This window comes from Balaenoptera musculus, chromosome 18 (genome assembly GCF_009873245.2).
Source record: "Balaenoptera musculus isolate JJ_BM4_2016_0621 chromosome 18, mBalMus1.pri.v3, whole genome shotgun sequence".
Classification (NCBI taxonomy): domain Eukaryota; kingdom Metazoa; phylum Chordata; class Mammalia; order Artiodactyla; family Balaenopteridae; genus Balaenoptera; species Balaenoptera musculus.
Genome location: NC_045802.1, coordinates 75,772,279 through 76,925,711, shown reverse-complemented (window position 1 = coordinate 76,925,711; position 1,153,433 = coordinate 75,772,279). Strand labels below are relative to the sequence as shown.

General features: G+C 42.0%; 2 protein-coding genes, 1 non-coding gene and 2 pseudogenes across 3 annotated transcripts; 3 read left to right on the top strand and 2 right to left on the bottom strand.

The window, feature by feature from the left end:
* Nucleotides 1-166,668: 166,668 nt before the first annotated feature.
* On the top strand, nt 166,669-167,504 carry LOC118884074 (annotated as a pseudogene).
* A 32,925-nt stretch (nt 167,505-200,429) lies between these two features.
* On the top strand, nt 200,430-229,754 carry IRS2 (insulin receptor substrate 2). The gene is made up of 2 exons (XM_036831134.1): nt 200,430-204,614; nt 228,275-229,754. Exons 1-2 carry the CDS (start codon nt 200,570-200,572, stop codon nt 228,277-228,279), a joined length of 4,050 nt encoding a protein of 1,349 aa, XP_036687029.1. The 5' UTR covers nt 200,430-200,569; the 3' UTR covers nt 228,280-229,754.
* A 267,903-nt stretch (nt 229,755-497,657) lies between these two features.
* On the top strand, nt 497,658-497,776 carry LOC118884453 (annotated as a pseudogene).
* Nucleotides 497,777-609,140: 111,364 nt separating this feature from the next.
* On the bottom strand, nt 609,141-1,152,692 carry MYO16 (myosin XVI). The gene is made up of 35 exons (XM_036831092.1): nt 1,152,662-1,152,692; nt 1,022,173-1,022,436; nt 982,927-982,997; nt 972,501-972,644; nt 931,826-931,934; nt 925,397-925,521; nt 917,853-917,978; nt 906,414-906,489; nt 903,143-903,296; nt 885,635-885,785; nt 879,443-879,553; nt 876,271-876,336; nt 869,763-869,890; nt 864,885-864,990; nt 859,124-859,241; nt 848,357-848,504; nt 813,146-813,257; nt 809,957-810,074; nt 809,143-809,214; nt 806,500-806,641; nt 786,178-786,250; nt 768,678-768,830; nt 766,940-767,140; nt 747,290-747,365; nt 742,520-742,695; nt 739,733-739,813; nt 739,255-739,460; nt 704,250-704,352; nt 686,483-686,579; nt 681,605-681,851; nt 679,402-679,673; nt 666,624-667,571; nt 643,759-643,917; nt 630,477-630,562; nt 609,141-610,432 (listed from the first exon to the last, which is right to left on the bottom strand). Exons 2-35 carry the CDS (start codon nt 1,022,396-1,022,398, stop codon nt 610,205-610,207), a joined length of 5,409 nt encoding a protein of 1,802 aa, XP_036686987.1. The 5' UTR covers nt 1,022,399-1,022,436; nt 1,152,662-1,152,692; the 3' UTR covers nt 609,141-610,204.
* LOC118884463 lies at nt 897,378-897,484 on the bottom strand. Its single transcript, XR_005017296.1, has one exon. It is a non-coding gene; the product is annotated as a U6 spliceosomal RNA (small nuclear RNA).
* Nucleotides 1,152,693-1,153,433: the final 741 nt, after the last annotated feature.

The following is a 1,153,433-nucleotide window of genomic DNA, read 5'->3' as shown; positions in this document are numbered from 1 at the left end:
AGTAATATCTTCAAATTATGCCAGTTCACAATGAAATAGATGTGATGCTAAGGACAAACTGTTACAAGACCTCAGAATGGAATTAGCATTTTATCAGATTATTCAATACACCGACATGAATGCAATAAGGTACCAAATTGTTTGATGAAAGAGCTCTTGTCAATTTGTGTAAGATGCCTACAGAAAATGTCAAAATCGGTCTTCATTAATGAGGCATTCTTGTTTTTGTTTTGTTTTCAATGTAGAGGAGACAACTGTGGCCCATCAGGTTATAAGAGCCTATTTGCAGCAAATGCAGGTTGACGTCAGTAACACGGTTTGCCAGACCCAGAACGGCCCAGGAAATTTGGAAATTCTAATGGGGCTGTCACATTAGAAAGCTCACCAGTGCAAGGAGGAGGACCCAAAGCTCTCTATGACATCAGCAGGTTCGCCGAGTACCTGACCAGAACACAGTTTAGTGACCCAAATGCTCAACGCTTGATGACACTTAATTGTTGGATGGCTGTGAAATGCACCGTGATTTCTAAAAGCAGAGTTGCATTCACTGAGCAGTTTCAAATGCCTCGTGAGTAAGCATATTTTTGCAAAGAAACAAAAACTCCACTCCAGGTGATGAGTGTTTTTGATGGCAGAGATTACACTGTAGTTGTACGGCTTCTGCATTTACAACTGATTCTTCCTAAAGTCTATTTTAAAACATTCTGTGCTCTAATCATGATTCCTGTTGATATAAATATGCCTTGGCAGTAGAAATGGCATTCTGATAGCACGTTCGCATTGGTATATCTTGGGCATTTTCATTCTGTGGAACTTCAGAATTATGGCAAGTAATTGCCTTGTAGTAACCGTAAGAGAATTCCACCCTGACCTCTGGACAGGTCATGAACTTGACCATTACCTGGGAAACGAGGAGGGCTTTCTTCATGTGTCCATTTTTCATGTCATAAGTCTTTTCAAGGAAAGGAGAGGCTGGATTTGAAAGATACTTCTCAGAGACAACAGGCAGATTTTACAGACTTATTAGAAATGTTTATTTTAGGAGAGAGAGGGGTCTGGCTTGACAGCAAGTTTTTTGTGTCTGGTATGTTGCTGTATGATGGTGATATTATTAGCCAAGACTGAGAATACAAAAGCTAGAATAAATTTTTGAGTGAGGAGTAGAGAAAAAGTCCCATTTGGACCTATAGCGTCAGACCCTGAAAGATGTCAGGGTACATGTATAGCAAAGGGACATGTGACGTTTCAGTGTGGAGATCCAGGGAGCACATGGGCTGAAGATCAAGTGCCATCGCCATGTCAACAGTAGTTGAAACATAGTGGATGGAATCACCAAGGGAAATGAATGCCCAAGACTGAGTAGGACCAAGTGATGTCTTCTTGAAACCATTGGGCCAGTCATTGGTGAAAGAGCCTGAAGAGAGAGAAGGAGAAGAAGCACAATATGAAAGTGACAGAAGGGCTTGTGCCATGGAAGTCAGGAGGCCGAGGTTTCAAGAAGTGGGATCGTGCCTGGGAATGCTGAGAGGGTTGCTGGCCAGTGTGAAATCCTGCAGCAGCAACGCACCAATGCAGGCTCTTGGATTCTGCAAGAAGGGAGCCACGGGTTTCCTTCCTGGCTCTTGTCAATTTAAAGTTCTCTGAACAGGCACTACTCCTAACCCTTCCTGTTAAAAATAGAGCAATTGTGGGATTAGATATGTTCCTCCCAGAGTATAGATCATTGACAATTTGACAGTTTCCTTGATAATGAAAGAAAACACGTGCTCATTTTAGACTGGCGAGGGGGGACATAAGTAGAAATTTTATAGTGGCTGCACTAGGCAGAATAATGCCCCCCCTAGATGTCTACACCTGAAACCTTGGAACCTGTGAGCACGTTACCCTGCGTGGCAAAGGGACCCTGCAGGTGTGACTAACATCAGGATCTGAGATGGGGAGATCATTCTGGATTAGCTGGGTGGACACAAAGTGATCACAGGATTCCTTAAAATCTGAGAACCTTTCCCACGGGCAGAGAACCAGAGAGATGGCGAGTGAGAGGGATTTGGCTGCTGTGAAAAGAGGATGGGGCAGAAGCCAAGGACTGTGGTGGCTTCTAGAAACTGGATAAGGCCAGGAAGCAGGTTTTCCTCTAGAGCTTCCAGAAGGAACACAGTCCTGCCTTGATTTTAGCCCAGGAAGACCCACCTTCAACTTCTGAGTTCCAGAACTGTAACATAATAAATTTGTATTGTCTAACAAATTACCACGTTTGTTACAACAGCAGTACAAATCTACTAAGGGGCTTTTTAAACACACAGTGTGCTGACATTTGTAGTCTGAAAGTTTATGTTTGAATACATATGTGAAGAAGTTGTGTATATTCTTAAGCTTGGAAGGCCCTGTTGAATCACACATAGCTGTCTATATACAACACAAAATATGGTCTCAGAGATGGAAAAAAAGAGAAATCATTGCTCAAAAGGAGGAGTTCTTATTTTTCCCAAGCAAACCTAGCACTCTGCTCCCAAGGAGAGGAAAACAGAACCTGCCCTAATTTCGGGCCACCTGTGTCACAGTCTGATCATGTGACACTGAAAGTATTCCGGTTCCGGAGCTAAAAATAGATGGATGACACTGTGTTCTATTAATGAGTACATGGTCTTATCAGAAGACTCTGGGCTTTGATCTGGAGTTCAATGGCTTAAAGTCTTTATAATTAGTCTTTCTTGGGAACTCTGGACTGACTTTCTTAGTCTTTATTTTCTTCCTGTCGAATGATCAGTATGTACCGTTTATTGTGCACATATGGTTGTTGTTTCTTGAAAAGAAACATTTTTTTTTTCTCAAAAGTCTTCAGTGGGGTCATTCTTGTCCCTGTCTTATTTCAAACACTAACCATTGCGATCACTGCCCGCAAGGAACTAGACCAGATTGTTTTCTTCACGGGGGTCAGATCAATTTTCTCCTTCCCAGACAGTTCCCATTCACAGGAGGGTTACAGCCCATAGTTCACGTTCAGGTCTGTTGTTTGGACTTGGGAACAAATTTCCCCAGACAAACAAGATAGTAAAAGATGATTTGGCCCCAAGGCTGTTTTTTCAAGTGTATTTGAATGGTCCCAATATGAGTGCTAGGATAGAGGGTATTCCGTGCAGGAGGAGAGAGATGGGTGAGGTGAACCTTTCTCCTATTTCTGGACAAGTATGCAGCCAACATGTTGAAAAGGCAAGTTCATTTTCTTCCTCCGCTTAAATCCCATTTGCCACTGTTTTGCCCCCATAGGAAATCCAGACTCTCAAGCCTTTTGCTGTGACATAAGACCCAGGCTTTCCGACAGCCCCTCTTCAGGGTTCCCTGAGGGACGTTCTCCAAATCAACAGCTCTTTCAGGAGGAGTCCCTCAGGACTGCCGTCTTCCCTGACTCCCTGATTTCCCAGCTGCTATGGTCTGAGTGAGTCTCCCCCCAGATTCATAGGTTGAAAATCTAACGCCCAGGGTCATGGTGTTAGGAGATGGGGGGGCCTTTGGGAGGGGATTGGGTCATGAGGGTTCAGCCCTCATGAAGGGATTTGAATCCTTAGAAGAGAGACCCCAGGGACCTCCCTGCCCTTCCGCCATACGGGGGCCCAGAAGGCAGAGGTCTGTAACCCAGAAGAGGCCCTCCCAGACCCCAACCATGCCGGCACCCTGATCTAAGATTTCCAGCCTCCAGAACTGCGAGAAATATATCTCTGTTGTTTATAAGCCCCCCAGCCTGGGAATACTCTAGGGAGTTTGATTGGATGGAGCTTGTGTGGTTCCCCAAACTGATCTCCTTGTTAGTGAGCCTAGTGTGCTTTACAGGAGACAGACAGCCCGTGCTGGTTACACACCAGCTCAGGGCCCCCGAGTCCCGGCCATGCGCTCCCCTCATCACGGGCTACTGTGTTCTACTCCATGGCTCTGTGGACCTGGCCACAGCTGACCATTTCACGGATGGAGACCTGTGCCAGTGAGGCCCTCGGTGGCCTGGCGTATACGCAGGAGAGAAGCCCGATGGGGATGACAGTAGAACAGTGTAGGCGGTGGACGGCAGCCCTGCTGTATGTCTTCTATCCCGGAATGAATGATTAAGAGTATCTTTTTCACACTCAGAAGTGTCCCCATCCAGACCAAGGTCAGCCCGCCTGCACTGCCCCGTGTCTGGCTGGACCCTGAGCTTTGACGCTCAGCCGGGCAGAGGGAGGAATCAGCCTTGGAAGGGGCCCCAGTGGGGGGGCTGGAGAAGCTGAAGGACCACGGGGAGTGTCTCCAGCAGGAACCCCCTGGGTCCTCTTCTCCAGGGTGGTCTCCAGGGAGATGAATCTGCTCATGGATTCAACCAGTGTTTATTGAATCTGTCATATGTGGCAGACAGACCCTGCCGAAGCAGGAGACCCTGCCGAAGCAGGGGACCCTGCGGCAAGTGGACGAGGTGAGGTCTAATGACCAGTGTGGCGGGCGGTCTGGGAGGAGGGTCAGGGAAGGGGGTCCTTCCCCTGCACCAGTGGAGTTGGGAAAGGCTTTCCAGGAAAGTGCACCTGCAGCGAGCCCAGAATGGGGTGGAGAGAGCAAATCACGTGGAAGAAAAGGGGTGGAGCGGAGGGGCCGGATGCCTGGCCTGGAGGCGAGAGAGGTGAGGAAAGGGGAAGGGCACGCGTGGCTACTGGGTCACCGGGGGCACCCAAGGTACGGTCCCCAGACCAGCGCATCGGCACCCCGGGGACTTGTAAGAAATGCAGATTCTCAGGCCCCGCCCCTACCTCCTGAAGCAGAGACTCCAGGGCGGGGCTGTGTGAGCCGTGTCACAGCCAGGCTCCAGGGGACTCAGATGCCCGCTCACGTTCCAGGCCCGGCTGCAGCCTCTCAGGGCCAGTGCAGCTCCCGCGGGAGCCCCGGCTCTGGGGGAGCCGAGCACCTCCTTGGGCTTCCTCCCAGGGAACCCCCTGCCGCCTGGGAAGGCCACCTCTCGCCCCACCCCAACCCCGGGCACACCTGAAACACTCCCTGGCTCTGGGGCCTCTCGTGAGGATACTCATGGCCTTGGATTCGGGAACCTCAGATTTTTCTACCCTCTCTGGGACATCTCCCATCTACACTTGGCTGGATGACAGTGAGAACTCATCTTTATAGGCTCGTAGCCTGAGTAGAAGGGAAGGAAGAAAAGAATGTGGTCCCACTTGATCTGCACGACCATCTCTTCCAAGATGCTGGCCTCTTGACCCTTGTCTCTGACTTTCCACTGGGAAGAGGAACCACAAGATACATGGAAAAGAATATATATATATTCATATATATCTGAATCACGTAGCTGCACACCAGAAACTAATACAACATTGTAAATTAACTATACTTCAATAAAAAAATAAACAAATGTGGAGGATGTAATATGCAATGTTTCCCATACTTACTTGATCTCCAAGCACTTTTTATTGGGGAGCATCTCAAAGTTTGGGGGGGCCACACTTCCGGAGCACAGGAGTAGAGGCAGGAAGTTGCATGGTTGGGGGGTAGGGGCTGCCACCTGGATGAAAGTAACTGTTCATGGTCCTGAACCTTTGCTGTGGGTGACTACAGGGTCGGCTCTTATGAAACGTGGATACTGAAGGCTCCTGCAGATCCTTTCAGAAGGGAAGAGGTGCTGGAAGAGGACGGAGGGATAGGCAATGAGGAGTAGCCAAGTCCACTGGGCAGGCAAAGCCCCAAGAGTTTGCAGGAAGAGAGAAAGAAAGGTTTACCTTGCACCACTGTGTTAGCAGAGTTTCAGTTACTAAGAAAGCAATCACCAAGGACCACGATCAAAGCTTGAAGGACTAAAGCAGTGGAAGAGATTAACACGGGCGGTGGTCGAGATAGACCAAGTGACCATGTGAATAGATAAGCTTGCTCTGCACTCAGAGTTGCTGAGTGATAAGAAAAGTGCTCTTGGCTTTTAGGAGTATTTTTTTAACGGTGTGAAAAATTTGCCAATTTAATGTAGCAGGAAGCATCTTTCCTTATCGTAAAAATTGAACAATATTTTTCCACGCTGTGGGGAATTGTGAAAGGATTGTCACATCTCCTCTCTCCTGGGCTCCAGACCAGGAAGCACCCATGCTGCCAGCCCCAACTTCACGTGGAATCGGAGGTGTTTTGGCTTCGGTGACCCGTTTCTTTGACATGGGGCACGCTCGATGGTCTTTCCTTTCTGATCTGTGTCTTCCCAGGCAAACACAATTTCAAATGTCAAAGCAATTACGCTCAATTTCACACTCTGTACCTCTGCCAAATAGAAAAACATATTTTCATTTTCCCAAATCACTGGAGAAAAAAATAAGTCCCCAAGTCCTTTTTAAGCCCATAATTAAAACTACTTTATGAGATATCTGCAACTTTAAAAAGAAGTGTTACTCCTGTATCCTACTGCTTGTTAACGATGTTCTCATCCTGGGGGCAGGAGTCGGGGAGGTAAAGAGGGCCATTTCAGAGTCCCTTTTCTGGAGATGTTTCTCCCTTGGGATAGGACAGTGGGCATTTTAATGAGCTCCACACGGAACATTCTCTGGGCTCTTCGATCTCCAGTAAAACTTTGCAAGCCAGTCATAGCTGATGGGTACTGCCAAAATAATGTTTCATATTTTTAATTGCCTAAATAATTTATAATTGATTTCTTATAAGAGGTGAGTTGAGTCATCAGTGGAGATACTTTTCCTATCTTCCATTTCCTCTGCTTTAAACTCTATTTTGAAAAGAAGAAATGGAAAAGTGGACAAATGGAGGGAAGATAAATAAATTAATGAACTAATCCAAGTTTGGAAGTAGGGGGTGGATTGCGGAGTGAGCTCCGGCTACAAGCAGGAAACGCAAGAGAAGACAGCTATCTGAAGGAGATGCTGCTCTCCTATTCCTATGAAGAACCAGAGCCACCACTTGAACGCTTCGTATTTCTTAAGAAGTGCAGTGTCATGGGCTAGCTAGCTTAGGAACAGACCTTCACGTCTAGGAGCAATGAACTAGCTTCTCATCACAGAAATCGACAAGACAGCTGCTCAACTTGTCTGGATATACTTTGCACAGGAGAAAATTCGGCTTTGCCTTCTAACCTGGCTTTGGATAAAAGATGTGCATTTGACAAAATGAAAGAAATGTGACGAGTATGCAATTTTTTAAAAGGGGGAATGGTAATGTCAAATTTAAGGTAAGGTGGTAAAATAAATTCTTGGTTATTTATTGTCAGTTAATAACTGACAGACACCTTTTCGCAGTAGTAGAGAGCTCTAACGTAAATTGGTAAGTAAAGCTTTGCTGATGTGGCAGAACACAGCACGTTAGAGAAATACTACACTTTAGCTTTATAGCGTAGTTAAGTAGTTAAATCCCATTTAACAAGGGATTCTCCTAAAATTATCATGTCAAATGGGCTCTTTCACCCTATATCTTTTCCAAGCCAAGTCACTTCTCTAAATTTAGAATGTTAAAATATATCAGTATACAAGGACTATCTTACTGTTTGAGTTTAGTTTTTCTAATTTTTAAGTAAGTTAGTTTCTTATTGTAAAATAATGTATGCATGCTTGTGGGCAAAATTCCAAGTGTTCCTGAACGCCACAAAATAAAAGTGAAATTTCCCCTTTCTGTAACCCCTGTGGACATTTTTTGGTGCATCCTTCCAGAAATTTTTACTCAAATGTCATTAAACTATGCATTCTCTTCTGCAATTTGCCTCCCCCCGCCCCATTTAATGTCACTTAGACTGTTCACCATGTCTCATCCTTTTAAAAGACTGAGTGATATTCTTTGGGAGGATATTCTGTAATAAATCTAACAGACATATATTCATGAGCACTTAGCCTGTTTCAAATTGTTTCCCCAGTTTCAAAGAACGCCGCAGGAACATCGTGGAGTGTGGATACACGTACTTGTTCGCATAGCTGATGTAGTTTTGGAAGTAGAATTGCTAGGACAAAGGGATGTGCGTTTTCTGTAGTTGAGCGCTGCTGTGAATTGCCCAACAGAGGGACTGCAGCCAGTTCTTCCAAAGTATTAAGGTGTTTGTTTATTTCCAGCTTTACTGAAGATTTCGTTTATCAAGCTATTTATTTTTTCAATCTGGTAGATTGAAATTATAGATTGAAATTCAATTATAGATTGAAATTCCTCTCATTGCAATTTAAAGTTCCTTTATGATGTTGGGAAACTTTACATATTTTATTGTCAGTCTATATTTTTAACTTTACCTATTTTTGTATAAAGTGGTTTAAGTCTTCTCTTTGTTGATTTGTAAGAAGTATTTGTGTAGGAAGGAAATTAAGCCTTGGTATGTTTTCTATGTTACAAATTTATTTTTCCAAAATGGTATTTTTAATTTGTTTATGGGATTTTTAAACATACATTAGTTTAAATTTGGGGGTTTTCGTTCTTTTATTTTTTGGTGTTTGTGTAAACTTACAATGTACTAATCATTTCTTTCCTGACTTGTGGGAGATACTATATATATATATATTTTTTTTCACACACACACACTGTATTTTATTTTTACAAGAGATAAATAGACTGACACCAAGCATTGTACATGGATGACCACAACAAAAGCAACAATGATTGCAATTACCAAACATGAAACACACTCATACTATGTCATAATATTGACATTCAGTCCAGTAATCCTCCACTGTAACAGCTCCTTTACTTTGCAGTGAAAATTGATTTGTATATTCTTTGCCTCTGAGTCCTTGTGGGATTTTTTTTTTTTTAAATTCAGACAGAAAGTCACAAAAATTATACTCATCCTCATCAGTTCACTCAGTCCCATGTAATGAATTTTTTTTTTATCTTGATCTTTTGTTAGCACTTTTATGAGTTCATCAGTTTTTCATTAGAGTTCTGAAAATGCTTATTCATTCAGTTCAGCAGTACAGTCAGTTACCAGAAACCTGTACTTGTCAGAGTCTTTTCCATGAATTTCTTGAAGATGAAACCCTTTTATAGGAACATATTTGCAAAAGCATCAGAGTACACCCAGAACTGTCTGTAAATGACAAAAGACTTAAAAATGACCACGGTTAAAGATTTGATGAAAGTTCATAATAATGCAGTTGACAAGAAAATTAGTTATTTCTGAGATATACATTTTAAAGTAATAACTAGGATTATTACTTATAACATTATACCAGAACATATAAGATTTTTAGAAATTTCATGCAATGTCTGAAACATTTATATTAACATATTTCCATACATATTTCCATACAAATACAAATATAAGATTTTTAGAAATTTCATGTAATGTCTGAAACATTTATATTAACATATTTCCATACAAATAACCCAATGAAGGTTTAGTATTAGTTGTTTTGTTTGTTTTTTTATACTGCAGGTTCTTATTAGGCATCAATTTTATACACATCAGTGTATACATGTCAATCCCAATCGCCTAATTCAGCACACCACCATCCCCACCTCACCGCAGTTTTCCCCCCTTGGTGTCCATATGTCCATTCTCTACATCTGTGTCTCAACTTCTGCCCTGCAAACTGGCTCATCTGAACCATTTTTCTAGGTTCCACATACATGCATTAATATACGATATTTGTTTTTCTCTTTCTGAATTACTTCACTCTGTATGACAGTCTCTAGATCCATCCACGTCTCAACAAATGACTCAATTTCGTTCCTTTTTATGGCTGAGTAATATTCCATTGTATATATGTACCACACCTTCTTTATCCATTCGTCTGTTGATGGGCATTTAGGTTGCTTCCATGACCTGGCTATTGTAAATAGTGCTGCAATGAACATTCGGGTGCATGTGTCTTTTTGAATTACGGTTTTCTCTGGGTATATGCCCAGTAGTGGGATTGCTGGGTCATATGGTAATTCTATTTTTAGTTTTTTAAGGAACCTCCATATTGTTCTCCATAGTGGCTGTATCAATTTACATTCCCACCAACAGTGCAAGAGGGTTCCCTTTTCTCCACACCCTCTCCAGCATTTGTTGTTTGTAGATTTTCTGATGATGCCCATTCTAACAGGAGTGAGGTGATACCTCATTGTTGTTTTGATTTGCATTTCTCTAATAATTAGTGATGTTGAGCATCTTTTCATGTGCTTCGTGGCCGTCTGTATGTCTTCTTTGGAGAAATGTCTATTTAGGTCTTCTGCCCATTTTTGTATTGGGGTGTTTGTTTCTTTGATATTGAGCTGAATGAGCTGTTTATATATTTTGGAGATTAATCCTTTGTCCATTGATTCATTTGCAAATATTTTCTCCCATTCTGAGGGTTGTCTTTTTGTCTTGTTTATGGTTTCCTTTGCTGTGCAAAAGCTTTGAAGTTTCATTAGGTCCCACTTGTTTATTTTTGTTTTTATTTCCATTACTCTAGGAGGTGGATCAAAAAAGATCTTGCTGTGATTTATGTCAAAGAGTGTTCTTCCTATGTTTTCCTCTAAGAGTTTTATAGTGTCCAGTCTTATATTTAGGTCTCTAATCCATTTTGAGTTTATTTTTGTGTATGGTGTTAGGGAGTATTCTAATTTCATTCTTTTACATGTAGCTGTCCAGTTTTCCCAGCACCACTTATTGAAGAGACTGTCTTTTCTCCATTGTATATCTTTGCCTCCTTTGTCATAGATTAGTTGACCATAGGTGCGTGGGTTAATCTCTGGGCTTTCTATCTTGTTCCATTGATCTATGTTTCTGTTTTTGTGCCAGTACCATATTGTCCTGATTACTGTAGCTTTGTAGTATAGTCTGAAGTCTGGGAGTCTGATTCCTCCAGCTCCATTTTTTTGCCTCAAGACTGCTTTGGCTATTCGGGGTCTTTTGTGTCTCCATACAAATTTTAAGATGATTTGTTCTAGCTCCGTAAAAAATGCCATTGGTAATTTGATAGGGATTGCATTGAATCTGTAGATTGCTTTGGGTAGTATACTCATTTTCACAATGTTGATTCTTCCAATCCAAGAACATGGTATATCTCTCCATCTGTTGGTATCATCTTTAATTTCTTTCATCAGTGTCTTATAGTTTTCTGCATACAGGTCTTTTGTCTCCCTAGGTAGGTTTATTCCTAGGTATTTTATTCTTTTTGTTGCAATGGTAAATGGGAGTGTTTCCATAATTTCTCTTTCAGATTTTTCATCATTAGTGTATAGGAATGCAAGAGATTTCTGTGCATTAATTTTGTATCCTGCAACTTTACTATAATCATTAATTAGCTCTAGCAGTTTTCTGGTGGCAGTTTTAGGATTCTCTATGTATAGTATCATGTCATCTGCAAACGGTGACAGTTTTACTTCTTCCTTTCCAATTTGTATTCCTTTTATTTCTTTTTCTTCTCTGATTGCCGTGGCTAGGACTTCCAGAACTATGTTGAATAATAGTGGTGAGAGTGGACATCCTTGTCTCGTTCCCGATCTTAGAGGAAATGCTTTCAGTTTTTCACCATTGAGAATGATGTTTGCAGTGGGTTTGTCATATATGGCCTTTATTATGTTGAGGTAGGTTCCCTCTATGCCCACTTTCTGGAGAGTTTTTATCAGAAATGGGTGTTGAATTTTGTCAAAAGCTTTTTCTGCATCTATTGAGATGATCATATGGTTTTTATTCTTCAATTTGTTAATATGGTGTATCACATTGATTGATTTGCGTATATTGAAGAATCCTTGCATCCCTGGGATAAATCCCACTTGATCGTGGTGTATGACCCTTTTAATGTGTTGTTGGATTCTGTTTGCTAGTATTTTGTTGAGGATTTTTGCATCTATATTCATCAGTGATATTGGTCTGTAATTTTCTTTTTTTGTAGTATCTTTGTCTGGTTTTGGTATCAGGGTGATGGTGGCCTCATAGAATGAGTTTGGGAGTGTTCCTTCCTCTGCAATTTTTTGGAAGAGTTTGAGAAGGATGGGTGTTAGCTCTTCTCTAAATGTTTGCTAGAATTCACCTGTGAAGCCATCTGGTCCTGGACTTTTGTTTGTTGGAAGATTTTTAATCACAGTTTCAATTTCATTACTTGTGATTGGTCTGTTCATATTTTCTGTTTCTTCCTGATTAAGTCTTGGAAGGTTATACCTTTCTAAGAATTTGTCCATTTCTTCCAGGTTGTCCATTTTATTGGCATAGGGTTGCTTGTAGTAGTCTCTTAGGATGCTTTGTATTTCTGCGGTGTCTGTTGTAACTTCTCCTTTTTCATTTCTGATTTTATTGATTTGAGTCCTCTCCCTCTTTTTCTTGATGAGTCTGGCTAATGGCTTATCAATTTTGTTTATCTTCTCAAAGAACCACCTTTTAGTTTTATTGATCTTTGCTATTGTTTTCTTTGTTTCTATTTCATTTATTTCTGCTCTGATCTTTATGATTTCTTTCCTTCTGCTAACTTTGGGTTTTGTTTGTTCTTCTTTCTCTAGTTTCTTTAGGTGTAAGATTAGATTGTTTACTTGAGATTTTTCTTGTTTCTTTAGGTAGGCTTGTATAGCTATAAACTTCCCTCTTAGAACCGCTTTTGCTGCATCCCATAGGTTTTGGGTCGTCGTGTTTTCATTGTCATTTGTCTCTAGGTATTTTTTTATTTCCTCTTTGATTTCTTCAGTGATCTCTTGGTTATTTAGTAACGTATTGTTTAGCCTCCATGTGTTTGTCTGTTTTACGTTTTTTTCCCTGTAATTCATTTCTAATCTCATAGCGTTGTGGTCAGAAAAGATGCTTGATATGATTTCAATTTTCTTAAATTTACTGAGGCTTGATTTGTGACCCAAGATGTGATCTATCCTGGAGAATGTTCCGTGCGCACTTGAGAAGAACGTGTAATCTGCTGTTTTTGGATGGAATGTCCTATATATATCAATTAAATCTATCTGGTCTATTGTGTCATTTAAAGCTTCTGTTTCCTTATTTATTTTCATTTTGGATGATCTGTCCATTGGTGTAAGTGAAGTGTTAAAGTCCCCCACTATTACTGTGTTACTGTCGATTTCCTCTTTTATAGCTGTTAGCAGTTGCCTTATGTATTGAGGTGCTCCTGTGTTGGGTGCATATATATTTATAATTGTTATATCTTCTTCATGGATTGATCCCTGGATCATTATGTAGTGTCCTTCCTTGTCTCTTTTAACATTCTTTATTTTAAAGTCTATTTTATCTGATATGAGTATAGCTACTCCAGCTTTCTTTTGATTTCCATTTGCATGGAATATCTTTTTCCATCCCCTCACTTTCAGTCTGTATGTGTCCCTAGGTCTAAAGTGGGTCTCTTGTAGACAGCATATATATGGGTCTTGTTTTTGTATCCATTCAGCCAGTCTATGTCTTTTGGTTGGAGCATTTAATCCATTCACGTTTAAGGTAATTATCGATATGTATGTTCCTATGACCATTTTCTTAATTGTTTTGGGTTTGTTTTTGTAGGTCCTTTTCTTTTCTTGTGTTTTCCACTTAGAGAAGTTCCTTTAGCATTTGTTGTAGAGCTGGTTTGGTGGTGCTGAATTCTCTTAGCTTTTGCTTGTCTGTAAAGCTTTTGATTTCTCCATCAAATCTAAATGAGATCCTTGCCGGGTAGAGTAATCTTGGTTGTAGATTCTTCCCTTTCATCACTTTAAGTATATCATGCCACTCCCTTCTGGCTTGCAGAGTTTCTGCTGAGAAATCAGCTGTTAACCTTATGGGAGTTCCCTTGTATGTTATTTGTCGTTTTTCCCTTGCTGCTTTCAATAATTTTTCTTTGTCTTTAATTTTTGCCAGTTTGATTACTATGTGTCTCGGCGTGTTTCTCCTTGGGTTTATTCTGTATGGGACTCTCTGCGCTTCCTGGACTTGGGTGGCTATTTCCTTTCCCATGTTAGGGAAGTTTTCGACTCTAATCTCTTCACATATTTTCTCTGGTCCTTTCTCTCTCTCTTCTCCTTCTGGGACCCCTATAATGCGAATGTTGTTGCGTTTAATGTTGTCCCAGAGGTCTCTTAGGCTGTCTTCATTTCTTTTCATTCTTTTTTCTTTAGTCTGTTCCGCAGCAGTGAATTCCACCATTCTGTCTTCCAGGTCACTTATCCGTTCTTCTGCCTCAGTTATTCTGCTATTGATTCCTTCTAGTGTAGTTTTCATTTCAGTTATTGTATTGGTCATCTCTGTTTGTTTGTTCTTTAATTCTTCTAGGTCTTTGTTAATCATTTCTTGCATCTTCTCAATCTTTGCCTCCATTCTTATTCCGAGGTCCTGGATCATCTTCACTATCATTATTCTGAATTCTTTTTCTGGAAGGTTGCCTATCTCCACTTCATTAGTTGTTTTTCTGGGGTTTTTTCTTGTTCCTTCATCTGGTACATAGCCCTCTGCCTTTTCATCTTCTCTATCTTTCTGTAACTGTGGTTTTTGGTTCACAGGCTGCAGGATTGTAGTTTTTCTTGCTTCTGTTGTCTGCCCTCTGGTGGTTGAGGCTATCTAAGAGGCTTGATGGGATGCTCTGGTGGTGGGTAAAGCTGACTGTTGCTGTGGCGGTCAGAGCTCAGTAAAACCTTAATCCACTTGACTGTTGATGGGTGGGGCTGGGTTCCCTCCCTGTTGCTGTGGCGGTCAGAGCTCAGTAAAACCTTAATCCACTTGACTGTTGATGGGTGGGGCTGGGTTCCCTCCCTGTTGGTTGTTTTGCCTGAGGCAATCCAATACTGGAGCCTACCCGTGCTCTTTGGTGGGGTTAATGGCAGACTCTGGGAGGGCTCACGCCAAGGAGAACTTCCTGGAACCTCTGCTGCCAGTGTCCTTATCCCCACGGTGAAACAGAGCCACCACTCGCCTCTGCAGGAGACCCCCCAACACCAGCAGGTAGGTCTGGTTCAGTCTCCCCCAGGGTCACTGCTCCTTCCCCTGGGTCCCGATGCACACATTACTTTGTGTGTGCCCTCCAAGAGTGGGGTCTCTGTTTCCCCCAGTCCTGTCAAAGTCCTGCAATCAATTCTCACTAGGCTTCAAAGTCTGATTCTCTAGGAATTCCTCCTCCCGTGGCCGGACCCCCAGTTTGGGAAGCCTGACGTGGGGCTCAGAACCTTCACTCCAGTGGGTGGACTTCTGTGGTATAAGTGTTCGCCAGTCTGTGAGCCACCCACCCAGCAGTTATGGGATTTGATTTTACTCTGATTGCGCCCCTCCTACCGTCTCACTGTGGCTTCTCCTCTGTCCTTGGACGTGGGGTATCCTCCTTGGTGAAGTCCAGGGGCTTCCTGTCAATGATTGTCCAGCAGCCAGTTGTGATTCTGGTGCTCTCGCAAGAGGGAGAGAGAGCACGTCCTTCTACTCCGCCATCTTGGTTAATCCTCTGGTTTTCACTATATTTTTAAAGCTAGTTTAATTCTGTTCTCCCACCTCTTTTTTCCCTGTTATATTGGTCATATTTTGTTACTTGCAAAAAAAGACCCCCAACAAGCACATTGCTCATTTTTTTCTTTTTCTTTTTCCTTTCCCCATGGGTAGTTTAAGGAGTGCAATGGCCCTGTTGTGAGTGGTGGGGTGTGGTTGACGTGGGCTTTCCGCTTGCTAAGGACGTCATTACCGTGGTGGGATCCTCCAATTAATACTATCGCAGACCAGAGAGGCTGGGCAGTGTAGTTAGGGGCTGGAGGAAGGTTGCAACTCAGGGACCCAGTGAGATCCCTCAATTTCAGGTTGGCTTCTTGTTTACAGCTCACATATAATTTCACATTTTTATGTATTCTTTCTAGGTGAATAGTGATACTGTATCAACCTTAAAAATAGTTACAGTGAGGAAGAGATTCTCATTCTTGCTGTGCTGCGGTCCCAGTCTCCCTGTCATCAGAAGGCAGCAAAACAGCAGTTTTGTTTTTGATGATGTTTCCCAGGAGACTGGCGTGGGGGGGTGGGTGTCAACTGCAACTCTGGTTATTTGGTTCTGTGCCCCTTTAGATGACTGAAATTCTTCCCTTCCTCCCTTGCTTTTTTAGATGAATTTAGACGCAGGAATAAGCCTTGTTTGACACCAAATCAAGACAAGCATAAGAAGCTTTGGATGAAATGTTGTTACGGAAAAAGTGGTGGGCAGTCCTGAACGTGACTTTCCAGGCAGTAACTGGGCCTATAAACACCAGACAAAGACCTGCATCTTGTCAATTTCAAAAGTGGAAGCTTGTTTTAATTCGAGTTCCTTTGATGACCAGCAAGGTTAAGTGCTTTTTTATATGTTAATGGCCTTTTGTATTTCTTGCCGGGAAACTTAAAGCCAGTCCCTTTAAAACTTGTTTATATGGACTGTTGCCTAGGCAATGCTCTACCCTCTGCCTGATGGGTGCTGCAGCATGCATCCTTTGGGCACAGGAGAGAAAGAGCTGGTTGCAGACTCAGAAGGCATGGGCTCAGGTCCCTACGACACGGTTACATCTGTATGATGTTGGGGACATCTTCACGGATACGACAGCTGTCATGACACACACCAGGGTTACGTTCTCGCAGGTTTTGTCTAGGAACAAAGGCAGTCGCAGACTTGGAAGTGTTGTTGAACTTTTAAAGCATGTATTGATGCTACAAAAAACCTGTAGCCAGAAAACATTATCCATTTCCCCCTGTTGAGAATAATGATCATGTCGAATAGGCAGAATGCCTTGCAAGATCTTTTCTATTCTCTTGCAGACTCAGAATCCAAGTGTCTATTCCTGAACCAGCCTCTATGCTGACCTAGACCCCACTTTATCTAAAGGAAGCGTCTTAGGACTTTACCCTGAGTCCTAGCGTTTTCTCATGATGAAGCTTAAGATTTCCCCATGCCCGTGAGGAATCTTCCTAAATGGATATTCTCTGAGTTCTCTTAGTTTGCAGGCCTCACAATTTTAGCAAATGCTATCAATTGCATGAAAACTGACTTTTGTTTCCTGGTATTTCCTAAGATGGTCCTTGGATTTATTTTATTAGGTGCCACCCCTCTTTGCTACTTCTGTAGGTTGTAAGATTACTGTGATGGTTAATTTTATGTATCAATTTGGCTAGGGGATAGTAGTCAGTTATTTGATCAAGCACTAACCTAGGGATTGCTGTGAAGGTCTGTTGTAGATGTGCTGTACGGCTACAGTCCGCTGACTTTTAGCAAAGGAGCTCGGCCTCCATAATGTGGGGGGGCCTCATCTCAACAGTTAAAGGCCCTCAGGGCAAAAACCAAGGTTTCCCCAGGAGAAGAAATTCTGCCTCTGTACTGTAGCATTAACTCCTGCCTGCTGGCTGTGCTGTGAATTTCAGATCCCAGCTTCCCACAGTCACATGAGCAATTCCTTAAACTCTCTCTGTCACCTATCATCTATCTATCTATCTATCTATCTACCTACCTACCTACCTACCTATCATCTATTTATCTATCTCTATCTACTTATCTATCTATCTATCTACCCACCTATCATCTACCTATTTATCTATCTCTATCTATCTATCATCTATCTATCTATCTATCTATCTATCTATCTATCTATCTATCTATCTATCTATCTATCTATCTATCTATCTACCTACCTACCTACCTACCTACCTACATATCATCTATTTATCTATCTCTATCTACCTATCTATCTATCTATCTACCTACCTATCATCTACCTATTTATCTATCTCTATCTGTCTACCTATCTATCTATCTATCTATCATCTATGTATCTATCTATGTATCTAATCTATCTACCGTCTATCTCTCAGGTCCTGTTTTCCTGGAGAAGCTGAATGACACAGACACGGACGAGGATCAGTGGCTACAGGCACCCGAAGTCTGGCCCAGGCGTGAGGGTTCTGGAACGGCTTCCAGTGTTGATTCTAGAACATGTTTGGTATTTCTTGCTCATATTGACTAGCAGACTGACCTGTTTAGGAGAAGTACCCTAACTGCATAATTCCTCACTGTTGAAAATCTCAGAGAACAAAGAGCCACCAGTATATTAACCACTCTTGAATGTAAATTAAAGCTGATATTGGAAGAGAAAAATGGCCTGAATATACAGGAGGGACAAGTACTACAGCTCACAACTCTAACAAATTCCTTCTGTGCTAAATTCTAGTGATCCAGGGTCTAGTTTTCCAGCCCAGAATTTCAGCACGGAGGGACACTTGCATGAACCACTTGATTCTATCACTGCCGCATAAATGATAATTTGCTCCGTGGTCAATACCTTCTTGCAAACCATTGGCTGAGTTTCCCAGTGGAAGAGAGGGTTGTGCAGAGGTAACGGTCTTTGCAACGTCTATTACTTGATTACCAGATGATGTTGAGCACTTTTAATATACTTATTGGTCATCCCTGAATTGTTCAAGCTTTTTGCCCATTTTTATTAATTTTTGTTTGTTGTTTGTCTTTTTATCATTGAGTTTTAGAATTCTTTATTCTAGATACAAGTCCTTGGTCAAGTATATTTACTACCAATATTTTCTCCTACTATGCAGCCTGCCTGATCATTTTCTTAAGTGTGTTTGCAAATCCACTAAAATGACTCTTTTTAAAAAAAATCCCTGAGGGCTTCCCTGGTGGCGCAGTGGTTGAGAATCTGCCTGCCAATGCAGGGGACATGGGTTCGAGCCCTGGTCTGGGAAGATCCCACATGCCACGGAGCAACTAGGCCCGTGAGCCACAACTACTGAGCGTGCACGTCTGGAGCCTGTGCTCCGCAACAAGAGAGGCCGCGATACTGAGAGACCCGCGCACCGCGATGAAGAGTGGCCCCCGCTTGCCGCAACTAGAGAAAGCCCTCGCACAGAAACAAAGACCCAACACAGCCAAAAAAAAAAAATCCCTGAAAACAAATAATATTGGTAAGGATGTGGAGCAAGAGGAACCTGGTGTTTCACTCTCCCCCGACTAGACCATACTGCTTTGAAAGTACAGGGCATGTCTTATTCCTATTGGCAAGCCCAGCATGTCATTAAAAAAACTTTCTCAATAATCGTTGAGTAAGAGAAGGTGAGGCCCTGCAGGGCGTTGCTGGAACCTCGGGTGAGAATCACAGAAGATTTACTCCTTATTATTTAACATGAGTTGTTCTAACATAGCTTCATGGAGAGGATCGAAGGTTCACGTTTATTGATGCGCAGATGGGTTTGCTGGGAGAGGAGTGGCCACTTCAGGGCCATAGACTGGAGTTTAGCAGGAAGGTGATCACAGGTGTGCAGAAGGAGAGGGGAGGCCATCATCTCGGCTCAGGTCGGGAGCAGGGGACCAGATTTCACCAGGAGCCATGGAGGCACATTGATATTGACAGTTCTCTGTTTCCAGCAGAACTTTTTGGAGGCCCAATTTTTTTAATCTTTTGTGGTCTTGTGTACTTCTGTCTACATGGTTGTTTCTAAAGCTTGTATTTATAGACTCGTGTGTGTGTGTGTTATTTTTAAACCTCTTACAAGACCACAAGTCTAAAGCACTCCAACAGTTTTCAAAACTAAACTGCTTTGCATGATTGCTGTGGAGAGCCTGTAGAAACGACCCTTGATTGAATCCCTGAATCCTTTAGGTTGTTCTGGCAAACAGTCGATAATCAATGTCCCTTGCATTGGGTAAATCCCGTGAAGTTGCAAATATACTTAGCTGTCATCAAGGTCCAAGAGTGGGGGACTTTTCCTTTGAAAGAACAAAAGTAAGTTTTGTACTGAGAAATCCAAGCTCTTCCCTCTGCGACTGGAATTCAGTGGGTGCCCGGGTGAGACAGATCCAGGTGCTGGGCGGGGATCGGCTGCCTCTGGGGAAGGATGGCAGTGAAGGAAGGGCTGGTAGAAGAGAAGGTGGGAAAACCTGAGGGAAAACTGGGCAGTTCTCAATGTGTCCTTGCGCTACCATCCTTGTGGGCCTCTAGTACGTTTCTAGGAAGTTTGCACTAATTCCGAGTGTGACTGTTTTCCGGAAACACGGCTGACCCTCCTCTTCCTCCCCATACATCCTCCGCAGTTCCGGGAAACAGGAGGGATGGGGAGGGGGGTTAGCGCAGGGGCACAGAGGCAGGTCTTCTCTTGCCATCTGTGCGGCTTTCAGGGCTGCAGATTATGTTTAAATCTTTTCTTGTGCTTAAATTTATTGACTCCTCCAAAGGGGCCATAAATAAAAAGTACCCTGCGTCGGTATGGCAAGATTCTGAAGAGTCATTTATGGATTCCTAGAAAGTAGAGGTGAAAACTGTGCACGGAACGACAGCCCGTAAATGTAAAAGTAACACAGACCGGTGCTCTCGGAGGGTTGAAGGAGAAGCATCAGGACGGCACGGAGATTGGTCAAGGGGCTGAGGGTCCTCTGACAGCTCCCTCGGCCTGTGAGGCCACTCTGCTCTCCAGCGGCTCTCATGCGGGTTCCCAGCGACATGGACTAAAAAACCTCAATGCGGCTCCCTGATCCTGAAACTCACGATCACGAAGGCCCTCTTCACCAAGAAAACCAGTGATTGTTAATCCTTCCTACAATCACATTTTCGGGTTGGGAGACGCAGGCTGGAATGCCTTGGGAATACTTGCCGAGTGTCCCTGCAGAGCTGGTCAGGTTTCAGATGTCTGTTTGCCCTCTTTCCTTGGGGGACCCAAAAACTCCTGGAGAAACTGAGCGTGGTATTTGGTATAAGTGACAAATAAATCGCCTCTTCAATTACTGTAAATCCCAGGCAGTGATATGAGGCTGGTGATGACGACTGTTCAGCCCAAAACTCTGGGAAAGCAGTGGCCCTGCCACCCGGTGGCTACACGACTTAGTGTGGCCTCAAATGTCACGTTCTTTCAACATCCTGTTAATCTGCAAAGGGATGGAGGAGGCTAGTCTGTGTTTCTAGGCACTCCTTTGTCTGAATGTCCCCTCAAAGTCATAGAGGTCCAGCTGAGAATTTTTTTTTTTAAGTTTTATTTATTGATTGATTGCTTGATTACTATGTTGGGTCTTTGTTTCTGTGCGAGGGCTTTCTCTAGTTGTGGCGAGCGGGGGCCACTCTTCATCGCGGTGCACGGGTCTCTCAGTATCGCGGCCTCTCTTGTTGCGGAGCACAGGCTCCAGACGCGCAGGCTCAGTAATTGTGGCTCATGGGCCCAGCTGCTCTGCGGCATGTGGGATCCTCCCAGACCAGGGCTCGAACCCGTGTCCCCTGCATTAGCAGGCAGATTCTCAACCACTGCGCCACCAGGGAAGCCCCCAGCTGAGAATTTTAAGTAAATCTGTTTTCGGTTAGATTTCATCCAATATCAACAGTTTTATTTAGTTCTTTTTTAAAATTGAAGTATAGTTGATTGATAATGTTAAATTCCCTAGTGGTAGCGAACGCTGTTGGAGAGTTTTCTCCTGGGAGGGATGGAAGTGGAGAGATGAGGAGGGTGATTGGTTGGATGAAAACACAAGGGCAATTTCAGAATCCTCTTCTCAGCTGCGTTTGATGGTAACTCTTGCTTCTGCACCAACTGGGCCACCAGTTTAGTTAGAGGTGAGAACTGAAGAATCCTTAGATGTCTGTGATTGGCTTCTAAGAAGTCCCTAGACTGTTACATCTGTCACTGCATTTTCTGAAGACTAGACATCTTTAAAGGAACTGCTCCATTAGATTGAACAACAAGGATTGACCAGGAGGGATGGGAGCATAGGACACAGAGAAAGTTTTAGTGTTATTTTTCTTAAGCAGACAAAAGGAAAACGTGTGTGATCACCATGCTTAGAAATAGATTTGTTTTAAAAAATTCGTGTTAAGTAAAAATGAATGAGATAGCTCTATTTCTGTTTTTTAGGCAAGGAGTCCTAAGATATTTTTCCCTCAGGAAGGAAGTGCAATTCATTCTTCCTAAAGATCACTTCCCAGTGCTGGTCAGCAGAACGGGAGACATACAATTTTGCTCCCAATCTACTGGTGCCCAGGGGCAAGTTTGGAGGCCGAGCCTGAGCTTTCATGTACGTATGTTTTCTACTATTCGTCACAGATCTACTTCGGGGGGATTTTGTGACCATTTACAATTCATAGAAGACGTCTCTAGCAGCCCGTGTCTCCTCTGTAGCTAATGGGACTTGTCACCCTTTGGAAGTTGAAGCTGTGTGTGTGTGTGTGTGTGTGCGTGTGTGTGTTTTCAAGGGCAATGGGCTGGCTATTCCAGAACATTCCTGAGGAGCTGAGCTACTGGGAGAAGAGGCCGGGCCTCGCACTGATATCGGGGCGGCAGGGCCCTTCAGGCTCCAACCGTCCCAAGTGCAACGTTTGGGAGGCTCACACGGCCGCCGTGCTCTCTTGACCAGGCTGAGGAACGCGGAGGCCGCTTCTCCTTTAAGGGGTGAACAGCCCCACGCGCTAAGGAGAAACGTTTCTGGAGATGCTGTGAACCTAGGGGGATGGATTCAACCAGCAGCCTCAACCTGACCTACTGCCACGCCCCGGGCACCGGCCTCGTGGAGAACGTGGTCTCCATCCCTGTGGAAGCAGAGGTGCCGTCCAGCAGCCCAGGGCCGGGGGCAGGTGAGCTTCCCAGGGCCACCGAGTCTGGGCCCAGCTCTGTCCCCTGCTGGCAACCCCTGCAGCCCTCCCTCTGTACACAGCAGACGTGGAGGACTCAGTGCAGCCCCAGGGGCACTGAGTGAGGGACCCACAGGGAGCAGGAGGGCGGTTCCTCTGCCAGTCTGGGAAGCAGAGTCTGAAGGGTCTTTTCCAGGCTGAGCTGGGTGGCAGATGAAAGCTTTCTTTGGCAGGGAGGGGCTTTAAGATCCCAGATCTCTTCCCTTGGGCTGGAGAGCTCTGGGGAGATGTTACATCCTCAATCTTCGGGCTGCCCCGTGTACGGCAGGAAGTCACCCACCACTCTGGGTGTCCTGCTGTCCGAGAAGCGGTTCCCGGGTCAGGTGGGAGAGTTGGACTGCTCATGTTCAACTCCTGTCTCTAGAACTCAGCATGGGGATAGTAAAACTCCTGATTCACGGCTTGATCGTGAAGGTTCAGGGAGTTATTTCAGGTGAAATTGCAGGACACTGGACTTGACACACAGCAAGCTCGTCACGAAAGCTGGACCCGGGGGGACCGAGGCCGAGGATGGCAAGACGGCGATTCGGGGCTTCTCCATACGCATCCTGCCTCAGCCTCAAAATCTGCACAAGATGGGGCCGGTCACAGCCCCTCCTGGACCCTTAGCCCTCTTTTAAAAAAAAATAGTAGTAGGATTGAGCTAATAGAACAGAAATGTTCTAGGAAGGAGTGACTTTCCATGATTCTATAAACAAGAATATTAAGGAAAGGGTGGATTCTGCTTCTCAGCACTGATCCCTCCCTGCACTGCCCCATTGAGACGTCTGTAGATTTGAAGAACTTTTCAACAAGGACACGGGAGACACACATGTATCTGTATTTACGTACATGAGTAGCTACCAGTGGTGTAGAGTTTGAATTTTTAAAAAACTCTGAAATCTTGCGAAACTCTAGAACTGTAGAGGATTTTGGATGTCATTAGGTTGTCTCCCTTTTTCTCAAACTTAGAAAAGCAGCAGCAAGTCGCCAGAAGATGTCTGCTCGCTGAGCTAGCCTTTGTTCTATTTGGGGAAGTTTGCAGCTCTTTTGTTGAACAGAAGGCGGGTCAGCTTATTTTGTTAACTCGGCTTGAAAATTTTTAGATGGCCCTTGACTCACCCAGTGTCTCAAGGAAGGAGCATCGTGGTGGGGTCGGTGGTGGAGTTGCCCTTTTCCTAATTTTAAATCTAGAGAATGTGTTTGTCCACAGCAAGCCTCCGCTGGCCCTGAGTCATCTAGCGAGGGCCCAGAATGATGGTGGAGAATTATCACCCCGGGGAGTGTGTGTGTGCTTGTGTGTGAGTGTGTGTGTGCACGTGGGCTAGGGATGGATTTGGAGCCGTTTTAGGTGAAAGAGAAATGCTGTCCAGCTTTACCAGCTTAGCTATTTGAATTTCCCTTTCTCATCAAACAAGGTACACTTCCTGCCAACTTCATTTCAGGCAAGTATATTCCAGGAGGGGAGTTGGGTGTACTCCGGCTCCATTTGCCCCCTCGGAAAGTTCTCCCTTCTATTATTTTTAAGTTTATTATTATTTCCTTTAACTAAGATATGACTTTCTTTAAAAAAAGAGATTTATTTTATTTTATTTTTTTAACATCTTTACTGGAGTATAATTGCTTTACGATGTGTTAGTTTCTGCTGTATAACAGAGTGAATCAGCTATACGTATACATATATCCGCATATCCCCTCCCTCTTACGTCTCCCTCCCACCCTCCCTATCCCACCCCTCTAGGTGGTCACAAAACACTGAGCTGATCTCCCTGTGCTATGCAGCTGCTTCCCACTAGCTATCTATTTTACATTTGGGAGTGTATATATGTCCATGCCACTCTCTCACTTCGGCCCAGCTTACCCTTCCCCCTCCCCATGTCCTCAAGTCCATTCTCTACGTCTAGGTCTTTATTCCTGTCCTGCCCCTAGGTTCATCAGAACCATTTTTTTTTTTAGATTCCATATATATGTGTTAGCATATGGTATTTGTTTTTCTCTTTATGTCTTACTTCACTCTGTATGACAGACTCTAGGTCCATCCACCTCACTACAAATAACTCAATTTCATTTCTTTTTATGGCTGAGTAATATTCCATTGTATGTATGTGCCACATCTTCTTTATCCATTCATCTGTCGATGGACACTTAGGTTGCTTCCATGTCCTGGCTATTGTAAATAGTGTTGCAATAAACATTGTGGTACATGTCTCTTTTTGAATTATGGTTTTCTCAGGGTATATGCCCAGTAGTGGGATTGCTGGGTCATATGGTAGGTCTATTTTTAGTATTTTAAGGAACCTCCATACTGTTCTCCATAGTGGCTGTATCAATTTACATTCCCACCAACAGTGCAAGAAGGTTCCCTTTTCTCCACACCCTCTCCAGCATTTACTGTTTGTAGATTTTTTGATGATGGCCATTCTGAGCGGTGTGAGATGATACCTTTGTAGTTTTGATTTGCATTTCTCTAATGATTAGTGATGTTGAGCATCCTTTCACGTGTTTGTTGGCAATCTGTATATCTTCTTGGGAGAAATGTCTATTTAGGTCTTCTGTCCATTTTTGGATTGGGTTGTTTGGTTTTTTTTGATATTGAGCTGCATGAGAAAAAAGTGATTTAGAACAGTGTGCGTGCGTATGAGGTTAGAGGTGCTTTAAAAACCCATCTGTCGGTTTTATTTACGTGTTATTTAGAAAAACCATTCTGGGTCTACTCTGAAAAAAGTCTCCAGATGGATGTTGCAGTTGTCCTTAGGTAACAGTTCTCATCTCATGTTCTTCAGGTCACTCTGACCAGGACGTTATCATTTTCACTCTGTTACCTGAATAGTCCGCTTGCCTGGAAACTTCTTGGGGCTCCAGGAGTCCAGGAAACAGAGGCCAAGAACACACTGTGGTCAGACTCCAGAGGCCAGAGCTGGGGAGGGCTTGCCTCCTCGGGCGGGTCTTGGAATCTGCTGTGTGCGGGTCAGCGGGAGGAGACCTGGAAGGAAACCTCGTCTTGGTTGGCACAATTTCAATTCCCGGCAGGAATTAGATCCGCCGTCTGTCACTCTCCTCGTGGAGCTATAAGTCATGCTCCCAGGCTCCCAGGCTCTCTCTCCATTGCAGAGCTGGGGCCCTCTTGGCCTCGCCTCTCTTCTTGCTCTCGTGTGAATGCCTGCTTCCGAGGAAGACTCTGGGCATCCCTCAGGCACTGCTGTTAGTTTTTTGAGTTTTTGCATCTGATCAATTTCCTCCCCCTCTGTTTCCACCATGTCCCACTGAGTGGATATTCTAGCGTAAACATGGACATTCCCTTCCAAAGCAGCACACTTTGGAGAAAGCCAACATGCCAAACCAGACGGATGCCAGGACAACAGCACGACGACCCGAGATATAGGGTTGCCTTATCTTTAGAGCCTTGGAAATTGTGCTTTAAGTCGAATTTAATGACGAGACAGTTAATTGACCAACATGAATTCCCCCTGCATAGAATCAGAGATTTAGATTGAAACTGAGCGAGGTAAATAAAACTGTTTATCTGAAGGCTCTCTCTACTCAAGATCCTTTGAACTTTATAAAACGTGGTAAATATTTGCACTTGACTTTGTAAGAATAAAGCTTGATGAGAGAAGGGTTTGAAGTGAAATTCTGCCACTGTTTATGCAATATTTGATTTAAATTCAATTCCTAGAAACCTCAGATGAATGTGCTTCACGTATCAAAGTACTGAGTTTAATTTATTGTGGCTTGAAATACGCAACTAGCTTACGTGTGAATGAATATATATACGGAGAAAAAAAATCTGTCCCCTTAAGAGCAAAGGACACCATTTATCAAATTTCTTGGCATGTGGAATATTAATAGCGCCAAGTGCCAATGTCAAACTGTTTGACTTGAAATCACAAAACCGGAGTATCTTGCTATTTTTAGAAAAGGTTCTAACTTCTTTTAATCTTGAATACCAGCAGTTCTCAGACTCTAGCTGTTTATTTTTCCTTTCCTTTCTTTTTATTTCTTTCTAAACAATCTCTTTTTCTTGACATAACGTGACACTTAGCAAGCTAAGTTCTCTTTATCCACGTATAATGAATAAAGAAAGTGAATAATTATCCAGAGAATATTTTTGGATTTAGACTTTCCTTGGGGGAAGCAATAAATCGAGTATGTATTTGTGTTTTATTTTGTTTAACCTCAAAATAGATTTGCAACAATGAATGGTAGGTGAATACATTCCGGGTCAGGGAAACATGGTGGAGGGCTGTTCTTGAGAAGTTAGATTTGTTGGGAATTGCTAGATTTGTTGGTGGGGAGGCTCCCTGCCGCCTGCCATGTGAAGCTTGGGTCTTGGCAAGGTCCCCCGTCATGCTGGCACTGGCCTTGAGGGGCGTCCCGTCCTGTTCCCTGCTGCTTCAATATGTTGAAAGATGTTTTAAGTGTCCTCCGAGACAGGCTGCCATTCATTCCAACACTGATCATATTCTCTAAAAGTGGTGAGTTAGATTTTAATGTTGGCACGGTTCCATTTTGGAATTTTGATATCTAGTGCTGGGTTATTGGAATTTTCTACCTCAGTTTACTTATTGTCTGTCTTTTGGGGGGAAAAGGATATGAAGTGAGTAGGTTTCTATTGCAAGAAGGGCTTTTCCCTTTCTTGATGACATCACCCGAAGGCCAACCTTTGGCTTTAGAAAACAAGCCATAAACTGTCCATGAAGTAATTAAAATTCTCCCTTCTTCTCATTTCATGTACATTTTTGCAGGAGATTGTCATCAATAATTTTGAAATATCATTTTAGGCGTTTTACCTTTCAGACTCTGAATCTGCATGATTTTATCCAGGCAATTTTTAGTTTTGAGGTAGATTTACCCCAGGGACACACTTTTGCAATAGGATTTAATGATTGGCAATGACGAGCAATAGAGAAAACAGCAGGTTCATGTCTTTTCCCTTTCTTTTCTTTAATTTCTGGTGAAGGGAAAAAAAATGCACCCCTCCATCAAACCTGCCCCTCTTGCTTCTTCCTTCCCCCAACCCCCACCACGCACCCTGCCTTCCCTTGGGACCTCGACTGTGAGATGGGTTTGGTTTCCACACAAAGGAAGATATATTACTTTAATGTCTTTATGATTTAGTTGCATGTAATCGTACTTGGGGCGCCAGGCAGTGTATTCTCTCCTGTCCGGAGGTACTGTAATCTCCTCTGAAGCAAAAGGAAATGTACGTGTCTGGGGAACAAAGCAGCCATCATCATCTTCTTACATCTTATCTTTCTGAGTTAAAAGTTTGGCATCCGTGATAAAATAAGATCAAACAGGGCTTCCCTGGTGGCGCAGTGGGTAAGAATCCACCTGCCAATACAGGGGACAAGGGTTCAATCCCTGGTCCAGGAAGATCCCACATGCCTTAGAGCAACCAAGCCTGTCCGCCACAACTACTGAGCCTGCGCTCTGGAGCCCGTGAGCCACAACTACTGAGCCCACGTGCTGCAACTACTGAAGCCCGCACGCCTAGAGCCCATGCTCCACAACAAGAGAAGCCACTGCAATAAGAAGCCAGCGCACCGCAATGAAGAGTAGCCCCTGCTCGCCGCAACTAGAGAAAGCTCGCACGCAGCAATGAAGACCCAACGCAGCCAAAAGTAACATAAATAAAATAAATTAATTTATATATAAAAAAATGAAACACTCAGGACAAGAGACACTGAACCCCAAGAATGTAGGAAGCACAGACGTGCTTACTTAGACGTTGGACAAACTAGTGTAGTTGTCTCCTTGAACTATAATTTTTGATTCATTTGAGATTAAAAAACACACGGGCAGGTGGGGGGGAGCAGTGGAGGCTGAGGTCGTTCAGTGGCCCTTCTGAAGACCATTCTCCTGGCAGGTCTCATGCCTCGCCCCTTGTGTTGCAGGCGTAATAAGTAAGCTTGCGTGGTTGCCCACAGCTCCAGCTGGTAATAGAAGTTTTGCAAAGTTGTCGATTTTCTGGCAAATATGTTGTTGATAATTTAACGTAAACGGGTAAGCTGGTTTTATCTTTATGCTTGAGGTGATGGAAGGCTCTGGGTCTAGACGGGTCGTGGATAGACATGCGTGCGCATGTGATAAATTGTACAGAACCAAGTACACACACGAACAAGTAAAGTTGGGGAAATATGAGTAAGATCAGTGGATCATGTCAATGTCAATATCCTGGCTGTGATTTTGTGCTATAGTTTTGAAAGATGTTACCAGTGGGGGAAGGGTACGGGGCTCTGTCCCCATTATTTGTAACAACTGCAAGCGAATCTACAGTTATTTCAATAACATTTTTGATTAAAAAAACCAAGTTAGCCTGATCTCCTGAATACAGTTTCCAAATATATAAATGTTAGCCCAGCAATGGGGGACAATATCATGGCATCAAACAGAAAAGTGAAAACAGTGCCCTTGATTATTTTAACTGTGGATAATGTTTTCCAGACTGTTCCACCAATAGGCATAAAAATTGATTAACACACCCCAGTTAGGCTGAAAGTTGGTATCCCATGGACGTCCTGGGACAGACAAAGGAAGAGATTTGAAATTTTAGAACTGTGCCACTGAGGCCATTTCATTTTTGTCTCTCTGACTATAAACGTAATTCTATTTATGTTTAGAAAATTGGAAAAATAAAATAAGGCACAAAGAAGGGAAAAAAAGCTATAACTCCTAGGCTCAGAGGTACAGATCTGATACCCGCCCCGTGGACACCAATAGAGCCTCAGGCTGGGGTCCATGCTGGTCAGCCAGGTATCCTTTCTAACAGCCAAGCCCTACTTGATGAAGCCGGCTATGAAATACTCTGAAAATCACTCACGGGTTGTAGTATTTGAATTAAGCACGTATTTGATGGTTAGGCAAGTTGCTTTGAAGTTTTCACTACGACAAACCATGCTGTGATAGAAATCTTTTTGCATAATACCTTTTCTGAATTTTGGGTTATTTCCTTAGCATAGATTCCCAGAAGTAGAATTCACGAGTGCAGATGTATGACTTTTTCAGGCTGTTCATATATATTGCCAAACTGCATTGCAAGAGGGCTTCAATCTTCAGATATTCACAACTCTATGCATTCCCAACAGAAGGCAATCTCTCTCTCTTAACTTTTCTGATGTTACGGATAAAAGTCAGTACTCATCTCTATATTTTAATGTGCAGTGAGGGCAAACATTTTCCTACATGTTTGTCACCCATGTGTATTTTTCCTCTTTTGTGAATTGCTTGCTTACATACTTGGTCTGCTTAATGGGACAGGGACCAAATTGTGCAACCTTGATAGTAGTTGTCATGAATATAGAACTACTCATGGTTTTCTTTGTTGAACATTTCAGGACTTTGTAGTAGCTTAAACATGTAAGATGTTCTGGGCCATTCGTTATTTTTTCACAATGCTTAATTCTTATCCTTATTGCTACTTCCATTTTGAGATGAGAATCCAGTGCAAAGGAGGGTGAAGGATGATTTGAAGACCAAAGTATTGGAATGAGGGAACAGAGATGTGTATAACGTTATCCAAACTGGAGCTTCAACCTACTAATTGGAGGAAAAGTGTTGAAGAGAATAAACATTACCTTTTGAATCTCCCAGGCTCATCTCCCTGTATCCCGCTTAGTTCTAACACCCTGGGGTCCCCAGGCTCTACTCTCTCACCTCCGGCTTTGGAAGTAAGTTCTTCGATACGGTGTTACCACTAAGATGTGGGATTTTAAAGCATAACTCTTTCTTTTTTAAAGAAATTTTGCATGTTAATAGATTCATATCCTTCAGATAAATTGTAGAAACACTGAATGTCAACTCTGAGGCAGCAGCCAGGAAACAAAGCAGGATTTTGAGGTTGTTCCCCTATTCCTGAGTCAACTATCAAGTCCTGTCACTTTTTAAAATGACTTTTAAATATAATGATTGGACTCAAGTGAGGAATAATGCCCTGAGAACCGAAGGAAGATTCTACACATTGAAGCTTCAACTATGGACACATTAATGTACTGTGGCTCACCAAATACCAGGAAAAAGAAACTTTTTAACCAGATTTATCTACGTCTGAATCATGTCTCTATTTTGGGGCCAAAAATAAATTGAACAAATGTTTATTTTTTCCATATAAATAGGGACATTTGGAAAACTGTGGTTTTAACTCTGGATTCATAAAAGTTTATGGTTCACTCATGATTGCGTTTGGGCCTCAGCTTCGAAGACTGCCCAAGCATTTTCCCTGGCACATCCAGAAAGTACAATGGATGAACTTCCACCAGTTGGAAGGAATAGTGGAAAATATGTTACGTACGATTTCTAAAAAGATGATCTTTCTACTTTGATTTTCCCCATGGAGTAAACTGATGGAAAGAACGATGTCTTTTGCTTCCTGGCTTCTTCCTGAATGTCCTTCAAGTCTGCACAGAGGTGTCACTTCCTCTGCAGGGCCCTTCCCAGCCCCTGGGATGCCAAGGTTGGCTATGGCTATGCCAAGGATCAGGGCACCCTGGCTGTCTGGACGGCAGCTTGCAGGAACCAGTGTGGTGTAGGTTTGGGGGTGCATGTCTGTTGCTCCACCTGCTGTCTCCCCACTGTCTCCAGGGCTGTGTCTTCTTCTCTGATCCATCCCTGGAGCTCTGAACTCTGCTTGCATCCACAAGATAAATATTTCACCAGTGAAGAAGTGAGTGAACAAAGGGTCCTCCTTCCCCTCTAGTGCTGGTATCTGGCTGCCGGGGCCCCAACCCCAGCAAAACCCTGCTCAGCCTCGCTGGGAAAGCAGTGCCTGAGGCCAGACCTTCCCAGTCAGAGGGTCCAGCTCACTCCAGTGATGCGGTGCCCCTTGTCATCTTTCTCACCCAGAACACGTCCTGCTTCCTCTGGGGGAGCCCACCTGTTAACACTGCATGCCTGCCTCCACCCAACGGAAACTTTTATTTTAAAAATTTGTATTTTGGGTAGGGGAATACTTTCCATTTTTTGTCTAGCAGGACAAATCCTGGAGTGCGTCACAAGGAGGGTTGGGTGGGAAGAACTCTCAGTCCCTTTGTCTCACTCAACACCATGTTTCTATCATAGAGGATGTGTCAGGTGTGATGTTTTCACTTACATCATCATCCTTATTTTTCTAGAGGACCACCCCCTAGTGCAAAGAGATCCATGCTTATTGTAGCAACAACACACACACTCTTCCAGGTGAAATCTGTTTGTTTGGACACTTGGAGTGTCTTTGTGGTGATCAAGCAATACTTCCAATGGTGAGTTTTCTAGCCAATGATATAAATGTACAACTGGTTGTTTTTCTTCATTGTTTAAGCCATATTCTTTCTGAATCCTCAATAGCTAGCACGGTTTTCTTGTCATTCCTGAGTGATATTGGGCAACTACTTCTTGCATAAAGAGGCACGAAGGTGATTTTTTTTTTTTTTTTGTTGGTGTGGAGGACCGGTGGAATCAGTATCCACAGAATATCCATTTAGCCTGTGAAGCGGAGGTGAATTTTTCTTTTCCTCATTCGGAGACCATGGAGACTGTAAAAATGAAGTTTTGCTATTTCTCTCTGGACAGTATCAAAAGGTATTAAATCCACTGGCTTTGCCTTAGAAGTAGGGATGGGACTGTCATATAGCCATGCTAGAGATTCTTCCAGCACAAGACACTTTTTGTTTGATTGTTAATTGATTTATTTAACAGCAGCATTTCAATTGTCTTTGCCTTTCACATAAACCTTATTCCAGGAAGTCAAGGAGTTATTGGGATATGCAGATTGATGTAGGCCTCCTGAGATGAAAAGCTGTAGAGACATTTCTGGACTCTTCACGCCTTCCTGGATTTTCATTTCCACCTGGTCTAACTTGGCTTCAGCCTTAGTTACTTCCTTCTAGAGCAAGTGTGATGGTGATGAGTTCTCCCAGCTTTTGTTTGCTTGAAAATGTCTTATTTTTGAAAAATATTTTCATTGACATATAGTTCCAGGTTGACACTTTTTTCTTCCGTACTTTATATTGTCATCCTATTGATTTTTGGCCTCTGTCTGGTTTTTCCTGATGAGACGTCTGTCATCAGTACATCACTGTGTCCCTGTAGACAACGTGTCTCTCCTCTCTGGCTGACTTTAAGATTGTCTTTTATCTTCAGCCCTGTGGTTATGTACCCAAGTGTGATTTTTTTTCCTACTAAATTTTTAAAAATGTTGGCCATTATTTTTTCAAATAGTTTTTTACCCCAATCTCTCTCTCGTCTTCTTCTTGATTCTAGTTCCATGTATGTTACACTGTGTGATATTGTCCCAGAGGCCACTAAGACTCTTGTTTGGTTACAAAACATATTTCTCCTGGTTTCAGAATGGATAATTTCTATTAATTTTTCTTCAAGTTTACTTATTTTTCTTCTGCAGTATCTGATCTGTTGTTTAGTGCATCAGCGGATTTTTCATTTCAAATATTGTGTTTTCAGTTCTAGAATTTGCAGTTTTACAGCTTCCGTTTCTCTGATGAGATTCTCCAAAGTTCTGTTATTATAATCATATTTTCCTTTAAGTTTTTGAACACCCTTACGATCGTTATTTTAAAGTCCTTCTCTCTGAGTCATCTCAGGGGTCTGTTTACACTGACTTCTTTCTCTGTTTATTATAAGTCAGATGTGACTGTTTCTTTCCAGGTCTAGAAACTTTGGATTGGATGACAGAAATCGTGGCTAGTCCCTTGCAGGGAACCTGGATGGTGTTTGCCATTTACACTATTTTTATTTAATTCTCATACTCACCCTCTGAGGTCACTATAATTGTTCCAGTTTACGGATGAGCAAACTGAAGCTTGACAAGGAGCTGCCCGATAGCACGCGGCTGAGTGGTGAAGCTGCCACTCAACGTGAGAATTTCTGCTCTGTACTGTCAGCTCCATTTGCCCAATTACAGGTGCTTTGGTCAGGCCATTCTTGGTTATGCCCTGCCAGAATTTCTGTGTGTGTTGAGCTTCTGCTTTCTCTGAGAGGCCCCGGGCCTGTGTGGTCCTCTGCTGTCCAGCAAGAACGGGCAGGATGCAGACCCCATTCCCCACTGTTTCTGAAAACCGCTTGCAGCACAATCAGCCTTGTCAAGCCTTTCCCTGCTCTGCCATATAAGGCTGCCAGCTTTCCAGGGCAGTTCAATAATCCCCAGGGTCTTGCTGCAGGGGCAGCGATTAGCAGAGGTGTTTACATGTCTGAAAATGTACCAGGCTATAAATAGAAGCTATTTTCCCAGCCTCCTGCGATCCTGGGCTTGTTCTTTCCTTTCATTTTCTTCTCCATTTGTCAGCTTTAATAAAGAGGAAAAAGAGTAAAAGGGGGAAAATAACCCACTCACGACACAATGTCAGATAGACAGAAAGAGCATTCACTTAGCTTCTCAGAAATCTGTGGCAAAGCTCCTGGATTGCAGAAAAGGAAGCTGACTGCAAACAAAACACAGCTCTTCTGAGAAACCCAGTGAGAAATGAATCCAGTACTGTGAGGAAGCAAGTCCCTGGCATCAGTGGTGGGTGCCCCCGACAGTCCTGAGCTGTTTCTCGTAGATTCTGGAGCCAGCACCCAACACACCTTCGTGGCTTCCTAGATCTGCTCTGTTCCTTGGCGTCCTAGAGTCTTGGTTGAGGAGACTGTCTTTGTGCAGACTGGGACCCGGGAGCTGCAAACACTGTGGGGTTTTGCTCTCTCTTTTCTGTGCAAGTTTTCCTGGGGGGGGGTGCATGGAGGCCGTGGATGAGTGGATGTGGAATCCATTCCCGATGGGGAGCAATGCACCAGAGACCCCCAGGGCATGGGACCCGCAACGTGGGGCAGAGCACTCAACACTAATAACCGCTTACATTTCCTGTAGCCCAGAGCCAGGTGCTAAGATAAGAGCTTGCCAGGCATTATGTCCTTTTTCCTGACAACAAACCCATGAAAAAGAACTAGTACTTTATCAATTTTATACATGAAGAAATTGAAGCAAGAGGAATTAAGTAACTTTAAGGTCACACACCAGGAAACATCATAGCCAGGTTTCCAAGGTAGATAGCGTGTAGGCCACGCTTAACTGCCCTGCACTGTCATCTTCCATTGCTCGTCCTCAGGGCTGACCTTCTCCAAAGGGACACTGGAAAAAGCCAGGGCTAAGAAAGCCTATGGTGAGAGCTCTAGAGGCCTGGTCCTCAGCAGTTTCCAAAATGCATCATTGCTTAGAAAGGAACAAAGGGCTGAGAATCCAGAAAGAAAACATAAATACTGATTTTAAAGTCATTTGTGGATGTACCTAAATGCCCTTGTGTTCACAGCCTCTCTCTCTCCACCCAACAGTTGGAGGGCTGCTGATGAGTGAGGAAAACTAAAAGAAATAAAAGAGGAAATATTTGAATCTGGTTTCCAAGGTCACCTGTACTGGTTAGGCTTAAGGGCCCGTCTCCCTCCCTCTCTCCCTGGGGCCCCTGAGGCTCCTCAATCCTTCCATCTGTTTACACACACATCCACACATGATGCCTCGTCAGAGGGTCTTCCCTGTCTCAGACTGCTGGGTGGGAGTGGAATGCAGACCTCCAGCATTCTAGAACCTTCCTCCACTGCCCCCCACCGCCTCCACTCCCAAGGGCTGGGGCCAACACTGTTTGGATCTCAGCTTTCTTCAAGCAGCTCCTACTTCCAAAACCCACACCTGAGTGAAAGTGTGGGTCTTTGGGTGCTTCCCAACTGACCGAGAGGCACAGAGTTATTACTGACACCTCTTAGACCAGGGGGGCAGTTGGGGGGGGCACAGAGCACAAAGGGGAGGGGCAATGCGCATAACAGAGAAGAACAAATGTAAGCTACTTGCTCGCTCAATTTCCTTGCCACAAGTGTTTACCCTACATGCAAGTGCTCCATCAATCCAGAAGAATGTATCAGGTTAAGGTCCAGCCTTACAGCCCCACTTACCTCCAATGATCATGTTTCTGTTTCCTCTGCCTCTTGTTTCTTCTTGCTCTGAGCACACAATGGTCTCTCAGCTCTAAGTCCTGCTTCCTCGAAACAACCTTCATCCTGTGTCTGGGGAGTTTTTAAATAACGCAAATATCATTCCCTCACTTCCACTTAAAATATTTCAATGTCTCCTCCTTGTCTACAGGATGAAGTCCAGACCCCCTGCCTGCTCTTTGAACCCTGGCTCCCTTGCCAACTCAAGTCCCCCATCATCCTGATTTGCATCTGATGTTCTCCCCATCATTTTGTGTCTTTACAGAAGCTCTTCCTTCGTGTCTTTCCCTTTGATGTTCAGCGAGTGAATGTCTGCTCGTCCTTCAAAACCCAGCTGAGCACCAGCTCCTCCAAGAAGGTTTTCCTTACTTCCTCAGAGGGAGTTTATTGCTTCATCTTTTGTGGCTGGGATTCGTCCTAGTTCTTCTCATGGCACTTATTACACAACATTGCAGTAATGCATGTACATCTCTGCTTCTATTTACTATAAACTCCTTGAGGGCAGAAGTCATCTGTTCATTCATATTTATTTCCCTGGTGCCTGGCACAAGTGTGGAAACCTCCAAATTCTCAATGGATTGTGTGTTGTGTTACTGGTGGCTTCTCGAATGGGGGCGTGCCAGAGATGGTGGGGGAGGAAAGACCTTTCTTCCCAGAGTTGGACAAACAGAAGGAATGAGAAGGAAGGGATTATCTTTCTCATCCCAAGATTTCTTTTTAGAAGAAAATTGTCCTTTAACATCTTCAGTAAATAAAGTCATCAGGAAAGAACGATTTTAAAAAATCTCTGACTGGGTTCTAGTGTGAGACTGAAGTGACAGCCAGAAAGGAAAACTGGCCTGGGAAAGCAGAAAATAATAAGAGTTGGCAGACATTGGACATCAGGTGTATGTCCAATTGGTAATACGAGCTGTACAGACACCATCCCACTCAATGCTTGTTCCCTAAAGACAGTTATTACTCCTCACCATCACTATCTTCATCATCATCATCACCAACATCACCATCATCATCATGACCTTCCTCATCACCATCATCACCACGACCAGCGCCACCACCACCACCATCAGCTTCTTCATCACCATCACCATCATCACCACCATCATCACCATCATCACCACGACCAGCGTCACCACCACCACTATCAGCTTCTTCATCACCATCACCATCATCACCACCATCATCGCCATCATCATCATCTCCATTATCATCATCATCATAATTAAAGGGGTTAATGGTCTGAATTGCTTGATCACCACCATAGGTGCCATATTCATTAAATTCTCTAAAGGCATAAATAAAAATATGATGCAAAGAAAATCCCCAAATGAATGCTCAGAGAAAAGGCTGTCTGTCCGCTGTGTGCAAAGCATTTTAGACAAATGCAAAAGAAAAGAATGACACAGTGTGTCATTTGGGGAGAAATTGAGAGTTGAGTGCACTCATTTGACTGGAACAAAAGCTCAGGACCCGCAAATAGTGTGGGACCTAAAATGCCAAGCTTAGGCTCAAATTCTACCCTGTTTCAATACCTATTGATCCCTGGTGGTCCAGTGGTTAGGATCTGGCTCCTGCAATAGCTATTGAAGATGATATAATCAAAGTCATATTTTTAAAGAATTGGTATCAACCAATAGGACACCATGGGATTGAGGACATTTTGGGGACAGGCATAGCGATGGTGTCAGTATGGTGTCAATCAGGAAGCAAGGGGGATACAGTGAGAAGAGCCCAAGGCATGGAATCCAGGTGGCCTCCTCCCCTCTCACAGTGAGACTGTGGCCAAGGCTCTCCAACTTCCCCAGGCTTTGGTTTCTAATCTACAACGTTAGGGTATTGGGTTGCAGCCTTAGCAACCCCTACGGACCTTCCAAATTAGCAGTCTGTATTTTTGTGATTCCAGAGATAGGGGTCCATTGAAAGATGAAGGAGGACTCAGCAGTGATTTGGAGATGCTGAGCCCCAGCGAATGAGGAGATGGAGATCGTGTCTGATGGAAGCAGAGGAGTTCTGTAGGGGACCCATATGCAATTGTTCTAAAGCCATGGCACTGTAGGAAATCAAATAAGCAGTTCTGAAATGGCAAACATTGGGCTGGCCTCACTTCCAAAGGCTTCTTAGAGGTAGATCCTTAACTGAACTTGGAAGGAAAGGAGGAGGAGGATTCATTGGTGAAACAATGGAGGAATAAAGCAATCCAGATGGCCTTACATCTGTGCATGAGGCTCTCGCCTACTTGTGTTTTCGCTTGTTCGTCTGTCTCCAGGGGGCTGCCTCCAATGAAGGGGGAGCGGTACTAGAGAAAGGAAATGAAAGAAAATAATGAGGAAGGGGGCTGCTTCTGAGGCTGGGGACGGGGAGGTTGGGGGATTGCTGCAGTAATTCCTATGTGAGACGGCAAGAGCCTGGCTGAGAAGGGGGAGGAAGAAACAGATCCAAGAGCCACAAGTTGTCGCATCCAGGTCAGGAGATGCGTGTTCATGCTGTGGTCGCTCAGTGTGTGTGATGCTGGGCGCAGGGCAGGGGTTGGGTCCAAGCTGATGATGTTGAGACGTCGTTAGAGCTTTCAGCCCCTTCCTTTGTATACGAGAGTAGTGGCTGATGCTGAGAAAGTGCTTAGTGGCCAGTATGATGACTGCCACATAGATAATGATGTGGCACCAGCCCAGAAACCACCACACATGGTGCTCAACGTAACCACAATCCCCTGGGGTTCCTGCATCTCCTGGGCCCCATCCATAATTGATGGAATATCTGAGCAGTTGGGGGTTTTGTTTGTTTATTTGTTTTGTTTGGGATATTTGCCCAAATCGCCTGACTTATGCACTGTGAATATAAGTAAGAGAAATAATGTAATTTGACTCTCTGAGTTGAGCTGCATTATCTTGTCACCATCTACACAATAGAAGTGATCCTTTATGTTTTCCCTAAACTTTGCTACAAGACTCCTTTGACAATACTGGACTAAAGTCCTGGGGAAAGATCACCAACTTCTAATTTTCAAGGATCTAAAAGAACTTTTGCTGACATTGGCTAATGAATCAGCCCTGGACATTGAGAAGGTAAGGGGGAAAGCCACAGGGTTATGTCATTTTCTTCGGAAGGAAAAAAGCTCCTGGTCACGTGCTAGATAATGCAAACATTTCAAGGTAGGGATGTGAGCAGAGCAGAGGCATTTGGAACCTCAGGAATGAGACAGTAGAAAAGTGCGGTGTTTTTGCTCCTTGTCTCTAAATTTTCAGGTAAATTCTTCTCTGAAGAAGGATTATAAGCAGCACATGACCACCAGCAGCTCAGACTCGGCCCAGAGGCTTTGGGAGAGCCGTCCCTCTAGAGCCAGCGTCCAGCGTTTCCAGTTAAGATGGATGAATTCACTTAGGACGGGTCACCAACTTTAGCTACCTACACCCTGTGTTTTAAGCCTGGCATGCTTTCACTCAGCACAGAGATTTCTGGCAGTTATGTGCCTCTACTCAAACTTAATAATTGTCTTCATATTTTCTTCTAATAATTCTTGCAAGTGAAAACCGCAGATGGATCTTAACTTTAAAAATAACGTCTTTCTGAGTGAAGTAAGTCAGACACGGACAAATATCATATGGTATCACTTATATGTGGAATCTTAAAAAAAGGGTACAAATGAACTTATTTACAAAACAGAAGTAGAGTCACCGAGGTAGAAAACAAACTTATGGTTACCAGGGGATAAGGGGAAGGGAGGGATAAATTGGGAGATTGAGTTTGACATATATACACTACTATATATAAAGTAGATAACTAATAAGAACCTGCCATATAGCACAGGGAACTCCACTCAATACTCTGTAATGACCTATATGGGAAAAGAATCTAAAGAAAAAGAGTGGATATATGTATATGTATAACTGATTCACTGTGCTGTACACCTGAAACTAACACAACATTTGTAAATCAACTATACTCCAATAAAAATTTAAAAAATAGAAATAATAAGAAGGAGAGTGAATAGAATACAAAATAACAGATTCACAGAGGAAGAAAAGATGCTTGAATTCATCAGTAAGCAAAGAAATTGAAATGAAAGGACAACGAAGTATGTTTATTCCCATGGAATTGGGTTGGGGTGAATGACGTACAATGGAGGTCGTGGCTAATGGGCACTCATGCACAGCTGGTCAGTGTTAATATTCATAAAAACTTTCTGGGAAGCAAACTCTTAGTAAGAACCTAAAGTCTACATAAAAGTTGCATACCCTGACACCTGGCAATTCCATTTTGAAGATTTTATACTTAGCAACTCTGTTCCATCAAATAGAAACTTATTTTTGTCCTCCCTCTCTATTTTTTTTTTTTTTTTTTTTGCTGCACCACTCAGCATGTGGAACTTCCATGACCAAGAATTGAACCTGTGCCCCCTGCATTGGAAGCACAGAGTCTTAACCACTGGACTACCACGGAAGTCCAGAAACTTATTTTTGTCCTATAACATGAAATTTGGAGGTAAGCAGCCCAGGGCTAGGCTTCTGGTGCCATGATGCTATCAGGGTCCTGTCTTCTTCCTCTTTTCACAGAACCCTCCTTAGTGGGTGGTTTTCAGGTCTGGTCAAAAAAGGCTGCCTATCTCCACTCATTGCATCTGCTTCCCAGGCAAGAAAATAGGAGTGGATAAAGCAAATTCAAAAGACCATGAAGATGATGGGAGCCACATCTACACCCCTTCAAAGGGCTATCCCAGAAGTTACCACTCAGCACATTCTGCTCACACTGTATAGACTATACTTTGTCATATGGAAGAAGAAATAAATAGCCAGGGATATTTCCACATCAACAAAATCAGAATCATATTAGCAAAGAAGGAGGAAAAAAATAGATGTTGAGTGGACAAGTAATAGTATGTTTGAAAAGAATTACTGAAGACTGCATATACATTTTATATATACATTATATAACATATAATGATATATATAACATCTATCATGTAGATAGATAGATAGATAGATAGATTAATAGATAGATGATAGATGGATGGATGAAATAGGAAGCAACCAAAAGATCTAAAATTAAGAGTTTGGCTCAGAGAAATGTAACAAATCCATACAATGGAATACTATGCAATCACTAAACAACAGGCCAGAGAAGGATATTTCAACCTTGGCAAAACTTCATGAGGCATTGCTAAATGAAAACTGGACTTGACACAGTATTTATGGAAAGATATCATCGAGGGAGGGAAAAGTTGACATGTGCATGTGAACACAGAAAATGTACCAAAATGTTGATGGTGATTATAATGGTGGGGTATGGAATTATGAGTAAAGTGTCTTTTTGCGTTTTTATGAGTTTTCCAAGGTTTCTGCACTGAACAGATACTACTTCTGTAATCTATAAATAAAAAGTTATAAAAAAAAAAATGGATGAGTTTAATTTTTCCTGATGGAGTCCCAAGGAAATGAGTCGCTTCATGGACTTGAGCCAAAGCAACAGAAAACTGGTTTCTGCATTCGGATAGTTTATACTCCAGGAGTTCAGGACTTATTTGTGGTAAGCAATAGCATGGCTTCCTGCCAGATGTTCTCAACCAACCACATTGGCTCTCAGGGCAGGTCAACAGATGAAAATTAACGTGCTCTGGTCTGTTTTTCATTTAGCTTTACTTTCATAATTACATTAATTTTTAAAACACTTGTTTAAAATTTTAAAAAAGTACTATGCATTGATCTTAAATTTCATTGTTCCCCAAGAAATGGCAGTGGCTTTTTTTTTTTTTTGGTAACTTTTCATTTGGAAATTTTTCGATTTTTCAATTGTAATTAAAACTGCAAAAAAGTTGCATTTCTTGGGGGAAAATCCTCTTTACTAAAATGAGCAAGCTCTTGATTCCTGTGCAGAGAATACAGCACAGAGTGTGCTGTAAGTGTGATGTATGCGTCTATGTTTACATGACGCATATCCTAATAAGGGCGTCCTATAGCCCCATGGCCAGCTGGAGTCATTCTGTTTAAATTGTTTCAAGTGCTACTGACGTCACGTTGAAAGGGACCACCTCACGCGGGGTCTAACAGGTGCTGCTGAGCCTGTGTTCACTCACTGTCAGACGCAGCCCTCCCAGTGAGCAGACAGCCTTGGGACCAAAACAAGAGGTCCTGTTCTCCATCCCGAGTGCCTGGGCCAGTTCCCCCAGTAAATAGAACAGCAGGTTGAAATCTCACGCTGGGAAACCCAAGTTTTCTGCTTAGTTTTTTCAATGTGGAATATTTCTATATCCTAGGTTTAGGAAGCAAGGTAAAAGGGCGAATCTTTCTCAGTAAAATGCCTGTAAACTATGCGGGGCTATTTTCATATTTTATTTTTCAACGACAGCATATATCTCCCTATTTCATTTCCCATTGTCTTCCTGGGACACAGAAGAGAAAGTGACTATATGACATATGGGAAGAAAGGGGTTGGTTGAGGCCCAAATAAGACAGCCCTTTGTATCCAGACAGCCTTTCATTAGCTGAGAGAGGCATGAAACAGAGGCAGAAAAATCTTATTTCAAGGGAGACTGGGATAGAACACTGGCTTTGGAGTTCAAGATGCATTCATTCATTCAGTAAACGACTATTCAGCAGTTCCAGCATGCCAAACACAGTCCCAGGATTTGGGGATACAAACAAGCTAAAGCCAGGCTCCCAGCCATCCCCAACATGTGGAGCTCAGATGTAGCAGGAGAAGCAGAAACAAAATAAGATGATTTCACATTAACAAGTGTGAGGAGGAAGGGCAGGCTCTGGTGCAGAGGAGAGAGACGTTGGACCATGCGGTGAGCATAGCTGCTGCAGGCAGGCTGGGCAGGGATGATCTCTGTGAGAAAGTGACCTTTAGGCTGAGAAGTTTACGACCAGGCGTGTCCAGGCATGGAAAGATCTGGAGGAGGAACTCCCCAGGCAGAGGGAAGAACAAAGTGAAGGGTATGAGGGGAGGAAGAGACTGACCTGCTCGAAGGACGGAAAGAGTATGAGATAATTTGTAGGCACCTTTTGGCAACAATAGATGAGATTCAGAGAAAATAATAAAAGGAGACCCTGAAGTATTGGCCTGGAGGAAAGGGTGTTGGAAGGGAAGATCCAAGTCCACTGTGTCCTTGGTAGGTTCTGGAATAAAAGTGCACTGAAATAGTCCACAAAATAACTATTTTAACAGTAAGTATAATTTACAAGCTAGTTATTAAAGAATTGACACAGCACTTTTACACATTATTTTACTAAATAAATTCAAACCCTTGATCATTCATTCATCTAGTAATCCAAAAAAAGTATTATTTTATTTTGTTGGGTCAAATTTGCCAAAGTCATGAAGCAGGTTCCCATCTCACTCAGGTGCCTGACCGCTGAGTAGAGCTGCCCTTCCGCAGGCCGTTGTTGTACAGGTGTGTGCTCAGCCCAACTTGTTAGCTCTTTCAACATGTGTTACTGCTACTCCGAGTTTTCAAAACCTATCTGCTGATAGTGGATGAACAGCCTTTTAACTTTTCTCAAGCCTTCTAGATTTATCTCCTAAGTTTGTTGTGAAGATAAATGAGATCATAGGTGGGGCCACCTATGCTCACTTTTATCTTCTTTAATCCTCCATGAGATTCTGGCACTGAGTGAATGAAAACAGGGTACTACTTCCAAAAAGTTGCAGATTCTCCATTGGAGTGTAGCCCTGATGGGAAACCACACAGCTTCAACTTGTTATTAATATCATGTCTGAAGAGTGAACATTGCCAAGGGCAGACCTCAAAGGGGCCAAAAGATGGTGCCCCTTGGGGGCTACCCATAGGGCTGGCTATTGCTCCATCAAGAATCAAGAAATGCAATATCCCTTCAGGCACTATTCATGTGTTTGTGATTGTCATCTTCCGTTCAGCTCTCCTAAACATCCAAGTAGACAAGAAACAATCCTCTTACTTGAATACAGTGATGAAAATGAGGATTAGGTTTTATTTGAGTCCATCAACAGAAGAATGGATAAAGAAGATGTGGTACATGTATACAATGGAATATTACTCAGCCATAAAAAGGAACAAAATCGAGTCATTTGTAGAAACGTGGATGGACCTACCAAGTGGGTACCAAGTGGGAAGGGGGTGGGTGGGATGAATTGGGAGACAGGGATTGACATATATACACTATTGATACTATGTATAAAATAGATAACTAAAGAGAACCTACTGTATAGCACAGGGAACTCTACTCAGTGTTCTGTGGTGACCTAAATGGGAAGGAAATCCAAATAAGAGGGGCTATATGTGTACGTATAGCTGATTCACTTTGCCATACAGTAGAAATTAACACAACATTGTAAAGCAACTATACTTCAATAAAATTTTTTAAAAAATAAGTGAAAGGAGGGAGTAAGTACTCTTACTCAGTGCCGAGCCCTACAGAAAGTTATTTATGGGAAGGAAAAACCTCAAGAAGACACTTGGGGGAAAAGGGATAATACTGTCTAACCAGGGGAAGGAAAGTTGTAACAAGATTAGGTTTCTCCCTCTTTAAAATTCTCTGTTTTACACAGATGGAATGCTTTATGTTGTAAATAAAGCTATATTCAATCCCTCAAACATGTGTCCCCAGGCCATTATTGTGGGGTCATGTTTTTCATGGATTCTACTGAGATGTGTTCATTTTGCACCAAAAATATAAAATAGAGGGAGAGAATTTCATGGCCTCCAAACATCAGAATTGGTTACTGTGTGGAGAATAAAGGGGGCTGAGCCAAAGTTTTCAGGTCATGACCAAGAACCTGGGAGGAGGATATAGTGACAACTTGCTCTTGACTTGCCCAATCACTTCAACCCTAGGAGGGATTTTAAACACTTCCTGCACTATCATCATTTAGTGACTTATACTGTGGATTAAAATTATCTTTCCCCAGCTTCTCCCTACTCTTTAGGGGCCACCATGGACTAGAGGCTCAGGAGAAACCATCTACAGAGCGAGTGTTGTTGATGGAGATGAAGGTACTTTCATCCCCAGGGGCAGTCAGCGCCTCTGAATGTGCTTCGGATATGCCTGGAACAATGTGGTCTATTGGTGGAACCGCTTGCAGAGAGAGAGAAAGAGATGACTGCTGCTTTAGCCTGCAGTTTCCTGGAGAACTCCAATGCCAGCCCATCAACAAGGATAACAGTGTTTAAAACTATTGGCTATTAGTCTTAGAGAAGCGAGCTTCTTCATGATCCCCAAACACCTGGTGTATACGTTACAACTCAGTGCTCCTGTGACCTTTTGATATATTTTGATTGTTATTCATGGCTTCTTGGTGTTAACTGCCTTTTTATTTTCAATGTCAGGGGAATGTTATGGCCCTCATCATGTTTGTGAGTTTCCAGTCTTTACTGATCAGAGGAGATTGGCCCAAACCACCCCTATCCTAGGCAAGTACACGCCCTCCAAATCACTCCTATCACATATCCTCTTTTAAGCTGGTACTGTAACACATTTAATTGGTTTTATTCCCATTACTAAATGTTGTGAAAATACCAGTGTTTCATTTTTAAAGCAAATAAACATTACCAGCTACCTCATGAGGACTACCCTCCAAATGATATCCCTCAGAGTAAAAGATTTTTTTAACAATATTTTATTTCACTACCTCCCTCATGTATTAATATCTTATTACTTAGAAAAAAACCCTGCTCCTTCTAATGTCTCTTCAAATGGCTTGTTTCCTGAACATGGAGAATAAAATTAGGACAGTCTGTCTTCACAATATTTTCTGGACCAAAGCAATTCAAGATGAATACAAGCTTTTGAAGAGAGTAAACCATTGTACATCAATTCCATTTCCATTGATTTAAGTATGGGTGCTCGTTATGAGGAAGAACGCAGTTATTTCAACCTTGGAATCTTTTGCAAAACAGATCAGCATCAAGTGTGTAAAATAACATCCATTGTGAATAGAGATTGAGAAAAAGTACCTATTTCTTTTTACTTGAAGGATTGGACCAGACTCTCCTTTTGACGGTCCTGTGTGGGCTCCCAGTGAACCGGGGTCACGATGCCTTCTTACCACTTGCCTGCTGCCTTGTTAAACAATGTGGTTTTTGCTGTTGTGGAAAAGGTTCCTGAGTGATTTCAAAGGCATATCCTCCCACTTGCGGTGGGAGCTGCACACTCTTTCTTTTCACTCATAGGCAACCTGCTCGGAGGCTCCTAAAAATGCTTCTGTGAGGATGGTGGTGTCTGGCTGCCTTACAGAGAGATGCTCTCCATCGTAGGTGTGTAGCCAGAGGCCCTATCCTCATGCCTGGACATCTGTGGCCTCAGAGCAAGAGCTGAATGAGTGTGTTGTTACTCTCGTTTTGATGGATGAACTCAATAAATCAGGGTAGTTTAAGCATTCTTAAGGGATAGCAGGAAAAGGCTTAGGAAAAATGGAAATAAATGAGTACTTTTCAAAGGCAAGAGATTTATAGCTCTGGACATACCAGAAATCATATCAGGAAAACATTCCAAATCCTTTAGTGAACCTGGCCCTCTTCCAATGGGCATGCCCTCGGCCAGGCCAGTGTCGGTCCTTTGGTGAGCAGCTCATACTGACTGTGTTCTTAGTTTTCACGATTGAGGTGGGTGGAAGCCCTTCCCAAAACATGGAAATGAACAGAACAGAATTCCTGTAAGCATTATGAATTCGCTTTGTGAGGATCGGTGACTGTCACCAGACAGTCTCCATCAACAAGGAGTGGAAAATGGTGGTTCCAGATTCTATGATGTAGATCTTTGAAGCTCAAAAACTTCTTTCCAATATTCCTACTTCCTAAAAAAGTGAAACTCGCCCTGTGAGCCTGTCTTAATGATATGACCGTTGTAGCTCAACACCAATTATGTCCTCATATTATAAGACTGACAAATTTATCTTTAAAATGTCCCAAGTTCATATGATGATGTAGCTACAAGATTTTTTTTAATCAAAAAAGAATCCATCAGCTTTCCCTTCAGTAATTCGTAAGCTGATTTTCATGGCTCTGTCTTCATAGTGACTGATAAAGTGCTACCATGTTTAAGATCCCTCGATTTTATGTCCATCCCAAGGTCCACATATATTCATTCTTTTCTTTCTCCACTAAGGTGATGTGTCTATGGATAATGACCTATTTAAACAAGGGTACCAGAATGTAAAAAGAGTAAAGACCTCTAGTTGGAACCAGAGGCATATTTTCTTGATCCTTAGGACAAATATTAGTCAAGTGGTAGAATGTGAGCTGATGGCAGTGGCAGAAATGAGTGATGGCCAAAGGCATCCATGTTAAGAAGCAGCTTTATCTCCACTTCATCTCAAGCCCTATCACTCTGAACAACATTCCAATTCCAGAAGTCCTCAGAGGTCACTCTGGTACTGGGTTGACATCTAAATAATAAAGTGGAGATAAAACACGATAACTTAACAATGGAAATAACTGGCACGTAGCTTTTTGATCTATAGCACTTAAGGAGAGGCTGAAATACAAATTCTCATGAGGCCATGGAGAAATTCCCAATTAGATGATGTTGACGGATGGGCTGTATATATGGTGCATATACCTTCTCGGGATTTCTAGAGCTTTATTTCCTTATTCGAGGGCTAGGACAAGCTACTTCTTCTATTATCAGAGAATATAAGTGACTAAGCCCAGCACCAGATTCTTACTAAGAAAGATTTCTATCAGTTGTTTATAAAGTTGAATACAGACAAACCTGATTGATCATGGGATTTTACGACGGATCATTAACTGAGTGTGCAAAAGATTCTGAAGCAATGCCTCTTCTCAGCACATAGGAATGAAATGCATTTTAAAAATTCAAAATATTACCTGTATCAGGCATAAAGAGAAGCAGCAAATCAGTCTGAAATTCCATGAGTAATGAGCCCTGGAATAAGAATATGCTTTTAAAACAGACTGCTTAGAAGAACAAAATGTTACAGGATAATGTAACCCTGGTAATTTTTCATTGGAACTTTCCACCCACGACTTCTGAAAGGAAAAAGTACTCTTGAGTCTGTGCTACCCAATGTGCTTTTACTCTTTCCTTAATAGTAGCTGGCATATTAGCTGTTGAGCAGAACGTCCTGGGACTTCTCACTATGCCTTCATTATTCCTTTTTTATTCTGTGAAGTGGCATTCCTTGTTAGTTCTGAAGTGGAAAATGCAGGTATTATAACTCACCATATTCGTTCAGAAGAAGTAAAACTGAAAAGAAATTAAACTATTTTTTTTTCTATGTCTGAAAAGATTTGCTAGAATAATTCAACTCTCAACTCCTCTATCATATGTAATTGGGATAATTTTATAACCAGTTATTAATATAATAGAAAAACTTAAATTAATGTGATAAAATTTGATGTCATCTGTTTTGAACTGTTAGAATTGTTATTAGAAATTTAGAATAAATTGAGAATTCATTAAAAGAATTCTTAACCACTAGGCTATGTTCCCCTTATTTATCTACTGTTTGGAAGGACCCACGGTCCTATACCACCGAACCCTAATAATGCTTGTTGAATAAAGAGAGAAGGCATTGAGAACCACACTGGTGTGACCTCACTGAATTTCAAGCACAGAGATTATGGTGAACTCACCAAGAAGAGAGCAGAGAAGGCAGCATGGACTTTCTTAGGACACTGTCTCTGTGGAGTTCCAGAATAACAATGCCTTCAAGCTTGTATCTTACGAAGTTGAATAACTCATCTTGTGGATGACAGGGGCCCCCCTCTTTCTCTACTCTTCATTCCTAGCTTACTAATAGGAGAAAAGCAAACAACAGAAAAGCAGCTGGTATGATATTTAAACTTTTGCCTGCTCCATTTTTTGTAGGAAGTCAAAATTCATGACAAAATCAAATATTTGGATCAGTTCAGTATTTAGATGACTATCACTCATTACTCCTTTCCTCTGAGGGCTACAGGCAAGTCTTGTTGGCAATACCAATAAAGATAATAATCCTATGAAAGGTAATCCTGAAAATCAGCAGATTGGTTCTCCCTTGCTTAGCTATGCATCCAGGTATTTTAAAAGTAAAACATGGTAGAATCATCTTCAAATCAAGGCCTTGCCTCTTACTGACTGTAACTGAGCAAACTACTGATACTTTACTTACCTGAACTTTAGTTAATTCATCTGTACGACTGACATAACTCCTGCTTTGTAGTGCAACGTGAAGCGCCTGGAGTCCCTGGAAGTTAGTAGATACTCAACAAATTGGACTTAATATCATATGGGTCCAAATAGATGGACCAAATACTCAGACAGGTTTCCTCCAAAAATGTCACTGCTATCTATCTGTTCTCCACATTCATTTGCTAATTCCTAAATTCTCTGATACACTGTGTACTCCTTATCACTATAAACTCAATAGTAGTTTAATTTTAGAAATTTTAGAAAAAGTGGAAATAAATTAAGAGTTTCTATGAAAATCATAACAACCATTGATCTAATCATGGGGTCACGTTCCCATCAAACTCCTTCCTATCTCTTCTCCCAAACCCTTGTATAAAAGGGGCAACTATTCAACAGGTGTTCCAACAGTGCTAATTTTCAAATACCTCTCATTGTGTGAATCCCACACTCACAGGAATCTTGCGTTAAACCATTTGTTTTATGCTTAATCCCATTAACACATGCAGTTCATGTGTTACCAGAGCCTTCATGTATTTAATAATAATTATTTGGTCCATGCATGTTATTTTATTTTATTTTATTTTATTTTATTTTATTTATTTATTTATTTTTCGAGGTTAACAGCTTTTATTTTATTTTATTTTTTTTAAACATCTTTATTGAAGTATAATTGCCTTACAATAGTGTGTTAGCTTCTGCTTTATAACAAAGTGAATCAGTTATACATATACAATATGTTCCCATTTCTCTTCCCTCTTGCATCTCCCTCCCTCCCACCCTCCCCATCCCACCCCTCTAGGTGGTCACAAAGCACCGAGCTGATCTCCCTGTGCTATGCGGCTGCTTCACACTAGCTATCTATTTTACATTTGGTAGTGTATATATGTCCATGACACTCTCTTACCCTGTCACATCTCACCCCACCCCCTCCCCATATCCTCAAGTCCATTCTCTAGTAGGTCTGTGTCTTTATTCCCGTCTTGCCACTAGGTTCTTCATGGCCTTTTTTATTTTTTCCTTAGATTCCGTATATATGTGTTAGCATACTGTATTTGTTTTTCTCTTTCTGACTTACTTCACTCTGTATGACAGACTCTAACTCCATCCACCTCATTACAAATACCTCCATTTCATTTCTTTTTATGGCTGAGTAATATTCCATTGTATATATGTGCCACATCTTCTTTATCCATTCATCTGTCGATGGACATTTAGGTTGCTTCCAGGTCCTGGCTATTGTAAATAGAGCTGCAATGAACATTGTGGTACATGACACTTTTTGACCTATGGTTTTCTCAGGGTATATGCCCAGTAGTGGGATTGCTGGGTCGTATGGTAGTTCTATTTGTAGTTTTTTAAGGAACCTCCATACTGTTCTCCATAGTGGCTGTATCAATTTACATTCCCACCAAGAGTGCAAGAGGGTTCCCTTTCCTCCACACCCTCTCCAGCATTTATTGTTTCTAGATTTTTTGATGATGGCCATTCTGACCGGTGTGAGATGATATCTCATTGTAGTTTTGATTTGCATTTCTCTAATGATTAATGATGTTGAGCATTCTTTCATGTGTCTGTAGGCCATCTGTATATCTTCTTTGGAGAAATGTCTATTTAGGTCTTCTGCCCATTTTTGGATTGGGTTGTTCGTTTTTTTGTTATTGAGCTGCATGAGCTGCTTGTAAATCTTGGAGATTAATCCTTTGTCAGTTGCTTCATTTGCAAATATTTTCTCCCATTCTGATGGTTGTCTTTTGGTCTTGTTTATGGTTTCCTTTGCTGTGCAAAAGCTTTTAAGTTTCATTAGGTCCCATTTGTTTATTTGTGTTCTTATTTCCATTTCTCTGGGAGCTGGGTCAAAAAGAATCTTGCTGTGATGTATGTCATAGAGTGTTCTGCCTATGTTTTCCTCTAAGAGTTTGATAGTGTCTGGCCTTACACTTAGGTCTTTAATCCATTTGGAGTTTATTTTTGTGCATGGTGTCAGGGAGTGTTCTAATTTCATACTTTTACATGTACCTGTCCAATTTTCCCAGCACCACTTATTGAAGAGGCTGTCTTTTCTCCACTGTATATGCTTGCCTCCTTTATCAAAGATAACATGCATGTTATTTTAAAATTCAAGCGGCATAATCGTTATGCATGACTTGAAAGCAAAATCATTGCCTGAATATAAGACGTTTAGGAGTACTTGCAGCTACAGGCACTAAGCCCCCTTGTGGAGTAGACACAGTCGAGATATTTTACAGTGATTTGAGGTTCACCCAAACTCATATCCATGGACCCCATGAATCTAACTGAGACTTGGTGCTGGGAGTCTTCAGGGTTTTGAGAAGAGTGGGAGGTGGAGTTTGAATGGGATATCCATTCTGTCTTACCCAGATGGCATTGGAAAACGGATGGAAGGAGACAGAAAGTGGGAAGCATGGTGGACGGCATGCAGCCATGCTTTGGAAAAGGCTTGAGTCTGCTTGTCTGGACTGTGCGTGTGACACAGTCAGGGGCACAAAGACATGGGTTTGCTCAAAAACGAGGAAAAGCATGTCATCCCCTTGGCTAGACCAGACATAATCCTTAACCCTGAGTCTTTCTGGCAGAGAGAAAGTCTCCTTCAGGTGCTGCCAGCGTGGAGCCGTTGAGTCAGCCCATGTTATGGAGCGTGTCCAAGGTGATTACAATAGAAACCATTATGGCTGGGGTTGGCCATGCTGTTCTCATTTTTAGGGTCTATTAGTTGTTCCATTATACAACCCAATTTACTTCAGACATTTCAACTGCTTTTTAACTAAAGCTTGGTAAAAATTTTCCTGGTAGTAAAAACTCCCTTGTGTTTTAAAGTGACTCTTAGTGCTAGGGGGGTTGAATGGGAGAAAGTTAGGGGGCGGTGTAGGGCACAGGATTTCCTTTGACATTTAAGTGACGGTAGCTGACAGTCTGTTTTGTACTCTTCAGTGGATCTTAAGATATTTTCATATGAGTGTGTAAGATTTATTTGTGTCAGCAAGTTACCCAGTGGGCCAGCATATAACACCAAAATCCAAATCTCAAAGGATGTTCTCATGTTCTCTTGAAGATACGGTGCTTTCTTATATTAATAGATCAACTCGTAGGTCAAATCAGCTTATTAAGTTGCAGCATAAATCTGAATGGTTGACCTATTTATCAGGGCAGGACAGATAACCATCCAAATGATGAAGCCAGAAATTCTCTTTTGGGCGATGGCTGGATTGTTTTGACCATATATGTTAGCTAAAATCATAGGGAAGGGTTAGAAACCTTGGGCCAGCCAGGGTCCAGTTTAGCTGATTGTTCTCTCTACAGAGTGTCCCACCTTATAGGACATCTCCCCCTCTTCCCCGCATCAGACACAGCCTCACTGCAGCCCACCTCTGTCAGAGACCCAGACCAGGGCGAGGGGAGTGAGCTGTGCAGGAGTGAGATTTCAGGAGGTGCTCGCTCACCTCAGGTCTGGTTCCGAGCCCAGCCAACTGATGCTCACGCTGTGTCTGGCTGTGACTTCATGCCACATTCACGACCACCAGGACTGTATTTTGTCACTGGCACTGTCTTAAGCAGCCACTCTTCCTGGAACCGTCCTATTTTCACACTTAATCCTACAGAAGCCATGAAGTGGCTCTTATTACCCTTGACATTCAGATGAAGCTCAGAGGGGTTGAGAAAATTGCTCTAAGTTTCACAGCAGATGCTGAGGGACCCGGGGCTTGAATCTGGCATGAGGTCAGCCTCTTCGTGTCCTGGTTCTGATGGCTGGTGCTCTGGGACAGAGGCTCTTCCTGTCACCCTTTTCCCACGCCCATTCCTAGGCCTGGGGTCTCATATTCCTTTGTCACAAATGCCGTCTGTGAGTTCCGTGGCGATGCACCCCACTCTCTGACAAGCGATCCTGCTTTCAGCTACCTGATGGAGCTTCCAAGATCGCTTACTCTTGGTCTGGTGGTTGAAGGTGGGTGCCTCTGGACTCCTGGTTTCACCACTTAATGGCTTGTAACCTGAAGAAGCTACTTAACTACTCTGCACCTTGCTTTTCTCATGTGCAAAGTGGAGATCCTGTGCCTCAGAGGCTGTTGGGATGATTCAATGAGGTGTGATCTGGAAGTCCCTTAGAACAGCACCTGACCATTGGCAGTGTTCAGTCAATTATTATGATGCTTTCTAAGGTTGGAGATTTCCCTTCCTCTTGGAAGACTTCCAAGGTGCCAGTTGCCAGAGCTTACTGTCTGCAGGACCACTTTCTGGACTATACTTCTCTGGCACATAGAGGTGGGCTTGTTTCCGGGTCCCCCCCTAAACTCTGTAAGCCACTGCAATGAGCAGGGCCCTACCTTGACTCAGTAGATAGGCTGCCTTCACTAGAAGTTGGCTGAGGTACAGTACAAGAGACACAGTGATGGGAGAGGGCTTGAAATACGCCCGCAAGCAGAATGACCTGGTCACAGTCTTACAGGCTGTGAGCCAGAGCTGCCTTAACCTCAAACTCCCTCCGAGTGGGAACCTGCACCATTTGTTCATCCCCAAGGCTGAGAAGCACAGCTGCCATTGGTGAAAGACATTACTGGCCCTGGAGATAGTGAGAAGCATAGATTTTGGCTTAGAGAGATTGAGATTGAGAGAGAGAGAGAGAGGAGAGAGAGAGAGAGAGAGTTGACAGAATTGGCTCACATCGGTGTGGGTCTGGCAGATGCACAATCTGCAAGGTGGGCTGCAGGCTGGAGACCCAGGGAAGAGCCGATGCTGCAGTTCATGTCTGAAGGTCTGCCTGCTGGCAAAAGTCCCTCTTTGGGGATATCAGTTTCTTTTTAAGGCCTTTAACAGCCGGAGGCCCACCCACATTTTTTTTTTTCAATTTTTATTTATTTATTTTTATTTATGGCTGTGTTGGGTCTTCGTTTCTGTGCGAGGGCTTTCTCTAGTTGTGGCGAGCGGGGGCCACTCTTCATCGCAGTGCGCGGGCCTCTCACTGTCGCGGCCTCTCTTGTTGCGGAGCACAGGCTCCAGACGTGCAGGCTCAGTAGTTGTGGCTCACGGGCCTAGTTGCTCTGCGGCACGTGGGATCTTCCCAGACCAGGGCTCGAACCCGTGTCCCCTGCATTGGCAGGCGGATTCTTAACCACTGTGCCACCAGGGAAGCCCTACATGTTAATCTTATGTAAAAAATACTTTCACAGTAATATCCAGACTTCTTTGGCCAAATACCTGGGTACCAAGACTTGGCAAAGTTGATATGTAAAATTGATCATCACACTGGTCCTTTGAAATGGACTGGATGTTGCACACACTTTCATCCTTCACCTGGGACCACTGTGCCCTCACATTCCTGATATGAGTTATCTCAGGCCAAAATCACTGTCTAGTCTTACGCTGTCATGGCAATTAAGAAAGTATCCTCTTTTGGTGACCATGGGGCTTTTCAGGTGGGCAGGTAACATGCTCATGAAAATGGCAGATGTATCTTTGTAGAATATTCTCCAGATATGGGGTGAGTCCTTCTGTGACTCTTATCAACAGTAGAATCACACACACGCACACACACACACATGCACACGCATGCACACACCAATGCTGCTTCTGGTATTCAAACACAGAACGTTCGGATTAGGAAACTTTGTTCTGGAGGGAAAATGAGAGGAATTTTTGAGTTACACCCCTGGAACCTCACTTCTCTGTGGCAGATACATAAAGAAGGGACAGTTTGCTATTGTTGGCTCTCTGATTGAGGACACTCGAAGATGGCGTTATGTAGGGGACTGACATTCTGCATTTTGCCGCACAGTTACAAGAGAACACTAGCTTATTAATAACATAATGAATTATTATGATGCCAGAGAACACTTTGGTGCTTATGATACGCTTCTGAGATTCTATGGATGTTGGAAGGAACAAAAATATTATGCTTTAGTGCTCCAAGTTGTACATGCAGTACACATTGTAATTGTTTGGGAAACTGCTCTGTCGTACTTTTAGGGGAATGACATCAATGGACAAACATTATTTTTTATGCCAAGTAGGTAGTAAAATGGTGCAGAGGCTGAGCGATCTGAGCGAGCAGCGAACTGAACCGCCTGGACCTCCTTGTTGTCATTTCTGAGTACTTCATTTTCCCTCGTGGGACTTGCAGCTATTTTGAAAGAATGTGGATGTAGAAGTCACAGCTTACAAATGCAAACTTCGGCTCTGAAATCAAAAACTTTCTGTCACGCCTGAGAGAAAGGAAAACTTAAAGGGGTTTAAACTCTGCTGAATGAGACCTGTGACTCTGGGAGGACGGTTGTTTTTCTGCGAAGTCCAGGCGTTGCTTTTTTCAAGGTTCCCATCCTGGGAGCTGGGTCTGGGGCCTCCAGCGCGGAACCCCTCTGCGTCACGGAACCCCTCTGCGTGGGGTGACAGCCCTTGGTCCACACTGTCCAAGGCTCTCTCTGAAGTGGCACCTCCCCAGCTCCCTGGCTCCACCCCTGGGCTCCAAGTCTGGCCTCATGCTGCCCCCAGGCGTACCCCTCCCTCCAGGGATTCTCCCAGAATCCCTTGCCTCTCGAGTCTACATTTCAGATGTTCCCATGCTCTTTGCCTGTAAGACCCTCACTCTTTTATCATTTTGGACCAACTTCTCCACTTTTTTTTTTCTTCGAACCCGTATCCCCTGCACTGGCAGGCGGATTCTTTTTTTTTTTTTTTAATTAATTAATTAATTTATTTTTGGCTGTGTTGGGTCTTTGTTTCCGTGCAAGGGCTTTCTCTAGTTGTGGCGAGCGGGGGCCACTCTTCATCGCAGTGCGCGGGCCTCTCACTGTCGCGGCCTCTCTTGTTGCGGAGCACAGGCTCCAGACGCGCAGGCTCAGTAGTTGTGGCTCACGGGCCTAGTTGCTCCGCGGCACTGTGGGATCTTCCCAGACCAGGGCTCGAAACCCGTGTCCCTGCATTGGCAGGCAAGATTCTCAACCACTGCGCCACCAGGGAAGCCCCTAACTTCTCCACTTTTACTCTAGAATTTATACTGCTTCTCTTCCCCAGCAGCCATCTCTTCTACTAAAACATTGAGGAGTTTGATGTTCGCACACATGCTTGACAACTTGCTCTAGGACCCGACTGATCTCAAAGGCTTCAGATCCCTCTAACCGTTGGCAGTCAAGAGGACAGTATAGCTGTCTTCTCCCGTATCCCAAAACAGCAACAGAAGCCAGGGCTGAGGACCCCTTGAGGGCTTATCTGACTAATTACCATGGAATGTTCTGTGAAAAGGGCAGCAATGTGTGTTTCTCTTGTAGCAGTTCATAGCACACACATAGGCTGACTCATATTTGGGGAATTTGGGAAGAATAGCATATTTTTATAACAACACTGAAACCAAAGTCATTTAGATTCTCCCCTATGTGATGTTCCTTTCTTTAGTTATTGGGTAATTTCAGCGGATGTAGGGCGTTAGTCAACATCCTCTCTTTAGGGGAAACAGATATTTTTAAGATCCAGAGGGTTAAGCTAAGCTTGGGGGGAGAAAGGGAGCTGAAGTGTAGATTGGAAAAATAAATGAGCCTTCTTCTCTCAGTGTGTATGGACAAAGAGAGAAGGCAGGTTTTGTGTGAACCTCAACACACTTCCAACCGATTGCAATGGAATACAGACTGGAGTTAGGAGCAACCCTGCCAGAATCGCTTTGGCTCTTATTAGTTTTAGTACGTGATAGTTGAATGTCCAACTGCTAGCACCCTGCATCTCCTTTGCCTCAGGGCTTTTTCTAGCTGCTAAACTCTGCTCTGTCCACAGTAGGTCAAGAAGCACTGGGGCACACTCACTCCTGGTTCAGCCTTAAATCAATGACTGTCCGGAGCTGGAGTATATATACCTCCACTCTCTCACCCCTAGGATGGGACAACCCGTCTACACTGGTTCCCAGCTTCAGAAGGTACTCGAATCAATGTATCAGGGCTGTGATCCCTGTTCTGTCACTGACAGTGAACTTGGCGAGACAGTGCATACACCGAGCTTCCTCGTCTGCCAAGTAATTATACTCCAGCCGAGCTACCCCACAGCAGCAGTGTAATGCATCTCTGCCGATCCTAAGTCTAGAGGACCCACTCTGCCATCATCGCTTCCATGTGCTGCTGCCGCTATGGGGACGCATTGTACCAAAATAAACGCCTGCCCTTGCTGCATGGCAAGTGTTCAGAGGAAGGAAAGCAGTGGGGGCCTTTGTGGCATCATTGTTTTTTAAACAAAATAAAATTCCATTTGACTTTTTGATGAAAATAAATCCATTTTATGTCACTTGGGTCCTACTGCTGCCTGCATGGGCTCTCCTGTGTCCAAATTTGCTCTTCTTCTTCCACTTACAGGTGGTTCCCTTCCTTTTCCTTCCTCGATTCATACTGCTATCTTCCAACTCCTTGAGAGCCACGGGGCTCTGCACACAGTTGACTGAAATGAGCTGAGTGCCCTGCTTGTTACCCCCATCGCAGGAAGACCTGATGGGACCCTGACCTTCATCTCAGGTGAACAGCTGACTGGGTATCAGGCTGGAGAGAGCCCTGGGCTCCATGCTCTTTGGAAACTGAGTGCCTGGGGCAGCCCTGAGGGGTCTTGCTGGGTACCTAGAACTCCTGGGCGTCCTCTCCTCTCCTGCAAATCTCCTCCTCCAACAATAGCACCTTTTCTGAACAGCATTTCCTCTCAGCTCCTCCCAGCCGACTTTCCTTCAGGGACAAGCTTTAGGAATATGTGCCAGTGCGTGTGTGTGTCCCCAGCTTCACACCGTTTGCAGACACAGAATGGCCCCATATACTTACGATTCAGTCCAACAGCCTCCTGTCAAATGATTCAAACTCTCCCAACATTCAATGGGAGGTTGCAGGCCAATTTGCCCTGTTGCTTCTCACCTCCGCAGTACAGTAGCCTGAATGCTTGGACTGGGTTCCTCCCCTGCAGTACACTGGAGAAAATCTTTGAGAAATCAGAGCTCTCCACCCCAGTCCGTCCCTGACTATCAATTTCAGTCAGAAGCCACTGAAGCCAGTCACTGTGATGGCAGGCCCTCCGATCAGATTCCCTCTGCTGTTGGATTGCTGTAACATCCTTTGACTAACATGTCAGTTATCCATTCACAGCCTCTGGAGGTGGCGAACAGGGATTCTCACCCACGACTAATGGTGAGAGTAGCCTAACAAGCTGTGGAAAGTGACAGCGCCTGGCCAGCCGAAGCTCTTGTGACTTCCTCTTGCAAAGTGGTGTTGATTCACTTCTTCCACAGTCACCAGGAATTAGTGTAATTGGACTCACGTATTTGCAAACTTTGCATCCGTTTTTCCTTGCAGAGATTGGTGAATATACCAAAGAATCCTTTTAAAATATATTTGGGGGAGAGAAAGAGAATAAATGTGATGAAATTTGGGCTGCACTGAAGAGTTCAGGACCTGATCAATGTTGCTCTAAAACACCTCGAATTAGTATTTACTTACTGCAGATGGAAGATGTCTGCACTTCTTACTAAGAACAGGGTTGAAGTTTAGTGTTTTCCACAGATCTCATCTGAAAAAGGATCAGGAGAGGAACAAACATTTTCCCTTCCTGCTGTCATCTTTGGATATGCTCACTGCTTCCCAAACAGCTAGATGGAGCTCTTTCCTCTTTGATTAACCGGAAGCCATTTTGGGAAATGGTCAAGTAGGAGGACTATCTGTCCTGGAATTACTCAGGGAACGTATCTTCCTGGAGACAGGGCCACTGATGGGAGAAGACGGGGTGGAAGGAAGGTGGACCGGCGTTATCTAATAGGTGATTTGTCGGGAAGAAGCTCTCGGCAGGCTAGTGCACAAAAATGATGCAGGATGGAAAACCACCCCAGTGTGTGACATGGCCAATTGCATTACTCAAGGTGATGGCTTGAGCGGGTATCTTGGAGTGAGTCGAGCAGAGTGGGCATGGTATTTGCTTGATAAACCCTGGGGCGAGTCATTCCACCAAGCGGACTTTTCTCTAAGTGGTTAAGTAAACCTTGCATGCTTTTCCCCCCAAGGGTATTTTGGCATTCAGGGAAAAAAAGACTGTTGGAAACTTTAGACTCGGATAGGAGATGGCAAACACAAACTTTGCTGTTTGTTTTTAAAGAGAGAAGCACAGATTTCAATCTTGTCTCCACTCAGCCATAAGATTCTTGGAGACTAACATATCCCAACATTCTGTAAACTGACTTAATGTTGTGTCTTAGGCAGTAAATACATTTTGTTTTGGGGTATGATGGACAGAGGCTTTCGTGTTAAGAAAAAGCTCATATTGAAGTTCAAACATGGTGTGATGAAGTGGGATAAACGTTTCCAACATTTTATTATAACATTTTCAAACATGCAGCAAACTTGAAAGAGTTTAGTTAACACTTGTATAGACACTGCCTAGATTCTACCATTAACATTAGACTATACTTGCTTTGTCATTTATCTACTGTCTATCATCTATCTATCTCACCTCTATTCATTAAATCAATTTAGATTTAGTACACTTCCCCCTACATGCGTCAACATATGTATCATTAAGTAGAGTTCAATATTATTAACTGATTTTTCTTTTTATGTTAAAATTTACAGTAATTGACATGCACAAGTTTTAAGTGTACACATGCCAAGTTTTGGGACATCATTACACCTATGTTAACCATGTGGCATGAGAAACTTCCCCAAACCAGGGATCGAATCCATGGTCCCTGCCATGGAAAGGCGGAGTCTTAACCACTGGACTGCCAGGGCAGTCCCTGTGTTACCTAACCTTTATCAAGCCATAGAACATTACCCCAGAAGTTCTCTCATGCTTCTTTCCAAGTTAATTCCAACCTTCCTCACTCCCAGAGGGCAACTATTACTCTGATTTTTTTTTTTCAAGTGAGAGAATTTGGTGGACACATATTTCTCTTTTGGCAAACAGATACAAAAAAAACCCATATTAAATATACCATAGAATACCATTTGTAAGTGTATCTACTGCCTATGTTTTAGGAAAAAATAGAAAAATAAACTTTGGCAAAGAATGGCAAAGACCCCTGCCCCACAGTAACCTTAAGGGATTTGACATTCACCCCCCTATGAGTTCCACTAAGGCAGGCACCCCAAGGTGTTCTCCTGGAGCTCCAGGAGTATAATGGAAGCTTAAGTTGCTGTGATTGTTTTAAATAAGAGCTTTAAAATACCTATACAATATAAAGTTTTCTATTTTCCTATCCAAGTCATTCAACAGACCTATACCTTTTATAAACACGATTTTGCATTTATAACCAAAGTGACTTTTCTCCCAAAGTACAAGGTTTTGAAGGAAGGTGCTTCAAAGGATGATGGCATTCCCCCCACCTCTGTGTACAACAGCCATCTTACAGTTTTGAAGTTTTCCAAATTAGCTGAAAGTGATATGTTTGACCAGCTCAGAAGTCCATTCATAACTTCCTTTTTTATGTGAATCAAAAGAGCCTGAGCTCAATGGCAAGGGATCCTAGGATGTGGACAAGAAAAGGTGGGGGACAAGCTTCAGTGACATGTCGGGGAAGCATGGAGAATTAGTCCCAGTTCCCTGGGTGGGTTTGAGAAAAAAATGCTTGGTGTTATGAATGTAGTACTATGCAAGGCATTTCTAGAGTAATTAGACCCTAACATTTGACTCTGAAGCATAAAAGAGAGAATATGAAGTCATTTTGTACCCTAAGGCCTCTAACAAGTTTCACGTAAAAATTAGAGACCCAGAAAAAAATCTCTTTTCTTCTTCAGTTTGTACATGACCCTCCAGGAACAAGCTCCAAAGTTGTGAGACAGGCATCGTGACAAGGACGTCTCCTCTGTCCAGCCAGATGCCACTAGTGCCAGCTCCTCAGATGAAGGGTTTCGCAGGAAAAGGAGCCATAGGCCACCAGTCCGGGTAATGACCTCATTTGTTAAAAGCAGTATATCCATTTTTTATTCTGCCTTGTAGACAAAGAAATAAATAAGTAATTTATTGTAAACAATTTCCAGTTGGATTTTTCCAGATCTGGAAGAGTTTTTCTCTGGTTCCGGTCAGTTATCCCCTTATTTGTAGATTTCTGAATGCCTGCACAGTTTTGAAGGTTCAATGACCAGGATAGACTTCATTGCACGGTCATTTCCACCGATGCCAGAGCTGAGGCTGGGAGATACGTCTGTCCCTGGGTATCTTCCCTTGAGTTAGCAGGCCTGCCTGCCCTTCTTGCTGGACTGGCATTCTCCAGTGGATTCTGTTTGCTCCCAGGTCTGTCTCCTTCGGTATCCTGATTTGTTTTCATTCTCAGATAAGCTCCCCTCCCCTGGACCAGAGGATCACCTTTCTCTGTAGAGTGCCTTAAGTCGCAGCGAGGACTAGACACTTTCTTTCTAAGCTTTCTCCTGGGAAGCCTCTCACAGAGCAAGGACATCTCTCCCTGCAGACACAAATGATGCATCTCATCGTATAATACAGAAAAGCTCCTTTACATCCATGCTATTCATTAGGAATTTTCTCCCTGCATCTGATTTTGACCTCTAAGAGAAGTATATAATTACCCTGAAATAATATGGATTAAGAGAATTGTCAATAATATTAATAACCACTGAGAAATTGCTTTCCTGTTTGTCTTATCCCTACCCAGGTGGGCGGGTTGCATATTTACAGAAGATAACCACGCTAGAGAAAAGTAAATTAGGAGCGAGACCAACTCCTACTGAATTAACTAACTTTAACAAATACTATTGAATGTCATCCATATCCCAAGACCTGAATGGGTGCTGAAAAAAGTAAAGAAATAAGACCTCTTCTCTACCTCTCAAACTAATGGGAGAGCAAGATAAATAAAGAACTTTCCTTAAAATCGGCCAAAGTGATTGATAAATAGATTTAAAAGCCAAGTGCTGTGGACCAGGATTTTAAATGTGTGGGCGGCGTCTCATTTGGACTGAGGTGTTATCGGAAATGGTGACACAAAGATATTGAGGGCAGCTGGACCCAGACCTTGAAGAACAGGTAGAGGTTTGCTGAAGAGTGAAGAAAAGTTTCCAGGGCATTCCTGCAAAAGGAAACAATAGATTGCCGAAAATGGGAAGTAAGGGATAACAGCATATACTTGGAAACATGTTGGAGGACAGGAGAATAGATGGTTTGGAATCAGACGGTCCTAAATTCTGTCCGTGGTCTGCCAATTATGAGAGGGTTGTCACCTAACCATCTGAGGTTTGGTTCCTTAAGTGGGAGCGGAGTAATCCTAATATTGATACTTCACAGGGCTGGGAGGATGAAATGAACCAGGGGATCGAGGCACATGGTGAATGTGTGTCATTGGGGTGGGAGATAGCTTACAGGACGGGAGGGCTGTAGGGGAGTTCATCTGTCGTGGTAGGTCAGAGCCCGATGGAGAAGGACCTTCTGTCTTAGCCTAAGGAGAGTGGGGACTTGGGGATAAGCCATGGGGAGGCTTCAGCATTTTCTTAATCAATTAGGGGAAATTGACTAATGTGATCTGTGTTTTAAGTAGTTAACACCATTTGCCACATGGAAGATGGCCCAGTGACAGAGGAGACTGAAAAATAGGGAGAGCATTGGGGCAGCTCTCGCAATTATCTGTGTAAGAAAAGTCAGAAACCCTAAATTTAAAATTTTTTCCATACAAACCTGGTGCACGCATAGTGGAGAAATTTGGAAATTAGAAAAAAGAAAAGGGGGGAAAATATCAGCCATGGTCCTGCCACCTACAGGCAAATAGAGTCATAAATACCTTGGTGTACTCTGTGCAAGGCTATTTTTGTATAAGTTTTGTTTGCTCTACATAATTCTGCTCATACTAAATCCTGCTTACAAAACCCTCCAACACTTATCATGTGCACGGTTCTACATTCGTATACACTTCTCTTAATCCTCATTTTAAAGATTAGTTATTATGAATCTGTAATGAACATTTTGTGCCATTAAATGTTTTCCATATTTAACAGCTTTCTCGTAGGATGGATTCCAAGAAGTGGGATTAACTGATGAAACTATACTTACACTTGAGATGTTTGGGGAAATTTGCATGCTTTCATAGATATAAAAAGGATCCATATATTAATTGATAAGTAGTAAACAATTATTATTATTTTAAAATGTTTCTTAGTTTTAAGAAATGACATTACTTTTTTGTTCTAATTTGAATTTCTTTGGAAAGATTTTTCTTGTACCCTCTCTTGAATATTTCTTATATTATTTGAGTAATACTAGGTAGTGATGATATGTCAAGCAGTATAGTATTAAGACCTAGAGTACTGGGATCTTCCAGTTCATGCGTTATGCCTCTTACCCATCCAGGGACTCTGTCTCCACATTGCAAAATAAGGACTCCTGTATCCATTCTCACAAGGACTGTGTTATAGACTCCTGACGGTCTGCTCCCCAGTATTTGCTGCAACATGATTTCTTTCTGCCCATATTTCACCAAGCCTGGATCTTCTGATAAATTTCATAGAAAGAACATCAGTCACTGTCTTGAGATTTAAATTTCAGGTGCAGTACCAACAAGTGAGCTAGACCATGGCTGGTTAGATTACAGATGCTGCCTGTGGTCCCTCCCAAAGCTGCACTTTGGAGGGCTTTTTAATAGAATCATCACCTTCATGGGTGGGATTTCCAATGAAACCCACTGAAGAAACCCTCGCTTGCCTGAAAATAAATATGACAGTGAAATTATACTGAAATACGCAGAACATGTCATACACCGACTCTCAAATTCTCCAGCCACCTTTGAAAGCAAAAAAGTGGCTCCAAAAGCAGCCGCGGTCTTGCTCACAGAGTGAATCTCGGTCAGTATTGGTTGAAGGAGTGAAGGGCAAACTTCTTTAAGTCACCCATTGCTATTTGAAAGAGGACTTGCAATTTTTATTTAACCATGCTGATAGTTTTACGAGAAAAAGAGGCAAATTAAGACAATGTTACTCAGCTTGTCGAATGTAAAGAAAGGTGTGTGTTTTCAAACCAGTATAAATGCCAATAGTTAGTCGACGAAAGTGACCAGAAAGAGCAAGCTTGGAGAGAGCTCCTTCAGAGTCATGGGAAATTCACAGAATCCCCCCGCCACTTGTTAATCTGTTCTAGTAAGCCATCACCTTCTATTTGGTGGGTTCCCTCTCTCCTTGTGGTGTTCTTAGCAATGCCACAAACCAGGTGCTGGCACCAAAGCTGATGGACTTTGAATGGCTGAAAAGAGGAAGAAAACAGTTATTAAAGCAAACCAAAGTTTATAGTTTTCCCATCTTAAGGGTTTCGGAGCCCCAGCTGTTCCGGGTTGGAGTCTCCATCTGTATTTGCTCCATGAGTTGGGGAGAGAGTCAATGGAACGTGTTCCGTGACTGGTGAGCTAGGCCCCTCTGCAGAAGCTAGTAGGGCTTTCGCCTTGGGATCCTTCGGCCCATGGTGATGGGTGGAGGGAGGGAGAGAAGCAGGAGATGGACGGGTTGCTCTGAAATGGAAAACATCTTTCACACTGGGCCGCCTCGCCCACCCTGTGGGTGAAAAGATCCAGAGTGTGTCCTAGCATAGTCGCCTGAGAAGTGCTTCCAACTTGAGGTCAGACCTTCAAAATTACATGGGGTGGGGAGTATGTCTGTGGACGAAACAGCTTTGTCCTGGGATTGAGGTGACAGTTCTAAGACGCTTGTGACTTCCGCAGGATGGGGCAGTAACGCCACAAGCCTGAGGTGCTATAATATTTCAGAGAAAATGAAGGAAGGAGTTTCACAAGGTCAGAGAATCGGGCTAATCTGGAGTTTGCTCAATGGATGTTTTTTGTTTGTTTGTTTTTGTTCTTAAAGTTAATAAATTATTTTATGTTAAGTTAAACAGTTTTTTTTCTTCAAGCAATACATGTTCATGGTAAAAAAAAAAAAAAAAATACAGATAAGCGGAAATGCCCACACCTGGATTTTATCCCAATAGCTGGAGACGCACACTGCAGCTACTTCTTCTTCTTTCTTCCTTTCTTCCTTCCTTCTTCCTTCCTCCTTCCTTCCTTCTTTTCTTCCTTAAGTACTCTCCTTCCTTCATTCCTTCCTCATTTCTTTCTTTCTTCTTTATTTCTTTCTTTCTTTCTTTCTTTCTTTCTTTCTTCTTTCTTTCTTTCTTTCTTTCTTCCTTCCTTCCTTTCTTTCTTTCTTTCTCTCTTCCTTCTTCGTTCCTTCCTTCTCTCTCTCTTTTCTTTCGTCTCTCTCTCTCTCTCTCTCTATTAAACTGTTTTGAAGTCTATTCATATACACTGTAATCAACTTTATTATTTGCTTTTGCACTGAAAAATATAACTTCAAATGTGTTCATGGCTTTTATATTTTCTACATGTAATTTTTTAGTGGCTGTGGAGCCGTCCGTGGTACAGATATCAATAATTTAATTATGCCACAACTGCTGGGCATTCATGGTTACAACTCCAGGATTATAAACAGAACTTGAAAAAACACATTTAAAAACTCTGTGACCATTAGTCTCTGTTCACATTTTTAAGTCAAATTTCTGAGATACAGGGGAATTGCTGAGTTTTTAGCATGCCTACTTTTAATGTGTTAACATCTAACACTCTCCTAAATGTTAGAAGATCAGCTTCAATTTCTCTTTAAAATAACATTTTCTTTCTGAATAAATATTTCAGTTGCTTTTCAATCAGAAAATTGCTTTCCTAACTTTGTCTATAGGATAAGATCACTCACATAATTCTTAGAAATGGTAGCAAACAACCACAAAGGTAAGTTAAGAAAAAGAAGAAACTAAGAAAAGATAAAAAAGCAAACTAAGGCTTATGGGCCAGGTCGATAACCCCCAGGGGGCATGAAGACCCTCACTTACCCCAAAACGACTACTTTTCCACCCAGAGTGCTGACCACTTTTATATCTTCCTGTTAGTCCTTATTATATTTGGGGCCTATAATTCAGTTACTTGTATACTTTCATAACTAGATCACAAGTTCCCAGATGACACATCATGGCCATTTTCATCTTTATTTTGCCTATAGATTGAAGGCACTGAAATACTTGCTGAATGGATAAATGCTTTATTATCTTATTCACTCTACTTCTCAAAATGTGAGTTTCAGTGTTTGCCAAAGAGGTACACATATAAGTTGACATCCTTGGATATTCCTGGGCTGGATAGGCAACACGCGTGGGCAGGAAACGTAAACCACTTGCACAAACAAAGGGACATATATGAATCTCATCAAAGGAAACCCAAGTCTTTTTATACTGAGGTTCAATTAGTCCTCAATTCAACTGAGGTGCTGAGGAAGTGAACACAGTATCCTCTTCTTTCTCAGTTGAGTTTTAGGTTAATTTGTCATTTGAACTGTATTTACAGAAGTGCCTTCTGTCCTTTCTGTTACTTTTTGGAGCCTATTTAGGGTATTCGGAGGCTTGTGACAAACATTTCTTCTTATTGTCCTGCTTGTTTGTCTGTGGTTCAAGTATAGAGTTTGTTTCTTTCTAATGATTATAAATACTTGAGCAGAAATACGTAGAAAGAATAACCAGAGTCTGGGATCTTGCCCACTTCCCCTAAATTGGGATGTTGTCCTCTTATGAACTGAGTGGTACAAATTGTAAAACACATGGGAAAGTATCAATATTTCTTAAATAACATATTATGGGTGCGCTCCAACATGAATGTTATCTATGAGAATTTGTTCTGAAAAAATATGGTATTCTGTGCCAGATGAAGTTGACTTAGACCACTGAATGCATAAAATTGGATTTGAAATCAGGTCTGTCGTAGCACAAGCCCTTATTTAAGGAAATTGTCAGAATGAAGTTCAAAAATCGCGTGGTTAAATGATTTTTATGATTTTAAAAAAAAACCATGTTGAAGTTTTGACAAGCTTTTGGCCTATTCCCACGATTCTCCATCTGGGCACTCATAATGATTTCTTACTTCGTGTAGCATTTGCTCTCAGACATCATTCCCTTACACAGAGCCCTGTGGGTTGAGAGGAATAGAAAAGCACGTTGTGTGTGTGGTTTTTCCGGTTTTTTTTTGCTGTCAAAAGCATTGTGAGAGCAAGTGTGCAGTCTCCCTAGGTGTGTAATTAAAGAGGTCAGTAACATTAAAACATGTTTCTCCACACGCTGTTTACATATCTTTATCTGTATAGACTGACGCAGTTTCTTTCTCTGTGTCCTGTTTGGGACCGTGGTATTGTTTCGTTCATAGAATATTCGGGTTTATTGAACACCTTTTATTGACTGCTTAATGGTGTTAGCTACTGTGGAAGGGCTATAATACACAATTTTATTTAATCTTTATAACGACCCTCTGAGGCAGGCTTAGAAGAATTCTTATCAGAAGGGGAAATAGAGGCCCAGAAAAAGTTAAGTGACAGGTGTGAGATTTTGGTTCATTTGCCTCACTTCTTAAGTCACAGTTTCTTTCATTTGTGAAACCAGGGTAATGGCAGTGACTCTTGGGGAAGTTGGTGTGTCATGTAAGCGGGGTCGTGGATGGAGGCACGGGCAGAGGCACCAGCAGACGTCATGGGCTAAGTTTTTAGCCTTTATTTGTAGTAGAGTAATCCTGATTTTTCTCAAAGAACCACGTGTGTAACTCAGATTCTGCTGAGCACATCTAACCTCCTGGGACTGACCAAGAGGAAAGTTCACACCTGTCACCAGCTCAACGGCCCTGCCTTTTGTTTGATCAAATACTGTTTAAAATATAAGTGGAATTGTATTTGACTAGCTTTTTGAAATATAATTACATTGTAATTTTGGCACCAGATTTATGTATTGTAATTTAGTTATTGAAGTGTGTGTGTGTGTGTTGTGTGTGTGTGTGTGTGTATGCACACATACTGATTTATTAGCTTTGGGTTGGAGCTTAGGGATGTAGAGCTTGAAAAAGGCTCCCCAAGTGATTTCTGAAATACACATCTGATTCCGAATCGCTCCTTTACCAAATGGATCTAAATTAAAGAGTATTGAATAAAGACACAAATCAGTCTTACCTACTGGATCATTGTGGTTTCACACTCTGATTTCAGGAGCTTGTGGTCCCGGCACGGAAAGTGGTAATCCCAGCAATCCTGGGAATATCTTAAAGCATAACAACATCTCATCTGGTGGGAAATGATTTAGGGGCAGCTTTACTGGAAGGCAGAGCAGAATCGAACGATTTTCAGGTATAAAGTTGATGTCTGACTCAGGTCCAGCCTGGTCTTCTTTTGATCAAGGATGACTGCACACATCGTTAATCAGGGTTTCCCTTAGCATCCTGTGATCTTTCTCTATCGGACAGAGCCACACCCCCCTTCCTTCCGCCTGTGAATTGCCCTACCTTTTCGTTACACACTGTCAGAAATTAGCGATTCGCCAAGCACTCCCTCCTCACTCTGGTGCATAAGTGCTAAGTGTGAGTTTAGATTGACTGAGAATTTTCACTACCTTTTAGCAGGGCATGAAGTGCTTTAGCAATGTTAATATTTAAGCTCTGCAATTCTGTAGACTGTGCTAAAAGGGAAAAATAGTAACATAGCCTGAATGTCTTCCAGAGTTCAGCGTTTCCTCACTTCAGGTCCACGCCAAGGTTTGTGAGCCTGAAATGCAGATAGGTAGGCCAAAACAAGATGAATCGGTGAATATCGAATATAAAAGTAGCATCCATTAGAAGTCTGAAGCGATAACTAACTGTGAGGTTTTCGGACCCACAGATAAATGGTGGGAGAGGAGTTTAATCTTGAACATTCTATGAGTTGGGGAACTTGGACCCATATTGAGAGAAGCTCCTCCGTGATTTCAAATTCCCCTAGGATGGTCACCACCAGGGAACATCTTCATTATCTTGCAGGCTTGAGACCTATCATGCCATCTCAGGCCGTAAGACATCCAATTTGGGATTGAGATAACCACATCTTCTGTTGAATATACCAAATGTCTGAGACGGATGGGCAGCTCCAGGGTTACCCAGTCCCAGAAGTCTGCATGGACCACTGATGCAGGGTACCATGAAATGAGCTTTGGATGTGACATTTAACTTCTCTTGAATGCCAGTAGAAATCGGGACATGGCTACCCCAGCCAGCCATTTCACCAAAAATGTCCAGGAAATACTCAATATCATTTGGAATAGAGACTGGGCATAATTTCCTCACAATGACAGACCATGCTTTTTTACCTGCTGAAAATTATAGTTCTGGGGGCTGGAAGTATGAGCCTGGGGGGCTAGCATCGTCAGAGAACAAGCTCTCTGGGGTCTTTCCTTATAAGGGCACTAATCCCATCAAGAGAACCCCCCCCCCTTTTAACCTTATATAATTACCTCCCAGAGACTCTGTCTCCAAATACCATCACATTGGGCTTTAGGGCTTCAGTGTAAGGATTTTGAGGACATAATTCAGGCCACAGCAGTGGCTCACCTGGCATCCAGGAGTGTCTCTGCCCCAGCGAAGCAAATGCTCAGGTCTTACTTCTGCTAGCTGGTGCCAGTCTCTCCTCAGATTGCAGGTTAGTTGTTTGCCCTGTAACCCTGGCTCTCTGATAGGCTCAAGAGAAGTCCAGACTTTTCCATTTGCCATGTTCTCTCTCCCTGTGAGGCTGAGACCAACACTTGTTCCAACTTCCCACATCTTTGAGTTGAAACTGGATGCCCTCCCACATGTACCTTAAATTTCTGACTGTTTTAGTTTTTGGTATTCTCAATCTGCTCCACAAACTCAGACTTCCAATTCTCTATCCCAGCAAAGAAAGCAAATAAAACAGTTTTAAAAAGTTAAAAAGCAAATCGAAAGGAAGGAAACCAAATGTCAAAAGATCTGGTATAAAGAAAAAGAAGCTACGACATCTATAGTATAACATAAACTACTTTTTGCAAAGAAGTTCAAAACAATTTCTATTTACTGTCATCTTTGTTTGCATGAACAAAGAATATGCTCCACGTAGAAGTGAACGGACGTGAATTAACCTAAGTTCCCTGTCACAGAGAAACCGCCATTGACTCAGTCAAGCTTTCCCTGAAATGAGATAATTTAGCAAATGTTTTACCGTGAAATTCTGTGCAAAATAATTTTATTACCCTGCATTGGATGCTCATACTATGTACCTGAATAGGATGACAGTTTTATACGATATCGTATCATAAGATGTGCTGAAATTAGCCCCTGCTCTCCATTAACTGCCTTCTCACTCAACCCCTTACCATTTTATCCTGTGGCTGAAATGTTAGGTCTGCATTTTCAAGGTTTTGCAGAACAGCTTCTGACATTTTGCATTTACTGAATTTTGCAAAACTGGTTTAGAAAAATAAAATAAAAAAGTCAAAAAGAACCTTGAAGATTGAGATAGGCCCATTCTAGAATGGCACAGAAGCATGTCACTGAAACAGAGGCATGAGTGGCTGCAGAGCGGCGGCTGGAGGGCCCTGTCTGGTGGTGGTCCAGGCCGAGCCTTCCAAGCTGCCGAGGAGAAACCCAGGCGCCTGGCCCTCCACGGCTTCGTGGTTAATAGAGCGACTCAGGCATTTTGCCTGGTTAGCTATCCAGGCCTGTCCTGATAGCTGCTCCTTTTTAGAAAGAAGTATTTTCTGCTTATATTCTCCACACATCATTCCCAGAATTGTTCCTGTGAGAATGCCCATAAATCTCTCTAAGATTTTTTACATGCTCAAAAGAAATTGGGTCCCATTTTCCATCTTAATGACAATGGGACTAGAATCAGAAGAGATTCTAGGTTGCAAAGTCACTTCCTTAGAGCAAAAGAGTTTATGCCAGGTAAGGATAAAATTATGCTAAGTTACTTTATAAGAGTCCTTACTGTCAGACATTGGATTGTGTTCCCTCCAAATTCATATGTGGAAGCCCTAACCCCCAGGGCCTCAGAAGGTGCCCTTATTTGGAAAGTGGGGCTTGCTGCAGACGTAATTACTAGTTAAGAAGGGGTCCTCCTGGAGCAGGACGGGCCCCTAATCCAATGTGATGCCGTCCTTACAAAAAGGGGAAATTTGGACCCAGACACGCATAGGGAGAGCATTGTCTGAAGATGGGGGCAGAGATGGCGTGATGTTTCTAGAAGCCAAGGAACCACCAGACGCTGGGGGAGAGGCCCGGCAGGTCTTCCTTCGTGGCCTCAGAAGCAACCCACCTGCGGACACCTTGCTCTCGGCCTCCGGCCTCCAGACTCTGAGACTATACATTTTTGTTGTTTAAAAACAGCCCAGTCTGTTGTTTGTTAGGGCCACCCTGGCAAACTAATATGCCTGCATACTTTCTTGGGGTTGAAGTTGTAATTTATAGAATTTATAAAGGGACTAAAGAAGGCCAATGTCTTGTGGGTTTAGAAATATGTATGGCACTAAGTCAATCAAATCCTACTGACGGCTATACTTAAGTCTTGGGTGCCTTTTACAACTTTGGCCTAATTTCTGCTCGGCCCCCAGCCAGTGGATGTTTGCTAATTTGCACAGCTGAACTAAGTTGAAATGGGATGCTGCCTGCATATTTCCACCCCAGAAGGTAGACACCAGCCAGGACAGGACATACACCAAACAATCCCGTACTCCAAGGCCCTGATGTCGAGGAATAAAATCTCAAGGACTCAGAGTTGCACAGCCTTGTTTTTTTATTGACAGAGCACAGGAGATCCTAGCTTCTACACTACAAGTATCATCTTCGTTCATTTCCCAGTTTTTAGAACTCAGGATACCCTACGAGATTTAGGGCATCCTGCCCCCCTGCACCATGCATGATCCTGGAAGTGGGGGCATTTTCATCACAACCCTAAAATTATCATCTTAATTCATTTCCTGCTATGTGTATCTGTAGAATTTTTATTTAGATTCAGTTCATCCCTCTCACCCCCCATCTCTCTAAAACCCCGGGGAAAGAAAAACAAAGCACATTTCACTTTTGCTAAAAATATTATCTGGAAGGAGATACCATGAAGACACTTGCAAATCGAGAAAGATTTCCTTCGGGTTCTGTGCTGTTTTCCCCGACTCCGACGTCCCTGAGAGGGATTTGGTTTGTTTATTTGCCTGATGGTTTTTGTAACCTTCATGCTCCTGGGAACATCCAAGATTTAAGCATCTTAGAGGTTTCATGCCTTTCACCTGTTTGGACCACATTCTTTGCCCTGAGACACCGCGCTCTCTGCAGCTCGTGGTTCTAGGGCTGAACTCATGACAGCATCAGTCCTGGTGGACTTAGAAGGGCTGACCATCGAGAAATAGCCGTGCAGTCAGCCTCCGCGTGTGTGTGTTTTGTGTGCATGTGCACGTGTGTGCGTGTTGTTGCAAAAGTCTGAGCTGTCTCTATTGCTTCCTCTGAAATTACATATCAGAGGTCTTCGCTCATTTGCTGATAAAAAGAAAGGACCAAAGCGATAGATAGAAATTTTCGAGTGAAGTTGAAGAGAGAGATGACTTTAGGGTCACAGTCTGCCTGACACATGAGAAATTGGGATGGGGAGACGGGGTGGGGGGCTCTGGGCACCCTGGGAGGAAAAGGGGGTGCTGTGTGCTGGGGATGGTGAGTTAACAGTGTCCTGAACTGGCCCATTTTTGCTGCCAGGCCTCCAGGCTCGGACCACAGACGTGGCCCTGAGCCCTGCTGGTTCCTTGCTCAGTGATGGACGTGAAGACAGAAGATGAGTCCCAGGTCCCCATCCTGCTCGACTTTGGACAAGGTCACTGTTGGCCTTGGATGGGTCACTTCTCAACTCGTGCGGCTTTGGTTTCCTATTTTATAAAATAAATCTTGGTGGTTCTTCAACTTTTTAGAAAACCATGGAAACTGTTTTTCAAATAAAATTAGAACTAAAAAACCTAATTTGTAAAAGCAGAATAAAACGGATGTGCTCCCTGCTGCTGGCACCCCTTGATCTCCCTCCTGGCCCCCTCCGGACCCTTACCCATCACAGCCCCTGGGGCAGCTCCTCCCATTACTTCTGGGAAGCAGGGAAAGGCTTGAAAAGCACTGCTCTACGGGACTTTACACTCAAAAGGCCCTGCAGGAAACACTTTGAGAAAGCAAAGCACCGCCTTCTAGATTCCCCCATGCGGGGCACCGTGACACGCTGCCCAAGCCCCGCCAGCGATGTGGGCTGCCCCAGCTGTAGGGGTGCCAGTGGCAGACGGCCTGGGGTGTCACCCTCCCGGGTGGTGGGTGGCCCACAGCCATCCGATGACCAATGGCAACAGGGTTAGGAGGCCTGGCTGTGTCCACTCCAGTCTGTGTTGGGGTCAGCTGCCAGGGACCCACCTCTTTCTCAAATTCTGAATTTTTTTCTTGGATATCGGCTTTTGCTGAGAAAATAAATGGATTTTTTGTAAAAGAAAAACAGGATTTTCCTTATACATATAAGATGCTGTCTAGGAGCCTGAGATTTCCTCTGTCTGTTCCTGTGACGATGGCTTGGCCTCTGGGACGGCGTGGGGCTGGGTTGTTTTCCTGGCAGAGAAGAAAATGCTGGAAGAAGCTCAGGCTGGGAGGTGGAGGGCTCCAAGGCCCACCTCTCCACCCTGCGTCACCTCCCAAAGAGTGACTTCTGAGACTAATATGTGTCATAGACTCCTCTTGGGGGGGCAAAGCTTCCAGAAGCAAGAGAATAATGTATTTAACCAGCACGTCATTGAACGGCCTCAACGCTGCTTCTCCTGCTGCTGTTAAGAGTGGATCCTGCCACACTGACGGGAGGGGCGGAGAGGGAAGGACGCACCCCCCCCCCATCCCCAGGGCACTCAGGCAGGAAGGAGGTTGCACCTGCTTGATTGCACCTGCTTGGACACTTTGACCAAGAGCTTCAGTTGTTCAGCCCACAGTCAAAAGTCCTGGGGTGACATCAAGCCTTCTGTCCACCTGTTACTATTGCTATTGTGAGCTGAGGGGCCATTAAGGTGTAAAACTCTGCAGAAAAGTACTTACGCTGTTGAATCACACCCATCAGATAAAAAGAGGGTCACACATCACGTATGCGTGGGTCTGCTGGGCCCGCCAGAGCAAAGTACCACAGACCGAGGGACTGGTACAACGGAAGTGCGTTTGCTCACAGTTTTGGTGGAGGACGTCCCAGATGAAGCTGTCAGCCCCTTGAGGGCCTCTCTCCCTGGATGGTGGAGGTTCCTCTTCTGCAGTGTCCTCACAAGGCCATCCCTCTGTGTGTGCCTGTGTCCTGATCTCTTCTTGCTTTTATTATTGGAGTATAGTTGAGTTACAATGTTGTGTTAGTTTCAGGTGTACAGCACAGTGATTCAGTTATATATGTATCTATTCTTTTTCAGAATCTTTTCCCTTATAGGTTATCACAAAACACTGAGTAGAGTTCCCTGTGCTATACAGTAAGACCTTGAGGATTATCTATCTTGTATATAGTAGTGTGTACATGTTAATCCCAACCTCCTAGCTTATCCCTCCCTCCCTTTCCTCTTCGGTAATCACAAGTTTGTTTACGATGTCTGCAGGTCTATTTCTGTTTTGTAAATAGGTTCACTTGCATCTTTTTTTAGATTCTATATATAAGCGATATCACATGATATTTGTCTCTGTCTGGCGTACTTCGCTTAGTATGATCATCTCTAGGTCCATCCATGTTTCTGCAAACAGCTCAACATCAAAAAAAAAAAAAAAAAAAAAACACAATCAAAAATAGGCAGAAGATCTAAACAGACATTTCTCCAAAGAAGACACACAGATGGCCAACAGGCACATGAAAAAAATGTTCAACATCGTTAATTATTAGAGAAATGCAAATCAAAACTACAATGGGGTATCACTTCACTCTGGTCAGAATGGCCATCATCAAAAAGTCTACAAATAATAAATGCTGGAGAGGGTGTGGAGACAAGGGAACCCTCTTACACTGTTGGTGGGAATGTAAATTGGTGCAGCCAGTATGGCGAACAGTATGGAGGGTCCTTAAAAAACTAAAAATAGAGCTACCATATGATCCAGCAGTCCCACTCATGGGCATGTATCTGGAGAAAACTCTTAATTAAAAAAGATACATTCACCCTAATGTTCATAGCAGCACTATTTACAATAGCCAAGACATGGAAGCAACCAAAATGTCCACTGACAGATGAATGGATAAAGAAGATGTGATATGTATATACAATGGAATATTACTCAGCCATAAAAAGACTTATCTCTTCTTATCAGGACACCAGTCACACTGGATCAGAGGCACCCTAACCGCCTCATTGTACCTGAATTGCCTCTTTAAAGGCTCTATCTCTAAATATGGTCAAATTCTGAGGTACTTGGGGCTCTGAATTCAATATATGAATTTAAACAGGACACAATTCAACCCATGAAAGTCCACCAGAGTAAGAGGCTAATAACCAAAACAGAGAGTGGGGACCCAAGGGGAAGCCCGGCTGTCACAGGGGCTGGGATGATTCTCCAAAGCCACCTTGAGGCATCAGGAGTCTCCGCCAGGAAGGGAGGTGGGTCACGTTGCTCCCTTTGCTCCCTTTGCTTCTTAAACTGAAAGATGCTGCTGGCTTGTGTGGATTCACAGACATGGCACATGCGTTCATATGTACAGACCAGCCTGTGGCCCGTGAAGCGCAGCGGCTCAGGTGTGTCCCCTTGCGGTGGGGACAACCGAGGAGTGATATTCATTCCTGGGCAGACATTGGTGTTGGAGGAACACTGACGGGTCAGCTGTGCCCGTGGCCGTGAGCTGTCTCATTGGGCCGTAGAGGGAGACCAGGTTGCTGGAAATCAACGCTGCTCAAGGCTTTTAGAGAGAGAGAAGAGGAAGCGTTGGATTTCAGTGAAGACACTGTTTGGAGGCTCAGCAAAAACTCTGAATCAGATTCTCAGGCCGGAGGAGAGACTGTCCAGGAAAACCTGGGGACAGACCCTGGGGAACCACTGAAAGCAATGTAAGGGCTTTGCCGAGGGCAGCTGAAGCCAAAACGGTGAACTGGGGGCTCGGAGATCATAGAGTTCTGTTTCCCTGGAAACCTGGAGGACATCAAGGAGCAAAAGTGACCCTAAGGCTGGGACTGAAGGTGGACACAGCAGCCTGGATGGGGCTGAATGTCCTTGAGGAGTCCTGTGCGCTTGACACCTGCGCCAGCACGGGCATCTGGGAGGTGGCGGCCTGGGCTTTACCTGGTGTGGTTCCCACTCCTGCGTGGCTGCTTCGTGTTTCCCTGGAGGAAGGCATAGTATGAGGGTTCTGGAAGAAAAAGAGAGGGAGACTATAGCAGCAGAAGGACCCTGAACTTGCCAAAGACAATGTCAAGGCCCCAGCACGAGACTGTCCACATCACTCTAGGAGCCGTGCTCAGTGCTGGGCTTCTTGAAGGGAAGCTGGTAACACTCGGGTAGTATCGCAGAGGGCACAGTCTAGAAAGTGCTTTTCTGACCCAAGGTCAGAAGAGTCATCCTGAGGTGGGATGTGGCTCTCAGCACTGGACAGGGTGGTGGGGCAGGGGCGTGGAGGCAAACGGGGTGGAAACTCCCCATTTAAGCTAAAACCCTGGCATATCAGGGAGGATGCGGTGCGTGCTGTATTTATATTTGGAAAGCAAAACATGTACATACTGTTTTCATAATGCAAAAATAGAAAGCAAAGCGCAATAAAATCTTTGTTTTATCTATGGTGCAATTTATCATGCTTCGCATACGTACTCAGAGTTTTCTCTTTTAAAGAAGAGTACTTTTTTATTCAAAAATAATGCTGATTTCTTTTCCTTCAACGAAGGAAAAGAAAGGTGGGGGACACAAATTCGTAATATTTTTAAAAGCGGAGCATGCATTTTAAAAGTTGCAAAAACACTCATGGAGAAGTTTTCAGTTTTCTCTTCCAGGGTTCCCTCATTGGCCCAATTCATTAATCAATGACTTGGATGGAAATATTTAATAACAATGACGAATATGCATAGCATTTCACGGGTTATAAGGCACACTTCCTCCACATAAAGCAGGCTTATTTACTGTGTGAATAGCACAAAACTTGTGAGGGGGGTTGAACCAGCACCCCCAAAGATCTTGATATGTTGAAATGTGGAGCAATTCTAGAATTGCAGAGAATTCGATTGTGATAAGTGCATTTGCTAGCAAAAATCCCAGTTGCATTTCAGGTATGGGAAAATCATGGCTTAACTAAAGTTATGTGAAAAAGAATTTAGAGGTTTTAGCAGACACAATACTAAGTATGTTAGTGCTGTGGTGGGGTTGCCGAAAGAACTCCAGTGGCATTAATAAAGGTATTAACTCTAGACCAAGGAGGTGCTCATCTTAATATTGACCAGAGAGGTTGTGTCTAGAGATAAGAGGTGGTATACACACCATGGGATTTAAGAGTGTGGGTTCCAGAGTCTGTTTGCCTGGGTTCAAATCCCTCCTCTACTCCTTCCTGGTGATGCGAGGATCTTGAGTAGGTTATTCAAGCTCCCCGTGCCTCAGTTTCCCCTCCATCAAATGGGGATGAGAGCAGCAACTACCTTTTGAGATGCTTTGAGGATAAATGGCACAACCTTAGTCTGCTCAGGCCGCCATGACAAATGCCACAGATTGGGTGGCTGGAACCACAGAAGGCTGACAGTCCCCGATCAAAGTGCTGGTCAGTTTCATTCCTGGTGAGACCCTCGCTTCCTGGCGTGGAGACAAACAGCCACCTTCTCACCTGGCAGAGAGCTGGTGTCTCTTCTTGTAAGGACACTAACCCTATTGGATCAGGGCCCCACCCTTATGACCTCATTTAACATTAACCTCCTCCTAAGGTCCCATCTCCAAATACAGTCAACTTGGAGGGTAGGGCTTCCACATATGAGGGACCATCATTCAGTCCAGAGCAGGGATCATAGGCTCAAAGCAAATCTGAAACCTTTAGAATAGAATCTCACACATGGTCTATACCCATCAAATGAAAGTTACTATTATCTTGATTTTGTTATTTGAATCCGGGCACTACTTTAATGGGGGCATAAACAAACTCGATTAGGACCCATTTCACATGAGGAATGTTCAAAGGATGTGAAATATTTAACTAAAAAGATAAGACTTTGGGGAGATTGCTAGCTGTCTTCAAATATTCATGGGCTGTCAGACTGATGAGCTGTGAGGTTTGTCCCAGCTGACTGCAAGTGTTATAGGGGGAAATTACAGAAAGACATGTAGGCTCAGGGCAAGGAACGCTTTTGGAGGAGCTGTCTGCAGTTCAGTGTCAAATGATACTTTTTTTTTTTTGGAGAGGACAATTTAGTGATCAGAATCTAAAGTCCTAAGAACCAGCAATTGCCTTTTTTATCCAGCAATTTTATTTGGAGAACTTTTTTGACAGGAGATAGTCAAGTGTACGAATGTGTACACAAAAATTATTCCACCATTATTTGTGATAGCAAAATCTTAGAAGCAGCCCAACTTACCCCAAATAGGGGATTGCGTAAATGAACCAGTGTACGCCTAGAAAAGAGAACATTATGCAAGAATGTAAAGTGATTGTATGTTCCTAGATATATTTTGAAAAGTGAGGAAAGTATTTAAAATAATTCTATGTTCCTCAAGGTGTTCATGAAGAGTTGATAAGTGAGAAGGGCAGGACCCAGAAGAGGATGTTGAGAGTAATCTAATTTTTAGAAAGTTAAAAAAAAAGAAGATGGTAACATGGATGTATAAGTAGGCACGTGTACTGTGGGAAGATAACCAGGAGACAAGATAATGGGACTGGGGTGCTGTGTCTTTTCCTTTTCTGCATCGTCTAGTTTTTCTTTAGATGTTTTTCATGGACGACTTATGTAAAAGTAAATGTATACTTTAAAATGAAGATGGCACCTGAGGATCCAAGGATCTGATACATTTTTAGAAGTTAAATGATGACCTGATTTCAGGGGAATTATGATCCGGTTTTGTAGTGAGAAGGGACAGGAGCAGCAGCAGCTGTGTTGTGCAGCAGAGGCAGCCTTGTCCCCCAGGTCGCTCCTTGTGCTGGCAACAACTGCAGTTGCCATGGCTCCCCATCCTCTGAGGATCCTTGACTTTAAAGTTATTACTTGTGGTTAGGATATCTTGGGTCAGTAGTCCCCCTTCTGCACTGTCTAATAGAGCAGCTACTAGCCACATGAGGCTATTTAAATTAAATTTTAAATGAAATAAAGTGAAATGTTTAGTTTTTCAGCTGCACTAGCCACATCTCCAGTGTTCCTTGGCCACGTGCAGCTGGGGGTTACCATGTCGGGCAGCGCATGTAGAATGTTTCCATCATGGCAGAAGGCTCTGTTGGACGGGTTGCCTTCCGCCAACACAGGAGGTGGGATACATTGCTGAAAGAGCAGGGCTTGTTGGCAGACTGGCTTGGCTTTGAGACCCAGCTCTGCCACTTACTGGGGGACTAGACATCAAGCTCACTGAGGATAGTTTCACCCTAGTGCTTGCATGGAGAGGCCACTCTATCAATATTTGTTTATAAATAAATGGAAACTGTATGTAAAGATCCGGTACCTGGTAGTACTCCCTTAAGGTGGCCATTATGTGGTGGGTGTATTTGAAGGAGCAGGGAGGCCCCAGCATCCTTCTTTTCCCAGTATAGATTAGGTAATTGATTATGAAACTTTCCAGCACGCTCTAATACATATCTTGAGGATAAGTTTACTCACTAGACACAGACATTCATGATGTTGCTAAATGCATGCTGCCACGAGCAATTTGAAAAGAACCCATCTATCAATGAGCATGAGAAGTATTCTAACAGGGAAGTCAAATTATCTAATCCCTTTCTGTATTACACGAATGATCGATTCTGTCTGCTTAGTAGGGCGAGCTGGGTATGCGTGTCTACCAAGTGAGTACTCATCGCCAATGGCTTGTCACATCTTCAGAATCCCGACTCTTCAGCAGGTATGCACGGTGTCAGAGAGAAGAGCACGTGATTAGCTGAAATAAGATGCTGGATGTCCCAGGATCTGCCTGGGAAACTTGTAGGTTTCCTGGCAGCACAGCAGTGGACAGATTCAATCACTCCATCCTTTTGCTGCTCCTCTTCGCATCTGGCACATCTCTTGTTTCAGGTTTGAATCTCTCATTTGAATTCTGCTGGGGCTACTTGTTTCGTCCAGATATACCCCTGCTTCATCTGTGTATCTGTCACCCCTTCCCATATCCATTTTAATGATCCCATATCTGCCACGTTTTTTTGGCACCAGGGTTCTTTGTAACGGGGCCCGGAGAATATTCCGTTTCTCCTGCTTAAATCTGTTAGATTTTTTTTCTGGGCCTATTGGGTTTTTAAAATTTCTTCCTGTTTATTACTTTTCTCGTCAGTGACATTGCTATGACTCGAGTTGCTCTCGTATGTGTGCGCGTGCGTACGTGCCTTTAATTACTTGCCAATGAACATACGGGAGGATGAAAGAGATCATCGGGAAAAGCATGGCCGACGTTCCAGAACCTGTTTTCAGTCCAAGGCCTTACTTCCTGATTTCAGTCTCAGACCTGCCATGTCGAAACATAGCGTTCCCATTTGGGTTGCCTGTTTAGAGCAGCTCTGGAAAATAGCCATTGGGTTGTGGGTAACGCTCGTCAAAACTGCCGGGCAAAAGAAGGTCGCTGAATCCATCCTTTCTTCATGGCCTCTGGCCACCAGCATCGTTCACGGGGCTGCTCTGCCAGCCACCCGGAGAGACGCTGTCCTGGCCTCACCTCCCCAGATAAATTGAACTGAATCCTTTGTCTCCGTGACAGTGCGTTCCTTCTTCCTCCGTCACACGTCACATCTAAGCATCTTAATGTATATTTTCTCCAAGGGGACAGATGTCTTGCCACAGCTAAATTGTTCACTTTTTTAGATGGTACATAGCGTGTTGCCGATCCCGGGTCGTTCGGAGAGTGTGTTTGTTTGGAGGTCGTTTGCAGGCCGTGTCTCCAGTCATGCTTACTGGGAAACCATCACCCTGCCCACCTGTCAGAGGTAGAATTTGCTCTCCCTTCATCATCATTCTAGAGTATTAATGAAAAAAGACAGAAGAGAAAGTTTCTATGTAAATGTTGGCCTTATAGTTTCTTATGGGCAAAGCGTATTTTATTATTTTCAACTTCAAACATTTGTCTGATCCAGAAATGTGCCCCTGCAATTATTTTTGTTGTCATATGATTAATCACCCACACATAATATTTATTGATATTCATTTATAATGTTAATGTTTATTCATCAGTCATGAGGCCCCTCTGAAAGCTGGTGATGGATCTGAACTGCCAGATGCTCTGGTTTCCACGTGGCCGTTACTGTCTGGGCTGGACGCTGCCTGTTTGCTGAGATTTTATTTCAAGAGCGTGTTCTATACAGATGCCTCGGTCCTTCAAGAATCTAAGTCTTACTTTTCAGCATTAGGTTTCTTTTCACTTTGAATGAAATAAAAAAGAAAGACTATTTCTAACTGACCCTTTGGAAATCGCAGTGCTCCATGGCTGAAGTGTTGGAATGCATGGTTTGGGGGGAGCTCTGGGGAGATGATATTTGAGGCTGTGGAAATGGAACAACGATCTTCGTCAACTTGCAGACTATCCACTCTGCTTTTATCTGCATCGTAATCGTTAAAACGTTCAAATTCCCTAGAGTCCTAGATGAGTGTAGAACAAAGAGGTAGAATAGATCATTGCTGTTCAAAATGACAAGAATAGACAAACAAAACAACATAATCTGAAGCTGTCAGGTCAATGGCATTCTATGGAAATGACCTCCTATGAGTTGGAATGGCCACCAGTGAGACCTGGGGGTGAAGAAGACAAAGAACTGAAGGATCCTTAACTCCAGGCTGGGTCCTCCATCTCCCACATCCTGGCTTTGTGAGAACTTATGCCCAGGCCTCCTCTAAGGCTGCTGTTCCTCATCTGAAAAGTGGGGATAAAAAATCTGCCCTCCTCAAAGGGCTGATGGTAGGATTAAATGACACTGTTCAGATAGAGCGTAGACCCCCAGTTATTATTAATATTATTATTAGTGTAAATTCTCCCAAGAATGAATCACATAATACCACTCTCCTCTTAGACTGGTCATACCTACAGTTATATTCCAAAGCCTCCAATGAAATAAGATCCCTATACTAAAGCTGTTTCCTTAGAATTGCCACTCCAATTCTGCTTTAAAATGCATCAGTTTCTGGATGTCCCTTTCTGTAGGGCAGTGGTTCTCAACCGGAGACGTCTTCACCCTTCCCTCCCCAGGGACACTTGGCAATGTCTGGAGACATTTTGCTGTCACATTGGAGGCAAGGGGATTCCTGACACCTAGTAGGCGGTGTCCAGGGAGGCTGCTAAACATCCCACAATGCACAGGGCAGCCCCCATGACGACTATTATCTGACCTAATATGTCAGCGGTTCCAGGGTTGAGAAACCCTGTTGTAGGGCAATCTGCATCCAAGAACCGTTTTCTTCTTGTCCTTCCCCCTTGACATAACTAAAAGCATACATGGGTTATCCTGGAAATTTTGTCCTTTTGTAATCTGAAAACAAACAAACAAAATTGCATCTTGAATATCTAAATCACACAAACAGACACGGTCTTTCAAACTTTTAACTTAGGACTTTAAAAATATATTGATTATTAGGGCTTCCTGGGGGCGCAGTGGTTGAGAGTCCGTCTGCCAATGCAGGGGACACGGGTTCGAGCCCTGATCTGGGAGATCCCACATGCGTGGAAGCAGCAGGCCCGTGAGCCACAACTACTGAGCCTGCGCGTCTGGAGCCTGTGCTCCGCAACAAGAGAGGCCGCGATAGTGAGAGGCCCGCGCACCGCGATGAAGAGTGGGCCCCGCTTGCCACAACTAGAGAAAGCCCACATGCAGCAACGAAGACCCAACGCAGCCAAACATAAATTAATTAAATAAAATTAAAAAAAAATATATTGATTTTAAAATCGTGCACCAGGGAAAGTCATTCCTTTTCATTACTTTATTGAGAAACACAAACAAGAACTTTAAGCCCAGAATGCTGTGTGGATTAACTGTGTAGTAATAAGTTCAGTTCCTTCAGATAATCAGTGGTTCATTTTCTAAGTATCCAAAATAATTTCAAATCAAAGCGTTCTAAAAAAAGGGAGTGTCACACAATGAAGAAAACAATAAGGAAATACATGTATTTCAGAGCCAGTGAAGTAGAAACTGTCATTTCTAATTTTCCCCCCATGCATATATATTTAAAAATCTACAGCCCTTTCCTTAATTTTTCAGAGGTCATATTCCCAATGTGTAAATACAGGGCTTGACCCAGACGACCTCTGAGGTCCTTCAGCACTGAAATCCTGGGATTACATAATATTTCACCACCCTGGAAATGGCACAGATTTGTACAGGCATCACCAACCTCACTTTATTCTTGATTTTCCTCCCTAAAACAAAGTGTTTTCCCCTCTTGACTGGTTATGTCTTTCCCCTTGATCTCTGCTAGACTCTGCTGTCTTTAATACATCCAGGAATCAAGATGTTTTAATGCACTTCCTTCAAAACGGGCTGCTTTCATCTCTGATCAAATACAGGATGACATGGACGGGGGACGTGCATTTCTCAGCTGGTTGGCACTGCTGCAGAACGACTCTTAGAATTTTATAGCTCTGTGATGTGAAAATGTCAGACGTGTCAGCGGGGCCAGTATAAGCCCTTGGATTTGTGTTCTGATGGTTCCTCCAATGCTCAGGAAAGCTGGTGATGGGTCATGGAGACCCATCCTGGGCTCCTGGGCACAGAAGAGGGACATTAGCTCTTTGTCGGATGCTGCATTAGCTCTCGAAACTGGAGACTATCTAGAGAACAAGCGTCAGTAAATTTTAAAATGCACCCTCCTGTCTGGAATTGTTTTCTCGAGTAGCACAAGGGACCCCGAAATCTCAGCCTGGGTGTGGGTTCTGCTACCGCCCAGCTCTTCTGGCTGCTTCCTTCTTCAGTGCTGGGACGTGGATCCCAAAGTCAGTGGTAATTGACGTGAAATCACCAGCGCAGTGGATCTCTTGGTTTATGAGCACGACCTGTTTTGTGCTTACATACATTTCGGTCGTATTTTCAGAATATTAATTAGACATTTCAGCTTGGCCTTGTTCCCTTTAAAAAGAGTAGTTTTAGTGCCCTCATTTGAAAGTCATACCAAATACTTACACTTCACTTCACGTTCAGCTTCTGGTCACTTCCTTTTTCACGCCACAGCTCTCTATAGAGGAGAAATGGGCTGTGTTCCCACGGAGGGGGGTCCCTGCTGGTCCCTCCCTCACCATGTGGCACCCTGGCTGAGACTCTGCTGCCCCGCCTCACCCTGCCGCTCCCTCTCCCCATCACCCCCTCTAATGTGCATCTTCCTCCTCTGTGGTCCCCCCCCCCCCCACCGAGTTTCAGATCCAGTATAGAGGAGAACTTCTGCCCAGGGTAGGAATCCCTGCACCCCCCCCCCTGCCAACACGATGTTCCCCAAGCTTCATCATGTGTCCTAAGTGCCCACTTAGCACTCAGTGTAGACAAAGAACACATCAGACTAATTGAATCCATGTGCCAAATCTGTTGGCTGTGATAACTCGGAGTCTCACCTTCTTTCTGATTGAAGAGGCCCGATAGCTACATTATAAGATCCATTTGCAGCCAGACACCTCTTCGTATTTTTGTCTGAATCCATGTATCGTGTCTCTCTTGTAGCCATTGTAAGCTGCAGTCAGCGATACCATTTGCAAGGTGCTTTTATGGGAGATATTAATTATATCGAGGGTGTCTGGTGTTAAGGGGAAACAACGCCAATGAGAAAATGAAAACAAACAAATAAATAATCCCGGTGGGAGTGATCGTCTCATGTGGAGGAAACACCTTCAGTGACCCAGAAAAGCTGATCAGTGAAAGAAAACCTGATGGCAGAGGAAAATTTACTACTAATCCACACGTGGGACGTTTGGAGGGACCACACTGGAAAAGATGGAGCTAGAAATCTACACATTGATAAGAAAGGATGATGGTCACTTCAGAATAAGACTCTAAGGGATGGGGAGTGCCTGTGCGTCCCTACGCTTATTGAGGAAACAGCAGAGATGGTGCAGTCGAAGCTCTGCTCTTTCAATTATTGAACTCTACTTCCCATCAGCTTCAAAGGAGACTACGTCTCCCTTCATTCCCAGACAGTCATCTGTTTGTGTCAATTTGTTCTATTTTAATCCAGGATGAAAAACTGACTGTTGGAGCCCAGTCTCGCCAGATCTTTACCGGCAAATGGGGGAAGGAAGTGTGTGTCGATTTCCTGGCTATTTCAGACAACACCTTTTTCTTGCTCCTAAATGATTTGGGCAGTTTGGAGCAGAGGAACTTTTTATCTTCTCTTCTGAATCATCCAGATAAGGGCCCCAGCTGCCTGTCTTCCTGGCCACGGGGACCTGGTCTTCCAGTGGGTGATACGGAACATAGATGACTGCAAAGCACCACTTCGCCCTTGAAGAGCTCAGACTAGAGGTAGGATCTATGTGATTTTACTTGAAAACATGTTTCTTTAAAGCTGGGAGGAGAAAGCCAATTTCATTTCTGTCCATCTTTTAGGGTCTGGTCTCTGTAATTCTCTTCCCTCCTCTCTCTAGTCCTATAATGAGGGTTACCCCGTGGGGGTGATGGGATTCTATGGTCTGCAGCACCCCCAGAACCGCAACACACAAGCCTCCATCCAGCACTTAGCTGGGAGAGTGATGAAGTATTTCATTTTTCCTTCATAATATTCTCTTGCCTATTTTTGAGGATAGACTGAGTTTAGAGGATTTGCGACACTCAGTTCTCTTAAAGCCAGCGTGGAGAGAGAGCAAAGGAAAGTGACAGAAGGTGAGGAAATACCCTCTATTTCGTCACTGCTCCGATGCTGGGATGGGCTGCTAGAACCACTGTGTGTGTGAAGGTGATGTTACCCAAGGCTATTTTTCACCTTTGAAAGTATTTTATACTGTCCTTAGGCACCCAGATTTCTTGCAGTATTACTGAAGCCTCTGGTTATCAAATGGATGCCTACAGACATTCTTTACTTTTAGGGCATGAGAGCCGTCAGTAAGGTTTCATTCAAGAAGGGCAATATTTGGAAATTATCTTCTGCAGACATCAGTAGGATATTGTATGTGGAATTAAACTTAGTGTGATGGACACTTACCCTCTGTGGAATGTAGGGAAGAGTGAATTTTTGAAGCATTGGAAGCACTTGTGTCTTACATATTCAGAGCAGATGATAAATGGAACTCAGTATAGTGTATTGATATATTGCCCTTTTCTGCATTGATCAGGGTTGAGTTACCATCTTAAACATTAAAAAAACTTTATTACTTGTGCTTGTATGTAAGGAATGGTGATATTAAAAAAAGAAAAAAAGTACATATTTTACTGAGTTCCATTGTGTTAAGCCGAAAATAAAGCTACCATATTTCCTTTCCGTGTTGTTAAATATGGTGCCCACTTTTTTTTTTTAGCCATTCAGTGAAAAGTGTTTTGAGAAGCTGGGCTTTCATTCTTTGGTGCTGCTACATTGACTGGAAATGGGAAATATCAGTATTTGCTCTTCTTGTTTAGAAATTAGTCTATTGCCGCTTTGGAGTCTAGTGAACTACGAAGCTTGTATTGAAAACAAAGCCAAAGTGTCAAAGTAGATAATTGGAAATAAAGGAGACCAAGGACATTTTTGTTTCATGAAGAATTTTCTCAGGGCTGACTTCCAAGACTGTGACTTTTCAAATATGCTCATGGATGATGAAGAAGAAGCAGAATTCTATAATGTTCAAGAAGGTTAAATGTGGTCCATGGAACTTCAGCTCAAAATAAAAGCAAACATTTTTAACCACACACACTGTCCTACAAGTGACAGACTTCCTTGAGAGATGGTGGTGCCCACCTTTTAAAGGGCTTGCTGAGTGGAAAGTGGACGGTGGAAAGAATGATGATTCGAGCAGAGGCCCAGTGGGTGGGTGCAGCGCTGATGAGATGGAAAGAACGGAGGCAATTGTTTCAAGGGCAATTATTCCTCTTCAAACGGTTGTTCCTTCCTTCTCCAACCCTGGACTGTGCGTCTGGAGTTGGGATTGGGTGAGGGGCCCGAGGGAGGGATCTGGGTTGTGATTAGACAGAGGCACTCTGTGCTCTGACACCAAAAGCATCACGTATTCATCATCACACCAGTCGAATTCCCTCCTTAGCGTATGGAGTTAGCTTCCTGGGGTTGCCATAACAAAGGACCACAAACTGGAAAGCTTAAAAAGTCCGAATTGTATTCTCTCACGGTTCCGGAGGCCAGAAGTCCAAGATCAAGGTGTTGGCAGAGCTGAGCTCCCTCTAGACTCTGGGTCGGGTCCTTCTTCACCTCTTGCAGCTGCTGAGGTAGCCGGCCATCCTTGGTGTTTCTAGGCTTGTAAGTGCATCACCCCAACCTCTGCCTCTGTCTGCATGTGGCCTGCTCTCTTTCTGTGTTTCTGTGTTCTTTTCGTAAGGACACCAGTCTTATTGAATTGGGACCCACCCTGCTCCAGTACAACTTCTTAACCGATTACATCTGCAACGACCTTATTTCCAAATGAGGTCACTTTCCCAGGCACTGGTGGTTAGAACTTCAACCTGTGTTTTGAGGGGACAAGATTCAACCCACTATGAGTAACTTTGTGTAAAGACAAACCAAGGTGATCACAGAAACACTGTCCCCTTTGACTTGGGTATTTGAAGCACACACACAGAACATCCAGGCCCTGGGATGGAGAAGAGCCTGGCAGTGAGGACTGAGCATCTATGGGGACCAAGTGGTGAGACGGATCTGAGAGGCACCATGGCATTTGTGTCCACGGAGGGCCATTTGGAACATGCGACCAGAGTGAAGAGACTGTGACATGTTTTGTGGTTTTCTCTGTGCTGTGACTTTTCCTTCCCCAGGAGAAATGAGGACTCATCTCTTCGAGGTGCCAGGAAGACTGGAAGGATGGGATGGAAATTCTCCTCTCTTCCCCACCCCTTTCTGCACTACTCCCCAGGACTGGACTGCAAATCCAGGAAAAAAGCATCACATGAAACAGAGCCCTATGGGATGGAAGTATTTTGTTGTATTGATACCTCCTAACATTTAATGAGACTTTTTAAAGATGTAGACTCTTCTAACTTTTTACTATTACAAAGAAAATACTATAATAAATGGCCATATACATACATTACTTTGGATTGTGTGAGTATATTTGTAGGAAAAATTTCTGAAAGAGTTGCAGGGAATATGCTTTTATAATTTTGGTAAATATTAGACCAGGATTGTCCTTGTTCACACTGCCACTGGTGATGCACAAGAGTAGCTCTTTGTCTCAGCATGGGGTGACATCAAAGCTTTACATCTTTGCTAATCTTATAGGCAAAAAACTATGGTTTCTCAACGTGAATTTAATACGTTTTTCTTTTTATGCACAGAGTTTGTTTTTCGACCACTTTAAGAACAATCACTCTTTTTCTGTAAACTCTCTGTTCATATCTTTTTTCCCATTTCTCTGTGTGCTCTTGATCTTATTGATTTGTGAGAGCTTTTTATATATTTATGAAATTACCCCTTAATGATACAAATAGTAAACATTTATTTCAAAAGTGTCATTTGTCCTTAAATTTCATATGTAGTTCAGTGGAGTATCTATGTATATACAAATTTAAAAAAATTGTAGTAGGTTCAATTAATCAACTGTTTCATTTTATGTTTGAGTCATGGTTTAGGTAGATCTTCCCACTCAAAAGTTATAGAAAAAAAAATCTTCCATTGTTCTATTCTAATTATTTTTTGATTGATATTTTGGTTTTGTCTTCTGTTATTTTGGAATTTATCTTTTTTTTATAGTTGTGATGGTTAATTTTATGTGTCAACTTGGGTAGGTGAGAATACCCAGTCATTCAATCCAACACTAGTCTAGGTGTTTCTGTGAAGGTCTTTTGTAGGTGTGGTTAATGTCTACCATCACAGATTAAAGGAGAGGAGATTCCTTTTCATCATGTGGGTGGGCCTCATCCCATCAGTTGAAAGCCTTAAAAGCAAACACAGAGGTTTCCCAGAGAAGAAAAAATTCTGTTCAAGACTGTAGCATTTACTCCTGTCTGGGCTTCCTGGTTGTCAATCTGCCCAGCAGATTATGGTCATATGCCTGGAGATGTATCTATATATCTGGACACAGCTTCACTGGGTCTTTGCTCAGACTCTCACAACCCCCCAAGCTGAAATCAAGGTATCGGACGGGCTGCAGTCTCCTGTGAGGTAAAGGGGCCTCTCCCAAGCTAATTAGTTGTTGGCAGAATTCAGTTCTAGGCAGCTGTAGGACAGAGACCCTCAGCTCCTAGCAACACTCACAATTCCTTGCGTGACCTCTCAGGACATGAGTACCTACCGTGCAGCTAAGCAAGGAGAGTCCCTGGCCCCCATGCACTGGAGGATGGCACCCGACAAACATGGTGGGATCACAGAGTGATGGCCCATCGCTCTGCACAGCTCCATAAAGTCAGAACCATGTCACAGGCACTCCCCACACTCAGGGGAGGGAGTGATACAAGGGTGTGAACCAGAAGGCAGGGTCACTAGCATCACCATGGGTATGCACACCACAGTCCCTCAAAATCCTTATGATTATGTGAAGAGAAAGCAATGTTTCCTCTCTCTACCCTGAGGCTGTGCATTTAACCATGAAGCTCCACTCCTACTTTTGCCCATTCGGGAACTAATAACAGGGAAGTGATTGGATAACTGAAGGCTTTTAATTTCAGTCTGATGTTGGTATCACAGTCATTTAAATGTTACCTCGAGTTGTAGCAACTTTGTCTCACTTTTTTCATTGTAAGCTTCTGGCAAATAAAAAATAGGTTTAGTTGAGCTGGTTCTTGTACAACTCATGACACAGGACATGTGGACAGTTAATCATCCATGATAACATTGATGAGGAATTCATCTATTTAGAGAGATGCACAGAAGGTTTCAATGATAGAGGATTAACTTTCAGAATCATTGAAATTTCTTCTTCTCCACTCAAAACACCTGCCATTTTGGATTTAAATTATATGGTTGGAAGAGGAAAATAGGATTGCATTTCAGATATGTGTGCAGCAAAGGAAAGGGGGGGGGGCCGAAGCAAGAGGTGGGAGACGACCAGGAGTAGGAAGAGGAGAACAGAGACTGAAGCCAAGTCCCCCTAAAACTGAGTTCCTCTGCTGAGATTATGATGAACCTCTCTACCCCAAACTTTACTCCCTTTCTTTTCCTGAACCAGGTCCCCTCAAGATTGAGGAGCGTCAAAGAAAAAGGGGGATTGAAACTGTATATACACTGCTGTGTCCCTATCCTTTGAAGTAAAAGGCTTTGGCTTTATTTATTTATTTATTTATTTATTTATTTATTTATTAAAGGTTTTAGCTTTAGTCTCTCAGGCCTTCCTTGGGTCTCAGAAGGCTGGCTCAAGAGTTAATGATACAAATGAACTTAGTTACAAAACAGAAACAGACTCACAGACTTTGAAAACAAAGTTATGGTTACCAAAGGGGAAACATGGGGCGGGGGGAGGGATAAATTAGGAGTTTGGGATTATCATACACACAGTATTATATATAAAATGAATAATCCACAAGGACCTGCTATATAGCACAGGGAACTCTACTCAATATTCTGCAATAACCTATATGGGAAAAGAATCTGAAAAAGAATGGGTATATGTATATGCATAACTGAATCACTTAGCTGTACACCTGAAACTAACACAACATTGTAAATCAACTATATTCCAATATGAAATAAAAATTAAATTAAAAAAAGAGTTAATGATGGAAAATGTGAAGATGTAGAAACAAAGAATAGCTGTTGGGCGGGGAAACTGGTAACAATTTAGACTATAAATCTGCCACATGGCAGAATTGCTGTACTCCCCATTCTCTGAAAGATAGAGATAAAGGCCTGACAACACATTCCTAAGTTGTTTGTACAGGAATCAGACTCCCACCAGATGAAAATTGCTGACCACAAGCACCTAGATCCTAGACTAGTTGAAACCAGAAGGTTGATGATACTTGAAACGTCACCTTGATGCCAACCAATCCGAGAATTGTGCATGAGCTGATGAGGCACCCTGCAGCCCCCTCCCTCACACAGCCTTTAAAACCCCCTCCCTGAAAGCCATTGGGGAGTTTGTGTCTTTTGAGTATGAGCTGCCCATTCTCCTTGCTTGGCACCTGCAATAAAGGCTGTACTTTTCTTCACCACAACCCGGTGTCAGTAGATTGGCTTTACTGCACATGGATGAGTGGACCCAAGTTTGGTTTGGTAACAGGACCTGAGGTGCTGAGCTCCACTGGGGCCACAGGGTGGGGCCCACCCGAGGCAGCTGTGTTTACACAGCGTGCTGACAGCAGAAGAGTCAAGTTTTGAGCCTTGGAAGAGTTTAGAACTGAAACATCACTGTGAACATCACAGGCATGTGGATGACAGTGAACTTCTGCAAGGGTCTACGATTGTCTGCAGAAGGCATAGACGAGGTGGGAAGCAGTTTGCCCCGGTGGGTGCTCAGGAGAACCCCAAAGGGGAAGGGACCTGCAGAGAGGAATCCCAGAAGGAGCAGAAGAACATTCAGGGAAGGATGAGGAAAAGGTGGTCTGAAGGAGACTGGGTTCTCCAGTGGAAGGGAATCTCAAGTACCCAGGATTGAAGGCGGTGGACACCACCAGACAGATAAGGGTGGAAAACCAGCCCTTGGATTTGGGACTAGTGAAGTCATTGGTCATTGGGCTTCCAATGATGTGCAGCAAATTCCAGGGTTCTGAAGAGGGAAGAGAAGTGGGCGAGTGGGAAGAAAACACGGAGTTTTCATGCATGTGGCTGGTGGAGAAGGCGAGATGGCTATAGATAAAGCATAGATGCCAAGTCCATGGCTTTCCTTTGTTCCTCTTATTTTATTTTGTTTTTTAGGATGAGAGCAGCTCATAGATTGGGGAAAAAAGAGAGAAAAAAAGAACAATTGATGCTAAAGGGGAGAGATGGGAAAGGTGATGAACCAACATCTCTGAGGACACAGGAGACTGAAATTGTTGCCTTGCACCTGAGAAGGGTCGCAGCTTCTGAGAGAAAAGAGGGGGAGGGGAGTGACTGGGAAGAAGGGGTCTGATGAGGAGGGGGAACAAAGGGGGAGATTGAGGGAGGGAGGAAGGAAAGAAGGAAGGAAGGGGATGCCACAAAATTTTGTGGGCAGCATGAGGACGTTGTAACACCCACCCCCAGATTGCCCCCCTTTTCCTCATCAGACTAGAAGATGAATCAGGGTCTGGTTGGAATTTGCCAGGTTGAGTGAACGTTTTCAGCAATCATTTCGGCAGACAGGGAACTGAGCAGCCAGGAGTAAAGGGATTATTAAATATGGTTAGGGTCAAGGTGAGGTTGGAGACCAGCAATCATTAATGGCCCCAACCTGCTCATTTTCTGAGTTTTTCTCCAGGGAGAGGCTTGTCTCTAACCTGAGCTCAAGGTTTGCTGGTCAGATGTTGCAGAGGGCGTCAAGGGCAACAGACGTTGTTGGGAGGCAGAAAGAAAACTGGAAGATAAGTCCAAGGGCAGGTGCCATGTGAGTGGGACATGACGCCGGGGGTCCTGCAGTGTACAATTTCAGAGTGAGAGCCTTTTCCGGGATGACACACGTGATGTGACAGTGTTGTGTCTGACTCTCTGCCACCATCCACCAGGAAGCCTTCCCTGATACAAGGGTCAGAGAGCTCTCATCTCTCACTCTTCTGAGTTGGTCACCACTTTGTTCTCCTCTTAAGCACACCTTCCTGCGCTAAGTGTGTTAGATTACAGAAAGGCCCTCAGTTCTCCACCCCTCCCTATTTCCAAGATTTTTGCCAATTCACCTTGCAGACCCCTCCCACTCTTACTCTCAGTTGACCGTGTGACTTCCCTTGGCCAATAGGATGCCAGCAGCCACTGACATTCAGCTGAGTCCTGAAAAGCCTTTGAACAGCTGGAGCTGCCCTGGCCCTGGCTGCCGTTCCCTGGCCCGAGAACATGTCCGAGCTGGCTTTCCAGGGAAGTCAAAGCATGTGGAGCAGAGATGAGTGACCATCATCTTCCTGGCTGAGGCTGCCCTAGGCCAGTCAATGTCCAGCTGACCCCCAGACGTGTGGTAAGTACAGCCAAGGTCAGAAGAACGCTCTAGACTGACCCCACGTGAGCCATGAGTGTGCCCAGCACAGACCAGCCCAGACAAGCCTGGATCCGTTGAACCCCACAGAAGCGTGAGCAAAATAAACATCTATTTTATAGTTCACCGTTTTTGTGGTTGTTTTGTTACTGGACATTGTTGGTAGATAACTGATAACTGCTACACTAGTGGGTTAACTCTCTCGATATGGTAGAAACTCATCAAGGGCAGGGCTGTGTGCCCTACACACGGGACAAACGTTGAAAAATAAATGAATATGTTCAGGTAACATCTGAGAGCACAGGAACACACCGCCTTGCTCTATAGCCCCATTCAGCCTAATCAGATCGGTGTTACACAGTCTGAAATCCTGATTTATAAATTAGTTAATTAAGTTAGTTCTCGCTGACCACCAAAGTAGCAAACGTAGAATTTAATAAAGCAACTTTGGATACTGAATTGCCCAGAATCGAAGGTGGAAATTGTCTGCTTAATGGTGAGTCAATACCCCCTTTTGTTACAGGAGTTCCAAGGGTTTGAAGATAAATCTCAATTTGATTAAAGGCTTATTTTTCCATGAAACCAAGAGAGTAAGGCATAGAAAGAGGATAGAATTTTCAAAACACAACATGCATGCTTCATGTTACAAACGCATATGTATTTCTGTTCAGCATTACAGAAGTATTCTTGTGTTTGCCAAATTTGCTACATGCCTCTCTATTTGAAATGCCAGAGAAAGGTGGTTTTAATAAAGGTTTTCTAATGTAAAAGAACAAGCAGTAATAACATCCTGTTTGAAATCTCTGGGAAAAAAAGTTTCTTTTTGAAATGTTTTTTCAGGAATTGTTTTCAAGAAACCAGAAGAGGAAAGATCAGTGTCAGGGCCCTGAAATTGGTCCTCCGTAGAATTTCATAGCTCTCCCTTTCATCTCACTGATTGATGATATTATTAGGGCTCAGAATTACTCTATAATCAAATGAAATATCCAGAAAGCTAAGAGCAAAGGGAAGCCTTTGAATGTGGTCACAAAGGGAAGTCAGTTTTCCATTCCTGTCATCAATTAAAGTAGCGAAAGTGTACATATGAAATCTATATGCGTACGTGTGGAGTTGGTGAAATAGCCTTGGTACCACGAGAAGAAGGTGGATGGCTCTTTCTTGTAGGAGGACAAGTAATCCTTTAAGTGAAAACAGTTACATAACAGCAAAGAAATGTGACGCTGACCTGTTTGCTCTGAGGGAGGCAGCCCTGGCATGCGGTTAGCCATGACCTAAGTGACACATCATAACACTCTGGGTGTCTCAGGCTGTGCGTCAGCCCAGGAATTCATCTGTACCTGTATTTTGATGCCAGTCAAGGGGGTTGAAGCAGCTGAATTTTATTTTTTATTTGCTTCTGGATGCTGTTGGTTTTCCTTCACGTTGACCTGGATGGGCTGTAATTGTATCTGCTCTGTAGACCTACTTTCCTAGGCGAACACTGTGCTGCAGTCAGCTGTTGGTTCCTAGAAAGGAATTCAGGTATAAACAGGACTGTCTTCTGCCAGGTGTGCGAGGTACTAACAACGAGGCTGTGTGTGAGTCCTGGGAGGGGGGGACAGACAGAGAGAGAAAAACCCTCGGCCTTAACCGACTCCACTGAGAGAGGCCTTCCTTTGCAGGCAGAGGCCGGCAATCTCGGATGGCAATCGGGCGCTTGTTTGGTAGCTTGTGGAATTGTGACACAGTGGGACAGGCCCCAGGGGCACATCTCCAAACGGGGGTCTGTGCTGCCACCACCTCGGGTTACGAGAGAAATTGCTTTCCTCCAGAGTCTGCACACAGCCTCCCCCTAATTTCTCTTCTTCCACTGACGCCTCGCCATCCCCCAGAGCAGTGGACGAGGCAATAACAAAATCCACCTCCTACTGGGCACGTACTTCATTCTTTCAACACTTGTTCTAAGGAATTTCTATCAGGCCCATTTGAAAGATAAGATAACTGAGGCTTCGGGAGGTGGCCTCTCGCCCAGGTTACACAGTGAGGATGACCACCTTCCAGGTTGGCCTGGATCCAAAGTTATGAGATGTCCAGATGGTCAGTTGTAGGCGTCAACTTGGCTCGGCCGTGGTGCCCAGTTGTTTGGTCAAACACTATTCTAGATGTTACCCTGAGATGCTTTGTGGATGTGGCTGACATCTCTGATAAGTTAACTTGAGGAAAACAGATTACCCTCCACTGTGTAGGTGGGCCGCGTCTAATCAGCTGAAGGCCTTAAGAGCAAACACTGAGGTTTCCCAAAGAAGAAGGAATTGGTAAATAATATAGCTCCCAGCATAGATAGATACAGAAGTAGATATTTTCACGTGTGTGTATATATGTATATATGTGTATATATATGTATATATGTATATATATATGTATATGTATTGCATATATTGGTTTTGTCTCTTTGGAGACCCTAACACGGGCATCCATCCCTCCTTATGTCCCACACGTACTACATCCAGGCTTTTCCACATTGTGACTGTAAAATGAGAAACTGGCAGAGTACAAACTATATGACATCGGGAGGCTGTAAATTCTGGGGTTCATGACATAGCACTGTATCTCATTAGTCCCCTTAACCCTGTAAGAGTTAAACAGTAGCTCTAGCCCCAGCCACCAGGGTGTCTCTCCCATGCAAGGCCTTTTACTGACGTTTATGCCCCATGACCATCATCCAGCCTAATTAACCCACCTCTTAACACAGCCGGACCTGGGCTGAGTCTCTCTACTTGGATCCTTGTGTGATTGGATATTCTTCTAGGTGATGCCTTGACTCTCAGCCATTGTATCAAACGGATTCTCCAGAGAAACAGAATTGATAGGAGAAATATAGATATAGATGTAGCTATCGCCAGAGCTAGAGATGATATATAGATGTAGATAGAGATACATAGATATAGACATGCAGATAGATACAGACACATAGACAGACATATATGGATACAGATAGATATAGCTAGAGATTTATTTTAAGGAATCGGCTTGCTTGATTGCGAGGGCCAGTGAGCTCGAAATCCACGGGGCAAACAGCAGGTTCCAAACTCGAGCAGGAATTGATTCTGTATCTTGAAGCAGAATTCCTTCTTTTTGGGGCAACCTCAGTGTTTGCTCTTAGGGCCTTCAGCCGATTGGGTGATGCCCACCAGCATTATCTGCTGATAATGTGGATGTTAACAAAGTCAGTTGATTGTAGATGTTCACTGCATCTGCAAAGTATCTCTGCAGCAACACCTGGTGGAGTGTTTGATGAAATAGCGGAGAACCGGAGCCTGGCCAGGGCGACACAGGAGACTGACATCACAGCACGGACTTAGGATCCCGGCCACTGGGCACTCTTGGGGCTCCTTTCTGGGGAAACTCTGAGGAATCTGCCCCATTGTGCAGGGCCACTTAGGCCCTTACTAAGTTGCCTGGATTCAGCTGACTGTCTCTAGGGGGACCGCGTAACTTACTGCCCAAACTGGAATGCTCTGAGAATCAGAAAGTTGCTCTTGACCATTCCACCAGGACTAATTTAGGCCGTGTGGTCCTGCCTGCACATCTTCCTCAGCACAGCCTACGTGAGCCCTTGTAGCTCCTCCTCCAGAGCTTACTCTTAAGGCTATTATGACATTTTACATCACACCCTGTACACACTTCACGATCGCACCTCCATCCACTCTGCTACGAACTCTGAGATTTCCTAGTCTATCCTACTCCATTGAGAAAAGTCTTGCTGGCCCACTAACTTGATATCGTGATCCAGTAACGCACTGCAGATGGCAGTTTCAAAGTCTTGCTACAGTGCAGTGTTTACCCCCAGCCCCGGCTGCATTGTCCCGGCATCTCTGACCCTAAGCATAGCCTCCTGTCTTGTCCTTTTCCCCTTCTGATGAACAGGGACACACACATTCATTCCCAGATTCCTATCCTGCGTCCCCCCCCCCCGTCCATTAGACCTCACTGCCCAAGACTGGTCTGTGTCAGGGTCTCCCACGAAGTGGCACATACCCAAGGATTCTTAAATCCAAAATCATTCTTTTTTTTTTTTTAATAAAGAAGATTTCAAAAGTGACATAGTTGTAGAAAATTTGGAAAATACAGACCTGGCCCTGATTCTTGCGCCTTTATCCACACCTGCTGCTGTTGGAACTTGAAGGGTGCTCTATGGGGAGGATGTTCTGTCCACCCCTTTGCACTGGGTTTAACCATGTGACTTGCTTCGGCCAATGGGGAGTTAGAAGATGCAATGCCAGCAGCGGCCTGAGAGGGCCTTTGGGCTGGTGCCTGGTCTTTCTCTTCTCAGCCATCACCATCAGAAGCCACCAGGCAGCTTACTGGCCCAGCAGGGGGAAGAGGAGGGGTGTGGGCAGAACTCCAGGTGACTATACAGCTCTGAACCCCGCAGCTGGCTGAGCCCCAGACCCAGGGAGCCCTGCCAAGGTCAAAGGAAACATCTCCCCTAAACACCCCAGCATGGACCGCAAATTAAATAAAGGCTTAGGTTTAAGCCACTGAGTTTTGGGGAGGCTTGTTACACAGCATTATTGTGGCAATAGGTGACTGTTTCAAGAGAAAAGGCTGTATATCCACATTTTAAATGAGCCCCCAGACAATCCTAATGTGAGTGGTTTGTGGGCTAAAATCTGATTAAGTCTAAGTGCTGATACACTATGAGGATAGTAGCCTTTTGATCCCATGTTCCTAAAGATATTTTTCCTTTTTCCTTTTCTTTAAACCAAGAAAGGATATTGTAATTTTTTCTGATGCCTTTTTTGGGGCATTTTGTAGATGATCACATGGTTTTTTTAAAAAAATCTGTTAATGGGATCTATTGTATTAAAATATCTTTGTGCTTCTTGAATAATTTTACTTGATCATGAACTATTATCATTTTAATATAAACTTGGTCTGAAATTGCTAGTATTTTCTTTATAATTTTAATAAGCCTATTCATAGCCTGTCATTTTCTTTTTTGTGCCACTTTTGTCAGGTTTGGGGATCAGAATTGTGCTGGCTTTGTGAATTGAACTGGAAGTTTCCTGTAATTTCCTCTGCGCTGGAGCAGTTTACATAGCATGATAATTATCTGTTCCTTGAAAGTTGGAAAGAGTTTAGCCCCAAAAATATGGGCTTGGCACCTTTTTTTGGGAGTAATGTTTTGATAATCCTTCAATTTTCTTCTGTGATCATTATACATTTAGATGGTATATTTCATCTTCAGAAGGTTTTGGAAAATTACAGTTCCCTAAAAAAGCCATCTATTTCTGCAAGATTTCCAAATATGTTATCATAGAATTAACCATCTTAATTACAACAGGGTTAACCATATTATTAATTTAATCTTCTATCTAGCTAGTTCCTCATTCTTTATTTTGTGTATGTGTATTTTCTCATTTTTCTAGAAGAGATTGCCAGATGTTTGGCGTTTTAATTAGCTTTTTCCCCCCTCATAGTATAAGCTCTTTGTATGTGTATATCAAATCTGGTTTTATTCTATCTTTGCCACAATTTTCTTTTTTAAAAATTACTTCCTTCCTCCTACTTTGTTTTTCTTATATTAACTTCCTGGACTGAATGCTTTCTTTTATTTTCATTTCTCCTTGTTTAATAATAAAAGCTTTTATGGATATAAATCTGTCTTTGAACACAACTTAATTTTATATCCCTGTGGTCAGAGTATTTGGCATGCACAATTTCTGCCCTTTGAAATTCAGCAAGGTTTTATATGTGGTCTCATGCATACTCAGTTTTTGTAAATATTCTGTACAACCCCTAAAAAGAATATGTTTTTCTATAGGGAACAAAATTAGAAATGTACTATTTCACTTACATTTACAATGACATCACTCAGGCACTCTAAAGATTGATTTTATTTTCTCATTCTTGATCTGTTCAAGACTGAAGAAGTTTTCTGATAGTAAAAATATTTACTTTATTGAGTAAAAATACATTAAAAAAAATTTATACACAGGCAAACTTTTGAAAACTTCCCTCCATCTTTTCTTTCTCCATTCCCTCCATCCCTTCACCAAAAACAAAATAAAATAACTACCATAGGAGTCAGCATTTTTACTTTCTGTATATCCCTTCAGAATTTATTTATGGAAATCAAGGAAATGCAAATATACATCCTTATTTGTTTCACATTTATGCTGAAATCTTTTAAAGCAAACCACAGACATCATGACACAACACCATAAAATACTTTAGAATCCATCTCAAAAATTAAGAAATCTTCCTATATAGTCAATATAGCATTACCCCAACTAAAAATTAGTAATAATTTTTAATATCTTCTAGTACTGAGCACATAAGCAAATTTTCCGAATTTGTTCTGTCCACATCGGCATGTTTGCTTTACTTCCGGTTATTTCATCTTGAGAGTCTTTTGTTTTTCCAGCGTTTTAGAGTATTTTTTGAAGTATTCAGAAAAGTGAAAAGAGATGCTATCAGTTACTGTAGACACGAACCAGGAAGGCCCAGGGAAATGGGGACATGTTTGCACAACTAAATCTAATAGTGGCAAATATGGTCTCTCTCTCTCCCTCTTTACAATGACTTCATTTATATTGATTAAAGCAGTGTTTTCCAAATAGTTTCAGTGCCTGTGATTCTGGATGCTCTCATTGTTTCACGTTTGGCCAGCGGTCACCCTTCGGCCCGGCTCCTGCATCCTCAGCAACCCTCCCTTAATCCTTGAGCTCTTTCTTGATCTCTGGTGTGACAGTGTCAGAGGATGGTTGCGTTGCGGGCCCCAGTCCTGGGAGCAGCCCTGGTGGCTTTTATTTGGGAATATGTCTTAGACACCAGGATCTCCGGGCCCGGGTGTTCACTGTCCCTAGAAGTCAGTGCTTCTAGGCTCTTTCAGTGAACTGTTTAAACGGTATTGGAATGGCCTGCATGTGAAAGTTTAGGTAACATTCCCCTGCAAACCATACAGACTTGATTTTTTAGGGATGGAATTTGTCTTTGTTTCTTCTGTGGATCTTGCTCTGTTTGGACTTCTCAGCAAATTATCCAACTTAAAAAATTTTTAGAAATATGTTTGCATAGAGTGGGGACTTCCCTGGTTGTCCAGTGGTTGAGACTTCACCTTCCAATGCAGGGGGTGCAGGTTCGATCCCTGGTTGGGGAGCTAAGATCCCACATGCCTCGCGGCCAAAAAAACGAAAACAGAAAACAGAAGCAATATTGTAACAAATTCAATAAAGACTTTAAAAAAAATAACCCACATCAAAAAATCTTAAAAATATATATATTTGTATAGATTGACAAATAGTTTCTTTTGATTAAAATAAGTTCTCTGTTTAAGGATTTCCTTCTCAGTCATTTTTAATTTTGTATTTATGCTTTCATCACCTCTTCTTCCTTTTCCTCCCTTGGCTGGGCTAGACTCAGGTTCATCAACATCACTGAAATTACAGGGAACTGCTTTTGTTTTTTTCACTTGTCCTACCCTTATTCTATTGTATACTTTTATGTGGGTTCCTTCAATATATTTTAACCTTTTGTTAACTCCTTGACTTGGATGCTTAATTTGTTTATTTTACTGTTTTATTTCTGTTGATGTAATTTTTGAGATGATAACGTTTCTTACTTTGGTGGCATGTCAGAGATTGTTGTGTATTTTTCTTTGCATGCAACAAAATTCTTTTTTCACGTACAGTTTTATGAGTTCTGACAAGCGCATGGAGTCTTGTACCCCCAACGGCACATCCATCCCCCAATCCCTTTGTGCAGCTCTTCACACTCACTCACACCCTTACCCAACCCCCGACTGGCAGTAACTGACTTGTTTTCCATCCCTGTAGTTTTGCTTTCTCCAGAGTGTCATACAAATGGAAACTTACAACATGTAGCCTCTTGCTGCTAGCTTCTTTCACTTAGCAAAGTGAATTTAAGGTTTGTTCATATTGTTAGAAGCATGGGAGAGTTCATTGTTTTATGCTGAGCAGCCTTCCTTTGTATGCATGTACCACTGTTTGTTTAACCACTTATCCTTTGAAGAATATCTACATTGTTTCCACTTGTGAATAAAGCTGCTATATATATTTGTGTGCCAGATTTTACACACACATAAATTTAAAAAAAAATGCTTTCTGAGTTATCTTATAGATCATAATGTTCACCTGATTAAAGTGTACAAGTCAATGGTTTTTAGTGTACCTACAGAGTTGCAGCATTTCTTTTATATGTTGCTGCACTTAATTTGTTAATATTTTGCTGAAGATTTTTATACTGATGTTCATGAGGGATATTGGTCTGTGATTTTCTTTTCTTATTATGCCTTTGATCCTTTTGGTGTCAGAATAAAGCTTGCCTCATAAAATGAGCTAAGGGGTGTTCTTTTCTATTTTCCAGAGGGATTGTGTAGAATTTGCATTATTTCATTTTTAAATATTTGGTAGAATTCATTGTTGAAACTATCTTGGCCCAGGATATTCTTTACCAGAAGGTTTTGACTATACATCTAATTTCTGTAATAGACATAAGACACACTATGTTATCTATTTCTTCTTGGAGTGAGTTTTTGTAATCTTTAAAGGAGTTGGTCTATGTCATGTAACTTGTGACATTTATGGACAGAGTTGTTTATAGTGCTCCCTTATTATCTACCTAAAGTCTGTAGGGTCTGTAGTAATATAATCTCTTTCTTTTCTGATATTGATAATGTGTCTTCTCTCTGTTACCTTGATCAGTCTGTCCAGAGGCTTGTCAATTTAATTGATCTTTTCAAAAATGCCGTCTTTTGTTTTCAATGATTTTTCTCTATTTTTATGGTTTTTATTTCAATGATTTCTGCTCCTTGTTTTATTATTTTTTTCCTTCTGCTAGCTTTGAGTTTAATTTTCTCTTCTTTTTCTTATTTCTTAAGGTAGCAGCAAAGATAGTTGTTTTGGGATATTTTCTAATATAAACATTTCATGCTACGTATTTCTTTCTAAGCTATAATTTAGCTGCATCCCACAAATTTTCATATATTGCATTTTCCTTTATATTTTTTCCAAAATGTTTTCTAATTTCTCTTGAGACTTCCTCCATAACCAAGGGTCTAAAAATATGATGCTAAATTTCCTAATATTTGGACATTTTTGAAGTATCTTTCTGTTACTGATTTATAGTTACATATGGCCAGAGAAATTACTTTGTATAAATTAAATGTTTTAATTTTGTTAAGGTTTGTTTTATGTCCCAGAATATGGCCTATTTTGATGAACTTCCTATGTGCATTTGAAATGAATTTTCATTTTGTTTGTTAAATGGAGAGTCTATGATGTCAGTGAGGTAAAGTTGTTCAGTGATGCTCTTCGGGTTTTTAAGTTCTTTGCTGATTTTCTATCTTCTTGTTTGATCAATCACTACAAAGAGGAGTGTTGACATCTCAAAGGACAATAGTGGATTTGTCCATTTATTTTCAGGTTTTGCATCATATCATCCAGAGCTTTGCTGTTAGATGCATACCCATTTAGGGTTATTATTTCTTTTTGATTTATTGACCTTTTATAATTTTGAAATATCTATGTTTATCCTCAGTAATTTTCGTTGTTCTGAAGTCCACTTTTTCTGGTATTACTATAGCCATTTCGGTTTTTTTGATTAATGTTTACTTGGTATATTATTTTACTATCTTTTCACTTCTAATTTATCTATATCATTATAGTTGAGGCAGGTTTCTTGTGAATAGCATATCATTAGTGTTTTTTAAAAAATTCAATCTGTCAATTTCTTTTAATTGGCACTATTGTAGGCCATTTATATTTAATGTAATTATTGAAATGGCTAGATTTAGGTGTCCGGTTTTATTGCTCATATTGTTCCAGATTTGACATCTGGGAATTTTCGAATAGGCTACTGTGTTTCTGACACATCTCCATCATTTTGGGGGCACTTCCTTAGTTTCTGCCAGAACCACAAGATGTTCCAGGCTTGTCTTATACTTTCCTTGCCCAACCATGGAACAGCTCTTTATTTAAAGAGCTCTTGTTATCACCAGAAAATGATATTTAGGAACCAAGATATGGGTGCTGACTGTGCTCATTGTTACTTTAGTTCATTAATTGTTTCTAGGCCTTCTTCATGGACAGATCAAAAATATATATATATGTATACAAATGTACCTATATACATCTATACCTATTTCAATATCTATCTATCTGTGTGTGTGTGTGTGTTTTATTCATTAGTTCATGCCTTTGATTCCAATTCAACATGCTGGGGTTATTTTAGCATCGCCTCCAGTTCATTTGTAACTTATTATTCTAACAGTGAGAGTCCTGGTTGTCATTACCTGAGTATATTTACTTAGTTTTTCAGTCTTGGAACACACAAAAACTAGTTTCAGAATTTCTATCTCACACTCTTGTGAAAAACAAATTTACTAACTAGAGTATATTTATATACTGTTCTATTTGCCTCAATCTTAAAGTCCCTCACATTTTAATTAATATATATTATTTATTAAATTAAATATATATATTAATATATTAACACTGCTTATAGCCAATTCTCTGGTGTTTGTCAGTCATCCATCTACTATGGATCTGCTCCATTGAGGTGTGCTTTCTTATTACTGCAGCCCAGTCTTCTTAATTGGGAGAAGAATTTATTTTGGATAATATGAAATAGACCTTTGCTAGAAATAATGAACTAACATGGTTCAAGTTCCAGAAGGCATTGCTCCAGTGGCCCTTCCAAACTCAGCACCTTTCTCTGCCAGCTTCATGTTCATCATGGAAAGTGCTATCCAAAGACCATTTTGCCGAACTGGAAGCAATTGAATAAATATAGATGTAGTGAGAGGGAAGGGATCAAAATGGTCCTAGGCACCTTAGAAAGAAGTTCTTTGTAACGGAGAAGTTCTTCCCTACTAGGTATGCGAGGGAGGGAGGGAAAGAGTAGGAATTGCTTCATTTCCTTGTGCATGATCAACTTATTATAAGTATGTCCTCATTTAACTTTGGATTATTAGAAATTACACCTTTGGTCTGGCAGAACTTGATATTTCTGTATCCCATTTCTTTTGAAATCTTTTGTTGTTTGTTTCTTTGTATTTAAGAGAATCTGAAGACATTTGAGGACCGTTTGTCCTAAACATAGCTTTGGTCATAATATTCATGGAGCCATTTTGTTTTTAGAGAGCCACCATCTTCCTCTGATGCTAGAAAGTTCCAGTTTGGTTTCTAATTTGTACTCTTCTGAATAGTCTAGAATATATACAACCTTACAGTTTCAATCTCTTTTTGGAGGAGGAAGATTATTTTGCTACTGCATTTTAGGGAATTTTAGAGCTACACCAGTTAACATGGAAGTGGGGCTGGCTTACGTTATTGGAGTCACCTACCAGTTATTACTGGTGTTGTTAAATTTAAGGTACTAATTGAATATCTAAGAATAAGGGCTTTTAACACTCCCATAAGCATTTAATACTGAAAACTTTGTGTCATTTGTTTTATGGGTGCTTTCCATGAAATTAGAATATATTTCTACTCAGTTTCATAACTTCAATATCCCGATATTAGCCATAGATGTGTTTAAGTGAAATAGACATTAGCCTGCCTTTCAATTTAACCTTCTCTTTTAAGACAAAAACAGAACCGAATGCAGATGACGTTATTAATTTAGCTTAAGAGATGGTGACTATATGGAGTAGGATTTAAACAAACATCAATGCAAATTTGATGAACTTTAGTGATTACTTTTAATGACTTTTATTCTAACCTGAAATTTGTTTCTCAACTTGAGAAGAGTAAATTTTTCTAATGTGTTATTTTAATATGTCCTCAGAACCTTTTATTAGGAAAATTTTCAAGCATTCAGAAACCCTGCAAGAATTTTACAGTGAACACGTGTGTACCCAATACCAAGACGCAACCATTAACATTTTACTGTACCTTATCTCACGTCTATTGAGCTATCTATTCATCGATATTTTTTAAAAATTATTTATTTTATTTATTTATTTTTGTCTGTGTTGGGTCTTCTTTGCTGCACGCGGGCTTTCTCTAGTTGCGGTGAGTGGGGGCTCCTCTTCATTGCGGAGCACGGGCTTCTCATTGCAGTGGCTTCTCCTGTTGTGGAGCACAAGCTCTAGGGTGCACGGGCTTCAGTAGTTGTGGCATGTGGGCTCAGTAGTTGTGGCTCACGGGCTCTAGAGTGCAGGCTCAGTAGTTGTGGTGCACAGGCTTAGCTGCTCCACGGCATGTGGGATCTTCCCAGACCAGGGCTTGAACCCATGTCCCCTGCATTGGCAAGAGGATTCTTAACCACTGCGCCACCAGGGAAGTCCCTCATTGATATTTTTTTAATGAATTCTTAACTTGAAGTCAGACTCAATATTGAATGATCCTTGGCTTTCAGGTAAACTTGAGGTCAGTATCCCTTGAATCACATTTGCCCTCAGCTTCCAACCTGAGCCAGGTGGCTGACCCAGCCTTGCTCATTCCGCATCACAGCGCAGCAGCACTGGACCTGGGACAGCCACGAACAGAGAGAAGTCTTCACCATGGGAGCCAGAGGTGACGAGGTCCTGCGGTGGAACCGGCGTGGGGCAGTGGCCAACAATATTGCTGGCGCTTATTCAAGCAGCACCTCAGAAGCTGCCCAGATGCCTGACAGCTGCGACTCACCCACACCACAGCTCACCCCCTTACACCCCAAGAGTCTGCGAGGGCCACGTCAGCTCTGTGTTGTGGCTCTGCAACAGGGTGGGGGTGGTGGAGGCCCGGGGGAAAGGGACTTGCACCCAAGGCTGCATCTGAGCAGAGCCACAGACGCTTGCACAGACAGCATATTGGAGGAAGCTTGGACCTCTGTCTGCAGTTGACATGAGCCAAGAGCCCACATGGACCCCACTGCTTCGGCACACTCCCCTCTGGGGCAAGGGTCCCACCCAGTGCGGGGAGAAGGGAAAACACACACTTAAAGAGAACAGAGCCAGCGTGAGCCTGGCCCTCAGGGCTTCTGCTTCAGCAACTTGGGATCAGACGCCACTCCCAATATGGCGGTGATGGCCACTGAGCAGAGGGGAAGCCCCGGATCACACCTGGCTCCAGTTCTAGCCCCTCCACCTCCAGCCCCACCTCCTACCAGAGTGAGAGCTGCCAGCCCACCCTGAGGAAGGACATGACTTATGCTCACATCAGATCCAGCTCTCCCCCCAAAGGCTCCGGGCACATGTGGTCTGTGTAGGGACATCTCCACATAAGGACACTCCTTCGAGACTGCAACAGGTAACTGTTTCACCTACAGTCATAGAGACAGAGAAAGTTAAGCAAAATGAGAAGGCAGAGGAACTGCTCTCAATTGAAAGAGCAAGAGAAAACCCTTAAAAATATAAATAATGAAACAGAAAAAAACGATTACCTGATAAAGAAGTCAAGGCATTGGTAATAAAATGTTAAGTGAATTAGGGAAAAGAATAGACGTACAGAGTGAAAATTTTAACAAGGAGGTAGAAGATATGAAAAAGACCTAATCAGAATGGAAGAATTCAAGAGCGGGGCACAAGAACATGACGGCCTAGCGAGCTTCTCAGAAGTTCCACTCCAGGCGGCAGTGTCAGTGGACTGTTCCTCCAGGTTGTCCTGTCACTGCTGTCACCAGAAGGATGATCAGAAATCCTTCTCGGGTGACCTGGAAAACAAGAAAATGAGGGAAATTTACAGGGTGTGTTTGATCGTGGCAAGCTGAAAAGGCACACTCTTTTTGACATTTCAATGGAGAGAATTCGCATTGACTTCACAGTGGTAATTATTTCTCTCCTAAGAAGTTGGACGCATCGATGCTCTCAGATTACACTGCTGCAAATGTCAGGCTGAAGCCTGTAATTCTTTCCTCAGTCCGTTTTCCTGGTACCTGGATGAGACTGATCAGCCTTTTTAATTCCTGGGATTTCCCTTCGGTTTCCTTTAAAAATAGAAATATCACAGGCTACACATTACTCACTTTCCAGTTGTCCTTTTGAGAGGCTCTGACGCCTAGATCTGAGATCGCTGTTTGGGTTGTTAAGAGTCAGTAGAAACTAACTTCTAGTATGAGTGGCCTGAGCACACAGTCGGGGAACTTGTTTCCTGGGTACAAATATGCCGGTGAGAGGAGATTGGCCTTGAGGTTTGTGTTAACCTTCCCCTCGTAACCACACAACAACGTTCTCGCTTCCTGTTTCCTTCCAGGCCACCAGAGAACCTTTCAGCTGCCCAGATCCTGATTACCTTATGATTAGGACCCAAAGCATGTTATCTGGTTTTCTAATCCTTCCAGATAATTTCCTAGATATTGAAACAATTTTGAATTAAAGTGAGAGCATTATTCATTGATATCTTGGTCCGACGATGCCCCATGGCGTCGTTTTTTCCATTAATGGGACAGATCAAGCTTCCAATTCCTAGCAATGGGCCCCTGACTGTGCAAAGTGACTTAAGGATGTTAAGACTGTCCCTGTTCCAAGAAGTATCTCCTCTGTTCACCTAAGACTCTTCCCTAGAGGTGTGTTTCTTTGAGTTACAGAGGCCTTTATTCACTATCATGTAATAACCTATAATGGAAAAGAATCTGAAAAAGAATAGATATACATATGTGTGTGTACATATATATATATAAAGCTGAATCACTTTGCTATGCACCTGAAACATTGTAAATCAACTATACTTCGATTTTTTTAAATGCACATTTAATAAGAAGGCTAGGTCCGTCACCTGCAGTGGTTAACAGTTTTTCAGATGTTAGTTGGATGTCCTCTGAAAACCAGCTCGCCATGCTGGGGGTGGGCCGTGTGGGTGGGAGAGCCCCTGCCAGGGTCAGGCAGACAAACCTGAACACTGAATGGAAAAGGGATTTGGCATCGGTGCCATCAAGGGTCTGTCACCTGAAATGTCACATGCTACAGGCATACAAATCTAATATCTGAAGCCCATAGGGAAAACAAGTATGTCTTTATCAAAGTCCACAGCAGGGTGCATTGTATGACACACATGGCACATCTGGAAGCATCTCAGATTCTTTTCTCCAAGCCCCCTTCCTCACGGCGCCCTTAGGATGAGCCCAGCTCACTAGGGGATAGGAAAACACGTGACTTCACCTTTCTCATCTTTTCCCCCCACTGAATATTATGCTAATTAGCTAACTGACTACTCTCATTAAGCACACTGTGTACCAGCCCCTATACCAAATCTTCTTCTTTAAATCAACCTGAGGGCACGAAGCAAACTTAAATTGATTCATCTCATTCGTGTTTATCACATCATGTCACACGAAAATTCTGGCAAAATGTGAAAATAATGGGTCTATGATCTTGGTGCATCTGAATGTGATTGGCTTGGGAAAAATAGCTCAAAGTAACTTATGCTTAAAAAGTAGGATAGCATGTCTGCTCATTAAATGTGCATTCTTTCCATTTGAAATATATAAAGCATGAATTATTGCCCTCAAAAGAAAATAAGTGAGAGATCATTTCGTTCCTGCTGACTCAGGGCTGGTTTTAGAAAGGGGGTCAGGACAATAATCTCAGAAAGGGTGGGCTCCTTTGATGTGACTCTGAGGGGGTGGGGTGGTGTCACTGCCCCATACAGAGATGGGTGTCTCATCCTATCAGGGTGGGGGCCCAGGTCCCCTCTCAGGCACATCTCCTGTCCCTAAGGGCTGTTGGTGTGGCAGCTCCCTTGAGAAGCTTTGTTGAGAGATGCTGGTTGGTTCAGTAACTGAACCTAAGTGACCTCTGCTTGGAGCATCTTTCGCCACCCTCTGTTCACTCTCTCTGTAAACCAGGCTTCTACGTACATGTAGCAACAGTTGTCTCTCAGCATCTAATCCAGGGCTTCGTATAGAGAACTTTTCTCTCCTTGGCACTGACTAGCTGGCGGAACAACGCAGCACGGCCACCGACAATTGTGTTTCTCTTCCCCGCCCTGTGTCATGGTCCTTATGTAGGAGACAAACTATTGAAAGTGTAGGCAAATAATTTCTTACACAATTGACTTGTATTTTAAGTACAAGTGAGGAACTCACATTTTAAAGGAGGATCATGGGGGAAGCCCTTGGAATTCAGATTTGCTTTTCTCTGGTTTTATGATAAGAAGTTTAATATATTTAATTCAGTGACTTCGGGGTATAACTGACAGACAGCTCTTTCTTCTTACATATTATGCAAATATAATATTAATTACAAGTCGAGACTTGGGATGTGTGGGGGGATGAGATAGGAAGCAGATTAACACAACTCCCAAATTTGCCCCTGGAGCCTGGCCGGGAGAAAGACCAGCACCTTAGCTTGGTGATTCCCAAGTTCCCTAACACAGCGATACAAATACTGCCCGAGTGAGGTCCAGTTCTTCCACGAACTAGGTGATGAGCAAAACGGGAGGCATCTTGAGTGGTAGAGAAGCTTATGCTTAACGCTTCTTTGGAGGGACCTGCACACGTGGGCAGTGGAGTTGGTGGGAACCGCTCCGGTTTGTGTCACAGGTGTTGGTGGCACTGGCCCTGAGAAGTTGGACGTGACCGCATTGATGTTCTCAATCCATATCAGGAATGCAAATTCTATTCCTTCTGGGGTGTTTTAAAGATCACACTTCTAAATCAAAAAGCCATCTGCACCAGTGCCTTTGGAATAATTGGGTTGGTTTAGAATCCATTTATGAACATTGGAGCCATGACGCGGCCATCACGGCCAATGTTATGATATGATGTTCACGGAGAATCGTCCCTCGGCTGGGACTCAGCCCAGCTTCCTGGGTGTCACCAGCTCTAAAACACATGGAGATGTGGGCTTCTGACTGCTTCAGATCATAAATATGCTAATTGTGAACATCAAGTGACCACAGAACACGTATCTAAAAAAGATATACGGGCATATAAAAATAAAACTAATGGCACCATCAATACTAGCAGAATGTGTTAAAATTGAGGTTAGCACACGGTGTCCAAGGCGGCTGAGGGAACAGAGACTCTGAAGAGCCTGATTTGTGATTCTGAGCCTGAGTGGCAAGGGTGCACTTTGGGAAAATGCAGACGCAGACGTTGGCACCACCGGGAGGGTGTCCCTGCCAGCTGGGATGCCGGGTCAGCTGCAGGGTGGTGAAAGCAGCGGCTTTGGGGATGCTGTGTGGGGTGACTCCAGGGGAAGATGAGGTTAGCTCAGCTCCTGGTGGCCCAGGGGGAGGATTCCTTCTTGGCAAGCCTTGGGGAGCTGCTGGGCAGAGCCAAGCCTGGACTTTGGATGTCCCAGCGAGCTCCTCTGAAGGGGCCGGGCCCTCAGAGGAGGCAGCCCTGAGCGGTTGGCTATGCCCGATTTCTCCTCCATATGCACTGCTTTGGGGAGTGGAGACACGTTTTCCCTGGGACTTTTTATTATATTTGCATTTTCCATTACAAAATAAAATATCTTTTAAAGAAGGGCCTCTGAACAGAGGAACGACCACTGAGCAGAGATGTCGAAAGCCACAAAGGTTCCTGATTGTAATCAGTGCACAGAACATAGGTTAAAACATAGATCTACAGTGTTACAGTCATTTGTTTGTGCAATGTTTTTATATAGAATGATTTCCCTGAAAATTGGTGTATGAAACAGAAATTAAAGAGACGACACCCAAAAGATCTCAAGCCCTTAAGAGGAAATCGGGTGTCCAGAAAACCTACTCTGCCCACGTGCACAAAGCACCAGTTCAGCACGTGCATCTGCAGCATGGCTGGTTAGCTGTCTCGGACGCAGAAAGGCACATCGTTGGGGTGACTCGGGGCGGACGTGGGATGCTTACAGAACCGGGTGGAGATGGCCTTCTCCAGTTGCTTTTGTCCCACTGGCCCTGGCGGAACTTGAGCCACAAGGCCATCAGGGACCTGCATTGCTAGCAAGGTCCCACCCCTGTCGCGCCGGGCAACCCTTTCACAGGTTCCTGATTTGTTTCTCAGCATTTGAGCCTGCGATGTCTGTTCCTCCTTCCTCTCACTTCACGGCAGCTTCCCAGCTGCTAGAGGCTCCCTCTCCATCTCACTCTTTGGTCTCCCTCCTAACTTGCTGTGAGCTGATGTGGCTTCAGATCCTGCTACTGACGGCTTTATTCTCATGTCACTTTCATGTCCAACCTCCCAAGGGGGGTGGTTCTGACTGGCCCGGTCCATCTTCCCAGGCCAGACACCCTCACAGGTGGCTGATCAGCCTTGCTCACCCACGGACTCCTTCCTTGGTTCCACAGGGGTGGTGACTGCAGTGGTGTCCACAGAGAGGGCAGGCGCATTCGCTGGAGGGACCAGCACGACAGGACAAGAGAGGGCTCAGTGAGCAGGGAGAGTGAGCCTGCTGGGGTCTCCACAGGAAGCTGCCCCAAGGAGGTGAGTTTTGAAGACAGAAAAGATCAAGGGTCTGTTCCAACTGTACTTCAATTAAAAAAAAAAAGTAGATGAAAAAACAAAACAAAAACAACAAAAAAGATCAAGGAGTCCACAGAACGCATTTCCAGGTGAGATGAGAAGGGGTGGGTTATGCAAGGGCAACTTGAGATGAATTTGACCAGAGGACATTGGCATTTGGAAAGGCTTCCTCACCTGATCAAGTTCGAGGTTTCATTGCTTGTGCTCAATTTCAGAAATGACGCACCCAGGCCCAGCTGGTAGGTTGCATCTGAACCAGGGTGCCAAGCTGAGGGGCAGGTGCCCAGAGCTGTTGACCCAGAGGGGCTGTCTCCTCTGCTTTGGGGAAAGTGCCGTATGGATTTGCTGCACGCAGCTCCATAAACAAAATTGACCATATCCCATCGTCCCGTCTTACCAAGGAAACCAACCTTTGCATGTAACTCCTGAACTTTCCAGAATTTCTCCCCACTCCCACACGCCAAGTAACTAAAATCCACTTGAAGGCAAGCTCCCTTCTGTGCTTGTTTATCCCCTCTGAGCAAGGAACCAAAAAAACAAAAACAAAAACAAAAAAACACAAGTTGACAAAAGCATGGAGAAGTCAAATATTTTAATGGTATCCATGTTTTTTGAATCATTGAGAGTCAGGCCCTCTCCTTCCACAGTCTGCAAAATATTTTGGAATGACCTCAAATTTCACGGAAGGAAAGCCCTTATAGCTTCCTCATGAGGGCGTGAATTCTTTAAGGGTGGTTGCTCTGTCTTTCTTCCTCTGGGATCCCCAGAGCTTATTCTAAGCTACACCCTGCACACGGCAGAAACGTGATGAACACAGAAGGGTTCTCCTACAGAACACGCAGGGTTTCTCTGCGTGATGGTGTAGTGTACTGATACCCTTCCAGGGTAAGAGCACTGCTCATCCTGATCGTGGGACCTGGGATATGGCTGAAGTTTGGGACCCAAGGTTGTCTCGTCTTTGCGAGAGTGAAGCCCACTGCAGATTTGGGAACCAGTATTTATACTGCAAACTGCAGCTACTGTTTCTGGAGCTGGTGATAAAAGCAGAACATCTGACCCTAGAATCAGGACTCCTGGGGTCACCCCAAGCAAGAAAGCACGGGGCTCAGATGATCAGACAACACAAGTCTTCTGGTTCTTTTGAGAAAGACATTATCAGTTATCATGTTTATCACTGCTATTATTTGTATGTATCAATATGCTATTGGCTGAGTGTAGGAAAATCTGGCCATATTTACCAGTTTTATATAAGGAAGTATCAAAGTCAAAAGCAAGTAGTGGGCGGTGGTGCCCACAGACCTGCCTCGTGGAGCCTGCAGAGGACATTCCAGGGTGTCTGCTTCTCTGGGTTCCATGTTTTGCTCTGAGCCTGAGGAAGACTGCTCTGACCTCAGGGCCTGGAAAGGCATTTTTGGACTTACTGCCTCACCCCAGACTTTCTTGGTGAGACATTCTTTGATCCCCAAGGCAGATGGAGCTGCTCTTTCTCCACGTGTGTCTAGAACCCTGTTCACTGCATAGAGTAGTTCCCTAGGGCTGCTCTAGCAAAGCACCACAGACTGGGGGGCTTAGACAACAGAACTTATTAGCCATGGAGGCTGGGAGGCTGGAGACCAAGGTGTCTGCTGGGCTGGTTCTTAGGCTGTGAGGGAAGGAACCACTCCAGGCCTCTCCCCTGGGCCATCTTCTCCCTGTCTTTTCACACCGTCTTCCTTTCTGTGTGTCTCCGTGTCCAAATTTCCCTTTGCTAAGGACACCAATTACATTGGGCTAGAGCCCACCCTAATAACCTCTTTTCAATTTGATTTCCTCTGTAAAGACCCTATCTCCAAATAAGGTCACATTCCAGTGCTGGAGGTTAGGACTTCAAATGAACTTGGAAGGAACACAATTCAGTAACTCTCCACTCTGAACACCTTATATTTTATATACCGTTCTTTGCTCCTCTCCCCTCAGTAGACCATGAACTCAAAGGCAGAGCCTGGGATCTGGTCTCTGTGTCTTCAGCACTGTGGTTGGAATCTTTAAAGCACTCAGAAAATATGTTTAAGTGAATGAATCAATAAAAAGTAGGTGCTCTGATGACTGTTGTTGAATGAATGAGCTGTTAGCAAATTTATGCTAAGGTGCAATTGACTGATATGAAATCCTTTCCGAAAGCGGGTTTTGTTTGGGTGAGGAGCTGTTGCTCAGGGGAGAGCAAGGCCTGTGGGCTTCTGACAAAGGGGGAAAGGAAGCAATTGATAGCAGCAAAGACCAGGACAGAAAGGGGGTCCCAGGACAAGAAATGCTGATTTTCTATTTTTCCTGGGGCCCGCCCTGCATTTGGGACTTTTAAGAATTTAAAATCTTAATCTTATTACAAAAAATAAAATAAAATAAAATCTGACCTTGTATTGTAAGTAGGAAGTGATTTGGTAACCAGGTTAGATTCCCTTGGTCAAGGCAAGGTTAGAAGCACCGTTTTCTTTTTTCCTGATTCGTTCATTCAGTCATGTTCTCTAAACACTAGGCTATTAATGGCCCAGCAAAGATTTTGGGATGACACCCACTGTCCCTATTACCTTTTCAGCTGGCTTGTCAAAATTTCATCTTTTTTCTATCTAATAGTCATAAAGGACTATTGCATCCATGAGTGGATGAGGCTGCACAGAAAAGAGGAAAAGACATTTTAAGGAAAATTCTTAACTCGAAAGTTAAAAGACTTCAGAGCAAGCACACATATGCTAATGACATGCAAATTACACACAAATCATATGCAAATCTATCTCTCATCTATCCAACTCTCTTTCTGCTTTGATGTGGCCCTTGGGAAGCATCCTCCTGGAGATCATTAATCCAAAGGGTTGATTTAACAGCTTTCTCATTCTTTAACCTTTTGTTATCTAATTGCCTTCATTAGCTGGGATAATGCATAAACACATCCTAGAATTTCATAAATAAGAGGCCATAATTTCCACAGTGGGATTTTTATTTGGTGAGTAGAAAAAAAAAAAATATATATATATATAAAATATATACAACCCCCCCCCACACACATACACATACACACACACAAAAGCTCCATTTTGAAAGATGTAATAGAAATTAGAATGCAAATAGAAGATATATTTATAATAGTTATCCCTTTCAAATTAATTACATGGATGGAAATGCCATCTTTATGGCATCCTTAAGAATTGTCCTTTGAAATTTATTACTCTATGTCTTGGTAAAGCAAAGCAATCACATTTAGGTACCAAATATGTCTGATGAAAGCTGTCCCGATAGAGAGTGAAATCATACTAACTCTCTTATGGGAGTTGCTGGATGTCAGGCAAGTTGTCCATAAATATTCCCTAAGTATTTCTCAATGGTGGCCAAGACCAGGAATATGAGAATATGGAAAAGTACTCAGTGGCAGATTTTCTTCCTCACTCCCTGGTCATGGTCTGGCCACATGATGTAGACAGCAAAGGGTAGCAGAGTGGTGGACTCTGCTTAGAAACTTGATATCCTCAAAGGTCTTATTAACGTTGAATTGCATCTAAAGGAGATGAAGGGGAAAGTTTTACGATGAAGCAACACTCACATTTGTGGGCGTATCTGCAAATACTGTACTTTCCTTTGCGCGTTATTTATCAACGTATTTTCTCACGTACAGATTTACCTAAAAACTCAACATCTTATCTCATGAGAAGAAAAGAGAATATCCCCAAAGCAGTAGTGCCCTTTCAAAGTGGAGCTGCCATCCCAGGCACTGGACTGATCTGTAGACAGACAGAGGTAACCGGGCATAAACAAACAAATCCCAAACTTACCTATTTTGCTTAGGCTCATACAATGCAGATTCAAACCCAAGACAATTTAGCTCCAGAGTCTAAGCTTTTAATCACTAGGTTAGGCTGCCTTGTTTTTTAGTAGGCTCACATGATTCTCTAAAAACTTCTGTAATTTGCTAGTCAAATGTAAGAGTGACTCCAAGGATTAGGTACTGGAGGAGGTCCAAAGCAAATTAGTTACCTTCCGATTTGGGAGGAAAACATACATCCAAAAGTGCATTAAGAAATAGAAAAAAATTTGTGCTTATAATCTCAGGGTAGGAAGTGATGGACTAATCTGGTTATCATCTGAGCTGTAGGGGAGTTGAGTTCTGTTCTGCTGGAGATATGAGTGTGCATTACAGATGAAGTGCAGGCCAATTATTCCCAGGGACCAGACTGAAGATTTCAGCTGAAGCAGAACGGAAAATGCCTGAGGTTTTGAAAACTGTAGCCAGGGAAGAAGATAAGGTGGAAGGCAGCCAGACAAAAATCAAAGAGGTCCACAACAGCCTCTCCCGCGAAGCAACCTGTGATCTGCGATGCTGCTGAAAGCACAGGATCCGGAAGGGAAACGAGACAGTTGTCAGTGGGTGGGTCTGCAGCTAGTTTTCAAAATGGGTACGTGCTCCTTCTCGGAGAAGAGCTTTCGGGGCAGTCATGAAAATCCTTTTTGTCAAGCCCACCTTGATTACCTACAGTGCCCTGGGTGGGGGGGAGATGGGGCTTCTTCTAACTCAGAGGGGGGCTTCAAAACCCCTTAATCTGTCATTCGGCACCTTCTCCAGCCTGCCTTCCTCTTTTTCCTCTGCCTGCCTTTCAGTTCTACCTCATGCTCAAATACGTACATAATTTTTATTACGTATTCTCTAGCAGCTATCAGTCTTCCTAGGAGGACTCAGTTTTAGCCAGTTGTGAGTCTAGGTAAGCAGGAATTGTCACAGAAAGAGCTGTTAATTTCAAGCATAACAAGTGTGGTCCAGAAAGATGGGCTGGAATTGGTTGACAACCTAGAATCTGGCTGAGTGCCCTGGAATACAGAAGATGGGGTGTTTTATGGGGACTTTAGACTAACCTCCTTTCATCAGCAACACACTGATGGTTACTACTGAGTTTGTGGTTAACTAAGATTCTTAGCTGCAAACCCCTGTGTGGTTACAGCTCATATCTATTCAGGGGGTCAGAACTTTTCACTTCCAGGAAGGAATCTGTGGCTGTCCTTAAGGGAAGATGCTGTATCGTTTTTCGTCACCAGAATACGGCACCTGCTACTATCTGACGCTTCAGATGTGTTCAATCAATGTTGAGTGATCAATCAATGAGTTCACTGTATTCTCCAGTTAATTTCTTTCTGTGGTTTGGTGCACCCCTCCACCTTTAACTTTCCTTTAAAAAAACTTTGTACTTTGGAAGAGTTTTGGATTTACAGAAAAGTTGCACAGACAATACAGAGTTCCCCTATATCCCTGACCCCATTCCCTTCATCGTAAACATCTTATGTTGCCCTGGTCTGTTAGTCAAGCTAAGAAACTGACACCAGTGCATTTAGTATTAACTAAACTCTAAGTTTTATTTGGACAGCACCTGTTTTTCCATTAATGTTCTTTCTGTCCCAGGATCCCATCAAGGGGACCCCACTGCATTTAGTTCTCATGTTTCCCCTGTCTCGTCTGACCTGTGACAGTCTTCATCTTTCCTTGATTGTCATGACCTTCACAGTTTGGGGGGTACTGGCCAGGTGTCCTGTAGAATTTCCCAAATCTGTGGTTGCACTATGTTTCTTGCACGATTAGACTGGCGTTTGGGGGTTTAAAATATCCTTTTTAAGACATGCAATTCATTTAGCTTTTTCTGGCTTTGTGTTCTTTGCAGATAATAGTTGAGCCTTTTTTCTATGTCATCATCTAAGTTGCCAATAAAGCTAGGTAAGTGTGGTTAAGGACAAGCATCTCTACCAGCTGAAACCCCATTTTATGAATGAGGTGGGTTTTGATATACTTCCTTACTAGTGTCTGGCTATTGCAGTTTTCCTTTTAATGGTCCATCCTGAAGTTGTTTTGTTTTGTTTTTTACTGGGATAGGTATCAAATTTACCTTCTTGGACATTCTCCTGTCTTTGCAGACGTGTAATGCGGTTGTGCCCATGAGATCGTATGTACACGACGTTGGGTTGGCGCACATGCGTTAACACATGTTAAGTCACATATCTGAGTTACTGAATCAGTACATGGTGAAAACTCTGTTGATAGAGTTTGTCAGGATTTCAGCCAGGCATGTAACAAGGTGTCTCACATGCTATGGACAAAACAGAGGGACACAGACCATCAGAGCAGAATGAGGCGACTTTGCTTCTGGTGGAGTGACCATCCCCGAGTGTTGGTTAATGAGCTGGGATGACCCGGGGGATTCTCTAGGAGGGCTTTGCAAGGGGGTTCCATTCTGAACTACACTAGTAGCCACAACTTGTAAAAATGCAAAAGGTGGGTAAGAAAAGGAGTGCATGACCCAAATCTGGCAGATTTTCCAGATTTACCTATCTAACTCCTTAGGTGAAAGTCATAACACATCAAAATGATCTTGACTACAGAAGTTTTCTAGGCCAAACTAACTAGAAAGAATAATGTAAACTTACATACCAATATCCAATTTTTCATGAGTGTTTTAGTTTTCTGTGGCTCTCATAACAAAATAACGCAAGCTCAGTGGCTTAAAGGGCAGAAATGTATTGTCCCCCAGTTCTCAAAGACAGAGAGCTGAGATCAGCCGGGCTAGTTCCGCCAGAGAGCCCCGAGGGAGAATCTGTCCCATGCTCTCTCCCAGCTCCTGGTGGTTTGCTGGCGGGCTTTGGTATTTGTTGGTGTGTAGAAGCATCACCCTATCTCTGCTTCCATCTTCCCTGTGTGGTGTCTGTGTCCAAGTTTCCCTTTTTATAAGGATACAGTCACATTGGATTAGATACCCATTCTACTCCACCATGATGTCATCTTAACTACGTACATCTGTTATAGGCAAATAAGGTCACATTCTGAGGTCCTGGGGGTTAGGATTTCAATATATGACTTTTGAGGGCACACAATTCAACCCATAACAAAAATTAGTGGTTTATAGCAAAACTTGGTGGCTTAAATCACACAAGATTTATTGTGCTCACAAATCGCGTAGGTCTGGAGGTCACACAGAGCCCAGTGGGAATGGTTTGTCTCTGCTCCATGATGTCCGGGGTCTCATCTGGGAAGACTCCTGGTGACGCCCTGGCTGGAAATCATCTAAAGGCTTGAAGGCTCACACGTCTGGTGCCTGGGCTGGGATGCCTCAAAGACTAGGACTGCAGACCTAAGCACCTCCCTGAGACCTCCCATGCGGTTGGGCTCCCACCCAACATGGCTGCCTCCAGGTCATCAAACTCCCACCTGCCAGCTCCAGGCTCCCCAGGTGAGAGCTCCAGTGAGTAACGCAGAAGGTGTGTTGCCTTTCATGGTCCAGCACTGGAAGTTACAGAGCATTACTTCCTCATACTCCTGGCATAAAACCATTGCAGGCTACCAGATTCACGGGAAGAGGAATTCAATTATACTTGTTGATGGGGGAGTGGCAGAGTCATATTGTGGAAAGACAGGTGGAACAGGAGTTACTGAGGGGGCATTTGGGGGAAGTACAGTCGACCACAAACAGTCCTCCTCCCCACAGAGTTAGGGCTGGTTGGTTGTGAGGTAATCTTATATGGCCTGCCTTTTGGGATTTCTTTCTTTCTTTTTCCCTTCCTCCCTTCCTCCCTTCCTTCCTTCCTTGGTTTCTTCCTTCCTTCCTTCCTGTTTCTCTCTCTCTCTTTGTCTCTTTCTTTCTTTCTCTCTGTTTTTCCTTTTTATCTGAATTCCTTTGGTGTATTCCCCATTCTTTCTTGATTCAATTTTTCCATAGGGAAAAAAAAATCTATTTAAAAATTCATCCTATGACATACAAGAATACTGATTCAAAGTTTCTGTTCTGTGGGACCCAGAATAAATCATACCAGACCCTGGTGAGACTTACAAAAAAGGTTTCGAAAGTAAGAGAAAGCCAAAGCAAAAGGAAAGTCCTGGCGTACATGCAACAATTCAGTGTCTGTGCTCAAAGCAAACCACTGCAAATAGCTTTTTGTTTCAAAGAAGATTGCACAAATCCTCATGTAAAAATCAGTACATAGTGTTTTCATCTCAGGGAGAGAAGATACAGGGCATATTATCTGTTAGAGTAGAAACTGAAGACAAGACTTTTCTGTCTTGAGATTGTGAGGCTAGCATTAAGCAACAATAATTCAAATTCTTCCCAGGCCTCAAAGAGCCCTGGCTCACTCTCACCATCTTGACACCACGGGAAATTCCAGGTATGCTTTTCATCATCAACGAAACAGGGTTATAGCTTTTCCAAGCTGTTCATGACAGGCTTTCATCCTCTCATCCCTGCCTTCTCAGTTCATATGTGGTGAGAATGGCTGTTCATATTCTCCTGCTGATTGCCCGTGGTGGCTGCTAGAAACTTGCTTCCAGAAAGTTCACCTTCTTCCAGGACAGTTAGCTCTCTGATGGCTCAGGAATGTCCTCTCCCCACTGACCCGAACCCACCTCATCCTACATGCAGAAGGGTGACCTGGTCATCATTATGGGTTCGGTTGAGAATGGTCTCTCGGATGTGTCCTCCGCAGCCCCATCCTCCGTCAGAACCCAGGCCCCACACAGCCCCAGAGAGGGATGCACACACATGCCGCTGTGACAGACGCTACTGGCCAGTCCACCGTCACAGCCTCTGTGACATGTAGGGTGTTCCTGCTGCAGTTAGAATCGACGTTTAGATAAAAACACATCCATTGCTTCCTTGGGGCTTGTTTCTCTGTCTTCTTGAATTAAAGGTTAAGTTTACTTCTATTTCTTTAATTCTTAATAATGAAAATACTTTAGGGTGAGATGTTTGCCTCTCAGGGCAGCTACTTAGTGGTCTCAATGTTTTATTATAAAACAATAGTTACCAGATGATCCAGCAATCCCACTCCTGGGCACGTATCCAGAAAACAGGAAAACTCTAATTTGAAAAGATACATGTACCCCAATGCTCATAACAGCTCTATTCACAATAGCCAGGACATGGAGGCAACCTAAGTGTCCATCGACAGATGAATGGATAAAGAAGATATGGAACATATACGCAATGGAATGCTACTCAGTGTTTTAATAATTCTTCTGAGGCTTGTTTCTGTTATTTCCCCCCATTTTTCCCACTACAAGCATCACTCTTGCATGTATCTCTCACTGGGATCACACTGGGGAGTTTCTTCAAGGAGGGCACGTAGATGTGACATAGAGAAACTATTGGAAATGCACATTTCTAACTTCAACAAACGTTGCCCAATTGCCCTCAAGGTAGCAATTCACACTCAGAGGTTGGAGTTTTAACTGTAATCTTTTATTAATCATATCTGGTTTGCAAATGTTCAGAGTATATGGCTTATGTTGTGGAATCCTACAGAAACAAAAAATATTATTGTATTACCTTTTATTTGAATCTAACAGATCTTCAAGTTTTTATTTTCTTTTTTTTAAATTGAAGTATAGTTGATTTACAATGCTGTGTTAGTTTTAGGTGTACAGCAAAGTGATTCAGATATATATATATATATATATATTCTTTTTCAGATTGTTTTCCCTTATAGATTATTACAGGACATCGAGTATAGTTCCCTGTGCTATACAGTAGGTTCTTGTTGTTTATCTACTCTATATACAGTAGTGTGTGTACATTAATTCCAACCTCCTAACTTATCCCTCCTCCCAGATCTTATTTTAAGTTTTTGATACCCTATTTTTGATACATAAAGGTTCATAGTTCTTTTTATTTTCCATTTGGGTTATCCCCTTTATCAACATTTCATAATGTCAGTCTCATTTAATTTTTTTCTTGTATACCCTAAAATTGTGTTAAATTATACCATTGCTCGGCTTTTTTGTTTGTATTTGCTTAATTTTTGGCCCGTTGTTTTATTTCTCCCATCTTCAGTATTACGTGGTATATTATACACTCTCTTGTCTTCTAATGTGTCACTTGGCTTTTAAGAAATCAAAGAGTAATTTGATATTTGGTTCTCTTAAGATAACTTGTTTATGGCCTGCATGCTTGTGGCAATTTTCCTTATGATTGCAATAAAAATTCAATATTTCCAGATGTTTGTTTCCCTTAATTTTTCTTTGTGTGCTTCAATCTGTATTTCCTGTATTTTCATCAATTACATTTCCACTCTCTACTCTGCATAAAAGCGGTGTCTGTTATTCTTCATTGTGTCACCCTTTTCTTCTGCATTCTGGAAGAGATCTTCAAGCTTGCCGCACATTTCGGATTTATTCCTGCAATATCAATTCCCACTACTTACTCTTCCCTATGCCAATTTACTTGCTTTATTGCACTTCTCGAATTATTTAATTTTTAAATTTTCTCACCCATGTCCCCTTTGTTGCAAGTTTCATGGACTTTTCCTTTGGCTTCCTGGAGACCTTAGTTGAATCCCATTAAGGTTGTTAAACAATCTAGAAAGCATTGTTCTGGGTGTTAAGTCAATTTTCAGAGGTGTTTCCTGACCCTGACAGTTTAGGGGATGACTTCACATCCCTCACCTGTGGGGTTATTCCCACGCTTTCCATGTGCGTGCATATGTGTATATATTCATCCTGAAGAGAGATCAGTCAGACCCAACACTGGCCAAACGGCAGGTGGACCTTGTGCCAGCACCCAGCGTCCCGGTGCCCCGTGTAGTGAGAGATGGGAGTTGATGCAGACAGCCTGGAGCTCTCTATCGATGTCGGCCGAGCTTCCATGTGGTCTGCATAGAGCATCTACTCAGCACCGCAGTTAGTCCTTGGATACCCTGAACCAACAGAACGCACACAGGTCTCTCCAGGCTTGGCCACCAAGGCTCTTTTCCTCCTTCAGAAATACCATCTCATCGGAAATGCTCTGTCCAGAATTTCCTGTGTCTCCCTGACCTCTGTGTTCCTTCATTTTTCTTATTTTTATGCAGACATGTTAAGAGTGTGAAAAATGGTGATTTTGGTGTTGTTTTGGTGTCAAGGGAGCTGTACTGGACAGTCAAGGTCAAAACAACCCCCATTTATAGCAGAGGCTTGACTGCCAGCTTTCCTGGTCCTCGAGTGGGGAGCAGGGAGTTGAGGGGGAGAAATGTCTGCTTATTGCTGCCTGTCTGGCAGTCTGCTCTGTTTGAGGCAGGAAAGAGAAAATGTGTAAGATGCTTATTTCAGTGTCTCGGATTAGTGCCCTGTGGATAAACTTTTCTTTCTAAAATATGTGTAATAAGTGTGGTTATGCTTTGCCATCTTTTGCTTTGCCTTGGAGGGCTGTTTCAGAGGCTACTGGCTAGAATTCATGCTCGATAACATGCATCCTAGTAGATTTTCTGGGAATCCCATTTCTCTATTATAAATGATTTTCATTAGCTATACACTTAAACATTGTTGGGTGTCGAATAGTTATCAAACGGCATCAATTCCATTGAACAGTGAACTCATCAGGGAATCACTAACTCGTGGTTGGTCCTCAATTATGTGGGTGGGCTGACTGAATTTAAGGAAGGAAGGAAGGAAGGGGGGGAGAGAAGGAGGGAGAGATGAAGGAAGGAGGTGGGGAGGGGAGCCAGGGAGGAAGGTCTGAGTTCCTGATTCCAAAATCTGCGAGATAATTAGAAACATGCATGAAATGAAATAGAGCATTTTCTACCTGCAGATCAATGGAAGTAAAAGTCCTAATTAAAGGGAAAATGCAACATTCAAATAAGCAAAGTACATTTTGTTTTATGTGCATATAATGCTAATATTTTATAGTTAAAAGCCATAGCCAGAATACAAATTCTATCCGGACAGTTTTGTTGATATTTTTGTTATAAATTTAGAAGCATAGGATATACTAGGCTTTTTATAAACGTCACAGCTTTTAAGTCACTGTAAAGCTGGCAAAAATCCATAGTTCTTCCGTATTTCAGTAATAATTCCCAGGCTGTTCCTTTGTGTATTTCCTTCTCTTGCCAAGTGCCTCCACCAAACAATTCATTTATTTCTCATTAACTTCAGCCCTTCTCTGAGTTACTTCATCCATAGCCTTAAAAGAATGCAGTTAGCCTTGCCAAGTATTTTTGCATGTTTCTGCTTTACTTATAGTTTATCTACTTGTTTCTGTAGTCTTTGATTCCAGACTTATTAACTGACACAAGAAAGAATGCGTTGGAACCTTCACCTACTTACTGTTAATAGATGTTCTCTGAATAGTGTCTCTTTGGAGAGTCGTCCTGTCCTTACAGAATTTTCCTCCGACAGGTCATTGAGAAGTCTTCCTGACATTGAAATTTATTTGCGATTTTCCCTTCAGGAAAATTGTCTCCCCAGGTAAATCATGCCTTTGTGCCAATGAATCAAACCGTCTGGAGCACGGTTATCTGTGATTCAGTTACATTTGATTTTTGTGAAAGCGGCTCAGTTTTACCATAAGCCTGCCATGCTCTCAAATTCCCATCAACATGGAGAATTTCCAAAGATGATGTCTCGGTAGGAAATCCTGTGACTTTTCACAAGGTACACGCTGAAAATCAGTATTTTCTGTCTGCAAAATAATAATAATAATAATAATAATAATAATAATAATAATAATAATAATAATTACCTTTAAACTTAACAATGTGTAAATTTTTTGTCAGAATTTCTGCTCACAGAGGAATGTGACCTGATAGTTTCTTATGTCAACCTGAGGATCTGAGTAAGTCATGGCCCCAAGAGTGTTTGGAAGACATAGGTCTAAATACCATCCTAATTAACATTGTTAGACAAAGATTAATCAGTTTGCCACGGATTCACAGGGCACCTGGAACATGATTGTTCATTATAAAGAAAAAAAACCACATTCCACCACACTTAGATGAAATGCTAATTCTGGAGTTTGTTAAGACCTGACAAAGCCTAAACAAGCTAATAATATTTTGAGAAAGATTTTAATACCATGTTGATGAATAAGACCAACGGGAAAGCATTTTCAATTATGCATGACACACTCTTGTCCTTTGTACTATAAATAAGAGAGTCAGGGTCAGTCACTCACATTGTTGCAGGCTGGGATTATTTACCGTCTGAGGTCACTAAAGCTTATTCTGGATCACAGGTTAATGACCCAACGTTTTTTTCTAGAAGGAATGAACTGTGTGTGAATGTGTGTGTTAATTATGTCAGTTGCTAATTCAGTTCCTCTGTTCACTACGTCTGGGTCTATTTTGAGCAAATGATATCAATGAAGTTGATAGAACAGGCACACGGCATAGCCCATGATGCCTGCACGTGAGTGGCCACTTGGGGTTTTCTATACCGAGCAAAGAAGTTTGGCTTTAGTAATGAGAAATGCATAATGACAAAAGGTAAGAGAAAGGAACCCACATATTAGGCACCAATAACCTAGAAAGAGGCAAAGGAAGGGTGCTGTGAGAGAAAAGCCATAGGGGATTACTAAATTCAGAAAAATATGGCGCTATCGTAGAAGGTCACAAAAAGTAAGTCAGCTCTAATTTAATGTTAAGTTCTATTTGAGCCTAAGGATAGATAGTCCCTCTGCCTGGAGATGGAAAAATGTAACAAAGGGGAATTGTCAATGCTGGGATTCCCCTATAAAGCCTTTCCCATTCTTAAGAATTATTAAGGAACATGAAAACTTTCAGAATGGTGTAATGGCTGGTGACATGACATTCTTGTAAACTTCCCTTCTTTCCAAATTATTTGCAAGGCAAAATGTACTTCCTCGGATGGAGCAATCTCCTGAAATGTTGGCACATTGAAATTGAGGTTCACCTTGAACATCAACTTGATTGTCTGAAGTGTCATAAACTTTACTGGCATTATTTCATCATTTAAACCTTCCAGCAACAGACAAATCCCATTATTTTCTCTATGAAAAGTGCTACCCCTTGAAAAAAGTGCCAGGTCCAGTTTCACTGCTGAGTCCCTTCCAAACTTCAAGGATAGAGTCAGTGCTATTTAAACCATTACAGAGCTTTAAAAAGACTTCTTTTTTATAAGTTCAACAAAACTACAGTATCAAAATGTGATGAAAATACCGCCTGGTACACACACACACACACACACATATACACACACAACTCAGACTAATCTAAGTGCATACATTTATGTGGATACAAAAAAATCCCTACTTAAAACAATAGCAAATAGAATTAAGGAGCATGTAAAATATGATTCTCCATGACCAAGTGTGATAAGCCAGGGATACAAAGAAAGCTTTCAATTAAAATAGATATAATATATACGTGGGGGGGATAAAGAAGAGTTTATTATTAGGGAAATTCTCTCCAAGACTTGAGCATTTAATTACTCGGCAAGGACCCTGAAGGTGGAGGTAATGTTACAAGTTTAACTCTTGAAATCTTTTTTTTTTTTTTAATGTAGTTTTGTATGCTTAGTGAAAGAAGCCAGTCACAAAAAATTTATTTTTATGTCCACTTATTTCAGAATAATGTATAACACAATGTTTCAATCTCAATATTAAGAAGATAAGCAGAGACACCTTACAAAAGAAGATGTACAGATGGCCAACAGGCACATGAAAAGATGCTCAACATTGCTAGTTATCAGGGAAATGCAAATTAAAACCACCGTGAGATACCAACACACACACACCCATTAGGATGTCTGAAATCCTAGTTTCCTCACCTCTGTTTGCAATCTTTTCCTCCATTTATCCCAGATAACCACCAATCTTGTTTCTGTCACTAGAGAATAGCTTACCTTTGATAGAATTTTGTACAAATGTCCACTACTTAATCCTTCATGTCTGGTTTCTCTTACTCAGCAAAATGATTTTGAGGTTTATCTGCATTGTTGCATACATCCCTAGTTTATTCCTTTTTATTGGTGAGTAGTATCTCGTTGTATGGTTATATCAAAACCTGTTCATCTTGCTGATGGGCATTTGGGATGTTTCCTGTTCAGGTGTAATGCAAATAAAATTGCTGTGAACATTTGTGTACAAGTATTTGTGGGGCGTATGTTTTTATTTCTGTTGGGTAAACATCTAGGAATGGAATAGCTGGGTTACACGATAGATGTATATTTTTACGTCTAAAGAAAGTGTTAAAGAGTTTTCCAAAGTGTTGGATTGAATTGAAGTCAACTGAAATGCTTTCCACGAAACAACACTCCATCTCTCTTGAACTCACCCCATAAGACTTTTATCCCCAATACCCTGTTTAAAAATTTCTTGCAGTCAGATGGATGCTTTACAGTATAAATTGGGTCACATCGCTCCCCTGCTCAGCAACCTGCCATGGCTTTCCATGAATGTGGAACCACATGGACTCTGAACCCTACCTGAGGAACAGGGTCCCACGAGAGCTGGGCCAGGCTGCCCCCTGGACCTCCCATCTCCTCCGTGCCCGAGACCCACCTTGCTCCACCCTGGCTCTGTTTCTGCTTCTGGAATAAGCCAAGCTCGTCCAGCTTCTGGGAATTTGCACCTAGCCCTCTCCTTTCCTGGAATGCTCTTTATTCAAGCATCTCATGAAGCACCGTTTTTGTTCTCTCCAATATCTGATGTCTTCAATAGAAACTTCTCTAAACATCTTATCTCCATGACGACGCAGTCTCACTCTGTCTCTCCTCACTTCTCTTTCCTTCAAGGCACTCTGTCCACATGAAAGGACCCACGTGTAGCTGACTGGTCCATCTCTCACTAGGACATAGACGTGCAGGGCTGGGGACTTCCTCTGTCAGATGGTCTAGGGGATGCTGCCTTTACAAATCACCGGAGAATCAGTGTCGGACACCATGAACTTATGTTTGGGGCTCACGGTGAGTCCACTGCGGGCCTGGGTGGTTTCAGAGCCACAGGCTGTGTGCTTGGAGACCTCACTCAGGCTGAGAGGTGCCCTACCGTCTCCTGGCTACACCATCTAGGACACATGGGCAAGGCACTGCAGGAAATCAAGTGGAGAATTACGCACTAGATCTTAAATACCTCCCCAGAACTGACACCAGCTACTTGTGTCCCTACTCTACTTTCACAACGCCACATAGCCACACCCAACTCTGAGGCTGTGTGGGCCTGAGGAGCAGGGGGAATGAGGGGGAGGGGGCAGCGGATGTGCCCACCACTGCCTTTCTACTCTTTCGACCAAGAGCACCTAGAACTTGGCCACCAGGGCATGGCTTACAGTTGATCCTCGGTAGATGCTTATTCAATAAGATGAAATACGTCCAGATCTTGGTTTTTCTTGCCAGGGAGGCACAGTCCTAAGAAAACCCAAAAGAGCTCTGTGTCATCAGCCCTACCTCCCTCCTTCTGGTACCTTTTATTAGACAAGAGTCTCTTGTACTTCACTTTCTCTCCCATTAGAAATGATGTGTTTGGTAAGGCACTGACACAGATGTGTGAATTAACTTACTATATCATCCTGCCACGAAGAATTGCTATTACACACGGTGGTTCCAGTCTGGGAAGGATATTATTTTCTAAAGGATATCTTTCTGGTGCTTTCCAACTACAAGACAGCAGTGACCACCTACTTCTAAAAGGATTGTTTTCTCTGATACTTTCTATCTTGTTAGTTCTCATCACTAATTGTGTTACCTACTGATATTGTGCAATTTATCCTCAGCCCAACATGATGGACTAAAGTTAGCAAAAAAGCAACCCTGTCTTTGAGTGTTCCTTCATTTTTGTTGGTATCGAGGTCTTGTCTGTGCATAGAATGATGTACTCAGCGTGTTGGAGCTCTGAGGAATCGTCCATCTTGACTTCGAGAGGAGCAAAGCAGAAGCCTGGGAGGTTGGAGGAGTTACCCAGTTACACAGCTAGTTAAGGGAGGATTAGGCATGAGAACTTGAAGTCCCCACTTCCAGCCAAGAGCCAAACTGTACAAGAAAAAAAAAAATTTATGTTTACTAAGGAGTTGGTTCTTTAAAAATTCTTGAAGGTGAGAATTAAAACATGGTTCAAAAGGATACATGCGCCCCAATGTTTACAATAGCCAAGTGCTGTTTACAATAGCCAAGACAGGGAAGGAACCTAAGTGTCCATCACCAGATGGTTGGATAAAGAAGATGTAGTACTTATATACCATGGAATATTACTCAGCCATTAAAAAGAATGAAATAATGCCATTTGCAGCAACATGGATGGACCTAGAGATTATCATACTAAGTGAAGTAAGTCAGACAAAGAAAGACAAATATCATATGATATCACTTATATGTGGAGTCTAAAAAAATGATATACACAAACTTATTTACAAAACAGAAACAGACACAGAGACTTAGAAAATGAACTTATGGTTACCAGGGGGGAAGGGTGGTGGGAGGGATAAATCAGGAGCTTGGGATTAACATACATACACTATTATATATAAGATAAATAACCAACAAGGACCTACTGTACAGCACAGGGAACTCACTCAGTACTCTGTAATAACCTAAATGGGAAAAGAATTTGAAAAAGTATAGATACATGTATATGTATAACTGAATCACTTTGCTGTACACCCAAAACTAACACAACATTGTTAACCAACTCTACTCCAATACAAAATAAAAATTAAAAAAAAAATCTATCTTACTTTGAATATGTCAGTAGGAACGCACTATCTTCTCATCAGAAAGAACTTACTATTTAATTCCCAGTGTGCCCTTAGATCATTATTATTGAGTCTGGATTTATAAAACACAAACAAACAAGCCCTTGAGGTTTCCATGAAATTTCATCCTGTATTTCTGGGAAATGACACGGAAATCCTTCATCATTGAGAGGAACTAAGTGAGATATAAATTCAACTTTTTCTAGCAATTGTGTGTAATCTATAGATGTCAAACCCTCAGAATTGATGTCATATTTACTCTGTAGGAAAATTAAATTTTTACTAGCTCTTCTTGAGCAGAAATCCTGGAGCCTATGTATTTTGGAACAATTAGAGAAAGAACTGAAAAATGAGAGGGGAAATCTTTTTTTTTCCCCCCAAAGACCATTAAAATCTCGATGGTGCTGTCTGCTTAAGCAACACATTCCAGACGAAGGGAACGGGGTGTAAAGGTTAAGGGCACAGACTCTGGAACCAGACTGTACATGCCAATCCCACTGCCTCTTACTAGCTGTGAGGCCTTTACCAGCAGTGCTGTGTCTGTGTAAACTAGGGATGCTAAAAATAATAGTACCTGCCTTATAGGATTGTTGGGAGGTTGGATGAAATGCTACAGAAGCATGAGTTATTTTGACTTGCTCTGTGTTGATCTGCGTCACTCACCTCTTTTTTTAATATATATATATATTTTTTATTGAAGTATAGTTGATTTACGTTTCAGGGGTACAGCAAAGTGATCCAGTTACATGTACATAAACATATCTATTCTTTTTCAAATTTTTTTCCATTGTAGTTCATTATAAGATATTGAATATAGTTCCCCGTGTATACAGTAGGTCCTGTTGGTTATTTTAATATAATACTGTGTATCTCTTAATCCTAAACTCCTAATTTATCCCTCCTGCCCAGCTGACACCAGCAGTGGTGCTGTTGTCATATCCTCGTTCTCTGATGGAACAGAAGGGCCATCCTCCCAATAAATACTGTTGGGCATCCACAGCCACCGTTGCACAGAGGGATCTCAGATTTGAAGGTAATGCACATAATTACCTGACTAATATTAACTAATTACAGAGGTCGTGGGGGTCACCCCAAGCCTAAATTAGCAAAATTCAGGTGGTGTCTCTTGTGGTTCCTTGAACGCCCTGGCCACCCATAGGGTCACACAGGACAAAGGCTTTGGAGACGTCTTCGACTCCTCCCCCTCCCAACCCGACATCCAATAGTCCAGTTGATATGATACACGTGCACCTGCCCAGGTGCTCTGGCTCTCGGAGAGCTCAGGGAAGGCCTTGTCCCTGCTGGGTTCGCCAAGGCCTGGAGTTTGGAAAAGATCCCCAGGTGGTTCCGACATACTCTGGTTTAGGAGCTGCTGGTATTACTAGGTAGCTATTGTTGATGTAATGTAATCATCATGATGACATGCATTATGATATATAATAATATATTTTAATGTATCATAAAATGCATTTAATATACATGATATAATTTAGCCGTGTCTAGAGAGCTAGGAAGAGTTTAACACAGATTTTTCTTGGGAATATAAATTTATGAAGGTAATTATGTGATTTTTATGAGTCTGGATTAATTATCAGATTATCTCTATTCTCTCTGAGAGAAGGATCCAGGCTGCATAAACCACACGGAGAGAAGGATCAAGGCTGAGTAAACCACACTGAGGGAAGGAAAGGGTCAGAGAGCCGATGGCCCAGGGGACCTCTGGATGGCTGTCCCCTTGGGGCAGCGTTGGACTCATCTCCTAGGACTCAGTGGTCCTCCGCGTCTGGGAACAGGGGAACTGGCTGAACTGAGGGGGAACATGGGACCCCAGGATGTCCCTTCCATCCTACTTACCCCTCAGTCCTGTAAAACGAGGTGGCACCGGTGTTGATGTCATATCTTCATCAAGCAACACCTGAAACTCTTTGCTCAAGTGACTAAAACACTTGGTTTATACCAAAGGGTGAGCAAGGCACGATGTAGCTCCTCCCAGCTGAGCTGTGACCAGGCTTAACTTCACGTCCTGGAAAATGTGACTTCCCTTTCTTTCCTATCATCCCCTTAGTATGCACTTTATGTCTTTTTATGAACAGAAAGTTTTCCACATTTTTTTTGGTCATCAAGCTAGTTTTTTGAGTTGAGTCACTTTCATTAGAAAAGAACTCACACTATGTACTCTTCTTTAATAGGGGAGAATATGAATAACTATAATTGTAAGAAGGAACACTTGTTTTGTTTACACAACTGTATTTTCCAGACAGAAAACGTCGTCATGTATAGAATCAATTGAATTACTTAGCTACAGTTTTCGCATTGTCTATATTTGATATATTTGTTACACATTTGTCAACCACATTACGTAGGTTGGCAAGAAAGCTGTCGCTATTTTGAAATTCTAACCATGGTAATTGTAAAATCACAGAGAAACTGATGAGCATTCAACCACGAGTTGATAAAATGTTTGTGTTGAAAAATAGATATGCAAAAAAGTGAGATGGTGGCATCATTAAACCCACAGCTAAACTTCTGATAGTATTGGGAGGAAAAGTCACATTTTCATGCGTTTTGTCTAATGAGACACACAGGTGGGCGAGGACAGGTCCAGACAGGTCCGTGCTCCACAAAGCATGGCCCACAGGAGGGACCGTAAGTCCTCTTGTGCATGTGGACAGGTCCCCGCCTCTTGCTTCCCAAGACCCTGATAAGTAGGAGGATGTGTAGGCTGAGATCCTTTAAAAAAAAAGAAACTAACTAAATATCTATTTGGAACAACATGAACTGGAAATAGTGTTGGGAGAGCACACTCTATAAATAGCACCTCTATTCTGGCTCCCATCACATCCTATCTGTGACATTTGAGAGCCTCTTAAGGGACAGAGCGCTGCCTTGGCCGCCTTGGACGGGTTCTTATCCACACGCAAGGCTGACAGGAGCGTCTGGGGCAGCCCAGTGGTGCCTCCATAAATACCAGCATCATGGAGTAAGGCCACCCTTCCCTTTCCGAACTTTCTCCCCATAAACTCCTCTCGCGGTGCAGACACAATCCTCAGCCCAGTCTCTCCCGTGTTCCCACGGTAACCTCTGTGCCCCTTCATTACAACATCAAACTCACGGTGTTAAAATTGTCCCTTTATCTGCATCCTTTGAGGGTGGGAACTTGGTCTTGCTTCTCCCGATGCTGCTGGATCTGACCGTGGTACCTGGTGCACGAGGAGTGGGTAACCTGTGTCTCTTTCCACGCCCTGCTTCTCAGCGCGAGACCCACGATGCATTGGCATCACCAGGAAACACAGAGGTAGAACCTCAAGCCCCACTTGGACCTGCAGGCTCGGTCCGCATCCAGCCAGATCCCCAGGGATGTGTGTCCATGCTCAGGTTTGAGATGTGTTCCTCCTAAAGCCATGGAGAGGTGATGGGGTTCTACCAGTTTCAGGACAGTCTTTGCTTCCTAAACAAATTTTACATAATGAGAGTCCCAGAGAGAAGTGGGGAACTCACGCCACTCCGATTCCTACATTTGAGGCCACCTAACCATGAGTTCAGACATCAGGACCCCTGATGTTCAGGTGGCTATTCCTGGAACATCACTGAACTTTTTTGTTTCAAAAAAAGAACACTATAGTCTGAATACCACTTGCATGTTTGTCCCATTTTCAGCGGAATATTGCACCCCGAGAATGAAAGACAAAAACTGAGTGTCATGAAATACAGCCTATTCCTTCCTCTAAAGATAAAGCAAAATAAAACAACACTCTTATCTTAGCTTCCAAACGAATTTTACCTGAAACTTAACCCATTTGCTGATCTGTGATCTGCTGAGTTGTTTGTATTCTGCATCATTCTACCCTGGAACTGGGTTGCCTTACACACACACGCACACACACACACACACACACACATTAAAGTAAAAATGAAGGATTATGCCATTTTGAGCTGAGCTTGACCATGGGTGATCTCCCTTTATACGGTATCACTTTAGAATTATTCACTAATTCTGCTGCATCTGTTTTTTAAATTTGAGCTGGGTTTAAAGTTAACCTCTAGGGACCTGAGCTGTGTGTCTGTGATCTGTTTTCCCTGGAGGGGCTCCCATCCTGGGACCAGGCAGGTCTTGTTGGCCTCCTGGTGTGGAATTCTCTGTGCGCCCTTGCTGTGTCTAAATGCCACACCTGGAACCTTCGGGCTGAGCTTTCCTCTCCCCCAGCCCTTCCCTTAGAGAGGAGAGGTCACTTGGGTTGAACTGTGGACCCAGCTCCTCAGCCTTGTGGTCCTGGATCGTTCTAAAGCACAAGCTGTGTCCAGCAAGTGGACCCACGTGGAATCGGTCTGCTCCCCTCCAGGTATGGCCCCCTGGGCCCTCCTGCTACATCTGCCCAAGGAGGACCTTGCCGGGGTGACATGTGGAGCAGCTGATGACACTCTGGTCCATTGTCCATGGAAGCAACACCAAGAGAAAGAGCTGCAGTGCTTTTGAAACAGCAACAGGTGTGAGATCCTGGCTGGGCCAGTTTGGCCTCTGGTGACTGAGCCCCTGGGCTCCCCTCAGCCTCTGCTGCAGTCTGCACGGCATCTCCACCACAGGAAGTGCTGAATGCATGTCTTTTGGGATTAAAATTCTCTGAAATAGTTCATTTGGGGAGGTGGCATTTTAACCTTATGCCTGGCATACTTAATTGCTTCATTGACCTTGAGCTACAGTGCATAAACAGTTTTTACGTAAAATAATATTTTGAGCCTTGACTTCAAAGGTGAGTGCAAGTGAAGAGGAGATCCTTGTTTAATTAAGAACAAGACCAGAAAGAACAGACCTTAAAGCACTGGAAACACTGATGCAAAGATTTTTTTTTTTTTTTTCTGAGAATCAGCACTTTAAAATAGAAGGAAGGTGATTTATTTGAATTTTATTGAATTCAAAAATTGAATTTTATTTAAAATTGAATTTTATTTAAATATACCTAAAGGTACATGCTTAGTAAGCATGGCAGCTGCCTTTGGCCGAGATGGGCAGACGCTACGTGTGTGTCTCTGCTAAGCCTGCCAGCTGCCCTTGGTCAGGGACCCAGCACACCCGTCACTCTTTCTTGGGGAGAATAATGTGAAAGAGCCACTGGTCCGACTTCACTCATTTTGAGTCGTATTTTCAACCTCCAAACGTCCGTACAGTGAGATGTTGATGCGCTTCCATTGAGAGGTGGGTCCCAGTGTCCCTTCCCTATGTTTGTGTTACCTCAAGCAGTAGAATCGGTGAAAGTGAGGCTGCACCTCTTCTAAGGCTGGGTAAGAAGAGGCAATATGGCCCGTTCCCCTCCTCACCCCCTCTCTGTGTGATTGCCCTGGAAATCCAGCCATCATGTTGTGAGGAAGCCCAGACCACCTGGGGAGTCCAGGTGTGGGTACTCCAGACACCTGCCCCAGCATCCACTACCTTCCCCATGAACTTGAGTCCTCTGATGATTCCGGCCCCTTGTGCTGGAGTGTCCGGATGAGCTCCAGACTTCATGGGGCAGAGGTGTGCCAGCTCCAGTGTGCCCTGCCTGAACTCTGGGGATAATAAATGATTATTGCTGTATTAAATCACGACATTTGGAGCAACTTCTTATGCAGTGATAGATGACTAAAACAGGTTTTAAAAATCCCTTCCTGCAGTATGCAAATTACAAGAAAATATAATTGGTGTGTAATTAAATGGGGAATACATACAATTTACTAGTGGGTGAATGGCATGGCCTTAATTACGGTCACAGAGATTAGAAAAAACTATGGAATGGTTATCTGCACACCAGTTTTGTTATTTAGCTAATACCAGTTCTAAAAATATATATATATTTAAACAATTATCAAAATTTAACATAATTTTGGGGAGCATTTGTATCATTGATAATTTTGTTACATGTAAAATAAAAGTGCATATATATCCATGTGAAATATACGTGTTAACCAGGTTATTGCCAACCAGATAATGAACTAATATAATAATATACATGTGTTATAAATAATAACATAATGTCACATTCATTGTAAAATTTGACTCATAGAGATTTCTAACATACATGTAAATTTAAGCCACACATTATAGTCAATAATTGATTTCTAACATGCCCAGTTCAGATTAACTTTGCAAAAAAGTCGACCAAAATGCAGGGCTATTTATTGAGGAATCATTCTGAGATTCCATGGATCCGAGGTCTCACATACTTCTTGTATTCACAATTACTTTTTCAGGGAAATCTAATCCTCAAAATTAAATTTTATTTAGTCTTATAGGCAAAGTATTTCTACTTCTTCTAAAATGATCCCGTGAATGAAACGTGTAAGCATCAATCAGAATACATTTCAAGACCCAAGTATGACTGTGCTACTGATTTCTTGCATCAAAATCTCCCACCCTGCTTGCCTCACCTACATGACACAGGGCTTATTCAGCTACCACGTGGATAACAACCTCTAGCCCACACTTAGGTTTAGATTTTGAAAAATTAGAATGCATGCCCTGGTTGCTCTTAAAGATTCTGTTTGGAACATTTCAATATATCCTTTCTTAGCCTGGAATGAAAATAGCAAAGTAGCCATGGCGTCTGCTCGACCAGCATCAGAGTCAGAAGGCAGGACGGTGCTCCTGCTGTCCCAGGCTGACCAACCCCACTCAGAGACGCCGAGATGGGCTTCCCTGAGGTCAGGCGATGGGTCACCCGGCGCCCAAAGAGGACTATTCGCCTGTCATCAGTCAGCTGGGCAACTTGTGTCTGGCCCCCTGAATCTCACAGACCTTCCTTTTACACCTGGGAAATAAAAAGCGATGGCATTAATGAGAAAACGTATTCCTAACTAGAAAAAGACCTGTTGACCCTCTGCCAGTCCTTAAACGCTTGGGGTGGAGAGGGGACCAGAAACTCACAGAGGGCCCAGCCTGCCCTAAGTCCCAGCTCCCATATGGGCACATCCACTCTGTACCCCATCTCCCGAGGCAGGCACCCCAGAGTCCCCTTGCCCTGGGGAACAGTGGGGCAGGCACTGTGGCTGGAGCAGTGAGAGTCTGTGAGCTCAAAAATGACAAAACAGCTCTTAAATAGTGACACTGTGATTGGAGACCCAATTGTTCATTTTCTGCTGGCAAATCCTGGGGCGTGTCCCAAAGTGGAAACAGCCGTCCTAATCTGCATGGTCCTCCCCTCCTTCCTTCCTCCCCTCCTTCCTCTCCCTCCCTGTTTCCTTCTCCTTTGCTTCCGTTTCTCTTTTTTCTTCTCTTTTTAGACAAAGTACTCTGTGTCTCCATTAAATCCATTCCAAAAGTGTTATTTTGAAGAGTCCTATGCATTAATTCAGCCCCGGGTTCTAACTAGGGCAGACAGTCCTATGTCTTTTACTCGTGTGAACACAAACCCATCTCTCATGCTTGGACACCTGTCCAAACCCTGCCAGAAACCTGGGACAGTCAGGCCTGTTGTGGTTTTCTCTTATCGGTGAATTAGTATCCAAAAGGACCGGTATGGTCGGCTCTTAAGTTTCTTGGATTTTTGAGATGTTTTTCATACCAGTTAAAAAGATTATTTTATCAGTGACCTTTGTAGACTAACTCTGTAGTAAACAGGAAAATATTCAGCCACTGTGAATTATGTAATACTTTGAAATTGTCTAGACAGTCTTAGAAGGACAGCAGATGGAGCAAATTCTTAGAAATGGAAGCAATTCAGCAACAGAGTTCTCCACCAAGATGATCTCCATCCCTCTCCTCTTACAATCTTTCCGTCCGTCTCCTCTGCCTTTTTGCTCCTCAATCCTTTGGCCCCAAGACACAGAAGGATTTATTTGGAGTTAGTTGGGTCTACCCTTTCTGCTGATTAAGTAACAGGGTGTAATGTCAGCTATGGGCCCATCCGTCATATTTCTTCAGTCTCCTTGCTGCCCGGAACAATTTTAATAGGTGAAGAGTCAAGGGTTTTCCATGGCTAGGAGAATCCCTAACTGCCGAAGGTACGGCTGTGGGGCTTTATCTACGTGGGGGAGAGATCTGAAAGGAAGGATGACAGATAGATCCTTTTGGATCATATTGTTGTTTAAACACAAGCCTCAGCTTCAAGTGCTTTACTCCTCCCGGGACAGAAAACGGTGTGTTTATAAGTCTGTCTTAACTTACAGCCTACTTACATGGTGCGAGGGAGATGAGAAGATAAGAAAAAGACCCAATAATCTGGTCATCACTTACTGAGAAATCAGGTGACTGTCTGATGAAGAATAAATGTGAAACTATTGTCAGAAGAACTTTCTTCCTGAATGAAAACAAAATAAATCAGAGCTCTGTGTCAAGGTCCGTTAGAGGCTACAAGAAAATCTAAAATGGGGCTGCGACCTATGCAAAGCTTACAGATTCACTTGGGAGCAAAGTGACATGCAGATGATGACGGTAACTAGACCATGTATCATCGGGTCCCCTCAAAGGACCCCAGTGACAGGCTGATGGAAAAGATCAAGTTCCCGTTGTCTCGGGGACTCAGATATGGGTGGAGAGGCTGATGGCAGTGAGCTGGCCCTGGACGGAGGTGAGCCCCAGACAAATAGGGGAAGGGCACATCCCTGAAGATGGGGAATGGCACTGAGCAGGGCAGAGCTGGCATGGAGAGGAAGCAGCGGGAGGCTAGGCTGGGTCTGGAGTCCACGCAGAGCCCGGAAAGGTGTCCGGAGCATCACTGAGGTCCCGAGAGCGCCACACAGCCATCAGGTGTGTGTGCCCTGCAGGACACCTGCCCTGGCAGCTCTCTCGTACACCAGCTCACCAGGGTGGGAGCCGGGCCACGTCCCCTTCCTGTCCTGTTCCATAGAGGCCTGGAGGGCAGTGTCTTCACTGCCCCCCACACACAGCAGATCAGGAGACAGAGATTTGTGTGCAAATAGTTTATGTGGAAACACGACAGAAGAGGGGGGTCAGCCAACAAAGAATGGATCAGCCAAGGACGTGAAGGCACTTCCCCCCGTGGCCACCGCGAGGCATGGATCAGAGACACAGAGATGGTGACCCCGGGCAGGCCGGCTGGCCTGATCACACACCCACCCCGAGTGCTGGCTCCTCCGTGGTCAGGCTCTCCCAGGGCGTGAGGCCTTTGGGAGGTGGATGCTGGTAGCAGGTCTTCTAGTGGGAAGGCTTCACTCCAGCCATGCCCCCCAGCTCGGTGTCTGGCGTGTGATGGATGACGAAGGTGTGGGCTGAACTTTCCCCCCCCCCACCCCCGATGAAAACAGAACAAAGCAAAGTCACATCACCATTTCTATAGAGCTTCCTTTTGGACTTATTTTTTAGTGACCTTGGATCCCTGGGGCCTCTGACCTATTGCCACCTTCGGGCACCACGGATTATCTGAGCCTGGGGTCAGGGGTTGGAGGTGGGCCCCTCCCTGTGTGCCACCACCCCTCCACCCGGGGGTGTCTGAGTTGGGGCAGGGTGCAGGGGGAGGGCCAGGGCTGCCCTGTTAGGACTTTTCAATGCTCCCCACGAAGACAATAAGAGCAGACTTATACCTAAAGACACTCGGAGAAGAAGGTTAGGGAGAGAATTGGCGGACATTACTGGAAAACTGAGTCTTTGAGTACCACTTTTTTTGGAACTGTAACAACTTATTACTTCCAGGGAAGGTTACCTTTGGCCTCCGCCTGCTCTCTCCACTGGGAAAAAAATCGATGATTTCTGGTAACATACCAGGATGGGTGTTGACAAACCATGAGAAATGGAGTGTCCCTAAACAGAGACCTGCTTCCCCCATTTCTGTGTCCCCTTTAGAAGGATGCGGTGATTCAATTAGTGGATTCAATTAAAATGGACCGAGAACCCCAGACACCGCAGGATCAGGTGTCTTGTACTTTCCAGCCTGCTCACCTTTCATTGACTGGAAATAACCTCCTTCGGGCTGTTGCAACAGAAACCTTAGCAGGGTCTTCATGGGATGATTTGAAAGAACAAGCATGACCAGCTTTTCCCATAAGACTTAAAAAATACCATCCCCTCAGCAGTGCCCGCCCTGATCTGTTGAGCACCCCTCCCTCACTTTGAATCCCCTCTTGCCTTGTGATCACAGAGGGGCCGAGCAGAGCATGTCACATTTAGAGACAAGTCAGCTGGTCACTAGGAAATCAAGTCACCAGATGTCCACTCACCTCTGCGGAGGTCACGAGTGCTGCGCGAATCTTCCGGTGAGAAAAGACTTTTATGTGGAACCGAAGCAGAGACAAAAGAGGATGAAGGGGTCGTGGGACGAGTTACCATTCTCTCTGGTTACCATTTAGGCAGATGTGTGTGTCAGGGACGTGACAGCGTTCACCTAGGAAGGCTTCTAATTGACATATTCAACTAAGAGGGAACAAATTTACACTGCTGAGCTCAGAATAAAAATGAAGAGAAAATATGCATACATGTTTCTGATGTCCTGTATTTAGCCAGTTCTAAATATAACTGCAAGGAATAAAACTGCAAAGTGTTTTATCATTTAAAATGTATATCAAAGAATGAAATTTTGCCATTTGCGACAAGATGGATGGAACTGGAGGGTATTATACTTAGCAAAATAAGTCAGACTGAGGAAGGCAGATGTATGTTTTCACTTATATGTGGGATCTAATAATAACCAAATAAATATAACAAAACAGAAACAGACAAATACACAGAACAAACTAGTGGTTACCAGTAGGGAGCAGGGTGAGGAGAGGGGCAAAATAGGTGAAGGGGATTAAGAGGTACAGACTACTAGGTATAAAATAAATGTTACGAGAATATAACGTACAGCACAGGGAACATAGTCAATATTTTATAATCACTTTGTATGGAGTGTAATTTATAAAAATATCGAATTACTGTGTTGTACACGCGAAACTAATATAATCATGTATGTCAACTAGACTTCAATAAGTAAAAATGTATGTCACATACAGGATTGCTGCCTTCATGTTTTACAGTACTAACCAGCAAAACCACCTGGTAGGTTGTTTTCACTTCTTTCCCACCTCTATGGAAATAGGAAGAATGTGGATTCACCTCTTCTTCCTGACGCCTGAGGCCGAGGGCGCATGTGCCATCACGGTATGGCGATCAACAGTATCTGCTTTGTTTAGAAAGAACCTTTGAATTTGAGTTACAAAATTTTTTTTTTATTGGAGTGTAATTGCTTTATAATGTTGTGTTAGTTTCTGCTGTACAATGAAGTGAATCAGCTATATGTACACGTCTATCCCCTCCCTCTTGAAGCTCCCTCCCCCCCATCCCACCCATCTAGGTCATCACAGAGCACCGAGAGGTGAGCTCCCTGTGCTATACAGCAGGTTCCCACTAGCTATCTATTCTACACATGGTAGTGTATTTATGTCAAACCTAATTTCCCAATTCATCCCACCTTCCCCTTCCCCCGCTGTGTCCACACGTCTGTTCTCTGTGTCTGCGTTTCTATTCCTGACCTGCAGCTTTTGCACAGCAAAGGAAACCATAAACAAGATGAAAAGACAACCCTCAGAATGGGAGAAAATATTTGCAAACGAAGCAACGGACAAAGGATTAATCTCCAAAATTTACAAGCAGCTCATGCAGCTCAATATCAAAAACACAAACAGCCCAATGAAAAAATGGGCAGAAGACCTAAATAGACACTTCTCCAAAGAAGACATACAGATGGCCAAGAGGCATCTAAAAAGATGCTCAACATCACTAATTATTAGAGAAATGCAAATCAAAACTTCAGTGAGGTATCGCCTCACACCAGTCAGTACGGCCATCATCAAAAAATCCCAAAATAGTAAATGCTGGAAAGGGTGTGGAGAAAAGGGAACCCTCCTGCACTGTTGGTGGGAATGTAAATTGATAAAACCACTATGGAGAATGGTATGGAGGTTCCTTAAAAAAGTAAAAATAGAACTACCATACGACCCAGCAATCCCACTGCTGGGCATATACCAGGAGAAAACCATAATTCAAAAAGTCACATGTACCCCAATGTTCACTGCAGCACTATTTACAATAGCCAGGACATGGTAGCAACCTAAGTGCCCATCGACAGATGAATGGATGAGCTACAAAATTTTCAAAGAGCCCTCTCTCCTGCCGCCCTCTAAGCTGTGTCACACACGTGCAGCAGCTGCGGTGCCCGGGCTTCATTCTAGCCTTTATCCAGGGCTCACAGGTGCTGAGAAGACAGGACAGGGGAACACAGTTGGTGCTCCAGAGGCCTGGGGTCCGCCAGAGGGGACCAGCGGCTTCCCGGGACCCCCTCCTCCAACCTTGCCTGGTCAGGCCCTGCTTCACTCGTAGGACCCATTTGAGGCTTCCTTTCTTCTTGGAAGCCCTTCCTTCCTGGCTCCCCTGAGTGGCGGCTGGGTCCTTCTCCTCACTGTTCTCAGGACACGCACATCTCAAGTTGTGTTCTTGTACTTGCCCTTGATCTCTCTGAACTCCTATCCCACCTTCACAAGTGGGAGCTGTCCTGTCCCAGGCCTGGCCACAGAGCAGAAAACCCAGATGTACTTTATGACAGAATGGAGGAAATTGGTGCATATAATCCATGGTGACAAGCTGTGAGGGGGTGTGCGTGCATCAGAGGGGTCCAGGGCCAAAGCATCACACAGAGTTCTGTGGATGAATAAGAGTTTGCCCAACAAAGAGCAGGGAACAGCCTCACAGGCAGAGAACCAATGCAGGCAGAGGCGCCAGCTGTGAAACAGTGTCCCTGGGACTCGAGAACAGGTCCCCACGGTGTGCTGGACGGCCCCCGGGAGAGAGGGGAAGGTGAGGCCAGAGGGCAGACGGGTAGGTGGCAAGGGCATCCCAGAGATAACTGGGGGCGATGGGAGGAGTCCTAGTTCTAAGGCCATCACTGACGGGTGGAGAGACTGTCAAATTACATGACCCAATGGTTCTAACATGAGTGTCACGTAGTAGCTCCACCCAGACTCTGCTGGAGAAACTCTCTAAACCAACTTTCCTAGGTCCGGGCCCCAAAGTTCTGTCCTGGAGGTTTGGGTGGGCTTCCTGTCTTTTCAACAAAGGCCAACACGGCAGTTAGAGCACACAGGCGCTGTTGTGAGAATTTGTGCTGAGTGGGGTAGGAGAGTTGACTGGGAGTGTGGGATTAGCAGATGCAAACTATTATAAATAGGATGGATAAACAACAAGGTCCTACTGTAGAGCACAGGGAACTGTATTCAGTATCCTGGAATAAACCATCATGGAAAAGAATATGAAAAAGAATACATGAATATGTATAACTGACTCACTTTGCTGCACAGCAGAAATTAACACAACAGTGTAAATCAACTCTACCTCAATAAAATAAATTTAAAGAAAAGAATCTGTGCCAATATTAACTTGTGTAACTGTCGTAATAACCCCGTGAGGGGGTTCCGTGTGATCTGGTGTAGGACTGAGGAGATGCGGCCCAGAGGTGAAGTGCCAGCTCTGGCACCAACCCTGGGGCATCTTGACGTTGTGCTGACCAGTAGCCGGGTTTGGAGAGAGAAAGGGTTCCCTGTCCCTTCCTCCCGGACAACCATCTTCTGGGGTGGCTGCACCCCGGGGCGAGGGACACAGATGAGAAGACCAGTGCGTCCCCCGAGAGATGCCGGCACTGTCTCCACGACAGATGGATGCTATTGCTGTATCATTTTTATTAATAATCGTAGCTACACGACTGACGGTTATCATTCCATCCTTCACGTGAGGGCTTCCTCGGTAAAGAGTCCGCACCTTTATACTCAGTCCGCCCCCCCCCCCCCCCCCCGCTTCCTTTGACACTCTGGTCAATTCCTCTCAGATTCCGGGTCTGTTTCTAGTCTGGTTTCTGCAGTTTCTCAGAGCTTCGCGTTTATCCTCTGGGAGCCCAGGAAGGGCCTGCTGGGGCTGGGGGAGAAGGGCGGCGCCTTTGTGAGCGCAGCCCCTCCTCCCTCCCGGGCCGGGCCCCAGCATCTGCTCTCCTTTGTATGCGAGCCGCACCCGAGGATGCCCGGCTGCCTTTTGTCTGGGCCGCGGGCCGCCCTCGTTGCCTGGCAACAAGCGGGTGCCTGCAACTCGAGAAACCACTCTCTCTTCTCTTCCCGTCATGGGTGTGCTCAGCCAGAAAGATGACAGCGCGACTCCGGAGTCCACGTCCTCTCCTCCCGGCTGGTCCTCGCCTCCTGGACCGGGTTCTGCAGATGGTTTCCTCACAGCTGATGCCTGATTATGTTTCAAGGGACTGTTCTGTGTTGTTCCCAGTAACACGGCCTTTCTCTCTCCGTTGGGAAGGAGGCTGCTGGGTCTGTGTCTGCCTCCGGGCAGGAGGAGAGAGTTTTGGAAGGAATGGTGTTTTCCTCGGCCTCTCGGTAACCAGGCGGCCAGGCCAGGTGTCTGCTCCGTGTCCTGCCGTGAACCTGCCTGGCAGATGCGAACGCTGTTAGCCCGGCCCTCGTTCTGCGTCTCCGGTGCAGCTCCTCCAGGCTGGGATTTTCTTAGAAATGATGATGGCAGCTAGTTCTTTTCCTCGTCCGTCTTAGACAGACAGTCACAGAACAGCCAATCCAGCTGGTTGACATGAATCAGCATGAAGTCATTACCCCGTTGCTCCCATCTTATTGTTTTTTTTGTTTGTTTTTTTTTAACGTTTCGAGGCAATCAAGGTACTTTGAAGCCGGATGACCTAAGGTCAACTTCTCTCTCAGAATTTTATGAGCCATGTGATCTTGGGGAAGTAATAACAGTAAAATCCTTCTAATAACTAAGCTGCGTGTGTCGAGCCCTTTCTCCGTGCCAAGAACTGTGCTAAGCGCGGAGCAGGAATTGTCACATTTGCATCTCACGGCCACCCCGGGCAGGTGAGTCACTCACCTTATCTGCCCAATGTGGTTTCAATGGAGGATAATTAAGCTGCCTTACTAAACCCAGAGATGGTCCTGGGCATCAAAACAAGTGGCCTCCATGGGAGGACTTTGCTCCCTGCAACCCTGCAAAGCAGCACAGAGACGCGCAATGCTGCTGCCCTGGCTTCTGTCTGAACACAGTCCTGACTTGAGGTTCGTAGTTCAGGCTCGCAGGGGTGTTTTGTCCAGAGCAGGGCAAAGTCAGTACTGCTCATCTCAGCACAGGCTCCTTAGCGGGGGTACCAGCAGCCCCTGTGACCGTGAGCATGGCAGCCAGTCAGGGGCAAGAGCTTCGTTCTTACCACCCACGACCCCTGCATCCAGATGAGCAGCAGACTCGAAATTCCATTGCCTACAACTCTCGTAGCATTAATTCTAACAATGTTTGCTTAATTTTTAATAAAAGTTGACATTTCTCTGTATAAGTAAGTCTGAAACAGCAAACGAATCTAGTGGTAATTACTCCCAGTGACACCGTTTCCTCCACTGTGTAATTTTTGGTTAAGGACCAACAATTCTGCTTAAAAAGGATGTTGGACCACTTTCCATGTTTTAGTCATACATCTGGAGATCAATTATTGTGGCTTCATTTTTTTTATTGTCCCAGGTTATGTGTTAAATACAAAATATATAGGTACTTTGAACTGAACTATAAAAATTTGCCACTAGGTATTGGAATAAAATTGTATTTTCCAAGAACAAGCTTTGATCAAAAGGCAGGATGTTATTAAAGGACTGCAAATATTTTATGGCCCTTCTTATATGCTTGCTGGAGTGTGTGTGTCTGTGTGTATGTGTGTAGACACAAATAGTGTTATTGGTTGAATTATGTTTCCCCCAAATTCATATTTTGAAATCCTAACCCCCAGTACCTCAGAATGTGACTTATTTCGAAATAGGGTCTTTGCAGATGTAGTCAAATTAAGATGAGGTCATTAGGGTGTGCTTGAGTTCAATCTGACTATGACTTATGAAAAGGGGAAATTTGGACACAGAAGCACGTACACTGAGAATGTCATGTGAAGATGAAGGCAGGGACCAGGGTGATGTGTCTACAAGCCAAGGACTGTCAAAGATCAACCGCCAGCCACCAGAAACTTGGGGAGAGGAACAGATTTTCTCTCACAGCCTCAGAGGGAACCAACCCCGCCCACACCTAGATCTCAGACTTCTGGCCTCCAGACTGTGAGACAATAAGTTTCTATTGTTTAGGCACCTCAGTCTGTGTATTTTGTTATGGCAGCTCCAGCAAACCAATATAAATTTATAGATGATGGATGGATGGATGGCTAGATAGATGATTGACAGATAGATGATAATTAGATGATAGCTTTAGCAAGCTGCTTTGTATCCACAATCCTTTTCTTGTCTGTTTATATATATCTATATACATTTTTATTGAAGTGAAATATACATTCAGACCAGTGCACATATAGTAAGTGTACAAACTGGTAACTTTCTTAAAGTGGACACACCTGTGAATCACCATCCAGAATAAGAAACAGAACATGACTGGCACCCCAAGAGGCCCCTCTCCCAGCCTCAACTCACCACCTCCCCAAAGGTACTGCTACCCTTATTTCTATCAACACAGATTAGTTTGTTGATCTTGAAATTTATAAACATAGAATTATATAACATGTACTATTGTTTATCGGACATTTTTCCTTAGTACTATGTTATGCAATTCGTCCATTCTGTTGGGTGTAGCGACATTTCATTTGTTTTCATTGCTAGACAGTATTCCCTTGTACGAATACATCACAATTTATTTGTCATTTTACTACTGAAGGTCATAATATTTGTTTGCAGTTTGGGACTACCACAAATAATATTGCTGGAAATATTTTCGTTTAAGACTTTGGTGCACATTTGTATGCATTTTGGGTGAACATCTGCTAAGGAGTAGAAATGCTGAATTGTAAAGTGTGCATATGTCGAGTTGTAGAAAATACTACCATTTTCTATGAGAGTTTCAGTTCTGTGGGCTCACCAACACTCATTGCAAATGTTTTCTTTCTTTCTCTCCCTTTTTCCTTCTTCTTGCTTGCTTTCTTCTTTTCTCTCACTCTCCGTCTCTACTTCTTTCCTTGTCTTTTTTCTTTTCTATTTTTCATGACTGTTGCAATTCTGGTGAATATGTACTGTTACTTAATTTTATTTTCATTTCCCTGCTGAGTTTGAGCATCTTCTCATATTCTCATATGCTTATTGGCTACTTGGATAGACTCTTCTGTGAAGTACCATTTCAAGTCCAGCCTTCTTTTTTTTTTTATAGTATTCTTTTTTTTTTCTTATAGATAAGCAGGAATTCTTCATTTATTCTGACAACTCTCTTGTTAGATATATGTATTGCAAAATCTTCGGTGGTGACTTTGGAGTTTGCATTTCCAAGTTCTTACTAGTATATTTTCATGAACAGACGTTCTTAATTTTAATGAAGGAGAGTTTATCTTTTCCCCCCTTTCTGGGTAGCACATTTTCATTCTATTTTTTAAAATTTTGCCTACTCCAAGGTCATAAAGATACTTTACATTTTATGTTTACATCTACAACCCACCTGGAATTTATTTTGTGTATATTATGAGGTACGAGTCACAATGTATTTGTAAAACATGGACACTCCATTAATTCTGTAGCATTTATTGAAAAGATCATCCTTTCCCCACTATATTACTGTGTCACCTTAAACTTATACGAGGTGAATGCATATGAACGGACCTTTTTCCAGGTTTTCTTTTAGTTTACCTGTTTATCCTTGTGACAGTAGTACACTATTTCAAAAACTGTGTAATAAAAGCCTTGATGTCTTCTAGGACAAGTTTTCCAATTTTATTATTCTTTTTTGAGATTATCTTGGATATTCACATTTTTGAAACAATTGATGGTATTTTGATTGAGATTGTGTTGAGTCTATAGATCAAATCACTGATGACTTTCAGTCTCTCCTTCCATGAACATAGTATATCCTTTTACTTATTTAGGTATTCTTTGATTTATTTCTATAAAATTTTCAGCTTAATTACTTTTGTTAGATTAATTCCTAGTTGCTGTCTTTTTGATGTTATTATATTTTATATGATATCCTATTTGTTTATTGCTGGTATATAGAAATAAAATAGATTTTTGTATGTGAACTCATCAGTGAAATTGCTAAATTGGCAAATTCATTTTAGTAGCTAGTCTGTGGACCCTTTTGGATTTTCTGTATGTATTATCATGTTGTCTGTGAATAAATACATTTCTATTTCTTCTTTTCAAATCCTCATACATTTTCTTTCCTTAAAACGTTGGCTAGGAACTCAAAAAGAACTATTCAGTAGAAGTGGTGATGGCAGGCATGCTTTCTCATTACTAATCTTGGGGAGAAATATTTCAGTACATTACAATGAAAAAAGATGTTTTATATAGGTTATGCTGTAGATCACCTTTATCAGATGAAAGAAATTTCTTTTTATTCCTAGTGATTTTAAATACATGCATGTTGAATTTTATCAAATAATTTATTTGTGTCTGTTAGAATGATCTGCTTTTTCTTAATACAGGGAATTACAATGATCAATTCTGGAATCTTAAATCAACCTTGTGTTCCAAGAATAAATCTCAGCTTGGTTTGATGGATTACATATGTCATATATTGACTGACTTAGTTTTCTAGTATTTTGTTCAGGGTTTTTGCATCTATATGAAAGTGATAGCTTATAGTTTTCTTTTTTTGTAATGCCCTCATCAAATTTGTCATTATGATTATGCTGATTTCATAAAAAGTTGAGAAGTACTCCCTATATCTCTATGACCTGAAATAGTCTGTATAAGGTTAGTGTTTTTTCTTCCTTAAAAGTTTGGAAATTTTTACCAGTGAAGCCATGTGGCCTGGATATCTGTATGGGGGTGGGGAATAAAGGTTTTTAATTAATAAATTTATTTGTAAGATATAGGGCTCCTCAAATTTTCTATTTATTTTTGTCTTCATTTTGGTAAGCTGCGTTCTTTTAGGAATTTACCCTTTTTATATAAAATTTCAAATTTACTGGTGTAAGGGTTATATATAATATCCCTTACTATCTTTTCAATGTCTGTAAAGTCTATTGTGATTTTCCTTTTTTAGTGATATTCTTAATTCTGGTAGTATTTGTCTTCTCTCTTTCTCTCTCTCATTCTATAAATCTTGTCAGGAACGTAACAATTTTACTACTCCTACAAGAAAACCATTTTTGACTTATCTGTCATCTCTATTGTATATCTGGGTTTTATTCATTAATTTCTACTCTTATCTCTATTATTTCTATTCCCTTTGTGTTTAATGGGTTTGGGTTTTCAAACTCCTTGATCATTTACAGGGATTATTTAATATTTAGCCTTTCTTCTTTTGTAATATATAACTTTGAGGTTATAAATTTCCTTCTAAGTACAGTTTTCACTTCACCTCACAAGTTTTATTATGTTGTATTTTTATTTTCATTATGATTTAGTAAAAAATATTTTCTAACTCCCTTTGAGACTGCTTGTTTAACTCATAGATTTTCTTTAAGTGTATTACTTAATTCCCAGTATTCGGCAGTTCCTGGCTATATTTTTTTTATTAATTTCTAGGTTGTTTCCAATGTGGCCGCATAACACAATCTTTACCATTTCAATGTTTTGAAATTTTTTGAGACATGTTTTATGGCCAAGCATATTTTCAGTTTCAGTAAGTGTTTATGGACTCTTACAAAAAAATCGTATCCCTCTTTTGTTGGTTGGTGACTGCTAATTTAATTTTGGGTGCAACTAAGAACACTTGTGGTCCTTGATTCACTCCATTGGCTTCCTGGAGAAGAAGGAAAAGAACTTTCAAGTTCTGAACACTTATGTAGCCATCAGCAAAAAGACAAGCTCTATTAGTGGGACATGTTATCAGTCAAGCCAAATGACAGCCTATCTGTGAACAGTAAATTTGCTGTTCATCTGATGCCCTCAAATCCCTGGGGGGTCTAGAATGGAGGTAAACCTGCTCTTCTTTGTAGAGGAGTGCAGAAGTGTTTTAGGTACTGTAAAGGTGTACTCTCTTTTCTGTGGTCCTAAGTCCTCCCATTCATCCTTTCTCTCTCTCCCAGTGCCTTCACTCTCTTCAGTCAGGCTCTCATTGGTCCTTCGCAGAAAGGACTGCCAAGCTCAATGCCAACAGACTCTTAACTGGTCTTGTTGCCTCTAATCTCACCTCTGCAAATATGATTGTTTGTAAAGTCCAATCACCCACGTCACTCCTTCAAGTGGCTTCATAGGACCTACATAATAAAGTCCAAACATGTTACCGTGACATCTGAGGCCCTGTGACCAAGCCCTAGCCTTGTATCCTGCCTCATCACCCCATACATTGTGTGCACAGCCACCAAATGTTTAGCATAGCCCCTCACTGTCATGATTTTATGCTGGGCCATCAGCGTGGAACACTTGCCCCTCCTCACCAAACACTATTTATTCTTTTTGTTTCAGCTCCTTCTTAGCATCTTCTCTGAAAACTTTCCTAAAGCCCTTCATGGTCCCAGAGTTTGTCCCTTCTCTGAGATCCTAACCTATTTCTCCATTTCTCTTCTGTGCATAGTGTCCTGTGTCCTTCCCTGCCTGACTCACTGGAATGCCAGCTCCTGAAATATGCAACCCTTGTTGAAAGCATTTTTCGGTCACCTCGTCAGTATTTTACATGGATCCCTGCAGACATGCTCAATAAATGAATGTGGAATGGAATTCCCTAGAGCCTGTTATTGCCCATAGTAACTTGTAAAGTATGTGTACTTCTTAGAACCAGTTTTTCAAGTGAAATGAGTCATCTGAAGGTCAGACTATATCAGTGTGATATTCTGTAAGGAAGTCTAAAGCAGGAAGCATTAAGAAAGCAGTAGCTCAGAGTTGGGGATAAACAAGATTAAGTAGAAAGGGAAGTATGGGTCGCCTTCCAACTTAGAAAACTAGAATTTCCACTTTCTGCATATTAAAAATAAATCTACTATCTGAAATCAAAGGATGTGGTCAGTGAGTGTTCCCTCCCCCCACCCCTTGGAGAGCTTTGCCTCTTGACGGTCAGTGTTTCAGAGTCTGCCTCTATAATCCCGAGTTCAAATATATCAGCTGCAGCTTGAGATGCTTGAAATGGGACTTGTTGAATTGGCTGAGAAATATAACCAAGAAGGAGTTTAGATGGTTCTCCCGATTATATTTCACGTCCTTACCCCTTTTGGGAAAGAAGGGGAGAAAACTATTCTATGACATACCATAATGCAGTGGGCTTCTCATCAATGCAACACCCAGGCTGGAAACCTTGACGCAAGTGTCTGATCTACACTTCTTTCATTTGCTTCTTTCTCTGCCAACAACTGCTATTATTTCTTCCCCCAAAATTGACCACAGGTCAGACATTTCCTTTCCATCACATCCCCTCTAACCAGCTCTTGCCTCCATTGTTTCCTGCTGATTCTCAGGCCATTTCTCCTCTTGCAATCACCTTGCATGTGTCTACAGTTATCTTCCTTAATCAAGGTGTAATCAGGGCACTCTGTTCCGAAGGGATCATAATGGATCCATACCACCTGGACAACCATATTTCATTTCCTCTGCCTCACTGTCAAGTCCATCCATTACTTGGGCTCACCTTATTATCCAATCCCGTCTCCTTCTTCTTTCCAAAATGTAAAATCTAGTTCAGAGGTCGTATGACATGATGGCTAAAAGTATGAACTTGGCTCCATCACTTACAGGTTGTGACATGGAAATAACCTCTACGTGCCTCAGTTTCCTCACAGGTAAAGGGGGTGTAACCGTATCACCTTACAAACTTATGGTGAAAATCAAGTGATTGTATATATAAAATGTGTCAAATGGTAACACACCTAGTCAAAGCTATAAATATGAAGTAGATGATGCTTACTGCAATGAAGTGCATCTACTTACTTTTATCAGCCCTGTGTTTGCTCTTTTCTCTCTGTTTCCACAGAATTATCTGAACTCTGTAGCCTTTCAAGACTGTGACCACATCCCAGGTCACTCACAAAGATTAAGTTGTCCTCTTCACTACACTCTTCCATCTTGTTAGATCGGTTCTTCACAGACCAACATGCTACCAGATTCTTTTGTGAAGGGTCATTTTATGTGTCAACTCGACTGGAGGTGGGGTGCCCGGATTATGGTTCTTTCTGGGTGGGTCTGAGGAGCACATTTCTAGATGAGATTAGCATTTGAATTGGTGACTCAGTAAAGCAGCTTGTCCTCCCCTAGTTGGAGCAGAGGGGTCATCATCCAATCCATTGAGGGCCTCAATAGAACAAAAGGTGCAGGACGGAGGAATTTGCTCCCTTTCTTGCCTGCCCGCCTGTGTGTGCTGGGGGATATCCGTCTCCAGCCCTCAGACTGGGATTCCTGCTCCCCTGGTTCTCAAGCCTTTTGACCTGGACTGAATTACACCTGGGGTCTCCTGGGGTCTCCAGCTTGCAGATGGCAGACGGTGGGACTTCTCAACTGCCACAATTACATGGCCAATTCCTCACAATAAATCTCTATCTATTATCTATCTATCTATCTCTCTATCTATCTATCTATCATCTATCTATCCATCCACCCATCCTGCTGGCTCCTCTGGAGAACCCTGACTAATAAGGCTTTAAGTAGGTTATGTTGATCTTCCCTAGCTAAATTTTAATTTTAATTTATTCATTTATTAATCCATTTTCTCAACAAATATTTATTGACATCATGTTACTAGCTTTACAACCTTCTGTTCAATAAATGCATCCTTGGTTTACCTGTGATTTGTACCTTTATATCATGATAATAAGCTCACAGTCTAGAGGAGACTTATTATTTTAGGATTATGTCATCAGTGCTTACATTTAATTACATCCTGGAAATGTCTGCATTTGCATTTTTTCACTTCTGGTAAAATTTCCTGTAGGTATTTCTTTATATATATATTACATAAGTAATAAGTATATGTAATATACTTATAGAAAAATTCCACTCATATATGAATTGCATATATCTTTCTCTCTATATATATCTATATCTCATATATTTCAGGCTACCCCACATATTCTTACCTGTGAAAAATGTTGATTGCTTAATACTTTAGAGTTTTCACTCTACAATAGGGGTTTGTCTTCAAAGAAGCTTTGGAAATGACGCAAACCGGAAGCCCCTCTGTGAGATTTACAATGAAAATGGGTATATCAAAGGCTCTAAGCAAGTCTTCAGTAAAGAAATGATTAATTTTGTTTAATTCAGCATTTTCACACTTACATGGCTCTACACGATTTTTCCTAAGAAATGCTGTGCTAGGAGTTATTACAACTAAATTTTTATCTTCCAACAAGGAGTTATCGTGTGATTTTGTGGAACTGAATGTACCCACAATAGATCTGAAAAGATCAAATATTAAATAAATCACTATGTTGCCATGGCAATTATACTATTTGTGTAAATGGATGTATGTATATATGAAAGTTAATTATTGATTAAGCTTATTATCTAAATTCCTAATATTCTGTTTATTCATTACCTAGCTGATAGAAGTTAAAAACCACAATGGCATGTTAAGACACATTCCTATAATATTCAAGTTTAGCTTTTTTATTATCTGTCTTTTCCTGAAGATATTAGGAGCCTATCTGATTTGGCTATAACTGAATTTGAATAGTTAATATCCAGCCCAAATTATCCATCATTCCCCTGTTTTAGTGCTGCTTTTATTTCACTTTGAATTCTCATGGTAAGTAAAGTGTCCATTCCTTAGTTTTTAGCCAATCAAAAGAATGTATAGGCTTTTACCATAAATTAGTATACTAAAATGGCTTTTCAGACGTGTGGACATTTGGAAAGACCAATTTTTTTCCTTAGGAAATAATACATCCTTTTGTGGTAGACAGAGTAATGGGCCCCAAAGATGTCTCCATCTGTCTCCAGAAGATGGTCATAAGTTATGCTGCAGATGTAATAAAGTTGCAGATCAGCTGACCTTGAGATGGGGACAGTCATGGATCACCCAGGTGGGCCCAGTGTGATCATGAGGGATTCAGGGTCAGAGAGATGCCCTGTGAGCCAGGCTCCACTGGCCGTTGCTGGCCTTGGGGATGACAGGGGCCACAAGCCGACGAGAGCAGCCCTGCCAGCATCTTGATTTTAGCCCAGTGAGACCCATCTTGGACTTCTCACCTGCAGAGCACTAAGATAAGAAATGTAAATTTACCACCAGGTGTGCAGTCAGAAACTAACATGACCCCCGGTTGGCTTGTGGGAAGGGAAGTTGAAGGAAGCCATTCTCCTGAAAGTTAGGGTTGGTTCAGGCTAGTTAGAGGGAGAAAAAAACTACCTTGGTCCATGAGGCAGACACAGGGCTTGATCTAGGTCTTTAGCCCTACAGACCCCTCCCCACCAGCTCACGGGTGATCCAGGGATCCCTCCCCATGGGCTCTGGCCCCGGTTCCCAGCGTCAGACTGGGAGGTGGGGAGGAACCAGCTTCAGTGGAGACTCAGGTGGCCCCCGAAGCCCCCAGCTCCTCATCCTGCTCAGAAGCCCCTCCCTGCTGTAGCTAAGAGGCCGCCCACCTGTGTTTGTGAGCTCACCTCTGCCTTTCACCGGTAAACTAACTGGGCTGTAAGTTGGCCGCTACTCCTGCTGGGAACCTCTTAGGAAGCTCGGCCCATTTCTCTGAGCCTCCCTGTTCCCACAGCCCGTCTCAGGATGCGAGCCTGGGGCCAGCCTTCCGTCCTTCTGCAGATCCCACCTGATACCAAACACCTGACCGGGGAACCCTGGGTCTGCCGGTTCTGGCTGTGCATCCTGCCCGGCACTGCCCGCTAACTTCAGGGCCAGGACGTGTGGTCCAGCCCGACGCCCCCCAGGCTCATCCGTTCAGACTCCCAGCTCTCCCTCACCCCACAAGCCTAACTCCAAACCTACCACCTCGAGATCCAAATGGCTTTTTCTCTGCCAGAAAGCGTGACCCTCACACTCTGACCTCTTTCACTGCCAGAAAGGTCACCTCCCAGCTGATCTCCACACACCCATCTCTCCCTCACTCCCCCGAAGACCCTGTCACAACTGTGCTCTGGATTTTCTTACCCTCATTCCGCCTCTACCAGTCACGTGTTCTGGGACTTTGCTGGGTCTCTTGATTTTTCTTTTTAAAGAGGATAATTTTTCCTTTTTTTTAAACTATTTTTTATTGTGGTAAAATATATATAACATGAAATTTTAACCATGTTGACTATACAGTTCAGTGGCATGATGTACACTCACATTGCTGTGCAACCATCCATTTCCGGGACCCTTTTTATCTTGTAAAACCGAACCTCTGTCCCTTTAAACTGTAACTCCCTACTCACCCCTCCCCCAGCCCCTGGCAACCACCCTTCTACTTTCTGTCTCTATGAATATGAGGACTCTGGGGACCTCACCTAAGTGGAATCATACAGTATTTGTTCTTTTGTGTCTGCCTTACTTGATTTAGCATAAGGTTTTCAAGGTCCATGTTGTAGCATCTCAGAACTTCATTCCTTTTTATGACTGAATAATATTTCACTGTATGGTTGGACCACATTTTGTTTATCTGTTTACCTGCTGATGGACACTTGTGCTGCTTCCATCTTATGCTCAGGGTGAGTAAGGCTGCTACAAACATGGGTGGACGGGGATCTCCTTGAGTCCCTGCTTTCACCTCCTTTGGGACATCCCTCTGATGGGGGAACTGGATAGTATGGTAATTCTCTGTTTCACTTTCTGGGGAGCAGCCGGACTGTTTGCCGCAGTGGCTGGACCATTTACATTCCCACGAGAAATGTCTGAAGGCTCCAATTTCTCTGCATCATCGTCAACACCTGTATGTTCTGTTTTCCTGATGGTGTTCATCCTTGTGGGCTGGTCTCTGGGTCTTTAATCACTTCCTCTTCCCTGGCAGCTTTCCTTCTAGTGGCAAACATGCAGGCTTGCCCTTGGTCTTAGAGCAAACCTTCCTTGGACAAGACTTCACATCCACGCACCCCGTTCCCTGCTTTCAACCTCACATTCTCAAGTCATTGGCCTTTAGTTTGTTGTTTAATCCAACCGCACATGCTTCTCAAACCCTCTGCTCTAGTGGAACTTCCTTCTGGCTCCTTTTCTCAACCCCCAGCCAGTGCACGTCTCTGGGTCCCTGCTGCTCAGGGGCTGGTGGCAGAAGCATCACGGGGAGCCTGTGAGAAATGTAGACTCAGCCCCCAGACGTGTAGGATCAGACCTGCATTTGTGCAGATCCCAGGTCGTGTTCTGTGCCCATCCAAGTCTGAACAGATGGCTCCCACCGACACCCATCCTCTTCTCCGGGCGTCTCCAGCGCTGGCCCTCCGCACCCACGTCTGCCTCCCTGGACGTTGGTTCTCGTGTCTTTGCTTGTTTACTTCCTCGCCCCTCCCTGTACTTTGATCCCCCAGGGCTCTCTTCTCAGACCCCTTCTTTTGAAACTCAACCCATTCTTCTAGCATGTCCTCATTTGTCCACGTGGCTCCCGTGGTCACTTACACATCCTTGAACCTGGACTGTGTGTAGCTCAGAGCTCTCCCTTGAACTCCAGGCTGTAACTGTATCTGCCAAGTGGAGCTTGGCCTCCCAGCCCCGCCGGGCACACAGCCCCCAGCCCAGCAGAATCCAGCTCAGCCCCAGGGTCCGCTCTGCTTTTGAAGGAGGTATCATCATCTCCTCAATCACCCTCAGGTCAACTCTGATTCCTACTCGTTTCCTCATTCCTGTTAGTAACCAAAGCCTGTCAATTCTATTTAATAGCCAGATGGTGTCAGAACTACCCAGTGAGCCCCCAGACCTCCTCCCTCTCTGAGAGCCACATTGCATCATTTCAGACTGTTCCCCCTGTGACCCACTCTCCCTCCCTCTGAGGTACCAGTGCAGTGCAGGTCCTCGTCTGCTGTCACCTCTGCAGTGGCCTTAACTGGATTCTTGTCCCTAGTCTCAGTCCACTGTGACCTGTTTTCTTTCAAAAAATACACAGTCCTATAATTCCCTTAATTAAAAAAATGCAACGCCTCCCTATTCCCTATAGACCAAGGTCCAAATTTCTACGAAAGACTTTCATATTCCTTCCCAATCTGTTTAAAGCCTATCATTCTTCTTAACCTCATCCCCCTGGTCTACGTTCTATATCAGTGACTCCCAACCCTGGCTGTAATTAGAATCACCCGCGGAGATTTAAGACACCAGAGCATCAATGCCCAAGACCTGCCATGCATCAGAGACTCAGGGAATGAGGTCCCCGCCCTGGTGGTATGAAAAGTAGAATAGGAGTAGACAAGAGCCCTTGAACTTCAAGGGCACACCACTTGCCATGGTCTCTATCAGGTGGCACCTTAAGTCCCTACCCTAGCAAAGAACCATCTCTATTTGTGGGGAAACTGTAAGTGAGAGAACATTCTTTCCCTTGCAAAAGCAGCCCTTCCTGTAATATCCATAATGGATTGCACTTTCATTCCAACTTAGCAAAGATGAAAGTGAATGTAAGAAGTTCAGTAAAATATGATCTTCTAGGAATTAAGACTTGCCAGGGGATGCATTAACTTAATTGGTCTCTATTGATAGAATGAAGGCAAGTAACAGAGTGGCCTCCATATGTATCATAAAAGGATATTTGTTGTCTAGATTTAAGAGAAAATCATAAAGTGATGCGTGTGTATTCGTGTGTGTGCATGTGCATGTGTGTGCAAGCATGAGCATACTCGTGTGTGTGTGCGTGTGAATGTATGGGTGCAGTTGTATGGCTGTGTGGTCTTAAATGCTCTCTTGCATACTTACTTTGTCTCTGAAGCCTGACTTCACTGATTTTTCAGCTAGGCACTTTACAAATCCTCAGTGTGAGTGAGACTTCACTGATATTCTGAATAGTGATGAAAACCATTTAAAAAATCCCAAACAAGTTAAGAGGAAGAAAATGTTTTGCACCATATTTAAGCAGCTCTTTAATTTGCCAAGATGCCATATTGAATTTTTTTTAAATTAATTAATTAATTAATTTATTTTTGGCTGTGTTGGGTCTTCGTTTCTGTGCGAGGGCTTTCTCCAGTTGCGGCAAGCGGGGGCCACTCTTCATCGCGGTGCGCGGGCCTCTCACTGTCGCGGCCTCTCTTGTTGCGGAGCACAGGCTCCAGACGCGCAGGCTCAGCAATTGTGGCTCACGGGCCTAGTTGCTCCGCGGCATGTGGGATCCTCCCAGACCAGGGCTCGAACCCGTTACCCCGGCAATGGCAGGCAGATTCTCAACCACTGCACGGGGAATCCCCCGCCATATTGAATTTTTCAACGTATTCTCTACATAGTTTTAGGATTTGACTCTTTCAAATAATAAAATATATTATATTGGGTATTATTGTTTTGATAGATTACCATTTCCCCCAATACACTAGCAGCTGGCTGAAAAATATTTCTTAGCCTTTTATTCCAAAGCTATGCTATTTCAAAACTTTTAAAAACGATTCTTTTGGAAGAGGTGGTGGCGTTTCTGAGTCATCTTGAATTTCCATCTACTGTCCAGTAAACACTCACAGTACGACTAGGACAGCACAACAGACATGACAGGAAGAGCATCTGCAACAAAACTAGGTGACAAGACCCCCCCATGGCCTTCAGAATGCCAAAGGGGGACCCATGACAGCCACAAGACTTGAGGGGAGTCATAACTGGCTTTGCAGGAGGCGGGGCGAGGCAGCAGGCAGCCCATGGATGTGGGGACAGCACAGCAAACAGAGCCTGCGACTCACTGGAAAGCACGGGAGTCAGTTTCCAGCTGTGGAAACAGGAGAAGCTTTGCAAACTCTGACTTGTGGGTGAGTGCAAGGGTCCCCCCTCAAAATGACCAGCCAGGCTCCCTTCCAGGACAGACTCCAACGTACAGAAGCTGCTGGAGATACAGTCAGAAGTGAACAGGACAGAGCCAGTCGGGGAGGGGGCGATGGGGCTAGGGAGCACAGCCAGGAAGTCTCTGCAGGGACCAGCCACACCCTGATCCCCTGATCGTTCGTGAAAACCACTGAAGGGGGCGCTCGAGAGCCAGGAAGCTAGAAAAGATCCTCGAACCCCTCTCCTCCCTCCTGAAAACAGAAGAACTCACCTCCGGTGAAAATGAGCCACAGAAAAGGATCCCAGGATAATTCCACACAATGTTATCCTCAGACGCAGCAGAGTAAGGAAGAGAATGACATTCCTACAGCCAACGCCTGCAAGACACACCCATCCACAAAACCTGCGAGAAACAAAACCCATGATACTTCAACATGAACCGAATCAGGTGACGGAAATAACAGAAGACAGTAAAGAATGACATAACTCAGAATTAGTGCATCTTGGGAAGGTGGTGCCAGTAGGAAGGGATGAAGAGAAAAAATCATTTTAGAAAGGAGATCTAAATTAGGAGAAATAGTGCCTTCATAGAAGGTGAAAAGAAGGGAATGTTTTAAAATCCAAAAGAAGGAATTCAAGAAAAAGTGGGAAAATTTAGACCATAGGCAAAGAAGTTTGAGAGTAAGTATAACAGAATTTCCTAAAGAAGAAAACAATGACATAAAGGGTAAAAACTAAACTTTAATCACTCTTCCCTGCAATAAAAAGGAAAGCCTAAACTACATACTGAAATGGGACCCTGCATTCCTGGGCGGGGTGAACCGCCCTGGGCAGGGCAGGTGGGTTATGTGAAAGGAAGCCTGACTCTGCATGTGTTTGGTTTCTGTGTATGAGAACAATGTTAGGATTCGGAAACGCCAATGTGGAGAAGAAACCAGTGAAGAGAACGAAAATTTCAAAACTCTTTAGTTAGTATTGAAATGTAGAGGTATAGTATTACTGTGGTTTCTGTACTTGGGAAAACTCACTTTCTGTAGGTAATGAATTTATCCAGACACTCCATGCAGAAAAGGAATCACTGCAGTAAGTGGATATTGTCCACTGAGCATATGGTCGCCCCAAAAGTGTTACCCAAAGACCCATCCGGGGAGGAAACGCACCAGCAAAGTAAGATGAGCTTCGCTCTCACGGCTGTAAATTAAGACGCTCCGAGGGCAACCCCTGAGGAGGGGTAAGGTCATTTTCCCCCTTAATTAAAAGAAAACAAAACTGTGTGGGCTGAAGCCTTGACTTACACAATTGACATGTACTTCCTGTTTGGAAATGTCATTGGATTCAGGGAATCAATAACGTTCACACCTGCCTTCCTTTCCTGGGACAGCTATTTTGATATTCTCGTAATGAACTTCTATCATTTCATGGCCACGGCCACATTCACTCTGGCACTTGTGATGTTCCCTTAACCTTTAAAAATAAGAAGTTAATAGGACCATGGGACCCAATAGGATGAAGAATTGCAAATTGTCTTCAGACATGAAAAACAAAGAAAGAGGATGTCTGAAAAGTTCATTCTAGGCATCTCTAAAAACTGCTAAATGCTCTGGCACCAAAGCTGGTCACTTAGTCAGCTCTTTCTGTGTAAAACTAAACAATAAATGTATTGGTAAGGATAACTTGATAGATTCTCTTAAAAGCAATGAAAGTTGATAGAAAAAATAGTTTTCCATCTTTTAGATCAGAAAATAGACAAGTTTGAACTATTTGATGAAGGTTTTAAGTATGGAATTCCCCAAGAAAGGGACTTAACAAAGGAAATAAATGTTTTCTTATCCTGGAAATAAAAAGGGGAAGAAATAAACAAGAGTTATTTATTTTATTACCTAGTAAGTAAGCAAAGTTTAAAGTCCTATGGGTGATTTTCCAGAAAGGGTGTTATAATAATAAGAGGATTTCCAGAGAGGGTGTTACGAAGAAACCAAATGAGCAAATATTTGGGGCAGATGGTGTGTAAAGCACTCCCATGCCTTGGAACTCCACAGAACATAGTAGTTTCTTCAGAAATAATAAAATGTGCTGCACTAAAGTTGCATACGTGCATAAACCTTTGGTCAAACATCAGCTGACCCAGGATCTCCCTGCTCAGGAATGTGCAGCTGCCCAGGGAAGATGGGTGGACAGAGGGTGAACCGGAGGCAGGGACAGGGCAGGTGAGCTTGCCCAGCGGATCCAAGGTGATCGGAGGGCCTGCCTCTTCCTACGGTTCCCACGGGGTGTCCTGAGCCCCACCTGCCAGCCTGCTCTCCACCCTGGGCTTCCCTTGCCCTGTCTTGGGTTTCACGGCCATCAGTCACCCGGGGTGGGCACCCAGCCACCAGTGCTTTCTCTCGGGCACCACACATAATTCACATCCTTCCCAAATATGGGAAAGGCTGGATTCTTTCCGAAGCACGGGATGGGGGACCACACTCAGGCTAGAATTTGCACGTGTTTTGAGATCTGTTTTGTTTTCCTGTGAGTTATCTGAGTAACACTCACTAAAAGCCTTGCATTCAAACGGCTTTTACAGAACAAAGTATTGCATAGTTTGAAATGAAAACCTGACAGGAGATGGCCAGTGGCTCAGTGTTGGCAGGTCAGGCAGGGAAGCTTGGTATCATCCAGCAGGCGTCTGGCCGGGGTGCCTTGCCCAGGACTCAGGCCGGACACCTCGGTGCTGGAGATTCCGTCAAGGACTCAGTGTGTCTGCCTAACTTTAGGTCTAGCAGAGTTGGGGAGATGAGTGGTGAATGAAGCACATCGAATGACTTGTACCCTGGAGCATTTTTGCAGAATGCAATGCAGCAGTTGGAGGCCGTGTTCCAGGCCGTCTTGTGAGAGGGCAGTGGGGACCTGGCCTACGGCTCTATTTTTAATAAGTGAGGTCACGGAGTATTTATATGTACCCTTGGGGCAGCCCTACCACCAAAACAGGGACGTACAAGCTTACACTTTAGTGACCCCGCTGTTCACCAACTTCCAGTTTCATTACATTTAAGCATTTTACTACTTTGGTACAAGGCAGTAGAGAAGAGAAACAAAAGAAAAAAACCTAATGGATGAAGAAAGCATTTTCTTTTTACCTCCCTCCAAATTGTCATTTTCTTCATTTCAAAAGAGAAGACAGGTCAACAGACTTTGTCCATTCAGTCAGTGGAATATTATTTGGTGATTGATTAAGAGAAATGAGCTATCAATCCACAAACTGGCATGCTGGCATGGAGGGATTTTTTTTTTTCTTTTTTTGCCCAGAGTTCTCACGTTTACTTCTTTTTTAAAAAAAAAAAAATTTATTGAAGTATAGTTGATTTACAACATCATGTAAGTTTCAGGTGTACAGCACAGCAATTCAGTTTCATATATATATGAATATATATATATATTCTTTTTCAGATTCTTTTCTCTTATAAGTTATTACATAATATTGAGTATAGTTCCCTGTGTTATACAGCAGGTCCTTGTTGGTTATCTATTTCATATATAGTAGTGTGTATATGTTAATTCCGTGGAGGAATCTTAAATGCATGGTACTAAGTGAAAGAAGCCAGTCTGAAAAGGCTACACACTGTATGATTCCAACTACATGACATCCTGGAAGAGGCAAAACTATGGAGACAGTAAAAGATGAGTGGCCCCCAGGGGTTTGGTTGGAAGAGGGATGAATGTGTGGAGTACAGACTTCTAGGGCAGTGAAACTGTCCTGCATGATACTATACGGTGGATACATATCACTGTACATTTGTCTAAACCCATAGGATGTACAACACAATGAGTGAACCCTAATGTAAACTAGGGACTTTAGTTAATAATAAAGTATCAGCATTGGCTCGTCCATTGTCACAAATGGACCACATCAATGCAAGATATTATTAACAGGGCAAACTGCCCCGGGTGTGAGTGGTTAGTTATGGGAACTCTGTATTTTCCAGTCAATTTTTCTATAAATCTAAAACTGTACTAAAAATACAGTCTATTTATGTTTTTTCTTAAAGTGAAGACATACACTGGAATTTCTTAGCATCTCTGCAGTGTGTTCTACAGGGAAGCTTGAGGCCACGTGCTTCTTCCCCTTCACTTTCTCGGCGTGTCCCTGCCTCGCTGCCCTAAAAAACCTCTCCAGGGAGACAGGAGTGTAGAGAAGTGGATGCCAATTCTGTTCCCATGACTCCTCTCTTGGCCCTCTGTCCACAAGGAATCTGAGTGCCAGGTTGGCACCCAAGCACACTTCGGAAGCTTCAAGCCCCGACTCCACTAGGAGTTCAGTGACTGGAGTGAAAAACCAACAGTTTCTGCCCAATTCCCAATGTCGAGTGGAGCAGGGGCTGTTTATCTTTTCCTCGAGATGACTCGTCCCAGGATGAGAGCGAATCACAGGCGTTTGTTAACAGTGTTTCCCGCGTTCTCCGTGGCCGTGGGGTCCTGCCGAGGGGTGCCTGGGCTGTGCCCCTCAGCCAGCGCCCCAGCGGGCGGAGCCTAGGGCTGGCACTGACCGGTCCCTAGGCCACGGGCCGTCCTCTAGGGGCCAAACTCTGTACCAGGCAGGGGACGGACGTAGTGGGGAACAGACCTACCCCCGAGAGACTTGGCAGAAAGGATGAGTCCAGCAACATGGCAAGTGCTACGCAGGAAAAGCGTTCTGCCAGAGGGGTGTCTAGGGCCACGCCTGAAGGATAGGCACGAACGAGCCAGACCCAGGGGAGGGGGAGGGGAGGGAAGCTCTCCCCGCTCCGGACAATGCCCGGCCGGCCCGCAGACGCCCTCCTGCAGCCCTCAGGATGCCAGGTGGCTCTCTCCCAGTGCACCCGTTCTCCAGCTCAGCTTGGACGTCCCAGCAGCATCCGGGGGGGCAGCGGGCGAGGACCCTGCTTCACACTCTGGTAGTACTTATGTCACTCCAGGGATCTTCCATGGATTATTCTTCAAGGGACCATTTCCAAAGCCCTTTGGGGCAGTTACGTTGCAGAGTAGGCCTGTGGACCAGTATAACTATTCACAATAACATCTAACAGTTCTAACTCATCTCATCACATAGTATCATAGCCAGGAGGGATCTCTGAAAGCCTTCATCCTTTCTAAAGGAACGGAAGCCCTGAGGGCTAAGTCTGGTTAGGGCTTTCCCTACTCCACACAGCTATTTCTTGGAAGCAAGGCGAGAAGAACAGCGGAATCTTGGGGAGCTGTCACCTCATTTGGGTGCCTCCGACCTAAGCAATGTTGTATTTATCACATCAAGGGCACAAATCCTCTGTTCTGAGATAAACCCGCAGATTGCCATGTACATACACGACCCCGACGGTTCTCAGGATCCGCCCCCATTCCTGCATTCCTGAGTTACCTGGCAAGGAGCACAGGTGCGGAGACTTTGCGGGGTGCGTGACATCCCCTCATGTCCCAGAAGAGAGCCTCCAGATCAGTGGTCCCCACTGCAGCCCTAGATATGTAGTCAGTGGCTTTGCCACGTGGCTGGAGTGGAAACAAAGCTGAGAAAGAGTACGTGTCATCGATGCTGGGGGTGAGTTGATGGTTGACAACATCTCCAAGCAAAAGTGTCTGTAGAGGGCAGGTCTAAACAGCGTCTCCAAGACAAAAAAACCACCACCAACACCAACAAAAAAAATACCCTGTCGTATTAAAATACAAGCTTTCCAATTTCAAACTTTTCAATCAGTTTCAAAATTGTGAAGAAGAGAAGCTCTATTTTGCTGTGTGTTTGCGTGTGCCGGTCTTGGTGTCACTGAGGTAATATTCTGTCTGTAAACTGCGTGGGCTCTTGTTGCTGAAGGTGTTTTACCTGTGCTGGTTCTATAGCAACATTCAGAAAGAAATCCCACAGCGTGGGGAGCTGCAGGGCTGGCGTCTCACACGCCTGTGACTCCCGGGGCCCGCAGGGGCCCCGGCCAGTCGCGCCTCTCAAGTTACAGCTGCAGAGTGGCTGTAGCTCTGACGTCACCACCCAGATCAGCAGGGACTTTTCTCAGAGTAAAGAGTGAAGCGAATGGAACATGCAATTGTTCCAAGTGAGAAGGGTTTAGACCAGATTTGCAAACAGGTGTGTGTGCAACCCAGATCGGCCCTCAGGTGTCAGCTGAGTCCCATTCTCCGCCTCCGTGAGCCCTTCCTGAATGGTGACTGTGAACGTTTTGGGGGAGGCCGGGGGCCAAGAGGATGGCTGAGCCGCAGGGAAGGTGGCAAGGGGATCCTGACCGTGACTCAGGATTGGTGCTGTCCTCCGTCCTCCTCTGGGACGCAGGTGGGTGCTGGCCATCCTTCTGCTTGTTCAGCTGTGCAGCTCATTCTGTGCATTGGTTCAGATCATGCCTCTGGGAGAACACCCCTACCCCGAAAGCCCCCTGCGAGCCCCAAACCCTTCATCCAGGATGACGATGTCACCCGGGGTCTGTCTCCTGCCTGTCCCACCACACCTGCGTCCTGGAGAGCAGAGGTCAGCCCTGCAACTCTGTGTCCCCAAGCCCGGCAAGGTGCCTGCCACACCCCAGCTATTCATCAAGCATGGATAAACCACAAGGTCCTGCTGTGTAGCACAGAAAACTATATTCAATATCCTGTGATAATGGAAAAGAATATTAAAAAAAGAATGTATATATATCTACAACAAATCACTTTGCTGTACAGCAGAAAGTAACACAACATTGTTTTTTTCTATTTTTTTTTTTATTGGAGTAAAATTGCTTTACAACGTTGTGTTAGTTTCTGCTGTACAATGAAGTGAATCAGCTATATGTATACCTATATCCCCTCCCTCTGGAACCTCCCTACCACCCTCCCCCCCATCTAGGTCTAGAAAAATGGTACAGATGAACCTATTTGTAGGGCAGGAATAGAGACATAGACGTAGAGAATGGATGTGTGGACACAGGGGGGAAGGGGAGGGTGGGACGAATTGGGAGATTAGGTTTGACATAAATACACTACCCTGTGTAAAATAGAAAGCTAGTGGGGACCTGCTGTATAGCACAGGGAGCTCAGCTCGGTGCTCTGTGAACACTACATTGTAAATCAACTATACTTCAATTTAAAAAAAAAGTATTTGAGATGAACAAGAGCCTGGGAGTCATTCAGCAGGATGGGAATGCTGACTGCCAGCTTGTGGCCCCCATCCCTGCTCTCACCACCCCCCACCCCAGCTAAGCACCAATTCCTGGACCACAGGAAGTAGACCTCCCACATCATGGTGGCTTTCTTGTCTCCACGCTTAGGCTAATCATGCCTGCACACTCTTCCTGTTTTCTCTGAAATGGCTCTTGTCTTCCATAATTATATATATTTTAAAGTACTTCCTGTGCCTTTGTTCTATTGGTTTGCTTAATATAAAAAGAGGCTGCCTTTTTTAGATTGAGTTATATATTAGCCTATTGTACTATCAAGTTATGTAACAGATATTATTTGAAACTTAACAGAAATATTGCATGTCATCCCTGCCCCAGATTTCATGATATGTCAAAGACTGGTTGCTCAGGTTAATTGATCCACAGTATAGTTAATCCATTCAAGACAAGGGCACTAATTTTTCCTTTGATTGCTCATGGTTTCATGAAAATGTCTTTTATTTTAGTGTCTGCCCTTCCAAACACGGATATGTTATGCTACAGCCACTAAGGGAAGATATTGTAGAAGAATATTTAATGGCAATAGAAAAAGCTGGCCTTACATCAAATATTAAATAAGAAAGTGTGTTAGAATCTCTATTACATTATGATCCCAAATGTGAAAAAAATTGGTAATCATCTCTGGTTGGTAGACATATGGATGATTTTCATTTTCTTCTGTATGTTTCTCTGGATTGGGGAGTTTTCTGTGATGGACAGAAATTTCCTTGTAACAAGGGGGAGAAACGTTTTAAAACTCTTTGGCATTTTGGAAACTTAAGCTCTTCATTTCCTTGACTATCTAGAGAATGAGGAGCCCTTAATTCACAGAAAGACCAGAAGATTCCTGCTACTCTCCAGGGGTATTGGAAATCTCCACTGCAACTCTGGGTTTATGGCAGGTGGGAGGTCATCAGTATTAAAGGTTGCAAAGCTGGATTTGGGAAGGACAAATGCATTCTAAACTAATAAGTCATCAACAAGCAGGAGAAGCCATATACATTGTCAACCCATGGGCCCAGAAGGGGTGTCATTTGGGGAACTCATGTATTCGGGTACATCTAGGAGATCAGCCCTCCAGGAACAATCACTGGGTCTTATCATGGAATAGCATGCCTTCTGCGGTGACCCTATGTAACAGCACCTAGGGTTGCCCAAGGAAGGGCAGCACCAAACGATACAGCTGATCAGTGGAACAGGATGACGCAAGACTGAAGTCAGACAGACTTGTCCCATCACATCTGCCAGCTCGAGATGCTTTTAGAAATAACATTTTCTAAAAGGAAAAAAGAACATTTCCATGTGTCTACTCCATAAACCGGGCATTTTACATACAGCTTTCTGTTTAATGTCTGTAAAATAAATCACATCTTCATTATACAGATGAGAACACTGAGACCCAGGGAGGTAATAGCCCAAGAGCCAGGAAGCGGCAAGAGTTACAACCCACACCTGGGTCTCCAGATCCCATCCAACCCCACGCTTCCCCACCATCTGTCGCCCCAACAGCAACGAGATAAGTCGGCCGCACCCCCTTGAACGAGCCCGTGTCTCCCAGCTTCAGTTTCTGCCTATAACATGAGGTGACTGAGTTAAGTGGATTTTGAGGTCTCTTTAGCCCTTGCATTTTATGCTTCTTGAATGATTTTACTCATATACTAGAGTGACAGCTTAACACAGTTTTTAATGAAACGCTACATTCCTTTTGGCATTAACTCCACATGGTCCCATGAGCAAAGCACAGCAAAGTAAAGACCGGTTATAGGTTCAGATGATAGAGGATTCCGGAAAGGCCAGGATTAGAATTGCATTTCCAGAGGCCTGTGCTCCCCTCCCTGAACAAGACCAAAATGTTGGTGAAATTGAAACACTGCCCGTAGTTTGAAAATGAGTTTCTGAGGAGTACATTTAATTATGCATTTATAGCGCGCTCTCTCTCCCCTTCCAAGTTTCACACGATATGTACCGTTTGGGATACACACGTTAACTTTTCATCATGTTGGAATTCTAATTTCCTCAAAGTCTTTGAAACAAGATGCCAAAATGGCAAATGGAATTCCTTCCATCTTTACTTCAATACTAAACTATGATTGAAATAAACGTGTCCGAGTCGAAAGACGGGCGGCGCCGGGGGAGGCGGGGCGCCGGGGGAGGCGGGGCGCCGGGGGAGGCGGGGCGCCGGGGGAGGCGGGGCGCCGGGGGAGGCGGGGCGCCGGAAACATGCGTCTCCGGCTCTAGGGGGAGCCCCAGCTGGGTCCTCTCCCGGCGCCCCTTGGCTCCTCGCCTCTCTGCGGTCTGCACCCCCCCCACCCCGCCTCCTCCAGAACCCCGACCCCCCAGGAGAGCCATGCGGGGCGGGAGCGAGTGCTGCTTTCGCTTTCCCTTCCCCGGGCCCAGTCCTGACTCCGCGGGCCGCGCTAGACCCCCGCCCCGGCCATGGCCACGCTCAGGGTCCTGCCCCAAGCCCAAGCCAAGGTGGCTGTGTTCCGTGAAGACCTATGTACTAAGACAGAGAACCCCCTCGGGAGCTATTTCCCCAAGAAGATTTCTGAGTTGGATGCATTTTTAAAGGAGCCAGGTCTCAGTGAAGCCAACCTGAGCAATCTGAAGGCCCCCTGGACATCCCAGGGCCTGGTCCAGTCAAGGAGAAAGAGAAGTAGCAGGGGAAGAAACAGCAGGAGAAGGAAGGCAAGGATGAAAAGAAGAAAGAGGAAGATGAAGACAGAGGTCCTCTTTGTGGCCCAGTGAACTGCAATGAGAAGATCGTGGTCCTCCTGCAGCGCCTGAAGCCTGAGATCAAGGATGTCGCTGAGAAGCTCAGCCTGGTCACCACCTGGCTGCAGCTGCAGATGCCTCGGATTGAGGATGGGAACAGTTTTGGAGTGGCTGTCCAGGAGAAGGTGTTTGAGCTGACGACCACCCTTCACAGCAAGCCGGAAGGCTTCCACACTCAAATCTCCAAATATTTCTCTGAGTGCTCTGATGCCATGACCAAAGCAGCTAAGCAGCCCCACGTGGGTGATTATCGGTGACGGGTGCACCAGCTGGATGACGCAGAGTACTGGGATATCCGGCTGATGGTTATGGAGATCCACAAGGCTAATACTGTGTTCTACGACATCATCCTGAAGAACTTCGAGAAGCTCAAGAAGCCCAGGGGAGAAACAAAGGGAATGATCTATTGGCCTCCTCTCATATTCTGTGATGGGTCCAGCAGAGACCTTCCTGATTTTACAGGGGACTCCAGACTTTTCCCACCTTCTGTCTGTTGAGATTTCTCCCTCACCTTGCCTCCCAGGCACAATAAATATAGTCATACCATTGCGCAACAACAACAACAAAAAAAAGAAAGAAACGTGTCCAAGCACATAAGAACAAATATTTTCAGTACCTTGTAAGTGTCTGAGTTTGTAAGGTGACTGCAAACCAAAGCCGGTTAACAAACGCAGCACTTCAGACAATGAGCCAAGGGAGCTGTGGCGGGTCTTTTATTGTTCAGGTTACACTTGGACTCAGGTTTGTCTGCTTGTAATCATTAACATCTAGAAAGAAGAGTACTTTTTTTTTTTAAACATCTTTATTGGAGTATAATTGCTTTACAATGGTGTGTTAGTTTCTGCTTTATAACAAAGTGAATCAGCTATACGTATACATCTATCCCCATATCCCCTCCCTCTTGTGTCTCCCTCCCACCCCTCTAGGTGGTCACAAAGCACTGAGCTGATCTCCCTGTGCTATGCAGCTGCTTCCCACTAGCTAGCTATTTTACATTTGGTAGTGTATATATGTCCATGCCACTCTCTCACTTCGTCCCAGCTTACCCTTCCCCCTCCCTGTGTCCTCAAGTCCATTCTCTACGTTTGCATCTTTATTCCTGTCCTGCCCCTAAGAAGAGTACATTTGAATGCAAAAAATGTTAGAATTTCACGTGTTTTTTATCCAATGGTCAAAGTGGGAAATTAAGTCCATAATTTTTTATTAATGTTTTTATGTCCGTGAAGGCATACAACTTAACTAATGGCTGAGAATTGTTGAGACAAAGAGGTTATCTGGATAAAGACTATGAAGACGTGTATTTAGACTTCCTTTGTGTTCAAAGGTGTGCACGGCGTCCCTGGTGGCTGAAGTCTCTGATGGCAGCTGGTGACCAGATGATTCGGCCAGAGGACCAAGGAGGCCTCAGCGTCTGAGCTCAGAAGGGGGCAGGCGGTTCTGCTGTCAGGCAGCCATTGGGTTTTTACTGGTTCTGACACGGATTTGGAGTCATGTGACCACAGACATGTTACTTACATTCTGAGTCTCTGCCTCTGCGAAGGCGGATGAGGAGCTCTGCTTCTTTGTGAGATGGTGGTGAGGATGGCAGGAGACTGTGCAGGTGGCAGCCCAGGTGACGGGCCAACTCAGGGCCGGGTACAGGCCGGGTATCCATTGAAAGCCGGCATCCATGAGGAGGAAGAGGAGCGTGGATGGGGTTCCCTCTCCCGCGGAGTCGAGGAGGGGCTGGGGAGGGCCGCCTTACACGGAAGGCCACGCTGCTCAGCGGGAGGCCTGGGGTGGGCATCAGCCACCACGACGCTTCTTCCCTCCTGGGATTGGCTAACAACATGGCCTTTTCTCTCTCTTTTTCAAGCATCAGTCATTGGACGGCTCTTGCCAACCTCACCTCGAAAGTAACTCTCACTTGCATTTTCTCTTGGGGGCTGTTCTTGGTTCTTGTGTTTGCAGGAACCCCAAATTCATGGACATGTATCTCCATCTGCCGCTGGTCCCAGGTGCCATCTCTGCGTTGGTCTGCACAGGGGTCGCATGTGGGCTGGCAAAGCTTGACAGCGAGAGTGGCCTGGCGCTGTGGTTAGCGCAGACCTTGTGACCTGAGGGAGCTGAGAAGCTGGTTGACCAGAAAGCCCTGCAGGAGAACAGGGCAGTGGGTAGACCTTGGGGAGCAGCATGCTCTGATGACAAGCTAGTGGGCCTGGTGAGTCTCACGGCCACTGTCACCGAATTGCAATGTCATCGCTTTTCTCCCAAATTTGGTCACAGTCTTCCCTGATTGGATGGTTAATCTTTGATAGACAGCAAGCAACTCTGAATAATCTTGTCATTTATAAATACGAAATAACACCATAGACTACCAAAGATGCTCTTTATCATTTTGGGGAGGAAAAAAGATAAATATAACTTTTAAAAATATTCTTTAATAGCCTCAGAGGGGAACAGAGTGCAAGGCCCACCATCCGTAGAAGAGTTTTGTCATCAGCTTAGAAAGTGGATGGAAAGAATTTTGGTAAAGATATACAATCTTACAATGTTAATGAGGCAGGTTTGCAAAATTCCACTTTTAAACAGATGTTCATTAATCTGTAGGCAGCCATAAAATAAGAATTTATGAGTTTAAAAAGTTAATTATTTTAGAGCATCCAAAGCTGTCACCCTTAACCTATTTCTTTCTGTGGACCAGCAAAAGCACACATAGACAATTTGTTTTCCTGACCATTTGGACCATAATTTTACTTTCAGTGAAAGACCATGTCCGAATTAAAGGCTTACCCGGCAAAAATAAAGCTTTCCTATATATACTTTTTAAGGATGGTTCCTTTACTGATTTTCCTGGCTATTAATACTTCCCCATTGATTTAGGCCATGGGTGAGGGTGTTATTTAGAATCTGAAATATTACACAAGAGTTTCAAAGGAAATATAATTATATGATCCATTATCCAGGGAGTGGGCCAGAGTTTTAATCTCATAACATCAAAGATATAATTTTTAATATTATGGATGCCTGGGATTCTGTTAAACTATAACATTCAGAGGCTTGTTTCTGTTGCATCAACAAATGAGGAAATGAAGCTGCAAGAGGAGTTGCTAGTTGCTTCACCTGAGATTTTTTTTTAAAATAAAGAGACAGACGACGGTGTGTACAGTGCTGTTGGGTGAACAGGCACAGACGGAACAGAGCGAGAGCTCCGTCCTGGAGGAGGGGAGCCGTGGAGGGCGCGTGACGTCACCCGAGAATCTGTTCATTTTACAGAAAGACAGCTATGTCTCCTTATCCATCAACCATGGTGTCTCCTCATTCCACTCTGGGCCAACGGGGGGGATTTTTCCAAAAAATCAAGTCTTGGATACTTCCTGACTGTTTGTTCAAGCATTTCATATTTTGTCTCCAGTGATTTGAAGCTCAATGTTTATGGAGGGAGCTTTACCTTCCTTGTGAGAGGGAGCTGGAATGCTGCTCAGAGCAGAGTCTGTGGTCTGGGGGAAGGGGGCAGGGCCAGACCGTTGTCTTTGGCTGGAATCCTGTTCCCTCCCCCCCCCCCCCCCCCCAGAAATCAGAAACAGCACGTGGGAGAGACCGAGTGATGAGCAGCTGCAATATCTACTGGGAAAATCTTTAAGATCCTAGAGAACCTCAATATTCCAGCTGTGAGCCCTAGCTGAGGGCAAAGTAGATTCACAGGATCATAAAGAGATCGTCTGATCTGTTGGTTTTCAAAATATTTCTCATCAACATGTCCTATTCTTAAACAAAGTCATAGGCAGGTCTCTAATACCACAAAATAAATAGTAAGATAAAGGAGAAGCTGCTCTAGTGAGGGCAGGGGTCGGGGGGGGGGGGGGGGGGAGCGCAGAGTCGTTTGTTCTAGATGGTTCTAGGTGGTTCTAGATCAAAACAGAAACCCTCAAGAACAAGGGAACTGATGAGCCTTATGTGGCTGTTAGCAACTCAGCTCAATGGACGCAGAAGTGCTACCAGAACTTAGTTCCTTGGAAAAACACAGTGGGGTGATGTTCTTTCCAGCACAGAGTGTGCCAACAAGAAATACGTATTTCAGTAAGAGGTATATTGTTTAAGAAGCAGAGAGATTTACATTTCAGTTTAGAAAAATTTCCATTAAGTGGTCTAATGAATACACCAGGTGTTAAAGGTGTATTCACCTTTACTTATCTAGACAACTTATTCTCATGAGGGGAAACTTCATTTAGTGGTGCTGGACAAACAGGTGGTTTAGTACATATGTAGATAACAATACAAGTAATTTGGTCTTGTGTTTTACGTTAGCATGCACACCTTTCGGGGCCTGGGGACCCAAAACAACTACATGCATCATTAACCAATCTCCTCCCCTCCAGCACCGTCACCTGCCTCTCCTGGTGGTACCCTGGAATCTTCTCTTAATCAAGGTACTATTATCCATGTCAACACTCTTCCAACCATTTCTCTCAGGGTAACACTGTCTGACTGTGTCGATCAAAAAGACCCTGTTGTAGGCTCTTCTCTTTCTCTTATAGTGTAAGTATGCAGGACGTGTTTAGTCATGGGGCTGTGGCTTATCAGAAGCAGGTGCCGTGCCGTATGAAAACTATTGTATCCACGAAGACGAGCAGTTTCTGGGCCCCCTTCTTGCCTCTACCCTCCACCTCTGTTCCTGCCACAGTCCTTTGTGTGACAGAAAGGAGCAGCAGTGGGAGATCTGTCTAGTGAGGGAATAGTCCTATACAGAAATCTACACAGGTGATGACATGGCACCTAGCACATTGCAGCAACGTACATTTCCTGGTTTGGATATTGCAGTGTGGTTATGTGATATCTAACCATAGAGGAAACTGGCCTGTGGGTATCAGAGGCCTCTCGGCATAATTTTTGTAACCCCTTGTTAACCTACAATTAAAGTACAGTAAGTCCCCTACACACAAACCTTCAAGTTGTGAACTTTCAAAGATGCGAACTTGCGTTCGCATGTCCAATCACGTAAGTTAGTTCACGTGTATGGCGTACGTTGTCACGTCCGTGCATCCTCTACAAGTGGTTGTGCTTTTGTGTACTGTACTGTACAGTACTGTAGAGAGTACAGTAGTACAATATCTTTATTTCTAGCCGAGGCTGTCCGGAAGCAAGCGTAAAAGTAGTGGTGATGTAGCTGGTACTGCTACCAGCCCCTGGATGCCAGCTCTTGGACTGTACTACTGTACTTTTCAAGGTACTGTACTGTAAGATGAAAAATGGTTTCTTTATTTTTAGTGTTTTTTTTATGTATTGCTTGTGTGAAGAGTATTATAAACCTATTACAGTACAGTACTCTAGAGCCGATTGTGTTAGGTACCTAGGCTAACTTTACTGGACTTACGAATGCGCTCTTGGAACGGAACCCGTTCATATGTAGGGGACTTCCTGTACAAAGAAGGAGCCCCAGAATCTCTTTCCTAGTTGGTATTTGCCCCTTCTCCCCATCTTTCTGGGTATCCCACCTCCACGACCCCGGCTGGCTGGCAGCAGTCGCCCAAGCTCTGGGGGAACGAGATGAGGGAAGAGCACGGAGCCTGAGAAAAGCTGAGAGGTCCCCACTCCTTCTCCTCCTCTGCTGGGTCCCAGATCCATGCACATCAGCCCTAGGACCAGGATGCCTATAATTTTAAGGCATCTTTTGCTGTTTTGCATTCAGTAACGGCATCCACAGCTCTGTGTGACAGATCTCTTGAGATGGATATTTTTCTTTTTTAACCAAGATTACTTTCGAGAACAAACTCACAGTTTTTCGACTTTTATTAAAGTACATGGCTTTCTAGGTACTTTTCAGTGTCTCACGCAAATCCCTGTTGTGATAACAGAGCTAATGAGAGGACGCTCTCGGGGCTCCTGCGGGGCTGAGGGCGGGAGTCTGGAACTCCTCCTCTGTCCCTTTGATTGGAGGTGTAGGAAATCTAGGTACTTTTCCCCACTGGCACTAAAGTCCTGTGTAAAATGAGTAATATCACAGGATACCGGGAAAACCCAACAAGAAATGTTCAAGTATTTTCCCAAATATTCCTTTGAAAACCTTTTATGCACCATTGTCACATTTATTATAAGACATACGCCTGTGGCATAAAATGTATACACGGAGCTTTTCCCTCTGAGATACACAAATCGTAAATCTGAGCAATGGAACAGGATTAAAGCATCTTCAATTGTGCAGTGAAGATGTTGCATTTTTGACATGGTGGCATAGCCACCGTTAATTTCTTTTTTAAAAAAATTTATTTTACTAAAGTATAGTTGATATACAATGTTGTGTTACTTTCTACTGTACAGCAAATTGTTATACATATATATATCGTGTGTATATATATATATATTTATACCTTTTTTCATATTCTTTTCCATTATGTTTTATCACAGGGTATTGAATATAGTTCCCTGTGCTCTGCAGTAGCACCTTGTTGTTTATCCATTCTATACGTAATAGTTTGCATCTACTAATCCCAAACTCCCAATCCATTCTTCCTCTACCTGGGAAGAATGGATTGGGAGTTTCTTCCCCAACCCGGGTGGGGCAACCCCTTGGCCACCACAAATCTATTCTCTATGTCTGTGAGTCTGTTTCTGTTTCGTAGATAAATTCACTTGTGCTATATTGTGCCACTGCTAATTTCTAACTGTGTCATTGTTGTAATGATCGTCAGATCTGTTCTTAAAAAGGTTCAGTTGTTAAAAATTTTTTCGGAAAACAGTATTTAATAATTCGCAAACACTGACTGCAAATGAAGCATATGTAAAATTTTCTCAGGGCTTTGAGTGAATTATTATTAAAGAAGTGAAAGCAAAGGGAAATAGCTAATCCCGGTCTTTGAAGTCCGTTTGGAACTTAATTGACCATTAGGCCACCAACTATCTTGGCAGACCACCATTCAATAAAGAGGGACTCAGCCTTACATTAGGGATGAGAGCAGAGCAATTTATCAAAAGCTACACACCATTTACATTGCTTTCCGTGGAGATTTCTTGGGGAAAGTGCAGAGCACACAGTTTTAAGTAATTTATGAGCTTTTTAGTAGTGTTATAGCAATTGACTTCTGACAATAATGAAACTGTTGACAAGTATGTGTGAGATTTGTTTGACTTGGGCCGTGATTGTACCTCATCTCCTGCCTTAGAAGCTCAGGCTGCAATGAATGAAGTCACGGGGGGGAAATTTTTTGAAAAAAATAAGTAATGCTGATAAACATAAACATCTCCAGTGTTTAACCAGACTAAAACAATAATACTGCCTTATATCCAAACAAAATCAATTTGTAAAATTGCATAGCTCTTCTGACAAGTCTCATTTGATCCATAGGGACCCAACTGTCAAAATATCAATTTAGCAATTAATTTTCAGGCTTGAAAAAGTATTACTCTCACATTAGCCCTATGATATGCTTATAACCAAGAAATATGATCAAAACCATTTTTTCAAGTTTTGATCTGAAAACGGACATAACCCTGGTCCCACTGGTGGGCTCTCCATGGTAAGGATACTGGATAGATTCCCACCAGCTTCTCTGTTTCAAGAGGTTGAACAAAATACCAGAAAAGGCTTCCCTGGTGGCGCAGTGGTTGAGAGTCTGCCTGCCAATGCAGGGGACACGGGTTCGAGCCCTGGTCTGGGAAGATCCCACATGCCGCGGATCAACTAGGCCCGTGAGCCACAACTACTGAGCTTGCGCGTCTGGAGCCTGTGCCCCGCAACAAGTGAGGCCGCGATAGTGAGAGGCCCGCGCACCACGATGAAGAGTGGCCCCCGCTTGCCGCAACTAGAGAAAGCCCTCGCACTGAAACGAAGACCCAACACAGCCAAAAATAAATAAATAAATAAATAAATAATTCTCCTAGATCTTGTTCACCTCCCAGTTTAAAAAAAAAAAAAAAAAACTAAAAAAAGAAAAAAAAAATACCAGAAAAGAGGGATTCTGACTTCTCTTTTGATGAGCTCCATGGCCTTGAGTATAGCATTCAGCCTGTCTGGACTGCGGGTCCCAGTTCATGATTCTAGACTGTCACGTAGAATTGTGATTTTCAAGCTTTGTGCACATGAGGACCATTTGTGTAACATTAACAACTATACAGACCACCATACAAATAGTAGGTTTACCTTCATTCTCCACCGATGAAAAGAAGAAAATATATGTATATATATTTATTTAATTTCCTCAGTCTATAAAATCATAAGAGCTATTACTCTTAGCTAGTAAGCATTGTGCTAATTATGTACTTGACATTATAAGTGAACATTATTAGTATACTGATTTTACAAGTGAGGCACTGAGGCCTTGAGAGATTAATTAACTTGCTCAAGGTCACAGAGCTGGAAAGATGTGGAGTATCGAACCCTCTCAAATTACCCCAGACCCTAAACGCCCATGTTCCAGATCTCGTGTTGGGTACCGCGGTAGGGGGGGGGGGGGGAATGACGATAGGTTTCGTCGTTCTATTATGATGCTCGAGTCTAAGGAAATTCTTCCTAACCAGTCCCCAGAGCGTCAGTTGAGAAGACCACACCTGCTTATTTATTTCACAAGCGTTGATTTACTCTGTTAGAAGCAATGATGGATCTGGATCTACACACAAAGCAGTGAATAAATAATTAGCTGTGTTGGCGACCCTGTCATTGGCTAATAATGGGCTCGTACTTGATTCCCTATGACTGTAGGACATCCCAGGTAAGAAATGTAGGAGGCAACGTACTTTTTTTTGGAGAAGCTGACTTCAGATGAATAAACAAAATGATGACTTGAAATGTCTTTTCATGGACGCTACTGTATTATTTATCAAATGGTGTAAACGCCTACCTTTAAGGAGGTTTCCAAGGCAAACAACGTGTGAGTCTTGTTAAGTGCCCTAATATTTAACAAGAAATTCCCTGCCTAGATTTTCAGGTATGGCCCTATTGTCTGTGAGGATACTCACTGTTACATAATTCAGCACCTCTGAAATAATTTTGAATGTCTCTGCTAGAAGAACCTTATTTTCCACTGTAAACATTGGGCAGATATAAGACCCTGATTTTGAACTTATACCAAAGGGACACCAACTGACCTCTGATAATGTTTGTGTCATAGATCCAGCTCTGTTCCCTCCATCCAAATCAAACCTCTTAAGCAACTTGGTGCTTGATTAATCCCACGTGTGATTCAGGAAGACTGTTTTAACTATAGGACTCACTTGGGGCTCAGGGTGAGGGCATCCCCACAATTTCACACACAAGTGAATCAAGTACACATATTTGATTTTGTTGTTATGTTAGGTTGGCAGTTTTTCTAATCAAGCAGGTTCTTTCTAAGGCTGCACTCCATAGGGTGTATTCATAGGGTGTTCTAGATTGAAATGTACATTCACACACATTATCATCACGGTGAATAATGCTAAATCGTTCCAAATTAGAATATCTTAATGTATTTATATAAATCTCGTTATGAAAGTTATTTGCATATGGAACGTTATTTAAAAGAAATTGTCATTCCTAATTATTTTTTAACCACATCCTTTATTTATTAACTTGAATCTTTACTTCAAATAGTCTGCAAGAGACAACATTCCCAACAGGAATCCACTGATGCTGGAGCTATTTTCATGTGAAACCATTTTGCAGATGCCAACTGTTCTCCTTTTTCCAAATTCTATTCGCTATTTGAAGTTTGACCAACAATATTTATATTATATTTGTATTATTAAATGAGCTGCAGAAATTTTCTTAACAATGTTTTGAATAAATAGGAATATTGTCCCAATGATACTTAGACTGAAAAATAAATAAACGCTTCAAGAAAGTATTTTGAGATGCAGGAATATTTGATGCATTTTCAGTAAGTACCAACAACAGGACACGCTGTGTTGACTTCACTAACTGAAGTGACAACTACAACAATAAACCCTCCACCTTATGTGTTGTTTCTAGTCACAAAAAAGCATACTTTAAAAAAAATTTGTTTATTGACTTATAGTTGCTGTACAATATTATATAAGGTACAGGTATATAATATAGTGATTCACAATTTTTAAAGGTTCTACTCCATTTATAGTTATTATAAAATAGTCCGTGAGTTGTACAATATGTCTTTGTAGCTTATTTTATACATAATAGTTTGTACCTCTTACTCGCCTACCCGTTTGTCCCTCCCCTTTCCCTACAAAAAGAGTACTTTGGAAACTTTTCAATAGCCCCCCAGTTTTCGTACAAATCTTCTTAACAAAATCTATCAACTCTTTTGCTTTTGACCAAAATAATATATTCCAGCTTGGCCTCTCAACATTTGTTTTATATTAATTTTTTTACTGGCATATTTAGTTGCTATGCCTAATTTGTGGCTCATTACATCATTTTGAACAAAAATCGAAACCAGTCATTTTTTTTTCCAAGGGGGTGTATGCTCCAAAATATTTGACAGACTCTAAAAAAAATGTTTGGGAGGAATCGTCATGCACGCTGATAAATTACACAGTTAAGGAAGACTCACCAGGTTCCAGGCAATTAGTACATTAGTGAGCACCCCAGATGTGGACTTTATACTCTAATAGTGGGAAATGCAGTACAATCAGTAGAAATAATAAATAAACATAGTCTTTGCATGTTACAAATGGACCTTTGTTATGAAAAATAAAGTAGAAGAGGGGAGAGAGACTTAAGGTGACACATGGGCAAAGCCTTGAAGGAGACGGGGGATGGGAGGACATCCAGGGCCAACTCCAGGCACCACGTGCTGGAGGTCCTCGCCTTCCGTTGGAAAGAACTTGACTTTTTCCTCCCAGAATGAAACAGGGAGCCAAGTATCAACTGAGAGAAAGCCCTCTGTGCAGAGGGAACAGAAAAGCACAGCCTTTACATGGTGGGTTAAATTGTGTCCCCCAAAGAGATGTCAAAGCCCTAACCCCCAGTACCTATGAATGGGACCTTAGTTGGAAATAGAATCTTTGCAGATGTGATCAGGTGAAGATGAAGTCATCAGGGTGTGATCAGTGACCATTCGAGAAGAGACACACCTGCAGGGAAAAGGCCATGGGAAGCAGAGGCAGAGATTGGACCACTGCATCTTCACCCCAGGATCAAAGGCCACCCCCAGCAGCTGGAAGAGGCAAGGAAGGTCCTCCCCTTGAGCCTTCGGAGGGGGCTTGGTCCTGCCAACACCTTGATTTCAGACTTCCAGCCTTCGAAGTGCGAGAGAGGATACATTTCTGTTGTTTTAAGTCCCCCAGTGCGTAGTATCTTGTCACAACAGCTCTGGGAAGCTCACACATCAGCTGAGAGTGCGGATGGGGCAGGAGGGGGCGGAGTCTGAGGAGGGAGGACCAGGGGCAGGGAGAGTGGAAAGAGTGCTGGATCTGGAGATGCAGGGGCTGCTCAGCATCCTGGGTTCATTTGATGCTTGTGTTTGTGAGTTTCCCAGACGACCCATCAGTGGGTTCCGTTTTCTCTCACAGAGAGAGAATTGCGTTAGGTACAGGTGGGCTTATTACAGCGGGTGAGAGGCATGGCAGCAGAGGGTATTTGCCAGGGAGTGACATAAATAAGTTGACCTTGGAATTGAGGTTGGGTATCTATCGAGGGAAGCGAGGGCTTGAGGGCCAGCTGAGAAATCATGCAGAAGTGGGGAAAGCACTGAATTCTGGCTCCCACTAAAGTTGGTTTTCATTTTCCAGTTGCTGGAGTAGTTAATTCATATATAATTTCTGTCCAATGAATTGACAAACTGAAATAATACAGCCCTAAGGTTGTATTGCTTACAAAATCAGGGCTCTGGGTTTAAACATGGTTGAAGAACGTAATTTTTTAGAACAGGAAGGAGCCTCAGCAAGCATCTAACCAGACACCCACATGTTTTTAGATGGGAAATATTTAGGGTAAGTGCTCTGCCCGTAATTACATAGCTATTAAATCGTAGAAGCAGGAGAAGAATTGAGGTGGTTAGTCGGTCTTAGTGCTGCGACCACAACTACAACTTACTTGACATAAATGTCCATCAACTCTGGCAGGCTGGAAACGACTTTGAAATACATTTTTTTAATGAGTCTGTTAATGTGTCTATTAATGGTTATTTAGAACAGTTTGCTTTACGGAACGCATTTTAAGAATCAAACAATATTAGAATAAAAAGTAACTGTATTATTATATCTGTTCTATTTTAACTTACTTGCTTTTCCCACTAAATTACACCATTTTTTAAAAAACCCTACAATTATTTTTGTGTCTTTTAGCAACCTAAGCAAATGCAGTCACCTGGCGATTACTTGGAGGGGTGACGGGTATCGGGAAAAGGAACTGTAGCCTGGGTAGCAATTTGCATTAAAATGTATGCTAGATGCTGGGTGAGAATTTACAGATGATGCATTCCCTCGTATTCCCTTGGTTGTCATACATTGAAAGAAAATATTAGTCATATGTGGGAAAATCTGCACTACTGGCCACTCGAATGCACGCTTTTGTGTTTCAGTAAAGCTCCTTGGATGGAGTGGGGTGTAATTTCCAGCATGACTGACTGTGTCTGTTATTGGCCTTCAGTCCACTGCTTTCTCAGCAATTTATGTGTTTTGAAAATGTTCATGCAACCTCAGTACTTTCTTTTCCTTCCACTCAGCACCTCAAACTACAGACACCAAGGAACAAAGACTAGAGAGGAGGTGGAACCTCATTTCTGCTCCACTAAGGATGCCAGCCAAGTGGAGGCTGAAACGTAGAAGTCCTTCCATCACTTCTGAAGGAGAGTCAAGAGCCCTTTGTGGTCTGTTCTCCCACGATTGCTCCTGGGCTACCTCTGCTGTTCCTGAACTCTCCACTTCCTTATTCTATCGGCCCCAACACTTCTCTTTCCACTGAGAACATTCCCTCGCCCATCCCACGTGACTCCAGCTAGAGGGTTAACTCTGAGACCTCCGTCTCCAACCACAAAATGGGCACCTGGCTGAGCCTGGTGACCCTGGTGTCCCATTTGCCCTTCGCAGTGATGGGTTCAAGGCGTAGAGGCAACTCCCAGGTAGGACAAGTCTGAGTCCTTCTGTGACAACTGATACTAGACGCTGGGAGAGAGGGGTTCTTTCTGCCTTCAGAGCACTAGCTGTAAAGAAATGGCCATCTTTCCAACCATGGGGAGAGAGTCTGCTTGCTGGTGGGGACAACGGAGTCAACAAGGAAAATTAAATATTAGAAATAAGTCGAGAAGGGAGAGGGGAGGGAGAGACAGAGAGAGAGAGGTCAGGTTATATTATACCATCTAAACTTTAAGCTCCAGGTCTAAACGTGCATTCCATCCAGATTGCGTACTGTAGGTCAGTAAGCCTTTTGTCATTAAGTCAGTGCAACCAGTGGGCACCAGGAACTTCAAACACCTTCTACATCTTTTCCTCTTTCTGCCTCCAAAAATACTCAAGCCAGTCCCATGACTTTTCTGTCACCCTCAGTCATCGGCACCCTCATTTTCTCAGACATTACAAATGCCACTCCCATACAAATCAAAACCGTACTCTTTCTTCCTGGTCAAAGAGCTCTTCTTTCCAGCTCAGGGATTCCCTGAAATGCAGGGACCAGCCATGAGAGAGAAAAGCTAGCATTTGTCCTTCAATTCTTGGTGTCATGACTTTCCCCTTGGTACGATGACTTCTGCAGAAGGGAAGGGAGAGCGTCCTGCTTGAACAGTGTCATGGTCTGAGTGTTTAATCCTCATTTGCAAATGTCTAGATGTTGGGCGTTTCTATATTCTGGAGTCAGGAGCCCCACCCTGACCCTGTCTTTTCCCCGCCATCTTCTTGGGAGAAGTCTTTGAGCTGGGCTCCATCCAGCTCGGTGACATTTCCTGGTCCCCAGCTGGTCCCTGGGAAAACCTGGCACTCTTGCCCCTCTCCACTCCCCATTTCGGGAAGAGCTTGTTTCTCCCCCTGCTGCCTGGCTTTTTGTCTTGTCACTGGGGGCTACTTCAGCCTTCCTGCTTCTCCAAGTAAGATTAGGTCAACAGTCTCTTCCTTCAAATATGCCCACCAATTCCAGGGGTGCCTGTCAGCCCCCTGGGGGCTCCTGGAGATGCACTTCTTGATCACTTCTTGATCCAGTGCAGGTCTTGTGAGGTTCTAGAGGCTGTCTCCTCTTCTTGAAAGTACATCCTTGTTGCTCAAAGATTCTCCTGGGCTTGCCTCAGTTGACTCGGGAGCACCAATGCCATAAAATCCAAACTAGACCAACAAGTCCCGTCAAGGAGAGCAAGCTCGGCCATCAGTCTCCTTGAATCTCTCCTCTTCTTTCACCTTGGCTGGCAGTGGGTGATGGGCGAAGGATCTCAGAAGGACCTTCTGCAGGTGCTGTGGCTTTTCCCATTAATAATGAGGACAATCCTGTCCCACTGTCCTGAACCTCTGAGGCACGAGGAGAGTTTAATGTAGTATCCCACAACAGCGATTTCAACTTAGGTTGACTTTATTGCAAGCAAAGGAGTCCTGACCTGCACACCTCCTATTTCTCATTCATTCTTGAGGCCTTGGGGTCTCCTGTTTATAGAAACTCGCTTCTCCCCTGGAAGGCCCCTATAAATGTCAGGTTTATTACTGCTGTTTCAATTCCCTGTCATCCAGCTGGCATCCCCTAGGAAATCCCCTCTGCTTATATAGAGGTCCCAAATATTCTCTTTCTCACTCCTTGGCAACAAGTGTTGGATGAAGGCATAAATAGACAAGTCAGTATAGAGATCGATGCACTGCCATCATCCTGATGTGTCAGGTCAGTAACTTTCCATGTGAAAGTTCATGACCAATGTTCGCTACTGCCAATAGTCAGACCGTTTTCCACCCCTACACCGAACAATGTGCATCTGTCTCTGTAGAGACATGTTCAACCTAGAGAGGTAAACCCTACCAATTGCTATAAAAGACAATGAAGACTCTCAAAGAAAGGGCAGTGAGCTGCCATCAGCTTGCAAACAACGAGAAGGCAACAGGTGCACCGCCTGGGCAAGCCCGTGGAACATGGGTACCACGATGCACGAAACGAAGGCGGGGCTTAGTCAACTGCTAAAAGCCAGTGAATTTGTTACAGCAACCAGGTCAATAGGCTGAACGATGCCAGCCTCCCCAGAAGCCCTGGCTGTGTCCTCATTCCCATCATGGGCTCTCACCCCTTCCAAATCACCACTCTCCTGGTTTTGACACTAATCGCTCCTTTACACTTCTTTATTGCTGTACTTAAACTTGATTAAGTTTTAAGTCCACACATCAACTCCCACCAACCAATTCTTTTTCTTACTGTTCATCTGTTGAAGAATGTGGACCATTTGTCCTGTTGTGTTTCCCAAGGACCAGATCTTGCTGATTTCCATATATCATGAACAAACCACACAGCAATAATTACATAAAGCTTTACTGATCTAAAAGTATTATATTTGCCACCAAAAATGATTCTTTGTGTATTTTTGTTCTAAAAATCATAATGATGCCACAATTTAGATGTACTGCCTACTTTTACAATTAAATATTAAATCCTTTTGGGAGATCATGATACACAAGAGGGAGGAGATATGGGGATATATGTATATGTATAGCTGATTCACTTTGTTATAAAGCAGAAACTAACACACCATTGTAAAGCAATTATACTCCAATAAAGATGTTAAAAAATGCATTTATTTCAGGAATAGCTTTTGCAAAGATGTAATTGATAACATTAAAAATCATAATATGAGTTTTCCATACTTACCTGTAAAGTACAGAAGTGCATTGTTGAGATGTTAAGGCATTTCGGGACAAAGGACACTTCCATGTTTCCTTAGCTTAGAGCTTGCATCTTTGCTTAGAAGACTCTTTCATCCTTTTGACAAAAGAAAGGTCCCCTACTCCCTAGGGCCAGTTATCCTGTACCCGCTCTGTGTGGCTGGATTCAGAGGTTCGTTCAGATCTGGGTTCAATTCCTTTGGCAAGACCACACTGGGATGTATCCTCAGAAGGTACTTTATGTCTGTTTCTTTGCCCTTTTCAATGCCTCGATCCATAGATTCACTGGAGATTGGTAAATAGTTGCATTCAAATTTTATCATTTGGTTTTCATTTATTAGCTAGAATAAGTTTATAAGAAGAGCTTTCCCCTCATCTAATCTTTAGTTAAACGTCTATAGTTGATGGAGGACAAGCATAAAAAGTGCTTAATCCTTTCTTTTTATTTACTGGGGTTTCAAAATAATGGGCTCATTATTCATGCCTCTCAAGAAGTGACCAATTTGGTTTTGTAAAATATCATTATAATCACAAGGATTTAAGCCAGTGTAATATATATGTCAATCTTTGCCATTTCTACCCTTATTAAAACTCAAATTGTACCCTTTTGACCAGGGGGAAATTTGTCAAGCTGGCTCCCAAGTTCTTTTGAAATAAGCCTAGTAGTCTTTTATTGCTTAGTAATTATCTGGAATTACAACGTGTTTTAGGCTAATTGTAGTAGTTTCTTAGGGCTCCGTAGCAAAGTACCATAAACTGATTGTATAAAGCAACAGAAAGGTATTCTTCCAGTTCTGGAGACCAGAAGTCTGAAATCGAGGTATTAGTAGGGACGTGCTCTTAACGAAAGCACTAGGGGAAATCTGTTCCACACCTTCCTCTTGGTTTCTGTTGCTGGCGATCCTTGCTCTTCTGGCTTGTAGCAGACCTGACACTCCAGTCTCTGCCTCTGTCGTCAGGTGGTTTCTCCCTGTGTGTCTTCACACCATCCTCCCTCTGCATGTGTCCGTCTCTGTGTCTCTTCTCTTCTCTAAGGACACAAGGCCTATTGGATTAGCCCACCTATTCCACCATCACCTAGGCTGTGTTATAAAAGGGAGATACACATGTTCATCTGCTCTCACTCTCCATTGTCTGAGGGTTGCCGCGTGGGATGCTAATGTCCCGGGACTTTCATGGAGCGTAAGCCTGAGTGCTGAGAAGACATTTCCTTGTGTCTTTAGTATCACAAAAGCCCAAGGAAAGAGCAAGAGAGGAGCGGCATGCATTTGAGTTGAGGTGCCGCCAGCATGAGGCAAGCTGCAGCCTCACTGAACTGCCAGCCAACACTGGGGCCAGAATCAGAGAGGAGCCTGGAAGGATGGGAGGCTTTGCACAGGTGCATCCGAAACAGGGGCCTGGCCTGGGCTCAGCATCAATCCAGAAGTAGGTGGTGCAGAATTGGTGAGGCAGCTCTGCCATCGTCAACACACGTCTTTTACCTCTGGGTCCAAAGTGGTTCCAGAAGTGCAGAAGCTAAGGAGTACATGCCCACTCCCTGGGAGGACACATCCAGAATATATCACCCATCATGTCCCAGCAGCTGGAACTCCGTGAGTCACGCACATCGGGCTCCAGAGGAGAGGGGGAAGCTCTTAGCGTGCTCAGCTGGTGGTCTTGTGCTTCCCCAAGCTCTCCATGAAAGGAAGCAGAACGGGAGAACGCACATCCCGACGCAGATGTCAGGACCTACTCTGGAAGGAAGTCTGGGAAGGAACGAGGGCAGCAAACAGGAGCAACCCAGCAGCCGGCAGAGACGCCTCGTGGAGGGCTTGGGAAGGGCAGCCGGAACAGTCATGCTAAGGCAGGGACCACCCACGGGAGTGCCAAGGTGTCAACGCTGCTGGGTTCCCTTTCTTTTCTTTAGCTGATGTGGTTTCAGTGCAAAGGAGCTGGTGTCCTTGCTTTTCTCCGTTCAGCCCAACTTTCCGTCTGGTTGAGTCCCCTCCTCCCCTCTTGGCCAGAACTCCTTTGGGGCTCTACCTGGATCTCATGGTAACTTTTTCCAATTCTGCCAAATTGTCGGAGGAAAAATACATAACAACAGTTCCAAAGATTTACAGACAAAGAACAATAGCTTACAAACATTTATACCTGGGCCAAGTTTTCATAAATTTGCAGCCAGTTACTTCCAGGAACCCTCTTAGCGTCACGCTGGAAGCACCACGCTGAGCCCAGGGCTCGGGGCCAGGGCACATTCGGGGATGCATTGTGGGATTGTTCACGTCCAGGTTTGCATTTGGACTCAAGACACCAGACAGGCTTCCCTGGAGCGCCTCTCGCCAGGGGCTGCTTGGACATATCCAAACAGCAAACGGCCTGTGGATCGGAGGTTCTGAGAGGCTGGCTAAGTTCCGGGGTCCCCTGGGGCTTCTGCGTGTCACTCTGCTGGCTGAAGGGTGTACAGGTCACTCTCTGCAACTCGGAGCATTCTTCAAACCAAACTCAGTTCCTTAAAGAATCTGAGGGCTAGAGGTGGTCTCAGGCTGGCCGGCCACGGTTCCTTTCCTTACCGTCTCCCTCCTGATCTTCCTCACCCAAAGCTTCTCCACCAGGAAGGAGGAGCGGGGGAGCCCGGGACCCTAACCTGGGTTCGTGGTAGGTAAGCAAAGCTCAATCGCTCAATCGCTGTACCGTTACTATTACGGCTGTTTCCTATCCTGAGGGCAGGACCCATGGGGCTGCTTCACCATCCCTCCTGACACACAGCTCAGTGCACCGCGCACAGCAGGTCCCCAGTGACCTTTCTGCTTAGCTAATGGTGGGAATGTGAAAAAGTAAGTTACTGGTAACGCTCCTCGCTCCTCACCAGCTGGCCGTGTGGGTGCTGAGCCCACCTGCGGCCTTGGGCATCACACAGCTTCGGGGGGGAGGGGGTGGGGTGGCGTGGCCCGCAGAGCTCGGCTGCCAGCCCTGAATCTCAGCTCTGCCCCTCACTAGCCACGTGATTTTAGGTTAAGCACCACTCTGTGCCTCAGTTTCATCATCTGTAAAATGGGAATAATGACACCTGCAGTATTTAGGACCATTCTTGCTGTATCTTCTATTTCCCTGACTCCGTTTTGTGTCCTTTCTCTTTGGGTCCTCAGTAGCCAGGGCTCCTGTGTGCAGAAACATAACAAATGCTCAGTGAACCGAACGGACCGCGGTCTGCGTCTGCTGTCAGCATCTGCTGCGTCTGCAGCCCCTCGGGGATAGTGACCATCAGACAGTGGTGGCGATACTCACAGGCCGTATCTGGCTCTTCCAAACGCTCTGAGCTTGGCAGCCCGTGGGCAACGAGTGCAAGTGGCTGAAGGGACCAGGTAATTGCAGTGAGGAAATGGAATGGTACGTAGCCATAAAAAAAAATCATGTTTTAAGAAATTGGTGGCATTTAAACATTTTAAAGCAGTGTGGTTTCCATTGTGCATAATAACGTATCTGCATATAAAAAGACGGCCAGAATGTCCTTAAAGTGTTAACAATGGCTGTCTCAGGGTGCACGCTTATGGCTCATTTTAATTCTCCTCTATTCACTTCTCTATAGTCAAAAATTCTTCTACGCTAAGCAATTATTCCTTCAATAATCAGAATATAGATGTAGCATTTTACACGGCAACTGAAATCGTTGCCAACCTCTTCAAACCCATGTTACGACACTGAGGGTAGATGGGTGGCACGTGAAACCGTGCGTGTGCTGTGGGAAATCAACGGGGAAGAGGGATGTATGTTTGTTATGCAATAATTATGTGGTTGAAGGTTAAAAGTCTCTTTGGGCAATCAAATTAGAGCATTCCCTCAGACACTGTTAATGCAGGATCGTGGATGGTAATGCCTTCTGTTCGAGTGCATCCCAGGTGATTCAAGGTCAGGGCCCAGCACCTCCAGCACAAACCCCTAAGAGAAGCTTGTCAGTTTATCAGAAATTTTTTTTCTTTTGATCTGGTGGGATTAGGGCACTACCTGGTTCTCTTCTCCTTAATTTGGGAATGTCAGCATTTTGCATTTTAGCCTTGCCTTCCCTTTTTTCTTAATTTTCTCTATCCATTTCTGCTCTCCTTCTGTTTCTTGTTTTTGAAATAAGAACATCTTTTGGAAGAAAGATTATGCTTTGGTTTGTTTGTTTATTGCAGTAGGATAACCATGGCGTTACTTGAACCCTCTCAGTAGAGGTGAAATGCTTTTCTTTAATCACGGAGGATTCTTTTAGGTGAAATTCACATAACAAAAAATAACTATGTTAAAATACATAATTCAGTGACATTTAGTACTTTCTCAAGGGAGATTTTTTTGAAACAAAATTAAAGACTTTATTATTTAGAGCAGTTTTAGGTTTACGACAAAATTGAGAGGAAGGTTTAGAGATTTTCTCCTGCCCCCCTCCACCCATTCACAGCCTTCCTCATTATCACCTCACTCACCAGAATGATGCATTTTTCACCACCAATGAACATATATTGACAGATCATAATCACCCAAAGTCCATAGATTACCTTAGGTTAACTCTGGGTGCTCTCTATTCTATGGGCTTGGATAAAGATGTAATGACACAGAACAATCATTACATCATACAGAGTGTTTATTTTCACTGACCTAAAAACCCTCTCTCCTCTGCTTACTCATCTCTCCCCTTCCCCCAGAAACCACTGATTTATTTATTTTTATTGTCTCCATAGTTTTGCCTTTTCCAGGATGTCATAGAGTTGGAATCATACAGTAAATAGCTTTTTCAGATTGCCTTTCTTCACTCAGTAACATGCATCTAATGTGCTTTTATATCTTTCATGACTTGATAGCTCAGTTTTTAAAAGAACCGGTGAGTATACCACAGTTTGTTTATCCATTTACCTATGACTGTGAATCTTGGTTGCTTCCAGTTTTGGCAGTTAGGACTAAAGCTGCTGTAGCCATTTGTGTTCACATTTTATATGGACATGAGTTTTCAACTGCTTTGAAAAAATACCAGGAAGCATGATTCCTGGATTGCATGGTAAGATTATGTTTCGTTTTGTAAGACGTTGCCAAACCACCTTCCAACCAGCCCGGTTTTCCTCCCTCATCTCCCAAACTCCTCCGTAGGTGCTTTCAAGTTTCCGTTTGGCTCTAAACCTGAGTCTGTCTTATCTGAACCCTCCTTCCATCCTGAGGACGCCCGCTGCCCTGTGCTCCCCGAGGATGCTGCTTTTTCTCCACCTCAGCTTCCCTCGGAGTGCTGTGTCCTGCTTGGTCCCCACTGCTCCTGCCAGGACAGCACTTTCAACCCATAATGGAAGTACTTCCCTTGTTCAATTTCATCCTCAGGGACCCTGCTCATCTTTCATGCCTTCTCTGGGCTTCCTTCCAACCTCCTCATCTCCACAAACACCCCCCATGAGGAAACTGCTCCTGTCCAGATCCACAGCGGCTTCCGAGTCAGCAGACCCACCTCCCTGGGTCACCCAGCATCCTTATCCTGCAAGGCTCTCCTCCGCTCACACTTGTGGTTCCTCGCCTGCTGTTTTCTCCTGCTTCAAAGGCTGCTTCTTCTGAGCGTGCTCTGAGGGCTCCTCTTCCTGTCATTGACTTTGAAATGTGACAGTGTCCTGGGTGCTCTTCCTGCTCTCATCTCTCTCACGACGATTTTAGCCCGTCCCACAGATTTAAATGCCACTCTATGCCTGTGACTCCCAAACGGATAGCTCCGGTCCAAACTTCTGTGACGGTCTACCCAGCATCTTCCCTTGGATCCTGATGGGAGGTCCAAACCCCCCGGCATCTCAAGTCAACCTCCGTCCCCAGCCCTCTCTCCATGGCCAGTCTCCACACCGCAGGAAAGGACGCTACCAAACACCAAGTTCCCATACAAGACGTTCCAGGAGCCATTCTTTGTTGTTGTTGTTGTTTTAATTTGATTTTTATTTTATATTAGAGTACAGTTGATTTACAAAGTTGTGTTAGTTTCAGGGGTACAGCAAAGTGATTCAGCTATACAGGTACGTATATCCATTCTTCTTCAGATTCTTTTCCCATATAGGTTATTGCAGAATATTGAGTAGAGCTCTCTGTGCTATACAGTAGGTCCTTGTTGATTATCTATTTTATATAGAGTAGAGTGTATTTGTTAATCTCAAACCTCTGATATATCCCTCCCCCCACCTTTCCCATTTGGTAACCATTAAGTTTGTTTTCGAAGTCTGTTTCTGTTTTGTAAGTAAGTTCATTTGTATCTTTTTTTTTTTTTTAGATTCTACATATAAGTGATATCATATGATATTTGTCTGTCTTTGTCTGTCTTATTCACTTTGCATGATCATCTCCAGGTCCATCCATGTTGCTGCAAATGGCACTACTTCGTTCTTTTTTATGACTGCGTAATATTCCATTGTATACATGTGCTGCATCTTCTTTATCCACTCCTCTGTTGATGGACACTTAGGTTGCTGCCATGCCCTGACTATTGTAAATAGTGCTACAGTGAACATTGGGGCACATGTATCCTTTCGAATTAGAGTTTTCTCTGAATATATGCCCAGGAGTGGGATTGCCGGATTATACGGTAGCTCTACCGTTAGCTTTTTGAGGACCCTCCATGCTATTCTCCATAGCAGCTGCACCAGTTTGCATTCTCGCCAGCAGTGCAGGAGGGTCCCTTCTCTCAGGAGCTATTCTTGCTCCTTCCCTTCCTCCCTCACAGACATACCATCAGCAAGGTCTACCGAGCCACTAACCATTAAAATACATTACTTTTACACCTTTGAATATTTAACAGATTCTTGTGTTATATTTTCTCTCCTTATACTGCATCTTCAGATATTATGGTCCGTATGAATAAAGCTGCCTCATTTATGCCTCAGTTGCAGAGTATTGCATCCATACATGATTTGACCAGTTCCAAATTGTTGGCATTCAACTTGCTTCCAAATTTTTGCTATTCCAGACAAGACTGGAATGAAGGTCTTCCAATACATATTATCTCACACATGCATATCAGGTTCTAGTCTCAGCAATAATGCAATAAATACTCTTGTAAAGCAATCATTTCCAAAATGTACAAGTGATTCTCAGAAGTGAAATTGTCATTCAAGGAGTGTGGGCATTTGTCGCTTTGATAGATTCGGTCAAATTGCCTTGCATGGATGCTGCTTCAGTCTATACCGCCAGCAGCCTTGTATGGGAACCTTTCCTGGCATTCTGGCAAACACACTGTGTTATCAAACTTCTCGATTGGTGCCAATCTGATAGGTGAACGATTGTACCACTCTGTGGTTTTAATTTGCATTTATCTTATTATGAGAAAGGTTAAGCCAGCTTTTATTGGATTAAGACTTTCTTGCATTTATTTTCATCATTGTGAGCTTTGTGTTCAGATCTTTCATCCATTTTTATATTGTGTTTGTGGTCTCTTTATTATTGCCTTACAGGAGACTTGAAGGTATGAAATAAACACAAAATTAGCACTTCATCTGTGATATTGGCTGTGATTTCTTCCCAGTTTGCTGTCTGTACTTTGATTTTGTTTTTACTGTATTTTCCTCCTCAGAATTCTGTTTCAGAAAGTTAAATTTATCAATATTTCTTTCCTTTTCTCCTAAGTTTTATGGTTTCATGTTTTAAGATGCAGATCTTTGACTCACCTGACATTTTAGTGGAAGGAGACAGGGATGCAACTGTAACGTGTCTTCAGATATATTTTCCGGTTATGCCAACATCATTTATCAAATAGTCTATCTTCTCCAGAAACGAAATAAAATGCCAACTTGAGAATACACCAACTTCCCCTGTGAAGCTGGATGCATTTCTGTACTGAATGCCTCCTGCCCTTGGCTTTGGCTATGTACATACAGGCTCTCTGTCCCCCCAGACGGAGCCCCCCAAAAGGCAGGATCTCAGGCTGAGATTTCATTGTGCTTTCCTTATGAGCTGAGCACTTAGCCTGTCACTGTGACATGCTCACTGGCAGAGGACGTGGGCTTCTGGGGTCAGAGACTTGTGCCACAGAAAAGAGCAAGACCTGCTTCTGTCCCTCACACCCTCCCCAAGCAACATGGGGGTGATATGGAGAGTCCCTGCAGCGGGGGCTAGGCTGTCACAGCTGGTTCACTGGGCTTAGGAAATCCACCTCTTTTGTAGCAGGAAATAAGCAAGCCTGCTCTTTGTCCTGGAGGAAGCCATCTATCACCTTATCTCTTAGGGTGACTGCTGCAAATGCAGTCCCTGGAAATGGCTTGAGTAAAGGGGAGCCAGGGACCTGCACATCTCACTTACCCAGCAAAAGGTATGGGGACCAGAGACACCTGTGGAAGGCTGTCCCTCCCGACAGGCACAGCTGGGGGGCTGCTGTGGGTTTGCATTTTGGTGCCAACAGGACCACACAGACTTTAGCTCAAAGTAGATGCTTAAGACATTGATACATTTGATAGAATCAAATATTTTATTGGGTTAGTATGAGCTTATCATCAGATAACGTAACTGCGAACCATCTATTAGTATTCCCCACGAAACAGAGAGTTCCTCCTACTGTAGACCTTCAGGATTGGTTGTCTAAAATATTAGCTTTAAAAAAATTTAACCTAAAAATAGTCTAAATACAATTACTAATGTTTGGCTAGTTAAAACTAATTTCCATGAAATGAAAGTCAGAGACTTTTTTTTTTTTTTTTAAAACAATTTTCATTCCCTGCGGAGTTTTCAGCTTGGGAAGCAAGCACAGGGTTTAAGCACACTTAATCTCTTTTAAATGGATGTGCCTTGTTTGTAAAATGGGCACTTTGTTATTATCACTAAAATGTTTTAATTATGCATGGTTATGTTGGAAATTGTAGTCCAATCACGACTGGGAACAGTATCCAGAAAGCAAACTTGGGAAGACAACACGGGTTTTCCCCTCCTATAGAAATTAGCTGGAGATTGCAAACAGCACTGAGAAGAGAGTAAAGTGAACTTGCTTAAGAATCTAAAGGGGAAAAAAAACAAAAAGAAAAAGAACCAGTGGGAAACAGCAGTGAGACACAGTAGCAAACAGCTTAATTACAGTTAGGAAACATTTTGAAATGAATGACAGGAACTTCAATACCATTAAAAATGGGGTTGTTACTCTAACTGAACATGGAATGAGGACAGATGAGCCTCGGACATGCTCCTGTGAGACCAGGTGGAAGGTCTTTGATGGCTCAGGATCACCTGCCAATCGATTTAAATGTGAACTGCTCAACACCTCACGTCAAGAAAATAAAATAAAATAAAAAGCCATTTAAAACAGAGATTAATGTTAAAGTTGCCTCAATTTACCTTTTACTTGTTCTCATGTATCCTCTTTCTTTCTTCTAATTGCAAACAGAATTTTAACCAGAAGATAGTTCCATGTAACCAAGATGAAGTTCAGCTTTTGTTTTCTTATTATATCTTCATATCACCTTTTCCTGGAATTTTCCTAAATGTTATCTAATGTGATATGAGATACTTCGTGAAACTTCCTGGGCTTAAAGATGAAAATCACTTTCTCTACCATATATTATTAATTAGAAGAGGTTAAAATAGCAACATTAGGAACCAAAATACAGCATTAAGAAAATTAAGAAAAATGCCAGATGACGGTTGTAATAACATATAACAATTTTTGTTTCCGAATTATATGTGACAATATTGTAACGAAAGACATTTCTCAAATGTAAATCATTTATTATTTAGATAGAAAACCAAAGGGGCAAAAACCTATGTTCTAGATAATTCCTAAAATGTTTGATGCTTTAACGAATACTTAACATATGTTTAATAATTTGATATTTCCTGATTTTCATATTTTAAATTGAGAAAGATATAAATTCACCTGCATAATAAAGGATAATCTTACTTTTCTATCATTCTATAACTGAAAAATAATGTAACTTTAAACAATGTTGCTCATTGACAATCTGCATATTAACTTCCTTTTAAACTGATACCATGAGGGATACAGTTACCATTTTGAAACTGGAATCCACTTTTAGTGTGTAGAAGTTTTAAAATCAGGGACACACTTGCCAAAATAAAAACAGAATAACAAAGTCTCAAAATACCAATATATTTCATTTTCTGTGTGCTGTTTAACAGCAGTGAAAAATATGGCTTTTTAATCCTTACTACTAACTACCTAAAAAGACATTCTTATAGTATCAAATGTCATTTCAAGAAATTTTCAATATGTAATTCTAATTTTTTTCTCTCTTCTAGCAAGACGATAGGCTGACTTTTTAACGAAGAACTAGCAAACGTGAAAATGCAGGCTGATGTGTGCACTCCCAGCAGGGATTCTTAGAACGTGTTTATCTGAACTGAAATCTCCGTTTAACATTTAACAGTCAGCGGGGAATGGCGATAGTGGCATCTGCTTTAATTTCACAAGTTGTTGCTCTAATTATTTTCTTGTGAACCTCAGGAATCCCTCTTGCCTCAAGTTACTTCAGTTTAGTTAATATCATTTGTGTTCTAAGTGTGTTAAACAAGGCAAAAAGTATCATACACATATAAATAGCACATCATTCTTAAACATTGTATGTGGGCTCATAGTTCAGGTTACTAAAGGTAACCCAGAACAGGAATTAAAGACCTAGCTCGATACTCACTTGTGTCAGAATCATATGTTTATAATATTGGCATTATGGGAGAATGATGTTTTTTATTATATTACATTGATACCTATTATAATAATATATTAATATGTTATTAATTATTATAATATAGCTATAACTATAATAATTATAATAATATATTAATAATATAATAATATATATTACATTATTTGATTTGATACTCACAGAGTGGTGGGAATCAAATGCTGTAACATGTAAATACACTGATAAACCACTCTAATTAGTTGTTATTATTATTATTATTGCTATTGGGTTTTTTTTTTTTCCCTTTCATCCAGGATAAAGGTACCTGAAGAACAAATCTGGGGACTTCCCTGGTGGCGCAGTGGTTAAGAATCCACTTGCCACTTCAGGGGACACGGGTTCGATCCCCGGTCCAGGAAGATCCCACATGCCGCCGAGCAACTAAGCCCATGCGCCACCACTACTGAGCCTGTGCTCTAGAGCCCACGTGCCACAACTACTGAGCCCGTGTGCCAGAACTACCGAAGCCAGTGCACCTAGAGCCCATGCTCTGCAACAAGAGAAGCCACCGCAATGAGACGCCCGCGCACAGCAACGAAGAGTAGCCCCTGCTCACCGCAACTAGAGAAAGCCCGCACACAGCAATGAAGACCCAACGTAGACAAAAAAAAAAAAGAACAAATTTGGTAGCAAATAAATCCCATCTTCTGATCCCTTCACCTTATTTGGGTAACTTAGCTCAAATACCATCACTAACTTGACTATCTCTGTCATTGGCATTGCCTAAAAACTGAGACTAGAGCAATTATGAAAGATGGTATAATTTATACATTTAGCTTTGATAAATAAGCCATGAGTTCATAAGTTCAAATTAATCAAAAAGATAGCCACGGTTGATACTTCACTGCCATTTGTCATTTATAGCTTTTAAAATGTTGTTATTTATAGTTTTTAAAATATATTTTCTTTCCTCCATACTTTTTCAAATTTTACTTTTCACTATCTCTCAAGATGACTTTGGCTTATTCTAAAAAAAAAAAAAAAAAAAAAATTGAGACTGATAGGTCAGTTTAGTGGAGAAAAACAACCAAAAGTTTGTATCCCTATTGTAACCCTTAGGTTTGCTCCAGGAAATGTTCCAGAATAATCTTGTTTAGATTCTTGTTTTTAAATTGTTGGCTAAGTAGTTTTCTAAAATCTTAAATGGACATTGGTATACATTTTTTATACAATAGCTGTTCTTGGTAACTAAAGATGCAAATTGAGATTTAAAGAATATTAGAAAATGTGACCATGCTAGCTTGCTACCCAATCCAAAAAAAAAAAAATTCTTAAATTTACTAATATACTCATCCCCATTTGTCATCTGACCTTGCCCTTAGTTCACTTGTTGATGTTTCTTTGTTTTATCTCAAATAGTTTCTATTGATTTATTTAAAGATTTGTGCAGAGCAAGTGTAGGTGAGGTTGCAACCAGCTTTCTACAAAAGCAGGCACCACTCTGGCTGTGACAACTCGCTTGGGAGCTGGTCCTGCCTTGGGAAGAAGCGTTGCCAGTTGGTGGCAGCATTCACAAGAGCGGGTCACATTTCCTCTCTTATCTTTAGGTTGGATTTCAAAACAACTCTAGAAAACAGACTGAAAGGCAAGCCTAGAAACAGCACGTGAACGACTGCAGAAAAGTGGAAGGTTTCTGACTACAGCCCAAAACACCAGAGCATTTGGCGAAAAGCGGGGCAGCCGTGTCCTATTTGTGTCCTGAGCAGTTTGCAAAAACAGGGCGAAAGCTTGTTCCCAGAACTAACAGTGGGATCAATGAACTTGGGTTGATCTTTCCCCTTCCTTAACATTTGCGCTCTGTTCAAGGGCACTCCCAGCGGGCCTCACTGCTCATCCCCCCTCCCTTCCCAGAAAATATAGCTGTGTCATTTTAAAGCCCCCCCCCCTTTTTTTTTAATGTCATCTGCTCATGAACTACACATTGAGAAGCAGACACTTTTGTTCTGCTCTGACAGGAAAAAACAAACAAACACAATAAACAACATTTTTACTCTGCAGCCAGAACATTGCAAAGCATCAATTTAGTCAAGCAAAATGTGAGTATATTGTATTTCAGGGCCAAGAATTCCAAGGGAGAGGGATGTTTTAAGAAGGAACAGGTTTTTTGTTTGTTTGTTTTTTTAATGATTCAGTAATTTTATATAGCCATTAATGTGAAATTTTTATTTCAATCACGGAAAGTCTTTAGGGAAAAAAAAAGTTCTGTTTGGTTTTGTTTTTAATTTAGAAATACATTCTCGAAATTTAAACACAACAAAATTCAGGGGTTAATGAATAAGAATTTTAAGTCACTGACAGCAGTCACTATGTAATTGGTTGTTTATGTGTTAATATTTCTTCAACACAATTCTATTTAAAATGAAAATGTTTTTAATATTGGATTAGCTATCCTGGTGCCTACTACATAAATGAGCATTTTTCTAAACAGTATTAATTCAATTCATACACTTTTCAGAATAATTCTTAAGTGTTAGTTTGCTCTAGCATATATGTGCATGAGAAATCATTTATTTTAGAAAATCCCTCTTCCCCAAATGAATATTTAAGGAAAGGACTATTTAAAATATATCAGGATTTTTAATGAGCGAAAGAGATACTGAAGTGGAAAGCCTTTACAACTTCCGAGAAACCAATACAATCTATGAACAAATCCTGCTTTTTCAAACATTTGCAAAGCCACCTGTTGACAGTGAATGATCCAAACAGCAGTTACATTACTTCATGTAAATCATTCTGTTGCACAGCACTGGAATGTTACAAAATTCTTGTGAAATTTCAGTTGAAACATATTAGCAAATATATTTGTGAGAGAAAAAAACTAGCTGCTGAAGTGTAGGAAGTCCCCATATGAATCTTAGATGAGGAAAAGTCTGCCCTCAGGGTTCATTCATCACAGAAAGGGAAATGTATTAAATGAGCAACTGTCATACATTATTTAACACAGCAAAACTGATGAAATGTTGCCACTCTTTTTAAAGGCTACAATGTAAACCTCTGATGTTAAAATCTCTATTCCTAAAATACATTTTTAAATTTATTTATTTATTTATTTTTACACTGTATATCTTAATTTTTTCTTTTTAACATCTTTATTGGAGTATAATTGCTTTACAATGGTGTGTTAGTTCCTGCTTTATAACAAAGTGAATCGGCTGTACATATACATATATCCCCATATCCCCTCCCTCTTGCGTCTCCCTCCCACCCTCCCTATCCCACCCCTCTAGGTGGTCACATAGCACCGAGCTGATCTCCCTGTGCTATGTGGTTAAAATACATTTTAAAACTGGTCATATAATATTCCACTTAGTGATCTGCTTACTCAGTTAGATAAGAGTTCATCCAGACCGAAAATACTGTCAAACAGCTACAGGGTTAAGAATTTAAAAAACCAAAAAAACAAAAAAAACCCTCTCATGTTATCTACTTTTCTCCTGCTACAGATGCTTCCTTATATGAAACAGAGAAGAAAATTAATGATGGTCAGTATTATTGTTACTGTTATTTGTGTTACGGATTTATGATACGTTTTTAATGTCTACACTTTTGTGAAATTGACTACTTTATGAAAGGTAATTAAATTATTCCAGAAAGGACTTTTGGTTTTAGTAAAAGAATCCTTGTGTAAGATTCTATGTTAAAAAACAAAACAAAACAACAAAACCAACCAAACAAAAATCCCTCCTTGTTTAAAGATATGGCCATTTTGTTATCCATGAAAGGAAAGAGAATTTCCGATGAAAGCTTTCGGACCATGAGAAAAAATTTCATCCAGGCTCTTGCTGGCAACAGGCCACACAGCAGCACCCAGCCCTGCGTGGAGAGCAGGTTGGCAGATGTTATTAGCTGACTTTTGCTGGAAAAGTATGGGAGAGCAGTTGGAAAATCACAAGGTGTCACACAAGCTTTAAATAAATAAATAGCTTATATGGCAATGGAAAGGGAGAAACACAACCAGTTCCTTCGTTGAGGAAGAAGACTGGGATTCTTCTAATTACAGAGTTCCTTTCTGCTGGTTTCATGGACTGACTTCTTAATGAGAATGGAAACTGTGCTCCCACACTTGTAGTGAGAGGTTCTAGGACTTCAGAATGACAAGTAGTTTTGCTGTAGCTTTGTGATCTTACAGTATGAGAACGCCACTGAGAGAGGAGGTCATTCTTCACCCTGCCTTGTCTGCCCCTAATCAGTGACTGAGGCAGTACTACATGGGGAAAGTGTCAACTGCCAAAGGAGAGCTTCTGACACCTTTACTTGAAACTGGCATTGAACATCGGAATCGCTCTAAGGGGAAAAAACAAACAAATCCAAGATGGACTTGTTAACATCTGAAGGGCACAGCAAAGAAGTATTCAATGAATATTTGAAAACTTAATTTTGTATGAAAAGTCAAAATCAAAAAGAAAAGGTACTTTCTCAGAAGAAATTATTATGGCATGATGCTGAAAACAGGTTGCCCCACAATCATACTATGCCCGTTAGGGTTACTGAACATACAGGCGGTGCTGCTTGCTGTAAATCATCACAAAGCCAATAAAATTGGGCCACATTTTCTTCAAGCTCCCAGATAAGAACCCCTTCATCTCTCTCTCTTTTTTTGTTTTTTTTTTTTGAGTTCCTAAGAGTTTTATTTTTCAGAGGGTCAAGGAAGAAGAAAACATGAATGGATATTAACTACTTAACTGATCGCTAGGCAACATGTTACCATAAAAGGGGCAGCAAGATCTAAAAAGAATAAAAAACCGAAGCATAATGTCCATAAGGGTGGTGCCCCCAACACATACACAATCATACACACACACACACACACACACACAAATGTATCTACACACCCATGCCCACACATAGAAATACACATGCACACTTAAAAGGGCACTCCCAGAGGTATTACTTTTTAAAGCATGGTTTAAAATGATGGATCAACTTTACATACAGCTCTTTGAGGCAAATTCTATGATGATTTTTGTGTCATTGATTATTCTTATGTTTGTTACTCATCAATAATCATAAAGTGTATACACAACAAACAAAACTACTAAGATCTTTCTGTAAGTAGGGATCTCTTGGCCCATAAAATTAACTAGCAGAATTTTTAGGTCACAGTTTTACAAACATGTTAAAAATTATATCACCCTTTCAAATATTACAATCTTGTTATTTTTCTTAAATTTAAGACTTTATTACATTTAAAATAAAGACTTTTATAAAGTACAGAGGACATTCAAAGGCAAACTTCCAGGACTTAATAAAAAAATAACCAAGATTATTGTTCCAAATCATTTCGTGAAGACACACAATTGAAAAAACCAAAAAACGAAAAAACAAAGACAAGGGCTTGCTTTTAGCCTTCTTGGTTTCTGCAGGATCCGGAGCCTGCTCTGATCTGAACTCGGGGACTCCCACCCTCACCAGTAGCCCTCACTGTCATTTAGGAGACGCGATTGTATGGTGGGTCCTTATTTGTGATCGACTTGGAAAGTCACAGAAGGCACACAGATGTAAAAATTCGAAGCATCCATGGGCGCCTTCCACGCGGCGGCCGCTGCCGGCTAAGGGCGCGCGGGTCTGGAACCGCCCACTCCCGCGCCTCCGCGCGTGGGGCGGAGGGTCTGGCAGGAGGAGGGCACCCGCCGCGGGGACCCGGCTCCCAGGGCGGTGTGCTCGCTGGAGCGCGCCCTCTTCCCGGCACTCAGGAAACTGCAGTTCTCTACGCCTGCTCGTCCTCCTTCTCTTTCTCCTATTACATCCAACAGACGATTTCAACTTCCCGAGATCCTGACAAGTGAATGGCGCTGATGACGCCCCGGAAAGAGCCCACGACCCGGTGCGAGGGAAGGGCGCCCCTGAGCGGGTGGGACCCCGGGAGCACCCCGGTTCTCCTTCCAGGAAGGGGCACGAAATTGCTATGGATCCAGAGCTCACTGGTGCCTAACGTGATGCTCGTAAACAAGCCGCGGGCCGGGCACCCGGGAACCACCCAGGCGCAAACCCGCCCAGCCGGGCGGGCGCGCGTCCACCCCAAGCCGGGGCGCCGGATCCGCAAGCCAAAGTGTGTGCTGGGGGGAGGGGGGTTCCGAGAGGGCGGCCAAGTTCACTGCCCCTATCTTGGCCCCCGCTAGTGGGGCGGCGGCGAGGCGATGCGGGGCCCGAGTGCGGTGCCACCGTCCCCTCCCACGCACCGAACCCCGGCGGGCGGTGTCGGCCCTTGATCTCCGCCGGCCCCCGGCCCCTGCAGTCCCAATTCCTCCCCCCCCCACCCCGCCCACCCCAGTCCCCTCCCCGGCGGAAGCTCCCAGCCCAATTAATTGAGTCAAAGGCGGGAGGGCAGGGCCCTCCGCGCGGCGGCTGCCGGCCCCCGCCCCTCCCGCGCGCCCCTTTTCCCGCCCTGGGTGGCATCTCCTCCGCCGGCATCCACAACGAGCCTCTGATTAATGAGGCCCGGGCCGGCCCCCACCCGACCCGGCCCTGGCCTCCGCGGGAGGGGGAGGGGACGGCGGGAAACGCGGCCCCGGGAGAAAGGGGGGCGGGGCGGGCCGCGCGGCCCGCCCCGCCCCCCCCGCGCCCTGAGCCTATTGGCCGCGCCAGCCGTCTGTCGGGGAGCACGGCGCCAATGCGGGCGGCGGGGCGGGGCGGGCCGCGCCGTGTGTGCCTGCGTAACGCCGAGTCACATGTTGTTTTGCTCTTCTTAGTTCAGTCACTCGGTGCGCGATGTGTTACTCACTGTGCGGCGGGGACCGCGACGAGCCCGGGTCGCCGTTGGCAGCACCAGCAGCAGCAGCCCCGGCGGCGGCGGCGGCGCGGACCCCGAGTACCGGGGCACACCCCGGCACCCCGGAGCGCGGCGCGGCGGCGGGACCCTTGCGGCCGGGCGCGCCTTAGGCTCGGCCCCGCGGCTCGGGGACCCCCGACTCTCGGCCCAGCCCGCGAGCCCCCAGGCGCCGCCCGAGAGCCCGGGAGGCAGCGGCCGCCGCCGCCGCCCGCGCCGGGCATCCTCTGGGGCCCCGGATCGCGGAGGGCGCTGCGCCACCGCGCGGTGCCGGCCCCCCGCCCTCCCCGCGGCGGGCCTCCCCGAACCTTCTCCACCTCCTGGGCCCGAGGGACGCGGGCTCCGGCGGGCGAGCAGGGGGGAGGGAGCCGCCCGCGCCCCCTCCGCTCCCCCCGGCCCCTCCACGCCGGGCCGGGCGGCGCGGCCTGAAGCGCCGGTGATGGCGAGCCCGCCGATGCACGGGCGCCCCAGGCCGGCGGGCGGCGACGGCCCCAACCTCAACCTCAACCACAATAACAACAACAACAACAGCGGCGTGCGCAAGTGCGGCTACCTGCGCAAGCAGAAGCACGGCCACAAGCGCTTCTTCGTGCTGCGCGGACCCGGCGCGGGCGGCGACGAGGCGGCGGCGGCGACAGCGGGCGGGGGGCCGGCGCCGCAGCCGCCGCGGCTCGAGTACTACGAGAGCGAGAAGAAGTGGCGGAGCAAAGCGGGCGCCCCGAAGCGGGTCATCGCGCTCGACTGCTGCCTGAACATCAACAAGCGCGCCGACGCCAAGCACAAGTACCTGATCGCCCTCTACACCAAGGACGAGTACTTTGCAGTGGCGGCCGAGAACGAGCAGGAGCAGGAGGGCTGGTACCGCGCGCTCACCGACCTGGTCAGCGAGGGCCGAGCGAGCGCCGGCGACGCGCCCCCCGCCGCCGCCGCCGCCCCCTCCGCGTCCTGCAGCGCCTCCCTGCCCGGCGCCCTGGGCGGCTCGGCCGGCGCCGCCGCCGCCGCCGCGGCCGATGACAGCTACGGGCTGGTGGCGCCTGCCACGGCCGCCTACCGTGAGGTGTGGCAGGTGAACCTGAAGCCCAAGGGCCTGGGCCAGAGCAAGAACCTGACGGGCGTGTACCGCCTGTGCCTGTCGGCGCGCACCATCGGCTTCGTGAAGCTCAACTGCGAGCAGCCGTCGGTGACGCTGCAGCTCATGAACATCCGCCGCTGCGGCCACTCGGACAGCTTCTTCTTCATCGAGGTGGGCCGCTCGGCCGTCACGGGCCCCGGTGAGCTGTGGATGCAGGCAGACGACTCGGTGGTGGCGCAGAACATCCACGAGACCATCCTGGAGGCCATGAAGGCGCTCAAGGAGCTCTTCGAGTTCCGGCCGCGCAGCAAGAGCCAGTCGTCCGGCTCGTCGGCCACGCACCCCATCAGCGTCCCCGGCGCGCGTCGCCACCACCACCTGGTCAATCTGCCCCCCAGCCAGACGGGCCTGGTGCGCCGCTCGCGCACCGACAGCTTGGCCGCCACACCGCCGGCCGCCAAGTGCAGCTCGTGCCGGGTGCGCACGGCCAGCGAGGGCGACGGCGGCGTGGCGGCGGGGGCCGGGGCGGCGGGCGGCAGGCCGGTGTCGGTGGCGGGGAGCCCCCTGAGCCCGGGGCCGGTGCGCGCGCCCCTGAGCCGCTCGCACACCCTGAGCGGCGGCTGCGGCGGCCGCGCTAGCAAGGTGACGCTGGCGCCGGCAGGGGGCGCCCTGCAGCACAGCCGCTCCATGTCCATGCCCGTGGCGCACTCGCCCCCGGCGGCCGCCACCAGCCCCGGCAGCCTGTCGTCCAGCAGCGGGCACGGCTCGGGCTCCTACCCGCCGCCCCCGGGCCCGCACCCGCACATGCAGCACCCCCTGCACCCCCAGCGACCCTCCAGCGGCAGCGCCTCGGCCTCGGGCTCCCCCAGCGACCCTGGTTTCATGTCCCTGGACGAGTACGGCTCGAGCCCTGGGGACCTGAGAGCCTTCTGCAGTCTCAGGAGCAACACGCCCGAGTCCATCGCCGAGACGCCCCCGGCCAGGGACGGCAGCGCGGGCGAGCTGTACGGGTACATGACCATGGACCGGCCCCTGAGCCACTGCGGCCGACCCTACCGCAGAGTCTCCGGGGACGGGGCCCAGGACTTGGACAGGGGCCTGAGGAAGAGGACCTACTCCCTGACCACGCCTGCCCGGCAGCGGCCAGTGCCCCAGCCCTCCTCGGCGTCCCTGGATGAGTGCACCCTGATGCGGGCCACCTTCTCCGGCAGCTCAGGCCGCCTCTGCCCGTCGTGCCCCGCGTCCTCCCCCAAAGTGGCCTACCACCCCTACCCCGAGGACTACGGCGACATCGAGATCGGGTCGCACAGGAGCTCCAGCAGTAACCTGGGCACGGACGACGGCTACATGCCCATGACCCCCGGCGTGGCCCTCACGGGCGGCGGCGGCGGGAGCTGCAAGAGCGACGACTACATGCCCATGAGCCCCACCAGCGTGTCCGCCCCGAAGCAGATCCTGCAGCCGCGCGCCGCCGCCGCGGCCTTGCCCCCCGCGGGAGCCGCGGGGCCCACGCCCGCGTCGGCCGCCGGCAGGGCCTTCCCGGGGAGCGGGGGCGGCTACAAGACCAGCTCCCCGGCCGAGAGCTCCCCCGAGGACAGCGGCTACATGCGCATGTGGTGCGGCGGCTCCAAGCTGGCGGTGGAGAGCGCCGCCGACGGCAGGCTGCTTCCAAACGGGGACTACCTCAACATGTCCCCCGGCGACGCGGGCGCCTCGGGCACCCCGCCCGACTTCTTCTCGGCCGCCCTGCACGGCGGCGGCGGCGGCGGCGGGGAGATGCTCCGGGGCGTCCCCGGCTACTGCTACAGCTCCCTGCCCCGCTCCTACAAGGCCCCCTACGCCTGCAACGGGGACGGCGACCAGTACGTGCTCATGAGCTCCCCCGTGGGGCGCATCCTGGAGGAGGAGCGGCTGGAGTCGACGGCCGGCCCGGGGTCCACGCAGCCAGCCGGCGCCTTCGCGGCCGGGGCCGGAGGCGGCGGCGGCCACCCGCAGCCACCCCACGCGGCGGTGCCTTCGCCCGCGAGGCCCGGCGGCGGTGGCAGCGGCCGCCCGGAGGGCTTCCTGGGCCAGCGCTGCCGGGCCGCGCGGCCCACGCGCCTGTCCCTGGAGGGGCTGCAGACCCTGCCGCGCATGCACGAGTACCCGCTGCCGCCCGAGCCCAAGAGCCCGGGCGAGTACATCAACATCGACTTCGGCGAGGCGGGCGCGCGCCTGTCGCCGCCCGCGCCCCCGCTGCTGGCCTCGGCCGCCTCGTCGTCGTCGCTGCTGTCCGCCGGCAGCCCGGCCTCGTCGCTGGGCTCGGGCACCCCGGGCACCAGCGGCGACAGCCGGCAGCGCTCCCCGCTCTCCGACTACATGAACCTCGACTTCAGCTCGCCCAAGTCACCCCAGCCGGGCGGCCAGGCCGGGGACCCCGTGGGCTCCCTGGACGCCCTCCTGTCCCCCGAGGCCTCCGCGTACCCGCCGCTGCCCCCGCGCCCCGCCGCCCCCTCCTCGGCCCTGCAGCCGCCGCCGCCGCCGCCGCCCCCGCCCGGAGAGCTGTACCGCCTGCCTCCGGCACCGCCCTCCCAGGGCCCTGGCGCGGCCTCCTCTCCGTCCTCGGGGGCGGGCGACAGCGGCGACTACACCGAGATGGCCTTCGGCGTGGCTGCCACGCCGCCGCAACCGATCGCCGCGCCCCCGAAGCCCGACGGGGCCCGCGTGAGCAGCCTCGTGTCCGGCCTGAAGAGGCTGAGCCTCATGGACCAGGTGTCGGGGGTCGAGGCCTTCCTGCAGGCTAGCCAGCCCCCAGACCCGCACCGCGGCGCCAAGGTCATCCGCGCGGACCCGCAAGGGGGCCGCCGCCGCCACAGCTCGGAGACCTTCTCCTCGACCACCACTGTGACCCCCGTGTCCCCGTCCTTCGCCCACAACCCCAAGCGCCACAACTCGGCCTCGGTGGAGAATGTGTCTCTCAGGAAAAGTGGCGAAGGGGGCGGCGGCAGCGTCCTGGGTGGCGGCGACGAGCCCCCCACGTCCCCCCGCCAGTTGCCGCCGCCGCTCCCCCCGCAGGCGCGGCCCTGGACGCCGAGCCAGCCCGGGGGTTTGGTCGGCTGCCCCGGGGGCAGTGGCTCGCCGATGCGCCGGGAGACCTCTGCCGGCTTCCAGAACGGCCTCAACTACATCGCCATCGACGTGAGGGACGAGCCGGGGCTGTTGCCGCCCCCGCAGCCGCCGCAGCATCCTCAGATGGGAGACAAGAGCGCCTGGGGCCGGACCCGGAGCCTCGGGGGTCTCATCGGCGCGGTAGGGGCCGGCAGCACCGGCGGCGTGTGTGTGGGGCCCGGCCCTGGCGCCCTGCCCTCCGCCAGCACCTACGCCAGCCTCGACTTCTTGACGCATCACCTGAAAGAGGCGACGGTCGTGAAAGGTGAGGCCCCTGCGGCTGGTGGAAGAAGGGTGGGCACGCGAGGGCATCCGTGGCTAAAGCCTCTTCCCTTCTTTGGCACCTCGACCTAAATGCCCGAGTACGGGCGCAGGTTTCCTGTTCTGTTTCACTTTTGGCCCGATGTCAGCTCTCGAACCCCAGAGACCTTGCCAAGAGCACTCAGGTCATCTTTGAGTTGAATGTGAATCTTCGGACTTGGGAGACTTTTGATTTGTTTTCTTGGGCCCAGCCTCCCCGTCTTCCCATGAACACACCTGGCGGGTCCCCCCAGTTCAGCCACCCCCGGGGAGGGGAGGCGGCAGAGGGGGTCTTCTCCATCTGAGAGGTGGGAAACTTCTGCCGGGAGGGGACCTGAAGTTCCAGCAGCTCCCAGGCCGCAGCCCTCACCTTTCTCTTTGTTTTCCTGGAGCCGGGCCCGGCTGGCTCTTGCCGAGCCTCAGAGCTTATAAAAAACAGGCCCAAAAGTTGTTTAGGAAACGAACATCCATTTTGGTGACTGCTGCAGGGAACAGCGAACCAGTTAAAGTTTACACGCAGCCTGTAGGAGCTTTTCCACCAGAGACGTTCCTCTTCTCCGAACGGGCTGCGATGGTAACGCTGCTTAAACACAGCTCAGAAGCAGTGGTTCTCCAACTGGGGCCCACCTGGGAGTCACGTGGAGAGCTTGCTGAGACCCGGACGGCCGGGCTAGGTGAATCCCCGAGATTCCAGTGCCGTGGGTCTGGGGTGTGGCTCCCAGTGTGCTTTCCTAAGAAGCCCCCAGGTTGTGCTGGTGCTGCCGGTTTGGGGACCATGGCCGGGAGCACCTGCCCCAGTTAGACCGCCTGAGTGTGCTTGAGAAATGGCCTATGGGGGCAGCCCAGGCGCAGTGACGTGAAGGGACCAGTGGGCGGGGCCCAGGCCCCCAGGATTTTTCGGCCGCCCAGGTGATGTGAATCTGGGCTTCAGAGGAGACAGTGAAAGATGGCCATGCTGGTCTTCTCGGGAACCATTGGATGGCATGGTGTCCAGAATTGTCCTTTGCAGTCTCATCACAGATCCAAAAGGAGAGAGGTGTGCTTGCCTTGCACCTGCAGGGGCGTCCTGACTGTCTCAGAGGTCCTGACTGTCTCAAACTTTGAATGATGAGGTGGAGGAGAGGTGGAGGAGAGGTGGAGTGGGGGGGCCCGGTGGGTTCAAGAGAGTTTCTTCTTTAATTTTGTAGCCGCTTCTGTGCAGGGTTGTCAGGAAGATAGAGGCTTTGTGGGAACCGCAAAGCACAGAGCAGTGAACACGGCTTAGATGCTGGCCTGAGGTCAGCAGTCTGCAAGGGTTACAGGGTGACGATTGAGGTAGCTTGGGGATCCGTACACCTTTTTTTCTAAAAGTAAACAGAGCCCTCTAATGCCATCTAAATCCAGCATGTGTTTTCTAGTATCCGTGGGATTTAAAGTTATAGTTGTAGAGTGGATACCCCGGAATTCCAATATAACAGAGGAAACGCTACCTGCTTTTTTATTAAAATTGTGGAACACAAGATAAAAAGAGTCACGGAGAACTCTCAGGAGTGTGGTGCTTCAGCATCTGATGAAGCCCACTGGAAGTTGTCAGGACGTGTCCCATAAACGATGGCGCTCAGCGGAAGGTCACTTTGCTTGGAGTTAACTTGAGCCCTACAGGTGCATCTGAAAAATTGCTCGTGTGTCTGGGACTTGAAGGATGATTAGCTGCCGTCCAAGATGCAGACCAGATAAACACACCAGCGTAACTAGACTTGAGTGGAGGAGAAATCCGTACGCACAGGAATGGGTATAGGCCATCGTGAACACGAAAGTACATTTTGCTGAAATCTGATTCTAATCAGAAAAACAGCCTGAGAACACAACACCTCTTACTGCTGCTGGTGGAGTAGGCGGGAAAAACCTGGACTGGATTGAGGAGGGCCCTGGGAGGGGTTTCTTGCAGTCACGGGGCGAATGAGCTGGAGTGTGCACCTCCAGGCCTGGAAGGATTCAAGGCCTTTCCGATAAAGTAGATACTTTGAGAAACGTGATTCACGTCTAATATAATGCCCTTTTCAGATGAGGGAAAATGTTAAACCGCAAGAGATAAGTTTATGAGAGGCCTGATTTGGCCTGTTTTGTTTCAGATTTCCCACCAGTATAAAATTCCTTACAACCTATAGGATTCAGGATTCTGAAATCAAAACAGCAGTTTGTATGTTCGGCGGTGGCTGAACAAGATGAGAGATGGCTTTGGATTGCTGGTTGTCCAGAGTCTCTGTGGGCGTTAACGTAAACACTCTCTTAAGAAGGAAAAAAGACTATTTTTAAGCAAAATGGATAACTACAATTGACCCATTGTGCCCAAACCACATTTTGTTTTTGAAAAAAGGACTACATGCTAAATGGATTTCTAGTAAACTAATTTGAGCACAGAGAACCTTAGGCTAGGGAAGACGAGCATCTCATCTTAATTAACGGGGAAACTAAATTGCGTTTTGTGGAGCCAGAAAGGGACCGTCGAGAAACCCAGAATGAACATCCACTTTTACTGAACTCACGTTTACGTGTAGACATTTGTTTGTGATGCTCATAAATAAAAAGTTCACAGGAGATAAGTGTTCTTTGAGAGCATGATTTATGGAAGGAAGACTTGCAAAGCATTTCTTTGAAGATAAAATGGAAAATGAACTTCCTGAGTCATTGGGTTTGCTGCCCTGACTCTCGGAAGTGGCCGTGTTTCCACATCCAGCTCCTTGGGTGCCGCGTGGAAAAACTTCAGGAGTTACGCTGAAGTGGGACCATTCGGGGTCCCTTGGGGGTAGCGTTTGGTACTTGGAGAAGTGGTGACAAAGAGGTAAGGTTCCAGCAGTGTTTGATGGTTGTTTCCAATAGCATTGGGGATGGCGGTGGGGTTTCAACGGTGGAGCCAATTAAAAAGTTAGTACGCCTTAGATTGACACAGATGTGTGTGTATGTATTTGTAGGTCCTGCAGAGCAGATGCAAATTTAGCTCTAAACTATGCATCTTACTTGGGAGCAGGGAGAAGGTTACCTACCCTGTGTTTTGTGGGTGTGTATGGGAAAAAACATAACCAATCTTCAGAGTATTGTTTGGGAACTGAAAGTATGCTACTGAACTTACTGTGCTTTAACACCGCTTTTTAAAATGAGCTTTATATATTTGGTTGTTAGGGTTATAGATCGGTGTATACCATAAACTGTGTTATTTTACTATTCTTCTTTGGTGGGGTTTTTGTTCTAAAATTGGTTTATGTGTAGGTTCAAGGCAGATTAGATAAGAATTACCCCAAAAGCATCTGTATTTAAATTTGTTCCATAAAAGGACTGTTTATTCACCTCCCACAGTGAAAGAATCAAGGGATGAGAGAGCAACGCAATTGTTTCTGAAGGGACAACACAGTCACAATTCATGTTTAAAAGTATTGTCTGTTGAAGTCTTAAAGCAAGGGACTTGAATATTTTTAGAACTCCAAGGAGATGACTTGACAAACCACACACGCTTTATTTTTCCTGTCGTGCATGCTTTTCCGCTTTGGTTGGCTAGCTCTTGGCATAATAAGGTAATCCGTGCCCTGTTCCCACCCCGTTCCCAGGAACAGACAACTAAGGTGCTAATGAAAACACACACAGGCTTTCCTGAATGAAAGTCACATGACTTGTTCTAGTTCCTTTATTGAAAGAGAAACCTTTACCAAAATAGTACTTCGGAGAAGGAAGCAGGGTGTGTGGAACACTAACCCAGGAATCAGGAAACCAGGTGTCTAGTTGCTGTTCTTCGTGAGTCAATGTGCGAGAGAGGAAAGCCATTTAATCCCTCTTTCTCACTTTCTCTGTCTGCAGAATGGGGTCCTTACAACCCTCTCCTCCTGTGCTCAGGGCCCCTGGGAGGCCCAGGAGGTTGTCAACATCCGGAGCGGTTCAGCTCCTCTAAAGAAACGTGTTAATAAATCCAGCCATGCTACTGATGTTTCCTACCTTGAAACCATGAGCGTGTACAGGAAAGACACTTCTGTAAACGGGTGTTCTTAAATTAAAAACAAAACCCAGGATGCTCATAGTTGTCTGAACGTGGAGCCGGTACCTTCCTAAGAAATTCAGGCCTTTTCTGTTTCAGTGGCTGGTTTTACTCCAGTCTCCAAGAACCATTGTTTTTTCCCCTCTTTGTTTCACTTGAGATTTTTCTTTTCATAGATAATTATCAATTGTCATGAAGTAGTGTTTTAAATTACATAGTAAAACAACAATTAAGGAAAAGAGCATTCTGATCCTGAAACTGTATCAGGACCGTACTTTCTAATGACCTTTTACCACGTGGTTATAAGAGATAGTGTCAAGATGAAAATGTGTAACCGGAATATAGGCTTTTTAAAATTGACAGTGTTGCTTTTAATATGGGATGCCTTATGAGAAAAACGGAACCCTTAAACTTTTAGTTGCTGAATTGGCCATTGTTTGGCCTGGGGCTTCACTCTTCAGGGTTGATTTAATGAGGGTGATCACTCCTGCCCTGTTTGGATTTGTCTGGTTGTCAAACTGGGTAGGAAAACCTCCAGCGTTTGATTCTTTTGTTCTTCCACAGGCCCACTAACCCCCAGAAGAGGCATTTTCATAGGTAATTAATGCTTTATTTTCTTTAGAACTCTTAGTATTAAAATGAATCTCGTTCTGAAAAGAACTTGCGAAAGTTTCAGGACCAGCACAGGGATAATGGGTTTTCTGTTAAAATTCCCACTAATGCGTTTTCTGTAGAAGCTGAGTCCCAGGAGCCGGTTAACTTTTGGTATCAGATTTGGCAAGTGGAGAGGGTTTTTTGTTTTGTTTTTTTGGGTAGCACAGAATCAGGTGTTCCCATTTCACCTCAGAAACTTAAGGGAAAATGTACCTTGACTCCTTTATCTGCTTTGCCAAGTACACCAAGTTGGGGAAGCTCGGAGGGGAGGGGACCTCCGTGCCCTTCCCCACAGCCCGGTCTTCACTTGGGGCGCCTGTAATAGGTGAATTCTCTGCAGACTTTATCTACTGCAGACATGAGCAGAATGCATGTTTCCGTACAAGTTGGGCAAGGCCTTTGAATGCTGGCATTCTCATCCGCCAAACGGAATTTTCTGAACCTCCAAGATCAGCGGTTATAAACATGTTATCGATCAGGTGGTAGGTTTTGTGAGAATAGCCACATTTCAATGGGAAGATTCTTTCTGTGTTAATTTCATTAGTTTGAACGTATTCTTCAAGGTGGCAGAGATTATTCTGAATCACTCAAGGTCGATTGTTGTAGACAGAGTTCAGTGGTAGATTTTTTCTGAAGAGAACTGGTGAAGTCATCACTCAAGACCGAGGAAATGCTGAGGCTGATAATTGCTCCTGATTATTCCATTTCTTTCTAGATGGCTGCAGAGACTTACATTAACTGTGCACTGAAATAACGGGCACAGAAGAAAGTGTGAATAGGGAGAGCTGGAGTCTATGTTGGACACTAGCATTTTGCTCTGTGGGTGCGAATAATACAAGATACTTCTGTGCTTGGCCGTCTCATTTAATTGAAATTCATTGCATCAGAACTGAATTCATTGCATTCTGCTGAAATGGAATTGGGTTAAGACTTACAGGCTGCACTTTTACAAATGATACAATGGTTAAGTTGGCGGCCCAGGATGTCTTTTCTATTGGACTAGGAAATATTAAATTTGTATCAAGTTGCTTTTACCTGTCCAGAGACTTTGTAAAAGTTGATCAGGCAAAAGTGTCTTCAGACTTGGCCCAGTTTTCTTATGCCATACGTGATATTTATGTCCAGAGACGAGATTTGCGTAGGTGCTTTTACTGAAATTTGGAATATTTGGTCAAATATTGTGATCCATAATATACCTTGAAGATGAATGATTACATGTACAGCATTTTGTAAATACTGGGCTTTTTAGTATCAATTTTAAAGAGTACCAAATTTGGGGGAAATAAATAATTACTATTTTGGGGTGATGTGTGTGTGTGTGTGTACATGTGTGTAGTTTCATAATATCTCATCCACTTGTGCTCCAAGAGGCTGGATGTGGATATTATGTTCATAATTGAAGCTCCAATACTGAATAATAATGTGTTCTCTGATCGTGTTAAAACTTCATAACCTTAAGTATAACTATAGTTTTACTGTTACTTTAATCTATCCATATGGTATTCTTAGTACAACTGCTTGAGTGAGTTATTAGGGTATAGTACTAAATTCCAATCTTTCCAACGTGAAAAAAATAGGTGTTATGATAGAGTTCGTTATATTAGTGATTTTAATGATTACCTTAAAATCCATATGTATAGATCAAGAATGACTTACACTTTTGCATAGAATCAGTGCATAATCTTTAATGGTTATGAATGCAACATAGTGCTTTCTCTATGCAAATTCAAAAGTAGTTACTTAAATCCACCCATCTTTTGCCTCCAAATTATAAGTGTAACTAACAATCCCCACAACTTGGTGGACATGAATGATTTTGAAAGAATGCTACTAAAGTTGATGAGATGATGGAAACGTAACCATTATTCTGATCAATATTGAAAGATAATTGCATGCCCCTCTCCCCTTTCAATCAAAAGAAGTGTTTAAAATCCAAAAAGTATTTTTTTTTTTCACTTTATAGCGTTAAGACATTTTCATACATAAAGTCTCACGTAATACTCCAAAAGCCCTGTGTCATAGGAGGGCCGCCTGGATCTCCATTTTTGGAACGAGGAACGTGCAGCTTAGAGGGTCCCAGTGACTTACCCGGGAATCCCTGAGACAGAAAAGGGTAGTGGTGGGTTGAACCACATGAAGATGCTGTTTTACCAGTGCTCTTTATTTTATATCCCATTTTATCCAAGTCCTACACACTGTCTACTTTGGAAGCTCATATACAATAGTGACCTTGGGATTTTACTGTAGATCGGCCTTAGGCAGCTTTCAAGTTAACAGTTGGGTTTTTATTTCACTTGGTGGCAGTTACTTAATTTCCCTCTCTTTTCTTCCACGCGTTATTCATTCAGAGTAAGATGGGGAGAGCTAAGCAGGAAGACTGGACAATAAAGGAAAGCTCCCTCATTTTTTAAAAATTTATTTTATTTTATTTTTAAATTTTTATTGTACAGTTGATTTACAAGGTTATGTTAGTTTCAGAAAGCTCCCTCTTTTTTTGTTTCTGTTTTTTTTGATATGGACCATTTTTAAAGTCTTCATTGAATTTGTTACAGTATTGCTTCTGTTTTATGTGTTGGTTTTTTGGCCCCGCCGCGAGGCATGTGGGATCTTAGCTCCCTGATCAGGAATCGTACCCGCACCCCCTGCATTGGAAGGCAAAATCTTAACCACTGGACCACCAGGGAAGTCCCCCTCATTTTTCAAACTGGTTTCCACACCTGCCAGTTTGAAGAGTTCAGGATTCGACGTGGTTTTCAAAGCTCTCGTGATGTTGGTGAATTTTAGAGCTGAATCAAAATGTTGGTTGGTTGTCTCTTCTGGGGGTTCCCAGGCTCTCTTCCTGGACTTCCAGTGGTCTGCAGAGTTGGAAAACTTATATTCCTCCAGCTGTCTTTGTTTTAGTAAAGCAAACTGTATATTGTACTTGATAAGATACCACCCCCTGCAACACCAAATACTTGAAAACTCTCTCCACACAGAGTGGTGACGGAAAAAAAAATACAAGGTCGTTTTGAGGGAGAGGAGTTGAGAACCATCCTTCTAATGTAACTCATTTTAAGGTTGTGAAAACAGAGGCTGAGGGAGGTCGGGCGTCTTTTCCAAGGTCACTGATTTAATTAGTGGGTAGAGATGTTTGTAAATATTATCAGGAAAGAATAGGGTTTGCTCTGTCTCTGTGGGCCTTTGTGTGGAGGTGAATACCTTTCTCCTAGGATATGGCCTGTTCCCTCTAGAATGATTTATTGTTTGTAGAAGTGCTATTTGTCTTTTTATTTTGGAGCCTTGCAGGAAATTGCTTCATGCATATACTACAAGGTATGCTGGTGGACAGAACTAGAGAAAAGCAGACACTTGAATAAGGAAGAATGCTGTAAGTTAGAGAAATAGGCTACTGATGCCCATGTGGGCAGTGTTTTCCGATGTGGCAGAAGGGTGAAGCCCTGGCAAGCATTAAAGATCATATGCTTACTTGTGTTAAAAAACAAAAACAAAAACAGAGAAGAGGAAGAAAGAAAGTTCTTGGGATAATTCAAATAGAAAGGCCTCTATGATCTGGGAAAAGGTAAGTCCTTTTTCTTTATCAGTGGGTCATCCTGGGCCACTGATCTGACATCTAATGGGGCTGTGTTTTCAGTCATTCCTTGAGGGGTCCTTAAGATGCATTTCTTCTCTAAGTGAAATATCCTATACTCGTCATTATGAATAAGGCCATTAGCAGTTTCCTAAGAAACTGTTTCATGATGAGTCATCACTCTATTTGATCATGAGTCTATTTGAAAACGAACAATTTTAGAATTTGCCTAAGGACCCATGAATAATCAGTGGTTGCTAGGTGGTGATCTTCTGGGGAGTGGATTATCTCACCAGTGCCCTTCTTGTTTTTAAGATCTTTTATTTTTTCCCGAGAAAAAACTTGTAACTTCATTGTTATGGGATGAGAAATGGTTTTTCAGAAGACACTGCCTTCCTAAGATGTGATTCTAACCCCCCTTTGAAAAGCATAAAAGAAGACATAAACAAACATAACAGTTCACACAACAGCTATCCATGTTTGAAAAAACGTGGTCGGGAAATCTATAGCCTTGTGCTATGGGGAATGGTTCAGGGCTGTGTTTACACGAGCTGCCAGCCTCTCCAGCATCCGCAGAGAGAGCACTTCCTTCCTAGCAGACGGCGGCCTCAGGGCCACACGCCTGCCATGAGAAGCCACGCGCGCCAGTAATCCACCCGGCATCGCTGTCGGCCAGCGGCGCAGGATAACAAAACGGGAATGCTTGTCCCCCTATCAGGAATGAATGGAGTGACGAAACTGCTTCTCAGGATAAGAAGAAAGCAAAGTTCAGAGGACCCTGTCTTGGGGCGTTGGCTCTGTGGAGCACTTACCCAGTTAGGTGGAAAGCGTCGGAAATAAAGATGCTGATATGCTATATGGGGAGTGTTTGTAAATAAACCCAGTAGTCTTTCCCTGGATGAGGTCTGGATCCCTTCTGTGAAAACTTGTCTTCCTCGGAGGACCTGGGACGGACCTCTGGCTGCCCGGCCCCGTGCTGGTGATGGAAAGCAACTGAAAATAGAGGCTGAGGTCAGTGACCGTCTGATGCCCGTGGATCCCCAGGTCTGTCGTAGAAGCCGCCCCAACCCATCATGTGAGTGACGCAGCTGTTTTCTGCCCTGCCAGGCCCAGCTCAGGCCCCCTGTGGTCCCCTGCTTCTTTCTTCCTGTAGGGCTTCCGGAGCCCGAGGTGGGTGGGTGAATGGATGGATGGCTAGATGGATGGATGGAGGGAATTGTGAGGTGGGGGAGAAGTTTTGGAAACAGGCCAGGACGTTCTTACTAGGTTTAAAAACTGTGCATATAGTACTTTAGAAACTCCAGGCAGTAAGCAGGATTAAACAGGGCACAGACTAGAGGCTGTTGTGCACATTGATTTTGTTTGAAAATCAGAGATGCACGTACAGCCAGAGCTCCTGAGCTACTCGGGCAACAAGAATTCCTAGAAGGGGAAAGTGGTCAGTTTCTTATACCACAGCCTGGATGCATGTTTTTAAAAGAGAATTTGCTACTGTGATTTGTGGTGGTGTCCTGCTTGTGTTTTATTCTTATACGATGCGGGTAATTTAAAAAGTGTTTTCCAGCATGAAAGGGACCTAAAATAATACTTTTGGTAATTATGCAAATGAAACAAAACACATGCATGAGCTACTCATAAGCTCTTCCAGTTATATTTAGATCAAATTTTTTAAACAAATACTTTATCAAATAAGTTTGGTGACACTAATACAAAGAACTCTTCTTACTTCACCAATTAGACTTTTAAGAAACGCACAGTTCAGCTGAAAATATTTAGGTGCGTTTTCGCAAAATATCTTAGTTGCGAAACTGCAAAATCTGTATTTCTTCTTTCTCTAGAATATTATAAAGCCAGGAGTGGACATTTATCTCAGTCAGTTTCAGAAAACTCACTTTAACTGGTTGAATAAACAAAAAAAATTTAAACTTTTAATAATGAACGGTGAGGAAATATTCGATATGAAATATTGACCCACTTCTATAAATACAAACATTCATGAATTTTGCAACATTCTTTTGATTTTATTTATTTTGACAAATTTTTGAAATAAACATTTTCTTTTCAAGTTGAAAGTTTACAGTACCTTCCAAATATTGATAGAATGACATCTTGGTGCTGAGGGTCATAATCAAAATTGTAAAGATGCGGTAGCACGGACAGGTCTTAATTCCGTTGTTTTTTTTTAAAGTATTTATTTATTTATTTATTTATGGCTGTGTTGGGTCTTCGTTTCTGCGCGAGGGCTTTCTCTAGTTGCGGCGAGCGGGGGCCACTCTTCATCGCGGTGCGCGGGCCTCTCACTGTCGCGGCCTCTCTTGTTGCGGAGCACAGGCTCCAGACGCGCAGGCTCAGTAGTTGTGGCTCACGGGCCTAGTTGCTCCGCGGCATGTGGGATCTTCCCAGACCAGGGTTCGAGCCTGTGTCCCCTGCATTGGCAGGCAGACTCTCAACCACTGCGCCACCAGGGAAGCCCAATTCTGTTTTACTTCTTACTGTTATTTGCAGTTTAGCTTGTGGGTAGTGCTGGTTTATGAGTAGACTTAGTTCTCAATGAAATAAGCACTGCAGTAAAATACCCAAGTTTCCCCGGCGTGGAGCGTTTAACTCAGTTCCTAGAATAACTCTGGGTGATAAGCATGCATCTTCACGAGTCGGGAGTCCGTGCTGTTCGGCTGGAATGTTCAGAATTCATCTTTGAATTTATTCTTGAGCCGTTCTTGGCCAAAGACACAGGAGAGGCTGTCCCTGCTGGGACCGCAGGTGTCCTTGCTGGAAAAGTCTGGTGGAGCCACTCAAACGTGCAGTGCCCCCAGCCCCCCCCCCAGACACTTGGTGTCCATCCAATGAAGTGGAATTTCCACATCCGTTTTCTTCTCTGAGAAACCACAGGTTTGATCTTGCTGGGCCCTGGCTGCGAGCTGTCAGCCTCTCTGAGCTCTGGGTAGCCTCGCCTCAGAACTCCCAGTATTTCTCTGTGTGCGCTGTCTTTGCTGTTAGGCTTCGGATTCCAGAAACTTCAGTAGGTAAGTGGACTCCCTTTCCCGTTCCTTCTGAGTCTTCCCCGCTCACCCGCAGCTCTTGCTGAAGAAGAGTGCTCACCTGTGGTCTGTGCGATGGGAAGCTTCCCGAGAACTCAGCCCTGCTCTCCTCACCTTTCCCTGCGCATCTGTAGCTGCAAAGCTGAGGAAACTCACGCGTAAGATGTGTTCAGGGCTACTGCCCGTCTGTGAGAAGTCAGCATTTTGATTTTAGTTAGTTTTTCCCTCATAAATGATCCACAGACATGTCATGTGATCACAGTTCTATTTATAGTGTAGGCTTCAAAACTGCTTAATTTTCAGACGTCCTACTAATTTCCAAGTAGAGCTCTGTTTTCTTAAGACACCCCTGAAACCACGTGCAGGCAGCTCTGAGCCTTTTTAAAAAGTGTGTGTTTTATCTGTTTTTCCCCGAAAAAGCCAACAAAGAAATGACAGGAACTTGTCTTAAGGGCTCCTTGGGAGGATAGAAAGGTGACCTGTGGGGCAGGAGACACAGAGGCAGGAAAGGTTAGATCTTCCTTCAGCTTTCAGATTTAACCAAATGGTTACGTTTTCTTATCTTTTCATTACAGAGATGCTAATTGTAACATGTTGCATACTTGAAAACTATTTCACCCATTTGAAAAATATTACAGTGCAGGCTAGAAAGAAAGAGGTTTGGCTTCCAAGCTAAAAAAACAAACAACCCAAAACCAAAAGTACCGAATCTTCAAGCCTACCTTTGAAACCAAGGAAATAAATGTAATGTTGACATGTGTTCGGAGCATGAAGTAGTGTAGGTGGTAACAAGTGCTCCTGAAAACAAAGCAGGGAAGAGAGAGGGAGAAGGTGGAGAGGAAGCAAGTCCTGTAGGTATTTAGGGGGAGAGTCCATATGAGCAAAGGGAATGACTTAACTGTGCAAAGGCCCTGGGGCAGAAAGTTGCTGGTGTGTCCCAGGATCAGAAGGAGACCCGTGTAGCTGACCAAGAGGGAGCAGGGAGAGAGTAGTAGGTGATGAGAAGGAACTAACAATGAACCGTGACGTGTAGAGCCCGGTCAGCCACTGTAAAGACTTTGTTCATGTTCAACAGCGAAGACGGAAAATACAGTTTCTTTGGAACAGCATGTGCAGTGTTTAAAAACTTTTCATATCATTTCGCCATAGCATCTTTTTTCACTTAGTGTGGTATATGTCAACTCCTGACTTTCTTTCTCAAAAATATTATATAAAAGGTGAAAAGACCTAAAAGTTTCTGGGGGGAAGGAAGATGCTGAGATGTCATTGCACTGGGGAAGGCAGAGGGAAATTGTCACAAGATAAACAGTGCCATCAAAGCACAAGTGTTTAGTCGTGGAATTACATGCTCAGTTACACAGACGTATTTGTAAAGCACCTTATAACATGTTTAGGTGGTGTTTCATCCTCAGAACCTCCAAGGAGGGAACGTTCTTGCTCTTACCCGTATTTTTTAAAGGAACCACCCGAGGGTGAAGGGGTCTAGCAGTGGACCTCAGGGGAGCTTCTGCCGGGCTGTAGGGAACGCTGCTCTGGTCCGCTCGCTGCCGCCTGGTGCTGTGTCTTCTCAGCACCCCCAGTGGCTTCCTTTGAAAAACTGGGTCAGTTACTCCCAACTCCCCCTCCCCAGGGCATCCATCTGCACTGTGTGCTTGCCCGTAAGGAGCCCAAAATTCAGGCTCTGCAACAAATTGATTTCCTTCTTCAGCTGATTGGGAAACTAAAATGATAGAAAAGTCATTATTCCATGTATTTCATGGAGATTGGGCCTCAACGTGAAAGCACCGATGGGGGTGAGCTTGGAGTTAAGGGGTGTAAGACGTCCAGAAAAGCTAGTACCGCGTGTGGTATAAAGACCCTCCCCTCCTTCTAGCCTGTCTGTGGAGAAACCGCACCCTTAGTACGTGGATTTTGTGGCTATTTGTAGCTTATGTCACTTTAAGGACTTGACATGGGTTTAGGTCTACCTTTAGAACGTAGGCTCGGTTTTACTTAATTTTTCTGAGATACGTAAAGAAGGGATGGCCTGCGTGAAGTGTCTTAAGGAAGCTCATCCATTCGAACAAGAGAAAAATGACGATCTCATCCTAATTATTTATTTCGACTGTATTAGTAGTTATTCCTTCCCGTAGGGGCTGCTATTACTTTGTCCAGACGGGAAGTGTGAAATTTGCATTTTCTCTGTCCAGTGTATATTTTAGGAAACACGCTTATGCTCGTGGGTCTCTTAAAGTCATTCTTCAGAATTTGATGTGCAAGGAATCAGGGCAGGAAGGGGCGGATGGCGGGAGGCTGTGTGTTCGCGTTGGGGGGAGGTTTGTGACCAACACCCAAGGTCTCAGCGGGGACACACGGGCCGGGGCGCTGTGCTTCCCCCTCTGTGTCTGCCACCCTCGCCCTACAAGCAGATTGCTAGCGTAGACTTGTAAATAACTTGATTCACGCGTCGTCTTGTCAGATCTGTGCAAAATGTGTGAAGTATGGGCAAGTCAAATAAGGATCCAATTCAAGCTTATCTCCAAAGAATGACAATGGCTAAATATTAGTATTTCTTTATGTGAGCATATTGAAACAACCAATTTTTTTTTTACACATTCCAAATCTTTTTATTATAAGTAATAAAATCATAGAAATACTGTACACTCATACTTTAGAATTAGACTTGATTTCTTTCACTTGAGTTTTACAATTGTTTCCCTCAAGTTTTTGGTTGTTGAAAGAGAATAAAATCAATGACAAAAATACTAGTGAATAGCACTTGCCCTCTCCTGCCCAAAAAAACCCCCCACATAATCCAAAAAATACTAATACTGTCAAATAAGGATCCAATTCAAGCTTATCTCCAAAGAATGACAATGGCTAAATATTAATATTTCTTTATGTGAGCATATTGAAACAACCAGTTTGTAAATACAGTAAAAGTTACAATGAATGGGCTAGTTTACTCTGCTTCTTTACTCGCTGTTTAGGTCACTTTGAAGCCTACGCCCCATTCATGGTCAGTTCGATACAACGAGTAGATTTTGCAAAATGGCCAGCTGCCCTCTAAGGAGAATGGAGAAAATAAGTTATTTTATGTTAATTCATATAGACCGAGTGTCCCAAAATCATAAAGCTGCTAAATGTGAAAAGGCGGAAATGATCTCTCCGGACAGGACATCCCCATCTGCGTGGTGCTCCTCTGGAGGGGAGGGGCCTGTGTGTGTGATGTATTGGGCGTCATTGTGGTCTATCAAGTGGTCATCTGCTCAGTCTGGAGTTGGTGTTTTTGATTCCTAAAGAGGTGGTTGGGAAGGCATGTCTTCTTTAAATCCATTCTTAAAAGTCGTAGAGAAACCCTGCCCAGCTTTTGGAGCCTGGGAAGGTTTTCGTGTCAATCAGTAAGAAATGCCGTCTTTACACCCAGTGGATCGTTTCCCACCTTTCCAAGCCTTCAGCAGGTTGGGAAGCTGCCTTTATGTCGCTGGGTATTGTGGTCCTGCCCTCTGCCTTCTCCCTGGAGAAGAGGGAGGATGAGACGGGTTTGTGACCAGGGGTGTCCCAGCAGCGTCCCCCTGTGTGTCACCGTCTGGACGGGACTCGGTGCCCTCCAGCCCCGGGCATGAAGGCTTCCCACCTGGGGGCAGCGGCAGGCACCTCCCTGCTCCGTGTCTGACAGCTGGTGGCCCTGGGCCCTCCAGGAGGGGCTGGGGGCCAAAGTTTCCAACCACAGGCTTCTGCGGATCTCCTGACGGCACTTTGAAAGTCCCGGGTCCGAGGCCCCTGGTGTGCGGGGTCCCTCCCAGCAAATGAGCAAGTAGAATGTCTAGGTTAGGCTCTGACAAGTCTGCACAAGTTCTCTTCAGCAGGTGTCCCCAGCTGAGGCTCAAGTTGTGAAGGACATTAAAAACGTTTCAGCATTTGGGCTCGTGAACGAGGGTGCAAGGCGGCTTCACCTGGCTGGCCCGGGCACTGCCTGCCGGGGAAGCTGGGGGTGGTCTGCAGCCTGGGGCACCGGGGCCTGGGTCCCCCTGGCCCCGCTTCCCTGGGAAGGCGTGGCTGTCGGCTGCTGCTGTCTTACCTTATTTTTTAGCAAATGCACTTGATAAAGATGGTCTGTAACTTCGCACGTTCCACTTTTCATTCCTGAAATTTCAATCAGGGGCACTCCATTTGGATGTAAATCGTTCTCATCGGCCACAGAGGAGTTTACAGAGGAATTTAAATGTCTCTCTGCATTTTGGGGCACGGCCGCGTGTGACCCCCGAGAGAATAGAGGTCCTGTGCCCCGTGGCCCCGCCTAGTTGGGGCCCCACCGGCTTCCGGCATCTTGCTCGCGGGCCGTGCATGCGGGGAGGGATGTGTGCATTCTTCGGTGATGCAGAGACACACGCGGCCCGTGCACGAGGCGTGCAGAAAGCCCCCAGGCAGGGTGCTCTGGGCAGTGTCTGAGAACTGTTAGCTTTAAATGGCTCTGAGTTACCCCCCCCCCAAAAAACAATTCTGCTTCTGTTCTGCTTCTAGCCAATGAAAACAAGTTTATTCATTTTTTTCCGAGAGCTCTTCGCCCTCGTGTTTGTGCATTCGTGGTTTGTTTACTTACTGCTTGAAGTTGCAATTGCTGGTGATGTCATTCATGGGTGTAGGTTTGAATGGAGGAGAAGCCGTGATGGCAGATGGGTGTGCTCAGAGATTCCCAGTGCGCAGGGCTGCCCGGCCTAGGGCTTTGTCATTCACAGCACAGCGTGTGGTTACACGTGTACATCATTTAAAGGTGTGGGAAGAAGGCAGAAGGATCGACCCCAAGGTGCACATCCTGCCAGCAGCACGTGCTTACTGTTTGTGGAAAAAACAATTTGTGTGTGTGTATATATATATTTTCTGTTTGTACTACTGAGTTATATGTTGTATGCATAAAATCTCTTTTGGTAGTTTCCCCATGCCCAGGGAGAAATCTAGGGCAGAAGAATAATGTCCCCATTTTCCTAACAGGGAACATCCTGGTGGGTGCTGCCTGCTGGGCCTGGCGACCCCGACTCTGGTGAGGCCAGCGGCTCTCCACACTCGCATGTCCTTGAGCCGTGGGGACGGTTGCCCTGAGTCCTTCCTGAGCTCCCAGGAAGGCTCCTGAGGTGGCCGGTGGTAGGAAAGGGTGTCCACCTGTGCCGGGGCAAAGGACGCGGCCCTCGGCCTCCTCTTTGCTGGGAGGTCCTGCATCTCAATGTAAAGGCCAGGTGCCCATCTGCACAAGGTTGTGTTCTTCCCCCCGAGCCAGGACGCTGGCATCCGTATTAGGGAGGTGGCATCCATGGGAGAGAATTTACTCAGTCTGGAGGTTGAGGCTGCTCAGGCCCTGTGGGTCTGTGCCCAGCAAGGCAGCTCAGGTCACTGGCTGGGCTGGCGGTGGGTCCAATATGTTTCCCCCCTTTTTTTCTAATCCTTTCTTTTTTCTTTTTTTTCTGTAATAACAGACAAGCACTTCACAAATCCCATTTTCAATACATTTCCAAATTATTGCATTATCATTATGTATAAACCAGAGTAAATTTCAGATTCCTGGAGGAACCTTTTTAACTATACTCATAAGTACGTTTCCTATTAGTGATATTCTAGAGGTGATTTGAGTTATAGTTGGCATAATTTCAGACTTCCAGAAAATGCTTATTTCAGTTTCAATAATAAAAACAAAAAAGGTATCAAATTATAAAACGAAGAAAACCCAGTAGCAACTCTTAAGTATTTAAATATTCGAAGGAAAGTATGGTTCATTTGAAATGATACATAACAGGATATTTGGGGATGGATATATTTTGAACAAACTATTATTCTACATTCCCTTAAATTTATAGCAAAACTATAATATTTAGGCTTGAGAACCTCAGATAGACACAATATAAACATTTTTATAGTGTACAAAAATATACACCTGAGGGAGAATTACACCGTTCATAGGATATTTGCAATTTTAATGCAAGTTCCATCACTTGGTCCAAATATTGTTTCAGAGGGTAGGAACATAATGCTTATAGTCACATTCTCAAATGACTCAAGCAAGAGGAGAGATTTGGGCCCTTTCTGAATTGCAGATCTAATGTATATAACTTTATTTATGTTCAAGTTGAAGGAGTAGAACTATAGGATATATTTAGTAATAATCAGATTTATTCGGTACTGTGGTATTATGCGTGGAATATCAAATGGAAGAGTAAGGAAAACTAATTCCTAAAGTGTGTGCTAGCTTCATAAATGATTTTATGACTTGCTTCCTCCTTCTCAGTAGGGTCTGTAACAGGATAGCAGGCTTTTAAGTCAATGGGATTGCATCTCTGAAGCACGTAAGCCTGCCGATAATTTTCAGAGGGGGTATCAATTAGTGTCCAGGTGTAACACGCAGATGGAAATATATGTTGTAACTTTCACAAATTTACCCTTCTTTCCCCTCCTTGTCTTCCTCGTGTCCTGGGACACAATGTCTCTGTCACCATCACTCAGCTCCACTGTTAAAGTGAGACACAGCCGTGTCCAAATGAGTGAACGTGGCTGTGTTCCAATAAAACTTTATTTCCAGAAACAGGCAAGGACCCGATTTGGCCGTACTTTGCTGACCTTTCTCTTAGAAGGCCACTCTCGTGTGAGATGACAAAGGTTTTCTTTTCTCCTGGGCCTCAGACAGTCCTAAAGTTCCGTGCTCCTGTAGAAGATTTTATTCTGCTTTTCTGCCTATGAGAAATGGCATAAACCACATGGGTTTTTATTTCTGGTTAGCTCATCAGAGCTTCGTGAAGGACCTAACAGGCATGTGCTGTATGCTGGGGACTGAGGTGGTCCAGCCCCTTGACCAGCAGGAGAGATAGGTGCACGAAGCAGAAACGCACAGTTTGCAGGGTTCGGTGTCTTTGGGGAGTTTATAAACAGCTGATGGTACCGTGTAAAGGTTTAAACTCCAGGACCCAAATGGAAGTTCCAGACTTCCTCTCACTCCTTCCCGAGTCCTCCCGTCTTTTATTTGCAAAAATGGGGGCTGCATTGTCGGCCCCCAGTGCAGCAGTGAGGAAAGTTCTGGGAGAAGTTAAGGATCGTCCTTTCCTGCTGATCGGCTCCAAAGCAGCGGGCAAGTCACCGAGGCTCCCTCATCTGGTTTTTAGTTAGAAAAGGTCTAACGTTTCATAATTTAAGAGAAGCGTCCACCAGTAATTTAGGGACATTTTTGCCTCTCGGGTGTTTGCGTTAGGGCATGGTAATATTTCTCCGATGATGCTAGAAAACTCTTCCATAAAAGGGTAGCTTATAGGATCCACACACCAGGCTTTTCAATAACAAACAGAAAAGGAATGAATACTTAAGTATTACGACATAAAGTTGGTGTAGGCTATTCACTATAAAGTTTATGCTGGTTGTTGTGGGCGAAACTTGGACAATGGGGGGAAATTTGAAGTGCGGTAACAGTCTAGGACACCTGATTGCTCTAGTCTTTGGTGATTAAGACAAGGTCTTATGTGAAGGATTAAACAAGAGCTAAAGAAGGAGAGATGCCTTTCATTAACCCCAGCCTCACCTGAAAACTTGGTTGTCTCATCCTGTTTCACGTTGTGTCATTAACATCAGGTTGCAACTTGATGCTGGGAAATGTCTTTAATAACAAGCATTCAGGATGAAATGATTTTAATTGTCAGTGGAAATGATGAGCTCAACTCCAAGAAGCTTCTAAATCTTTCACAAGTCGGGTTGGTGAAGTCACTTACTGAGCCCGTTTGTCCTGGGGACCCTGTGCTTCCATATTTTCCTTTTAAGTTATTTTTTTTTTCCACTTGCAAAGTTCAAGTAACCGTTTTTCTTAGAATCCCTGGCTTGTTTGTTATCACACCCAACCTTACTTTTTTTTTTTTGTATATTCTAAGAGTGTTTTTGCTTCTAGTAAAGTGAGGAGATACTGAATTATCAGGTTGACTTTTCTAGGAATTTCTCATGTAACAGAAAAGTTTATTTTCTCCCGTCATTCTGTGTTTTAACATAAAAAGTCTCAATGGACCTGAAGGACATGTTTGGGCTCGCCAGAGGGTTTATTTTTTTTTTCAATCATAGTTGCTACTAGCAATATAAGTTTTAATCTTAAGAAGTATAATGTTTCATTTTTGTCATGCAAATAAGTGTCTGCACTGCTTCTCATTCAGATCTGCCTGAAAATATTAAGTCATTTGTACCTGCTACATGGGTTTGCTGTCTGTTTTGTCCATTGCTGCTCACCAAAGGCCCATGAGACGAGGCCCCGTTTCCTCCTGCTGTGCCATGGAGCCCCACGTGACTCTGTCTACATCCAAACCCAAATAATCATAAGAAATCATTAAAAAAAAGAGCCGTGAGTCAGAACATGCTCCCAGAATGCTGCTTGAGTTTATTTGCCAGAGCACATTTACCGGATTTATTTCTAAAACCTTCTTGACCCGATGCTCCCTGCATTTTCCACTGAAGTGTTTGCAATCTTGGAGGCCAGCTCGGCGGTGGTGTGATGTGGCCGTGTTCTGGCGTCCGAGCCTTCCGTGGCTAGGGAGCTTCCCCACTGGTCTCAAGGACAGAGTTTTTCAGTGATTGTTTTCTTTTTCTTTCTTTCCTTTCTTTTTTGGTAAAATAGAGCAAATTGGAGGTGGGGCCTTTGCTGACAACACCCGTGCTCATTTGCATTCTGATTGGTCTTTTAAATGGAAGAGAAAGGGCGGAATTAGCGCTGGTCCCCAGGGAGTTACGATAACTGCATAAGGGACTGTATCCCTCATATGAACGTCATTTGTCATATGTCACAGAGCGAAAAGGAAAAGGATAGCTGCGCTGCATGACGTGCCATATGGAACAACTTCGATCTTTGTGCTGAAAGTTTTTTTTCTTTTTTTAATCAAGTAACTCTAGATTGATGCTTTCCATGAATGAGTTTCTTTACGAAGCAATGTCTAAGCTACAGACAGTACAGTGTGTAATTATACCACAAATGCAATGTGTATCAATAAATTTAAATTATTTTTGAAGCATTTCGTCTAGGAACAGACTCAGAACTGGTGTATGTTACTCTGTAACTGTGTTCACCAGCAACACGTGTTTCTGGCCTTTATTTCTTCTTTGTGTCGCCCCTGTACCCTCACAGTTCAGAGAATGTCTCCCATCTTAATGATATTCACTGTGGAGGAATTGTGAAATTAATCATTGGTTCTTTGCCTCTAGTAGAATTAACATAGGTCATAAAATAAATAAAATTTTGCTGGAATCTCGTCGTTACGAAGCATACATATTTAACAGTTGAGGGTGATGGGCTAGTAGTGTTGGAAGATTTTTTTTTTCTAGTTGGCTGAACCAGACTAATTTTCAGGGGGAGGGGTAATTTAACTTACTTTAAAAGTAACTAAATAAAAGGCAAAAGGGGGCTCACATTCCTAGGCCCCCGCTCCTGCCTCCATCCCCTTCTTCCCGGGATGCGGGATGCAGGATGGAGTGACAGCAGTGAGAGGCGGTTCATGGCTGGCCTGGCCTCAGAGAGCCTGCTTGCTTGGCGCCCTTGAGCCCTGTATCCAGGCACCTTCCCCGAGTGCTCCCCTCCTGATGACGCTAGGTCAGGATTCTTGCTGGGGTGCGTGCAGGAGGATCTCCCCGTGAGCTGGGGGTGAACCCCAGAGGTTTCAGTGGCAGGTGACTTGGGTGGCATGGACTGAAGTTCCCGGGGCCGTGCGGAGGCGCTCTGCCTTGAGGCGTCCGTGCAAGGCCACTGTTATCTGACCCAGTAGGAGACAGATTGCATCCATGTTGGGTCGATGTGTTGGCTCCAGGGCACATCTATACACTTAGATATGTGTTTGAAGCACTGCACAGCTCTCGCCCAGACGTCTGTCTCTGAGCTGGTGGCCGTCCTCTTTCTGGTCTCCTTGGCCTAAGGCTGCTCACGTCCTTCCCACGTGCCGTGAACGAATCCCTCTCCCTGTGATGGCACCTGTGTGTGTGAGTGTGCGTGCACGCGCGTGTGTGGTCAGCCTCCCTCCCCAGTCATCCGTGGCTCTCCCTGGCCACGTGTGGGACCACATCCCTGGCCCCTCCCATCTGTGGAAGCCTGGGGCTGCCCGGCCCACAGCTCAGCATCTTAGGGAACCACGTTCCTTACTGTCCCCACATCGAGTTGCATCACTGGGTGGCCGACAGCCTGACTCTCTCTTGTGCCCTTGGAAGAGCTTTCTTCTCCCTTTGCTGGTAACTGCAGTCGGGCATCCTTCACAAGCAGGTGTTTGCAGAGGGCAGCGCACCTTTGAAAGAGTTGCTTCCTTCCCTGCCCAGAAAACAGCGGTCATGTGACTCCCATTCTCTTCCTCCTCATTCTCCCATGTGCCTCACAGAGGCCCTGCACCGGAGCAGAATTGGAAATAATGTTGAAAGGTCATTGTGTGAATAAATGCATGAATTATTTCCTTGCTTCTTAGCAGCTCTTTCCTTTCATAATGCTAATGCTTAGAAATTAAGGTTTTGACAATTGTGTTGTTTGTACTTCAAAAAAATGAAGTTACACGTTCAACTTGATTAGAGCTCATGACGGTCTAACGATAGTTATTTCATAGCAATAAAGCATCCTTAAAAACAGAGCAAAAATGTCCATGGCCCTATGAGTTTGCAGTAAAGGAATGTAAGTTTTTCAGCAATAATTAACTCTGTGTGTTTGAGTTTGAGGGATTAAAGAATTTACTTGCTTAGCTGTTTTCAAGGTAATGGGGTTTTAGCGTTAACAGGAGACAATTAGGTACATTTAGCTAATCGTTAGTGTAAAAATACAATGAACTCTGAATAGAAACCTTCTGAAAGTGGACCCACAGGGTAGTACTACCTCTAGTGGGGCCGTCAGATTCTTCTCATAGTCAGGGCCTGAGTGACAAAATGCAGACTCATTTAGGGTGAGAGTCAGGTGCAGGTGGATTTTAGCAAATGCCTGTATTTAAGGGACACGAACCTTCAGGCTCTCACCGGAGTCTCTTAGGACCAGAAATCACAATAATGAATAAAATAGCTGTAGACACATCTTCCCTTCGGAGGAACTTTGGGACCCTGTTCTCCATTAAGTTTCATGTGCTGAACAGTTTACTTGTTAAATTTCTTAAAGGACGTAAGCTTTTTTAAAAATAATAAAGTGGCACTGCCTCAAAATGTCACATTGTAGGGAACTTTGGAGAAAGTCATGAAAAGCTACAGCGTTTATGTTGTGTGTAGACAGCACGTGTCTACACAGGCTCTTGTTTGGGTACTGCCTGGCAGGTGCTCACGCTTGGCTGTGGGATACTGGAAATTTCTCTCTTGCTGGGATTAGTCCTCTGAACTCAAGATGAACAGAAAAGAAGTAGACACGCAAAAAAAAGCAAATCCAGGAGTGTGGTGAGAGCCGAGCACAGAATTCCTGAGTGATTTTAGAGGAATATTCAGAGGTGCAGGTTAAGGAACTACAGCTGCAAAGGAAGACACTGTGGTGTTTACGGTGGGGCGTGACCCACCGGGCACACATGTGACCGAGTAGTCACCAGCATGGGGAGTGATGAACAACTTGGCATTTTTGTTTAAAAGCCAAGAGGCTTAAAAGGAAAAAAAAGGCAGTGTGCTGTGAAATGTCAGGCTCTCCAGTTGGTGTGTCCTCTAGAGGGACAAACACATCCAGTAAAAATATGCTGAAAACACTGGGCGCTGGGAAAAAGTTAAGGAGGTTTGATCTTTCAGCCCAGAAGGAGGGGAGCAGTTGAAGCTGTTGAGGGTCCTGCTGGCTCCGCCCAAGGGCAGAGGGAGGGGGTGTGTAACGGGGGCTTATTTTTGAATCTTGGGTCGTTTTAGCAACAGGATAGAGTACCCAGTGAGAAGGGTTTTCCGAGGGCAGAAGTGTGAACGTATTCCTTCTCCCACTTTCTTACCATGACCCCCATTTGCATTATCCGTGTAGCTGAGAACACACGGTGACACGTGGCGTGGTTTTCATCCTCTCCGCAGCCCTGTGAGGAAGGCAGTGGTTTCTCCGCCCTCTGTCCACACGCAGAACTGAGACCTGGGCATTTAAGGGGCCGTTGCCAGGTCGCTCAGCCTCTCTCCCAAGGGTAGAATCGTGAATGGTTTGCTTGCATTGAAAATGTGAACCTCACTTTACGGATCTCACAACTCACTGTAAACCCAGTCGCCCTGCTTCTGGGGAAACCGAAGGGGAGTTTACCCATTGCACTTGTCTCTGGAAAACGGAATGAGTAAAAGTTTGCTTCCCAAAGTGGATCATTGCCTGAAAGTGACACAGATGGTAAAGGTGGGTTAAGAGGGACCTTGTCTCCCGCAATAGGATGGCTGTGTGTGCCCAGCAGTCCCGCTGACTTCTTTCCTTCCTCTTTCAGAGTGAAGATCTGTCTGGCTTTATCCCCGTGACGACACACATCAGAGAAAAACATGAAAAGAAGATGCTCCGCATTTTTTTTAAATCTGAAGCTGCTCACAATTTCCTTTTGAATCTGAGCGATTACCGTGTGTGGACGCATCTGGATTAGACGTGGAACCACCTCTATCCCTCGTTCCCACAGGGGGGCATTCATCCTTGTGCTGGTTGTGTTGTGTTTTGTTTTTCGACAAAATTAGCGGAAGGAGTGATTCACAAGAAAATTGGACGTTTTCATCGGCCTTTTCCGTTGTGGCCAGTGTCTTAATTTCTCCTTAACTTTCATTTTGGCAAAGCAGATATATCCCTCAGCATGCTAGGAGATTCTACCAATTCGCATTAAAGTGGTAAAATCTGGTATTTACTGGCATCCTCTCAAAACTACCACCGTCCTACCTCAGTTCCAGGTGAAGCCAGATCGGCGTGGTCAGGGGCCGGCAGGACCCCTGGGTACCTCTGCCCTGGGTCCCCAGCGTGGTCACCTGCCTTATCAAACAGGCCCGGTACACAGCTGCTTGCCAGATTCCAACCCAGGTACCTGCGTGTTTACTCACAGACAGAGCCCAGTGTGGGACTGACGTTTCCCAACGGAGATGAAATTTGAGATTGGACTTTGAAGATGGATGGATAAATAATAATTATTATATGTAACTGAAGCAACCTACTTTGGAAAACCATCAACTGTATTGGGGGATGAGGGGTGGGAGGGGCAGGGTCTGGGAAGGGGGTGAGTATCTCTTTTTACCTTTAACAGACTTGTTTAATCTTCTCTCTGTAGATGTTTATGTAGGTACTTCAAATTGCAAACGCCTTTGATCCTATGTACAAGCTCAAACGTCTCTGCTATCCTTAATCTTGAGCTTGCATTTCTCTAACCAAAAATTCACATAGGCATGCTAGCGGTTCAAGACTGGTCAAGGGTTTGGCAGATTTCTTTTAAAATGTATTATCTTTACTATGATGATATCGTGTCTGGCAACGAGGCTGCCCTGAACAACAACACCACACACACACACACAGACACAAAAAAAAAAAAAAAAGGGAAAGGAACTGATAAAAGAGGCATTCTGGCCCCTGTGTTATTAATAGACAAAGAAGAAGAAAAACAATCTTACAGTACATGTCACTTGTGAAAAAAATTCCCGACAAGGCTACCCCTATTTTACATGTTTTCAGTGTGCTGAAAATATCAGGGTGGTGGCAGTTATCGCGGGTGTCAGGGAAAACTGCTGCCCTTGACCTGCAGGATGTCACGTCATCTCTCTGCTGCCTTGACACCTTGGGGGAGCTCTAGAGTCTCCCTCCTGTGGCTGGGTCCCCAGTGCCTCTTTGAGAGTCCTGTAGATGTTACACGAATTCATTGGAGATACGAGTTGGGTTTTTTTTTTTTTGTGGGGGGGGGGGGAGAAAAATATATATAAATATATAGATAGATATCACTATAGAATAATGCATTCATAAAATGAGGCTTTTCTAGAGGAAGACCAAAAAATTCAATGTCTTAAACATATATTTAATCGCAATGCAAAAGTCTTTCTCCTGCCATGCTGACCTTTTAGAACAGAGGATTGTACCGCAAGACAAAGTTGAATGTAAAGTGATCGCCCTGAGCATTTTCCAAGTTTCATTTTTCTAGAGAATCACACAGCACAACAGTGCATAAACTATACAATGTTAGTTTGATGGTCATTTTCAGTGTGTAATATAGAGAGACTTTATTAAAATGTATAAAATGTCCTAAAGTTTTGGTTTAGTTTTGGGACTCGGGATGGATGGAGTTGCTATGGAAACCACCCCCCACCCCCCGTAGATAGGACTGAACATGGGCGCTGCTGATTGCAGTGTCTGACTCGTATTTAAGTAGCTCCCCATCCTTCGCGTGGTCCTGCCACCCTTCCCATGGTTCATGTTCCTCCTGCAACTTTAAACAAGCGAAGTAAAAAGTTGATAATATACTAAATTTTCTTCTATCCTGTACATTTCAAAAAAAAAAAAAGGCATATGCAATATTTACATTTTTAATTTAGTTTACAGAATGGAACCAAAATGTATAAATGTTATGTTTGTTAAAACTTCACAATGTATATTGGGTCTTTGTACATTTTGCCTGACTTACCTTAAATTTAAAATATTTTTTGCTATATAAACTTTAACAGTTATTAAACAGTGTTTTCTTTTGGGGTACGTATTGTTTCTGGAGATCAAGATGTTAAATATATTTCTTGCTATTGTGATATGACAAAAGACTGACCTTCTCTTGCTGTCTTCCACTGTCCTTGCTGTATATAAGGGCCTATATGGCACTGCTGGAAACCAGACTCAATGGAACTAGACTAGTGCATTGTATTTAGTCTGTAATGATCATGGATGCTCTCCTTAATAGCCATATGCAATACAATAAAATACATTATTTATGAAATGAAGAAAGCCTGGAGAATGCTTTTTCCTGTGTGGATAATGAATTTGACATCAAGCCACTCTTCTGGTGTTTGTAGTCATTAAGTAAATAATTTGGTTCTTTAAAAACGCTTTGTGACTGTGTGACCTCTTCATTTAATATCTGTATTCTGGAAACCAGAAAATACCCCACACATCACAACATTTATGAAAAGTCGATGTGTTAATAAAAAAAAGAATATTTTATTCACTTCACCAAACGTAGAATCATTGCCTGTGTGCTGGATGCTGTTCTCAGTGCTGTACAGGTACTCATTCCTTCATCGTCCCTCACACCCTTCGGTGGTGGCAATCACCCCATTTTGTAGATGAGGAGACTGAGGCACAAAATGGTTAAAGGACCTGCCGGAGGGCACAGAGCTCATTAGCAGCAGAACCAGGACTCGGACGCAGAAGCACAGCCCCGGAACCTGTGCCCGTGTGCTTGCTGCCATCCTGCTCCCGAGACACAGGCATGGGACAGATAACATCCAGAGCACGTGGCAGTCAAGTCAGCAGAGCCAAGAGGTGCAATTCAGGAGGTGGAAGATACGAAAATGGTGTCTGTTGGTTCTCATCAAGGACGGTTTCACCTCCTTGTTAGAAATCGTTTTTCTGTACCTCCGCTTTACCTGGGCATTATAGTAATGCAATAACATGGGTGTCGTCTCTTTTGAACAAATAAAATCAGAGCGATGGGGAAGGTGGTTTTTAAATGATGGAGTTTAAGTCACAAGACTGGCGTGCATTGTGTGGCATCTGGGAACTTGTCGGTGACGTGCGGCCCGTGGGTGCCCAGACTGATTGTTCCTGGGCGCTCCTGTTAGGCACCGGGAAGAAGGCATGATCTGCAGGGTTTAAAATCTCTGAAATCTGCTATTTTAGTGACGAGAGGGCTGTCATTCTAAGGGAGTCGTACAAGGCAGGAATTGGCGAGTGTATTTACCCAGAAAAGTTGATTGTAAATAAAGAAGTGAGTTATTTCAAAGTCCTGTAGATGCTGGAACTATTCACCAGAAACCAATTTATAAACTTGGAGGAGAATGCTAGTTTCCAGGGCATCCCGCACTGAAGGCTCAAGGCCCCCCCTGCACTATTTTGGGAGAGTTTGATTCTGACCCATTAGTGGTCAGCTTGGAAGATGTACATTGGCTCCTGGTGATCTCGTGATGCTGTTACCATCTTCAAGGGTCCGGCAGGATCATAGCTAGTCCCTCTTGAAGCCCCTGAGTCCCAGGGTAAAGATCACTTGGCAAGTTTGCAGGCTACTTGGGCAGGCGGTTCATTCCCTTTTGTGTGTCCAACCCTGAGCTCTACCAGTATTTGACTTATTTGTCATTTCCACTCTTCAGTGCCGCCTGTTGAAAGACAAAGGGGGTCGTTGCTTCTTTAGATCTTGGTGATGCCGTTTCCATTGCCCTACATTTAAGATAGTGCACGTGATTGGTCAGGGTGATCCAGAATTGCCAGGCTGTGTATTTTCTTCATCCACTGATACCATTGTTGTTAGCACATGATTGTGATCTTGGCTGGTATGACCATCAGTGATGTCTGCTGTACATGTCCACGCTGTCCAAAAAAAGGAAAACACACAAGAGGCACGGTCCTTGTCCTCACACGGAATGAACACTTCCGGGTGTGCTGAGGAGTGGAGATTGGCACCTCCCAGTACAATAATCGAAGGCAAGGTTTTAATAAAGTTGCCGTCTCTCTCGCAGTGTTTTTACAGGCCACCTACCTTCACCACCCAGCGAGGCCAGAGGATGCCCAGAAGTGGTCACGCCCACAGCGACTTTGCAAGATTAGAGATTCGGTTTATAACTGTGTCCTGCGGGGTGTGCAGAAACAGGTTTTCCCCTAAAAAAGCGAGAGAGGCCAGTTAATTTGCGAGGGCACCGGACGACAAACCCCAGGGAAGGGTCTGTCTTTGCAAAGTTCTTTTATCCTTGCGGATGTGGTCATGCCCCTCTCAGACTCCTTGGGAGGGAGGAAGGGCAGCCCTGGGCTAAGACCCAGCCGGGCCCTCCCTGCAGGACCCCGTGGTAACAGAACCCTCTCGTGAACGAGCTCCTCTCCCGCCAGAAGCACCTGCTGGCAGAGTTCGGGAGATGCCGCCTGGCCGTTTCCCTCCATCCTCTTCCCATCAGGGAGCTGAGCCCTGGTGGAGTTTATCCCAAACACCAAAGCCAGCCTGGGCTCTTCCTCTTCCTCTGGACCGTGGCCCTCCCTGGGAAAGGAGGGAGGAGAAGCGACGACCCCCCACCCCCACCCCCCCCCAACCCCCCACCCCCACCCAGCAGCCCTCCTGCTGCCCATTCCCAGCCCTAACGAGGCCCCAGCAGCCGCCAAGCTTTCCAGGATCTGCTGGAGATGTCAGCTCCTCCCTGGCAGGCAGCCACGGTTTTGTTTACTGCTCTCAAAGCAAACCCGCGCTCCTTCCTCCCGTCCCGTCTATTTTTTGAAAACACTCAGCTCTTGGCTCACAGACATCGCTTCCGGCTTTCATCTGCTGGGCCCGGACCAAGGACGTCCGACCAGTGGCCAGAGCAGCCCTCCAAGGGCAGGACCACGGGTCCTGCAAAACCACAGAGGCCCGGTCATCCTCTTCTTCTCGCTCCCCTCCGCGTTACTTACTAAGCTGACTTCTGAAGATGCACGTGAAGGGGAGTGTATCCAACTTGGGCCACGGGATGTAGAGTTGAGAACACATCTGTCTCCAGCTCAGCCATGCCCTCAGCCAGACGGCAGCCCCCCGGGGTGGTCCTCCAGTGCTTGCCTAAATTCTGGAGTCGCGCTGCTAACGGCCCCTTTCTGGCCTCCTCCAAAGGGTAACTGAACACGGCAGGAAGCTTTTCATCACATACTTTTCTAGTAGGAAGCAAAGCTGTTCCGTTGCAAGGACAGCGAGTAAACCCCTCGCTCCACTTAACCTTCCTCTGCACACAGATTCCCATCAGCCAAAGGGATGTTGCTTCCCTTCCACTAAACGTTTTCTCCTGACTACCTGGAGGCATTCAGGCGTGGCTGAAAATATGCTCAATCCCGGAGTAAATATCTACACCTGAGGGCAGTGAACAGCCGTGCAAGACAGCTGGGCAGGGCACCGGTGCTCACAGTAACCTGAGCTATTTACCTGGTGACTCGGGAGGGATGCAGGGGCCAGGTGGCCGGCTTGTTGCAAAGGATGCCGGGGTGCTGATGGCCTAAGTTCTCTGGAAAGAGGGTTTCACACGTCCTCATTCTTTCTGGACTTCACGGTTTCATTACCCTGCTCGCTAAGCTCGTATCTTGGGGAAGAAAATAAGACTTTTCACTACATTCCTTTGCATTCAAGATCTGGTAGGAAGGTGAAACTTTTAGTGATGGAAAGGCACCAAAATGAACATGTAAGGAAATTGAAAATATAGGTTGAACTGGTTTTTGTGTCATTTTCTAGAAAATAACTTCTCATCTTTATTTGTTGCTGTAGACGGAATGTGTGTGTCTCTTCCAGATTCCTTTGTTGAAACCTACGTCCCTGGGTGATGGTGTTGGGAAGCGGGGCCTTTGGGAGGTGAGGGGGTCATGGGTGGGATTAGGGCCCTTATGAAAGAGGCCTGAGGTGGCCCCCTTCCACCACCTGGGTACAATGAGGAGTCTGGAACCCAGAAGAGGCCCTCACCAGACCCTGCCCAGGCTGGCACGTGGATCTCGGAATGCCGGCTTCCAGAACCGTGAGCAATAGATTTCTCCTGTGTTTAAGCTGCTCAGTGTACGGTAATTTTGTTACAGTAGCCCAAACGGACTGAGGCTTCTGTAAAGTACCCACCCACCTAGGATGTGAAAATGCCTAAAATGATGATATACAATCCAATGTCAAAGCCAGGAGACGGCAAAGAATGATGTGCTTGCTTTTCTTAGTCTCTGGCACTTGGACACCGCAGGGAGCTGTCTAGGGGCCCAGGATAGGGACCAAAGCCTGGGTCCGAGTCTCGCTCGGCATTGGACGAATGGCTTGGAGCCCTTCGGCAGTCATGGGTAGAGGGGAGACCTCCCAGCCCTGCTGTGCCCTCAGCATGGTGAACAAGCATGAAGGCTCTCCAGAGAATGAGTGAAGCCTCGTGTCAGGAGGTGTTAAAGCCACATGGGCCACTCCTGTGACACCAGCCATCTGCCCTGCTTTGCTTTGTTTTTTTAAAATTTTTCTTTTATACTGGAGTATACTTGATTAACAATGTTGTGTTAGTTTCAGGTGTACAGCAAAGTGATTCAGTTATACATATACATGTGTCTATCCTTTTTCAAATTCTTTTCCCATTTAGGTTATTACAGAGTGTTGAGCAGAGTTCCCTGTGTTATACAGTAGGTCCTTGTTGGTTATCTATTTTAAATAATCCCACTTTGCTTTGATTTATATAATCAGTGGATAAGGATAGAATCCTCTATAGGAAAACTAGGATCCCATGATTTCCTTCATAATGTGATGCCTATAAATCCACTCCCAGGACACACAGCTATCCTTTGCTAATCATGTCTTTTTTGCTGCTACAGATGTTTCCCAGACAAACCACGTGTCCACCAGTTACCGCCCGTGGCACGTGCTTCTTCTGGAACCTCGTCTGTGACTCCTTCCCCTGGGCTTTCTTCCGTAGTATCATTGCTCTGTGGTCCAGGGCTGCTCTTAGCCAAGGGCCCTCCTGCAGTTTGAGGATGGAATCCCCACTTGCTTTTGACAGAGGGAAACACTGACCAGTAGATTGAGCATAAAAAGCCGAGGATCCTCTTGTACTGAAGTCTTTGTTGAGTTATTCAAGAAACGACTTCTCCAGACCTAAACAGAGGATCTGGAGTGAATATGGAATCAGCTGTCCTGGAAAAATCTGAGGCTAAAATAAGTACCATTTGATAAAATAATTGAACAACATTCTTGGGTTTGATGTCCCAAGGCGTGGTGTTAGGTAGTCGACAGAGAAACTGGTTCCTTATATTACAGGATAATCTATTTCATATCGTGTAATACACCACCGTAGCCACAAAACTTTTGAGCGAAGCTAGGTTAAATAAATTTAAAATGATAAAACATATTACGTGACTTAATGTTACAGTGTCTTCAATCATTTTCTCTTTTCTTATCACTTATAAAAGAAACACAATTAACAGAGAATGAAAAGGCGGTGGGATCAACTAGGATTCAGGGAAAAAAATTCTTCTGTGTGACACTGAGCCAACTCTCCTGCCTCTCTGGGCCTCATTTTCCTTACACGTGAATTATCTCAAAGGGGATTGAATTAGATTCATTCAGCAAATACCTCTACTAATCACCTACCTTGTGTCAGGCACAGGTCTTTCATAAAAGTTCATTAATTTTTTAATAAGTGACAAGCACGAAAATAAATCATATAAGAAACTCTGAAGATCCTTCCCCCAATTCCCTAAACGACATTCTACATGATAGACCATCGTATCAAGTGGCAACTTATTCGGCCTTATCAGGAGTTGAAAATGACCCATTGCCAAGACTTCACACTCCGAAGTTCCCTGCCTGACGACAGACACCACCATAGCACCATTTTTCTTTGTCCCCTTCCTCTTCCCCAAGCTTCCTGCATAGATTTACTGCAAAAATGCTCCCACGTGTGTCCCTCTCCGGCCCCACCCTGCATCTCCCCCCTGAGATGTGACCCCCGTCTCATCAGGAAAAGGATTCTGTTTCTCCACTCCTGCGTCAGGCCGGCTGTGACCTGCTGTGTCCAGGAGGATGCTGGCACAAGTGACAGGGACAGAACCTGGTCGTCCTCAAGGCTGGCAACTTCCGCTTGCCCCCCTGGAGCCTGGGGCTCGCCGTGGTGTTGGCTGACGGGGGACCACACACAGCAGATACCCGTCAGGATGGTTGTCCCAAAGCTTTCTGAGAGCCCAGGCTAGACGAGAAGTCACCCAGCTGACTCAACGACTCCCAACCCGCCCTTCGGAGCAAAGGGGAAGGTCTGTCTGCCACTGGGCTTCCCTGCTTGTTCGGTGACAGGAAGGTCTCCTCTTGAACTTGCCCCCCTTCCCCCCGTGCCGTCCATGGTTACGACACTGCCCCTCACTTTTTTCTATGTCCCCAGCCCATCCTCCCTGCCACCCTGTGGTCTCAGGTGCACGTTTATCCTGAAGAAGGTGGGCAAGCATAAATAGAGTCAGGAGATCAGCCCAGAAAGGCCTGACAGATTTCACCTCCCTGGCCCCAGAGGACCCTATGGTCAGGGCCTTCCCGACCTCGGGCCACGAGGACACCCCACATCAAATCTGCACTTTCTCATCCCAGTTCGGGTCTGTAATTGACAGCTCCCCGCCCCTCCCGCTCTCCAGGATGCTGGCTGCCTGGGTTCCTCCCTCCCCTTCCCCATCCAGCCACGCCCAGGGGTCCTGGTTCTGCATGGGGCGGGGGACGACGGAGTGTCTACCACGCAAAGCCCCCCTCCCTCCTCCTCCTTCAAATCCTCCCCCCGCGTCACAGCCCCTCCCTCCCCTCCTTCTGCCTCATCCTCCTCAGTCAACTGTACAACCAGCACTTGATCCGATCCTGCAGGACATGGACATGGACGTCATTCCTGTTTGAGTCTCTCTCTGTCTAATCGGGGTGGGCGGGCTGGTGCCAGACAGGCTTGTGAGAAAGTCAGTGACCCCCCCCCCCCTTGGGCCTCATATGAAGAACAAAGGCCAGCAGACACCAGTCGCTGAGCCCCCAGTTCTGCTTTGAAGAGTTGAGGAAGGCGTTCGAGAGAGAAACTGTCAGTTATAGCTTGGAAGGAAGGCACGGAGACAGTCTCCATTTTTTCCAGGTACAGAAGGGACGACCCGCAGTGGCTCCGGCACCCCCTGCCAGCAGGTGACACGGGTGCTGACAGCCTCCCGGCCACCAGAGCCGTCAGTCACGGCTCCACCGAGCGGCCTCCCTTGTCCCAGCCGAGTGATGAAGTCACAGCCCCTTTTCTGCGGGGCTGTCGTGGGCCAGACCCTGTGGTCTCATTTCATCCTCAGAGCAACTCCCCTTGGAACACGAGGGGATGCTGGCGGGGGGGGGCCTCGCGTACTGTGACCTCAGGAGCGTGGGCCCAGGGCTGACGCGGAGTCTTTCTGGTTCCACGCCTTCGCACGGCGGCGCCCACCCTCCCCCCGGGGCTCTGGTCCCCGAGCTGTCCTCCTCCTCCTCCTCCTCCTCCAGCCCTTCCTGCGTCCTCTGCCCTCTGACCCTCCTCAGCCCCAGCTTGCCTTCCGTAACCTCCCGGCTCTGCGTTTCCTTCCTCCGCGACCTCCGTCTTGGTGTCCGCTCCCATCTCTCAGCCCCAGGAGCCGCGATCTCGCGTCGACAGTGGCCTGCAGGACGCCTTCGTCCGCTTTCCCTGATGACGTCTTCAATCCAGCAGGTCCAAAAATGGATCATGGTCTTCCCCGAAAACCAGTTCCACGTCCTGGCCATTTCCTCTGAGTCAGCGAGGCTGAAACTTACCTCTGACAGCCCCCTGGGCCCTCCCCACATCCAGCCAGCTTCTGTTGTCCGGGCCTCACTCAGCTCCACCCCTTTTTCGCCGTCCCCGCGGACAGGACGCTGCTTCTTGGGCCCGCTTCTCCGGACTCCCCGTTCCAGCCTGACTCCCGTCCAGCCCACCTCTGCGGCGTCAGCGATTCATCGTTCTGATGCTCAGCTCAGATTACATCACTGCTCAGCGCACAAGACCTCGACAGATCCCTCTTGTTACCCAGCAAGGTCTAAACTCTGGTCTTCAGGATTCCGGGCCCTTACGACTCAGCCCCATCGCCAGCGACTCATCCGGGCATCCCCGGTGCCGAGTGGTCCAGGGGCGGCGGGGAGGAATCAGGGACCCTCCCTACACATTTACGCCCCCCTGTCTTTGTGGATGCTGCTTCCTTCTGTCCCCTAAGTCGGCCTGGTAAAAGCGTACCCATGCTCGAAGGCCTTTCTCCACTGTTGCCTCCTCCCGGAAGACTTCCCTGATTCCCTCAAACATACGACGGACCCATAGCACGAGGGTGGAGGTGGCGGCTCACGTTTGCCCCTGAATTGGGGTACCTGGTCACCCCTCTACTAAAGTGTACGTTCTTCGAGGGTAGGGATGGACGAATGTCCAGCCCACCCTGAACCTGGACTTTCACGGATGTAAATGTTTAGAAAACTGACTCCAAATAAGAGTATGGTGGTAACTGTGGTTTTATAACTCAGAGATGGTCCTTTTAGAGATGTGAACATACTCCAGAGGAGTGGACGGGGGAGGTAAGCTCCGCGGGCGCTGAGGAGCGACCAGCTTGATGGGAGATTAACTCTAGCAAGGGGCTGGCCTCTCCCTGGTCAAGGTGTTTGCACCAGTGCTGCTGGATCTCAAAGAATGTCAAAGTTTGGGTCTTCAAAATCATTTGTGGACTTGTGGGTTGGTGTGAAAAGGCCGTTCTGTAGGGAGCTACCTTTGGATTTTGATGAATGACTTTTGCGGCCAGCTCAGCTCAGCCAGCTACGCTCTGCTCTCTATATTTTGGCAGGTCTGTTCTTGAATGATAGGATTATGTGTAACTCGGACAAACATATCGTTAAGTGTGTATCACTTCTTTTCTGTGGACTCTCGGATTAAATAAATCTATTCATAGAAGAATCCTAGCTGTATCTTTAGAAGATCTAACCAATTGGTATTGGCATTTTGAGAAACCCTCTCCCTGAATTCTTTCATTCATTGAAAATTATGTTAAACCCCATAATATGCACAGTCATTTTTTTAAGATGTGGAGACATGACGAGGAATAAAATAACAATCTGAGTCGTGGCGGGGTGTGAGGGGGCGGGTGGCGGGGTGTGAGGGGGCGGTGGCGGGGGTGTGAGGGGGCGGGTGGCGGGGGTGTGAGGGGGCGGGTAGTGGAGTCCAGCTTTCCCTCCCTGAGGCCAAGGTATCTTAATGGAAAAGGACATCATCCCCCAAACCCACATTTCTTGCCCCATCAGCAGCAAATACAAAGATTTCCTTACTCCAGTGAGTTACATGTTTCACACTCTTATGCTATGTTTAAGGTTTGAAATCCTGACTTGGCGTCAGAAAGGCAAACACACAAACAAGGCGACTCAAGGAGATTTGTTTTAGTTCACACTTCCTCTCCCTCCGACTTCCTTGTACTTTTGCCCCATCTCTCTCTCTCTCCACCTTTCTCTCCATCTCTCTCCTCACTCTCTCTCTCTCTCCCTCTCTCCTGCTCCAGTTTCCAGCTCTCTCTCCTCCTGCAGACGTTCCAATCATGCAGACTTGACCTAATGCTGCCTGGGACCCCCTGACCCAACTCTTCCCCCACCGACACCTCTCCACGTGGTCCTCAGAAGAGCCCACTCCCCGACCTGGACCCTGGTTTCCTCCCGGACTGGCCCCCCGCCCCCCCCGCTTCGCTCCCGCTGCCTTTCAGTTCATTCTTTATTAGGAAGCACTGTGACCCTGTTAAGAAAATAGGTCAGATGTGTCCCCACTTGACTCGGGGGAAAAGTCTCACTGTGTCCTGAAAACCTTCCTGGCTCTGTTCCCGGCTCCACTGCCCCAGGCCGCCCCACACCGCATCTCCCCAAGTCACCAGGCAGGGTGTGGTACCCAGCGATTCGCCCCACTGCTCACCTCGGAGGGCAGCTCCCTGGCCTCCAGGACCTCCTGCTCCGGCCCGGTCCTCCGTCTGAGGGACGTGCTGAGCTGTGTCCTTCACGGTCCCTCTGGTCCTCAGCCGCCCTGAGTCCCAGCTGCCCCAGTGCAGCTCACTCTCCAAGCTCCCTGCTCAGCTCCTACTTCCCCGCTGGGCTTCCTGGAGTTGCCTCCCAGATAAAGGAATTGAACCCACATCCTTGCGGGGGCTGGTTATTTTCTCAGTCAGTACTTCCCTGGCTACTATTTAAAATGAAAACGCCAGCGTTGCCTCAATACGTCCTATCCGCTGTCCCATCTGTTGCTTTTCCACGCTTGTCCCTCTGTCGTTCCATTTACTGACCTTGTGTGTTGTCCGTCTTTCCTGCCAGAAGGTAAGTGACCCGGGCGGTGAGGTCTGCTTGGCCCACTCCTGCTAGCCAGACCCTAGAAGAAGAGTACCCTCCACACAGTAGGCATTCAATAAATCCTTTGTGAATCTTCTGTCCTGACAAAGTGGGACATTTTAAACCGGTGTAACGTTACAGGCTCTTGGAGCTGGAAGAAGCCTCAGATGGGCTTGAGCCCTACTTCTCAGTACGGAAATCCTGGGATGAACTTCCCAACTGGTAATCCATCACTTCCGTCCCCTTGAGTTATTCTTGGGATGGGGACTTGCAACTTCGCACCGCTGTTCCTCTGCTAGAGATCCCCTGCTCCATTCCACAGACGTTTCTAAGAGAACCCTGAGGCCCAGACGGACCTTATGCAGGAAGGAGGCTGGTCCCCCTGCAGCTCCAGGGGAGCTGTCTTCTCGTTGCTGGGTGGTTCGGGGTCCCGGATGGCATGTGAGGGAGGCTTAGGGCTCATGGAAGGGTTTCCCCAGCACCGCTGAGAACCTTCTGGAAGCAGCTCACTCAGTGAATGTAGGTAAGTCCTCAGGCAATCAGCCCAGGACTCCAAGAGGTGCCAGCCCGGGACGGAGCTAATGCGGGATGAACAAGCAGAAGAATGGAGACCTGAGGCTGATGGCAGGCGAGGGGGAAACACAGGACTCCTGGCCCCTCCAGGCCTGAAGCAGGCCCTGCCTCTGGACTGATGGTCAGAGGAGCCGCTATATTTCCTTCTTAATTAAACTAGTTTGGTACAGGACTTCCGCCACCCTAACTGATGCCCTCTCATTATGCAGGGGCGGGGCTGGAGGTGAGCGCGTGGTATACACTGTAGACACACTTCCAAGGAATAAGTCAACGGTGGTGGAGTTTCTGCTGCTACAGCTCACGCTTGGTGTGGAGGTCACCTTTCCATGGCACCCCTAAACCCTCATTACAATGAATCCTGACCTTCATTGATCTCTTTTGAATTTTATAAATGAACGTTAAGTAGGGAAATAGAGAGAGTAGCTTTATTTTATTTTCAGTAAATTAACTGGATTTCCTTATTTATACTGCTATCTACTTCCACGTGTTACATACATTTTGGAATAATCTTCTCTTTGGTATAGAAACTGAGTTGCCTTTTACAGATGACCAAGTAGCCCTACATTTTGCATTGTTGAGTTTAAATCACCTGACGCTTGATTTTATAGGGAACAAAGTTCTCTAAAATCACAAAGAAATACGTCAACTTAACATAATCCAAGAAGTTCATGGATACAGTCCAAATTATAATTCAGAACTGAAAAGGATGTATTAGGCTGAACTATCCAAAACCTAAGGCAGTACTATGGTGACAGATATATGAACCACATGTATCTAACTAGAAAATCCTGGCATTATTGTATATCTGAAGCAGCATTATGAATCTTCAATTAAAAAAAAATGATATTCAAAGATGCACATCGGGACACAGAGGCTGAGATTGGAGCAGGCGGATGGAAGCTGAGCTCTGTGGAACAATTTTGCAAACTGAGGGCTCAGGTTTCCGTGGTTTTAAACCTTAAGCCACTGTGATTCCCTCAAAATACATGATCTAAAACAAGTCAGCTTATTCTTAAAATATGAGTTGTTTGCACGTTTTTCCAAACACTGCTGGAATAGGAAACAAGAAAAAGAAAGGAATAGGCTCGTGAATAGGCAGTGTTTTTCCAAACACTGCTGGAATAGGAAACAAGAAAAAGAAAGGAATAGGCTCGTGAATAGGCAGTGTTTTTCCAAACACTGCTGGAATAGGAAACAAGAAAAAGAAAGGAATAGGCTCGTGAAAAGAAAAGAAAGGAATGGCTGGCGGGGAGGAAAGAGATGGAGGCCCTTCCAGCAATTTCTCCTGCAGCCCAGCTCTCTTAAATTGCACTGCACAGTCATCTTTGGGGGAAGTGACGGGTGATTTTTTAAAGGCCACATTGGAGTGTGTGTTCTCTAGCACAGTACCAGCCAGGGAGGACAGGGTCCGGTGCAGACTCGGGAGAGATTTAATCCTGGAACCCTGCACGACGGCGCCTGGGGCCAGGGCGGAGCCGGAGGAATGAAGGGCCTTTGCAGAACCCAGCCAGCCTGCAGGCATTCCAGATCTGGGGAAAACACTTTAATTAATATGTAAAACAGCAGTGGGAAGAAAAGCCAGGTTAATTTCCAAACCACATCACTCTGGGCAGCATTCTGGTTGTGCAACCCGGGGAACCTTACAGGGCCTGCTGTTAAAGGCACAGAGGTGCTTTTGTGAGTCTGTGAGCCGCTTCTGAGGTGCTCAGAGCCCTTTGATCTGCTCCCCACCGTGGCATTCCTCTTCTTATGCTTAACAGCATTGCCTTTGACTGGCAGGCTGTTGTTTTTAATCTGCAATGCACCCTCCCCTTGGTGAGGCCATCAGAGGGCCTCCCAGTGGCTATGGGCAATTGTTTGGGACCAGCCTGAAAGCAGCGTTGATGGGGGGGAGAGCGGTTGCCTTTCTTTCTCTTTCCTGCTGCTTCCTTTTCGCTGCTGCTGGCTACCTTTGGAACGTGTGAAGCAGGTCGTCTTTCTGGGCTCAGGAAACCCTACTTGCCTGGGGTGAGACTGTAGCTTCTTTCCTGGGCTGAGGTCTCCAACCCCGGGCAGAGTGTATCACATCCCACTGTGCTGAGCGTCACGTGGTCCCTCCAAGGTGAGGTGCGTGAAGAAGCAGAGCAGACTTCCTGGGTTGAACTGAAACAGCTTCCTTCCGTGCTGGACCGATTAACCCAATTAAAGAACACGTGCAAAGCACGGAGCTGATCTGCCTGTGCTATGCGGCTGCTTCCCACTGGCTACCTGTTTTACGTTTGGTAGTGTATATAAGTCCATGCCACTCTCTCACTTCGTCCCAGCTTACCCTTCCCCCTCCCCGTGTCCTCAAGTCCATTCTCTACGTCTGCGTCTGTCTTTATTCCTGTCCTGCCCCTAGATTCATCAGAACCATTTTTTTTCTTTAGATTCCATATATATGTGTTAGCATACGGTATTTGTTTTTCTGTTTCTGACTGACTTCACTCTATATGACAGTCTCTAGATCCATCCACATCTCTACAGATGACCCACTTTCATTCCTTTTTATGGCTGAGTAATATTCCATTGTATACATGTGCCACATCTAGAGGGGTGGGATAGGGAGGGTGGGGGGAGATGTGGGAGGGAAGGGATATGGGGATATATGTATACGAATAGCAGTAATTAAATGTTTACAGCATTGTAAAGCAATTATACTCCAATAAAGATGTTTAAAAATAAATAAATAAATAAAGACATCAAAAAACGCACAAAAGGACATGTGCAGCTAAGACTTGCCGACCTGTGAACGCACGTGCCCTCTGACTCTGCCCTCTCCCTGGCGTGTCTGCAGGCTGCCCTCCTCCTAGGCTCCCTGGAGAGAAGCCACAAGTGTTAAGAGTGACGCCCTATTCCTACCTCTCATTACCCAGTAAAACACCCAGTCCTGCCCAATGGACAGCATGCATCTCCAAAATTAGACAAGGATGTCTTCTTGGGTCGCGGACATCTTTAAGAATGAAAACTCTCCCCAGGAAGAAAGGCAGACTTGCACACGTATGCAAAATCTGCCCACATTTTTACGTTTTTTCACATGCCCCCTTCTAACCCAGTTGCGCCGTCTCCTGCAGATTCTGCCCCGCTGTCCCATTTCCTCTGTTACTGCTGCCACTGGCGCTCCGCCCGTCACCTGCCTCTCGCCTGGATTGCTACTCTCACCCCCCAGAGTTGGCACTGGTTTCTTTTCCATCCGCGATGCTGGCAGGTGTCTTGCCGTGTGCCCCGGGGCTTCCCGATGGCCTTCACGATAAAGCCCAAGCACCAGCTTGGCCTCCCAGTCCCAGGAGTTCCTCCCTTGCTCTGGGGATGCCAAATGCCCCGGGTTTTCCTGCACTTGGTCATTCTGCCCTCCTGCTTCTCCTTCTGCTACATCCTGTTGCCTCTTTGTGAGTCGCCTTCTCCAACTGGGCAGCTCCTATTTGTCTAAGGCGCAGGCCCTTCTCACTCCCTCTGGGAATTCCATGCTCCGATGGACTCGTGAGCCTCCCAGGGGCACCCCGGGTCGACCTCTGTGCTCTACAGGGTTCAGCATTGTCACTACCTCCTTACCTTGACCTTGGGCTTCTGCAGTCACAGTTTCTGTCGTCTGTGTCCTCATCTCTAAACCTCCCAGGGCAGGGGCAGCCCCGGATTTCTACAGGGAGGACCTGTGGGGAGGTGGCGATCTGAGGAGGGCACTTGTTGTGAAGCTGAATTTCATGGCAAATGCTATTTTGTAACTTATATCCGGTATTTATTTGAGGGGGTTTGAGGGCTTGGAGATTACACAGGGCAGGAGCTAAGGCCCCAAACCCTACCCTGCAACTGTTACCAGATTGGTTGACCAGACCCATGCTGGGGTCCTAGCCCGGGTGGAGACCCCCTGTCTCGGTTGGGGAGGTTCTTTTTCCGATCAGATTCACGCAGCCAATAACAAAACTGATGCTGAGACTGGAACAGCACCAGGTTTATTCAGTGGCCAAAGGATGGGGAAGTGGGAACCTAGTTTGCAAATCAACTTCTCAACGCAGTTCGGGTGGAGACACCAAATATATAAGAAGGTCGAGGTAAAAGGGAGGGATTTGGAGAAGAGTGGGAGGAATACATGAGTTATCTGGAAACAGGGTTGTGGGTTGCCCAGAATTGATGCAACCCTCCTTTTCAGTCCTTGTTTTGGCTTTTCCGGTTGTTGTCATGGCAACTGGCAATTGCGAGGAGCCGGTGGGTGTGTCATTTAGCTAATGCGTCGCAATGAGCCTGTAATGGGGCTCAAGGTCCACTGGAAGTCGAATCTTCTGCCATCTTGGGTCACGGTGGTTTGAACCAGTTCTTGTTTTTTTCTCTGTAGCTTCCTCCTGAAACTTGGGTAACAGTAATTGTTTTCTATTCAAGGGCGGGGCAGGGGTATGATTCTGGGGCGACAGCCTTGGTCACACGACTCTCGCCTTGGGAGTTGCTATGTCTCTGTGCACGGTCACATTGCCTGGCGTGGAAGGTGCTCGTTGAACATTTGTTGGATGAATAGATGGGTGACTCTGGAGGGACAGAGTGCAGACCTATGGGTGGAAAGCACGGAACCCAGGAGCCAGAAGGTGGGGGTTCCAGCCCAGCTCTGCCCGAGAGCCTCTCTCTCTCTCTCTCTCTCACACCTCTGCAGCCCTGAGCCTCCCCGCTTTTACAGGAGGGTTGCCTCATAGGGTACCTCACACCTCCTCACTTTTCCATTGCTTCGTACTCACTCCTCCACTCAGTGTATAAGCATGCAGCGACCCATCCTCCTAGAACACGCCCCCCTCCAGGCTCCACGCCAGCCACCTGACGTCCACACCCTGTATCCCGGGGTGTACACCCCACCCCCAGGACAACCGCCTGCAGCATCTACTCATTCCTTTTCCAGCTTAGTTTCCCTCCCGTCTCCATCCCCTGCTGAAACAACTCACCCGTCTTCTCCATGGGCAGATCCAAAGGACGCTCCTAAGCCCGCAGCCCTGGACCCCTGGGAGGAGTTTTCAACCACTGGCCACATCCTGCTTCTCTAGGAACACCCTATGCAGTGGGCCACTGCCCATGAGAACTGTCCCCTCATCCACTGTTCTCCTTACTCTGATCTCCTGTGATATCTTTTTCGGCCATTCTTTCTCCATGCATTTAGCAAAGGTGAGGATGCATGTCATGTCCAAGTCTTCAAATTTTTCTTCAAAGAGTTCATCGTCTGTCATTTTTCTCTTCTTTACTAGAGTTTTGCGTTGTTTTCATTGTGGTGTTCTCCAGTGGCCACATCTATGCTTCCAGCCCCCTCCTTTCTCTGTGGCCTGGACTCCTTATGGCTAACTGCTTCCTGTGTAAATGACGGCCACTCAGATTCCATATCCCCAGCAGTGCTTTCCACTGTTCAGCACTCACGGCGTCAAATACGACTTCTGTCTGTGGAGCTTCAAATTTCCTCTTTCTTGTAAGCATCAGGGAGATACTAACAAACACAAAACAAAACTAAAACACCCCCCAAGGCACCTCTGTAGTGAAAAGCTTCTCATTAGAAAATAATTGTTTCCTTGCGATGTACAGAAAGACTTTAACTTTTTCATGAAAATAATTCAAAACTATCTTGGTTTTGTTTCTTTCATTTTAATCAAAGTCTAGGCAAAGAAAGGGCATTTATTAGCTCAGGAAAGTAAAGACTCCATGGTTGACCTAGAGCCGTGGTTTTCTAGGGGAACTTGCATCAGCCTCACCTGGAGGACCCCACCTCCAGACTTCCCAATTCACTGAGTCTGGGGTGGCTGAAATTTGCACTTGCAACAAGGTCCAAAGGGATGTTACTGCTGCTGCCCTGGGTGTCCCACTCTGAGAACCGTTGGCCCAGAGATCCCGTCACTGCTGGATCCCAGGGATGAAATTCCTAGGAGTCTATTTCCTCTCCTCACCTCTCCATGTTGTATTCCAACTTCTGGGTTGAAGTCCTGACACAGTAAGCTCCCGGCGGTCCCAGGCCTACATTCCCTTCAGAGTTAGCAATTTCAAGAAGAGATTTTCCCAACATCGTACAAAGTTTCCTCCAGATGATTCTAGTTCTGTATGGGTTGCATGCTCAGTCCCAGACCAGTCACTGGGGGACCCTGTGGGGTAGCCTGATTCTGCAGAATCCGCCCTATGTGCCAGCTCTCCTGCCCACCCGCATTCAGAATCCTAGTGAAAGGAAGGACGTTAGGGTGGACAAAATGTATGTATCGATGTGTATTGAGCTGGGCAAGGTACTCAGTCTCACAGAGCCTCACTTCACTTATCCAGCTAACTGATTCAATAATACTACGTTCCAGGATCACTGCGGGGGTTATCACCTGCTTAAAATAGCCAGCACATTGCCTGCCACATAAAATATGTGGAATAAAAGATAGTTAGTTATTAAGGGGCGATTGCTTCGTCCTGGACCCCTACCTCTCCCAGTAAAGGTGACTCCTTAGATGTCTGGGAACTGACAGAGCGCAGCCCCACTGAGGATAACCTCCCCCATCATTCGTCCTCACTCATCTCTTGCTCCTTGACCGGTGACCGCAGCCCTCCATCCATTCATGTGAGGGCTGAGGGTCTCCACTGGAAAATGAGGCATATGTTTGAGAAGCACTCACCTAATTAGCACCCGTCAAGATCTGCTTCCATTTGGTCAGAGATGCTGGGGCCCAAAGGGGCTCCTTCCTGCTGCTAAAGTTCATTTTTGTGTGGCTTTGCTATTTCTTCCTTGTTGAAGTTTTTCTCCAAGACTTCGGATATTCACAGGTCTGCAAGAAGGCTGTGAGGTTGAATTTTCCCTCCTGTTGGCGCTGATAATGTCAGCTCTGTACCTCTTTCTTGCAGGTCCCTCCTCTGAGCTTTCACACGGAGAGCATCTCTGTGCGGCTTATATGAGGGTAATTAGGGTACTCCCTTGTTTGGGAGGCCTTTGCTTCTTGGTGTGGACTTCCTTCTATCACAGCAGCCTGAAGGATCATAATAATAATAACTTGTTTGCTGAGCACTTCTGTGCCGGCCTTGAAGCCTCACAGAGCCTGTGAGGTTGATATCCCATTTTACAGACGAGGAAGCCAAGGCTTTGTGAGATAAATGTCTCACTGGAGGCACAGCCATCGGGTCCCTCCAGACCTGGGCTGTGTTTCGCCCTCGCGGAACAGGGAATGTTCAGTTGATGTTGTTGTTCTCAATTGGATCACATATAAATTCTCTCTCCCTCCAATATTCAGTGAGGTTCCTGGCAGTCACTGAAGGCTCATGGCCTAATTGTTGCCATGGGTGATTTTCTCAAATCGCTGCTCTGGGCCCAGGGCCATCGCACCGATTTACCATGCTGAAGAGATGCCTTTGTTAGTACAGAGGCAACCTCAGGTAATCCACCCTTTGATCCACCTCTGAGGCTAAGCACCAAATTAATTTTAGGAGTTGCATAAGGAAGGGCTGACCTTTCTGTTTTCTCTGGGAGTGGCAGCCAGTGGTGAGCTTGTGGGGCGGGCAGCTCTGCCTTTGTCCCTGCCCTCACCCCAGACTGGAGCCGTTTTGGGGTGGGTCGAGGGTACTGCACCAATGTCATGGGCAAGTGCCAAGGACTTAGAATGGCCGGAAGCTTAAAATACTGGGCTTCAAATCCCAAGGAGTCCTACTGTCCTGTCCTATATATCAGAAAATTTAACATCCCACTTCCTTTCTTGGCAGATAGATTTATGTACTTGAGTTACATTTTAATGGTTTAAGAAAGTTAAAAATAATCAATTTGGGGGTCCCTACATGGTTTTTTTTTTTTTTAATTTATTTTTTATTCATATTTATTTTTGTCTGTGTTGGGTCTTCGTTTCTGTGCGAGGGCTTTCTCTAGTTGCGGCAAGTGGGGGCCAATCTTCATTGCTGTGCGCGGGCCTTTCACTATCGTGGCCTCTCTTGTTGCGGAGCACAGGCTCCAGACGCGCAGGCTCAGTAGTTGTGGCTCACGGGCCTAGCCGCTCCGCGGCATGTGGGATCTTCCCAGACCAGGGCTCGAACCCGTGTGCCCTGCATTAGCAGGCAGATTCTCAACCACTGCGCCACCAGGGAAGCCCCCCTACATGGTTTTATACACTTCTTGCAATTCTGCTTTTGTCTGATGTCAGGCTCGGAACCAAGTGAATGAATGAATGAGTGGATGAATGAAGGCTCTGAACCTAAAGAAATCAAACACTTGAGAATAGAAATGATGATAAATGTGTAATTGAATTTCTATTTAAGGTCAGTTAGAGCTTCTTAAAGGTTTGGGGCTAATTGGAAAACATTCACAATTTATGGAGAAAATAAATCACACATTTTGGTGTATCTGACACCACACATTACCTATCTGAGAAGATTTTAAATTGCTCTTCTGAAAAGGGAACCCTCCTACACTGCTGGTGGGAATGTAAATTGGTGCAGTCACTATGGAGAACAGTATGGAGGTTCCTTAAAACACTAAAAATAGAGCTACCATATGATCCAGCAATCCCCCTCCTGGGCATATATCTGGAGAAAAACATGGTTTGAAAGGTTAGACGCACCCCAATGTTCATATCAGCACTATTCACAATAGCCAAGACATGGAAGCAACCTAAATGCCCATCGACAGATGAATGGATAAAGAAGATGTGGTACATATATACAATGGAATATTATTCAGCCATAAAAAGGAATGAAGTAATGCCATTTGTGGCAACATGGATGGACCTGGAGATTATCGTACTAAGTGAAGTAAGTCAGACAGAGAAAGACAAATATCATGTGATATCACTTATATGTAGAATCTAAAAAAATGATACAAGTGAATTTTATTTACAAAACAGAAACAGACTCACGGACATATAAAACAAAACTTACAGTTACCAAAGGGGAAGAGGTGGAGGGATAAATTAGAAATTTGGGATTAACGGATACACACTACTATATAAAAAATAGATAAACAACAAGGACCTACTGTATAGCACAGGGAACCATATTCAATATCTTGTAATAAACCATAATGGAAAAGAATATATACATATGTATATATACACACATATATGTATTTATATATATATATATAAATCACTGTGCTGTACACCAGAAACTAACACAACATTGTAAGTCAACTATACTTCGATTAATAAAATAAATAAAGAAACTTGAGAGTACAAATTTAGAGAATAAAATAAAATGGCTCTACTGTAACCTAGATCTGTCCTCTCTGTGACTGGGAGATTCAGGGCTCTACCTGGACCCGCATGAGTTATACTGGCGCTCACGTTGTTTCGCTGGACTACCTTTCTAACCAGCTTGTCTTTCCTTTTCCCCTGTTTTTTCTTTTTCTTTTTTGGGAAGAATTACCTGAGGAGGGTGATGCCCAGCACATCTGACTGAGAGTTGAATTTAAGGGAGCCTGGAGGTGACACCTTCAGATTGAATTTTGCCTGTTAATGGAAGTCCATATACATCAAGGCTCACACAGCTCTTCTATGAAAAAAATATTATACCTGGAGGCAGGAGGATGTGCTGTATTTTACTACCTTCATTAATCTGCAAGTTTGCTGTTCAAGGCAGAGGCTGCCCATCATGGTAGAGGGGAGACGTTCTGCCATTTTCACAGATCAAGAAAATGTTTTTTTCTTTTGTAAAAGAGCATCTCTTTGCTCTGATAAATGCCTCACTGCACTTGTTTGAGGATTTACAAAATTACTTAGTCATATCCAGCTTCAGGTCTTGGCTAAGTCCTTGAACCCTATCTTCAGGTGATGATCACCCAGCACCCAGTATCACCTTTTACTGATTACCTTTTACTCAGATCAGACGCGGTATTATTACAAAGACCCCTGTGTGGTCAACAGAGTAAAGACTGGATCCGCAGACATGGCCCCAGACCGGTCGCTGTGAACAAAGGGATGATGGGAAAATCTAAGCTGAAGTCCAGGTACTTGGGCAAGACAGTTACCGTGAACTCTGGAAAATTCGATACCTTAAATATTTTGGTATGGTCCAGTCAAACAGCGTTTGTGACCTAGTCTGACAGTTATTCAGGATGTGCAGTAGGGTGATTTTTCTTATAAACCATCTTATCAACCAAGCAGATTCTTCCATGGGGCGATCTGCTCTGTTCTGCAGCCCTCAGCAGTTTTTCCTTAGAACTGAAAAAAATAATCCTGCTCTGGAAAAAATTCAATGTACTTCTCTCACAGAGACATAGATTTACTATGTCACAGAACAGATGCCGTAGAAATCTCTAAATTGATCACACTGATCAGATCTCCATTTGACTGAGAGATCTTAGGGTAAATAAAGCGTGGCTCCAAGGAGGAGCCGTCAGATTACTTCGGTTATTGTTTTAATAACAAATTCAGCAATCTGAGAAAGTAGAATAAGAAAAACCCACGGCACACTGAAATAGATTTCAGGAATCTTGCCTGTAGTGATGTCTCGTTGAGACTGTTTTCCTGGTGTTTTTGAAACTGTGGTTCTCTACTGGCAGTTTCGAAAATAAAAGCTTTGAATTTGGCTCCATTTGGGGTTCAGCAAATTAGCGCAGTTTGTTCTGGTTTGTGTTTGAGGTTCTGTTTGGTGCAAGTCCCAGGGTGGATGCCATGGTTGTGAACAGGGCCCACTTCATCTGAGCACGTAAATAACAGGAGAGGCTTGATGGGCAGCACACAGCTGTAAGTACCCCACCGCATCTGCATTCGCGTCCGTGACTCTGCGTTCCCACCTCGAGGGGAGAGCGGGCTTCTCTCTCTAGATATTCAGGCTGAGCCTAAGGAGAGAGAGTGAGGGTGTCAGTTAGGGGATAATTCCAGCCGTCCAGATGCTTGACCTCCACCCCCAGCCCGGCACACCTGCCGAGGGGTCAGACACACACCTGTCAGTGCTTGTGTTTGCCATTGGGACGACGCGGAGGTTTCTAAAGGGGAGGGCACCGATTAGCATCACCGAATGCCTCTCTCCTGCCAGGCAGCGCGCTCAGCCCTTCTTCCACCCACGTGAACTTTGCAGTTACACCAGCTCTGCTGGAGGTCATATTGTCTGCATTTTCACGTTTGAGGAAAATCAGACTCAGAGGGGACTCAGATCTGAAAGTCCTACGGCAGTCAGTGACGAAGTTCATTCAAATGCTTTTAGGCTCCCAAGTGGTTCAGCTTTCGTTCTTGTGGCCTCCGTAAATACAGGTAGATGGTAGCGCGTAAATTGTAAACTTCAGCATTTTTACAGGCCAAACATCTGTGAAAACCACAGTAGTATGATTATAAAAATCTGATGTAAATCAAATATTTTAATATGGTACAACCAAAGCCAGCCACCTGTCTTATCTGAACATAGCCTTTGATTGGCCAAGCAAGGTTTTTGTTGAATATGATCGTAGCTAGTAAACCTGCTATTTTTTGGAAGTACTTGCCCTCATCCTTGCTGCAAGAATGGCCTTTTCTGAATAAAAAGATAGATGATGGAGCCACAGTCGAGTTTTTCGTTCACCAGAAGTGGGCCGACCCATGGGAGTAGGGAAGGCTGTTCATGTAGTAGAGAAGAACCTTTGTGCTCTATTGTGAGCTCATCACTAAGGAGATGCTGCTTATAAGCTTAATTCCTACATACTGGCCCATCTCTGGGAACTGTGCCTCCCAGCTTATGAGCGTTAGGCTAAGATACCTTTGTTTAGCTCACAGGAGACATCCTGACCAGGCCCACCTGTGAATGGCTGCAGGAAGGAAGCAATTAACATATCCCCTCCTAAGTCTGACCAGAACCAGGACTTTTACCCCTGACCCTTTTCGTATAAAAGAAGCCTGAATTCTAACTCAGGGAAGATGGGTCTTTGGGACAGTAGTCCACCATCTTCTCAGTCTGCTGGCTTTCTGAATAAAGTCACTCTTCCTTGTCCCAACAGCTGGTCTCTTGACCTACTGGCCTGTCACGCGGAGAGCAGTACAACAGGAGGTGGGTAAGACACATCACTGTTCATCCAATCAAGTAAACCCTAAGTTCAGGCAGGGACTCCATTACAGTCTATGTACAGATTTATATGAATCTCTATTTTCATTTGCTGTGGGTTAGTTAAATCAAGCAGACAGAATATGCTGCCAAAACAGAATATGAGTCAAACAAATAAATGAAGTATTTACAGCAGCTGTGATTATTACTTTTAGTATAGAGTAAAACTCTTGCAGTGTGGTTTGCGCTAGCGATTTTTTGGTTGTTTTTTTTCATTTTTTTTTTTAAACGAAGGGACAATATTTTTATTTTGTTTTTTGTATTTCGTGGTTTATACTCCTAGGTTTTCCTACTAAGTTTACTCACAATTCTAACTCACCTTCCTTGGCTATGTCTTCCTATATCGTTACAGTCACCCTTCAAATGAACAAAATGGTCCCTTTGAACCATGGAATAGGTGAACGACCTTTTGGAATAAATACACACTCTTGCAACGCAGCCAGAAAAATCAAACAAATTGCAGCCAAATAAAAAGTGATTGGTTCAATGGAGGTACACCTGTCAAATCGAGGCTGCCAGCTGGGAAATTCTTACGCATTCTCCTAAGCGGCTGTTGTATAAAGTATTGAGGCTGTGTGCATCTGTAAGCAGCCATCACTCTGATATTTAAAGAGCTTTGTTCTTTTCTTTTTCCTTCCTGGAATGGAGACACAAGAGACCAGGGTTTACATATTGAAAACGAGAAACCAAATCAAACAGTGGCTTATTCTTTAAAGTAAGCAGAGCGAAGGCTTTCCACGGTAGATGTAACCAAGAGCTGCCTCTCTGCAGACAGAGGGGGGGTTAGGAAAACAAAAATCTCTTCCACTGAAATAATTATCTTGAATTAACTGAACTGCTTTTAATGTTTTTCGTTTGCACAGAATTTTAAAGGTAAATTATGCTGACAAATACTGATGAGAAAATGGGAAAGACTGGTTTATAGATTGGGGGTGGGGCTCTGAAAGACCTCCCCTCTCACTTTGCCTTCATGGACCCTACGTCTCCTTCAAAGCCCTGCTGGGACCCCTCCTCTTCAGGGAACCCCCTGAGCCCCCTGATCCTTTCCAACGTCTGACATCCACAAGGTCAGCAATCAGTGTATCCACGTGGTCACTTGGTTTAGCCTTTTCTCTTTAGCTGATGACTTGGGGACAAGGCAGGCTCCATTCAGGGTTCAGAGTTGAAAACTGAAATTTGATTAACTCTCCCTTTATGCGTATCGTCCCCGGCACACCGTCTGCGCTGCAGGCAGCAGGACAGCTTCGTGTCTGTCTCTGCCCTCCCAGCCTCCGGTGGATGTGGAAAGGAGGCCACGTGATTGCACTCTGGCTTTAAAAGTTTCTTCAGATATTGGAACAAAATCAGACATTGTCTCCAACAGGTGGTAAAATTCGATCCTTCAGCCAACCAGCTGAGGGTGACTGAGCTGTCTGCAGAATCGCCCCAGAGCCATGCCTGCTGCCAGTTTGCAGAGGACTTGACCTCTGCTCTGGGTTCTGTGTGTCCAGACGCCAGGGCTGGTCAGGGTCTGGGAGCGGATACGTTGCTGTTGTTTGGCTTCTCAGGTCTGACCCTGGTGCAGCCGTTCCGTGTCCTAACAAGGTCCAAGCTCTTCCAAAGAGGATCCGTTGTCCACAGTAGACAGTGTCGCAATGGGAGCCGGATGTTTCCTGATGAGATCACTGGATCTTCAAAACCCCATGACCGGTCCTTTATCAAAGTCCTTGAACAGAATACGATCAAGGAGTTCAAGACCCGTTGTTAGCCCAGGTATTGCCAATTCAGCTATTCATCCTAAAGACAAATTCTTGTTTTGGATTCCATCTACATTTATTATAAATATTGCACAAAGCACTAATTTTCTCCTTCTCCAAAAGCAATGGGATCTCTCTTTTACTAGTCTTTATGAAGTTCTGAGAACTGTTAAATACTCCAATCCCATTGTGTGTGTGAGACCAACTGTGAATTCTAAGTGTAGAACTAAACTCTAACTATAGGCTCAGTGTTTTACCCTGGTGATTAGCTCAGGGGCAGGGCATCTCCATTAAGTGGGGGCTGTGAGGCTGGACCACAGTATTCAGAAATAGATGTGGTATGAAGAATGACTACTAGTGTGTGAGTATAGATAGATAGTGTGTGAATGTGATACAGGGCATGTATGTGGTGTATATGCATAGTGATGTCTATATTATATAAGTACATATGTGTGTATGTGTACACACACACACACACACACACACACACACACACACACACACACCCTAAATACATATTTCAGTCCTTTTGGATATGCTTTCTATTTTTTTGCAAAATGCATATTTTATCATCCCAAGAAAATATTTGTCTCATAAAAGTGTACTGACATATTTAGGTTGGTAATTCAAACATGATTTTCCTTGAAAACAAAGCACGACCTGTGTTCAGTTTCACAGGGTTCTTTGAATCCTTTCCATACCCTTGAGAATTATACTTTAAGGAATTTCATCTTTTTGCCCCTTCTGTAATTCACCATCAACTGTGAATCAAGTTCCAAGAACAAATGAGGCTGTTTTGTCAAATCAGTAGGAGACTGATAATACCTTTTTGGGGGGCTTTTTTACTTTCTCTTCTTCCGAAGTTCTGCCCTTCTAGCACCTTTCATATTAATCAGTCAGATTCCCTGTGTCTGTTTATCTGTTTATCTGAGTTTGCTGTCACCCGGAAGAAGGCATATTTTGTTGGAAGTAGGAGTAGCCCACAGGCTACTTACAATCATATTTACAATCAGCCTGTTGAATTAGGTATTTAGATTTAGATTTTGTGTGTGTGTCCCATTGATTTTTATTTTTTTAAAATAAATTTATTTATTTATTTATTTTTGGCTGAGTTGGGTCTTCGTTGCTGCGCGTGGGCTTTCCCTAGTTGTGGCAAGCAGGGGCTACTCTTCGTTGCAGTGCGCGGGCTTCTCATTGCGGTGGCTTCTCTTGTTGCGGAGCACGGGCTCTAGGCGCACGGGCTTCAGTAGTTGTGGCACACAGGCTCAGTAGTTGTGGCTCGCGGGCTCTAGAGCGCAGGCTCAGTAGTTGTAGCGCACGGGCTTAGTTTCTCTGCGGCATGTGGGATCTTCCTGGACCAGGGCTCGAACCCGTGTCCCCTGCATCGGCAGGTGGATCCTTAGCCACTGCGCCACCAGGGAAGTCCCCCATTGCTTTTCATAAAGGACATTCTTATTTCTCATTTTTAAGTTATAATTCAACTCCAGTTGGCTAATAGGTATATATTAAATAATATTTTGACTTCTGAGGAAAATGAGTTTGGCCTTTGAAATAAAGCAATTTTCTCTTATACTAAAATCAAACAAACAAACCAATCCTCTAAGTATAACCCAAAATCCACTGAGTCTCTTATGCACCGAAGGCTATGTTGCCCCCATGCTCTCAACCTGGTGACAATGTAACCTAAGTCAAACAGGCCCGTGTCCTCTGAGTCACCCCTCAGGGTGGTTTCGTGGAAATTCTGAGGGCACTGTGCTCGGAGGGCTTTCCCGCCCCTGCTGCGGTGAGGAGAGCCCGGGCACCTCCTCTGGGATTTCCACTGCTGAGCCCTGGGCTTCCTGGGGCCATCCCGAAGGGTCCAGAATTGTGGAGCTTCACATAATTGCAGGAAGGAAAAAAAAAACCTAACACGTTTGTGTGCGTATGATGGTGTGATGTGTAGGTTCTGAGCCAGGTGCTTTTACAGTTACCCGTAGATTCAACTTTGTGGACCCTCAGGTACTGAGAGGTGAAGTACAGAGCTGGGAAGTGGGAGAGGGGGAAGGGAGCCCGACTCAGCATCAAGCCTCCTTTTTTCTTCTTTTAATAAGAATTATTTTTTTTAATACATTTTTATTTTTTGGCCGCACCATGGCATGCAGGATCTTAGTTCCCTGATCAGGAATCGAACCCGTGCCCCCTGCAGTGGAAGCGTGGAGTCGTAACCACTGGACTGCCAGGGAAGTCCTCAAGCCTGCTTTGCTGCAACTTTCTTTCTGACCTTGGTTCCTCTGAGACAGACGTCTTTGCTTTGTCCTCCTATTGCCGTGGCCTTGGAACTGCAGGTTCTTTATGGGGCATTTTATTCGTGTCTGCGACTCATTCCCTCAGATGCTGGGATCTCTGTTAGTCCTGTTGGTTATAAATCCTTAATGGTACTTACATCCTGCCCACAATTCACCCACTTATTCGTTCGTTCATTTACCCAGTCACCTCCTTCTCAGTCAGCTATTACAAGATAGTGGGTAAGAATTCTCAAAGACATCATGTACTTCCCTGGAATGAACGACCTCTGCTCCAAAAATGATCATGATAATTACAGTAAAAATATCAATTATCATTATTGTTATTTATAGCAACAGTGTTATGGGTTGAACTGTGTCCCCTCCAAAGTCGTATTTTGAAGTCCTCATCTCAGAAGGCGACTGTATTTGGAGATTGGATCTTTAACAAGAAAATCAAGGTAAAAGGAGGTCCAGGATGGACCCTAATCCAATATGACTGGTGGCCTTAGAAAAATGGGAAATCTGGACACAGAGACAGACATGCACAGAGGGAAGATGATGTGAGAAGACACGGGAAGAAGACAGCTGCCTGCAAGCCGAGGAGAGAGCCCTGGAGCAGACCCTCCCTCACGGCCTCAGAAGGAACCCACCCTGCCGACACCTCGATCTTGGACTTCCAGCCTCCAGACTGTGAGAGAATCCATTTCTGTTGTCTATGGTACTTTGTTATGGCAGCCCTGGCAATGGAATAAAAACAGCACTAACTATTAGTTATTATTATGTGTATTATATATCTATTATATATATGCCATGTACTGCATGCCTTTAAGGTGTAGAGCAAAATGCTTTCAATGCATCGTCACATATAAACCTCCCAGTGATCTTTATGCTTCCATAAAGATGGAAGATTTAGAGATGATGAAACTCGCCCAAGACCACCCAGCTTGGAGGTGGGACACGAGGGTGGAAACCACACCTCGTGCTCCAGGGCCGCTACCCTCAGCCTGGCTGCGTGAAGTCCTTCCGATTGGCTGGATCTGAGCCCGAGGCATCCCCACCGTGCATGGCTCTTCTGTCTGAAATGTCAACATCCTTGTCAAAACAACGACGATTTTTTCAAATCAGTCTAATGTTCAGGGGGCATTAAACTAAGTAGGGTTCTTCATTCCTAGTCTCCAAACAGCAGGAGAATCTGTTAGAACGAAGAAGGCCATCGCATCCGTAGGCCATCACCTCGGAGCTGACGAGCAGACAGGGTTGTTGATATCTCTGGCGACAGAGGGTTTGGGTCCTGAACAAAGCCAGTGGCTGCCACGTAGGATATACTTTTAAGGACTAGGTCACTGTTTACGACACACAAGTGACTGTTGCCTGGGAAGCAGCCTGGCTTCCCGTCCGTCGTGTGGACCTGGGGCGGCAGGCGGCCTATCTCTGAGGGTTCGTGTGGAGATGGAGGGTTTCAGGCTCCCTTCTGCCTGCACCCCTCACCCAGGAAGCTGAAGAAGACCTTCTCCTCTTGACAGGCCTAGAAATGGCCGTGGGGGCAGAAGGAGAGTGAGGCTTTGGAAATCAGACGCTGTAGATTGGGCGTCGTCCATTCTGACCAGGCTGTGTTAGCCACGTTCCTTTCAAATACATCCGTTTGGGGTTGAACCGTGGCCTTTGTAACTGGGTTTCTCCGACGTACCTTTTCAGATTGTTCAATATTTATTGCTTTCTCTAAGATTTACTGATCTTACACACACAGGTTCTCATACAAAGATTCAGGGAAATCAGAGTAGATGTATAGTATTTATACGGCTAACTAATAGAACGTTCCCCTAAAATTGTTTAAAGTCCAAAATCTAATAGCAAGAAGCTACCTCATTTTTGGTTGCCTCAATCAAATCAGATCAGTTGAATCACTGTTCCTGTCGGTTCTGTGGAATTCTTGTACTAACCAGGGGCTGTGTTGGTCCTCATTACACATTTCCCCATCTGACGTGATATTTTGAATTTTTTACATAATGAGAAGTTGAGCCCTCCTCCCCTTTTTTCTAAAATATGCTGGTTTTACCAATTGGTCTACATTTAAATAATTATTCTTCCTTAGCAGTTAAGAGCCTAAACTGAGGACCTTCGGCAGAGAGAGGATGTGGACGGGACTGAGGTGCTTTAAGGGATGTAACACATGTCACCCACCTAACCGGTGACAGGTGCTCTAACCATGAACCCCAGTTGCTCCCTCACTGGACTTGGCTCACATGGAATCAGACAATTCCGGGTCAGAAAGGAACCATCTCGCCGTGGCCAAATGTCACATTCTACAGGGAGAAACCCATGAGACAGACATTGTCACTTGTCCAAGGTCACACACCTAGTAATTGACAACACTGAGATTATAAGCCAAGTCTCCTGATCATTAGTTGAATGTTTCTCAGCACGATTCCACTGTTACTAGTTATTTCGTAAATCAGACCCAGTTTGCACATGGCCACATGATACTGTCCTGAAAGGCGATGGCAGTATTCCCTCCCCTGTCTTTTCAAACCCACTGTCTGGTGCACAAAAGGAGCTCAGCTACATCTGCCACGTTAAAGCTTAAAGAACAAACCTGTTTTCCCTTCACGCTCACTTTCAAATGATTCTGATGTTCATCTAAGGATACTAATAGTTTTGACCCTTCCGTTGCTCACGAATATGGTCACCTGAGTGTGAAAATAAGGAAAATGAATGAAAACTCACGTCTGTTTTGCTGCTTATTGTTAGTGATGGTGAAAAGTTTCGTGGCAACAGAGACACAAATGGATGTGAAAGTGGAGTTAGGAGGCGACTTTTGGTTTCTTCTCTGTGCTGTACACACTGCCCATTATCACACCTGGAGAAATGGAGCTAATAGTCACAAAATATGTATTTACAAAGCCCGTGCTCAGCAACTTCTGGTAACACTTAAGGCCATTAGGGTCTACCGATGCAGTTACAGACCCAGTGAGGTCAATTGAACTTTGAAGAGCTCGCTCAGTGCTATTGCTTCTAGGAAGTCTATAGGAAGAAGTGTGAAAAAAACACAACAGATTATTTTCTCCGCGTGGTATGGTTCCAAGGAAGCATTGCGACAAGCTTCTGCTGTAAATTGATCAATACAAGCAGATATTTGAAGGTAATGTATAAGTACTCTAGCCAGGGTTCTAAGAAAAATTAAAAATAGATTATTTTTAGACATGGGATGTAATGTACAGCGTGGTGACTATAGTTAACAGTACTGAATTACGTATTTGAAAGTTGCTAAAAAAGTAAATATATATTTTTAAAAATTAATTAATTTATTTTATTTACTGATTTTTGGCTGCGTTGGGTCTTCGTTGCTGCATGGGCTTTTTCTAGTTGTGGCGATCAGGGGCTCCTCTTCATTGTGGTGCGCGGGCTTCACATTGCGGCGGCTTCTCTTGTAGTGGAGCACGGGCTCTAGGTCCACGGGCTCAGTAGTTGTGGCTCGTGGGCTCTAGAGCGCAGGCTCAGTAGTTATGGCACACGGGCTTAGCTGCTCTGCGGCATGTGGGATCTTCCCGGACCAGGGCTCAAACCCATGTCCCCTGCATTGGCAGGAGGATTCTTAACCACTGCGCCACCAGGGAAGCCCAAGAGTAAGTATTTCTAAAAATTTAGTTTATTGAAGTATAGTCGATTTACAATGTTGTGTTAATTTCTGCTTACAGCAAAGTGATTCAGTTATAAATACATATACTTATATATGTGTATACATATACATATTCTTTTTCATATTCCTTTCCATTATGGTTTATTACAGGATACTGAGTATAGTTCCCTGTGCTATACAGTAGGACCTTGTTGTTTATCCATCTTATATAATGAGTTTGCATCTGCTAATCCCAAACTCCCAATCCATCCCTCCCCCACTGCCTCTCCCTTGGCATCCACGAGTCTGTTCTCTATGTCTGTGAGTCTGTTTTGTAGATAGGTTCGTTTGTGTCATATTTTAGATTCCACATGTAAGTGACATCACATGGTATTTGTCTTTCTCTGACTTCATTCGCTCAGTATAACAATCTCTAGGTCCATCCATGTTGCTGCCAATGGCATTATTTCATTCTGCTAAAAGAGTAAATCTTAAAAGTACATCTGAAAAAGGAAAAAAAGAATAGATTCCTAAAGCAGAAATTTATTTTTCTAATCCTTCAGCAACATAGTTTTTGGTAGAGTATCTTAGTTGCATCGCTAGAAGAATCTGATGAGTTTTCAGGTTATAGATTTATCAGTACTTACTATTCTATTGACTATGTCTTTACCTTAAAGTACATTTATAGTTTTTCTAAAGTCTGATCTCAAGTGTACAAACACCCCTCAGGGATCGTCTAAATATGTTTGAAGTAAAAAGTCAATGCTTTTCAATTGTACTAAGGGTTTATTTCATTTGCCTTCCTGCCTGCCCCACTCAGGGAATTCGAATTGCTTCCAAGATAACCTGGGAGATTGTGCCGAAATAGCTTACATAGCAACACGTGAGCCATCGTTTATCTTTTTGGTGGAAGGACAGCACTCAGAGGTTAGGAGTCTGGTTTGTAGACCAGAACGCTCTTGAGTAGGAGAATTTGTCTGGTTATCAACTAAGCTTTCTTCCCCCCTTTGTCTCTGGCCTTCCCTCCACTCCCAGGCACTTTGCCTAAATCCCATTCTTTCTCTCTGTGGGCTGTCGCTAATCTCTCCAAAAGTGTCAGCTGATAATTTAAGGTGTGACCACTCCCAGGAGTATTGCATTTCAAAAGAGTCCTCCAAGATAGAAAATACTTCAATTAAAGGAACAGGGAAAAGGGAGGACCCTTGTTATTTTTTAACTTACTTGTAAGTTGAGTTCCAGGCCATTTAACTCCATCTTTACCTGGAACCCCCTCTGAGGGCCTTTCTGCACGTAATTCCCTCCATCCCCGAGAGCCCAGGACTCTGAGAGGCACTTCCTGCCTTTCAAGCTTCACCTCACAATAATTTCAGCCTAAAATCCAGTTTACTCACCTTGTCTCAGCTACAGATTGTGGCTGAGTGTGGTTCATTTCATCCCGAGTAGAAACATGAAAACTCTTCTGTTGTTAAAGGATGCCTCAGTGGCCTGTGAAGAAAGAATTGGTATTTCCAGGACCCTGTACCTGCTATAACTATTCACGCTTTATAAACATAGTAATATAGTTTAGGCTTTGCGTTTAAAATGCAATTACAAATTCGATTACCTACTTTCCCAGATATCTGAACACACTGAAATATGAAGCATCCAGTGTGCCAGGGTTTACTCACTAAGGTTTTTTGCTGCTCAAGTCTGTATGAACAATTCATCTACTGTATATAACTATGTGTGTTAAGATGTATATAGGCTGTGCCTATACTTTCAACTTATTCTCATGTAATGAGATTGATAACAATGATTTCTATGCTCAAGTGCAAACGTTTCTTCTTTTAAAAAATTTTTATTGAAGTATAGTTGATTTACAGTGTTGTGTTAATTTCTGCTGTACAGCAAAGTGATTCAGTTATACATATATATTCTTTTTCATATTCTTTTCTTTTATAGTTGATCACAGGATATTGAATATAGTTCCTTGTGCTATCCAGTAGGACCTTGTTTATCCATCCTATATATGCTAGTAAGAGCAGACATTTCTGGAGTTCTTTCTATGCCCAGCCAACCCTTGACATTGGTTATACAACCAGGAATGTATACATAGAACTTTAGGTTCTGACGGTTTCTCTTATCACATTTCAATCTTTCTCCATTTTTCTCCTTCAAAAATAGCAAATGATAAAATGAAGACAGACAATCGTGCTCACAATTTAGGGAGGTAAGTTCAGTTTTAGATTCTTTTAGCCCTTAGGGTTACAACTGTCTACTTTTGGTTTGGATTGGTCAAGGATTATAGCCAATAAGATGAGAATATACCTTCTAAAGGGGCTTAGTCCTGTATGTTTAACATTCACACACATAGGTACTACAGACCTTCAGGCACAGATGGTCAACTTTATGGACCGCACTAGTAGTGAAGGGGTTCATGGCAGCTGGCTTTCCCAAGCTGCTCCTGCTTATGGGTTGCGGTGAGCTGTGCCCATGTGGAAAGGTCTATTTTGGTATCCAAGCAAAAACAAAATCAGGAGTCTCGATTGATAAACTTTGGTGAGTGCTTCCTAGTCATTGAGTTTTCAAATACTCACATTGCTAGAAATCCTTTTAATCTCTTCTGAATAATAACGCTGTTTTTAAGTTTGGGGTTAAAAAATGGCTTTGTCCCTGAAACAACGTGGCAGCTGTCTGTTCAGCAGGCAGTTGTACAATAGGATAGAAAGTCCTACAGCTCTGTTTCCTCTTCTAGGGTGATAACTTCCCAAATTACCTACACTCTGTGCATCCAGACCTCTGCAGCCACCTGCTAGGAAACCATTCTAAAGATACCCTGTTCACCCTGTTTTCAGTTTTCATTGTTTCCTTCAGAATGTTGCTCAATAAGCCAATTTGGCATGAAATATTTATTTGTTAATGGATATTACTTTTTCACCCTTATTTAAAAAACATTTTCTAATGAGAAATTTTTTTTAATGGGCAGAAATAGAGAGCAAGGTATAAGGAGTGGCCATATATTTATCACCTAGTTTCAGCAGTTATAAACTCACGACCAATCTTGCTTCACGTATTTCCCTCCACCCAGGGTTAGAGTAGAAAAATGAAGTGCTTGAAAGAGGAGAGAATTAATGAATTAATCATCTTAGTGAGCAGTTATTGTGTGTGTGTGTTTCTCTGTGTGTGTGTGTGTGTGTGTGTGTGAGAGAGAGAGAGAGAAGGAGAGAGCAAGAGATTTGTAGGATTAGGGCTTTCTTAGTTCTTCCTCTTAAATGTATTTTAATATATAATATAGCTTGTGAACCCTTATAATATTAGTATGGTAAGGTTGACTCCAGAAAATTTTACACCTATATTTTAATGTTAAACTTAATGACTTAATGTGTATATTTGAAAGACATCAGATGCCCATGTGCCAACTGGAAAAATACAGTCAACTTTCTGGAAGTTCATATATCTAGATAGCTGTCTTTGTGTGGATAAAACATCTAGCTTATGTTTAAGACTGAATGAGGCCAAAATGGGTTCTGGTCCTGGATGAACAGAGAACCTAGGGTCTGCTCCCTGCAGGGTGACCTTAGGCCAGTCACTAAATCAATTGCTGTGGGCTACACTTTCCTATTCTTTCATTTTTAAATTAAATTTGTATTGAGTGATTACTTTCTGCCAGGCACCGTGGGGATACAGGGAAAATAAATCAGCCTTCTAGACACAAGGGGCTTCAATCTAGAGGAGCGGGAGTGGCGGCTGGATATTCTCTAAAGCCATTTCCAACTCTGATAGTATGTTTTTAGTGATTTATTTTATGTTAATATTGTTTCCCAAAGCATCCAGTATTCCCTGTTACCTACAGGATCATGCTTTCAGTCTAACATTTGAGAATGACCACATTCTGACCCCAATCTGCCTTTCTAACTTACATTTCCCCTTCTCCCTTACTGAAGTCATTCTCTCCAGTTACAATGATTTCTATTATTATTGTCACCCTGACATTGGATCACCAAGGAGTCCCCTCTGCTTCCTGGGCCCTCACTGCTTCCCTCTGAGCACCCAATTTCCACCTGTTCTCCAAGAGCAAGCACAATTCTCACCTCCTCTGTAGACCCCCACACCCCAATTCTCGTGCTTTCCCAGGAACTGCAGCCCCTTCCTATTCAGTGCAGATGCCCATCTTCCGGTGTCCTCTCTCCCAGAGACTCCCTGGCCTGATTCCCATGGCAACCACTACTTTGATCCTTCTCACCTCCCTTTCCCACCAAGAAGCTGGTGGATAGGAAGTAAGTTTGTGGCCAGGAAGTAGCTTGTGAACAGGAAGTGAGTTTGTGGGCAGGAAGTTTGCCCCACTGGTCTCTGAATCCCAAGCCTAACCAACACAATGCTTGGTCCCAGGTGCACGATCAGTAAATGATTGATGGTGGATAAAAGTCCGTCTCTTTTCCTGTCTTGTAATATTATTTTACCTGAGCGTGCATTTGGGGAAGATTGTGGAAAAGCTTTAATTCCTCCATGGCTCCCCAGGTGTGATTTACAGAGAAGATCTTCAATTAACAGGGTTCCATTTTCAATTTATGAAACAGTTATATTTTCAGGTCTTTTTCAAGAGCTAATAATTTTTAAAAATTACTTAATCAATTGCTAAAGATTTTATGAATCACAGCAAAGGTATTCTTTGATAATTCTTAATTACATACAATTCCAAATGCTTAGATATTTGGAAACACCTGGGTGTCCTTAGTAGGTATACAAAATTTGTTTAATGATGTTTTCACAATCTCAGTGGAGAAACATTTCTCAAAAAATTAAATAAAATTATTTTCTTTTAATTCTGCTTCAACTGAAATAAAATCTTAAAACCTTCCAATGATTGTAATCCCTGGGTTCAGAACCCCTGAAAGGCATTTGAAACTGTTTCATGGATCCTGTTTTGTCTGAGCCTTAAACAGTGAGGTAGGAGGTTTCCAAGCTTAAGTATTCTCTCACAGTTAGCGATGAGGAAATTAGGTTTAACACCCATCTTTGTAGAGCTGCGTAGAGAGCAATAAACAAGCCACAGTCTGGTTCTTGTTGGCCAAGCTGTTAACCACGTAAACTGAAAGCTTGAAAGACATCTGGAATATACATAACGAACAAGATGAAGCAAATATGACAACCAGGAAAAGACAGGGATTCTTGAAATTGTGACTTTGCTGCATGCTGCCCATCAGAGTGGTCTAGAGCTGTGACTGGTTCCGACTCCCTGGGGTCGAATCCCACCTGCCCTTCATTGCTGCTCTGGTCTCGGCATGTTGCCTGACCTCTGGGGCTTCGGCCTCCTCCTCTGTGAAATGGGGCTGGCGTGAAGATTGATGTGCTTCAAAATCCACGAAGCTGTTACATCAGTCCTGGCACATGTGCTTGTTTTTATTATTGCACAAATGAATTTTATAATAAGATAGGAACGGCATGAAGTATCTTGCTGGTCTGTGTCTTGTTCTTTATTTAGTTCATCCATTTATCCACAGATAAAATAAACCATTTTAATAGCTACTTCTCATTCGTGTGCTCATACGTATTACTTGAGTGCATGTTCTGTGAGAAGCAGCGTGCTACGTGCTACATATCTATGTAAGGCCTGGAGAGCAAGTCTCCCTGCCTGGGCCCCGTAGGCTGCAGGAGGCCCACATGCTGTTTTCACGGAGCCATCCCGAGGGCCCCAGCAATGCAGGGCACATTTCAGGGAGCTTTCTTTCTCTTCACTGGCCTGGCCAGCACTCACCTGCTGTGACATTCACCAGGCTGGCCGTGCTCCTTGGGAAGCAAGGGAAGTAAGAAGATGCTCCCGGTCCTGCCCCCAAGGCCCCCAGGCTAAGAAGGGGCACCAAGGACCACTAGCACCACTCCTGTTATCTCCGCTCTTAGGGGATCTTGTACCTATGGATGCTCTGCTCCAAGCCCTCGTCCCATGAAGCATGAAGCATTCACACAGCCATTCTGAAATAAGCCTTGACTTTGTATCCGAAGTTTTGTATCATGACTCCCGCCTGCAAGCATTCCCACCCTTTTCTTTAATGACTGGATCCTGCTTTCTCTTTGGAACCGCAGCACTGTTTCTGTGAGTTCCCCCAAGAAGCAGTCTGCCCCACCCTCAACTGCTGGCCTCCCAGCCCCCGGGATCCCTGAGACTTTCCACGCTGGCTGCAGAGTTATTTCCTCCTGTGACAAGTTGCGTGTCGCTTTGCATCAGGTTGCATCAGATGATGTCAGAACGTGGAAAAAAAACAAAGTGTCCTCCCCCGGGACCTGGGTACTCAAAACAACAGACTTGGTGGAGATTTTGATGGGAGAACGTCTACCTCGGCTTTAAACCGTCATCCTTTACACCCATCATCTTTATCATATTTGTTTTTTTCTCATGGGCATTAAAAACATGTTCTTTGTTCTTAAGTGTTTTCTGAGGCTTAAAACTCATTTTGTTTATAGAATAACATTCAAGGTTCAGTACACGACTTGATTTTGTGTTCATGCTTTTCCAAGGACAGATGATTAAAATACCATCCGCAGTACGGGGGGAACCTTGTGGAAAACCTCACCCCAGAACTAATATCCTACTGATGACTGTCCTGATTTGTTTAAGAAAATCACTTATTGTGGAATACATTCTGGGGATCAGATGCTTTGAAATAATAATTTATATACAAAAAATGTCTGTGGTTTTGTTTGTTTTTTTAAACAAAGGCAGCAATAGGACTTGAATTGTACTTATCAATACTTTTTTTTAAATCATGGGTTCTCCTGCTGGTCCTCTTTGGTTACATTTCAGAAAAGAGCCTTTGACTCACATTGATACTTCTTCGCTCGTGAGATCCTGGTCAACATTCCAAGGTAAGATTTTGGAGGGTAAGGAAATCCGGGGGAACCGGCTAAGGTCTTTGCTCAGAGCACGAGGTTCAGCTGTGCGGCCCTTTGGAGGGTCTGGGGACCTGCCCGCTGCAGATGTGGGGTTACGTCTATGGGAGTCTTTAGTGTGACAAACGCCTCTGAGCAGCAGAAACAAACACACAAAAGAGCGGGAAAATAATTCACATGCCATGATCTGTCCCTCTAACTCACAGTTCTGCGGTAAGGGTAAATAAGAATTAGTCCAGTTTCCTTCCCCACTCATAATTTCTTCAGGGATGGCAAAACCACGCCATCCTGAAACCTTGGGGCTGTGGTCACCTGTGTGACTCTAGCTCACTCCCACAGGCCCACCTATTTGAGGGGCATCCCCAGTACGGAAGACCAGGAATGAGTGGGATTGGGGATTCAATCAAATGCTCTGTTCTCCCAAGATAATCTAGAGTTTTCCACCATGTTTGGGGACATTTTTTTCAACTGCATTTCAGACCCGGGGGTAGCTGGTGCCATTGCTGATGGGAAAGTCATGGAGGGCAAGGAGAATAATCGTGTGGCTAGTGACCCTCGTCTTGTGCGCTTTGGTTCTGAGCATGTCCGGGAATTTAACTCCCCATTAGGAGTGGTGCCGGCTAGAGAAATAAGGTTTAGGGCAGGGAGTCTAGATGCGCAAACGATTGATCCAGGCTTCACGGTTCTTGACTTCTTCTGTCTGTGCACGATGGGTGAATCCACTTAGGTCATAGAACAAACCCTGCCGAGGGTCAGATGTGTCATTTCCGTGTTCCGGGCCAGAGCTAAGTCATGCTTGCCCCACTCTGTCCACTCCTGGCTTCCCTCTCCGGCCCCATCTGAACGTGGGGACCTGATCCTGCCCTGCCCAAAGCTCTGGCATCTTCCTGCTTGGCTCTTTCCACCCTCGGCATTCACCAGCCACACGGATTTGCTTCACTTCTTGAGCACACCATGCTCCTGCAGCCCCCATTTAAAAAAAAAATTTTCAAAAGTAATCTGTACTCCTTCTTAAAAAAAAAAAAAAAGGAGAGAAAGAAAGTATCAAATGTTGAAGATAAAAAGCCAATGTATTCTCCCAAATCCCACTTGTGTGCTCTGTGTCCTTTTAAATGTTTATCTCTATCTACCTATCTATCTATCATCTATCCATCTATATATCTATCTATCTATCCATCTATCTACCTATCTATCTGTCATCTATCTATCATCTATCTATCTATCTATCATCTTCATCATCATCATCTCTATCTGTCCAGTCTATATGTGCATGTGTGTGTATTTAGCTTCAATAGGATAAGATTGTCCATTTGTTCTGCAACTTGTTTCTTTCACACAGTACATGTCCCTCCATGGCAGCACATCGTATTATAATTACGCAGCTTTATCCTCTTCATAACAAGGTGGTGGAACCTGTCGCAAAGGCAATGTAATCCATGTCACTCAGTCCAACCACTTGAAGAAGAGTGAGCCGAGGCCAAGGTCTTCTGGATTCCTTTAAAGTTCCCTGTGAGTTTTCGTAACTTCCCATAGCTGTCAATGGTTCATTCATACCACATGGCCCTCTTCTATTTTTTGTTGTGGGAGCTTTTAGAATGTTCCTTTTATCTTTGGTGTTCTTATATTTTATCAGAATGTGGATGTATTTCTTCTTCATCCTGTTCTGGCCTTGGTGGACCATTATCTAAGAAACTTCAGCCCTGGAAATGATGCTTCAATTATTTCTCTTATTGTTTCTTTCTTTCTCACGTTTCTGTCTCTAAGTCTCTATTAGTTTGACCCTCCTGGATATATCTTGCAAGACTGTTAAGTTTTCATTTATTCATTTGTCTCTTTATTTTTGCTTCTGGATCTGAGAGATTGCTTTGACTGTATCTGCTGACTGTCTGGTCTGCACAGTGGAGAAGGGCCCTGGTCTAGATAACCAGCTTGGTGTTTCCATCCATTTTTATTTTGCTGATCCTACGATCCTACTTTTAGTTCCAGGGTCTCTTCCTTTTCTGTGGGTGCTGTTCTCTTCTTCTCGTCTTCTTTTGCCCCTCCCCCTTCCTTCTCCTAATTGCAGCCAATTCTAATTTTATGGGTGCAACTTCCTCTCTAACCTTTCAAGATCAAATTGGATTTCTTTCATTATTATTATTATTTCTGTTTTCTCTCCAGTGAGCTGTTTTATTTGTTCATCATTATTGTTATCTTCCGTGCTGGTGTTTTCCTTCTGTCTCGTGGCCCTCGGTTTGCTGAATTTTTATGAATGGAGGCCTGGGCTGGTTCATGTGGGCGGTGATTGTGGGTTTCCTCTGCAGCCTGAACATCTGTTTCCTGAGCAGGCATTTTCCGTGACTGGCTAATTTCAGGCCCCATATAAGTGGGTGAGGCACCAACAGTAGGAAAAACAAGTGGGCATGCTGGGGCCCTCCCCTTCCCGGGCCAAGTGCCAAACCAGGGCATTGATAACAGAGCATAGAGATTTCCCTGCTTCCTCCGTTCTTGGCCCCTTCGTGTCTCAGTGATTTTTCATAGCAACACCTAAGCCAAAAGCGGGTCCTAACTGCTCTTTGTATAAGTAGTTAGGTTCAAGCAACTTATTAACTACTTGTGTCCTAACAACTTTGTAGCTGTTTAAAAGATGAAAACAGATGCACACTGCTGTATATAAAATAGATATACAACAAGGACCTACTGTATGGCACAGGGAACTATATTCAATATCTTGTAAGGACTAATAACAGAAAAAGAATCTGAGAAAGAATAGATATATATATATATGTATATATATAACTGAATCACTTTGCTGTACACCTGAAACATTGTAAATCAACTATACTTCAATTTAAAAAAAAGAAAACAAAACCCCTCAAATACAAGTAAATTAAAAGAGGAAACAGTATTTCTCTGCCATACCGAAAGAACCCCCATACTTAGCGGTGGGCTGGATGTGCCTGACGGAATGGCACCGCCTCTCAAGCCCTGGGGTCGGATCGGACACCTCACCCTCCATTTTCTGGTCCACCTTGATTTTGTCATCCACTTGCTTTTCGTTATTTCAGCGGCTGTTGAAAAACTTCGCTTTTAAAAGATATGACATCATGGGAAAGAATGCTCATTATTGCCTTTTCTAAGAAAGAATCGAGTGGCTTCATACGACTCCAAATGTCTATAGCTTCAGTTCTAGACTAGTTACCCATTCGCCACGTGTTTGGATGCAATGTTCTTCTTTCTTTCAACCTTGCTAAGCAAAATCCAATTCTTAAGAAATCTATAAATCAGGGAGCAAACTTGGCATGTCGGCAATGTATGGTTGTTTTATTTCACTTACTGAGATTTATCTGGGAAGAACGGAGTGCGCTGAGAATCTGAGGCTCTAATGTGTGACATTTAACCTTTCTGGATAGAATAATTTCAGTTGTATAATAGATCAGTTGTAAGGTTTGAAACACATATAAGGTTTTTTTTTTTTAAAGCTATGTGGTAGTGTTCAACCTATTGGAAGGCCTGCGTAAGTTATCCCAGTTTGTAGGAAATCTCATACACTTCAGAGTGTCTCTATACCCTGGTGGGGTAGCAAGTGGCAAGTATTTTGGGAAAGAAAATGGAAAAGTCAAGCCTGCGGCAAAATAGAATTTCCGTCATAATTATCTGAGAAATCTATCTAGGAGCCAAATTTGGGGCTTTTATGGGTAGTTTAAAAGTGCTGTTTGTGTTCTACGGAATGGGGAGCGGAAGGCAAATGAAATATCCAGGCAGGTTGGTGATTATTCACATAAAAAAACAGAAAAATGGAATCAATCCACTCATGCTGGCTCTGACTTATTTGGCTTGGGATAGATGAGGTTTTTCTCCCATAAGTGGACGTAACAAAAACTGACGGGGAAATGTGTTGACTAAAATATATATTTATAGATATATTTTATGGAAGACGTGGAAAAATCCAACCATTCATTCCAACCTCCAGGCGTTTTGGTTGCCAGTGATAGCCTTACCGTGAATTAGCCATGATTCTCAAACAAGCCAAGTAGCATCCTTAGGACTCGGTTTCTTTAGCTGTGAAATGAGGCTGTGGACCGGGGGACACACAGATGACTTCCTGGCTCTGTGAACGGCTGGGTTGCTCATCCATCTATCATGTGATAATAAACCAGACACAACGTGTTGAATCCTCTCTTCTTTCCTCCTTTGCTTCTGGGATGTCATTTTCTCCTGGTTCTTTTCCTGTTCTCGTTGGCCATACATTCTCAGCTTCCTTTCTCTCTCTGCTCTTTTCATATACTGTGATCCCCCTAGCTGCATTCCCAAACTGCTTGTTTCCCCCCTGCGACCCTGTATACAATTCATGAAAAGCAACTTCATCCGTATGTATGAATTCAACTAGCAAATTGATACTCTTAGCCCAGGCCTCTTTCTGAGCTTCAGACTCATATATTCAACCCCCCATACACATCGTTGCTTCCATGTCCATAAATGTCTCTAACTCAGAATGTCCAGAGCTGAAATCATTATCTCTTGCCCTTAATTGATCTCTCACAATAGAATACTAATTGATTTTTCCCCCTTCAATGTAACCCTCTCCAATCCGTCTTCCATCCTGTCAACAGAATGACCCTACTAAAACCCAAATCTAATCATGCTTCTCTCGTGATTAAAAATCTTTCGTTTCCCCACTGCATTCAAAATTCATTTACAACCTCTTTGCAGCTCTTCACAGCTCCGTCTTCACCTGCTTCTCAAGCCTTTGTTCTCTACCACTAAGACCTTTCAACCACACATCAATGGTGATTTTTTTGGGGGTTTGCAGTTCTATCAATTTTGACACATGTATGGATTCCCGTGACCACCGCCATTGTCAGGACACAGAATGGCTCCATCATCCCCAAAACCTCCCTCGGGGCTATCCCTTTACAGTCGTATCCAACCCCATCGCTCGCCCCTGGCAACCACGAGTCTATTCTTCACCATTATAGGTTTGTCTTTTCAATAACATCGTGCAAATGTAATACGACCTTTTGAGATTGGCTTCATTCACTCTCCACAATGCCTCTAAGATTCATCCAAGTTGTTGTGTGTAACAAGTGTGTTCCTTTTTATTGCTGGGGTGTATTCCATTGCCCCAAGATACCACGTTTTGCTCATTCATTCACCCATTGAGGGACTTCCTGATTGTTTCCAGTTTGGGGCAATTAGAAATAGAGCTGCTGTAAACATTCAAGTACAGGTTTTTGTGTGAACACACATTTTTATTTCTCTAGGGTAAATACCCAGAAGTAGGATCGTTGGGTCATATGATAAGGGTATGTTTAACTTTATAAGAACCTATAAAACTGTTTTCCAGAGTGGATGCCTATAATTTTTTTTAAAGACTCATAGTTAATTCTGGTGTTGTCTTAGTCTGTCCAGGCTGCTGTAACAAAGACCATAGACTAGTTGTTTATAAACAACACATATTTATTTCTCACAGTTCTAGAGGCTGGGGGTCCAAGATCAGTGTGCCAGCAGATCTGGTGTCTGGTGGGGGGGGTCCCCTTCCTGGTTCATAGACGGCCATCTTCACCATGTGTCCTCACCTGGTGGAAGGGGTGAGGGAGCTCTCTGTAAAGACACTAATCCTATTCATGGGGGCTTCACCCTCATGACCTAATCACCTTCCCCAAGGGTCCCCCATCTCCTTATACCATCACATTGGGGTTAAGTTTCAACATACAAGTTTTGGGGGACACACAAACACTCTACAGTAGGTTTGGAAACCATGGCTGTGTGTAATCACATGCATGTTGGTCTCCCCCATAAACTACAAACTGCTTGAAGAAAGAGACTGTGTGTATTTATTCTTGTAACCTCTGTATCCCCCAGACCTAGCTGAGTGCCAGCATATACTTGTTTATTGGTGCAAAAATGGGGGTGACAAAGGGCGCCAACCGGCCTTCCTCCCCACAGTGGGGAAGTGATGACTGTGTCATAGTCAGTGATAATAATGCTTTTCTTGATTTGTTTTTTAGTTTTAAAACAAATAGCAGTTGAGATAGTACCTTTCTAGTTTAAAAAATGTTTTCCAAATCCAGTAAAATATTTAATGAACTGAGATCTGCATTTACCAAACAGAAATACTCCATCTTGCAGTATGCCCTCTGTCCCACTGTTTTAAATTTTAACCATAAATAAAAGCTCGAAAAGGTCACCATGAAAGACAGAATTAAAATAACTCAAGTATGTTTCTTTGTTGTTATGGTCAGTGTACTATTACTTCTTACTTAGAATCTAAGATTTAACTGCAAGAATATGTCTAAACACAGGGGCTAGAGAAGCTGCTGGAACAAGCTTGACCTGGTTCCTACCCTCAGGCTCCTCCCCACCAAGCGAAGACAGGAGCTGGGTCCTCCTTTGCAGGGGCCACTGTGTAACCTGGGTGTCTCTGGGTGAACTTTCACGTAGAATCAATGTTTATTAAATGATAAAAATACAAGTGCATTCATGGGAGTTTCCACATCCGTATTAGTTTCCTGTGGCTGCAGTAACAAATGAGCACAGGCTGGGTGGTTTAAAACAACAGGATTTTATTCTCTCACAGTTCAGGATGCCAGGAGTATGACATCAAGTTTGTGGCCAAGGTTGGTTCCTTCCAAGGTCGTGAGGGAGAATCTGGTCCCGGCCTCTCTCCCGGCCCTGCTGGTGGCCGGCGATATGTGGAGTTGCTAGGCTGCTAGGCACGTGGTTCCAATCTCTGCCTTCATCTTCACGTGGCCTTGTCCCTGTGTCTGTTTCCTTTCTGTTCTTATAAGGACATCTGTCATATTGGATTCAGGGCTCAGGGTACTTCAGTAGGACCTCATCTTAACTTGATTACATCTATAGAGATGCTCCTTCAGAATAAAGACTCTTTCACAGGTACCAGGGGTCAAGATGTGAACATAAATCTTGGGGGGACACAGTTCAACACACACACACACACACACACACACATACACACAAACACACACACACACAGCTCGACAGTGATAGCAATTATTAGATCTTAGATCAACGAATGCTTTTATGTGTGTGGAGGAGGGTTTTATCACTGTGCTCACAATGATTAGCTTATGGCAATAATGAAAGCAGATCATTTTCATCTGGTTTTCTTGTCGTGGCCCTTGGGAGCCACCGACCCAAACCTCCTCAGCTGGCTTATGATGGGGCTTGAAATTCCTGGTAAAATTTCTTCTGCCTTAAGGCCGTACTTTTCAAACAGAAGCAGAACACCATGAAGAGAAATGGTGGCCTATTGTTCTGGGGTCCTTGAGGCTCTGGAGTAAACACCGCTTTTCTTCTCGGACTATGAATTTTACTTGACAATAAGCAATTTTAATATTAACATGAATACAGTAGGAAGCAGGTTGTGAGTTTTACATATACTTTAAAAATTAAATAGGAGACCACAAAATAGGCCATAATCGCAGGTGCCTGAAATTACTTTCCTGTGTCATGACATTAAACCAATAAACAAATTAAACTAAGACAGGGTGGAAAGGGGGGTCCATCTCAAAGCAGCGAGACATGTCGTGTTTTCCTCTGACTTAGAGGAAAAAAATAATTGGGAGAACAGAGTAAGCGCTGACAGCACGGAGGAAGAGGCACTGAAATTTTCTGTGTATTAATTTTCTGTCTTGATGGAAAATTTGTGAGCATTTATATCTTTGCAAAACAAACTATTACTTAGAGTTCAGAATTTATGTCAATATCCTTGATACTTCCATCCTCTGAGATACTGGACATCACAGGGAGGTGGGAAAGAGGGCAGGGAGGAGGAGATGGGAGAAGGTCCCCCATACTTCACCCGATGTCAACTCAGAGCCGCAAACCAGTGTTTTTCAAGGCTCGGGTCCTGACTATTTGCAGGTCATTAAACCACTTCAGTGGGTCATGACCTGCATTTAAAAAATAGATCTGTTTCGACTCCATGAGACTAGCATGGAGAATAACAGAGTGTGTGACTTATAGTATATACAGCATCTTGTGACTTTTCGTCACACATGTGAACATACAGGTACACTAGGTTGCCATACTTCATCACAAAGAGCTGTCACAGGAGAAGAAAGTTGTTCCCAGGAAGTTAACGCTTTGGAGAGAACATGGGTGAGTCGCTAACATTTTTTTCTAAGTACGTGTAGGTGTGGCAATTGTGGAAAATAAGGAGGCAACCATATCTAGAAAGATTTTGCATTTAGATGGCCTCCCAAGGGCTTCTTAAGTTTTCAAAAAGCCCCAACTAGGGGCTTCCCTGGTGGCGCAGTGGTTGAGAATCTGCCTGCCAATGCACGGGACACGGGTTCGAGCCCTGGTCTGGGAAGATCCTACATGCCGCGGAGCAACTAGGCCTGTGAGCCACAACTACTGAGCCTGCACGTCTGGAGCCTGTGCTCCGCAACAAGAGAGGCCACGATAGTGAGAGGCCCGCGCACAGCAATGAAGAGTGGCCCCCGCTCGCCGCAACTAGAGAAAGCCCTCGCACAGCAACAAAGACACAACACAGCCATAAATAAATAAATAAATAAATAAATAAATAAATAAAAATTAAAAAAAAAAAAAAAGCCCCAACTAGAATTTAGGAATAGATACTGAGGGTGTTTTATATATATATATATATATATAAAAGTGTTAAATTCCAACCAGCTGGCCCATCTTTAAGAAACGCCTCTCCTCCAAGCAGAATACCAGCGCAGGAGCGTACAGTGTGTGGACAGATATTTCACGATTGCTGGTTCACGCCCAGCTCTCCTTTGAAGGGACAAACTCGAGGTCCGAGTGCGTCCCACTAAGATGCCCTGGCTGCGGTTGGCAGGTACCCTGAGGTCCCGTCCAGGTGAGAGTGACTTCAGGACAGGTGAAAACCAGCAAGTTCCAGCTCGTCCTTCCTTGCCCTCTTAGGATGGTGGGGTTTGGTCTCAACTTCCCTCTGTCCCTGACCCCTGGCCAGGGCAGACGGGTCACTGTGGGTGCAGAGGACTGGCAGGAGGGAGGGTGGGCCGTGCCCCCCGACCCCCTAGGTCTTCCCTCCGTAGCAGAGTGTCCCCTGTCCTTCCTCAGGGGGCGGTGCGCTGTGCCCAGGGCAGGCGGTGACTTCCTCTGAGCGGGATGCGGGCCGGGACTCCTCGAGCATCAGAGACCTCATTGCACTGGCAGGGCTGCGAGAAGCAGCGGACGATGGTCTGGCCGGTGGTCCAGGCGGTCAGTGCTGACGGCAGAGAAGCATCCAGGTGGAGAAACACCTTCACGGCCCCAAGAACTCAAACTCAGTGTAATGTTGAGGCAGGCGATGGTTGATCAAGAAGTGCCACTCGACAGACGATAGTAAAAGCTCCTGCTTTTGCAGTCTGATGCGTTCTCCTTGGGAGGGTCTCTCTGGGGGCAGCTCAAGCGAAAACTAACGGAAACAGGAAACACTGCCGCCCGGGGTCACCGGTCTCCTGCCTCTGTGTCTCAGCCCTGAGCGGGCATCTGCAGTCGGGCCGGGAAGCTTGTTGGTTGGCGCCAGGCCGCAGAGCTGCCCCTGGCTGCTGGGTCTGGGGACCACGGCCCGCTGGTGGCGGCCGGCTGTTAGGTGTCCACACAGCAGGAGAATCTCAGCCCAGGGGAAGAAATGTCTGGTCCCCAGCGTGGCGGCGGGATGTTGCAGCATCATGGACGCTTTGGTGGCATTCTCTCATAACATCGTCACCTAAGGACAAATAGATGCCGGCTGTGAGGTGGTACGGGGTCTGCTTTTCTAGAACGTCTGGGGAGAGGAGGGAGGCGTCTATACATTAATAGCAAATATTACACATAAATGATACACAGATGTGTTCCACCCTATACATTAGTGAAGCTCAAAGCATCCAGCAGCATTTTCATTAATATATTTTATTATTAAATATTGATGACCTTTTATTATATATTCATTATTAAATATATATTTTTTCTTGTTAAAATATATCTGTATGAAAAACTAGACTACTACAAGGAACACTATGTCCTCACCACCCAGCATTGCTGTGTATTACTAGCATTTTACCATGTTTGCTTGGGATAGTTTTTAAAGAATTAACCTGTTAGATTCTATAGAAGCCCAACCCACTAATTACTAGCCCTTCTGAAATAGTTTATTTTATTTTTAAATTTTTATTGCAGTAGACTTGATTTACAGTGTTGTGTTAGTTTCAGGTGTACAGCACAGTGCATCGGTTATACATATACATATATCCACTCTTCTTTAGATTCTTTTCCCATATAGGTTGAAATATTTTAAACGGTCCTTTCTTTCTTTTTCTTTTTTTGGTAAAGCAGCAAAGTTAAAGGCCTGACATTTCTGCCCAAGGGGTTTCTCTCTGAGGGTGAAATACAGGAGCTGCAAGGCCTGTTGGATGTGAAATTCACATGCATGTGGATTTCAAACAAATGTCTTTTCTGTTTCAGCCCTATTTTTGGTTTTGTGAGGGAGAAGATACATTTGTTAACAGAAGGACAGTTCTTCCCTGGTAGCACCTGCTGTGCGGGGTTGCGGGGACCTGGCCATGACCTAGAATGCAGGGCCCTGTGGTCAGGTGGGAAAGGAAGGCCCTGACAGACCACACCAGCCACTTGAATGTAAAGGTTATATGACCTCAATCCCATGAGGGTTGTGGTTGTATTTTCTGCATTTCTGTGCAAAGGTAACTTTGTGGCCACCGGGCTCTTTCTGATTGGATGGGTGGATAAAGTCATCCATTCCATGCAGGGGTCTGCGTCCTACTATCTGTGTCATTTTGTTACACAACTAGCGCGCCAGCCCCTGTTCCCACCACCGTGTTCGCAGGCAGACTGAGGCTTGTCATGGGGCAGGGTGGGATTTCCCTCTGCCATCTGCAGCGCGGGAGGAAGTACAGGCGGGGCAAGGTGTTCTGAAGTGAGCAGGTGGGACCAGCGTGCCCATGGCACAGGTGAGTCTTCAGAGAAACGCCCCCGCCTCAGCATTTGGGTTTCTCCGTGGCTGGTTTTACTGCAAGTTGCACGGGGTTCTGACCCGACACCGTGGAGCCCAGGCCTTTGCGGAGGACCCTGTGGCCCGGGCTCTGAGAATGGCTGCTGTTCCCACACCAAGTCCAAGTGGAGCTGGGACCCTGCCCTGCACCCTCAGTGGTTTTCCTGTCGATGTCAAAGAAATCTGGGTCAACTGAGGAAGCTCTCTGACAATTTAAAGGAAAATATCAAGATGACCTTGGCGGGAATCAGGAAACGTCTGCAAGCAGATGTGCTCGGTGGTCTCAGTGAATTTGCTGCAGAGCTCAGTCTTCTCTGCCCCCCGTGCAGTGAAAGTACATGAGTGGAAACCATAGAAAGAAGGCTTTGAGAACTTGTGTCCGACGTTGAGGATACAGGGGTGCCCGGTGGAGTTAAGATGGGGAGCCTGAAGACAGAAAAATTCAATCTTAAAGACTTTGACTTTATACTCATCCCATCAAAGAACTCATTTGGAGGCTCTTTCGATGTATAAACCTACAAAGGCTTTATGGACACATCGGTTCTAGGAGGGTTAAAGAGTAAATCCCGCCCAGAACCGGACACCTGCCAGCCTGCTTCCTGGAATGCTCTTGCCCCAGAGAGCCTCGTGCCTTGCCCTGAAATTTTCTTTCACTTTCCTGTTTAAATGTCACCTTATCTGAGGGACTTTCCCTGAGCACCCTAGGTAAAACCTCCTTCCCGTCCCCTATGCCCTGCTTGTTTTTAATCATAGCCCTTACTACCACCTGTCATGTTGTATTACTAAAGGTGATTTAATTGTTTGTCTCCTGTTTACCCCTTCCAGAATGTCAGTTCCATGGAGCCGGAACTTGGTGTGTTTTATCTACTGCCATATTCCCAGCCCTCAAATAGTGTCTGGCGTAGGTAGAATAAGCGCCCATTAATTACTTGTTGAATAAACGAAAGAAAAAAATGAGGAAACAGAACTCTGGAAACTCTAAATCCTCTGATTCCAAAGTTTGCTTTTTTTGTTGGGGGGGGAGGTCGTCGAATTTTGTTCTCGCGTCTTGTCTAAATAGTTTTCACCTCTTTTCGACAGGGATGTAGAATGTCTCACAAAATGTACAGGGAATAAGATCAAAACAGATGATGAGGTCAGAGCCAAGTGAAAAAGAAGAGAACTTCGATCTTGTAGGAAGAAAACACCACTTCTAGAAACCACTTTCTAATATATTCTAAGGCAGAACATCGCAAGTCAAAGACCTCTCAGGACAACAGTTCTCCATCTGTATTCTTGTGGAAAGCATGTGTTCTACGGGTTGAACCAAGGTTTCTACTGTTAAAATAAAACAAAGGCCTTTTCTCACGGCACACACAAGGTTGAGAAAACGGATAGAAATTTCTCAATTTAAAAAGTTTCCGCAGCTACTTTTTCTTAAATCTTTTGCACATTCTATGGCTTATCTGCCAGAAAACACTTAAACTGATACAGAAAAGAGTGAACAAGTACAAACCCTGAGCAGAATCCCTTGGAACTGGCTCAGGCATGTCGTTTGACAGCTGGGTTTTCATAGAGAGCTGTCTTTGTAGTTGTGAATGTGTTACGTATTTTCGATGTTGACATTCTTCTAAGCACTAAGAAGGAAAAAATCCTAGTGTTGAAAATAGAGTTGAACATCAATATTTTCTTAGGCTCTGTAACTTTCTGGTGGTTCACTCCCTCAATAATTTTAAGAACCCCTGTTTAAATAAATGACTCTACTGGATAGTCAAAAACACGAATTGAGGCATTTATTTTTCCAAGACAATTTATGCCCAGAAATGTGTTATTGAAAATAAGGAGGGGTCCATTTTACTTGATATTGTTATCTTTCTTTTTTCCTGGGTGATAAAGATGAGTTCTTTCCCCAAATTGCCCCAAATAACTGTTCAACACTTCGGTTGATGTCAGCCATTCTGCTAGAGTTGAAAATGTCAACCAGCACATTACCCTTTCAAGACAAAAGTCCAGATTTGCCCCAGAGCCTTTGGGCCAACATCTTTTATATTTGGCCTTGAAAGGCTCCATTTGCTCCAAGAGATTTGTAAGGAGCTGGTTGCAATCAATCAGCAAGTGGCAACTTTCAGGAGCAGAAACAGATGAATGCTGGAGCCCGAGGAGCCCTGTATCAGAGCCGCTGGGTCTGTGTCTGTCCCCATGGCCTCCCTCCCTGGGCATCCATCCTGAGCGATCCCAGTCTATTTAATCAGCGCTGGGCAGTCCAGCTGGCACTGGCGTCTTCTCCCGGTCCATTTTCGTGACCCTTTCCTTCCTTTTCGCCTGTTGCCCCAGGCTCTGTGTCCTGATCTTAATCTTCCCTTTTTTCAGACGGTTGCCTAACTGTCCCCTACGGCCCATCTGTGCAGGGCTGGCTCCGAGGGGCCGCTTGCTGCGGCCCCTCCTCACTTGCTGTCATTTCAGCTCCGGAGCTGCAGAAAATTCACGTTTCCCGAGTCCTGCAGTAAACATCACCTTTTCCCCAGTCGACCTGCTGGTGCGCACAAAACACACCCACCCCTTCCTGCTCAGATTACACACTTGGACTTGACCATGAGCCCAGTTCTTTTCACAACAGAGCAAATCCTCTGCCCCACGCTCAGCTCGACTTTCCAAGCGGGGGTGGGCACCCAGGCCGGCAGAGACAGTACCCAAGGCTTTTTATCCTCTGGACCACAGACAACCATACCACATTTATTTCGATTAAGTGAAATTTAATGTGAGGAAAGGTCATTTCTCATGTGCCCCATTTTCAAAAATTTTTTGGTTCTCCATCTGACCACGCGCCCCCCTTTCCAAGCGGGCTGACTTAGATTTGCCCAGTCCTGCAGATGTTCCAGGGGAGGCCCATGAACCCCGAGGGCTCAGCACTGGGGGCAGTTACAGGTTCGTCCCAGAGGGGTCCTGTTACACAGATGCGTTATCCTGCCTCTTGGAGATGAAAGTCCAGGGCTGGCAGGTTCGCTAGGCTGTGAAACAACGCTAGGAAATATTTCTGACGTACAATAAACACAAATCAGAACTGAAAGCTGCTGGGTTGGGCATCAGTATTCTGGGAACGGAGTCAAATCATGTTACATTTTCACCGGACTTAATATAGTTTAAGGACTCTTCTTTGGTTTAAAAAGCAAAACTTTCAGACGGCATCATTCTTTCGGTGCTGACGTCCCCCACTTCCATCCCCAGACACCAGACCTGGACCACTTTCTGGAGCTGCCAGCCCGGAGGTGGTTTGCTTGCGCTCCTGAGTCCCCTGCCCAGGTGACAAGCATCTTCTCGGCCGCGAGCCCCTCTCTCTACCTCTCTGTTTCCCGCTCTGCCCCAGGGCCTTCCCGGAAAAGCACGCAACTGTGTCGAGTGATGTCCAAACAGCTGGACGTCGGTGCTGCGGGGCTGGGGGAGGGTCGTCTTCTGGCCTCTGGAAAAAGCTGCCTTTCCCATGCTCTTCAAGGGTCATTTTACACTTTAATGGTTTCCCTGCAATTCCCCAACCTGTCCCTCCCCTCAACTGAGCAGGTGACCTTGACTTAGACTTTCAAAGAAAACAGAAGTCAGCAGGACAAACCCTGGTCTTGCAGACCCCCTCCCCACCAACGACTCTATCTGTTCACACACCTCTTTGAAGTTCATGGCAGGGGAGGTCGTGCCTCTGTTATGGACTGGATGTTTGCATCGCCCCAAGTGCTAATATTGAAACCCTACCCACCCCCAGCGTGCTGGTAGTAGGAATCGGGGCCTTAGGAGGGTGATTAGAGTTAGATTAGGTCAAGGGTGGGGTCCCCATGATGGGATTGGGGTCTTTATAAGAAGAGGAAGAGACACCAGAGCTCTGTCTCCACCACAGGAGGACACTGAGAGGCAGAAGCAGCTCTCTGCAAGCCAGGAAGGGTTTCCCCCCAGAACCCAGCCACGCAGGCACCCTGATCGTGGATTTCCAGCCCACAGAGCTGCAAGGATCCAATTCCTGTCGTTTGAGCCACCCGGGCTATGGTGTTTTGTTACAGCAGCCTGAGCCGACTAAGACATCCTGTAACTCTTCCAGGAAATGCTCACCACTGCCTTTTTCTTCATCAGCTAATCAGTTGATGAAGTTCTGCTCTTCCCCTTTTCTGTTCTTTGTCCCATGTTCTCTACACATAGTTTTCTATACTGAACACTTCATTATCATCATCAGACTGATACTTAACCATTTCACGCTCATTCAACCAATTATGGGGCGTGTCCTTTGTGTCAAAACCTAGGTTGGATCTTGGAGGATAGAGAAGAAAAAGCTACAGTCGCAGCATACCCATCATTCTCGGAAATTATGTTGCTGATTTATAGGATTGCTGATTAATAAGCATCAAAGTTCCAGAACTTGTGCCTTCACTGCTGTGTGCCTGGTGAGTGTGCCCAGTGAGTGCCTGGTATGTACTAGGGCTGAATAAATCGCTTTTGAATGAATGACTGAAGTTTCCTCCAGGGGCTGCCTTGCAGGAGACAAGAGAAACGGATCATTGCCCAGCTGTGCGTGTGAGGTGGTCTGACGGAGGTCTTCAGTGCGTGCTGTGCCGGGAAGTTCTCCCATCATTGGCTGTTGGGGAAGTTTTCCTTGAGCTGTGTCTTCAAGGATGAGAAGGAATGGGTCAGGTGCAGGGGGAGAGAGGGGGCGGGAACATTCTAGGCAGACAGACAAGACGAAGACTCAGCGCTGAGGGGCTGAGTTCAAGCTAGGTGTGTCCAGGGAGGTTCTAGCAGGAGAGAATTTCGGAGGGCAAGGTGGTCCAGGTGGGGCCTAGGGGGAAGGGAGGTGACCAAGGGGAGCTCCAGCTTTAGCCTATGACTATGAGGAGACCACGAGAGGGGTGTTCCCGTTGGCATTTATGGAGACCCTGTTGGTTGCAGTGAAGAGTTCATTGGGATGGGGCCGCACCGGAGGAGGGAAACCTTTCTAGGGACCCAGGTGAACACTAGGGGCGCTGAGTATTGGCGTTGATGGTGGGGTTGGGGAGCTGACCGCAGGTCCACGGGGACTTGAGGTTGGAGAGAGAGGAAACCTGCATGGGCTGGGGGGGAGGGGAGACATCTGTCATGTTCTCCTTGGTTTTGCAACAGGTTTACATCACAGACAATCAATTCTATGTTAGTTATCAATCTACCTTCCTCCAAAAATAGCGGCTGTGCTAGAGGAGGATAGACAGCCGGCTTTCCTAGGCGATGAGGAGCTCGTGGGAGGGCAGAAGCGGGAAGGAGCGGCCCTGCGCCACCAACCCCAGACTGCTGGGTTTTGGATCCTGGGCCCCGGCTGGCAGGGCTGAGGGCTGTTTCTCAGCCCGCTTGCATTGTCCTGCTTCTCCGTTGGCGTGTCTCCCAGATTCTGGCGGTGGGTGGACGGGCCGTCCTAGTTCTCTGTGCTGTGTTTTTCTCCTTTTCTGTGTTTTCGTAGGTATTCTAGTAGGAAATGGAAAGTGGCCGAGTCAGGCACTGTTTGAAAGACACCATTTCGGTCCTGAAGTACCTTTTGCTTGAAGTAACTGTTTTGGGGGAGAAAAAGGAACTTTTTGGAAGAAAGAAAGAGTACCTTTGAACTAGTTGGTTTTCAGAACTTTCCAGGCAGTGCGTGTGTGTGCCCAGGTGTAAAGAATGTGGAGTTCTGGAGAAAGCGTGGTTCTCCAGCCCCTGGTCCCCCAGCCCCAAGTGAGACATCGAAGGAGCATTTAGGGTCTCCAGGGGCCCCGGGGTGTGGCTCTGGATCCCGCTGGGGGAGGGGAAGAGCTGTGGACACACTTGAAGACGGTTCTCCTTGGAGACAGTAGCCCTGGTCCCCTCCCCTCTCTCCCGATCCTGCCTCCAGACCTGGAGGCACAGGCTCCCCACTGTTTAACCTCTTTCATTATAAATGCACGTTTTCTAGTTAACTGCGTGCCATCCTGGCCCTTTATCTGCGCCCACGATGATGTCTCCGCCTTCTCTTGACACCTTCTCTGCTTCAGACAAAGCTCCTCCTAGGGGCCGCCCAGGGGCAGCTTCATGCCTTTGCTCAGGTGTCCTCCTGCAGAATGTCCCCTCCATCTTCAAGTGCATCCCACGGGAATCCCCCTGGGAGTCAGACCTCTCTGTTGCAGAATCGTGTAACTTTCACCTCCATCTCTCATGGTTTTCTAGTCCTCATACACGGATGTGTTTCTGCACCCCTTCTGGACTGTAAACTGCCGAGGACGTGGCCTTGTCTAGGTCCTATTTCAATACCCTGCTGCGTTCATCACCATATTCTGCCCACGGCAGGTGGCCAGTGTCACCCCGATGGGGATGGAAGGCTGACCCTCTGCTCCCATCTTGGCTTGAATGCTCATGTCATGCTGTCTGCATAGCAGTGCCCCCAGAAGGGACAAGCCACACACAAAGCTTTCCTTATTTTTCTTTTTAGTCTCTACCCAAAAACTTTGAAGTAAAAGTGAGACCATTGAATGCTTAAAATTCATTCATTCAGTAAACAGATATTCATTGTGCGCCAACTCCGTTGTAGGTACACCAATGTATGTCTCCTCCGCCCATCCCAACCCACCCCCAGAAAATCTTTGCCTTCGTAAAGCTGATTTTCTAGAAAGGAAGACAGATGGTAACTGTAGACCTAATAAATGTTAGGATATGATAAGTGCTGTAAAAACAAGACAAAGTAGAGCCAGGTGAGGGGGTAAGGAAGGCCTCAGAAGGTAGGGGGTCTGTACTATTAAACAGGTGGCCAGGGTGAACCTTACTGAGACAACCTGGCAGTTAAGAGAGAGAAAGAGAGAGAACTTAGCCAAGCTGGCATCTAATGTTACAAGTGTTCAGGGTATAACAGGAAATAATTCTATGTGGAACATAATTTATAAATAAGGCTTGTGTGGGTTTTGAGCATAATATAACTGTGCTTTTTTCTTTAGCCCTACATTATAACACTTCTGGAGATAACAAAGAAATTAATTGAATAGTGTAGTGGAGTTTTTATTATAAATGGAAGATTTATAAATACTATAATAAAGGGCTTTGAATCTATCTTAATTTTCAAGCAAGGATTTGAGTATCTCATATTTATCTAATATATGTATCTGGATGGATTCTCCTGTTTTGTCATCTTTCTCATCTGCTGTCTCATCCATCTGGATGTGGTTTTGCTATTCTAATTTCACTGATTTTTCTCTTTGACTTATCCTTCTAACTGCTGTTTGTCTTTGTGGTGACTAATTGTTGTGTTAGCAAACAGCATTTGTATTCATTGTACTGCATGCCACTGCAGTGAAAAGTATAAAAAGTTGATCTTCAAAACAATTAAATTAAAAAATATGTAAAGCCATGACCCAAGATCCCTAGTTTTCATAGAAGTTTTTATTCAGATATTGTAGATTCACATGCAATCGTAAGAAATAATACAGAGACACCCCATATGCCCTTTGCCCAGATTCCTCTAATGGTGGCATTTTGCAAAACTGTAGTAAAATATCACAACCAGGAGGTTGACATCAACAAAATCCACCAATCGTATTTGGATTTCCGCAATTTTGCTCATACCTCTCTGTACAGGATACAAATGTACTATTTTACAAATATCTGTAGATGTTCTCATGACCAACAGACTATAAACCGTATTCAAACATTGCTGAATTAACGGTAGCTTTTTGTTATATGTTTTCTCAAAGATTTTTTTTCAAAGAGAAAGATCCCCCTGCCCCAACTGGGTCTCACACCCACTCACACACACACTTACACACTCCCACCCCACACATATCGTACACATCATACACCCACTCGGATGCCCTCACACACACTCATATACACACAGCACACACACACACACACACACACACACACACAGGTTGCCCAGCCCTGAGATGCAGACCCAGCAGGTCCGGGGCGGGGCCTCATCGTCCGCGTTTCTATTGGGTGTTGCTGATTCAGCTGGCCCGGGGACCACCCTTGAGCAGGACTGTAGTGTGGGAGCCATAGACCCACGTGCTGCTTTGACCTTTGACATGAACCACTCAAAACATGTGAGCTCACTCTCACCTTCAAATCAGCATCCCTCCCACCCGCTGTCCTTTCGTCTGCATGTCCGCTTTGCACACTGTCTCCTGGAATCCTGGCCGTTTCCACCTCAACTTGTCTGGCCATCTGCCTCCCTCTGATCCTGTTGCCTTAGAGACCGGGAACCTCAGCTTCAGAGCAGTCACATCCCCGCTGAGGCCAGCAGACCAGCAGCAGCAGCCAGGATTCAAGCCCAGGTCCTCCGGCTCCCAGCTACGGGCTCACCGTCGGGGTGAAAGCTTCTGGATTGGAAATCATAGTTCTTAGCATTTAAGGAGCTCTGGGGCCTACAACCTCATTGTATGTAAGTCTCAAATTTGAGCTACAAAAGGCTGTTCACCTTCATTTGTCAACTCAGCACACACGTGGCAGGCCTTTTCGTCTAGGTCCTGGAATCTAGGGGAGGGGGGGATGGGCCAGTCAGAGACCGCCGAGATAGAGAGCAACCAACCAACCAAGGAATCTTCCCCCAGTCCTCACCGTGCTCCTCCTTTCAGTGAAGTAAGTCAGAAAGAGAAAAACAAATACAGTATGCTAACACATATATATGGAATCTAAGGAAAAAAAAAAAGGTCATGAAGAACCTAGTGGCAAGATGGGAATAAAGACACAGACCTACTAAAGAATGGACTTGAGGATATGGGGAGGGGCAGGGGTGAGATGTGACAGGGTGAGAGAGTGGCATGGACATATATACACTACCAAATGTAAAATAGATAGCTAGTGGGAAGCAGCCGCATAGCACAGGGAGATCAGCTCGGTGCTTTGTGTCCACCTAGAGGGGTGGGATAGGGAGGGTGGGAGGGAGGGAGACGCAAGAGGGAGGGGATATGGGGATATATGTATACATATAGCTGATTCACTTTGTCATACAGCAGAAACTAACACACCATTGTGAAGCAATTATACTTCAATAAAGATGTTTAAAAAAAAAAAGTCTTATCAGGTGGGTACTCTCCCTGAGGGTGGTCGGCAGGATGTGGAGGGAATTCATTTGCTTGTTTCCTTTGAGGCTGAGAGCTTTGAGGGTAAGCCTCTCCAAGAGGCACTTGAAGAGTCAACAGAACGATGCTTGGGGTGAGCTGCAATCAGAGAATGAGGGGAAGGGGGTCCAAAAGCAAAGAGCAGCCTACGCCTGGATCATAAGGGCAGGAAGGGGCAGACATCTGTGGCTCAGGTCTAACAGAGTTGTGGCCCTTATGGATCTGTGCTTTTGTCTCTTTTTCCTGCCACTGTCGAGTGGGGTCCGCGAGAAAGGGCAGAGCCATCGGGATGCCTGAGGATTGGCGAGAATGAGTCTCCCTTGTCTATTCATACTCTTATTCCTTTAGGTCCACTTCATGTCTTCAAGATCCACGGTGACAAGGGACATCGTGCCATTTCCCCTGTATGTCTGTCCTTGGTGTCTAAGCAATTAAGAAACATAATTTCTTACTCAACACTTACTGATGTGGAAATTGGGGATGTGAGCCGGGGACTCTGTTGCCATCAGGCCATGGACATGTGCACAGAGAGTTAGCAAGTATACCTAGGTTGAGAAATCTGCTTGCCTACCAATCCAACCCAAGCTGGCAAGGCTGCGCTCTCCTATAGACGGCAGAAGACAAATCCCCTGACACGAGTTAACTGCAAACACAGTTCACTGCGTTGAGGATTAGTTATGAAATAGATGAACGTGCGTAGTTTCCAGGCCAAAGTTATTCAAACAACTAAGGTCTTGGCCAAGTTGTAGGTTCTTTCTAGATGCTTCTTAGTTCCACTGCAGGTTCATTGAAACTGAAACTCAAAGGGACACGTGCCTTAGCCAGGAAACTGAGTAAAACCAGGTCCTCTAGAAAGTTTTATTGTAATGTTGGGTCCTCGTCCAAATCCCAGCGACCTTTGCCTCCAAAGAGATGATTGCATGAAAGTGATGCAATGTTGAGGCCTTGCTTGAAGGCATAATGGATAAGGGAAGTCATTTCTGTTCCCATCTGCCGCTGCCCCTCATTTATTTTATTTTATTTCTTTTGAGATATGATTCAGATATCGTAATATCTACCCCTTCAAAGTGTACAAGTCAATTATCTTTAGTGTATTCACGAAGTTGAGCAACCGTCAACACTACCTCATTCAAGAACATTTACATCACCCCAAAGGAAGTCCCGCCTCCATCTGCGGTCACTTCCCATTCTTCTCTACCCCCAGCTCCTGGCAACCACCCATCTACTTTCCATCTCTATTAACTTGGGCATTCTGGAAACTTCAAATAAATAGAATCATACACCATGCGGCCTTTCCTGCCTGGCTTCTTTCACTTAGATAATGTTTCAAGGCGTATCCGTGTGTATCAGTACTTCATTCTTTTTATGGTTGGGTAGTATTCCATTGTACAATAGACCACATTTTGTTTCTCTGGTTTTATAATAAGGCGATTATCTTTTAAATTACCAATGCAATATGTAGTTTTTTTCAAATATATTTATCCCAACACCGTAATGCCTGGATTGTCCCCCTGTCCTTTCCCCAATGCTCCTGTGTTTCTTTGGTGATTTTATACTTACTCAGTGGTGTTACTTTGCTGTGTTCTTGTCCTGCCTGGGTTCTGTCTGTTCTGTAGGCTTAGAAGTGGCTTTGACGGTGCCCTTGGCATAGGTGGCTGTTGGTCTATCCTTGCTATTTTCAGGTTTTCCCTGAGATGCGATCTCTGCACTGGGGAAACACAGGGTCTTCTGAACTCACCAATGGGGAAAGCATTTTCTAGCTCCAGGACATGGCAGCACATACTTTGCACCGAGAGGAGAGCCAGGCATGGCGTGTGGGAGGGTGCATGGGGGGGTGGAAAGAAGCACTCTTTAGTTTCTGATAATCTTTCAAGCCATGGAGCAGAGTCTCCATAGTGGTCCTAAAGATTCTGTTTCCTCCCTTCCATCCCTGGCCTCACAAGTTCACAGTCATACGATGATCTTAGGCTGAGTACCTGGCAGGGTCACGCCCAGAATAACCCTTGTAGGGTCGAGGGGATCTGGCCTTGACATGACTGGGAACTCAACAGGACCGACTGGGTGCAGCATGGCAGCTGGGCAGAGTCCATGGTGGGCCTGGTCGCGTTGGGTAAGAAGAGACAGTCCAGCCGAAGCCACCGCGTGTGCTCAGCTGGGCCCATAGCCACGTCACCCACCAGTTGGAGGAAGTGTCACTGGAGACGGAGATGAGGACCCTCCGTGGGTTTACAGAGGAGGAAATGCCCTACCACCCTCCACCCCAGCGATGCTATGCTGTTCTCGCGGATGCAGCCCGGAGCTGGGAAGAGGGCAGTGGTTCCTCCCTCCTAGGCTTGTGTGTTTTCTACTCTTATCCAGCTCAGCTCACCCTATACCACATGTCCTGCGAGAGTTTGCTGAAGCATTTTTGAAGTTTGTCACAAAGATTTCTGGCTCTGTACCGTGATGTTCTTTGCAGCTCTATTTACAATAGCCAGGACATGGAAGCAACCTAAGTGTCCATCGACAGATGAATGGATAAAGAAGATGTGGCACATACATACAATGGAATATTACTCAGCCATAAAAAGCAATGAAATTGAGTTATTTGTAGTGAGATGGATGGATCTAGAGACTGTCATACAGAGTGAAGTCAGTCAGAAAGAGAAGAAACAAATACCATACACTAACACATATATATGGAATCTTAAAAAAAAAAGATTCTGAAGAACCTCGGGGCAGGAGAGGAATAAAGACGCAGACGTAGAGAATGGACTTGAGGACATGGGGAGGGGGAAGGGTAAGCTGGGACGAAGTGAGAGAGTGGCATGGACATATATACACTAACAAATGTAAAATAGATAGCTAGTGGGAAGCAGCTGCATAGCACAGGGAGATCAGCTCGGTGCTTTGTGACCACCTAGAGGGGTGGGATAGGGAGGGTGGGAGGGAGACGCAAGAGGGAGGAGATACGGGGATGTATGTATAGCAATTCACTTTGTTATACAGCAGAAACTAACACACCATTGTAAAGTAATTATACTCCAATAAAGATGTTAAAAAAAAAAAAAGATTCCTGGCTCTGAGTGGAACATTTCCCCCCCACCCCTTTTTTTTTTCTTTCTATAAGAACAGAAGTGGGAACTAAGCTTGTCTCTGAAGGTACCTGACAAAGAAATCCAGGAGCTCCAGGGTGGGACTGTCTTCTCTCAGTTGTCGAGAGCCAAGAGCCAAGAGCAGAGTTGGGCCCGTGGCTATTATGTGGTCTAAATATTTGTTGGCTTGAGGTTTACAGGATTGGCTAAAACTGACTTCAGAGCAACACGGGAAGGGAGCATCGTCTTTGTTTTGGGGACCGTGGATCTGGGCTGCGTGGAGACACGCCCTGCTGAGCCCGTGAGGACGCTGCCAACCAGGGTCTGGCCCCGGGTGGCCTTGGGAAGGCTCTCGCTGGCACAGTTTAGGATGTGAACTTCCCCCTCAATTTCTGGATTTCTTTTGTGATAATTGGCTCACGGAAGGTCGCAGGAGGTTGAGTCTGGCTTGACCCCAGCTGATGCCAGACACATACGTGGAGGCTTATACTTGCCTCAGAGCCTTGTCTCCTCGGGGGAGGGAAGGAGGATCAAATGTCCAGCCAAGCTGCTATTATCCAAACCTTCAACAAATCGTGGGATGGAGGAGTAGTGCCAGCACCCCTACCCCCTGCAGGGCCGGGCAGGTGGCCACGGAACCAAGGTTGGCTCCCGTGCTCCGTGGCTTTTCACCTGGGCTCTGGGGCCGGGTGCCACGGAGCAGACCTAGAACATCTGAGTAAGACCCGATTGTAGGAGACGTTTTCTCAGACGTTTTCCTAAAGGCAGCATGGCCTGGACAAGTGGACACAATTCACCTGAGCCCTGACATTCTTGGAACCATCAGGAAGAGCAGCCCAGGTGCCTGTCTGAACCTCTAAGCTGGATGGAGCTCAGGACCCCTCTCTCTACCCCAAGCCCTGGAGGCTGTCCTGGGCAGACTGTGACGGGCCCCCAAGGCTGCAGGGCACAGCAGGGGCTGCCCCAGGGCACAGCGGGCAGCAAACCCTGGGAACATACGAGGCTCCTTCAGTAAATGTTAACTGGGCCCTTGCCACGTGAAGACAGGTTGATGATCTGGTCTTTTTGCTACAGAAAGTGCTGCGGTTCCCTAAGAAATTGGCGACTCTACAGGGCTGTCACCTGCTGGGAAGGGGTGGAAGGGACTGAGCTGTTTTACCTTCTTCCTCACCCCCTGCCTTCCGCCCTTGTGACACAGCAGGGGAGCACGGGATGGGGAGTTGGTGGGCCAGGGCCTCAGGGTAACGGAGGGGGAAGGGTCTTCCATAGCTCACTGCAGATCTCCGGTATAATTAAAATGTGAATTACAGCCTTTCACGCAAAAGCGTTAGAAAACCGGCTCCAAATACTTCATCTCATACCAGCGAGGCCTAATTTTACCTGACAGCTTGAAGGCATTTGGAAAAATATCCAAAGGGAAAAGGGAAGATTACGTCTCCAACCCGGGGAGGCTTGGCTAGCCAAGGATCTCTCAGAACGTACAAGTGTCTTTACGAGGAGCGTAACCTACCTTTGCGGCTACCTGCAACTCTGTGTTTTCAAGGAAGTATTCACTTAAAAATAAAAGTGACTTGTTCTTTCTAAAGCAAATATCTGCAGGGACATTTGTCACATGAGCATATCTCTGGTTGGAAACAATTATATTTTTGACTTGAATTTTTTTTAACCGTTAGAAGCTGCTTTTTGATTCCCAAATATAAAAATCTAGGGTCAAAGTAAATACCTAGCCAATCAACACCAGCTAAGCCTTCCTCCCCCTGCACCCTCACCAAAAAAAAAAACAAAAACAAAACAAACTCAACAAAAACAGAAACAAAAAACCCCCTCTCACAAGGCCATAGATAGTAGGGGCTTTTAATCGGGTTTCAGAAACTCCAGTCCAAACAGGAATTCCTGACATATTCCAGGCAGCTCTACCTCCAGGCACTTAGCAAAGGCGGGCACAGTCTTTTGAATTTGCTTAAAACTATTAAGAAGTAATTAAGTAGTTAAAGGGTCTTTTTCAGCCTGGCTGAGTTTGGGAGGTGGGTTCAAAGAAAGAAAACAGCACCCTCGCCAGCCTCGCCTTCCTTCTAGCTGACCTTGCACGCTAATAAATTCATCCTGTATTTTTCTGCTACTGCCAATTTATGGCCTACAGGAAACTAATCTCGTACAATAACTACCTTCCTGTACTTAGTTCCTAAATAGAGCCAAATGGATTTGGTGGCGGAAACGCTGGTCCGCGGCCCCTGGGAAAACGGTGCTGAGCCGCAGGAGCCCAGAGGCCGGCACTCAGCCGTCACCGCAGATCCCACCGCGTCAGGATGTTCTTGTTTTGGTTGCACGCACTTGAGAACAGAAAATCAAAAGCAATCCTCCGTGCAGGGCCTCCCACAAGGATCTCAGCTTCCACCGGAGGGAGAGCTGTGCGTTTGAGACAGGCCAGAGAGACGAGGTCACGTGAATTTAGGGAACGAGACACACACAGGCCGGCAACCTGGCACTGAAGCCCTTAGATGCCCTCGGATGTGAAATAAGATTCACAATGGAGTGAATTGGGTGACGAGCTGGTGAAAGAACTGTGTTCCCCTTTTAAAGTCAAACACATTATTAAGAGAAGGAAGAGAGAGAGAGAGAGAGAGAGAGAGAGAGAGAGAGAGAGAGAGAGAGAGGCTGAATTCAAACGTAGAGACATTTAGTTAGTAGGAGTTTACAGCCAGGTTGAGTTGGGAGGGACGAACATGAGGGAATGCGGCCAAAAGGCAGGAGAGCCCGCGTGAGGCCTCAGAGCCACCAGTAATTGAGCTGTGAAAACTCAAGAGCTTGTCTTTGAAGAAACCCCAAATCTCCCAGTAGCTGGCAAGGACCCCGCCCCTCAGGGTTCCTGCTTCCTGACTTCTATCCATGCAGATCTGATGCCTTCACGTGCACATCGCTTGGTGCCGTGTAGACAGGGCCCACGTCCTGTTAATTGAGAGTGTTGTTCTAGAATTGTAAGGAAGCCACTAATGCAGAGGGAAATGGAGCCTTCTATAAAGGCCAGAAAATATCACCCTGACCAGGTGAGGAAAGGAGGACAGTTATTTAAACTGCTGGGTCAGAGATTTCAACCCAGAGAGGTGGGACCCCATAGAGACGCACTGGGTGGGAACCTCTGGGGCCCAGCCTAGGGTCTCTATCTCCCTCTTCCACTGGGCCCTGACTGGTGAGCCTCAGGGGTTGGGAAGGACGGCCCTTGGCCATGAAACACCTCAGATCTAGTGAGTGACCTGTGGCCTCTGTTGACGACAGTAAGAATCTTGCGACGACTACAGATCGTGAATGAAAAGTCAGGGAAATGCCAGTGTTCTGTATCGGGTGATACCATAAAAGATGAAAACAACCTTTGTTATGGTAATGAACCAGTGCTGTCATCCTCATTATTAAGGTCAGGGACACCCCGTGAGCCAAACAGCGGCTTTGAATTGTGGATGGGAACAGCGGAAGGTCTAGGGCGGGGAGGAATGAACAGCACACGGATTATTGGAAGAGGCTAACAAGGAGATCCGAGAGCTGGCTTTGCTCCTAATTTAATTACTGGTCATCCCACTTTAATTACCGGTCATCCCACCTCGCGCTCCTAAAAGTACCAAGCGTGATAGCATGTACGCCTTGTGCTTTACAGCACTTTGTACACTATGAGTTCCTTTTATACCCCTCATCTGCTTTAAACATTTGGGCCTAAACACGCAGCAGAGGAGGCGTGAGTGTGCAAGGCCACTGCCCACGTCCCAGCGTGGCCAGAGTGGCTCCCATCTTTATCAAGGGAGAGAGAAGCACTGAGGTTTGGCCTCTTGCCTCCCGAGGGCCATGGCAGAGGGAAGATCTCTGAGCAGAACTGGACTGAGGAGCTGAGATGCGTCCACCCAGACTCACGGGGGTTAAGGAGGTCGTGCAGCGGGGTCCGCCCCTTCTCACCCTAGCCTTTCGCGTCCTGTCCTAAGACACGTGCGAAGCCCTGTTCTCGGACGGAGGAGAGGGCTGTGTGTGCAGGATGGTCCTCGCAGATCCGGTGGCTCGGCTCCTGGGAACACGGGGTCCCCGTCTCCTTCCCTTTGCAGCATGATGGGTGCTCTGCATGTGTAGGGGGACAAAGGGGTAGATGAGAGACCCCTGGGACTGTCTCCAGGCGCCGGCCCTCCCCAGGCTCTCCCTCCATCGGACCCCAGCCGCCCCGCTCAGCTAGACGTGGAGGGGACAGTCTCAGTCACAGGGAGGGAGGGGGACACAGCATCAACCCCACGTTAAAACCAGATGGCCTGGCTGGTGACAGGAACAGGCTGGCCACGGGGCTCTGGCTGCCTGGCCTCCCCCGCATGCCTGGGAGTGTCCCCTGTGCATCCCTTGGTGACAGTCACTGAGATGGTCCTAGAGGATTCTATGGCTCTGTGTTTAGCCTGAATGTCATCACTATTCAACCAGAGCAAGGATGCCCGACGCAGAGCCCACACCGCAGGCCCCTCATCCTGGCGGTGTTGGGTGCGCGGTTCCACTTGCAAGACAAGATGTGACTTTACCCCCTCGAAGGTGACGATTCCGGAGAGTCACGCAAAGCACAGCAGGGACGTCGGCGAGGTGGGGAAAGAGGAGGAGGCTGCCGGCTCCCAGGAGGAGTGGAGAGAATTGTGCAGAAGCCCGGCGGCCGTGGAGCGTGGTCCCTGCAACCCTCCTCCCCTCCGTCAGGCTGCTGGTGTTGAGACGTGCTCACAGGACTTTCTACCAAGTCTGCCGTGACAAAGGCTGTGTCCGTGAAAGCAGCCCGCAACACAGGTCTTGGGAGTCCGGGGCAGGCAGGCTCAGAGAGCAGCCTGTGAATGAGAAAGCTGGGTGTCCAGCTGCCTAATCAGAGGCTGTGACCCCGCGTGAGGCCCCAGCATTGCTGCCTTGGGGTCCTCTGGGGTCCTCATCTGTGAGAGCCAGAGAATACGTGCCCCCTCCTAGGACCACTGTGATGCTTAAATAGCAGAATGACCATAGCCACGCTGTTCGTTTGTTTATATCTTAATTTTCCTTTGAGGTGTAATCGACACACAACACTCTGCGAGTTTCAGATGTGCAGCGCAGTGAGGCCATCTTTGCACGTGTCATGAGATGCTGGCCGCTGTCGGTCTAGTTAGCAGGTCACAGGTGCCTTGTCCTTCAACCTTCCGGGCCTCAGGCTGCCTCCTCCCTCGGGGGCACTAATTATACTCACTTCTCAGGATGCTGGCGACGGTCACATGAGATGTTGGAGCCGAGGATTTAGCACCGAACATAACCAGCCGTTCTGGTTATTTTTAGTGTTGCCATTATCCCTGTCCTGAGATCCCCTGATCGCTTCTCATTGGAAGTTCATCTCACTGGCCTCCCGAAGCAGACCTTTCCTGACCCGCTCTGGCCGTCAGTCAGCCTCTCCCTTCCTCCTGGTTGGCAGCCCAGGGATGTCATCTGTGGGTCTCACCGTCCTTTATTTAGGGAGCTGGCACACTGCAGGGGGTTTCGTCACCACCGTGCGCTGCGCTGGCAGCCCGGGGCATGCGTGTGTCATCACAGGTCACGCTCATGGGACCTGGGAACGCTCCATGCCAGCTGGGGGAGTGGGGGCAGGGTGACCCTATGCCGTGCACAGGCTGCCAGGGGTCCGGGGACTTATATTCATCCGAAGCTTTTTTAATCCTCCCTTTATGCATAAAGGAATCCCCTATAGAAAGTCTGAGTTTTTCAATAAGCAAAAACTACTTACAGAAAAGTTGAAAGTACCACCCAAATCATTTTTTTTCCTGAAGCTTTTGAGAACAAGTTGCCTCTGTGATGTCCTACGATCCCCGAGCATTGTAGTCTGTACCTTCTAAACATGTGAATATTCTCCACGTGACCTCAACAGAGCCGGCAAAATCACACTTAACAGGGTACATCATCAGTCCCCAGACAGCACTCAACGTTTGCCCTAAAAAGTGGTTGAAAACAAAAGGATCCGCTTCAGAACCTCGTGTTGCATTTCGTCGTCACATTTCTTTTGTCTTCGCCACCCTGAAGGAGCTCCTGGACCTTTCTTCGACTCTGGTGACCTTGACTGTGAGGATTACAGGCGCTGTGGAGACTCTGGGGCTGCCTGATGCCTCCTCGTGATGCCGGCAGCTCCTCCAGATGCTGGCAGGGAGGACACGGGAGGGATGGTGACCGTCACTGACTGGCTGATGAGACGGCGTCCACTGGCACCTTCACTCCTCTTCCCCTTCGTGACTGATACGAGTCGGGTGGGAACCACCTTAAAACTGCAGAACCTGCTCCTTGTCCAACATTTACTTGGTTCATTTCCATATTTGCCTCTGTTGGTATGAACTCGTGGTTTCCATTTCACTCCGTGGGGTATCCTCTGTTATTATCATCACTTATCGTGATGCTCCAATGTGTCCAGATTTGGGGGAATCTGAGTACGGAGCCTACGTGTCATCACTCTTGAGACACGTCTTCACCATCAGCATGAAGACAGGTTGTAGATGGACCTTGGCCCTTCCCTGCCCTGGCCTCTGAGGACCACTGGTTCCCCCGAGGGGAGAATGGGATTTGGAAGCGAGGTCTGGAGTGGGAGCTGGTGTCAGTGGACAAAGCTGACCGGCACGTGCACCCACAGCTCCATCCACGTTTGCTTCCAGGCATACTTACTCATACTGAAGACCCCGAGTTCAAGCTGAGCATCACAGGCTTGGCGTTACCTCTCCTCCTGTGTCTGTAAGTCCCTGATGGTAAGCCTCCCCGGCCACACTCTCCCGCCACAGCCGCCCCTCCCCTGCATGGGTACCTCCAGCTTCTTTTTGGCCTCCCGCCAGACTGCACCCCGACACGGGCTTTCTCCCCACCTGTCAGTACCCTGTCTGGATTGTCCCCCCCCCCCCGTAAGCTCTCCTGGTGCTGCCCCTCCCTCATGGACAGTCTCCTCCCTACGCAGACTCTGGCACTTGGCTCTGGTGGCCGGCCCCTCCAATTGTCCTCCTCATCCTTCCAGGAGCTGCCCCCTGCCCCAACTCAGGGCTACCCCCTCTTGGATACACCCTCCATCCTGCTCAGTACCCAGGATCCCAGTACTGGTGTGTGCCCCCCGTCTCGTCCCACTGGGGTCTGATGCCAAGGATGCACCAACCCCAAAGGCTGCCCTTGGTCCCAGTTCTCCCCCACCTCTCGCGCCAGTCCCCATCTCGCGGGACTCTGGCACCATGGCTGCATCACAGCCCCGGGGACAGCCCTGCACCCGGCTCAGGCCCCGGTGAGCCTCACCAGATGCCATCACGCCCCCCAGCTCCTCTGGGGCTCCTTCCACCCAGCGTGGACATCCACCTGGCTCCAACCCACCAAGTGGCTTTAGGATTGAACTGATGGAGAAGGGAAGGGTACGGAAGAAAAGAGGGAGACTCCCAAAAATGTTTTGATAGTTTCAGCTCATTTCTAGAACAGTGTTAATAAAAACTCACCCTAAAAATTCACCTTGTCATGCCCTAGGGATTAATAGGCATGCCGCTTGGTAAGGATGAGACATCTCGTCACCCAGATCTGCCTGTCGGTCAGAAATGCCTCTGGTGGTGTAACTGGGGTGGGTGGGCGATGCCATGGGTCATGGATAGAAGCGCGGTGGCAGTGACCTCACCAGGAGCCTCCATATTAAGAGTATATCCATCTGCAATCAGACGTACTCTTGTTGGATGGAGTCCCCTGGCTTCTTTCTAACCACTCCTGTTGACCCATTAGGTGTCTCTGGACGTCCATCTGGGCAGGTGAAGGCAGTGTGACAGCTCTTACCCCAGGGTGGTCAGGGCCCAGGTCGATGCTCTCAAGATTCCTCCTGTGGCCTTGAGAAACAACTTGTCTGGAGGCCGGACCTTCTGAGCTGGGTGCGCTGCCTCTGGCTCGGATTTTGCATCTGCTAAACACTTCAATATGCAGTAACTTGTTCAGTGAGTGCAGTGTTTACTCAGGAAATGCCAACCAGCCGGCAAAAAAGGTTCCTGAGCCCAGTACCTATTAGCAAAGGGGCCTCGCGCAGCCGGGGAGGGGAAGCAACCGTGGGAAAGGGACGGCTCGCTCACGAGAGATTTGCTGCGGCACGGTTGCCTCTTTCTCTTCTCGAGTCACGTACGTTCTCGACTTTTCCCACCTCATCTGTAGATGCTGACAGTCATTTAAGAGGGTATTTTCAGGGAGAATTGCCCTTAGATAAAACATTTATTTTGTGATAAAGTGAGCATGTTCAAATCAAGTGGAAAATGACATTTTCATTTAATAGATAATGCTAGGACATCAGCTAATATTTGTAAAACACAGCAAAGCAACAAATAAACAGACAAAACTTAGATTCTTACCTCAAAGAAACTACAAAAAAAAAATCCAGATGGATTAAAGAGTCAAATATAAAAAAGAAAAATATGAAGATTTAAACTAAAATACAGGTAGAAATATAACTAACCTCGGAAGGATGTTTTTCTAAGCGTGACTCAGTGGAAGAAACTACAGAAGGAATAGTCACAGATTTGACTCTGTAAAGCTGAAATACAAAAGTTTAAATGAACAAAACCCAGGAGCAGGAGTGAAACGAAAAGACAAACACAGACAGGGTAAATATTTACAACATTTTGGACAAATGGTTCATGGCCTTCATTTAGGCAGAGCTTTTGCCAGTCAGTAAAAAAAAAGATAATGGTTCCCAAAGAGAAAATTTCCAAGGATAAGAACAACACAAATACAATAGGAAATGGCTTAAATGAACTTTGATCAACTACAGAAGGAGAGAAGGATATTCCAAATTGATATGTCAGTCCTGGTGTAAGGAGAGTCTCAATTTGACATAGTTTGTTGTGACATATTCTGGTGTTACTTACAAATGAGGCTGAGAAAAAGTTGCAAGGAAACGATATGAAAGAAAAACTCTCAGATTTTGTCAGGAGTTTTGCCAACCTCCTAGCAGGCAGGGTGTGGTAACACAAGAACACCACCAACGAATCTGAATTACATTTTGTTTCATGACCATATACAAGCTTTTCTTGGGTAAAACGTATCATAAATTTTTCCAACTAGTTTGCTACCATAAGTGTTCACTCCCTATCAAATAATCCATCTAATAAAAAAAGAATAAAAATGACAGTAGCTAACATTTACTGAGTGCATTCCAGGCGCAGTATAATATATACAGAATTTTATTCAATCATAACAATAAGTCTATGTCTTAGGCTTTACTATTATTATCCTCATTTTATAAATGAGGAAATGAAGCATTGGTGCCCCAGGTTTCATATATCAGTTAGTGTCAACGACAAAATTCAAATCTAGGTTCCAAGTGCCCCCAAATCAGCACCTTAATGTTACTCACCATCATCATCATCACCACCACCACCATCACCTTCTTCATCACCATCACCACCATCATCGCCATCATCTTCATCACCATCATCACCATCACCTTCATCATCATCATCATCATCATCATCACCAACATCATCACCATCATCACCTTCATCATCATCATCATCATCATCACCAACATCATCACCATCATCACCTTCATCATCATCATCAACATCATTACCTTCATCATCGTCACCTTCATCATCATCATCGTCACCCTCATCATCACCGTCATCATCATCACCTTCATCATCATCATCATCACCATCATCACCACCACCATCATCCCCATCATCTTCATCACCATCATCATCCCCACCAGCATCATCACCACCTTCATCATCATCATCATCATCACCTTCATCATCATCATCACCTGATTTCATCATCATCATCATCACCTGATTTCATCATCATCATCATCATCATCATGACCAACATCACCATCATCATCACCTTCATCATCAACATCAGCATCATCACCAACATCATCATTACCTTCATCATCATCATCATCATCTTCACCATCATCATCACCACAATTCTGGACCCGATTCACACTGCCCCTGTATCCCAAATGCCCCCCACCCCCTGATCTTTGATATCCCCCCACTTTGGCTGTTGAAAGATATTTTTCTCTGAAGGTGCATATCAAATGTTCCATCCCTACAAACCTTTTCTGTGGTTCCACATCCTCGATGCCAAGTGAATGATGTCTCCTTATTGGCCCTTGTATCAGTTCCCTAGGCCTGCTTAACAAAGTACCACAAACCGGGTAGCTTAAAACAACAGAAATGAATTCTCTCATAGTTCTGGAGGCCAGAAGTCCAGAATTAAGGTGTTAGCAGGGTTGGTTTCTTCTGGAGGATTCAGAGTGCGAGTTTGCTCCATGCCTATCTCCTAGCTTCTGCTGGCAATCCTTAGTGTTCCTTGGATCGTAGACACACCGCTTGGTCTCAGCCGCCATCACGTGGAATTCTCCCTGTGCCTCTGCTTTTTCTTCTTATAAGGGCCCCAGTCATTGGATCCACCCTAATCCTGTATGACCTCATCTCAATGTTACATCTGCAAAGACCCTTTTCCCAAATAAGGTCACATTCTGAGATTCTGGATAGACATGAATTTTGGGGGGACTCTATTCCACCTAGCACAGGTTCCACTCAAATGTGGGGAATTCCATTATATCAGATCCTGCCCTGGACCCAAATACCCATGAATAGACCCATGACGGTACATCGAGAAATGCTCACTAATCCGATGCAAAATGGAAAAAGATGACCAATCCTAGAGCTTTAGATAGAATGATTGATTGACTGCTGGATCAGAGTAGGTTTTCTAACTATGCTCTCTTGGCAAGGACTGTTCTTTATTCTGAGATTACGTCCTTTTTTTCCACATTAAAATTTTTTTTTAAATAAAAAGATTTTAGTATTTATCAGGAAGGGGTAGAGGGAATTGTCCTCATTTTGAAAACTGTCCTTCACTGGCAGCTCTAAATCTTCCTCTTATTCTTCTTTTTCTTTCTGGGCCTGTGAAACTCGAGTCTGGGAGCCACAGCTTTGTAATAATTATTTATTTGTACGTCTTTCTCCCTTCACTTGATGAGAGCTCCTTGAAAGTGGGACTGGGATGTTATTTACTTTTATTTCTTCACTGTTCCACCTTTGTCTAGCTCATCATATTCACTGAAGGAAGGAATAGACGATCAGCAGGTATAGGAAGTGGGGAGGGGACGAGAAGACAGGCCCCCTCTGAGTAGGACCAGCAGATGCTGGGCTGTTGATCGGGGCACAGTGCAGCATGTGGATTTGATCCAGTTTCTCCAGAGCCAGCAGCTTGCACCTGGCTGGTCATGGCTGGCTCTCTGGTGGGAACTTTCATCTTCAGTAAAGTGCTCAGGTGACACTGCCTGAGTGCTGCTCTCCACCACGTGGGCCACCACAGGGCATCCAGCAGGAGCAAAATCACAACTACGTGATGGTCATTTGTGCCAAAAAGGATTTTTCCTAAAAAGTTGAGTTTTTTTTAAGTACCTTTTTTAAGAACCCTTTGGTTGTACAAATAACTCTCATGTGGCCCTGGTCACCTTTAGGATGAATATTTCTCTCTTTCTTGACATTGAAAAGTAAGAGGGAAAAGAGAACGAGTGGAGGCTGAATTAGCCTACCTGGAGGGGTAGGTACACCACGGAACGGAAGTTCGACTGTGGATGGCGGGCCTCCGGGGGAGTGCAGGTCTGCAGCTGGGGGTGTATACCTGGAGGAGGGGAAATGCTTTTGTGTCGGTGCGTGGTGCATCTTTTCGGAGAAAGGCTTTCAGAAGAGAAAGATTTTCCTGTTTTTTAGCTTCTTTAACTTTTGAAACTTCCTCCTCTTTTTAGAGGCTCACTGGGAAATCTCAAACTCCTGTCCCCAGAGTGAGCCGTCTTCTGCCCTGTCTACCCCGAAGGCACTGGGATACAGTTTCTAAAACTCAAGATCATTCTTCTCATGAAAAAAACCACTTACATTCAACGTAGATAAAGCGCAAAATGTAGACAACCAAAAAGAAGGAAAAAACGACCCATAATTCCCCTGCCCAGAGATAATCAGTTAAAACTCTGCTGATTTTCATTCCAGAATTCTTGTTCACATTTTGCTTATTTTTCCAAAATGACAATCGTACTTGGCCTGATTTCCTTCTCACCACTTAACATTGTTTGAGGAATATCTTTTCTGTCAGCAAATAACTATGTCCACTCTTTTGGTGGCTCAGCAATGTTCAGTTGTCGAATATATCCTTATTTATTTAAGTGCTTCCATATGATTATATCTGACTGTTTTAATTAGCTCTGTAAGATCCCTCTTTTAAATCTTTGGTACACTCTTGACCTTTGTATTTGTGAGATATATATATGTTTATATCTGCTGACTCATTCAGTGACTATAAATATGTGCGTGTGTGTGTTTGTGTGTGTGTGTGTGTGTGTATATATATAATTTCAAAAATTTATAGTTTAGACCTGCCTGGAGGTCCAGCACTTAAAACACTGCATGGTATGGATGTGTGGAAGCCATGGAAAGCACACAACATTGTACACACTTCCTATGTTTGTATCAAATAACTCGGTTACATACTAAAATTGAATGAATTCTGGGATACCTGCTCTTTCCAGACCCACCAAATACTATGCAAACTATAGTCACGACCAGTGAAACTCAAAACTACAGCGTAGACCTACTAGAGAATGGACTTGAGGACATGGGACATGGGGAGGGGGAAGGGTAAGCTGGGACAAAGTGAGAGAGTGGCATGGACATATATACACTACCAAACGTAAAATAGATAGCCAGTGGGAAGCAGCCGCATAGCACAGGGAGATCAGCTCGGTGCTTTGTGACCACCTAGAGGGGTGGGATAGGGAGGGTGGGAGGGAGACGCAAGAGGGAGGGGATATGGGGATATATGTATACATATAGCTGATTCACTTTGTTATACAGCAGAAACTAACACAACATTGTAAAGCAATTATACTCCAATAAAGATGTTAAAAAAAAGCCCAGAAAACAAAAAAAACTACAGCGCCCATTTGGGAACAAATAGGGTTGTTATTTGATATCTAAAATGGATTGATCTCTTGAAAAAAAAAGCTATGTATACTTATTGGTTTTCCCACTGTTGTCTCTGGAATTTGACTCTTTTGACTATGCCCTGAAAAGGTTAAATGCTAAGGATGTTTCGGAGCCTGGTCTCCTGAGACAGGTGAGGGATATTCCTGAGCCTTGGCTGTCACTGTTTCAAAGCAGCAACGAGAAATTATGAGTTAGTCATCGAAACTGGATATGTTTATCTGCACCAGCATTCACCAGGGACAAATACCAGATCCACTCGTAATTTTTTCCTACTGTTGGAAGGCATTACCAAAATCAAAATTGAGCTGGTGTGAGTGAGTTTGGAGATTATACATATATATTTGTTTTAAAATGATGTTCTAAAATTATAGCTGAAGTGGACTGGTCCCAGAGGACTGCATTCCCTCCTGTGACAGCAATTCTAGAGAGAAAATGTGTTTGCTCTGCTAAGATTTGCTTTTAGGATTTCCGAATTTGTAGATTGCAAGAGCCCATCCAAAAGATGAACAGTTTTTAATCCAGTCAATTCCAGTAAGCAAATATATACCATTACGTGTGGAGCATTCTTGATATTGTCAACTTAGACAGATGCACATCAATACAAAAAGAAAAGCTTTTGCTTACACTCTTTGATACAGGGTTTAAGACGAGAGAACAAAGAAAATGTACCAAGTTCTACCCCCATCCCCTGAATCTCCCGAGACTCTTTCCTCTGTCCAATTAAATAATTTCATCTTGACTATAAATGCTTTCATAGGGCTTGATTCTTTTAAAAATACAAACCAAGGCTCTGCATTGCAAATCTGAGACTCAGGACCCCGCAGAAAGGCAGCATTTGGATTTTGATTGGGTGATGGCCTCCAGCATGGGCCGTGGTTCATAGGCTCGCCCAACCCTTGGATGGTGGACTCCACGGCCACCTGAGGACATATTCGGTGACAAATGCTGTGCTTGTTCATTCATTCTGGTTGTCATGACAGCCAGCCAGACAGCCATTTTTTCTTGTAGGCATTTCTTACAAAGATGCGACAGTGGGAAGGAGGGGGCAGAGACAGAAGAAGGAAGATGTCAAGTAGGAAATGAACACTCAGGGGTTCAGTGAAACAGCGACAGGGAAGGGGTGCCACGTAATATAAGAGGCAGCTCATCTCACAGAGACACACTCTACGTTGTGGGTTCTTCTTAACTGTGGTTTTTACGTGGGGCAGGTTTTTCAGATCAAAACTAGCACAGACAAGACCTAACGGCCAAAGGAGTTTTACCACTTTTGGCATCACCAGCGGACCGAAGGACTTCTTGTCCTGTCGTCTGGTTTGGCAGAAGTCTCTCCAGACCCCCTTTAGCCCCCATGGTTTAAAAGAAAATGCAGAAGAGGAATTTTGAGTACGTGGGAAGCAGCCATCTCATTTCTCCCCTTTGGGATTTTGGAGAAGTCCGTGTACCCTGGGTGACCGTGGACGCATCCACGGTCACCTCCACTTCCTTCTTTTTGGTTTTGCCCCTTTCCCCGCCCTGCCCCACCGCGGATTCTTCTGTCTGATGCCCCGTTGGCTCTCTCCTCTCCCCACAAGGAGCTTGCAAGTTTTCTCACTGATAAAACTTCCAGGCTGCTGATTCCTCCAGAGAAGTTCAGGTGGACGGCACAGTCTATATAAAGGCACATGTTATTCATAAGGGCCAGGCCCTGCCCTAAGCATTTCATTCAATTTCTCAACTTTTTTCACAAAAACCACTATATGTATCCCCCTGTTATAAAGAGGAAAGTCCTAGAGAGGTCAAAATTTACCCCATTGACTTTTACATGGGAGCAACCAAGATGCCAACCAAGACGGTCGACCCCAGACCTTCTGTCTTTTTTTTTTTTTTTATAAATTTATTTATTTATTTATTTATTTTTGGCTGTGTTGGGTCTTCGTTTCTGCGCGAGGGCTTTCTCTAGTTGCGGCGAGCGGGGGCCACTCTTCATCGCGGTGCGCGGGCCTCTCACTGTCACGGCCTCTCTTGCTGCGGAGCACAGGCTCCAGACGCGCAAGCTCAGTAGTTGTGGCTCACGGGCTTAGCTGCTCTGCAGTATGTGGGATCTTCCCAGACCAGGGCTCGAACCCGTGTCCCCTGCATTGGCAGGCAGATTCTCAACCACTGCGCCACCAGGGAAGCCCGACCTTCTGTCTTAACCTGAACATTTCCCATGAGTGAGCAGGTCTTCGACCTGTTGTGAGAAGTTCGTTCCCAGAAACGAGCCTGAAGGCCCCAGGGCGCCTCTCAGGAACCGACCTGGGATCCAAGGGTGTCTAGGCTGCAGCCAGCAAGGGATTCTGCAAGTGGGCCTCGGAGAGCACTGCCTGGAAGGCTCATTGTAGGAGGACTTGCGACGCTCCGATAATCCTAATGCAGCTTTGCACACTCGCTTTGGCACGAGTTTGGCTCCCATCCATTTACTGACCATCCATGGTTTTCTCCTGTATCCATCGCTGCTTTGGAAGGATCCATTGCGAAATCCCTCACTTGTCATCCGAAGGCACGTTATTGCTAAATTCAAGAGAAAGAGAAGGAAAAAAGGGAAATGAAGACAACCTTGGTTTAAAATTTAGCTCTTCCCCTGAAACTGGGAACAAGCGTGTTATTTATGTTGAAACTTCAGCCTGGCTTAGCTCACACAACACCATCTATCAAAATTCCTGGCTTGCAGAGTCATTCTGCCAGACTCAATTATGGAGTTAATTCCACCCTAACTGGAAACAGAGGTTTTGGTTCATTTCCTCTCCAACATCTCTGGGGATGCCTTTGATCCGATTCCAGGGCGTCCAAGTTCAAGCCAGTTTAGTCGGAATCAATGGGCATCTTCTGGCTCATCTTCTGTGAATGTAGAAACACACACTCACACTCACACCCACCCCACACCCACACACAGGTACACACACTCACACATGTGCATGCATGCCCCCCCAAAGCACACACATGCACACCCAACCACACTCAAACACAGGTGTGCACGTGCACACACACTCACACACACACACACGCTCAGGCTCCCCTGGAACATCTGGTCACACATCTCTAAGAAGGTACGTTCTTCTTTCTCAACATTTGCAAGCCATATTATTTACCTCTTTGGTTTTTTCTCACAAGCTGTTTCTGTAGATTGCTGCCTTCATTCTCTCCCTGGTTGCAAAAGCTACATTTCGACAAGCAGGAAGCGACAAGAACAGAACACTGTGTCTTAAGTGAACTCACCGCAGACTTATCATCAGATCGCTATCATCAAATCGCTTCCTCAGACTGAAAGAATTCCTGCCAGTTCTGATATGCAACTGAATTGTGGTTGTAACTCCTCGTGCCGAGACCTTCAGGGGCAGTCTGATGGAGTGCGCGTCATTCTGTATCTATACGGTTGCATGTAGAAAATATGTTTGCAGAAATATATACAGTGTAACTCCAATATTCTCATTCATTAGCTTCAAGATAACATTTGCAAAGTTTTCTACTTCTTGTTCAACTAGATATGTTTGGTAAAACTGTATGAAAGTATCATTTTTTGTAGGTGACAGTGATTGAATACCATCAATTTTATATGCCTTATTATTAAAGATAAGCTTCCATGCGTTGGAAATGTCAGATGGAAGGAGAGCCTGACTTTTGACATTATTGTAAGACGTGTGACAATTAGCTTGAGACAAAGCATAAAACTTTAAAAAGTATTCAGTGAATTAAGCTGAATTAAAATAAGAATATACGCAAACTTTCTACACAAGGACACTTATGTTTAATGACAAGCCATTTATATGGCACAAGCAAGCATGTACTTTATTTTTCATTTATTTATTTTTTTGGCCGGGCCATGAGGCGGGCGGGATCTTAGTTCCCTCACCAGCGATCGAACCCGTGACCCCTGCAGTGGAAACGCCAAGTCTTAACCACTGGACCATCAGGGAATTCCCAAGCACGTACTTTAGTAGATTATACAAAAGTACAGTATATGTTTTGAGCAGATATTCACATTTAGGGAAAGGGCGGTATATTTAACTTTATCAGGTTCTTGAGATATTAATAAAATATGGCAATGTGGTCACACAAGGCAAAATATACTCCTGAACAGGAAAAGCTCTTTTGTAAGTTTCATATAGTATTTTCATCAGAGACCCAGAAAGACAGGTTAAATAAGAACCACAGAAAAAGCAGATGCATAGTACTATAATTTAACGGAAAGAATGGCAGTTTCATCTTTCTTGTGTGAAGATGAAGCATTTTGATTTTAAGTGTTACTCCATTACCAGATCACATGTGAGTTTTTCTTATAACTGGGAAGGTGTGTAGCCTTTTTAACCCTACTTTTCAGCTAGCGGGTTGCTCCCAAGGTCAAGTTGTCTGAGGAAACACCCAGAGCTCAGAGTTGGTTGTTGAGATGGGTCAGTGGCTAAAGGACACAGGTTACTGATCCCCTGGGACAGAGGGATGCTAGGACTCCGCTTCTAGAACTGTGGTGAACAAACCTTAGATCCACCTTCGTTATTTCATTTCTGAGAAGGAAAGTCAGATTGTCACTTAGCTGGGCATTTTCTGACACTAATTCTGCACATTCACATCCCATGTCTTTGGGCTCCAGGTGGGGTGTTGACGGTCGTAGATTTTGGGTTCTGACCGCTTGAGCTCGAGGTCCTTGTTAGCTGTATGACTTGGGGTGAGTTATTTAGCCTGAAAATTAGTTTCCTCCTGTTGGAGTCCTGACAATCTCTTACCCATAGGGCTGATGTGGGAGTTGAATGAGAAAACTCCTGTGGAGCTTTTAGCAGCGAGCGCATCACCTGTGGAGTACTCAGTCAGTGTTTTCTGGGGAACACTAACTGCCACCGAAGTACTTTCCATGCTGGGACTTTTAACCCCATATCTCAGGCCTTCGGCAATAAGGAAACACTTTGTTTCCGGCTTGGGAGCGAAAATCATGACTCCAACTTTATGACAGGAAATACAATACAAACAATACGATTTTTTCCCCCCAGACTCAAGTTTCCTCCTTGAGATCACCGTGGTAGCCTTTGCTGAATCTCAGCTGCCACTTACAACACTGGTTTCCAAAGGCTGGACCCGTGAGAGAACCCTGTGCGTTCCAGTAATGCATATTTTTTGAATATCAGAATTATCTCACCCAAATGATTCAAGCCGGGGCTCCAGCCCTCAACTCTATCACTTTCTCTCCAGCGGACACATCCCTAATGAGGTCAAAGGGAGCATTTGGATGCCGGAACTCATTGGTCTGGCATAAGTGTCATAAATCTCAGAGTTGAAGGGCACGTTCGATGTTATTATTCTAATCCCTTCACTTTGCAGGGGGTGAAACCATGACTGAGCAAGCGGAGGGAGGATACGTACGGTTGTTTCCCTGCAACTTTGCAGAGTTTTACTACGACGGTCTGAACCTTACAGGAACAGGATGTGGTAACAAGCTTCTCTTAACAGCTGTAATCTCCTTACCCTGATGTGCCCTTACTGTGAGGGTGGACATTCACTGAGGAGAAAAGGGTGGAGGAGGCTTCCTTCTCTGTGCAATTGATCAAATAAAAAAATAAAACCCCGAGACGTGGCAGGGTCCCCGTATGCAGGCTCTGCTTGCCACTTTGTGCATCTTCCTGGCGTTTGCCTGACCGGCTCCAGGGCAGGTTGGAGCACTGCTGCTCTCTTAGTTCCCTGTGCATGATTTCATACCCACTTTTGCCTTTTGAAGTGTCTGGCTTCCAGTCACCCAGAACCCCGTCTGCATGTGGCATGATCTTTCTGGCAGGAGTGTAAACAACTTCCCTCTGATGTGCTGTCACAAAGCAGCATATATCCAGCCTGGTGCCCCAGCCTCAGTCATTTGGATTTAGTCTAGGTTAATGCTTTCATGGTGCTGAGATCTGGAAGCCAGCCAACAGAGGAAACATACAACCCATGCAAACAGCAGACATTCAAAGATGGTTTTACCTCCTTCTCTCATCAAGACTTTAAGGAAGCATTCATTTCATACTTCTTTTTCTTTTTAAACTTCTCTGGAAGGTTAAAAAGGAAAGGCCTTATTAGTGCTTACCCTCTGAATTAGTTGTTACCTGCACATCCAGACCTCCGATTACACGCTCACAATGCACTTGCCATCTGTGTCAGGAAGATTTTTACAGGTTCCAACATTCAGCTTGGATAAAAGGACCAAAATCAGGAAAGCAAGCTGATGTTTATCCATACTTGCGTAAAAGAGGCTTTTTTGGTTTAAATGTTTATTGAATAAATGAATGACTGACCCCCATAGCCACCTCGCTGCTGTGATTGGAGACAGACTTAATTCACACTCTGCATGCTTATTTCAAATATATATCTGCAGAGAATTTTTCTTTAAATACACATTTTTATCTTGGAATAACTTTAGATTTTCAGAAAAGTGGCATGCATAGTTCAGAGAACTTCCCTAATGTTAATATCCTATGTAATCATGGCGTGTTTGTTAAGACCCTGAAATTAACATTGCTGTAATACTTTTAACTCTAGACTTTATCAGCTTTCACCATTTTTTAAACTAATGTTCCTTTTCTCTTCCAGGATTTACTTCAGGATACCACATTATGTTTAGAAGAGGTTGGGTTTTTTGGGGGTTTTTTTCCTCCCTCATAAAATTAAATGAGCAAAACTTGCCCCCCTAAGAAAATAACAATTGATGAATTTTATTAGGGGTTGGCCAGATTATTCTACAAAGGGCCAGATAGTAAGGGTTAGGCTTTGTATCCATGGGCCTTTGCCGTTGGAGTGCAAAAGCCGTCACAGACTATAGGTGAACGAATGAGCATAGCTGTGTTCCAATAAATCTTTATTTGCAAAACATGAGATGGCCGTATTTGAGTTTCAGGCAACAGTGAGCTATGATTTAACATCCAGCCTGGTGTAATAGTCACTAAAACCGACCTTATCTCATTGTCACCGAAGTGTTTAGGGTCCTCCTATGCCCTGGAGCGAGTGGGCCCTGTGCTGAAGGAGCTAAATAGACCCCTCTCTCCTGTGGTCCAGACGGAAGGTGGCAGAATTCTCTTTACTGAAGGATTCTCTGTCTACTTTTATCTACACCCAGAAATCCTCTTCCATAATACCAACAGAACAATCATTATACAAATTTAAACGGCCAATTCATGATTATTGTCATGCCCTAAGGGTGTGAGTTAATACCTGCTTGGGCTGGGGGATGCTTTTGAACAAACTCTCTGGTGAATCTAGCTAATCAATTCCACTTAAGTGAAATTTATTTATGTAAAATTCATTTACCTTTCATGTAGTTGTGTTTGGAGGTTACTTCTTTGAGAAGTGTGCTATTCATTCTGAGCTGTTAATCTTTCTTTTTTTGAATATATTCTTTGGAGCACTTATATTCTTATTCTTTGGAGCACTTTTAGGTTCACAGAAGAATTGAGCAGGAGGAACAGAGCGTCCCCATATGCCCCCTGCTCGCACAAATCCACAGATTCCCCCACTGTGCCCACTGTGATGGCTCATTTTATGTGTCAACTAGGCTGGGCCACGGGTGCCCAGATCTTTGCTCAAACAGTATTCCGGGTATGTCTGCGAGGGCATATTGGGTGGGATTACCATTTGAATTGGTAGACTGAGTAAAGCATGTTGCCCTCTCCCATGTGGGTGGGCCTCACCCAATCAGTTGAAGGCCTGAATAGAACAAAGGCTGACCTTTCCCAAGTAAGAGAGAATGGCTCCTGCCTGACTGGTTTTTAATTGGGACATTGGCTTTTCCTGGGTTTGAGCTTGCTGGCCTTTGGAGTGGAACTTACAGCAGCATCTGCTCTTCCGGGTCTCCAGTGTCGACTGCAGATTTTCATAATCATACCTCCATAAACATGGGAGCCAATTCCTTATGATAAATCTCTTTATGCGTCCACATTCTATTGGTCTTGTTTCTCTGGAGAACGCTGACTAATACATCCACCATCAACAACCCCCACCAGAATGGTACATCTGATGGACCTACGTTGACACATCATCACCCGGAGTCCATACTTCACAGGTGGGTTCACTCCTGGTGTTGTATACTCTATGGGTTTGGACAAATGTATAATGACATAGAACCATTCACTCCCTTAAAAATCCTCTGTGCTTTATGTATTCATCCTTTCCTCTCTGCTTCCTTTCAACCCTGACAACCACTGATCTTTAAGCTTTTGCCTTTCTCCAGAATGTCATAATTGGAATCATGCAGTATATAGCATTTTCAGATTTTGCTTAGTAATACGCATTTAAGTTTCCTTCAAGTCTTTTTGTACCTTAATAATGCACTTCTTTTTAGAGCTGAATAATATTCCATTGTCTGGATCTACCAAGTTTATTTATTCATCCCCCTACTGAAGGACATCTTGGTTGCTTCCAAGTTTTGGCGATTATGAATAAAGCTGCTATAAACATCCATGTGCAGGTTTTTGTGTGGACATAAGTTTTCAACTCCTTTGGATAAATACCAAGGAGTGTGATAGCTGGATCATATGGTAAGAGTATGTTTAGTTTTGTAGGAAACTGACAAACTGTTTTCCAAAGTGTACCATTTTGTGTTTCCACCAGCAATGAATAAAAGTTCCTGTTGCCCCACATCCGCACCGGCATTTTGTTTTGTCTATATTCTGGATTTTTGTCATGCTAATAGGAATGTAGTGACATCTCATTATCGTCTTAATTCGCATTTCCCTAATGACATATGATGTTTGTGTATTTTCATATGCTTACTTGCTATCTTCATATATTCTTTGGTGAGGTGTCAGTTCAGATATTTTGCCTGTTTTTAAAGCTGGGTTGTTCATTTTCTTATTGTTGAGTTGTAAGAGTTCTTTGCATATTTTGGGTACCATTCCTTGGTCAGAGGTGTCATTTGCAAATACTTCCCAGCAATCTTCTGTGGCTTGCCTCATCCTCTCGACAGTGTCCTTTGCAGAGCAGTGGTTTTTAATTTTAATGAAGTCCAGCTTATCCATTGTTTCTTTCTTGGTACAAGTTTTTAATGATGTCATCACCAAATCCAAACTCATCTAGATTTGCTCCTATGTTCTAGGAGTTTATGGTTTTGCATTTTACACTTATTTCTATCATCTATGTTGAGTTAATTTTTGTGAAGGGTGTAAGGTCTGTGTCTAGATCTATTTTTTTGCATGTGGATGTCCAGTTGTTTCAACACCAGTTGTTGAAGAGACTATCCTTTCTCTATTGATTTGCCTTTGCCTTTGGCTTTATTTGCATGGGTCTGTTTCTGGGCTATGCATTCTGTTCATTGATCTGTTTTGTCTGTCCTTTTGCCAATACCGCACTGTCATAATTGCTGTAGTTCTATAGTAAATCTTGAAGCTGGGTAGTATTAGTCCCCTGACTTTTCTCTTCTTAAATATTGGGATGCTATTCTGGGTTTATTAACCTTTTAAAATTTTGTAAGATTTTGAGATATGGATTCTTCAGACCTATCTCTTTTTTGTGTGTTATAAGTAAAAATACATATGGCTTTTAATTAATACACATAAATTCCTTGGAAATCGTTACTTATTTTCTAGGCCCTAAGCCCTCCCTCTAATTTGAGCTTCCTTGGAATTCACCTAGAGCTTGATTTTGTTTCATTTTTCCTGTCAGGGAACCATGTGCACAACGCTGTTATTTGGTTGTTTTTAAAAAAAAGTCTCTGTAAGCTTTTAACTCCACAGTTAGCGTCTGTAGGAGCCACAGTCTGGGGTCTACCTAGCTGTGGAGAATGTATTTCTCAGAGTTACAAGGTGTGGTTTTTGGCATGTTCAGTAAAAAAACAAACAATAGTAAAAAGGAATTTCTAAGAACATTCTTTCACCTATGAGTAATCTCTTTTTATTTTGTGCTTGACCTGTCTAAACGGAATTGATCCTCCTAGGAATACCCCCAGGTTTCACGAGACCCCGAGGAAACTGCAGTTTATGACAGAGCTAAAAAAAATTGGTGAGCGTTGATATTACAGAAGAAGGAATTGACAGCTTCGCTTTGTGATTGCAGACTGCTTGATTTCTCCTTCCCCTGCCTTGTCGGTGGAGTTTCTTGGGCCCAGGAATGTGATTGGGAAAATCAAGCAGACTAGAGAATGTCATTGCTAGTGGTTTAACACATCCTTGTCTAGAGGAGAGTTTGATAGAGTGATTGGTACAGTCATTATTGGAAAGAAAACTGGAGATTGTCCATTTGGGGATTAATGTTTCATTTTAAATCAGTGATTTTTAGCCTAGTTTTTTTTGAACACTTTGGGAATCTCCTGGCAGTTATGGATTGGGTCCCTAGAAAAATACACAGTTACACAAAATTTTGCTTACAGTTTTTAAGAGATTCAAAGACCCTCTGCACCTCAGAATGTGAGCCCATCTTTTAAAATCTTACTTTTGAACCTACCTTTTGAAGGGTGTATATCATATATACCACGTAAGTTTTTCTAAGTTGTGTTTCCTGGATGGATACTCTGTTTACTATAACAGTTTTGTTTCAATGCTATAAACCAAGAGTGAGCCAACTGCGGCCCCTGGGTCTGATATGGGCACCCACCTGTTTTTGCAAATAAAGTTTTAGTGGAACATGGCCCCGACCATTTGTGTATGCATTGTCTACTGCTGCTTTCATGCTACAAGAGCAAAGTGAATAGTTGGGAGCGAGGCTGCAGGGCTTGAAAAGCAGAAATTATTTACTATTTGGACCTTTTTGGAGAAACCTGGCTGACTCCTGCTACCAAGATTGAAATCTGGGAAAATGGAATTTATAGTTTTTCATTTAATTCACATTGATAATTAGCTACATTTGACACATTCTCCAAATCACAGGAGCTTAATATTCCTGTAGCAGGATGTTTAATGAGACGTTCCCTGTTATCTCAGAATCTGGGCCAAGCTTCCAAGCTGAGGCAATGATCGCTCATCCCCCAGGGTGAGAACAAGACCACCCCAGCCTCACCCCTGCTCCACCAGAGACCTGCAGTGGCTCCACTCAACCTTCCCTACACTCCCAGCTCTTGAACACACTGTCTAGTAAATAAATGAGTAAAGCTCTAAAGGTCGCCATTGTTTCATATTAATGGGGTATCGTGTGTGTTTACCTTCCTCACTGATCTGCAGAGAGAATCCAATAAGAGTATGTACCGTAGCACCCAACCCTCACTCTTACCCAATGCTGCTGCTTCTACTTCTTGTATAAAAAGTAGAAACTCACTAGGGGAAAACGTAGGGTGGTTTTGAGAGTTGCATTCACTCTTTTCTTCAGCCAGCATTCATTGGGCGGCTTCCCTGTGCACTACTCTGAATGTGGCACCAGAAGTAGAAAGACACATCAGGCAGTGGGACGGTCGTGCAGCTGGTGGCCGAGCCTGGACCTCAGCTCCTGCCTGTAAGCCATCATCCCAGGACTCCATCTTTTCTGCTGACCAGGCATCAGGATGGGGACAGCCCCGTAGGCTGGGTTTGCTCCAGTCAACAAATGAAGAAAAGTCCAAGCTTACAAGTTTTGTGCATTGAGGTCCGCTCTTCTTTGTCAGAATCAATTCACAAGAGTGTAAATATGTCTAAACGAGAGAGACCAGGTGAGAAGTGACTCTGCTTTGTCGGCCACTTTGCATCTTTACGGTGGGAGAGGATAGGGAATGCAGACCTCTCCCCGCCACCACTTTCCCCTCTGCAACACATGTGATGGAGGGTCCACCTTGCACAGCCCCGGGTCTGACCCCGCGGGGAGCAGCGCTGGGGACCCCACGTGCATCAGCGGGCAGGCGTCTGCTGGGAGGAGAGGTCCAGGGATGGGCCGTCACCAGCCTCTCCTTCCAGAGCTTCGCTGGAGCACCAGACCCCCCCTCTGAAGGCTGTTTCGCTCTGACCCTTCGTGTAGCTAAGGCTGCACTGGGTACTGGGCGAGATGGCACAGCCTCTCACGCCTCACAGGACGAGGAGCTGCCAGAGCCGCATCTGCAACCTGCAAGAGATGGACGGTTTGGATTAATGCTCAAAGGCAGCGCACATACCTGCTCCGGGACATACGCTGATCATTCCAGCCAGCTGCTGGCTGCGCATCTGGCTCAAACGCTGGTGCCAAACAGCCTTCGGATGCCTCCACCAGAGGTAGACCGTGCATCCCTGGGAAAATACTTTGTGCCTGGCGGGGCTACCTTCTCCACGGAAACAACTAAGTGGAGCTGCTTCTTCTGCCGAAGGCCAGGAAGGTTCCCGTACTGAGGGGGTGTTGAGACGCTGTAGGTGTTTTGTTTGTGTTAAAAGTTAATATGTCATTTATTTAGAAGACGGTACTCAGAACACCTGAGACAGGTAAGTATTCCTTTACCAACCTATTAATAGTGAATTTCCTCTCCTGCTTATGATGTAAAATGCCTGATAGTACTTGTCACTTCGCACCCACTTCACATCACATTTCCTTCCTCCCTCCTCCCTCCCTCCATCCCCAACCCATGTCCAAGGGAAGGTGTGGCCACCAGCATCGCATTTGGAACCCTTCAGGTCTCCATGGGAAAAAGTTGACCTTTCCTTTCACAGGGAAATGCACCCTCATCTCAAAGTTTTAAGATCAGGAAGATCATATATTAAGAATTGCTCACTGGAAATAGGAACAAGAATTTCAAAAGCTCTCCACGCACTTCTTAAAAATGGGAGAGGGAAATCGTGGATTTGGTAGAGGATGCATTCCCAGCAGGGCAATGTCGTTCCCAGCAGGTGAAAATTGATCCTTGATGGGCAAAATAACCCTTAGATATTACAACAGCTTGTGGGCCTTCAAATGACCACAGTACACGCAGTGTACAGTGTATCTGTGACATGAACAGGTCACGGGAAGGCGTTAGGAAAAACACGTCTAAAGAGCTCCTTAAGGGGTGGATAATAAAAATTTGAGGGACACCTATGCAGGGAGGTAGCACCCAGGAAATATTGCAACTAGAATGAAGTCAGCAGGCAAAGTTGCAGTGTTCCCTCTTTTCTTCCAGGAACGGGCTAACCAGGGAACTGAGATACTTGGTGGCTTACATAACCTTCCTAGGATACCCTCTCCCACTGTCTCACTGGCACTGAACCCAGCTGGGGGAAGAGACAGAAAAGAGTCTACCTCTAAAGAGCTTACATTACAGTTGGGAAAAGGAGAGGAAATAACAAGTCAAATATCAATTTTGAAAAGCAGAAGGACCTACTTGAATAAGTGACTGGGAAATCTTCTATAAAGAAGTACCCTTGAAGTTGAACCTGGGTGTTGAGAAGGAGCCCTGAGATGTGGGAGGGGAGAGGGTCCCAAGCTGAGGGGTTTGCCAGCATATTTGGGGGCGGGGATAGGGGATGCACACAGTGGGACCCAGAGGATGCCCAGGGTACCCGGAGGATGCAAGGAAAGTTTGAGTGTGACCCTGAGGCTGGGGAGTTGGGCTGATTTGAACGGTTCCCCAGAAATTCATGTCCTTCTGGAAGTGCGAACGTGGGCTTATTTGGAAATAGGGTCTTGCTGATGTGATCAAGTTAAGAGGATGTGGATGAGGATGTGCCCGAATCCAATGATTGCATCCTTATAAGAAGAGGGAAATTGGGACACAGACATATGAAAGGAAGGTGGCCACGTGACAATGAGGACCAAGGATGGCCAGCAACCCCCGGAAGCAGGAAGAAGCTAGGAAGGTTCCTTCTCTCCAGGTTTCAAAGGGAGCCTGGCCCTGCCTTCACCTTGACCGTGGATGTCTAGCCTCCAGGACTGTGGAAGAATACACTCTGTCCTCGTGGCCGCCTAGTCTGTGGGACTCTGTGTGGTGGAGAAGGAGCAGCCCCCCAGGGCCCCGTGTGTCATGGGAAAGCTCTCCTAGTGGTGTGGTCGTGTGCTCTGATTTGCGTTTTGTGAAGGTCTCCCGCTGCTGGGCGGTGAGGGGCTGTGAGGACAGTAGGAAGAGGCGAGGAGACCTGGTAGCCGGCCACTGCCACGTCCAGGTGGGAGGGCCAGGGGCTCCGTCCACATGGTGGCAGCGGGACAGATGTACCATTGAGCCTACAAACGGGAGCGAGTGGGCTTGCTACGGGCTGGCAGATTGTCGGGGGACAGGCGTGAAGCCGGGAAAGGAGGCTGCCAAGGTCATCTGGGGAGGCCTGGGAGAGCTGCGGGTGGGAGCGGGGGGGAGTAGAGAGAAGGGGATGGTGATGGCGGTGGAGACAGGTGAGCAGAAGGCAGGGGCTTCCTGGGTTTCTGGCTTTAGACCCTGCGTAGAGGGAGGTGCCGGTTACTGAGCCGAAAGGCTGGGGTGACCCCAGGATGGAGGAGAGAGAGAGAGCGTTTTGCCCTCGACTTGTCAATTTCACATGTCTGGAAAAGTCCGGAAGGAGGTGTTGTCACTCCTACCTCACTCACTTCTCCATTTCCAATCTAATTTTTTTTTTTTTTTTAGTTTACTTTAGTTACTTTAGATTAACATTGTTCTGTGGTCCAACTTGCTTATTTAGTGAGTTATACAGGCTTATTTACTGAGTTATACCCTGTTTTACCATGCTTCGCTTTAGTGCACTTCAAAGATATTGCTTTTGTTTTTTTTTAAATTGAGGCTTTGGGGCAACACTGCATGGAGCAAACCTATTGGCACCAGTTTTCAAATAGCATTTGCTCACTCGGTGTCTCTGTGTCCCGTTTTGGTAATTCTTGCAATATTTCAAACTTTTTCATTATTATTATTGTACTTGTTATGGCACTCTGTGGTCAGCGACCTTTGATGGTACTACTACGCCTCGGGGAAGGCTCAGATGATGGTTAGCATTTTTTAGCAATAAAGTTTTTTTTTAATTAAAAAAAAACTTACATATTTTTTTTTAGACATAATGTTATTGCACACCTAATAGACTACAGTCTAGTGTAAACATAACTTTAAAATGCCCTGGGAGACCAAAACATTCTTGTTTTATTGTGATGTTCGCTTTATGGCAATGGTCTGGAACCAAACACCCAGTATTTTGAGGTGTGCCTGGTTTCAGGTTTTGGTTTTCATGGCTGGGGAACATCTTTTTCTCATTCTTAGCCCTGGAGAAGACAAGCACATGGTGATATTCATGGAGACATAGCATTGGATGCAGACCTTCTAGCTTTGGGAGAGGTGGGACCTTTCCCCTCAGAAGATCCCCCCTAAGGTAAGTCAGCAAATCACTCAGTGAGACGGCCTAGCTGCAGAGGGCAGTGCTGATTAGACCTCTGGGTTCAGGCTGGCCAGGGTCCTGCTGGCGCCTCGGAATAGCGGCTTCCCTCCACCTCTGCCGGGGCCGGGTCTCACCCTCCTCCAGGCCCTGCCCTCCTACTCATGTTCACTGTTGCTGCTGGGGACCACTGGTCACCTGCTACTGGCCTGTCCTGGATGGGTCAGGGCCTGTATCCCACCAGCATCCCAATTCCTGGGTAGCTTTCCAAACAGGAAATGGAAATGGCTTCTTCTTTTCTTCACTGTGCATTTTTAGTGCGACGCATAGTTAATTTAATTTAATTTCTTAGTTTCTTATAGTTCTCTGTCTCTAGGAACTTTGGGAAAATTTACCTGAGTCTTGTTTTGGGGGATATTTGAAGGATCTAACCTGCTATACCCCAACGCCCGCTGCCCTGAGATGTCGGTCCAGCCCCAGTACAAGCCTCACCTGGGAAACATCCCGTGCTCTGGGCCTTCAAAGGGAGCAAATAAGATGCACTGCTTTCTGTTGCAAAAGTCTTAACTTCAGCTTATAGCCTGACAGCGCATCAAAGATGTTTGCCATTTCATGCTTGTGTACCACTGTATCTCCGGACATCCAACACCTGACCACTCTTCTGGTCAAGACAGGATTTCAGTGAAGGACCTTATCACCAGGAGGACCCTTCCTGAGCTCTCCTGGTGCCTACAAATATGTATCAACTCTCTTGTCACAATCAATAGTCTTCTGTGTAGAGACAATAAAGAAAATTTATAGTTCTTAATACATTGATTTTCTCCAGAAATTTACTGATCACATAAAATGAAGTCGAGCAAAACATGCTACATTTGACAATTATTTTTAATGTCTTTGTGCAATCTTCCTTTTTTTTAAAAAAAAAAGGGGGGGAATATTTTAGTGCTAAAGCATTTTGCAAGTTGCCAGGCACCAGTTCGTATTTTGGTGTAACACAACGCAGAGGTTTTGACAGGACAATTGTCCTCCCGAGGCAATCATTTTCCATGTAGAGCAAACAGTCTGGGCATGCCAGAAATTAGGGGGCTTCTCATTTTTTGACCTAGAAGGGCTGGTCCAGACTCGTTTATAGACCTGAGCTGGATGAGTTAACGTGAGTAGTAAATAGCATTCAGAAGCGTTTAGCCTGCTAGCAATTACATAAGCAAAACCACTGGATCAAAACAAACAAATAAAAATATTGTTTTGGTGTGTGTGGGACCGTACTGCACAACTTGAACTCCTTGCACTGACCCTATAATTAGTTGTGACTTCCAATGATGTGGAGGTACCTGGATGGGGTGGGAGGAAATGGTTACACCAACAGAAAAATTCTCATTTTTGCATGACCTGACTTGACCTCATTTCCCAGGAGGAGCTCATTTGGACAAACAAGGTCCACCATGTGCAAAATCTGAATTGGCAAATGCAGTGAAACTAACAAAAATGTAACAATCGATGGAGAAAGAAAGTCCAAATCAATTTCACAATATGAAGAGGTGAGAAGAAGCAAGTGGTTGTCAGTGTGAAAAACAACGAACTGGGGAAAAAAACATGGGACTCCAGGCCTCTCTCCTCAGCCTCGGTCAGACTGCGTGTCCCTTTTGAATGTGCCATGAGCACAGAAATACGAACGTGAAATACGGCGAATTGGTACCCTGTGTTTCTTCTGAACAGCACAGACTTTTTGTTAGGATGAGAATCAGTCTATGAAAAGAAATCAATCTGTCAATATGTTCTTGTTTTTCTCCACCAGCAAGGAACTCAGCTTATTTTTAAAAGCCAAAAGGAACACAGGCTGCCTTTTAGAATTAAATGCCCCCAGGAAGCTTAGCCTTTGGAGGTCACATTTTCTTAAAAGACAAGGAGAGCTCCTTAGCTTGCCTGGCCATGAGGAGGTGGAGAAAGCAAGCCTGCGTTGATGAGATGAGCTTCCTCTGGTACCTTGGAAACCGCACTGCTGCCCTCTGTGGAGGGCGGGTCAGGCAGGGAATCCACAGGGGCCCGCGTGGGTGGGAGAGACATAATTCTGCACCAGAAGAGATACCTTGGGGATGCAGGCCAACGGAGATCAGAGCATCTCCTTAGCTCTCTTTCAAAGAGCTCTGTGATTGATAAATAGACTACTTGAAAATTACCAAGACCCCCCTCCCCTGCCCCGAGAGTTTGGGGAGTAGAAACAGGACAGAAACTAACTCCCATGCAGTGGTTTATTGAGAAAAAAATGTAGTCTTCATCTGTCTTCTGTCTGTAATTCCCTCTCCCCATGAGCTCCTTTCCTCCCTGGCCTTCTCATCTCGAAGGAAGGAAAAAAAGGATTTATATCAAGTTGTAGGGTATTCTTGCCAAACCTCGTAGATTCAATTGTTCAAAGCTCCTGGGTTTGTGTAAAGAAAAAGAAACAAACATGAAAAGCAAAACGCTAAAACCTCCAGCAAATTTGAAATACACAGTCAATGAGTGACAATATTTATCTTTTGGAAAAGACCTTTAAATAAAGACTCAGAGGAAAAACAAAAGAAAAATAATCGTTTGCTATATTTCCCCAACATATTGGCTTTTTAATTGTCAGTGTATGCATTTTTGCTTCCGCCAAGAAATCTGCATCCCTGCTTCTTCCTGAAGATTGAGCATTACCAGGCAAGTCTGTTACTATGGCAAACGCTTTGATCGGAAGAGGAATGTAAATGAGAGGAACTCACAAAATGTACGACGAAAACAGGAAGGCAGGAAAACGTTCTTCTTTCTTGGGTCCGAGCCTTTGAAAGGAGGCGGTGACGATGAAATATTTAACAATTACTTATTGGGTGAGCAACCTTATTGTAGGAACTGTAGGAGGTACAAGGCAAAAATGGGATCTGTTTCCTGGTCTCAAGGACCTTACATTCCATCCGGGAATGCTGATGTAATCACAACAGACAGATGATCCCCTGAATGTAATACACACGTGATGGACTGAGAAATAAATTATTTAGGCAACGGGTGCTACAGGAACCCAGATAAGGGAGCTACGATGGGCAACGTTTGCTCAAGAAAGGCCTCCTTGGGGAAGGGGTGTGTAGACTTTGTTTTTTAATGGCGGATGGTGTTGGATGGGTCAGAGAGAGTAAGGGTTATGGAAAAGTTCAAATGTATGCTTGAGGGTTTAGGGGGTTGACTAAAATGGGAAAGCTGTGAAGGAAAAAGTTGGGATCCCAGATTTAAAAGCTAAATGAGTCCACATTCTGGGGGTTCCTTTTGAAATGCTAAGGGATTTGGACATTATCCTATAGGAAAGGAGTAGATGCTCAAGATATTTGATGGGTTCTGGTTTCCCACTTCTTTCAAAATAATGACAACTGTTGAATGATGACCCTTGGGCCACCTTCCCCCGCTGGGGTCAGGCAGGGTGAGTCCTAATTCAGCAGTTCATCAGCTCACCACCCAGTTTTGCTCTAGTTTCTATTCTGAGGTTGGCAAACACTTCCCTGAAGTGTATTGTACTCTGTGTTTCCAGGCTACCCCTCACGTAGCTCAGCCTCTCCAGAGTTTAGGCTTTCCGCCAACGAGCCCCAATCTGTCCCTAAATCAACACTCAGTGTCTGCTGCAGTATCTCCCCAAAGCTTGCTGCCCACCTGCTTGAACCTGCTGGTTTCTAGGGTTACAGGCTCATGCCGGGCTCACTGCCGTGGGCAGGGCCGGGCTTCTGGAGGAATGGCTTGCACACATCACATACTCTTGACCTGTCTTCCAACAGTCTTCTGGCTGCAGCTCAACTCTCCAGACTCACATTTCCAAGTGCTAGAAAGGTCCCAGCTCCATCACCCTTCCCTAGCTGGATGCTTAGACCTAGTGGATACACTGTCTCCAGCTGGAATGTTGGCTCAGTTCTTCCCCACCCAACCCATCTCCTAGCTAACCAGACGTGGGCAAGGAACAGGATCTACAAAGCAAATGCACTAAGAGCATTAAAATTGCCATTGTGTAAAATATATCAAAAGAGTTAAAAAAAAGGAAGAAAACTAGTTGAGAGTTTCAGTGTCCCATGAGGTGAAAAGATCTGGGCTAGGGACGTGATACTAGACTAGAAAGGAAGGGTTAGATATGAGATAGATGGGAAAATGGACCAGGGTCGGTGACTTCTTGACCCTAAGGAACAAACAGAGGGGAGTCCAAGGTGCCTGAAGAGTTTCTGGTGTGGGAGATGGAGAGGATGAGGGTGCCGTTAGCAGAAATAAGGAAACAGAAGGGACATTTACCATCCCTATTTAGGGATGGGTGGGTTGAATTTAAATACTCAAGTAAAAATGGAAATTTTCCTCAGTGTCTTAGAGGGAGAAACGTTGCTAGTGGGTGAATTTGGTAGTGAAGAAAAAAAAAAAAAGGAACAAACTGGTAAGAGATAAAGGAATTAGCTTAGGGAAATGTTCATATTTAAGAAGAAGTTAGAGAGAGGAAGAGGAAGAAAAGTCAATAAAGAGATAGAGAAGTGAGAGCCAAAGAGGTCACGATTGAACCAAGGTAATTCGGGGTCACAGAAGTCAAATAAATAGCTCAAAATTTCAAAAGAAATACACTAGTCATGTCACATGATCTTGAGGCGCCGTGGTGAATGGGGAATAAATACATAACTGGGAGAGAGGAATTCACGGCTCCTCATTGGTGCAATTTCTCTCTAGTGGTGGCAACAGAGCCAGACTCAGCTAGCCAGGAAGCCAATAATTATAAATAATTCTAGAAGTTTGCAGCTAGATTTGGGTATGAATAAGCAGTGATCGTTGAGAAATTTGGCAACAACAGGAATGAGGGCTTCTGCACACTGTGGGCGAAGCATTTACAGAGACTGAAAAGATGCAGAATAAAGAGGTAGTTGTTTAGAAAAGGGGAAGGAGATGGGGTGCAGTTCTCACGCCTCTCAGCCTGTTTCGTAAATAAGTTAGAGGCGAAATCACTTACCTGGGAGGGATACGGAGGACTGGGAACTTGAACTGAGGAACAATGATGGGGAGGGTCATTAATAGCTTATGAGTTAAGGAGAAAAGATAAGTACAAGACATACAGGAAGTCACAGTGCAGTCGTAAGGGCCAATTAAAAGTAGAGAACATACAGTTTTAGTGAGTTCAAACAGCTTTGTGAGAACAAGGCAGTGCAGCCCAACAGCGGGGATGAAGGAAAGCAGTGAACTTGACCCAGAGGTGGACGCTGCCCTGGTAGGCATGGCTGAAGTTCAAGGGCGAAGGAAATCCAGGTTAGTGTAAGTTGAAGTAGTATCATGGAGTTTAGGGCTTCAGTATATGAGTCTGAGAGGGTCATGGTTCTGACCCTCTCAGCTTCTTGTCGTTTCCTGTTTAGTCTGGGCAAAGGGCAAAGTCCAGCTTCACAGAATCCTACCGCAGTTGCTTCAGTGCATTCCTGAGTGAGGCCGGGGCATCCCCCTAGGAAAGGGGATGCTAGGACACAGTGATGTGGAGGGTGGACATGGCAAGAAAAAACATCCCTCCTCCAGGGGAGAAGCAGCGACAGACTTGGGCGGGAGCAGGAATGAGGATGAAATGTCACCGGTACAACCCTGAACCTGGTTTATAACCTCGGGAATAAATGACGACCGAGGATTTGTTTACACAGCAGAGGGGAGCTTGAGATCCATGGATATTTACAACTTTCTGAATGTATAATTCCTTCAGGGACAGCAAAATAACCCACTATTTTCCAACGTTATTAAATATTGATAAGTAGGAGATGGCCTCTCTTTAAAAGCGGAGATTTTTAAAAGGAGATTTCTGCGTCGTGGGCCACAGATCTGAGTGAATCCCTGACCAGTGAGAATGAGAATATTTAAAATAACACTCTTCCCTGGTCCAGCGCTTTTTTCCTATTTATTCTAAAGGCCTAATCTTCCTATGCTTATGTCTTCATGCAGCTATGTTGAAATCAGTGGCATTTAGCTGTTCAGCGCGATGAAGTGATAAATGTGGTTTGTGCCAGATTTCATTGCCACTACAGATGACAGCAAGGCTCTGTCCCTTGGCTTGAACTTGGACTGCAGCTTGGCTGATGCTGTGGTTTGGTCGTTCTTGCTACGGCTGCGGATCACTGCAGGATCGATTTGACTGGTATTGACCGTGAAGAGAGCTCCAGGGAACGGTTGGGCTGGACCAAAGTCTAGTTCAGACGTTCAGTTGAGCTACAACCATTGTCTAAATGTATATTTTAAAATACACATTCCAAACAAAAAAGAACAACTCAGGAGAAAGCATCGTGAAGAAGATCTCTATGGTTTCTTTCTAAGCAAATCAAACGAGGCAGTAGAACATCAGCACTCTTGAGCAAGCGGGTGTTCCTTGAGTGAAGAACACAGTACTAAGACTCCTTCCTTCCTTCCTTCTTTCATTGTTGGAACAGGCATTTATTGACCCATCTTGACCATTTCCTCTCTCTTGAGTAAGCCGCCCGAGCTGGTGTGAGGGATGGATGACCTGGTCCGTCTCACATCTCCCCTGTGTCCACCACCGTGGACTTCCTCTCACGGTCTTCACGGCTCTTAACTCAGGCTCCCCCTTGGCCACATCCCTTTAAGCTTTCTCCCTTTCACCTTTGCCTTTCCCAGCTCTCATTCACTAACTCAGAATCATACTCCTTCCGCCCTCTTCATTGCCAGGTATCCCACCTACAATGGACCCCGGATTCTTGGAACCGAAGACCTGTGTCTTGTAGTCTATGCCCTCTAGAGACACAAATATGCACTTACGCTGTGCAGACCACTGGCTTTCCAGGTTTCCCCTTCATACCGTCCGGCAAGTGAGTCTCCACAGCCACGCCTACACCATTCTCTGTTCCTTCACTCCGGTGCTGGGAACGTTATCGATCAAGTTACAGAAGCTCTTGGGAAAACCTGTTGGTAGCACATTATAAATGCAAAATGACAGCGTTAGCTTATGTGCTCTCTTTTCCTAACTAAACCAAGTCTTGATTAGCTAAGATCTTCTACTTTAGTAGTTAGATCACTTCCACTTTGGGCAGTGGGGGTAAAATGATAGCAATTCTATAGGGAACTTAGAGGCACGTATTATGGCATCATCAACAACGTTCTCCAGGATGCAAGTTCTGTGGTCTTGGGTATGAAAAATACATAAGGCCTGTGAATCACTCAAGTTCCAAAGCTGTGCAAAATTTCCAGTTTAAATCTACAAGGTCACAAACTTTTTAATCTTTCTAGAGAGTACTGCTTTACATTGCTAGTGTGCCCCTGAATTTGGTTGCTGCCATCAACCGGTCTCATGAGTAAGCATTTGGTGACAACATAATACACATGAATGGGGGCCGTCAGATAGCCTTACGTTGCAGAGAAACTTGGTAAAGCATCAATCAGAGGGTTCTGCACATGAAGACCCGCCTGTCTCTATGCTCTCCACACCACATCCCTGGTTCTCACACAAGGAGTAACCATATCCCTGTGCCAAAATGGAATTCTCAGGCACCAAGGGCAGTGTTATCAAGGAATTCTTGAGGGTCACCACACAGTTTTGGAAATTGGACCCTGAGGTCATCCCGGCCCCCAAAACAATCTTCTGTTCCATCAACTCACTTCCATCTGGGAAGAGAGCAGAGAGGAACCCAGACTGGGAATGTCAGAGCTTAGAGCCTAGCAGAGAGGTTGGAGATTAAACATGCCATGAAAATGTGATAAATGTAGCAAAGTGTAAACAATGCAATGGAAGTACCATCACTGAGGTCCCTAAATCAGCTGAAGGCGTCAGAGAAAGTCCTGGCTGGGAAGGGGTTTCTAAGTGGAGATCTGAGGGTGAGAAGAGGTCAGCAGGATGAAGTGGTGGGGAGCTGGTGGAGAGAGAGCAGGGGAGTGAAGAGCACATGCAAAGCCTCAGATCTGAAACTGGAGGAGGTTCAGTTTCAAGAAAGTGAAAAACTTCATTATTGCTTAAAGCACATAGAGACAAGGATAGCGAGAGATCACAGGCTAGGACAGTTGGGTGCAAGGTCATCTGAGAACTTGTAAGCCAGACCACAGATGTCAGACTTTAATCACACCAGGAAGCCCCTGGAGAGTTTTAAACAAGTCATATTTGCGTTTCAAAGGGGTAACTGCAGTCTGGGAAATTGATTGGAGGACCCAGGAGTGAATGTAGGTGGGGAGCAGCTGCAGAGACACAGGCCGTAGGTGAAAGTGGCAGTGGCTGGCTCCAGCTGGGACAGTGGTGCCGGCTAAAGAGACCGCAGACTTGTGTTATGGTGCATGTGTCCAGTTGAGGTTGTGACCATGGATTTCCTGTGGTACCAAGGTACCCAGTTGTGGGACATCCTCTAGCATCATTCAGTATCTTCAGTACAGGTGCAGATAAGATGGAAATCTGGATTCACTTCCCCCTGATCATTTTCTAGGCAGATTTGATGGATTGAAACTGGAGCAAGGAGTTTAGCCTATTGGGAAGAGAGCAGCTGAAGTTATCGACAAGAGACTATAAGCTGGAAAGTGGGAACATGAACAGGGAGAGAGATGATGGTGAGGGGAGAAATGGAGCTGTAACTGGACTGGTAGGGTGGAGGAGGGTGAAGGGAAGTTGTTCTCAGGGACTGAAATGTCTCATTTTAGTGGCAGAGCAATTTCAGGGGGTAACAAGTAGAAATGAGTAAAGAAACCAAGTAGTCAAAATCCTGATGGCTTATCTGCACAGACTCTGAATCTTATGGGGGCTGTGAGATTTGTTGGTGAGGAAGACTCTGACCCAGTTAGCAAGACCCTCAGCAAAACCCTTCAGAAGAGTCATGGAGGCAAGTCTCAGAGCTGGGGGATGTTCCCATGGCAACTACGTTCCAACCACTATCCTGGGGGCTTCAATAGACTCCAAAAAAGACATATATAATCCCACCCTCACAGGGCTTCTATTTTTGTGGGAAAAGATGGACAATACTCAACATGCAAATAAAATAAGGAAAACAGGGGAAAGTGGCAGCACTTTCACAGAGAATTTGAATATAGTGATGTGACTGCAAGGGCCTGAAGAGGGACCAGTGAGTCTGAGATCTCGGTGACACAGAGGAGCTGGAGTGGGGTGAGGCTCCCATACAGAGAACTTGCCCACCCCCTGGTGGGCTGGGCTGCCCTCCTTAAACCGTGGAAGGCTTGGATTGCTTCGATTTTCTCTTTGATGTAAGGATGTAAGCACATCCCTGACCAGGACTGCTGGATGCCTCATACTGGCCCAGCGCCCCTTGTTGGCCTGGGTCCCCCACGGGCCGATGATCCCAGCAGCCAGGCTGGATTTCACACTCAGTGGAAGAAGCGGGGCAAGGCCTCTCTCTCTGTATCATCGTCCGTTAAAATGGGGTAGACAACACGCTTGGAATAAAACCAGCCATTCCAACCTGCGTGTGTGTACAGACTGACCACTTACAGACATCTAAAAAGACCCTTTCTGGAAGTTAAAAAATGTGAAGGTGTAGATTTCATTTAGCATCCCCTTAAGAGTTATCTTTCTAAAAATGAAATCCAACTTTGTCCCATCCCTACTGATCATGGGATCAAGTCCCCACCCATGGTGTGACATCTAAAACTTCCAGGCTGGTCCCATCAATCGTCCAACCACTTCTCACTGTGCATCCTGAACCCCATATTTCACTTTTTTGTAGACCAAAAATAGTCAAGTGTTACCAATTTCATATTAGCAACCAAACAGTTGTCCCTTCTTGTCTATATTTTTTTCTTTAATAGAAATAATTTTATCCGGGCCAGTGGCTGCCGATTAGAAAGATTACATTTTGCAAGTGTGCTCAAATGACTAAGTTCTGGCCAATGAGATGCAAGCAGATGTATTGACCGACAGCCTTTAAGAATCTTACTTAAAAGATAGCTTGTTCATGTCCTTTGATATTTCTTTATAGTCCCTCTATCCTGCTGCCTGGAATGCATTTAAGATTGCTGGAGCTCTAGCAACTCTTTTGGAACATGAGGATAAGGGATCTACCCTAGACATCATGGAGTGGTAAGCTGGAAGTAGGGTGAGTCTCTAAGGTCTCTGGTGGCTAAGCTACCATATCAGCCCTGGACAGATAGAGAATTTTTATTTTTTTAAGTTAGTGTTATTTTCAGTGGAACCAACTCCTAACTGATGCATAATGAATTTGAATTATTTCTTTATTTGTTTGCTTTCTCCCTAGACTGAGTTTCTCAAAGGCAAGGACTTTATTTTTAAATCTTTGTGTCCTCAAGCATCCATGAACAGGCACTGAGCATGGCATATATTCTATGCTCAATAATCTTTGTAGAGTAAAATATTTTGTTGTTGTTTTGAACAGAGTGATTCAGGAATAGCTCATGTGAATGAAAGACAATATTTAAGTATTCAATACTATTTAAGTTAAAGACAAACAGTCTCTCTCAAAGAATACCTGTAAGCAAATAGAAGAATAGATGAAAATGCAAGCCGTAGACGTTCTTCACATGAGACGATGTCAGTACATTTCAAAGCATAACAATATTTTCTTTGATTTTGTTAAGCTCACCTAATGCAATTCTCTCACTCTGAGACTCAGAGGATTGGGGCCAATGAATAATAAACAAGGTAAATGGTCAACAGACACTTTTGGTGAAAGATGGAGGAATAGGAATGACAATTGGCGAGACACGTGACTCCCTCCAATAATTGACTTTGATGGGCCTTACACGTAAGTAAAAGCTGCAGACCCAGCCTCAATGGGAATTTATAATGTCTGAGTTTAGGTAATGCCAGCAACCAGTCTTTCCAAAATTGAAAACGTTAGAAACGCTAAATCTTCCTTCTGTGAATTATGGCTTCCTGTAAACTGCCAGGAGCATTACAAACTCTGCATATAGCAGACTATAAAATTATTATAAATCAGAAATCAAGCACACAGCTCCTCAACAACCAAATATTATCAGACATTGAAGGCTGCACCCAGTTCAGTTCAGTCTACCCATCATGGGCTTAATAACGAGATTACAGCACCCCCGTTTTCATCCAATATGAAAAGTTTATTAGTTCAACTAAAACTATCAAAATCATCAATTTATAAATCTAAACACACGATTAGAGTGAAGGAGCCCTAGTAGATATTAGGGTCAATGTCTAAATCAACAATATGGTACAACCCCAGTGAAGTTGGATGTACAGTAGGGATCAGTTGTGCACCTGCAAATGAAATCACTAGCAATCAAATATAATTTAGTTCCACAAAAGACAGATGGCAGGCATAAAAGATCTAATTCCCCTCCTCTGATCAAGGAAGAGACAGGCGTTCTATTATTGTTCCATTCACCGGGAAACAACTTGCTAAAGAAAAGCTGTTTCCACTAGTTAAGAGACTGAAATGTAAAGGTGACAGTGTCAGAGTCATGTGACAGAAATGGAAATGGATGGAGCGAGAGAACCTGAGATTCTGATTTGCTACGTTCTCCTTCCTGGCTGGCTGGGCTTGAAGTTGGGCGAGCCATTGGGCTTCTCCTGGGCTCAGTGTTTTCCTGTGTTAAATCAGACAATAATAGTAATAAAGCTACCAACTTGCAGCACCCCATTGGTTTCCTAGGGCTGCTGTAGCAAAATATCAATTTTGCAAGTTGGGCAGCTCAAAACAACAGAATTTTGTTGTCCCACAGTTCTGGACGCTGCAAGTCCAGCATCAAAGTCTCAGCAGCCCCACGTCTCTCTGAATGCGTGAGGGGAGGGTGGAGTGTCCCCGCCTCACCGCGGTGTCCCCCAAAGTCCTTGGTGTTCCTGGTTCATAGAGGCACTGCTCCAGATGGTGCCCCATCTTCACCTTGTCTGCCCTCTGTGTCCCTCTGCATCCTCTCCTCTTCTTATAGAGACACTTGGATTTAGGGCCAGTATGACCTCATCTTGATTTACCTAATTCCATCTGCAAAGACCCTATTTCCAAATAAGGTCACAACCTGAGGTTCTGGATGGATGTGAATTTGGGGAACGCATCACATGGGTTGCCCTCAGGAATGCAGGTAGTCACCTGCGCATGAGCTGCAAGGACCTTTGCGATACTGGACATTTGTAGCCACCGATTTCTGCCCATTCTTTCGGCCTTGGCAGAGCTGACAGTTGGCAAAGGTCACCGGGACAAAGCAGTCTGTGGAACGGAGCTTCCCTCAGTGCCCTTCCTTCTTTCTGGAATCTCAGACCCTCCGGTTCTGGCTGCCTTGGTTGCTCTTTGAATGCTTTTACACTGATGTTTGGTTTTTGTTTTGGTGCTTTAGTCAGCGTTTATGGTGGTTCGTGGAAGGGTTGTGCTTTCCACAAGCTCCTCTCCTGGCTGGGAGCAGAATCCTTATCTTTGCAGCCTGTCCTGACTGTCATCTGTCTTACTTGTAGTAGGAGATGAAGAGGTACGTCATTAAGTTTACTTACTACCTCTCCTCCAACTACCATCATCTCGGGACTATTTCTACTCTACTAGATCTGGCAAAATAACACTGGTACCTTAAAAAGTTCTTTCATCATATTCCACTGTCTGGATGTGCCCCCTTGTCACAACCAACCCTGTGAAGCCATTAATGTAGATACTACATCCCCATTTCAAATACAGATAAATTATGATGCAGAAAGTTAAATCACTGGGCCAGGGCTTCTATTAATAAATGAAAGAACAAATCTGTACACCCACCCTTCCCAACTTCAAGCACCTTGCTGGGGGAGGGGTTGTTAAATGACATCATCAGAGGGACATTTCCACAGATCTTAATACAAGTTTTATGTGAAAATAGATATTCACACGTTTTTCTCCTGTAGCATTCTACGACTGTATGTTTCCACTTAGTTTAGGAAGCATATAACAAATTAAATAATATTAGTCTATTTGGTTAACTTCCGGGAGCTCCGGCTTCCCTTGGGAATGATAATTTATTCCTCTCCATAATTCAGTTGATTTTTGAGCATTTTTCTCTTTTACGGTCTGGGTAACCCAAGTCTTCTGGGCTAATGTTTCTATCTTGAGCCTACCTTTCTTGTGATATTTGTGAATGTAATCACAGCAAATTGCCAGCCAGTCATGTGACCTTTCTGCCTCAGTTATTCAGTTTGCAAAATAGTGATAATTAAGCCTTTTTTAGAAAAGAAGAAAGAGAGGGAGGGAGGAAGGGAATACACCAAATATTCAATTTTATCAGAATATGCAGAAACTGTCATGTCATGTTAAATGTAAAAAAACTTTATATATACATGATGTTACTATGTGAAAACACTTATACGAACTAACATTATGTTAAAAATGGTATGTACTCATCATATGAGTGCATTTTAAAGACAGGAAAAAAAGGTCTTTGATATTTAATGACACTTTTCCTGTTGTGATCAGAAAAGAATGGTAGTATGCAAAACTGGGTGGATGGACCTTGCGGTTCATGAATGTTGGGTGTGAGTAACATCTCACGTGATCTGTGCCATGGGCAGATTAAGCGGTCCAAACACAGAGGATGAATAGAATCATTAATGCACATAATCAGGTAACGTAGGAGAAAACCCAAACCACACTCCATTTTGGTTATAATATTTTTCTGAAGGATGAACTGGGACCTTGATTTACACACATACTCAAATGTTTATTAGTCACCTACTGCATACACAACGTAAGGCCTTTCCTTTCTGGTTTCTTCCTTAGGTTCATGCCTTGACTGATCAAATTCCCTTACCAGCAGATCACTGTTTCTCTGTTGTTACCTGTCTCCCAAGCTCCTTTATAACCCAAATGAAAAGTTGATAATGTTTTATTTACATTTTGACTTTTTAAAATCGTGTCTGTTTAATTTTACTGAAGGCACACATAGTTTTGTGGTGTACTTCTCCTTTAAATTTTATTTTTACTGATTGTCTCTCTGTAATGGAGATCCAAATAATACACTGGCTTTTTTTTTTTTTTTTTTTTTTTTTAGGAGGGCTGCTTCCTTACTAATAGCCAATGAGCTAGGTTTACCCCCCATTTTATCGATTTTGTATATTGAATTATGGAATGTGCTAGTAACAAAGACATAAAATGAATGAGAAACATAAAATCCATTGAAGACAACGAGAAAGTTGGACTTTTGGTAGGCACACACTGGTTTTGGATTAACATGCAAATAGTAACCAGGAAAAATTACAGATTCTTATTGAATTCAATACCAAATTGTGTGGTGAGATTTCAGGGCTGTAGAGATTGGGGGAAAAAAATAAAGAACTCTGTGTTTTCTCAGATAAGAATGTCTTACTACTGGGAATAGAATGAAATTGGTATTTAGGTGAAAGCATTTGATTTGATAGATATTGTGAAGGATAGAGATAAGAATGCGGGTGAAGGAATTTGAGCAATAAAATGGCTTTGAGAAAGATAGTGATGTCTGGGTGTGACAGTACTTGTTTTTAAAGGTCCTCTTTTGAAAATTGTTACAGGAAACCTCTTAGCAGAGAGGTGTAGTCATGATGGACCCCTGCCTACCAGAGTGAGGTGTTAGATTTGACTGGTTAACAACAGAGAGTGAAGCTTTATTATTATATCAATATTTTCTGGTAGGTAATACCTGTTTTACTGCAGAGAATTTAGAAAACACATAAAAGCATAATGGAGAAAGCAGAAGTCACTTGTAATCTTACCATTAGAAAGAAGAACTATACACATTTCAGTGTTTATTTATCTTGGCCCTTTTTTTTTGGCTATATAGAGATACATATTATTTTGTATAAGAATGGAATTATTCTCCATAGAACGTTAATATTCTGATTTTTAAATTAACATTATCCCAAAGTTATTTTCAAGTCATTATTCTGTGAAACGTGTTGAATAGTATTAATATGCTCCATAATGTTAAACTATTCTTGTATTCTTGGAATAAATTTTACTTGATGATGATGTATTATTCATGCAATATACTACTGGATTAAATTTGCTAATTTTTAAACAATGTCTGTACATAAGGAAAATTGACCAGTAGTTCCTCCTTTTTTGTGAATGCAATTTAAAAAAAATACTTCAGACTTGTATAAGTGTCACTGAATTAATTGGGAAGCTTTTCATATTTTGCTATGCTCTGAAAAATGTAGATACAAGTTAGAGAAACATTGCTGGTATTGGGACTTCTGGTTCTAGCAATGTGTTTGGCAAAATTAGCATTGAACAATCCTATTACAATTACCAAGCTAGGCTAAGTGAAAATATAAGAACGAGAAATAAATAGATAGCCAAGCTCCCAAGAAAGAAAGAAAACCCTGAAGTTTCCAAAACTAAAGGCAGCACTGAAAATCTTCAGCAGTAGTAGGTGAGGCTATCCTTTAGATGTAGTTAACGGAGGGGTGATTCCAGACAATATGGGATCCTTGGTCTTCATGTAAATACAGGGATTTGGAATTAGAGGAAATGTCCCTACAGAGTTGGAGTTTGAAATTATTTGCCTCACTTAATGCTGGGGCCTTGGAGTAACAATGCCCTTGTGAAAAGGGGAGTACAAAAATCACATCCCATGGATTTCAGGTTCAAATTATATATCCAAAGGAACGATGGAATTGTTTGTGTGACATCACAGCAATATTAGGAGGAAGACAATGGAGTATCTTCAATGTTCTGGGAGGAAAACACTATCAGCCAATAATTATGATTCAGCAAAATATCTTAAAATAGTACTGAAAAGATACATTCATATTTAGAAAACAAATACTGAAAGAGTTTTTTACACCAGGACACTTTAATTAAGGGAAATTCTAAAAGATATACTTTAAGCAAAAAAAAGGGTTTCCAGATGAAATGTCTGAAAAAAAAGAAAGGAAAAAGAGCAGAAACTGGTAAAAGTGTCAGTTAAACTAAATGAATATTGAGTAAGTAAAACAATAATTATGATTTCTTATGGGGTTAAACACATAAAAATAAGTTGCATAGTCAAAAATAACATTCCCAGTATGATGGAGAGTAACAAGCTTTAACTGTTTTAGACGCTGTATAATTTAGGAGAGCGGATATTTTAGTTAACTTTAGATCTGAATAAATTAATGATTCATGGCGTAATATCTAGGGTATTAGTAAAAGAACAGAGAGAGTGCATAATTCCAAATAAATAGAGAAAAAAAAGAATAAAAAATTATCAATTTTTTAAAAAAAGAAAGAAATTTGCAAATTTGGGACAAGTAGAAAACATAAAATTAAATAATCAACATAAATCAAAACATATCAGCAACTCCATGAACTATAAAGGGATTAAGTGCGCTAGTTAAACCATGATGATTTCAGAGTGACTGAAAAAAATAAATCTAACATATAATAGATGCACATTCTAAAAGATTTAATGTTAAAGGATGGAAAATGATATTTCATGAAATATAACTGAAGAAAAATGATGTGAAAATATTAATACGAGATGAAATAAATTTTAAAACAAAAAGCATTAATACGTGTAGAGGTTGCCATATAGTGATAAAAGGTTCAATAAACCAGCCCCACACTCCCCCCAAAACACCAGAATTTCTTATGTGCCTAGTAATTTGTATGTGCCAAAATCTATAAAGCAAAAATTGACAGAAGAAATAGATAATCACAGTGGGTGACTTTTAACACATGTCTTTCAGTAACTGTGATAGAACAAGCAGATAAATGCAAAAAATAATAATACAGAAGTGTTGGACAACATGAGGAACAAAATAGATTCAGTAGTCATATATAGAACACTGCCTTCCCTAACTGCAGTATACATATGAGACACTGATGAAAAATTGATCATAAGCCAGGACATTAAGCCAATCTTAATACATTTCAGAGGACTGAAATTACAGAGTATGTTCTCTGAACATAATAGAATTAAGCTAGAAACCAGTAAGCAAAAGATAACCAGAAAATTCGGGCAAGTTTGGAAGCTATGAAATACATTACTGAAGAAACCATGGGTAGAAGTAGATGTCATAATGGATAGTAGATACACTACTCTAAACTTAATGATAATGAAAATACTACATAACAAACCTGTGGGGGGCAAGTAAACAAAACCTGAGCAGTAAATGTATACCTGCAAGCGCACTAAGAAAGAAATGGTGAAAATTAGTGCTTAACATCATCTTGAGGGCTATATAGGCTACCAAATCATTCCAATGAAATAAGATAAAAATTGCAAGTATAAGAGAAAAAAATAATGAAATATGAACATATAAAACAGTGGATCAAAATAGTTATAAAATTGACAAAACACTGGTGAATTAACAAAGGTGTAAAAAAAGCCCAGATACAACTATCAGGAGTGCAGTGGGGAGATATAACCATAGTTGCTGCAAACATTAAAAAGATGATAAAACAAAAAAGAATAACTTCATGACAATACATTTGAACATTTATTTTAAAAGGAAAAAAATCTTAAAATATATAACTTGCCTGAACTGACTAAAGAGAAAATAGAAAACTTGAATAGTCCTATAACATTTAAAGAGATTGAAACAGTAGTACAAAAAAATTTTCCCAAACAGAAAATAGTAGCCTAAATGGTTACACAAGAACGATCTATCAAGCATAACATTTGGAAAATAACAAATATTTCCAATGTTACACAAATATTTCCAATCTTACACAAACTTTTCCAGATAGAACATGAAGATATACTTCATTATTTATTTTATGAGCATAGCCAGTGGAACAATTCAGGCTTTGTGGAACCTTTCGCATACCAAATTTTGGAGAATTTTCATAAGAAAATAATATAAAATTATAAATATAGAATTATTTAGCAGGCATTTGATGTTCTGTGCAAGTGAGAATCCCCAAAGCTCCAGCTTCATTACCATCTTGGTAAATCTTCCTTTGAGGCTAATGAAGCTTGGATTGGTACCAAAAGCTGACAAGGATAGTGAGATAAAGAAAAACTTAAAGCCAATCTAATACACAAACACAGATTAGGAAATAACAAAATTGTACTCAATCTTATCCAACAATATCTTTAGTGAGATAGCACATCATGATAAAATTGGGTTTATTTATCTCATGTGTGCAGAATTGATAAAAATTAGTCAACATAATTTCCATCAAATAGTAATATAATTTCTATTACCAGATTAGGGAAAAACATATGATTATCTCATTAGATGTAGAAAAAATATATGATTAAAAAGTTAACATCCATTTGTATTAATATCCATTTATATATTTTTTAAAAGCATCTCTTAGCCAACTGAAGAGAAAATGGAACTTCCATTATTTCATGAGCCACATCAAAATATAGCCTTCCTATTCTATAATGGAAGAGAATGTAAAAAAAGAATATTTTATGTATATATGTAAAACTGAATCACTTTATTGTACACCTGAAACTAACACATTATAAATAAACTCTATTTCAATAAAAATTAAAAAATAAAAAAGTAAAGACCACAGCTGAAAAAAAACTCAAATCTACTATCTAAAAAAAAAAAGCCTTCAGCCAATATAATATTTAATGACATAATTGAAAGCTTTCTTTTAAGATTGAGATCCAGGCAAGGATGTCTGTATTCCCACTTTTATTCACTTGTGTATTGAGGGTTTTACATAGTGTAGTAAGGCCAGAAAAACAAGACATAAGAATTGGAAAGGATGAAATGGAAGTGTGATAGTTTCAATTTTCCATTTTATATGATTATGTAAATAGACTATTCAAGGGCTCTATAGATAAATACTTAGAATTAATGAAAAATTTGGTTAAGTTGATGGAGCCTAGGTAGAATTGCATGTCTATGTGCCAACAACAATGAATTAGAAAATGCAATAACAACACGTCACAGACTTAGAGAACAAACTTATGGTTACCAGGGGGGAAGAGATAGTTAGGGAGTGTGGGATTGACATGTACACATTGCTGTATTTAAAATGGATAACCAACAAGGACCTACTGTATAGCACAGGGAACTCTGCTCAATATTATGTAACAATCTAAATGGGAAAAGAATTTGAAAAAGAATAGATACATGTATATGGGTAACTGAATCACTGTGCTGTACACCTGAAACTATCACAACATTGTTCATTAACTATACTCCAATATAAAATAAAAAGTTAAATATAAAATATAAAGTATTTTCATACAAAATTTGTGCAAGTATAAACTATGTAGAAAATAGTAAAATTTTACCAAGAAACATCAAAGGAAACCTATATAAATAGAAGGATCTAAACATTTATCTTGTTAGAGGATTCATTAAAATATCTTAATTCTCTCATAATTGATTGACATGTTTAGTATAGTCACAATCAAAATCCCATCACTCTTTCTCTTTCTTTGTTTTTTTTTTTTTTTTTAGCAGCTTTAGCAGTTTTAGCAGCAAAACATACACAATGTGTTTTGAAGCACAAAGACTTTGAATAAGAAAAAACACACTTGAAGAAAACAAGATGACCTATTCAAAAGCTACAGTAATTAAGAGAGTATACTGTGAGCTTTGGGATAGGAATAGAAACCAATAAAAGAGCACAGCAAGTTAACAAACAGACTCTGTGGTCTTTTGATACATGACACAAATGGTATTGCAAATATGTGCAGGAAAGTTTTGACTTTTCAACTAATGGTACAATTGAGTACCCATTTGGAAAAAGAAGGAAAGGAATAAAAAGAAACATGTACCCTACCCTACATCATCAAGCATAAACCTCAGGTGCAAGTCACTGAGTACCTAAAGGGGAAAATTATAAAATCGTTTGAAGGTAATATAGGAGAAGTCTTTATGACCTCATAGTGAGAGAGGATCTCTTAAGCATGAAAAGCACTAACTATCAAAGAAAGTATAAATAGATTTGACAACATTAAAGTTATCAGCACCTGTTCATCAAAAGACACTATTAAGAAAGTGACAGATAAGTCATACTCTAATAGAAGATATTTACAATATAGCTAAACAACAAAAGACTAGTACACAGAACATATAAATCAGTAAGAAAGCAAACAAACAGGGACTTCCCTGGCGGTCCAGTGGTTAAGACTCTGCAGGGGGCACAGGTTTGATCCCTGGTTGGGGAACTAAGATCCCACATGCTGCATGGTACGTCAAAAAAAAAAAAAATAATAATAATAAAGAAAACAAACAAACAGATGACCTAGTAGACAAATGGACAAAGACCTGAATAGGAACTTCACACACACACACACACACACACACATCCAAATGGCCAACAAACATATTAAAGTAGGATTGATATTAAAATTAATCAGAGAAATGAAAATTAAAGCCAAAATGAGATGCCATTACTCACCAAGCACATTGGCAAAAAAAAAAGTCAGAGAAGATACTGTTATTGAGGGGGTGGGTGGGGAAGGGATCTCAAATGCAACGTTTTTGGAAAGCAGGTTGGCATTATCTAGCACATTTGAAGATGTTCCTACCTTTTGACCCGATAGTTCTACTCCTAAATATATATCTAGAAAAAGGATTGCATTTGTGCATACATTGGGAAAAACATACAAAGTAGTATTTTTTTATAAAAGCAAAACTTGGAAATAACTTTCATGTTCACCAACTGTAAAGTGGATATAGTAAATTTGTTTAAATATGTACCATGGAATTCTATAAGGCAATGAAAACGAACAAACTACACCTGTTTCCAACAAGATGGATGAACTCCACAAATGCAAGTTTGGGGCGTGGGCATTCACAGAAGAATATGTTATGGACTGAACTGTGTCCCCCAAGTTCATGTGTGAATGCCGTAACCCCCAATGTGACTGTTTGGAGATAAGGCCTTTAAAGAGATCATTAAGGTTGAGTGAGGGCAGAGGAGTGGGTCCTGAGCCAGTAGGATTGGTGTCCTTATAGGAGGAGGAAGGCACACCAGGGAGCCTCGGCACAGAGGAAAAGTCCACGTGAGGACCCGGCCAGAAGGCAGCCATCTCTAACCGCAGGAGAAACCAAACCTGCCAACACCTTGATCTTGAACTTCCAATCTCCAGAACTCTGAGAAAAAAAAAATTATGTCTTTTGAGCCAGTCTGTGGTATTTGTTACGGCAACCTTACTGACTAATACAGAATATGTACTTTAAATAAATGATTCCATTTATGTAAGTTTCAAGAACAGGCAAAATTAAATTATGTTGCTTAAGAATATACAGGAAGATGTAAAGGAAAGCAAGGAAATGATTTTCCTGAAAGGTCTAGTTAATGGAGGGGGCTGAATATGATGTGGGAAGAGTCCAGAGAGGAGGTCTGGGGGTTGACAGTGAGTGATCCCATTCTGGACCTGGATGGCGGTTATACGTGTTTCTCTGTGTGATTCCTTACACTGTACATGTGTTTTACGTAGTATTCCATATAAGTGATAAATTGCACAATTAAAAGAAAAGTGCAAGGGACTGGTAGGTGGATAATTTAAGGTGCTGTTTATTCTGTGTGAGGAGCCAAGCATCAGACTGTGAAGACAGACAGGACGGCAGATGCTTTGGGGGGGGGGCTCTTTATTTCAACCTCGTAGGCGGTAGCCACAAGGACGTGCATCCCATCCCTGCTATTCGTGATGTCCATACAGTTTATTCAGTGCCTACTCAAGAGTTTAGAAAAGCAATTGTTTTTTAAAAAGGTAAAAAGAATAGTGGTATCCAGCAGTCTCAGATATTCAACTATTATTTCAATTACAAAGGTGCCTAAGTGACAGGATTGCTAGAAAAAATACAGGATACCCAGTTAAATTTGGAATTCAGATAAACAATGAAACAAAGAAAAAATTTTAGTGTTGTTGGTGCCAAACATTGCCTGAGGTCTACTCACACTAAACAATTGTTCACTGTTCATAGAGAAATTCATATTAAGCTAGGTGTCCTCGATATTTTTACTTACAGAATCTGACAACCCTCCTTAATATCTGTGCCTGAACAACCGCCCGGGAATATCCCCTTCCATATCTTTATTTCAGCGCAAAGCATCAGTACCCAGCCTAAGATTTATTTCCCTTTTTCACATCGTCGATTCTTCTCTCTCTTAGCAAAGGGCTGTTGTACACATTTCTTCTTTCCTTGGGCATCCCCACCTAAATGTGTCCAAGAACAAGCTCATTATCTTGTCTCTAAAACAAGACAATGCTTTGCCCCCGAACTTCCTTATTTATGTCAAGGGTGCCGCCTTAGATTTCTCTGTTGCAAGCGACAGAAACTCAATTGGACCAGATGTAGTCAAGTGACAGTTTATGGCCTCACGTGATGGACCCGTCTGAAGGGCAAAGGCAATAGGGCCCCAGGGACGATGGAGCCGGGGCTTGAGCTGCATCAGTCTCTCTTCTCATCCCTGCCCGCCCTGTAGGATGGCCTCATTCTTACTGGGCTTGCAGGGCTCCCACACGAGCAGCCTGGGTTTGACTGTGGCTCTGCCACTTCACAGTATGGCCCTTGCACAAGTTACTGAGCCTTTCTGGGCCTCCATTTCCTCGTCTATAACCCCCATCCTAAGCCCGGTTCTCTAGAAGCAGAGCCTGGGGTGCGGGTTAGGATGAGTTTTGTTGACTGAGGGGATATTCTCGGGAGAAAAGGAGGCAGGGAAGGAAACCAACCTCCGGCAAGGAAGCGTGTGGTCTCAGCTAGAGTCTGTGTTCCCTCTGATTCCACGGGGAGCTCTGCAGAAGGAGCTGCAGTACAGAGTTGTCTCAGTTCGAGGCAAGGAACTAGCCTGCGATAGTTGGCTGCAGGCCACCTCTTTGGGAGGTGGAGGCGGGTAGGAATAACCTCCCGGGAACAGTGGCTCCCAAAGGGTCAAGGCCACTGGAGGTGGAGGGCGCGTCCCTGACACATAGCGGTGAGGGGCCAGGGAAGGACGCCGAGAGCTTCCCATGCTACGGATGAGAGTGAAGGAGTGTCAGGAGTGAAGGAATGTCAGGAGTGAAGGAACGGATACAGGAGATGTGCTTAGGTCGTTATCTGGCCTACAACAGGAACTCCGTGCATGTTACATTAAGATTGGAACTATTTTTTATTTTTACTAGTATCTCATGAGAGAGATTATTTCTAGAAAAAACATAGAAAAAAAAAATACATATGATCCAGCAATCCCAATCCTGGGCATATATCCAGAGAAAACCATACTTAGAAAAGACACATGCACCCCGATGTTCACTGCAGCACTATTTACAATAGCCAAGACATGGAAACAACCTAAATGTCCATCAACAGAGGAATGGATAAAGAAGATGTGGTGTATATATACAATGGAATACGACTCAGCCATAAAAAAGAATGAAATAATGCCAATTGCAGCAACATGGATGGACCTAGAGATTATCATACTGAGTGAAGTAAGTCAGACAGAGAGAGACAAATATCATATGATATCACTTATATGTGGAATCTAAAAAAAAATACAAATGAACTTATTTATAAAACAGAAATAGACTCACAGACATAGAAATAGTCAACAAGGACCTATACTGATAGCACAGGGCACTCTACTCAATATTCTTTAATAACCTATACAGGAAAAGAATCTGAAAAAGAATGGATATATGTATATGTATAACTGAATCACTTTGCTGTACACCTGAAACTGACACAACGTTGTAAATCAACTATACTCCAATATAAAATAAAAATTAAATAAAAAAGGACCTTGTAAGTGCAGAAATGTGGAAGTACGATATTTATAATACTATAACCATGTTTATTGTAAAAACATCAAAAAAAAAAAAAAAAGAAAGAAAGAAAAAAAATACAGATACCAACATTTTCCTAGGGGTCCAGGAGCCAAAGTTTGAAGATAATCATTGGTTCCACCTTCTTTGTCTATCAACCAGTCCTAAGGCTGGATCTGGACTTTTGGATCTGGGCCCCCCTGTGGTGTGTCCAGGCCCACACCACTGAAAATGTCCACCGACAGATTTGCTCTCAACAATGTCCCTTCGTACACACATCCTCAGCTGTGTGATGTTTCCCTTCCCCCACTCTCTTTCTCTCTGTTTTTTTCTTTCATAGGTATGACTTGATATATGTTTTAAACATTTATTTTTACCCAAATAATAATTGCATGTTTAAACAAAGTCGAATAACAGTAAAGATGTATAACAAACTCCAGCAACCCCCTGCCCCATCCCTTCCTGCGTCCCTCCATCCACTCCGGTCCTTATAGCCGTGTTCCCTGTGTACCTTCTCCATGTGTTCGTAACCTTGATTCTTCCTTTATTAATTTAAGGCATGACCCGTTTTCTTTCTGTTACGATGAATGAGCTCCCCTAAGCTCCTTCAGCTCTCACCTTCTCACACTGACATCGTATCATCACGATGTGTCCAGAGGTCAGGAAGCCCTGTTTACATGGGCACGTGGCACTGTTCTTTGCAGAGCCAGGTAATGTACTATGATTGCATTTCCTTTCTTATATTACCCTTTAAACTGGAGAGGCATGCTTTATTTTTAACCTCATCTGCCTTGAATTCTATCCCCAGGCCCCCAAATGTCTTAAAATGTCACCATTCTTTCCTTGCACTTGCTATTTTGACTGACTTTAGAACCCTAAATTGAAGATTATTTTCTCTCAGAATTTTAAGCGCATCCATCACTCCATTTTCCTTAGTATCCAACGTTGCTGTGGGGAAGCCCTGTGCCTTCCGACTTCTATTTCTGAGCATGTGTCTGTTTCTGTTGAGTTCTGTGCGTAGACTTCACCTGCACAAGCGTGTTATAAAGTGTTGCAGGGGCTGAGTGGTCACGGAAGATACCTTCCGCCCTCCTTGCACACACTCACAGCAACGTGAACCTGTTGACAACAGACTCACGCTAAGGTTTCCCTCTACATCCTTCTCTACTCTGAAACTCTCCCTTGTTTTTCCTGTGTCCTCTTTAGCATGCATTGCATTTCACTGGGAGTCACTTTTTAGTGAATGCCTCCAGCTCATTAGTTAGGCTGTCCTCATTCAGAGCTCACGCACTAGGCTTCTATATTTTGCCAGAGTTTACGTAACTTTTAGTTTTTGCTCAAGAATCTGTGGCTGGGGATCCGTAGTCCTACCATTTTTTGGTACCACTTCTGAAATTCCAAATATTCAACAAGGCCAACCTGTATGACTATCTTTTGACTGTTGGTTTTTTTTTTTTTTTTTTCAGAGTTTAGGACTTTTAATTTGTCCCAAAGTTGCTAAAGCAAAAATCATGATAAAACATTCTGCTTTCCTTTATAACCCACCAACGCAAAAAAAACAAAAACAAAAACAAGAAACCAAAACCAAAAAACTCCGTAGGAAAAAAATGGTTTTGTACATGGGAGGAAACAATATAAATTCAAAACTTACAGATAAGGGTTAGCTCTATCACTCATCTCTTTAAAAAGTTTTTACGAATATCCAGTCAACACCAACAGGGTTATCTCCCTTGATGACTGTTGGTTTTTCAACAGAGTTCTCAACTCCAAATCCAAGGTCACTTTTGCTCTAAGTCAGGGTTCAAGGTAGGGACCAAAGAGACAGTTCTATCCGTTCCTACTCGTTCACTGGCCGTCTCTCCTTGGCTTTCTGTTCCAGTGACAGTCCCAACCTACACAGATGGATTTTGCAAGCGGGATTTTGTGCAACACTGTATCAAATGTATTATCGGCGTCATTCTAGACATGCATCAACTACAGTGCTTTCATCTGTAAAGCTTGTAATTCTATCACAAAAGCAATCAAATTGTCTATGGAATGATTAGTGCCCTACAAACACCTGGTGATTATGTCTCCTGGTTCTATTATCCATGGATGCTTTCCAATTCCCCCTTCTCCTTCCTCCATTATTTACTGGAGATTCAGGATGTGCACAAATAATTCAAATGTATTATGTCTCACTGATTATTTTATAACGCCATTGAGTAGGAAGATGGTACGGTATTTCATAGATGAAGAAGGTAAAACAAAGAAATGTGTGGATTGAAGTACAATTTTCCAAGCGTAATTTTTATCTTAAAAGTCTTCACGTTCCCTGGAACTGAAAACTCGGTTTGATAGAGTCCACCTCGCCCATCATTTTCTTTGAGGTCCCCCAAGCCCTTCTGATTTAGTGGGGTTGCAAACGACCACCACGCTTGATCTGCCTATGGAAAACCAAAGCTTTATCAGTATAGCTCTTCTCAATATACCTACTAAGTTTGCAGACACAATTTTTCACACTTCCTCCATTTTGTAGAATTTGGGAACACATCCGCATATTGTAATTTACATGATCCCTGAATCAGAATGTATCGTTGTGCGTGGAAGACATGTAACCCTCAGTTCAAACTAAAGAAGATGGAGCCACATTACAAAGAGGATGGTTCCAGGAGGCCAGCTCTGCCCTGGGGCGAGGGTGCTCCAAGCATGTGTATCCGCTCTTTCCCTGACAGAGGAGTAGGCAGTTGTACCCTGGGGATAAGAAAAGAAAATCAGAGGAGGGAAATGGGGGAGAGAAGTGCCCGCAATCTTTTTTGGCTTGAGTGGGAAGTGGTAAGCAGGATGTGTACATGGCAGTTGCTGTCTTCGTGTTATGATCTTGGAGTGCCTTTCATGTAAACGAGCTCTTTCCTGCTGAGGGCAGTAGAAATTGGTATGAACGGTTAGGAGTAGAGGGTTGAGCTGTAGAGTAAATGAGGTTTTGAAATATCAAGTTTAGAGGTTAAAGATCAAATTGCAGTCAGAGCAATTTTAGAAAACTAAGGACACAATTGCTTTATGACATTGTATTTTGTTGATAAATGAAGGAGAGAGTGGGCTGGCTATTTTGAGACTCTGCAGAGATTCTTAAGATGCTGGGGGGCTGGGGGATGTTACCCAGACCTACTGGCAAAGGCAGCTCCTCAGACAATGGGATCAGAGAAAAGGAAGCATGAGCAGCTTGCCTGCTGGGCTCAGGTCTTACAAAGGGACCGGGTCTTGTCTGTGTCTGGGCTGTGGGTGGAGCAAACTCAGGACCCAGTGTTCCCTGGCAAACAGAAATTAAAAGGATGTTTCATCACATTGCTTTTACATTTGGTGACAAACAATTGCAGGAATCACAGAGTAGTTTTATAACTAGAATTTACAGGTATGTTGGTCTCATTTGCTTTTTTCTTATAGAATGATGTCATTCAGTGGATCTCCTCTATGCATCAGCCACCAAACACACATGCACTTCACGTATGGAAGACAGAGAAGAGGTCCCAAATGCACTGGATTGTAGAGATACCATGAATAAATACCTCGTACATGGATACCAGTATGGTTGTATCCCAAACTCTGCCATTTGTGGGGTTTTATTGGTGCCCTAACGGCAACTGATGGGTTACATAAACACTTCATGTATTTATAGTACAATGCTCTGCACCAAACATGCTACATTTACTGTGGGGTGAAACCTTTCCAGCTGTATGCGCTCCACTGCCTACACTCTGCCCATAACTTAAGCCATGTGCTTCTTAGCGTGGATAAAGTGTAACATACTTACTCTAAAAAGTGAGTAAGACTTGCCCCAGTTTACTACAATTCAGCTGCTACAAGTTAAAGATTGTGAAATGGAATGTTCCTGATCGATACTTTCCCATCCATGAAACCAATAACCTTATGGAGTTAGAAGCCATCTTCCGGGAGAAGGGCTGAGTACAGACCTCTGTGACTGTCCGGAGGGAAGGTGGGCATAGGGGGCCTTCCAGGGCTTGGAAATGCGGTCTCCTGCTCTTAGGGTGAAACAATGGGTGTCACTGGGGATGGAAGGACTAGGGTCATTGGGGTTGGGTAGTGGTTAGTTTGTTCTGTGCCCGTCTTCGGGTGTCACATACTGGACCGGATGGGACATCCATGTGGAGGATGGGAAGGTGGGGTTGTCTCCTATCCACCTCCATGAATTAGCACAGCAAAGTGAAAACAGTGCGACTTAACTTGAAGTTAAACAGATGTGAAGTGTAATCCCAGCTCTGCCTCCATGTTGCTTGAGGGCTTTGTTCATCTGTGGGGATCCTGGGTTTCCTTTTGTGGAGCAGGGTGGTCCTGGTCATCTTGCAAGATCGCCAACTGCATCATCCGCTGTGTATACGGAGCAGCTGGCAGAGAGGCCATTCTAGAGACAGTAGTGATGGTTACTTCCTTTATCACAGCCAGTAAATAAACAAAGAAGCATGTTAGATTTGCTGGGTCTTTTCTGCTTTGCCTTGATCTGTAGCACTAAGTGCAAATTATCTAAACAGCGAAGAAATGAAAATAGCTTTGCAGAGCTGAATAAGTTTGCCTTTCTTGTAAAACCATCGAATCAAGAGGCTATCGATCAGCTCTGATGACACGTGACCCCTGACTCCTAAATGAACAGGATCTGCATCATCTTTTTCTCAAGATTTCAGTTCTTCGGCCAAGGTCAAGTGTGAAAGGCAGAAGATATTTCTTCAGTGGAAGGAAAGGGGGGGAAATTTAAGTAAATACATCTGCATTATTAGGTCATGGATCAAGATCTAAAACCTTATCCGCTAAATTTTTCTTCCATTTCATTACTGTTAAGGATGAGAATGGCTGTTATTAGCTGATGGATGTTTACTTTGCATCTAGGACTCAGTTTGGAGATCTTATTATGAGATGTTCCCTGGTGACATCGGGGTAGCTTTAGTCTATAGAAATGTGTATACTAGGAACAGAAGAGCATCCCTGCTTGGCTTGCTTGAGTTCTTGTGGGTTTACAGCCAGATGTAGGGGGATCTCACGGAAACCAGAACAGCTAGAGTCCAGAGAACCAGAAAGGGAGAAGCAAGAAGTTTCTCTCTCCACTCCTGCCCCTACCCAGGCCTACGGGGTCTCTCCTCTACCCCGTCTACTCAGCTCTCCCTGCCGGCCACACCCTCGCTCCTACCTGGCCTGACCAGAAACAGGACCCTGGTGCCCAGTGAATACTCTAAGTGCTGACGTTCTTTCTATAAAGGTGCCACAAACACTGAACTAGGGAATCCTGAACCTTCGCTCCCAGGGAAATACAGGTCTAGGTAGGTCCCGCGAGCCTCGGGTCGGCACACTTTCATCAACTGATCAATAGAGAGCATTGTTTTGTGTGTGTTTCTGTTTAAAGACACCTTGTTCCATATGTATTGTTGATTCACTAACACTGAACTCAGGACCATCAGCACCGGAACCCACGCCTGAGGCAAGCTCGTGTAACACACTGTTTTCTCCGAGAGGCACATCCCAGCCTTCCTGAAACGCCAGCGTGATGCCTGGGGACAAATCTAACCAGAGCGTGGCCTTTGAACTCAGGTGGGCACGTGAAGCTCAGGTGACTCGAGAATGTGCTGCTCTGTGTGTGTCCATGAACCACCGAGAGAGCACTGCTAGTGTTGATCTTGGGGATACAAATAAGTTTTAGCGAGTAGGCAGATCTGCAAATACAGAATCCGTGAATAATGAGGGGCTACTGTCTATGACTTTGCAGCTCCTGAGGACTCAGGCTCTATATGTTGACACCAGATGGTGGGAGAGAGTCTGATTTGCTGGGATGGGGCTACGTCCTGCTCTACTCAGCTGGGGGATGCAGACCCTGACTGGGGCAGTGGACACGGGGAGAGGGGTTGCTATAGGTGGAGCTAAGCTTCAGCAGGGGGTGTGGCCGAGCAGGAGGAGGGGACCGGAAGGTCGGGCACGTGGGGTCCTGGCAGGGTCCTTCGTCTCACTGGCATTGCTACAAAGAGGTACTTAGCACTCAAAACACTGAATGAATGTTACAGGCCGGAGTGCAAGGACTGCATTTTGGAATTGACTGTATGTCCTCGCTTCCCCATGCCCCATAAGCTGTCCTGGGAGCCCACGGCAAGCCCTGGGTGGAGGGGCTCCCGTAGCTCACAAGCAGACGGGTACAAATACTTCACTCAACCCCCCGAAACCCCATGTCCATCAGACGACAATGCCTTGCCTCTCAGGATTCCTGTGACGATCATTGGAGAGACCCAACCCTTCCAACTGTGCATCAAACACGACAGGGCGGTTTGGAGACTTGGGCACGTGCACGTGACTGTGCCAGGTTTGCCTGTAGCTGTGGCTGAATAAACAAGGTACTGAGATGTTTCTACCCTGAGTCTAGATCAGGGGTACTCTGACAGACAGAGAATGGCCAGGTGATGCTGTGTCTGGTCCTGTCCTCTTTCACTGGCTGTGACTGATGCCCACCAGGATCCACCCCCAAAATCTGAGGGGGGTGATGAATGGGTCACCACTTAACCACTGACCAACCAAACCAACCTCTTAGCCAACGAAAGACGAGACTTCCAGTGGAAGGCGAAGTGCGAGAAATCTCCCCATCTTTCCTGTACGTCTTTTTCTTTCCTACCTAAATAAAGAGACTTCTGAATTTTCAAAATCTGTTTCTTTTTGGCTGTGAAGGTAGCAATGGAAGGAATGGCCTTTCCGGGGATCCTCCCAGCTCTCAACTCTGATTTACACACGTGGACAAGGACACAAACACACACACACGGGTCTGAAGTCAAATGCGTGGCAGCCAGCCGCTTGTGGAGAGGTGGACGGTCTGAGGCGAGAGGCCCTGAGGGGTCCACCTGGTCACTGAGGTCCTGGCGAGGTGGAAGTGTTTCCAGTGCAATTATTGTCCCCGCTGAGAGCCCCATGTGAACTCATAGATGAGAGGAATAACGGGACACATACCCTGGCAGGATCACGTGAGCCTTGTTGGTTTGAGTCAAGCACTGGTGTCACCGAGATCTCAGAGAGGATGACAAAGGGCATCAAAGACCTCAGCTCAGAGCTTCTCAGAGTCGCGTAGGTGACCCCGATGGCTGTGCCACCCTCAGGGACGGAGATGGTCCTCCAGCTCAGGGAGATGATTGTCCACCATTTGTGCTTGACGGTCGCCTGCCCAAGTGTTGAACAATAGACCAACATGTCATGAATGTCAAGAGGACCCGTTTTCTGGGAGCTAAAGCTATGAGAATGTCCTGCTCCCAGACCTCAGCAGACCTTTCCCTCTCCTGGCAGACCAGCCTGGCACCTGTATTTCCAGCTGTTTCCACTTGTCCTTCACCCCTGTTCATCCTGGGAACAAGAGTGGTTTAGCCCCCAAGTTTTAAACTTTCCTTCCAGAATGACTACCCATCTGAAATGAGAGGAAAAATGTTGTTTTTCTCTCAGAAAGCAAAACTCATACTGGGACTCCCACAGTCCTCCCTGGGCACCCCTCTGGGCTGCCAGCCCTCTGCCCACAGCAGGTCGGCATGAGCCAGGGTGGTCAGCACGGCTGGGTATGGAAACGTTCTGAGGCCTGGAAAGCACCATCTCCTTGTTCAGGAGGCTAGTGAGCAAGCAAGTTCCCCGCCCCTGGTGGCTTATCATCTGAGGGGGATGCCCGTGAGGGCCAACCCTGGGCATGCTGATCTAAGAGGCTGAACAACAGAGACAAGGGATGCTGATGGGGCTGAGAGAACCCACGACAAGACACCCTCCCATTTGAGACCAGGCTCTGCCCCTGGCATCTTGTGACTGACCCTTCACTTCCACTGTCTCCATCTGTCTTCCCTCTTCCTCCCCTGCATCACTGGGGAGTGACCCTCCAGTGAGGACGGGGTTCAGAGGGATTTGACTGAGACCTGCATCCTTCTCGCCGCTCTGCTTCTGTGCTGGACCGGTCAGCTATTTGGAGCATCACCCTGGTCTGCTACACAACATTGCCTTGGGGGGAAGAGGTTATTTGTTTCATGCAACACCTCATACAAAGAGTATTGCTCGCAGCCAAATAAAGATAAACCTGGCCATAGAGAGACAATATTAGGGACATCCGAGGAGATACAGGTGACACCAAGCAGGACCCTGTGGGGTTCCTGGGCACAAAAGCCTTTCTGTGTCCCCCATTTCTTGATTACAGGAAATGGGCTTCATTCAGCCTCCATGACCTTCCCTGAGTTCCAACGGGCACGTTCAAACAGTTGCTAATTAGGGAAAGGAGGGGATGCAGAGACAAGAGAGGAACAGTCAGGACACAATGGTGCAGCCTGGGGGCAGGGTCCTGGTTCCCCTCAAGGGATGCACAGAACAATATCTTTGAGCTGTTTTGCAGATACTGAAACCCCTACCGGGTGGGAAATGTTAACTGTATGCTGCCCACAAGCACGTAGACCCCAGACCTGTTGGAACCAGAAGGTTGATGATGCCGACTCCCACTTACCTCCCCACCAACCAGTCAGAAGAATGTCCACGAGCTGATCGTATCCTCTTTGAACCATTCCTATAAAACTTTTCACTACCCCCTCCAGGTCAGAACACAGTTTTGAGGGCACTAGCCCACTGTGGCCTCCTTTGCCTGGCAAAGCAATAAAGCTATTCTTTTCCACTTCACCCAAAACTCTGTCTCTGAGAATTAATTCGGTGTTGGGTACAGAGGCCGGATTCAGCTTCAAGGGCATGGCGTTGCCTTAATTGAGATGCCATCTCCACTCGCTCCTACCGTCCAGCTTATGGAACCGTCCTCGGGATGATGAGAGCTGAACAGGACTGAGGTACAAGTACCTGGCAAGAAAGGATGTCGCGGGGAGCAGGGAATGATTTATAAATCCTTCTTAGAGCGGAGAGCCATCCTCCTATCAGTTTTATAGCCGACTCCTCAGCTCTTACAGACAGACCTGTGATATCTGCATGATTACAGCTCTCTGCCTTTGTCCCTTGCACTTTTGTAATGTAGGAAAGAGAGAGATTAATTGTATGGTGAAACTCTTCCACAATTTGCTGAACCTTTGCATTCCTGACATTAATCTTTCCCCAAGTGCCCTATCATTAACTTGAAAAATCAACCGGGCAAAACCGTAGAGTAGATTCATGTAAATGGAAACACATAAATAGCGCACGGGAGGGAGATGGGGCAGGGCCGTCTGGCCGCCTGAGAATGTGTAGCAAGATGATACATGGAGCTTTTTTCCAGAATGTTTCATCCGTGGAACGTGTCATTTATCCATCACCCAGTACTAGTGAGTGAGAATCGTTTCTTTTGGGCATGGGCCTGGTAAGAGCATGAAAAACATCTCCATTTTCAAGTTGTTTTCAAATTATGCAAATAAAAAATGACTTCTCTGCCTTAGTCTGCAAAAGAAAATCTCTTCTCCTTCTCCATTTGCGGAATTCAGCAAGCAGCTGCCTTTACCTAGATTTTCTTCTATGTGAAAAGAAAATAAGCAAAGGACATCTCCTGGAGATTTTCCTATACAATAAATGCTCTTATAGCGCCAACTTTGATTAGTCTTATAAAGTTGGCTAGAGCGCTCTATCGATGTATTAATTTAGCAAGTTTTGAATCTGCTTTTTGTGATCAGACTCTTCCACACATGAATTTGTTCTTATGTAAATAGAGCTCTTGGTTTGTGCTCACAAAATTATGATGAGCCAGATAGAAAAATGGAGCCAGTTTCCAGGGCGGAGAAAATGGCCCTCGGGTGAGGGTTCACCCCAGAGGCAGCCCTGGGTGACGTGCAGGCTCTGTGACCCTGAACTAGCCACTTCTTTCAGCTGCAAACTGTGATCTAAGTTTTTTTGCTACAGAATTTGATATTAAATGCTGGCAGTTTGAGAATGAAAAGTATGCACCATTGTTTCACCAAGTATTCAATGCTTTGAACTCACCCTTGGGCATCTGCCCCCAACTGCATCTCCCCAGCACAGTATACTGGTCCACCAGCCACCTGACGAGGCAAAGCGACCAGGACATAATTCAAATAAAACTAGGTCCCATGAACTGAAATAAGTAGAGATTCTCGAAAAGGGAAATTGAGGAACATGCTCAGACCGTTTTCGAAGTTCAGTTGGAAGTTAAATACATAAGTCGTATCAAACCTGTAATGTTTGTGCTTGAAACAAAAATTAAAGTGGCATTTAGAATGAAAAGTGACTCTCACTGATTAGAGGTTTTTCCTTTGTAAATAGTAAGTGATTATATGGATCAAGAAAGTCAAAACTTAGCAAAGGCTTGGATCTGAGTGAAAAGGCATGTAGGTTTATTTTCAATTATTCTTTCAATTAATGTTTATTGAGAGCCTCTAGGGTGCCTATCTCAGTACTGAATGAGGCAAACAGTCACGAAGCTTATAATTTCGACAGTCCCAGACAAATACTTGGATAACAGAGAATGTAATTACATATAAACAGGTCACATGCAGAGTTTCCCGGGGCCAACCCTCTTCTCTGTCGTTTGCTAATGTCTGTTGCTGGGAAGAACAAAAGAATAATTAGCAATTTCATGATTAGAGATTTGTTTGGACTTTGATTACCAACTAAATTAATAATTTATTTTTATAGGCTAGATGTTCAGCTTAAAGTCACATGAGTTTGTATGCAAGGTAAACACTTCTGAATTTTCACACTTTTTTTGGGTATAATATCAGGGAGCCAGATTGGACTAAAATTTGGTGGAAACATCATTAACCTACACAAATCATTTCCTTAAACTAAAAGAGATAATTAATACTTACATAGCATTTATTAAATGCCAGGCGTTGTTCTAAGATACACCGACCGCCCCTCACACACACACACATATAATTCATTTATTTCTCTCAAGCAACCCTATGAAGGGCATACAACCTCATGTGCATAAATAAATGAAGGGTAACAGAATGTGTCACCTGAAAATATGTTACTTTGGCATAAGGAGTATTTTGAGCTAAAGGCACTTGAAAAACAGCAGGTGCAAAAGGGTACTCTGTTTCCCCCCTTCCTTCCTGAATGGAGGAGGTAAAAATCGCACGTGGAAGATGTCCTCCTTGTACCAGGAGGAGAGAAATAGTCTTCTCACCAGAGTTGGAAGTGGAGGTGGAGAAATCTGTACAAACTGACCTTTTCAGAGTAACTCATCTTCCTTTGGCTCCCCGTGCGTTTTAGTTACTTTTCCACAACAGTCTCTCTTTGTTCGCCCTGGTATATGGGCACTGAGGTTTGCCCCTTCTTTGGGTCCTCATTTTTCTGTAGGGGCTCCCATGGACCTGTAAGTCTGTATGCTTTTCTCCTGTTAATCTGTCTTCTGTCCATTTAATTCTTGGGCCCAGCTGGAGCCCCTAAGAGGATAAAGTTTCGCCTCTCCTACCCTGACAAATTTGATGTTGCAGCCCAGTGGAAGTGTTAATAGAATTCTTTCTCTTGCAGGGGACTTAGGGGGTGGTGGTGACCAACAGTCACACATTTATCAAATACCTACCGTAGGGCAGGTAATGGAGATGCAAAGATGGTTAAGACCTGATCCTTGGCCCACGGCTTCCCTTCTAGAGAGAGGTGGGTTTGAAAGTAGGTGAGTGCAGAGGGCGGTGGGTTGCCAAGGTGGAGACCCCTGAGAGTGGGGTGGGCGTGCAGTCCTGCCTAGATCCCTCACAGAGGACTTGACACTCTGGATTCTTGGGTTGTCTTCTTCTAGAAGGTAGTCTGGGTGGGTTGAAGTCATATCTAAAGATTCCCCCAATTCTAAGCATGTACTTGAGGCAATTCGGTGTTTTCATCTGTGGTCTTTTACCAAGAAGAACCGTGATCTCTGTTATGAGCAAGTATGACAGGGCATTGCCAGGCTTGTTCCTTCTAATGGAAAGCTCTAGGTTAGCACCGGGAAGCAGAGAATGGGGACAATGTCCTTCAGGTAAAAGTAGAAGAAACTAGAGGTCTCTGGAGATAGACTGAAACCTCCTTCCGCTAGCCCCCTGCTCTGTTCATGAAAACACCCACCAGCAACAGACCCTGACATTGACCCAATATCTAGAGTAATGAGAGTACAAAAGGTGACAACCAAGGGGAAATTAGTACTTTTGAGAATTGTATAATCTAGTGATTTTAGCAGCTGTTTTAAAGTACTTAGCAAATATTTTTGAAGCGCTAAAACATGCTGGGGCCTGCAAAGCACTTCACGACATCAGTGTATTGGAAATTAGACCCTATGCATGGTGTTGTCCACCACTGTGTACTTGCATGTGTGTGCACACATGTGTGTGCTTGTGCATGCATGTGTATGTTTGAATGTGTGTGCGTATGTGTATGACTTAACAGCCTCAAATAGCAACATGTGATGTCTACGTCCCAACATAATTTACCTAAAACCCTTCACGTAATCTCGTAAGGTCAGGCTCACTTTCACATGCACACTGGTATCTACAGTTACGCACTTCCTATGGTTGTTTACTTATGCTGGCGCCATTATGGGTAACTCTTTCCCTAAAGCACGTTATAAATTTTCATGATAACCTTTTAATAGATTTTCAAGCATTTGCAGGTCACTTGCAATCTTTCCTAACTTTAAAAAGGGGAGTGAACTGAACACGTTATTCAAATCATGAATTTCTGAAGACTCATGGAGTTGGTTGTTGCTGGCCGTAATCTTGAATCATGCTTTGCGTCTTAATTTTGTCTAAGGAATGTGCCTAATGGAAATATTTGGCCATTAACCCCATAGAACCTTTATCAGATACCGGGTCATTTGCCTCATAGAAGAGCAATAGCAATCATAAGAAAAGTCAAATTTTCCAATTAGAATATATAAGTCATCTTTATGAAATGGAGACAAGTCATGACTTCTCCAGCCTCACAGCCCTGAAGAATACATACCACTTGATTGCTGCCCCCCTGCACACTGTATTCTTTGTCTGCATTAGGGGAGATCCACTGATGGTCCTGAAGTGATAATCCTTCCTGCACCAGGGAAGTTTGAGAGAATGACTCTGTCACAGGGAGTGTACACAATGCTATAAGGAATTCCCTTCCTAGAATCCTGGAATCCTGCCCTGCAGGGTGGTCCAGGGATTTGAGAAAATGTCAGCATTGAAAAAAGGATACCATTTCTCACCTCTCCTAAATAAGATTGTTAGCATGTGCTTCCGCCACACTTTTTGAAATGAATTCTGAGAAATTAAGACATATTCGTCACATGCCAGTACAAAAGTCTTCCTGAGACAAATGTTGGAGAAGATGTGGAGCAATTGGAATTCTTCCACTGCGGGTGGGAACGGAAAATGGTGCAGCCACTTTGGAAAACAATTTGGCTGTTCCTCAAAATGTTACACATCCCCTTTGACCCAGCAATTCTACCCCTAGGTATATACCCAAGAGAACTGGAAACTTTTAGGCAAAAACTGCCTAGGCAAAAACTGTACACAAATGTTCTTATCAGCACTATTCATAATAGCCAAATTGGAAATAACCCAAATGTTCACCAACAGATGGATGGATAAACAAAATGTGGTACATTTGCACAATGGAATAGTCGATATTTTATAAAAAGAATGAAGTTCTGATACATGCTACTACATAGATGAACCTTGGAAACATTATGCTGAGTGAAAAAAGCAGTAGCAACAGGCCACATATTGTGTGATTCCATTTATACGATACGTTCGGAGAAGGCAAATCTGTGGACACAGAAAGTAGATTAGTGGTTGCCAGGAGATTGGGAGGACTTTGGAGGGAAATGGGTTGAGACTGTAATGTTTTATTTTGGCATGACGACAATTACAGCGTAATAATGATTTCACAGCTCCGCAACGATACTAAAAACCACTGAATTGTATACTTTAAAAGAGTGAAGTTAGAGGTTGTGAATTATATTTCAATAAAGCAGTTATCACAAATATTTTTGAGCTGCTTTCCAGAGTCCAAGCCTGTGTGTCTATAAATTCCTGTAAATGATCACGATTTAACTAGCTGCTTTGAGATGTATTATAGCCTGAAGATAAAATAAAACATTAAAAAAATTTTTTTAAAGACAACAAAGCAATAAGAAGTGATTTTTTTCCCCCCACATGTGTTGGAATTCCATGTTTTCAAACATCGGAAGGGAATCATCCGTAAAATGAATCAGAATGATAATAGATATGTCTTTGCAGTGCTTTCACAGATGGTCTTATTCAAACACATTCTGGGTGATGATAGATACAGAAACTTACAGAGTTAGACTGTACTTGTGAGACTCTGGGTTGGGGATGAGACCAGAGAGCAAGTTCTCTGAGGAGCATTCCTTATTTGTTTTTACATTTTCCAGGGCAAGGATTACATGTTAGCTGAAGGAAGGATTAAATGGGTTATCACTTTCTGAGGGGGCACCTTCAACCGGCAATAAAATAAATATCCTTTTATCTCTGAGATAATACAGTCTTAAAGAATCGCCCATTTCAGAATGTGGTAGACACTTGGTAAATGTTTCATGAAAGCCTGTAGGAAGTAATAAACCTGAGAACAGATAAGTGTGGAGTATCAGTGGTTGTCAGAGCAGAGCCCCCGTGCACTTCTACAATTAGCTTCTCCTTTGCCTTCAATGTCACGGAATTGGAATTTTGAAATATTTTTAAGAAATGAAATGATCCACAAATATTTGTGGTCTGGTTTAGGTGCAGAGTATGTATCAGAATGTTCTCTTGTTTCCTAATTGCATCTTCAGTGGTGCTAAGAACTTCAAACTCGATAGCATGGATGGCATGCTGCAGCCCTCCCAACCAAAAGCAAGAACAATGTTTCCTGAAAGTATCCTGAAAAGTCATTATTTTGGAGTGAAACCTAGTTCCCAGTTATATCATGAGATTAGAAAATGCTTTTGTAGGAAGTAAAGTTACATTGAGTCAACATGGGACTTTTCACCAGTCTTTAACTGTTGGTTTTCCCTCACAAGCCCAGGAAAACCAATATTCCCTAAGAATATATGTACTTTAAGATTTCCCCAAAAGAGAAGCATATATTGTGTGCAGGGGATGAAGGAAACCAAGGGGAATGTGACGTTTCGAGTCGCTTGCCTTTTTGGAAATATTTTTAAGCAAAAATCAGCAGTCTTCCCTCATGGTATTGAATTGGCCAAGTTTATAGTTATTAGAGTCTGATCATTTATTGATTTAAAGAACATGAAGGTCATCATTGAACTTTCTCTACAATAACCAACAAATAACGAGTCAGTTCACACTAGCCATTGGCTACATCAGCATCTATTTATGAGGTCAGAGCTCAAAGCCCAAGAGGGCAGAAATGTTGGTCAGATCAATAGCTGTTTAAACATTCTGAGAATTCCTCATGGGTTTATTTACATGGATTTGCACACTCCGAGATCAGGTAAGTATGTCAGACTTCTCATGGGGAAACTCTTGAGTTAAATTTAGGTATGAAAGTATTATACTATTAGTCAATATCATAGAGCGTTTTACAGGTAGAAAACTATACCATGTGCTAATTCTCTTACTTCTAGAGTTTAACCGGTTGTTGTAGTTTTGCCTGATTATGTGGTACCTTCTTCTCATCCTTTCAGAGCTCATCCTAACTCATAGTAGATGCGAGACCCCCATCTCTTCCATTCTCAGTGATGTCTCCACCTGATCTAGTTCATGAGCTCCCGTCCAGCCAAACTCTCTAATTCTCGGCCCTCTGATTTCACTGCCTCTACTTGCACATCCTGGCATTTTTCCTCCCATTAAAATCTCATGAGCCATTCCACCACCCCAAATCTATGTTTTTTGTAAAACCGTCTCTGAATAACAGATTACAAGTATATCACCCTCCCCTGAACTCTTAGCCATTATTCTCAGTATCGGACACGTGGCATGCACATTAACAACTTTGTTTTGAAGTTAAACGTGGCATGTTGTACCCAGTACGAGATGATGCATTCCTGGAATTCACAGACCATCCTAGTTGATTTCTGCACGTGATTTCACTTCACACAGGGCAGCCTTGCAGTGACTGTTTGTGGACTGCCTGAGTGGAGGAGAGGAGGGGAACACTGAGGCAGTTTCTCATCTACGAGGTGTCTGAGGGTGAATGATTAAACCAACGCAGGACACATTCCATTTTTCCTTTTGACCTGTGCTGTTGTTTTGGAAGTTGAGGTCCTCCAGTCACTAGGTGGTCAGATGTACAGATATACTCCCTTGAGATATACCCACAGAGAACTTTGATCGTCACACACAGAGCAAAGATGAGGACAGGTCTGAGACCAGCTCCCTTGTTTTTTGCAAAGAGGCATGCTTTACGTAACACCCCTTGGTCACAAAGTGGTCATCCATTGCTCAAAACAGTGTTTAAAATTTCACTCCAGAATGGTTCCAAAGAACCCAGGATGAATGTATTTATCTTGGGGTGACAATAAATTTGAATTTGCAAGTGAAATTGTAATTTTGGTTTCTCTTACGTAGCAGGATGCGATAGCAACCAAGCCACAGGATTTCCGTAAGTACCATAAACACATTTAACCAGGTAGATTGTTTTCAAAAGGTTCCAACACAGACCACTTGGGTACAAAGGGTCAAACGCAGTGCAAACAAATGCATGACAGTAATAGGTACAAAGGGCTCGTGTCCTTGGTAAATGATTAATCATAAGCTATCATAAACAAAAATGTTCTATACATTTGATAAACAGGTTTGTAAAAGAGCACGGGAAACACAGAAGAAAGGCACATCTTTCAAAATTAAATGTCAGTCATAAGAGAGAGCTGGGTGATATCTTTTATATTTTTTGAGGGGTTTTTGTTTAATACTTGGAGTCGGACTGGGCTGGCTGTGTCTACACCCGCAAGTTAGTAACATACATGCATCCGTAATTGAAATGCACCCTTAGCATTCTTAGGTATTTCTTTCATTCTCTTCTGTTCTCCATTCAGTAGATTATTTTATGCACGCCCACTCCCAGAAGCCATCAACGGGACATCGCTTTTCTTTCCGTCCATCTTCTCCTTGTGGGAGTGAGAGGGCAATTAGCCCTGACAACCACTGAGACGGAAAGGCTGCTACACCCAGTTTGCAAAAATAAAAACAAAACCCTTTGTCACATCTTCAGAGTAGCCTAAGAATAAAAGTGACTATTAAAAAAGGAGGCCAACTTTTGTTTTTTTTCACAGATGTGCTGAATGACATAGTCAAATGCATGTGGTCTGTTTGGAAGGTTACACAAATATTTTCCAGTTTTCCAGTAATTTTCCTGTAGGTCAGAGCACTTCTGAAGCTTAACTTTGGGAATTATAATTGAGGACCACTTTACACGTCATATAACACCATTTCTTTCCTTTGCGTAAGAGTCAACCAAAGTATAGCTACAGTCAACCTTCTTGGTACGGAAAGGGGGAAGGAGGCCCACCGTGGACACAGAAATGATGGCAATAGAGAAATCCGTGGGCCAACCAGAAGGCAGGCAGGCTTCCATGACTCACGGAACAGGTCATGAAAACGCAAAGGAAGTGGGCCTTGTGATGACAGGGCTTTCAAGTGGTCACGTGTCAGTGGCAATGCTTGAGAAATGGTCCCTTAGCCTCGTCACTGGGGGACAAGACAGAAGGAGCCCCTCTTTCTTTCCTACCACATCCCCCTCCTCTCCAACCATGGTCCTCGAGTCTTGCCTCTGTGAACAGTGAAAACAACCACGAACACACAAAAAAACATTCATTCCAGGAGCTTTTGGTCATGAAGGGTCCGATACCTGGATGAAGCATGGGGAAAAAAGGGAATAAAGAAATGGGAAGGCAGAAAATACTGACCTACGTGTCTCCTAAAGGACATTCTTTCCTTTATGTGAATAATCTTTTTTTAAAAAAATTCTAGAGCCTATATTCTCTTCTCCTCCTGCCAAGAGTACAGGGTCTGAAGTCTCCATAAATGGAATCGCCCCTGGGAAGCGCTTTTCTTCCACGATGTACCACAGCCCTTCGGATGGGTGTGCACCCAGGCCTGGTCTCCTGAGGTCCCGCTCCTGCACTGACCCCCACGTACCCCTGGCCTCTGGGGTCCCTACTAGTGACTGCCCTTGGTTCCCTTCTGCCCTCCTGGACTGGATCATGGCAGCCAAAGCCCAGGGGTTTTGAATGGATATTACAGATTCTCTGATTCTGTTACCATTTTATGCTGCAATTGTCTATACAACATTCTTTTGCGAGGTTCTCCAATCCCCCAGGACTCTTCCCTTTGGAGAGAAATCTCAGCCCCCTAAAGCGATGTAAGTATTAAAGGAGACAATGCACAGAACTCGTGCAGCGTGGGGCTGGGGCATCGCACAAACTCGTCTGGTGGCTTTTATGCCGCCTTCAGAAAGCTCAGACAAGCCTTGCGTGGTCACGGCAGCTCCTGACCTGAAAGCTGACCCTTGTAACTTCATTGCAAACTACAAAACCATGATGACCCCTTGAAGGTCCCTCTTATCAACTTCTTGCCTTTTCAAACATCCTTGTTTTCAACTGTTCTTCGTAAGATATGATTCTTCTCTCCTCGTAGGTTCCAGTCTATTTTTTACCTACCACACTAATATTTTAAAATTACCATTTTGATGGCTATATTAATTTTTATGTACATCAACCATCAAGTTGTACACCTTAAACATACAATTTTTAATTGTCAACTATACTTGAATAAATCCAGGAGAAATATTATATATATATATATATATATATATATCATAGTGCTATAGTTTACTTTTTAAAAAACTTACGCTTCCCTTTTTAAAATGCTCTCGAGTGATGTTTTAAATGATTCTAGTTAATGATGGTGATAGAGAAGGGAACCCTTCTACACTGTTGGTGGGAATGTAAATTGGTGCAGCCACTATGGAGAACAGTATGGAGGTTCCTTAAAAAACTAAAAATAAAGTTGCCATATGATCCAGCAATCCCACTCCTGGGCAAATACCCAGAGAAGAGGAAAACCCTAATTTGAAAATATACATGCACCCCAATGTTCATAGCAACACTATTTACAATAGAAAAGACATGGAAGCAACCTAAATGTCCATCGACAGATGAATAGATAAAGAAGATGTGGTGTATATATATATAACCTATAATGGAAAAGAAGAATCTGAAAAAGAATATACATGTATGTATAACTGAATCACTTGCTGTATACCTGAAACATTGTAAATCAACTATACTTCAATAAAAATAAATAAATAAATAAATAAATAAATAAATAAATAAATGACGGTGTTCGGTGTGAACCCTTGTTATAGGCCACAGGCTGTACCAAACCTATTCCATTCACATCCAGCCTCTGCTTGTCATCAGCATTTTATAATTGAAAACCACGACCAAGCCACCCTGTATACAGGCTCAAAACTGACCCAGGTTCACTGGAGACGAGATGGACAAAGCCAAGATTCAAACCCGGGTCTGACCAGTTCCAGAGCCCGGGCTCTTCTCTGCATTCTGGTCTACCTTTCCGCTTCTCTGTTTTATTCTGATTATGGCTAAAAGGTTCTTTTATTGCCTGGTAACATTTTGTAAGTCCAGCTCTTCAGAATGTTAGTCTCGTGGCCGTGTTCCAGAGGTCCACCTTTCTCTCCTACGCTTATCTTCGGTTATATTCCATTTTGCAAAATCACGTCCATAAACTGCCAGGAATCTGAGCCTGTAGATCATCTATCTGGCTGACACCTGTCAGTCAATTTCATGTTTCAGACACATTCCATGTTTCTTCTTTTGAATCAGGGTTGCCTTTCAAGTCTCGTTTCTTGGGATCAACTTACCTTCCCATCAGAAATTTTGAACTGCCTTACTGATGCTCCAATTACACGTGTGACTTTGGAAGGCCTTTGCTTTTTTTTTTTTTTTTTTGTCTCTGCCCCACCAGGGCACCCAGTTCTTCCTCTTTATCAGCTAGTAGTCACTGTCAATGTCTCTTCTAAAATTGGGGTGATGACTCATCAGTATGAGGAGAGAGGACCAGCTGGCCGCATCCTCTGCGTTCAGCCTGACAGTTCTAAAGAGTTGAATTCTCCAACCATCTCTCTATTTTGCCTCTGTGTAAAACTTAAAAGCTATACCAGGATCACAGCCTTGAGTTTTCTCTTCTCTTTCACCCAGTGAGTGATTTGTGATGTGCTCTCTGACATATTAATACGGCTTTTGATCTTCACCAAGATCTTCTCCTACACGCCCAACCCTTGAGCTTGCAGTGTTTCTCAAAGCACAGCTCCCTCTTTTTTATGGGCGTATCCATCTGTTACGGCTGTTGTCACAAAGGACCACAAACTGGGAAGCTTAAAATCACAGAAACTTATTGCCTCATAGTTCTGGAGGCCAGAAGACCCAAATCAAGATGCTGGGAGGGCCATGCTCCCTCTGAAACTTAGGTAGATCCCTTCCTTGCCTCTTTCGGCTTCGGTGGGAGCTGTTCCTAGACATTCCTTGGCTCTCAGATGCATTGATCTCTGTCTGGGTCTTCACATGACGCTTCAGGTGTGACTCTCTCTTCTATTTATGAGTCATATTGGATTAGGGGCCCACCCTAATGATCTCATCTCAAGATGATCACATCTGCAAAGATTCTATTTCCAAATAAGATCACATTTACAGGTGCTGGGAGTTTGAAGATTTCAACCTAGCCTTTCCGAGGACACCATTCAACCCATGATAGTGTGTAAACCTGCTTCTTTTTAAGAGTCTATACTCTTTGTCCCCAAACTCTAGTCATAAATCCCACTGGATCCAAAGCTCAATGTCATTTGTAAGATTACATTTATCACCTTAAATGATAGCCTCAAATTCACATTATTTATTATGCATTGGGTATTGGCCAGTAGACATACAAGTCCACACATCTTGTTTTGCTTTTTCTCTTACTCCTACTTAAGTGTTTGAAGACATTAGCACCTCAACACCCACATCCTTCTGCATTACACTGAGTATCCACCGCGCACCAGGCTGTGTACCAGGAGCTGGAGGAGCAATGAGACCAGATCTGTTGCTGCCCCTTCCAGCATGGAGCTTAACCTCAGTAGCAGAGATGACACCGAACACATCTGAAGGGAAAGTGGAGGGAGCCCCGTCCTCTCCTCACCAGACCTGGACCATAGATAAGCCACCTAACTTCTCTGTGCCTCAGTTTCCTCATCTGTTAAAAGGGGATAATATGACTAAGAATTTCATAGGGTTTTTGGAAGGACTGACTACATGAATCCACACGAGATTCCTAGAACAGGGCCAGTGCATAGTCAGTGGTCTCCAAGTGCTAGTTATTATTAGGTAGAGAGGTCTAACCTCACCCGGGAGCAGGAACCCCTCCCTGCAGAAGTCAGGAGAGCTAGACCTGCGGGCCCTGCCAGGAAAGACAGCAGAGGGGGGACCAGACTTTTCAGGGCAGCTTCTTACAGAGAGGAAGTGAAGCTGAGCATCTCCTCCTCACTCTTGAGTTTTGTTTGAGCATCCTGCTTGCTGCCTCTCCTTAACCAGCATGGCCCCTCGTAGAGGAGCTGACTGTCAGGCAGACACTACCTTCCCATGCATCTCTAGCAAAAAGACCACCCAGCTCAACGTCAAGCCACATTCTGATTCTTTTTTTATAAATTTTTTAAAAATTTATTTATTTTTTGCTGCGTTGGGTCTTCATTGCTGCGCGTGGGTGGGCTTTCTCTAGTTGTGGCGAGCAGGGGCTACTCTTTGATGCAGTGCGCAGGCTTCTCGTTGCGGTGGCTTCTCTTGTTGCGGAGCATGGGCTCTAGGCGCACAGGCTCAGTAGTTGTGACTCGTGGGCTCAGTAGTTGTGGCTCGTGGGCTCAGTAGTTGTGGCACGCGGGCTCAGTAGTTGTGGCTCGTGGGCTCAGTAGTTGTGGCACGCGGGCTCAGTAGTTGTGGTGCACAGGGTTAGTTGCTCCACGGCATGTGGGATCTTCCCAGACCAGGACGCGAACCCGCGTCCCCTCCATTGGCTGGTGGATTCCTAAGCACTGCGCTAACAGGGAAGCCCCCAAGAGCTGATCCTTGTCTTAGCAGGCTGCACGACTTTGTCACTGGAACACCTGACAAGAGGCTGCTTCCCATGTGGCCTCCAGCCACAAGTACTCCACGTTTCTGCCTGGAGAGAATCTCTGGGCATCTTACCAACACTGCCCTCTGGAAACAACGTTTCCCAGGACACACGTTGCTAAGCTCTTCTCTGGAACCCCTGTTCTTTTCCCGTCTTGCATGATGGACAATGTCCAGAACATAGTGGCTGGAAATTTTGCACCCTAGGACTTCCACTGTTTTGAGGACCCCAGCCTCTGATGGGATTCTTCCATCTTCATGATGTTCACACAGGTCAGTGTTGGGATCGTCTTCATCTCAGGAGCCCTCAACTTGATGGGATATATCTGAGGACATCCTCCTGAAAAACCACAAGTATTTCCTACCTGATCTTACTCCTATGCGACTTCAGGCCAGGGGTCTGCAATCTTTTTCCTTAAAGGGCCAGGGAGTAAGTTTTAGGCTTTCAGGTCCTGTGGTCTTTGTCACACCTGCTCAACTCTGCTGTTGCAGCTCAGAAACAGCCAGAGGCAACGTGCAAATGAATGGGCAAGCCATGTGCCAATAAAATTTTATTCATACAGAGGTTCAGCAAGCAGGATTTGCCTGTGGGCCGTAGAATGGCCCCTCCCGCCTGAGCTGATAACATTTCCGTTGGGGAGTCAAAGCTGTTATCCAATATGGAACCATCGTGGATTCGTGATTCAGTTCAACACAATGAAAACCAGAATCTCTTTCCTACTAAAATGAGCTCCTTCCCTGGATTTCCCTTTACGTGGCAATGGTAGCGACATTTTCCAACTCATACACATTTAAAAACATGAGGTTAAATATTTGATTCGTCCTTTCTGCTAACTGCCATGTGCCTCGCATCTGCGTGCTTCCATTTTCCTAGCTGTCACAGTGTTCATCGTCTGTATTCAGACTCTTGCCTTCGGGACTGACCCATTTGCCTTCACTTTCTCTGTGCACCTCATCCGTAACGTGGCTTTGGGGTTAATCATTCCTAAAATTTGCTTTCATCTATCCTCTCCTCTCCAATCTTCAAAACCTACCAAACTCTGAACTCAGTCTGCCTTTCCCCTTGTCTCATCCTCCACACAACTCCACTAATGCTGTTTTTTATTTTTGAATCACTCTGTTGAGGTATGATTGACATGTAAAAAGCTGTAGATATTTAATGTATGAAACTCAATGAGTTCGGGGATAAATATATACCAGTGAAACCATCACCACCACCAAAGCCACAGACATCTCCATCACCCCAAAGTTTCCTCTTGTCCCCATTATTATTATTATTGCTAGTGTGTGTGTGTAAATAACACTGAACATAAGATCTACCGTCTTAGCAAATTCTAAGTATACAGTAGAGTACTGTTAGCTGCAGGCAGCATGCTGAGTAGTAAACCCCCTGCATTACTCATCCTGCGTAACCAAAACTTCGTACCCTTTGACCTTCATCTCTCCAATTCCCCCTCCCCACAATCCCTGGCAACCATCATTCTACTATCTGTTCCATGGGAAGCGTTCTCCATCTGAACGCTTATATCACCATTTGGGGTTCTTAACTTGCATATTTAGTTCTTCATTTCTTCCACCCTCATTGCAGGTATTTTTCCAGTCTCGAGGTGAGATGTTTTATCCATATGTAACATTGTATGTAAACCATAGAATCATTTTAATGGCCTATACTTTGAAGAGCACTTTTCAAGAAAATAAAATATACTGCCGAAACTCGGTGGCTTGAAAATATTTTTAAATTACTCTTGACTATAAAGAGAAAGCAAGAAAACATTCTCTCTCTTGAAATGGAATACAGTTTCCAATGTGCCTCTTCAGGATCACACCTGTGTGGGCCTGAAGGAAATGCTGATTCTGATTTAGCTTGTAGGAACATTCAAATGGTTGAATTGAATTCAGTATAATAAAAACAAAATGAACAAATAAATGCCAAACTACATGATCTCAGTTTGTGGGTGACTCTAAAGTGGATAGTACTTGTGTTTATTTCTTGTTCTTTACACACGTGTGGTCTGTTTCTCTGTGGGGCTTGGGATTATGTTTGGTACAAACCCCCGATGGGACTCTGTCCATTAAGAAAGTCAGCTCAAAAGGACAGTGACAGAGGCATTTGGACGTTCAAGCACATCCACAAATTATGCAGTATTCTCTCTGCAGAAGCTGGTCATGGGTGCCAGCCAGTCTCCAGCCCAGGAGAGACCTCCTCAGATGTTGGCTTTCAAGTTCTTTGACTTAAAGAAAAACCAAACAGGAAAAACAACTAAATTCCCTCACGTTTCAAAAGCTAGCCCTCTCCTCCTCTTCCTTCTGTTTCTTTTCTAAACAATTGAATATGGTGCCTGTCAACACTTGTTAAGATTGAGAGACATCACTTGAGTTAATCTCCCAATTTTAATCTACTTCCTTTCTTACAAACGCACCCCAAGTCTAAGCGCATCTGTTGCAATGCCTTCATGATTTTTCATTCTCTCACCATAATGTGAAAGAAGAAAGAACACAACTCAACTTGTCTCATTGAATACCACTCTACAACTTGCCATCACTTTCCCATGGGAGTGAGAACACAAAACCAAAATATTCTTTCTGTCCTCTGGAAAAAATGTCCATAACTATGTATTAATAGAAGGACACACTCCCAGTCAGCTCTGAAGATGGACCGGAGAGCCAGACTAGGGCATAGCATCTGGCTCTGGGGCAACTCCTCTGGAGAAGGGGAAACTCTTGTCTGCAATGCTGACGGTCTGGACATTTGCCACCTCCGAAGCGGGCCAGTTGGGAAGGACTAGTCAAGTGTGTATCTATTATTGTTGAAGGGAGTCCACTATTGAATAGAAACGGAGAGACCTTTTCTTTGATCCCAAATAGGTCATTACAGCCATTCAAACTGTGGTGACGGAGAAATGGCAAATTACTGTTTCCAGACGTGACGAGCTAGGAAATGACCTCTGAAAGGAGTCAGAACCATCCCAAATCAGTAAGCCAATGCCAGAAATGCCACCCATTTTTATTTGCTTTTCACATATCCATGATAAAAGTGCTAATCTGGTAAGAGAGATCTGTGGGTACCACACCTTTGGGCTCACACACTGACGTATTCTAGCACTGAAAGATGATACGACAGACGCCGAGTAATTCGTGGGGACCGGAGTGGCTGGACCTGTCAGGTGAGGCACCTGGCAGCCCTAATGTACTACAGGTGCGTAACGAATGTCCTTTGCGCAGCGGTCACGGCTACTATTTGCATTAGGTTGTCGTGGTGACTCTGACGCTCATATTTTTGGCAGCAAATTGACTTTTTTTTTCCCCAAGTGGGTTTGGTCATAAAGCGAGGCATAGCATATTAATGGTTGATATTCATGTTGGAAGATTAAATTGAAGGCACTGAAATTCAAATTGGCTATTAAGATGTAGACATAGGAACATTAAAAAGAGAGAGAGAAGCCACAGACTGTAAGTTACCCCAATGGCTCATCTCAGCCAGCGCTCCCCCTTCTAAGGTAACAGGTCATTTGATTTGTGATCCTCCATCGACCCTGACCCCACCCCCAGCACTGTCTCCACCTCTGTCTGTCAATCTCTTCTGTTCTTCATTGGTTTATTTTCCTATATGCTTTCCTTGTAGCTTTACTCCATCCTTAAGTGAGAACATGCTTTCGTAAATAAGAGCCTGTTCACATTGAATATAAGCTTTATTCACTCAGAAGATGTCAGAATTCCTTGGATACCCATCAGGTTCCTCGCCAGGGTATCCACCTGGTGCTCATTAGGAAGGATGTCCAGACAAAGCAAGGAGAAGCTGCAGCAACAAGCAACAGCAGCCCCACCCCTTAAAAAAGAGGAATCAGAGAAAAATGACCTTTCTTTGGCCTCTCTCCTGCATTCCTAACCCCGTCGCTTCTAATCATGGTGTCCCAATCGTTCTCATCTCTTTGTGGTGCTGCTACTTGGATGGGGGTTAAGATAGAATTGAGGAAAGGCCATCTGCTTCACTCAGCCTCCTGGTTCAGATGTTAATCTTGTCCAGAAACATCCTTACCGACACACCCAGGAACACGTTTGGCCAAATGTCCGGGCGTCCTGTGATTTAGTCAAGTCGACACATAAAATCAACCATCACACCTCCTGACCCCAATCCCTAGCTCCTTTAAAGATATTTTAATAGTAGAACAAGAGGGTTCCATCTCCTCCTCAGGCCTCTGTTGGAATCTGTTAGGTATATAAGGAAATGGATGATCCCCATTGACAGAGCGAACTGTGGGTAACGTGTGTGTGAGATTAATGAAATATGTGATCTAAACAAGCAAGTTTAAGGTCACAATAAGCTTTTACAGTGTTTTGCACACCAAGTAACTGCGAGTACATCAAATATAATTTGCCTTTCCAAATAAACTGACACACACAGGTCTTCCTGTGTCCTGAACTCGAAGACTTTCTCTGAAAACAGCCTTGGGCACATTCTAAAACCTCTGTGAGCCAAGCAGTGTTGAAATTATTCTTCATACCATTTCTCCTTCCTGGGAGTAAACATCAGAGGGAAAGGCAATTTACATGCTGCTTATATGTCTGCCCAGTTTCACAAGATAAACCATCCGTGTTCCAAGAGAAGAATGGGTCTGGTGTGTATGGAAATGCACTTCAACTCTCCCGCTGGTGCAGGTCATCGGCCTGCAGTTAAGAAAGATCTTTCGTGGAGAAACATACCCTCATGCACACACATGCACACACACGTGCGTGCACACAGAGCAACTAAGAAACGAGGAGGGAAGGGAAAGATATGAGTTGAAAAGCCACGTACCCCCGGGACTTCTACTTTTCGTAGGCAATTTTCATGTCAATGGGAAAATAGAAAATGTGAATAAGAGTTGTTTTTCAAACCCGAGGGAAGATTCTATCTTTACCCCCAATTCCGGTGTATTCTGTGAGAGCTGTCAGTTTAGGGAGGCTTTTTAAGTGAGGTTCCTGGCTCACTTTTCCTTGGACGGGGGCTGCTCGCTGCCACACGCATAATAGAATCTCTGCTCCTCTCCCTGTAGCTTGAATGTTACAGAAATCTATAGCTTTACTATTTTAAAGTTAGAACTGTTACCCAAAACTGAAATCTTTTCCTTAGATAAAGTAACTCCTCGGTACCATTTTGACAATTTCCTTTCTCTTCATGGTAGGTGATTAGGAGGACCCCGGGGGATTGTACTAATTTAAATTAATTCCTTTGTACCGAGCCGATATTGGCTGGGTTCTTCCTTGCCATCATTTCTATAGTTTCTAAATTTTACTTCTCCCTAAGCCTCTCTTGGCCCCCAGCCAGATTTGAGGTCATGACTCTCATCCATTTCCTTGCAGCTTAATAGCCACCTCGAGCTCCCACTTTGCATGTCAAGATCCCCCAGCAAATTGCTTTCATGTAACGGAAGTTTGCTTTTTGTTTTATGATCTGGGATTAGCAGTGCTTTTATGTGGGTCTGCTTCCGTGTGTACCTTTGTTGCTTGCTCCCTCCTGAGGGGTCTGTCTTAGATGAAAGATCCAGGGGTAGATCTTAGCAAGTTATTTTGAATAATGGTTATCAGGGCCCCCTCCAATATTTCAAATAAATACTGTGGATTATAATAAAATGGAATTCTGAAAGAAAGCCTTAGTGTAACAGACACCAGCCAGACTTCAAAACAAGTATTTTAATATCGTACTCAACCGCAAAATCATTTATTACTTGAATTAATTGTTACTTGATATATTGACATGATTCCCCTTAATATCAGACAGGAGTTCCAATGACATCATAGCTCACATACTGCCTTTTTTTTTTTTTTTTAAAGATAATGTTCTTTTCTTTTTTTATAGCTACTTTATTTATTTATTTATTTATTTATTTATTTTTGGCTGTGTTGGGTCTTCGGTTCGTGCGAGGGCTTTCTCTAGTTGCGGCAAGCGGGGGCCACTCTTCATCGCGGTGCGGGGACCGCTCTTCATCGCGGTGCGTGGGCCTCTCACTATCGCGGCCCCTCCCGTTGCGGGGCACAGGCTCCAGACGCGCAGGCTCAGTAGTTGTGGCTCACGGGCCCAGCTGCTCCGTGGCATGTGGGATCTTCCCAGACCAGGGCTCGAACCCGTGTCCCCTGCATTAGCAGGCAGATTCTCAACCACTGCGCCACCAGGGAAGCCCTCACATACTGCCTTTTGCTCACCATAGTAATAGTTCTCTAGGGGTGCACTGTCTCACTGGGGGTCCAAGTGTTTGGAAGTGGGGTACTCTGCAGAAAGGTACTTCTGGGCTACATTCCTTCTTTTTTTTAAATTAAAGTATATGGTAGTTGATTTATGTTGTGCTCATTTCTGGTGTACAACACAGTGACTCACATATATATATATATATTCTTTTTCATATTCTTTTTCATTATAGGCTATTATAAAATATTGAATATAGTTCCCTGTGCTATACAGTAGGTCCTTGTTGTTTATCTACTTTGTATATAATAGTGTGTATCTGTTAATCCTAAAGTCCCAGTTTGATCCCTCCCCGCCTTTCCCCTTTGGTAACCACAAGTTTGTTTTCTATGTCTGTGAGTCTATTTCTGTTTTGTAAATAAGTTCATTTGTGTCATTTTTTTTAGATTCCACATATGATATTATATGAGATTTGTCTTTCTCTGTCTGACTTATTTCACTTGGTATGAGAATCTCTAGGTCCATCCATGGTTGCCCAGATGGCATTATTTCATTCTTTTTAATGGCTGAGTAATATTCCAGTGTATGTATATACACCACATCTTCTTTATCCATTCCTCTGTCTACTGGCACTTAGGTTACTTCCATGTCTTGGCTACTGCATTCCTTCTTTATAAGGCCCCGGCATCCTTGAGATTTTCCCCACTAGGGCTGTGTAAGCAATTGCCCTACCTGGTTGTGAATTTTTTCCCCACTTTCCTCTGCAACCTTGTACAGACTCTATGACCATTGTGAACTTGCTGGGGGGGGGGGCGGGGGGCAGAGGGAGATGCTATGTCATTGCTAAATATTGTAAGAAGAATCTCCATTGTTATTAAATGAACTGCATGACCACTGCGGAGTAACGGAACTAAATTGTTGGTCCAGTCAGAAGAGTCACTTTGGAATGCTACAAACTTCTCCCTGAGATGCTGCTATCACTAAATCACATCTCTATTCAGAGATATTTTCCAGTCATTTCCAAGGCAAATCCCTTTACTTATAACTACATTTCCTTTCACATCATAAACTGTATTATTTGGCTTTACAACTGATCACGTTTAATAAACTGGCATCAATATTTTTATTGTTTCCCAAAATTAAACTTTCCGTCAAAGTCTGATGATTTCATTCACTCAGGATATTCAAGAGGCTGCACCCTTTGAAGAGAATTCTCAAAAGATGAGCTCCAAGAATGTTTTGAAGGAAAGAAGGACAATCGAATTAAATCTGGCCTCTCCGGGGATCACAGAGCCATTGACGGACTAGATCGAAAGCTCCTAGGTTTGTGTTCAAAAGGACATTGTCCTCTGTACCATGGCAGCCCAAGGTGTGTAAAGGGGCTGGAACCAGAGCTGGGGCAGAGCCTGGCATGTGCACCCACTCTCCTTTGGATCTTGAAGAGCCCGGTTGTGACCTGACACATGACTTTTTCCAACCTGCCCCACTCATGAGGCATCATAGAAAGATTCAGGATCTGAATCGTGGATTCCCCTCCACTGTCTATAAATAAACAATAAGTTCACTCCTCCATCCCCTGGGGCACCTGGGAAAATGTCTAGTACCTTCTCGGGTAGCCTACCTCTGGCTCTTCTTATAAAAATCAGCAGTGCTTTCTTAGGATACGAGTGAAGTCTGTTTGGCTTAAGTAGGAACAAATGCAGTGAACCTTGAGAAATCATCTATCTTCTTCCTCTTTTGTTTTTCCTTTTGGCAGCTTTTCACGGGAATCTGTGTTTTTTGGTTGAGGGCAGATCTTTGTGTTCATAGTGAATTGAAAAGGAATAGGAGGAAGAGGCAGTTAAATCGGGCACGAACGGTTTCATTGACAAAAGTGGGTGTGTCTAAAACAAATTTTTTTTGTGGACTTAACGACCTTTCAAAATACACGGAACCTCATAAGGTCTTTAAAAATCGGATAACAGTAACAGGCGATGGTGCCACTGGTAATCGCAGCTCACAATGTTCGGGTTCGTGAAAGCAGGCTGCTTGTTCGTGCCTTGGCATTTCTTTCCTTGGATTCTCAGACTTTGGCAGAGGCAGGGGACAGGACCTCATTTTAAAGACAAAACAATTCTAAGGGGCTGGTGGGAAGCCCATCAGTATCCCTGAACTGCAGGATGCGATCGAGACGCACAAAATCTCAACCACTTGACTCGGCTCTCAAGGCCGAAAGGGTCGGTCTGGAGGCTGGAACCGGGTCCTCTCGCTCCAAAGCCACGTGGTCTCCGTGCTCTTGAGATAGAAGTTATCTAGTGTGCTTTGTCAAGTGGAATTTTCAAGGTGATTCTGGTCGGCACACAGATGCACTATGTCAAGTCAGTGACGTCTCTCTCTTTTAAAACAAAACAGCATGCCTCCCGGTTGTCCCCTTGTGCGTAGATGGTGGCAAATGATTGTTTGCCAAGCTTTCTATCTCCTCCCTTTCTGTGTTCCATTGAGATCATGGAAATGCCAAGTAAATAACCATGGAGTAAAATGCCTCGGAGAGTATTTATTTAAGAGTATTATTCCAGGATATGCACTCAGATAAAGACTTTGTGTAATGAATGAGTGGCTCCAGAGGCCAAATACCAAGAAGTCATATTCTGTACCCAGTGTGTCCTGGCCAGGGTGAGGTCACTCAGGGTCACCTCAGGACATGCCTTTAAAATAGGGTCACCTTGCCGAGCTCTGAATCCACAGGGGCCGACAGAAACTCAAGGAAGGAGCTTAGGAAAAATTCTGGGCCGTCGTTAGTTTGTCAAAATGTCAAAGTTGGAAACAGGCAAACTAAAATCGGTGGATGCAGGAGGAGCAGGGGTGGCCTTCTAGAGCCTTCTAGAGGCAGTGTGCCCTGGCAGATGTCTGAAAAAGGCCATCCTGGGAAGGCCGGCCTAGGGTAGCCTGGAAAGCTCTGGAATTGGCAAACGCTGGCAGCTGAGAGTTTGCGTCTCATTTACTTATTCAAGGGCCCAAAGAAGCAATAGCAGCTTTTGCTTTTGGTGTCATGTGGCTTCTATGGGAAAGACAGGAAAACCACTGGTGTTTGGGAATTCAGGGTAATAGGTGCTAACATCCCCCTGTTCTCTACACATGCAGCCAACAAACAAACTAAACGCTGACGGCCTGATTTGGAATAAAACACAAAGCAGGAAGCACACGGAGGTCTCTGCATATTTCATGATTATTGACTTTTTAAATTGGTTTTAAAATAAAAGCTTTCTGGATGAAATACAGGTTCGAGAGGATGGCCAGGAAGTGTGGCTTCAACACCCCACAATTTCTCGTTCCTTCTTGCCTTCAGGCATTCGCTCCACCATCCCCCCAATTTCCCATAAACACGTATCTGTGCTGCAAATTGTTTTACCACCGAAAATGCCATGGATGCGGCTAATGGTGTAATGAACAGATTTTTCATAAACAGACCCGTTTGTTCACCGGCTGCCTGTGAAGTAGGCTGTGAGGTGCTCATGAAAAAAGCACCATCGGGCCCAGCTCCATCTTCCTCAGGGAACCGGGCTTACCGTTTTACATAATAAGAACATAAAGAATCGCGTTTTATTGATATGGGAACGCATTTTATTGCTTTCTCTGATTTAGCACCTTTACCAAATGTAGTGGATTAGACTCCCCATTTCATTAAAGCAAGATTACTGGCCCTGTTTCATTATCAGTGTTCTGATTCTTGGGGAAAAATTATCTTCCACAAAGTTTTCGGTTACTTAATGATTACAGTGGGTAGCGATCGTAAAATTCACATGGAACTCTGGTAGAAATGCACACGTGGTCTTTATGTCCAAGGTGTGGAGAAAACAAAAGGCTGTCTTTTTCTTTCCTGTATTAGATCGCCTTAGTGGGAGAAACCCTTCCCGCTCACCTGAGATGTGAGAGATGGTCCATTGGTCATACGTTGGGATGGTTCACAGCTGGTGTACGCTGTTCTCAGGTCAGATGGGTACCAAAGCAATATGCATTTCACAGATGGAAAGACTGAGAAGGGCAGTGTCAGTAACTCTCCTGGGAAGAGAAAATGTGCAAGTTGAAAAGTGGAGAGGAGAATTTGAGATGCTCCGAACTTCTCTTCAACCCCTCAACCCAAGACTTTTAAAAAATGGCAATTGGGTGCAACCAAAGTGTTTGCTGATTGATATCAAATACAGTCTTTTCAGTCTGTCCTTTCTTGTCATAGACCCAAGAAAACCCTCTGTTTGTCTCTCCTGAATGTCCTGTTCCACTTGGACGCTTGCCTGCTTCCAAAAGATGATCTGTCACCTGCAGCCGGCGGCCCTGCAACCACCAGCCAATGCGGCTGGTCCAGGCTGCCCACATCGGCGGGCGCTGCTGCCAGGGGACCAAGGGAACACCTGCCATCACATACCTTGTCCATTCTTCTGTCTACACTGGGAAAGGGAAACTTACCCAGCAGCCAGAAACTGTGGGAGATGCTTCACAAAAGCACGGACTCTATCTCCTGGGGGAGCTGGGGATGGAAAAAGGCATCCCGTGCAAAAGGCTAGGACAGAGAAGAAACTGAACAGAGTATGGACACTGATACTGTTATTTCACTGAATCTCCAATCCACAGGGTCTTGAACACTGAGCCTGAGTTTGTGGCCACACTTTCCGATTCAGTTGGAGGGACCCAACCTGGTTGAAAACTTTTCAGATGACTGTGATACGCAGGCCAGGTTGAGAGCTCACTGCTCCAGGCCCTGCGGTGGAAATGGTTGTCCCCCAATTCACAGAGAACACAGAGGCCCAGAGAGGTGGAGTCATTTGTCCAAAGTTGCCCAGCTGAGTGTCAGAGCTGTGGTTATGACCCTAGATATTCTGAGCCCAAAGTCAATACCCTGGCTGAGTATTAGGATCATCCAGGAAGAAGTTCTAAGGACTGAGGCCTGGACCTCATCCAACATCAAGCATCCTTATTTTCAAAGTTCCCTCAAAGAATCTAACGTGAAAATTGGATTTGAAAACAACTTCACTAACCTGAAAATGGACCACCTGCTTCAAAATTTCCTAGGGGATGTGTTAACAATACAAATTCCAGACACCACCCCAGATCTCATAAATCAGAACAGATGGGTAGAAGCCAAGGATCTGGATTTAAAATCTAGGTAGAGCTTTTCTGGCAATTTTTTTACACACAGAATTTTGAGAGCTAGTGTCCTACCTTATGCTTCTAGCTATTTCCATTTAGGTAGTTTTCTTTCTGTTTCTCTCTCTCACTTTTCTCTTCCCCACTACTTCCTCTTTTGGTTCTTATTGTAATAATACTAACAATAATTTCTAAATTATATTTTATTTTTTTCATTGTGGCCTGCAAGTATTTGTTTCAGTCAATTGCAGTATAGAGAAAAAGATTCTCTCTCTCTCTCTCTCACACACACACACACACACACACCTTTTGTAGTTGGTCTGTTGGTCTGTGTATTAAAAGAAAATGAATCTAGCTTCTTAGGATAAACTTCTTTTTAGCCTGAAGGCTTTTAGCAGATAATTATACACGATACTCATCAACTAGCAAAGTTACAAGAGGTGCTGTCCTGTCATTTCCCTAGCAGGCAGAATTACATATATGTTTTGAAGCTTATTTCATTTTTAATTTAGACTAATCTGGTTCTACCCTTCCTTTTCTTGCCAGTTAGGGTAAAATGGTAAGATATTCTTTTATTCACATTTCCTGGATTCACTGATACGGAGAATGGAGAAAACAGAGAACACAAAATAGGGACAGAAGAGAAAAAAGAAGAAGTTGCAGAAGATAAAGAACAAACTGAAGATAATAAAGCAGTTACTGGAGGGGACAAAGCAGAGGAGGTCAAAAAAGAAGGGAGATGGAGGAGGATGGGGAGACAGAGGAGGGTGGGGAGATGGAGACAGAGAAGAAACTGAACGGTAAAGGGAGAGGAAGACCCACATGGCATTCTGTCCTTGTTTTAACAAGTTCTTTCCTATTTGATCCTCAATCAATCTGGCCAGGGCAGCAGAACATGAGTCAACAAACACGTACAGATGAGAGCCCTGAGGTCCAGGAAGTCAGGACCTTCCTCTGGCTCCCCAGCCAGGAGCTGCAGCCAGAAGCCAGCATCCTGGTTTTCTGATGGTGCTTTAAGTTTTGCTTTCTGTTCAGCGGGTCCCACAAAAAGCACTTATGGCACAGCATAGGCCTTCCCGGGGGCAGAGGCCCAAGATGATGGATGGAGGGGTTGAGCGCAGAGCAGAGCCAGACTGAGGGCCCTGCGTGGGGCTCCCACTGGACAGGCTGCCCCTGAGTTGTCACATCAGGGAAATCCTGCCTCCGACCCCGAGGCAAACGTGGTTTGGGTTTTTCAGTTTCCTTCTCTTGCCTAACTCGGGCCAGAGCTCAAGTTCCAATCAGATGCGAAGGCTTAGTTTCAAGGCGACTGGAATTTCCTTCCCGGGAGGTGAACTGATCCCAGGAGGCCCTTGGGTACCCCGCTGGCCAAGGCAGCAACTAGATCTGCACAAATGCTGGCTGAGGCCACACTGAGCCCACGACCCAGAGGGATGTTGGTGCAGGCTAATCTCTAACTTACCAGCAGTATCTGTTTTTTCTTTTTCATGCTTGAAGGAAGAGGTGTTTTGAGTTCCCTGTCTCTTATCTCTCCTCCGCTGCTTGGAAATACACAGAGGGTGCCTCCTACCTGCGGGTAGTTTGCAGGGCACACACCCTCTGCGGTTGTTTTATTCCCTACAATTAGAAATGTAGGAAGTAGTTCTTTCGTAAATGAACTTGAAGACATAAACACTGAGTCCAGAGCTCAGGGTAGGTGGAGGTCTGGGAGATAAGATGGGGATGAATTGTAAACAAACGGAGCAGAAGAGGCAAAGATTCCAACCCAAGCCGGGAGCAACTGAGTCAGCCTGCACTTTTCCTACCCTGAGGATGGCGCTTCATTGGAAAACACCATCCCAAGGTGATGGTGTTTTTCCCCACTTATCTCTAATGCATGTTTTATGAGCCAAAAGCCATGCCATCCAAGCAACACAGGAGTGAAAACACGGGCACAAAAAGTCCTGCTGTGTATGCAAGTCTTAGAAATCTGTTTCCTGAACAAACAAGTCCGTTGAAAGAACAAAGTCTGAAAGTGAATCATAAACTCTTGTTTTGTTGGAGCAGAAACTGTTTTTGAAAACATCTCTGTTGGATTGGGGGCCACAGATGGGCAATGGAGGACCAGAAATTAACTATAAACTTCCAAGAAGGAGATAGACCAGCTGACAAGTCTGTTCTGTCTTTCTTTCTTTCTTTTTATTTTTTAATTCAAAGGCAAAAATAACACAAATTTTCCAACACATTGACATTGTACCCTGTGTAAAGCATCAAGTAAACAGCTTTTGTTAACTCTCACATAAATGAATTTAATAAGTGGAAACAACATCCTTAATATAAAAGCTTTGTCAGAAGCCCAAAATGAATTTTGAATCTGGCTTCACAGGAATTAACGTAAGCAACCTGGTGAAGACTTTTTTTTAAAAAAATAAATCCTAAAGCATTATGAATTACTGAAAATTATGTAGCTGAAAGAAATCCTCTGAATTGTATTACTTTCTCTACTGGAGGTTGGTATTGTTCTTTCTAATGGGAAAGCCAACTCTATTAAATGTAAAAATCCAAATACTTTACTTTGAGGCAATATGTTCAAATATTTTCTTTTCAGAACATGAACATGGCTCCTCGGAAAGCTTTGGACATTTGCATGAAAAGTATAAGGCTGCTTAGACTGTAGACATACTTGTTTGGAATACTTGAAAACTACTTAAAATTTCTCTTTAATAATATGATCTGGGGATTAAATCTAACAAGTGTGGGTTTCCGTATATACACACAGGATACTTGGGGGACATTTGTCCTTTTGTAAAAGCTGGCTGACTTTGAAAATATCCAAGAGAGCCCCTTCAAGCAAAAAATAAAATATCGACTTAAGCTCTAGGCAAATTCCTTCAAACACCGAACTGCGATTTTCCGGAGTTTTAAAATAAGTAGATTTATCATAAAAGTTCCCCACTTTTGGATGATACATCAAGCCACCGTAACTTAAATTGTTTTGGAAACCCCTGAATCAAGCTCTATTCATTTCCATTTGCCTCCAGCAGTGAAACTGACCTATATTTGACTAGATGGAATGAACGGGAAATATATAAAAGAATGAATTCTCTTCTTTGAGTATCAGCTATCTTTTAAACTGATTTACAAAAGACTTGATCAGTGTGGCCATAATTAGAGGTCAAGGACATGAAAATATAATCTTAGTTGTGTACACGCTGAGTTTTCAGTTATTTTCCCAGTTTCTCACTTTGTCATAATCTCTCCATGTGAACACAGGCAAATTACTACTTTTGCTTCATCCACCTGAGCGCCCACGATGTTCTGGGCAACAGGTGGGCATGGCCAGGGCCCTCGTGACCGCTGGCTGCCCATCCCACCCACCTTGCACGGGGCTGGCTCTCGGCACACAGTCCCTTTGGACAATCTGTTGAGGTGTGGCAGGATGTGATTTTGTTTACAGGGCAATGGCTCTCCTGGTGACACTCTGCCAGGAATCCAGACTCTTTTCCCAGAAAGAATGTTTTTCCAAAGGGTAGAGCAATATCCCCACCTGTTATATGGAGAGTTAGTAAGATGACCCGAGAACTACAGGTACACACCCAAGGGCAGTGTCGGGTGTGCATATGCTTGAGGCACAAACGTGTCACGAGGAAGGCTGAGGGCACCCAGGACACCAACAGGCGGCCGGATAGGGCAGCCCACAGACCTGGGTGCCTGCCAAGAGGGGATGCGACACAGGTGCAGGAGGACCAGGGAGACAGTTGCTGTTCAGGCTCCTGAGTTACAGCTGGGGGAGTGTCAGAAAAGAGAGAAAACTGAGACCGGGGTCTGTGAGGAGGGGCGGAGGGTGAGAAAGCCCTCACACATGCATTTATCAGTTGAGACGTAATGACAGACTAGAGAAAGAGCAGTTAATAAAATATGGTCCGTTTCCTTAGAACACAGCCCAGAGAGAGAGCCAGGTACGCAGACAGTCAACACAGGAAACAGAGGACTGACTGCACCTGGATGCAGGGATGAGTCAGGACTGGGACGGCACCAGGGGGGTCCCTTGCTCTGCTCTGGGGCTGTAAGAGATCTCTGCGGAGGAGAGAAATTGGGGTTCTGTCGTAGAGGATGAGAAATAACTTTCTGGATGTCAATTTAAAAGTTAAGTAAATTCTTGGTAGAGATCAGTGAAAGGAGAATGCACACCTGAGGTGTAACAAGAACATCAGGTGACTGGAGCAAAGGTGCTATGAGCTGTGGTGAGACGGGACGGGGTACACGGGAGGGTCTGGGGCAAGACTCTGCAGGGCCAGATGGACTCCTGTGGCCTTGGGATTGGATTTTGTGGAGCAGCGTGTGTGTGTGTGTACATGCATACACATATATGTATGTGACTGTATAGATGCTTATTTCATTCAATGAGGATGCGACTAGAGATGGAAGGACAGACCCTGAGGGAAAGATAGTGACTTTGATTGGGTCACCTTCCGTTTGAAACGCTGAGAACCTCCACATAGAGATTTCCAGAATGCAGATGGAATTATGCCTGCAAGATAAAACCCAGAGCCCTCCAGTTTGGTGCAGGCAGGAGAGTATCCTGTGGTTATCCAGGGGCAGCTGGAGCCCAGGACCCGGTCACTTGCCCTCAGAGACGCTTGAGCCCCACTCTCATTTCAACACCATGATACTCACGCCAGTATTTCTCATTTTCCACATCACTCTGCTGCACAGCTGAAAAGAGCTCGGACTATCTCAACAGCCATAACCCAAGATGAATGAAGGACTTACCAGGGAGTATTCCTGGGATTTTCCCTTAAGAATAATCAGTTTCACAAACACTGTATAATATCTACATGTCATCAATGCTAAGCACACATTGACACTTTATGTTTTCATATCTCTGAAGTTCATATGCACCTGCCAGGCACCGATGGCCAGGCAGCCTGTGCCCTAATCGTGTGTGACCTTAGCTGTTATTCCTATGGCATCAGGGGCAGTGAAAACCCCTCTGTATTTCAGCTGTCAAAACACTTATGGGGGCTTCCCTGGTGGCGCAGTGGTTAGGAATCCGCCTGCCAATGCAGGGGACACGGGTTCGAGCCCTGGTCTGGGAAGATGCCACATGCCGTGGAGCAACTAAGCCCGTGCGCCACAACTACTGAGCCTGCACTCTAGAGCCCGCGAGCCACAGCTACTGATCCCGCGTGCCACAACTACTGAAGCCCGCCGCCTAGAGCCTGTGCTCCGCAGCAAGAGAAGCCACCGCAATGAGAAGCCCGCGCACTGCAACGAAGAGTAGCCCCCACTCACCGCAACTAGAGAAAGCCCGCGCGCAGCAACGAAGACCCAACACAGCCAAAAATAAATAAATAAATTTATTTTTTAAAAAAACAGAAACACTTATGGGATAAAACAGCTCATTTGTAATGATAAGGGGGCCGATTCATCAAGAGAACATGACAATCCTAAAGGTTCACGCACCTCATGGGGCTTTTAACTACCTGAAGCAAGAGCTGACATAGATGAGAGAGAAAGCTATGGTTCCCTCATGTTGAGCTTGGCCATGTCCATCACTGTCACCCGGAGGCCTCGTGAGGCAAGCAGACTCCCGGCCACTCCTCCAGACATACTGGATAGGGAGGTCAACAGCGGGGTGACTGATAGTTTAACCTGCTCCCCAGTTATTCACGGACAATCTGAAATTTGATAACCATTGACCAAAATAACCATAGCCTGAAAAACGTTGCAGAGCTGGTGTTGCCATTTTGGCAGAGAAAGAAGCACCCCCTCTTTTCCTTGCATCCCTTATTTCTATTTCTTCTTTTCTTCCCTTCCTTTATTTCTTCCTTTCTCTCTTCCTCCTTTGTGCATTTATTGAGCAACTACTATATTCGAGAACCCGCATGAGGTGCTTAGGCTACAGAGACGCATGAAAGATCATCTCAGCTCCCTGAGCACATGGTGTCCGCTGTGACAGACGGGAAGAATTCATTACCAAGGAGGTCTCAGCGGACAGGCTGAAATAACCCAGGCTGTGGGTGTGTTCATGCTTATCACGTAAACGGTGGAGATATCTTTGCTTTGATGTGATGAATGTTCAGCCCGTGTTTATGGAAAACAGAGAGAGACTAGAACCATTTATCTCTTGTAACCATTCCTGCTCCATCATAATAAAACTCTGAGCTGTTTCTGTATCAAGTTCTGGTTTGAAAATCCTAATGTAATATAGGCTGTTTCAAAAAATTCACAATCCAGGTGCCCCCCTCCCCAAGCTATGTTCTAGAACCAGAGTTTGGGAGACGTGAACCTCACTAAAACTTCGCCTGTTTGGTACAAAGACAGGAGGTGAGGTTACATAACTTAAGCCCCAGGACATGCTGGGTATCAGGAGAGTTGAACGTTGAATTCTCAAAATGTGCAATTCAGAGGCTGCAGAGATTCAGGCAACAGCAGACGTTTCTGCTTGTCTGTTACTTTTCAGGCACAATATGAACCTCTGGGGATTCAGAGATGAATAATATTTAGTCCTTTCCCTTACGGAGCTGAGAACCTGGTGATGGAGGCAGGTAAGCCCGTGACAGACAGGTGTACTCAGGGCTCCTCTGAAATCTCTGTTTGTTATGACCACACACATTGGTGTTAATTTTCTATTCTAGATCCAATCTAGTTTCTTGAGCTTCTCTTTCCTTCTGTTCTCTGCCCCACCTCTCACCCCTCCAGAGGAAGGTGGTGGGTGCTGAGGCCTCAGCAGGGCAGCTCCAGGCGGGAGGCTCTGGCTCGGTCTGGCTCCCCATCTTCAGCGGGGTGTGGGAACCCCTGCAGGACAGCCTCTCTTTCTGGCTGTATTCTGGTAGTTTCTTTGGGGATGCAAAGGAAGTATTGATGTTTCAGAAGCAAAGCCTCAAATAGTTAATTGAACGTTTAACAGTTGACAGTGTTGTGACTGGGCAGTACCCAGGTGGCATGAGGAGGCCAGGCCAAGCCCCACCTGCTCACTTAAGTGGCTCCATCTGCAAAGGTCCAGGGAGGAGAGAGCACCTGCTTTGGCAGGTTGGATGTCTTTTCCTGTCCGCTTATACCTGATAAACTTCCCCAAATCATCACGCAATTGCTGATGCGCTGTCTGCCTTCATGGCAGATGCAGGGCCCTTTTTTCTCTTCATTTATTCTGCCCTCTTCTGGTCTGTTACTCATCCATTTAATACATTGTTTGAGGGCCTTGAAGGTGCCAGGCAAACGTGGTGTTCATCTGCCACATCATGGTCCGGCCGTCCAGCGATAAAGCAGCCCCTACCTTTGTTTGTCAGGTGCCCAGCTCCTGAAGGTTAGTGTGGTCCCAGTGAGAGCCAGGCCTCTGAATATCTCATCACGGACCACGTGTACCCCGGGGATCCCTTCTCTGCATCGGCCACTGCATCTTTGACATAAAAGGCGACCGAATGCACAAAGATCTATGGTGGTCCTGCTGTCAAACAGCCCTGCTCCTCAGAGCAGAGGGGATTTGAGGCAGAAAGAAGGAGGTAAAAGAAAAAACAAATTAATTAGCTTGTCAGATCCTTCCTCTCAGACAGCACAGATGCAATAATAGGTGTTTGCATAATGAGGTATGATTTCTCAGTAACGCACGGCTTCCGTTACCTTGCTCTGCTTTATGTGCCGATTTTTGCCCCAGAGGTAATTGTGAATCAGCACCGATTTCACAGAAGTTGTAAAAGACAGATCAGGGGACATTTTGCCACATTGAATAAATTGAGTTACTCTTAAATGTGTATGTGTGTAGGTCTAGGGGTTATGAGGTTGAAGTATGATACCAATTTTTTAGCTGGGAACTCAATGGATATTAAACAAAAAACTGTGAATTATTTTTAGTAAAAGTAGTTAATAAGACTTTTATTAAATTTTCAAAAGCACATTTCAGCATGTTTAAATATTTTGATGTAAAATTTCGTTGTTCACTAATTCATGGTTCATACTTTGCAGGACTATTAGGAAGAAGATGCAAAAATCCTCAAAAATCTGTGCAGTGCAAATAATCCTCAAATGAATTTTTAAGGAGACTGCTCTGATCACAAACAACTTACATCTTTTTTTGGTTTAATTTAAAATTTCCCTGCATTGAAACATTTGAAAGGACTACGGAAATATTTTGTGGATCCAGCTACTGATTTAAGTAAACATTGCTATATAAATAATAGTCATTTATATGGGCAAATTAAAATATTTTATATTATCTGCAATAATAATGATTCATCCCACATAACCATATTACAGTGTTTCAACATGGTATGTAAAACTCATAGTTTATTTTCTAATCTATGAATTGCTTCAAGAATTTTATTTATAATTTCAGTTTCTTTTGTTCCAGCAGTGGGATATTTTTCCAAATTGAAATAACAAAAACTGCCAATGAAAATCTAAAAACTACAACGATCCAAGAAAGATTGCTTAGTGTGCTATTACTGTCAGTAGAACACAAATTATGTGAGAAAAGTCTTCACGATAGCACCAAAATTAGTGAATTTTTAAAAATAAAGGCAAGGAAAATAGTATGCGATGAATACATCATAATTTATTCATTTTGTATGCAACTACTTTAGCACGCGTCCAAACGTCTCCAGTCCATCAGCAGAACGTCTAGAACTGAGCATGTGTAATTTATTTTGTAATTATAAAGACATGTTTGTCGAGGTGAGGATAAGGTGCATTTGATTTAGCTGTTTGTTAGTGTCTTAGCGCATTTGTACCGCTGTAACCAAATACCACAACCAGAGTGGCTTACGAACAGCAGAAATTTATTGCTCTCACCGTTCTGGGGTCTGGACATCTGCAAATCAGGGTGTCAGCATGGTTAGGGCAGGGGGCTCTTCTGGTCACAGACTTCTCACTGTATCCTCACATGGCAGAATGGGCTAGGGAGCTCTTGGAGTCTCTTCTATAAGGGCACTAACCCCATTCGTGAGGGCTCTGCTCCCAGGACCTAACCTCCTCCCAAAGGCTCCCACCTCCTAATAACATACTGGGCGTTAGGATTCCAACCTGTGAATTTTGAAGGGACACAAACATTCAGACCATAGTAGTTAGTCTGATTTGTGTCTCTTAAATACTGAGACATGGTGTGCCGGCTTTGATTTTTACTCTTACCCTGATCCCTCCGATGTCAGGGGTGAGCCTGGATGGATACGTGCACAGGCTTCCGCCAGAACTGAGGCTGATGTCAGGTTCTTTGGTTTGTTTGGAGGAAGTTATCGGGGAGGGTGTTTGAAGAATCCATTGTCTGTTGACCTTTTCAGTGAAGGATTTAATTCTGCTGTTGAAAAAACAGTAGGCATCCCACCACATTCACTGTAGCTTCTTGGTTCCGAGGTCCGGTGAGTTTACAGGGGTTTGAGTATAGGTAAACCAGGATAGCACAAATCTAGACAATTGTAATCCACACAGAGATGGTGCCAAAGTCCTGAGCACCCCATTTCATCTCCCCATGTTCACAGAGAGAAGCCAGGTTGTCAAAGAGAAGACAGACTCAGGAATCAGGCCTCAGAAACTTGTCACTGAAAAATAGAGTTTGGGGAACTTTAATTAATTAAGTAATTAAACTTTAATTAATTACCCCCAATCTTCAGAGAGGCAGCCTCTCAAGACATCAGTGCTATCACGGGGCATAGGATCTGGCACACAGTAGGCATTCAATGAGCAAACAAAGGAACAGGTGAAATGAACTTGTATATCAGCATCACCCCATAGCATAACTAGAATATTCTGAATTCTGAAAGGAGCTTAAAATTTGCTTGATGTTAAAGGTGAAGTGAGAAACCACGTACCCAGGTCAATTTGGTTTCTCTCCAAGTAACAATGTGACTAGTGTTTAATTTGGACCAATGTTGAAGAGTCCAGCATTTTCCTCCCAATACTTATGCTACAGGGAGGCCACTAAGCTCCTTAAGTAGAGGAAGGAGTAGGTGACTCATCATAAAAAGGTTTTTCATTTTTTCTGCATCTCCTTAGAGCATTTAGCTATCACCACTACAGATGTGGTCACATTGAACACTGCTTTGATTCCCTAAGCAGCATCTTCCGGAATTCAAAGGCAAAAAAGAGAGGGATCCCCGGTTTCCTATTTGATCCTCATAAGTTGAAAGCAGTGAATGCAGAGAAAACTTCACTTAGATTTTTCTGTGACTACCATGTTTCTGGGCCTGAGGAATGTGCTCTAGAAAGCCTCCTTTAATAGATTTTAGAACATAGTGATTCAACTTAGCACACTGGTTTGGAAGTCTCCTAGTACTTTGCAAATGAACTCGGCTAACTTACAAATCAGCAGTGGGCTGGGAAGAAGGAGAAATCCAATTCTATTTTTTAAAAACAGAATTGGGCTTCCCTAGATGACCAGCACTCATTAATGTTAAGTGAAGGGTAACCTGTTAAACTTTAAAAAGGTGAAGCTTGATGGAGCATCATGAGACATCACTGTAACCCAGCATCTTCAAAATAAAAAGCAACACTTGAGTGTCACTTAAAATTCCCTGAACCAGCATCTCTCCTGGCTTTACCATGTGCACGTGGGCAGTGATGGCCCAAAGTCTATTTTCCTTAAACTGGTTCCTTTGCCCGGTGCTTTCATTGCCTCCATAGAAAGTTCTAGAAAAATTTGACAAGTCCCTCTTCTTAAGAATGGGAGTCATAGTGTGGCATTTCCATATTATATGAAAAAAAAAAAAGTGCCAGAGTGAAAAGTTAACCAATAAAATGACGGGAGTTTCCAGAAGTCACATGGAAGTACTGGTCACCAGATTCTGAGCTCAAAACAGTCTTGTATCTCATTTCACAGGCGCCTTGTTTGCTACTGAGTCTTTCCTAGTTCTTTAAAACAAAACTATTATACCAGGTCGAAAGCTAAGATGCACATTTGCTCATGAGTCTCTGTCCCAAAAAATAGATTTAGAATTTTAATCTTGACTGACTTTTAAATGTAACCTAAGCCCAATAAGGGTCTCTATTAATATACAGACATATCGGAATCATTATGTAGATTTCGCACAGGCAGGGAAAGCACTGATTTTCTATGCAATTACCAGCTCCCATTCTCCCCTCTTTAGGAGAATTAACATATTATGTAAATTATTTGACAAATAAGGTGCAGATGTCATTAATAAAACATGAAAGTGGATCAGTGTCGCCAATTAGCATTTTCATTGTATTTCCAGTCCATTCTCAGCTTACAGCTTCTCTACTTTGTGAAAAACCGTGTTGCCAGCCTCAGAAAGCTTCTCTATATGAGAGTTCCAGCCTGAACAGAGTGTGTGCTGACGGGCTGGCTTATGGGGAGGCTGGCGGCTCTCATGTAGGAGGAGGGAGGGGACAAGGGGGAAAAGTCCAGGTAGACCCACCCCCCCTCCACCTCGGCCCATCCCGGTACCTACCTGCCTCATAAAGCCTCAAGTCCATCCCACCTGTTTCCCGGGTGATGAAATTCTGGGCTTGTTTACGGAAGTTCGCTAAGCAGAAGGTCAAATTTAGATACGGTAAACTTTACCCTCTTCTAATAGGTTGAGATATTTTTTCGTGGCTGGATTCAGAATCATCCCCACAGCGAGATTTGACCTTCAGTGATTTGTTCTGGGGTGTTGGTTGGTGAGCAGTAGATGCAAGTTTCCTGCTCTGGGGTGAGGTTTCTGGGAGACCATCATAGAACAAGCATTCATTTCTGCTGTTGTGGACTTTTACAATCAAAGATGCTTCTTACTTTGAAGCAATCTCAGTCCCTACGTACATACATACCATTTCAAAGGAAAAGAGGGTTTTTTTCTTCTTTTTTTCCACACAGATAGTGTAGTAATTGTCATCATTCTTAACACGGCATCACAGAGATGAGACCTTGCTGACAAACTGGATAGAAAGCACTGGAGGAAAATTACTTGGGAAGGGATGTCCCAAGCACTCATTCTAAAATTAATTTCTCTAACGGAAACAATACTGCTAATAATTAAAAGATGTGTGTTATCAGGGGGCCAAATAAGAGAGGAATTTCTCTCTCTTTGCTTGGAGCAACTCAGATGGCATTATGTATATATATGATTTAGCAAGACAGGGTCCCTGCTGTTGCTGCCATTAACCAGACTGGGGGGGGAAGTGGTGGCAGCTGAGGGACTGGGGGTGGATGAACAAAAGTCAGGGGGTCTGATAACCCAGCCAGCCTGCCAGGCTGACCATGGTCAAAGACGGTCAACTCTCCCTTTCTCTCTGACCTGGGTGGGCCGGTGACCTGGGTTCTCCTTTCATGTTTCAAAATTCCCACTTTTGTTGTCAATCACAGAAACCCTTTGTGACGTGGTCAGCAGCTCCTAGATGCGGATAAAGGCATGAACACCTCAGTCGCCCACCAGGTACCATCCAAGCAAAGAAAATACCTGACCCACAACTGCCAATGGTGCCCGATCCCCACGTCTTACAAAACACCGACAGCAGGCAGCGACCTTGCAACGTCTCACCCATCTGCCCTCCCTGGGAGACTCCAGCTTCATTTCGCTTTCAAATATTTAACTTTAACCTGTTTAATATTTAGTAAGTCTAAAGGAATAAAAGATGAATTATTGAAGAGATTAATGTTTTTAATCACCCCCCCAAAAGTCACAGCCATGCTGCTTTGTATCAAAAACTCATTTCACAGGCATTAATTTTTTAATAAAATACTGATTGTGTGATGAAGAAGTGTTTCTAATAAGCTCCAGTAGTCCGTGGGAAGGGCATTCTTATTTTCTTGGGCTAAGTGCAATCTGAATTGAGTTCTTTCTTCTGTGGGTTCCAGAAACTGTTGGGAAAAAATTCGAAAGGGATACACCCTTAGTTTTTCTCCTAATTTGTAACTTGAGTGAACATTTGAAACCCGATGACATTGGAAACCTCCGCCATGAAGGGGAGGACATGGCATTTCAGACCATAACTCAGCAGACAAAGGGATCACCATTAGGAATTGTGTTTTCTGGGGGCAAAAGGAGTGGGGGGCAGGGTGGTGAATATTCAGGCAGAGTCAATGGGGTGGGGCTTTGTTAATAGAGAAATCCAGTTTGGAGCCAGCACAGATGGTGGGGTGAGGGAGGGGTGGGTATGGGGGGCGGAGGAAGGATGGTGGCTAATTTCTCCCTCCACCTTTGTTTTTTGCTATACATGTAATTTGCAATATCACCTTGTATTTCTCTTTCACTTCCGCAGTTGAGAAGAGACGCTATCCTCACATCTATTACTGCAACTCACAAAAATTCCTTAGTAATGTTTCCCAGGGAGCAGATATTTTCAATGGTACATGGAAGTGATAATGGTGGAGAACCCTCCCTTGCATATTATTTCAAAATGAATATGGTAGAGGCAGACAAGGAATGTAGGTGAACAAGCTGCAATTCGGAGAATATTGACAAGATTGAGACTAAAAAACCTTGTCACTGGAAGAAATTTGCAAGCTTATAACATCAAATTGGAAAAGAGGGAGAAGCTTGGGTTCAGACAAAAGGTGAAATTGTTTTAATTGGAGAAGGAGAGAAGAGGCAGTCCTCGTGGCACGCACTACAGCACTGACTTTCTGCATAGAGACAGTTTATGGGGATTTACGCCAGCGCCGCTGCAGGGATGCATTCGTAAATGCATATTTGTAAGTCCTCCCGAAGCTGGAAGCAAAGCCGTGTGACATGAGAGGGTCCCTCTCAGGAAGTGACTGATTCCTGTGCCCCTGGGCGGAGAGGGGTTCCCGTGATCACAGAAGCGAGACCCTCTGTTCCCCTGGGGGAGACCAAGTCTACACTGCTCTTAGCAGCTTTTAGAAGCTAGGCAGCACAGGGGACCGATAGCTCTAAAAGAAATGGGGAGATTAACCAAGATGGCGGAGTAGAAGGACGTGCTCTCACTCCCTCTTGCGAGAGCACCAGAATCACCACTGGCTGCTGGACAATCATTGACAGGAAGACCCTGGACTTCACCAAGGAGGATACCCCGCGTCCAAGGACAGAGGAGAAGCCACAGTGAGACGGTAGGAGGGGCGCAATCAGAGTAAAATCAAATCCCATAACTGCTGGGTGGGTGACTCACAGACTGGCGAACACTTATACCACAGAATTCCACCCACTGGAGTGAAGGTTCTGAGCCCCACGTCAGGCTTCCCAACCTGGGGGTCCGGCAACGGGAGGAGGAATTCCTAGAGAATCAGACTTTGAAGCCTAGAGGGAATTGATTGCAGGACTTTGACAGGTCTGGGGGAAACAGAGACCCCACTCTTGGAGGGCACACACAAAGTAATGTGTGCATCGGGACCCAGGGGAAGGAGCAGTGACCCTGGGGGAGACTGAACCGGACCTACCTGCTGGTGTTGGGTGGTCTCCTGCAGAGGCGAGTGGTGGCTCTGTTTCACCGTGGGGATAAGGACACTGGCAGCAGAGGCTCTGGGAAGTTCTCCTTGGCGTGAGCCCTCCCAGAGTCTGCCATTGACCCCACCAAAGAGCACCAGTAGGCTCCAGTGTTGGGTTGCCTCAGGCAAAACAACCAACAGGGAGGGAACCCAGCCCCACCCATCAACAGTCAAGTGGATTAAGGTTTTACTGAGCTCTGACCGCCACAGCAACAGGGAGGGAACCCAGCCCCACCCATCAACAGTCAAGTGGATTAAGGTTTTACTGAGCTCTGACCGCCACAGCAACAGTCAGCTCTACCCACCACCAGAGCCTCCCATCAAGCCTCTTAGATAGCCTCAACCACCAGAGGGCAGACAACAGAAGCAAGAAAAACTACGATCCTGCAGCCTGTGGACCAAAAACCACAGTTACAGAAAGATAGAGAAGATGAAAAGGCAGAGGGCTATGCACCAGATGAAGGAACAAGAAAAAACCCCAGAAAAACAACTAAATGAAGTGGAGATAGGCAACCTTCCAGAAAAAGAATTCAGAATAATGATAGTGAAGATGATCCAGGACCTCGGAATAAGAATGGAGGCAAAGATTGAGAAGATGCAAGAAATGATTAACAAAGACCTAGAAGAATTAAAGAACAAACAAACAGAGATCACCAATACAATAACTGAAATGAAAACTACACTAGAAGGAATCAATAGCAGAATAACTGAGGCAGAAGAACGGATAAGTGACCTGGAAGACAGAATGGTGGAATTCACTGCTGCAGAACAGACTAAAGAAAAAAGAATGAAAAGAAATGAAGACAGCCTAAGAGACCTCTGGGACAACATTAAACGCAACAACATTCGCATTATAGGGGTCCCAGAAGGAGAAGAGAGAGAGAAAGGACCAGAGAAAATATTTGAAGAGATTATAGTCGAAAACTTCCCTAACATGGGAAAGGAAATAGCCACCCAAGTCCAGGAAGCGCAGAGAGTCCCATACAGAATAAACCCAAGGAGAAACACGCCGAGACACATAGTAATCAAAGTGGCAAAAATTAAAGACAAAGAAAAATTATTGAAAGCAGCAAGGGAAAAACGACAAATAACATACAAGGGAACTCCCATAAGGTTAACAGCTGATTTCTCAGCAGAAACTCTGCAAGCCAGAAGGGAGTGGCATGATATACTTAAAGTGATGAAAGGGAAAAACCTACAACCAAGATTACTCTACCCGGCAAGGATCTCATTTAGATTTGATGGAGAAATCAAAAGCTTTGCAGACAAGCAAAAGCTAAGAGAATTCAGCACCACCAAACCAGCTCTACAACAAATGCTAAAGGAACTTCTCTAAGTGGGAAACACAAGAGAAGAAAAGGACCTACAAAGACAAACCCAAAACAATTAAGAAAATGGTCATAGGAACATACATATCGATAATTACCTTAAACGTGAATGGATTAAATGCCCCAACCAAAAGACATAGACTGGCTGAATGGATACAAAAACAAGACCCATATATATGCTGTCTACAAGAGACCCACTTTAGACCTAGGGACACATACAGACTGAAAGTGAGGGGATGGAAAAAGATATTCCATGCAAATGGAAATCAAAAGAAAGCTGGAGTAGCTATACTCATATCAGATAAAATAGACTTTAAAATAAAGAATGTTACAAGAGACAAGGAAGGACACTACATAATGATCCAGGGATCAATCCAAGAAGAAGATATAACAATTATAAATATATATGCACCCAACATAGGAGCACCTCAATACATAAGGCAACTGCTAACAGCTATAAAAGAGGAAATCGACAGTAACACAATAATAGTGGGGGACTTTAACACCTCACTTACACCAATGGACAGATCATCCAAAATGAAAATAAATAAGGAAACAGAAGCTTTAAATGACACAATAGACCAGATAGATTTAATTGATATATATAGGACATTCCATCCAAAAACAGCAGATTACACGTTCTTCTCAAGTGCGCACGGAACATTCTCCAGGATAGATCACATCTTGGGTCACAAATCAAGCCTCAGTAAATTTAAGAAAATTGAAATAATATCAAGCATCTTTTCTGACCACAACGCTATGAGATTAGAAATGAATTACAGGGAAAAAAACGTAAAAAGGACAAACACATGGAGGCTAAACAATACGTTACTAAATAACCAAGAGATCACTGAAGAAATCAAAGAGGAAATCAAAAAATACCTAGAGACAAATGACAATGAAAACACGACGACCCAAAACCTATGGGATGCAGCAAAAGCGGTTCTAAGAGGGAAGTTTATAGCTATACAAGCCTACCTAAAGAAACAAGAAAAATCTCAAGTAAACAATCTAACCTTACACCTAAAGAAACTAGAGAAAGAAGAACAAACAAAACCCAAAGTTAGCAGAAGGAAAGAAATCATAAAGATCAGAGCAGAAATAAATGAAATAGAAACAAAGAAAACAATAGCAAAGATCAATAAAACTAAAAGTTGGTTCTTTGAGAAGATAAACAAAATTGATAAGCCATTAGCCAGACTCATCAAGAAAAAGAGGGAGAGGACTCAAATCAATAAAATCAGAAATGAAAAAGGAGAAGTTACAACAGACACCACAGAAATACAAAGCATCCTAAGAGACTACTACAAGCAACTTTATGCCAATAAAATGGACAACCTGGAAGAAATGGACAAATTCTTAGAAAGGTATAACCTTCCCAGACTGAATCAGGAAGAAACAGAAAATATGAACAGACCAATCACAAGTAATGAAATTGAAACTGTGATTAAAAATCTTCCAACAAACAAAAGTCCAGGACCAGATGGCTTCACAGGTGAATTCTATCAAACATTTAGAGAAGAGCTAACACCCATCCTTCTCAAACTCTTCCAAAAAATTGCAGAGGAAGGAACACTCCCAAACTCATTCTATGAGGCCACCATCACCCTGATACCAAAACCAGACAAAGACACTACAAAAAAAGAAAATTACAGACCAATATCACTGATGAATATAGATGCAAAAATCCTCAACAAAATACTAGCAAACAGAATCCAGCAACACATTAAAAGGATCATACACCACGATCAAGTGGGATTTATCCCAGGGATGCAAGGATTCTTCAATATACGCAAATCAATCAATGTGATACACCATATTAACAAATTGAAGAATAAAAACCATATGATCATCTCAATAGACGCAGAAAAAGCTTTTGACAAAATTCAACACCCATTTCTGATAAAAACTCTCCAGAAAGTGGGCATAGAGGGAACCTACCTCAACATAATAAAGGCCATATATGACAAACCCACAGCAAACATCATTCTCAATGGTGAAAAACTGAAAGCATTTCCTCTAAGATCAGGAACGAGACAAGGATGTCCACTCTCACCACTATTATTCAACATAGTTCTGGAAGTCCTAGCCACGGCAATCAGAGAAGAAAAAGAAATAAAAGGAATACAAATTGGAAAAGAAGAAGTAAAACTGTCACTGTTTGCGGATGACATGATACTATACATAGAGAATCCTAAAACTGCCACCAGAAAACTGCTAGAGCTGATTAATGAATATGGTAAAGTTGCAGGATACAAAATTAATGCACAGAAATCTCTTGCATTCCTATACACTAATGATGAAAAATCTGAAAGAGAAATTATGGAAACACTCCCATTTACCATTGCAACAAAAAGAATAAAATACCTAGGAATAAACCTACCTAGGGAGACGAAAGACCTGTATGCAGAAAACTATAAGACACTGATGAAAGAAATTAAAGATGATACCAACAGATGGAGAGATATACCATGTTCTTGGATTGGAAGAATCAACATTGTGAAAATGAGTATACTACCCAAAGCAATCTACAGATTCAATGCAATCCCTATCAAATTACCAATGGCATTTTTTACGGAGCTAGAACAAATCATCTTAAAATTTGTATGGAGACACAAAAGACCCCGAATAGCCAAAGCAGTCTTGAGGGAAAAAAATGGAGCTGGAGGAATCAGACTCCCAGACTTCAGACTATACTACAAAGCTACAGTAATCAAGACAGTATGGTACTGGCACAAAAACAGAAACATAGATCAATGGAACAAGATAGAAAGCCCAGAGATTAACCCACGCACCTATGGTCAACTAATCTATGACAAAGGAGGCAAAGATATACAATGGAGAAAAGACAGTCTCTTCAATAAGTGGTGCTGGGAAAACTGGACAGCTACATGTAAAAGAATGAAATTAGAATACTCCCTAACACCATACACAAAAATAAACTCAAAATGGATTAGAGACCTAAATATAAGACTGGACACTATAAAACTCTTAGAGGAAAACATAGGAAGAACACTCTTTGACATAAATCACAGCAAGATCTTTTTTGATCCACCTCCTAGAGTAATGGAAATAAAAACAAAAATAAACAAATGGGACCTAATGAAACTTCAAAGCTTTTGCACAGCAAAGGAAACCATAAACAAGACGAAAAGACAACCCTCAGAATGGGAGAAAATATTTGCAAATGAATCAACGGACAAAGGATTAATCTCCAAAATATATAAACAGCTCATTCAGCTCAATATCAAAGAAACAAACACCCCAATCCAAAAATGGGCAGAAGACCTAAATAGACATTTCTCCAAAGAAGACATACAGATGGCCACGAAGCACATGAAAAGATGCTCAACATCACTAATTATTAGAGAAATGCAAATCAAAACTACAATGAGGTATCACCTCACTCCTGTTAGAATGGGCATCATCAGAAAATCTACAAACAACAAATGCTGGAGAGGGTGTGGAGAAAAGGGAACCCTCTTGCACTGTTGGTGGGAATGTAAATTGATACAGCCACTATGGAGAACAGTATGGAGGTTCCTTAAAAAACTAAAAATAGAATTACCATATGACCCAGCAATCCCACTACTGGGCATATACCCAGAGAAAACCGTAATTCAAAAAGACACATGCACCCGAATGTTCATTGCAGCACTATTTACAATAGCCAGGTCATGGAAGCAACCTAAATGCCCATCAACAGACGAATGGATAAAGAAGTTGTGGTACATATATACAATGGAATATTACTCAGCCATAAAAAGGAACGAAATTGAGTCATTTGTTGAGACATGGATGGATCTAGAGACTGTCATACAGAGTGAAGTAAGTCAGAAAGAGAAAAACAAATATCGTATATTAATGCATGTATGCGGAACCTAGAAAAATGGTACAGATGAGCCAGTTTGCAGGGCAGAAGTTGAGACACAAATGTAGAGAATGGTCATATGGACACCAAGGGGGGAAAACTGCGGTGAGGTGGGGATGGTGGTGTGCTGGATTGGGCAATTGGGATTGACATGTATACACTGATGTGTATGAAACTGATGCCTAATAAGAACCTGCAGTATAAAAAAACAAACAAAACAACTAATACTAAACTTTCATTGGGTTATTTGTATGGAAATATGTTAATATAAAGGTTTCAGACATTACATGAAATTTCTAAAAATCTTATATTTGTATTTGTATGGAAATATGTATGGAAATATGTTAATATAAATGTTTCAGACATTACATGAAATTTCTAAAAATCTTATATTTGTATTTGTATGGAAATATGTATGGAAATATGTTAATATAAATGTTTCAGACATTACATGAAATTTCTAAAAATCTTATATGTTCTGGTATAATGTTATAAGTAATAATCCTAGTTATTACTTTAAAATGTATATCTCAGAAATAACTAATATTCTTGTCAACTGCATTATTATGAACTTTCATCAAATCTTTAACTGTGGTCATTTTTAAGTCTTTTGTCATTTACAGACAGTTCTGGGTGTACTCTGATGATTTTGCAAATATGTTCCTATAAAAGGGTTTCATCTTCAAGAAATTCATGGAAAAGACTCTGACAAGTACAGGTTTCTGGTAACTGACTGTACTGCTGAACTGAATGAATAAGCATTTTCAGAACTCTAATGAAAAACTGATGAACTCATAAAAGTGCTAACAAAAGATCAAGATGAAAAAAAAAATTAATTACATGGGACTGAGTGAACTGATGAGGATGAGTATAATTTTTGTGACTTTCTGTCTGAATTTAAAAAAAAAAAAATCCCACAAGGACTCAGAGGCAAAGAATATACAAATCAATTTTCACTGCAAAGTAAAGGAGCTGTTACAGTGGAGGATTACTGGACTGAATGTCAATATTATGACATAGTATGAGTGTGTTTCATGTTTGGTAATTGCAATCATTGTTGCTTTTGTTGTGGTCATCCATGTACAATGCTTGGTGTCAGTCTATTTATGTCTTGTAAAAATAAAATACAGTGTGTGTGTGTGTGAATAAAAAAAAAAAAAAAAAAAAAAAAAAAAAAAAAAAAAAAAAAAAAAAAAAAAAGAAATGGGAAGCCACTTTCAAGAGATTGCATTTCAACAAGCTGGATGCATTCCTTTGTGTTCCTTCTTTTGAAGGAATGATAGTTAGCACCCAAGGTGAAGGGCAGCTGTAGTTGCAGACAGAAACACAGGCTCCCGAACTCAGCTTTTCACTGGAGAAAATGCAAGACAGTGAAAACTCCTTTTAAAAACATCAATACCTTCTATTTATAGAGCTCGCAAAAAGGGTTTGAAGTCAAAAGCAATCATAGCCAATGTTTTAAAACTCTACATGTGCAAAATAAACTCACAAAGCTGTTTAAAAACATTAGGTCAAAGGTCCAGAAACATACATCTGGGTCTGCCATCTCGAGTTTGTCTTGTGTACATGGAGGAAGGTATGTAAAATGACCCCAAAATGCAGTTTTTATGACGACTTTTACAATGTGATCCAATTGAACCTACACTCTTTGCTTCAGATAGATTTCTAGAGTTTTGTCTGATGATTTCTTTTGGTAAAGTTACATATCTTATTTTTCCTGAAATGCAACTCATGTATTTCAGAAGAAGAAAAATCTCTCAGTTTAGGGACTACAGTTATGAGTAATCGTTCATTGCGAATATTTGTGACTGGCTGAGTTTAGATTTGCATAAATGCTTTCAAGCAACAGCATTTTACTTGAAGATTCTCAAGCCTTTCAATCAAATAAAAACTTTTCCCATTTTGGGGGGTGGAGGGGTGGAAAAACTGGGGAGATTTTTCTTACAAAGCCCTGGTTACAACACACACACATACACCCTTGTTTTATAAAAGAATTTACTTAAGAACATCTTTGGGAAGACTTCAGGTGCATGATGGGTTTTGTCTTTTTTTTTTTTTTTAATTGAAGTATAGTTGATTTACACTGTTGTGTTAGTTTCAGGTGTACAGCACAGCGATTCAGTTACACATACATATATTCTTTTTCAGATTATTTTCCGTTAGAGGTTATTACAAGATATTGAATACAGTTCCCTGTGCTGTACAGCAGTCCTTGTTGTGGAGTTTGTCGTATCTGGAGGTGCCGTTGTGAATATGCTTCACACAAATCCCTTCATACGGAACCAAGAACAAGAACCGATTCTCATCAGGCAGAGCCTGGGGCACCTGTGACACAGAGACCACACCAAATGTTTCCCGTTTCTCAGGTTTTCCACCTAAATCCTGATAACTCTCAACAGATGGCCTCCTCCCCAAATCCGCTGAGAGAAACCTACCAGGTTACTTGCTATTTTCCATTCTCCTCCACTGATTTTTGTCTTTCTTACTTGCACCCTCTTCCCCGCTTCTTTCCGTCCAGCTGGGAATCCGCCCCTCTCCAGTGGCACTCACCTCCATCCTACTGCCCACGCTGTCCCCAGCCTTCCCTCGAGGCCTGCCATGTGCAGAGGCGCGCCCCCCACTTCAGGACTGCCTCAGTCCTCAACTTGGAATTTGACTTCTAGCCCCAAGCTTGACTAACGTGGCTTGTGAACATCATGACACTTACAAACCTCCTATGCATCTTCCCTCGCTCTTCCTCCGTTTCTTCTGTCCTTCCTTCTGGCCTTGATCTCACATCTTATACCCCCTGCTGTCCAACTGCCACTGCATCACTGCACTGAGACTTCTCAGGGACCCAGATCCAAGGGACCCTTCTGTCCCCGGGGGGAACCTTCCCCACTGAGGCTGGGCCATCCCCCCCCTCTACCTCCAAGCCCCACATGCCTTGTCCCCCAACTGTCTCTGGGATCATCATCTCCAACGGTGTTGCTGTTGCTTCGTCTTCTTTTCCTACCTGAACCATAATATGAGTGCTCCCAAGGCAGGTTCTCATTCAGCCCATCTCTTTAGCTTCACCGATGGGCACCTCCAGGGCCCTTGGGCTTGGTCTTGGAGTTGTTAATACAGTGTGGCCATGCAATCCTGCCTCAGCAAGACGCATCCATAAGAAATGGGACACTTAGGCTGCAGTGAGATGGAAGTGTCAAAACAGGGGCACAGAGAGCCCCATGGGGACATAAAACAGAGTGGTGATCGGAGGAGGGGAGAGGAGGAGTTTCTTGTCTCTTAGGGGACTCTGACGGTCTTCCAGGAGCGCCAGGCAACCCACAAGGTGGGGGCAAGACTGAAAGGTCAAGAGCGGAGGGTACAAGGCAGAAGATGGGGCGTGGACAGGATCGTGATGTGTCATCGTACAGACCTTTTTAAGGAGCCGGTACTTTAGCCTGGGTCACTGAAAGGTTTTTAAGCAAAAGAGTACAATGATCACATCTTGCATTTTAGAAGTTGGACTTTGATAGCTGCATAGAAAACAGACTGGGGGCACCCAAGTGAGCAAGCAGACAAACCAGTCAAGGGGCGATTTGAAAACTTACGGTAAAGTAGGCAGGCGGTGGGGGTCATCCGGGTTAGCATCGTGGAGGCCGGGAGGGCAGATAGATTACCGGCAGGCTGGAGGCTCGCTCATCGTTTTTAACTGATTACTAGCTTAGTGATGCTCCCCAAATTGGACAGTCTTTACTGATATCTTTGGTAGAAAAATCCAAGGGTGGGTTCTGATTTGCCCACACGCGGTCCTGGGGCAGAGACGTGGGCTCTTTGATGGAACAGCCTCTTGCCTGGCTGAGCCCAGGATCAACGCCAGCAGCCAACAAGCAACGCTCGTGGCACGTGGGTGAGTAAGGACGGCTTTGGCGGCCGCCATTGGCTCATTGACATTCCTCCTATATTTCTGACGTTGGGACAGGTGTTGGGACATGGAAATGCAGCCGTCATGATTCCTCCCATCAGAGAGTTCACAGCCCAGAGAGAGACCCGTGTGCACACACACACACACACACACGCACGCACATGCACACACACACACAGAGCACCACCATTAAACTCCAATGTGACTTGTTAACAAAAGCCATAATCCAACGTGACCTATATAATGAACAACTGCATAAACATCTGGGCCATGAAGGGAAGGGCACCTGCTCTGCTTACACCCATGGAGAAGCTCGTTCAGAGATCTCTGACCTCAAGGAACAAGTGAGTGTTTATCAAACATGCTGCCCTTTCAGGGGCAAGTGAAATGCAGTCCCAATACCAGAAAATGCTGTAGCCCACCTCTTAGGGAGACTCAGTAGGTGGGAAATCTTCAGATACCAATGCCTCCAAACACATTACTTTTGTGAATGTGCTATTTTCTAATATTTGTAATTTTAAGACAGATCTTCATTTTAACAATATTTATTAAGTACAAGAATTCCAGGAATTTGGGGGTGGGCTTTGGGCACAGAATTCTTTCTTGCTCCTCTTCCCTTGGGGTATCCCTGCTGAGGTTGCCACCCTCGAAAACGTCTACACCTAAAAGTGAAACAAAACACTATTTTACCAAGACCTGGGCAATCCCGTGGGTCTCCCTGAGGTCTGGTGAATGCTAACTTCGACAGTTTGGGTTAATGATTAAGCAGAGTTAGGGGAACTGAGCAAGGCTTTTTGCTTCCTACTCCTTCTTTGAAACCAGACTCCGGGCAGCCCCGGCCCCATGGGGTATCGGGGGAGCTGGTGCTGGGAGACCGGCTCCATCTGGTTAAGGCAGGTCTCATCATCCGTAAAGGCCGAGGGATCGGGATTGGGCCACCCCCCAAGTGACTTTAGGGAAAAGAGGAAGCAGAGGAGTGGCTGGTGGATGCTGGGTGCTGCCGTTAGGGTGCAGCGACCCTGCCCAGCAGTGGAGCCAGGCCAAGTGTCTCACCCATCAGATACAGCTTCATCCAAGTGTGGCATGTGGTTGGGTGGCTCAGAGGGTGTGTGTGTGTGTGTGTGTTTGTGTGTGTGATAAACAGAGCTAGACAGAGAGAAAGAGAGAACTCAGAGCTCAGGTTCCCTCCACTGGTGAGACCCAGAGAAGGAGCCCCAGCTTCAGATCACACTATGGTCAGGATGAGGGGATAAGGAGGTCAACACGAGAGCCGAATGTTCTCTAAACACGTTATTCTGACCTCAGGGAGCTTACAATCGAGACAGGAGCAGCATTTGTTCCACTAAACTGATCACTCATAATACAAAGTTGCCTTAGACACAAGTTGGATGGAGTGAGGACCCTGAGCCAGTGTCTGGAGAAGATCCTGTACTGGAAGCAAGATGTTACTTCAAACATGAAAGCTGATTCCGTCTCCATAAACAGAGAGGATGGCATTTTAGAGGGGTGAGCCTAAAGCAATATTAAAAGTTCAATTTCTTACCTGGTTCCTCAATCGATTCTTTGTCAAGTTGTGACAACGACCAGGTAGTCTGATAATTTCATGTAGGACACTTGTTCCTGTTTTAGAGACAAAAACATAGATTTTACAGAAGCAACCAGGGAACAGACCTTCACCAAATGCCGCTCCTCCTCCTCCATTCAATGTTCTGTGGTTTAGAACCCGTGCTGATAGATCCTGTTGGCTGTTGCACAAACAATGAATAGTTTTCTTGTCTTTGACCACTTTAGTTTCTGAAGGTAAAGCTGGAATTAGAAACGTTAAAATAAAAATTCCCCAGGCAGAGTGTTGTTAGGAGATTGAAAATCCTAAGAGTCCTCATCACAAGGAGACACCTTTTCCTTTCCTTTTTATTGTACATAGAGGTGAGAAGATAGATGTTAGCCGAGTGTATTGTGGTCATCATTTCACAGTATACGTAAATCAAACTCTCATGCTGGAGGCCTTAATCTTCTACAGTGGTGTATGTTGATTATTTCTCAATGAAACTGAAAAAAAATTCCCCAGGCGTTGGAGGAATCAGACTTGGGCTCGGGGGGACATACCTGTCATATGAAGTTGTATCTCCTTGTCCTTTTTCCCTGTTGATGGGTAGAGCCCGGGTGTGTTGAGTTGTATCATAAAAAACCCAGAGCGTTACTACAGACACACCACATGGGGAGCAAGTCTTGTCCATTGTGAGATTCCACACATGGCCTTGGGTATTGTCCTAACCTCAGATCAAAGTGTGTGGAATTAAGGAAACTGGTCTTCATCACTGCCCCCCAGCATTCCACCCTCACGGTCAACATTTCCATTTTACAGACAAGAAGAAGCCCAAGGCTTCTTGGAAATTCACCAAGTAGTAGCTGAGTGTGTTCTTTAAGCTCCATCTTTTCCTATTTCCAGGTCCAGCTCCAGGAGGATGTGGCATCTGGGAGCAGAGTCAATCCCGTTTAGCTTTGCCCATTCGTCCCTCTTAAGTGTCCTCTGCTCTCTGACTTAGGTACCCAGGTATTTTATATTAAGACATTTACATCTTAATGGAGCTATGGAAAGAGCACTTTCCCAGAATCCAGATACTAATTAAACAATGGTCCAGAAGTCATCAGACCTCTTTCAGCCTCTGTGTCTCCATCTGCGTGCATCGGGAATGACAATATTTACCCCAGCATGGAAATATGGTGACGTGCAGGTAATTTCAGGATATGAATTGCTTACATGCATTTGCTTACACATCAAACCCTATTTACTGAGGGTCTAGGATGGACCAGGAACAATGATGTGAACATAACAGGTTCCCTTCCTCTCTCACGGAGTTTGAAGTTAAAGAAATGAGGGGCAGACCCTGCATTGAAGCAGATTGAAAACAACCACGTGTGAATGGGGCACGAGGAGGAAGGTTAGCACCAGCGTCCTGTTTGATTTTCAGTATCAGGCTAGTCTTTGAGAAAGTTACCTTCCAGCTGAGATCCAAAGGAGGGGAGGGGTTTGGATCAATCCAAGTCAAGGGAGGGAGATGGCGCATTCCAGAGAGATGGGCAATGTGTGTGGTCCAAGCCAAGTGTGAAGGGCCAGTGTGGGGGTGGGGATACTGTGTGTCCTACAGGCCCACCTGGAGAATATGGGTTTCATTTATTATTTTTTTATTCATGTGCACATCTCCCTTTAGTTATTTATCTATTTATTGAAGTATTATTGACTTACAATATTATATTAGTTTCAGGTGTACAGCATAGTGATTCAGTGTTTTTATAGATTGTATTCCATTTAAAGTCGTTACAAAATAATGTCTATATTTCCCTGTGCTATACAATATATCCTTGTGGCTTATTTATTTTATACATAGTAGTTTGTATCTCTTAGTCCCCTACCCCTAATTTGCCCCCTCCCCTCGCCTCTCCCTACTGGTAACCACTAGTATAATACTAGGTAACACTTCCTACTTTTTTAATTTAATTTTTATTCTATATTGGAGTATAGTTGATTTACAACGTTGTGTTAGTTTCCGCTGTACAGTGATACATATATACATATATCTATTCTTTTTCAGATTCTTTTCTCATATAGGTCATTACAGAATATTGAGTAGAGTTCCCTGTGCTGTACAGTAGGCCCTTGTTGGTTATCTATTTTATATATAGTAGTGTGCATATGTTCATCCCAAACTCCTAATTTATCCCTCCACCCCCTTTCCCCTTTGGTAACCATAAGTTTGTTTTCAGTCTGTGCGTCTGTTTCTGTTTTGTAAATAAGTTCATTTGCATCCTTTTTTTAGATTCTACCTATAAGGGGGTTTCATGTTAAAGGCGAATGGAAACCTCTCAGTGATCCCGTCCAGTATTACCTTGTCTCTCCAGCTAGACTGTAAACTCCGTGAGGCTGCAGACCGAGATGAACATGCCTTTGTCTTTCTAACGGCAACAGATACTGTGATTTGTCAACTAAACATTTGCTAACCAGAGTGTCCTAAGTTACAGAGATGGTAAAAGTGCTTTATGAGGTGTTTTTCTCAAGCTTTGCAACAACTTGAAAGGCCCTTGAACTGCAGGAAGAAGAGAATGTTAACTTTGTTCCGTCAAACTAGGTATGTTTTAAAATTAGAGGCAAATACTTCACCCAATATAGTCTGTGTGTATATTTGAGTAACAAGGAACAACTCCCCAGAACACATTTCCTTCCTTTTGAAGTGTTTCGGATTTGTTTTTTCTTGTTCCCTTCGGGCTTTTCAGGATATTACAATGATGCTGGTGAATGTTTCCCGTAGCTCTTGGCTGTCATATCACAGAAGGAAAAACAAATAGAAAGACCTCAGGGTAATTGTCTCTGTGTCCTGGACGGGGAGCAGGTCATTCTGGAAACTTGCCCTCCTGGTCCCGCAGACACCAGACCCGGCCCTGAGTGTTTCATCTCGTGGCATGGTAGTTTCTCCATGCTCTCAGCTGAGTCTGTTTTTCTCTATCTTTTTAAAAAAAATTTTATTGAGGTCTAGTTGATTTACAAAGTTGTGTTAATTTCTGCTGTACAGCAAAGTGACTCAATTATACATGTATATTCTTTTTCGTATTATTTTCCATTATGGTTTATCACAGGATATTGAATATCGTTCCCTGTGTTATACAGTAGGACCTTGTTGTTTATCCCTTCTGTATATAATAGTTTGCATCTGCTAATCTCAAATTCCCAATCTTTCCCTCCCCCATGTTCTTCTCGATTTTGAGTAAAAAAGGATAGATGTTTTGTTTTACTTTCATGGAAGTCCGCACCCTCATGGAGAAATGCCTTATTCTAAGAATTGTCTTTAGTGTTAGCATTTGGGGCAGTAGAGTGGTACAAGAGAAAGTGAACTTCTTATGGTACTAGAAATTCAGTGGATACCTGGAGCCGTGTGTTGGGGAGAGCATGGGAAATATTCATTTGATAAATATGAATCTTTTGGGGTTAGCAGATGCAAACTATTATATTCAGGATGGATAAACAACAAGGTCCTACTGTAGAGCACAGGGAACTATATTCAGTATCCTGTGATAAACCATAAAGGAAAAGAATATAAAATATATATATATATGTATAACTGAATCACTTTGCTGTGCAGCAGCAATGAACACAACACTGTGAATCAACTATACTTCAGTAAAATAAGAAAATATGAATCGAATGGTAGTGAGAGCATAGCAGTGGGCAAAATGCTGTCCGTTCCTGGCGGGGGTCCACCTCCGTCTGTGGATGCTGGGATGGATGGGAACAGGTGTGAGCATCTCTGACTGTTCCCACCTGTCAGGTGTGAAGCAGGGAGGACCAGGGGACTTCTCCCCAGGACATTACCACCAACGATGTGGCATGAGGGTCACTTACAGGCCACATTCCACCACGTGTCAAATCTTCACTATCAAGTAGCCGCAGAAGCCGTGATACACCTTTTCTACACCTTTTCTGTGCTTTGAGTGAAGCCCCCCACGCTGTCTTCTTTGATTCCAATGTGTATTTTTGTGAAGGGAAAAATGCAACAGCATTTGGATGAGGGGATAAGCCAGCCTGTGATCTTCAAATGTTTTTCCCGCACCCCTTAAAGTAATTTGGAAAAGCTATGGGTGTACCTCCTCCCACATTTAAGTTGGAAATGAGAATGTTCTCACGTGTTGTTGTCAGGATGAACTTTCCCTTATAATATGTATGGAGGTCTATTTGTTCTAAACGTAGATTTGTTCAAACCTTGGAGTGGAAGATTTTTCTCATCACATTCATATAAAGTGATTATCACACCATCTAACAGAATAAGCCAGTTCTCAAGGTCAACCTGATTTGCTAAAGTAGACTTAATTTTTGCCAGAAAAAGGCTGACTTGATTTTTTTACTTAGCTAAGAATGTCCCCATGGCAACCATGTCCATTCTGAGTTCCATCCTGGGGGGAGTTGGTAGGTAGATGCAGAGGCATTGGAACTGCCCTGAGGTTGTCACCCACCTACATGGCATAAGACGCTGATGTACTCGGTATGTCTTTCCTAAGCTTTCTGGGCTTGTTGTCAAAAGACTATGATTGTTCTGTTGTCCCTTTGTTCAGTGCTCAGAGGATTTTTGGTCTTACCTTGACCCCAGTCCGGTTAGAATGGGTATGTATGAGTATCTTTGGTAAAGTGGGAGATGACAAATGTGAAGAGGGGATTGTGGAGGGGCTGATGTTGCAAGCTAAAGGAAAGAGAATCTCTGCAAAGTAAGGATCTGAAAATGATTCCATTATAATCATTCCTCCCTACCTCCTACCTAAAAATCTCATACACCCGGGGAAACACGCCCTCCCAGTCTGAAGACTGCTGGCCAATGATGGCTCTGCTGTAGGTAATAACAAAGCACCTTCATAAACGACCAGATGTGTTGAGTGCACTGGGGGGCAGGGACTAGAAAAACAATAGAAGTGAGTTTGATTTTTGATGTTATTTTGATCTGTGACTTTTGACGTTGGAGTGGAGATGTTCTGTGAGCACTTGGACGTTGAGGTGAGCCCTAGCCCACGTGCCTGTCTTCCTGCTCGCCTCCATGGGTGACCTGCCGCTCCTCTCTGAGACAGTCCTTCTCCTTGTGTATTCCATCTCGTCCTCTCCTTTTACTCAGAGCTGTCTCTCCAGCAGTTTCCACCATCTTCCTCATCAGTCTCTTCCTCTGCATCAATCCCATCACGTAAACGTTAGAGGAAAGGCAGGCTCTCCAAAGACCACCCACTCTGGAAACCAAAAGACTTGAAAATGAATACAACTTGGTTATCAGTTTCTAGAAGGAGTGAATTTGTCCTTCTCTATGTCATTTTCGCAGTTTGTAGAGTAGGATGCTCTTGACTTCTTACTGCTTCCAGAGGATATTAAGCTGAAAGAGCATGATACTGGGTACTCTTTCCCTCGCTGACTTAAATTGTTTGCCAATTTCTCCTTTTTTATGTGTCTTGAGTTCTCACCCCTATCGAATGACTATGACCAAGCACAGTTTTAATCAGAATATTTTCAAAAAACAAACGTAAAGACTTATGATGTCAGCAATCCATTTCAACCTTGTTTGCTAGCCATTCAAGAGCCCCTGCAAGTCCATCTCAAACCTCATTACTGCCTTATCGGACGGATCACGTGATTTATATTCCATGTGGGGTAAATAAATGATACTTCGCTAATTACCTGAGGCTACTTCCTCTTTGTCCTTTTCTTCCAACCATTTTGTACACCTGGGTTACCTTTTATCTTCTCATCTATTTCTGTCACAATTTGACCACCCTTTCAACTACAACACAAGCGCCAACTTCTTCTGTGGGACCTTTCCGAATCCCTGTCCTTCTGAACCGTTATTGATGATATTTCTACTTACATTGTCTTTAAGACACTCAGCACAATCTTATTTGTGTTGGAATTATCTGGGTGTTTCTATAGATCAAATTCTGTATATGAACGAGGCCAAAGCATGAAACCTTACATACAGGAAAACTAAAAAGCGTTTGAAGGGCGGACTGATTAAACGAATGAGAAAATTGCTCCTCCCATGTTCCCTGGCATAGTTCCCCGTACACAGGTTCACTGAGGCCTCTGCTGGGACATGATCACTTAAGGGAAATTCGGGGCTCATTCTGTATGGGCGTAGCATCACGCACTTAGATGTACATTTATTGAAGAGTAGGTTTCAATAATATTACAATGAGCCATAATTTTTCTTCTGAACACTGACTTACAAAATGGAAAGCTTTTATTTTTTGAATGTATATCAAGATAGACGAAAAGCCTTTTAACTGTTTGTTTGTTTTTTTAAAAAAAACAAAACAAAAACAAAAAACAAAACCATCTTTTCAAAAACTGTGTCAAGAGTTCAAATGATGGCCTGGAGGAAAGACATCATAAGGACTCGTGGTTACCCAAGTTGACACCTGAAGTTTCAGGGCCACTGTTTAAAAGCAGATTGGCCTTGTTCTTACCACTTAAGAGCAAAAAGCACTCATCAAAAACATACTGAAAAGACACAAAATGTTCAGTCACTGGAAATCATCTTTTCCGTGAAAAAATAAAATAAAAGCTTAAGAGTAAATGTATTCCTCATCTCAGAAACTAGAAATCCAGCTTCAAATACACACAGTGGTTTCAAGCTCTACTGAGCCAGAGTCATCCCATTAATTATGGATGACATTAGGTTTTAAACAAATACAAATTGTTTTGCCCTCACCTTAGAACCTCCTGAAGCAAATGTTTTATTCCCAGTGAGAATCGCTTTGCAGAGGTCAGGTCCTTGAATTATTAGAAAAGCTGCAGGGATAGGATGCCATCCAAAAATATAATGTTGTCTTGTTGATACCTGGCTTTTACTGTGCTGTGTTCTGTTATTTATGGGAGGGGGCAGAGGAAGGACACGGTCCTCTGTCCAGTTACTGAAGATGACTCAATAGGCAGGATAAAGGATTATGATGGGAAAATGTCATCTCCAGGCCAAAGATTGCACAATTATGACATTTTCCCCTAATCTGGGCTCATGGCAGACATCACTGAGGGGTGAAAGCTTCTCCACTCACCTCGAACACAATTTAAGAATTTGTTAATGCCAATGCTAGGGTTTGTCATAGTTACAGTGACTATGTTGAAAAACAAACAAACAAAAAAAGAGTTTGTTAAGACATAGAACTCCAGTTAGCCACAAGCCACTGATGGAAGAAGCTGATCTGCATCTCAGTTATAGCTAATCAAAGTCAATAAGTCTTTCTTCTGGGTAACCATGGACTTGAATGAGTTGGTGTGGTCTGGTCTATTCTATTCTCCCTTGAAGAGTCAAGTGTTTTGAAGCCTTTTTCAGACCTTCCTTGCTGGACTGATGTGTGGTGTGTAGACAGTGAGACTAAGGTCTACACTTTTCTACAACCAAGTGTCCTTTGTCTACAGGCTAACTGTTCAGTGTGCTCCTGTAATCAAAATGAAGGTGGTGCCCCGTGGGAAGGAAGGCACTTTCTCTGCAAGAATTTCAGCCATGGTTCACATGACAAGCCACAAGATCAGAAGCTTTGTCTGTGGATGCAGGTGGGTTCAGCTGAAGTGGCTTCTGGTTTCACACCTTGTCACCCACTTTGGGTCTTCTCCACCTGGCTCACAAATCTCTCTCAATCATCTCTAGACTGAGAACCTGGTTTAATGAAAAGGGATACTGGATCCGGAATCCAAATTCCTAGATTCAAATCCAGTGTTTATTTGTCTTTTAAACAAATGTCTATAGTTTGGGATTGACATATACACACGCTGTATTTAAAATAGATAACCAACAGGGACCTACTTTATAGCACAGGGAACTCTGCTCGATATTCTGTAATAAGCTGAATGGGAAAAGAATTTGAAAAAGAATCGATATATATATGTATCGCTGAATCACTTTGCAGTACACCTGAAACTAACACAACATTGTAAATCAACTACAGTCCAACTTAAAATAAAAATTATAAAACAACACAGAAGTCTATTGAGAGCTTACGCTGTTTTAGACACTGAACTTTAGCTTTTTGCATTCGTTATGTCATCTAACTTCACATCATCCCTAAAGCAGATTCACAAATTATCCATATTTATTACAGTGGAATGAAGGAAAAGAACCTAAGCAGAATGTCACACAGAGAAAATACCGAAGCTATGATTTGAGCCTGGTTCTACCCAAATCTGGAGACAACACTTTCAATCAAGATACTAGATTGCCCCTTTCCAGCCGTGTGACCTCAGACAAATTAAGCAACACCTCAGACCCACGGTCTTCCCATCTGAGTTTCAGTTTTCTCATGTGAAAAAATGAGGGTGAGAATAACAACCTCAGGGCATTATTGTGTTTGTCAAAAGAGATATGATATTCCTTTATGAGCATCAGTGACCTGTGAGAAGTTTATTTGCTACATTTTATAAAGTTTATTTACCTATGAGAAGTTCATTTGCTGTGTTTTATAAAGGAGAGCACAGTTCAGAAGTAGGGAAATGGTGGGAAATAACAAAGCCACATAGGTGGGAGGGAGGAGGCCTATGTTTCTCCACGATTTTTAGCAGCCAAGTCAATTGTGAATATGTGGCTTGTAGTAGGATAAGAATAAACAGCAACAAGTAAACATCCAGGCTGGTAGAACACATCTTCTTCTCTTATTTATACACAAGTGGAATTTCTCTTATGGGTCCCCAAAAATGGTAGATGTGAAATTATGGGGATTTACACCTTAAAGAGCTTAAATAATACATTTTAGGAAGGTGGGTCTTAAAATGTCCATCCATGCAGTTCCGTGAAAAGCCAAAGCAATGTGGTCCAGGGGGAGAGCCCTCTGATGGTGTGGCTTGATTCGAGTAGGAAACTAAAGCTATAGATTTCCCAGCATCTCAGGGGAGTGGGTCAAGGGTCATTGCCCATTCTTCTTCACCTGGTGGATGAGAACTTGGTGGGCAGAGGTGAACCCTGACAGCTGAACTCAGAGCCAGAACACAAAGAGTTTGGAGACGCTGACAGAGCTCCCAGCCTGACCCACAGCTGCAAAGATGATCTACTGAAATAGTGGGATTGCATTCCCCAGGGGCCGACTTGAGATGGGCATGGAGATTGATCACCAGCTGATTTCAGGCACAAAAGAAAGCTGAGGATAAACAAAGATGAGGCTCCCACAGCAGAGGCTGTCACTCTTTCCTAGGATCTTCCATAATCTGTGGGCTAGTTGGGCTTCCTGACTAATTAACTATTCATTCAACAATTCCACCAGTATTTATTGAGTCCGCTTTGTCCTGGGAACCATGCTAAGTGCTTGGTTATGAATCATCCCTAACTTTAAGGAGTTTTTCCTCTTGCAAAGAAGCTGGACAGACTGTGTAATCATACAAGACCAGGAAAGACAGTAAGCCAGGGAGTAGAGGGCTAAAGATGCTCTCACAGGGCAAAATCATTTTAAAACGAGACTCAAGGATGAATAAGCGTTCTCCAAGCGAAGGCAGTGCTGCATGGCCGACAGAAGGCTGGGGGAGTGTTCTACCTTTGTGGAGGGGAAAGAATCCTACTACGCCCTACGCCGGGAAGATGCAGGGGTGGGGAAAGTGATGAACAGCACAGAGAAATTCAGGAAGGGAAAAGAAGAAGAGTATAAGGAAAGAAACAGTAAATAAGGTAATTGATATGTTGGTATTACTCCCTTTTATAAAAAATAATGGAAGTGATTTGAAATACCTTATTAAAAGATAAAAACTCAGATTACGTACACAAAAAAGTAAACGCCAATCATGGGCCACTAAGTCTAAAAATAGGTAAATGCAAAACACATACGTGGGCGAATGCAAAGAGGAAGGCAGGATGGCAGGAAGGGAGGAAGAAAGAAAAGAAGCTGCATAAATATTATTCAGTTAAGGTATTTCAACGTACACGTGAAAAGAAAAAAGAATCATAGATTTGAAAAATGCAAATACAACATGGAGCTAAAATGTCATAGACTTTCCAAATATCAGGAATGTTGGCTTCTTTCCTCTAGCCTGCCAGGTGAAGCAACCAACTTCAACTCTGCTTGGAAATCAGATGCGATGCTTTGGATTTTGGTCGTGTTGCTGCTCAGCTGGGCTCTGTCTGTGGTCTACAGCTTGGAGTGTTTCTGTCCAATGCCTATCAATCTGCAGATCAAGAAGATAATTTAAGACAGAGATGAGTGAAGATGCTTTTAAAGAGAACAATGGAGTCAAAAGTCTTCTTCTGTGCTCATTGCAGCCACAGGATTTAGAAATGTTTTGGGGACTCAAGTGGGGAGCCAGGCAAGCTGGTTTGAGGGGCACCATGCCTTCTCCGGAGGGACACTTTGATTACTGTAGGTATATTCAACTAACTGGTAGCCTTGAAACCATGTGGATACAGGATGGAGTTTGTGTGTGACAGACGGATGCTTGAATCAAGCTGCTATGATTCATGCTGGGAGCATGACGGTGACTCAGGGTAAAAGGTGAAAAAGCAGGCACGACGTGGGCGGGATCGATTTGTCACCCACTTTCCAGCTCACTCTCTTCTATTCCAACACGCTTGTACACACAACCCCTAAAGCATGACTCCTAGCTTGTTGACAGGGAGCAGAGCTCACGATGGTCAAGGCTTCATGCTGGATTTCTCTAGGTGAAGAGATTGTCTTCCGAACAGATAGTAAGTAACCAGGCTGAGCAACTGATCAAGGCAGTTGATCGATTTCATTCCACTGGGACATAAACCTGGGATGCACTCTTCTGGGGGGAGGAAAAGCAGCCAGGAGATCCCAACACTTGGCTTCACAGCCAGAATCTGGCACCATGTAGATGGTCTGACTTTCATCACCTGCTATCCTGCAGTTACAGATGTAGGGCAAGGTGTCCACGCTGGTCCTTTTGTAAGTAAAGCAGAGAATCACGGTGATGCTATCAAGTGTTTGCTTTGTATCCTTTAAGGGTTCCGGTGGGTGTGCATTTACCGAGGGCACTGGAAGGACACAGGTAAAGGTCTCCGAGCCAAGAACAGAGATGTGTACCAACACTTCCACCCAAGACAGGCAGCTTTGAAGGAGTCCAGAAACTTGTCTCTTTTCATGCCCCGTCTTAAAGCTCCCCCATGGCCTCGCAATGATCTTAAAAGTAATGAGGTGAACGAGAAAGGTTTCACAGCATCAGCTCGAGGACCAGTTTGAAACTAAGGGGACCCCGGGCCTGTGTGCTCGGCTGAGGGCCCACGTGGCTCTGAGGAACAGCCCAGTGTGAGGACCGCGGGTCTACAAGACACCATCAGGGTGGGCACAGCTCCCCCCCTTGGTCTCTTCTAACCCCATGGTCCTCTTAGCTGCCCGTGCAGTCCTACTCACTGGTTTTCCATGGTCCTTGCTGCCTCAGGAACTTGGAAAACTCTATTCCTTCCCACCTGGCTGACTTCACCATCTCCTACATCCCCAGCGGCTGTGAACTCTAGTCACCTTTCAAGACAGCTAAACCGTCTCCAACTTGGAGAGGCTTTTCTTGACCTGTGTCCCCCTGGATTGAATGGTAATAAGCACTCAATCAGTTATAACAACACAGTTATATACAAACAAGTGTGATTATGTGTTTGCCTCTCCCGCTAGCCTGAAATCACCGTGAGGGAGACACTGACTTTATTCCTAGCTGAATTCCCCAAAGAGCCTAAACCTGTATGTAATAGACATGTGCATAGGTGTAACATCAATGTGTCAATGCAGTTCATGCATTGCTGTACTTTGAAGGCTTTCTAGCCTCCCTTTACGGGTTGAGTTTCGTTACCCAAAAAGATATGCTGAAATTCTAACCCCCAGTACCTGTGAATGCGAGCTTATTTGGAAATAGGGTCTTTGCAGATGTAATCAGGTTCGGATGGGGTCAACAGGGTGGGCCCTATTCCATTATGGCTGTGCCCTTCTAGGAGGAGAGAAGGCCATGTGAAGACAGACCCACAGGGAGAAGGATTCCGTGATGACAGAGGGAGGGTTTGGAGGGATGCTTGGCTCAGAGCTGGGAGCCAAGAGACACTGAGGCTCAACGGCCACCACCAGCAGCTAGAAGAGGCCAGGATGGATTCCACCCAGAGTCCAGAGGGAGCGCGGCCCTGCAGACACCTTGATCTGGGACTTCTGGACTCCAGAACTGTTAGACAATACATTTCCGTTGCTTTAAGCCACCCAGTTGGTGGCACTTTGTTGCAATCGCCCTAGGACACTAATACACCTCCCAGTGTGTACAAGGAAAATCTCACCTGGGTCTGATAAAAAGTTCCTCCAAGTCAGAGAGAAACTGCGTTGAACAGCGAATGCAAAAGTGACTCTTAATTTTCTTATAATGTTGGAAAAGGCTTTCAGAGACTTAATCTGTAAAGAATTCCAAGAAGTCAATAGTGCAAATATTTCAGTTTCCTTCAAAATGTTCTTTTTGGTGAGGAGGGAAAAAAAAGACATGATCACAGCTTTGAAATTTCCAGAAAATTTCCTTTTCTAAATGCCATTTGTTTTGGAAGTCATGCAAAGACAGAGGGCGTTTAAGTGTTAACGTATGTTCTGTAAACGGTCACTTATTAACAAGAAGGCCCTTGGAAAAAGTGATTTAACATCTCTGTGCTTCCATTTCATCTCAGGTAAATGGAAATAATCAACCCTCTTTACAGTTTATTAGCATCAAATGACATAATACGTGAAGAGTTCTCAGAATAACGCACAATACAGAGTAGATACACGCTATTGTTTTCTCTTTACTTATATCACTAAGCATGTTACTCCGGAATCTAGTTCAAAATTTATTTATTTTTCCTCCTGTTTTGTTTTTGGATGTTTTATCCCGTGATTTGATTTTCTCACTTAAAGCTATCATCCTAGCTGGATTCCTGAAGGGACTATTAATTTTGTTTTCCGATCGGTACCCCTTTTGCATTCTGTTTAATCCATCACTCTTAGCAGCCATATGCTTCCCCCAAAGAAAGGCAATTTTAATTAAAAAATAGAATTTTTTTCCTGGCTCCTTGCAGAGCAAATGAGGAGGGGGGACAGACTGCAGTACTAAGGAGGCACCTGTGAGGGAGGGCGCCTGAGACAGTTTTGACAAGAAATAGAGACTCAGAGGACTCTGACCCAACCTAGAGAAGGAGCCTGAAAGGGACCAGCGAGCGGCCGGTTGGCATGCATCCTGCGGCAGGGCTCTGCTTCCCGGGATGGCACACAAACCTTTGAAGGCTGCGCTGATTCCTTCCTGAAGGTGTTCCCTGGGCCAGCATGGACCACCCCTCACATCCTCTTCGGCTCCAGCCCTCTCAGGGGTGCAGCCCAACCCAGACTAGGGCTCTCTGAGATGCGCCTCTGGCTGCTGGGTACCGGGCCTCTGGGGGACAAGGCTGGGTGCCCCTGTCTGCCCGACAAGTTTCCCGCAAGACGAGACTCAGGCTGAAACCCAACAAAAGAGGAGAAAGCAAAGGACTTTTGAGCTCCACTGGGGCGTGAAGCACTTGGCAATAGGAAACAATGATTTTTTTTCCAGCACGGCTTGTTCAGTTTCTTCTGGAGGATAATAAGTCCCTGAATATTCATCAGTAACCTTTTCTAGGGCTGTGCCGGGTGCTTATTCATGCTCTGGTGTGGGTGCTGGTGACTCACGGTGCTTGTTCCCGGCTATTGATTCTCTTCCGTGAACACCCACCCCTCACTTGTGCTTCCGATGGTTCTCCATGGAAGCCTTTGTTTGCTGTTGTTGTTGTATCATTTCTTTAGGACTTTGAAAGGACACGTGCCCCACTCCCACCCCCGCACCGGCACCTCGGATTCTGCAGCCCTTGGCCAAGGAGAAGCCACCAGTGTTTCCGAGGGGACCTAGTTGTTACAGCTTCCGGCCTCTGCACTCACTGGTGGCCAGCAGAATCATGCCCTCTCCTCCTCCCCAAACAGTCCAAATCCCAATTCCCCAGACCCTGTGACTCCATCACCTTACACGGCAAAAGGGTGTCTGCCGATGTGCATAGTTCAGGATCTTAAGATGGGGAGATGAGGCTGGGTTATCTGCTTGGGCTCAAGGTGACCACAAGGGTCCTTACAGGGAAGGAGAGAGACAGGAGATTCAGCGTTAAATGATGCAATGTGAAAAGCTGACCATCGCAGGCCTTGAAGAAGGAGGAAGGCGCCAGGAGCCAAGGAACACAGCAGCCTCTGGAAGCTGGAAGAGGCAAGGAAATGGCCTCTCCCCTGGAGCCTCCAGAAGGGACCAGCCCTGCAGACAGTGAGACACATTGCTGACTTCTAACCTTTAAGAGGGTGAGCTTTGCTCAATGTCAAGAAGGCAACATGTACTTGGTAGAGAAGAGGGAAGAATGGAGCTGAGATTGGCTCAGGGAGAAAATTACAACATTTAAGGGGGAAAAGTTTTTCCATGGTTCCAGCTCTGCACGATTTCATCCCTCATCATCTTCTAGCGCCTTCATTCTAGAATTCCTCATGTCATCTTTCCTCTTCTTATTCCTAGCAATCATTTAGCAGGAAATAAAGCATCTGTAGACCCCTTAGAAGAAAAGGATAATCAAGCAAAATTTAGCAACATGGAGAAATCTTGAAACACTGCATTGAGTGGAAAAACAAAACAGGGTTTGTAGCACAACATTATTTGTGTAGTTTAAGATCACATTTATACTGTATGTCTTTCAAGGGTACATTTGCATCCAAGGACATTGAATAGACACATTTAAGTTGGTGCCTGGTATGGAAAGGATTGTGCCCGTGATAAACAACGAAGAGGAAAATGATGAAACAGAATAAAACAGGAGGCTCCGTGGATAGACCAGTAATTACAGTGTGCTGTGACACCCTCACCTCTCTTCACTGGTGGGAAAAAGAGAGAGAGAACTCAAACAAAAAGAAAATTTCACAATTCTCTTAACCCAATGTCTGTTTTATTTTTTTAATGTATTATTATTTATTATTATTATTTAATTTTTGGCCACACCATGCAGCACGTGGGATTTTAGTTCCCCAACCAGGGATGGAAACCACGCCCCCTGCAACGGAAGCACGGAGTCTTAACCAGTGGACTGTCAGGGAAGTCCCCTAGTCTCTGATTTAAACACATGCATCCTATCATGTCCAGAACCAGCTGGGTTTCAGCCATTCTACAGGAACTAGGAGCTAAAGGGAATCTGTCAAAACCCCTCCTTTCCAGAAGAGCAGAGGTTTGCAAGGAGATCAGCTGAGAGAAGGGGGAGTGGATCAGGTTTTCTAAAATGTCCTCATGCTGAATAAATCACACACACACACACACACACACACACACACATCCCACCCCAGAACTCTCTAAGGGTTAGAAAAAATATGAATAAAATGAAACCAGAGCTGGCTGAAGGCAAGTGTAAAAGCTAATATGCCAAAGTTTGGGGACAAATGACAACCCTGGCAACCTCGCTTTGGGGACAGATGTGGCCATTTCGGGATGGGACCTTGGGTATGCTTGCAAAGTCCTGTAGTTGAAGTCAAGCCTTCTACGCAAAACTAGGACAACTGAAGGAACTATAGCTTCAGAGGAATGGTGGGTGAAAAAAACCTGACTGCCTGCAGTGGAACTAAGAGCATCTCTAACTCTGTCCATTTCCGAAGGGAAAAATCATCTCCTCTGAGAACATGGGAGCCTGAGCTTGGCCTCACGTGGATCTGGAGTTCAGCTCTACTGGGCACCACTTGTGCTCAAGGAAGCCCCAGGCTAAGGCACCACAGGGACATTTCCAGTGGCACGCAGTATATTTTAAGGCAAATCCTCTCTGGAGAAAAGAATCCTCAATCCTGGACCCCAGGGATTTCCATATACTACATTTGGCCAAAGTATTAACTCACAACAAAATCAAATCACCATACCTCAAGGACACATGAGGAAGAAAAAGCAGAAGCCATAAGTGACTCATCTCAATTCACAAAGACTTCACATACCATAAGGATCAGACACACATATAAAATGACCAAGAAACAAGAATCCGAGGGAGGGAAAAAAAGAAGAGCTGATAACTGAGAATTTTTCAGAACTGATTAAAAGAAACGAAACCAAAGGTACACACCAGAAAAAAAAAGTTAAATAACATCTTTAAAGGAGTGAGAAAAACAAACATCAGTCTAGGTTCCTGTATGTGATGAAATGATGTCTCAAGATCAAGAGTGAAATAATAATACTTTTTAGAAAAACAAAAACTGAAGAGCTTATAACCCCAGATCCTTCCTAAAGGGACTATGGCAGGATCGACTTCAGAGAGAATGAGAAGCATCTCAGAGGAGAGTGTGAGGAGGAAGGGCCCTCGGGGCACGTGGGAAAGTCTAACCATCATTGGCTTGTGGGATGATAATTGAAATGTCTAACTTATTGGGGTAAAATCAGTACTTTGAGATCAGATGGCCAACAACAGCAGGTAAGCCAGGTGGGGATGGTAAGAGTTTCCTAAGTTCTCTGCCTTGTTCATGCGAAGAGTAGATATATTGAATTAACTTTAGACTTATATTTTAAGTGAATATGTGTACATACATATACATATATATATATAAATCTATAAAATAAATGAAAAAAGAAATAAAACAGAAAGCAGAGTGACAAAAAGAAAGTACAAAATGAGATGGTGGAAATAAATCCAAATATATTAGTAATCGGAACAAATAAATTTGCTAGGTAAACGAGATTTCCAGAGGGAATTTAAAAAATCAAATTATGTGTTCTTTGCAAGAGATATGCCTAAAGCATAAGAACATAGAAACGCTCAGGTAATTAATTGAAAAATATATGCAGGGCAAATAACGACCAAAAGAAATCTAACATAGTGATATTACTATCAGAAAAAAGGCTAAAAGGCAAAAACTGTTATTACAGATGAAGGAGGTCATTATATCTTGATTTAAGTTTAAATTGCCTAGGAGGGTATAAAAATTCTAAATATTTATGGGTGTGATAAAATAGCCACAAAATATAAAGGCAAAAAAATGGACAGAATTACATGGCAGTACGGGCAAATTCATTAAGATATTTGGATATAGCCGCATAACGTGGTTAGAGATTGACAGGTCAGGCAGAAAATATTTAGTACAGATAGAAAGATTTAAACAACACAATTAACAAGCTGGATTTAATTTAATGGGCATATAATAAAAACTCCACTCAACAGTGTAAGAGTACCATTATTTTCATTGCTACAAGGAACATTTACATAAATACCATGCACTGGGCCACAAAATAAGTCTAAATGAATCTCAAAGAATTAAAATAAAAAGCAGGCCACACTCTCTGATTATAATGCAATCAAGCTGTAAATCAATGAGGGGCTGATAACTTTTGAAAACTGCATATATTGAGACATTTTAAAAACTTCTAAATTATGTCAAATATCAATTCAAGAAAAATCAATGCAAATAAAAAGAACACAACTAAACAGTAAAGAAAACACCACCTGTCAAAATATGTGAGACAGGGGCTTCCCTGGTGGCACAGTAGTTGAGAGTCTGCCTGCCAATGCAGGGGACACGGGTTCAAGCCCTGGTCTGGGAAGATCCCACATGCCGTGGAGCAACTAGGCCCGTGAGCCACAACTACTGAGCCTGCGCGTCTGGAGCCTGTGCTCCGCAACAAGAGAGGCCGCAATAGTGAGAGGTCCGCGCACTGCGATGAAGAGTGGCCCCCACTTGCCGCAACTAGAGAAAGCCCTCGCACAGAAACGAAGACCCAACACAGCCAAAAATAAATAAATAAATAAATTTAAATTATTAAAAAAAAAAAATTATGTGGGACAGTTCAGATGAGGCTTACAAGGAGATCTAGAGAAATATACTAGGAAAGAAGTTAATGAGATATTAATGTTAAACTTCTCATTTAAGAAGTTACAAAAACCAAAACAATGCAAGCCTGGAATGTAGAAAGAAGTAATAATGGTAAAGGTAAGAATAGAGAGGAATAAAATAGCAAAAGCAACATTGGGAGGGTTGGCCACGTCAAAAACCGGTTCTTGGGAAAGACAGCAAAATAATCCTCTGGTGACACTGATCAAGAAAAGCTGGAGGTGGGGTGCAAAAATATTCAATAATAGGGCTGCAAAGGGAACGTAGGGGAAGATTTTTAAAGTTTTTAAAAATTATAAAAATTTAAACAAAATGGACAGATTCCTAGAAATATACCAAAATTGGCTTTTAAAATTCTGAGACGATCTGTATTTGAATTAGGAAGCCTGAACAGTCTTATAGGCATTAAACAAATTGAATGAATATTTAAAAATCTTCCCACAAACAAAATACCAGGCTTCTGCAATTTTATAGGCAAATTCTTCTAAGTTTTTGAGGAAGCCTCAGCTTCAAACATTTACAAACTCTTCTTGAAAGTAAAAAATGAAGACTCCCCCAATCGTTCTTGATATCAAAATGAAACAAGCGAAGAATGAAAAAATTAAAGATAAATCTCATTCAGGAACAGATGTGAAATTCCCAGACATTAGAGTAATGATATTGGTGAATCCAATTCACATCCCGAATCGTTTTTTGGGGGAATCAGCTTTCATAGCTGTGCCTTCCAGCTTCCTGGCCGTTGCCTTTCTCATCACCTTTTTTTGCAGCATCTCTACAGGCAAGTGTGGTGGGACATGCGGAAGGCAGGCGGGCAGGGAAGGATCAACAGTGATCCTGGAGATGATGAGATTTCCTCCCTGCCTTGGGTTCCTGACTCTGTTCTCCATCCCGTGCATCTTTGCTGAGAACCAGTTGGCATAGGGTTGGTGTGCCTTGGTCCTAATCAGGAGCAAACAGCCTTGGTCCTTGTCCTCCTGGAGCTTCTAGCCTCCTCAGAAAGACAGGCATCAAGCCCAAAACCACACGAATAAGTACAGATGTGCAAACCGTGACAAGGACGATCTTGCAGGTCCTTGGGGTTCTAGAAAAGTATATAATGGGGATCCTGGCTTTGCTTAGTGGTTAGGGAAGCCCACACTGAAGAAATAAGGTTGGACCTGAGGTTTAAAGAAGTATGAAAAGTGAGCCAGTCAAGGAAAGGAAGAGAAGATGGATCAGGCAGAGGGAAGGATGTCCACGTGTCCCTCCCTACTTAGGAGGGGGCAGGGTGTCCTGTGGAGCTGGGGTCTGGTGCAGGGAGTGGGGCGGGGGGGGAAGGGCAACTTTTGATCTACAGGCCCAGCATCCCACAGGGGAGGACTATGCTTGGACTTAGACATTCAAAGGCTTTAAAGGGACACAACCCAATTAGTCTTTTGCTAAAACGTTTTCTGACTGTGGTGTGAAGAATAGAGCAGATCAAGGAATGTGGAGAACAAATTAAGACCGTCACATGCATCCAGATGAGAGTGACTGTACCTTGGATGAAGATGGAGGTGGGGCAGGAGATGTAGGGAGGGATGTTGATGAGATTTGGGAGGAAAAAGGACAGAGCTTAATGATTAGATATGGGGTGTAAGGAAAACAAAGGAATCAGGATGGACAAATGGAAAGAGGGAGGGGCCGTTCACTAATAGGAAACAGTAGAGAAGGACCAAGTTAGGGGAGAGGCAAAGGGAAGGTAAAACTTTATTCAGTTTGGTGTGCTTTTGAGACAGCCAGGCGGAGATAGTAGTGGGAAACACAAGTCTGGGGCTCAGAGGTGAGCTATGTCAGAAATATGAATTTAAAAGTCATCTGTGAATAGATGGAAGTTTGAAGCACATCAATTGTTGATGACGATCAGTAGGGAAAGATGATAGAGAGCAGAGAAAAGGTTTAGGATTAAGGAACTTCAACACTTAGAAGTTGGAGCAACAAAGAAATAGAAGGAAGACCAAAGAATATGGAGTCATGGGGATCAAAGATGGGAGAGCGCTTCAGGAAGGAAGTTGTGAGAACGGGGTTAAATGCTGCTCTCGGATCAAGTAACTAAAGAACGGAAGAACCCGTGCTGGACCTTGTGATCTGTGTGCCATTGATATTAATGGGCTATGCGGGTTAGGAGAAACTGGAGCACTTTGGCCAATCCTGCCTTTCTAATTCCAAATTAGTGTTGTTGATTTATGATGCGCTTGCTTCCTGCGCTCGTGCCTTTACCTTTCCACGGAAGGGAATGGTTTCTCCAGACAAAGGGGGAGCCATTCATTTTTCTACTCCTTTCACACATAGCTCTTTTTGGTATCCAACTGAGAAGAGAATGTTTGCTTATTAGAGTGAATTTTAGAGTAATTTTCACTAAGAATTGAAAAAAGGAGAGAGATCTTGCTGTGGTTCCGTCGACCAGTTAACAAGTGTGTCCCCCCTCTCTCGGAACCAGAAAGCCATTGCCTCACCCAGTCATGTCCTTTGGGAAGCAGGGGGTCCTTGTCCCTTTTTTCAGCAGAGGTCCCCGCCTGAGCCTATCATTCTATCTCCTAGGTATCCCTACAAGGATTGCCTTTTGGGAGTAATCATGAGCACTTCGAGAAATGAAGGGGAGCCAGAACTGAGCCTGTGTTCTAAAGGGACAAAGAAAGAAGAGATTAAAACTAAGATACAATCTATTTTGGAATTTAGATTTTTTTCCTTTCCTCAAATCTTTGAAGTTTCAGGCCAAACCATAGCAGAGAAAAATGAAAAGGAAAAAAAATGGCCATATATGTTCAAAATTCTATAGTTAAATCGTTCATGATTTGCTTATTCTTGCTGGTTCTATTCATCTTCAGAAGAGTAGCTACATGCAAATGCAAGCATTTTAAGGCATTAAAATTATGCAGAAAAATCTAAGTAAAGTTCCAAGAATGTGTATGTAAAATGCAACATATAAATTATAATTTAAGGGCCTTTCCAAGAACATTGGCTTAATAAACAGGAAGAGAATGGGAATTTTTGCAATGCTAATTATGACACTACTTTCTCTTTCCAAATCTTACAAGATGTCAGGAGATATGTTACAGGTATTTATTTGGAAGAGAAATTAACATCGATTTCATGAGAAGAATAGAAGGTTAAAGAAAGCCAAAGTTCACAGTTCAGAAAGGGTGTTTCAGAATATTGTAAATATCAATGGGTGTTTGTCTAGTGATGGAAAGAAAACGTATTTACTCAAAGGTAACAAAAATCGTCAGAGCCCCAGTCCAGGAAATGGGTTGGAATAAATCCATGCATCATTTCAAAAATAGAATATGGAGAGGCTTGGTTTTGATCAAGATTGCTTAAGCTACTCTTTCATTAAGGAAGAAGGTATTATAATAGAAGTACAGGCTTACTCAGTGACCTCTGAAATAAGAGACTAATAAACTTCTCAAGTGATACCCTGGCAGGAACTTGCCTCAGGTTAGTTTCGCAGAATGTAGAGGTCGGGCAGGAATTCAGGAATGTGAGTGAGGTCATATTTCTGCCACCTCTGGACGTGTTATACCTCCTTCAGATCCTTCAGTAACTGTCCTGAGCCCTTTTCTTTCCCTGGGTAGAGGCAGATTTCAACCAGTTCCACGGTAATCTGTTCAGAAACTCAGAAAACAATCACCAATGGATGGTTCAGCGTACTCAAACACAAGAGTAACAAAACACATCCTATTGAAAATGCTGGACATTGCCAAGGAAAGTCTCTCCTCCATCAGAATATTTATCTCAGATCTTTGCCTGTTTGTGGCTGCAATTCTTTCATGCTGTACTTATATTTTAACAGCGATGAACACGTAGATGTGCCTGATAAATTCTGTTTGGAACATGAGCCAAGAAATATCAAAACGTGGATGTAATGCTGCTGTTTAGCAAGCATGGGTTCTGCCCCTGAAGTCCTGTGTAGGTAGATGGTGGGAAGCATTCGTTTCTCCACTCTGCACATTGGGAACCAATGTACCCAGCAACTGAATTACTTATGAGAACCCACACTGAGAATCAGTCATTGCTCAGGAAACCGAGCCCCGGGATCCTGGCTGCAGTGGCACAGGGAACCCATTGCACGAAGCTTGTATGAAATTCAACTCCATGGAGCAAGGCATTGTAAACACAAACAAACCATTACTCTAACCTTGTCAGTTTCATTCTCCCTTCAAAGGTAGTAGACTACGCAGAGCTTTATTAAAAATGGGAACTGAAATTAGAAGAGAGTATCTAGGCACATAATCCAATCGCCACAGCCAAGCTGAAGAGCCACCATGGAGGGCACGGCTGGACATGTCCTTAACTTCTGTGGTCAGTTTCTGAGACGTCTTCGTAACTTCACAGGTGTTTTATTGGGGGAATGAGGAAGTGTGGGCTAAGCTTTAGCTCACATACCAGGGATGAGGATAAAAGTGATTCAAGCTCTTAAAGGTGCTACGTTGCTTATTGTTTGAAACTCTGAGATATGGACAGCCTGTAGAATGAACTGTGTGTGCATCCCTTGGTGCCATTAAAGAGGCTGAAACTGACACTGAATTAAAAAGTAGCCAATTTAATTATTAGTTTATTTCTTTCTTATGCATTATTTTCCTTCCCTTCCTTTCTCTCCCTCCTTCCTTCCCTCCTTCTTTTCTTCCTTTCTTCCTCCTCTTTGCTTTTCCCTTTCCCATGTTCCCTGTGTTCTCCCCCCCACCCTCCCCCCACTCCATCCACTCCAGCTGCTGTCATTATCGAATACCAGAGAAGCAGAAAGAGGTCAGAACAGTTGTCACATCAACATGCTCCCAGCCAGGGTCAAAGCATATTCTGGATACCCCACTCCTCTGCCTCCCATCCTTGGGGCGTGAAGGGAGTGTTTACGTCATCCCCATCATGGCATCTCAGGAGACAGGATTGGTTCATTTTACCAGGCAGGTGAGTTTCTTGGGTCCCAGGCCATGAGAGAGATTTCTTTGATTTTATATTTGTTCCTCTTTTCTTTTATGTTATCAATTTTTATTTCAAAAGAGAATAATGTACTTGTTTATTCTTGTCCAGTGTATAATAATTCTTTTAGCAAAATAATAGCAGTATTATTACTAATAATATGATTCCGAAAACAGCTTAAGGTTTTTTGTTTCATTTTGGTTTTGTTTTTAGTTCCCTTTGGCCTCTCATTATATGCCACCGAGAAGGCACAGTGAAATCACCGTGTTTTTGTTTTTTTTTTTTTTAACATCTTTATTGGAGTATAATTGCTTTACAGTGGTGTGTTAGTTTCTGCTTTATAACAAAGTGAATCAGTTATACATATACATATGTTCCCATATCTCTTCCCTCTTGTGTCTCCCTCCCTCCCACCCTCCCTATCCCACCCCTCTAGGTGGTCACAAAGCACCGAGCTGATCTCCCTGGAAATCACCGTGTTTTAAATGTCACCTGAAATAACTCTTCTCTCTGTGATTATTATTCCATCTCCATGCACAGTTAGGTTCTTATACTGAACTTTGTTTTCATTTTTAGGTACTGCTTTGTAAAATTATGTATTATTACATACAACATTTACATAGTTCCAAAATTAAGTCTACAAAATATAGTATAGACAAAGAAGTTTAGCTCCAATCCTCTTGACTTTATTTCCTTTTCTCTCTCCATTTATAGATAACTTTTTAAAATAGATATTGGCTTATTTGTTCATTTTTGCATCTATATGTATGTATATAGGTATACATATATATATATATATATATATACACACATACATATATACATGCATATATATTTAACATATTTTGTTTTGGTTATTTATCAGTATACAAGAAATTGCCAGAAAACTAAATGACATAAACATAACAACAATCATTTCATATCTCTCTCCGTTTCTGTGGTTCAGAAAGTCTGTGGACCAGCTGAAGGGCTCAGCTGGATAATCTGGGCTCAGGGTCTCTCGTGGGGTTACAGTCAGATGCCGTCTGGAACTGGAGCAGGAAATGGAGTCTCTGGGAGCAGCTGGGATTCTCTTGATGTAAATCTCAGGGCTACCCCACGTAGAGTCACTTAACGGGCCAGGTTGGGCTTGCTCAAGCATGGCAGCTGTCAAAGATGACTGGGGTAAAGTTAGAAAGACACTGGAGTCCATTTGAAGAGGTTTCCCTGGCCAACGAACAACATGAACATCGATAATAATAACAACTGCATGGAAAAACATTACATATGTTTAAATCCACTGGTTCATAATGATAGAAATATTTTAAAAAAGAACTCATTGGCCTTCTTGCCTGTTTAAAAGATGCTGGAGAAGCAACAAACAATTTGGGAAACTGGTAAATAAAGGGAAAGACTCAAGCCTTTATCCTGCCTTTCCTAAATAAACACAGTGTAATCAGAGAGTGGATGAGGGGAAGTTTCATTTTATGAATGTTTTCTGGCTTATGAAGTAAGACAGTACATCACCAATTTATCACCCACAATGAAACAAGGGAGCAGTTAAAAATCACAGGTAACATCAGTTTCTAGCAAATATGGGTGACAGAAAAACATGGTAAACGATACCATAAGAGTGCAACTGGCAAAACCAACAACATTCTCCAACAAATAAAATGCAGGAAAAAAAAAGGAAACCCCAAAACTGACAACAAAAAAGGGAAAAATAATCTAAAAGTTAAAAGAGCCTTAAAAGACACTGAGGTTACATGGGTGCCCTGAAGTCTGGGGCCCGGGAAGGTCTACCCTTCCCTCCTATAGCTTCACACCACCATGCTACTATCCTCCAGCTCGAGAAAACTAAAAATATTTCCATAGAGTAAGTATTTGAACATTTCAGTTTGCTTAATGACTTGAAGTCTGTTAACGGTTTGTGTGTGTGTATCTGTGTGTGTGTATGAGAGAGAGAGAGAGAACAGAACAAATGAGATAAACTTTTCTCTTCTCCCTCTCTTTTTTCACTTCTTATCTGCATTTCCTCAAGACAAAAATGTATGGAAATTATCCAGAGGTATTTTCCTTAGATTTGGGGTACTGAATAAACCAAGCAGGGCCCGGGGCTGGCGACCCCATCTCCCTTTCAGACTCACTTGCTAACAGTTCATGGAATGCAGGACCCACAGGTTCTTTAATAAATACCTTTGGGTGGATCACACTTGGCTCTTGTTTCCAGCATCCTCCTGCTTCCTTCAAGCTCTTTTCCGCAGCGCTACTGTAGGAAATAAATAGGGAGGGTGGGAGGGAGGCTCAAGAGGGAGGGGATGTGGGGACATACGGATGCATATAGCTGATTCACTTTGGAGTACAACAGAAACTAGCACAACATTGTGAAGCAATTATACTCCAATAAAGATCTATTAAAAAGAAAAACAAAAAGAGGAACGGGGCTCGAGGGCTTTCTCTGCAACCCTGCAGACGTAACTGAAACTGATTCTGCCCAAGCACCTCGTGTCACTGTTCACAGCGCGTGCCTTATACGATGCGGAGGGATAACACGCTTTGTCTTGTATCTTTCAAGGGGGGGGGTGACTACTGTACTCACACAATGGGTGCACGTGGGTGGGGCACCTGGTGTTCCTATGTTGGATCTGATGCCGCCGTTCAGAGAGTTCAGATGGCACCAGAGGAAGCTTGCAGACGCGAACACACGTCTCCAAGAAGTCCCTCCCGGCAACACCCAGGTGAGGCTCGGTCTCAGACCTCATAGACCGTCCCGAGCTACGGCATCCTTCACAATGGGGGAACTGTGACGCTGCGGCTACGCTGTTTCGTCTTCTTGGAGCCCTGGCCGCTCTGACTTTACCCCGTATCTTTGCATTTGCTGGTTGGAGTGGGACAATGTCCCCCACGTGGCGAGGGGAGCAGAAGCTCTTTACCACTTTCCCATCTCTGCTTAGGCTGGCACACAGCAGGTAAGAAAGAATGATTATCAGAAACAAACACGTGTAGGAAAGAAAACACCAGAAAGATGCCTGTTTTAGCCCACGGGCTGGGAGAAACGGATAACAGCTTGGCTGTCCACTTGCTGCCCAACTGCCATCCGTGAATGAATTTCATCCCCAGAAGGTCTGGGTGTAAAACAAGCCATTTAATCATTTAGTCCTGTATACCTAAAAGAGAAGTGTGAAAATGTTTAAATGGGTCTGGAAACTTACCAGCATGAGCCTCTGTTCATTTATTGTAATGGCTGATGGGAGGAATTCTCGAAAATTGGTGGATAATTTTATACCAACTCGCCGATGATTAATTGGGACCCACATTTAGGTATGACTGGTTTGGAAAAAAGAACAATATCATCTTCTTTCTTATCATCACATAATAATCACATGAAGAAATGTGAGGAAAAATCAATTAACTATATACAGTGTCTGTAAGGTGGGGAGCTAGAATCACAAATGAAAAGCAGGGATTTTCATAGAAGGAACAACAGTATTGGGTCTATTCTGTTCTTTGTTATTGCCATGATGAGATACCCTTTTAAAATAAATCATATATATTAAATCATTTCTTAAGGGCCTGTCATTAAAATGAGGAGCACTTATTACATTCAAACATAGGTAATTCTCTTCTGCTTTGTCAGGTATCTCACAATATTTTCCTCCTATACCCATATAGCACGAGTAAAGATAAATGGAAGAAGTAAAATAATGTATCAGATACTCTACTTCATCCCTCACCCCACAGGACAAATCTAATTTCTCACAGTGAGTATTTTCTCCTGAAAAATAACACGGCTTCACTTTTTACAAGGTGAGTAAACATCCCTAATACACTAACACCACCTTGGCAACACATTCGTTTTATGCTGGTTTTTAACGTTTGTGGCTAAAATCAAGTTGATATTTCTTCACACACCCAGCACTTTATGCCATCAGCTTTATGAGGTAACTGACATCAATCCACAGCAGATTAATAGCCCATGATTAAAAATAAATTGTTTTTGAATGGCAGGCCATGATCATAACTTTGAAAATATCCCCAGACACCGGAAACAGAAGCAGCCAGTGCCCTTGTCCGTCTGCGTTTGTGACGAGACATCACTTCATCACCCTTCCCAGGCTGTAAAGCCTTCTAGAAAACACAGTTTCTGTGAAATCTAGGTTGTCAGCATGAAAAGAAAGTTGGCAGAACACAGGGTTCCGTTGCTAAGTGATCGACGGCAAATAAGATACGTGTACCTTATGGCATTTGATGACACCTTCAGGAGAGGAGAGATTCCAGCTTGATGGAAACACACAATTTCCAAGAGATGCGTGAGAGGGTGGGGAGTCTGTCCTGCCCCTCTGAGAACCCCAAGCCTGAGGTCACCTCGATCGGGAAGTAAAATTAAGTTCTATTTAATATTTGGAGACTCAGTACTTTCTGCCTGTGTTTAGTCTTGCCTGACCTTTGAAAGGGACAGAGTGATGGTTCCTTTATCACTGGGTCAGAAGGGAAATTCAGTGATAGCTACACGTCCAGGTGAGCAACGGTTCTTGAGTGCAAAAGAAAAGGAGAAACATTTATTGAATACCACTGCCTGCACCGGAGGGAAAGCATCTGGTAAAATGCCAGGGGGGTTGGTGGTTTTTAGTACTAAGTTCCACCCAATTAGACTGGTCCAGTCTCCTGTTTTACATATGAGGTGCAGAGGTGTGGGATGAATGGCCCAAGGTCCCATGAATGATGACCTGTTGGGACCTGGATCCAGCCTTTGAACCCCTGCAGGGCTTCCCTCAGTACATGGCCATGTCTCTGTGAATAAAGCATGTAGTAAAATATAGACGCTGATCCTTGAGAATCGTAGAACCTTAATTTATTATCTCTTTAGTTGCAGTGAAAGTGACCCTTAATGATCTAGCAAAGACACTTGCCAAATGAAGAGAAACACGGATGGAAGATTTGATTACAGTATTACCAGCTTGCTTGGCAGGGCTTCTTCTATCACTTTCCTGTGCTCGCTTCTCTGAGTTGGTTTGGTTGTGGATATTTTCTCCTGATTTTAACTAAATCCATCATATTTTCTGGGCCAGTTGCTCTCAGTTAGAATCGACACCTTCATCCAGGTATCCTCAACACTGCAAGCTGACAGCTGTGCCCATGATAACTATACACTTCTTTCTGTATTTTGGGGATAACGTGATATTCTTAGTTACATCTGCTGCCATATAACTGCTGCACACACACTGGAAGATGTTTACCAGGATGGTCAGCCATCAGGAAACCTGACAAGAATAATCAGAAGTTTGCAACACTGAGAGGAGAAAACATTTCAGAATAGTGTGCTATTCTGAAATTGAGACATTTCTCTAGCAAACAACATGAGCCTGACAGTTAAAAATTGTCCAGCATGGATATTCAACATCCATATCATTTCAGCTGGGACTCCTTTATCAGATGTAAACAAACAGCATCATTGAAAGCCTCCTATATTTCTTAGTCTTCCACAATCAACACTCTCAAAATTGTGTTGTTGGCAAGTAGGAAAGTCCCCAGTGCGAGGATTTTGAAGGCTGGGTCCGTTTAACTCAGGGGCCGTGAGAGTTAGGAGTTCATACTCTGGAGACAGTTAGCCCTAATCGGGTTAGAAGTCTGGCTACTACCCACCAGCTGTAAAACGGGCCAGGTGGCCGTCTCTTGAAGTTTCAGTTTCTTTATCTATAATATGAAGAAAATAAAACGACCTACTTCTCGGGGTTGTTATAAGAAGTATATTAGTTAATATGTGTGAAGTGCTTAATAAAATAAATAATTATTATCACTTCTTCATCTGTAAAATTAGGATAATAAAAATACCTACCTCATAGGGTTATTGTGAGAATTAAATGAAATTTGTAGGTAAGTGCCTAGAAAATGCTCAGTAACAAACCTATGCACAAAAACGTGAGAATAAACGGATGATTTGGGAACACTAGCAAAACTGACCCCAAATGACAGGAATAAACAAAGCAAATTATGAAAGGAAGAAATGAGCACAGTTGGCAAAGAGCTATCTCCTAAAATGCAGCAGGCTCAAAGAGGTTTGTAGATGGATTCTAGCAACTTTCCAATATCCAGATAACCTCAACACCTGTGTGAGAAGCAATGTAATAAAGCTGTAGGGATTGTGGACAGAAGAAGCCCCCAAAGAGCCAACACAGAAAGCGAGGTGTGCTGGTTTGGGAGGAGCAGCTGAACCTCAGAGGTGTTCTTCTGACTCTGAGTGCAAAGGGTCTGTGGAAAGATCTGAAGACACAGGATCTAAACGCTAAGAACCCTTGGAAATGATCTTCCAGGGCATCCTTCCAGATCAGATCACATTGGGGAGGAACCAATGAGAAGAATCAGAATTGAGTAGGATAATGACAGCAGAGAAGAAAGGAAGAGAAGGTCCAGGCTCACGTGGAGGAGAGGGACAGAGACATCGAATGTCAAAAAGCAAGCTGCCATGTTTTTAAAAGACGATACAAAACAACGTAAGAAAGAGCTCTTCCTAAGTTACAAAGTCAGTCTGAAGAAAGTCTCCATTTAAGAATTCAGGAAAACTAAATTCATGTAAAAAGTGCAACAGGAAATATGGAGGTTAAATTCTACATGAAGTTACTTTAAGAAAAATAAAAAGAATTAGTAGAATAATGTTCCTATAGACAACGAAAGCATGGCAGAAAAACAGTCCCAGAAATTGCAACAAAACTATAAGAAACAATTTTGAAATCAGATAAATGTTTTAAGAAAAGCATACAAGACATAAAAGAATATAAATCAGAATTATTAAAAATCAGAAATGAGGTGAAAGAACCCAAGAAATAATTATAAATATGAAATAAGAATTTTAGAAATATAGACTAAACTTAAAATAACACAGGATTGAAGGTACACACCTTATGCTGCCTGAAGAGAAATAGAAAGTGAAAAGGAAAAAAAGGGAAAAGAAATGAAGATAATGAAAAGAATGAAAGTGACAAACATCCAAGATGGGCAAAGATGGTCTGATATATTGATAATAGGAGTCTCTAAAGTGTGAAATCAAAGCAAGAGACAATACAAATACTAAAAATTGTAACAGATAAAAAGTCTTCTTCCATTAAAAAATATAGATTCTAACTTATAAATTGAAATGGAAATGAACCTGAGAGTATCAACTGAAACAACTAAACAAAGAAACATTCTACTAAGATCTCTAAATTTTACAGAATAAAGAAAAAAATGATTCTTTGGCTTCCTAGGCAAAACAGGGCATGGCTTATACAGGAAAGAAAATTAGGTTATAATCAGATGTTTTTTTCAGACAATGTTTTGTCCTAGACAAAAATGGAATAGTATATTTACAATACTCGAGGAAAGAAAATGTGAGCCAAGGGTATTCTATCTAGCCAAACAGACCTTCAAATATACAAGGCACAAACTGCTATCAACGTTGAAAAATCTAGAGAATTTTCTTCCCTGAGATTTTCCTACAGAATCTCCTGGAGAATGAGCTTCTCAAACCAAAATGATTACAGAAAAATTAACATAAGAACTAGTAGAGAGAAGTAAGTGTATAATCACTGTTAAAAATAAGGCTAGATGAGGAATAAAGGAGAGAGCACAGTATGAAATGGATATATGACATGACAATGTAATAAAGGACAAAACAAACACTGGAGAGAGAATTTGGGTACAAATATGAATTCTAAACTATTTTTAATTATCAAAATTGGTAGTGGTAGCTAAGTATTGTTATTCTGAGACTATTACTTCTGTAATGTGGAAAAGCAGTGAGTATTATGGGGTTTTATAAATGTTTTGTCATCATCGTCTTTGAGACCCAGGGTTCTTGGTATGAAGGAAAGAAGCTAGAGAGTTCCCATAAAGTAGGTCAAATATAAACTCTTTAGACCTGAATTTAAATTGGAAATGTTGGTATGCGCTCAAGAAGTATTTTATCTTTAAGTAGATAATTAAGTTATCTACTCTCCATCATTTTTCCTAACTCTTTCCAATAGAAAGACCTAAAAACCATGACCAACCCGGTACAAACGAACATTTCTAATGCCAAGACTGTGGCCTTGCATTACTATTTTTCTTAAAAGAAAGCTGGGTTTCTTGGAGAAATGGCTGATTCCGGGTGTGAAGTAGGCAACCTTCGATGTAGAGCTGGTACATCTTGGCACACAAGACAGCAAGGAAGCTATCAGAGGGTAATACAGTCAGGTCAAAACACTCAGGAACCAAAATTAAAGGCTCCTACTGGACAAAGATGGAACCATCTGAGCTTCAAAAAGATAAAAATTGGGATGAATTAAATCCATCAAATAGGTTTACATTTATGAGTTCATAATGATATTAAAAAATAAGAATTGGTTGCATTTTGGAGCTGACAGGGAAACATATTTTGGCTTGAAAACTGGGTAAGTGTAAGAAAAGAATTAGGCATTTGTCCTGGTTTTTTTTTTTTTTTTTTTTTTTTTTTTTTTTTAAAGGCAGACTGTCACGTGCAGCGCCTCATTTGGATGTGTCTGGAGTCTTGGAAGCTTGACTACCCTACGTTCTCCTACAAATGGACCTTGAGAGCTTGTTTGGAGGTTCTAGCAGGGGAGCGCAGCTACTCGTATACCCTTGACCGAAGAACGGTCCTCCTCTATCGGGGAAGGTCGTCCTCTTCGACCGAGCGCGCAGCTTCGGGAGGGACGCACATGGAGCGGTGAGGGAGGAAGGGGACACCCGCCTAGCCAGCTGTCCTGGTTTTTAAAGTACAAAATGTAGTGTTGGATAACCAAGTAAGAAAGGAGAGAATGTTTCTCCCTGTAAAATTATTCCAGGTAATTAAAAAAGGTAGAATTAGGAATCATCATTTTGCAACCCCAGTGAAGGAATGCACCTAGGTTAATAAGGGCTCCCATCAAAAATGAGTGAACTTTCAGATGGTCTGTGCCTTCTGAGGAAACAATATGGCACTACCCACGCTCTTGCCAAAGGGATCAAAGCTAGGTCTGACCAAGACGCTAGATTCAGCTGTTGTTGGGCAGCAGATACAAAGGGCAGGGAGCTTGCTGGACGGCACGAAAGAAATGCAATCAGCAAGAACCAGCCTGTGGGGAGCACTACTGGGCTAATGGTGTTTCCCAGGTTTCCTGGAAAACAGAGGGATGAGCAAGGTAATGTGACTTAAAAGAGACTTAAAAGATGAATTGAATTTTTTAATGGGCAAACCTGAACAATAGCAGGTAGGGTGCACCCTTGGGTGAATAAACCATAAAAAAAATACAAGGGAGTGATGACCACTAGAGTCTGGGTGGAGAGGGGGTCTTCGTGGGAGACGGGCCCTGTGGAAGGGCTTCAGCAGCGTCTAGAAAGGTCTATTTTCATACCTGTAGGGTGGGTGTGCACCTTGCCGTCATTCACTGAGCTGTGCCTTTGTTCCGAGTGTTTTTCTGTGTATACGTTTTATTTTAAAATAATAAAAATAATCTATACTATAAAAGAAAAGTAACTATGAAATGTAATTTATATTGATCCCTGTATTTATTCAGCAATTATATAAAGAGCCTTTCGGATGTGCCAGGCACTGGCTTAACACTGAATACTGTCCCGGAGAGAAAGCCAAGGGAAGCCAGGGTGTAGGGTGAGATTCGAGCTGGGGAAATTTCAGAAACCTGAGATCTCACCCAGTTAAATGGTTTTCTGAATCTTGCTCAGTATTCAGACCAATTTGAAAATAGAGGTAAAACACTCAAAGACGTTTCTCCCCGAAGCAAAGACCTGAAAATAAGCATAGCCATTTGCAGGCATAATAAAACCCATTCTGCACACTCACCTGCGGGGTCAGGAACAGGAGAGGTGCCCTGTTATTATCTTGTGTCCCACAGGTTTTCGACTGGTCAAATCTCAAATTAAAATACAGCTGAAGATAAAAAATGGCCAAAAGTTCAGCCAGAATGTTTCCTAACAGCATTGGCAAAAAAGAAAACTATAAATGAGCCTTGAATCAGATCTAGATGCCTTAAGTTTGTATTATGAATTAGAAAGCAAAGTGATTGGGAGTGCTTTTAAGATAAACAACAAAGGTAAAATCTCTGCATGATTCCAGCTTGTATCCATGACATAAGACAAAAGATTGTCTTTGAGAACAGAGATATTAAAGGATCTGCCACCTTTGGCAAAGGATTTGGTCATTGGGAAGATACCTTTTATTCAGAAACACTTGATCCCTGTGTTTGAAGCTATTTTATGTTGCATTTGTGTGTGCGAGAAAGGAAAGTTTCTAAGCAACTGTACTGTACACTGACTCTCTAATCCCAGTAAAATGAGAGTTGTTTTTTTTTTTCTAGAAAAAGGCTATGTATCTACTTCTTATACAGTGAATCCTTCAGGTGTGCGTTGCTTGGTTATCAGAACTGTTTGGAAATTGATAAATTTTTGACATCAAAGTTTCCAGGTGAGAGAAAAGATAAACCCAGAGGAATAACAGACAGAGACTAGATTGTTTTCCCCTGCCCACAAATAAAATAACTGCAGCTTATTCCCTTATAATCCCTTATCCTTGCTGACCAATAGAAAAATCAAATGAGTTTTCTTTTCCACCCAACAAACCCACTGATGGATCTGATGATAAACTGAAGAATTGGATGCCGTCCAGTGGGAGCAACGGGTTTGGACCTGTGCAATCATGTTCCACCAGGAGAGATGATGCCTCAGAATAAGGCAGGATGGCCAATTGTTTTATCGTTTCACCTGTATTTGTTAATGAACAAAGCCATTTATCCTAAGCCTTCCAGTGAAGCTGGTTTTATCCCTGGGCTTGGGGAATTAATTTAGACGATGGTCTTCGTGTTTCATATGCTCTTTTCCAGATAGACAGCATCTGGTTGTTTTTAATATAGCAGTATTCAATTCATTATATTACGCTTACAGGGCAATATTATAGGACAATAATTATGGGCCAATAATAAACAGTGACTCTTTCTTAGCCCCTTAGAGTTGGGTACAATCCTGAGAGGATGTATTTTTGTTGTTAAGTGTGCAGACTGGCAAGACGAACTGGGTTCACACCTTGGATCCACCACTCACTGCGTGTGTTTCTGGACAAGTTAGTTAACCTCTGTGTCTGGCCATTTCTTCTTTATGAAATCGAGCCAATGGCAGCTCGCTCAGATGTGATGTAAGTGCTCATTAAATGTCATCTGTTATGGGAGATTCTGGGCTTAGCATCACAATTTCTCCACAAAATAAATATTTATATCAAATTAACAGTGCATTGGGGTTTTTTCCTAGAATTCCCTCATGTACATATATGTCAGGAATGGTGTATTCAAGCAAGTCTGACCTCAATTTGGGAATCAGCCTTTAATCATATTAAAGTGTTCTTTAGACCATCTATTCTGAGAAAGATCCCGGGCGCTTCTTTTGACTTAGAGAGGAAAGGATGTGGTCTACTCAATGATGACTTTTGTGGTCAGTGGCCCTGCAGAATTATTTTGTGTTTGGTCTGAACCCAAAATATCTCTACTTGCATTTGCACATGTGGGAAGGAGATCGGTTCGGTCGTGAAGTGACGTGTCCTCTCCTGTTTGTCAACATCCTTTCCCAGCTGCCCCTATTTCACTGCGCTTCTGTTTCACTGGAACCTTCTCCACCAGGACGGAATACTAAATAGACAATGGCCAAAGGATTCAAGCCTGGGTTCACTGCCAGGTCAGCTGGAAGCAGGGAGAGGGAAAAAGAGGCTGAGAGAATAATGAATTTGGACAGTGTGGACCTCGGAATGCGGGCAGCCCTAAGTGGACTTGTGCCAGCGGGTGTCTCAGTGTGCGCCGTGCGTGCGTGTGCCCCCAGGAGGGAGGGGGAGAGAGACCTCGCTGTTATCCAGGGTCCCCTGAAGTGCCCGCGGGCTGCAAGGATTTCCAGGGAGCCTGTACCTTATCTCTGTGTCCATCAGTGTTTTGAACTTCATAGAGTAATGCACGCACTCGATGCAGTGTGTACCCTGCACACCTTCTCGGATGCAGCAGCACTTGGGCGGGGCGGGGTGCACAGGAAGCAGGCTTCCTCCTACCCCAAAGAGCACATGGAGAATCTCCTGGGTCAACACTGGGCCTGTTTCCTCTGCCTTGGTGTCAGGTTCTGGGAGAACCGTGGGCTTCTCCAACTTTTGCCTGTGGCCCCGAGGAAGCGTGCACAGTAACGAAATGGGTGGCGTGTGTTTAAGAGCAGAGTGGAGGGAGGAGGGGCTCGGGAGGGGAGAGGAAGCACATCCTTTCTGCTCCTCCATGTCCACACCCCCAGGGCCCTGCCCTGTCCATCCGTCCATCAGTCCATCCTTGTCTGCTCCGGTGACGCCATCCTCAGGTAACTGCGCCCTGGCTAAGGCTTGGTGCCAGGGCTTCTCCACACGGGTTACAACCCAGTGAGAGGCTGTGCACTCATTGTAGTTGGTCATGATCATTATGTTTTCCATCAGATTGAATAGAATAGAAGCAAAGTCAGCACTTATCACATTCGGTAAAGACAGTCATTACTCGATGAAATTTTTGTTCCAGTGTTTGTGTGTGTGTGTGTGTGTGTGTGTGTGTGTGTGTGTGCAGATGCACACACACACGGTTCTGCAGTATAAAGTGCATTTCTTCTTACAGGTCGCAGTGTAGGAAATCACAGAGTTAGAGCAGAAGCTCCACAAGGCCAGGACTGCTGTGTAGACGTACCCACTGTGCCCGGCACGGTGCACACGTGATGTCAACACGTGGCGGGGGGCTGTCCAGACTCGGCAGTTGAGCCTGGACCACAACCTTCTTCGAATCGCTCTTTTAAAAAGTCCCGGACGAGAAACTAAAAATAGAGCTACCATATGATCCAGCAATCCCACTCCTGGGCATACATCCAGAAAAGACAAAAACTCTAATTCGAAAGAATACATATACCCCTATGTTCATAGCAGCACTATTTACAATAGCAAAGACATGGAAGCAACTTAAGTGTCCATTGACAGAGGAATGGATAAAGAAGATGTGGTATATATATGCAGAATGGAATACTGCTCAGCCATAAAAAAGAATGAAATATTGCCATTTGCAGCAACATGGATGGACCTAAAGATTATCATACGGAGTGACATAAGTCACACAGAGAAAGACAAATATCATAAGATATCACTTATATGTGGAATCTAAAATATGATACAAATGAACTTATTTACAAAACAGAAATAGACTCACAGACAAAGAAAACAAACTAATGGTCACCAAAAAGGGAGGGTTAAGTTAGGAGTTTGGGATTAACATATACACACTACTGTGTATAAAATAGATAAAAAACAAGGACCTATTGTATAGCACAGGGAACTATATTCAATATCTTGTAATAACCTATAATGGAAATGAATCTGAAAAAGAATAGATATATATATATGCATAACTGAATCACTTTGCTGTACACCTGAAACATCACAACTCAACTATACTTCAATAAACAAAGATCTTAAAAACATTAGAGAAGAAGAGTTCCTGATATTCTCTTGTCCGTGTAACAGAATCGTATGGTAAACACGCTTTGCACAGCCTACACGCGGTGCCAGTGCACTGTTTGTGATGATGTAAACAACGCAATTACAACGGCATCATAGCGGGCTCTCCCGCGCACAGCCCCATCCCAGTCAGCGAAAGCTTTGCAGGAAGTGGCGGCTTCTGGAATTGAAGGCTAGCCAGCGGAGGCTCTGCCCTGAGAATCTGATGCTCTTTGCCAGGGACTTTTTAATACATCAGCATGGTTGTCTGCAATGGCTGTGAAGACAATTAAAACATTTCCACGCTACGTGTTCTGCTTTCAAAGTTGTCCCACAGCGTCCAGAGTTCTCCTCTGAGCCAGGCTTTCCCTGCAGGCTCCACAGTCCAGTCTTCTCTGCGGCTACTTGTTCTTAATTCTGTATCTCAGTTGATTTTCAGCCCACATCTGGCAAAGGGAAATGAAGCTTTTAAAACTTGCAGCCGATTCAGAGAACTCCTCCCTTGGGTGTTGTCTCTGGTCTCAGCAATTGTATTTTTTTTTAATCTAAGACATTTTTATGTGAATAAAATAATCTCAGTTTCTTAAATGAGACAATGAAACTCTATTTTACCTTGTTTCCCCAGGGCGGTGGGGTCTTAAACTGAGAGAACATCTTTGTTCGAGCCCCTGGTAGGAGCACGGCTTTTATTCTCTTTATTGACTGACATCTATGTTCTGAATGTTTCATGCCTGCGTTACAAGGGCAGGATGGGGCGGGAGCTGAGTGTTACCCTGCGGATGCCCGTCTGAATAATTTAGACCCACGTGATAATTGCCCATGTGAGGACTGAGGGTCCCGTTCTCCTTCCCAGCAGCCAACATCCTGATGAAAGCAACAGCTTAGCCACTCCAGTGCTAACTCTTGAAATTCCATGTATGCGACAGCATTTTGCTTTGTGCCCAGGGCTTTGCAGTTTGCAGCTCTGTCATCGCTGCGGTGGGGTGGGGGGGTGGGGGAACGACTGTAAGTGCGAGTATTTAGTCACCTGTGAAGCCTGTCTTGATGGAAAAAGCCCTTACTCTTGGGGGATAGATTTTATTATTGTTCAAGATACTCACTTTCCTCCCCTGGGGTGATGACACCTCCTTGCCCGTGGACATCAGGTGTGGCCATGGCATCGTAAGTGTTTCTTCTGAGAGGAGACTTGGGAGGATTGTGTAAACCCAACCCCAACCTGGTCGAGTGGCTTGTCATTTGTGTGGACAGTGTAATGAGAGAGGATGTGACATACATCATGTCTGAGCAGAAGCCTTAAAAGCCAGCTCACGGCTCCCCTTTACTCTCTTTTCCTTCTGTGTCAAGACTGACTAAGTCCCAGAGAGTGGCCCCATCTGGATAGGTCCCAGATTGAGGATAACACGACTGACCCCAGATGGACGTGCAACATAATCGAGAAGGTGTGTGTGTGGGGGGTATTTGTTAGTAAGCAGCGCACCCTACGCTATCCTGACTGATACACTTTCTAATCTGTGAGTGTTACCTGGAGAGTTACCACACCTTTGAACCTGGGGCCACTGTGAATCATTCTCTTTTGTCCCTCAAGTTACAGGATCCTAGTTTTATTTCTCTTCCTCAGTAAATATTCAGATATATGTTTTTTTGTTACAAAGTTGTATGATGACTCTTAAAGAAAGGTTTAAGGGACGTCAACCCTGGTGATGGAAGGAGCGTGACAGGGACAGTGGCTGGGGTGACTCGGAGAAGGGTCCATACCCATGGTGCAGAAGACACAGGATTGAGAAGGGGCTTCCCAGGTGGAGCTGGGTGACCTCAGGGCTCTACTGCAGGGTGTGTGCGTCTCTCAGACTCCAAATCCATACACCATGTGCCCTTCTACATCCCACCACAAGTTTACATTCCACCTACTACCGCAGCCCGTCCAACTTTATAGCAAAGCATAACAGATGGGGGATGGTAAATGAAATCCACCCACACCATTGTGCGGATATCATATGACTTCAAGAGCATCAGAGACGGGCTGGGTGGGTGGACCTCAATTATTTAAAAAATCATATTCCTAACTGAGCTACTGCATAAACTTTGTGGACATAAGATGTTTATCTGTGCATGCCTTTATATAGTGTAGTACATTGATTTTGACAGGTGCATTGAGAACTAACAGTTCATAAAATAGGCAGAAAAGAGGAAACTTTGCTGTTGTTGTCACTTGAGAAACAAGGATGAAGGTTTCTGCATGGCAGTGTTCAGAGAGATGGAGAAAAGTGTGCCTGCCTGCCTGCCGGGGGTAGGGACAGCCCAGTAGCATGATTTCATAATGATGCAGAGTCCTGTTTCCCTAGACGGCAATGGCCTTGAGAAAAAATTAAGGATGTAACTAATAATCATAATACTGAATATCTAACAAAGCCGACACGAGGCCATGCTCTTCCTTAGCGTCCTAGTTGCTACTATTCAGTTCTAAGTAACTTTTGAAGGTTTTCTGCCCTGTTAGAGTTCAGACTCTAAAGTTCGGTAAGCTGGGTTCAACTCCCAGCTCTTTGGACAACTTACCTAATTTCTGGGTCTTAGTTTTCTCATCTGTAAAATGGGAGTTTTTAAAGCACCTACTTCAAAAGATTGTTTAGAGTAATAAGTGAGACGATTTATATAAGTGCTTAGAATAGACACTGGCACTCTGAAAGACATTAATAAATATTCTGTCTTTCTCTGTGTGATTGTATTTAATTTTGGCATTTTTGAGACAGTTTTTGATGATTCTTTGCTCCATCTATCCCCTCCTTGCACTCACCTAAGGGCCTTTTATAACTTTATGAAAACAGGTCTTGATTATTTCAATTCTTCTTCTGACCCAGAGGAGGTTACAGGGACTCGGTTTCTCTCCTACCTGAAACAACAGAAGAAACTGAAAAATATGAAACAAGGCTTTTCTGACATTGGATATCAGACAGCACAAGACAGTGATTCTTAGAGATGGGAAGCAAACAGGATAAGCTCTGTAATTGCCACCATTTCCTGCCAGGAGGGTGTCTCTGGCTGCAGGGTAGGAAGGCGATACCCCGGGAGAAGCCCGGCTGTTTCCCCCGGTTGAGGAGATAGGCCTGACAATGCACAGAGTCCAAAGTGGATAACGCCCCCTGAGGGGTGCCAGGATGAAGAGAGCTGAAGAGTGAGGGAGGGGGGGCTCTGAAGATCTGATGAGTGGTCCCCACATGTCTTCAGCTGAGGGTCATTGCCTACTCACGAGGAAACCCCCCTCAGCTGCAGAAAGAACTATCCAAAAGCATCAGGATAATAGTCAGTAGTCTCTGGAGCTCACACAAGGCTCTCCACCAACCGGAGAGAAAAATGCTTTTAATTCATAGGGCATCAGTAGGGCTCTGAGAGGGGTCTTGCCTGAGAAGTGGGCATTGCTAGCCCTGGACTCAGGGCTGCTTTGGTCCCACTGAAAGCAAGACGTGAAACGATCAAACTGTTCCCAGTGATGTAGCTGTGTCTTAGAATAAAGCCCAAGGATATTCATAGGAATCTAGAAACATCCATCACGGGCTAGATCTATGATGTCTGCCATTCAGTAAAAAATTATCATTATGAAAAGAAGAAGACAAATAGGAACAGACCCCAGACAGACCTGAAAATCACACAGATGATGGAATTAGTATACAAGCACATTAAAACAGTTGCTATAACTGTGTCCCCTATGTTCAAGAAACTACAGTATAGGAAAAATCGAGCATGTTAACAACAGACTCAGAAGACATAAGATGACTCAGATCAAACTTCTAGTGTGTGTATGTTAATCCCAATCTCCCAATTTAATCCCTCCCCCCCTCCCCCTTGGTAACCATAAGTTTGTTTTCTACATCTGTGACTCTATTTCTGTTTTGTAAATAACTTCATTTGTACCCTTTTTTTTAGATCCCACGTGTAAGTGATATCATATGATATTTGTCTTTCTCTGACTTATGTCACTCAGTATGACAATCTCTAGGTCCATCCATGTCGCTGCAAATGAAAAGACAAACAAACAAAAACACCCCCAAAACTTCTAGTGATGAAAACTATGGTGGCTGAGGAGAAAAACATACTTGATGAGATTAGTAGCAGACTAGACACGGCAGAGGAAAAGATACTTGAAAAAATAGCAAAAGAACTTGGAAACATAGCAAAAGAAACGATCCAAAATGAAACAGAGAGAAGAAAGATGGACAAAAACACAAGCAGGGCACAATCAGTGGTCTGTGGGCCGATGTCAAGCAGCCTCGTTTGTGTGTAACTGGAGGCCCCAAAGGAGAGATGAGAAGAGGAACAGAAAAAGTATTTGAAAAAAATAACATGCAAAAATTTCCCAAATTGGGCGAAGTCTGTAAAATCACTTACCCAAACAGGCCAGCCAACCCAGCCACAAAATTTAACATGAAGAAAACAACATCAGGGCACTTGGTACTCAATGATGGGCCTTTAGAGACGGTCCTTTTTTCTCCTTGGACACACGAGGTTTTACTCCATAAGAAGGCCTTCCATTCGCTTTACCTTCACCCGGAAACGTTCTGCTCTGCATTTCACAGGACTGCGGTCTCTTCATTCTTCCCGTCTCAGCTTCAAGGCCTCCTTACGTCAGGTGTTTTCCACTGCTATTTTCCATCACAGCACCATTTCTTTCCTTCGAAAGTCTCATCGCATCTTGTAGTAAGGCCAGTTCTGATGGAATGGACTCTTTCTTCCTCTCTGATATGTGAAAAGAAGTAGGAGGGACCAAAAAATTAGGGGAGGAGATATTTCAGTCATGAACCTAGGATGCTACACGTTGGCGTGTGAATTCACACCACCCAGCTCTCTGGTCCTGTTAGCCCTCAGAGGGAAAGCCCAGAGAACTGCTTTTCTTGCATCTTCTGAGGCATAAAATGGAAACCCCTCATTGATCACACAGATCACTGTCACCCCAGGACCCCGTATTTCACCCCAGACGCAAGCAAACCTGGTTAATATTGCATGAGGTACTCGTGCAGCGCGTAGAGGTTATGGCTGGGTCAAGGCTGGGGGGTCGCTTGTGCCCTTTTGAGAGTTTTATAAGTAAATAAAGTTGCTTTAAAAATAAAAAGGCAGCGACGAAGCTGACTCTTCCTGGAATTATTCCCAAGACACGCTATATAACAGAATGAATGTGTTTGTGAGTTAAATGGAAGAGCCATGAAATCCTTGGATAAAAATGGAGCATGTTGTGTTTTGGTCTAAAAAAAAGGGAAAATATCCTTTCCATGATGCCATAAAGGGATAAAGCTTTGGCATAACTAATGAAAATACATTGTATAGTCTTACAGAACATAAGGAAAAATAGGCGCTATTAGTAAACTTAGAAAAACGCTGTCAGTGAAAGAAATTTTCATATGCTTATGATTTTAAAATGCAATAAAGAATGCTTTGGTTATGAGGCACAGGAAATTAGTAATAATAGAATGTGCTAGTTGGGTGACTTAGTTTGCAATACTTAGAAATTAGGGATTATAAAAAGATGTTATTATAAACAAACTAGGGACTTCCCTGGCGGTCCAGTGGTTGAGACTTCACCTTCCAATACAGGGGGTGCAGGTTCGATCCCTGGTTGGGGAGCTAAGATCCCACATGCCTCGTGGCCAAAAAACCAAAACATAAAACAGAAGCAATATTGTAACAAATTCAATAAAGACTTAAAAAAAAATAATAAACTATACTACTTTTTAAAAAGCTCAGTCATATATAATTCACTACTTAACTACAGTTTACGAACTATTTTCATTGTACTTATGTGCTCCTGGACACACATAGTAGATATGTTTTTGACTTTATGAATTTTATTAGACTATTTGATTCATCAGTTCTGTTTTGTTATCTTCAACATATACAAATACATTGAACAATCTAGATATTCAGGCAGTCTGCTATTAGACCTCTCATCTTCTGTAAGGGGCATTTCAATGCTTTATCTTTCCTTCCTTTCTTCCTCATCTCCCTCCCTCCCTCCCTCCCTTCCTTCTTTCCTTCCTTCCTTCCTTCCTTCCTTCCTTCCTTCCGTCTCTCACTCTCTCTTTTGAACAAATTTGCCCTCCTCTGTAGTGAAATAATGTAAAACCCTTAGATAACTACAAAAACAATATATTTTGGAAGCGGACCTGTGAAGGCACAGCTTTCCTGGTGCTAAGGAATTCTTTGGTGCAGAAAGGAAAATCCCAAGCATGAAAAGGACTCCTTTTACAGCAAATTTAAATCAAGAATAAAGACCAGTAGTGACGAATGTAACAAAGGACAGGTCACTTATTGCTCATAATTTACAAACTATAACAGATGAAGCATATTAATAAGACTCCTAGTAAAATAATACAGGAAAACCATGAAAGAGATTTTCAAATCCTTTGAAATCCCTAATTGGCTAATCCTTGAGAGTTTAGGGCTATTTTTCCCAGTTATATAGATGAGGAAATTGGGAGAGTCTCTGGTTTAAGCCCGTGAAATGAGCAAAGAAAAGGGCGAAACTTGTAATCAACAGCTCGGCGCTCGGACCACAGAGCGACAACCTTTGCAGTTTACCGAAAGCAAAACGAAACAAATCCGCCACTGTTCCTTGAATGACCAGTTCAGCTGACATATGTATTTGCAGCAGACAGAATCTGTTTCTGCCCCTCCTTTTTCTCCCACACAAAGCCCAGTTCTCGGCACAATAAGCGTTTGTGAAAGGAATGAATGGGAAGAACAAACAGATAAACAAATAGGCTTTTGAGAGAATATCCGTGCGTGTTGTGTAAACGCCGTTACCAAATGTTGGACCACAGTGTTCCCAAAGAGAACTTGATCACGTTGGCAAAAACAGATAAACCAGGAAATGAGTGCTTTGATGGATTAGCACTGAGACCCATTCAAATGTTCACTGTTGATACTAAGCCAGGACTCGCTGGTGATGACCTTAGGGAGACGGGAACACAGACCCGAATCTCTGCTTAATAAAAACCATTTTACTCTGTGTTTATGGACAAAGCAATAACTCTCTTTAAGAACAAACATGTCTCATTTGTTTCCTCTTTTCAACTTCTTGAAATGACAGTGGCAGCAGTGGTTTCATCGCCCTTCTTCTCCTGGGTCTACCGGGGTTTGCAGTTGAGGTCGAGACACAAAAACGTATGTAAACAGCAAAGGTTTAATCATATGTAAACAGCAAAGGTTTAATCATTGAACACACAGCTCCCTACTCCCTCTGCCTGACCTTCCCGTCTACTGCTTAACAAGGCCAAGTGCACTGAATGCCAGTGACCCTCACAACATTGTCCTGTCAACCTGGAGATCAGTTCTCAAGAGACCTCGCCCACGTCCCCAAACCTCTCTGTCTCTGAATGTTAAGTTGCTCAAGCCACCTTCGTCCTGATGCAGCTCAGACAGGGTTTTTTTTTTAATTGAAGTAGAGTTGATTTACAATGTTGTGTTAGTTTCAGGTGTACAGCACGGTGATTCAGTTATATATATTCTTTTTCAAATTCTTTTCCCTTATAAGTTATCACAAAATATTGAGTATAGTTCCCTGTGCTCTACAGTAGGTCCTTGTTTATCTACTTTATATATAGTAGTGTGTATTCGTTAATTACAACCTCTCAATTTATCCCTCCCCCAACACCTTTCCCCTTTGATAACCTAAGTTTGTTTTCTATGTCTGTGGGTCTATTTCTGTTTCATAAATAAATTCATTTGTATCATTTTTTTTAGATCCCACATATAAGTGATACCATGTGATTTTGTCTTTCTCTGTCTGGTTTACTTAATTTAGTATAATAATCTCTAGTTCTATCCATGTTGCTGCAAATGGCATTTTTTGTTCTTTTTTATGGCTGAGTAGTATTCCATTGCATTTATATGTACCACATCTTCTTTATCCATTCATCTGTCAGTGGACACTTAGGTTGTTCCCATGTCTTGGTTATTGTGAATAGTGCTGCTGTGCACATTGGGGTAGAATTAACTGAAGCCAGATGACATGCGACTGAACAGATATGGACCCAGTATGGGTGTGGCACAATGCTTAAGCTTCAGAGTGGGGAGACCAAGGAAGTACTTGAAGGGCATCCTTCCTCAACATCTCTGGGTGAAATACTTTAAATAAAACCCATCTGGATGGTTGCAAGTTAGAAATATATATGGGGTCAACAGAAAAGCCGATAGGGGGCCAAAGAATTATGAAACAAGCATCATAAATCTGCCCCAAATAAAAATTCTCGCAAGAAGATCTCTTACTTCCTTTACCGTGTGTGAGAGTTTCTTTGGCTATTAAAACCAGGAAGAGAGTCTTCAGCTTCAGATTTGTTTGTCTTTAGGAAAGATGGACAAAGAGAAAAAAACTTCAATCAAGATAATGTTTTCTTGGGCTGAGAATACACATTACTGAAGGGCGTTTCATTATATTTAATTTTTTTTTTCAAATGCGGGTAGGAAATTTTCAGCCTATCAGCTTAAGTTGTTCTATTTATTTATAGCAGCATTAAATTGGTACATTACTGATTTCCATCTTGCTTTGCAATAGCACAGTACATTTTAAATTATATTTATTGTAAACATCTCAATCTATTATCACTAAAATGTATTTTAATGCACTTTAATTTAAAAAAAAAATCCACTCAGTCATGCAGGAAGAGATTTATGCAGGGGAAGCAGGGTTGTTGAAAAACGAAAGAGTGAGAGGGTGGTACAATCCCGAAGGCTTGAGAACTTCAGTGCTGAATCCTTCTGGAGTTTTCTACCATCGTTTCCCTTCATCCATTGGCCCCTGCCCTCAGAAATACACCACTATCCATGACAAGAATACCCTAACAAAACCTGTCCAAACTTCCAACATCCCTCCCAATCATTTCAGACTTTCTCGCTGCGGCTCCACACAGGAGAACTTGCTCCCATTCCTGGAGCTCCCCCGGGGAACTGGACCAGTGCCATCGGAGGCCAGGCCTGCCCCCCAGGGCCTGGTCAGAGTCAGCTCACACTCACTTTGGTTGGATGGAAGCTGGGCATTTTAGCCCTGGGTTCATGTGGGGAATCACATTTCACCAGACCTGGGTTTGAATGTGGACAGTCCTTTCCTGGCTTCAGCCAAATTCCACCATCACTGACCACACTTCAGGCTGCTCTCCTCTGGTCCAAAACGAGTGGCTGGATATTTGTTCTTCCTCACAAAAAATGGGGTTGAAAATGTCTTTTGCTCTGGTGCCTGGGGGCTGAAGTGCCCTGAAGAGACCTCCAGCAAGTCCCCCACTTGCTCAGACACAGAATGTCTGAGGGTATGTCTTTCTGGGTCTCTGGAGCCCTGCGGGACTGTCCTAGTGCCCCGGCAAGGCTTGCTGCCCACCCTTACCCCATTCTTGTCGATCTGCTGCCAGGGATGGAGCCCTATTTCTGATCGTGCCCCTCATGTTAGTGGTGGGCACAGGTGATAGATCCGAGAAGCCCATCACCCTCTTCCTTTCCCTACTGCTGTCCTGTCTTCTTCCCATACCCTGAGCCTGAACTTGGGTTTCAGTTTGACCCTTGCCCTTGGGTACACGGGTCCGGGATGTGCAACCCTCCCTTAGATCTGGGGAGGAAAAGGCTCCCACTCCCACTAGTGACCCCCCAAAAGTCCAGTCCCCTCTTCCCTGCACTTGCTCTCGCAGGATCCATAATGGCCCTAACTATGTGGGTTTTGGGCAAAGTCTCCTCAAGCGTAAAAAAGCCTGTTCTCAGTGGTGGTTGGAATAATTAAATTTGACGACATGTCTGAATGGCCTGGTAAATGCTTCATGATGTTTTTAAAATTTTCTTTCTGTTTACAAGTTGGTTAATCTGTAAAACACTTAAATGCTGGGCATGGCAACATTAGACTCACTGTAGATACTAGATTATAAAGATGATTTTTTAAAAAATGGATGTTTGTCTGACCTAAACTGTGACTTGGAGGCCCCAAAGCAACATACGTTTTCTCCCTTTTATGGAAATATGGAGGATCCCTTGGTGCCTTCTGGGAATGGCCTTCGTCTCAAAGATATCTTTTTACCCGTTTCAATTTTATGCACTATTAAAATCCCCGTCAAAAAGGCAGGGAGAAAAGAAAATAAGAGAGATGCCAGCATACTCTGGGCTACAGAAACGGAATATCGGATGGGTGTATGTGGAGAATCTCCTCTGCTGATTATCCAAAACCCAGACAAAGGGTCAAGGATTTCTGTCTTTTGTGTTCAGTGCTGTAACGCCAAAGCCTACTATGATGACTGACACAATCAGTAAAGATTTGTTGAATGAATAGTATGCATTTTACAGGGGGGGCAAGCAAGCCTTAGGGGACATTTTCTAAAAGCGCAATTCAATATTGCCTGAGTCTGTCCTTCAGGTTACAATGCATTCATTACTCAAAAAAAGTCTCCTTAAATCGTAAATTAAAAAAAGCAGACAAAACTGCTTTTTTTGCCTTTTTTTTTTTTTTTTTACAATTTCTATTTCCATGTTCAAGTTTGGCATTTTGTAACACCATCTGAATGAAGTCACCGTCACATATAAAAGACAAGGTCATTCCCACCAAGAGTGTAAGAGGGTTCCCCTTCACACCCGCTCCAACATTTATTGTTTGTGGACTTTTTGATGATGGCCATTCTGACCGGTGTGAGGTGATACCTCATTGTAGTTTCGATTTGCAGAAACTAACACAACACTGTAAAGCAACTACACTCCAATAAAAAAGATAAAAAATAAAAAATGAATAAAATACAAGGTCAGCTGAACAGAGAAAGTAGTACAGCAATCATCACAAAGGAAATAGCAGTATTCATATCCATAAGAGCAAACTTTGTTCCAATAACTGAAAAAGGAGTTAGAAATACAATGGCTATATGGTAGCTAATGAAGAATTCCTATCTCCATGCTGTGCTAAAAAAATGTATGGGTGCCTTTATCATTTTTCCTCTCAAAAATGAAAGCAGTAAAACAAACAAGAGCCCTAATCCATATTTCAAAGAAACGAAAAGAAATGGGCTGAAATCTACTTAGTTCTTTGAGAAAAAGAAAGAACATGAATGAGGTTTATTATGAGGCTTTTGGAAACTAATGATCAAAAGTCAGCTGTAGGAATATGCTCTTGGTCAGCATATGGTTTGTCAATGCCATGAGCAAAAAACTCAACCTTGTGTTAAAGCTCAACTTGGTCTAAAAAGGTATACTTTTGCTGCAAAGGTTTGAATATACTGCACATTGAGTAAGAGTGTATAGTTACAGCTGTGTGTGGCTTTTCCCTATCCCACACCCATCTGTTTTTGGAAACATCATTGAGCCACCATATTGGTTCAGTTGGATCAGCTGCATAAGGGTTGCTATTCCTTTGGGCCATAAGCACAGACCACCCACCTTCTTCTCAATGCAGGCTTATCCTCACATGAGTGTGCGTGCAGGTCTAGGAAGGTATCAGCGAAGATAAAGAAAATAACCAATGAAAAGGCACAACTTAAGAAAACGTCAGATGACTATTGTCCTCTTTGACTTCCATCTGCCATTCAAATGGGAAGAAAACACCTGTTTCAGTGCTCACAATTTCTCTCCCCACTTGTCTCCCCTCTGCCCTCTCCAGATCGAGACTTTCTCTACCAAAGGGCAAAGCATGTTGTTAAGAATCAGATTCCTTGCTATGTACCATTTAGTAGGGTGACCATCTCGTGTATAAGGAAAAGCTGCCTCAATTCCATGCATCATTGACATAAGTCCCATACTACACTTTCAGGCTGTCCTACAGGGTACTTCTGATTTAAAAGATTTCATGCAGCCTCACATAAACAGGGAGCATTGTGGTCATGCACACACCATAACCCACAAGATGGGTGTGTGCTTGCCTTCCTGGATTCCCAGCCATCCCTTCCAGGGACTCCTCACTCCTATTTTCTCATCCTCCTCATGACAGTGTTTGCACACACAAGAGCATCTCAGTACTTTGCATGTGCTATAATCGTTATGAGTTAGAAGGAGCTGGACTCAAGTTTATCCTTAACTAACTATTTTTTAAAGTTATTATGTAGCCAAAGAGAATGGAGAGAAAATTATTTAAATCCACATTATGTAGTATATGCCAAAAGAAACATAGACTAAGAGCTAAAAATCAACAAAGAATTTATTTTAAAAAAGCAGGACAAAAATTAAAAACAAATTTTCCACAATTTTGGAAAACGTATGTCAGACAAGAAATGAAGTTATGGAAGAACTGGTTGACAGATATTTTATTATAAAAATGTTAATCATCAAAGGTGAAAAGCAACAGAAATGAAAGAAATAAGGAAAAAATAATAGGGAAGATGTTTGCATCAAGTAAACCAGAGAGTTAATACCTGTAATAAATAGAGGTCTTCACAGATATAATATTACAAAGACCACAGTAAATGAAAGAGCCCAGGATGTGAATAAAAAATTCACAATGAAATATAAATAGTAAGAAGAAAATGTCTATCTTCCTAGTTATCACAGAAATGCAAATTAAAGCAAGATCTGCAACCATTTTATCCCTGCGAATTTTTTTTTAAAGAATAGCGTTCCATTCTGTTGGGTATGGAATTCCATGATGGACACAACAGACATGTTATTGCCCTCATATTTCTTACAGTTATTCTAAGGAAAGAGATATTAAAAAATAAAATAATATGCATTTTCAGTTGTTGGTATAATCCTGATGAAATGCGAGTTCAGCATGTATTAAAGTGGATTCTAGATTGAGACCAGGTGCCTTAGATCAGTGAAAGAGGAGGGGCAGACAGCAGACAACTGGTGCACACTTGGATTGTCCAGACAGACCCGGACACTTGGGTACCTCTGTTACAGAGGATTTAACCTCTCTGGAATCTGCAAAAAGTTCCCAAGAAAGCAAAATTCCAGCTGAAGTCCTGAAATTTGAATAGAACACAGCAGGAAAAGAAGGAAGGAGGAAAGAACATTCCAGAAGGAGGGCAGTGAGAGGAAGATTCTGAGGCAGAAGGGAGAGAGCTACAGTTCAGGAGGTTTCTCCGTGGTGAGTGCCTGCAGAGGCCAGGATGTTCTGGGCCACGTAAGGCCCATAGGCAATGCTGAGAATTTTCAGCTTTCTCCCAGGAACAGTGGGAATCCATTCGGAGGGGATTAGTAGAAAAAAGGCATGACTTCAATTGACAAAATGTCCCTCTGGCTGCAATAAGCATAATATTGGGGGCAAGAAGGTTGGGAGGAAAGTGCATGCCAGGGTTTCAGGAAGGAACATGTGATACTCCAGCTGAGAGTAGATGGTGACAAGAGGTGGTCTTTAAACTGAAGTATAGATACCCTTGGAGATACACAAAGGTTTTTCATGTGATGTGAGGACATGAGGACTCAACCCACCGCAGCTGGCTTTGAAGATGGAGGAAGGGGACCATCGGCCAAAGAATGCCAGCACCTCTAGAAGCTGCAAGACAAGGAAATGGATTCTCCCCTAGAACCTCCCAAAGGAATGCAGCCCTGCCCAGTGAGACCGTGTCAGACTTCTGACCTACAGAACCGCTAGATAATAAATTTGCATTCTTTTAAACCACTGAGTTGTTAGTAATTTGCTACAGTAGCCACAGAAAACGAATACAGTGTTCAGTAAATATTTATTGAAATTGAACTGAAAGAACTTACAAATATATATGATGCATTAAATACACATGAAAAGAGAAGAATTTTAATGTAAGAGGTTCCAGTTATTAAGTTTCTGAACGTCATGTTTCAGAGAATGAGACAAAAAGATACAGCTCAATTCAAGATTCACAAAGGAGAAAATTCCCCAATTATGAGAACTTGCAACCATGTTGAAGAAACATTATGCACCAACTTTTTTGAAGTATCTCCTGCAATAGTGTTCAGAAAAGACAAAATATCTGAAAGGACATCGAAATTACTACATCTCCACTGCTTTAATATTTTTTTGAACTTGCATTTCTGAAGCACATTAAGAAGTGATGTAAAGCCCTTTTGGTGGCTTTTCTTATGTAATCAATTCCTTAGGAATCCTCTCTCCCCTTTTATGGTTCATGACTCCTCAGACTAGGGAAGCCTTTGTTCTCAAGAGGTCTGCGTGAGAAATAATGGTTATCTTTTAATAAAAATATTTTGAAAAATATTTAGATGTCTGATGAGGTCATCAAGGGACATTATGTGCTTTTTCCAAGATAATTTTTATAAATCTAATTCCAATACACGGTCACAGTAATTTGATTTAACCCTGAAATCTATCATTGCAAATGCTTTCCTTAACCCCCATGAATAGTGTATTACTAAAAACCCTTGATGTTTTCCCAATAGCCATATAGATTACTGCTCTATAACTACATTTGGAAAAATAGTACAATTCTTTCTTTCTGAAAAAAAAAAGGTATTTTCCTTTATTATCCTTTAGTTTCTAAAAATAAGCTGGAATTAAATGTCACGTACCTTTGGAATTCATTTTATAAATACACTTGGTAACTAGGAAACTCACATTGCCATTATTTATAATCTAGGAATTCTTTCCATGGTAACTGTTATAAGGTCACAATTATGGAGTCACAATGGAGGCTAGGAGGCTATTTAAGAATCAACCAAAAAGGCCTATTCATAGGAGGTGGTCTGATGTCTGATGCCCCGATCACACAGATTAATGAGGTGAGGCTTACGGATTTAAATGATTCGCCCCACTTACACTTCAGCTCTGTCTTCTCACCATGGACCTTCTTTGGGCCAAGAAATGTTGCCAGCAGTACCAACCCTTTGATTTCATAGCCCTTGGAGACCTTGGGTGCCATTTATAGTGTTCTCTCCTTCTTGTGACATCATGAGTAGGTTAATTACGTTGGCATGTCACAGGGCTGCCAAAGCTCAAGATTTAGGGCAGAAGTGGGAGGCAGCCTCTGCCTGAGACTTGGTCTACACAAGTTCAAGTATGGTCTTCACCAGGTCCCAGGGCCTTGCTGGGCAGCTCCTGGGGAGCCTGGGAACAGGCCCCAAGGGACACATTCCTGCAGTCAGCTTGTACTCAAATCCCACAAGAGGTGGAAATCGGTTCACTTAGCCACACAAATAACACTTGCTCCGAGATGCCTTCATGCTTCGTTCATAGTGATCAGAGATACAAACCTCCTGTCTTTAAGTTGACAATTCTTACTGTGCCAACATCTACCCTAACCTCCATTGAGGTGGAAAGGAAGTTGAATTAGGGTCAGCTGTCCAGAAATGATCTAAGAGCTTTGCTTTTCCTGCAACCTGATTGGTTAAGAAGGACGTAACCCCCATTCTTTATATAACAGTAAGGAAAAACACTGGTGTGATCAAACACTATAAAGAGAAATGATGTGAATTAAGAATTCAGAAAATAAAATTCATTAAAATAAAGCTTGCATAAATGCCAGAAAAACACGCAGCTTTGGAAATATCTTCTTGGGTAAGTCACGTGATTCATGAGATTGCTCATGTAACTCCGTCAAATTAGCAGCGGTTACCTGGCCCAGCTTGATCCCACCTAAAGTGTATTATTCAAAGGACATGAAGGGGCAGTTTATGTAAATACTAATATGAAGAAAGAGAGATGAGCACCCCCTTACTTATGATTAAATAACAACCAATGGAAATGAGATGCTATTTTTTTTAACCCATCAGATGGGCAAAGACTGAAAAGTCGCCATTTCACAGTATACAGAAGACGTGGACAAACAGATGGTGTCATCGGCTATTGGTGGGGCTGAAAATTGATATAATGTCTTTGGAGAGCATTTTGGTAACATCCAGCAAAATGAGGGGCACATTTACTTTGACCTCCCAACATCACCTTGGTAACTTACCTAAGAGGTATACACTCATACCTGCATGAAGGCCTGCACAAGAATTCTCCTCACAGCGTTGTTTGAAACACTGAAAGTGGAAACACTAGAAGTCTCCACAGAGACTTGATTAGCTAAATTGTGGTACATCTAGAAAGTAGAGCTATTTTTTTTAATGTGATTGATAAATAAAATCTAGAAATTTAAATAGAGAAATTTATGCAAGATAGGTTGTTAACTTTTAAAAAGATGCATAACGATGCAAAGAATATATTCCCATCTGTATCATAATAAAAGGAAAGGAAAAAATGCATAGGTGTTTATGGACTTAGAAAATTCTGAAAGATACAAAAGAAACTGTTAAGTTTGGTTTCTTCCAAAGATGATGATATAGGTACATGAGAAAGATTTCTGTTTCTTTATTATTCTACTTGACTCTGTGGTTGGGGGGGGGGAAGTATACAACATACATATGTTTCTTTTAGTTGTAAAACGAATGAACTAAAACTTCCCATCTACTAATGAAACATGCAGGGTGTAACTATTGATAAAAGGAATAGCACAATTAGGGGACACATTTCAAAAACTATAAATCTTGACTTAACATTATTGCTTTTAATAAGTAGCCAAAGAAAATTATTTGAGGTATCTGTATACAGAGAATTATACATAGGCCCATGAAGGTTTGTTTGTAATAGCAGAACAATTTCACAAATCAGTACTTTATCAGGACCATGATAAAGTAACTGGGGTTAGAGTAACCCCATTGGCCTAAGTAACTACAAAATGAGGACACAACCATTTTCAGCTTTCAGACAACAGGAAGGGTAGGCCTGTCCTCAGAGAGAGAAGAGAAGCACACAAGTTATTCCTCGATCGCCCCAGTTTTCTGCTGAGAGGCCCAGGGTGGACCTAAGGCAGGGAAGCAGAGCCCAAGGGAAGCAGGGTTGGGGGCTGCTGAGTGACTGGAATTTGTGGGCAGGACCCAAGAAAGGAAACCGTGCAAGGAAAGAGCCCCAGATAAATGTGCCTGGTCCTCCCAAGTCTCTGGATGAATGTGAAGCTGCACTTGTGTATGGTGGGGCCCCTGGAACTTCAGGAAATTCTGGCAGGACAGCAGCTGGAGACAGAAAGTCCAGCCAGCCAGAGGGAAGATGCCTCACATAATGTCCAGGGCATTCAATCACCACCCATGTCATGGGAGAGAGTTACTCTAGTCCTGTCCCGACAAATGTTACAACAAACCTTGAAAGGATCAAGGTGCCAGGAAACAACAAAGAGGTGGATGTACCAGTTGTGGTGATTCATACAATGAGCTACTACAGAGCTGTTAAACTGGTGTTGAAGAATATTTAATAATGTGAAAAGATGGTCTTTATTAGTTTAGCCTCTGAAGCAAAGTGCCCTAGACTGCAGAGTTTAGACAACAAATGTTTATTCTCATGGTTCTGGAAGCTGGAAGTCCAAGATCAGGGTGCCAACATGGTCAGGTTCTTGTGAAGGCCCTTTTCCTGGTGTTGACTTCACACAGCCTTTCCTCGAAGTGTGTCCACAGACAGAGAGATCTCATGCCTCATCCTCTTTTTTTTTTTTAATTGGAGTATAGTTGCTTTACAATATTGTGTTAGTTTATACTGTACAGTAATGTGAATCAGTTATACATAAACATATACCCCTTCTTTTATGGATTTCCTTCTCATTTAGGTCAGAATGGCCATCAAAAAATCTACAAACAATAAATGCTGGAGAGGGTGTGGAGAAAAGGGAACCCTCTTGCACTGTTGGTGGGAATGTAAATTGATACAGCCACTATGGAGAACAGTACGGAGGTTCCTTAAAAAACTAAAAATAGAATTACCATATGACCCAACAATCCCACTACTGGGCATATACCCTGAGAAAACCATAATTCACAAAGACACATGCACCCCAATGTTCATAGCAGCACTCATCCTCTTTTTATAAGGGCACTCATCTCATCACTGGGCCCCACCCTCATGACCTCATCTAAACCAAATAACCTCCCAAAGGTCCCATCTCCAAATACCATCATATTGGAAGTTAGCGTTTCAACAGGTAAATTTTGAGAAGGCATATTTGGCCCATGGCAAATATTCATCGTATTACATGTATGTGTGCATGTGAGAGCAAAGGAGAAAGAGAGGAATCTGGAAATACACAACCCAAAATGCTAATACTGTTTATATCTGTATTTTCTATAAGATCATTTATAAGAAGTTTTCAAAAAGCACCACTTTTCTGGTTTAGGGTCTTCACAAATGTTATTTATTCTCCCTGGAATACCGTGTCATCATCAGTCATTTGAAAATGAGCATTCAAATCACCACGAGACACCACTGCACAACCGTTAAAGTAGCTAATTTAGAACTCTGCCAACCAATCATTGTTAGGCTGCAGATCCACTGAAACTCTCATTCGTGGTTGGTGGGAGTGTAGGATGGTAGAACCACTGTGTTAAATGATTTAGTCGTTACTGGAAAAGTTGAACACAAATCTACTCTATAACCCAAGAATTCCACTCCCCAAAGAAAGGAAACAAAAGAGAACATGAAAAAAATTTTTCAACATCTTTTTTGGAGTATAATTGCTTTACAATGGTGTGTTAGTTTCTGTTGTATAACAAAGTGAATCAGCTATACGTATACATATATCCCCATATCTCCTCCCTCTTGCGTCTCCCTCCCACCCTCCCTATCCCACCCCTCTAGGTGGTCACAAAGCACCAAGCTGATCTCCCTGTGCTATGCGGCTGCTTCCCACTAGCGATCTATTTTATGTTTGGCAGTGTTTATATGTCCATGCCATGCTCTCACTTCATCCTAGCTTACCCTTCCCCCTCCCCGTGTCCTCAAGTCCATTCTCTACATCTGCGTCTTTATTCCTGTCCTGCCCCTAGGTTCTTCAGAACATTATTATTATTTTAGATTCCATATATATGTGTTAGCATATGGTATTTGTTTTTCTCTTTCTGACTTACTTCACTCTGTATGACAGACTCTAGGTCCATCCACCTCACTACAAAGAGCACGTGAAAATTTATACAAAAATGTTTGTAGAAGATTTATCCATAATAGCCCAAACCTGGAAACAGTGCAAATACCCATCAGCATCTCGGCATTGAATCGACATCCAGGGAGGGAGACTCAGGGACTTGGAGGGCTGGGGCAGGGGGTGGCTGTGAGAGTCGGACGTGTTATCTGACTTTTTGCACTATTAAGATTGTTTGCCACGTACATGTACTGAATTTTAAAATATTCTAAATATATATACTGCCCACAGTATGATGGAGCTTGTCAGCGTTCTCGTAAAAAATTTTTTTACAATTTTACGCTATGTTTTGAGGCCAATTTTGGATTCTCTTTGAATCAGCAAATTTATGTCTGGAAACGGATCTGAAGGATAACAAGAATGTCCTTTACAGAGCTATTTATAATAGCAAAAAATTAGAGGCAATTTAAATATCCAAAAATAGGGGTTCAGTTGTAACAATTATAGCACATCTATACATGCTTTGTCATGTAGCCCCTCAACAGCGTTGAAGAAGAATATTCAACACCACAAACAACATATAGTATTAAAAAAAAGATGTGCACACCTGTGTAGGGTGTGGAAGGTCATACCGTGAAACGCTAATAACCAATATGTCTTTATCTTCTATAAGAACATGACCGAATTTCCCAAAAGACCTGTCCTTTCTGCCTTAGCATTCTTCTTGGAACGCTGTGGGCATCCATCTGCGTTGCCCTGTGGGACGTGGGAGCAAAGGAAATCGGTGTAGACAGGCAAATGCTCACGCTGCTTGCTGTGCATGAATAATAATAAAGTCTTTGCCTCTGACCCAGGAGTCTTGTGTCTCTTGCCAACATCCATGAAACTCTGCCCATCTAACTTGATGGCTTGTGAAAAGGGTAACATCTCAGGCCCTTTGTGGCTCTTGGCAGCTCTGATGGCACCTAGAGGCTGGCATTTTTGGATGGAGACACTGAGTCACCTGGTTCATCGTGTGGACACACTCTATTCTTCTCGACTTCCTCTCATCTTGAGCATCACTTCATTATGGCTCTGCTCCACCCTTGAAGGATGGTGGTTATTTTATGGCTTCCGATGCTGGATATTGGTCTCCGTGTTCCTCTCTGAGGTCAGTGGGTCCTCACATTTGTCAGGGCAGGAACTCCGGTCCCAGGGACCACTTCTCCTGTTCATCACAGGCTTAAATTTTATTTAATTAAATAAATAAATTTTAATTTAATTTAATTTAATTTTTATTTATTTATTTTTATTGACGTATAGTTGATTTACAATGTTTCAGCTGTACAGCAAAGTGATTCAGTTCTATATATTCTTTTTCAGATTCTTTTCCATTGTAGGTTATTATAACATATTGAATATAGTTCCCTGTGCTGTACAGCAGGTCCTTGTTGTTGATCTATTTTATATTTGATAGTGTGTATCTGTTAATCCCAAACTCTTCATTTATCCCTCCCCCGACCTTTCCCATTTGGTAAACGTAAGTTTGTTTTCTATATTCACAGGGCTTTTTGAGATGCTCATTTTAAAAATCATTCCTCTCTAAAGGGATACATCTTCTCCAAAACACCTGAACACCACATTGCAACCAACAGAAAATTAAAGTAATCCAACAGGCAAGACACCAGTGACACCCCCACCCCCCAAAAAAGGTCAGCAAACGTCATTTAGCGTGCAGCTCACAGATCAATCCTGAACGCTCATTAAATATGCAGATTTAATTTATAATAAGGAAACCTACTAGAGAAAAGAAAGTAGAGGCAGCTCTGCTGTTCAGAGGCACCTGACTGCTTTATTTAATCAGAGTATCCAAGGAAACTATAGAACGGGTGGGCCACAGAGGTAACAGATACCCCGGTGGCCAGGTGACCAGCCAAGGGAGGAGGACTTCCCCTGTGCCCTTGGGTGTGAAGCCAAACCCCTCCCACACAGCACAGCCTGCCTTATTCTCCTTTTCCCCCGAGGCCACCTCTGTTCCATGCAATGGGTGAGTTAGGCTGGGAGAGTGTGCTCAAGGCCAGAACAAAAATCAAGGAGGACGGTGTTTCTTTTGTTATCTTTCTGGACTCTCATTGGTAACACCTCCCCCTCTCTCTCGCTCTCACTACCTACACATGCACACAGACATATGTGCAAACCTTAAACATACATACATATGTATATCCATACACACATGTATCAATATCTGCATTATATATCGCTGTACATATAAAACGCTTGGCAATTCCAAAATATCTTCACATCCATTACTTATGTTCTATTTTTGCAGACACCTGATATGAACGATAAGGCAGATATCAGTTTCGTTGTTATTTGTAAGTCACCTGCTAACAAGAGCAAAAAACACTAGGAACATGTTACATGGCATGAAAAACACTTAGCAATAAGACTGAAGAGATGAACACAGAATAAAAGGGAAATTAAAAATCGTATCAGATAAACAGAACTGAGGCTGTCAAAAGGGTTGAGTACAAAACTCGATGGCTGAGAATTTGCAGGTTTTTAAATTCTCACTGCCTAAGAGAGGAAACCAGAGGAAATATTGGTTTTGGTTTCCAGACAGAAGACTGAGACCAGGGTGACTTAGAGATATTTTAAAGTCACACAACTAACAGGCATCTGACTCTCAGTTCAGACCTGGGTCTCCAAGTTGAGAGGTTGGTGCCCTTTCCTCCAGACCCTGTAGTAAGACAGGATTACTCAATGTTAAGCAACTAGTTACTAGTTTAGGTGAGTAACTAGAAACAGCAACCCGCTGAGGCTTGATAGCTTTAGCACAGTCATGCCGATAATTTAGGATGTCTTCTAGCTCAAAGGCAGTCTTTATACAATTGAGTTGGTCAGGGTAATCAGCACTGCTCATGACAATGGCCAAAATGGTGATGGGGTGGGGAGAGCCACATTCTGACCCCTTGTTGATGAGGGCATCTCCACTGAGGAGAACTGAAGTGTTGTTAATTTTTCTGTGATTCAGGCGTGTGTGTGTATATCTGTATCTATATAATACATCTATATCTATATAGATATATAATTGAAGTATAGCTGATTTACAATGTTGTGTTAGTTTCAAGTGTACAGCAAAGTGACTCAGTTATACATACATATATGTATATTCGTTTTCATATTCTTTTCTACCATAGGTTATTATAAAATAGAGTATAGTTCCCCATGCTATACAGTAGGTCCTTGTTGTTTACCTATTTTATATATAGTAGTGTGTATCTGTTAATCCCAAACTCCTAATTTATCCCTCCCCTCTACCCCTTTGGTAACCATAATTTTGTTTTCTAAGTCTGTGGGTCTATCTCTGTTTTGTATATAAGTTCATTTCTATCATTTTTTAACATTCCACATATAAGCAACATCATAGGATATTTGTCTTTCTCTGTCTTACTTCACTTAGTAAGATAATTTCTAGGTCCATCCATGTTGTTGCAAATGGCATTAGTTCATTCTTTTTTATAGCTGAATAATATTCCATTGTATACATGTACCACATCTTCTTTATCCATTCATCTGTTGATGGACATTTAGGTTGCTTCCATGTCCTGGCTATTGTAAATAGCGCTGCTGTGAACATTCGGGTGCATGTATTGTTTCAAATTAGAATTTTCTCCAGATATACGCCAAGGAGTGGGATTGCTGGATCATATGGTAGTTCTATTTTTAGTTTTTAAAGAAATCTCCATACTGTTCTCCATAGTGAAGTGTTACAATGGTAAGAACTTCTCATCCTCTCCAGGTGTAGCCAATGACCCAGGCAGCTTCTGGAACATTCGTTGGCAGGAAGTCCACAAACTGCAGCCCCCTGTCTAACAGACAGATGACTGTCTACCTACATGACCCCCCACACATGTGGAAAACAGTCCCAGGAGCACGTAAGTTCATTGTGCAGAGGCTGGTATCGGTGATCAGAACCTTGGGTGTGCACCACACCAGGAGGCTTGTTTGGACGCTGCCTGACTTGCTTTCTTTTGGAAAACCAAAGAGCAGAAAACTTAACTCATTGCCCAATGGCTGAACGTTTCCAGCCTGGGATGAATCTAGCAACAGAGATGCAGGCTCCAGCTTGCTCTCCTCTGCTCCAATAGCTACTCAAACTGAAATGGAGCAGGACCCTATGGTCCAAGCCCTCATGTCCTCCACCTGCCTTTGGTCTGTGGAAAAACTTTAGTCAAAGAGTAAGTTTAATCAGAGAAGTGAGAAAATGCAGAAGCAAAGGAAAGCAGTCAAACAGGACAAAACAATAATAGCTTAGTCATTCAGCAAAGTCAAAGACCTTTAGTTCTGCCTCAAGGGCTATAGGTAATATTCTGAGCCATAACTCTTGAGCTATTTTATAGGTACTGAAACCCCCATCAGGTGGGAGAAGTTAACCACATGATGACCAGACTGCAGCCATGACACAAGCTGCCACAATTCTGAGAACTGGACTTGAAGAAATGGGAAAAAACCAACCCTGGAACTGAAGACTAACTGTACTGAAAACAAGCAACATGATGCTGGTCAGACCACCGGGACCAATATCAAGATGACGGTCAGAGCTGACTGTGCTGTTTCTACATGTAGCTCCCTGCCTCAGCCTATACACCCTTGAAACTCCCCTTTAAAAGCTCTTGCCCACTGACTGTCAGTGGAGGAAGATGTCTGCCTTTGGACACGAATCCACCCACCCACCCCCAAACCCCAGGTTGCCGACCTCGGAAATAAAGCAAACTTTCCTTTCCTCCAACCTTGCCTCTTTATTGGCTTCTGAGCGGCTAGCTGCGGACGCCGCTTTTGGTAACGAGACCACAGTCTCTGGACAGCTGGTGACAGTGTCCATCAGGATGACTCATCACTGACCACACCCCCGCTGTCCCTTTGTCAGAGAACTTCCCGAAGCTGAGAGCAGGCAGTGTCCCTCCTATTCTCCGTCCTCGCTCGAGCATCTTTCTCAGTCTCTCCATACCTTTCAGTGAACTCCAGCCAGATTCCTGCCAGAGCATCTGACTCACACGGATGCCTGGCAGGGTCGTTCTTCCCCTGGAAGTACATTCTTATTCCCAGCCCACTAGAGGTCGATTCTTGTTTGGTTTGTTATTTTGTTCAACACGATTAGAAGGATCCTTGCCTGCATGAAACCTGTTTCCGCTGGACATGGGGACCATCCTTTAAGAGGCAGCTACCAGTAAGAGTTTCAGCAACCATCGCCACTCTCTGGAAAGGAGTGCAGTTTTGTTTTAAAAAGCCCTCTTCTTGTCTTTTAAGAGTTCCATCATTTTTATTATCTGCAGAAATACTTCAACTCGTATTCATTGTGCATTTCTCTCCTTTATGTCATTTATAGCACAGAAAATCCAATTCTATTCCTTTTTACCTTACAAACATTTGTAATCTATTTTGTAATATGTCTCAAAATCCTTTAAAACGTTTATTTGAATGTCTTAAGAATTTATTTGATATGTTTATATGATTTCAGAATAATAATAGTTTTATGATAACCTGAAGTCCATTTTATAAAGCAAATAAGAAGCTCTATTGTTAAAATATTTATACCAATTTATCCAGATTTTCTTGCTCCTGGGTGATACACTGGTCCATTACAGCAGGATACATGAAAAAGAGAGGAAAATGGGATCACAGCTCTGAAAACGAAATCAGAGAAAAAAATCTAGAGGGAAATAATCCAAAACTTCACCTTGCTGTGTCAAATGGTGTGAATAGTCACTGACTTGGGGTTTTTTTTATGTCTAATTTTTCAGCGAGAGGCTATTTTAAGGTGAGAGAAAATTGTCACTAAAAGTATGCTTCGTAACTTATCTATGAAACAGAAACAGACTCACAGACATAGAGATCAGACTTGTGGTTGCCAAGGGGGAGGGAGGGGGAGAAGGAAAGGATTGGGAGTTTGGGGTTAGCAGATGCAAACTATTATATTAGAATGGATAAACAACAAGGTCCTTCTGTATAGCACAGGGAACCATATTCAATATCCTGTGATCAATATAAAACTGAATCACTTTGCTGTACAGCAGAAATTAACAACATTGTAAATCAACTCTACTTCAATAAAATAAATTTTAAAATTTATGCTTCATATGTATAATTAACACTGTCGTACATTGTATATGAAAATTGTTAAGAGAGTACATCCTGAGTTCTCAATGCAAGGAAGAAATTTTTTTCTATTTCTTTAATTTTGTATCTATATGAGATGACAAATTTTTACTAAACCTATTGTGGTAATCACTTCATGATGTATATAAATCAAGTCACTATGCTGTACACCTTAAACTTATACACTTCTGTATGTCAATTATATCTCAATAAAACTGGATGAAAATATTAGAAGAAAAATAAAGGCTGCAAAATAGTCCTTTGTATGTAAAAAAAAACATGCTTCATTTGTTGCCAGTGAGAGTCTGTCACTACATGCAGGACAGTGTAAAACTGACGGTACATTTTTGGAAAACCCCTTCCGGAATGTATTACAATTATTCATGCTATTTTGCATTACAGGTTATATGTCCAAACGTCTATGCTCTTTGGTGTCTGATGCCAACATGCATGTAGGTCACCCCTGCTCGGGACCCACTGTTCACATCCCCAAGTCCCCGTCCCCTAAGCTTGCTCATCACAGGGACAGAGGGCACAGCTGACAGAGGAGTCCATACTGCCCTCACACAGCCTCCCGCCGGAAGTGTATTCACCACCCTGAACTTGAATCTCTCTCTCTCTATTTTCATTTTGTGTCTACACAGCCTTAGAAAACAAGCCCAAACCACTTGCACCTCAGAGAGTTTCCCTCATCTGAAGGTAACACTCAGAACATTTTTGCACTCAAATTCCCCAATTCCTTCCTCTCTGTATATGGAATGATTCAGAATTTTCCCACTAGACTTGAGCCTCTAATCTGAACATGCATCTATAGAAGCTTAAAATGCAGGAAACGCCCTCTTCTACTTCCACTGTAGGCAAAGGCATGGGATTCAGCACCAGCCAGATGTGGCTGTCTGGGATGAGCCTTGGGAACAAATGATTGGAGAGGCAAGAATGGTAAACCAAAGTGTGTGTGTGTGTGTGTGTGTGTGTGTGTGTGTGTGTGTCTTTCTCAAGATCTCTCTCTCTCTTTGTTTTTATCTATCTCTCTGTCTCAATCTCTCTCTCTCTTTCTCTCTTCAGAGGCAGTACTGAGTTTCCAACAACTGCTCTCCTGACCAGTTCTAGATGATGTAGTTTTAGAAATTGTTCCTGGAAACTTTTAGCCCCAAGCCTGGGCTTAAAGCTATTCCAGTGATTTGGTAAAACCCCACAACATGGTCTCAATGAATTCATTTATTTTTCTGAAATCAGCAGGAATCAGCTTCTATTATTTACAAATAAGGACTCTAAGCAGCAATTCTCTTTCTCAGGAAGAGCTTCCCAAACTTCCTTTATTCATGGTACCCTAAATGCGTCAGTATATTTTTCATAGCATGCGTAAGCTAAAAGAAATATCTAACAGTATATATTTATTAAATATTTATGAACACTTAGTATCTACTAAGCAGTTAAGTTAAAACATCTTAATAAGTATTTATATCCTGACAACTTTGTCATCATTTGAAAAAAATAATATAGATATATTGAAAGAAAATGTATTGCTTTCACTTTTAAATAAACAAAATCACTTACTAAGGGACGTGTATGCCTGCTGGGCGCTGTACAACTTGTCTAATTGTGGACTGGATTGATTACAACCCCCTCCTTTCCTGTTCACCTTGACCTTCATGTAGAATTTGCTTTTTTATCAAAGCAATAGCCAAAAATCCAGCTTTACAGCAATACGATGTCATCAAATGAAGCGTAACATGATCTACCGTTGAAACTGAATTACTTAGAGCTGGTCGTTCATGAGATGGCCAACAGATGTGGAAAACGACTGTGTTTCCCTCAAATGTGCAAGATATCCTGGGTTTGCCTTGTTCACTGGCGTTCCCTGGGGGCCCCTCAGCACACAGTTTGAGAAGCATGGATCCAGGGCAATATAAGTTTTCATCAAAATGCATGATACAAGATAATGTACAAAGGAAGATTCATTCCTGTATCTAACAAGTGTTTATTGAGTGCTGCTCTCCACCCAATGCTAGACTCGCAGCAGAATATAAAAGTACATAGTTCCTCATTCAAGGACCTTAGAGGCCACTGAGAAAATATTTGCCTGTTGGAAAGACGGAATGAGGGCCTTTCAGGCTGGGGAAAAGATGCACAAAGGCCAGAGGTCATAGGACACCAGTCTCACATGTTTTGGGATGGCAGCGTGAGTCGGAGGATGGAAAGGCAGAGGCGGAGGCTGAATGCCTGCAGGACTGGTCATTGGAAGGTTTCCAAGGGTCATCTGTGGATGCTGGATGCTGTAAGATGCTATGAGCAGGGCACTCCTATCTCATTTTCATGACTGAATGATGACTAGAGGCTTCTGGCATTTGGGAGTTAGATTGGGGAAAAGGGGAGATGGGGGATCATACCAAAACCAAGGAGGCATAATGTGAATCGATCACCCAAAAAAAGAGATGCAGATGGGGCTGACTTTTAATGGGGAGGAGAGAGATTCTGCACGAATAAGAGAGGTAAAAATATCGAGAGATGATACGTGTTAGGGAGAAAAATAAAGGAGGTAAATGAGCTGGCGATGCTGGTGAAAGTCCAGTATGGGTGCAGGATGTGTGGCGTTTCCATGAGATGGCCAGGTGTGACCTCAACAACACGGTGACCTTGAGCAGATACATGGGGGAGGCGAGTGAATAGAACATGTTGGATTTGGGGGAGACCATTGCAGTGATTCATAACTGGGGTTGCTTTTGCCCCCAAGGGGACTTTTGGCTTTGTCTGGAGACACTTGGGCTTGTCACAACTGGGAGGGGGGTGGCTGCTGATAATGAGTGGGTAGACACAGGGATGCTGAGAAACACCCCACAATGCACAGGACATTCCCCTCAACAAAGAGTTATCCAACCCGAATTGTCCACAGTGCCGAGGTCAAGACACCCTAGACAGAGGCAGGAGTGACTGTCCAGTCCTGAGTCCCTGCAGTGTGGGGAGAGGACGAGGTCTGATCTGAAAATATGGTGGTGGAGATGAAAGCAATGTTGTAATCGAAAAATGTTTCAGGGTAGGATCCACAGAACTAGGAATTGATGAGACGTGAGCTACGGGGAGAAGGCTTGGTTCAGGGTGACACTGGAGTTTCTGAGAAGATTGGCTGAACAAAGAATGGTCCCCTCCCCACATCACAGCAGGGGGCGTGCCAGGGATGGGCCCTGATGGGTCTGACCCTCCGGGGCTTCCTCGTACCTGGTCTGAGTTTGATATCTGTTGAATGACTGAAAATTGATTTTGAAGGTGTTTGAAAGCCCCAGGTAGAGGTATCTAGCTGTGCTCTCCATCGTATCACAGCATTTTGTTTTCTTTGCCTCAATGATTAATGGAGATTTTCTTTGTATACATCTGTTTACTTGTGAATCATCTCTCTCTTCCCTCTAGAATGAAGCTCCATGGATGCAGGAATCTTGTCTACCCTCCTGGTTACCATGTCCCCAAGTCCTAGAACTGTGCTTGTCACAGAGTTGCTGCTCATTCACATGATTGTAGAATGAATACATGGATGGATGGATGGGTGGTGGATGGATGGTGGATGGATGGATGGATGGGTGGATGGGTGGATGAGTGGGTGGATGGATGGGTGGATGGATGGATGGATGGATGGGTGGGTGGGTGGATGGGTGGATGGATGGATGGGTGGATGGATGGATGGGTGGATGGGTGGATGGGTGGGTGGATGGATGGGTGGATGGGTGGATGGATGGATGGGTGGATGGATGGATGGATGGGTGGATGGGTGGATGAGTGGGTGGATGGATGGATGGATGGATGGGTGGGTGGGTGGATGGGTGGATGGATGGGTGGGTGGATGGATGGATGGGTGGATGGGTGGATGGGTGGGTGGATGGATGGGTGGATGGATGGATGGATGGGTGATTGGGTGGATGAGTGGGTGGATGGATGGGTGGATGGATGGATGGATGGATGGGTGGGTGGATGGATGGGTGGATGGATGGATGGATGGATGGGTGGATGGATGGGTGGGTGGATGGATGGATGGGTGGATGGATGGATGGGTGGGTGGATGGATGGGTGGGTGGATGGATGGGTGGATGGATGGATGGATGGATGGATGGGCGGGTGGATGGATGGGTGGATGGATGGATGGACGGGTGGGTGCATACATGCATGCCTACATAAAAGAAATGTGCCTATGGACCTCAGCAAAGCTCTAGGATGGAAATAGAAATGGTAAAGTAGGTGTTGTACATGCTCTGAGCACAGCGAGGCTTATCTTGGGGAAAAAAAGAGAAGACAACCAAGCATGGAAACTAAACCAAACTTGGGAAACACCCAAGTATAAACATTTGAAGTCAGGGGAAGGAAAAATCTGGAAAGTTATTAAAGAAGCAGTCAGAGAGGTGTCAATTCAAACAAACAATGAGAGAGTGAGGAACGCACCCTGGGAAGGAGAAGGGGTCATAAGGGGAGTGAACAGACAGTAAGGATGCCGTGAAACATTATAGTACAGCAAGAAACGGGAGGGGCTGGTTTAACCTGCCAAGAGGAGACCATGAGGGGGGATTATACTAAGCCTGCGACCCTCTTGCATACGCAGCTCCCAACTCTACAAGACCCTGCCTGACTCCGAGCCCCAGAGAACACTCGCCGCCCCCACCCCCACCCCGGCTCTCGCCGCTGTCCTGGTCTCCTGCGGCCCCTCCCCTCCCCTCCCCAGCCCATCCTACCCCATTTGCGCATGTTCCTTCCTCTGTCTGGGCGCTGCCTTTTGCCTGGCGGATTCCTACTCATATCCCGGTGACCCCCTTTCAGAGGGTCCTGATCGCCTACTGCAGCGTCTCATAATCCCACAGTGCCTCGTATGCAGTAGGTACACAGTAAGTACTTGTTAAACTAAAAATTTAGTGATGCGTAGACCCAGATCACGAGGGATTAAGGAAGTGAAGAGAAGGGAAGGGATTAGAGAAAGCAAAAGCAACCCATTCTTTTTTTTTTTTTTTTTTTTTTTTTTTTTAAATTTTATTTATTTATTTATTTATGGTTGTGTTGGGTCTTCGTTTCTGTGCGAGGGCTTTCTCTAGTTGCGGCAAGTGGGGACCACTCTTCATCGCGGTGCGCGGGCCTCTTCACTATCGCGGCATCTCCTGTTGCGGAGCACAGGCTCCAGACGCGCACAGGCTCCAGAAGCGCAGGCTCAGTAATTGTGGCTCACGGGCCCAGTTGCTCCGCGGCATGTGGGATCTTCCCAGACCAGGGCTCGAACCCGTGTCCCCTGCATTGGCAGGCAGATTCTCAACCACTGCGCCACCAGGGAAGCCCGCAACCCATTCTTTATGCAGTGTGGTTATTTAAGGAAATAGAAGTGTGAAGATACTAATTCTCCCAAATATGTCGTCATACAGCCCATATTCCTTCGTCCTGTCTTCAGAGATAAGCATCGAGAAGTCTCATTAAAATGCCTTACCCGACCCCAGATAATATTGTAAGATCAGCAATTAGGTGGATATCTGCTGGGCACTTTGTACGTGTCAGGCCATCAGCTCTGTAACACGGCTTAATTTAATCCCGGCCACAGCCCTGACACATCTCGGTGTATTTATGGAAGGAGAAGCTGTCGGATTTGTGTGCTGTTGTATTCTGGGCACCCCGCAGAGGACCGGACACCTGGTACATACTTAATAAGCATTTGCTGAAAGGAAAAACAAACCACTTTTACAAATGAAGGAACTGGCTTGAGAGAGATTAAGCAATTTGCCAGAAATCTCACAGCTAGTAAGTAAAAGGGCGGGCATCTCCACCCTGACTCCAAAGCCCCACTTGGACGACGGCTCTGATTTCCAGATCCCCTGCTGGCTGCTCGAGGTCTGACCTGAGAATTCTCAGCTTCCAGGGACCATCGCTTCCTGTGTAAGGGCTCACCTCCCACCCCTTTCAAAATGTGTGTTGGATCTCAACCGTAGTCACGTCCCCACTTTCCAACTCCGTTTACTATAGAAGATCCCTGTTCTCTCTGTAGATGATTAGAGCACCTGAGCTAGAACCAAAGGGTCCTTTTAAACCTGGTGAGTCACCTGCCGCCGTCTTCAGGAGGAGAAACTAGACCCGCCCCTACCCCAGGCTCCCTCTTTTGTTCTCTCCCAGGAATCCCAGGATCAATAATTCAAGGAAGTCATCTCCAATCCATCACCAGTTTTCACCTTTTCATAGACAAGAGATGATTTCCTGGGACTACTGATTTCAGGGTTCTTGAGAAAAGAGTGAGTGTCCCCATGTGTGTGGAGGGCAGAGGGGAGCAGGGCTTGGGAAATGGCCATGTGTATATGGATGTTTCAAGTGTACTTGAAGCCATAAAGCATTCCCATCACCCTGTTTTTCACATACGTCTTACAAGCATTAACTCCGTATTAAAATTTCAGTGCTCATACCGCTAAGATCAAAGATTCCTTGTTATTTAATCACAGTAAAGCCCCTGTCCATGCAGTTAATGAAAGCACATCATCCTATAAGCCTGTTAAAAATGATATAGACGAAGTATAGAAAAACGCTCTGTAGGGAACAGTCTGATGCTGGTCTCTTTGGGGATGATTGAGATGAACTAATAGGTCTCTTTCATGTCTAATTTATATGATTCTAATTATAGAGTCATTTTCATTCCTGTGGTTATTCTCATCTGCCAACATAAATGTGCTATACTTGTGACCCAGCCATTGTTCCCTCCACTCTGCAACTCTCTCGGGTCTTTTTTCAAACTTTGATATCAGCCCTTTTAGGAAACATTTTGTAAATTGCAAACTTCTCCCAAGCAATACTGTACGTTTCATAGAGAAGGAAGAAACCCAAGAGAGAACTCTTTTTCTGTGACCAGCATAGAAAAAGCTTGTTATGGGTAAATAGAGGGAAATGATACAGAACATCAAGCCAAAGGAATGTACTGATGTCACCATGGAATCTGTGATTCCGTTCATTGGTCCTGACTGGATCTGATGTATCACATTCACGTTCAGCATTTAGGCAAACACCTCGTATTATTGCAGAAAGGATGGAGTATGTTCTGGATCCCGGACTGTTGGTAGCTTTTTGTCTCTACTGAAATTCAGAAGATTTCGAAATGCTCCAGAAAGAGCTTGCGCTATCTGGCTCGCGCTTGTGCCAGTTTTGGAAGCTCTTAAAGCAGATGCACTCAGCCCAGAGAGCATACCCTGCAGAGGACTTCTGAAGCCTGGAAAGTTTGCCCCTTCCTTCTGTCTAATCAAACAGCAGAGGAGACAACCTGGGGAACAGATAAACGAGCCCAGAGCACTATCCGGATATATGCCCAGGAGTGGGATTGCAGGATCATATGGTAATCCCAAAAGACACATGCACCCCAAGGTTCATTGCAGCACTATTTACAATCGCCAGGGCATGGAAGCAACCTAAATGTGCATCAGCATGTGATTGGATAAAGAAGATGTGGTACCTATATACGATGGAATATTACTCAGCCATAAAAAGAATGAAATAATGCCTTTCGCAGCAACGTGGATGCAACTAGAGATTATCTTACTAAGTGACATAAGCCAGACAGAGAAAGACAAATATCATATGATATCGCTTATATGTGGAATCTAAAAAAAAAATACAAATGAACTTATTTACAAAACAGCAATAGACCCACAGACATAGAAAACAAACTGAGGGTTACCAAATGGGAAACCTGTGGGGGGACAGGGATAAATTAGGACTTTAGGATTGACATATACACACAACTATATATAAAATAGATAACCAACAAGGACCTACTGTATAGCACAGGGAACTCTACTCAATATCTTATAATAACCTATAAGGGAAAATAATCGGAAAAAGAATATATATATATATATATCTGAATCACTTTGCTGTACACCTGAAACCAACACAACATTGTAAATCAACTATACTTCAATAAAAAATAAATTAATTAAAATAAAAAATAATTTTAAAAAGAACGCAGAGCAGGTCACGGACCTTCCAGATATTTCATTCCAGACACCAGATCACTGGGGTGTGCTTTCTGGTGTCCCACAGGGCTTGTGGGAGAGCCGTGTGTGAGGACAGACAGAATTAGGCGGTGGGCATTTCTCCATTGGGTTTATTTTGTCTTTGTCCCATTTTTAACCCAGAGGAGTTTTAAAATCCTTTGCTAAGGTCCTCACATGTATATTTCACTTGCATCATCTTTGTTTTTATTTATCCTTCTGTCGTTGTGCTGTTCCCTTTCATCTCTTTGCAGAGGCCACACCATGTTTCACAGTGTTTGATTTTCTCAAAAGATTGAAGCGCTGGCAGTGGCGGTGGACTGCCAGACATAAATATTCAGCTTTGAAAACCCACACTAATCAAACAATTTCCCTATGTCGTTTGCATATTTTGGTTACTAACAGATGAAATTAACTCACCAGGCAATCTTCACATACACACTTTCATCACTGGAGAATTTTAAAATAATATTCTGAATGATATGCATTTTTTTTGACACACAGACACTCTCTTCAGATGGGTATTTTTGTCTAAATTTTGACCTATTGAAAAAGGAAAGAAAACAAAACACACTTGCAAAATAGTTTTAAGTGTGTTTAAAGCGTGCCGTGGTTCCTTGGGCCCATTAAAGCCGTCTGTCTCAACAACAAAAGAAGGAATCAACACAGAACAGGCCTGGAATTATGCATGTCACTTATAATGAACCTCATTATACAAGGGCGCCTCATTCTATTATGAAGCGCTGTAGTTTACAATCTTATTGCTATTCAGCTTTGAACAATGACAAAGAAAAAAAAAATCTCCCTACCCCATGTCAGAGCTAATCTTTTTTAATGCTGGCAATTTTGTATCGCTTGTATGTTTCCCTCAAAGAGAATTTCCCTGTCACGTTCATTCCACTCAGCTGCATGCATACCCATCAGCTTATAGCCACATTTAGTGTCTCACTTTCACGTTTCCTAAGAAGAACTGAAGAATTCCATATATCGTTTTGCTTCTGATAAGTCAGACACGATGGCCACCCACACATTCGAATCTGGCATTATATTTATAAACAATAAGGTCCGTTTACCATTCCGTGTAAGCCTCTAATTCCATCAGGGGTGTTTATGTGCCCTCCTTGACAGAATTATAGCTGGGTGTGCGTTATGTGGCCCAATGCTGTGTCCTGGCTGTTTGCATGGCTCCTGGGTTTAATAAGACTGTTTGCCATCAAACCCTTTTTCTACGCATTTTTATTACCCTACAATAAACACAGAGGGGGAGATTCTGTTTGGTGCACACATATTTTGAGGCATTTTGGGGCTGTTATTTTTAAGCACCAACTCATAAATTTCAGAATATGGTTTTAAATGCTTGAGCATTTCATCCTGGTGTGGCTCTCGTTTCTCATATAACACCCTGGAGAGGACACAGGTCTCCTGTTTACCTGGGGTGTTTGTCAGCATAATTTATTTATCTGCATGGAGAAGAATGTCATGTTAGGGCCTGTGGAGAGATTGAAAAGAAATAGAAAAATTAACCTTTGTTCTGGAAGAGGTGTTATTTGTGTGTTTAAAGAGGCAGAGGATCTACCTGTGAGCAGAACTCAAGAACCCTTAACAGGCCCAAACAATTAACTGAGGATGAATACAGGTACCTGGTACAGAACCTGGCTTTTTCCTTCTATTCCTTCTTCTTCCCTTTTCTTCCTTCCCCTCCTCTTCTTCCTCTTCTGTCTTAGGCAGAGGTGCTGATTTGTATGTTTGGAGTCCAGCTCCATCATTTCCTAGCTGACTGTGGGTTAGGAATTTAATACCCACTAAGCTTCATTTTCTTCAGCTGAGGAATAAAGATAACGACGGTTCCTCCTCCACGTGTATGTGGTTGAAATTTCATACATGTGCTTAGAAATCACAGTGCTTGGGACATAATAACCGCTCAATAAATTTTAGCTTTTCTTTTCAACTTATACCCATTTTTAAATAATTTATTTTATTAAAATAGAGTTGATTTACAATGTTGTGCTAATTTCTGCTGTACAGCAAAGTGATTCAGTTGTACACACACACACACACACATATATATATATTCTTTTTTATATTCTTTTCCATTATGGTTGGTCACAGGACATTGAATACAGTTCCTGTGCTATATAATAGGACCCTGTTGTTTATCCATCCTATATATAATAGTTTGCATCTGCTAATCCTGAATTTCCACTCCATCCCTCCCCCCAACCCCCCTCCCCCTTGGCGACCACAAGTCTGTTCTCTATGCATGTGAGTCTGTTCCTGTTTCATAGATAAATTCATTCGTGTCCTAGTTTAGATTCCACAGGTAAGTGATGTCCTATGGAATTTGTCTTTCTCTTTCTGACTTACTTCACTCAGGATGATCGTCCAACTTGTATCCATTTTAACGAAACAAATGAGAACATTGAATTGAAATTGTATTCTCTGGTGAGCAAGGTAAACTCTGTGTTAAGGGTTCTTGTTGTCTGAATCCTTATCGAGACGTTCATCAGAGACAAATGGGAGACCAAGTTGGGGAGGGGTGGGGAGGGGTCGGCAATAAGCGACCCACCTTTACCTGCACAGCCACCTCCCACGGAAGCATTTATGGAAAGGCAGGAGGAGATTGGGTCACAAAAGGTAGAAGGCACCAGTACATGCCCCAACAGCTATGAACCTTGAAAACACTACACTCAGTGAAGAAGCCAGCTGCTAAAGACCCCATATTGTATGATCCCGCATACGTGGAGTGCCCAGAGTTGGCAAATCCATAGACGGAAAGTAGATTGGTGGTTGCCAGAAGCTGAAGGGGTGGGAGTGGGGCTCTGAGGAGCGAGGGCTCCTGGGTAGGGGGTTTCTGTGGGTAAGGATGAACATTAGAGAGCTGTGATGTTGACACAGCTCTGTGACTGTACTAGGAACCACAAATGGTACACTTAGAAAGCTTCGATTTTATGGTATATGAATTATTGGGGTGGCCAAAAACTTCATTCAGGTTTTCCTGCAACATCTGGAAAAACCTGAATGAACTTTTTGGCCAACCCAATATATCTCAATAAACCTGTTTCGGAAAATGAATATCAGACAAAGCAGGGCCATGGTCAGAATTCTGAGGTTCTAGGTAGCAATCTTTTCATGGTTTCATAACTAATGAATTATATAATTTTTTTTCTGGAATTCACTCAACAGAAATAAATCCAAATAGCATCCGCCACACGTGTGTGCACACACAGACACACACACAACACACACACACACACACACACACTGGTGGCAATATTTTCCTTCACTCTTATTTGCTGGCAAAAAGCTCCCAGTAAAGCAACACATCTAAATAAGGATTAATTAAGATAACATCATGACTCGTTTTGATACTATAAAGTACTTGAAAAATCAAAACTCCTGAAAATTTTTATCAAAAGAATGTTAATAAAGCAAATGAAAATAGAGTGAACTACCAGAATTTTTAGCACTATTTAATAGTTAGAAATGATTGTGTGTTTTAGACACTAAATATTAAATAGAACTTTAAAAAAGATTACTATCGAGTGTTTCATTGAAAATCAGAGTGATAGTCACTGTTGTCACAAAACTTTGATCTTTCTAAATAAGATAGTGAATTTTTGGAAGAACATAAAAATCGAGGCAGTAAAATTTCAGACATTATTGATGGCAAGTTTTCACTTAATGGTGTTTAAATAATTTCATGTGCAATTCAATATTTTTGAGCTTAGTAACGTTTTCTAGTGATCTTGGGAGATGCAAGAAATGTTATCTGTAAAAAATTAAACCTTGTTCTTAGTACACAGGAAATATATTTTAAAGAGAAAAGTTTACAATAAAATCTTATTGGATTTTGTACAGATGTTATCCAGATAAAGCTATGGAGAAAATCTGAAGTTTCAGCCAAAATTTAGAAACATATACTTTTAAATTTGGCTACATTAAAGCCATGATAAAATCACTACTCTGATTGTGCTATAAAAGATGTAAATTATCAGTCTCTGTACCACTACTCCAGATAACTCTCATATTTGTACAATGTACCAAATGAACCTTGGAGAAAATTAAATAATATATCTGAAAAGAGTGGGATTCAAATAAGGAAAACTGGAAGACAATTAAATGTCAATAGTATATTAGTGCTAAAGTTGCCAAAATAATTTGAAAATTACATCACAATTTTTACATTCACTTTATTAGTAATTGAATGTGGAAACAAACATTAGAAAATAATTCTTTTTGACATTTAACTTTAATAAAACTCTTTCTGAAAAAGATGTTACTCTCTTTTTTTTTAAAGCAATAAAACCATTTATTTCTCTTAATAGCCATCCAAAAGCATTAAAGTTACTCTCTTTGGCTTAACAATAAAGACGTGTTTTCAGTCATCAAGGCTGATCTATTCCTGCAAATCTCTATGGATTGAGAGTGATCTATTAATAAAATTAAGTCAACAAATGGATGGGACATGCCAATAAATGATGTTTGTGACTTTGATAACTGAGATAGTTAATATATGTAAACCTCAGACTATAACTGAGTCTAGAAGATGCTTTGCTTAAAATCGCTGTTTGTGAAAAAAATCTGAGAGCGTAAGGATTGGACAGCAGGACGAATAACTTGGATAGTGATATAAATTCTCCACTTCCTGAGGCTACAAGTAATCTACTGACTATGCAGTGAATGGAGTTGTCTTCGGAAGACTTGATGCAGTCACCTCTGTCACAACATGACGGACTGGGTCACCACTGACCTGATGATAGTAATGTCAAAAGATTACAGAAACTATTCCTCAACTATCAACCAATAATTTGGAAATTAGTATGATGATTTTGGAGAAAGTTATGCTAAAATATCACGTGGTAAACACTTTAAAAAGTATATGTCGTTTAATTCAAGTAGTTAATGGATAAAGGAAGACATATTTTTACTTTTTGGTTCGTATATCGATTCATATATATATACAATTTATATGATCATAACAGTTGTTAAAATTTGTAATATCATAAAAAGTATCATTTTTCCTAAAGGTACATAAAACAAATAAATAAGAACTGAGAATTTAGAAAACTGAATAAATTTTTTTTTCTTCTCAAAATTAGTTTAGTGCAATTTATTGTAAGTTTAGTGCAATACCAAACGATATCCCCATGAAAAGTTGGGGGGGGGTTATAGGCAAAGTGATTCTGAAGATGATCAGGAAGATCAGCCATAAGAAATTGAAGAATAAAGTTTTGAAAATGAAGTAACCAGAAGCATTTTTCTACAGACATTAAGCTTTGACAGACAGCTCACTTTGGTCCTGGTGAACGGATCAATGGATGAAATAGATGAATTAAAAACACAGTGACATCTTGCAGAAACAGTAAATAATATTAACAGCACCATGAAGTTATGAAAAACAGAAGGATTACATATTACATTTTTCTGAAACAATGTATTATCTGCTGAGAAAACAAAAACAAAACCAGATCAAGTCTATCGTTACATATGGAGGAAAATGCAGGGAGAGTATTTCTCTGTTCTCAAGACGGTCAAGAATTTTACAATCAAAGCAACGGAAGAGAGTGTGATGGTTAATCAATACAGCCAACTACATAAAAAGCTCCTCTATTTCACAAATCAGCATAAATAATATTAAAAGGCAACAACAACCTAGGGAAGAACTGCAGCAAACATGGCAAACAATAGATTAATGTCCTTTATGCAGAAAAACAGGGTATAAATCAATAGATGAGATAATAATGCACCTAGGAGAGGAGTCAGCAAAGAACGTGAACAGGCAGTGTATTAAAGGAAAAGCTTATAACCAGTATATATGAAATCATCTTACCTTTGCTTTCAGTGAACAACTTTTTCTATCATGTTAATGAGTATTTTTCCCCTGAGGATGTTTATAAAAATATGTTGTGGTTTGCTATGTTTTCCACTGTAAAGTTACTATTTTTCCCCTTTGTAATTAATGTGTCACATAGAGATATAACTTGAGATTATGGAAATACCTTGATTCTCATCCTATTTTGGGTACTACTTTTAGCATCCAGTGATGATTTTTGCTTGAAACAATGTTTACTGTGGTGTTTGCCAAATGAGGATTTTCTATGTTCATCATTTTTTCTATATTTATTAACTGGAATTCTACTGAAAGGTCAGGTTTCTCCATTGGTGGAGAAACCTGGCAGACACCACCACCTGTGGTGTCTACCAAATGGTGATTTTCTATTTCTGTCTTTCTTTCTACGCATATTAATTGGGATTCTACTGTGAAGACAGATTTTTCCGTCAGTGGAGAAGCCAGGCAGAAGCCACATTAACCAAATGATCAAAGTTAACGTCATCAGCAGTGGGGCAAATTGGCGTGTTTCTAGGTGTGAAAAAACAAGAACCTAACATCTCTTCTGTAGAGAATGCAACACTGACATGTAGTCGTGAGGAAATGCCCAGCAAACCAAAACGGAGGAGCTTAGATAACACAGCTGACCACTAGTCCTCCAGAGCGTCAAGGTCTCGAAGGACAGACCCCGAAAATATCCAGATTAAAGGAAATTAACAAAACATGGCAACTAAACGCAACCAACTTTCGGTCTTGAATTCTATCCTGGACCAGAAAATGGACATTAATGCAACGGTAAAATTTGAATGAAATGTGTAAGTTAGATAACAGTAGTGTACCAATGTTATTTTTTTCTAATTTTTTTATCTGCAGTGTGGCTACAGAGGCTGTTATCATAAGGGGAGTTGGGGTGAAGGATATACAGGAATTCTTTATAGTATTTTTTCAAATTTTAAAATTCAACAAACAAAAAAATTAAAAAGGAAATGAATGCATAGGCCTTTCTGAAAATAGTTTATTGATCTACCTACTTCAAGACATTTAACAGTGTTTCAGCATTTCTCCACTTCACTCTTCTGGATAATTTTCCTAAAGAAAGAATCAGAGTTGTAGGCAAAAAACACATCATAAACATTTTCATAACAGTGTTTTTATTTTTATATAAATGCAGTAAATTTATATAAAGACTGCCATAGTAGCAACCAAAATTGGGTCTAAATATTGTTTGATGACATGATATTTGGGAGCTTGGTGGGGGTTTTATATGTAGCAAAATCCTAAACCAGACCAAGAGCCTCAAAAGAACACACATCCAAAGACAGAAATAAGTGGAAAGTGTTCAGATCTCTTTCATTATTAAATAGGTCTGCTGTTCAGTTGCCGTGTTCAGATGAATCCTGTGACTTTAAAAAATATCACACACCTGGAAGAGAGAAAAGGCAGCTACTCAGACCTCACGGTGGCTATTTGGGACTTTCAGAGCTTCTGGGACTCCTTTGGACGTTCTAAAAACTGACGTAAACACACACACACACAAACTCTGTACAAACAGCCTCTGATCAAAGTAACAGTTACTGATGACCATATTGTCCAAGAAATTAAACCACTTAACCATTAGACATGGAAAAGCTTCATGATACCCATGCAGGTTACAATATACACTATACTTAAATATTTCTTGTGGACGTACAGAGAGAAGAATAGATACATTGAAGGAGAGATGGATAGAAAGATAGATAGAAAGAAAGAAAGATAGATAGATAAATAGGAAGAAAGATAGAAAGACAGATAGATAGATAGATAGACAGATAGATGATAGATAGATAGAAGATAGATAGATATAGATAGATAGATAGATAGAGATAGATAGATGATAGAGTTAGATAAATAGATGATAGATGGATGATAGAGATAAATAGATGATAGATAGATGATAGACATAGTTGATAGATAGATGATAGAGATAGATAGATAAATGATAGATGATAGAGATAGATAGATGATAGATAGATAGAAGATAGATATGGTTAAATAGATAAATGATAGATGATAGAGATAGATAAATAGATGATAGATGATAGAGATAAATAGATGATAGATAGATGATAGATAGATAGAGGATAGATAGATGATAGAGGTAGATAAATAGATAAATGATAGATGATAGAGTTAGATAAATAGATGATAGATAGAAGATAGATATAGATAAATAAATAGATAGATAGATAGATAGATAGGTAGGTAGATGATAGAGATAGATAGATATAGAGATAGATAGATAGGTAGATAGATAGGTAGATAGGTAGGTAGGTAGATGATATAGACAGATAGATAGATAGATAGATATATAGATAGATAGGTAGGTAGGTAGATGATAGAGATAGATATAGAGATAGATAGATATATAGATAGATTGATAGAGAGATGATAGATAGATAGATGATAGAGATAGGTAGATAGATAGATAGATATAGATAGATAGATGATAGAGATAGGTAGATAGATAAATAGATAGATAGATAGACAGATATAGATAGATAGATGATAGAGAGAGATAGATGACAGATAGATAGATGATAGATACATGATAGAGAGAGATAGATGACAGATGGATAGATAGATAGATAGATAGATACATGATAGAGAGAGATAGATGACAGATAGATAGATAGATAGATGATAGATACATGATAGAGAGAGATAGATGACAGATGGATAGATAGATAGATACATGATAGAGAGAGACAGATGACAGATAGATAGATGATAGATACATGATAGAGAGAGATAGATGACAGATGGATAGATAGATAGATACATGATAGAGAGAGATAGATGACAGATAGATAGATAGATGATAGATACATGATAGAGAGAGATAGATGACAGATGGATAGATAGATAGATATCGATAGATAGATGGTAGAGGCAGCACACCACACTGCAGTGGGGATTGTGGATCCAGGAACCCTTGGGAGTGAAAACTAATTCCGATGGTGGTCTGAGTCCAAGTCTTTGACTTCTTATCTGGGTCATGTTGACCGTGGGTCCCCACAGGTTTCTGCCAAGAATCTCATTCAGGGAGGTAGAGAGGGTCTGTCTACCTGTGATGTCCCCCATTTTTCTATTACACTGCCCCTCCGAAAGGTTTGCATTTTGTAGGGAAAATTGGAACCCACGTGTCTGCTCTGTACAGGTCAGGATCCTCCCCAGGAAGCAAATGCAAAATTTGAGTGAGTTTAATAGAACAAACCTTATTTTCAAATATGGGGTTTGAAACATATTGGTTTAGAGAAACTACCGAAAAAAGGGACGTCATTCTGGGACTAGTGTCTGCACAAAGCCCTTACGGTCCCTGGGATGGAGGGGCTCCGAGGAGGGAGTGGTGTCCAGCACTGGGGTACAGGGTAGCTCATGAAGCAGATAGGAGCCATGGTCTGCGGTGGAGGGATGCCTCAACTCTCAGAAGTGGGCAGGTAGGACCCCTGGGAGCAAAGACCCGCCTCACTCTCCCCAACTTTCTCATTTCTTGCTTCCCTGTGGCTGACTCGGTGGGAGAGGAAGCTTTCTGATGTGGTCCATCCAGGTCAACCTTGGTCAACCTCCAGGCACAGAGTGGGATGAGGAAAGGTGGAGAGGAGGTGTCCCTCTCAAGCCTGCACATACTTCTCAACCCTTTGATTTTCTTTCTTTTTTTTTTTTAATTTTATTGAAGTATAGTTGATTTTCAATGTTGTGCTAATTTCTGCTGTACAGCAAAGTGACTCAGTTATACATATACATATTCTTTTTTGTATTCTTTTCCATTATGGTTTATCACAGGATACTGAATATAGTTCCCTGTGCTATATGGTAGGACCTTGCTGTTTATCCATCCTATATATAATAGTTTGCATCTGCTAATCCCAAACTCCCAATCCTTCCCTCCCCCATCCCTCCTCTCCCTTGGCAACCAAGTCTTAAACCTTTTGATTTTCCATTCATCCCCCCCCACATGGACCCCACCAGAAAAGTTTGACTCCCACCTTGTCGTTCCTGTTTATCTGGAGCTCAAAGGCTCCAGTGTAAACCTGAACCCCAATCCGCCTAGCCTGGCACTTGCTTGACACGTCAAAGGTGGAGATGGAGGAATTTAGAAAATCCTTTCTCAGGGCAGAATGATGACGAAAATGCCCTGAGAACTGTGAAGTGTGAATCACTGACCTCTCTGAGCCTGAGATGAAAACAACCAAAATCCTTGTCTTTCTCAGCAGTGTCTTATGTGCGGGAAAGAGGCCCGTTTTGAATGTCAGAAGCTGCATCTTTCTCTGGGCATCTCTGACATAAAATCTTCATTTCCTCAAGGCAGCTGTGTACTGGGGAGACTACAGCGACTGTCTCACAAATGAAAATGAGAGAAACCCAACACATTCATATTTATGTTTGTCTAACTATTCCTCCTATTTCTCTGGGAACAAATAGAACTGGAAATAAACACGACATTAATATTGGTTCTATTCAAGTGATGGTACTGTGAGAAATTCTTACTTTCTCCTTTTATGCTATTATTATTTTCCAAAATATTTTTACTTTTATAATCAAGGAAAAAAAAACTTTTTTTTTCCCAAAGTGACCAGAGTCATACCTGGTGGTAGAACATCAAGTTTGAGAGGTTATATTTCGGGGAAATGAGACAAGTCTACATAAGAGGCACGTTGCCCATCACTTCTCTAGGTACTCAAAATTCTTTTCTTTGATACATTTTGATCCTTACGTAATTATATTATATTAGCTTTTTGCAGAGTCACATTTTCTGAATTCTGTTATAGCCTTACCTTTTATTCAATGTTGGTACTCTTTGACAATTTACGAGACTTCACGTGCATATGTTAAAAGATATCTTATAAAATAAAATTGCTCTTTTCTTTGGAACATCTGTCTCCCTTATGTGGCAGTTATAGGGCAATTTCCTGGGAAATTTATTATAACAGAAGAAGGAAAAGAAATCTCAGGATAAACTGTGGAAATTATGTTGTGTATGGCATGATTAAAAGATAAGATGCCCTAACGCAAGAATTCTGGAAAGGCTCTTTTTTTTTTCCTAATGTTTCCTTGATTTTATGCAAATAATCTGAGTTCACTTTTTGCCTCAGTTTCTCAGGATGTGACTAATTTGAATACATGTTCCAAGACAGCCGAGCATGAGAGAATATTTGGAAATTTTCAAATATGACGATATCCATTTTCTTCCAGAAACTGTCAGTTAAGTTGACATTTTCTTCAAGGCAGCATAACAGGTGCCAAATTAAAAGGCAGTTTCTGCAAGAAACTGTTTTGTATCCGTAAGCTTTCATTTTGTTAGTTGGGAATGACTGCAACTACCCAAGAATTTACTACCTGGAAAAAGTGGCCAGCGATTGTGGTTAAATATTCTCCATCCTTTACTCTCCTCCTTCCTTCCTTCCTCCTTCCTTCCTTCCTCCTTCCTCCCTTCCTCCTTCCTCCCTTCCTCCTTCCTCCCTTCCTCCTTCCTCCCTTCCTCCTTCCTTCCTTCCTCCTTCCTTCCTTCTTTCCTTCCTCTCTCTCCCTCTCTCTGTCTCTCTCTCTCTGTCTCTCTCTCTCTCACACACACACACACACACACACAAAATTTAATGCCAGGAAAGTGCAAAGCACTATTCAGGACAAGAATGATACTTTTTAATATGCTTATTATTAGATTTGATAGAAACAAGGATGTATAAGTTTAGGATCTTCATGAAAATGTTACAATTTTCCCTATTCTCAAACTTGTTGCATAATCCTGAGTCTTAACCATACATCTCTCTGCATTATTATTATTATTATCATTATCATCAGTCAGATGGGAGCCAAAAAAGTAAATGACTTCACTTTAGCATCTTCAAGGATCAAACAGTTAATAAATTGATGAAACCTATGGTGACACAAGTACACATGTGAAAAAGACTAGCTGAGAAGATGGGGTAATCGGAGGGAACAGCGGCAGGTGCCCTCCCTACCACTGGGGAGCAGGTCAGGGCCTTAACATGCATCCACGGGGACCACTATCAAAACCAGTGTGACTCTTTAAAATTAATTTTGCAAATGTAGATGAGGAATTAGATACTCTAGATCAAATTGGGCTACTCTTTTTATACATTCCTGGTGTAGAGGGATATAGTGGACTCTTTTTTCTAAATAAAAAAGAAAAGACCTCTCTTTAAAACATACCTTCTGAGAAAAATAAATGAGTTCTATGGAATGGGGCTTTATTTTTTGCTCTCAATGAGCTATAGTAAGACTTCTTATGCCAAATATCTCTTCAAAATGCACCTTTTGGGGAATATTAGTTCTTTGAAATAGGAATTTATGATTAGTTCAAAGTGAACAGGCCATGGTTTCTTTTTCCTGAGAGATCCTTTAAAAAGTCTGAGTTCTGGATTTTTGTCTAAGTACAATGAAAACTAAAATAAAAACTCTTTCACTCTGTACAATCAAAAAAAAGGGCAAGTTATTTGTCCCACGGTGTCTGATCTGAAAAATCTGTTAGCCACGGGGCATTTTAGTTCTTTGAAGATTTCATTATAGCAAGTAGAATAACGCATGACAGAAAGAATGCGCACACAATATGGGGAACACGCAGTGTATAAACTTTTATGGAGCTAATTCCCTTCATTAAATAGGAGAAGGCACTTTGAACGGCTGGGTTAACACCTGCAGAGTCATAAGCTTCGTGTGGATTATAATATTTCTATTTGGCGTTTCATGTTTTTTGCAATCACGGTGCACAACTAAGGTTTTGAGTCTTAAGGTTAAAGCTGGTGCATTTACAGCCAGACCTCACTGGGAACCGGGAACCCCAGAACTGTTTTAAAGCAACAGCGTTTTACCCCCGCCTCTGTCTTTTTTGGACAATCAGGCTCACTCTCCTTCCCAACAAGGAAAATTGTGTTCATCATTTGCAAGCAAACGCTTTCACAGATAAGGGCTGCAGGAGGCTTTGCCTTCAGCCAGCCGCTCGGGGCGGGAGGGGCCGAGCGCTCCACGGAATCCAGGGACAGACATAGTGTCAGGAGTCGCAGTGCGACCTTTGCAGCATTGCAGCGACAAGCACTTTGGGAATTTAAACGTTTTTTAAAGGAAGCCTCAGCGAAGGGCTGCAGGAGCCTGCTTCTGGTGTTGGGGAAAACAACCAAAATATGTGGTCTCTCCCTGTCTAGACAGAATGGTACTGTCCCAGACAGAAAGGTCTCCACAGGCCAGACAGTCAGGGCAGCACCGCAGCGCTGAGAGTGCCACGATGCCCTGGTGTAAAGCACGACACACAGAACAACGGCTGTGTCCTCGGGATGATTAACAGGACCGGCCCGGCAGACAGCCTGGGCTGTGTGTGTGTGTGTGTGTGTGTGTGTGTGTGTGTGTGTGTGTGTAGTTCTCTGCACAGGGCTCATGATTTTGGACACAAATGCAGACACGAGCCCAGTGCAACAGCAATCCACATGGATGTTTAAATGCTATAAGTGCACAGAGAAAATTATTTTGAGCTCCGGATTGCTTCTAATGGAAAACACAATTCAGTTTCATTATTTTATTTGCAAATCAGTTTTCAAGCTCAGAATTCCAACCGTGATGTCAGCAACATCTAAGTTTTACTTGGATTTTGCATTCAGAAGAAAAATGGTTCAGAACCCATGTTATTGGGACAGTGTATATTTTAAAATCTTGACTTGGTCAATTTCACACTTAAAAAAAAAAAAATTCTCCTCGTTTTCCCACCTGGTGCACAGCCACGAAAGACAATGATTCCTTGGCCTCCCTGCGGCAGTGCCCTGGGTCTCCTGTGACATGGGTACCCCTTTATCATTCCAAGCAGCTCTCGGATGTTAGAAGACCCAAGGCCAAGCCTGTGTGAATTTGGGGTACATTTAATTCTTAAGGTCTTACTTTGTCTTAGACACATCCCTATTGAAGACCACAGAGGGTAGCAACTTAATCCCTTTTTGGATATTTTTCTGCTCTGAGGGGCACAGTAAAATGTACTTGGCTTTAAACAACTTAAATGTGCTGCTTTGGATGTGGAGAAAACAGTCACTGTTTATCTCAGAGTTTATTCTGATTGGTCCCTATTAAATGATGAAAATTTCTTCCTCTGCTTACAGACTAGTGCAATTCATTGCCTTTGTCTAGAGATGACACAGATTTGAGAAACACTGCATGAAATATGGCTATGGAACTCAGCCAGAGGCCGGAAGATACTCACTGCTTCACTTGAAATACTGGAGAATTTCAAAATATAAGGATGTAGATATTTCTGCCACTGGGATTTCCAGGTGAAATTTTGAATCTTAACGGGTAGGTGAATCTGCTGAAAGGTACCTCTCAGGAAATCTTTCAGAATGTATCCTTGTTTAAAAGAGTTATTCTCTTGGCCAAAGAGGGCGTGACCAGGAACGGAGCAGCCATTGTGCCATCTTGCTGCTCTGTGTCCAGGGGCAGGAGAGAGACCAGGGGTGGCTTTTGGTGGGAGTTGGCCTTCTCCCCGCAGCAGTCGTGGAGTCAGTGAAGGAGCTGATCTCCAGGCAAGCCCAGATTCTGTGGTACAGAACATGGGGGAACTGGGCACTGACTTTGAGATCAAGTAGAAGTTCCGACTTGGACCCACCAGGAGGACAGCCTCTCCAGGTCTTGCAGGAGGTGATCTGGGAAAAGGTGAGCAGAGATGCCACTCCACGTGCCCAGGAAACTGCCTCAGCTGCACCTTGGTCTTGAGGAAGATGGCTCTCCTCCACTCCTGCCCCACGTGGCAGTCTGGTTTCCTGACATTATGGCTGGTGGCCTGCCTGCTGGGTCTGTGTGTGTCCTTTGTCACCTCTCCTTACAGTGTCCAGCTAAGGAGAAGCTGAGGATTTGCACAGCTAAACACAGAACGACTCCCCAGGCTACAGATGGCTACCAGAAGCTGAGAGTCTATTTTAGTCTATTCTGTACGTTCTGGACATGTGGACCAGCACTTAATTTTATGCCTGATATATAATCTAAAATTGTTCTTGAAAAAATGCCTAGAGATAGGTTACTAGAATGGGGAAAGATATAAAAACAAACAAAGTGATACAAACAATAATAGCTACATTACACAAACCGAAAGAAAAAGGTATTGTACTGAAATTGGTCCTCCAAATATGGGTTTGAGAAGTATAGAAAGGTTATACCCGACTTAGAAAAGGTGAAAAATTGGTTTCTTTGAATCTTGGTCTACAAATTTTAAACTCTATTTTTTTTTTTTTTTTTTTTTTTTTTTAAAGGGTTAAGTCAGTATTTTTATTATCAACTTGGTTACACTGGAGCCCAGGGGAGAAAGTGGTCCGTACCCTTTGGAGGAATCAGGAAAGGCTTCCTGAAGGTGGTGAGACTCTTGCAGAATCTTGGAGGAACACTGCGTGCCAGGCAGTCCAGGAGGGGCAGGTCATTTGAGGCAAAGGATTAAGCTTTGGGGTGAAGACAGTCTGGGGGTGGGTGAGGAAGGGCGCACGGGGTGAATAGCAACAGCGGCATTTATGGAGTATTTGCTGCGTGCCTGGTGCTGCTTTAGGTCAGCGGTTCTCCCTCCTGGTTGCACATTAGAAAAACCTCCGGAGGCTTGTTAAACTCTATTTTTTGATGTTTATGTATTTAAGAAGGATTTTTTTTAAAGTATTTTAATAAAAAATAGCCATTGTGAAAATAATTTTCTACAGATAAGAAACAATTCATCTACCCTGTAGTTATGTGGAAAGTTTTCTCAATTCTCTACATTGAACATTAAAATTATAAATGCATTTTCTCGAAAACTAAAAGTATTCATCATTATACATCAAAGTATAGAAGTCAACTGCAAATAACTAAAATGCAAATTCTTCCTCAACTTGGATCTTTCAGTTTTTTTTCAAGGTCTGTACTAGTTTAAGGGAGGCATCTAATTGAAAGACACATGGAAAAGTGTGCAAAATGGTTATCCTGGAAGGATGGGATTATAAGGAAGTTGTACTTTCTTCTGTGTGAGGTTTTATATTTTCCAAGTTTTAGACAATAGACTGTCTTAAAAGTCAAAAGAATACTTATTTTAAACAAGAGACTACATATTGCTGGGCTGGAGAGAATACATCCTCCTCCCCGCCCCCATCCCCTTGGTTTCTGGGGCCTGAGTTGCGCCATATTCCCTGCATGCTACTTTCCAAAGTCCTTCTCAGACTCCACTTTCTGGGCAGGCCAGTGTTTACTGTTCACTGGGTCCATCTTTGGGGCCCTTCATTTTATGCCCCTAAACCTAGCACATGACTGTCACGTTTGATTGACTATTTATACTCTTATTACCTCGACGGCTGAATGGTCAGCCAGCCTTGTACACTGCCCATTCCCCTCTGTGGAATCCCTAAGGCATGTCGCAAAATCCTCTGAAACTCAGCTTTCGAAGCTGAATTCACCTGCTTCACCTGACTTCTTTCTATCGTGTATGCTCCTCTCACTCGCTGAAGTTGCCCTCCAATGGGGGCAACTTCGACACGAAACCTGACTGTCTTCTCTGCATCTGCCCTCAGCAATGCCATCACTTCCTGCCGGTCCCGCCTACTATAGGGCTTTCACCCCTCAGCATTGCCAGGAGCCTCTGGATTGGTTTTCCTAGACTTCATCCTCGTCTTCATTTCCTACCAACTTACCTTCTCTCAAGGCTGCCAGAGTGACTTCTTCAAAAAACCAAATCTGATCAGGTCATTCCTCTGTGTCAGATCTTTCAATGGCCCCAGATTGTCCTGAGATGATTTCAGACTTTGTGGTCCAGCCAGCAAATTCCATCATCTGCAACCTCATCTCCTAACACTAGACTTCCTGAAATGTAAGGTTACGAAAATACTTGCTTTTTCTATAAGGAGCCCCACGTTTTCAAGCTTCCCCTGTTCCCCAGAATGCCCTGCTTCCATTATCCACTTAACAAAACTCCCACTTCTTATTTCAAAACTCAGATCTATTGCCACAGCCTCCAAAAAAGAGCCATTTGAGCCCTGCAAACTGCGCTGGGAACCTATCCAGAGTTTATCGCGCCCTATGTAATTCCCTCCAGCCATTGTTTTCTGCCCTCCATCTTGAGCTCTTTAAGGGCAGGCGTGTTTTATATTCATTGTGCTGTTCCTAGCTTTCTGCACGGTGCCTGGCCCATGGTAGATGCTCAATAAATATTTATTGGGAGAATGAACGGATAGGGGGCTCTCAATAAATGTTTAAGACTGCTTGTAAATAGGTTTGGGAACCATTAAGGGGCCAAATAGGATTCCTCATTGTGAATTTTGGGATACGCCATATCTTTCCTAACGTTTTGTTTTCCAAGCAGTTGTCCCAGATTTAAAGCATCTCAGGCCTAAGGTAATAATAAATGACATGGAAATGCAAATGAATTTTAGACAGAACTGTTGGATAGGAAGTTGTCCCACTGGAGTTGAAAAGCATAGGTCTTGAGGGTAACGTCATCCGGGGCTCATGTGGCAGACCTGGCTGACTAAGTGACTCCAGTCAGGTCATTCAAAGTCTTTGAGTATCCATTCCTCCATCTAAAAAGCGCATCTGTAAAGTTTATATATAAAATACCTACTCTGTATGGCCATCTCTTTTGGTGGGGTGGGGAGTGCCTTAAAGAAATCAACATCCCTGGGCTTCCCTGGTGGCGCAGTGGTTGAGAATCTGCCTGCCAATGCAGGGGACACGGGTTCCAGCCCTGGTCTGGGAGGATCCCACATGCCACGGAGCAACTGGGCCCGTGAGCCACAATTACTGAGCCTGCGCGTCTGGAGCCTGTGCTCCGCGGCAGGAGAGGCCACGATGGTGAGAGGCCCGCGCACCGCGATGAAGAGTGGTCCCCACTTGCCGCAACTAGAGAAAGCCCTCGCACAGAAACGAAGACTCAACACAGTCATAAATAAATAAATAAATAAATAAAAGAACGTGAATTTCTTAAAAAAAAAAAAAAGTGAAAACTTTAAAAAAAAAAAAAAAAAGAGAAATCAACATCCCTTTGTTGTTGCCACTCTCAGCTTAAGAATTTCTTATTCCCAACAAATAGTTCATCTGATCTCAACTTTTTTCCTCAGTTTCCCAGTTTCATTGAGTATGTTTGTTGGATGTTATTCTTCAAATGGCTACACATCTTTGTGTCGCTCTTACTTTTTGTCTCAACCTGGCATAGTTTTAGTTTGTTATAGGAAGTATTTTATTTTCCTTAACTTAATATTAGTTATCTGTGATGCCTAGTTACACATTTTGAAACTAAATCAATGTTTAGAAACAGTAACCAATAATCTTGAACCTGTATGTGTTTTTTAAAGATTCACTGAAACAGTCAGCAACATATACGAAATGTCTGTCTAACTATTTAACATTTCTTTTCCTTTGAGGCTGATCTGCTATGCACTTAATTACCAATAATTGCCCACCAGGTATGATATTATAAGAAGTAAATGTCAATAATTAGTAATCGTGTAAGACAGCTTAATTTTTCTTTGGAGAGATTTATTTCTAACCGTTTCTCTGGTGTGTAGCAGTTGAAATATTAGATAATGTATTTTTATTGATTTTTAGCTGAACACGGAAGAGGTACAAAATACATTTCCATAACTTTGATGGTCATGAGACTCAGAGTATATTGATTGGATGGATGTAATACATTCGTTTGTTTGGAATATTAACGTCATGAGAAGAGAAAACCATTCCAGCAGATAGATGCCACGTGCTGTACTGGAGGAGAAGGAGGAGGAGGGTGTGTGGGGAGGGGAAACGTTTGAGTTCTAAGCCAGGCATCAGCCTGATTTACGGTGTGGTTCAAAGAACCACTCATCTTATCTACTGCTGCCTGCTTCTGTCACAAGAGCGCATCATACAAATGCTCTATAGCCTTAGCATTCTCCCTTTTAAATGACTGAGACCATAAAGTAGCAATTGTCTCTTAATGTGTTTGTGGGAAGAGGGCTTAGGAAAACACAAGATTAAGCTCCGATTTTTACAGCAATGAGGCCAGTGATGCTTTCTCATCAGGGTCGCTTTCAGAGAAATGGGTCTTCAATGTGAGTGTGAAAGTGGCTGAGTTATGTGCGGGATCTTCTTTTCTTCCTGAGAAAGGTCTGAAAGTTCACTCAGATGCAGATGGTGCAAGTGACAAATGCAGTGTTAATGTGTTTATCAGAGAGACAATTCGGGCTAGATCATTCAGGCCTAGGGACTGTCTTTATACCCAAAATAACTAGACCAGGGCAGTATCAATCCAGTTACTGTAGCCATTTTAGGAAATAAATCAAACTGAATATAGTCAATCCAATCAGTTGCCCACCTATTGATCTGGAGGGTTGGAAATACAAAAGTGGGGCTGTATATCATTGTCTTGGCGGAAGGAGGTTTTATTGGTGGAAGGAGGTTTGAAACCAACTCCTAGTGAGTAATCACTGCCTGTTTCCCTGACTTTGTGCATTGGGAATAGGGAAAAGGCAAGGGCTTTGGAGTCAGACAGGATGTGAATTCGAATCTTGCCTCTTCCACTTATTACATATATGACTATGGGCAAGTTGGCTTATTCCTCTTATTATTGTCATCTATCAGGTGGAAATAAGAACTCAGCTCACAGGGTTGCTCTGAGGAACACATGTGCAAAGTGTAGATGGCTGTTTGCATCTAATGGCTTCCACCTCCCTCCTCCCTAACTGGGAGCTCTTCTTTGATTACCAGTGTTTTGTCAGAAAGAACGGTTGTCTTTTGGGAAGGGGGAGGGGTGGGGTGCTATACAGATTTTAAAATTTATTTTTAGGTAATTAATTTGGGGATGTTAAGAAGTGGCCAAACAAATCTTGACCGCTACCTCCCATTACATATAAAAATCAATTCCTGATGGATTACATATCAAAATGTGAATGGTAAGATAATACACTTTTTGAGAATAAAACATAAGAGAAGCTCTTCATGACCTTGACTAGGAAAAGACTTCTTAAATAGGACCCCCAAACCACTCATCATTGAAGAATGATAAATGGTACCACATTAAAATTAATAAATTCATGTCACAAAAGAGACCATTAAGAGAGTAAAAATGGAAGCTGCAGAGGAGAGAAAGATGCTTGCAATTCCCTATATTACACAAAAGACTTGTATCTGGAAAATGTTAACAAGTCCCGCAGATCAGTAAGACAGACAAACAGTCCAAGAGAGAGATGGGTTAAAAAAGCTCCAGGACAACATGGATGGACCTAGAGATGACCATACTAAGAGAAGTAAGTCAGAAAGAGTAAGACAAATACCATATGATACCACGTATACGTGGAATCTAAAAAAGATGATACAAATAAACTTATTTGCAAAACAGAAATAGACTCACAGACATAGAAGACAAACTTATGGTTACCAAAGTAGATAACGGGGGGGGGGGGGGGGGGGGGAGATAAATTAGGACTTTGGAATTAACAAATAAAATAAAATAAATTATGTTTTTAAAAAATCTCTAATAGTCACATCTCAAAAGAGGAAATCCAAATGGCAGTTAAATGTAGGAAAATGTGCCCAACTTCATAATTCATGAGGGAAATGCAAACTGCTTCAGTGCAATAGCATCACACACCCACTGGGACCACCAAGTGTTGGTGAGCATGCAGAGCGAGCAGACCATGCACCCACGATTAGTGAGTGTAAAAGGCGTAATCACTTAGGGAGACTCTGGAACTCCTACCAAGGTAGAGTACATGCATCGACTATGGCCCAGCAATTCTGCTCATAGACATGGACCCAAAGATATGCACTTGTAAGTTTACCAAAAAGTGTATACAAGAATGATCATGGCAGCACTTTCCCTAGCTGCTCCTTAGTGGGAACAGTCTCAATGCAGCAAGTTTACACAATGGACGTGATATAACAAAGAGCATGAAAAGTCATTGCTACCTGTAAAACCAGGAATGGATTCTCTTAAGCATAGTGTTTGTCTAAATAAGCCAGGGGCAAGAGTACATACTGCACTGCACTCCACTTATGTAAAATTCAAAAAACAAGCCAACTATTCTACAGTGCTAGAATTTATCTTTGAAGGGAGGTAATGATTGGAGGGGGCACAAGAGAGCCTTCTGGAAATGCTGTAATGAGATCTTTTTTGGTCCAGGTGCTGGTTCCATAGAGGCATCTCCTCGGGGGACTTGTCCAGCAGTACAGGTATGATTTGTGCACTTTTATTAGTGCATACTGCAATTAAAAGGTGTTTTTTTGTAAGTGTCTGGTGACAAATTGTTGAAGAAAAAAATTTCTTAACGTAAATGTAATGCATGTTCATTATGAAGAATTTGGAAAATATAGAGGAGAGATTTAAAATCATCTATAAATCTGCTACTCTGTATACACTGTTTATATTTTGACACACTCCCTTCCAGTGTTTTTCCATTTATACATTGTTGTGTATGTGTGTGTAAAACCTAATATGCAATATACAGCACATCCATTTTTCAACCTCCTTTTTTCACTTAACAGTGTGTCCAGAACACTCTCTCCTGCCATTAAATACTCTTTAGGACACTCCCAAAGCCTCCCTCCTCCAGACGTGACCCACTGCCGCATTTAGCCCATGGCCTTGACCATACGTACTTCCATCTCAGCTTGGTTTAAACTACGTATCTGCTAGAGCCTGGAGCTAAAACTGAGTCAATAAAAACAGATCAATTTAGACCCAGCAGGATCTTACCCACAGTCTTTGGCAGTGGGGAGCCTTGATCGTCACTGTTGACCTGGGTGAGGTCATCCTCAGCTAGAAGCAGCACTGACTGCATGCAGAGTCTACCCCACGCCCAGGTCCAGTCCCTTGCTGGGCAAGACTGTGCCACAGGAAGATCCCAGGGTCAGGGAGACAAGAGCCAGGCACCAGCTCTGCAGCTACCAGCAGTGCGACTCTGGCCACGAGAGACCTGACGGCCAGGGGCTCCGTTTCCTAACTCCCATCTTGTAGCACAATGTTGCATTTACTGAGTAGTGCAGGCACATAATAAATTATAGGGACATTGAAGGAAGTGATGACCAAGTCACTTCCTTGCTTACAAACCTCAGAGTCAGCACCTTAGCCTGGCAGGGAGAGCTTCATGCCCTGGGCTCAGCCTCCTCTCTCCATGGCCTATAACCTCATGGTCTGTGTGTCAACCACTCAGGGTGACTTGCAGCTTCCTGAACACAAAATGACCCGCTCATTTTTTCTCGTCTGGAAGCCACTTTTGCCTCATTCCCCACCCCCCTGCCACCAAAACATCACCCATTTACCTTCCAATTTACACTCACCATGTGTTTTCATCCAGATTTGCTCCCTTATCATAGGAATGTTCTTTGATGCTCCCACCCAGCTCTCTAGAGGCCCCTCCCATGGTTCCCACGGCCCCCAGACTGACAAACACGTCATGGGGTTCAGCACATTGTAGTGAAGTGGCCTGTTCACCCCACTGTGTCTCCTTCAGACAGTCAACTCCCCAAGGGTGAGGTCTATCTTGCTCATCCTTACACCCCCAAGGCTTGACCCAGAGCCTGGCAAAAGCTACTGCACACAAAATCATTGCTCATTGAATGACTCTATGTTGTAACTTAATTTCTATGAGCAATAACTTCACAAGGTCCAGGGTCCAGTCAGAACTCTCAGGTTTCTCTCCCCTGGGGACCAACAAGGGAAACCAAATCACATCAGAAGGAGGCTGCAAGACCTAGAAAAGTGAGAAGAATCTAGTATTTAGTTCCTCAAACTGAGGGTCCTCAGGCACCCAGCCAACTACAGAGATAAAGTAGTTTTATTTCTTTTCCTAATATTTCATTGTTAGGGTATAGAAATGCAACTGATTTCTACATGTGGCTTTTATATCCTGCAACTTCACTGAACTCATTGATTCGTTTCAACAGTGTTTTGGTTGAGTTTGAGTCTTTAGATTGTCTATATATAAGGTCATATCATCTGCAGATAACAATTTTGTTTCTTCCTTTCCCATTTGGATGCCTTTTATTTCTTCGTCTGCCTAATTTCTCTGGCTAGGATCTCCAGTACTATGTTGAATAAGAATGGTGAGAGAGGGCAAGGTCTTATCACTGATCTTTGAAGGAAAGTTTTCAATCTTTCATATCTTTTCACAGTTGAGTATGATATTTGCTGTGGATTTGTCATATATGGCCTTTATCACGTGAGGTATGTTTCTTCTCTATCCAATTTCATGAGGGTTTTTATAATGAAAAGATGTTCTATTTTGTCAAACGCTTTTTCTGTATCTGAATAGAGTCTGAATGCATGAATTTTAAAAAATTAACAGTAAGTTATCATAAATCATCTTAAAGCAAAGAGTTATTAGAAGGGTGTTTGTCACAGTGTTAGTTATTGTAGTAAAAATATAAAAATAACCAATACTCAAATTTTTAAATTATAATGGATTCTTTTGTTGCGACAGAAATTATACTTTCAAAGATACTTAATAATGTTTCTAAGGGTAAATCGTTTAGAGAAGAAAAGCAAAGAGCACGAGTTCAAGATACTAGGTCATTATCTGCTATTACTGTGAAAGAGAAATTATACAGGTATTGGAGAAGAAGGAGGTGAAAGCCAGCAAAGTTGTGTTTAAGAGAGTTAATCACAGGTCTCTTCTAATTTTATTTGCTGACCCTCTCAAGGTTTATCTTATGTCCTTATTACTGATGAGATTTTTCCTAGCTTGTTATAGCTAATTCCAGGTTCTCTGGCAATGTCAAGAATTAGAAATCGATTCAGAGAAGGGCCAGCCTGGTGGGCAGGGGAGCAGGTCTAGATTTCCATTTTCTACAGGTTTTAGACATATAACTATGCATTTGGTCTCTCTGTGTCATGTCTTGGGTTTGGTCTTGTCTCAGTATATGAAGATTCCAGGCTCATGCATTGTTCATTGGTGAATCTTTTCTAAGAAAAAGGACTTTCAAGGCAACTTCCAGAGGCACTAAGCAATAATGGATTTTAGTTTTGCAAAGTACGTTGGAGATCTAGTACAACCCTACGAATGGGGAAACTGAGGTACAGAGAGTCTAGGAGACTTGCTTGGTACTTGATGGCAGAACTATTTCCCCTACATGTCCTTTTCTGCTTGCCTGTGCCCTATGGCTGCCCTTGCACTTGGCAAATAACCCCGCAGGGCTATTTGGAGTCAGGCCCTGCTGTTTTCTGTCTCCGTGCTAACGCAAGAAGGGCCGGCAGGGCAAGCAGGGCGGCCTTCCCAGAGCACAGTTCTGTGCAGACATTTAGGAAACAATAGAGAAAACATCATGGAACATGTATGCTATCCTTAAAGACTTAGCTTTAGCTCTGACTGGCCTGTCTTGATGACTTACGTTTCTTTTCTCAGAATTATGTATATTCATGTAAAAGCCTTTGGGAAATGATATAATAAGGATGGAAATAATAAGAATATATTTAGAAACATAAAGTGACCCAGTATTATCAGGGTTTCGTCATTTCAGAGGAACTTTTCCAAGAAATTCAGTCCAGAATTAAATTTGGGGAATAATAATTATACCTTAAACATTTTTGGTAGACCAGGGGATAGAATATGACTGTTGAGATGATTCTTCTAAGGAAAAGCTGTGTCTGCTTAGGTTTGCATTAGATACTTTGCATTTGATATTTTTCCTTAAGTGTCTCTAAATCACAGTGCACATCATAAAACAGGCATAATACTCTCCCACATTCCCTGTCTTTCTTTGTGACCATTACTTTAAAACAAAAACAAAAATAAAAACAAAAAAACCCAGCCAATTCTTTGACCTTCAAAGGCAAAAACAGAAACAAACAAACACAAAAACCCAGGCAATTCTTTGACCTTCAAAGGCCATGTGTGGGTATTGGGTAAAAATGAATATCACATGATTCGTGGGAGAAAATTGTCATTTTCTTAAAGCAAACTTGGGAAGGGCTCTACCACGTGCTTACTGGACCCTCCTGATGGCAGCAAAGCTGCAGGAGTTTTGCTGGACTTCCCCCTGAAGCTCAGGGCACCCATCACCAGATCCACTGTTGCACAAGCCCCTTTCTTTCTCCCAAAAAACCCATTTTTGAGGAATTCTAGTGACGGCTATTTCCCGAGGCATAAAGTAAGCAATGCAGGTATAACTTTGTGATTGAATGAAAGAGCCACATGCTCGTCTGTACATCAAGTGGAATGGCCCTGATGGATTTAACTCAAATCAAAGATTGTTTTCTTCTTTTAAAAAAAATCTGTTAGAGTCCTTCCCTTTGCCTTCCTTCAGTTTTTGTGTGTAAGGAGTGGAAAAATCAATAGAGCCAAGGGCAGCAGGATGGAATGATAACTCACCCACCCTCCTTTGCTGTACGCAAGCTGTCATCTGACCTCTCTATTTGTTTTGCAATTTCCTATCGTTAATCATCGATTCCTTGTTTATGTGACTTCACTTCTCATCGCACTATGATCCATATCTTTGGAAGCTGTCTGTGGCTTTCTACCTGAGTTGACTTAAGCGAATAATCAGAAAACAAATTGTTGCCTAATATTGGCTCAAGATGAACCGAGGATTAATGTCTGGAAAGAATGTTCTGTGCGTGGTGTGTCTCGGTTGTCATCTGCCCTGCTGTTTGTATAAATGTATGAGTCCTTCACGCTGAGTTGATGCCCCGGGTTGTGGGAATAAATTACTCTGAACCTGTTATCCTTTCTACAACGAGGACGCGTGCAACTGTTTGTTTGTTTTTCTGCCCTGTGGTTACAGCGGTGGCCCATTTCCAGAGATGTTTACTGCTCCCAATGCTGGCTTGTTCCTAGGTTTCCTTTATGCTTTTACTCCATCTTTTTACAATGTGTTTTAGCCTGTTTGCTGCATACTAATATGTTTGTCCGCTGGCTGTTTCATGGTAACATTATTTCAAGATGTTTCACCATACCCTTGTCTTTCTTTTCTCTGCCCATATTGTTTCTAATTTCCCTACCAGAACCTTCCATGGTGCCCAGGACAGTCCTGGTTTTCTACCTGTTGCCCTACTGTCATTACCAGTGGTTCCCCCTCCCCCCGTTTCCCACTGAAAAGGGAAGGCATTGAAATGAAAATTATAGTGGTCTCCTTACCCAAAATCATGACTTCTCTCAGATCTTATAACCAACTTCTGAGACTCTTTATTCCAGGGAAAGACTGATTGGGTAGGTACTTAATTTAGAGCCACCCTCCCCGGTCATGTATGAAATCATAAAATGGGACCAAACCCTGAACCAAACACTAAGTAATAAGTAGGTCCTAGTAGATGATTCTAAATGACAGACCAGGGTGAGAAAAACATTTTAAAGTCTTCTAAACTTCTCTGGTCATTGCTATTTACCCAGAAGCTGAGGATAATTCTGGACTTGTCAGCATGACTACCGTATTCTTTATTTTCCTCCTTTCCCCAACACGTTTATTACATTTGCACAGACTGTGTACCAAACACTGCTCTGAGCATAAAGCTGTATCAGAGTGCATCAGATAAACCCTCTACTGTCACGATGTTTATTCCAGGGAATGGAGGTAGAGTCACAAAATAACAAGTTAAATAATTAAATCCAAAAAATCAGATAATATTGTCTTATTTTTTGGAAAAAAAGAAGAGTGATATGATAGAAACTGAAAGTTGTCACGGAGCATAGCTAAGGATGAGAGACCGAGGAAGCATCCTTAGAGGAGGAGCCATTTAAGAAGAGAACCAAATGGTAAGTCGGTGCCGGTCACAGGAGGATGAATGGCAAACTCATTCCAGGGTGAGGAAACCATGAAAGCAAAAGTCCTCAGGGGGAGGGAGCTTGGCACATTTGAGAAACAGAAAAAAGGCCAGTGAGACTGGACTTCGTGGGCAAGTGGAAGCATGCAAGGGGTGAGGCCAGAGAGAGACAGGTCAGGTTGGGGGTGAGGAGGCAGTAGGGAGGGGGCATGGCAACGAGCTCAGACCAGCCTCCAGACGAGTATGTTTCTTGTGATATTGACATGTCACAATGTGCATGAACTAATATTCTAGCTGTTTCGTGCAGAACAGAGTGACAGAGGCGATGGGAGAAGTAGAGAGGCCAGTTAGAGGTCCCACCATGACCTGCTGAAGAGCTGGATGAAGAAGGAGAGGAAAACGATGGATCAAGTATGCATCCTAAGAACTGGCCAGAGGAACTGGACTGACAGTAGGCATCTAGCAGGGCAGATGGTGGGCTGGGGGCAGGTAGAAAACTGAGAGTTTTGTGTTGTCACGTTAACAAATCATGAATCCCATTAGATTTCCAAGTGGAGATGTCAAATGGAAAGCTGGCTGTTGGATCCACAAGCCTGGAGTTCAGGGCAGAAGTCAAAGCCAGAGATACTGGTATATAGTCTGTATTTAAAGTCATTGGGCAGAACTGGATAATCTAGAAGGAAAGCATAGCAAAAGAAAAACCCATCCAGGCTCAACAAGGGAGAATGTGATGTAGGAAAAACAAGAGAGTGGGCGTCATGGAAACTGAGAGAAGAGGTGTTTCAAGAGGTAAAATGTGTTCACAGGAGCTGAATGCTGCCGACAGGCTGGGAGACGAGGGAGACCTCCGCATCTCCATCACCAGCAGCTACGTGGGAAAGGATAGCTCCTGGGAAGAGGCCAGAAGCCCTGATGGGAGAGTTTGGGGCAGAATGAGAGGCAAGGAAGTGGCTGCAGATTCTTTCAGGAAACTGATGTCCTACAGGAGCAAAGAAATGGGGCTTTTACTAGACGGAAGTAGGAAATTAAAAAGGGTGTTTTGTTTCGTTTTTAGAAGAAGCCAGCTACGGCCATACCACCCCGAACGCGCCCGATCTCGTCTGATCTCAGAAACTAAGCAGGGTCGGGCCTGGTTAGTACTTGGATGGGAGACCGCCTGGGAATACCGGGTGCTGTCGTCTTAAAAAAAAAAAAAAAAAAAAAAAAAATGAAGCCAGAACCCATTTGTTTGCAGATAGAAATGGTCCAGTAGAGAGAAAGCAATGATGGAGAAGGAGAGGTGATGGTGTAGGGTGGAAATGAGTGGTTGACCTTTGAAAGGAAAAAAAAAAAAAAAAGAAAACACTTCATCCTTTGAAACCCGAGAGAAAGCACAGAGATGGGAGGACACTGTGCTTGCTAGGCTGGTAGGGTTGGTGGCAGTAAGATGAGGGATTCCTCTCCACTTCCTTCTATTTTCTTAATGAAGGATCAGGTGAGATCAACAGATACAAGCTTTAGGAGGATGTTGTATGGCAGAGGTTCAATGGGGACCATTTTGATCTGACCGTGACTCATACATCCTAAGGTGACTTCATGCCTGTGGTCCTGGACCGACCGGAAAAGATGCCCTGTGTGCTGTGACTACACCATCAATGTCCCCAGTGGTTACTGAGCTGAGAGGTGATTTGCCCAGATGTTCGCATGCAGTCTTGGCCCGGTCTACATTTCCAGTATTTTCTCACATTTCTTCATGTCACCATGTCTTTCTGTCTTCTGTTCCTCTCTTGAGCCTTACCCTTTCTGGGCCCTTGTTCCCATCATTTTCCTGGCTGGACTATTCATAGCCTACTCCTCCAAGGGAAGTGGGTTAATTCTTTTCATCCCAGTTGAGATCACACCTTCAAAATGACGCCTTCCTGATCACCACCATCTCCCCCTCCAATCTGAAATGAATGAGTTCTGTCTCTGGACCCCATAGAACTTTCACTCATTCATTCATATCCACCCATTCATTCATCCATCCGTTCACTCATTCAATAATATTTCAGGATCATCAGCAGTGTGCTGGAAGCATGCCAGGCAGGCCCCAAGAATATGGGGGGGGGTGTGCGCAAATTGACCAGGTCCTTGTCTTCATGCTTACAATCTAGAAAAGACCATGACAGAGCAGATGCCATCAGTAACTTTATACCCTTCATCCCTTTATTTTTAGCTGGGCAGGGATCACTCATCATCCACTGCATTTTTCAGACTTCCCTGCAGCTAGTTGCGGCATGTGAATACGTTCTAGCCAATGGCTTGTACATTGAAGCATTGTGTATAGTTTATGGAATGTAGTCTTCGAGTAAGAGGGCATACTTCTTTTTTTTTTCTTTTCTGTTTCCTTATTCTGTTGCTCGGAATGTAGTTTTGACCTCCAGATTTCGATCAGCCACCATGGACAACACGGTGGAGCCAAATGCTGAATCTGATCCGAAGAAGATCCTAGAAGGACCCTGGGTCCCTGGTCCTTACAGAGCTCTCTTTGGCTCTATTCAGCTCTGCATGCTTTAAATAAGAAATTGATCTATTAAGCCACTGGTATTTCAAGTTTTCTGTCATACACAGTTGTATCTTAATAAAATAAGGGCTAATAACCCAAAATGCAGGATGCTGTCAGAACGTTTCATGTCATGCGGTCTAGCAACTCAGAGGAGCTTTTCCGGGGCTGTAGACTTGTAGCTGAGCTCAGAAGGAGGATTTGGAGTTTACTACAGCCGTGGAAGGAGAGGATTCCTGGTGAGGTAGGGTGGGGGGGACAGTACTATGAAGACACTAGACAGGAGAGGAGGCACACATTCAAAGAGCCAAAGACTGGCTTGAGCAGAGGAAACCGATGGTCAGCGGGAGCGGCAGAAGCAGGCAGGGCCAGATTACCCATGACCTTGGAGGTCATGGTGGAAATGTTGTTCTTTATTCTAAAATGAAATGGGAAGCTATTTAAGAGTTTTATGCAGATATTTCAATGATCAGATTTGGGCTTTTATAACATGACACTTCCCTCTGTAGGGAAAACTTACTGGAATTGAACAAGGGTGGATACAGGAAGACCACCTGGGAGGTTGGTATGGTGCTATTTGGTCCACAGAGGAGGGGGAAGAGGTGCCAGGATGTAGTGTCAGAGGGTCAGGGAGAGGGTGGGGGGTCTGGCTTCACTGGGATTTCCCTTAGATGGGAATTATCTTCTCTGTTCCTTAGACATCTCCATATATATGTCCTCTTCTACATCACAGGCTATATTTTACCCATCTTTGCATTTTCTCTCCCACCCAGCAGAATGCCTTGCTCACAGTAGGTTCTCAATACATATTTATTGATTTATTAAGGGACGGGTGAAGAAACAACGGTTGTATAATTTTTACCAAAGGAACCCAAGGATGCTTGCAGAACATGCTGGAAAGCTCCTCTGAGACTTGTTTCTTTGCTGACTCTTTGTTTTTGTTTGTAGCTATGGCAGCATAATCTGGAAGAGTAGGTCTGATTTTGCAAATTCATTTGCCTATGAAAACAGCCCGTATTGCAGCATTATCAGCACGAGCAGCGAGAATGGTGCAACGCAATCTGTGGGTTTTGGCAAATAGAGTTTCTGAAGGAAAAAAATACAACTTTAACCCACTTGCTCTTTTGCAATCATGTAGCAATATCTGTAGGAGGCCAGTGGCTTTTCCCCCTTGGTAATAGGTTGAGTAACAAATGATTTCACTCTGTCTGGCTAATTATTACGGGTGGTTTATCCATTGATTGAGAGCTCTTTACAAGTATCAGGAAATGAAAATAGGAACAGAAAACTCCCTGCCATATTCCAAGAATTGCTAGCGACTGGAAGAATCAAATGTTCCCTGTTTAGCAATGTCATTCCTAAGCAGTGCTCTCATTTAGGGTGAAACAGTTCATGGACAGACGCTCAGGAGAAGACAATGCCACTTTCAGAAGCGCACACACCGCCGATGTCAGCGAGACTCACTCGACACAGGGAAACAAGGGTGCCTGCAGACCACTGCACAGGGATGCTGCAGACAACAGTCTTTACAAGAACTCATAATTTGTTCCTACTTTTAGAGGCTCATTCAGCATTTTGAATGGTGGTGTTCCCATCACCGCATTTGTGAAAGAGAAGAGTCAGTGAAGCCACTAAAGGTTCACAGTGACCCCGAAAGAGGCAGACGTTGCAGAACTTCAAGAGTTAAGGATCAGGCCAAGTGTAAAGATACATCAGACGGCCTCCTGAGAGGTGTGGAGGGAAGGTGTTCTTTCCCGGCAGGTCACTTTGTTTACTACTTACATATAATTGTTGACAGCTCACAACGAATCGATCTGACTTAAATACTTCCTGGAACAAGGTAAAATACACGAGTTGAAAAGAAAATGCATGAATGTAGGTATGTTCTCCATCTCGCTCTCCCTCTTTCTCTCTCTCTCACACACACACACACACACACACACACACACACTTATTCCCAATCCATAAATTTTGGAAAGTCACAACTCTCTTAACCATTATGCTCCCAGTTATTAATCAGCCAATTTAAATAACTAAGAATAACGAAGTCATCCAATAAAACTAATAACTACTTCTGAAAGAAAATTTGTCAATTTGGAGGCTATATTATGGGTTTTTTCACTGCATGATTGCTTTCGTTGCCCATCTCATCTTGTGAATGTCAGAATTAACTCTTTGTCATTTAAAAACAATGTGTGACTGTGCAGATGCAATTTCCCTCCTCTTTGTCACAGATTTTATTTTAATGATGAATGCCTTATAAACTCACTGCAGAAAATTTAGACAACACATAAAAATAAAATTACTTGAAATCCTATTTTGAAGACTTTGTTCCACATTCTGGATTTTCTTAAATGTGCAAATGTATTCAATAGATTGGTTGAGATAACAGTGAACTTTGATTGCACACGTGTCAGGCATAGTTGTATATCCTCTACCAGCATCAACTAATTTATTCCTCCAATTCTGCATGACTTTGCATTTTTTATTATGACTTTGTAACATTCTTCTGTATATTCTTTTCTCTATCATTAAAATTTCTTAGTAAACATGATTTTTAATGCCTGTGCCTTTTATGGGATAGATATATACCAGAGCAGGTTTATGTCACTCAAACAATTAATGTTTCCAATTTTTCATTAATGTAAATACTGTCACTTACTATAATTGTATTACAAATATTATTCTGATGAAATATTATAGCAGTTATTTTTCATAAATCCTCAAGTGTGTTTCTGATTGTGAAATTAAGACAGATTCCCAGAAACAAAATGCTGACTCAAAGACTTGGAATATTTTCTATACACAGTATTTTTAAAGGGGAATTTTTATAGTAAAAAGAATTTTAGTCTGACCAGATTTGCTTGTTAAAATGCAAGGACCAAAAAATGAGTTAAATATTCAGATTTCTCCCCAAACAGGGGAACTGAGCCCCTAGTCAATTGGATATGTGCTTCTAATCCTATTCTAGTTTTATTCCAATTCCCTATGGAAGTGGGAAAGATCACACACCGTGTTCACTGTTGTGATTATTGTTGATGAGGAACCAGCCTCCCTTTGTAAGCATCTGGATGCTGCCAAGGGCGGCAGGTTTGTCAGAAGGATATCCCTACTGAGCAGGAGCCTTGTGTGAGCCTGGACAGGACATCTGGGAGCCAAGGCTGGGGTGCCTGGTGCCCAGTGAGGCCCTTCCTTCACCCCCTATTCAAGAGGACATTTCCAGCTCCATTTCCCCTCAGAGCAAACTAAGCCAGCAGCTTTGGTCAGGACCCAGAGAGCATCTGAGTCATCGGTGCCTTTGAAATCTCATTAGTGCCTTCCGCATAGAGAGAGCGGATTTGGGGTCCACGTGGAAAGCCTCTGTTTTACTAGATTGCTGACGTCATCTTCCTTCTCTGCTGCTCTTCCTTGAAAGTAAGGACTGTGGTGCTTCAAACAGAAATGAGTAAACTTAGTATAGATGCAGTAAAACCAAATAAGGCTCCATTTGGGAAACCAAAACACAGGAAATGAGAGAGATCTTTGCAAGGAAAAACCATTTTGTTCATTTTATCCCACTTCACACGTATGAAAAGCTCATAAGATAGCAGAGTAAAATTGAGAATACATCACTGAAACATGAATCAAGCATCTGTAATGATAATGAAGAAGAAAATGGTTATGTGATTTACAAAGCATGACGGGGTGTCAGGATAAGCACTGGAAATTTTACTCTGATCTGATAATTAAGTGATAGGAGAAATGTTGGCAAGATTTTGGATTTGGTAAACTAGTTTGCATATTTGGTGATATATCCAAACAGTTGTTACATATCAAAACCCAACTCATACTGTGAGAAGAAAAATACAGATGTAATTTTAACAGCTTTATTGAAGTATGATTAACAATCATAAAATGCACATATTTAAAGTGTACAACTTGCTAAGATTTCGCCTGTGTGCACATCCATAACTGCCACCACAGTTAAGGTGATGCATGCATCCATCATCGCCAAAGTTTCCTCATGATCGTTTGTCATTCTCTCCCTCCCACACCCTGCCCCCCGCCCCGCCTCCTCCCCAGGTGGGAGGTTCAAGTTTCTGTCAGTGTTGATTAGATTGCTGGAATGTTATAGAAAGGACCAAATGTACCCACTCATCCTCTGCTTTAAGAGTAAACAATGCCATAAACAATGTCTTTAAACAATAAGGAACAGTGGTGTTATAGAAAATCTTGGTTGTGAGGGGGAAAAGCTCATAGTTATGTGAATTACACATTTTCCATCTCCTACCCTTTCCTACAGTCTATCTTGCTGGACCAGAGAGAAATGTGTGTAACAGTGCAAATGAGATGTTCACCCATGATCACACCAGCAGGCAATGCAGGTACAAATTCCACTGGCCAAAGTAAATGATGTCAGCTGCAACAGCAGCTTAATAAATGAAACAATGTTTACAGCTAGACTAAGACTCGGCATTTATTAAATACTATGTATCTGCTACTATGCTATATATTTGATGTGCAATAGCTTATTTTTTTCACTTGATTTCCCCCCAAATTCTATATACAATTTTCATTTTCACATCATGGTTCTTTCCTTTAATATTATTCTGTATGCATTTTCAGTGTTATTCACTAACTCAATAAGCATCTAAGAAACTATATCATAACTTTATATCATATCATATCATAACTTTATATCATATCATATAAAGACAATACTTACAGCTAGGAAAAAAAATTGATAAAATTTTCATTTGTATAAAATCCCCTGTAACACACCTGTGGCTTCAGTTAAGGTAAAAACAAAGAAACAATTTGGGGGGGAAATTTGTCCCAGAGAGTATGATTTGAGGAGAAGAGAACGGGCCACATAAGTAAGATCAGAATGCAGGCGATAGCTCAGATGAAGGGCAAGAAGGAATCTGTTACGAGGCAGGAGAAAGAAATCAGAATATACAGAAGAGTGTAGGGGCAGACCTCTCTGGGCCTGGACCAGTGGGCTGTGTGCTAAACTGCATATTTAACACATCTGTTGGGTCCAGAGAGAGGACAGGAACGGTGGGCCACCTTATTAGCCTGTGTGGTTCCCTGGAACCACGGGAACTCCACCAGCTTGCGGCAGTGAAGCTGTAAACCACTCACCCTGAAAAAGGGTTGTGAAGGATATATCCGGGGTTCTGAGTAGACGAGGCTAGATTTGGGGTCTGTGGCTGGTAGCCTGCATCAGTAAGATAATCCAATCCTCCTATATTACGTCATCAACTATCTCCAGGAGCTGAAACACTTTGAATTTGAATGATCTGCTCCAAGTGGAAGGTTTAAGACTTCCTGTAAGCCCACAAAAGAATTGTCTGAGAAGTTTATTTTGTGAGGAGAGGGACAAGAGTTCCCTTTCATTCTTCCTTGGAGAATGTGTGTGGTGCTGGTGCCCAGAGGTGTCACAGATATATAACCCCAGGGCCTCACTGAAGAAGGTGGATGGGGAAAACAGACCAGTAAGCACGTGTCCACCAGCCCCAGGTCAGGCATCGATCTTGCTAAGAAGCCAAGCAGAACCTCTCAGGTCTCCTCTAGGCCAGTATCTGCTCCAAGGAAGCAGTATTCTAAGCCACACCCAGTGCCTAGATTCCCTCTACCTTCTCCTGCTAAGGATTCAGGCTGTTTATCTTAACTCCTGTATCATTAATTCACCAATTCTGAGAACAGACATTTTCATGTGTAGAGACGTGGGCATGCCCTGAGGTTCTGGTTGTAGCCGTGCTTGTTTGTTTTTGTTTTCTCTCCAGCTGGCATCTCTCTGCCTGGAGTTTCCGTCCATCTTCCGTTTTCTACTAGCGTCCTATCTGATGGTTAAGCTAACCATTCTGTCTCACTTCTCACTTGACACGGATTGGTTTCCCTTCCCTGTACACATCATTTCCCCTCTATCTCCTCCAGTTTCCAAGGCACTCTTCAGATTGTGATGTTCCCCTACACACGCCCCCCTCCCGCCCCCGCCCCCAGCACGGTCTGAGCAGCTCAGGTGGTCCCCCTCACTCTCAGTCATTGTTCAGTTGGAGGCATGAGCAGCTCAGAGCCTGCAGTGTGGTGCCGTTAGCCTAGACGGCCTCTCATTGCCAAGCCTCACCCCCTATCTGATAGGTGCCCAACCTGGCTCCCAGGCCTTCCTATTCTGGACTTGGACTTCACACTCATTCACGTCAAACTGTGGCTTGTCCAGCTTGTGGCATAGGACCCCCTGCTGCAGTGCACTTGGGGCGTTTTTGGATTCAGACCCTGAAATTCATTGTATTTGCCAACCCTCATGCTGTTGGGACTTGCAGATTTGATGACATGTCTTCCATCTTTGTACCAAGTCACTGATAAAAGCACCAAAGAGAGCACAAGCTGAAGCCTGCCCAAGACCCTGCACAAGACCAACACTAATGGTCATTGAACTTGATACTGGTTCTCCTCTCTTAGCCAAAGCTCCAGCGCCATGGGGTGGGAGCTGCATTTCCCATTTTTGTACCCCTAGTACTAAGCAGAGGGCCGAGTACCTACAGGCATCTTACAAATAGATGTGGATTGGATAAGATGCTCGCCAAAACGTTTTATTTTTAAATTTCATCTAATCTGTAAGGATATTACAAAATACCATGTTATAGTTGATTGAAATCCACTTAATTGCTTCTTAAAACATTTCTGTGAAATCTGAGTTTAGTAATCCTGTCAAGAAAAGAGTCATGACTTATTCTTCTTGACTCTTACTGGATCTTAGTTACCATTGTTTTCTCTTTAGCTGTTCTCAGACCATTATTATAATAAGCTTCTAGATTCTTTCTAGGGATGTACTTTAAATTCACTAACCTGTAGTGTGCCTTAAGTGGATCTTCTTTTCCATTGGGGTTTTGAAATGCCATTTATTCACTTTTGTTTTTGGCAATCTTTCCTTCTGCTCTCTGTTTTTCAAAGATCCCTCAGATGTCTCAGTGATCACATTTACAAAAGTTCTCTGGCCCCTGAGTTTCATTTAGGGAGCTCACAGGCTGTCTACCTGCTTTACCTACATTGGGTTTCTAGTCTTCTGATGCTGCCCTGAGCTGCTGGCCTCCCGTTTGTGTCAGCACATCATCGTTTCCAAGATTATCCTCAGGATAAAAAAAAAAAAAATGAGGGAGCCAGAAAGAAAGAAAGAAGGAAAGAAAAAAAGGAAAAAAGGAAGGAGGGAGGGAAGGAGGGGAAGGAAGAAAGGGAGGAAGGAAGGGAGGGAAGGAGGAAGGGAGGGAGGAAAGAAAGGAGGGAGGGAGGGAGGGGGAAGGGGTGCCATGTTGAACACTTTAGAGCACAATCTCATTAAGTCCTCACACTGGCCTGTGAGGCAGGGCCTGTTTTTCTCTTATTTACCAGTGGTCACTCTGAGGCACAGAGAGTGTGGGTCTGGCTTTCCAGACTCTCAAACACATACTTTAAATCTCTTCCAGCTCTTCTCTGTCTTGTTATCCTTTTCCTGTATCTTCTCCTCTCGAATGGGCCCCTTAACCAGCTCTCCACTCTCGGTAGCTTCCACTTAACTGTTTTTTTTTTCCTTTTCTCACAGAAACACTAAAAGATTTCCACTCTTCACAACTCTACCCTGCAGTCCATGGCGATGACCTAGAACATTTAGCAGCATTCCAACCTCATTCAACACACATGCAGGCCCTTTGCCTCTGCATTGTCTTGTCCCTGAAAAATAGAAATGTGGGTTGGGGTTACTTTGACTCAGATGGAGTGGGGGGAAGCCTGCCAGAGGGAGGAGAAGAGTCGGGTATCATAAGCATTTGGGAAAGAAGAGGGGATATCCTGTAGCTGGTCCCAGCTCCCTTCCACGGGGCAAGGGATAGGTTTCAGTTTACAGAGGGAAACATTTAACCAAGACCACATTCTTCAGAACCCACATGTATTTCTTATCACATCCACCCAAGCAATCTGGGGTCCCGCACAAACGTGCAGAGACTTCTGAAGAGGAAGTTTTGGTGAATATTTTAGAAATAATAACAACAACAAGAACAAAAACACAACCGGCTGGCACAGTCTGAATCTCAAAGATCTCAAGATTCTTCTTCATTTTGACACCTTCCAAAGCAATACGAACATTCTCCTTGGTAAGTCAATAAGAAAACTCACTGACACAATAATGCTCTGTCTTTCTCAAATCGGGGTGCCGACATAATGGAGAAAGTCCCTGCTCTGAATGTCTCCAACCAGCTGAAGTTTAAAAAGCATGCAGCTGGGGGTCGATGTTGGGTGAACACCCAGGATTACGGGACAGACGTGAACCTCCACCTGGCTGGATGCTTACAGGTTTCCCTTCATCCCCTGAAGAACTGCTAAAACCAGCAATTAGGAAACATAAACACAAGTACTTTGCCTTGAGGGAAATTGGGACTTCAAGGTAAATATCTAAGAGATTTGAAATCTGTCGTTAAACACAGCCTTGGTCTTAAATGTTCATAATCCTTTCCCTGCCCTTGACTTCCTGCAATACCTTCTTTCTGAATTTCTCTGTCTCCGTTAACCAGTTTACTTTCTTAGGGAATAACCTCCATAAGCTACCGATTGATCAACTCTTTTTCATTCCTGTGTTGTTTTTCCAGCCCCCTTAATTGGAATAAATGAACATATGACTTGACTTTTAACCTACTTTTCCTTGTGCTTAAAATAAAAGAGTATAGCATTATTTATGTGTGTCTGCATATATGCATTAATTTATTATCAATCCCAAGGACCTCACCAGTGTGAACTGGAGATTAAGCAAAATGGGAAAAATTATTCTCACCCTTTGCTGTACCTAAAATCAATGGCACAACAAGAATAAAATGGAGTAATGATATGTCAGATAATATTATCTTTACTGAAAGGCTACTTGTAGTTGTATTTTGGACAAAGAGAGTTAACGTAGTATCTTTTGCTGAAAACTTTTCATAGTACTGTTGATTCTTGTTATTCATGGTGGTTAAGCTCTGTAGTCACTGTGAACACAAAATTAGTGAATACTGGGCCATTGCTCCTATAGGAAATATAGGGTTACGTTCCTGCAGGCTTCTGCTTATGACATTCTCGCCAACCAATCAATTCATACCTTTGTTTTATGTATGTTTCGTTTAAAGACACCTTATTTAATAGATACTGTTGATTTAATAATAATAACATTGAAGTCGTGGTCAACAGCCCTGTAACTCAGGCCTGAACAAAGCTGATCTAACACAGGTTTCCTACACAAGGCTCATCACAGCCTTCTCGCCCCTAGAAACACTGGACAGCACTACGGCACCATTTGGAACCATTTTAAACAGCAAAATCACCAAGAAAGGCACAAAAAGGATCCCTGTTTACAGTCTGAGAGCTGGGACAAGAAGGCAGGGCATCCCTTGTTAGCTCTTAGCTGGGAACATGCACAACAGGCAACTCAGATTTTTTGCCACTAAGTCTATGTCCATGAATGAGTAAGTACCACAGTATTGATTTGGGGGTTACCAAGAAATGTAATGAGTTGATATATTTGCAAACACAGGATCTGTGACTAATGAGGATCAGCTGTACTTCTGAAAGAACCACTTAAGGCATCTCTATTCTGTACTATTATATATTCTGTACTAAATATGTTGGCAAATATATTTTTTGCCAATACCGATTCTGTCACTTCTGAATATTCCAGCCTTCCTTACTTAAATTTATCTTCTTAAAACAATCTTTTGGAATTACAAAAAAAAAAAAAATTCCTCTGGTTCTTATTCTCCACACCCACCCTCTAATTCAGAAGGATTGCATTTTGGTTGTTTGTGGTTAACACGTAAACTCCGCAATGGGAAAGGAAGGTCAGAGGATGCTGTTGGTGTGTCCCACACACCCCCCCAGCCCACCCCACATACAGCTTGCAGACATGCCCGAGGACGTTCTCTGTCCAGAGGAATATGCTAGACGCACAGAGGGCAGACCAGAAGTGAGGCAGACAACACCTGCAGAGTGATAAGTCATCCTAGCTCCTCACCCCTCAGTGGGATGATTCTGGGGCATTTTCCCAGCAGGACATTGCCCTATCTGCCACAGCACTCAACTGCACCTGCACCGTCCCTGTCTCAACGCCGCATGTTGTGGATTGCCTCTCACATTAATTACTTTTATTCAAATCCTCAATGCGGGTTCTGCCTTTAGGGTAACTCACACTAAGGGAGAAATATTTTCCCTGGGAATCCTGATGGAATGATCTGCTTTTCTGTAGAATTGCTTGAGCTGAGAGAGGCCCTCGGGCGCAGTGGAAAGGATGCTCATGGGACTCTGGCCTCGGTTCCGCCACTGCCTAATTCCTTGGTGCTCTTGTAAGTTTCCTAGGGCTGTTGTAACAGATCACTGCACACTGGTTCACTTAAGGCAGCAGAAATGTATTCTTTCACCATGTGGAGGCCAGCAGTCTGAAATCTAGGTGTTGGCAGAGCCATGAACGTTCTGAAGGCCTCGGGGTAGAGTCTGTTCCAGGCCTGTCCCTTGGGCTCCTGTGTGGCTGGCAGTCTTGGGTATCCCCTGGCCTGTAGATGCAACACTCCAATCTCTGTCTGTGTCACTACATGTCAGTGTCTGTATCTTTTTCCCTCTTCTTTTTATTTATTTTTACTTTTGGCTGCATTGGGTCTTCGTCGCTGCATGTGGGCTTTCTCTAGTTGTGGCGAGCCGGGGCTACTCTTCGTTGTGGTGCGCGGGCGTCTCATTGCGGTGTCTTCTCTTTGTTGTGGAGCACGGGCTCTAGGCCCACGGGCTCAGTAGTTGTGGCGCACAGGCTTAGTTGCTCCGCGGCATGTGGGATCTTCCCGGACCAGGGCTCAAACCTGTGTCCCCTGCATTGGCAGGTGGATTCTTAACCACTGCGTCATCAGGGAAGCCCTCCCTCTTCTTATAAGGACACCAATCATTGAATTAGGGCCTGCCCTATGACCTCATCTTATCTGCATTCCATCAGCCAAGATTCTATTTCCAAATAAGGTCACATGCACAGGGGGTTGGGACGTGAACACGCCATTCTGGGGACACAATTCAACTCAAAACAGTGCCTGACTCCCTTGTCTATAAAATGCAGGTATTTGATGGAGAAGATGATCTCCGACTTTTAGCTCTGTAGTTCCACAATTTAGACTTCAAAGATGAGTGTTACTTTTATTGCTATTTTTCTTTTTCTCTTTTCTCTTGCTTTGCCATTATCACCAGAGTAGAAATCATATTACAGTTCCTCTAAAAAGAAATACACATATCACCTCACATTAAAATATAGAAAAAAATAAAGCATACATCAAACTGATGTCTCTTAAAATAATTACATTCTCATCTCTAAGCATTTAACTTTCTAATTCAACCTAAGATTCTCACTGAACGTTTATAAAATATTTTGAAAGCACTGGGTGAAAGTAACAATTAGTCATGACACGGATTTCCTCCAAGACCATTATGTTTCTTCAGATCCATTGCTCAGGTACAATGTGATAAAAAATTAACGTCACAGTTTTATCTGCCCAGGACGCAACGTGGGCTTGCAAAGTTCAGGGTGCCTTCCACACAGTTTAATTTCCCCTGCCAGGGCATAGGGATGAATAGGGCTGATGGTATTTTATTTTTCTCTAAGCTGTAATGTTTTTGACACGACCATGGACTGGAAATGAAAACAACAGGTATAAATCATATCATTTACCCTGGGGAGCAAAGCTTGAGCAAGTCTGCTCTCCTGGAAGGTTTTTTTTTTTTTTTTTTTTTCCTGATTGCTTATTTTGTAAGATTTTCGTTTTTTAAAAATGTTCTGTTTATGCTGCAGCAACCAATGGAAGTAAAAGGAAATTACCTTTGGAAGGAGGTAGCAAGTTGTTGAGAGAGCTGTGCAGCAGAGCCCCAGGCATATCTGGTGAAAGGCAAGAAGATGCCAGGCCCGGGGTACTGATGGGAACCGCGTGGGCTACCGAGCCCAGACCCCGCGATGTCTGCCGGGCTTTGGTGACAGGAAATCCCATGTGGTGTCATTTTCAGCTGCTGAGAGAGACAGATGCACCCAGATCAATATCACTGCCCATTTTCAAAGAGGTATTGTGATCTCACTGAGCATTTTTAACCAAAGAGAACAGCAAAACTTTTATTCCATCAGACCTCGCAGGAGCCTCCGGGGTCTTTTCCCTTTTCCAAATCAAAGGTGTGAATCAAGGCTTAACAGGTGATTGGGGTTCTTATATTTGGAAACCCCCCTCAGCTAAAAGATAGTACGATCATTTTGATCTAATTATTTTGTTTGTTGGAGTCGGTATAGAGAAGGAGCGAACGGCAGCAGTAACCCTTCTGGCCTTTCCTGACTTGAAAGAAGAGTGAAGTGGTTGATCGGTCTTATGTGCTGTTGAGTAAGCTTGTCACCATCCCGCCTGTGGCATTTGTGTATCATCTCAAATTGTTCATGAGCTGTTTTCTTAAGATGGTCAATTAAATATGAGTACTCTTGATGTGTGATGAATGGGACTCTTGCTTTCGGAAGTTACCCAGGCAAAGTCAGGTAGAGAATTGAGGTGATCTGCTCTGAAAGAAAAAGGGGAAATTGTTTTTACTTTTCTTTTTGCATTCACAGGATAATCAGCCTAATTTTCCACTTCTCACCCATGGGCGCACAGGATGATGGACACTGCCAAAGGGAAGCCTTCCAAGCTTTCATTCGTATTTTTGCCCGGGTGCATCCACCATCAGACCATATCAGTGTTTCGTGAGCACATGCAATAGGAATGGGACATTATAAGAGCCTTCCAAGGTCCCTCCAATGTCATTTTCTACAGGTATTTCCACAGGTGGTAGGATGAGGTCTTAGTGCCACGTGGCTGCAAAGTGAGAAAGTGGCAAAATTTTGTCTGCTATACATTTTAAGAGCTGGCGATTAAATGACATCACCGAGGTCATCCCAGGGCAGAAAGAGTGGAGGACGCTTGCTAAGTCCCCAGGCACTGCTCACTCAATTGCCCACATGGGGAACTCCCAAAACCGTGGTTTTAACTCAGCTAGATTCAGATACAGGGTGGCTGGCTCCCCGATAGGTGGGCCCCCCCAGAATCAGAGAGAGATGTGCCTTTCTCAGGCAATTGGGAACTTTTCAGTCTCTCACATCATGGTCCTTAAGATGTACCTTTTCATCACCTGGCTACACGGGGGACCTGTTTTGGTGAGAACAAACCCAGAAGGACCACACGGAGCAGGAAGCCTCCCGATCGTGAGTCCCCGCGCGCCGTGACCGTGGTTCTCAACTCCTTTCTCCCGGTGTCGTCACCCAGCTCACGTGCTCACTCACGTTCATCATGTTTCCATTTTCTTACAAGAAGGTTTTTGGTAAGAGAAAACAGACCAATGTTTTATTTAACAAGGAATAAAAATACATTCTTCAGGACTGGCTTCGGGTAGTTCAAGGCTTCCAGCTTGGACTGGAAAATGGGCTGACATCCAGCACCTGCTCGTAACGTCCCAGAGCCGGAGGCCGCGTCGAACGGATACGCCCAGGACGTAAACCCGGTGCCCATTATAATATTTTAAATTCCCCAGATCTGGTGGCTCATCGTTCACACGTTCTCACGTCACGTCGTCTGCCCAGTGAGTTTTTCTTCAAAGAGCCTTTAAATGTTAATTAATTAGACAATGTGTTCATGCTGTACTTTTAAGTTCAATTCACAATTGCATGTGGCATATGGTGCCAAAGGAATATGTCCCAAGACACTCCTGAAATGCACAGAGCAGAGAGAGGAGGCCTCTCCACGTGGCCCCGGTCCCCGCAGAGACTTCGCAGAAGAGCACAGAGGGAGCCCCGTCTAGAAAGAAAAAAAGCCAAATGTGGCTTCTAAGCTCAAGAGAGACTTTACAGAAGGAGAAAACATGTTTTCCATCTTTCATAATTAGCCTCTGTAAACAGGGAAGGAGTTGTTCTATTTTGCTTGAAAAAAACTCTGCTGTTCACGGGTCCATGCACTTATTTGTGAAACAAGCATCATTTGGGTGGGAGGAGGCCTGGGGTTCATGATGCTGGTGGCTGAGAGCCCGTGGTGAGGAGGACGTGGCCCTGCCAGCTGCAGTCAGAGGCAGCGAGAATGAAGGCCAAGGGTCATTGGAATAGGTGTGGCTTTATTTGGTTGGAGCCAATACAGTTAGAGGTACAGGTGATGGATGCCTTGGAGAGAGGCCCAAGGGGCTCTGCAGGATGCGGTGCCTGTCCCCCTTTGCTGGGAATCTGCCTCTGGGAATGGCTTCAGCTGGAGGGAGCTGCCTTGGCCAGTTTCAGCCCTTCCCTGCAGCAACCTCTGTCTGGTCCATTTGGGCAGCTCTAACAAAAATGCCCCAGACTGGGAGCATACACAATAAAAGTTTAATTCGCACACTTCTGGAGGTTGGAAGTCTGACGTCAGTGTGACATCATGGTGGGAGCCTGAGGTCAGAGATTGTGGTGACTGCGTGGTAGGGTCCTGAGGTCAGAGGTCAGGGTAACCACATTGTGGGTTTCTGCTGAGAGCCCTCTTCTGGGTGGCACAATGCCAAATGCCCATTATGTCCACACAAGGCAGAAAGAGTATGGGGGACTCTCTAGGGTCCCTTTTACAAGGGCACTAATTCACTTCATGGGGACACCACCCTCATGACCTATTCATCTCCCCAGTGACCTACTTTCTAATTTCATCACCTTGGAGGTTAGGATTTCAATGTATGAATCTTGAGCGGAAACAAGGTTCAGTCCATTGCACATCTGTCAAGTGACTGGTCAAGGCAGGCCTACAACACTCAGCCCCTATTGCCTTAACTCCTGACAGTCACCAAGCACTGTCCCGGCTCCTAGACTCCCTGTAAGATCAGTGCAGCTGCAACACATTTCAACCTCTCCTGCACACAATCCTGCTTTCTGGTTCCCCAGTGATTGCTGTTCCCAACTATTCTCCCCAGCGTTGTTTCTTCATGCAAATATGGGTCTCTGAGTCTGCTTCCAGGGGAACTTGTGGTCAAGGGCAGCCCCCCAAAACAAAGAACCATCAGGCCTCAAATGTCAACAGGGCCCAAAATAAGAAACCCTGCATTAAAGAAAGACAGTGAAAGGCTAAGAATGATTAAATTAAGACAAGTGTGAAAGTCAGGGGCCTATGTTACTTATTGTTTGTGTCCCCCAAATTCCTGTTGAAGCCCTAACCCCCAATATGGTGGTATTAGGAGGTGAGGCCTTTGAGAGGTGATTAGGTTTAGCTGAGGCCGTGAAGGTGGGGCCCCCACGATGGGATTAGTGCCCTCATAAGAAGAGGAAGAGGCACCAGGGCTCTCTTTCTGCCATGTGGGGACACAGACAGAAGACGGCCATATGCAAGCCAAGAAGAGGGCCCTCCCAGGAACTGAATCTGCCAACAGCTGGATCTTGGACTTCCAGCCTCCAGAACTATGAGAAATAAGTGTCTGTGTTTAAGCTGTCCAGTCTACGGTATTTTGTTACAGCAGCCTGAGCTGACCAAGCCTACCCGTTATGAGTAGGGGCCTACAGTGAGGCCTTGAAATATATTTCTTGGTGAAGAGAGATAGTTAATGGAGTTGTTTACAAGATGAAAAGGGAAAACAGTGGAGCAACCATTAAAATCATATTCATTTATCCATTCTGTGCTGTCCTTTTAATGATTGTGGAAATGTTACGATAATATGGAAACATAGGTAGAATAATACTGAAATCATATGGTAAATGGTTTAAATGCAATATCAAATGTAAAAAGTAATACAATGTAGGGAAAAATGATTAAAAGTGTATAAGATGTTTGCTTAAAAATGGGAAACATATCAAAATATTGTTTTTCTGTTACGTCAGAACGTTGAAACAGTTTTGTGTGCAGGATGATACGAAACTGACCCAATAAAACACTGTTTCTGAAATATTGTTCTTAACGCGTGTAAATTAATAAGCGCAGTACCCCGTTGCTGCATATATGTATAATTTACACAGCCATATGCCCCGTACAAAGGCTCCCGGCTTTGGGGGCTGACATCCAGCCCAGGGAGGGTCCCCGATTCTTTCTTCCTCCCTGGGGGGAATTTTCTCCATGGCAGATAGGCACAGCTATGCTGGGAAGGAACCCACAGGAAGTTTCAGGATGCTGTTCACCAGTTTATAAAGCTCTACATTTATTTGCTTTGCAAAGGAATCCCACAGACAAAGTGATTAGACCCCTACCCATAAAGGACTTTGGAATATGACAGATCAGCCTCCCCTGGATACGGGGCTTGAGTAACTTACTTCTCTTCTGCGAAATGGGGGTGAGCAAGTGAATTAGCAAATGGTGAAGGCGCCATCTCTTGTGCGGAACACAGGCGGGGAGAAGCCCCGGGCTGCCTGAGCGCCTCCCTTGAGCCAGCTCCAATTTGGAAAGTCTGAGCCCAGTGACCCACAGGCTTTGAATGGATTTTTCTATTTCTGCCGCTGCCTCTGCTGCTGCTGACAGATTCTAGCGTTTTTGACTCTTTTGACATCTCTTGCTGCCTAGATGGAGATGCAAACATAATGCGTCAGGGCCAGGTTCCAAATCAGGGCACCAGAGAAATCAAAATGGGAAAGGAACAACATATTTCTTGGGTGTGTTATCTTTTCTCTGCCAGTCTACGATACTTTATGTCACTGGGGTGGGAATGCAGGGGCTGGTTCACTATAAAGTAGCATCCTGGGGACCTATTCTTATTTCAGTGATCTTTGAAAACTTTACCTGCCTCTTGGCCTGAAACATCAGCTGTAGAGGTTTTGTAAACAGGACAAATGTACAAGGAAACACACACACACACACACACACACACACGGAAACTTTTCTTTCACGACAGGAACTTTGAATATGCACTAAAGTTGATTTAAAGAGGAATATTAACACTTTTCAGCAAAGCTTAAAATAGACTGAGGGGATGGGAGACTGAGACATTATCTGATGGATTTAACCAAGGTGGAGAACGAGGCAAGATAATTTTTCAGTAGGACTGGCGGGTTAGCTGGGATTACCCAAAACATGACATCAGGGCTCCTCTTGCTCCAGCAGGTCAACGCCCAGGTCAGAGCATCCGGGGCCAGAGGGAAAGCTACATCCTTTGGCATCCCAGGGGAGCTGCTCGTTGCCAGAAGCCATCTAGAAATTAAATGATGGAGGAGACAAAACAGATCAGAAGCGCTGGACGCAGCATTTGCCTCTTTTTCCCTGCCCTCGATACCTCGCATGATACCCGGCCTGAAATACGCGTTGAAACTATGCTTCTCCAGCTAATAGACACGGAATTGAATACATTTCTTTGTATTTTCTTGTCTTTTTCTTCTTTCTCCATCTTGTTGGTCCATTATGACACAGAGGCAAACCTATATACAGTTTACTCTACTTACTGGATTATCTTGTCACTTAGGGCCTGGCCAGAAAGACAGGCTGTGGTTATAAATCTCCTCCTGTGGGCGTCTCCTGACACTAAATGTGCTTGTTATTGAATATGTTCAGAGGCGAGTAAGAAGCTGAGGACGAAATTACACGAGTGAGCAGGCCATGGAAAGGGCCCATCGGGGACCAGATCCTGGGAGATGTATTCTCCTTAATTCTGGGAATGAAAGGGTACAATGAGGTGGCAGTTTCCGCGGGGTCCTGCAGCAGGGTCTGTGCAGTCTTCAACAGGGAACAGGGAGTCACAGGCTTGATGAGATTTTTCTGAAGTGAGTCTGGCCATCGATTCCAGAGCCTTGGTCATTGGCTAGTAGTAGGGGGACTGTATTAGTTTTCTGAGGCTGCTGTGACCAAGCGCCACAAACTGGGCAGCTTAAAACAATAGACATTTATTCTCCCAGAGTGCTGAAGGCCAGAATATTGAGATCAAGGCAGGGTTGGTCCCTTCTGAGGCTGCGAGGGAGAATCTGGTCCTCCTGGCTTCTTTCTCCCAGCTTGCGATGGTTTGCTGGTCATCCTTGGTGTCCCTGGGCTTGGTTACACATCCCTCCCATTTCCGCCTCCATCTTCACGTGGACTTCTCTGTGCCCAGATTTCTCCTTTTTATAAGGTCACCAGTCATATTGGATTAGGGCCCACCCTATGACCTCATCTTAACTTGATTATTTCTGTAAAGACGACCTCCAAAGATTATCACTTTCTGAGGTTTTAAGGGTTAAGATTTCAACATGTCTTTTTTGGGGTGGGAGGGATGGACACTGCTCAACCCATAACAGCCACCAATGAAAATTTTGCTTGGCCAACTCACGACTTGCCCCGGTGACATGTTCTGTGTCCCTTATTTACTGTGAAGGTGTTTCTGAGGGCCCCGGAGAGAGCTGATTGTATAATCGAGGAGAGCTTCAAAACAGCGTTAAAATTAAATATTTATCTTGATCTTTTACAACCCTACTTACACAAGGGGCAATTATTGTGATGCTAATTAGTTTTACCAGCATATAGTTCTTGGCAATAAAAGGCTTGGTACATAATTAGTTTGCGTGAAAAAACAACCCTGGCAAATATTAAATATTTAATAACTCAAAATAGCTCTGTGTCGTGCTTGGCCATAGAATGTACAGTCCTGGCTTCAGAGTGTGGTGATGGTTAAAAGGGTTTATAAAGCAAACATGTGTCTGTCACTTTAAATCTCACCTGGGGCAGGCCGGCCTCTGGCCTTGTGCAGCTCAGCCTGCAGGCAACCCCATCTTTCCAAGCAGCTCCCCTTACAGCTGGGTACCGACAGCCAATCCGCAAGCAAGACAGAATGAAGAACGAAACCAGTACCATTTCCACCAGATGGCAGGTGTGAGTTCTGTGTGGACAAACCTTATCACGACTTTCAGTTTCACTCGGGGCTCTTGAGATGAAGGCAGTGTGTTCTTCCAAAAGTTCAATTTCTTAGAAATAATCTTTACAAAAGTACTGGGTGCACTTAAACTGTGACACAAATGGGACCATTACGCTATTACTATTGTCATCCACATTTCCATCACTTCTTTTGACACCGCTAGAGTGCCCATCTCTTGTTCCTGTGTAGCCGTGTTCCCAGGCCTGGGCTGGCAGACGGCTGGGCACGCAGCATCGTCACACAAGTCCCAATGCCCCCTGCCCCCCAGATGGATGCCCTCTGTGGTCCCCTCCCCTGAGTGTGGCTGGACTTACTTCCACCTCTTAATGAGGGGTTTGTCCAGCAGAAGTGCTGCATGAAGTTAGCTTATAAAGGGTGTGACTTTGCGGCCTTCCTCTCCTCTCTCTTCCTCTGTCTCTTCTCAAGTGTTGACTCTGATGAAGCAAGAAAGACCCACAGGTCAAGGGGCTGAGAGCAGCCTCAGGCCAACAGCCAGAGAGGGACCCTCAGGAGGGAGCTTACCACCTGAGTGTGCTTGGAAGAGACTTCTCTCCTCTCAGTAGAGTTTGCAATGACTGCAGACCTGGGTGACATCTTGGCTGCAGGCTGAGAGACAGCCTGAGCCAGAGGACCCACTAAGCGGTGCCCAGGCTCCTGGTCCATGGGAACTGTGAGTGATAAAGGCTGTTTACGTTCTGTTAGGGACTGAATTCTGTCCCCGCAAAATCTATATGTTGAAGCCTTAACCCCCAGTGTGACTATATTTGGAGAGAGGGCCCTTAAGGAGGTAGTTAAGGTTAAAAATGAGGTCCTAAGGGTGGGACCCTGATCTGTTAGGACTGGTGCCCTTACCAGAAGAGGGAGATACCAGGCGAGCAACACCCAGAGAAATGCCATGTGAGGACCCAGTGAGAAGGTGGCTGTTGGCAAGCTGAGGAGAGAGACCTCAGGAGGAAGCAACCCTGCTGACACCCTGATCTCAGACTTCTGGACACCAGAACTTTGAGAGAATAAACTTTTGTTGTTTAAGCCACCCAGCCTGTGGTGCTGTGTTATGGCAACCCCAACAGACTGAGCTTTGGGGTGATTTGTTACTCAGCAATAGATAACTAATACAACAGTCAGCAAACTTTGCATTCACACTCCCTTTGGGCTGGGAACTGGGTAGACCAAGATAAAAGCTCTGGTCCATAAGAATCTCAGTCTACACAGGGAGACAAACAAGTAAGAAAGCAAAAGACCAGGGTGGAGAGAACAGTTTACCAAATAGAAACTGCGTGGTGAAGGCATGGACCCAAGAGAAACCATCCTCTCTGCCTGCTCTGTGCTCTGTAACTACGGACACAGGCTCTGCTTTCTCTGATCCTGGTGGTTCCACTGAAGTTGTTCTGTGATTCTCTCCATGTTGTAATTGGTACATGGAAGCTGGAAGAGGTTAAGTTGCCTAAGGTCACATAGCTCACTATCGAGTTGCCAAGATTCACACTCAGGTCTAAAAGGTGAGAAGAGAAGAGATTCTTGGAGGATACCAGGCTTCTAAGAGGTCAGACAGAGAAAAGAACCTAGGAGAGAAGTCAAGACAGGGCAGTAGGAGCAATAAGAGGAAATTTACTATTCTCCCAGAATCGAAGGATAGAGTTTCTCTAGGTCGGAATAGTGTTCGATGCCAAAGGCAGTAGAGACATCAGGTAAGTTTTGGGCTTTTAGAAAATCCTCAGTGACAAGTGTCAATGGTTTAAGAACAGAAACAAGATTCCTGTTCAGGGAGTGAGAGGCGAAGAGCTTGATTGTAAAGTGAAGGGTAAAGAGGGCAAGGGCTAGAGCATCTCCTGGTAAATTCTCGTGTGCAGACCCTTCCTTACTTGATTCCCCAACGGATGCTAGAAACTTCTTAATTCAGTTGGGTTTTGAATGTCAAGACATCTGCACGCTGCTCTCTTTGAACATTTTCTTCCTTTTTCATTGATCCAGAGCGTCACTGCTAAGCACGCTGTCAGATGTTGACTGTCACACAGCACGTGGTGGGAGAGTGCTAAGGTCATCACGGGGCAACAAGAGATCTGATTACAGTCTATCTACACACAGAGAAGGTATCTCAGAGCCAAAGCGCTTCCCAGCAAGGTCCTCCAGCCCCACCCAGCCTGTGATTGTGGGGCAGTGGAACTCTTGTACCAAAGAAAGGATTGGATTGGAAACAACAGAGCTCAGAATTTGAGATTTTGATTTTTGTAAGATCCTGCCTGAGAGTTCAGTTGTTCATTTCCTAATCTGCAATAGAACGTGCACGGTAGGACTGGACCGCAGCCTAAATGCAGCATGAGCCGGGTGGGCGTCGCTGGCTGTGGAGAGGGGCCATGGAATGGAGCCCACCTCCATGTGATGCCCAGGTAGTAGTGTGGGAATTGTCACTGTCAGGACAAAGGGATGTGAGATGTGCTACTTGCAAGTTGTGACCATGTCAACTAGCAAAGTGCCCTGAAGGCTAAAGAGAGCACGTGTGTGTCTTCTGATGGAGGGACCTGCAGTGACCCCAGTTAGCTATGCCCAGGCTGCCTGGGCTAAGGGAGGGTCCAGTCCTGCCCCATCACATACGGCTGTTGTTTCTCTACATAGTGATTATCATCGAGAACCAACCCTTCTCTGTTAATTCGCATTTCTATGTGTTGTCTGATGGATGGGCTGTTTGTTTTGTTGGTCTCCTTCCCCAGGAAAGTATCATCTGCCTGCTGTTGGGTCCATTGTCCCTGGCATTCACTGCTGTCTTTCCTGCTCCCAGAATCCCGCCTGACCTGTTTGGCCTGTGGTGGCTCAATATAGTAAAATATGTGTCTGTGCCCACCAGCCTGCTCCCTCCCTCCTGTTCCCAAATACCTTTTCTGCTCTCCCCGGGGAAAGGGTACAGGGATAATATGGCAAGAGATCAAAGTTCTAAACATAATCATGCCATTAACTGGCTTGATTATTTTAGATAAATGTTCAGGTTAAATTGTCCCCCCCCCCAAAATAAAAGATAGGTTGAAGTCCTAACCCCCAGCACCTCAGAGTATGACCTTCATTGCCGTGAGGTCATTGCTGATAGAATGAGTTAAGATGAGATCATGCTGGAATAAGGGGGGCCCTGATCCAGTATGAGGCTGGTGTCCCTATAAGGAGACAGCCTGTGAAGACAGACCCAGAGGGAAGCCCTCTGATGACAAAGGCAGAGATTGGAGGGAGGAAGCTGCAAAGCAAGGAATGTCCGGGGCTTCTAGAAGCCAAAAGAAGCAAAGGATTCTCTGACTGGTTTCAGTGGGAGCACAGCCTTCCTGAAGCCTTGATTTTGGACTTCTGGCCTCCAGACAGATGAAAGAATAGATCTCTATTGTTTTCAGCCCCCTGGTGTGTGGGACTTTGTTAAGGCAGCCCCAGGACTCGCATACAGAAAGTCTTATGACAGCCCTGAATCCCTCATCTCAAAAATGAGAATAATAACAATGTTACTTAAAACGGTCAATGAAAATGTAAAAAGAAGACCTTCTTCAGGGACTTTGCTGGTGGCGCAGTGGTTAAGAATCCACCTGCCAATGCAGGGGACACGGGTTCGAGCCCTGGTCCGGGAAGATCCCACATGCCACAGAGCAACTAAGCCCGTGCGCCACAACTACTGAACCCACGTGCCACAACTACTGAGCTCACGTGCTACAACTACTGAAGCCTGCGTGCCTAGAGCTCATGCTTTGCAACAAGAGAAGCCACTGCAATGAGAAGCCCGCGCACTGCAGCAAAGAGTAGCCTCTGCTCGCCGCAACTAGAGAAAGCCCGCGCGCAGCAGCAAAGACCCAGCGCAGCCACAAATAAATAAATAAATTTATTAATAAAATAAAAATAAAAAGAAGACCTTCTTCAAATTAATGTATCCACTGCATTATGCTCCATCTTTAAAGTTCAAACAATCTACCTCTTAAAACAGGAATAGATTGATTCTTGCAACAATTTTGCCACCAACTTACGCCCAGTTTTCCCATCTTTAAAACCAGCGCTGGGACACTGACTGCCCATCCTCACTCACCCACAGAAAACCCAGCAGCTCTTACAGATTTCGTTTATTTCTGATTGCTATCCCATCTACTCCCAACGTGGCTGTGAGGCTGCTTACGATCAAAACACGGACTCAAGCATTCCAAGCACCTGAACGCTGCAAAGACGAGACAGTGAAAGACGTGATAATATATGTTTATGCGGATATCACACGCTGAAAGGGTGATCCATTTTTGTGACTCATGTATGAAGATGTATCTTTCTAATACTGTGTGACTCGGGTTCTTTCATTTATTTATTTCATCAATTTTGTTCTTTTGTTTTCCCAGCGATTTCTAGGAATGACAAACTGATCATGATATAATACACCCTGTCGCCCCTTGGATGTGACTTAGAGGGGACTGAATGGCGGATGGGGTGTGTGTTGATTCAGTTTTCTCTGACTCCAGGTGGAATTCTGGTTGATTGATGGGCTGCAGATCACACGTCAATTTCTGTTTGGTGACACGGGCAGCCTGCACAGTTCTGGGTCTACGGGTCTGCTCTCCAGCGCTGATCTGTTAAGCAAGACAGGGGAAGCTGAGAATTGAGAGTTCTGGCCTGAACAGGTAAGGGCATCCCCCGCTTGATTCCCTCTTTTCCTCAAAGCCAAGTTCAAATCAATGGTCACTTATCATTTCACATACCTTTTGCTTCACTGTTCGACTAATTAACCAAGTGATATATTGGTATCATACCTTATAGTTTAGAAATTACTTTCACTTTAAAATAATCATCTTTTGTCTTTTTCTGTGTGTGGTTGATCATTTCAACAACAGCCAGACCACCTGACTTTTCCCAGGTGGCTCTTTCAGGAACAAGAAAAGCTCTGCCTTGAGGGCCCACACTTTGCTTTGTCTGCTCTTCCTGTGACACCCACACCTGCCGGCAGATACCTTTGAATTTTCCTTAGGACCTATCTTAGCCTGCAACACAGTGGACGCTTGTCTGCCCCACCGATCACTGTTGGGAATGGTTTGGGGGCCAAGATGCAAAGCAGAGATCTCTTTGCTCATTTTCTGCTGGAGACAGCTCTGCTGCATGTTCAGTGAGTGGAAAGTTCACCTCAATGAACTATCTTTTCATCAATCAGATTTTTAGAAACATGTCAGACGCTTTCAGGTGAAGGGGAGAGCACAGAAGGAACCCTGGGAAGCAGTGTTTTGTCTGTTTTGGAGGAAGAATGCTGAGTGAGGGGTGTAGGTGTCAAAGGGGGTGGCCATAACCTTCCCCTGAGGACAGGTGAAGCAAGACGGGGTAGGGGTGGTGGATGTCCTTTCCTTGGATGAAAGTGGCAAAACACGGAATTTGATTCTTCCCTCCCTTTTCTCCAAAATCAATAGATTTTACAACCTGTTTGTTATCAACTGATTCTACCAAATGGAATGCACAAATTAAAAATAAAATGATCAGGGGACTGTGACCTGCCTTCAGGTTGAATCATCTTTGATTTCTGTTTTTTATTTTGAACCCGTTTACCTCCCAGTGTTAATCTTAATGGATAGTTTCAAATATTTCTTTCTTTAGTCTCCTGACGAAGGTGTTAGACATTTTAGGTTGTGAATGGGATTGATTAATCCTGCCACCTCAGGCCTGGTATTCAGCGTGTGTGCAGTAAACGTGGATACTAGCCTGGCCGCGTAGCATCAACCCTACCCTTATCACTTTATGTGAAATATTGATTTAATGGGTCCAGGCAGAAATAGCAGGTGGGGACCAGGTGAGCTAAAAATTGAACGGGGACCAGGGGCAAGGCCAAAGGAGAATTAGACTTAATAAGTATTTGACAGAATAAGGGAGATCTTAGGATCAGTGAGGAACTTCAAGGCCATCTGTCATTATAGGACATCAAAATTGTTTTCTCTTCTGTGAATGTGTCTGTATGTCCTGAATAACTGGAAGAACTGAATGTCAACTCTCATTTACTTTTCATAAGTACATCTAACTAGATCATTTCAACTGGGTAAGCACCAGGGACCTGGGATATGAAGATATAAATAAATACCCTGGAGTCTGTACCTGAAGTAATATTTTGCCTATGGGCCTGGTTATAGTTATTTCTTAGAGTAGTTCAGGTTAGATCTACAAATAAAGGGGGAAATTCTGATGGGTCTGGGTCATGTTAATTCTGTAGAAAGCAAGATCTACAGCTTCTACTGAAGGTATATTGGAACCTCGTGGCCAGATAAGTAGTTTGAGTTGGAGTCTATGACAAGGCAGTCTATAATGAAAAGTGAATTAAAGAACCAGTGGCCTCTTCTAATGATGAAGCGCTATGTAAAGGAGAAATGTAAGAAGGATTAGGAAAGTAATTGAATTTCTCTTTTTAGTTTTCTTGACACCTTGGTGTTATATGGTCATGGCACCGTTCCTCATTTATCTACCTCTGAGTAGACAGAGGGCTCTGGTTCTACCTGAATATGGAAGCAATACAGATATATTAACAACCTATCCATTGCCAGCTAGTGAGTGGGCCATATTTCATAGCTCTAATGTAATCGGAGGCTACAAAATTTAATCAAGGGCTACAATATTTCATGCTTCTGAGGCCATTACTTTGAAATATTGTTGTGTGTTTTTTTTCTTAAGCACAAGAAAAGACCAGTACTTACGTTAGATTTTAAACCAATACTATTGAAATATTTAAAAGAACTTAGATGAAGTTTGTAACATCGAGCTCAGATGATTGGAAATCTTAATCTGAAATCTGAAAACATTTTCCAGGTAGGAGATGAAGAGTAAAGTTGTCAATTGTTTATTTTTTCTGCTTCCTCAAATAGAAGATGACTAGCTAGTAGCCAAGGTATTGTGCTAAGTCAGAAAAGAGAGAAATATTTCAATTGTAATTATTGCCTTAGTGTAATTTTTTCTGAATTGTTTTTAAAGCCAAAATACCATGGAACGATACTAGACTGAGTGTAAGATACTGAAGCAGGCTACAATTGCCAACACACCATGTCATGCTCATTCGGCAACAGAGCTTTCCAGTTTAGGGCTTGCAGACCTCATCTTTATGAGGGAGGATATATAAAGGCCTTTCAGAAAGTCACTAGATATATTTGCAAGTTAGAGACTGATAATTCCCATAGTAAAGAGAAAACCATAATTCAAAAAGATACATACACCCCAATGTTAATAGCAGCACTCTTGACAATAGCCAAGACATGGAAGCAACCTAAATGTCCATCGACAGATGAATGGATAAAGAAAATGTGGTATAGATATATAATGGAATACTACTCAGCCATAAAAAAGAATGAAATAATGTCTTTTGCAGCAACATGGATGCACCTAGAGATTATGATACTAAGTGAAGTAAGCCAGACAGAGAAAGATAAACACCATATTCTATCTTATATAATATAAGATTATATATAATCTTAAGACTGGAAACTAAAAAAATGATACAAATGAAATTATATACAAAACAGAAATAGGGTCACAGATGTAGAAAACAAACTTATTGTTACCAAAGGGGAAAGGGCAGGGAGGGATAAGTTAGGAGTTTTGGATTAACAGATACACACTACTATAAGTAAAATAGATAAACAATAAGGACCTACTGTAGAGCACAGGGAACTATACTTGATATTTTGTAATAACCTTTAAGGGAAAAGAATCTGAAAAAATATATATATATATGTATAACTGAATCACTTTGCTGTACACCTAAAACTAACACAACACTGTAAATCAACTATACTTCAATTAAAAAGAAATGGAATCATTGCGATTAGACAACCATCATACAAAAAGCCAAAGACATCTCTCTATATATTTGTCTTAGACTACATAGATTGTTGAACTGCATTGTGAAAGGAAACAGCATATCTACACTTTTTCAGAAAATGATATCTGTTATCATCTGAAGTAGAACTATTTAGTTTATACATACTGAGGCAACCTCATTACCATATGTTATATGGAAGCCCTAAAACGGCTTTTAAAACAATCTCTTTGGTTTGTAATAAAAATCCAGATTTCTATATCCAATTCCCATGGTGCATGATTTGGAGCTCTTTAAAACTGGTCATTTTCTCTGTTGTGTTATGACTGCAGATGAAAAAGCAATGGCATTTAACCACAGGACACAGTCATGCCCAATGGTGGGGTTCTCTTTTCTTATTACTTATCAAGATCCCAGTGAACACAGGGAGAAAGCAGGTTAGACCTGGTCCTTCAGTTAGGCTGATGGATTGTCTACCTCTATCACACTCTAAAGAAGTGAAGAAGTGTGAGAGAAGATATGAAATACTCATATTTTATGTTCCTTGATTCATGAACAGTAATAGTGCGGTGGGTTCAATTGTGTTCCCCCAAAATGAATGTGCAAATCCTAACCTCTGGTACCTGGGAATGTGGCTTTATTTGGAAATAGGTCCTTGAAGATGCAATCAAGTCAAGATGAGGTCATCGGGGTAGGCCTTAATCCAATGACTGGTGTCCTGACAGAAGACGAAAGGCCACGTGGCGTGAGGCAGCTGCAAGCCAGTCAGCACCAACGATTTCTGGCACAAACAGAAGTTAGGAAGAGGGGCATGGCCCTGCAGACACCTTGATCTCAGGCTTCTGGCCTCCAGAGCTGTGAGAAAATGAATATTTGTTGTTTATGCTACTCAGTTCGTGGTACTTTGTCATGGCAGCCCCAGGAAACTAACACAAATAGTCAGTAGCTATTTCTCTTTTTTTTTTTTTACTATTTTACGCATGGTGCTAGACCATTTACATACTTTATTCCTTACAACTGCTCTGGCTGTAAGTAGGTCTATTATCTGTAGGTACACATAACAGAAAGTTTTGAATGTTCTGGAGCAGCGGCAAGAGTATCACCTGGGAAAATGCCAGAAATCTAAATTGTCAGACCCGCCCCAGACCTAGTGAATCAGGAAGTCAGGGGGGTGGACCCGGCGTCCTGAGCGTCACAGGAACTTCACAGGATGCTGATGCAGGATCTAGAGTGAGCGCAGGTGAGCTAGACATCCTCGGGGGGCGGAGGAGAGACGCAGATTCAAATCCCTCCCTCTAAAGCCCGTGCTCTACCTAACAAACTGGGCACACACACACACACACACACACACACACACAACCACACACTTACACACACTCACACACAGCCACGCACTCACACCCAGCCAGACACACATTAACACAGACATTCACACACTCCCACACAATCGCACACATGTAAACACACACTCACACACAACCACACACATTCACACACACACAATCACCCTCTGACATAGCAGCACACACACATTCACACACAGCCACATAACCACACACTCACACATGAAAACTTATTGAACATACACTTCTTTACGAAAAAAAGAAGAAGCAAGAAGGGGAACACTTGACAGCAGAGAAGGGCAGCTCAGCAGAAAGCCCAGGTGGTCCTCCACTAGAATCCATCATCCCCCGGACGGTCAGACACTCTTTTATTGCTTCAAAAGAGTTTGCAATGATAACCATTATTTCTACTCTGATATACGTCAAGACCAAAGGCTAAATGACAAAGGCCAAGAAGCTGCTTCATCTGGGAAGAAAAATGAATGAATTCATTTAAAATAATTTGTTTGCCTTCCTGTTTCTTCAAGGATCTTTATTTATTAACATAGCAACTTTATTTTACCTAATACAAGCATCCTTTCAAAATATTTTCACTTGCTGCTCTACGAAGTATTTAATGATTCTGACTCTAACCTGTAACGTGTCTGCAAGACAAACAGGGCTTATTTTCTAAAGACTTAGCACCAAGGCAAACAGCCTATTTCAGGTGCTGATCTGGGAAGGGAGCTGTAGGATGGAGCACAGTTTGTGACTCAAATAAGCTCTTTTTTCTTCTGTCCTGGGCATCAGCCAACAGTCTTCAGCTAATACATTAGCCTTTGATGTCACATAATATTGATAATATAACAGTTATATCAGAAAAGCCATTTCTCTCCTTGTGAAAAGAGCTGTGTGTACTGCTCAGGGGTTTTCCTACCGTAAGGCTGTGGGAGCTTTTAGGACCCAGGGCAGACCCAACTTCATCTGATTTACAGGTTGACCTCTGCTTAGATAGATGTATTTGTCTTTCAGAAGTCAGCATTTCATGCTGGAGAGGGTGTGGAAAAAAGGGAACCCTTCCAACAATCCCACTGTTGGTGGGATTGTAAGTTGGTGCAGTCACTGTGGAAAACAGTATGGAGTTTCATCAAAAAGCTAAAAACAGAGTTGCCATAAGATCCAGCAATCCCATCCCCGGGCATATATCCAGACAAAACTATAAAAAGACACATGCACCTCTATGCTCAGGGCAGCACTATTCACAATAGCCAAGACATGGAAACAACCTATGTCCATCAACAGATGAGGGGATAAAGAAGATGTGGTAAATATATACAATGGAATACTACTCAGCCATAAAAAAGAATGAAATAATGCCATCTGCAGCCACATGGATGGAACTAGAGATTGTCATACTAAGTGAAGTAAGTCAGAAAAAGAAAGACAAATACCATATGATATCACTTATATGTGGAATCTAAAAGACAGCACAAATGAAGAACATATCTACAAAACAGAAACAGACTCAGAGACATAGAGAACAGACTCGTGGATGCCAAGGGGTAGGGGGAGGGGGAAGGGGGGATGGATTGGGAGTTTGGGATTACAGATGCAAACTATCCGATATAAGATGGATAAAGAAGAAGGTCCTACTGTATAGCACAGGGAATTCAATATCCTGTGATAAACCATAATGGGAAAGATTATGAAAAAGAATGTATATATATGTATAACTGAGTCACTTTGCTGTACAGCAGAAATTAACACAACATTGTAAATCAACTATACTTCAATAAAAAAGAAGCATTTCAATACCCCTTAACTGGATGATTTCTAAGGTTTCTTCCGGTCTTTAATGCTCTATACTTCTGTTCCCCTCATCGAGGGGCTTTGAAGAACAAGGCATTCTCTTTTTCTAGCTTTTGGCTTTGCCCATCTCTTCCCCAGCCAACCCCCATCTAGGAATCACTTATTGGGAGGGATTTAGGGGAAGTATTATCAGAAAGACATGTTTTTTGTAGCAAGTGTCTTTCACAGTACACTGACCCAAAGCACAAAAAATGCTTTGGACTCTGAATCAAAACCATGCTTCTCTCTCTCCCAGCTCAGGACCATCTTCAGAGTGTTCAACATGCTTTTCAGTCATGGGTCCCTGAAAGTGCAGCGAATAACTGTCTTTAAATAGTGGCCGATCTTTGTATCGTGAATTTCCTACTCCGAAAACTGAAATGTCTTGTAATTAACCAGCTGTAGGAACACATAAGACGGTACTAAATTTTGCTTAAGTACAGCCTATTTTGAGAACAGAAGCCAAAATACATAATTAGGTTGGCATTCATATTCGCTGACTGTGTGTCTGGGAGGGGCACGGTGTCTGGGACACTTGTGAAGGGCAGGCTGTCTGGGTGATGTAGCAGAAACCCTTCTCTAAGAGCATTGCCTCCCGTGCCCCTGTCACCGTGCCAGCATATCCGTGCTATTCACAGTCTGCCAATACAGTAGAACTCCACGTGGCAGGCTCTGCCAAAAGAAGCAGCCTTGCCCATCTTTGGAGCAAACGTCTGCCCACGTAAATGAAAGCAAGGACTGATCACATCACCGTGCTTCTGGAGGAACTGGTGCAAGAAAATCGTCCATCTCGTCCATTTACATAAACAAACATCCCACTCTTCTTCCCAGACGATGTTCACAGGACAAGGGTCATGATTTTCCATAATGAATTCCAAGAGAACTCTTCAGACAAGGCAAGAAAAGTGCTTGCTTTGACTTGCGGTCTGTCTATAATTGTGATTAAAAGTCACTGGTGATGTTGTGACATGTATGTTATGTCCTACTTCCAGTCATGATTTTTAAAACTCTGTGAGATGGCTGTTGTCAGGCCAATGTGAACCGTCGGGCAAGAAGGAAATAAACATTTTCTGCTTACAAGTGGCTTACAGCTTACGACGTATTCTTAGAAACAAAATGATATTGTCAGTTGCTAGGGCGCTGTACAGCATTTAAGCTCTTCTGACCGATAAAAGGGAGAGTATCAGACTTGGTGGCTTGGAAGAAACAAATCCTAATTACTATTAATGAGATTCATTATAATATGGAGTCTCCCAGCAATGAATTTTAAATGTCCCTTGTCAGTTTTTCGATCAACGCGGCACAGAAGAAAACATCTGCTCCCGGCCGCCCATGGAATTGCATCCTTATTAGCTGATATGGTTAATCTATTTATTTTTGGACTCATCATGTTGGTAGACAAGGGATCAATCCCTCCCTCAAATCACTTTTTCCACCCAAAGCTAAAAGCGGGGGCGTTTGTGTGGCATGTTTTTAAAATCATATATTAAAAATAATTGAAAGAAATTAAACTGTAATGGCTTTTTTCTTCTTTTTTCTATTTTTTTTTTTTTTCCTGTTTGGACTAACACGCATTACCCTCATCATTTCTTATTATCAGATGAAGGAAAGCCTTATGCTAGTATATTTCAGAAAAATCAAGTCTTTTTGTGAACAATACAATTCCAACTCTTTATTGGAGGATGAATAAAACCTTCCCAGAAGTTACTGTCTTGAAAAGTGATGACCAGTAAAAATGGCATGTGAGCCATATAAGCAGTTTTAAATTGTCAGTAGACACATATTCAAAAATAAGAAGAAATATGTGAAATTAGCTTTAATAATGTTTTATTTAAGCCAATAGATCTAAAAGAGTTTTGTAAACATATAATTGACATAAACGTTGTAAGATACCTATTTTACTCTCTCTTCTTGTATTCTGCACTTACAGAACTTCACCACCCTCTTTTCAAGAACTTGACAGACTGATGGGTCTAGTGACCTCCATCTTGGACAACCCTGGTCCTGAAGAAATGCTTTCTCTGATTCTTATTTGAAAAACTGGAAGACGATGATTTAAAAGAAAACAGACAACATTGTTTTCAATGAAACTTCTATAGATAAATGTTTGCAAATATATTTCTCTAGAACAGGTTGAATATCTTACAGCTTTTAAGCCTCACTTTTCTAAAATTTGAATGGTGTATCATTGCTAAAATACAAACTTCTTTTTAAAAGGATAAGACAACTGAATGCATTAGAGATGAATTTCACTAGTCAAAATAGCTTCAGCTCTTTAGAAATACCTACATCTGGCCAAAGGTCTCAGTGGGTGAAAAACAATTTAAAATTTCCATGCGTAGAGACAAATGATTTCTGTCTATTTATATTGCATACGGAAATTAAGCAATTTAACACAGTAAAATAAAGTTTTTTATAGTACTTTTAGTCAAATATACCTGAAAATATGTTCGTAAAAAAGTATAAAAAACTTTATTAATCTTCATTTCCATCTAAATCCAATTAATTATTTTAGTATTATTTGAGTAAACTGCCCAGAAACATTGCCTGCTCTGGTTTTCCTGACAATTTCACTACGTTTGTTTCTAACCTGTGACAGCCAACCATGTATGAAACAAAAGGAAATATTTTTGTTTGTTTGTTTGTTTGGGGTTTTTTTTAATTTTTATTTTATATTGGAGTATAGCTGATTAACAATGTTGTGTTAGTTTCAGGTGTACAGCAAAGTGATTCAGTTTTATGTATACATGTATCTATTCTTTTTCAAATTCTTTTCCCATTTAGGTTATTACAGGGTGGTGAGCAGAGTTCCCTGTGCTATACAGTAGGTCCTTGTTGTTTATCTATTTTATATATAGCAGTGTGTACATGTCAATCCCAGACTCCCAATCTATCCCTCCCCACCACCCTTCCCCCAGGTAACCATAAGTTCATTCTCTAAGTCTGTGAGTCTGTTTCTGCTTTGTAAATTAGTTCATTTGTATCATTTTTTTTTTTTTTTTAGATTTCACATATAAGCGATATCACATATTTGTCTTTCTCTGTCTGACTTACTTCACTTAGCATGATAATCTCCAGGTCTGTCCAAGTTGCTGCAAATGGCATTATTTCATTCTTTTTAATGGCTGAGTAATATTCCATTGTATGTATGTATATACCACGTCTTCTTTATCCATTCATCTGTCGATGGACAATTAGGCTGTGTCCATGTCTTGGCTATTGTAAATAGTGCTGCAATGAGCAGTGGGGTGCATGTATCTTTTCGAACCATGTTTTCCTCCTGATATATATGCCCAGGAGTGGGATTGCTGGATCAAGGAAGCATTTTCAATCAGCATAAATATTTAGGCTACCTTGTATATGCTACATATTGCAGCTCTGTGGGCATCAAGAGTGTAATGTATGTAAAGAGATATGACAATCTCCCTGAGGATGTAAGGAATATGAAAGGTTGCCTTTGTCTACAATGTGGAGAATGGCTGGTCCCCAGCAATGTTCACACAGAGCGCACGATCAATGCTGGGATTTTCAGAGAGGGGAGCAGTCTCCCTCTGTGAGTGTTATTGAAAAAGACTTTTTGGAGGAACTGTGATTGAATGATGAACAGGACTTGGCAACCTGGAAAGGAACAGAGCATTCCAGGCAAGGGGGAATATTTGAGGAAAAGCAGATGAACAGTGGTTGGCACTTAATTTTAATAAAAAGAAAAATAAGGTAAAACAGTGGTAGTCTTCTTAAGCTATGGATTCATGGGAAATTTCTATATAGTTATTTAAGCGGAAATACAGTAATAATACTGGTTCCAAGATACACCAGGGTGACCCCTCATCAGGAAGAGTGGGTATTGAAAGAGCCATCAAAGAAACAGAGAAAAAAAAGTTGCAAAAGCTGAAAAGAATCTTTCTTATCCTATGTCTTTAAAACAAGAGTCTTCTACTCGGCATTCATTTGTGAACTTAAAAATCTTAAGACAAATATTCAATAACCCCTAGGCATCACTTTTCAACCTCCAACATCTTGATTATTTTTAAAGCAAACACAGAAAGGAAGAGTTTAGTGATGTAGGTTTTTAAAAATTGGAATCAGTGTCTATTTTTACTTTATACAGATCGGTGTGGGCTCTGGAGCTGGCTGGGTGAGTTTGAATCTTATCTCTGCCACTTACTCGGTGTGTGAACACATAGGGAGATACCAGACATTCCTGTAACTAGTTTTTCTCTTTTCTCTAGTCCTTATTCCCATTAAAATGGGGATAATAATGGTATCTACCTTAGGGACTTTTTTTAAATAGACTTCATTTTTTTAACAGACGTTTCAGGTTCATAGCAAAATTGAGCAGGAAGGGCAGAGAGTTCCTGTATACCCCTCCTACATGGACAGATCATTACCACCCGAAGCCCATGGTTTACATTAGGGTTCACTCTTGGTGCTGTACATTCTATAGGTTTTGACAAATGCATATAGGGTTGCTTTTAAGATGAAAAAAAATACACAATAAACTTAGAAGACCGCATGGTATAGATTAAAAACTCAAAATTTTATGTGTTATTGTTAATTACAGGAATATATTTTAAAATCGTTTTCTGAGGCACATTTTTTTCTTTCCAAGTTAAGGTATAGTGGTATGTTTGTAATATATATACTATATGATATGTAAGATGTAATGTATGTGTATGTGATATGTAATATATATGATATAGCATACATACTATTTAATACTATATAATATATTATACATTTTATTTATATATATATATATATATATATATATATATATATATATATATATATATATATATCTTTAGAAACTGATGGGCAGACTCTCTGAACCCAGACAGACACAGAACACTTTTTTTTTTAAATGAGCTTATTTATTTATTTGTTTGTTTATTTGTTTGTTTGTTTGTTTGTTTAGTTTTGGCTGTGTTGGTTCTTCGTTTCTGTGCGAGGGCTTTCTCTAGTTGCGGCGAGTGGGGGCCACTCTTCATCGTGGTGCGCGGGCCTCTCCCTATCGCGGCCTCTCTTGTTGCAGAGCACAGGCTCCAGACGCGCAGGCTCAGTAGTTGTGGCTCACGGGCCTAGTTGCTCTGCGGCATGTGGGATCTTCCCAGACCAGGGCTCGAACCCGTGTCCCCTGCATTGGCAGGCAGATTCTCAACGGCTGTGCCACCAGGGAAGCCCCAGAACACTTTTTCACATACAGGAGCCTACGTGATTGGGGTTTGGGGCCATGAACTTTGGGAAATAGTACACTTAAGGCAGACTCTAAGGTCTGAAGTTTCTAAATGATATAAGCCCTTTACACACAAAGTCAGTTTCTGGCTGGGGTCTGGATCTGGGGTCAAGGATCTCTATGTTCTTTCAATCACATGGAAGGTGTGATTTGCCCCTTCTGGGCAATCATAGCTTCAGATTGGAAAATAGAATCTTGACACTAAAAGAGATCTGGAAGGGACGGAGTTCACTTCCAGACACACGAATCAGGATCTGTTGGACTAAAGATTCCAAACAGTTAACAGCTTCACTGTACCGGTCTACACTCGTGGGTCAAATCATAAGAACATTAAGCTGGAAAAAAATGTTAGCTCAGATCATAAAAGCAGTGCTTCAGATTGGCTCATGTATCTCCCCCCAGCCCACTCCCCACGTCTCCACACAGACGTCCCATCATTGGACCTCTGTTTGTTATTCTTGAATTAGATACAGATGTCCAGGGTCCTGTAGTCCAAGGGTATTACCCACTCTGGAGCTTCTAGGACTGGGTCCATTATGTGTTTTCCTACTGTTTTTCCAAATCAAGTATTATGTAGAAATTATATTTTCTCATGCCAGCTCTCATAGGCTTTTATTATGGCAGTACTAGGGAAAATCAGGGATCTCTTGGAATTTTTTAGGCCTATTGGACATGATCCAGGGTCCCTGGTTGTACCTGGTAAAGGAGAGCATCTACTCGGCCCTCTTGACTTGAAGACCTAGAGAACCAGCACCGGTCACTTTACAGTTATTCTCTGGAAGGCAACCAGCAAGACTTGACCCCAGGTCTCCTAACTCTTGGTCGAAATCACCTTCTCCTCCGCCATATTCTCTGACCATGATCCAGCAGTAACTGTGAATGAACAAACCTGTATTGATTTTTAGCTATGTGTAGTATATTTTAAAAATGTGCCATAGCTATTCCTTTGTGGGCCTTTATAAACGTCCTCTGAGTATGACGTTGAACATACCTCACCATTAGAAATGGCACAACTATCCAGGTGTGCCAATATTTGGATGGGTACTCTTGCTTGTAAAGGTCTTTAGAAAACCAGTAATTATGTGCTTAACATTTAAGCAACTTCAACAAGTTTACAATCATCGTTACGTGTTTCTGCAGAGAGCCCTGAGACCGACACAGAATATAAAAATAGTCACTTCCGTCTGTGCCTAGGTATCAGCGGCCAGGTTGGGACAGAATTCAGGTCGTAGCCCATGAGAAAGCTGTTCCCATTCCGGATTCTGTATTTACCCCTTCAGGGCTTCATGTGTATTTGTAAATACTAACATGTATTTGCTGGCTTCAGGTGATTTTCTTCTAACCTCCATGAGGAGCCCTATCAGGTAGTACTCTGGTTACCCTCATTTTAAAAAGGGTGGGATGGCGTGGCCATAGGAGAAACGATTTGCCAAGGGACTAACAGCCAGAGGAGCGTGGTAAGAAAGCTCACAGGAAGTGCTCTCAAGGCCTGCAGGAGCCCTAGGTTTGGGTTCGATGTCAACAGATGATAGAAGACAAAACTCCTTCTACCCTAGTTGGTTTTTCCAACCTTCTCTGTTAGCAAGATGGATCTTTCCAGTGAAGCTTGGGGAGGAAACAGGAGCTGCATCCCTGACAGCTGAGGGGAGGGTAAGAGAGGGCTGGCCCTGTGACAGGGATGGAGTCTCCAGGTCCAGAGGACTTTTACCGCAAGGTGTGCAGAACATAAATGTGTGATTACAAAGCCAATTTCAGCTCCCTTTGAAGAATTGCAATGAAGTAAAAGGGCAAAGCCATGGGTACCGGAAGCTTCAAATAAACACACCTGATGACCATTCCTGGTAAAATTGTAGAGTGAATTATCAGACGATAGATTTATTAGCCCTTTGGATAAAGAAGGAATGATTTCAAGGAGTCAGCATGGGCTTGCTTCCGGCAAGTCATACCTCATTTTCTTTCTGATGCTCTTACTAGTCTGGCAGCTAGTGGGATGACATGGACATGGTGTATCTGGGTCTCATCAAAGCATGTGACAGAGCCTTTTTAATGCTCATGGAACAGCAGGATGCCATGATCTGACTGATAGTAAAATTGGATGAAATGTAAAGTAGCAGATAACTGTAAAAAAAAAAAAAAGGTGGTGATTAATGTACTGATAGCCACCTGAGAGGAAGCTATTAGCAGCAAGTCGAAAGGCTCTGATGTGATTAAGTGCAGTCGAATGCTTTTATCTTCAGTTATTTGAAGGCATAGAAAACATGCTCCTCATATTAGAGAGTGATCTAATGATCGGGGGGAAGAATCTACTACAGCAGATGACTGCATCGAGATTCAAGTAACCCAGATGTGCCAGGGTGAAGTTAAAGAGAAAATGTCAGAAACTTCTCCCATGGAAATCCTTCCAAGCAAGGTATATGCCCATCAGTTCAAGGTTGGCAAGGATTTCTGCTTTTACCATGGTGAAAGGAAGCTGGCCTTCCTCCTGTAAGAAATAACTTCAAAATCAGAGGCAAAATAGAAATAAGTAAATTTCACCATTGATAGAAAGGAAGGAAGGAAAGAAAGGAGGGAGGGGAGAGAGAAAAAAAGGAAGAAAGAAAGATGCAAAGGAGAGAGAGAAAGAAAGGGAGAAAGAAGGAAGGAAGGGAGGGAGGGAGGGAGGAAGGAAGAAAGAAAGGAAGGAGGGGGAGAAAGAAAGGGAGAGAGAAGGAAGGAAGAAAGGGAGGGAAGGAGGGAGGGAGGGGAAAAATAGGAGATTAGTCTGTCAAAAGCAATGGACCTCAAACTTGGAAGTCATGGAAGGTGACAGCTGTGGTCTCAGATTCCAGAAAAGTTCAACAAAGTCCACGTGTTCACAGTAAATGGCAACCCCGGGGGCCAGATCCAACCTCATGCCCACGAGATCTGCAAGTTATTTTCTACACCAATTTAAAGAGAATTTACCCATTTGTCTTGACCCCAGAATGAGTCTGGCTTTGAGGAAAATTGGCTGAGAGAGGAAGCACACAAACGCATGTTGGTAAGTTAGAGCTCATTAAAAAATAGCACACGCGATAAAATCATGGTGAGATTCTTTTTGGTAAAGTTCAGTACAGATTGTAGCACACAGTGTTAGCAAAGGTGTCATGAAACAGTCATTTTCCTACTTTACTGGGGAGAGCATACATGTGAATAACCTTTCAGGAGGGCAGTTTGATCCTTTATCAAAATTTGAAGTGTACGTAATCTTTGATTCAACAGTTACACTTCTGGAAATTTATTCTACTAATATACTTACCTGTTGGCAAGATAATATGAAAAAATATAATATATAAAGTATTATTATTATAAACCAAATATAGAATAGATATCAGTTAGTCCATGCTGGTATAAATAAATGATAAATGTCTAAATAAATAAACTGGGGAAAATAGACAACTCTCCCACGCAGAAGAATCCCTAATAATTTATGTAGAATCTTCACCTTCCGGACTGGGAGCATTACTCCCGCTGTGCAGTGGAGAGACCCAGTGCTACCTGAACCAAGTGGTCAAGTTCAACATCACCAGTGATAAGTTCTGTTGATAGTGTGGACCCAACCTACACTGTGATGAAAATGCACTTCATCTCTGGAGAGTTCTCCTAAAAACCCATAACCCCAGTATAACCATGAGAAAAACATCAGAGACATTCTCTGCAGAGTTATTCTACAAAATACCTGACCAGCAGTTCTCAACACTATCACAGTCATCAAATCCAAGGGAAGTCTGAGAAACCGTCACAGCCAAGAGCAGCTGAGAGAGACATGGCAGCTAAATGCAATGTGGGATCCTGCATTGGATTCCAGAACAGAAAAAGACATTAGGTGAAACTGAGGAAACCTGAATAAACTATGGGTTTAGTTAATTATTGAGACTCATTATCAGTTTATTAATTGTAGCAAGTGCACCATATTATCATAGGTGTTAATAACAAGAGAGGCTGGATGTACCGGTACATGGGAGATACCCATGCAATTAAGATACTTGTACTGTATTTCTAAAGCTGATATAAATACAAAATACATTAAAATTAAGGGGACGAGAAAAAATTGGTAACCACAACATATCAAAATATGTGAGATGCAGCTAAAGCAATGTTTAGAAGGAATTTTTTGGCTTTAAACGGTTACATGAGAAGAAAGGTTCAGAATCAATGCCCTAAATTTCCACCTTAAGAAGATCAAAAGAAGATCAAACCAAAGCCAGAATAGAAATAAGGAAAAAGAAAGAATGGAAATCAATAAAATAAAAAGAATGGAAAGTCAATACAATAGTAGACTTAAGTTAAAAGAAAGAATGGAAATTAATAATACAATCAAGAAAATCATCATTGAAACAAAAGCTGGCTTTTTGAAAAAACAAATATTATTGGTAAACCTCTAGCTAGATTAAAAAAGAGAAGGAAAAAAAGAGAGAGAGAGAGAAAGAGTCAGAGAGAGAGGTCTGTTCATGCCTTTTTCACATTTATCATATTTTGCCCTTGGTCTTTCAATATTCAACAGATTTTTGTTTATTAGGGATATCATCTCTTTGAGTTATTTGTTTGGAATATTTTCTCCCAGTTTTCAATTGTCTTTTGCTTATGGTGAGTTTTTGACATATAACTTTTTGTGTATTTTGTGTAGTCAAATTTAGTAATCTTTTCATCTGAATTTTGAGCCATAGTTAGAAAGTTTTTCTCTACACCAAGTTTAAAGAGAATTTACCCATTCATCTTCTAGTACTCGTGTCTTTTTTTTACATTTAGTTCCCTAATCAATTTGGAGTATATTCTTAAGTATAGTGTGAAATGTAGATCTAATTTTTATCTTTTTCCAAATGGCTACCCTCATTTGTTCTAGGTCTATTTATTAATAAGTCCATCTTTTCTCCAGTGATTTGAGAAGCCATGTTTGTAATATACTAAATTCCCATATGTACTTGGATCTAATTCTATATTTTATATATTTCTTCCACTGGTCTATTTGTCTATTCCACGCCAGTACCACATTGTTTTAGTTATAGGAGACATATAGTATGCTTTAATATCTGATAGAGCAAGACCAACCCTTTTTGTTTCTCAGTGTTTTCATAGGTGTATTTGAATGTTAGTTATTCCTTATGAATTTTATCAAGTCGTCTAATACTATAAAATGACTTGTTGGTATTTTTATTGATACTGCATTGATCTTATAAATCAACCTAGAGAGAATGTACATAATGTTGAGTCTTTCTATCCAAAACATAGGACTGACCTTCCAGTTGGTCAAGTTAACTTTTGCAACTTTCATGAACACTTTCAAATTTTCCTGGTATAAGTTTTGCACACTTCTTGTTACATTTATTTCTAAGTATTACAATTTTTACTATCATAAATGGAACTTTCTCTAACTGCTTATTATTTGTACATATGAAAGCTATTGATGTTTGGTGTGTTGATTTATATCCTACTATATCACTGAATTCTTTTATTATTTGAGTTAGTTTTAGCATGGATTCTTTGGGGTTTTAAAAGAATAGTAACACAACACCTGTAAACAGAGAAAATTGTACTCTTTATTTACCCATTCTCATGCCTCTAATTGATGTATCTTGTATGACTGAATTGGTTAATACTGCTAGTACAATGCTGAGAAGTAGTGGACATAGTGGGGCATCTTGCTTTGTTCCTAATCTAGGGGAAATGTTTCTAGAATCTCTAGAATTTCCTCCATTAAATAGCATGGTGGATTTGGGACTATATCCCCATCTATCTACGTATCTATCTATCTGTTTGTGTGTGAATGGTATGTATATCCTTATTAAGAAAACATCTTTCTATTTTCTTGAGTATTTATAATCATGAATAGGTATGGTATTCAATTTTGTTAAAGGCTTTTCAGCAACTAAGAAATGGGAAAAAAATGAGTTAATATTAAACTAATTTTTAACTGAAGATATCTCGGATTTTTTAACAGAAAAGGAATCACTGAAAGTCATTAAGAAAATACAGTAAACAGTATTTCCTAATTTAAGAAACGAGAATCTTTTTTTCATAAGTGATCTTCCAGAACGTGTGTACCAATGAACACACTTTGGAAAAAACAGTGACCCTGCCGATCCCCATCCTTCCCTCCTTCATTTTAGTTGTGGATAAAAGTGATTCTGCAAAGGTTAACACAAACACTAGTAAATATTAGGGTCAGAATGCAAGGCTGCAGCTCAGGACCCTTAATCCCCTGGTGAGCTTCCTCTCAAAGCCATTTTCAGGAATTTCATTATGAGATCTTCTCAAAGATCTCCCACATAACAAGACCAGCCAATTGGTATGACAATCTTCAGAATCCAACTATTTGGAGAAGGCAGCACATCCCTATGGAGATACTGAGCATGGGTAAAAACTCACATGATAGAACGACTTTTGGCAATAAAATTATCAACATCTTGAGAAATGATTTTGCATGTATTCTCTTTATTCCTTGTGAATTACCGAGGTTTATACAAGTTAAAATACATGAGAGAATGAATTGTCTGGTTTGTTTCTTGTTTCTTTTTCTTCTTCCTAGGGGCAAAGGAAGCCTACAGAGGATAAAAATTCCATGGACAAGAGTGTGACTTTTTATGTATTGAATTCCAAGAATAGAATCACTGCTACTGGAATTGAAAAAAAAAAAAAGGAGAGACAGAAGAGAAGGAGTGCAATGAAGCAAGTGGCTCACATCAATATCTTTGTCTGGGCTTTTGGCCCATGAGTTGGCTCGCCCTCAAGGCCAACTTTGCATGGCCCTAAATTCAACAAGTGTGTTAAAGCTTCAAGCACCATGATTTGCTTTTTCCTGGGAGGATTTGATTACACCGTCCTTCACTCTCCAAAGAGGCATAGACATTTTTCCTGTCAAAGCTAAAAACCCAATTTTCCTCATCATCTGGTAACAGCTTTTAACAGTTGTCTTAGGAAATGCCACTCAGAGTGCCACAAGAGGTATGTAGTAATGAGCAACCTCGAATGATGGCAAAACCACCCCAAATGTGCCATTTTTGCTCTTTGCCATGTACTGACCTTACCTTTTCATGCACACAGAAATAAATCACGTCCAAATTTGATTTTCCTCCTTTTCACAGGAGCTCCCCAGGATTTTAATAATGACCATAAACGGGGATTCATAAAGGGCATATTTTACAGAGGTATAAAGATAACATCTTTATCTTGTCATGGCACGGAAATTGCCACTTTATACTGTGGACTGAGTTACTTTTTTATTGCAGCAAAATTAAGCATTTTGTTGGGCGTCCACCTCTGGTCTTCGAGGTCCTCATCACCCTTCTCTGTAGGGAGACCTGCCTGCAGAACAATTTGCTATTGACTCAAGGTCCCAAAGCTTCCCCCGGAAGCCTTGGACCTTGGGCTTCAAGGCAGTCACTGCAGTCCTGCCTGGATTATCTTTCAAATGCCTTTGGGCTAAATTTGTGTCCATCGTTTGCTGGCAGATTTATCCTGAAGCCTTAGGCTTAAATGCATTTTCTCAGAAAAAATCAGCCATAATTTTGCATTAATGAAGCTTATTCATTAGGTTATGCAGGGTTCCTTTCTTCCATCAATGTGCATGTTTAGTTCCCATTAATGGTGAATTATGTGGACATATTGACATAAGAATAGATCCCTTGGGCTCTGTGTGTAGAGAACATTTGTTAATTGGGAAGTACTTAAAAAAGCAAACAAACAAATACATCACAAATCAGAAAAAAACCTAACATTACTTTGGAAAGAAAGAGGAAAAATCTTGTGCTGACTTGGGAAGGATCGGGTTTGAAAGGATGCCAAACTTACTTCCAAAGTATTATGGAATGTTTTTCCCAATAAGAGGCATCCAGAAGGAAACGTACCTTCGTTGTCCCAGCCTCCTCGTTTCTCCCCCAGTTCCTGCTGACCATAGCCCCCTCGGGTAAAAACCATTCTCTCTGCCTGTGCCCTGCCTGTGATGATAAAAGGGGGTCCCCTGCACTGGCTGTACCGGCCCCTTTGTGTACACAGCACGGGCTCACGGTGAATGTCCCCAGGGGAGCCTCATTCAGAAGATTCCTCTTGTGGCCTTTAATCGACTCCAGTGACTGTTCCAAGGATCTTGGCTAATTGAAGATACCCTTCCTTGGTATTTCCTAAAAGTGTCACTTTTCAGCAAATGGTCAAGCCTCCTTATTTCCTCTGGACAGCTTGTTTGCCTGCCCCATGCTGGCTCATGGTGACAGTGACGCACTTGAACTTCTGAGTGATAATTTTACGTAGTACAGTGCACGTAACTCAGAACCAGCCTCCGACCAGAGCCCATACTGGGTCGTCCTGTTCCCTGTATGGCACCTTATGTTGCAGTGGAGTGGACTTGCATTTCATGGGCTCCAGTTCTACCAGACACGTGAATAATCTCCATCACAAAGTGAAGGAGCCCTGCAAAAGAGTGAGGTCTGCTCTGAGAACGGGCTCTGTCCCACCGAGGCTTCCTTGGGGTCTGACAACCTGAGCTGCGGTGACAACCTGCACAGATGGTGTTGTCAGCTGGGGGAACCAGGTGCAGATTTGGACCGGCTTCAGGAGGTCTATCGTATTGTTACGGCAATGTAGACGCTCTCCAGTGAGGGGCGGGAAGAAAAGGGGAGCGGGCAGGGGTGCCAGCTGTCGCTCTCGTCTGCCTGGGTTGGCATCCCCACCCCCCCGTGCTGGTGATGTGACCTTCATTAAAGCCTGGCTCTGTCAGCATCTCTCCCAGCCAGGAAACGTCACAGGGGCTGCACGGGGATGGAGAGAGAAAGTTAAATTCTCATCAGAAGCACAGGAAATAGTAAACAAATGCTCTCCTCTCCTCCTCCCCCGCCGCCTGTTTCAATTAGTGATGTAAATATATTCAAATGTTCTGGCTGTTACACCCTAGGGTGGGGGGGGAATCTGCTGCCGTAGGCAAGATGGGGAGAAAAGAGCCACAAGCCCACCTACCCCCTCACAGCTTACAGACCCACCCGTAATAGAGTCACTAAAACATTTTGCTGCCCTAGGCAACCACCTGCTTTTCCTGTAAAATCCATCACTGGCACGACTTAATTCAGCTCAGCCCAGTGGATCCGGATCGCAGGCAGACAATCTCAGGTCAGGGTGAAAAACGATTCAAATGCGTTCTAATATAAAATGGAACATTCGCTAGGCTGCTTTTATGGTCTCCTTGTTAAGCCCCGGATATTTAGTTCTTTGCATTACTGTCGGATTTTCCTTGGGATTAGAAATTCGAGCGAACTGGTTAGGAAGAAAGAAGGGAAGAAGGAGGGTTTTTTGTTTGTTTTTTTTTTACCAGAAACAAAGTTTAGCTCTTTTCCCTCCCTTTTGACCTCTTTTCCAATTTTCTTATTATTGTGTGTATCACATGTCCATTCCAATGCTACCTGGTCCATCACTACACAATTTTTTAAAAATCCCTTTGAAAAAGGACAAAAATAAACAAGTCAAAGTGATGGCTGCATAGAGTAGTTTCTCGGTGCCCGTGTAGGTGCTTCGCATCCTTGTGACACGCGTGTTGTGTGTGTGTGTGTGTGTGTGCAGCCCGCCACTGCCATTTGTGGCGGCCAAGTCAACAGTGCAAGTGGAGCCTTCACACTGTTTGTGTAAATATCACAACGTTGCCAATCAAGCTGGCAAACAGTGAAATAAGGCATATTCTGTCTGCCTACCTTGGCACGCATGTCTAAGTAATGACCAGAAAGGTCAGGTTTGAATTGGGCTGAGCTAGAACCAGGACAGGACTCCATCACCCGGCCCCTCCATCACCTGCCTTGGGTGCCCAGCCCGCAAGTCCAGCTTCCATCCGCTCCCCACAAACAGTGGTAGCTACCTGGGGCCGCGTGTCCCCTCAGGAAGATGGATGAGACCGTGTTACAGGCCTTGGACGTGACCTCGAGACTCTTTTCTTGGGATTTCTGGCTCTGGGGTGTGCAGGGTGTGAACTAGAAAAGAAAGCATGGCTCCTGGGGCAGCGACCCTTGGCCCATTGGGCATCTTGCCCTCTGGAAGGACAACGCCAGAGGAGGACCAGAGCGGGAACTGTAAAGGTGAAGGGTCAGGACAGGGAGCTCTCTTGCCCAGGCCGAAGAGGGACGGCCACATGGTCTGTCCTCGCCTGTTGGATCTTGTAAGCTCGACTCTCGGAAGAGCTCTGGCCGGAGTCCGTGCTCTGGTCACACATCAAATTCAGTATCTCATTTCATCCTTGCAAGCCCTGCAGGGTGGGTGTTGTTCTAAACAAGGGAAGGGCACGTGGAGGAATTAGCTCCCACAGATGTAAGTCCAGAGCAAGTGTGACCCTGAGAGGCGCCACGCCTCCCTGCTCTCCACCATGCCCCAGGATGTGCGGCGCTTAGTAAACATTTCATAAAGATGCAAGAGGCCGCAGTGAAAGCTCGAAGCTGAAGATTCTGCTAACAGTCGAGGGAGGAAGAGAAAATATTGGAGAGTCAGGAACAAGAGATAAAGGAAGGGGAGTGGCTTGTAAATGACGCGGGAGAGTCAAAGATGAGCGCCAGCATCCCTTAGAACAGTGAAGCCGCCTGGCGGGGGTGAGGGAGACCCGAGCCTCGTTTTCACCCGAGCAGTCCTGTCAACCACCGAGCTGTCTTCACAGGGGCCCTGGCCGCAGCATGGCCCCATCGGGCCCGACCCGTCCTCTGTTTTCTGTTCCCAAACTCCTCGAGCCCGTGCTTTCAAGCGGAGGTCAGACCCCTGTTTTGCAGATTGTAACTGCTGCAGGAAGTGGTTTTTCTGACCTCTGTAATGAGCTGATTTCTATAGGAGGCCTCTGAGTCCTGTCTGGAAACTTAACACCCGGAGCTCCAGGCCTTTCTGAAACGTCTTGTATTCTGATACGTGGGTTTAGAGTCAGGTTCCAAACCGTGAAAGTCAGGGGTTGAAATGACAACACTTCCCAGTCCAAGAGCCTCCATCCTCAGGGCAGTTTGGGTGGCATTTCTATGGTAACCTCTAGCCAGTTTCAGATAGCTGATGGTTACCCAGTGCGTGACAATGGAGCAAAGATCAGGTTACAGGGCCAGCGTCCGGTGTGATGGCCTGAGGAATGAGGAAAGCCCAGTTTCCCAGCACAGAGGGCTTCTGCAGCTTGGAAGGGAGGTGCATCACGTCACAATACCGCTACAGCACAGGTTTGCAAATATTGATCGCAAGCGTCCTCCAACAATCCCGCTCCAATTGTGCTTTTGTCTTCCGGAGGTGTTGAGTCAGCTTCCTACCCTGCACAGCCATTATCCTTAAACTGTAAATGTCGGAAAGAAGAAATACAATCTGTGAACGCTTTCTTTTGTGTTGAGGTGGAAAAGCAGACACAGTGGCTGAGAAACACTGCCTTCCCTTGCCATCTGCCTTGTGCAGATGCCTTGTGCACTGCCTTCAGCATCGGTGCAGAGCAACTGAAGGAGCACCAGGGGGTGGAGCTGCCGGCAGACGCTGGGAATTCCAGGCAGGCGGGAGGTGGAGGGGACAGGAAAAGTGCGGACACCTAGAGGCGCCCAGGGATGCAGTGACCTCCAAGTCCCACACCCCTGGCCACAGCCGATTATTGGGAGCAAAGAGAACGTTGTCCAGTCCTTCTTGTAAAATCCAATTGTCTCAGAAAACTTGAGAACATGACATTTAGGGTTGAACCATCTGTTTCAGAATCAGGTCCATTCTCTGATTTTAAAAGACCGTAGAATCTCTGTACTTGGAATATAATATTGATGCCGTGATTACTGACTTGCACACGGCACACAGGAAGGAACCCTGATTAAATGTAATGGGAAAATGATGACCTGCATGTCCGTTGCTTGCATCATTATTACGTCAACCATTTGTCATCTTGCTGGATGAACAAATTTGTATATTAAAAGAAATCCGGGATCATTGTGAAAGCAAAGCGAATGTGAATTAAGGGTAGAAGCAATAACAGTGACTCATCCGGGTCAAAACCAGATTAGGAATCTTGAAACTATGCATTGATGATTTGATATTATATGATCATCCAGCACACAATGTTCGCTAAATGCTCGTGTAGGACCCAACGGGCTGTGGGCTCGGGCTGTTCAGCCTCCCAGGCCTCCTCCTCTGTGTCAGGAAAGTGAGGGATTGTGTGTAGGTGATTTTCAACCTACACTGTGCATTGGAATCACCTGGGAAGTATTCTTACGCGCATGATGCAGGAGTCCCATCCCAGACACACTGAATTAAGATCTCTGGGAGTGAGACCCAGGCAGATGTACTTCTTACATGCTCTGCAGATATTTCTAATTGCATCCAGGATTCAGAACTACTGTACCACTAGCTAAACTCTTAAAATCTCTGTTCATTCTAAAATAATGTGTCCTAAGGCAGTGGTTCCCACACTTGAGAACATCACATCAGAATCCCTTGGAGGGCTTGGTACCTGGCAGGTGGCTCGGGCAGCCCCTCTGAGTTCCTGACTCGGTTACCTGTGTTTGGGTCCTGGGAACTCCAATTCTAAGAAGTTCCTAAATAGCCCTGATACTGCTCTTTGGGGACCAGGCTTTGAGAATCTCTGTACTGGGGTTCATTGACACACAAAAATACGCATTGTGATGTGTAACACAACAATTTTGCAATTTAATAATATACATGATAGTTTGATGTTGTAATTTCACAACCTATTGACTTCCATGACCCAACCTCCCCCAATCAAATGATCGCTTTTCTGTAGTTGGTTCTTGGTGACACAGCCCAGGGCGCAGGAAGATGTCGTGAAGTGTCCTGAGGGTGTACTCCCTGGACGTGTCTGGCGGACGGTCTATAAGCATCACTGCTCAGCCTTCACCGAACTACAGTTGCTCAAGTCTTAACCCCAAACTGGCAAAGACATTCGGTTCTCCTGCCACGGTCTCTGCCCGTGCTTCCGCCTCACCCACTGCCTGTGGCACTGGCTCTGGGGCTAGCGTACACGTAATAAAGCAAGCTATGCAGCCTCATCTGTGCTGTTTGCCAATCTTCCTAGTCCTTCCACTTCTGGCTACCTGGAAGCATCATCCTTGCCGGTTCTCATTGTGGCGCGAGGGCCACGTGACAGAGGCGGCCAGGGAGTGGTGAGCTGTGCCCTTGTCAGGTTGACCATCCCTCATCCAGAAAAGCACACCTTTCCTTCCGCCGCCTTCACAAGCAGCATCGCTGCTTTCTCGGCCTCAGTTGCAGAATACGGAGTATGCTTTACGAGAGGAGACCCCCTAGATGGTGGGCGTGGGCACGCAGATTGAGAAATAAACTGACGGCTCTTAAGCTTTTGAGACTCCTGGGCTGTTCGTTACTGCGGCAGAACCAAGCATATCCTGACACAGACTCTCCGAGGCCGGGCTGCCTTTGCCTGGATTCACGCCAACCAAGAACTATTCCAGTCCTAGGAATACCCAGTGCACTGTCAGTGCTTCTGCTCTTATCTCTTCTGTGGGTCTGAACTTCTGCCTTTTCGTCTAGGACTTGGATACTTGCTACTCTAAAAATCCGAATACTAATTGGAGCTGCTTAGCTTTAAAACTATTTAATGTCGACAAGAGAACAGACAGCTCAAGTTCTGGTCTCTTAGCTTTCCCAGTTAACTTTTCTTCAAGTGTCACATGGTAATGGACACAGCAGAGACCTTCAGAAGATAGGTGACCTTGATTTCAAAGGCCTATCAGAGTTTCAGTGGAAGTCAGATTCTGAATCGTCTGGGGCCCCTGACTTGGTACATTTCCTGTTTTCTGGTGTGTGCTGGAAAAATCCTTTCTTGTGGTGGTGACAATCCCCCCCCAGGTGGCCTTCCCCATGCAGGGCCTTTCTCCACGCCTGCTGCTTCACTTATCGCAGCTGGTTCTCTGAAGAATAGCTAGTTTGGAGGAAGATTTATATGTATTTCTTTCAACGCATCAAGGATAAAACCTGTACGTTTTATATGGGGTCCATCCAAATGTCTGATGTCATCATTTCCTGAGAGTCTCTGAGGTACGAAGCACAGAATTAAGAGCTGGACATGAGTCATTGCACCTTCACTACACACTGGGAGACAGGAATAAGTATTGACCTCATTTCACAGATGAGGAAACTGAGCCTCAGAAAAGACAGACATGTTGTCTAAGGTTATACAACTGGTAAACAGCAGATGTAAGTTTGGCATCTAGGCCCACTTGAACACAATCAGTTACGTTTTCTGAGGGCCTGAGTGGTGACCTGATACTTTGCAGATGTGGGACAGAGACCCCCCACCTGGAGACCTGGCCACTGGGAGAGTTTCTGTCCTTAGCCATCCTTAACCACTAGTATTGCCCTTTGCTCTCCGTGACCAGAACTTTTAATTCAGAGATAACGGTGAGGGAGGACGTGACTAAGTGAGCCGAAGAAAGGTTTATCCAGTTGCTTTTACATTAAAAATGGTTTATTATAGACAATGGGAAGAGGAATGTGTCAAACTGACCAACTTCTCTGAGACGCAGGCAGAGTTGGGTCCTTTCAAACATACAGACATTGAAATAAAACCTACACTCTATTTCTGAACTTGAAGGTGCCCATAAATAGCTAACATTCAATCCACATTCCTATGTTTTTTTCTTTCACCAGGACTGTTGATTTTTCCCCATAAATTTACAAATAAATGCAGAATTCTTCATAAACTATAGAATCTGATTTCTGCAAGAGGTTTGAAAAGTGCAAAATCAGTCCTGGGCATGGGAATTTAACCTTCTTTCCAAAGGCCGGAATGACTGAGCCTCACCCCAAGCAGTGCTCAAAATAATAGCCCATATGACTGTTGTGACTAGTGACCATCGGTGGCATATTATTTTCTCTGGAGGTATTCTGTCTAATTCACTTTAGGTATCAGTAATGGGCACTTTCAAACAGTAGTCCAAATGGAAATAACCATCCCTGCAGAGTGAGAGCGGGACAGAGAAGCCTGGCTAAAGCACAATTATCTTAATACACTCCTGATTCAAGGCTAATTTGCCCGGCTATATGTCTATTTTCATTTTCTCTGGAGATAATCCCATAAGACAAAGCTTCTACACTGGGAGAAAATTCTACAGTGGAGGATTAAGGGGCCCAGCTGTGGATGGAGGATTTGCCTGTGGGATGGCAGGCCCCATGTCAGGACTCCTCTCTCCCAAGCCCCCAAATCCCACGAAGGAGAGGAGGAAACCCAAACACTCTTTATCTGGCTCCCAGGCAAAGTAGCAGACAGCTGGCCAATTTTCAGCTTCCAATTGGGTAATTCATTACAGAAACAAAATTAATGCTTGTGAAATTCACGAGGCAGCTTTATCACAGTCTGAGGATTTGCTCATCCAAACTTAATTTCTACAAAGTGGAAATAAATACAGATTTACTGAAGATAAAAAAAAAAAAAAAGATTGGGGTAAGGGTTTGGAGAAAGGAGAAAAAATCAATTCCTTTGTCCTGAACCAAAGTGGAAAATAAAAATTGTTTTGAATGTTCATCTCTGAAAACTTGAGTTTTACATAACAGTTTGGGTTTATTTGGAGAAGGGAATCACTTTTCAAATATGTATTTTATTTTGTTTACAGTTTTTTCCTTTGTTTCAAACTGTGTACTCGAGTCATTTGCTAAATAAATATTATCAGTCTTGGTTTACCTTTGAGTATCAGGGTCTTCCCACCCTATAATCCCATAGTAATGCCTGTAAAGATAAGGGCTGGGGCAGAAGATGAGGTCTTAGGCTGTATCAAAGTTGGGACTTCCCTGGTGGTCCAGTGGTTAGGACTCCACACTTCCACTGAAGGTGGCCCTAGTTTGATCCCTGGTCGGGGAACTAAGATCCCGCATGCTGAATGGTGCAGCCAAAAAAAAAAGAAAGAAAGTATAAGGATAACTTGAAAATTCCAGAGTGCTGGGAAGGAGATAAGGGCCATAGCAGCTGCCACGAAGGGCGACTTACTCCAGTTCTGCAGTCAGAGGGGGCTTCCTGGAGGAGGGTGCACTTGGTCCCTCAGGGTTTCCATATTTGCGGTGCTTGTGAGATGCAAGTAAAATGTAAGACATTTGTAAAGCACTGCCCTGGCACATCCTAAGTCGTCAAGTAATGGTTGTAGTTATTAATTAAATATTTGGTAAAATTCCAGGAATACATGTGATACTAATGTGGGAGAATTTCCCACTCTGTATCCTGAAGATGGTCCAGAGCTTTTCTCTAATATATAATCTGGTCTCTTTTTTCCTTGTTTTGTTCTCCACAGGCCGTGTTGCAGGGAAAGGGAGGTTTGCTTAACTAGAGAGATGTGTGCAATTTGGGCTGGTGGTTAAACATGCCCTACTGTGGGGCCCATTCCAAAGTTAACAGTTCTCTCAACACAATATTTACCTCATCAAGGGGAGCTGTGCTGTCTGCCTGTTCCTTCAGGGAGATCTCCTACTGAGTCACACTCAAAACCATCGAGGCATATGTTAGCTCTTCAGAGCGCAGGGCTCTGGAGCTGGGAAGTGGTGGGAATCATGGGGGACCCCGTCATGATCCCCATCTTCACGATAACGTCATCTCACCTTGCTTGTCTGATTGCTTCCAGCAGGTGGCCTCAGCACCTACACATTTTTCTTCCAAATTATGTCAGTGTGTGGCATAGTTGATAAAACCCTGATCATTTTCTTCTGCTAAGAACAAGTGAAATTTTCTGAAAACATTACCAAGAGGTAACTGTATTGACTGTTTTTATTATTTTCATAGTTGATCATTTTATCTTATCCAAGTATTTGCCCATACTCCACTTAACTGAGCGTGACATAAATGCAGTCTTAGGATATGGGTCCCCCAGCAGATCACAATCAAGGTCAGTGTGAAGTTACCAGAGCGTGAGATTGACAAAACCATAGCCACAGCCCCGTCTTTAATATTGACTGGATCTATAAGCAGGGTTTTATACCTGTTATATAAAAGCAACTAAGACCTCTAACTTCACCCAACTTCTGAATTACTTTAAGATGGAGAGTCCCAACCATCACATTGCTGTCTTATTTTTCTATAACGTTGAGTTATATGACAATGATATGCTGAATTAAGATGTGAATGGTGGGTGACCATGGAAGCTTATGTAGTTCTTAGGTAGATCTACAACCTGCCAGCCCCCTCATTGAGCACTGGAAGAAAGAACCTCTCAGTTGGGGCTCAGCTGTGGAGCCTCAGTTGGGGTTTCCTTGTGGCGGATACAAGGAAGTATGCCAGCATCGTACTTCTCTGGAAGAACTTAAAACCTGGATGAGAAGATTTATGGGCGAGAAGTAATTAGAGAATAATACAGTTTAGTAGATAGTCAAGCACTTAACCGACTATAAATATGACCAGATTTATGAGAAGAGATGTTTAATGAGCACTGAATAAGAGAAGAAGAGCTTTTTTGAAAGAAGGCAAAAATTGAGTTGGATTTGAAATAGTTTTATTCCATATATATTAATTTTTGGCAAATAATTTTCATTAATATACATATTCTTTTTTGGCAAATAATTTTTGGCAAAGCTATATACATGTTTAATGTTTATTATTATATGTCAGCATTGCCAAAAATTATTTGACAAAAATCTATATATGTGTGTGTTTGTGTAGCTTTGCCAAAAATTATTTGTTCACAAAATGCAACAGAATGTAACATATACAACACTGTTACTGAAGGTACTTTGTTACACACACACAAACAGAGCACTGTATGCTCCAGCAACACTGAACTATTTGAGAACTCAAAAAACAATGTGAGTTGCTTGAGAGTTTTATTGTACTAATTCTCAACCTTGACCACACTGATTTATCTGTTAAAGATTACCGTTGTCTGAAATAATCAAACCCCAGGTTTGGGTGGCGGGGTCCAGGCAGGACCTGCATTTTAGGGCTTTGGGTGATTCTGATGTGCAGCCAGGGTAGGAGCTACACTCTTCTGGACAAGTTATTGGCTATGCTTTCTCTCAAATTCCCTCGGTCAAAGTTCTGTCTTCTAGGTGAGCCTCTATGGACCCTTTAAAGCCCATCACAGAGTTAAACTTTGCAATAAAATCCCTGCTCCTTCCGTCTCCCAAACTGCTAGTGAAGAAAGTCACTCTTTCCTCTGTATCTTGAGCTGGAGGATAGTTCACAGACTGCCACCACCAAACACAAGTAGGTGACATCCATGGAGCACTGGTTTTATGGGGTGAAAGCCGGGACAACCTGGAGGGATATTTCAGACTCCAGACTCCACAGTCCCTCGTGGGGCCAGGCTGAAGCAACCGTCTTTCTGCAATCACGTCCCTGCTCACCTTCTTACCCATCCCTGTCTTGCACTCGGTCCCTTCCCGGTGTCCCATGGGAGCACACCCTTAATAAATTACATGCGTCCAATTCCTGGTCGATTCTGCAAGAACCTGACCTAAGACATAAGACCTAAGACATTCACAATAAGTATTCTTTATTCCAGGGGCGGGCCGGAGCTGGCTTTTACCAGCTCACAAAAGCTAATTGTGCACACCTTGTCTCAATTCTTTATTGAGAGAAGTCACGTTGGGAGCTTGAAACCATCCATGGTGGGAATGGCACAGAGAGAGTGAGGGTCTAGAGAAATGATATGAGTAGAAGCCGTGAGAGTGGGTGTTGGGTAAAGGGATGTTATGGATAATTTTAAGACAATACTGAATCAGTGAAATGGTGGTTCCGTCATGCTTTTGGTCGTGGATGCAGAGTAGACTTGCAATTTGAGAATCCAGGAAATGAACCAGACCTCCCACTTCAGAGGTTACTTCACAGCAGGTCAAACCAGACCTGGAAAGATGCTTGTACCATGGGGAAGGGACTTTGGGACTTTTTAAGATGCGTAAGTCCTTAGTCACAGGTGGGAAGTGACCTATTAAGAGCAGAAAATCGGCCTGCTCCCTAGGGTCTTCCTCTGACTAATTAGAAACCCTTTTTCCTACATCATTATTTGTCCTTCTCCCCTGGACCATCCTCACTACCATCCAAGCATGCAATTACTTCCTCTGGCTACTGCTCTGGCTAACTCCCCACTTCTCTTCTTCCTGTGTGTTCTGTACTGTTGTCTCCCATGCTCCTTCCATTCACTCTTGAACTGTCTTCAGCAGGGCCCTTCCTCCCCGACTCCTGAAGGTTTGCTGATGGTTTCCATGCTGCTGCTCACAATGAACAATTTGCAGTCCCCACCTCTTTCAGTTTCCAGCATTGGTTGACACACTCAATTACTCTACCCATGAAAAAAGACATTCTGGTTTCGCTCCTACTTCCCAGGTCGTTCCTTCTGAGTCTCCTTTGCTGGTTATTCCACATCAATCCAACTCCCTAACATGGGAGTGTCCCAGGATTCTGTCCGTGGTCCTTTTCCCTTCTTTACACGAATTAACTCCATGACTTCAACTAAGTGTACATCTTTCAATACCAACCATACCCTTGAGAACTTCCAAATGCCTGTTTGGTCCAGACCCCTCCCCTAACCCCCAGACTCACATTCCACTCAATATTTCTACTTGGATGCCAGAGAGGCATCTTGAATTTAAGGTGTCCAAGACAGAACCACTGCTCCCAACACACACTCACACATACAAACACACACACACCCATACACACACACACACACCCTTCCTTCCCTGTGGTATCTCCCATCTCAGAACACCATCCTTCTAGCTTCTCATCTTTGACCTCTCCTTTTTTTGCACACTGCACATCCAATCCATCAGAAATTAATTGGGCTTTACCTTCACAGTATATCCAGAATCTGACCTCATCACCTCCACTGTGACCCCTGGTCTAAGCCTCCATCACATCTCCAGAAGGTCTCTGCCTGTCATAGCCCCCTCACTGGGCTCCCAGTGTCCATTCTAACCCTCCTACAGATCATGCTCAACACCGCAATCCCTTTGCAATATGTCAACACATGGTCATTCCCTGATCAAAACCCTCCAATGGATCTCCATTCCTCTCTGAAACTAGAGTCCCTACTATGGTCTGGTGGGCAAAGCCCTTCATGATCAGGCCCCTGTATTTCTACCTCCCTGGAGTCCTTCAAACCTCATGAGCTTCCTTGCAGTTCCCTAAACCCAGCAATAGGTTCCTTTTCCCCAACGCTTTTGCGCTTGCTTCTCTCTCTGCTTGGAAATTCTCCCAAATATCACCTTGTCATAGAGGTGACTGTTTAAAATTGCAATTCCTCCCCCCCGAGACTGTCATTACCACTCTCCCGGTTTCATTTTTCTCGCTGGCATTTATCACCATCTGACAAATTACAGAAACAGTCCCGTCACTTCAGGGCTATTTGATTCCTAGTTGGGGTGCTGAGTTTGAACAGCAGGAGATAAGGCATTATTGGAATTTATTTGGTGCCTGAATTTCAGATGGCAAGTAATAAGAATTTGGATAACAAGAGATTTACTGAAATATTTACCTGTATACGTGCACTTCCCGAGTTTGGAAAGCCAGGGATCGTTACTAGGTTTACTCGCTTATTTTGTTTATTGCTCTCCTTAAGTCAGAACGTAAATGCATGGGTTTTTCCTGTTTTGCTCGCAGCAGTGTCTTCTAGGACAGCACCTAGTGCAAAGCACATATTCAGTAGATAAATGCTGGCTGACAGCTGAGGAAGGAAAGAAAAATATAAGAGACATAAACTAGATGGAAGTGGGGGTGGGTGGAGAGGGCATGCAGTCAGAAGAGGTAATACCTTACCTCTCCTCCAACCCTGAAATATTGGCATTTAATGTTGCTGGCCCTATTATTTCCAAAAACAAATGGCAATTCTGGTCCCAACACCAGGTGTGAAGCGTAATTGCCATTTGAGGCTCAAGTCATCTCTGCCTAACTCCACTGGCTTTGGAGGGTTCCAGGTCATGAGCCCCGTCTTCTGAGACTAGATATTTTTCTTCTGCAGCCACCCTTGAAGCAGTGTACCTAGGCATCCCCACGGGTCCTCCATAAGAGGTACCTGCCCCAGATATTGATTGTAAAGTTTGCAAACAGAGCGAAAGGCCCCTGCATGGCCCTCTGTCCCCAGAGATGCTGACAGAGGCTGCATCTCTGGCACCAGCTCTGCTGGCTGCAGCAGCAGAAGTGAGAGTCTCTGTCAGACCTGTTCTGCGATATGGTTGCAGCCCTTATGGGAGCTCAGGGTTACCCTCTTAAAGCAGCCTTCATGACAGTTTTTTGAGCTACTTAATTTTCTTTAATAAACTTATTTCTTTTTGGCTTAAAATAAACAGAGTGGGGGTTTTGGCTTTTGCAGGTTGGTACCAGATCTTTGAGGGAGAAGTTTTGGTTTCTAGGATACTTCCTGTTTCCTCTGGTAGAAAAAGACCGGAAACAAAGTTCCTGGTAGGTTGGTCTTTTAATTGCAGTTTGAAAGTTTCAAAGTTGAAATACTTGGATTCTTTTATAAATTATTTGACTGCGAAACAGTTCATCTAGGCCAGGATTCCTCAAGCTCAGGACTACTGATGTCTTGGGCTGGATCATTCTCTGTTGTACGGGGGGGCTCCTGTTCACTGGAGGATGTCTCCCAGCATCCCTAGCTTCTACCCACGTGAGGCCAGGAGCATCCTTCCACATCCATGACAACCAAAAATGTCTCCAGACATTGTCCAGTGTCCCCCCAGGGCAAAATCACCCCCTAGTTGAGAACCTCTAACCCAGAGGCAGTTAAACTTATTCTACGTGTTAGTTCCTTGTCATGTGAGGAATCCACAGTTAAGGGGCAGAAGCACATACAGTGCTCCCTCCTTATCCACAGGTGATATTTTCCAAGGCCCCCAATGGATGCCAGAAACCACGGATGGCACTGAACCCTATATATACTGTCTTTTTCTCTACATACATACCTATGATAAAGTTTAATTTATAAATGAGATACAAGAAGACATTAACAACAATCACTAATAATAAAATGGAACAATTATAACAACATACTGTAATAAAAGTTACATGAATGTGGTCTCTCTCTCTCTCTTTCCCAAAATAACTTATTGCACACATTTCACACCTTTTCCATCTTAGCTAAACACTCATCATGCACTGTGGCCGTAACTACTGCAGTTTGAGGTGAGACAGCAAAGCTAGTATGAATTTCTTCTTCCCAATTTCATGGATAAAAGGTTCATTCTTCCTGTAGATCTTAGCTATCTCAGCATACTGATTTTTCCCCTTTCCTTATGAAATTGAGAACTTTGACTTTTCACTTAAAGGAAACACTTTATGACTTCTCCTTGGCGTGCCTGAGTTGCCAGCGTCGCTGTGCTTTGGGGCCATTATTAAGTAAAATCGGAGTCACGTGAACTCAAGCACCGTGATACCTCAATAGTAGATCTGATAACCAAGGGGCTTCTGAGTGACGAATGGGAGGGACATGCTGGGCAAAGGGAAGATCCACATCCCAGGTGGGACGGAGCGGGACGGTGCCAGATTTCATCACGCTACTCAGAACTATGTGCAGTTTAAAACGTACAAATTGGGCTTCCCTGGTGGCGCAGTGGTTGAGAATCCGCCTGCCAATGCAGGGGACACGGGTTCGAACCCTGGTCTGGGAGGATCCCACATGCCGCGGAGCAACTGGGCCCGTGAGCCACAACTACTGAGCCTGCACGTCTGGAGCCTGTGCTCCGCAACAAGAGAGGCCGCGATAGTGAGAGGCCCGCGCACCGCGATGAAGAGTGGCCCCCGCTTGCTGCAACTAGAGAAAGCCTTCGCACAGAAACGAAGACCCAACACAACCAAAAATAAATAAATAAATAAAAGAGTTCTTTAAAAAAAACACAAAACTTACAAATTATTCATTTCTGGAATTTCCCATTTAATATTTTTCGACTGCGATTGGCTGCAGGTAACTGATGCTGCAGAAAGCAGAACCAAGACTGGAGGCGGACGACTGTACGATGTACCTTTGTTCATCAGATGTGAAATTCGGAAAGAGTGGTCTTAGTCCAATGCACTCCTTATTGCTCTATTAAAAATAAAACAAAAGAGTTGCTTTGAATCATAAATATCTAAATTGTTTTATTGCTGAAATATGTATGATTTAGTCACTTCTCTGTTATTAGAAATGCCACACTTTTATTTTATATCATATATCGTTTCTTGAAATGACTTGGCTGTCTAAAGCTAAAATCAGTAATGATGCATTTGGAAAAGTAGATAACTGTAGATAAGCAGTTATATTTTATGTTTTTTTTCTTTTCTCCCAAATCAAACTTGGTTTTCTGTCAACCTATTCTTACTTAGGCCCTAATGCTCTGCTATTTTCATGCTCATGTTGTGTTTTGTAATATCTATCACTCCGCATTTTACATTTCCTGGAAGTTTGATTAAAGCCATTTATTTGTAATAATAAGGTGAACGAGATATTTATAGCAGTCTCATTTTTATAAATACTATAAACACATATTACAAACCTAACAGACCATAACTAGAATTTTGATTTGTGGAAAATCTGTCATTAACACAACAGAATTACTAATTTTCCAGCACAGCTGCTAAGATAGGTTATGGCCAACAGCAATTTCTAAAGGTTAAAAAAAAAAAAAGAAAACTATTGTTAATATTATAAATAACTGATTATAATTTATTACAAAATAACTACCTTTAAGCAATTATCACAGTTAACAAGTGATTGCTTCGGGATTATTGCTGAATTACTATTAAACAGCAAAGTACATATGGTGTATGAAATTCATTGTTTATTATTATTTTTACAAGCACAGATGGCTTAGTACAATCAGGAAGACTAATGGAGAGTAATCTTTTTTTAATGTCATTACCATATGACTATGTCAAATGATTTTTTTTGTTTTGCTAACATTATAATGTTACTTTAATTAAGATGCTAAGGACAGTAATTTTTCCCACCTAACTGGACCAAAAGGAAAAGAGATATTCAAGATATTTTAAAGACTTGATTATAAAAAATTCATATGAGTTCAAATAAGTATGAATCACATTGGTACATCTAAACTTGCTTTTATCTTAGCTGAAAAGAATTCATTTTAAAAATCTTATAACTCAATGACAGTTCAGTATATCATAAAACTCTAATGGTCTGTATCAAAATAATAAAATATCTATTATGGATGTGTGTATAGTTTTGCAAATAATGGCAATGAGAAGGAAAGAGAATAAAAGTGATGATTGCCAGTGCAGAAGATAGTTCAGATTTCTGCAGGTCTTTTTAAGACCAATATGTCTATTCATAAAGATAACATATGATTCCACATCACTTTTGTAAATTTAGGACTGATAATATGGAAATATGGTTGTAGGATAGAGGGATGACTTTTCTATAGGGGGATTTCTGCACCACCGGTCCCTCCAAGACTCTGAAACCCACCTTGCATTCCCCATAACAAAATCCAACATGAACTTTGTCCAGATTTAAACAAAACCAAAATGTGGGCAGAAAATAAGCTGGTCCAGGAGTGAGTGCCTCTGGCTATCGGGAGGATCAGGGTTTCCCAGGAGAGCTGATTCACAGCAAGTCTCTCCCTGAAGCCTGGAGGATTTAGGGACTGAGTTTCAGGGCATACCCCTGCTCTTTTGGGGAAAAGCAGCCTTGTGTGAAAAACACAAATCGTCAGCTGACTTCCTGTAGGTTGTTGGAAGATCCATTTTGTCAAACTGAATAGCTGGCTGGAGGTCTGGATCTCGTGTCTGGTCAGAATCACTGCTTTTGGCCACAGGTGGTGGCAAGATGGTGGCACATATGGTTATTTCCAACACTAGCCCCATCAGCGTCGTTGTCTCCTAACGTGAGGCTCAGATCTCTCACGGCTCCCCAGGCAGATCCTGAACAGATGCTGAGGGTTCTCCCTGGGGTGCACATGCCATCCATCCCAGCCACAGGGGTCGGGGGCTGTTCAGAATATGCTCTCAAGTCCCAGGACCCAGCTGTGTTGGGATCCAAAGCCTGATTTCCAGGGCACGGTTGTGACCCTGTGTGTATTCTGTAAAGTTTTTCTCTCGCAGGTGGAACCAGCACCTCCCCATCCTAAGGCCAAGTCCCCCAAAACATGAGTTCTCTGGAGGACACATTCCTTCCTTCTTAGAGGCAAAGCTATATGTTACTTTCATAAACTGGGAGAGCTCAGGGCTGTGTGGCCCTAGTGGCCTGTCCCCAGCGTGTAGCTTTCCTTGTTCAAAGATTTATTTGAAGTTCCCAATAGTTCAGGCCAATGACTAGAGACAAGTCACTAGAATCTACCTGCTTTTGTTCTTTCCTCCGTGTCACCATGAGAATAAACTTTCAAAAGCATGCGTGGAGAAGCATCAGGATCCCACTCATGGTTTTTCAGTGGACCCGTGTCCTACTCTGCGGTGATTCTCAACCCTGGCCACACATTACAATCATCTGGGGTCTTTTAGAAACTACCTAAAGCCAGGTCATACGCACATTCTCACATACCTAAGGAGAGGATGGCTTTCATTCTGTCTAACATTAAGCCCTATGATTTATTCCCACTAAAGTAATCAAGTAAAACCTTTTTTAAACCTATAATTGTTTACCAGAGAAATGATGCAGAAGAACTGGGCAGAATAACCAAGCTTCTTCTGATTCAAGGTATTTTAAAAAAGAACGAGGGAATTCCCTGGTGGTCCAGTGATCGGGATTCCGTGCTTCCTTTTCCGGGGGCCGGGTTCAATCCCTGGTCGGGGCCACAAGCCACATGGCTCGGCTTAAAAAAAAAAACAAAAACCGAAAAGAGAAGAAAGAGAGAGAGAGGGAGAGAGAGAAAGGTACTAACGGCCAGCGGGTCATTTAGTCTGCTCTGTGGGGATTCATCCATCCCAATTAAGCAACTTTATTATATTCTAGAAAAAACTATGAATTGTTCATTTCAATATGCAAAAAGACCTTCAAAAAGACTGTCAAGAAGAATAAATAAGTCCCGTGTACCAGACCTCCCCGAGTCTGACTACACAAAGAGTGGGTGTCCTGTCTCATAGCTGAGTGTTTGCGGTGTGTGACATAACCCAACCAGTTGGTAGATAACCACTCACTTCAATACCTTTCCCAGCTACTTTTGCAAGATTTTAGAGAACTCAGTGTGGTCCAGAAGCAGCCTGCCACGCTCCTCCCTTCCCAGATTCTCCTCTTGTCTCCCCTGTAGCTGCCTCCGTGGCTGATGACTGCTGTCTGCTTTGTGTAGCTGGGGACCAGTTGATCCCACAGGACCTCAGAAAGCGTACCTTACTGCTCTCGGTGACCAGTGAGTGTTTTTATTGCCATACTGATTACAAGAATTCATTCGCAACTCAGATGTTTTCGGCAGAGGGTAGAAATCTCCAGCCCTGTTGGCGTGGATACTGGCTGTCTTTGAAGATGCCCGGCTGGCAGAGCTGCTTTCAGAGGTCTGAGCCTGAGCCAAGGGCAGCAACACTGACCTGGACTTAGGTCTCACCCCCCAGTCTGAGCCCCCAAGGTTGGGGCAAAGCACCCCATGGCTGCACCCACTCCAGGCTGTGCCATGTGGTAGAGCCTGAGCTGAAAGCGTAGGTCTCACAGAGAAGATGAATTCTTTTCTCATCCAACCATCTCCCTCATTTCCCACTGAAAAGTTATCAACTGTCTAGAAGCATTGAGCAAGATCCTTTGACCCCAAACGATTATAGAATATGATTAAATTGTAGGTTTTCCAAAGTGTAATCAGCACCATCCAATAGAACTTTCTGCCATGAGGAGTATCCCGCGTCTGCACTGTCCAATATGGTAGCCACCAGCCCCAGTGTGAGTACTGAGCACTTGAAATGTGGCTCCTGTGACTAGGGAACCATGTTTAGTTTGAGCGAATTTCAATTTATTTACACTGAAATCACCTCAAGAGGCTAGCGGCTACTGTACTAACAGTTCAGGTCTGGTGATTCAGTGGTCACCTTTGTAAAGATGAGTTACACGTCCTATACGATTAGGATGATCAAATCAACCCCATCACCCAAACATGTACTCAAACTAAACCATAGACCTGATTATCATCACACCATCTTAACAGTTTTCCTCAAATTCTGCACCGAGCCCTCATCTATGAAATCCAAACCTCTTAGCGTAACTATCCAAGTCTCCATAGGCTGGCCCTAACACCACCTACTTCACTTCCTAAGACCCATCTGTGCAACGCAGTTGGCTGGCATGCAGCATGACCCTAAATTACATGATCTATTGAATGAGTTGCCCTTGAAATAATAAAAGTAATCTTTCATCCATCTATTTATTGAGAGTAAGATCATCATAATAAATAGTTATAGAGCTATTTCTTTGTGCCAGGCACTGTGTTATTTCATAAATTTTCTCTTGTGATCCTCTTAGTAACTCTACAAATGAGGTACTTAGTGTAGGCCACTGCTACTACTAAGGCATCTGACCCTCAGACAAATAATTTCCCCCTAGTTTCTGCTATTGATTGATGGTACACCTAGAATGTAAGGTCCACGAGAGTGGAGCATCCTGCCTTGTTTACACTGTCATACCTGGATTAGGACCTGACACAGAGTGGACATTGCACTGATATTTGTTGGATGAATACACGAATCAGATTTTAAATCAGGTCCATCTTCCTCCAATGCACACGCTTGTTCTTGACGACAAGGGTACTGCCCCACAATCAATTATTTCAAATCAATTGGAATTTTAGTCTTGCAAAATTTTTCTGTAAAGGGCCAGTCTTTGGGAGTTTATGAGGTTTCTGTCACAATGACTCAGCTGTGCCATTAGCAAAAGCAGGTACAGGCAGTAGGTGAACGGGGAAGTAGAGCTGCATTTTTAAAAATTTATTTGGAAAAACAGGCTTGGTTGGACGTACAGATGGCAATTTCCTGACCTCTGCTAACTCTTGACAGCAGTAAAGTCACATTGCTAATTTAACATTGGTCTGATGACATGGTTTCCAAAGTCACATCCAATCGTCCTGTGTGGCAACTTCAGCCCCAAGCCCCTCTTCTCTTTGTCATCAAAATGACAGTGAAGTATTTTGTTTTGTTTTCTTCTTCATTTCTATTGCTAGAATAAGAATCTTTGAAAGTAAGAAGTAGGAAAGAGTTCTCAGAGCTTTCTCAGAGGCTCTTCCCGGGTTATCCTCAAATTTGGCTCAAATAAAATTTTCACTTCTTTCATTAAAGAAAAAAACGAATCTTTGATTCCCCCGCACTTCAATCGCAGTCGCCTTAGTGATAAATACCCCAGAGGCCAGGCTGAAAGTCACATCCACTAATAAGAGCAATCGCCTCTGACAGAGGTTCTGATTCCTTTCCCAGATGCAAGCAAGCAAACAGAATTTCTGCTTACGCCGGATCTCAGAAGCCTGCACTCAATAGCTGGGATGGGTTTTGCCAGTGAGAGGAATAAATGCTTTTGGGCTTTCGAAATACAGAATCCAAGGATGACTTGAAGGTTAACTGGAAATGAATAAAACCCAAAAGTTCACACAGGTTATAGGAGGAAACCAAGGAGCTTGTTTCTAAGTGTGGTTCGGTGTTGAGATCCTGTCAGCTAGGTCTTGTCATAATACTTCAGTGCAAGCATTTCATTTTTCTCCCATTTTTTCCTCTGGTATTTTATTCCTGTTGCTGGAGTGAACACTGAACTAGTGGAAACTAAATTCAGGTTTCACAAACAAATTTGGTTGTGAATCCACTTTTGTGTCAGCTTGATGAGCCTTACTGGGATCCGTCCACACTTCGGCAAGTGTGCAGACGACTGTGCGTGTAAATTGTAAACTCCAGGAATCCCAGAATTCCAGCTGGAGGGATCCCAGGCATGGAGACCAGGCCACTCTACAACCACTCCCCCCCCAGCTTTTTCCTCCTCTGAGAAAGCCCTCATCTGTGACAACACGCTCCAATGTCCCCGGTCAGAGGCACTGGAGCCTCTGAGAGGGCGGGCCTGGCCTTTGGTGAACAGCAAAGGAGGCAGGATGCAGGGCAGCTGCTTCCATCTTGGGACGAGGAGCAGTGGAGTCCTTGACTTATGGCTTTCTGGCGTCCAGCAGAGGCCGGGGGACCTGGCTGCTGCGAGTCACTGCCGTGGAGAGGGCTTTCAGATCTAGTTTTTGAGGACTGGTGTGAAAATTCCCACTTTGTAAATATCAGTACTTACTGATATTTACAAATTTACCCAAAAAAGTACTCCGCAAGTACTTATCTCTCCGTAAGGAGAGAGCCAAACTTCCTGTACATGCCAGCTGCACCTGGTGGCATGGTCATCTGCTTATGGCTCTGCTTTAGCTCTTGGAAGGCTGTTTAAATTTCAGGGATCTCCCGCAATAATCTTGGGGGAAGGTAATGAAGTCATCATCAACAACTATCTTAATGGTAAGACCAAATTAAGACATTCTAGCGGTAAAAACTGTACGCAGAGGGGTGGGAAAGCCTCCCTGATGAACATCAGGGACCTCAGGGATTGGTTCTGCTGGTCCAGGGCAAAATACCAGCGGGGAACACACGTCCGGTATGTCTCAATATTGTTAAGTTATGCTCCAAAATTACATTGAATAAAAAATGCTCTATTCCCCCCGCTTCCCTAGATACATGTATACGTATAACTGAATCACTTTGCTGTATACCTGAAACACACACAACATTGTTAACCAACTCCAATATAAAAAAAAAAGTTAATGCATTTCACAGAATGCGTAATTGTACTCCACATGTAATTTGCTTTTTGGCTACCATGCGAGTAAATGAAATAATATATATTGAAAGCTTCTATGGATAATTATAATTGAAACTTTATTGATTTTTTGAGTTTTTTTCCCCATATGTGAAAAAAAACCCTACACACCAATGAAATAAACAACTATGCAAATCCATGACGCTAAGGATGGAATGTCAGCAAGCTATCAAAGATGAGGTAATTTAATTATTATTGTGAATGGGTGTTCTCACAACAGTGATATTTGATATTTAAATGAGTAATAAAATACAAGCACATAACACAACAATTGATTAGTAGTTTGAATTTTTGGTATTGCAAACTACTCCTCTGCAACTATGGTGAGTGCGGACTGGTTTCTAGGACCTTCAGACCCACGAAATGGCTGGGCAGGGCGTGAGGACAGATGGTCAGCCCTCCCGGGAAAGGAACTCGGCCACACAGGTTGAGTGTCTCTTAGCTGATTTGTCTTTCCTCTTACCAAGGGGCCATGTAAATCCCTCTGCCCCTGTAAGCAGAGCCTGTCTGTCTCTCACAGGACAATGGCTCATCCCAAAATCTTCGCAGTTGGACACAGTAGCTTCTTGCTTTAAGGACAAAGGGAAAGAGATGTGGAGACACGTTGCTTTGGGTCTGATGGGCCTCTGTCATGCGAACGATGCTTAAGGTGTGGTTGTCAACACAGAACATTGGGTTTGAGTGACTGAGATACCCATGTGCTCTTAAATAACTTTGTGTGTAGTGTGTGTGTGTGTGTGTGTGTTTAAAGTGTGGGACTTACGGCAGAACTCCACTTGCTTGAATGTAACGGTGGGACTGCAGCTGGGGGACTCTTAGAGTATTTCCTGACTCAGCACATTTTTCCCGCAGCCCCTGGCCTAACTCACCCCATTCCTGGGCAAAGAAGAGAGTTCAGGAACCCACTATCTTGCCTCTTCGCTTGGCTTATGATATTAAGTTTATCCAACATAAATTCCAGGAAACGGAAGATAGGTACTTTACTACAAAAATGACCTTAAGGACGTATGCAGGGGAGTTTTACAAAGAAATGAGCCTCAAGAAGGCAGCCGGGTGATGGAGGCCTATACACACTTCAAGTCAAAGGAAAGAAAGGGGGTTTTGAACTTCCAAGATGGGGAGACAGGTCATGGGAAGGTGAGGGGAGAACACGTCTGGTAAGTGAGGAGTGTCTTGTCATGTAGATGAGAGTCTCTCCAGTGATGAGATGCGTGTCTGGCGTAGCTCCCTTCCTGGTAGGAAGACATCTTTACCAATGGGAATTTCCTTGACAAAAAGGGAATTTTATCCTCTATTTTCAGGCAGTTAGTGGGAGGTGAAGAGCCTTTCCTGTGTCTGCTGGGGCTCAGTTCAATTGCCTTTAGTTCAACTACTCCGTGAGCCAAACAGGCAGATTTTGGGCCGCATATTCTGGTACACTTCATGGCCGATGCCAACCTAGAGGTTGTTTCAGGGCTGGCATGTTGTCTTAACAAGCGCTTTCCAATCATAAAAACTGATTAAAGTTGATTTTACAACAAAATTCTACCTATAGAAGTTGTAGTCTCACGCAACATAGTTTAATCTTTAGTGTATTGCTTTCTACTTATTACACCCACAAAGGATGAAAAAAACACGAGTGGGAGCTATGGAAGGCGTGGCGTAAGTTTGGGGTGTCCGTAGTGGGGGCAGAGGCATTGAGGCGTTTACAGTGAGGCACTTGCCATCCAGGCATGGCCACTCAGGTTCCCAGGGGGCCCTGAAAAGCGAATCTGGTAGCACAGGAAGAGGCAAAAAGCTGAAGACCGTTGTTTTTGTGGGCATGAGAACTTGCTGTCTGGGACACAAAGGAGAAATCAAAATGTTTTCCTTTTGGGATTTTGGCACCTTGTGAGTTCATTACCTGTTTTGTAGCTAAGTCATGCAATGACTCAATGAACGAATGAATAAAGACAGGCCCAGGTGTAGCAAGAAGCCAATTTAATACCCTGGCAGAAGAAAGATGGGTGATATGAGAAACCATATACACTGTCACCACTACCCTGCACGCCTCCTTGGAGTGGTAACTAAATGGAAAATGAGGTGAAATAGGAGAAACTCTCCTATTAGGTAATAGGAGAATAGATTCTCCGCCCCTCCTGTTGAACACACCACCTGACAACACGCTGATGATTCTGTGCTAGTGTCTCCTTGCTGGTGTGGGTCCCACGTGCTTAGAGGACTTAGTGACAAAAATAACTCTCAGAATGCATTCAAAAACTTCCTTTTTATAAAACTAATTCATATAAAGTACTTATTTATAAGCATGTCGACACTAACTTACTAACGTTCTTTTTTTTTTTTTTTTTACTGTGACGTCAATTTTAATCTGTTGTGAATCCGATGAGCTGATGAGCACCGTCCTCCTCTCTGCCCCGCCCACTGCTGGGCACTGCCTGGAACGGCAGGAGGCGTTGGAACAGGAATCAGGCCGGTGCGAGGGGTGTTGGAAGCATCATCGGTCAAAGGCACAAATTCCTCCCTTCCCCCCATCCCTCCCTCCCTCCATCCCTTCTTCTTTCCTTTCCTCCTTTCTTCAACGATCTGTTTAGGATCTACTGTGGGGCAAACACCGCGTCTGTACGGGTGAGTCTATTAGACATTCTCTGTTTCGTAGACTTTACAATCTGATGCAGGAGACAAAGTATAAATAAGTGGACCACATTTGAAAGTGCCCTTTGAGGCTCTTGGACACAAGGAGCATATTGAACACCAGCAGAAAGGCGCTGTGTTCTGCCTGGCAGATGCCGAGGGCGCGGGAATGCACAGTCACCTTGGGTCCCCTTCACCCTTGTTCCCGGACCAGCCCCTCACAATAGCTCCTTGGTGCGGCCGAGTTGGCACTTTCTCTTACACCTTCTGTTGCTTCAAACAGAAACACTACTATCTTCCTCACCCCTTTCAGAGGGAAGGTTTCTGGGTTTTTTTCCATTGGATCCTCCAGAGTGTTCTATTCTGTGCAGATGCCGGTGGCAGGATATTAGAGGGTTTCCTGGCAAAAGAACAAGTCTGTCTTTCTAACAAAAATAAACAAACAGCCAAATGTGCAGGAGAGGCAGGGCTGAAAATAGCTCAGAGATAGAGGCTAGCTCACTTTTATTAGAGACCTGGCCTTCGTCTCAGGGTGGCGTCATCGTTATTACATGCTGGAATTTAGCTAGACAGTGGATTCTCCTCTTTCAACTGTCGTAGCTTTGGGGGCAGAATGGTTTTTCTCTGGGACACGGGTGTCCTCGGGGGCCCTCAGTGGCTGATCGGCAGTGTGACACAGAAACGGGCAGAATCTCAGAAAAAAGTCCTACGTATTAGAACCTACCGGGCTTTTCTATTTGGATTGATCTTCTCTGAGTGATAACCTCAAAAACCACGCAAACACAGAAACCCATCCAGAATAGATTTTCCAAAAACTACGAAAAATCTACTAGAAATCCATCACTGCCTTCCACTTAGATAAGGAAGAGTACCACACAAAGTTGTGTCTTATTGAAACGGCAATGACCAGTTGTATTTGGAATGACCCGGGTCTTAAGTTGGATGGATTGAGGGAACCATCTGTCTATCACCTCTGGTCACGGGAAAACAACAGCAGTCACTGGCGTTTGTCATCCACAGACTATTCCTCAGGGTTTTCGTATAGACTGTTTCATAATATGCTGCAATGTGAATTTACACACGTGCTGTTGGTGACACAGATCAGCAGTGTGAATTCAAACAATTGGAAAGACAGACTGGGCTGAATCTTACCAGCAGATTGCTTCCTTGCTTGCCCACTTTCTCTTCCCCTTTTTCCTTCACTCTTCATCTTTCTCTCCTCTCCCTTCCTTTAGGACAAATTAACAGCAAAGAGTAGGATGACCAGCGTAGCAGAGATGGACCACTGCTTTGAGACCTGAGGCTCTCTCCAAGCCACACAAAACTGGGCTGATAACTTAAAAACAGGGACGGCATGGTAAGGACAGACCCTAAATTTCCCAAGATTAAAAGAGTTTATTTTATCATATAAGTGATAACATGACCATTGTGAAAAAAAATAACAATACTATAAATTATAAAGAAGGAAAAAAATCACTAGTAATCTCTTAGGGAAAGCCACTGCTAGCTAATATCACTGCTTGATATTTGTTTCCAGAATTTTCTCCGTGTTTGCATGTTTGTATGTATAATTTTTAAAAGGTTATAATTTTTTAAAAATCTGCCTTATAAATGTTGCCATGCCAATAAATGTAAATCTGTTTTATCATTCTTAAAGAACACACCTTGTAAGTATCTACAATATTTCAATTAATAATGCCTCTACTGATGGTCAATTCGGTTTCTGATATCTCTTATTTAAAAGCAATGTTGTGAACATTCTCACACACATATATATGCATTTGTCCTCTTATTTATTTGGATCAATTTCGGCCAGTGCAGTTCCTGGGCCAAAAGTTGGCTGACATTTGAATTTTGATTCCTATGACCAGAGGTTTATAACCAAATAGCCCCACAAGAAGATCACCCCATGGTAATCCCAGGTAGAGGGGGAAGAGGGTATTTAAATTGAAAGATGACAGGACCACGGAGGGCTCTTCTGACCCAGTGGTCCTCCTTCTGCACCTTCAAATACATCTAAACCTAGTCTGTCTTCAAGACCAGCTTCTTCCAGGGTTGTCATCACCGAAAGAAGTCCACTCTGTTCCCCCTAAGTTTCCACAGACATCAAAATTATTGAGAAAAGACTACAGAGAAATAAAGAAAAGGTGGGGAGATGTAATGGGTGTGAGCAGGGAGAGGGTCACGGGAGTGATGGGGTTGAAACAGGATGCTATGAGGGGAGAAGTTCCGGTGAGGACTGAAGGAATGGTAACTGGGCCATTTTGCTCTGGGAGGATTTTTTTTTAATGAGAAAGCCTTGGGAATATATAAATGATGATGCGACGGGCCCAGGAGCAAGGAGGGAGACCTGAATACACAGGAGAGAACTGTTTATCCGTCATCACACTCTTTGGTTACTAAGGAGGTGAGATGAAATGGGATCCAAAGCACCAGGGAACGAGGAGGCTTTCAATTCAGTGGGACAGGTCTTCTGTGTAACAAGAGAGAAGGAGGAGCGTGAGTGCCAGGGTCTCTACTAGCAGATAATAAATTATGGATGCCCTTGATGGAAGGAATGGCACCAACATCACCTGCGGCATCCTGCGCAAGGAGGAGAGCCGGGAGAGTTGGTGACTGACAGGGAGGCCGTGGAATTACTGCCATCAGCACGTGAGAAAAGCCTGAAACAAGGGGCTCATAGCGCAGCCAGAGGAAGAAGAAAGGAATTTCAAAGAAATTTTAATTTCATGATCTAGTTTCTTAGATCTCTTTCATTCTCGCCTAAAAATCAGCCAAAAGATGGTATTCGTTACTCCCGACTTTGACAATGACTTCTGAGCACCAGCCCTGCCCTTGTGTTTTAGGTTCTGAGTCATTTAAGTCTCAGCTCCAGTGATGCCTCACTTCTCTGTCTTGGCCACTTGGAGGTGAGGAAGTCGTCTCCTGAGGCCCCTCATCTGATAGGTAAGGAGCTGTTTCATCTTCCTGTCTTGAGCCCCTGTCATTGCTTATCTTGAATGATAATGATCTATGTTCCAGTTTCACGTCTTCTGTAGGATTATAAAACCTTCCCCATCTTTTTCCCCCCATGGTCATGTCCCTTGATCACAGCACAGCGTGGTGCAGGATTAGCCTGTTTCACCAACTGGACACACGTGTTTCAAAGGACACACTGGATGTGAGAGGAAGAAGGAGAGAGATTTTTGAAGATGATTTTTAGGTTTTGAAACAGGGAGACCAGAAGACAGATGGCCATCACATCACGACAAGGCGGGGAGAATTGAGAGTGATGGTTTGTGGAGGGAAGATCATGAATTTCTTTTTGGCTTGGTTGAGTCCGGGAAGACTTTGAGGCTCGGCCAGGGACTGGGTTTCTGACACAGCATTGGCTGCGTGCAAGCGGGGGGAACTGGATCCAGGCAGACGGAGTACCTGGTACCCAGCCGGACAGCTTATCTGCAAATCCAGGTGAGGCCAGGCTAATCCTGCAACCCCTCCCAGTCTGATATCCTCCCTCTTCCAATGGAGATGATGAGGACGGTAAGAAAAGGGATGCTTTATCTCACAGGCAGTAACAAAGGGGAAATAGGATGAGTTCCGTGAAAATACTTTTCAAGGCTTTATAGAGCTTTTGGTATGTCAGTTGTTATTATTATGAAACGTCCAAAAATTGATTTTCCGTGAGAGACAGAGTGAGCTCTGAAGCCAGATGCCATCTGTAGTGCCTACCTCATAGGGTTGTTGTTAGGATTAAATAAGTGAATATGTGTAAATTCCTTAAAACAGTATCTGGCACATGATGGTTGCTCAGTAAATAAGAACAAAACCCTTCCTACAGTGACGCTCTCTGTTATGCTTATGTGGGTCTGTGGCTGGAGTGAGAATGGAGTGAAGAGCATCATGAAATTGTCTCTCGGATTAAGTAAGACAAGAAAAGAGATCTGACTGGGGAAAGGTCCTCAAGTGGGTGATTTGGGAAGAAGCAGATCTCACCCAGCTCTCATCAGAGTTCAGACTCACCCATTTCCCTCGTGCGGCTCAGGGAAATACGGCCCTTTGTCTCCCTCTGGAATCTAAGGGAAAGTGTTTTCCTCAATCTCCAAAGAAGGCAAATGAAAGAAAACCCGGGGTGGGCAGAAGTTCTCGGAGCTAACTGCTCATATTCCTGGGTCCCTCACGGAAGAGACAATTCAGAAGAAGGGAATTCCTTTTTGGGTGATGATTCTATTCTACAGAATCTGTGTGTTTGGTGATGGGCAGATTCCTAGGAAGCCTTGCAGAGGCTGTGAGCCAAGTGCGTGAAGTTGGAGGATGGGGAGGAGGCCGCAGGGCACTGGGTACCAGGAATTCACGGCCAGCCCGCCTGCCTCAAGGGGACAAGGAAACCACAGAAAGGTCCTCTGGTTTCTTCGCTGAGAGTCTCCTCAGATTTTGAATCTTTAAACCCCTAGTAATTTGGATGCTTTCCACGTGAAGCCTCTTGCCGTGAATCACCAAGTGGAGATCCACTTGGACATCGGCTGCCCTTGTGAGCCTTCGTCTTCAGTCTTGGCCAGAGTTGTTCCCCTAAATTTAGCCTTTGAACGGGAGGCCACGCAAGGCCCTATGTGACCAAATGAGTAAGAGTTGGCTGTGAAGACTTGTTTTGTCTGCAGTGATCTCTAGAGACTTCAGATCTGATGGGCTTCAGAGAGCTCCGCCCTTTCAAATTCACGATTCCTCTCACAGCTGTTCTGTTGGGGGCAGGAGAGAAAACAAAGAGTGAGCTTCCCTTTCTTCATCAGAGGATCAGTGTTGTTTTAAGAGAAAAGATAGAAGGAAAAAGCAAAGCAAAACAAAACATCTCTAGGCAACCAGTTCTTTAAAAAAGAAGACAATTTCCCTGTGAGCGAAGCACACGCCCGGAACTCTGCGGACTGTAGCAGTCAGTGCGTACGTTTGCTGCTTTGCTTTATGACTCAACACATAATTCTGGGATGAGATTCCCATATGCATGTGTAGTGAATTGCTCCAAATCCACCAGGTTTTCAAACACAGTGCCCCAGTCAGCTGCGTTTCCTGAGGTGACAGTTCATTCTGTGTGTCTACCAGAGTGGCCAGATCTTTGGTTCAGTATTAGTCTAGAGGTTTCTGAGAAGGTATTTTTAAGATGAGATTAGCATGTGTATCAAAGTACACTTTGAGTAAAGAAGACTACCCTCCATCATGTTGGTGGGCCTCATCTAATCAGTTGAAGGTCTGGATAGAGAAAAGAGTGACTTCTCCAGAGAAGGAGGGAATTCTGCCAGGAGAGGCCTTTGGACTCAAACTGCACGTCCATAATCCCCTGGGTCTCCAGCCTGCCAGGACCCCTGCTGATTTTGTCTTTGCTCCAAAAGCTCTTAACGTCTCAGTGTTAATAATAATGTCATGTTCTCCAGAACCATCTATTGGTCCTGTGTCTCTGGAGAAACCTGACTCATGTACCTACCATCCTGCGATCTGCCGTTTCTTGTTTCACTTTTAAAGACTTAAGGTAGACATCCTGAAAAGTGTGGCCAAACCAGAGTTAGCAAATTCAAACACAGGAAGCCCCAGTTCAATTCGAATTTCAGATGTACAAGAAATACATTTTTAGTATAAGTATACCACATGCAATACCTGGGACATACTTATACCAAAAAGTTACCTGTTGTGTACCTGAAATTCAGTCGTAACTGGCCGTCGTGTATTTTATACGGTGACCTTCACAGGAAGGGCTGGTTCGTGGTTAGGGCGTTATTCCAAGCTGGGATGAAACCACCACCATCTTCATTACATCCTCAAAGCCTCATGCCATTCCGTCTCATCGCCTCAAATGAATGAAGCCCTGAAAGGTTTCTACCATACGTTCTATCAATTACATCCTTTGCAAGATCAGGGCCACTTTCCTTCTGAAATGGTTGTGGATAAGCTTACTAAATTCAGAGAATCCTTTCCTAATTTGAATAGCCGTTTCCTTTATCACTTTGCCTTTTGTTTCTGGATGTCTGTCTCCCTCAGTTCTGCCCCCATATGACTGGCAGCCCCTTTTCCTCTCTCCTAGGGATGTTAGTGGCGTTTTCCTGGTATCCAAATAACAATAAAAGAGGAATGATGACTAAGACCTATCCCTATAGGTCACCCCTTCTCATCCCAGGCACTCAGTAAATGTTGGTGGAATGAATAAATGAATTTCATTTAACATTGTGGGTAAAAATAATCGTAAAATCTTAGAGTTAAAGAGTCCTGAGACATTATTTCTTATAACTACTTGTCTAATGTCCTCTCATCTGAGCGGCATTGAACCATTCATGATAATTGATGATTACGATTTTTAATGTGTATTAGTACTTACTGTGTTCAAGGCACAGCGACATTAGAAGGAGGTACCTAATGGTATCAAAAGTTCAGAGAAAGACCTGGTGTGCATGTGACTCCAAGTCTTTTCAGGGCCACTTAGCGAGTCCTGGGCACTGGGACCGAGGCCACTTGGCCTCCAAGCCCTGCAGTTGCCATCATGCTTCTCCAAGTCGCGTGCCCTAGAGAAATCCTTACTAATGGGCAACATTTTTGTTTTTAAAGTTCTTTCTGAAAGGTGGTTCTCAGATTTTCCTGATGTACAGAATGGAGACTGGAGGGTCACTGAAGAGTTTTCTCAGGTGTGCTTTTGGACAGGTGAGAGCATCCTCGGGGTCCAGGATGGAATCTGTGGAATCAGTCAGCCAAGGGCACGGCATTTAATTAAGGGCCCCCTTACCTGCCTGGGTCTGAGGTGTGTGTGAGAAGAGAGGGAGAGAGAAGCACGCCGCATGTTTCCACGTCACCAGGAGCTTACAGGGGACGGAAACAATTCACTGAATCATCCATTCACAAGTAATTCTTAAGCCTTTATGATGCAGCGTCTGTCAGTTAAAAGCGTGGGCTCTGGACCCAAGTCTCTGTGTTTGAGCCTAGGCTCGGCTGCACGCGAGTAGTGTGCGTCCCGGCATGTGTTTTTACCCGCTGTCCATGGGTAATAACTTCACTGACCTCGTCAGATTGCTGCGAGGGTTAAATCCGCTGGCGTAGGTAAAGCCCTTGGACCAGTGCCCTGGGATGCCTGTGATTGTGGTTTTGTTGTTGTGCTTCACGCCCGGTCCTCTATGGTGGGGACACATCTTGTTTATAAGACAGACGAGGTCCAGGCCATCATGGGATGTATCTATTGCCGGGCAGATGGACAAACCATTCAACAAATGACCATGCAATTAATTTGGGCAATAAGAATGCTATGACGACAAATAAAGCAATGTAACAGTAAAGAGGGTGATGGGCAGGGTCTTCTCCGGAAACGATCAGGAAAGACAGTGAGAGGACCATATAAATGGCCCAGAAATCCCAGCCAAGGAACTTCCACGAGTCTTAGGAAGGTCAGCAAAGGCCTTCTGGGAGGATTTAGTGGGTCTGACTCACTCGGGAAAGGCCAACCGCAGCTGAGGGACACGTGGACCGTGTCATCATGGGGCCACCACAGGAAAACCAGCAGGCCGCCTGGCCCCAGGGCCCTTTGGAAAATGATGGAAAACACTTCTGAGTAGGCAGGACAGAGCTGGGTCCTGAAGAATCTCAGAAGCCAAGTGCACGGTGCAGACTGTCTCTGGGGGACGCAGTTAGCCTGTCAAGGACTCTTAGCGGCACATTGACGCTGCCATCTCTCTACAAGGAGCAGGGCGGGCGTTGGGAACAGGCGGCTGGCCCAGCACCCACCTTCCTGCGGAGTCAGAGGGCCCAGAAAGTCACATTTCATGTGAAGAGTAGGGTATGGGGGGACGGGCTCTCTTAAGGTCTCTGGCTGGGTCTGAACATGAAACCAACACAGACAGATGAACAGGAGAGAAGCACACACATGCACTGAATATAAGCTTTATGTGACACGGGAGCCTTCGTGAGACAGGGAGGGCGAGAAGGAGCAGAGCTGAGTGTTTCTCCGCTGGGTTCCACAGAGAGCGAGGGTCGTGGAGGAAGATGAAAGGGCAGGAATAGGAGGGACGTGCGTGCAGCCTGTTTGTGGGGTTCTTCCCGGAGTCCCTTTGTCTTATGGGCTAAGCACGTTTTTTCCCTTGAGGAACAGGGAGGGCTCCCCTCACAGGAGGGTTTTGACCTGTTTCGGGGAAAGAAGGAGGTCAGAGCAACTCCCTGCTAGTGCCCTGACCTCAAACTCCTTCAGCCTCCGATATCCTGTATGTCAAGGTGCCGGATTTTGGAGGAAGCGCGTCCTGAACCCCATCACAGGTTTGGTGGTGGGAGAATTTCCATTTTCCTTCATCCACCGTGTGGATCAGGAAGCAGAGTTGTGGGCAGTGGGGGAGCAGAGCAGAGCAGAGAAGGGTGGGAAGAGGCCGGGGGCCGAGGGGAGGAGGCTGGGGGTTGGCGGCGGGGACAGGGGCGCAGCTCCCAGACACACTGAGAGACCCGGCGCTTGTCAAAGGGTGGACGACCCCTGTGTCCACTCTTGCACCCCTGACCCTCTCCCCCTTCCCCCCCTTCCTTCTTTAGAGACTTCCTTTCTTAAGTATTCACATCTTAGTGTCCGCTGTGCCTGAGCTGGAAGGAGGGAGGGGGCCTTTACATGCGGCTTCCAGCCTCCCCGGGAAGGTCTACTTTCCCGCAGGCATCTCCCCCTACCCACCCCGGGGGGCTCCGGGCCCAGAGACCCAAAGGCTCCCAGAGGTGTTGGCAAGGCCTCCCTCGCCCCCTGCCCGCCCAGACGGGGAGGTTACAAGACCAGAGACAAACCAAATAAGCGCCCTCTGTGCTCCCCCGCGGGGGTAGCTCACCCTGAGACGGGGGTCTTTCCTCTGCAGAGAGCCCTCTGGGGGAGAGTCAGGGGTTCCCTCTGCGAGGATGGTAGGGCCTGGGGTCCCCGCTCCCAGAGATGTCCCCGTGGGAGACGGTGGGCGTCTCCGGCCCTGAGGATGCCAGGTCACCACGCCCGCCCTGGAAGGCGGCTACGCTCTGCGCCAGAGGTCCCCACGGTGAGAGCTCGTCAAATACTCTGCGAGGAGCTATGAACCTTGTACAGGGGCCCGGGGAGAGGTGAGACAGCGTCTGCTCTACCTCCCGGCAGGGGCTTCTCCTGCTTCATGGCTTAATGTTGCTGCTTCTGGCCCTTCTCTCTCCCCCTTTTCCTCACATGTGTAAGAATGGGATTCTCGGGGGGGGGGGCAGAGGCAGAAGGGCGGCGCCCTTTGGGTGCAAAGGGTCCCGTGAATATCGCTATTCATGCTGATGGTTTATACTGAGCAAATTCAAACAGGCCAGTTGGAACTGGTTAGAGGCGGCTGCGTTTTAAGCGAATCTGGTCAACTTCACACCTTGGGCGCCGCCCCCGCCCCTGGGCGCCGCCCCCCCACCCCCACCCCCGTCCCCCATCCCGGGGGGCGAGGTGGGACCCAGCCCAGTCATGCTGTACTTAGGGTCTTGATCAACGCCCCTCCCTCCCTCCTAAAAGCCCTCACAACGTTCAGACGCCCACCTTTGATAACAAGACAAATATTTCATTTCCTTCCATCCCTTTCTGACCGGTTTGCATTCACCCGGGGCTTCTCCTGCAGAGCTGAGCCCCGGGGCTTTGAAAATTCCAGATCTGTTTCATTCTGTGCTGTGTGCTTCCCATTTGTTCCTTCCCTGGGAGGCTGAGGACTCCTCTGGGATCCTCCCGGAATGTTATTCTGGTTTCTTGCTAGAATTCTTGTTTGGCTGTGTGTGTGTGTGTGTGTGTGTGTGTGTGTGTGTGTGTGTGTGTGTGTGTGTGTGTGTGTGTGTGTGTGTGTGTGTTCACACAGCACCCACCATGTGAATACTGGATGAAACTCTTCCCCAAAAGCACTATGAAAGGCGTATTAATTGTTCTCTTCCTTTAAAAACATTTTTTTTAAGAATTTTTGTTCCTGGCATAGTAAGAATTAGAAGATTTCATTTTTCACTGAAATAAAAAAAACATTGTGCCTGCTGCAGACTACCTGCTTTGGGTACATGCAACTTAGGTTTGATGCTAAGGGCCCAGTCCTTCAGAACAAAGGAGCCCTGGATTTACACCTCTATAGGCCCATTTTAGCAAGTTCAATCTTTCCATTAACCCCTGCTAACCATAATGACTTCCTAATACCAGTTAATTAACAAATTCTGGTGTGTCACCAAATGGATTCCCAGGACTGTCTTTGGTGTGGCCCCAGGTCTGCTAAAATGAAGCGCCAGCCCCGCCTTTGTTCTCCCCATCACTTTTCCTGTGGGCTCACATCACTTTGAATCTCAAATGAGCTGCCTAATTAATCTCCAGCCTTTCCTGTGGGATGGGAAGGGCCTGTCCATTATCTTCACTTTGCAGATAGTAACAATTTGCAGGGCTGGGCTGAGGTCACAGGAGAATTAGCAGCGGAGCCAGAATAAAATTCCGGGTTCCTAAACCCCGCTCCTCTTATCCTGTTCCCTAGACAACATCGTTTCATGCTCTTGGTATAAAATTAGTAAATGCAGCGCAAGGACCTTACTGAGTGGTAATGAACTACTGTTTGGTACACGTGGCACAGCGGCTACAGGGGGCATTAAAAACGCAGAGACTGAAAAGGCACTAAACCATGTTTATTTGGGGAATATATCTTCCAGGATGGTTTTTAGATGCCACGCTGGAACCTGCCTCCATGAAATCAGAGTCATTTACATGAACCACCCAACATCTGCGCTCAGGGATTTCTGTACCAGGTCCAAGAGGATGTGTGGTCCCTCAGGTGTTTTCTTGGTAATAAAATGTGGGTGAAATGTTTTGAACTCAGTGTGAGCTGTGATGACTGCAAATGAGATTACCTGGACGTGTGTGTGTGTGTGTGTGTGTGTGTGTGTGTGTGTGTGTGTGTGTTCTTCTGCAGTTTTGCTTGACCTCTGAGACTGGTAAATGGTGATAATTATGGCCAGAGACATCTTTTCCCACATCGCAGCAGGAAACATCTTAATAGCTTTGCATGGCTGAAGCACAGGTCTCTATTTTTTTAGAACTAGATATCTGACAGGCAAGGGTATAAATCCAAGCTGTATTCATTCAATTCCACAAACATCCATGAAGCACCATCTCGGGACAAGTCGGGAGCTGTGCATGGAATCCCACGCAGGCAAGTTTCCCAGACAGACTTTCCGATGACCTTCCCCGTGTGCTTATTTGCAGAATCAGAAGGGCGACGGTGATCTCTTGATTACCTCTAGCTCAACTGTCCGGGAACAGTGTGCACACTTCAGACAAGTTTATCTTATTTTTGAGGTTCAATTGACTCCGAAGGCTAGATGCCCCACCCTCTCTGTTAACAAGTAAACAAGTTCTTAAGCAGATCGTGGGAACTAACTAATGAGTAATTAGATGCATTCTGTAAAGTCACTAGAATGGAATCCCAGGGTGGACCCCTAGGTAATGGGAGAGATCTTGGACAATGCAAACACATTCTTCGGATTCCAGGTTTCAGCTGGGTTTCTGAGCTGCAGAGAGCAGAGCTTGCTTTGGAGCTGGGATGCTGACTTGTAGGAGGGCATATGTGACCCTATTAGCTGTTATCAATCAGGACTCTCTGGGCAGGGTCGCTGGAAACACTAAGATCATTCTGATTGTGTTTGTGCCTGCTTTGAGAATGAAACCGATCTTAATATAAAAATCATACTATTCTATGCTTTCAGGCTTACTATCAACCTGCAGCCCCCAAAAGCTCTACAATTGTTATTAATATTATTTGAGTTGACCTCCAAGGAAATAGGCATTCTTTCCATTTGGAAAATTGCAACCAATAAGAGGCATTCCATTTATCACGCGTTTAACTTCTGAAACTTAACGAATAGTTCTCCTGATAATTATCAAAGCTGAATGTTTATGGAAGAAACACCCTGTCCATAAATCTTAAAAATTGCATGTCCTTATAAGTGAATCCCATCTCAAAATTTGGAAATCATTACAAACGTTCGTTGACTATTTAAAGCCGACACATGGTAAACAGAAATGTCATTTCTTTCATTAGTACTGAAAAAAGCCCCTTCTCCCCCTCCTCCAAAGTCTGCTGTTCCCTTTTGATGAATTGGTCAATTATTTCAAACAATATCATTGCACAAATAGACATTAACTTGAATGATGGCGACATGTCACTTCCCCGGAATTGCATTTGAGGAGGTCCATGTATGACAGCTCACACCGTCTTGTCTTCAGGCCTGTTTTTATGCAGCAAGAAAATAGCCTTTCTCAATGGATCACTTCATCACAGGTGGCTTACCTACCTGAGAGACGTCGGCCTGTCAAGACTGGCAGATTTTCTCATGCGTAACTAACCCATACTCCAATGGGGACTGAAGGACATGATCAATTAGTTGAAAACAGTTCGTTTGTTTAGTATGTCAAACCCAAGAACAAGCCCCAAGGTTTAAGTTTGACAAGAGACTGTGCTTTTTTGACATGTGAAAGAAAAATAAGAAAAGAGAAAGAGAGAAACAAGAAAGTCAATGGTATTTTTGAAGAAGAGCTTCATGGAGACTGAAAGTTCTGAGAACATCAAGGCCAACCCAGTGTCTTACGGCTGAGGAAAGCGAGGTCCAGAGGTGGCACTAGTTGGCAAATTTACAAAGCAAAAGTGACATCTAACAGACCTTTGATACTACCTGTTGGTGCTGGAGGAGGATGTCACCCAGACATCCCAGCTGGCATTAGAGGGTGGCATTCCCCCGATAAAGTCACCGTGGTCAGGGGCTTGCCCTCAGCTTTGAACTCCTGGAAAAGCAAACCTGTCAATCTTCCCGTGTTTATTTGGATTCAACATTTTAATTCCTAAAGGGAAAGGTGAATTCATAAAGGGAAATTTCATGTCCTCTACTCAAGCCCTCCCATCCTTATATCCCCCTTATGACAGGAAGCATCCTAACCATGCCCGAGACACTGGGTGAATCTGGAAGTTGTTAGGTGAGCATAGAAGGGGTTGAGGAAGAGAGTCGTGTCCAGGCATGACATCTGGCCACCCTGATTTGACCACTGAGGTCACTGCTTTATTAATGAGTTAAAGGCTGATCACATCGCTCATGTCTCTTTTCTCTGAATAATTATGGGGAAATTCTGGCTTTCAGGACTTCCTTCATCAATAATCCAGGCTGGTTTTTGCCTAGTTAGTTTCCAGATAAGGTCGGGTAACACAGATTTGGTTTCACCTGACTGGATTTGATTCACATTTTAATTTTCCACCTCCAACCTCGGCTGGAGTTCTGGAGGTTCTGTTGATAGGGGTTCTTATGGGGCAGTGTCCTTTCCGCTTATTGGGCCATTTCTCAGAAAAGGGGGTCTGAGGGCCCATCTTCCTCAAAACCCTGAGACCTCAGACCTGCCACCGGCAGATGCTAGTGCTGTTGGTGCTGCCGGGAGCAGATGACAGGAGTGTCGCCCCTCTGTCTACATGAAAGGGGACTCAGCCAGGACCCATGGCTGGAGGTAACGCCAACACCTTTCTCTCTTTCTCCCTGGAGGGGCAGACGCTCTCCACCTCTGTACCCCTCTTGGCTAAGGATGCTTTCTTTTCTTCCCCACAAGTTTGCCAGACAACAGGACGCAGAATTAAAACTTGCTTGTATTTTTATTCAGACTCCAAATATTTTACTCTCTAAAGATACAATCAGTCATCAGACCTAGGAATGTAATCAGTCATCAGAATTCCACAGATAAGTGTTAAGCATTGCAGTCACTTATTAGCAGATCACTTCTTGGTTGATTATCAAATATAGCAAATCGTATTCATCACGTCTGCTTTTGGTTATTTTTTCGTAGCAGGCAGCCTTAGGCCAATTCCTCGAGGGATGGGAGGGGGTGCCCCCAGATGAGTCCAGTGGTCCTGGGAAAGGAAAGGAAGAAAGGGTGGCAGGTGATTTGAGTGGAGTTCCAGAAGCAGCTATAACTGGATAGAAGAGATGAGGGAAAAGATGATGCCAAAATGATTATGGAAACAATGACCAAGAGAAAGGATTTACAGTTAAAGAAACTCTGGAACGTGACACAGTTGTTCGCTGTTTACAGCTCTTCCCTGAACTAGATGCAGTTTCTCGGTTAGCAGGGAACCTGTCTTTCAAGCCAAGTCCGGTGGGTAGCTGCCCATGATGGACTTTATAAGGAATGTCAAAACATCCCCTGGAGGTAGTGCAGTGGAGATATTTTCCTCTCCACCACGTCTCCTTGACAGATTCCTACACTTGATTAGAAATAATATCTGGATAAAGCTCCTTGGGTTGGTTGTGGGAGTGATTCCTTCAAGGGGGATGCTTGAGTAGTAACATATTAGAGTAAAATTCTCTCTTGTAACTTCAGGGCTTTTCTTCTGTTAAGCCCACTTAACAGTTGTGAAGATGTCAAGTGCTTGGGACAGTAAAAGTGGTCCTTTTTTCTTGTTTCTGTTCTTCCCTGTTCTGTACTCAGCTTCTCTTAATACGTGGTTAACGAATCTTTATCACCCAAGGGACCACATTGCTAGCCTAACTGGGTGCTCACATGTTTCCATCTGGACTTGCCTTTCCCTTTCTCTGTCCTACCAGACCTTTCAAATAAATATCAGTCATCAGTATTGATTGCTAATAAATATCAGTAATCAAATAAATACTCAGTGCAATGTAGCACTTACCACAGGCTGCCTCGCTAGGAATTCTGACCCTGCCACTTGCTATTGACATCAACAGCATAATGCAGGGCAATTTAATTAACCTTTCATGGCCTCAGTTTTCTCATCTTTAAAAAGGAGATGTTCATACTCCCTCATGGGATTGTTTGGGGATTAAATGAGAATACACATAAAGCCCTGCTGATAAGTCCAGCCACATAGTGATTGCTCAATCTCGCCGGTAATCAAATGTGCTCATTAAATACCAACTAGATACTTGTCATCTGCCTTCAGCTGTCTACAATGTTGTGCACATCAATGGTAATTACAAGTTCACAGGATCACATCCTAATGATAATAGTCTTAAGAGATAGGCAAGGGATTATGACCTTCTTTAAACAACAGATCCAACTGATGATCAGGAAGGTTAAGTGATTTGCCCAACGCATATATGGTCTGGTCTTCTATAATCGAGCCAAGCGATATTTTCCCAATTATATTTTTAAAATAGCAGATCGTTAATCTATGTAAATATCTGATCCCTAGAACTTCAGAAAGTACCACAAAATAGGGTGAAAAAATTCAAGGCTAACCACTGGATGGTGATATACAAATCCAGGTCTGTGAGATTAAAAAGAAAAAAAACCTCTGGGCTTAAAAATCAAGGGATACGGTAAAAACTGCGAACCTTTTAGAGATTCCGTCACAAGAGAAGTCAGAACGTCTTTAGGGGTCTTTACACAAATTAGAGAAAGGAACTTCTCCAAGACATTGTATGATTGTGTAGATGACACTGCTGCCTCATACTGGGAAGTGTGGGGATGCCAGTTCATCCTGTTTAGATGTGAGCTTTGCCCCACGGAATGTGGCCTGGTGGGGCACCACCCAGCATGTGCCGCTGTAGGCCACAGCCCTGACCCTTTGCCATGGAAAAGCTGTACAGGCAGGAGACGCCAAGGGAGGCCGTCCACTTGGGAGACCACAACCCCATGAAAAATGGGCCAGTTTTGGTTGTGTCTGGGCAATGGCAAAAGAGCTTATCAAAAGAAATTCAGGGGGCTATTCTTCCTTCTACATATGATTTCTCAGTTACGCCTCTTGGGGCATCTTATCAAAGGTATAAGTAAAAATGTTTTAAAATTGACCGCAATTTGTGGTAATTCGGGGTGACTTAAACTTACTATTTTCGTGACTTTTTAAAGCTCTATACAAACTGAAAAGATTGCTGCATTGAGTATGGTTTTCCTTCCATATTTCCTTCCTACTTTCCCTCCCTCCCTCCCACCCTTCTTTTCCTTCTTTTGTCCCTTCCTTCTTTCTTTCCTTCTGGAATTTAGAGAATGTTAACTCTTGACTATCTTTTTACTACCAAGAAATCTATATATTGCTACAGATCACAAAACTTCTTTTATTTAAACTAATACACTGGTAAGGCAATTTTAAAGACACTACTTAAAGAATTATTATGGAAACTTCAAAGCTAAAAGAAGCAGAAAGAGAGGATATTATAATTACTTCATGTACTAATGACCCAGCTTCAAAACTTAACTTGAGGACAGTCTCACTTCATCTCTAGTCCTAGCTTGCACCCCGTCCCTGATTATTTTGAAACAAATCCTATACATCATATCAATTCTTCCATAAATATTTCAGTTAGCATCTCCAAAAGATAGGACTCTTACAAATGTAACCTCAATACCATTATTACATACAGAAATTAAGAATAGTTCCTTACTATTATTAAAATCCTGTTGGTGTTAAATGTTTCCGATTCTCTGTTTTTTTTTCTCTTACAGTTTGTTTGATTCAGAATTTCCATAAAGCTCCAAACACTGCAATTGTTTGACTTTTAAGTGTCTTTTCATAAAAATATAGCCCCCTCCTTTTTTCCTTGCATTTTATTTGCTGAAAGATCTGGGTTGTTTGTCCTGAAGAGATTTTTTTACAGTCCACATTTTGCTGTATACCTGCTGTGTAATTCCCTTGAATCCCGTATGTTCTGTAAATTGGTAGTTAGACCTAGAGTTTTGATGAGATTTAGATTACAGTTTTATTTTATCTTACTTTTTATGCATAGCATCTCATAGGCAGTATTATATATTTCTATCAGGAGGCACATGATGCCCAGCTATCTTTCTTTTTGTAAAGATAGCTGCCATTAATAACCTGTCTAGAATAGATTTAAAATAATTTAGGGGTTGCAAAATGGTGATATCTTAATTTGAGCATTCCTTTTTAATTTACTGTCTATAATGTGTCTTTCCCTCATATATTATTCAGTTACCCTCAGGTAGAATTCTTTCAGAAACGGCAAGATAAGTGCTTGGTTATGTCTTCTTACTATTTTTCAAGATAATGAGTCGTATTCCTAGCATTCTCTAAATATGACCAACGAGATTTAAGTATTATTATAAACACATGAATTAATATCTTTGACGTACTTCAATTTATTACATTTGTTAATCGTAAATTTTTATTCAGATTTACCCAGTACTGGGTAGTGAAAGCCTCTTGAAGGTGGCTTCTGAATTTTTTGGTCATGAGTCCAGTGGGCCTTTCTTGCTTCTTGATTTCTGGTAGTGGACTAGCTCTCTAGCTATAAACAGCAACAAAAACTGTACAAAATACATGCCTTTCAGATATCCAACAACATTGTATTCAGGTAGCACAGGAATACAATCCATGGCAGGAGAGATACTTATGAAGTGATCGCTTGATGCCTTGACTTTCTGCCTGGATGATTCTTCTGGATCATGGCCCAGGAAAGGGGAACCCAAGCAGAGTACAGGGCCCCACTGGGATGAGATGATGGAGATCAGAGTTCAGGAAGCTGAGATTGCTGGTTCACAGGTAATTTCACAGGTAATGCACACTTGGAATTTGTGGGGCAGAATGGTGGAGGGCAAGGAGCTATGTAGAGAAAGAGTTTGCCTTGAGTCTTTGTCTGAATGTTAGTCTGAACAACTATTAAAGAAAGGTAACTATCAGGAAACTATGAACTGAAAAAAACTACTGAGGTTCCCAGAGAGCTGGGAGATATTTGAGTTCCACGCAGCCTGAGTGGAAATACATTGTTGGAACCCCCAGAGCATTCAGTAGAGGCTCCAGAAAGGCTATACCTCAGGAGTAAGGCTTCTCCAGGAGCTATAAGGCTTAAACTCTTGCTCAAATTAACTGCCATCCAGAACACAGCCCAGTGATCTTGGAAGGAAGGCAGGAATCCAGACACTGGATAATATGGACCAGGTCAAGCATCTGGTTAAAATTACTAGGCATGTGGAGAAGCAGGACATGTGGCCCGAGACCAGGAGAAAAATTAGTTAACAGAAACAGAGCTGTGACTTCCTAATCGTCAAACCTAAAGATTTCAATTCAGTTGTGATCTTCCTACTTGCCATCCTGTTGCATGATGCCTAAGGCCACTCCGCTCCAGCGCTGGTTTCCATGACACCAGCCACACCTAGTTACCCACCGCTTCCACCATCACTTCTTACTCTCCTTTGCTGGCTCTTGGCTAGGCCTTATTCCTAAGTGTTAGTCTTCCTCAAGGTTTTTATTTCTTTTCCCTCGTTCTGGCTGACACCAAAAGTTCTCTTGGACAGCCTCATTGACTCTTACGTCTTCAAGTAACACTTTGGTTTTGCAGAAGATTCTGCTTTTATAATAATAAAAATATTATAGTAATTCTTCTAATTATTATGCCTATATGCAGTAGACTTCATCAAACATTATTCTATAAATTATCTCCTTTGATTTTCATGAAAGTCCTGTGTGAAGGAAAATTCAGGGACTCCTTAACAAAGAAGGAAAGGAAAGCTCAGAGAGATTAAGAAGGTACTTTCTCAAGGTCACCTGTCCGGGAAAGGGTTGGCACATTCTAGAATATAGGATTTCTGTCTCTGCATACCGTGCTTTTTGCAAATCTGTAGTTTCCCCGCAAGGATTGAAAACGAGGGGGATTGTCTCATATTCAGTAGTCATGACACCTGCTGCTAAGAAATTGGTTGAGGAGTTCATTTAATTTTGAAAGAGAAAAGTCTCCTTTTTGGGCAGTGATGTGCAGACAAAGTTTCTTTGAATCATGTCTTTAAATGGACCGACGCAAAACCTGTCAGGTGATTCCTGCACCACACTGACATTCCAAAGAGTCAGATGGCTCAGTGTGCTTTTGGCTTTCTCTCTCTGAGCAATTTGAACTATTTGTGCTCACATGTCCTATCACGGAGTTATGTGCCAATGTGGATGTTCCATTTCATTATAGACTTGGATTCTTATCTGTGTGGAAACAGGCAGGAAAATCCAGGGTAACTCCAATCTCAGGCCTTGGGTTGCTTACACTTGAATTCACTGGTATTTGCTTACTTTATAGGGAATCCAACACCTCATATGACAGGCATTTGTCAATGGTGATGACAGCTTCCTTCTATAGTTCATGGCCCATCATGATAGTTAACAATGTCCCTTGACCCAGGAATCTCTAGTATGCTCTCTGATGTAATCCCGTAGTTTTTGTTTGGTGTCTGACTTGGAAAGTCAAAGGGTTGGACACATTTTAACTTTCCTCAGGTTGCCTTAGCACAGTCAAATATGGGTCAAACTCTGTGGTCCTCGACAAACAAGTATATCGGTCCCACCTTCTACACACACGCACACACACACACACACACACACACACATGCACACACAATCAAAAACAAAAACCGAAACACACACACAAACAAACAAACAAACAAAAACCACCCTGAGAAAACTAAATTTTTACTGAAGCTCTTTTCTATCCAGATCTATTCTATCATTCACAGTTTAAAAGTATTAATGCAAAACATAATTTAAGGTACTCTAATAACAAAATTTTAAGTTACTGCCTCTGTTATACTTGTGAATCTAACACACATCTTTTCTATTTTTCAGAGTAGCCCCTATGATTGCTTATCTAAGTCCCACATAACCACAAAATTAAACTTTTTGTTTTCAAAGGAGGAACAAATTTCATATTTCCAGGTATTAGCACTTAAAATGCTGAAAAAATTTGTATTAGTGCCCTGGGCATGTAGTATTTATTTTAGTGGGGATAAAATAATATTTGTAACTTTGTTTATTTATTTCTATGTAAAAAATATATGCTTGTCAGTAGAAAGCAAAAGTAAGGGTTAAGGGAGTAATGACCAGAGAAAGAATAACTTTGTCGTGTCGTTTCCAACTTCCTTTTGCCCAGGTACCTGTCTCGTACAGATTTCTCACTAGAGTGAAAGTGTTGGTTTCTGTTGGTTTTTGAGTTTTGTGTTAAGTTTGTCTCACACTTCATCACACCAGGGATTCACTCAATGCTACACAGTTTTGAGAGTTTTTGTTTTCCTCATGAACAGCCACTTACCACATCAGCAGAATTCGCCTTGTGAAGGCTGTTACTTCCTTTTGCAAACAGCCCAAACAAATAATGTTCTATATGTTTCTTGCCACTGTGAAGAAATTAGGTTTAACATGGAGTCTTCTTGTGGCAATTCAGTTGCTAAGAAAGCAAGATAGTGTTTGGTCGACTTATGTTTCTAGAAAGTACACAGTGTTGATTTCACTAGAAAATGTATTTATATCAGTGGTTACTGTGGGTTTGTTTGCCAGGATGCTCAAAATTTAAAGTTGCAACTGGTGATAAATTAACACTGCGTGAGTCCCCAGATCTTAAATGGAGACCCCCTAAGACCTTTGGCAACACCAGCACTTATGGAAAGCTTTCGTTCTGCCACATGGTAAGGACTGCAGTGGTTGGCAGTGCCTCCTTAGTGCTGAGGACTTGATAGCTGTCACAGTAATTCTGCTTGGGGGTCGTATCATTCCCCTTTAATTAAGGAGGAAACTGAGCTTCATATAATCTAAGTAGTTCATTCTCTTACTCTTTTAGTAACCCGTCTCTTATCATTCTACATTTGAAAAAAGATGGCTTCCCATGTCCATTAGTGACAGGAACGCTTATTCTGAGTCCAGTGAATATTTAAATCGGGTTTGTAATGAGTCAGTTTATTTAGCCTATGCAAGTTGTGTTGTAATGATGTTCCATCTAAAGTGAGACGAAAGGGGCTCAGAACCAGAAGTCAGACGACTGGGTACAGCAGTCAGTGTCTGTAGCTGCCTGGCTGGGTTCTGTCCTTGTAGAAGCCTCTTAGGTTTTTCTGACATAGTTCCCGCATCTGTGTAATAAAGGAATTAGGTGACATAACCTCTAAGTTCTCCCATTGCTAAATTTCTGTGTGTCTGTATTGTGTCATTTGGTTAAAATGCAGATTCTCTTTCAATATATTTGCTTGGCCACTTCACAATCAACAAGACAGAATAGAAACAGGTTTTGGTTAAATAACCTAGTATGCTCTATTGGGATTGAACTCCGGTGGATGTAAGGATTGACTTTTAAAGGGTGGCTCCGGGGAGAACCCCACGTGTCCCAGAGAATCCTTTCAGGGATGACAGAGTTCCCTGGGTCACATGGCTATTGCCTGGTTGCCTCTACAACGCCATCAAAATAGGCTACGTAAGTTCTTCTTTCTGATTTTTGGAAGAACTTATATAATGAAAAGTTGGTTTTAGCCACCTGTTTCAAAGTAATAGATTACTTGGCTGAAAACTCCCCTCCATGCTGAAAACTGATTGCATTAAAATCAAACATTTAGCTAAAACGTTTTCTTCTCTGCTGACCTGATATCAACCAAAGGAGCAGTGGTCCCTATATCCAATACCCATTTTGTTCCCTTTCAATATATTGATGTCAAATAAACATGTAGACTTTAGAGTAAATGGGATGAAAATGCTTGTGTTCTACTGTTTTCTAAATATATGTATATAAATAGATGTATATATATAACTCTATAATTGAGTTTTTATATATAAAATCTGTTTTGATTCATTTACTTAAGTAGAAATGGAGAGTCTTACTCAAATAGGGATTTTGTAATATTCTCAGGCAGACTGTAAATGACGTATGTACCTCTCAGCGTCCCCAGTTCTAGTACCAGTCAGGGTGGATGAGGCCAGACTACACTATGGTAACAAATCTCGAAATCTCACTCGGAGTAACACAAAGTTTTGTGTCTCCCTCTTGACCCCAGTCTGATGGCGGTCAGGCGGCCCCTAATACACTAAGTGTGTATTAGGGGCCAGGGATTCTGCCATCTTAAACATGTGGGAAGGTTTTTACAGTCAGGCTATGAAGCAGCTTCTGCCCACATCCCATTGGCCGGGATCTGGTCACTGGCGTCATACATAAGAGAGACTGGATAATGTAGTTTTTGGTGGGCCCAGGGAGGGGAAAGTGGGACGGAGTTCAGTGAAAACACAGCATTATGTCTGCAACAAGTCTTTATTCACATTTAGTGTGATGTTCCTTAGGAATATCCCTCAAGAGAAAACAGACAAGTATATTTTCCTTATGGGCCACAAAACCAAAGGAAAACAAAAGAATTGAAACTGTCTATCTAGATAGCAAGAATGCTGTAAAAAATAGTTGTTCAATGACAATGACAATTTCTCTTTAAAAATTTACTATTAGTGAACTCAAAGTAAACAGAACTGGCTCCTGAAGTTCAACAGAGGGCACTGACATGAACCCTTCTCTGAGTGAACCACGTGAAAAAAGGTCAAGCTCCAGACAGGGGAAAATTTTAGAAGGCACGTGACTTGGTTTCTTCCAAATAGAATTTACAAGGAAAAACTAATAGATGGAAGGGGAAACCAATACATTATAAAATATTTCAATAATACAGCAATGAATTGCAATCATGAACCGTATTTGGATTCTGATTCAGACAAATGATAAAAAATGTGACATTTATGAGAAAATTAGAAGTTTGTACACTAACTGGATATTTGAAAACATTAAAGAATTATTGATAATTTTTAGATGTGATAATGATATTATGATTGGTTCTTTTAAATAAGTTTTCTTATCTTTTAAAGATACATACTAAAATATTTTAAAATGAAATGATGGGTCTTGGGTTTTCTTCAAGATAATAAGGGAGGGGAGGAGGTGGAGTAGGAGTGAAACTCGCTGACATTGAGTTGGTAATTTTTGAAGTAGGGGGATGGGTTCCTGAGGATTTGTTTTATCATCCTGTCTACTTTGTTTATGTTTGCTATTTCCCACAATAAAATATTTAAAACAAATCCCCTCAAATATAATATTTTATTACTAGAGGATTTTTTTTTTTACTTTAGATTCATCACCTCTTTTTTGATATCTATATTTCTCTTCCTGCTTACTTTACTTGTAAAAAATTTATTTTATTGAAGTAAGTTGATTTACAATGTTGTGTTAGCTTCAGGTGTACAGCGAAGTGATTCAGTTATACATATATATGTATAACTATGCTACACAGTAGGTCCTTGTTGTTTATCTGTTTTATATATAGGAGTTGTATCTGTTAATCCCAAACTCTTAATTTATCCCTCCTCCCCTTTGCTTTTTTAGAAAAGTATTTCACTCGTTTTACATTGACTATGGTTTTATCAGATTCATTTTTAATAATTTTGGTAAAGAATGAGTGTACGCAGTGGAATAAACCATCTTGAAGCTCCCCAATGTAAGGAATCGTTGCTGTCCCGAGAACCTTAGGGTGTGAAAGTGATGCACTGATTGGTTGCCAGGTAGATTCAGCAGAAGTAACCTATTAAGGAAACAGGCCCTCCTTCATCACTTCCTCAGCATCTCCTTTGAATTTTCAAAATTGCTTGGAAAAGAGTAAGTTTCCTAAAAACAAAGCAAAAACCAAACCAAAAAAAAAAAAACAAACCAAAAAAAAAAAAACCTCTTATTCTTTTCCTAGCAAATTGTGCCAATCCAGCCACAGGGTGAAATATTCTCAAGGTATTTGGGTCTTGCTTCCAGCCCTGAAACGCTTGAGATGTAATGACTGAAGATGACCTAGAACTTTCTCAGGATAGACTCCAGCCATCGCCTTGAGTGTAAGCTCTGCAGTCCCAGTTAGGACCAACTGCTGCCTCTCTACAGAGGGAACATTGTTTTTCTTTTTTTCTTCAGCACTCTTGATCAAAATAATAAAGCTTTATTTTTGGCACTTTGGGTGAAGGAGGAAGAAGATTTATAAAGCTACAGTTCAGAGTTTAAATCAGACTAAATGCTACCTGTTTTCCTTTCCAAGCTGAATTTTTCTCTCTCTCTCAAATCTGATCAGGTTCCTAATAGGTAGTTCCTAATCTTTGTATTGTATTTCAGACCCTTTAATCGAACCACACATTATACTTTTAATATGAGGAAACAATTTTATTGACATTTCAGTAGAGAATATATCTTTCAATATTCTGTGATCCTTTCCAATTGGATCTCTATCGTATCTTCAATATGATTTTTTAAAAACCTACTGTCAGAGAAGAAAATCCTCTTTGATCTCATCATTCTGACTGCCCAGGATTTTTCTGTTACACCGTTTCACTCATTTAAATGACCTCTAACGTGTTACACTTATTCGATGTCTTGTAATGAGCACATAAAATGCCCTTGTGAACTACTGAGGTTGGAGTTTCACTTGGAAAATAATGCCAGTATTAATTCAAAGAACTTGGAAGAAACCAATTAGCTTCCTCAAATCAACAATTCAGACTTGCAGGTGGTGTTCAGGGGATTCTCGATAATGAACACTTAGCCATATTGATCTAGAAAACTCCCAATGTTACTTTGAATAAATCCCACTGCCTCTGTAGATGGGGAAGTCAGACTAAATCTGGCACCTGCTCAAACATCAACAAGAAAGGAGGTTGCCAGACTTCCCAGCGCCTTTAGCCCATCAGTCAGACAAAACGTGTCTACTGAGTTTTCACTTTCTAAATAAAAGACTTGAAACAAAGAGACATGGTTCTGACCCCACAGGACTATAAGCATTAAAATATAGAATATAAAAAATTGCAAAACCATACTGCATTGTGCCTGGATCCTTACATGCTCAAGGAGTATTAGAGGTAAACTTTGGAAGAGTTGACAGTACAGAGTGATGAGGAAAAGAGTGGAGTAAAAGACCAATGTTGGGTAGTAATGAGAGAGAAATTCTGACAGATGAGAGCATTTGAAAAATTTTTTTGCAAGTGAAACCAAGGTGAATGTGGGATTAAGACCATGGTCATCACCTTTCTTTTCTTCTGTACCACAAAGGGGTCAGTTTCTCCCAAAGGACATCCCTATCAGTAAAGGCGGAGGATCACAGGCAGTGAGAAGCTAAAGATTCCTCTCCATCCTTATGGGTCCACTCACCCTGGCTGGTTCCAGGAAGTCCCGTCTTCCCCACTCCATTCTCTCCTCCTTTCCCAACAGTCTTCTCTGCTGACTTGAAGTCAGCAAGTTCCCAGAACTCGGGAAACGGATCATTGTAAAGAAAAGAACATAAGACCATAAGCAGAGTCATGTATGATCTGGTATCTCTATCAGGTGAAAAATGAAGTGCGGGGGAAACAATTCACTTGAATTCAAAGTGACCTTTCCAATTCTTGAAATTAGAAAGGTCATTTTGAATGAGCGTTTTACAGCAGATGACGACCACGTAACGTCCTCTGACCTCTCCTGAGGACCACTCCTATTTCATTCAGTGCAAGAAGAAGAAGAGAAAAGGAGGGTGGAAGTAGGAGAAAGATGGAGAGGGAAGAGGAAGAGAATAGGTGAAGCTGCAGCCTAACTGAGATCACGTTGACGAAACTATTTCCTAAATATGAGAATTCTCTTCCATAAGAGTCGACTTTCCCACCGACTCTTCTCCGAGTCATGAGAAGTCATTGAGCTCTCCTCCCTCCACCTTCCTGTCTGCAGGTGTGGCCCCAGATGCCACCTGGGATGCTGTCAGGTTACGTACTCTCCCCATCACGCTTCTGCCTCTCAAAGATTCAGCATGTTTCCCCTTAGCTCAGAGTTGCACCCCTTGAAAGAAAACGAGTCCCACTTACTGCCAGCAATTCTACTCCTTACTCACTGTGCTGTAACTGTTCTGTAGTCATAACAGGTTTTATCTCTCCTCTTGACAGGTGAATTCTTCCTGCTTTTCTGATGTTGGTTTATGGGATGGTTGCCCTGCACTTACCCCTTTTACAGAACCAGGAACAGAAGGGAGCAGGGGGAAAGGGTTGTAGGAAAGAAGCCCCCAAGAGTGTATAGTCACCTGACCTATTCCAGGTGGTCCTGTTTTTAATGCCCTGGGCCTCCTGGTACCAAAGGCTTGGAGGAAAATGCAGACACATCATGTTCAGCCTTCCTTACTTCAGAAAAAAAAAAAAATCCCAGGGAATCACAGTGCAATTATAAGTCTTATTATTCCTTAGCATTTAATAAAGCCCCCAGTGAGAGATGCTCAACATAAAATAAGTTGGTGTGGTATCTGCTCTTTGAAAAGCTGAAACTCAAAAGACAGACCAGAGTAGGCAAGTCATACAGATGGACGAAGGATTGAAGCAAATAGGGAGGAAGGGGGACCAAGACAGATGGTTAAGTCCACGGATCTCTGCTTTTTTTTCCTCCAAGATAATTCTTCTGGGTAAGGACCACAGAACATTCTGGAAGGGGCTTTTCTTTCTTTCTGTCTTTCTTTGTTTCATTTGTTTGTTTGCATTTAATCAAGGTTTGCTATAAACAGTGGAGCCAAGCTTCTCTTAATCATGCTTGCCATCGGGGGTTTCAATACAAAACTCCCACTTAAAATGACAACTCTACTTTGCTGAAAAACCTTCGCAACCCACTCCGTTTTACATTTTTCCTATTGGTTTTCTAAAATAGGGCTGGAAAGTGCTAATGGAGTGTTTTGGAACTCCGAGTTCTTTGTGGTTTTTTAAGTCTCTTAAAAAAAATCGGTCCTTATCACCACTAATCAGGGCTTATGCGTGACTGGAAAATTAGAAGCGTCACACGTGGCTTGCAGGAGACACAGAGGCCTGGTCTCAGAGAGAAAACATCTAGACACTGATGTGATTACTAAGGACAGACTATTCCCCTGTACCCGTGTGGGTCTGGATGTCTTCCAAGTTATTAATAGCTATGGTGACAGGACTTTACATTATATTGTTTCCTCATCGACGAGAACAGAATGTGAGCTCTGGGGATTGTGACATGGAAACTATGTGGTTGGCTCAGTTGTGTTTTATTTTCTCCTTTTGAGGGCCTTCTGTCCTTTGTGCTTTTTACCACTGCTTGTGGGCAAACATCTCCATGGATGATGAACAAGAAATGACCTCATGGAAGCAGTCCGGGGGTGACCCTCAACTGATTTTAAATAATATATACAGAGGGAAGGGAGGTGACCTGCTTCCCACAGGGCTGGTTTCATCCACTGAAGAGAATTAATCTGAACCTTTCTACAATGAACCCTTAGGTGGAAATGCCTGTCCCAGGAAATCCTGGCCTCAGATTTCCATCTGGGCAAAAAGAGAGCATTTTTGTTGTTACTGAGGTTGGGATTAACTCAGAAAGGGGAACAGGGTGTGGATGGCCAGACCCCCTCAGCCTCTCATACAAAGCCAGCTCCGGGCACAGAGGGCCCTGGGCAACGTAAAATAAAGGCATGAATGAAACCCCGAAAGGTAACATTTTCAAAAATCCTATGATGGCATAAAATAATTCACTCCCTCACGAGTTGTTTTTTTTCCTCCTTCCAGTTTTTTTTTTTAAATAGGGCTGTAGTTTTTTCAAAATTTAATTTTTATTTTATATTGGAGTAGAGTTGATTTACAATATTGTGTTAGTTTCAGGTGTACAGCAAAGTGATTCAGTTATACATATACATATATTCATTCTTTTTCAGATTCTTTGGGGATAAATCAGGAGTTTGGGATTAACGTATACACACTACTGTATATAAAATAGATAATCAACAAGGACACAGGGAACTCTACTTAATATTCTGTAATAACCAGTATGGGAAAAGAATCTCCTTCCATTTTTATTGAGATATAATTGACATACAGCATTGTTTAAGTTTTTTTTTTTTTTTTGGCTGCACGGCTTGCAGGATCTCAGTTCCCTGACCAGGGATTGAACCCGGGACCACGGCAGTGAGAGCTCAGAATCCTAACCACTAGGTAGCCAAGGAACTCCCCAGCACTGTTTAAGGTGCGTAACACGCTGATTTAACTTACATACATCATGAAATTCACATTCACAGTAAGTTTAGTGAACATCCATTATCTCATATAGGTACAAAATAAAAGAAAAAGAAAAGCAATATTTTTTCCTTGTGATGAGAAGTCTGAGAGTTTACTCTCTTAATAACTTTCATATATAACGCAAAGCAGGGTTAATTATATTTATCACCTTGTACATTACATCCCTAGTGTTTATTTATCTTGTAACTGGACGCTCATACCTTTTGACCGCCTTCATCCAACTCCTCCTCCCCTCCCCCACCTCTGTAAACACAAATCTGATCTCTTTTTCTCTGTTGTTTGTTTGCTTTGAAGTATAAATGACCTCCAACACTATGTTGGTTCCTGTTAGACATTAGTTTTAATGCATTTCTTTAATTGTCTATTCAAAGGGCTGTTAACTTTTGCATCTAGCACACAAAATTTAAGAATTTTTCCAGACGTAAAACAAGATTTTCCATTAAGGTAGCTCATCAGTCTGACTTTATTTCTGCTTTTTCTAGGTTTTGGATGGCATATGGTGAGATGGGGAAGCACCTGTCTCTCCTTCCATGTCTTAGAGTTAATTTATTATTATCTCCAAGCCACCTGTTCTCATAATGGCTGGATTTTGAGGCTTTAAGCCTTATTGCTGCTACTCTTTTACTCAACGGTACAGATTGTTACATATCCAAGACCTGGAGCTCTGGATTTTTCGGTTTTTGTAAACCCTGGGACCACTGTAGACTCACCACATAATAAATTCTCGAAAATATGAATTGTTTGATTGTATGAAGGACCTAAAGTATTCTCTTTGGAATTGTTATTTAGGAAGCCATTCATTTTGTTGTTGTTGTTGTTACTATTTTTTACCCCCAGTTTAATCAGGGGGAAAGATTAGCATATACAAAACAAACACATAATAGTTTTACTTGAAAAAAAAGTTAAGTCGTCTGCCTTGTTTGATTTCTGTTTTAATAACCACCTATGTGTTTAAAATGTGCAATGAGACAGCAGCTTAGGGGTCTTTTCAGTTGCTTTGATTCCAGGAACCTCTTAGGTTTTATTGGAGACTCACACGCAAATTCTTTAAATTCCCGCTTCACCGTTCTTGCCACAATTTTAGATTTCAAAGGATCCACAAGTGTGGCCCCACTAAGAAGTGTGCATTTCAGAACCTCCTAACATCCCCACTTGGTCAGGTTGGATGTTCTTTTCTATGAAATCATCTTTTAAACCTTACTTGCAGTTTTCAAAAAGATACCATCTTGACTTTGATAAACTCTGGCACTCAGAATTCCTTGTGTTTCTTTGTCTTTTTCCTTGGGCTTGCCCGAGGCAAGGTCTAACACTGTCAAATCATTAGGGGGGAGGGCTTTATTTACAATTTCAAATCATTTTTTTTCATCATACAAAAAGAAATGCCACGTCTTGGGAATAAGTGTCAGAGCATCCTTTGAAGACAATGGGATGGTGTTTCCAGCACAGTGAATCCTTGAAGTCACTTTCGTGTTTTGTTTCTTTAACATGTATATATTCTTAAAACTGACTATGTACCTTGGATGAGTTTCATTCTTCTCTCTGACCAGAGACAGGCCATCTCTTCTTTTGTGGTCGACCATCGCTTTTATATTTTCTGGTTGGGACAAAATAATCTTTTGGCTATTCTATCGTGTCTTTTTCAAAACTGTCAATTATCCTATTATGATGAGAATCATAACATTTTAGAATTATTGTTCAGTAATTTACTATACATCCTCTCACCTCTCTGCCCCCCAAACACACACACACACACACACACACACACACACACACACACACACACACACCCCGACAAAAGGCAAGCTAACTACTAAGCCAGGACTTAGAACCTGGGTCCCTATAGTTTCAGCCTAATACTCCTTAGGAATGAATGGATATCAGACCCCTCCACTCAGCACATCGTAGGGACTGGCCTATTAGTTTTTATATTACCTGGGGTAAAGTAGAATAACAGATAGGAACCATATTTATTCTTTTTCTTTCTTTGCCTCAAAGCTGTCTAAGATCATTTAGGAAAAGCAAAAGTTACGTATTCTTTAGCTGCTCCAAGAGCTACAAGAAGTGAATAACAAAGCAGTTAAGTCCAAAGCAGTAATTCTAGGTAAAATAATGGCAGCTAATGTTTGCATAGTCCACAAACTACATTCACATGTGCCATTCCATGTCATACTCATTTCCACTATGAGTGGCAGATTTCCTCATTACCCTTCTTTTATTGTTGAGCAGATTAGGGTCATGACACTTGAAAGAATTTTTCACAGAAGGCAACATACTCTGACAGCAAGTTCCATTTCAGCTAACTGGATTTCTTTTCTTTTCCCTTTCCTTATTTAATTTCGTCCTTCTTTTTTTGTCAAGTGCATTTTGAATTTCACCGTCCTTTCAACATAATCTGTTCACATTTACTGTGATTTCTGGTATTCTTAATTTATGCTTGTAATGGACCATGCTATGGGTTTGTTTATTGATGTTTTGGGTCCTGCCTCTTTGTGATTTAGTCACATAGTGCTTTAGATTAGTTTTCCTTTTTAGGTTTCAATTTTTTCCACTATTTGTTTAAAATGTAAACTATCTGTATCATTCCTTGTAGTGTTTCTTCTATAGTTTGAATAGAAGAGCCTCAAATTTGGTCAGCTCCTGTTTTGTGCTGACGTGAGCACTTCCTTGCGTTCTGATCACAAAAAACCACCCAGGCTCACCTCTTATTCTCTCTGCCCCAGGGGTGACATTTGCCAATTAGAAACCTAGATCTGTGTGCTTTGTGTATTCACTGCTAATAGGGTTTGTTATTTCTAGGTGCCTTCACTGGATAGAGCTGGGCTTTTTTTTTTAATGTTTTATTCTGAAAGCAAAATCAAATCTGAAACCACAGAATTCTTTCTCACATTTCCTCATTCTATGTTTGTACCCTTCTTTTCTGATGATTCCCGCCAACACTAATATGTCAACTCATTTGACTGATCCTACCATGAAAGCAAAGTACTTCAGGATTATTTTCATAATACCAAGTTATCAACAGAGTTATTAAGTAAAGTTCAAGGTTCCTTTGAAATTCTTTTCGTCTTTGGACTCTATTCTATTAGAGATGTACAGTTAAAATACTCATTCAATTAATTCCTTTAATGTATGATTACATTATTATTTTGATATGCATCTTGGTTCATTTGTATCTGTATTTAATTTCAAGATACACTTTTTATTATTTTGATTAAATTTTACTTTTTAATATGTAAAACACTTAGATGTGTCAAAATTATGTAAAAAAGATACTCGGATTTATTATACCTGATTCTATTTCTTTGAGCTCACTTCTACCAATCCCCTATACAGATCTTCCTCGATATATGATGGGATTACATCCCAATAAACCCCTCGTAAGTTGAAAATATTGGGAGTTGAAAATTCATTTACTACACCTAACCTACTGAACGGGATAGCTTAGCCCAACCTAGCTTAATAGTACTCAGAACACTTACATTAGCCTACAGCTGGGAAAAATCATCTCACACAAAGCCTATTTTATAATAAAGTGTTGAATATCTCATGTAATTTATTGAATACTGTACTGAAAGTGAAAAGAATTGTTGGTTGTCTGGGTGCAGAATTGCTGTAAGAGCATCGGTTGTTTACCCTTGTGACCCTGTGGCCCGCTGCTACTGCCCAACTTCATGAGAAATAAAATTGAAATAAAAGTCAAAATTTGAAGTATGGTTTAATTCGTATCATTTGTGCTTTACTGTAAAGTTGAAAAATAAGTCGAATCATCCTAAATCAGGGACCTCCTGCAATATTTTACTAGGTTTGAGTTTTTTACTCTGATTTCCCTTTTTTCTTACATAAAATATAGCATACCACATATTTTTTTGTAGTTTGCTTTTGCCATGAGATGGTGGATCTTTGAAGTCACTTCACACCAGTTTGTAGAGATCTTTCTCATTCTTTTTTTTAAAAAGATACATTTTTATAACTTTTTAATAGCTTCTGAATGCTTGAAAATCTGATAGGCATCTCTTGCCAGGAGGGGAGAGGGTCATTCAGGAGTTTGGGGGTCTTTGGTTATTTAGAGTAATTTATTTCTCCCATTCATACCTGTTCTAGTACTTTGGGTCTCACATTTTTGTAACCAATGCCTTGACCTTAAGTGAGCCCACAAACCCCAGACTTATGATCAGATGCTGATTTTTACTACATCTGCCGTATGGCTGCGAAAGATAAGCTATCCTTGAAAACAGAGAAGTTTCCTGGTCTCCTATTCCATAAGCAGAGAATGAACAGCCCTAAGGTTTTCATTATCTACCTTTGTGATCTCTAACAGTTGAAAATGACCACACACAGCCCATAACCATTGTATTTCTCATCCTGCCACGTTTGTGACAGCAGCAGCGTAGCCCACCAAAGCCAAAGCCGTTACTTCAATGGGCACTTCATTTCCCACAACTCTGGGGGACTATTTAAGTGTCTCCTTCATCACTGGACGCCACAGAACACCAGTGTCCCATCCTTTAGTGCTAGAGGAATCTTTGCTGCCTTCAAGTCTAACAGATCAGATCAGACATTTCAGATTCTTTTTTCCCTGAGCGTCTGTCGTCTACTTCTGGTACCAGTTACTCTACTGAAGAAGGTTCAGGTGAAGGAACAGCCAACACCAGCTAGTTCCTCCCAGATTTCTCCCAGGATATTAAATGGGTTAAAGAATCTGAATTTTGGCTGAATATGACAAAAATCACAAAGATACCTCCAGAATCCGAAAGTAGCTCCAGAGCCATCGCCCCAACTGCCAAGTTGGAAAGCTGTCCCCCAGATTATCTACTCCTTGCCTACATCAAAATAGTTCTGCTTGTCCCAGTGACTGTTCTTTGGGCAAAATTTCTTTATCTTGTTGAAGTTCTTGTCTTTCGTTTCTCCGTTACTTTGTGACCCTTGATGGTGCCGTGGCAGTTAGATGTTCTGCTGAATTTGTCTGTGCTGCCACCTGAGGGAAGGGGTGAATTGTGCAGCTGTGATTTCCTCCTGAGATTGTTCTCACGCAGGGGCTGGGAGGGCTGAATGGATGACCAGCACCTAGGACACTGTCTTCCTCTCTGAATGAGACGTTACAGGCACTGATCCTATCAATTCTGTGTGGCCGACAGTGGGACAAGAGGCGTCATGGGTTCATGTGTCTGGCTTCTCCCGCTGGAGTATCCCATTAAGCCCCTTCCAGGTGGCCCCAGACCCTACCATGTGTGTCCATGACGTACTGTGGCAGGTGTCCTGTATATCCTGCATCCACGTTAGGCTGTCGTTTCCTTTTGCAATTCTTCTGTCCCTCTATTCTAGGCTTCTGGCATTTCTCACATTATCTGGTCCACCAAAAGTCCTACATAATGATTCAGGTATGAAAAAGAATGTTTTTATATTACGTATAGGGATTTGGGATAGCAGAAGGATATCTTGACAGTCTGATGCCTTGAAAACACTTTCATTGGCTTTCATTCATCCATTTATGCATTATTTCGTGTATTCGTCCATTAGCAGTAGGTTGCTGCTTTCTGTGTGCCAAAGATTCCGCTAGAATCTGAGGAATATCAAGGTCGCTCAAGCCCCCACAGTTCAGTAGAAATGTTAGAAATCATGACAGGAGCTCTAATGAAGGTGTGTGCAGAGGACTCAGAGCTTTTGGAAAGGAAGAGGCATTTAGAAGAATACAGTACATCTGAGTTTCTTTCCCATTTCTGGGGCTTTCTATATTCTACATGGCAATTGAGTCATACACTTTTTTTAAAATTTAGTATTATATCTTACTAAATATCTACATACCACAAAAATTATTTCATTGAAAACTACCCAAGAAAGTGTAAAATCACTTAATAACTGGTTTTGTACACCTTGGTTTGGTTGAGAGACTCTTATAAGCAAATAGAAGGTATCTAATAAGTATTTACTACACTGAACAGTTTTCAGAACTCTTCTCCTCATCCCATACCTGCCCATTTATGTCTCGGTATAAATTCTGCTTTAGAAAATACTTCCATGATTCCTTTAAATAAGTTGTTTTCCTTTAGATTTGTTATACTACCCTGCACTTCACCTTCATAACACTTGACAACATTATTTTCGAAATAGTGGTATGTGGAATCATTTGTCTGACTTCTTTTCTCCCCACTACATTGTAACTTCTTAGCAGGAATTTTATCTGTTTGAACAAGACCACATAGGCAGAGGAGGAGCTTTAAAAATACATGTTTCGGGCTTCCCTGGTGGCGCAGTGGTTGAGAATCTGCCTTCCAATGCAGGGGACACGGGTTCGAGCCCTGGTCTGGGAAGATCCCACATGCCGCGGAGCAACTAAGCCCGTGAGCCACAACTACTGAGCCTGCGCGTCTGGAGCCTGTGCTCCGCAACAAGAGAGGCCGCGACAGTGAGAGGCCCGCGCACTGCGATGAAGAGTGGCCCCCTCTCGCCGCAACTAGAGAAAACCCTCTCACAGAAACGAAGACCCAACACAGCTAAAAATAATAAATTAATTAATTAATTAATTTTTTAAAAATACATGTTTCATTTTGAGTCCATGAACTTGCTTTAGGTGTTCCATGCAGAAAAGCAAAGCATCCTAACAGAGAAAATGTCAGTGGGCTTCTCTGTGAAATTTGGTATCAAACTATAAGTTCTATTTCCCAGCTGAAACATGCAGGTAGAGCGCATTACCTAACTCAGTCTCCTTCTCACGCTCATGATTAATCCAAGATGAGGGTGCAATTACACCTTCCTTCCACTGCTCGCTCTTCTCTCTCCTCATCTGGCCGGAGAGAGGAACGGAGTCTCAGCCCTTCTCAGCTCTGTGAACTCCAAGTAGATCCGCGGACAGCGCTGCAGCTGGCGGTGGGGAACACTGCCCATTACACCTGCTGTGGTGTCACTTCTCATCAAATCAGTGCTCCCGTTTACAGTTTTAAGTGAGCGAAAGTTTTGGGACATGTCACCTGTACTCTTGTAAAGGCTGTAAAGAGGACAGGATATAAAGAGACCATCAGTAGAGATAAATTTTAAAAACCACAGGAAACAAGAAACTATTTAGGAAGTAAACATGGGTCGAATATTTAAAAGAGCGATTTTCCGTTTTGGAATATTTGTTACAATGATTGATTTTCAAGTGGGGTCCTTCTTAAGGTAATATATTTCATGGTGTTCTCCTGTGTGGAAATGACACTGAAAGCACAGATCCCGTGGCAATCAAATTTATCAAAAGCGAATTTGTTTTCATTTCATCTGGTATTAATGGCTCGACAGGAGCCAGGGGAAGGTTTGTTCTTGATTCAAAGATGGAAATTCAAAGCAATTTGGTGTTAGGTTTAATATAAAAACCTGCAAACAAATTTTAGATGGAAACTTTGAACTAGGAATAATTAAAAGTGAAAATATCAGTATGACTGGAAACTAGCATAAAGCAAATGACTATTTAAATACTAAGAGCTGTGCTGAAAACCAAAAACTAGTGACATATAAGTTATATCTGTAAAAATCATCACCTGTATGAGCGTCACAGCCTCCAAAATCAGAGTAAAAGAAAGCAATGATTAACAGAAATGCTCTTGCAAAAAAACCAACAATTTTGACTGTGGTTTTTTTTCATTATTGACCCTCTCTGAAGCCAGACTCAAGTGTACATATATAGAAATTAAAAGTTTTGCTGGACACTTGTGCCTACAAAGACGTTTGGAATTAAGCATGAGGTGCTTCCCATGAGAACAGAGGGCGTAAGACTTATCGGTTTCCTGGTCTAATGCAGATAATAACTCTCAGCTCCCAGTTTTACCCAGAAGAAACTTTTTGGTGGCATCATTCTGCCCAGTGAGTGTCGAGGATAGTTTGTAATGTGTGCGTCAGGAGTTCTTTAGCTTCAGAAGAATAAAAACGGGAAAATCCTTCAGGGGGCCATGTACACTGCAGTTAATAGCAAAACATTTCAGCTGTGTCATGGGGGTAAGGCCCTTCCGAATTAGTGGAGACTGTTGGAGCATTTGAGGACATTTCATATTTTACATACTTTTAAGGATGTCGCTGTTACAGGGGATTGAATTGCGACTCTTTCTTCCTCGGTTTCCACTAAACCTCAGGATGACAATTATTGGGACGCCACTGTGACTGTGGGACCCTTGATAACACACGCAGACTTTACAAGGGAGAGGAAGGAAAACAGGCTGGCTGTCTCCTGGGCCCTCAGCAAGACTAAAGATATGAAAAGAAATGTGAGAGGGGATCCAGGGAAGACTGATGCTCCTTTGGGCAGAAGGGAAGTCCCCCTCCCCACCTTTAGGGGGGTCTGGGGTGCGTGGTAACTCTCAGTGCTGGGCTTCATGAAAGGGGCTTCACTGGGACCCCCGGGGAGCATGGGCGAACAGGAAGACACAAAGAGCTGATACTTGGCCCAGGCCTAATGGGGCTGCAGCCCCAGGTATGACACCATGGAGCCACTGACAAGCGCCACCTCCAGGCAAGCCATGAGTCCTCCATGGACCACTCTCTGGGCTCCGATCCCATCCACCGGCTGACCTCCAAAGACCAGGAGAAAGTTGCAGCCAAGAGATGGAAGGACCCTTGGTCTCTGGATGACGGCTTGAGGTCAATGTGCAGAAGACTGGGGCTTCAGGGAGAAAACGAAAATGGAAATACAGGTTTATTGTGTGAAGCCAGTAGATTCTGTGGTTGTTTTTTAAATCAGTTAGCCTACTTGATTAATAAACATACGTAAGTGGAGACTCAAGACAACTGCTCACTAAGGAAGGCCAAATGCCAACTGTTGGGAGTGAAATTGGGAGACGTAGCAACTTGGACCTGTTTTTGTTTTTTTTCTTTTTTGATTTTTGAATTTTATTTTATTTATTTTTTATACAGCAAGTTCTTATTAGTTATCCATCTTATACATATTAGTGTATACATGTCAATCCCAATCTCCCAATTCATCCACCACCACCCAACCCACAACACTTTCCCCACTTGGTGTCCATGTTTGTTCTCTACATCTGTGTCTCTATTTCTGCCCTGCAAACCAGTTCATCTGTACCATTTTTCTAGGTTCCACATATATGCGTTAATATACGATATTTGTTTTTCTCTTTCTGACTTACTTCACTCTGTATGACAGTCTCTAGATCCATCCACATCTCTACAAATGACCCAATTTCGTTCCTTTTTATGGCTGAGTAATATTCCATTGTATATATGTACCACAACTTCTTTATCCATTCGCCTGTTGATGGGCATTTAGGTTGCTTCCATGACCTGGCTATTGTAAATAGTGCTGCAATGAACATTCGGGTGCATGTGTCTTTTTGAATTACGGTTTTCTCTGGGTATATGCCCAGTAGTGGGATTGCAGGGTCATATGGTAATTCTATTTTTAGTTTTCTAAGGAACTGTTGTCCATAGTGGTTGTATCAATTTACATTCCCACCAACAGTGCAAGAGAGTTCCCTTTTCTCCACACCCTCTCCAGCATTTGTTGTTTGTAGATTTTCTGATGATGCCCATTCTAACTGGTGTGAGGTGACACCTCATTGTAGTTTTGATTTGCATTTCTCTAATAATTAGTGATGTTGAGCAGCTTTTCATGTGCTTCTTGGCCATCGGTATGTCTTCTTTGGAGAAATGTCTATTTAGGTCTTCTGCCCATTTTTGGATTGGGTTGTTTGTTTTTTTAATATTGAGCTGCATGAGCTGTTTATATATTTTGGAGATTAATCCTTTGTCCATTGATTCATTTGCAAATATTTTCTCCCATTCTGAGGGTTGTCTTTTTGTCTGGTTTGTAGTTTCCTTTGCTTTGCAAAAGCTTTGAAGTTTCATTAGGTCCCATTTGTTTAGTTTTGTTTTTATTTCCATTACTCTAGGAGGTGGATCAAAAAAGATCTTGCTGTGATTTATGTCAAAGAGTGTTCTTCCTGTGTTTTCTTCTAAGAGTTTTATAGTGTCCCATCTTACATTTAGGTCTCTAATACATTTTGAGTTTATTTTTGTGTATGGTGTTAGGGAGTGTTCTAATTTCATTCTTATACATGTAGCTGTCAAGTTTTCCCAGCACCACTTATTGAAGAGACTGTCTTTTCTCCATTGTATATCTTTGCCTCCTTTGTCATAGATTAGTTGACCATAGGTGTGTGGCTTTATCTCTGGGCTTTCTATCCTGTTCCATTGATCTATGTTTCTGTTTTTGTGCCAGTACCATATTGTCTTGATTACTGTAGCTTTATAGTATAGTCTGAAGTCAGGGAGTCTGATTCCTCCAGCTCCGTTTTTTTCCCTCAAGACTGCTTTGCCTATTCGGGGTCTTTTGTGTCTCCATACAAATTTTAAGATTTTTTGTTCTAGTTCTGTAAAAAATGCCACTGTTAATTTGATAGGGATTGCACTGAATCTGTAGATTGCTTTGGGTAGTATAGTCATTTTCACAATATCGATTCTTCTAATCCAAAAACATGGTATATCTCTCCATCTGTTTGTGTCATCTTTGATTTCTTTCATCAGTGGCTTATAGTTTTCTGAGTACAGGTCTTTTACTTCCCTAGGTAGGTTTATTCCTAGGTATTTTATTCTTTTTGTTGCAATGGTGAATGGGATCGTTTCCTTAATTTCTCTTTCTGAACTTTTGTTGTTAGTGTATAGGAATGCAAGAGATTTCTGTGCGTTAATTTTGTATCCTGCAACTTTACCAAACTTGGACCTTTAATGAGGTTTTCCTTAGAGTCATTGTGAGCCAACTTTTGGCTTTTGGATGCTCTGGGCACCAAGCATTCCATCTTTGTAGGGTTTGCCTTTCACCAGGGGCTGGAAGGTGGGTGTTCCTGGTGTCCAGTAGTTATGCAATGTCACCTTGAATTCCCTACTTCCCTGCCCTTGACAGCCTTCAGGAGCTGAGGTCACGACTATGTGGATTTCCTGTGGCTTCTCGTCTCTTCTGCTAGGCAACTTTTCTTGCTTTTTAAAATATGGAATATTATCCCCTTATAACAGCTTCAGAGCCCAAGGGAATGACAACAGTTCTCCAAATGCAGAATTTTCTGAAGAACCCTTTCCCCTACAACACACATGTATGTACAGCCTATTTATATAAAAAAGTATCCAAAACGCTTAATATTTTGCAGTATTAAGATTGATTATTTTATTCAACAATAATGTGGGTGCACCACAACAAGGAATTTGCTGGGTGGACCAGTTCTGATTATCATATAAGACCTGGTTTGATGCAATTCAGCTTAATAGAGCCCTCAAGATAGGTTCAGTAAGAAAACCACTCTTCACAATGTGACAGAATTTATATACTTTCAACCATTGTTTTAGATCAGGGACCTCCAGCCTCTTTGTTTGCAGAAATCTTAAAAGATCAAAACCTCCAATTGAATTTGGTTTTATTCCATTTTTCTTTAGAGATTTGAACTTCCCCCTTTGGAATTTATCAATAGTTTCATTCTCTTTCATTTTCTTTAGACTTTAGAAACTAAGGGGTGACATCAGGAAAATGTCATCTGGGCCAGCTCTGGAGCCTTCTTTTGAAGCAGCACACGCTCCCTGGGGCTGTAGGAAAAGGCAAGCTAGCAGATATGCCAGGATGTCTGTCGATGACTAATTCAAAGGAAAGAGAAGACACATCTGATGCATTCTTATTATAAAACAAAAATTGAAATAAATGCATAGATTTATTCACCTTTGATATTTTCTTATGAGAAAACATCAAGATTTTCTTCTACCATTGTAATGATCTGGTAAACGACATAAAATCCAGGTTATATTGTGCTGTCAGATCATACAAAAATGATATTTTAGACATAGATTTTTTTTTAAAAGTCTGAAAAGTGATCTGAGAAATTAGAACAGGTGATAGAGATGTATTATAGGCAATCCAATAAGACTTACCCTTTGAAAAAGTCATCTTTAAAGTTTTACAAAGCATCCTGGATTTTAGAGAAACTTACTGAAACCACAATAATGGAACATCCCAGGGGTCCACGGTACTTAGGTAAAGAGAAAAACTACAAAGGTAATTCTTCCAGGCTGTAACTCAGCATGCTACAACCCCTTGCTAGGTGGGTAACTTTGTAACTCATATGCGTAGAACATTGTAGAATTTGTTTGATAAAGTCATTGCTTAGGAATAAGATGTAAAGGAAGTACAATGGGGATAAAGAATATATTTTTCAGTGTTTTGAAAGCAGTGCTACTGTTTTGGGAAACCATGAACATTGTGGAGTATATACCATTGCACAATAAATAGAAATATTATGGCTCTCATCTCCATTACCTGGATTTTTATGTGAAGCTAAAAGCAATTTGAAAAATGCAATGAAATTACATTGAACTTTTACTTGGAACACCGTGTTTGTTTGGTTTTTTTTCCAGCTTTGAATGTTTTTTGTTGAAAATTTCCCAATGAGAATTAAAATTAAAAAACTTTTTAACTTCTAACTAAAGACATACATTTAAAAGTTGGGACAAAATTAGCAGTGCAGAGTAATAGCGAGGGGGTAAAATGTGTCCCATTGTAGAATGTTATTATGTAATAACTTCATGTCCTTTACTGTGATAGGAGTTGAGTTTGATGTCTGGCTGAAAATGGACAGGAATAGAATTTTCCCAGAAATGTATCCAACCTTCTAGACTATGGAATTCAGAATATACTTTTTGTCCAAGTTGTGTAATGTTTCTGTGTGAAGTTCATTTACAAATCTAAGATTTTAATCGGCTGTTGCTTTCATTGGGTAGCATAATTCTACTAAATTATATGCCACTATTTAAGAATACTAATGATATATTTTTCCACTGTCGAAAATGCATTTTAAATCATTTTAACCCACTATGAACATTTTGATAGCAGTTTTTAGAGCCCTCTCATAAAGCATTTTTTTAAAGCAATAAGACTGGGCAGTGTCTTAACATAGGGTAATAATTCACACCAATTATATTGCTAAACATAAGGTCTCAGGCCTGATAATATATCATAATTCATACCTTATGGTCTGATAGCAATTAAAATACCATCATTAAATATATTGCAAACATACACAATTGTTGAAATCTTGCTTATGTGGAGTAACATTCTGTGCTTTATTACCCAGAATGGCACCCCTGTTTATTATCTTGACAATGTTGTAATTGTTAGAGAACCACTCTGAGAGTACCTTTAATATCCCCACAGACTTGGACTTTATCTCATATTATTTTGACTATTATTGTTGTTAATACTCTCCTGGCTATGAAATGCTTTGAGTCTGAGCTGATTTTTCCATCATATAAGTGGAACAGGTACAATCAGCTGGTTGTAAGCTACTGATGAACACACACCGAAATCTCTCCACTGTGGAGAGCAGAAAGCAATGCACAAAATGCTGTACTTACTGAGTCAGGAGACCGTGTGTCAGAAAATCTTCAAGGGGTTTGGCCTTTCGCTCTGGAAGATGCACAACCTTAGATGAGACAAAGGGATTACTAAACAGACTAAATATTTACTATTGCCTGATGCTTGAGTAGGTGATGGTCAGGATCAGGTTATAACTACACAAGCCCCACACTGTGACCAGGTTAATAGAACAGAGAGTGTGCCATTTGGATCCATATGTGCCTGGGTGGCTTGCTTCTTGTACACCTTCCCTGTAATAGGCTTCCATCAGAGGTTCACACAGCGGTGTACCCCCCAAAAGATCATTTAGTGAAGTTTTTCAAGATAGACTTCCGTACAATAAGTATAAAATTTCTGTCTATCAAGTTAAAATGGCATGAGATTTGGAATCATAAAGATGAGGGTTTATATTCTGACAGCCTCCTTAAAACTCTGAGCTTCAACTTCAGGGACGGTACCCAGATGATGAGAATTATCAGGAAGGCATATGTCAGTGTCAGGGTTGGAATACTACGTGCAAAGCAACCAAAGCAGTCACGGCAAGTGCTCAATGCACATTTGAAACAAGTTCTCACAAGTCGAATGCCTGGACGGTTCACTTTTCATTCTGGTCTAAATAAAAACACCATGTGTGTTAGCAAGAGAAATCCAGTTCCCACTTTTAATTCGGCCAAGGTCATGAAGTGCCTACAGTGTGAAAGCTTGGCCAAGGAAGCAGGTGTCTCAAGGGAATTGGTGTCGCGGTTACTTAGGGACTGGGGTTAGGAGGTTGGATGTCGGGGAGAGTGCAAAGAAAGAGCAGGGAGTGAGACTGGGTGGCTATCCAGCTGGTGGCCGGGCGGACACCCCCATGAAATTGTTGGGTGACATCAGTCCTATTGCCACTTAACCATGTCTCAACTACATCTTTTAATTTTCTGCATTCTGATGCTTCCACATCTGTCCCTGGCTGATGCTGAAGGAACTGCCCCACTCAGGGCTGGCCAAGTCCCAGAGATAGAAGAAAACCCCGACCCTTCCAGAGCCCACAGCCCATCCACCACCTTCATCCACCTCTCCCAATCCAGGCCACTATCTTCCCACCCGGGGCCAGCAACCAGAGGACCAGGGGCAGCCTCTGTGCCCGAGAGCGGCTGAAACCATCCAAGCCCGTCAGTCCACACATGCACACCAGCCTCGCCCATTCCTTCCCAGGAAACCACAGGAAAAGCTCCAGCCCACCAGCTCCCCTGCTTCCTCTGCCTCTGGCCGCGCCCAGGTGCTTCTCCGTGTGGCCTCCCTGGCTCGGTGTGGGACCTGTGAGCATCACAAATCATCCTTTCAATGGAAGTCCTCTCCTGATTTACTGGCCGGTTAGTATTCCTAAATAATTAACGTATTTTTCCTACAACTGACGTAAGCCTACCTGGTAGTTATGTATGAATAACCATAAAAATCTTTCTTTTAAAACAAACCAAAGATCCTAAAGTTTGCAATATGCTGTGAGAAGAACACACGAACAGAGGTCTCCTTGCCGCTACTGATCTGATCCAGAAACGGAAGCGTTTGTGGAAAACAACAGTGGCACATAAATAACACCACAGAAGAACAGAGTTGTACCCTTTTATTGGCACAGTAACTTTGCAAAGGCTGGTATGAAAACAAAGTTCCGAGGAGCAAGACACCACGGTCTGAGGCCAACAGAAGTGCATGGATAAGCAAGGCGGGCGCATCACAGGAGGGCTGAGGACATGGAGCGGGTGAGACATGCAGTGGAGCTCAGAGAGGACAAGTGTCTTGTGGGGCAGCACCACGGCTCGGACCGGCAAATCTCAGCATGCTTATCGGTACCGCGTAGACCTTTGAATGGATATGCCCCCTGCACACGCCCAGCTCCCCATGAATCTGAAGCCATATGCATTTAAGGGGGTGCCGCCTCATTTCCTGTAGCCTCTACTGAAGTCAGGGGATGAGATTTCAATAAAGAGCTCACAGCCCGTGTGCCTGGAACCACAGGGCACAGGAAGGAACCGTCTCCTGATCAGTGAATGAAACACAAGACATCGGACTCCAGCTGTACGTTTGCAGAGCTTGGAACAGTGAAGCTAAAACAACAACACAGCCTCTGGATTTTTCGGTAGTGTACATTAAAAAAAAAGGTATGTAGGAAAAGAAGAGTTCTGGAAATGATTTTTTAAAGTCTGTATTTTGAAGAAAGGGAGCACCACCCATTGCATAAAATTATAAAATACAATAACAAACATGTAAGTCATTAACAGGATTGTAATTCCAATAAAACGCAAACACCTACAAAGAAATAAAACTTAGGTCCTGGAGAGTGTATGAGAGTAAAATGACTGGAGGGCAAGAAGCAAGTGGTCGGACCCTATAGAAACCACTCTGCGGTGTAGGCGTCCCCCTCCTCCGTCGTCCTCTCCCTGCTCATCCGTGCTTTGTCCGGCCTTTCTCTCGCTACCTCGGGGTAGCACGGCCCTAGGACCACAGAGCCTGAAGATCAGAGTGCATCCCCGCAGAACGGGTGAGACCACACAGACACGCACACAGAGACACGCACACTCACACACCCAGGGAATCTCGTGTATTTAACTGGGCTGTCCTGTGCTTTTCTTGTAGATGCGGACAGAGCCCCCAGCGGGTACCAGGGGCAGCCTCTGTCTGTGAACCTGGCATCCCCAGGCAGCGAGTCTGCAGTCGGGGCCCATCACAGGGTAGTGTCCCAGAACTTGGGGGGCGGCCTGCTGCAGGAGGCCCCCTCGGGCTTCTTCAGGAGCGTGGGCTTCTTGCACGGAGGTGGCGGAGGTGCCCTGGGCTCCGCATGGTGCAGGATCTGTGGCCAGTGTCCTCTCTCCTCGCAGAGTTTCCGCCTCCAGTCCAGGAGCTCCCGAAGGGCCACGCTCTCATTCTCGGACAGCCTCAGCTGATGGATTACCTGGGGGAGGGAAGCAGGGGGGAAAAAGAGGATCATCAGATACTGTGAATGCATGAGAAGTATAAGAGCACCACCTGGATGCCAAGGCTCTGACAGGGTGGAAAGAGACCTTGGACATCCCCTCTAGAACCTCCTGTCTCTGCTGCCCTGGGAAACGGTATCCAATGCAGGTCGGCTGTGAGCTGCCGAATTAGGAGGATGAACGGAACTTGGAAATCAGTTAGGGTAAGTACCCTGGGGAACAGGTGATGTACCTCCAGTGATACAGGAAAGAATCACATGTCTGTTTGCCCTTTGCCCTCTCTTGCTATATACATTCTTACGACCTCTTGGACTGTTTCTTCATTGAATGTATCACGATTGTAATTCTGTCTATAACAGATGTTTCTGGATTTCTTCAGCTGCATCCCACTCCAGGATCCACCCCTCTGTCTACACACAGTTACTAGTCAACAACTTTTAAGGTCATGTGACCCCAACTCTGACCATCACGCATTAGCCCCAGGAATCCACAGACATGGGAACTTCAGGGGTCTTTGCAGGAGGGCATCACCGCGTGCAAGTGTATCAACTGCTCGGTCTGGCTTCCTTGGGGTCGCTGAAGAGAGGCAGAGCTTGCCCCCAGGGACAGCTAGGGCATGTGGGGACAGGCAGGCTATATGCTGTGGGCTCTGCCCTCTGCCAGCGGCCAGTCATCTGGAGCAGCTGCACGCTGCAGAAACCAAATTTTCCGTCATTTCTGTAGTGAGTATGCTGGTTTAACAAAATGAGATTCTGGACATCAGAATGGGACTACTGGGGAGAATTCAGAGGGAACGAGATGGGCTCAAGGCACCTACTACTTTGTTCCCACATCACTTCCATCCTTTCCATCAAGATAAATGAGAATAAAACAAAGCAGGGCATGGTGGTTGGCTTATGTGAGGATAGTCACTTGAAAACAACAAGGCCATCCATGTTCCATACAATTCTAAAGCCAACACCTTCACCTGGACACCCAAGCCTCTTGTTTACCTGAGGAAGAAGATTTTAAAGCCTAGAATCACAGAAATGGGCTGAATGTCAAGAACCGATGTTAAAACACAGAAGCTGGGAGGTCAAACCCATACCTGAAGTACATAACTAGATTTCTGGGCTGGTTATTAGCAAAAGGAATTTCTCCCAATTGAAGCTTAGACAACCAGTGTGCAAAACAGGCCTGTGACCGTCCAATCCCCAAAGCAACCTCCAGGCACTGATAGAAAGTGAGTGGCTAAAGCAGTATACCCCCCTTAAAAGGGGGTTTCTCTCTAGTCTCCAGGACTGCACCAGAATGACCTGGAAGTCAGAATTCTCCTGCTGGGAGACTCTTGTGGAAGCCAGATTGCCTCTACTGTCAGGGAAGTGAGCCAAGAGAGCCGGGTGGAGGGTGTGCATAAAATTAGTTATTTAGTAAACACTTCAGAATGGTAAAGATGCATCAGTACTTTTCTAAGCCCCTTACAAATATTAACTCATGCAACGCTCCCAAGAGCTCTACAAAGCAGTGCTAGCATTTGGCGGATGAGGAAATTGAGGCACAGAGAGGCTAAGTCATTTGCCCAAAGTCACATGGAAAATGGTGGAACCAGGCGGTCTGGTTCCAGAGTCTGTCTTCCTATTGCCCCACTGTGCTTGTCATTTGCCCAATAGCTGGTGTCCAGGACCTGATATACGCCAAAGACCAGCGTCCCTATATCATCTTCCTCTTTACTTCTTTTTCTCATTGGGATTTGAGTGAAATCTGTGTGTTTCTTTCACTAACGTATCTTAGTTCCTCTATTTTCTCCACTAGTGGATGCTGTGTTGATTACATTTAGCTTCAGTCTCGTTTCCTCATTGGATATTGAATATGTGTATACATGTTCCTTGGCACACTCAGCATATAATAGCCATCTCTGAAAAATACAGTCCTTGGACTTATTCTTATGAGAGGATATTTAATTGATCATCTCAGTAGATTATTTTCCCAACACTTCCTTGAGATACCATCTTTCTGAAGTAACACAACTTAATACTGATCTATTTAGAAACAAAACAAGGAACTTCTACTTCTGCCTAGGATGTTTAGGTCATGACAGGTTACTGCTCCCATTGCAAAAGTGCAAAAATGGGATACATTACCAAAAATCATAATTTTGAAACACCAGAAAGCTCTGGCAAAACTTTGAACTAGAGAAACTAAAATTCTGGATGGGAAGAATCTTTCTGAGTGAATAGAAAATCAAATAATTAACAGCTACTATTTTTTTCTCCTGGGGACATTTGCTAATTCTGAATTCTTCTGTAGGTCTAGAGAGCCCTTTCTAAAAGAAAGAAAATCCATACCATATTTTGCAGTTGCATGGGAACAAGAGACACAATTTGAAAACTTGAGGACCCTCAAATGCATGGTCATTTTCCCCAAAGGACATTTGTTGAGTTCTTCAACTATATGAGCGAGTGGTGCCTTGATTCAAGAGCTTATAAAAAAGCAGAGTAAAATCTCCTATAGTGATAGAGGTGCTTCGGAAGCAAAAGTATGACAGGGGAGATGACAGCCTCAAGCGCGTGACTAGTCTCATCTTCAAGACTTGCAGATTTTGAAACTGAGTGGGGTGCACAGCTGAATGGGGCCAGGGGCTCTGAAGGGCAGAGCTGGAGCTACTGTAATGTTTCAGTGCTGATGAACAAACACCTGTCAGGTTCTCAGTGCAGCCTGAGGATGAGGGAGGAACCAGAGGGAGGCTGGTTTTCCATCACTGTGGAATATTTGATTGGATTGAGGTGACCACCTCTTACCTTTGCTTCCTAACACAGGATGGTGGAATCGCCTCAGGTAGAAAACATCGTCAGTAGTGTCTATAGTTTGTTTACACACAATGCTTAGCATGCAATTAGAAATTACTATACATGGGAAGAGACAAGGAAATCTACCCCAAATCAAAAGATAAAACAGATTCACAGATGATCCAGGTTTAGAGTTAGCAGATAAAGACTTTAAAATACCTGTGATTAAATGTTTAAAAGAACAGAGAAAAAGATGGACCAATAAAAGATATAGCAGAGTAGACATAAACAGTAAAGGAGTAGCAGAAGTATTGATAGAAGAGATATAAAGAAAGCGGCAAAGCAATATTCAGAGATAAGTTTCCAAAACTTGTGAATGGCACCCACATACATATTAAGAAGTTTGGTAAACCACGATAAATACACTCCACCACCAACAATAAGAAAAGAAGGCAGATCATATTAAAAATGCCAAAGGTCAATGACAAAGAAAAATGTTTTCAAAATCTACAAGAAAAAACACAATACCTTCAAGGGAGCAACAATGAGAATGAAAGCTGACTTCTAAACAGAAATACTGGAAGCCAGCAAACAATGAATCCCAAGTTAAAGTACTGAAAGAAAGTAATTCAACCTAGGATTCTAGACTCCAAAAAAAAATATCCCTCAAAAATGAAAGTGAGGGCTTCCCTGGTGGCGCAGTGGTTGAGAATCTGCCTGCTAATTCAGGGGACACGGGTTCGAGCCCTGGTCTGGGAAGATCCCACATGCTGTGGAGCAACTAGGCCCGTGAGCCACAACTGCTGAGCCTGCGCGTCTGGAGCCTGTGCTCCGCAACAAGAGAGGCCGCGATAGTGAGAGGCCCGCGCACCGCAATGAAGAGTGGCCCCCACTTGCCACAACTAGAGAAAGCCCTCGCACAGAAACGAAGACCTGACACGGCCAAAAATAAAAATATATATAAAAATAAATAAATAAATAAAAGATTACTATTAAAAAAATTAAAAAATGAAAGTGAAATAAAATGTTTTTGGACAAACAAGAACAAGGAAGTTTGCTATCACAGGTCTTGACTATTTTTTTTAAGGTAAAGAAAATGATCCTAGATGAAAAAAAAATGGAAATTTAAGAGAGGATTAAGGACACTGGAATTAAATCCATGGGTAAATACAAGTTATGCGTTTGGAAAATGTCTTATAGACTTTAAAGTCATATGTAGAACAATGCGCCAACAATAACTGCAAAAGTCAGGAGGGGTTACGTGGAGTTTAGAGGTTCTGAGGTTCTAGCAGCATTAGGAAAATGACAGAAGTAATACAATTTAAGATGAAATAAATCAAGGATTCATGCTTTATTCTCTAGGAACGTACAAAATGAATAATGATAGAATGTGTAATTAATAAATTATTATGAAATAATAAATTTCAATTAATCTAAAAGAAAGATGCAAATATCTATATCTATATCTATGTCTGTATCTATAAATGGAGGCCAATTCCTAATAAAACAGAGTAAAGCATAAAAACAGAATCCAAATCTCCACCCCGCAGTTGGTGCTGTTCTTCTGCAGCCGGCTGGCATGTGCTGTATTTATTTTCATGCTGTTGTGACCACACACTCTGTCCTCTTATCAAGCACAAAATGCACCTATTCTATAGTTATTCTCAATCCTAAACTCTTTTCAGCAGCTTTTCATAATGACCAAAAATATACACTAGGTGTGACGCTCTGCTAAGACCTTCGTTAACAGGAAAGATTTAGAGGTGGAGTCACTCCACAGAAGCAGCCCAATCTACTGAGAGTGACTTTCAGCAGCTGCTGATCTGAATTAGGCTTGTGGGGAGGGATTTTGACATAAAATGTCCCAAATCCCCTGAGTCACTGCTTCACTGGAAAAAAAAAAAAATGCTCTCTATCCTTTCAAAGCTTCTCAACGTTTACTAAAAATATCTGAATTCCCAAGCACATTATAAAAGGTGAAACTTATACACACAAAGCATTAGAAAGCACTTTCTTAATGAGGGTATCGATGTCTTGAGTAATGTAGTGGGTACAGAAGAACACCATCTTTGAATCAACCACCAAGAGCTCTCCATGCTTCCTTGAGAAGCAAAAATTTGACTGATGTTTGCAATAATCAAACTAATGCTCAGAATACACTCTCCTTTTGAGAGATCCCATGAAACTTTGTATTACAGAGATTAATAGCTATTGAGTAAAATCTAATAGGTATAGAAAGGTAGCTGCTGGAATGGCATAAATGAGATGCTAAAATATTAACAGTATTGATCTCCATTTAAAAAAAACACAAGGAATCTTCACAGGTTATGCCTTAAATGAAGGTTAAAATTCTGGGTAAGGATATTTGATAGGTCACTACTTTCAACACAATGAAGTTCGAAGGGTAGTTTAAAATAATGATCTGTGAGACAATAAACGGATGAGAAGATGAGGACAGGATGCCCTGACTAATGATGGTTAATCTGCTTTATTTAGATTTATTAAATGTATCAGGTTATGAGGCACAAGAGTCATATTTGTCACAGGCAGTGAAAGAGCTTTACTATTTCAGAATAGCAACCAAATACAGCTATGAATGTTATTTAAATTGTGGTCAAGAAATAGATGAGGAATAAAAAGTATCTGCAATATTATCTAGCACGGTAAAAACATCTAAATCAGTGTTTTGTCATTCTTTAAATTTCATGTCCTATCTGTAGTAACAAAAACCATTACAGCGTCCCTTACCATTATTTGTTATTTCACAACAAATTAAATATTATCATTAAAAAGGCAATAATGATTTTGTAACACAAAATAGCTTTGGTATCGAAAGGGAACCATTTCTTTTCATAAAGAGAAGCGACTCTGGGGCTTAAGGATGCCGCTGGCAGTGTGGGCCTGGAGCCAGCTGGCTTCACCCAGGTCTCATTGATCCTGATTTGTTTGGAGATTAAAGGATGTCATATTGGTGTCTTTTAACTTAAATCCTGCTCCCCATTGCTTTAAAAGCTATATCTACAGCCCATGCCACCACTTCAGATAGTTACTTCCTTACTTATTTTATTTTCTGGCATGTTTATAGACTAGTGTTTGTACATGAAAACATTCTCTTTCAGAACCAGAAGGCAAGAGCTGTAGCTGGGAAAGTAAGAAGTGTTCCACACCTAGGAACCTCTGGGTTCTACGTGGTACCACCTTTGTGTGCCATGAAAATGACTAAAGCCCTGCTTTTAAAGGAATTTTTAGACATGCCAATGACGTCAGTGCCTTAACATGCTGCACGGGGCATGGAGATGGAGTAGGTCAACGAGAGGGAGGTTTTTTAAAAAATTTTTTCACTGTTTACCTGGGGAAGGGGGCTCTATGGAGGAAGGTCTGGAGAGACTTCACAGAGGTGGTAACTTTGATCTGAATTTTGAAAAATGAAATGGGCACCTGGTAGAAAGGGGGAAAGAAGGCACTTCCACGGGGCTTGATGTAGACAAGCACCAGTAATGACACTGAACTTCATTCTCTAACAGGGAATCACAAACCCACGGGGACTTTGATTCTGGTGTGAACAGGGATGGGATGGTTGACAAACCAGGACTCTCCAGCCAGGGTGACTGGAGTGGAATCCTGAAGCTGGCACCTGATGGCTGTGTAACCTTAAGCAAGCCCATCAGCTTCCTCACCTGTAAAGCGGGTGCACGGTAATCATCTACCTCAAAAGGACAGATCTGGGCTACTTAAGAGTGCCCTAAAAATGTAATGAGTGCTCTATAAACGCGGGCAATCATGATTGTGTCATGGTTAGCTCTTTGACTTGAGAAAATCCCTAAACATTCTGAATTATGATTATCCTGATGACTCAATCAGATAATGTTAAAGGAAAGTACTTCTCACAATTTGTGGCCCTATAAAAATATACAATAGTCTTTTCCTTCCTTAGTAACAAGAAGATTTCAAAATACTGAGCAACACGCTAGACTTATAACATAACTAGGATTTATATATGATTTACAACTAAAGAAAGTTATGCAAGAAGAAGGTCTACAAGTTTTTTGAATTTTAGAGTAAGATATAAAGGGCAGTAGTGAGTAGTTTAAACAACAGTTAAATGTTTTGGAAACTGGAATTTGTATATGTATTTTCAGGGGTCCTCAAGTTCTTGGGACAGCCTCAAATTTTTTGCTTTTTTATTTGTATGTGCTTCGGATCACTTGAATACCTACTTTTTAAGCTAGCGCTCAGTGAGATTTAATTTTCTGACTTCGGTTTATATTTACAAGCAGATTGACACAGGTAATATTGTTTATCTTGTTTCAGGTTAATGAGAAAAAGGTAGATGGATTTGATATTCAAATAAGGCACTTTCCTCCAATAAAAAGCTAAGTGATTTGACATCGTAGGGTAGGTTGCCTAGCAGTTCAAAAAGAAGTGATAGACTGGGACCAACCAAAGGCACAAGATGGCAGATCTGTACCAAAGTTCATGGATTTGAGTCAGTACCAGATTCATATTTTCAACAGTAATTTCAGCTAAAGAAAATCATACCTAACATAAATGTTGTGAATTTTAATGTTTTCTTGCTTTTGTAGGTTTTTGTTTCACTCAATTTGTAAATTGGCTTTGATTTTATAGCTGTAGTAAAAGCTAAAAGGATAAAGATATTTTACGTAACGATATGTGTATACACTTAATTAACATTATAATGAAATAATTTAAGAAATGTTAAGAGTCAAGGATGACTTTTTATTATTTAAAAAGGGTCATATATATTATAATATGCAAGTGGGAGGAAAATGCTGATCTAAGTGGGTAGAGTTCCCTGTGAGTAAAATTAGTCACTGCTTGACGAGACTATGGGTGTCCTTTAGAGTCTAAAACTGGTAAATTAGTAAATTAATCTCTGCCCAGCACAATGCATCCAATGCACTTACGTAGAGGGTCTGGATGGAGTCAGTGTATGAATGCCAAGATGCATGTTTGAGAAAAGGGACAAATGTCATCACGGTGTATTAGACTTGTGGTTTCACTTTTTTGTAAACTTGGGGGGCAATTGAGCACCACACCTCCATCAATTTCTGGGAAGGGAAAGGAAGAGAGTGCCTTTGAGCAATGCCAGACGGACTGTGGATGAATTCTCAGACTTGAGATGTAATTCACATCTCACAGATTCAGATAAGACCCTTTCAAACACTGTAAAGCCCTGGGAACATACTAAAAATGCTCTGCTGCTCTGAAATCACACAGGGTGTGAGGCGTCCCGGACTCATTAGTTACTCTGAATTCAGACCTGCCTACATGGGTTTGAATGGTTGGTGAGAGGGGTCATTGAAGAGCGTGGGACAGTCACCCTAGACTTCAGGGTGGCCAAACGATGCAATGCCTCGAGCAATCAAATAGGCTTATCCTATTCTACCGTCTGAATGTGTGTCCCCCAGATTCACATGTTGGGGTCCTACACCCAAAGTGATGGTATTTGGAATAAGGCTTTTGGGAGGTGATTGGGCCATGAGGGTGGAGCCCTCATGAATGGGATTAGTGCTCTTATAAAAGAGACCTCACAGAGCTCCCTCACCCCTTCTGCCCTGTAAGGACACAGCCAGAAGTCTGTGACCTGAAAAACAGACTTCACCCAACCACTCTGGCACCCTGATCTCAGACTTCCAGTCCCCAGAACTGTGAGAAATAGAATTCTGTTGTTTATAAGCCACCCAGTCTGTGGCATTTTGTTACAGCAGCCAGAATGGACTAAGACATCTTGTGCCCAGAATTATTATTTTTGGATGTCATGGGGAAAAATGGTACTATTCTATAACAGGTGCAAAACTCAGGCTTCTAGAAAAGGGCACGCACTATCTGTCAGCTTAAATGTCTTTGAAAACAAATTGTTTGGTGGAGGATCTAATAATACACTTGGAAATTATTCTGTGATTTTTATTTGAAAATTTGACACCTGGAAGAGATCTGGAAACTTCAGAGCTTAGGGTCCACTTGGATTAAGTATTTACTGGGAGCTGGGATAATGTGACTCCTCCAGCACCACTGGAAAGCAACACCTGAGTCACTGCAGGTAGGCTGCACTTAAGGGGTGGTCAGCATTTTAAATTGACACCCTCCTGTCAGTTTAGACCCCCTAAAATGTGGCCTGGCTTGCATATATAGCTCCACTTTCTCCATTCTGCCCTTATGGAAGGATGGAGCAAGGGAGGAGCTAAGCCATCCATGTTCAGTAAACAGCCATGCCTCTGATCAGCCCGTGCCAAGCTCCCAGAACATGTGAACAGACACATAGATGATCACAGTCTGAAGTCATTTCCCTATGGGCTAGGATCCTCATCCTGGAACGAAATCCCTTCCTTTCAGCAGATTTTTAACTAGAAGATTCCTTAATTGAAATTAATCCTTAGAAAATAGTGTTACTTAAGACACTGGTGATTACGACCTGGGCAACTCAGGATGGGGTTAAAAATAATGTTTTTTTTTTTCCCTGTTATTGAGAAAAATCTTGTTGATTTGGTATTTAAAAGTCATGAATCTAGACTCCATCCTCTTCACCACCCCCCAACTCCAGATTTGTAAACTGTTTTGTGTCTTCTAATGTCTAGGAGACAGCAATTAGACGTGAAGATAGAATTTGACTAAGTGACCTCTTGCAAGTTCTACATCCCTAAGTGGGACTTTTATAATCTGTGCACTTACCTTCAGGGGTTAAAAACCACAAAATCTCTCACAACCCAGAAAGAAGCACAACATTACGTAAAGGCTTAATGAGGTTTATTACATATATATCTACTTGCTAATTTTTAATGGTTTTCTATTGTGTCATTAACAGAGTCCTATGACATGAACTAATTAAAAAATGAGATACAAATTTTCCTCACTTCCTGTGGCTATGCATTTCTATGAATAATATTAATAAATATAAATTAATAATTTGCTGCTGATTTTTACCTTAAGTCTTTCCCGTCTAGGATAAAAATAGTCTTTGTTAAATAATTCATATGTAAAATCATGTTGCTGTTCATTTGTCACAGCATTGATTTTTCTATTGACTATTCACCCAAAGGTGAAAAGAGGCATTTACTGACATTTATGGAAATTAAAAGAAGACAGCCTCTTGGCTGACTGAATAGTGAATATCAGTGTTTCAAATGCAAATTCCATTTCCACTCATGCTAACAACATGTTGGAGGAAAAGCATTAAAAAATGAAATTTGAAAATCAGTTTGTAAAACCAAAGTTTACCTAAATAGATCCCAATGACATGGCTTAAAATGAAATTTGATTCAAAAAGTCTCTGATTAGAGGGTTGTGTATCTCCATACTTTAGGAAAAAAAATCAAGAAAATGATCTGAAAGCAAAACAGCATTTCTGGTTTAGGCAGAAGAGAGCTGATCCCTCTTAATTCAGAAATAGTCATTTAGACAGCAATCCAATTACATTCTTTCTTGCTATTTTGTCTCCTTTTTCGTCTACGGGTTAAAAAAGGGAAAATATCCCTTAAAAGGAACAGGTTCTATTGGAAACAAGAGTATATCTGGACAACAGACAGTGAGGGAAGGAAGAGAGGATTTTAATTTTTTTACCTTATCTGTGCAAGTTGACTTCTTTAAAAAAAATTAATCACTGTCCTTTATTTTTATAATAAGTAATATTATATTGGAACACATTTAATATAATTTAAGTGGACATTTATTTGCATTTTGCAGCTGATTTTAAGTCCATAGCTAAGAATAAAAATGGACTCTGATGAGTGGATGCATGTTTCTTCCTACTGATGGAAAGTTATAAAATAGAAATTCATGATTGTGCATCACACGACAGTTAATTCGTGACATTTCACGACATGGATTTTTGTATGAGTTCTGGGCTCTTACCTCAATTCACTTAAAAACATGGCAGCACCAGTATTAGTGACTAGAAGATTGTAGCAAAAACTAATAACATATATTTAGAGTACATTTATAGTAATGACATATTACAGTAATGGGTTCAAATACAGAGAATACATGGAAAAACATAAATCTACTATAACGGAAACATGGAAAGTAAGAGTACTACAATTCCTTTAAATATAGTTTTCTTGGGATTATATGGCAGGCTCACCGCAAATAGCAGGAGGTATTATTAAGGACAAATAATCTACTAGATTTTCTCTCTCTAAAGAATAAGTCTGTTTATAAAATTTGCTTCTTCAAAAATCTTCAATGCCGCCGCCTTGCCCTAGCCTAAAGAGTCAAGTCCACACATCTTAGCATGTTACAGAAAACCCTGTATTTTCTGACCACACTAATTATTCCAGCTTCATCATCACTCACCCTCACATAGATTCTATATGTCAATTCAATCAGATGTACCCAGAACACACTCTGTAATTCTATTTATCTTCTCTGTAACAGTCCCAGTTTGTACGCCCAGATACAGAAAGCTTTGAGGTTTCCAGAGCCCATTTCAAGCATCATCTTCATGATCTTGTTTCATATTCTTAAAGCATTTTCACAGGTTATTCTAATAAAATCTTATAACCATGTGAAATAAGCAGGTTAAGGATTATTAGCCTCTTTTCATGGATGCTGAAATTCATCTTTAAAGCCCAAACTCACTTGGCTAGTCAGTGGTAGAGTCTGGATTCAAATCCAAGTACCTTGAGTTTAGTCGACCTTCTTAATCACATTGACTTCCAAGAAGTTTTTCTTGTCTGCTAATCAATGAGCACATGTGCTTTCAATGATTATGAGACAGAAAGTGCTGTGATGGGGTCTACGGGACTTAGAATCGTGCAGTATGACCTGCTCCCTCAAGAGGCTTTCATTTGAGTATGAGCAACAGGACATAAAAACATAAAGAGTTAGATGAATAAACATGCTTAAACAGGACGTCAGTGCAAAAACTTCATGAGGAAGCACAGCATTAACTGACTAATAAATTACAGACGCAATGACTGTTGTTGGAATACAGAGGAGACATGACTCATTTCAAGGCCAATACAGCCAAGAGATTCCTGTTGGGCTGTGGGATTTGTTTCGGACTAAAAGGATGAGTCGGACACACAAAGAAGAAAGGCAACTTGGGTCGAGTGGGATAAGGAATGGTGTCCACACTTTTGTTCACATCTACATTGACAATGACCGAAAAACACAAGAGGGAGAAAACACTGTGCCATGTGGTGTACAACTTGAGAGTTAGCTTTGAACTAGTAATGCAGATGTGAATAAGTCAGAAAGGAGATAAGATATAGGTGTGAAAGTGAGGAAAGCAAGGGTCACAACCACGGCAGATAAGCACTCCACAGCCTCCAGAGGATGGAGGGTCCAAGTCCAAGGATACAGACCCCCACTGTCCAAATAGCCAGTATCTTCACTTGCATTGCTTTGTAGGGCACAGTTTACCTGTTAACTTATTCATTTCTCAAAATACTTATTTCCGGAAACAATCACAATCTGTGTGTTATGGTATTAAATATAATTAAATAAGAATGAGGAAAACCACTTCGTGAAACTGAATGCTAATAAAACTATTAGCCCAATCCAAATAGACTTTAAAAATCAACTATATTTAAGAAAGGGGCATAGTTTAGCAACTCCATTGACCGTGGAACTCACTGCATGGGGGAAACATCTTCTCTGTCCTCAACCTTGAGTCTCCCTCCAAAGTTTAGTTACCAGTTAGGGTCACCCGCTTGAGAATGAGAGATGAGAGAGGCAATTCCTTCTCATCATTAAATGCACAAATAGGTCCTAAGAGTATTAGACCATTTCTCCAGGATGCCCAGTTTATTATAGGGGTCTGACTTTGTCCCTGAGTAAAATAAAGTCTATTGATTTGGAGGGATTTCTGTGCGACCAGTTGTTAAGAATTACAAGCTTTGGTTTTACATATTTATGACTCGGTGGGAGCACCAGTGATCATTATTTTGTATTAAAATGTCTGATAAGCAACAATAATCCTATCATCAGAAGACATGAACAGGCATGATTTTTACTACCTTAAAGAATAAAGATTGCTAAATAATAATGGAGGCTAAGCTTAGTGAATTAAGGACTATAAATAATGCTCAGTAGCAACACATAAAACATTAGGCCAAATAAGTGAGAAAGGGTACCAGTTTATGTTACCCAAGATGCTGTAACAGACAAACCACAAATACAAGTGGATTGACACAAAATCCACCCATTTTAGTCTTGTTCATGTTAAGGCTAAAACGGGTGTTTCTGATCAGTGGATGGATGGCCTCCACGTTGTCACAAATGTACTCTGCATCTTCCAGGGTCTTGGAGGATTGTGTATCCAGCTTTTGGATGGGAAAGGGCATAAAGCACTCACAGTCCAAGGGAGGTTTGCATGGGCCAAGGCTGGAGGGAGCTCACATCAGTACGGCTCCTGCTCCATTGGCTGTATCTCAGTCACATGACCACTCCCAACCACAAGCATGCTGGGAAACGTAGTCTAGCTAGGCGCTTCCAAAGAAATGGATTTGGTGGGCACTGTGTCTGCCAGGGGTGGTGCCTAGGGGCCAATGACTGTGTCTTTAAGACATAGTCGTTGCAAATCATGCGGGTACAAATGCTAGAGAAAATAGAGAAAGGAAACGAGATGTCAGGAAGCATTGGAAAGGAAAATAGACAAGATTCTGCCAAAGTAGGCAACATACAAGAGCAGATCTTTTTAATCAAGACTCCTTTCCCAAAATAGATATTAAAAATCACCTGCAAGTGTATACAATTAATTTAAATCCACTTGGGCTTCAAAATCTAGGCTTTTTATGTCATTGACTTCATGACACTTCTTCCCAATATCATAGTTCATCTGTTTTAGAACCTATTTCTGACTCCGTCAGAAATGACAGTTTCAAATAATAGTGTAATCATAGAAATCAGAGAAAAATCAGGTCTTGGAGGTCTACTAAGGTCATAAAATAAATTCCTTCACCAAGGTTGGCTAGATTACGTTTCAGCACCATGGAAAACTTTCTGTTCCTTTAGCCTAAATTTTTCTTTCAAAGTTGTCAGGCCCCATTAATGTACAGAGCAGTACACTTAATAAGTCAGAAACTCTGGGGCCCAGGTTCCCAGGTATCAATCTTCCAGTTCTCTGTATCTGGAGCAGGAACAGAGCTATTTGTCTTATATTTTCCACTTACAGAAAAGGCAAACCTGGTTAACGGTTTTGAAGAAAGACAATGCAATTCAGTCATAACTGGGATTTAACATTTAGCCTCTTGCTGTCGTTTGTAACTTAAAAGTTCCCTTTTTCTAGAATTAACACTTATAGCTAATGGTAATTTCTACTGCTCTTCAGGGAAACATCTAGTCGTACTGCAGAATGGAGTTACTCCATTCCAGCCGCGCTGGCCATCTTGCGATCCAGGCCGGCTCCTGTCCAGGGTCTTTGCTCCTTCCCCACCCTGACCTCAAGCCTGGCTGACTCCCTGACTTTCTTACTGTGTCTTTGCTCAGCGAGGCTTTTGTTGTCCATCGGATTTAAAACTGCAGCCCTACCCCACCTTCTCCCACACCACTCTTGTCACTCCCAGCCCTACTTATCCTGTTTCTTTCTAAAATGTATTTTAAGAAATATGAAAGGAACGAGAAATCAGAATTGTGACTGCGTTTGTATTTTTATTTTTTGGCCATGCCGCATGTGGGATCTTAGTTCCCCAACCAGGGATCGAACCCGTGCAGGGGAAGCATGGAGTCTTAACTCCTGGACCTCCAGGGAAGTCCTGAGACTATGTTTTTAAAAAGGAGAAAGGTGACCTGCAGAGATATCACAAGACCTTTCTCCTTTTTAAAAACATAGTCACCAAGTATACTTCAACAAAACAAACAAACAAAAAACACATAGTCACAATTCTGCTTTCTCGTTCCTTTCATATTTCTTAAAATTGATTTTTCCTCATTGATAATAGTCAATGTCTTCACTGGAAAAACATTCTGCATTTGAATACATTTAGGATACACATATGGTACAATTCTATGAAGGAAAAAATACAAAATACAGGATTTGTTTTTGTTATTTTCCAAGTTTCTATATATCTATACAGGACATGTCCCTTTCCTGTTGAAAACGCTGCCATTTAACTCTTAACCATAAAATTAATTTACTGCCTTCATTGCTTGCCCATAATATGGAAGTCACGAGTGGTGCATACTGATTTCCCGAAACCTCAGTGGTGTGAAGAGCTTTCTATGATAGATCTCCTTCGGTTTGTAGCTTACACGTGAAATACACATAATTCCTTTGGAAATGGTTATCTAGTTTCTATTCCCCATCATGTGTTTTAGAATTACCCCCTTAACATTAAGGGAAAAGTGTCTACATTTTATTTTATCTAACACAGTGTTTCTTTTCCATGCCACAATATAGTTTAAGCAGTCCATGTGACAAATAAAATGAATATAGAAAGAAGGCATTGGGTTTATTGAGCGCTCTGCAACTCTTCATTTCTTTGATATGTGACATTACAAAAAGGTTCCTTTGATGGTTCAGTAAAACAAACCACATAACAATTTGTTTCTTGATGTGGATCAACTGCATATTGATTCTGTTAGGGCTTTCATTGGCGGCTGTGTCGGAAAGGAGTAGATATTTATTAAGCTCTCAGGCACGGGATTGCCACTATTTTATCAGAAACCATCAATGATTTCTTACATTGAATATTTGAATATTACAGATATTAAGAATAACTTTTAGTGCTCTTTTGAAAAGCCAAAGAATACAACAAAAAGTTTGGCAAGAAATACAATAAATGCCCACAATGAAAATAGAAGATCGTAAACCACACAATATTACTGGGCAGAACAGATAGATGAGAGGAATAAAATGGCAGGCAGTGAAATCTGGTAAAGTTAAAATGAGACTGCAAATACAAATTAACTATGCTCAAATAAAAAATAATCTCATTCTTCAATGTCAAGTGTGGACCCCTAAACAGATGTGTAAATAGCAAATTTTATGCCGAGGGCAAGCGCTGAGCACTTTATTTCATCCATCCTCTCTGCTGTCCGCTTGCCTTCAGGCCCGCCCTCTTCTGCTCTGCTCAGGCTTTTGCTCTATTTATAATCCGTGGGCTCCGTGTATCAGGTTACCTGGCCCCCTGAGTCAGCATTGCCGTCTCAGCACAAACACGAAGAAGTCCCTCTAGGCTGGTGGGTGTATTCTCAGTATTTCATTCAGTGCTGAGTCTCTCCCCACTGACTTACTTCTAAGGGACTGCATCATGCCAAATGGTATAAACTTAAAAAAAATGATTTCACATGTTACAAAATGTCAAGTAGATAAATGGCATGGTATTTTTATAAACACTGTCTAATTCAAAAACCAACATGAAGTGGCTTCTTCAACCTCTGCGATTCCAGTTTCGAGAACTGGGAAATGCCACAAATCCCTCCTTCAGGACTAGGATGTGGGATTCCACGATGTTACACCGTCACTGCTGGTTTACTTGTGCCCTGGGGTGCAGAAGGACATGAATAGTTCGCCTTGGTTCACAGCCTGGACCTACCAAGCCTTCTACATAAGGAGCATAAATGATCACGGCCACATACTCGATCCGGCTAGTGTCTCAGCTTTTACTAGTTCCAAATATTTTAAGCAAAATTGATTTTTACTACTTTTACATAAAGTCCTTACATTTTGCAAATTAATTTTAAAAATATGATGGAACAGAACATAAACTACATTTTCTATATTCTGTACCTTGAGAAAAGAAGCTATTTATGGAGGTGCTATCCCTATTAGAAAATTGTTTACATCTACATTAAGAATAATGCAGGGCTTCCCTGGTGGTGCAGTGGTTGAGAATCTGCCTGCCAATGCAGGGGACATGGGGTCGAGCCCTGGTCTGGGAAGATCCCACATGCCGCGGAGCAACTAGGTCCATGAGCCACAACTACTGAGCCTGCACGTGTGGAGCCTGTGCTCCGCAACAAGAGAGGCCGCAACAGTGAGAGGCCCGCGCACCGCGATGAAGAGTGGCCCCCGCTCGCCGCAACTAGAGAAAGCCCTTGCACAGAAACGAAGACCCAACACAGCCATAAGTGAATAAATAAATAAAAATAAAAATAAATAAAAACATTTCATTACACAATACGTTTAAAAAAAAAAAAGAATAATGCACACTCTATGTAAAACTTGAAAGATGAATGGATAAAGAAGATGTGGTACATGTATACAATGGAATACTACTCAACCATAAAAAAGAACGAAATAATGCCATTTGCAGCAGCATGGATGCAACTAGAGATGATCATACTAAGTGAAATAAGTCAGAAAGGGAAAGACAATACCATATGATATCACTTATATGTGGAATCTAAACTATGGCACAAATGAACCTCTCTACAAAACAGAAACAGACTCACAGACATAGAAAACAGACTTGTCGTGGCCAATGGGGAGGAGAGGAGGGAGAGGGATGGACTGGTAGTTTGGGGTTAGTAGATGCAAACTATTACATTTAGAATGAATAAACAACAAGGTCCTACTGTATAGCACCGGAAACTATATTCAATATCCTGTGATAAATCATAATGGAAAAGAATATAAAAAAGGAATGTATATATATGTATAGCTGAGTCACTTTGCTGTACAGCAGAAATTAGCGTAACATTGTAAATCGACTATACTTCAATTAAAAAAAATAGAGAATAAAAAATAAAATTTTAAAAAACCCCTTTGCTATAAAGTAAATTTTATAGATAATAATAAAATCAAATTAGTGTGTCAGTCAAAATTCTTCTTTGCAAGCAACAGAAACTAACTCTAACAGGTAGAAGATTTATTGGAAAGCAAAATAATTGGACGTGAAGTTAAGGACAGGTTTGGCACGTGGGCTGCACCCAAGGTGAACGCGGTGACCGGCGGTCACAGACACAGGCTAACATCTTTGGCCACCGGTGGGAGCCACTGTGGCCAGATGACACCCCCATGGCGACATCTATCCTCGTCCCTTCCATCATATGTCTCTCAACCCATAACCCATGGTGGATAGACAGAGCCCATCTCACATGCATTTATCCAGCTGTCAAAGGAAGGGAGGAAGGTGAAATCTCTCTCCTTATATTATCATGATGGTAGGCCAGAAACTTAAATATGTGGCCAGCAGCTAAAAACACAAACCACAAATGTCCACTACAGCTACTTAAGATTTTCACCTTGACCAAAACTTCTTTAAATTTTATGTAAAAGTTGGATGACTCCTCCATTGCTTTTAATGTCATGGTAAGCTCACTCTCAGAAACAAGACATAGGATCTTGACATTCATTCAAACTGTGGACACTGCATTTTCCCTATGACCTCTGGCAAATTACTAAATCTATTTCTTGTTTTCTTTATCTACAGTAACACCCAGACATTTTATCTTCCTTAAAGGGATTTCATTAAAATCACTGATGATGCTAATTAAAATATAGACATCCTCAAATAGGAATTCAATTTTTAGTCAACATTTAATTTTATTGCTACATGCCCAATCAGTTCAGGGCTGATTTTATAGAATTCTTATTTAATAGCATTACTAGAAAATCTAGAATGCAATATGCCTGCATGTGTCCATATTTCCTCTATAAATGTCATACAAGAAGCATTTATGCTGAGAGATGTGTGGCCATTCAAGGCATAGTTCCACATAACTGTTATAGGTCCCCAACACTGACACATGTGTCCTGCCAGGAGAATGCCCACACCAGGCATGGAAGAAAATGAGCCTGGTTTTCCATTTCCTTGAAAAAATGCACTGTGAGATAACTGGAGATTGTTTGCATTTGAAAACAAGCCCTCATTGAAAACTGGGAATGGAAAATTACTCCCGGTGATCTTTCCCATCCCTCTTTGCATCTTAGCCAAATCCATGAAAGATCAGAGGGAAAGTTGCAGAGATGCCTATTTTATGCACCTTCTCTCAAAATTAACCCTTTTCTCTATGAACCACACTGTAGTGGGAGCCCTGGGAAGGATGTATCTATCACTGTGCTCTAACGTATAGGAGCCAACCCTATAATAAAAATCAAGCCAATGTTCTTTACAAACAGGTTCCCCCGTGAATTATCATAGATAAAGCAGCTGTAATGCTTACAAGGTAAAGTAAATGCATCTCTAAGGAACAGACGGGAGATTAGGACAATCTATTATTTCAAGCAATCAGCATTTTTTTTCTATTTCAATGCCTATATATCAGCGTAAGTGATTTCAGCATATTGTCTACTGTAAGATTTATTTTTAAGATTAAATTATTGATTTTTCCCACTAGCTCATCAGTGTTATTTAGAAAATCTCAGCTGATAATATAACCGTGCCTATATAATGTCAAATGTTCAGATGAAAACAGATCCTTGGCTGGATAGTTGGTTTCATGAAAACATCTGAATATTGACTGAGTTTTTAAACGATTTTAATGTAGATATTTGACAAAGCAAAAGTTGTGCTGTAATTTCATAAAAAATAATCTTGCTGCTAAAGCAATAATCTTTAATATATTGATAATAAAATCTTTGATACATTGTTGGTTGTGTACCACCTTCAAAGCAAAGTCATATTTTTTGAAGATACTTATTGAAAACAATATTTTAAAGTTCAACATAAAAAGGACACTGAACTATTGATATAAATCCTTTATTCTTTCTACAAACACTAGAGTTTATTTTAAAGTGATAATCCTCTTTATTTTGGCAAAATTTTTGAGGCCAAACACATCATGCATACACGTGAAATTACTGAAGCACATCAAAACAGTTTTGTGAACTGCAATCTCATTTTGATTTTGCAGTGTTCTGATCATATGATAGTTTATACATGAATTTGGATTACATGGAATTTGAGGTGGTAACTGAGAAATAATGGCCATGAAACCACAGGGGGCTTCAAGCATTTTATTTCCATGTTGTCCTCACTTACAGCCTTCCTATTTCAGCTGAGGTCAAATGCAGGAAATACTAATACCATTCAGCAGATGCAATATACCCTTCACCTGACAGTGATTTTAAAATGCCACTACATAAATTGTCATAACAGTTCATATGAAACCATCTATTAATTTTTATTTGTTTTGGATGTTCTTCTTTTTTTGAAACCAGCAGAAAATAGAGAGCAGTCAGCTGATACAAAGGGAAAGAGAATGTTGAGGTGAAGAAACTTACAGCACAGTTGAAAATAACTGTGTTCCCTAGTCCAATAAGAACAAATACTCTTGGTCACACCTTCATGAAACTCTTGTAGGCATTTAACTTCAGTTATCATAGCAAAGGTAAGCATTGAGGGGTCATTACCTGAGTGGTGTGACTCTCTCTATGTCTCTGAAAGGAGGAGGTCCCACTCCCAGACAACCTGGAGAATCCATCGTCTTCAGGTAAACCTATGGAGGTCAACACAAAATAGCCGTTAAGTTGTGTGTTCTTTCCCCAAATAAAGTAAGTCGTGTACTTATTGAACAAACTAAAATGGTGACATTTCATGGATTGAAATGAAGGTCAGTAAACACTCACTGAAAAATAAATTTCCCAAGGCAGCATGTTAATACCAGGTATTGCTGGAGTTCCATCTAATCAAAGAAGAAATGTACTGGCAAAAAAAGATGAAATGATAATGAAGAAATACGCCATAATAGCAGAAACGTGGGCAAAGAAGTACTGGAGGGGAGAAGGAAAACTTTTCTAGAGGCTGAAAATAGTCCGATGAAACACTGATGGGGGAAAGAGAAGCCTGTGGGCAACGGAGGGTAAATGGGTCCCTGCGGTTCAGTTTGTTTCCCATTTGTGGGGTAGCAGGGTGGCTGAGATGGAAGACAGATAAGACACCATCAAGTCTACGTGTCAGATGAATTCTATTGACTATCGTCCATTCTACACCCAAAGGGAAGGAGGAGATTGGGTGAAATTCCATGCGGAAAAGGTCGGGGTAGCTGCCCGATCACAACAGACCAATACATAACCAACTCTATAGGCTCAGTGGCGGGTCTGAGGCAACTGATATCTCCCACGATACAGAAGTGCCTTCGAGGCTCCAAAAGGTTATAGTAATTATCTCTCGTGACCCAAGCAGGGTTTTGCATCGTCAGCCTGGCTGACGTTCTGGGCTGTGTAATTCTCTGTTGGGGTCTGTCCTGTGCACTGCACCGTGTTCATCAGCAACACCTCCTTAGCTGTGGCAACCAAAACTGTCCCCAGACATTGCCAAATATCCCCTGGGAGGCAAAATCATCCCTGGCTGAGAAGCACTGTGAGAGAGGGATCAATCGGGTGACTTACTGATAAAAATGAATGGATTAAAAAGTAACTATCCAATGAAAGTTCAACCTAGACAACTTTAGATTCTGAAGTGATTGCTCCTCTCATCTGAAATCATAATTAACCAGTATGGTACAACTGATTAAACATGTACATGATTCCTGATTTAAACATCATTAGAAAATCACTCATATTTTTCCAGTTAGAGAGTTAGTTCTGCAGAGAGGTCCACAACATCCTGTTAACACATAAGAAGTCTTCCCAGTTGATCTTCTTGATATATATACAAATACCTTGGCATGGAAGGGTTAGTTCATTGAGACTGGGCAGGAGAGGGCCAGTATCTGGGAAGTGATAGATATACGGATGGGTGGTCATGGGGGGACTGGGTCTTGGTCAAAAGCAATAGCAATGTCTAAAGTTGCCCAGGGGAATACTGTATCGAGACCCGGGTAGCAGGTGTGGGGAAGGTTCCAATCAAGCAGTGAGTGTTAGAGTGATCGGAATCAATACAGAGGAAGGGTGGGTGGAAATCCAAGATCACACACAGGTTGGCATTCCAGGCAACTAGATAAGCAGATAGTCACAATAAAATGTATGTCCAGGTAGCAGGGCAAAGCTAAGAGTTTGGGATTCATGTGAGAGGGGGATGAAGGGCCCATTGACAAGCAAGACAAATATCTGCTGCTAGAGAATCCGGTTCACTGGACGTCTTACAGAGACTAGGAACCTGGGGAAGGAGAAGAGGGCTGTGATCCATTTTTAGAAACTAAATGATCAATTAGAAGATTGCTCGCTGAATCAGAACAGAAACTGAGCTTAGTGAGGATCCAAACTCAGAGCCAAGGCATTAGCATGAACTGCTTTACACAGTGTCAACTAAATAAAGTTAGGAAATATCTAGGTCACCCTCTGAATAAGGCACTGGGAAATGCGCCAAGACTCAAGAAAAGGTCTGCCTCTGAGGAGCTCAAATCTTCACGGTAATGCCTCTTAAGCAGAATACACAACAGAATGACTTAAGGGTTCCACAGGGCACAGGTGGCGTTGAGATGGATCTGGAGAAAGCAGGGATTCACTCTGGTTGAGGGATTAGAGGAAGAGTGATGGTGGAGATGCCAAAGGCTGTGGACCTTCCAGGATGGGGAGGCTTTTGAAAGGTGAGCAAGGTTGAGGAAGGTCAGCCTGGCCAAGGGAATGGAAGAGCTGAAGCATTGTAACATGGAACACGAGATGTCTCCACATCCTGGGGGTGGCCTGTAAGATGGCCAAAGTAGGGGACCTGGAGGGTGTAGTCCAGAAATTAAAGGCGTCACCTAACACGTCACAGAATCTGGCGATATTTGAAGGCAATGGGTAGCAATGTAGATTTCTGAGAAGGGCTGTGGCACCAGGGTACCTAAGTGGTGAGTGCAAAGGCATCTCTTACCTGTCGACTAAAGAAGGGTCAGGACAGATAGAGTCAGTGACGGGGGTGGGGATGGAAGGCTGGGTGGTGACAGAGAAGAAAGGGGCACTGGAGAAAGTCTGGGAATGTCATTTCCTCCTGGTGATGCAGGAGGTGAGGGGGCTACAGGGGAAGAGGACTCTGGGGTGGCACTGACCCTGAAGGTCATAGCAGGGAGGTGAGAAAACCCAGTTATGGCAAATATGGCATGGGAGTGTGAATCCGGGGGAACAAAGGAATAGCCGGAAGCACTGAAGGTGCAAAGGAGATTAGAAAAGGCAGGGTTTCTTTTTTTGGCCAACAAAACCTTTTATTTTGTTGCCATATTAGAAGGGGTACTTTTTAAAGGCAAATGATCTAAAAATGACACCAAAGACACACGCCATGAAGGAAAAGAAAATGTATCAATACTTCTATTCGAACCTTAAAAATAAATATACTTTAAAAATATCAAACAAGTAAAATGCAAATTAAAAAAGAACAACATAGAACATTTAAATACACCAAATAAAAGGCTCTACTATTCTTAAAACATCCTACAAGTCAAAATAAAGGACCTACTCTCATATTTTAAAATATGGGCAAAGACTCTGTACAGAAAATTAGAGAGACTATAAATGACCACTAAATAATAAACAAGTTTATTTTCATTAAGTATTCAAAGAAGTGCACATAAAACTACAATAATTAACCCATCTTATCTATCAAGACAACAAATATCTCAAGACTCTTTATTACAGAAATTTCATGTACATATAAAAGCAAAGAGAATATAGAGTGAAACTCCATGGACCCATCACCAAGCTTCAGGATTTTCAGTATTTCAATCTTGTTTCATCTACTTCTCATTATCTTTTAAAAAAATTACAGAAATTATATTATTTCACCTGTAAGTTCTTGAACATGTGTCCCTCATGTAGCTAAGGGCCATTGTTACACAAAGGCATCAGAAGAATCCCAAAGCCTTGGGGTAGAGAATCCCACTGTGCTGTCCCACGGGGTTGAAGACCCCTGATTGGTGCTGGGGGCACATTCAAGGTTCATCTGAAGCCCCTTATTTGCTGACTTCCATTGGAAGTGGGGTCTCCATCACAGGACGATTGCTCACGCATACTTATAAACCTGCTCTAGTTTTCTCAGGGCACAGCCCTCTCCCAGACCAGACTCTGGGGCAATAATTCCCAGCAAACACAGTTCTACACCCCTCCTTCCATGTACTCTTTCTGCAGCAGCAACAGTGTGCTTCCCTTCCCTTGAACTCTACCCTCATACCACAACTTCCATTCATGCCAGAGGCTCTGAATCGTAATGTCTGAACACCAGTGTAGACCATCAAAATGACCTGCGTGTTTGACTATACACACGTGGGTATTTGGGTCTATGTGTAAACAAGTCATAATGCATTGATTCTAGTATTATAGCCTGTGTGGTCTTGGAGGAATTAATTCACTGCCTTATACCTCATCTATGTCATGTACATAATTCTTGTTTTTATTGGATAAATCCTCAGGGATCTTCTAGCTCTAAAATATCCAAGCCTTTTATGATATCTGTGTATAGGTAGTATTTATTGAGCACTAATTTTAGCTAGCATCATTGTATTGATACTAAATCCTCATAACAATCCCACAGGGCAGGTCCTTTGATTGTCCCCATTTTTAAGCTGAGAAAACTGAGAATTGGAGACGTTAAGTCATTTTCTCAGGGTCATGGAGTTAGTGTGCATCAGCCCTGGGTCTGAACGCAGGCAGAGAGGAACAATGCAACACTGCTAGGAAATGGCAGAGTCAGCAGTTCCATCCGCCATTTTCAACCCGACTTCTCAACTACAGTGGAGGAAACTGAATTAAATGAAGTCCAAATTAGAAATTATTCAATATGACTTCAAACTATCTTTAATGAAAAGGAGGAGTGGAGCAGGGCTTTCTGAATGCCTGAGGAGCTTGCTTTCTTGACAAACCTACCTTCTGCTGCTCAAAATAGATAATTGCACCATATTCTAGATTGTCAAGTGAAGGCTTGCTTCCTCTGGCAGTTTGGCTCTGAATCAGAAAGCAGTATGAATTCCAAAGAATCTATACAGTTCCTATAAACAAGATGAGGTTGTAAAACCTATATTTGAATACATTTCATGGGTTCTAACCAAAGACTCCTTCGCTAGGGGCCTGGATCTTTCTTGAGCATGAGTGAAAAAAGCCATTCTCCAAAGTTCCCAGAGTCGATGTGGCTTGGTGCTACCATCGCACTAGGTTCAATGTGGCCTTGTAGTCTATGCAAAGAACGCAGAGCTTCTGGTCTTGTAAATGGTCTCACCCAGTACTTTATCACCATAGATTATCCTTACAATGCACCGAGGATAAACACAGCACAAATAAAGAAAGACAATCTTCAGAGAATGGTAAGTGTAAAATCAAATGTAATGACTGTATTCTTTAATTGTCATTTTTTCTGATGCCCAGCGATAAAATGCGTAGTCATCAAGCAGCAAGAAAGAAAATCATACTGAACATAAAATGGCCTAGATAGAATTTGTCATATCTTTATTTCCCCACTAAACATCTTTAGATTCACAATATTTTGTTTGATATAACTACAATGTTCTAGCACTAAAAACTGTTCTCTAATCTAATGATAAATAACCACAATTCCAGGGAATAATTAAATATACAAAAAAAGATCTAAGTCTGTGTTCGCATCAGTAAAAGGATGGCAATTAAAGTAAGTGATAGCTATAATTACCCACACATAACTATATTTCAGCAAATGAACAAACAGATAATTATTTCTGGGAAGCAGAGGTAGCATGCAGATACTGGCATTCCAGAGAAATCGTTTCCTTGAAAATAACACTATTTCTGATTCAATGAAAACTTCGAGTTATTTTAAACATTTTATTCCCATCTTGTGCCTTTATTTAGTAAGCATATTGACTATACCCTGTGAATTGTGAACCAATATGACTAACTGATTTGAGTTATACTGACCATGTATATATCATGTGCTCTACATATATAACATCTGATCAGTTTTTATCATACCGACCAGGAGAGGTTTTCTGACTCTGGCCCCGGCATAGGACTTACTGGTTCTTATGAAATATGCAACATTGTTCCAATCAGTAAATGCTGTTACTGAGTGCCTGCCTGTGTATCCAGAGCGTTGTGCCGGATATTTTAATAGTCATTGGAAGGTTTCAGGAACCCAGAAGCTCATGGTGTCCACACAGGTAAATCAAAATAAACATGTCATGTTGCTTTGAAAGACTGAAATCCTAAATGAAATAATTTTCCTTTTGTGCACATAACTCGAGATTTTCAAGTGATCTTCAATGAACAACAACGCAGAACTAGCTTTATTTTAAAATCTGGTCTCTGTAAGCATTTAAGGGATAACGTATAAATCTCTGTTTCAGGGTTTGAACATACACTATCAGTTACATACTGAAGTTTTGAAGCCTGATATTCCTAAATATTTAATTTTATATGATTAATTTCAGGCAACATATTCCACAAAAATTTCCATTTGGTCTAGAGGGTTTTTTGGTTTGTTCCGTTGGTTTTGGGGTTTATTTTGATTTTTAGAGTAAAACTCGAGTTTTTTGTATTAAGTTTTCTAGGACCATTTACCAAGCCATAGCTTTTGGCTTTTGACTCAAAACACAGACAAATTAAATATTTTGGTAAAGGGGAGTGCCTATTTTCTCTTTCCTTGTGGTAGAACAAGCATCACCCAAGGTGAGCTAGGGAAAATGGCAGGGAGTGAAAATTTAATAAAAATGAAAGGATATATGGTTATCTTTTTAAATGTTTGTGCGTTCAGTTTTGATCAACCAATATATTTTAAATTCCCTTTTTGTTTAGCAGCTATCCTTGAATACTCCAAAACTGAAAATAAAAAATGAATTAATTACCTTCTTACTAGATATATGCAACCTTTGTGAAATATTCTCTTATCACACACTTGTTGACTATTGCTATCACTCAAATTCCATTTTTATTATTTTAGGAATATTTAATTTCAGTATAAAGGTATACAATGTTTTTGTTATCCTTTTTGTAAAGGGTTATCATCAGAGATTTCAGAAAGCAATGGTTTTAAAAGAAAGATTATATATCTATATTTCCATCTAAACACACACACACATAAATCTGGACATGACACATTAACATGGAAAGTTGTACAAAATGTCTATTTTAATCAAGTTGGAGTAATCCATCATAAACACTCAGTTTTATTTTAAGGATAGAAAATCAGGAGATAATTCTAATATCCAACAAATAGGGCTGGGTTATTTTAAATCATGTTAGTCCTATCTGATGAGATGCTATGCATCATGTACAATTAACGGCCAACTGTAAACAATGCAGATCTGCATTTGTTGACCTAGAGATATACCACATGAGATTTCTAAGGGAAAAAAGTAGATTGTCAAAACCACGTGTAGAGTATAACTCAAGCTTTATAAAAACAAAACCAAATATCTTATATAAACACACACATATACTTGTATGAAAAAAAACAGAATTCTACACAGTGGAATATTAGACATGTTTTGGGTATTTCTGGGTAATACAAGGAATGGTAGGTTTTACTCATTGTTTATTCTTTCCTGTATTTTCCAAATTGTCACATAAAACATGTACAGCGTTTATAACCTGCATAAAATTAAAACGCCAGATGAATAGTAATATGTTGTTGAAGAAGAGAGGAGAAAACTTAGGAAAGACCCATGTTCTGGGAACCTGGGAACCGGTACGTCTGTCTGTTCTTGGTAACTGCAGTTCCTTTCCCTAGAAATCTTTACCGCAGGTATAAAAATCCTTCTGTATCTTCCCAGTGTCATTTCCTCCCATCGTACCAAAAAGCCTCTGTCTTACGAGCCAAATACTTCCAACCAATCTTACATGGAATCCCTGCTTAATATGGGGGGAGGGGTAGCATTCAGAAACACTTTGGGGCTTTTTCTCTGTGTGTGTGTGATGAAAACAGTCCTTTTCCTGTGTGCCAACAGAACACTCCCGCATTACCCTGGGGTCCTTGATGCTAAGCTTGAACGAGCCCTGCCCTAATCAATGACCCACCCCATGACTCCTTCCAAGTAAAGCGTGACTTGTGATGAGAATCGCCTGGGTAGATTTTCCCCAAGACCCATTCGCCCCCTCCTGCTGGGCAGGTCAGCAATGAACATCCTTGGGTCAGCAATGAACATCCTTGTGCTCAGATGAAAAACTACATCCCCCGACCTTACTTGGACCTGAAGGGAAGCCAGAGATAGGACGGTGAAGCCAGAATCTCTTGACGGCCATGGAGTACCACCATCCTGGCTACCTAACAGCCATTCTGAAATACCTTCCCTCCCTCTTTCTCTCCCATTTTTTTTTTTTTAAGTGAGGAACTTAACTACCACACAAGTCAAGAAATAGAACATTGTCCGTTACCCAGAAGCTCCCAACGTTCTCTCTCAAATCAGTATTGGCTCTTTCTCCTCCGAATGAAATCCCTGCCCTAACGTTCCTGGTGATCCTTTCACAAAGCTCCTCATCCTGGTCAGTCAGTTCTGAAATTCTATAGGGTCTGCAGTAGGATCACGTGGTGGTTTTTTTTTTTTTTTTTTTGGGTGTGTTGGGTCTTCGTTTCTGTGCGAGGGCTTTCTCTAGTTGCGGCAAGCGGGGGCCACTCTTCATCGCTGTGCGCGGGCCTCTGACTATCGCGGCCTCTCTTGTTGTGGAGCACAAGCTCCAGACGCGCAGGCTCAGTAGTTGTGGCTCACGGGCCCAGTTGCTCCGCGGCATGTGGGATCTTCCCAGACCAGGGCTCGAACCCGTGTGCCCTGCATTAGCAGGCAGATTCTCAACCACTGCGCCACAGGGAAGCCCCTCACGTGGTGGTTTTAATGTTCATTTCTCGAATTACGAATAAATTTGGACTTCATTAAAAATATTGACATGCCTTTTCATTTGTCCTTTCTGTTTTTCTGTTCAGTAGTTTTTGTTTGTTTTTAAGTAAACTCTGAATATCGCCCTTTGTTGGTTAAATGTGTTGAAAATATTTTATCCCATTACATATATATACATATATATATATGTGTGTGTATATATATATATATTTTTTCTTTTTCCTTTACAGTTAGCACTTTTTTGTATCCTGTTTAATTTGTTTAAGAAGTCCTCTCTTTTCCCATCTCTGAGGTTAAAAAATTATTATTCTATATTTTCTTCTATAAAGTTTATTTTACATTTGACGTTTAGATCTAAAATTACCAGGGATTGTGTGTGTATAGTGTAAGGTAGGGGTCAAGTTTCATTTTTGTTCCTCACATGGACAGCAATTGATTATTCTTCCTCCAATGCCAATTCTGTCATAAATTAAGTGGCTATTTATGCAAGCTGGGAGAGGTTTCTGTTTTAATTTTTTTTCTTCTCCTTCTTCATTCTTATTCTCTGGAAGAGTTTGTATAACAGTGGAACTATTTCATCCTTAGAATTTTGAGAGACCTTACCAGAAATATCATTTGGGCCTAGAGTTTTCCTTGTAGGAAAGTATTCATTTACAAACTCAATAATTTAACATTTACATTACTATTTAGCTCTCCTATTTCTTTTCTCTATTTTGGGTTAGTTGTAATTTTTTTGAGAAAAGTATTCATCTAAATTCACAAATTTACTTTGGCATAAAGCTGTTTATAATATAATCATTATCATTTTTTTAAATTTCTGGAAGATCTGTGGTGGGTCCCCTTTTTCATCCCAGAATTGGCTATTTGTGTACACTTTATTTCTCTACCACCCTTGAAAGAGAATTCTCAATTTTATTAATGCTTCAAAGATTTTTTTCAAATAATTAACATTGACTTTGTTGCTTATTTTATATTTCAGTAACTTAGGTTCTTATCTTTCTTGAATCTATTGATTACTCAGCAATGTAATTTTTAACTTCCAAACAGAACTGTTGTTGTTTTTAATATGTGCATGCTATATCTTTTCCTTTTCTATCCCTTCACATTTAAATTTTCAGCATCCTCATGTATTACATGTTTTCAGAAACTTTAAGCTTTAAAATATTGTATTAATTGATTTTTAACGTGAACTTACACTAAATAAGAGTCTTTTAAAGTTTAATGGAATTCAATTGAGTTTAATTATTTTCATGTATGCTTTTTTGTCTACCATCTGAGACTTTTCTATTTGTCGTACCTTGCAGATATTCCTATTTTACCCTTTTTGTTATCTTTTAGGTTGACTTTTTATTATTCTATTTTACTCTATTAGTTTGGAAATTATACACCTCTCTACTGTTCTTTCAGTGGTTACCTTTGAAATTATAACCTGTTAATGTGATTTATTGGTGTATAATACTAAATATTATTTTTACCCCCTCCTAACTTTACTTAGTTTTTTATTGTTCATTTTTCCTTCTTTTACCTGAGCATTCTGGGTCTGCCCATGTTTAATTCTTTCAGTTTTTGTTTTGTTTTGTTTTTATAAGATATCCTTAACTCCCCTTCATTCTTACAGAAGTATTTTACTGTTTGTAAAATTCTAGATAGGCAGTTAGTTTATTTGAGCATGTTAAATATGTTATTTCATTGTCTTTGGACTTCCACTGCTTCCTTAAAGGTAATTTGTCTTTTTTTTCCTTTTTAACCTCTGGCTGCTTTTAAGATTCATGCTTGGTTACCAGTGTCTCACTATGATATGCCCAGGAGTATTTTTCTTTGCATTTATCCTACTCAGGCTTTTTTTTTAAACAAAAGTGACATTTACAGAAAGAAAGATTCACCTTTATTCTATGTACTTGCCTACAAATTTATAGGAACACACTCATTCCTGTTTGTCAACCACCACATGCCCCTCTGTGGTCTGCTGTGGTCTGAATGTTTGTGTCCCCCTAAAACTCATATGTTGAAGCCCTATCCCCCAGTGTGGTGGTGTTAGGAGGTGGAGCCCTTGGGAGGCGATTAGGTCATGTGGGTGGAGCCTCCATGAATGGGATTAGTGCCCTTATAACAGGAACCCCAGAGAGCTAGCTCCTTCCTTCCACCACGTGAGGGCAAGCAGGAAGCTGGCAATCTGCAACCTGCAAGAGGGCTGTCATCGGTGCCGGCACCCTGACCTTGGACTCCAGCCTCCAGAACTGTGGCCAACACGTCACTGCTCTTTACAGGCCACCCGGCCTGTGACATTTTGTTACACAGCCCAGCCCCGGCCACTGCACCCAGCCTCTGGTAACCACTCATCTCTTACTGTCCCTGTAGTTTGCCTTTTCCCAAATGTCATATAAATGCAATCATACTTAGAGTCTTTTGATTCTTTTTTCACTCAGTGCAATGCATTTGTGTTGCATCCATTTTGTCGTGTGTAATAATGGTTCATCCTTTTTTATTGCAGAGTTGATCCATGCACTGGTCAGCCTGTGAAATGCTCCTGACGGGCCCACCTGGAGGCACTCACACCTCATGTAACCCCTTCCCATGATTCGACTGGACATATGGCCTGAATCCAACAAGCCGGATGTGGCCGGAGTGCTGGCTGTCCCCTCCAAGAGCAGCCGTGCAGTGGGCGTGGCTTCCATCCTGGGTGCTCTTCCTCGCTTTCCCATGGACAGCTTGCTCTGGGGGAAGCCAGCCGCCCTGTTGTGAGGCCTCCCTTGTGGAGATGCTCCTGTGAGTGATGTTGAAATCAGACCATCTTTCCAACCAGCCTCAAGATGACTACAGTTTTGACGGATAGCTGATCGCTTCCTCGCGAGGGACTCTGAACCAAAGGCACTCAGCTCAGCCACACCCAGATTCCTGACCCACAGAAACTACAAAACAACAGCCTCTAAGTTCTGGAGGGTAATTTTTACACAGCAATTAATAACGAATACAGTCCAGTCACCAACTGAAGGACAATTCATTTATTTCCAGTTTTAGGTGATTATGAATAAAGGTAGGATACACATTTGCATACAGGTGTTTATATGGATGCTGTTTTCATTTCTCTTCAGTAAACACCCAGGATGGGGGCTGCTGGGTCATATGGAAAGTGTATGTTTATAAGAAATTGCCAACTTAAACCTGTTTCTTAGTGCTTTCATCAGTGTTGGAGAATTCTCTCCCATTTCTCACCAGATCTTTTCTCTTGCCCACAGACTCTCTCTCCTTTCCCCAGAATTCCAAAAACCCTTCTCAGCATATCCTTCAGGTCTCTAAACTATTTTACTGGAATATAGGTTCTAAACCATTTTCTGGAATTTCCACTCTTCTCTTCTGCTTCTTTGTGTTTCATTCTTGATATTTTCTGATTTATCTTCCACTTTCCTAGGATTTTTTTTTAATGGCTGTGTCTAATTAAATTTAACCTCATCCTCTATTGTACTTAATTTTATGACTGCATTTTTCAATTTCAGAATTTCCATTTGACACGTTTTCATGGCTTCTGATTTCTGCTGAGATTCTCATTCTTTTATCTCCTTAGGCCTAGTAAACATACTTATTTTAAAGTATATGGTTTTGAATTCCAATCTTTTGAGCCCCCATGGATAATACACTGCAATGGATTGCTATTTCTGCTTGTAATTTTCATCTACTTTTGTGTCCTCATGTGCCTGGTCCTTTTTGATTATGTGTTGAACTTTGTATTTGAAAAATGGTTTGTAAGAACATTCTGAAGTCTAGAATACTGTAATTGTCCTTTGGGATAGATTATACTTTTTTTCTCCCAGGTACCTGTGGGCCCTGTCAATCCTGGAGGACCTCAGTCCTGCCCCAGGGATTGAGAAGATTCATAGCTGAGCTGGGGTTCCTGGTTTTCCTTCTGACTCTCAGGATGGACCCTTCAAGGCTTCATCCCAGGGCCTTGGCAGGTGCTGGACTCAGCCTGTCCCCACAATCCTAAAAGGCACAGCCAAGCTTCTCAGCTACCTCCTGTGGACTCAGTGAACGCCCCCAATGTCCTTCAGAGAAAAGCCTAGAATATAGGCCTCTTTGCTTGGCCTTCATTGCATCCCATGCCCACCTCCTCAGTCTCTTCAAGAAAAGATTGGTCTGAATTTTCCCTTCAGACAATACTAGAAGCCCTGAGTTTCTTCTAGTGTGGGAGGAATAAGCTATTTGTTTAAGTCACTATTAGACAGGCTTTGGATACACACAGTCAAGCCAATTTCTATAGGATACCTTCACTGATACACTCACATCGAACACCTAAAGCCAGTGTGGTGTTTACCATTCCTTCAGTAGTATTTTCCTTCACACTTTTGAGGTATGAAAAGAAAAAGGGGAAGGGGGAGGGATAAATTAGGAGTTTGGGATTAAAATATACACACTGCTATATATAAAATAGATAACCAACAGGGACCTATTGTATAGCACGGGAAACTATACTCAATTGCTTGTAATAATCTATAAGGGAAAAGAACACACACACACACATATATATATACATACACATATACACACACATATATATATCTGAATCACTTTGCTGTACACCTGAAACTAACCAACATTATAAATCAACTATATTGCAATAAAAAATTTTTTAAAAATAAAAAATAAATAAATTTTTAAAAGAAATGAAAAAGATACATTTTTCATTAAAAATACTGTTAGAGTATTTTTCTGCCTCCTTCCGCTCAGTATGTCTCATTTTATACTGGTTTCCACAGACCAAATACTCCATAAAAATCCCTGAAAAGTCAACTAATACCGAATGCAATTTGAATTCTTTAACTTGAAAATAATAAGTTAACAACACACCCTAGAGTGATATTTCAAACCTTATACCCTTTTCCAGTTTTTAAGCCTACTTCATTTCTGTTTTAATTCCATTCTCCCTAGAAAGTTGATACAACTTAGAACGTATATCTATTTACTTCTGGGTGTAAAGAAGTGCTTACCGTTTGAGACGGAGTTTCCATTTTCAGCAGTGATCGCGCTGGAGAGTGAATTAGATAATTGAATCCCATGGTTATTTGCATTTCTATCTTGGGTCTCTGATGCAATTTCTGATGTACCAAGATCATCTCGGCTAGTAAGGTTCATGTTAGTTTCAAAACCTGAAACAAATTGTAAAAAAAATTCTTCTTTTCTGATAAAGTGTACTGAGCAAGTTGAATCAAATAGTGGAAGGAAATAATAAAACTTACGAAAACAAACATTAATTATGTTTGAAACAGTAAATTAATAATCACCCTTAATCAAACGTATAGCCTACAAAATATTCACCAAATTTTGACATAACACTGTTAAACATAATGGGATGCATTCAGTGGCAATAATGAATTTCATAACTTGTTATTTTCAAACATTATTATGAAATTCTATACAGAATTTTTGACGTCATATGTCTAATTACTTGTCATTACAGAACTGCCTATCTTGAGAAGGTTATTTCCTAAAAGAAGCATGGCAATATATTCATGGTTCAGAAGTTTTCTGAGTTTTTAAATTTAGTTGAGTTGAGGCAACCTTATAGCTTTGAAAAAAATGTAACAAATATATTTTCACTATTGTTACAAAGTTTATTATCCACTTAGGAATACTAAACTTCAAAACCCTACTTCTGCATTCTATACAGTAACAAAATTACCTAAATGTTTAATGCATGTGCTGTATTGAGTTCTCTGAGGTGAAGAACACAGAAGCCACTGTCCAAATTAGGCTGAAGAGCCGGAAGGAGCGCTCCAACCCTCCGGGGAATTTCTGTTCAACATCAGGGATTTGCCATGTTGCTTCTGCCCCTTGTCTGTGGGTGTACAGTAGATTCTGGGTATCTCTTAGTCAGACTGTTCTGCAGTTTTCGGCCAACACATTATTCAAAACGGATAATAAACGTAATATGCTTTATTATATTTTACAGATGGAGGAACAGTTTACCCACCGTGATGGCAGAAGGAAGCAGGGGGCCAGCCCCCCAGAGCTCATCTCCAAGGCTGGGCTTGACAGGATCCTAGCTCTCCCTCCTGGATGCTGTCTCCCCTTGCCCTCGAGACCTGCACTCAAACAGCACTCAGGCCCTCAGCATTTACCCAGATGCTCACACTGACACGTTTTGGTGCTTGGGATATGCATTCCCTATGCCTGGGATGCCCTCTCCCCGCTCAGCCCTCTTGCCTCCCCACCATCAGGAATCTTGCTCAGAGCATCTTCTGTGCAGGGCAGTGGCCGCTGCTTTACAAGTGAGCAGGTCTGGTGTGCCCAGACAGGAGGCCGTTCCAAGGCTTAGAGAAGGAAGAGCTGGACAGATAGAATGAGGGCAAAATGAGCAGGGCTTTGACAACCAGGTGGAAGAGTTTCTATTTCCACGACCCAGGGAGTAGCTCCAGACTCCTTGCATTTAAAAAACAAGTGAAAAGGCTTTGGCCAGGCCAAGGTGGGAATAGCAGCCAAGGCGAGGTCGGGTGATCGTCACCATCTTAGCTCTTGACAGCCAGAGATTATTGAACAGGCTGGAACTGAAAGAGTATCTATTCAACTTGGTCAACTCTATTTTGCCTTTTTAAAAATAATCTTCTGAAAATTAGTAAAACAGGTTTGGTTTTAAAGCTGTCTCAAGACACAGACATTCACCTGCTTTTATTTCTCTTTAAGCTTTTTTTTTTTTTTTTTTTCACTCTTTAATTCAGTTGTTTATTGAATGCTTCCTCTGGCCAGACTCTCTCCACTAGCTGGAGGTCCAGTAACGAGTAGACAGGTAGCTTGGAGTGTCGCCCGCAGGACCGTGATTGACAACAAACAAGCAAAGGAACAAGCAAGCAGATGAAGGAAGTTGGTGAGCTCCCAGTTGGGTGGCAGTGGGTCAGGGAACCTTCTCCAGGGGGTCTTGTTTAGGCTCGGAGTGTGAAGCAGGGCATAGCACCTAGGTAACAGGGATGTCCTCTTAGGTCTGGCGGTACAGGACCCCGTCCTCTGAGACATTGTGTGAAGTCCTGGTACGAATATGTGATGCTAGCTTCCCCCAGAATGGATTTCTATCTCATAAACAACTGCTATATGTAAATTATAGTCGAACCCTCCATTTTTGCTATTAAAGTTAAAAAAAATATTTTCATATTTCCAATCAGCAGGTTCACTTGTGGCCAAGAAATGTTTTAAAATGTGTCGCAAAACTTAAGCTGTGACCCTTACGTTATCTACTAAAATTTTCTCTATGTTTTTATCGTAAGAGCGCATGTCTGCCTATCCCAAGGATGGCTCTGGATTGGAATAAGGGAGCGAGTCCTTCTTAAGACGGAAGAATAAGTGGTCAACCTGATGACAATTATTCACACTGTTCTTACGGTAATTACCATCTCCTGCATGTTTATTATGCGCCAATCCCCTGCTAGAGGTGGGACTTGACTTAGTCCTCATTTTCCTAACAATTCTGAAGATCTGTCACTCCCTCACCTGTTTTTGAGATGAGGTCACTGGGGCCTGGGGAGGTGAATCTACCCTCAAACATTTCCCAGTGAGCCGGTGTTGCCGCTGGGTTTAGATCGAGTCGTGCATGGCTCTGCCGTCCACCCACACTCATTCTTCAGCTTGGCCCCTTCAGTAAAGGCTTTCTTCCTTATTTCCTTTGCTGATGTAAAGAATAAAGCAGCTTCTTTTCTGTGCCTTTATCAGCCGTGCCTCAGTGGTAATGAACTGGGAACCCCAGCTTGAAAAACTGTCCTCTAGCCACCGAAATAGAGTTGCGACATCAATATCAACATCGCCACTTTGGGGTTATGCTTATTCATGAATATTAACCAAGGGATTCTTGGTTACTACATTCGTGTCAGTCTCTTCTCATAAACGCCCTGACTCCACGTTGAACCCGTGCACGAGAGTCTGTCCACCAACTTGTTCATTTCTCGATTCAACCCCAATGAGGTTTTGACTCTCAAAAGTTTGATTTTGCTGTAAAGTTGTCAGTTTCATGCAAGAATGGTTGCAACATTCCTTGTCAAAAGTACACCCATTATTTAAACACCGAAGGAATTGCAACGGCATCCCGTCAAGAGGACCCTGGCATGAAGTCTGAAGAAGGCTTGGTTATAAAAGTGCAGGTACAGGACACACATTTTGTGGAAAATTAAAAAAAACAATACAGAGCAAATACAGTCATCAAGTTTGTTCATGCCTCCAAGCCGTGGTCATCAGGGTTTTGAGGGTGAAGAAAAGTCACATCAAAAGAAAATATTTGAGATTCTCAATGAATCTAAGCAAACAAGTAGGGAAGTGAAGGCTGGAAAATTCCACATAGAGATTTAAGGGTGTGTCTGAGTCTTTTTGTATCTCTGCATCTTGTGAAATCAGTGGCCTGTGTAGTTCAGGGGCAGTCTTCTGATGGGCGCATCGTAACATCAGCTAATTCGAATTCCTGTGGAATTCTCTTGTAGCCTGTGAACAGGGTTTCTCTGTGACCGCCCCCGACTTCCTGGTGCTGTTCTCACAGGTACAGGAAAGATGAATCACATCGGGGGATGTGACTCAAAGATACGGTCTTGGTCTTTACATTAAGATATGATGATTGAACACAAGTATGCAACGAAGGCACATTCAAGTTGAGCATTAATCGAATGAGACAATTCTACCAAATCTCGAAATATGAATGCACATACAATTCCGTAGTCCAGTGCTAGCTTTTATATAACCAGAGTATCAGGCTGGGTGGGTGTGATGTTTTGAAAACTGTGGTTTTCAATAGGAGATGATACTGCACCCCACGCCTGCCCCCACCCCCACCCCGACCTCTCCAGGGGACATTTGACACTGTCGGAGACATTTTTGGTTGTCACAGCGGGGAGGTGGGTGCTACTGGCATCTAGTGGGTAGAGGTAAGGGATACTGCAAAACCCCCTACAACGCACAGGACAGGCCTCCAGGATGAAGACCGGGGGACAAGACATCTGGCCTGGGATGTCAGTAGGCCCGAGGTTGACAAACCCTGCTTTAAAAGCTAAGTCATGGGATTTCCCTGGTGGTCCAGTGGTTAAGGCTCCACGCTTCCACTGCAGGGGGCGCTGGTTCGATCCCTGGTCGGGGAACTGAGATCCCACATGTCATGTGGCATAGCCAAAAGAAAAACAATTTTTTTTTAATTTAAAAGAAAAAGCTAAGTCAGTTCATGCCATTTCCCACTCACATCTCTCTACTGGTTTCTTATTTTGCTCAGGTCATGATCCAAAGGCTTCCTGAGGCTGAGAGACCCTCCCGGACCCCGCTCCCTGCTCGCCTTGGACCTCATTTCCAGCTGCCCATCTACCACACCCCTCCCCAGCCCCACCAGCTTCTCTGCATCCCTCCACCCATCCTCTCACTCTCCCGGAGTGAGCCCGGGGGCTCTGCGCTTTGTTCAGGGCTCCACGCAAACTATCCTGAGCAGAGAGGCCTTCCCAACCACCTTCTGGAAAACAGCACCCCTCTCCCTTCCCCAGGTCAATTTCTGCCCTCACAACTTGCTTTAGCTTTCTACACGGTCCTTCTCACCACATGACATGTTACACTTCAAGCGTTTGTTTGTTTTCTGTCTCCACCTTCCAGAAAATCGACACCATGAGCTTAAATGCAATCTTGGTGCCTCCAAGGGTGCCTGCACATAGTAGGTGCTCAATAAGTATTTGTTGAAAGAAAGAGAAAAAAGAATGAATAATAAATGAATGAATACAACAACATTGCTATAAAAAAATCCACTTTCTTAAAGAAACCACACTCTGTGTAACTGCGAAATAGTTGACAAGTTTACTAACTGAAGAATTCATGTGAATTATTACAGAGAAATCATACATCACAGTAATCATTTCTCCCCATTCACATGAGATTACTGAAAACATATAGAAGGATTTCCACTGTTAATGATATGCCTTGGGTTCTAATCTCCACTTATTTAACATTTTTAAGTAAGGAAATTTCAGTGTGTGTGGTAAACATGTTTTACTCATTCAAAGGGCCAGAGCTGTTTGCTTTCTACCTAAGAGTGTTAAACTGGACAAGACACAATAGCCAAGATACAGAAGCAACTCACTGATGGATGAATGGATAAAGAAGATGTGGTACATATATGCAATGGAATACTACTCAGCCATAAAAAGAATGAAATCTTGCCATTCGTGACTACATGGATAGACCTTGAAGGTATCATGTTAAGTGAAATAAGTCAGACGGACAAAGACAAATTACTGTATGATTTCACTTATATGTGGAATTTAAAAAACAAAACAAATGAACAAACATAACAAAACAGACACAGAGTCATAGATACAGAGAGCAAACAGGTAGTTGCCAGAGGGAAGGGTGGCAGGGGATTACAGAAATAGGTGAGGGAGATTGAGAGGAACGAAGCTTCCAGTTACAGGATAAATGAGTCACGGGTATGAAATGTACAGGGTGGGGAATAGAGTTAATAATAATGTCATAGCTTTTAAACAACAAACAAAATCAAAGGGCCAGAGCTGTTTGATTTCTACCTAAGAGCGTTAACTTGGAGAAGAAAACACTTGTGAATATTGGAAATCTATTCCTGACTGACGGTAGGAGATTTCATGTTTTCACTATTTTCCCACTAATTACCACTTATAATTATGTCATTATTGTCCTACAAATACACAAGGTTCATGCATAGTTGCTTTTTTAAAAAGTCTTACTTTACATGGTTTTACAATGTCAAATGTCAGGAAATTATAATCGATTTGGTCAGTGTTGACTCCTGGAATCTTGGCGGCTGGAGACGGGTGGAAGCCGGTTGACCCCAAGTCTACAGGGGAGGCTCCAGACTGCACGCCACTTTCAAAGACCACTGCTGAGGCCCGTGGGAGTCAAGCAAAGCACCCACAGTTAACATCTGTGTGCCTGACAGCTTTTTCTGACAAAATTTCTACAGCAGTGTTGTTGTAGTGATTTTTTTGTTACTTCTTTCTTTTTCTTTCAACAGATCTTTATTGAGCATCTAGTGTGCACAGGCACTGTTCTAAGCACAGAACAATGAGTATTTTGCTTTGCTTTATCTTCTCATTTTAAATAAATGTCCACTTTGCTCCCTAAATTTTGGTCATTTTTATTCTTTTTCTTAAAGAAGGTTCTCCTTCCCCCAATTGCATAAGTTTCAATTTCTTGAAAACAAAAAAGCCCAGAACCTGTCCCAAACGTAGAGGGTCCTGGCCGCAATGCATCTGATCCAGTCCTGCCTCCTAGGACTTGACTCTCGCTGGGAGATGTCACTGAATAAGGTGACAAGGGCGCATGACGTCTGGCTCTCACTGATATTCCGTGAGAGCTTGCTGCTGTTTTACACGATCCTCAGGGCAATGTCCGAGCAGAAAAAGCCTAACTCTTCACTGGTCACAGGACTGGAGTGCAAGTTTACCTGGGTGTCAGAGGTGTAAGTTCACGGAAGGGGACATGCCTGGAAGAGGAGAGGAAGCAGGGTTTTGCTGGGAGACAGAGGCTAAGCAGAGGAACTTCTCTCAGGAAAGGGATGCCAAGATTTTCAGGGGAGGAGAGAAGCTTCTTACTAGAGAGGAAGATGACTCCTTGAATAAGTTTGGGGCGCTCGAGAAACACGTGCGTGTGGTGAGTGACTCAGAGAACTCCCTCCAAATCTACAGGCAGAGGAAAGTGGTAAAAGGCACAGGGGCTGGTCCATCCCTGGGAAACAGTGAGATGCCCTTGGGTTGGCGGCCACTCTGGGGGCTTTGTGTGAGCTGAATGCAGAGTGATGAGCTGTGGGCCAACCATGTTCCTCCTCTACACCAGGAGGCTTCTCCAGGGATGGAACATGTAATTCCGAAGTCCTACACAGTTCAAATGGTATGCGAAGAATTAGCCAAGAGCTTTTAGAAATATATACCTAAAAGAAATGGTTCCTTAAATGCTCCCATTCTAGAGGGGTGATAAGACACAATAAATGACAGGAATGTATGGAAACAATTGACAAAGTGCAAGAAGAAAAAGCACAGATGACTGTCCAGCTATCTCGGGGGATTCGGGGATGAATAATCTGTAATAGTCACTGTGGGATACTCATTCTACCCAGCTGAGTTAATGTTGGCTGGGTTTCGTGTGTGTGTGTTAAAGCCTTTGACACTTAAAATGCCAACATGTACAGGAGATCCAGGGTGCATCCTAACAGGTGCCTCTTCTCAGGCTTCTGGATGGTGACTCGACACAAAAGGTGATCAACTCGAAGGTGATCGCCTCCAGAGCACCTTCAGCAGCAGACCAGGGGCAGGAAGGAAAGCCGTGCAAATGCCCAGGGATCCACAGGAGGGGCGGGGGCTTCAGTGGCCAGGTGAGCCCCGCAGGGCGGGCATGGGGAGAAAACACTGGATTTGCAAGCAGGGACAGAATGTGGCGAGGAGGAGGGAAAAGGAAGCCACAATGTAGAGCAGCAGCGTGAGCGCCTCGTGGGCTCTGCCCCAGCGCTGCCCTGGGGTGTGGGAGGAGCCTGGCCCTTCCGGGGCATCACCCAGGGAGGTCCAGCAGGTATCCGAGTGAGGGTGTGCCCGGAAGGAGGCTGTATCTGTAAAGTGTTATTCATCCAGCAACAAACGTGTGCAGCTGACCAGCTTCGAAGGGAGACTGGAAACGGAAAGTCAGTGAGAATTTAGACTCGGGCAGCTGCAGGAGGAGTGCGAGTGGGGTTTCACTGAGTTACAGACCCCTGGGAGCCCAGGCACTGGGAGTAAGCCAGGACCAGCGATGAGGGTGCGGGTAGGGCTGTGAACGTGGATTCTGAAGTGACAGCCGCCTACCCAAGGGTTAAACCGAGTGGCGATGATTTGAACAAGAGCATTTGTTAGGACTGAAAAGATAATGTCTAGGGGAGACTGAAAAATCTCTCGGGAGGGAGGATCTCTTCCAGGAAAAGTGACATTCCTACAAGTAAAGAGGCAGACGGCAGCGCACACGTGATAGTGGACGCGAACGGTCAGGTGTACGCATGGAGGGGGGAGCACACGGGATGGGAGGGTGCGTGGTTGACAGAGGGGAAAGGCTTCTTGAAGCAGGGGCGGGGCTGACGGTGCCAAATGCCACAGAAAGGTCAAGGAGAATGAGGAAGGACTGAGCGATGGAGTGTTTCTTTAAGAAGAATGCTTAAAAACATCACTTCTCTCTTGGTTACCTGGATTTGAGATAGCTTTAGGGTGTATTTTGGAAACGGATGAGATTGAGATCCAGGTTTCTGGAACGCAAGAGAAAAACAAACTATAGCTGTTTGACTGATTTAAGGTTGAGAGTGCTATGCAAGGCATAAAAAATGTGAAAATACATTTTAAACTCATTACTCATGCTGGCTATCATTCATTCCGCAACTCTATAGGAAAATTCCTCTTCAGAAAGGCTACTGCGGGGAGGAATGTGCTTGTTTTTTCCTATTTGGCATTAAGGAAAAGCACAAAGTCTGGGACAGGAGCCTGGCATGGTCCTGCTGCTTCTCAGCCTCTCGTTTCTAAAATTGAGAAGTCGCAGCTCGACTCTGCTGACAGACACACATAGATGGTGTGTCACTACACGTGGGCAGGACGGCTCAGGCCCGAAATCGGCATCCAGCTTGTGTTAAACCAAATCTACTTTGAGTTCCAAGGAACAATGCCTTTTAAATCTCCTATTTCTCTGAAATCTTCCATTATTGCACATGAGGAAAAAACACACACACACAAAAATAAGGGTCTAGAGATCACTCCCCAGGCCCCCTGCACTCTAATAGACTTCTAGGACATGAATAAGACTTTTTTCTTATCCGTGAGAGTATAACCCAGACGTTTGGCAGATCGCCTCAAGAGAAAGACAAATGTCAAGGGTAGGGATTCAGGTAGACACAGTGGCTGGCCCTAAACTCAAACAGGAAGAGAGATTTCACGTGTGGCGCTGTGTAAGGAGATAGATGTCAGCAGAGGGCACATTATCAAAGGGGTGTGGTCAGGAGGGCACACAGAAGGGGCGTGTGTTTTGAATAGCAGGAGTCTAATTGGCCCTGAGCGACGTGAACCAGACTTCATCACTCCTTTGCTAACAGTCCCAGAAATGGATCAAGAGAGGGCTTCCGTGTCTACCGGTGTCGGGGACCACACGAGGTCCCCATGCGATGACTCTTGTGCCAGCCGCATTCCACAACATGGTCATATGGCTATAAGAACTGATTACTCAAGAAGCAGAAAAATACAACACTGCGGCGACTGGCGAGGATGGGTGGGTTGAGAACACGTATTAGCTGGGCTTGCTTCTTACCCTGAGAGGCTAGAGCCGGCCCCCGGTGTTCCTCCCTACTTTTTATAAACCCCTTATGAATTCATCATTCTCGAATAGATCAAGATGGCTCTTGACCTTGTATGTCGAGCAGTCTTCTGTGGGGGAAAGTGTCACCAAGACGCACGCTTGGGGTTAAGTCGGGTGGAAGGAAAGGGCTTCCTTGCCCACCCCGCCTTAGCTCCCGCCACCCAATCCCCTGCCAAGTCTTAGGAGATGTTTTGTGCTAAAAACACCAACCGAGGCAGGAAATAGAGTGATATCTTCAACAACATATGTGCTGAGCAGGGCAAGAATGTACCCATAGTAAAGCTAAAAAATGACTGTCAGTATAAATAAGGTTTGCAGAACCCAAAAAGGCACAGAGAATTATGTTGTGTCAACTTTCTTTTCAGTTTGACGAGCTGTGGCTCCTTTTGGGCCCAACTCTCCTGTCCCTGCCATCGCGGGAAGAAGCATGGCCACCCTCTCCTTTCCCTGGAGCTCACCTCCCCTATAATGAGCTGAATATGCAACATCTACACAACAAGCTGGCCTGGCCCGGAGACCCACTCCTCGTGTCTAATCTCATGGGTCACACGGGTATTTATATAGCTGGTATTTTTACATTTCCTCAATGCCAGGTGGTAACATAAATCCAGGAGGCCTGGAACGCCACACCTGCACAGCTGCACTAGGTTGACAGGGTATGTCCTGGTTTAGGTGTGTGCTTTTCTCCAGAAAGCAAAGGTGGAGAGGACGATATTCCTTTTCTTTTATTGGGAGCTTTTGGTATTTGTTGACACTTGTATGGTGTCACATGGATGGGAGACTGGTAATACCTACCACCTGAAAAAAACAAGGAGGGTGCACCCAAGACACCTCCATCAGGTTCTACATCCTTTCTCAGGGGAACAACCAACACCCAGCAGCAGATCCCTTTAGAATAAGAACTGCGCATTCATTTATGTTTTCATTTCCATGAGAATTGTATTGACTTTATTTTGTCTCTTGGTATTCAACCACCTTTATATTTAGCTCGTCCTGGAGCCCTTCTTGGATTTTTAATAGTTAGCTAAATTGTTTAAGAACAACTACTTCCGTCCTTGAGAAATATATAATCTACGTTTGCTCCATTTCAGGGACACCAGCTTGGGCTCCCGTCGCAACATGCTGTTCTCGTGCCTTCTGTCCGTCCCCTACCTTCACCACGTGAACCTCAGAACAACCAGAGACGTGGCTGAATCACTTACATGTCATACGAGACAAACTCTCACTGTTGGCATTCATTTCACTGATGTAGTTGCAGCCGGGTCAGAGGGAACCAGTAAAATCAGCAAAAGTTAAAAACCAAAAAGCAGCGGTGTATACTGAGTCTTTTCAAAATCCTTGTTCAGAACTAATTATAAACTTTATCCACCCCAGATATTTAAGAGCCCCAAGGTCACAAGCCAGGACCAATGAAAACAGGTAGGAGCCACACAACTCAAGCCTCTGCCTGTGGGCACATTTCACCAGGAGGACACAGGGCAGGCCTGGGGCAAGACCCCCGGGGCTGGGGCTTGGGAACCCCCGAGGGCTCAGGATGGCAGTGATTTCCACTGGTGCAGAGACATGGACACATTTTAACAGCCTGGCGGTGCCCTGCACGTCTGTAGATCAGCCCCACTGCCCACCCCGGGTGGGTGCTAGGCGGCAGCTCTGAGGCCTTACATAACAAATTAAAAATATCTCTACAGACTTAAAGTCTCGTCAGAATTCTCCTCAAGCCACGTGGCCTGTTTCTTTGACGGCTCCCATGATTGTGTCCTTTCCGGAAGTAGACGGGTGGACACTACTAATTCCTTGTGCCTGTGACTGAATGTCCCCGGAGCCGTCGCAGTGGCAGTGTCACATCACAGAGATGTCGGCCACTCAGGAAGGATGGGACAGTGGGAGGGACACTGAGGGAAAGGCCGAGCTGATCTCAATGGCTTTCATCTCACCCAGAACTACAGGAAGAAAGCCCCTTGGAGCCAGCCAGGAGGTGGCGGTCCCATCCTCATGTGCCCACAACTAAGCATTTCTCATCCATCATTTTTAAAGTATATATGTTTACAAGTACATGAATATAGAAAAACCCTTTTCACACACCCTGGTGTAGTTCCTCCAAAACATCACTTGGTGATGCCATCATGTCCTTGCATAAACCCTCCTCCTTTCAGTGCAAGATGCACTGGTCTCAGCCTATTTCTCTCACTGTTTTGGTTTCACCCTCCTCCTTCCCTCCAGATAAATCCTACCTTCCAGATCAGTGTTTCAAAGGACATATTTATGGGTTGGAAAATCAATTTAGTGGGTCACGATAAGCATTTAAAAACGAAAGAGAGTAGAATGAATTGAATAAAAATGCAGCATTTCACAGGCATTAAGGGTAAGCAGTTTGAGAAACCCAAACAGTATCTTCAAGGACAATGTTTCTTGCTGCCTGGGTACCTCGGATTTCTCGTGTTTCCCTGCTATGAGCTGCTTCTGAGCAGATCCCATATTTTACTTTTAAAATCCATACAATTAAGTACAATGCCCTGCACAAAACACACCCTCAGTGCATATTTTGAATAAATGAATGAAGCCTGCCCTTCTCATTTAATGATTTTTCCAAACCTCTTTGAAAACTTGAGGCAAGTAGCAAAGAGCAACACAAAATATTGTTGCTCATTGAATCATTTTGCCTGAAGTTAACCTCCGATTTTTTTAATCCTGAAAAGGACTTTGTGTCTTGGGGGCGATGTCATAGAATGATTTTATTGTCTGAAAAAATGGAACCTTTTCCCTAAAATCATAACAGAGGGTTCCTTAAGATGGATTCGACCCCTGCAGCAATGGAAATGCTCTCTGATTAGCAGCTGGACCACATCGCTGGGTTTTCTAATGATCATCAGATTAAAAAGACATTTTTATAATCCCTCATCACCACACAGAAGCCCAGTGGCTCTGCCCCCATGTCGCTGTCCCAGCCTCTGGAGATTAGACACGATTTCCAGCCTGGGTAAGTGAACTACATCAGTGAAATGAACGCCAGCCATTAGAGTTTTACTGTCTCGTTTGACACGTATGCGATTCAACCAAATCTCTGGTTGTGCTAAGTTTCATGTGGTGGGTAGGGGACGGACAGAAGGCACCAGAAAGCATGTTACGATGGGAGCACAAAAGCTGGTGTCCCTGAAATGGAGCAAACGTAGGTAACATATTTTTCTCAAGGACTGAAGTAGTTATTCTTTCTTTCAGTCTTTTAAAAAAATTTTTATTTTATATTGGAGTATAGTTGATTTACAATGCTGTGTTAGGTTCAGGTGCACAGCAAAGTGATTCAGTTATATATATATATATTCTTTTTCAGATTCTTTTCCCTTATAGGTTATTACAAGATACTGCGTAGAATTCCTGTGCTGTACAGTAGGTCCTTGTTGGTTATATATTTTATATATAGTGGTGTGTATCTGTTAATCTCAACCTCCTAATTTATCGCCCCCCCCTTTCCCCTTTGGTAACCATGAGTTTGTTTTCTATGTCTGCGAGTCTGTTTGTTTTGTAAATAAGTTCATGTGTCATATTTTAGATTCCACGTATAAGTGATATCGCATGATATTTGTTTTTCTCTTTCTGACTTACTTCACCTAGTATGATAATCTCTAGGTCCATGAAGTAGTTATTCTTAACACAAGTTTCTATTAAAAATCCAGGAGGGGCTCCATTACAAGCTATATATAAAGGTGGTTAAATACCAAGAGACAAAATAAAGTCAATATAATTCTCATGAAAATTTTTAAAAAACTATACTCTTCTGCTCTAGAGAATCTGCTGCTGGGCATTGGTTATTTACTTGAAAAAGGACATGTGAATTGGAAAGAGTATTGTGGGCGTTAGGCTACTTTAAATTAGTCATTTGTGCTCTGTATGTGCCCTCCATCCTGCTTCTAAAACCAGCCTGGCCCCGTCCGGCTGGTGATCTCACCTGAGAACAGGAATTAAGCAAACCTAACTCCAACAGATGTGACTTCAGTAAGTAATTTAAGGGCTGCAAGCTTTGGTTCCCTTTTCAGTAACGTGGAAATGCCTGAATAGGGATAGTTTTCACCCACTGCTTTGCTCAAGTCTTCTGTCTCTTACTTACTCCTTCCTGGATCTTTCCACATCAAAGGAGAATAATAAAACTAAGATCGAAAACATGCCTATTTGCTTGGGAATTACCCTGTTGTACGTACAGCGCACATGCCAATTCTTCCATTCTTTAAAATGGACATTTTGGCCAGGGGAGGGGTGGGGGGAAGGGTATGTTTGATCATGAGTCAGAGTTTTGGGTGTGAAGAAGCTCTTTTGTAGGTTTTGCAGGACTTTGGTAATACACAAGTTCTCAGGTATGCTACCGTGAGTGTTGCATTGTAAACGTGTGTCATCTAGGCTCCTGTTCATGTCTGCCATGCTTTGGTCCCTGCATATTCTAGGACCGAGTCACCTGTGTGGGGAGGAAAGCAAACTAGATTGTCGTTGATTGGCTTATTACGATTAACATGTATTAGTGAATGTAAAATTGCAATTGCCCAGTATATTGTCAGTGTACAATGTCTAAGTATGAACATTTCTGGTTTCAAGGAGAAACCAGAAAAAGAAAGAAGGGAAAACCAGCATAGAAAAAGGTCTGAGAAGCTTCACACACAGCGGGTGTGAGGCGATAGCTGCTGACTCATGGGGTAGGGCAGTGGGTAGAGTGACATCGCATATAGCTGGCTCTCAGGTGGTGAGGAATTTTCTAGGCTAATCTGAGAATTAATCATAAAAATGATTCAAGTCAGCCTAAAGAACCTAAACACTCTTAGGTAATTAAGAAACAGCTTTTTCTCTTCCAATCCTCTTAAGGAGAGAGAGAACATGGCAGTGGTCCAGCTCCTCTTTAGGAAAACTTTCCATGTACCCTGTCACTTCTAAGAGTTTCTTCACAAAAGGAAGAAAACCCCGGGATATTGTATTCTGTGGCAATAATGAGATGCCGATAGCCAGGAAGGTCTTTATTAACTTGCTTGGGGAGAATTGCTGAGTGGCTTAGAGGATAAAGCACTGGGTTTCTCTTTGGAGCCCCCAGTGGGCATTTAATTCAAAATCTAGTCTAGAGACCCCCAACACACAATGGCTGCTTGCTTTAACGGGTTGATGGTATGAAAAATATTTACTGGTTAGGAAAGATAATCCACTTCTGAAAAGACTGCCCTTTTTTCCAGAATTCCAGGTGCAAAAGAGTCTCCTCCCACTGACTGTGCGTTAGAGAACAGCCGAGCTGGGATGGCTTCTCTGCCTCTTCCGGCCCATCTCAAAAATGATGAACAATTTGTGCAAGATACCTATCTCTGGTCTGAAGCCATGCTGGCATCTGTAGACTCACAGCCAAGACGTTAAGGTAATTTCCCAGGATAATTCACACTAGTCAAAGGGTAACTTGTTGATCAGGTTGATCTAAATATTTAATTGTCACAACTCTCCGGTTGGTTTGGCTCCTGGGTTTCAAAGAAGAATGAAGCAGCTGTGCCTAGTGGAAGTACCAAGCTCAGGAGACCTCTGAGTTTAAGATTCTCCCAACAAACATTTATTGAGGGGCTCTGAGTACGGGCCTGACACTATTTTTTTTTTTTCAGCCATGTTTCTAATTTTGCCATTATCTATATTTTTGTCTCTATAGCCACGTAACTTAGGAAATAAAAAGTTGCCATAGAGACACAGATGAGGAGGGCTTTTTTGGGTGTGCCTTTCTTCCGCCCCAATCATGCTGGCTGTTGAGAACCACTTCTGATCATCTGTGCAGCCCTTGGCGTGGCCCCGGGACAGGATGAGAGGTCACTACAGCTTTACTTTTTGGCTGGTCCTGAGCAGGCATCTGAGACGCTCCACCCCCAGGACGGACACTCACATCCCGAAGAGTCAAATACTTCCTTAAGGAAAGATGCTGGGTGAGCCCTTTGCAAGTGAAAACAACTGCTGTGAGCGATTGCTCACCTGTAATTAGGAACCGTTCCCAAGCAAAACCTCACAGAGGCTGAGTCAAAGGCAGACAGAAAGCGAGCAAGCAACCCTTTTGAATGTGAGGAATTATTCTGGCCCAACCTGTGTGCTGTGAGTCCCTGACACTAGGGAGGACAGTTTGTGGGACCAGAGAGTAGAAAGGGTTTTATCAAGAATGTGAGGACAAGGCAAAGGGGCACTCAAGGAACATGCTCTCAGCTCAAAACCAACACTTGTGTGTCCCTTAGGAACATTTACAACAGTTTTATGTGGCCTTTTGCTTTTTTGTTTTTACAAAAAGAAAAGTTTTATGCGTCCTCTTCCCATATCTTTTCCTGGTAAGGAGTTTAACTTCAGAAAGGAATTACTTTCTGAGACAGGGACTGGGTATCATTTTTACACTTTAATTGTTTTTTGGAGACTAAGAATGCCACAGTAGAAAGGACCCAGGGTCTGGGAGAACAGAGATGTGTTTGATTCCTGACTCTGGGACTGACCAGTTTCTGCGATTATGGGGAAATCACTTCATCCCTCAAAGTCGACGACTGCTCATTGGTGGATGGAGAGGCTGACACCTGCTGCTCTGGCTTCACAGACAGGACCCGGGGAGAAGAGGGACGTCTGCCTGCCTGGCCGACCGGAAAGAGCCACTTACACACATTAGCTATTAATACTATTAACAGAACACCATGACCAAAGTTCCAGAGCGTTGCTGAGTAGTTCCCATTCTCTGAGGTCACATGCACATACCCAGAATTGCTACTACCGGTTGGGTTCTCTTTCTTCCTTTGGCTCTTACTCTGTAGGGGAGATCCTAAGGGTTAATGCTGAATTCTCGCGGGACAGAAGAGGGACGTTGGCGATGCTTCCAGGCCTTGCCGTGGAGCTTCCAGGTCGGAAGCTCATCCTGCCCTGCTTCCATGCGCCCTCTGTTTTCTCTCTCTCTCTCCTTCAAGGCTCATGGCCGGATGCTGAAAGGACCAGGTACCCTGAACTCACGTTCAGAGGCAGGGCTCACCACACGTGGGCTGCTCTGGCTGTCATACCGGCTTCCCTCTGCACCTGGGAAGCTAGCTCCGCGCCCCATCATTGTACCCGTCACCCTTCCTGCCCACGTGCCAGCCCCGGCGTGAGGCTCTCCTCGACTGCAGCCGTCACGCACTTCCCCTCTGGGCTGCCAGGCACGCCAGCTGTGCACATCTGCCGCAGCGGCCCCCGCACCGCGCCCTGCTCACCGACACTTTGTGATGATGTCTGTGCAACCTCTCCCCAAACAAGGCGCAAGCAAACCCCTGGGGTTCACGGGCCACTTGGGGTTCAGTTGCGGACCCGTTCCTGGTTTATAGCCTCCACGTACAGCCTCTCATTGAAATGGGGTGGACCCACCTGCCCCCCGCACTGTCTGGACGGGGCAGGGAGCACTGATTTCTCTCCCTCTGCTTTGGATTCCCCGTGGCAAGCCCCGTGCTCCCATTAAGCGAATGCTTTTTGGATGACTACAAGGGAATTAGCTCTACAAGTTAATGCAAGTCCTGCTTATGGGTCCCTGGTTGCACAATTTCCCCGTGTGAATTCTTGGGCATTTAGAGAGAGGAGGTGCCGTCAACGGGAGAAAAATGTCACCACGTTCACAACAAATATTAGGCATTTTTTTCAACTGTCCAGTTTAACATAGAAGACAGAGAGCTCTGTGCTCTTAACATAGGTACGTGTGGCTACTGATCAATTCACTCCGCTTGAAAGCTCATTTCCAAGCGGAGATGGACAAAGTATTATTTCTATTGCACACCTGGGGAATTAGAAACACTGCAATGTCCAGTGGCCAGTCCCAAACACAGCTACTCTCCTTTACTGCAGCAGTGCCAGGAACTGGGTGAAAACGTCCTTTTCTCACAGAGAGATCTACTCTCCTTACGTGAAAGCTCAGGTTCACTGATGGGGTAGTGGGAGCCGTTTCCACAGCTCATCCTCGCCTGATAGCCGCCTAGTGATAAACGGACAGCTTGCTTCTCTGGGGATGTGAAGCTCGTCTTCCCCGAGGACTTACTCATTTGGAAAATGAGGGAAACTTAGGGTTGATTTAAAATGGTTCCAGAAGGCAGCGGAATTCCTCCCTTTCACAGGAGGGAGACCTTTATGTGAGGCAGGAGTGCGCTCAACTACACATCAGTAAACTATGTGCTTGCTCTCCACGCCCTTTATAATTTTCATGAAGCCTCAGGCCACCACCCCTCACAAATAAATCACCACGGGGAGAAAGCAAAGCGGCTGGGGAGTGAGAAAGATGAACCGCTCGGCACGGATAAACTGCTAGTAGAGCCTGCATGGAGGCAGGAAGCCTCCAGGATGTCAAGCCCTGCATCCCACGATGGGATGTAGACATCCGCACGAGGGGGACCGATTTCGTAGGCCGCAGTTTCATTAGAATGCGTCACAGATTAAATGAAGATGGTGTCGAAATTTCTGTCTCAAACACCAGGAGCAGAGAATGGCAATTTACCAACACTGTCCTTGAGCAGGTCAGAGGTTTCTGCCTGTAATCCTGTGACAGTTCACTGATTTTAAAGCATCTTCTCGTTGCTGAACAACGCATAAGTAATTGTACTTAATTTGGCAGTGAGGCGTCCAAACCTCACACGATGTTGATTTAAGATGCAACCGTATGTCTTTTGGGACCTTGATTTTTCATACTTAGTTCTGTTTGGATGTGATATTTAGAAATCCACACTTGTTGTTGTAGTAGAAAAGTTGTCTGCACAGCTGCCCACCTCCGGAGCTGTACTCAAAGAACCTGTGGAAGATCTCGCAGGCCGGTGTTGTTTTGGTGGAAAGCTAACTCCTGAGAATGATTTTGGTTATATCATGAAAAACGAGTCTCCAGCATCCAGAGGTGGCTTCTGTCCTGAGCAACAATCTCACATTCATGAGGCTCAAAAGGATTGACTGGTCTGTACTAATTAAAGTGACTTAAGAATAAACCTTTTAGTTTTTCTAAAGGACTTTTCTAATAAAAGATTTATAAATATTTATTAGTAAATTGATTTGACATTGGGACATACTTCCAAATAATCCATTGATGGTGGAGAAAACTGGAGATGAGCTAAGATTGGCCACAGAGAGAGTTCATTAATCTATTCTCTACTTTTGTTATGTTTGAAATTTTCCATAAAGCCGACTTTAAAAATAATTCTTTTGACAATAAACGGCCCTATGGAATCAAGTATCATGCTGTAAAAAATTCATTTAAATAATACTTTGATTTAAAAACTCACAATATTCTTACTTGGAGTGTTTATGCAATGAAATTAAATATTTGAAATTAAGAGTAATTGCCATTTGGCTTCAGTGGTTCTTATTTGTAAAAATGCCACAAGGGCCAGATTTACCAAATATACTTATATGTAAGACTGCTCTTTTTCTTTTTTAGGTAGGTTTTCATCAAATGTATTTAATAAACACCTATTATATGCGAAGAAATATTGTCTCTCTATATTTTTTGTTGTCAATATCATTTTTAACTACCTATTTATATCATATAAACTAAGGATGCACAGTATCAGAAAGTAACAAAATAATGTTTTTGGGCTTCCCTGGTGGCGCAGTGGTTGAGAATCTGCCTGCCAATGCAGGGGACACGGGTTCGAACCCTGGTCTGGGAGGGTCCCACATGCCACGGAGCGACTGGGCCCGTGAGCCACAATTGCTGAGCCTGCGCGTCTGGAGCCTGTGCTCCGCAACAAGAGAGGCCGCGATAGTGAGAGGCCCGCGCACCGCGATGAAGAGTGGCCCCCGGTTGCCGCAACTGGAGAAAGCCCTCGCACAGAAACGAAGACCCAACACAGCCATAAATAAATAAATAAATAAATAAATAAATAAATAAATAAAGGTAGCTTCCATCCCTTTAAAAAAAAAATAATAATAATAATGTTTTTTCACAAAATATTCTGCAAATCAGACTCCTCCAGGTCCTTCTCCAGATTTCTGAGCTGTACTGCATTGCTGTCAATGCCCGATCATCCTGATCTTTTTCAACGGGTACAGAATAACATGCTCATTTTACTTCATGTTCTAGATAAACAACCAGCTGCCGTGGAGCCATCTGGAACAATGGCGCACCCTCGTGGCCCCAAGAAGCCAATGACTCTCCCCCTGCACTTGAATTAGGTCTCATAATTTTTGAAAGTAAGTAACTATAAATAATTAGCATAATAGTATTAATCATATTATGGCATCAGATGAAAAACATCTTGTGAATGAATGGGATAACCAGAAAGTCACACACAATTAAACATTTAGTCATTCTTCATTATAAGGGCCCAGTGGGTATTCCACAGTTGTATACATCCATGATCTGTAAGGTACATGTTTGGAATTTTTGACTTTATGAAACAGTTTTCTCCATCCAAACTGTAGGACTCTTACTTCTTGCACCTCAGGTGAGCAAATATGAATTTTTAAAGGCTTATCCTCTGCTTTTTGTTTCTTGTTTGTTTTTTTTTTTCCCTGCAGTCCTGGGCAGGTAGTCAAGACAAATGCCCCTGGAGCCAGAATCACTGCATTCTAGTCAGGCTGTGTCTCTCAAAGGAGGGAGACTTTGAGCAAGTTTAATCTCTATGCCTTAGTTTTCCCATCTGTAGAATGGGGATGCTAACAGCGGATACATTTTAGTCTTGTGAGAACTAAAGAGGTTATTAAAACAATGCCTGGAGCATAGTAAGCACTGCAGCTCCTTGCTGCTGATACTACCCCTCCCAGGCTGCAGTCACATCTGTCACCTGCACAATCACATTTGGTCTATACCTGCATCCTGGACTCTTAGAATTTCTGTGACTTGTGTACCTCAAATTGAATAGCCAAGAGTCTATAGAAAATGAACTGTTTTGAGGGACATAATATTTATGAAATCCCACATGGATATTAAGTCTATGGAGTAGTGACGTTGTAGAATTAAACACCAAAGGACCTCATTTTCTATATGCAACTCACCATCCTTTATATTTTAACTGGAAATACCTTTAGCGGGGTAATAAGGAGCAGTTTAATCTCTACAAGGTCACTTTCTAAAGAAGCGAGGGGAATATTCTGAACCCTTCTGCAAATCTGCAGTGCAGTTTCCCCATATCACAACGGTCCAAGGAATGAGCTGTAATTAATTCAGGTGCATTGAGGCGGAATTAGCCGCCCACTGGATTATTTGGTAAGAAAGCTACTTCAGGTGAAGAGAAGAATATCTTGAAATATAAAAAGGGTAAAGAAGAAGATTTAAAATCTTAAAGGGGAGAAGTCCCAGGACTCTAGTAAATCACGAATACCAGCCATGCGATTCATTCAGAAGAAAATGGATTACTGGGCTTCAGGATCACATTGTGTAAACCCTAATAATCATATAAGCAGCTCCAGTGATTAGCTCCAGCATCAAGACTATTTTTTTCTTCCAAGTCTTCTCTTTAAGCCCCTTTGACATTCTAAAAGAATAGCCTGTACGATCCCAGGAGGACACGTCCTGCACGCTGGTCAACGTGTCTCCTACATCATGGCCCATCGGGAATCACACGGGTCTCAGCTGCACAGTTGGACTCCTGTCATCTGGTGCGAGGGGACGAGCCATCTCCTACTGCAGTCTCCTGTTATTACAGCCACTGCGCTGGGGCAGAAGCTGCCAATTCATAGATTTATGAGAAAGTCGCAAGTGGCTCAAGACAATCTTTTCAAAATAAAGAGTGTTTTGTAAAAGCCCACAGTAGAAAAATAGATATTTTATAATTTTAGACTTGCACTAACAATGTCGTACTTGAGGTTTGGATACATGTTCCCAAATACCGGTTAACGTTACCAAGGGTAAATATTAGCACTTCCACACACCCTGCCTGGAGGCCTCACTGGAATCCTCCCCTCAAGTCCTAGACTTAGGGATTTCCAAACGGTGACGCCTGTCTACAAATTCATTAATTTCACTTTCTTGAATACAGCCGAAAAGAATTCACCCAGTTCCCATCTATAGTAAAATTTGGTTTTAATAAACTTTTAGTTCCGAAAGCAAATAGTAATTTGTTCATTTAAGGCTGTTCTCTTAGAGTCCATTTTGTTCCTTGGAATGAAACATATGACTTGTGAAATTCAAGCCATCTCCTACTTACAGGGACAATTTCATTTATTAATGGCCTGTAATTAAGAAGAAATTGTTAGCTAAACAAACAATTAGCTTATCTGACTGAAGAATAAATGGGGGGGGGTAGGTTATTCACTCATCTGCTAAGTGTTCTTAGTCTTGACCTACTTTTCACTTATTGAGAATGTTTTGTAGATTTTCTAGTGTTTTGGGACCTAATCAAATGACGAAAGCCAATATATTTATGTATTTTCTATAGGAGAAAGAGCAGGTTAACGCGGACATAAAACGTCACAGCATAAGTTTTTATCTCCAATCCTACCACCTGACCTTAAGGAAGGCGTTTAACCTCCTCGCCTTGAAGTTTCCCATCTCCGTAAAGTGGGGATGCTAGTAATTGCCATCTACATTCGGGTTAATGGCATCAGGGTCGAGGGACCTGCTACAATCCCCTTAAAGAGGAGATGCTTTGTATTAACGTAATTCCCCTCCCCAGTACAGAACATTGGAAAATATTTTGGGTCTGTATAAAAGCCTTAAGATGTTTTTTGGAAGATGACCACATTCTCTGTGATTATTAAGAGAATCTGTGCCCAAATGGCACCTCTGGCTCAAAGGCAACCTCGTCTGAATGAATTAGTACATGGTGAGCTACTTACAAGAGATTAGCAACAAATTCTTATTGAGAGCTTTTTTTTTTTTTTTTGCTTTGCTAGCTACCTTCTGCTTTTATATGGACACAAAATAAATACTTTTTAATACAGGCAACAGCCTCTGGCTGCCACAGTTTAGCCCTGAGCTCACTTGACTGGCCTGTCAACAGCTAACTAGTTATGAGGCAGAGCTGCTCAATGAGAAGATGCAGATATAACACAACTGAGTTAAAATTTTCCTTGCGTGGCAAAGGAACAGAACAAAACTCATTCATTCAAAACAACATAGCGCAAGCGGTACTGAGTGAGTGTAAGAGAGTAACCGAGCAGGTAACCACCGTCCCAGATGCCGGGAGTGGAAGTGAGACGGACAGCAGGGCGGAGTCACTCGGGTTAGCCGTGAGCTGTAAACCAAAGGGGCATCTCGGCATAATGCGACAAAAGTGCCACTTCATGTTGCAGGTGAATGTTATCAGGAAACGGAAATCAGCGGCTCAAGCTGAGCCTTGCTCTAATACTTCTCAAGTCACAAGGGTGTGTTAAACCCAGTTTTAGCGCTGTGGGTTGTTACGTCGTGAACTTTCACCTACGAGACGGAAAGACCCATTCTTACCTACCTGGCCAGATCGGTTGCATAAGATGTTTGGTTTTTTGTTTAAGTTGGTACCTGCTCTGAACGACCCCCGCAATGACCTCAAGCGTTCCTTAAACCGTATCTACGGGCACATGGGCACACATCCGCGTCTGCAGCTACGCCTCTACCTCCGTGTGCGAAATTCACCTTCGGCTTCGCGGATCCTCTGGCCCGCCGCCGACCTCCGGAGCACGCTCCGTCCCGAGCTGAAGAGGCTGGCCAGCTCGTCCAGGGGGCTGCCCACAGGCCTGCAGTTCGGGGGGCTGTAGGCGGCCGGAGAGCGGGCGCCGGGGGCGGCCTTCCTGGGCTCGGCCCGGGCCGCCTTCGCGGGGGAGTGCGGGCTCCTGGGGCCGGGGCTGCAGGGCGCGCCCGCGGGGGCCGAGGTGGGCCTCGGGGGGCCCCGGGGCGGCTCCGCCGGCCTCCCGGCGCCGGGCTCGGGCGCGGACGTGCAGAGCGCGGGCGGCCGGGGGGCGGCGGCGGGCGTGGGGGGACGGGGGGCCCCGTGCGGCCCGGCGAACGCGGGCCGGTCGCCGTCGCCCTCTGGGGCTTTGGGGTGCTGCGGGGACGCGGGCCCGGCGCCCTCGGGCTGCACGGGGTACTTGAGGCTGGTCTCCAGGACCGGCAGCCTCTTCACCTCCAGGGGCGTCAGGGGCGACTCGTCGGACGCCGGGGAGCAGGTGACCGGCGTCGGGGGGAACACGAGGAGCGGGGGCCGGTGCGGCAGCAGGTCGGGGAAGGGCGCGGGGATGTCGCACGCGTCCCTGCAGGGCCCGCCGGCGTCGCCGTCCTCCGCGGGGAGGGGGCTGCGGCCGCCGCCCTCGGGGGGCGCCCAGTACTTCATCTCCTCGTACACGGCCTCGGCCGGCTCGGGGCTGCCGGCGCGGCCCAGCATCTCGATGTACACGGGCTCGGGCTCCGGGGGCGCGGGCGGCACCCTGCGCCGCGCCCCGCCGGCCCCCGCCGCCCCCGGCCGGGCGCCCGAGATCTCCTCCGAGGAGCCGCTGAGCTTGGTGTGCGGGCTCCGCGTGGGCTTCCGAGGCGGCATCTTCTTCACGGTGCTGTAGTCGTCGCTGTGCGGCCGCGGCCGGCTGAGAACTGCGCGGGGGCGGAGAAGGGGCGGCAGTGTTAGCGGGACCCGGGCCGAGCCTCGCGCAGCGCCTGGAGCTGCCCCGGCGCCGCCGCCGGCGAGGACCCGGCCTGCACCCTCCTCCCTCCAGGGTCCCGTCCTCCCCCCCCGCGGGGTCCGGGTCCCTCCACCCTCCAGGGTCCCGTCCTCCCCCCCCGCGGGGTCCGGGTCCCTCCTCCCTCCAGGGTCCCGTCCTCTCCCCCCCTCGGGGTCCGGGTCCCTCCACCCTCCAGGGTCCAGTCTTCCCCCCCCCCCCCGCGGGGTCCGGGTCCCTCCACCCTCCAGGGTCCAGTCTTCCCCCCCCCCCGCGGGGTCTGGGTCCCTCCTCCCTCCAGGGTCCCGTCCTCTCCCCCCCGCGGGTCCGGGTCCCTCCACCCTCCAGGATCCAGTCTTCCCCCCCCCCCCGCGGGGTCCGGGTCCCTCCACCCTCCAGGGTCCAGTTCATCCCCCCCCCCCCGCAGGGTCCGGGTCCCTCCACCCTCCAGGGTCCAGTTTGCTCCCTCCTCCGGGGTCCGGGTCCCTCCACCCTCCAGGGTCCAGTTCTCCTCCCCCTGCGGGGTCCGGGTCCCTCCACCCTCCAGGGTCCAGTTCTCCTCCCCCTGCGGGGTCCGGGTCCCTCCCCCTCCAGGGTCCAGGTCGCTCCCCTCTCCAGGGTCTGGTTCTCTTCAACCTCAGGGTCCCCATCTCCCCACCCTCCAGGGTCCGTGTCTCCCCGCACTTCGCACGACTGCCAAGAGGAAAGCCAGGTTTGATCTCGGAGGGGGAGGACAACTCCCACCAGCCGAGGAGGAGGTAAGGTGGCCAGTAAGGAGGCCCAGGATTGCCAGCCGCCTGCAGCGGGAAGGGCCTGGGATGCGGCGGGGTGGGCACCTTCCTTCTGCGCTGGAACCTCCTTACGCCTGGGCTCTAAGGGCCTGATACACGTGTGGACTAAGTACTGGCTGAACGGCTCCTCATGGTTTTTAGAGAAGAGAAAATAGGAGACTGGGGAGAACAAGCAAATTAGCGAGGTGGCGCCCTGTGGGTGTTTCCTGTAGGAAATACCTAAGCTGGATTATTTAACTGGTCTAAAACGAACACGACAAAACACCAAGGAAAACAACTATATGCATGAAGAGATTACTTTTCTAAAAAGAACGTTGTTAAAATGATGCCAAAGGCTTGTTTTACAGTTAATTAATATATTTGAATCCTAACACACTTAACAGGGAAATCAACAGTGTTGTATTTCACTAAGAACTTAAGTGGCAACTTCGTAAATTGAAAAGAAGGAAAATATTTAGAAAAACAAAAGAGCATAATATTAGCGAGAACTAATTTTGAAAGAGGCAGAAAAACTACTTAAATATGACTCAAAACATTTATTAAAGTTTAAGTCAAAAAATTCTAAAAGACTTCTTTTTCTAATATTTTTTACTATAAATTATAGATTTTATTAAATATAATTTCTCTGGAGCCAAGATGTTAATTTTAGAAAATTACATACAGTTTTACTAAAATATCAAAACTTCTCAAAAATCTTGAACTATCTTACCAATTTGGTGCTTTGCTAATCTGTAGGAATTCTTGATCTGAATAAGCATCTAATTTTGCTGAGTTCCTGAGTTTTAAGGCAGCCAGGCTTTTCTCTCATTATGACTGCATATACGACAGTATCCATCTCCACTTTCGGAGTGACAACTCCACTTTTAGGGTTAAAATTAAAGGCTTTGGAGTCAGATGGACTTGGATTCAAACCCCAGCATGACCACCCTTTCATGCTATCATTCATTTAGTCGTGCATTTAACCAGTATTTATTCAGAGACACATTCGTGAATACACAATAATTGTCCCCTTCCTTCCTCTGCCCTCCTGGGCAAAGTCAGACAATAAAAAAAGTAAATAAAACAAACGAGTTAATTCCATAGCATGTTAGAACATGATACATGCTATGAGGTGGGAAACTACAGGCCATAATAAAGAGTCACAGAATTGGGTCTGTGTGTGTGTGTGTGTGTGTGTTTGCGGGGTGGCATTGGTGCAAATTATAAGTTTAAAAGAGGTCTTGGTCACATCTCTCTGTGCTTCAGTATAGTCATGCATAAAATGGTGATATCACTAATCATCTCAGAGGAATAAAATAATGTATGTAAAGTGCTTAGCTCAGATGCTGGCACTTCGTAAACATGAAACAAATGGGAGACATCCAGATGAGAATGGAAAAGAACAAAGTTAATTTTCTAACTCAATGGATATCTTTGAAGGCCAGTATTATACAGGGTTCACCAAAGCAGCCAACTTTTAAGAGTAGCAAATACCCAAAATGCACAATTCTGTAATTAATAAGCATTATCCCAAAGGCTTTCAATGTACTAAAACACAGCAACTCATAAGCTTCTCCTAGAAAGTTAATGAACCAAACAAAATTTTAACATTAGTATTATAGAGTTGTTCTGAAGATTTGAATAATTTAAAGGACTTGTGGCAGATTGTATTTTACAAAACTGGCTTCAACAATATTTTTAGTCCTTCGTGCTCTTCTAGAACCTTGAAGCTGGAAGGATCTCTGTGACTGCCCCATGAGTAAAATATGGCAAAAGGAATGCCGCCTGCCTGCTGAGGCTGGGTCAGGGGCAGTGCAGCTTCTGCCTGGCTCTTCCTCTCTCGGGACACATCTCTTGGTGGCCCTCATCTCTGAGAAGACTGGCTTACTCTGAAGCACCCATGCTGTGGAGAACATGTGGAGAGGCCACACAGAGGTGAGAGAGATGCCAGAGGACCCCATCTGCTCCAGCCCTCAGGTGTCCAGGTTTCCCCAGCCCAGACACCAGAAATGTAATGAACTGAGCTTGTGGACCATCCCAGGCCCAGCCGCTGTCTGACCACAGCTGTGAGAGAGCTTGCATGAGAAGGGCTTAGCTGATACCCAACGAGTAGAATGGGGAGAGAGGGGGAGAGAGAGTGAGAGAGAGAGAGAGAGAGAGAGGGAGAGGATGATAAAACCTTTGTCATTTTAAGCTACTACACTTTGGAGAGGTTTGTTAGATAGCAATAGACAACTAGTACAGATATTGGTACTGGAAGTGGAGTGCTGCTATAAACCAAAAAAACCCAAACTTTAAAAGCCTGGAAGTAGCCTTGGGAAATTGGAGGAGGTTTTTTTTTGGTGTTTTTTTTTTTTTAATATTTATTTATTTATTTATTCATTTACTTATTTTGGCTGTGCCGGGTCTTAGTTGAGGCAGGCGGGATCTTCGTCGTGGCATGTTTGGTTGTAGCATGCGGACTTCTTAGTTGCGGCATGTGGGATCCAGTTCCCCGACCAGGGATTGAATCCGGGCCCCCTGCATTGGGAGCGTGGAGTCTTACCCACTGGACCACCAGGGAAGGAGGAGGAGTCTTGAAGAGACTGTTAGCAGAAGTGTGACGCCCAAGAAAGCTCTTGGTGATGTTTAAAGGAAAGTGAGAAAGATGCTGGACGCTGAAGGAAACATAACCCTTTTTATACCTTTGTGGAAAGTTTAGCAACACTGTCACCTGCAGTACTGTGGAAACCAGACAACACACTTAAGGAACTGGATGATCTAGGTAGGGAGACCTTTAGACCGAGTGTAAAAGCAGCCTCCTGGATTCTTCTACTTTCCTGCAGGAAAAATGAGGGTAAAGAGATAAGCTAAAGAAAGAACAAACTTATCTATAAAGGAGCCTGGGCTTTCTGAGTTTGAAAATAATATAGTTTCTCACTGGGCCATCAGGATAGCAAATAACTCTGAAGTTAAGAAATGACTTGTAAGCAGAGATTGAATCTGGGGCATTTTCAGGAAAACATGATCTAAAGCTGAAGCCAAGGTCATGACTATGAACCCCTTTATTAAGACCTCAGAAAGATTTCAGGGGGTGCTTCACTGGACCTTTTCAAAGAAACAAAACCACAGGACTTCTAAGGATATCAAGAGTATTGCCCCACCGAAATCTTGCAGAAAAGAAAAAGTAGAGAGGAGATTTTCTCAAAGAGATTTGTGGATGTGGCTTTTGACTAAAGGAGTAGATTATAAATTGATTCACAGGAGACTCACAAAGCTTTTAAAGGAATTGTATCAGCTGCACTGAAAGAGATATGATCAATACAAAATAAAGAGGCTCTGGTGCTTCAAAATTTTATGAGCAGGAATCAGGCTGAGAAAACGACCAGCCCCAAACATGTCACCTCTTGTGGACGAGGAAATAATATCCAAAGGTGAGCCAAGATTCCGTAGCATGGACCTAATGGCCATGGAAAATAATTTCCAGGGCTTCCCTGGTGGCACAGTGGTTGAGAATCTGCCTGCCAATGCAGGGGACACAGGTTCGAGCCCTGGTCTGGGAAGATCCCACATGCCGCGGAGCAACTCGGCCCCTGAGCCACAATTGCTGAGCCTGCGCGTCTGGAGCCTGTGCTCCGCAACAAGAGAGGCCGCGATAGTGAGAGGCCCGCGCACCGCGATGAAGAGTGGTCCCCGCTTGCCGCAACTAGAGAAAGCCCTCGCACAGAAACGAAGACCCAACACAGCCATACATACATACATACATAAAAAGAATGTAAGCAGACAAGAATCTCATTAAAATATTAAAAATAAGAAAAAAGAAAATAATTTCCGGGCACCAGGACTAAATCCTAACCAAGGCACAAGCAACATGTTAGTTGTGTGGAGAATAGGCAACTTGTCTTCGATAGTTAGGGACGGTGCTGGAGGAGCTGCCCACCTAAGGAGCCTTACCTGAGCAGCCAGGACACCTGGACCTGATTTAGATGGTGGGATTTGGGGCTTGGACCTGAGCCTGATGTGATGATGGGATAAGGCTCTGGGGAGCATGGGAGAGGGGTGAGTGCATCTTGCACGTGGGAGGGATGTGAATTGTTTTGTCCAGAGGATGGATTGAGGCAGCCTGTATTTTCCAAAAATTGGCCACGATAGTTTTCCCAGTCCTATCAAGAGTTCGAGTCTATTTCACCTTCCTCAACCTGGAGGCGCCTTTGAGACTGTCTGGTGGCAGTGGTGGAAGTGATGCTGTGTGGCTTCCAAGGCTGCTCATCAAAGGTAAGAGAGTGACCGCCCGGCGTTCTCTTTCCTGGAGCAGGCACCGGGGGCACACTGATTGTCCACGTAAGAAGTCCAGCTACCCTGAAGCTGTCAGGCTGCACAAACCGGGTGGAGAGACCACCTGGACACAGAGATGGGCAAGCAGTCCCAGTCCTTAGACATCTATGGGCACCAGGCATGCAAGTGACCAGCTTTCAGGTGATTCTAGCCACCACGTGCAGCTTCATGGAGGACCCTGAGGGACAGACACACAGATGAGCCCAGCTGACACCCAGAACCCGAGACAGTAATAAAATAATCGTATTTTATTTAAATATCCAAGTTTTGGAGGAGCTGGTAAGCAACAATAGATAGCTGATATGATATTCCCTCAAGGTGTGCTTTAGATGCAAAGGAAAGCTTTTCTGAATTAAACGATGATAAATAAAAGTAGCCTGGGTTGTCAGGAGGCAGCTGAGAGACTGGCCTCTGGAATCGGACTGCTTGGGTGTGTAGCATGGGACAGGATACACTACTGCTCCCTGACTCCACGTCCCCGTCTACAGGGGGGTCACAGTGACAGTCTCACGCCATCAGGTAGTTCTAAAGGTTGAAGATACTTAGCATAGTGCTTGTCACATGATACACACTTGTAAGTGTCAGCTGTTACCATCAACATCATATTATTACTACAGAACCAGAAATCAGTCATGAGTCATAGAACAGGGTTCTGTAGGGCGTGGTCTGCAGTCCATCAATATCAGGTCACCTGGGGTGCTTTACTGAGGATGTAAGGAGCACGGTGCCTGTCCTAGTCTGTAGCTACCAAATTAGAATATCTGGGGCGGGAACTGGAAAGCTTCATTCTTCATAAACTGAAATTAGAATACCACAGTTAGAGAATTAAGACTCTAATTTGGTTTTATGGTTATTCCTTTGCATGTGTGTGTGTGTGTGTGTGTCCACACAAGTCCTTGCTAATTGTTCATTTGCAAATAAGGATTTAAGGGCTGTTAAGAGTGAATTTATATTAAGAGTTTTCTTAACAATTTTTCTAGTCCTCGGATTTATGGGTAAAAGTGAGATGGGATCAGGGAGACATTTCATGGTGACAGATCACCTCGAGGGCAAGTCTTAGTGTCCTAACAGTAACTTAAGGGATAAATCCCACATTCTCAAGCCCTCTCATTTTTTCTTAAACTTGACTCTTATCTGAGTTACTGTGCAATGATCTAGGGACTTGTGTCATTTTTAGATTCTGTTGGGAGGTAAACATTTTCTTGTACAAAATAGTTTCCCTTTGAGTATTTTGCTAAGGCATGTCGGTGACTTTGCCTCAAGACGCAAGTTATTTGGCCCCATTCTCACCGAGAATAAGATGCCTACATATTAAATCTATGAGAAAAAAGAAATGAGAAGATCGTTCATCAAGAAAATACCTGTATTATCTGTGTGTGTTGTTATCCTCTGTTTTCCAACTCTCCCAGTGTGATTTTGCCCAGTTTCAGAGCAAACTGTGTGCCTTGCTCAGGACCTAAGACATGAAGGATGCCTGGATAAAGCCAGCTCCCTGGCTGGCGGGCCTGTTGCACACTTGAGTGAGGTCAGTGTCGATTTACAACCAGCTTACAAACTGAACAAGAAGGGCTTCTACTGAGCTGCGATAGATTACAACCTTGCTACGTCATTTTTTTGAGGGATGAATTGGTTACCTTTGCTCTCGCCCCATCTTTCCCCACTGACTGCCCTCCACGTGTGGAAGGCCTCTTAAATGTCCTTCTCGACCCTTCCACAGGTCCCAGTGAGGGTTAGCCCCTCTTGCTCCGTGCTCTGTGGCGCCCTTGCTGTTACTCTGCCTCTCTCATAATTTGTTTGCCCATTTTCCTAGCCCACTGGTCTCCAAGGCCCGGGGGGAGGGGCCAGCCTCGTGGAATACACTGAATTAACATGTGTTGAATGGACAAATGAGCCATAAGTTGTGAAACATAATTATGTTCTCCTGTTATGCCCTGTCACACATTCTCAGGGCAGCGTTCACGGAGGACCTAATTTTCGTCAAATTTCAGGTAATAGAAAAAAATATTATACAGGGGATTCTGCTAAAAATAATGCTGACAAACCAAGTCTGACAAATCTCAAGGGTACATGTTGAACCTTGCCGAATTGTGCTCATTTTGATTTACTGATAAGAAGCTAATTCTGCTTTCATGAAAGCAGCACAAAGAAATATTTTTCTATTATATTGATTTATTTGTTCAATAAGTATTTATTGAGTGCTTACTGGGTGTCAAGTGCTATTCTAGAAAAAATTCATAAACAAGACAATAAAAAAGAGAAAGAAATGTAACGCTATTTCCAAATTAAGCCACACAGCTGAACCATTCTCGTACCTATACATATAAACTGCGTTTTGTTGCAAAGGGAGTTGTACAGCAATTCTAAGAAATACGGATTCCTCAGGTGTTATTTCTAAGGAGCGGGCGGCTGGAGACTGAGGGAGGCTGGGTGTGCATCTCACATCACCGGGCATAAGTGGTGGCGCCTAGAGCTGCCCCCCAGAAACCTGTCTTGTGCTATTTCACCATCCAGCTGTCACTGTGTTGGGGAGAAAGCCGTCACACTGGGTTTAGAAACTCAGCTCTTCAGAAAAGCTCTCAGCTGACAGCTTCCCTGCAGAGAAGAAGTGAAGTCGCGGCCCGGTTCTTCCTTTCCTAGTCTCTGTTTGCAAAAAGCAACCCCAAACTTTTAAAAATCATACTTTCAAATAGTTGGCTCTCGCTTGTTAATAGTTTGCAAACAAGTGTTAAAATTTACTGGCCCATAAAATTGTTTCCAGCTTTTCAGGCGCAAAGGTAGAGAAGAAAAACGAGCCCTCTGGCCGGCCTCTCTTCACTATGACCGTGTATACTGGATGAAAACCTCTAGGAGAGGCACGTGTTAATAAGAACAGGATTGGGCATAAAAGGTGTTGCCTCTTGGCCTTCATTCTCCAAACAGATCTCTTTTCACTCTGTAACCTTCTGAATTGATTAGCAGCTTTATTTGTAAAAGAAAAGATCTTGAACTTGATTTGTGGTCTTATTCTTATGAACAGTGTTCACAGAGCACTTCATGCAGTGATCAGGTTTCCTTCCCATCTTACGCAGAAGAAGGATAATTGCGTGACATATCACCAGGTGTAAAAAACTCAGTCTTGCCCCCGTGGTGAGAACATGAATTTAAAATCAGTGCTGTCTATAATGCCATTTGCAGCAACATGGATGGACCTAGGGATTGTCATACTGAGTGAATTGTCAGACAGAGAAAGACAAACATCATATGATATCACGTATATGTGGAATCTAAAAAAAGGGTACAAATGAACTTGTCTACAAAACAGAAATAGAGTTACAGATGCAGAAATCAAACTTACGGTTACCAAGGGGTAAGGGGGGGCAGGGATAAGTTGGGAGATTGGAATTGACATATATACACTACTATATATAAATAGATAACTAATAAGCACCTACTGTATAGCACAGGGAACTCTACTTAATGTTCTGTAATGACCTATATGGGAAAAGAATCTAAAAAAGAGTGGATATATGTATATGTATAACTGATTCACTTTGCTGTACACCTGAAACTAACATAGCATTGTAAATCAACTATACTCCAATTAAAAAAAAATTAGTGCTGTCTGATAGAATTTTCATGATGGGAAATTCCACACCTGCAGCTGTTGAGTCCTTGGCACTAATGACTGAGGAACCGAATTTTAAACTTTATTTAATTGTAATTATTTTAAACTTAAATAGCCACAAGTGGTTAGTGGCGACTTTCTGGACACCTTCAGCTCCTGTCATTATGACATAAAGGTGACCAGAGCCACTGCTGATGGATAGTTTATTAGAAATCCAGGGCACTGCTGATCTGAATGACTAAGCCTCAGTCCTACGGCTACCAAAACCCCCCAGCACACCTCCTCTATCAATCAGGTTAATTTTCTTATCCTTAAAGACCCATTTAAAGCACATTCCTGAACACAGGAATTCACCTTTAGCTGCAGGAGATGCGGAGGTGGCTGTCAAGCCATCAGGATTAGGAATCATGTGTTGTAAGAAAGAACCAACAATGTGGAGAGTAAAGAAGGAACCGATTTATTCACCGGCCCTGTCACAAGCCTCCAAAACATGAGTTCCCCCGGGGTGGGCCTCAGTGGGGAGACACCCAAAGCATCTTAGAGCCACATGTGAGCTGAAATTAGGTTCCAAGAACCTATAATTTATATAAACGTCTTGCAAGTCTGATGATATCACATCATGTATTTTAAACAGCCAGCCTTAAGGGCCTTGTGATTCCTCGCAGCAGTGGGAATGTCAGAGTTTTACACCTGGGGTCTTTCTTGCTTCCTCTTCATTAATCTTTTTTTCCTATCATTTGCTTTTAGGTATATTTTTATCTCCTGTGGTTCTTGAGTAATTTTTTAAATTGACCTTTTCTGTTCCTGCCCAGATGAGAGAACTCAATTCTATCCTCAATATTTTACCCCCTTTCTCAACTATGTGATGAGCTGGCACCCGACTCCTCCAAAATCTCAACTCCAGGGCAGGTAGACTTTTCACGTGCGCACGAACAGAAAGCATTTTTAGGCTTCACAGGCTATTTTGAGGCCTGCTTATCCAAATTTATAGAGTTTATCGGTGGTGTTCAAGTTTGGATGGGGCTCCATCTTATATACATTGTATCTTATATACATTGCTGTACATCTTATATACAATCTTGCTTCATATTGTTTTTTTTTTTCAATTTCTGATGCTGTCTTGAGTCTTTATTTCACATTTTCCCATCTCATTAGGCTTATCCTTTTAGACGCTACTCTACCTTTCCCAATATGCCCCCCAAATCTTCTTATTTCAACACAGAGATCTGCACCGTAAATCCACTACAGAAATCTACAAGTAATAATGGTGGAAATGGGACCTGGCCTACCTTCTCAGGGAGAGTATTTATGACTTGCATAGACTATAAGCCTCTTCTAGTTTGTGTCATACACTGGGGAGAACAGAAGAACGGCTTCTTTCTTTGGAGGGCCTTTGCTTTCCATCTATGTTCACATCTGCATCCACCTGAAGACTCTCCTCCAGATGGTTTCTCTAATGTTTTTATTTGCCTTGTTACCATGATGCTAAAAACACACACTTGTCCTCTTCTCCCCAAAGTAATGAATTTCTGCTACATCACCATCTAAGCATTACTATAACATGACTCATACATGACAACAGCAATTTTTAAAAACATTCTCCTGAAGATCTACTGTTTCTAAAGCAACCGGTGAAGAGCATCTTTGAAGATTACTAGGGTCGACTCATTGCTGCGGTCCTCCGGCCCCTGGTCTGCCTGCTGCCTCCTTGGTGTCAGCTGTCTCTTCCCAAAGAGGAGCTTATGGCTTTGCTGTGCTTTTGCATTTTTGCCTCATTTATTTACCAAAGAAATTGTGCTCCTTTCTCTGTTCACGTAATATTTTCTAGTGAAACCCACGCTGTCATCTCATTTAGAATTTCACCCTGCATCACCACCTCTTACTCTATTTCCCTCTGCAGCCAGGATCGTCTAAAATATTCTGTGTATTTATTTGTTTATTGTGTTTACCATCTGTCTTCCCCACTAGAATGCCAACCCCATGGGGGAAGATAACTTTGTTTGTTTTATTTATTGTGTACCTTCCTGGGCCTAGAATAGGGCCTCATACTCCAAGGGTGATAAGTAAAATCTGTGAAGTTAGTAAATGTTCTGCAAAGAAGGACTTCCTCTGCTTTTCACAATTCTAAAAATTAAAAATTAAGCAATAATATCACATGAACTAATCTATGAGAGAATTAATTGAGAATAAACTGTGGTTTTGCATAAATATGTCTAGACCACCGATGCAGAAACCTTTGTTGTCTAGTCCCCAAAGTTTCACTCACTGAATTTTCCTGAGTCATGATTCTCCTCTGCATGAATCGTTTCACTTTACTGTGTGGTGATAAAGCAGGCTTAATTTTTAATTAAGTTGTGATAATAGGGAAGCCAGATGAATCTTTTTAGTTTTTTAATTTGCAAAAGTTTACATGGATGAGCGACCGACTTTCTGAATTGTTCTGGTTTGAGGCTCCTCATTCAATGTGGAAGTCAGGAGAGGAGTTAAGGAAATGATATATAACTAGCTTTTCCCTAAGAGGCTTAGAGATTTGAATTAATATTATTTATGTTTAATGATTAAAGGGCCCCTGGTGGGCTTCCCTGGTGGGCTTCCCTGGTGGCGCAGTGGTTAAGAATCTGCCTGCCAACGTAGGGGACACAAGTTCGAGCCGTGGTCCGGGAAGATCCCACATGCTGCGGAGCAACTAAGCCTGTGTGCCACAACTACTGAGCCTGCACTCTAGAGCCTTTGAGCCACAACTACTGAGCCCGTGAGCCACAACTACTGAGCCCACGTGCCACAACTACTGAGCCCGCGTGCCTATAGCCCATGCTCTGCAACAAGAGAAGCCACCACAATGAGAAGCCCGCTCGCCGCAACTAGAGAAAGCCCGCGTGCAGCAACGAAGACCCAACGCAGCCAAAAATCAATAAATAAAAATTTTCAACAAAAGGGGGGCCCCCTGGCAAGCCAACAATGGATTTAATTCTACTAAAAATATATTAGAGCAAAGTACTGCCGCCGCGCACTCAAAGACCGGAAGTCAAGCATCAACAACCCAACAGGGGTCGGGGTCCCCCTTCCCCGAGGCTAACCTTCATTGGAGGAGTCCTTGGTGACGGCCCACAGGCAGGCGCTCACGGCCTCATAGGAGGCGCTCAGCCGCGTGGTGGGGTCCCTCTTTGGCTTGGGCGGAGGCTGTTTCCGTGGTGACGGGAGGCCGCTGCTGTCGTCCAGGCTGAGCACCGAGTGCAGAGGAGGAGGCGGGGTGGATGGGCCAGCCTGGGACTGGACCAGGCTGTCTACCGCCATGGGGACCGGGACGGAGCTGCAGTGGAGGCGCCTGGGTCCACCCTTGTCTTCAGCTCTGGGTGTGTGTGTGGGAAACAAACACAAACAGCCCCGCCAGAGAGACCCAGATGCATTATTCAGATGGCAACAATGAACCGGCTCAAGCAGACATAATCACGGCTCTTTGGTAAACAGCCTTCCCGCTGAGGCTGGAGGCTGAGTGCAGCGCCCTGGTATCCGGCGCATCCAGAGGAAGCCGCTTCATCCCGCCAGCCCCTGCTTCATGATAAATAAGCACGTTCGAGACTCATCATTATTACTTTAGGAAAAAAATCGCACCGGAACCCAAGACGTCTTAAGGAGTGCCACATTTGCTATCAGGCATTTGCTGAGTGAAGTTTTCACACCCTGATTATTAAGCAAATCAAAAAACCAGAATTTCAATCTGAGTGATAATTTCTGGGAAATCCATCTTAATAGAGAGTTACTGATGCATCAAATGCTGGGAGTTATCTCTGTTTGCCCTTGCAAAAGAGTAGATGCTTTACTTAAAACCATCAAAGATTTTCATTTTCCCTGTCTCTCTCTCTCTCTCTCCTTCCCTTGCCATTTAAATTCCATCAGCAATTATTTAATTATGTGCAGGATTGTTATTTTTCTTCTGTTATTCCATCTGGTTGCCCAATGCCAAGTGAACTGCTGGTATTCAATAAATAAATAGACAAATACTTCTTCACTTAATTTTATATCAGGCAAATGAATACATAATGAAATTGAGAAATTGGGGTGGCTGTTTAGCTCCAGCAGAGAAAATAATAAATATTATTCTGGAAGTCATATAAAATTAATAGTTATCTGGTTAAAAAAAATTCCTTCTGGCTTCACATGTCAATGTAATCATGTGCCAGGGAGATGCCAATGCATTCATTTTACCAGGAGTCTCCGAGCATTTGTTTTTATAATTATATCTTTGTGTGGCAGAGCACCAACAGAGCTGGGATCTACTGCCAGGCAGAGCCAGACGCCCATATAGGAAATGAACTAGCTGAAGATGAAAGCATGGCACTCAGTGGATAATTTGTTTTCCCTGTAATGTTTAATTACAGTTTTCCGTACAAAGGGAATTTTTTCAGTATTTAATCACTGAGATATTTGAGGCTAATTAGTGAGAGACACACTACCACTTCCACTTTAATAAAAAATCATTCGACATCGCAGTCAAGGCGAAGGGGGGTCATTTTCGGTGACAAACAACTAGATATTACTAAGTTCCTATGGAAAAACAAACATCTCCCTGACAGCAAATTAGGATGGAAAGACCCAGGGAGGATGGTAAATCACGGGTGTCCTCGTCTGTCACTGAGAGACAAGAGTGGTAAAGTGGAGAAGGACTTAGTTTTCTTCACATGTCTATTTCAAGCTCAGCATCCAACGTGAACTTTAAAATACAAATCTTTCCCCAGAGCTTTCCTTTTTGGCAAAGAAGATGTGACAGTTTCCTAAGGGAAATATAATACAGGCAACCCATTCATTTTCACTCTAAAAACACAAAAGCATTCATTTCACTGCTTTTGTGTTTTTAGAGTGTCTTCTCCATTTTGGGGGTCAGGTTTTCAGACGTTTCTAGGAGTCAGCCTTATTTATATACGTGACACTTGCATAAAGATGTAGAGAGCCAAGCTATATATCTTTGCTAAGACGGAAAGATTAGATGCCTTAAAACTTTGTGCTTGAGATGGTCAGTGATGCAAGCACGGTAGGTGAAGCAATTATTTCATGGGACCTAAACTAACACGTGGGGCATCTATTTTGTGGAAGGAAAGCCCAGGAAAAGCATCCTTTCAGATGTCAGGAGGTTTCACGTTAACGCACTGCGCATGCATACGTGCTTGTTCCTCTCCCTACGGTCATGAGTGATGGAACTTTGCGTCAAGGACTATTGGCATTTTCTTGACGCCCCAGGATCAATCACGTAGGTCACTGAAGTTGCGCACTATCTGCCTTTACCTTTTGGTTCCTTCCTCTTGCTTGTTCCTGGCCTCCAACTTCTCTTTGTGGTAAGTAGCATTCATTACGTTCCGGAGCCGGTCATTCTCGCGGGCAATGTCCGAGGCGTTCTGAACGACCAGGGCATCATAGGTCTTAAGCCCCAGGTCCTCTGTAATCTGCAGGAAGCTGTTGATGGATGTGACCTCCTGCTGCCTAATGCTCCTTTTCTGATGCAAGTGCTGGCGTGCTAAAAATCCTCTGATAACTTCAGTAAAAGAACACAATGATGGGTCAATGAGAGGAGCAAAAGCAAAAAACCCAGATGTACATCAACAAGTCCAAATACATTATGTTGGAGCAGCTCTAAAATAAAACATATTTAACCCAGTCTAGGACTTTACTAAAACATTCTAATCTTATATTAAAAAAGATATCTACATTCAGTAATGGTAACAGTGGAGGCAAAAATCCTCACCCTGAATGAGATCGTGCAGGTAATATTCTAAGAAAGCTTCCCTCCTTCCGGTGGTAACACAGGCTGAACACTGATGGAAAGAACTAAGTCCGAACCCCAGAGAATTCTGGGTGTGGCTCTCATCAGACCGTTTTGGGGATGCACCAATCACATTATTTTATATCAGATTATAACAGAAACGTCTGAGGCTCACGGATGTAGTCTTTGAAAACCATGCACATATTGTTAACAGGATTGTGACTTAACTCCTAGAAAAACTAACACTGCATTTAAGGCTCTGGGAAGAGATTGTGTAGAAATAAGGGTCATCCTTCCGCTTTCTGGGGAAGCAGGGCTAGAAAAACGTGTAAGAATTGGGGGAAACAGGTGGATGAACACACTTTGGAATCACTTATGTGTCAGTAACAAATGTAAGACTTGAAAATAAAAGTCACGCCCACCGTGTAAAGGCACTGCCATGTGCTAGGCGCTCCAACCCATCTTTCAGTGCCCAAACTCGATGGTCATTCATGTACCAGTATCTCCATTTTGTACCCAAAGAAAGAGAAGCTCAGTGAGGCTGAGAAAATTCCTCCAGGTAAACACAACCAATGAACGGTAGAGCGGGGATTCAGATCTCTGCCCTTATGAGGCCAAACTCTACCTTCCAGCCACGTAGATGCGATCTGTAGCTCTCCAGAGAGCGGATCACAACAGGGAAGGTGCAGGGAAGCATATTTGGGATCAATATGAGGATGACCTTTCTAACAACGAGCACAGGCTGTAAACAGATCTGGCATCTCATGGGAGAGAGTCAGCTCCCGGTACCCAGGCAGGTTCAAGAAACAGGATGGCCCCTGCTCAGGGATGCGCTGACAGATGAGGGGCAGCAATTCTGATTTGATGCTAGGATGCGTCCCTTCTCATTTGAAGTTTCTATGGTTAGAAGGAGTTGCTTGGATTATAGGAAGAGCTATAATTGTAGGGAAAACCAACGTGGGTAACAAAGACACTTTATTCTCCTCTGTAAGGGGGGATCATCCTATACAATATTAAGTGCTTTAAAATATTCCCTGGCTATAGGAGAATAAATGTGTGGGTATCTATACATGTTTAGGATATTCACTTAGATGCCTTTACTCGATTAGAAGATGGAAAGGCGAACACAACTTTCCACAATTATGGCTTCAGAGGCAAATAATATGCAGACGTCTAAAATGCTCAAGGCTTTTTCTCAGATGGCAGTACTAAGTGTTTAGTTACTTCGGAATGCAGTGTATTAAGATAACTGTAAAAACAGTCATGCTGAACTAATCTAAAAGAGAAAAAAATTAAACAGCTAAAGGTACAATCAGACTCCCGGGAATCAAAAATGTGGAATAAAATGTAGAAATTTTAGCCATGTGACAGGCACAGCGAGAGAGAGAAGCAGAAGGCCTGTTCTCTGTTCATTTGCTCATTCCTGTTACATTAAAAAAAATCCAGACATTGACAATGGGAGGGTATATTTAAGATGTTTAATCTCTTGGAATAAAGGGAAGATTAATGAGGACATGCCAGACTTCTGACCTCCAACTACAGCAGGACTATTCATTGGATCCACGTAGACCTGGGAATCCACTGTCCTGTGTCCAGACCCTGTTTTCCCACACTTTGCACTAGCAATCTTTGAAAATTTTAAAAAAAAATTAATACTAGTTGCTAAAACATGGTACCTTTACTAAGAGACAATTAATACAAATAAATTTGGCACAAATAGATAATTAATACTTGTCTCTTTCTGACAATTTCATGCAGGATAAAATGAAGGTATATACTCAGATGGAAACTTCTGTTGGGAATAATTTGAAATTGAAATGATTACATTTAAGACTGAGCTGTAACTACAGCTTTCTGCCACCCAATATTTACAAAGAAAAAAATGAGAACTCTTGAAAAACTGGAAATGACCCCAGATGATATAAATTCTGAGTGAATTTCACACTAGCAAAAAGGACTGAAGCAATGATTCTAAGAGATGTAAAAATAAAAATCAATAATTAATGCTTTGCATTTAAGAGCTTGTAATTTAAAAAAAAAAAATGCTTTTACAGCCATTATTTCATTTATGCAATAGGAAATTGTGGGTTTTATCCACTTTTTAAAAACCATTCTCAATTTTTATCATTAGAGGTGAAGAAAGAACTACAGTTCTGCTAATTTCTTCTGTGTCAGGTCCATAGGGCACAGCGACTTAACATTTGTAACCAACCAGAGGAGACATTACTAGCGGGCACCCCTGATGGAAGACAGGGTACGCAGCCTTCTAATTACATGTAGGAAAATTTCCAGGAGAAAGCGATACCCCGCTCCATGTATGTATAACGCGGTATTAAATGGAATTCTCAGTTGGCTCCACAGCCCAGGGGGTAGAGCGGTGGTCTTGTAAAGGGGACTCTCCCCATCCCACTTTCAGCCTGCGGCTGCAAATGCAGATTCTGATTCAGGAGTTCTGGGGCAGGGCCTGAGACTCTGCATTTCTAACCAGCTCCCAGGGCATGCCTGGACTGACCACACAGAAAGGAATTGCAAAGGCAACAGTCAAAAGGAGACTTGTGAGCCCAGCCCTTCCCTACACTGATGAGTGACAGAGGCCAGAGTACCCTAACCCAGAGAGAAGCGAGGATTGCATAGATCTGCCCTCACCCGAGGCCCCCCCCACCGCCCCTGAACACCACGCTGGTGAAAGTGGCCTCGGGGGACCAGCCAGAGAACCTGCCACATGGTCTGGAGTTTGGAGGACACGGTGGCCTGGGAGGCCGACGCTGCCAGGGGCTGAATGCAGGGCGGCTCTACGGGGAGAGGCTCATTTGTCAGGGTCCCCAACTGTGCTTCTTGGCCACCAGACCTCGTTTATCAAGACACAGATGCCTGCCAGGGGTCATTTAAAGAGACTTCCTCTTGGAGAGCGCCCAGGCCCACAGGCAGTGTCAATGGGGACTTCCAAGTGACGTCCAAAGGAGAGATTTCGCGGTTCCCAGGTGGGTAGCACAGGTGAGGGCTGAAAGGAGCCCACATATGCAGAGAGCCTGTTAACCCCTGCCTGCCTGCTGGCCAGAGAAACCCCAGGCCAGGTCACATGGGTGTGGGTCGGACTGAGGGGCGGCCCTGTCCCCTTACTTATTCCCTCCCCCCGGAGGGCACCTAAGAAGGTCAAAAGTCAGAATCTCATTCCAAGTTAAATCGTCCCTCTCGGCTCCCACCTGGGGTGGGAGCCGAGAGGGACGATTTAACTTGGAATGAGATTCTGACTTTTGACCTTCACGTGGACGGGACTTGCTAAATTCTGAACCGAGTCTGTTTGAGGAACTAGCATATGGCAGGACTTTTTATCGTCAGAAAACGATGGGACCTGTCAGAGATTTCAGCCAGGGGTGTGCCTGAAGGAATCCCCCAGGGGCTCGCATAGACAGAGGCTTGAACAGGATAAGGCAGTTTTCCGCGTTCTCTGAGATGCACTTGTTTTTAATAGTTTCAGATACATTACAGAGCTAAGCTCATCACGGCTGCTTCCACCAAAAGTTAGCCTGTAGATTAATTTCTCCCCTTTTTACCTTTCTTTAGAGATATATAATACAATTAAACTATTAAGCAAATTAAAATTAAAAATCTATTAAGTTTGTATGTTTCATGTGAGGCATAGTTATGATTTTTAAAATGTACCTATTTTCGACAGTCACTTGGGTTTTGATAGAAAAAAACAATTCTAAATGGACTCTCAAAGTTAACATGAAATAGATGCTATCTGCTATCAAAGATAACAGTCCAAATATTATTATCCCTTCACAGAGGAAAAATAGTCAAGCATTTATCCAAGGCATACATGGAATTACTTAAAAGGTGGTTTGGCTAATTGGCTGTGGCAGTCCTCCAAACTCTAGCATACCAAGGGCGCTGACTGGCGTGGCCTAGGAATCTGGCTCCAGATCTGCACCCAAGTGTCACATGGGTTGGTTTTTTTTTCCCACTGTGGGTTCAAAGGCACACTCTTCTTGTCCTGTGCTTCTTGGAGGATCAGCAAGCATGAATATTTTCAAGGTGAGGGATGCATAAATTACAAGGTATGTATATCCCCTCTTCCAAATTATGACTTAGGTGAAAATTTGATGCAGAATTACAGATAGAATGATCATGAAATAAAGCATGAGCTGTGTCTGCATACTCTGATCTAGAGACAAGTAAATAGCAAACTTAGCTACAGTGCTTCTGAAACCCCTGAAATCTATTTATTTGCCTGAAGGTAGCGCCATGGATGGATGGGCATAGAGCCATGGCAGGGTCCACTATAATGTAGGTTCCCTTAACATTTAAACGTGGGGGTTCACTAACTGATTTTGTATTTTCCGACTCATCAAAGTTCAGAAATGTCACTGAACTGTTACTGTGAAGTGTGTAACTGTTACCTTTTTGGCAGGTGATAATTTTTCTCTGCAGCTGTAGGCACAAATCATTTAGCTGGTTGGCATGCCAGTATTTCAGAAATACTTTTCGAACACCAATCTAAAACGCAAACAGCAGGGAAACATTTAACAGCATGAAGATGCCAAAATAACAACGGGAAAATAATCAGGCAAGAGGTTTTTCCAGAAAAGGATTAGAAGAAGCAAAGCGAACAAAAGTAATTCCAGTACATCTTCCATATTCTTGTAACACTTTTACATTTCGTCAGAATCCCCAAGCTTTTGGTCTAGTAAGTATGTTTGCTGTGTGTATACATTGTCACTAACGTTTGCAAATACCCATACACCACAGCTGTTGTGGTTGCCCCCTGCAGCGCAAAGGGAAAACACGGGCCTTGACTCTTTATTGGAAGATACAACCGTTCCCATGAATGAATTCCCAAATCCCAGAGCTAAACCCTTATCTTTATTTTATGATCCTTTTCTTTCCGCAACTCAAAGCAGGGAGGTTGCGTCTGTGAAAAAGGAAAAGTGAACAAACAAAAAGACCAAAAACAAAAACAACTTAAACGTGATGCACAAAACTGTTTCATTTCAATGATTTTTTTTCGACTACACCATATGTTATTATAAATCAAATGTTTATACAACTGCAATGATAGAACCGCAGCACAAAAGTAAAAAGTCTTCACATCGTCATCTCTGAGCAGTAATCTGCTAGATGCCTGCCTAAACAGTAGCTATACAATGAACATCCTTGTCTAGAATTTTAAAAAAGGAATTTCAGCATGTTACTGAATCAGTTTCTACTAAAAGCTCTGGTGGTATGCAAGCCAGTCCAAATGTTCCGCTATTGATGAGAAGAGCTGCCAAAGAAAGTTCTGAAAAACACATAACAATAAGCCATAACCATGCGTTTTCAAAATCATTTTCTGGTGTGTTGTGCTTATTTTCTAAGAATTCACAGAACTGTGGTAGGGGTAAGAAATGCCCTTCACAATGGAAATGCTCAGAGTCTCTTGGGGGAGCAGACGTAAATAATTGCAGAAGAGCCTGGGAAATACTAACAGGAAGAGCTGTGGACACACAGAGGTGATATCCTGTTAGATACGGAAAAAATACAGCTCAGGCAAACCTTGTGATATGTTCATAGTCATCTTCTTAGCACTTGAGACAAACACCATGAAGATGAGAGACCAACACATGTGCTCCCAAGCATGGGCCGCGGACACTAAAATGCTGACACCACCCCTTACCGCCGCAGCCTGTGTCAGACGTCAAAGGGACACCCGAAGCTGGCACATTTATACACACCATGAGGTACCAAAAAGGCTGACGGGTCAGACTTGTCATTAGAATGCTTTGGCCAGAGGTAGCTTATGAAGCTTTTCACATGGAAACGGAGTTTACTCCGAACATATTTTGTCACTTCCCATCTTATGTAGCTCTCCCCTTAGCCAAGATTTGTCGTCTTAATGAAGCATGCAGTTTTGCAAGAGACTGAGACTCAAATCTTGCATTATGGCAGTCGGGCTAGCCACTTGGATGGACAGGACAAGCCCTCAACTGCTCTCCTGTTTCACAGGCCCCTGGTTGACTAGATGTCCTTCTTCATTTAGTGTTCTTTAAATTGGTTGAGATTTGAGGCAGGCACTTGAATGGGTGGCCACAGAGAATTGTCACTTTTCCCCCCCACTGTAGTGCCATTCTCTCTCCCTAGTTATTTTCCATAATTCATAGAGTTTTTTTTTTTTTTTTTTCTTCCCAACTGCTGACTGATTTTGGCAGTCAACAGGAAGAACAGTTGGTACTGTCTGCGAGCACCACAGAGCAAAGCTGTGAGGCAGGCTTTGGGAAGGAGGGAGCACGTCATCTCTCTGTTCATTGTCGACTGTGGTATGCAACTCACTGCAGGAAACTCAATCCCCAAAGCAAAATTCATGCAAACTTGGGTTCCAAAATGAAACTCCCAGAGAGTTATAGGCAGCAATACTACAGAACGGGTAGAATCAGTAATGACCACTCGTGGAGAACGAACATATGGAGGCAGCGCACCATGGAGACAAGACCTCCGGATGGAGGTGGAGGAGCTGGATTCTAGTTCTACTCCCTTAATTCAATGGAGACCCCGGGCAGGAAGACAGCTGGAAGGGATGACTAAGACCTCTTCTAGCGACATTTCTTTTTTTTTGGTTTTGGATTGGATTATGATTTATTTTTACTCCTTACCCTGTTCTTTTTTTTTTTTTTAATCAACTGTTTTATTTTATTTTTAAAATTTTTATTGGAGTATAGTTGCTTTACAATGTTTGTATTAGTTTCTACTGTACAGCAAAGTGAATCAGCTATATGTATACATATATCCCCTCTTTTTTGGATTTCCTTCCCATTTAGGTCACCAAAGAGCACTGAGTAGAGTTCCCTGTGCTATACAGTAGGTTCTCATTAGTTATCTATTTTATACATAGTATCAATAGTGTATATGTATCAATCCCAATCTCCCAATTCATCCCACCAACAACCCTTTTCCCCTCGGTATGCATACATTTGTTCTCTATGTCTGTGTCTCTATTTCTGCTTTGCAAATAAGATCATCTAGTGACATTTCTAACAGCCGTTCCAAAAATCAAAGTAGGTTTATCTTGAGAATTGTGCTAGATTTGGGGATATAAAAATTTTCCAGGGATGATGGGAAAAGATGAATGTGGGACAGAAAAACTAGGCAAGGAACAGAAGACGACAAACCATCCTGAGGTGCAGCCGTGTGGAGAGTGATGAGGGAAGAGGCTACACATGTAACCGGTGGCCACATTGTGAAGAATAGACATTTTCCTGTGAACACTGGGTATACACTAGAAGATTTAAAGAGGATCCCGTCTAACTTTTATAAAAATAATTTTAGAAACTGTATTCAAAATTTATAAAGTTCCTGCTTGAAAGTGGCCGGAGAATGCATTGTTGGGCTTGGCTGTGAGCGGGACAGTATAATGAAATCAATGATTTGGGTTTGGAAGATTCTACAACTGTTGCTTGTCTGTTGGCCAACCTCTATTTATCTTTTACTCCACCTCCAGGAGTGGATTTTTGATATCCTTTTCTCCACGTCCAGTAGGGCTTGGGTGACCTTCATTTGTGTTCCCACAGCACCCTATGAATGATTCTTTGTTTCACTTATTCACAATGGCATTAGGTATTTGCCATTGCACATGTATATTTACATCTCCTGAAGAATATGAATTCTTGCACTTCACAAGTGGTGGGGTTGTGGGGAAGGTGGATTCAGATTAGAAACAGAAGACAAGGAATTCTGAGGTCTTAGGATAAGATGAGTCACAGAGACAGATGATAATGTCCTCAAGGATGAAAAGAAGGTATGATGGGCAATGAACACATAAGCCAGGCCTGGAAGTCATTCATCAAGCTGGAAATAAGTCCTGGAACTCAGCAGGTGACAGGATAAACCATGGAGGGAATAAAAGAAAAAAACATAAGACAGAATGCTGGGGGCATGATTCAGCTGCACCCCTCTCCTCCACCAAGACAAGGAAGATGAGAAAAAGTGAAACCTCGTAGTGGAGTATTTTCAGGAAATAGGCAGTTTTCAGGTCACATAGGAAAGCTAAATTTGAAGGGAAGTAAACATGGATGAAATGGATTTTCTCACAATGATTAGAAATTTCATAAGACTCAAGAGTGGGTAGTTAAGAAGTGGTCTGAGTGTTTCACATGGCAGATCTGCCTGTCAGGCCAGACTCGGAGGCAGCAAAAAAGGAGGTGTTGCTGGGATCCACGGTTTGGGATTACGAGGAGAGGATGGCAATGTGAGTCACAGGACACGTGCGAGGGAAGGTGGGATGCTAGACAGGCAGACACAGGGAAGGTGGGAGCCAGAGGACGGGGCCGCTCCCAAGCTCCTTGTGAGATTCTGGTGTGGTTACGCTCATGGAAATTCTCCCTGCACAGGTAAAGCCAAGGGCTTTGTGAGTGAGGAGGGCTTCTGGGTTTCTGATTCAGTGGGAGGAGGGGAGGAAGGGAGTCTGAATCCACACTGCCAGTGTCCTGCTAAGACACAGCTGAAGACTTTGTGGAAATGGCTGGGTATCGTACTACCATCGCATTCGGATGATTTAAAAAAAAATTTTATTTAGCTATTTGGGTTTACTTTACAGTTATCCAACAGGTAGAGTCATTCATTCATTCTTTATTTTTATTGCTTACCACATGACTTATCTCACCTATATCTGGAGGTGCTCGCTAGAAATTTTAGCATGTTTGGCTGTGCTGGTCTTTTAGTAAATGTTTCTTTCTCCTTAAAGAATGAAATTAGCTATTTAGTAGTATTTCGGATTCCTTCCTCAGAAACCATTCTGAATAATACATTTTAGTCCTTATGGCCTCTACTCTCACTGATACCATGGATTAGCGGGACATAAATCTAGGAATCTATCTTCATCAGGAAAACCCAGACAAGCTCCCAAAATTTTCAAGGATTTACATTGTCTATTAATGACACTGACTAGGAGAAAAGTGTTGGCCATTTTAATTTTGTCTCTGTGATGAATTCATGTACAGTTTCTCTGTAATCAGTGCCTTAGTATGCTATATCAAATCCAACAAATTAAGATTCATCGGAATGAGACCAAATGTTCAGATCACCTACATTCTTGATTTTGGCTGCATTCTCTTATAAAAAGATGCTCTCATAACCAGAGAAAAGGAGAGGTTGACACGTTCTCCTACTGAGTCCTCTGCTTCTGTGCTCCCTAGACGCAGGGTGCAACTCCTAGATGCATCGTCTCCTATGTGAGATGAAAATGTTAACGTCCTTCTGACTCCTGTAAAAGTAAACCACCTGTGAACTAGAGTCATCGCTATTTTTATTAGAAAACCATTAGGTTTTTTGTTTTTTTTTTTTTCTTCTTTGAAGTGACAGATTTTAAAAGATTACACACAATTGTCATCGAGGACTTCGAAAGTTTCAATCACCGCTACAGTTTCCAGGGATTGTTTTAGAGGCGTAGGCTGTGGGAGCACAGACAAGGGCTGGATGGGCGGTTGCCATGGAGCGCAGGCGGCCTGGACGCTGCAGTAGAGAGGGGTGTGGAGGGCACCTGTGAGGCTCCTCCCCTGCCGCTCCTTTCCTTCATCAGCTTCACTGATTACTGCTTTCAATCACAGAGGCGCAGACGCAGAGGAGGGCTGCCCTTCTTGGGAGCGTAAAGGGACCCACACTTCCCGTTCCCATGGCAGGAAGTGCACATCACCGGCCTCACCTTTTTAGGGACGTCCCCCATCTGACCACCCCTCGCTGATTGGCAGCCCACGGGCAGAACTATCTTCAGAGTGATCTTTCTAAACATCCATCTCGCTGTGTTACTTCCATGCTTAAAATTATTTAATAGCAGGCCATGATTTTCAGGATAACGCTCAAACTCTTTTGAAAGGTTTGTTAGACTTTCTGTAGTAAGATCCCTTTTCAACGCATTCAAGTTTATCTATTCTCAAACTATATCGTAGTTCTTACTGTTCCAAAATGGGAACTTGTTTTTATCCTCTGGCTTAGCGTATACTGTTTATTTGTCTTCATCTCTCTCTAAATCATCTACTTGATAAGCCCCTGTTCATCCTTCAAAACACAGATGGCTTCATGAACTCTCAGTCTAGTGTATACTTTATAACAATGAATTCATTACAGTAGTGTGTCTATGTCACTAATGTACCTTGTAGATAGCTCTAGAATACCACTGAATTCCCGGTTTTGTCATTATTGGTATACCTGTCTGAATGTTCAACTTGACTGTGAAGTATTTGTGGACTAGAATAATGTTGGAAAAATATAAAGGTCATAGTTTAGACATATTGGGTGAAGGAAAGTAGATGGAATGACAAAATGGAAAAAAGCAGAATTTCAAAGAAAGTGATTTTAATGGACACGAGCTACAACATGAACTCAGATATTTATTTCAAATAAATGAATCTTTAAAAAATTATATCTGTTTAAACTATATGAATTCATTCATTTTATAAAAATGCATCTCATGCAGTTCAAGAAACAAAGATGTTAAATTTCATATTTCTGGTGCCATCACATTCTGGTATAATTGTAAACCAAAATCTAGGACCTATTTCATCCTCTAATTCTTTACCTACTCTTGGACTCACCTTGCCCACTGCCTCCAATTTATTAATATTCCAGAAACCTTCCATGGTTTTATACTGCCTCTAAGCTAAAATGCATACTTTAGGGCTTAGCATTCAAAGCCCTCCATAATATGATCTCTATTAATCTCTGAAGATCTAACACATTTCACTCCTCTAAAAGAGATGCTATTGACTGTTATTCTAACTTCCCACATACTCCCTGAGAGCAGAAAGCAATTCAAGGCTTGCGCAGACAGTATCAAGGGCCTACAGCATCTGAGCACAGAGTTCTTACTGAATGGTGTCACCGCTGCTGCCATTGTTATGTTAGATGCTATCTCATATGTCTCGTACGTATTGTATGTCATATTATTGGAAGGTTTTTATTAATAATTACCTCATATAATTACCAGATTATATTTTAATGAGAAATAGTTTATTGTGGATGCTTATATTTTAGCTGCAAAATGCTTTATGCTTGTTATTACAGACAAAAAATGATTCTTTAAAAATTTCAATCTCCTTTGCTCTAAAAACATTAAGCATTGTTCAAACAAATACTTCCCATTTAAAGACAAGATATATCATAGCTAGATTAAAAATAGTCAACTTCTTTTACTGTAATATTAGAATTTCAAAAAATGCCCTGGTATCTATCTCTTAAAGTGCCCTACCAATGTCAATCTGTTCAGTTTTTAAAATAGCTTTATTGGCAATCATAAGAACAACACACTTTTTTATGTGTTTTGATGTCTGGTTCTCTCTCCCATCAGACTTGTTTTTCTTCCTGCTGATCTGAGAATGTCACTGTGTTCCTTTAAAACACAGATCTTTCTCCTCTTTACCATGCAGAGCACTTTCTGTACCTACCAGGTAATCTCTTTCAAACAGAAGCAGCCTCCCAAACCCCAGCATTTCCACAGGCACGCTATGGACAGTCCTTAACACATCTCTGGTTATTTATCATTTTCACGTAGTACTTAGGTGCACTGTATCTTATATCTTTTCCTGGTTTTCCTGTCTCACATTTATTCACCCACCTATCCTACCATCTGTCTGTCTCATCCATCTATTCACTCACCATTCATCCATCCACCCATCTGTCCCTCCATCCATCCCCCATCCCTCCATCCTTCTACCCATCCCTCTATCCATCCCTCCATCCTTCCATCAATCCCTTCATCCATCCTTCCATCCCTCCATCCCTCCATCCTTCCACCCATCCCTCCATCCATACTTCCATCCTTCCATCCTTCCATCCATCTACCCATCTGTCCCTACATTCCTCCATCCATCCTTCCATCCCTCCATCCATCCTTCCATTCCTCATCCATCCTTCCATTCCTCCATCCCCCCCTTCATTCCTCCATCCTTCCATCCATCCCTCCATCCTTCTATCTATCCACCCCTCCATCCCTCCAGTCATAAATCAAACATGTGCCTAGGGCCTTCCTAATACCAGGCACTGTGCCAGCCTCTAGGACCACAGGGATGGACAGAATCTGCTTTATCCTTTGAGGAAGCTCAGTAAAACAACCATTTAACTAAAAGCCATCTTTTCCAGGCTGAATTCACATATTTCCCCCGTTTGCTTCTTGGATTCCTTAAGTTTCTACAGAAGACCACTATTTTGCATATTTATATTTATTAATAATACTTCAAGATTTTACATTTTCATGGTGGCTTTGAAAAACTACTAAATATAAATATTCTAATGTTCAGTCTGGCTCTGAATGTACTTTTAAACATCCTCAAAGGATACATTTGTACTAAAATACAAGTTCTTTTCTCTTTGTTATAAATAGACTATTCTTGAAGTTTAACTTCAACGCAGAAAAGATAATTACAGCTACACACATCTAAAAGAGTACTGTATCTTCTGGTATTTGAAGAAAGTGGTTTGGCTCGAATTACATATAATTACAGGTTAAGAAAAATTAATTACTCTCACCTAGAACAGTATGACCTGTACAGCAAGCGGTGATGAATAAAAACTACTATTTTGTGCTTACGAGTGAATTACGCACTATGTGATCCTATGTATTATTTCATTATGGAAATCGTACCAATATGGTCAAGAGTGCTTAACAGAAAAAACAGATCTCTTCATCCCATAGCGACACATTGTGAAAAGCAAACCAGTGCCAAACCCAGACGAGGCTGATTAGCTCCAAAATCACAGAGGGAAGTGCACTGGATAAGTTAATGGATTCATTGAAGGAGCACCTTTAGTCTGTCTTTTTAACAAAACGGGCTCAATAATGTCAATAATATTCACCTGCCCTGTGGAATGTGACGTCATAAATGATTAACAGCAGCGTAAACACCATCAGAGCCGTTGTCCTCACCAGGGTGTGTACAGACACCGACTCAGGGAGCATTGCCACCACCAGCAACAGCCACGTTACTGTCATTTACGTACTTTGAGGTTTGCTTTACTTCTAAAAATAGGAATCCTCATAGACCTTCATCCTGATCATGTGATCTTATATTGTTCTTCTTTAAGAGTATTTTTAGATTTTTAGATTTTTAAAAAATTACCTAGCTTTCCTAATGTTCTGTGGTGTGTTCATGTTTGCTTAGAGACTCATCTATGTTTATTTTTGTGAACTGTCTTCTGCTTTCAACTCCAAGAGGGCCAGGTCCTTTCCATCTTTTTTTTATAATTTTTATTGGAGTAGAGTTGATTTACAATGCTGCGTTAGTTTCAGGTGTACAGCAAAGCGAGTCAGTTACACATATACATATATCCACTCTTTTTTTAGATTCTTTTCCTGTATAGGCCATTACAGAGTATTGAGTAGAGTTCCCTGTGCTATACAGTAGGTCCTTATTAGTTATCTATTTTATATATAGTAGTGTGTATATGTCAATCCCAATCTCCCAATTTATACCTCCCCCTCCTTTTCCCCCCTGGTAACCATAAGTTTGTTTTCTACATCTGTGACTCTATCTCTGTTTTGTAAATAAGTTCATTTGTACCTTTTTTTTTTTTTTTTAGATTCCACATATAAGCAATATCATATGGTCTTTTCCATCTTTTGGAGCTCCACACCTATTTTGTGCAGCAAATTCACACCTGCACATAAGAGCTTACAATGGAATATTACTTAGCCATAAAAAGAAATGAAATTGAGTTATTTGTAGTGAGGTGGATGGAGTTAGAGTCTGTCATACAGAGTGAAGTAAGTCAGAAAGAGAAAAACAAATACAGTATGCTAACACATATATATGGAATCTAAGGAAAAAAAAAAAAGGTCATGAAGAACCTAGTGGTAAGACGGGAATAAAGACACAGACCTACTAGAGAATGGACTTGAGGATATGGGGAAGGGGAAGGGTAAGCTGTGACAAAGTGAGAGAGTGGCATGGACATATATACACTACCAAACGTAAAATAGATAGCTAGTGGGAAGCAACCGCATAGCACAGGTAGATCAGCTCGGTGCTTTGGGACCACCTAGAGGGGTGGGATAGGGAGGGTGGGAGGGAGGGAGATGCAAGAGGGAGGAGATATGGGGTTATATGTATATGTATAACTGATTCACTTTGTTATAAAGCAGAAACTAACACACCATTGTAAAGCAATTATACTCCAATAAAGATGATAAAAAAAAAAAAAGAGCTTGAGCATATTCCTGACCTAAACTTATGTGCTGGTTTTAAAAGAGAGTTCACTTTTTGAGTCAGTTAAATATGATAAGACTGTTGATTGAAGGTCCCTGTGAGGTTCCGTCCCTTCTCCGCCTCAGCTACCCTCTCTGTCCATCTACCCCTGCTCTGTCTCATGTAGGTTACCACCTTAAGTTTACTGCCTGGCTTCCCAGCTCTAGTCTTGCTTTCCAATGATATGTTTTTTCATGTTTAAAGCCTAAATCAGATCATGTTGACACCCTCCTTAAAGCTCATCCATGGCTTCACGTTGAACTTGAAGTAGAACGCTGTGCTTTGCTCATACAAGTCCCCCTGTGTCCCTCCAAGCATCCATTCTCAGCAAGGTGGATTCTGCCTCAGAGGGTGACATTGGCTCCTGATGGGCAAAACCCCCCTTAGCTATGACAAGATTTGTGGCATACAACAGGTGCTTAATAAGGGCTTATTGAATGACGACATCAATCTGGAGTGGGGAAGACTAGGCTGACGCAGGAGAGATGGACCTGGATCAGGCATAGGCAGGACCACCATTCTTTCAGTAGTTGTCAAGAGCCAAGCCTGTCCAGGAAGATTGATCCTTGAGGGGCCACAAACCATCGTAACAGCTAAGATTGTGTCCCCCAGTCCTATTCTCTCATTCATTTTTTTCCATGCAGGGGAGCGACAGTGAAATAACAAAGGCTGAGAAACACTGCCCCACAGTGTGGTCTCTCTCTCCTTGTCACCGGTGGGTGTTCGGGGCTCCACCATCCTGCTCCCATCAGCTTTCTTCTCTTGGGCTGCCCTCCCCTCGGGACAGCACAGAGGGCTCCCGCCCCACACTGCTTCCTGCCCCATCACGTGACCGGTTCCTTTCCAGCCCTCAGGTCTCCGCCTGAACGTGGTGGCTGTGGAGATGCCCGTTATGATCCCCGCCCACCTGAGCTAGGGACCCTGGGATTCGCCATCACGGTGTCCACCCTGGTTCCCTCCCAGTGAGGAGTTACAGGATCCTAACCTGTAATTATTTATTCGTTTACTGCTCATGGTACACCCTCCCATCCCCCCCCAGACTAGACTGTAAGACCCCTGTGAGGGGGACAGGCCATTCCTCCTTAACATTGCATCACAACTGCCTGTGGAATTTCAGGACACAAACGGTGCTCAGTAAGGCTTGTTGACCTGGAGTTAGAAGAAAGTAGATTGATTCCTAAGACCTGAAAATTGCATTAGCCATAGGCATACCCTGTTCTCATTTAGCAATGGTTGAGTGCCAGATATTACACTAAGCCTTTTGCTTAATGAGGCTGAGAGGGAAAACATAAAATGACTTTAAAAAAGAAACTATCACACATATCAGCCAGACTCGATTGTGGATACTTTCCTTTCCGAAAGAAACGTGATAATAGGTAGGAGGTTCGTTCGTTCATTCATTTAACAAACACTGGTTGTCTACTATGACCCAGACTCCAGGAGATGTGATCGTGAAACACACACACACACACACGTGTGTGTGAAAATATATAAGAAAAAAAGAGATGTAATATTTATCCTCAATAAAGTTCAGAGTGAAAAGGGAGACACACTGTCCAAGAATCAAACATCTGTAATGTTATTTTTAAATACTGAGTGAATATGCACCAAGAGTTTGGAGTAATTATCTTTAGGAAGTTCAGTTGTGGGTGATCTATATTTTCTTCTCTAATTTTCAAGTTTCTTATAAAGATTGGACACTATAACAAAATTATATTCATATATATGTGTATATGTACGTGTTTAGTACATGAGAAAAAAGGAAACACATATACGTGCATATATATAGTACTTCCCAGTCACAATGAACATAGTACCAAGAGGTACTCTTAGATCCCTAATTTTTATTATTTTCAACATTAATAATGCCAGAGAAAGAGGAGGAATATGAGAGAAAGAGTAATTTTATAGGCTATTTTCTAGCTTGAACTTATGGTTGATTTATGAAGTGCCCCTCGAGTAATAAAACAAAGGCTATAAACCATTAATTTATTGTGCTAATAAGAGCCAAGGGCCCTGATACAATGGTCTCGTCTTCAAAGATGTAAAGAAAGTGGAGCATGTTTAAAACTTTTAACAGTTTCCTGCTTTTACTTTTATTATCTTTTCTCTACTGGACTATTTTGGATTAATGAAATAATCACTCCTTCATCCAATGATTTTATTTAATGTTGTGTTAATCTTGCAATTCTTAGTACTGTCAGAGTGAATCCTTCCAAGGCCGTATATTTTAGAGAGACATGCAGTGGAATGTAGGCCATGCCTTACATGAGAAGATATAAGGAATGAAGATTACATTAGAGGATGATGATGAAGAAAATAATTATTGTAATTGTTTTTTAATTAAATAATTTATGTTTTTGGCCATGCCACTTGGCATGTGGGATCTTAGTTCCCTGACCAGGGATCAAACCTGTGCCCCCTGCAGTGGTAGCGCCAGGGAAGGCCTGTAATTGTTTCTGTTAGTGAATAAGCACAAACAGGAAACGTATATTTCATTGACTGTGGAGTCTGCCCTTTGTTACTTCCTTCAGAGCCTCTCTTCCTTTCTCTCTCTCTCACGCACACAAGGAGTAGGAATCATATCAGGTGGGTAGTTGAGATCAAGTTAAAGTTCTAACTGCGTTTCTTACTTCCTGTCTGTACCATCTTGAGCGAGTCACCGGCAGCCTTCCCGTGTCTGACCCCCCATTCGTACAGCCTTAGAGGAAACGTGAAGTCCCTCTCAGGTTATCATCGAAATTTCTCCTTCCACGCTGTCCTGCAACAGGTGTCACACAGGACACTCTGCTTGTCCGCAAAGCTCCTCTCACCCCAAAGTTCTAGAAAAGTCTGGAACAACAGTGCAACCTATCCCTGTGGAAGCCTTGCTAAGTGGGGGTCAGCCATCCCCCAGCCCGGCTCCCCCTGGGCCCTACCAGTGCTGGGGGCCGCACGGCACCCCTGGCACCCGTGAACGGGCTCTAACAGATTTGTTTCTCTCTTCGTCACCCTCCAGATGGCTTTAAAATGAATATAGCATTCAAATAACTACACAGAAGAAAGCATCCTCTAACCAGTTGATTCATATAAAATGTGTGAAAATCAGATGATACCATTTATTTTTCCACTTAGAATTAGTTTCAAAAGTTTTCCCTTTATATAAATGACATAACATGGCAAAACAAGCATGTTTCACGTGAGCCGAAGTGCCTGCCGGTCGCTGGTCTATGGCTGGGGGAAATCAGGGCAGAAAGTGTTTGATTAAATGTACACAGTCTGGAGGGATTATTTTTAAAGTTACCTTTTAAAGTGGGACTGAATTAAAAATGTATATATTTAAATAAATGAAATACCTGAATAATTTAAAAAACACCAAATAGTAGAAGGTTAATAACTAGCAGCTTAACTTAACTTGTTTTCAAGCTGTTTAGATTTTTTTTTCACCACAAACGAAGTACTCCATGGACTCTTTGTCTCATAAAGAAAAATACCTCTGGTGAGACAGAATACAGTCCTGGAAGGCAGTCATGTAGAGTCCACTCAAATCATTTCAAGAACCTTCTATTTCTTTTTGAGCAACTTAAATTCTGCCTTGAAATAAGGATAAAGCTCTGATTCGTCCAGCATATTTTTTAAATATGTCATTTCATCAGCATGAACAAGAAACCATCACCAAACAGGATGCTTTTCCAGCCATCACTACCTCATGATTTTTCTTCACTTTTCGTCAAATTAAAACCCCCTTCTGTTAAAGCAGTGAGGCTGAGTATGTAAAGGGAGTAATGGCCTGAGTGAGTCTGCCCAAACTTGTGGGGACCAGTTCGAATCCTGTGAAGATGCCTTTGAGAAGAAAGGGCCGGTGGTGTAAATTATGCAACAAGTTAATTATTTTTTGGAAACAAAAATGCTTTAGGGAAAGCACGGTCAGTGTGATTTACCATTTTTTTCATAAAAGCTTAAAATAATTAAGCTGACCCTACACAATATTCCACTTAAACTGTACTTAGGGAGTGGCTACAAATTTTAAAAGTCATTTGTAATTACAGGAGTAATGCATAGATACATGTACCTTCTAAACATAGATACAAGCTAAAAATTCCATTTGATTCTCATTCCAAAACCATTCCCCAGATATTAGTACTGTTAGGTTTCTGTGAATTGTTCCAGGTTTTAAAAATTCGTGTACGTCTGTGTATACTCGTCTCTAAACTATAGCGTAGGTTTGGTGGCTTCTTATGGACACAGACTCATTTGTTGGCCCTGCGAATCTGCACAGAGTGTCTTCCTGCATCTTTCCGTCACCGGTGCTGGAGACACAGCAGCAAACCGGGCAGCCGCGGCCTCCTCGGATGGTGGAGGACAGACAGGCAGCAACTTGGTCGAAGGTGGGCAACCTCAGGAGGGAGGACAAACGGAGGACAGGGAGGGGGGGACTTGGTCGCGAGCAAAGCTGGCAACCTGCACGCTTTAGCAGGGCTGTTCTCCACCTGCCTTCGCCCGAGGGGTGAACACGAGGCGAGCGTCCCCTAGACTCGCATCTGCACTGAGAATCGTCGCCACGCCTGCTGTTTCCTCCGGATGCCCGGAGCATCTAGGTCTCCGCTCTCAGACTAGAGCTGACATTAAACACTGGACAGAGTCAAACGCTTCTTCCCTTGAGTCCAATTCCTTCTTTTCTCCCTTTCTCTTTCTCCTCCTTTTCTTTGCAAAATGCAGTCAGGACCTAGCCTCCAAAAGCCCTGGCTGCTGAAGGGTCAGTGGGCTGACGGTTGCATAAGAAACATTCCGATCAGAATCGCCAGCAATGGGAAGCAGCCGGCTTGTTTTTCCTGCATCTACTGGGCGAATCAGAAACAGAAAAAAGACACTAACTACAGGAAGCAATCTGCTCTGACTCATAAACGAACCTACCAGAGCCTCTGATCGAAGCTCAGGCCGGGATGCATAATCCATGCCTTTCAAGTTCTGTAGTCTGAGGAAAGGGACTTTAGGTGCCTACATGAAAAGATACAGATCGAGGCGAGTGCAGTGGAAAGAACACAGCACAGAAGACCCGGGTCTGGTCCCAGCAAAGGGGCCTCCCCACCGAAACGAAATATTCGCCGCGCCTTGTATTTTGATCCGTATGCCTCGCTCTAAGACGACCTCCTCATGTCTGAAATGAGGTCATTCCTGTTCACTGCCTACCTTCCTTCTTCTGCATGGAACTGTTATAGGGCTTAACTCAAATAAAGCAAACAAAACAGAACAAAAAAACCCTATAAATAGTTGTAACAAATTCCAAGGATGAGAGGAATCGTTACTTATGAAATATCAGGATTTCCAGTGCCTCACGTACTGACTCCAAACCCACGGCTACATAAACAATAAACAGCACACATGGATTGGTAAACAAACGCACAACACTGAAGGGAAGACGTCTCTCCTCGTCTGAAACAGAAGGAAATCCTGGTGTTCAGCACCACTGATGGAATCGCTGTAACGTGCAAAAGAACAGGAACAACGGGGCTAGACTCCCGCTACTGATGCTGCAGAGGCTTTCCTGCACAGGCTCTGATCAGTGTCTGGGAGAAAGGAAGCAATCTCACAAGATCCCCAAGACCCATCAGAGCCACAATTAAAGGATCCTATTTTTAGCTAAGAGAACTGAATTTCTAGCTAACACTCTACGCAGATTCACGCAGCAAAGGATGACTCCAAGCCCTTTATGTTCTAGCATCGTTTCTAAACAACTTGGAGAAGAATAGCTATTAATCTCACGCTAACCACTCACAGCCAGAGGATGAACACGGGCGGCTTCCCAGAAACGTACGTTGGACTCAGCAGTTTGAGGATAAGGCTGCCCATACAAGAACCGTCCGTTAGGACCTGCTGCTGCTTCAAACAGCTCCTATTTAACCCTCGTCCTCATTAACCTCCCAGAAGAGAGTGGTAACAACTCTGCCTGTAACTATCACCGCATTTCGAACAAATGCTTTGTTTCTGAAACTGAGGGGTCTGCCTTTCTAGGTCAGAAATGAATAATTTTTTTAAAAAATTCATTTGCTGTTTGACTAGCACAAGAGTGAAACGTGAATAAGCTTTATTTCTGTGAAGTCAATGACTTGTCTTATAGCATAAAGTATATGAAAGGTTACATCTTAGAGAAGCTGGAGAAAGCTCTCTTTCCTAACTATTCAATAGGGAACGCATAAGCAAACATGATCAGCAATTGAATACATTGCTTTTTTCTCTTTGTCTTGTATTTTTGGCCTCCTTTGGGGAGATAAAGAGTGCGGGAAAATAAACTAGTGTAATGAAATGGGAACTCTTCCGCATTTTTTATTTTGATGCACTTTTTCAAAGTCCCAATGTATGTGGGATTCAGTGTCATACCGTCCCCAGCTGCACTGTCAAGTGTCCCAGCACACGTGGACGAGGGACAGCTGCCAGCCTGCGGTGGGTTGCTCCCCACCACCCTGCCGCCTCGGGTCTCACCTCACACTCTACACAGGTGTCTCGGAGGAACGATGGCTGGTCAGGTGTTATGGTCCCTGCCAGTCGCTCTCTCAGTGGAAGAATTCTCCCAGATTCCCTCACTTCGTCTCGACAAGTCAACCTTCTTTCTCAACATTAATAAAGTAAATTATTCTTATCTGTGTTTTTTTTAAGAACAAAATGCAACGAGAAAATCTTCGTGTTCTATATTCAGGAAACACTACTGTTCAGGTACTGGCTTAAAAGTTCTGACAATGAGTCAGTTGAAATAACTTCGCCGCCTACAGGCTTGTTGAACAATTCTGCATGTGAGCCCACATCTTATGCCACTGACTGCAGCGGGGCTAGCTGACATCACTCTGTGTTAGCAAGTCCTCTTTCCTCCTTTTTTTATCCAGTCTTTTGGCACGAATGTGCGTTCATGCCTACTACCGACTGTGTGAGCGCCCTCCTTCAGACCGCTATTTAAAGCTTAACTCCATTATTAGGTAGAAAAAGGAAAGAACAGGGGAAAGGATCATCAAGAAAGAGGTTGGGTGGCACAGACGACGAAAACGTTACTCACCGATGCTAAAATGCGAGGTTCTTATTTCTTCATCAGAGACGGATAAGGGTGTTCGCGTCAATCCAGGATTCAATACCTGTCTGACCCACACGGGGCCCCTTTCAGACACATCAGCAATTCTGAACCTTCTCTTCATGTCATTTCTGCACTAAAGTACTCTTTTCTGGCCTCATCAACTATCATCCATTTTCACTTGAAGATGCTCTATCTCCCTCTCATTTTTAAAGAATGAGATTTATGTCTGCTTTCCAGTAATGGTTATGTTTTGAAAAAGCTATTGGCCACCAAGCTCTCTGCCACCAATGCACTTTCAGACGTTTTGTACCTAGGAACTTGCAATAATTCGTGGTGTCACGGACTCTATTCTGTTTCCTGTTATTGCTCTAACATTACCTTCTCAGTTCGTTTACTTTTCAAATTCCTCTTTCTCTTCCTAACCCTAGTCACGGTGGCATTCTGAGTTGCTTCAGGGATTAAACAAAATCCAAACTGTGCCCTTGTGTCTCTGGGGAGCATCTCCCTGCTATTCCGTCTCCTGTTCCTTCCTCCTTCTGGGAGCCTGGTTATCCCTCAAGCAGACCCCTGGGCTCTTCCAATCCCCCCCGTTTTGGCTCCTCTGACTTCTGCTCTCTTTTAGACACTCCAGAAAGCTCTGGTACCAGCACTGGGGTCTGGGATGTGGGCACACTTAGTGGGGTTTACCGACTTCTCCCCACGCTGTAAACAGAGGCTCTGAGCTTCCTTCATCCTGGGTTTGCTGACAAAACTGGTGAATCAGAAGGACTGATATGTTTCCAGGGACTACACTTGGCATCTCTCTTTGCCAAACACATCACAGCAGTTTCTTTTTGCCAGTGAGACGGGGGCAGCTCCCCGTGGGGACTCGGCTCACCTACTGGAAACGCTAACTGCTCTGGTAGGAGCTTGTAGGTCACCCACCTGCCAGCCTGGTAACGGGCACTGCTGCAGAGCCAGCCGGCATCTCTCCTCGGCCGGCAGCATCCTCTTGTCGTCCGGGAGGGTCTCGGCCAAGGGCTTATACCTGCAAAGAGCAGTGGAGACGGGAAAGCCATGACTGAATTGGTCATCAAAGGATTATCTTCAACAGGGTTGCCTTTGTTACCCTGTTTCTGAAACTTTTCCCATTCTTACTTTATCCCACGCGCCCCCAAATCTCCATCCATTGTGCATTTCACATTGGACCACTAGGAAACAGTCCTTATCCTTTACAAGGAAAATGATTTTAAAAGGAACCAAATATATCTCTCAATCCTGTAATGTATCTTTAATATTATCAGGAGTGATGCAAACCCTTTATCAAAAGAAACTTCGAAGAGGAAGAATATGAATCTATTAGTTCTCATTTAAATTTTTAGAATACTCTTAAAATACACCTTTTAAGGTATTCCAACATTCTCTGTTAGTGTTTGAGAGTGAATCTAGAGGTAGTTAGTATCTGTAATAAAGGGACGCCAAAACACCCAAAAGTTTTATTTAAGTGAGAGGTAGAGAAGCTTCCTCCCCATTGAGTAGATACTGAGTATTTTAAATCTTCTAGAAGGACATTTTATTTTTGGAAAGTTCCTCAGAATAATTAAATTTCACTCTTTGGCTGAAATTCATGACTATATAAAGTTTTCCTATGGGTTTCTAAAAAAAATGCCTTTCAAAATTATATGACCCATTAAAAAAAAATCTATGTGAAATTTTCATTTGCACTTAACGGCATTTAGCCTGACATGAAGCCAAACCACATTAGGAGGAGGAGGCGGAGGAGAAGGGGGAAGAGGGGGAGGGGGAAGGGGAAGAGGGGGAGGGGGAGAGACAGGGGAAGCAAGAAAAAAATCTAACTGCATCTGGTGTGTTTATGATCCTCACGTTGGGCTGCTCTGGGAACTCAATGGTGATAATTAAATCACCTAAGTTTTCTGTTATTTTCTGTAAAATAGATTAGCTTTTCATCTAAAGTTTGTTGCAGCAAATTTGGCATCTTCTCAAATGAGTCCTTTGTTTCCTGAGGGCATCTAAGGAAGGCGCTGTGTCGCCTACACACCCGGTTCACCACCCCCATCCAGCCGAGCACTGAGAGGGCTGGACGTGTCCCACTGGCGGCCACCGCGCTTCTTTATTTCTGTAAGTGCAGTAGAGAAGCGAGGTTGGAGGGGAAAGCGCAGCAGGAACTGTGGGCCGGGGTATAACATAAATACTGAGAAAATACACCTGTGTGACTTTTTCAGTAGCAGACTTTCACTTCCCCTCTAAAATCCTTTTAGCATTGTCACCGAAAACTTACGGTATCATTTGTCCTGGATTGAGAGTTGTCATGATATCGCTAGCCATGAGTCAGACAAAATAAATACGGCTTCATCAGCAACACCCTCCCTTCTCACACATAGATTTTCGCTCATGTATCAACTCAGGGCACAGGAGGGGGTAAAAATAGCAAGCAACGGAGACTGAACATGAATTGTAGTGCTAGAGGCACGGCTCTGAAAAATCTTGCTCATCATTTTGATCACACCGAATGGTCTGAAATGATCTATGGATGATGGAAGTATTCAGTGATTTTTTTTTTTTTTTTTTTTTTTTTTGATAAGAGGCAAGAACATGATTTTCTACCCAGCAGTGTGCGGAAGGCCGGGAACCGGGAGGAGAGTGTACGGGGGCAGTGGAGGGACCACCTGAAGGTGATGGGCATCCCCAAGAGATGCTGGTACATGACATCAGAGCATCCGTGGGCAAACAGGGATTATGTGTTATAATGTGTAAGTGGTTCAAAGGTGATAACTGATGTAACCGTGCAATGTGTCTGAATAGGAGAGAAACTGGATTGGGGATCTAAACCCAGATTCAGGTTCCAGCTTTGCAGCAAATTTGCTGTGAGGCCCTTGGCAAAGCACCGAGCGGGTAATCTTCCCCTCTCTCAGTACCGCACATGTGTGTGACCCAAATTCTATGTTCTGTTATAAACAATAATTTAATTTTTATCTGTCCTCAGAGTGTGCAAGCTTCCCCAGGGCTCGGGGTCATCTCTGCACATCCCATGGTGTCTGCTCGATTGCCGATGCGTGTAGAAAGTATGCATAAATGAAGAAATTGGGCTGGGGGGGTGGAGGATGGGGAATGACACTTCTCGAGCACCGAATGAGTGCAGGGGACTTTTCAGAAGTCACCTCGCACACTCCTCCAAGATGCAGGGGGCTTGGATGATAATCTCCTTTTGATGGTGAGAAGTTGGTGGTCACAGAAATTAAGTCATTTGCCCAAGTTCACACAGATGATGTTGAATTGTGTCTCCCCAAAAGAAACGTGAACGTGACCTGACTTGGGAATAGGGTGTTTGAAGATGTAATGCTGTTAAGAGGAGGTCAGTAGGGTGGGCCTTAATTCCACAGGACTGGTGTCCTTATAAGAAGAGAAAATGCCATGTAAACACAGAGACACAGGGAGGACACCACGTGACGATGGAGGTGACGCAGCTGTAAGGACTGCGGGGCCACCACCCGAAGACGAGAGAGGCAAGGAAGGAGTCCACCCAGAGTCTCAGAGGGTCAGGGCCCGGGTGATGCCCTGATTTTGGACTTCTGGCCTCCAGAACTGTGAGAAGTACATCTGCGTTGTTCGCAGTCCCCCGGTTTGTGGTGCTTTGTGAGGGCAGCCCTAGGGACCTGACACAGATGGTGAAAGGGTCTGGGATTGAACTTGGGGCAGCCTGACTCTGGAGGCAATGTCTCCACCACCATCGCTCCGGCCGAGGCGGGAAGGAAGCAGCCCTGGCCCCAGATGGTTCCAGAGTGAAAAGAGACGAGGTTGAGCATCAAAGTCCCAAACGGCGAAACACACAGTAACCACCAGCCTACGGGACATGCAGAGCTAAGAGCTCTTGGTTCTCTGACCTTTGGGTGACTGAGCTCTTCTTCAGCAGTAAACTAAACTCATAATGACATACAGACTCATTCAAACACTCAGGAAAATCAGCGCGTTTCCACCACTTACCCAGAGTCACACAATGAAATGAAATCACTCAAATTATCTTCTCATTCTTTTATAATTGTCTCATTCTGGAACTTTGCTAATTATCACCAAGAAGTGAATTGACATAATTCAAGTATCTGAATACAGTATTAACAAGTCAGAACAAAAAATCTTAACACTTGGTGCCTTTTTTTCTCATTTTATATTGTTCTTTTGACACCTAAAATGGTATAATTCTGACATTTCAACCGAAAAGACAAAGACGTCATCTTCGACAGGGTGAGGTACTCTATTTTAGTGTAATTAAAAACATCTTGTCTTTTGGAATGTGAGTGTCATCTCTGGGTGGTGTCACGGGCCCATCACTGCACTGAAGGATGATCTCATAGAAACTTCAATTTCAGACCAAATGGAAATAACCAGCCCGAGCCTGGAGCTGCACACGGCCCTCAGAGTGCTGGTGTGACTGGAGAAGCGACTTCTTTGCTCTCATTCCCCACACCCTCCTGGCCTCTGTTGCCCACGAGGTGGTCACCTCCACCCACTGAAGATTCCCTGTCCTCAGGCTGACACCTGCCCTGCGTCCCAGATAAACCAGCCGACTCTAAGAAGTCAACATTAACTCTCCCAGCTGACTCACTCTTGTCTCATCCTGGTTTGGGATGAGGGGCATGATTGGCATCTAGTTCCACATCCAGAATCTGGGTCCTGTGGCTCACTCACTCGGGCTCATTGAATCAATCAACCAATATTGACTGAGCACAAAATAGATACTGGGAATGCAGCAGGAAACAAAACAGCTCCTTATACCCCTTACATCCCATGACGGAGAGAGAGATAACAGAAATGTAAATGAGGACGGATGTCAGATACTACAAGAGAGATGGAGAAAAATAAAGCAGGGAAGGTTTCAGGGTGAGCAGATACCTGCTGGTGAGGAAGGAGGCATGGCTCTCTCTGGGGAACAGGGATCCAAACTGAGGGCATGAGGTCTGGAAGCCTGGAGTGGGATGGTACCTGCTTAGGGAATCAAGGAAGCAGGCATGGCTGGAGCAGAAAAGGGGGAGGAAAGATGGAGGAGGTGGACCCACAGAGGTATCCACACAGGGTGAGGACGAAGACCCCACCGGTGACTCCAAGGACTTTGGCTTTGACTCTGAGAGTTCTGGGAAGCAAGGCTTTGAGCAGACGAGTCACATCACTTGACATTTAAAGAACTGTCACAGCTGTGAGGCTGAGAGCAGGCAGAGGGAACAAGCAGGGGGCTGGGGAGACCCTCTGGATGCTCTTCCCACAGCCCAGGATGGAAGCAACGGGAATGGTAGGAATTGGTTGAACTCTGTCCACATTTGAGGCAGATGCAATAGGATTTCCCAGTGCACTGATGCGGATGTGAAGGGAAGAGAGCATGACGTCAAGTTTCTTGACCTAGGAGACTGAGGATGAAGTTGACATTTACTGAGATGGAGTAGTCTGGCAAGAGTAGTTATTTCCCTGGGCCAATGCTGCATAAACAGAAGGAAACAGTCAGTGCAACTCAGGAGAACCAGAAACGGGGAGTGGAGGTGAAACTCCCAAAGGAGCTATAGACCAATGTCACCAACACCCCCGAACCAGACCTACTGCCTCCCTGGTTGTCAATTCCTCAGCCGGGGTCAGTCTCTTCTCTGTCATGACCTTCTGTCTGACCAAACAGGACAGTACTGACCATGTGGGAAACTGGTTCTCTTTCCATTACGGTTCTGAATACTCAGGGTTCTCTGTTACTCGGGGTAACAGAGTTGAAACCTATAACTGTGTTAGACGCCCCATGTGCCTCACTTCTCTTGTGAACATGTCTCTGACGACTTTCATCCTCCCCTTCCTGCCAGTCTACATCCTAAGTTGCCAATATATAAGTGTGGGGTTTCCCAGCAAGTTCCATCATAGTTACTGAAAAATTCTATAACACACACACTCGTCATTAAGTGCTCTTTCTACATCAAGGATTCATGAAACCTCTCCTCAATGCACTCACAGAATCAAGAATATGATGACAATAAAAGAATAACAGACATGACCACACCTTACAAAATTATAAGTGAAAGAACCACATCACTGGTCCTTTTCATTTTGAGGTCTCTGTATTCTAAGATGGGTAGATTGAAGTTGAAGCAGCAGAGAAAAATCTAACAATTAAGAAATGTAAAGTACAATAGAACCTAAGGAAAGTGATGAAATAAATATTCCTCTTTTCAAAAGTGGTTGTTCCTTCTAGTTTCAAGGAGAACCTTGACATTCTATCCCTCATAGTCCCAGAGACAAAAAAAAAGGGCTTATGCAGTGACTGTATACGTCTGGTTAAACATTGTAGTGACTCTTAGTTGACTATCATGAAATTGTAGAATCATTGCCTTAGAAAGATGCAAGGGATATATATTAAGCTAATGCTTTAAAAAAAAAAACTTAGATGCAACTTCTCTGAAATTGTTTGTTTGCTGAATATTGACTTCATCTCTTCATTCTCAAAGAAAATTCTGTCATGACAGCTTCAATCCCGAAACCACTTAAAATTGAATTCTATTCAGCAAACATTCTTTGAGCACCTATTACAAGCCAGATACTCTGCCAAGAAATGCACTGGTCACCAAGATGGTTTCTGATTTCACTGCACATGCTCAAATACTACACGTGCCTTTTTCTGGCTAAAATGATATCTCCGGAAAGATGTGGTTCTCTTATTTCAAGACCTGATGACATTTCTCTTATTAGGGACATACTTTAATTACTTATTTGAGAACAACAAAAGAATGCTTGAGGATTCCCGTTAACCTCCTTCTACCTGAGAAAGGGCTGGATAATCCACAGAAAGAGGAAAATGGAGCATGGAGGCAGCTCTCCATTGGAGGAAAGATGGAGATAGACAGCAGGTGAAGGCAGGTGCGGGAGGAGGGGGGGAGGGGCAGGTGGGGCTGGGATTGTGTGATTTCAGAGCAGCCCGGGGAAGGCAGAGCGTGAGACGGGGTCCACAGCACTAACCCTTGTGGAGACAGTCAAGCATGTCAGCACTGACAAGGGGCTGCTGGATTTGTGATTGAGGACTTGAGACAATGTCCAGAAGAAACCAGAATGCTACGGCATCAAGACATTAGCAGATGGTGGAGAAGCGCAGGAACTGGGATCTCGAGGTTCATAAATAAAGAAAAGGTCAACAGCTTGAGCATGAAATAGAATCAAAGGAAGCTTTGGGGTGTTTTTGCTTTTCAGCGGCAAGGAAGAATGGTCAGACCGTATAGGCAACACTTGTAGAAATCTACAAGCCCTACATTCTATCCATGCTTATTTTTGTGTATTTCTGTTTTCCTCCAGGTTATCTCGCTCATTAAGGTTTAGTTCTGATAGGACAAGGACACAGTGTCTTCTCTAACCATCCCCTTGAACTTTTCCCACAGGGCCCTGTGTGGTTTCTCTACCTGGCGTGTAGCACGAACGTAGCCATCTGGCTATGGTTCGACAGGGATGCATTTCACCCCTTCCACAAACTTGCCTGGACTGTCATTGCACTCTTCATATTCCTGCTCTCACGGTAAACACAGTGCAGGTGCAGAAGGGTGATTTCCTAGCTATTTGGGGCTAATTTCCAGCATTCAGGATGCTGAGTGGTAGGTGGAGCATAACGGCTGCCTAGCAACGGGGCTGACATACGTCATGAAAACAGTGAGAAGTATGAAGAAGGAGGAGCACAAGTGGGCTTGAGAGAGAAACAGAATCTATTTCAACGTGGAGGTTGGGGGGAGGACAGGAAGGAGAAATGAGACACAGAGAGAGAGGATTTGCACAAGTGCTTTTCAACTAAAGAGGATCGCTTTTTTTTTTTTCCTTTTAAAGAAAAGGATGCGAAAGCAAAGAGAAAAAGTCCAAAATCCTCTAGTTCACACAAAAATCCACTGTGTTAAGTGTTACCCATTCTTTGTCTTCTTCCGTGACTCTTAAGGTTTAGAAATCCCAGCTAGGGTTGTCAGTTGGTCTGGGTGTTAGCCCCCGGAGCCGACGGTCCTGTGACGGGTGGGCTCTGCTCCACCCCCCATGCCCACCTCCTCCGCGGCAGAGCAAAGCCTGAGCTGCTCAGCGGACCAATGGAGTCTTTATCACAGGCACCTGCCCGTCTTCTATCAGCTTCCCACAGGTCCTCTGCATCAAGCCTATCAAGCCACTTCTGCCCCCCCCCAACATTTCTCTGCACCTGCTGTGCCCTCGTCAGCCTGATACAGTTTCCAGTGGGTTCACCCACATCCCCTCCTTAGTAGGCACCCCCTTTTCCTGTATATTTACAGGAAGAACTGGAAGGGGATGTTAGCTGTCTTTTGCCATGGCCTTGGCATCTCCTGGAGTGTTCGGAACTGGAATTTGGTCTTGAGTTTCCTTTTACATCTGTTGGGACCACCATTAAGCCCCTCAGGATCTGCATGTGACTCTATTAAGGGGAAAAGTCTTTCCATCGTTACTACGACAATTCCAGACCTACCACTCATGCCACTGGGCAAGACTCAGTTCTCTTCTCTTTCCAAATGATGGTAAATAGGCTGCCGTCATCTTTAGAAAATGGTTACACCATTCAAAGGCACTGTGGCTCTTCACATTCCCATGGGTTTCCTGGTTCAAGAGCCCCCTAGGAGCAGAGTCCTTGGGAAGAGTTGCCGGGGCGGGGGGGTGGGCAGTAGTGGTGGAAGAGCTGCCCCATTGATGTCACCCCAGAGCTGCACGCCCACGTGACAGTTCTGTCTGAGGCTGGGTGACTAGCTTGGTGAGGGTCATCCCTAACTTCTACATGCAATTCTCTGGAGTTCAAAATGGGTCAGGGGAGAAGCAAGGTGGGGAGAGAGAGACGGAAGGAAGGGAGAAACACCAAGGAAGAGTTACCCAGTGCCTAAAGATTCCAAGTATGATGATCGGTCAGTCCATGTCATCACTGAATTCTCACAGCAACCGCAGAACGACATTTACAGAGATTACATGATAACTGCAAAAAGTTAGTTTACAGCAAAGCTAGGTTCTTAGTCCAGGCTATAGAATTCTGAGTCTAATACGGCTCCTACTAAATGTGTACGAGAGATGAGACAAAAACAGATACTTGCCCCTTTTGTTTTTGAGCCTGAAAGGATGAAGGTAACCATCAAACAGATTAATGTATAAACGAGGACTATTAATAAGACAGGAAATGTAAAGAGCAAGACTCCCTGCTACTGCCTTAAATTCCAAGCCTCCTGTGTCGAGATGATGTTCCCCTTCTCTCTCTCCTTCTCGTCCTCCCTCATTATGCTGGGGGGGGGGGTGCTGCTTTTGTGACTGTTATTTTAATGACATTATTATGCTATTATTTAATGTTATCACAGCCACATTTATTAGGCATTTATCTGTTACGACTCTAAAACCCAGCATCCAAAATTCAAACTCAGCGCCTGGCTTTTACATCACTGCTGGTGGAGATGCAGACGCAAGAGAAAGGAGATAACACAGAAGAGTGAGGGGGATCCTGGGCCCTACTTCCTGGGCCAGCTGAGAGGCCCTGGAGAAGCCCTTTTACCCTTCACCTGAAAACCCCCGGGATGATTTTGTGTGAGTTCTACCGAAGGTGTGCTGTTTCCCTTGGCTCTGACCACTAATGTGCCAACCGGCTGCACCCTGTGAGCGGCCGGCACGGTGAAGGCGGTGGGTACCGACGAGGACCACAACCGAAACGAATCCACTCACACCACGGTCACTTCCTCGGAAGTATCTCACTCCGGAGCCCGCGGCCAAGCAGACTGTCCGGAGATGCGGCCTTAATTGTGTGGCATTCATTCAGGCACTTCATGTAATTAAGCCGGAGGCTCTCATCCCAGACAATACGGGAGTTGAATAATAAAAAAGAATGCGAAATTCTACCTTGGCTTCTGGGATTAGCCAGTACCACTCTGCAGATAAAAAATGAATTCAGAGCATCTGCCTAGAATTTACATGACAATGCTCTCCAGTTCTCTTACTTCAAGCCCGTCCCACCATTTCATTTTAATTGTACAACGGAAGAACATTCGAATTATTCAGTAAATGGATGGAAGTGAAACACTCAATTAAAAGTGTCCTGGTGTGAAATATACACAGAGTTCCATTTCCTGAGCAGCCTTTGCAGCAGGTAACCTGTTTCTTGGCCAGGGTTGTACTTGCTTCTAATAGGGCCGGAGGATATTTTTACACACAGAAATCCCATCCCTGCATGCACGGCACTGCAGGGCCACCTACTGTGGGGACATTTAAAGCTGGGCCCTCTCGGGGGACTGAATCTGCGATGGAGTTGAACTAACGGTTGCAGGAGAAGGACCCAATGCTGCTGTTTGCAGATCCCGTTACACACGCCCAAGAAGATGCTTAGCGCAGTCGGTGAGGGCGTTGAAGCTGACGTGCTCCATCCTTCCCCCTCCACACTTTGCAGAATTTACTGGCTGAGCCATAGCCTGTATTTATCAGGTACAAGAACAGCTTGTTTCCTTAAACTGAAAAGAACAGCTGTTCATTTGTTGTTTAAGCCTAAATGAGAGCCCTCTCTAAGCTTTGTGGTTTCAGTAAAATTATCCGGTTCCTAAAGCAATTTGCTCCCTAACCAAATATCCACTGGGGTTAGTCTGACCTCCTATCTTTGAGTAGGAACAGGAAACCAAGGCAGGTTGATTTATTTGTTGGAAATATTGGTTGTTCCAGTGTTTCCTCTCCCTACTAAACACAGAAGACACTTCTTCTCCAGGTAAATGGCTAAAACATTTTATGAAGATTGGTGGCTAATGCCAGTTATTTTATGATTTCAATACGTTTATGTCAATTTCAGATATTGAATTGAGTTACTTACAACCATAGGAACCTGCTATTCTGAATATCATCGTTATTATAATTGGTTAGCAGATCATGAAGAAGAATGAAATTATTATGATCTCTGAGGGAACAGCCTGGCACTGAAACTAGATCTCCCGATTTGCACAGTGATGAAATTTTCTTCTGAAGGTCTACTTTTGAAAATGTGTGACAAGAGCTGAATGAAGAGTTGGGGTTCAGTATCTGAACCCAATAATGTTTGTTAATTTTGGAAAGTATTCATTATTTTTAAAAATGCTTTATTGAGATGTGTCCATATTTAATGCATTCAACTGGATGAGTGTGGAAATAACTGTACCTCTGTGCCACTATCAATGCCATAAACATAACTATCACCTCCAAAAGTTTCCTTCTGCCTTCTTTATTTTTATTTATTTACTCATTTATCTGTGATAAGCACACTTACATAAGATTTACTCTCTTAGCAAATCCTTAAGATAACAATACAGTACTGATAACTATAGACACAATGCTGTACGGCGGACCTCTAGGACTTGCTCATCTTGCAGAACTGAAACTTTGTACTCTTTGACCATCACCTCCTTGTTTTCCCCTCCCCCCACCCCCTGGAAACCACCCTTCCACTCCCTGTTGCTATGATTTTGACTATTTTAGAGTCACACATAAGTGAGATCATACAGTATTTGTCTTTTTGTGTCTGGCTTATTTCACTTAACATCATGTCCTCCAGGTTCATCCATGTTCTCACAAATGGCAGAACTTCCTTCATTATTAAGGCTGAATAATATATTCCATTGTATGTAAATACCACACAGAAAGCATTAATTTTAAAATACCGTCATCCAATACTTACATTTTTCCAAAGAGGAAATGCAGATGGACAGCAGGCCCATGAAAAGATGCTCAACATTGCTAATCAACAGGGAAACGCATATCAAAACCACAACGAGGTATCACCTCACATCTGTCAGAATTGCTAGCAGCAAAAAGTCTACAAATAACAAATGTTGGTGAGGATGCGGAGGAAAGGGAACCCTTGTGCACTGTTGGTGGGAATGTAAACTGGTGCAGCCAGTATGGAAAACAGTATGGAAGTTCCTCAGAAAACTAAAAACAGAACTACCATATGACCCAGCAGTTCCACTCCTGGGTATATATCCAAAAAACACAAAACCATTAATTCGAAAAGATACATGCACCCCAAGGTTCAGAGCAGCACTATTTACAATTGCAAAGACATGGAAACAACCTTAGTGTCCACTGATAGATGCATGGAGAAAGAAGATGTGGTATATATACACAATGGAATATTACTAAGTCACAAGAAAGCATGAAATTTTGCCATTTGCAGTAACATGGATGGATTTGGAAAGCATTGTGCTGCGTAAAATGTTAGACGGAGGAAGACAGATACCATATGATATCACTTACATGTGGAATCTAAAAAACACAACAAACTACTGAATATAACAAAAAAGAAGCAAATTCACAGATACAGAGAACAAACTCTTACCAGTGGGGGGAAGGGGCAATGTAGGCATGGGGAAAGGGGAGGTACCAACTGTTGGGTATAAGATAGGCTCAGGGATGTATTGTATAGCACTGGGAATATTGCCAATATTTTGTAATAACTGCAAATGGAAAGTAAACTTTAAAAATTATATGAAAATAAAAAAAAAGAAAAAGAGAAACTAAAAAAAAAGACAAAATTGACATTTGTATTATGGTGAGTCATGGAAAATTAGCAGCAGTAAATTCTAATGTCAGTTAGTTGAGTTGTCATCTTGAGCCAAGAAATGCAAGGAATGAACATTTTTAAGAACATAGGATCAAAAGGAAAAATTTAACATCTATTTTTTTTCTCTCTTAATGAGACACTTTAAATACAGATAATGTTACTCTTGAATGATATAACAAATAGTGAAGGGTAACTAACATTTTTGAATTAGAACCCAGTACACCCATATTTTGAGGGAAAATAAGATGTGCACATAATTGTCATATTAAATATCGATTACTTATTATTACTATTTGAAAATATTGGCTGGATAAGTCCAAATGATGTAAGATGCATGCTATTTGAGATATCTTGGAAATTTAAGTATATCACTCAGCATTAGGTACTGATGCCTCTAACGAAAGTTTTAATTCAGAGAAGGCATGATTAAAGTTAGTATTGACTAGAACCCTAGAAGAATTAATAATATGCAAAATGCTCTGTCTCTTCATGTCCAGTAACATACTATACACCTTTGGCATTGCACACACTTAAAAGTTCTGGTTCTAATCATCTCTAGCTTTTCTATCACTTCTCTTGATAATTACCATTAAGATTAACGTGTGTACAACACTTTGCTGGATACTGGGAAGAATGGTGAACAAGATATGGTCTTGCCTTTGCATGTCCTCTCAAAAGAATGTTGGGCATTGTCCAGTGGACCCTTGGTGATTACCGAATTCTATAGAGGTATAATCTTTGATTGCTTTTAACTCAGCTATTTTGCAGCTCTGCTGTGATAGAACTTAAACTATAGAAACTGATGACATGCAGATAGTTTTTGTCCAAAGCAACACAAAGGATGTTCGTCATGGCGGGGCAAATAAATTTTGCCCCTAGAGAATATAATCTCTGTAAATAAATTCTTCACTTGTAAATCAGATCTGGTTTTAGCACCTTATTAGTCTCCTTTTTACCTAAGGAACTGAATAAAATCTTTGATAGGTGTTCATAACACATTTGTATGACAGTCATGATTTTCCCCTTTTGAAAGTTGTGTTTTACCACAATGTGATGTGGTAACTGAGAATTAGCAAGGGGTGGGTTAGCATTAGAACAATAATCAAATCCAATTCTCTTCCTCATCCCGATATACTCTCCAACCTCTGCAATCCAGTTTCCATTTTTGTGCCCATCATTTTATCAAAACCTCATATGTCAAGATAGCTAACAAATTCTCTACTGTCAAATCCAATGGCTGCATTTCAGGGCTTTTTTCTCCTGCGACCCTTTCTGTTTTCATATAACTTGATCTTTCTGTGGCATATGAAACCACTGGCTCCTTCCTCCTTGAAATAGTCTCCTTGCCATTCTTCGAGGCTGCCCCTCAGCCTCCTTTATACACTTCATCCCCTCCATCCTTCTCATCAATACATGTGCTTTTCAGCACTTGCTTCTTGCCCCTCCTGGAATTTCTCCCTGAGCCGTCTCAGAACCCTCAAGGCTGTAAGGATCCCTTATAAACTGATGTTAAAATTGTGTGTATGTGAGACACAGTAACCACTTTCCTGAACTTCACACCAATACGCACCCTTGCCTCCTGGACAGCCAGTGTGGATCTCCCACGCACACCTCAAGTTCTACATCCCCTCCTAATACTCCTATGTGGGATCTACCGTCTTTCCACCTCCTCACCTGGAAACCTGGATGTCTCTAAAGACAGGTCCATCAACGTGTATTGATCATCTCACATCCTAAACATCTCTAAAGTTTCTGTCCTCTTCCTCTCAGTTAAGTTCTCACCATAAAGCCTCAACTACTTATGTCTCAATTCCTGGAATCAATAGTCTCCTAACTGCGCCTGCTTTGCCCGGTCTTTCCAAATCCTCACATCGTTTTTCTCAGCATTTTTCGGGGACTCCCCACCTTCAGCATGCGGTCCTAGTTTCTTACAGGCTTTGCGTTTCCCTAGTTAAACATATCCTGGCCGTCAGGATCACGCACTCCTGTCATGCTGAATTTCACTGAACTCACAATTCATCCTTCTGCACCTGCTTGTGTGGACGACTGTTCTTTGATTTCTTTTCTGGTTAATCCTAAGTGGTCTTCAAGCCTGGGGTCAAGGACATCTACTCCAGGAGACTTTGTGAACCCCCTCCCTGGAAACCTACCTGCCTGGAGTAGACACTGCACGCATCCTCTTCTAACTCATCACTCCCTTTGTCATCCTCGAGTTCCCTAGCTTCCGAGGCAAAGGAGAATATTCTATGCATTCTATATTTTTATCCCTAAAGTACAGCACAGTATTTATTATGTTGAAGACATTCCACAAGCTACTGCTGGCTGAGTGACTAAAGGAAGGATAGGAAGAAAAGAAATGAGAGGAGGTGGGAGAAAATAAAATTTTAATGGTTATTTAAATATTATTTTATATAGTAAGATAATTAAATCTATAATATTTATATGTAAGTATATGCATTTATAAAGTAAATTCACTTAAATAATATTTAATATTATTTTAATAATAACTCAGGGATATTGCTTTGCTGGTGACCATCCCCTTATGTAAATATATGAAAACTAATGATTGTACCATCACATCGCATATTAGACATCAAGTGAAAGCACAGCAATTTCATAGTCACTTATTTCTTATTTGTATTTGTAACATATATTAAGGGGAATTGGCCATTTTTGTCTAGCTGGCACCTGGCCACCATCTCCGAGGTGGAATTCACTGCCCACCTTTGCACGGACTCACTTCATAGAAGCAAAGAGGTGCTGGTTACTTCAGCAGCATCGGTCCCAAGCGGGGGGAGCAGATGTGCTCATTAGGAGAAATCAGCAAAGATCTTGTCTTCTCCAGGCCACTGTGCCCTGCACAAGTGCTACCTAGCAGCACACTTTTTCTCTTATTCATTGGACTGTTTAAAACACTTTTCAAGTCCCCATTTTTCTTCAGATGTGTCTTCTTCTACACCTTCTGACTGGGTGGTATTAAAAGAAGCCTGTGGCTGATTTATTTAAAACCATTTTTAAACTATCCCAAAACCATCTAAAAACAGGACTGCTGAGTGGATCAATTTCAGTGAAAATGACAAAATGGATTAACTTTAAACCTGTGTTTATATGTAATACATAATACATGCGTTGCCCTAGAAAGGTGTGTAGTGCACACGTGACCCTAGGTCTATGTTACGAAAGGAGAAAGAGATGCAAGCTCTGACTTCAGTTGCATCCCCAGACACTTCACCTCTTTCACAAACTGTTGCCAATACCTGGTGTGATGCTGGTGCCCTTGAAAACCCTCTCCTGCTGTCACAATTGCCACCTGCCAAGTGCGATGTCTGTACATGCTAGGAGTTTATTTATAAGGAAGCTGCCCTTACAAAACATTTAAGCAAAGTGTCTTGCTCACCTACACTAGTCTTGGGAAGGTTTCAGGCCACATTAAGTGGTGCCTCTCCTTACAGTATTCCTTGGAGGCCATGGAGCTCTTGACCTTCCATCTTTTCTTGTCTGGCCTCTTCTCATTCTATCTTTCAAAAGTCCTGGACTCTCAGCTACACCTCAATGTACGCACTCTTTCTTCTGTCCGGCACCCTCTGTGCGTCTCTCTCTCACACAGAGATACAGCAGACAACCTGTGCTCCTTCTCTGATTCTCTCTGCTGCAGAAATTCCTTTGGTCACAGTTCCCACAGGCTTCATATTCTCATGGCTTTTCTGACACTGCACCCTCTGGTTTTCTTCAACTCTGACCACAATCTAGTGACATTCCAATATACCTCTTCTGCCAGAATTTTCTCATATTCAACAGCTTATTAGCTTTCTTTACCTTAGCACATCAAGGTACCTGAACCTACTGTGTCCAAAGCCAAACTCATTTCCTCCCTCTGATACCTGCTTGTCCTCTGTGATTATCTCAGTGAAGGACACCTAACTGTGACCCAAGGCACCGGACTGAACACCCAAGCCAGACCTACAGACCTCATCCCTGATGCTCATCTGCTTGAAGCCTCGTGTTTATAATCACTAAGTGGTGCTATTTCCACATCCAAAATATGGTTTTTTTTCCCCACATCTGTCTTTTCAGTTCCCTCAAATTCCCACTGTTTCAACTTTAGCTAAGGTCATGTTCACTAAAACCTAGCTACTACAAGCAGTTCTTTTTTTAAAAAAATGTATTGAGGTGTGGTTGATTTACACGGTTGTGTTAATTTCCGCAGTACAGCACAGTGACTCAGTTATACACATATATACGTTCTTTTTCATATTCTTTTCATACTCTTATGGTTTATCCCAGGATACTGAATATAGTTCTCTGTGCTCTACAGTAGGACCTTGATGCTTTTCCATAGAGACAGTTCTTAACCCAAAGTGGTTTTGGCCTCCAGGGCACATGTGGCAATGTCTGGAGACATGTTTTTATGTCATGAGCAGGGAGGGGAGAGCTCCTGGAATCTGGTGTGCAGGGTCCAGGGATGCTGCTACATATCCTACAATGCACAGGCCAGCCCCCCATGACAAGCAATTATCTTGCCCCAAAACAGTGATCTGGTCCGGTGTCAGGTGAAGAAAGTGTGCTGCAGAGGTCCAGCTCAGGGAGGGACCAGCTAACGTTTTCTGTAAAGAGCCAGACAGGAAATATTTTAGGCTCAATCTTGCCTTTGTAACGTGAAAGGAGCCACAGGTAGCACGTAAACAAATGGGGTGCTGGGTGCCAATAACACTTTAATAAACAGGCTGCCAACTGAATGTGGCCCGTGGGCCATCGTTTGCCGACCCCGATCTAGCTTGAAGGGGAATGAAACCACAGTATCACATGGTTTTAAACATTACTGCCTATTAGCTACAGGATAAGTTCCAAGTTTTGTACCTAAAATACACAGTTCTTGCCTTCCTCTCAGCTGTCGTTTTCCCTGATGTACTTAGGCGACTGCAATGAGAATGTCCTCCCCAGACGCCCTCTGATGCTTCTCCCCTCCTTCCCTTTGTTCACATCAGATCCTCAGGTCTCACTCTAAGTCTGGGATTTCCTCCATCACCTTTGGCAGCAAGCTTGTTTCTCATCATCGCTCAAGAGTCCTCTTGGAATTCCTTCTGGTGGGATAACAGGCTTACTTATAGGCTCCGACAGCACCCCGGTACCATCTAGTGCATCTCTTCCCCCAACTTACCTGGGAGGAACATCAGATCTGGGCAAGACTCACCCATCTTTGTATCCGTAACACTTAGCAGGGCCTCAGGTCATTTGTAGGAACTCAATGTTAACTCTAATGAATAACTCTTTTAGAGATGTCTTTTAGCATTCAAGCTTGTAGGTCTTTAGAGAATTCTTGGGTAAGATTTAAGGCAAGAAATAAAATAACCTTTAGGGGGAAATGAAGTACAGGCATCATGTAACACTGCACTTTGTTAGGTTTCATGTGTGATTGCTACGTTTCTTAATTTTAAATATGTCAGTGAATGATGTATCTGCAGCTTCATATGAAGATTTATTTTTTTAAGTAAATGAATGTATAACATGAAACTCCTGAGGAAAGAATGTACAATACTCATTTATTTATATATATATAAAATAAATACTCATATATATATATATAAAATAAATACTCATTTATATATATATAAAATAAATACTCATTTATATATATATATATAAAATAAATACTCATTTATATATATATATATATACCTTTCAAGGCCAGTCTTGATTAGGTTGTTTGTTTCTTTCTTTGAAACAGAACAATTATTGCTAGTATTCTATATATTATATTATATATTATACTATATATGCTACATATGTATGTTTATATATTCCCAGACCACTGAAATGGAATGGCAATAGTACACAGTAAAGGTCAGAGGCATTTGCTTAAGTCTTAATTTTTTGAGTCTTACTCTTGATCTGATAAATGTCTGATAAATGCTTATAGCAATATTTTCAGGTAATGGCTGTAAAGAGTTCTGAGATAACATATGAGAAATGTAAGTGCAGTATCTATCCTTGTTACTGATTAATTTTTGAAATACCTTAAGATCTTTTTATGTCTCAGGGTTTTCCTAGGTTAAAGCACTGGTAGATCATCAATGAGAGAATGGGAAACTTCCTGCTAACTCTCAAAATTCTACTGTGGGCAAAGCAGGTGGAACTTTTTTCTTGAGTCAAAATAATTTTTTTTTTTGGCACAGGGTGTGGGGTAGAATGTTCATAAGTCTATTCAGGGCCCTGCACATAAATATGCAATTCTAGCCATTTTGGTCATAGAAACTTCCAACCCATGAATTCTCTAAGAATAAGAAAAAAGTCATCAGCTTCCTGGACAGTTTCTAACATGCTTAATTTTAGCTTAATTAGAATCCCATGCACATTCAAGCAAATATAGTATTCACCTCCACTTCCTATCCAAACTCTTGTCTAGAATCATCATTTTATAAAATACCAGCTGCTCTATGTTAATTTTTCTACAGAGATACAAGTCTGTTTAGGAAAAGTTGGTATACATAATTTGAAGATCAAAGGAGAAAAGTCTACTGTTATCCAGGGTATCAAAAACTACCTAAAAAATACAAGCCTTCAAACAATAGCATTCATTTTAGGAAGTTCTCTGTTGTAAGAATAGATTATAGGTGCTCACAACCTAGCCCAGGAACAATTTAATAGGTAAAAGACCCATCCAGTAGGAATCCAATATAAAAAGTAAATTTATAAATTTCTGCTTTCAGTCAAGATGGAGGAGTAGGGACTAGTTTTACTTTCCATCCTCAAACAATTTAAAACTGGACAACATATGTGAGGCAATGATTCTCAGGGCACTGGACGCCAGACAATGAAGGTCAGTGATCCTTGAGAGACAGGAAAACAGATGAGTTAGGCCCTGAGAGTCCGCCAGCTTACTTCATGGGGGGAGGCTCCAGGCTGTGGTTCAAAGAGGAATCCCAGGTGAAGCCTGAGGTTCTCCCTGAGTGGAGGAGATGGTGCTGGGACATGAGGGATGCAAATGCAGCCTGAGTTCACAGAGCAGACAATCTGAGAAGAGAGAGCTGTACCGAGAGAAGAGTCCAGAGATCCTCAGAGCCCCCTTGAGTCTCACGCAGAATACTGATCACCACATGCATGTGAATAAACCACCAATGTCCCAGGAAAGAACCACCCAAGTGGAGGAGAGGGAACCATCCTCACGGCAAAGACAGGAAGAAAGTTGGGCTATTCCCATCAGCCAGAGTGAAAAATTCCACAATTCATGGGGCACTGGAAAGAGAACTCACTTGTTTTGCATCAGTAGTATAAAATAATTAGGCTCAGACTACATACTGGTTTGGTTCTAACTAACGAAGCATGCCAGGAAACACTCAAAACAACAAACTTTTCCAAGTGACTTACTTGTTTCTTAGTCAAAATTCAAGAATATTTATAGAAATACAAAAATACATACCACCTGAAAAATTAAAATTCATAATATCTGGTATGTAACCAAAAATTACGAGGATGCAAAGAAGGGAAACAATACGATTTATTATAAGGAGAAAAATTAACCAGTCAACAGTGACCTAGAAATGGCAGATAATGGAATTAGTAGACTAATATATACTAAAATGAAGATTAAATATATTAAAAGCATGAAGGAGTTTTAAAAGATCCAAGTTGAACTTCTGAAGATGAAAACTATAGCAACTGAAGCAAAAGATACATTGGATTGGATTAAGTGTAGGTTAGACACTGCAGAAGGAAAGATTAATGAACCTGAAGACACAGCGACAGAAACTATCCAAAATGAAACACAGAGAAAAAAGACTGAACAAAGATGAACATCAGTGATCCGTGGGACAACTTCAAGTACCTAATACACACATAATTGTAGATTCTAAATGAGAGGCAACTGGAGGTGAGAAAGAAAAAATCCTCCATGAAAATATGGACAAAATTTTTCCAAATTTAATGAAAGCTGCACACTCATAGATACAAGAAACTCATAGATCCAAGGAGCTTGATGAACCCCAAGCACAGGAAATATGAAGAAAACTTCTCCAAGATGCATCATACTCGAATTACTCAATTAACTTGTAAAAACGTCTTTGAAAAATGAAGGTGCGAATGTACAACACCAAGAGTGAACCATGTAGACCATGGACTTTGGGTGACAATGATGTGTCAATGCAGGTTTATCTATTGTGACAAATGTACCACTTTGCTTGGGGATGTTGATAATGGGGGAGGTTGTTCATGTGGTGGGGGGCAGGGGTAATAGGGGAAATCTCTTTATCTTCCAGTCAACTTTGCTGTGAACCTAAAAGTGCTCTAAATATAGTCTATAAAAAATAAATTGAACGGAAAAAAAAAAAGCGAAATACATCTATGACCCTCACACACATTGCTTGGAAGTGAGCCTTGGGTTCTTAAAAGGCTTTATTGTGTCACCTTCCAGGGCTCCCCCTCCCTCCCAGTCTCACTAGCACTTTCTTGCTCCTTGAGTCTCCTCTTTCCTGTCTTCCAGCCTGAAGTCTGGGGCTTTATTATCCCCTCCATGGTGCATCCCTTTGACTGTGCCTGCATCTGGGGCTGAGCTGCAGGTTGACAGGAAAGAGAGAAGATCAATAGGGGTTCATCCCACCCTCCTGGGAGCTCTTCTGACTGGGGAAGAAAGTTCCCCTCCCTCAGAGAATTAGCTGCCTATGAGCCTTCTGCCACAGGCCTGCTTGGGATGAGGCCTGAGAGACTGGAGGGGATAAAAACAGTGCCTTTCCACATGCTTGGAGCTTTACTAGTTTCATGTCCTGCCCCTTGAGCCTGGAGTAGAGGGCTTCTCCTGGAGCTGTTTCTACTTGCACCAATACCAACTTCTGGGTTTACAGCTGCCTGGATTCCAGGCCAGTGGCTACTGGAAAAATGTGGGAAACTCATCATCAGCTCAATTATGATATTTTGACAAGTAGAGGGAAATTTATATTAAATGCTTATATTCAAAAAGAAGAAAGATTTCACATTGCTAAAGTTCTACTGTAAGACTGGGGAAAAAAAGAACTAAATAAACCTAGAGCAAGCAGAAGGAAAGAAATAATAAACATAAGAGATGAAATCAGTGAAAGTATTTGAACAGAAAATAAAAATCAAAAGCTAGTTCTTTGAATAAATAAACTTGATAAAACTCTAGCAAGACTGGTAAAGAAGAGAAAAAAGACAGACTATAAAATTATCAGAATAGAGAATATTGTCACAGACCCTGTAGACATTAAAGGTGTAGTAAGGGAATGTTACAAACAACTCTTTATAGATAAATTTGATCAATTCCTTAAAAACTACAAATTACTGAAATCCAACCAAGATGAACTAGGCAGCATGAATACCCTGAGAACTATTAAATAAATTGAGTTCATACTTAAAATCCTCCCAAATAAGAAATCTCCATGCCTAAATGGTGTATCTAGAAAATTCTACCAAATATTTAAAGAATAATTAATACCAATTCTATGTAATCTTTTTCACAATGTAGAAGACAGGACACAATCTTAGAGAAAATGGTTGCCAATTAAATGTTTAATATATACGTGTCTTCAGAATCTATAAAGAAGTCTAAAAATCAATCAGCCCACTGAAAAATTAGGCAAGACATTTGAACAGAAAATTCACCAAATAAGGTGTATGGATAGCAAACACGCCCACGGGAAGATGGTTGACATCATTAGTCATCAGGGAAATGCAAAGTAAACTCACAATGAGATACCAGCTTATATCCATTAGAATGTAACAAATGACATGACTGATCACACCAAGTGTTGGAGAGGATGTGGGTAACTGGCACCCTCATACCCTGCTGCTGGGAATACACAATGGTACAACCATTTTGGAAAAGAGTTTGGCAGTATATTATAAAGTTAAACATATGCTAACCATATGCCTCAGCCATTCCACTCCCATATTTTTACCCCCAACTCCACCGCCAAAATGAAAACATGTCCGTGTAAAGACTGGGACACAAGTGTTCATAGTGGCTGTACTGGTAATAACCAAATACTGGGAACAACCTAAATACCTAACAACAGGTGAGTGAACATTAAAAAGAAATACAGCCCAGCAAACCACTGATAACACACAACTACATGGTTGAATGTCAACATTACTATGCTGAGCAAAAGAAGCTAGATAAAGAGTACACAGTTTATGATTCCATTTGTAAAATATTTTAGAAAATGAAACTAATTTTTAGTAAACAAAAGCATCATTGATTGTTTGGGGATGAGGAAGCAGGGATGGGTAAGAAGGTGAGGCTACAAAAGGGGCAGGAGGAATCTTCTGGGGCCGATGGACAGGTTCACCATCTTGATTTGTGAAACGGTTTCTGAGACGTAGGTTTACGTCAAAACTTGTCATTTTTTTTTAAATGGAAAAAACAGGTGCAGCTTATTGTATGTCAATCATAGTTTATTAAAACTGTTAAAATTTCTTTAGAAATAAATAAATTCATATTCATAAAAAGAATTCAGAGAAACTTAACAAAAAATCTGTTCTGGATGCCTACAATAGAAACCAAAGTTCTCGCTTCTTCTGATATTTAGTTTGTATGTAAGTAAACACCAGAGGAGTATCTCCTCTTGATGGAAAAAAAGCAAGGAAAATGGATTTGACATTTGTTGTTTATCTGAAATTTAAATTTAACTGGGTATCTTGTGTCGTATCTGGCAACCTTACCTACTGCCCAGGCCCCAACACAGCCATCCATACTTTTTAAAAAATTTAAACCCCAATGAGTCTACTGAGCTGCCATGGTTGAGAGGTACTGACTTAAAGAATTTGGTCTGACAAGTGCTTGGTGTGCATACGTGTGTTGTGTGTGTGTTTAATGACACAGAATTTATAAACATTAGTGGAGACATAAAGAGGAAGAAAATTCCCTGCAAAATGGTTTGAATGTTTGAATGTTTTATTAATCACTTCAATAGCAACAGCAGTTATTAGCCACCAGCCTTGTACCAGGCCCTGCGTTAGGTGCTGGGGACACAATCTATAAGAGGACACTTGTATATGTCACTAAGGTTCCATCTAGGTAAGGCTGTAAGGCGATATCATGGTAGAGTGGGAAGACCAAACTCCTTTATTCCAAATCTTTTCTATTCCAATACTTCCTATCCCAATAAGAGTTGGGATGGGAGAAGGTGCCTTTGACACTGCATTTCTAAGGTACTTTACAGCATGGCATGAAGAAATGACCCATTCTCAGTGGGCGTGCACCATGAGTGTATTCACTAAGAGGGTTCAACCTGTACTGTGAAACAAGAAACACAACTAGGACACAGAAGCTGCTGCTAGATGAGGCTGTCAATCAATTGCCATGAATAAGGGTGCTGGGCTAAGCATTGGGGGAAATGCAGGTCCTGTTATCAGCATGTGTACGCTTTATTTGGAGTAAGGATCAAAACACAATAACGAATTAGATGTCAACATATAAAAGTACCTAATGAAACAATGCTCAACTGTTCAAGTGCAGGAAGATGATTGCGGTGTCGATGTTGGTCTTGACAGTGAGGTGTACTGGGCATAGAAAATAAATTCTCTTGCATCTGTACCTGCTCCAAATGCATCTTTCACTGGGACAAGGGCAGCAGAGTTTTAAATAGCCATGGAATGACTCCTCTTAATAAGTCTCTTCCTGATAAATCTGTAAAAGTCAATCTAGAAATGATGTGTAGGTTATCTCTAATGGGAAATGTATAGATATGGCTTTCTTGTTTTATTATTTTGTTAAATAATCATTGCTTTATTAAATCTAATGTATGAATGATTACTTCTATTCCTCAGCTTTGTAGAGATCTAATAGAAGTTTCTTCAAAAAAAGGGGAGGGCGTAATTTTGCTGAATGCCACATTTGGTATTCTAGTTCTCGAGTGGGACTCTGATTTTTAGTGTCATGATGATCAGAGCTGGAAAAAAAGTCACATTGCCCCCATCTCTAACCATCTGCCAGTTGTCGAGAAGGCTTTTCATTCCTATTAAAATCTTTTTCTTCTTGAGTCCCTCACTACGTGCATTGATAATTTTCAGGTCACTTTGCATGATTCATTTTCCTGCAAACTTCATTGTTTTGAATACATTATAAGTTCCTTCCTAATATAAGTTATCCCATTTTTGACAGCTGTGAAGAAAATAGCTGAGAATGATGTACAGAAGTACATTGGGAATTTTTTTTTGGTCATAAGTGGAGAGAGATCCGTAAGAATATTAGTTTAAAAACACATTGTCATCACCATACTTTTAAAACATGGATTAAAAAATAGTAAGGATTTCCTAATAATAAAACAAATTACTTTTATTTCAAAATTGATTTCTACTAAATGTAGAAATCTTTATTTCACATAATTTAAATATTTATTAACTTGCCACAAAAGTAAATTTTCAAGTTTAAGTAACAGGGTCTCACAATAAAGTAGTTGTAGTGAATGATTCAAGTGAGTATACTGTGGAAATAGTATTAAGTGGGTCAGCCCGACTTGTAAATTACTCTTAGTTAGTAATAGCTTCTCCCCTAAACATAGATCATCAATCCAGTGTCTATTGTGATGTTTTTATTCCTAAAAATATTTTTTACTGCATAAATTGATCCTCTCCTTGCAATAAAACAGAGAGTACTTTCAGTTAACAAAGCATTTCAAAGAACAATGAAGCATCAAATGAAAGCCATTTTAAAAATCAATATAGAGCACTAATCCATGAATTATTGTACAGTTATGGCTAGGAATTTCAGAGAATGACTCAGTGCTTTTTGAGGAGTGAGAATATTATTAAACTGTGACAAAGGCAAGACTGGGATCATTATCTCATCCTAACGTTCAAATGGCTACCCTAAAATGGAAATGTTTAGGGACTTCCCTCGTGGTCCAAGAGCTAAGACTCCACGCTTCCACTGCAGGGGGCGTGGGTTCAATCCCTGGTCGGGGAACTAAGACCCTGCATGCCACGTGGCATGGCCAAAAAGAAAAGGAAATGTTTAGGCATAATAAAACCATATATTTTAAGGTGGTTTGAAAATGACAGCTGGTTTGAGTTAGGAATGCATCATAGGTTATCAATGAATACTACATCTTGGACACACAATGTAGAGCTCAACTATAAAACTATCCAGAAAACTAAAATGTTATTAGCTTATTGAACAAATGCTTGTTGGCCACCTATTACATGCATATAGTGGAAGGTTTTCCTTAACAGGGCTTATAATCTACTGGGAATGACAGAAATGAAAGATTCCTGGTAATGAAATGCAGTGAAACTCATGAGAAGGTTAAGTGCAGGGTAAAGATAGTTTGGGTGACCAATGTCCTGGTTTGCCAGGGACAGTCCCAGGTTATAACTGTATTTCTGTCAAAATTATTAACAGTGGCCCCATTTCACTCTTAAACATGCCCTGGTTTGCTCAATATACTATATGATCACCCTTGTCTCTGGCAACACAAAATATTAGATTCTAGAATAATTCTTCCTGTAATATTCTGCTCTAGGACTAGGGAAATAGTTCTAAATTTACTGTGTATGACATTGGTATCCAAATAACCTTATGGTTAGTATTTATTCATTGGACTTGATGTGAAATTGATGAGCGATTTGGCAGTGATATACACAACAAATGAGATCTAAATTAGTCACATCATTAAGATGTCTATTACACACTGAATGTTTCTGTCCCCCCGCAAAAAAACTCATATTCTGAAGCCCCCATACCCAATGTGACTGTATTCATCTATAGGGCCTCTCGGAGGTAATTAAGGTTAAATGAGTTCATAAGGATGGGGCCCTAAACCAACAGGACTAGTATCCTTGGAAGTAAAGACACCAGAGAGAGTTTTTCTGTCTCTCTCTGTCTCTCTATCTCTTTCTGTCTCCATGGCACCTTGATCTTGGATTTCCAGTCTCCAGAACTGTAAGAAAATAAATGCCAATTGTTTAAGCCACCCAGACTATGGCATTTTGTTACGACAGCCCAAACAGACTAATATAATGACTAACTGCTCAGAATGTTACACTGAAGAGTCCCCAGCTCCACCAAGACATATGGAACCTTTTTAGCTAAGTCTGAGCTAAGTTAGAAAAATGGAAAGAATGCTTCTGAAATAGTAATTTCATATGCATATGGAATTTTGGACATTTAATTCAGAAAGTCAAGATAATCAGATTTGGGATTTCAATTCCTTTGGAACTGAGTATCTCCGGACTTGAATTTATAAGACGTATTAATCTTTGAACTTTCTTTTCTCACTGGGAATTTAACAACGGAAGAAGATTCATAGTCAAATTTGGGAATATTTAGGCCACTGGGATTTTATTATTTGAGTTGCTCTTTTGTTTTAATATTTTCATTTATTCTGGTCGCAGAATCCCGATGGGCTCTGTTGGACAACGTGTCAGGATGGGTTTGGGATGGGAAATAAAATTCATTTATAGTCTTGAATACAGAGTGGCCTTGAAATCAATTAAAGTAATGCACTGTTGGCCCACTGCAGAATCCTTGGGTACAAAAATCTATATTGCTTCTCAGTGGTCCCAGAAAGATACATCAGAAAGCAGCGGGTGCTCGTGAAGATGAGGGGAGAATATTCTGGAAGACTCAGACGTCCCCCCGAGAGCAGAACCACCCCCCTTGTTATTTGTAGGCTTCCTGGATGAATTCTCTGGTTCAGAACACAAAACAATGCAGAGGGTTAGCCAAGGGCATTGCCTCTTCTTTTCTGATGTTTCCTTAGACATGGAGGTAGGATGACACTCTTGGTCACTCTCTAATCCTTCACAATCCATGAGGGAAGGCGAAGTGACTGACTAATCTAACTGGTAATTTTGGAGAGAGAAAAAAACAAAACAAAACAGGGGATTCTCAGCTGTTTGAGAACAAACTGCTTGCAAAGGAATGCTTGTCTTCCTTCTCTTCTCCAAGCCTTGCCTGAACAGCATCCCTCATTGGGGGGTCTACCTGAGCCCAAACTGCCCGTAATTGGGGTGTGTGTGTAATTCTGCCTAATTCTGGGGTTCTATTAGCAGACACTTTGCTTCTCACACCAAGCAGTGTCCTTCATCCTAGACTTTACACGCAAGAAAGATGACATTTTGATGATTTTTGTCTTCTCACTTTGGTCAAGGACTGGGTAAGAAAAATGATATGAATCAGGTCCCCTCAAGAGTCCTAATGATGACCTGAGCTTCTTTGTCGACTCCTGAGTTATGAGCATCATTTAGATACCACGAATGAAAACTATCACATACTAATGATCCCACTACATAACATTGTTGCCCTATAAACAGAATTAAATAATTTATAATAATGAAACAAGCAACTTATAGGTAATGATTTAAAACTGGTTTGGCCCCGTAAGCAAGGTCATCTTGCGATTATGTTTCCCTGACATAACTTATAATTAAAAAATTAAAGGCATAATGGCATTTTGATTCCGTAAAATGCTAGTATAAAATAAGAGTGAATGAATAACAATGAAGAAGTGAATGGTGAAGGAATGAGTGAATGAATGCTGTCACGGCAGATCATCCAGCTTATCAGAGTAGAAATTAGGATCGAAGCAGATGATGCATGTACAAAAGCAAACATCGTCACCTTTCATTATCTGTCCCCTTTTCTATGGAAAAATGTACCCCAAATCTATCAGAAAGAGGAGGGGTGGGACTAGATAAAGGGTTAGGTACCCTTGGGTCAAAACCACCCACCTCTGTTTATGCCAACAAAGTTTATTGGAACCCCTCCTCAACCATTCGTTGACCTGCTGTCTATGGCTACTTTCTGCCATGAGGCAGAGTTGAGTATACATAGGTCAGCGACCTTGTGGTCTGTAAGCCTACCATAGTTACTATTTGGTCTCTTAAAGAAAAAGTTTTCAGATGTCCAGAGTGGATCACAGGGTAATTTATGATTCCTAATCCATTGAACAGTATAACAAATTCCCAATAAAGATACTTAATTATGTTTAAATTGAAATAGCTTCGAGAATCTATTACACTTCTCTTTCCTATTTTATATTTCATTGAAAAGTAGCAGGTCCTCTTTCCTTCCAAACGTCATTAAACCTTAGACAATCAGCCAACCCTGCAGAGTGGTTTTAGCAGAAAGAATACGTTGAGACTTGGCAAAAATACCCAGAAGAAAATGTATCCTTTGCCAGTTGAATTAGAATATTTAACAGCTCTCGAACGTATTAACTCACGTTTCTATTAAAGATGTATTGACAGTAACTGACATCACTTCCAAGCAACAAAGAAAACTTTTCGATGATTCCAACCCAGATCTGTAGCTGTGATTCTGCTGGGCTGGGAGGCCGTTGCCCATTAGTTTAATCCAATCAGCTGAAGTGTGTCTCTTTTCATCCCTCTCCCCGCACCCAATTTAACATCATGGCTATGTTCTTTCACAGCCTGCCCTTTCAGCAACAACTGTGTCATTTAAACAAGCTAAATGACTCATACTATTTCTGCGAGGGATCTCATCCAGTAACAATCTCAAAACACAGATCATGTGCCCTCACCTTGCCAAGCATAATACCAGTCCCTGCGGTGCTTTTATTGGACAAGCCCTTCTGTCTTTTCCAAATAAGGGCGCCTCATTAAAGGGTCAACCTCTCCCCATGGTGATGCTGTCCTGATCTCCCCTGCCAACCACAAAGAAGTCCACAGATGAATGATGTGACCCTTCCACACTTGCCACCCAAGACCCACAGCTAGATTCCAAAAGGCGTCCCTTCTAAATCTGGAAAAAGATGAACATTTAGAAGGTTAGCACCCTGAGAAGAGTAGAGATACAAAGGACTAAAATCTGGCACAGCCTTGGATGACCATTAAAAAGCCATGTTAATTATAATGTCACAAGCATACAGGGAATTGAAGAAAGCTTTGAAAACGATGGTACAGTGCCATACAAGGTACCAGGCATGGCACCTTACCTTTAAAGACACCTCAAAACTGTTTCATCAGCATTGCCTCATATTATTCTTTCCCTCAATTCTACAATTTGGGGGAAAAAAATGCTGGTATTACAGTATTCAGCACATCAAACACACATACACTTACTGGTGAAGGATGATATAATAGCAATTCATAGGTATAGGCATGACTATTGACATTTTTTTGTTGTTCCTGAAACTGAGCAGGACCCTATGGGGCTCCTGGGCACGGGAGCCTCTCTGTTCAGTCTCCATGACCTTCCCTGAGTTCCAAGGGGGAGGTTCAAACAGTTGCTAATCAGGGAAGGGAGGGGATGCAGAGACAAGTGGGGAGCAGTCAAGAATCAATAGTGCAGGCTTGGGGCAGGGTCCTGGTTCCGCCTCAAGGGATGCACATAACGATATCTTTGAGTGCTTTACACAACTAAAACCCCCAACAAATGGAAGATGTTAGCATTCTTCATTCCGGATTAAAAGAACCACAGAAGCCCATCAGGAGATCATCTGAGGCCAGATTAAAGGAATGCAGGCCCTGCACACACCCTGCCTCTTACCAGCAACCCCACCCTCGAACTATTGCTATAAAACTCCTCACCAAATCCTCCCAGGTTGGGACACACAGTTTTTGAGGGGCACAAGCCCGCTATGTCCCTCTTTGCCTCGCAAAGCAATAAAGCTATTCTCTTCTACTTCACCCAAAACTCTGTCTACTGAGATTCAATTCAGTGCCGGTGCACATAGGCAGAGCTTTAGGCATCATTCCCAATTACTTGCATGTTATCCCTTCAAGAAGATGTGGTAGCTTGTCCCAAAGTTGGCCACTTGCTTGCTTCCCAGTGAAAATATCTCAGCTGGTCTGCAACTGCTTTGACCAATAAAATACAGGGGGAGTGATGCTGGGCTAGTTCCCAGCCCAGCTTGTAAGAGGACTGCAAGTTTCCTTCCTTGCCCCTTGGAACCATGAGCCGCCAGGTAAGAAGCCCAGATTATTCTGCTGGAGAGAGAGACCATGTGAAGGAACATCCAGGCACCAGACACAGGGATGAAGACACTGTCTTGTCCATCCAGCCCAGCTGACACCAACCTCTTCTGCTGTATGGCTACAATGGATGGAGAAACCCCAAGCAAGAAATGCCCCACTAAGCCCAGTTAACCCACAGAACTGGGAGAATAAAACAAATTGCTGTTTTATGCCACTAAGTTTTGGGGCAACTGCTAACCGAGCCAGAAGTGTACATACCCCTACTCTTTGTTACGTGCTCTGGGGTACTTCCCATGAGTAAGGCACTTCTCCACCCCACTGATGTTGGCCTGGGCCATGTGACTGCCTTTAACCCGTGGAATATGAGAGAGTGACAGATGCTGCATCTCAGCACAAGTGGTAGCAGCCACTCAGCCACGTCTCTTCTTCCCCAGCACAGAAAGGGCACGTCCTAGATCTGGGCTATGCCTGAACCCCGGGGTGCATCATGAAAAAGAGGCCCAAATCAGAGCGGATTCGAGCTTAGGTGTGCAAACTTCTAAATACAGTCAAATATAATATAAAAGAGAAAGGAACCTTTGTTGTTTGCAAGCCACTGACTTGGAATTTTATGTTCTACAGATTGTATTGGTGAGAGTTTGTCTTTTACAATGCCATCAGGAAAATTCTCACAAACTGAATAATCCAGCCAACATTAGAGACAGTTGTTGAAATGGAAGAGGATGTCAGATCTTTTTTGTTCAGTTTCATAGAGTTTGGACCCAGAAGGATGACGGCTGGTTGGCATTATGCTAGCGTCTGCACATGCAATAATACCTGCCCTCATCTAAGGGGCATATGGTCTAGGAGAGGGGTAGCCATTTTTTTTCTGTAGAGGGCCAGAGAGTAAATATTTTAGCTTTGTATGCTAAGAGGCAAACTTGAGGAGATTACGTAGGTATATATATATAACCATTTAAAATTTGACAATTGAAAAATGTAGAAGATATTCTTAGCTTTCAGGTCATACAAAAGTAGGTGGCAGGCGAGATCTGATCTGGTGGTTACAGTTTGCTAACCTCTGCTCTAGTGGTTAAGTGGTTAAATATTCACATAAATGAATATTTCCTGTGAGCAAATAATAAGTAAAATACTTAAGGCCTTTTTGAAACTTAGAGAAGAGACACAAACCAATTTGGGATTTTATAAATGACTTTTCAACAGAGAGGATGCTTGAGTGAATATTAAATATCAAGTAAATGCCATTGAGTAAACAGAGAAAAAGATAGAAAGAATATGATTCCATGAACAAAGACACAAGTTTTTGAAATCACATGATACGTGCATGTAAACTAGACTTCTTCCCATTAGCACGAGAGTATCACGTAATACGAACAAAGTCCCAAAAACTTCCCAGCATAACTTGTCCAGCTATGCTACCTATTGAGACCATATAAACACACACCTAGGAACACAGGTATTCACAGCCAGCTCAGGCTGCCATAAAATCCCACAGACCTGGCAGGTTAAACAACAGAAGTTTATTTTCTCACAGTCCTGGAGGCTGGGAAGTCCAGGATCAAGGTGTGGGGCAGTTAGTTTCTACCAAGGTCTCCTCCTGGCTTGCAGACAGCTGCCTTTCCACTGCATCCTCAGATAGCAGAGAAGAAGGACATGCTCTCTGGTGACTTTTCTTATAAGGACACCAATCCTATTGGATCAGGACCCCACCCTTAGGACCTCACTTAACCTTAATTACCACTTTATAGAACCCATCTCCAAATACAGTCACATTGGGGGGTACAGCTTCAGCGTATGAGTTTTTTTGGCAGAACAATTCAGTCCACAGCAATAAGTGATCAATTATGTATCATGATTTGCACATAATAATTTACTTCTATTGCTCCTTTCCTTCTTCCTCATATACCCAAACTTGTGAGGTTTCTTGCCATGGAGATAGGACCTTGCATCTTTACTACCCCATTCAGAAACTATTGATGCTATTAGGGAAAAAATTCAACAAGCATGCTTCTCGTTTAATCAAAATAGGATTTCTCGACAAACACAATTCTCTGGTTTTGATTAGGAAGACTCAGAATGATGGACAGTTATTAGAACCAGGATACCAGGAAGCAAATTTGCAATACCATCACGCCCACCTACAGATTCCGCAGAAATGTCCATTATCCACATTTACTGTCATGTTGGGTTTCAGAAGCAATAAATGCTGTTGAGATGAGTAGGTGCTGGTTTCAAAACTGGACATATTTTTCTTCTTTGTCCAGCATTTTTGTGGTAACCATATTCCTCTTTGTAAACTAAACAAAGTAATTTGTTTGATCGGTTTTTATTCTCTAACAGTTAAGACAAGGTGATACAAATAGAAAAGAAATGTTTTACATAGAAACTGTTATCTGATATTTTGGCAACCAAAAACTTCTATTAAATTGCACCTCGAGGCTTTGTTTATACAACGATGCTTGATTGCCTGGGGGAATTTCAAGGTTCTGATGAGCTTTCTGAATAAATACGTTACTTGTTAATGTGACACTGTGTGGATTGTGTTTTATTCAAGTTCTGTAGAAACTGATACTCTCTCTACAGATCAGTGTTTTTGTGATAATATTCCAGATGGGCGTCCTTTATGTAAGAGAGACGGTGACAAATTCCTACTGAAGTACATTAATAATTCCATTTCTCCTAATGTGCAATTACAAATAAAGATGATAAATTGAAATCACATCTCCTTTTACGTAAGGGGCTGGTTAAAGAAAAGCAGAGATTTACCAAAAGGTATCATTTCCCATCCCCACTATTCTTTTCAACAAACATAGTGCAGCTATCGTCTCTGTTATGGAGAAACATTACTTTACACTGAACAGCTATTAATCTCCAATGCCAGCTTCATTCCTAAAACATTGACTAAAACCCAAAACGTACAGGTATTGTGACTGAATAAGACATGGTCTCTGCCTAGAAGTCAGAGTAAAGCAAGAAATGCATATATATGGAAGACTGTACTTAATTTTAAAAGATAATCATTGCGTATACTATTGTAATAGAGATAAGAAATTCTGGTAGGTATATATGTATATATGTATATATGTCAAACTAGACAAATACAAATAACAAAGGTGAAATGATTTTCTAATTATTATGATATATAATATGGGGAACATACACACACACGTACACACACACACACACACACACAGCCATGTTCTCCACCTTTTTCTGGGAAAATAGGACAATTCAAGTGACTGCCTGTTGGAGTAGCTGTAAGGAAGAGCCATGCAGCTACTAAAGACTATACCAGAGAAACTCTGAGGGACACTTTAATGCCAAGCTTCTTTGATTCCATGAGTCGAAGACGTTCTAACAAAATAAAATGCATTGAACGCACTTTAAAAAATATTCATAGAGTGAGATTAGTCCTATTTAATATCCAATGCAGGAATCCATTCACAGTGCTTCTGAAACTTCAAGTGCATCCAGATCACTTGGAAATCTCAACCAATTTGCAAATTTTAATTCAGTAAATCAGTAAATGCCTGAGATTTTGCATCCTCAACAAGTTTCCTTTGATGATCAAGGCATCCACCTACTTCCAAGCCTTGTCTGGGGAAAAACAAAACCAAACAAAGATGTAATCCCCAAGTGAGTAGATGTTCCAGGGCAGTAGTTCTCAAAAGGTTGTCCACACACCAGCAACATCTGCATCACCTGGGAACTCGTTAAAAATGCTAATTCACGGACCTCACCTAGACCTACTGAACGAGGAACTCTGGGGCTGCTGCCCAGGAATCTGTATTTTAACAAGCCTACGATGGACACTAACGTTGCAGAACCATTATTCTCAGCACGGCTTGGGAAGGGAGTCAGTGCTGCTGAGTGAACTACGGTTTATCAAGGCTGGTGACCCTCTGAGACCATATGATGCCAGCAGATAACAGCACCATACCCCTCCCCAGCAGACAAACCAGGGCGTCCTTGGACCCCACTCTCTGTTGATTGTCATTCAGAAGGTCTGGGGTAAATGTGGGAATCTATTACTTTAAACTTGTTTATGGGCAGGTTTTAAACTCATTGATTCAAAGACCACTCGGACTTAAAGGGGTGGGAAGGCTGACTTTTAATACTTAAACTGTAAAGTGTGAGAAATATATACTCATTAACAGACCAAACATCTCTGGAGACTATAAATGGACATCCACTGAGGGAACAGAAAGAGGCAAATCAGAGCTATCCCTACCAGATACCTCTTAATGTACAATAAGCAGTGATGTGACACCACCATCCCTACCCAGCAAAAGCACAAATTAATTCTTATATTCAGCACATATTAATTCCTAATGTATGCCTGTGTAATGCCCAACTTTGCAGTTCTTCCCTATAAATAGTAGACAGTGTGTCTATTAGCTCATGAATTAGCATCTTTTACGTTTTTAAACACAATTATCTTGTCTATCTACACTATACACTCTGCAGGTTAAACATATTCATTCTCCAGATATTTTATCCTGAAATGTGGTGGATTTTATCTCCTCCCTTCTGAATAGTCTATCAGCTCTTTGAGAATGAATGGCTCCTATGATCTTTATTTTCTTATTTGTGTCTTTGTGAAATTTACCAAAATACACAATAAACAGATGCTACTTCTGGAAAAACAAATGTGATACAAATTAAACATAGAATTTTAGTCATAGTTTAAACATTATACCCTTTGTTCTGATTATTTCCAACTCGGTGATTTAAGTTTTTTGGTTGATTGCTTTGCTTGAATTTAGCAGCTTCTTCAAACCAGTAGCTCAAATGGAACTTCTGGTCAACAAAATCTTAAAATCTCTTTTTTTTAGGTGAATGGTTTGCCAAACAGATTTCTCCATACTATTTGTACAGTTAGTTTTTAACCATAAATGCTAGATTTTATACTTGTAATATTGATATTATTTTATGTCAATGTTATTTTTAAATTTCATGTTTTTATATAAGATTACCAAATACTTTCTTGTTTCCTTTTTGCCCATCCTCCCTTTTATTGTTTGATTGCCTGAAAACAGATATCCTCATTATTTTCACTGCCTGTATTCTAATAAAATTTTATTTACAAAAAATAGGTAGTGGGCTGGATTTACCCATGAATGCAGTTTGCCAACACTTGACCTAAAAAAAAATTTGTTCATACGTATAAAAGGAGAAAATAATCACATACTTAATTTCTTATATTAAATTATAATTTTTATGTCAATATTATAAGCAACGATTTTATAAATGTTCAAATCCAAGGAAACCTAAATTTAAGGGAACACGAAAATTGTTTCCAAGCTATCGGGTCTGCAGTAAAGTTTAGTAACTTTTTATATAAGCTTTGTCAGTGTATTTCATTGCTTCCCAGAGTATTTTGTCTACTCAGGATAAAAGAATATGAATAATAAAAGAAATGCCAGAAAAGAGAACAGAAGATCCACGCTGCAATATTATCAACATGTTCCTGGGAACAGTGGACACAAGAGCAAAACCTACCTTGACAGGAAATCCGAGAAGGAAAGGCGGACAGGGTATCCATGTCGGATGATCTTCACCATCTCCAGGACCCCAATGTATTGCAGCTGAGCAGACACGTAAAAATTATCAAAAGTATCTGGCAGCCTCGAGTTATTGGGCTTGATGCAATGAATAAAGTGTGGAGTGCACTTCTGAAGTTTTCCAGTGATATCCATCAGAGTTTTCTAAGGAGAGAAGTAAAACACAACTGATTCCCCAAAGAAGACACCGACTGGCAAGGTAAAGCAATTTTTAAATAAAAATCTTTATCTTCAATCCAGGATTCTTATTTATTATGCATTCACTTGCTTTGTGTGTGTGTGTGTGTGTGTGTGTGTGCGCATGCTTACTTTTTTGAAGGTCCTTAAGTGCTGAAAATGGAGGAAAATTCCATGTAAACCCTCTACAGTTGATATAATCAAAATGGAAGTTTTTGAAATCTGAAAACTTCACTAACCCTGAGTTGCGATGCAATGGTGGCCGGACCTCCCCGTTCTAGTCTTTGAAGAAATGTAGAATTTCCTTTCTTTTTTAATAACTGTAATGAAAACAAAAGGAAAGGGTGAGCGGGTTTATTTTACTAAATTCCAGTTTAGAGGGAAATAATTAACCCTCTGATTCATATAAATTCACTTACAGGCAGATGTAGATTTAAAACAGACTATAAAAATCAGTGCCAAATGATTTTCTGTAATGGTACTATGAGCTAGAAAAATGGGCAGCTACATGTAAAATAACCATTTCTTGCCTTTCAAGTCCATGGCTGTCACGAACCTGCATCTACTTTAATTTGAGAATAGACAGATGTTGACTTGCTTGGTGGTACAATAAACTCACCCTGGTATCCTGATTGTATTACTAATTGTGCATGTTTATCATGAAATGTAGCTTACTCTGGGGTAAAAGGATACAATTGATATTTTACATTACAAAGATTTGATGTTTTAACAATCACTGGTTTGTTCCGTAAGTTTAACTATAATCAGTGTCTTACTCATTTTTTCTTTCCCTTCCTTTTCTTTTTCTTTTTTTTAATGACTAAAAGGGGTTAGTAAGTTACTTGCCTATGAAAAATGACAGTAGACTGTTTTCTTCGATAGTAGTTATATATAGCTCTTAAAAGAAACTGATTCATACGTAGCAAAGATTAAATGATAAGGCAGATAAAAGAAGTCAGTGAAAATGAAGCCAGTGGGTGAAGAAAGAAAGGGCAGAAAGTAATTAATTAAATCCCACCAGGGGTTAAAAGAAACCTCAGCCACTAATGTACTATTACATTTCACAAAATCATACAGACTGAGACCAACAGATCTATCGATCCAAAATCATTTATCTTAAAATAAAAGGTCTCGATAGAACAAAAAATTTGATGAAACATTCTTGTCAATATGGTGCTATTGCTATCATGGCAATAGCTCATTTCCTTCCGTTGAGATGAACCGTCAAGCTGAAAAGATCAATTGTAATTGACAAGGGAATGGAAAATGAAGCGATTGGTCTAAGATCAACTTGTTTTCTACAAACACAAAGCCGAACGTGATGCTCAGTTGAATGGTGGGTAGATGGCTACCCTGCTGGTCACAGGGATGGGTGTGCAGGGGTGAGGACCTTCGGAGGGAAGACAGGAATGGAACACTTAAGGAAAAATCATAATAAATAAATCTTCATCCCTTGAAATTGAACACTCAATTTCCCTTTCCGGGTGGAGGAACTGCTGTGAATTATCTCGCTTTTGCAGTCCTTCAGGGAAAAGACTAATGGCATCTATGCCTGGTAATGTTTAATAATTAAGGTTAAAAATTACAGTTTGGAGGTGTGTGGCGATTTCTTGCTCATGATTTCCAGGATGATTGAGAAAGGAAGGGCCAGAAGTTTCAGCGAAACCACCAGGGACAGAGATTGAGCTTACAAGGGGAACACTTTGTCCTTTTTATGTAAAAGATGCCATTTTATAAGCAATGAGATTGAATTCCTGTGATGGTCCAGTTCTGGAACAACTATATCAAAGGATCCTTAAATCTAGGGTCTAATGGCTAAACACATACACACGCACTCAGGAGCACACACACACACACATTTCTAATACGCTATACACATTTCTGCCACTCTTCTATAATACAGTTGATTTTAATTATGCTTTTATTTTAATTGGTAAGTTAAAATGCATTTCAGCAAGCGACAATGACTGAATTTCTAAGATTGATTGTCCTGGACACCTTCCCAACCATATTTCTCATTTTTTAAGAGTTTTTATAAAGGCAAGCAAAACAAACTGGGCTACAACTGGGCACTGAATTCATAAACTTAAAACATTTCAGTTTGAAACAACTCTTCACTGAATTTTTTGTTCTATTTTACAAATCGTCAGAATCTTTAGGTCGTAAGTACAACCACGCTGGTGTGGGACAAATACCCATTAAATGGTACAGATGAAACTATTTGCAGGGCAGGAATAGAGACGCAGACGTAGAGAATGGACGTGTGGACACAGTGGGGGAAGAGGAGGGTGGGACGAATTGGGAGATTAGGATTGACATATATACACTACCATGTGTAAAACAGATAGCTAGTGGGGCCCAGCAGTATAGCACAGGGAGCTCAGCTCGGTGCTCTGTGGTGACCTAGATGGGTGGGATGGTTGGGGAGGGAGGACCGAGAGGGAGGGGATATATGTAGACATACAGCTGATTCACTTCGTTGTACACCAGAAACTAACACAACATGGTAAAGCAACTATACCCCAATAAAAAATTAGTATAATGCTGAAATAAATTAAAAATCTATAAAACACAGTGAAAACACTCTAGGACCTGAAAAATACACTATGTCTATATGAGAAACAATTTATTGTTTAGAGACCTGAAGCCTCTGAAGTGATTAATATCAACAGAATAAGGCAGCTAAGTTTATTCCCTTTAATCCTACTATCCCTGAAGTTACCTCCCATTCATCAAAAAGACAGTCACAGAGATGAGATGTAAAAATTATGCTGCACAGACAACAAATAAAATGACCGATACTCTATTTGCTATCAAATTCTCACTCCACTGCACTTTCTTATAACCGTCCTCTCTCAGAGGGTTGTACTTTAGGTAAGCAGTCTTTCCTTTAATTCTTTCAATTAAAATATCAGTTTCTTTCCATTAGCATTGAGGATTGTGCTTTTTTTTTCTTTAAAAGAAGAAACAAATGTGCGAATAAGCAAACTTCAAAACAACCAGACACGAACCATAAAAACTCCTACCTTACTAAGTTCTAGATAATTCCTGTTTTCTCCAATCATTGAAGAAGCTGTCATTTTCTTACTGAGCCAGGCAGATTTATGTCCTCTGAATTTAAAAGAAGGAGAGGAAGGTACGAGGGCTCCTGTTGGTGACAGTTTCGACTGGAACAAATGATTGATCATGACATTTTCACTAGCTAGGAAATAAATAAATGAATATTGTAAGCGGCATTAAACTCGTAATTCACGCAAGCATTAAGCTTACACGTCATCCGAGCGTTCTAACCACTGAAACATTCTGAGTGGGGAGGGAATTTAGGAGTCTACCTTTCCTTTTGCCTCTTTTTTACTTTCCCCACTACTCATCACGCTGTTGGATGAATTCTGACCTTTTTTGCCCTCGGTCCAGATCCCACGCTCTCCTCTCCCCCACCTGAGCCTCCTAACAGCCAGAACCGGATCGGACCTGCTCAGACCTAAGGGGCCTCAGTGCACTTGACCAAGTCATGAAATGGTTTTGGTCAGCAGCTCTCCATTCCAGGAAAATAACTGCCAGGGACACACGTCCCCAGGAAGAACCTCTCTCCGAGTGGAAGGCAGACATTGGGGAGCCCCTGTCTCATTCGGCTGTCTCAGCTGTTAGGGGAAAAAGGGCCTCTTTTTCTGATCCAGTTAAGCTGGAAAGGTGAAAGCAAGTTGATATATTAGATGTTAGGTTATAAAAATTCTGGTAATTCTGGGTCCATATGTCTTTCTTGACACCTCAGGGAGAAACGGGCTCATGAATGGATGGACACATTTGAATAGCAAAGTGAAACCATGTCTGTGACAGTTAAGGATCTAGAAGGCATGTTTCTTGTGTTACTTCTATCTGTATGTAGACGGTTTTTAAGCCTTAATTTCCTTTTCTGTGAAATAACCACCCGAGTACCTACTCTGTGGATTCCTGCAAGATTAAAGTGTGATGTAACATGCATAAATCATTCAGGATCAGTCTTAGCCCATCGGACAGTTGGCAACGTTTAGGAGCAAAGTGGTTTAGTTTCCACCGTTTCTGCACTCAGATTATTTTGTTTGCCCAGCTAATATATTTATTAGCAGTGCCTTCAGTGAAAAGTCGCTACATGAATAAACAAATAGGGAGCTAGGAGGAGGGTCAGAGAAGGGAGACACAATTATGGATTGCAGGAAGGCAAAAAGGAGCTCTGTGGTGTTGGGTTGAAATTACAGGTATCACAATAATATACAGCGATATATCTATCTATATCTGTATCTATATATACATACACACATATATATGTAAAATCTATGCCTATATCTTAAATTTTCTAGTTCTGAAAGGGTCTAAAAGCAATGACACCCCAGTAGCAATGAGCTCACCCTGCCCCCATTTCTCAGTGTTTCTTAACACCATTCACCTCTAAAATAAATCAAGTCTTCTTGGATAAGTGGCCAATTCTGGATCTGAGGCAAGGTAGAAGATCCTAGAACATTTTGGAAAGCCAGAATGTAAGAAAGTGCCACAAAAGACATGAGAACCTGTCAAAAGTACATAGGAACTAGCTTGGAGGGGTTCTCACTGGCCAAGTCTTGGGTAATTTTAGTATCAAAATAATGACAAAACTGGGCTTCCACTTCTTAAAATATTAATGTCATGAAGAAAAAGGAAAGCTGAGGAAATGTCCCAGATTAAAGAAGACTGACAAGAAATGGCAAGTAAACTCAGCAAATGGTCCTGAATTGGGGGAAAAATCATTATGAAAGACATTAGTGGGATAACTGGTAAAGTGTTACATAAACTCTGAATTAGATATTGGTATCATATCAATGTTTAATAGTCTGATAATTTACTGAGGTTATCTACAATCATGTCCTTGGTCCTTGGACCAAAGTATTTAGGCACAAAGACACTTTTGGCCATTCTCCAGTGGTTCAGAGAGTGTGTGTACTCACACACGCACGCACACATGGAGATGGAAGGAAGGAGAGAGGAAGAGAGAAAAGGAGAAAGGAAATGAAAAAAGTCAATCTGGGAAAAGAGCATACGGGAGTTCCTTGTACTAACTTTGTGACTTTAAGTTTGAAATCATTTCAAAGCAAACAGTGAAACAATAAACATATAATACCATGTCCTATTTAACTTAATTAAAAATATTATTTATATTTCTAGCTAGTCTGTGGATGGATGGAACCACAGATAGATAGTGCAACTTGGTACTCCCATAACTGGGGAAAAAGGCTTTACTACATCTGTAAACACCAGACATAACTATGAACCAAAACATGTAACTGACCTGTTTCTGTCCTTTCTCTGGATCACACACCCAGGCTGCATGAAGGTAAAGTAGGACTAGCATCACCCTATGATGGAGATGCCGTCGTGCCTCAACCCTAACAGTAGAGCCCGGCCCGTAAGCTGAGCCAGCGGGAGGCGAGAGAAATTCGGCCATCGTGTGGCCACCTAGAGCCTGAGAAGGAAGTCCCTAGCGAAGAGACAGCTTTGGCCTCCCTTCCCTATTTCTAGGAGTCACTTGCTGCAGGCATTTTTCTTCATGTCACCCTGTATACATGTTGCAATGGGAAGCATCCGTCTCTGGGCTCTATACACAATGCACTGGGTGCCTTTCTGCCCGTAAAACGGGCTGAGCTGACTGAGGTGCCCACAGTCTATAGGCAGGTATGCAGAAATGCCACCAGCATCATTGACAATAAATAGTAAATTTTCCTTTACTTATAAGTAGACTTAAGAGTCTGGACTTTAACTCTACCTGCTTCTTTCTGAGTCAAGTGGACTTGATTTCTCATCTTGGGCACCAACGAGGGCACTGTCTGTGTGAGCCGTGCCAGCCAGCTCCCTGTCTGCACTGGGCAGGGGTGTCACAGACACAGCTGGATTTGTAGGGATCCTGCCACAAACCCTGCCTCCTTCCTCACCGGGGAGCTTTTGGATAATATGAGAATTGAATCAGATGCTGTAAGCAGAGTACTTAGCAAGGTGCCTGGAAACAGGAATTATTACTATTATCTATAAATTACACTTGCTTTTAATAACTATTTGCAGTGTCAAAACATTCCATAGATTCATAAAATACTATCACAACCAGGCATCTTTGCTTGTGTGATAGAACGGGTGAGTAACTGTGGCCTGTGGGCCAAATCCAGCCCATTGCCTGTTTTTGTAAATAAAGTTTTATTGAAATACAGCCACATCCACCTGTATTGTCTACGGTTGCTTCCTCATTATCATAGCAGAGTTGAGTAGTTGCAACAGTGAACTTACGGCTCGCAAAGCCTGAAATATTTATTCTCTAGCTCTCAGCAGAAAACGCTTGGCACCTCTTACATGAACATATAAGGGCACATTGTAAATTTTGTCCTCTTGTTCAGATGTATGTATAATCTAAAATATTTAGAATAAAATAAGATTCGCCTGTTTTCTCTTGGCACTTGTTAGCAAGCATACACAAAAGAATGACTTTAAGATATAGGGACTCTGTTAAGATAAGCAGAATTGCAATATCAGAAGCCATCATGTTTTCTTTCTAAATACATATTCTGTCACCATGAAATACAAAAAAAAGGAGGCCTAGTGCCAACTTTGAAAACATGCTGTATATTAATTAGTTCTTCATAAAATACATGGATTTTATATATGTTATAAAATTTTAAGTATGTTATGAATGAAAGTCCAAATATTTGAAAACTAGAAGGAAGATACTTCCAGTGATAATCAAGATCAATTATCTCACTTCTTTCTTTTTACATAGTATTATTCCAAGTCCATGTTTTTATCATTAGTCTCAGCCTTTAAGAGAACTCAATAACCATACATTCTGAGAGGCAAGCAGAATCATTCCCCATGAAAAGCAATATATTGCAACTCTACTATTTGATTTAAGGTAAATATATTCCTCCAGCTGGAAGTGATATGGATGTCTTATTTCCAGCTCAAAGGCATCCAACTATTTCATGAAAGGCTATGATATGCTTCTTTTCCCAGGAATGATAAATGGCTCCATCTCATTTAGAGCAACTTAAAGCACAAAGATGATACATTTTAATTCATTGAAGAGGTTATTAAGAAAATGTGAATCACTGCAGAACTGTTATTAAGAAAATAATTACTAGAGGATATAGAACTATACATATACATAAATTTATAGATCTATATGTAAATATAGAGATATATATAATTATACCACATATAAACCCAGTACATCGTTTCACATATAGTATAGAATTATAGATATATGTATAGAGATATGTATATAAAGTACTAAGGTTCACTAAGTAGATGTCACCTATAAATTTATATGGATATATACATATATGCATGTGTGTATGTATATATCAATTTGTACCCTCATTTTACTTTGTAAGCATTAGTTTTTTATAGCTGAAAGTACACAAGAATAAAATACCACCCTTAGATGTGCTCCAGAGTCATCTTAAGTAATGAAACTCACCCTGCTGTAGCCTAAATAACTGTGGAAGCCATATGCATCTCCATCAGTCTTCACACAAGAGCTTCTTTATATTCACACGCCAAACTGGTAAAGGTGTTTTATATTTCTATCTGCTAAAAGCTTAGTTAAATTATGGTTTCTACTAGACTCCAAATTAAGTTGTAACCAGTGTGTAGCATGGCAAGATCCGTTCCTTATTATTCTGGGCATTAGAACACAAAAGATAGTCCAATTATCCTTAGCTGGTGGCATATTTTATAGGACCATGTTCAGAGACAGAGACATAAAGAATGTGTGGCATTTTAACCGTACGGGGAAAACTTACTTTTCATTACAAATAGAAGATTCTGTGAAAGGGAGTCTTTATTTTTTTCAATTGCTCCAACAATTTCATACGTTACCTATAATAAAAGAAAGTGGCATAATTACTAATGGTTAAACATGACCACGAAAGTAATTTCCTTTAAAGAACAACTTGACTCAGCGGCAGTTTTAAATTATTCATAAGAGCAGTGTCTTCAGGTCTTAGAGTTCTCGCTACAGGCAAGTTCAAAGCTCCCATTCCCAGGCTCTCCTTCTGCACGTGGAGGCAGGGATGCCTCCTCTGATCTGATTGACGGAGCCCTCCTCCAATCGCGAGTTTAGGAGAAAGGGGTGCTGACTCCCAGCCATCATAGCCTGTTTATTCTGCAAAACCCTCACCTGCTCAGAAAACTCTCTAAACCAAGTAGGAGGACTTCACGACACCTTGGGAGGGAAGGAAATGAGGCGTCAGTTTGAGAAATGGAGTGCTGTCTTTATTTAAAAACTTAAAATAGAGCTACCATATGATCCTGCAATCCCACTCCTGGGCAAATATCCAGAGAAAACTCTAATTCCAAAAGATACATGCAATGTTCACAGCAGCACTATTTACAAGAGCCAAGATATGGAAGCAACCTGAATGTCCACTGACAGATGAATGGATAAAAACGATGTGGTATATATATACAGTGGAATACTACTCAGCCATAAAAACGAATTAAATAACACCATTTGCAGCAACAGGGATGGACCTAGAGATTCTCATATTGAGTGAAGTCAGAGAAAGACAAATATTATATGATGTCACTTATATGTGGAATCTAAAAAAATGATAGCAAATGAACTTATTTACAAAAGAAATAGACTCACAGATGTAGAAAACAAACTTATGGTCACCAAAGTGGATAGCAGCAGGGGTGGTGGGGGGGGAAGAGATAAATCAGCAGTTTGGGATTAACAGATACACACACTACTATATAGAAAATACTAAACAACAAGAACCTACTGTAGAGCACAGAAAACTATACTCAATATCTTGTAATAACCTATCATGGAAAAGAATCTGAAAAAGAATAGATATTGAACAGATACGTACATATATATGTATGTATGTGTAACTGAATCACTTTGCTGTACACTTGAAACTAACACAACACTGTAAATTAACTATACTTCAGTAAAAAAAAAGCGTTCCTTTGGATCATTTAAGCAGTGAATAAAATCTGAAGTCCTTAAAACAAAGAAAACTCAGGAAACAATTAATTCTGGATTATTCAAAGAACAGTTTTTTTTTCTGTCACAGTTTACTTACGAACATATTTAAATGACTTTATTGTCTGGTTTTGCTGGTATTCCCATCTGGCCTGGGAGACGTGATTTTTGAAGAGAGACGTGGTTTTATTGTCTCTCTCAGCCTCAGCCAAGTGTGAGTTCCCAAGTGTGGTCCTGAGGGTCAGATCAGCCACGAGGCCCATCAGGTTCAACAGCTGCTGCTGCTTCACCACGGTTGGGTGTCACAGGCTGTCCTTTACCCCAGGTAGACCAGGACTGACCCCAGGGAGGGCATCTGGTCAATGATGTCTCTTCGTTCTGCATCACCATGAGGGAGTGTGGGTGGTTAGACAAGTGAAGGTGATAATCACCCGACTCCTTCGGGAATTTTAACTGGACGGCCCAGAGGATATTGTCTCATTGGCAGCAAGATGGAACTAGACAGAAAGAATCCATGAGACAGAGGCTGAGTGGCCAGTGAGAGGAAGCTAGAAAAAGGCCAGATGACCCCCAGTGAGTCTTGGTTCCTACCGGGTTTTCAAGTTCCAATGCCTAACTGTGTCATCCTTACAATAAAGCCTTGCTGAGATTTTATTCTTTGCTGTCTCAAGAGCCTAAATGGCACAGAAATCCCAAGATACCCTCCAGATCCCCAGATTTTCCAACATGAATTTGGATCAGAAGACTGCTCGAGCTAAGAGGCAAACAACTAAACAACTTTAAGATACTTCGCAATCATTATCTAATTATCCAGTTTGCCCCTAGGCCAGAACATGGCTTACCAATATTAAAATGTAAGCTGTATGTCATGTTACATATTACACATTGTTGAATATAAACAATTTTTACATCATCTAGAGCAGTGGTTCTCAACCAGGGATGATGGTGACACTTTCAGTGCCTGGAGTCTTTTGTGTTTGTCACAACTGAAGCGTTGGAAGGACACGGGTGCTACAAGCATCCTACAGTGCCCTGGACAGCCCCACAGTGAAGAAGTATCTGGCTCCCAGTGACCATCGGATTGGGGTTGAGAAATCTTAACCTGGAGTTTTGCTTCTGCATGCCTTCCTGTATTAGACACAGCAGTGCCCAGAGACCACAGACACCCAGCTAAGCTGCTCTGCATCTATATGGACTTTGGCAGGTTATTTAATGTCCCAGAGCTGATCCTACAGTGTAGGGTCCTCCTCTGTACCGTTCCAATCTATAATTCTAGCCTCTTCTTTTCACGGGTATCTGATGATTCTGAAGTAAACACACACACACACACACACACACACACACACACACAGCTGGACTACCTGATTTTTTCTAAATACACTCCTTGCCTGTCTTTGCTCCTGTCATGCCTTGCTTTGTGATGGGCCTTCTTCCTGTACCTTGAGGGAGTGACTATGGATTGCTCAGCTCTGTCTCTGCAGCAACAAGCAAAATGCTTTGTCCACTGGGCAGATTCATTTAATATTTGGTGAAATGAACAAAAAGGTTTCGTTATATTGTGACCACATATAGCATAACATCGTGCTGCCCCTTTTTATTTAAGATTATGTTGATGAGTCTTTCATTATCACAAGATCATGTGCTCTGGGAAGTCCTCATGAATGGCATCCTGGTTGTACTTGGATAGTTAGACAAAAAGCTAAAGGTCTCCCATTAAAACTAAAGTTCAAAACTTCCCAGTTGGAGACACCAGCAGGAGAAGTTACGTGGAAAAGATACTTAACAAAATCCATACAAGTGCAAACACTCAAGAAGGGCAGTTTGATGCTTGTAGGAAGCATGGAGTTGGGCAAAAGTTTTTACTTCATATAAAATTAATGAGTCTTGAAGCAGGTGAGCTTAATTATTTTGAGACAATGGGAAAACTGCTTTAGCTCTTTGAGTCTTTCTTTATGTGCTAAATTAATATTCTGCAAAGGCATTCCAAGTTTAAGAGCTTCTGAGCCTATTCCTAAGACATGGATGATTACAGTATTGATGGGATTTGAGTTGACAGCTCAACAGAAGTATTAGACATTACCCCCCAAGATAGCTTATTTTATCATAATTAATGCAATAATGCTAATGACTATGTGTTACATAAACTTGGCATTAGTGGAATGCTAACACATGGTTCCATATCATGGTTTTTTTTTCCTGGTCCCAAATCTGGAATCGAGTATTTCCTCAAGGAGCCCTTTCATATTTTATAGGAAAATTGAAATTAGAGACCTAGAGGTGCACAATAGCATAGTATTATCGAGCTAGTCAGTGTTTCTAGGACTTTTCAGGGGACAAGCTGAGAAATACATGCACACAACACACATATGTGTGCACACACATCTGAGATGGGTTTATTTTTTCATTTAAAGGATAAAATACAATCTGTTTCCAAACTTGGCCTTTTAACCATGATGATTTCCTCAATCCAATAAAGTTTGGTGTTGACCTTGTCAAAGGCAACTAGAAAATCTAAATAAATGATATCCACTCATGCCCGTTTATTATGTCCATAGATAACCTCACCTTTAAATACTTCTTAAACTTTTAATTTTGAGATAATTGTAGATTCACAGTTCTAAGAAATAACACCGATAGAGCCGGCGGACCCTTTACCCCATTCCCGCCAATGATAACATCGGACAAAACCATCACCAGTAGGATATTGACATCAGTGCAGGGAAGACTCAGGACTCTATTTCATATGTGGTGAATTGAGGTCATTTGTGTTTTGTGAGGAACTGGTCCAGTTCATCTAAGTCGTCAAATTTATATGTGACGGTTGTTTGTAGTATTTATTCCCTTTTGATCTTTTTGTTGACTGCAGGATCTGTATTCATATTTCCAGTTTTATTCCTGATATTAGCAATTTGTGTCTTTTCTCTTTTTTCTTTGTCTTTCCTTACTAGAGGTTTGTCATTTTTATGGTTATTTTAAGAGAACCAACTCTTTGTTTCATTGATTTTCTCTATTTTTAAAAAAATTCCATGCATTTTGCTCTCGGTTTGCTCTTGGATTGCCTTTCGTTTGCTTGTTCTGGGTTTATTTTACTTTCCTTCTTCTAGGTTGTTGAGGTGGAAGCTTAGATTACTGACTTGAGACTTTCCTCTTTTCTAATATATGTATGTAGTGCTATAAATTTTCCTCTTGGCACTGTTTTAGGTCTGCCTCAAAAGTTTGACATGTTGTATTTTCATTTTCATTCAGTTCAACATATTTTTGGATTCCCTTGAAACTTCATTTTTGATTTATGGATTACTTAGAAGGGCATTTTTTAGTTTCCAGGTATTTGGAGATTTTCCTGTTATTTTTCTCTTCTTGATTTTTAGTTTGAGGAGTCCATTGTGATAGGAAAGCCCCAGTCTGTATAATTTCAATCCTTCGGAATTTTAGGTTTGGTTTATGGTCCAGAATATAGTCTTTCTTGAAGCATGGACTTGAAAAGAATGAGTATTCTGCTTCTCTTGGTTTACACATCTATAAATGAGCAGATCCCGTTGGTTGATGGTGTTGAGTTCTTCTACATCCTTTCTGATTTCCCACAAAGCTGTTCTATCAATTGAGAAGAGGACGTTGAAGTTTCCCACTTAACCTTCTGGTTAGCTGACCTCCTCTGAGAGCACTCAGCAGGGGAAGAGAGGCACAGCCTCATTACTGTCAAGTGGAGAATTCGGGGTCCCCACTCAACCTCATCTGACACAAAAGAAGAAAGGATTCTCATTGCCGCTGGGTGGGCAGGAGTTCAGGGTCTCCACTGGGTCTCCAGGCACACTTCCCTGGCTGCAGGGTGAGTAGGTGGAAGGGGTCGACGTGCCTCTCTACTGCTTCCTACGTGGGCACGGGGAGAGGGGACCTGCGGTGGGTTACCTCTGGGCAGTGGCGAGAGCCCTGATCTCCCCCCACTCCTCTGACATCACCCCCTCCCCCCAGCAAGGAGGTGGTGGCACAAGACAAATGCAGAAACTTCGCACAACGGTGAAATCTGAACTGTGCCTAAGCATTTCAAAACTGCACATTCTAAAAAGGCGCACTGTCATTTTAATAAAGGTAACTAAAAGGTTTTGGGTTTTATTTTCACTTAAAAAAATTATAGCAAACGAGTTGGCCACAGCTAAAAAAATGTATAATCTGGATGATGATAAGCACACATTTTCTTTTAGTCCTAAGTTAACACGAGAACTAAAAGTTAATTTTCAGACGAAGACGTGAATAGAAAACCAAAAAACTAACTCCATGATCGCTCGTGTCGAATCCTTGGTAGATCCTCACTTTCCACAGAAAGATGTCCACCTCACTGAATACAATCTTTTGACATATGGCCTATTTCCAGGTGCTCCCCTTTCTTTTTAGAAAAGTCCTTTCCAGCTCCACCAGCTGCCAAAGCCAAGTCTACTTCTCAAGGCCCACGTCTAGGTAGGAGGCATCAAGCTGTACTGGAAAGAGGACCAGCCTTGCACGGCAGCTGCCTTTTGGGGTCCAGCTTCAACCAGGCCTGGTGCCTGGTAGGTAAGGACATCAAGGTATTGAGCCTTCCTGATTTCTCGTTTCCAGAACATGGATGGTAATGTCAACCTCTCTCTCTCTGGGTGATTTTGAAGATGCATGAAAAAGTATGTTCGTCCTAGTTTTGCATAGTACCTATCGTTTTCTAATCAGCAACCCCCATATCTGCTCTAATGCTCACCTGTACCTTCCTCTCAGCCCTGTTCCAGAATATTTTTACATTATCGCCCCGAGAAGGACTCACGGAGTCATCTCCGCCATCCAACTATGAGGTTGCTACATGAGCTGCCATCCGAAAAGGAGGCGCTCATCCTGTAGCTGTAATGCCATCAGTCAAAATTCATGTATTACTTTACAAAGAAATTGCTTCCGAATAAAGCCCATCTCCCTGGAAGAGTAAAAGCACATTACACTCACCAGCCACCTAGCCTCAGCCTCCGGACCTCACTGGGACCACTGGCCTGAAGAGGCACTAAGGTTGCATAGAAGCCATGGGTGCTACAACACTGAGTGGGAAAAGGCCACCCCATTGCACTCCTGGTGATTCAAAGGGCAGTGAGCCTCAGAGCCTAGTTAAATGGACAGAGGAATCTGTATGAATGGGAAAACAGCAAGGAGAAAAAAATGTACCCTAGGAATCACCCTAGCTCTGTGAGTCTGTGATGCCAGGGTGACAGATAAGGCCTGTCCTGTCTCAGCTGTGACACTCGGGAGGGACGTAGCGGGCACTGCTGGAACGGCAGAAGCAGGTTTCAGGCATGGGCCTTTCTAGGTCACTCAGGACAGCTTCTCTGCTCTCAGCCCCACCCCTCCTTTTCCTGCTGGTTTACTGTTTGGGGGATGAAGGGAGAAAAAAACCTGAAAGTCACAAAAGATAGAGGCCAGGATAAATGCTCTTTTTCCCCCTCTGTCTTAACATAACTGAAACTCAGGCTTGTTTTTTTTTTTCCTCTTAAGGATTCATGCTATAAGTGACAGCATCCCTCATGCATGTAACAGAGAAATTTATATGCATACAGGCCCATACAAATCTTAAAGGAAATTGTCATGTAGTCAAAGATTTCCTTTGGAATGATTCCATTCAATAAAATGGCTCCAAAGGAAATTTAGCATTTTCCTCACGTTTCAGCAGTTAGCACGCTCATCTACATGCTGTGGTGAGGATGCCGAGAGAGAAGAGTGTAGGCTGGGGAGCCGCGGCCACACGCTCCTCTTCTGGATGTACTCGCTGTAACACTCCAGCACTGCAATACGTACAATTAAAAGGAAAATTATGTTCGCCGTATATAAAAACAGGGGTTCTAAAACTTCCGCCATGGGTGTGAATCACAATCCGTCAAGATACTTAGTCTCCTGGGTCCACAAAGAAAAGTCACAAAAGGCCAAACCACATGCATTGTCTTCCCAACTGGAGGCTGTCAAGCTCAGCTTTGGCTAATCTTCAAGGAAACTGGAGTGCAAGGGCGAGCGAGCTCCGGGGAAATGGTTCCATCCACCATCCCTGATTTTACTTCCCTGAATTACAGCGAGAGAAGCTGGCTTACTCCACCTGGATAAGGAAAGCACGGGGTCTGCCAGAGCTGGGGCCTAACATCCCAACGTCTGTGGTCCCAGCCCCGCTCCAGGCGCTGGCACCCAGGAGGAGGGCCACGCGAGGTCAGGGAAGGTGTGCCAGTCTGCCGTCAGCTCCCCTTCCCGTAGGACTGTCTCCTCCCTTCCCATCTCCAGCCGCGGAGGAGGCAGCTGCTTCCCGCGTCTCTGGGTCACCTCATCGTCTCCCATCTGTCTCCACTTTTCCTGTGGAACCTATTGCCTGTACTCCTTTTCTTCTGCTTGAAAATTTGGAGCAGTTTCTTTTTCAGGCTAGACCCCGGCTCACCTCCACCAGCCCCAATTTCTCGCTCTGTCTATTCCTGTCTCGGTGCTGACAGCTCAGCTGCTTCTACCTGCTCTGCAGCTCAAAAGGACAAGGAGAGATACCGTGTTCATCACTGTTCAGGACACCTGACGAGAGATAACGAAGCTCTTGGAGGTATGACGGAAAGCCAAGAGAGCAAGGCAGGCCTAGAAGGGCGGATAGATGGATGCAGACAGAGAGATAAAAACTACTCGTTCTGAGAAGACTGAGGGCGCAAGGAGATAGCATCACAGCCCGTGAAATGAACCACATGCGGCGAGGGGAGGGGGTCTCAGCGTACCTGCAGAGAGGCCTCGCAGGTTAGAGAAAAAGAAATGGAAACAAATAGAGCATGGCACTGTAGGCTAGAAACGTAAATGTCACAACCAATTCTCCATTCAGGCCAGAATCAGGAAGCCAACAGGAAACCAACCACCTGAGTGGGAAAACAAGGGTGGAGAATTCTTAGGAGAGCCTTTTGTGGCATCACTTAGGGATTCGCTACCTAGACTTCCTGCGTCTTCTTTGTCCTTCCTTCTCCTACTGGGCTGAGACGTTACCCATTGTAACATATAAAACGCTGCATTAGAATGAGAGCCTTTTCCAGAGTGGACACTCTACCTTGCAAGGCAAAATGTAAAGGACAAACTGAATTGCTAATTATATTACCACCTAATTAATGTAGTTCCGATGTGGAAATCTGTATTTCCATGTGGTTACGTGCTAAAAGTTCAACTTCCTCTAATGAAGCTACCCTCAGTGATAACTGAGGCATTTCAGGACATCCCAGACTACAGCACGGACGGCTTACATGTGCTTCTGGCGGCACTGATATTTCCTTTATATATATGTGTGTGTGTGTGTGTACATATTTCTCTAAGTACGGTATTTGACTTGGACATCTCTGTCTATCTATGGATCTATGGATCTACTGCTCTCACACCAATTTGAGTGCACAGCAGTGATTGCTTTATACAGCAGGCAAATAGGGCCATAAATACTTTTACACAGTTTCTTCCCCCAGCCCCTAAACCAAGAGGGAGGAGACTTCATGGAATGCCCTCATACACTTGGACGATGTCCCAACACTTAGGGGGACACTGGGAACGGGTGATCGACCCCCACTAAGTAGCACAAAGTCAGAAACGGGCAGGAGGATGGGGTGCGTGTGAGGGAAGGGACAGCCCTGCTGCAGGAGGAGGGGCCGCTGTGTGTCAGCTCCAGAAAGTGGAGAGCAGGACATATTACGCTTTTTGATGAAGTACAAAGGGTGTGATGAAGTTTCCTCATCTGGTCCACAATCCCAAGTTGGGTTACATCCTGCCCAAGAGGCTATATGTGAGGCTGAGAGGAGTGGGGTCCGGTGGAGAGCGTCTGTGGGTGAACATCAGAAACCGGGGCCCCAGGGGAGCAGCCAGCTGGGGGGGAGGGGAGAAAAGCATCACCAAGGGCACGGGAAGGGCCTCAAAGCCCCCCCAGGGGAGCGTCTCAGGGACACATGGAAGCACCCAAGCCAGCATCAGCCTTAAACATCGAAAGGAGTCATGTGCGTGAAGGCATATTGGGACGAAATGAGAGGACCCAGCACAAGAATAAACAGAAAACAGGATGCTCCAGGCCACGGTCCCGTGTCTGCTGTGTGGTTGGGGCTTGACGGGACTAAACTGTCAGCTAAAGTTTGTGGTTCTGATCGCTATACAGGACCAGAAATTCCTCGCCGCTGAGTTGAGTCCGTGAGCACCAATGAAAGCAAATAAAGGACTTTCTATTACTTAGGAGAGACCAGAAATATCGCTGGAGCTGCCTGGGTTTTTTTTTCTGGTTAAAAGGAAGGGCTGTCCCAGCTGAATATATTTTAAAAAGTGGTGTGAACCCAAAATAAAAATCGAATCCTGATTACATCTCCCAAGTTGTGCATATTCAACTACCAGGTACACGAAGAACAAGAGTGTTAAAACGGTCTGGAAGATCTGATTTTTAAAAGAGAAATCAGAGTTTATTCTTCTACCAAAGGAGGTAAACTGGGAGGTAAAAATATGGAAAAGAAAGCAGGCATCACTGCCACTGTTTCAGGACTATTATTAACACAAGTCGAATCAGAATAATCATATTTAATTCTGGACAGTGTCACCAGGGAAACAAGAAGCTAAATGAAATAAAAGCAGTTCATATGCCTTTAAGTAAAGATATTCATTCATCCCTTTACTCATAATTCACATTTCTTCCATTAGTTAGTGTTAGGAGACGGTTGAAGGGACACAAGAGGGGGAGGTGATGTGACCTCGGGCGCTGGAATACAAATGAGGGATATTTGGATTCTAAGGGTAAGTGGGGAGAGAGTAGCTTGTATTTGGTAATTAACTGGGTTTCTGATTTTACCATGAGTTGAAAAGTGGGACAAATACGGCAAAATCAGTTTTATTTACTTTTTTGAAGTCAGTTGAGAGAGTGTTGGGGAATTTAGTTTAGTTAGCCACTGGATCTGTTAACGTGAAGATGCCACTCAAGCAGAGATACTAAAAGTAGACCTGTAGGTGTGAAGCCCACAGGGAAACAGACTGGAGAGACATGGGAGCCATGTCATCTACGAAACTGAATCATGAGAGCATATAAACTCCTAGAAAGAGATATAAAATACTCTCCTGGGAATCATCAATATTTACAGAATGTAAGTAAATTCACTCATCAGTCAAATTCATAACCCCCTTCTCCACCATGTTATTTACATGATGCAAAATATAATCCCTAGGAAAGAGGTGGGATTAACAGCTGATAAAAATGGGCAACTTTTGAGATAGACTCTTGAGTTCACTATAGCACATCAGAATGTGTGTAAAGATTGGATTTTAGCAAAAGAAATAAGATCGTTTTCAGTAAATATAAATGGGTCTGATAATTTTTCATGCCTGGTTTCAGCTTTCTATCTGAGGTCTGCTGAAAAATGTCTGGATTTCATGCGTAGTGGTAAATTGATCTCTCTCTTGCATCAATATTTATAAGCAGAGGCTTCTATTTTTTACTTTTCCATTAAGCGATTCCATCTAATAGTTTTGCTTGCTCTCATTCTGATTCACTTTAAGTTGATAAATACTAATCAACAGAGAAAGTTATTAGAAGCACATAGTATTACTGTTAAGAGTCCTTATCTAGATATCTAGATTCTGGATATGGGCATTGAATTAAAATTACCACAACTGAAATTTATGAACACGCTTCATTGGTTCCTTTTAAGGAGAAAAAATACCAATCAACTAACAATAAGATATCAATATTCTAGGAAATCTAAAGTTCCCTATTTATAAATGTCTGTCAGCCCATGAAGATAAAAGAACCAGTTAAATCTTTGAAAAAAACGGGAATATTCCCTAAATAAGAGCCTGTATTTTCTCTTCCTAATGAAACTCTGGATAAGGAGACATTTATCAAGTTTACAAAAATGTAAGCCAAAGGTGAAATTGATAGAAGAAATGGAGCACGAGAAGCCTGGGGGAGTTAATTTTTGTTTTTCTAAAAGTTTGCCCAAGAGGTGAACATATACAGATGTAAATTAAGCTCTCTTTGTGTGGGTCAAAATACCTTTGTCAAATAACCTTTAATAGTATCAGTTTGGCTTGGACCAGACAGGTTTCATTGTTATGTCTGGGGATTCTGCCTGGAGAAAAGAAAGAGGGAAATAAATGGAAACTTCCTTATTGATGAGTTCATCTCCTTTTCCCCTTGATTTAAAGGTTCACTTTCAGAGTCTTCTTGGGAACACTGTGTCCCCACCAGTCTCTGGAGGTGAAGGCCAGGAGACAAGCTACAGAAGGTGTTCCTGACACAGGTGACACAGGGAAATTGAAGGGACCAAGGTTTCACCCACATACATGTTATGTAAATACATCTGAGGGCAAAGAGGTCGGCTTTCATCCCTCTGTCACCTAGAATGTACTGCAGCCTCAATGAGATAGAGATCTCTGCTTCTCAGACATCTGGGCAACACCATAAATCTCAACCGACATATTTCAAACTTAATTTATTCCACAATAGGGGTAGATCCTTTTCAAGGAGAAGGGAAAAAAAGTTCAGGTATTTTATAGACTGGCCACAAATGAGTCTTTCCCCCACATCACTCCTATCAGCAATGTTTTAGTAATTGGGTTCCCGGAAAGGCTTGTGGAAATCAGTGACATGATGATAATGATCAGGGTCTACAGTCTGGGATTAGGACTTTATCCACCTCACCAGGATGTGATTTAGGAGGATGGAAAAGGAACCTTGATGAATACAAGCAAACCCCACCCACATAAAGACGCACCCACGAGCACATTATATAACGGGCTGTACATTTTCCTTCTGTTGTAAATTACATCTTGGAATATGTATGTAAATTGCAGAGAGCGCTTCAATTTTCTTAAGGAAAATGATATTGAGAGGACCTTTAAAAATCTGCAGTAAAATTTCACACACCTGTATGCTTGATTAAACTATTAGTCATAAAGCTAAATGGTAAAGAATATAATTTTTTACAAAAATTCTCTTTAATCAAGGTAGCGTTACCCATCACAAAAACCACCTGTATAGTCAGTGAAAAACAGAATGTCACATTAACATAAGGTGAAACATTTATCTAAATATTTTTTCTTTTAATATTATAGTTTCCATAGATAGAGACAATCTCAATTTCCTGCACTTACCTTCCACTGAAGTCTTTCAAGTGTGATAGGAAGTACAAGAAAATATCATACTATAACTTTGGTGGTTACATATTCCTTATCATCTGCTAAAGCGATATTAATAACATCATGATAAATAAAAATAAATATTCTAACACATTTATAAAACATTTATTTATGCAATGTGAGCACATTTATAACATACAAGAATTAACGAATATCTTTCTTAACTAATCAAGGACATTTACCAATGACTCAATTTGAGAAAGTCAGTTGGGCCTCTAATATTCTCAATACAGCCAGTTGATTAGGTAATTCCCGAAATATTTTCAGGACTTCGATACTTGTGATTGATGAGTTTAAAAGTTTGCCAAATATGGTGGTATTCCTGCGTGGAAAGACCTTCAGCAGTTGTTGGGGAAATAGGACTCGCATCTTTGACACAACGTCTCAAAACAGTTGTACCTGCATTGATTGCTTGCCCACCACTTACCCTTCAGAACAAGTTTACGAGGTTCATAAGTATATTCCCCTTAGTTACAAACTCCATGGGTATGTTAGCTGAGGGTCAGTGTACCCCTCAAAGTCACGGCAATGGAGCCCCTAGTGCCCCAGTGTGTCTTCTCTGTTACACAACACAGATTTCATGACTGAGATAATAAACACTAAGATTTCAGCACATACCATGGTGGAGAGAGAAAGATATGGGGGTGGGGGGGTGAGAAAGCTGAGACACCATATTGTGACCTACTGGTCTGTAGTGGGTTGACTGGTGTGCCCCCAAAATTCATGCCCACCCAGAACCACAGAATGTGCCCTTTTATGGAAATAAGACCTTTGTGGAGGTAATTAGTTAAGATGAGGTCCTACTGGATGGGAGGGGACCCTAAATCCAATGACTGTTGTCCTTAAAGAAGAGAAAGGGACACAAAGACACACGCAGAGAGAAAACCTCGTGAAGATAGAGGCGGAGACCTGGGTGCTGTGTCCACAAACCAAGGAACACCAACCGCTGGCAAGCCCAGAAGCTGGAAGAGAGGCTTCGAACAGATTTCTCTCGGAGCCTGCAGAGGGACCCAACCTGCGGACACTTGATTTTAGACTCTGGCCGCCAGAACTGTGAGAGGGGATACGTTTCTATAGTTTTAAGCCATGCTGGATGGGGGACTTCGTAATGGTGCCCCCAGGAGACTGACACATAACTGTATAATATTTGGTGAACCACTAAACCCCACCAAGGCTTACTTCACTGGAAAACTGACACAGTAACATTTACAAAGAAGGTTGTGGTGAAAATGTTTGCCAGGCACTCTGCAAACTGAACACTGCTAGGTAAGTATCAGGTGTGCTTGTTGATGAGGGAAGAGACAGAGCAGGGAAATTTGGATCAGGCCAAGAACTTGGCCTTGGGAAGATGGGTATGATTTGGAAAGAAAGAGGAAAGGGGCATTACAGGTGAGGAAACCATGTGAGCAAAAACAGAGATGGAGAAATGCAGGAGTCATTTTCAAATGGATCAAATGTGTTAAAAGAAAACAAAAACTACAACGCTACGAGTTAAAACTCCTCACTGCTTTTCTACTCTGTAAACATTGACCCAATGAACACGTGCGTTAGTTTCCTGGGGCTGCTGTAACCAGCAACCACTCTGGAATCTGGCATCCCTGCCCTCCTTCCGTGCTTCTTCAAGCTTCTGGTGGCTCCCGGCCTTCCTCGGCCTGTGGCAGCATCACTCTGGTCTCCACTTGCTTTTCTCTCTCAAATCTCCCTCGGCCTCCCTCTTACAAGGATACTTGTCACTGGGTTTAGAGCTCAACAGATAATCCAGGAGGACCTTCTTGTCTCAAGATCCTTGACTTAATTACATATGCAAAGAGCCTTTTCCCAAATAAGATCCCAGTCATAGGTTCTAGGCACAAGCACGAGGACCTGTCTTTTGTGTGGGGCAGCACCATTCCATCCACTATGATACTTATGGGTGTGGAAACAGAAGGAGGCTAAAACACAGGCACGTCACCTTAGGTAAGAGCAACACCCCAGCACGATTTGTATAAATCATCAAGGCCAGTCATACAACGGGATGCTTACCTGAGATCCCAAAAGAATCACTTCATGCCAAAAAAGGCATGATCATAATAAACAATGTTCAGACAAAGACCTTACGAGCAGACACCAAAGAAGGTCAAATATGTAAGTGTCATATATTTTATAGCTATTAATCTTGACCTCTGTTCTCATGAATTTAACTTTTATTACTTCAGATTGCTTTACTATCTCTTAATTTCCTTTGCTCACGTTAGAATGTAGGAACTTCAAAATACTACTTCCTATTAGAGTTTAGGAATCACCTTCATGGAAGTTCAACTTTCCTAAGAGCCAACGTCTTTTGCCAAATCCTAATTCTTCTTTCCTTCAAGATTCTTAATTTTAAAAGCCAATAAAATTAGACACACTTCTGGATTTCATGCTTATCCATCATTTAAATCACTAAAAGAAGTTTAAGAGCAATTCCTAAAACAGGTAACCCCATGTAAGGTTTAAAATTTGCTAAAACAAATAACAACGATAAAAAAACACACAACTCACAGCTTCCTTAATTCAAATTCATGCTCATTAGTGAGACCCTGTTAATACTTCATGCACAGCCTCATCCCATTTACTTTAAAATATTTCTGTAATGAAGATTGGAAAATACACCACGCTCCTATGAGTAATGAAAAATTCAAATGTGTTTAGGGAAGATCTTCAGCTACAATTTAAATAATGTTGCTTAAACATTTCTAAAAGGACTTCTGAGCCTCTGCTCCAAATGAGATTCAGAAGCATGGCAGGGTCTCGCAGTCAGAGCAGAACAGTCAGATGTGCGGGTCTCTGGGGGGCGGGAGGCTGGATGTCAATATCATCACCAGCAGTAATGATCGTCTTTCCTATGAGATATGGCATGTTTTTACTAACAAAACTAGGTAAACCAGGCATGGAGGGGCAAGTGGTGATAAGAACTCTCTAGCACATCCATCTGGCCAAAGAAGAGACTACGAACAAACCCACGAACCCCAAAGCCATTGAGGTCTCCTCTGGGATCAACTTTATCATCAAAGAGCTATTCAGGATTGCTCATCCTACTGTCCAAAATAGACCCTGCCTGCTGATTTTAAGCCAATTAGCTCTTTGCTACATCTCCTGATTTATAAAATGCAGAATGTGCTGCTTTCCTTGAAAATGCAATAGCTCAAAATTTAAGTATACGAAGTTACATCTGATGATTAGAATGGCATATGGCTTGACATATTGCCACAAATTACATAGAATCTATACTTTAACATGTGAATGAGTCCTCGGGGAGTCTTTGGGCTAAGACTCTTTAGTACATCTCAGTGAAATGAAAGACTTTTATAAAACCACAAAATTGACTCCAATTATGGAAAATCCTGCTTTAAAATATACAGGTGCTTTTACAGGAAATTTCGTGATTCCACAGGGCTTTAGCTATGTGGCAACTAATCAATTGGCTTTCTCTGCTTTGCTTTATTGGTATCAGAACTCAGTGAAATGATTCCATTCACTCAAACTCTTCATTGTTTTTCCCCAGATTTTCTTAAAACCATTGACATTTTATTAGGTGCTTGTAGAATACTTTTTAAATGCAAACATACAATAATTAGCAAGCAAAATTTTATTCCAGAGCTTGGTGCCATTCAGTTTAATGCAATTATCACTTATTGAACATCTAGTATATCTTCAAGATACAATACAAACACACTTACAAGGCGGGTCAGGTATATACCGACTGAAGATAGCTTCCACGAAACTTACAGAAAAATAATTTTCCAAAATCATTAGTTATACCTTATTGTAATTTTTCAACTAAATCCTATGAATTCAACAAATTATTTTCTTTAAGTATCAAATAATTCATTTATTCATCAAATATTTATTGGTGCATTTTATGTGCCAGATACTCTCCCAGGCACTGGGGATTATCAAAGAATATAGAAACAGAGATACTTGCATAATAAAATGTCCATCAAGAGATGAATGGCTAAAGAAGATATGGTACATATACACAATGGAATATCACTCAGCAATAAGAAAGAATGAAATAATGCCATTTGCAGCAATATGGATGGACCTAGAGATTATCAGACTAAGTGAAGTATGTCAGACAGAGAAAGACAAATATCATATGACATCACATATGTGGAATCTAAAAAAATGATACAAATGAACTTATTTACAAAACAGAAATAGACTCATGGACATAGAAAACAAACTTATGGTTACCAAAGAGGAAAGCTGGGGGGGATAAATTAGGAGATTGGGATTAGCAGATTCACACTACTATATATAAAATAAACAACAAGGACCTACTGTACAGCACCAGGAACTATACTCAGTATCTTAGAATAACTATACTCAATATCTTAGAATAACCTATAATTCTGAAAAAAAATATATATATATTTATGTGTAACTGAATCACTTTGCTGTACACTTGAAGCTAACACAACATTGTAAATTAACTGTACCTCAATAAAAAAAATTCTGACACAAAAGCCTTTGAATTGAAAAGTATTCTAACATTCTAACATTTGAATTGAAAAGTAAAATAACATGTTATTTTATTATGCAAGTATCTTTGTTTCTATATTCTTTAGTAAATTCTTAATATAAAGAAAATATAGATTAAAAAATCTGCACATAGGACTAAAAGATTGCTACTGTTATTAAAAAAATGTAAAGGCTAAATCTCTCAACTCTAAAGGATAGTTGATAATTTCTGAGAATATCTATTTATTATATAAAATCATCCACTGACTTCCTCCCCACATCCACTAAGCCATCATATGGCACCGTCCCACCAGAACTTCTCACAAAGCTGTTCCTTGGCCTAAGTGCCCTGTCGAGGCTCACTTCCTGTTGACCCGGATGTCTCTTTTCTCTTCGTTTCTGTGATACTTTTCTTTCCTACTAACGTCTTTCTCCCTCTTCTCCATGTGCAATTATATACATTTCCCAAACTATGACTAGGTTTCTAGAAACAGCCAGCCTCCCAGTGTCAAGTATTTTCAGCATCTCATGGGAATTTCCATTAAAAACCTCAAATTCCAAACATCTAAAGCAGAATATCTTTCCTTCCAAACAGCCTCCTTCTCCAGGATTTCCCTTCTCGGTTGGCTTAAAACAACCTCCATCAGTCAACAGGGTGAGGCCCTCAGGGTCATCTCCAGCTGTGTCCCCTCCCTGACTCCACACATTCAGTCACTCACTCTTCCCTGGGAATGCCACCACTCTGTCCTGCCGCTTTGGCTCAAACGCAGTCCTTGCTGGAGTGTTTCCATTGTCCCCCTTCCTTTCTTCCCAACCTACCTACGTCATGTCCTCTGGTTTTCTCACTTCATCCCCCACCCTGTCTAAAACCATCTGATAAGTTAACACTGTCAAGAGGACGAAGTCCTGAGGCGTACATGCATATTTATTCATGATTTCACCACAAACAACCTTCCTAGACTTTTTTCCTACCAACCTCCATAGACTTGACCAAACGTCTGGTACCATTTGCCAACTACGATGTGGGTGGAAATGGCGGAGTGTTAGGTTTATCCTGGTCACTTCCTGCCCTGCAGATGTTGGCAAGTGCGAATATTACTTCTCCCAGACTCCTTTGCAGCTAGGGTCCGCTCGTTCTGCGGCTTCCACCTGTCTGAACTACTGCCCGAGATTTAGAAAGTTGAAGTGGTGGAGGCTGCATTTCTGCTGTGTCTGTGTTTTACCTGGTGAGCATGTCCAGGAGATGTTGGTTTTCTCCAGCACTGAAGGCTCCAGGCTCAGCCACTGACTCTTCCTTGTTGAGTGCCGGGGAATGGGCCTCTTACTGGTTTAGGTGGCAGCAGTTACTGGGAGTCAGTACCTGTAGCAGCAGTTTCTCAATCAGGCTGCAGGCTTCCTGATCAAAGACGTGGCCCTAGCTACAGAGGGAGCCCTGTCCTGTGGGGTGGTTTTAAGGTCATTTCTGGAAGTTCAACTTAGAGTCCCCCCGACAGTGATTTTCCCGCACTGAAGTTATTTTCTGCTTGAACAGCTACACAGGATTCTGTCCTTTGCAACCGAATCCAGACAGATGCAGGGTTCATTCATTTTCAGAAGCCCTTGTCTTTACTGGGAGGCTCCTCCCTCGCAATCTCAGGCAGCTCAGCACCCCCTTAAAGGCCAAGGTCACATTTTACCTCCTCTTGAAAACATTTCTACACTCTTTTTTGGAGCCAAATAAATTCTTTCTTCTTTGTGGTAACAGAGAATTTTGTTAACATGACTAATATTACTATGAGCAAATTATAGCGTAAGTATTTGTTAACTTTCCTTTTCCTTACTTGACTGTGACACATTTGAGGGCAAGAAATAACGGTTTACTCATCTTTGATCCTCTAGTGCCCTGGGTTTGGCATATAGTAGAGTCTCAGTAAACACTGGCTGAAGTGAACTGAAATACACTGAGAGTGAGAGAGTGACTCGGGGTTTCACCCCCTAATAATGTTATTTGTGCTACATCCCGAACAGGGAGGAAAGTCTGGTGGCTATAGATTCAAAAGTGGAAGAACTAACTATAGATGGAAGCTGGATCGGAGATTAAGTGGGACGTGGATGTGAGCATTAAAAGATGGATAAAATTTGACCTTGTGAAGAAGGCAAGGAGGATATTTCCAGCTTGAGTGTGAAGAGGCATCACGTGTGCGGGGAGGGATCTGCAGGAAAACAGGGAGTGGATTGGAAAAAAGAACCTGAACAGGGGTTTTGCAGAGGAGAGTTGTGGCAGGTAAGCCTTGGAGGAAGTGACAGGGACCAGCTCGGAGAAGCCCGATAGGAGGCTGGCCTCAGGACTGTGACATGTTTTAGACAGATAAGAGTCGGTCCTTGAAGGATTTGAAGAAGGAAGCATGTTTTACAAAGCTGGTTAGGGAATGGAGAGGGATCGGAGAGTTGCTTTCTTTCTTAGGTTTAGGAAAAGTAATTTAATACTAACAACTATATTGAGGGTAAGTAAACTCAGATGTCCAATGTTTGTTTGGCTTTTGAAAATATCCCAAATTTCACAGAAGAGCTCTTGTATTAAATCCAGGTCTCTTTTGCTCGTATTATAAAGTTATAAATATGGAAACGTTATGAGAAGAATCATACCGCATGCTTCATCACCCACATTCTGAAGATGCCAAGTCCTTAGTCCTTATCAGGCTTAGGAAAGAAACATTTTCTGGGTTGTTCACCCAGTTTCAATGATCAAAACTCTAAAATATCAAAACCTTTAAGGCTTGTTCTTAAGACCTTTGGCCCATTAGTGCGTACCATAAATTGCTCAGTTCTCTGAACTCACCCGTCCTGCGTAGTGCATAACGGTGAAAGCTGTGCCTTGGTCTTTGAGGGCGAGGTTCCCGTTCCCATCCTTCATGGGGGAGTAAACTGCATTTGTGTTTGAGGATTCTAGAAGACTGTGTAGCTTTTTGGGAAGACTTGGTTCCATTGACCAAATCAGTTGACTTTCTTCATCCAATAAAGAGAGAAATCCAGAAGGCTTCTGAAAGTTAAGAAGAGAGAGTTTTTTCCTTCTATTACTCAATTTGCCATTTTTGTTACTGCTCATGCATACCATTTACAGCCTCATCACGTTCATACAAGCACTGAGAAAATAAATTAGTCTTTATTATCAATACATGTCTATTTCTGTTCATTGCTGCATCCGCACCACCTAGCAAACCTCTGATGTCGTGTTGGTTCTCGGTAGTATTTATTGATTAGAGGAATTGAAAATAAATAAGTGTATTTTAAAGTCATTAAAACGCTGGCGTTGTTAAAATATATATTCTCACCTTAACAAAAATAAAATTTCCAACTACAGAAAAGTTGTATGTTTTCTTTCTGGTATATAGACCTACCTATTTATAGGTAAAAATGTAAGTTTCACCCTATACTTGGTATGTCTTTTCATTTCATTTTGGGGGGTATCAAAGAGGAGTTGCAGCAGAAATATCCACTGACATTTCCAGTTCATACTGATGCGGGTCCCACTATCAAAATAACCATTCCAATGATGAGGCCCCAAGGGTGATAACCAAAGAGACAAAAATAACTTCATTCTGCTGGCCGCGGATTAGCAGTCAAGGACATAGCAGCAAGCGAGAAGGAGGGTAGTGGGTACCCAAGGCTTCCCATACACAGGTAAGTATATATTACTGTCAACCCATCTTATAACCTTAAGGAGGTAAACTGTATACTATGTGTGTCATGATGAGGGAGGGCTTTCTGGAGGAAGAGAACTTCTTCTGTACTTAAAACAAGGAATGTTGACAAGTTGGTACCAGAAACAAGAACATTGTACATATTCGGAAAATGAATAAAGTTAATTTGTAAGTATACATTTATAAAAATAAAGGGTAGAAAATTATATACTGTTCTCCTCAATAGCTAAATGGTATCAGTTTTAAACAATGTTCAAGTGTTTTAGAAATATTATTGGTGAATCTATATAAAGCCTTATATTAGTAGATAGAGACTGATGTTTGTGTGATAGATTTTTGTTTTTATGATGGCGATATTGAGGCAAAGATTCTTGCTTTGTAAGGTAGGAACAATAAAGATAAGCATAAACACCTGCAGAAATACTAAGATGATATGTACGTATATATATATTTTTTTCTGCCAAGGTTTTTGCATATTCAAACTTAGAAATTTGGAGACAAACAAGATTCTGCTGAATTTGTTTTATGGTCTTGCTAGTCTTAGAGTTACTTTATAAAATATTATATTTGTACAATGGGTATTTATAACTACGCCAAGAGGAGAGTTTTAGCGACATAACTGCAGCTGAATATTTTTTATAACAAAATGATCTGATACTTCTCGTCTTTTTAATCAATTGGTAATCCTTCAAATGCCCTTTCAGAGAAAGGTCGTGTGCTCCTCAATCAACACTGACAGATTATAAATAAATTAGAAATTGCTGAGTCTCCCATAAAGATATCCTCAAAATAAGGCCCCGTGAAAGGAAGTTCTTTGTCTCCAGTATATTTAAATGCATGCATCCTGTAAAGTATCTAATTATATTATGTGAATACCTGGAAAAAAAAATCCAAAACTCCAGTCTGGTTACCAAGAGAATAAGCCGTTTCCATGGCAACTCCCTCTTGTACACATTCTGTTTGCTCCTGTAGAAAAAGCACTTCATTGATATAGTGGTGCATCTTCTCATTGGTCATGTTGACACAGAGCTATTGTGGGGAAAAAGGAAACAATTCACAAGATGATTCGGCATGCAGATTCATGGTTCCAGGACACATTTCAGACCAGTGAAATGTTGACTCAAGAACGGTCAGCACAGTTAATGTATCTAGATGCCGCACTACAGTTGTCCCCGAGAAGCCAAAGTAAAGAGCTTCACTTGACACTGTTGACTTCATATGGTCTGATTACGCCATTGAAGTTGAGCGTGTTAAAAACAACAAGAAGTATAATTACAGTATTAACTTACAAATTTGGGGTCTAAAATATATTTCAGTATTTAAAAAATATTTCCAAAAGGAATATATATTTGGGCTCTTGTCAACAAATATTATATATATATTTCTTTATCCATTCATCTCTTGACGGACACTTAAGTTGCTTCCATATTTCCATATCTTGGCGATTGTAAATAAGGCTACTAAGAACACTGGGATGCAGGTATCTTTCTGAATTAGTGTTTTTGTTTTTTTTCAGATATATACCCAGGAGTGCAATGGCAGGGTCACATGGTAGCTCTATTTTTAGTTTTTTGAGAAATCTCCATACTGCTTTCCAAGGTAGCTGCACCAATTTACATTCCCACCCACAGTGTGGGAGGGCTCCCTTTTCTCCACACCCCACCAACACTTGTTAACAAATGTGTTATTTCTTACAGTTGTAATTTCTTAACTTAAAAATACCTTAAGATATTAGAAAATAAAATAAAATAAAATAACACAAATCTAGCCAAGATGAAGTCTTGCTTTCCCTCTGGGCTATTCTCCTATTTTCTGCTTTTTTTTTCTTTTTTTAATAACAAAAACCTCAAAAGAGTTGTCTTTTCTTCTCTCAAATTCCTGTCCTCCCCACTATTCAAACGACACCAGTACATTTTTGCCATCACTGCTCCACCAAAATGGCTTTTCTAGAAGTCACCAGTGATATGTGCATTTCTAAATCCAGCGTTCAACCCTCCGTGTTCATTTTCCTTGACCTCCCAGTGATGTCTACAGCCGATTCCTCTGCTTCCCTGGGGCACTGCCTCCACTGTCTTCCAGGACATCCACTCTCTCAGTTCCTACCTCACTGGCCACCCCTTGTCCATCTCCTTCTCTGACTCCATCCTGGAGTGGTCCAGCGCTCCGCCGAGGGCCTCCTGTCGCCCATCTCTACACCCACTACCTTTGTGAGCTCAGGAAGTTTCACAGACCATCCCATTCCCCCATCTGCACTATGTTATACTAAGTAAAATCCAAAGTCACTTAGAAATATTTAGAATTCTGTAACTCACTGAAAATAATTAAATATGAATAATTTATATAAATCGAAGTTACCGATAAAGCGTTTGTAAATGGAAATCAGATCTCATTTGCAAAGGGAACAATATTTAGGATTATGTTTAATGTGAAATGGGATGTATTTATACAAAGTAAATGCCAAAGCTACTGTAAATCGCACAAGACTGGAATAGTCACCCGAAAAAAGAGAGACCGCCCTGGGTTCCCCTTGTCCACGCGCCCAAATTCTTCCCCAGGTCTGGTATCACCACAACACCTGCTAAGTAGGACTCCTCTCAGACATTCTTGTCCCTCTATGGGGAGCTCATGGCTCCTCTCCTGGACACATAAGAGCAGCCCTTACATTCCAGCTTCCAACCAGCAAGCCAAGTCGCCCCCCATAACCAACACCAGAAATGCCCTAATTCTCCATACAGGTGGTCTAGGCCTACCCCTAAGGGTGTGGCAATTAATAAATTAAGAATAACACACGCATAGTTTTCCATTTTCTCACAGACCTTGCTATTTGGGAGGATGGGAATTTATGAGATTCTAGGGACACGAAGAAATCTTAGAGGGAAATTTTTTCAGAGAAGAAAAGAAGCAACATATTGGAGTGCAGGGCATGGGTCAGCACACAGAGGGAGTTCGTCCTGAGGCTGGAATGGTTTGCTGAGAAGTTCTATTCTTTAGTCCTTGCCGGGACCAGAATTTTTTGAGTAAGTAGAGGCAGCTCAAACATCTTCAGAAACAAGGTGATTGGAGAATAACAGGATTGCAGACACGGGACTACCCTGATGGAAGCAGAAGTTGGAGACCTGAAAATGTAGAGGCTCTTATGACCTAATCTAGTCATGTTATTTGGATGATGAACATACATCGATATTTCACTATTAATATAATAAGTGGAGAGTACAGTAGAAATATACCGAATATAATATTTAAATAATGTATTTGAATGAGATCTAAATACCATATATTGACACACAAAGAAAAACCAAAATAATTCTTAGCTCCAGGTCAAAAATGATGGCCCAGGGCTTTCCTGGTGGCGCAGTGGTTGAGAGTCTGCCTGCTAGTGCAGGGGACACGGGTTCGAGCCCTGGTCTGGGAAGATCCCACATGCCACGGAGCAACTAGGCCCGTGAGCCACAACTACTGAGCCTGCGCGTCTTGAGCCTGTGCGTCTTGAGCCTGTGCCCCGCAACGGGAGGGGCCGCGATAGTGAAAGGCCCGCGCACCGCGATGAAGAGTGGCCCCCGCTTGTCGCAACTAGAGAAAGCCCTCGCACGAACCGAAGACCCAACACAGCCAAAAATAAAATAAATAAATAAATAAAGTAGCTATAAAAAAAAAACGCAGCTTTCTTTAAAAAAAAAAAAAAAAAATGATGGCCCAGGGCGACTGCCCTTGTTTCCAATATTTTTTCTTGTTTCTCTGTTTCATAGTAAAAAATGGTTTCTGTAAATTTGGTGACCGGTGAATGTCTGTAGACTGAGTAAGCTTCCCTACTGCATTCTATTACAAAATAAGATCTTCTGTTTAAGAAAATTAACAAGAAAGAGGGAAAATTGTTATCTGTATCTCCCTCATTCCCAATTAAATAGCTTGACATAAAACAACCAAAAAAAATGTGTCTGTCCGAATGTCCCCTTAATTGTCCCAGCCCTGGCCAGTACCTGTCTGCAGCAGGTAGACTGCAGTCTGAGGGCCCAGGGAGCTGGGTGTCCAGGGGCCTGGAGGGACCGGTGGTCACTGGGACCTGGTTCCAGCTGTTTAGCTATTTAGCAGGTAGGGGAAGGGGAGGGCCCCAGGGGACTTGTGCTTTCCAGTGACCCCTTGTCCCCTGCCCTGTCTGGTTTCATTCTTATGTATAATTAATTAAACCCTCCTTTTTTAAACCCAAAAAAAAGTTAAAAATAAAATAACTATGCCACATTGCTGCTGTCTTGGAAGTTATGTTAAAACCTGAAGACCTTGAGTGAATTTGTTCAAACTTGCAAAATCCCCCTTTTTTTGCGTCGTCTCTTTCTCTACCACTCCATCCACGATCTCTGAAATTTTTTGAATTTTCTTCCTTCTATCTGATTTGGCCAGTGGTTAACCAGAGCTTTTCCCCTCTGCTCCCTGACAACTAGATTTCATGAGATATATGCAAAGCTGAAAGTTCTTTAAATTTAAAACTAAATGTTTCCTAAATAAACTCACACTTTTGTGGATCAATTCCCTGAATATAAAAATATTGAAAATATAGTCACTTCATTAACTTTAAATGCTTGATTGTTAAGGCAAAAAGAGTTTGAATACGGACACAGACCCATAAATTCTGCACGTGAGAGCTGGCAAAGGCAGGGCTGGAATTCAGCAATTAAATATCATCTGAAACATATTTCCTTCCTTGTACCTGATATAATCTAGCACATTCATCCCTTTGAATTGTCCCATCAAAACTAACTGATATCATATGAAAGGATGCTCAACATCACTAATCATTAGAAAAATGCAAATCAAAACTACAATGAGGTATCACCTCACACTGGTCAGAATGGCCATCATCAAAAAACATACAAACAATAAATGCTGGAGAGGGTGTGGAGAAAAGGGAACCCTCTTGCACTGTTGGTGGAAATGTAAATTGGTACAGCCACTATGGAGAACAGTATGGAGGTTCCCTAAAAAACTAAAAATAGAACTACCATACAACCCAGCAATCCCACTACTGGGCATATACCCTGAGAAAACCATAATTCAAAAAGAGTCATGTACCACAATGTTCATTGCAGCACTATTTACAATAGCCAGGACATGGAAGCAACCTAAGTGTCCATCAACAGATGAATGGATAAAGAAGATGTGGCACATATATACAATGGAATATTACTCAGCCATAAAAAGAAATGAAATTGAGTTATTTGTAGTGGGGTGGATGGACCTAGAATCTGTCATACAGAGTGAAGTAACCCAGAAAGAGAAAAACAAATACCGTATGCTAACACATATACATGGAATCTAAAAAAAAAAAAATCGTTCTGAAGAACCTAAGGGCAGGACAGGAATAAAGATGCAGATGTAGAGAATGGACTTGAGGACACAGGGAGGGGACAGGGTAAGCTGGGACGAAGTGAGAGAGTGGCATGGACTTATATACACTACCAAATGTAAAATAGATAGCTAGTGGGAAGCAGCCGCATAGCACAGGGAGATCAGCTCGGTGCTTTGTGACCACCTAGAGGGGTGGGATGGGGGGGTGGGAGGGAGACGCAAGAGGGAGGGGATATGGGGATATATGTATACATATAGCTGATTCACTTTGTTATACAGCAGAAACTAACACAACATTGTAAAGCAATTATACCCCAATAAAGTTGTTAAAGAAAAAAAACTAAATGATATCAGTAGATCAAGATCTATGTTAATCTTACTTATGGTGTATAAATCTCTAGGAATGATTCTGGAAAGACAAGTCATTTTCTATAAAACTGTGTGGCATCTGTCCCTAGTAGTAGGCCACTGTGAAAGAATACATTTTCTTGTTGCTGTCATTTTAATCATAAATGAAAAACAGAAATTTCTGAAAATTGTTGTTAGGGTAAAAATGAAAAAATTTTAAAAATATTCAATTTGCTTAAAAAATAATATTTTGAGGTGTTCCTCCCATCTAATAATGTGATAAACTCCTTTAGTCCTGAGATAACTTCTTTACCAAAGATTAAGAAATGCTGCAAAGAAATTTCTTCAATTTGGAGTGAAATATTTACAGTAAATGTACAGAAAATAAATGACTCCATTATGAAATGAAACCACTGGAAAAGATTCTCTTTGATTAGATGATACACACAATTGTAATTTTTCAAATTTTTTGACATTAAAATATGCATTGAATCATTTAAAACAACACAAATAGATCTTACATCTCAGCAGTTTGATTTAAAAGTAGTTATGGAAAGTGTGACTAAATGTTATATATTTTGGGAAATAGGTTACTCAAGAAATAAACGGAGAAGCCATGAAAATAACATGATGTCTGTTACTGCAGGAAAAAATAAAAACGTCTGATAAAGGATTCTGAAATAAGACCACCAACGGCTGATTCTCTACTGTAGAAGAAATATCCAAATTATATGACACTTACCTTTCCCCTCATTTTGAGATGCTCTAATTGAAAATACCTAGGTAGATGTGGAGGTCTCAAACACATTAAATATAATAATTATTATAAAATATATAAATTATATCATATATGACACATAAATTGTAAAATATAATTCTCTTATCATTTTGCATTCAGAATAGACCTCAGCTCTGCAGTTACAAAAATTATTTTTGATGACAACTGACTAAATCGTCTTGCTCCTGACTTTATATCTGACCATCTCTGTATATAAACCTGGCTGTACTGTTTCAACTGACTCAAGTATTTTTATAATAAAAACTAGACATTTTAATTGGTTTTGTTTCCTAATATTTTACTGAACTGAATATTGGCTTCACTGAATTGATCCACTGTTTTAGTAAGAATGGTGATGTCAAGTGTGAATGTGGATAAAGCTGCAGTCATTAGAAAGAGCTGGAAAAGGGCTTCTAGTCTGTCTTTTTTATTTTTTTCCTACTTTTTTTTTTCCCCAGGAAGGAAAGTCTAAAGCAGAGTACCAAACTTTGGGTAACAAAAAAATGATTTGGCCTGTGCTTCTGAACAGAGCAACTCAGTTGAATGCTTTCCCGGTCAAAATGATTCATAAAACATAGAGCTTCCCTCCTGAGCTTTACTTTTTAAGTAAAGCTTTATTTTTAAGCTGCAGTGTCCGGTGGGACTTGGTGACATGGGGTGATCCTTACAATATATCTGAACCTTTAATTGTACATTGTGTTCTTTGTATTCTGGGGAGAAAAAAGAAGTCATTTATTAAAAATCCCAAGGAAAAATCCAGCTAGATGTGTACAACTGAGCAACCTGTGGAGTGATTCTTGGCTTGTAGCTTTTTTGACAGGGGTGCTTCCTGAAACTGAAGGTGGACCTGCATTTCTAAGAGAGGCGAGTGAAGCTGGGTATTAAAGGAAATCACGGGAAGCACACGGAGTTTGAAGTAGACTGTTTTTCAAACTCATTTTGAAGTGAGGCATGCATTAAACTTTTTTACTAAAACAGTTTGCCTTTCCCTGCTCTAAACTGTTCAAAGCACTCACTGTTTGAACAAAAGTTAAAATATGAAAGAAGTGCTAATAGCACGAACTTCAGAACTGCCAGGAAAGGTAGCTAAGGGGACGAATGTGGACATATCACCCTGTGGCAGGCACCTTGCTGGCAAGTGGAAAAATATATCCCGCCAACCAAATGGTGGCCAAAATCAGGACAAAAACCTGCACATTCTCGGTTTATTTTCACTGAGCTGTGTTGTGTGTGCATATGTGGGTGTGTTTAAACACCATCAGAGAAAGATAGAATGAAAGATTTGTAAGGCAAATTAGTTTATGTATCTAGAAGCATAAATCTCCATCAATAATTGAGTATATCACTGACTTCAATGCAAAACAATCATTATTTTTACTTTTTAACTCTATCCATCGGAATTATGTTTGGGTTTCATTAAATTCCCACGTATTCCTCAGAGGAGACTTGAATGTGGGTAAAAGGTAGGTATTCATAACGATAATGAACAGTTATTAAGAGCTGTTTAATTAGCATGTGCCTTCTCTGATTAAAATACATGCTTTGTACATTAGGTGCCATTGCTGAGTGGTTTAATAATAAAAATCATGCACCCCTTGAAAACACTCTTTAGTAACAGACTATCATTGCTTATCCAGATGGCCTATCATTTGTATTAATGACAAAATTAATTTCTTGAGTAAATTTTCACCAACTGTTCTCCCTTTATTTTTATTACTCAGTGAAATTTATCTGAAGCAAAAATATAATAAAGCATGATGTATGCATCACAGAATTAAAGTGGAGATTAATTGAAGCTCACTCCAGTTGAAGACAGAGCTCCAGGTGTTAGACAGGGATTCGAAATCTTACTGAACATTAGAATTAACCGGGAGCTTTTAAAAAAGGCTGATGTCTGGACCTGACCCCAAACCAATTAAATCAGAGTAGGGCCCAGGCACTGATATATTTTGAAAGCTTTCCAGGCGATTCTAATATGGAGACATGATTGAACACACTGAGATAGACGATGGCGTACACAGTCCATTACCTGATTTCCTCATCAGTTTATACACACACACACACACACACACACACGCATATATACACATGATGCATATATCATGCAGTTACACATTAAAGGGCATTTGTTCCTGTCCAAAATGTCCTTCAGATATCTGGCCGGTGAGACCTTTGGTCCATGCCAAAAGGTCCTTGATATTTGGTCCTGTCCAAAAACTTTTGGCATAGACTAAATATGTTCAAGGACATTTTGGATAGGACCAAATTTCAAGGACCTTTTCATGTGAACTAAATGTCCTATGGAGGTTTTGGACAAGACCAAATGTCTGCTAACCCATTTTTATCTGATGGGGCAGGAATGAGGTCAGGTTTCAGATATTCGGTATTTCTCAAATATGTTCAGCAGAACATTAACTGCATGAGACGTCAATTACTATCGTCTAAAAAACAACACAACAGAAGCCTGTTAAACACTAAGCCAAGCCAATAGTCCTCTCTTTAGGGGCCCTTTCTGGGGCCTTCATTGTGTCAAGTGTACTCTGCATCTCCAACTTACTCCTTGGAAGAACGCCTCTTTGGGTTTCGAGACTACTGTATATGGTTTCCCCGACCAATCAGTCATTCCTGATTTCAGCACCTTATCTATAAAATGGCAGGGGTGGGGGTGATGAGGGAAGAGTATGTCTCCAATCTGTTTCAGCTTTAAACTTCTATAGTGTATTTTGCCTTCCTTGAAATTCCTATTATTGTAGAGCCTTTCTTCTCTCCATCCCTGTTTGGGAAAGGACATGTTCCCTTTCTCCCAGCACCATCTATCTTGACTTGACAGTGAGAAAGGCCACCTCTGCCAGCACTCTGATATTATTCCATAAATACAGGAGCCTGATGCTTGGGGACAGCGGCGTGGCAGGGCTGCGTCCCTTGCTGCAGTCCTGTGTCGGGAGCCTCATTCCCAGATCCCGGGCCCGGGGCACTGAGGGGACCTGCTTCTGCTCTTGTTTGTTTTTTGGTTTTCCAAAACCAAACTACTTTCCACCCCTTTTTGGTAGATTACTGTTTCTTAAAGGAACCAAACACCCTTTCCTCCCCTGGTTTCTCTTTGAGATTTTTCAAATCAAACTCTGTGCAATAGGTTTTAAGCTAATAGAGGTGGCAGTTACTTCACAGGAATAAAGACACTGGTTTTACACAGATTTAAAAAAAACACTTTCTCTCTCTCCAGCATTTCTTTTAGGGATTCTGTTACTCAGTGCAACATAGATGCATAAAATAAATCCAATATTTTAATGCGTGTAACTCATGCCTATAATCTCCTTTAACATAAAAACCACCACTGTTCAGGGATTTGAGGGACTGACTGAAGGGGTCAGCCAACAATAAACCTATTGGCTAATTTTCTTGCCATATTCTACGTGACAATCTGCTAACATCAGATTGAAAAATACAAATGCTACTGAAATAATTGTCTTTTTCAAAGAGGTGTCATTATCCAGGATTAAATGCAAAGCCTAGAGATACTGAAAAAAATCACAGACTGCAGAGCCGTGGTCCTGAGGTGTCAAAGGAAGAAAGAAAATGGCACAAAGAGCACTGCTTTGGAACCACATGGATTTGCATCTGAATTCCCACGTGGCCCCGCAAAGGCTTCTGGGACGTCCCTTAGCTTTTTGAGAAGGTTGCTGCAGGAGCTAGTGATCACACAAGAAAAGCATCTGACTCGTAGCAGGGGCTCTAGAAATTGTAGCCACTGGTGATTCTTAGCAGAAAACTAAACGGAACCATATTCGTAGTCAGCACATCGGGGGCTTTGCATCTGCACAGCCACTGCTGTAAAGCTGAGCTTCTTCCTGGCTAGTTGTCATAAAGAGAGCTCAATTCACTCTTCTCTAAAGTGACCTGAGATACATTTTCAAATCCATATCTTCTCCCTATTACATTCTGTAACACTTCCTTTTAACCACCCTGGTGCAGGCAGGCCTCAGAGACAGTTCGGGTTTGGTTCCAGACCATGGCAATAACACGAATATGGTAATAAAGCGAGTCAAATGCATTTTCTGGTTTTCCAGTGCATATAAACGTTATGTTTACACTATACTATAGTCTATTAAGTGTGCAAGAGCATTATGTGTGAAACAATGTATATACCTTAATTAAAAAATACGTTATTGCGAAAAAAAGAGTGCTAACCGTCACCTGAGTCCTCAGCGAGTTGTATTAGTAACATCAAAGATCACTGATCACAGATCATCATAACAAATATAAAGTAATGAAAACATTTGAAATATTATGAGATTACTAAAACATGACAGTAGACTTGCTCAATGAAAGGTTGCCCCCAAACTGTAATTTGTAAAAAATGCAGTGTCTGTGAAGCCCAATAAAGCAAAGTGTAATAAAAGGAGGTCTGCCTTCACTTTACAAGGAAGAAGATATACCTGCATTCTCTAACTTATTTATTCGGATTAAATAAATGCATTTGGTGAAAAACTCCACTATGGAAAAAAAACAATATCACATAAAATTTATTAAAAGTTTATTGCTTCTATATTTAATAGAATAAATAATACTGTGTCTTAAGAGAAATACAAAAAATATATTTATGAATGGGAAGCAATTAAAGTTTAGAAAATTTACAATAATAATAAATCTTTAAGTCTAACTTTCAAAGAACCTTTGAAACTGGAAATAGTGCAGATCATTGGTTCTGGAAACAGATCTTGGCTCTACATGTCCTTCCCTGAGTTACTTAAATTATCTGAGCCTTGGTTTCTTTAGCTCTAAAATGGTGATAGTGTTTAAGTTAAAAGGTTTCAAGAAAAAAATGTCATTAAATGTACAGTTTACATGGTCAAAATTGCTTTCTTCTACTTCATTTTTTATTTCCTCAAAACAAGTTTTCAGAAATTGTTAGCCTGAGGACCTCTAACCACACTATTTTTAAACACAGAATCCAATATTACTATACGAAGTACATTAAAATAGCATCTCATTACTTAATTACTCTGTGCATTTTTCTATAGAAACCTGAGTAGCACTATACTGGGGTTCTGCTATGTTAAAAAAAAAAAAAAATTCCTTATTCAAATTTTTCTTAAACTGTGTTATCAATAGCTTGGTGAGTTCCTGAAAAGATTTCAGAAAATTCAATATCAGAGAGCAGAAAAGTGTGTTAAGACAGAGTTAGATATTTAATGTATGCATGATTTGAGAATCTGCATATTTAACAATAAAATATTTTTATATTCATAGATCAATTCACTGAGCAGTAAATAGATCATACTGATACCTAATAGCTATCACTATCAGAACATGAGCTATGATTAAATACTAACATGAGGTATCACCTCGCACCAGTCAGAACGGCCATCATTAAAAAGTCTACAAATAATCAATGCTGGAGAGGGTGTGGAGAAAAGTGAGCCCTCCTCCACCATTGGTGGGAATGTAAATTGGTGCAGTCACTATGGAGAACAGTATGGAGGGTCCTTAAAGAACTAAAAATAGAGTTGCCATATGCCACTCCAGGGCATATATCTGGAAAAGACAAAAACTCTAATTTGAAAAGATACATGCACTTAATGTTCACTGCAGCACTATTTACAATAGCCAAGACATGGAAACAACCTAAATGTCCACTGACAGATGAATGGATAAAGAAGATGTGATATATATATATAATGGAATCCTACTCAGCCATAAAAAAGAATGAAATAATGCCATTTGCAGCAACATGGATGGACCTAGAGATTATCATACTAAGTGAAAGACAAATATTACTAAGTGAAGGACAGAGAAAGACAAATATTATATGATGTCACTTATATGTGGAATCTAACAAAATAATACAAATGAACTTATTTACAAAACAGAAATAGACTCACAGACATAGAAAACAAACTTACGGTTACCAAAATGGATAGCAGGGTGGAGGGAGGATAAATTAGGAGTTGGGGATTAACAGATACACATTACTATGTATAAAATAGGTAAATAACAAGGACCTACTGTAGAGCACAGGGAACTCTACTCAGTATCTTGTATTATAATAACCTAAAATGGAAAATAATCTGAAAAAGAATATATTATATATATATATGTGTGTGTGTGTGTATATATATATATATATATATATATATATATATATATATATCTGAATCACTTTGCTGTACACCTGAAATCAACACAACATTGTATAAATTAACTATACTTCAATTAAAAAAAAAATACATGGGACTTGCCATACTAGGGATGAAAATAGCAGCCTCTCCCTCACTAAGGTTTTCCTACTCCTTCTCCCAAGATATCCAATTAGAATTGGTCCTTCTCATATTTGTACCCTACCTACCTCACCATAATGTCCGTACATTTCTTAGTGCCTAGTACAGGGTCTGGAACTTGGTATATATACAAAAACTACTTATTGAATGAATGAACCACAGAGTACCCTGATGCAAATGAGCCAGAAAAAATGCATCCTTCTAGGTACCGATAAAATACTTTCTTACAGAGAGCAGAGACCATAGCACTCTCAGTTTTCCTATCTGTAAAATGGAATTATCTACATCAACAGTACATGGTATGAGTTCAACCGATGGTCGTTAATATATTCTTTGATTTATCTTTGTATCATATCTAGGATAGTGATTTCACAGCTAAGGATTTTATGGGGGTTTTTTGAGATTGAGGTTGACACACTATATAATCTTATTTCGTAGAACTTTAGAAGTCAAGGCATCTGGCTTTTCCCAAACCATTGAACACTTAGCCCAAGCCTGTCCTGTTCACCAGGACTTTCCAGGAAATCTCACTCTTTAGAAAAGAATTTGTAAGCAAGGAAATGTTTCAAAGCTTTTACTTTGAACAAATGTGTTCTCTTTCCAAATTCTCGGCAGTCTTATAGCAAATTGTTGATATGCAATTTTACTAGATTCCATAGCTTCAGAAGTTTCATTATATGTAGCTGCATGTTATGTGTCTAGTGGGAAACTGGGGGAAATTATTGAATATTAAATCATTAGTTTCCACTACTTTGTTCTTTATGCCTTTTGTGAAGATCTGTAGCCTGCAGAGCTTGGCGTTTACAACTGTTGGGAGAGAACATATTCTAGCATTTATTAAAATAATATTTATATAATCTCAAAGTTTTCTCATTTATTTTAAATAGCACAGGAATACATTATTTTTTTGTGCTTTGCTTTACTGTGCTTTGCAGCTACTGTGTGTTTTACAAATTGAAGGTTTGGAGTAACCCTGGGTCGAGCAAGCCGACCAGCGCCATTTTCCCAACAGCATTTCTCATCTCCTGTCTCTGTATCACGTTCTGGTAATCCTTGCAGTATTTCCAACTTTTATTATTATTATTATAGCTGTCATGGTGATGTGTGATCAGTGATCTCTGATGTTTCTACTAAGACTTGCTGAAGGCTCAGAGGACGGTTAGCGTTTTTTAGCAATAAAGTCTTTATAATTAGGGTATGTGCATTTTTTTAGACATAATGCTATTGCACACTTAATAGACTACAGTATAGCGTAAACATAATTTTCATATGCACTAGGAGACCAAAAAATGCACGTGACTAGCTTTATTGCCATATTCCCTTTATTGCTGTGGTCTGGAACCGAACCTGCAAATCTCTGAGGTGTACATGTATACTACGGACAAATTTAAACATATTCAACAGTGAAGAGAATAATGTAATAAACCTCATCTGCCATCAACCAACTTCAACAATTATCAACAATTACCACCTCATGGCCAATTCTGCTTTATCCATTTCCATATTACCCTCAAAATTAAATTCATTTGAAGCAATTCTCAGATATTGTGTCATTTAATTGGCAAATATTTTAGTATAATTCTCTAAGCTACAAAGACTTTAAAAAATATATCCATAGTACCTTTATATCACATAATTTCTATCAAGGATAATTTTTTAATTTTGTCAAATATCCAGATTTCACATTACACTAATTAACTCATCATTTTTTACACTTAAGCAAATCAGGATCCACATAATGTCCATACATTTAACTGGTTTCTATGTCTCTTAGATCTCTTTCAATCTACCAGGCACCTTGTTCTTTTACATTTTTATCCTTGCATTTTATATGTTGAAGAAATCAGGTCATTTGTCCTGTACCGTCTCTCACAGTCTGGAGTTTTCAGAGTGAATTCTTGTGGTTTAGTTTATCATGTTTCTCTGTCCTCAGTTTCTGTTAATTAGTAGTTACATCAATACCTTTCATTATATTCAGGTTTTCTCCTTTCCTTCCTCCTTCTTTCCTCCCTCCCTCCCTCCTTCCCTCCCTCCCTCCCTTTCTTCCTTCCTTCTTTTCTTTCTTTCTTGACAAGAACACTTGATATGCATCTGGTATATTGTCACCCTTCTTGTAATGTTAGCTGTGATTGATATTCATTGCATAGATTCATTACTTCTTAGGAGCTGTAGAACTGACTTGCTCTAATTCTGTCACTCATTCTTCATTTATTTGTAGTGAGACCACATCAGGTTATATTTATAAATTAACTTAGGGAGAATCAGGATCTTTGTGCTATCAAGCCTTTCTAGGAATACAGAATATCTTTCCACTTTTAACTGTAATTATGCAACCTTCAGGAGTATTTTAGCCCTCATTTAGGCTATTTACTAATTTTCGACTATGTAAATGTTTTCTTCTTTTCCTCTATGTCTTCTGATAAACTATTTTAAGAACATATAAAAGTCTTCTGCATGCTGATTTACAACTGGCTACTTTATCAAATTCTCACATTGTGTGTAGTAATGTTTCATTCTTTCTTTTCAGCTTTCTAAATATTAATAGTCTCTGGAACTAAAAGTATTTTTGCCTCTCCTTCCCACATTGTGCCTTGAATCGCTTTCACTTTTCTAACATCATTGGCACTGCGATGTGTAAGGGAACTTTTGTCTTGGTTATTTTCTTTCTGATTATCAAGCATCATAAATGGAATTCCCTGGCTGTGTCAAGTTGAAGAGTTGATCAGAGAGGCTTTTCTTTTAGGGGCTTAGGAGATATGTTTATAGCGCTAGATACATAATAAAGGAAATGAGAATTCATGAGATGTAAGTATCACATGGCAGAGAGGACCTGGTAATGATGTAATTACATAACTAATCAGGGCGATAGATTCAGAGCCTCCCGAATTGTACTTTGGAACTCAGATAATTTAGCGCCCCCTCCATTGAAGCATCAAACTGCTGTTGAGTTATATATTATATTTTTTACTCTAAAAAGTATCTTTTTATAATATATAAATTAGTTCTGAATAGAAATGACTTATTAAAAGTCAGAGAAAACAGGACTAGCATTTCCTATGAGCTGAAACAAATTCTCATTTAAAGTATCACAAGCTTCCATCTAATGATTTAGAGCTACTTGGGCAAACTGAGGTTGGACACGCTGATGCTTTGGAGTGTTTCTTAGTATCTCCTCAGATTGTCCCTGTTCGTCAAATTTCTTATGGATGAATGATTGTCAAGCAGTATACATTTATTCCTGAGCAAGAAAAGCCCCTAGCAAATCCACTAGAGGTTTCTTCCTTATGAGTTTACTCTTTAAATTTCAGTTGGAATGCATTTGTTAAGCTCATATTATATACACAATGCGGTACCACACCCAACTGCAGCCCTGTGGGCATGGACGTTCTGGTGAATAGCCGATAGGTCAATAAGCTCGAAACAGAAGAGAGCAGATACTTATAAAGGCACTAATATTCTTCTGGGTTTGATTCTCAATATAATATTGATCTGCTAATCATTCTGTTGCAAGTTTTCAGTGGAATAAGAAATAAGGAAGTTCACCATTCTATTAGCAACTCAAGAATCTAGAATGTATCATTCAAACCAATGGCCTTTAAAAAGCTCACAGGCAAATTTAGGAATTTGCTAAATACCCTGTAAGATGAGATTTGGACTAACCACAAAGAAAATAATTTTATCCTTCTAAATGGTTCCTGGGTATATTGTGCCCAATAATTAAGCAAACCTGTTAAACGTGCGTGACAAACCTGCCAAGCAAACTAAAGGTACATCTTTAAAAATATTTATTGTTTTTGTAATTAAGGTCTAAAAATTGGCCTTGAGCTTTTACCCATAAGTACCTAAAACTAGCTCTTAGTATTTAACAGAGACTTGTTCTTTAGATTTGAAAAATCTAAAATCTAAAATGCCATTCTTTGTTAATAAAAATCTCAGGCCATGAATATATTCTAAAATATATAATTAAAATATTTAACAGCAAGAAAGAATGATAAGGGGTATACGTAATTATAGTAAATAAGTAAGTTTTAATAAGGAGATAACGTAAATGTTTTGCACATTTCCACAGACTTGATAGATACTGAGTCTGGGTTTGGAGGAGGAGGCTGGGAGCCCAGCCCTCGCAGACACCCTCCCACTTGTGATTTCTGCGTGTCACTTAACCGGGAGATGCGGAAACCGTGAGTCTCACTACAGACCCGAGCCTGCATGTTTTCTAAGGCAAAAATGTAAGGAATCAATAAGACGGCCAGACAACATTCAAACACTTGCACTGAGAAATCCGTCACCAGAAGCAGCCTGCAGACCTATGTTTCTTGTTGGACATCCTGCTGGTGACTCTTTTAACTGCCCTCTTCCTTATGTTCATCACTATTTTTCTTAATAATAAGCAATAAATAAATAGAACCACAAAGTCCTCCCTTTTCCATTAATCCATGGACACAGAATCATGAAGGGAGAAGAAATCTCTGGTCTCATTGTTCTTATTTTAGGCGAGACTTTCTGTAAAGTTTTGTAGAGAAAGGATTCATGATGATTCACCCTAGATTAAGTGAGTCGGCATGATTAAGATCTACTCAGAGGACCCTGAACCACTTTTTTAGGGAATAAAAGGCCAAATCTGAAAAGGTTTTCAGGTGTTCCCATTGACAGCAGCGAAGGTAGCTATCCACCATTTCTTACATGTGTACAATGAGCTGGAAAATGACACCAGAACCTCTATAACAGTCATCTTGTTCACTCTCACAGCTCCGTAGGTCTATTACCATCTTGATTTTACAGATAAGGAACCAAAGCTCATTATAGATTCTTCATCTTGGCCAGGAGAGCTCTGCTAGTACAAGTCGCAGAACTGGGTTTCAACCTCATTCTATTTAATTCCTTACCCAGTGCCAGTAACCACCCTAAACACTGCATACTTGAAATTCTTCATGTAATTTAATGCAGCATGGTTTTCTCTCTTTCCACCTGTACCATCTTACAGGTTTAGTTTTCCTTCTCTGCTAAAGCAACTTTTATTTCTACCCTTAACACTTAATTTTTAGATATACTTAATTTGATTAAACTATTCGTACTATACTATTAAGATACTTAAAGAATTTAGTGCTTTTACAAGTGCCCTAAACTGTAAATAGATTAAAAATAATCAACACCTCTTTAATGTATTTTTATGAGTTGGCCATAGTCATATGTACGCATGTCAGGTAAAGTTGAAACTACAAATAAGAGCATTTATCATGAGAAAGTATTTCCATCCTGATTTTTGGCTGGAGTTTCTAAAGACCTTCAAACTGATTTCAAATAGAGACACCCTCCGACTCTCTGACCCTGCTGAAATGGCATTTCCATAAGCACAACTCTGGTTTCATCTAACGCCATCTTTTAAAACAAGTGCCTCTGTCTACAAAAATAAAAAAGGATTATGCCAGTTTACAAGACCACATAAAAATGATGACTATGTCAACAAACCAGGGACATTAATTTAAAACAGGACTGCAGAGTCCTTATTTCCTTATTTTAATTACATATTCCCAAGAAATAGTGCAAATAGTCTTTATTGAATTAAAAAGAGATACCTTATTAGTTGAAAAAACCATTCAAGTTAACAAAATTTCAAAAGAAACCCACTTACTTGTTCAAATTCATTCTTTTGAAATTCTTCAAAACCAAAGATGTCCAATATTCCAATATCCCATGTCTGCGAGCTGAAATGGAAGAGGACACAGTGAACAGGCATCCTTAATGCTTCTCATTGCTACTTTAGGTTGGAGAAATCCAGCCACGTAGCGTGTCACTGACAACTTGAAGTAAAAACACAAATGATTATCTTAATCTGGTGGAAAACTGAAAATTAGGAAAAAGAAGTGTTCTTTTAATGCTTTGATTCAAACACAGACTCATTAACAAAAATGCATTGATTTCTAAGTATAAAATGTAATGATATATGGGTAGTTTAATATTTACTTCTCTGAAAGTCTCTGTGTCTGTCACCTTCAAATAGACCTGTTATCTCTGAAGGAATTTGGACCGACCTGTTACGTGGGTCTCACCAGCAGTAAATCAAGCAACTTCTCCATTACACATAAGTACAATACAAGTCAAGTCACAATTAAGCCATGTGCATGTTTTTTGATAGATCAGTTTGAGCCACTCCAAAACTTACGATTTTCCTAAAGGAGTCCTTATAAATAAAGAACAATGAAGATCATGAAACTAGGGTGCAAAATGGAAAGAAATCTATCTAAGTAACGACTTCTCTCTTCCATGTAAACTATTGCTCTTGGAATTTGCTACAGTCTTGGATGGTCAAATCACAGATGTCGGAACACACACAGTTAAGTGAGGAAAGGAGGAATGAAACCTCATGTGACCCGGGAACCCTGACATTTCCACTAAATTTGATGTATCCAAACTGCAGACCCCCTTGGCCACCAACTCCCTTTTTGTACCTATATTGTGTTTTCGCAATCAGGATGTAATCACAATACTTTAGGGGCTATAATTTGTCACTTACGTGGCCACTTTTTTCTTTAAAAAAAGGCAAACTAATGATTCTGTGATATCCTTTCCCTAAGATTATTTGTTGTAGATGGTACAAAATATGAGCTTCATAAGTAGGAAAGAGAGCATTTTAAAAGCCCTTCATATAAACGTCACATGGCAAAGACTATAAGTCAGTGAGGGGAGGAAAGAATCATTCATTGGATGTCTCTGGGTAACTGATTCAGTATTTTAGAAGAAAAAAATAAAGTTAGCTTTGTATCTCACCCTGTGTGGCCAAATAAACTCTACATGGATTAGAGAGCCAAATGTTAGAACCAGAAACTGTAAACATGCACAGGAAAACAAATGTGATCATTTTTTTCTTCTTTCAGTTCTGGGAAACGTCAAAAGAAAATATTCAAAAATATGATTATGCAAAGACTAAATTCTTTTGCAGGATAAACCGTATAAATAAAATTAAGTTCTGTTAGAGGTAAGTGTCATTTAAAAATGCATTGTCTCCTTCATTTTCATAGATTTTTCTCAATCTACTAGACTATGTGTCCAGTCATACATCGTCTTCCATCCACCCACGCCTCTTCCCATCCCACCATCTTTATATTGTGCACAAAAAGACATCGAGAATGATGTTCACTCAGTGGGAACCATGGTGCTGAGGTTTAGGTTGATTTGTTGCTTTGTTGTGTGTGTGTGTGTGTGTGTGTGTGTGTGTGTGTTTTCCATGTAATGAGCTGCATCGTTTCACTTGTAGGAGCCTAGTGATGAAGGCTGTCAAGTTCTGGAGTTGTTTCGTCTTGGTAGGAATCCTGATTCAAACACTTTCTAGTTGGATAACTTTGGGAAAGTTACTTAAATTTTCTGAGCTGCAGTTTCATCATTTATAAAACTAAGATAACAAGTCACATTTATCCACCTAGATATTTGCTACAGTTAGAAGTGATGTAAAGAAAGTTCTAGGATAATAGCTGGTACACAGTATGTCTCCAATCACTGAAAGTTGCTTTTAAAAATAGTTGTTTAAACTTGCTATAGAAATAAAGAGGGTGGCTAAGAGTAGAAATATAAATGGCTAATAGGCATATTAAAATGTCAATCTCATGAAAATTGCAAAAGAAATAAAATTTTAAAAATTATGATGAGAAAGATATCCCCATACACTTTTGTTGGCAGTTGAAATTGGTAGAGCCTTCTTGAAAAACAATATGCTTATGTGGCACAAAGCTTTGAAATATTCCTATCATTTGCACCAGGACTTCCATAAGCAGGAACCTATACTAAGACAATTATCAGAAATGCAATTGAAGACATGAATAATGATGTTCATTGTTATCTTAATTATAGTAAAACAACAAAAAGAAATAACAAATGCCCGACACTAAAGACACAATTAATTAAACAGCATCCATCCTAGGATGGATTAATTTAGAGAAACTGTCAAGTTAATAGAAATCAATATATAAATTCTGTATAAATAACCCCAATTACACATCCAGAAGACCTAGACAGAAGTACAGTCAGCCCGAGAAGAGGACCTGGAAATGTCTCCAATGGTAGACCTAGCGGTGATTTATTAATTTTTAAAATGTTCTATAGTGGGTATTATAGCACTCTCCATCTTTAGCCTTTATTGAAAACATACATGACTAAACACATGTTGGGCATTTTCTGAGTTGGTGGAGGAAGGACAACCATAACCTTCAGGGCAGAAAGAGGCAAGTGGAGCCCAGCTGAGACGGTGGAGACAAGTGTCTGGTTTTCCAGGGACGGGAGATGCCGCAGGGACCCCAGGAGTCCGGAGGGAGCAGAGGGGCTTCCTGAAGGCCACGTGCTCGTCCAAAGTATGGATGCTCCCGCCAACTTGTACCAGGACCTCCCTCTCATCCCTCAGACCCAGTTCCCCTGCCTGGTTCCCAGCTGCCTTGGCAGCAGGGGTCCTGTCGTGACAGCCCACAACATTGATAGAGGTCAGGGGTAAGGAGGAGAGCTTTGAGTGGCAGGACCTCGTGACATACGTCCTTCCCTTTCTCATAAGGATTGTGGCTTCGTGTGCACAAGCAGAGGAGGCTGAGGCTACCCAGCTGTACGCGGGTGAGTAAAATGCAGGAAGATTCTGGTTTAGGTTGCGGACAGTAAATTAATTAGTAATTTAGAGTAGCATATATTTGGTTGAAAGAACACTCCTTTTAAATGATTTTTTTCACATTTCATACACACTGGATTCCAAACTGTATGTGGTTACAAAATAAAAATTAAAAAGGAAAAGATGGGAAGAAAGGAAAAACCATTGTCAGGAAAAAATTTAATGCAGGTTTAATGCATTTTAACGATTATTTTTGCAACTACTGACAGACATAAGGTGTTCATTTTTTTCAAAAATCTATTTCATCTTTTATGATTGAGTGAAATATGTGACTGTTATTGCAATAGCAGCCTTGGCAGGAGGGTTCTAAGAACCTGTAGCCAGCAAAATGCCCATTCCGTCATTTCTCTTATTGATATCTTGACTCATATTACACAGGCATTTAACTCAACATCCAATTTCTAGCACGGAGGAGCAGACAGAGGTCATCAGATGAACCGGGATTCAATCCATTAGGCAAAATTAACATATTAATAAGATGATCTGTTTTAGTTCAAATTCTGCCCTAGAATTCTCCTGAGGGCTTTCCTGATGGTTAACAAAACTCTAACCCACATTAACTCATTAGTAAAATACACCACCTTCTATATCAGATAAAATGTTAAATGCCAAGGCATCTGTCTCATTTTGATTTGCCTTCCAGGTTTGTGGGTATGAGAAAGGGGAAAGTCTGAATTAAAGAGACTGTCCACTTTGGAATATGGATGAACTAATTTTATTTGGGCAGAGAGGTCCGGGGATTTGTACACATCAGGTTTTGTCCCCGATCATCCCCAGGCAAGGAGATGAACTAAGTTACTAAAAGTCAGTTTAGGGAAGAGCTGAATCCTGTTTGGCACAAAACCCTCAGATGGAGCCAGAGCTGAATCAGCCTCTTTGGCTGATCATTGACGGGTCAGACTCCAGATGGGGTAAGAGCGAAATATAAAAGCATTCCAGACTTGAGCAAGCTGGCTGTCCAGACACACTGCCCTGGGGACCAGATGGCCTTGCACAGAGGTCAGTGGCGCAACGTCCCTGGAGAAGTTGGGCTATGCTATGGCGTTTGCAAGCTCTACTACCAATACACTGAAGAATCTGGTTAAAATAAGCTTTGTTTGTAATCGGCAAAGCGCTCTCATCGTAGTGGCTACTTCTGCCCAATCCATAGCTTATCTGACTCCGGAAGGGTCTTCTCTAGTCTCAGAGGAACCTGGGATGGAGACGTGGCTCCAGGATTGTGCATTTTCAGAAGTTCCTGCCTTTTATTCTTTGACGGAAGAAAGTACCTGAGACTTACCATTTTCTGAAAACACCTCAGGAATTAGGGAAGAAATCTGCAGTTGCTGGCAAGTTTCATTAGAAGCTGGGTGGCAGGTGGGGCTAGTGGTTACCATAGCAGCCCTCTGCGTCCATCTATCCTATGGCACCATGCACACCAACGTTGTTCTTAAACCCGTCCTTCTTTGTATTCCCCCCCCACCCCCCGACCACTGGAAATACAAGTTAGCAAGTTAAAAACTGGAGACCCCTTGAAGTAAAAACTGTAGCTAATTAGCCTGGATGTGCACAGAAATCCTGGCATGAGGGTGAAAACCAGAACTAATGTTTTATTGATACAGTATCATATAAAGCCACTTCCAATTGCTGGCCTTATAAACCAAGCTAGTTCTGACCTACAGAGAAACCAGGAAGGGAGCCCTTTCTAGGGGTAGTAAGAGCACAAATAATAAAAAAATCACTTAAACCCTTCCTATCAGTGAAAGCTACAACTCACAGCTGAACAGCACTAGTACTTAGTACTTTTAATAAACATATGTCCTTATTCACTACCAGCTGCTTTTAAAACAGTGATATATATATATATATACACACACATATATGTATTGTTAACAAAAGCATCTTTAGAAACAAGAATAACCTACCACATACTTTACTTCTTTCAAACCACAAATGATATTTAGTTTATATGAACCCTTACCTTCCTAGTCTGAAATAACCCTCATTTGAGAACAATGCAGACCATTTAACTAATTTATGACATCATTGCTCCTCCTAAGTATTCTGCGGTTATTAAAAGTTATAGTTATGAAGATTAGATAGAAATATGGATAAATAGTTACCACAGTGAAAAAATCCAGATGCAAAACTGTATGTATGGGATGTGGAGCAACTGAAACCCTCACATGTCGCTGGTCGCAGCTTAAACCTGAAATTTGGAACACGGTTTGACCTCGTCTACTAAAGCTTAATGCACATCTACTGAATGACCTAGAAATCCCACTCCGGGCGGGTATCCAGGGTAATGAGTGCCTGTCCCCTAGAAGTCATGCATGGGAAGGTACATGGCTTCTTATCTACAGAGCCCAAAACTGCAGACAACCAAAGTGCCCATCAGTAGTTGAATACGTAACTAACTAGTGGTATGTCCATGCACGTTTTTACAAAGGAACACTACTTGGAAGTAGAATAAGGATGGGTTACTGCTGCACTCAACGTTGTAGACGCATCTCACATAAGTAACATTCAGCAAAGGAAGCCAGATGTAAACCAGTGGGCGGAGGAACAGTCCACTTCTCGCTCTGTCAGGGGGTGACGTGCCAGGTTGCGTATGTAAAATCCACTGAACTCTACAGAACATGTGCACTTCAGCCTTGTTAGCCCTCAATAAAACAGTAAGAAGATGGTACGCTCACTAGAATCACAACTATGCACAGGGACAGAGAGATCTGGGGTTGAATATTTGTTAAATGAGAAGCACTCAAATGCATGCTTACTTTGGTACTGCCCCGTCCGCCGTGATGTTAGAATAGCGACCCTTCCTATGGTTGGCCTTGGCTCCTACCAGAGGCTCAAGCTTCATTTATTAATATAAAGACATGAGTAGGAAAGAAAATTACAAGCAAGATGTTTGAGCGACCCTGAGGTTGAGATGGAAATACATTCTTCTAGCAGGTGAATATGATCACAGCAGTGTTTATGCCGCTATTGTTTGCATTTGTGTCTGAGATTTGTATCTAATCTCCTCCCATGTCTGCTGACTCTGTGAAAGCAGAGTTGTATTTCTTGGGGATGCCTTCAGACTAGTGCCCTTAGTCCCTCCAACAAAAATAAAGAAAAGTAAGTTCTTGTGTTCAACCAATTCTCTGGATAAGTGAGTCAGAGAGAAGCTAGAGGGAGGTTCCGTGTTACTGATGTATGTAGGTGTAAGGAGGGGTGATGGATTTCCTTCGGGGACACATCAACCAAAGAAGCACACCATGCCTGAAAGGTTTTCAAAGAAGAAAAACAAAGCAACCCCGTGAAATCAACTCAGCTGTAGGTTACTTGTGCATTATCCTTGCTGTTTCAAGGTCAGGGACCAACCATATTCTACATGCCAAACAATAACAAGCGGTGTTACATCCATGTGCCTCTAATCTAGGATCCTGTATCATCGCTTTTGAATGACCTTTTGTAAAGTGTCAACTGTCAAAATAAAAACCTATACGAAGATGTGGGAATTCTGTAGCTTATTTGTCTTCTCCAGGAAATGTATATTTCAGTCTCATATCAAGCAGATATGTCTCCTTTCCTTTTGGTCTGTGTCAGTCGGTAGATGATGGCAAGACGAAATACAACAGCAGGGTTCAGAACTCAGATCAGGTTGACCCCGAGTGTTTGGGAGATCCATGCCACCTGATCCAAAGGACCCCCATGCATCAAATAGAGGACAGGCTTGGAAGAAGAGTGAACTCTGAAGGTGTATTTGAAGGTCATGTTTTGGCTTTAGACAAGCCCGAGGTTCACAGGGGAGATTGTGAGTCAAGGTATATGGCCAAGGTCAGGCAGGGGATGCTCTGGATAGACGCAGGGAAACTCAAAAGGTATAAAACCCAATTGGGTGGGTCTGGTTTGGCAGGCAGAGTAAAGGCAGGATCCCATAGGGGTGGGTAATCCAGGTAGGTTGGGTGGGAGTAGTTTTCAGAATGCCATCAAAGCACTTCATCTGCAGTTTCTGTGATCTTTGCAGAAAAGGGATGAGTACTAATTATGGGGAGGGGAGTGCCCCCTATGTGTGAATGCCCTATGTGAACGGGTGGGCAAGTGCTAGCAGGCACATGCTATTCTGCAGAGAAAGCCAGCCATGCATTGCCACAAATACTTGTGGATGAGACCTGCAACACAGGCAGAAGTCTTGACCCTCCCTGGAGTTCTTGACCTTCTCTGGAGCTTGGTCTTGTTAGGCTAGAGCCACTGGAAGAGGTGAACTAATCCAGGCATGGTTGTGAGAATTTGCAGGTGTGATCTGATCTGCAGCCTTTAAATTTCACCTATTAATAGTGGTACTACCAGTTCTACTAAGACTCAAGGATCCATTGACTCTGATGCATTTTAGCATAACTTGTGTTGGAGGGGGTTGACTTAGAGTTCACCCCCTGGCATGAAGCAGTGAGCCACCAGGTATGTGGATGGGACTGACATCTTCCAAAATACCCTGACCAGGAATCACAGACTCACAGGTCCTGAAAGCAAAACCAGGCCAGAGAGATAAGCCAAGGCTCCATTTGTAGGTAAATGAAATGTGATTATCACAGTTTCAGAGACTGAGAAAATTAATATTCACAAGACATAAATGTCTTACTAACAATTTCATTCATGTGTGTCAGGCTCAGAATAGAAATCCAGATCTCTTGATTTCTAGCACCCTTTTAAAAAATTAAAACCCAACTAAAAGATAAAGTTGCTGTATTCATAAATTAACTACCGTGTACTTGAACATACATAACACATACACAAAACATGAGATCTACATAACATTTCAACCCACTAGTTGTAAACTACAGTAAAAAGTGCTGTTTCATTTTTCACTTATCATGCTTTTCTTTTTTTTCGCCAGCTTCACTAAGATTTAATTACATACAATATTCTGTAAGTTTAAGGTATACACCCTGCTGATTTGCTACACAACTGCAAAATTATCATGCTTTTCTTAATAGGGTTCCTTTTCTCCTTTCATAATAATTCTCTTTGAATACACTGCCCTCCTCCCCTTTTTATGGGGTTTCTGCTATTTAAGATTTTAAAGAGCACTTCAGGATACCTTCGCAATTTAATAGTAAGGTTTGAAAATCATAAATTCTTATTACCCAAAAGTTTATGACTTTACTGCTCCCCAGAAGATGATGGAGAGAGAGTGTGAAAGTACTGGGATGGGAGATCATCTCAGAATCCCTCAAACCACCTATGAAATGGACACCTGTCTTTCCAGCAATCACCTTCAAGTATACGTGCTCACAACTTGTGGTTCAAAGTTAAATTAGTTAGATAGTGACTTGTAGCAAGTGGATATTGCTGGGTAACCAGTCACCCCAAAACTCAGTGCCCAAAAACATGAAGTACTTATTATGGTTCTAAGTCCTTTTGTCAGCGTGGGTGGCCTGGCGGGGGGTTGGCAGGTCCAGGATAACCTCCTCCGCTAAATGCCTTGGGGTTGGCCGGCTCCTGGCTGGCTAACAGTGGCTCTCGCTATCCGCAGGAGAGCCCGGGCTTACGCACGAGTGGCAATGACCGGGATCTTAGACTAGTGCAAGGCCTTAGAGCTGGCACGTCATCATTTTTGCTGTATTCTCTTGGCTACAGCAAGTCACAAGGGCAGCTCAAATTCGAAGGAAGTGAAAACAGACCTAAACTCTTGATAAGAGAAGCGTCAAAGCTGTATTGGACAGGGCATGGATGCAGAGAAGAAGCAGTTGGGGCCATTTTTGCAATCTACCAACACTTCTTCACTTGAGAGTGGCTTTTAACTACTTTATTTATTAGCTCACTCACCTTTTGAAGGGATATGTACTGAGCACCTACTTTTGCAAAGCACTCTGCCGGGTGCTAGAGACCCAGATACAAAGAACAGAGGACAGTCTTACCCTCAGGGACACGTCGATATATAGATATGTTAAACTTTAAATAATAATTTTGGGGGGAAATAAAGAAATCATTTATATTTTTTAAAGGTAGCTTTAAAACTATGTTTTTTAAAATCATTTTCTGACCGTTTCAATGTGGGAGACATTTTTGGAAAAACTAAGGTTTCAAGTCTGACATACTGGGGTTCATACTCCAAATCTACCACTTCTTCCTGGCTGTGTGACTTGGGCCACTTACTCAACCTCTCTGAACTCTGGTTTCCTTATCTGAAGAGGGGAGACAATAATTCCTGCCTCATGCTAATGTCAATATTAAATGTAATAATCTCCAGCTCAAAGCCCGGCTCACTTACAGGTAACATCCAGTAAACCATAACCACAATAAATGCACCTTCCCCACTTCTCCCGTCTGCTTGGAAAATGTATTTTTAATAAGACTGTACGTGAAGAGAGAAAAGTTAAAAGCGTGCAGCTGACAAAAACTAAAAATGTCCTTTCGTTGAAAAGCCCATCCTTCTCAATGAGAAAATTATATTAGGAAAAGGCAAACAATATTTAAATTGTGGGACTGACATTTGCTTCCTGGTGTTTTCTTCAGGGAGCGGCAGGGTCACCAAGACCCAGAATGGGACACCCTGCTCTCATCTCTGAGCTGCATGGCGGCGTTATTTATTTTGGCAGAACTGCCACGACGCTCAAATGACAGGCACAGAGGAGCATAATAAATAGAGATTTGGTTAACTCTATCCAGCAGGGCAGGGTATCAGGGGGTTGAAAAGAGGCCAAATGCATTTCCCCAGTGAGAAATGAAACAAGAGCGTGGGCACGGCCAGCAATGCGATGAATTTTATCCTTTGTATAAAATATACAAGCTTTAGCCTCTGCACTCTTGGCTCAAGAAAGAGCTAGAGAAGAATGCTTGCGGGTTTGTATTAGCCTTATAAATCACTGAATTTCTTACACAGTACACTGAATCTATTTGACTCTCAAATAATATTTGCAAATCGCATAATAGCCATTATCAAAAAGGAAAAACACTACTGTTCGATACTAAAAATGCCATATTCTCATAGATCTGAAAGAAATCTCTTTTTTTCCTCCCATCGCCTAAAAACATGCACTTAAGGGAAAAATACGTAGCTCTTCATTGGTTCAATAAGCTGCACTAAAAAAAAAAAAAAAAAAAAGATGCACTACTCTTGAAACAATTTATCACATTATCATGATTAATATTTATACTTAACCATTATTGTGTCCATAGTATGTGGTAATTTTTATAATAAGGGTGGTAAATTTTTAACCATCATTTTGTATTTATTATGTAATATTTAATTTTTGAGTAATATAATATACATGCTACTTTGGTAAACCTCTCATATTTTTTATTTCTCTGGATCCTTCTATTTGAAAAAAAAGTATCTCACAAAAAAATGAAAAGCAAATGTGCAATTACAGAGAAAAGGTTCTTAGCTCTTTAGGAAATCATTACACATATGGGTGTTTTGGTAACGAAATGAAGCAGAAGGAGAATTATTTAGAAAGCAGGTTTTGTCTTAGATATTTTGCTAAATTGTGTAGTTTTGGTTGTCATGACAATAAGCACCATGGTTTAAATGTCTATGCAGAAATAGAAGTCACTCGTACCATATTCATAAGAATCAAAGAAATATCATTATTTTTTTTGATATTTTTGGCATTTTATTAAAAATGGAAAAAGTTATTTTAGTTATAAGCACTCTGGTGCTTCCTCCCCTCCCCCCCTCCGAGGCAGACCCCATAGGTGTCAGGGAAAGGCAAGCCCCCTGGGAAATATCATTATTTAATGGGAAAAAGTTCCCCAATTTGGATGAAGGAGGGAAAAACATGGTGTGCAAAATTTATTTTTCTGACAAACTGCTTGTTATTTCATCTCTGAAATAAAAATAAAGACAACATATTTAGAACTAAACAAACGAAGGAAGTGCTACATATAAATCACCTGGAATGCACTAAGAGGTACTCAGGAGATACTTTATAGGCTCAGGGTCAACATAATCATCAGAAAGTATGAAACAAACATTCCAGTCAGGAAGTCAGATAAAAAAAAAAGGAGAAAATTTCAAAGAAAGTCAAAATAGGGTATCCTAAAACTGCAGAGCTTAGTAAAAATAAATAACATAAACATGAGAAATGACAACAAGAAAAATAAATTGATTTTTGAAAATAAATAATTCTTACAGGCAAATTTCAGGCAAGACTTACCAATGATACTGGAGCAAAGGCATAAATAAAGAATGTCAGGAATGTAAAGTTGTCAAACTAGAATTATAAGAGATATTGATTGGAGGATTATAAATAAAACAAAACTGTGATTTAGTTGGTGAATACATTTAAAATCTTAAAGTGGACAACTGTCTAGAATATATACGACTTTAAAAAGAAAGAAAATAATCTGATTAGACCTATAAATTTTAGAATAGTATTCATAGGTGAATTCTCCCTTCACCTCTCCAAAAATTTTTAGGGAGAATTCCACCAGACATTCAAGGCATATATCATCTTCATTTAACACAAACCATTTTAGAAGAGAAGAAAAACAGAATTGCTCTCAGCTTACTCTTTAACATAGACGTAATAGCAAAAAAGATTATATAACAAATAAATAAAATCTTATCTCACTAATGAAAATAAATGCAAACATCCATAATAATGACTAGAAAATTGAATTCAGTTCATCGTGACCAAATAGGGTTTACACCAAAAATGAAGAATAATTCGACATCAAAAAACATACATCAATAAAATTTGCCACATAAGCTAAGAAAAGGAGAAATAATCTTAATAGATAAAAGAAAAACATTCAATGAAACAGCATCCATCTATGGTTGAAAACATTTAGCAAAGATTATCTACTGGAACTCTACATAAACAGATTACTTACTGACAAATATTTAGAGGTATTACATTAATTGGGAAACAAGACAAGAATATCTACTATCACCACAAATTTTCAACATTGTATTGGCAGTGCTAGCCAATGCAATAAAATAAGAAGAAATAGAAGACATAAATGACAAGGAAGACAAAAAAGATAATTATGATCATTTACATTATGATATTCCACAGGAAAATTATTAGAACTAATAAGAAAAGTCAGCAGGGTTTCCTGATATAAGATCAACATATGAAACTCAAGATTAAGTATCCCAATAAACAAATTAAAATATAATAGAAAAATAGCACTCAACATAGCAAGAGAAAGTACAAAGTACTTAGAAAATAATCAAATAGAAGTGTGCAAGAAATTGATAGAAAAAACACAAACATATTTAAGAAATAAAAGAATGTATGCAGAAAGAAATATAGATCATATTTACGGAAGCAAAGAATCAACAGTCTAAAAAGGCCAATTCTCCCCAAATTAATCTCTAAATGTAGTTCTCATCAAAATCCCAAATGAATTTCTTTTATGGACTAAGTCAAAATGACTATAAAATTCATATGCAAAAATAAAGATCCAGAGATAACCAAAACAAATAAGAAAAGTAAGAACTTATTATGAGAACTTATTAAAACAATATATTATTGATACAGTTTTAGTCAAATAGATTAAACATCAGGAGGAGGTGAAAAAGCATTTCTAATAAATGGGATAGGGATAGTTGAATATCCCTCTAAAATATAACATTATATCAATTTCTCATATAAACAAAAATAAATTCCCGATGTACTGAAAATCTAAAGGTTTAGGAAAAAATGTAAGATGACCTTGGAATAGGAAAAGAATGTCTATGGTAAGTCCCTAAAGTCAGGTCACTGTATATAACTGAACAAATATCACCATACACATATGAGCACATCACCACCGGGCAGTGTAGACTCTACATTGCCATGCACAACCTCACTTGTAATCAGGGAAATGTAAATAAATATTCTCCCCACAATTCTGCTACTAAATATATACCCCAGGGAAAATTCTAAACATATATCGCAGGATATGACACTGTAATTGAAATGAAAACAGACATAAGTGTCCATCTAAAAGGAAATAGATGAGGATATTGTGGTTTCTCTTCAGGGGAATTAGTGCAGCAGTTACAAAGAATTAATTAGCTCATTACGTATCAATATAGTTAAATCTCAAAAACTATGTGGAGTTAAAAAGGGAAGTACAGAGTAAAATGTACTCTATGATAGCATTTCTTTAATTCTTTAATGACTCACAGTGTCATATACTTGTTATGAAACACCAATATCTAGATTAATTTTTAAAACTGTGGAAAATTTACACAGAATTGATGATATTGTTGTCTCTGGGCAGGAAGGAGAGGAATTGACTTACGTAGATAAACAAAAGTAACTTCAGCTTTTAGCTGCAATTTTCTATTTCTTTTCCGTTAAAAAACATCGGAAGCAAAAGTGACAAACGTTAAACGTGTTAGATAATAGGTAAGACTTGCCTATAACCCTTTGTACTCTTCTTGATTATTAAATCTTTCACCCCCCCCAAATACAGTTAATGAAGAAAGATATCACACAATAAATGGAAAAAAATTGAATGTCTATTTTCATTCTCTCACAAATGCACAGCAGCTGTTTTAGTATTTCTATAAGGCATTTGGGAATTAATGATATAAATTCATTTATTAAGAATTAAGTACTTTACATTATAATTAATAAGGCAATATAGAAAATACTTTACCAACTCTTAATTACGTATGGACTGTTGGTATAAATTTTTAGATTATCTTTCTTTTCGACTTGTAATATCCATCAAAGAACTTAAATCTTTATAATCATTTTAGTAAAGTGCTAAGGGGAAAAGTTGAAACTAATAAGTAAATATTTGCGTTTTAATCAGATTTATTTACACATTCAGTCCCTCCTTCAGGTTTCACTTTGGACTTTTGTGTCTGAAATGAGGACAGATAATCTCCATGACCTTTTTTGAACTTTTACTAACAGTTTATAAAATATATATCGAATGAGAGACAGAGAATGAGATTTTACTTAGGATTCTCAAGTGATGTTAAATATATCGTATGCTCAGATGTTTTCTTTGGGAAATTAATTTCCAATTTTCTTATCAAAATAACAGTGAAAAAAACATTTAATTTCTAGACATTTTCTCCACACTTCACTTTCTTATCACCCGGTTTAGCATTTAGATAGTTTCTTAACCTATTGCAGCCCCTAAAATCCTGGGGAGCATTACAAACTCTCCCTCACTGAGACTCCTTGAGCGGACTGGGAGAGCGGTGTGTGGGTTGGCAAAAGTATTTAATTTTGACATCCCTCTGCTTTGCAGAGGTCACAGAGCCCCACTGAGCCCCGCCCTGAACTAACGAGAATTCATACAGACCAGCCAGTCAATGATGCGGACAGTCGCAGGGAGTAAAAAATACCTAAATCTGGAGTTAGGTGACAACTACACAAGTCCCATTACAGATCTGGCAGGGCGGGGTTGGGGGTAGGGCCATGCAGACATCTGACAAATCGCGTGGCTTCTTTTCAATAAAATCTTTCCTCAGCATCTGACTCAGGAAGGAGGGAAACACTGCTCACCTTAACCCTTCCCGTTGGAGAGAATGACGGTGAGCCCTCAGCTAAGGCGAAGGTGACCATCTGTGAGGAAGCAGGGCGGGATTCCGGTTGGGGGGCTTAAGCGCTTAGGTCGTTTTGAGAATTTCAAGTCCCAATAACGGGCGATTTTCATCACCTGGGATGCGCCCAATGACTGCCACCATTGGAGGAGATTAATCCTCAAATTTTCAACTCAAAGAGTTAACCTGACGGACCTCATTTCCTTGCAAAAGATAAAACAAATTATACTTTTGTAAGAACCATTTATAACTATTTATGGCTACAATCTAGTCCTTTTAAAAAGTCATGGACATATATACACTACCAAATGTAAAATAGATAGCTAGTGGGAAGCAGCCGCATAGCACAGGGAGATCAGCTCGGTGCTTTGTGACCACCTAGAGGGGGGGGATAGGGAGGGTGGGAGGGAGGGAGATGCAAGAGGGAAGAGATATGGGAACATATGTATATGTATAACTGATTCACTTTGTTATAAAGCAGAAACTAACACACCATTGTAAAGCAAATATACTCCAATAAAGATGTTAAAAAAAAAAAAAGTCATAGATGGCATCTGACTTTTTTTAAAAAGCCTTTTGGTTAAATAATTTAAGAAGAAAATAATCACACACACACACACACACACACACACACACACACACACACACATCTTTGATTTGAATTTCAGGCTTTTTCATCCTGGGAAATACGAGATGGTTCAGAAATCATGACAAATCCCCCGGCACAAAAAGCAAAAACAACCTATAGATGGAATTCGAAAACTGTCCTAAGATGCTAGGTAAAGTACTTATAGGTGATCTATGCAAACCGTGTAGGTATAAACCATAATCCAGGAGATATTGTTGATGGTTTGCCTGCAGTGCAGAGGACGATGCTCCACCTTCAGGCCCCTAGAGCTTCATAAACTAAGATACTGACTTCCTGTCTCTGATGGATGAGATCCTTGACAAATGCTCGCTTAGAGCTGCAAATCTAATCCGCTGAAAATAATCTTAAAAAGATTAACATTCTTACTGTCACATTAGTGTAGTAAAAATTACGTTACTTGTCTATCAGGTGGTATCTCAGTGTAGGTTTTTAAAAATCACATATTTCATCTAAAATTAAAAAGATAATTTTCTATTTAAGAAAAGGTCAACAACAAAATCATTACAAAAAAAAATAATTTGACTTAAAAATCCTCAAGAACTACCAGGGGACTATGAACCACATTGGTGGTATTATTTCAGAATTTATTAACTTGTTTAATCAACAAATTGAGAAGTTAATACAGTCCAGGAACATTTATTTCTTTGAGGGGAGAGCCTATAAGTCCCCCAAATTATATGGAAAACTGTGTGTGAGTTTATGCCATTCATCAGATTCTCAAATTGGACTTCGACCTAAAAAAAGGTCCAAATACATTATAACATTCCGTAAGTACATTAAGTGCTACCTGACTGCATCAATGAGAAACAAATGGAAATCATAAGAAACTTGGATATCATTTCAATATAATATACAGCAAAACACTCTCTGTTTAAAATCCTTGGAAATTCAACAAACGTGCATACACACCGCTAACTATTCATAACTAATAGTATACAAACTGAATTCTCAGTAGAACAAAACTAAGGAGAATTCCCAAATGAAAACTTAAGCCGTAAATCCCCTTAACCCAGCTAATTCACCTTACATTCATTTCAGAGCATCAAGGTAGAGATCAGCCTTCTCTGCCATTCAGGAAGGCAGTATTCAGACCAGATACAGACTACCCAACAGATTAAACCAGCCTTCAGATTCTTCAAGGCTATCTTACTTTTTCCCTATATGAAACATTTGTTGCCTCTAATTAAGAGCGAATAGCAAGTCTCACCTAAGAAGTGTCATTTTTCTGAATATGAATATGAAATTGATTGTTCCGATCTTATTAGTGCAGATTCGCTCATGCATTTAGATGCACCTGATGCTGTCAGATGCTGGAGAGGACCGTGCTCGCCTGACACCCCGACAGGACCTTAAATTCACATCCTACTGCACATGCACTTTTGTCTCATTTCAGAGAGTGAGTTGTCAGTTGTGAGACATCAGGCCCTACTATTAAGATCTCCATCCTTTACGATGACTCAGCCAGACTGCTGTGGAACGCCCGCGCCACGTGGCAATAAGCTGATGGAAATCTTTCTGGACGCCTAGGACATTCCATACTGACTTACAAAATCATTTTCTTATAATTAAACCATGTGAATTTAGAAACAGGATAAGATGCCAAAAATATCCGATTTCAAGAATTAAATCACTGCATTGATATGTGAATTTTAAAACAAAACTACCCAGCAGTGTGCATGAGTAGCGGCATTCGTATTCTTAAAGAACAAATTATTTCCTTTATCTGCTACTCTCCAAACAACCAAGATTACCGAAGCAATGGAAAACGAAGAGACTGGACTGTATCTAGGGTTTCTACCATGGCCTCCTTCTGCATTTTTTCTCAGTCCTCATTTCTCCACAATAAACAGCCATAAACTGGGAAGCCTTCTTTCCAGCCACGACCACGAAGATTTTACTGTAGCAAAACCACTCTGGTTGTGTCAGGCACTGTGCAGACAGCCTTGTGTGACCTCTTTTATCCTCAGATAGTCCTGGAAACCAACCAAAGTTCTTGCAATCAGGTGCCGTCCAAAGGAACAGGCTTGGACACAGGAGAACTCAGGATAAAAATGAGTTGAAATTAATCGTAGGGTTTGGTATCTGAAGACAGTTGGAGAACTCTCCCAAAGTTTCTATAATTCATTGAAGCAGAATGTAATTAATCATAAATTACTAACATGTTTATGTTTAGCTCAACTAAAATATCAAAAGAATGTAACATAGTATAAGCATATGTAAGACCCCGAAGGCTCAGTGACAAACAAAAAAAAATCTCCATATGTATGCTTGAAACTCAGTTTATTTACTGTATTATATTTGCATGCCAAATTGTGCTCTCCAAAAATGTGGATTTCAGATCATGCAGCCATCAATGAATAAATGAATGAATGAATAAATAAAGTATATCTCCAATACCCCTCTAGTGAGTTACCTCCTAAACTTCATCTATTTATAACCTTCAGTCTACTTAATGTTAGGGTGCTTCTATGATAAAAAGGGGATTGTTCCATAGGTTATATTTCTCAGGTGTCCCCGTATATATAAACCACTGCAGTCAGAACTCATGATGAAAATGAGTTAAAATAAACTGTAGGTTTCCGTGCCTGAAGACATTTGGAGACGTCTCCCGAAGTTTCCACAACCCCTCTGCCTGTCCAAGACTCTCTTAACTTACAGGTGCCTCTGCAATAGGCAACTTTACACCAAAAATCTACTGAAGATCTCAATTCAGGAAAAATAATAATTTCAAATTTAACACTGATAATTCAATCCTGGGAATGTAAGTGCAGCAATTGTGAAACAGGTCCAATTTTAGGAGATGCAAAAATTATTTATCATTTGAACATTTTTAAGTTATTATTATTCGCTACACCTTAGCAAGAATCTCTATCTCATTTCACAATCACAAGGATGATAAACCTATTTGGAATCTAGGTAGAAGAAGTAGAATTTTCTAAAATGTGTAACATTATTTATATTGTACCTATTTTGCTATAATCCAGAAAATGAACCCAGCATTCTAAGAACAAACATGTCATCTGCTTAAATTTCACTTGTCTTCCCTTTATAACTTGTGAGAGTATATCTTATTTATATTTATTCTCTCTTGCAAATTTTACAAAAATTACATAGTGTGAAAAATATTTCCCATCAACATCAAGGGTGCCTGCCCATGTTAACCACAGGAATATATATATATTTTAATATAATCTTTTCTAACACAATTATAAAATTTCCAAAAGAAATTGGGGAATTCATAAACAATAAAAGCTTATTCTAAGTTTATACAAATTTTGAAACTTCTCTGTGACTTAGGAAATGGGTCTGTAAATCTGCAAATCTTTAAGCTTTCTGTGAATTTCCGTGAATTAGAAATACTGCAAACATAACCTTTCTTTGCATTATTTTTGGATTTAAATTCAGGTTTGGGTGACCCATGGGAGAAATAGAGAAGAAAACATGGGAGTTATGACTCAAATGAGAAAACTGTCTTTTAGAAGTTAAACTTATGATACATTAATCCACCTCTAATTTTCCAATAATCCTTGTCCTTATTCATTTGCTTAGTAAAGAATCATAAAGACAAGACTCATATCATAAATTTGCACGATGACACAATATTCCCACTGAAAGGGAAGTAATGTGTTTTCCAAGGTTTATGTTTTCATTTTCTCTGTGTGCAGTCAAAAATCTTGACTCTGTATAAGTTTTTTCATTTATATAATTTAAGGCTCTGTAAGATTTAAATGGCAAATGGAAATTTTCTATAAGTTTTTACGTGCAGCTGGATTTATTTGTTAATTTTTTCAACGTCAACTTCAGCAGAGCTGCCAATGATTTTATACAAGATTAATTTGTTAGTCTTAGCCTACTAGTACTGTCCTGTGAATAATCTTCAAATTTAAAGGGAAATCACAAATTGAGAGTAAGAAATAATAAAATCCAGAATCCTCACCACATCCAGTATCAATGTATATCTGCTAAAACATAGGTAACGCTATAGCGACCCTCAAGTCACAGACTATATGTTGAACATGCTGATGAATGTGCAGTGGATTTTTTTTTTTTAATTTATTTATTTATTTTATTTATGGCTGTGTTGGGTCTTCGTTTCTGTGCGAGGGCTTTCTCTAGTTGTGGCAAGCGGGGGCCACTCTTCCTCGCAGTGCGCGGGCCTCTCACTATCGCGGCCTCTCTTGTTGCGGAGCACAGGCTCCAGACGCGCAGGCTCAGTAATTGTGGCTCACGGGCCTAGTCGCTCCGCGGCATGTGGGATCTTCCCAGACCAGGGCTTGAACCCGTGTCCCCTGCATTGGCAGGCAGATTCTCAACCACTGCGCCACCAGGGAAGCCTCCTGCAGTGGATTTTTTATGTGCATATTTTAATGAGGATTTAGTACGCCTTTGTCCTTGAAATCTTCTGAGATATCTGGATTTATTTAAGAACTTTCTCATTAATACATATTAGTCCTAATGTTTTCCAAGTAACCTCTAAAAGGAGCCGTTTTCAGGAATTTGGTGCAGTCTGCATGGACAACAAAGAAATCCTCAAGAGGTTTCATTCAAAGACCAGCATACGTGTAAAGACTTCTGGATGCAGTTTTGCTCCCAATGGCCTGCCCTGCCCAAGGTCATTATTGGAGACAAGAATATTAACAAAGTTTTCCACCGACAAGATGCCAAGAAGATCTATCATTTTTAGATGATCAAACAGCCCTGAAACACTACTCCTTAAAGATGACTAAGGCCAGGAGTCAAAATGGTTACCATAGAGATGCTTCATCAAATAATCCACAAAACAAGTGAAGAAAACAGGAGGAATTACCGAGCTGAAACACATGATCAAATTGTTTCTAGAGAGACATGGGCTTCTCAACGGACTGAAGTGCTTCTTCCCAGATTTATACATTTTTTATACTTCTTGGTGATTAAAAGGCCATAGATGCCTTCAGTCCAGAGAGAATGCATTTGCGTCTCTATGCACGAGAGATGATTTGATTAATTTATCCAGGGGTGTGCGTATGGGCAGAGGGGGCTTAAATCCCTTAAAATTAGTCAATCAAATCCTTGAAGTAAAATCATCGTGCTAAAATGAAATGTTTTAATGATAGTTTAACCTGTGGGTGACACTGGATTATGAAGCATCTTTAAGAGCGAGCCTAGTTAAGTCGCTATTATGGGAATCACCATAATCACCAGCGTCCATCACACCTACCTGCTGGGCTCCTCTTGACTGTGAAGGTAACAATTCACCGTATTCACCAAGAAGCTGAACAGACGACTGTACAGGGACTTGGCCAGGAGGTCCCGGTAAAATTCAGCCATCTCTATGGTGTGTCGCCGTGTGATCGTCTCTCCTGGGAGAGCAGGAAGGGGAGGAGGCATAAGCACAAGACTTTCCCTTGTTCAGAAGCCACCAAGCTGTGTCCTCCTATTTATCCCTCCACATCCACGTATATCAGAAGATGTTAAAAAACATATTATGACTCTAATAAACAAAGTCTCTGCCGGTGATTACGAAAACACACTTCTCTAAAGTGAGTGCCGTGCACACTTCAATCTTATTTGCTGCAAATGTTGACCACAGCGTTTGACCTCCAGGCAGGCTGCGTCATCTCCTTTCAGTGAGGGAACCGACTCTTTGCAGGGCCCTCTTAACAAGCTTTCTGATAACGGCTCACTGCATTGGATACGGAGTCCTCCTCAAGGCATCCGGAAAATTAGTTATATTTTCAATATTTTCAAAGAAGTGATCCTGCTAACCAAAGTGGGGGGTCAGGAGGTTGGGAGCAAGATTGGGCCTTAAGGTAGAAATTTCTATGTTATTCTCAAAGAGCTGGTGATTGAAATCTTGAGTGATAACCTTTTGAGTGGAGAATAGACTAGAGAAGAAACCAAGAAAAAAATAAGTAAAGATGATTTGGGATTGAGGCTAGGCCAGCGCTTATGCTGGAGAGTTGAGAGGGAGTGAGAATCTAGCTCACATTCTATGGCTTTGGCCAACCTGCGTACCACTGCAACTCACCCAACCTGGGTACCACTGCAACTCAACCCTCGGGGAGTCCGGTAATAGGATGCTGACCATGGGAAATGAGGGCTTAGTGAGCTGTCAATCAACAGAGGTACAGGTAAAGGAGAACTGCCTCTGAGGCAAGCTGAGCTCAAACAAACAAACAAAAGAGCACCAGCAGGTCGTAAAGAGTCAAGCGACCATGAGTTCAATGCCGCTGAGACGGAACCACACGAAGTGGCGGTGAAAGCAGGTGTCACTTGTGATGTTATAGGATGGAGGTCTCTAGAGCCAACGTGATGGTGGGGTTCTCACCCACATGGCTGGGGAGTAAGGAGGGAGGCCTGGATATATTAAATTACAGATATTAATGGGGAGTTCAATGTTTCTTTAAAAAGTCATGAGGGGGGTGGGAGAGGGATGGGTTGGGAGTCTGGGGTTAGCAGATGCAAATTATTACATATAGGATGGATAAACAACAAGGTCCTACTGTAGCGCACAGGGAACTATATTCAATATCCTGGGATAAACCATAATGGAAAAGAATATGAAAAAGAGTATATATATAGGTATAACTGAATCACTTTGCTGTACAGCAGAAATTAACACAACAGTGTAAACCAACTCTACTTCAATAAAAAAAAAGCCGTGAGGAAGAATAATGCCTTTGGAGAACTTCAAGAAAGTGTATTTCTTGATGCAAGGTCACTGGTGGGAAAATGGCTGAGGATGTAGCATAAAAGTGAGATATGGCCCCAATAATAAAGGGCCTCTCAGGACCTCCAAAAGGGATGACATTTACCCTAAAGGAGTTGGAGTATCCTTTAAAGGCTGTTATCCATGGATGAAAATCATATTTGCATTTCAGAAAGCTTACTCCTGAAGCAGTGCGGAAGGAAGGTAAAGTGAGATAAGGCCAGGTGAAAGACTAATCAGATTCTCTTGCCATCATCTAAGTAAAGAAAGATAGTTTAAGGGAGTGGTGATGAAAATGAAGGGAGGAGAGTGAGAATGAGAAGTATTTATGGGGTAGAACTGGCTTGTGGCTGATCTACTCAGGGCAGAAGGAGAAGGGCGAAGTATCAGGAAGGACTTCTGGGCAACTCAGTGGATAATGGGGAGATCCATAAAGTTTGGGAACATGGAAAGGGAACTCTAGGGATGAGGCAGAATTTACAAGCCACATACCAAAGTATCTGCAAGTAGGGCCAATGGGAACAGAAGGTAAGAATAGCAGTGATTTTGAGAAAAAAAAAAATCAGCTGGACGGTGGGTCCTCAAAATTACAGTAAAGAGGCAGCTTCGTAAGGCAATGATTTATAGTGGATTAAGTGAACAGCGTTTAGGAAAGGCGCTCTCTTGCCACTGAGTGGAGATCTTACAGCACAGGATCATCTCGGGAGTCAGATGGCATTAGAGTCTAATTCCAAGCATGCCGTTTACTGGCGATTTGATGTCCAAAGTTATCTAGCCTCTCTGAATCTTAGTTTTCTCATTCATTAAAATGGAAATAGTTAAGCCCACCCCTTAGCAACTTGTAAGAACTAAAAATTCCAACATTTATAGCACCTGCCACAATTCCCTTCAGTTCATAAGTGCCCAATAAATGGCAGCTCTTATCCTGACTGATGAGGAACAGGGAAAAGGATGCTCTTCACAGAAGAGGGCAGCCTGGCACCACATACACAAACGCATCCAATGTTCTAATTGAATAAATCCTCTTGGACTGATGACTTTATTAGTCTCAAATGAGTCACTAGCTAAAAAAGGTGACCAGCTCATCAGAATGGCCTCTCAACACTGTAAAGACTTTCACAGAGGTGAAAGGCAAAGTACAGAAAAACTTACCCTTAAAGTATTGGATATCAGTTGTTAAAGCAGATGCCAATTCATCCGTTGATACTTGCAACATTCCAGCCACTAAACGAAAGCATAAAGTTAATACATATTTTTGACAGCGAGAACATGGTATTTTATAATTGAGGAGTTTGTGTAGACCCATTAGAAAATGTGTGTATTAAAGAAACGAAACTACCACTGCAATTGGCAAATTCAGCTAGAGAAACAGCTTAGAGGAATCGAAACGTTAATGAGTTCTCAGGGCTCCTGCATTAAATCACTGCAGGATTCTTTCCCTCCTGCCCTCACAAATGGCCCTGAATGCTTTTTCCCAATTCCTGGTTAAATTACTTTGATATGAGGCGAAGATAATGCTGGTCACGACCACCTGTGGTTTTAAGGCGTTTTGAAAAAATCTGGGAGTGACTGACAAGGCAATTTCAAGGGAGAGAGAGGCTTGTGACAAGGTCTTTAAAGGGAAGTAACTGTGTTCTGTCTAAATGTTCAGCTAATAACATGCCCCCCAAATATACGGGATGGCAGGGGGTGGGGTGGAGAATACTTAGAACGATATAAATAAACCCAATTATGTGCCGAAGCATCACCACTGTTACTGTGACATAAACGTACATCTTATTCATTCACATAACCAGGAAGAAGAAAGAGGATACAGTTCTTTTTTTCCCCTCCGCCACCCTCACTTAATCCCACTCCAGCAAAAAAGGGTTGATTCCACCTGACTTTTCTGTACTGTGTCGCCATCCACTGGCCGGTCTGCAAAGCTGCACATCAGTGAGGTTACTGTTAGGTCTGTCCCACTGACCTTGTTCCAGAAGCTGGAGGTCAGACACAAAGGCGGAGTCGGCCTCGGTCAGAGCAGTGAACCGAATGTCTCCAAGGTGTAACGTGGCCGCTAGAATCACGCACACGTTCTCCACCTCCTACGCGGTTGAGAAATAGAGGAGATGAGCGGTGCTGCCCAGAAGAAAGATTCAGAGACCCATCCTCTGAAAACCCTCCAAGTGGGTGTAAAAAATGATGTGCATGCTATGGGGGCTGCGATTGTTCAGACCCAGAACGTCCCGTCAGAGAACTGCCAATCTCTAGCTCAAAATCAAGATCGGGAAACTCAGTGTTCCTTCTCGCAGCCAACTTTTCTGTTCCTTGAACGAGAGAGAGTGAGGAGGTAATGCTCTGATATAAATGAGTGGTTTCAGGATGAAGCATGAATGGCTGTGTAACCTGGTCTGACTGGCTGGACATCACCTATAGGGTCTGACTTCACACGTGTCCCCCCAGGGCTGGCAGAACTGCTACCGGCGGCTAAGCCGACTTCAGGGTCACGCGGCTGCTTCCTCAGGGAGGATCAGAGCCCATCTCTTATGCAAACAGTTCTCTCTGTTTTGAAATAAACTGCTATTATGCGTACAGAATTTTTCATTTCTGCTGGAAAATTAATGGAGGTGTGATGAAAACGTCCATGACTAAATAAACAAAATGCTAATTTTTGAAGGTATTTTAAGGGAAACTCAGAAAAAAAATGGACGTTAGCAGGGAGGATGAGAGTCTCAGCTGAGAGGATACCCGAGAACCTGGGGGCGCTGCGTGAAGAAAGAAATGAGACCTCAGATTCGGGTTTGGACAGTCATTTGGGGGTAAGAAGAAGAAGTCAAGGAAAAGCTGTAAGTTAAAATGTGCTTCCCCGGAGTCACAAATATTTAGTGTTCTGCTATCAATAGTAAAAGTGGTTAAGCCTCATTTAGGGCAAGTGACATAACCTTTTAAATTCCCAGTTTCTCCATTTGTAATTTGGGAAGAAAAAGCTCCTGCCTGTGGAAGTTTTTCTAAGAACAATTCTCATTTGCTTTATAAATACAAAGTTGACACAATATGGTCATTGGGACTTCTATGGATTTCCTCCAGAACTTTTAGTTTTCAGGACAAGGTACAGTTTTATTACCTTAAAATGAGAGCATTGAAAAGGATAATCTGTAATTTTCAGATATAATACTCTATGTTTGCGGCATGACTTAGAAATGTTTTTGGTAACCTCCATATCACAAACTAGTGTCTCTAATTGTATTTACTTGTGCTTGTCTGAATAACATTTTCCGGGCATCTTAAGCTACTTGACACCTCCCGCTCCCCCTTTCTTTTTAATAAATCCAGTAACTCCTCATTAAATGTCCCAGTGCCCTAGGAGAGAGGTACTTCTGGATGCAGACAGCAAGACTTCGCTGTGTCCTCAAGGATCATCCAGTTCAGTGAAGTAGGCAGAGCTATGAAAAGTAGCCCGAACACGGATTACAGTGTGGTGATGCCACGACAGAGGTAGGTAGAGATAAGCTGCTCTGTGAGCAGGGGCAGGGGCTGCTTTTCTGTGTCCGTGATGGAAGACAGGGTGGAGGCAGTTTTATGGTCCAATCTCCCAGGACCACAGTCATAAGCTTTGATTCAAGGGTCTTGCCAGCCCAGAAATACCTTCCTCCCAATCTTATGGGACGTGATCTTTTCCTCCTGTGTGGACTAAATTGTCACCGTCCCAGTCACCCCGAAGGATCAAGATGAAGTGATTACCTTCACATCGTTTGCTTAACTGCACATATTTCTTTCACCAAAAAACTTAAATTCCCTACTCGTTGCCTTAGGTGGAAGGTATATTTTGCTTGCCCTGCCTCTGAGGATCAATCATGGATTTTAAAGCCCTGTTTCCAAGCAACTGATATTTTGGTGGAATGGTTCCTTACCCACGTCTCTATCCCAGTTTCCCATAAGGAAGCAGAGATTTCAGACACTTAGGAAGGGAAAAACAATAACAAAAGAGTACAACAGTAGCAAGTGCAAAGACAGAAAAGTACAAACGGGTAGGAGTTAGGGAAAGACAGTAATACAGAGATTGGATGAGCAGAGCCACAAAGAACAAAGTACCGTATGACTGCACGTTCCTAGAATTCCAGTCTCTGAATGGGTGAGGCTGGGGTGAAGGCCCCGAGCTAATTCATTTAGGGTGAGTCCCCACCTCCTTACCCTTTCCTTTTCGCCACCTTCGCACCCCTTCCACCCACTCCCTGCCCCATGAGCCATGTGGACAAGGAAAAAGACAAAGACCCAAATCAATCAACTTACTGGCTTAAGGGAAAAAAAACACATATTCAAATCTGTGACCAAAACTGGGCTCCTGAACTACGGGCATACCAAAGTTACCCCTACGCGATCTTACGTTGATCGCTAACGAGGAACTGGCTGTAATTCAAATTGATGATGCCACATTGAATGAGGGGACACAGAGAGGATGTGTAGAGGAAAGAGACTGGTGGGAATTTGAGAGGTCTCAGGCTCAGGTCATTTCCTGTCTCTTATTCTCTAGACCTGCGCCATTCAATTCAGGAACCACGAACCACACAAGACTGTTTCAATTTAAAGTAATCAAAAAAAAAAAAATAAATAAAAATAAAGTAATCAGAACTAAGAAAAATTAAAACTCCATTTCCCCGGTCCCACGTGGCCAGTGGCTGCCATATTGTACGGCGCAGACCTAGGGCATTTCCAGAATCATAGACATTTCCACCTCACAGCAGCGGGTTTAAACCCATTAAATAGTACTTCTCAGCTTTGTAATGCTGGCAGGTATTCGGTAATTCTTTAAGAATGAAAAAACTAAATCATGTTGTTGAAGAAGATAGTTTAATAAGGTGATTAGATTACTTGTCAAAGTGATTCTTGGCAGTAAACAGTTCCCTCGATCTGCCAGTCTTCTCTTGAGTCAAAGCAAAGTTCTTTGATGTGTTTTGCTCACATGGTTCCAACGGGCAAAGGTCTCCACCACCTCCTTGAAGACGGCAGCCCATCCTCTGCCTGTCTCCAGGGCACCTGTGCCCTGAGCGTACTCTTGTTTATGTCTATCCCCCCCTAGCATGCAAACTCCAGGAGCACAGAAGTGTTTTGAATGAATGACTTTTATAAATTAGTAGAGGGTTGATTTTCTCGGTGGAATATTTATGGCATGACTCACCAAGTTACTGAAGCCAATTACATTCAGGGCTTGTTTCCAAACAGCGAATTTCTCCCTGTTCAGAGAATGCTCTGCTGTTGATACTTCTTCTCGAAGGGTCTTGCTCAAATACCTGTGAGGAGGAAAAGCACATAGCTTTATGGCTGGGTGCGTGGTCAAACCCCAGTGGTTAAAAGTCACTTCAGCCACATTTGGTCTCCAGGATAATGGAAATCACCTGGACATTGTGTCCCCATGTGTTTATAAGGCTTTGGTCCATAATAGCACATGATGTTTCCGGAAGGAAGAAAAGTTCTTGCTGTACCAGAACGTATTCACACTGTTTTACTTAGTTCTCACTTGAGCTGCACCCTTTCCCGGAGAAGGTCACAAGTGTTTTGTGTATTTCATAGAGAAATTTGGCAGGTTCTGTTGTATGCTTTGTAATTAATATTTGTAGTAAGGATTTTAAATTTAGAGCAATTTATTATTTATTTTTGTCAATATCTTTTAATTACGAAATGGTTGATTAATGCATTGATTTATTCCTTTCATTCAACAAACGCAAAGGAATCACTTACCAAACACACAATACTAGCAGCTGAGGATAGAAGGATCAAGAACTCATCCGTGGAGGCTCAAGAGCAAAGATAGTGTATCCATGGGCAGAGACAAGAGAAGACACAGCTGTGACGCAGTATGGAAGCAGAATAACAGAGATGAACTTGGCCTGATTTTGAGAGTGTAGGAAGGGTTCAAGGAGGAAAGCTAGGGGCGGGGAGGAGGCTTCGGCTCCAAGAGTTGACACCTGAGTAAGGTTTTTCCCAAGCAAATCCAAGACCCAAGGGTGTCCCTGGAATAATTAGCAACACCTACAAAGGCACAGAGGCTGGAGCACGCGTGATGTACGTGGGGAACTCGCGTAGGTCAGCCAAATCCGAGCCTCTAGTGAGAGGAGCTGTGGGTGATGAGGTCGGACAAGTAGCCAGAGTTGTGTGTATCTTGCAGAAGAGTTTCCATGATGTCTTGGAAGGAATGGGCTGTCCCGAAGTTCTTGAAACAAAGAACAGGTATGAGCAGATTGGAGTTTCAGAAAGAATATTCTCGTAGCCCAGTGAGATTCCCTGGAAAGAGATGAGGCAACTAAAGAAGCCAGTGGACCCAGTGAGAGACCAGCAGGGAAGAGAGACAGAGGAGATGGAGAGGCAGATGGCCGGGAGGAGGGGGCCTGGCTGGTCACAGGGGAGGAGAAAAGAGAGGCGTCAATAACGCTTTGCAAGATTCCATCTGGGGAAGCGGGGTGTATGGGGGCGTCATTCATCCAGAGAGGCGTCCCAAGAGGAGGAGTGAGTTTTTGGGAGAGAAACGTTGTATTTTATCATAGTCGTGTTCACTTCGAACAACTTGCTAAAGTTCAAGTGGTGTTCCAAGAAATAATTGGCTATAAGGATCTGAAATTCAGAAAAGACTAGAAAATAAGGTCTGGAAGTCATCAACATGCAGATGACTAAACCATGGAAGTGGATGAGCTCCGTAGAAAGGAGATGCTAACATTTTAGGGATGAAGAAAGAATTAACAGCAAGGAGACCATAGGAGCGAGGTATAGGATGGTGTGGGCTAGACGCACACACTGTTGGTGTGGATGTGGGGTCTGGGAGGACTTCTTTGTCCTTGACCTTGGCTGGGAGGGGTCTAAATGAAACAGCCCAGTGGAATAGGTGGGGAGTGGGAGAGACTTCAGGAGCTTATAAGCTGAGGCAGAAGCACATAAAGACTGGAAAAAACTTTAAAAGAAAGGGAGAAGGAAGTTGCAGAGGAAGGCAGAGGGTTTGGACTCGGAGCACAGTGGAGGGACACTGCCTTCTCCACATCTGGGTCAGGTGATCAATATGGTCCAATGGCCAGAAGCATCTCAGGGAGTGGAGGAACCACTGCTTGTGGCTTCGGTGTTTTAGGAGAGAAAGTAGTTGAGGTTTAGATGACGAGGCAAAGTGGCCTTGAGGAAGGTCATGAGAATCTAGGACACTGGCTGTGGAGAAGGGACATCACTGCCAAACAAGGGGACACAGGAGGTTTAGCTGATGTAGCCGAGGACTAGGGGGAGCTGAGGACCAGCTCCTAGGGGCTTTCTCTTTCCCCAGAGGATGAGTGAGCTGGGGTTTGGGGCCATGGAACGAAAGGTAAAGGTCAAGGGCAACCACATTAGCAAGGGGCTGGGTTATGATGGTCAGAGCCATCCTGCCTAAAATTCACAAAATTCTAGTGACTAAAAAGTCTTAATGATAAGCAGTTCTAATGACTCTTAATTTTTCTTGTTCTCACAGCAGTTTTCCATCCATCTTCCTTGTGCCATCTTTTCTTTCCCACTTGTTGATCACAACATAGGTTAGAATTCCATTCAGAGTGGCCACTTGACATCTTGCAAAGAATAATTAGCTCCTGGTAACATTACAAAGTCAAATATGCAAAACACCATGGTTCCTTTTCACATTCTTAAAAGTTAATCAATTAACAAGCTTCACCTATGGGGAACTCAAATATTTCTTTAAACCTCAGCATATGGTGGGAATTTACAGCAGCTCTGACCTGCTCCGTGAAGCAGTGTGAATGTAATAGTAAAATTCTGGGCAGGAGCCATGTGAAGTTAATCTGGGCAATTTAGACAGGGCTATTAAGTCTGTAATGGCTCAGGAGAAACCCAATCAAAATAGGGGATTTTAGAGGACAGTTGGCCTGATGGCAGGAGTGATGCTTTAAGATTCATTGTATTTTCCTCTGTAATCAGAAAACTTGTTGGTATGAGGATGATCCAAAAAAATAGACCTCAATGTCTCCTATGCAAATTTTACATTTCTCCCACTATTCAATAATGTGTAGGTTGAGTTCATTAGAAATATAGGTCTTACTTATCAGCAAAACTGTATCTTAAAGTGGGAAAATGAGTACCAGAAAAAACTAAAAGTTTCCTTTCTGGAGATGAAAATTGCTTGTTTTCCCTTTGAAATAAATCACCTAATAGTGAAACCACACACAGGACAAAGGAATCCTAGAAAAATATGCCTAGTAAAATATTACAACCAAGAATCTGAGACAGAGTTGAGTTCTATTTGACCCTTTCTGATGACATTTTAAACTTTTATCTTAGTAACTATAAAATGGAGTAAAAACAGATTAAAAGTGAAGTAAAAAAATTCTCCATTTCTAGTTCATGATGATTTTATGATAATTAAATAAGGTACTGTGTGTGATGTGCTTTCTATATTCAGGTTACAATGTGCGTGCAGAATTAGAGTACTTCCTGGAAAAAATATATCTTGCATATGTGGGGAGCTTTAGTCAATGTGCTCTGCCATTAACGAATCTCTTAATCAGATAAATAACTAAGCCAAATGAAATAAGGAACATTTTGAGAAATTATAACACATGCTATTAACAATGCAGAATTGTTTAAACTATAAAATATGCTTGTCTGTTCTGAGATAAAAGTAGTAAATAGAAGAAAAAGATCATAGTTCTCACTTTTTGATTATTTTTTCCCATTGTGAATCACTCGAAGGTTTATAATCACATTTGCATTTCCACGTTTTTAACACTTGAAAATTGGTAAGAATGACTGTGGGCCATGGTTTATAGACGTCCCTGTAGACTAGCCATGCTCCGCTGATGTTTTCCCCCTAACCTCAACAAAGTGGTCGAAACCCACCGAGGTGAATCTGTACAAGTATTTCATCTGACAGTTTCCAACTATGTCACCTATTAATTAATGGTTCCACAATTCCCAGTATTCAAATCTTAGAACTCAATATTCAATGTCTTTTATATTATCTTTTATGTCTCAAAATCATATACTTATAGCTCAAACAATCTGTTTTTTTCTTTATCATCTCCTTTTAACTCATACATAACTCAGAACAGTAACATTTGGCCACGTATAGATAATCTCTCAATGTCCAGAGCCAGAAACATCAGAGACTTAGCATTTGTAGAACCAAGAATCGTTGCTGTTTTGTTTTCAAAAGATTGACACATCAAGGGAATGCTCCAGATGTTGTTTCCACCATGGAGTAGAAGACTGTAACAAACAGGCTGTAGCGTGTTAAAAATCATAGATGGATTAATGCTGTTTGACTAATTCTACTCAAAGGGAAAGGTGGTGAGAACTGAGAATGTGTCAAATACTCCACTGGATATTTTAGAAGCATGTCCCAGTTAATCTTCACTTGGATCCTGAAAAGCACAGGTATCATTGTGCCCATTTAAGCTATAAGGGAACTGAGGCTTGTTTAAGATTTCCAAGCCGGGAATTGGCCAAGGGACACACACTCCATCCTGACCCCTCTGGGCCTCTCAGCTCAGTCACAAGTCTCCTGCAGAGGGATGGGAGGAGGAAGAAAATTGCATAGCATCACAAGGCATCTTCCTCAAGTTAAAATTTTGCTTAAAAATGTGGGGGGAAGGTAAGTAAGAAGTGGAATTATTATTATACATGGATGTGTTTTAAATAGAATGCAGTCTCATGAGGTTTTAAGATTTCATAGGATATTTTATGATTAAGTTATTCTCTTCTGACTCAATTCTATACTTGCACTACAGGCATGAAATGGAGTAGCTTGTAGCCGAGCAGGACCCTATGGGGCCTTCCTGGGACAGACTCCCTTCCACCACCCTGGCATGTCCCCCACCTGCCTCTTGTTCGTGGAAAACTTTAGCTTCCTAGGTCTTCCCTGAGTTCCAAAGAATAAACGTAATCAGAGAAGTGAGAAAATGCAGAAGCAAAGGAAAGCAGTCAAGTAAGACAAAATAATAATTGTTTAACCATTAAACAAAGTCAAGGACCTTTAGCTTCTCCTCAAGGGCTACAGATGCTATTCTGAGCCATGTTCTTTGAGCTGCTTTGCAGATACGGAAACCCCCCACAAATGGAGAAAATTAACTAGATGTCGCCCACAAACACATAGACCCCAGACTGGCTGGAACCAGAGGGTTCATGATGTTGACGCCCAATCACCTCACCACCAGCCAATCAGAAGAGTGTCCATGAGCTGATCACCCTGCAACCCTCTCTCTCACCTTGTCTTCGAAAACTTTCCCTGAAAGCCAACGGGGAGTTTGGGTCTTTTGAGCATGAGCTGCCTGGACTCCTTGCTTTGTGCCTGCAATAAATGCTGCCCTTTCCTTCACCACGACATCGTGGTGCAGACTGGCTTTACTGCGTGTAGGCAAGCGGACGCAACTTTGGTTCGGTAACAAACTCACAACTCAGCAAAGCCTCTGAGAAATGCTTTCGAGCACGTGCTGCCTCTCTGGGCAGGGTCTCTGTCACCATGGGGAGGCCTCCAGGAGAAGCAGGTGCATGGTTGAAGCATCTCTGACATTACAATGGAATTTAGCAATGGTTGGTTCAGTCACAGTCCTGCGACTTGAGGAACTTACTTAGTAGCTCTAGAAAAGCTTTTTTTGTTTGTTTGTTTGCTTTTGATAGGTTCCTTGGGTCTCCCCCCAACTTTTTTTTTTTTTTACAAAACCTGCAGGTGATTTATTTTGAACAACTAAGTTTATAAATCTCATTTTTAAAGATCACTATGAGAAAAGCACACCTGTACCAAATATACAAATAACTTTGTTTTCACTTACATAAAAAAATAGCAAACCAGACGAATATATAGCACAATTGAACAGTGCAAAATTCTACTTGGGCTTTGAATAAGAAAAGGTTTTCACTACAGTTAAATTTATTTAAAATAAGTCAGTAACAACAACTGTTGACTTGTGCTATTTCTAGTCAACTGTTCCATTGTTCCAACTTGTTGATTGTCATGACAACAAACAGCGTTCCAGGAATACATCGTCTAAGGTGGGTCAAATTTATAGTCAAAATCATGTGTGTGTCTGTGGTATGTATGCCTGTGAGTGTGATTGAAGGTGTGTGTGTGTGTGTGTGTGCACGCGGGCACGTGTGTTGATACTTACGCTTTGTGGCAAAGGAAAACAGATCCTGGAATAAAGTTCTTCTGTGTAGAGGGGCAAATTAAAAATGCTAACTTCCCAGCATAAGGCACCCTTCGGACAAGAGGACTGGGAATTATTCAAGGTGGCAGTGATTTGATCTGAATATCACATACACACAATGACCTTTTGCAAAAAAACACAATTTCAAGGGCCTGGGTCCCCCTCCAGGCACCCATACCCTCCTCTCTCACAGCCGAGCCAGACACATTAAAACTGCAAATTTGGGGCTTCCCTGGTGGCGCAGTGGTTGAGAATCTGCCTGCCAATGCAGGGGACACGGGTTCGAGCCCTGGTCTGGGAAGATCCCACATGCCGCGGAGTAACTGGGCCCGTGAGCCACAACTACTGAGCCTGCGCGTCTGGAGCCTGTGCCCCGCAACAAGAGAGGCCGTGACAGTGAGAGGCCCGCGCACGGCGATGAAGAGTGGCCCCCGCTTGCTGCAACTAGAGGAAGCCCTCGCACAGAAACGAAGACCCAACACAGCCAAAAAGAAAAACAAATAAATAAAGAAAGAAAGACTAATAAAAAAAAAATAAAAAAATAAATAAATAAATAAATAAATAAATAAAACTGCAAATTTGCAATTGGTGGATGAATAAATCTGGAGATGTAATGCATAGTGATTGCAGTCAACAATAGCGTACTATAAACATCAAAGTTCTAAGACACTAGATCTTAATAGTTGTTCCCACAAAAAAAGAAATGATAATTATGAGAGGCGATGGAGGTGCTAGCGCTAGAGTGACATCACGTTTCGACATATAAAAGTATCAAACCAACACATTGTACACCTTACACCTACACAATGTTATATGTCAATTGTATCTCAAAAATTAACTGATCACTTGAAAAATAAATGAACAAACGAAAACAGCCGCCCTGCCTGTGCTCACCAGGCACCCTTGTTCAGCCGACACGAACTGACTCTTGTGGGGCCGCATGTGTACCTAGAACACATGGGGAACGAAGAGGCTCAAATAGAAATTAAAAAAAAAAAAAAAAGGAAAGAAAAAAAGAAATAAAAAAGCTCACTACCTCAAACCATGTGCCCGGCCCATTCACGGGGTCTGGGCTCACAGACCACAAACACTATGTTTTGCTGGTGTTTGATCTGCCTCATAAACACAAAAGAACAATGTCTTCTGGACCATGGGCAAAGCTGCCTTCTACTCGGGGAAGTTTAACGTGTAAACAGAAACCAGATAAGGCAAGGCCAAGCAGTTGGCGTCAACAAAGGCAGCCCTGTTTACTAGTTTATGAAGGAAGATGGTAACCTGCTGCTTCCTGCACCCCGACCCCACCTTTCTCCTCAAAGGAAATTCTTTTCTTTATTGTTTTTAAACTATCTGGAAAGTATTAGCTAATTTTAAATCCTCCCTCCATGGAATATGAATAAGATTTCTTATTAACCACAGGTCAGATCCATAAATCTCCCCCAATGAAAATGTTAATATATTAGCCGCAAACTGTTTTGTTTGGAGAGAGGAAAGCCTGCCAGTGGTCTTCAGGAAAAGAACAGAATCCATTTAATAAATTACGCATTCAGAACGACTTCGGGTCTTGTGACATTCCCAGAATAGTTTGTCCATATTTTTCTAATCAGTCGGAATATTTCTTCAAAACATCTGGCGGAACAAATTCTAAACTCCTACCATCTTTCCTAGTAAGAGTGCCTTCTGTGCTTCTGATGAACTCACTTAGTTCTTGAAAACAGAGGTGGAGACATCAGAACAGAGCGGCTGCCTCCTGCCCAAAGGGCCCAGGACACGTGCTAGGGGGTCAACCCCAGGCTGCACACTGTCCTCAGCCTTGTGTCCGGCAGGGGCCCCTCCTGCCAAAGGAAGGGGCGTCTTTTCCTTCTTGCAGAGACACAGAGAACCAGCAGTGATTACATGAGTGAATCAGTGAAACGCGCAGAAAGAGAAGTTTTTGCTCAGAGCAGGTGGCTGGGCCTGGCCTTCATGGACCTGTTTACCTGGCCAAGGCCTGGGGGCTGCACCTGCCGGGTGGAGGAGGGGCGTTCTGTATTCCTCCCCAAGTCCAGCTCACACCAGGCCAGCTCTGGCTCTGTGTGGGAGGAGGGGCAGCAGGTATGTCCGTATAAATAGGCCTCCGTCAAGGCTGAACAGGCACAGAAATCCTCCTCAGGGGAAATCTCACCAAAGAGCCTTGTGTATAAGATCACATCCATAGCACCGTGATGAAGGATAAACCCAAAGGTAACCCTGTGCCTTAAATACCGAGCAAGGTAGACACCTGCACCGAAACGTATGTAATCTGTAAATGTTCCAGAAGATGACATTCCCACACGTGACCACTTAGGGACAGTTCCTACGGATGCATGGTTTCTGGCTTCTCCGGGGACCCGCCGTGGACTCGTGTGAGTGTTCGTGCAGCGCTAACTATGCGAAAACTCCACGCTGCGTATGACCCACCAACATATCAAGTAAGCTTTTTCAACTTGGCAAGTCTAAAGGCAATTTTAATTTCCTCTCAAGGGAATTACTTCTATTACCCACCCGATTTTGCCCTCCTTCCCTCCAGTCTCACTGATCAGGATAACCGCCATGTCCAAATCCTTCTTCCTCCCCTGCTGGGTGGAAATCTGACTACCGGGGTTGATGTTTCATTCACAGTGAACCTGAGAGACGCACCTTCCTCCAGGATCCCCACAGCCTCCAGCATCTAGAGATCAGCTCAGCTCACCTCCCACCCCTCCCAGGGTTGGTGGGAGGCGGCTGCAGAGTCTCCATTCCCACCCATTCTCACCACCCAAGCACTGCGGGAGCCTCTGTCTCCAATCTTACGTCCAATCCACTTTCCTCCATCCGGTCAAGGTGGAAATTCAGTGAACTCTCTTCCCAAATCAAAATGCGTAAATGGCTTCCAGTTGCCTTTGGAATACTAACTCCCCAGCAAGGCTTGCTGGGCGCCACGTCATGGAATCCACGCCCGTCTCCAGCTGCCGGTCTTGACAAAGTCACCCTCGTTCCCTCTGAGCTCTCGCCGCACAGAACTTCCCTCCCTCCTGCGTACAGACCCCACCCTCATCCACCTCTGTGCCCTCACTCACCCTGTGCTCTTAACTCGCAACATAATCCACACACGTCCGAAACCCAGGATGAGTCCTGTTTTTCTTCACGTGCCGCTGGCTCTGGGGAGTCTTGGAGGCTGGGTGTCCTTCCTGTGAGCTCAGCAAACCTCTGCACTTCCTTCACAACAGTGCTTCATCAGACCCTATTAAAATTGCCCGGATCGGTATTCCCACTAAAAAGGCAAGGCCGGTCTTCACATCCCACCCATAGGGAGCAAGCCAAGTAGTTGTCACTCTGGATTGGAGAGAATGAGTGTACACGTGAGCTCTCCATCAGATCGATCTTCCCAAAGTTTACTTACTGCCATCATGTCGACTTTCTACTTATACATATTTCACCTGCATAATAAATCCTCCTACGCGTTTTCCACAACTCCCCATAACACGGCTCCACCCCACCAGACTATTCTTATTCTGTTGCACTTTCTGTGCTGCACCCTCCTCTCCCACTGCAGCTGGCCACCATATAACTTGACATTGACCCACCGCCTGTGCTTTGGCACTACCCACCAGGATTCTCTTCCTGCCAGACCCCTGTGCCAAGGCCAGACCAGGCCACACACCTGAAACAAAACTCGCTCTGTTTTAGCCATACTCTCTGCCTTGTTTATGTGTCAACCTGGCTGGGCCACAGGGTGCCCAGATATTTTATTATTATTTATCATTATTATTCTGGGTGTGTCTGGAAAGGTGTTTCTGGATGAAATTAACACTTGAATTGTTGAACTGAGTAAAGCAGATTGCTCTCTCTAATTTGATAGGCCTCATCCAGTCAGAGCAAAAAGGCTGACCCTTCCACAAGTAAGAGGGGACTCCTTGCCTGACTGTCTTAAGCCAGGACATTGTCTTTTCCTGTTTACAGACTTGAACTGAAACGTCAGCTCTTCCTGGGTCTTGAGCCTGACTGCTTTTGGATTGGAACTTATACTATCAGCTCTGCTGGGGCTCTAGCTCACCCACTGCAGCTTTTGGGACTTCTCAGCCTCCATAATTGTGTGAAATCAATTATATACACACACACATATATATATGTATGTCTATATAAACACACACACACATATATATGCACACACATATATATACACATAGAGATTTGTTCTTCCCTACTTATTCACACATTCACACACTTAAATATTTAATAGTTCTCATTTAAAATATACAACTTAAATGTCAATAATTTGACTGTTTTTCGATAGAGATCATGTCAACCATGTTCCTGATATAGATTCTTTCTTTTTTTTAAAAATAAATTTATTTATTTATTTTTGGCTGCGTTGGGTCTGCGTTGCTGCACTCAGGCTTTCTCTAGTTGCGGCGAGCGGGGGCTACTCTTCGTTGCAGTGCGCGGGCTTCTCATTGCGGTGGCTTCTCTTGTTGTGGAGCACAGGCTCTAGGCATGTGGGCTTCAGTACTTGTGGCCCACGGGCTCAGCAGTTGTGGCTCGCTGGCTCTAGAGCGCAGGCTCAGTAGTTGTGGCACAAGGGCTTGGTTGCTCGTGGCATGTGGGATCTTCCCGGACCAGGGCTCGAACCCATGTCCCCTGCATTGGCAGGCGGATTCCTAACCACTGCGTCACCAGGGAAGTCCCCTGATATACATTCTTATAAAACCTAAATCAGTACTGATTGTGTGGTCGTTTTCATATAAACCTGAACGTTTCCATACGTGTCTCCACATTTTCAGATACCCCTGGCTGGTTCTGCTTATACCTGGTAGGTTCCCAATATGCCTGGGAGGGGCCATAGGTAGTTGGTTGATAAGTCAGTAGTGAACACAAACTTTACTCTTTTTCTTTGACCAAAGGTTGGCAAAAGTAAGAGAAAAATCGATGCTATGAAATTCAATCATTCTTTTGCCAAAATAAAACCAAAACAAACGAAACCCCAGAAATACTACAATGAGGAATTTCTTTGGGAAATGTTCTAGCGAAAAAAAGCTTAGTATAAGAAACAAACATGCAAATATGTGACCAGAGGTGATGAACCTGCCTTAAATGCTTTAAGGAGTGGCAGGAGGGAAGTATGAGAAAAAGGAGGGGAGGAGAGGAGTGAGGAAATAGTAAAACATTTCTAAAGAGAAAAATAAATTGTTCACTTAATTAGTTTGATGGCCTTTCTGGATAATGTAATTCGACAAATAGCAAACTTAACCTTTCTGGAAAAAATTGCATGTCCACAAGCATGCAGGGAGACACAAATCCCATGTACAAAAGCTCACAGCCCTGGCATCACGATAGCATCCAAAGATTATGCTAGAATGTCTCTGTCATATTAGTAAGAAACACCAGCATCTCCATTTTAGCAAACTGGGATTTTTTTTAAAGAAGTTAAAATGAGTAAAATAAAAATATACTACATCCATAATTTTAAAAAGATTTTTTAAATAAAATTCAGGAAAACTTCAACCACAATACCTTATCAAAATGCAGGTAATATCTAGTAAAGTAATCCTGTCCAAGGCTAAGTCTGCAACTAGATGATTTCAGAAATGGAATATTAGAACTGGTTATTTCAGGAGAGATTCATAAATTAAACTAAATATCCCAATTGTTTTGATAAATATCAATTCTCATTGAAAAGCTAAATAAAATTGATTGTTAGCACACACAAAAATACTCCTTTACTCATAATTGACCCTGATGACGTCAAGAAGAAAGGGATGGAAAATGTGGCTTCTACTCCAAGACCTACTATTCTATTGTACCTCTTTTTGCTCCTATTTTTGAATATTTTCTAGAAAAATATGTCTGTTGGACCTGTCCTTGTGATTATAAATGTGCTACATATTTTTGATAAAATTATATATTATATAAAAATATAGTTCACATATAATATTACAACACAGAATTTTAAAAATCAGAGCCAAGACAATCTAAAGGAAAAATGACTGGAATTAAGCCATTAGCACTCAAAGTGAACTCTTTACTGATTCTCAGTTCCCGTTCTAAACTTCTTTGAACTACTCCAATATTTCCACCTGTATGCTAAATCTGAACTACTTATTAATAAAAACAAAACACTATTCATGAAATAATTGAGTTCAAATAAGTCCAAATAAGTGATCCCTACGAGCTCACCAGTGTTGCATTGTGTTTTTAGGTCAAAATCCTTCTACATAGAAAAAGAACATTTACAGAAAAGGCCCAGGCATGTTGCCTAACTGTCATTTTATCTTTACATTTACAAATTAACGGAAAGTCAAAAGTTCTGAAAACATTATTGTCGAAGGTCAGAATGATGTGCTCCACGTGTAACAGTCTAGTTGTGAGATGTTAATATGAGAAATCCAAAAAGTTACACAAGAATATTAAAAAGCAACCAGTTACATAGAAAGGTATAGAATCAGTAAAAAATGTCCAAAATTAGTTTTTCCAAAGATGGATTCTGGAATCTTCAAGACCAGTAGTCATGACTATTTTGGCCTTAATATGTTCATCCTTCTAGTGGAATAATTAACATTCTGCTTTAACTTTTCCCTCCAGTACTGAGGAAATGAAATGACATAGTGACCTAGCAGAAATCAGGTCGCTCTTTCACTATTACTACTATTACTGTTTTATCATTCTTTATAGAAATAAATTTATAGTTTTCTAAACCAATTCCACTCTTGAAAATGTTAATAAGTAACATTTTAAGGAGAAATATGATGAAGCTCAGATGCATTTTCACTGTCAAATTTATTTTCAATTTTCAAATGTACAAAACCGTACACTTCCTTAGAAACGAATTTAAATGGATATTTGGTACTGTGGATTATTTAAACATGTTAGAAATCCCTCTGATAGCTTCCTTCTGCCCAATCTGCTGCTTCTAATAACTTTAGTATTTATATTTCAGGTATTAAACACTTCAAAGAGTTAACCCTAAATCTCAAATTTTATGAAAATAAAAGCTTCTAAAATTAAGAAGATTAAAATCAGTAGCTGTTCACTTCTTATTTGTTAGAAGACATACAACTTAAAATTGGGGGGCGGGGCAAGAATTAAATTACACAAATTAACTAATACAAGTAAAAAACCACAGTTGTCATTATTTTTAAAAATGAGAAGGATCATGGCCTATTTCCCCGATGTGATGAATTTTGGAAAGTTTTGTTTGTTCATGAGGTAGGATGGCCTCTTTCTCACTTTCTTTCTTTCTTTTTTCAGCTCCTCTCCCAGAATGATGTCCCTGTCCTAAGCACTGTGGTAACAGAGGAGAAAGAAGTCCAAAGGAGGCACAGCACAAAGAAGAAAACATCTAGTAGTATGTTTTATCTCTTCTGTGCTTTGTTTTTATTCCTCTGGCTTCGAACCTTAATCAGCTGATTTTGCCAACAGCTCTAAATTTCCTTCTCACTTCCCACTGATCTCCCTTTTCAGATAAGAAATCTCTTCCTGCTGAAATTGAAAATCTTCCACTAAATGGAATCAATCACACGTATCAGCCAAAGAGAAATCAAGATCCATTTGGAAAGGTCAGATAAAGTAGCACATTTAAAATGTTGATGATACTACATTAAACAACTGTACTGCATCTATATGATCTAGATCAGGAAATTGCTCTAAGGTTTAATGATATGTTACTATTTTGCATTTCAGCAACCAGTGTATATTATGACGTGATCCCAGTAAATAACATTCTTGTAGTTAAAGCAGAAATTTAAAGGCAACATTTTATCAACCATAATTTGATTTGCCCAGCGTCCGATGCGAAAAATACAGTGTTTATGTTTGGACAACGGATACTCATAAAAATGCTTTTACACTTTTCCTTTTGGGGCCCAAAATATCCATTTCTTTCATTGGATGAACATTCTTATCATCACAGCAAATAAGCTGAGTTTTGTTCATGCATCAATTTATTCACTGTATCTTCAGATGTTTAATTTAGTATGAGTCACACTATCTTACTGGGGCCACAGGCCTGAATAAAGTAGGTTTCCTCTCTCTATTAGTGAGGAACTCTCATTCCTCACTAACAGAGAAGGTTTCAAACAAAAATTCAGATCAAAATTGCTCTGTTAGAGATAACCGTGTTGCTGTAGGTCTAAGCTCCTTTGGTGACTCAGAGAAGATTTATAAAGACAGACCGGAACAAACTATATGCTCGTGAGAGACATAGCCCACGTTTTTGTTATTACCCACTGCTAAGTTAAGGTAGTAAGGCTTTAGTCAAGTAAATGAAAATACTGAGTGTGTACATGTGTCAAGAATTGGGATGACTGGGAATCAAAGATGGAGGAGACCGAGTATATGTCCAGGGACATTACACAGTCAGCAGGGGAGACAGAAGCACACAGGTGAAACTGTAGTAATGTAGTGATACATTACGTCATACAGAACACTAACATATAGAATAGCAATGATTACTACTAAGTCTGGAAGGCAAACTGATATTTGAAGAGGTGAACATTTTGGTGTTTTGAATCCTGAAATGCTCCTGCATGTTTCAATCCACCATCGGCGTGATCGGAAACACTCAATGAGCATTTCAATTAGTAACGTAGTCAAATGTTAACAATTCTGTAAATGCACTTACTCTCTCAGCATATTGTCTAAGAGGCTTTATAATCTTGGGGAGTCTTCAAACATTAAAAAAAAATCCCTTGTCTAAGGGAAGTGAACTTAGAAGTAATGCGGATACTTAGAGGAAATGTGCTTGTAATAGCAATTTTATTATGCAAGACAAAGAAAAATAGTCAAAAATAGAGTTACTATTTGAAACAATAAGAGAGGATTTAAAAAAACCAATCTCTAATCAAAGAAGAGGTAAAACAAAGCACCATTCATGAAATGCAGACCTGCTGGCCTTGCTGGTATTCTTTGGAAGCTAGGAATTGATTATACTACAAACTCAAAACACGGTCTATTTATGCCAATTAGGCCACAAAATAGATTATTCTATGTATGCATAATTAAACTGACTTCTAGATATTAAGGCAAGTTCAAAGTTAATTACACAAAATTAATTTGATTTGAGACAAGGAGGAAGATGTGTTTGTAGTACCCAAAGCAGTAAAACAGGATATGCTAATTTCGAATTAATTTGAACTTTCATTGCTGCAGTGAGCTTTCCATAGCAATGCCTACAAGAAAGGGCACTTCTCTCAATTGAATCAATGTTTGGGGAACATTCTTTAAGAAAATAAAAGGGCAAATGCGTATGCTTGTCCGTTTTCTGGTTACTTCATGCATCTTTGCAGCTCACTCTTTCCAAGGTGATCCTCTCACATGGACTAGATTCCTTCTCTCCAGATGCTTTCCAAAGAGGGAGGGGGCAGGGGCTCACTGTCTGTCCATCTTCAGGTTCTGTCTCCTGCCATTGACCTCTGAGGACCTCTCCATTCTGGCTGCTTCTTACTTGAATTGGGTTCAGTCCTGCAGATTCCACCAGAACCATTCCTGCATCAGGCACCAGCGGCCAGTCCTCCGGGGAAGCTGTGTGTGTGTGCCCAGCGTCTCCAGCCGCGGCTTCTACCGAGGACCCAGGACAGTCCCCATCACGGGCAACCGGGAGGGGGCTTGAGTTTAGTAGAACATACAACAAGTAATCCTTCTTGTGAAAAAGAAGCAAAAACGGGTCTTCTGTGCAACCTAGATCAAAATAGTTGAGTTTTATTTCATTCTTAAAGGATTCACTGTGAAGAACACCTCGATGTGATAGCAGATTTATATCCGATAGACCTCAGTCACTTTAATACTTCAATCACGTGTGTCCTCTGCTGTTTTGAGTGTTCAGGGTCTCTTTTTATTACTAATGCATTTTGCAAAGGTTATCAGCAAGCAGCAAATTCATGGTGACGGTTTACAGATACAACACGTGGGTGATTTTACCAAGCTAATGCATTTGATGTAAGAGATGACTGAGAAATAAGATGCGTCCTCACTGCATGATGTTCTGTTTACCATGAAATACTTAAACAGGTGAGAGAGTGCAGTATCCCAAGGGCAAGCTGTTCTATACCTGGGCACCACACACACACACGTCATATTATACATGACCCAACCGGTTGTCAACAATAGCATGGCGTCACCATGTATCATGCCTTCTGTTGATATTGATGTTTTGAGTACTTTATTTCCTATAAAAGTGTTAGACTAATCTGTCTAAAAGCTAAAGCTCTGGACTAGCTAGCTCTAACAATATTCCCAAAGTAAGTACAGAAGTGTTTAGGATTTGTCAAAATATTTAGCTATAATCAAATTTAGTAATATCTATTTCCTGGGTGCATGTAAAGATGCTTCCAATCACACACACACATATACACACCTCGACATGATCTATTCTACATATATAGATAGCTCACATATCTTAAAATAACCTAAAACCACTGTTCACTCTGGATTTATAGTGAAGAAAAAGAGTCCCTTCATTTCTCCAAAACAGAAATATATCACTAGGGAAGAACACCATGCTTAGTGTACTTCTGGGACCGTGTGGACCAGATAAACTGCACACATGAGAGTAAGGAGCAGTCCCTGGGCTGCCCAGAGGCAACCGTGACCTGAACCTTAGGGTTTACAGGAACTCTGGTTTATTCTATTAACCGAGGGGCTAAGGTCCACACAGGAAGGAGAACATGTTTTTGGCCCTAGAAAGTATGTAAAGCCAGGCAATCAAAAGGCTTATGGAAGAGATACCATAAGATACCTGCCCCACAGACACAGACAGGCAACTCATTGGGGAAACTCATTGGGGTGGATTCTGGGAGGCAAAAGTTATAACCACAGAGAGCCCTTTCTTGGTTTTAGAGGTTTAAACTCAGACTACATGTGTGTCCTTAGGACATTTTAACTAAAGAATTAGCATAAAAATGGTCCCAGGTGGGTAACACTCCCTGAGCATTTGACCAAAGCGAGAGAAACTCTCTAGAGGGTAACCCTTGATCCAGGCCACACAGGACTCTCCCAGCCTGGCCACCAAGGGACAGCAAGTCACACCCCGAAGGACAAACACCAGGAGAAATAACGTTCCCTGAGCAGCTGTCATCAGACGTAATAAACAGCAATAGTAGAAGCCTGAGAGCTCCAGATAATACAATGACTGGTTACAGACAGTATAACAAATATGTTTAAAACAAATTAAAGAACTGAAAATATAATATGAGAAAAGAACAAGAAACCGTATTTAAGAAAAATCAGATTTGATTTGAAAGAGCAAAGTAGAACTCTTAGAAATGGGGAAAAAAGTCACTGAAATTAAAATGCAAAGTATGCATTGAACATCAGATTAATAGCTGCTCCAAACAGACAAGCAAACTATGAGAAAGCGCTGCAGAAATTACCCAGAATGAAGCACAGAGAGATACAGAGATAGAAAATATGAAAGAAGTTAGAGGAGGAGGGAGAAAATGAGAAGGAACAGCATGCATCTAGCAGGAGTTCCAGAGGGAAAAGGGAACATTCACAGAGATGATGGCCAAGAATTTTTCATACTTCGTGAAATACATGCCTCTGATGATTTGCAAATCGAAGTCTCAAGCAGAAAAAATGAAACAAAATTTACATCTAGAATCACTGCTATAAAATTAGAAATCTATACACACGCACACACACACACTCATAACAATGTTTATTTATATATCCATTTAATCGCACACCTATTCTGTGCCAATGATGTTGCCTGGATCTAGAGGCATTAAGTTGATTAAGTCATGGTCTCAAGTCTTAGAACATTTGCTTCTTAGGGAAAGACAGCGATGTAAGCACACAATATGTAACCATGATGAGGTCCACAGTAGAGATAAGCACAGAACATGGAGAGACTACCTGTGACCACGAAGGACAAAGGAAGGAGTCAGGAAAGCGCCAAAGGACAGAGGTACTCGAGATGAATTTTTAGAATGAGAGTGTTTTCCAGGTGGAGGAGGAGAACCCAGGCAGAGGGAAGAGTGTCAAGGCTTTCACTCATCCACTCATTTACCCACTCATTCATTCATTCATCTACTCATTCATTCATTCACTCATTTACCCACTCATTCATTGATTCATCCACTCATTCACTCATTCATTCACTAATTCATTGATTCATCCACTCATTCATTCACTCATTCATTCACTCATTCACCCACTCATTCATTCACTCGTTCCCTCATTCATCCACTGAACACGTTTGACCAGATTCTTGCTGCGGGAGCACAGAACACTTGATGGGAACTGGGAGGAGATTGGCGTGGACAGGAACAGATGGAGATATGCATAAATAATTCTTAGGCAGACTAGAAAGCTTGAGAGCAATGGTTTTAGAAGTTTTTTCCATCATGAAAACTTTGAATACGAATCTTAAGGGATTCCAATATATAAAACAGGTAAAACAGAGATGCTCAGGTAAAAGAGGAGGTGTGTATTTAAGTGTGCATGGGTGTAAGTGTGTGTGTGTGTTCACAGTTGGAGCCCTATGATTCAGAAGTCCCTGTTCTCATGATTGCATTTTATGAGTGAATGTCTCTATTAGGTCATTCTTATTCACAGAGATTTTATACTTCAGCAGCATTCTTTTAAAAGGACTACTTCTGCTCGTCTATTTTATCTACGTGGTTATGGCTGGTACATATGCGATCTTTTTATTTTTGCATATGTTTGTTTTGTAGCTCAAAACATTACTGAAATATATTATTAGAGAAAATACTCTGCCATTGATTTACTGGCTTTTCTAGGTGAGCTTTCATTTTACTTATAATGGTAATTTTGTCTTATCCTCGATAATGTTTATTCCTCTTAATTTTCTTCTCTGATCACAATGATTACAACTTTAGGATCAATGCTAAAAAGAATCTGGATTTATTTCACAACTAAATATGATGTCTACCTAGGCCTTGAGATAAATAATTTTTTTCTTGTGAAAGACTCCTTTTATTTCTAATTTAAAAAAAGATTCAGGAGTTGAATGTTTTTGTCTTTTGGCACCTACTGAAATGGTCAATTGATTTTTCTCTTTTTACTTATTGATGTGATGTATAGTACTAATAATTAAATTTCTTAATATTGATCATTGAGTAGCTTTTAATGGATTGCTAGATTCTATTTGCTAATATTTTATTTATGCCTGTATATCTACAAGTCAGATAATTTCTATTTGTTTCTTTAATCGGTAGTTCTTTTGATATGTTGATAGCATAGATATTCTGGATTTAAATTTCTTTTTAAAATTTTGACAGTGATAGAAGTTTTAAAAGAGGAACATACAGATAGCCAATGGATCATTCTTCAACAATGTGAAAATAGCAACACTGTGACGTATTTGCTTCAAATCTTTGTTTTTTACCAATAAATTTCACAGATAAAGTTAACATCCCCATCTGTCCATTTCACTCTTCCTTCCTTATCAGAGGAAATAAGTATGATCCATTTTGTGTCTATCTTTTCAGTCTATTTTTTAAAAAAATTAAATTATACATGTATGTATCTATAAAATATGTAATATTATTGTATTTAAAATTATATAAATATTATTTATATGTGTCATTCAGCAAATAGCTTTAACTCAACTTCAGATTTATAAGATCTATTCTTACACACAGTTTAGGTTCAGTTATTTACATTATTTTAAAATACTCTACCATGACCACCGCCTGATTAAGTTATTCATTTCCTCAGATACCATCTCTTCTTTTCTTTTCTACTTGTGTATCTGCATCTTTGAAAAGTGTGCCAGCGAAAACCCAGGTCCATGTTTTCTATGCACACGTGTGGGCTTCCCTATGCAGAGCTTCTCCACCTCGGGGCTGCTGAGCTCTGGGGTCTGATGACTCCCCGCTGTGTGGCCATCCTGGGGAAGGCGGGGCCGTTCTGCAGCTCGCTCTGCCTCTGCTCACGAGGTGCCAGGAGCACCCCCTCCCCAGGCTGTCACAGCCAAAGATGTGTCCAGATACTGCCAAGAGCGGCCTGTGGAGTAACACCCACCTGCCTTTGTATGTTATACACGTGTCCAACTTGACCGAACACTGTTCTTCAAAGTGGCTGTACTAACCTAAACTCTCATTGGGAGCGTGTCAGAATGCCTCACCCTTTGTATTATCTGATTTTTCGTACTGTTGCAAATATTTTCATTGTGAAATGGTACCTAATTATTCTTTCAGTTTCCATTCCCTTGATTACTTGTGAGAATGTGCATCTTTTCGTGTGAGCATTGGAACTCTGGGCTTCTCTTCTGCATAATATGCCTTCTGAAAAAGGAACAAAGAATTTTCTTCAGTCTTTAATTTCTGCAATGGTTTAAACAATTTTTTATTCTCTGAAGGTTTGGAAGAACTCGCTTAGGAACTTCCTGGGCGTGGCTTCTTTCTGGGATGGAAACCGGCTAGATTCCTTCTACGGTTCTCACCTCACTGGATTTTTCATTTCTTTTAGAGTCAACGTCAAAGGATTCTTATTTATTTAGTGTCACTCCCTCCGTGGTTATACCCTTTATTTCTATTACCAATGATCAATATTTAGTTTTCTAGTGACCTTTTGTTTGTTTGCTTTTACTTCCGTATTTTGTTTCTAATTTTATTACACTGTAGACAGACAATAAACCCTGTACAATTTTTGAATTTGGGAATTTATTAAACTTCACTCTATGGCCTACGATGTGCTCAATTTTTTAATAAGTATACTATAAATGCCTGAAATATGGTGTTTCCATGAAAAGCACAGACTTTGGTATAAGCTTTCATTTGCTTACCTGATACATCTCTGCTCGTCATTTTACTTTAGGCCATTTCAGTTCAAAAGTACAGCTTCAGGCTCTATGAATTTTCATTTTACAGAACTGCTATTTGTGTGGTCCCTCACAAAACCTATGTAAGCTGTCCACATACACTCCTTTTACCTAACAAACTATACTCCATTCTCCCTTTCAATTGTTCATATGTTCAGTTCTTTACATGTAACATGCCATTCTTTTCTTATATGTCAACATCCATGCAACATGATTTTCTAGATGAGTGCCACATTGCTGCTCAAATATAAAGCACGAGAAATTAGGTATATCCGTAATCATATTATTACATATAATTATATGTAACATTTTGTATAAGATTTATCTAGAACGTGATGATATACAGTGTAATCTCACGTAACTGTTAACAACAACTACCTTAACGCATTTACTGACGGGAGGTGTGAGGACATGTCTGGCACTTGGATGGGCCATCCTGCCCTTCATCCCACCCTTCCTCGCCTCCAGGCTCCAGGTCCCCTGCTCTCCTCACTTCTTTCCCTGAAGGCCTCAGGAATCCATCCTAGCTTCCTCTCTTGTTCAAGCTTCTCCCATCCCTCTTTCCTGGGCATCCTCCCTGGAAGGCTGGGGAGAGGAGGAAACTCAAAAGGCGAGCACGGGCAGTGTCGCCTTCAACCTTGGGCTGAGCAGAGATGGGCTGGGGGATTCCTAACACAAGAGAAAGTTCTAGAAATCTCACCGAGGGGCTTCCTGGGCAATGCCTGGCACTTTACTGAAGATGTGCCTGGTGGAAAGGACGGTGGCAGTCAGAGACAGCTCAGCGTGGAGTGCAGTCGGACTCTGGGTCTGAAGGTCATCCTGGCTTTGGACTTTCCAGAGTTCAGGTCCCTCTGAGTTTTGTTGATTTCCTTATCGCTGAGAAGGCAGGAAAGGCCGCCTTGTGGGGTGTGTGAGAACTCAGGTAGCTTTGAATTTCCGTGATGTGCTCAACCCTTTCCTGCCCTGGCACCAGGGAAATATCAAGTCCATTTGTTTCATTTGATTCCACACAGCAGAATATTTTCCCTGCCGGGTTTGACCTCATCTCCAAGGAAAATTTTTGAAATTTCAAAAGTCTTGTAAAGTATAAATACATTTCCAGATCAGAAGGCCCTATTTGTGAGTCCCTTTCACAAGCTGGACTTTTATTTAGGCGTCATCAGGGACCTCTGGACGGCTGGCACCTGCAGAGCCCTGATTCACCCAAGACTATGGATCTCCTTAGGGGACATTCGAATCCCGGGGCGAGTCTCAATGCCCAGGCCACGCCCCAGGCCAATGACATCAGAATCTCCAGGAAGGGTCGAGCACAGGCAGGTTCGACATTCCCCAAGGGATGCGGGAAATCACTCACTGAGGAAGATCAGTCTCGCTGTTGTGCAGAGGAGCGCATAAGAGAAAGAGATGCTCAAGTACAAATATAATGCATCATTTGCTACTTCCTCACGTAGGAAAACACTGGTATTTGGGCAAGACACTCACTTTCTCTAAGTGTCCTTGGGTTCTGTTATTTCTGCATCTGGGACCTTCTCTGTCTGGGGAACGCCTGCTCCTCCAATCACTAGGACATCATGCTGTCCAGATGTGTTTCTTGGCTGAGGTCCACAGCTGAATCTCATTTGTCATATCACAGGCTAAAGTCCACCTACAACTAGTTGTGGGTCTTTTTCACAGGAGGACCCTGGAAATCCAGTCACAGGTTATCTTACATCTTGGTATTCTTAGCCTCCAACACAGTGCCTGTAACCTGGACAGAACTACAATCTGAAATAAATTATTTCTCTAATATATTTTTTTCTTCCAGTTTTCTCAATAAAACTATAATTGACATACAACACTGTATAAATTTAAGGTGTACAGTACAACGATTTGATTTACATACATCTTAAGTGATTATCACCATAAGTGGGGTGAATCTCCATCACGTCAACTAAAAAATTAAAGAAATAGAAAAAAATGTTTTCTTGTGATGAGAGCTCTTAGGATTTACTCTCTGAACTTTATATATAAAAACAGCAGTGTGAATTATACTCATCCTGATGTACCTTAGATCCCTAGCTCTTATTCATCTTAAGTGGAAGGTTGTACCTTTCGACCACCTTCATCTAATTCCCCTTCCCCTAAACCCTCACCTCTGTAAACATATATCTGACCTCATTTTCTTTGAGTTTGTTTGCTTGTTTGTTTTTGAAGTATAACTGACCTTCAACACTATGTTAGTTCCTGTTACACACCATAGTGATTCGATATTTCTATACATTTCAAACTGATCACCATGAGAAGGCTAGCTGTGATCTGTCACCGTACAAAGATGTTACATAGTTATTGACTATAATCCCCACGTTGCACATTTCGTACCGTGACTCATTTATTTTGCAGCTGGAAGCTTGTATCTCTTAATCTCCCTCACCCACGTCTAAATGTTTTTGGCACCAGCAATTCAAAAGGTGTCCTGATTATGAACTGGATACAGTCCAGAGCATCTGTCAGTGTGAACGGCATGTCCTTTAGGTGCGGAAAGAGCCTGTCTGGGATAAGCCCACCTGGAAGCCTTCGCTTGTGGTCTTGCTCCTATTTCTCTCCAGAAACTGCATTAGAAAACACCAGTCCTGTTTCTCTTCTTGTGGCCCTTGGTCTCTGGGTGCTTGCTCTGTGCTGCTCTCCCGTCTCCATGGACATTTAGACTCAGCCGGTACCCACGTTTCTCTTTCTAGTGGCACCGTGTCCACCTCTCCGTCCTCAGCCCCCGCTTCTCACTCTCCCCTCAGCCCGGCCACGAGGCCTCCTCAGCTGCTCCTGGAGACGTCTGTCTCCCAGGGACGAGGAGGCAGAGGCCGGGCTGGAGGCTCCGTGGGTGAAGCCCAGAGACTGCAGTCCATTCTGTCCTCCAGGGAAAAATGCTAGGAGGTCTTAAGGGGTGTGGGCAGGACGGGATCCGACTGCTGCTCCGAAAGAGAGCGGGGCAGGGATGGTAGCGGGGCCAGTCGGTGTTGGGGAGACTTGAAGAATGTCAGGTGAGAAAGGATGACAGCCAAGCCCAGGGCGGCAGCAGGAACACGGGGAAAGGAGGGACAGCCAACAGGGCCACTGGTGAGACGGAAAGGAGCCACGATGGGGGGTCAATCCCACCCACTCACAGCTCCTTCGATTCAACTTATGTGCTACAAACCCTCAGGACACCTCGCACATCTTAGCAGGGGCGTCCAGCGGGGCGGACGGACGAGCCAGCGTCCCATCCAAATGAACTTTTCTCTCTATAAACGCAGAGACTACTGGGTATATTTAAACACATGTTTTGACTCTATGGCCCTAAACTGACGGTGAAGACAGCAGAAACCCTTTGCTTCCTCCCAGGTTCTCTAAGGAAGTTCCATGCAGCCGAAAGAGTTCAAACTGCAAAAGAGACAGCCGTGTCAGAACAGATACAAAGTCTGAAAATATAAACACCCTCAGGATGAGTGCTGGAAAGCCCCAGGTTACGGTAAATAATAACCCAAATGAGGAAAGCCATGACATCATTTTGAAAACCTTCTTTATATTGAGCGCCAGCTACAATTTGGGGGATAAGACATTCTCAGCGACTTTAGTTAAACAGATACTTTCATATGTGCCACAGTTCACAAGGATTTACTCAGAGCCTATCCTGTGCCAAGAGCAATTCCAGCCACTTGCAACTGGTCCGTGACTCAGACGATCATCCACACCGTCATGGAGGGTAACTTCCCGCGGGGGGCAGACGAGGCACGGAGGGTACCCCGAACGAGTAAATCCTGGCGTGTGTTAAGGTGCTGAGTTCTACGGAGGGAAGTGAGCAGAGCGTGAAGAGGGCTTGGGGGTGCAGGGCTCGAGGTTCGGGGGGCTGTCCTGTGAGGAGGCTCGCTGGGAAGGGGAGATGTGAGCAAAGCCTCGAAGACGTAAGGAGGGAGCCAAGGTGGAGTCTGGAGGAAGAACATTCTGGGGAGAGGGGCCAGAGAGAGCAAAGCTGGGTGGGAAGGTACTCAAAGCAGGATACGGAGGCCACGGTGTGGCCAGGCGGGGAGCCCAGGGAGGTCAGTGCCGAGGGACCAGGTCATAGAGCCTCGGCTCCCTACCCTCAGGGGAATGAGGAGAAACTGCAGGGCTGGCGGAGGAGGACTTCAAAGAACCCTTCTGGCTATTGCCTTGAGGACTGGTCCCTGACGGGGACCAGGGACACCTGTGCCGTCATCCAGAGGAGACACGCGGGTGACACCTGGGGTGGCGGCAGTGGAGAGCGGGAAGTGGGACCAGCTGATGGGCCGTCTGTGGTTGCGAGCAGAAGGGCATCAAGGAGGCTCCAGGGAACTTCGTCTTGGCGGCTGGAAGGCCGGCATTGCCTGCGGAGGATGGCGCAGGTTTGGGGTCGGGGAGCCTGGGCTCATCAGGAGCTCAGACGGGACACGTCCAGTTGGAGATTTCTATGAGACATCCACGTGCCCCGGGGGGCAAATACATCTTCATATCAGAATCTGATTTATGTATTAGCGCCAGCATGCGAATGTTTTAATATGCTAATTCCTCTTAAGCCAACCAAGGCCATAAACTGGTGGTGGAGGAGGGGAGAAGGGCTTTGCTTCCTCTGAGGTTCTGGGATGAAGCCGCACGTAGCTGAGAGAGTTCAGTGATGAGAGAGCCCACGGTCCGAACAGACACGGCGAACAGCTTCTCACCCGGGTTCTGAGATCAGAGTAAACAGTTGCTGGGTGGGGAAGGTCTGGCTCCGGGGTAATTCGTGTAACCATAAAATCTGATTTTAATTAACGATGAGGTTAACACAAAGTCCTGGGGTGGCAGAAACCTTCAAACAAGCAAGAAACAAAGGACCCCAAACTGCTTGGCTTGAAAACTGAGAATTCTGAATCTGCACGAAAGAGCGGGCCCAGAGACGGCAGAAGGTGAGGAAAGGCTGCAGACAGAGGCCCGAGAAGCCTGGGTCTTGGGGGAAGGCAGAGTGGGCGTGGTGCTGGTGGACGGGTGGGCTGGGGCAGGCGGGGCGGGGCCAGACGGGCCAGAGGTCCAGTTTCTCCTTCCCTCTCCGTCCTCCCTGGGAATGAGACCCCACAGCCCTCAGCAGTCGCCCCGTCAGCAGCCAGCAGACCCCTTCCTGTGCGGTGATCCCGCCCGGCTTGGACACCCTTAGACACTCACTTAGCATCCTTTGGTCAGCTAGCATTCTCCCAGCGGGCTACCGGGTACCCAGACGGGAGGAGCAGCTGTGATCTGTGCCCTCGGGAGCCCCAGCCTCCCCTCAGGGGTCAGAGAGCCTTTCTCTGGGTACCGTGATCTTCTGTGGCTCCTTTTCAAATATTTCTGCAAAATCTTTCATCTGTTATCGAGAAATCAGGGTTTGAGAGGCAGAAATGTGAGGTGTTTAAGAGAGACTCCTAGGATGGGACTTTGGGTGATTCACTCAACCTTGTGTCAAGCTGGGCTGTGGATAAAGTGAGATGATAAACATCAAGTTCTTAGCCCGAGCAAATGTTGGTTATTTGATTTTAATTATTCCTCCCACACGCTTTCAGATTCCCCTGTGGAGTTACGAGAATAAACAGCCTTAGCTTCAAAGTGCTCCGTCTTATCACGGCCTGGAATGCAATCTTAGATCTGTGTGCACACACATAAACACACACGTTTTACCGTAGGGTTCTACATAAATATCCACATCATGTTATCAGTCTCAGAACCCACCCTGAAATATGCACAACGCACATCTGGTTTGAACTAACAGAATCCACTTGAGGAGACAGATTATTGGTAACAAATCGTGCATTCCAAAATCGTATTGAGGTCATCATCATCTCTGATTAAATAAGTGCAGGGTTTTGGACTTAAAGAAAATCTCTATTTTTTTTTTTGGTTTGTTTTTCTACTTCTAGCTGGTACAGAAAGGCAAAGCATCTGAAGCCTCTGAAATGATTTTCTGCCATAGGGAAAATGTGAACAGGAAGCCCTCCAGAAGTGTCCAGGTCCTGCCCAGGGCTGCACTTTCCCTGTTACCTCAGTAAGAGTAACGAGGTGCTCTCTGTCGGAGAAGCCCGGCCGCAGGGCTGATGGGAGACCCTCTGATTTCTCAGCCCATCAGCACCTGCTGCGGCCGTGCCCCCCCCCCCCACCAACCCGTCCTCCTTCCCACACCTGCTCTCAGTCGCCCTCACCTCTTCAAAAGGGCTGTGCTGATCTTCATCAAAAGATCCAATTACGTTTCGATGACTGAAACGAGTAATACATCACAGTGACCGCAGACTCAGAGCCCGACTCACACAGCAGAAGCTGGGGAAGGTCCCTGGGCCCAGCTGCATGGGGGCAGAGACACAGGCTTGGAAGAAGCCTTCCCCAGACCCAGCGCTTCTACAGGAACTCAAGTTGTGACACTAGCTCGTCATCTTTTTCAAAACAAGTATCCCTTCAGCTGTCCCCACGTGACTCTGATGGGAAAGAACCTCCTCTGATAATACCAACAATATTGCTGTTCCTTGTCGGCCGCTTTCTAGGACCTTCTCGAGGCAGCCTGTGCAGTCCTCACTCACAGCAGAGCTCCGAGGTCAGCCCTGTGTCACGGAGGAGCAAAGGGAAGCAGAGAGAGGTTGCCCGATTTTCCCAAATTACCCAGCCAGCAAGAGGCGGGTTTAAACTGTGTCCTTGGGACTTCCCTGGTGGCGCAGTGGCTAAGAATCCGCCTGCCAAGGCAGGGGACACGGGTTCGAGCCCTGGTCTGGGAAGATCCCACATGCCGCGGAGCAACTGAGCCCATGCGCCACAACTGCTGAGCCCACATGCCACAACTACTGAAGCCCGTGGGCCTAGAGCCCGTGCTCCGCAACAAGAGAAGCCACGGCAATGAGAAGTCTGCGCACCGCAACGAAAAGTATCCCCTGCTCGCCGCAACTAGAGAAAGCCCGCGCGCAGCAACGAAGTCCCAATGTAGCCAAAAATAAATAAATTGAAACTGTGTCCTTTCAGCTAAGTGCACTGTTCTTAGCAGTTTATACATATTTGTCACAGAATACTGATGACGTGCAAAAGACAGTCACCCCAGACAGAGGACGAGTCCCCCTAAACGTCAGCAGGTGCGGGACAGGTGCCTCTTTGCTAACAGCGGCCAGTGTTTATCGACTCAGTGATGTGGTTGTATGGAAAGGATGACGGACAGCATCTCATCTGCCACTGCGCCCTGTCAAGGCCGTCCTTTCTGTGAACCGCAAAGGAAACTGGGGAGATCATGGGGGACTGTGTGTGTGTGGACAGCGCCAATTTTTGTGGCGTGTCTCAGAAAACTGGGGAATGGTCACTGAGTCAGTAAGGGGACAAGGCTGAAGCAGACGTGGGCTGGGAGGCTGAGTGACCTTCACCTGGGCTCTGAGCTTGAATCACTCAGCAGGCCTGTCGCAAGGAGACGGTCGCCCCACTCCTGACCCCGAGGAAGGCCCAGTGAGCACAGCCACGTGGGGCTGCTAAGTGCAAGGGGCCGGGGAGACCGGCTGGTGGGCCGGGGGAGGAGGACCACCACCGACTGCATCCACCGGGCAGATATGGGCGGACGGAACTGGAGAAGCGTCACAGCCGAGCGTGGGGTGCTGTCTGCTACAGTCACAGGGTTTGGAAAGGAGACAAATTCACACACACAGAACTGGGAACAAGTCCCTCCAAAATGACAGTGGAGTCACCAAACAAGCACGTGGGGAGACTGTGGTCTCCTCTACAAGCTTCTGCAGCCTGCGAAAGGCACGCCCCCACTGACACGTGGATTATTCTCTACACCTTGCCTGTTTAGCATCTCGATACAGTTCCTCATAACTTAGAATACAATGCAGTAATTTCTAAGAGGAAATAATTTTAAAGGGAGAGAGACAGAGAGAGACCAAGAGAGACTGAGAAGGAGGGAGGAAGGTCACAGGAGCAGATGTGAAGGTCATTTTCAGTGAGTGCTTGCCTTGTGGTCCTGAGGTGGGATGAGTCTTCCTTTAGGTGAGAAACAATTACTGCCATGTTTTCAGACCTATGCAAGCTACACTACACAAGCCACAACTGCCCTCATCCTAAACTCTGGGGAAAACCTATGTTCTTTATTCATATATGTGTGTGTGTGTGTGTGTGTGTGTGTGTGTATTTATTTGTATACATATGTAAATATATATATACTAAAAATTAGATTTTTGGATTTTTGAAAGTCTATTTTCTTCAATCAGCAAACAACTAAGTTTTCACTTGACTGATACTCACCTCCACTCCTATAGGCTGAGCAACTACAGAGAAAACCTCGAAGAACACGTTAACAACCCCTTCCCCTAAATTCCTTGAGGCCTGGTCGGCTCTGTTGCCTTGCAACAAGGCCAGGAGACTTCACGTGATATGACAGAAAAGCAATATTTATTAAAGACTTTGGAGCTAGGAAGTTTATAGTTAAATTGGAATTTATCAAATGTTGATCTGCCCTGAGTGTAAGGGGTGGGATTGAAGAAGCACACAGATGAGAAGCTGTGCAAACGAGACACAGGCCCGGCCTGTGCTGGGCGCCAAGGTGGCGTCTTTGAGAAAGACAGCTTTGCTTTCCGTCCAGGGTTCCTGAGATGTGGAAGGTTAGGGCTGCCTGTGTTGGATTCCCCCCCGTGTTAGAAACACAAGCCAAGTAAAACAGACGTGTGTGTGTGAGAGAGGGAGAGACAGACACAGAGCCAGAGAGACAGAGACAGAGATTGAGACAGAGAGAGAGACAGAGACAGACAGAGAGACACAGAGAGAGAGAGAGAGAGAGAAAGGGAGAGACAGAGACTGAGACACAGAGAGAGACAGAGACAGAGAGACACAGAGGCAGCACTTGAGTTCCTGAGTCTAGTTATCCCACCCAAGCGTAACTTCTCTTTTCTCCAGTTATGTGACCCTCTGAGTCCTTCTCCTTTTTTCTTTCTTTTTTTGTTCTTAAGCGAGTGAGAGTTGGGCATCTGACACTAGGAATCAAGCAATTTTGATGAACAGAAAACTGGAAGCCAAAAATATACCTGGGTTTGGAACCAGGCTCTTTCACTGACTACATTTACCAGCTAAGTGGCCTTGAGGAAGGCTACGTGCTAAGTAGCACGTATCTGTGCTTCATATTTATGACGAACACAACTTAGGTTACCGCAGCTCTTCTCCCCTCTTCCGTAGGGTTCTGAGGACAAGCTAGAGGCCGAGGGCAGTGCCTGACATCTGCGTGCTCCTTCGTCTCCCCCCTCCGCTGCTGGGTGTACGTAATTCACGAATGGAAGGAAGTTAGAAAGCCATGGGCCCTGATTTCTTCCTGCTGGCTTTTCACACGTGAAATTTACCTGCTCATTGGCAGGGGTGATCCAACCCTCTTTATATTTTCAATGTAACCTTCAGCTAGCGTAATGAATGCACTTCAAAATTTTTCTTATGTTACTGGATAAAGAAATGACCCAGAATTGCTTTTTATGGTAGTTAGAGGGAACAGACTCTAGCATGTCCTAAGTTAGTTTTGCTTAACCGATTGTAAATAAAAACACACATACAGACTGACCATGTGCTTTCCCTCTCATTTTCTTTCAAATCTCCTTGATGCAAAGGTGCAAAGGCAGCTGGTGTTATTTTATAGGCAACGTTGTTGCAGAGACAATACAGGGTTATGGCCAAGAGTCAAACTTGGCTCCTGGTTGACCCCTCCATCCTCATGTCCTGGGCCATCCAATGAGAATGAGGCCCTGCATCTTCTGCTTAATTACCGGCGAGGATTCGCCGAGACAAGGGAGAACTAGGAGAGGGACCGACCTATGGTAAGTGCTCCATAAGTTGCATATATTACGACTGTGATTATCATTTATATAATAATTAATAATAGAATCAGTTAGAAATAGATTATAGATTGACATATATACACTAATATGTATAAAATAGATAAATAATAAGAACCTGCTGTATAAAAAAGTTAAATTAAATTAAAAACAAACAAACAAAAACAAGATCTAGCCACAAGTCTCATAACTACTGTAAATCTAAAGCAGCAAGAGTGTAAATGATACTTGGAGATATCTATAACTACCGTAGTATGAAATGAAAATATCTGTGATTTCTATACTCAATATTATGTAATAACCTGTAAGGGAAAAGAATGTGAAAAAATATATATACATGTATAACCGAATCGCTGTGCTGTATACCTGAAACCTACATGATATTGTAAATCAACTATATTTCAATAAAAATTTTTTTAAAAAAGAAAAAAAATATAACACCTCCTGTCTCAAATCTTTGTCTTGGGAGCACCTTCAAGTTTGCATGCCTAAAACGTGTACTGAGTAAATCTTTTATTATATCACAAGATCATCCTCAAAGAATACTTAAGTTTACCCTTACCTTTTTACAAATTATGTGTCTTTCTCAACTTAAGTTCAATGCATGTAATAAATCCTTAGCAAAAACTGAACATTCGTTGAGAGTTCATTGCTGCAGCATCTACTGTGACAGGTGTACCCGGGCAGCACTTACAAGTTCAAGTACTCAGTGAGTCAGAGTTTCCTTTCACTAACACGCAAGGTTAGAAACAGGTCATGCACTGAGTCAAACATCGCTTGCTCTCAGCTTATAATTCAAAATCTGACCTTTGCTGAGAATGTTCTTATGTAGCACCACAATCATTTCCATCATTAATCAATATGAAGGGAGATTAGGAATAATTTCTTTGTATTTCAGAGCCCAACTGTTCTGGGACTACACCCATAAAAGCTGTTTAAAGTAGGTTGAAGATAAGCAATTAATGACTATTTCTAACTTTCATTAAATCTCAATTCCCAGAAACATAAATGACATTTATTGCCCAGATGTAATGTTAGTATTACTTAAAATTTTTTGAAATAAAACTTGAAAAACAAACAGCCAGGAAAAAGAAAAAGTAAATCATAGGAAGAACCATAAATAAAAAAGAAACCTTTAATGATGGATTCTTTTTTTTTTTTTGCTCCCGTCTAACTTTGTGGAGAGTGTGCCATCTAGTGGGAATTCTCGACCAATGCACTCTCACTGCCACCGCTCAAAATGTTGAGACCTATAGACATTTTTCTTGTTAAGACCTATAGACATTTTTCTTGTTGCCGTTGTTTAAACAATCTGTCCAGAAAGATTTTATGCAAAGTGTTATAAATATTGTTTTCGTTCAGTTAAGCTGTAGGAGCTGATGTCTATATCTGTATCATTTCTATTCCATAAGCAAGAGTGCTATCTGCTTGTTCTAGATACTGTTCCAATTTTACAAACAAGGAAGTATTTTTAGGTGCATTTAACACTGAAATAAACCTCCATAAATTTTCATGTGAGACTTTGAAAACTTTTAGTTCCAAAAACAGAGTCAAAGTTAAAAAAAAAAAAAAACACTTTTGTAGCTTTAATTACAGTAGCATTAGTTACAACAATACTTTCTTCTCTCTGGAGTTCTAATCATGTAAGGACACGTGATAAACATTGGATATGCCTTCAGCTCACAATTCCTGCTCCATGCCTATTTTATGTTTCATGTGGGTAATGAATTGGTAGTAATAAAGAAAAGATGTATTTGAAGGAGGCAGGCTTGCAAAATTTTGTAACATTTGCTTTAAGACTCAACATACTTCATCAAAATTTCAAGACAAGTTATATTATGGAATAAGTATTGAATAAGCAAAGGAATATTCAGATGGTAATACAGGTGCTGATTTGTTCTATTTAATAGACATATCAACATCTTTTAAATAAAATCAGATAAGTAGGTGTGATGATAATAATATTGTTTATATATAAGCAATATTATATATTTATTTATATATTGTTTATGTTTATACAGATTTATTTATATATTGCTCATGTTTATATTTTTATATGCATAGTGATCTACTTTACCTATGAATACTGATTTCAAGGAGGAAACTCAGAAGAATCATCAATTTTGAAAGGTTAGAAGGCTAACAAGTCCAACTTTATACTACTGATTGTAAACCAGCCAAACAACTTCCAAAATTGTGGTACCTAATATGCGTAATTACTAAGCAAAGATGATACCCCAACCCAAATTCAAATATCATACAAATATGAGCTCCTCAAGCCTGACCAGCACTGTAAAAGTGAGAAAACCCATGAATACTGTAACTGTTAGAAGATCCATATAACACAAATCACAAAAATATTGGGATGTACAATGCATTCTAACTTGCAAAACAGCTTGTCTTATTATGAAAGAATATTTTGTCTGTGGAGTTCTCATTGTACAAATGTTCCAATGGATATCGTTTATGAATCCGGAGTGGCGGTGTACATTTTTATTGAGGAATGTTGTTTTGTGCCCATTAGATATTTATAATTCATTTTAATAAAATAACTTCTTTGTTCAAGGGACTTGAATTATTCATGATTTTTCTGAGTTCTTTCCTGTCGGAGCTTCTCACAAAGCAACCCCTGACGTTTGACTTTCTAAATAGCCTAAGTGATTCCAAACCCTCTTTTGCAAAGAGAAACGGATGTTGGAATGGAGGTCAATAAAGAAATGCTTGTTTTCTCCTACACGCTCTCACACTTCAAAAGAGGGGTCCAAGCCACAGACCAAGAAGTTGAATTGTCTCTCTGAATGCTGGATTAGATTGTTGCCTTTTGTTCTTCAGTGGCTCCGCGTCTGCAATGCCAAGCACACGCATGTACATGCACGTGGGCACACGCATGTACATGCACGTGGCCACACGCGCGGACGCACCGAAGCCAATGGTCTGCTATCAGCTTTGAGCTTTTGCAATAAGAAAGATCAGGAACACAAAACTCCAAGACTTTTCTTCCTCACAGGCTGCCCTGAACACCTACCCCACGGTCCCCAATCTGAGGCTTTTCCTCCCATTAGAGATGTGCGATGTAGAAAAACAAAAAATGAATTCCAAGTAATGGGGTTTCTCAATACTGCTGTTGTACAATATATTCACTTCGGTATCGACCTCTTTATGGTTCTGGGTTTGATTTTCTCCTTCATGAAATGAAGGGATTTGATAAAAAAACATTTCTAATGCTCTGGTAGCTTAGAATTTCTATTTTTAAATCACTTTCGTCTGGGCAATCATGCTTTGATATCGGTGTTTTCTTCTTCGGAATTCCTGTTGTTTTGGGGGGACAGTAAATCTCCAAATAGTCTCTTACTTACAAAACAATTTTGATAAGGCTTTCTTACTTCATGTCTCCTGTTTGACATGATAAAGTGCATCTATATTGCTGGATGTAATACTTTCAAAGAAACTGAATGAGAGCTGTTAATCACGTAACAGTGACTTCGAATACGGCCAATTCATTCCCCTCCCCCGGTCCCACGCCCCACATCATTCACCCCCCGCCAACCTCGACAATGGAGACCACAGATATTGTTCTGTCCCTTCTCCGACAGGTCTAGGGGTTCCACTCCACTAAGACCCCGTCGCCCCTGGAAAATCCCCCGTCTCTCAGCTTGCACTTGACATCTCCACCTACTTGTCCAATCAGCTCTCCACCTTCAACTCTCAAACAACATGATTGGTCCTCAGGCCATGCTCCTCCTCCCCAAGCATCCTTTATTTTCTCTCACAAAAGTTCTCATAAAGTCATGACCACTCACACCATTCTTCTTGAATCCAGTAACAAACAGCCAGTAAACAATAAATCAGGTGTCAATAGATATCTGAAGTACATCCATGTCTCTTTCAGAGTCCAGCTCCTCCCTGCTTTGCCAGGAATTCACTGTTGTGTTTGGACCCTCACACCCAGCTCCCTCTCTCTCCCATCTCTCACCCACTTCTCCTCTGAATGGGGTTTACTCTCCTTATTGGCTCGTTCCCATCCCATCCAAATCTGGACCAGTCCTTGCGGGAAGACACACCGGATCAGGCAGTCGGCGGAAATGCACACATTGCAAAGACACCCCTCAGCTCACGGTCTTAAGACCCCTCCCCTCCGCGGCCCTCCTGTGACCAAGGCATCCTCGTTTTAACAAACACTTTCCTCCTGCATTGCAGAAAATCAGCCCCCCAGTTTACGTGTATTGTTCATCTTAAGCCATTATGTAACCTCATCTGTTACTAATGAATCATAATTGCTCAAATATTATGTCCCATTATTTCAAAAGACTACTGAAAATTAGGAATGCATAACTAATGTTATACCCAAAATACAGCAACGGAATATAAAAGTTTATATGTGCGCTAATTTTGTATTCTGATCTGAAAACTAGGAAAATAGAAACATAAGTTAATACACATACACAAAACGTCACCTAAACACTCAATAAACGGTAATAACCCCGTTATACAGATAGTTCTAATCTAATAGTATATCCAATTATTCTCCTAAAAGAAGTCACCATTTCTTCTCTGAAAAATAAGAAGAAAATTTAAGACCGCTAAAATGCAACCACAGTTTGAAGGCAGAACTACCAGACTGAAAATGCATAATCACTTACCGATGGGCACATAAATTGTTAAGGTGGAGTCCATACTTTTCTTCAGCAGATAACCCATCCATCAACAAGGAGAAGATGAGAAAATTGCTCTGGCCAAGAGGTTGTGAAACAAGTCTGGATTTCTCTAGCATATATGTATAAATTCTGGCTGGTTAAGAAAAGAAAAGGGATTCTGTCAAATGGCATTATTAGTTTCATTTCCATAAATTTACACATATTAATTAGAAGAAATAATAATGGAGCTTCTTTTCAAGCACAGACCTTTTAATAACAAAATAATAGACTTTATTTTTAGAGAAGTTTTTTAAGTCCAGAAAAATTAAGCAGAAAGTACTGAGAGTTCCAACAGACCCTCTCTCTCCCCTCCCTAACACGCTGTTTACCCTATTATTAACATCTTGCACTAGAGTGGTACATATGTTAAAATGAATGAACCAATACTGATACACTACTATTAACTAAAGTCCGTAGTTTACATTGGTATTCGCTCTTTGTGTTGTACAGTTCTATGGGATTTGAGAAATGTGCATGTCATGTGTGCACCATTACAGTATCATACAGAATAGTCTGCCCTAAAAATCAGTGATCCACCTACTCACCCCTCCCTCTCCCCCAACCCCTGGTAACCAATGATCTTTTAACTGTCTCTATAGTTCTGCCTTTTCCTGAACTTCATATAGTTGGAATCACACAATATGTGCCCCTTTCAGATTGGCTTCTTTCACTTAATAATATGTATTTAAAGTTGCTTTTTTGTCTTTTCACGGCTTTATAGCCCATTTTTTATTAGTGAATACTATTCCATTGCATGAATATACTACAGTTTGTTTATCCATTCAGCTATTAAAAAACATCTTGGTTGCTTCTAGTTTTTGCAATTATGAATAAAGCTGCTATAAACATTTATGTCTACATTAGGTGCAGATGTGGTTTTCAACTCAGTTGAGTAAATGTCAAGGAATGTGATTCCCAGATCATATGGTAAGACTATGATCTTTGTAAGAAACTGCCAAACTATCTTCCAGAGTGGCTGTACCATTTTGTGTTCCCATAAGCAATAAATCAGAGTTCCTGTTGCTCCAGATCCTCGCCAGTACTTGGTGTTGTTGGTGTTTTGGATTTTAGCCATTTTAACAGGTGTGCAGTGGTATTTCATCCTTGTCTGAATTTGCATTTCCTAGATGACGTATAACGTGGAACATCTTCTCATATGCTTATTTCCATTTGCCTGTCTTCTTTGGTGAGATGTCCATGCAGATATTTTGCCCATTTTTAAAACTGAGTTGTTTTCTTACTGTTGAATATTAAGAGTTCTCCATATATTTTAGACAACAATTTTTTATCAAATATGTCTTTTGCAAATATTTTCTCCCAGCCTATGGCTCATCATTTCATTCTCTTAACAGTGTCTTTCACAGAACAGAAATTTTGAATTTTAATGAAGTTTAGCTTATCAATTAATCCTTTCACGGATTGTGCTTTTAGTGTTGTATCTGAAAAGTTATTGCTGGGCTTCCCTGGTGGCGCAGTGGTTAAGAATCCGCCTGCCAATGCAGGGGACAGGGGTTCGAGCCCTGGTCCGGAAAGATCCCACATGCCACAGAGCAATGAAGCCCGTGCGCCACAACTACTGAGCCTGTGCTCTAGAGCCCGTGAGCCACAACTACTGAGTCCGTGAGCCACAACTACTGAAGCCCGCGTGCCTAGAGCCCGTGCTCCACAGCAAGAGAAGCCACCGCAGTGAGAAGCCCGCGCACCACAATGAAGAGCAGCCCCCGCTCGCCCCAACTAGAGAAAGCCCACGCGCAGCAACGAAGACCCAACGCAGCCAAGAATAAAATAAATTTATTTAAAAAAAAAAGTCATTGCCAAACCCACAGTCACGTAAAATTTCTCCTCTATTCTCTTTTAAAAGTTTTATAGTTTTGTTTTTACATTTAGATTTATGATCTATCTGAGCTATTTTTCGTGATATCTTTGTGCCTAGATTCGTGGTTTTTTTGCCTGTGGATGTTCTGTTTTTCCAGCATAATTAATTGAAAAGACTATCCTTTCTCTATTGAATTGCCTTTGCTCCTTTGTCAATGATTAGTTGACCATGTTTATGTGGGTCTATTTCTGTGCTCTCTATTGGTGTTCCATTGATCTATTTGTCTATTTTTTCACCAGTGCTACACTGTCTTGATTACTGTAGCTTTACAGTAAGTCTTAAAGTTGGGTAGGGCCAGTCCTCCAATTTTGTTCTTCTTTTTCAGTGTTGTGTTCGCTATTCTGGATCTTTTAACTCTCCATACAAACTTTCTGTCAATATCCACAAAGTAACTCAGGAATTTTTACTGGAATTGTACTGAATCTATAGATCAAATTGGGAAGAACGGACATCTTAACAATACTGAGTCTTCCTAGCCTTCCTATTCATTGAACATTGAGTGTCTCACCGTTCAGATCTTCTTTGCTTTCTTTCATCAACGTTTTGTAGTTTTCCTTACGAAGATCATGTGCATATGTTGCTAAATTTATACTTAAGTATTTTTGTTTTGGTGCTAATGGAAATGGTGCTGTGTTTTTAATTTCAAATTCCAGTTGTTCATTGATGATACACAGGAAAGCGATTGACTTTTGTATATTAACCTTATACCCTGAAACTTTGCTACAATCACTAATTAGTTCCAGGAGTTTTTGTTGTTGTTGTTGTTGATGATGATTCTTTCAGATTTCTAAAATCAAATCAACAAAGACAGCTTGATTTCTTCCTTCCCAATATGTGTACCTTTTTTTTCTTTTTCTTATTACATTACCTAGGATTTCCAGTGTGGTGTTGAAAGAGAGTGGTGAGAGGGGACATTCTTACCTTGTTCCTGACCCAACATATACTTTTGTGCACAAATATAATCTGAAACAAGACATGTCCTTGCCTATAACAAAGCCACCAAAATATGTATTAGAATTTTCTTGATTAATGTCTCAAAATTTGCAGGTACATATTGCTCGGGTATATATCAGTAGGCATTGATTTTAAATGCTCTGCTGTAGACATTAGCAAGTATTACTGTCAAACAGCTCAGAAGGTTTTTATAGCTGCACTATTAAGGACAAGAGATACAGACAATGGTCTCTCACTGCTGGAAACACTGGAAGAAAATCACTGCAGCAAAGGCATATACTACGTGAATTCATGAAGACACAATTTAATATACAGAATGGTACTAAGGTTTCAAGACCTAATATACTGGAATTATAAGAGGGAGCTAAATCGTGGTTTGTAGTGCAGTGGTAGATAATGATACTGGTCCTTCAACAATAAAGTTTACATTCTAGTCAGGGAGGAAATAAGTAATGTGTCTGTAAGTAAAGCAGGCGCAATGTGAATAATGTCCAGTCATCTTCCTGGTTTATTGTGACCTCACATGTATTAGTAGGACTCATATCAAGGATTCATTATTTGCTCCTCTGCCTTTAAACATTACAAAAGCGAAAGAAAACCCACATTTCGTTCATAGTACGTGAGAAATGACGAAAGTATGCAATTTGGGAATCACAACCCCAGTTTTGCTTCAAAGATAGGACTGGAAATTCAGAATCTAGTGTTAATCAGAACTTAGGACCATGTATTTGGCATGCTGAAAATCCTACTGTTTCTGGAGTATTCTTTTTATTTGAATTTAGGTTTATTCTTATCATTATGAATGGTCAGTAAACAGTTATGTATTTGAATTTTAAATGCAACTGTGAATTACTATAGTTTTCCACTTTGAAGTAAGAATTCATGGTCGATAATATTTGGGATCAAAAAAATAGCAGTTTTAGGAAGGAAAATGAATTTAATTTTTCCCTCCATTTTAACTATAAACCAAATTTCATGTAATGAGTCTGCTGTTAATTATTCCAGAGTCCAGCCTCTAAAAGCAAAAACTGTGAGGTCTCCCAATTTGGGTTTTATATAGCAAATCTACTTGAACAAATGGAACCACTACTGCAGTGCTTTATTCCTATAAATTTTGTAAGTGGTCAATTTAGTCAGTCAGAATGATGATCAGTGCTTTAAAAAAAATCTCAAAATTAATAAACCTTAGTAAGAAAAGTTGTCTCATTAGACACCTTCTAGAAAAGTTATCAAAAGTGCATAAAGAAAGAATCTTTCAAAATACCCCTTTAATTAGCGGCATTAAAGCCCGAAGGTGATGGTAAAATTAGAATGAGGTGGTGTGGTTTCTCTTCCATTTCTCCATGGGTATTTAATCAGGTGGTAATTTCAAGTTGAGGTCTTAATTATTAAATTTGCTTTCCTACTTTTTCCTTCTTAAGCAAAATGCTGAAAACATGTTCCATTTGTTATTGATAATATTAACCCTGAAGTAATTAACTGCTCAAGAGAATATTTCTAAAAATCTGTACACATAGGAAATAAACTGCCATAGCTGTCCCCACTGTTATTTTCTGGTCACCAACTAACGGAATATCAGGTGAAAATGGAGGGCTAAGTGGTGACCTTCTGACCATCAAGCTTCTATGCTCAGAGAAAAGACTGACCTTATGCCCACTTGTTCAAGCCAACACACAAGCTCAATTTAAAGCAGCATTCAGCACTCAGCAAATCCCACATCATAGAGTGACCTCAGTACCTTTCATCTTTCAAAACCAGTATCATCCTAGTTAGTGCATCTCCAGCAGTGAATAAAATGCTGTGGATTAGAAGAATTTCTGATCAGTAGGATTTTTTTTAAAAAGTCCATCTTTAAGGAGATTTTAGATGGAAGAAAACAACCAAAAATTCAAAACAACCAAAAATTCAAATTTCTGTGAGACTCTAATATTCTTCTGAATGGGGAAAATGCAGGCCTTTCTGTTGTGTTTAAAATGAAACTGGAATAATGGAAGGAAAATGATAGGTTTTGAAGTTAAAAATGTTTCTGACTCATTCATGCAAGTGTCCATGCACAGAAAGTTTCTACTAATTTCTTGACTTCTGAAGACTTGTACGTTTTAAAAAATATTTTATCTCAGAAATATTATTGACTGGAAATATACTTGTGATCCTCCATCTTTCCAGAAATCTATGTGAGTAGGTCTTCCAGAAAGTTTCGCTACTGAAAAAATATATATGTTTGCAGATTATATGTAACATAATATGCAGTGAAAGGATTTTATAGAGCTATACCCATTTTTGTTCAAGATGAAAGGAGGTGGAAGAGATAAACCTCCCTCTCCTTCAAGAAGGTCAAGTGCTCCAGGTGCCCTTCCACTGGCTTCCAGAAACTTCCAGCACCCACTCTCACTCTGCCCACCCAAGTGGTTATCAGTATATGACTAATAAGATCTCTTCCCAGAAATGCCCATCATGCCTTCAATCAGCAATCGCCAAAAGCACACGGCTGCTTAATTAACACAGCCAAATAAAATAGTCTCTCTTTCACCCCCAGGCACTACTTTTGACTTCACTCTCCAGGATCAGTAGTGCCGGGGGTGTTATAGGTGAACGGTGCCTCAATCAGGAGTCCAAAGTACGGTCCCCAGTCCTGAACCTGATACTGGCATCTCCACGTCCCTCTTAACTTCACTTTCCCCATCCGTAAGTGGGGACAAAAAGAAACAAAGATCCCAGGCTTCCCTCATCCCAAGAGAAGGAATCACCATTTAAAGTACCTACTGTGTACCAGGCACTGTGCTAGGTGCTTTTCCAACTTTGCCTCATTTAAATCCTGCTGCAGGCCTTTTCACATTTAAACCCAACTGGCTTATCTCCAAAGCCCAGGCTGTTTGCACTAAAAGATGCTGTTCTTCAAAGGAGATGCAATCAATTAAAGCACTCTGAAATATTTTTTTTAATTTTTTTTTTTTTCATTAAAAAAAATTTTTTTTTAAATTTTTTGGCCACACCACATGGCTTGCAGGATCATACTTCCCCAACCAGGGATCAAACCCAGGCCCTCGGCAGTGAAAGCATTGAGTCCTGACCGCTGGACTGCCGGGGAATTCCCGGAAACTTTTTTTTAATTGAAGTATAGTTGGTTTACATTGTTGTGTTAGTTTCAGGTGTACAGCAAAGTGATTCAGTTTTGTATATATATATATGTATATATATTCTTTTTCTGATTCTTTTCTATTATAGGTTATTACAAAATACTGAGTATAATTCCATGTGCTATACAGTGTGTCCTTGTTGGTTATCTATTTTATATACAGTAGTGTGTATATGATAATCCCAAACTCCTAATTTATCTACCTCCTTCCCCTTTGATAACCATGTTTGTTTTTTATGTCTGTGGGTCTATTTCTGCTTTGTATATAAGTTCATTTGTATCATTGTTTTTAGATTCCACATGTAAGGGATATCATGACATTTGTCTTTCTCTGTCTGACTTACTTCACTTAGTATGATAATCTCTAGGTCCATCCATGTTGCTGCAAACGGCATTATTTCTTTTTTATGGCTGAGTAATATTCCATTGTATATATACCACATCTTCTTTATCCATTCATCTGTCTATGAACATTTAGGTTGCTCCCATGTCTTGGCTATTGTAAACAGTGCTACAATGAACATTGGGGTGCATGTATCCTTTTGAACCATGTTTTTTCTGGATTCATACCCAGGAGTGGGATTGCTTGATCATATGTTAGTTCTATTTTTAGTTTTTTAAGGAACGTCCATACTGTTCTCCATAGTGGCTGTATCAATTTACATTCCCACCAACAGTGCAGGAGGGTTCTCTTTTCTCCACACCCTCTCCAGCATTTATTATTAATAGACTTTTTGATGATGGCCATTCTGAAACTTTTAAAAGAACTGAGAGTATAATACTAAGGGTAGTTGACGATGACATCAATGAAGATGAAAACTATTTATTTGTCTGTCTATTTAAAATCAAGGTTTGAAAAAACGAAATGCAAACATCTTAATATATTTTCCAGCTCTTTGTGTTCACTCTAAGTTTTAACTTTCCCAAGTAGATAACACAGCCTTGGCATGTTTATTGGGAAACATCTCTGACTGTTAGTAAATTTCAGTTTCCACTTCAATAAGCCTGGGTGTCTTCAAGGCACAGAAAAGACAAGGAGACAATTATTTTTCCCTTCCCACACATGGGTTCTGGGTCCTCCTACCTTTGTAGACCCTTCAGCACGTTTCTGTTTTGCCAGTCTCCACACTCAGGAAGCAGATAATGGTTCTACCCTTAGCACACACAAACTCTCATTAAGAAGAGAATCGGCTCTAATTTACAAAAAATAATCCAGAGTTAAATGTTGATAACTTTCCTTGACTATTGTACACTCTCAATAATGGTGTTGTTTGCTGGCATGAATGAGCTCCTGAGGCGTTCACACAGTCCCCTCCCTGAACTGAATGATGACTGCTTCGCTGTGATCACTCCCCAGTGCCATGCCTCAGAGTCTGTAATCCAACAGATACTGAACGCAGGCCTACTGTGCACCCGGAGAGACAAGCGCTCTGCCATCGGCAAACCTGTATCCTAAGAGGAGTCACAGACAACAACCAGACAAATGCGAAAGGACGCTTTCAGATTTTGACAAGTGCTGGGGAAGAAATAAGGAGGGAGACTTGGTCTACAGTCAACAGAGTTGGAATCAAGGGAGCACATTAGAAACCGGGGCTTGGGGAACTTAGAAAGATTATACTGTTAAATAAGTAATCAGATGGGAAAAAACCTGGACTGAAAGCCCAGGTTAGAATGTTCTTTTTTTATTTAATTTAATTTATTTATTTATTTACTTATTTATGGCTGTGTTGGGTCTTCGTTTCTGTGCGAGGGCTTTCTCTTGTTGCGGCAAGTGGGGGCCACTCTTCATCGCGGTGCGCGGGCCTCTCACTGTCGCAGCCTCTCTTGTTGCAGAGCACAGGCTCCAGACGCGCAGGCTCAGTAGTTGTGGCTCACGGGCCTAGTCACTCCGCGGCATGTGGGATCTTCCCAGACCAGGGCTCGAACCCGTGTCCCCTGCTTTGGCAGGCAGATTCTCAACCACTGCGCCACCAGGGAAGCCCTAGAATGTTCTTTATTAATTAAAATTTCCTCAAAATAAGAAACAATCCTGACTTTCTGTAGCTGATGTTTCACAAAACTGAGACTTGTATTTTCTTTGTTACAATTGGTGGTTGCATCCCTGATCAAGGAGTTGGCATTAAATTATAAAAGTATAAGCAATAATGTCAATAAAGGAAATATACAGCATCTATCAGCCTTAAAAGTAGTAATATAATATTCCCTGTACAATAAACTCATTACAACTATTTTACGTGTTGATAATTTAAGAAAATCTAGACTACCATGAAGCATGAAATCAACCTGTAACCTACATATATTTTACCTAATTTGAGGTGTAAAAACCTCAGTCCAATTTGGTTTACTATTTTAGTGAACACTTAAAATTCAGAAGGCTTTTACACAGGACTAATTTGAAGAACTCAGCTGTCTTTAAAAAACATGTAAAGTAATTTAAATTAATACCTTTTTAAAATTTTTCTTTCAGAAAAGGATTCTCAGTGATGAAATTATTCAAAAATATCCCATTGACGTACAGCTTCTTAAAGTGTTTAAACAGTGCCTGTTTTTGGAGGTGATGATACGTTTTCTTAGACTGAGAATAATTTTGAAAAGTAAAGACAGACACAATAGATCTCTCCTTATTCTCTGTCGTGGGGTGAGTTGTGTCCCACAAAAAGATATGGCTAAGCCCTAAGCCCCCATACCTGTGCACGTGACCTCGTCTGAAAATGAAGTTACGTGCCAGGCGGACAGTACGCTGACGTTCACAGCTCTTTAACAGTTCAGAGGGCGTTTCAGGACCTGGAAGCGCCTCAGGCTCCTCTGTATGAATATTTATTGTCACCGTGTCACAGTGTGCAGCCTGCCGAGGCCGTGTGAGAGGTGTCTGTGGGTCTGATTATGCTGAAGCTCCGTGGGGCTGCCTGATGATTAACAGAAAGCTCCACAAGTAAGCCTGCGCCTTCTTTTTTTATGCAGCATACAATTATTTTCCAAATTAACGTTCCTGAGGAGGACATGTTAAATTCTTTCCAGAAAAGAAAGTAAACAAAATTAGGAACGGATAAGACCGTCAGAAGCCACTTATCGTATCTTCGTCTTGGTAAAGGGAATATTGAATCAAGAACAAGCTGTATCAGTTTCAGGTGTACAACAAAGTGATTCAGTTATACATATACATGTATCTAGTCTTTTTCAAATTCTTTTCCCTGTTTGGTTGCTACAGAGTTGTTAATCAACTGCACACCAATATAAAATAAAAAGTTAAAAAAAAATAAGTATAAACTTTACAACCACAAAAGAATAAATAAATAAAATTCTGCCATTTTTTCCAAAAAAGAACACGCTGTGTCTCCTCGGAGCCAGTTGTGCATAAGCCCTAGCATCCGGCTTCACTTGGGTTGGGCTAGAACCGTCCCTCTCAAACTTCAGCGTTTGTCTGACTCGCCAGGGAATCGCCAGGAATTGTTCAAGTCCCAGTACTGAGGTCTGCAGTGAGGCATAGGAGGTTGCATGTCTAACAAGCTCCCAGATTACACAGTGTCCTTGTTTATCTTCGGGTCCCCCTGGAGTAGCAAGAGGCTCGGACGTGCAACCTTCGGAACCCCCGAATCTCCCAGCTGCTATGGCTCCAACCCTTGGTGCTGGAAAGTTCAGGGGAAATTATGCTCACAAATGAGGGGGTCAGGCTGTGCCCTCCACTTGGAGGGAGAATCTCACTGGGGTGTTACAAAGATGTGAAAACCAGAGTTTGAGGCTCAAGACATTTCTCCTCTGAGGTTTTCCTAAAATGGTAGATCTTCAAATAGAGCTCTTAGCCATGGACTGAGAAACAAAACAAAACAGCCTTCCTATTGCAGAATTTAAGCCTCTAACATCAACATCTAAAATTATCTTTTCTGACTCTTTTTATGCATATTTTTTACCAAATTTCATTTAGTACTAATGGGATTTGGACATACCTCACTGCAAAATACAGGTTATTTGTTTCTAAACTATGGTCAAAAGTGACTTTTGTTTCCTGAAGGGAAGATAGTGTAACTTGAAACACCAAATAAAACTGATCTCTTTCAAAGATAATTACAATTGTTTGTGTGCTAACAGCTGTTACAAAACTTTTGAAAATATTCCTCCAAGTAGATTCAGGCATTCTAACTACAGTTATATTCATATTATTAATTTGCATGGATAATATGTTTTGATTTGAAAGATGTAAAATCCCAAGTGAATTCTAAATTAGTTGAATTTCAAATAAGGGGTTTTCATGAAGTACACATTAAATATTTAAATCAAATAAGAAATAGTTCTGTTTGGGTTTAGTTGGGTGATCATTTTGATTTTTTGATTTGTTTTAATTCAATCATTTTAAAATACAGATTCAGTTTTATTTAAAATAGATTTCAACGTACCTTGCAAGAAGGAATTATGTACTCAAGTTACACATTATTTTGATATTTAAGTTTGTTTCTGTGTTCAGCAAGTGTGATTCATTTCAGCTATTTTTGGTTTGGTTTCATATTATATAGTTTACACAAAAATTGTCTTGAAAGGTTCGCCTTGCATTTCAGAATATTTTTCAATTCACAATAATTTTAGAACTCATCACTTGACACCTTGGGTGTGCACACACTGATACACCCACATGCATGTGTGCACACACACACACACACACGCACACACACCAGTCACTGTTGCCACGGTGCTTGGTGTTTCTCTGCCCCCTTCTGGTAGCTCCAGAGATCTCCTGTGTTAATTTTACACTTACCTCCAGTTAAGTGTTTTTTCCTCTCACAGAATTGTAGTTCAAAATACTTTATGAAGCAGCTGGACAGGTCATTAAGAGTGGTCTTGGCATGTCCAAAGGCTTCTAAGATGCTCATGACCTGTAGCAAAAGGGAAACGTTTATTATTTTTTTTAAAGGGAAACATTTATTGAGCTATGCATCTGTTTAAACAAAATTGGGTAATAATAGCAAAGAGACAGGAATATTCCCTCAGCTAAGAGGTTCTCCATCGTTCATACAACACAGTATTGCAATTTTAAGGTCATTCTTTTCTCAAATGGAAACTGCTAGCATCCTCCCTCTCAAATGGCAGCCAACGTAACAAGATAATCATGCACAGAGCACATGACTCCCTTCCTTTCACTAGCCTCTCAGTGTAACACACACACACACGCACACAGCTCAGCACAGGCTATTTGGGCTTTTTAACTTGAATAGAACAGTAGAAGTGCTTCTGTGGCTTTGGAGGGAGGAATTAGAGTTAATATAAGCAATAGTCAGAATTTCCTTTAAAAACAACGAATTCACTTAAACATTTGTTTATAACCTTCTTCTGAACCCGTATTTACTTTGCCACATACTCTTTTGCACCCCGAACCCCTAGATAACCCTCCCATATCCTGTTTTTGCTCCACAGTAAGAATTCTAGATGAAGCCGTTGGGTCCAGTGTATCTTATCACGAGGTGCTCTTGTAGGGATGGGTGTTTGCAGCTTTAAAGTGCTGTTAATATAGCTCCTCAGATCAACCCTGGCATCTGAAATTCTTCACATATTTCCTTAAAAATTGACTATAGGATGAATGTCATTTTTTTCTCACAATCGATTGTGCCTGTGATAATGATGATGGCCAAGCAATTCTCCAAAAAGTATGAAAATCTGGAAGGTTCAAAGGTACTTTTCTGTATCTTTCAAGATACTGACATCTTAAATGCAGTTCCTGCATCAACCACAAGATGGGAACTATGATACCTTATTGATACACTTGGTGGTGGCTTATAATTTCTGATGATAGTATTTTTTGAGACTTTTATTCTAAATTAGGAAAAAAAAAAGTTTGCTGCTATTTTTTAACTTTCTGGATACTGCTCTACTAAGGCATTCAATTCACCTGGAAGTATTTTATATTTTGAAAGATTATAAAACAACACTTTGATTCTAATCACAAGTCACAGTGCTAAACATTGTGGAAACAGTGAAATATATTAAAACGTCTGTTTTTGAAGTTTGAACTTTTGAAGAGAAACACTGAATCTTCACAGAAACCCTATGATTTAGGTCTCTTTACAATAACCTAATTTTAAAGATCGTAACAGTGCATTGATAGTAGTAATGGCAGAAATGTTTCTGAAAAATAATTTGAAACAGATTTATGAAGGTCCTATGTTTTGCTTCTTTTCCAACAACTTAATATGAAATAAATATATAGCAAAATTAACAGTGTAGTTATATCACATTTTAAACCTTTACAATATTACAATAAACAATTGTTTAAAAATTCATAAAAAGGAATAAAATAAAATTTTTAAATATTTTGGCTTCTAGTTTGTTGGCGTTGTATCTGATAACACACTAATTTCTTATTATAATAGAAAATGAATATAAAAGATAATGAATGACCCACGCCCAGACAGGAAGTCCAGGGTAATGAACGGCGCCACGCATGTGCTCTGCCCCACCCCCCCCTTCCAGCTCTGCTAATGACAAGTTCTATCACTGTGAGCAAGTTTCATAAATTTCCAAACCTCCTTTCCTTTACTCTAAGCAGAATAAGCCCTTCAGTGGTTATCAAGAGTCCGGTGTATGAAGTGCTCAGCTTGGTGCCTGGCACATGGTAAGCATTCAACAAATAGCAAAGATTAGTTTTGTTTTTGTTAATAATAATAGAAAACATTTATACTTTACTTACTATGTGCCAGGAACTATATATATATAAAGTTATATATATAAACTTATATATAAATTATATATAACCGCACACACACATTCATATATATATGTACGAACGTATATGCGTGTATATGTATAAATAACTTCTTTTAATTCTCACAGCTACTGTCTCCATTTTATAGAAAAGGAAATTGATGGATTAAGTAAATTTCCCAAGGTTCAGAGCTTATAAATAGTGGAGCTGGGATTGAAACCCGAGCAATCTCTTGCAGAATCGGTGTGTTTAATCACCGTATCTGAATAATAATAAAGACATACAAGGCAGAAAATTAGCATAAACCTAAAACTACTGAACAAATACAAATACATGGCATTCTTTCATTGTGCACTGCTGGTCCACGATTCAAGATTAAACTGAAATGAGGTTTGTTTTTGTTTTTTTTTTAATCTTTAATCATCCATTTGCCCAATAGGTGGCACTAAACAAATGTGTTAAGAGAAATACAGAAAAAATGCAAAACCAATACTGTTCTGCTGCTCAACTTTAAAACAAAATAATGAGAATATTGTGCCATAATAAAACTTTAAATAAAAATATAGGCAAAGGGAAGTAAGTATACATTTCCTCAGTATTTACTGTTTCAAATTTTATTGGCATGATTTGTTCCTATTTTACATTGGAATTTTTTTCTATAAAATTTTCATAGTTCTACCACTAAAAGTTACGCACTATTATCCCGGTAGTAGTTAGTCAGCTGGATTTTCTCAAAGTAAAAACTTGTAGCCTCCTCAATAAAAAATAAGGGCTTAATCAAGGTGACCCCATCACTCTCTGTGAAAGCAGTTGCTCAATAAATATTTATTTAAGTAATTTAAATGGAACTGAATGTCTTAAAGTTGAAACTCATTTGGGCCAGAATTAGTGAAAAGTCCCAGGCAATTGTGTCTTTTCCCAAAACATGACTTTTATGTTCCAATAAACCTACTGCCATGGAAAGTCCCTGCTTCCACAGTTTGAAATTCAAATACAGGGACTAGAAACAACCACCCTCTTAACTCAACTCAGCTGTCTTGAAATTGTCCAGGGAAACAAAAGCAATATCTACAGTGATAGGATTCAAACCCATCTGCCCAGGGGGTAAAGCTCACTCTGAAGCCCATCGCAAAGGCAGAATGTAAACCTATGTAGACTTTCAAGACGGGACAATTGAAGTACAAGATTAAAATCCAGAAATGTTACAGCTGTGCGCCCTTTAAAAATATGTGTATTACCTGCATAAAATGACCAAAAACCACCTGTGGAGCTCACCTTCAGATACCACTTAAATCTCCTTCTCCCCCTCTCTGTACCCTCTGCAGAGAGCACTGCTCACCGTGACAGCCTGGAACTTAGAAATGGCCAGCTTCCTCCCAAACCCCTTCCTTTTGTGTTTCCCCCCAACCCAGCTCCGGATAATAACCTTGAATTATAAATCTTTAATTCTGCCATCGATGTAAACCACAGGGAAAGTGTTCTCTACGCCTCAGTTTCTCCACGATTCTGTGCTGAAGACCATCTTCCTGTTATGTTGCTACCGTTCTTCTACTATTTATTCTTTGGAAACTGCTGATCAGTATGACCTTCAATGACTGTTTTTCTCTCACATTATGCTAAGATGTAGGGCAAAATGATTTGGTCCAGACTCAACCAGTATCTCCCAGTGGAAGATACCATGTGCCTGTCTGCCGTGCACGTGGCCCCTCGGGGCAGCATCTTGCACGTGTCTGCCCTGTGGTACCTCCAAGGTCTGTTCCACCATCTAATCTGCTCACTCACTCCTCTCCTTTCGGGGCCACCTAACGAACCTTCTCCTCATCTTGCACTGAACATAAAGCCTTCTACTACGTTGCTCTGTGTATCAAGGATATTCTTTTCTACTCACCTCCTAAATACAATTTTTCTTTCATGCAGAAAGTACTGGCCCATCTCTTAAACAGACATAATTTCAGTGAACACCTGTGATGTTATAATGATTTACAGTCAGTTCATAACTTTTTCCAATACTTGCATTTTATTACCGCACAGCACACACACTAGGATGCTGGGCAAAAACTATGGCTGGGTAATTTTCAAGAATGTCTTGTACACTGAATACATGCTTGTGGGTGATCATTTAAAGGGAGACCAAAAAAAGCATGATGGACATGAAGTTTAAGCCATACTCAAACCTAAGACTGGAAATCACTTATTTCTGACACCCTTAATTTCCCATGAGAAAGGAGTAAAGTGAACAAATGAATTAGAAATAGTTTCACTTGAAATTTGCATTGACATTATAATATGGATTCCCAGATGCTAATTGATTTGGAAGAGTTATATCTATCTTATCCAAAAAAATGCAGCTTAGAATGTATTCACTACATAAAGCCAATTTACATAAAGTAATCCAATTTACATAAAGCCAATTTACATAAAGTAATCTAGAATGCATTTTAGAAGTTACACTCTGCTCTTTCTCAAAGCATTGTTTTAATAAATGAGTGCTTTAGTCTGTAATTTACATAGAGACTATGGTTTCTTATCATTACAATTAAGCCAGTAGATCTTGTTATTTTATTAGGTAACCTGAGTCTACTTTAAAACCACATTGCTTTATAGATTCTCTAATTCTTAAGTGTCATTAGTAAGCATATTACAATATCTGAACAAAAAGTTTATACTACTTTTCCCAAGTTGACCCAAAATGTTAAATTACTTTGAGCTGTGCTGTAGAATTATGCACATGCCCAATATATAGCTCGAGTTTAATAAACGGTTATGAATTAAAGTCATTAATGAACACATACAATACCATAGATGCATTGTAGAGTTGATTTATCATACATTCTTTGTAAAGAGAAAAATTGAAAAGAGAGTTTCTCCTTCTAATCCGCTGTGGCCTGGAAAACACCTGTTAACAAAACTTGCAGGTGTCTCCTTGAGTCAAATGTCTGAGTTTTATCGTGTGAAATTTGACCTTTCCCTTAGCTGCTAATAGGGCTTTGTGGTTCCTCATTCAATCCTGACAGTATTTTAGGTCTATGAAGTAGCAGGATAAGGTGTCTTCATATAAAAGCAAATGTTACTGCATATAATTTAAAATCAGTCTTAATTTGGGTGAAGGGAGTCAAAAGGTACAAACTTCCAGTTATAAGATAAGTAAGTCCTGGAGATGTAATGCACTGCATGGTGACTACAGTTAATAACAGTGTATTGTATATTTGAAAGTTGTTAAGAGACTAGATCTTAAAAGTTATCATCACAAGAAAAATAAATTTGTAACTATGTGTGGTGATGGATGTTAACTAAATTTATTGTGGGGTGATCATTCTGCAATATACGCAAATATCAAATCATTATGTTGTATACCTAAAACTAATACAATGTTATATGTCAAAATATCAATTTTGGGGTTGAAGGTTTATCACCAGCCTATTAATGTCATCAAAGTTCACTATTACCAGTTCTTTTACATACACTGAAACTTCATTATCATCTCTCAGTAATCCCCCCACAAAAGTTGCTTATCTGGCCAATCCCACCAAAGTGTCACTTTCTATGTAAACAACGACAGACTCTAACTGTATTACCTATTTTCAATCCAACTGTTCAGAGCAAATACAAAAAGAGTATGATGTTCACAATATTTTAAAATATATACAAGAAAATAAACCTTGACGTGAACAATATTCATTTGCACCGGTCTTTTTTTCTTTCTTTCCACAAATTTTGGTCAACTTATGGTTAAACTTATGGCCTATTACGATGCCCCCTTTATTTGTAAACTGCATTTTTCTGGCTTCTCCATAGTTTCTAACCCAAGCAAGAGACTTACATGTTTAAATTTGGAATCGAATATAGGCCTGCTGGAACCAGACCTACAGGCGAGGTGTCTCATTATTTGTTTGCTGGCTTCAGACTTCCCAGATCCTCTTTCTCCACTAAAATAAAATAGAAAAAACAAAAACAAAAACACAAGTTTACGGTTTTGGAGAACATAGTAAAAAAATTAAATAACCAGAGATAATTCTGAGGCACAAAGAAAGTGAGGAAATGACCTAGCGACTTTTAATGAGATGATGGTATCATTTAACACTTCCATGTGATTCACTTCTTTGCTGTACTATATGCACAATAAATAAATGTGTGTGTATGTTTGTGTGCCTCTGTGTGTGTACCTGTGTACACACAATACGGTGTTTTCGATGCCGGGACTACAAATGAATAGGATGCCACTTTTGCTCCCCAATATCTTACAGAGTAGAACCACAGGATGTGGGTAAATTATAGCAGAAAGGCCTTAGGCTGAAAAGAAAGACACTGCCGCCTGTCCTCAGCTTCGTGAGTGCAGGTGAGTGAGGTGGCCGCCAGGTGTCAGTCCCCTACAGTCGAGATGTGTATCTGGTAGGGCCACACGTCTGGCCTGGTTAAATCTTTGAGTCCTCCAGGAAAGACATTACATCTTCCTTGGAAAAGTCATTCAGTCCTTCTCAGCTTTCCTCCTCTTTCCTTCAAGCTGAACATCAAGCACGCAGCTCCTAAAACTAAGCCGGTGAGATGGGGGAGTGACCGGGTAGGTCAGTGCCTGGTGCTTAGCAGATCCGAAAATGGCCTGTTTCGTCTTGAGGTTGCTGTCAGTTCTGACATTTCATGTTTTCCATTTTCCTTTAATCTAGGAACAAGCACCAGCCAAATATGTCCTGTACAAGGACAATGCTTTTGGTATTTCCCAGGCATACTTCATAAGTGACATAATTCCTATAAATAATGATTGTATTATATTCCTGAGACTAGGCAATATAGGGTTAACATAAAACTCCAATACAATAATTACTAAACCAACGTGGTCCGATATGAAATAAAGCTTTTACTGCATCTAGATGGAATACTCGTGAAAACGGTGTTTATTCATCGATAGCCAAAAGTTGAAAATACATATAAAGCTCTTTTGCTAGGGCTTTCTCAGGTTTCTCCCTTGAGCATTTGTTCTAATGAATTTGATTAAAGGGTGTTTGCCAGGAAAGAAACTGACGCTTAATTCTCTTATTCACGTCTCAACTTGTTAATAAAACATCTACTCCCGTCATCTGTGACCATAAACATTTTAACCACTTTTAGAGCGACCAGCTTAGCAGCCTCAGGGGAGCAGGTGACGGTGACCTGCTCAAGATACTAAAGAGCTCATTTTCTGGGTTCAAAGACCTTTCCTTTTAACCTTCTAATTGCAGAGCAGAAACAATCTAAATCTTTCATGATGGAAATTTAATGTCTACAATTATATTCCCTGTTAAAAAATTCTATTACCCAGCAACATAACTTGATGTCTCAGGCGTCTCGTTTTTAGAGAGATTTTGCTTGCATTCACTCAGGGATCAATCTTGAAAATATCATTTTCCTTTTTCAAATATTGCCTGTTCCTTCAAATGAGACTTACTGAGGGCCTACTACGTGCTGGCGTCTGTTAGTCTTCAGGGTAAAAGAGGTGAAAAGATACCACTTCCTGCACCATGGGCTGGGGATACTCTCGAGGAAGGAGTAGGTACATAATTAAGGTATAATTATAACAGGTGGGCACAGCTAGCAACGAGCCCATGGGCGAAGGGGCAGGTACATCTCTTGGAAGAAGCCAGGGAAGACTTCTGGGTGAGGTGGTAATTGAGCTCATTCTTGGAGAAGGGGCAGCGTAGAAGGCAGTGCTTATCCAACGTTAAACACTCAACCAAGACTCCCTGAGCATCTACTGAGCAAGTCGAAATAGGGGCGGGTCTAGAGTTCCTGTGGATCTGGAGACACAGAGCCTGGGAGGCTGTGGGGCTGACCCAGTGGTCACGTGAGTCCCTTTTCCTTCTCCCCACCGTTGCCCTCACCCTGTGACCACATGTAGGGAAAATGATCAACTCTCTCGGCTAGCCAGAATCACATGCCTTTTTAGCCATCTCATAAAATCCCAAAACGATCGCCACATTTCACCTTGAGTAAAATACAAAGAAATTTTAGAAAAAAGAAAAAATGTATATAATAGTCTTGGCTTCATAGCATATCAAGTTGAAACTAAAAATTCTAGTTCAACGTGTTCAAAAAACATTCCTTGATCTGAAAATCCACGTCTATGATTAAACCAGACATTGACCAAAGATTTGGGGCGGCGCTGATTGGTCATGGACCCATACAAAATTTGAAGCTTATTTGAACAGCCTTGTCTGCTAAATCTGTACATGACAGAAGCAGGCCCTATGTTGCTTATTTCACAAGTTAGTTGCACATTCAGCATAAAACATTCATTTAGGTTTGCTCAGCATACTGTTAGGATAATGGATATTTGTCGTACATGCTCAAACAATTAATTAAAACCATCTATCAAGGCCTTCAGAAAATTAAAGGAAAGGCAGATCTTGGTGGGCTCCAAACTCCCAGTTCTAGCCCAGGACAAAGATCTAAAAATTGTTAAAAACTATTCCTTAGGATGAAGCCTAGTGTGCTACTGGAGCCCATAATTATGAAGAAAATGAGAAATAAAATTAAAATTTGAAAATCAAATTAAAAATCCTCTGGCCTGGTACTGTAAATCATCTACTCCAGGAATATTTGAATTTTGATCTCCAAATCTTCAATTATTCTTTGTAAATGCTAATTATGGGACATAATAGACACTCTGTAAATGATCTTTACACAAAGTATTTAGTTGAATTCTAAATTTACTCATTTTAATGTATTAGTATAAATGCAGAAAGCCTATCGTAGTCAAGACAATCAAGGAGGTTGAGAAGCTACATGCAAACACCAATCCTGAAAGAAGACAGACAATGACTAGAGTAATAAGTCCTTGTGATCATGGATTTGCTCTTCCTTTCTTGAAACGCGGATGAAGAAATCTTTTTTTCAGAATAAGTGGTTGATAACATGGCATTATTAGCCTTTAAAAATGTCCCAAAGGAATATTAGTTCTGCAGAGTATTAACAAATCTTACTGTTGTTAGAAAAACAATTCCATGAGCAAGTACACGTAGAAACAAAGACAAACAGGTTTCTTCACTGAAAGAACATGCTAGGCATTGTGAACTCTGTAATCGGTAGGTTCCCAAAGGATATGGATTCACTGGCCCCTCATAGCTTCGCTAAGGTCCAAAGTCTTTGACAAGGATTAAGTGGATTCAATGAGAATTTCGTTAAGTCCGTGGATTTGTAACCATCATTTTAGGTGAGTTTGGGGGGGACCTCTGCAAGCCTCCTTAGGTTAGCGGCACTGGGCGAGCCACGCTCTAGAGTCTGGCTGTGAGTGTGGATAACCTTCACTCGGGCTCAGAAGCCAGACTATTGTGCTCACATCCCAGCTACGCTACCTATTTACTAGTTGGGAGACCCTGGACTAATGAACTAACCCTTCTAATACTCAGCGCCTGATACATAAAATGACAATAATAATAATAACGATGATGATACCTATCCTACAAGGTTACTAAAGCAATGAATAAGATGATACATGGAAAGCACGTAGAGGAGGGTCTGGCACTTAGTAGGTTCTCAATAAATATGAGTTGTTATTATCGTCAACACTATTACACACTCCCCACCATCTCATGATTTTTAAAAAGTGTTTCTCTTTTTGTCTAAGTGAGACCAGGAAACCCAACAGATAAAGCAGATGAAAGCAGAGTTGCTTGATTCAAGAGTGCCTGGGTCCCCCACCCCACCCCAGGGGACACTTCAGAACAGGTGTAAAAACAACCATTTGCACACTATTTTGAAAACCAGAACACTAAAGTTTGCAACCCATCGATGTGACCCTCCATGGAATTTCTGATTAAATTAACAACGTAAAAGTATATAAAGGAGTGCTTATTTAAATACTTAAATATTATCTGGGTTCTTTCCAGGTTTCCATCGTTACTCTTTTATCTCACTTTGACTCAGGCTGTGCAAAGCTTTATTCACACATTCAGTTTTCAACCAACACTACTGTTGAAAACTATGCAAAGCCAGGGGTATTTATGAAAGTCTCCCTCTTGTGGCAGTGTGGTCTGATATAAAACATAATTCTCAACGCAGATCTTATTTTAATACCTAAATATTTCTTTATTCCTCTATCAATATATAATCACATTTCATCCCTACTTCTTGTGGTACACTTCTTTTTGACGTGAAGAATTTTTGCTCCAATCTAAATGCTCCCTCCTGAGCTTCTTGGTATTTATGAGCTAATATTACCATTGCATTTCATTAAAAAATTACTTTGAGTGTATAATTTTGTTGACATATGAGCAAAGGTATAAATACCTAGAAGCGGGTGGGAAATCCCACATCTGCAAGGTCTTGCATGGTATTTTGCTCAGCACCACATTTTGGAGAAGGGTGGTACTAGTATCAGGTGCCTCTCTTTCCCATGTTTTCTAAGGTTTGAAAGCAAGACACTGGTTCTAAGCTGTAAATCTTCAAAATGAAGAAAAAATTGGATGACTCTCACAAACATAATGTTGAATGATTGAAATGAGTTTCGGGCTCCGTTTGTTGATATCGATTCAGCTACACTCAGGGCCATTTCTAATAACAAAGGTGTTTCTCCTTTGTAACGAGTCAAGTGTACTCACTGCACACTTAGTGGACCACAAACGGGTGAGGGAGTAAATAAACGTAAACCGGAAGAAATGAGGACGGTCTTACCGCCCAGCCCCCAGGGCAGAACTGAGCCTGGAGCTGGGGAGAGGGGCAGGCTCACCTGAGGATGAAGCACTGAGGTCTCTGCTCCTGGAAAAGCTGGTGGAAGGCTCTCTCCGCACAGGAGAAAATGTGCGGTGGCAGAGAAGGACAGGGCTGCCCCGCACTGCCCAGGTACAGCTGGGAGACCTGGAAAACAGGGCAGCACACAGGCAGGAATCTCCGTGAAAAGGGCTCAGGATCCTTTACCTCACGACGCAATTGACAGATTTCCCATACACAGAAGCATATAAAGCTCTAATTCTGAGTCTCACTTGTAAACACAAACCATTTGCACAATGCTGCCCTTTTCTCAGCACATTTTAAGCATCCGTAATGACAAAACGGAGACATACATCTGAGCCTTCATTATTTGGTTTGCAGGCTTTAAATCACTTGGCTGTCTTCAAAAAGAGCAACTCCCCAAAATCCAGTTCAATAGCTATCCATGAAGTAAGCTGAAACGGTGGCAATTTATATCAAATGCAATTTCTCTCAGCAACATTTAATTTCAGCAACATAAGATGGTTATGAGGATATTTAATTTGAAAAGAAAGCAGTTGCATCTGAAACATACAAATTTACAAATTTCTAGGAAAAAAAGACAAAATGAACTTGACTTCAGTGCAACGGTGATTTTTAATGATTGCCACGGTGATTCAGTGCTAGTATTCTTAGTCCTTTTGAGTTTCGAGTGAATTGCATTATATTAGAATCAAAACTAAATGATAGGAGGACTTCTGAGTCATGAAGAAATATCAGACAAACTTAATTTTTATTCTGCAAAATAACTGGCTTGTATCTTCAAAGATGTCAAGGTTGGAAAGTTCAGGGGTAGATTGAGGGACTGTTCCAAATTGAAAGAAATTAAAGCGCCCAGTGGTCAGCGCACCCTGTGATGGTGGACTGGATCTTTGGTTGTTTGGGCATCACTGAGACAACGGAAAAGACTTGAATGAAGCCTCCTGATTAAATGGTAACAGCTCTAATTTCCCAATTTTGATGATTGTATGGAGGTTACATAGGAAAATGGCGTTGTTTTTAGTAAATACACAGTACATGTCCTCAAGGTTGATGGGACAACATGCCCGCAAATTATTTTAAAATGGTTGAAGGAAAAAAGTTGTTTGTACTCATTATTTGCAATTTTTCCATAAGTGTAAAGTTATTTCAAATTATAGGGGAAATAATTTTTTAAAGTAGAATCAATGATCTACAGCTACAAGAAAAAAGTGGATGACTCTCACAAATATAATGTTGAATGGAATCTATCAGATACCTATGAGAACACACTATGAGATCCCATTTACAGAGAGCAAAAAAAAAAAAAAGCAGGTGAAACCAATCTATGTATGCTGTTAGAAGTCAGCGTGGCGGTACTTTGGGCAAAGGGTTAGTGATTGGAAAGAGCAAGTGTGGGCTCTGGAGGCTGGGAATGTTCTACCTCTAGTGCTCGTGGAAAAGTACACTCAGAGATGAGCACTTTCCTGTATGCGTTATATCCCAATAAAAACATCAAAAGCCTAAGTCATTAAACATTGCAGTTCTGGTGCAGAGAGAGAAAAAGGAACCGCTGGAACAGACTACAGAACTCAACTCAGGCCCACAAGGTGAGATTTGGGGGCCGCAGGGCTGTGTCACTTATCCTTAAAGGAAGCTGTCAAGAAAATTGATATTCGTAAAGGAAACAAACATCACTATCTCATGCCATGTGTAAAACTAAATTCCAACTGAATTTAAGTTCCAAATATGAACAGCAAAGATTAACACATTTAGAAAAGTATGTAAAAACAGTACTCTTATGATTTGGGAGTAAGGGAAGAGGGGTCAAAAACACAAATTTTGGGGGGAAAAATCCTACAACATTAGAGCTAACAACTCCTGTTCAACCACAAACAGCATACATATAATAATAAAAAAAACTGAGGCGAAGGCAGAGAGGAAAGTAAGCTGGGCAAACAATCAATAAATTATCAGCATTTTATAAACGACTCTCACAAATCAATAAGAAAAACTGGAAACAAAATAGAAAATTGGGCAAAGAATGTAAGCGGAAAAGAAAGGCCAATACATGTGAGAAAAGATGAAAAAACAACTCTCCTCGTAACCAAGGAAATGCTATTTCAAACAATAAGGTGATATAGTACACATGAACTATTGGTAACTTTATCAATAATAGCTTAATAATGATGACGATGGCCTCACTTGCTATATGCTTGCTGCTTTTCTCAGCATTTTACACTCACTCATCCAATTCTCCTAGAACCCTGAGACTTGGATATGAGGATGATTTTCCTGTTTACAGATGAGGAAACTGATGCAAAGAAAAATTAGTGACAGGTCCAAGGTCACATGGCAAGTTAGTGGTGGAGCTTGACTTCAAAATGGAAGTTTTCTCTAGGGCTGAAAAACATGTATAATACTGAGTGTTGTTCTAAGAAATTCTACGTGTAATTTGGCAGTAACTTCTAAACTTGAGGTAGGTTTGACTAGCGATCTCTCTGTAGAAATTCTCAAACATGAACCAAGAACTACATACCAAACAATCCTCAGCACTCTCTGTAAGAGCAGAAAACAAGAAAGTAATTCTACAATAGGGATTAATGAATAAATATAAATAATTGTGTATTAAAACAATAAAACACTATAGGTTATTTAGAATGAATTAACTAGACCCGAACCTTTTATCATGGAAAATTTTTGAAAGCATAATGATTAATGACGATTTTTGTTGTAAAAGAATATAGTTAGTATATTCTCTGAGTAAATTAAAACAGAAAATAATGGCATATGCAGTTTTTATTGCATATATTTGTGCATGTATACAGAATGAACAGACAGAAGACTGGATAAAAGGATAACTTTGGTGATGTATATGTATAGTTGATTCACTTTGTTATAAAGCAGAAACTAACACACCATTGTAAAGCAATTATACTCCAATAAAGATGTTAAAAAAATCTATTAATGGATAATAAAGAACAGTACATTAAAAAAAAAAAGGGTAACTTTGGGATAGTGATTGTCATCTTTTGTGAAAAGGAACAGGCTGAAGTGGAACTCAGTCTGTGCTGACATCACACAGTGTCACTTAATCTCAGACACCGTGTAATTGAAACATGCCTTTATTTTCTGTACCACCCAGAAAATAACATTACAATTAAACTAGCACACAATGTCTTGGTATCACATCTTTAAAGCTGCATCCCAACCTCAGGAGTGCATGTGAAAAAAGATGGCACTTTTTATTTTAAATTTTTTAAGAGATACAAGACATGTATGGGGGGTGGGCACACCATTGTCTATTATACTTGAACTTTTTGCATTTTGAATTATTCCAGAATTTAAAATAAATATAAAAGATATTTGAATGATAGTGACGTCTACATGATAATTCATCAGCCAGCTAGGAAGGTTTAGCCCACCTTTGTTTTCTTGCAGGATAAATTTCTGTTCTGCGTTTGTTTGGTTTTTTTTAAACTTGCACTAACACTATTCACTTTCTCCCCAAGTCCAACCTGGATCTAATCTAATTTTGACAAAATGCTTTTAAACTCCATTTGTTTTTGTAAAGTCCTAGTAAGGATTTCGTTAGATGTTATCAAAAAAGTGAGATCCAAGAGACCCAGGAGCATGCCTGTATCTACGTGTACGTGGGGTTCATCTCACATTCCTGCTGTGTTTCTTCAAACCTATTTAGAGTTAGGTATTCTCCTTAGGCTAAGTTTCACTACACTTTAGATGTGGTAAAGAATCGTGAGTGTCCAAAGTTTTTTCATGATAATCAAACCAATAACCTTTCTCAGTTCCCTTTTCTTGTAAATCTTCTTCTTTTCATGCGACGTTAGAGTTTGTATTGTAGAATACTCCATTGCTACCACCTGGTAATACTTTGCTTGATGCTAATTCTACACTTAAGAAGTAATGTAAATATGAAATAATAATTTTAATAGAATAGCATTTTCCACTTATTTATATTGAACCTTGAAGGTTTTCACCAAGCCGTTCTAGTTTTCTGAGTGATTGACAAACCACCGACTTTACATTGGTTACCATGATCATTACTAATATTATTGCATGTTCTCATTTGGTCCAGAAAATATTGTCAGGGTCAGACCCTTCCTTTCCCACAGGCCATCGCTCTCCATTTCACCTTATTCTCTCCATGTCTGTATCATTTGGGAACAAGAGGATTTTGGTCCGTGGACATTTTAAGTGCTCTTTCACAACTGAGATGGCATCACATAAGCTTCATTCCGGTTATCTCTAGTCTTATCTCTAGTCTCTAGAGTCTAGCTGGACTCTGTGATCCCATATAAATAAGGTCCTTCTTTATGGATCAATTCCCTCCTATTTTCCACTGTGCACGATACCTGTCAACAAACATCCAGGAGATTGCAGGATGCTGCCACGCTCTGATTTCTGAAGCCAACCATGCAGTCTGTAGCTTATGCGAGGGCCATTCACGGGCCCCTGACATCAGGGTCCTGGTAATCTGTGGAACCTGATGCCAAGGGCTTGATGGGGCGTGGCTGCTGCTTTCACACCAGAGTCTGAACATGTCACTCCACTTGCCTGATTGGATTTCCCACTCATTATCTTACACCTATATATAGATGACATACTCCGAAAAAAAAAAAGTTTGTTTTATACAAATGACTAATTATATGTCTCTGGGCTCAGCATTTGGGTCCCTGAGAGTACTCTGTCCTGCATCTGCTCTGGGGCTACATGACCTGGATTTAAATTGTCTCTTCCACTCATGAGAAAACTTTAGAAAGCCTAGTTAATCTCCTGAAGTCTCAGTTTATCCATCTGCAAAGAGGGAATGGTAACACTTACACTGATTGGGTCCCTTTTGGGATTAAATGTGGTAGCATATGTAAAGCCCTTTGCAGCAGGCCTGCCATGTGCTAAACCCTATACTAAGCCCAGTAGAGTTCTCCTTCCCTGGCTAAGAAGCCCAGCCACCCTAGCTACTTGCCAAATCCCGACATGCCTGGCCATGGGAACATCAGGAGTCCAGCAGCATCTGAAAGTCAATGGAATGTGAAAGCAAAGGAAGCCCTAGGCCTGGCATCCCACACTAGGTGCCGTGTTACACTTTGGAGGAGCTTAATCTCACCTATAATTTGAGGATTCAGGATGACTGATCAGTTTTGTACTGTGTGTAGTCAAAAATACAACCTTGAGAAGTCACCCCCGGGTACTTATCCTGAATGTGTCATCCTTTTGCACACTGAGATTTCAAGGTGATCTATCTTTGGTTTGTGAACTCCATAGTAAAGGTTATGGCGAGAAGCATCCGAGAAAAGTCTGATACTGAGTGTGAGAAGCCGATGCAGGTTCACTGCTCATGCATTTATTCTCAGACGTTCACCTGTGCATTGGTTTTCTGAATACTGCTTTGCCAATGCCGTAGGCTGGGTTCTTGAATGGCGCCATCTTCCCTGTCATTGTTACCTCCCCTCCCCCTTCTCCTCCTCTTCTTCCTCCCCCTCCTCCTCCTTCCCCTCCTTTTCCTGCACCTTTTCCTATGACAGAACTCCCAAGATGATTATGGGTACCTGTAATTCCTTTTGCCCTCGTCGGTCATGCTTCCACACACACTTAGACAGCCCAGGGATGAGGCTGGGGTAGGAACGGGTGGAAGGAGGAGGGTGGGCAAGTTCCAAGGCAATTTTAAAGCAACGGTGGAATTGACTTTGGGTAAGAAGAGTGGAAGGTGGGGTAGTGAGAGGTCCTCTCGTACCCAGGAAGCATTTCTGTAATAATTCTTAGCAGCTTCCTCGGGAGTTAAGAGAGAGTAATCTCTTTCTCTCTTCCTCTCTCCTTCTCTCCCCTACCCCCATCCCCCCTCTGGCATCTACGAGTCTGTCCCTGCTTCAAGAACACACATCTCCTCCTTTCATCTCCTGCTCCTTATTAGGGATTCTGTTTCATACTGGAAGCAGCCTTGTGGCTGCACAAAACATAGAGAGCTCCCATGACAGTATATTTGATCCAAAAATACTAGGCAAAGATCATACTGTGTTTTCAGTTGCCTGGAATGATTTTCCAAAAGCAATTTCTCTTTTAATTTTGAGTCTCATGATTAAAGCTGGAAAGTCTTTTAGAAAAATGTATAAATGTAGTATCATCCTTTCTTATTCCATTGCTTTAACATCATAATACCCTTGTGAAAGTGGTCATGATGTTCAAAGAACTCTTAACCAACTGACCTTGAATTAATCAAAAATACATGGGAAGCAGAGTTAATATATGATTTTAGACGTCTGTCTAGTGACTACAATCACAAGAATTACACATTATAAGTGCAAAGAAATCTTTTGACAAAATAACATTCCTTGTCAATATTTTCTCAGAAGAAATTAAAGTCACTATTATCTAACCATTCAGTGTAGGATTTTCTGAGAAGCTTGATTTTACTTACTGTTTTGGTTTTTTCTTCTTAATCATTTGATACAAATAGGCATGTCTAGTGAGTGTTACTCTACATTATTAAATGATGTTTTAAATTTTATACTCACCATGGTGGAATAAATTGGAATCTCCTTGAATGGATTAACAAGCAGGAGGATGTCCCCAATAAAAGTCTGTTAAAAGGAAAGGATATAAATAGTCATTGGACCATATAAATAGCACCTTTAAAGTTAAAAATTACATAATTTTAAAATCACTGAGAAAATATAGAGAATAAGTAAAAATCACACTTTACCATTTTGTGAATTGTTTTAACAGTTTGTAAATAAATAGAAAATTCAAATAAAATTAAACCAATAGGCTTGTTCCATTGAACACATAACAAGTGAAATGACTGAATTCTAAGAATTTCTTATCTTAAAGGGGTTTTATAATCACCAGTTGAATAAAAACATACAAAATTAAAACACATGGCCAAATAGAATGGAGGCAGTGAACGGGATATGAATTCTATGTTGCTGCATAAGAATAATAATAAAATGTATAATAGAAAAGTTAGTAAAGCACAAAAAGCAAATAAAAATAATTTTAATTTAAAAGAGACAAGTAATGAGATACAAAGGCATAAAGAACAGATGGACCAAATAAAAATCAAATAATAAAATGTTAGATTTAAACCCAAATACATCAGTAATTATGTCAAATGCAAACTACTAAATAATTAAATGACAAAGATTATGAACTGGATTAAAATGCTAACTCAAATATAAAGACTAAGAAAACTTGAATGTTAAAGGACGAAGCAAGATACACATGAAAACAGTAATAACTGCAAGAAAGGTGGTTTAGCAATATTCAATTCACAGAAAACAGACTTTAAGGTAGGAAGCAGTACCAGTGATAAAAAGGGACATTTCACAATAATAAAATGATAAATCAGGAAGATATAGCAATTCTAAAATTCTATGAGACTAAAATCTACCATAAAACTATAAGGAGAGAAACATGAACTCACAGTGATAGTGGGGAATCTTAACAATTTTTTCTTAGTAACTAATGGAACAGACAGGGGCGTAATACCTAACCTAACTGAAGCTGCCACCTCCCCCAGAAATGTGGTCTTGACCAGACAGTCAGGAATTTTCTGTTTGGTACCAGTAAGGTAATATGTCACATGGCCCCTCTCCATTCCCCAAAAGATGATGAGGTAATCGCTACATAGACCCCTCTGTTCCCCACAGGTAGTTACCTAAGCCTGAAGCACTATTTTTTATGACTTCCTTATCTTGCCTTTAAAACCCTTCCCTTTCTGTGGCCCTCTAGAGCTCCCCTCTACTAGCTAGATGGGGTGTTGCCCAATTCATGAATCATTCAATAAAGCCAATTAGATCACTAAAATTTACTCAGTTGAATTTTGTTTTTTAATAGTATTTTATATGAACTTTAGCAAAGCAGGGAATCCTAATTCTGATTATCCAGGTAGAGAGAGAAACCCAGTAGAGTTAGCAAAGAGAGTCTACGAAGGTGGTCCACTGTGTGGGGTTTGCGACGTGACTCGGATAAACAGGTGGGAAGTAGTTGTCATTTCAGATGAGAAAGTGCAAGACCAGCAGGGCTCCTGTTCCCCCTGAGTTCAGAGTCTAGCATGGCAGCAAGATGCTAATCAAACCACCAACGAGGTTTATAATCACAAGCGGTGAGAAGTGTGCTACAGAAAGATGGTCCACAGTGACTTAATCTGGAAGTTCTGGGAAGGTTTACTTAAAGACTGAAGAAGTATTGAGTGGGAGTTTATAAAACTATGTACTACGTGGAGGCAGAAAGAGAACTTTATGGAAAAAAAGACAGTCTAAGGGGAATCCCTGACGCAGGAAGGAGGGCAGCGACCAGTTACTAGGAATCATCCATGAGAGTGTTTAGGGACCAGATCATGAATAAGGCTTGTGGCTGTCCTTCCAAGAAAAATGACAAGCCTCAGAAAAGGATTAAGACTGGGAGTTTCGAGATTACATTTGTTCTTTACGAAAATTACTCTAGTTCATTATGAAGTTTCCTCTAGAAAGTCAGGAGGCTATTGGAGAAAAGATGATGAGGATGGTGCCCACTGGGATGCAGAGTAGTAGATTAAATGATATTTGGGAGATAAAGCCACTTGAAAAGCATGAAAGAAATAAGAGAAATCAAAACTATTCAAGCAGTGGTCTGCTGATAATGTGATTAAGAAGTTAAAACGAAGAAGAATCAACACGATGCTGGAAAAGGAGAGACAAGAGAACAAAAATAACACAAAAGCAACAGGGTAGTAACAGACCAAACTAATCAGGCTTCACCACTTTCTGCTGATGACTCAATTCCATTAATTTTGATAGAAGTATTTAATTTTAAGTGTATTTACAGTGGCGGGCAATTTATCCCATCATTAAGACACTGCATTGAACGTTCATGGGTTAGTCAGCACCTGACAATTTATTGCTTGTAAAGAAATCTCAGATTTCACATTTACATGAAAATTACTTAATCAGTTTCTCAGTAGAGTAGGAAAAAAAAAACGGGTGTTATCAAAACGGGATAGTAGACATATGCATAATCAGATTTCTCTATAGACATTCTGATTGAATTGCTCTGAGATGAATTTAACAAAATCAATGAGAGACAGAGAAAGACATTGAGACTGCACAGTGTCAAAACTGATACACGTATTGGAAGGAATAACACATATAAACCAGAAGGGAACCACAGCAAATCAATTCTCCATGTTGTTTGTCATCTGAGTCATATATTTGTATGCTATTATCAGAGATGTGTATATAAATTATTTACTAGACAAAGACATTTCCTGATAATTTAGAAGAACAATAGTTTTTCTTTCATGCAAATAGAGAAGCATCCTCTATGCACACTTAGCTTTTCCTCTTTAGCTTCATTCTCCAGATCTAGGAGGCTGAGTTAAAGCAGATGAAACAAACAGCATTTTTATAAGTGATCTGCAGATCCTGCTGGTTCTAGCAAGATCTTCTTCTCCAGCAAACATGACAACAGGAAAGCTGTCTACCCTCAGGGTTTCAACTTTCTCTTAACAACCCTGAAATGTGAATCTTTGCAGAAATTGCCTTATAACTGAATCAGAAGAATTGACCCAAACTCTGAGAAATCCACCTTAAGCTATCAGCATGACCAGAAATAACAATGAGCCCCTTCCTCGTCATATTTGCAGCACTGAAGGGTGAAAATATGCAGCAAGACAAAAGCAGTGCAAAAGGCAATTTCAAGGGCACTTACATAGATCTGATTGTTCCCAAAGCGCTTCTGAATTTCATAAAGCAGGCTGCTGTCGGTAAGCTGGCTGAGCGTTGCCAGGTCGTCGTTCGGAGCGGGAGGTATCAGCTTGACCTGGGGCAAAAGTAGGTAAGATCAATCCTAATTGCTTTCCAATCAACTGTCTTCACAGTTGTTTGTTCCATTTTCAATTACATGTCAAAAGTTTACAGACCACATGAATTCGAAACTGTTATTAAAAGATGAAATGGTTCACTTGTAAGGAACAAAAAATTCAACAGTCACAGAAATGTATTCAGGTGAGAATCTCTGTTCTATACCCACCAGCCCGGGCACACATTCATACACGCACCTACACACACAACCTGCATGTGACCCCGCGTCCCTCCAATCATGAAGTCTAATTTAGACAGCTCTGAACTGTGCTGAGTCCTTTTTAAGACCAGCTGTTGAAAAACTCATGTTTTTCAGTGTTTCCAAAGCTAAAGGAAAACTCCTCTCACGAAACTGGAATGGGAAGAAAGCAGTGTGCCTGGACTTCAGTTTCTGAATACATGGAGGAAGGCACTGGAATTTAAAAGTAGCCTCTAGAATTTTGGCTTGTGAATTTTATTCTGCTCTACATTACTCCTAAGTTTAAAGTAGTGTGAGATTAAGATGATTCTGTCAGAAAGAAAAACACTGCTTTCCTACTCAATTTTATATTGAGTGACAGAGTTGAAAAACTGGACAATATTTCAAAGAAAAAAAGGTAAATTTGAAATATTTAAATTAGATAAAAATCTATTATTTACAAGTCAGAAATGGGCAATGTTTAGTTTTATTTATATAGACAAAGGTCTCTAGCAGGTTAGCATACATATTGAACTCCCAAAGCAATCATAAAAAGGAGAAAAACCAAGAGCAGGATGTCTTTTCCTTCAGAAGTAATGATTTACGCGAAGATAATAAAATTCCTCGTATAACCACAGCTCTCAGGAGCTCAAGGCAAATTTCTGCATGCACATTAAGAAAAAAAAAAGCATGAATAGCACTAACAGAAGTTTCACGTTTGTTCCAACAAGGCTGAAAGAGCTATTGCGGCATCTCTTTGGAATTCTTGAGGGTTTTCATCTCCAGTCACAGCTGCTGCAGGGGTTAGAGAAAGTACTACTAGGCTGACAGTAAAAATGTGAAGACTTCCCAGCCTGCTTGTAGTAATGAAACGTGAAAATACAGTGTTAGGGTAGATCAAGGGAAGAATTCCTCGTAGTTAGCATAACAGATTCCAAAATGATCAGGAATGAAGCTTTGATAATCAGTCTTAAGCAAGGGGCACATTCTTTCTAAAGATTCCTAAAGCGCTGTGACAGCTGATAATATGTCTGTGAATATTTTTATGTTATAGTTGTAGACTCAGTCGTGTATGCTACCAGTGTCTCCCAAACAATTATGACAACAGTCAAAACAGAGACGGGATAAATATGTAAAAAAAACAAAAAACAAAACTTAACATCTTCGCTAGGATTGATCATTATTGTTCTTATGAAGATATACAAATATCCATATATATACATACACTTCTCTCTATATATGTATACATTTCCAAAAATGGAAATCTGAAACACAAAACAGACATAATTCAGAATAGAAAGTCAGGAAGAAATTAGAGAAACACTTTGAGAAATGTTTCAAGACCCAAAAGGAATTTGCACCTTGGAAATACTCTGAATTCACTGATCCCTCGTCTCTACTTGCCAACACTGCTTTGAGTGCTGTCAAATTTCCTGTTTTGTTCTGTTTTGTTTGATTGTGTTTTCTCTCTCTAGGACATAAGTAGTGTATGTCCAGGAACCAGAAATTCAGTGGGCAAACAGAAGGTCTGACAATTGGGATAAGAGCAAGAAGATTCTGGGGAAAGGCTGTTTGCAGGAAAGAAATAAGTAGGCATGAAAGAAGAGGAAAGAAGAAATTAGAAAAGAATGAGCTGACCGGGATGGTCCTACAGGGAAAGGGGTGATGATCTGACAAAATATTAAGCTTCCCAAAGCTGAAGCCCATCACCGTGCCTGCACAGCACCTTGTTTTTACCTGCTTTGTATTCTATGAGATGTTTCTTAGAGAGTGCAATATATCAGGTCCTTTGCTTGCTGAGAATTTACACTTGTGTGTACCTGGATGCTGGTATGTCCGAGGACTACAGGAAGAGAACCATCACCAATCTTCAAAATCCCTATGTGCACGTGCAGCCATGGAACACACACTTTCTCTCCTGAGGGCAGCAGGGCTCTGGGAAATGAACCCGGAGCTTGCTGTCATGTCTCCAAAGAGCACTGGACACAGCAGAAAAGAAACACTTGTGACTCTAGGCTATTTGTTTAACTTTCTTGAGTTTAAGTTTGGTCGGTTTAAATACTCAATTTGAAACTTGAGAGTCAGTTAAGTAGCAAAAGTGAATTATAACTTGCCCACAGTAGAATTTTGGGGATTAATGGGCAGAAGACATTAATAGACATTTCTCCAAAGAAGACGTACAGATGGCCAAAAAGCACATGAAAAGCTGCACAACATCACTAATTATTAGAGAAATGCAAATCAAAACTACAGTGAGGTATCACCTCACACCAGTTAGAATGGGCATCATCAGAAAATCTACAAACAAAAAATGCTGGAGAGGGTGTGGAGAAAAGGGAACCCTCTTGCACTGTTGGTGGGAATGTAAATTGATACAGCCACTATGGAAAACAGTATGGAGGTTCCTTAAAAAACTAAAAATAGAATTACCATAAGACCCAGCAATCCCACTACTGGGCATATACCCTGAGAAAACCATAATTCAAAAAGAGTCATGTACCACAATGTTCATTGCAGCACTATTTACAATAGCCAGGTCATGGAAGCAACCTCAATGCCCATCGGCAGACGAATGGATAAAGAAGATATGGTACATATATACAATGGAATATTACTCAGCCATAAAAAGGAACGAAACTGGGTCATTTGTAGAGACATGGATGGATCTAGAGACTGTCATACAGAGTGAAGTAAGTCAGAAAGAGAAAAACCAATATTGTATATTAACGCATATGTTATGCGTTAGAACGCATATATGTTATGCGTTAGGAACCTAGAAAAATGGTACAGATGACCGGTTTGCAGGGCAGAAATAGAGACACAGATGTAGAGAACAAACATGGACACCAAGGGGGGAAAGCGTTGGGGGGCGGGTAGTGGTGGATGAATTGGGAGATTGGGATTGACATGTATACACTAATATGTATAAAATAGACAACTAATAAGAACCTGCTGTATAAAAAATAAATAAAATAAAATTCAAAAAAAGATATTATAGGTGAAAGCGTTTGTAAGCTCTGAAAGTATTATTTTATATTATTATTTTTTAAAATAATCTATACTTACATTGAAAAAAAGAAAACCCAGTGTCGACTGGAATTACATGAATTAAGAGCAGATAAATTAGTGGATAGAGGATTCAACGACTCTGGCAAAACCTTACAGTCAGTCTATATAAATAACTGTAATAAAAACAATAAATATGTCTTGCTGAGTTTTTGTTCTTGGTAATTGTGCTGTCACCTTATAGCCTTAGTCTTTTGTCATCTTCAAAACAACCAAATAAGGTGAGTACTATGTTCCCATTTTACAGATGGGGCTTAGTGAGATTAAGGGGCTTCTAGAGTCACAGAGCTCCAGAAGCAGACCTGAGCCAGAGCAAATCTGCCTGACTCCATCCTCCTGTCTCTTTACTCCCAGGAAAACATGTCTTCACTAAAAGGAATAAAAATTTGACCTGAATTTTAAGCTGGAACCAAATTTAAATAAATATACTGTGAAAGGAAAGAAGAGAGGGAGGAAGGGAAAGAAGAAGCTAAGCAGTTAGGAAATTAGAAAAGAATGGAAGAGGGCAGGGGAGAGGAGGAATGGGAGCTGAAAACAGAACAAAAAGTGAAGAGAAGGAAGAATGTCGCATATTTTAAGCATCTTAAGAAAAAAATCTACATTCTCAGAGATATTATAAAGTGAATGTGAATTTTGGTGACTATCAGAACCAAAAAAAGTTTAAATCAAGTCTTGAATATTCATGTATGGAGTTACCATTTGATAAGACCTACATTTTCTAAAAATCTGAAAGGAGAGATGCTGTGGGTTTTGTTTCAACTTGAATTCTACACAATGTGTTTCTCTTTAAAATGTGAATCAGAACTTTATTGCTTTGACAAGGCTTTTCTAAAGCCCTCCTGTGAAGTGTGAGTGAGGATAGTCCTGCCAAGAATCCAAGCACCTCATGACCAAGAATGAATGACAGCATGATGCACACAGTGGGAGATGTAAATGAATATTACACAGATAACATATGCACATGAAACCTGAATACTAGCCTCTCCTTGTTTAATACCAGAACAATAGAACATGATTACAGCTGCTTTTAGTGTCTAGGATACAATTATAAAGAGCTTACATTAAAAACTGAAAAGTCATTCAGCAAGGATTACACTTGACATTACGCTGTGAATGTCCTCTCATTTTTTTTAAAGATATTATTTTTTAGAGCTATTTTAGATTCACAGCAAAATTGAGAGGAAGGTACAGAAATTTCCCATATACCCCTGGCCCCACTCATGCATAGCCTTCCCGGTTATCAACATCCCTCGCCAGGGTGGTACCTCTGTTACCACTGACGAACCTACACTGACACATCATCATCATCCGAAGCCAATGGTTTACGTCAGGGTCACTCTTGGTGTTGTACATTCTATGGATTTGGACAGATGTATAATATCACGTATCTACCCTTACGGTGTCATACAGAGTAGTTTCACTGCCCTAAAAACTCCCTGTGCTCCACCTATTTATTCCCCTGCCCCAACCCCTGGTAACCTCTAATATTTTTACTGTCTCCATAGTTTTGCCTTTTCCAGAATGTCAAATAATAGAATCATATAGTACGTAGCCTTTTCAGATTGGACTCTTTCACTTAATAATATGTATTTAAGTTTACAGAAAGTTCATAGGACCTTTAAAAAAGTTAAGAAGCTTTGCCTTAAATTTCACCTAACATTCAATTGCCTACCACTATGGACTGAATTGTGTCCCCCGAATTCATATGTTGAGGCTCCAACCAGCTTGTGACACTGTTTGGAGATGGGGCCTTTAGGAAGTTATAAAGGTTGAATGAGGTTATAAGGGTGGGGCCCTGATCCTATAGGATTAGTGTCCTTATAAAAGACACCAGATAGGTTGTTTTTTCTCTCTGTCTACCATGTGAAGAGAAAGCGGCCATCTGCAAGCCAGGAAGAAGACGTTCACCAGAAACTGAATCAGCCAGAGCCTTGATCTTAGACTTCCAGTCTCCAGAACTGTGAGAAAATAATCTCTGTTGTTCAAGCCACCCAGTTTGTGGTATTTTGTTACAGCAGCCTGAGCTGATGAGTATACCTACTAAAACGTAAAGGTATTTCAAAATTACAAAAATAATTTGTTATTTGAAAATAACAAAAAATAATGAAATTTAAATTTTGAAAAGAGAATCTTTAGAAAACCTCAATAAATTGTCCTTAAAACATTCAAAATTAGACACAGTGAAGCAAAACATTTTCAGGGATTACTGTGACATTCAGAAAATTACTCTGCCATTTATAAAACATGAAACATATAAAAATCATTTATTTCTGTGGGTATGATAGCAAAAAGTACATTAATTTCTATAACTCCAAGCTCCTCAAAGTGATCTCTGATCATTTGGACACTGGGGCACACAGGCACACACACACAAAACACCACCACAGTTGCTTTTAAGGATAAGTGACTCAGTGATTGGTTTGTCCTTCTTCTTGTTATGTAAAATGCTTGTTATTTGTAAGAAACAGAAAACAATCTACATAATAATCAAAATGATGACTAATGACATAACCGGAAGTATTCAGGAATTAACGTATTGGCTGAACTTCCATTCCTGGTAAATCAAGACTATAAATTTCAAATCCTTGTATAAACACATAGCAGTTAAGTTTGTTAATGGTCAGTATAATACCATAACAATTTATATATGGAAATTTCAAACCAAATATTAACATTTGCACTCATTAATTTTTATCTGAATTGAAATTAGTAGGTGTTTGTTTTTGAAAAGTTGGACTTTAAGGCATGATGTAATAGGATGCAACACTAGCAGACATGCAATAAGGGTGTAGTTACCTGATCAGGTTTGGTGGGGCCATTCACGGTGGCATTTTCGGGAGTACTGTCCTGAGATTGTCCCTTGCACAGGCCTTTTGTTGCATCTTTGAACATAATGTCTTTTTCCAACATACTGTCTTGCTTGGCAATTGGCAATGCCAGGGGGCTGCTGGAGGAAAAAATCAATGCTACGATTAGTCCTCTAACATTGCCATATCAATCAAAAATTACCATGACTAGACAGCCGGTTATAGAAAGTTGTTTAATTCAGATAAGAAACAGTGTCAACACTGCAGGTAAAATCAATGAGAAATCCGTAAACTTTTCTATTACCTCCAGATTTCATTCAATTTCACCTTTAAAAGAAAAAATATATTCATTTCAACCTGAGAAGAAAATGTTTATGAATGGATATATGACTTAACAGACATATCAATGAGCAATTGAAAAGCTAAGGTGGAAATGCATGACTGAACTAAGCAAAACATTTAAATGTGAATGAATGCAAACAAGTGAAGGCAAAATTCTACAATTAAGTAAAATACTGTTCATACAGGATTTTAATATGTTATAGAATCATGGACAATAGTTAAGAGTTTGTGAAGAAATGATAATAGGAATTAAAAACAAACGACATGCTTAAGGACTGCAATGTTACAAACAATAAGTTTTATTACTTCTTTACAGCTCACGCTAGGCAAAAATATAAAATAAAACCTACTTCATTTTTTGTTCTTCCATAGACACTGTTGCCAAAAGAAAGACAAGTTCATAAAAAATAAACACAATCCGAATGTTTAATTTGTATTGTAACACTTTAGTAAAATTTAAAAATGTACTTGCCTAAATGTGACCATAAAGCAGAAATACATACATATTTAATCAAGTGCAATATATAGAAACATAATTATTTCATGTATTTTACAACAGTAGCTGTGATTCTAATTAAAGCTTAATGCATTTTGTTGGGTTTTTAAAATTTCAGTTTTATGGAGGCATTTACAAATAGTAAAATTCACTCTGTAGATGTACAGTTGCATGAGTTTTGTCTACATATACATAATTATATATAGTTGGTTATATATATATATATATATATATATATATATATATATATATACATTTGTGTAACCCACATAATCAGCAACACATAGAATTTTCGTCACTCCCAAATGGCTCTTTGTGCCTCCCCTTTGAAGTCAATTATTTCCCCTAACCCCCTGCCCCTTGTAACCATGGTTAATTATTTCTTTCACTATAGTTTTGCTTTTTCTAAAATGTCATGTGAAAGAAATCACAGAGCAGGTTGCCTTTTGTGCCTGGCTTCCTTTACTTAACATGTTTTTGAGATTCATTCATGCTGCTGCATGTATCAAGTTTGTCATTGTTTATCACTGGGTAGTGTCTTCCTGTGGGATGCACTGCACTTTGGCTGTCCATTCACCAAACATTTGGGTTTGTCCAGTTTTTGTCAATTGTGAATGGAGCGTCTATACACATTCACGCACAGGTGTTTGTGGTGACGTACGACATATGCTTTCATTTATCTTGGCTGCGTACCTAGGAGAGACTCCAAACTTTCCTCGGGGGCTGAACCATTCATTGGTGCTTCCCCCACGTGTGGAATGGAGTCCTACTTGCTTCACATCCTTGACAGAACTTGTCTTTTTTGTTGTTTTTTTAATCCATTCCAGTGGGCGTGTTAGTGGCTTCTCCCTGTGGCTTTTATTTGCATGTCAGTGTGGTTATTTGACACAACAATCCCTTCTTTGGTAAAGTGTAAGTTCAAATCTCCTTTTTTTTTTTTTATTGGATTCTTTGGTGTCATATTATTGAGTTTATATATTTTGGATTCGAGTCCTTTATCAGATACACATGTGGCAAATATTTTCTCCCAGTATGTATCTTGTCTTTTTATTTTTTTAACAGTAAGTTTCAAGGAACATTTTTTCTCTTATGGTTTGTACCTCTTGTATCTTATCTAAAAATTCTTTCCCAAACCCAAGGTCAATAGGGTTTTCTCCTAGGTTTTATTCCAGAAATGTTATAGTTTTATGCTTCACACTTAGGTCTACAATTCATTATGAGTGGCTTTTTTTATATGGCGCTGTATATGGGTCAAGTTTCATTATTTCTTCGTATTGCTGTCCAAATGTTCCAGCATCAGTTTTGAAAAGAACATCTGTCCCCATTCAATTACCTGGGCACCTTTATTGAAAATCAACTGACCATACATCTGCAGGCCTACTTTGGGACATTCCATTGTATTCCACTGATATAATAGCTTATTCTTACACCAATATTACATTTTCTTGAGTAATGTACTTTCAGACTAAGACTTGAAATCAGGCAATGTGAGTCATCCAACTTTGTTTTCTTTTTCAAAATTATTGAGGCCATTTGAGGTTTAGCATTTTCATATACATTTTAGAATCTATTTGTCAGTTTTTATTAAAATTTCTGGAATTTTGATTAGCATTGTGTTCAAAATATAAGTTAATATGGGGAGAATTTACCTAATAACAATGTCAAATTCTGTCATCCATAAACACAGTATATTTCTCCATTTATTTTGATCTTCATTAACTTTCTCATCAGTATTTTGTAGTTTTCAGCATTAAAATCTTGCAAATAATTTGTTAGATGTATTCTGATATATTGCATGTTTTATGCCACTTCCAATGTATTTTTATTTCACTCTCTAGTTGTTAGTCTATAGGAATACAAATGATGGTTTTAGATTAACCCTGATGGGGAGGAAGGGAATAATCTGAAGGACTTCCTTCAGTAACCACAAGTCTCATTCGCTGTTCTGCAGCCCATCCCTGTGCCACCTTCCAGCCGTGCTGGAGTCTAGGAAAATGGGAATAAAGACAGACTAACGAACGGGCTGAATTAGGTCCAGGTCTGAGGCAAAATCGGGAATAGCTGAAGAACACGTTTACAGAAATGTGAGGTCACTTTACGTCCTCTGAACTCTGGACGATGAAGTTTTGTAGTGTTGTAGTCAGTGACGATATTTTCAAGTAGGCAACAGGGCAGGGGACCATATATTAAAAAGAGGCGGCATGGTATAGTAGAGCTGCAACAAGCATACATTTTTGAGTCAGAAAAGCTACGAAGTTTGATGCCTGGCTCGGCCACCTCGGGCCGGTTACATAACCATTCTGTAAAAGCAACTGAAAAACAGGCCCCGTAGTGACGGATTACCAACATAATGCACATCAAGGGCTTAGCTCAATGACCCTGGTAATAAGCAGGCAACAGTATTAGCTGAAGTTTCTGGGAATCTACTTACAAGCTAACAGGTTAGCCTATTAGTCTTGTATGGACAGATGCAGAAGACGAGAGATTCTTGGATAAGAGACGGAGGACGCAGTGCTCACGGCAAACAGAATCCACGCTTCCTGGGTGCACCAGTTCTCCTTGCCCCCTGTCCCACGGGGGGCGGGAGGGGCAACACAGATGGACCTAAGTGGACGGCTACACTTCGTGCATCGTGTCGCGTTGTAGGAGAGAAAACTGGGCAAGAAGCAGGAACTCTTTGAACAAGCGGTACACTGTGCCCGGTAGAAGAGAAGCCAGGGACCCGGCGCTGCGGTCTCCTCCAGCCATCCAGTAGCTGGTATGACTAACTGCATATGCCCTGCAGTCTGACCAACTGAGCAAGAACGTGGAGGCGGCTCACGACCCACGGTGGGCGTCCCTCCCAATGCTATATTATTCATTAAAAAAAATTCACTATATATAGGGAATGCTTAAAAATGCTCACCTCCAGATCAGCTTGAATACCATCAAGTAATAAGGTCTTTACAACCTTCAGAGAGGCTGTATTTCTCCCCTGAGCAACATTGGAACAAGGCCTCTCTGCTCTCCCTTCTGTTCATCACACCTGGAGCTCCAGCAACACGACCTGTGCTTCTTTGACTTGAGAGCCCTTCAGCTATTTGAAGACAGTTGCGGTTCCCTGATATTTTCTATCATTTGAGTAAAACACTTGCAAATCATTTTAATAATTATATGGCACTGAATGTATGACCATCTCTGTGCTAAGTACTACACACGCATTAACTCTTTAACAACAATACCATAATGTATACATTATATTTATGCCCATTCTGTAGATGAGTAAACTGGGGGCCAGAGAGGAGAAGAACATGCCCTGGACACACAGTGAGCAGTAGCGAAGCTGGGACTTGAGCTTCAGAGTCTGTGTTCTCAACCACCGTGTCACACTGCCTACGGCTAAAAGTGCACCCTCACACCTACCAGAATATTTCCTTCTTTATCTCCCCTTAGACCGACTGTCTCCCTTTTCTGCATTGACAAGAAATTAAAAAGCAAACAACAACAATGACAAAAAAGCTAAAGAAAGGTTTTGCAAATACTGAATCTTTTGAGTAAAAAGCAATTAATAAAGCAGTAGTTAGATTAGTCAAGGTAAAAACTAGAAAGATAGTTTATAAAATAAGTAAAATCAACTCTAAAGGATTTCTAAAAGGAAGAACTGGTGAGTCTACTAAAACAGTTGAAATACTCCTTTTGTATCCCAAATCTAATCGCAGTGTTAACAGCAGGCCCCTTGAAAGATACACTTGAAAAGAAGATTGGTCCAGAAATACAGTGACCTCATTCTAAGTCAGTTTTTACCTCAATTTGGTTACTACCTGACCTTCTAAGAACTTCAAAATCTCCCCACAGTTCCACCTTTGCCAAGTGCAGGAACTAGAATATCTAAATGTATTTCAAGTCCTACAGTTCTATGATGCGAACACATAATCTCTCTTTACATGCTTTTTCACCTGCATTTTAAAAAACCATGTATACACTCGCTAATATCATAGGTTATACACTCTAGGATCTACTACTAACAAAAACTGCAAGTAGCTGGTTACAAATACTCTAATTCATATGCAACAATTTTTCTTCAGGTTTCTATTCTAATTTTTACATGAAACACGTTTCATCCATAATCATTGTGATTAACAATAGCATTCATATGTTAACTTCTATATATTTAAATTATCACTGATTATCCATTTGTAGAATATAAACATGTATTAAAATGCTATTCTTCTAGAAAAAGGAATAATCTTAAAGGAATCATTGGTATTTTAATAATCATTAAAACTTTATCCATTATGGCAAAATATTTATAAGATTAATTTAAAAAATAAGTTGTAATTATATAGAAAGAAGAAGAATTCAACTTAATAAACAAGAAGAAACATATACAGGATACGAAGAAATATGCCCAATGAATAGACAGTAGTTGCACCAAAAAGGTGGACTAATGCGGAAAAAGGAGGTATCATTCATTCCCCTCATCTTAACTGAACTTTAGACAAGCTTCTCGCCACTCTAGAGTCCTGACCTCTCCCTTCTTAGAGAACTTACTTTAAAGAACTTACAATTATAAATTGTTTTCTCCGCCCCTTTGAGACGTAAACCCTTCCCAGGCTTACAACCCGGGGATTCTCTCTCCAGGACCTGAGAGCCACCCTTTTGAGAAGCAATCACCATGAAAGATGGAGCGCTTGTCTCCCAGTCTCCGTGGGAGGCCAGGAGCCTAACTTCCATAAACACCAGTGAGCAAGCTCATGCCTCATCACTCTGACCAACCCCTGGATAATTTCCTTCAGCAGTTTTCCTCTAAGCCCAGCACTGACAAGCTTTCTGGCCTTTAGTTTCAGGGAGTTGAGCTCAGTATCTCTTCCCTACTGCTTTATTCTTGAATAAAGTCTTTCCTGTATCTTTAACTTTCCTGGTGCAATTTTTCTTCGACACTAATGAGAGATTATTTTCATGCTTCCATATGTTATTCTGTACTTTCCACATTTTCTTCAAGGAAGAAAATATTCTGATTATTAAATAAGTAATTATTAGAGCTAGACATTTATCAGCAAGGAAAAAAAAAACAGGATTGAATAGTATATTTTCTAAAAGAAGGCTTTTGGTAAGGCAGACTCGATAAACATAAAGAAAATGAAAGAGCTACCCAAGGGTACTTTACGTTAATGCAGGTGAGATACCTTTAACTTGATGAGGAAGAAATTAGATGGACTATACGAGCAGACACCCGATTTCTAAACTCTACTGAATTTATTTGAGACTTACTTATTTCTATAAACATAAAAAGCATTTCATGCAGAGCAAATGTGCCTGTAGGAACTAGGATTTTATTTCTGAAAATCGAAACAGGAACATAATAAAACTAACGAAGGCGACAGTTATTGCCCATTATAACTAAAGCAATTTTAGAAAACTAAAGAAAACAAATAAAATTGACTATATTGAGATATATTAGGCCAATCGGGGAAAAAATTTAATAGAAAGAAATGTGAAGAAATGGCATATGTGACTCAGTTATTTTGGTGGTTAAACTAATGGACCAAATAGATAGTTCTCAATTTTAATCCTAGGAACATAGCTACATAAATTATTTATTAAAGGGAACTGGGGTTTCTCTGCATCAGTAAAATAAAATAATGATCCAAAGATTAATGTTGAATGAAACGGTTCTTGGAGAGTTTTGAATTAATTGCTACCTTTGGCCCCCTCCCCAAAAATGACTTTAGTTTTTGTAAGAGAAAATACTTACAATTTAAAAAACCATTTTGGTAAACTATTAGTTGTCTTTAAAACATAAATAAAAATTTCAACGTGTCGCTTGTGGTTGGATTGGAAATTATATTGTTTTTAAGACATCTCATTCATCTTAGTAGTTCTCAACAGATACTTGCAAAGACATTTTTTAAAATCTCTAAATTAAAATAAGTTGAATCCAGAAGCTCTATGCATTACGAAGGGAGTTTCTAAATATGTCAAAAGTTACATTTGCTAGAAGTGACTCGCTAGCATGTATTTATTTTGCTGAATAGGTATATAATGAATGATATTTATATGAAACAACATTATCATTTATTTAAATCAAAGAGATGTTTAATGATATACTGCATTTTTCAGACATATTTAATAAGTAAATTTGATATAATTTGATAAAGCTTACTTAAGTTGACAGCACAAAAGCACCAGAACACACACACATATACACACTCACGCTCACACTCAGTCTATAATATAAGAGAAGGAAATAGTGCGGGTGTGTGGCGGTGGATGGAACAAACCACCTTAAAAGGTAGTGCGTGCTCATCAATGGAGCTGTTTCCAATGTAGAAAAGAAAGAGAAACGGAATGTCTACCCTTTCCCTCCACCTTCACCCGAAGAGAGTCTACTTCTCCACCAATATTGGAAGGCTGACTAACTGCCCAACAATGTTTGAGGGATAGTGTGAATGGTTTAAACTGAAACTAGATTAAACAATTCTCAACGTCTCATTATGTCCCTATATTCTGACATTTCTCTCTGTCCCTTACTAGACTATAGAATCCCTTCCTAAGCGTAAATTCTTAGGGAATTGACTGACAGCTTTAGCAAGACTTTGTAGCTACATTCTTCAGATTTTTAGCAATGTAGTCATAATATTTGATTAGGAAACAGGTTGGATGTCTTGTAGGATTTATTACTAAAAGAAAGAATTTTGCATATATCAAATGAGGTTTTAGATGCAAAAGCCCTTTATACTCTAAAGGGCAATATGAATTAGCAGTGTTGAAATAACTGTCTATTTAATTACTTTCTTTAAAATATTAATCTGAAATGAAACCACACAAGAAATTTTATCCCAGTGTTCCCTGATTCTACATAAGTAGAGTATACATTGCCCATCAGGACACTTTTACGCTGAAAGAGAGCTTTACTGATAGTTATGCTAGGTAAATAGGCATTCACTAGTACTGGACCAAACCAGGACATTTGGTCACTCTAGTTGTAGGAAACTTCTGATAGTGTTGGATTAAAAAGTTGTTAAGGTCCTAAAAAGCCACAGGGAACATTAAGACACAGTGGAGACTCACAGTATTATCATTACTACAAGTTTTCTGAGTGGGGCATGGGGCCCCAGGTAAGACATCCCAAGGGTATAACAGCTATGGTATCAGGCAGTATGGCATTAGGCTGCATCAGCCTGAAACTAAGGCTAGTATCGTAAGGAAATGAAGGGTTATTTTTCTCATAAAACAAGAAAGCCAGAAATATACAGCTCAGGAATGCTGACCACCTCAAGGAGATCTTCCAGGACCTTGATTCCTTGCAGGTTCCTGTTCTGTATTCTTAGCAAGTCACTTTCATCCTTTGGTTTCAGAAACACTTGGCATCTCCAGGTAACACATTTACGTACCAGGCAGGATGGTATTAGAAGGACACAAAACAACAAGGCTGACTAGACAAATCCGTCCCTTTACTCAGGAGAACAACAGCGTTCCTAGAAGCCCTACCCGGTTACACTCACTAGATTTAGTAAACAAAAGGCACTGTTTGGGGCTTATTAGTACACGTAAAGGGAAAATTGGATAATATATGAGTAGCTAGTATGGTAGACACACCAAGAAGTGTGTGAACCTACTTTCTAAGGAAGGTGGATCAAACTGTGCCAAGGGCTTTGTTTTGCTGAATTGGTCCAAGTCACACAGGAACGTGTATGGGGGGGGGGTCCCTAATAACTACAGGGCCTATGCTCTGCCGAGAGGCCTTTGCAAGTTCGGTCCAGAACTAAGGACTGGACGACAGGAATCCGAGAAAAGCCCCTGGTGCCCCTCCTACACATTCTCCCAAGTGATGCTCAACGTTGCCACTAAAAAGTACTGAGAGAGCTTAAAATAATATCATTTTGAAAGGTTCCCTCCCAGCCGATGCCCATTTTATAGGATCAGGATAGAGCACCTGCCATCTCAGCTCTGCCCGGAGAAATTAAAAAGGGCTCCTTGGTGGCCAAGTGGCTAGAAGGTGTTCTATTTAACATCAGAGCAGAGCTCTGGGTTAAACTCAAAGTTATCGGCACTGGGTCCAGACGTTCCCCAAAGCTTCCTAACAACAGAGGCCAGGAACAAAAATTGGATCTCCCTGAATCGTGGGACGGGATCCTGCCATGCTTAGCAGGACTGATGTACCTGTGTAGGAAAGGCCAAGACTCAGCATGCACTAAATCCTGGCGTCTTAGTTCCCGGTGTTATAGACAGGCAGTGGACAGCGTTATCACCTGCCTTTCTTCTGGGGTTCAGGTGCGGGGCCACTGCTGCCGCGCCAACAGAAAACCTTTATATTTCCTTAATGTTACCTGTTTCTCATTCTCTGAACACTGACCACTTCAGATCAACACCTATTGATACAGGAGGAACTTTGAGAACGATCTACAATTAGGAATATTCTTTTTTCTCTTTTTTTCCTGTGGGTTAACCTAAGACAGAACCGGTTGGGCAAAGATAATCCACCATGGCTCTGTTGGGCATCCCAAGGCCCAGTCACAGAGCGTGATGCTTTGAGCTGAGTGCCAAAGAGGGTGGTATAGCTAAAACTGCTTTCTTTAAATGAAGCTTGCATAATGAGATTTCACTCCAAATCTCATCTCTGCTCAAAAGAAGAAAAGTCTCTAAATAAGACAGTTTTCTTTTTCAATGATAAGTTCCCAAGCTTTGAAATGGGCTGACATATGATTTCTTTCACGCACGAAGCTAGTGTAGAAGATGAATGCTTCCGATCACTGAAAACGCTTATTAAACGGTAGTAATAATAAAGTTCAATATAAACGCAAGGGCCCTGGTGGAAGTGCTTTGTATGTTTGTATCTCAATGCTTACTCTCACGAATCCCTAAGGGCGACGTGCTAATAAAATTCAGATTGTTCACCGCCAGCCACAGCTTTCCTGACATCCAAGGCAACAGCCCAAGGGCTTCCAAATGACTCTGGAGAATTAGGGTTGGGAGTCTGGTTGGACTTTAATGCAGGTGATGCTATTTTACTACAAAATGTTCACTGAATCTGTGGTGAATTTGAAAATGCTCAGGTCACTCAGGGTTATGGTTATTTACAAGAATAACTGTCTCACAGGAGTAACCAGAGACGTGGTGTTCAACCAGCAGGGCAAGGGAATTAATGGCTGTAGCACAAGGTACCTAAGGATCTTAGAGTAAAATGGACTTTGTAGTACTGCTTCTCCAAGCGTTCTGGTCTAAATTACAAGGGGATATTTCCATAGGGTTTCGACATATGTTAAAGGCTACCTCCCTCTTACCATTCCAGATCTGCAGTGGTAAGATTGTGCACACCATGCATTCCTCCTGAGCTGTTCCTGCCTTAGGAAGGAGAATATGAACAAAGAACCCAAAGAAATGGGGTCAAATTGCAGCTACCGCTGACCAGCTATACCCTTAAGTCTGCCACATCTTTGTGCTTCTGTTTCTCCATAAATAAAATGTGGATAATTATGTCTATCCATCCTAAGTCATGGAATTTAAAGGTAGATGGAAATTACTATTGAAATTACTTTGATATGCAAATTATATTTATTTTCAATTGAGCAACAAAGGCTCTAGAAGAAATCCTTGGGGAGCCACAAGTTGGCTTGTTTTTGAATGTATGCGGGTTGAGCCTATTTCATAAAATGTGGCACCTTCAAGGTTTTCCACTAAACGCCTGTTCTAAGCCTATTGAGGGTCTCAGGTTTTACTGAGGTCAAGAAGGACACATTCATAACTCACATTGCGCTGCTCAATCATCCCTGCAGGGTATTTCTCCTCATGAATGGCCACTTGGCTGAAGCCACCCTGGGTCCACATCCCACCATCAGCCCCTTTTCTGTGTTACCCTCAGCCCTGCTCAGTTCTGGGTCCTCCCAGATTTTTCTTGGTCCCAAGCAGAACAGGAACTTTTCTCCACCCCAAGTGCATTACAGCTCAGAAGCCCTGGAGACCCAGCCCCCAAGCAACTTAATCCAAGTATTCACCCAACCAAAGCAGGTCTTCTCCGAGACTGGATTTTCTTCCCAGCTGCTTAGAAAATACAGTTTTCTCCATAAGGTCATAATCAGTTTAAAAGCACCAAATGGGAGGCCTCATTCTATTGTCTCAGCTTATAGTTAAAATGCCTTCATTCTATAGATGATTTTGCTGACAGCTCACAGATGAATGAATAATACCTTATTTTCCCTTCTGCCATCTCTCAAGCACTATGTAGTATTACCATGAGTCAGATACTGCGCTTCGAACTTTAGAAACATTAACTCACTTAGTCATCAAGAACAACCCCACGAGACGGTTACCATCCTCATAACCCTGCGCTGAACTGCAGTGCATTTCTTTTTTTTTTTTTAACATCTTTATTGGAGTATAATTGCTTTACAATGGTGTGTTAGTTTCTGCTTTATAACAAAGTGAATCAGCTATACATATACATATGTTCCCATATCTCTTCCCTTTTGCGTCTCCCTCCCACCCACCCTCCCTATCCCACCCCTCTAGGTGGTCACAAAGCACCGAGCTGATCTCCCTGTGCTATGCGGCTGCTTCCCACTAGCTATCTATTTTACATTTGGTAGTGTGTATATGTCCATGCCACTCTCTCACCCTGTCACATCTCACCCCTCCCCCTCCCCATATCCTCAAGTCCATTCTCTAGTAGGTCTGTGTCTTTATTCCCGTCTTGCCACTAGGTTCTTCATGACCTTTTTTTTTTTTTTTCCTTAGATTCCATATATATGTGTTAGCATACTGTATTTGTTTTTCTCTTTCTGACTTACTTCATTCTGTATGACAGCCTCTAACTCCATCCACCTCACTACAAATACCTCCATTTCGTTTCTTTTTATGGCTGAGTAATATTCCATTGTATATATGTGCCACATCTTCTTTATCCATTCATCCGATGAAAAACATGGAACGCTTCACGCATTTGCGTGTCATCCTTGCGCAGGGGCCATGCTAATCTTCTCCGTATCGTTCCAATTTTAGTATATGTGCTGCCGAAGCAAGCACTGCAGTGCGTTTCTGACACGGACGGACCACCTAGAGTCAGCACAAACCCCGCAAGTTAAGGGCACCGTCCCCAACACGGCTGTTCCACCTCAGATGTCAGCCACAAGCCTGGGCGTCCCCAGACCACCTGCACTTCTGACCAATTAGCTACAAATTCAGGTGCTCCCTCAACCCTCCTCAGGTCTGAGCATTCACTCAAATGATTCACAGAACTCAAGAAAGCCCTATACTTACCATTGCAGCTTTATGGTGAAGGATACAAATCAGGACCAGCTAAACAAATAGACACACAGGGCAAGGTCTTAGAGGGTCCTGAACTCAGAGCTTCTGGGCCCTCTTCCCATGGAGTAAGGGCACATTACCCTCCCAGAATACTGATATGTTTACCAGTCAGGAACAGAGGTTAGGCTGCCTCAAAGCCCCAGTCTTAAGTCACATCATTGGTTTTTAGACACTCAGAGTGAGTAAGGTCAAATGGTTGGATGGATAACTTGGTGGACAGATAGAAAACAGTAGCCCCATCTTTTTATTTTATTTTATTTTATTTTGGCCACACAGCTTGTGAAATCTTAGTTCCCCGACCAGGGATTGAACCCCGGCCCTGAGCAGTGAAAGCCCCGAGTCCCAACCACTGGACCACCAGGGAACTCCCCCAGTGGCCCCATCTTGTTCCATTCCCGTGCGCAACTCTGACTGGAAAGCAGGTTCACAGCAGACTGTACTGCGAGTAACCTTCTCACTCATCACTTCTGTGGAAGGGACATCTCTTCCTCATTCCGCACTGTCTTCTCCAATTGTCATACTACACGCGTATCCTAAATCGACAACGTTCCACACCTCAAGCAGACGAACCGTAACTGAAACTCAGATCAATCATTTCCTCTTTAAAAGACAAGTTAGAAATGTTAGAATTACCAATGAAAATGACCTCCTCACAGAAACAATGTCAGACTGAATACACGGGTGTGACATAAGTCCAGTCACTGAAGCTCTGAGTCTCGGACAGGGATGTATAAAACGGGGAGAGAAATACAAAGTACCTGCAGGTGTTGCTTTGAGGATTAAATGGAATTATCGCTCTGCACAAGTAATCCACTCTGCACAAGCGCTGATGCCCGGTGACTGCTCAAAAACTCTCAGTTGTTATCATTGTTTATATTATTAATAAGTGAAAACCTGCAAGTGTTTAGTGAACTATTCTACTCCATGTAGGCACTGTGCAGAATTTTTGAGGATTCCAACTCAAGGACTCCATGGAAGGGAATATAAGAAACAAAAGTGGGCATCTATCAGGATGTCTCAGCGATTAGAAACCCGAGGAGAGCATTTCCAGGTTCAAAGCCCAAAGGGCATGTTCGGCAGCCACTGTTTCATTAGCAGCATTAACAGTCAATGAGGCACTGAGATAGCTAAGGACGTAAAAGACAGCACGGAAAGGAGACACCCCGTCAGCAGGAGGGAAAGGACAGAGTGGGAGGCACAGCCACGTGTGAGAAGAGCTGTTGAGGGCTTAGGGAAGAGAGAGGAAGCCTAAAAGCTTTACAGACAGTAGAGACCCGATGGAGAATGCCAGAGTTGGCAGGAGCTCTGGAGTTAAATCTAACCTGCTCATTTTAAGACATGAACTCGAAACTCAGGCAACTAATAGACACCTTAATAATGTTCACTGGATAGGAGATGTCTTAGAAACCATGAAATGTGGGATAACCCAATAACAGAGGAATTTCTTATTGATTCAGTGTTGAGCCAAAGATAGGCAGTTGCTACAAACCCTGCAGCACAATTGGGGCTAAGTCATGATTTATGGCACAAAATGCTTGCAGAACAATGAATATTAGTTGACAATGGAAAGGGAATTTGACTTGTATGCTGAGGTATTAGAAAGTAAACCACTCAATTATTTTTTAAAATTTTAGCAAAATGCGTTCAGGGAAAAGATAAAAGAAACAAGTCAACTTTGTAATGCAAAAAATAAAAAAGGAAGCCAGGGTTAAAAATAATGAAGAAAGATGGGCAACTGTAATTCAGATGAGGTTTTACATGTTAAATCTTCAGAATGAGGACTAGAGATAAAAAGTGGGAAAGCTTATCGAAGAGAAACAATAGATTATACAGAGGAGAGTATAAGGTGTTTTAGGTTCTTTCTAATTCTATGCTTCTCCGATCAATGAATATGCCCTGTTCTATCCTGGGCAAAATAAGGAAAGAGGATAGGCAAAAAGAAGAGTCTGCAGAAAATTGCAGCAATGAGGAGGAGAGAAGAAACCCAAACCCTCCCCAAACATCGGATATAACCACTGACTCTCACGTAACTGGTTTGTGAAGAAATGCTGCTTTTTAAGTAATGCCTAAGAGACTTTTTTTAAAACTATATTTCTATTTCCTGTCAATCATGGCAATTCTCTGATTTACTTCATACATGTTCTCTATCAAAAGAAGGGCATTTCTGAAAATGGTCCTGATATATCTCAGTAAACTGTTGCCCAGATCAATCAACACTGTGATACTATGATAAAATCAACAAGTGGTTGTTGTTGGTTTTTTTTCCCAAAAATACACGCATTTATCAGCTTTAAAGAAAGAGTTGTCCTTTGTAATGTCTGTGGATTTGTTTATAGAGGAGACTTCAAATATCCCCATTTTTCCTTCTTACACTAAAATGAGGTCTGCAAGTCAATTATAGAAATTAAGCTTTTCTGCATTAAAACATAAGTGTACCTAGTTGTTTCATTACATCTCTTTGCTCTAGTTCCCATTTGTTAATAGTTCTATAAAGATAAAATCATAAGTGATAAAAGAAATTTTACAAAGTTGCTTAGTTGTTAAACTAAACAAGTCTACCTGTCACTTTTTTAGAGTTAAAAAAACCTTAACATTATAATTGAGTTGTTCTTTAATATAATTTTCAATTCTATCCTAAAGAAAGATGACAGCAGACTTCAATGAAGAGGTCAAATTTCAATATAAACTTATTTCAAAGTTTGAAAGCTTTGCTCAGTGTCAACAAGAGAAAAATGTTATTAAAACAATTATACTTAACTGCATAGAGCAAATAAGCCACTGATTAATCCGTTTAAAACACGTTCAATCAAAAATATAAAAAACAGGGGCTTCCCTGGTGGCGCAGTGGTTGAGAATCTGCCTGCCAGTGCAGGGGACATGGGTTCGAGCCCTGGTCTGGGAAGATCCCACATGCCGCGGAGCAACTAGGCCCGTGAGCCACAACTGCTGAGCTTGCGCGTCTGGAGCCTGTGCTCCGCAACGGAGAGGCCGCGATAGTGAGAGGCCCGCGCGCCGCGATGAAGAGTGGCCCCCACTCGCCGCAACTGGAGAAAGCCCTCGCACAGAAACGAAGACCCAACACAGCCAAAAATAAATAAATAAATAAATAAATTTTTTAAAAAATTAAAAAAAATTTAAAAAAATTAAAAAATAAATAAATAAATAAAAAACAGCAAAAAGTACTTTTTTGGGCAGGTTGGTTGCTTTGCTTTCTTTTATTTTTTTAAAGCAGAAGAAACCCAAAACTATAGACACAGAGATAAGTTAATATTTATCCAAAATAACTTATTATGAAAGAATCTGGTTTTAACTCAAAGTTTGACGCTGTTTACATTTTAATGTCTCTTTACATGGAAGCCCATGACATAACCTTAAAAGTAAAATGGAACATATTGGGTATGGATTTTAATATCAACACCTGGAAAGTAAAATTCTTCCATAGCAAGTATCTGTATTACTCCTCTCGTCCCAGTGATATCAGGAATATAAAAATGTAAAGGGCAAGGTCAACACATTCTAATCATTAGCTCCAGGCCACTTGGAATGTATCTTACCAGGTAACCATTCTTGACTCCAACTTTTGTTTCTACATACGGCTTTCTCACTTTCTCTCCCACATAAATGTGATACTATTTTTTTCCCACCTGTGAAAGTAGGAGAGGGGTAAGGTGGTGTACGTGTGGATGATCTGGGCTCTGATTGCTGGGCTATAAATCTTGACCTGTCACTTCCCAGCTCTGTAATCTCGGGAAAGTAAGAAAATCTTAACGGGGCTTTGAAAATGGACTAAGATAATCCATGAAATTCTTAGCATGGCGTCTGACACACCAATGAAGCTCCTTTTCCACACAGTTAAAAAATCAAACCCAGTAATGAATATATTTTAGTATTAAGCAGAGGTCAGTGCGTTTATGCCTGACTTGAGCCTCTGAATTACCTAGAGAGGTTTTAAATTGAATGTGTGTCTGATGCCAGTGATGGGACAGCCTCTGAAATAAGCCTTTTCCCCTCGGCTCACGGCCTTGTGATGCACCTATTGGAAGCATCTCTTCCGTCTCCTAGGAAGGGAAGTCGAGTCATGCTGCCTCTGGGCCTGCCGCTACACCTGGGGAGTGGGGCTAATCCTCTGATGGATGAACTGGGGATGAGTCTCCTCGGCCCCTCCCTTCTCGGAGCGAGCCTCCCTGCAGAGACCACAACTTGTCCTCCTCCTGTCTGTCCTGAGCCTTGTCTGGGGGGCCCCTCACTTGGGAGATCTCATCTGACTCAAAGGTGCCTTGGACTTACTTGGCCAAGCTGCCTAATAATGGGATAACGTTATAAACCCTTTCAGCCACCACATGCAGTCACGTCCTCTGATACACCCTCCATCCCTGATCAGGTGTGATTTGGCCTCCGTCTTTACTGTTTGATTACCTCTCAGATGGTCCAGAACCCAGACGGTGCTTTTTATTCAGGGAACCCTCAAATGCTCCAATGTTAGACATAATCTCCATCACCAGGCAAGACACAGGGTCAGAGATAGGAAGTACCTTCCTCAAGGTCCCACTGCTTAGATATAGCAGATTTTGGTTTTGACCTCAAATGTTTTTTTCTTTATGTATTTATTTATCTCATTGAGATATAATCTACATAACACAAAATTCACACTTTCAAGGTGTACAAGTCAGTGCTTTTTAGCACATTCACAGATGTGTGTAACCATCACATCTACTTCCAGAATATTTCCTTCATCCCCCCAAAGAAATCCCATATCCATTCAGAGTCACTTCCCATTTTCCCCTCACCTCATTCATCCAACCACTAATATACTTTCTGTTTCTATGGATTTGTTAATTCCAGACATTTCATATAAATTCAGTCATACACTATGTGGCCTTTTGTGTCTGACTGCCTTCACTTAGCATAATGTTTTCAAGGTCCATCTTCTTTATAGCATGTGTCAGTATTTAGGCCATATTTTAGATAACAAGAAATCATTAGTTTTATACTTAAGAGAGAAAAAAATGAATATTTGTATTTCCTACTTGAGGAAATTTAGTCATGATGATAGTTATTGGAAACCTTATATATCCGTTTAGTTTAAAACATGGAATCTGTTTAAAATAGTATCTTTGGTCTCGTGATGACATATTGAAGGAAGAACTGAAATGGTAATATTAAAAAATCAGAGGGTTTTCATGCCTAACTCATTATTGTCCACAAGTATCTTTTGGTAAATGTTGATATGCAGCTTCAATCTTCTAACTTTTGGTTGAGAGACAGACGTAATACTGATTGAAAAATGACTGGTGACTAGAGAGGGTGACAAAGGAGAATAACTAACTCCTCAAAGACCAAAGTCTACGACTTTATCACTAGGGAGAAGGCACTTACAGCTTGCTGGGAAGGGCTGGAAGGTCAGGGATGATCTCTTCATAGGGTTCCTCTTGGGCCAAGGTCTGAACACAGGAAGGTTCTTGCATTCTTCCTTCCCAGGCAGACTCGGCTTTCAGCAGCATTTCCTCAATAAACTCAGATGCGGCAACATCTACGAGTAACAATACCAGGCGATCAGAACCAGTGAGTGGGAACATCCCACAAAACTATTTACTGTCAATAATTCTGATATGTAACATGCTAAAATTTATCAACACGTGAAGCAAAACAAAAAACATTAAAAGTTTATGGTAGGAATAAAATGGCAGTGCCACCATTTTTAAAGACTATTTTATGTTACATCAGTGGCATATTTAATTACATGACATAATATAAAACGACATGATATAAAAATATAAAATGACATAATATAAAAATAATATTCACTGAGTGGTCACAGGTAAAATGTGAAATCACTGAGAAGCGAAGCTTGAGAGAACTTAATGTCGTTTTATTCTCCGTGAATGTCTTCCTTCATCCTGGTGAATGTGGAAAGGAGGAAATGTGAAGAGGAAAATAGCTATACCTCCCCAATAACTGTGCTCTTATAAAACATGTAGTAGGCATTCTATAAGCATTCTACTAACTGGGTAGCTGTACAAATAACTACTCGGTTGTGTTTTTAAAACAGTGGGTCTGGCCTCTCTCTGTGATCTGGTGGGATTTCCTTTTCAATCTGAAATAAAAATAATTATATTTCCTTACAAATTACATGTTAACAGTGACATCCGAACATATTTGAGCAGCAATACAGCTGTGCATTAATCAAAGTTACGCTTACTAACAATTGAAACTGAAAATCAATACATCCTGAAGAAAAATCACATTAATAACAACTAAGAACCTAATTGCTGTGGCTACTCCTTTCCAATCCCCACGACTAAACTGCGTGACCTCTTGTGTCCATGAACTTGAGTTATGCGGCTTTATGGGCTGGGTGAGGTAATTCAGCTACCACAAGAAGATATTTACGCCAGGATTTTATCATCATTTGCTTTAGATTAAATCATATCTGCGTAATGAGTAGGAGACAGCTCAGCGTCCTCTTCTTGGGAGGTTATGTCCATACCAAGTAACAGCTATACCTCAAACTGCTTTTATCCCTCAGATAGTTTTTTGTGTGTCCATTTCAAATGCAAGAAGCGCAAAATAACAAGAACATAATATAGTATTAGTCAGCCATAAAAAGGGTCATTTGTAGAGACGTGGATGGACCTAGAGACTGTCATACAGAGTGAAATAAGTCAGAAAGAGAAAAACAATTATCGTATATTAACTCATATATGTGGAATCTGAAAAAAATTGGTATAGAGGATCTCATTTACAAAGCAGAAATAGAGACACAAACGTAGAGAACAAGTGTATGGATACCAAGGGGGAAGCGGTGGTGGGATGAATTGGGAGATTCGGATTGACATACATACACTATTGATACTATATATAAAATAGATAACTAATGAGAACCTACTGTATAGCACAGGGAACTCTACTCAGTGCTCTGTGGTGACCTAAGTGGGATGGAAAGCCAAAAAAGAGGGGATATATGTATACGTATAGCTGATTCACTTTGCTGTACAGTAGAAACTAACACAACATAGTAAAGCGACTATATTCCAATAAAAATTTTTTAAAATATATAGCACTGATGATGATTTTCATGTGCTCAGCCCCAATATGGGTGTCTAGTTTACTGTTTCCTGCACTATCATTTTATGTGGTTCCTTCTTCTTGTTGGTATATCCTGCATCTACCTGATACTAATCAACAAATGTTTACTGAGAGCCTCCTATGGTCCCATCACTGTGTCTCTCATGACCAACATGGCATGGAGAACTGATTATACTGATGCTAGGCTTTGCGTGACCAACGTGGGCAAAATTGTCTAAGAGAGTCATCAGACACCAGGCCTGTGGCGGCCAGGGCGGAATCTAGACCAGCAGCTTAGTCACTCCTGGGGCTCTGGGACTGTCATTGTCAATTGCCTTGAGTGTCTTGTTTTGGGAAAGTTGACACTAGACTTAAAAGGTCAAAGTGTGATAGAGTCCATGCCATCCAGGGTCAATCATATATTACATTCTCTGGGAAAAGAGCCAGAAATAAGATCTGGAAAAATGTGATCTCCTGTTAGATCTAGAGTTAACAGAGGATGGGGTTTATATGTACAGTAAAAATATTTTTGAAAAAAGATAGGAGAACGCTACAAATTTCTATGTACTCTTCCAATATTTACCATTAGGCAAATTTTTGTAGATAATAGTAAGATCACTATCCTATTATTAATATTAGCATGGTTCTAAAGTTTGAGACTATTAAGCCATCTTATAGTTTGTTAAATCTTCAATTTATTTTTGGCAAATAAGATCAATAAATATTAAGCAATGATACTTAATTCCAATAAAATAAGAAATAGAGCAAATCTCCCATTCTGTCTTAAACGGGAGGTTTATCGGGTAATTATACTCCTAGAAGTGCATGAAATAAGAAATCTCAGGTGTGAAGTGCTTTCAGGTTAGTAGAGGTACAAAAACAAGAAGAATAAGTATATTTATGTTATTCAGATGAATTAATACCTTCAACATTTTTATATTATTTTGTTACTTATGCAAGACTTTTCTCTTTGTTATTTAGAATTCTTATTTTTAATATACCAAAAGTAACTTACAGGTAGTAACATTGTTGTCAAGTTTTAAAAACCAGAAAATTAATGTAGTACCCACTTTTTAAAAGAGTGGTAACAAGGATTCTAGAAAATTTCAAAAAGATATTTATTAAAAAATAAGTAACATTAAGATTTTCAAAGTTTTAAATTAGGTTGACAATATTAGTCTCTATTGCTTGCAGTATAAATATCTGCACAGAAAAAAATACTCTTACCATTTAAAAATACCCTAATGAACAAGCATGTTTTTGGTATGGTGAGAAACTAGTTAAATAACAGAAAAAATGTATTTTAAAGTAAGTGACACTGCAGGAATCACTGCCCGGGAAATTGAAAGCCCAAAGAGCACATTGCAATGAAGTCCCTATGAACTTAACTGCTCTCTGACAGATGCTGGTAATGCAGCGGTGCCCAGGAGTTTGTGAATCATGCTTGAACTGGGTTGGGCTTCACAGAGCATCTCAGGAGAGGCTGACTCATTCTGCAGCCGTGTCGGTGATGGGTCAGCAGCTTCAATACGATGGGAGGAAGACAGCAACTGCTCAGCGATCCAGCATGCTCATGACCTACCTGAAGCCTTCTCCTCGTTGCAGTTCAATAGGTGTGGATTTGCCTGATGCATCAAAAGAAGTCTCACCAGGTTTGCCTGAAACATTAAAGGTAATTGAAATAGGAAAGATTATGCTGGATACTTAAGATTCATCAGTACATAATCCACAGTTGCTATCCCCCAGGGGCACTGGTGGAATGAGAATGCATTAGCAATAACCTACTATGCTAAATGTTTCTTACTCTCTCCATTTCCTGTTTTTGTTTTTTTTTTAAAAAAATGACATTCAAACTGTTTCATCAATTAATGCATTCAAATAAAAAATTACTCATCAAATGTGGGTTAAATCGTTGAGGTTTGAAAAGGTTCACTTAACGCCTTTCACGTTTACTTTAGGGCACCTAATGGGAGGAATCACATGTTACAGTGTGTTTTGTTTTAATTCAACAATTCATGAAAGTCACACCTCTTGTTACTGTCCGTCCATTACAGCATCATGGACAATATGAACCTAAGGTCCAATGGACAATTAGAAGAACTTCATCTCAAGTTGTAAGAATAAAGCAACTTGATGAGAGGTTAATATATTTTTTAAAGTTTATTATAAAATACATCGTACATACAAAGCGTATGTATAAGGGATGTGTACCATTGAAAGAGCAAATAATGAAATAGAGTCCAGTGCACCCACGTTTTTTAAATGTCATTCATAGTATGTTTGTGTGTTCTTTTCCCAAATTATCCCTGTTCCTACTTCCCAGAGTTGACCACCATCATGAATTTTATATTAACCATTACTATGTTTTCTTTGTAAGCTTAGACCTTACTTAAGAAGTATTCCTAATCAACACATTGCTTTGGTTTCATCTGTTTGTCTCATTTATAGAAATGAAATCCTGGTGTATATATTCTTCTGTGCTTTGCTTTCATGAATTAACATTGCATTTTTGAGGTGATGGGTTTAACCAAGCTTCATTTGTTTGTTTGGCTGCACAGAACTGCATTGTACAAATACATCACAATTTATCCACCTTCCTCTCAGTGGACATTCAAGCCATTGCAACCATTTACCTATATTTACAAATAATGTTGCTATAAATATTCTAGTTTATATCTCTTAGTGTACACGTTCAAGAATTTCTTCAGGATAAATGTACTTAGGACAGAAATTGCTGGCATAAAGGTCTGGTCGTGTTCAAGTGATGAGATAGCTCCAATTTTTTTTTCAAAGAGTTCAAGTTTACACTCCCACTGCCAACCAGAGTTCCTGTTGTTCCACATTCTATTTAATAATTTTATGACCAGCTATTTACATATTGCTAGATTCACATCCTCCCTAACACTTGATACTGTCATTTAAAAAAATTGAGCTACTATACTGGGAAAGAAGTAGTAGCTCAGTATAGTTTAACTTGCATTTCCCTGATGACAATGATATTGAACTCCCCCTCGTGTGCTTTATTTCCATTCTTATATTTTCTTCTGTGAAATATCTATTCAAGATTTTTTTGCCCATTTATTACTGAAGTGTTTTTCTTTGAATTAATGATCTATATGCTCTAGATACATTTGTCAGATATGTGTATTACCAATAATTCCTCCCATTCTATGGCTTGCCTATTCATCTTTTTAAAAATGTCTTTTGATGGATAGGATTTTTAAAATTTGTTTAACTTCTGTTTATGTATAACTTTCATATATACATATTTTTTTCTTTAGTTGTTAGCGCTTTTTAGGTTCAAATAACTCTTTGCCCACTCAAAGGCCATGACAATATCATAATACATTTCCCTCTAAAAACTTTATAATTTTAACTTTTACGTCTATGGTCCATCTCAAGTGAATTTTTGTAAATGGCACCTAAAGGCTTAAGGTTAATTTGGGTCCAGCATCCTTTGTTTCTCAGCAGTATTTGTTAAAAAGACTATTTTTTCCTATTGAACTGCTTTTGAGGCAGTCTTGAAATAAGTAAAAAACTATACTCTTGAAAAAAGTATCTAATTTTTTTTCAAGATAATTTTGTCTATACAGGTCCTCTGCATTTCCCTATAAACCTTAGAATGAATTTTCAATTTCTGTAAGAAAGGCTATAGTATTTTGACTGGGATTGCTTGAAGTAAATAGATGCTATATTAGCTTTGCATGGCTGCCATAAAAAATTGCCACAAACGTAGTGGTTTAAACAATAAATAATAACAATCCTACACATCTGCGGGTCAGACGTCTGACACCAGCCTCCCTGGGTTAAAACCAGGGCGTTGGCAGCGCTGTTTCCTTCTGGCCCCCAGGAAGCATCTGTGTCCTGACTTTTCCAGCCTCCAGAGGCGCCCACATTCCCTGGCTGGGGGCCCCTTCTTCATCTCCAGACCAGCAGCGTGTCACCTCTCCAATCATTTCCATTGTCGCATTTCCCGCCAACCCTCGGCCAGGAACGGGTCTCTGCTCTTAGGGGCTCAGTGATTACAGTGGGCCCACCTGGAGATCCAGGAAACCCTTCCCATGTCGAGATCTTTAACTTATCCACAGCTGCAAAGCTCTTCTGCCTTGTCAGGTAACATATTGACAGGTTCCGGCGATCAGGGTGTGGACAGCTTTGGGGGCCACTATTCTGCCTTCCACAGGTACTATTCTCAGCAAAACCCACTGGCGTCCCGGGGTGGGGCGGGGGGGGAATAAGATGGCATCTAGGGGATAAGACAACGTGTAACCTCTTCTGTGCTTCGTCTAGTGTCACGGGCTCACAGGGAGCCGCGGGCAGCAGCCTCGCACCCAGCCCTTCAGACCAGAGTTCCTGGCGCCAAAGGGCTGCACTCAGGACACCTCAGCTCGGAGGGCCGTGCACAGAAGCATCGCCCACCACACCTCGTCCACGACGGCAGTGGCGGGCCGTGTGCAGAAATCTGCACCGGGCCCTGGAGCTGCGAGCAACAAATGCACCTGCGCTACCCGCCCCCTGCACAGAATTCCAACCCCTCCCACCGAGAGACCCCTACAACCAGCCACACCCACACCCACACCTCTCCTGTCTCCGATCAAAGAATAAAGCTTCCCCACAGAGGACCAGATTCCATATCCTGTAATAAACCACAACGGAAAAGAATATGAAAAAGAATACATAGATATACAACTGAATCACCTTGCTGTACAGCAGAAATTAACACAACACTGTAAATCAGCTGTACCTCACTAAAATTTTTAAAACAGAATAAAGCTTCCCTTTGCTGCTGAACCCAACTCAGTCCTGTTCTATTGGTGTCAGCAAGCCGGGCAGGAGGACCCTTGTTGGGGCCCAACTTGAAAGGGTCGGTAACAAGATCTTAATAATAGCCACTGTCTCAACACATGAATGTGGCTTACCACCTCATCTATTTAGGTCTTCTTTACTTTTTCATTATATTGTTTATATTTATATAATACTGTTGTATAGTTTCCAGTGTAGAAATCTTACATACCTTATGTAAAAAATATCCATATATATTTTATGTTTTCAATGCTATTTTTCTTTTTAATTTTGGACATTCCTTTGGAATTTTTATTCTTTCTCTTTTCCTAAGTTTGTCTTTCCATTTCTTGGTTTATTATATTGATTAGAAGGGCTTTTCCGATCTGTGGCTTTGTTATTTCTGTGACATTTGCCAGTCATTCTCCATCCATGCAAGCACTCTGCTCAGACATTCCAAAGTATCTCCCCACCCATCAATTATTGCTCTTGTTAGTGTTCTCACTATAAAATTAGATTTTAAATAGTCTGCGCCATTGCTAGCTTTCCCACAAGTCCACTGCAAATCAGTGTTTGGTTTTACAGAACATAAAATATATCAATAACACTTAAATCATGTTACAGCAGACTGCTTATATTTAGGGTTTATTTTTATTTCCAAATATATACAGTTTACTAAAGACATAGATGTTCTCTTGAAATCTGAAAGACAAAATATATAGAGCAGGGTCCCAGGACATCAAAATGGGTATAGAAAAGAGTTTTGTTTTGTATCAAAAATTTGAGAGATTTGCTTGCTTTTCAACCATAGGAAAGGAAGGGAAGAAGGGAGGAAAGGATGGAGGGAGGGAAGAAGGAAAAGAAAAAAGCAGGAGGGAGGGAGGGAAAAAGCAAGGAAAGGAAGGATGAAGGGAAGAAGAAAAGCAGGAAGAAAAGAAAAAATGCAAAGCCAAGAATTATATAAGATTGCCCTTGTTTTTCACAATTTTGAAAAAAACAGCAGTACCTAAAAGCTTTCATTTTCTGACAAAAATGTCCGACTGTAGGAGAATCTAACAGTTACTTTGCATTTCTAAATTCAATTCACTCTTTACAGAACTCCAAAGAGAAACTTGGGCAAATCTCTCTACCAATCACCTCTCTCCGCAGCTTCCCCTGTAACTGCAGGAAGCATTTAAGTGGTCAAAGCAAATGGTTTCCTACATGAAAATCTATGACCACAAAAGTACTTCCATTTTATTTCAGGCCTGTAAAACAAACATTCATGTGTGGAATGAAGAAGATTCTCTCACTTGGGGAATTCCATTTTTCTTAAAGTCAGTATTTCCCATGTGCTTCCAGATAGAGATCAGTGAGGCATGTCCCAGAACTAAATTAAGCAGGGCAGTACTGATTTCAATTTCAGAGTAGTCTGCAACATTTGTTTTAACCTCAGGTAAGATCTTTAGGTAAATTACTTCAATGTGAGTAGGTAAAGTGTGAACCCAACAAAGATTCATCTCCACTATTACAAGAACTTTAGAATCACCAAAACTATCAGAGGGTAAGGTGACTGACATTCTGTCTCTGTGTGTGTGTGTGTGTGTGTGTGTGTGTGTGTCATTCGGTGTCTCTGTGTGTGTCAAAGGAGGCCCTGCGTGGCTGATAGAAAATATATTTAAGCTGAAATTTAAACTCACACAAGTTACTGGCTATGGACTTTGCTCATTCTTTGGACAATTGTATTTCGGTTTGGATAAATTCAGCAAAATTAATTCCTTGATGGTCATTTAAATTACTTCTTTAAAAAGTAAAAAAAAGAAAAATTGAGCATTCAGAGATAGTCGAATTCCTAGTTCAGAAGCTAAAAGAGATTGTTTCACTTAATAAAGAGAAATTATGTTAAAGGTCTTTGGGAATTCAGAATTTGCATATCCTACACTCATTGGTTCATACTCTACATCATAATAGGTAAATGCCTCTAACTCAGAGCCATCTGAAAAATTTCAGATCTAAAATATAAAAAGATTCCTCTGATGAACTCTTCAGACTATTAAAGATGGTGCTGCCCATCCTGTTTTGCCCTTCATTGAACTCCCCCTCCACCGTGCGTGATCTCTTTGAGTCATTTATCACAAATCTCTATGTCCAGCCCTCCCCAACGCCCTGCTCATGCCCAGGTACTCCTGGATATCTCCTTGAGGATTTCTCCTGTTGACCCACCAGTCTCAAGGTGTGTGCTCACCCACCGTCTCTTCACACATGTGTTCAGTGATGCACTGAGACACACAAGCATCTGCTAAACCAGGACATTCGCTGACTCTCTCATGAATAAGTAGTAACTGAGTGCTCTGTGCCAGCCCCGTGCAGATAAAGAAATAGACATTGTACCTGCACTCAGTTCTCACAAACTAGAGGGTCAATATGAACAAATATAAGAGATAATTCCAGCATGTGATAAGTGATGTGGTATGCGGGATACAGGTGCTACATAGGGTGCATGACGGGGGCGTCACACTGGGATCCAGGAAGGTAGAAAAGACAGCCAGTGAACTGACATCTCAGGGTAGTCCTGCAGGGCAGGGAAGATTTAACCACTCAACAATTTCAAGAAAAGCAAAGAACATGAAAAGGATGTACATGGTGGCATATTCCAGAAATCGAAAGAAGTTCAGTATAGCCATATCCTCCAACCTGGTGGAGGGAGTAGGAGAAAAACAGCGGTAGAATTCAGCAGAATTCCTGGCCCATGGGGACTCATGTGTGATCGAGTAGGTATTTTATATCAGCAGCAATGGAAAGGATGGTGGATCGAATAGTTCTATTACATTTGCATTTAGAAAGCTCGCTGTAGCCACATTGTTGAGAATGGAATGGGGGAGGGGGAGAGGACTCCATTAGGAGGCTGATGGGCTGACCCAGAGGCAGAGGTGCTGAGACACTGGGTGAAGGCAGAGGCAGTGAGGATGTACAGGTTAATCGGTTGTGGTTATAACTCATACAGCTCAAAGCTATTCACTAGGGAGGAGTTTGTGGGCTCAGTGGCTTCTTAGTTATGGGAGAGGCAGGAAAACGATAATGCCCAGGTTTGTGATGAGTAAATGGTGACACACAGAAGGGACAACAGACTGGGGAAAAGAAGATGATAATTCCCTTTGTACACAAGTTGGGTTTGAGGGCAGACTGATAGAGATTACCCACCAGGCAGTGGTCCTCATGGGCCGGGAACTTGAGAGAAAAACAAGAAAGGGCTTTGGGGGCCGTGATCATGTAGAGCATTTGAAGTTGCAGGTGTGAGATTCCCTAAAGACGTGTAAACATTGAGAAGAGAGGGAACCTAGGATCCAGCACTGAGTTTATCAATATTTGATGCTCAGCGGAGTACCAGAGAGTGTTTTTTTGTTTTTTTCAATGGAAATAGACATATCTAAAGAATAAAAACTCTGAATATATCTCAATTCTTAGGTACTTGGGTAAAATGTATCTAAGAATACAAACGACTCCTTTGAACATCAAGATATGCGGGTTGTGTGATTCAAGATACTTTTGAAGGGAAGGAGATTTAGATTTTAGCATTTGTACAATTATTTTCTTATCTTTTGTTGTAGCATCGCCAATCCTATTATAAACACTAAAAATATGTACAAGGCTAGAATCGAATTTTATTTTATGTACAACTCATAAAAAAATTGTAAAATCAAAGGACTTACTGCTCACATAACTTATTCAGTTCCTAGTTTTAAACGAGAACAGGCATCTCTTTTTTTCTCACTGGAGAAGTTAATATATTTATAAAGGCAAGTTTTAAAACATGCATGCATGTCAGTTATAAATCCCAGTATACATGTCAATTATAAATACTGTTATAAATTATGGACTGCCTTCTCCAAAAGGCATTTATACTTGTAAGATATTTATAAGAAACTGAAGTTGCGATGAAGGTCTGTAAAAATGCCATTAGTCTCTCTAAAATGTTAGCATTTCTGAAGTTTTTTTCCCTGAACTGAGGTGTATTTATTTACAGTAAATTTCTTTAGAGAATTATAAATCTCCCATGCCTATAAATTGATATCCAAATAATACCTCTTTCTAAAATATCATTTCCAAAATGAATATGAAACGGTATTTTTATGGGTGAACAATTTTTAAAAACAATTCAAGACATCATATGGTATTTTCTTGACAAAATAATCAAGATACAGTTTACTCAAAATCCTCTATTAACAGAAATCTCTCATTGTTTTTTGAGTCTAAATCGAGGAAGAGTATTCTGGTTTTGGTGTCATGTATTCTAATGGAAAAGCCCCACTCTACCTTTCAGTGTTAAAGCTTTGCTTCTAGTTCTTGGCTGATGGATTTGTCCATTCAAGCCCTTCAGCTGCTCTGCTGGACACCGAGAAAGCATGCTGGGCAACACAGGTAAAGTCTCTGCTGTGTTGGAGCTTACGTTCTGGTGGAGACCCCATCTGAGTAGGTTTAATGGAGCAAACTAGAAAAGACATATGATCTTCAGACCCTCTCCTTGGCACTAAAATGTTGAAGGATTTAGAAAATACTCAATTAATGGCAAGTCATTTTCTAGAGAAGCAGAGGGTAAAGGTGAGATTGTTTTTTAAATCTGCCTTATCTGTACACTATCAATGGCCGTTTCTGGAAAACTGTGTGCTGGACATCTGTCTCTGTGAATCTAGCAGCTGGATCAATTGACCTGGACACATGGGCACAGATGGTCTGATGCATTTGCCTTCATCATTCTCACCAATCTTCCAAGCTATGTAAAAATCCTCTTTTAACAGAAGTTGATGGTTCTCAGTGATTGAAGACCCTGGGGCCAGGCTCTAGGGAGGAAGAATCAGCAAGGCTGGTTAGTCTCCTACAGCCAGCGAGGGGTGGCTGGTGCTAGAGCCAGTGCCGGGCCATGGAAATCCTCAGAGCAAAGCTGGTTGAATCCCTGAGTATGCGCAGAATGACCTATGGTGTGTGTGTGTATGTGGGAGGAGTGTCTGGGAAATAGAAGACAAAATTGGAACCCCCCAAAAATATGTTTTTTAAAAGTTGGGGTCAGATATTGTGCAGCTGGTTTTGAAAAGAATGCAGCAATTGGAAAGTGTTTCTTCATTAATTTACCATTAATCATTAATAAATAGTAAGTGTTGGGAATGTAGCTGGTACCCCGGGAATACGGTAATAAAAACATTCACCTTAATTACTCCGCATCTTGCAAAGTAAGTGCAGCTTTTGAATCATATTTCCCATGTAAGTTCATGACTATGTTTCTCTAGGCTGAAAACATAGTTTCAGAAAACCCAAAGTTTGGGACATTTTTGGAATGTGACAGGTAATGGGGTGGAATACCGATATCCTCTCATCCTCTACCTTATCCATCAGTGATTCTTCTATCTTATGACTTTTGTGTGACAAAAGTTCCAGGAAGCTTTATGAAGGAAGCAGCAATTGTACTGGGCTTATGTGCCTTACATCAAGTTTTACAGGTCTCTCATAAATAAGTATTTTTTGTAAACAGAAGCAGTTGTTTTAAAACACACCAGCTTAGATTGATTTCTTACTGGTCCTCTCTGCTAATTATAATAAACCCTGGAAATAACAAGCAACCCAAGAAGAACTCTGAAAAGTCCAAGGAGAAAGGTGAGTCAGGACCCACAGAAGGGAGAAATCACGGACGGGCAGGGTAGCCTATGTCCTCACACCCAACAGAAGAAGGCAACCCTGGACCCAGTGTTTCCCAGTCCAACCCAGAGACAGAAGGGGGCCCAGGTAGAGGCACCCCTCCCTCTTTTAAACCATGTCTCCCTGACAATATCAGGTGAATACAGCACCATGACCCTGCTAACACTGTCAGAGCAGACACTCTTTTTCCACTGAGACTGAGATGCCCCTCCCCAAAGAGAGACATGGGTGGCTGAGGAGGGGATGGCACCTGCAAGTTGTGGGGGGGGCATACTCCAGAGGCCTCCAGCCCTGAAAGTCTTTTGTCCCCGTGGAGATTCTCCTACCCCACCCAGAGACGTGGGGCAGCCTGGCCCGAGGAAACGCCTTCTACCCCTTTTGGGACACCAGAAGAAACCAGTAGGAACTCCAGGGGCACCAGATAAACCAATCATACCAAAATAATGCCTGGAAGGGTCTGAAAATTAAACTGTCATTGGATCCACCTCCCACTCAGGTAGACTGGAACCTGAACGCTAAACCTAAGCAGGGTGACTGCCTGCTAAAATAGAAGATATATATAGCACCAAGATTCTCCTAGCAAAATAGCCAAAATGTCCAAGAAGCAATTAAAAATCACTTATCATGGTCATACCAAAATCAGAAAATCATAATTTGACTAAGACAATTAACTTACACCAAAAGCAGGATGAATCATGCTGGAATTATTTGATGATGATTTTAAAGCAGCCATCATAAGAATGCTTTAACAAGCAATTACAAATTCTCTTGAAACAAAGGATAAAATAGAACACCTCATCAAAGACACAGAAGTTATAAGACAGAACCAAATGGAAATCACAGAACTGAAAAATACAACAGCAAATAAAATGCATCAACTCATACCAAATATTTCATTTGACCTGCAGTTAAATAAAACAAAAACCATATACTGGGTCCTGAAAAAAACCATTTAAATGTCTGGTAACAGAAAGTGACATATTTAGTCCAAGGTATGTTTTTTTAAAATTTTTGTTAAATCTAGTCCTATTTCCCCTGAGTTGATTCTCTTATGAAAGTGGTTAAAGGGAAACAATTAGCTCCTCTTTGCAATGATACCTGGTCCAAAATCTAAAAGCCCAATCAGTCAAAGTGAAAAATTGGGTAAAATGATTCATTCAAGTTTGGTAGTGTTCTGCTACATTTTACCACTTTCAGATTTAGCTCCTTCCAGAAGCAATCTCTGACTACAATGGGCACATTTTGATAATTTACTGATTACCACCTCGTCAGCACAGGCCAATAAGTTGTGTTCAAGGAAAGAGTACTACTTGCTTATATGTTCACTTCTTTATTTTTTACGAATGACAAAACTTCTCACCCAGTGTATCCCGGGCTGCTGCTGTGCTAGCATGGATTACTAATGTCCTGATGGTATACTTTTGATGCTCCGATACTCCTGTGATCCTAGTGAGACCTGGGAAACCTGGACTCCTGAGGCCAATGATTTCAGCTACATCCAGCCTTACCTCATTAACCCAACCATTCACTTATGCACACACTCACTTGCTAGAAGCACAGATTTGGAGTTGTTAGTAGCCTGATAAACATATTTACTGAATGAATGAATCTTTTTTCTACAGGAAATGTCATCAAAGCAAACAATGTTCTTATTAGTTTGGAAGACCTTCCCAAGCAATATGTTTTTCCTAAGATGCTTGAGATGCAAATGCTTTCAATTTATTCAACAACTGTATGACTCAAATTGTATGATAGATATTTTGCACACTGGTTAGTATCTAAGGGATTTAACTTACTATAAATTCTGTGAGTGAGATTGTTACCACAGGCTAATGTTTGGACATCAACAAGTTTAGCTTAAATCTCCATATATATGTAACCTGAGTTATATTTCCTACTATTACCACTAAGACTTTCTCTAACATAACATATTATGTATTTTTTGTAAATCAATTGTAATATTAATAAATTATTATGAATACTGCTGGATCACATTCACCCATATAAATTATTTAGAAGTTAAAGTTTGCTTCTTCTTCATGGTATATTAGTATCTAGTGAGAAATTAGTTTGTGCAGTAGTAACTCAAGATATATTAGCTACAGCCAAGCATCAATTCAGAGAAAGAACTCTGCTACCCATCCTTCATTCATTAAAATGAAATATAATTTATAGAGAAAAATAAAATATAAAATGTAATTTTGCTTTACATCTACTAACTGTAGAAAACAAACACAATTACCCTAGACTCATGAAACTGTATGCTGATAAGAACTATATAATATTAAGAAAATAGTATTAAGTCCATTCTATAAAGAATGTTCATAAGTTTTGATTATTTCTCCAATGATTCTGACTGCAACATGCAGAGTTCTTAGGAATGTAGGTTATGAATGTGTCCTTCTAAAAGTAAATGTTTTCTTTCAACCACAAACATATTTGTTTAGTAAGACAATTCCATTAAAAGTCAAGTTACATAATGTTAGTACATAATCTGAAAACAAAACAAAATATGAAATGATGCATTGATCATAAAATAATTCTTTAAAAATAACCCAGAACATTATTTTACCTGGCCATACTTTGCTGCCAAGTGGAGTGGGGTCCAGTACTGATTATCTGCTACATTGAGGTCCCCGCCATGTTCCAGGAGAAGACATACCACTTCCTTGTAGCCACTCGCACATGCCATATGCAACTGCAACGAAGAGATATTTTGTCACTTAACTTAAAAAAGCAGGGACAGCAATGTAGTTTACTCAGTGGTTGAAAGACACCCATTTAATAAAGTATCGGATCTAAAACACAGAGACCTTTTAAAAAGAACACATATGTAATTTTATTTGGTACGAGTGGATGTCATCATTCTTTGAAAAAAGGGTTATGGGTTAATTATTTATTATTTTCCTTCTGACCCTGACAATGTGCACTTTTCCATGTAATTCCTATTTCCCTCTCCAGTGCCCCTTTCTACTATAATCTGAATACTTGTAAATACAAAAGATAATATCTCAGTGATTTACCACTTCTTGCCCCAAAGTCACACATGTACTGACTAGCTCTAAAATTCCAGCCCTGTATTTGGTGTTACAGGAGGGGGACTCAGAGATATAAATGACCACAGGAAATGTGATCATTGCCATGGTTACATACACGTAAAAGGGGCAGGAGAACTAGAAAGGATGAATTAATGCCAACAAGCTCTAAAATGATTACGTAGCCATCATTTTAATATTCTCCCAGTTGAGCTTCTCAATGCAAATTGAAGCTTAGAAATGAAGCCTCAGGAACTACCATGATGAGATCAGGGTTTGGAGGAATTTTTCAAATTTTCCTATGGGGGAATTCCTGTTTCTTGGCAACAGGCTTTACTTCTAAGTAAATTATCATCACCCTCAATTTAAACTAGGTTATTAAGTAACTACATGGTGGAATTTGTAATCATAATAATTAAGAAGCGGAATCTATAAGGAAAGGAAAAAGAAGAACTAATTTAAAAGTAGTAAAAACAATAACTTCTAGGTTTTGTAGCATGGAATTTTGTAGCTCGATTCCTTGTCATTTTTATTACAAAGACAAGATTATAGTAAAGTCAAAAGGGCTTATTCAATATAAATTTTGATAAAATTCAGAAAAAAGTTTGCTTTTCTATCTTTGGACTTAATTATGCTCTTCAATCTACAGTGACATTTATATATTTATGTTTTGTATGTACTTTCAGCTACATTAGAACAACAAATAGATTCAATCTAACTTAAGGTATAAACATTAAGAGATTGCCACACTTGGTTACACACAGAATTCACCTCGTTAACATTCCAGCAAACCCTCCCTAGAATGATATATCCACAGATATTTTAGAGAAATATGATTTTATATGCATATTTTCCTAAAGAACTCATCTTTCTCCTGCTTCTAAATTTATTTCATATTATTTGAATAATCAGTCAGTGACTGGCAAGTTACCCAGCTATATGCACTAACATCTGGATTTCAGATGTTCACTTGTAGCATAAGCCTGAATGAAGAATGGGTCCACTAGTTGGTTAGCGCCTGATACTAATGATGCAAAGTTCGTAGGATCAACCCCTTCGTGAGTAGATTTGTTTTCCATGTGGCAAAACTCCGGTTCCACCATTCAGAACTTAGCCCAACTCTCACCCAAGTCATCCCCTGAGCTGCTCACACGGTAAAGACTAAAAGGAAAACCGTCTTGGCTACCTTAGCAGCAAAGCAATACAAAGCAGGAGCTACCAGTGACATCTAGGGCAGCAGGCACATTTAATCCTCGGTCATCTCAGAATAAAAGCAAAACAGCTAACTTTTTTTTTAAGTGTGGTTGATTTACAATGTCATGTTAGTTTCAGGTATACAGAAGTGATTCAGTTTTATTATATATATATATTCTTTTTCAGATCCTTTTCCCTTATAGGTTATTACGAAATACTGAATATAGTTCCCTGTGCTATACAGTAGGTCCTTGTTGTTTGTCTATTTTATATATAGCGGTGTGTATATGTTAATCCAAAACTCCTAATTTATCCCTTCCCCTCTTTCTCCTTTTGGTAATCATAAGTTTGTTTTCTATGTCTATGGGTCTATTTCTGTTTTGTATATAAGTTCATTTGTATCATTTATCATATGGCATATGTCTGGAATCTAAAAAAAAGGCACCAACTTTGAGTCACTCCACTTCATTGCAAGAGATAACAGAATATTTAAAAATCATCCTAGTAACATATCAGGAGTTTAGAGCCATTACTTTGATTCTACTGGCAGTCAAGTTCTATATCCTTAAGTCACTAGACCTATGGGTGGGTACCGTTTCTCATCATGGAAGTTCGACTTCAAGTTAAAATTTTTTAACTTAAAAATATCTATTTTCTGAAATGGGATTTATAGTCCTGCCTTGTCCTGACATGGCTGGAAGGTATCGGTGCCAAAATGTGTAAGTGTTGATCACATGACATCTTAGAATACTCCTCTCCTGCTACGAGAACCTCAGAGGCAGTGGTTATTCCCGTAGAGAATTAGCAACAGCTTTTTGGAAGCACAGTCCTCATGGAAAGTTATCGCAAGCTGGAAATCACCTACCCAGTTACAACACAGAACAGGACGCTGAAGTGGTTTCACAAACATCCTGCATAAAAGTTCTAAATTACTGGGCTTCCCTGGTGGCGCAGTGGTTGAGAATCTGCCTGCCAATGCGGGGGACACGGGTTCGAGCCCTGGTCTGGGAAGATCCCACATGCTGCGGAGCAACTAGGCCCGTGAGCCACAATTACTGAGCCTGCGCGTCTGGAGCCTGTGCTCCGCAACAAGAGAGGCCGTGATAGTGAGAGGCCCGCGCACCGCGATGAAGAGTGGCCCCCACTTGCCGCAACTAGAGAAAGCCCTCGCACAGAAACGAAGACCCAACACAGCCATAAATAAATAAACAAATAAATAAAATTAAAAAAAAAAAAGTTCTAAATTACTTCTTCTCTTCAGAACAACCGATGGGACAGTCACCATCCCAATTTTGCAGCTGGAGAAGTTGTGGATTAGATCACTGAGGTAACTGACCCAGGGAAGCAGGGCCACCGTGGGCTGAAGCCACGTTCCTCTGCACGCCCAGAACTCACATTTTGAAATAGCAAAGGCGAGTGGACGTCCAAGTTGGCTGGGCTATAAGGATAACGCTGCAGTGTGAACGCTCCTAGCAAACCTTGCATTCACTCCACAATTTATTTGTGTAAACATGCAAATGCTCTTCCTGCAAACCTCCCCTGCCCCACATACCAATCCGGTATTATAATGTTCGTCTCCAGAACACGTGCACAATTTACACACTTGCTTGTTTCCCCTGGCACACCAGCGAGGTTGGCATGGCTGTGTGTGTGAAGCGTGGCTTATCGCCACCTTGCATACTAATGATGCGAAGTTCATAGGATCGACCCCTTTATGAATAGATTCGTTTCCATGTAGCAAAACTCCAGTTCCACCATTTAGAATGTAGCCCCACTCTCACCCGGTCATCTCCTCAGCTGCTTATGAGGTAAAGACTTAAAGGAAAACCGTCTTGGCTTGCTTAGCAGCAAAGCTATCCAGAGCAGGAGCTACCAGTGACGTCTAGGGCGGCCGGCACATTTAATCCTAGGTCATCTCAGAACAAAAGCCAAACACCTAACTTTGAGTCATTCCACTTCATCACAACAGAAGATTTTAAAATCATCCTAATAAAAAATCAGTGAGGCCTGACTTCATGCAAGTTGGAAGTTTTCATTATTATATATGTCCAGACACTCTAATCTCTAAATCGAGGCTATGCACGGTGACAGAAAGTAACCACAAAAGCTTTATTCCCTAGATGTGACCAGAAAACTGATGACACTGGCTAAGTCTTCTTCCAGAAGTAAGGATGAAGCAGTACTACCGAAATAAGAAAAAGGAAACAAAAATAAAATTGCTTGATATTTTGTACTTCATGGATAATTAATTATTTTCCAACAAACCAAGTAAATATGGCTCAAGGCCAGATGTGATATATCAAATTCTGTGACAAACCAGGAAAGAACCAGCTTCTTGATAACATATATACTAGTTATCAGTGTTTTCAAAGAGTATTTATGTACCTGAACTCAGGAACTCCTTTTCATATGCTCTGTAACGTGGCTTTTCTGGGGGGAACTGTATCCTTTTCTGAAGCTTTTGTTTTCTTTTAAGAAGAATATTAACATAAACTAAGAGATCTTTTTAAAAGAGCTATCTTGGTGGTGGGAGGGATAAATTAGGAGTTTGGGATTAACATATACACACTACTCTATACAAAACAAACAACAAAGTTCTCCCGTGTAGCACAGGGAAGTATACTCAATATCTTGCAATAACCTATAGCAGAAAAGAATCTGAAAAATAATATATATATGGATAACTGAATCACTGTGCTGTACACCTGAAATTAATACAACATTGTAAATCAACTATACTCCAAAAAAATTTTTAATAAAAAATTTTAAAAAGAGTTACCTTATATTTGGTTATTTTAGTGCATGTTCTAAAAAAGGAAGAAAAAGCAACATAAAAACCATCTTACTAGGAGTTGATCCTCCTTGAGTATTCTGTTGACAGTTTCATCTCTTTTGCACATACATTGTAACAGCGTGGGGCATTATGCCTAATTTTGAACCACAACTGACATTCCAACTCAGGATGTGGAAATCCGTCTGCGGCCAAGACTGTCTTCTTATCATTATCAGCAACAATAGTCAGGAACACACCATCCACATGCCCTTTACAGAAAGACAGCTCCAGGAGTGGCAGCTATTAACATAATCGACCAAAAGAATCAAAGAATCTGCCATTTGCCAAATGCTGTGATCCTCAGGGAAGGACTTCCTAGCCTCCTGTTCACTGTTACTTTCTTCGTATAAAGCTCAAAGATGATCACAACATCAATAATAAAACAAGATTTAGTTATTACAGAATAATTATATGCCACACTTGTGTTCTCTGTTCAATAAAAAAAGTGACCAGGAATGTCAAAATTGCAGATGGTTGAAAATGATAGCAATTTATTGCTGTGTATTGATTCTTTTAATAGCTTATCTTCTGAGGTATGTAGGTCCTTTTATTGAGCGGGGATTGAAGCCCATGTGCTGTTTTTATTTAGCTGTGATTTCAAAAAAAACAACATGAAGTTGTCATATCTTCTTCCAAACAGAGAAACACAGACTCCACTGGGTTTTTACTATGCGTTAGATGTGTTAATTAACGTAGTTCCTGCCTTAAATGAGCCGTTAATTAAATAGCCCACTCTCGTCTGGATTTTGACCTCACTGTTCCACCAAAGCTGTCCCGATGAGAAGCCCGAGGACTCCAAGTTCCCAAGTCTGGCAGCTGAGTCTCCGTCTCGTCTATGTGACCTCTCAGCAGTGTTTATTTGACAGTTAATCATCCCTCCTCCTCCTCACGCTTTCTCTACTGGGCTCCCGGGACGTCTCATACTCTCGGTTTTCCTCCCACCTTGGGAGTTCCTCTTCCCATCTCATTTCTGGATCTTCCTCTTTTCCTGTGCTCCGTGGCTCAGTCCCCAATCCTCTTTCCTTCTGTATCAAATCAGTGACTTCATCCAGGGTCAAGGGCCTCAATAGCATGTACATGCCAAAGACCCCCAAACTGCTTCTCCAGTCCAGGCATCGCCCGAATTCCAGACTCCAGTATCCAACCACAGACTTGGCATCTCCATGACGTTGGCTAAGAGGCACTTTTAACTTCACATTTCCAGAATCCATCCTGATCTTCCCTGCTCTGAGCCGGGTCCTGAGCCTTCTCTATCTCATTCGGTGTCAACTCCATCATTCCAGTTGTTCAAACTAGAAACACGGGAGTCATTCTGAAGTCTTTTCTTCCTCTCTCATCACATTCCGGTCAGGAAGTCCCAATGGACCTTCTTTCAGTGTAGACTGAAATGAGCCACTTCTCATCACTCCAGCATCTACCATCCTGGTCTGAGTCGCATCATCGCTCGTTAGATTAAAGCAAAAGCCTCCTAACTGAACTCTCAGCCTCACCCTCGTGCTTTGACAGTCCATCCTTATCATAGCAGTCAGAATGAGGGATCTTTTGAGAATAGGAGTAGGATCCTCTCTTCAGAACTCTTCAGTCTATTCCCATCTCACACAGCGTAACTGCCACAGTCCTCGCACAGGCCCACAAGATGCTGTGTGACCTGGTCCTGGTTACCCCTCCACTTATCCACACTAGCCTCCGTGCTGTTTATCAATCACACCACACCTGGCCCTGCCTCAGGGCCTTTGCACTTACACTGTTTAGCCTGGAATGCTCCTCCTTCACACCTACAGTGTGAGCAGACTTCTTTCAGGCCATCACTCGGAACTCTTCTTGAGAGTGAGACCTTACCTGTCTACCTACGCAAAATGTCAACTGTATACCCAGCAGGCCCCGTCTTGTTTTACTATTTCTCATTTGCATTTATTATTAGTAATATGCTATATATTTAGCTCATTTATATTGTATATTACCTGTCTTCCCCCAATGAAATGTGAGCCCATGACAAAAGGACTTCTGTGGTTTTGTTCACTATGATTTTGTTCACAGGTCACGGTCAGTAAATAGTTCTTCAATAAACTGGTTGGAATGTTTTTCCATTTGAATGTGTTATTTTTCAATAAACTCTAAACATGCTTTGTTTTCTTTTCCTACAGCTTAGAGTTCCATTTTTGATAGTCTTCTGAAATTTACATCCCAAAGGCCAACATCAGTATCTAGGAAGACAATTCTATCGAGAAGTCTCAAGGCACTTATTTTGCATTTAATAAGTCTATAAAGCTATCAGGTGTCACACAACTCATATCCATTTGGTTACGTTGCTTTCCTCATCTACCGTGCTCAACCTCACACCATATTTTCCCCATGGTAGAAACTGGACCACTTTCTAAAATTGGTTGCAACCACTTCTATGCACCCCATGCTTCAGAGCTCATAATCCCTTCTGCTGCCCTAGTTTACTTTCCTGAAACTTAATACATTTATTTATTTCCACAGTCATTAATTTTAACCCCAGCATGCCCAGCCCAGGTAATTTTTATGGGTCAGTAGGACCAAACGTTCTTATTTTGATGATTAGACATTGTGTTTACATTAAAATTAATCCAAATCTAATTGTTGTGTGTTTAATTTTCTGCAGCTGTGCCTGATAGCAAAAAAAAAGTAATGACAGGAGTTTGCTTGAATTTAGAAATTCATTCATCAGAGTAACTCAGTTTCTTTTGCTTAACATTAAAATGAAAACATTCTCCTGTAAGTTCCATCTCAAAAATCACATTGACAAAATAATGGATGAAAATTACTCTAAATTTGTAGGAAAAACATGCATAGAAGGAAGGCTTAAAGAGAATATATCAACAGATAAACGTTGGGTGGTGGTATAAGTGATGTGCATTTTCCTCTTTGCATGTTTGTTTTGCAAAATTTCTGCAATAAATATGTATTACTTTTATAATCAGAAAAATAAAAAACATTATTTAGAAGTTAATTGTGTATAATTCTATGTTTTAGAAATCAACGTATGTTCTCAACTTAAGCAGTGTCTCCTAGTGAAGCGTGGTAACTTACCAGTGTTACGCCATCATTATTTTTCTCATTAACATTTCCTCCACATGACAAGAAGTGTTTGACGTCTGTTAGCATACTCATTGGTCTCTGAAGCTTCATCTGCCGCAGTGATGTCAGATCCACTCCTAGGGGGGAAAAGAGCCTTTTTCAAACAGAATGTACACTGCTTCTCAGCTGCAGGGGGTAAAAATTTAATTTTATCTTATATTTTTCAACGTGTTCCTCTTTGAAGCGCCTCTTCCAATTTGAATTCTCACTCAAAGCATCCATAATTGTTTCTCTTGGCATGCAATCTTATTTCCAGCTAGAGTCTTGAATAATTTTCCTCTTATTATATCCCAAAATGTGATAGGATGCCTTAGCCATGGCAGGCTTTCAGTGGATTTCTGTTTCAGTATAAATCATCAGCATAGACTGCCCAAAGTATTGTAAAGTACCTGCATTGAATTGAAATGAGTTGTAAAGACATACTTTTTTTTCCCTATGATTTTCCTCATTAAAATAGTTTCTCCTAAAAGCAATGCAGTGTCCTGGAATAGAAAAAGGATTTAGCGGGAAAACTGGAAAATTCTGAATAAAGGCTGTAGTTTACTTAATAGTATTGTACCAATGTTAACTTCTTAGTTTGGATGAATACACCACAGCTGTGTACATTTTTAATGTTAGGGGAATCTGGATGAAGGGTATCTGGGACCTCTCTGTACTATTTTTGCAACTTTCCTTCAAAATATTTTTTAAAGGATGCTCCAAATGATCGTTTCATGACTATTAATGTTAATAAGGAGAAATAAACTAAAATTGAGTGAAGACTGATAGCCTGGCTTCAATGAGGTGGGTGATTTATGCAGAGAAGACTCAGTTCAGCTCACCTGTTTATACCTCTATCCAGTATATATTTTAACCTGAGCTTTCATGGTGGTGTAATCTCCGTGGTAGCGTACATCTCTGCATTTCTGCATCCCCTGTTCCTAACGTTGGTTCCTGGGCATAATAGGTGTTCACTAAGGGGAAATAATCCACCTCATTCCAAGTGAAAGTAATGATAACAGTCATAGTGATATTCATGCTGCTGATGAAGATGATTCTGCTGCTGCTGCTGAGATGACATCTGTACCTCAGCCAGTGTTTGCTATGAGCCAGCCGCACTTCTGAGCAATTTTTATCTCTTATCTGATTGAGTCCTTGCCACAAACATGGAGAGAGAGAGCAGTGGGCTTGAGCGAAAAGGCTGGACTGATCCTCCTGGCTGTGCCAGGTCTGTGGCCGACCTCCCCAGGGTGCCTCTGGGAAAGTTACTTAGCCTGATTGTCTGCGTCCTCCGTCACTCAGATGATAATACATATCCCAAAGGGACAAAGCTATGGGTAATGTTTATAAGACCTGTCTGCGTGGCACAGCCCAGCATGGTGCCCATCGGCTGTCATGTCCCCCTAGAGCACACCACGCCTGCCTCCCTGCATCCCTTGTTCTCCGAGCCTGGATGAACTCCAGAGCAGAGATGGTCTGGAGTTCTAGTGCTGTGTCTTGCACTTACTATTTGTGCCAGTGGGGGCAGGTAACTTATCCTCTGCCTCAGTTTCTTCATCTGCAAAAGGGGCTGACAGTTTATTTCACCAGTTGTCATGAGAATGAGTCAAAACACATACAGCATATAAAACAGTATTTAGCTTGCAGGAAGCACTCAATGAAAGGGACCTGTCATTTCATCATCAGTCAGCCTTCTGGTACATGGATCACCTGCCACGCATTTAGGAGCGTTTTTCTTTACAATAAGGAGGCAGGGAGAAACCAAACAAAATAAAGCCAAATGCAATATTTGAATAGTGTAGCTTGTTTCAAACACTCAGTTCAAAGCAAACCCATTTTAGTAGAAACATGAATGAGAAACACGAGAAGCCACACCTCAGCTTCCTAATCATCAGAAGCCATTTCAGAAGAACTAACAGATTTCCCTAACAGGCACATTGGAGGTTTCTAAACAACCAGCTAAAACTGTCACTCTATTCCTATTTTTAGGATTATGGAATTTGACATGTGAGTAGTATCTGGAAAACACTATTTCTCAGATGTCAGTGTTCAATTTTGCATGCTGAAGTAGCAGAAAAACCTAATGGTTGCCCTACTCTAAGGCTATATTATTTTAACTTTTATAATATTGCATGTTTACTGAAGTGGTATGCATCTTTTAGAGAATTATTTAAACATGTAATTAAAATTGAGTGATTAAAAAAAGAATAGGGCTCAAAGATGAAAGACACAAATTGAAACAGAGATTAGCTGTCACTCATTTCAGACTCATGCACATTACAACATATTATGTGGAAACAATCTATTTCTGGTGACTGTTGTGAAGATATGAGGGGAATATTATGACATCGTACCCCATTATTTTAAAACTTTATTTTGAATCAAATATGATACCAATTAAGATGTGATTTTTAGATTTTTCCGACATGTTCAGGGAAAAAAACCCCACAGATCTATATTTGGTAAGACAATAGAATGGAAATTCCCTCACTTCTTGGTTAAATTTCTTAAGATGCTTCTGGGAAAAAACCAAACAAGATGACTACAGCCCATAAGAAATCTATTATTTTGTAGTGGATAACGGGCCAATCCTCTCTTTTTGAAAAGAAGTTCAGTTTTATTTTCATACTGTTTCTTGAAAAAATTAATACATGCCCTGCTTAGATTTATTATTTTGAAAGGAATTTAGTAATTTTTTGTTTAATTTAGGACATAAGGAACAAATCATTTACCTGAAATGCACAAGTTATTACATGTGATACTAATTACTACTGCCTGATTACATTTGATTATATCAATAAATGCTTGTGAAGAACCGAAACTACATTAACATCTCAAGTCAATCTGAACCTTATCTTAACCTTCCTTAACTGTCCCTCTCAAGGTAATATTGTTTTGTAACAATTCAGCTTTTCCTTTTCTCCATTATCCATCCTGTATTGGGGGTATTCTGTGCTGCTATTACAGATAATTTTATCATTATGCTATGACATGACCCATCCCATGGTTGTACCCTGGGGTTCCCTAAGCTCCGAGAATTGCATCTAATCTCAATTTCTGTCACTATGGTAAGCTTCCAAAGAGATCCAAGACTTGACGGAAGCAAAAAAGTTAAGCAGGCAAATAATGAAAGTTGTTCTAGCAAAGAGAAATAAACCAGTTTAAGCCAAAACGGTGTTGTAACCTCTACCAAATCCTTTCCCCCAACTCTGACCACAGGCTTAATGTGGGACTGTCCCAGGCAAATCGGGATCACTGTCACCCCAATAATGGGATGATTCTGAAGGGGTTGGTGCAGGAACAGCAGTTTGAATGAACTTTGTTAAGCAGGAGAAACATACAAGGTCATTTGCAGACTGATGAATCTGGGAGTCTCTGAAAAATGCAGAGGGAGGGCTAAGTCTGGAGTTAAGAAGACCAGTTTCCAAGGCTGTTCCAAAATAGAAAGACTGGGGTTTTAACTAAGGCAGTAATAGCGTGGCTGGTGAGATACGTGGACTTATTAGAAAGATGTCAAGGGAAGAGACTCTGTAAGATTTGGTGACAATTCGACGTGAGGGATTCAGGAGAAGAAAAGTGATGTTCAGATACTCAGATTTCTGGGTGTAAAGGTAAAGAGAATACAGAGAGAGTATGAAAGCACAACATGAAGGTCCATACTGGACACGTTATTTCAACTTGTCTGACATACAAGTCAAAGACACAAGACACGTAATGAAATTGCAGGGGAAATGCAGAAGGTCTTGAAAGATATCTAAGTTGCAAGAGTAACCCTGGGGTCAGGTAGGTGCTAAGGACACTAGGAAGAGGGGAAGATGACCAGGGACAGTGTGTAGAGAGAAGATGCTCAAAGACAAAGCCTTGGGAACAACCAATATTTTGGCTTCTGGATACATAAGTGGTGCATCCAAAGGAAACTAAAAGAAGGGAGAAAAACTATGGGAAGATCAGAGCCTTTTCATAGGAGAGTGTGATCAAGGTCACTGAATGTCACAGGGAGATGAGGAAAGGCAGGAGAGCAGAAAAGTGACAGCTGGATAGAGAACCGAGGGCAATCACCGTAGGGACGTGTCCAGATCGGTAGGGGAGGAAGCAGAACTTCAGTGGCCTCAGTAGAGGAAATTAGGAACTCAGAAGAATAAATATGAGCTGCTTTTTCTAAAAGGATGGATTTGAAAGAAAGGAGAAAGGGCCATGGGTGATGATATATGAAGGGCAAAGTAAAAAGGTTTTGTTTTACTCTTCAGGGACTTGGAAACATAGACCTATATGTTTTTCTCCATGGTGAGCATCTTTCCTGGGGTACAGTGTATGCCGGTGGTGACCGTACAGTTAGAACCTGTGACCAGCGATTTTCCATGTAATCAACGTGCTCGCTACCTGGCCTGTCTTCTTCCACATGTGTCCTCATGTGACAGCGTGATAAGTACTCCGATTTGAAGCTGGATGATGCGGAGTGAGAACTCAAGGTTTTCCACCGCCTAGTTAGAAGAAGGCAGTGCACCAAATAATGAAAATCCCATCTTGGAACATTAGAAATTGCTAACAGTATCAGCCCATGCTGTCACAACCGATAACTCTAAAAGCGCACCAACGGGACGGGGGAGGATGCAGAGAATAAATTGAATTAGACAGTATTTACTGGAACTATGGCAGCTGATCCAGATAAGGAGGAAGGATGTGGGCAGAAATGGAACCAGACTGTGAATGGGGTGAAGGACGGGCAGACAGATGAAAGGCAGAGGCCAGTGCAACAGCAGGGACAAATGGAAAACAGAATTCAAAATGTAAGAGATATTAAAGCACATTTGTTCCGGCAAACACGGATCTCACAAACGGATTGTGACAGCCATCGTCGTGACAGATTTTCTCCTAACCATTCAGAGTCAGTATCTCCTTCTCATTTTTTTCCTTAATCATTTTTAAATCAGCCTCTTAAAGGAATACACTTATTTTTCTTTATATGGAATAGTAATACTGCCCTTGCAAACACTCAATGTTCTTAGCAAACAAAATCCTCCCATGAGTTGGAAAGGTGAAGAAGTTCATTCTTTTGCAAAGAAAGATACTTAATTTTAGTTTCCAAAGGGAAAGATACATGACTGTAGCTATTACAAATTCAGAACAATGAGAACAGGAAACGATCCCACAGAACTGGCACAGATAAATAAGACAGCCACGTTCTAAACTCAGATTCAGAATCGTGCGCTCCAAGTTAAGTTTTGCAAAGATCCAAGTGATAAACTTCCCAGCAGTGGAACAAGTCACAGCTGACGAGATGCGAGAAAGCGCAACGTCCCTTCTGCAGGAGGGGGGACCAGGGAGTGACTCTACCCCACGGCCTGTCACCCGGGGCCATGACCTGGTGACCCTCAGAACCACAGCGCAGCTCACAGTTTCTCCAATGAAGATAACATCGCTTACCTTGCTTTCAGAATTAATGAGACAAGTTTTTTTTAAGAACTCAGGGCTGCTAAGCACTAATTATTATTGTTCTAAGCCCTCCTGAGAATAAACCTTTTGAGACAAGTGATCTGGAGGGGGTCCAGAACACAGAGAGCGAAGAGGCAGATGTGCAGGCTTTTCTTAGAGGCAAGAACCATAGGGTCTCAGGCACGATGTGCCTATTAAATATGCTGAACTTTTTCTCTGACGAAAGATCATACTTGAAGGGATTGGAATTTCTTTGGTGTTCTTTATACCTAAAGAGCTGAAAGAAAAAAAAAAAAAACGACGGGGCATACTCCTTTAGTTTAACACCATATGGGGCTCAGGGCTCCAAACGCCTCACACTTCGCCAAGGCTGAACTTACTCATGAAATTATACACTCAGGCTGTGCAATTAAACGTTCTTTGTCAGCGAATACATTTGGGGGCCCAGCCTCATCGTTTCAGCCGGCACCATGACCGTGGAGCTTTCTTCCGACGAGGGATGAGTTTCCATGTGTCCCCAAGAGTGGATGTTGGGATGCTGTGCAAACTGCCCTTGACTTCAGCCCTCACTCACCTGCGTGGGATTCTTCGGAGGCAGGATCCTCCTAGGAGAATACACTTCACGTGACCTCACGCTCATTAACTCAAAATTCAGTTGTGCTGGTTCACTTCCCTTCCCTTCCCAGTGGAGAATAGATAATAATTACAAACCCAGTCCGGCTAATTATGGACTTTGGATGCCTGTTAAAATGTCCCTGCATGGTTGGTCTCCAGATTTCTGCCAGCTTGCAAAACTGCATTGACTAAACCAACTATGAAACGCTGCACGGAACGAGACCTCATTTCACACCATCGAGGGAAACGACGTCCGTCTGAAATCATGTAAGGACGCCTAAAATATATACACTTAAATTCTACCACCCTATCTCTTCTTCTATCTTTCTATGGTTTTTCAAGGCATCTGCCTACCATTTTCATCCAGGTAGGTCAATAGGATGGAGCTCGATTCTGTCCCTTCCGTGGCATAGTCCAGTGGGATATTTCCATTGACGTCCTGGAGAAGGACATTAGCTCCAGCCTGTAAGTGAAAACGAACAAATTTAACATTATATATACTGTTAACATAGAAGGCAGATCCAAACTTTCATTTCTATCTTATTCAGGCAACAGACCCAGAAAAGTTTACATTAGATACAGCCGGCAGGATCACATAGCAAATTGGAATTATTTTTTAAAACAAATCATATTAGATACTTTGTGAGAAACTCTCATGGTCCAAAAAGGTTCAACTGACCCTTGACAGGCAAGACCCTAGCCGCAAGTACTCCTCTCCACCCGCCTTGCCAAACCCAAAATATCCAATCCCCGGCTGCTAAAGCAGGCACGCCTCTATGCTGGCTGCCCTAGACATGCCTGGCTGTGTCCTAACACAACAGAAGTGGCCCTGCCTTCAGGGTCTGAACGGAGAACTCCTGAATGAACTTTGACTGATCTTCCCCAAACTATCTGTTAAATCTTTAATCTCCTTGCTCTCCACAGAAACTCATTTGAGAGCTGTTCTCACACTAAGGTCTTTTTAATAAAGGCTGAGCTTTAATAAAGGCTTCTGGTTGGTTTTCCTCTTTCCAAAAACTGTTTTCCAACAAAAAGCATAATCTGTAGACATTAATGGATGGAATATATTAAATACGACTCTCACACACCTTTTAGCTTCAAAGGGCTCTCCCTCAAGCACCTCTGAGCCCACCGCTAGACTCTTTGCACGTCCCAGACTGAATACAATGATAGATGCGCTTTCATTCTTAAAAATGTAGTCATATCAGTTGTCACCCTTGCTCTGCATTCTTTAACGAGCTCCGCAAAATTTATCAGGCAAGATTTCCCGTATGCCTCCTCCCAATAACCTGTCACTAAACTCAGGCCAAACAAATGAAAGTTTCACCTGATTCTTCTTCCTGAATAGGAGTCTGTACTGCAATGTGAATACAGTTAATATGGTTCATATAATATCCAAATTCATAACTTTACATAAAAAGGAACATCACATTAATAGCTTTATATATTAAAATGTGGGGTTTTGCCTTGTGTGTGTGTATGTGTGTATATGTGTGTGTGTGTGTGTGTGTGTATCTATATACTGCTTTCCTATGCCTTAGCAAGTCTGCACAGGTTTTCCAAAAGACTGCTGTAATATAGTAAAAAGAAAATTAAAAAGTAGGTCAAAGTGGTAGCATATTCCCTCCACGTAAGTTGTACTGCTCACCTTACCATCCAGAGTGAACCACATTATATTTTCTATAACCATATGAAGATACTTCTTTATTTGAACAGGTCAAGTTAGATAGTTCAGATTTTCCCTTACCTAAGGAAAATGTCGTTATAAGGTCCTAAAGATTTCAGATTATCTTCTTAGTGCATTTCATTTTGTTTCAGTTATTCAGAGTTTGAAAAGAAGTTACTTGAGGCAATAGTCTTAAGTAGACTTTGCTAATGATTCCTTTCCTTTAGTCTCCAACCAGAATAACGTTTTGCATATTTACCCAAGCTTCATTGGTTAAAGAATCAATTAAGACACGGAACTACAGGGCGTCCTTGCTGATTTCAATACTAAGAGGTGGGAGATAATCAAGTTACTCTTTTTTGCCAATGCAGAGACGTTTCAGAGAGGATCTTATCTATGTCAAACATCTGGGCGGCAGATGACAGTGAATATGATTGAGTCACATATTATCAATACCAGCAAAAATAAATAGGTGAGCAACGTGATGCCCAGGGAGAGGGGGCACTGGGGGAGAATATTTTCTATTCTTTCAGGAGTAATGAGGCTCTTTCAAAGAGAGTCTGAAACTGAAACTCGGTGCTGAATATTTTAGTTGGGTTCATTCATTGAAATTTCAACCCCCACTGGTCTGTGCTGCTGAATGACCAGGTGTTATTTCCTGTAGAGACCTTCCTGGGGGTCGGGAACTTCCCTAATCACAGATCACATCTCATTCCCCTTTACGTGCCCAACGGTGCCTGGGACATATTAGGCCCTAAAAACAATTTACTGAAACAAATTGAAAATTAAGCAAACGCTGAACTTAAACTAATTACTAAAAATTGAGGCAAAGGATTATGTTTTTTGTGATAATTATTTTTAACTAAATTTTCTGACATTCATTTTTAAGAGTATATACATGAAATTACAAAATCACTCTATGCATACTTAAGTTTCCTGCCTTCACTCTTTCTAGATGGATGACAATTGTGGGAGACTTTTTCTCCCTTCTCTCCCCTTTCCATCAGTCCCTCCCTCCCTCCCCCTCCCTCCCCCTTCCCCCTCTCTCCCCCTCCCTCCCCTTCCCCCTCCCTCCACCTCCCCCCTTCCTCCCTCCCCCCTCCCTCCCTCCCTTTCTTTCTTTTTAGTATGTACATCGTGAAAATAAGGATATTCTTTTGCATAAGTGTTATCAAGATCAGAAAGTCTGGCATCGCTAAATTCCATTATATAAAGCCCAGTCCACACCCAAGTTTCATTAATTTTTCCAATGACATCCTTGATCGCTATCACCCCCTGGCTCAGGACAGAATGAGGGGTTACCCGGGGCATTTGCTTTTCCCCCCCTTGATCGCTATCACCCCCTGGCTCAGGACAGAATGAGGGGTTACCCGGGGCATTTGCTTTTCCCCCCTTGATCGCTATCACCCCCTGGCTCAGGACAGAATGAGGGGTTACCCGGGGCATTTGCTTTTCCCCCCCTTGATCGCTATCACCCCCTGGCTCAGGACAGAATGAGGGGTTACCCGGGGCATTTGCTTTTCCCCCCCCTTGATCGCTATCACCCCCTGGCTCAGGACAGAATGAGGGGTTACCCGGGGCATTTGCTTTTCCCCCCCTTGATCGCTATCACCCCCTGGCTCAGGACAGAATGAGGGGTTACCCGGGGCATTTGCTTTTCCTTTCTCTTTAGCCTTCTTCCACTTGAAACAGTTCTTCTGTCTTCTTCTTTAAGACCTTCTCTCATAGGTCCTTCCAATGAGATTTTTGGCAGGCAACCACAGAGGGGATACTGTGTTCTTCCCATGGTGCCGTATCAGAAGACCCCTGATGTGCCTTGATCCCGGTGGTGATGAAGATAACTTTGATCACTTGGTCGAGTGATGTTTTTAGACTGTCAAGTTGCAGCTGAGAACCCATGGGTTCATACTGATATCAGTAAAGAAATGAATCCCTGACTACAGGGGAGAAGAAAGCTCTTCCTTATGACAGAATACCAACTAGTACATGTAGCAGGAATGATAAGGTTAGAATTTAGCATTCATTAGAGTAATAATTCAGATGAGAGTCACCAGGGGATGCTAAAACTATTGGAAATACTGGAGTATTGGAAAGGTCAAAGTTTGGGAGAATCGTTGATGAGGAATAAAATATTTACATAGTCTGCAAACACCTTGCCACAAAATATTCCATTTAACTATAAAAATGCTGGCATCAAACATGATAGGGAAAATAGAAAAATTATGTGAGTGGGTATTTGGTGCTTTTGAATTGCAGAGAGTTTCTCTTCTTTTTTTAATTGAAGTATAGTTGGTTTACAATGTTGTGTTAATTTCTGCTGTACAGCAAAGTGACTCAGTTATACATTCTTTTTTATATTCTTGTTTATCCCAGGAGTTTCTCTTCTTTGAATAGGAAATTTTGTACTCCTGTGCTAAGGTAAAGGTTATCCCAAACTAATATATAACACACACGCAATTATTTTAGGACAGAGAACATGCTACTGGCATCCTGTAAGCTTTTGTCTTAAGGACACTGGGAATTGTATTGTGAGACCAGAGAGTGTCTCTAATCTCCCTCACATCTTCCAAGTGCCACGTCGTCTGGACCCCATCGTCCCTCCAACCCATTATTTCCACTGGCCTCTGGCTCACTCCCCTCCAGCCACACAGGCCTCCTCACCGTCCCTCACGTAATGCCCAGCTCCCACTGACTTTACCTGCTGGTCCAGCTGCCTGGAACGCTTTCTCCCTTGGGCATCTTGAGATGGCTGTTCCTCTACAGCTTTTTCATCGAATCGCTGTTTAAAAGTCCCCATCCCCCAATACTTCATCACCTTACTCTGTTCTAATTTTCTCACCGTGATGATTATGATCCAATGTCTTAAGCACACACATATTTACTTATTGACCATATCCCACACTAGATTTGAAGCTCCATGAGACAAAATACTTTGATATTTCTATATCTCTGGGATCTAATACAAGCTCTATGTGCTCAGAAAACAATTATTAGTAAATAAATGAATGAATTATTAAAACTGTTAAATTATGTATTTATATATTTTTTTTCTATTATATATTTTTTCATTTTTATTTTATCACTGACAATTTGAAATGTTAGAGCTTTCATTTTGTTTTGTGTTTTTTTTTTTTTTTTTCTGGAGCATCAAGTTTATTCACTAGAATTGGAAGAACCAAGGAGTTCTTGGAACAAGAACTATCCCCCTCCCCCACCAACACGGAAGACAGAAGAGTGGGGGAGGGGAGACGTGCCCCAGGAATGACAGTCCAGTCTCTCAAGTTTCACTCAGGTGGGGGTTGAGGGGCAGACCTGCAGCCACGGTGGCCTCGCTTTCGGTCGCCCGGGCTGCTCCGGACCATCCTCTGAGGTGGCCAGGGTCTTGGATACGATGCTTCTGAAGGCCGTGCAGAGAACACACTCCTCTTCCCCTGCACCGGGCCCCAGGGAGCACGGCGGCCTGACCTTCCTGCCTCGGTCATCCATGGGGTTCACATGGGCTCACTTTATTATGACGCCTCATGCTGGGCAGCTTGCAACAAAGATATTTCAAAATAAAGTTCCAGATTCTCCCAGCCACCCCTTGCTTTTTCTGGCTCTGGCCAGAGAGAGTGGATGAGGACACACTCTCAGGCTGCCCAGCGTGGGAGGACCTTCCAGTGTTGGACACACCCAGGGGGCAGCTGCTTCCCTCTGGGGCTCCAATCCTGCTGCTGCTGCTGGAGGTGGATGTCCCAGTGCCACACTGGGGGGCTGGGCTGGGGGTGGCAGTCCTCGCCTCCAGGCTGGGTGGGGGACAGGCAGACTCACCAGTCTTCTGCCCTGCCTGCTGGTCTTCCTGCAGCGGCACATTTTTTCTGTGGTAGAGCCACCTGGTTTGCAGGGAGGACACCACAGGGCTTGGAGAAGGCTCAAGTTCACTGCCACAGAGGTCCCCGCAGGAGAAGGGCTTCAGAGTTATGATGGAGACCTCCACCTTGGGTTTCTTGGAGCTCACACTGCCTGTCCCAGTGTCCTGGATCTGGTCGCAAGTCAAGCCCGGAGTCCTCACCATTGTCACCTCCAGGTCCTCTGCACAGGGTCGCTGGAGTGGCTCCTTCTGGCCCATGTTGACCCATGGATGCCTCATGAGGTCAGGTAAGGTGCCTCTGTCACTGGGGTTGAGGGCAATCATTTTTTGTAACAGATCCCTTATCTTCACAGACAGATACGGTGGGATGGGGTACTGCCCTTGTAGGATTTGCTTCCGCAGCTCCTGGAAGTCTTTTCCCACAAAGGGCTGGGACCCAGTTACCATGGTGTACAGCACTACTCCCAAGCTCCACACGTCCACCGCAGGGCCGCTGGAGCTCTGCCCCAGGAGGAGTTCCGGGGCAGCATAAGGGTGTGTGCCGCAGGTCGTGTCCAGTTGGAAAATGTCATCACACTTGTTGCTGAGGCCAAAGTCTGTAAGTTTGATATTCATCTTGGAATCAAAGAGGAGGCTCAGTGGCTTCAGGTCCCGGTGCACGATGCCCCTCCGGTGGCAGTGCTGCAGGGCAGAGACCAGCTGCTGGAACGGGCCTCGGGCCTGCGCCTCTGTCATACGGCCATGGGTCTTCAAATAGCGGTACATGTCCCCCCCACTGAGGTACTCCATCACCACGAAACATGTCTCCTCTGTGTCAATCACCCCCAGCAGTTTTACAACATTGGGGTGATTCAGAGCCTTCAGACTGCACACTTCCCGGAAAAGTGCCTGGACACTTGAGAAGCTCTGACGCCTTTTCTTTATGACCTTCACAGCCACCTGTGTCCCGGTCAGAATGTGCCGGGCCAACTTCACTTTACCGAAGGTGCCTTCACCAATGGTGTGGAGGATCTGGAAGTCATCAATATGAGCCTTCTTGCCAGCAGATTTGGCTGTGAGGCCCTGCATCCTGGTGATCTGCTAACTACACTGACTGACAGCACTACCTAGCAACGCTAACTACGCTAACTAACAATGCTAACTGTACTAACAGGGCTAAGTATGCTGTCTCTACTAACAACGCTAACTACGCTAACTGTACCAACAGCGCTAACGAGTACTAACTACACTAACTATGCTAATCAAGTATTAACTATACCAACAATACTCACTATGCTAACTGTAGAAAGAACAATGACACAAATAAAAAAGAGTAGAGAAAGGAGAAACGAAAATCAACAAAATGGAAGAAACAAGGAAAACACAAGCTAACTGTAGGTCCAAGGCCGTCAGGTCACCAAAAGCAGCTTCCTGGGCTCTAAGGACCAAAAACCTGGGCCCACCTTTCTCTTTCATAGGGCTCTGTGAAGTACATCACAATGGTGCACTCTGAGGTCAGAGCAAGAAATGGACCCATCACCGCTGGGGACACACCACAGTGGTTTTCTCACTTTTTGAGTTCAAGGCCCCTTTACACTTAGGAAAAAGGATCCCAAAGAAATTTTTCTTTACGTGTGTTATTAGATATTGGTATTCACTTTGTTATAAATAAAAATCTGCAGGATACTTCAGTGGCCTTTTTATTTCTAGTTTGAAAATGTGTAATAATTTTAGAGACCTCATAATGTCTACACTTGAAGTGTTCAATTCCTTTTCCTTAAATTCTGGTCTCAAAATAACGTTACAACTTAACTGACTTCACGATACTATACAAAATGTTCTGTTGCATAAGACATGATACGGTACATTATGAAAGTCTATGAAGCTGAGAGAAGGTTTGCCAGGAAGGTCATTGAGCAGATTTCTCATCAGGCGCCTCGGAGGCCAGATGGCATGACTCAATGTACTTGAAGTGTTGAAGGAAAGAAACCGTCAACCAAGAATCCTATATCTAGCAAAACATTCCTTCGAAAATGAGGGAGAAATCAAGACATTCCCAGTTAATCAAGAGTTGAGAGAGTTCTTAACCACCAGACCCACCTGCCACAGGGAGTTCTTCAGGTTGGAGTCAAGGACCCTGGACAGTAGCTCAAAGCCTTATGAAGAAATAAAGACCTCTGGTAAAAGTAGACAGACGGGCGACGAGAAAAGCTAGTACTGTTGTAACTTTGGTTTGTAGCTCCACTTTTTGTCTTCTATTTGATTTAAGAGACTAATATATAATAAAACACACACATACAAATCAAAAAAAAAAAAAAAGATCACCTCTTCACCTAGAAAAGTTACTTCACCCCCACTCTAGCCTAACTTTGGGAATTCCCATCAACAACATTCTTCTTTCCACTGTAGGAAGCAACGCTGCCAGAAGCTATGGCAAGCAGAGCCTCTTCTAAGATGCCTTTGATGACTGCAGCAACATGGATGCAACTAGAGATTATTAAGTGAAGTAAGTCAGAAAGAGAAAGACAAATACCATGTGATACCACTTACATGTGGAATCTAAAGTATGGCACAAATGAACCTATCTATGAAACAGCAACAGACTCACAGACATAGAGAACAGACTTGTGGTTGCCAAGGAGGAGGGGGGTGGGAGAGGGAAGGGCTGGGAGTGTGGCATTAGCAGATGTAAACTATTATATATAGGAGGGATAAACAACAAGGTCCTACTCTACAGCACAGGGAACTAGAGTCAATATCCTGTGATAAACTGTAATGGAAAAGAATATAAAAAAAGAATGTCTATATGTGTATAACTGAGTCACTTTGCCATACAGCAGATTGGCACAAGATTGTAAATCAACTATACGTCAATAAAAACAATAAAATAAAATAAAAAATGCCTCTGATGATGTACACAGCCCGTGCTCCTGCTGACTACCTCTCTGCAGCACCCAACACTGTGAAACCCCGCCCCCAGCTGAGGTCACTCCAGTCCTGTGTCTCCTTCCTTTGTCCTCTGTCTCCCACCAGTGTTTCTCTAACAGAAACACAAAGAACTGCTGTGTTTTCACTCAGTCTCACTGTTCACGTTCCCACGCTTGATTTGGGCATCAGACCTGCAAGAGTTCAAAACTTACTGGGTGGTAGAACTGCCATTTCTCTGCCTGTCTCTCCTTATAAAGAACTTCTCTGAAATTCTGAATTCACTGGTCTGGTCATCCATTCACCAGCAAGCATCTAGGTACTGGGGTTAAGAGCTAGGAATGAGATACAGTTGTTAGTAAAGAAACAACAAACCCCAAATGGAGTCACTTGTGCTAAGTCCCACGTCAGCAAACCAAGACTTCATAGCTAACCTAATTGCAGTTTCAGCCTCTCTCAGGAATGGGACCTTTCACCAATAGATCTGGAATTACCTGGTCAGCACTAGAGGGGTGACACCCCACCTTCCCCCAAAAGGAAGGTGACCCTGCCTGAAACAATCCACTCTCAGCTAGAAACTTCCCTTTTCTGCCCCCTCCTGCCTGTAAAGTTCTTGCATTTTTTACAGCTCCGCAGAGCTCCTTTCTACTTGCTCAATGGGATGCTGCCCGATTCATAAATCACTGAATAAAGCCAATTCGATCTTCAAATTTACTCAGTTAGAATTTTATGTTTTTAATACAGTGATGAGCAAAACAAATAAAAAGAGAGGCATCAAACTCTTCAGAGAGTGTATCCCATTATCCCTCACACTCTTGGAAGCCTGGGTCAGCAGAAATGGAGGAGAGCCAATGACAAGAAAAAGCCTCTTGAAAACCAAATCAGAGGTCCTGAAATACTACAGACTTACTTGTACAAGTGGGTGGGAACAAGCAGAGAGTAGCAGTTGTTTATTACTGTACACTGTAATCGAGGGAAACATTTGGAGTTCAAGAATAGAGATTTAAAGATGAGATGCTAAAATTCATAACAACTTGTCCAAAACAGGCCAGAAAACCTTAAGTTTTCGCCTTGTTTAAAAGAAGTCCTAAGTGAAGGGAAAACCAAATATTATGAAAAATTTTGGAGACATCTCACACACCAACCTTCCCTTTATTTGAATTACGTCATTATCATTACTTTAGAGTTAAGTACACTCATAAAAGTTCATTTATTCTGAGTTGAGAAGTCCATTTTATCATCATGTGTATTGTGCTTACATTTTAAAATCAGAAACAACTTCCCCAAGATAAAACTGATTCTTCATCTCTTTTGGTTTTACTATTCCAAAATAGATTAGGTGACTTGGGGTATTAATTTTACCCTATGTTGATTTGCCTACCTTGTAAAGGAGCAAGGAACTTTTCCTTCAACCCTTATTTTCCTAGTGATTTGTTTAAAATGAAAGGTAAATATGTGTTTGTGGGCATATAAGTGTGTGTGTGTACAATCATTTTTATATAGAGATTTATTATCTCTCAATTTATTTTGTACAAAAGGTTTGTCTCAGAAAATCAGTGTCTTCTTTTTTTTTTTTTTTCACGATTCATATCTTTAATACTCTCTGAGAGGCAAGTGAAAAGCAACAATGGATTTTTAAAAGGACCATGTCTGACACATGTCTGACAACACTGAGAGTGGGGGAGGAGGGAAGTTAACCAGCTAGCACAGTGCCTTGCATGTAGCAAGCACTGCAACATTTGTTAAATTGCAATGACTTGAAGTTGAAGATCATGATATATTTTTTTTTTTTAGATTTTTAGAAATTTCATGTAATGTCTGAAACATTTATATTAACATATTTCCATACAAATAACCCAATGAAAGTTTAGTATTAGTTGTTTTGTTTGTTTGTTTGTTTATACTGCAGATTCTTATTAGGCATCAATTTTATACACATCAGTGTATACATGTCAATCCCAATCGCCCAATTCAGCACACCACCATCCCCATCCCACCGCAGTTTTCCCCCCTTGGTGTCCATATGTCCATTCTCTACATCTGTGTCTCAACTTCTGCCCTGCAAACTGGCTCATCTGTACCATTTTTCTAGGTTCCACATACATGCATTAATATACGATATTTGTTTTTCTCTTTCTGACTTACTTCACTCTGTATGACAGTCTCTAGATCCATCCACTTCTCAACAAATGACTCAATTTCGTTCCTTTTTATGGCTGAGTAATATTCCATTGTATATATGTACCACATCTTCTTTATCCATTCGTCTGTTGATGGGCATTTAGGTTGCTTCCATGACCTGGCTATTGTAAATAGTGCTGCAATGAACATTCGGGTGTCTTTTTGAATTACATTTTGTGTCTTTTTGAATTACGGTTTTCTCTGGGTATATGCTCAGTAGTGGGATTGCTGGGTCATATGGTAATTCTATTTTTAGTTTTTTAAGGAACCTCCATATTGTTCTCCATAGTGGCTGTATCAATTTACATTCCCACCAACAGTGCAAGAGGTTTCCCTTTTCTCCACACCCTCTCCAGCATTTGTTGTTTGTAGATTTTCTGATGATGCCCATTCTAACAGGAGTGAGGTGATACCTCATTGTAGTTTTGATTTGCATTTCTCTAATAATTAGTGATGTTGAGCAGCTTTTCATGTGCTTCGTGGCCGTCTGTATGTCTTCTTTGGAGAAATGTCTATTTAGGTCTTCTGCCCATTTTTGGATTGGGGTGTTTGTTTCTTTGATATTGAGCTGAATGAGCTGTTTATATATTTTGGAGATTAATCCTTTATCCGTTGATTCATTTGCAAATATTTTCTCCCATTCTGAGGGTTGTCTTTTCGTCTTGTTTATGGTTTCCTTTGCTGTGCAAAAGCTTTGAAGTTTCATTAGGTCCCACTTGTTTATTTTTGTTTTTATTTCCATTACTCTAGGAGGTGGATCAAAAAAGATCTTGCTGTGATTTATGTCAAAGAGTGTTCTTCCTATGTTTTCCTCTAACAGTTTTATAGTGTCCATTCTTATATTTAGGTCTCTAATCCATTTTGAGTTTATTTTTGTGTATGGTGTTAGGGAGTATTCTAATTTCATTCTTTTACATGTAGCTGTCCAGTTTTCCCAGCACCACTTATTGAAGAGACTGTCTTTTCTCCATTGTATATCTTTGCCTCCTTTGTCATAGATTAGTTGACCATAGGTGCGTGGGTTAATCTCTGGGCTTTCTATCTTGTTCCATTGATCTATGTTTCTGTTTTGGTGCCAGTACCATATTGTCTTGATTACTGTAGCTTTGTAGTATAGTCTGAAGTCAGGGAGTCTGATTCCTCCAGCTCCATTTTTTTGCCTCAAGACTGCTTTGGCTATTCGGGGTCTTTTGTGTCTCCATACAAATTTTAAGATGATTTGTTCTAGCTCCATAAAAAATGCCATTGGTAATTTGATAGGGATTGCATTGAATCTGTAGATTGCTTTGGGTAGTATACTCATTTTCACAATGTTGATTCTTCCAGTCCAAGAACATGGTATATCTCTCCATCTGTTGGTATCATCTTTAATTTCTTTCATCAGTGTCTTATAGTTTTCTGCATACAGGTCTTTTGTCTCCCTAGGTAGGTTTATTCCTAGGTATTTTATTCTTTTCGTTGCAATGGTAAATGGGAGTGTTTCCATAATTTCTCTTTCAGATTTTTCATCATTAGTGTATAGGAATGCAAGAGATTTCTGTGCATTAATTTTGTATCCTGCAACGTTACCATATTCATTAATTAGCTCTAGCAGTTTTCTGGTGGCAGTTTTAGGATTCTCTATGTATAGTATCATGTCATCTGCAAACAGTGACAGTTTTACTTCTTCTTTTCCAATTTGTATTCCTTTTATTTCTTTTTCTTCTCTGATTGCCGTGGCTAGGACTTCCAGAACTATGTTGAATAATAGTGGTGAGAGTGGACATCCTTGTCTCGTTCCTGATCTTAGAGGAAATGCTTTCAGTTTTTCACCATTGAGAATGATGTTTGCTGTGGGTTTGTCATATATGGCCTTTATTATGTTGTGGTAGGTTCCCTCTATGCCCACTTTCTGGAGAGTTTTTATCATAAATGGGTGTTGAATTTTGTCGAAAGCTTTTTCTGCATCTATTGAGATGATCATATGGTTTTTATTCTTCAATTTGTTAATATGGTGTATCACATTGCTTGATTTGCGTATATTGAAGAATCCTTGCATCCCTGGGATAAACCCCACTTGATCGTGGTGTATGATCCTTTTAATGTGTTGTTGGATTCTGTTTGCTAGTATTTTGTGGAGGATTTTTGCATCTATATCCATCAGTGATATTGGTCTGTAATTTTCTTTTTTTGTAGTGTCTTTGTCTGGTTTTGGTATCAGGGTGATGGTGGCCTCATAGAATGAGTTTGGGAGTGTTCCTTCCTCTGCAATTTTTTGGAAGAGTTTGAGAAGGATAGGTGTTAGCTCTTCTCTAAATGTTTGATAGAATTCACCTGTGAAGCCATCTGGTCCTGGACTTTTGTTTGTTGGAAGATTTTTAATCACAGTTTCAATTTCATTACTTGTGATTGGTCTGTTCATATTTTCTGTTTCTTCCTGGTTCAGTCTTGGAAGGTTATACCTTTCTAAAAATTTGTCCATTTCTTTCAGGTTGTCCATTTTATTGGCATAAAGTTGCCTGTAGTAGTCTCTTAGGATGCTTTGTATTTCTGCGGTGTCTGTTGTAACTTCTCCTTTTTCATTTCTGATTTTATTGATTTGAGTCCTCTCCCTCTTTTTCTTGATGAGTCTGGCTAATGGCTTATCAATTTTGTTTATCTTCTCAAAGAACCAACTTTTAGTTTTATTGATCTTTGCTATTGTTTTCTTTGTTTCTATTTCATTTATTTCTGCTCTGATCTTTATGATTTCTTTCCTTCTGCTAACTTTGGGTTTTGTTTGTTCTTCTTTCTCTAGTTTCTTTAGGTGTAAGGTTAGATTGTTTACTTGAGATTTTTCTTGTTTCTTTAGGTAGGCTTGTATAGCTATAAACTTCCCTCTTAGAACTGCTTTCGCTGCATCCCACAGGTTTTGGGTTGTCGTGTTTTCATTGTCATTTGTCTCTAGGTATTTTTTTATTTCCTCTTTGATTTCTTCAGTGATCTCTTGGTTATTTAGTAACGTATTGTTTAGCCTCCATGTGTTTGCCTTTTTTACGTTTTTTTCCCTGTAATTCATTTCTAATCTCATAGCGTTGTGGTCAGAAAAGATGCTTGATATGATTTCAATTTTCTTAAATTTACTGAGGCTTGATTTGTGACCCAAGATGTGATCTATCCTGGAGAATGTTCCGTGCCCACTTGAGAAGAACGTGTAATCTGCTGTTTTTGGATGGAATGTCCTATATATATCAATTAAATCTATCTGGTCTATTGTGTCATTTAAAGCTTCTGTTTCCTTATTTATTTTCATTTTGGATGATCTGTCCATTGGTGTAAGTGAGGTGTTAAAGTCCCCCACTATGATTGTGTTACTGTCAATTTCCTCTTTTATAGCTGTTAGCAGTTGCCTTAGTATTGAGGTGCTCCTATGTTGGGTGCATATATATTTATAATTGTTATATCTTCTTCTTGGATTGATCCCTTGATCATTATGTAGTGTCCTTCCTTGTCTCTTGTAACATTCTTTATTTTAAAGTCTATTTTATCTGATATGAGTATAGCTACTCCAGCTTTCTTTTGATTTCCATTTGCATGGAATATCTTTTTCCATCCCCTCACTTTCAGTCTGTATGTGTCCCTAGGTCTAAAGTGGGTCTCTTGTAGACAGCATATATATGGGTCTTGTTTTTGTATCCATTCAGCCAGTCTATGTCTTTTGGTTGGGGCATTTAATCCATTCACGTTTAAGGTAATTATCGATATGTATGTTCCTATGACCATTTTCTTAATTGTTTTGGGTTTGTTTTTGTAGGTCCTTTTCTTCTCTTGTGTTTCCCACTTAGAGAAGTTCCTTTAGCATTTGTTGTAGAGCTGGTTTGGTGGTGCTGAATTCTCTTAGCTTTTGCTTGTCTTCAAAGCTTTTGATTTCTCCATCAAATCTAAATGAGATCCTTGCCGGGTAGAGTAATCTTGGTTGTAGGTTCTTCCCTTTCATCACTTTAAATATATCATGCCACTCCCTTCTGGCTTGCAGAGTTTCTGCTGAGAAATCAGCTGTTAACCTTATGGGAGTTCCCTTGTATGTTATTTGTCATTTTTCCCTTGCTGCTTTCAATAATTTTTCTTTGTCTTTAATTTTTGCCACTTTGATTACTCTGTGTCTCGGCGTGTTTCTCCTTGGGTTTATCCTGTATGGGACTCTCTGCACTTCCTGGACTTGGGTGGCTATTGCCTTTACCATGTTAGGGAAGTTTTCGACTATAATCTCTTCAAATATTTTCCCTGGTACTTTCTCTCTCTCTTCACCTTCTGGGACCCCTATAATGCGAATGTTGTTGCGTTTAATGTTGTCCCAGAGGTCTCTTAGGCTGTCTTCATTTCCTTTCATTCTTTTTTCTTTAGTCTGTTCCGCAGCAGTGAATTCCACCATTCTGTCTTCCAGGTCACTTATCCGTTCCTCTGCCTCAGTTATTCTGCTATTGATTCCTTCTAGTGTAGTTTTCATTTCAGTTATTGTATTGTTCATCTCTGTTTGTTTGTTCTTTAATTCTTTTAGGTCTTTGTTAATCATTTCTTGCATCTTCTCAATCTTTGCCTCCATTCTTATTCCGAGGTCCTGGATCCTCTTCACTATCATTATTCTGAATTCTTTTTCTGGAAGGTTGCCTATCTCCACTTCATTTAGTTGTTTTTCTGGGGTTTTTTCTTTTTCCTTCATCTGGTGCATAGCCCTCTGCCTTTTCATCCTGTCTATCTTTCTGTAACTGTGGTTTTTGGTCCACAGGCTGCAGGATTGTAGTTTTTCTTGCTTCTGCTGTCTGCCCTCTGGTGGTTGAGGCTATCTAAGAGGCTTGATGGGAGGCTCTGGTGGTGGGTAGAGCTGACTGTTGCTGTGGTGGTCAGAGCTCAGTAAAACTTTAATCCACTTGACTGTTGATGGGTGGGGCTGGGTTCCCTCCCTGTTGGTTGTTTTGCCTGAGGCAACCCAACACTGGAGCCTACCTGGGCTCTTTGGTGGGGTTAATGGCAGACTCTGGGAGGGCTCACGCCAAGGAGCACTTCCCAGAACCTCCGCTGCCAGAGTCCTTGTCCCCACAGTGAAAGAGAGCCACCCCCCGCCTCTGCAGGAGACCCCCCAACACCAGCAGGTAGGTCTGGTTCAGTCTCCCCCGGGGTCACTGCTCCTTCCCCTGGGTCCCGATGCGCACACTACTTTGTGTGTGCCCTCCAAGAGTGGGGTCTCTGTTTCCCCCAGTCGTGTCGAAGTCCTGCAATCAATTCCCACTAGGCTTCAAAGTCTGATTCTCTAGGAATTCCTCCTCCTGTTGCCGGACCCCCAGTTTGGGAAGCCTGACGTGGGGCTCAGAACCTTCACTCCAGTGGGTGAACTTCTGTGGTATAAGTGTTTGCCAGTCTGTGAGTCACCCACCCAGCAGTTATGGGATTAGATTTTACTCTGATTGCGCCCCTCCTACCGTCTCACTGTGGCTTCTCCTCTGTCCTTGGACGTGGGGTATCCTCCTTGGTGAAGTCCAGGGTCTTCCTGTCAATGATTGTCCAGCAGCCAGTTGTGATTCTGGTGCTCTCGCAAGAGGGAGAGAGAGCACGTCCTTCTACTCCGCCATCTTGGTTAATCCCCGATCAGTGTCTTCTTGCTTTACTATTGTGCTATTGTGATTTCTTGTTTTGTGTTCTTATCAAACTTTCATTTTGGACACTGAAATTTGAATTTCACATAATTTTCACAGGTCACAAAATATTCTTTTTTTTTTTTAATAAACTTTATTTTATTTTTTGGCCACACTGCGCGGCATGTGGGATCTTAGTTCCCCAACCAGGGAGCGAACCAGTGCCCCCTGCAGTGGAAGCGTGGAGTCTTTCCCACTGGACCGATAGGGAAGTCCCTCTTCTTCTTTTGATATCTTCCACCATTTAAAAATGTAAGCACTAGCTTACAGGCCATCAAAACAGAGAGTGGGCCGGATTTGTCTCATGGGGCCTACCTAGTTTGCAGATCCTTGGAATAGAATAAAATATAGAATGTCAAACACAGAAGAATACAAGCTCTCAAAATCTTGTTTAAAATTTGAGCTCCAGGGCTTCCCTGGTGGCGCAGTGGTTGAGAATCTGCCTGCCAATGCAGGGGACACCGGTTCGAGCCCTGGTCTGGGAAGATCCCACATGCCGTGGAGCAGCTGGGCCCGTGAGCCACAATTACTGAGCCTGCACGTCTGGAGCCTGTGCTCCGCAGCAAGAGAGGCCGCGATAGTGAGAGGCCCGCGCACCGTGATGAAGAGTGGCCCCCGCTTGCCGCAACTAGAGAAAGCCCTCGCACAGAAACGAAGACCCAACACAGCCAAAAATAAATAAATTAATTAATTAATTACAAAATGAATAATGTTTTTTAAAAAAAAAATTTGAGCTCCATTATTTGAATTTATTTTTTTTCCAGCTTTATTAAGATATAATTGGCATAGAACACTGTGTAATTTTAAGATGTACAACGTGATGATTTGATATAGGTACATATTGTAAAATTGTAACTTTTGAAAATTTGCAGTTTTAATTATAGGAAAAACTATTTCTTAACATGTTCATGGCTACTGTATCCCTTTTCTAATTAATCTTTTCAAGTGCTTTGGCTATTTAAAAATTGAGACTGTATTTTTGTTAATATTTTAAAGTGTTTATAATATTTTAGCACAAACTCTACGGAGGAAAGAGCAAAAATTGTAAAAACCAATCTATTGGCATAGTTACATATTCAGGCATAATAAACCATAAAGGGCTAATACAACTTAATTTGATTTTCATTATGTTTTTCGCAAATATAATCATCTGACACATTACATAAATTGTTTGATTTAAATTTGACTGCAAACTATATTGTAAAATACTTTGTACTATAATCCATACCCTATAAAATTTGGGGGTACGTTTAGCTTATTGCCTCCAAGAAACCAGTTAAAGATTGTCCCCACATTTTTCCAATTCATTTGATCAAAAATACCCTGTGTTTGGGAAATGCAATAACATTCACTGCTGAACTGTTCATGGAGTCTCATATTAAATAAGAAAACTTTCTATCCTACAAGCAATGCACACTCAAAAGAAAAGGAAATATTTAGATAAAAACAAGAAACCTAAATGGGGTTTCTTACACAGAAGAAGTCTGTAAATTTGTACTTCTGTATTGTCCACTATTTTGCATTAATTAAGGTAAGAAGTGTGGTGAAACTATTAGAAAATGGAAAATGGAACGTTAGAACACAGGGAGCTGCAACACAGGAACACAAAGGATGGGAAGGTGTGGGTTAGAGGTGGTGGAAAACGGGAGAGATGGGGGGAAGTTGGCTTGGCCTCCGGAAAGGCTGGCTCTGAGGGCCGGGTTTCTGCTCACTGGTTTTGTGGCCAAGGGCGAATCACCCAGTTCTGCCCTTCAGTTTGCAAAGTGGAGCCAACTCTTAATCTATAATGTGTAGCAGAGTTATCTTCAGTATAAGCCTATGCAGTACCCGGCCCAGGGCTAGGCACTCAACAAATGGTAGCTATCCTAATAATTAATTGGAAGAGAAAGAATATCTTATTATATATATTATTTGCAAAGACAACCATTAGGTCACCCATCCTTCTCTGCAAACACAGTTTTTAGCTAGGTTTAAGAATTAAAATCCGGGGGCTTCCCTGGTGGCGCAGTGGTTGAGAGTCTGCCTGCCAGTGCAGGGGACACGGGTTCGAGCCCTGGTCTGGGAAGATCCCACATGCCGCGGAGCAACTAGGCCCGTGAACCACAACTACTGAGCCTGCGCGTCTGGAGCCTGTGCTCCGCAACAAGAGAGGCCACGATAGTGAGAGGCCCACGCACTGCAATGAAGAGTGGCCCCCGCTTGCCGCAACTGGAGAAAGCCCTCGCACAGAAACGAAGACCCAACGCAGCCATAAATAAATAAATAAATAAACAAAAAGAATTAAAATCCGGAAAAGAATGGGACAGAATGAAAAAATTGCTAAGACATAGGACCATACAGCCCAGAGCTCTTTGAAATATTAAAGATGGCAGGTTTGGTTTGGTTGGATTTCTCTCCCGCACCCCACTTACTTTTTTTTTTTTTTTAATTTATTTTTGGCTGTGTTGGGTCTTCATTGCTGCACGTGGGCTTTCTCTAGTTGCGGCGAGCGGGGGCTACTCTTTGTTGCAGTGCATCGGCTTCTCATTGTAGTTGCTTCTCTTGTTGCGGAGCACGGGCTCTAGGTGCATGGGCTTCAGTAGTTGTGGCGCGCAGGCTCAGTAGTTGTGGCTCACGGGCTCAGTAGTTGTGGCTCACGGGCTCTAGAGCGCAGGCTCAGTAGTTGTGGCGCATGGGTTTAGTTGCTCCGCGGCCTGTGGGATCTTCGTGGACCAGGACTCGAACCCATGTCCCCTGCACTGGCAGGCGGATTCTTAACCACTGCGCCACCAGGGAAGCCCCACCCCGCTTACTTTTATTATAGAACATCTTTGACAAAACCAGCAATGAGGAAATGAAATAATTTTAGTCAAAGGCAAGAAATACTTTAAAAATGTCATTCCCAGAATACAAGGGCTCAACGATGCTCAAAGTTTCAAGGACAGTATTTGCAGCAAACCAAGATAAATAACCGAATGCCCTCTATTATTACTGTTATTGAAAAAAAAATGCAGCCTGCCCTGAGATTATAAGGGAAGCCTTTATAAATCCGTTTCTTAAAAACACATTTATGAAAGATTAAGTGGAAACTTGCAGGTACTTCTGAAAGAGATCTCCAAAACATGTGTCCAATTCATTTATTTCCAGGTAATTTACTACTTAGGTTTTTGAAAGTCTGTCTTCCAGCCAGTGACCCAGGAAAGCACTACAGAGTTTTCTCTATTGCTTTCAACCAATTATATGAAAATGGAAACACGAGTTTCTCATAATTCTGACCTGTGTCTTCAAGGACAAACTCCAAAGAACTGCTAAACCTTCAAACGACTCATAATAAAGACAGAAAATTGTTTTTATAAAAAGACAAGCAAACCCAAAGAGTCCCCCAAAATTGAAACCTAAAATCATGAAGAAAAAGGAAGGTAGATAATCACCCAAAAGGGCAAGCGGATGCCGTCAGAAATGACAAATGCTCACGTTTTTGCGTAGCACCTGCCCTCTCTACTCTGCGTCATTGTATACTCTTTATTATTGTTGAAATAGACAGTTGGCTAGAATGCTATTTTATTCTGAATTATTCAAGCCACCAAAAGGAACTGGTGAAGAAACACTTAAACCTGGCTACCCCAAGCCGCTGAATCGCAACCTCTTTCCCCAAACCTCAGCTGAGACATCAGAGTTGAAATCCCTGCAGCAGTCAGAGGGATGCTGTCAGGTACGGCGTGTACCAGCAGAAACCTGTAACAGAGTGAATTAGCCCTGATGGCCACCAGTGAAAAGGGCTGAGAAGGAAGGACTCATTGTGTGGGCACAGGCCTTCCTGTGCCTCCTGTTTCCTGAATCAGACCAACCAGAGGACTGCTGAGCTGCGACCTGCCTGAGATCATGAAAACTTAGTGAACCGAAGCAGAAAATTCATGCACCTCTGGTCCCAAGCAGAGACTTTCCCACCAGTTTCCATTATTTAAGCAGAGACAGAAAACTAGGAGCACGTAATTTTCCTTTGGATTCTAGATTTTTGGGCAGATAACATAGGAGGTGATACCACTGGGGAATCCATTTATTCTTTAAGGAAACTATGCATTAAGCGCTAATTATGATGAAAGTGTGCTTTGAGATTTTAATGATTGCAAATTTTTATGGTAATAAAAAATTAAAAACCTGTATTACAAACATTTAAAATTTTATAACAGCTGAAATTATACTGGAACACATTTTTACAGCTCCCTCTGCAAACATCCTGAGGTCAGTAATTATTACTTTGGGAGCACGTAAATATTTATGTGTAGCACAGCTGCCATGCTAAGTAACAAACCACGCCAAGAAAAGAAAACCTGTAAGAAAGAAAAGGTAATTGTAGAATTCCAAGGGACTGGGGTGTGAATGGCATTTACAGTCACGCTAAAGAAACCTCTAATACTCATCGGACAGAAGTTTGCAGTGATGAAAAGGGGAAGACGGGCACATGGGCAGAATGGGTGTATCCAGCGGGGGCTGGGAGTATCAAACAATAGCTGAATCCCTGTCTTCTAGACTGAATATGAAAAATCAAGGTGTAGCAATATTAACATAGCTATTTAACACGAAATACATATAAAAGTCAGAGGAACCATCTAAAAGAGTTGAAGGTGGTTGTATCTGGGAAGAAAAATTCGAAGGGTAGAGTTGAAGGGAACGGCTGAGTTTTACAGAGCTTCCAACAAGCCTTGTAAAACTATCTGGCTTTTAAAAACATGGGTACGCATGACAGGTAAAAATCTAAAGTGAAAAAAAAATAGAATGGCCTGCATAAAAATATGTGATGAGATATGCATTACCCTAATCATGAAATGATGTAATAATAGTACCGTAAAAATAGAAAGGTAGTGAAAATTTGTATAAAATGTCAAAAATAGGAGAATACTTAGTTAAGGACATTTATATGATGTAACAGCAAATCATTAAAAACCATGTTGTAGCAGAAAAATTTAAGGCCTGCAGAAGTACAGAAAATGCGTATGAAAAGATAGGCTACCAAGACATATATATGGTATCAGATAAATTCTGTATGAATTGTACACGTGTAGGGAAGAGGGAGAGAGGAGAGAGATTGATTTAAAAATACATCAAAATATATTCTATGTGATGGAATTGTCAGTGATACTAAATTTCTATACATCTGTGGGTGTCTTTCAATTTTCTACAATAAACATGTGATATTTATGTTGAGAAAACTATGTTTCAAACTAAACAATGTACAAAACTATGAAACAAGATGAAAACACATGACCATTCTCTTGGGGCCCTGGCAAGTTTCAAATCTACTAAATTCAAAGGTGAGGAGTAAAACTTGAGACAAACTAACGATTATCCAGTGAGCTGGCTCAAGTAACATTTGAATCAATTAATGGCCAGAATATAAAGGTCAACCATACAATTAAAAGATACAATTTCGAAAGCAAGCCTGTTGAATATACATTTCTGAGAAAGAAGCTAAGAAAAGAAATCATGGGTTCCAGGGTTAGTAAAGAGCCCGGTATGGTTCGGGTAAGTTCAACATCATCTCAAGGCCTGTGCAAATACCACGTTTCCTACTAAGCCTCTCATTTCTTCCTATAGGATGTTTTTTGGGGACCACACAAAACTTAGTAAATACTTATTGACTAAGACCTTATATGAAAGAGCCAGGACCCTCCCACCTCATTCATCCTTTATAGAATTATTCTCTAATACCAGTCTGATGTTTACTCTGCTTTTTAAAAAGTCTATTTCACTAATCTGAACACTTCATACCTGCTCTGAGAAAATACAGCTTTTTTCAGGTCTGTTTACCAATAAGCTGAAAATATAGGCCTTTCATACTTTCTGTCCCTTAATTTTGTGCTGCTGGTCTTCATGCGTGGTGTTTATCTCCAGTGCCTTATGATGTCAGCACCTCTATCTCTTTTTCTTTCTTTAGTCTAGCATATTCTATTACAGTTTTCATGTTCCACGCATTAATATTTAGGTATGTACACCAGGGAAACCACATAAGGTTTAATATGTTTTTACATTTGATCTAGGGATGCAGTTTGCAAATTTCTTAGGTTTGCTTCTCCATGTTTGAATGACTAGCTTCTCCTGTAATTAGTATAGTCCTCCCAGTGCCATAGGGAAGCTCTCAAGGCATTTTTCCCCTTGACTTTCACGACAATGCAAGCTTCTGGTTTGCCGTCTAAATCTGGCTTCCCTTTCTCAGTCTTCTTTGTAGCCTCCTGTTTCTCTCGGAATCTTTTAATTAGTTTTCTTTGGACCCTCTTTCAAATGTTCTTTTTTTCAGACTTCACATTTTCATGGGTTGATCTGATTTACTCAAGGGCTTCTGTTACCCTGTGTATGCAGATAAGACTTTTCTCTCTCTGCTGAGTTCCAGAACCAACTGCCTCCTAGATTTCTCCAGGTGGATGCTTTCCATGGGTCCTGACCTTCATATATTCAAAAAGGCATGCATGGTCCTTATGTAAAAAGATTTTTCCGCTGGTGTTCACTTTCTTTGTAAATTGCACCCTCCCTCCCAATTTCCCCAAATCAGAAAGCTTGGGTTCATTCTAAAATTCCCTCCCCTTCTTTAATGCCAACATTTGAAAAATCAACATTACTGTTGATTTCAATTCAAAATACATCATCAATATTTCCTTCATCCTCATGGCTCCCACCCTCAACCCGCAATCCCTGACCTGGGATTTATGAAATGTTCTCCCAAAGGCAGTGCCTCCAATTAGATGCCCCTTCTGTCTACCCCACTGCTGCCCAGGCCTCTTAGACCGGATCAGACACTCCATACTTGAGTTTCCAGAGTACCGCCTCACAGGCCTCACTGAAAGCTAAGATTTGATGCATGACATGCATAAAAATACTTATGTAAACATATTAATAATTACACACTAAGTAATGAATTCGTGTTTAACCTCATTTTGTACTTTCCCTACTATTCTCAGGAGCAAGCCCAGCACCTGGTACATAGCAGGCCCTCAGATAAAGAATATGTTAAAGGAAGGAAGGAATGAATGAATTGATTCTCATAGTAAGTTAAGCAGAGATCATTTGAAAATAGTGTTTCCATTATTATCCTGAGTTTGAGAGGAAAATGCGTGGCTTACAACTTATTGAGGACCGATTTCTTTTTCTAAAATAGTCATTGGAATTTATATTAATTCAGAGAATAGGATCTATGAAAAGCAGGTAAATTTGACCGTCATGGGAAAACATTAAATCTCTCCGGATTCAGAGACCACTGCAGAGCAGATCTATCGATGGTGTTCTGCCAGGTGAAGAGATGGGTTCCTCTCCAAACCCGGCCCCTGACCACTGCCATACCAGGGATGGTTCAAGTAGCTCTTTATATGAGATCATGGGACAAGATCCCCGCCAAACTCTAAAATCCCGTAATTCTATGTTTTTGAGGTCTCCTTTTGCATTTTAGTGTCTGCAGTTCTCAGATGAGGATGTAGAAGTGAGATAAAAAGTATAAGGCAAAGAAGCTAACTTCAAGGTGTTTACAGGTGACTTGAAGAGTAACTATTCACAATATAATCCCCATCAGCACCAACCAGCACAAGGAAGACGGTAGATCCAGAGAGATGGTAGAGACGAGGACAGACACAGAAACAGACAAACCCCAGGTGAACCCCAGCCCTGAAACTTTACTGGCTCTGTAAACTCAAGGAATAATATCATTATGATCAGGTGTCATCCTCACTTTGGGATGAGACGGAAGTGGATGCCTCTTAAAATGTTTTGTTCAGATTTTCTCATTATTGGTGACTTTCCAATTAATTATCCCTAACCTCAGATTGAAACTCTCAAACATTCTATCCTTATATATTCTCACTACATGTTCATCTCTGGTAATAGAGAAGGTGACATTGGATTGTGGTAGAGTTGACTCCCCACAAAGCAGGGGGTCTTTTCCCTGTCCCCAGCTTCACTGATAAGTTTCATCAGGTTTTATCTGCATTTTATGGGGCACTACACATGTAAGAATGTTTTTCTGGGGTGTCCATGGCCAAATGTGTTTGGGGAGCCTTGCATACTCTACTTGGAACTTCAAAATCCATCACAGCACTGGGAAGCCTCTGTATGTTGGGAAGGGTCCTGCTGAGATGAGGACTAACCTGTCCTAATATTTTGGGCACCGCTGAGCCAGACAATCAAGTACCAGGCACAGTCCGGAAAGGTCTCATTGGGATGCACCTGGACTGAAGATGCATGAAACCCTTTTCTATGATACCCCCCTTTCATTTACTGTTTTACTTATTTAAGAAGGGGAGCAGGAGATAACTGTGTTGCCATTGAATGGGGGCAGCGGGACAGGTGCGTATCAGAATTAAGGAAGCAATCCTAGAACTGATAGTTGCTGATTCTGAAAACCAGTTGTAGGGAGGGAAAAGAGCCCTTCAGGTTGGACGTATTTCTAGCAGCCCCACAAGAGGAGAACTGTATGTTGGACAATCTCACAGCTGTTACAGCCGTTTTGTCTTGTTTTCCTGGCAAAGTCATCTGATTCCTGCTACCGACCTATAGTCATATAGATACAACTATCAATGTCTCTCTTGCTTCTGTTGTATTTAGAAATTTAACTTACAGATTTCCACTTCCACTTCTCCTTGGCTGACAGAAAATCCCTAATGGTAACTGGGTTTTCTTTGGCACCATTTTGCCTCGGCTTTTTTTAAAATTTACTTTCTCAGGCCAAAAATAAACCATGATCTTACCTTTTACTAGATATGTTGTTTATTCATGTATACATTTCCACCTGACTTACAGTCTTTAAAGTTTTAACCCAAAGTGTTTACTAAAAGTCTTCTATTATTACTGAAAGGGGTATAAGCACTTTTGGCTATCAAATTGTTCCCAAACTAAGTTTCCTTGTGTATTCTAATTCCTAAGGCAGTCAAACTGAATTAAATACAAATATATTTCTTAGTCTTATCACACTTTTCCACATCATTTCTTTCATATGATCTTCTTCATTTTCTCAGTTTCCAGGTAATATATACATAGATTGCTGCATTTCTCTTGGGTCTTAACTTGCCACTGATTCGACAAAGAGTACATAGCAACATGTGCCTACCAAACAAATATCAAAAGTACAGAATAGTAATAAAAACAAGGGCATAATGTGTGCATTTTATGAAACAGTAATTCCTGCTTCATCTACATAAATGCAATTAACTATTCACACTTTAACATAGAATTCTGAAATTCCGTTAGAATATCTGCAGTTACACAGTTCTCAAAGTAAAAATCTTCAGAAGGCTTAGATGTTACTATTTTTTTTTCCACAGACTATAATCATTAAGAGAATATAGCCTACAAAATCTGTCAAAGAGTGGTTTTCATTTGGCAAGTCCTGGCTGAAGATTTCTAAATTAAATTATTTTAAAAATATGGATCTCATAATATCTTCATTGAAAATGATAAAATATCTAAAGTATAAATGACCTAACATCATATTTCTATTAATATTAAAATACCCAAATCTTGCTGTGGTAATAGATAAAATATTGAAAAAGAAATAAGGGTGTCAAGAATCACAAATGGAGACAAAGATATTAATTACACTAAAGCATCACTCAGTAATATATACTGTTCTTGGTCTGATATTTATGAGTTCCCCCCAAATAAGTGAGCAGTTTACACTACAATGGCATAATAAAGTACTTTTCAAATGTGGTTTAAAGATTCAGTGTTTCTTTAAATTTAAATGTGAAAAAATTTCTGATTTTGTGCAGCTTTACCTATTAACAGAGATCACACTCGGCTCCCTGGGACGAGTTCTGAACTGAATAAAGAGCAGTCGCCCACGTCTGACAGCGAGTGAGATGGCGGGGTCTGATCCCCTAATGGAATCACAGGATGCAAGAGTGAGCTCTGACGATGGAAATGCAAAGACCGGTATTTCTGCATTTGCTCGTGCACGGGGGAATGAGTTGATCCCCTCCTCTTCTCCTTAGCGGGATGGATTGTAAGAAAATCAAACAGCCTCAGAGCTAAGCGGTTCTGATAACAGTGATCTCCCACAGAAGTGGTTCACTACAAGTCATTGGTGGGAAAATATAAACTTACAAACAAGCTCTACTTGGAGGACACACAGCTAGGACAAATGTGCATGGCACACCGGTCAGCAACCTACAGGGAATAAACATTGAGAAAAATACAATTTGAATGCAAGTCAAGGCATCGAAGCATGGCTATATTAGCAGGACTCAGGGATGTGGCATTTCCCTTGTATTAAATTTCTGTGTGTGTTCTGAGGGTGCAGTGCATATGAAAGTAGCACTAAGTTGAATCCTGAAATAATCACACTTTAAAACTAATTTTATCATGAAATCAACCCCAAGTGTGACTTTACCATCTTAGATGACAGATATGTCTGACCTATTTACACCTTCCAACCATCAATAATGTGTTGGAGACTCCTATTATAAATGATTTTCCTGCATTAGGAATGGGATATTCTGTAAACAAAGATCGAAATTTCAAAGCACTGCTGTCATGCTGAATTTATCACAGATATATTGTGGTTGGAAGTGAGTAGGTACTTAATTGATATTGGTTTAATGTTACACATTTCTCTCAGAATCTTCTTGGCACTAATCACATTAAAATCCTTTTATTTAATGGGCCATGTTAAAATACACAGTTTTTTCCCAATAGGTAGAACTCATTTTTTAAATTACAAGTTTCTAGGAAACTTTGAAGTTAATATTAAAAGTTAATTTTATTCTTATATGTATAGTAATCACTGTTTCAGAAATTTCCAAGAATCTCTAAGGCACCTGTTAGGGCATCCTATTTTAATATTCTCATTGTAATTTAAAGCATAAATAAGCAAAGGGCTATATAAATTTTAGTATACCCTTGCAAGTTGTCATATTATGCCATCACATGTATTTATTGTGTTGCAAAATAATACAGATATGATGATATTGGTTTTATAAAAATACCTACAGTATATCTGTATACAGTTATAAGTACAAGTACCCATATATATGTAAGTGATCATATGAATATATTATTATTTTCTGTAAAACAGGATCATATTATCTGTCTGTTTTATGACCATCTGCCAGACGTGTTCCATTGCTCACGGCCATCGTCACTCCAGCCGAAACTTCCACCTCCCCCGACCTAAGCTACAATAATAACCTCACATTGCTAACAGAATCCACTAGGGCCCTCCAATTCTTTCTCTCCTGCCCATAAAGGGAGATCATTTCCACATGACAATCTGGCCACGTGCCACGGATTCTCACTTAAAACTCATCAACACATACAGACCTAGGACATCATCAAAATGTTACCACCGAGTTTTCTCTGACCAGTGGGCTAATGAGTGACTTCTTTTTTTTTCTGTATTTTCCAATGCTTGTAAAACAAACATGAATTATTTATGTAATCAGAAAAAGAAAACATCTTACTAAAAAGACATTCAGAAGTCAAATTAAATGCTTTATAATATTAATGTAAATTATTAGATTTTTAAAATTATCTTAATAAGAATATAGATTAAAAATATTATTTATCATGAAAAACACTTGAAAAGAGGGAGTACAATTTACCAAAAAATGGGAGCATAAATAATCAAACAGAGTAAACCTACAAAAGTTTTCCTTAGACCTTGAGCACAGACGGTGGTCTGTATTCCCCAGACTTAATAAACCCATGTTGCTATTAGATGTACAAAATGTATGTATTTTTCTGTTCTTCAAAGAATTTTATGTAAAGTTATAGAAATGCCATGAGGCACACATTTTTCAGTTTACGCTTTTGTATTTAAAGAGTTAAGTATTTCTTCTATTGGACATTAGTCAGAAAAGAAAAAATCTTAATCATCAACAGTGGAAGTTTCTGAAAAGGCTGACTAGTGACAACAGTATGTTACAAAAAGTCAAGTTAACATGTATGATATGTGCAAATGCAGGTCTTTCATATTCTTGTATAAACAATGCATATTGTGTAAAAGATGCAATCAGAGAACGCTAGGAGCAGCAAAAATCATGCTCGAAACCAGACAAACTTCATTTTCAAGGACTGTGAATCTAGTATTAAGTTTTGTGCCATAATCACAGCCATGGTTGATTAAATTCCTGCACGTTTAATCTATCTTTACAGAACAGAACATTTTAAATTTTTATCCAGTATTGATACTGAATACCCTGATGTGTCATTAACCATGGGCTACTTCACTTGGTAACTTAAGGAAATACCTGTTGACAATCATGATAAAAGTGGCAAAAATAAAGTTAAAAGAGAGAATTGAGCAATACTGAATTGAAAAATCCAGGCGTTCTTCAAAAATAACTTCTAAGTAATTTACGTGATAGTCCACTGCCACTTCAGGAGGAACTGTGGTCCGAACCATGAAAAAAGTTCCCACTTTTTTTGAGTTTATTTGTAATGAAGTACTTAGCGAAGTCACATAACTAGTGAGAGAACTAGTCAGGGCTTATACTTGAGGTTCTGACGCTCAAATCTTTGCCATGATGCTTTACGCCTACATTAAGACCAAGGAACCATTCCTTGTACTTCTTTCTTCCACTTTAAGCCTTTAAAATTCTTGGTATATTTATATCTATGTTTGTGACCACCATGGTCAAAGCCTTTACTAGTAGTTTTGTCCACACTCAAAAACAGTGTTCAGTGTGTCAGTGCAGCTTTCCATCAGACAGAGCTATTTACATCAATAACGTATCAGGAATTTATTCTTTCTGATTGACTAGGTCCAGCTTGTAAATACTTGTTTCCTTCCCTAAGAAAATTCTTAGATATTTTCTTTACTTCTTTATGCTACACCAGGGAAGGACGTGACAGCACAGTTCTAACAGGACACATTGACTTTCACAAGAAATCCTTGTTGATATTTTCACTTAAGATTATTTATGATATAAATACAATTACTGTCGAAGAAGGTGATGTGATGTCTGTAACACCAATATACAGACTTCATCAACTACATAAGATCTGCAGCTCTCAAATAGATAGCTAGTGGGAAGCAGCCGCATAGCACAGGGAGATCAGCTCGGTGCTTTGTGACCACCTAGAGGGGTGGGATAGGGAGGGTGGGAGGGAGGGAGATGCAAGAGGGAAGAGATATGGGAACATATGTGTATGTATAACTGATTCACTTTGTTATAAAGCAGAAACTAACACACCATTGTAAAGCAATTATACTCCAATAAAGATGTTAAAAATATATATATATATAGCTTCTCTTTATTGAATATATTTTGTAGTAACCATTCAGGTAGCTAAATTTAAAAGGAGGTGACTCTTATTTACCCTTGTGCAAGTTGATGGAGATCCTGATTCTTTTCCAGTGAATTATCACTTTATAGGTTTGTTCTGATGGCCCAAAGAGGACTCATTTTCAGAAATGTAATTTAAGAGTGTAGGCAGGCTACAGTAGCAGACTGATAGGTTCTACATTGTCTTAGAATTTAAGAAGTTAATGAATTTCCAGGATCCTGCTTTTCATTGATATCTACTTCAAAATCCATTTTGCTTCCTTGACTATACATATGAGTTAAAGATATTACAAAGAGTAGATCTCTTGTAGAAGCCTCCTAATATTTTTGGTTAAGGGATGATTTAATAAAGCCATTCTGGAAAAGAAATAACTCCAAAGAGAAGGACTATTTAACTAATACAAAACATATAACCTTCCAAAAAAGCAGGATTATGTATGATTGTTGCTAAGCCTCTTTTATTGTTTATTTAATTTATTTGACAGTATTGGTGTACTGTCCCATTTCTTACACCCTTTATATCAACCTTTTTGATGTATTTAACTGCTTGATGTAATTTAGTGTTTTAATGAATTTAATGACTGATGTATTTATTTTAGAACCCAAAATTGAATACTGCTTTACAAAATTATTTTCCTCTACAAATTCAAATTTTTTTTCAAATAAAATGGAAATCTCAACCTCAGATCAAGCTTTAACAGCATACGCTCTCTTAAATGTCACTGAGCAGTGAGCTAATGAATCTCTTTTACGATTTCTGCTGGTTCAGAATGGCTGTAACATTTGCACTTATAAAGTTCCCACAGGAATTTTAATATTCCTGTCTTTATCACTACTTCATGAAATTAAGCCTACCCTTTGTATGAATTTGTCCACCCTACTAACAAATAGATATCATCCTATGTGATAAATAGTTTTGTGGGGACCTTTTATAGGAAAACTTGGTGTGGAATTTTTTTCAGGAAAAGAAAAAACAGGGGCTTCCCTGGTGGCGCAGTGGTTGAGAATCTGCCTGCCAATGCAGGGGTCACGGGTTCGAGTCCTGGTCTGGGAAGATCCCACATGCTGCGGAGCAACTAGGCCCGTGAGCCACAACTACTGAGCCTGCGCATCTGGAGCCTGTGCTCCGCGACAAGAGAGGCCACGATAGTGAGAGGCCCGCGCACCGCGATGAAGAGTGGCCCCCGCTTGCCGCAACTAGAGAAAGCCCTTGCACAGAAACGAGGACCCAACATAGCAATCAATCAATCAATCAATCAATAAATCTTTAAAAAAAAAAAAGGAAAAGGTGACTTGTCAATCATAGTTTATAAAGGACCTATAGGAATAAAGTTAAAAAAAACAAAAAAACAAACAAAAAAAACCATTATGCCTCCTGTGACTTCTGACCCAGCACCAAATCTTAGCTCTGACTGGCTGGATTCACCTGTCTCCCGGATTCTGAGGTTGATAGGATTTTCCCTGAAACTTCAGCTCTCTGATGGGTCCAAGAAAAGTTACTGATTTTCAATTGGTTCGACTTTTTCCTTATTGCAAGCACAGCAGTCTGAGCATGTCTGAGCTGAAACCAGAAATCCTCCACATGCGTTTTTCGAATGACACTTTATTGCTTGTTTTCTGAAATCTACTTTTATGGTGTTAATCACTGTGAATAAGGAGTAAGCATTTTCACCATAGATAGGATGAATTTTTACCGTCGATTTTAGTGATGGGAAAGTTTAGGTAGCAATAGGTTTAAAAAAACACGACTTAAGAACAACAACAAAAAAAAAAGGTGGACTGATAAACAGAAAGTAGAATGGTGGTTACCAGCAGCTGGAGGGCGGGGAAGATGGGAGATGCTGCTGAAAGGGTACCAACTTTGACTCATAAGATGGGTAAGTTCTAGGGATCTAATGTACAGCGTGGTGACTACAGTTCATAATATTGTATTATACACCTGCATTTTGCTAAGAGAGTAGATCTTAAGCATTCTCACTACAAAAAAAAATTAATATTAACTCTGTGAGGTGATGGAGGTGTTAATTTACCTGATTGCTGTAATCATTTAACAAAATATATCAAATCATCATGTTGTAAAATATATACAGTTTTATTTATCAATTACACCTCAATAAAGCTGAAAAAAAGAAAAAAAAAAACCCTCTTAATGTTCAATGGTCACTAACAGGGCTTAGGAGCCCGAGTAGCTTCCTTCAAATTCTTACTCCGATTAGCCCCAAAAATACAACCTTGGGTAAAAAATTGGACGTTTGCCCCATCTCCTTTCTTGACAAACTTGCCTTTAGACCTAGTGAGATACATTAAGTAGGATAAACCATGAAATGTGTCCACTGACCTCATCACAAAGATGTCAAAGTATTCTCGGCAAAGGGCCATTTTGAGGGGCCTGAGTGAAGAGAGACCAGACTGTCTGGATGGGGTGACAGGGGCCATAAATTGGGGTCAGAAAAAGCATACTGTCCTTCAGAGAAGTTTGACTATGAACATGAGAGGACAACAGGGTGACAATCCGAGGACAGAAGTTTGATCAGGCTTTTTTCTTCTTATTTTTTAACTAATGGAAATCACTAGAACATAACTATGAATTAATTTAAAGGAAAAGGATACAGGAATGACTACGAAAATGAAAGCTCAATAAATGATGAAGGAGAAATCTCTGGAGAAGGGGCAAGTAGCAGAATCTAAAGAGGATGTAGAAGGAGTTAGCTTATAAAGGAGAACAAACACCTCTTTAAGGATGGAAAAAAGCCAGTGAATATATATAGGGAAAAAATCAATAGTTTTTAGTAGGAAGTTGAAGGCATTCAAGCCCGAAGACCTCAATTTTCTCAGAGAAGTTGAAGGCAAGACCAACATCTGAAAAAAAGATTAAATACGGTGTGCATGTCATCATTTACATAAAAAGTTGAGTGATGCCCAGGTGTTCTGCCACTCTTCCTATTGGAAAATCAGACTTACCTTGAACTATTCAGTTTTAGCTCATTTTCTAGGGAGGCATATAACGTTCTGAAATAGCAGGGTACCCTGTGTTCTAATATTTAACAAATCAAAGTGATTGGAAGGGTAATTTAGAACTAAACAATATAAAAAATTTTATACTAGGATTTAACCCGGAAACAGTCTAAGCAATGAATGAGTGAAGTTTTGGAACAATTTAATTTTGATCTATCAACTTGGCCACCTGACACAAAGTGAGCAATATGTGGTTTTGAAACATCATTTGCTATTTCACTTATGGCAGAATTGCTAAGTTCCAGCAGTCAGTCGCCTGCAGCACCCATTAAAATGATCTAGTCCCACTCTGCCCATTAAACACAGAGCATGACACGCTCCATCCAACAGGCAGAGAAATTACTAACATCAGATGTTCAAACACAAAAGGCCAAGGATGAAGAAAACATTCACTGCAATTTCAAGTAATCATTCCTTTGTTACTGAAGTGAAACAATGATAGTATTAATATTACTGAGCCTCACTTAGTAAATGACTATTGATTTGCTAATATCTCCTCCTACACGTTCTGATTTCAGGGAGTGAAAATATCTTAAAAGATCTCCTGGTAATATGTAATAGTAATAATTCAGCAATTCACCATTCCCTGTCACCCCTTTAAAAAAATAAAACAATTAAATAACATTTTATCCTTCAGTTATTTATTAGTCATTTTTTGACATTATGTATAATAGATACCCTTTATAGTAAGGTTTATTAAATGGTTCTAAGACATGTGAAGTATCAAAGCATTTCCTCCCAAAATTTTCAATAAAAAAGAGAAAAACCTGAGATGATTAGTCAGGAACATAGGTAATCATTTTCCCCCAGAAGAAGCATCATTCAGTGTTTTAGTCAAATAAATTATTTTCCTTCTAAAATAATTAACACCAATATAAAAATTAATTTGTTTCTTATGGTTCAAAATGCAATGGGCTGTTAAAACAGGCAGATTTGTCACAGCTTTAGAACTGCTAACAGGACAGAGAAGCTTAGCAACTATGGCCACAATGGAAAAGTAAATGTGAAAATTCAGATCTAGCATGCCGCAGATAAATGTAACCCTGTAATCCAAAGTCATATCAGTTAATAAGTGAAAATTGAGCAATGCTATTAAGAAACCATTCTCTGTGAAATCACATGGTACAAAATAGCAAAGAAAAGTCTATTGTTCCTCTCTCCGCAGGCAAGTGATTGAGCAGATTTTGATATTTACAAGTATTGATTCAAGGCATAGATGCACTGATACAACATGCCAGAAATATATATGTATATATACACACACATATGTATATATTTCATATATTATGACCATGTTGAAATAAATAGGAAGTCAAAAGTTTAAAAAGACTGGTTTGAGATAACCACTTTTCAGCCTTTGTGATTTCCTCTTGGATAAAAGAAAAATTTCTTAAAGTCTGAGAAATAGCAAATTACTATAGAATTATTAAAAAAATACTCTAACAAATTTTGAGTTATAGAGCATTGGTGTTCAAATATGGCACTAGTTAGAAAATATTTTAAAAACTGGATAATGTAGAATGAAAAATTTAAAAACTTACATATGTGAGATACTCATATTCGATAAAATAAGGTAAGTGAAAATCTGTGGTCAAATTTTGTTTAATAGAATGTATATTATATAGAATTATATGAATATGTAATTCTACATTAAATATAAAAATAATAATGCAGTAAAATATTTTACTGGGAATGAAAACATTTAGATTTGAGATTTCATTCTACTACATAACCTCTCTGATATTAGATTTCTTTATGTAAAAATAGGGATAATATATTAAGTGCACTGCTTTTGTCATAGATGTGCTCCACATACTCAGTGAGCTATCTATAAAACTTCTAGGAAACTGCAAAACCCTGTTCAACTATGTGATGGAAATTGTGAAAATAATAATGGTACTAAAAAGTCTAAATTTTGAAAATATACTGTAGAAATCCATCATTTTTTGAGCCACCCCAATTCCTAAAATACACTGGGTTTAGATGGTTTCTATTTCACAATTAAAATCCTAAAAACGGTCAATTGTTTAACTTAGTAATAAATGCAGTCAATCCTCATTGCTCATGGATTTTATATTTGTGAACTTACCTACTTGCTAGAATTCATTTGTAATCCCAAATCAACACTGATGGTACTTTGCTGGTCATCCGCGCATATGCACAGAGTGGTGGAAAATTCTAGCCACCCAAGGTGCACATTCAAAGCTGAGGTCCCACGAGGCCAGCTCTCATAGTGTAAAAAATGGTCTTACTGCAGTCTACTCAGTGCCATTTTTCGCGTGTTTGAGCTTTTTCTTGGTGATTTCACTGTTTCAAGGGGCCCCCAACCGTAGTGCAGAAGTGCTGTCTAGTGTTTCCATGGGCAAGGAGGCTGTGATGAGCCTTAATAGAAAATATGTGCATTGCATAAGCTTTCTTCAGGCCCGAGTTATAGTGTTACTGCCGTGAGTTCAATGTTTATGAATCGACAACATATATTAAATTAGGTGTCTTTAAACAGAAACACACAAAAAATAAAGTTTGTGCTAAAAATACAGTTGTAAAAAAATAAAGCTGTACAGATCTGTTGATGAGCATGTTGTGAGCAGAGGCACGCAGGAACCTAACACTGTAAGTCCCCTAGGAGCCTGGTCTTGTATTCACTAAGTCAGTGTCTGTGATGATTTTATAGAACAGAACCACCACGAATAATGTATTACAGTGTATCATAATATTTCTTAACTTTCCTCCCATAGTCTAAGTACTCAAGTTAGAAAACTGTGTTTTAACGGGAAATGTATAATATTGCAATAGAAATAATGATCTTATTTGTCCACTTTGGGGACTTGTAGCTCCATATGAATTCTATCATAAGTAATACGGCAGCACATCAGAGTGGTCAGGGTTCAGGTTCTGAAGCTGGCCTTCATGGGATCAAATTTTGCCTCTACCACTATCAACTGGCTTTCAGCATGTAGATTAGCCTCACTAAGTTGCCTCACCTATAAAAAGTAAAAGTGGAAAAAGCTAGCACACACATATAGAATTCTGTGAGGACTAAGTGAATTAATAATTATAAAGCACGTCGAAAAACACTCATCATATAGGGAGGGCTGTATAAAAGTTAATTATTAATATCTGCTAGAGTTTTGTAGATCTGGCATAAGTACTGACAACATTCACAGTAGCTATGTCTACTCCAAAACATGAAACCATTTGTGATTCAATTAAAATAGCAACAATCTAATGCCGTTTAGTATATGATGGTGACGCACACACACATCTCCACTTAACAAAAACTCACAATAAACACTTACCTTGCAAATCAATGAAAATTACTACAGATAATGCTTTCCTGAAGAACTTGAAAAAAATGTGATTCAAATACATTTTTCATTCCTTTTTAAACATAACCCCATACCCCTCGCGCTATTCTAAACACCTTCTCCATTTCAGCAAACACAGATTCCAACCCTGCAGTTCTCAGGGCAACAAAGTGGAAGCCCTCCCTGACTCCTGCTCTTTCTCTCAAGCCCCAAATCCAATCCCACACCAAATACTGACAACTCGACCTTCCAGATACTCCCGCATGTCGGCCACTTCTCACCACCTGCACCGTGTCTGGCCCGGACAGTGGGACAGTTTCCCCTAAGAGTTCCCCCTACCCCCTTTGTGTATTTTCAACAGAGCAGCCAGAGTGGATCTTTTTAAATGGATGTCATATCACGTCACCTCTCCACTCAAAAGCCTCCACAGGCCCCCTCATCACCTGGGGTAAAAGTAAATTCTAACGTCCAAGCAACGGGCTTGATGAGCTCCTGTCGCCTCTCTGACTTCTCGTCCCGCCCTGCCCGTGTCCACTCCACGAGAGAGCTGCCTGGGTCTCCTTTGCTCTTCTTCTAACACAAGCCACTGCCCCATAGCTTGCCCTCACCCGTTGCCTCTGTCCAGCCCACGAGGCTCACAGCTCAAATGTCACCTCTCCATCAGGACATCCATTAAGACTCTCTACTCCTCTCTCCTTGCCCCTCCAACATTTTGCTTTAGTTGACACGTTGTATACTTCATCCACTTAGGTGTTTTTTCCTGTTTCTCCCCAGTAGAATGTAAGCTCCAAAGAGGCAGGGATTTGTGCTTCTTTTATTCACTGCTGACCCCCTCAGTGCAGAACAGAAGGCACTCAAATATGTAAGTGCACAGTGTCCCTTACTTATCCATTTGGAAAATGGAAAGAAGACTGGACATGCAGTGCTAAACAATGTACAATGGCATTTAGTTCTGGAAGTAAAATAAATCTTTCTTTTGAGGTTGTTATCAGGAACATATTTCTATAGTAATTACAATTTTTATGATGATGTATTTCACCCACATTTATTTGAAAGCAAATTATTTCTATGGATGGATGGTGGGCTGGTTATTACATGGTGGTAATGAGGCTACTCAGATTTGCTGAATCCATTAGTCAAGTTTCTCAGTGGTTACACATACATTACTTGCTTTGGTTTGTTTTTGTCATTGTTCTATAATGTAAAATAATGTAAAATGCCTTATTATTCACTGCGTAGCACCCAGAACATAGTAGTCACTCAATAAATATTTGCTGAATGAATGAATGAATGAACAAACAGTAACTTCCTTGATGGCAGGAATTATGTTAAAAATAGTTGGTGATCAATAAATATTACTTAATGATTAAAGATAGTCATCAGTAAATGAATAACAGCAACGGGCAGATATATAACTTTGCATATGAGATTGCGTTATTCTATGGTGTGAGAAATAGGGCATTGCAGACCATGAAAATGTTAATAACCTGACAATTATAGATTTAATTCTATGTTTATACATGAAGTAAATCCAGTTTCTAGCTCTCAATTCTGCCGGTAAAGAAAAGCAATATCATCTGACATTGAGATCATGTGTGCTGAAGCAAGCACTTCTAAATACAAGTGTGGAATGAGTAGGATGAAGAATTCTAGAATATGTAAGGAGATGAATGTGGCTATAAGACAGGTTTTTTTTAGATATAACATGAGTTAATAATGGCAATATTTAATTCAGGCTGACTTCCAAAAATTGGCCTGCCATTCTTCCAGTCATTTGTGTACGTATTCAGCAAGTATTGATATATATACATTGAGTCTCTATAACGTGCTGGCACTGTTTTAACAAATAGCCATGTACGCACCAGCTAGTTACTTCTGTGACTTGCTGGAAGCTAATAATTTAGTTAATGCCTAACTTAGAGCTCCCTAATGAACACCACTGATATAAGCTAGATAAAGAATTAATGAATATAAATCAAATTGTTCTAGGCAGAAGAGATATTTATTATAAAGGCAACTGGCCATTAATAAAATTGAGTTATTGCCAGGGGAACAAACAGGAGTTACAGAAACTGTGTCACACGAGAACAAAGGGAAAAGTAAATCGTATTTAAACAAGCACAACATACACGATAAGGTGAAAGAAAAAGAAGCTCAGGCAATATGCTGACGATCCTAGCAGCAACTGGGGGGAAATGCCAAAGAATAGGGGAATACAATAAAAGTACAAAAAAAGGAGTGTAGAGAACCCACCTCATCAAAATGGAGCTATCATTGAGTCTGACAATGACATGAGGGTGTCCCCATTCAGGACAATGATTTAGTACTTCTTCAAATTGTTGTTATTTTTCTAAGCATCTGTTTTGGGAAATGGGACTGGTGCCAGTGCTTATTGATTTTCCTTGGAAGACACTGTTTAACCTCAACAGGAACAAGGCACATGTATATTTCCTCAGTTATGCAAAGAGCCACACGGAAGACCTAAGTAATTTGCCACTGTATGTCTAACTTATTTCTATAATTATAGTGTACCTTATATATTGACACCCCAGGTACCAGTCCTCATGGGCTGCCCTAATCCCAGCTCTGGTTATAAACATGCTTCATTCCTGCCCTCTGGGTGGTCCAAGTTATTTGCTACTTCTAGCCTATCAGTGGTATTTCTGATACCCATGCTACTCCCAGCAACTGTCCCTATATGCTGAAGGCGAGTCATCTGCAAGTAGTTATAGCTTCTGCACCTTGAAATCACAACCCTGCCATGTACTGAGCCCTTCTCTTGGCTGTCCCTGTGATATTAAATTGTAAGAATCCTATGAGATGCCTAGACCAGGACTCAGGGCAGACTCCACAAAGAAGGTAGATCCTCTTACTCTGTTCCATCAGAAATAAGAAACAGATATTCTATAATGAAGGAAGGAAATCTTGGCTGGCAGTGAAATTAAGGGCTGACAAACTCTCTGAACTCAAGAAGGCGAAGTCTTCATCCAGCAGTGTACATTGAGGAAATGGAAGAAGGATTTTAAGAATTCAAGCTCAGTCACATGAATATTGGTTCCTGAGAATTGCATGAATGAAATGAAAATAGAAAGCCTAATTTGGCAAAGGTTTGGTGTAACTAATCATAATTACTTAGAGAAAATAAATGGAGACAGGCCTTGAAAAAGTGACTCTCAGCTAATATTCTGAATCTCTCAACTAATATTCAGGAAAAAAAAATTAAAACATAGGAAAACCACAAAAGCTATGAATCTAACTTTTCTATCTCATTCTCATATAATTATAGCCCAACTTCACCCAAGACATCCAGTGGTTGAACTATCCAAAAAAAAAGTTTCAAACAACTACTACAGACCAAGCCATTTCTTAAAAAATCTAGCCTGGTGTTCTATGAGTTCTGAGAATTCCAAAGAGTTCACAGTTGATGATTTCATAGTATCACTCAAAAGACCATATAGTTCCCTTCTGAGATATGTTTTAAATTTTCCTTTAATACTAAGCAAATACTAAGTAGATCTCACTGCCTTTGTGCTGACTTGTTAGTTTAATTCCTCTTAGGCTCAGTTTCTATAAAGTGAAAATTTGTTCTTATAAATGAGTTAAGCACTTTTTCACGTGTTTTCCTGTAGAGTACTATCTCCCCAAATGATTCTATTCCAAGCTAAATCGTCTTTATTTCCTTTATCTTTCCTTATTTATTTATTATAGCTGCCATCTTCCAGGATTTGAAAGGGACACATTTCCGGTGATATACACTTCTACTATAAAAACAAAAAAAGTTTACAAATTCTTGAGGGGCAAATTAGACTAAACTAGGCCAAATTAAACCTCTTACAAGATTAAGGAAATCTCCATTCATAGTCTTCATCCTAAACGGCTTCTGCTTAGGATTTTAAAAAGGGAGAAGAAAGCAGTGTAGTGGGATTGTGTTTTTTAAAAAAAGATATGTTCAAGTCCTAAGGCTACTATCTGTGAGTGATCTTCTATGGAAATAAGGTCTTTGCAGATCAAGGTAAGATAAGGTGGTATTGAGTTAAGGTGGACCCTGAACCCTATGACTGGTGCATATTTATAAAGAAAAGAGATGGGTATCTGGACACAGAGACACAGGGAAGAGGGTCACATGATGATGGAGGCAAAGACTGGAGTGATGCACCTGTAACCAAGGACCACCAAGGACTGCAAGGGACCCATAGGAGCTAGAAAGAAACAAGGGAGAATTCTTCCCTAGAGCTGACAGAGGGCATACAGCTTTGCCAACACCTTGATTTCAGATTCCTGGCCTCCAAAATGTGAGAGAATAAAGTTCTCTTGTATTTAGCTATCAAGTATGTGGTAATTTGTTAAGACAGGCAGCATGACCCTGGGGAGAAAGGACAGACTTTGGACAATGACCTTAAGTCCAGAGATATAGTTTGTTTTTTGACCTATGGCAAGTTGCTTAATATCTTTGAGCACCAATTTGCTTGTATGTGAAATTTTGAGGGCTCATGTGAAAAGCCAGGCACATAATAGAAAATCATTAAGGAATTATGCGATTTTTATTAATAAAGGGAAAAAAAGCAAATCATTCATTCTTACTCTTATATTCTAGTATGCTTTCTAAAAAATCCTGCATAATTTCTTAAAATCTTTGTTAGAGATAAACTAATCAGAAAGAATCCCAATTCTAAAATAATTATAGTATGTGTGAGGACCCATGTCAGGGTCTAAGTTATAACTCAAGACAATGACAACAAATAACTCCAGTGATTTTTATACTTAGAGCTTTCACTTTCATGTAAACAAAAGTTGTAGACACTTCTTTGCTAGATTTAAACAAGAGAAGAAGATTCAATATAAGCCACATGGCCTTACTATCATATACCTAGTTTGGCTAAAAATTAGGAGAATGAATTGAAAGACAAAACAACAATTATCAAACCATTTTAGTTAGCATTGACTTGCAAGGTATCAAGGCATATAATTTCCAAAAAAAAGGCAAGAGGAATAGAGCTTGGTGTGACATCTACACAATTTGTTTTATGAACTATGTGGTGACCCACAACCTTAGTCTCTAATTATCTTGTAATTCCAGGCAAATAAGTGATGACATATACACACATTTTTTTTCTCACCTGAAGTATTACATATTGTGAAGTATTATTGGTTAAATATGCAGACTTTTATATGCCATCAAATCTTCAAATGGTAATAAACTGAATTGCTTTACTTACTAATACAAGCAGTAGGACAACATCAGGGTTATCACATGCACAGGCAATGTGCATTGGTGTCCAAAAATCTTCGTCCTGGTGGTTGACATTGGCCCCTCTGTCAATCAGGATCTCTGCAATGAAGACATTATCATACCGGGCACACTGAAAAAAGAAAAAAAGAAATAAAAGAAAGTATACTATGATAACAAACTATGATAGGTTTATTTGGAATAAACCTAATCCAAATTTCCTTTCCATAGGTAGACAACTTCAATGCCAATTTTGGAACTTGGGAGGTGGAGCTAAACTGGGGAAGAATGTATTCATGTTCCCTAACTAACCTACAAGGAAAGAAGTATATGTAAGACTGAAAGGAAAATTGAATCCATGGACAGTGGAAAGAAAAATAGACTAGATATTATAGAAGACAAGATTAGTCATTTGAAGGCAGTAATATAAATTATACAAAATGAAACACAAAGAGAAAAATGACGAAATAAATGAACGGAGCCTCAGTGAGTTGTGGGTAAACTTCAAACTGATTGATAACCCCTCAGACTGACAGCACAGGAAATGGGTACTACAGAGATACATGTATGTTTTTGTTATTATTTAATTACCTTTATAATTAGTAATCAGAAAACAGCCCAATTTTTAAAAGTAGGCAAAAGATTTGAACTTTGTCAATATTTTATAATAACTATAAAGGGAGTATAACCTTTAAAAACTATGCATCACTATACTGCACACCTATAACTTATATAATATTGTACATCAACTATACTTCAACTTAAAAAAAGATACATGAGTTGTGGTTCACAATTATAACACAGTCATTGAAGAATCTCCATATCTTTCTTCATTCTCTGGTACTCTCAAGAACGTACAAAAAGGACAATGCAAAATCATGGTGCACATTCCATATGGAAGAAGATCTGAGGGGTGCCATTTTTGGGACACATGGAAGCACTTGGGGCAATGGCAAACACATGAACTTTGAAGGATTAGTTTCAGTTTTGAACTAAGATATTTGTGTATCTGATGTTCCCTGTCATGTGTAGCAATAACAAATGGTCCCTACCATCAGGGCCTGATTATGTGAACCATGACCCCATCCACACTCACTGCAGGTTTGGGTACAAAGACTGATAAGGTGAGGACCAGAGAATAAAAGCTAATACATCCATTTTAGAATTTGGGGCCTGGACCCAATTTCTTTTAGGAAATTCATATGCAAGTAATTCCTATTCTTCTCTCCTTTTCGTTTTGATAGCTCCCTGCATAATCAAACCGGATGTGACCTCGTCCTTCTGTGCCTGTCAAGATGTCCTCAACCTGCACGTCAGAAATCCACATTGATGATTCAAAGATACCTAAGGTTTAGCTTTCAGTCTTTTACCAAAACACAGTTAATTAGATACCGTGTTTAAAGTGATACCCGCCCTCTCAAGTGACGTAAGTTTTAGATTCACATTTCAGAGGATCATGAATAATAATTTGACAGCAATAAGTACCTTCTAATCACACTTGTCTGCAAAGATGATGATGGCTGAATATTCCTGGTACAATGTTCTTACAATATTATTGCTATATAGTAAACTTCATTCTCCCTAGAAAGAACTTTCATCAAGCTAGCAAATCTTCCTCCCAATTCAGGTAGTTTTTCACCATGTTTAGCAATTTCTGGGGACACTTTATGGAACCGTAAGAATGGCTGAGGCCCCGCTCTGTCACCCTCAACAGAACTCAGACAACATCAGTTATTTCCACCTGGAGACAAGTCCCCAGCTCCTCCTGTCACCATCATCTCCTTCTTGAAGTGCCAAGCAGGACTAGCTACATAATTTATGCAAAATGAAAATACAGGGCCCTTTATTCAAATATTCCTAAGAATTTAAAGATGGTGACAGCAGAGCATGAAAGCAAGTTGGGCCCTTCTAAGTACAAGGCACACGCCTTGAAGCCTGCCCTGAATTTTGAAGCCCCTTGACCAACCTGCCACCCAGGCGCCTCATGTCCACACACTCTTCCTTCCACTGGACCTCTGGAACAGTCCATTTCAAGTAAACGTTCCTCATCTGGAAATTTCCAGAGAACCTAAATGAAAGAAATCTATCTCTCTGGAAACACCATCTCTCCTGGAGCCTTCCCCTGTGCAGGTAAAGTTATTCTTTCCTAGGACCCTGAAGAAGCTGGGTTATTTTCTCAGCTTATCATTGATTCTTCTAGAATCACTGCATGTTCACCTTCATGTGCTTCTTTCTAAGATTCACTCTGTCCTTACATACAATGCTCTTCCCCCAGCCTGGTCCAAGCCTTCATCAAAGGCTTAGGAACCATGACCACGGTCTTTGCTCCACTTTTGAGCACCACCAAACAATGAGGCATCAAGTACCTTGGGTCACCCACCCTATACGAGAGCTTAAAATGTCTTCCTTCCAGTACTCAGGAATCTTCACCTGCATTGTACTCTAGTTGCCCATTCCTCATGACCAAGATTAGCTCCACGCTGAAATATTAAATTCTGAAGTCCCAATCTGTGACCAGAATATTCCATTCTGCCTCTTAGGGTACACTTAGAAAACAACATGGCCGATAGCTCCTTCCTCTGAGACGTTCATGGAATTAACCAGGGTTAGAAAGTGACCACTTACACTTTCAACACCAGCTCAGTAGTTCACAATTGCTCTCGCAATGCATCCTTTCACTCATTTTTAAGTTTGTAAACAAAGGTGATATTTCTCAACGTACAAAAACCCACTACAATGTGAATTACTGATTCAGCCCCAAAGACTCTGGAAACTATAGAAACCAAATCACAAACAAAGACAATTTTAAACTTCAAATGTGTTGTCTTTTCCCTCCACCTTATCATAAGGGGTATTTTATGTGTTTTAGTTCTGGTTGGCTAAGGAGCAGCATGTCCTGAACGACCCTGAAATCTACCCTCAGAAAATCAAAAATTCGATATACACTGTGTTCACACACCAAATCCTATGGTTCACAAATGTAAGTTATCTTTTGCCAGTTTTTTTTTTTTTAACTGGAGTCAGATCTACTGTAACATAAGTTTTCTCGATGATTATCTATTTTCAGTATCTATTTTCCCTCCTGTGTGTTGATTACAAAGCCATTGGGACAGAGGAGACCAGCAAAGAGGTATTAGGCCAACAACCAATTTGATGCAGATTCATTTATTGAGTGGATACCATATGCCAGGCATCGTTCTAATATTAAAAACTATGTACTTCTGCACTGCCTGGCAGCTCTGGGGGGAGGAAGCAACAGGGCTTACACAGTCAATTTGGATTAGTCAAGTTCCATTTTCTTGTCCTGTGTTTATGGGTTCTTAGTGGTTCAAAAACATTTCTACAATCAGAGAGAGGCAGAGACAGAGAGAAAGAAACAGAGACAGAGAGAGGGGAGAAAGAGAGATACAGAGAGGCAGAGAGGTAGAAATTCATATCAGTAGCAAAACAAATTCAAATCTGTTGCAATTTCCAAAATTTTTGGCATCACTCTGGAACTTCCATATGGTCCTGTGCATTCAGTGTCAATCCCATAGGCTGTCCTTTTCAGCCAGTGCTTGGATCTCTGCAAAGTCACTCCCATTTCTCTGCCACTATATGACATTGAAGGATCATATTCATTACAGTGTCATCTTGAATATACTTCTTATCATTTTTGCTTTTCATGTATCTTCTCTCTGGTAAATATTTATACTCCAGATTACCTTGCCATAGATAAACTATCCAGAATACTCTACGTTGAAGTACAGTTATTATTTCTACCGGCATTCCAAACAGCACAGCTTCCGGCCAGTTGAACCAGACTCTAATTATGGAACAGGTCGTTGCTAAAGAGGTCCAGATGTACCCCTGATGCACATCCTGAAATTTTAAACTCCTAATAACACTGTTATCCTTTTCAGTGAACGTAAACTCTGCTCCTTCAGCTGCAGCACTGGTTTGCTTCACTGTGAATCGCCAAGATTTTATTAGGCAATGCTGTGTTCCAGGCACTGTGCTTGGCAATGTATACGTAAAGGACCATGACATGGGAATCACCCTTGAGAAATAGACGGTACAGTTCAATGAGATTGAGGGTGTACAGAGCATTCTATAGAGTCACAGCAGAGGGTCCCCAACTGCCTGGTAAGAACTGGACAATTAAGTATGGGAACACGAGGGTTAAGGGGCAGGGTTTGAGACATTCATAATCCACTGATTAAATACATATCCACTGAGGACCTGCCACATCCCCACCATACGCCAAGCCAGAGGGTTGGTATTATGAACTAGATGTCCTCCCTAATCAACAGCTCACATTCAAGGGGGCAGTCAAAAGAGGCAGCCAAAAGAGAGATAAGATGCGCAAGTCCAGTGAGCCATGGAGCCACCTTAGAGGAGCAGCCCAGAGTAGGAAACAGTCTAAAAAACACTGAGGAGGGATGAAAATAGCCATTCGTGGGATTACCTGAAATCTGGCATGTCTAGAGAGTCAATTAAATGATTGGAACCGTTTGCTCAAGGAAGGCCTTTCTGAGTGGGGGAGTTTCAGACTTTCCTAAGGGAGAACCTTTCAGGATGCGACACTCCAATTCTCCTAGAAAGATCCACACCAGTGGTTTCAATGCTGGTTGATTGAAAATTTAGTTGGAGGGGAGCACAGTCCCAGGAAGTCTGTGCCTAATTGCCGTCACCCTGTAAGAAAGGGTTCTGATTCTTTACAAATAGAATTCCATTGTTGCACAGATAAAAACAAAACAGAACAAAACAAAAATCTCACCAGTAACTTCACTTGGGAATTTTTGTTTTTTATAATTGATGTTGAATGAACCAGTTCCCTGTGATCTATTTACTCAAAATGGAAAAGTCACTCCCTTCAGTTTCTGACGGCCTTCCAAAGATCTCCGCAACTTGCTCCTCCGTTGCTTTTTCACCCCCTAGGTCATGCACATGGGCCATCACAATAAAAATGCACCCACAGTTTGCAGAACAAAGGTATGATTTTCATCCAGGATCCAGCTGGATACTGATCTACATCTTGGACTCAGACTTTCCAGTTATGATGCCATGATTCTCATGGACCAAAGAGATGTGGGATTTTAAAAAGCAAAGCGCAGTCGGGAATTTGACTCTTAAATCACATCCTTGAAAAAACGTAAAGGGGCCATTCATTGTTCACAGCCGATGGCAACTCTAATTCCCGTTCCCAGGACTTCGCAGCATCCTGCAGTCTCACCAGACATCAGAATGGCCCAGCTCTCTTTCTCTCAGTGACATCGTCCTTTCACTTCCATCTTGCCTCTTCATTTGCCTCTCTGCTTTCTGTTGCACTGTCCTGTATGGATGTTCTCCCCAATTCCACCACCCCCAGGGAACTCCCCAGGAAAATCCCCTGAAGAGGGCATGTTGTCTTCTGGTAGGATTCATTTTTTTGCTAGAAGGTACCCCTGCAGCCTTTACCCTTTTTTTCCTGGGAAAGCAAAGGAGTTACATGATCAATGCCCAGATGCTCTGGCAAGCAGGGCAAAGTATGGATAACTTCCACGTAGGGACTCTTTTTGTTCTTTAATACCTAGGTAGTTTCTAAAGTAAGATATTCCTTTAAACATTGTCTCCAGAGTCCTAATATTCTGCTTCTTTTCATAGCATAATATTTTCTGCTTGATTTTAAAGATATGAAGCCATTGAACTGCTGTTGCTGTAGTAAACTGCTAATTATCTCTGCTTCTTACAGCTCCTGAGACTTTAGAGAAACTTAGAAGAAAGCCCAAAGAACAGCCCGATTCAGAGACCCAGATATTCTTGTAAGAATAGAATAGTGATTGAAACTTTTAGAATTTAAGCTTCTAATAAAAACATAGTTCTAAGAAGTATTTTGTATTAATTTGCTTTATTTATTTTCATCTTTTTTTGGCCATGCCACATGGCTCGTGGGATCTTAGTTCCCCGACCAGGGATTGAACCCCGGGCCCACGACAGCGTAATTTCTTTCATTATGTGAAACATACATGCTTATTATTTAAAACATTCAAGCAATATGTAAAAGAGTAAAAAACGAGATCTTGTCTCCTCCCCAACCTGAGTCACTGTTAAAAATTCCTTGTCTATTCTTCAAGATTTTCGCAGCTGTTGAGAAGATTCTCCGCCCTCCCCCCTGCCACCATGTCTACCTGTCTTGAGCGTAACATATACACTATTCTCTAATCTGCTTTTGACATTTACCAAATGTCTTGGGCATATTTGCACATCCATTGCAGCTTGTTTTCATCAGTGATGTGGAACTCCACTGCTTAAATGCGTGCCTTTATGTTAAAATGAGAATTCACCAGGTAAAAGAAAGATTTTCTTATTTCTAATGTATTTCACTTAAGCTTCACTATGGTCTCCTGCTGTCACAGCACAGAATCAAAAGAACTTGCATTTCATAATCCATGCAAGAGGGTTTCCTTACAACCAACCAGGAGCTCCTTCTTCATAGCTTATGTATGAAAGGTCATAATGTAAAACTCTGGACAGCATTTTAGCAAAGTTCCATGTGATTCTGTTTTCAACTCCATACATAGCATTGTTTCTTCCAAAGAGTTACAGCTGAGTTTTTTCTATATTGCCCTCACAGAGACTAAAATCTTAGGGTGCAGATATTGTTACTTGCCGCCATTATTTCCCCTCTAATGGTACCCGATACTTGCGATACACTTGATTCATAAATTATTGAATGAAGAGTAGATAAACATGCAAATTCAGACTTACTGTTGAAAGTTTATTTAAAAGATGATAAAACTAAAGATTGTATATGATGAAAAAATATTAAAACCTGTGTGTCAATTGTCTACCTTTAATACAGAGGGAATTATTAATCTCCAACCTAAAAGTTACTGTTCCCCAAATCCCCACTTACAGTCAGGTGCTTGGTGAATAATAATTGAGTTAAACAAGCGAAACTCTGGGGAAACTCAACAACTTCCACAGCTTATTCCTGATGCCCTGCATGAGCAAACGATGCCATTTTCTCAAAGACGTTGCTCTAACGTTATATAATTAGAGCTTCGGCGCTGATAAAGCATCAGGCTTTCATACTGCAGGATGCCCAAGAGGTGGGCTGAGCACAGAGCTACTCACACTTTACACATTCGAGGGCGAAATTGCCTTTTTCAGTACCTAAGCAAGTTTGAAACCCTGTAATTCTGTCTCTCTGGCAACCTGCAATTTTTCATTTGTTTTTATTTACTCAGTAACCCAAGGAAAAGGAGGCTCAGCGCTGAGCCCACATTCCTGCAGCCATCAGGAGGTTTACTTACATGTATTCTGGTTTCAAAGCCGCTTTATCTTAGTCTCACAAACAAAGTCTAACAGTATAAAAATGCAGTGTGTTTGCACTGGACCCAGAGCTAATGCAGCGCTTCCCATCCACCTCATCACCTTCACCTTCTCATTTCTTCTTTCTTCTGACTCTACTGCCTTTAGACTCGGTTACCTGGACCTTCTCATTAGCCAAAAAGATCCTTATATACAGTTCATCTATCCATTCATTCATTCATTTATTCATATATGATGTGTTGAGTATCTACCATGCATCACATGCTAAGGATATAAAAGTATCTAAGGCATCACAGTTGCTGAAAATTCAGTCTAGCAGCAGCGAAAAAGGGCACATCCTCCATTAATTACAATCCATTGTGACAAGATCGAAAGCAGAAGCAAGGATCATGCGTCATGAGACCTTGGATACATGAGTAATTCAGTCTGATCAGGAGGGTGAGAAGAGGCTTCAGAACTACCTCTGAAGGTGGCCAAGTGGTCTCGTCATTTTCCTCTTTCTCTATCACCTGCTTATCCTGCTTCCAGGTCTGCTGTAATCCATGGTTTATTTTTCTTTCTCCCTCAGAAAACTAAACTCTATTAGACTGTGTTTTGCATCTTTGCACCCCTAATATCTATCACAGCATTATGTATTAATTAATTAAGTAGTTAATGGGTTAATGTGCCTACCAGACAAATCTACTGAGCACCTACTAAGTGCCAGGCACTCCCCTAAGTGCTGCAGATATAACAGTGATGAAAGAGGCCAAGTCCTAGCCCTCCTGGAGCTGACAGTCTGGGAAACAGAACATAATCACCTGAGCCTATAATCTGTTTGGTGGCAACCGTGTTACAAGGAATGAAACAAACAACCGCATAAAAGTTGAGCTGATTGTGGGGTGGTGGGAATGGGGGACAAGCCCCGGAAGGTTGTTCTGTTAGATGATTTTTGAGCAGAGATGCGAAGCAAGTGGGGGAGTGAGCTATGCGGATTTCGGCAGGGGAATGTTCCAGTGGAAATAATGGGGAAAGCACGTGGGCAGGGGCATGGTGGGCACATTAAAGGACCAGCTAGAGCAGGAGGGGGTCCCTGGAGATGAGGGCACAAAGGTGTGGGCACATTCCACGTGGCCGTAAGCAGGACTCTGGAGTTTTCCCTGAGTGGGAAGGGAAGTTCCTGGGGCAATTTGACGGAGTGATGCGATCTGGTTGCTGTGGGAGAAACAGACTGTAGGGTCCACAGGGACGGGGCCAGGGAGGTGAGGGAAGAAGCTGCTGGTCCAAGGAAGAGGGAGGGTGGTTTGTCCAGGTGAAGATGGACGGCAGCATTCTGGCTGTATTTAAGGTGAAGAAAGCAACCGCTGCTCTGCTGATTGGGAAGACTGAGTTTTAGGTGCTCGCTAAAGTTGGATACATCATATACTGGGTTGGCCAAAAAGTTCGTTTGGGGTTTTCCGTAAGATGTTACAGAAAAAGCCCAAACGAACTTTTTGGCCAACCCAATATAAGAAGGAGTGGCCATACTTCTCTTCCTTTCTCTCTCTTTCTGTCAAACACACACACAGAGTAAGAACACATTACCTTCCTGGTTAATACCAACAATGAACTGACATGATTTGTTCAAAGCAAAGGTCTGTCTTCCACTAGCCCAACTGGAATAATTCGCTGTCTGAAAACTTAATCCAGGTATCACCGGGGAATTTACTGTGGAAAGACCACAGTATTTATAGTTAGATGGTCAGCGTTTAAGCTCCAGTACTATCTACTACTGTGTGAGCTTAATTCTTCTATTTCTCAGCTTCTTACCTAATAAAGTACTGGACCTGCTGGTAAGGATTCCAAAGATAGTGAACAGAGGAGAATCCTTATCTATGGAAAGCTGTTCACAGCATGTCCTTAGTCTAAGATTGCTTGTCAAAACCAAACCTAGGATCCAGGACTAATGAGCCCTTGAAAATGTCACGTAAGCCATGTAACGATCGGAGGAGAAAACAGAGAGGTTTCATAACCAAAACACTCCAGAGAAGGAAAAGGGAATCCAGAAATCTCTCTTTCCATCTCAATCAATGCTGGAGAGAAATGGCTTGCGTTCTTCTATGGTGTTCCCCATCAATATTCGGAGTTATTTTTCCACTCTTCTGCATGCATAATATGACTGCCTGCACCCCAGATGCCTCCAGTCTTGGGCAGACACAAGGTTCTCTTGTTGGCAGTGGTTCTCAACCTTGGCTGTAAATTAGAATCACCTGGGGGAGCTGTGCCCCACCCCAATGTTCCATCTGCATCCCAGAAAAATTGAGTCAGAATCTCCAGGCTGGGACGGAGCTGGGAGGCAGACGCTGGCATTTTACAGCTCCCAGGTGACTCCAGGGGGCAGACAATGCTGAGATCCAATAACAGATTAGGGAGCTTCCATCAGATCAATGCGCGACCTCCGTTAACATGGATTGCTCTAATGTGAGGAAATACGGCAATTTTTAAATATTGGTAGACAATTCTCAATTAGGTTTTTATGTTATGTTAATTTTGGCATTTTTCAAAATCAATTTTTAAGCTTTAAATTAGCCCTAAAGACCACTAAATGGAATAATTATTGACATCTCCTTTTACTTCCATTTTTGCCCTTAACTGAATCAGCAAAAATTTCTTGCATGTAAAACTACTGTATTTATTTGTTTATGTGGTTACTTACTTGTTTATTCACTTAATCGTTCCCTGCTTGTTTCCAAAAGAATGTAGTAAAGTTTTATTCACATTTATATGATCTGGGCCACAAGCAGAGAATAGTAAAAGCTCATTGGATCAATAAAGAAAGTGAAAGAAAAGATGTAAAAGTAAAAGAAAGGATGGCTGCCTGATGCTGTATAATTGATACAACATTGTTTTGCTTATTTGTTGAATACTATTCGTGTTCAAAAGCATCTTCTTTAGGGCAGAGACTTGAACTCCATTATTTACAAACTATAATGTGAGTAATTAACAAATATTAATGTATCACTATCCAAGCCTGTTAACTTGAAACACATCATTTTCTGATCATCAGTTACACTTGCATTTTGCTACTAAGTTCGGAGCCCATCATTGGTTCCCCTTCCACTTGGTGTCACCCACGCTCACCCGGTCATCACAGCTCTTACCAGATGGAGCAGGGACCCTCCTGAAGACACGGGCATGTGGGGGTCGGCCCCCTCCTTCAGGAGCCGCAGCGCTGGAAGAATGAGAGAGGAGAGTTACACGGCATCTTTCTTCAACATCTTGAATCAAAAGGTGTAGCATTTCATTAGTATCTAAATCTCAAATAGCCATGAAAGCCAAAGGAGATGCATGAATCGCCATCTGACTTTTTGTGTATTTAAGATCGGCAGTGTTTCTCTTCACATTGAAACTTATGTCTTGGTTTGTCAGCATCACGACCCTTTACAGCCATGCAAATTATTCAGAAAGGGGAACACACTTTTACAATTATTTTTTTGAAGTGCCTGGCTTGTGCATCCTTTATAGAACAAAAATAAATAAATAAAAAGAAAGAAATGACTCCACTAGGCTCATGTATATGCTTTAGTTCACTTCATTTTTATTTTTTTTAACTCATTAGGACTCATTGGCTTAAAACAATAAAAGTTTACACTTTGTACATTAAACTTCCCTTCCTGCAATTACCCCTTAGCCCTGTTTCCATCATTCTCCCAAAGCCATGTGTATCTAAATTAGTAACGTCAAACAAATCAAAACAGATGCTACTCATCAGAATAAAGGCACAGCTGGAAAGTGACCTATGTTTCCATTTGAACAGCAAAGGTGGACTGGGTAGGACATGGAAAGCCCTTGGGAGATTGATTATGTCTCATTCTCTGCAAATTGCCATGGGCTCCAAGAGGTCCATCCATTCCCCAAGACACTATCCCAGTTTCCACAGTTAATGGCAGTATCGTAGCTTTCATAACAAGCCATTCATGCTTTTTCCACAAATAACTAAAGCAACAGTTCCTCTTTTAGTCCATTATTACACAGAACGGTACAAAATGGTTCAGATTCAAACTCATACCTCACTGAGCATACTGTCTTTCCTTTAACTTTCTCCGTAATCCGGAATGTCGGCAGAACACACTCTTTTCTACGTCACCCCAAATCTTCCCTGTGTTCCAATCTCTAGTTTGTTACTATCTTCCCAGCTCTAACTGTACAGCTCAGAGGGCAGACACAGTTACTCCTGCACAGCTTTCTCTCCAGGAAGGCCACCTCTTCGGTGATGTTTGCAGCGGGTATGAACAGGAGATAGGGCAGCCCCTCCAACACTGGGGGTAACATGTGAGAGCAGAGACAACCCCCACCCAGCCCAGCACATCCTCCAAACAGCCTTTCCCGAAACTGGAGCACCCTTTGTCCAAATCTCTCTCCTCAGGGAAGTCAGATGCATTCCTGTTCTCTGACCAACAGCAGCACTTGGACTGGTTCCTTGATCTTACAAGCTCCAGCCTCTCCCAAAAAGAAGTGCCTACATAGATGCATGTCTACAACCACTCATTGACCCAATGGCTTTCCCTTGATGATCTTTCCCTTGATGATATTCCTTCTTCAATAATCTAATTCTTTTCGTAACGTAGATTCTCCTAATGTGGGTAGTTTGCTACAAAAAACTTGTTGAAGGTGTAGATCTTACAGGATCAGTTGTAAGCTGAAATCACATGGCTCATGCATTTGCTGACTCAGGCATCTCCCTTATCAGCACTTAGGAGAAAAGTCCAGGAAGGTGAGGCCTTTGCCTTTCTTTTCTTCACTGTGTTTCTATGAACCAGCCTGTTGCCCAGCCGTATGTAGACACTCTTTGTCACTCCCTTTCTTGGCCTCTCTCTACACATACATATAGTAAATGGATGCACGTCTTGTTCCCTCACATACTTTTACACTTAATTTTAAAAAGTCTGTTCATGACAACAGAAAGTTCATTAACTATGTTTACCAATGGTTTTCTCAGAATCAAAATTGCACTTTTACCCTAATATTCATTTGTTTAGCAAATGAAATCATTCATCTTGAACTAGCTGATATCTATTTGGTGCTTTGTATTCTTTACAGCAAAGAATTTGTACTAGTGTGATCACAAATAGAGAGGAAGATTGTATTATATTAGTTAAAACATGAGTAAAATGCTGTCAGATTTCTACATAGACTCCACCATGCACACATGTGGTGAATTACACATAATATAGATCTGTGATACACTGGCCTTGGGGTTAGACAGATTTGAGGCCAAGCCCCACTGGGAAAGCTAACCCACCCTGCTGGCACTGCATGAGGATCACTAAATGATTTATAAATATATATGTGTGTGTGTATGTGTATATATATATACATATATATATATATATATATATTTTTTTTTATGGCTGTGTTGGGTCTTCATTTCTGTGCGAGGGCTTTCTCCAGTTGTGGCAAGCGGGGCCACTCTTCATCGCGGTGCGCGGGCCTCTCACTATCGCAGCCTCTCTTGTTGCGGAGCACAGGCTCCAGACGCACAGGCTCAGTAATTGTGGCTCACGGGCCCAGCTGCTCTGCAGCATGTGGGATCTTCCCAGACCAGGGCTCCAACCCGTGTCCCCTGCATTGGCAGGCAGATTCTCAACCACTGCGCCACCAAGGAAGCCCAATGATTTTTATTAGTATAATTACTATAAGTCATGAAACCCATAATAATATATCGCTGAACACATATCTTAAGGTTTACTCTAAATTTTCTCAAAACCTTTTGATTATTAAATGTTGAATTTAAGTGTAGGATATAAGCAACACAAATTTACCAACATTAATTGAAGGATGAGTGTACAATTTGTAAAGCAGGATAAAGAGGGTGAAGAGGACAATGTAGGGGATGGTGGGAGAATGATGAGGGGCAGTGAACAGTCCCTTAGGAGTGGCAGATTGTGTGTGACTTGGAGGAATTTGTTGTGGAGAATATTTTACATCACACTACAGGAGTTGGAAGTCATTCTGTGGCCAGTGAAGAGGATCACAGGATATTAAGCAAAGGAGGAAAAGATCCCTTAGGTAAGTGCTATGGACTGAATGTATGTGCCCCCCCACCCCCTGCAAATTCATATGTTGAAGCCTAATCCCCAGTGTGATGGTATCAGGAAGAGGGGCATTGGGGAGGTGATTAAGAGGTAATGAGGGTGGAGCCCCCATGATGGGATTAGTGCCCTTATAAGGGGATGAAGAGACTAGAGCTCTCTCTCTGCCAGGTGAGGACACAAGGAGAAGAAGGTCATCTATAAAGTAGGAAGCTGGGTACCACCAAGAGCCAAATCTGCTGGTGCCTTGATCCTGGACTTCCCAGCCTCCAGCACTGTGAGAAATCAAAGTTTTTTTAAGCCACCCAGTCTCTGGTATATTTGTATATTTGTCAGTCTGCAGCCTGAGCAGACTAAGACAATAAGAGAGGTCAGCACAAAGGCTAGAGGGGGTCTCTTGCTCCCACTTGCAGTTTAAATCCTGAATAAAGGTTCAGGCTCAGATGAAGGGGGTGATCCAGTGCAGCTTGAGGGCTCATGGCTCTGTTTCAGAGGATGCAAAATGGACTAACCAGTCTGGGACACAACAGGAATCGGAGCCACCACTGCAGAAAGAGGGGTCTATGGCAGCACTGACAGCCAAGGTGGGACTAAGCCATCTGGTTCAGTGAGACCATTTACAAGCACAGAACATGCATGGGTAATCTCCACAGGAGCAGGTGGGCCACAGTGGTGTGCTTGTGAATGCTCAAGGGCAGATGGAGATGGAGATGTTTAGATGATGGATGGATGGATGGATGGATGGATGGATGGATGGATGGATGGATGGATGGATGGATGGATGGATGGAAGGAAGGATGGATGGATGGATGGATGGATGGATGGATGGATGGATGGATGGATGGATGGGTGGATGGATGGATGGAAGGAAGGGTGGATGGATGGATGGATGGATAGATGGATGGATATGCATCTAGGAATTTACTACACATTTTATTGCTATAAAGGCTGTGCAGCCCACAATTTATTGTAACATCCATAGCCAATTGATTCTTACAGAATGATTTAGATGATTTTTACTAAAAATTCTTGTATCCACAGCCAATCTATGGTTACAATTAATGAATGTGACCTTGAAGTTTTGGTTGATATTTTCATTGACATTACTGAGTATGGGCCAGAGGTCAGGAAACTATGAGTGGCAGGCCAAATGCCGTCAGTGTATAGCCCTTGAACTAAGAACAATTTCTGCGTTTTGAAGGGTGTGTGAGGAAAAAACAATAATTAAAAAAACCCAAAAAAGTCCAGAAGAATGTATAACACAGACTGTATGTGACCACTAAGCTTAAAATATTTAATATCTGACTCTCACAGAAAAGATTTCCTAACTCCTGAGTTAGATTAAAGTGAAATAATATTTATAATAATAATTCTCTGCAAATATATTGAAGAAAATATCACTTGCATAATAAGTACACACGGAGCTTTTCTAAGTACGTAGGGTCTGATACTGCTCTCAGTACTTTAGTACAAGAATTACATTGATTCTCCTAACTCCATGATACAAATACTATAATTGTATTAGTATCAATACAATTGATAAGGAAACTAAGGCTTATAAATTATGTGAAGGAAACTGAGGCTTAAAAATTATGAGATGGTAGCGTGGTGGATCTAAAACAGTGTGGCAGTATGACTCCAAGGATTGTGTTCTTAACCATGGAGAGCATCAGGACACTTTACCTCTCATGTCACAAGAGAGTTGAAAGGTCACCTTCAACTCAGGAACCACAACAGGAATCAAGATCTATGTTAATGTCCTCATAATAACTAATTTTGTAGGAAACTGTCCAAATTTAGGTTAAAACACTTTCTCCAAAAAGGTATGGGTTCATAACAACTTTGGAACAACACGGTTGGAATTGACAGTCAAGTGAAATGACACCACGACTTGGGAGTCTTTCCATTACAATAAAATCTGCAAGGAAACAGCCTAAGGAAAAACAGCCATCTGGGGACCTAACAGAATAATGAAGTTTAGGCTCCTTTTATAGGGTTGCTGCTTGGAACTGATTCAGCATTTATTGTATATTTGTGGCTTCATCATCAAGCTGCCACAGAAACTCTGTCGAAATGTCTGCGTGGGGGGCATGATTTGATATTTAAAAAGAAACATTCAGTCTCGAAATCTTCAGCTATTGGGGTAAAAATGGATGAAAATACATCATCTTTAATAGAATCTGCAGCTGTCTTCCCTGATGTCCCCACCATCACCAACCATAACCAAACCCAACGGTCCACCTGATAATTATCACTTTAAGTGTCTAGATATGACTGTGATGTATCTGTGTTGATGACAACCAGCAAATTGATGAGAGTAATTTGATAGCAACTTGATGACAGTAAGTGCTCTGGCGATCACAGGAGCTGCGGTGAACATCTGAAAGCACAGCAAGCTATGACTGCTCTCACACAATTCTCATGATAACAGTGGGTCTGTATTCACAAGGATTTTATGTTTGAAATCAACAGATCCAAGGAAGAGCGAAACAAAACATAACCATGGGCTCTAAATTTTGTCCTCATTTGTCCTCATTGTCCTCAAAGCCCTGCAAAAAGGCATTTTTTAGACAGAGGGAAGGACAGATCACGTGGCAGAATGTTAGCAAACAGTCCACCTGGTTGAAGGGTACATGGGCTTTCTTTGTATGATTTGTAAGTTTAATTTCATTTCTAAGTAAAAAGTTACAATGAATAGCAACAACAAAAAAAGCCAGTGTCATTTTTTCCTTGCAATGATAATAGAAGCATCAGTGTCAGGACTTCTAAAAATGTAGGACAGAGCTTCCATGACAATTGACAGTCTTCCAAGAAATGCCTGAAAAAGTTGATCTGATATTATATGTCAGTAAAGAAGGGAAGCAAAAAAGAGGAATAGAGAAGTTATGTTATCAACGCCACAGAAATGCCTATTTGCACAGAACACTGCTTAACATACAGGTTTCCTGCCCTACAGAGAACTCAAATTTTAGGATCTCTAGGAGTGACTTGAGGATGGTTTTTTGAATTGCTTTTCATAGCTCAGTGCTTTCCAACCTACTTTTCATTATTCTTCCCCACTAAATTCCACCATGAAATTGTAAAACCACATACATTCTGGATGTCTGCTGTGTACTGTAGACCCACAAAGGGCGACAGACCCTTGTTAAAGCTAAGATATTTCTCCCTCAAGAACTGACTTTTCCACCGCTGGGGGCTATTTCTCCCCCCTTTAGAATCATACTCTTGTCCACCTCCAGTTACTCTGATTCAGTAGTTTAGGGATGGAATCAAAAACTCTGCATTTTAAAGAAACGCTCCAGGAGATTCTGGTGCCAGTATCCCCCTAAAGATATTTTGAAGGAAAAAAAAATGGCTAGGATTCTACTATCTCAGCAAATTACCTCTGAATACCTCAACTAGAGCAAAGGGATTAATAAGTAGAAAAGTGAACAATTCATGGCAGTTTCTTTCCCATGAATTGGCCATTGAAAACTTGGTCCCCACTGCTGGGTGAGCCACAGTATTCCTCAGAACACACAAGTTTATTCTCAATAAATTGCTGCAAAGCTTAGTTATCCAAGCCTACCTAACATGAATCTTGGGGGCATTTGGAGAGGAGAAGGGCAGGGTGTTCATGGATGGGGGGCCTCCAGTCAGTACACAGCCTGAGCCTGGGGCAATGATTCTCAACCCTCACTATGCTTTAGGACAGCTAGTAGAACTTAAAAAGATATAAATGCCCAGGTTCTCTCACCAAATCCTTAAGCCCAGTCGGTCAAGGATGTGCCCATCTAACCATACATTTTTAATGTCAGGGCATCTCAGTGATTATAATACTGGGAAGAGAGGCAGCAGTGGAAACCAGTATCCACAAGGCTGTGTAGCTGGTTTCCAGCTGGTTTCCCAGCCTGGCAATAATCGTAAGAGGGCCTAATGGGTTTTGAAGATCATGGTGAGTATCTGCCTCGAATCCATACTCAGGTGAGTCGCTCAGTCACACCTTAAGTGGTTGTTTCTGATTTGGGTCAGGTCCACGGGCATCACCAGGACACTCAAGGATTATACCAGCCACTCTCTTGGAAAAGGAGACCACTGAGGTTGGGGGATGGGGTCGGGGCTGCAGTAGGGTTCCAGACTCAGCAGAGAACTACAGACTCATCAGCTTGGTGGGCCTGAGAAGCAAGTGGGTGGAAGCCCACCTAAGCCACACTCACCTACCAGACTTTGGGCAGTTAAGACCAATTCCACATTATTTGCAAGGGGCTTAAGATTTCTGCTTTCCTACCCAACCTGGTTAAAACTGGATTGACTAAAAGGCCAGAGATTGTAAGCATGAGATCCAAGATCCCCATTGCCAGGGTGACCCAAATCTCCAATCCCAACCCAGTCATGCAGCTGTGACCAAAGCAACAAAAATCCAGTGAGTGTCTTTTATGTGCTTTTATGTGCTATCTTAGAAGTTGGGGTGTGGCAGAGGAAAAATGGGAAAAAATCCTGCCTTCAGGGAGCTTATCATCTAGTGGACCGGTGGGTGGAGAAGACAGAAGACAAATAAGAAATAATTAGACACTAGAGGGATTTGCAGTCCTTCTAGAATCCGTGGCTGAATATCCTGAATCTGTTTTGGAAAAGTATTTGACAGTTATTTCTTCAAATGTTGTTTGTAACCCATTTCCTCCCTTCCTCCTTCAAGGACCTTGCTGACATGCAGTTGAAAAGATATTCAAAAAAATGCTATTATCAAACTCACCTGTTCTATAGAATTCTAGCATATATTACAATGTTACAGTATATATGTCTGGTGGGAATCAGGAATGGCTCCTGTACCTAAGCCAATCCTAAATCATTAACTCTCAAAATATTCCAGAACAGACCCAGAGAGACAGCTCATGACAACATGATTTAAGTGCATCCTACTTCTTCAGACCTTGACGTGGAAATAGTAAATCCAGAATGCACACAGGATAAGCACACGCTTTACTTTTTATTTTCTTTCTCTATAACCCACTGTCAATTTATATTACATAACTTTAAGATGCTCTTTTCACATGCCATTGCATTGTACTATATCTTTGTAGGAAATCATATGATTATATATGTGTGGGTCTCATTCTGGACTCTATTTTATTCTTTCATCTACTACCTCACTTTTTGACAAATCATAGTTGCATATTTTTGCAAATTTTACTGTGTTTCACTTCAAACTAAAAGATTTTAATGAAAATTTTGCTATATTACTGTATAAATAATGAATACTAAAATTTAGGAATGTTGGTTACTAAGTAGTGACTATTCTTCGCTAAATTGACCCACTAAACTAATATCAATGAGAACAAAAATAAAGTACCTCTTCAAGGGAGAAAAGAAGATATGAGATGGCAAAGTCCTCCTTCATTCTTTAGGACATTTTCTTATCAAAAAAGCCAAGATACATTGCTATCAAAGCCCATAGCTTTTTTTTTTTTTTTTTTTTGCAGAAAAAAGAAAAGCTGATCCTAAAATTCATAGGAAACTCCAAATAGCCAAAACAATCTTGAAAAAGAAAGAAGTGGAAAAGAAAAAAAAGAAAGAAAAAGTTAGTTGGATGACTCACGTTCTGACTTCAAAACTTACTGCAAAGCTATAGTCATCAAAGCAGGGTGGTGCTGGCCTAAGACAGACATATGGACCAATGAAACGGGACTAAGAATTCAGAACCCATAAACCTATACATCTATGTTCAACAGATTTTCAAAGATAGTTCAAGATCACCCAGTGGAGGAAGGAATAGTCTCTTCCACAAATATAGTTGCTAGGATGATTGGATGGCTACAGTAAATTTTAAAAATAAAGAAAAACAACAAGTATTGGCAAAAATGTGGAGATGTTGGAACCCTCATACATTGCAGGTAGGAATGAAAAAATGGTTCAGTGACCATGGTAGAAGTTTAACTGTTCTCCAAAATGTTAAACATAAATAACTATATGAGCTAGCAAACCCTCTCTTACATATAAGCCTCAAAGAATTGAAGACAGGTACTCAAATAAATACTTGTGCATACATGTTCATAGCAGCACAATTCACAACAGCCAAAAGGTGAAAACAACCCAAATGTCCATCAACTGACTTGATGGGTAAACAAAGAGAGTTATATCTATATAATGGAATATTATTTAACTGTGAGAAAGGAAAGGAGTATGTGCTACAACACAAATGGACATTAAAAAGCTAAATGAGAGAAGCCAGACACAATAAGCTATATAGTGTGTGATTTCACTTAGATGAAATCTCAAGAACAGGGAAATTCATAAAGATGGAAAGCAGACCGGTGGTTGTCAAGGGCTGGGGGGAGAGGAAAATAGAGAGTGACTGTCTAATGGACACAGTATTTCCATTTGGGGTGATGACACGTCCTGAAACTGAACAGTGGTGACGGATGCACAACACGGTCAATGCGCTAAATGGTACCCTTTAAAATAATTAAAATGGGAAGTTTTATTTTCGATGGATTTTTATCACAATAAAAAGGTATAATCCCTCTACTGTGATGCTCTTAAACTTTATAACCTTCTTAAACCATATACACTTTATTATAATTATGTTTTATAAAACTATCTATACAGAAAATCTAATGTCAAATACTTCTATTTGCATAAATCTTATTTGTGTTTTTCAATAATTCTGAGGCAGGAAAGGAACAGTTTCAAGGGATAATTAAGCTTTCTGATCTGTATAATATTCATTTGGAAAATTTTCCGCCAATGTGCTGAAATATATGTTTAGCCCCAAGAATGAACATTGAGAATGCTTTCGAATTCATAGTTTCTGGTCACTCAGAATGACTTAGCAGAGCTGCTCAAGTCCTATCAGCACCCTGGACACCAGTTCTTACAGTTTTCAACTCAGCATCAAATAAACCACATTCTCTTAGTTGTTACTTGACTCTGATATTTCCCAGGTTACTATCTCACCCCTACCTTTCTTTTTGAGTCTTGTTAATCAGTACATTTTTCTTTTTTATACTCTGACACATGCCCCATTAAGCATTTATAACTGTTGTCCCCAGAGAAGCTCATGCAGAAAAATATATACAGGGTGATACATTAAGGAAGAGAGATAAATGTTGCCCCTTAGGAAATGATCAATTCCAATTTCAATACTTGCCAGAGGCTTTAGCATTCAACAAGATTGAGTGAGCCCACCCCTTCCCTGGTGCTCATGACCACAGAAGCTGCCAGAAAAATCTATCTATCAGTGTTAGGTCTTCGCACTAAAGAACTGCCCTACAAATGCAAAATCAACAGTTTTTAATGTCCTTGCATGTTGCACACTTTAACTAACCAATTTCAGTTTGTGTCTTAAACACTCTTCGAAATTCAGTGTTATGTGCACAGGCTAAATTACTCTGATGAATACCAAATATCTCTGTTAGTCCCAGAAGTGCTGAGGACATTTCTGTCCCATGAAAAATCAAGGAAACATAAGGCATGAATGATGGATATCATTCCTTAGGGAGTTGGTACTGAAGAGGAATCGGTTCCTGGTGCCCAAGACTTTATTTAGCTTAAATCTATACTGAGCATTTACATTTGATTCAGGATGTTCTATGTTTAAAAACCCATTGTTAAATGGGAGGAGAAAATTTTAAAAGGCAGAGGCAAGGGTACAATGAGTCAGGCTTCAGGGATATTTCAAAATGTTGTCATTGAAAGCAGTGCCTTTTAACTTAGAGACACAAATAATAAATCTGCTTTTAAATCTTTCTGAAAGGGGCACTTTCTGGGTTTTCATCTAGTCCCCCTCTAAGCAAAGGTCTCTTCCCATGCTTTCCTGAAAGTCCAGAAATGTGACAGTGGTAATAATATTGGCTCTTTTTCTAGCCCATTCATGTTCATCAACTATATAACTAACTAGTAGTATGGATGGCAAAAGTCACCTCTCTTCAAACCAAAAATAAAATTGATTTAGCTAGATATTGGAATGGCTAAGCAAGTGACAAGGGAGGACTGAATAAGTACGTCCTCCATCAATTTGGACTCAAGATGAAATTAATCCTTATAAAACAAACCAACAGTAAGCACAAACCCAAATGATGAAATATCTGTGCTAGGACTTCTCTGTTTCTCTCTCTCTCTCTCCCTCTCTCTCTCTCTTCATCCCCACCACCCTCCCCTACTTTTCTACACTACTCAGACAAGACCATGAGGGTTTTCTGCTTTTCCTTCTGTTATTTAAAATATCATCTAATAGGTAAAAAATTGTCAGACCACATATAAAATAAATTCTTTCTGTAAGGAATAAATGAAGTAAAGTCAAACACTTTCCTAAGCCTCACCCTTATTTAGATTACATAAGCATCTATTGTGGCCCACAGTTATCTGAAAACATGTAGAAAACAGAACTATGCCAATATTTGGCAAGTCTGTGGCAAACATTAAAGGTTGGCTCTAATTTGGACATGTGAGAAACTAAACTGAAAAGCCTGTGTAAATAATTTGTTAATATCTTTCTATGTTAAAACTAATCAAAACCTACAATTACAATAAGAATCATCATTTTACAAACAGGAGGGAATGGTAACTCAGGAGATATAGAAATGCTTAGTTACATTAAGTACAGCTGTGATTGGGGCTTTGATAAAATGTGAATGTGAAGAACCAATATAACTGAACTGAAGCTCTCCTGGCCACCAGTTTTCATACCTATTCAGAATGTGCCGTTTGGGGCTGTGATACTATTCGTTAAATGGTGTTTTCTTTTAAAAACAAAATAATTCCAATAAAAGTTTTCAATCTTTTCAAAAACATTGTATGTTATGAATATTATTGGGTTGGCCAAAAAGTTCGTTCAGATTTTTCTGTAACATCTACGGAGAAACCCGAACGAACTTTTTTGGCCAACCAGATAATTTATTAACACAAAAGTGGAATGAGTTGACATTCTGCAACTTCTTTTTCTAATTTTTATTGGAGTATAGTTGCTTTACAATGTTGTGTTACTTTCTGCTGTACAGCAAAGTGAATCAGCTGTACGTATACATACATCCCCTCCTTTCTGGATTTCCTTCCCATTTAGGTCACCACAGAGCACTGAGTAGAGTTCCCTGTGCTGTATAGTAGGTTCTCATTAGTTATCTATTTTATACATAGTAGTGATAAGACATTTGGCCACATTGATGCTGCGTGTTACCCAAAATAGTCCTGCTATGGACTATTGTTATGCAAATTGTTATATAAATCTTAGATTCACTGCCAACTTTGAGATAGAAACTTAAAAATATTAAATTGTATTTATTCTATTTTAGGAAGACTCTGCCTTTCCCAAAAGGAAATCAGTTAAACCTAACTATATTTAAGTGTCTATTTTTTTTTTTATAGTTAACTTATTAATTCAGCTGCCTCTTAAGTCCATGGCAGGAAATAAAACTCCCTGTGATTTTCAAGGCTCTTTTGCCCCCTAGCATTCTCATTACTTTGGTGGCTATGCAGAGCAGAGGCATGTCCGGTACCACACAACCCAGAGGAACTCACAAAATTCCAAAAGTGGAAGAAAGTTGTGCTTTGAAAAACACCTGTAAGAAAATCTGAAAAAACATGTTCTCCCTTTCTTACCTTAAGTCATCCATAAATGTTGCTACAGAATTATTTTTTTTCAAATTAGCCCATTATCCAGCCCCATGCGTTAAATAATCTTATCTCATTTTTCTTACACTATAGCAGTACATTAAGTTCTAACAAACACCATTTTATAATTATTTAAATAATGTTCAGAATTTTGGCCTGACACATATACTGCTCATCACTGCTTCAAATTTTTGTCTACTGGATTTAAACTTTAGTTCCCAAGGTTGTAAGAAGTTTCATTAGACTAGACTAGACTAGACCCTTGTATTTTCAAATCATCACAAAGTATTTTTAGATCATCATAGATCATCATCACAGACCTGAGGTTAGGGAAAAAGGATTTTTTTTTTTTTTTGAAGCATAAAATACATTTATTGGAAGAGTACTAGGTAGCTGACGGATTCAAAGGTGACCCTGTTGAATGAGGCTTGTTGACGAACCGAAACTGGCAATGCTTGGGCAAAATTCTGCCACTAAAATAGTCAGCTTGGAACAATGCAGCTGGCTCTTCAGCCCCAGGAACTTTTCAATGAGGAAAAAGGGATTTATAATAAAAATTTATAATAAAATATCTATGTGTGTTATAAAAACATTTAAGCTCCAAACTAAGAAAAAGATGACGTTTTCTATTTTTATTGGATCAAAAAGACTTAGTAACTTTGAGACATTTAATACATTGGAAGCTTTAGTCTAGAGTAAAGTAAAGTAAAGCTGCCTATCTTTACTGTTTGACAGTAAAGATAGGCAGCTAGCTAGAAGATTAAGGGATTAAAAAGTGAGTTAAAAGAAAACAGACAAATGACATTCCATAGGGATCTCTTTAGGGACGTGGAATTCAAGTGATCAAGGAAGGTCAGCGTGTGTGTGTGTGTGTGTGTGTGTGTGTGTGTGTGTGTGTGTGTGAGAAACAGAAATGGAGAGAGAACAAGAGGGAGAAATACAAACATAGGTCTTCATTACCAGGCTCCAATCATGGAGAAGACTCAGCATCATGGATGGAGACGGCCCCTAGGGTGCCCCCTGTAACCCACCGTCTGGTGTTCATATTGTTATGACGCTCTCCCCTTGAGTGTGGTTGGGCGTGACAACTTCTAACCAAAGCGCTGGGACACTGGTTCCGTGACTCAGTCTTGACCACAGACCCACTCTAGATATTCTGTTTCAATCTGGCCTCTTAACCGACTGAGCTGGGAACCCACGTGGCAAGAAGCTGAGAGGGGTTCCAGGACCTGAGACATCCTGCAAGAAGCCGGGGCCCTTAGTCCTAACCCACAGGGAACTGGATTCCGCCAACCTAGTCAGCTCAGAGGTGGGTTCTTCTCCAGGCAAGTCTCCAAAATGAGAACACAGCCCACCCTCACCTTGAGAGCAGCCACTTGAGACCCTAAGTAGCAGACTCAGTGATGTCACAGCCAGACACCTGATCCACAAAAACTGAGAGATGCCAAGTGTGTGCCCTAAGGTGCTAAGTTTATGCTAATTTGTTAAAGAGCAATAGAAAACTCATAAAGCTAGCCTAAAGCAATTCATGAAAACATGTCTATAAATCAAGGAAAAAATAACTTCACAATTTTTGAATATCTGGGGGACTTTTTGGACTGTGGATGGGAAAAGAGAGAGGAAAAAAGAGGAAAGTAGTGGGATATTTTGGAAGGTTTTTGGTTACAGAAATTTTATTTAGTGGGGGAACACATCAGAGGTTGAGAGAACAGAAGAAAGCCTTTTGACTGGAACCAGTACCATGAAGAAAGCTGTGAAGCAAGAAAATGCAAGAGGCATCCGAAAAATCCTGGAGAAAAGAGTTAGAGCAGGAACTTGTGTTGTAGTGAAATCACAGATGATGAAAAACAAGGTGAGATTAAGTTACACAAACCTTGAAGCTACACAACATGGAAGAGGGTCTTCATCCTTATGGAAAAATGGCAGGAAGTTTTCTGAGAGTGGGAAGGACATAATCACTAGGATCTTTTATGAACAACACTAATATATTGGTGTGTGTGAGGGTTCGGAAGAAAGAAACACTGAAGGTAGAAACGCCAGGTAGAAGATCATTACAATCATTCAAGAATAGTCCAAGTCAGTAATAACTCCGGCCTGGCCAACTCATTCCAGAATAAGTATGGCCCAAACATAAAAATGATGGCAATAAGGTGGTGGTTCCTAGATTATTTCAACTTGTTGTTGATGTTCATTAAGTTATGACTCAAAACAAAGAAATTAATAAGAAGAGTCAATGGGATTGTTAGATAGTCTGCAAGAGTGATTCTCCAGCAAATAGAGGTAGATGAAAAAGAATGGACTTGGGCTAAAAAATGAGTCCGATATCTACATGCAGCCCTTCTTCCAGTTCTTGGGTAGGAAGTGAGTTTGGAAGTAGGGGAAAAAAAGATGTAAGTAACTTGTCAAATAAAATAGCAAGGATTTATTTTAATCACTGCTGTGCAAAAGAGCAGGAAGAAGGAAAAGCCGAGAAAAAGAGATACCTAAGTAATTGTTGAAACACTCCATCTCCCAAAGCTACCCCAGAGACTGAGCGTTCACAAAAGTTCCTAGAAAAGTACATTTTTGTTCTGTTTTGCATTGTATCCATGTTCTAAGGCACTAAGCTTGACCTTTATATGAACAGAATCGGAGTGTATCTTGTGGAAGGCCCTGGACTTGCTAAGCTGAAAAATGTAGGTTTTAAACAGTATTTGGAGAAAACAGCGGAAAATGAGCCGACAGCTGGCTGATGGACAGACTTGGTAAAATCACTCAGGCACATCCGTAACTCATTATACTCTGAAAATATAGTGACGTTCTCAGTCCCCATTGCAAGTTGTTCAATATTGAATTTCATTTTGAAGACTGTTTCTACATCACGCTAGTCTCACTGTTCCTTAATTAATTGGTTCTTTTCTCCTAGAAATGAGGCACCTAGAACTATGTTAGCTGTGGTGGTTTTTCCAAGTCCAGGTTGGCACTGTGGAGACTTTTCTACTTTAACTTCTTTGCTGCTATTGTTCTTTTTATCTTTCAGATTTCAGAGATTCTTTGTACTTGTGCGTTCATCCACTTTAGAAGAAATGACCGTTAATAAAAACAGAATAGTCAAGGATGTAGGTTATTTGTCTGGGTTTAATAAAGATACGTTTTGACAATGAAAGTTTCTTGAATTCTTACCAAATAGAATCATGGCAAAGATAGTCAAAAATGGCTATTACTCACAAAGAAGTCTTTATGAGGCATTTGAGTGAAATAATTCATTTTTACTACTGTATACTAGTCTCATGATAAAATTTGGGTGTCTATTAAAATTGTTAACTTAATTAGCAAGTATGATGCAAAATGTCTGGTTGTGACATTTAAAGGCAAATACATACACATTGCAATAACTAAATTTACAATTATCTTCAATGTAGTTTTGTAGGTTCTTTGTGATAAAAATTGTAATATAACATAAAATTTTAAAAATTAAATCACCAACTGTGACATGGTTAGCAGTTTTGAAACTCATTTAAACTATGAAAATAAAATTCAGTTTTTCAAATGGCAAATCAACAATCTATGTTCTTAAGGCTTATAACCTAAAGTTTTAAAATCACCACAATATTTTATGGCAATCTAAAAAAAAAATGGTTCTGAAGAACCTAGGGGCAGGACAGGAATAAAGACGCAGATATAGAGAATGGACTTGAGGACACGGGGAGGGGGCAGGGTAAGCTGGGACGAAGTGAGAGAGTGGCATGGACATATATACACTACCAAATGTAAAATAGCTAGCTAGTGGGAAGCAGCCGCATAGCACAGGGAGATCAGATCGGTGCTTTGTGTCCACATAGAGGGGTGGGATAGGGAGGGTGGGAGGGAGACGCAAGAGGGAGGAGATATGGGGATATATGTTTATGTATAGCTGATTCATTTTGTTATACAGCAGAAACTAACACACCGTTGTAAAGCAATTATATTCCAATAAAGATGTTAACAAAAAAAATATTTTATGGCATTATTTTAATCACATTTTCCTTGTAATAATTATGAGTTGTAATAAATGACAGTATACATTTATAGTGATCCCTCGATAGCCGAATAATAAGAAAGCTACCATTTGACCAGTATCTACCTAATGTCCAATCCTCACAAGCTTGTAAACCAGCATTTGCTCCATTTAACTGGTAAGAAACTTGAAACTCAAAGACGTTAAGTTGATTTGCATGATGCCATCAAGTTAGATAAACATGCAGCACAAGAAAGATTTGTAACTCACACTCCGCTGATTCCAAAACTTATCATCTTTGCTAAGATATACTTTCATAAAGCACCTTAATAAAGTTATACAATTTTACACCCTCTTCCTATGGTCCTTCAAGTACCAACCTGCAAGGAAAGTTTGGGAAAAAGAAAGGAAGAGACAGGAGACTTTTCTCTGCCTAAATTCATTTCTACTTTTGCACTGAAAATAACTTATATTTGAAGTTAAACTCACGAGAGGTTTGATCCTGAGATTTTCAAGGATCCTAGAGCAATTTGACGGCAGCCTACAGTTCTGATTCAAGAATGCAATTATTTTCGTATGAAAAACTTATAGAATCACACTATAATATCAAAATTTTAAAGACCAAGCAATCCAAGTATGCACAAAATAATAACAAAAGGCTACTGATGAGCAGTGTAGCCTAAACTAACAAGACTACAGATTGACATTCACACTGTCTACAGTGTAGGTACTATTATCACAGATGAGTAAACCTTGGCACTGAAAGCTTTTAGTTAATTGTCAACTTGTTCGCCACCTCGCAAGGCAGTTTCTTCCGAAGACTTGAAATCACTTCCTTACATGGAGCTAAATTCTGTTTCGAAGCCCTGGCCTTCTCTACCCATCAGATCCCATAGTGAACAAGTCTAAGTTGCCAGAAGAAACAGAAGCTATAAGAGTAAGTTCTATGATGCAAATCAAAGCCACAGTGAGGTACCACCTCACACCGGTCAGAATGGCCATCATCAAAAAATCCACAAACAATAAATGCTGGAGAGGGTGTGGAGAAAAGGGAACCCTCCTACACCGTTGGTGGGAATGTAAATTGGTGCAGCCACTATGGAGAACAGTATGGAGGGTCCTTAAAAAACTAAAAATAGAACTACCATATGACCCAGCAATCCCACCACTGAGCACAGACCCAGAGAAAACCATAATTCAAAAAGACACATGCACCCCAATTTTCAATGCAGCACTATTTACAATAGCCAGGACATGGAAGCAACCTAAATGTCCATCAACACAGGAATGGATAAAGAAGATGTGGCACATATATACAATGGAATATTACTCAGCCATAAAAAGAACGAAATTGGGTCATTTGTAGAGACGTGGATGGACCTAGAGACTGTCATACAGAGTGAAGTAAGTCAGAAAGAGAAAAACAAATATCGTATATTAATGAATATATGTGGAATCTGAAAAAATTGGTATAGACGATTTTATTTACAAAGCAGAAATAGAGACACAGACACAGAGACAAACATATGGATACCAAGGGGGAAGCGGGGGGTGGGATGAATTGGGAGATTGGGGTTGACATATAAACACTAATATGTGTAAGATAGATAACTAATGAGAACCTGCTGTACAGCACAGGGAACTCTACTCAGTGCTCTGTGGTGACCTAAATGGGAAGGAAATCCAAAAAAGAGGGGATATGTATACGTATAGCTGGTTCACTTTGCTGTACAGTAGAAACTAACACAACATTGTAAAGCCACTCTACTCCAATAAAAATTAAAAAAGAAAAAAAAGAGTAAGTTCTACGTGGCAATACTTCAAACTGAGCTATTCTGTCCTATCTGAGCTGCTCCTCTCTAAGCCAAACACCCTGAGCCCCACTGCCTCTTCCTCATGTAAAATGGTTTTAGGTCTCCCCCTGTTCTCATGGTCCTGATGGGCTTCCCTACATGTAAATGCACCAAGGCCCTCAAATTAAATTATATCACTCAGGCTTTCAGCTTCCCGCTTCCCTTGTTTTAGAAACACTGCTTCTATTAATGCAGTCTTCCATTTTATTAATGGACTCGTATCACATTATTACAACAAACCACAGCTCCCAAATTAAGGAACTGATATTTTGGAATTTACATTTGCCCTTATTAATCTTCCTATTGGTGGATTAACTACATCGTTCAAATCCATCAAATTGTTTTTAGATTCTCTTTCTACATTCAAGGTCTTTGCCACTCATGCCAGCTATGAATTTAGGAAAAGTGCAGCTTGAAAATAATTGGTTTAAATGGACAAAAGCTCCTAGGAAGCTGCAGGAATTCTGAACCTTGGAGACTGTGTAACAGCACAGAGACTGTGATTCTAGGAAGAAGTGACCAGCCTGGCATGGTTCCATGTGAAGGAAACATCAGCACGGAACACACAGAAGAGTCTGTGTGATTATTGCAATTATCTAGGACACCCAACACCTGAGGCCAGAGCAGACCAGGGACTTAACTCACTTCTGCCATGGCTGTTTATCAAAGTAGGACACTGCCATTAGTCTGCTAAATTCTCAGAGGAGCTGGAGTTATATTCTAATTTTATTTTGCTGTGTATATATTTATGCTTAAGGCAACTCCTTAGTTAACTGCATAGTATTCTTCCAGAGTGTAGAATCAGTCATTATAAATGAACTTGTGTTACCGGACACAGCCTGAAGTCACATAACTCACTTTAAAATTTGAGAATAAGCAACTAAACCAAGGTTGGACCATATCAACTTGGCAACTGTTCTTGGTGAAGGACAGTTGACTATGGGAATTTCATAGGATCACCAATAGAAGTGGCCGGCCGTGAGATCCACAAGTAAGTAACAGGACCAGTGTGGGCAGATGGGATAAATAGTATCTTTCTAAGATGCTACCTGACCTTGGATGTTCCTCCTATCTCATTGCACCACCCACTACATACGACCTCCATTTCCTTCACAGAAAGTTAATTCTATTCCAGGAAGCAATTCCAGCCCACAGTTCTATACCATGCCTTCCCCCACTGCCACTGCCATCAGGCACTTGAATATCCAAATCATCCAACACAAATTGCTGTCTGTTCTCTTCTTGATAATTTCTAACCTTGATTTTGTAAAATTTCAGGAAGTTAGGACTTTACCATAAATGAACATTAAAATTTAGGGAATGATTTTGATGCAAACATTTCATTGTATCTTTAACTTGGTTCTCTGTTTGGTTTAGGCTGTAACCAGTTTTTAGTAATAACTGTCATTCCTTCTTTCTGATTCTGATTTATAATATTCAGACTCTGAGGTCTGATTTTACTCATGTCTCCTGGTTTGGACCCTGCCCATTATGGGGACAGTATGTGCTATCTCACTTTGTTTCCCCTTACATGCTGATTGCAGTTCCTACCTTTACATTCTTATCTGAATCACTATTCTTGATGGGAGTCTTTCGGGCTTTTATCTTAAAAATCTCTTGTAGTTCTTTTTAACATGTGACAGAAGGCTTTACTGTGTCCAAGAAAATGTCTACTCAGAACTCCTGGAGAAGGAAGAATGACAGACAGATGGTCCCACCTGCTGTGCCCACATCACACCAAGGCCACTGTACTCATGATCTGCTCCTAGCAAAGTGACCATGTGCAGCAGGGGTACTGATGCAGGTCTGGTCCTGCAAGATGCACCTCCCACACAAGGACAGATCTGACTGGAGAACTAGCCGTCAGCCTCTTAGAGAACTTTCTCAGAACCATGAGAAAAATTATCCCACCAATTCCTCTGCTTCCTTCTCTTCTTCACTGATGTTATTGCATCTCTCAAAATTCATATGTTGAAGTCTTAACCCCCCAGTACCCCAGAATGTGACTGGATTTGTTGACAGGTAATTTCCTTAAAGAGGTAATTAAGGTTAAACAAGGTCATGAGGGTGGACCCTAATCCAATACAATTGGTGTCCTTATAAGAAGAGGCAATTAGAATACAGACACACAGGGATGGAGGGATGACCATGTGAGGACACAGTGAGGTGGCCAACTGCAAGCCAGGGAGAGTGTCAGAAGAAACTAAACCTGCTGACCTGTTGATCTCGGATTTCTAGTCTTCAGAACTATGAGAAAATACGTTTCTGTTATTCAGCCACCCAGCCTGTGGTCTTTTGCTACGGCAGTGTGAGCACACTAACACAACTGGCTCACACCAGCATTGTGTTCTGAAGGCTCCTCCAGCTTCCTCTGGGTCCTTCTCCTTTTCCTCTTGCTGGTGTTTTCCCCAAAACCTCTCACACATCTAATTTCATCTTGGTGTCCACTTTCCAGTGGGCCAAGAACAAACACAGCCTCCTTGAAATAAGAATTCAACCAAAATACACCTTTGTGAACAGAATTGTGTCCTCACAAAATCCATATGTTGAAGCCTTAATACTCAATGTGTCTGTATTTGGAGGTGGGGTTTTAAGGAGGTGATTAAAGTTAAATGAGGTCATAAGGGTGGGGCCCTGATCTGATAGGATTGGTGTCCTTATAAGAAGAGACACCACAGAGCTCACTTTCTCTGCAGGCATTGAGGGAAGGCCATGTGAGGACACAGGAGAAGTCAGCGACCTACAAGCCAGGAAGTGAGCTCTCACCAGAAACCAAATTTACCCCTGTCTTGATCTGAACTGCAAAAAAAATTAATTTCTGGTGTTTAAAGCACCCATTCTGCAGCATTTTGTTATGGCAGCCCCAGCAGACTTATACAACACCTTTCCTCCTTAAGACAATCCCACAAGGTGAAAAAAAGGAAAAAAGTCCTCCACAAGCTGCACCTCGTTGTCATCCAGTTCATGTACCCTTTCTGTGGTTTTGAAGAACGCAACTCATCTTAACTCCTGCAGAGTTTCCAAAGGCAGAGAGCATACTGCTCCCTACCATTTGTCCCACTTGGAAAGGAAATTCAGAGGATGAACATCGAGGGCCGGAATTCTCAGGTTTAACATCAAGCTTTATCTTTCTAAAATTCAACTTGGACATAAAATTGTGTTTGTGATCTTCATTTTATTAGAGCCAGAAGGTAATCTTGTTTTCTTATAGAATCAGTTTCAATTGAGAAGGAAATAGAGGCAATTGAGAAATCTATGTTGCCCCAGGGTATTCACAAATGGCTTCTAGAATTACACAGCTGGTGGGAGGTGGAATTATAGCTTCTTATATCATGCACCAATTCTGCATGAAGCGGCTCATTTATCAGACACAGATTTCTTGCTTGTAGCTGCTTCCCATGAGAGTTTGGTCATGGATTGTAATATGTGGGTTTTTCCTTTTTTTTTTTTTTTTTCTTTCGTATTTCCAGACATTGCTAAATAAGTCAGTAGCACTCTATTCTTACGCTCAGGGCCTACTACAAGGAGGAAGGAAGGGAAAAGGTTTCTACTCTAAACCATAATGCCAGACACTGCTTGGAACAGAAAGTCACTGAGGACATAACCTTGTCCTGAGTCGCACAGAATAGGGAAGATAAGGCATTTATAGCAAGAATGATATTAGAAGGCAGATATAAGTAAGCAAATCTAGATCCATGAATAAAATGCAAAGGAGATTGCATTTTGGGGTTGCCAAGGAGAAATATTACTATTTCAGCTTAGGAAATCCGGGAAGATTACTGAATTCAAGCCTTGAAAGATGAATAGAATTAGACATTTTGAGATGGAGTTAAAAATAAGAAACAGAGTGAGGAAATTAAGAGAAGCAGGAAGCCAGCCACTATACTCAAGGCTGGCAACATCTTTGTTAGACCAGATTCATCATGCTCTCCATAGGGATGATCGGGGCGTTTCAAACAGGACAATTATCTGTTTGTCATTGCCCCAAAGACTGTGCAATGTTTAGCATCTCTGTCCCCTGGACAGAGAATTTCAGTAAATCCCAAGACTAAGTGTGACAAACATGCCCAGTTGAGAACCTCCAGAATCAAACGAAAACTTCAGCAGGCATCAGAATCCCCTGGAGGGCCTCTTAAAACACAGCTTCCGGTCCCAGCCCAGAGTTTCTGATTCAGCAGGTCTGGGACGGGGCCTGCCAGCCTACGTGTCTAACAGGCTCCCAGGTGTGGGCGATGCTGCTCTCCTGGGACCACTCTTGGGGTAGCGTGTCGATGGCGCACAAAATAGAGAAACAGAGAATAATACCGGAAAGACGAAATCACGGAGGGCCATGAATAGTAACAAGGTTATAGGGAGAGAGAGTCTCTGAAATGCCCAACTGCACTCCTGCTACTCCACTCAAAACTTAAAGGGAGGGAAACATACAGCACCTGGATGGCTTTAGAAATCTCTTATGAGAAAACATATATATATATATATATAAATCCTATCGCTGTGGGACAGCATTACATTTACTGGCTGAGTAATAACAGGGAACTCACGTTCACATTCTCCATGAGAGGAAAGCAGAAAGCTGAGTACTATTAGCAAAACAAGACTAAGGGGATGAATTCTCCTTCTGAACTGTAAGCTCCATCAATCAAGGACCCTGCCTACTTTTGCTCACTCTTACCTGCCTAGCATCTAACACTCTCCTGGGCATCTATATGCAATGAGAAAAGTTAATAAATGAACGAATGAATGAGAGCTGATACAATATCAGAAGTGAAGAGCAGGCAACAGAGAAAGGGGAAGTGATGTAAAAACTGTAAAAATCCTTTTAGGCAACTGAACAATATGCAGGTAGGGGGACAGAACCCTTTTCTGAAATTCACTAGTGGGATCTGGAAACTGGATGCTAAAGGCTCATGTTCAGTTTAGACAGGAAACATCAAACGTAACTATCAGGTTTCAAACTGGAGATTCGGGGAAAACCCGCGATACATTGACAAATGGGCATGTAGAGGGCGGGGGAGGACATTTTTGTGAGCAAGGAGAACGGGGACATAGAAAAACAGGGTAGCGTTGGGTGTAAGTAGTTTTAGATGCCTGTGTGTTTTTTGATTAAAAATGCAAGAGGAAAAATTAGAATAGTGACCAGACTTTGGAAAATCTAATTTGGAAATGACCCCATGAAAGAGACCAAAGGCCATAAAGACATTTGACACTTTTCATTCAAAAATCCCTTTGTCAAATACCCTTCACATAAGAATTTGCCAGCGAGGACTCCGATTTTAATAAAATCACTGTTATTATGGACGGTTATAAGAAATCACTATACAAGTGCATAATATAAGCTACAATACCATCATTCATACGTAAAATCTGGGGCCCTGATGAAGGCATGAACTTCCACCACACAATCAAGTGGGTCACCATCTGTAGAGTGAATCCACGAGGGAACGAGGTGCGTTTGGGTTTTTTCCAACATCCTCCTATTATCATGGTAAGAACAATTCCCCATATGTATATAGTAACTAGAAACATAATAGTTGGATTACGAAGTGCTTCAAGGTATTTTTTTTTAAAGATATTTTGATTGTGCTCATAGTGGTAATTTTGCTTTCGCTCTACTTGGATAATGAAACAACAACAAAAAAATCCCTGCAAACTATGCAAAGCCTGCCTGCATTCCAGAACTCTAGAGCGGTTTATCCAGACACCATATATTGACCTTGGCTGTTTCAGCAAGTATTAGACTAGACTAGACAGATGTTAAGTTAATGTTCAATAAGGTGAGAAGAACTGTTGACTTCTTTACATTGTAGAAGCAATTTATAGCTGTGTGGAGATATTTTATGTTAATTTGCAAAATAAACGTGCAAAATATAACAGGTTAATAGCTAAGCAACTGCACTGTGTTAGGTTCTGGGATCCGGCGATGAGAAAGGAGAATCAGGCCCTGCTCTCCGGAACCGACTGTGAGTCCTGGGTGCAGAGAAGCAAAAGCGCAATGTCATTATACCTCCTTTGACACAGGCTGTGATACAGGCGAGCCACTCTGGGAGCTGCCCTGGGCAGGCAGGGTTGGCTTCTCGGAGGAAGTGCCCTGAGGCTTGGGGTTTAGAAATCAGCTGGGAACTAAAGGATGAATGGCAATTATCAGACAGAAAGGGCTGGGGAGGGGGGTGGCGGCACTAGAGTGTATGAAGTCTAGGTACGAGACAGAACAAGGTGTTGAGGCGCTGAATGAGCCCAATAGACGGAAGATGCTTTTGTGGGACGGGGTGGGGGAGAGGGGGTGGCATTAAGGAATCACTCTGGAAAGATCAATCAGGACCAGTCACTAGAAAAGGGTTTGGAGAGTAATATCATTATCATAAGACTTTTGAGTAGAGGAGAGGAAAATTATATTTGTGGTTTGGAAAGATGATCCTGGTTTGTGTGTAATGAGTGGGTTGGAAGGAGGACAAAGCTGAAGGTAAGGTGATCAGTTCAGGGACCAGTGCATGAACCCAGACTAGAGAAGATGGTGGCACAACTCGGAAATGGCATTGGGGACCGGGAGAAGTGGAACCTTAAAAGGTATTAGGAAGAGACTTCACTCATGACTTATTCACTAAACAAATGTCTATTGATTATCTACTTTGTGCAAGGCCGTGTTCTAGATGCTGAGGGAACAGCAGTGAATGAAACAAAGAAAGCTTTTGCTCACGTAGTCCTACATTCCACTGGGAGAAGACAGACACAAACAAACAAGGAATTTGTTGCACGGTGATAAGTGCAATGAAAAAGAAGGAAACCTGGTGAGTGGAGAGGGCGAGAGGGATATGGGGAGAGGCTGGTTCAGGTCGGAGGATCACAGAAAACCTCTCTGATCAGGTGACATTTTAGCAGAGGGCTGAAGGAGGTAAATGAAGGATCCATGCAGAACTAGAACAAGAGGTGGTGCAAAGGCCCTGAGGTAGGAGCATGTGTGGCATTTTGGGGGAAAGATAAGAAGCCCAGAGTGGCTCAGGAGGAGAGTGTAAGAGGAAAAGGGGAGAAGGTGACATCAGAAGATTGACTGGACTGAGGTAGGATGGGGGCTGAGGCTGTAGGGTCTTCTTGCCAGTGGGAAGGGTTTTAGACGCCATTTCTAAGTGAGCCTAGAAGCCACTGAAAATGTGCAGGCAGAGAGGGGCACTAAAAGGGTTTCAGTGTTAGAAGGATTATTCCGGATGCTGGAAAATAGATTGAAACAAGGTGATACTGTAGGAGGCTACTGCAATGATCCAGGCAAGAGATGATGATGGCTTAGAGGAGAGTGGCCGCAGAAGTGCTGAGAGGTGGTCCAATTATGAAAGCCGTTCCGAAGTAGAGCCGTCAGAATGTGCTCAGGGATTGGGGCAGTGGGGGGAAGGAGAGAAAGAGAGACATCAAGAAAGAGGCCAAGAAGTTGGCCATGAACACCTGGTAGAATGGAGTAATTCACTGAGTTGGAAAGACGGGGAGGAGGCTGTCTTGTCAGGGAAAGCCTATGTTTTCCTGTGTAGGATGGGCAGGTTGTACCAGAAGCCACAGGATATGCTGTAGGAAGTCTGACATCCAGGGAAGAGATCTTGGCTGGGGATAAAAATTAGGGTCCACAGAATACACGTGGCATGGAATGTGATTTCCTAGAGATGGGGGGTAGAAAGAGAAAAGCTCTAAAGTCTTGGGGTATCATGGAGTTCAAAGTTTGGAAAGTTGAAGAGTCATCTGCAAAGAAGCCTGAGAAAATGGCATCAGTGAGGTAGAGAGAGAACCAAGGAGAAAGAAGAGGTCTAGAGGCCCAGTGAAGGGAGGGATGATGGAAGGTGGCATCTGCTGCTTCTAGGTGACCTTGGTGGGGACTTAGAAACATCCCGTGCACTTGGCAACAAGGAGGCCGTTGATAAGAGCAGGTAGCAGGCTTGGTGGGATTGCTGGGAGTTTGGGTCAGAAAGTGACCAGTGAAATGAAGGGGACATGGCTTAGTTCAGTTTTCTTTTCTCATCACTTTGGAAAATATTACAACGAATTTTTTTCTATGCAAATGATCCTGTGCTGTGGATAATGAAGGGGGACCTGGGAGAATGATGACCTTGAGAAGGCCAGAGGGAGTGGGTCTCCTGGGCGAGTTCGGACTTTGTTGCCAAAGAGCTGCTTTACAAAACAGTATTTATAAGTTTTGATTTCCTAGAAATTGTCTGCATACTGAAAATCCTCAAGAAAAACTCTGATAATATATTCAGTTCTGTCCGTTCCTGCATGCACTAAATGACTTCTCTGATCTTATAAATGGCAAATCTACATTTTCCCTGTAAAACATTTTACTTTGGAGCGTACAACAGTCATACTGTCAAAGGCAAAAATGATCTACAGATTGTCTTGCTGCTGCTCTGGTGCCCTCAGCAGCAGACTGGGACTCTGACAGATTGTGCTCTTTTCCTATGAAAATTACTAGTCATTTTTTTTTTCTTTTTTCATAGACTTTTCTGAGCACAATGACTCAGAGAACCCTTGGTTTATACCAGCGGCAGCAATACTATCTAAAATGTGATGGATTGAAGACCACAGCCACAGCGTTAATTCAGTGACCTAAATTGGGTTTTTTTTTTTCAGTTTCAATTTAATTAAAACTTGAGAGTATGCAGAGTGAGAAATTACAGATTTCAGGTTCTGCCATTAATTCTCATTAGACATTCACCTTAGTCAGAAGAGAGCGGGTCTAGGAAGTAACCTCATATGGAACAAGACACTGACATAGACTAGTGAGACTGTAAAACTATAAGACACTATTTTACTGCACATACCAGAATTCACTACTGCCTTCTTCTTCGCTAAAATATGAAAACTACTGGGTTAATTTTTTAATGTGCTTTTTAATCCAGTATTTCCCTTCTACATTTTTTCTTATATTCATGAAAGAAAATGATTTAAAAAAAAAAAAAAGGAATGACACCTAAAAGAGCTCATGCTGCCATGTTGATGCTCTTGCCGCCATGCTGCCATTCCTTCAGATAACCAGAAAAAGCCTTAAGCCACTGTCCAGGGGGAGGAAAGTGGTGGCATTGTGCACACTGGGAATGCGAAGATTCATAAATGGCTAAAGCGCTCATCTGCCGTTAAACACATTTGGGTCAGACCAATATCCCCTCTCTCTTCTCTTCCACCTCCCAAGCTCTCTGCATAGCGCTCATGGTCTCTGAAGACCAATGCTAAGCTCCCCAACCCCAATCATACTCAAGTCCCTGCAGTTCTGAAATTTTACACTCCTCCAGGACTTCAGGTCTTGGACCAATTTTAGTTTTAGCTTATTTTCCTGCCTCAGAAGAACCAAGAGATGCCATTCCCTTTGTCCCCTGCACCTCCCACTCCGCCCTGACCCCACTGTCCCACTGCCCAACGACCCTCCCCTACAGACCTTAAGCACCAATGGCCTCTGTCTGCTGCAGCGTCTCTCTCGCCAGGCTGCAGAGACCAGGCTCTATTTCTCTTGGTATCCCCAATACTTAGGCCACTGTTGGACACACTTGAAAGAACAGGCCCTTAATTTTGAATGAATGAGTTAATTAATTAATTAAATATGTTGAACACTGATATACTCAGGTTATCACTCACTAACTGATATTAAAATCTCTTTGTAAAAACTAAGAGAAGTAGAATGACATTTGCTGAAGATGAGGAGGCTGGTTTCAACAGTAAGAAAAAGGTCCTGATTTTTCACGTATAATATCACACAATATCATCAGGAAAAACAACTTGCTCTTCAGCTAATTATTAATTCCAAACACTTGTGAAGACCTCCAGGGCAGTCTAGATCTAGGAGCTCTGCTCAGCCTTCTCTCCTCTCCCCAGACCCCTGGACTCTGGCTGATTCTGTTTCAGCAACACTAAGGTTATGGACATCTTCTACTAATAGCTCATTCCAGAAACAGTCTGGCCCCCAGAGAGAAAGAGGTTCTGTTAACCCACCCATCATGCTGTCTGCTCACCCCCCTCTGAGCCCTCCCCCCAACAAAAGTTCCTGCTAGCCCTGATGACCCCTCCCTATAAAAGAAATGCCTTTTTCTATTTGATTTTGAGATGTCAAAGGTCCTGAGGTCAGAGTGTTCCACCTATTTCAATAGCATCTATTAATTCCCTTTCAAATCATAATAGCAGCTGATATTTATTATGTATGTAGTAATACATGACAGACGTAAATTCTTTGCATGTAATATTTAACTAATCCTCACAACCACTTATGAGAGATGTTCCCCTCTGCCTCTTAACCTTATTTGCAGAAGAGGAAGGTAAGAATAGGAAAGTGGCCTGTCCCTGACTTGGGACACACAGCTCCTAAGTTTTAGGTTGGGATCCAACCCATCCTCCAAATGCAGAGTTAAAAGCCTTGGTGCTAGCTTCCAGCAATGCTTCTACCATGATGCTCTCCTGTAAGAAACCTGCTTTTCTCTGCTTCTGTTCCTGCACTCAAGCTGTTTTTCACAGCCAGAAAGTCCTTTTCTCTCCTCTTACCAGACTCTAAAAATTTCCCAAAGAGCAGAGTTTCAGATTCACCTATTCCTCACCTCACCCCAACAAATGTCCACTGCAATTCCTTTTAAATGGATAGACTTCTGGTTTGGTTTTTAAAGAACAGTGTATCTTTCCACCTAGATTATAAGTGCTTATGAAGCACATTTTTTCTCTACATTTTTTCAATCACTCTCAGTACCCAGTAAAGTTGTGACTTCATAGCAGGCAGTTAAAATAATTAATAATTCTCAGGAGTATGAATTCAGTGTTGGTATAATATTAAGCCACTCATTAAATTCATACAGAATCCCACAGAATTTAAAGGCACTAAATTTCCAGCTATTTATGATTTTATAACCAGTTTTGAAATGGGCACCTTTAATTACCCAGCAGCTGTTACCTTCATTGAAATAATCACAGTCCAATGAACATAGTTCTGTGAAATTCAAAACTGCCTGGAGTTGCTGGATTCAGCATGTACATAAGCTATACACATTCAGCCTTCCAGATCTCTGATGCAGACATACACCTGGACCTTAAAAGCTCACCTTTTTCTCTAAAATCTAGACGTGGTCCTTTTGTTCCTGTGTCTGCCCCAGAAAATATCTTATCTGAGTTACATCTTCCCACATACCCCCATTCCCCTTCAAGTGAGAGGAACAGGTTCATTCTCAGCTTAGCTTAGGGGGTGTCTGTTCCCATTTCATTGAGAAGTTAACAAGATAGGGATGGTTCTGATAAATTTGCCATTTCTTTCACTCTGCCCAAGCTTGGTACTGCTTTAGAACATGGAAGATGCAGACAACAATATATTGTTATGTCTTTCCACTGGGAATATTCTTTCTCCCTATTTCTTCCTTAAAGACAAAAGGGTGCTTTACATTTTCTTTACAACCCCAAATGTCTAATACCCAAGTCATTCCTATTGGTTGAATCCAACTCTTTTGGGGAACGTCTACCTATATTCCATGTCAAGTATATACTCCTTTGAGTTCTAGACATATTTATCCTTGTAGAGTACTCAACCACATCACACCCAATTATGTTCAGAATGAATGCAAGTAGGGAACAAGGGTTGGGTACCTACTTACTGGATTTGATCACTATTCTCAAGGTGGCAGAGTCTCAGTATCAATTTCTGTAGGTATCAGCTTAAATTTACTGAGGGATTGTCTCATTTTCTACCTGCCTGTTTGTGCAGCTGGTGATGGAGAGGTTAGGAAAGAGAGTGGGGCTGCATTTGGTAGAAATCCACAGCCTCCACTGGGGAAACAGTGCCAGAGCACATGGGTCATCTTCATAAAGCCAGCATCATTAGATGGTAGCGGTGAAAAATTATAATTAGTTCCTTCTTCATTTATACTCTAGATACTAATAAATATAAATGCTATAAAAATTTTAAAAATTTAAAAGTTAAATAAATTTATGTGGTAGCCAACTACTTCCAAATTTTAACTTCTGTGCCAATCTAGTAAATGCAGGGAAAGGGCTGGGCTAAGTATTCATGAGCTTTAAGTTAACCACAGTCTCATTTAATTTTTCATATATAAAACACTTAAGGAATATACAAAATTTATTCTTTGACCCAAGGCTTCACACTTGGTCTTAATGATTTACTTACAAAATTCTAAGTGGAGCCTCTCAGGAGATCATCCAACATATGGTAAGAATTCATTGCAGTCTAGGCATATTCTTAGAAGGCTCTGGATAATATACAGATATATGATACTTCTCATAAATTATTCAGGGGAGGTACAACCTTCAGCATTTTACAAATGTGCACCTAAATCAATGTGACCTCCAGATTTCTGGGCCATAAGACCAAGGAAATGGTGGTGACATTAACTGAAATAGAAAACAGAAGAGGAAGTTTTGATTAGGGAAATACATGGAGATAAATACTCGATTTTGAACATAATAAGTTAGAAATGTAAGGGCATCAGAATGGTGGCATCTGGAGCTGAGGAGAAAAGTCTAGATATGATTTGGAAATCATTAGAGTAGGTGAAATGTGAGACCTTCCAGGGAGGATGGGTAGGAAGAGAAGAGTTAAGGTCGGAGCTTTGACCATGGACCTTAGACCATAGCCCTCCAAGGAACTGAAGACCAGGGGTTGGAGAGACAGGAGAAGGAAACAGAGTCTCACATTGCTTTAATTTGATAGTTTCCTCTTTTCCTAAGTGAGGACTCAGAATTTTAAGGAAAATGGAGATACAACTGAAGTTTGACATTACAGGTCTATAACTGTGCTTGCAAGTGCCTTGTGTATCTGGAATAAAACAGGCCCTCAGTAGATATTTGGTATCTAAATTAATAAATTATCTTAAACTGTAAAAAGGAAAAAAGGGAGGGGAGCTGATCAGGGAAAGAGGAAGGAAAACACCAGAGCATAAAGAATATCTGTCCGTGCCTTTGGCCGTTCCCTTAACAGTGGACGGAAATCTCCACTAGACAAGAGAAAGCAAGAATTCCAAATGGCAAATGGAAGGAAATCAACTTGTGAAGTGGATGATTTAGCTCATTTTAGCATCAGAAATAAGCTAGAGGGGTGATATATTAAGTGCTCGTACCACAAAAGAAAAACAATCTAATTAAAAAAATGAAGGGGGAGGCAGGAAACTTTTGGAGGTGGTAGATGTTTATGGCCTTGATTCTGGTGATGGTATCTCAGAGGTAGACTTATCTCCAGACTCATCAAGTTGTATATATTAAATGTGTACAAGTTTTTTTCTGTCAAGCATACCTCAATAAAGTGATTTTAAAAAAAGAAATCAACGTGAGAAACAGTGTAGTGTTATGAACAAAAACATGGCTTCTCAACTCATGTAGACCTGAGATGGTAATTAGTTCTTCTAAGGCTAATTATCCTCACCCATATAGCGGGGAGAATATCCTACCTACTGAATATGGCTGCTGGAAGAATTAAGTGACTAAAATCATATAAAGCACAGACAGTGTTGAAAACATCTGTAGAATGCTAAATAGTAAAAGCATAATGAAGTCACTCCATTGCCATTTATATTACTTTTAGTAAAAACATATTGTGGACTAATTAGTAAAACCTGATATTTGGGAGTAGCAATTCTAACAGAGGAATTACATTCTCATTTAAATATTCTCTGCATATAGGGAAAATTACTCTCTCTCTCTCTCTCTCTCTAATGTGGTATAACTCAAAGACAATTAAATTGAAACCCCTAAAACAATTTAGAACAAATTTTCCTTTCTAGATGGAAAAGAATTATTGAATCTAAAATGTACTCCATTTTAGACTGATGGAGTACATTAAAATGACAGATTACACACTAAAAAATCACCAGCTCTCAGAAGAGAGCAATAAAGTGTCGAAGATACTAAATTTACACTTACAAAAATGCAACATTTAGAAAGTTAAACAAAAATCTGTGAATTGCTTGTTAATGAGATACTATAAACCTTAGCACAAATAGCATGTCATCCTTTGAAAAAGTATATTTGATCCTTTACACTCAGCAAGCCAGTGAAAGAACTTGAAAATAAGAGATAAAATAATTTACACAAATACACACTCTGCAAAGTTTTTAACAATAATTTAAATGGAAAGAGTTTTTCTTATGGCAATATTTTTAACTTTCTCAGTTGTATAAATGTGTACATTGGACTATTTGGGTAGCTTAAGAATAAATGAAAATATGACTACCATGACTAAATGAAAACTTTGTCCTGGATACATTTCCAGAAGAAGTAAAACATGTGCTAGAGAGGTTTTAATGTCTCTGAAGAAATTACTCACCCCTTCAATGCAATTTAATATCTTCCATTTGCAAGGAATTAATATTTTTCCTCTGATAAAGTGAGGTATATTGGTACTCAGGTGGAATTTTCCAAGGTAGATGAGAGACTCAAAGAAGTGATAGATATAGATAGATATTTCATTCTTGGGTCAGCTCCAAGTATAAAATGAATATACCACCTGTTATGGACTAAATTTTTGTGTCCCCCCCCAAATTCATATATTGAAGACCTTCAATGTGACATTAGGATTGGGGGCCCTTTGGGAGGTTTGGGTAAGGCCATGAGGATAGGGTTGCCATGATGGGATTAGTACCCTTATAAGAAAAGAAAAGAGACAGGAGCACTCTCTCTCTCCACCATGTGACGACACAGTAAGAAGGTAGCCACCTACAAGCCAGGAAGAGAGCCCTCACCAGGAACTGAACTGGCCAGCATCCTACTCTTAGACTTTCCAGCCTCCAGAACTGTGAGAAAGAAATGTCCGTTGTTGAAGCCACCAGGTCTAGAGTATTTTGTTATGGCACCCTCAGCTAAGACAACCTCTGTGGACAGAAATTTTTATTTTATATTGCAATAATGTATATACTTAAAATGTTAAACATTTATTACAAATTAAAACTCTTGCAGAATTCTAAGTCATTCAACTATTTCTTCATCATTTGATGCTAATGCTGACCTCAGTTACTGAACATCACCTTTGCTTCCATCAGTAACAGAAAGTCTTTCCTGGGAGAAATAAATTTATGTAAGTTGTATTGGAGGACATTCTTCTCTAAGAATCTTCAGAAAGTGCTTGTGTTTTTCTGCCCTAAAGAATAAACAGGGTGGTGTATAGGAAGGGTTTATTACAGTTCGTCGTGCATAGCAGGAGTGCAAAGAATATTGTGGTGTATGTGTGATTTTTTTTCCGGTTTCCTGTTGTACCCATCACTCTGAATACCTTTCATGGGTCACTACACCAAGCAAAATGTGGAGCTACAGGAAAATTTTAGGGTAGTAAATCAAAGAGTTAAGAATAAAAACAAAGAAATGGAGAGGCCGTGACACCCCGTGATCTTTCTTTTTTATTGTTCAGATCTAATTTTACCTATAAGTCCTTTTTTTCATATGGTCTCTCTCTGGTCCATTCATTCCCCCCACTCTTCCATGTTCCCCTCTTTCCTTAAGCTGCAATTCCTCCTCCCCAGCCCCACTCTTAGCTGACAGCCACAGCATTTCCATCAGCGAGCGTATGATGCAGGAAGAGCCTCCATAAGCACCCGACACCACATCCTTCCTCCCATGACCCTAGACTGGAGCTTCTCAACCCTCTCTGGGCACCACGGCACCTGAGACGTTTTTGAAAACTGCCTTTGCCCCACTCCAGACACACTGAATCCGAATCTTTACGGGTAGGGCCTAGATGTTGAAATTAAAAACATAATCTCCCCAGATGACCCTAGCATGCAGCCAGGGCTGAGAACTACTGCTATCGTTGGTCTTAGCTAAAGCAAACCCTCCACCTAGGTCTCAGATCGCATCAGCATCTGCAAACTCAAGGACCTCACTCCAGCAATTTTCCTCCCTATGCCAATGCCACTGGTTCTCCCCTCTCAGATGAATTATTTTTTTCAGCATACACACAAGCTGTTATTTCTCCCATCATTAAGAAGACCCCTGCCTTCTCTTCCCTCTGTAGGGGTCCCTTATCATTTATCTCCTCAGGGATATATTAGGAGTTTAGGATGAATATATACACACTACTAGATAAAAAAGAGATAACCAACAAGGACCTACTGCATAGCACAGGAAACTCAATAGTTTGTAATAATCTATCAGGGAACATAATTCAAAATATATATATATGTATAACTGAATCACTTTGCTGTACACCTGAAACTAACACAATATTATAAATCAACTATACTTCAACTGAAAAAAAAAAACTCCTTTAAAGAGCTCTGTATATTCTCCATGTCCATTTCTGTTTTCCCCTCTGTTAGAACTCAGTCCTTTAAGATTTCTGTTTTTTACAATTCAACAAAACTAATCATCTCCATATTTCTAACCATAATGGTCAAGTCTCAGTCTTCCTCCCGTGGGACTGAGCAGGAGCTCTGGAAATAGTTGATCACTCCTTCCTCCTTGAAAATTTCTTATCATTTAGCTCCAAGAAAAGCACCCTCACCTCATTTTTCTCCTTTCCTCTTCTGGTGGTTCTACCTCATTTCACTCAATTCTTAATATTGGAATTCCTTGGGACTCAGTCCTTGTGCTTCCTATAATGTTATCTAAACTCATTCCCTAAGTGATATTATAGAATCGTTGGGCTATATGTTCATGTGTCTCAAGTTTATATCTCCAGCCAACACGACACCCCCTTTCTTATTCTCACTTCCTAGAGGCACCCCTAACACAGTTAAGAGCATTTAGCTTTTCTGATTGTTCAGGGCATAACAAACTTGATATAATCCATGAACCTCTCACTCCCCATGGCAGGTAGGATTTTATTTTTTAATACTTCTTTATTGGAGTATAATTGCTTCACAATGCTGTGTTAGTTTCTGTTGTACAACAAAGTGAATCAGCTATATGTATACATATATGCCCATATCCCCTCCCTCTTGAGCCTCCCTCCCACCCTCCCTATCCCACCCCTCTAGGTGGTCACAAAGCACCGAGCTGATCTCCCTGTGCTATGCGGCTGCTTCCCACTAGCGATCTATTTTACATTTGGTAGTGCATATATGTCCATGCCACTCTCTTCGTCCCAACTTACCCTTCCCCCACCGTGTCCTCAAGTCCATTCTCTATGTCTACGTCTTTATTCCTGCCCTGCCACTAGGTTCATCAGTACCATTTTTTTTTGGATTCCATATATATGCGTTGGCATACAGTATTTGTTTTTCCCCTTCTGACTTACTTCACTCTGTATGACAGACTCTAGGTCCATCCACCTTACTACAAATAACTCAATTTCATTTCTTTTTATGGCTGAGTAATATTCCATTGTATATATGTGTCACATCTTCTTTATCCATTCATTTATTGATGGACATTTAGGTTGCTTCCATTTCCTGGCTATTGTAAATAGTGCTGCAATGAACATTGTGGTACATGACTCTTTTTGAATTACAGTTTTCTCAGGGTATATGCCCAGTAGTGGGATTGCTGGGCCACTATGGAGAACAGGATGGAGGTTCCTTAAAAAGGCAGGTAGGATTTTGATTCCATAATTTTGCCCTCTGATGTTATGTGTGTGAGTATGTTACATTATCTGGAGAGAGGGAATTAAGAGTGCTAATGAGCTGACCTTAAAATAGGGAGATCACCCTGGATTATCCAGGTGAGCCCAATGCAATCACAGGAGTCCCTAGAAGTGGAAGAGGAAGGCAAAAGATTTGGTCAGGGAGATGCGAGCAAGGACAGAAAAGAAACAACAGTTCGAACCATGAGCGGCAGACTCAATCTACCATTGCTGACTTTGAAGATGGAGGAGGAGGCTAAGATTTAAGGGATGCAGATGGCCTCCAGAAACTGGAAAAGTCAAGGAAACAGAGTATCCCCTAGAAACTCCAAACAGGGAGCAGCCCTGATGGTACCTTGATTTCAGCCCAGTGGGACCCACACCAGACTTCTGCCCTATGGAACTATATGATAATACATTTATGTTATTTTCAGCTGCTACATTTGTAGTAATTTGTTATGGCAGCAATCGAAAATTATTATACTCCCAATCACCAGTTCATTAGCATTTCCTGTCAGCTCTATTCTAAAAATATACTCCCAAATTGACTATTTCTCACCACATCCTTGTTCCATTTTGGTCCAAGCCACCATCATCTCTTGCTGAATTTATCAACAGAGCCTCACGACCGGTTTCCCTGCTTTTGCCCTCAAAATCCTTCAATCCGTTCAGAATGTGGCAGCCAGGCTGCTTCTGTTAACTCATAAGTGACACCATGTCCCTCTTCTGCTCAAATCCCCCAGTGGCTTCAGCAGGCACTGGGCACAACAGCCAGAGTCCTTTTGATGACCCTCCCAGCCCCCATGTGGTCTGGCTCTTCTCCTTCTGCCCTCCTCATTTATTCATCTGCTCCTATCACACTGGTTTCTCCATCAGGGGCTTTGACCTCACCTGAAAAGCTCCTTCCCTGATATACCTTCAGGAGGTAACTGTGGACTACTCAGCATTTATCATTATCTACATGTTTAACTTTATCTTTCTAGCTGTGGTCACCCACACAAGACAGTTGAGCATCGTATAGGTAGCAATTTTGTCTATTCCATTCATAGCTGTCTGGACCATAATAAAGACTCAGTAGATATCTGATGAATGAGTGTACTTTTCCCATGGAATAGGACTGTTGGGTCTGTTCTTTTGCCCCAATTCCCACTGCTACTACCCCAACCAAGCTCAACCAAGCTCACTCCATTAACGTTTCATCAATGGATTCTTAGTTGGTGTCTTTGCTTCCAGTTCTTATTCTCACCCTTCAGTGCGTCCCTACGGATATTTATCCCTGATTAACCTTTGCTTAAAACCATTTGTAGCATATGAATTTTCTTCTTAGGTCTATACGATCATTCCCATTGCATTCTGCTTTAAGACCAGACCTTGAAGCATCCCCACTAAAGTTATCTACTTAAAACCATCTTTGCAGCTAATATCTTCACTTTCCACTCCTTTCAGACAGACCTCCTTGTGTGGGACTCTCACTTCTTTGAAGCTGTTCACCTGCACTGCGGCCCAAGGGTAGGGTTTTCTTCTTTCCTTCCTTCAAAGATCTAAGCTTTAAGCAACCATCAAGATCAGAGTTTCTCAAAAATCACAGTCACCAAAAAACTTTGCCCAACTACTCTGCTTCCACCAGACTTCATTTTTACTCATTTATTGTTTTCTATTTTATTGAGGTTTTTTTCTCTCTTTGTACTTGGATTGGAGTCTTTCTGAAGATAGGATTCATCTCTCTTCCTGCTCTTTGGTCACCCAAGTGACAGCACAGTTCCAAGCCTATAGCAACTCCGTAAAAAGTATTAACTCAGATTCTATGACTTCAGTGTCTTTGCAAAGTATTATAATACATAACACAACATAATATATAATAGATTCCTCTTGTTCTCTGGGCTTACTATTTTACTATGCTTAATTTCTTTTTAACACTAACTTAGGTGTTATTCTTTTCCTGTAGTTATTTTACACAGAAGTTTTTATAACTTTGTAAATATTTTCTTGTTGTTTCTTTACTGTTAAATCGATACAGGGCTTAAATCCACCTGCATTCTAATTTAGGATTTCTCCAACAATTAGTTTACCTCTGGGTAAACTTGCTCACTCTTTCCCTCCACACTACTGGAAGGTCCTGGAAGGGGCAAGGGGTGTGGTGAACCTGACAGACAGTCCCCTGCCCCTCGAGGGGCTTATAGCTTCACAGAGCAGATGGCCATTCAATGAAGAGCTATAAGTGAGAAGAGAATAATAAAATAGGAGGTAAAAGTGCTCTGGGACAGCTTTCTAGAGGATGTGGTGCCTTGGCTGCATCTCAGTTCCTTCACGTGTAAGAGGAGAGGTTGTACGACATGATCTCTTAGGTCCTTCCCAGCCAGGAGATTCTCTGCCACTCATTCCATTTTAAGAAAAAAAAATCTCAGAGCTTCTCAGAGTCTTCTAGTTTGACTAGCATGCCCACACAAAACCATAAAGAGAACTACTTTCGTCTTATTATTATTGCTATTATTGTACAGGATGGGCTATCAGTTTTCTTAGATCCACAATTCCTGTTGAAAGCTTTGGGACCAATGTTACTAAATTTATTATTTTTCCAGACTGGACAGGTTAAAAATATAAATAGCTCTGGGACGACTCTGCCACTGAGTGAGTTACAAAAAAAAACCCTTGTTTTTCAGAGATTTTGATTTTGAAATGTAGTTAATGGGTCATGGGTCTGTACTCATTGCATACCTGCTTTAGGTTAACTCAACCAGTAATTTTAGAGCCAATCAAGATAAATTAACTTATATTTGCTTCTTTGAAGCTTTCTACATGTATACCTACAGCTGGAAAATCTCTCTCACATTAGAACTTTGGAAAGTAGATTCCAAAAACAAACCAAAAAAATTCATACAAAAGAATACACAAAAATCAAGAAACTTCATAATCTTGTAAAGGCAACTGAAATTTGGATTGAGTATTCTTAATAAAATTTGATACAACAAGCCAACCAACTTTAAGGGATAAGCCGATTGATTCTTCTCTCCCAAGAGTTTTGGGGGGAAGTGACTTCACTACTATATATAAATCCAGGTATGAAATAATAAATTTCACAACACGATCTCATCATCAAGGAAACAATTTCATTGGGAAAAAGTTTCATTATCGATTTGAATCAACAACTTGCTTTTCAGGCAGGTAATTCTTTAAAAAACATATACAACGATTTTACGAAAATTTTGCCCTTTTTTCACTTTTACGAGGAGACTTGGGACTTTTAACTATGTTCACTGAAAAGAGTAATTTTTTCTTGAATATTTCAGACAGTTAAAAGAAAACCTCTAATATTTAAAAGAAATTCTATCTCCCACTTACCCACCAAAAAACAACAGACCAAAAATATGAAGCACTACATCAGAAAATGATTTTGTCGTTACCTTCTTTGTCATCATGGTGGATAATTGCATCCTGTATCATGTCAGCAAGGTTAAAATGAACTTTTTGATTCTTCCCATGCTTCAGCTTTTTCAGGAGCCCCTCCTGCTTCTGAAAAGCCTTCTCTCTTTCATAGTAGGCTTTGACTTGTTCACAGCGCATGCGTTTTACCAGCCGCTGCCTTTGGCCCAGGGGGAGGGACTCCAGCAAGCACTGGTCAATTTCCATTTCATGGGATCGAAATATGTTACATAGCTGAAAGCAACCTGAAAGAAACACAATGGAAAAGTCACTAGACCTATTGCTGGAAACCCATTCAGTCCTCTTTGTGCTAGACAACTAATACAAACACTTTTTAGAGACTGCAGGAAAAGCAAAGAGAGTTGATGTCTTACTCAAGACTGCATAGTAGTAAAACAGATGACAATTAGATATAGATGGGTAATTTTGCTCAATATAATTACTAACAATCCATCCTTTCCTGTTTCTTTAAATCTCTACCAAAGGCTTAAATGTTTTACCATGGCACTAAGCCCCTTCTAACTGAATAATGCCAACTAAACTTTACATGTTAAATTTTGGCAGAAAGCCATTCCAAGTTTTGGAGAACAGCCTAATGAAATTGGTTTTCCATGTCGTGATGACTCTGCTAACCTAATGTAACAGAACATATGTATGCCATCAATTGTTTATATGACACAGTGATCATTTTCCACAATTTATTGCTGAGCCTTTTTCCTTGTCATCAGTGACATTCATTCCTAAAAGACCTGATGATGGGTAAATATAAAGATTGTGCAATGGAAGAGAGATTTTTCTCTTGGCAACTCAAAATTGTGTATGGAATTGTTGCTGTCATAGTCTTTGTCTTACTAATATAGTGATTAGCAAAGTGAGTTGTCTGTCCTGGACCTGAAAATCATCCCTTTCTATTTCCTATAAACACCACCCAAAGCACCTGTAATGGAATTGTACAAACTTATATTGAAACTGGACAGAACCCTGTGGGGCCCTACTGGGTACAAAAGCCTTTCTGTGTCCCCTGTTTCTTGTTTGTAGGAAAGAGGTTTCAGCCTCCTAGACCTTCCCTGAGTTCCAAAGCGCATTTCAAGCAGTTACTAACTAGACGAGTGAGGGAATGCAGAAACAAGGGAAAGGCAGTCCAGAAACAACAGTGCAGGGATGGGGCAGGGTCCTGGTGCCTCCTGAGGGGATATACAGAACAATCTGATTCATATCTCTGAGTTCTTCTACAGGAACTAAGCCCCCGCACAGAGATGGAGGAAGGTAACTTGCGGCTGAGCACAGGCATGTGAAACCCACACTGGTTGGAGCCTGAAGGCTGATGACTGAGATTCCCGAACACCACCCTGTTACCTCCCCACCAATCAATCAGAAGAAGGTCACACAACCCAGCAGACCTCCCTGCAAGTTTTGCCTACAAAAACTCTTCCCTGAAACCCACTGGAGAGTTTGGGTCTTTTGAGCACGAGCCACCCATTCTCCTTGCTTGGCCCTGCAATAAACATTGCCCTGCTCCAACTCTGACTTGTTTGGCCTCACTGTGCATCAGGCACACAAACTTGGTCTTGACAACAGTATATTTACCACTACATTAAAATTTTACTATTGGCAGAAAATAAATGTTGAACCACTGAACACTCTAGAATGTGGCTCACAATTACAGGTTCAGATAACCGTGTGTATGTTCTTCTCTCAAGATATATCTGATGTAAGTCTCAGGCAAGTAAAAGTTACTCTGCATGCACAAAAATGTGACTGACCGTAAGCCACATCTGGAAAGATCGTACCATAAGGGTCTACTGCATCTTTGGAAAGATGCTCTATTCCTTTGACAGCACAGCAAATTGTGCCAATGCTATTTTCATTTCTATTTCACTTGACACTTTGCAAAACGTTATTCTCGCAAACACCAGGCATAACCATCCCTGTTGTGTAGGCAAAGAAAACTACGCTGAAGGAGGCTGTGACTTGTCCAAGACCATGATAAAGTTGTAAATGTCCCATAAAGGCTCAAGACAAAGACAAGATAAAAGACAGTGATTCTTGAAAGCCAGATTTTACATATATATGTGTATACATATGGAGAGGGGAGAGCAGCAGACTTGGGGAACTGTCTTTTCATTGTTCATTAGCATTAGACAAAAGCTCAATGTTTTAAAATCATGTTTTCATAAAACTCTTCAGCAGTCTTTGCAAGAATGGTGTTAGAAGAATCAGATAGCTACTCACAAAACGTTCCCTTCCCAGTGATGTGAACACAAAGGGACACCTGGGGTTCTGAAATTATGACAAATTGCTCTGGAGTATGACTGTCTGTGAGGGCTCATTAATAATGGAAAGGAGATATCCTCCACTTTCAAACCTGTTTAGAAAACATCATTGGGTTTGATTTATTAACTTGGATGCTCAGGAAACTGTGACTTCCCATGACTTTCCAGGTTTGTCAGTGGGCGCCCAGGGAATCGTTGGAGCCACTGAAAAGCCTAGAGAAGTAAAACAAATGACATCGCAGAGCATCCTGTGCTTATCAGCATGCAGTCCAAGAGGGAGGTTAATCTAATAAAGCCAACAGTCCTCTCGTTTTTCGCTCTTAAAGAAAGGTCTCATGGTGAAATTTTCAATTAACTTTTGAGGAATCTGTGGATACAGCTGGTGATTCATTGAGCAATCCCTCTCCTCCCTCAAAAAGAAGCACCGAAGGTTGTTCCTAAATTAACTCCCTTATGATCTGGAAAATCAAAAGCCAGGGCTGTCAAATTTCAAATCCATACATATATAAAGTATTGATTTTTAACACATTTTTTGTTAAATAATTCCACATGCTTTGATTTTAAATGGTCTAAACTTTGATGTATTTTATATTCCGAAAATGTACTGGGCACTGTGACTTTCTTTTGGCTAATTATGGGTGGATCAGCTATGTCGTGTATATGTGCTATATGGATCTCTAAGATAGCACACTAAAAATAGCAGAGTTATGGGAAATATAGCTTTGAGGCAGTCTACTCAAAGTCTACAGAACTTCATCACCAGGGCACTAAGAACAACAATAACTAATTCCTCAGGTGATAATCTGGACGGCCGAGGCGGAGAACAGGAGTCTGAACCGGGCCAGGCTAGTTTGCTCCTGGGACAGGAGTTCTGGGCAGGCACTGGTTTCCAACTGTGTGATGGGGTTGACGGGGTTCTGCCTGCCCAGCTACTGACCCGGGGGCTCTTCCTGCTGACTATCCTACTTCTTTTCCCACTATTTTGACTCTCTTTGCCTAGGAAAAAAGACACATGAACTAATACAACTTCAACATTATACAAACCTCTTTCTCACAGTAATATGAGTTCATTAATATGACAAAGACACATGTATTAAGATAGGGCATATTTTCATTGTCGTGCAGACTGACTAGCTGAAACCAGTTTTCTCTTCTCCTTAGATGTGAGTGGACTTCATTTTTGAGCTTCCCAGACCAGGCTCATGAAAAACGCCCACATGCCTTTTACCATGTTCTGTCACTTCTGCCAGCTTGATGCCCAGGAGCTTGGTGACTGAGGGAGCCACCTACCAAGATGGTGACAGTGATGGAGCCTTGGTTCCTCCAAGCGCCTTCCACCCATCAGCCCTTCTCTTAGCTTTTTATGAGCAAGAAACTAACTTCTGTTGTGTGTAACCACTGACATTTTGGGTTTTAACTCTACGACAATCACAGCATCCTACCTAGAGGATGTTGTTGTTGAGGAATTATTTTCTTCACAGTGCTAAATGGTGATGAAGAAAACATTAAAATTTTCTAGAATTTTGAATGATAAGACTACTCTATTACTATTTACCAAGTGGAGAGCTGGTGAATTTTTAACAATCAGCTCTGGTGGGGCGGGAATGGAATCTTTGAATTATCGTGTGTTTGCCTGTCATCATGGTACAAATACTCTGGGCATGGCCAATTAAAACCGACCACGTGACATCACTAAACTCAGAGATGGGACCCTCCAGAATCAGTGCAGGCTGGCTTCAGAACACCACTGCACCTTCCCCGCATGGGAGAATCAAGGGTTGTATGTGCATCAGAAAAAACAAATACTTGGCAAAAGATATTCCAGTATGATTTCCAAGGCGTGATTGAAGCAGACGGCATCAAGAATTACCCACTTCTCAAGAGAAAATAACTACATACATGTAATAACCTTTGCTCGGGATGTTTGACTGATTTAACCAACTTGTAGTTTGAGTTTCCACAGGAAGTAGATAAATACCCATATACTTTAAATGGCTTAAACATCAGAGTCAGCTGCTCATAGATGGCAATGTTAAATAGTACAAAAACTAGTGAAATTCAAACTGGATTCCAATCTTAGATACAGCATTTTCTATCTATGTGCTGGAGCAAAGTACTCAAGACTTCTAAGATTTTTCTTTTAGTATATAAAAAGGAATTAATATGTCAGGCTTTCTGGGATATTTTAAAAATAGGAGAAAGTTTACAAAAAAGAAATGTCTGGCACAAAGTAGTCAATGAATGGTAATTATTCTTGTTAGGAATATATTATGAGGATCTATGTGTCCCAATTATTGCATACATGGGATGTGTAAAGAGAATCAGAGAGAGGTAAAGGCACTCCCCACAAAGCGCTTCAGTGATACCTCTCCTTTTTATTTTCTGGAATTCTCCAGACACAAGGTCTTTGCATTTCTGTTCCCTCTGCCTGGAATGTTCTCTCTCTGACAGCTGAAGACTGTGTAGTTAGCACCCTGTGTCCCCCAGGTCTGCACTCAAAACCCCCTTCTTCATGAGGCTCCCACAGGCTCCCACTTTACCTCTATTTGCAAATGTCCCCTGATAAAACTTCCAATTCCTATTCGCTGCTTTGTTTTCCCCTTTAGTACTTATCAGCCTGAGTTACACTTCTACAATAGCAATTATTATACTTAGAATACATATTATACTCATACCAATACTAACGCTGTCTACTAAAAAACGTATATATTTTCTCGTTTATCTATAAGCACCACAAAGTCAGGAACTTGGGGTGTTTTATCCACTGCTTATTCTTAGTCTCTGGAATAGCAGATGTTCAATATTTTTGCTGTCGTTAAATGAAACTGTTTAATGGGCCATTAGATAGTTGGCAGGAATATCATGTATATTACTAGGACCAGATCCAGAATTCAAGGTGTAGTAGATAAATGCTTATCACTTCTATTCTTACAGAAGGGCACACTGACACCATACTTCTCATCTAATTGTTTTTCCTCACAAAATTATCTGGCCGGACACAGTATAGCCAAGTTTACCATGTATTGGATTTCCTGCTCTACAATGTGACATTTTTGGGGGTGAGGGTGGGGAAGGAGATGCCTATACATACGACTGCCCTGCAATTCTAGATAAAAATGTACAGACATGTATCACAGCCAGAAGTCCCCGCTCAGCGAATGTGCATCTCCATATGACAAAAATGGAGAGCCAGCAGACAAAATACATAAAGGAAAAAGCCAAGATCTATATTCAGAAATAAACGTGCAATATCTGTTACAAACTTTAGTAGCCCCATGCTTTGGCTTTGGAGGGTCCCACATAATGTGTGACTTCAGGACTTTATATTGTAGCAAACCAAAAATATAAAAAATAAGTTAAGGGAACTAGGAAATGAACTCCTGAAATTATTCTACTGTACAACTACCAGAAATGCTTTCATCTCAATTAGAGTCAAAATCTTCATGTGGCCATGGCACACTCAGTGTGGGAGATTTTTGTGCATCTCTCTCCATGACTGCTAGATTAAATGGGCAGAAAAAAATTAGTAAAGGCATACATAATTTGATCTAAAGGACATCAGTAGAAACATGCATCCAATTTTCAGGGAAAAAAGTTTTTTTCCAAGAATTCATGGATGATTTACAGAATTGACTATGTCTTAGGCAGCAAAGCAAAGCAAATTTCAACAAATAGTGAAGAAGTGAAGTTAGATAGGCATTTTCTTAACCCAGCTGAGAACTTCATCTCAACCACAGAAATGAAGCCGCACCTCCCAATATATTCAGAAACTTAAAAGCTGATTCTAAATAAAACATAGTTTAAGTAGAAAAACATGATAGAAATAATACATTTTTAGAACCAACCATTGATGAAAGAAAGTCTATATCAAATTCATGGATGAAACTAAAATAGCTCATAGAAATAAATCTATAGCTTTAAATGTATATATTAGAAAAGAATCCAGTCTTAGAATCAATGAGAAAACTATCTGATTCGTAGTTAGAAAAGAACAATAAAAGAAGCGCAACAAAAAAGAAGAAAATAATTAAATGAGGATATAAATGAATAAAAATGAAATAAGGAAAGAACAAAGATAAGGAAAGACATGAGAAATGGACAATATCTAGAAAAATAAAACTTATCAAGAATGACTCAAGAAGAAATACAAACTTGAATAGATTTATAATCATTACATTGAATTGTTACAATCTAATCAGCAAAAGAAAAAAAACTAAACAAACAAAACAAAGCAAACAAACAAACGAACAAAAACCACGGCCCAAATGATTTACAGGCCTTTAAGGAATGGGTAGCTTGCATATCTCCTCAACTCTCCTAGAGGAGGAAAAGATGGAAACTGCCTCAACTCATTTTCTGAGACTAACATAAACTTGATATCAAAACTAAATGAGGGGCTTCCCTGGTGGCACAGTGGTTGAGAATCTGCCTGCCAATGCAGGGGACACGGGTTCGAGCCCTGGTCGGGGAAGATCCCACATGCCACGGAGCAACTAGGCCCATGAGCCACAATTACTGACCTGCGTGTCTGGAGCCTGTGCTCCGCAACAAGAGAGGCCACGATAGTGAGGCCCGCACACCGCGATGAAGAGTGGTCCCCACTTGCCGCAACTAGAGAAAGCCCTCGCACAGAAACAAAGACCCAACACAGCCATAAAATATAAATAAATAAATAAATAAATAAATAAATAAAAAGAAATCCACACCAAGAAAAAGGAACCATCCTACACTGTTGGTGGGAATGTAAACTGGTACAAAAAAAAAACTAAATGAGGACATCACAAAAAAAGGGGTATAGATCAATCTCATTATACATACACATGCAAATAGCCTGTGTGCACATTAGCAAAATGAACCCAGGGGTGTGCAATTTGTTAGTGGAATGAAAGGATGGCTAGTCTTAAAACATCTATGAATGCATGTTGCCACTTTATCTTCTGTTTCAAATTTAGAAAAGGGAGGCCCTCTATCATTGCTTATATTCTACCACAAAATGAAGGTTTTACTCAACATAGAAAAAAAGAAAAAGAAATAATGGACATAAAATATGGGTAGGAGGAGGAAAAAATCAGTTATCATTGTAAACATTGCTACCTACATAGAAAAAACCCACACATTCTATGACTCAGCTATTAGAACTGATAGTTCAGAATTACGGTCAACACAAGTCAGTACCGGCAAAGAAGAAGAAAGCTACATTGCTCCTGGTGCCTTGTCCAGATCCCCTTCCCTGGCTGGTACACCAATATCCTCAGCTGCTCTGAGTATTGGCTGGTCCTCTTCCCTGGAGAATTCCCTGCTGGGCTCAGTCTCCCAGGGAGTGGAAGACTCTACCCACCTACCATGAGCGATAGTCACTGAATGCCCTACACAGAGGTCCAAGAACATGTCCAGCTGACCCAAGGGGAAACGACCCTATGATGTGACTTACACCCTAGAGAAAAGTGAATTGAGATGAATACAGACTTTACACAAGACTACACTGTTTTTCTGCTCTTTGTCTGTTCCGTGCCCTGCTTCCCTCACTCCCTGATGGATTTTCCCTGTTGAGCATTCCCTCAATAGACTGTGATGTGCTCCTAAATCCCCTCCTCAGAATCTGCTTCTAGGGGATACAATCTAACACATATAAGGCTTCCTATATTTACTTTAATTTTCTATTAATTTTTGTGGTTCACTCCAAAAGGAAAAAATTTTTTCATAGATACAAAATCTATACACACTGAACATACTTAATGATGTACATGTTCAAAACTAGAAATAATAACAGCACAAGAAATAATAAAACACACATGCAAGAGAATGAAGTTGGAGCCTTATTTTTCAGTATATACAAAAATTAACAGAAAATGGATTCAAGACCTAAACATAAGACCTAAAACTACTAAATTCTTTGAAGAAAAACATAGAAGCTTCATGACATTGGACTTGGCAATAATTTCTTGGATGTGACACCAAAAGCACAGGCAACAGAATGAAAAATAGACAAACTGGACTAACAGAAACTTTTACACAACAAAGGACACAATCAACAAAGTGAAAAGGCAACCCACAGAATGGGACGAAATGCCTATAAATCACGTACCCAATAAGGGGCTAATATCCAGAATATAAAAAGAATAAAGAACTCTTACAGCTCAACAGCAACAAAAATCAAATAACCAAATTAAAAAATGGGCAAAGGACTTGAACAGACTTTTCTTCAAAGATTATATACAAATAGCCAAAAAGCAAATAAAAAGGTTCTCCAAATCACTACTCATCAGAGAAATGCAAATCAAAACCACAATGAGATATCACCTCACAGCCATTAGAATGGCTATTACCAAAAGAAAACAAAACAAAGCCAGAAAATAAGAAGTATTGACAAGGATGTGGAAGAAATTAGAAATTGGAACACTTGAGCACTGTTGGTGGGATTGTAAAATGGTACAAATTCTATGGAAAACAGTATGGAGGTTCCTCAAAAAGTTAAAAACAGAACTACCATATGATCTAGCAATCCCACTTCTGGGTATAAAATCAAAAGAATTGAAAGCAGGATCTCAAACAGATATTTGCTCACCTATATTTCCTGCAGCACAGTTCACAATAGCCAAGAGGTGGAAGCAACCTAAATGTCCACCAGCAAATGAATGGATAAACAAAATGTATATATATGGAATATATATAAGTATATTCCATGCAATGGAATACTATTCAGCCTTTAAAAGAAAGGAAATCCTATCATATGTTATAAAATGGATCAACCTTGAGGACATTATGCTAAATGCAATAAGCCAGTCCCCCAAAGACAAATACTATATGGTTTCATTTATATGAGGCATCTAAAGTAGTCAAATTCTATAGAAACAAAGTGAAACTGAGCAGAACCCTGAGGGGGCTTCCAGGAGACAGACCCATCCCCCAGTGTCCCTCACCTCTTGTTTATAGAGAAGCTTTAGTGTCCTACGCCTTCCCTGAGTTCCAAAGAATAAATTTAATCAGAGAAGTGAGAAAACGTAGAAACAATGCAAAACAGTTAAGCAAGACAAAATAATAATAGGACCTTTAGTTCCTCCTCAAGGGCTAGAGATAATATATCCTTGAGTTGTTTTGCAGACACTAAAAGCCCCACCAGGTGGAAGAAGTTAACTGCATGCTGACCACAAGCCTGTAGATCCCAGATTGGTTGGAACCAGAAGGTTAATGATGTTAACTCCCAAAATACCACCCGATTATCTCACTACCAACAATCAGAAGACTGTCCACAAGCTGATCACGCACCCTGAGACCCCCTCCCTCACATTGCCTTTAAAAACCCTTCCTTGAAAGCCACTGGGGAGTTCGGGTCTTTTGAGCATGAGCTGCCCATTCTCCATGCTTGGCACCTGCAATAAAGGCTATACTTTCCTTCACCACAACCTGGTGTCAGTAGGTAGACTTTACTGCACATTGGGCGAGGGATCCAAGTTAGGTTCAGGAACAGAAGTAGAATGGTGGTTACCAGGGGCCTAGGGGAAGAGGGAAAGAGGGAGTTGTTTTATAATGGGTATAGAGAATCAGATTTTAAAGACAAAAACTTTTTGGAGATCTATGGCACAGGAATGTGAATATGCTTCCACTATTGAACTGGATACTTTAAAATGGTTAAGGTGGTAAATTCTATTTTATAGTTTTTTTTAACTGCAATAAAAGAAGTAGAAAAAAAAAAAGAGAATAAGATGACACAAAGCACTGCATCACAGGAGATTTAAAAACATACACATAGGGCTTCCCTGGTGGCACAGTGGTTGAGAGTCTGCCTGCCAATGCAGGGGACACGGGTTCGAGCCCTGGTCTGGGAAGATCCCACATGCCGCGGAGCAACTAGGCCCGTGAGCCACAACTACTGAGCCTGCGCGTCTGGAGCCTGTGCTCTGCAACAAGAGAGGCCGCGATGGTGAGAGGCCCGCGCACCGCGATGAAGAATGGCCCCCGCTTGCCGCAACTGGAGAAAGCCCTCGCACAGAAACGAAGACCCAACACAGCCATAAGTAAATAAATAAATAAATAAAAATTTTTTAAAAAACATACACATAGTTTAAGTATTTTGTGAAAAATTTACATGCAAACTTATTGTTGATTCCACTCTACACAAATGTTTTCTACGAATTCCAGGAAGGTAGTTGTCTGGGAAGGAGATTAACATGCTTACACACAGGTGTTACACACAGACACACACACACACACACAATTACATCTATGCACCCAACAACTCTCCTAGCAGAAATTTCATTCTCAGAATCAATTGTTACAACATGCTTCCAGAGATGTCTTTACTGCATATACAATGACAATGAAACAAAGGAACAGTGAGGATTTTCAAAGACAAGAGTATAATCAATTTCAACATATTCCCCCAGAGCCTTAAAAAAAACACCCTTTTAAAGCCTGGAAGTCTTTTTAAAAGTGCTAGATTTTAACATCTTAGTAATCAAGCTGCAGGTCCATATCGCTCTTTGCAGAGCAAAAAATAGTACAAAGAAATTATATTTGGGGAAGATATAGATGTTATGCCCTAAAATATCTCAGGATTTAGGTCGACAATGCCTGTCTCATATAACCCTGCACTGAAACACTTCTCTGAAAAATGGAGAAATAAACTTAAATAATTTAAATTCTTCTCAAGAAAATCAACAATATTTTTCATCTCACTATTTTACTGATTCTTCAAATGTTTTAATTTATGTATCAAGAGGCCATTTCTTGGGTTTCCATCCAATGATAAGGGCATGCTTTTCTAATGAAAGAATGTGAAAAAATGAAAATGGAAATGAAGCAAATACACAGGACACAAAAATTACTGCATACTCTAAAGTATATTTATTTTTTACACATCAATCTATACTTTTCTACTTTTAATATTTTTGTTACCATATTTCTTTAATAACAAGTGATTTGATTATGATAAATAACTTTTCAGTGGAAATAGGTTTACAGTCATAATTCTTTTCAGGATTTGTTTCAGGGTAATAATAAAACTGAAGATTGTCACCCTAAGGTGATGATGTTCCTGGTTCATTACCCAAGTGGACCTGCATGTTTCATCAAATCTATGGTTCATGGAGGGTACCATGTCATGAACTCTCTGTCCTGTGTCATCAATAGTTCCACAATCATGCCCATGTGCTGATACCCAGCACATTGGTTTACCCTGATACCTAGAGCACTGAATGACCAGGCTTCTTTTCAGAGACAACTCAGCTACACTCAGGATCTTCAGAGCCAGGTGACTTAGAGCCCCATCTCTGGATGTCAACTCTTATCATATACACTTAATGAGAACTTCTCTGGGGAAGTCTAGCCTCTTTAAGATCAGAAGTGCCTACTGACGGCTGTTCTCAGAAGCTTGGAATGTCCTGCCATACTGCTGAAAACAAACCCTGTCTTTTCCTGAATGCCCCCGCCACTGGATTTCTACGAGATCTGGAACTGAAATCACTGCCCTATCCCTCCCAAGAGAGGGCAATGCCGTGACATTAAAACAGCCTCAGAGAAGGTTGAATTCCTTTGTAGCTCAAGAGAGAAGCTCTCTTTGGACTCATAATCAACACAGTAGATTTAGACCCTTTACCTCCAATTACACATTTTGGGGCCCTCAAATTTTAAACAATCTTCTGCTCTGAATCCACATCTATACATTTCATCCTTAGTCAACATCTTCAATTCTGGTTGGAAGAGGCTCAGCTCACTCTACTCTTGCCAGATGATATGTTTAATAGACAAATTCCCTGGTGTTCAGACTGTCTTAGAATGGGGTTCCTGCCAATTTCAACACACTAGTTCCCTCCTAAGGAAACAGAAGCTGTGACTGGCTCAGGGACCCCACTGGTCAGTCATGCAGCTTCCTGGATGCCCTCAGTCTGAGTCCTGAAACAGCACTCTAAAATGAATATTGTGTATTTCAAGGTCAAGATCAATGAGCACATGTTATGTGTGCTTTAGTAATGTTAATAGCTCCTCTTTAAATTTCTTTTTTTTAATGCAAAAGCTTGTGTATGTGTCCATACAACTCTAATTTCATGGCTGTAAATATTTTTTTTTATTTCATCATTGTCCTGAGTCTTGCAATTTTTTCTATTTAAAATGTTACTTTGATGTAAAATATTTGATATTTGACATTATTTTGGTATAAAATAGTTTCAACCCTGAAATATGAATTTCACATTTAATATTTAATTTTGGCTTTAATAGAGTCTGGTTCCCCCCTTTCTTTGTAAAGGGAAAACTTCAGGGAAAATTCGGATGCTAAAATTTCTATTATCCTTTCTAGGTTAAGTAAGTTTCTAGGTTATATGTTGTGTTTTTAAGTGATTACCACTGCCCTTCACATTAATTTGTAAGACATATTCAGATGAAAGAGATTCTTCAATGTCAGTTGAAAACCTACGTCAGAACAAAGAGTACAATTCACAAATAAACATCCATATGTCCAAAATAAGCACTGCCCTTGTCCCAAGTCTTAGTTATCACATTAAACAACCTTGGCTTTGGTCACTCACTGCTCCATCCTGTTGGGAAGACTTTTCAAAAATATGTTCATCTCAGAACTAACACAGAATAAGGGTATAGCTATTACAACTAGTCAAAACCTATATACCCATCATCAAAGGGCTCCACCTTGCCCATGGAAGATTACTACAAATTAGTGCCTTGTACAAAAAAACCCCCAGACTTTTACATACCTGCCATCTTCATTTCTGTCTTCTGGCTACTCCATTATATGGAATCTGAAAGTATCATTAACTACTAACTATCATCATTTCTTCTGGGAGCCCTCCTTCTGGGCTTCACATCTCCTAACTCACTTCATGTGGTCCTAGTGGGGAATTAAAAAGGTTGTCCAATTTAACTGCCCACAGAACTGAAAACATGACCTAGGTTGAGCTCATCACAATGGCCGCTACACTGAGGATCAGTGACTGTTCTAGTGTGGGGATACGGTCCTAGAGGGACAATTCAGGATCCTTCCATGAGATTTGCTAGACGGACACTGGGAGATTTTAAAAAAAAAAAAGACCCAGTCGTTGTTTTAATATCAATTCACTGGAAAGTAGGTATATGTCTCATATCTTCTGAAACGGAGAAAGACAGGCAAAGACAGAAAGAGGTGAAAAAGAGATAGAGACAGAGAGAGTAAATAATATCAGTTAAATCCCCAGATCCCAGATCCAGCAGTACCTGAAGCCAGTTTAATTTAGACTTTCCAGGTATATGGGCCATTTTCCAGATATGAAAGCCAAAGAATTCCCTTTTGTACTTAAACTATTATGAGTGGATTTTCTGTCAATGGCAACCAAGAGACTCATAAAATATACTAGTCTGTGAGGATTTTTTCTTCCTTCCTGATAAACAATACATTCCTTTTACCCATACACTTCCCTTCTCTTCTGCCATGAATGTGCACCTTATTTCCACAGTAGAGGAAACGTTCAACTTTATATTATATTGACTATTTATTATAGATTATTTATCTTACAATAATATGTTTCCAAACTTCAGAAAGCTTCATGGTATGTGTTCCAAATGTGCTGTGCTCAAGATGGAGAACAAAAATTCCCTCACATGTGCCACCAAAACCAAGATAAAACAAAGCAAACAAACAGAAAAGTCCCCTCCTCTTTCTAATTTTCTTCTTTCCTTTCATGGAACTAACATTTTCTCCTTGTACAGACTTGGGATCACAAACTGGGGATTCAGGAAACACATGGAGCCCTGGACACGAGTCACATACAGTCAGCCTGAGTCTTAGGCAGAGTGGCAGTGAGGCTGGGAGTGAGTACTCGACCTTGGAGACACTCCTAAGAAGGGCTTCCTGCCTCCTCTTGAACCCTCAGATCCCTGCGCCCCGTTCAGTCTGAACTTGGAAGCCTAGAGTCTCTGATTCTGCCTTCTCTGTTCCTCCATCTTCACGTGGTCAGCATGGGTCAAGGTGGAGGCACGCAAGGACTGAGAGGGGATAAAGGGTGAGATGGGGAGCGTTGGGTTCCCCTGTCATTTGGGGCCAAATCCCGTCCTTTCCGCTGCTCCCAGCCTCCTCAGCTACTGTCCTCCTGTGATCCTGTCCGTGTAGGTCTCTGTCCTTTGTTACTTGGTGTGTCTGCACTGCAGAAAAGCTGGAGGTCTTTTCCCCAGAATTACTGTTGGTAACTCAGACAGTGCTCCATATTCTGTGGGAGGTCTGCTGGTGAAGGTAGTGTAAGGAAATCTCACCAAAGGTGGGCAAGATTGAGATCTCTGAACGTCAAGAAAAGCCCAAATAAGGGGCGTCCATACTAAACCTTACAAGTTTTGGAGGCCATTTCAGCAGAGAAGATTGTTGTGGATACTGGGAAAATAAAGACAAAAATTGTGAAAACATGGCTTTGTTACAGAATATTAGTGACAGTCATTCTGTGAACTGATTACTATTGATCACTCATTTTCATTTAACAAATATTATTGTGTCATTAATATGTGTCCAATATTATTAATGTAAGTTTGGTTTTAACCTAAACCAGGTTTGTTGTAGGATCAGTCTTTTGTTGCCTGAGGGCCTCCAGACCCAGCCTAGACCTGAGGTAGGTAAGCCTTGACCTTGACCGAGGGACGTATGTACCCAGTACCCAGTGCTGACTGCAGAGATGGATGAATGCGTGATGGACAAATGAGTGAGTGCCCTGGGGGAAGGGTGTAAACTCAGTCCCCCAAAGCTAACCTGATAAGTAAAGTTATTCAGATAAATAATAATGAACTAGAAATTTAGGAAACGATTCAACCTCCAAATGGTTTTCTCCCCTCAATTATGCTCCACAGAATGAACTTTTATAAGCTTAAAATAGGAGGCACCAAGAGGCATACCCTTCATCAATCTCATATTTGTTCTCAGCTCACTTCAGTGAGCTTTTCCTCTTTTTCTACCTGATTGAAGAACAGCCAATTGATTTCCACAAAACCATTCATTAATTCGTATCTGTCTCTCCTGTCACTCCTCATTTCTAGATAATAAATAATTCAAGCTTCTTTCATCTTTCCTTATTTAAAAGACCCTGAAGCTTTTTTGCCTCTTATTTATCCTTCCCTCGACCACATCCTATGAGCAAAAGACCTTTCCAAGCTGAACTAAACAGAACTGAGGGCAGTTCTAGAGGGGCCACTGATAATTTCCCTTTTGCATTTTATCATCTTGCTTTAAGATGTAGGGAAGCTCCTGATTACCTTTTTTAACCACAACTATCTGTGGAGATAAAATATTTACTGAACTGTCCATAAGCAGCGGTGGGTAGTTTTCTGAAGATAGAAGTCAATTTAAAACCCAACAGTTTAAGAATCATTTAAATGGACTCTGCAGTTGTATGATGCTTCCTCCTTAGAAAGGAAAACATAATGCAACTGTGGTTTGGAACAGAAGTTTTCAAAGCATGGCACAAAAAGGGTCCTTCTCCTATAACAATCAATGATACTATAGGTACTATTCTAGCATGAATTTATTTATGACAACTGATGAAAAACAAAGTTTCCTTTCTGTCAAAGCTCTTCTAAATCTGCATTGCCATGAACATTATTATTGTTGTTGTTATCATTATTTTCATTTCTCAAGCGATTAAACTATGCCCGAAGATTTTAAAACACAAAACAGCCCCAACACATAGCCTTAATGACGGCAAGTGTGGAGGCATAGATGGATTTGAGTTTACCAAGATGAGGAATTAGATACAGTGAACTAAAACCTACTCAAGTATTTCCTATCTTAAAAGCAAACGACTTTTCTGAGACCACATCTCTGTCCACAAACTGTCCTTTCTATCCTTTTCCTTTTAGAGGTGACCATCTCTAACCTCCTAAGTCTTCCTGCATTTTGCTTTCCTGAAAGAAAGTATCCTTGTAACTCTGACTCATGCTGAGCTGAACTAGACAAATATTTTGAGATAAATGGGGAAGAAAAAAGAGAGTTTGACATCTCAATGCAGTGATGGTATGGAAGTTAAAATGCAGTAATTGGGTGGCAAGACATTTGAGAGACAGACACAAAGAACTTTTTTAAGAAGTTTGGAAGTAGAGGTAAGTGGAATTATGGGATATTAACTTGAGTAGATAAGAACATCAAAATAAATAAGAACATTGAAAGTATTTATTTCTAAGTTTGGAAAGTATTAATGAAACTTTAAACAAAAAAGTTGACTTCTGAGAGCCTAGATTCTCTGAATCAACCACATGAACCACGTTCATCCCTGTCTCAGGGCCTTTGCACCTGCTGTTCCCTCTGCTGGGCACACTGTTCCCACACATCTTCACGTCCCACCTCCCCACTTATTCAATCACTCAGAGGTCACTTCTTGAGAGATGCTGTCCCTTAACCACCTATTTAAAATTGTCCCTTAAAATTGTTCTGTTCTCAGGCCACCATGAGATCTTTAAACTTTTTAATTTTCTTCACATCAGTTGCTGATACCAAACATTTTTATCTACATCTGTTTACTTATTTACTCTCTGTCTCACCACTGGCACGGGAATTTCAAAATGTGAGGGATGTGAGCTAGCTCTATTCTCCTTGTATCCTTAGCCTTTAGATCAGTGCTTGGAAAAGTCTAGGAGTTCAAAAATATTTCTTGAATTAATTAATATCTGAATTAATGAATGAATAAGACAGAAGGAAAATGAAACTAAATTAATCCACCCAGCTCAGTTTAGTTGCCATAGCACGCTTATGCCCCTCAAGTGACACTAAGTGTGAGTCAACCATTGGAAGTATAAAGAGTCCCCTTTCATTCACCAAAGAGCCTACAGAAGGGAACGTATCACATTAGCATAACAGATGCCAGGTAAGGACATGGGTGTGGAACCCTCCAGATATAATGGCAAGCCTTTAATAATGCAAGGTCAACACTGCAGAAATACACAAAGATATATCCTGGATGGACCGGCAGGGCACACAGAGCCTTGACACTCCTAAGAGTCTGTAGAAAAGTGAAATACATGAACAATGCAGTCAAATGTGGAACAATAGACATATACTATAGTAACTTATCATTTTATACATAGGCTTCAACTCTGGTTTTTTACTTTACAACTGATGACACAGGAAGGATAGATATAGATATAAAAGGTAGATGATAGATAGATACATAGGTAGATAGGTAGGTAGATAGATAGCTAGATAGGTAAGTAGAGAGGTATTAGATTTGGATTTGGATACAGACAGAGATAGCTTACACTAAAGATTTATCTTTAGCAGCACATTTAGTGATTTCTATCTTGTTCTTAATTGTGTTGGTTTTATGAGTCCTAGATTTATCACTAGTATGAGAGCTATACTTATTCTATTTAAAAACTGGTTGATAAAATAATAAAATATTCTTACACATATATAAAATATTCATATAAAGATTATCAATACACTGTTCTAAAGGTAAGTTTGGAGCAGTTGTGTTACATTTTGAAACTAATTGATTTAGTAGAATTATAGATACTATCGATCTACAGATCTTATTCTAATACACTATTACATTTAAACTTCTGAGCAATTTTTTAAACCTGATCAGGGATTTTTTTAAATTTAAGACAGGTTGAATAATTTTAATATTGAAAGGAAAGGTAAATATTTGAGAATATCTAAGAACGGTATGAAAAAAATCAGAAGGGACTTGCCTTATTATATATTAAAGTTACTATCAAGACACAGTTACCAACAGAGTATGGCCAAGAACTAGATAAATGGATCAGTGTAACGAGAAAAAAGTGATCCTCACCTTACATCACACAAACATCTTAAATTTACAAGGATTAGAATTAAAAATGTAAGAATTAAAGTCTAGAATAATATGTAAAAGATCAATCACTTAGCGTCAGGAAAAACAGACAACCCAAAGAAATAAATAAAACCAAACTCTGTAATAGACAAGAGCGCCATCGTTTCTATACAATTACAAGAAAATTAGATGCCAACCAAGACAAAAGAAAAAAATAGGGAGGCTCTCTTCAGCACATGTCCAGAAAAATATGAATATTTCTTAATATAAAATATTATATAAAGTTGATAAGAAAAAGATAAATAATTCAACATAAAAATGAAAACAGATATGAAGAAATAAGCCTAATGGGGAAAACGTTTTCATTATCAGTGGAATAAGAGCAGAGCCTTGTCAGAAACTATATTTCCACCGTGGAGTTGACAACGTTTGAAGATAGAGGCATCTTCAAGCAGCAGCATCTGTGGCTGGCAAAGATGCAGAGATGCACATTCTCTGCTCGTGGTGGCGATCTGAAGTGCTGTAACTACTTGCAAAGAAATCTGGCAGTTTCTACAATACTTAAAGGTCCACATGCCATTTGATTCAGCAGCTCTGCTTTTGTGAATCAATACTCTAGTAATATAAGCCAAAAATACTAAAATAAGTTTTCATGCTTATCGAAAAGGAAGAAGTTTATAAATAAATGGTTTAACAAATGCTAAAGAATGTTACTTAAGTATCAAAAAAAGAATGCTTAGCTATATCTTCATTAGCCGGAAAAGATGTCCATGTTGTTAAGGAAGAAGAGGGGGACATCTGAGTTAAAGGTACATTATTTGAGAAAATATAGATGGTGTTTAAACCACAGGAATGGATGCGGTCACCAGGGATTTTGCCAAGTGTCAGGGCCAAACTCTAAAGAGAGAAAGCCGGCAATGGGGCGGAGGAAAAGCTGCCAGGGACTTAGGGGAAAAATCCCAAGAATTGTAAAAGAGGAAGTGAAGTCACGTGAGAAATTGACTCACACGAGGAAGGAGTAAGGTCTGCGGGATTTAACCGCATCAAGGTGTTTTAACCGAAGTGGATTCAGTGAAGTAATGAATGGACCAACTGGGAGAGTAAAAACATTGATGAGGGTCAGAGGTCACGTGTGTCAATTTTTCTAAGACGTGACCATGAAAACAAAGAAATGAGGTGGTGGCCAGAAAGGAACAGGAGGTCAAGGGGGACTGTTTAATTGTATTCAAACTGATGGAAATGGTGCAGTGGAGAGAGCTCGGTGATGCAGGAGAGAAAAGGGTAAATGAAGGAGGGAGGAATCAGGTAGAGTCCAGAGCACACTGGCTTTGGGTACAAGGACAAACAATTCAGGACTATAGAACAGAAGTGAGCAAAGAGAAACTCACACGCTGGCACCTTTGTAGACATAATGGTGGGAAGACGCAGCAGTTACATCTGATGGTTTCTATTTTCTCAGGGTGGGCGATGCAGGGAATCTCTAGGTCAGAGCAATCATGCCAACCGGGGAAACATGGTAAGAGTGTGGGAGAGTCTTGTCTGTCTAGAATTAAAATGAGAGTTGTCTGCTTTTGCTCTGACATCAAGGATCGTCCACTGCTGAGGTATAAGGACAGACAAGTTGGAAAGCTGGGTTCGACCTGGGTTAGGCGTTTGTCCCTTGAGTGCAACAAAGGGAGGTGAGGACGAGGGAGTGGAGGGGCTTCAGGGATGGACCCTGGATCTGAGATGGGCAGAGAGCAGGCTGAGGGAGACAAGGCAGGCATGGGAGCAGCACGGTGGTGTTTCAATGAGCTGGCGGAATAGGGCAGCAGAGGTTTTCAAACAAGTGAAGAGCATGGAAAATCAGTGCAAGATCTGGGAAGCCATCTCAGCAGAAGTAGCGTTTATGAGAATGAGCGACAAGAAAAACAAAAATAAGGTGACTTTGATATATTGTAAAACGTGTTTAATATGCAAAATAGCATCCTTTCTGGTATAATTCCTCCTCGGTTGCTGTGAGTGAATTAGCGGTTCTGGAGTCTATTCATTTTAAATAACTTTAACCTTCCTTCTACCACAAAGAATGCTGTTCCAAGCCCATATACTTAGAGAAGAACTGAACCGGGAGAGACAGAAGCCAGGTGGAGTTGTTCCAACACTTTAATTCCCAAGGCACAGAAGGGAATTTCATGGGGCACACCTCAAGCTCCAGCTCCAGTTTGTTAAGAGGAAACCAGAAGTGCAGGCGCAAGGTTTTACAAGGCACTAGAACTCTGGGAGTCCATGACTCCCTAGAGCTCATTTTCTCCTTAGTTTCCCATTTCTGCTTGGACCTCAGCTGAGGTTTCTGGCCAGGTTCACAGGTCACCCTCACCAGGCACAACTCAGAATCTCACTATCTCAGTATCACTGTGGACCCATCTGAAGATCCTTCTGGGCCACAGAGACACAGGAAACATCTGCACTTTTTGTTGTGGTGTTCCTAAACTTTCCTGCTACAACGTGCTTCCACAATACATTTTTAGACTCTAGTTTTTAACATTTCTGTATAAGATGTATGGCACATTAGAATTAGGCCAGGTCCCATGGAGTCAAGAAGGAATGTGGGTGGTGATGTGAGTCTAAGCCACTTCTTTCTTTGAATAGTCTCTCTTATACTGTCTTAAAGTTTTGCTTTTCTGATTGTAAAAGTAAAACATGCCCATTGTAGACAGTTTTTAAAATATAGAATAGTTTATTAAAGTAGCTGATAATTATAATTATCATATAAAGAATTTTATATTTAATTAGTCATAATTAATATATAAATATTTAAGTATAAATGTTTAACTATGATTATTATTCTGATGGCTGATTATAATTAATTGTAATTATAAAACCAGATATAATTAATTATACTTATAGTTAATTAAATTGTAATAACTGATAATTCCGTAAGTCAGAGTTAGCAGCTACTGTTGAAATCTGCATTTAGACCTTTCGGTATATACCTGCTTTAACATTAAATGATGACTGATGACTACTTCCCCAGATGATTAAAAGTTCCTTGGAAGCACTCTTCACTGGTCTCCCAACATCCCACCCTAAGGCTGCCTTCCTAGGATCCCATGTGGTTCTGTTGTTGAACGTTTTCAGAAGCTCTGGCTCCTTCCCTGGAATTGATCCCCTTCCGGCATTGCTGCCCATCTTGGAAGTGGACACGTGATACGGCGACCAACAAGGGCCAGGATAAAAAAGACAGGCAGGCACGTGGAAGACACAGAGCTCATGCGAGGAAGGAATGGAGTGTGAAGAAAGAAGCAGCCAGTTAACCTTGCCAATCCATCACCCCAATATCAAGGTCAAGGGAACAGAGTATGGTAACATCTTCTGCATCAGGAATAATGATTAAACTGTGAATTATGATCCTTATCAATAAACATTTCTGATGCTGTAAATGCCCTCATTATTCCTTCTATATTCTATTCATTCTTCAAGATCGAGGTCAATACTGCAGAATGTCCCTTGACTAGTGGCACATGATGACATATAATGTCTGAACTCCTTTTATCATGCCGTACCATTCCACCTGAGGAGAAGTTAGCATTTGACAATATTCATGCTTCTTTTCCATTTTATAGCTATTGCCAAACACAGAGCTTAGGACATAGTCGAATCTTTAGTAGGAAGTTGGTAATTACTCTGATAAATTCATCAGCAACACTTTTTCCAGGTATTTGGATCATTTCACTATTCATTAATTTTAGATTTCATCTGGACTGCAAGAATTATCTCAGATGCTTCCGTGGGTCACACGTCATCACTTCTTCTAATTTTCTGAAATTCTAAACTCAAATAACTCAGCTGCAACAAAAGTAATGTAAGGCAGGAAAGCGCAGTCTCGTGTTATATTTGGCAACCAAACTGCTCCCTGAACCTCCAAGTTCATGTCACCCTGTCCCTTTCTGCTTCTCCTCATGCTGCATGGCTGCCTTCCACCAGGTTTGCACACACTGCCTAGGAGGACCCAGGGTCCTTGGAGAAATGGTGCAGAGGGTTCCAGGAGTTTCCTCTGCACAAGCACAGACAGGAGAAATAATGACATTCTGCTGGTGCAGTAAAACATGAGGGGCAACACAAAACCAGCCAAGAGTGCGGTCCTAGGTGCATTTCACCAAGACGAGAACCCCAAGATTTCTGGGGTTAAAACAAAGACCCCTCACAATTCCTAAATATGCTGCACATCATAACAAATTACTTTTATTAATTAGAGAGCTAATTTTCAAACTTACAAACAAGTGATTTTACAAGGGAATTCTTTTGGGAGTTAAAATTGTCCTACAAGCCAAAAACATGCCTCTCCTGGGTGTGCTGAATAGCAAGGAATTTTAATTTTCATTAATCATAGAGTTTTTTTTCCTATATGCATTCCCCACAAAAGACAAGAAAAAGGTGAATCTTGTCCCCTTCTTGATTACCAAGGTTTTTTTTAGGTTCCCTTTTAATGCACAACTCAAGATCCTTTCCAAACATGTGTTCCCTGAATGATGTTACTTAAAGGTAACATTGTTATGTCCTCTGCCAACAAAACCCTCATCTTAGGAGGGAACCATTTTCTACAAATGTCATCTGTCACTTTAAGACAATGACATGTATGTATAGAACTTTTCAGAAGTGCTACAGGAGAAAAAAATGCATCTCTAGCGAGCCATTTTTACCAAAAATGTCTCCCTCTTCATTATTACCATCCAAAAAAGGTTTACATGCAGCTTTTGTCTAGCTCAGAAAATCCTGTAAAAAATTCAGGCATTGAAGAAATCCTTGATGGACCCATGAGAAAAGCCAGTGCCAAATTATTTTTCACCATACTGGCATCAGTGTAGAGTATTTGGTACAGATGTCACCCTAGTCCCTGATCATGGCAAGGTGACTGATGCAAGGATGAAAGTTTACAGTCAAGGATAAACCCAAAGATGAAAGCTTACAAGTTGAGCATTAGGTGTGGACACAAGCAGTAAAACTTGAGAATAAAATAATAACTAAATGGCCTCAGCCATATATTAATGAACTAAGTTTTTATGCAAACATTTTATTAATATGTGCTGATACCTGGAAATATCCTTATCGAATTCTTTTTTATGGATTGTTCTTAAAAATTGCTATGTGTATGTATCTTTTTCTTAAAAAGCCAGAGTTTTAATGATTGCTATACTATCAGCATTTGGATCTCACTGGAACCACACTTCAGAACCCAGTATTAAGAGGAAATTCATTTAGCATGTAAAACACCTTTCAAAGTCACTCATGCAGATGTGGCATGCCGGCAGACCTGCCTTAAGGCTGGCATCTGCATAAAATAATATTTTAAGAAGACAAATAACCATCTGAGCAAAATAGCAAGGTTACTTACAGCACTTGATAAAATGATAGTGAGACATCTTTCCATCTCAGACAGAAATCTTGCTACAGGTTCCAGCATTCTCTTCAGCTACAACTGTCGTCCCCAGGAAATGCATTATTGAGAGCTTCTCCTCAGGTAACAGTTTACCTCGGGATGCATTATTGAACCGAGGCTCTGTGCCATGGTTGTGCAAAAGGCTTCAAACTCATTCTCATTCAGCAGCTGGAGTTCAGATCAGCCTCTCCGCGGGTCTGGAGCCACCACTGCTGCACGTGCTATTGTAGCCCCTTGATTGACAGGGCTCCTAGTGCCACAATCCCGGGAATACTGCCCTCTAATTGGCGCTCACATGCACCCACCTTCTGCCGGCTCCGAGGTGTGCTGCAGTGCGGCTCTCTCCGAGTCCTGCCTGTTAATGGCTTTTCAATAGCTTTCAGATGGCAGCAAACTAGCTAATGAGGGGGCTGGAGAGAAGCGACTGAAGGAGGGACCCTAAATCTCATTTCTGCACGATGTCCCTGAGCCGAACGTGACCAGATTCTTAGCTGGTCCCCGAGCTGATTATTTTTAGTTGCCACCAGTTGCTGTGTGTGAATAGGAAATTGATAGCAGGATCTCAAAATAACCACCTCTTAGAATCCCAGGTCTTTGGATCTGCCCCTCATAATGAAGAAATTACATTATATTTCACAACACATCTTTTTGGTTTTCTACACAGAATGTAAAACTTAAATGATCCACAAAAAGCTTTTGGTTTGCAAAGCTTTACGAATTTAGATTTCTGCTACCTCTGCAGACTGCAGTGAATTTCACTGTACAAGCGGGCAAAGTAATTCTAACTGAATTGGAATCAGAAAGAAAGAAATGTACGGTCTGCAAGCGATATTGCAACAAAAATAAGTATACTCAACAATGCAATAGTCACGTTAACCAAAGAAAAGGTCATAGGTAAGTTGCTTATAAACGCAAGACAATTTTTTTTTACAAATTGGTACTTTTTAATGATGATCTAAAAAACAAGTTGACATAGTCTAGAAGTGGTGTTTCAAATTTTGAGGGCACTGGAAAGATAACTACGAACACTGTTTTAACCACGTACATCCTTCTAAGATAGAAGCCTAAGTCTTAGCTTCCCTTACTAAGCAAAACTCAAAAAGAAACGCCTTTATTAAACCCAAAGATTATAAAATTCAAACCTATGTATTGGGTTGGCCACAACTTAAGTTTTAACCAAGGCATCATTCTACTTTTGCAGTATGATGTAGAACAAGTTCAAGGTTTGGATCAGAATGGCCTGAGTTCACATCTAGATTCTATCCCTCACCACGGTGTCTAATTGGACAAGTGATTTAGCCTCCAAGAGCCTCAGCTTCCTCACCTACAGACGGCAAGTACAAGTCCTAACCTTTAGTCTGAAGGTTAGAAAAATGCATATACAAATTCTAATTGATATCGTTGGTGTTCCACAAAAAGGTGCCATCAGCAGTAACAAGGAAATGATATTTAGCTATATATCAAACGACTGCAATAGACACCTTAACTTGTTTTCCCAAGAATTAGAATGAGGATTTTCAGCCATTATCAGCAATGCATATTCCTCATTTATTCATTCATTCCACAGTCAATTATTGACAGTCATGGCTATCAAGTTGCCATTTTAAGTGCTTTTCAGGAATAAAAATATGTCTAAAACATACCCCTTAAATACAAGGATTATAGAGTCTATTGTTTAAGATTTTCTTGTGTGTTTTGAAATGTTTCCTAATAAAACCATGAGACAACTACTTATATCTCTGCTTCCAAAAAAAAAAACAAGGCTCTCTCTTCCTACCTCAATACAAGTCTTCATAGATGCACACAGTAATGATGACTTTATGTGAATGCTGTCCAGCGTCTCTTGGGGGAAAGTGCTATCCATCTAGGTACACCTGTCCCCTCCTCTTAACACAAAGATAGGTATGTTATCTATATACCTTCCTTAAATACATGTATTTCTTTGTTTTCTGCAAATTGCACACCTCTATATAATTCATACTCAACAAACATCTTAAGACAAGTGAGTTCTATGACACCATTTACTCATGGAGAGGAAAAAAATAATGTATGAGTGTCAGAGAAGCACGATATGTGCTTGGCAAAGAAAATATGCCATTTAAAGTATGATTGATTTGAGCCCGAAAAATCTATTAAGTAACTTAAACCCTTCTCCTGTAAGAACTCTTACCAAAGTCCTTTGTGAGAATTAACATCTCTCCCCATATGTCAAGGGCTCATTACCAAAAGTGTTTATTATTCATTCATTGCATAAACATTTGGTAAGTCTTTGATTCTTGCTACTGGAGGTACACTGGTAAAGATGACTTCATCCCTGCCCTCAAAGTGCTTATAGTCTGGTGAAATATAGACAACCAAGCTAGCACAGTGTAGTGTGATAAAAATTATAGGGGAAGGACTGTATGTATGTAGGAACAACATCCAATCCACTTTAGGGTTAAAGGAAGCTCTCCCCAGAAAGTTATTCTTAGCTTTATCAAAATACTTAGAATCTGGTTCATATGCATGAACTGTATATACATATAATTCCCCCAGATTAAGAGTTTCTCTCATGTTTTTGTCTCTGAAAACCACATACTCATGCTCAAAACACTGGTAGAACTATATTTAACCACAAAGAAATACATCTTTATATTTTCCATCATTATCAAACAAAAAGTAGCTTCTATTGCAGGCATTATTACTGAGGGAAAATAATTTCGACTCTATTAACTCCACTCCCTTTATAAAGTAGAAAAACAATGGTGATTTACAATTGATTATAACTTCTTGATCTCTGCCCAACTCTACAAAACTCAACTCACTGTTATGACATCCCATGGACCAGTTTGGGGTCCTCTGAATCTGATATTTGAAATATAACATCAGAGTTGGTGATGATGGTAGCAATAAAGACCTAGATTGGATTAGATATAATGTTAACAATTAATTTTACAGATTATGGTCACTAAGTACAAGATGAAATCACGCATTTGAAAGTTGTTTTTCATTGTTACAAAACATACACACTAATAAAGCACAAAGATTTGATTATCTTTCAGAATTTACAATGAACAATTGTTCTCACTGAATGTCACACACAATATTTCAAAAGCAATTTGGAATAATAAAGAAATTCTCTTTTCTCTTTTGTACACCAAACAGCTGCTCACTATTCACGCTAATTCTGATTAAAAACACGATTTTTTTTCTTTTAAAGGTTAGCATCGTTATACACCAGATTTTTTCGAATAAGGCTAAATTATTTCCAGAATGGAAAAAAAAAATATGAAACTGGAATGATCCTGGTGACAGACAAGTACTTATTATTAAATATCTTTTAAAATGGAATGTGCGTGATACACAGCTTCAAAATAGTTTTTCTAGTGAAAGCTCACAGATGAAATACTACTCCATTTCGACCCCTATCTGGAGGGATCTGTTACATCAGTCTTTTGATAGATAATTCCCAAACCTCACAGTTCTGCATTTTTTCAGAATTTATTAAATGATGGAATTAAAACTCAACTTTACAAACACCATCAGTTTAGGTAGGGTGCTATAAAAATTCCAAATGAAGCTATAAATCACATGCACAAATCGCTTGTAAAGCAACTTCAAGTCATGAGACAAAGTAGTCTTTGCTTCTGCTCTGGTTATGGGTTGGGGCCTAAAAATATTAGACTTTGATGAAGAAAATCACATACAGGTTGAGGGACCTTGATCCACAGGTAACCCCCCCCCCAACCCAGAATGGCTGGAAACTAAATTTATAGTATCGCCTATCACAAATAATGAATGCTTCTGAGTAGATGGAATCAAGATCTTCTCTCCTGAGAACAATAATCTGGTTTAATCATTTAGGACTCTATAAGGCTTAAATGGTCCTTTCCTGAAGGCTGCAGAGAAGGACCGATCCTGAGCTGTCAAGAAGAAAAGGTATAAATAAAGTCCGTTCTTGCTAGACTTTCAGCCTCACTAGTCATCCTCTGGTGCTTCAGAACCAGGATCAAGCCTGCCTTGCCTGACTGATCAGGTCCTGGCCTCTCTGATCACATCCCCTTTCCACAGCCTGCTGCCTGTTGGGGCCGATTTGGTTTTCTGCCAGACTATTCAACCTCTGGTTATCAGATTCAGGACTCCTCACCTTCAAACAGCCTCACAAGTCTCCTTCCAGAACAAGTGGACATTTAACTTAGATGTAGACAACTGTGGGGCTAACAGAGGAGGGAATTTACAACATTGGTCTGCAAGGCTAGAAAGAAAGTAGAGGTTAATAAAAGCCACCCTCTCTGTGTCAGCAGAGCAGTGAGGACAGTCACCCAGCTGAGCGATGCTTTAGTGCCTCAATGTGAATATGTAATATAAGGGTCAGAAAATACTCATCAGCATTTATACTAATATTTTCATAGAACAGCAATGTAAACTAAAAAAAATGCAATTTTAAATTTGTTCCACAAAAGTTTGAAAATTACTCTTTATGCAATGCAAGATAGAGTAATATAACATATGCATTTATGTGTATCGATACAGAAATATATACATATATTCAGATAGATAGATAAATAGATTGATAGACAGAGATGTCTCCATACACACAGGCTATATGGGATGCTCTAATTGCTCCATAAGGGCATCTGGTTACCCACATTCCTTTTGCGATTTTTTTTCTCTCTATTCAAAATGAAATGCTTTGAATTCTAATGAGTATCAATTAAATTGGGTATCTACGAAAGGGAATTTGTAAAACCTTTGCAAATTCATTCACTTGAATGGTAACAACCTCTTCGAAATCTCTCCAGCATATGTTACAACTATCTAGGCTGACTCACCGATTTTCAGATACTGTTTCACCTCACCAAAGTGTGACCTTGCAAACAAGAGTTTGCATATCTTAACTGTAAGTAAGCAATGGACAGTGCTAGTTGATGTCTGTATGACTGCACCTAAGTTTGTGTGCAAATGTGTAATATGGGTGCTTGTATGAAAACAATGAAGTACTCTCTGCCTTGTTCTTCAATCCATTTGAAGGAGTACGCAGCTTCCTGTAACTGGTGGGATAGACACATGAATGACCTTCCACTGGTGATGAAGGTAAGCACAGCGATCAGTGATGGCCTGACTAAGAGAGATAGAGCTGGGAAACGAGATGGAGCTGGGAAACGAGATGGAGCTGGGAAACGAGACGCTGATGGCTGGGCAGATCTATACACACCTGTCAACTAGAAGACAATTATCTGAAGTATTTCAATGACCTAACACATAATGTCAATTTTCCTGAAGAGGATGAAAGGAATTTTGAGTCAATTAAATTTGGAGGCTCTCCTTCATACTTTCCCATTCCCATACATTCCTTTAAAATAATGTCTCTTAAAAAACATGTCCTTGGGCTTCCCTGGTGGCACAGTGGTTGAGAATCTGCCTGCCAATGCAGGGGACACGGGTTCGAGCCCTGGTCTGGGAGGATCCCACATGCCGCGGAGCAAATGGGCCCGTGAGCCACAATTACTGAGCCTGCGCGTCTGGAGCCTGTGCTCCGCAACAAGAGAGGCCGCGATAGTGAGAGGCCCACGCACCACGATGAAGAGGGGCCCCCACTTGCCACAACTAGAGAAAGCCCTCGCACAGAAACGAAGACCCAACACAGCCAAAAATAAATAAATTAATACATTAAATAAAATATAAAATTAAAAAAAAGAAAAGCTCTTATCATAGTCCAAGCCAGACATCATGAGGGCTTGAAATAGAGTCGTGGTAGAGGGGACAGAGCAGATTTTCAGGAAGCAACGATGTTGAGATTGCCAGGATGGGAAGGGAGATGCAGCAGGAGAGCAGGGAGGAAAGCCTGGCCACCAGTTTCTCGGTGCTTGGCTGTTCAGGGAGGTCATGAGTGGGATCAGAGAGCAGAGGAGGAAGGCAGAGGAGGGAGGAACGGTTTGGGGGAAAGTCAGTAAGTTATTCTTTGAGGCTGAAAATGTAACCAAGCAGGACCCTAAGGGACCTTCTGCAGACAGACCCGCACCTCCATCCCCACCCCGCCATGTCCTCTGCCTGCCTTCTGTCTGTAGAAAAACTTTAGCTTCCGAGGCCGCCTCCCAGTTCCAAAGAATAAATTTCATCAGAGAAGTGATAAAATGCAAAAAGAAAGGAAAACAGTCAAGCAAGACAAAATCATAGTAGGTTAGCCATTAAACAAAGTCTAGGACCTTCGGTTCCTCCTCAAGGGCTAGAGGTGCTATTCTGAGCCATGTCCTTTGAGCTGTTTTGCAGATACTGAAGCCCCCACTAGGCAGAAGGAGTTAACTGTACGCTGACAACCAGCATGTTGACCCCAAACCAGTTGGAAACAGAAGGTTGATGATGTTGACTCTCAATCACCTCACCACCAACCAATCAGAAGAGTGTCCAGGAGCTGATCACACACCCCACAACTTCCCTTCATCACCCCCTCACTCTGTCTTTAAAACTCTTTCCCTGAAAGCCCTCAGGGAGCTCTGGTTTTTTAAGCACCAGCTGCCTGGACTCCTTGCTTGGCACCTGCAATAAACGCTACACTTTCCTTCACCACAACCCAGTGTCAGTAGACTGGCTTTACTGCACGTGGGTGGGTGGATCCAAGTTTGGTTCAGTAAGAAAATCTAGGTAATTTTAATTTCCACAATACCATAAAAAAGTACATATAGGAGATATTCAAAATGTCTTATCCTTTGACCCCCATAAAACCATCATTTGTTAATTCAACAAATATTGACAGTGTGTCTGCTGTGCACAGGGCCTGTGCTGGTGCTGGAGAGAACACAGGATGGAGTGGACATGGATTCTGGCCTCCACTCGTGTCTTCCTTTATTTATCCCTTAATAACTACTATTATGGGGTCCATACTATGAGGCAAGGTGCCAGGCCCTGAGGTACGAGCATGGCATAGATAAAGCTCCCGCTTGTGAATGCCTTTCAGTTTAAATGAGGGTACTTGGATATTTACAATGATAGATTGCTAAGTACATAGAGAGAATGGGTAAAAGTACAGAGATGCACACTGAAGGCCTCTGGCCAATCCAGCAGTCATTGAAGGGAGTTACCTAAGCTGAATTCTGCAAGATGAAGAGAGGTGAAGCAAGGAAGGAAAGGGTAGGAAAGGCTCATCCAGTCCTGTGGTTGTCACCTGGTCCCCGGACCAGCAGGGTCGGCATGCCCTGGGAACTTGTTAGAAATGCAGATTCTCTAGTCCCATCCCGTGTACAGAATCAGAATCTCTGCGTGAGGCTCCAGCATTCTGGGGGTGTCTAATAGACCCTCCAGATGATTCTGATACATATTAAGTGTGAGAACCTCTGCTCTAGGCAACAAACAAACAAACGAGCAACAAAAGAGAAATAGCACATTCAAAATATTGTAAGAGAAACAGAACAAAGCCAGGTTTCATTCAGTTGCTGAAGAAGCTTAGGCATGGCTGGAGCATGGATGAGTGGGCTGGTGAGAGATGACCCTGAATCTAGTCAGAGACCAGGTGGCAAAATGGTGTGTAGGGGTTTGGATTTTATTGGGGGGATAATGGGGAACCATTCGCAGATTTCAAGCATTTGAATACAATGAACAGAATCGCATTTTAGAAGGATCACTTTCTTGTAGTGTGAAGATAGCACTGGGGTGGGAGCACATGGGGGGCAGAGAGATGACCCAAGAGGGGAGGTGTAGCAGTATGTCTACAGAGAGGTGATGTTATCCTGAACTTCTGTTGTGACACTGGGATGAATAACATTAGATGACATTATTTGGGATTATCTATTAAGCTAAGGATATGCAGATCCTACGACCTGCGGAATGTGTGCCTAAGGACACCAGGACAGGGGTTCGAGAATGATCCTAGGGGGATTGTTTGCAGTGGCCTCAAATGGCAAATGCATCAACTGTGCCCCAGTGGAATGGACAAATGCTGATATACTCAACAAATGTATACTATTCATCAGAAGAGTTAATGAAATGGAGCTACACAATAACATGGATGAACTTTATATCTTATTAAATAAGATTCAATACACAAAAGAGTACATTGAGTAATGTAATGATATAAATTAATATAACTTTCCAAACAGGGAAAACGAAACTATAAACTTTTCTAGGTTTTTGACATTCACATTCAAAAATATAATTAAAAGGAGAAAATTAGGCAGCCTCAAATCTATTTAGGAGGAAGATTTTCCAGAATTTGATGGATTCCTTGATGGTGGGTTGAGAGATCATAGAAGACAAGATCACCATGCCTGCTTAGGACACTCTGAGGACCAGGTTGAGGGCTACAGACATCAGGATGAGCTCAGTGTCAGAGATGGTCTGTTTTAGGGCTGCCTCTTGAACTTTCAGGGAAGCATTCCAACAGGAAATAAGTTATTTGGATCTACCGAGCAAGGAAGAAAGATAAGGAAGTCCAGATTTCACGATAGTATAAACAGGTCAGAAAAGAGGGAAATGCGTGTTTTAACTTTATAATAGATTGTCCAGTATGGATGCAGACAGTTGCAGATTGGGTTATCTGGAAACTAAACCCAGAACAATCTGAATGCCTCTGGTAACCACTAATGTCCTTTCCATCTCTTTGGATTTGCCAATTCTGGATATTTCATAAATGGAATCATACTATATGTGGCCTTCTGTGTCTGGCTTCTAGACTTAGCATAATGTTGTCAACGTTCATACAGTTTGTAGCATGGAACATTTTTTTTTTACGGTGGAATGATACTCCATTGTATGGATAGACAACATTTTGCTTACCTGTTTCAATTGATGGTTGTTTCCATTTTTTTGCTATTATAAATAGTACTTCTATAAATGTTTATGTATAGGTTTTTGTGTGGACATATTTTTTAAGTTATCTTGGGTAATATGCCTACTGGTAGAATTTCTGGGTCATATGATAACCCTGTATTTAAAATTTTTCATAGCAACCAAACTTCTTCAGAGTGGGTGCACCATTTAACAATGCTACCAGCAGTGTATTGGAGTTCTAAATTCTTTACAACCTGGTCAAGATTTGATATTGTCTGATTGTCTGACTTTTTGATTTTGATCATTCTAATGGATAAGTGTATCTCATTGTAGTTTTGATTTGCATTCCTTAATTATTAGCAATGTTGAGCATCTTTTCATGTGCTTATTAGTCATTTGTATATCTTCTTTTGAGAAATGTCTACTCAAGTTCTTTGCCCATTTTTAAATCGGGCTGTTTGTCTTTTCATTGTTGAGTTATATATAAAAGTACTTTATATATTCTAGAGCAAAGCCCCTCATCAGGTATATAATTTTCCAATATTTTCTCCCAATATGTGGGTTGTATTTTCATTGTCTTGATGGTACCCTTTCTACCACATAGTTACACATTTTGATGTAGTTAATTTATCATTTTTTAACTTGATTTTGGTATCATATTTAAGAAACCATTGCCTAATGAAGTCACAAAGATTTACCCCTATATTTTATGCTAAAAATTGTATAGTTTTAGCTCTTACATTTAGGTCTATGATTTATTTCAATTTTGTATATGGTGTGAAGTATAAGTCCAACTTCATTCTTTTACATGTGGATACTCAGTTGTTTCAGCACAATTTGCTGAAAAGCTTACTGATTCCCCATTGGATGGTCTTGACACCCTTGTCAAAAATTGGCCATAAAGGTAAGGGTTTATCTCTGGACTCTTCATTGTATCCCATTGATTTATATATCTAGCCTTATGCTACTACCACACTGTCTGGATTACTGTGGCTTTGTAGGAATTTTGAAATGGAAAGCATCAATCTTATAAGTTTGTTCTCCTTCAAGATTGTTTTGGCTAGTTTGGGCTCCTGGCATTTACATATTAATTTTAAGCTCTGATTGCCAATTTATGAAAAAAAGGCAGCTGTAATTTTAATAGGAATTGCATTTAATCTGTAGACCAGTTTGGGGAGCACTGTCATCTTTTCAACATTAAGTCTTTTGATCTATAAACGCAAAATGCATTTCCATTTGTTTAGGACTTCTTTAATTTCTCTCAGCAATGGTTTGTAGTTTTAAATGTACAAATCTTGCATTTCTTTTGTTAAATTTATTCCTAAGTATTTTATTCTTTTTGATGCTATTTGTAAGTGGAATTGTTTTTTAAATTCATTTTTGGATTGTTCATTGCTAGTTTATAGAAATACAACTGATTTTCATTCACTGACTTTGTATCCTGTAAATTTGCAGCACTCACATATTAGTTATGTGTGTGTGTTTGGGGGGGGATTCCTTAGGATTTTCTATATGCAAGATCATGTTATATGAGAATAGATCATTTTACTTCTTCCTTTGCAATCTCAATCATTTTATTTCATTTTCCTGCCCAATTGCTCTGGCTAGAACCTCTAGTAAATTATTGGATTGAAGTGGCTAGAGCAAACATCCCTGTCTTGTTCCTCATCTTACGGATAAAGCTTTCAGTCTCTCACCTTTATATATAATTTTAGCTGTGGGTTTTTCACAGATGCACTTTATCAGGTTGAGGAAATTTCCTTCTATTGAGTGTTTTTATCATGAAAGGGTGTTGGATTTTGTCAAGTGTCTTTTCTGAGTCTACTGAGATGATCATGTGGTCTTTGTCCTATGTTCCATTAATGCCATATTGATTGATTTTCATGTGTTAAACCAACCTTGCATTCCTGGGATAAATCCTACTTGCTCATGGTGTACAATCCTTTTTATCTTTTTCTGGATTTGGTTTGCTAGTATTTTATTGAATCCTTTTCCTTTTGTATTCATAAGGGGCGTTTGTGTATAGTATTTTGGAATGTCTTTGTCTGGTTTTAGTATTAGGGAAATACTGTCTTCATAGAATGATTAGGGAAGTGTTCCTTTCTCTTCTATCATGATGCTAAGCTTTGAGGGTGCTTTGTTACACATTAAAGCTAACACACATGAACATGATCAAAAGGCATGATAACTAACTGCATGTCAAGAATCAAAGCGAGGGAAGGAGTAAAGATGAATTTTAGAATGTCTCAAGCATATCCATAAATGAGGACACATTTGGATGCAATCATTCATTTACATATTTCCAATGTTTTTACAGGCAGAATGTCAAATCCAGAAAAATTATGTAGATTTCCCCAGACATCCAAATGTGTCCTACTATATTTAGAAAAAGCTGAAAACAAGTAGTTTTACATTTTCATCCAATTTAATTGAACTTTAGCCATTCTCAGACAATGCACCCAAATTACTTTCTTGACCTTTAAGTGTGTCCATAATCAATCCCACCTTTCCAAGCTATAAACATTATTTTACAGCTTTAGTCAAGTTCACCTGTGGTCCCTTTCAGCTCCACTCCCTAAATAGCGTATCACCTTCAAATGTGCAGTCCTATTTCTTGCTTCAGAGTCTGTCTTGGCATCATTCCCTCTCCTGATCCTGGCTACTTCTCTACTAGTTTAATCCTAACTTTAATTTCCGGACCTAGTTAAAATAAGAACTAACCTTTCTTGGTTTCTTTTCTCATTCAGCAGGAGAGATAGGGTCTACTAACAGAGGAGCAAGAACATGAAACATCACTTCTGATGACCTACATTACATGTCCCACAGACTAAGGAGGAAGGGAGACTGTAACTGGAGAATCCGTTGTCATGGCTCAGTCCCTACCCCGGTTCTCCTCACCCAACCAAACTCGCTGCCTCACGCCTGATAGGACTCCTTTCTCTAAGCTCCCCTGGGTGTGGTGCAGGGATACTCTCGGCATCCATCACTTGATATGCCATTTATCCATTTGCTTGGGAGTCCCGGGTGAACTCCACATGGACAAGGACGATGTCTTATTTGACATTTGAACCAAACTACAGTACTTGGTGCGTGTTAAATGTTAAATTAGTAAACAGCTAACTAGAGTTCTTAAAAATTAAGGTATTCCTCTGTCAAGATTGCACAGATAGTAACTAGAACTATCTCAGTATCTACTGCCCAGATATGCCATATCCCGTAGAATCATATATTTTGATATAATGATCAGCTTCAGTAAAGCCGTGATTCAAGCATATTAGTACTTCTTTATCTGGCGTCAGCAGCTTATGTCTGTTCCCTTTTTCTTCTCTTAAGATTCCTTCTTTCCTTAGACATTCATTCACTCATTAAACAAGCAATGTACAAGACACAGAACTGTAGGATGAATAAGTCACATTCTGTGTCCAGGGGAAGCTTCAGAAGAATTAACTAAATGGCCACTTAAAACATTATAACCTTCAGTCATATCCATAAACTAAAACTTACAATTGATTAAAATCTCTACATACACATACCTGCTTTTGTCTATGTAAAAAGTAAAGCATATGCTTTATCAGCATATATCACCTGCTTTCTATCTAGCTCACCTGAACATATAACTAGAACATGAAAACTTGGCAGACAGAGATATATTCTGTTCCATGCCGCTTGCCTATTTTGTTTAATAAGTGTTACGCCTAAAACCAGCAGTTTAAAATGGTGGGTTTTGATTCTAGCTCTGAGGCATTTTCAAGTGAGATAGGTGTCACCTAGCTGCTTGCTTTCTCCCAGTCTCAGTTTGCTCATCTGTTACATGGGATGGAAGACCTTTGCTGGACTTCTGTGAGGTGTTGTAGAGGGCAGAAGTCCAAGTTGAATTTTTGAGCCCCTAATTCACAGACGTGATTTATCTTTTCACTGATCACCAATTACTAACCTCAGTTCCTGGATAGGCACCAACATTATTTATTCTGGTTTCATGTTCTTTAAATGGCCTTTAAAAAAACTGCCCTCATATGGGAATCTCTAAAGATTGTAGTATTGAAATTTTACAAGGCTCTTGGTGAAGCAGATGGTAAAATATAAAAGTTGTTCTGATTTTAAATTGAACTGAGTCCAATACTGGCTACATGTCATTTCCCTAGTTGTTCCAAATTAATTCCTTTCTTATTTGTTTCAGTGTGCTTTCCAACTTGGAATTTTTTAATGATTAATTTGATTCATTGAATTGGTGCTTTTTAAAGTGTGTGTGTGTGTGTGTGTGTATGTCTCTTTTCTGTGATTGCACGCAGGTGAAAACTAATAGATGAGGTCCACCACCCAGGTCTTTGAAACTAGAAGTCTGTAAGATTTTACTATGTTCGCATCTCTTCATATTTTATACTGTTTTATTCTTACTTATGGAGAGCTAAGTTATATGGATTTTTAGATCACTGAAATGATACTTCTTTCAAATTTAGATGGAAGATACAACATTATTTTCAAAATGACATATGTGATACCTAATGGATATCTTTAATTTTTAAAGTTCATGTAAGAATTCATCATTCAAGACATCATGGCTTTTGTGCCACTGCAGAGCTTTCCTACCATCTTTTTTTATTAAAATGAGTCAACTTAATTTTTTTACTGAAGCATCTGGAAATGAACGTCCAGCAGATCTTTATTTACATGGAGGGAAAAAAAATACTCTAATATAGTCGAGGTAAAAGAAGAGGCAACCATCTACTCAGCTCTCTCAGCTTTTCTCTTTCCTTCTTTCTCAAGGTCACCTGTGCCTGTGAGGATAGCACAGCCATTTGCGTATCAGAGCTTCTGCCAGATCCAACAAAACGGAAGCCAAGAGTGAAGCAAATATAAAAAAGGAGGATTTGCTATTAGCCGCAATGTGAATGCAGCTGAAACTTACAATTTCAACACAGAACTCTCCCATCAGCATCTTTCCATACACATTTGGAAGCTTCCTTACAGCATCACTGCTCTGCACGATCGTTCATAAACCACTGCTGAGGCCTTATCTGTCTGTTCCACAAGGTGAACCAACACGTGGCAGGATTACAAAAGGAACACAAGAGCACTTCCCTACAAAACACTCACAGTCCAAAAAAGCACCATTTTGAGGAACAGTCCAAGGAAACAAAAAAATTCTAGCACAGCACAGTCATTCAAACAGAGTCCAGAGAGAGGAAATGGCCCAATCAGGGAAATGGTAGTAAATGCGGTACATGAACAGAAAGGCCTGTATCTAGTACCACCCAAGAGTTATCATACACACAACATTCTTAAGACATACGTGCCAGTCGCTGGGTTAAGGCCTTTATGTGCTTTCTCTCCTTTTATCTTCACTAAATCCCTGCGAAACACATACTCCATTTCACAGATGAGGAAACAGTGCCTAGAAAGGTTATTGTTCAAGGTCAAACAGAGAATAAGCCCTGGATATCTGTTTCAGGCATAGCAGTCTGTCCCAAAGCTTCACATGGGTTTTATTAGGCTTATCCTAAGTCCTTTCCTACTTCTCCCATCTATTTCATGAATTACGTTAATGACTTTATTTGTGAGGACATAAGCGAATCCTTCCATTTAATATACACGACTTTCTGGCATGCTATGCGATTTCCTTTCAAGCCCAGTGTTTTTCTCCCCAGAATTCCTTCATGTCTATCATTTGTCATTTCCGATTACTATTAGTGGTGTTAATTCTAGCCCATCTGTTTAATGATATGGTGTAATTTCATGAGACTTCTTCTCAAATGAGTATTTATCTGAGAATGTCCATCAGCATTCCTACCTTTTTTTCTACAGATGGTAGGGGTCATTGTGGCCTGTGTTAAAAACAGAGAAAGCATTTGTATCAGATTCAGTTCAGATTTCACACCATATATATATATATATATATATTTGAATTTAAGACAAGGAAGAAGAAGTGACATTTCCATCTGAGCAAACACAGCCGAAACTTGACTCCTGCTGTATCTATCGTGTTCAAGTCCTTCTCTGATCTCCCTCTAGTGTCTCAGTTCAGTACTGTAGCCACTCAAGTCCACAGTTTAATGACTTCAAAATTGTTCTTTCATTTATTCATCAACCAACACCACTGGGCACCCCCTGCGGGCAGAGCACCCAATAGACCCCTGCCCTGTGGAGCCTGCGGTCTCCCACCTGGATGGGAATTAAGGACCTGGTACCCAGGTCCTGAGGGCATCCCCGGACATCTTTTCTTGGTCAGGGGTCCCTCTGTCTGTGCACCCACTTGGGGCACTTTCTCCCCAATGGAGAGACCCACAGCTCAGCTGTTTATATCATAGAATCAGAAGCCTGGCCAGGCCTGGTGGGGACACAGCCCCTGGAAAGGACACCCAGGAAGGCAAAAGAGGCTCCCGGAACTCCAGGAGGGCAGAGCAGGAAACAAACAAGACCCGGAGGCAGTCGGGAAGTTCAAGGTCTGCGCGATCAGAGACACAGCTCTCGGGCTGGCCCAGGGCAAGGTCCGCACTGCCTGGCTGGTCCAGAACTGCTTTCTGGGAAAATCAGGAAAAACAAGGCAGTGAGGAAGAGGGCTGGGGAGGAGCGTGCTGGGGCCACACATGGACCCCTTTCAATGTCCTTCACTACATGAAGAAAAAGAATTCCCTACACAGGTTCCATTTCTCATGTTGATTTTGGGTACGAGGGAGTCCTTTTCTTTTTTGAATTTTTGAATTTTATTTTATGTATTTTTTATACAGCAGGTTCTTATTAGTCATCCATTTTATACATATTAGTGCATATATGTCAATCCCAGTCTCCCAATTCATCCCACCAGCACCACCCCCTACCACTTTCCCCCTTGGTGTCCATACGACGAGGGTGTCACTTTTAAAATGCCATTTCCTGCACAGAATAGACAGATAGGTGCAAAGATTTATTCGGTTTATACACAGGTAAGTAGGTATGTATTGAGATAAAATTTGTGAAAAATACTATAAAGGTCAAGAATAGGAAACAAGAAAGAAAAAACAGAGAAAGTGTAGCTGGACCGGATTGTGTGGGGAGGGGCCTCTGGCCAGGCGGGGTCGAGAAGTGGCTTTGGGATGAGATGGGATTGATGAGCAGGTGGGAGCGCGGCGGGAATTCCACGGCTGCATAAGGCACGGGCAAGCGGGAGGATAACGGCACATTATTAATAGAGAAGCTGAAAAGCCACCAGGGCAGCTGCAGCGGGAGAGGAAGTAAGATCCCTGTAGGTTACAGGCCAGTCATGCAGGAACTGCAAATGCCTGAAAAGAGGCATCTAATGGATTTCAGTGAATACAAGGTCACGTTTAAACACTGCCTTAGGCTGCCTCACAGGACTCAAGTGTCAAAGGGAGCCTCCAAACCAGCAATGGAAACTAACATCCGAGTTTCCAGAAATCTGCAAAACTGAAAGTGATAATTATCGATCATTACAATTACAAAGTGCTGTGGGAAAGAGATCCTGACTAGCTGAGAAAATCAAGGGAAGCTTAATGCTGTTTACACTGCGTATTCCAAAAATGGGCCGTTTTTAGACATTCTGAGATGGAGCTGAGGAAGAGCGCTTTCAGATCAGGGAACGGTGGGCAAGGCAGAGGAGGGAAGAAATGGGTCCCACTCACATGAGGACAGCCAGGAGGGAAAGCCTGGCGGAGCAGGAGGCCATGAAGGACAGAGGAGGGATACTCGGGGTCTGATACCATTGCACTGTGGAGCAGAGCAGGAGGACACGCCAGCATGTTGAGTTCAGTTCCAGAAAGTTCCATGGAGGACAGTGAGGGCGTGGGGATGCTTTTTCAGGCTAGAATCACACATCTAGGAGTCTGGGGACCAATCCTCTGTCAGATATTAGAGCACTGTGGGACAGTGGGGCTTTAGAACATTCATAGGGATTTCTTTTCTTCTCATAGAGTACATCAGATGACAAGTATTCCTATTACATAAACAAAAGGAAATATTCTTAGACATATTACAAAGACAGCCTCCTTACAAACATAGGGAATTATGTTCTTGGCACTGATGGCTATATTTAGCTGCAAAGTATAATTCTTTCACAGGAGTCTATACTGTCTCAATGAGTAGGTCCTTTGAGAAATGAGATTAATATGTAACTATGATATAGGACCATGATTAAGGATACAAGAGATTTGATTAAAACCAGAACCCTAGTACTACTATCAGACATGATTTCTTTCCCACAGAATAGTCCACTGATAACCCGTGAAGAAGTAGAAACGTTTATACGTGGATTGCATGTTTCAAAAATGCATTGTCCCGCTGAGGGCTTCCAAATCCACGCATCCATCTAGATGTCAACCAATCCACCCCTAAATGCTAACTTCATTTCCTCAGCCTTATTGCTGCATTCTTCCTCCATATGTTACAGTTAGCATTTTAACTCCTCCCTGACCTCCCAGAAAAAGTCTCAGAGTTAGCTCCTTGGTACAGGAATCTTTTCCACCAAAATATTTCTAGTATCCCTTAAAAAACTACACATAGTACAGGTAGGTCTTCAATATATTCACTGAAAGTAGCTGTTCTATCAGTCAACAATCAATAGTGATTAAGGAAAAGAAAAAAACGATTTGGAAAAGAGGAATTTACTAAGGCTTGGGTTAAAAACAAGAAAATAGCATAAAAACAGATGTCAAGTTTAGTTGGAAGATTGAATAACTGCTTTTGTCCCTTTAATCCTGTTCCATCATAGCCACTGAAATGCTAAATATAGCTAATTATAGCCAGTACTGTGAAAAATAAGCCATTCAAATGAACTTAAGGTGAGAGAAAATTAACACATTAATCCAAAGCAGTTAGCCGCATGATTTAAAAGCAAAGAATGATAAGTACTTTCAATTTAAATTTAAAGACATTGACCAATCCAAACATCAATAGAAGTGACTGTCAATAATTCAAATAATGTAAGTAAAAAATTCAACATCTAAAATAAATAAATAAAATAACATATAAAAAAAATTCAACATCTAAAATAAATAAATAAAATAAAATACAAAAAAAAACTTCAGCAACTAACATCACAAAAAGTAAAACACCAAAGTTGTATATTAAATACAGGAATAATATTATAGATTAAGACCATAAAATTTTGCCACACTTGGCACAGTTTAGAAATAAAATATAAGTAATCTCAGAGCCAATAAGCATTCAGAACACATGCGGTATCCCTATTAGGAGGAGCAGTCCATTTAGGGGTTCACAGATTGATCACAACATTTTGGGATGATGTAAATATATCCAGGATTTTCTGTAATTAGGGAAAATAACTCTTTCTCCCACCTTCATCCCCAACACATGACACAAACCAAAGGTAACTGTCTCAAGGCAAGATGTTTCAGAATATTTCACAATATCCTCTTACAAGATATCCTCTAAAATAGAGATAAATCCTTTGAAAGTGATTTCAGATGCTGAGTCTAAATTCTCATTTACAGATGCTGAAACTGAGCAACAGCCCGTGGGGCCCTCCCAGGTACAAAAGCCCCTCCACGTCCCCTGCCTCTGTTTGTAGAAAAGCTGGAGTCTCCCAGGCCTCCCTGAGTCACAAAAGAGCTGGCTCAAGCAGTTAACAGTGAGGACAACAGAGTCAAAGAATCTTCAGCTCCTCCCTGAAGGACACAGGTAACAGTGTCTGATGCACATTCCTGAGCTGTGTTACAGATACTATAACCGCCACCAGAGGGGAAAAAGCTAACTGCATGATGACCAGACTGCAGCCATGACGTAAGCTGCTCCATCTGGAGCAGTACTGAGTCTATGGCTTCACAATTCCAAGAACTGGGCTCAAGAGAATGGGACCAAACTGACCCTGGAGTTGAGACTCTTTCACTAATTATTGTGGGGTTTTATCTTCTAGTCCAGGGGGTCATAATTGGCATGAGGACTCTTTGCAAAAGAATTACTGAAAAGGTTACTATTGAGATCCCTCTTTTGGAATCTCAACTGGCACGTAAGGGAACCAAAGAATATTTCTTACACCTCCTCAGATCCTTCCACTGTAAGAATCCTTCCTTGCCCATTCTGAGCTTGAAGAAGTTACAGAAGATGCATCTTAGCCCCTTTCCCATGGAAACGGAAGGAAGATCTGACAGTGCGGATTGTAACTGAGGTGGTGAGGCTGTCGCTAGGAACTCTCAGCTCCTCAGCATTGTTCCGACTCTGTTTCTTAGTTAGGATATGGCTGTGATCTTGCGCTTACTATCCTGACTTCTACCCCAGTTCACATTAACTGAGCTTAGCTTGCTGCTGATGGAGAACACTGTTGATGTATACTGAGATTGAAGATTAGTTGTTCTACAGGTTTCACCCTTGTTCCTTATTCTTCAGGACTAGCTAACCAGAGACTTATGACTTAAATAATATTCCAACCATAAGGGAGACCTGACAGCTACTTGGAATCTTGTGATCGAGACAAGCATCTCTGAAAATAGAAGGTTACCCCCTCCCTAGCATGTAGCCCTTTCCTCTTTTCCCCATATAATCTCCACGCAAAACCTGGGGAGTTGGGAGTTGGTTCTTTGGACATGAGTCCACCTTCTCCCAGGATTGCAGGCTTCCCCAATAAAGCTGTCGTTCCTTTCACCCAACACTTGTCTCTCAGTATTGGATTCTTTGTTTTTAAATTATTTTTATTGAAGTATACTTGATTTACAATGTGTGGTAGTTTCAGGTGTACGGCAAAGTGATTCAGTTATACATCCATATATATCTATTTTTTTCAGATTCTTTTCCCTTATAGGTTATTATAAAATACTGAGTATAGTTCCCTGTGCTATACAGTTGGTCCTTGTTGGTTACCTATTTTATATACAGTAGTGTGAATCTGTTAATCCCAAACTCCTAATTTATCCCTCCCCCACTTTCCCCTTTGGTAACCGTAAGTTGGTTTTCTATGTCTGCGGGTCTGTTTCTGTTTTGTATATAAGTTCACTTGTATCATTTTTTTAGATTCCACATATAAGTGATATCATATGATATTTGTCTTTCTCTGTCTGGCTTACCTCACTTGGTATGATAATCTCTATGTCTATCCATGTTGCTTCAAATGGCATTATTCCATTCTTTTTTATGGCTAAGTAACATTCCGTTGTGTGTGTGTATATATATATATTTATATATATATATACACACACCACATCTCCTTTATCCACTCCTTTGCTGATGGACATTTAGGTTGCTTTCTTGAGCGATAAGCAGCTGAACCTGAGTTCAGTAACAATGCTTTTTGTAGACCCTTTCTTTCACTTTCAAACCAAGTTCTAGTTAAGCAGGGCTTTCCTTGCTGTTTGAAATACAGAAGGAAATACAGTTTGAACACTGGAGATCTTTCCAGGTTCTCTCTCTTGCAGCGTTCCACTCCCTCAATTGAAGTTATAGTTTTCCCCACCTATGTTACATTCTCTCTAGGCTCACCTACAAATTCAGTGGAAAGTCTTCAGTCAACAAGAGAAGGTTACAAGAGCAGAGATGGAAAATAAGTGGTTTAAAAATGAAAGTTCATCTAAAAATATTTAATTATTTTCTGGAAAATTATTCCTCAGTATTCTCCAGAATATTGCAGGACCAAACTATCCATTTATAATGTGGCCTTCACTTAATATTTCAAAGACAGAATGATTTCTCAAAAGCTTAGACTCTCAGCCTAAGTTACAATAGATAGCACATAATTTTCTTCCACGTTTGGTGACATTTTAACTTAATAGTGATATGTTTCAGTTTATTAGTGATATGTTCTATGACTATTTTGGTGAAAAATACTCTTGATTGGGGGAAATTTAATTGTTGCCAAAACACATTAAAACTCCTACTGAGGGACTTCCCTGCGGCACAGTGGTTAAGAATCTGCCTGCCAAGGCAGGGGACACGGGTTCAAGCCCTGGTGTGGGAAGATCCCACATGCCAGGGAGCAACTACGCCCGTGCGCCACAACTACTGAGCCTGCGCTCTAGAGCCCGCAAGCCACAACTACTGAAGCCCGTGTGCCACAACTACTGAAGCCCGCGTGTCTAGAGCTCATGCTCTGCAACAAGAGAAGCCACCGCAATGAGAAGCCTGCGCACCACAAGGAAGAGTGGTCCCCACTCACTGCAACTAAAGAAAGCCTGTGCACAGCAACGAAGACCCAAAGCATGCAAAAATAAATAAAAATTTTTTAAAAACCTCCTATTTATATCTTAAAATCTAAACATGGTATTTCAAGATTGCAACTATATATAAAATGAGTACCACAAAGTACATCAGAGAGGTGAGAGTTAATGAAAATATAAATAGGCTACAAAGGTCCAAAAGGTGCAACAAAGTAAAAAGTCACTGATAATATGCTGTGCACCTGGGTAGGGAGGAAGGGTACAGACCACCAATGAAAAGGTCACACTTTCTCAAAATGACCTAAAGGCCAAGTAACCGAAAACGCAGCAGTGCTAGCTTAGTTTCTACCTAAATTATTCTAAGCAGTGTGAGAAATAGAGAAATACCAAGGATAAACTCAGTGCAGGGCCAAGGAGTGGGGTCATGGTCTGGGATGCAGGAGAATGCACTCCTGGCCTGTGGGTCCTTGGGACTGTCTCATAATTTCTCTGTACACAATCCCCAAATACACACTATACAGAAGAGCTTGGCATCATCTCAAAACTTGAAAAATTACTCTACTATCATTATTAACAAATAAGACCAGTCCCCAAACTGAGTTTTAGGTGACCATATGATTTACAGTTCTCTAAATATGGAAGAAGTCTTCCATATACATATATATGAGAAAAATTATATATATATATATATATATATATATATATATATATATATATATATATATATGGCCCAAAATTATGTCTCTACTAGTTAAAAAAAAAAAGACTATGGGGATGGAACCCATTGAAAGCTCAAATGATTTACTCTTACAAAGGTGTGTAACCACAATAAATAGCAAAAAATTTCTCAAACTTTGGTTTTAGGAAGCTTTCTAATTTTCCACTTTTTCACAACACAGTCTAAAGTCCATCAAATACTCATTTCAAAAGCTTATAATTCAGTTGGGCTACACATCTCCAAAGGAAAAATGTGTGTTGAATGGAAGCACACATTCACAATTATCTCTGACCTGCCTCTCAAAAAGTGGCCCTTTTTTTTTTGTAGATTTTTATATGGGTCAAAACACCTACACACTGAGTTCAAAGTCGTCTAAGAAGAATCACTCAAGTAGAAAAAGATCTCTTATTCCTTTTTTTTCTATCCGTATTTCTTTCCATAACGATAAAAGCAAAAAAAAACCTTATAGTGAAAAATATATCACAGATAGTTTCCCAGTAGTCAAAAAATACCTTTTTTAATAAGACCTGCTGGAAAATATAAAGTGGAAAATGCTGATTTACTTATAAAAACCATCGTGAAATGAGTAAATGGCCAGCATTTAAGGTAAGACCAATTTCACCATCAGAGATCTGTCATGGGCTCCATGTACTAAATGCTCAAAGCAGTTAAATGAAAGAAAAAATGGCACTGCAGTTGATACGGTGGTTGCTAAGTTTCAAAGCATTTCTACTTCAAAGTACTAGAATTTCTAACAGAAAGGCAAGTGGTCCGGTCAGGATGGAAATCTAATGGACCATTTTTTCTCTACCATGCACACGTATATTTCCACTTTCGCTACTTCATTCCCATCTAAGGAACTATTTTTAAAGGTAGTAAATTTTATAGTAGCAAACATTTCTAAAGACAACATAGAACTTCAACAAGTACAAAGTCTTCAAGTGAATCAGGGCTCACAATAGCCTTATGAATAATACGATGTCAACAAAAGAAAGTTATTGGCTGCTTTTGAGGCACTAAACACTGTTCTATGCACCTTCCATGCATTATGTTCACAGCCCTACGAAGTAGGTAAAATGTTATAATTATCCACATTTTATAGGAGGATAAAGCTTAGAGAAGTTCAGCAAATTAACCAATGTCAAAGATCAGTAAATATCAGAGCCAAAATACAAACCCAGTTCTGTCTGACATCATTTCAGACTCTTGAGCAACTTTTGTTCCTCAGTCCCCAGCCCCACACTCCCAGGGCAAGGTTGCCAAAACTTCTGCATTAGAATCAGAGAACTAGAAAATGTAGTCTTAAAAAGTCAAGAATTAGGGTAAGTAGGAATAATTGGAGAAGGCCTAACTTTGTTCACTTGAATAATTTTGTTTGTAAAAACAGGTCCTGGGGGGGCAGGCATCTGGACAGAGGAGACTGCAAATGAATGGCCACATCACTGCACAGAAACACTGAGAAAATGTCCCCAAACTTTGAATAAAGTCTGCTGTAATCACAGATGCATTTTCTTTTGTTGACCTTTCCATCCATGATGTACAAGAGTATGAGAAATCAAAGAAAGAGCCTCGTCTCATTTCTGAACCTTCCTCATACAGGAGTGGGAAAACATGGATAGTTTTGTGAGACAATCAGAAAATTTTAGCCATTGGTGTGAGAAGAGGTCTTGAACCAAAAGGAACCATAAACATTTTAGCCCCCCCAGGAATTCACAGAAATCTCTAGGCAGGCATTTGATTTCCTACATCACTGAGGGGGATTTCAGTTCATTTTATTCACGCACTGATGCCGAGTACATTCACTGAGCGCTAACCGCATGCGCGATGCTTCTCACGTGATACATGCCCATCTTAGGCATAAGTGGACAGTGTCCCATCATGGACATGAGGTCACAAATCAGGAAGCTAAGCACAGCCCTTGTTGCTTCCCAAGGTCACTATAAGAATGAAACGGCTACATGAGGGGCAAACAAACCACAGGGAACTTGGTTCAATAATCCACTTGACCACCTACACGATTTCCTGCTCTCTTTCTCAAGGCAGAGTGTGAGTCGGGCCAGCAATATTGTTTTAGGTTCCAGTGAGTAAAAATAGTGAGTGGAGATCACAAGCGTCTCTTCAAATCACATGAGAACATACTTGTCCATTCCTGCCTATTTTGCCATGAAAACCATTTCTTTAATGAAATAGCAGGTCCAGCAACAAAAATGGATACTGACCAGTCATATAAGATAGGAACAGTTTAAAAAGACAAACAAAATGTAAGAAAAATAACCTTAAACAATCACTTTAATAGCAGCCTTTAAAAAATTTTTTCAACTATAGGAAGACAATTCACTTTGGGTTTGTTATATAAATTTGGAATTTAATTTAAAAATGTATGGAAACATAGAGACCTTCGGAACCAATTCATTGATACAAGCGAGAATTTTACTATCCCTGTGTTAGAGACAACACAACTATTATTAGAGTAAAACAAAGTTATTTGCACTCTATCAGCATTCGGTAAAAAACTAAAAGTCACAACTCACAGGAGAATCGAAACAAGCTCTAAAATCTCAATGAATCTGGGTGGCATCCTAGCCTAAGTTTAATACACACACACACACACACACACAGTCCCTCCGCTGTTTATTTTGTAGAATGCCACAATTTGGCCACACTAGAGTATCATCCCCTTGAAGTCCGGGACCTGTGTCTGATTTATTCTTTGCCTTATTGCGGTGTCTGGTGCATCGTAGGTGCTCCATAAATATCTGCAGAGTAAATAAATGAAAGTGACAACGATACTGATCACTGCTCACCTTCCTCACTTATCTCACTGATACAGCTCTCTCCAAAACACTAACGACGAGCCGTGCCTGTACTGAAAGCAGCACTGAATAAATGTACGGTATTTTCAAAGGTCGAGCAGCTGCATCTCTGGATAAGGAAACAGGGGACCCTTCAAACGAGAAACCATTCTACAGTAAAGAACGTAAAGGGCTAGTAAAAAGGAAGACTTCGTCTTTTACACTGTGCGTTCCTATTTCTAAACACATTCATAGCATCATAGACTATGCATAATATTAATTGGTCTCCCATCAGTATGGAAGCCTTAACAATGGTTATGAAATGCAATGTAATTTTACGACCATACAATGAACATGACCATATGGAACTGCCATCTTTATAGGTCAAAGGCCATGGCATGTCAGCAGTTTCACATGCTTCAAGCCGCATAAAATTAAGATGTGGCTGGTAGAGACTGGAAAGCAGGGGAAGGGATGACAGCTCGTGAAAGGGTGAGAGAACTAACAACTGTATTTTATAAAATGGGCAGTTAGGAAATATTCTCTATGGCCAATAGACCCATAGATGCAGGTTTAAGTATGGTTTTTTTGAGGTTACAATGGTAACTGACCAGGAAAGAAACCAAAATTAACCATATATATGGTTAATTTTAATGTGCACACACACATATATATGTTCAGTAATAAATAATATATATTCAGTTGAATATATATAATGTATATATTCAGTTAAGTATATATATATTATGCATATTTATATAATATATATATACACTCGGTTGAATATATATTTATGTTAAATATACACAATATACACAAATATTATACACAATAAATATACACAAATATTATACATAATATAAATATATATGTATTTATGAAAGGGAGCTAGAGGAAGGCGTAAATGAAGGTACGGGATGAACTAAATCTTTGTCCATCGCAGCTGGTATCAACAGACAATGTCTGAATAAAATCACTGCCATATTGGTACATCGTTAGGAATCTGGAAATAACTGCCTCAAGAACTGAAAACAAATACATATGGTCGTCTCTGGGGTGCAAAAATAGATGAACACAGGATGGGGCCAGAGATGACAGATTTTTATTATGAGCCCTTTAGTTTCATTTGGTTTACTTTAACCATGGTATGTACGACTTTGATATAAATATATTTTAAGGGAGTAACAAAAATGTCTAACTCATGAGTTTGCTGTGAGTATGTAACGAGATAATGCATATAAAGGACTAGCGGAACCTGGCATATAGGAAGCATTAATAAATGGTGGCGATTACTTTTTTTTAAGTCATTTTCAAGGTTGAAAAATTCAGACAATGTAGACGCTAGAATCCTACAAAAAATACACCATGTTTTGTGAAAACAAAGACAAATGTGTGCAATTTTAAGTTGCACTATATACATTACAGTGGCCTTTAAAATGTATGTTTACTTGTTCCCCAAGAAGAAAAGTTACTATTTTCCACTACAAGCTTCAATCTTAGGTTACACATAAGAATTTGCCAAAGCATTTTTAACTGAGGAAATCACCTTCTTTCCTTCTTTGTCTTTCAGACCTTTGCCACTATCTCCTTCTTTATGTATGATTCCCTCAGGAAGACTTTCAGAATTCAGTTGCTATTTTTAGTTTTAGGTAGAGGTAAGATTTTCAAGAAAGCGATTGCATTAAACTATGCTGAACCTAACTATCAAAAAGCAAAAGCAAAAACAGAAACAAAACCCAAAACAAACAAAAAAGTTTGAGAGTGAAATATACACATTCTAAAGTTCAAATAAGAGACTTAAAACTAGCTTGTGGAAAATGCAGGGTTAATTCTGCACGGGTTTTCCCTCCTCTCCTAAAAGGAAGCGTGAACTAGAGTTGACCCACTTACCACAGTGTGGATGAGAGGCTCCGACCAGAAGGAAAGCACAACCTTTGCAAATCTCTCCTCGGCATTTCCTTAGTCTCTGCATGCAGATCTGGTCCACATTTGAGGTCTGAGACTGCCCTCCCCCCCCCACCCCACACCCCCTGCCTCCCTCCAGGCAGCTGAGGAGGCCCATCCCTGTAAGTCAAAGCCTGAATTTTTTTTTAAAGTCATTCCAGAAAACAAAGCAGCTCAGGTTGACCTAAGGCAGCCCCACCTTCAGCCCCAGAGCAGTCGGCCACTGTTCTTTTGTGACTATGGTGCCGATCTTTAAATAACAAGAAGAGAAGACTTAAGTCGGCTCAAGGTAAGAAAAAACATTAAAGCCTTGAATTTGGCAAAGGACTCTGACTTGAGCACTACTTTTTATCTCTAGAAACACTCAAAGGAGCCAGCGTGATGAACATCAAAATCAATACAAGAAATCAAGTTAAAGGTTTACCAGTAAAACCAGTCAAGCAGAATGAACCGGAGGGGAGTTGGAGGAGGGAGGAGGAGGTGTGACAATCAGCAGCTTTATTTGCTGGAGGGATCAGAGACTGCCCAGGGCCAAGTCCTTGTTCTGTGTCAAAACACTCCCCAGCAGGTGGAGAGGGGATTTGACAGCACAGTGATTAGAGAGCCCAAGGCCTGGAGCATCTGTGGGGCAGCAGCGCTTATTAGAGACCAGATGAGTTTCCACTAAAAGAATGTCACCGCCTTAACTGCAATCGTCATTTTAATCACTTGGGAGCATAACATTGTATAATATTCAGAACTGTTTTTGAGGAAACTTTAAAAAAAAACAACAACAACAACTTAAGCGCAAGCTCTCCAGACTTTTTTCTAGTCATGTCAGGCTGGGGAGATTTGACCTGATTCCGTAAATCCATTCCATTTTGTAGAAGGAATTAAACAAGCCTATGAGACGCCTATGAAAACCCAAAGCAAAATTAATAAAGGCAAAATGAATAATAAAATGTGAACCATGGTTTTCCAATCTGACCATCCAAGCTTCTGGTCACTGAAAGAAATAAATATCTACGTGTAAAATAATTAGAGTTGATTAAAAAGGAGAGATGAAATGTACAGGAAGAACAAATTCTCAAGAAAAGTCAAGATTTGACATTTTTATTTCAGAATTATTCATGCAGTCAAGATATCCATGAAATATATAGATTGAATATATTTAAAAGAGTTCAAAGTCTAGAAAGGAATAAATTATTTTCTGATATATACGATCTAGAAGTCACCCTGGCTTACCTTTCAGCAAAAGCAGTCCACAGCTGATCACAAAGAAGCAAAAAAATATTCCTTTTCCTCAAGGAAAAGGAGTCATAGTATCACAGAAATTTTGATTTAGAAGGCTGCTCACTAAAGACTCGTCCAACACTGGTCCAATTTCCCAGCACAAGGATCCCATCCAGCCTAGGACTGAATATTTCTAGGGGCTCACGACTGTCATATATTAGACAGGTAATGGTACAGGAATGGTCACTTGCTCAGCAACACAGGGCTGGTGGAGCTACTAAGAGAACTAAGCACGCTGCATGAAGCGAGATGGCTCAAGCACCGCATCCCAAAGCTGTCTGAAAGTGACCAGTACCCAAGTGTCCCATCGGGGGACAGGTAACGGGGAATTCCGGGATAGGTAAATCAGAGCCAATCCCCCAGTGCAGATTCCAACATGTCTGTTGAAAAATGGCGGGGCACTGATCACGTGGCTGGGAAGAGTAGCATAAACCAGCTGGGATTCAAGAAGCAACTTAATTAGCCAGAGGGTGAGGGAAACAAGCATGTGTGAAGGTGGGGAGAGAAAGGTGCTGCCCTCCAGCCGGGAACCCCAGGAATGCCCCTGAAGTTGAGCAAGTTTGGGTGGCACTCACTGCACCGAGGGGGAATGCATGCCCCGTGGGACTGCAGGGCAGCTCAGTAAGAAGGACTCATTATACTATTGGGGTCTGCATTAGGGAATTTTGAAGCGGGTTCCAGGAACCGGGGCTTTTCTCTGGATCAGATGATGTCAGGACATTGGGTTCATTGTATGACTGGTCTCAAAAGTCCTATCCCTTAGGAGGGAGGACTGGGGCAAGACTAAAGATGTAATTGCTCTAGAAGCAGCATCACTGATATTGACCAGTGGGGGGGGGGGGGTGTCTGTTCATTTCTGTGGCTTGAAGGATGCTCATGTTTTTGTCTGTATTCACACAGGACAACGGAGGGACCTTGTGTTTGTCTTGCCCACCACAGATGCAAAGTGTCTGATGTTGATGCTTGGCAAAGGTGTTTATGTTCAGCAGATCACCACCGGCTAGCGCTGGGTGCCAGGCAGCTCCCGGATGGCGGGGGCTCCTTTATCTTCTCAGAGGCTGGGAGGGGCTGTGGGGTAAGCTACTCCTGCTGGGCAGGAGGCCCGGCTTGCTGTCCAGCGCTGGGTAGCCGAGTGGGAGCCCAGCAGACACGCCCGGGGCAGTAACACTCTAAGCGTGACTCCATCCCAGGTTTGAGGGGAAGTGATGCCCCCTGACCTTGGGGAAGGGTGGGTTTAGTGGAGTCTTAGGTAGGGTCTGGGGAAGGCAGGGGCTGGGGCTGGAGTTAGCAAATCCTTCGCTAGCTGGTCAAGCCCATGCTTGTCCCGTGCTCTGGGTAAATACTTCCCAATATCATGGGTCAAAATTTACCACTAGGTAAACCATAGTCTGACTCCTCACTGTTAAATACACAGGAGAACTATTTATCTGCCAGGCTTCAGCTTGTAAAGAACAGATCATACCATGCTGCCCTTAGTGGTGTCTTTGACGGGTCCAGATCAAGGATTCTCAGTAGCGCCTCATGTCTGTCCCTAGAGCTCTGCCCTCAGGAAAGAAATTTCCCAGAATCCGCTACCAGGACTCTGCTCTATTGGATTAACCCAACTCCAGCACCCCTTCGGCACCTGTCATATAGCTTAAATCACGCAGTGGTGAATATCATGCTTTGATATTAACTATTCCTCTAGAACAGTTCCTTGAATAGTTTATTTTAATCTCCCTATGTGTCATGTTTGTACTAAATAACTGCTAACCAATCCCCCCATCGTGAGTTGTCAGTCATTTAAGCATTACAGTCACCCCTACTTAACCACTGTTCATTTCCCCATAGATTCGAGAGAGAAAATATTACCCTATTAGATAACATTGAAATGTTAGCATAGGAATAAGTTCGAGTTTCCATATGTTACAAAGTGAAAGATGTTTTATTCCACCTGTGTTCACAAAACAGAGGTATCACCAAACTAGTTCAGTTTAAGCATAACTCTATGGAGAGACGGGGTGTTTTATTTTGAAGGATTTCTGGCCATTATTTCCTGTAGAAAAGAGTACAATGGCTTACAAATTCAGATAAATAAATAATTACATAAAAGTCTTTTGTTTCAGCAGCAGCACACTGTGTGTCTTTATTAAAAAACAATCTTTCAGGACTTTCCTGGTGGTCCAGTGATTAAGAATCCATCTTCCAATGCAGGGGACATGGGTTCGATCCCTAGTCGGGGAACTGGGAATCCCACATGCCACAGGGCAACTAAGCCCGTGCGATCTAGAGCCTGCGCGCCACAACTAGAGAGCCCGAGTGCCGCGACTGCTGAACCCGCGTGCTCTGGAGCCCAAGCGCTACAAGTAGAGAGAAGCCCGCACGCCGCAACGAAGAGCCTACGCACCGCAACCAAAGATCCCACGTGCCGCAACTAAGACCCGACACAGCCCATAAATAAATACTTTAAAAAACAGAAACAAACAAAAAAACACAATCTTTTGCCATCAAACCCTATTGAGAATGATCACACGCTGGTAACAAAGCATGGAAGGTAGAAAGAATCCTATGTAGTGAAGGGTAACACGATAAGCCACCCCAGAACATGACCGCAGGAGTTCAGGATGTGTCACCCCAAAACGTGCCACTGTGCTCTGTCGATTGTTTTACCAAACAGCAGATGCAGGTGGAGGCTTTCTCTAAACTCCCCTGATCTGCCTCAAGACAGATCCTCCAAAGGAAACTCACCTGTCATAATAAATCACCCCTCACCCTCCAGCCCCAGGAGTTTCATCAGCCAGAGAAGGCGGATCCCACACTCAGACAAACTCTGTCCCAAACTATCCCACCTCCCACCTCCTCTTCTAAGGCCCATTCCTCTTTCCTAAGAAAATCACTCTCCCCTGAGGCCTCCACAGGCCACCCCCCTCCCCTTCCCTTGTAAAATGGTATTGAATCCTGAATTCTAAGCCTCCTCTTTGGGTTGCTAATTTCCCTCTGGTGCATAAAAGAGGTATACAGTTAGTAAACTTCTGTTTGTTTTTCTCTTGTTAATCTGTCTTTTATTACAGGGGGTCTCAGTTAAGAACTCAGGAGGGTAGAGGGGAAATTCTTTTTTCTCCGTACAGCAGCTAAGTACACATACACACACACACACACACACACACACACTCAGGATTTGCTCCCTTAAAGATTTGTTATCCTATGTCTCAAAAAGTGGGTAAATATCTTTTATTTCTTATTTTTTATATTTTAAGTCAAATACTTCTATTCACAGAGTGCAAATATTGGCAAGTTTGCTGCTTTCCCTTGGAGCTAAAAAAGTTCTCGTTTGTGGACCAGTAAAAAAGAAGACAGGAAATGCTCTTTTTCTTCTCCACACTCGGCCATGTTACACTCAACGTCAGGACCTTTTCCAAATTTGCTAGAAAAAGACAGAATCAAGAGCCAAATAAAAGCCTATTTAACTTCTTTTTATTTGAAACTTCAAAGTAGGTCATTTACACAAGTGAGAAGGACAAGGAAGAAGAAAGAGAAAGCGGTTAACATACAAACGAAGGCCCAACAACAGTAAAACCCAAATCCAAATGCTCTTTTTTCCCTACAGCACAGTGTCCAGTATTGTCAGGAAAAATAAGTCACACAATTGGTTTTGTTGTTATGTTTCCTTCCAATCATTATGAAAGGCCACTGACTGTAAAGGAAAAAGGAAAAAGAAAAGAAAATAGCCTAGCACTCAAAACGCAAGGATGGGAACATTAACCATTTATGAACCTGAAGGCCAGACGTTCTTTGACAAAGCAAGTGAATCCATATTTTCTGTTGAGCTCAGCTTTAAACCATGTTTTCCTTTCTGGTTAGGAAAATATACTGTTCTTATCCACTAAGTCCATTTCCTGGAAGACTGAAGATCTTAACTCATCTCAGAAATGATGTCCTTGGCTGCAGCAACCAAGCTCATGCTTTGGGGCGCCTCCTTTCCTCCTCAAGGCAAGGCCTCTCAAACCACAGTGTAGTGCACAAATCACGCAGGGGTCTTGTCCAAAAGCAGATCAGATTCCGGAGATCTGGATCAGGACCTGCGACAGCTTTTCCGACAAGCCCCAGGTGATGTCAATGCAGCTGGCCACCTAATGCAAGGCCCGGAGAACCAAGTAAAAATTCAGGAACCCGTGACCCACACCCAGGACTCAGTTTAGGTACTCGGATGGTAGGGACTGAGCCTCTTTATATTTAAGAAGTTCAACAAATAGCCACAATGCACTGACTGTGTCAGTTTCCTAGTGCTGCTGTAACTAAGTGCCACAGCTGGGTGGCTGAAAGCAACAGAAATTCATGCCCACCCTCCTGGAGGCTAGAAATCCAAAATCAACGTGTTGGCAGGGCCATGATGCTGTGATATCGCTTATATGTGGAATCTAGAAAAATGATACAAATGAACTTACTTACAAAACAGAAACAGACTCACAGACTTGGAAAACAAACATGGTTACCAAAGGGGAAAGGTGGGGGAGGGATAAATTAGGAGCTTGGAATTAACAGATACACACTACTATATATAAAAGAGCTAAACAACAGGAACCTGCTGTAGAGCACAGGGAACTATATTCAATATCTTGTAATAACCTATAATAGAAAAGAATCTGAAAAAGGATATATGTATATGTATAATTGAACCACTTTGCTGTACACCTGAAACTAACACAACATTGTAAATCAACTGTACTCCAATATAAAATAAACATTGAATTTAAAAAAAACAAAGTCAAGGTGTTGGCAGGGTCATACTGCCTCTAAAGCCTCCAGGGGAGAACCAGTCCTCTCTTCTTCTAGTTTCTGGTGTGGCTGGCAGAGTCCCTAGTGTTCCTGGGGTGGTCGATGGACTGCTCCAGTCCCCACATCCATCTCTACGTGGCCTTCTTGCTTCGTGTCTCCTCTGACTCTGTGTCCTCACATGGCATTCTCCTCTCTGTGTGTCCCTGTGTCCAAATGTCCCTCTTCTTACAAAGATGCCAATCACTGGATTAGGGCCTACCCGAATCCAGCACGACCTCATCTTGACGAAGTACATCTGCAAAAACCCTATTTCCAAATAAGCTCACATTCACAGGTACCAGGGGTTATAACTTCTACATACCTTCTTGGAGACATGATTCAACCCAAAATGTGTGCACATCACACCAAAGTCTGGGATCTGCTAAAACTGTCTCTCCACACTGATGATTCATTAGAATCACCTGGGGAACTTGCACAATTACGGTAATTAAATCTGACCCGCCGGTAAAACCAGGCATTCCTAAGTCTTTAAAAACTCAGGTATTGGGCTTCCCTGGTGGCGCAGTGGTTGAGAATCTGCCTGCCAATGCAGGGGACACGGGTTCGAGCCCTGGTCTGGGAGGATCCCACATGCCGCGGAGCAACTGGGTCCGTGAGCCACAATTACTGAGCCTGCGCGTCTGGAGCCTGTGCTCCGCAACAAGAGAGGCCACAATAGTGAGAGGCCCGCGCACCGCGATGAAGAGTGGCCCCCGCTTGCCGCAACTAGAGAAAGCCCTCGCACAGAAACGAAGACCCGACACAGCCAAAAATAAATAAATAAATAAATAAACTTGAAAAAAAGCCACAAGCAAAAATTAAAAAAAAAAACTCAGGTATTTCTAGTGCATGGCAAGGGCTGAGAACCACTGCATAAGACTCAGATTGCATAGCTCTGTGAAAATGTGTCATATTTTTAAGTGGAATGTTTACACTTTTTTCTTAGCATGAATTGAGAAAAATATACTGGTAATTTAGTCTATGCTAAAAATATGCTGTTTTAAAAACAGAGGCTTTTTGATAATGCTCTTCCAGAACCCAAAAGTTTCTCATCCATATAGTTATAGATATTTGGTCATTTATTTAAAATGGGCATAATACAGGTTATGAAATAGTTACTCCTATATCTAAATGTCATTATAGACATTTAGACATATAGACATTTAGAAATAAAAGTACAGGGTTAAGGAAGAAAATGCATACGAGAGAATTCAAATGAAGAAATTTGAGCTTGGGAAGTTAATCTGACTACATTCATGATATCTTAACACCATTATCAAGTCTTGCCCTAATTTTGCTCCAAAGGGACTACAGGACAAAAATGAATTTAGACTATTCCCTCTAAGCTGTTCCCAATTTTCCAGAGTCATTATTTCAGAAAACACTTGGAATGACTTCTAAATTTTTTAAATAGATAGATGCAATTTCTGGGTAAAAGAAAGACAAAAAAAAAAAGAGAAAAGAAAAGAAAGAATGAGGTATTCAATATATATATATAGCCAGTCTGAAGCTCTAGAAAATACTTTGGAAAAGCTTAACTGAGTAATATTGGGTGTCATTTTCTTTTCCGGATTGAAGATAATCCTGTATTGGTGGTATTTGCTTTGTTGCTACAGTGATGACTGGCTAAACAGTAATAACAATTTTATGAAATAATAAATTTCATGGTTTTCCTTACAAGATGGCGAAAAGTAAGGAGCCAGAGAAATACTGGTATGTAATCATCCAGAGGAAAAGGGCATTAATGAGAACAGCAGGAGCTAGTAACTGAAAGAGACAGAATAAAAATGACATGTGAAGAGTACTAATAGGGACGTGTAGCCAAACAGATCAACCAGGTTGATAGCAATCAACAAGTCACACAACACATGCAACAAGAAAAGGTATGGATGAAGAGGTCAATGTGTGATGTCCGCAGAACCAGGACATAACTCATCATCCAAACCAGGACCCTGGAGAGGAGACACAGTTACTAATAACAATAACAATCACCCAGGGACAAAAGCTACAATCAGGGACTGTCCCGCACACCTGAGACAGGTGGTGACTGTTTTAACTGCCTCCACCGCAGTGCCTGGCTTCACTTCACCTGCCACTGCCTTAGCTCTGGAACACCTTTCTTAGGTCTCTCCATGACCGAATATGAAAGAGGGCACTTTTAGTCAATATTTAGGCCAAAAGGTCGTACACAAAACCCATAAATACTGAATCATCTTATGAGTAAGAATGGACAAAATCATGCTGTGAAATCCACCCCAAGACACAGGACACTTTCTGTATCATCTCATTTGTCCAAACTCGCCACCTGGGGCCACCCACCCAACCTCGAAAGGCCTAGAAAGTGCAGACCTACTTTGTGTCTGGAAGAGGTGAAATGGAACTCTTTGCAAAAATCATTCATGACTACCATAAAAATACCTTCCTCACTCAGGATCTTCCTGAACCTTGCTCTTGCCATAAAGAGCTTTCTAGTTTGAGGTGTGTGTTGTTTTGGAAGAGAGGCTCTCTGCTCTCTTTCCTTTCTTAGGTATGTTCTTCTCTCTGATTTCTGTCTCGCTTTGTATTGTTTTTATAACTTGCTAATAAATGTAGAGAAGTCTCCTCTCGCTCCAAGAACGCTGCAGCTCAAGCCATATTTTACATACGCCACTTTCTCCACCAGCCCCTCTGTTTAACACTCAGCAAGCAGTGAGGTGTGTCTGCACAGTCTCTGTGATCAGGACGGCCTGGAAAAGAGCCACATTTGTCAAAGTACAAATTGGGAAAACATCCATTTCCCAAACAAGCAACTGGTGACAGTAACACACAGGTGGTGTTCCTTTCAAGACATGGAACTCTGAGTAGCATTTAATCCTCTGAAAAGCAGAGAGCACACACAAAATTCCATATACAGCTGGATCCTTACCATGTAAACGTAATAGGCGTGAAAAATACATAAGCTCTGAAAAAGAATTTTTAAAAGTTGTCATTCCTGAGTGATGGTACTGCAGGCCATTTTTTAAAATATATTCTTCCTTCTTTAGATAGTTTCTTTTCCAGATACTCTGCAGATACACTTGTATTTATTTAAATTGTTAATTTAGAAAAAACAATTTGCATGCTTCAGGTCCTGGCTATATTCACATGTATCTGTCTTCCTCTGAGAAGGCTGACTTAAGAGTTTAGATGTTAATCTTTGCTCACAGGTATGTTATGGCTTTAAGCTGTATTTAGAACAACATTGGGTTATATGGTTACAGTAGGCTGGTGTTTTAGAAATAGATTTACTTGCTATGGGAGGTCCACTTTCAAGAATCTTAACGTGAAAAGTTGGTTATATATGTATGGGGTTTCACAGTGAACAAAAATTACATGTGAATCATTATTCTCAGCGGCACCAAAAATTAGCACACACTAACCTCATTTTATACTCTGTCATGAAGGGCACCTTCTAAACTTTAATTAAAATCCTCTTCCTAAACTATGGAATATGGTATCTAAACACGTTGCTAAAATTTGCCGTTCAATTCAAAATGTAGAAACTTTTGAAACACATGTAACCCTCCTAACATAACAACGTCTGCTAATTTCAGGTAAAATTATCAAATTCCCCTGATAACTGAGAGCCTTAAGCAGGACCTTAATTCATTAGTTATATAATTGCTATTACTTGAAAAAAGAGTAATTGTTCTACTGAAAGAGAATATTTGCAATTTTGTATTTATTTCTAGGGAGAGAGGTGAGAGTCAGACAGCATGAATCCAAAACTCTACTTGCTGTGTTTCTTTTGATAAATTACTTAATCTTTCTGAGCCTCAGCCTGTCAAATGCAGTTTCAATAGTACCCAGCTTACTTTCTTATAATATTTTTTAAAGTTAAAATGCTATAAAGGTGAGAATCTTTTATAAGCAGAAAAAATTTTTTTAAAAAGCTAAATAAGGAGATTTCATAAGAAAGGTTATTTCTTGATTAGGAACCAAGATGGCAGAGTAGAAGGACGTGCTCTCACTCCATCTTGCGAGAACACCAGAACCACAACTACCTGCTGGACAGTCATCAACAGGAAGACACTGGAACTCACCAAAAAAGACACCCCAATCCAAAGACAAAGGAGAAGCCACAATGAGACGGCAGGAGGGGCGCAATCAGAGTAAAATCAAATCCCATAACTGCTGGGTGGGTGACTCACAGACTGGAGAACACTTATACCACATAAGTCCACCCACTGGAGTGAAGGTTCTGAGCCCCACGTCAGGATTCCCAACCTGGGGGTCCGGCAACGGGAGGAGGAATTGCTAGAGAATCAGACTTTGAAGTCTAGTGGGATTTGATTGCAGGACTTCGACAGGACTGGGGGAAACAGAGACGCCACTCTTGGAGGGCACACACAAAGTAGTGTGCGCATCGGGACGCAGGGGAAGGAGCAGTGACCCCATGGGAGACTGAACCAGACCTACCTGCTAGTGTTGGAGGGTCTCCTGCAGAAGTGGGGGTTGGCTGTGGCTCACCGTGGGGACAAGGACACTGGCAGCAGAAGTTCTGGGAAGTACTCCTAGGCGTGAGCCCTCCCAGAGTCCGCCATTAGCCCCACAAAAGAGCCCAGGTAGGCTGCAGTGTTGGGTTGCCTCAGGCCAAACAACCAACAGGGAGAGAACCCAGCCCCACCCATCAGCAGACAAGTGGATTAAAGTTTTACTGAGCTCTGCCCACCAGAGCAACACCCAGCTCTACCCACCACCAGTCCTTCCCATCAGGAAACCTGCGCAAGCCTCTTAGATAGCCTCATCCACCAGAGGGCAGATAGCAGAAGCAAGAAGAACTACAATCCTGCAGCCTGTGGAACAAAAACCACATTCACAGAAAGACAGACAAGATGAAAAGGCAGAGAGTTATGCACCAGATGAAGGAACAAGATAAAACCCCAGAAAAACAACTAAATGAAGTGGAGATAGGCAACCTTCCAGAAAAAGAATTCAGAATAATGATAGTGAAGATGATCCAGGACCTCAGAAAAAGAATGGAGGCAAAGATCGAGAAGATGCAAGAAATGTTTAACAAAGACCTAGAAGAATTAAAGAACAAACAAACAGAGATGAACAATACAATAACTGAAATGAAAACTACACTATTCTGCTATTGAAGGAATCAATAGCAGAATAACTGAGGCAGAAGAACGGATAAGTGACCTGGAAGACAGAATGGTGGAATTCACTGCTGCGGAACAGACTAAAGAAAAAAGGATGAAAAGAAATGAAGACAGCCTAAGAGACCTCTGGGACAACATTAAATGCAACAACATTCGCATTATAGGGGTCCCAGAAGGTGAAGAGAGAGAGAGAAAGGACCCGAGAAAATATTTGAAGAGATTACAGTCGAAAACTTCCTTAACATGGGAAAGGAAATAGCCACCCAAGTCCAGGAAGCGCAGAGAGTCCCATACAGGATAAACCCAAGGAGAAACATGCCGAGACACATAGTAATCAAACTGGCAAAAATTAAAGACAAAGAAAAATTATTGAAAGCAGCAAGGGAAAAACGACAAATAACATACAAGGGAACTCCCATAAGGTTAACAGCTGATTTCTCAGCAGAAACTCTACAAGCCAGAAAGGAGTGGCATAATATACTTAAAGTGATGAAAGGGAAAAACCTACAACCAAGATTACTCTACCCGGCAAGGATCTCATTCAGATTCAATGGAGAAATCAAAAGCTTTACAGACAAGCAAAAGCTAAGAGAATTCAGCACCACCAAACAAGCTCTACAACAAATGCTAAAGGAACTTCTCTAAGCGGGAAACACAAGAGAAGAAAAGGACCTACAAAAACACACCCAAAACAATTAAGAAAATGGTCATAGGAACATATATATCGATAATTACTTTAAACGTGAATGGATTAAATGCTCCAACCAAAAGACACTGGCTTGCTGAATGCATACAAAAACAAGACCCATATATATGCTGTCTACAAGAGACCCACTTCAGACCTAGGGACACATACAGACTGAAAGTGAGGGGATGGAAAAAGATATTCCATGCACATGGAAATCAAAAGAAAGCTCAAGTAGCAATACTCATATCACATAAAATAGACTTTAAACTAAAGAATGTTACAAGAGACAAGGAAGGACACTACATAATGATCAAGGGATCAATCCAAGAAGAAGATATAACAATTATAAATATATATGCACCCAACACAGGAGCAACTCAATACATAAGGCAACTGCTAACAGCTTTAAAAAAGGAAATCAACAGTAACACAATAATAGTGGGGGACTTCAACACCTCACTTACACCAATGGACAGATCATCCAAAATGAAAATTAATAAGGAAACAGAAGCTTTAAATGACACAATAGACCAGATAGATTTAATTGATATTTATAGGACATTCCACCCCAAAACAGCAGATTACATCTTCTTCTCAAGTGTGAACAGAACATTCTCCAGGATAGATCACATCTTGGGTCACAAATCAAGCCACAGTAAATTTAAGAAAATTGAAATCATATCAAGCATCTTTTCTGACCACAACGCTATGAGATTAGAAATAAATTACATGGAAAAAAACGTTAAAAACACAAACACATGGAGGCTAAACAATACGTTATTAAATAACCAAGAGATCACTGAAGAAATCAGAGAGGAAATGAAAAAATATCTGGAGACAAATGACAATGAAAACACGATGATACAAAACTTATGGGATGCAGCAAAAGCAGTTCTAAGAGGGAAGTTTATAGCTATACAAGCCTACCTCAAGAAACAACAAAAATCTCAAATAAACAATCTAACCTTACACCTAAAGGAACTAGAGAAAGAAGAACAAACAAAACCCAAAGTTAGCAGAAGGAAAGAAATCATAAAGATCAGAGCAGAAATAAATGAAATAGAAACAAAGAAAACAATAGCAAAGATCAATAAAACTAAAAGCTGGTTCTTTGAGAAGATAAACAAAATTGATAAACCATTAGTCACACTCATCAAGAAAAAGAGGGAGAGGACTCAAATCAATAAAATTAGAATGAAAAAGGAGAAGTTACAACAGACACTGCAGAAATACAAAGCATCCTAAGAGACTACTACAAGCAACTCTATGCCAATAAAATGGACAACCTCAAAGAAATGGACAAATTTCTAGAAAGGTATAACCTTCCAAGACTGAACCAGAAAGAAATAGAAAATAAGAACAGACCAATCACAAGTAATGAAATTGAAACTGTGATTAAAAATCTTCCAACAAACAAAAGTCCAGGACCAGATGGCTTCACAGGTGAATTCTATCAAACATTTAGAGAAGAGCTAACACCCATCCTTCTCAAACTCTTCCAAAAAATTGCAGAGGACGGAACACTCCCAACCTCATTCTATGAGGCCACCATCACCCTGATACCAAAACCAGACAAAGATACTATAAAAAAAGAAAATTACAGACCAATATCACTGATGAATAGAGATGCAAAAATCCTCAACAAAATACTAGCAAACAGAATCCAACAACACATTAAAAGGATCATACACCATGATCAAGTGGGATTTATCCCAGAGATGCAAGGATTCTTCAATATACGCAAATCAATCAATGTGATACACCATATTCACATGTTGAAGAATAAAAACCATATGATCATCTCAATAGATGCAGAAAAAGCTTTTGACAAAATTCAACACCCATTTATGATAAAAACTCTCCAGAAAGTGGGCATAGACGGAACCTACCTCAACATAATAAAGGCCATATATGACAAACCCACAGCAAACATCATTCTCAGTGGTGAAAAACTGAAAGCATTTCCTCTAAGATCAGGAACAAGACAAGGATGTCCACTTTCACCACTATTATTCAACATAGTTTTGGAAGTCCTAGCCACGGCAATCAGAGAAGAAAAAGAAATACAAGGAATACAAATCGGAAAAGAAGAAGTAAAACTGTCACTGTTTGCAGATGACATGATACTATACATAGAGAATCCTAAAGATGCCACCAGAAAACTACTAGATCTAATCAATGAATTTGGTAAAGTTGCAGGATACAAAATTAATGCACAGAAATCTCTTGCATTCCTACACACTAATGATGAAAAATCTGAAAGAGAAATTAAGGAAACACTCCCATTTACCACTGCAGCAAAAAGAATAAAATACCTAGGAATAAACCTACCTAGGGAGACAAAAGACCTGTATGCAGAAAACTATAAGACACTGATGAAAGAAATTAAAGATGATACCAACAGATGGAGAGATATACCATGTTCTTGGATTGGAAGAATCAATATTGTGAAAATGACTATACTACCCAAAGCAATCTACAGATTCAATGCAATCCCTATTAAATTACCAATGGCATTTTTTACGGAACTAGAACAAAACATCTTAAAATGTGTATGGAGACACAAAAGACCCCGCATAGCCAAAGCAGTCTTGAGGGAAAAAAACGGACCTGGACGAATCAGGCTCCAGGACTTCAGACTATACTACAAAGCAACAGTAATCAAGACAATATGGTACTGGCACAAAAACAGGAACATAGATCAGTGGAACAAGATAGAAAGTCCAGAGATAAACCCACACACTTATGGTCAACTAATCTATGACAAAGGAGGCAAGGATATACAATGGAGAAAAGACAGTCTCTTCAATAAGTGGTGCTGGGAAAACTGGACAGCTACATGTAAAGGAATAAAATTAGAACACTCCCTAACACCATACACAGAAATAAACTCAAAATGGATTAGAGATCTAAATGTAAGACCGGACACTGTAAAACTCTTAGAGGAAAACATAGGAAGAACACTCTTTGACATAAATCACAGCAAGATATTTTTTGATCCACCTCCTAGAGTAATGGAAATAAAAACAAAAATAAACAAATGGTACCTAATGAAACTTCAAAGCTTTTGCACAGCAAAGGAAACCATAAACAAGATGAAAAGACAACCCTCAGAATGGGAGAAAATATTTGCCAACGAATCAACGGACAAAGGATTAATCTCCAAAATATATAAACAGCTCATGCAGCTCAATATGAAAAAAACAAAAAACCCAATCCAAAAATGGGCAGAAGACCTAAATAGACATTTCTCCAAAGAAGACATACAGATGGCCAAGAAGCATATGAAAAGCTGCTCAACATCACTAATTATTAGAGAAATGCAAAACTACAATGAGGTATCGCCTCACACCAGTTAGAATGGGCATCATCAGAAAATCTACAAGCAACAAATGCTGGAGTGGGTGTGGAGAAAAGGGAACCCTCTTGCACTGTTGGTGGGAATGTCAATTGATACAGCCACTATGGAGAACAGTATGGAGGTTCCTTAAAAAACTAAAAATAGAATTACCATATGATCCAGCAATCCTACTACTGGGCATATACCCAGAGAAAACCATAATTCAAAAAGACATATGCACCGCAATGTTCGTTGCAGGACTATTTACAATAGCCAGGTCACGGAAGCAACCTAAATGCCCATCAACAGACGAATGGATAAAGAAGATATGGTACGTATATACAATGGAATATTACTCAGCCATAAAAAGGAAGGAAATTGGGTCATTCGTTGAGACGTGAATGGATCTAGAGACTGTCATACAGAGTGAAGTAAGTCAGAAAGAGAAAAAGAAATATCATATATTAACGCATATATGTGGAACCTAGAAAAATGGTACAGATGAACCAGTTTGCAGGGCAGAAATTGAGACACAGATGTAGAGAACAAACGTATGGACACCAACGGTGGAAGTGGCGGGGGGGAGGGGGTGGTGGTGGCATGAATTGGGCAATTGGGATTGACATGTATACACTGATGTGTATAAAATTGATGACTAATAAGGACCTGCTGTATAAAAAAATAAATAAAATTAAATTTAAAAATTTTTAAAAAGAAAGGTTATTTCTTCACTTTCAGTGTAAAATGGTTACTTATAAACATTTTTGCTCTTTTTCATTTAGTTCAAATCTACATATTGCTCTTTATTCATTTACTATAAATTAGTATATTTTTAAAATAACCTCTTCTTACTATATCTGGGGTATGTGTGTTTTTTTTATGTGTATATCACATATGCAAGTACATAACTTATTACATTTCTTAACTGTAGTATTATTTAAGATAGTGATAACTGAGTGTTTACTCTGTGCCAGGATCAATTCTAGAAACATTTCTATGTTAACTCTTTGAATCCTCCAACAATTCATCTATCTCAGTTTACAATCTGAGTCTCAGCGAGTTTAAAATAATAAGTGGAAGATTAAGCATTATTATAAATAGCAACTGAATTATTGCTGCATCCTTTAATTCACAATAATTTGGGGAAAACAATTATTTTGACTTTTATCTAAATATAAATCTAAGCTCAAATAAATCCAATTAATAACATCCCCTAGAATACCTTCCTAATGGTTCACTATTACTCTCAGTTCAAACATAAACCACAAGAGAAAATGAATGTCTCGCTCATAACTAAATAACAATTTATTACAGAGCAAAGGAGGGAAAACCCATTGAATTTGAGACTTCACCTTAAATATACTGATAAATTGTACCTCTACTGGACAAACACTAAGACTGGAAATCAATTTATTATTACTCTTTAAAAATATTAAACTTAAGTCAGGAGTAATGGTAATAATTGTTATAGCTGACGTCGCTAAATTTAGTCTAAAGTTCCTCTAATGAACATATACCAGACTTCAAATAATATTTTATCAGAAATCATAGATAGTGCAAACAACTTTATCCAATTATATGCACTAAAATTGATTCAAAATTGATTTTAATAGAGAATACAACTCAGAGATTCACTCCTTGCTTTGAACTCTAATTTGTTATGTTCCGATAATGTTTTCTCAATAGGAGTTTAAAGTATTTTTAATTAAATCAAACAGTACAATAAATGATGTGAAAAAGCAAGTTACCAAAAAATGATTCAATATTTACATTATCTAATGTATATCTTGTATGTAAAATAATTTTTTTTAAAGACTGGGTGGATAAGTACCAAAAAGCTAGCAGTTACTGTGATATTGACAGTGGTTTTAATTCCTTCATTTTTCTTATTGTTGTTTTCCAAATTTTCTTCACTGTGCCAGAATCAGCTTTGCAATTTAGAAAAATTACAGAGGAATAAAAAATCCAAAAATGAGTAAATTATTATCATTCATCATCCCAGCACTTTGTCAACAGATCCATTTTCATTCACTAAATCTTCTTCCATATTTACCCAGGTAAATGCAATAATATAGGCCATAATTTCATTTAAAATAATTATGGAATTAGTCTCTGTGAAAAAATAACAAAAAGAAAATATACCACCTTCCTAACTATTCAAATATAATAATATATCACTGGATTATAATATTTCAAGTCCATTTTGCTTACTTGTGATATTCATACTGAAATACAGGCTTCAAATGTACAACGCACTAACATTTAAATTTTAGCAACCCAAAAGAATATTCTAATTATGAACAGGGAAGCTTTCTGTCTGAGTAATCTCTCTTCTAGAACCCTTTGCATCTGAATACAGGAATTCAAGGGAATATGCCATCAACCTTGTCAACTTGACGTATGGGTCCTTTTTCCATCCCCAGGATGATTTACAGATATGCTCCCAAAAGTAGCTCTTGTATTACATCCTAGACCTTCTTTGATCAAAAATATGAAGAAAGTAAATGTGTGCAAAAGAAAAATCCTACCTACATTTTTGTAAAAAGCAAAAATGAAAACAAGACAATCACTATTGCTCCTATCACTTTGTTTAAAATGTAACAGCCAAAACACATACCATACAATCGTCAAAGATTATTTCTCTTTGAATGTTTTCTTTAATATTCCAATATTTACTCTTAAACTTGACCGATAACATTTTCTGAATCTAAAATACCAACATTAAAGCTGAACATTGTAAAATTATTGCAATTTAGTGTTTTTTAAAATGATTTTCGGGACTTCCCTGGTGGCACAGTGGTTAAGAATCCGCCTGCCAGTGCAGGGGACACGGGTTCGATCCCTGGTCCGGGAAGATCCCACATGCCGCGGAGCAACTAAGCCCGTGTGCCACAACTACTGAGCCTGCGCTCTAGAGCCCGTAAGCCACAACTACTGAGCCCCCATGCCACAACTACTAAAGCCCGTGCGCCTAGAGCCCGCACACCGCAACAAAGAGTAGCCCCCGCTCGCCGCAACTAGGGAAAGCCCGCGCACAGCAACGAAGACCCAACGCAGCCAAAAATAAATAAAATTAAAAATAAAATAAATTTATTTCAAAAATAAATAAATAAAATAAAATGATTCTCCATACATGATCCCATTTGGGGTAGATGACCCTATAATTCTAGAGATCAACAAAGAAGGTAATATTTTAATCATTCTTCACCCAAAAAATCCATAAACTTTTAGGCAATGACTCTATTCACCATCATGTTGCTTAATGCAAGCCTGTCTTCTTTTTGGATGAAGGACCTTGGTCTCCACCCTGACCACATCCCCACCGCACACACTCACATCCTTTATTTGGCCCGTCTCTATTCAGTCCTCAAAATTCAACTCAGCCTTCACATGGCATGGAAGCAATCTCCCAAAACAGCAGACATACAAGAACGCTTGGTAATTGTCCCTGCTGTGTGGTCCCACAACACTGTTTCCTAATATTTACACTATGAATTGAAATCTGCTTAAATATCTTCCTGGTTCCCCTGACTGGGTTTGGGGATGGGACTGGGTGATGAATAAGGGTGTCCCTCTCCTGGTTGGAACAACCTCCTTCTCCTTAAAAATCCTCAAGTTTAGGACATTTGTCTATTTCACTTCGTACTCCCAGTATCTGTGCAAATGCCTCGTGGAGAACAGGCTGAATGCGTTCATTGTGGGACGGGACAGGACGGAAACTCGCTGAGATGCAAGGTCAAGAGTAAGGCACAAACGACGTGGCGGTGTTTTACCACTAAGTTCAACATGGCTTCACCACGTTCTGTCATCTCTTTGAATCTGAAATAGTCACAAACCTTCAAGAGCAAGTCCAGAAAACCAAAACATCATGATGAAAAGTACTGGGGAATCTGAACGAATTTACATTAAAAAATTAGGTAAAAATTTTAGGTCTTCATCTTATCCTGGAATGGCCTTAATGGTACACAGAAAACATACTGAAACTGCAGTTGATTGTATCTAAATGATTTACAGTCTCTCAAACGGAAACAATGAATATGCATTAGTTCAATAAACACACTGGGAATGCGGGAAGCGTTTAAACAGCTTCACTTGATTCTAACAGCGCTGACATATTAAGCCTACTTTGGAATGTTGCCCAGGGCTACCCCATGAGAAAGGGCAGAAAAAGAGTAAACCCTAGTGGGAACATGATAATAAGAAATACAGGCATTATATACAAAAATAAGCAAGAAGAAAGGTTGAGGTTTATAGGTAGAAAAAAGACACCTCAATTACTGGAAAACATCTTTGAACAAGAATTAGATAGTAACAGAGTTTGAATATTTTTGTTCAATTTAGCTTGCATATTATACGTGGTACGTCATCTGTATACAACTTAGGGTCCCAACAGTGCAAAAGAATTTCAACCAACATCTCTAATGATATTCTCGTTAGTAGGATGTGATTCTACTTTTAGAAATGTGTGTTAGGTAACATATATTTCATTTTCGCCACATGACTCTAGTGGATCATAAATAATCTTAATAAGTTCTTGTATATCTTTCACTCACCTGAAATAGGTACTCGAAAATGATGACCTAAAATGATTACATTTATTGTCTTCATTGTATTTATCAAGATGCAATTATATATTCAGCCCATGGAAGGTCAATTTGATTAAAATACCACTCACATCTTCTGCCATATAGAAAAGAGAATTTTAAAATGCATTTTAGAAAAAAAAATGTGTTAAATATGTAAATACGTTTACATTCATCAATATTCTTAGACTCTCTATACAGCCTACATGTTAAAGACGTTTATGTATTATTTTCTGTATGGCTAAATTGTGCCAAACAAGTGGCTACTCTAGGAGAAGTTGTTAACCGGTTTCCCTTCACTGGATGCCCCCCTTCTCTCTGTGAAACATCTTCATCCACGTTTGTGGCACCCTAACCACCGTCAGCCTGGAGAATTCTCTTCCCACCTGCAGAGATGGGAGCTCGCCAAGAGTGCAGGACCTAGTCCCAAATATGGATGTGCCTTTTGTACTTGTTATGGTTACATAATTTAACTAAATAAACAGATAAACTGGTACTAATAGGGTTATCATGATGAAAACTAAGCTTAATACTTTGCAAACACAAAGCTGCCCAAGTGAATACTGTCCAGTTAGTTGGAGGTCAAACAACTTTAATGTTTGAGGGGAAATTCATATAACCTAGAAAGACTCTGCATTCAAACTGTTGCATGCGTGTCTTTCAGTTCTAGGTTGACCTGAAGAATTTTAAACCTCGAAATCACAGGGTATGTAATCTGGGTATGATTCAGTGAAGACAGACACCTGGCCTGCCAATCTGTGGACTTGTGCTCAGGAAAGCCCTACGTCAAAATGTCCATGTATACAAATCAGTATACGCAAACCATAGCGTTAATTTGAACACCTTTATTAGTTTTATTTTAAAATGTCCTGATGTGAATGAACTGTTCCAACTAGAGAGAAGGAACCAGTCCCCCACAGATACAGAGGGACGGCTGTATAGCCTTCTCTTCTTTGGGAGAGAGCCCGAAAACTTGCCTTCAGCATTTATTCAGTTAGCAACATGAATCCTCCTAAGTCTAAGGTGCATAAAGACTGGCTTCTCTTCCAGGCTCCAAATGACTGCCCTTTGGAATTATCCTTGTAGATACTAAATGTCCAGTGGCTGCTAATCTGAGTTCCTGAGTTTGTCCCAGAGGCAATGGTGATTGGTGAAAAGACTCCAGGTGACCCAGGCAAAAGATACAAGCTAGGTCCACATCAACACGGATACACAGGACACACAGTCTTAACTGCAAATAACGAACCGCATGGGGCATGGGCCACCACTGTGTTCCCAGGTCCCAAGACACCCAGCAGGTCCCCTTGGACCTCTCTCCCCTTTACATCTCTAATAGGCTGTGCTATATCACCTGTGCGTTTCCCTAGCCTCCCAGCTCCCACAAGTAACTATTCTGGGCGTCATGACTCTGTACTCCCTGCTTCCCAAAAACAAGTTACTGGGGGAGAATAGCACTTTCCTGAATGTTTTCTGACATCCCAGAAAATCAACCCTCAATCTCTTAGGTGTGGCAACTCTTCACACATGGCAGCACAAGCTCGCTAGACCCATCCCAGCAGACCCTCAACAATACTTGACTCAAGCCTTTGGCTTTGACGACTTTCTTGGACATGATTCTCTTCACTCATGAGCGCATCTCCTCAAATAGTGACCTCCAGCCCCAGTGAAAGATCCTAACCTCTCCCCTCTGCCCCTGCCCCACGGAGCGTAAGAGGGTAAAAGAATCCTCCATCAAGCACCCCTCCAGCCCCATGATGTAAGTGGTAGGGACAAGAGAGGGTGGGTGTGTCAGTCAGCGCCTACCGGGAGACAGAGCCACACCAGCTGCTGTCTCCAGGGAATTAGATGTAAAGAACTGGTCATGAGACACCCAAGGACTGAAAAGATCAAAAGGAAATACTAAAGTATCAAACAGAGGTAGCAACAGCAAGATGCAGTTATAACCCCTAGAATTGGGGTAGAAGGTTGGTAGAGGGCGCTGGTGCTGAAACCAAGGTCGCTAGAGAGAAAATACTGCCTGCGGTTGCTAGCATGTTGGAAGGAGCATGAAAAACTGGAATAACACATTATAGTATATGCTCCTGGAAAGAACTGCCAAGACCAACATTTCTATGTCAAAATCAACCATGTGATTCTTAAAAGAATATTAACATTTGCATCCTAGGGCATCCACTACATAAAATTTTGTAGCCAATGCCTGTGGAAAGCTCAAGTGTTTGTACCTTGATTTCAAATAAGTCCTTGTAATGTTATTTAGCCTCTAAACAGAAGTATCTATATCACAGCAGAAATGCAGTTTCTTTGCAGCTTAGAAATATAAATTAAATGAAGAGCAATTGGAAAGTGATTTAAATTGGATCTTAATCAATTGACAGATGATGTTATCATTTTTGATAGAACGTTTTTTCTTGCTACATAGATTAATCACATGACTTCCATATATGCAAAATTCTATACATGCAACTGCAAGAGAACATGTACACCTCTCAATTCTGTTTTCTTAAAAATGTCAATTTTGCTCTTATCCCCTAAAAACAGAACCTTGATTCTTCCTTACATCCCCAATCATAATTACACACAGCCAGTGTCCTCGATCTCTATTATCTATACCGCAAAACTCTCTTAACAGTTTCCTTGCTCTAAGACGTTCGCCATAACAGTTCCAAAATAATTTTTTGAAACTCAAATTGCTTATGCCACAGCTTCAAGTGACCAAACTCTAGATCAAGGGCTGGAAAACTTCTTAGGTCAAAAGGCAGACAGTAAGTTATTTTGGATTTTGTGGTCTACCCAGTTTCTGTTACAAAATCACAAAAGCAACCCTAGACCCTAGCAACCTTAAATTAATGGGAGTATCAGCTTGCCAGTAAAATGTATTTACCAAAGACAGACGAAGGACGAGTTTCTCAATAGGTTGGTGTAAGCTCTGCCCGTGGGCCAAATCCAGCCCAGACCCAGCCCTGTCTATACCATCTACATGTGTTGTTTATCTATTTTATATATAGTAGTTTGTATCTGTTAATCCCAAAATCCAAATTTATTCTTCCCCCACCCCCTTTCCCCTTTCGTGGCCATAAGTTTGTTTTCTATGTCTGTGACTCTATTTCTGTTTTGTAAATAAGTTCATTTGTGTCATATTTTAGATTTCACATATAAGTGATATCATATGGTATTTGTCTTTCTCTGTCTGACTTACTTCACTTAGTATGATAATCTCTAGGTCCATCCATGTAGCTGCAAATGGCATTATTTCACTCTTTTTTATGGCTGAGTAGTATTCCATTGTACATATGTACCACATCTTCTTTATCCATTCATCTTTCCAGACATTTAGGTTGCTTCCATGTCTTAGCTATTGCAAATAGCACTGCTATGAACATTGGGGTGCATGTATCTTTTCGAATTAGAGTTTCCTCCAGGTATATGCCCAGGAGTGGGACTGCTGGATCATATGGCAACTATATTTTTAGTTTTTTAAGGAATCTCCATACTGTTTTCCATAGAGGCTGCACCAATTTACATTCCCACCAAGAGTCCAAACTTCAATTCTCCCTTGATTTCTCTACCTATTTGTGCAAACTGTGACCTCTGTCTCCCCTTCCCCCAAGCCCCTCACCAGGGGGCATAAAATCCTATCCAGCATTCGAGATCCAGCACAAACATCACTTGTCGTGATACGCCCCCCCAAGGCTACCCCTCAGTGGAGTTTAAACCTGTAGATCCGAGACTACAACTAGAACACGTTATTTTGTAATTGTGTGGTTACCTACACACTGGGCAGTTGGAGGGCAGTATTTTGCCTTATCCTGCTTTACTTGTTTTCTCTACTGACTCACATCACAATAGTTACTACCCAGAACTGGGAGGCAGGGGAAAGAAAGAGGGAGGGAAGTGAGTGGTTGGGCCAGGAGGATGGAATGAGGGAGGAGCAAGGGGGGCGGGAAGGGGGAAAGAGAGAGAGAGAGAGAGAGGGCAAAATGAAAGGAGAAGGAAGGGGATTGGGGTGAGATGGAGACAGGGAGGGTAGAGAAGAGAGGAGGGTGGGATGAAGGAGACAGAAGCAGAGGCAAGGGTTTAGAGGGAGGAGGATGTGGAACTGGGACCAGGAAGCAGCGCAGCTGAGAAAACCACTCTGAACCAGCAAGTCAGGGAAGCACGACCGAGATGGGCTTGAGCCGCTCACATGATCACTTCCACGATTTACTGATAAATAATACTGTATTCAGTGTTTTACACACGGCCTTGCATTTTAACCTTCCAGTAATTCTGAGAAAGAGGTCTGGTTCCCATCTCACGGTTGAGAACCTCAGGCTAAAAGAGAAAAGTGGCAAAATCGGTATTCAAACCCCTGCTGTTAAGTACAATCACTCTGCCTCTAAGAGAAGAGAGGTGGCAGAGACCACACTCTCTTTTCAGATGGTGACAGCACTTGTGCCCCTGCGCACAGCTGCCCCATCAAAACTACACTTTGCAGCTCGCCTTGCTGGAAGATGTGACTAAGTTACGACCGATGGGACAGAAGTTGTGGCGATTTCCAGGACCTCCCTTACTCAGTATCCGGTTCCGGCTCTTTGCCCGTTTTGTCTTCATCCTTTGTACACCCTGTTGCCGGGACCAGGGCCACATGCTGAAGACAGCGTGGCCGTGAGCTGGAGAGATGTTCCCTGAGGACCGTGGCTCTGAGCCAGCTGCCTCTTCTAGACTTGCACGTGGTAGAGTCGCAAAGGTCTGCCCTGGTTAAACCGGGCTAGTTTGGCGCTCTCTACCACGTGCTGCTGAACCTAACCCTAAATAATGCAGAGGGAGGGAGGAAAGAAAGACAGATCCATAAAGAAGGTAATTTGATAGTTTCCTCTTCCATCAAGGAACTTCTTCAAAGAAAGCAAAACAGCTCTTTTATACACTTTTGCTCCATTTAGGTTGTACATATCAGCTCCTTCTTTAGTCTTATTTATCGATTTTCATCATGAGGCTCTTTTTTTTTAATTTTAGGAATTCGGTTGGGCAGCAAAAGTGGATGGGCTCAGACTGCTTGTTAGAAAGCCATGTAACCACCCGCATTTTTAGGTTCCGGCTTTATTTATTATTATTGCATGCCAGCTCTGGGTCAGTACTTCATACTAAGGCAGACCCCAAGGGAAATGAGACTTTGGTTACAAAGAGTCCTCAGAACTCCAGGAAAAAAAAAATAATATTATTAACCCCTTTTGAATTTACCGTAAATCCTAAGTGCAATAAAACTTTAGAGATATGATTCCTCAGAAACTATGTTTGCAACGTTCTGATGTTGGAATAACAAATATACAATGAGCTGGAAACATAACACCTAACACACACAGTCAGAATGATAATCATGCCAGGGGAGCGAGAAGAAAGCAAAGGAGCTGGAAGGTGAGAACATGACTTGAAAGCTCACACAGCTCTCAGTGATGAATACCCAGACCAGTAGCACACACATTCTGAAGCTGAATGTGAAAAACTGCATGGACATCAGGATGCCAGAGGTTTGATGCAAGCAGACGTCTCGGCAGGAAACTTGAAGCACTTCTGGATGATTATGAGCCCTGGTAGGAATACTGGCAGCTCTCTTAGAAAACGAATGCTTTACAACAGAACCAATCGCACAAAGAGAGATACGGACATACAGGTCGCGTGCCTCATTGATAACATGTCTTTTCTAAGTGGTCATTTCTAGTTTCAAAGTCTTCAGTGGGCAGCTGCCTTGATATTTCACTTTGTGTAATAATTCCCATTTGGGTTTCAACTGTTAAATGGATTGCAGTTGGAAAGTTGTGACAGAAACAAGTTTCTCACTGTCTAGTTTCCACTTTTCAAATGGCAGTTACACATAGTATTATTAGTATTTTAATTCTTGAATTAAACCTGTCTCTAGTCACAGACGTAGCACCTGCTGTGATTACACACTATGTTTAACAAACTGGGGAAGAAGAAATTCTTGAAGGAAAAGAAAGAATCTTTCATTCTCTCGCTTTCTCTTATAATAACATTCAGCAGGGCCCAACTTCAGGAAGGGAGAAGATTTCACTTTAAGGCAGCTTAGAAATACTGATGACTTTCTGGCACTGGACATTTTAAGTTAATGAATTGAAACTTTACTGAGAATTAAAGTGATATGGCTCTTTCTGTTGCTTAAGAGTTACCAGAAAAGTCATCTAGCCCGTCAGAATTTTCATCCAGCAACAAAGGAGACACTGTCTTCACTAAGTATATTTAACCTTAGTTTAGTGGGAGATAAAATTTATTTATTTCTTTTAAAGTTTATTTCATGATTTCCCATCAAGGAACCTGCATGCTCAGTGGAATATTGATACTACAGGGATGCTTGGTTTTTGCAACTAAAACTTTCTCCAGCTCAGTCAGAAAGGAAACTATAGGGCTTCCCTGGTGGCACAGAGGTTGAGAATCTGCCTGCTAATGCAGGGGACACGGGTTCGAGCCCTGGTCTGGGAAGATCCCACGTGCCGCGGAGCAACTAGGCCCGTGAGCCACAACCACTGAGCCTGCGCGTCTGGAGCCTGTGCTCCGCAACAAGAGAGGCCGCGATAGTGAGAGGCCCGCGCACCGCGATGAAGAGTGGCCCCCGCTTGCCGCAACTAGAGAAAGCCCTCGCACAGAAACGAAGACCCAACACAGCCAAAAATAAATAAATAAATAAATAAATAAAATTTAAAAAAAAAAGAAAGGAAACTATAGACAGGTGTTTTACAAATATCAACGCAAAAAAATTCTCAACAATTATAAGCAAATGAAATCTGGAAAAATATAAAAAGGATTATATACCATGATCAAGTAGGATTTATCCCAGGAATGCAAAGCTGGTTTAACACATGAAAAGAAAACCACGCAACACACCATAGTTTCATAGTATAAAGGACAAAAACAACAACAACAAAAAAAAACATGATCATTGCAACGTACAGAGAGAAGCATTTGATAAAATCCAACAACATTCTGTGTTAAAAACTTTCAACAAACTATGAAGAGAAGGGAACTTTCTGATAAAGAACATTTTCAAAAAACCCAGAGCTAGCATCATACTTAATGGTGAAATCTTTAAAGTTTTCCCTCGAAGAACAAAACAAGACAAGGATGTCTACTCTCACCATTTCTATTCATTGTAATGGAGGTTCCAGCCAGGACAATTAGACAATAAAAGGAAATAACAGGCATCCAGACTGGAGAGGAAAAATAAAACTACCTCTATCAACAAAAGACATCATCTTGTATATAGAAAATTCTAAGAAATCCGTACAAAAAAATCTTTAAGAGTAATTGAATTCAGCAAGTTTGCCGAGTATAAGATCAACATACTAAAATCAATTATGTTTTTGTGCACTAATAATAAACAAATCAAAATGAAATTAGGAAGGACATCTATTTACAATAGCAACAAAAATAATGAAAACACTTAGAAATAATTACACAAGAATTTGCAAGTAGCCAATTTTGTTTTCAGAAACAAAAAAGTACTAGATACCTTACTTGGTTTTCTTCTGAAATACACAAACCTCTATGCAGGTGTGAAGCTAAAACCTACCATGCTGCACCTCTTCTATTCTTCCATGTCCTGAATACTTGAAATCTTTTCAAATATGTTTCACTCTCAGCATACGACTAACAAAAACCTTAAATTATAATTCCCCGCAACACTCCTGATTAGTCATTTATTATTATAGAAATTTCTCAAATCAGTTTCAATATCATGACTTAAACATCCGAAATCCTTCCCAGCTTGGCACTGATTTTATTTTTTCTACTCTCCGCAGTTTACCAACCTTGACAATTTTGTCTCTTTTTCCTCCCGGGGCTAATCCTCAGTTCTGAACCATCCTCTGATGCCCTTGCTTTCATCTTCACTGGATCCTCTTATCCTTAACCGGTGAGCCAACTCCTAGACTTCCACAGCTCACAGAGATTCAGTCATCAAAGAAGTATTTTCTTAGGGCCTGAAGAAAAAAAATAATGGGAAATACAGCACAAACTGCTTGCCTTGTTATATCTTTTTTTTTCCCCCTTTTGCCTTAGTAATATTAAAACCTGAAATAATCAGATCTGGACTTACTCATATGTACTTATAGCAAAAACCAAAATTACAATAACCTGTCAGTGTCACCTTAGACCTCCTTAGAATGTTTTTGATAAATGCTTTGTCCTCAAAGACAACTTTAAGCAAGTGACTAATAGACCCAAGAGATGTTTTAATTCAAAATAATGGCCCTCTCAAAGGAAAGCCCTAATCTCGGTACAAAATCACTGAAGAGCTTAGCTGCAAAACAGAATAACAGATACAAGATCAACAAAGAGGCAAGGCTCTTAGCCATAACCATGCCATTTATAATCATAAACAGACGTGATCGTTCTCCATGTATTTTTTAAATTTTCATAAAGTCCTGAGTTAAATAAACACTGCCTATATTATTATCTCAGACATATACATGGACTTGGTGGAACTTACAAAGTATTTCAGACTCTTGTACCCAAAGTAGGCAAACAGGTACAAAAATCTAGCCTTAACTGTTAGCTTCCCAGGCCCATCTGGCTTCATTTGGGAATTAGAGCAAACATTTAAGGGAGAAGTAATACCAATTCTTCACAAAAAAATCCAAAAAATGAAAGAAGAGAAAATGCTTCCCAGCTCATTCTATGAGGCCAGTATTACCAAAACAAAGTAGACATCACAAGAAAAGAAAACTACAGACAAGTGTTTTAAGAATATAGATGCAAAAAAAATCCTCAATAAAATATAAGCATATGAACTTTGGAAACATATAAAAACGATTATACACCATGGTCCAGTAGGATTTATACCAAGGATGCAAAGTTGGTTGAACATGTAAAAAGAAATCAATGCAACACACCATATTAATAGTATAAAGGACAAAAGCCATATGATCATTGCAATAGACACAGAGAAGCATTTGACAAAATCCAACAACATGCTTGTTAAAAACACTCAACAAACTAGGAAGAGAAGGGAACTTCCTCAATCCGATAAAGGACATCCACAAAAAACTCAGAGCTGGTATCATATTTAATGATGAAAACCTAAAAGTTTTCCTTTGAAGATCAAAACAAGACAAGGATGTCTGCTCTCACCACTTCTATTCAACCCTGTAATGGAGGTTCCAGCCAGGACAATAAGACAATAAAAGGAAATAACAGGCATCCAGATTGGAAAGAAAGAAGTAAATCTGTCTCTAACAACAAAAGGTATCCTCTTGTATAAAGAAAATCTTAAGCAATCCATACAAAAATAATCTATTAGAACTAATAATTGAATTCAGCAAGTTTTCAGGGTACGAGATCAGCATGCAAAAATCGATTATATTTCTGTGCACTAATAATGAACAAATCAAAATAAAATTAGGGAAAAAATCCATAATAGCAACAAAAATAATGAAAATGCTTAGAAATAAATATAATAGAAGTCCAAGATTTGTACAATAAAACCCGCAAAACATTGTTGAAAGAACTTGTAATAAATGGACATTCCATGTTCATGGATGGAAAGCCAAAATATTATTAAGATGGCAATACTCCCCAGAATGATCTACACAATGATTCAACACAAACTCTATCAAAATTCTATCAGACTATTGCGAAGAAATTGGTAAGCTGATCATAAAATTTATATGAAAAGGCAAGGGACCCAGACTAGCCAAAACAATCTTAAAAGAAAGAACAATGTTAGAGAGCTCACATTAGCAATTTCAAAACTTACTGAACAGCGACAGTAATCAAGACAGTGTGGTACTGGCATAAGGACAGACATAAAGGTCAATGAAATATAACTGCGAGTCCATAAATAAACCCTTACATTTATGGTCAGTTAAATTTTGAAAAAGGTGCAAATAGGAAAGAATAGGTTTTTAACAAATGATACTGAAAAACTTAGTATCCACACACAAAAGAATAAAGTCGGACTCCTTCCCTACACCATACACAAAAATTATCTCAAAAGGGATCACAGACTCATAGACCTAAATGTAAGAGCTACAATTATAAAACTCTCTGAAGAAAATGTAGGCATAGATCTTTGTGGCCTTGAATTGGACAATAGTTTTTTTAGATATGACACCAAAAGCACAAGTGGCAAAAAAGGAGATAATTTGGACTACAGCAAAATTTAAAACTTTTGTCATGTAGTTGATACCATCAATAATGCGAAAAGATGACCAACATAATGGGAGAAAATATTTGCAAAACATATCAGGGACTGGTATCCAGAATGCTGTAAAAAGAACCTTTACAACTTGACAATAAAAAGGCAACCCAAGTAAACAATGGGCAAAGGATATGAATAGACAGTTCTCCAGAGAAGATATACAACTGGCCAACGGGCACATGAAAAGACTCTGTACATGATTAGTGATTAGGGAAACGCAAATTACAACCTCAACGAGGTACCACTTCACACCCAGTAAAGTGGCTACAATTCACACAATAATAGGTGTTGGTGAGGATATGAATATATTAGAACCCTTACACATTGCTAGTGGGATATTAAAATGCTGCTGTCCCTTTGGAAAACAGTTTGGCAGCTCCTCAAATGTTAAAATCGGAGCTACCATATGACCCAGAAATTACAGTCCTAAGTACATACCCAAAGAAACTGACACCCTACATGCACAAAAACTCATACATGACTACATATAGCAACATTATGCTTAACAGCCAAAAAGGAGAAACAAATGTCCATCAATTGATAATTGGAGAAGTCAATACGGTATATTTGTACAATGGAATATTACTCAGTGTTAAAGAGGAAAGTAGTTCTGATACATGTTACAATGCTACAAGGATGAACCTTGAAAACATTGCAACATTATGCTAAGTGAAATAAGCCAGACACAGAGAGATAAATACTGTATGATCTCACCTATAGGTAGGATCTAAAAAAGTCAAACTCATAGAAGCACAGCGTAGAATGGGGATTGCCAGGGGCTAGGGGGAGGGGCAAATGAGAAGGTGAAGGTCAAAGGGTACAAAGTTTCAGTTCCACAAAATTAATTTCTGGAGATCTACTCCACAGCATAGTGCCTACAGCTAACAACAGTCTATTGTATGCTTAAAATTTTCCGAGAGGGTAGATCTTATGCTAAGTATTCTTACCACACATACAAAAAATGGTAACAACAATAATAATAAAGGAAGCAGGAGGAAACTTTGGGAGGAGATGGATATCTCAGTGGCCTTGATTTTGGTGATGGTTTCATGGATGTATACTTATCCCCAAACTCATAGAGCTGTATACATTAAATATCTACGGCTTTCTCCATGTCCACCATATCTCAATAAAATGGTTTTTAAAAAGTGTGGTCCTACTAACGTATGCAGCTCACACCACCTGCAAGGCATCACACAGGCTCAGCAGTACCCTATGTGGTCCCTACTGATGAGTCCCGACCAGTCCCCTGGATGTCACAGCAGCGCCACACTGTCTGAATATTCCTAGGCACATTCCGTCAATGCCTGTACTTATTATAGACCAATAACAACAACAGCAACAATAAAATCCTTGGATCGGCACTGGTCCACATAAGTGTGCCAAAATACTATCACAGTTGTCTGGAACGTCATTTTTATTTATTCATTTTTTATTGTTTTAAAGTCTTTATCGAATTTGTTACAATATTGCTTCTGTTTCATGTTTTGGTTTTTTGGCCGCGAGGCATGTGGGATCTTAGTTCCCCAACCAGGGATCGAGCAAGCACACCCCGCATTGGAAGTCGAAGTCTTAACCAATGGACCGCCAGGGAAGTCCCTAGAATGTCATTTTTAAATGCAAGTATCGCAAGCAGTATACACAGTAAGTTTCTCAGAAATGGAGCTCATCACTAATAAATTGTCACACCCTTAAAATCTGCAGCAAATGATATGCCAGTGGGTACCGTGACAGTGATTTCAAAATGAAAAATCCCTTTTTCTACACTTCCTACCTCTCCTTATGTTCTCTGACAGTCGGGGTACCTTCCATGAAAAAGCATACCTGGGCAATTAAAACTAGAAGGTTGATTACAGAGTCCAGATTCAGAAATGCTATCAAGACACTGATGGAGTGAGGTTGTATTTAGAAACATTTTTCTTGTCTCCTGAGATTCCGTTTTGAATAGTGCTTACTTACTACCTTCGTACCAGAAAATATACCATTATTCCCAAAGTAACTTTGTACCAGAGGATTTATTTGATTTACCTGCTTGAATGGCTTGTCTTATTTAGTATTTTGAATATGCATTTTTCCCCTAAGTCTGGGTGCTCAAATGTCTAAATGGGTTTACACACAAGAAATAGGTAACAGCATTTATATGGGAATGGATACGTGTGTGACAGTACAAAGTACAATTTGATGTACCGCATCACATTCATGTGCCAGTGTTTTCAAATAAATATCAGTGTTGATCATGAAGCAAAAGGGAACACATTTTATAATACCTCACCTCAGTCTGAATTAAAAAACACTTGTATCTTTTCATAAGGAAGATCAATGGATCCACATGGAACTGTTAGAAAGTCAAAATATTCTGGCAGCATTGTTTTAGTTTAGAGTTCCATTTTATCGCCCAAGGGGAAATGCATCATCAGCAAGGGTTTTGCCAGGATCTGGCACACGTTGCCCTTGGAAGACTATGCGAAGAGAATAAAAGAGAGCAAATATTGGTTTCTGTTACGTAAATAAGTCATGCTCTTCTATTCTCCAAGTTGAACTAATGGGAAAGTAGACAGCTCTTAGCATGAACCGGGCCCCTGGGGTTAAACATGTTCTAATTTCAAACTGATCATGCCTGATAGATAAATATATTTTGTTAATATGAACCACATTTAATGGAGGCATTTCAGTAATTACCACATCACAGATAGATCTTTCTCTGTTCTGTACAGTTTCTGCAACCTTACGGGGAGACAAAGCCAAGTATGTATTATAAGTAAGAAATGAAAGGAAGCAAACCACATCTATTTTATCAGATTACCCAAAACAAACCATTTATCATAAGGATTACATTGACCAAGTTCAAGACCTACTTCATACCTAGAATAACACTATATTAATAACTGCATGCTAAAAATGAGTGCTGAACACAATTCAGTAATATGTCATGTGAATAAATTATTTTTATAAAGCCTTACCATGGGCTCCTTAAGTACTAAAATAGCAAACCTTCCATTTTTCACTGATTTAGACTACTTATATGTTACACTGTTCAATGTAAAATGGAATTTACACTTTACAGATGTTATCTAAAAATAAAAACATACAGTAACAACTTTCATTTACATTTTCTAAAGTCATTTCTCTAAACATGTTAATCTAAAATGAGCAAATAAAAGCAGTTTAACATCAAGGATACATAACTTAAAAGATTCATCTCAAATATAAAATTCTGCTTTAGCTATCCAAATTTAGATGAATGAAGACAAATTCAGTGTTGTCTGAAACAAGTGCGGAGCATATATAAAGAGCATAAAATTTCCATAGCACACTTAATTTTCAAACACCATTTTACTAGAATATCCGAAGTAAATATTTAACATCATATTCATCATGTCTATATAATTTAAAATGCAGTTTCCTACCAGAAATGCTATCCTGACAAATTTGGCTTGAGCGTATTCCTGTGTGCAACGGAATCAATTTCACACGTACTCACCTCCCTGTCTCTGGGAGGTGGTCCATTCACTGGTTTGATGTTGCCATGGCAACTGCAACATGGTAACAGGCCAGCCAAGCTCTGCTGTTCCAACCCCAGTAGAGAGTGAACTGCTTCCTGCAAAAGGCATTGCTGCGCCTTTCTAGATGGGTCTTTTACACTCACGCTTAGCCTGATATTTTAAAATTGATATTTTAATACCAACTAGTGGTAATTCAGCACTAGGAAAGCAAATTTAAGGTTAATTCTTTTCGCGAGAGAGTACATTTTGGTGCGTGTCTAAAATCTTCTAAAAGCCCTAATGAAAAGAACATGAGCTAACTTGTATTATCATTGTGACAGGTGTGAGAGGGTCTGTAGTTTACCTGAACAATGTTTAAGTCACTAGCATTCAGGTTGAATCACAGGTCACAATATTAAACTTTCAGATAAAAGGCAGTTCTCTAAAATGATGGTGGTACCGCTCCTTGTTTTTCTTACAGAATCTTCCTGGTATATGTGTTTGTATTAGTTTCCCAGGGCTACCAGAGCAAAGTGCCACAAACTGGGTGGTTCGAAACAGAACACAATTCTCTCACAGTTCTGGAGGCCAGAAGTCCAGAATCAAGGCGTCGGCAGGGCGGTATACTAGCAGAGAATCTCTTCCATGCCTTCCTCAGCTCCTGGGGGCTACCACCAATCCTTGCTCATCCTGGGTTTGCAGCTGCCACTACCCCATTCTCTGCCTCTGTCTCCCCAAGGCTGTCTTCCTCTGTGTCTGTGTCTGTGTCTGTGTCTCTTACAAAGACGGGCCACATTAGACATGCTCTAAGGATCCATCTTAACTAATTACTCCTTCAAACACTCTACTTCCAAATGAGGTCACGTTCAGAGAGGTACTGGGATTGGATTTCAATGTAGCTTGCGGGGGGCACAATTCAACCCCCCACGGTGCTACTGAGGGAACGTTTATGCAAAGTGAAGAAGAATCAAATGTCTCATCAGCTCCCTGCTTCATCCGTCTGTGTAGACAGGCAGCACAGGACTAAACTGTGCTCCCCAAAACAGGAACAAGTGGGAAAACGATTTAGCCCGTGCCAAGGGACGGAGGTGACACCTGCCTTGGACTCTGCTTCGTTCTCTGGAACACTGCTGCGCTCCAGGACATCATCCGGAGTCTCTGAAGCAGGTTCCCACCCACGTGGGAGCCCTGGGGGGGCAGAAGAGCCAGCGGAAGGAGCCGGCTCTGCCAGCTGGTGCTGGGAAAACTCCCTGAGGGCAGAGCATTTACAATCCAGCCTGGAAGCTGGGTGGGCGGTGGCTCTGGCAGGACAACAAAGAATGCTGCCCCCCTTCACTCCCCTCAGAAACACACTTCCTCTGCAAACACCCCATGGAGCAGAGCCCTCCACTCCGCGATTCTCTCCAATTCTCTCCACAGCTGCTAATTTTCTTCGAGAAGACCCTGTTGAGGGACCCTGCCTCAGGATACCGGGCAGCCGTCAGCAGCTGTGCCCTCTGATTCACAGTGGGGCTCCGGAAGCAGGACCAGGGATGCTCACGCTCCCAAAGGCAGAGGGCAGAAGACCAGAGACGCTTCCTAAAGCAAAATCCAGTGGGAGCCTGGAACGCAGCAGGAATTGCCAAAGCCAATTTGACCTCAATATAAAACTGGCGAACTTGGTACAATGAACACCTTGAATAGAAAAGGAGGGAACCCACCGGTTTATGACACCTGGCGTCACTATCTTTGCTAGGAGAATAATTCAAGCCCTCTTTGTGGAAAACTGAAATCACAGTATTATTCTTCTTTTTATTTTACTGCAGCAAGGCTCCTAACATTTGGAATCCTTCTTTAAGAAAAATGAAAATAATGAGACTAATAAAAGATTGCCTTAATTATTCTCAGGGGATGCTTGATGTTAGCTGCTAGATTCAATCCAATTATCATGTAGCCCTACTGAGTGATAACATGCGTGTATGTGTGTGTATCTCTCATCTGTCTATCTACTTACCTATCTATATATTTATATATGGATATACAATTTTAGACATACTTTTAATCATTATACAGCAATAAAGTTAAATGAGAGAAAATGCATGTGTAGTACTCCAGTTTTTACTGGCATAATCCCTCTTGCCTTTATAAAGAGATTGCTGAGTGAGTAAGCATTTCAACTCTTTCTCCCGAATAATTTATTTACTTATTTTCACCCATTCTACTTATATAATAGAAAACTTCTCTTCTAAGGTTTTGGAGTAAACATACCATTTCCCACTTTGAGGATAGAAATCAACGGCTATTGTCCCCAACTTCAAGTAAACCACAACAGCGTTGTTCAAACTGTGAAACCAATTTAGTGGGTAGCAACCAGTATCCCTAGTAGACTTGAAAATATCAGAGTCTGTCCCATATAGTGAGACAAGTATTGCTCTGTGAAACTCTCATTTCAGTTGTAAGTTATCCTTATGTTTCTGTTATAAGTGTGTATATATGTATGTGCAGTGTGGTTTGGTGTGTGCGTTGTGGTTTGGTGCAGCATTAAATGTATTTCTTAATGTGTATCATGATAAAAAAAAATCTGAAAGCCACTGTCCCTCAGGCACCTACCCATCCTGCTTATACCCTGCAGACATCACCTGAGGTCAGCTTACCTGTGTGCTTGTGATTCTACTCGACTTCCTACTGTTTTAGTTCCCAATGAGCACTTGATAAAAGCTTGTTGGATGATTGATGAAGAAATGGTTTAAGGAGTACACACAAATCCAAACATTTAAAGATCCTCTTTTAAGAATAGCCAATCGATTAATAACTACTTAAACACTTGCTAGATGTTCAATGCTAGCAGCTAAAATAGAATACATAAATTAGATATCTGTATGGTCTGAGAAGTTGGCATTTGTTAGATAATATCCAGAGCTCTTCTCAGTTTATAAAAGACCATCACCAAAAGATGAGTGGCAGTACCTCATTTTCAGATAAAAGTTGATAAATGTAGATTGGAGAAGCTAGTAGAATCTGGGAAATATTAAAATCCTCCCCAAAGTAGACAATAATGAGAACATGACTAAACTTGGATAAGATGGCAAAATTAATCAGAGTAGAGAGTCAACACCATAAAGGTAGCAACTCAAGGCAAAAGAATGGAAGAACATTCTGTGAGAGGTATTTATAGAAAAGATTGGGAGATAAGCACATACCTCAGATTTTTGCCTTTAGTTAAAGAAAAGCAAAATAAAAAGCCCCAGGGAAAGAAGCAAAGAAAAAAAAAAAATCAGAGTAACGTGACAGGGCAGTATCACAGAAGTCAGATTACAAACATTTCAGGAAGGAAAAGTATGGCCGTAGCGTACAATTTCTATAATTGTTGGCAAGTCAAGACAGCATCGATCTTGATCCCCGAACAGAGTATAAAATAAAAGGAGACTATTTGCCACCAAACGAAGAGACCCTCCAAGGAGCTTCACAAGGCACATGAAGGAAACCAAAGCTACAATGAGAGAGCACAGCTGCTTTGGAACACTGGAGAGCAGGTTTGATCTTCTTCCTCGGGCACTAGAGTCGTCAGCCGCAGATGACATGCGGGAGCCAGGGGAGGGCAGAAGTGTGGTGGCACATTCCACGGGGCAGCTGAGAGGACTGTGCCATGAACACACGTGAGACACCTCTTGGGATTTCTTAAACTGTTGGGGGAAATCACAGTCTTGAAGTGGAACCAGAATATTTGTAACTGGGAGTGGGAGCAAAATACAGAAAGACCGTTTGTTATCAACCCCACAACCTCATATTTCCACCCTGGGAATAACTCAGCCTGGGATAACTCAGAATACCAACAGATACAAGACAAAATTACTGCCCAAGGTTGTTCCAGTGTAACGTGAGAGAACGAAGCGGTAAGCATGAAGTTACAGTAAACCGTGATTAAATACTACAGCAGACGAAGACAAAGGAAGCATTATCTCCCGGACTTCTGGTCCACAATGGAGGCTCACGGAAGCTTCTGAAGGGAGGAGAAGCAAGATCGGGCCTTGAAGGGTGAATGAAAATTAGCCTTGAAAATGGAAGGCAGATAGATATGACAGGAGGGAGAAGCGAGGTCTTGTAGACACATGATCGTGCGAGGCTGGAATGGTGTAGTGTTGGAGTCTATGCATTTGAGAATGAGTTCAGTGCTGCTAGAAGGACACGACACACAAACAGGTTGGACAAACTCATAAAAAGTGCTCAATGTAAACTGTAGGTAAGCTGCTATTTTGAGATATAAAGGCAACATGCAGGGGATATGTTAATTACAGGTAACGTGTAAAGAGGAAAGTGCAACACAGGCAGAACCCAAAAGAGTGTTGGTGAACTGTGAGATATGCCAAAGACAGATGGAATAAATAAAAACAAATGTCAACAAATAGGAGTACTGCATATAGACAGTAACAATGGCAGAACTACACCGTGATCTTGTCCCTTCTGGGCTGACAGCTCTGGCCCCCCGAAGGTGGCCACCCACCAGTGTCACTGAGTATGCTCCCCTTCCGGCCCCAGGGTGCTCTAGACCCTAGAAAAGCAGAGATAGCCCACATCTGACAGCAGGCTGGTGAGCAAGCCACACCTGTGGCCAGGTGAACCTGTTCTCCAAAACCGGAAGCCCGTGGCATCGGCCCAGGGCACCTTGTATCCATGGGCTCAGCCTTCAGTTCAGGTGCATAACCACATCATCATCATCGTCTGCGTCCCAGGGCTCAAGTAGTGTGTACGGTCCTCTGGCTGCCCACACCCTATCCCATCCACGTCAACACAGTCATCTCTTCCCCCCCCCCGCCCCCCCCCCCGCTCTTGCTGTGCATTTTAAATTAAGTTAGTGGCATTTTAATTTGGAGTGTCAGCTTTTATGCCCTGCAACCTCTGGGATGGCCTGGCTAGTAGTGCATCTGGAAGCTACCCTTGCATCAGGTTGATTCCCCAAACAACAGTATCCATGAGGAAACCACTGGCAATTCAGTGTGCTTGGAATAGTAGATGTTAGCTGGGAAGTCTAGAGATAAGTTGAGAAAAATAGACAGGGATCAATTCATAAAGCTTAAGGGTGAAGAATTTATCCCCTAGGCTATGAAAAAACATGGAGAGATTTCACAGAGCAAAAATGGGATGCTGTGTAAGATAATTCTGGAATAACTATAGAGAATGAAATGGAAGGGAAGCAGACTCGAGGTAGAAGGGACAGTTAAGATGGTACCGCACAACTGCAGTGGGAAGTAAAGAAGACTAAGTGACAGTCTTAACTGTAGGATTGATGACAAGGAAACAGACTCAAGAGATGGCAGGTGAGCAAGACCAGGTGATGAGAGAACTGAGAAGGAGGCATCAGAGTTACAGCCGGGCGGGGCTAGAATAAAGAAGCAGGAGTAGATTTTGGGGGGTCAGGGGCTACGTGGTGAGTCCAGTCTCAGACCCCGGGAGCTAGCCACAGGACGGGGTCTACTAGACTCTTGGGTAGATGGGTCTGAAAATCAGGAGAAAGACTTGGGCTGAAGAGGAGATACGCAAGTTACCTGGTATAGTTGCAAGATGAAACCAAGGGAACAGATGCAACTATTCAAGAGGACTGTGTAGTGTGAAAACAGAACAAAGAACAGATGGCTTTTGAGAACCCCAATATTTAAGAAAAGTATGGATAAAAATAAGCGTGTAAAGGGAAAGAAAGCAAGGAGAGCTGCTCTGTCACAGGTGACAATGTGATTTTGGTATTTATACAAAAGGCGAGGAAGAAGTTTCCATAAAAAGGCACAAGGCACAATGCCAAGTGCTAAAGTGTGGACATCCTGACATCATATTTATCAAATGTGTAAAATATTAGGTTCATTTTTAGCCATGAGTTATGGCTGTGGATACAGTATTTCTCTTTAAGACACATTCTCAAAAAGCAAGTTAACACTGCTGGCAAAGAAGAAAAGAGAAAGATAATGGGATGGTTTTCTCCCAAATGCAATCATTCATTTTCAAAGCATTAGCAGGGGTTCAATAAATGTTTTTTAATTGAAAAAGCAAATTTAGAAGGGAAAGATAGCTCTGGTAAGCAGAATAAAATAAAGACAAATGATGATCATTACTTTCTTCTTTCAATTTAGTTTATTTCTATTACATATCCACTGACATTATAACTTAAGTAAATCTCTAAGTGCTATAAATGATTCAATATTATTTGCCTTAGTTAAAAATCATGACAGAATACAAATGGCAGATCTAACAAAAGCTTGGCTTTGCTATTTTAAATTTTGTTTGTACTCTAGGCAGGTGAGAGGAAAACTCTTTTTATACTTTCTTTAAAGAACCCAAAACTCCACATTCAGGTCCAAGGTGTTAAGTCTAAGTAAAGTGACGTCAGCATCACTTGGAGGATAATATTCTGACATCACTCAAGCGTACGTGCTCCGTGTCTTTGCCCACAGGTTATATTTGAGTTAAAAGCTCAAAGGCACAGTGGAGCTGGACTAACAGGCAACTACAAAGACTTCTGTTCTTTCCAAGACTCTGCGCACAGCTGCCAACAGGCTGACGCCACTGGAAGAGGCATCCCTAGCGTCTCTGTCAAACAGCAGATGGGGGAGGCATGGTGTCGCCAGTGGCTGAACCGTCCCTGAGGTCGGCTGTCTCTCCCCACGGCTCACATGCTCCACTGGCTGCACAAAGACAGTGACATGGTCTGCCAGCCAGCTGGCCCCGTCAGCGAGATGGACACGAAACAGAGCTGGATTCAGCTGCAATCGCGTGGGAGACCGTCAAAGACAGAAATCCAAAGTCTCTTGCCCAGGGAGGGACCAGAGAGTCTGCACCCAAGTTCCTGCAAGCAATGTGGGCTCAGGGTTGTTTCTTCTGCTTTACGTGATTTCCAAAACTCGCTTTTACTTCAAGTCAGATTTGTTAATTTTTTTTTTTTTAATTAAGACTCTAGATTTTTAGAGCAGCTTTATTGATTGATTGATTGATTTTTGGCTGCACCCTGTGTCTTGTGGGATCCTAGTTCCCCGACCAGGGATCGAACCCAGGGCCTCAGCAGTGAAAACGCGGAGTCCTAACCACTGGACCGCCAGGGAGTTCCCACAGAGCAGCTTTAGGTTCTCAGTCAATTTGAGGGGGAGGAACAGAGACCACCCATGTACCCACCGCTCCCACAATGCACAGCACTCCTCATCGTCAGCACTCTCCACCGGAGTGGGGCACTTGTTACAATGGATGAACACGTGCTCATACATCATAATCACCCAAAGTCCACGGTTTACGTTACAGTTCACTCTTGGTGTTATACATTCTCTGGGTTTGGACAAATGTGTAATGATGTTTAGCCATGCTTATCCACCACTATGGTATCATACAGAGTATTTTCACTGCCCTAAAAATTCTCCTTGATCTGCCTATTCATACCCACCCCCAACTCATAGCAACCACGGAACTTTTTACTGTCTCCATAGTTTGGCCTTTTCTAGACTGTCATATAATTGAAATCATACAGTGTGTGACCTTTCCAAATTGGCTTCTTTCACTTAATAACACGCATTCAAGGTTCCTCCATGTCTTTTCATGAATTGGTAGCTCATTTCTTTTTAGAGCTAAATAATATTCCATTATCTGGATGGACCACAGTTTATTTCTCCACTTAGCTACTGAAGGACATCTTGGTTGCTTTCAAGTTTTGGTGATTATAAGGCTACTATAAATATCCGTATGCAGGTTTTTGTGTGGACATAAGTGTTTAACTTCTTTGGGATACCAAGGAGGGCAACTGCTGGATCATATGGCAAGAGGATGTTTAGTTTTGTAATAAATTGCTAAACTGTCTCCCAAAGCGGCTGCACCATTTTGCATTCCCACCAGCAATAAAGGAGAGTTCCTGTTGCTCCGCATCCTAAATTTTTTTAAACTTTAATCACTTTGTAATGTCTTCTAGTGTAGTGGAAGGGTTTTTTTTTTTGTCATTTTAATATTATTTCCATTATTTCAATATTCTGGAAGTCTTCGGTCTCAGATAGCTACCAGCATCAGTCTTCTTTCTCTGTTCCTCACTCACACCACCCCACTAATATCTTCTTCTTTCTATCCCCTAAGCAAGGGCTGACCTCCTCTTATGCACTTGATATGAAATCTAATATGCACCATCATATGCTCCATGCCATCATTCACTTACTTCCACATCAAATATTTACAAACTCTCTCCTCTATATATTTTGTATTGGTTTCTCATTGTTACTGTAACAAAATATTACAAATGTAATGATGCAAAACAACACAAACTTATTATTTTATAGTTCTGTAGTTCAGAAGGCCAAAGTGGCTTTCACTGGGAAAAACTCCAAGTGTCAGTAGTACTGTGGTCACTCTGGAGGATATAGAGGAAAGTCTGTTCCCTTGCCTTTTCCAGCTTCTAGAGGCTGCCTGAATTTTTTGATTTCTGGGCCTTCTTCCATCTCCAAAGCCAGCAGTGTAGTATCTTCTAATCTCTCTCTCTCTCTAACACTGCTGCCTTCCTCTTATAAGGACCTTCAGGATTACATTGGGATAATCTAAAATAATCTTCCCAGCTCAAAATTCTTAATTTAATCATTTATGCCAAGTCCCTTTGCCACGTAAGGTAACATATTCACAGGTTCTGGGGATTTGAATGTGGACCTCTTTGGGGGAGCACTGTTCTGCCTGCCACATATGGGAATCTAACAGCCAAAACACTCCTCAAATTCCTGGCCTCAGGAATAGTGCCCTCCAGCTTTGTGACCACCTAGAGGGGTGGGATAGGGAGGGTGGGAGGGAGACGCAAGAGGGAGGAGATATGGGGACATATGTATACGTATAGCTGATTCACTTTGTTATACAGCAGAAACTAACACACCATTGTAAAGCAATTATACTCCAATAAAGATGTTAAAAAAGAAAAAAAAAGAATAGTGCCCTCCAGTTGGAAGATACTGTTGTGATATATATACAGATATATCAATATATCATACATGATTGGGTTTTTTCAGAATCATGAAAGTGAAGCATATAATTAAAGTTGAAAAGGGGGGATGCCAGGGTAGTCAGATCTTTCTGGATAATGGGGTGAACAACAGATTTCCAGTGGATGAACAGTAATCAACTGCATAAAGCGTAGGTGTAAGGGACAGTGGGTGCACCCCAATGTTCACAGCAGCATTATTCACAACAGCCAAGACATGGAAGCAACCTAAATGTCCATGGGCAGGTGAATGGATAAAGAAGATGTGATATATATATATATATATATATGATGGAATATTACTCAGCCATAAAGAAAATGAAATAATGCCATGTGCAGCAACACGGATGGACCTAGAGATTGTCATACTCAGTGAAATAAGTCAGACAGAGAAGGACAAATATCATATGATATCTTATGGTATCTTATTCCACTTATATGTGGAATCTAAAAAAAATGATACAAATGAACTTATTTACAAAACAGAAACAGATTCATAGACATAGAAAAAAAATGTATGGTTACCAAAGGAGAAAAGTGGGGGGGAGGGATAAATTAGGAGCTTGGAATTAACAGATACACACTACTGTATATAAAAGAGCTAAACAACAGGAACCTACTGTAGAGCACAGGGAACTATATTCAATATCTTGTAATAACCTATAATAGAAAAGAATCTGAAAAAGAACAGAGATATATATATTCATATATGTATGAACCACTTTGCTGTATACCTGAAACTAACACAACATTGTCAATCAACTATACTGCAATTTAAAAAAAAAGGAGTAGGGGTAAGGAATGAGCGGAGCGTTGAACAGTTTGTAGAGAGAAACTAGACACAGCCCACCTTTGATGGTGAGGAGGAGAGGAGCCAGAGGGAAGGCTGGGCAGTGCCTAAATGCTGTCTCTTCTCATTGCAGATTAAAAAGGTGGCGATTTAATTTTTAGGAAATGGAGAGAATGATTTGTCTTTAAAGCAGGTGACTGTGAGAGCTAAGCGGTGGGTGGATTTGAAAACCAGAGACTAGGGAACTGCTGTGTCTGGGTACAAGACAGAGTCTTGACATAGAAGCTGGACAGTGGGGATAAACTAAAGAGAAAATATTCATGCATATTTTGCTGTCAAGTTGCCAAGGCTAAGTAAGGGTCTACCAGGGGACAAATGGGCTCTCGGGAGAAGTGGAGGACTGGAGTATAAATTACTCGTGGAAGCTTCTTTGATGATATCAGACAGAAGTCCAGTAGCATGAGGACAGAGCTGGTAATAAAGAATTACAGACATCGATCATTGATGAAAAAGTTACTTCGTGAAAGTTCCCTGACCTGCTGCCTTCTGTTCCGAAGGGCTAAACACACAAGCCTCCTTGGACCCTCGGCTTCCATTTCCATAGTTTCATTCACACCAAGTACAATCCATTCCCACTCCGAGTCCTCTTCCTGGATGCCAACCTAAGACTCGAGTTTCATGAAAACTTGCCAGGCTCATTCGTTTGAGCTTAAATTCAAACTTTTCTTAGTTTCTCTGTGCTTTCCCACCTACGCTATAGCTGCACCTTCTCTATGTCCGGGCAACTCTTGCTTCAAAAGTCATATAATGGACAAATTCACCCATGATGTTACCCACATATTTATCATAATTTATTGCCTTTTGAGAATTAAAATGCTTAACACATCTGCCTCTCTTATCACAGAATAAGCCCCAGCAATTCTTCATTGAGTTCGTTTAGTGCAGAGAGAATTAAACTGGGTTCTGAGAATAAAAAGACACACAAGAAATACATGGTTTTGAGTCAATAAATAATATTCAAAAATTAATTTACAAGGCTTTCAGAGGTTGAAAAACCCACTAATTTCATAAGTAATAAAATGACTGCATTCAGTTAAATTATTAAGCTACAGCTACTACAGAGCATAAAAAACTTACGGATCTGGGTTTTGTTTGGTTTTGTTGTTGTTTTAGACAATACAGCCTGCCCTACTGGGTTACTGTGAGAATTAAATGAGGTAATATTACAAGGATTGTCTGACCCCTAGTAAGCTCTTAATATAGGACAGTTTTTCTTTGTCTTGTGCATGCAGAAAATTCACTGGATCCCGACAGAAAAGACAAATACCTTCTAAGGCCAGAAGGGATGAATGATTAGGAAAAGAATCCTGGTGAAGGGTCAAAGGAGAGTAGAGCCTGTGGCTTTGGGAGCTTGTATGCAGGAAGGCCCGGGCCTGTGAGGAGTGGGGAGTCCTGGCGCAGGAAGCCAGGCAAAACCTCAGGGTTCCTGTGGCCACCACCCAACTGAAAAGAGACTTATTAAAACTTGTTCAGAGAAGAACAAAGATGTCTGCTAAGTTTGCCATGAGTCCCCAGTCTGCAATTTCTGCTCTAGAACTTATTTGCTCAGGGACAATTGTAATAAACTTAAATATAAATAAAGACCAATCATGAAAACATCTAAGACCTTGTGTGAAATCACAGATGTGTTTGGGAGGAGAAAGGGAAGAAGCTTACCTATCTTTTATTAATTCAAGTGTGTTTTGATATAAGGTATAAGGATATATTGTACAATAAGGGGAACATAGCCAATATTTTATAATAACTATAAATGGAGTGTAAACTTTAAAAATTGTGAATCACTATATTGTACACCTGTAACATACAATGTTGTACAGACACTATACTTCAATTAATTAATTAGTTAATTAATTAAGTAATGTATATTTAAGTGTTTATTATGTGCCCCGTACCATTAATAGCACTGGAGATCCAACAGTGAACAAAACTAACAAATTCTCTCCTCAGAACATAATTTTTTTATGGAAACAGATGATAAACAAATGTACTATGCTCCATTGTTATAGAAAAAAAAAAGGTTTCACAAAGGTGTGAATGAGTATGTGTATATACACATAACAATACATTTCCAAAATCTATGTGAGGAAAGTTGTAACACATTCCTGACAGACATAAAAGTAAACTTGAACTAGTGGGAGTGTACACCATTGTTTCAGGAATTTAGTATTGTAAATCCTCTATAACACTGAAATAGCATTTTAAAAAGCATAAAATTATAGGCTTACTTATGTACTATAAATTATATAACATAAGATAAAATACTATTATACTAAAGATTATATTATGTAAAATATAATTGACCATGAGTTATCTTATGCCTCAAAATATAAATAGAGAAACTTTTCATGCTGAGGTCTTCTAGGCCAAGAGAAATGATTTTTTGGCATGCCAAATGTTTTTAAGGTAAGTAGATGAGCTAAAATTCATCATTAAAATAAGTAATATTTAATTTCTTGTTAATATCTATAGAACTCTTGGTTGATACGATCCCAGAAACACATATCAGAATTTACTAATAGGCAATATTAGTTTCTCAAAACAGCTCTGACTTTCCCAGCAAGGCTGGAAATCTGCGTGAGGAGAATATAAAATCTGACCAAACAAAAACCAGCTGATAGCAAATAAATTGGAACCAGTAAGTAATCATCATACCTTATCATTTAATCTTTGCAAGAAAGAAGACAGATATTCTGGGCCATTCCTAGCCAACAAAAGCAACCATTTAAAACCTGATTTCTATTATAGGGTGTACTTGGCATTGGAAGTACTGTTGTGATGTATCAATGATTCTGATTGATTACCTCTTTACATTTCTCCCCCAAATGAAATGAATCATTGTTGATACAGTGCATGTATGTAAGTGTGTGCACACACACACTCATACACACACAAGCTCACACACACAGCGACACCAGGTACACACATCTCCAACAGAACCTGGCATCACTTGTGGAAGTAACAAGGATATAATTTAGTCTTTTAAAAGTTTCTAATGAAAAAAGGTAGATTTTCAAAATTGTAGTTACCTACATTTTTAAATGAGATTGTGCTAGGGAATGAAAATAAAGCATAATCATTGCATAAAAAGTATAAACAAAGTTCTTATTTGGTAAGAAAGACATGTGTAGCTCTTTATAGACATAAACTTACTACAGACATTAAATACCATCCTTCTGCACCTTAGTCTCTCAACCATATTCTGTTTATTTAATATTTCTTGTGTCAGGCATGAAACCATATTAGGAATGGTAGGAACACGTTATATGTAAATATTCGATAACTTTTTTTTCCTACAAAACGTACTTTTTTGTATAGAATGGAATCTCTTTTCTGATAATTCCCTTTTCTTTCTTTTTCATCTCACAAGAGTATTTTAACACACCAGTGATGGCCAAGGCAAAGAATAGAGAGAAGTACACTAAGTTGGTGAATCTCCAAGTTCTATATGAAACTAAACTGCAGTTGGCCTGATGCCACCAGAGCTTCCTCCCAAAAAATGGAGAACAGGACCTTGGTAACTGAGCACCAGGAGGAATGCAAGCATTGGAATTCCTTGCCCATTTTATTTTACTAATCTATACTAGTGGAACCAGTTACAATAATTAATGAATTCACAAGAAACTCTACTTGCTAATTTTGAATCTGAAAGACTGAGGTGGGCAGCCAGAGTTAGGGCGTTTATTAAGATCCCCATCCCCATTATCCCCATCATCACCATCATCCCCATCATCATCTCCATCATCACCACCACCACCATCATCATCACCATCATCCCCATCGTCACCATCATCATCTCCATCATCCCCATCATCTCCATCATCACCATCATCATCTCCATCATCCCCATCATCATCTCCATCATCCCCATCATCATCACCATCATCCCCATCATCCCCATCATCATCCCCATCATCACCCCCATCATCCCCATCATCACCACCACCACCATCATCATCACCATCATCCCCATCATCACCATCATCATCTCCATCATCCCCATCATCATCTCCATCATCATCATCATCACTGCCGCTGCCTTAATTATCAACACCACCATGCCATCACCGACATCATAATCACCATCTTTATCATTACCATCTTCCTATGTCGCAGCAGCAGGGACACTTGTAAACTTATTTTTATCCTTTGAATACATCATTTTCCCTCAAAATAAGCTTGCAAAAAAAAAAAAACAAACAAGTTTTTTTTAAAAGACTACCTTGTATATTTCAAATATGAAGACAACTTGGGCTCAGATCAGTGAAGACATTTAGGGACCTGCCCAACACCTTCTATTTGAAAGTAATGAATCAGTTTTTAACCTAGACTTTTTGATGACTCAGTGCTCTTTCCTCAAAACCACGCTCTCTCTCAGAAAGTATAAATGAAGTGGTATCTGAAACTAGAAGGGATGGTGACAAGCTCAAAAGAATGATCCACGTTAGAAACAGAGGATAGGAACTGCCCTCGTGACTCAGTCTGCACACTGAAGAGTTCCAATTGTTTAAATTCTATTAGCCAAAGCCCTGCTCATCCAGCCCTGAATGACCTGACCCACCTTGGCATTTGTATGGCAACTCTTGGACAACCAATGCCTAATGGTGTCATGGTGCACCCTTTATGCGTCCGTTTACCAATTTTATTGTAAGCTCTTGGATGACAGATACCGTATGTGTATGTCCTGCGTCTTCATAACTGCTGTAGTGCATTGTGTTGTTCTTGGGAATAACCTAATAAAGATCCAATAAGTCACTGACTGAATATCCAAAGAGGTGTGAAACTCTTCCCAACTCCGTGTTCAGTGACATCATGTCAGTAGCTTGAAACTAGCCATGGTAGGACTATGCATACCACAGAAGCTAGGAACTGCTACTATCAGTGTCCCCTCTCCCCCCAGAAAGAGCCAATTGTTAAACATCATGGACACTGCTGCTTCTAGACACAGGTGAGTTGACAATGGCCTTCTATTCAACAGTCCTGAATTTTGTTCTGAGCCCTGATATATGCGTACTAAGGGATCCTGAACCAGCTCTTATTTCTGCTCTCTGCCTTTATTCTGGAGGAGGATTACCAACCTCACGTGAATTCTCTTGAGTGATTTTGAAAATCAGTTTTGAAATGGGTACCACAGACACAAAACTCTATTATTTTGATTATACTGAAAAATACAAACGAGATGAGAAGTGGAAACACAAGTTCCCGCCTCATCGAGGGGTCGGTATTGTACTGGTATTTTAATGGGAGAAACACAGACTCTGACATCTTGTACCATTAAGCTCTGTGGGCCTCAGACATCAGTCAAATGCTCTGGCAGTGAGGATTATCTCTGCTAAGCATTCAGAAAGCAAATGAGGGAAGTAAACATTTAGCACTGGTAAGTGCCCGCAAGCTTTATAATAAGCTACATTTGCTACATTTGGGACCGTGTGTGTGTGTGTGTGTGTGTGTGTGAGACAGAGAGAGATCTAAGATAAATCTATTCTCCAGAGATATTACACTACCAATTTATACACTTTGCAAGGTCCTCTTGATGTGGTTTTAATACGCTAAAACTAAATGCCCTATAGAAAAGCCTATTTTGAGAAGAGCCTCCCAAGAGGGCAGTTTCAGTTTTCTTAAAACGAGACACCAGAATAGAAGATGGACAGCTGCCCGCTGGGAACCAGGTGCGCCAGATGCAGCCCAAAGGGCTTCTGGCCAGCAGTGACCTCTGCCTCCCCTAGAACTCTCTGTCATCCAAATGCCACTACTCCAGGCCGCGTCTAGGCGACCCCTGACCTCACCATTTTCACACACAGAACACACTCAGGCCTGGGTGTCTTGTAATCATGAGGTTCTGGGCTCACGCAGAGCAATGGGGGCACAGCACAGCTGAAAGGAAATCGCACCACGATGGTCAAGGGCCCCAATCTCAACATCATGGCAGCCTTCTCCATCAGTAACTAGGGCATACTGAAAGATTATTATGTGGCAGACACTGTCCACGGATTTTCACATTGGGTCCCCACGGAAACTGTGAGGTAGATACCCCTATTTCACAGAAACTAAGATGGCCAAGCACAGGGAAAGAGGCAAAACTGGAACCCAAACTCAGTCCCGACCCCATGTGTCAAGGTCTTGCTCACTGCCAGGCACTGCCCCCAGGTGGACACCAAACTCCTCTCCTGTTCCACTGCTCCTTTATCTAAAATATGACTCAGCAAGTCCTTTTATTCTCATCTAATATCTAAGCTTTAAGATGACTGGTAAATTTCTGAAGACTTGTGCCCAAAGGAAGATCCACTGAGGGTAAGAACTGACTTCTGCATGCTTCCTGTAATAAGTTCGATCACAAATTGGAATTTTAATTTAAACATATTAATACACACAAGTGCCTACAAACCATTGAAACCTAATATTGTATAGCATGGGAGGTTAAAAAAAAACAAAAAAACAGAAACTAAGGAAGGTATCATTCTCTTTTGTGATAAAAAGCATTAACCGACAGCAAACAATTTGCCTGGTACATTTACTTTGGTCAAAGAAGAGAATCTGGGATTCTATTTTGCTCAAATAAGATCTTATTTTATAAAGGTATATTAACCTTAGAATATGCTGAAATTGTTTACTGGGTATTTTTATGCATTTTAAAATCACAATAAACATAGATTACGATAATTAAACCTTAAACACTTGAAAATTTCTCTTTCTTCAAACAAACCTTTCTGAGGAATCATTCTTTATTTTATTCTTTTAATAATGACTTTCCTTACCTTTACCAAATATTCATTTGATGTTTCCTGTAAAGAGAAGCTTGTGATATTTGATACTGAAAAATGCTTTGTATTAAAACAAGTAAGCATGATATTTTAGGATGAAATCAAACATCTGATTTCTGGGGTAGAATACAAAACAATGTTTTATCTGTCCACAACCATCTTCCGGTTGATGTTAATGTATCGTAAAGAAAACACCACATCGGTTACATAAAACCTTAACTGAACAATTAATGGCTTATTTAAAAATTAATAAAGACATAAAATCCAGATGAACTTCATCATAATTTTCCCCAATTCACACATTTACTCCAGTCATAGAAAACTCTTTCTCAAGATATTATTAAAAATTTTGATATTATTAAAAATAACCTGAAATAATCAATTTTCTCTTTAATACTATGATGGGAAATATTCCAATACCTTGTCAAAATATCAGTAGTAACATTTATATAAATTTCACTCTGTTTACTACTTTCTGGGAATTTGTAGATAAGGTTTTAAAATGAAGACTTATCCCAAGGATAAATTTGTATATTTAACCCATCTCAAGGAATGTTACAGGATTTCAGGCACTGAAGAAAGTCACAGAACCCAAAACCCCAATAACTTTCTTATTAAGAAATAAATATTAATTGTTGAATCTAGAGTATCAGAAGATTTATTATACTATTAACTCTATTTTAATGTTTGTTGGAATTTTTTTCATGATAAAAAGTTGAAAAGGAAGATGAAAGAAAATGTTGAACCCATGACCTTTAAAGCATAAAATAAGAAGTATGGAACAAAATAGCCTAGTAGCTAAATCGATTATCTATTGAATATTACAATGCATAGAAAAATGCACTCTTTGTAGAATATTGTGTATATGCCTGTATTCATTTTAATATTTACACAAATATATATGTAAATATGTATAATGAATCAATATACATAGCATAGATCTTTAAAGTCACTTAAAGGACCTGTGTGAATTTTTGCTTCAGTTTCCCAATTTTGATTTGAATTATCCTGTGGAAAATAGCCAGTGGTAAGGAGTCATCTGAGGGTGCTGAGGAATTTCCAGTTACAAGCATTCAATAATGCCAATTCTCCTTTGGAAATCCTGTGGTCTTCTTGGCAAGTAAAGTCCCAGTTCATCTCAAATGAAAAAAACATACCCTCTATCTCCATATGTATCTCACCTAAAATTTCTCCTACTCTTCAAATTTCCACTTACCATGTGTATTTTGAATAATACAAATAAGCTTTATAATTTTTAACTTGTAGAAAATTAACATTTTGCTGTAATTCTGTTATGCAGAACTTTCTCCTTCTTGGCTAATTGACTTGGAGGCTACTTTCTTAGAATAGTTCTGCTTCTGGAACAACACAAAGCTTTATATACTTCTGATCCAAATAAGCCATTTCATTTTACTTTCTAAGAGCGGCTCTTTGGAAAGAGACTCTTTACAACTTTCCTGTTAAGATGAATATAGAAATAGGTGAAGAAACGGGAATGGTATACGCCTAACTAAAGAAGTTTTACTGCAACACAAAAATTATTATATGTCTCTTTTATGTGAGTGGCAAAAAAAAAAAAAAAGCTCCAATTCCCTAGACTTTAATAGAACTGAGGTTTGAACATACCTGTTTAGACTCACACAAATTACAAATAATTTCTTTCTTGTGGGGAGGAACTGTCAGTTATAATATAGACTACAGTCTGTCAAGGTGTTTCTTGGTCATGCCAAGCTCATTTCTTTTGGATGACATCTTCAAGCACCATTGTTAGTAAAATAAAGGCTTCTTCCAAATGGACCAGAGGAAACTTTTCCAATATCCTCATTTTACAGAAGAGTTACTGTTATTTAATTGTTCTTCAAAATACTGGCTTTGCCACAGAGTAAAATCCACAAAAACAGGCATTCCAAATTTACGTTGCAAATCCCTTGGCATTTCTGCCATTTATGGTGACCATTACATAACTGTGCATACATGAAGACAATATCAAATATTTTCCCACCTGTGTCCTTTATTACAGTCTCGTTTATGTAGAATCTAATTCAAGAGTTCTATCAGAAAAGGGATGAAGCTAGTCCTATAAATACAGAAAACAAGCTGATCATTGTTCCTAAAATTTTGAATCTTTTTCTTAAGAAGGTTCTGTTGATGATATATACCTCCCCTGTCACAGTGTTATTAATCTGAATTTTAGTGATAAACACTGGCTGTATTATCTTGGCATGGACCTATCATCTTGCAATGACACAAATGATCTAATACTCTTTTTCCAGCCCTGCACCTCCTTGAAAATTATTCAAGTGTAAGACAGAAAAAAAAAAAAAAAAAAAGGCAAGGAGAATACTTGTGTATTTCCTCCCCCTACCTGACCAGTGACAAAAGACAAAATAAAATATTGATCTACTCTTTGGACTGAGCTTGCTGAGGTCTGCAACCATCTCCTTCTTAGCCGTGGACAGAGCAAAACCCAGAATTGATTATCACTCACTTCTAGATCTGAGCTTCATGGATCTCCAACGGCTGACTAGTTAATTAAATATGGTACCAGAATCACAGATTAGACCTTTCTTTTTAAGCAGGCCATTAATAAACCCATTTTTCAATGTAAGAAACATCTGCACGTAACCACCATAATACTCCTTCTTAACCACAGCATTTCATTCACTATTTGATGGATCGTAAGTTATTTGACCCGCAGGGAGACAGATCATCAATTCACAGTTCCTTGTCCTGGTTTCCTGGATAAACCATGATGCTTAATATGCATTTTAGTTCATTCATCGTTCATTTGCTCAAAGGATACAACTGCCAGCTCACTAAGAACTGAAAACTGAAAGGAGAAGGATCCAACTAGATTGCTGTTTGACCAACACCAGGGAAATGTGGGTCTGTTCTCCTTTGCAGTGTGCATCGGTGAGGACTTAGCCTATAAAAACAGCTTGCTCTTCTGCAAAACAGTTAATGAATATTATTTGTCTGTGCATCATTTAAATTATTAATGTCAAGAAGGATATTTTCTTAGAAAGAGAGTCTTTGGCAAACACTGATGAAATCCATTTCTCTTAACTGAAGTACAGAATGTGGAATACTGAAAAGCCATTTTTCTGATAAATGACACCGCAGCATAGTGTATAATACTTTTTAATCTGGTCATGTAGCAGGAAGGCTGTAGGTGATGCACGTAGGCTGGAAAAACACCAGCGTGAAGACAGAGGGGCACAGAGTCTAGGCAATGAGTCAGGACTTGATGGTACGTCCTTTCCAGTTGAAAGAACTGAAAAAATGAACATTTAAAACTAATGTCCATTCTTGTTGGAATTTAGATCGAATATTCTTACAGACACCAAGGACCACATCCAAGTTTGGGACTGGCGCCTGGGATGGCACAAAAACCAGCTTTGTATTGAAGTGCCATGTGGGACTTTCTTATTCACGCCACAGATTGATTTTGAGTGTTCTAGCCACTGTGCTCAGCTCTAGGGATAAACGGATAAATAAGAGGGAGCACCTATCCTTTAAAACCTTTGATGGAGTTGGACAGAGGCACGTGCACCAATAGGAATCAATCCTAACAGGACGTCGCCAATTCTCAGACCCAGAGTGATAGGCTCCCATGGAAAATGTCACCCTTATTGTCCTCTAGCTCCTGACATTTTCCTCCCTTTGAGGCCTTCCTTGAGGACCTATCCCTACGTGCTGTGTCCCCTTATCACCCCAATGGTCACTTGTCCACCCACTGAATTCCAGTTCTGTCTGCCTCCACCCCCCCCACGCCTACACTTACCACCAATGACATTTCTCATGCCAAACTCACCAAGAAGGAATTAATTGCCAAAGTAAAGGATTCCGCTCACTTCTCACCAAGAATGATTTGCCAATTTTAACACTGATCTTTCTTCCCACAACACTATACTTTCCTGGTTTTCTTTCTAAATTTTTGACTAATTCTCCTCTGCTTTATAGATTTGTTTTTATTCTCTCCACTCTTAAAATATTATTATTTCTTCCAATCCTATCTTGGCCCTTTTCTCTATGACACTATCAATATTCTTCTATCTACCTTCATGGATTAAATTATCTCCCATATACAATGACATTTTGAGCTATTAGAAAGAGGAAGGGCGTAAGAGTTAACATCAGAAGTCCCAGGAATGTCAACATGCTATTTGTGATGATGGACTTGGGGTTAAATTTACTTGGGATCCCATTCCACCCAACCACTCTGTATCTTTATCATCAAAATGAAAGGTTTAGATTTTTTACATTTCTTACTTCCTTAAGTTTTATAAGTATTCACTGAGGCACTGAATTATTGATAAATATAACGGAAAAAGTGAAAATCAGATGTGTGAAAGTTACAAAATCGAGTGCATATTCCAAGTTTTCAGTTTGCCTTCATTAACTCCTCCTCCAAAATTATTACCAAGTAGTTAACTTAACTGATTTGCATCTCGGATTTTCATTATTAATAAGGCTCTGAATAATACATTCATTGGCCCCATATGTGGATGAGAAAATCAAGACAGAGAGAGATTGTGGGACCAACGTTGCCCAGTTTGTTATTGTTACTATGGAGAGTCAAACCCTAACCTGACTCCAGAATCCATGGGATGAAGCTTCATGAAACAAACGTATTCCACTCATTTTATATTCTCAGCTGTGTGCTGTCTCTTGCAGGCTGATTTTCGAATTCTTCTCCTCCTCAGCTTCAGTAATTTAATAAACTCCTCCTGCTATGAAAGTCCAGTGTGGTAGCTGCAAAACTGAATCTCTAAGCTATAACAAGGTAGTTGTAATCTTTTGATTACTGATCCCAGAGAGGTTACAGTAAGACAAATTGTTTCTTCTTGGATTGACCCAGTTGAGGCAAAACTGAGGGAAATCACTAGGGAAATAATCAATAACTACTCTCGCTTGGCCTACACCGTATATTCTGATGCCATTGGTTCCTGTGAATTGCTGAGTCTAGCAATGTTCTTGCACTCAACAAAAGTAAGTACACACACACACACACACACACACACACACGTGGTAAACACGCAGAGTTCCACAAACGTGAGGCTTTGCTGTACTTGCTTGACACCTCTAAAAAGGTTCTTACTGCAAATGTTCTACAGAGAGGGTATCAAGGCAAATCAAACCATTAATCCAGCATCAAGTAAAATCCTGAAGTGTGCTCAGTGTTTTGTTGGGAACAACTGGATGTACAGAAAAAAAGAATAAGGCACAGTTCTGGTCTTCAAAAACCGAAACTCTGGTGAAGTAATTCAACTCTGGAATACTGTACTGGCTTGCTACATGGCCGCCTAGAATAAAGACTGTATATCCCACTGTCTTTTGTGGCTAGGTGAAATTACGGACTAAATTCCACCCGCTGGGATGTAAGAGAAAATGATGAATGCCATTTTCAGGAGGTAGCCTTCTCCCCTGCTTCCCTGCATCTGGACAGCTGAAATGCAAGGTTGGTCACTGGAGCTGGAGCCACCATCTTGGACGATGGGGATCCACCAGATGAGGGTCCTGCTGCACGACGATCTTGGGACCACCTCGCCAGGTTTGAAAATTCACTAGAGGGACTCACAGAACTCACTAAAATGTGTTGTACTCATGGTTACATTTATTACAAGGAAAGCATACAAATCAGAACCACCCAAAGGAAGAGATGCACAGAGCAGAGCCTGGGAGGATTCTAATACAAGCTTCCACTGTCCTCGGGGACACCTTACATGGCCAGAATCCATGTGCAACACATAAGAAGTACATGAGGAGGGCCTCCCTGGTGGCGCAGTGGTTGAGAATCTGCCTGCCAATGCAGGGGACACGGGTTCGAGCCCTGGTCTGGGAAGATCCCACATGCCGCGGAGCAACTGGGCCCGTGAGCCACAACTACTGAGCCTGCGTGTCTGGAGCCTGTGCTCTGCAACAAGAGAGGCCGTGACAGTGGGAGGCCCGCGCACTGCGATGAAGAGTGGCCCCCGCTTGCCGCAACTAGAGAAAGCCCTCGCACAGAAACGAAGACCCAACACAGCCAAAAATAAATAAATAAAAAATTAAAAAAAAAAAAAAAAGAAGTACATGAGGAGAACCCAGGAAGTTCACCCAAACTTTGGTGTCCAGAGTTTCAACGAGGCTTCGTTGCAAAGGCACTATAGATGCCTTATTGCCCATTTGGTTGAACTCCGTCTCTAGGTGGACTAACCCCCAAAGCCCCTAGCACAAACCAAACGGTGGTCTCTCTGGCATGGCCAGTCCCCACCCAAGGTCTATGTGGTGTGGCAAGTCCCCTCGTGGTCATTCAGTAGCATAAACTTTCAGGTCTGGCTCATGGGGCCCACCAAAGACATTAAAACCAAGACACCCCAATCTTTTGGTAAATTCCAAGGGTTTAATGGTTACATCCCAGGAGTCAGGAAAAAGACCAGACTTTTCTTTGGTCCAGGCCAAATTTCTTACTGTATAAGTTGCTCATATCTATGGAAGTCCCCTCCATTGCACACCTTGAGTCCCCCCCACCAGCATACCCAATCACTTTCACCGGATAACCATGCTTCATCATTTAAGAGGAAAATGGAAGCATCAGATGGGAATCCCCTCACCTTTCCACCAACAAATCTGTAAACCAACCTGCACCTTCTTTTTCTTCTTCTTTCTCCTTCCATTTATAATGAAGCAAGAATCTCTCCTCCAATCATAGGCCGATGGTCCTGGCCTCTGCTGCTCTGAATCCTATATCTTCCATTTTTCCAGGGACCTCACTTTCTAAATTAGGTCCTCTTTACCTTGCAACTTCAACCTCCTCCTTCCAGTTGGGCCTGTCCTTTTGAGTCCAAACACTCTTTTGAATCTTTTGTTTTGGGGCCTCCCTGGTGGCGCAGTGGTTAAGAATCCGCCTGCCAATGCAGGGGACATGGGTTCGATCCCTGGTCCAGGAAGATCCCACATGCCGCAGAGCAACTAAGCCCGTGCGCCACAACTACTGAGCCTGTGCTCTAGAGCCCACGAGCCACAACTACTGAGCCCGTGAGCCACAACTACTGAGGCTGCGTGCCACAACGACTGAAGCCTGCACACCTAGAGCCCATGCTTCACAACAAGAGAGGCCACCTCAACGAGAAGCCCGCGCACCGCAGCGAAGAGTAGCGCCCGCTCACCACAACTAGAGAAAGCCCGTGCGCAGCAACGAAGACCCAATGCAGCCAAAAATAAAATAAATTTTTTAAAAAATGTAATGGAATCAGTTCCCAAGGAATAGACTGTCACTGTAGCGAGGTGTTTACTCTAGAGACACATGGAATACGAGGAAATCATAAAACAAGGAGCATATTTTGGAAGTCCATGAATAAGTAGGAAAACCAACACCCTCAGTTTCAAAGAATCTTTTCACTGGCACACTTGTTAACACATAGATTTTAGAAAAACCGACTGAAAAAAAATTCTTTTTAAATAAAGCGGGCAAAGCAAACAGGATTATTACTGAACTGATTCCTATGTTAATAATCCTTACAAATGAAATGAATAAGTAGTGAAACTGCCCTCTCCTGTTCAAAGAATCCTTTTCGTGACACAGACTATTATCACGTAGATGTTACAGCAGCCAGCCTACATAGATTGATGACTTTGACTCGTATACAGTATAATTCAAGCTGCCAAACAATTTTGAGCTCCTGCAGGAATCTGTACTAAATGATCTCTTTAGCGAGTGTGTATGGAAATGGAAAACTTAAGCCCCATATTCTTTGATTCGGCGTTTACTCAAAACTATAACTGAAGCCAGAGGCTACAGGCCTTAATTAATAGTTTCAGAAGGAAGCATTAAAAGAATTGAGAGAATATTGATGCAGGGAATTTGATGAAACAAAGCACACATTATCTATTACAGTTTATTGAAAAATAAGAAAAATGTTGTCAAAATTTACTTGCTGGTTAAACTCAAGTTGACTCTACACTTAATCTGTCACTTGCTATTGAAAACTTGAATTTCTAAAGAAACTCAGTTTGTTTGTAATGGGAAAACAGTTTTCCTATAGATACTGAAAAATCGGCCTAGATAGTTTTAAAGTTCCAAGGACTGTATTTCTTGTTGCTTGTGATAAGAAGCTATATTTGTTAGACATGTGCCTTTGAAAGCTGTACTTGTTCACTTAAAGTTATGAGCCATTTTGTCATAGAAGGCTGATTTTATTCCCCAACCTCATGATAACTAACTCACCATCTGTGATCTCACAATATTTTGTCACCCCATCCAAATTTAACAACTTGACCTTAATTGTCAGTGAGAGAACAAGATGACACCTTGTAATGGCTTTTTCCGAGACCAGCCTGTTGCAGAAGGAAGACCTGAATCCAGGCAGTTTGACAGTAAGTTCGTGCTTTTAACCCTGACACTATATTGTTTCCTCATGAAAGCAGTGAAATATTAGAGGGAATGTTAACAGTAGAATTAGCAGCATGATGACTAGGGAAGGAAGGCAGAAGTGAAATAGACTATTCACAGGAATGTCCAATGAACTAGTTAATGAAACACTTTGACCAAAATTCAAATTTTGTGTATTGAGGAGTAAACGGGAAGTGAAAAATTGGAAATGGTAGGTAGATTACATTTTCGAGACTACAGTATCCTTCCTTTCAACTATACAACTTAAATTAAAATAATTTCATTTATAAGATTTATTAATATGGTAATAAAAGTTTAGCAATGATCCTGTTTATTTTAACCATCTGCATTTTTTGAAACACTCTACTTCAATGCAATTAAACCATTAAGCAAGCAATCAGCATTTGGAGGGGGGAAATGTCTCCCCCAAAAATGTTGCCATGAACACAACACATCTTAAGGGTCACTTAGATATTATTGAGATCACTCTTTTTCAAATCCAGTATAAATGGAAAGATCATACTTCACCTATGTGAAAATTTTCTACTTTTAAGACATAGATGCTTTAATACTAATCTAGTATTTTTTTGAAATATATTTATACATTTGTATTTAGCAGAAATTCAAGCACTCCCAAAATGTTAGGAATTAATAAATTTTATAGTGGGTTTACAAGGCAATTGCATGTAAAGTTTAAAATTTTCATTAGATGTGGCATCTGCAACAAAGCTTCCAGTGTCCAAATCCCCCCAAATTGCAACATACGCTTCGGAGAAAAAGAATAAAGTATCTGTTCAGTTACTGGTAATCTTAAAAGGGCAGGAACAGCTGCCAAAATCATCAGAGGTTGGTAATCCATGTGTGTCTTTTTTGAGGGAAACAATCTGTAATTAATTCTGCATTCACCAGCTGGTGTCACTCCTGTCCCTCTCCTCCCCCCAGAAAAATCAGTCGTAGGAAGATGAAGACTAGTGTCTGCTGCCAGACTTTAAAAAAGGGGAAAAAATTGGCATCATTTGCTCAATACACACAGAAAATGTGTAAAGTGAGTAAAAAATAATTAATTCTACATCATTCGTTACATGCAATCCACTCACTGGAGGAATTATAAATGTATGGATTTTAGTTTCAGGATTCTTGTTAAAGTCTCTCTAATAAGATAAACTTAGGAAGCTTGCTAAAGCAATCGCGAGGTGATGCACTGAGTAGGTGCCCTCCACAAAGTAGCTGGCCACTCAGTGTAATGAAAGTAAGATTATGGAGTTGGTGCTAATATCTAGATCAGTGGTTTTCAACTGAGGGTGATTTTGAACCCTAAATATTTGGCAATGCCTGGAGACGTTTTAAGACGTTAAAACCTGGAGGAGGGGGTTGCTTCTAGCATCTAGGGTAGAGTCAGGGATACTGCTAAACACCCAACAATGTACAGCACTGCGCCCTAAGCACAGAATAATCTGGTCCAAAATGTCGATCCTGCCAGGTTGAGAAACTCTGATGCAGATATCCTAGATGCTAATGAATTTCCCACGTTACGTTTCTCTAGGGATGCTTCTATAGGATCAGAAAACATTAGTTGGACCGGGATGTGCCTGAAAGTTCCACAGCTGGCCAGCTGGTGGCAAGGCCAGGACTGGAGGCTAGGAGAGCCTCTCTCTCATCCTGTGGCCTCCTTACATGGAAAGTACAAACCATAAAAGGCTACTGCGAGACTGGGACAAAACACCATTCAAACTCAAGCTCAAAAGAAATCATAAAACGTGATGACTTTCCCACATGGTCCAAGGACTGGGAACAGAGCACAACTTTCACACGATTCCGTCAAAGGTATTATTTCATCCAGTTCATTACTTCCATTATAAACAAAAAATGCCTAACACTGATGACTTCAAAGTTGGCTGATCCAAATAATTTAGCTATCAGGCTGTTTCCTAACATATATGTTAAGTAATGCTATTTTTGAGGTAACAATGCTCCCTGTGAAACGTATCGATGAGATAAGTGAATGAAGTGGGGAAGCTTGCTTTGCACCACCTGAATTCATTCCCTTTCTATCTCCTGGTGTCCTAAGGTGGCTCTGATCGGGGTTCTCGATGGGACCTAGGGGTACGGCCTATGCCTGCTATGTGTGCACCCGTGGTCCTCACGCTGGACCTCCCCTCTCTACGATTTCACGTCTGCACTTGGACTAGTCATATTACAGCAGGTTGACTTTTTCATTTAGTTTTAAAATTATAAACTATAGGACATCATTTTATCTTGAAATCAGAAATAATCAAAAACAGGCAAGTTGATTTTAAAAATCACCTTCACACGTTCAAAAATAAATCATACGTAAAATAGTCACCCTTTAACAAAAACTCTACATCTAAATTCCACTTATTTTATTCTCCCATATTCTACTACCATCTCAATCTTTAGTCCATCATTCCACTTATATTGGTCATTTGTCCCTCCCTGGTCACCACGGCACAATCCTTGGTTCAGGTGCGATGATCTGACTGCCACAGTCATTTTCCATAGTGGAAGTAGCAGGAGAGCCAGGACTTGAATGATGGGGTAAACACCAGCAAGGGTGAAGGTGTCTTGAAAGAAGACAACGTAACATTGGTATAAGCAAAGAAGCAGAAGTGGGAAAGCACAGCCACATGCTTGAAATGGTCCTGAACAGAGGTCAGCTGTGTAACGGCAAAGTTCCCAGAACTAGGGACAGAAATAAGACAGGACCACTCAGCTGGAATGTTGTCAAAGGACGCATGCATGTGGTGGGGAGAGGGTAAATCCCACGACTTCTGAAGTCCACTCCCAGGCTGAGCTTCTTTAACCCAACTGAATGTTGAGCTGAGAAGTGTAGGCTGAGGTCAGTCTGTGAAAAGGTTTGACTGCTTACTGGGGTAAAGAGCTTGAATAAGATTGGTAGGTAGTGAGAAGATATGGAAGGTTTGGGGCCTGTAGAGTAATGACCCAACTGGTACCAAGTTGCTGAGTCAGGTAGTGAGGTACAGGATGGATGAGGAAGGGAAGATGACAAACTCAGGGGTATCACAGGAGACCACCAGCCACACCAGTTCCACCATTCTGGAACTAAGGCCTGACCCGGGGCAGCAGCAGTGGAAATGGAAGGGAGGGAAAAGACACAAGTTGTTTATGAGATTCCTGGTCTAAGTAAGTATAATGCAGGAGCAAGAAGACCCAGATTCCATTGGTCCATGAATGGAATTAGGGAATTCAGGAGCAGCTGCAAGTTTAGTTAGAAAACTGATTTTCCTTTTAGAAAAGGTACGTTTGAGGTTCATGTTCACCAGACGAATTCCTACACATTCTTCAACTCTCAAATTCTATCTCCTCTGTAAAGACTTCCCGACTTTCCTCAACCGGACACGACAGCTGTGTCATCATTATGACCACTACACCTGAGACTCCCAACATCCCAGTATTCATCTTACTAAGGCTCACGTTCTGCACTTAATCTCATCTTCTGTCTAGGTGATTCCTACATAGAAAGGATGGGGACCTTTTTGGACACACTGTTACGGGCTGAATACAAGAACTGAACACTCCTGAAATACAGTTTTGAATCCATGGAGAAAAGACGTCACAGTTATTAAATGTCATTTATTTATCTATTCATTCGTTCATTCAGTGAACAAGTAGGAGTACTCTTGCCAGAGGCAAGAGTTATTTGGATCACATAGTTCAGAGAAGTCACTGATTTCTGGATAGAAAAGAAGTTGATCATCTTCAAAATGATGGCCCAGTTCTGACTACATCAGGGCACACAGATTAAAAAGACCATCCTTTTAGTATATCGTCAGTATTAGTATTAGTATTATAGTAGTATTTTTTTAGTACCTCATCAATAACTGTGCAACATAGTCTCTGTACGTGTTTGTTTTCTTCTCCCCTTCATGACTCTGATTTTGCTTATACATTCTAAAAATAATTAATAACCATTTACTTAGCATCTTTTGTATACAATGCTGGGTATATTCTATTGAGAAGAAAGGCTGGAAAAACTACAAAGAAACATTTACATAAATCTGCATCACAGTTATGTTCTTTGAGATTAATAAGCATGAAATTGTGTTTAACGTACATCTAGACCAAAGTAGAAAATATACACAATGATAGGAACATTTTTTGAAATGTGTAATGCTCACATTTCTTTTCTTTATTTTGTCCACATTCAAATTCAGTTCACTACTCACAGAAAGGAAAAACCATTATGTTTATATAAAACAGATCATTAAATATAATTACATTTATGAGCAAAACTACTTAAGATCCCAAATACCAGGCTCAGAGGCACATTATCAGACATAAAGAGGACAGTTATCAGTTTGAATTGTGCTATTTACCAGGCAGCTGCACTAAAGGTGATGGGAGTAAAGCAGCGTGCAGACACCTACTGCATTCATGTTACAGCCAAATGTGTAAGATGGAAGAAATTGAAAAACAAGGCTCTCCTAGAAAAGACAGTTGTGCTAGAAATAAGCCTTTCAGACAATTAAAATCAGCGGGAATCCTCTGTGAAAGGTTTCATTGTTTGCATTACTTGCATCCTAACACTGAATTGCATAATAGAGTTAGTAAATGACAATATCTTATCATGTAACCCTTACTTTTTTTTTTTAACATCTTTATTGGCGTATAATTGCTTTACAGTGTTGTGTTAGTTTCGGCTTTATAACAAAGTGAATCAGCTCTAGATATATATATGTCCCCATATCTCCTGCCTCTTGAGTCTCCCTCCCACCCTCCCTATCCCACCCCTCTAGGGGGTCACTGAGCACCCAGCTGATCTCCCTGTGCTATGCGGCTGCTTCCCACTAGTTATCTATTTTACATTTGGTAGTGTATATATGTCCATGCCACTCTCTTCGTCCCAGCTTACCCTTCCCCCTCCCCGTGTCCTCAAGTCCATTGTCTACGTCTGCATCTCTACTCCTGTCCTGCCCCTAGGTTCATCAGAACCTTTTTTTTTTTTTAATTCCATATATATGTGTTAGCATATGGTATCTGTTTTTCTCTTTCTGACTTACTTCACTTTTATTATCCATGTAACTTAATTGTATCTGTCCTTCACACATCTCAGGAGACCCACAATACTTCCAAGAAGTCTCCCCAGTCTATTCCAGTCTCACTGATCTGCCCTTTACCTGGGTCTCTCTGGCACTCACTATTCCACCCCACTCTTGTTGGGACACACCCTCCTATGTTGCCTTGCTGTTTCCTCTGCTCATTTCCCATCCTTCCGTACAGAGTGTGAATTCCAGAAGGTCAGAAAACATGCCTTGTGCTGGTTGGAACTCATAGCTGGCACGATAGGGCTACAGGCACTGGATAAAGGGAGAAAGGGAAGGAACGAGAGAAAGTGGAGGAAAGGGGGAAGGAGGAGGAGGAGAGGGGGAGGGCAGGGAAGGGGGAGGAGGGACAGCAAGATGAGGAGGGATGAGGGATGACAGATGAGGGCGGGGGAGCATGCATGCAACAGGGGATGCGCCCATTACACAGGAAACTGAGTCCATCGGCTCAGATCCTGATCAACACCAATCCTCTACTGACTGGAAGAGGCGTGTCAGAGCATCTGCTGCCCGTGATCGCTGCAGAGAGAATGCTTACAGCCCCTGAAATAGCTTTACTTCTGAAAAGACACACTTTTATCCGGTTGAAATTTCATTTGTCTTCTTTCTTATTGAAGTATAGTTGATTTACAATGATTCAGGTATACAGCAAACTGATTCACATCCTTTTTCATCGCAGGTTATTACAAGATACTGAGTATAATTCCCTGTGCTGTACAGTAGGTCCTTGTTGTTTATCTCTTTTATATATAGTAGTGTATATCTGTTAATCCCAATTTCCCAATTGATTCCCCCCCCCCCCCTTTCCCCTTTGGGAACCATAAGTTTGTTTTCTATGTCTCTGGGTCTATTTCTGTTTTGTAAATAAGTTCGTTTGTATCATTTTTTTAGATTCCACATATCAGTGATATCACATGAAATTTGTCTTTCTGTCTGACTTACTTCACTTAGTATGAGAATCTCTGGGTCCATCCACGTTGCTGCAAATGGCATTGTTTCATTCTTTTTTATGGCTGAGTCCGTTGTATGTATGTGCCACATCTTTATCCATTCCTCTGTTAATGGACATTTAGGTTGCTGCCATGTCTTGGCTATTGTAAATTTGTCTTCTACGCTTATGAATTGAACATGTCCATACCACAGAGTGTGTTAAAAGTTTATTGACTTAAATGTATCTGAGGCTGAGGAAAGTTTCAATGTATATTATAATTTAATAGAATTGTAAAAATGTATCATATTCTCAATAGATTTTTACTAGCCAAGTTTCCTCCTTGACAAACACTGATTTTGTTCAGTGTGCCACATTTTATCAATTCAAGGTATCGAGATCATTAATTGCCCCACATGAGTGCTTACTGGCAAGGTTCTTAAAAAATATAAGAATCTCAAATTCACAATGCAGATATAAAAAATAATTCGAATATCCAAATAATAGATATAGTCCGCTAATATCTTTATTCACAAACACAAATTATATTTTTTTCAAGTAAAACGATCTAGGGATTCATTATGATTATAATTAAATATTTTTACTTATAGAGATACATAATAGTAATAAATATAGATATCTGCGTACATATAGTTTTGAAACTGACTTTCACATGCGTCATTTCATTTGATTCTCACTAAAACTGAAGTAGACCAGACAGATCTTACGATACGCACTTTCTGAAGTAGGACACAGTCACACAATGATATTAAGCGACTCGCCCCAGGTCACATAGAGATAGGGAGAGAGGGAAGAAAGAAGAGAGGGAAGGAAAGAGAAATGGAAAACTAGTGAAAATGAATATGTTAAAGGCTTTATTCTCACTTATCTTATTTCCCCAGTGACAATATTCTCAAAATTCTAGTAAGGTTCTACCTTGTAAATTGATGGTCCCAGAGTCACAAACTCAAGGACAAAAGGTAGGCTTCCTTTAGATGTGGTTTATTAAATCAAATTCTTTATTAAAAACAGATTTGTACTAAAATGTACAAATGCTCAATTTTTCACAACTTGTATTTTTAGTTTATTTATGTAATGCCAATATTGCCAGTTCCTTCTTTTTAGGGAAAGAGGAGAGAAGAGAGCCTTTCCCTAGCACATTTTCTTTGAATCTCAGAAATGGTCTTCCCATTATTATTTTTACATAATGTCCATTTATGATACAGCTTTTATAAACTATTAAGAAATGATTTGGCCTTTGGGTAACAGTTGTTTTGTTTTGTTTTTTTTTCCTGATATATGTGTGTATGAGAGAGAGAAAGAAAGGCCGGGCAGGGGCTTCCCTGGTGGCGCAGTGGTTGAGAATCTGCCTGCTAATGCAGGGAACACGGGTTCGAGCCCTGGTCTGGGAGGATCCCACATGCCGCGGAGCGGCTGGGCCCGTGAGCCCCAATTACTGAGCCTGCGTGTCTGGAGCCTGTGCTCCGCAACAAGAGAGGCCGCGATAGTGAGAGGCCCGCGCACAGCGATGAAGAGTGGCCCCCACTTGCCACAACTAGTGAAAGCCCTCGCACAGAAACGAAGACCCAACATAGCCATAAATTAAAAATAAATAAATAAATAAAAATTTAAAAAAAAAAAAAAAAAGAAAGGCCGGGGGGAGGAGAGGGATTTTACATATTGCTTATTTTGGCCAAATAAATCTTATTTTTATTATTTTTTACATTGTTGAAATTTGTATATGATATCCATTTATAAATTCGCTTATATATGGAGTATATTTACCCAAGCAAGAATAAATGAAGTGTAGTTAAATCCAGAGCTTGGAAAGAAGAAGGAAGGAGGGGAGGAAGGAAGGGAGGGAGGGAGGGAGAGAAGGAAGGGAGGAAGGGATGGAGGGAGAGAGGGAGGGAGAGAAGGAAGGGAGGAAGGAGATAGATTTCTTTCCTACAGGACAGTCACCAGCCTGTTTTGTCTTTATAAAGCAGGTTGCATTCCGAGGAGAGGGCCGGCTTCCTCAAAGCACTATTGGTGTGTTACAAATTGTTATTGGCCACTGACCTGGAGCTATCTGCTGTGCAAGATTAAACTATTCTGTGCTCACCAGTGCGAAACCTGGCCTTCTTGCCTCTGGTAAGATGATCTTGATGCAGATTTGAGAAACTTATTATGCTACTGATATCTTGAGAATATAAAAATATTTAAGCAATAGGATTTCTTTTTCTTTCTATTTTCTTGACACTTTTGAAGCAGCATCTATTCCAAACTGCTTAGGGGTAGTGTTTCTTCTTTTAAGTACACCAATTTGAGGTCACATCACTAAGTTCATGTCTATCCTTTGACCTGGCAGAAATTTGTAATTCTATTAAATTGTCTTAGAAAAGTAAAATATTCACCGAGTTTCTAAAGCATCTTGGATTCTGACACTCCACTGTAATTCCTACTTTTATCAGTCAAGATGATTCTGAGGTAAGTAAGCTAGAGCTCTAAAGAAGGCCCCATAAATGGTTATTCCCTATGGAATATGATTTTGCACAACTCTTTTTTGTTTTTTTTAATTAATTTATGGCTGTGTTGGGTTGCGAGGGCTTTCTCCAGTTGCGGCAAGCGGGGGCCACTCTTCATCGCGGTGCGCGGGCCTCTCACTATTGCGGCCCCTCCCGTTGCGGAGCACAGGCTCCAGACGCGCAGGCTCAGTAATTGTGGCTCATGGGCCCAGCTGCTCCGCGGCATGTGGAATCTTCCCAGACCAGGGCTCGAACCCGTGTCCCCTGCATTGGCAGGCAGATTCTCAACCACTGCACCACCAGGGAAGCCCTGCACAACTCTTTTTAATGTGTCTATCCTTAGGGGTTACTTTTTCCTTTGTTTTGACTTCATCCCTTTTTCATGTAATAATTATTCACAGGCAAAACAGGTGCAACTGTCTCAGTCACATTACACATAGTAAATGGAAGTTATAATTCAGGAGTAAGAAATACCTCTCTGTTCAAGTTGTAGAGAAATGCTTTCAGCAGGATATTTAAGGTTGCCCAGGATTTCCCTGATGGGGGCTGTGAATTTTTCCTGCCTCTTTTGAAAGGGAGATATACTGAGAAGACTCTAAAGAGCCATCATCTAAATTCAGGACATCGAGACTTCTAGCGAGATGTTCTTCCCATTTCTGTTTGAAACTTTTTTGATAGTGAGCTCCCTATGTTTGAAAATTGTCTTTTCCTTTCCTTGGATCTATTAGAGCTCATATTTACATTAAATTATGAGGCACGTGGAGTATGCCTTAATACAATCTTCTTCCATCCTTTCCATTGGTCCAAGGTTGACTACCAAGAGATAACAAAATAGGTATCATAATAGTTTTTCTACATGAAAGGTACAACATTGTCCCTGTCCTTTTCTAGGGTAAACCTTCCCAGGATAAACTTTTCCATTGCTCTATACAGGTTTAACCAATCTAGCTTATTTCCTCTGTATATGTTCCAGCTTGTCAAATCCTTAATTATATAAGACCCCCTGCAATGAATATACTACTCGGAATGCATCTACTTAGGACATTAGATATTAGTTAGATATTAGAATGCATCTACTTAGGACATTAGATATTAGTTTCAACTTCTATAGCACATCTGCATTTATCCTGGTGACACTGGGCTCATATGTTGAGCATTAGACAACCAACACTCGCATATTTATTCCAAATGTTCTGTTGTCAGGACATGTATTTGACATTCTGAACTTGTGCCATTGATATGTTGAATCCACCAAAAAGGCTTACAATTCTCCCTGATAAATTCTCCCTTGTTAACCTTGGCCCCAAATATCAACCTATCAAGATGTTTAAAATGTTTATCTAAATCATCTGAAATATCCATTTTTATAACTCAGCCCTTCCCTCCTAGGTATACATCATCCATTCATCTAGGAGACATGCCAGGACTAACCAGAGTAGCATCATTCATGATATACCCAAACTGCAAACTAAAACTCCAAAGCCCAGCAACAGTAGAATGGATAAATACATTCTGGTATATCCCTAAGAAGACTTATATCCATCAGTGAAACTGAATAACCTACAACTCATGCAAGAAACATCAGTGATTCCATTCACATAAAGTTCACAATCAGTCTGAAGAAAGCCACAGTGTTCAGGTGTGCAGAGATGATGAAACTATACGAAAGAGAGAATGAAATAAATACCAGAAAAGTAAGGACAGTGGGTAATGGAGTTGCTTACAACAGTTTATTTCTAGATACATGAGTTTACCTTATAATAATTTGTTAAGTATGTTAAATTTGTTAATTTGTTATACCCTTGATATATGCATTTTCTCTACAGTGTTATAATTGTCAAAATATATTAAGACTACATTAAAAGAATTAATTAGAATGGTCATTCTTTTATAACCCACAAATATTCTAGGTCAGAGGTAGTATGTGGTGAGGGGTGTGTTTCAGGTGCTGTTTGATCATGGTGTAAGCCCCTTTCTCAGCTCATTCAAATTCTGCTCTGTCTTGTGGTAGCTTTATTCATAGGCTATTTCTGTCATGATAGCAACAATGACCACAGTGGGACAATGTGTGTCCATGGGGGAGAGAGGCTGGGAGAGAGTCTGGGAATTGGGGGTGGGGGGGGGGCTTGCTCTCAATAATGGAAGAAAAATCCTGAGCCACACTTGGTTGGATCACATTCTTAACCCTGGAAAATCGCCAGAGCAAGCAGAACACTGTTATTAGTATTATTATGCTGATAAACCAAAGCCAATCATGGTCTACTTCCAGAGTTTGATTTGGGTTTTAACTACACCCAAACCAAGTGAGTACTGTGCAATGGAAAAAAGAGTGAAATGAATGGTGATTTATATGCAATCACATTGCACACATACCTGTATACATAATCATATACACCCATACATATAGAAAATGTTACGGAGGGGTATACACCAAGGTGTAGGAGTACATTTCCACACAGTACTGTATACAAAATAGATAAACAACAAGGACCTACTGTAGAATACAAGGAACTATATTCAATATCTTGTAATAATCTACAATGGAAAAGAATCTGAAAAAGAATATATAGATATATATATAAAATGGAAAAGAATCTGAAAAAGAATACACGTGTGTGTGTGTGTGTGTGTGTGTATATATATATATATACATATATATATACATTATATGCATATGTATAACTGAATTACTTTGCTGTACACCTGAAACTAACACAACATTGTTAATCAACTATACTCCAATAAAAAAAGAGTACATTTCCATAGAGTAGAGGGAATATAAATTACTTCATTTTTTTTCTTTTGATTTATACCTACTTTGCAGTGTTTATATAACAGTCATATACCTGTCTCTGGTTCCTGCATTAGTGTGACTTCTACTCTTTTCAGGTTGTATGTGTATCTTACTACTGATGTTTGTCTGGGATTCCATTTCTGTCTCCTATTCCTTAATGATCTGACCTTGATCAATCCTCTACTTAGAATTTTTCCTATAATTATCAGATCTCTCCAACTATGTCTCATTAAAGTTGATCTCTGATTGCCCAAAGCTGACACTAGTCAATTAACTAATTTGCTCTGCAGGCAACCTGGCTCAGTTCAACCTCCCTTACCTCACCATGTTCCCCTGTTCACAGATATGGGCCACAGTCGATCAGGGCAATGATGCCTTCTGTCAAACCCAAGAAAGTTTTCCAGATGCCTTGCTAAAATCAAACTAAACTCCAGTCTATGGAGTGACATTAGCAAGACGGTGACATTAGCAAGAAGCCTCAGCCCTTATTTGCCCACAGAGACACTGGCTTTGACAGAATAAGAAGCAAACTTTGACAGGATTTAATGAAGAAGAGTGACCCAAAAGTAGCAGGAGATATCAATATCGGTGTGACGGTTAATTTTACGTGTCAATTAGAGTGGGCCGTGGGGTTCCCAGATTAAACAGTGTTTCTGGGTATGTCTGTGCAGCTCCTTCCCGATAGGATTAGCATTTTACTTGGTAGGCTCAGTAAAGTAGATGGCCTCCCTAGTGTGGGTGGGCACCATCCAATCCCTTGAGAACCTGAATAGAACCAAAGGCAGAGGAAGAAGGAATTCATCCCTTATTCCTACATACCTGTTTGAGCTGAAATATCTCATCTTATCTCCTCTTGCCTTTGGACTGAGATTTACACCATCTGCTCACCTAGTTCTCAGGCTTTCAGACTAAGAATGAATTACACCACCAGCTCTCCTGGCCCTTCAATTGCAGATGGTGTACCATGGGACTCTTTGGCCTCTAAATTGCATGAGACAATTCCTAATAAAAAAATCTCCTTTTCTATCCCATTGGTTCAATTTCTTTGGATAACCTTGACTAATATATCCCCAATTTCAGTAATGGCTAGAACAACCAGACAGAAGACCAACAAGGAAAGAGAGCACTTGAACATTATAGACCAATACATCCTAATCGGCATATACAGAACACTCCACCCAGCAAGAGCAGCATACACATTTTTCTCAAGTACACACAGAACATTCTCCAGAATAGATCACATATTAGAATACGTTAGACCACAAAACAAGTCTTACAAATGTAAGAAGATGGAAATCATACCAACTGTCTTTTCTGACCAAAACAGAATGAAACTAAAAAATCAATATCAGAGGAATAACTGGAATATTAACAAATATGTGGAAATTAAACAACATACACTTGAAATACCAGTGGGTCAAAGGAAACATCACAAAGGAAATTAGAAAATACCTTGAGACAAATAAAAGCAAAAACACAACATACCAAAACTATGGGATGCGTTAAGTCAGTACCAAGAGAAAAGTTTATAGCAGTAAACACCTACATTCAAAAAGAAGAAAGATCTTAAGTCAACAACATAACTTTACACATCAAGGAACTAAGGTGAAAGAAAAGCACAAACTGAGCCAAAAATTAGCAGAAGGAAGGAAATAATAAAGATTAGAGCAGAAATAAATGAAATAGAGAATGGAAAAAAATAGGATCAATGAAACCAAGAGTTGTTTTCTGGGGACTTCTCTGGTGGCGCAGTGGTTAGGAATCCACCTGCCAATTCAGGGGACATGGGTTCAATCCCTGGTCCAGGAAGATCCCACATGATGCGGAGCAACTAAGCCCGTGCGCCACAGCTACCCTCTAGAGCCCGCGAGCCTGCCCTCTAGAGCCTGCGAGCCATAACTACTGAGCCCACGTGCCACAACTACTGAAGCCCGCATGCCTAGAGCCTATGCTCCACAACAAGAGAGGCCACCACAGTGAGAAGCCCGCACGCTGCAGCAAAGAGTGGCCCCCGCTCACCGCAACTAGAAAGCAGGCCTGCACGCAGCAACAAAGACCCAACGCAGTCAAAAATAAATAAATAAATAAAAATTTATGGAAAAAAAGGGTTGTTTTTTGAAACGATCAATAAAATTGACAAACCTTTAGCTAGACTATGAACAAACAGAAAACTCAAATACATAAATGAGAAATGAAAGAGGACATATTGCAATTAATGTCACAGAAATAAGAAAGAGTATAAGAGACTACTATGAACAGTTACATGCCAATGTTGGATAACCTAGTAGAAATGAATAAATTTCTAAAATATACAACATGCGAATACTGAATCATAAAGAAACAAAACATTTGAGCAGACCTCTACCAAGTAAGGAGACTGAATTAGTAATCAAAAACCTCCAAACAAAGAAAATCCCAGGACCAGATGGCTTCACTGGAGAATTCTACCAAACATTTAAAGAAGAATTAATGCCAGTCCTTCTCAAATTCTTCCAAAAAGCTGAAGAGGAAGGAACATTTTATGAAGCCAGTGTTACCCTTATACCAAGCCAAAAATACTACAAAAAAAAAACTGCAGACCAATATCCATGGCACATATTGATGTAAAAATCCTCAAAAAAATACCAGCAAACTGAATTCAACAACACATTAAAAGTATAATAAACCATCCCATAAATGGGGTTTACTCCTGAGATGCAAAGATGTTTCAATACATGAAAGTGAATTAATATAATAACTACATTAACAAAACAAAGGATAAAATTCACACGATCATCTCAAATGACACAGAAAAAGCGCTTGACAAAAGTCAACACTCATTCATGGTAAAAATGCTCAACGAACTAGGAACAGAAGGAAATTACCTCAACATAAAAAGCCATATATGAGAAACCCACAGCTAACATCATACTCAATGGTGAAAAAACTGAAAGTTTTTCCTCTAAGGTCAGGAAGAAGGCAAGAATGTCTATTCCTATCACTTCTATTCAACATAGTACTGAGGGTCCTAGCCAGAGCAATTAGGCAAGAAAAAGAAATCAAAGACATCCAAATTGAAAAGGAAGAAGTAAAATTATCTCTGTCACCAACAAGTTCTTATCTATTAATCATAATCAAGTCCACCATAGCACTTCCTCTCATTACTTAGATTTTGCAACAATAAGCTTGCTAGAAGGTAACTCAAACTTTTTAAAGTAACCTAGGCTTTCACAGAATGAAACTTTCCGCAGAAGTCTTAATATATTAAAGTCTTCTCCACGGCAGGCTAACAGCACCTGCAGTTCACGAAGTCCTGCTTGGTGATAAGCCCTGAGCTAAGGAGATACTGAAAATTTTATCTAATTTAATCCCACGTTTAACCCTACAATGCAGGCATTTTGCTCATCCCATTTCACAGATGAGGCCTAGAAAGGGTTTTCACATGTATACATGGTCCCAGAGAAGTAGAAGTAGAACTGGAATTCCAACATATGCTTGTTCACCTCAAATTCACCCTCTCATTGACCATTTATACTACATTGTGATTTCATGCCTCAATGCCTCTGTTACCCCCTATATTAGAAAAACTCTACTTACCATCTTCATTTGAACTGTCATGTATCTATAGCTTCAGCAAACCCCTTCCTGAGAAATCATGTATCTCAGGTCCACTCTGAAACACTGTTATTCCTTTCTACATGCTATAAAGTGAAAATAGTAACCTAAAACCATATGAAATATTTCACAGTACTCTGTTCAACTAAATTTCTTTCTTCCTTATGTCAAAGTTCTTTTGTCTTGCTTTTGCATTTAGTTTTAAATCACTGAAATAAATGTAAAGTGAATGACTTTCTGTTCCAAATTATAAAGATAAAAGGCATATTAATACACTTTTTAAAAGAAGATTTGGGAGTTCATGAAATGATTTCTACCCAGGGACTCCCAATCACATATTACTGAGCTGCTTATAATCAAGAATCTAAATTAGAAAGAAAATGAGTAAGTCTGAATAAGACTTTATCATTCACAAAGGGATTATTTAATATTTCAAATGTGTTCATTAAAGGCACACAGTGCCACAGGCTAGAGGCTTTAACCTCCCAAGCTTATTTTTAATTCCAGTAATAAAATGAAAAAGAATGCATTCAACACTTTATTTATAGAAAAAGGGATATTCACATGCCTATTTTTTATGTATAATTCAATTCCCCTTATAAGAACTTGAACATCAAACTCACCCTTATCCGTACCTACAATCATATTTTTTAACCAAAAATGCCCACAGTGACTCTTATGAGGACTTACCTGATTTAACAACATTACTTAATACTAGTGATGTCTATCATGGCAATTATTCATGGATAAGTGAGAAGCATCAAACGCTGAATAAATAAATACACGATCTCAACCATCTGAATAAGGTATGGGTTACGCTTTCATTTTTTCTTGCTAAAATTCAGTAAATCAACTTATCTTAATGTGTCTAGTTTTTCCTGGTATTACAATTATTTACCAAAGTCAGTTTCCACATAAATTTGACTAATTACACTTCAGGTCCCATTGTTCCTCTAGAACAGACACTGCAAAGATTTTCTGCAAAGTGCAAGATGGCAAATATTTTAGGCTACAAGGGCCATAGGGTCTCAGTAGGTCACACATCCTTTGTTTATTGTTTTTTGTTTATTTGTTTTTACTATCCTTTAAAATATAAACAGTGTGTCTAGCTTACAGGCTGTACACAAGCAGGACACAAGTTACATTTGGCCCTTGGGCTACAGTTTGTTGCCCCTGGCTGTGATGGTTTCTTATAAGGCACTTGTTAAAGAGGAAAAAAATTTTTTTTTCTCTTAAGGAGAAAGAACCTGGATTTTTGCTGACTGATAAGAGCACAAGGTTTAATAACTAAACTTCTATGCAACTTGATCTCCCACAAGCTAGCGGTACAACTCTGAATAAATTACTCAGTCTCTCTGGGTTTTCTTTTCTGATTTATCTGTAAAATGAGCAGATGATTTTCATGGGAGGGTGAAGGAGATAGAGAGTCAGAGAGATCCATGGGTCTCTCTGGGTAGGATGTGGGGTGATGGGAGAGAGGAGAGCTGCAGTAAAAAGTGGGACGAAGTTCCACGTGATCAGAGCTTGGGCACTGTGGGAGCTGGAATCTCCAAAGGGCGTTTTAAGGCAGCCTGCCTTCTGCCACGTGCAATGCTTATACCCATTCACGTAACATCTACAAAATCTAGACACTTACACAGAGATGAATAAGGAAGTCTTAATCACAGCGCAGCCATAAGTCAGACATTCAACCAGAGTGGGTAGCACTAAGAGTTAGTGTTACCAAGTCCAAGTTCCTACAGCTCGCCACAGGACAGGCCAATAAATCGAGAGATGAGTTGCCGGGGCAAGGAATACCAACTTTATTCGGAAAGCCAGCCGACAGAGAAGATGGTGAACTGGTGTCCCAAAGAACCATTTTGCCTGAGATAGAATTCAGGCTTCTTTTATACTAAAAGGGGAGGGAGTAGAGTCAAACATTTCCCGATCAGTCTTTGGAGGGGATGTGTTAATTTCCTCCTGCCTGCAAGCCATTCACAGGTGAGCTTGGTCAGGATGTCTCCTGTGAGCTAAACAGAGGTATCTTAGCTTAATGCTCATTACCTGGGAGACAGGGTCCCCAGAGATGGGCCAGTATGTAGAATTTAAGCTTACAGGCAACACCCCTTTAGCAATGAACTTGTAACAGAATACAAAAGGTTCTTCCCTATTACATTAGCACAAGATGTGCCTGCAGTAAGGAGAGGTCAAAAGAGGGACATCTCTGGGGGGGATTTCTGGGGGGAGATGTTCTGGATTTGACTCCAGCTGAGCCAAGAGAGAAGCAGCGCATTCCCAGCATGAAGGAGCATGCATAAAGTCTGTGCATTAAGAAACGCTAAGTGCCACGTGGAGGGTTACAGGCAGCTCGGTGTGGTCCCGGTAGGGGAGGTGAGTCAGGAGAGCGGAGAGGAGGCTGGCGGGTGGGCAGGACGGAGTCAAGAAGGATAATGCAGGTCACGCAGAGGAGCACACGCGCCACAGGGTGGGAGACAGGAAATCACTGAGGTCTGTTCAGCAGGAGGTCTCAGGGCCAAATTCACACTTATGATAAACCACCCCGGCATCTGTAAGACTGGATGTGAGGGGCCAGGCTAGAGCAGGAAGATGAATCAGAAACTGATCCTTAGCCCTGGCATGGCGTGACGAAGCCCTGGCTAAAAGGTCATAAAAGGGCAGAATAGAGAAGGTTAATCTCAGCCATACTTGTAAGATAGACTGTAAAGACTTGAGGACTGATGTGGGAAGTTGGGGGAGGGAAAGGGAAGAGCGAATAAATGAGGAGACTGTGGATGCTGCTTCCACCACCGGGGCCGGAAAGAAAAGCCAGGAATCACAGAGGCGGGCATGGAGACAGTAAGCGAGACCACGGACTCCACGGGGGGCATGTGACGTCAGACGCGGTGTGGAACACCCAGGAAGGATGGAACATCCGGGTAAGGTGTCCTGCAGGCAGACGCGTGCCTAAAAGTACAAAAAGAAGTCAGGATCGGGGCTGCAGGTCTGGAGCTCGGCCACATGCGTGTAGAGAATGGAGGAGAAACCTCGGGCAACGTGGAAAGTAGGAGAAGCAAAGGTCCAAAGGGAGAGCGTGGAAGAACCGTCACGAGGAGATGGACAAGGAAAGCAGAGCCAGGGAAGGAGACACAGAGGAGCCAGGAGCAGCTAAAGGTGAGACCTGGCTGTCCAATGCTGGCCACTGGGCGGGACAGAAGCGCGGGCACAGGTCCGGCAGCATCGCCTGAATCGAAGCTGAACGGCAAAGGGCGGAGGGGTGAACTCTAGGGAGGTGGAGTGACGCCGACACTCAGCCCCAGGTTCTTCCACATCCACAGAAATAAACACGTTGCAGAAATTACAAAGACCAAGCTATTGAAAAGAGTTCTTTTTAACACGGTTGTCCATAAAGTATTGTAATCCTGTGTAAAACGTAAAATAAATCGGTTGATAAGATCCTGCCCTCCACAGTTCATAATCTCTTCAAAAACACCAATATTTTTTTATGCATACTTTTGGCTACAGCTAGATAATGTGAATCTAAACTTCCTTAAACAAATAGCCTGGTTTATTGTCAAGTCTTCCCAGTTACTATGATCAAACAGGAAAGAAACCAAGTAAGAAAATCTTTGTAGATTCCTATAGAAGATAAGGAAGAGGTGACTCTAGCAGGTCGAGGAGACTCCGTGTGATCTCCTGAATGACCACTGTGCTGTGGTTGGCAAAGGCAGTCGGCATGGAAATGCCTCGGGGCTGGTGGGCAGAGCCCTACGTCCCACCCCAGACTCTGACTCTGCAGGTCTGAGGCTGGCTAAGGAGTCCACTCTTATAGGCACCTCTGGGGGATCCAGAGTTAGCACATTACCCTAGTCCCTAGGGGTCCATGACCTTCCTTCCCAAGTCAAGTTACTGTGTACGCGAAAGGCTGCTCGTTCTCAGGAGACATCAGAACAAAACTGTTAATAAGCATTTACCACTTTACTTCGTCTAAAAATCACTGACTTTGAAAAAAGTCCATGCTTCAAGAAGGCAGCTGAGTATCAACGCTCAGTTTAAATAAACTCATCCATTCAGTATATTCTAACGGCACTGACTGAATTCTTATTGAGGACCACATCCCAGGCCCGCGATTGGGACAGGAAGGTGAAAACAGAGCTGAGGAAGGCAAACTTACAACATCATAATTGCCCACCTGTAGGTGAGCTCTGGAAGAGAGCACCCAGTTTTGCATGGGGTCACCTCTACAAGGGACAAGGAACGCTATTCAGAGATCCGAAATAGGAAATGTAGAATCAATGACCACGCCCACCGCACGTCCTTCCAGGGGCAGTTGTGAGGATCAAGGGAGACCTTCCGCGGAAAAGCATCCTACAAAATGATCAGATGTTATTACCATGAGTATCTCAGTTTCTAAGGGAGAAGACACTTTACTTCCTATGACTGCTTCCTCACCTCCATGCATTTCAGGAGAAAATTATCCTTTTTTACCGCTTGGAGTTTGTTTTTGTTTTTGTTTTTGTTTCTGGCCCAGATGGGTAAATTGTATGCCTTTTTAATCTAAATACATAATTTTCATTTAAAGGTTTCCTATTCTCTTGACATGCTCACTCTTTGCTCTCTGGAATTCCTACAGGACAGTGTGTTATTCCTAGTACAGAGAAAAATATAGAACAAAGGAGTGGCCAGAAGAAGGGTTGGCAGAAGGAGAAACACATGGGAAAGGAGTGAGGAGAGGAGAGGGAGATCACTGATATAAACACTTACCATCTACAAACGCCCTACCTTCCCACCTGACGGACACTCCTGTTCCGTGGAAAGAGCAAAGCCTAGTAACCTTGCCAAGATCGAGTTCTGTGATCTTGAACAAAATGACCCAAGTCCTCTGGGCCTCCTTTTTTTCATTTACAGTACTGGGGCTTGAGCAGGTCATCTTACCAGTTCCTTCTCACCCAGCGTTTTCTCATTCTATAAACATGAGCTGTCAATGGCCAGGATTTGCCCTAATGATAAGACCCCAAAGGGGCAGATACACTTGAGGTGCTCAGCTAACTACAGGCTCAAATTCAAAGAAACATCATATTCAAATATCCCAGTTCTATTGAAATATCTTTTGTCACGTATGCCAATGTTTTAACAAATTTAGTGACCTGCAAGTCACATACATACATATAGGTACGCACATATACGTATGTATAATATACGATCACATACGCATTATATGTGTTATGGTTTTACTCAACAGATTTCATTGTTTGATTTCTTAAGGAGGAGGAAAGGTTTCTATTTTTATTCAATCTCCCTCAATAACATTCATACTCTGCAGTGGGCTTATATTCAGTGGACACTCTCCTTTATCTGCAGGAGTGCTGATTTACCCATAGATCACATTAATGGCCCAGCCCAGTAGCTACTGGAGCTGTTATCTTCAAGCATTCTCAGACCAGAGGAAACAAATCTTTAAAGTACTAATTGCACGTGCAAACTAAACTAGCTATTTCAGATTAACATATACACACTACTATCTATAAAATAGATATCCAACAAGAAGGACCTACTATATAGCACAGGGAACTATACTCAATATTTTGTAATAACCTTCAAGGGAAAAGAATCTGAAAAAGAATATATATATAAAAATATATATATATATAAACTGAATCACTGTGCTATACACCTGAAACTAACACAACATTGTAAAACAACTATACTTCAATTTAAAAAAATACCTTAGCTATTTTAGTGTGTACTAAACAAATCATTTCACTCCTCCAATTTTCACAGGACATAGATAAGCTCAACCATACCATCATGCCCTTTAGATAAAATCGTATTGATTAAACTTATTTTTCCTTTAATAAATAAATATCACACTCCGAATGATTTTTATAGCAAGTAATATATCCCTGGGGCATATTAGTACTGTGTCTAAAGCAATGGCATACATTCTGGTTTCCCAGAATTCCGTCAACTATAACCTCATATGCGCACACAGGTTGATCACGTGATTAGGGACCATGGCAGCTAATGTTAAGTACATGTCACATATGCTTGTATAATTTTAATAAAGTAAACAACTTGACACAGACAAATAGACATGTTCTAGAGGACCCTTAATCCAAGGATGACAAATTACCTTCAAAGCCTTTAAACATATCCAGAGCAAAATTTAATTTATTCTAGCAGCTATGCAGTAATCCCATAAAGAGGCAGGTGGGTCTGTGGTTGCTCCCTTCCCAGTCCCATGGCTTTGCTTTCAGGACCTCACGGACAACTTTGGAGTCTCTTGTTCTTCCTCTCGATTCTAAGGCAATCACTAGGAAATTCATGGATGGAGTGTAGCGGCTTCATAAATACCCCCCACGAACCCAAGGCAAACATGTGCGAGACATTTCCACTTTCACCTGAGCAGAGATTCCAGACACCTCACGAGCTTCTCGAAGAAAGCCACCACTCAGGGAGGATCAGCGGTTCCCGGAGCGCTGGCACTTGGAAGGATAAAGACCGCCCCGCGCGCCTGCCTTTCTGCCCATTGACTGCTCTGGCTAATTCACAGCAGCTAAGTTTTCTTGGCCCTGCTGAGCAGAAGACAACCCCTCCTCCTCCAATGCCTAAACAATTCTTTCGAGTGGCAAACGCTGAACGCCCAATTTAAATGCCCCTGGATCATTCCCCCCACACAGAGGTCTGAGGCACGAGTGAGTAGCTACAGCTTTTCGATAAACGACAGAAATGCTAAGAGAACTTGATGAAAATCATCTCCATCACCTTTCGGGGGTATACCAGGGACCAGTTAAACCCAGCGCTTTCACAGACCGCGTCGGTTTCCCCCAGCCAGGGAAGATGGGGCGCGAGCGGCGGGGGAACCAAGAGCCCGGGGCGGGTACCGCGCCACCCGCCGACTTGGCCCCCCCTGTCGCCGCCGGGCCTCTGAGACAATGGAGCTGACATTGTCCCGCGGGGGTCGCGGCCAGGGGTCAGTACAACAGTGGAAGAGGCGACAGCCTGGGGGCCCTCCTTCACTCCCACATCTTTGTTCTCTGAAGTAGTCGCTCTTTTTCGTCCCCGAAGAAAAAGAGAAAGAGGGCGAACCCCCGCCGCCCCCCAGGAGTGGCCGTGTAGGGGACCGCGCCGCCCCTCGCATCTCCCGCGGCAACGAGAGGCTTCCGGCCCCTCTCAGCTGCCAGGTTGTCGTCTTCTCCGGGGCTGGGTCCAGAGTTCGGAGCGTTTCTGCCCTCAGCCCGCGGCCACACACCTCCCCGCGTCCCTCTCCGGGAAAGGGCCCGCCAGCCTCCCCTCCACGCCCCCCGCTCCGCCCTGGGACTCCGGCTGGGGACCCGGCGACGCAGGTGCCAGCAGCCCGCGCCCTCCCGGAGTCGCCCCACCGACCTCCGGACCCGGAGGCCAGGCTGCCGAGCCAAGGGCCCCGCGCACGGCGCCCGCCGCCGCCCTTACCTGCTGGAGGAGGGGCCGCCGGAGCCGCGACCCCGAGACTCGGTTCCTGGGGCGCCCCGCGAGGGTGCGCGGTGCGCGGGTCCCCTGCGCCCGGGGCCGCGGCGCGCTCGGGGCGGGCGCGGTGCGCGCAGCCCGGCCGGCGGGGCCGGCGTGGCGCTCGGAGCCCGGCGTCTGCGGCCACGCTCGCCCCTCCCCGCGCGCCCGTCGGCCACGGGCTGCGCTCGGGCTCCCGGGGGCGCCGCTCCGCCCGCCGTCGCTCTGCGCGTCTCTCCCGCCTCCCTCCGCGCCCGCCCGGCGGCCCCTCCGGGGCGGCCGCCTCCTTCCCACGCTCTCGCGCGCTGAGGCCGCGCCTCTCTCCTCTCCCAGCTCCTCCGGTCCTCCCCTTCGGGCTCTCCCGCCTCCCGCTTGGCTGCGAATCTAAGAATGGGGCTCACTCTGCAAACTTTTCCGTCCGGACTTTGCAAGAAGCGAGGCAGCAGGAGGGGAAGGGGGTGGCCCGGACGCGGGTCCCCTGCGCAGTGGCCCAGAGCTGCGACCTGGCGCGGGCATCCCCCTTGGGCAGTCCGATCGGAACAAAGGCCAACTCGGGGGCTGTGGCAGTTGTCACCGGAGGAGATGAGTGACCCTTTTTAAAGATACAGAGGCCATAACAGTCCTTCCCCCTCTGGTATTTGAGAGCCTCTGAGATTCTCCTGAAATCTGCTCCAGAATACGAACTGCAGCGTGGGACGACGAGCACGGGCAAGGAAAAGCCTTTCTCCAGGCAACTGCG

Bases quoted from the DNA above. Each gene is read 5' to 3' on its own strand.
- IRS2 (XM_036831134.1), top strand. From the start codon at position 200,570: ATGGCGAGCCCGCCGATGCACGGGCGCCCCAGGCCGGCGGGCGGCGAC.
- MYO16 (XM_036831092.1), bottom strand. From the start codon at position 1,022,398: ATGGAAATTGACCAGTGCTTGCTGGAGTCCCTCCCCCTGGGCCAAAGG. The intron at 972,645-982,926 runs GTAAGAGCTGTG...TTCTTTTTTCAG, and splicing joins GAGGGTCCCTGCTCCATCTG to TGTGCCCGGTATGATAATGT. The intron at 681,852-686,482 runs GTAACAGTTACA...CTTTTACTGAAG, and splicing joins AATTATCACCTGCCAAAAAG to TTATCAGAGGATTTTTAGCA.